The sequence below is a fragment of the Equus przewalskii genome, chromosome 1, assembly GCF_037783145.1.
Source record: "Equus przewalskii isolate Varuska chromosome 1, EquPr2, whole genome shotgun sequence".
Lineage (NCBI taxonomy): Eukaryota > Metazoa > Chordata > Mammalia > Perissodactyla > Equidae > Equus > Equus przewalskii.
Window position 1 is genome coordinate 116,150,506 of NC_091831.1, and position 959,871 is coordinate 117,110,376.

The window sequence follows — 959,871 nt, forward strand, 5'->3', positions numbered from 1 at the left end:
ATCACCAGGGCCTTTCTTTGCCTCTTCTAGCTTCTAGTGGTTGCCAGCAATCCTTGATGTTCCTTGGCTTGTAGATGAGTCACTCCAATCTCTGCCTCTGTCTTCACATGGCTGTCTTCCCTCTTTGGGTCCATGTCTCTTCTTATTAGGACACGAGTCATTGGACTAGGGCACACCCTGACCCAGTAAGATGCCGTCTTAATCAATTACATCTGTAAAGAACCAATTTCCAAATTAGGTCAATTTGGGTAGACACGATTTCAGAGGGGGAGATCCTGGGGAGAGACTTGGAGAAGAGCTCCCTCAGGCACATTTCCTGAGCAGTCTGGAGGGAAGAGGGTAGTCGGGGCCCTAGGCTACTCAGGAAAGTGACAAGGCCCTAGAGTGCCCAGTGCAGGCCACAGAGAAGGAGATGGTTCTAGGGCACCAGGGGCAAGAAGGCCTGGGCAGTCCCCCTCCTCAGAGCAGGCAGTGAGCCCGCCCCACACCAGGCTCTGCCCCAGGCTCCCATCAGCACTCCTGCAGATAAGTTCCCTTTCCTGGACATGAGGGGCCTGTTCACCCGCTAATTTGCAACTGAATACCTCTTTGACACTGATGAGTATGTCTCATGGGCATGTTTAATTTAATGTATGTTCTTTGTTCTAGAAAGGTCTAAGACTGTGCTGAAAACTGTGCTTCTCCAGAGCACTTTCTTCCTTTGCGGAAAAGGCCTTCCTGGATTATTGTCCTCACTCTGACTCCAGTAAAACTCACCTTATCTCTCTTATCTATGGAATGGTTATGGGTTATTTGCATGGACAGAGATGAACTGAGAGACTGGGCGGGTGCCCAGGACAGAGCTGGCTGCTAGTAGCAGCTTCCTGGTAGCACTGCTGTGTCTTGTGGTAATAACCTGGTTTTCTGCATACTTCTCTGCCTCCTTCTGTCCCTTGGTGCCCTGTGGGAACCAAGTTTCCTCTGCTGGTCCACGCTAAAGCAGAAACAAAGATTCCAAGAAGCTGCTGACCTAGAACCAGATAATGCAAATGTGCACGCAAAGCCAGTTTCTCCCCTGCCAGGGATTGGATAAAACGGGGTTGGGGAAAGGACAGCAAAGGTAGAATGAGGAGTCCTGGAAATGATAGGAGACCGGAAGGGATGCAGAGAACGGCATATACTGAGGTTGGAGCCCCTGGCCTCCATCAGCTGTGGACGAATGGCCTTCCAGTCCTGGATTTGAGTGAGCTGCCCTGAGCAGGGTGGGGTCTTGGACTCCCTGCATAGGGATGAGGCCATGAAGGCCATTACAACTAAGTCCAAGAGCACATTGCTCCTCTGCCAGAATCGTCCAAAGGCTTCCCTTCTCAGAATAAAAGCCGAAGTCCCTTACATTGGGCCACAAGGCTCCCTATGTTCCAGTTCCCATCACCTCTCTGACCTCACCTCCTACATCTCCTTGGCCCGTACCCACCACACTGGCCTGCTTGCTGTTCCTCCAGCCTCTGGGCCTTTGCGTAGGCTGTTCCTTCTTCCTGGAACACGCTGTCCCCATGTATCAGCTAACTCTCTCCTTCACTTTCCTCAGTGCTTACTCAGCTATTACTTCTCAGCGAGGCATTCCCTGACCATATCATCCAGAACCACCCCCACGGTACTCCCCACCCACTTTCTGTTTATGTTCCCTGCCCTCACATCGTCGGACTCTTGTATGCTGTGTGTTTGATCATCTGTCTGTCCACCAGAACTCCTGCTCCCGGAAGGCAGGGACTTCCGTCTCTTCAGCTCCTTCTCTACCTACAATACTCCAGAACAGTGCTGGGCAGAGAACAGGTGCTCAAGAAACACTTGTCATTCATTCAAATGTATGACCTGTGACCCATGGGTGCAGTCATGGTACAGCCGTGGACCTCCGCCACTGGGGCATAATAAACAGCTCCTTTTGGAAACAGTTCCTGGGTGTCTCTGGGCAAAAAGGCGGACTCCATGTAACAGGCAGTATGATAGAGATGATGACTCAAGCTGAAGATATACAGTAAATAAAGGTGATTAGGAATACTAAGAAAAACAACTTCAAAAATAAACCATGGTGCAAGTACGAATGTGGCACGACTGTAACAACCAATTGGAAGATAATAGTCTCCACATGCTTGATGCTTGGCATATCGTTTCTTGCATAGCCCAGGGTCTGTGGCACGGCCGATAGAGAAGGCAGCATGACTGCCACGGGCTACTTGCCTCAGCAGTGGCTGATACATGCTGTCATAGCAATGCGGTTGCTGTGTTCACTGGCTTTCCACTCTGAGAATCAAGACCAGTTTTCCAATCAATCTCCTAACCATTTTCATGATTTTGCCATATCTGCGTACCTCTGGAATTGTATGTCATTTCATATTTTTCTTCACCTCAACTCACTTCTGAAATTTAAAAATTGATTCCATCTTCATTCTGAGCAATTAGATTTTTGAAATCACAAATTGAAGGACTCGTTATATATATTTCCTAATAATTTTAAAATTTTTAAATTTTTTAAATTTAATTAATTTAAAATAATTTTAAAATTAGTATAACATTATTTTTAAATGTTTGTCCATGTACCACCTATAATATTTGATCATAGGACATTTTTGGAATCTGCTATAGAAAAAGCCAGCCCAGTGGTGCAGCGATTAAGTGTGCACATTCAGCTTCGGCGGCCTGGAGTTTGCCAGTTCAGATCCGTGGTGCGGAAATGGTACCGCTTCACCAGCCATGCTGTGGCAGCATCCCGTATATAAAACAGAGGAAGATGGGCACGGATGTTAGCTCAGGGCCAGTCTTCCTCAGCAAAAGGAGGAGGATTGGTGGCAGATGATAGCTCAGGGCTAATCTTCCTCAAAAAAAAGAAAGAAAAAGAAAAAGCTGGGAAATTTTAATTTTGTTTTCATTCAAGAATGTAAGTGTTATTCATCTTAACAATGCCAAAATCAAGGAACGGCTGACAGAAGACAGGAGGTAAATGGGAGTAGGGGTCGCTCAGATCCTCATCTTACACTGAGGGCTCTCAGATCCTGTGAAAAGTGGATGGAACAAGAAGAAGAGGCATGTAAATACACTGTTCAAAGGTACAGAAACAAATCATAGAACCAAAGGTACGACAATCAAGCATTGGAAAGAGGCAGGAAGAGGAGCTCAGTGCAACGAGCTCGATCGTGGTACATACGTGTTTATGTTGCTTATGTTTGATAAGTCAAGACCTAGAGAGATAATCATGTGCTTTAAACCTGTGGAACCCTCTCAAGAAAGAGGTGTTAAGAATAGAAATGGTTAAAAAAAACAAGTTACCTCTGGGGCTTGGGCAGTGGGAGCGTTGCTGTATATTTTCAGTATCTGCTCTTTTAGGCTAATTTTTGTTACCATATGTATGTACTAGAGGATATCATTTTTTTTGTTTGTTTAATTTTTGAAATGCTGCATCCTGGGGCTCTGGTTTGAGGCCTCAGCATCCAGGTCCAGGACTTGGGAGAACAGGAGAACCACAGGCCTCTGCTGGCCCCTGCTGGCCGCTGTGCCTCCCACCCGCCAAATTTTCCAAGAACCACGGATCTCGCCATCACCACTTCACCCCCAGAAACTGCCTTCCTTCATCCTCCCCCAGGACACCTCTGTCAGCTACCACGGTGTACCCTGGACACAGGGTCCCAAGGCCTAGCTACAAGACTCCTGTGCACCTGAGGCTGCTATGGCCCTGGGCTGCATCCGCGTCCTCTTGGGTCCCTTTCTATACTGAATGAGTGAAGTTTAAGTCCCAGGATCAGAGCTGAGTTTCCTCCAGCTCTATAGATAGAACCCAGGGATTTCTGAGGCTCAATCCCCTCTCCCAGGGGCTCGAATTCTCAGAGACTTAGGCCACCAGGGCAGAGCTTTCCTGTGAGCAGGGGCAGAAGAACGTGGACGTGTAGAGGATTCTAACAAGTGGGAACGGGGCTGGGAGTGGGTAACGGGGCCACCTGGGACCAAACCCTTTAAGGGAGGCAATTAGGGCAGAAGAGAAGGAATGGAGCAAACCTGAGGCCTGCCTAGGCTCTGTGGAGAGACCACCTTCTTCCCTCACCTGGAGAGACCTGGATGGAGGGCTGCATGACCTGCCTGCCTTCTCAGGATCCAGATGGTACAGGGGAGAGCCTGAGCAGACTAGTTTTTGGATTAGCTATACACTCCAGACCAAGTCACCTCACGTCTCTGAGTGTTTCCTCATCTGTAAAATGGGGACTATGGGTGGGAAGGGGCAGAAGCCCTAACTGAAACCGGCTTAGGCAAAAAGGACAAGAAAATGACTCACGCACTCCAAGACGGGTTAACAACTAAATACCGGAGGGCGAGGGGTGCAGACTGGGACCTGGATCTGGTCTGCCACCTGGATGGCCTCACAGCTTCCACTGGCGCTCTGCCCTCCTTCCCTGTGACACATTCCTCACTGTACACTGGCTCCCTCCTGTGGAGACACAGGAGATCGGAAGGAGGCAGGAGGATCTCTCCTTTCTCCCCTCAGGGAACGGTCCAAAGTGCAGAGCACAGGTCTGTTGAGATGTCCTCTGTGACAGAGCAAAGAGCTCTGTTCTCTTGTGAAACAGTGGACTGCTCAGGAATGCTCTCACTACCTTGTATTTGCTCTCCTCCTTTTTCTGCCTAATCGCCTTTCCCCCCTCACTTTTGTGCCCTAGGATGCACTCTGAACAAAGCCTTCGGGCATAAGCCCTGCCATGGGCTCTGTTTTTTAGAGAAACCTGGGATAATAAGCAGCGTGACCTTGAATATACTACTTAACCTCTCTGTGCTTCAGTGTTCTCATCTGTTAAATGGAGTGATAATAATTCCTATCTCAGAGAGTTGTGGTGAGTTAAATACACAGAAGCCCTTAGAGCAGTGTGGAAGCTTTCAATAAGAGTCAGTGTGGAGAATTTTTATTGCCCTGGGACCCGAGCAAGCTCTCTACACTGGTACAGGGTGGATCTTCATGAGAAGAATGGAGGTTTGGACGACTTTCTCCTGGGCTCTTGTCAGGGACAGAGCTTCGTGACTGAGGATGCCTGCTGCCACCCAGGCCACACCCTCTGTGGGCTGGCTGCCCTTGAAGTTGGAGAGTGGGCATGGCTTGGTTTTAGCCTGCATGACCCTAGCTGTGGCCTTCCTGCCTCAGAACCTCAGTTTCCTTGTCTGTGAAGTGACTACATTGACACGCACACCTGTGTCTAGGAGCCTCACCTGGGCAGAGGCTAAGGGTGCTCCAAAAGTTTAATTATTCCAAAACACTGCGAGCACTTACGTCAGGTGAGGTCGGTGAATGTCAGACCTGATGGGCCTGGAGACCACTTCCTCCAGCCCTCTGCTCCCATTGCAGAGGAGAAAACAGGCCCAGAGAGGAAACAGCCTGGCCAATGTGATGGAAAGGGCTTGTGGCATCGGACAGCGACAGAGGAGTGTACCGGGAGGAGGGGTACACAAGTCCCTCTCTCTGAGCCTCGGAGCTGGCTGGGGAATACCTTCCTCTGGCACAGACCGCCAGTATCAGGGAGCCTGGGGTGGGGATTCTGCTCTGAGTCTGGGGACCTCTCCAGCTTCCGCTTGTGCTGTTGCCTCTGTGACCTCCCCAGGGCATGGCTGGGAATGGGGAACATGGACAACCAGCCAGGACCCCAGAGTGCTGACGAGTGGCCCAGGCAGCAAGGATCCAGGGCCAAGGCTGGCTGGGGCAGGTCAGTGCTACTCATCACGGGGGCTGGACATCCAAGCATGGAGCATGTGCTCCCTGCTCAAACCCCGTGTCCTACTGAATGACAAACCTCTAAGGCCAGGCATCTTTAGCAGAACCAGGCTGAGGCTTTCTCAGATTCTAGCTGACCCTTTCCTTTCCCAGCCCCTGCTCTTTCATGTCCAGAGGGCACTAGTTGGGAAGAAATAAAGTGCCCAGATAAGTCCACTCTCAGGTATGTGTGGCTCCTTCCTAGCCTAATGGTGCTGGGAGCCTGTCCTTCTAAAACAAGGGAGGAGGGGAGGTTGCCCTGGTGCCACATGTGCCCCGAGCCACGCCAGGCATCCACATCCCAGGTTCATGTGTGCCTCAGGACAGCCCTGCCAGGAGGCATTATTAGAACCCCATCATGCCGATAGGGACTCTGAGAGGGCTGGGACATGCTGAGGCCCCACAGCCAGCCATTATAGATGTGGGACAAGAGCCCAGCTTGTCTGACCTCTGACCTTGTCCTCCGTCCCCAGGGCCAAGGGCCCGCCAAACTGTGGGCAAGAGTTCGGAGGAACCATCTGCAGCCAGAGGATGATGAGGGCGTGTGGAAGCTGCACTGGCTCTGGGCAGGGGGTCTTCCCTGCTTGCTCTCCAGGAGCTCAGCAGTTCTCAAGGGCCTCCCACAATGCAGGGGACAGTCGCAGCTGAATGAATCGGCACGCTTTCCTGTAGAGTTGCTCAAGATTAAAAAAAACTCCTTTTCTTTTCCCACACAGGAATCTGATCACCCCAGTAGACCACTCTTGCCTGGCAGGCCTTTAGGAGCTCCTTTCTTTATCGAGGTCTCCCTGAGGCAGAACCCAGACAGACCCTCAAACCTCCCCTCCAAGAAGGCATGGGGGAAAGAGCCCCCGACCCTGGCTGATTGGGAACAGCTGGAGTCAGCCGTGATCGGCCTGTTTTGAGGACCCCTGGATCACAGAAGAGCCATCTCATCCCCAGGGACCTTCTCAGCATTTATAACTGACTTCTCTTAGGGCTTTGCCACCATTCAAAGGCACATGCACACTGCAGGCCCTGGGAGGCTAAAGAATGTGAAGGGGCAGAGGGGTGGGGAGCCCGGATAGAGAGGCCGGACATCCCCCTGCCTCTCCTCACTCCAGGCTTCTCACACTCACCTCCTCTGGGAAGCCTTCCTGGATAACCCTACATTTTCCAACTTTCTTTGGTATATTTCGTGTAGACTTTATCCCTGCCACTGAGAGCTAAACTGCCACTTCTGCTCAGCCTGGGGCCATGGGAGCCTGCTTTTCTTGCTGGCTCCAAGGGTCCAGTCACACACTCAGCTAGATGATTGCAAATAAACATGGCCATGTGTTCATTCCTTCATCCCTTCAATGCAGATCAACGAACACCTGTGACTGTACCAGGTGGACGTTTTAGGGGCACAGGGGTAACCCTGGTCTACTTGTAAGGAGTTACAGCCCAGCTAGGAGGGGAGTCTTGGACACCAATAACAATTTTAAATCAAGCCTTTATGTATTCCAGGCTCTGTGCCCAAGTGTTTTATGTACATTCTCTGGCTTAATCTTCATACAACCTTATAAAACCATCTTTCTTATTATTTTTAATTTTTATTATTATTTTGTAGACGATATTTTATAGACTGACACACAGACATTAACTTGCCTGAGGCCACACAAGTAGCAGATGATAGAGCCAGGCTTGGAGCCCGAGCAGCGACGCCTGTCAGAGCCGTCATCTGTGTGTGTGACTCCCATTTGTTCATTTTTGCTTTCGTTGCCTTTTCTTTTGGTGTCAAAGCCATAAATTCATTTCCAAGACCGAGGGCAAGGAGCTTACCCCCTATGTTTTCTTCTCGGAGTTTTTACAGTTTCAAGTCTTCCACTCAAGTCTTTAATCATTTCGAGTTAATTTTTGTGTGTGGTGTTAAGATAGTGGTCCAGTTTAATTCTCTTGCATGTGGCTGTCCAGTTTTCCCAACACCATTTATGGAAGAGACTGTCTTTTCCCCATGGTATATTCTTGCCTCCTCTGTTATAAATTAATTGATCACATATACATGGGTTTACTTCTGGGTTCTCTATTCTGTTCCATTGATCAACATGTCTGTTTTTATGCCAATATCATACTGCTTTGATTACTATAGCTTTGTAATGTCATTTCAGATTTCTGGCCTCCAGAACTGGAAGAGAATAAATGTACATTGTTTTAAGCCACTAACTTTGTGGCAATTTGTTACAGCAGCCACAAAAATGAATAGATGGCTCTAGGCTGAGCACAGTGTGGGGCACTGAGACTCTCAGCAACATTGTCCCATTGGCATTTTAGAAAGCTGGATTTAATCCCACAAATATTTACTGAGTAGCTTCCGCATACCAGGCACGTTGCTGAGCCACAGGGAGATAGTGGCAAAAGAGAGAGACACAGCCCCTGCCCTGGGTGGAGCTACGGTGTCATCAGAGGTCACTCTAGCCCCCATGTTGGGTTAGACACCAGTGCAAGATGAGCATATTATCACTAACTGACAGCCTGAACAGAACCAGTTCCCAACTGGCAGCTGCAGGGCCTTTGCTTAACTGAAAAGACAGTTATCTGAACAGCTCTGAAGATAGCACGTCTCAGCAGAAGTGCCAGAGCCAGCCGGGGCAGCCATTTGGCTGCAGCAAGTCTGTACTTGCTGCTGCCCAAAGCCCTTTCTCCACTGTGCAACCTGAGAGTCTCATGGGCAACAAGGAGGGGGGTGGCCCACAGTGGATTTCTCAAAGCACCAAGTAGGAGCCTCCACTGGCTGGGGGAGTGTGTCAGGGGAAGGCACAAGGGGCGAAGAAGTGCCACTCCCAATCCACTAGCAATTCCACTCCTAGGGGTATATTCAGCAGAAGTATAAACATACATGTGCCAAAAAACATCCTCTAGAATGCTCGTGGCAGCCCCAAACCGGAAACAACCCAAACGCCTGACAACAGTAGATTGATGGCTAAAGTGTGGCATATTCACACGATGGAACACTGAACAGCAATGTGGATGAATGAACTATTGTTAAACCCAGGAACACTGATGATTCTTACCAACTTAATATTGAGCAAAAGAAACCTGACACAAAAGAATACCTATTACATGACTTCATTTATGTCAGACAACTTTTTAAATAAAATGTTCATAAAGAGGCAAAATGAATCTACATGTGAGAAGTCAGGATAGGGGTTGCCCTAGTTGCAGGGGAGTGTGTAGTGATTGGGAGGCGGCACAGGGGGCCTCCGGAGTGTTGGTAATGTTCTAATTCTGGACAGGGGTAAAACAGGAGTGTTCACTGTGTGATAATTCATTGAGCTGTATACTCCTGATCTATTTTATATGTGTACATTATTTTGCAATGATAAGTTTATTTTAAAAGTTATGAATGAGGGGCTGGCCCTGTGGCTGAGTGGTTGGGTTCATGTGCTCTGCTTCAGTGGCCCAGGGTTTTGCCAGTTTGGATCCTGGGCACAGACCTAGCACTGCTCATCAAGCCACGCTGAGGCGGCGTCCCTCATGCCACAACTAGAAGGACCCACAACTAAAATATACAACTATGTACTGGGGAGTTTTGGGGAGGAGAAGGAAAAATAAAAATAAAAATAAATAAAAAATTTTTAAAAAGTTATGAATGAGCATATGCAGTGACTAGGGTATTTTGGTGGCTATATGACATGGAGGACATTGGCTGGGAGTTAGAAGGCCCGGGTTCCGGCCTTAACCTGCCTGAACTAAGATGCTACGGGACCCAACCTGTGGCCCCCTTTTGGGTCCCAGTTTCCTCATCCAAAAATTGGGAAGGCATTTATGCGGATTGTATGATTTTTGCAGAAACGTAGCAAACTGCTTGAACTGTAGCTAACCTGACTCCTCATATATATATATTAAAAAAAAAAAGGAAGAATCCAAGACTTTGTTGGAACTGGAGATGTTTTCCTATTTCCTTGTTAGAGTGGTCATGCAAGGATTTGGTTCCATTTCCAGCGGCCCAGTTATCTGACCTTGGCCGCAGAGGCAGGTGTGTGGTGGACTGGAAAGAACACAGGGGGTTTTGGGATCCTTCTGTCTGGGTTAGAGTTCTGGCAGGGTCCCCGTCTTAGTAGTGTGTGAACTTGGTTGAGCTACTTCACCTCTCTGAGTTTCAGTGTCCTCACTGGTAAATAAAGGCAATTGTACCCACTCTGCTGGGCAGGTGTGAAGATTAGAAGTGAAAAGTGCCCAGCTGTTGGTAGGCACAGCTGCTTTCCCTATACCTGGTGGGGTCCCTAAGTTAGATAGGTCTCCTGCTGGACCAGGCCAAAGAAGACATCTGATCAGTCTGACAATTTGCTGATCCAAACTAAACAAAGAAAATAGAGGTGGCCAGGGAGCCCTTGGAGAGCAGAGCCCTCCTTTACAGGTGGTGCAGAGACTGCATCCTGAGGGCCTTGCCTTACCCAGGGGAACTCAGGCCTGCCCCTGCCTTGAGGCCCTGGGAGGCTGGGGCTGGAGGAAGGATCAGAGTAGGGGGCAGAGCACAAGCTAGTGTTCTGGGTGCCCGTCTTCAACCCCCCTGTGTAGCCCTCCTAGAGCCTTGTTGATGTGCTAACAGCAAGCACCAGGAGGTCTAACCTTTCATTCTGTGCCCCACTCTATAAGGGGCTGTCGACAAACAGGACTCCGAGGAGGGGTCCTGGAGAATGGGGAAGGACCTTGACGTATGAGGGACAGCTGGAGAAACTGCTGGGGTGGGGGCAGTGTAGCTCAGAGAAGATGACTCTAGGGGCCTAGGATCACTGCTTTTGCTAATCAAATGGGTTCTCTGAATTTCCTGACCTGTGTGGAGACTAGTGTTTCCTCTACTTTGACTCTCAGAGAATCCAAATCTGCTTATTCCTAATGACTTTTTTCTAATTATATACACACATACACACAAACATACATATACATATGTTCATACAAAAACAATTGAAACATATAGAAAAGCAAACTAAGAAAATAAAATCGTTATCTTCTGGAGATAGCGATTGTTGGTATTTTTGTGTATATCCTTCAGATTTAGATACATAATGACCGAATATATTCTTTCAGTCAGTTTTTGGTGGCAGGCAACAGAAACTGGCTCTGACGACCTATATTAGTTAAAGTGCAGTTAGCTGCTGTGTTAGGAAAATCCCAAAATTGCAATAGCTTTATACAGCACAGATTTATTTCTTGCTTCCATAAAGCCCCAGACAGCTGTTCCTGGTGAGTGTGGGTGGCTCCACCATTCAACACATGGCTCCCTCAGTCACCAGTCAACATGCAGCCAGCAGACAGAAGAAGAGAGAGTGAAGGATTATACAGGAGGATTTTGTGGGCCTGAAGTGCTGTCCACATCATCCCTTCACTTTCCATTAGTCAGAATTCAGTGACATGGCCACACCTAACAGGAAGACTGTTGGAGGACTGGTAGAATTGACAGGATGCTGGGGCACTGGCCTTTAGACTGAGCAGTCCTCCAGGTGTTCCAGGAAACCAAGAAGCAGAAAGTAACAAACATGTCAACTGCCTTGTAGCCAGGCAGGCAGGCCACCACTGCTCCACCTCCATCACAGCTGCCAAGAATTCTTCCTTAGCTCCTAGGCTCACTCTCTTGAGATCCAGCATGCTAGAAGAGAGCATCTGATTGATGAAGCCCAAGCAACGCCCTCATCCCTGGCTTCACCAGGGCCAGGAGAGGCTGAATCTGGCCCTATAACCCCAACATGGGGGGAGGCAGGCTTTTCCTTCTGCCGGGGTCGCTCCATTCCCTCCCCAAGGAGAGACAATTCTCTGAAGGACATTGGGAAAGAGGATTGGTGTGGACAGTCAACAACACAATCCCTTATGCTATGTATTTCACTGGACTGTGTTACCAGGCTGGGACCCTGTCGTTTATGTCAGTCCTACTCCACTTGGCTCTTCTTCCTACGTCAGGGGCCAGAGCCATTCCAGGGTTTGTACAGCAATGGAGGGAAGTCAGAGCAGATCTGGTAAATGGAACTGCCTGGAAGCCTCAGGGAAAAAAGACATGTGGAGTCCAAGATGACTCAGAGCAGCAAAGTCTTGCCAAGCTTTCTATGTGTCAAGCCCCCCAAGACATAAGAACAACTTCCCCAGTCCTCCTCCATCACCAAAACAACCCACAGCCCATAAAAAGCAGCAAGAGGCATAGAAAAGAAAAAGCCTACAAACGTACATTTCACCTCCTATTCCCCAATTTGGAGGTGTTATGTCTTTAGGGGACCTCCCTCCATGATTTCCTGGGTCCCTGACACATCCTAATTGGCATTTGAAACAATAAGTACATAAAAAGGTGCTCAGCATGGTTGGTTCTCAGGGAAATGCAAATTAAAACCACAAGATATGAGTACACATGCACCAGTAAGGACTGAAATTAAAAAGACTGATAAAACCTAGTGTTGACGAAGATACAGAGCAACTGGAACTCACACAAACTGCCGGTGGAAGTATACAATTGTACAACCACGATGGAAAATTTTTAGCAGTTAAACATATACCTGTTCCATGACCCAGTAAGTCCACTCCCGAGCATTCACCGATGAGAAATAAAACCACATAGTCACACAAAGATTTGTACAGTAGCTTTATTTATGATAGACTAAAACAGGAAAGGGCAAACGTCCATCAGGAGAATGGATGAGCTGTGCTCTATTCATACAACAGAATACTTCTCATCAATACAAATGAACTACTCATATGCACACGGCCATAGATAAATCTCAAAAACATATGATGACCAAAAGTAACCAGACCAAAACAATACATACTGTATGGTCCCATGGACATGGAGGTCAACAACAGGCAAACTCAACCTGTGGAGATAGAACTCAGAATAATGAGGAAACGTTCTGGGGTGATGGAAATATTCCATGTCTTGATCTGGGTGATGGACACATGGGTATACACATGTAAAAAGTCACCTAGCAGTCCACTTAAGTTTTGTGCATTTTACTGTGTTTTACATTTTACTAAATTACTATGTAATTTATACTTTATTAAAGTACTATGAAAATCTAAAAACTAAAAAGTTTGGCCTCTTTTTGGCTTACAGTGGTCCCTTCCCCGAGTCTGACCCCCAGGTCTGACCCCTGGCTTCTGGGTGTGTAGGGATTTGTTCTTTGTGGATGCTGGGAGTGGGACTGGACCCACCTTCGGGGTGCCCGTCATCTGGCCCCTGCTGGCCCTGCTGGCCTCCTTTTGCGAGGCTTGCAGCAGGGGATGTGGCACTCTCTCCACAGCACAGCGACCAGCAGTTTCCTTGTTGACTCTGCCTTTCCTGGTCCTCACCTGCAAAAAATGGTATCACACTGCTGTTTTAATATGCATTTCTTGGATGAGTAGTGAGGTTGAACTTCTAAATTTACTGGTCATTTTTATTTCTTTGTTTAGAGCCTGATGTTTTGAGGGCCCTGTTCCACTTGTCAGCTAACCAGAAAGGAAAGATATACTTCTGCCAAGCAACCATTTCTAAAGGATCTTTTTTTGCAGCAAGATTCTGCTCTTCTTTCTTCTGTGCTTCTCCCAGGAGGGAGTATCTTTGTAGAGGATATTTTTTTTTTGTAATTACAACAATAATAATAACAATAATAAACAGAACCAGATAATCATCAAGGGTAGGTAAAACAGGCTCAAATTCGACAGCCTGTAGCACTCCAGAGCTCTGCCCACAATTTCTGCGCCTTTCCAGAGGCTGAGAAGCCTGTGGCCTCCTCTGAATATGCTCAGCCCCTCCTTCCAGGTCTACCCTATGCCATATACACACACACAAACACACACACACTCACACATGCTGCCAAATGTTGGTGCATTTAGCACACTGAAGACGGGGCGGGTGGAGGTAAGGAGATGGAGGAGCTGACAGCTCACCTCATCCAAGCTGCTCTTCATCTCACCAGCTCTTCTCCCTCCTCCCTTCTCATCTGCCTCCACACTCCTTCCTCAAAGCAAAAATCCCTCCCCCATGGCACACCAAGCAATTTAGCCATCAACATTCAAGGCCCTGCCCTTAGAATTGCAAACACCTCTCTAAACTGCTTATCAATGTATTTTTCCAAAGATGGTTCCCATTCTAGGAACAACTCAAAGCCAGCTACTTAGATGTATATGTTTCTTTAAATGTTACTTCACCATCATCATAACAGCATTGTGGTGTCTCTCTGCCCCTGAACAGATTCCAGGCTTGTTCTCCCAACCTCCGGAGCTGGTGAACAGCACTGCGCTATTCTGACAGTGCAAATAAGAGTTCTGAGTGGGACTTGCAGCCAAGAAGGATAAGCTGGGTTCAGACCATGGAGAAACTTCAATGCCAAGGGAAAGAATTTGGATTTGATTATTCTATTCAGGGATTTATCAAAGGTGTTAGTGCGGGGCTGTGACTTGAAGAGAACTGGGCTTCTGAAAATTTCATAATCTGGCTTCTGCTTAAGTAACTGGCATAGAAAGAGAGTGATTAGAGGGGCTAGGCAAGGATGATGAGGGCTTGTCTTAAGGCAGGGGACAGATCTGGGAGACTTCTGAGGAATATCCACAGCCTTCGGTAGTGGGGAAGGAGCGAGAGAGGATGAGATGAAGTATCCTTATAAGGGTGAAGCCAACTCCTCCCTCCTGGTCTGGAATAGTCCGTAATTTGCTAGGAACAATTTAACATGGACCATTACTGCTGAGACAGGACCAGCCAAAGCCTGGAAAGATGTGAAGAAACCATTAAATAAGTGTAGCATTTACGAGATACACAGGGCATCCTAGAACAGTGACGTCATTAAGGTGTCTCAGCTCAATGTCCCTGGAGAAGGGAAAGATGTTTCAGCCTTCCATCTTACTGGGCTTTTTTGTATTTCCAAATGTGATACTTCTAGGCAGATGCATTTACAGAGCTCTTTGCGTCAAATAACAACATTGGCCAACATTTATTTCATGTTGTGCCAAGCACTGTCCTAAGGCTTTTTTTATTGTATAATTCATATATGTTTGTGTGTGTAATCATATATATAATGTTATATACTCCTCACAGCTCTACAAAGTAAGCATTATTTTACAGATGAGAAATTGAGGCAAAGAAGTTAAACAACTTGCCCAAGGTCACACAGCAAGGAACTGGCAGAACCAGCATCACACCCAAGGGTGCTAATGAGTTTATTTCCTGGAAAGAACCAAACTAGGAGACAGTAGAACGGGCTTCTGGCCCCAGCTCAGCTGCAGCCATTCCAAGCTTGGGTGGGTCATCTTTCAAATGTACACTCACTCATGAGGACACTTTGGGGAGTGGTGGATATGTTCACTACCTTGATTAAGGTGATGGTTTCAAGCGTATATGCATATATCAAACCTTATCAAATGGTACACTTTAAATACGTGCAATTCATTGTCAATTATCTCAACAAAGCTGTTTTTAAAAACTGATAACAATTATACAATGAAATTAAAATATCTGTAATATTTCTACAGCAACTCATTTATCTTATGTCACCCCATTACAATGTGTGGGCATGATGCATAAAATTCATCATTTATTTCTGAATCTAAGAATTGCTTTGAGAATTTTGCTACGCCTCAGAAGAGCAAAGTGTCTCCAAATTAAGACTAAGAGCTACAATGACTCAAGAAATGTTTCATAATCTGGCATTACTGAAAATAGAACTCAAAGTATGCAACATTGCTGTTTATAACAACATAGAGATTTTGCTGAAATAAAGTAAAAAAAAGAAATGGAATATATGGAATTTATGGAACATAAATATACTACAATTTTTTTAAGTGCACTGCTTAAAGCCATTTCGGGTCTTCTTGGCTCCCTAAAGACTCCAGCTCTGCCTAATGGTCCACACTCCACTCCATCTCTGTTCCAGAAAAACTGGTTCCTTTCTGGTTCCTGGAAGAGGCCAAGGTCTTCTACGCCTTGGGGCCTTCACGCATGCTGTTGCCTGTGCCTGCAACTCTCTAACGCTGGCCCTGCATGGCAGGCTCCTTCTCAACCCCCAGGTTTCAACATAATCACACACACACACACAACTCCCTGACCACCCAGAACTCCATAGAATAGTTTTCCTTTGTGGCTGTCATCACAGTGCATAGCTAGAGGTTTATTTCCTGGTTGGTCCACGTGAGCCCTGTGCAGGCAAGAGTGCAGTCTGTTCCCCTGTCTGTTGTCTGGTGTGCTCTAAAACCTCCCATGGGGCTGGGACACAAAAGGTGCTTTATTGACATGCCCAAAGGATGAATGGATGTCTCCTCTCTGGGCTGTGTGACCTCATGAGATGGGTGGCCTGATGAGAAGCCCCCAGAATGCTGTCTGTAAAGTACAAATATGCACCAGGAAGGCCACTCCCTCCCTTTCTTAGTTCTTCCTCCCCAAACAGAGGTACCCCGACCTTGGGTGGCAGCAGCTCTGGGTGAGGGCTGAGCTTCAGGAGGAAGTGGGCTCTTGGAGACCATGTCCTAACCCACAGAAACATTGCCAGAAGCTTGGGCTTTGTCTGCTAAAGCGAGGGGACAATAGTTAACTATGTCAATACGAGTCCATGGGTCCCGAGTGCTGACAACATAGGCCCGCTGGGGGATAGCCAGAGTGCTTGGATTCAGGTGTTTGGGCACAGCCAGCCTGTGAGCCCCTCAAGGGCAGGCGCTACCTGAATCCCGCACAGTACTGTGGGTGCCCAACCCCAAGCCAGGCACACAGCAGGTGTGCACCAACTATCTGTTGTGATGAAATCAATAAACTCCATCTTGTGAACACTGGTCCTCTGCTGGCATGTGTTAATCACTTTATGCACACTGTCTCCACTAATCTTTATAATAACCCCATGAAGTTGGTGTTCTTATCCCCATTTTATAGAGGGGGAAATTGAGGCTCAGAGAGAAGTAAAGTAATTTGCTCAAAGTCACACAGCCAGTGAGAGGCAGGAAAGCAGAAGTCCCTTGTGATACTGAAACAATGGCCTGGAGTAGCAATTGCTATTTTGGGGGCCAACAAATTAGCATCCTCTCATTGGAGAAACCCTGTGACCGCCCCTCAAAGCACTAGCTCCTCTATTCCTGGCCTCTCTGCCACCTGGGCACTGTCCCCTCTGCTCCTTTCCCCACTCTGACCTTTCATGGTTTGGCTCCTCTCCACATTCCTGCTTCTCCTCTTGCCTCTCTGATGGCTGTTCTTCTTCCTCCCACTTCCTAAAGGCAGATGGTCACCAGGGCTCCTCCTCAGGGCTTTCCTCCTCCCTCTACATCCTCTCTCTGGGCCACCCTGTCAACAACCTGGCCCCTCTAATCTGCATGGCCAGCTCAGACCTCTCCCAGCAGGTACGGACCCACCCAGCCCCTGATGACAGCTGCTGATTATCCCTCCCAGAATGTAGCTCCTGCTCTGAGACCTTCAAAGGCTCCCAGGGTCCATCAGAGGAGCAGGAAACTCCTCCCTAAGACATTCAGGGCTCCACTGTACCCATGTCGGTTTCTTGCCCAATTCAGCGCCTTCCTCCATCCTAGCACTGTGCTCTCTGCCTTTATTCTGCTGTCCCTTCAGCATGGCTTCCCTCCCGCTCACCTCTTCTCAACACAGTTCTCCCTTCCTGGTCTATGGCATCTGCCCCTCCTCCACAAGGTCCTTCTTGACTTCCCTCCCGTCGGATGTGGCTCTCCCTCTTCAGTAGACTCCAGGGAGAGCCTGTCCCAGGCCACCTTTGCAGAAGATATTTCTGTTCTTGCTTAGACTCTCCTTACCCTCAGATCACAGAGGGAGTCTGCCACGGGGAGTCAGGGACAATGCCCATCTTATGCCTTGTAGTTTTGCCTCTTCATCTAAAAGTCTCCTCAGCTGTAAAGTGAGGTGGTGGAATTGGATCAGTATCTCCCTGATTTCAGTCATTCAAGTACCACCATTGTTGCTTTATCATTGTACCACCTGTATTATCATATACTTATAAGCATTATTTACCTTATTTATGTACTCCTTTCTTAACCTATAAAAAAGGAAACTTTACATTGCTTACTGTGACTGGAAAACCAATGCCACTTGCAATAAGGGTTGCAATAAAGAAAAGGGAACCATGAAAATAAACACATAACTGATAAAGTAAGAAATGTCTGTGTACAGCCTCAGATGCTCCCATGTATAATTCTGGGAAACAACGTACTAGATCATCAAAGCCTTTGTCCAAGGGAAACCACTAGATACAGTGGGTAAGGACAGGCTTCCATCAGTAACGCACTATTGCAACATGGAAAAGAGTCCAGCGTGAACCGAACCCAACTTCAATTTGTACAGAAATAACTGGGTGTTTTAAAGGAAGACTGAGGGAGTCGGGAGGGGGGTCAGTGGGGCTCAGTGGAGTCAGGGAATTGAGAATCACAAAGACTTGGTCAGTGCAAATGTGGTTAGGCCAGCTGTCTGCTAGCTGGCAAACAGTGAAGTTAGGACTCTATCCTCCCACAGAGCCTGGGAGACAGATGCCCGATGCTCAGGTGCTGGCTGAAAAAAACAGGAAAAGTTTTTGGCAGCCTTGAATTTTCTCAGGCAAGCATTTTAAGGGACAGCTAGAGTCATCTTAGGGATGTGGCCTCAAGCTGTCAGAAAGTATGCTAATGTTTGTTCAAGTCTTTATAGGCCAAGGTTGAGGCCTAGTCCAGAAGAGGGCTCAGAGGGGTCTGGCTAGAGTTTGATAAAGGAGAGAATCTTTGTCAGCCTCTTTAGCCTAGGTGAGAGTTAAAAAAAAAAAAAAGCATCGACATGTGTTGAGACTCCATGCTGGGTGCTTCCCAAGGTCAGGAAGCAGAAACTGTCAGTATCATCCCCATCAAAAGGCTGAGGAAACTAAGTTTCAGAAGGGCTGGGTCATTTGCCCAAGGTTCACACAAGCCTGAAGTGGCAGTGCTGGGGTTTGAATGCAGGTCTCACTGATTCCAGAGTTCATAGCTGCATTCTACGCCTCTAGGCTCTGACTACTCACATATCCCCATCCTGCCAATCTCACTGGTCCAGAGTATTGACTCTGGAGAAGAGTGTGGTGCTGGACATTGCTTCCCAGCTTTGGCTGCACGCTGAAATCACCTGGGGAGCTTCAAAAATAGATGCCTGGGCTCTGCCCCCAGAGGCTCTGATGTAGCTGGTCCGGGGTGCGGCCTGGACGCAGGGATTTTTAGAAGCTCCCTGGTGATCTCTGAGCGGCCAGCTTTGAAACCCACTGTGACAGAAGCCTTCACAGTCATCATCCCACTCAATCCTTGCAAGAGCCCTGTGAGGACGGCGGGCAAATGACCATGTCCCGCTGTTGAGGAACCAAGTTCAGAGCGGCTAAAGCTCATATACTTAATAACATCTGGGTACGGAATCCAAGCTTCCTGACCTCCAGCTCTGAGTTCTCCGCCCAAAAGTTACAGCTCTAAAGAGGCATAATTGAAAGGAAAAAAGCAGTATCTCCTAAAACAGAAATGAGCAATTTAATTTCTCTTGGACATTAAACGTCCTTTCCCACCCCACATTGAACACGTGGAGGAGGGATAGTGACTACCTCAACCACAGGATCCAAAACAAGGCCAAAGGATCCCAGAGAGGTAAGCAGCGGCCTCCCCTCTCTGACAAACTGTTCCAGCAGCAGACGCCAAGGCTGGGCTAGAGCAGAGGGCCTGCAGTTCTGTGATAATGCTGTTCTCCACGCCCATGTTTCTGCAGCGGGTAGGGATCATGGCTTCTGAGCACTTACAGGTAGCTGGACACAACCTAGGGAACTCGGGGATCTGTTACTGAACCCTCCCAGGCAGCGTCCTGGGTGATCCAGCACAGTCGCGGGCTCCAGAGCCACTCGCCCCACCCGCTGTGCACAACACTCGGCCCACGAGCCTGGTCCAGCCTTGGTGATTGGCACAATAAAGATGAGCGGAGGGGAGGAGGCGGTTTCCCACCTCGAAAAGAGGGACCACTGCCCACCCTTGGGAGACCTGGGGGATACCACTGCTCACCCTTGGGGGACTTCAGGAGTCCCAACCGTGGGCCCATAATAGGGGCCAGCAAAGCACCACTATACATGTCTAGAGGTCTTAGGTTCACCCCAGTCTTAAAGACACCCCGGGGAGTGCCAGCAGCTGTAGGGTCCCGGGAAACAAGGCCTCATTACAGTGGAGGACCCCTACCCTCTCCAAACCCCTAAAAAATGCAACAATCCAAGGCAGGCCTCAGGGCGCATCCCAGCGGTGACCCAACAGAGGGCGGCCACACCCCCAGGGAGAGGCCGGGTGGGGACCGTTGGACGCAGCTCTCCCAGTCCAACTCCTCGGGGCAGAGTTCCCACCGACGCTGCCCTCCAGGCCACCCGATCCTCGAGCCAGCTGGCCCCACGGATCCTCGGAAGGGCAAGGGGGCGGCCACGGGACGGCGGGACGGTCGTCGGAGGGCGCCCTCCACGCCGAAGCCGCCTTCCAAAGCCCCCAACATGGCCCGGGGAGGCGGGCAGGGCTGGAGTTCCGGGGAGTCGGACGGGCGGCCAGAGGAGCAGGGGCCCGAGGAGAGCGGGTGAGCCGACGGGGTCGCGCCGGACCCCGTCGTCGGGGGTCGGGCGGCGAACCCGGGGCCGCGCGTTGACCCGCCGCCGCCAGGCGCCGCCGGAACCTCCGCGAAGGTTCTGGGCCTTTGTGGCGTCACTGTCTCCTTGCGGAACCTTCCGCCGGCGCCGAATAAAACCCGCCGCGGAGGAGCCGGCGGCTCGAGTGCGGCGGCACCGGCGCGGAGGTCGGCCCGGCGTGGGCTGGCGGCGGGAGGGAGCCCGGCGGCGGCGTCTGGGGCGCGCTGACCGTCCTCGCCCGCCCCGCCCCGCAGAGACAAGATGGTGAAGGAGACCCAGTACTATGACATCCTGGGGGTGAAGCCCAGCGCCTCCCCGGAGGAGATCAAGAAGGCCTACCGCAAGCTGGCGCTCAAGTACCACCCGGACAAGAACCCGGATGAGGGCGAGAAGGTGCGGGCCGGGGCGGGCGGCGCGGGGCCCGCCGTCGGTTTCTCAGCCCGGGAGCTCGGGGGCCCCGAGCTGCGTTTGTTGGTGCGGCGGACGCCAGGCGCCGCGGGCCCGGCCGGGGTGGCCGAGGCCCAGGGCGTGCGGCGCGGGCAGGTGGAGGGCGCTTCGCCGAGCCCAGGCTCGCCCGAGAGGATCGAGGTGTGGGGGCCTGGAGCCCTCGTGAGCCCCTCGCAGCCCATTCATTCCTCCGTTCAGTCTGCAAGTGTTCTTGGGGCCCCTCCGGTGTGTGCCGACCGCCGGGGAGGGCTGGGGCTGGGACGCGCCCACTGCTCATAGGGTTTGCGGGCATTTCTGGAGGAGAGGCAGCCAGCAAACCGGGAAACCGAGGCACCCGCGACCAGAAGTTGTGTATTTGCTGGGAACGACCGGCACTGGATGATTTGTGCGCTCACACTCACTGTTGATGCAGAAACCTTAGGGATGAGTTTCTTTAACCTGAGCTAGTACCTGGGACAAACCTAGTGTCCCTCTTGAGAACGATCGACTGGATTTGGTCTCTGTGCCTATCTCCTGCCTGATGAAGGTTGTGAGACATTGGATGACCACATTTGCTTTATTACGCAGGGACCCGGGGATCTCTAACCTGACGCATCATTTTACCTGAATATTCCAGGTTTTCTGTGACAGATGACCCACCGTTGATCCTAAGTATCAATATTAGGCCAAAAAATGCTCTTCATAATAGAAACCTCAATTAACCTTTTTCATTCTGTTCACAGGAACAGTCAAGCCTGCTTTTTATCCTCAAGGAGGCTCATTACCCACCTGAATAGGTGACTTGAAGGGTCAGACATTGATGCTTCGGAAAGCTTGTTGGCCTTCCACTCCTCCTTTCAGTTGCCATTTTCTTATGAAACTTTTGATGTCCTAGATGATTTGGGGGAGGTGGTGATTTTGTATTTGTATCAGTATTAGCTGACACCCAGGCCACTTTTGAAGTCACAGATCACCCATCTAAGATTTAGAGCCCTGGAAACGACACTAATATCAAAATACCTGTCTGCGATAGCTTTTCCAAGCTGGAGAAAGCTGCTTAAGGAAGGTCGGCTTGGTGGCAACAGTGATAGAATGTTTATATTTAGCCACATGTGCCGACTGTGGCTGTCACAAGTTTAAAATGCTTTCCTGTAAGATCATTTGTCTGTTACTCACTTGCCTTCTTTCTCATCTATATTTGGGTGGCTTACTGTTACTTTTAAAGTCACTGGCTTTCTATGTGGTGTTGGTGATTCATGGTAGCCTGTGTTTGAGATTCTCCTTTAAGGAGAGTGCATCCAGGCTTCTGATTTCATGTTTCGGGACGCTGGCTAAAGGCAGCATGTGGGAAAGCCTTCTGACCCTGGTCTCAGGTCAGATCTCATAGCTGTCTCCAAGAGTGAGTTCATGGCTGTGTGTGTACAGTTGGAGTGAATCTGCTTTTGGTGTTCTGAAGCTTTTTTTAAATTGGTTTTGACCTGTACTACATTTCTGTAGGTGTCACCCTGTATATACCTATCTGAGCACATTGTTTATTTTAAACTAATATTTGTTTATAGCCAGGCACTGGATTAGTGTCACAAAAGTGAGGCTCTTGGTGGTGAGGTCTGGCCAGTCCTTCTCATTTGGAGGGGGAGGGGCGTTGTGTGAGCCTCCTGCAGGGAATACTTTCCCCTCCCTCCCTCCCATGAAGGGATACAACCCTTTACTTTAGTTCTCAGCTAAAGCTGTTTCTAGGAGTCTGCCTCCGGCCCACAGACTGAACCGCTGGCCCAGTCCTCATGCTGCCTTATTACGATTCCTGTTTGATGCCTGTGTTCCCCACTGCAGAGTAAGCAGGGTGGGCACTACCGCCCTCCGGCCCACTCACAGGCCTTGTGCCTAGCTGTGCCGTGAAGGTGCTAAAATGCTGGCTGAATGGAGATGTCACCAGAAGATATATAGTTTAAAGAATTCTATGTGGGAGGAGGAGAGAGCCCTGAAAAGGCACAGTTTGGCAGGGAAATTGTTGTGGTGAAGTGGGGGGAATTGGGGATCAATAGAAATTTGGATTGGAAATCAAAGGGGTTGAGGAGATTGGGGACTCAATTTATAGAAACTCTGCTATAAAGTTTCCCTGGAGAGGAGTCATTCATTCGTTCATTCATTCATTCATTCTATTCACCAGATATCTCCTTTTTGGTCCTACTAGGTGTTACAGTGTAGCCCTTTCTGTTTTTGTCCCAGTCTGTGTGTGGTTCTTGTCCGCTTTATCTGTCATGGATGGAATCTTTTTTTTTTTCCCTCCTGAGTTTGTCACTGTATTATTAATGTCTCTTCAAAAATAGATTAAGCCAATCCGTTCCCTCCTTGCTCCAGGACAACTGAGAAGGCTGTTGGGGTGTTGGTCTTTGTTTTGTGCCCTGTTGTCCTGTGTTGCTAAGCAGTGGGCAGCCCGTGTCTGTTGTCAGGTGCTCAGTATGGAGTCTGTACTTATCTGTGGCTGGTTTTCTGCAAGACGTCCGGGCAGTGGGTCAGTAAGCGAGTCCCTTTCAGGGACAGTGATGGGGCGGATTCTTACTTATTACCCTTACTGGCTTTTGAGACGGATTTGGTCTTTTGGCCAATTTCACTGTAACTTTTAGTTTGAATGATAGATTTTCAGGTTAAAAAAATCGTAAAAGAGAGCTTAACACTACAGAAAATGTCACAATACAGAGGACAACCCAGCAAGTACACATCACCCTAACTGCTGCCAGTGTGCTGCTTTCCATGCTTTTTCCCAGGTGATCATACGCGGTCTTTCTGGTACATACTTTTTTTTTCTTACCACTTAATATTTTAACACAAATACTTTTCCAAGATGCTACATAGTCTCCAAAGCCCTTTTTTCCAGCCAGATAGTAATCTCATCAAGGTCCTGTGGCAAATTATCACATTCTTGAAAGGTGAGCTGGTTAGAGCGCTAATCTCTGATGGGGGGTACAGGCAGGAAGCTGAATTAGACTCTGGAGTGCTGGTGCTCTGGGGTAGGTGGGCCCACTAGTGGTAGTGGGAGCCCCCATCCCATGTGAGATCTGGTCTCTGATTGAATAACCCAAGTAACAGGCCATTCCTTTTCTTCCTTAGATTAATCATTAATTCTGTTAAGTTCAAGTGTCTTGTGAGTATCCAGGGTATTTGGTGAGTGTTTCTAGTGGACATTCTCGGGAAGCATATTTACCTAGTCCCTGAACTACAGACAGGCCTGGAAACTCTGGGGGCAGCCTGGCCTAGCTGTTTTCTGATCTTCTAAACTAGGCATGTAATCCCTACACTTTGATTTTTCTGCTGTGGAAAGGGGAAGGAGTGAGTGATCCCTACTTCTTTGCAGAAATGGTGTGATAATTAACATGTCAAAAGATCTGACTGCCTTGGGTATGAATCTGATGCCTCCTTAAGACTTAATTTTTAAAATTGCCCAGTTATTTGTTAGCTATTAGTTATTAGCTATTATTTATTAGTTACTTATTAGATCTCTATCAGGGATCTGTAATACAAGAGAAAACTTGTATTACTTGTAGTATCTCCATCAGTTTCCATGTTTGTATCTTCATGGCCCTTTTTTTCTGTATGTTTTATAGATCCTGCATCATAGGATGTGTATATATACATCTGTCTCTCAGATTAAATTGTACCCCTGGAGGACCAAGACTCTATCTCATTTATTTATTTCTGAATTCCTAGAATTGGGCCATTCACCTAACAAATATTTTCAAGTGCCTTCCACGTGCCGGACACTGTTCTAGGCTCAGGGGTACAGCAGTGGACAAAGCTGACCAAGCTCTGACCTCACGGAGCTGACGGAGCAGTGGGGATACACTCTAAGCTCTAAGTGCTGTGGGATTGAGGAACAGCAAGGAGGCAGCGGAGCCGGAACAGAATTGCAGGCAGATGGAGGCAGAGAGGTTGGGCTTGTAGATGAGAGTAAGGGCTGGCTTTTACTCCCAGCGAAATGGGCTGCCGTGGAGTGTTTGGGGCAGAGGATTGACATGATAACAGGCTTGTTCTGCCTGGTGTGTGAAGAACAGACTGAAAGCTGATGTGAGGACAGAAGATAGGAGACCATTGAGGTGGTTACTGAAGTAATCAAGGCAAGAGGTGGTCCTCGGCCAGGGCACGGGCATGGTGGTAGTGACGAGAAGGGATGAATTTTGGATATTTTATAGTGGTCTGATTTTGTTTTTAAAACTTCCATATACCTACAGAAAAGATGAGGGTGGGACAGTGGATAGCTGCATTTCCTTCACTAGCTTCACCAGTTGTAAAGATGTTGCCACATTGCTTTATCCACCTCTATTATTATTATTATTTGCTAAAGCTTTGGAGAGTAAGTTGCATACATCATAACCTTTCAGACCTAAATACTTCACCGTGTTTCTTCTAGGAATGACTTCCTTGTACAAAACCACAGTACAATGATCAAATTTAAAGAATTTAACACCGAGAAAAAAATTCACATTATTCCAATTGTTCCAATAATGTCCTTTGTAGCCGTTTTTTCTTTAGTGCAAGAGCCAGTTCTGGGTCACACATTTCATTTAGTTTTCGTGTCTTGTAGTTTTGCAGAATGTCCTTCACTTTGGGTTTTCTGCTTCCTAAGGTTGGATTCCAGTGATACATTTTTGGCAGGAGTGTGATACCTGGGGTATTGTGTCTGTCTCAGGGTACTGGAGACATACATATGAAGGTAGTGCCAACAGGATTTGTTGACATGAGATGTGAGGGAGAAAGGAAATGAGGTTTTGGTGTGGCCAGTAGCTGAGATATGGGGGAGACCCTGGGAGGGGCAGGACTGCGGTGCGGGGATCAGGAGTACAGGTTTGCGCACGAAGTCTGCAGCCTGTGCGTGGATAGGCGCTCACGAGAAGTCTGCGGGTGAAGTTCACGCCGGTGAACTAGTGAAGCAGTCCCTGTGAGTGGAAAGCAGGAGCAGCACCCAGGAGGCCCTGGCTTTCTCCAGTTATAGAGCTGTGGGCCGTGTCCCAGCTCCACTCCACGTCTTCCTGCCCACGGCAGGCAGAGCAGGGGACGCTCCTTCCCTGCTGCATTCGCTCCCTCATTCTCTGCAGCCCCTACCACTAGTCCCTTAGTTGTGTTTGCCCTCTGTTTCCCACTTTACACGGGGAGTAAATGGAAAAAATCAGGTTGCAGATAATGTATAGACCAGCTAGTTTGGGGAGTTGGGTGTGGAATACCCGTTATTGTGTAACATTCTTATGGTGGGTTTGCTTAATAAAAGAACTCAAACCTTCCCTCTCTCTCTTTTTAAATCTGTTTTTTTTTCTTTTAAGTTTAAACTCATATCTCAGGCATATGAAGTACTTTCAGATCCAAAGAAAAGGGACGTTTATGACCAGGGCGGTGAACAGGCAATTAAGGAAGGCGGCTCAGGCAGCCCCAGCTTCTCCTCACCCATGGACATCTTTGACATGTTCTTTGGTGGCGGAGGACGGATGGCGAGAGAGAGAAGAGGTAAATGCTTTTAAAGACCTGTAAGCACGTCGTAGTCTCCAAATGATACATGTTATTGGAATCAGGGTGAATCGTGCAATTGTCATGTTTTGGGATCAGTAGCTTTAAATAGTTCATCCTTGTCTAGTATCCAGGCTGCCTGGAATCTCTTAGCGCATTTAGCAATTACCCGACCCCCTTCAAACACCACAGAGAAAGGGGCAAATGGTGGTGAGTAGAATGGAGGAAGATCAAGTTCATCTTGCTTCTCTTTCTCTTTTTGGGTCAGGCCCATGAGTGTCCTGACGGACATACATAGATGGACCTCCTGGGGTTGTTGGTGGTGCCTCTGTCAAGAGTGCTTTTCGCGCCTCCTGACCTGGGCCAGGGCCCACAGGCTCTACTTTTGGCTGGTTCTCTGCAGTGTGCAGTGTGGCCTCATTTTCTCAGCCTGCTGGGGAAATGTACTAGGTGATAAAGTTTACCCCTTTGTGTTTGGACATCTTTGTAAAAGAACCTACCTACCTCTCTTCAGAATGTACTATGATGAGCACCTTCATCCCCAGGAGGTGAGTGAGGGACTGCGCCCTTGCTGAAGGCCCCAGGCCACTGGTTGAGTTCTGGGCTGTGCTCCTCCTAATTTTCCTACCTCTCACCTCCTGTCAGGCTATGAGCTGTCACCTCTCACTGTCATCAGTGGTCTCTAATAGCCTTCTTCCCCCTGTCCAGTTTACTGTTGATAATCTGCTTTGGACCCTGAAACCAGATAGATAACCAAGCTTGCTATAGTCCTAGATAAGATCAGAAGAAATAAACTCTGCATTGGAGTTAAAGAAGGGTGGTTTGGGTCAACGAGAGGCCCCTGGATAAATAAGGCTGTTCTTGTTCTCACATTATAATTGACTTTGAGCTTCAAAAAGCCTGGCTGTCAATTCTGTGAACACAGTGTGCTGAAAATCACAAAGTGTTTATTAGGGAAAAATCCTTGCCCTGTTGTCCGGGTGTGTTGCCTGCTCACGTAATTGACGGTATGGACGTTCTGAACACCTTGGGTGTGCTCTTTCCCAGCTCTCTTACTGTCTTGAGACAATCAACTTCATGCCCTTAATGAAGTCGTCTCTCAGAGTTGACAGCCGATAAACAAGGACAATCTGTCTGAGTGACTGCAAGAGCCCTATGGGCAGCAGCGGGGGCCCTGACGCTGTGGGCCCTGACAGGCTGGCACAGCACCAGGCGGACAGACACCCAGCCTGAGAACAAGAGGTGCGCTGCCCTGAACGCACAGACGAGAGTTAGGCCGATGGAGGAGTTTCCACTTGGCCACAAGTCACGAAAGGGCTCAAAAAGCAGAGCCTTTTGTGCTCAAGGAAGAGTTTCAATTAAAGGTCCAGAGATGGTTGTCGTGCATTGATCTATGAGGAAAGGGCTCCTTTCGTAGGGAGAACCTAGTTAACCAGTTCCATTGGTTAACCTTGCCTTAGGTCTTCTCAGAGATCTCTCTGTCCTCAGATTTGTTCTTAGAAAATAAAGGTGGAAAGGCTTTTTGTTGATCTCTCTACATGATTGAATAATTAGCTCGTAGTTAGGGAGGGTATTAGTTCTCGTCATTGACAGAGGGCCAGAGGATGGGCCAAGTGGAGTAGAAGCATTGCTTCCTGCAGGAAAGGGAATGAAGGACACAGGCACAGCTTTGAGTCTCTGGAGGCTTCAGACCGCTGTGTCTCGTGGGTGGTATTTAGTGCAGTGGTGTATTCAATACAATGTTACTAATTGGTTTTTTTTCCCCTTGGTAAGGCAAGAATGTTGTACATCAGTTGTCTGTAACTCTTGAAGATTTATATAATGGAGTCACAAAGAAATTGGCCCTCCAGAAAAATATAATTTGTGAGAAATGTGAAGGTAAAAATTAATTTTTGAATGAATCTCATAGTTCTGATTCCTTAGATCTGGAAACAATTGTGATTGTTTTACAGTTCAGAGAAAAATAATTTATCTTTTCAAATGTGACAGTCAAACAGAGATTACAAACAGGTGGCTTGAGGGCCAAATCTGTTTTATTTGGCCATGTACGTTTTTTATTTGGACTGCACATTTATTTAATATGTTGACAGTTATTTTAAAAATATAAAAATCAAAACGGTTCACCCAACTGAGGGGTCAGCAGACTTTTTCTGTAAAGGGCCAGATAGTAAATATTTTAGGCTTTGTGGGCCATGTGGTCTTTATGTTGTAACTGTGTAACTCTTAGTGCAAAAGCAGCCCTAGACAATACATAAATGAATGGATGTGCCTGTGTTCTAGTAAAGCTCGATTTACAAAACCAGGCAGCTGGCCGTAGGTTACTGACCCTTGACTTAAATGTAAATGTAGTTAACATAATTTTTTTTGATCTGATTTTTCAAGAAAAGTCAGATCTGGTGACCGCAGACCCACGTTGTCCCACAGAGAATTGGCTGAGCTGAGTAGCCACCCCTGTAGACAGGGCTGTGTCCTCCAGTTCTCCACAGCCTGCTTGGTCACCTGTAGGCATGGGTGTTTTTCCATCCTGGGGTGGAAGAAAACACAGTTAATGAAGCTCAAGTAATGAATTTGGCATGGCACAGCCCAAAACACAGATGTTTAAGATCACATGTTAACATCTGGATATTATCTGCTTGGCTAGAATCATCCAGTTTTTTCCACCTTGCTTTTGATGATTTTAAATAGTCAGAATTCAAACCGATTTAATTGTTCATTACCCATCTACTGTGGCACCCAGTAGGGGTGCTTCTAAGGGGCGAGCACAGCTCTCACTCCTGCCTCCCCTCCTCGCAGGTGTTGGTGGGAAGAAGGGATCTGTAGAGAAGTGCCCACTGTGCAAGGGGCGAGGGATGCAGATTCACATCCAGCAGATCGGACCAGGCATGGTGCAGCAGATCCAGACCATGTGCATTGAGTGCAAGGGCCAGGGCGAGCGCATCAACCCCAAGGACCGCTGTGAGAGCTGCAGCGGCACCAAGGTGATCCGAGAGAAGAAGATTATCGAAGTGCATGTGGAGAAAGGTGAGGCTGCGCAGAACCACTGCTCCACTCTGGCTGGAAGTGCTTCCGGGGTGCTAATCCTGGGGCACACAGGCTAGGTATCAGGGAAATGAGATACATGACAGCAGGTATTTAAATGATATTAGAATGTGCCGTAAATTCCTCCTATTTCCAGGTTGTCTCTTGACCCTCCCTGGCTTTGTTTCCATCCCACATCACCTGCCAAAGCTTTCTTGCTGAGGTCTGCTTCCTTGAGATCAAAAACGACCTCTCTTTAAGGTTTTCCAGTGCTCTGAAAGTCACTTGATCTTAATTTTGGTTAACTGTCCTCTCCTGCCATTCTCAAATCATTTCTTTAGAGTCATTTGGAGACGTCTTTCTAATAGCTTTTATCGCTCATTGGCCATAAGAGCACGTTTAAGGCTTTGTAGCTGCACATTTCTTTTCTCCACACATTTCCTTTTTGTTGCATCAGATTCTCCCAAATATAGTGCCTTCCCCTGCTATTTATCTTGCCGGGTGCCGTCATTGTAAGGCCTTTTCCAGTCTTAGCTGTTCACCAGGTAGTCCCTGATTATTCCGTGACTTCCAGTGAATATATCCTGCCTGAGAGGTGAAACCAGAGTACACGAATGAACCCCCAAACCAACCCAGCTGTTGTTACAGGACTTCTTGTGTAAACACATCTCCCCCGTTCCTGTGTGTACACACTGATGTCTTAGAAAGTCCCCAGAGCCATGCACTGTGTGCAGTGGGCAGGGCGCGGTCACTTCATGATGGCAATGTGGTGTCAGTTGTGGCCTCACAGGGCCCAGGCAGGCAGGGAGTGTGCTGTGAACCTGTCATGGGTCGGCCTTGTTTTGCACTCATCATGCTTCCTGCTGAGGACCCTCGTTATGCTGAGGGAAGCATGGCTTCTTTATTGGTGACAATTCTAGCCGCCACTCCCATCCCCATGCCTGCATGAGGTTGGGCGGCTTGATGAATAAAGAACCTCCAAAGGACTCTGTGTGCCTTCTTCAACAGCTTTGTAGAAAGTATTGTTTTTAAGAGAAATGGCTAATCAGAAAGGGATGATGTTTCATAGGTATGAAAGATGGGCAAAAGATACTATTTCATGGAGAAGGAGATCAGGAGCCTGAGCTGGAGCCTGGTGATGTCATAATTGTGCTTGATCAGAAGGATCATAGTGTCTTTCAGAGACGAGGCCATGACTTGATCATGAAAATGAAAATTCAGCTTTCCGAAGCCCTTTGTGGCTTCAAGAAGACGATAAAAACGCTGGATGATCGAATCCTTGTTATTACGTCCAAATCAGGTAATGTTTCAAATGTGTGTTTCGTAGTAACTGATCTGTATGTTTGACATACTGCTACGGGCTGGGTAGCCTGGTTTCATATCTCAGGTTGACTTCTGTCACACAAGCTAGCGTGACTTGATTTTCTCTAAATTTAAAGTCATCACCACTGACTCCTAAGAATTTTATGAATTTCTTTTATATTCTCCTAGGAAAAAAATTCAGAGTTGGGGGAAGAACCTCACACAGGAATCTTAGGGTTTTAAAATTCTAACTGGAACCTGCCAATTAAACTTAAATTTTTAAAATTTTCTTTCTGTTTAATAAGAAAACACAGCTGAGGGGCTGGCCCTGTGGCCAAGTGGTTAAGTTCACGCGCTGTGCTTCTGCGGCCCAGGGTTTTGCTGGTTTGGATCCTGGGCGCGGACATGGCACCGCTCATCAGGCCACGCTGGGCGGCGTCCCACATAGCACAACCAGAGGCACTCACAACTAGAATATACACCTATGTACTGGGCAGCTTTGGGGAGAAGAAGAAGGAAAAAAAGATGAGCAACAGATGTTAGCACAGGTGCCAATCTAAAAGTTAAAAAAGAAAGAAAACAGCTGATAATCGGAGCTCAAGTGGTGATCTGTGCTGATTCACCTACCTGTTCCTCTATCCTCTGTGCTGTCGATTACTCATGAGAGACATGTTAAGATAGAATTTTCCTGGGGCTGGCCCAGTAGTGTAGTTGGTTAAGTTTGCATGTTCTGCTTCCGTGGCCCAGGGTGTGTGGGTTTCAATCCTGGGCACGGACCTACATACCGTTCATCAAGCTACACTGTGGCAGCATCCCACATATAAACTGGAGGAAGAGTGGCACACATGTTAGTTGGGCAACAGTCTTCCTCAAGCAAAAAGAGGAAGATTGGCAACAGATGTTAGCTGAGGGCCAATCTTCCTAACCAAAAAAAAAAGAAAAGAAAAGAGAGAAAAAGAATTTTCCTGATAAAAAGATATTGCCTGTCAGTTTATCCTTGGAATCTTCCAGAGAGCTGCCTGTCTGTACACACCCACACAAGCTGGACAGAGCTGCCCCTGGACCGAAAGGGTTCACAAGGGCCAGAACCTGTTAGGAGTGTATAGCTCCCAGACTTCCAGCTCCCAGGAGGGCTAGGGTTTACTTGCAGTCGAGGGACCATGTGGGCACCAGAGCACCTGCCTAGAAGGGGCTGAGGGGAAGGCAGGCAAATTGGAAAAGGCAGCAAGGCCAGGCTAGGGACCTTGACTTGAAGCTGCCTCTGAGTAACACGTAAGGTCAATTGTTCAGGTCAAAGAATGTGGTGGTGGCTAAGCCACCCAGGCAGCCTCGACTTCATCACAGTGCTGCTCTGGTGGCCCTGGCCTCGGGGTCAGGGAGTAACTTCCCATGGGCATCTGAGGTTTAAGGCTAGAGGGGCAGTTTTGGGGTTGTGGGGGAGGTAACCAGCCAATAAGCCTGTCCAAGGGCAGTGGTAGCTGGTGATAAGACTCTGAAGTCCAGTGGCGTGAGCAGTGGCCACCTCACCTCCCTGACCACCTTCCAGACCTTTCCTGCCTCTTGCCCATTTCTCCTCTTCGCCTCTCTGGCCTTATTCTCTTCCTCTGCTACTTTCCTCTTTGGCTCTTTCTGTTGCTTTCTTTTCTGAACATAATATGAAATGAAATTATATATCTAAGCCTTGATCAGAGATTTTTTAAAACTTTCTATTTGGGAACAATTTCAAACTAACAAAAAGTTGTAAAAATAAAAATAGTCCAAGGACCACCCATATATGGTTTGCCTATTGTCAACATTTAACCCAATTTGATTTTTTCCTTTTGTCCTGTGTGTGTGTTTATATACATATACTTAAGGATTGGGGAATGCACTGTAGTATAATGCAGAATTTGCAGGAAAACTTTAAATACAACACCTTCCTTTAGGTTCCATTCCATAGACCTCACAGGGTACCCATTTCCTCCCCCGCTCTAGAGTAGGAAAGTTTGAGGATCACAGTTCACTCAAAGCCCTCGGCCACTGGTTGTGAGTAGGTGTGTGCCTGGCACCCCCTGCACTTGTGTTCAGGACCCCCTAACATTGTCTCAGTCCTGATTCCAGCCCTTCTGGGAGCAGGAGCTGGCAGCATCTGTGTGTAACTTCTTTGGGAAAGCTCATCCTTGGCCTAGAGGGGGCTGAGACCTTGGGTCAGTGTGGCAGAGCTCCCTGGAGCAGGGCCCTGCTGTGGGATTGTGAGCCCAGCGCTCCTCGCTGCCTTGCACTCCGATCCCAGCCACAGGCAACCCCGGAGCCAAGGACGGAAGAGAGGAAGTGAGCCCCAGAGGGAAGGAAGTGTAAACCCCGGGAAACCCATTTCCTTGCTTAGCTCTAAGGAAGGGCGAGGTGTCCAGAAAACCTGCTGGAGATTTCTTGTGTGTGTGTGTTCTTTCTTTTTGCTCATTTGTCCTTTTCTGTGTCCTCTCCTTTTCCTTCACCCCATCTTTTCTTGTTTTGGCTTCTCATTCCTTCATTTCCTCTTCTCTCTTGTCCCTTCTCTCTTCTGCTATTGAAATACCTTCCTCACCGGAGGCCCTTAGGCTGTCTTGAGCCTTGCTGACAATTAGGAGATTAATGAAAAAAGTGCCTTAGGAGCTGCCCAAGGGTGTGATGCCCAATACTTAGCTCCTGGAAGAGCCTGACTCGTAGTGGTTTCCTTCTCTTACAAGTGGTTTTCCATGCTTGCTCTCATGGTTTCTCAGCCCCCAGTTTAGAAGCAGTAATGTAGGGAGTTGTGCTTGAGAGCAACAAGAAGTGACACCTGATAGGAAGGGAGACACAGAAAAACTATGTAAAAAACCCCACAATACTAAGAACACAAGAAGCCTGGCAGCCTGGGGCCATTTAGCTAAGGGGCCCCATCCGGCAGTCAGTAGCTCTGAGGGTCAGTAGCTCTGAGGGTCGCGTCTGAGTCACGGCCCTGCATAGAATGACCCCCTAAAAGAGAGTGCTCGGCACACTTTATTTTAAAAACTCCTGTGAGATACTTTTAAAGATTTCCTCTTGAGAGATTTCACCCAGGGGAGTGGGCTGCTGAGTAAATGAGTGTTTAACTTCCCCTTCCCCATCTTATTTTTCCTGAACATTTCTTTCTTTCTTTGTCCATTGTCATTACTTAGCTGAAGAGCATACTTTTTCAGACTCTTTTGTTCCTTTCCTTTTCATGTTTGGAAGGAATATTTTTAGACGTGGGGGGGAACTTTAGAGCTCTGGGGGTCTAAACTCCCAGGATGCCTTTTGAAAAAGTGTAGGTGTAAGACTCCTGTGTGCAAGCTAGACTGACCCCGGCTCAGCTGCATGTGAGGAAGTGCCTTTTATTGATGGAGACAGCCAGCAGCCACAGGAGGCTCTCCTGCCAGGTGGGTGCTGGTTGGACTTCTCTGAGGCCCTTTCCTGCTCTAAGCTCTGCTTGAGCCTCTGAGCATATTCTCCTCCCACTCGTGGTGGAGATACGTGTCATGACGTGAAGCAGCAGGCTGACAGGTATTAGCCCCACTTACCCAGACTTGAGTGTTCTGATTCCTAGCTCACTTTTTTTTTTTTTTTTTAAAACCATCCTGCCTTGTGATGGAGACTCCAGCATGCTGCCTCCTTGACACACTGCTGGAGCCCAGAGCATGGGCCCGAGAGTTCCGCTCCCTGACCCCTCACCCTCATCCCCTTCACCCAGACAGGACCTCTGACAGGGATCATTCTGGCTGGGACCAGCTTTCTGGTCAGATGCTATGTTTTCCCTTCCTTTGCCCGCTGCCATACCAGGACCCGCCCCTAGGCTCTCCCAAAAGGGAGACTGACCTCTCAAGGCCTCCCTCCATCTTTGTGTTTCATAACTAAACCTTTTCTGCGGCAGGTGAGGTGATAAAGCACGGGGACCTGAAATGTGTGCGAAATGAAGGAATGCCTATCTACAAAGCACCTCTGGAGAAAGGAATTCTGATCATACAGTTTTTAGTAAGTTCACGTGTTTTATTCTCATGGGACATAGTAAGTGGCCTTAATTGGGAAGGGAAAAAAAAAATACCATTCTTTCTCATCTCACCCCTTACAGGTAATCTTTCCTGAGAAACACTGGCTTTCTCCAGACAAGCTTCCTCAGCTGGAAGCTTTACTTCCCCCTCGACAGAAGGTGAGAATTACAGATGACATGGATCAGGTGGAGCTGACAGAGTTCAATCCCAGTGAGCAGAACTGGCGCCAGCACAGGGAGGCCTATGAGGAGGATGACGACGGGCCCCGGGCTGGAGTGCAGTGCCAGACGGCATGATGTTCCCAGTGCAGCGGGACCCAGCTGGACTAGCACACGATGAATGTAAAGTTGGCACAATGAAAATGGCATCGCTTTAATGGCCTCGTGTCTGGGGTGTCCTGTGTATGTGTTCAGCATTCTCAATTGCTGAGTATCTTTTTGGTTTTCTTTTTCTTTTGGTTGTAAGTTAAGCTTAATTTATATTTAAAAGTTTTAAGTGTAAATCACCTCTAGTCTGCATATGGAATCTTTTTATTTAAATTTTCGGGATACTTTTGAGATGCCAGTGACTGCACTGACACTTTGTGCTTCTAGTGGCTTTGCCATAATTCAGTTCCACCGATAAAGCACAGCCCAGATAGCAGCACTCAGCCCCCTAGCAAACCTCCAGGCACCAAGTGGGCATCCTGGCCCATCTCTAGCTCTCTGCTTTCTCTCCCCTCCGTTCCTCCCATGGCAGAGTTACTGAGGGCATGATCTCAGGGCTGCTGATGTGACACTTTTGAATCTAGATTCTAGATGATCCTCCTCAAGAATAAAAGCACATCTGTGGATTGGACTTGGCTGCAGTGCCTGGTTCACTGTTCTGTGCCCTTGAGTGGTTGGAATGGGGTGTGAGTGTGTCTGATCATCTCTCTTGGAAGCTTCCTGAACCTTCCAAGCTTTATGGTGAGGACAAACCAGTGTTTTCAATGAAATGCCAACATAACTATTTGCCTGTAACCCTGTACCTTGCTCTTTGTGGTTTTAATGATTTTCTCTTGACAACCTCTGCAGTGCTCTCCCACCAAAGTGCTTGCTTGTAAAGAAAACTGTGTCCCCAGCAGCCTCAGTGCAGCAACATAAGTCATGGGAGGATGCTGGTGGTTTGGCCTCATGGCACAGCCAACTTCCTGCCTGACCAGTGATCCCAGGCGACTTGAGGGCCTGGAAAGGCATAGAACTTCTCAGTGTTTTCCACCTCATTCTCGCAGGTTCAACTCCCTTCCAAAGGATTGTTCCTCTCGTTGCACAGCTATATTACAAAGGCCTTGCTGCTCAGGTGATAATGTTTTGGTGAGAATTGTACTGACAGCTCCACTATAGATCACAGTCTATGGACTACCACTGTAAATGATAGCGTGTATGGAGGGACATTAGTCATTATTCTACTCGTGGCAGGTAGACTACAATTTAAACTTAGGGTTACCTCAACTTTTAGCTATTACTGCTCCTTTTCTTCCAAGACAGTCATGAAGAAAAACTGCTACCTTCTAAGCTGCTGAATTAAAGCAGGGGCCACCTGTCAGATCCATCCTTATTTGGTTGTAGAACCTGAGAGTCTGACTCAGACCAGGGACCTCCCCTAGGAGGGTGGAGGGTCAAAGGACAGATCAGACCCACGGCAGGTAGGGTACGCCTTCTGGTGGACCAGCCTCCAGCAGAACATTGCTGGCTAGTGGGTGGGCATAATTTGCTCAAGATAGGTGTAGAAAGAGCCCACCTTTGACCATTGGTCAGGATAGACATAAAACCTATTCTTCCAGCTAAGCCTATGTGAAAATCAATTTACAAATGGACCACGACTCCAGGGTGTTTCGTTTCTTTGCTGTGACTTTCTAATAAATTATTGCTAGAGAACTGCTCTGTAGTTGATGATGGGGCAAAATTACATTCAGTTCCTTGTCATGTAAATGGAATTTGGGGGGGTGTTGCTTAAAATTTATTCCACCTGTACATTTGTCAATTGAAAATTAAAATTGAGCTGGAATGAGAGAAAAATGGCTGTAGGTTTTTTAAAATTTCCTGAGCTCAAATGAACAGTGTTAAGTGTCAGCTTGCCTCACATTGGTTGATTTAATGGAATAAAGTTTCCCCCCTCATGGAGCTTATATTTTGGGGGTGGGGACAAATGCAAACATCAGGCAGTGACAACTGCTATGAAGAAAAAGAGTAACCGGGGAGGGTGGCAGGGGACAGGGAGGCCTCTACCTGGAGCTGATATCTGAGCAGCTACCTGAACGCAGTGAGTAGACCTCTGAAGGAGCATCCCAGGCAGAGGAAATGGCAAGGACTATGTGGATACAGGGGGGTGAGCAGGCCTAGAGGCAGGAGAGAGAAGCAGAGGGCTATGGTAAAGAGCATGGGCGCTGTTCTAAGGGTGACGGAGAGTTTGGAGGAAAAGCACATGACCTGACTTACAGGCGTATGAAGTTATGATCCATAAAAAAGCAACGAGCTTCAGAGTGTTAGCTACTTACCCCTTTCCCATTCACATGCAGACCACACCTCGGGGCTGCTGAAGAGAAAACAGGTACAGGTAGTCTGGGGTAATGGGCAGGGCTGGGGTTCCACCATAGTAGGCGTAGGCTTGAGCCTTGAGGCAGCAGTATCCACCCAGTGAGTTATAGACCTCTCTAAAATTAACTGGGTCAAAAAGAGAGTGTGGCAGGGACATTTTTACTATATCAAATAGAAGGCTGCCCAGAGAGGTAGGACTACAGGACATTCCCACCCAAATATCCTGTTTCCTTCAGGACCCCATTCTGAAATAGATTAGCTTCCTTATCACAGCTTCTACATGACTCAATCCCTTGGAAAAGTGAGCCCGTATTTCTAAGCTGGAAAGTCAGTAAGTACCTGGATCTCTTCACCTCTGAGGCAAATATTCACTTTCACATAACAATGCCAATTCCTCCAACTGTTCTACCAGTAACAGAGCAAATGAAAAAAGAAGCATGTTCAAGAACACAGGTGTTTGCAGTAAGAACACTTTAGGGCTAGCCCCATGGCATAGTGGTTAAGTTTGGTGCACTCTGCTTCACTGGCCCGGGTTTGTGGGTTCAGATGCCAGGTGTGGATCTTTACCACTCATCAACCATGCTGTGGCAGCAACCCACGTATAAATTGGAGGAAGACTGGCACAGATGTTAGCTCAAGGCTAATCTTCCTCAAGCAAAAAAGGAAGATTGGCAACAGATTTTAGCTCAGGGCTAATCTTCCTCAGCAAAAAAATCCAAACAAACAGAAAAAACCACTTCATGTTAAAGTATGAACAGCAGATCCAATAAAACATGAAAAGATTTATATTGTATCTACAAAATTTAAGTCTTTGCTACAATAAATGCTATATTTCTTTGAAACAAGCTAGAAAGGTAAGGAATGTCATGATCAATCTATACATTCTCTTTGCAGCATTAGCCTGTAAGACTTTGATGTTTAGATTGGACAATCATAGATGTGAATTTCCTGGTCGTCTCCGACAGACACAATTTTTGAGCCATTTCCATTGTATTTTACTCCCCAGACCTGTAAATAAAAAGAAAAAAAGTTCTACTAATGCCTTTATGAAAAAACATCCTTACTCTCTTCTCATTATACTGAATCTAGAAAAACATTGGGATGAGGATTTTCTTGTGCTTTCTGAACCAGAGAGAATGGGGCCTTTTCTTTAACCAGGCATCTTCCATTAGTACCATTTAATTATCACTCCCTTCACCTTGGATACTCCAGAAAATTTCATTTCTAAACACAAATTAAGATATCTAGAAACCTCTGAAAGGGTCAGAATCCAGGAAGGACCTAATACCATGAAGATGGAATCCGCAGGGTACCAGCATGAGTTCTCATGTTTCCAGGAAGAAAAAGGCCCTACAACAAACTACCCTGAGGTCATTGCCTATAGGGACAATTGCAAACTGTGCTCCCCACCTCACTCCTCGAGCCCACCTGCCTATAGTCAGTAATTGTCACTCTTGCTATTAAGGGCCTGTGCAGCCCACCTGTCCCCAGGAGTTAGACAACTTGGCACTGTGGATCATTGATTTTATTTGCTATGTGTTGAATTAACAGATTCACACTACTTCCCAGACAGAACTGACACGGTTGGAGTTTCATTAGGTTAGCCTGACACCATAACCTTGAGTCAGGTGTTCTAGCCCTGATTTCAGTGTTGTGATTGGGCCAGGTGATGGCCTCACCTTCACTCCAAACATCTTCCTCTGAGACAGCACCACACTCTGATCCTCAAACAAGGCAACACAGACAGCCAGGACTTACTCCCTGGGTAAAGGGTTTAAATCCAGGAGTGGAATGTCAAGATTAAATCCCCTCAACCTTACTGGCAATGATTTAAGATTAAACGTAAAAAAGCATGAAAAATTATGTTAGTTAACTTTAAGATGCATTCCAAAGAGGGGAAATCTATAAGATCATCATAAAAACATTCCAAATATATTAAAAGCCAACTTTATACTGCCACGAGCATTTTATTTTTTATACTGGCAGTCCCCCCAAGACCCTTACTACTCATAGTGGTTGGGACCAGCAGCACTGACCTCACCTGGAGCTTGTTAGAAATGCAGATTGTAGGCCCCATGCCAGACCTACGGAAGCAGCATCTGCATTTTTACCAGATCCCCAGGGAATTTCTGTACACATTAAAGATGGAGAAGCACTGCACTAGAGCACCTTTACCATTCCACATTCATGTTGGCAAAGATGAAGACACCTGTGAGTACAGAGCCTCCTTTTCCTATTTTAAAGACTAAAACAAAAGTTACCAATGTCACCAAACAACGTATAAGAATTTCTGGCTTCAAGTATATTAAAAAAAAAAAAATTACATCACACTTCTTTGGACAGCTCCAAAACTGACAACTGATGACTGTGTTTAAGCAATGGAAGCTTCTGAGGAGGAAGGTCCTTCTCGAGCCAGCCTTGGCTGGGCTACATCCAGAAAAGGGCCCCGGGCATGCCCAAGGCACTAGCTGCAGCATTTTCCCAAGAAGGCATTCAAAGGCTGTGCAGCTAGCACCATGTTTTCTGGCCTACATAGGGACATCACACCTCATGGGTTGCTAGGCTGACAGCACGTCCCCAGCCTCTGTACTCTGGACAGTGTGCCCAGGAACACTGGCTGGATGGACACCCAAGCAGTCAGAGCGGCTCAGCCCCAGGGGTCTACCAGTCTTGACAACTCAAGCAGCAGGGTAGGAAAAGTGATCAGACAATACTAGCAATCCAAAGACAAAGGAGTTAAAATGTAAATTATGCCATACCTGATCCTGGTGATCAAAGAAGGTGTGAACACAAGTCCTTGTTCCAACATCCCAAACTTTTACACTTTTGTCAGATGAACTATTTAAAAAAGGGAACATCAGTGTCAGAAAACAGTTTTCAGACTGGGCTGAAGTTGTAAGGAATCCAACCAAAAATTCCACACCCCTTCACTCACCTACACTCTGCCTACCTTCAGAGGACCCCTTTGGTGCCTGAATGCACAAGTGGCTGACCTGGGCCCCAGGAGGTGGCTAGGGTGTCAGCATCACTAGGTGGCTTTTCCCACTCAGGGAGCAGCCATTTTCCTGAAATTTTGATCTGCCTGGCCCAGATATTAAGTGCTCTCATCAGAAGTCTCAGACACCTTTATGTATTTAACCAGGAAGCCTGTTAATGCTTCAAAATAAAGGCTCTCAGAGGCTTTTGTAAACCTCTGTGCAATTGTCCATCTCATGTTTTTCAACTGTCTTGGCCATCGTGGGTCTGAATAACACTGTGGTCTAAAAAGCACAATTATAAATAGATTTGCATATTTTAAATATGTAAACACAAGTATCCCTTAAAGTAACTGTAGGTAGAAGCCTAGATTTATAAGGAAAAACTAAGAGCTTAACTGTTCAAAAGACTCTGCCCTTGTTCCAGCTAAGGACAACTCACTTAACTACTTCAAAACAGAAAGCAAAAGCTACCTGAATAAAAAGGGTCACACCATCTTCCAATTTTAAGGCAATTCATACAAGACCACCATCTTCGTCTCCCTAGCATTTTAGAAATTGCTGAGAATCTTAAGTACCTGGAAACGAAGTGAGTGTCGTCAGGACAAAACGCAACGTTGAGTACCCAGGATGCATGGCCACTCAGTGTGCCAGCCAAGTTGGCATGTTGTCTGAAACGGGAAAGTGTCAAACAAAACTTCTGGAATACCATCACTGAAGTGGAAAGTACATTACTAATTCTGCCCGTTTAATTGGACCAAATCTGCTCTCCTTGTACTGACGGTATTACTATATTAAAAATTCCCTTTTCAATCAAGTAGCATCACACATTGCAGAGAGAATTTTTATAGCAGCATTAACTCAAAACGTGTTAATGCCACCAAGAGCCAAGAATAAGATCCATAACAAGGGGGAGCTTAAAAGCTGAAGATAAAGAAGGAACCCCACTACAGAGGCTCAGTAAGCCAAGCCCTAAAATGAGGAAATGGAGAAGGAGCAGGGGCGAGCAAGCCGTCTCAGGAAGCAGCAGGCTCTGAGCCCTGCCTGCACTTGCACTCTTTCCACACAAGAAAAGTGCCTTATGTTCAAGGAAGGTATCAAGATGTATTCTTTATAAGAGATGTGGCTTGGATAGACCATTTTTAACCTAACCAAGAATAAGACAGGTGTAATTACCACAGCCACTTTCACTTCTTAAAAAAATGAAATCAAATCATCTACGACAGGACAACAATCCAAAGGCCTGACTTAGGTCAGGAGTTTCATCCCTGAAAACAGACCCCGGCAGAATAGAGTGGACCTCAGTTAGGTACGAGGAGAGGTGGAGTGCAGTGGGACCATGAGCAGGTAAAGTCCGGGGTCTTCACCGCCTCAGCCAAATCACTGCCTCAGCTTGGGCTCCTCACCCACAATATGGGGTCACTAATCTGTGCTGCTACCTCACCAGTTGTTGGGAGGATCAATGAAATAGTGGCAATGAAAGCCTTATAAAATAAAATAAAGCTGGATGCTTTAGGAATTGCTACTATTTATATATGAGCTCTGCTACTGACAAGCAAGCAGCCACCTTTAGAGAGACATCTTCCGTCCTGGACCCTAGCACCTCCTTCAGCTCTCACTCCAAAAGCTGCAGTGCCAATTCCACGTCTACTTGACAACTTTTTGTCCTCCCAAAGCGGCCAGCAGTAGGCTAGGAGCAGTATTCCTACTCCTAAGTTTAAACTCCTGCAAAACTCTCACAGGCCCATAAAAGGACATGCCACATGTCACGGTTGTGGCACAAGCAGGTGGCAGCAACTGCAGCCCCCGTCGCTGGGTGATGAGAATTATGATGCATGCACCCACCGGATTAGGATGCTGCATTCAGAAGCCATGAGCCAGAGGCAAACTTATCACAGTACTGAGTCAAAGTATCAAAGACACATATCAAACACATTATAGGGGGGACCTCAGAGGGAAACGAAGTTGGGAACTGAGAATGACGGAGGAAATGACAAGTGAAAGGAGCCTTGCACAGGCTTACAACAATTGAGAGCCGTGAACTGAAGAGAATGATTAACTTACTTCTATACCTGTGGTCAAAAACCAACAACAAAAGGCTCCCTCATCTAGACCTGCAGTGAGGCAGCTTATAAACTGACAGTTCCCTAACTAGGGCAGAGGAGTGCCTGCTTGTTAGTATAGCTCTACCCCTAGAAAACACATGTTCTAATTTTTTACCATTACTCCAGGCCAGCTACAGCCCATGGCTCCATCTCCTTATCTGTACACTACTTACCTACCCAAAATAATTTAAAATCTGTGAGCCCCACAAGAGACAGGATACCTGAGAAGAAGTAGCAAGTTTCTGATCCTACCGGGTAACCTATGCATGTCTTCCTCCATGACATTCTAAGCTCAAAGAGAGGAGTGCTGAATGAGGGAGGAAAGACTGGGGGACAAGAGTGTCTGCCATGACCTGAACAGAAGTCTTTACTAGACCCAGGAGAGGGAGCAGCACACTTGCTTGGACTCCTCCTAACAATAAGGGGCAAAGCATTGGTATTAAGTGAGACGCTCTGAATCTCATCAGGTAACTTACACATCATAGATCTTGATGTAGCCATCATCTGAAGCAGTGACCAGGAGTTGAGAATCCGGGGAAAAGGTCAAGGAGCGAATGGGCATGGCGTGGCCTGAAATTCACAAAGGCCCTTGTTAATCTGGTGAATCACTGTCTCCCATCGCCTCAGATGGGCTTCCCATTCACTATGTCCCTTTTAACGAGCATAAGTCACTGATCTGGATTGCCCAGATGCTTTAGTAAGAGAGGGAGGGTACTGACTGGGCCCTTCCTCCTAATGTTCTAGAGACTCTACATAACCTAGGCCCCTCCTCCTAGAGCCATTTCTCCTCAGTTCCCTTCCCTGAGGAGCAGCTGGACCTCAACACACATTGCTTAGGAAAAAACTCCTCTGCTACAGATACGGCCACACATGGAAATACGATTTGCTTCTGATTTGTATGGTTAAACAAAGAAGATGCTCTTTCCCTACCAAACCCTTTGTTGTAGGGTAAAGGATACACTGAGGAGGTAACACCTTCACTTGGTTAGAATTCAAAATAGTACAGAAGAATACATAGTACAAGCCTTCCTCCTACCCCACGCCTGTTCTTTAGTACCCAGTGCTCCTGCCCAGAGGCCACCAGTGCAGAGGGTGGGCACAGCACTTTCATCTATCATCAAATTATCAACAATAAAAGTTGTTTTCTAATCACAAAATTCTCTAGAAGCAAACAGGACAGAAATGAGACTCATATAGCTAAGATTTATTAACAAAAAGGAATCTTGTTCACTGAAACAAGCATTTAACACTGGTACAAGAACTCATATGTCTCGGTGAAACCACAGTGACAAAACTAAAACTTGGAGGCATTTCAGATTTCCAACTGAGATTGATACTTTGCAAATCTAATGTTCATCTGCCATTTAGTAGCATTTTAACGACAGAATAATTCTTCCTATGTGATCTGACAACCCAGTTTGCACAAAATAAGATGAGCCATACCTTCCAACGTATGCAGAAGTTTTCCAGTTGCAATATCAAAAATATTGATGATTCCATCTATGGCTCCACTGGCCAGATACTTTCCATCAGGACTCTGCAGAGAACATATGGAGAACATCTGAGACTCCACATTGTTAAGCCATCCCCACCAAAGACAAGCAATCCTCCTGCTGGCCACAGGTCTAACTGGCTAGCGGGCAAACCACGCCAGTGAGACAGCAAGCTGCCTGACAAGACCAATGCAGACCTGCAGCAAGGGATTCAACAGGCTGGGAGAGTAAACTGGAAGAACCAGAGAGAAAAGAGAGCAATGTTTCCTTACATAGGCAATACTAAGAATGAATTTTCCTCTCGTGTCCAAAGAATATTCCTTTTTTCCACTTTCCACACCAAAAATGTTCACTTTCCCCACATGAGTTCCTGTAGCCAGATACTGGGAATCAGGAGAAAAGGCCAAAGTCCAGGCATCCACTGAGCAGAAAAAAGAAGGAAAAAAATACAGTAAGAAAAATTTTTAAAATTTTTACCAAAAGATACATTTTTTTTAAATTGGAGAAAGTGTCCTGATTCAGAAAACTGTTGTAAAGATGCTAGCTCTTTACCAATTTAAGGGCTTCTTAAATTTTTAATAAAAATAGATAGACAGGACAATACCAAGTGTTAGCAAGGACGTTGGAGAAGCCAAAATCCTCACACACCAGTGGGAATGTAAAACGGTACCGCCACTATGAAAAAGAGTTTGACAGTTTCTTAAGTGAAAACAAACACCATAACACCAAGCAATTTTATTCCTAGATATCCACCCAAGAGAAATGAAAACATAAGTCCACTCGAATACTTGTACATGAATGTTCATAGCAGCATTACTCATAATAGTCAAAAACTAGAAAGAATCCAAATATCCATCAATTGGTAAGTGAACAAAATGTGGTACATCCTTATAATGGAATACTACTCAGCAATAAAAAGGAACAAACCACTGATATAAGCTACAACATTGAGGAACCTCAAAAACATTATGCTAAAGAAAGAATGAAGATAGACAATTCTATCTTACGTGAAATTTTTCAAAAAGGCAAAACTACAGAGACAAACATCAGTGGTTGGTTGATGGTGGGAGCAGGGACTACCATAAATGGGCACGAGGGAAGTTTTTGGGGCAGGAAAGTGTTCTAAAACTGAACTGCAGTGATGGTTGTACAACCATAGAAATTAACTAAAATTTGTTGAACTACAGTTTACAATGGGTTAATTTCACAGTGCAATTATAGAAGTGAAATTTTACCTCAATAAAGCTGTAAATAAATGAAGATGTACCAGAAATACTCTTATTTAAACTGTAATATGATAAAGTATTTACCACAAATTAGCAGGAGTAAGGACTGGAAAGAGGCAATCTTTGTTAAAAACAAACAAACAAAACCCTAGTTTTTCAGTGACACCACACAACTCAGTTAATTTCAGAGTTCTATTCAAATGATATTTGTGCATCACAGTGCTTCTTCAGCTGGAATGTAATGGTCTCCAGACTCATGTGCACCCTGGGTAAGCACATGTGCTTTATATTTCCATCTGGACCATTGATGGTATCCTCACATTTCTTTTCTCAGCTACACAGGAATCTCTGCCCTTGAGATGCAATCCCAAAGAGTTCTGGGAGCCTTTGAGGCCAGAGCATAGAGGCTAAGGAATGATCTTGAGGTCCACTGCCTTTCCACTGCCATCTCGCAGTCCCTTTGCCCATGCCCACTCTTATATGGGAACATGCCCTAAGTCCAGCTCCCCCCTGCATCTGCCCAGGAATCGTGCTTGTCAGATCAAAGGGAGAGAAGAGAAAGGCTCCTTCCCGAGTCACTCTCCTCATTCCTAGGTCGTGCCCTTCTCAGCCCACGGGAAAGTGAAGGGAAGGCTCCATGAGCTTGACTCACGGGAGACAGGGAACACAGATACGTTAGCACCACATACCGGGCTGAGTTTTAAAATAACTTCTTGAAAATTTCAACACACATATTCAAAGTGATAATAAATCATTTAGCTCTATCATTTTTCTTATGAAATGTTTTAAAAATGAAATTAACTTTAATAGTGCTCAATTAATCAAGATCTGAAAAAGCTTTTAGAATCAGTCTCTCAAATAGCTGCCTTTTAGTATCTATCCTTACTCCTGAATGACAGTAGCACTTGTTCTAACAGGATTATGTTTTCTTATTCCTATTATAATTTGCTGTTAAAAGGAATAATAGTTATTAGAAAATATTTTTATTCCTTGAAGTTTAATAAAATGACACTTCTAAATTGTTTTTACATTTCCCTATTAACTGTTTTACAATATACAACTTTTAATATGAAATGTCCTTATGCTCAAAATAGAAGCAACAATTTTTATTCCTTAATTAAACCTTGCACTCTAAGATTTTTTATTTTAATATTTGTATAATAAATACTTATTTTAATCACTAAGTTCCACCTCATCCTGAAAGAGCCGCTCTTCTTTACTCTTGGACAGCTTGAATCATCTAATGTTGAGAGGCCCCTTTACTCTCACCTTCCATCTTTTTCAGTGTTGGTTTGCTGGAAAGCTACAACCTGGCTGAGGTGCCAAATGCAGGGTTTTCCCCTTCATCTTCACTTTCTTCTACTTCCTCACTTTCTTCTTCAGGATCTGAGATTTTCTCTTTTTTCTTTTTCTCTTTCTTTTGTGGTAGTTCACATTCTCTATGCATATTTTCAAGACAGGTATAACACAAGGGTCCGCTTCCCTACATTCATTAGATTTATCAAAGCAGTTTTACCTTCAGATGAATTCAGCTGCTCTTCAGTTGTCAGTAGCAATGCTTGCTTTTATTACACAACCAAGTAACTGCTGTTTAATGGCTGGTATAGTTTTATTCAGATTCCTATCCAAAAAAATAAATAAATAAACCCAACCCCTTTACTCTTCTCAGCATCTTTTTTCTAACAGTAAACTTTATGATGTCCATTTGGTGCATGTGGAACCAGCATGCAGTTAACGGTTTGTCAGAGAAGGGAAGCTAATGCAGACACCATCTTTTTCCTTGGAACCAATCCAGCACTCATTTCTTCAATGTGGTGTGCCCTGGGTCACAACCACCATGCAGTGACCTTAGCATCATGAGTCCAGGGAGGGCTTAGGGGCCCAAGATGAAAAGGCAGCAACAGATCTGCCCCTTCCTCCTCTCTTCATCTATATAGCAGAGTCCTAAAAAGACTTTGTGGGCTGGTTTGGGGACCCGAGTCCTCTGTATGCGATGTCAGCAGGGCAAAGGCACATGCAAAGACAATCACCTGGGAGTCAGAGTGTCTGGGTAGCTTTTTCCACACGCATATCCCAGCCCACACACCCCAATAACTGTGATTCCGTAGATCCAAAATAGGGACTGGGCATGTGTATTCCTAAAAAAGTTCTAGTAGTAAGAATCATAGACGTAGATTATTGCCTATGAGGGGAAATGCACTCAGTTTCCAGACAACCTAGCCTCCTTACAAACCCTGGGACCATCATTCTTTCCAACATAAGGACGGCCTATAGGTGGCTACTCAGCATAACTGGTGGGAGGCAAATCCATCTGAGGCTCCAATCAAGGGAATTATGTTAAGAAAACACCTGAGCAGCTCTTCTGTAGTCAACTCACAAAGGGGTATGCCAGAGAGGTGCCAGGCTCTCTGCGTCCTCTGGCGGTCCCCACCCATTCTGGCCAAACAGGCTCAGCTCATGAATGCTGTGGAGTCATTTACAAGACTAAAAAAGGAATCCTGAAATGTCATCTTGCTTCTTCCACATTAATCCAGCGCACTGAAATCATTCACTCCCATTACCCCAGATAATGCTTATCAAGGCTGATGGACAAAATTACACTGTCCTACAATATTTTTTTTAAAAATCAAGAAATTCGTTTCTTAAAATTTCGTATCTATCATATACTAAAAATCAGGCGCTTTAATTGTAATTAGTAGAGATCACCACAATACAGATCTACGGAAACATGGTGCTTTATATTCTGGACTTCCAGAAGGCAGTGAATGGAGCAATTCACAACGCGGCGAACAGGGCCTCTGGGCCACCCATACAGGTCTACAAGCCCAGATCAGCAACTCTGAAATCCAAAGGGCTCTCAAAACTACGAGTTTTTTCAAAAATTTAGTTCCAAAATTCATTTGGCAGCAAAACCTGCCCTGAACTGATAGAACGCTATTTATAACCTCTATTTCTCTCTCTCAGTATAAATACTCACGTTTAGTTGCAGAGATATCAGTGTTTGATTAGAGTGCAGCCCCTGCCCCACTGAAGGTATTACATAACATAGTCTACGCACCCATATTACCCCTCTAAACCTGAAAAACTCTGAACTGTAAAACACATCCATCTCTAAATGTTCTGAAAAGAGATCGTGAATTTCTATTATCTTCTCTATAAGTAAAACTCTTACCAGGTCCTGCATCTATAGACTTTATCTGTTTGCCATTTTCCAAGTCCCAGAGACGAATATGGGCATCAAGAGAACTGGATGCAGCAACGGGCAGGGTGTGGCTGATGTCCACAGACACCACACCCAGCTGATGTCCCTCCAGACTCCACTGTAGGTCCAGCCTCTCATCACGCCTTGAATGGGGGACAGAGAAATGGATTTCTTCACACACAACACTTGGTAGCTGGCATTTGAAAGTCTGGGTTCCTGTGACTATGCATTACGAGTGGTCTGTGAAACGCAGAATCAAAGAGGAACTGAAGAGCCGTAAAACATCAAATGCAGCCAAGTTTTTAATCATGGGACTTTTTTTTTTAACTATAGTGCTTTAATACTGAATAATAGGAAAACAAGAGAAAAAATAAGCTGCCTTTTTATACCACCAGACTGCTATTGCTTTCTTACCTAGAAAATAGTTAACATTTCCCTATTGCAACCTGAGAGCCCAGAGGCAAAATCCTAAACTCCAATTTCCAAGGCTTTATGTTAGGGGAGAGGACACTCACCACTTCCAGACCTTTACCAGGTCATCCAGGGATCCTGTGACCACCGTCTCAGAGTTTTCTTTCTTGTTTGTCCCCCAGGCAACTGACCATATGGCATCGTCATGAGCTAGAATAGAAAGTCCTTCATTAAAAAGTCTTCACACATTTTCTAAACTGAATATGAGAAAATGAAGCTGGAATACTGTTCCAATAATTCGGAGGTAACATCCACCTATATCTGCTTTACTGTTTTGCAAAGTGCTTTCCTACACAGCTTTTATTGACACTGTGGCGACACATATGAAAACTGAAGGTTCTGAAGAAGCCAGTTGCTCCAAATCACAGGTTGCCCAGGAGGGGAGACAGTTTGGGAGTAATCCAAGGTCCTTTCCACTCTGGCATGCTGTCCGGCAGACAGCAGTCTGGAATGGCTATTGCTCGACTGAAACAAGTGAAATCAACCCTCCCCCGCCCCCAAAAAAGAGACCTAAACTTGATAAGAGTTCTCTCTTAGAGATCTTTGGAAATCAGTAGGGAGCTCAACTGTAAACAATACAGGTCTGAAAATAAATACCTGAGATAGGTTCCACACATGAGCTGCCTTTTGCCACAAACGTCTACTATGCTTAAAGCCAGTTATTACATTAGTCCTTTTATAAGTATTATCTCAATCACAACAACCCAATGAAGTGGGTACTGTTAATATGATCATCATTTTACAGACAAGGAATCAGAGACTTAGAGAAGCCTAGTACTTTACCCAAAGTCAAAAGCTAAGAAGGAGCAGAGCTGGGATTCAAATCCAATCTCTCTGTTAACTAAAGTCCCCCTTAAATTCTAAGTCTGCAAGCTGCGTGTCTCGTGGGCCACACTAGCAGGTCTGCAGACTTCGTACAGGTATATAAATGTGACAAGTGCACAAGGAGGCTTTATTCATGCTTGGCAGCAATTCTCCAGGAACACCTTTTCAACAAGTGACTACAAGGACATTAAACTTCAACAACTGTGAGTCACATACAGCATCATGGCTTCATTTACAACCCCACCTGACCCAAGCCTGCTGGTGTGCCACCTGGACAGCATTAGCTGCATACAAGGTAGCTGACTGGCATGCCTGTTTAGCTTCTAGGTACCCATACCAGCTAACCTGCAAGAATGCTTTTGGCTTAAACTTCAGACTACCTAAAAGTTACTGCCTTAGAGTGCAAGAGCTTTTATTAGGCATCTCACAAATCCCCCCAGGCTTTACCTAACTCATCCAGGCTGTGATGAAGATATGAGGCATGTGTGAATAGTTCACGCACACACTCCTTTTTGGGTATGCAGCCCAATATCACTGGTGAGCTACCTTCCCAGACTGAACTCTGACCTGCTCCCATTTCCACCACTACCACTGCTGCACAGCCCCCAACTCTCCCCACACTCAGTGGCCTTGACAGAAATTCACTTCACTGTTATATCCTCCACTTTCATTAAGGGTCAAAGATCCTCTGCAGGAGTCCCGCGCTTGTTGTAAGTTGAGGAGCCCAAGTAAAGATCCCCAAGGCAAGTTGCAAGTTCTGAGTTCAGAGTCAGGCTCAAGTTCACATCCCCAAATGAGTGGGCATTAACAAAGTTCTGAGGCTCAAAGTTTCCTTCTTTCACCTTGGTGGCTGGGAAGCTCAGTTACATCGTCCTCATGTAGGAAAGCCTTCCAAGCCTGGCGTTTTCCAGTCTATTATGAAACTCCTGTTTTTTCTTTCTAATTAATTGCTTGGGTTGTTGTTGTTTGTTTTTAAGTGTATTTGTTTTCAGCTGCCTCTGCCAATTCTTCTGCAAAGTGAGTATACCTGGGAATTGCGTGTTTGGTCAACACGACAAAAATCTTAAAGAAACCAAGGACAACCAGTTTTTCACAAGTGAATCTGCTTGAACAAACAGGCTGCTTACCTTGCTCCTGTTTGAAGAGAATGCTGTACTAAAAAAGAACAGAAGCCACATTAAACCAATGGTCACATTTCAGATATACCCCATTCTCTACCTAAAACACCCACTGGCACCCAACTCTCCACCCAGCCCTCCAGCAGATATAGTCATCATTGTGTTAACTAACTCCCCTGCCATCACCCTGACAATCCTGCAAGCTCCTTAATTCCTGCTCATGCCAAGATTTGTAGAGTCATATCATATTAGATCTTAAAGAAAGTGTAGTCTCTCTTCCCCCACTACCATTCCCCTGCTCCAAAGGAGACTAATAAATTATGTGTTTTCTTGCTCTGATCACTAGGAAGCTCAGAGTCCAGTTTGCGGCTTAATTTTTGCAGTTGTATAAAACCACACACACTGCATAATAACCTGTTAACTTTGTCCCTAATCTTATTACAAAGATATGTTTCTCCTTTTCTGATCTTTCTTTCTTGTTTTTGTGTACAAATTCTTTTAAACATCCTCAATCTCTCTGTAAACTGTCATAAAGACTCAGATAAAATAATCCTCATTTTAGTGTTGTGCATTTTGCTAGTGCCACCTAACCGTCTGGTGACTAGGTGTCCAGGGTCAGCCAGCTCTTTAGAACCAGAGCAGGAATCAGATGCTAGTTTCTCGACTACACACCCAGACAACCCGCTGGGCTCACACCTGCCAGAGACCAACTGATGTGCTCCCCTTGCCACAGGCCTTACCTGGTTGGTCATTTCTTTAACCAAGGATGAAGGGCTAAAGGCCAGACAGCTCTGTGGAAACAACAAAGGGTTTCACTAAGGGGTTGTCATCAGGACAGAGGTTCCCCTTGACCAAGAAAATAAGGCAACCCTTGGCCACAGAGTTGTCCTGACACTTTTCTATGGATCCCCCTCAAAAGCCCTACCAGGTGGTATGGTCTTCTCTCTCCCTTGGAGCCCATGGATTCAACTAACACCTACCCATCCCATGTCTTTTTCTCCACAAGTCTGACTACACACAGGGACCAGTCTCCATCCCTTGCTGCTCTTCAGAGAGATAAAACCACAAGCCCTTTTAATTTTAAATATTATTTATTTAAAACTCAACAAGCAAATATGGGGTAGCAAGGTTCTTACAGTCCATGCAGGAGTCTCAGCCAAAAATGCCTACAAGAGCCTAAAGGCATGCAAAAGAGAACAGGAGCTAGGAGGATACACAAGTCTCCCCAAAGACATCAAAGTCTTCAAAGACTTAGCTCAGCTAAACACAAACTTACTTTCAGAACAGATTTAATTTCTCAGGGCTATAATAAGGATTCTTAATGTTTTTTGTGTGTGTGCCACAGACCCCTCTAGCAGCCTTGTAAAGCCTATAAACCCCTTCTCAGGATGTTTTTAAATATAGAAAATAAAATACATAGGATTAGAAAGAAAACCAAGTACAGTCTATTCTTGTTATTCAAGGCAGTTACATTCTATAAAGTTGCTGCGAACATGAATCAGCGAATACCAATCCATCGCTCCTAGGGGAAATACTGGGACAGGTTTCTGCAAGCCTCTGGTAACAACATTTTTGTCAACTGATCAATACGTAACTTTGTTTTATGTGTGTTTCTGCTTTAAGACATCTTATTTACTATACATTGGTAATTCATTAAAATTAAACTCATAGCAAATAGCAGTATAATTCAGGCCTAAATGAAGCTTATCAAACACGTATTTTCTCCATAAGAAATATCACAGCCTTCCTGCCTTGAGAACACCAAGACAGCGCTTCAGCACTGTGCTCGGGGGCTATTTTCAACAGCGACATCACCAACAAAAAGCACAAAAATGAAAAAATCATGGCACTAAATAGACTGAAAAAAAGGACACTTGTTTACAGGATGAGAGCTGAAGCAAGAAGGCAGAGCATCTCCTTGTTCAGCTGAAAATGTGTGGGTCAGGTGACTCAAATTCTTCACCACCTTCCACACGTCCACGAAAGAACACAAAAGCACCGCAAGTATTGATGCTGGGGCTTGAAATAGGCACTAAATCGGAAATACGGAATCTGAGAATAAAGAGGATTCACTGTATGCTGAAACAAAAGTTTACCAAAATAGGAAAATTAAATTTGTGATAGCATAACATGTGACTCTGTTACAATATTATAATTCAAGATCTAGTAGCAAGTCTAATAATTACCATAATTTTAACACTATGATGAACTTACACACTATCCTAGATATGAAAATTCCTGTGATTTCTATTGGTGACAAAGTCACACTGTTAATACTGTGATTTGTTGCCTACATTCATAATTGAAGGAAATGTTAATTTTCAGAGGTTAGTGAACAGAAGGATGCAATTTTCCTCCTCATCCAAGTTCATGGCCCCCTCAATTCTATCCACAGACAGAAGAGACCATACAGCCAAGGCATCCAGGTTCAGGTTACTCGCTTTAAATCTGCAAACCCCAAAACACTGCTGTGAAGGTTTTCCAAGAATAACAGAAAAAACAGGGGCCGGCCCGGTGACGCAGCAGTTAAGTGCGCACGTTCCACTTCGGCGGCCCGGGGTTCGGCGGTTTAGATCCTGGGTGCGGACATGGCACCGCTTGACAAGCCATGCTGTGGTAGGCGTCCCACATATAAAAAGTAGAGGGAGATGGGCACAGACGTTAGCTCAGGGCCAGCCTTCCTCAGCAAAAAGAGAAGGACTGGCAGCAGTTAGTTCAGGGCTAATCTTCCCCAAAACAAAACAGAAAAAACAAATGATTTCTAAACAATCTTTGCCTGTGAAGATCCCAACCAAGTTGGTAGTGCTTAATTCATTTGTGGCCCAAGAACAGAATTCTGCCCAGGGTAGGAAAGACAGGAAGGAGCTCAAGCCAGTTTTGCTGAAGTGAATGGCATCCAACCTTTGCTCGGGCACCAGCCATCTGCCCAGTGAAGCAGAGGCCTGCCCTCTCCCCTTCCAACCCTGGACTCACATTTAGCAACAGCGAGAAACAAAAAAGAGTAGAAAGGCTCATAGGAAGCCAAATTCCAAGAAGCTAGCCTCCTCAAGACAGAGGTGTGCTTCTATCAATGAGTGCACATTTGAGGCTGTACCATGAGTCAGGCTGTTTTAAGTACTAGACATGGATTAGCTCACTGAACCCTCATACTCCCATTTAGTAAGTATCCTTACTATCACCTCCACCTTCCTGATAAGGAAAGTGAGACTGACGGAGGTTAAGGCAGCTTCCCCAAGGTCAGTCTGACAGAAGGTGGATACAAGCTATAGTACAGGCTATCAGGCTACAACACCTTTTACACCAGCCTCTTATCTTATGACAGGTAATTTCAAAGCTAAGAGGACACCAAAGCCCTCTTTTGCCACCTTCTTTCTTTAGGAAACTTTTCCCCAATTTCCCAGGCAGAATTCATTGCTCGCTCCTCAGTGTTTCCAAAGAACACTACACAAGCCTCTATCAAAGTACTCGGGCACGTCAATAACCCACAATACTACATGGTACCTGACGTAAAGAGAACGGGGCCCGTGCTTCTACACATCCAGTGATGGGAAGCTCACTACCTAAGAAGACAGCGTGGCCCACCACTGGCAAACTTTGGTTAAGACAGTCCTTCCATCTACGGGAACAGACCTCTCTCGCAGAGAAACCAGCCCTCATCTCGAGGCTGCACAGAACATTCTCAGGACGCAAGAGAGGCCACCTACGGGCCTTCCCTCTCCCCTCAGACCCCCAAACCAAGAGACAGCCAGGGTAAATGGAGTCACAGAAGTCACCCTCGGCCCCGCGGCCCAGAGCATCCCTGAGCAAAACTGCTTAGAGACAGCCTCGGGCCCACCCTCGCTCACCCGCCCTCTGGCCCGGGCTGTCAGCGGCCCCAACCACTGCCAGCCTCAACGGCCGTGCGGACCCACTCACCGCTGCTCTGACCCACTGCACTGCCCGCCGCACGTCTGACGTCTGACTCGGAGCGACCGCGGCGCGCGGCGATGAGCTAACGAAGGGGCGGGGCGTCCCCCCAAGCCGCAGCGCCCCCTGCCGTCGCTACGCCGCGCGCCGGGCAGACGCGAGGGCGGGGAGGAGGTGGGGGGGAGGGGGGAGAGTTGCGGGGAGAAAAGGGGAGAAGCCACGCCCCGGTCACATTCGTTGCCGCCACAGGCGGAGCATCTGGGAACCTGCTTCCCGAAGCGCAGTTTTGGGTTCCAGCAACTGCGGTGCGTCTCCTGGCGTCCGGTTGCTCCTGTTGTGCTTTGAGATTCCACCCAGTGTGATGACTTCTAGAGTTTTCTTGCTTTAAAATCCGTGAAATAGAGCTTTGTTTTTCAAACTGCAAGTCACAACCTATTAGTGTGACAGATATCAATTTCGTAGGTTGTGACCAGTATTTTGAAGTAAGGAGATAGAAAGGAGGAAGCCTGCGCCCTGTCCTCGAAAATCTACCCAGGGGCTCCTGGCTGCTGGTCACTGCCCAGTCTGTTTCTGGGAAAAGATCTTTGGAGGAGTGAAATGTCTAGGGGCGGCCCCTGAAGGGTAAGCCCTGTTCCAGCTATTCTTGGGAGAGATTACAGTCTCTCTTGATTAAAACTGGTTTAGAAATCCAAAAAGATTCTAGTAGAAGGTGATGATAGTAAAGTAACAGTGAGTGCAACCCCCTGAAGTATCCGTGTCCTCTTTTTTGGTTTTTCTGGTACTTAGAGCTTCACAGGATCTAGTTTATTAGGACCTTTTCGAGTTCTATGATGATTTCAGACGACTGTTAGACCACGCAACTGTTTATCCATACAATTGGATAAAGTTCGTCTTGGGGGCTTTTTGGGGAGGCTGTATGACCCAGAAATTTGCTGACTACACTCACAAGTCTCCCAGGACCCATTCTCTGGTCCTCAGTAATTCTCTCAGTGATACCTCTGTCCATGGAAACTTTATCCAGCCAGCCCCAGTGGATCCCGTACATGTCACTGGTTTAGAAAGTTTGAGTCAAAGTGAGCAGGCTTCAAGACTGCCTGAATTGTCAAAAGTCTTATGTGGCGCCTCCCAGAAGTCAAGCTGTCCCTGTTACTATTCTGGATATATTTGACCAGTGGGCGTTTGGCCCTGAAGCTAAGGAATAATGCACAAATTATATCCTTAGGCCAGGGGTGCTTGTCTTCAAGCTGGAGGCAGTTCTCATTTCATTTACTGAAGTGCTGAGTGAAACCTGGTGTCCAGGCACTTTCCAGAACCAAATACACAGAAGTGGACCCTGCAATGACTGGGACCCAGGTTCCTAAAGTGGAGAAAAGACTTAACATCAGTCATCAAAGCAATGGATTTTAGCAGTGAAATGATTAGTGATTTGCTGCCTTCCTGTACAACCGGTTGCCTTAGTTTTGACCAATCTGCCCCTTTGATTTTTTTGGCAGTTTGTGGGTTTCTCTGGGTTTTGAAAATAGACTGATTACATGACCTCTCCCACACCAGGATAATTGGGCCATCTTTACTTTAACTTTTAGTTTTTGAATATAAAGAAGTATTTTTGAAGACTCTCACTTTAAGAATGGTAAAATTTAAGGGGCTGGCCCAGTGGTGTAGTGGTTAGGTTCACATGCTCAGCCCTGGTGGCCCAGGGTTCGCAGGTTCAGATCCAAGGTGCAGACCTACACACCACTCATCAAGCCATGCTGTCACGGCATCCCACATACAAAATAGAGAAAGGTTGGAACAGATGTTAGCTCAGCGACAATCTTCCTCAAGCAAAAAGAGGAAGATTGGCAACAGATGTTAGCTCAGGGCCAATCTTCCTCACCAAACAGAAAGTAAAATATTGGCTGTCGAAAATGCTTACAACTATATGTCAATTTTAACTTGCATGATTTGATTTTATGTGGATTTTTTTTCTCTTTTTCTGCCCATTAACTGTAAGTACTCCACCTCCAGAGTCTGCCTTTTAATTTTATCTGTTATCAGAATACTAAGGCTTTCATCCTTCTGTTAGCTTGCTTCCAAATCTGCTACTATTACTTTCCAATTGAAGCAAATTGTTTGGGCATTAACTCAATTTTTGTAAGCCATACTAGTTGTTCTGAAGAAAAATTTAATTAATCATCTCTCAAAAAGAAATAGAGTAGATTAAGAAAAAATAGAATAGAAGATGTAAGAGCGTATCGTGCATAGTAAAGGTACATCATGTTTTATAAAAAATCAGTTTCACGTGTGCAGGTAATGGGTCACAAAGGAAAATGTATTTCTTGCTGTGAGTTGTGGCCAAGAAATTTGAAAATCATTGCAACAAGGGCTTTCTAAAGATTTTCCTGCTCTGTAATTCTATAATTGTGATAGGAGCTGCAAATCATTCATTCAAAAAGGATGTGTAGTGCACCTGCTTTCGTTCTTCTGCCCCCCAGAGCACCAGGCACACAGGGTCATTGTCATGGCCTTAGTGTTGGGATTGTGAAGCAAGGATACCTGGCATTTTCTGTGCCGTGGACATCTTCGGTATCTCATGCAGTCTAAGAATCCTGTCTCACATAATATTTTTAAATACATAAAAAGAAACCACATAGGATTACAAAGGAAACCAACTATATGAAAATAGTTATCAAAATACTTGTGAAATAGTAATATATATACTTCTTTATTAATGCAGCAGGTCTAATAACTTCTGTAATTTCAAAGTAGCAATGAGCATTAACATTTCAAATTATTCTATGACAGCTGTAATGTGATAGGAAAATATCTGTGATTTGTATTGGTGACAAAACTACAAGTACTGCTAATACTTCTGGGGTTTATTGCCTACATTCATAATTAAAGGAAATGTTAAATTCAAATTAGAGGTTAGGGAAAATTCAAATATGACTATTTTCCATAAAGTTCACAGATTCCCTGAACACCACTTGCAGAGCAAATCTGGAGAGGATTGCCAGTGCAACTACATGCCATTGAAATATCTGTGAGTTGTAAGCTTGCAGATTAGGAGAGAATGAAGGATTTCAGAATAAAACCAAATGAAAATCCAAGCTAATTGTGAAATAACGCAGATGTATAGCCTGCCCTGAAAAGCTCTGCAGATCATAAGGAGGCCAAATTTGGGAGGCTTGCCCTGAAAGGCTCAGCCCTACAGGGATATAGCTGTTCCCAGAGAGTGGCTCACTTACTAGCCAGCCTCAGCCCCAGAGAGAGGCTGAGAGGCAGGCAGAGTAACGCAAGGCCACAGTGTCCTGGGCCTGACACTCTACATCCCTCCACTCCACTCAGAGTCACAGGTCTGAGCATTTCAGAAGGGGAAGGAGCCTTATAGGTCTATCACACATCTATCTCCCTCTACAAAGCCCCATCATGGGGTCATCCAGCCTCTGCTTGCGTACCTCCAAAGACAGAGAGCTCACCACCTCCTTGGGAGAAAGAGCTGCCTCTGCTCCAGTTCCAGGAAGCCTTACTTGACTTCCTAGAAAAAACATGAATCAGTGGGTGTGGAGTGGGATGCAGGTGAAGGTTCTGCTTTCTGCTCGGCACAGGCAGAGGGAGGGGGGACTCCACAGGCTGTGTCTGCCCTGTGTGGGGCTCTCAAGGGCCTCCTCAGAACACTGTCTGGCAAAGCCTGATCTCAGGAACCCCACCCTACCTTTCTTTCCTTTTTTTCCCTTTATTTTGAGGTGACATTGGTTTATAACATTATATGAATTGGAGGTGTACCTCATTATCTTTCAATTTCTTTGTAGATTACCTCATGTCCACAACCCAAAGACTAATTACCACCCATCACCATACACATGTGCCCAGTCACCCCTTTTGCCCTCCTTCCTCCCTTTCCCCCTCTGGTAACCAGCAACCTAATCTCTGTATCTATGTGTTTGTTTGTTGTTGTTGTTTTATCTTCTATTTATGAGTGAGATCATGTGGTATTTGACTTTCTCCCTCTGACTTATTTCACTTTGCATAATGCCCTCATGGTCCATCCATGTTGTCACAAATGGCTGGATTTCATCATTTCTTAAGGCTGAGTAGTATTCCATTGTGTATATATACCACATCTTTTCTTTTTTTTTTTAAGATTTTATTTTTCCTTTTTCTCCCAAAGCCCCTGGTACACAGTTGTATATTTTTAGTTGTGGGTCCTTCCAGTTGCGGCATGTGAGATGCTGCCTCAGCATGGCTTGAGGAGCGGTGCCATGTCCGCACCCAGGATTCAAACTGGTGAAACCCTGGGCCGCCGAAGCAGAGCATGCTAACCTAACCACTCGGCCATGGGGCCGGCCCCTATACTACATCTTCTTTATCTGTTCACCCCTTGATGGGCCCTTAAGTTGTTTCCAAGTCTTGGCTATTGTGTATGATGCTGCAGGGAACATAGGGGTGCATATATCTTTACACACATTTGTGTTTTCATGTTCTTTGGGTAAATACTCAGCAATGGAATAGCTAGATTGTATGGTAGTTCTATTCTTAATTTTTTGAGGAATCTCTATACTGTTTTCCATAGTGGCTGCATCAGCTTGCACTCCCACCAACAGTGTGTGAAAGTTCCCTTTTCTCTACATCCTCTCCAACACTTGTTATTTCTTGTCTTGATAATTATAGCCATTCTGACGGGCATGAGGTGATAGCTTCTTGTAGTTTTGATTTGCATTTCCCTAATAATTAGCGATGTTGAACATCTGTTCATGTGCCTGTTGCCCAACTGTATATCTTCTTTGAAAAAATGTCTGTTCAAATCTTTTGCCCGTTTTTCCCCCTTTTTTTGTGAGGACAATTTGCCCTGAGCTAACATCTGTTGCAAACCCTCCTCTTTCTTTTTACTGGAGAAAGATTAGCCCTGAGCTAACATCTGTGCCAATCTTCCCCTACTTTGTACATGGGATGCCTCCACAGCATGGCTGATCAGTGGAGTTGGTCCACACTTGGGATCTGAACCCACAAACCCTGGGCCACTGAAGTGGAGTGCGCAGAACTTTAACACTCTGCCATGGAGCCGATGCCCCCATTTTTAAATTGAGTTGTTTGTTTTTTTGTTGTTGAGATGTATGAGTTGTTTATATATTTTGTATCTTTATCCTTATCAGATATATAGTTTGCAAATATCTTCTCCCAATTGTTAGGTTATTTTTCGTTTTGTTGATGGTTTCCTTTGCTGTGCAGAAGCTTTTTAGTTTGATGTAGTCCCATTTGTTTATTTTTTCTGTTGTTTTCCTTGCCTGATCAGACATAGTATTTGAAAATATGCTGCTAAGACTGATGCTGAAGAGCGTACTGCCTATGTTTTCTTCTAGAAGTTTTATGGTTTCAGGTCTTACATTCAAGTCTTTAATCCATTTTGAGTTCATTTTTGTTTTTGGAGAAAGATAATGGTCTACTTTCACTTTTTTGCATGTAGCTGTCCAGTTTATCCATCACCATTTATTGAAGAGACTTTCCTTTCTCCACTGTATATTCTTGGCTCCCTTGTCAAAAATTAGCTGTCAATAGATGTGTGGGTTTATTTCTGGGCTTTCAGTTCTGTTCCATTGATCTGTGTGCCAGTTTTTGTGCCAGTACCAGACTGTTTTGGTTACTATGGCTTTGTAGTAGATTTTGAAGGCAGGGAGCGTGATGCCTTCAGCTTTCTTCTTTTTTCTCAGGATCCCTTTGGCTATTCAGGGTCTTTTATTGTTCCATATAAATTTTAGGATTCATTGTTCTATTCCTGTGAAAAATGTCGTTAGAACTTTGATAGAGATTGCATTGAATCTGTAGATTGCTTTAGGAAGTATGGACATTTTAACTGTGTTAATTCTTCCAATCCAAGAGCATGGAATATCTTTCCATTTCTTTATGTCCTCTTCAATTTCTTTCAACAACGTTTTATGGTTTTCAGTGTACGAGTCTTTCACCTCTTTGCTTAAATTTATTCCTAGGTATTTTATTTTTTTTGTTGCAATTGTAAATGGGATTGTATTCTTAATTTCACGTTCTGCTACTTCATTGTTAGTGTATAGAAATGCAACTGATTTTTGTATGTTGATTTTATATCCTGCAACCTGACCGTATTTATTTAGTATTTCTAAAAGTTTTTTTGGTGGATTCTTTATGGTTTTCTACATATAAAATCATGTCATCTGCAATAGTGACACTTTCACTTCTTCCTTTCAAATTTGGGTCCCTTTTATTTCTTTTTCTTGCATGATTGCTCTGGCTAAGACTTCCAATACTATGTTAAATAAGAGTGGTGACAGTAGGCATCCTTATCTGGTTCCTGTTCTCAGAGGGATAGCTTTCACTTTTTCTCCATTGAGTATGATATTAGCTGTGAATTTGTCATATATGGCCTTTATTATGTTGAAGTATTTTCCTTCTACACCCATTTTATCCAGAGTTCTTATCATAAATGGATGCTGTATCTTGTCAAATGCTTTCTCTGCACCTGTTAAGATGACCCTTCATTTTGTTAATGTAGTGTGTCATGTTGATTGATTTGCAGGTGTTGAACCATCGCTGCATCCCTGGAATAAATCCCACTTGATCATGGTATATGACCTTTTTAATGTATTGTTGTATTCAGTTTACTAGTATTTTGTTGAGGATTTTTGCATCAATGTTCATCAGTGATATTGGTCTGTAATTTTCTTTTTTTGTGTTGTCCTTGTGTGGTTTTGGTATCAGGGTAATGTTGGCCTCATAGAATGTGTTAGGAAGCTTCCCCTCCTCTTCAATTTTTTTGAAAAGTTTGAGAATGATAGGTATTGTCTTCTTTGAATGTTTGGTAGAATTCACCAGGGATGCCGTCTGGTCCTGGACTTTCATTTTTGGAGGAGGTTTTTTGTTACTGTTTTGATCTCCTTACTGTGATTGGTCTGTTCAAATTGTCTACTTCTTTTTTTTTTTTTTGAGGAAGATTAGCCCTCAGCTAACTACTGCCAGTCCTCCTCTTTTCACTGAGGAAGGCTGGCCCTGAGCTAACATCCATACCCATCTTCCTCTACTTTATATGTGGGATGCCTACCACAGCATGGCTGCCAAGCAGTGCCGTGTCCGCACCCGGGATCCGAACCAGCAAACCCTGGGCCGCCGAGAAGCGGAACGTGCAAACTTAACCACTGCACCACCGGGCCGGCCCCTGTCTACTTCTTCTTGATTCAGTTTTGGAAGGTTGTATGATTCTAAGAATTTATCCATTTTTTCTAGATTATCCAGTTTGTTGGCATATAGCTTTTCATGGTATTCTCTTATAATCTTTTGTATTTCTGAGGTGTCTGTTGTAATTGCTCCTCTTTCATCTCTGATTTTATTTATTTGAGCCTTCTCTCTTTTTTTCTTGGTGAGTCTGGTTAAAGTTTTGTTCATTTTGTTTGTCTTTCCAAAGAACTAGCTTTTAGTTTCATTGATTTTTTTCTTTTTTTTTTAGTCTGTATTTCATTTATTTCTGATCAAATTTTTATTATTTCCTGCCTTCTACTGATTTTGGACTTTGTTCTTCTTTTTCCAGTCCCTTTAGGTGCATTGTTAGATTGTTTATTTGAGATTTTTATTATTTGTTGAGGTAGGCTTGTTTTGCTGTAAACTTCCCTCTTAGAACTGCTTTTGCTGTGTCCTATAAATTTTGGCATGCTGTGTTTTTGTTTTCATTTGTCTCCAGGTATTTTTTGGTTTCTCCTTTGATTTCTTCATTGACCTAATCATTGTTCAGTAGCATTTTGTTTAATCTCCACATATTTGTGGCTTTTCCAATTTTCTTCCTGTAGTTGATTTCTGGTTTCATACAACTGTAGTCAGAAAAGATTTCAATCTTCTTAAATTTATTGAGACTTGTTTTGTGGCCTAATATGTAATCTATCCTAGAGAATGTTCCATGTGTATTTGAAAAGAATGTGTATTCTGCAGTTTTTGGGTGGAATGTTCTGTATATATCTACTAAGTCCACCTGGTCTAATGTGTCACTTAAGGCCAATGTTTCCTTATTGATCTTCTGTTTGGGTGATCTATCCATTGATGTAAATGGAGTGTAAAGTCCCCTACTATTATTGTCTTAACTGTCTATTTCTCCTTTTATTTCTGTTAATAATTGCTTTCTATATTTAGGTGCTCCTATGTTGTGTGCATAGATATTTACAAGTGTTATATCGTCTTGTTGAATTGTTCCCTTTATCATTATATAACACTTTCTTTCTCTCTTGTTACAGTTTTTGTTTTAAAGTCTATTTGGTCTGATATAAATATTGCTACCCCAGCTTTCTTTTCATTGCCATTCACATGGAGTATTTTTTTTCTATTGCTTCACTTTCAGTTTATGAGTGTCTTTAAGTCTGAAGTGTGTCTCTTGTGTGTAGCATATATATGGGTCTTATTTTTTTATTCAGTCAGCCACTCTGTGCTTTTTGATTGGAGCATTTATTCCATTGACATTTAAAGTAGCTATTGATAAGTATGTACTTATTGCCATTTTGTTACTTTTTTTCTAGGTGTTTTAGTAGTTCTTCTCTGTTCCTTTCTTCTTCTCTTGCTCTCTTCCCTTGTAGTTTGATGCCTTTCTTTAGTATTATGTTTGGGTTCCTTTCTCTTAATTTTTTGTGTATTATTATAGATTTCTCATTTGTGATTACCATGAGGTTCATATATAATGACCTACATATAAAGCAATCTATATTGAGTTGATAGTTTCTTAAGTTTGACCTCTTGCTAAAAGCTCTACTCTTTTACACCCCTCCTCTCACATTTTATGTTTTTGATATCATATCTAACCTCTTTTGTGTGTATGTGTATCCATCACCCTCTTATCATGGAAATAGATGGTTTTAGTACTTTTGTCTTTTGACCTTCATATTATCTTCATAGGTGGTTGATCTGCTACTTTTACTGTATATTGCCTTTACCAGTTATTTTATTGCTTAGTTTTTTGGATAATTTTCTTATTCCTATTTGTGGTCTCTTCTTTTCCACTTAAATAAGTCCCTTTAGCATTTCTTGTAAGACTGGTTTATTGCTGATAAACTCCTTTAGTTTTTGCTTGTCTGGAAAACTCTTTATCTCTCCCTCCATTCTGAATGATAACCTTGATGGGTAGAATATTCTTGGCTGTAGGTTTTGTCCCTTCAGTATTTTAAATATATCATGCCACTCCCTTCTAGCCTGTAAGGTTTCTGCTGAGAAGTCAGCTGATAGCCTTATGGGGTTTCCTTTGTATGAACTTGTTGCCTTACTCTTGCAGATTTTAGAATTCTCTCTTTATCTTTAACTCTCAACTTTTTGATTATAATGTGTCTTGGTGTGGGCCTCTTTGGGTTCATCTTGTTTGGTGCTCTCTGTGCTTTCTGTACCTGAATGTCTGTTTCCTTCCTTAGGTTAGGAAACTTTTTAGCTATTATTTCTTCAAATAGATTCTCTCCTTTCTTGTCTCTCTCTTCTCCTCATGGGACACCTATAATACAGATGTTAGTGTGCATGACGTTGTCCTAGAGGCCCCTTAGACAGTGTTTGATCTTTCTAATTCTTTTTTCTGTTCAGCTTGGGTGATTTCCTCTAGTCTTTTGTCCAACTCTCTGATCCATTCTTCTGTATCATCTCCTCTGATGTTGAGTCCTTCTAGTGAATTTTTCATTTTTGCTATTATATTCTTCAGTTCTGACTGGTTCTTTTTTATATTTTCTGATTCTCTGTTAAAGTTCTCATTGTATTCATCCATTCTTCTCCCAAGACCAGTGAGCATCCTTATGACTATTAGTTTGTACTCTTTATCAGGTAGATTGTTTATCTCTGTTTCACTTAGTTCTTTTTATGAGCACTTGTGCTGCTCCCTTATTTGGAATGTATCCCTTTGTCTCCTCATTTTGCCTCTTTCTCTGTGCTTATATCTATGTATTAAGTAGACTATGTCTCCCAATTTTAGAGAAATGACCTTATGTAAGAGATGCCTTATGAGGCCCAGCAGTGTGCCTCCCTCTTGTCAACAGTTCTAAATGTTCCAGGAGTGTCCCCTGTGTGCACTACATGTGTCCTTCTGTTCTGGCAGAGTTGCTCTTGCTGCAGGTGCAGGGGGAAGCTAGGCTGATCCCAGCCACCTGGTTGTAATGCTCAGCTGGGTGTGGCTGCTACAGTCCCTTCAGTCACTTTATCAGGTATGGGGAGCTCCAGCACAATTGGCTGCAAGGCCTAATAGCACATTCCTGCTTCAGTTTTTCTGTTAAATGACTAGGTCCCCAGCACGGCAGGTCGCTAGGCCAGGGGCTCACAACTTCTGTAGGCCTCCAGCCTGCAAGGCTGTTGTCAGCTCTCTTGGTAGTGCAGCTGGGTGGGGTCAGCCCCAGATGTCGCAGCACACAATTATTTCAGGCATTGGAAGGTGGGGCTGATGTCCTATGTGGCTGTTTGAGAAACACAAGTCTGCTGCAGCTCACAAGCCCCACCAGCCACCTGCCTACACACCCCATCAATGCAGTTCTGCCCCCATGCACGCATCCTGGCCCACTGCAGAGGTCGCACACACCCTGCCTATGTGGGCCCACAAGTTGCCCGAAGGCATGCTGTTGCCCAACCTGCCTTTCTGATGTTCATTCCAGGCTCCCGCCCTGGCCCCCACAGCTGACTGTCCACTCTCCTCTTTCCTGTTGTCCATTTGCCCTGTAGGGAAGAAAAACAAATCCTCTACCCACTCTGGGTCCTTCTGGCTGGCCTAAGAGTTAAACTGACATGAGACAGAATAACAGAAGAAAATCAAATAAAGCTTTATAACATGTAAACATGGGAGAAACCCAGGAAAGCTGAGTAACTTGCCAGAATGGCCGAGCTGCCAGCTTAAATATCATCTTCAGCTAAAGATGAAGGAAGGTTTTGGGGCTAGTGGTTTGGGGCTTCAAAGGGGAGAAAGGCAATTTTCATGGAGATGGAAAAGCAAATGTTTGGTAGATAAGAATGGGCTTAGCTGGGACCCTCACAGTCTGTCAATACCCAGAGTTACCTATGGTTATCTTTTGTTCCTGAAAATAATCAAGGCAAAGAGACTTTTCTTAAAAAAAAAAAAAAAGATTGGTCCTGAGCTAACATTTGTTGCCAATCTTCTCTTTTTTTCCTTCTTCTTCTCCCCAAAGCCCCCGACATAGTTGAATATTCTAGTTGTAGGTCCTTCTGGCTCTGCTATGTGGGATGTCGCCTCAGCGTGGCCTGATGAGGGGTGCTAGGTCCATGCCCAGGATCCGAACCAGCAAAACCCCAGGTGGTGGAAGCGGAGCATGCAAACTTAACCACTCCACCATGGGGCCAGCCCCAAAGAGGCATATTTTGAGGTGGCCAATTCTGATCCCTCACAGCCCTCTCTCCTGCAGGCTGCAGTATCTCACACGGTGTCCCTCTTCTATGGCTGCCACCCCTCACTCTGCCCCCCAAGAGTCTTCCACTCTTGGATCAACTTGCACCTCCTTCTCTCCTCCTTGCCTGCATAATCAAGGCCCCCAGGCCCTTCTTGTTTGCAGCTTGGGCAAATAGGATTTAAACAACTCAGGCTCTAGGGCCAGAATACCAGTTGCACTGGCAAGTTCAATCTTGGCTGCTCTGGGTAAATTATGTAACCTCACTGGACCTCATTTCCTTATCTCTAAAATGGCGATAATCATAGTACCTTCCTTTTAGAGCTGATATTAGGATTAAAAGAGTTAACATATGTAAAGTGCTTAGAACAGTATCTGGCATATAGTAAACACTCAAAGAGTAAATGTTATTACATACAGCCCACACTTGGGAAGGCCCTGAAAGCCCCAAGGTCTCCTTTCTTCACTGGTTCCCTGGACAACTAAGGCAGCAGTGGAGCCACCAGCCTAGGTCTTTACCAGTGTTGGCCAGAGAGTGGCAGCCACTGTCCCTCCACAGCCATTTGGCCGGCCTCTGCCAACAGGGATGGAATAGCAGTTGCTAATAGCCAGGGCAACTCCCAGACATCACCCAGATATGACCTACTCTGGACATTTCCTCACAAGGAAACTTCTAGAAAGTTACAGGACCCACCCCCGCTCCAAGCAGTGACCATGTATATATGTCATTAAAAAATGTTTAGCATGTGCCTAAATATGTGTATATTATTTATAAATCATGTGTATGTACTATTCTGCTAATATATTTACGTATATTATAAAACAAACACAAAAATAGAATTCAAAAGGATGAGATAAAAATAATCAGAAGGTCTAATATTTTCTTTCTATACCCCAGTGGATGGTCTTGCTCACCATCTGGAGTACACAAATCCCACTTTGGAGACCCTAGTATCTCCAAACTTTTGTTTTGGTTTTAAACATTTGAAGAGCTATGTATTGATGTAAATAACCAATAACCGTTCTATAGTTAAGAGAGAGAAGGTGAGTTTTACTTGAGCCAAGGTGAGGACTATAATCCAGGAAAGAGTTTTCACAAAGGAAGAAAGCATTCCAGAGAAGCATGATTTTCAGTACAGCTTTATACATTTTTTTAAAAAAAATCAGTTACTCCTCATAGTAGTGAGGTAGGTACTGTCTTTTTTTTTAAGGTATACTTTTTGTTGTTGTTGAGGAAGTTTGGCCCTGAGCTAACATCTGTTGCCAATCTCCCTCCTTTTATTTTTTTCCTCCCCAAAGCCCCAGTACACAGCTGTATATACTAGTTGCAGGTCATTCTAGTTCTTCTATGTGGGATGCCTCCACAGCATGGCTTGATGAGCGGTATGTGCGTAGGTCCATGCCCAGGATCTGAACCAGCGAACCCAGGGCTGCAGAAGCAGAGTGCGCAAACTTAACCACTCGACCATGGGGCTGGCCCCTGCTTTATACCTTTTTAGAACAAAGAACATACGTTAAACATATTCATCAAAGTTTCAAAGAGGTATTCAGTAGCAAATTAGCAAGTCAACATGATCCTGATGTCCAGGAAAGGGACTATAGGGGCTGACAGGGTGTCTTGAGAGTGCATTCTTTTACTTTGAGATAATGTTTAATGCACTCTTTAATGGTTAGAACAGATGTACAATGTACGTGTGATAAGCCATAAGCCAAGCTTCTTTAGTTCAAGCCGAATCAGTTTTGAACTAGAATAGCTACTCCATACACCTCAATATGTGAAAATTTCTTGTCAAACATATCTTGTCAAACTGAGCCACGCACTGAGAAACACAACAGCACAGAATAATGCTATGGCATAGGGATTAACATTATTTTACACAGAAGTAAACTGACCCTAAGGGAGGCAAAGTGACTTCTCCAGGTTCCCTTAGCCAGCAAGTTGAAGAATAAGATTGAAGCCAGACCGAAGTGGGAGATGGCTATTTCTTTTTTCATTTCCAGTTCCACAGTGTTAGGAGAGGGGAAGGTGGGAAACAGGAGGTCAGGAAGGAAAGGGGTGGCTGAGAGGGTTGGGGCAGGACTATTTTCGGGCCAGAGACAGGAGTCTGGGTTCATATCCAAACCCACAGGGGACCCCCCGACTCCTTCTCCAGCTGGTCCAGGGAGGCTGATCCAGGGAACCTCCTGAAATTGGCTTCCTACCCTGCAACCTGGGTCTCTGGGCTGGCCTCTGTCTGGGGAAAACAGGCAGGTGGCAGCAGTGGAGCCACCAGCCTAGGTCTTTACCAGTGTTGGCCAGAGAGTGGCAGTCACTACCTGTCCATAGCCATTTGCCTGGCGTCTGCCAACAGGGATGGAATAACAGATACCTGCCCTCCTGGGCTTCTCCAGACACCAGAGGCAGTAACCGCTTAGTGTTGAGCCATTCTGGGACCCTGAGCAAGGGCCTTACCAGCCTCAATTTCCTCCTCCAGAAAATGGCGGTCGTAACACCATGGCCTTAACTGCTAGTGGTTTTCAAAGTGTGGTTCCCATACCAGCAGCAACAGCATTACCTGGAAACTTGCCCAAAAGGCAAAAGTCTCAGGTTCCACGACAGACCTGGGGATGAGCCTAGCAATCCGTGTTTTAACAAGCCCTCCAGGGTAATTCTGATGCAGGCTGAAGTGTGAGAACCACTGCTCTCCACCCAATGAGAAGACGGAGGAGGAAAGCTGGGTACCACGGAAGACTTGCTAAGCTCCTTGGAATGGTGCAGCGGTTCCCACAAAGCCTGGAGTGAGGATGATGGAAACCCTTTGGGGCCTTAGAGACCAAGCTATGGGATTCTCACCTGTAATCCATTTAGGTGCTGGCAGGGAGATCCCCCAAGGGAGTTAGGACAGCAGATGGTAGGAACAGGAGAAAGAGAGGGCCTGGGGAGGGGCAGCTGAGGCCCTCCTACCCTTTTCACACACCTGACCGAAGGGCTGCAGCCTGCAGGCATAGCCTGGGGAACCGATTTGTCTTGTACCCAACAACTGTTAGGGTGGCTCAGTTCTCTTTGATCCACCAGCTGCTGGCCAGGGGTTGGCTGTCGCTGCCTGCCCATGGCTGCTATGCCGGTGTCCACTGACTTGGCCTGGATGGGGCCAGGCTGGGACTACACAAAAGAATCAGATGGAATCCCTGCTGCCAAGCAGCTCACAGTGACTCTTGCCAGGACTCCAGACCATCCTCAATAGAGATCAGCCTTCCAGTCAGAAAAGCCCGAGTCTGTCTGATTCTCCCTACATCAGAGGTCTAGGATTATATATCCCCATTTTATAGAAGTGAAAAGTTGGCACACAGAGAGCAGAAAGTTAATCCAGAGCACCTAGTAAATCTGGGGCAGAATGGGGTCTAGAACCCAAGCGCCCTGAGTCCCGGGGCAGGGTGCCTCTCTGACCCTGAGGGCCAGAGCCCCGCCTCCAACAGCCTGCAGCGACCACTCCCCTCAGAAATGGGCAGAAGCCAGGAGTGGACTCACCCTACCCTGGGGGACTGAGCCATATGCTCAGGGGAGCCAAAGTGCAGCTGGAGAGAACCAGGCACTATGCTGGGAGAAGGGGCAGAGGCTGGGCAAGCCCAGCAGTGCATAAAACTCTGCTGCAGCTGGGCCCCACACCATGACTTTCTTGGCATTGTGGTATTTACCACCTGACATAGGATGCAGCAAAGTCAGGCTGCAAAAACAGGCTACCAAAGAAATTGAGAGAGTAGGATGAGCCAGGAAGGCCAAGATGGTGGGTCTGCCTGGAGGAGGCTGCAGGCTCCCAAATGGTGGTGGGAATTGGGTGGGGAAGCTGTGAGCAAGTGCCACAGCCTGCAGTGAATGAGATAGGAGAGGTTGGTAGGTGAGGGTGATGAGGAAGGTGGAGGGGGTCCACCTGGATGATGAGAGTCTCAAAGGAGCAGAGGGAGGAGGAGCAGGGGTTTCAGTGGAGTGCTGGTAAATGTTTACCAACAGGCTCTTCAGGGAAAAGAACCAAACTTGGTTCATAGCATATGCCAATTGCTTTAGTGTAAATATAGCTCCCATGGGTGATTTCAAGTTACTGACATAATGTTGCTGACCACTGAATAGAATCTGCTATAGTAATCTGGTATGTGCCATCTCCAGCACACTGCTAGTGATTCTGACATATTGCTGATGATGCCACTCTTGACCCCAGAGGGCATACCCTGAAATGTCCATCCCACAGGCTGCCTGGAAGGGATGTCCTCTGAGGAAAATGGGGTTGGAGTAAAGGACTACAGAAAAGCTGAAAATACAGGGACTTTTATTTACAAGGTCAGGGGAGTCAAAGCATTGAAAGCAGGATGCAGGACTGCAGGGAAATGCTGACCAGAGGGGCCTGGACTTGGGAGGCAAGGGACCAAAAGGAGCTCTGGGAAGAGAACTCACTGCTTGGAGCTTACCAGTGGAACTTGGGAATCTCTTCTGCTCTGCACCTTAAGCACAGTCTCTTACCAGGACCAACAGGTGTTAGCACCAAGTCAGAAAGCTTGGGGAAGCACCAGGGACGCTGTATGGAATGCACTTCTCGAGGACAAAGGGCATTCAAGGAGCCAAAGGTAGCTTTAGAACAGCTTCACTGCAAACTTCCTCCCTCCCACAGCCCTTAACTCAGAGAGATACAGCCGGGGTCCAGGCCACACACTGGACGTGAGTACTGTATAAAGTGCATTCTGGTGATGGAGCTAGAGTTTCCAGCTGAAAGCACCACCTTTTCTCCTTGTCTGCCACTGCGCGAAAGAAGACCAGAAAAATTAAGGCACATGGAGAACTTGTGCAGTTATACCAAAAGCACCCCAGGAGGTGTAGCAGCCAGAACACGGAAGCTCACATAAGAAGCTGCTATTATTATTATTGTCATTGTTGTTGTTGCTATCATTCCCATTTCTGAGCACTAGCTGTGTGCCACGCATGAAGCTCGGCATTTCACCCAAGTTGCCTCATGTAACCATTGGAATTTCTTTGGAAGGGAAAGCCTCTAGCCTGCCTCTGCCAGAGCCCTCTCTGGGCCTTGTTCCTCATCTGTCTGTCCAGTGAGACCATTGCCTCTAGGGTGCCTTCCAGTGTTGACCTTTGCATCCACCTCAGCTGTTCTTGACCAAGGTGTTCTGCCACTGGTTTGCCACGTTAGCCGTGAGCTGCCTTGTCCACAATTAAACTGTACTCTTTCTGATGTTGGATGCTTTTGCATATCACTGCACATCCTCTCAGCCTCACCTCCTAGTCCAGTTAGGTCCTGTCAACACAGGTTTCAAGCAGCTCAGCCCAAGTATAAGCTGATAGCCCCTCCCCTCCCCCTGAATCTCTACCTCTATCTTCCTGCTTGGAGAGCAGCTCCACATTCCCCCAGAGGCGCAGGGGAATTATGGCTTGGGGGGCAGCCCTGACCAATGGGGAGTGGAAGCCAAGGAGTGTTTCCCCTCTGTCCCCTGAGGGACAGTTCTGAGACGCCTGTCACAAGGCTCTTCAGAAGGTCCCACAGGATCAAACACTTGTGGCCAACTCAGTAATGCATCCTTGCTTTGGCTTTTTCTTCTTCCCCTGTTTCACCTCCCTCCCTCAGTTCCCTCACTCCTGCTCCCCCAGTCACATTCCTAAATAAGCTCCCCGCTGGGAGTGTTTGTCTTAGGCTCTGCTTTAGGGGGACAGTTTCGAAGCGCCCATGACTGAGAATAATCTAGTATTTTGATGAAGTGGGGTGACTCTTTGTGTGCTAATGAGGTTCTCACTCCCCTAAATTCAGAGATGGTTTCTGGAGGAGTAAGAAGGCCTGTGGAACAGAGCAGCTCTAAGGAGCCTTGCTCAGCCCTGGGGTGTTAGAAGAAGTCTGGGGCCAGGGGAGATGAGTGAGGAGTCTGTGTTCGATGGGTGGGGGTGTCTGAAAACTCGTCACACTGCTGGGGGCGAGTAGATGCCATTGGGGGTGTCTTGTGCCTGGAGAACTGAGTTCTCTGAACAAAGGTCTAAATGTAGAGGAACTGACACAGGTCCTCCATGGACCTCAATTGCAGGCTCCTGCAGACTCAGGGGGAGAAGGAGACCAAGTAGAAGAGGCCCCCAGCCTGTACATATCAGCTCTGAACACTCAGTCATGAGGGCAGGGGTCCTGTTCAATTAGGGTCTCTAGAGAAAAGGCAGTATTTGGGTGGGGTGAGGAGGTTGTGCCCATGGAACAACTAAAAAATAATAGCATCTCTGACCTCAGAGACCTGTGGAGAGGTGGGGGTGGGGGTGAGTGCCGAGTCTCCTCCATAGATTTCTGCAGGGCAATGCTGACCCAAGCTGGTGAATATGGGCTCTGACCTCAAGGCAGGCCCATAGAGTGGCTTCTGGACCCACGGTAAGAATGGTCTTTCTCACAGGCAGAACCGCTCCACAGGGCAGGGACTGCCTTGGAGGGGTGATGCTCCTGTCCCAGGGGATGCACAAGCTGAGGCTGAACAGCCAAACGCAGGCTGGCAGAGCGGACCCCAGGACCACAGTGCAGCCTCCCAGGCTCTCCCCACTCCACACCCATGTGCCTTCCCTCCTCCCCAGTCACTTTGAAATAGCTTCTGTTGCTGAGTTATTGGTGGGAGGGCTGCAAAAGGCTGAAGGAGCCTTAGAATCAGGACGAGCTCTAAGCACAGCAATCCCCAATCCCCCCAACATCCGCCAAATCCACACCAGGATCTTCCCCCTGCCCCCCATGCCCTACCCAGATCTTGGGGACTTCTGCTGTGCATAGCTGTAAGACCCAGGCGAAGTCTGGGTGTGGGGTGTGGCCCTGCCTCTCTGGCCTTAAGGCTGACTCTCCTTACAGTCAGACCCCTCTTGCCTCACACACTGTCTCCTCCCCTTGTAGTCTCCAAGTCCAGGTGGTCTTCCACTGCCTTGGCCAGGCCATGCAGGAATCCTCCTATGAGGCCCTAGCCCCATCATGGGTTCCTATTGCGTCTTTTCCAAAAGGTCCGGGATGGGGAGATACAAAGCCACTCTGAGAAGAAAGAGAAGGGAGGGGAGTACTGGGGTTACATGCACTCAAGTGATGGACCAGTGGGGTTTCAGGGTGCTGAAGGGGCATGAGGTGACCTAGTCCCATGACCTAGCCCCAGGACATGTAACCAGCAAGGGTAGAGAGTGGGGATCAGAGTCAGAGCCAAAGCATGCAGGCCTCCGTGCCTGGGGCTGTTGAAATCGCCGTAACAACCAGGGTGAGACCACCAAGATGGAACTAACCTGCAGGAGGGGCTAAGGGGTCCCTGTCGTGGGGTGGGGGCTGGAGGCAGAGATGCAGGAGGGGAATGGAGGAGGCTTCAGCTTGTCCTGCTGGGAGGTGGGAAGGGCAACTCAGAATGGTGAAGCTACACTGTTACCCTCTGCATGTGCTTCTCTCCAGGGGCCCAGGGCCTCGGGGCTGATGGGCCTCCCCACTCTGGAACCCACGCTTACCTGCCCTTCTGGGTGGAGCTGGGCCTCGGGCAGTCTGTTCCTCCCTGTTCCCTGGCCCTCTCTATCCTTGTCCCTAAACCAGAGGAGTGCTCAGAGGCAGCCCAATAGAGTGACACACACTTTGGCGTCAGGCTGGGTTCTAACCTGGGCTCAGCCACTTCTGAGAGAAGCAACTTTAGCTGTTTGAATCTCAGTTTTCTCATCTGTAAGAGGGGGATAACTTCTTCTTGTGGTCATTATGAAGATTAAATTAATAAGATAACTGTGCCACACTTAGTGCTTGGCTCCCAGAAAGTACTCCACAAACAGGAGCGATTACTGGTTGAATCATCAGTTCTTACTTTAATTTCATTTCACTGAAAGGCAAACTGAAGTCTAAACAGAGGGCATGATGTGACCCGAGGTCCTGCAGTGGGCCGGCGGCAGAGCCAAGATGTGAGTTGAGGCCCCTGATGCTCACTCTCATCTGTAGCCCTTTGCCCCTCTACTACCAGTCCTTGGGGTTTCAGGGAGTGGCCAACCATGACTTCTGGGCTGTTGGCACTCCCTCCACCCTTTCTCTCACCCACCCTATCCACTCTGTATCTGCTGTTAAGAAGGACCTTGCCAGCAAGGTGGCATAGTAGTTAAGTTCTCAAACTCTGCTTCTGTGGCCCAGGGTTCACGGATTCAGATCCTGGGATGTGGACCTATGAACCACTCATCAAGCCATGCTGTGGCAGTGTCCCACATACAAAATAGAGGAAGATTGGCGCAGATGTTAGCTCAGGGCTAATCTTCCTCAAGCAAAAAGAGGAAGATTGGCAACAGATGTTAGCTCAGGGCCAATCTTCCTCACCAAAAAACAAAAAGAAGGACGTTGCCTTCTGTGGCTTCACCAAGGGAGGAGACCAGGCCCTGGGCTCCAGGGAAGGTCCAGGCCCTATCCTCGCTCTGTGGGAGAAGAGGCTGGAGCCCTGTCCTCCAGAGGTTGGGCAGGCCCAACTGTGGCCTCAGAGCCCTCCACAGCCTACTCTGGGACTTGTCCACAGAGTGAGGGAAAGGGCTTGGGAGGGTAGTCAGGAGACCTGAGTTCCAGCCTCAGTTCCACGACCAATCTGCTATGTGCTTGGAACACATCACAGCTCTGCTGGAGCCCAGTTTTCTTAATCACACATGCATGGGCCCTCTGCAGTGACCAAGGTCTCAGTCAGCCCAGAAGGGCGCTGAGCTCTGGCCTGGCAGTGGGTAATTTTGTCCTCACAGAAAATGATGGCTCCTTGGGCCAGGCCTCTGGGGATGGGGGTTCCTGCTCTGTAGTAGCTGTCTCAGCAGATCTCTTGTCAATTAATTTGGCAGCTCAGTGTCCAGGGGCAAGTGGTCTTTGAAAGACGTAATGTATCCATGTCAGAAATGAGTTATGGGATTCGCCGTGGGGCCATGATGGTGCCTCCCCACTCCACTCCCTTCCCCTAAGAGGTTTGCTTTGTCATCCTGCCCCTGTGTTTGCATGCATCATTGCCTGGCCACGCTGTGGTCAGAGGGTGGCCACAGGGGACTCATTGGAGGCCCATTATCAGCTGCTGGTTGTGAGGGATGATGGAGGGGCAGGCCCATCTGCACACATATTAGGCCCTTTGTCTTTGGGCACGGTGAGAAAGATAAATGAGGCCTGTCTGTCACTAGGCCTCTGCTGCCTGGGGGACATCAGGGGCCCGGGACAGACCTGGGCTGGGTGTTGGGTGAAAAGCAGCCTGTGTTCACTTCTGCAAACAGAACCAGATCAAACAAGTTTAACTAGAGAGAGCTGAAAGGAGGCAGTAGTGAAGAGGAGGCCCAGAGAAGCCGCACACGTCTGGTGGGTTTCTGCTTGCCCTGTGCCAGTGCTTCTCCGGTTAAGGCTGATGCTTGATCTTGTAGGGCTGGGGGTCCATTTGCATTGTGTTAAGTCCAGGTTAATAGAGTTCTCAGACCAGCTGATTCAAACTCCTCACTCTATGGTGGGGAAGGTGGGGCCTGAGAAAGCCAGGGACTTGCCCAAGCTCGCTTCAGGAATGAGCAGTAGGGCCAGGATGACACCCTCACCCCATTCAGTGCAGATCCAACTAAATACACCTTTGATGACCCTGAGACAAGTTGCAGGTTCCAGGGGGCAAGTGAGGGTAGAATGGGGCTTTTGTGCATTTCTGGGCTTTTAGAGGTTGAGCCCGAGGCTAGGTTGGCTTCTGGATATAGGAGGCTGTCTTGTTTCAGAGGGTCAGGCAGAGCCAGCAGCAAAGCAGAGATAGGAAATGGAGGACCCAAAGCCAGAGGAGCTGCTCCCAGGCTGCCCCAGTAAGCCTGCTGCAACGTGGGTGAACACATCACTCAGCACCCATCAATCCTCCATGGCTCCCCATGGATAGAGGGCACAGCCCTAACTCCTTGGCCTGGCACTGGAGGCCCTCTATGATATACCTCCGCCCACCTTCCACACCCATCTCGGGAAGGCAGCCTGGCCTAAACGCCACCGACACTGGGGAACCTTCCTCTGGACTCTCACAGCAAACAGCTCCAAGTGCTGACACACTGAGTGACTTCACTTTGCCTGATTTTGAAGATCATCATTTCCACGTCTCTCCTCCAACTGAATTGTACGTTCCATGTCTGACCTGGGTCCCCAGACCCAACACCAGTGTAGGAGCTCCATAAGTGAACAAAGGAACGAATGAAATGACTGAAGACTGACTCTTTGTGAAAGCATTTTGGGCATCCTTCCAAGAGCCACCACATGGCCTTACCCTCTGCCCCAGGATTCCCACTCCTGGGACAGTTTCTTAAGGAAATAATCCAAAAACAGAAGGGGGAAAACCTTCAAAGACACAGATGCTTGTCGCAGTGCCCCTTATAGTGTTAAAAAATGGGCAAGTCCTAAATGTCCAATAGGAGACTGTGCTGTTAAGTAAATTAGGGTCTCTTCTCATGACGCCACACTGAAGACTCTGAAGCTGGTAGGAAAAGAGAAGAGGAGACAGGTATTTAATTCTGGAATGTTTGAATATCATATCAGCACATCATGTTTGAAGTGCCACCTGTTTATGTACCGCATTTCCACATACGCATGGATGAAACTGTTCTGGACTCTCAGTTCTGTCCTACTGATCTGTTTGTTTACTCCTATGCCAATTCCTGCGGTTTTATAGTACTAAAGCTTTAAGAAAATGTTTTACATCTGGTGGGACAAGTTCCTCCTTTTTGTTATTCCTTCCCAAAGTTGTCTTGGTTATCCTTGTGTATTTATTCTTCCATATAAATTTTTAGAGCCAACCCACCAAATATGAAAGATCCTATTAGCATTTTGATTGCGCTTGAACTGAATTTAGTATTTCGGGACAGAATAGAAAGCTCTATAATATTAAATCATCCCATTGTATTATTTTTGAAAATTAAAAAAAAGTAAATTGAACACCATAGAGCAGCATGGAAACTGCTTATGCTATAAAACCAAGAAAAAAATTATGGTTATGATCACATGTACAGTGTGATCATACAATGACAGATGTGAAGGGGAACTGGAAGGAAATAAAATCAGTGGATTTTTTTCTTTTCTCCATTTTCTAATTTTTCTGTAAAATATTTTAATTTTAAAAACATGTGCACAGGGACGGGCCAGATGGCGCAGCAGTTAAGTTCGCACATTCCGCTTCGGCGGCCCAGGGTCTGCCGGTTCAGATCCTAGGTGTGGACATGGCACCGCTTGGCAAGCCATGCTGTGGTAGGCATCCCACATATAAAGCAGGGGAAGATGGACATGGATATTAGCTCAGGGCCAGTCTTCCTCGGGGTGGGGGGGGGAACAAAAGAGGGGGATTGGCAGATGTTAGCTCAGGGCTAATCTGCCTCGAAAAAAAAAAACATGTGCATATATTTTTAAAAAGAGGGACATTGACAGACCAGAACAGATCCCCCAAAAGGAAACCAGGAGGAGGAAGGAACTCAAATGTGTCCCATCAGGAAGGCGTTGGGGCGCTGGTGCTGGGAATCTCGGCACGGGGTGGCATGGTACTGCCATAGCCTCTCTCTGAAATTTCTGTATTGCCGCCATCGGCTGAGGCCCTAGGCCCCCAAAGGCAGGGCCGAGCAGGGAAAGTGGGTGAGCAGGGGCTTCTCACAGGCTGTGCTACTGGCCCTCAGGGGCTTGGACTGCCTCGGGGGGGGGGGGGGGCACTCCTGGGGGTGCAGCCAGAATGCACACATGATGAGAGGGTCTCCTCTAGGTGCCTGCGGTCTAGTCCATCCTGGGAATCTGTGACTCTGAGGCTCTAGACACAAAGCTGAAAAACCTCTCTGTGCCCACACAGCTTAATACCTGGCAGTGGACTTGCCCTTTGGAGGGTCTCTGTGAGAACTGCTGAGGGCTGCTGTGGGGTTGGGAGAAGAGGTCCAGGGTAAGTAAACTCAGAAAACAGCTCAACAACCCAAAGCCACATCTATACAAAAGCAAGCAGAGCCCCATCCAGGTAACTAGACCGTAGATAACTGGGCAATGAAATAGCTCATCAATTGCTGATCACTTCTGTTTCCCTCCAGAAAGTTGGCAATGCCTGGACTTGGTTTCCAAAGGCCCTTCATAAATCACACACAAGGACTTGTGTCCCAGGATGTGAACTTGTCTGGTCAGGCTAGCCTGGCCTGCTTTTCAAAGTGAGCCCAGCATGTGAACAGCAGGATGGCAGCCGTTTTCAGGGTAATAATCCTGGCATCTTAAAGGTGGGCAGTGCTGATGGTTCCTATCCGCTGTCTTACTTAACTTTACAAACACTCAAACAAGGAAAGGGTTTGTCTCCAAATTGTAGTGAGGAGGATGCTTAAGCTCCTTGAGAGAGGAAGTGACTTGCCCAAAACCACATGGCACAAGAGTGATGCAGCCCAGATCAAACCAGGTCTGCTGCACAACTCCCCCAACAGGCGCCACCCCCCGACCCATAGCATTCTGTGGCTTTGAAGAAATTTCCCAAGCAGACTTTTCATTCTCCCACCCGACAACCCTACCCCCACCCCCACACAAAGGGTAATGCCTCCAGGGCAGTCGTGTCAGCTGTCAGGGGCCATGGATGTGTCAGAGCAGAGACACAAGATGGATGGGTCATCGTTAATGAGTTAGTGAGTCTGACCCTCCTCGTGGGCTAGGGGCGAATGGCTCTAATGACCACTGGGCCTGGCTTCCCTGAAGACCGGCAACCCAACCACTGCTATCCTTCATTTGTGCCCCCCAAAATGACTGTGGCAGGGAACCCTCACCTCCTCATAAGATCCACTCTCCCTGTCTCTGAGGCATCCAGGTAAGGGAAGACAGAAGCATCAGAGCTTTGTTAAGAACAAGCCAAAGGCAGAATTAGTAATGGTGGCATTTCAAGGATGGCGAAAGGGCAGGAGGCAGGCAAAGGCCTCTTCAGCCTAGGTATGAATTCACCTGAGCCCAGAAGAACCTCCAGTTTGGGTGAAGGGAGGAGCTCCAACCTGAGTGCCTCCCACATCTCACAAAACCAGGCGCTTCCCCCCAGAACTTCCTGGGATCGTATTTTTGTTTCTTTCCAACATGGGGAAGGAAAGACACACAGACTGATCAAAGGCCTTAGACAAAGGCCCCCTGACCACCATTACCACCTGCCCCACCCGCAGAAGAGGGGGATAGATAAGGAGCCTGCTAAGCCATTCAGACCCCAGGGCCTCCCACTGGACTTCAAGAAGCTGCAATGATTGGGCCTGGGCTCCAGATGCATGGGGCTCCAGGCTCCACCCCTCCCTCTCCTCTCCTGTCCTTTCCACTTCGTCTTCCCAGGGCTCCTTGGCTCCTGGCCCTGAGAAGTAGGGCAGACAAAGGCTTGGAGTGGGAGCGAAGTGTGCAGCCGCTAGAACAGCTGCTAAGCAAACATATGCACATGTGCAACCAGCCTCAGAACGTGCCTAGAAAGTTCTCTCGTTCATTCACTATCTTATCTACTCATTGGACATCACCGAAGTCCACTCTGTATCACGCCCTGGGCTGGGCACTGGACCCAGAGCTGCTCTCAGACTAAGGGGAAGGTAGATGTATAAATAAACAGGCTAAGTGCTCTGAGAGCATATGACAGGAAGCTGGGGGGCGGGGGGAGGGGGCGCGTACGGGCAGAGACCATGATCTAGGAAGCTTCCAAAGTTCAGGACATGTGAGCTGAGTTGGGTTTTGACTTGTGAGAAGAGAGTTTTGCCAGGCAGAATGAAGGGAGAGGAGTGCAAAGCAAACGAGGGGTAAAGGGCATGTGGTTTCCAGGGGACAATCACAAGGGGAAATGAGACAAAGTGGGATGCAGGGACCCACATCACGAAGGCCCTTGAGGTCAGGGTGAGGACCCGATTCTGAAGCTGGGGCACTGCAGAAGGGCTTCAGGCAGAAGGATTTTAGGCAGGGGAGGCTGCAGTCAAATCTGTGAGCTGCCAACTGAAGACTGCCTTGGAGGCTGGAAGATCCGTGAAGGCTGCTCCTGGAGAGCACAGATGAGGCCCGGCCGGGCGGTGGCTGAAGGGCCATAGAGGGGTATGAGCCCTGTGAGGACAGGCGAGGCCCATCCTGTGGTGTCCTCAGGGCCTGTTCCTGTATGTTAGATGGATACCCCACAAGGTCACCCCTGCCTGGGCTCTCAGGGGGGTGTAGGGGCAGCTTAGGACAGTCTTCCATGACAGACCCCAAGACTGAGGATGTGCCCAGACGGCCAGCTGCCTTTGGTTCTCACCACAGGACCACCAACCACGGCTGCAGCACCCCCTGGGTGAACCCACTTATATTCCCTGGGAGAGGGGTGCTCACCTAGTCGGGGAGCCATGCCTGGGGTCCACTTGCTGTCCTGTCTCCCTCCCCGACCCCCAACATCTCCGGGTCTTTGGAATTTTGTTTTTACGGCTTTGATTTCCCCACCCGACATCCTGTAGTAGATAGTTCGCAGAAAGACATCCTGGTGTGCCATGGAGGTTGGTTTCGGCGGGCGGGGGGTCTTTTTTCCTTTTTGTGTGTGTATATCATTTATCTGACAATTCTCCCTCCTCCCCACTGGCCTTTCCCCATTCTTCTTATTTGTACAGTCTAAGCAATAAAGACACTTGTTTCAGAAGAAAAAAACAAAAAAACCAAAAAAATTCCTGCCTGGACTGTGTCTTGGGGAGAAACGCCCTCCCTCAGTCCCCTGTAGTGATGATCATGGAGCAAACCTGGGAACTGAGCTGAAAGAATAAAGGGATTCATCTCTGAATTCTGTTGTGGAAAAAGCCCCTAGCTAAGAGCCAGAGATCCACTGCTAGCCGAGCTTGGACTGTGCTTCTAAGCAAATCCCTTTCCTGCTCCGGGCCTTTGTTTCCCCATCTGTAGGGCGAGACAGTAAGCTCTCCCAGCTCTGACCGTGTTACATTTCTCAAATGTACCTAGAACTGTATGGTTCCCCCAGCATCCCCATTATCCTGTGAGCTTAATAGAATAGGTATTATGGTGTGCATGATGCAGATGTTAAAACCGGGGCCTGATGAACCACTCAAGGTCAGGAAGCACACAATGGCAGAGCCAGACCAGGACCCCGTCTCCTGCTCCCCTGTCTGAAGCTTTTCCCTTAGAACAATGGCACCCGCCTGTTCAGGCCAGTGGGAAGGCGCTTGGTAATTGATGTCCAGTTTTCTTGTGTGTGTTTGTTTCTAGGTGGGGGCTGGGAAGGAGTCATGCCTTTCCATGGGGTGAGGGAGGGGTCATTCCCTGCTCCCAAGAACAACTGGCCTGATTCAGGCCTCTGCTCCCGGCGGCCCTCCTCAAAGGCCTGTTAACTGACTGGTCCAAATGCAATGTGAAAAGTGGCCTCTGATTTCCACCCTGGGTTCTGTGGAAGGGAAGGTGGGCTATGTCCAAGCCCAGGGCCCCCAGGATGATGCTGGATCCTGCATGGGCACCGGGTGTGGACAGCTCTTGGGGGACATGGGAGGGGTTAAGCTGCCAGACAGCTGGCTCTGCCAGAGAGATGCTGGCAGACGGAAGCGGGCCAGGAGTGCTCAGCTGAGGTAACAATACGGCCCATGAATCATATTTATAAACACTCCAGTGAGCAGGAGAGGGACATTAATTAAATATTCACATCCTGTAGGACCTCCGGGACTGTGAAGATGAGGACATGATTGCAGCGAGGAAGGAAGTGCGGTGCTGCAGGAATGCGGGGTGGCCGTCGCTCTCGCTCAGCAGCCCGGTAGGGCTTAATATGAAGGTTAGTTTTCAAGTTATCAGCACTAACGTTTTCCCTATCGTAGGCCGGGAAAGCCGTCCTCATCACTCTAGCCCGGGCTGGGGCAACCTCAGCAGGAAGAGGGAGCACTGAGCTTGTCACTGAGGGGAAGAAGGAGAAGCAAGCCAGTGTCCCAGCTCTCATGCTCCAAAGCCGTCCTGAGTGGGGGCCATGAGGTCTGACAGCCATGCCTGGTGGAGGCCTGGGGCCCGTGGCCCCTCAGCTGGGACTCCCAGTGCTCACCCAGCTGCCTCATGGATGGGGAGAAGAGAATGGATTCCCCTGGACATCTGGGAAGGCTGAGGCAGCTGTCCTGCCCATCTGCCCCCAGGAGGAGATGGCTCAGGCTCCTGCAGGAACCCTGGGGGCTTCTATAGACCCACCCGCCCCACATCCGTCAATCTCGATTAAGGAGGGCCACAGGGAGCTGGGGGTTTCTCTGGTCACTGCAGCATTGTCCTGGAGATGCCTGGCGTGAGGATGAGGGAGAAGGAGGTGGGTGTTGCTCTCATTTGAAAAACCATTAATCCTGAGTGGTGATTGAGTGCCCGTGACGAGCAGGCATTGTACTGTGCCCCGCACGTGCCGCACAAGGGGCGGCAAGAGGTGATTGATCAGGGACTCATGGTGCTTCTTTCTTTATGGGCTTTCAAAGGCACCATTTGGCATCCTGAGTGAGACGATCAATGAGAGGCAGCTGACCCCCCTGTGGCCACCTCCAGGCAGCAGGTGGATGGGCCCATGTGGGGGACATTTGGAGGGCCTCTCTGTCACGTGCTGTGCACTGTTAGCAAGGATGGGGGCCCTTCCTGGTGCAGGGCTGTTGGCCATCAATTTACCTTCTCCTTTTGCACTGAAAGGAAAGCTGGAACAGTTGTCGTGTTTTCTGATAAATTATAGCCACCCATTCCCCAGCCTTGCAGCCCAGAGGATCTCAGCCCTTGTATAAATCAGACTAATGAAAGCTGAGGTTGTCATTTTCAAGAGCAGGCATTCATTCAGTAAACTTTATGGAGTGCCTGCTAGGTGCCTGGGCCTGCACTGAGCACTGCAGACATGGAGACAAACTGGACATAGTCTCAGCCTGCAAAAAGCCCACAGGCTGGTGGGGCAGGCAGATGTACACACTAGCAGTTAAAAAAGGCAGTGACAAGGCAGCCCGGTGGAAGGAGTCTGGACTTTGGAACCAGTGCCACCACCTCCTGGCTGTGCAGCCTTGGGCCAGTGCCTCAGCCTCTCTGAGCTTTATTTCCTCCACCTGAAAAGCAGCATGAGGACACCTACCTCACAGGCTGGTTCTAAGAATTGAATGACAGTGCAGCATGGGGCCTAGCCCAATGCCTGGCACCTGAGGGGCTCAATAAATGGTGAGTTCCCTTTCTTCCTCCTTTGCTCCCACTGCCTCTGGTGAAACCCTCCCAGGACTGTGGGAGGGCAGAGGAGGAAATCTTTGACTCTGCCTAGGGGAGAGAGGGAAGGATTCACAGAGCAGGGGATGTTGAGGTGAGTCCTTGAGAATAGTGGTTGGGGGAAAGTAGGGGCTATAGGAGCATGGGGTGTTGGGGAGACAGAGGGATACTGGGAAAGACAGAGAGACTGAGGATGCTGAGAGGGAAGCCCTGGGAAGTAGGGAAGAGACCGCGGTGTGCTGACAAAGCGGAGCACTGAGATAGAGTGGCAGGGTCACAGTGGAGTCTCCGAGGCCTCACTCACTGCGGGAGGATGGACTGGGATAGTGAATGGTCTGTGTAATGGTTCTGTGCTGGGGCCTGGCCTGAGGGGAGGGAGGAGCTGGATGAGAAAGAGGCATCAAGGAGAAGTGGGAATGGAGAGGAGAGGGCAGCTGAGCCACAGGAGGGGCCAGCTTGGCAACAAGCCCACAGCAGGGACACACGTACAGGGCCACCTGGAGAAGGCCCAGTGTCCGCTCTGGAGAACACATGCCCCCTCAGACACAGGCTCACAGGAAGGGAGATTGACAGACACAGACAGAGGCAACCCACAGGGAACATCTCAGAGCATGCAGATGCAAACATGTACTGATTGAGACACACAGGGACGGACACACATGGGACACATGCACAGAGAGTCAGATACACAGGGACACACACACCTTGAGTAAACACACACACACATGCATCCACAGCTTGCAGGCACATATAAGAAAGCACAGAGAAGTGCACGCATCAAGCAAAATCACAGCATGTATATCCAGATAGTCAGAGTACACTGGAAATAGGGTGCCCAATTCATCCTCGTTTGCCTAGGGCTTTCCCATTTTACCACTGAAAGTCCCATGTCCTGGAAATCCCTTAGTCCCAGGGAAACCAAGATTGCTGGTCACCCTAACTCGGAGACACACAGACACACAGGCCTCTGCACACACAAAAATGTAGACACACCAAGTCACCAACATAGAGCAGAGAGACACAAGGCAGGCAGACACACCCCACCCTACCCCAGAGACCGAGCTCACCCAAATACACACCACAGACACACAAAGCCTGGCGCACACACACTCACATCTATGGAGCAAAAGCAATGCCAAACGTAAACTGTTGAGACAAAGGCCAAGCAAATCTTACAGAGAACAAAAGCGGCCTTTGAATCAGTGGGATAATGGGATGTGGTCCTCGCTTTGATGTTAAAGATATGTTTCGGGTAGTGGAGAAATACGAGTGAGCAGACTACGGCAGGGCCTCATGTCAGGATGTCCTCCTAGAAAGGACATTTTCTCCAGCTCGACTCTACTGGCTAATGTGGCCATTCACAGCCAAGTCCACAGGGGAGTGTCCCACACACGGCTCACCCCATGAAGCTGACAACACCTTCTACCCTCACAGGATGTGGGGAGGATTAAGTGAGCAAAAGCTTGTGAAGCACCAGCTATGGTGCCAGGCACACCGGACATTATGCTTCATACATTATAGCTCTTATGGCACAGGGCTACAACCCCTTTCCAAAATTCTGAAACCCCAAACATTCTAAAAACGGAACATTTCTTCCTAACTTATTAGGAGGCATAACCAGACCTGAACTGACTTGAGGTCATTTATTCTTTATCCAATTTCGTATGACTATTCACGTTTCTCTGTGGTAATGTTAAGGTGCCTGATTATGGGGTATCATATTAGTTTTGAAAATCTTCAAAGTTCGGAATCTGAAACACATCTGGCCCCAAGGGATTTGGATAAGGAACCGTGAACCTGTGAGTATGTGTTCACATTCACATTCAGGTAGACAGTATGTCATTATGTGCACATGCATGCAATGTCTAACATAGGCATCACCCTTAACAGTATACAAAGCGTGGGCATCTGTCTAACCGAGGCATTGCCCTTAACAGTATACATTCACAGACATTATCTCATGTGATCCTCCCAGAACCACATGAGGTCAATATTATCATGAGTATCAATATTATCCCCAATTCATAGATGTGGAACGAAGGCTGAGAGAGGTTGAGTGTCTGGTCCAAGGACACAGCTAGTTAATGAGGAGCTGGATCGCAAACCTGGTCCCCAGGACTCCAGAGCCCATGTTCTTTCCCTGACATTCCCTATGTCCCACTGTCTCAACCATTCAGTGAAAAACACTGATGGGCATCGATGGAAGTAAATAAAGGTAATTTCAACCTCAAATCCAACATTTTTGCCCTGAAAGCCCCGGCTAACAATCAGATTGACTAACGTCCACAGCATGGGGGGATAGCAAATTTGGGAGCAGAGTCTCTACTACCTCTGCTGGTCCTTTGCTGCTTTCCAAGAAGGAATGGTTTCCCTTCTGCCTTCCTCAGAACCATCTGGTCCTCGGAGTCAGCTGCAGCCTGTTTGCCTTTCATAAGGTTTACCAGAATTGGATACACCTTGGATTTCACAACAGGGACCCAAAGTCAGCCCAATGCTTTCAGTCCATGACCCCTTTAATGACAGCACACATGACACTGGTTTCCATGCCCCAAGGGACAGACTATACTACAGACTTTGAGCAACAAAGTGCTCCAAGAGGGGACCCAGACACCCACTCACAGGTCCCAGCTCTGCCAAGAATAGTCATGGGACCTTGGGTAAGTCACTTAACATCTTTGAGTTTTAGGCAATATTTCCAAGTCCCTCCCAGCACTTAAATGCCACAGTCCAAGGCTAGACACTTTCTCAACTCACCCAAATGGGCCCCTCCCCGCACAGCCTGGGTCATTTTGGGGGCCTCTGCCTGGGTCTCTCAGCTCTAGTCCTGTTATTTGCTATAAAAGTTCTTTGATGGGAAGGGAAGTTGCCACAAACACCTACAGTAGACCAGCGGTTCCCAAAATTGGTTGTACATTACAATCACTTGGGAAGCTTTTAAAACTCTGATGTCCAGACCCCACACTAGAATAATTACATCAGTGTCTCTAGTGGTGGCATCAGCATTCACTTAGAGCCCAGATTCCAATGTGCTGCCAAGTTTAGGAACCAGAGCTTTTGCAAACTTGACTGTGATACAAGTCACCTGGGGAGCTGGTTAGAATGCAGATTCTGATCCAGCAGGTCAGGCTGGGGCCTGGGATCCTGCATTTCTAACAAGTGCCCAGGTGACTCTGGTGCTGCTGGTCCCTAGACCACAGGGCCCAGTCAATCAGGAAGTCTGTTCCCGCTCAGACGATCTCCAGAGCTTCTTCCCTTCTTTCCAAGGACTGACTGTGGTTCTCCCAGGCTCAGATCTTGCCAACAAGATGCAGGGCCTGCCACCAGCCCACCAACTAGGCCCACCGGGTTCTTCCATCCCTTCTGCAGCTTCTCAGTGAACCAGGTTATGCTGGGGATGTCCTCAGAGTCCCTACAGCCCAGTGGGGCAGACGTGCAGGGTGAAAGGGCAGAGTCTCCAGCTCCACTGCCTCAGGGGCCGGGGAGGGGAGCACCGGGGCTGGGCGGCCTAGGAGGCACACCTCCACTAGCATTCACTCTCAGCAGGCTGCCGTAACAAAATCCACAACCTGGGGGATTTACACAACAGAAATTTATGGTCTCACAGTTCTGGAGGTGAGAATTTCAAACACAAGTGTCAGCCCGGTTGTTTCCTTCTGAGGCTGTAAGGAGAGGATGTGTTCCAGGCCTTTCTCCTTGGCTGGAGGTGGCCTTCTTCTCCCGATGTCTCTTCACGTCATCCTCCCTCTATGCGTGTCTGTGTCCACATTTCCCCCTTTTATAAAAACACCAGTCATATTGGATCAGGGTCCATCATAGTGACCTCATTGTAGGCTTCAACAGATGAATTTGGGGGGACACAATGCAACTCATAACAGGTCGTTACACAGGAAGTCAGCCCCAAGTTACTAGATCATTTGAGTTTCCAAGAGGAGCCAGAAATCAGAATTTACATGTGAAATCTTCTGATTTTTCAATGTTGGTGATGTCTTGCACTTTAGAGAAATACCGTGTGGACCTCATGCAATACATCCGCATGCAATGTCTGTACTTAGGCTGCTCACCATCCCTGGCCTGTAGCAGCAAAGCCCTGTGACAGTGTGTAGCACCCTCCAGCAGGTGGGGCAGCCTCCCCAGCTCCCCCCTGCTGCCCTTACAGCTGGCTCCCAACTCTCAGCTGCAGCCTACTGCTCCCCCACTGCACCCTACGAAATTCCCTCCTTCACTTATGTTTCCTTTCAAAAGCCACCAGATCCGTGCTCTGAAATATTCAGCTGGCAAACTCGAAGTCCAAGTTTCAGCTTAAGGGTCGTCCCTTCTCTGAAGCCTTCCTAGACTGCTCCTGAACCTCTTCAAACACTCCTCTCTGCTACAGGGTGCCTGCTACAGGGCAATTATTAGGCCTTGCTGCTGTCTTCCCTTCCCCCCTCTACTCTGTGGTGCTGTGGAAGCCTGGAACCAGCCTCACTCATCTCCTCTTAGGAAGCTCAGACCCTGGATTGAGATAATTACGAATTCAAATCCTGGCTCTGCCTATTACTCCTCTGTGACCTCGAGCAAGTCACCTAACCTCTAACCCTCAGTTTCTAAATCTATAAAATGGGTATAATAACAAAACTCTCAGGGTTATTGAGATAGGCAGGGCCTGGCACACAGTAGGTAATTAATAAATATTTGATGAATGAGTGAAACAACCACTCAAAGGAGAAGACAGAGCTCCCATCTAGGCTGGTGGACAGACCAGGAGTGAGGTGAGTATAGATCTTAATGACAACTGTACAGTCCTTTGTTTTCACACGTATTAATTCCTTTTACCTTTTAGAGCAGGCAGGGTGGGTATTTTCATTTCCATTTTACAGAGGAAGAAACTGAGGTTCACAGTGGTTGTGACTTGCTCCACATTGTACAGCCACTCAGCAGTGATCCAGGACTAAGGCCCAGGTTGACAGAGACGTGGACCTGCCACATCCCTTTTTCCTGGTCCTAGTTTTGTTTGTTTTTTTCTTTTTAAAGATTGGCCCCTGGGCCAACAACTGTTGCCAATCTTTTTTTTTTTTTTTTTTCCTGCTTTATCTCCCCAAACCCCTGCTGTACACAGTTGTATATCTTAGTTGCATGCCCTTCTAGTTGTGGGATGTGGGACGCCGCCTCAACGTGGCCTGACGAGCGGTGCCATGTCCGCGCCCAGGATCCGAACCCTGGGCCGCCGCAGTAGAGCAAGCGAACTTAACCACTCGGCCATGGAGCCGGCCCTCCTGGTCCTAGTTTTAAGCAGAGTTGTCCTCATTAGCATTCAGGTGGTCAGACATCCCAAGCCCCAGAGATCTTCCATGGGCTGGTAGGCAGGGGATGAGGCCTCTACCCTGCTCCACTGTTTGACCTGGGGCCAGGCACACCTCTGCGCCTCTAGGTTCCCATCTGTACAATAAACCAGCAGAGTTGGGGTAGTCAGAGCACAAATCTGGGGCCAGCCCACCTGGGTTCACCTCCTTGATCTATCTTAACCAGCTGAGTGAACTTGGGCATGCTGCTTCACCCCCTGTGCTTTAGTTTCCTCTTCTACAAAGGAGTACCGCTCATGGGACAGTGGTAAAGAGTGAGTGAATGAACGAATCCTCATGAAGCACTTACACAGTGCCTGGCTCAATAATAAAAAAAGCTCAATAAACATTAGCTACTTGTATTTATTCTGCTGCGGGACTCCTTGGTCCCCAGGACCCCTACAGCCCTGGCATTGCCTGCCTTCTGACTCCCAGTCCTCTGCGCCTTCTACTCCATTAACCTAGAAGAAACCCAGCCAGCAGGGCAAGCGCAGCCCCACTCCCAGTCTTCCCAGGAATCCAGCTCTTCTTTGTCCTGTTCTGCTGACTCCCCGATTGTCCTGGCTCAGTGGCCCCAGCCCCCACTATAGAGAGCTGTCCCAAAGACCCCCACTGGGACCCTCTTCAGAGCCCCCAGCTTTCAGGGACTGAACTCTGACCCCCATTCTTCCAGCATGAATTCGGCCTGCCTAAGGGTATGAGGCCAGGCCAGCAGGCCCCCGGGAGGCTGAAACTCTGGCATGTCTCCAGGCAAAAGCAGCAAAGCTCAGCAGAAACGCCCTGACAGGGACTCAGGTCAGTGGCCTGGGAGGAGCTGGCAACATGGGGTCTGTGAAGGCAGGAGCTGCCAGCCAGAGAACAAAGGGGTCTTGGAAAGAGGGCCCAGGCCTGAGCTGCTGTCCCTGAGAAACCTACATCAGGAGAGGAAACACCAGAGACTGGCCACGCCCCATAGGCAATTGCAGCCAGCTGACAACACCCACTTTGGCCTGGACTCCAGGGTCCCTGGATCCTAAGGTGAGGCCACCTGACTCTGAGGGGAGCCCCTTCTATGGAGAGACCCTTGCAGATCGGTCCCCGATCGGAGCTGTAAGGAGCCTCAGGGGCTCCAGTCCTTTGCTTCTACTATTTCCTCTGTCCAGAATGCCCTTTCTTTTTTGTCCGACTGTTGAAATCCTATTGAACCTTCAGAGCCCTGCTTAAGCTTAATGTCACCCTCTCTAAGATGCTCAGACATTCCAGAAGTTAGATGCCCTCCCCTCGGCTCCCAAAGTGCCTCCTTTACCCCTTCATAGCACTTAGCACATTGTCCCAAACTTTATCTTGGTGCAGCTGTCTTCCCCTACCATTCTGTGAGTTCCAGGGCCATGAACTCCTTGCCTAGCCCATAGTATTCCCTCCAAAAATATTGAGTGAGTGAGTGAATCTCCTCAGGGATCTTATGTTCCAAGAGTCTTTTTGCTCCAGAGATTCAAAGATCAATTCTTCCAGCCAAAACACAAACGAGATCCTGACTGTGAGCACATGTATGTGTGAGCATACAACACACACAGAGGGCACCCTGGGAATGTGCTAGAACCCTACAGACATAGAATTGCTTGACAGTGTATAGGTGTGTTCATCCAAGAAGTCACCTTTGCCTACCTGCCAATGCCCGTTGAATCTCCCAGGGCTAAGCAGTAAGGGCCTAGATTTTGACTCCCATTCTTGGCTGCCCAGGCAGGGCAATGTCAACAGCCCACACCATGTGTCACCAGAATTCCATTTGGAACACTAAGCCCCTGTCACCTGGCCTTCCACTGCTCCGCCAGAGCTCCACTCTGAAGCCTGAGGTATCTCCCAAATTCAAATATTGTGATCCATGGATCCAGTCTGGTGGCACAGCAGTTAAGTTCGCACATTCCGCTTCAGCAGCCCAGGGTTTGCTGGTTCATGTCCCGGGTGTGGACCTACACACCACTTGTCAAGCCATGCTGTGGCAGGCATCCCACATATAAAGTAGAGGAAGATGGGCATGGATGTTAGCTCAGGGCCAGTCTTCCTCAGCAAAAAAGAAGAGGATTGATGGCAGATGTTGGCTCAGGGCTAATCGTCCTCAAAAAAAAAAAAAAATGTTGTGGTCCATGTTGTCTCAAACCTGCATCCCATACCAGGCTCTCTCTCTAGCCCCAGGGCCCCCATACCATGGCAAACTAACTTCGTCATCCTAGAGGCCTTCCAGAATGCTCCCTCCTGTTGTTTCACTGAATTTCATATTCCTGAGAGTTCAGTCTGTATGTCCCCATGAACCTCAAAGCTATTACATCCAAGGTGGAGCTCAGCATCCTTCCCATGAAATTGTCTACCACAATTTGGATTGGTGGTTTTACCTTCCTTGCTACCTCTAAGCTGGAGACCCAGCACATATTTCCCCTTCTCCTTCACCTCCAACATCCAATCAGTCACCTTGTTCTACTGATCTTACTGTCTAAAGATTTCTGAATTTGGTCCCTCCTCAAGCTTAAACCCTCTTTATCTCTTCCCTGGACCACTGCAGTAGATACCTCATCAGTGTTTCCACACATCAGCTCTCCACCTCCTTTAATCCATCCTCCATACAGGCCACCACAGTGATCTGTTTAGAATGAAATCTGACCAACTCACTTTTCTCCTTAAAAATCTTCCATGGCTCCCATTGCTTTTCAGTGGAATTGGCCAAAGTGGGTTCTGTGGAATATCAGTCCTGCAGGGTAGTCCATAAATATAAGATTCAATAAGTTCAGGAAGTGCTGCATACGAAATGCCCCTCTTTAAGATCCATATGTACATTTGCAACTTCAAGATGTCTTCATCATTATCTTAAACTCCAGTATCTTGATCTCTGACCAACTCCATCTTCCTGCCAGGCCCCAGTATACACGTTCTTCAACCTCACAGGATGTCCAGAGCTTGAGCCTTCCATTTTCTCCCCACCTAAGCGTTGTCCTGGCTCCACTTCCCTCCCTCTTCTGCCCAGACCCCTGGTCCTTCACCTTAGCCCTTTCTTGCCACTCTCAGCTGTCCTACTCTGCATCAGTTCACACATCCACCATTCCATCCCCTATGTGGAGTCCAGGAGCTGCGGGAGAAAAGCACATTCCACCGTGAGAGCTGGAGTCAGCCCTAGACCTGTGAGACCTCATTGGAGCCCTGCCTGATGCCCAGCATCACTTCTGTGCATCCTGAGGTGCCTCTCCCATTTCCAGAGGGGGCTCTTCCAAGTCTTTGCCAAGAGCTCTACCTTGCAACCTTCCTCTTATTCTTTGCAGAAGACCATCTCCTACTTAACAGGGAAAGGAGAGAACTTAGACAGGAACTCCCTTGACTTCTGGTTCCCTTACCTCCTGCCTCCCTCCCATGCAAGGCAGGCACCTCCACCTGTGCTCTGGGTCTCATCTTCTCTCCCCTTTACCACCTGTATCCATCTTCTATTTCTCCAGCATCTTCTACCTCTCCTTTAGTCTCTCCCTTCAGTCTATAAATATCAAATCTCTTCCATCCAAAACGCGAACAAACAAGACCCCAAATAGTCCCTTGGATGTTACCTCCTCTCATAACTTCCAATCTCTCTCTCCCATCCTCTATACAGCCTTGCTTTTAGAAGAAGAGTCTACATTCTCTGCTTCCAGTTTCACTCTTTCCACACAGGGCAATGGCCTTTCTGTGCCTCTGGCAATGTTTGTCCCCTCTAATCCATTCTCCACACTGAAGCAGTGGCAACTTTACAAAAAATGCAATAGGACCATGGCTCACCTCTGCTTAAAACCCTTCTATGTGCCCACCTGGGAACACTGCCTTCATGGCCCTGTGCACTTAGTGGAGTGATTTCCACTCACCTCCTAAGTTACTTCCTGCCTTACCCCCTTCAGACTATGCACTCCAGCCACACTGAAAGACTACGTGGTCCCCCAAACACACAGCCCTCTTTTAGAGCTCCTGTCTTCACACATGTTCTTTCTGATCATACCACTTCATTTCCCTTAGTCCCTCTGGATCAACTCTTAAGACTCAACCCAGGCTGGGCTAAAGGCCTACCTCCCAGGCACTATGAGCCCATACAGTGGTCACAGATTTTCGAAGTTTCTCCCTCAGTTAAACAGTGGACCCTAAAGACAGGACCTGGACCTTGACTGGTCACTGTCCCCAGAGCTGAACCCATCTCCGAGCCCAGAGAGGTGGTTGGCAAGAGTTGGTGAACAGAAGGGTGAAATAAGAGAAGGAATGAGAGAGGGCAGAGATGTTCAGAGGATTTAGGATGATTCCGCTGATCCTTTTTGAGGCCCAGGCAGAGAGCTCGATCTCTACCCAACAGGATGCCTGCTCTGAATCCTGAGGCTGGGTCCTGAGAAACACCATATGGGGGTGTTTTAGCTGCCTCTTGGCTCTGGAGATCCCTCAGTAGCCAGACCAGTGATGGGAGCCTGCCCTCCCACCTCCTGACTAGGTTCGGGGCATCTGAGAAGTCCTAGCCCCTCTTGTGTGTCCTGGTCACCTGTGAACTTCATTAACAAGGACAGTGGGCTCACAAGGACCCCAGGACCACCTCACACTTTAATGCTGAACTGGCTGTGCCCTCCCTTTTCCAGACCCTGCTCCTACCCTTGCTCTGTGCTTGCACAACCCACCAGTATCCTCCTGTCACAGCAGCCCCAACCTGGGAACCTGGGGGGTGGACCCCCTTCGCTAGGCCCTGCTTGCCCCATCCTCTCTGTTCTTTTACCGTGACTTCCTCCCCCTCCTGCCTCTTTCCCTCCTTCCCCCTATGCACACACAGAGCCTTTGCTGCAAGACCTGACAGTCACCCCTGCCTCATCCACAGCCCTCTGACTATCCTCACGGGCTTTCCCTGTGGTCCTGACTCCCAAGTTTGCTGTCCTCCAGCCTCCTGCTCCAGCCCTCCCCAGTCCTGCTCTTAAGATGGTAGAAGCCTTGGTGTGGAGGAGTGGTGGATGGGGGCAGAGGCTTGCATTAGCTGGATGGCACCCCTGTTTTGCCCCCTCACTATCGAGATACCAGACCCTCTATGAAGTAGGTTTGATTCTGTGAGAGCCCTATCCATTGCCTCCCACACTTAGGTCAGCTATATAATTTGCAGATCCCAGAGCAAAATGAAAATGCAGGACCCTTTGTTCAAAAATGATTAAGAATTTCAAGAGAGCAAAAACAGAGCATTGAACAAACTGTCAGGCCCTCCTAAGCGCACGGCCCTATGTAACTGCACAGGTCTGACGTCCACGAAGCTGGCCCTGACCACACCCCTTTCCAGCTGGTGATGGTCCTTCTCCCCTCTCCTGTCCTCAGCTGCTTTCTAAGACAGCTCCTCAGGGCAGGAGCCCAGCCCCAGCCACCTCCAGAGGTCCCGAGGCCTGTTCAGCAGCACTCAGCACAGATTCCTGCAGCCCCTCTGGGAATCTTCACTTCCACACTACCTCTGGGCTGTGCAACACTTACGTCCTTCTCAAATTGATGTTTATTTATTGGGCCCCACCTGGCTGAGCCTGAGGAATGGAGGACAAGTTGATAAGCGCTCAATCATTGCTCTCCAGGAGTTCAGTTTATAGCAGGATTAAGACTTGAACAAGAGGGGGACCGAACACAGATCCTGCCAGTTCAAAGAGAAATAATCACATTTGACGAGGAAACTGAATTTCACAAAAGAGATGGCATAAAGACGGACTTTGATGAACAGGTGTGATTTTAGTAACCTGAGGAGGAAAAGAGCCCGCCAGGGAGAGGGCACAGAATGGGCAAAGGCTCAGAGGTGGGAAGGGAAGACACATGGCCAGTTCCAGAATCCTGAGTTGTGCAGTCTGGCTGAGGCATGCAGATGGCGGAAGAGCGCAAAGAGGCAGAAAGGAAAATTTGGGGTCAGCTGTGAGGACTCTGAGAGCCGCGGTTGAGTGTTTGTAGTCCCGTAGGGCAGACTCACGAGGGGTCTTTAGGCCTGGTGCCTATCTGGGAGCAAAGGGAGAAAGAAGGGAGGAGACTTCCTCCGCTTGGCCCTCCCAGCCTGCCTGCCTGAAGAGCGCAAAGCCACATTTTTCTGCAACAGGCCACTCCTACCCAGGGTGCTGGAGCTCATTCAGCCACTCCTCTCCACCCGCACGTCGAGAGCTACCCACAAAGGCGCAGCGGCCTGGGTTCCCTCCTGCGCTCGCAACGCGGAGGACCCACAATCTCGCGCGATCCCGGGTTCCGCGCTGCAGTGCCTAGGCCCGTGTTGGTGGCAGTTGGGGCTTTCCCGTCAGTCGCTCCTAATGTTCTGCGCGAGGGGGGGGGGGGGGGGGTGGGGGATTTGCGGAATAGGATCCCGGACTGGGAGGGGAGGGGACCGGCTGGGCACACCCAGAAAGCAGGACTAGGAGCGGTGAGAGAGTGGCTCCCATTCCCTGATGGCCCTACTACCCACTTTATTTTAACTTTATATTATGGATATTCTCAAACATATACAATAGTATAGAGAATGGCATAATGATTCCCCAAGTCGCCACCGCCCAGCTTCAACAATTATCCCCTCTTGGCCAATCTTGTTTCATCTAACCTTCTCCCACTACCCACTGTAAACAAGGATGGGGGCAGCAGAGGCGCCCCCCCCCCCCCCCCCCACAGCTGTAGGAGAGCGGGCACCAGCCCTGCACCACTGGAGACAGGAACGCCGAGTGGCGGAGTTGGGGCACCGAGGGCTGGGAGCTGGGCTCACGCGGGTAGGGGCCGCAGGGGGCGGGGCCGGGGGGCGGGACTCGGAGCAGGGCGTGGGGGGTGGGGGTGCTCTCCCAGCTAGTCTAGGCGCGCGGAGCTGGGCGCAGAGCGGCAGTCTCCGCCTTGCAGCTTGGAGCGTGCCTGTCGCCGCTTTCCTGCCGCCGCCACCGCTGCCACCATGCCCAACTTCGCCGGCACCTGGAAGATGCGCAGCAGCGAGAATTTTGACGAGCTGCTCAAGGCGCTGGGTAAGCTGGCGAGGACAGCGCGCCCCGACGAGGAGAAGGGGCCCGGAGGTGCCCCGGACCCGCAGGGGGTGGGCTTTGGCCACCAACCCCAAACAGGAGGGAGTCCCCGGGGCGATAGATCAGGACGAATTCCAAGGCTCACCCCATCTAAGAGCCGCGAGTAGAGGCCGGGACCCCTCTCGCGTCCAGCGAACGTTTGCTGGATGCATGGCGCTTTTCCCGACGGTTCGGGCTTTGTCGCGTGCTAGATCATCGCAAGGAGAGATTATTACTGGACTCCAAGGAGGGTAAGGGACTTTAAATTTGGGGACTCAGTTTGAGACCAGGCCTTGCCACGAATTCACTGTGCTCCTCGGGGAAAGCCACTTACTCCCTCTGAGCCTCGTTTCTCATCTCGAAAATCAGGGCGAAGGCAGGGTAAGGAGTGGATTAATTTTAAGGCCCCTATCTATAGTCAGAGGTTTTGGGAAGTGCCGGGCCAGTCCTGGGACAATGGGCAGGTGGCGAGGCCCTGTGACCTGAGCCCGCGGCTCGCTCATCTTTCCCCGCGCAGGTGTGAACGCCATGCTGAGGAAAGTGGCCGTGGCCGCTGCGTCCAAGCCGCACGTGGAGATCCGCCAGGATGGAGATCAGTTCTACATCAAGACATCCACCACGGTGCGCACCACCGAGATCAACTTCAAGGTCGGAGAAGGCTTTGAGGAGGAGACAGTGGATGGACGCAAGTGCAGGGTGAGGCCCCAGAGCCTAGGCAGCGTTCGCGGATCCCCGCTCCCTACCCGTGGACCGCTGCAGCCAGACGCACCCATTTCTCCCTTTGCAGCCTGCGGCGCGCTTTTCCTTGCGGGGCGGGTGCACTGGCTGTTTGCAGAGAGAGTTTGTGCAACAGGGTTGCCCTGGGCTCAGGAGAAAGTCCTACCCCTGTCCCCTCCCAACCCGATGCCTAAACCGCCTCCCGAGGTGCTAACAGCCGCGATTAAAGCGCGGGCTCTTGGTTGCGCCGCGTGCCCAGCGCGCTTCTGCAGCTCTTTGCGGCGACCCTCCGCGCCAGCGCAGGCGGCGCGGGAGGAGGAGGTTGCAGGGGCCGCCGGGTTCCCCGGCCGCGCCGCTGCCACGTTTCCTGCCGCAGGTGGAGCGGCAGCTCTCACGTCCCGCCCCCCGGGTCCCTCGGCCCCCTGGGAACGCTCTGGATCCAGTTTCAGCAGTCTCGATGGCTCCAGCACCTCTACTGCCCTCCCTCAGCCTGATTCCTTAAAAGAAAGGCGGAATCTTTCAAAAAGCGAGGCAGATTCTGGCTGGGAAAATGGACTAAGTTGCTCTCTCCTAGTCCTCAAGGGCAAGAGTTTTATATTTCTCTGTGTATGGGCCCCATGGATGAAGGAGTGGACTGAAGCAAGGGGTTGTACACTCCTTTTTTAGATGGGCAAAAACTGCATTTGGTTGATCTCTGGACTAGAATGGAGGGTTGGTTACTCATGTATTTTGAGGAGAGAAGGGAAAATAATTGCTACTGCTACCACTTATTTAAAAAGTGACAAAATGTCTCCCTCCCTTTCCTTAGTGTTTTTTTAAAAAAACTAACAACATTCCGGAGAGTGAGAAATTGTTTCCACCTCTCCTGAGTGGTGCCTGTCTGATCTACAGAGTGGGACTGGACACTGGGTTTGGGAGAAGGATGCAGAGAGAGACACAGCCCCCCTGGAGCACACTGGCCCATATGGTGGTATTTGGCCCCCAGCATTGGCATAGCCTAAAAATGACGTCCATGCTTGGAGCTGGCATGGTCTTACTGTTTGTGAAAACAAAGGAGCAGGACAGCGTGGCTAGAGTGAAGGTCTGGGAGTCGAAGGGAGAAGGCCTGGCGATAGGCCAGGCTCAATTTGGGGACATCCAGTGGTGGCTACTACCAGAGACAGTAATTCTGATAAAAAAATCCAAGGACACACGGCAGCCTGGAGAGTGGGGCTTTATCCCCGCCCTGCCTAATGAACGCATCCCATGTGTTAGTTAAAAATTGAGGATGTGCACATTCAGTACGGGCCCCCCAGTGCAGCTGCACAGCACTTTGCTTTGTGCACATGCTGGGGAAAACTGCAGGGAATCCCTCCTTTTGCCTCCTACCTCCCACAGCATGAAGATCCTTCAGATTGTTGTTTTGTTGTGTTTTTAAAATTCTTCTAAAAGGATGTAACCTGGAAATTGGCAGTGTTTTTATCCTCAGAGCCAGAGATACCCAGATTTATCAGAGCAGGCTGTGTGCTGCATCTGATGAGCGCAAACAGGGAGAAAGGCATTATCTTAAAATCCATGCAAGGAACAGAGCCCCTGATCTGCTGACTACACTTGTGCTTGCAAATATGCTGTCTTAACTCGTCTAAAATTTTGTAGTTCTGATGTGAAGGTTCTTGCCTTTAACATCCAAATTGCTTGAAGGGGTAATCCCTTTTGACATAAATGAATCATTGCATGCTCTAAATTTTATTCCTGGAGATGTAAAGCATGCCTAAGGCTTTGCTGCTTCCGTGAGTGTGTGTACATGTGCATGTGTATGTGTGTAATATGAGGCATATCTATACCTCATAATATCCGTGAGCAGCCCTCTGAATTTGGACTTTTTAAGGTACAGCAGCAAAGGTTCTGTGTCCACTGACAGGGACCATGTGGTGCTTCTCTGCACAGCAGTTATTCTCCGGTGCTCATTGTTGTCTCTGCTCCTGCTGCCAAGACTGTAATTAATGTCACTAATGGTTTTCCTGCCCACAGAGTTTAGCCACTTGGGAGAATGAGAACAAGATCCACTGCACACAAACTCTCCTTGAAGGGGATGGCCCCAAAACCTACTGGACCCGCGAGCTGGCCAACGACGAGCTCATCCTGGTGAGGCCCTTCGACCCTGAAACAAGCCCACAGCTCCCTGGCTAATGCCTGAGGGACTCACAAACGACATCCTCACTCTCCCATTCAGGGAGAGACACTATCTGCCCTGGGTTAAAATTTGAGCACAAAGCCCAAAATGACAGTTTAGGTCAGAGGAAATTATTGTTAAATGGTTGGCAGGAGAGGCGAGTGGCTCAGAGGGCAGAGCAGAGGCTACACAGGCTGCAGCGCTGCCACTATCCAAACCGAGCCATCCGTGACTTGGTGACTTGCTTTAAGCCAACCTCCCCCATCCCCCACAGCTGGGCTCAGAATGCTTGGGCTCTGTGAGGTCCCAGGGTTGTTCACTCTGCAAAAGGAATTATTTTTCCCCTCCTAATTCCTCATTTTGCTGCCTGGCAAAGATCTAAGAAATTTTAATATGTCAGCACTGGGAGCCTTAGAGAACATTTTTACCCCCCTGGAGTTACAAACTCCAGTGGCCTTTGGAGCCAGGCAAGTGATGCTAATTTAGGAAGTGTCTGAGGGTAACCCAATGTGGAGGGGTGGGGCCCTTAGAACTAGAGAGGGTGGGCTCTACCTTAAAGGTATTCACATTGAAACATTTTAAACAGCCCTGGCCACACAAAATTTACCTGGTGAGGCCAAGTTAGAAACCTCTGTAGTTTAATCACTTCCCCCCTCCCCATTTATTTTAGGTGTGGGGGCAAAGGAAGACTGGGAGGACAGGACAACCCTATGTCACTCTGCCTTTGTGCTTCAGAACAGACCGAGCTTTGCAACTACCTTTTTTCCTGCAGACTAGAAAAGGGAAAAGCTGTTGTGGGTAGCAGGAAATGATATCCTTTGTTCTCCATCAGGCACGTTGTTAACCTCCCCCATCTAAGACTGCCTGCCTGCCCCGTCTTAGAGACTGTCACCCTGAGATGTTGGGAAAGGAGATGATGAGGTGTGCTAGGAGGGGACTCGCTGTGTGCCCTGGGCATGGCCTTTCCCTTCCCAAGCTGTAAAATGAGGGGTTGAGCTAAAGTCTGATCCCCAAGGTCCCTCTCGGCCCTGAAATTACATGTTTATTCTGCGAGAAGACCCTAAATTGAGCTATCTCTATTACTCTAACAGAGGCTGCTTGATCCCTCTCTCTCCTCTTGTCCTTCCCAGTAATGATTTCACATGCTTTCTCCTTTCGTAGAGAAAGGACTGGCTTCATTTGCAACTTGGTTAATGTTTCCAGGGAAGGACTACCCAGTGGGGCTGGAGGAGCAATTTGAGGCTGACATGGAAATTTAGGAGAAAAAGGCACATATGGTCCACTGGTGCCAGAGTTAGTAAAGAGAGAGATGATTTTAGAGTTCCTGCGTGTAGCTGAGGGTTAAGTGGGCTTAGTTCGTTCTGTGAGAAAGTGTGATTTTATTAACCTCTGTAGTATCCGAGAGCCGGAGCAAATGATGAGGGTAACTAGATTTTTTTTCAGGGTAAGTACAATTTGATATTCGTGACTAGTTCTGCTAGGAGGACTGTGCCACTTGCAAATCCCCCACTACAATTCCACCCTGCATCACACACCAGCCTCAAAAGGAGCATTAATTCTTGACATCTGAGATCTGAAATGTGGGCTTTTGTTTGAAAGGTTATTATCATTAAGAAATCCAGAACGTAGGGAGATGCTGTCTCCGTATAACAGCAGGCAAATTATTCTAGTTAAGTCAAAATACGCTCTCCCAGCAGCAACAGTAAATTGCCCCTGGGCTGTAAGTTGCCTTCTTTTGAAAACTGAGTATCCTCTCTCAAACCACTCTGGAACATTCTTCAGAGTTTCTTTCAGGAACCTCTCAGCATAGTTGCAGGCTGAGAAGGACATTTCAAATGTGGTTGGAAATGTGGCAATTTCTTCTTATGTCCTGAGGCCATTTGTTGGTCTGGGTGAGGTGTCAGATAGCTAGAGCAGGTACAGGACAGGTAAAGAGTCACATGCCCAAAGTGGCATTCCATTCGATGCTCTGTGGCCATAGAGCTTGAAGAGTTCTGGAACACTGACATGGTTCTGAGAGGTCTGGACATCTGAGAGGTGAATTTTGATGGGAACCCCGCCCCCTGCTCCCAGCACGTAGAATCATCTGCATTCCTCACTAATGCAGAGATTATAAAGAGGTATCCGGAGCAGGTACAATTGTGCTGGTGTGATCAGGAGTTCCCTATTTAGAAAAGAAGCTAGTGATGGGCATTCGCTTCCTTAATAGTTCCCTGAAATACTCATGTTAGCATAATGTCCTAGTACATGTTCTCTGAGACCATCTCATGACCGACTGAGGGGCAAGAATCTGAAGATCCAAGTATATCCAAGCTCTTAGTCCAGGACTTTGACCTCTCTGGAGCCTCAGGCCCCTTTGAGAGTCTGAAACATAGTGATCCACCCACAGAAAAATGTACATCTGCCAACAAAGGTACCTACATCAGGTCTACAGACCACGGAATTTTTGTTTTTCATTTTGTTTTTTTAACACACACATTGTTTTCCCAGTTCCAACTGCCTGTGAGAGGCCCAGGAGTGTGGGCCTGTGAGTAATTGCTAGTTGTTGGAAGAGTTGAGACAGCTTACAAACGGGTGATACCATTTCAGAGGCCAGAAGGAAAACATCCTCCTCCATCCGTGGAATGATTCTTGTCCTCCCCACAACAAGCAAACAAACAAATGAAGAGCCATAGAATTTTAGCTGGAAAGAGCCTTTGGGATCATCTTGTTCAGTTCTGTCCCTCCCTTCAACTCCCTCCCTACTCCATCCCCAAACTGGCGGAGAGAGGAAGAGCCGTGCCCAGGCTTACCCAGCTGTGAGTTGCAGAGCGAGGTCTGGATGCCGATGCTATGCTTTTGCAGCTGAGTCCAATTTTCTAGCTTGCAGGTGACTTGAGTATTACATACAACATTTCAGGCTGTCTCCCAGGCTGGACAGCTGCTTCCTGGAAGGCCCTTCCACACCCTTTCCAAAGCTATCCCATAAGGCCGGTCAGCGCTAGACCCTATGGCTCCAACTGCCCAAGCCCCTTGCTCTCTTAAGTCATTTGAAAAGAGACAGAACCACTTCAGAAATGTCCAATATGACATTCTCCCCCTTTCCAATTTAATTTCAAAACCAAAGCCAGGAAACTTGCATTTCTTATGTCAGCATTTACAGGTTCCAGAAGGAAAGGAAAACTGCATATAACATAATTCTATACCCAAGTTGCCTCTCTGCCAAGATGGAATTTAAGGGGAAAAAAGAAAAAAACCTTAGCACTTAGCATGAGCACTCAGCGCAGGAAATTGAATGTCTGTTACAAAGAGCTTCTAACAGGAGAGTAAGTGGCCTTATTAGCAATATGCTTTAAACATTTTTGCACAGGCATCTGCACTGATTGGTTTTCCTTTTCTGCAGACATTCGGCGCGGATGACGTGGTCTGCACGAGGATTTATGTTCGGGAGTGAACACGGCTGGCTTGCTCCTGCTTTGGGGGTGGGATGCATGTTCCCCAAGGAATCTCATAGGTCTGAGCTGCCAGTGGACCTCCCCTTCCCCTGTATCAACATTAGGTGATCCTGTTTGCCCCAAAATGGTGTTGTAGTGTTTCCTCCCAAGGCCTTCGTGCCTCTGTGTCCCTGGTGCTCTGTAGTTTAGTATCTGTACGGTTTTCTTGGTCATTAAACTGGTTGGACACATATCAAGGCTTCTCTCTTTGACTGTCTCTGCGGTTTCAGCTCTGGGTCATTGTGTACCTGCTGTCTCTAGCACTACGTAGGTCTGTGTAGTGCTTTCAGCTTCAGCCTGCTGCCTAGGTGCAGTGTGGGAGCACATAGCAAGGATTGCAAGCTGGGCTTCTTCTGACTGGATACAGACTGCAGATCCAGGTGTGTTTGGACTTCACAGTTTTGTTTTTTAATTGAATTAGTTGGTATATTGATGGCTCCCAGCAGGAAAGAGAGGGCACATTCAAGAGGGTTAATTGAGGAGACCTCAGAATGGAGGGACTGTTTACACAGGTATTTGCATGGACAGAATGAGGAGAACCAGCAAAGGATGATGAGTCACTGAGAGACTAGCAACAGGGGCACCCTTACTACCCCTAGGCCTGAAGACAGAAGGGACAGGGGTCACTGGAGCACAAGAGCTATAGCCTGGGAGAGAGACCACCATGCAGGAGCCATGGCAGTACACAGAGGAACATAGTCACTGCCCAAACCATGGCCCCAGTGTATGGGGGGCGAGGAGGAGGCTTGGCTTGGAACAAGGGGATAAGTATCCTGACCTCCCACCTTTCAATCTCTGATCTACTTGTTCTGCCCATTGGCCAAACCCAGTTGGAATCTAGAAGGTAAGAGAGTGGGTGGGTGAGGGTGCTGTACACAAAAGTCATCCTCCCCGGACATAGCCCGGTGGAGAGTAAATCTGAAAGGCAAATGGACAATAATCTATAGGTGCCAACTGTTACATTTGAAAATCAGGAGATTTCACATAAAAAGCTGGATTCCTATTTCCTTAAGAGAAAAATTGGGCAAACCTGGCATCCCTGAACTTACATTCCCACAGGGCAACGACTGGCTTAGCCACTTCTCCCTTTTTAAAGATTTTATTGTTTTATTTTTCCTTTTTTCTCCCAAAGCCCCCCAGTACATAGTTGTGTATTTTTAGTTGTGGGTCCTTCTAGTTGTGGCGTGTGGGATGCTGCCTCAGCGTGGCCTGACGAGCAGTGCCATGTCAGTGCCCAGGATTCGAACCAGCAAAACCCTGGGCCGCTGAAGCGGAGCGCACAAACAACCACTCAGCCACGGGGCTGGCCCTGCTTCTCCCTTTTTAAATAGAACTTCCACCCTCTGCCTCCCTATGGGCCCCACCATTGCCCCTGCCCTCATTTATGTTGCCTGCCTGGCTTCTCGGTCATCTCTACTTGCCGTCCTAAGCACATGGGTTCTTGGCAAAACCAGGTCAGAGTTGGTTGAGTGACAGTGTTCAGGCATGATGAGGCCAGAAGAAGGTGACCCTCAAAGAGCTCACATTCTGATAGGGCAGACACCTAAGGCCCAGGTGCCACCACCTGATGGCAGTGACAACTCCTCACACCTCCACACCCAGAGCCCCAGCTTGTTCACGAGGGACCATGGCCCCCTCCCAAAGACATCTGAAATCTGGGGGGAGGGGTCTCATGCCAAACCTGGAATGCAGCTCATATCCTGCAACCTGCTTGTTGGGGCTCTATGGGCTGCCTCTGCTGTGATGCCCTCCACAAAAGTGCCCATGCTCTGCCAACAGCCCTGCTTCCCATATTCCCAAAGCCACCAGGCCTCAATGCATCAGAGCAGGGCTGGATTCTGGGTTAGAGTCAAGAGAAACCCTGACCCTGGGTTATCCTTTGTCCCTGGAGCCCTCAGACACCTCTGCTTGTGCCCAGAACCTCTCAAAGCCTCTCATGAAAACAGTTCCCTCAACTTCTGGCTCTACCCTAGGGCCAGTGGGTGCCACCACCATGCCATCCCCTCCGTTCTGCTTGTTTCTCCTCTCTGGGGCTTGATGACTCACCAGAAACAGCCAAGTCCACACTCAGTACCCTACACAACACAGTTCATGTGGTAGAGATCGAGTGTTGGAGGAGTTGCCTGATGGCTTCTTGGAGGAAGTGGGCTGGTATGGGCCCTCTGCAGTGAGGAGGAAGGCAATGTGGGGGGCCAACCTGAATGCAAATGTGCCAGGCTTAAGGGAAGTGAGGGAACTAAACTGGCCATGCAAGAGAAAGTGGGCAAGGTGGGTCATGCCAAAAGGATGAAGGCTGAGATGTCAGGGCTATGCCCCATGTACCCACATGCCATGGTGGTTGGGCTGAGCAAGACCTCAGACATCTTGGCCTACATGCTTCCTGGCTCCTGCTACTGCCCTGTCTTCTCCATATCTAGATTTGATGCCTAAGGGACACTGCCCTGCCGTACAGTGGTGGCCCAGGGTCCAGGCTGAAGGGAGAATGGAGGAAGCCCTTCTCCTTTCCTGACTCTGGGAATTGGGCTATTTCCATCATGTTCTTTATGACATGTTACATGGGACATATGTGTTTCCTTCTGATTAGCCTTCACAGGAGATGAAGAATAAGGCAGGGTGATGGAGGCTACCAGCTATACCCCTCAGCGTGCCTGACAGCCTTCAGGCATGGGTGGCCACATTTGGATGAGATGTGGTGGCAGCACCAGTGGTTCACTTAGAGCATCAGCTGCAGCCTGTTTCTCTTGAATCTTGTTCCTTCCTCATTTTCCAGGAAAAAAGGCACAGTGTTTCTCATTTCCTCTTGGTGCACCTCTTATGAGACATCAGTGTTCCATGGAACACAGATTTGGAATTGCCACTATATCATCAGCCTTAAAATATTTGCATGTACACACATTACATATGATATATAACACATACATACATGTAGGATAAAAACCTACACAAAATATCACTGTTATCAGGATAATCTCACTAAAACAGTGCTCTAAATGTCACTCCCCTGCTCAGCAATCCGCATAGTCTACGGCAGAGAGGTCAAACTCTTTGGCCTGGCATTCAAGCCCTCCATGATTTAGCCTCACCAGGTAAAACAGAAAGAATAAGGAGAATAAGGGCTTTGGTGTCTGTCCGACCTGGCTTCAACTCCTGGCCACACCTTTAGCCTGCAAGTGCTAGAAACCCAACTACAACCAGTCGCAGAAAAAAGCAATGTACTCAGTTATGACACGGATGAACCTTGAAAACATTGTGCTAAGTGGATGAAACCAGTCACAAAGGGCCACGTACTGTATAATTCTATTTACATGAAATGTCCAGTTGAAGAAATCCAGAGAGACAGAAAGTAGACTGGTAGTTGCCTAAGGCTGGGGGTGTTGGGGGAAAATGGAAGTGACTGGTACACGGTTTCTTTCTGGGATAATGAAAATGTTCTAGAATTGATGTGGTGATGGTTGCACAACTCTCTGATACACTAAAAACCACTGAATTGTATATTTTATTTATTTTTTAAAGATTGGCCCTGAGCTAACATGTGTTGTCAATCTTTTTTCTTCTTCTTCTCGCCAAAGCCCCCCCAGTACATAGTTGTACATTCTGGTTGTAAGTCCCTCTGGTTGTGCTGTGTGGGACGCCCTGGGCGCGTGGCCTGAGGAACGCCGCCATGTCTGTGCCCAGGATCCAATCGGAGAAACTCTGAGCCTTGGAAGCAGAGCGCGAACTCAACTACGCGGCAGCGGCTGGCCCTGAACTGTACATTTTAAATGAGTGAATGGTATGCTATGTGAATTACATCTTAATAAAACTGTTGTTTTTCTTAAAGGAATGTGCTGATCTCCCTGGTTGTGAGGAATACTGGGGAAGCTCTCCGGACTGAAGGGAAAGCTGCAGGAGCTGAGCCTACAACCTGCCTCACAGCTCCTTGAATTCCTCTCTCTCTCCATCTCTTACTCCATTTTGATTTCCTCAGGCAACTGGTTACGGTCACATGCCCACCTTGAGCCAATCACAACTCGGTGGAATAGGGTACAATGATTGGCTAGGCCTGAGTCATGTGACCTCTTCTTAGGGGCCGAACCTATTAGAAGAGGAGGAATACGGAAAAGCAAAGTGGGTAGGCAGGACTGTGGTTACTGCTAGCCACCACGCTGGCCAGCAAACTTTTGGTAAATTATTTAACTTCTTTGCCTCCTGGCCTTTTGCTATGTAAAGTGAGGACAATAAAGCCTACTTGGCCTGCTTGGTGTGGAGATTAAAGGAGTTAAGGTCTGTAAAGTGCTGAGAGCTTTATTGATCTCTCCATAATCCTTGTCCTCTAGCCACGTGGGACCAAACCCTGATCCCACTCCTCTGGGCCTCTCTCTGATCCTTTACATTTTCAAGGCCAGCACCCACCTCTTTTAAGGCGTCTTCTGGTTCTGTCCCAGCCCCCACACCAGGCTTATGCAATTACAGGCTGCCTTATGCTTCTATTGTGGTCCTGCGTTGTCGTTCCACATTTCCTAGGTTTCTGTCATACTCCGCCAACCAGCGTGTGTGGTCCCTGAGGCCAGGAATGACTGCTTAAACATCTCTGCACCTCCGCACGGCTTGGCAAATGGGGTTACTTTGTAAACATGTGCTGATTGTCTGACTGATGGCGAGCCAACGTTTTCTAAAGGATCCAAGCCTTCTTGAATGGATGTCCCCAAAGAAAGACAGATGTGGGGGAGCAAAGAACAGCACTCGATTCAAGAACCATCCAATAGCAAGAGGAGCCCCTCACATAGACATAGCATAATGCATATCACACATTATATCTCAGAGGCAGCGGGGCAGAGACTCCAAGCCCCATTTAAAAGAAAGGTGTGAATAGGACAGGAAACCCTGCTAAGGAGCAGGAAGACTTAGAAGTAGCAGACTTACTGACTGCCTGCCCCAACGTCCTTCCCAGCACTCCTATCTCTTGCCCACCTCCAGAAGAGGCCAGGAAAGTCAATGCTTATTTTCCCAGCCTGCATTATAACTGGAGTTGACCTCGTGACCCAGTTCTGGCCAATGAGACATAAGGGGAAGCCTGCTAAGGGGCTTCTGGGAAAGACCTTTTCTTCCTAATTAAACAGGAAAGCCTAAGAAGCTAACTTCTGCTTACTGCCTCTGAATAAGGTGAGAGATTGTAATGCCTGGAGCTGGTGCTGCCAGCTTACAACCATGAGGAGAAGAGATGCAAGCTTAGAGTCATTGAGACGATACAATCCCTACCACTCTTTGGTATGTGATTAAAAAAAAGAAGAAAGCGCCTGTTTGTTTAAGCCAGTTATTCAGTGGCTTCCATGCTTGCAACCAAAAGCATTCCTAACTGATACATCAGGTTAACGGAAAGGAGGACAGAGGCCTGTCTGGCTTGCAGATGTCTAGGAAGCCTTGTTTTCATGACGACTACCAGTGCTGTAGAAACAGACAGTGTGCCATCTGGCACAAAGAAGAAAATGTTAAACTATTTTATGGAAGTAAAGACCCCAAATTGTAACGTCTTTCTCAATCCCCTTTCATGTCAGCCCCTTCTCATCACCATGACAGCCAACATTTCAAAGTGAACAGCGCATGTTATCAGAGAAAATGTAGGGCCATGTGGGGACCTGAAATTGGCCACCCCAAGATATATCTCTTTGGCATCAGGATTATTTGAGGCTGATTGCTTTTGATAAAATGGGACAGGGAAGGAGGCTCTGAGGAATGGAACTTGCCCTTTGTTGGGACACATTTACATTTGTGAGGTAAATCTCTATCTGTAAAAGGTGCCTCCCTCTCTGTACCAGGAAGAAGAGAGGAGATGACCTTCTCTCTAGAAACTCTTAATCAATGCCAAAGGCAAGGACTTAAATCTGCATTTGTTTATTGTGCTTCTCTGGTAACCTCCTGTAACTGACTTCCCTCCTCCCCCCAACGTTGGCATTTCTTTAAGGATTAAGCATCTTTCCTTAGGCTAGAAACTGATTGCTGCACTCACCTGTGACCACCCAGCTCAAGACAATAGACTTGCCTCCTGCTATACCCTCCAAGATAGCAGACCACTATCTGCTGTGTCCATCAAGCGCTGTGCTGACAGGGCAATTTTGTGACTATTGTGGGAGGGACATTTCAATCATATGTGAAATGTCCTGTTTGGGGGTATTTAACCACTCTGTGCACCCCACTTCTTCAGTGCCCTTTCTTCCTTCTGGAAGAAAGGCCCTGGGCCATGGTTCCTCATAAAGCTTTGTTTAATTTTCTCCTGCTCTTCCGTCTCATGTGAATTTAATTTGTTCTCCGGCCAGACGAACCCAGAGAGAGTAGAGGAAATGTCTTCCTCCCTTACAGCCACAAGCCTGTGAATGTAGCCTTCCCACCCCCAAATTAACCCCACCCACTGCTGCTGGAGGGATCTGCCCTCTGGGAGGACACTCCAGGGATCTCCCCTCCTTTACTGTAACTGCTCATACAGGTCAGGAAAGTCCTCAGATCCTGTCAAAATCATCCCTTGCATCCATATCTGCCTCTCCACTGTCCAGCAAACACTGTGCTCCAAGATAAAAGAATGTCAATATGTCACTGCGTGAAAAGCTAATCTTCACAAAGTCCCTGAAGATCACAAAGTCCCTGAAGAGTCAGAGTAGGTTCGAAATCACCTTTGACTGAAAACCCTTAAATTGGATAGATAGCTGTGCTTATCCCAACCTAACAGAGCTCCTTCACGTTTAAGCATTCTCAACCACACGTGAAGAAATGGAAGTTAGAGAGGGGCGACGACTTGCCCAGGGTCATTGTTTTAGGTGCTTGTCAAGATCAGGGAGACTTCCTACTCTGGATTGAGCTGAGATTAGCCCTGAGCTAACATCTGCTGCCAATCCTCCTCTTTTTGCTGAGGAAGACTGGCCCTGAGCTAACATCTGTGTCCATCTTCCTCTACTTTATATGTGGGACGCCTACCACAGCATAGCTTGCCAAGCAGTGCCATGTCTGCACCCAGGATCCAAACCGGCAAACCCTGGGTCGCCAAAGCAGAACATGCGCACTTAACCACTGTGCCACCTGTCTTTTCTTTTTAACGCTTTATTATAGAAAATTTCAAGCATACACAAAAGTAGAATTGTGGAGGATCAGAATTTGTCACCCCAAAATGTGTCTCTTCGGCTTGATTATTTTTAAGAAGAAAAGACTCAGAAAGAAACTTTGACCTCCCCCTAACTGCCTAAAAGAATTTAAGATAGAAGTCCTGTCCCAGGAAGGAGCCATCACTATAGACAACTCTAGGTGTGGTAGATAGGAAGGCCCAGTTTTATGAAAGTTCTAAGTCCCATTGTCTATAGATAGCCCAGCAAACATTTGTTTACCAAACATTTGCTTTTCTATCTCCATGTAAATTGCCTTTCTCCCCTCTGAAATCCCAAACCACTACCCCCAACATTCTCCTTTGTCCTTAGGTGAAGATGGTATTTAAGGTGGTGGCTGGAGCCATTTTGGAGAATTACTCAGTTTTCCTGGGTTTCTCCCATCTATACATGTTATTAAATTTGTTTGATTTTCTCCTGTTATTCTGTCTCGTGTCAATTTAATTCTTAGACCAGCCAGAAGAACTAGAGGGGAGAGGAACATTCTTCTTCCCCTACAGAATCATATAATGATTTCCCATGTACCCACCACCCAGCTTCAACAACAATCATGGCCAAACTTGTTTCATCTACTCTCCCCTCTCCTGGATTATTTTGAAGCAAATTCTAGATATTTTAAGATTTCATCTATAAGTATTTCAGTATAATATTTCTAAAAGTTAAAAATTACCTTATAAAATAACTACAATATCATGACCACAACTTAGAAATTAAAAATAATTTCTAATATCATCAAATATCCTCTCAGTGTTCAAATTTTCCTGATTGTGTCATAACTTTTTTTTTGCCTGTTGGTTCAAATCAGGATTGAAATAACTATATTTTGTGTTTGGTTGATAGCTCTCTTAAGTCTTTTTCAATCTGTAAGTTCCCCTCTATCTCATTTTATTTTTTATAGTATATTTGTTGGAGAAACTGGTTGTTTGTCCTGTAAAGTTTCCCCACAGTCTGGATTTTGATGACTACGTTTACATGGTGCTGTTTAGCACACTCTCTGTCTCCTGTATTTCTCGTGAATTGGTAGTTAGATCTAGAAGCTCAGTCAGATTCAGCTTTGATTTTTGGGGCAAGAATACTGCAGAGGTGGGGTGTTCTGCTTCCCTCAGTGGGCTCATCATGTCGGTTGCCTCTCTTTCTGTGATGTCAGCAGTCATTGGTGATCATTGCCTAGATCCTTGGTTTCTCTAGGGGTTGAAACATGGGGATATTCTAATTCTATTTCTTCCTTCTTCATTTATGAGCTGGAATACATCCATAAAAACATACTTCCCCTCATCTACTATGTGGTTACCCTGAAGTACAGTTTATATAGGAAAGGCAGAATAAATGTTTAATTCTTTCTCTGTATTTACTAGTTTTTCAAGTAATGAATTGGTTTTCCTGGCATTCTTCAAAGTGGACCAGTGCATTTTTGTGGGTTTTTTTTCATTTTCTTCTTGTTTGAATGTCACTATGAATTTGTAGATTGAAACATATTTGATGTGTTTCGATTCATTGCAGTTTTTATCCTTATGGATGCTAAAAGTGGCCCATCTTTAGCCAGTGGGAGCCTCTTCAAATTGGCTCTTGAGTCTTTTGGTAGGACCCTAGTTGTCTTTGATAACTTCCTCACCGTATGGTATGACAAGATGCTACAGGCTATTTTGTACATTTCCTTCTCCAGACTGGAAATCTGCCTTCTCCAAGGAGCCCAGTCCTTTTAGGAGGCAATGGTATTTAGAAAGCACAATCTAGGGGCTAGAAAAAGGGTGTACTTTTTTTTTTTCTTAAAGATTGGCACCTGAACTAACATCTGTTACCAATCTTTTCTTCTTCTTTTCCCCCAAACCCCCCAGTACATAGTTGTATATTCTAGTCGTAGGTCCTTCTGGTTCTGCTATGTGGGACGTCACCTCAGCATGGCTTGATGAGCAGGGCTAGGTCTGTGCCCAGGATCCGAACTGGTGGAACCCTGGCCCACCGAAGTGGAGTGTATGAACTTAACCATTCAGCTACAGGGCCAGCCCCAAGAGGGGTCTACTTTTGATTTTAAGATAGAAGCCCGAGTTTTAGGACCTAAGAGGCAGGTCATGACAAAAAGGTTACTCTGTGGTCCTTTGCTCTCTTTTTCTTTTGCCCAAGACAGTGCTAACAACATTCAAATATTGCCAACTGTGGTCAGCTATCTGAGAATGACATCTCTTTCCTTTTGCTCAGAGATCTGAGCAGTTTCTGACCAACACCTCTATGGCTAGGGATAGAGGTGGAGGCGGCAGACTTGGGAACATTTGTCTGCAACTCAGCACCAAGCTGTGAGCTCAACTGCTGTAAAGGGGGTGTGACTTGATGGGCGTTCCAATCAAACCTCTCTTACCTCATGCGAGGCTTAATGTTCCATTCCATTCTTTAGTAGGAATATGAGACATAATTTCTGGGCAAAGAGCAGATTCCTACAAGGATTCTACAAACATTACATATTATATTTGTTACAATTGGGTAGTTTATCTTTCTGGGAAAGTTATCTACAGAACTTGGGGAAATTTACTTAATAAAAAAATAGATGACAGTCATAGTTTTATAATTCCACTTGTTTCCACAAGACAGGAAAACTCCTCAACTATGGTGAATGAAAGGGAGGGATTTGGGATCCCTAAAGTGGAATTTGACCAAGGTCTCTCAGGATAGTCATACTCAGGGGAAGTGGGATTTTGGGATTCTAGCATAAAAAACTTTAGCTTCAGAAATAATGTGTAGGAAAAATTTATTGAGTCATGAACTCTTATAAAGAACATAATGAAAAGTGAAAACTCTGAGAAAGTTTGGAAAAAAATTCAATTCTCAGAAACACATAAAATTAACATTAATTTTTTTTTCTTTTCTACTATCAGGAATAGATTCAGAAAAATATGAAGTTCCCTTTGACCACCTTTAAGAAAAGTAAATGTGGTGGTGTCGTCTGATGCAAAGAGCGTGCCAGGAGACCAGAGTTGTAAGCCCTGGTTCTGCCACTAGCTTGCTCTGTGACCCTGGCCGGTTTGCATCCCCTCCCTGGGCCTTCAAACTGCCCATCTGTGCAAAGCAGAGGTTGCCAGATGTGGACAGAGGCTGGACTGGCTGCATATGAATCAGCAGAGAGAACCCAAAATATCCAACAGGGAATCATAAGCCACATCATGGAATTCTCTGCAGCTGTTAGACAGAATAAGGGAGACGTGTGTACGGATGGGGAAAGTTGTTCATGCTATATTAAGTGAAAAAAAAATGAGTGATGATCTTGTTGAGGAGAAAAATAAAAACTATATGGTTAGCTCTTTCCAGGAAAAACACAAAATCCTAGAGGACGCACACCAACTGTTAATAGCAGGTATTTCTGAGAATTGGCCGTTTTTACTCTCATTATTTCTGTATTGTTGGAATTCACTTAGAATGAGCACGTATTTTTTGTAATCTGAAAAAATTTTTATTTAAAAAGTAAGAGATTCTGATTCTCTAGGTTTGGGTTGGAGCCCAGGAATCTGATTTTTTGTGAATTTTGTGTTCCCCAGGTGAATTATAGTAGAACAGCCAAACCAATGGTCACAAAGTTCTCTTCCAGTTCTAACACTCTATGACCCCACCTAGTTTATTTGACTCATGACTTTGGAAAAAGGAAGAGAAGGACCAAACAAGAGAAAAGGAGACAGCAAGAAGGAAAGCACAATACTGGAAGCATAACTAATGATTACCAAGGGGTATGGCTAATACAGTTTCCAGCGCCCCTTGACACATGCATCCCAAGTGAGATGCATGGCAATCCTGGAGCACAGTCAGGGCAGGTGTGATCAGAACCCCCATTTTACAGATGAGGACACTGAGGTTCAGACAGGGTAAGTCTGTTGAGTAAGTTACCCAGTTCGTAAACGGCAGAGCTGGGATTATAACCCCAGGCTGTCCAACCCCAGAGCCAATGCTTTTTCCACTGCATCAGCCATTAGGGACGTGGAATATTTTCCTTACTATGATCACCAAGGATTGTGTTTATAGTTTAATGGTATCAAACAGCTTTTCTTAGAAGAGGAGGGAGGGAGAAAGCATAACAATAACCGACATTTAATAAGGGCATACTGTGTTCCAGGTCCTTTGCTAAACACTTTTCACACAGGATCACTTTTAATCCCACAATAAGCCAACACAGCAGGTACATTTTCACCCCCATTTTACAGATGATAGAACTGAGGCTCAGAGAGGTTAAATAACTTTACCCAAAATGAATAGAAGTTGGTAGTGGGATTGAACGCGGGTCTTCTGTCTGAAAAAAAGAAGCAGACAAAGAGAAGGGAAGGGGGAAGAAAGTGACAGAGAAGTGGGTGTGTCCCTCTGGTCTCCATGGGGCTCCTGCTTCTCAGAGCTGTCATCACCCTACATAGCAAGGGCTCCTGGGGGCCTTTCAGAAGGAAAACTCAACCTTACTGCCCAGCCCAGCAGTGCCGGGCTGCCGGCCAGCCTCTCTCCCTCCCACAGTATATTTCCTTTGCCTGTGTTGATGGGTATCCGGTTTCACCAAAGGCTCCAAGCTCCTGAATCTGGTTTTAATCAGGAGCTAGAGCTGAGCCCTAAAGCAATTGCCTGGCAGTCCTCAGTGAGGCCTCGATGGAGTGCAGCCACCTTCTCTTCCCCAGAGGCCTCTTGAAGAAAGGTGCTTTCTGGAGTCCCGGCCTTGGTGGTGGCCCTGTGCATGCACCATTCAAGGTCCCTTCCTTTGGACAATGTCACCAGAGACTGGGTAAGGTGAAACAGACAAAAGATGCACGGATCAGGCCCACAATCTCTCATTACTGAAGTGCAGGGCTAACATTCCTCTGTAATTGTCTTCTGCAGCCGCAGCTAGGGGAGAGGCTGTGGCAGCAATGAGAACAATTCTGTTCTCTTCCCCTCATGGAACAGATCCTATCTGTGCATCTCCTCCTCCTAGGCAAGCAGGGCACCTTGGACATATTTCTGTCCTCGTGGAGCCTGTCTTAGGCCAGATGAGGAGACAGACAAGGAATCACAACCGGACAACTATATGACTGTGACTGAGGCAGAAGGCATAATTCTGTGGGCACATGCGTAACTCACAATTCATCCCAGCCAGTTCCTTGAGGAATAGGCATTTGAACTAGCGCATGAAAGATGAGGAGGGGTTTTCTAGGCATAGTGCAGCATTGAGGAAGGAAAGTACGGTAGACTTTGCAAAGACCAGCAGTAGTCCACACGCCTAACTTTGTGTGAATTAGAAAAAGGGACGTCCTCCCCGCCTGCCTTAGACAGACACTGAAGGCACCCCATCCTCCCTTTGTGCAGTGCCCAAACTGTGCAACTGTAGTAGTGGCCCTGGGACTGTGGCAGCTAAGTTTTGTCTACCCTTCACACTTTCCTCTCCCTTTCTGGTTACAGAATACCTATTTCTTGAAATGAAGTGATTCTATATGGTTACTGTGGAGCTAACCCTTAACCTCTACCAGGAGTCAGTGTTTGATTCAGTCATAGCCAGTCAGAATACCACATCTTCTTGGCCATGGTGATTGGTTCCGGGAAGGGCGTGTGATCCACGCTGAGCCAATCAGAACCCTCTTTGGGACTACAGCCCAAGCATTCAGTGAAGAAGTGCCTTCTTTTGGCTCAGTTTGCTAGCTCTGAGTATTAGTTAAGCCCAGAGCTTTCGAGCCATCTGTTGTTACTTTTGGGGAGTCACTGCCTGAAAATGAAGCCAAGAGAAAAATGCACAGCTGAGAAACTGAGAGAAAAAGATAGAATTCTGATACTGTTTAAACTCTAAGATTGGCTCCTAGAACATTTTAGTTACAAGAACCAATAATTTCCCTTTTTTGTTTAATCGACCTGAGTTTTTATGCCTACAATCAGAAGCACTAACCATTATGGAAAGAATTGCTGGAATTCAAGCCAACAGACACAGAGCCTCTAGTGCTTTGAAAAGCCAAACCACAAAAGTTTTGGTTGGGCCTCAGGGGTTTCTAAATCAAGAGTTGGAGATGAGAACATGGGTGTGGGGACTGGCTGGATGCTACTCAAAGCCCCTCCCAGGTGGCATTTCCCTGTGTGCTCACTACAGGCCAGATAGGGCCCCTGGGATACGGATTTGCCACTCAACCCCTGATCGGCATGAGCCTTTATTTGAGCTCTGGTGTCTGAGCTCTGGGGCACTGCAGGGCTCTGGCAGTCTGGGGAGGACCAGCAGAGGATGCTGCCTGGTGAGTTGGCAGGAAGGATGTCTTTGGTGAACTCCTAGGAAATCTGATGGGCCTTATTTCGTGTAATGCAATCCACTCTTGTGCCCCTGGGCCTTTGCATATGCTGATCCCTCAGCCTGGGCAACCTTTCCTACTTATCCATCTGGCAAACTTCTACTCTACCTCTTCCAGAAAACCTTCTGTGGCAGTTTTAAAACATGGCCTCAAATTGTTTGCCTCTCCTCCCATCGAGAAGTGAATTCTAGGGGCCGGCCCAGTGGCTCAGTGGTTAAATTCTCATGTTCTGCTTTGGCGGCCCAGGGTTCGCTGGTTCGGATCCCAGGTGTGGACATACGCACTGCTCATCAAGCCATGCTGTGGCAGGCGTCCCACATATAAAGGAGAGGAAGATGGGCATGGATGTTAGCTCAGGTTAGCTCAGGGCCAGTCTCCCTTAGCAAAAAGAGGAGGATTGGTGGCAGGTATTAGCTCAGGGCTAATCTTCCTCAAAAAACCCATTAAATAAATAAATAAGTAAGTAAAAGAAGTGAATTCTCTGAGCCTGTCCCTCAGTTCTGATTGGCCTTGTGAGTGCTTTGATCAGTCCGGTATGTTGGAAGTGATGCTGCACTGCTTCCGAGGCCAAGTCATAAAAAGGCCATGTAGCTTCTGCCTTGTTCACTGGAAACGGTCATTCTTGAACCCCTGAAACTCCGTATAAAAGGCTCGATTACCCTGAGACCACATGCTAGACAGGCCACAAGCAGGCACTTTGGTCACCAGTCCCAGCTGAGCTCATTCTTCAGCCAGCCTAGCCCAGACTCCCAATGCTTCAAGTCACCTCTAGCCATTAGTACCCTAGCTGAGGCTCCAGGCATCATTGAGCAGGGAAGATACAGCCCCCAGTGCCCTGTCCAAATTCCTGACCCATAAAACCTACAAGCACACATGGTTGTTTCATGCCACTAAGTTTTGCAGTGGTTTGTTTTAGAGCAAGAAATAATTGCAACACTGTCCTTGACTCCTCTGGGCAAACGTCAGAGCTTCTTCCTTTATCTATTCCCTTTTCCAGAGTTCCCCCTCATGCATCACTCCAGCAGGGTCCTGGACACACTGGGCTGTAATGGTCTCTTCTGCTAGACTATGAAGTCCTAGGGAGATAGAGGACCAAGGGCTGTGTTTCCTTCATCTCCGTAATTCCATGCCAGGAATTGCGCTTAGGAGACATTAGCAGATGAGATAGAGAGCAAGAAGGAGAATGACTTGGGGAAGCCCTCGGCAGGTCCAGCTGTCACAGGCAATGAGAGAAGTCTAGCCAGGTGAGCAGCCACAGGATCCTATGGGCGCTGACACAAGACAGAGGTAACACTGTAGGCTGGAGGTCACTGTGAGGCCCACAGCAAGGATGACCTGAAATTAAGCCACTGAGGTAAATGACAGTCTCAGGCTCCTTCCATCAGTACTAACTATTGACAGCATCAGCCCCAGAAACTGGACTGGGGCTGAGCCCACAGTGAAGGTGGAGTGGTCTCCGCCGTACAGAGAGGAGAGCTCTGTGGCCAGAAGCCAGGCCTGGGACATTTGCCTGGGAGACTTAGAAATAAAAGTGCTACCTGCCCCATTCGGTAATGGTTCTGGTCGCATATTTAGATCATCATGATCTGGGGGGCAGGTATCACGGAGCTGAGCAGAGCCCCAGATGTGCTAACGAAGTTCATCTGCCAGAGAACTCAGATAGCCTCGCCTTTGAGGAGCAGGAGGCTCAAGCTGAGAGAGTGTTTCCATTTCTTCTTCTCATAGGAAAGTTATTTAGACTTTGGTGTGGAAAGCAGTCATGGAAATGTTAATAGCAGGGAAAGTTAACCCAACTTGCACTGGCTGCCTTGAGTTAGGAAGGGATATAGCACGCCAAGCAAATCTGGACCTGTATCTCAGGGCAGAAAGATCCGTCAACCCCGAGCCCAGCTCCCAGGGCTGCTGGTGGGACTCTGGCACAGCCCAAGACTCTTGTAGAAAGGTCAGTGTTCTTGTTTGAGGCTCACGTAACCTGTGAGCTTTCAGGAGGAGGATACTTAAAGAGAAGGAAGAAGGGGACTCATATGTTTATCGAGACCTGTTATGTACCAGAACCTTTACAGTCATTGACAAATTTACTCCTTATCACGACCTTTCAGATATGTATTAGTGGTCCCACTTCATAGCAAAGAAAACTGAGATTTGGAGAGTTGCAGTAAGGATTGCTGCAGTCTGATTTGGGATCCCCTAAAGAACAAGGGACGCCTCACAGAAGGGCAGAGTCCTGAGGGCAGATGCCTCTGTGACCCCTTTGGCAGCCTCAGTGTTCCTTTCTGCACAGTGAGAGGGCTTGACTCATGATCCCACCCAGATCTGGGTTAAATCCCACCTCTGCTATTCACAAGCAGTGTGACCTTGGGCAAGTCACCTACACTTCCTGTGCCTTAGCTTTGTCTTCTTAGAGTTCAACAAGGGTTAATTTTAAAGAGAAGAGGTGGCCCCTAGACATCTTCCACTGCCCATTTTTATGGAGTATTGAATACAGAATGTGTCAGTCAAGGACAGAGCCAAGAAGAGTCCAGGGATCCATGTTGTCCTCCTTTGTGGGCATCTGGACTTTGGCTGGTGGCAGCCAGTGTGTACTCTTTCCTGGGGGAGGGTAAGAACCCCATGTCAGAGCAGCCGCCCCTTCAGGGAGGTGGTAAGCCAGGCTTTCTGGCAGGCAGGCGCTGCTCCAGGCTGTGAGCTAAGGCCTCGGGCCAGCAGTTTTCTAAGTGGCTACAGATGTGGTGTGAGATCATCCAGCAGGCCAGCTGCTGATGAGAGGAAAATATCCGCCCCACTCCAGCTCGCACTCCACAACCCCTCTGCCTTCTCTCAAGCCTGTGTTTCTTCCTCTAAGGGATAGGGCAGTGAAAGGAGAGGTTTGAAGAGGACACCAATGAAAAGTATGCACAGGAAAAGATGCTGCGCTGTCTCTAGGGGGTGTAATTACAGGAGATTCGGCTGGCATCTTTTTTTCCAGGAGGATGTTTTCCAGTGAAAAAATATAACAGTCTTGCCCTTTCTGATGTACTCAATATGAATGTCAGGCAAGCAAGCATCTTGTTTTAAATAGTCAATACGTGCTCATGGTACAAAATTTAGAAGTACCAAGGGGCACCTAATATAAAGTAGATCTCCTTCCGGGTCCCTAACTCTTAGAGGCAACCATCATTACTACTGCTTATGTGGCCTCAGGGAGACACATGCACTTACTATGCTTGCCACTCTTATGCTAGCCCACAGACCTACTCTTTGCCTTCTCCCTGCTCTTCTTTGTGTCCAGGGGGCTGACTGTCACAGGTCAATGTTTCCCAAGGTCCTAGGTCAGCTGGCTGCAGGTTGGGCTCAGCTAATGAGGGGCACCGGTGGGATACAGAAGGCAGAAAGGAAAAAAAAGCCCCCTCTTCCCCTCCCTCTCTGCCTTGGGTGGCTTTTTCAGCAGCCACTTTGTCCTCTCCATGGATGCAAGACAGGTCTGCCAGGGTTCCAGACCCACTGGGACTCCAGCCCCTCAGCTCAGTGCTTTTGTCCTTCCAGGTTATGGGTCCAAAAGCTTCCTTGACTTTGTAGTTTCTGGGCTGCCTTCCCTTTCCCTGTTTGGCTTCTCAGCTCTTGCATCACTTGTCTAACCAATTTCCTGAATTAAATTCTGTCTGAAAAACCTTGAGAAGTCTCTGTTTTTCTAACTGCACAGACTGATTCCCTCTTTTTTTTTTTTTTTTTTTTGAGGAAGATTAGCCCTGAGCTAACATCTGCTGCCAATCCTCCTCTTTTTACTGAGGAAGACTGGCCCTGAGCTAATATCCATGCCCATCTTCCTCTCCTTTATACATGGGACACCTACCACAGCATGGCCTCCCAAGCTGTGCCATGTCCACACCGGGATCCTAACCGGCGAACCCCGGGCCACCGAAGCAGAACGTGCACACTTAACCGCTACGCCACCTGGCTGGCCCCTGTTTCCCTTTTTTTTTAAAGCTCTTGGTTAGATGAAGATTCATATAAATATTTCCTTTTTTTTTCACACAAATTGTGATATGTTATACATGGTTCTGCGTCTTCCCTTTTTTGTTTACTGGTATGCCTCATAGGGTTGTTGTTGATTTTTTTCATATCAACATATATAGAACTTCCTTTTTTTTTTTTTAAATAGCTACATAGGACTCCTTTTTATGTACTACAATTTATTCAACCAGTCCACACTGATGAACATTGAGGCTTTTCCAGGTTTTGCACTTAAGAATAATTTCCTGGTAAATATCCTATACATAGGTCACTTCACCCATATGGAGGTTTATCTACAGCATAAATAACTAGAAGTGGAAATGCAGAGTGGGTATATTTATAATTTTTATAGCTGTTGCCAAATTGCCTTGCAGAGAAGTTATACCAGCTCAGTCCCCTGCGCAGCATGTGAACATAAGCAGGTCCTGCATTGAGAGGCTTCTGGGAGCCTGGACTATAAGTGTCCCGAGGGTAGGGACTGTGTCTCTTTTGCTCACCCAGTGCCTAGCATGGTAGAAGACTCTCAATAAATATTTGTCAAGTGAAATTAATAAAGGGAGAGGTGTCACGGACAAGGCCAGGTTAGCTGCCTCCTCGCTCTGCCCCTCACCGGCTGAATAGCCTTGAACAAGTCCCTTGGACTTTGTGATCTCAGAGCCCCCTCCAGGTCTTATCACCTGGAATCACGGGCTTTCAAACTTGGCAGAGCATCAGAATCTTTTGGAGAGCTTTAAAAATGACAGATCTTGGGCTCCATCCAGGGGTCCAGCGGCAAAAGCCTGGGGTGAAGCCTGTGGCAAACTCTGTGAGCCACCACCCAGATCCCACCTCAGGAACAAATGACTTTCTCCCCCAACTGCTGGGAATGCTGCTGGCAGGAAGCTCTCAGCTGTCAGCCTCTTTCAGAAATGCCTCGGCTGGAAAGAGTAGACTTACCCAAGGCCAAATCCCTTTCCTGGGGTGATTGCATCTAATAACTGATCAACAGGGGAACATAAAGGCCTGGCCCCCTCACCCCAACTTGGGACAACTCTGAAGGGTCATCCCAGCTTCAGAACTGCACACAGGGTCAGCTGAAGCCTCTATGCAGAGTGCTGCTGCTTCCTCTGCCCACCCCCACAGGTATTGATGCCAAAGGTACTTCCTCATAAACCCTCCACACTCTAAACTCCATCTCAGAGTCAGCTGCCCAGAGAGCCCAACCTGTGACAGGGCCATGGGATCTGTATTTTTACACCCCCCATGATGTGACCTGTAGCTTCTGCCCATTGTGAAGGTGACTTTGGATGCATGAGATCTTAATGTTTTCACTTTCTTTGTGCCATAGACCCTTTCTCAGAATAATGTTTTTAGATACATAAAATACATAGGATTACAAATGAAATAAATTATATTGAGATATGGTTATCAAAATGTTCTTTGAATTGTGATATAGTAATATACGTTTCTTTATTAGCAATCAGTTAAGAGCCGGCAGTGCCTCCAGCAGCTCCCCTAGTTTTGAAGAGTGAGGAGCATAAATTGCATCTCAAGATATCAGCAACAGCTGCAATGTGACATGAAAATATCGATGATGTCTGTCGGGACAGAATCCTATGTGCTGCTAAGACTACTGAGGTTTGTTGCTTGCGTTCACAACAGAAGGAAAACCTGGATTTCATTTAGAGGTTAGGGAAAATAAAGATGTCCTTTTTGATTGTGACCTAAGTCCACAGACCCCTTGAATTCTACCTGCAAATCCCTGACCCAGCAGGTGACCTGCGCCAGCGGGTCCCTTGATCTAGTGGGTCCCTCTGTCTAGTGGGTGTTCTTACTGTAAATCTCCAGATGGGCTCTGCTGCCAGCCTGAGGGCAGAACGTTTTTAAAGATTTTATTTTTTCCTTTTTATCCCCAAAGCCCCCCGGTACATGGTTGTGTATTCTTCGTTGTGGGTTCTTCTAGTTGTGGCATGTGGGACGCTGCCTCAGCGTGGTCTGATGAGCAGTGCCATGTCCGCGCCCAGGATTCGAACTAACGAAACACTGGGCCGCCTGCAGCGGAGCGCGCAAACTTAACCACTCGGCCACGGGGCCAGCCCCTGAGGGCAGAACGTTTTTAAACAAAAGGTGGGTAGATGTCGGGGAGCCTCTCTGACCCCTGCCCTTCCGGTGGGAACCGGCAGAGAAAGCAGAGCCTGAGGCGTCCTGAGCAGCACAGCAGAACCCACACCTCCCAGTCAGAGCAGGTTTCCAGTTACACCAAAACAAGGGGCCAAATTGTTTGCCAAGTCTTCCAACAGGGCTGCTTGTTCCTCCTGTCAGTGGAGGTTGAGCTTCATCTGCTTTTGGCCCTGATGGTTCATGAAAGGCCAGCCGGCTCCTGCCCTAGTGGGCCAGCCCTCGGTCTAAACCCACAGCAAATGAACTGCCCTGTTAAATTAAGGACAAAATTCATTCAGGGCATGTCACCTGCCTCATTCCTTTGAATAAAATAATTGTGATTTATCTGCCCTGAAGTGCCCTGTAATGTGGCAGCTGATGTAATTATACCGTGCTCGGAATGTGGGTGGGGGTAGTATTTGCTGAGGGTCTTAGAGGTGCAGTCAGAAGAGAAGAAAGTGAGCATCCTGAAGATGGGAGGGAGGTGGGGAAAGTGGGTAGCTTTCTAAAGAGGAGCTTCCCCAAGTCTGGGCCTCTGGCAGCAAGCGACAAGATGGAAACGTTGCCTGCTAAAATGCATGCCCCATTCCCTGCTCCAGGGCCACCTTGCACTGAGTGATCTCATGAAAGAGGCACTTCTACATCCAGCCCCATCACCTGCTATCCAGGTGACATTGGCAAGTCAGCCATGTCTTTTAGCTTCAGTTTTCTTATTTCTAAAACAAGACAATAATATCAACATGGCCAGTCTCACAGAGTTGTTGTGAGGATTGAGAGCATGTGGGGAATGCTTTAAGGGTTTGTAAACACTGAACTCTTGTGAAATAAGTTCACATATAGAGGGGAGGATGTGGACGGTTGGGAGACCAGAGCTGCTGTGTACAGATGTGCAGGTTGTTCACTGTTCAAGGGAGTCTGGTCTCCCTACTCTGCTTGCTAGATATCCAGCTCCTAGCATATTTGCCAAGCCATTTACCCTAGCACAGGACTGTGGAGGGTATGCCTTTTCATAGTGCACATAGTGTCCCTGCCTGCCCTTGCAAACCCAGGCTGCATTCAAGTGGAGGGAGAGAAACGAATTTCTGTCTGTTCTCTAATGGGATTCTGTGGAGCTCTTAGCCTATAGTTATTTAATGGAGATATAACTGCAATAATCTTATTTCTGTTATTATCTATAGAGATAATTTTTTTAAAAACAGTATATACAGTGTTTTTTCTTTTTAACAGCTTAATACACAGTAAATGCAGCTGCAGCCTGGAGAGTAGACTGACTGATACTGAAGAGAGGTGGCTGTGACCTAGCTGTGTGGCAGGGAGAGGTCCATACTTGCTTTTTGGACCATTCACAGCCAGCCAGATCATCCAGAGCTGCCTTTAAATTCTCCCTCCTGACCCTTTGAATCCGAAATATATTACTGCTCTCAGTATAAAAACCATAGTTTTAGAGGTTTGCAAAATTTCTACTTGCTCTCTCTAATCCCCAACACTGAGAACACAGTCAGTCCCCATAGTTACAAGGGGTGTGGTGGTTGCGGGTAGAGAGGGGCCAGCTCTCAGCAAGGGGTGATGCCTTAGATCCTAGAGGCTGAGGGGAGTGGTAACTGTGGTAGGCTGAATAATGTCCCCCCAAAATATCCACATCCTAAGCCCCGGAAACTGTGAATGTTACCTTTTATGGCAAAAGAGACTTTGAAGATGTGATCACATTAAGGAAAATCTTCCTGGATTATCCAGAGCGGCCCAAAGCAATCCCAAGGCTCCGCATAGGAGGGAGAGGCAGGAGATCAGAGCGGGTGGTAGGAGGAGGCCATGTGACCATGGAAGCAGGGATTGGAGTGATGAGGCCATGAGCCAAGGAGTGCTAGCAGTCACCAGAAGCTGGAAGAGGCAAGGAATAGATTCTCCCCTGGGCCTGCAGAAGGAAACAACCCTGCCAACATCTTGATTTCAGCTTAACAAGACTCATTTCAGACTTCTGAGTTCCAGAACTGTAAGAGAATAAATTTGTGTTGTTTTAAGCCACTAAGTTTGTGGTAATTTGTCCCAGCAGCCATAGGAATGAATACAGTGATACCCTGGTATACGCTGTACCTCTGGTTCTAAAAGGCCTAGTGGGGAGCTGGTACGATTTCAGGAACACCAGAGTGCCCCCCTGCCAAATTTTCATGCTCAGTGTCTGAAACGCCATCATTGAGGCTAACAGGAATCATGGCTAACTCTAACGTGTACTTACTGTTCTGCCAGGCTTGCAGTTCAATGCTTTAATGTAAAGGCTGTCTCTCTTTAGTAGAGAGGTCCTCAGCTCTGAACGCTAATTCGAATTCTCTTAGAGCCTTAAAAAAACAGGCACTCGGGCCTCCCCCATGACCTTCTGAATCAGAATACCAGAGGTAGAACCTAGGAATCTGTAAATTTTTATTGCCCCACAGATGATTCTAATATGCTCCAAAGGTTGTGTCAAAGCACCATTTTCAAAACCTTAAAATACGTGGCTCTCATACAAGTGTATAGTGAGCACGTGTCAGAGATCTGTGTAACTCTTTAGTGAGGGAACCCAGCAGGACAGCAAAGCTGGTTTGAAGGAGGGCACTGAACATGGAGGGATACACAGTTAATGAGAGAACGAAGGCTGGAATAAGATTGCTAAAGTAAATACAAAATGGGGTAATGTCCTATGGGACAATCAAACCATGACCTTTGGGGTTATCCCTTTCCGAATGTCTAGAAATCATTTGCAACTTATCAATTTTCTACAGTTAGCACTAATTTTTATAAAGACAGAGCCCTTATTAATGGTAAATGGTGAGTCAAACAAAGTTACACCCCTAGAGTCAGTAGCGCTTAGGCAGCCCTTAGGAAATGCTGTGGGGCTGTCAAAGGGCACGCAGTAATCTTTCTGCCTTATTTTCAAGTTTTGGATAATTTCTCTGTATGGGGGCAAGTGGGGGTCCCCACTAAAACGCAAGTGCCCCTGGGTCAGGAATACTTCCCACTGATTTTAGGAGTCCATTCATGTGTTTATTAGTCCAATACGAATTCATTGAGCACTTGCTGTGTGCACGGCCCTTGGGAGGTATGGAGATGGATAGGACACTGGTGCTGCCCTCATACAAACACTGTCCAGAAAGTGGAAGGTACGCACACAAATAATTCATGTTCAAGGCAGCGAGGTAAGGGTCTTAAGAAGGCATGTAGAAAGTGTCATGGGATTTAACGGAGGAAAATAGCCTTTAAGAGATGGAGGAAAAATCTACTGAAGGAGATGTTGCCAGTGGAGCTGGGCTTTGAACCATGGGTAAGATTGCTACAGGAGAAGATGGGAATGAAATGTATTCCAGCCAGAGGGAACAGCATGGGCATAGGCTCAGAGGCAGGAAAGCGGCAGGTATGTTTAGAGGGATGGTAAGCAGTATAATTTGCTGATGAAAAGAGGTTGTTTAGGAGATCAGTGAGAGAGAGAGAAGATAGGACAAATAGTCAAGGATGGGATCACAGAGAAGCTTGAATGCCAAATTTAAGGACTCTGGACTTGATCCAGTTGACATCAACAACCATTGCTGATTGGCGACAGAGGTGGGCATGTTTAGCTTGCGGAGAAAGGATTGGAGGGGAATACAGGACGTGGAGGGAAGAGTCCTCATCCCCCACGACAAGAGTTTTGAATGTCACAGTTTTGCATGTTGGTTCTGGATGTGACCTAACTCCTCATTTGGCTTCTATCTTTTCTGCACCCAATTGGAAGTCCTTCAGGTCCAACCCCCTTGAAATTCATCCCAATTTTGAGACTAGCAGAGGCAGGAGCAGAGAAGGGCCTGTGTCACAGTGCAATAGACACTTTGGGAAGGGAGACATCTTCTCCCAGGGTTCAAGGTTCTACTGGCCCCCAACTCTGCCCCCGGTGGCCGGGGCCAGGGGCCAGGTCCTAGAGGAGTCATCACCCTGCTGAGACTTTTCCCTCACACGGGACACACAGCTCAGCCTACCCCACCCTTCAGCCTACCCCACCCCTCAGCCACTTATTTCCAAACCATCCTGGTGCAGGGCATGGCATTTGAGAATACCAGTCTTGGGGGCAGATAAGTCAGGGTTCAAATTCTGTCCCCACCACTTTCTTGCATGTAACTTCAGCAGCCTGAGTCTTCAGTTCCTCAGCTGTGTAGTGCCCTCTTCCCAGGGCTGATACGGGATTATGTTAGCTGATGCATGAAAACACCGAGCACTGAGCTGGTACACAGCATGTGCTCAGGCATGGGGGAGAGCGTTAGTAATAAGCCCCACCTGCTCCTGGAAGCTGCCTTGCCTTTGCAGATTTTGGAAAGGAAGCAATCTTAGACAGGAAAGATACTTGGGTCTTAGTCTTCCTGTGGGGGAAGAGGCCTCTGTTTCTCCTTGGGCAAGTCCCTACCCCATGGAGGACTACCACTTCTTCCTTTGTGAAATGTTGGGGCATTTGCAGTGGGGTGGGATGGGGTGGGCCAGACTATCTCTGGGCCTTTCCCACTACTGGGGTTTGTTGATGAAAATAATCCATAACCAATCTATAAATGAAAATTTGGGTGAGTTTATTCTGAGCTGTAATCTGAGGACCATGGCCCGGGGCCTTTCTTCCTGAAGGAAGAAGGGGAACCAAGGAAGTGAGGTATACAGAGTGGTTATATACCCTGATACAGGACATTTCACATATGATTGAAATGTCCCTCCCACAATAGTCACAAGATTGCCCTGTCGGCACAGCATTTGATGGACACAGCAGGTAGAGGGTCTGCTGTCTCGGAGGGCATAGTAGGAGGCAAGTCTATTGTCTTGAGCTGGGTGGTCACAGGTGAGCGCAGCAATCAGTTTCTAGCCTAAGGAAAGATGCTTAACCCTTAAAGAGACGCCAACGTTGGGAGGGGGAGGGAAGTTGCACCTTTATCTCAAGGGCCTTTGCTCTTGCCATAGGGAATCTCTAAAGCAGATATACAAGCATGCTCAATGGCCTCGGTCAGGCCCTTTTGGAAAGACAAGGTCAGGCCAAGTTAGGTTTACACCAAATGGCTTCCTCATATTCTCCAATATATCCTATTGCTTGCCATTTTTATTTGTCAGATTCATTTTATTCATGCCTGCACACTTCTGTCCTTTCAAAGTGTTAATTGAGCCAGGCCCTGTGCTGGGCAATAGGACATAGCAAAGAACAAGGAAGACATGATCTTTACCCACAGGGTCCAGCCAAGGCCCCCTCCAAGGTCGCATGATGCTCTCTCATTTGTAGTCATTGGGCAGGCGGAGCCGTGGGCAGCTAATGCAGGTTCCCAGGAAATAGGAATTGGACTCTGTGCCAGGCCCATTATCAGGTGTGGAGGCCGCACAGGTAGAAGGCAAAGCCCCTGCCCTTGAGATGGCACACACTTGAGGGGGTACACATACAAGGGTACACAGCAATAAGGGAACCTGGAGAGGAGAATCACACCTCCATTTGGATGGGCTGAGGAAAGCTTCATAGCACTGAGCTCCTGAAGAATGGGTGGTTTTCCAGTGGATGAGGGAAAGAGTGGTCCAGGCAGGGGTAACAGCAGACACAAAGTCCTGGAGGTGTTCTGAGCGTGGGAGGAACTGGAGAGTGGTAAACAGAGAGGTGGGTGGAGAGCCTTGAATGGCCCCTGCTCTGGAATTTGGACTTTATCCTGCAGACTACGAGATCAGAGAAATTTAAGGAGGAGTGTCAGGTGACTACATTTACACTTTAGGTTGGTCACTCAGGTTGAGTGTGGAGGAGGGGTTGTCTAGCGAAGGAATAGAGGCAGAGGCAGCTGAGGCTGACCAAGGGTAGCAGTGGGGATGGGAGGAGGGAGGCCATGAGGTGGAAGGTCAGGCATGGTGGTGGCTCTGAAGGTACGGCAGGGGTGGGGTGGGGGAAGGTCCAGGATGCCTCCAGGATACCAGCTAGACCACAGGGTGGAGGCTGGGGCTAGTCAGTGAGATGGGGAATAGGAAGAGGAGCAGGTTGGGGGACATGGAAATGATGGGTATGTTTGGAACATGGTGCCTGGGAACATGGGATTTCAGGAAGGGAAACCCAGCAGGCAGTGCCTACCTGGGCCTGAAGAGGAGCAAAGGGAGCTGGGTTGTGTGGGCGCTGACAGCAGGCAGGTGAGAGCGGAAACCACAGGTGTGAAGGACTCAGCACAGGAAGGACATTTTGAATGAGAAGAACCGAGGACTGAGACAGAACTCCCAGGGCCACCACCACTTTAAAAAAACTCTGTTTTTGAAGCCAGGAGCCTGAGGGTAACTGCAAATATTCAACAAGAACAGGATTACCCTTCGACCTTTTTCCCAACACAGACATAGATGAAAAGAAGTTAATCTTGCTAATTTGCTGTTTTCTTGTTTAACCTGAGGGGTAACTCAAGGGTCACAAGGATTTATAAGCTTGTTTTACACAAGAAAGAGGATGCCTTCAAGGAAGTTATGATCACCCGATAACCAGCCTCCAGCTGTCAGTTATTGTCGCCCAGAAGTCAGATTGCCCAAGGATTTATGTGGAATGAAAGAAACATGAATTTCTCCTTTGTTTCTCCAAAACTCCTCCTGCCAAGCCCCTGAGCTCTATAAGACCCCTTGCTTCTCTTGTGAAGGCAGATTTGAGAGAACTCATCCTCCCACCTTCTTGTTTTGGCCAATTCGAAAAAAACCTTTCTCCATGTCCAAGTACGATGTTTCAGTGATTGGCTTACCGTGCATCAGGCACACAAACTTGAGATTAAGAGGTTCAGTATCATTTTCTTCTGATGGTAAGAGTAATATATGCTCATTGTGAAAAACATCGCCAGCTGTCAAAAGACATCCCTCCTTGTTGGCAAAGATTGTTTGTTCATTCAATAATTACTTATTAAGGATCTGCTATATGCCAGGCATAATGCTAGGTCATTCTTTTTTTTTTTTTAACTTTACTGAGGTGTAATTTACATATCATGAAATTCATCCATTTCAAGTGTACAATTCAATGTTTTTTAGTAAATTTATTGAGTTGTATAACCATCACCATAACCCAGTTTTAGAACATTTTCATCACTCCAATAAGATCTCTCAGGCCCATTTACAGTTAATCTCTATCCCCACCTCTTGCCCCAGGCAACCACTGTCTATTCTGTCTCTATAGATTTGGCTAGGCTTCATTCTGGTCTCTCCAATTACACAATTTTGTTTGTACCTCACAGTGACAACCCTTCTTGGTGTCCCTCAGGGCTGCCCCATGCTGTGAGCATCCACAACAGTCCTTGGCCCTTTAAACGCTCCCTCCCCCCCCCACCCAGGGGCAACAGCCCAATGCCAACATTCCAATGCCAACACCCTACTGCCTACATGCCATCGCCACCAACCCAGTGCCAATATCAAAAGCCAGCACCCCAAAATCCACATGTCTGGATCACCCAGTGGCACAGAGGTTAAGTTCACACGTTCTGCTTCGGCAGCCCGGAGTTCACCAGTTTGGATCCTGGGTGCGGACATGGCACCACTTGGCACGCCATGCTGTGGTAGGTGTCCTACATATAAAGTAGAGGAAGATGGGCATGGATGTTAGCTCAGGGCCAGTCTTTCTCAGCAAAAAGAGGAGGATTGGCAGCAGTTAGCTCAGGGTTAATATTCCTCAAAAAAAAAAAAAACAATCCACACGTCCATCCCATTACCAACACATCTTGTTGTCCTATCACCAGCAGCTCTTCCAAGAGCTGGATAGTCTTTTGCTGTCAGTGCTCTTCTAAATGCCTGGTAATCCCAGCTCTGTCCACTCATGTGTATCCATGTCATGCCACTTTCTGATAGCCCCTCACCACCAAGAAGTATCCAAGGAGCCAAAACAGCACAGCTGAAAGACCTCTCTGCCCAAGAGAAATCAAGGCAGACCTCTAAATGCAGAGGGACTGAAGTGAAAGGGAAGTAATTCCAGCTCCTTTCTTCTAGAGACGCCCCCTCTCAACCATTAGACTTCAATTTTGTGACCCCAAATTTCAAATAGGCACTCAATACTGCCAAACAAACCTATCACTGGTACCCTAGGAAACCTGCTTTTCCACTCCCTGGAATGATCGTTTCATACATTCTTTCTTCTTGAATTTCTACTTTCTCCCACACACACAGCCACCCTTAACTGATGATCTCATCATCCGACTACCTATTCCACCAGCCTACTGTATTTAAACCCGCAACCCCACCTTCCTTCCTCTTACATGAGATGAATTGTCTGTCCTGGCTCCTATCTAAGGCTAGCCCCTATCCCCACCCACCACCCTAGGCTCCGGATCCCATCATTCTGGTCTCTTTAAGGATCTTGTTCCTGCAGCCAGCCCATCCCCTTTCTACATTGTCCGTTTCCCCCTCTCGGCTGGACCACTCTCATCAATGTATAAACATTCTTTTAAAAAACCTTTCCGTGGGGCCATTCTGGTGGTGTAGTGGTTAAGTTTGTGCACTCTGATTCAGTGGCCCAGCGTTCACAGATCCTGGGTGTGGACCTAGTATTGCTCATCAAGCCATGCTATGGTGGCATCCCACATAAAATAGAGGAAGATTGGCACAGAAGTTATCTCAGCAACAATCTTCCTCAACTGAAAAGAAGAAGACTGACAAGAGATGTTACCTCAGGGCCAATCTTCCTCACACACACATGCACACACACACACACACACAACCTTTCCTTGACCCCACATCAACCCATTTTTCACTTCCTTTTCCCAGCAAAACATCTCCAAAGAGCTGCCTATATTTGATAAAACCACTCTTTTGCTTTACTGTCCATTCTTTCCTCAACCCATTGCAGCATTTGAAATAGGTGCTTGTAACAGGGTATAAAAAAACACAAAAGGATATACAGTACAGTAGTCCCTCCTTATCCATGTTTTTGCTTTCTGCAGTTTCAGTTATCTTTGGTCAACCATAGTCCGGAAGACAATCCTCCTTCTGACATATTGTAAGAAGGTCAGTAGTAGGGTAACACTACATCCCCATGCCTACATCATTTATCTCACTGTATCTCATCACGTAGGCATTTTATCATCTCACATTGTCACAAGAAGAAGAAAGGTGAGTACAGTACAATAAGATATTTTGAGAGAGACCACATTCACATAACTTTTATTACAGTATATTGTTATAATTGTTCTATTTTATTATTAGTTGTTGATCTCTTACTGTGCCTAATTTATAAATTAAACTTTATCATAGGTATGTATGTATTGGAAAAAAACATAGTATATATAGGGTTCAGGTACTATCTGTGGTTTCAGGCATCCAGCAGGGGTCTTGGAACTCATCTCCTGTGGATAAGGAGGGGACCACTGTATAGTCAAAAGTAAGGTTATGATATTGTCCTGAAGCAAGGTTGGCATGAGAGAAGCCATGTTGTAACTTAGAGTAATCTCTGATTAGCTCACCCAAGTTGTATACATTTTGCCTTGCATGTAGCCTAGGAGATAAATAGCTACCCCCTGGAAATAATCCTGGCTGACACATATACCTCCCAATAGTGATAGGTGATAACTTTGTTCTTTTGAGTTTCTTAGGAACATGGCGACCTCCCCAGAGAAGAGCATCTATGCTGGTATCCATCATTGATGACAACTGAAAGCCCTAGTGTGGCATCTCCAGTCACCGAGGTCAGATGGCCAGCGTTCCTGAGCCCCTCCTTCATAGCCCACTGGTCCCTATATAACTGCCTCAAGATTATATGCTTGTTTAAGATGGTCTTTGGGACATGAGTCTGCCATCTTCTGATTTTGCTTGTCTAATCAAATGAATCCCTTTCTTGACCACTGACTCATTTGCAATTGATTAGCTTCACAGTTGTGGCAAGAAGAATGAGCCCCTGCTTGGTTACAATTTTTGGCAACCACAAAGGGACTAGATTCTGTCTGTGGCTAGTCAACTCAGGAAAAATCTTGGGACACTCTCAGCAGCTGCCAGGGTTTTACTTTCTCCCAGGGACTTTTCCCTGAGTTCCTCCAATTGCCAACTTCTTTCAATGCCTTTCTCGGTGGAAGGAGAAATGGATAAGCATCTATGAGTTCATGAATTCACATCTAGAGTAGGGTAAGTCACTTCAGAGTGCACTCCCGAGAACACTCTTCCCTCTGTCTGAGGGCCCAAGTTGTCTTGGGTCCATCTGTTCCTAGGTGCCATTTTTTAGAGGGAACAGTTCTAGGACTACCTGCAATATCTGGTGGACTAGTCTACGTTAACTTGTGTGTGTGTGTGTATGTGATGTCTGTGTGGTGTGTGAGTATGGGTGCTGTGCCATCTGTGCCCAAGAAAAGTCCCCTGGGTCTCAAACTGACCCAATGGGCAGATTTTAGTTTTGAACCAATGACAAAGAAAAAAGATGATCTTTTACTGTAACATTGCCTGGTCTCAGTATATTTTAGTTTCTGGGGAAAAACGACCAACTAATGGAACATTAAACCATTACACCATAGCTTGAACTCTTTTGCAAAAACACAGGGAAAGGTGATGAGATCCCATATGTACAAGCTTTCATGTTACTACATCAGGATAAGAAAAAATAAGGGAAAGATTATTTAATGGTACAGAGACCCCATGTGTTACAGAAGGGACAAAAGGATGATGATCATGTAATGATTTTACGAACTTTGAATCCCCCGGTTACAATCCTGGTGGCGCCCCCTCTTCCAGGGCCACCAACCACCATGGGAAGAATGCCTGACATGGGACCAGGACTAGGAGACAGGGTTTCCCCTTCCCGGACCAAACAAGGGACACAATTCGGCCAGGGGGCTTCTGTCAGAGTGGTGCAATTTTCACTGTGACAATATCCTGCAGGGGTAAATGGCCAGGACCAACCAGCAGGATTTGTATGGATGCACAACCCCTTCTGCATTTCTGACTTGTTTAATTGGAAGAACAATAATCCACCCTATAGGGAGGGAGGATCCACAAAGAATGACTGAGTTATCTTCCTCCATTTTTGCTACTTACCATCCCTCCTGGACAGATGTTCATATCTTGATGAATATGCTCCTAACCAGTGCTGAAAGAAGGATGATAATTGATAAAGCAAGAAAGAAGCAAACGTTCCATCTGGCAGATCCCACTGGTACCCTTGAAGCAAATGTTGCGGTTCCCATCGCTGAGCCAGCATGGGACCCCAACGATGATGCAGAGAGACTCAGGCTAGAACATTATAAGAGGCATATTCTGGCCAGATTAAAAATGGGAATTCCTTTAAGCAGAAAAGTCTAAATAAGATACAAAGCATTTAACAAAAACCCCATGAAGGTCCTTCGGAAGTTCTAGAAAGAATCTACCAAGCCTATAGGCGTTACACAGATGCAGCTCTAGAAGCCCCTGAGAACCTTAGGATGGTGAACATGACTTTCACAGCACAAAGTGCCCCAGATATTAGAAGGAAACTGCAGAAACTGGGTGCGGTGTTAGGTATGAATCTCTCTCAGTTGGTAAACATTGTTTTTAAGGTGTACAACAACAGGGAACGACGGATAAGACACTGAGATGCTAAAAGAAATGCTGCTTTTCTGGCAGCTCCTCTGAGTGGACAGAAGCCAAATCGTTCCAGGGGAAGGTCCAGCCAACTGAAGGGAAGTAAGTGCCCCTTAGGAAAGAAACAATGTGATTATCGCAAAGAGGAAGAACATTGGAAAAGGGAATGCCTTAAAAAACATAAAGAGAGTATGAAAGAAAAGAAAAGAGAAGCCACCCAGGTGGTTAATAGAGAGGAACACTCTGATGAGGACTGAAGGTGCCCAGGGACTATCTTAGACACAAAACACTGTATCCCAATTTCCCCACAAGGGCTCTGAGCACAACTGACAGTGGGAAACAAATGGGTTGACTTTCTAGCTGATACTGGAGCTACACATTCAGTTTTAAATACCAAATTAGCACAAAAAATGGCAAATCCAACCCGTCACAGGGGTACCTGGAAAAATCCAAAATTGTGCTTTCCTACAACCATTGGAGTGTCACATAGGGCCCTTGACATTAAAACACAGTTTTCTGTACATTGCCAGAATGCCCTATTCTCCTTTTGGGCTGAGATCTCCTTTATAAATCAAACACACAAGTGACTTTTGCTCCAGGACAACTCAATAAACAAGTGTCTCTGGAACAATCCCTGAGGTTACAGATGGCTTTGCTGGATATCCAGGAACCAGAATTGGATCTGTTGCCACCCAAAATCTACAAGAAGGTAAGGCCCAATGTCTGGGCAGATGGGAAACCAGGGAGAGCAAAGAATGCTCAGCCAGTACATATACCCCTAAAGGAAAAAGAGAAGGAAGCCTAGCCCCTATTCTCTCAATAGGGAAGCCTAATTCTGACTAATATCGTTCTGTCCGAGATCTGCATGCCATAAATGAGGTGGTTCAGGACTTGCACTCTGTGGTGCCCAGCCCTTACACTATATTAACAAATATACCAGGAGAATATGGTTGGTTCTCAGTCCTGGACTTAAAGGATGCGTTTTTCTGCTTACTGTTAGCAGAGGAAACCAAATAATTGTTTGCCTTTGAATGGCGTGATCCAGATACTCAGACAACTCAACAATATTGTTGGACAGTCCTACCCTAGGGATTTAAAAATTCTCCCACTCTATTTGGGGAAGACTTGGCCAAAGACCTAAGCCATTTGGAATTACAAGAGGGACTATTACAGTATGTGGATGACTTGCTGATAGCAAGTCCCACTTATGAACAGTGTTTGGCCAACACAATAAAAACTTTAAATTACCTGGTAGAATGCAGATACAAGGTCTTACAAAAGAAAGCCCAAATCTGTAAACAGAAACTCACATACTTGGGATTTACAATATCCAAAGTCCAAAGAGAATTATTACCAGACCAGTAGAAGGCCATAGCATGTTTAAGTCCTCCCAAAACCTGCCAACAACTGCAAGGGTTTTGGGGAATGGAAGGCTTCTGTAGGATTTGGATTTCTAATTATGGACTCATAGTAAAACCCCTCTATGAGGCTCTGAGAATCTTTAAATTGGACCAAAAAGTGCCAATTGGCATTTGACACCGTTAAGGCTAAGCTGATTCGAGCCCCAGCCCTAGATAAGCCCCTCAGTCTCTATACATGAAAGACAGGGTGTAAGTCTAGGAGTGTTAACTCAAAAGTTGGGAACCACCTCTAGGCCTGTGGCCTATTTCTTTAAACAATTGGATTAAACAGTGAAGGGCTGGCCCCCTTACCTCTGGGAAGTAGCAACCACTTGTGACATTCTTCAAGAGGCAGAAAAGTTTACTTCAGGCCAACTGACCACAATAGATGTACCCTGCCATGTCCTCACATTATTGGAACAGAAAGGGGGATACTGGCTCACATCAGGAAGGATGGGCAATTATCAAGCCATCCTACTGGATAACCCAAATGTCAGGCTACAAGTCACCTCAGTTCTGAACCCAGCCACCTTGCCTCCCAGTGAAATGTTACAAGCCTTAGAACATGACTGCTTACAGGTCACTGAGACAGTTTATTCCAGCCAGCCAGATTTAAAGGACCAGCCATTGGAGGAACCTGACCTGGACCTCTTCACGGATGGTAGTAGCTTCATGAACCAAGGTATGAGATGCTCTGGATATGTGGTTGTGACTTTGCAAGAAACCCTGGAAGCTACGGCCTTGCCCCCAGGGACTTCAGCGAAAGGCTGAACTCATGGCCCTCATCAGAGCTTTATTCTTGGTACAGGGAATAAAGATGAACATCTATACAGATTCCTGGCATACATTTTCAGTAGTACATGCCCAGAGGGCAATCCGGAAAGAAAGGATTCCTAATGACAGACAAAAAAGAAATCAAACACAGCCCAGAAATACTACAACTGTTGGAAGCTATCAATGAGCCCTCCCAGGTGGCCATGATACATTGCCCTGGCCATCAAAGGGGGAAACCCCTATTGCCAAGGGCAACTGGCTGGCTGATCAAACAGCCCAAAGGGCCACTAAAATAGAGACCCCCACTATGATGGGCTCCCCATTGCCACAGATAGATCTATTTGGATACTGCCCAAAATATTCAGAAAAGGACTTGGACTGGCAAAAGAATAGGGGTACAATGCTGAACACCCAGCAGGATGGAAAAGTGACATCCGAGGAATAATTCTGATCCTGGAGGCCCTCTAGTACCCCATCTTAAAACGTGTACATGAGAGCACCCCTTATGAAATGAATACTACTCTAAAATGGGTTCAGAGGTACATCATAGGGCCTCATTTACAAAAGACTGTATAGCAGGTGACCAAAAACTGCATGATTTGAGCAAAAAACAACCCCAAGGAAGTCCCAGTTTCCCCTCATAAGGGAACCCAACGTAAAGGGGACTGGCCTACTGAAGACTGGCAAATAGACTTTACTCAGATGCCATGAGTAACTGAAAACGTCAGGCCTTTGTCAGTTTTTGTGGATACCTTTTCTGGGTGGGTAGAAGCATTTCACACCCAAACTGAAAAGGCATCACAAGTAGCTAGCATTCTGCTAAAAAAAATTATTCCTAGATTTGGCCTGTTTAATACTTTGCAGAGCGACGATGGACCTGTTTTCATATCACAAGTCAAACAAAAAATCTCTAAGGTACTAGCCCTCAAGTAGATACTCCACTGGGCTTGGAGGCCTGAGTCAATGGGGAAAACAGAGAAGGTGAACCACACCCTAAAGAAGAACACTCCTAAGATTTGCCAGGAAACACAATTAACTTGGGATAAGGTGCTACCCCTTGCCCTCTTGCAAATCAGAGTAGCCCTCCACAGCAGGCTTCAATTAAGCCCTCTTGAAATTCTGTATGGTAGACCATTTCAGGATTCCTCCCTTGGGAAAAATTCTCTGGAAGGCTTACAGGATATAATGATCACCAATCATGTAAAATCTGTAAGTTCTATACTAACCTCTGTTCATGAGTTTGCCTCCAAGAGGTCAATCTACCCATCTGATGGCTCCTTACAGTCTTACCAGTCAGGTGACTGAGTCCTGCTCAAAACTTGGAAACAGCAAGAATCAGCTGTCTGCTCCATGGGCAGGCTCCTTTGACATTCTTCTCACTACTCATCCTTCCGTGAAGTTTGCTGGAGTAAAAGTGTGGATGCGTCATACCTGGATAAAACAAGCTCCACTGGAGGAGACAACCGAGCAACCTGAGACCCCCTCATGGAAGTGCAAACCCACCAAGGATTTAAGATACATATTCCGTAAAGTTCTTTAATCTTTACGCAATACTCAGGACAAATACAGGGAATCATACAAGCTTTAACATTTCCTCTAGTGCTCAAAAGACAATTTGTTTCTGTCTTGCTATGAATGGTTATGGGATTCTCTCATGTCAGTTATAACTTCCAGAAATCTCCTCCCTTTCTTTCTTTCTTTCTTTTTTTTTTTTTTTTGAGGAATATTAGCCCTGAACTAACTGCTGCTAATCCCCCTCTTTTTGCTGAGGAAGACTGGCCCTGAGCTAACATCCATGCCCATCTTCCTCCACTTTATATGTGGGATGCCTACCACAGCATGGTGTGCCAAGCAGTGCCATGTCCGCACCAGGGATCCAAACTGGCAAACCCAGGGCCGCCGAAGCAGAATGTGCACACCTAACCGCTGTGCCACTGGACCAGCCCCCTTCCTTCCTTTCTGACTGTTGATTACTGGTCATGGAGAAAAGTCACTAACCTTGATCCCTTGATGGATGGCCAGACTGCCCACTTGAATTCTATGAGTCTAGTATTTTTACATAATACGAACACCCAGAGTTTAAAAGAGATCCAGACTCCTGAACCTGTCTAAGACCTACCCATTAATTTGGACTTTACAGGGTACATTTATTTTATAGGACAGGCTTTAGGGAAAACTGCTCAGGAACTTCTCCTGGGGAACGTTTTCCGTAGAGAAATAATCAGGACCAGTGCCACCAACAGGTATCAACATTATTGTGTTGCCATTGGAATCAATGATGAGCCACTAAAAAGAATACCAGGTTATAACAGCAGGTACTTAGCCAAACCTTGTGTTTCCTGTCATAGTGCCATGTGTCCCCATTCCCCTCAGCCATGTTTTTGTGGATGGGTACCAAAAACTGAAACTTCTAATAAGAAGGGATGATCACATGCAGTAAGAATAAACTGGTAGACTACTGCTGATAATTGGCCTCCCCACTATTTGTAAAGGACAATCATGGGAAGCTCTCTGGTCTACTCAAACTATCCTTTATTTAGGAGTTACAACCACACATCTTAATCTGGTGTGGGGAACTCAACATTTTTGGGTCAACACTTTATAACCAAATTTTAGTGAAATGATCATGCCTCAATAGACACAATATATCTGGTGGTTACATCAGCAGTGGCCCCAAAGGACAAAAAGAGATATTTTAGGATCAGTTGAGGCTGGATTAGGTGTGTTGAGTCAAGAGGAAATGGCCTTTGATGAATACTGTCATGGGCAAGAGAAGAAATACTTAACTACCTCAGAAAAATTAGGTGGATTATTATTTCAAGAAGAAGGAAAGGGTTGGGAAGTGGTCTGGAAGACCAACCAAGCTTTAGGCAAATGGATAAACAAAACTCAGGAAATAATCACAAAATATGCTAAACCTCAACTGTGGGAAAAAGCATACACCTCTACCCAGCAGAGCATAATGGACATGCTTCTCCAAATGGAATCAAAAGTAGCAATGAAACAATGGCCCACTAGCCTAAAAGCCGAGGCCCAAGAAACCCATTTATAGGAAATATATGAGACACCAAATATGTGGGAGACAACTGAAGGAAACCGCAGTCTACATTGTTGTTCCCTGACTGCCTTACTACTCAAATTAAGAAAAGATTTCAAACATGAAGTAGTATAGCTTGTAGGAATAGGAACCCTCCACAGCAATTATTGGATACTTCCCACAGAAAGTCACTGGGCCCTCTTTTCCTCAAATAACTCGCTATCCTGATGGGAACCAATTTCAGTTCTGGGTTGTGTACAATGTAATGGTATACGGCTGTGCCCAAAAGAGCAATGGAACTCAGAGATTACCTTGACTTGGCCTGTGGTAAGAACTCTGGTTCAAGATAGCATTTGGTGCATGGGAAAAGGGAGATTCTGTTGGAAAGGTGCCATGAATCATACCCTCTAGTTATCAGATCATTATTGTGACCAAACCGAATTCATAATAAATTTGTCTAATATTTGGTGTAATACAGAGGCTGTAGGTAAAGTTCATTTTCTGGAAACTAACAAAAGCTATGATAACACCAATGAAGAAAACTATTGGGAGTTAGAACTGAAACCCCCTAAAAAGGGAAAACTTATAGAAGATAAACGGCCTGAGCAAAATCCAAACTTAGCATCTCAAGAAATCCAGAATGTTCTTGAGCAAGCTAGAGTAATCTCACACCAAGTACAGGTCACTGTTATGGAGCAGGGAAAGAGAATCAGTTAATTCAAAAATATGCGTAAGTTTGTTCTGGTTTCATTGGATAGTTCTCTTGTCTGATTGGGTCTAATTCTAGTAGTGATAAATTATAAAAATTGCCCTGTTTTGCCTCCTTCTGATAATTTGTATCCTTTTCTTATCCTGCTGTTATGTTAAATACTGAAAAGGAAAACAACTAACAAGTCTCATATAATGTTAATCAGCCCTATTACTCAAGAATACTTACTTTCAACTCAAAGTTTGTTGGTTCCACTTCTCTATTCCCCATGATGCCCCTTGTGAGCAGGCAGATAGAAATGATAGCCATAGTCCCTAAGACTATATGGAATGGATGACTGACAGTGGGGAATTGAGACTAGCCTGAAGCAAGGTTGACATGAGGGAAGCCATGTTGTAATTCAGAATAACCTCTGATTAGCTCACCCAAGTTGTATACATTTTGCCTTGCATGTCACCTAGGAGATAAATAGCTACTCCCTTGGAAATAATCCTGGCTGACACATGTACCTTCCAATAGTGATAGATGATAACTTTGTTCTTTTGAGTTTCTTAGGAACATGGCAACCTACCCAGAGAAGAGCATCTATGCTGGTATCCATCATTGATGACAACTAAAAGACCTGGTATGGTGTCTCCAGTCACTGATAGCAGATGGCCAACATTCCTGAGCCACTCCTTCATAGCCCACTAGTCTTTATATAACTGCCTCAAGATTATATGCTTGTTTAAGATGGTCTTTGGGACATGAGTCCACCATCTTCTAATTTTGCTGGCTAATTGAATAAATCCCTTCCTTGACCACCAATTCATTTACAATTGATTGCGGTGAGCAGAAGGAGCCCTTGTTTGGTTACAGTTAACCCTTTCTCCTGCTCCCAGCCACCCAGTTTCCCTCCCCAGAGGCAACTGATATTACTCATTTCTTGATGCCCCACCAAAAAGAAGTAAATACCTCAATCTACTCTAATCCTACTTTAATCTCCATCCCAACTCTACAAAGCCCTTACCAGGGTCACCAGTGACCTATATCAGGCCAGAGACAAAGATCAGTTCTCTGTCTTCATCTTACTCAAATTCTCAGTTGTCATGGTTGGCCATTTCCACTAGCTTCTCCTCCTCCCTCTCTGACCATATTTTTCCAGTCTCCTTTGCTGGCTCCTCCTTCCCCTTTAGTTTCCTAAATGGTGGTGTGCCCCAGGGCTCAGTTTTTTGTTTTTTGGTTTTTTGAGGAAGATTAGCCCTGAGCTAACTACTGCCAGTCCTGCTCTTTTTTGCTGAGGAAGCCTGGCCCTGAGCTAACATCCATGCCCATCTTCCTCTACTTTATATGTGGGACACCTACCACAGCATGGCGTGCCAAGCGGTGCCATGTCCACACCTGGAATCCCAACTGGCGAACCCTGGGCCACCAAAGCAGAACGTGTGCACTTAACCACCGCACCACTGGGCTGACCCAGGGCTCAGTTTTTAATCTTATCCTTCCCTAGGCATTTTCTGTTCTCAGGTGGTCCTGTAGCTCCAAATATTTTCTATATGCTACTGACGACCACATTTAAAAAATCTCCAGCCCAAGAACTGGAGCTTCAGACTCACATCCAACTTCCTAAATGCTATTCTTCTTGGGTATCTCAATGGTACCTCAAACTTATAGAAATAGTCATTTCCTCCTCCAAATAGTTTCCTTTAGCCTTCCCCGTCTCAATACCCTTTTCAGGATATATCCTGAATCCAACCTTTTCTTATACTATGACCCCCCAACCCAAGCCTCTATCATCTGTCACCTGGAACACAACAGCCTCTTCTCCAAAAAGTTATAGTCCTTTCTTCATATGGCAGTCAGAGTGAGCTTTGAAAATATCACTCCTCTGCTTGACATAAGCCACAAGCCTTCCAATGGCTTCTTACTTTGCTTAGAAGAAAATCCCCCCACCTTACCAAGGCCCCACATGATCCACTCCCACCCACCCACTCTCCTCCTTGGAATACCCTTCCCTTAGATCTTCAGGGGCTATTTCCTTCTCACTACATCTAAGGTCTCAACTCAAATGTCACTTCCTCCAGGAGGCCCTCTCTGACCACTGTCATGCCTTTCTACTCATTTTATCTTCTTTACAGTTCTTCTCAGTTCCTGCAATTACTTCTATACATGTTTATGCCCCACTGGAATGCAAGCTCCTTGAAAACAAAGTCTCTGATTTGTTTCATATTTTTTAATCCCCCAGCACCTAGAACAGTGCCTGGCACACAGAAAGAACTCAATCAATGTTTGCTGATTGACTCCAGAAATGAAAAAGCACTTATCAGTGAGGGATAGGATCTGTGAGGGCTGGGAAGCCATCCCAGCAGTCAGAATTATCTGTGATCTCTTTAGAATTAAAAAAATAAGTTCTAAAATGCAGCCCTCCCCATGAATCCTACTGCAGTACAGGAGACTTGGCAGTGGTCAGAAAGGCAGTCTTTTTGAACTCCTTCCTCCACTGTCCTCACACCCACAAACCCAATAGAATTGTCAGCCAGCTATGTCATACTACAGGCTTATAAATACAAAGCCCCTTCTCCCTCCACCCCTTGACTCCCTCTCTCCCCACATTTCCCCTGTGGTGTCAACGGGAAGCAAGCTGGCTTCACATCAGACCCAGGAGAAGTGGGAAGGACTCACACACTAACTCCTCTCCCTACAGGGAGACACAAAATTTGCCCACAAATAAAACATTTTATTATTTAGCTTGAACATTAAATTTCCTTGGCATCTAACATGTGTTTCATTATACCAGACACTAACATGTACTTAAAAATGAAACACTAGAATGCTGCCCTGGCTTGAAGAATTCTAGCAGAGACTCTAACGTGGTCTTGGAGAGATGCTCCAGATCTCACCTTCCAAAACGGCATTGGTCGTTGTAATTTTTACATTTACGTGACACTTTGTGCTGATTAAACAAGGGGCGTCCAAGGTGGCAAAGATGCTCTAACTGTGCCTCTCGCTCGTTCTATCCACTGCTGCTTCCAATTGATTGCAGGCTAGAAAGTAAACTCTCCTCACCAAAGCTGTTAGAATTGGGTCCAAAGTAAGCATCAATACACCCCAAATGCATGCTGAGGGAATTCTATGTGAAAGATACAGCGACTTTGTGACAGCTGCTCTCCCTGGCCACTAGCCTTTTTTCTTTCTTTCACCTCCTTTGTTCTTGGTTGTCCTCCAGAGAAACGCATTTCAAATGCTAATGTGCATAGGAGTCACCTGGGATTTTGTTAAAATACCAGTCTGATTCAATAGGTCTGAGGTGGGTCTCAGTTCTGATAAGCTCTCAGGTGACGCTGATGTTGCTAGTCATTGGACCACACTGAGTAGCGAAACTCTAGAACTTCACTGTCCAATATGATAGCCACTAACCACATGTGGTGATTAAAATTAAATTAAAAATTCAGTTCCTCAGCTGCACTAGCCACATTTCAAGTGCCCAATCACCACATATGGCCAGGGACTACCACATTGGACAAGACAGATATAGAACACTGCCGTCATCATGGCAAGTTCTATCGCACAGCACTGCTCTACAAGGCTGACAGTATCGGAAATATAACCCCCAAAGAGTGATATGCTACTGTTCCCTGCCACCCTTGGTAGATAAAAATCTACTTGGGAGCAAAAGCACACTGTGTTGTTCTGTCCAAAGTCCTCAGTCTTACCTCGCATTTTTGCTCTTCCTTGCAGCTGGGCTCACCACTATCAGTGCACTTGGTCAGTAATGACCATGGCCATCACCTCTAGGAAGCGCAGGAGTCATGGAGTAAGGTTCGGTGCAGGGGAGGGTTTACAACCTGGCCCCTCAGTCCCTTCCCCTCAAACTCTTTATTTGTTCAAGGGTCTGGAATGTGGAAGAGAGCTTCCAGAGCAAAGTGCAGGGAACCTGAGGCCCTTTTATTATCAAACCAGGTTCTTATTTGCCCGCCACCCGGAAAGCCAAACATGGAGATGACGAGATTGCAGCAGAGAGAGGGTTTACTCACATGGCAGCCATGCAAGGAAGCGAGGGCATGAGCCTCAAATCTGCTTCCCCCTGCAGGGGAGGAAGACATTTCCTCTACCCTCTCTGAGTTCGTCTGGCTGGAGAATGAATTAAATTCACATGAGACAGAATAGCAGGAGAAAATTAAACAAAGCTTTATAACATGTATACATGGGAGAGGTCAGGCAAGCTGAGCAACTTGCCAAAATGGCTGAAGCCCCCACCTTAAATATCATCTTCAGCTAATGACAAAGGAAGATGTTGGGGGTGGAGGGGGAGTCGATCTTGGGAGATTACCACACAAGTACAGTAAACAAATGCAGATTTAGGTCCTTGCCTTTGGCATTGATTAAGAGTTTCTAGAGATAAGGTCGTCCCTTCTTCCTGGTACAGAGAGGGAGACATCTTTACAGATGGAGATTTCCTTTACAAATGTAAATGTTTCTTAACAAAGGGTAAGCAAGTTCCACTCCTCAGAGCCTCCTTCCCTCTCGCAGTTTATAAAAAGTAACCAGTCTAAAATAATCCACGTGCCAAAGAGACATATCTTGGGGTGGCCAATGCCAGTCCCCCACACCCGAGAACAGGGACTCAGGGATATTTATGGGATGGGGGCAAGGTGGTCTGAAATGTGGAGAGAGGTGATTGGAGGAAAGGAGGGGTGAGGTAATTGACGATCTGCGCAAGCGTAGTCAGACTTCATGCCTCTTCATAGGACCCATGCTCACAAAATGGTGGCGTTAGCTTGATCTGAGGGTGGAGTTTTTAGCCTCTTGACCTCAAAAGGTCACCTAGCAGACATCTCCGCAGGCCCAGTTGATGAGTTGGTGGTCTCAACCGGCCTGGAGTGGACAAGGGGTTCTAATTCCTGAAAAACAGCTCACACACCCATTACCATGGTGACCCAGGCTCCAGGGAGATGTCACCTATAGGAGCCTAGTGGGAGTCAGATAGCATATTGCCCAAGCAGCACAGTTAACAATGGCGGGTTAAACAGCTAAAGACTATAATCAGTAATTGCAAAAAGGAAACAACTTTAGCTCCTAGCTATTTAATCATCAATGGCTAACTCTCTGCCAGTTCCACTTTGCTACTTCCACTTCTCTGAGCATCTTCATTCCATGAGAAAGTGGAGAGAAGGGAAATTGCCAGAGAACGGATTCCACACACATTGGAGCAAGAAAGCCAATAGACCAGCTCCCTCCTCTCAAACTGATCCTCCGGCAATTGCTGCAACAATTCACAGCAAAAAGTTCTCCAGCAGGGGAAGGAGGGAGAGTGGGGAGATTTTCCAAGAATGCCTTTCATGGGGACCCTGAGCTGTCATTTTCCCGGCAATTCTGTGAACCAGGACCTGGGGCAATTTCCCGAAGTGCAGTTGGTGAGCATGTGGCCAGCTGTAGCATTCACCCTGAGGGGCACATAACTTGGGGTCCAGGAAACATCTGCTTCACCGCTCACAGAGTTCATGGCCCTGCAGGGATAGAAGGGACCAGAAAACTGGGCCACCTCACTCTCTGGCTGGGGAGCTGTTGCCTCCAGCTAAGCAGTGAGTGGCGGGTCTGAAGCTGAACCTGAGCAGCCTCCTTTCTTGGGCAAGGACTCTGCTAATTTGCACATCAGAACAACAGCTTTATGTCTGTAAATTTACATACAAGGCTGATGCTGTCCATCCCAAATGGTCAGGTTAATCCTTCAACCAGCCAGTAGATAAGCAGCTGGCAGCACAGGCAGAAAGAATGCTGGCACCTGAGTCAGAAGAACTGGATTCAAAGCCTGCCGCTGGACCTTACAAAGCATGTGACTTTGAGCAAGTCTCCTTTCCTCTCTGGGCCTCAGTTTACTTCTCTGTAAAGGGAGAATAATACCTACTTTTCAGGGTCGTTCAGCAGTTGGTACACAGTACCAGGTGCTCGATGAATGTTGATCTACCCATTCCATACTGACTAGCTGGCAGGCAGGCGGAAATGATGGTGACACAGTCCCTGTCCTCATGGAGTTGACTGTGTGGACAGATTCCCACGAAAAACTGTAAAATGACAACTGTGACAGATGCAACAGGAAAGCTGCAAAGCACAATGAGACTTTGTCCTGAGGGAACTGACCTAGCCGGAGAGTGCTTTCCTGCCTTCATTCTTCCCAGATGAGGGTAGACCTGCAGGCGTCATTGGATGAATGAGAGGGGTGACTGATGCCTCCAGCCAATCCCAGGGAGCCTTCTGCTGGAGTCAGGGAGAAGTGCCTCAACCTCACCCACTTGGAATGGCTCAACCCAAGAACCAGAAACCCTTCACCCAGCAAGAAGCAGCCATATTCCCGGTAGTAGGTGTATCTTTGTTCTCACCCTCAGAGAGGTAGCTCACTTCCTCACATGCTCCATGGCAGATGGCCCTACGGTGGTGATGGTGGCAGGAGCAGCAACAATAGCAGGGAGTAGCACTTCAATATTGGGTAGTTATTTTAACAGGAATGAATCTTAGTCCACAAACTCTGCAAGAATCTGTAACTGAACTAAATTTCACTGGGAATGCCCCTTCTAGCAGGTGGTAGAAATTTAATCTCAGTCAATTTGGGATTTCTCCTCCCTGTTTTATCTACGTTGTGCCTAAGCTCTGGGGAGATTTATGGAAAACAGGGGACAGGGGTTTATGATATGGAATCTGATCCTCAGTGTGGTAAAGGATCTACATGGGCATCATCCACTAAGGCAGCTGGCTTTAGCAAGATAGTAGAGTGGTTAAGAGAACAGATTCTGGAGCCAGCCTGCCTGGGTTCAAATCCTAGCCATGCCTTTAAGTGGCCCCGGGACCTTAGGTAAATTATTTAACCTCTTACAGCCTCAGTTTCCTCATCTGTAAGAAGGGGATAATAACAGCGCCTACCTTACTGGCTGTTGTAAGGACTCAATGAGTTAATGAATGTGAAGTGCTTTATTTATTTTTATTTTTATATTTTTATTTTTTTAAAGATTGGCACCTGAGCTAACAACTGTTGCCAATCTTTTTTTTTTCCTGTTTTATCTCCCCAAATTCCCCCAGTACATAGTTGTATATCTTCATTGCAGGTCCTTCTAGTTGTGGCATGTGGGACGCCGCTTCAACACGGCCTGACAAGCAATGCCATGTCCACGCCCAGGATTCGAACCAACGAAACCCTGGGCTGCTACAGTGGAACACATGAACTTAACCACTCAGCCACAGAGCTGACCCCCTATTTTTATTTTTTTGAGGAAGATTAGCCCTGAGCTAACATCTGCCACCAATCCTCCTCTTTTTTTTCTTTCTTTCTTTTTTTTTTTTTTGCTGAGGAAGACTGGCCCTGAGTGAACATTTGTGCCCATCTTCCTCCCCTTTATATGTGGAACACCTGCCATAGCATAGCTTGACAAGCAGTGTGTAGGTCCGCACCCAGGATCCAAACCAGCGAACCCCTGGCCACTGAAGCAGAACTTGCAAACTTAACCACTGTGCCACCAGGCTGGCCCCTGAAGTGCTTTAGAACAAAGGCTATACATGACAAATATTTACTCCAGTTTACATGGGAGTTTGACATTGTTATCCTTCTCCCGTTCCCAGTGGCCTGGCCTCTCTGGGTTGCCAGGACACCAGGTCCACATCCAGGCCATTCTTGAGCACACAGGACCTCAAGTTTGTGCCAACATCAAGCTGGACCCAGAGAGCTTGAGGAGGGCTCTCTTGGACCCCAGTAGGCCTGGACACACCCCACAGCTACCCCTTAAGCCCCTATTCCACACTGGGCGCTTGACCTAGAAGGTGGCAGAGCATAGACTCCTTTCAGTGGTCCTCCCAGCATCCACAGCCTTCATTTTCCCCTGCCTCCTCTCCTTCCTCCCAATCATAATCTTGTTTTTCCTCTGGGGAGCTAAGAGCCCCCTCACTCATCCTCATACCTTAGTCCCATAAATATCTCCGAGGCCTTGGCATTTGAAACTCAAAAACCAAAAACCCTCTTTTGTTCTTGGTGCTCTCCTGTGTCATCTCTTCCATCAAGGAGCAAGGGAGCAATCCTTTGGCTGGTGGAATGGTGGAAGGGTCGAGGGGCAGAAGGAAATATTGGGGATTGGGGAAACGGGGCCCAGTTAAGACGTCAAATGTTTTTTCCCCACACTATGTTGTCACCTTACTGAAGATTCAGCTCAGGTCTAGAATCTGGTTGCGTGAACAGCAGTATTAGCCCTGGAGGCCTGCACTGCAGTGTGGGGTCAGCGCTATGCTGTACTACTGCTATACTTCAAACAGAGCTGCAGAGCTCTCTAGATCAAAGGCGGCAGCACCTAAGAATCCTTGCTGTCAGTGTGTCAGGAAGTGTGTTCTCAGCACAGCCAAGTGTTCCAGCCAACCATTGCCCCCAGGTGCACTGGGCACCCTGGGCACTCTGCCAGCTACTGATGCCAGCATTGTGAATGCTTCCTGCTAACCAGCCCAATCAAGCTGTTTCTGAATTCATAACAGCTCTTACCACTGGCAGAAAGAGGACCAGCTTTATACATCCTCCGGGAGCCACTTTGTATGGAGACCTACTGCTCTTCCTCTCCATTCCAGCCATATTGTCCTCCTTACTGGGCCTGAACACACCAAGCTTGCAACCACCCCAAGACCTTTGCACTCACTGTTCCTTCTGTTCAGACAGCTCTTGCCCCCACATACCCACATGGCTGCTACCTTCACCTCCTTCAGATCTTAGATCAATTGTCATCTTACCAGTGAGGACATCCCTAATCATCCTATTTTAAATTGCTATCCTACCCCTCCTCATTCTTCACTCCCTTCCCTAATTTATTTTTCTCCAAGGCATTTAGCACCATCTGTCCTATTCATGTTTATTCTCTTTCTCCCCACTCCATGAGGACAGGGACTTTATCTTGTTCACTGCTTTATGAAGGAAGGACAGGATGAAAGGGCCTTCACAGGAGCTCTCTCCTTCTCCCCACTGTATACACAAAGCAATAAAGCCCAGAGAAGTTAAGTGACTTGCCCAAGACCACATAGCCACTAAGAAGAGTAGGAGAATCTCTCCTGGTTAATTTCCAGTGAACTTGTTTCCTGAGCACAACCTGCTTTTTGCAGCCTTCCCACGGACTACACACACATTGTCAGGGCCTGTAATTCTTTCCTCTCCATCTCCAGCTGTAGAATGCCCTCATCCTTCCAGGCACAGCTCATGGCTTTCTCCAGGAAGCCTTCCTGGGTGCCCAAGTTGGGACTGACCCTTCCCTCCTACGAACTCCTGGTTCTCTCTTTCTGCCTCACAGAGTCAGCCTCGTATGACAGCTGTCCGTGTACCAGGTCTGGCACAACCCGGGACAGGGTCTGCATTTCCCATCTCAAGATCTGCTGTTTGCACCAGCCCCCAGGAAGTGAGTGGAAATATGAAAACAGACTCTCTTCAACCATCCTCCTCCCATGTTCCCCCCAAAATACCCTGAGAGGTATTCTACCTGAGAGCTTTCGCGAAGGAGACAGGGTTGGTGACAGATTACTGACCCAGAACATAAAAGAATGAATAGAGGGATGACTATCTCTGACCTCTCGCTAGAATATTCATTCTCTATGGACAGGATTTGTATGTGGCAATTCTTTTTTTTTTTTTTTAAAGATTTTATTTTTCCTTTTTCTCCCAGAGCCCCCCGGTACATAGTTGCGTATTTTTAGTTGTGGGTCCTTCTAGTTGTGGCATGTGGGATGCTGCCTCAGCGTGGCCTGATGAGCAGTGCCATGTCTGCACCCAGGATTTGAAGTGGTGAAACCCTGGGCCACCGCAGCAGAGCACACAAACTTAACCACTTGGCCATGGGGCTGGCCCCTGGTAATTCTTTTAAGCCCCCACAGTACCTGCCTGGGTTTGGTAAGAGGTGTTCAGCCTCTCTGTATGAAAAGAATGGTAGAATGTGATGTCTAGACCCATATCAAGTTCAACTCTGGTACTGTGAGCAAGCTGTTAAATAGTTCTTCCCTGGTGAATCCATCCTTTTCCTCCACAGCCCCCACGGCCCACTGGGAGGGTCAGGCCCAAGTCAAATGCTCCACCCCTGAGCCCAGTGAGGCTGGCAGGCGAGCAGCAGGTACACCCAGAGGGTGAGACCACAGCTCTCAGGAGAGATTCCAGCAGAGCCAACATCAACAAGGAAAGGACAGGGAGGGGGTTGCAAACAGACCTTCCTGAACCTCAGTCCTCCCATCTCCCCCCAGAACAGTTCTAAACAATTCAAGCACCCGCTGACAGCCCAGATAGGAGAGGCAAACCCCGGCAGGGGCTTCCAGATTGGATTTCACATAATGAGACTTTGGAATCTAGGAAGTGATTACAAGCCCACTGGGGAGGGACCACCTACAGGTTCTGGAACCTTTCACTGCTCTACCACATGTGGCTCAATGGATATCGGGCTCACCAGGAAGCTGCACTTAGATGAGAAAGATGAAAAACACAGACTCCGTAACAGCACAGTTCAGAAGTATACAGCTTGAGAATTATGTGATGAAGGTGGGGCACTGAAGGGGAACCCTAGGGTTAGAGGGATTGGGTCTTGGTTTTTGGCATTTCCTAAGAGGCAAGGATTGAAGAGCGCCCAGAACTCACCCTGGCAACTCCACACTTCGTTCAAGTCCCATCTACCAGCCTAGATGTGTTTATTGAGTCCCTACTTTAAAATCATGGAGCTGGAGAGAACTTGAGTTCCACAGTAGGGCTGCCTTATTTACAGATGAAACCACCAAGGCAGAGAGAAAGTGGGTTACCTGGTGTCACACAGGCTAGGAGGGGCTCACCAGGCCTAGGTCTCAGGCCCCTGTCCTGGTGCTGTCTGTTAGCCTAGCCTGCCATTCTCGTTCAAGAGGGAAGAGCCAGCCTAGGATCCCAGTCACTCATTCCTTGCCTGAAGAGCTGAGCCCAGCCCTTGATGGGTGCTACGGTCACATTGGGGTGACCAGTGAGACCCCTGTATGCTGGTCGCTGCACTGGGTACTTTACCACATCCTCTCACTTACTCCCTAGACTGTCCACAGGAGGTGGTAGGAACTGTGTTCCTTATTTTACAGATGAGGCAACTATGGCTCACAGAGGTTAAGTCACTTGCCCAAGGTCACACAGCTAGAAAGCAGTGGAGCTGTGATTCGAATCCAGGCCAATCTGACATCAAGCCTTTGCCTTTCCAGCATGCTGGGCTCAGGGAAGATGACCCGAACAGTTGAGGCAGGAGCTGTCACACAAGGTTGGGAACTATACTTTGAGGCCAAAGATTCTTAGTTACAGAGGTATGGCTACCAGGCCCTCAGGTGATCACTTAATCTTGCTGGCCAGAGTGCTGAAAAGCCTGCTCTTTTCTGTTCTGACTACAAATGCAGATTCCCCAGTCAAGAAAGGCCAGCTTGGGGCCAGCCTGGTGGCCTAGTGCTTGGGTTCACACACTCTGCTTTGGTGGCCTGGGGTTTGTGGGTTCAGATCCTGGGCATGGACCTACACACTGCTCATCAAGTCATGCTGTGGTGGCGTCCCACATACAAAATAGAAGAAGATTGGCACAGATGTTAGCTCTGGGCCAATCTTCCTCACCAAAAAGAAAAAAAGAAGAAGAAGGAGAAGAAAAAGAAGAAGAAGAAGAAGAGGAAGAAGGAGAAGAAGAAAGGTCAGATTGTAAAACAGAAAGTGTCACAGAGGTGGGGCTTCAGGGAAATGTCAGAGGAATTGGGTTCCTCAGGGGAGGCAGAGGTGTTCAGGGCAGCTGGCAACAAGATACCAGCCCCAGGATCTACGGTGCACTGGCCAGGGTAAGACTCAAGGGAGCCAGCAGGGTGGGGAGCGTGGAAGCCCACCAGACTCCAACCTAGCCTTGGGCCCAGCCCAGAAACCAGTCCAGTTAAACAAAGCGTTACACGACCACTTTAGTAACTGCATCAATCAAGGAGGTCAAACTAACTCGTTCCAGCTCTGCAAGGTTCTATTTGGAGGGGCTGGGAGAGGGCAGGCACCTGAGTTGTGTCCATGTTGGTTTAATTAGCTCCATGATTGCTGCTTCCCTAGGGTGCAGGTACCAGGTTTGCTGTACCAGGGCCCTGGTAGCTGCTTGGTGCCCTTAGAGGAGCCAGGAAAAGAGGGGGGCATCCTAGGGTAGTGGTCCCGGGTACAGACAGGAGTAGACAGCTTGCCCAGGGCAGCAGGGGTAGGGAGTCTGAGGGGCAGAGCAATGATAAAAAGACCAAGGCTGGAGGCCACAGTAGGGCTCAGGCTGAAAGGACCAGAAGAGGCTGTAGGTGGGACATGGAGCCCAGCAAGCTTGCAGAATGTGAGGCAAGTAGGGGCAACCAGTTCAGGACAGAGGCATAAAGAATGCAAGGGTGTCTTGACCAAGTCTGAGGCATTGCCAGCTATACGTATGACAGACTAGAGGCACTGGGCAGGACTGGAGACCTGTAGGATAAGTCACAGAACACAAAGAGTACTAATAAAGGTAGTGAAAAGATTAGGAAACCAGAACAATCATTCTCAAACTGTAGTCCCTGGATCAGCAGCCTTAATATTACCTGAGAACTTCTTAGGAATTCAAATTGTCAGCCCCACTCTAGGCCTACCGAATCAGAAATTCTGGGGGTGGGGCCTGGCAATCTGTTTGGCACAGACCTTCAGATGATTCTGACTCACGATAAAGTTTGAGAACTACCTGGCTACTCAAAGTGTGGTCCATGGACCAGCACCATCAGATCACCTGAGAGCTTATTAGAAATGCAGGATCTCAGACCTGGCCCCAGACCTACTGAATCAGACTGCAGTTTAACAAGATCCCTAGTGGGGGTCACATGCACCTGACAGTTTGACAAGAGCTACACCTGAGTTCCAGCCCCGGTTTCTTTGGTCTGAGTGTGGATGGGTCTGCAGGACAAATAGACGCAGATGACCATGGGAAAGTGGGCTACACAGTTCCAGTCACAAGCAAGGACTGTCTTCCTCAGCTCTTCTTGAATCCAGGCTACTCCCAGAAAACGTCACCAAGAAAAATAATGGCTTCACCAAGACTGTAAACATGCTCAACCTAGACATTGTGCAAAAAGCAGATTGCAAAGGCAACAAGACAAATAGCGCAAAGGGCACAATTCATATTCCACCGAAGACAGCTGAAGCCCCCAGGATGCAGGCAGGCTCCCAGCCCTCCAGGTTGTGGAGATGATTTAAGGAGAAGCAGCTGGGGGCGGCTGCAAACAAGTCAAAAATCCGCAGAGAGACTCCTGAGGAGACAAAGGTGCTGAGACAGGAGGCTGGACCTGTGACCCGTCATCACATCTGCCCAGGTGACCACGGTGTTCATTCTTTCCAGGGAAACCAGGAGGGCAGCACTGATGAATGACAGGAGAGGAGCTTGCCTGAGATGGCACTAAGGCAGAATAAGAATGGCTTTAGCCTCAAGACACCGGAAAGAATCCCTCCTTCCCCATCTTCCTACTGGCTCCCTGCTGGACTAGCCTTTCCATTCCCTTTAATAATAGCTGCTAATTAATATTTAGCAAGGATTTACTACGTGCCAGGCTAAGTACCATGTATGGGCTTTTTAATCTTTCCAACAATTCTGTTAGGTACATAATACCATTTTAGATTTTTACTAATATTTAAGTATTTACTAAATCCTAATAGGTATTTACTACTCTACAGATGGAGAATTGAGACTAGCAGAAGTTAAGTAGCTTTCCAAAAGTCAGCTGGATGGAAAGGTGGCACTGGAGAAGAGCCCAGACATCCTGACCCCACCAAACCTCTGTGTCTTTGTTACTCAGAAGGTGGTCCTTGGACCAGCTGCTTCAGCATATTTTCTGAGTGAGCTTGTTCTGCAAGAATCTCAGGCTTCCAAAGTCAGACTCTGCATTTTAACAAGATCCCCCAAGTTCAGTCTGCATGTTACAGTGTGAGACATGTCTGGTTATAAGAAGTGCTTCTTTCCGTAGTAATGATGCCAATCCCCCTCGAGTGAGGAACACAGCTGATATCAGACAGATACAATTCTACAGGAATGAGTTTCAGATCCTCTCTGGGAAGCAGGGTGTTAGGAACCCAGTGGGGCCCACTAGGTTCTAGAGGGACATAGGGAGTGAGAGAGAGAAAGAAAAGTGCATGTCTTTGTAATTGCCACCATCAGAAAGAAGTTGGCCTAGAAATCAGCCTTCCCAAGGGGAAGGGAAGTACTGTCTGTGTTTTTTCCTGCATGCGGCAGTTTGTAGAACAGACAGCTCCTGCAGACACCAGTGAGAAAGAGCTGTAAAGGTATTTCTGAGTTTCACTTTCCCTGGGTGAGGAAAATAATTCTGCCCATCTCCCTCGCAGGTGTGCTTTAAGGACAGCCAGTAAGACAATGGTTTATAGGGTTCAGAGCAGCACGCAATTCTAGGGCACCATCCTTGTTATTCGGCAGGTCAGGCACCTGATCCCACTGCCCTGCAACGCCTCTTCATTAAAAACCCCTCGCTGAGGGGCCAGGTCTCATTCCCCTGCTTCCACACCTGACAGATCCCTGCCACTGCACCTCTGCTCCTCACACTAACCTGGGGGCGTTCATGGGGCCAGTTGTCCTGTCTTCTGACACCAGGACTGGAACAGGGTTCTGCCCATTTATGATTCTGCTCTTCCTAACGCAACATGGTACTTTCAAGGCCTTTGAGGACCACGACTTATATAATTCATGGTCACTGATTCACAGATTGAATTCCAAAGGGACCCAAAAGATAAATGTTACCTACGTTTAAGAGGTCACGGTCATCAGGGCTCAAGTTCCAGCTCCATCATTTATTAGCTGTGTGATCCTGGGTGAGTTTCTTAACCTCTCTGTGACTCAGTTTCCTCATTTTCAAGGTGGAACAAATAATAGTCCCTAATTTACAGGATTACTGGGAATATTAAACAAAATACTACATGTTAAATGCTTAGTGAGTGCCAGCATTTAGTTTACACTCTATATATGTTAACTATTCTTAAACCATATTTCAAAGACTCTAAGATGCATTAATTGTGAGACACATCCCTGATTTCAGAGATGTTAAAATGGTATTATTCATTCAACAGGGCAAGAGTTCCACAGCCAAAGATGTTTGGGAAACACCAAGTTTCTTTCCTGCAAGATATCTCCAAAACTTTAAATGCTACCTTTCAATGTGATCTCCAGGGTAGTTATTGCATTCACTATTTCACAGACTTAATAGACAGTGGAACCCCTTTTTCACAGAGCGTATTGAGCACTCTTTGGAATACAGTTTTGGAAGTGCTGATTTAGTCCAATGCTCTAATTTCATAGATGGGGAAACTGAGGCCCAGAGAGAGATTTCCTGAAGTTACTTAGCTGGTTAAGTGGTGGAGGCTAGGCCACTGAAAGGCCAAACTGGAGCCTCCTCCACTAAACCACACTGCCCCCCACTTAACCTGTCACCTATGGCACTTGATAGTTTTCCAAGTCCTGATGTGTGCTGCTCCTCACACTAGCCCCAAGAGGTCCCAAGGGAAGGGATCCTCCCCACTGTACAGACATGGTCCCCAGGCCACTCAGTAATGGGCAGAAGTGGAATCCAGATCTGATTCCTTGGCTTCCTGCTGTGTTTTTTTAATGCTCTAAAGACTGTGACTCTGGAGGGGAGGAGGCACATGACTGGGAGGGAGCAGGTGAACCAGGAAGGTCTGAAAGTCTTGGGGCAGGAGGAGGTGTTTTCAGCACAGACAGCCTACAAAACAGGAAGACCTGACTTCCTGAAACAGACTTGCTGGGCCAACCCTGGCTTCTCCCATGGTGGGCTGAGATGCAGACCATCAACCATCTGCCCTACCAATCTTGGTCAAGTAATGGGGGTGGGATGTGGGGGAAGTACCAGAGCTACTGCTAAAGGCCCCTCATTTCACACCTGCAGAGCTTTCTGGAATGGAGGATGGACCTCCAGGTTCAATCTTATTCCATGGCCAAGGCGCATCCACAGAGACCCACTGGCCAGACTTCAGACCACATTTACAAAGTCCACCAGGAAGTTCTTTCATCGCAGTAGTTAATTTGACGAGTCCTTTGTTTTAAGAGCAGTCTGTGTTTCACTGGCTAAGGTGAATTACCACAAGGAATTATGAAGCCATTCAGCAGCGTTTAAACCTCACTATGATGTTTGTGGTCAAACAGGACTGTCCTCACAAAGACTGAGTGACTCTCAACCTATTCCCCTCTGAGACACACATGATGGATGATGTTTATTCACATGCTTGATGCACCCCCAATGAGAATAGACTCCCTCAGATCAGCAAAATTTTTTTAAATGGCAGTATCAAGTATTGGTAAGGATGTGGAAAAGTCTAGCATTTATACATTGCTAGTGAGAACATAAATTGACATAGACCCAATAGAGAACAATTTGGCAGCATCTGATGAAATGGAACATGTAATTTCAATTACATTTCCTATAAGCCTGCAATTCCATCTGTAAGTATGTGCCCAAGAGGAGTTCAGTGTGTACATAGGAAACATCTCCAACGATACTCACTACAGAATGTTGGTAATCATGCAAAACTGGAAACAACTCAAATAGCCACCAATGGGAGAAGGGCTAAGCAAAATATGGTACAGTCATATAATGGAATACTTCACAGTGGTTAAAAGGAATGAATTAAAGCTATATGTATCATGATGGATAGATCTCAAAAATATATTGAGTAAAATCAGAAGATTGCTATATGGTACAAAATTAAAATCCTTTTTACATAAATTTTCAAATAGAAAAATCAGCACTACAGATTTATGATAGATGTACTAAATTAATAAATGTAAAAGCATAAAAAACAGACTGAAAAGATTATACTACATTCATGATAATGGTTGTCCCTGAGAAGGGTGAAAAAGGAATGGGATGTGTCTGAAGGACAAAGGGGACTTTACTTTCTCTGTAAGGCTATCATGTCAGTTCCATCTAATGCATCTCTTGATCATGTTGACTTCACTTGTCTTCTGAACCCTTGACCACTTTCTCTGCCTCAGGCAAGGAACAGCAACTGACCCTCTGCAGGCCTACACAGTTCTACCTGAGGCTGACTGGCCACATGCTCTCCCATCATTTCAGGACTTGACTGACACACTCAGGAGGAGGTCCTGGGATCTGGCTTCCTGGCTGGCTGCCCAAAGGGGCCAGGTGTAATGTAGTGGTTCTCCACTGGGATGATTTTGCCCCTCTGGGGACCTTTAGTAACGTCTAGACACATTTTTGGTTGTTACACCTGGGTATGTGGGAGGATAGTATCTAGAGGGTAGAGGCCAGGGATGCTGCTAAACATCCTACCATGCACAGGACAGTCCATATACAATAAAGATCCATCTGTCCCAATGTCAATAGTGCCAAAGTTGAGAAACCCTGGTGTAGTGGTTAAGAACAAAGACTCTAGAAATAGACTAGCTCTGTGACTAGGAACGTCAGCAAGTTACTTTGCCTCTCTCTGCTCCAGCTTCCTCATCTGTAAAATGAGTATCATATCCACCCCATATGGTTGTTGTGAGGATTAAATGTGTTAATAATTTACGTCAGTGAATGGCACTTAGAGAATGTTATGTAAGTGTAATACTAATAAAAGCAGTAGTAACTTTGCCGTGAAGAAGAGTAACATTGAAAACCCTGATATTTTAAGGAATCCACCCACAAACTTCAAAAATTTAATTATTACTAGTTACAAATATCTCACAATACACTTTACAGTTGAGTGTAACACATTGGTAATACCATGTGTTATGGATTCTAAAATGCACACTTTTTCCACACTTTGACATCACTGAACTCAGGACACATCTCACAATCATGGTTGGCTGGTCAGCATGGACAGCTGTCACTGTCCTCACATGTGCATAAAACTTTGGAGATGGGGATCAGTGGCTTGGAAGGAAATTCTGGAGACAGTAGAGAAGAACCCATTTTAAGAAATAGTGCACGAGGCCAGCCCTGTGGCTGAGTGGTTAAGTTTGCGTGCTCCACTTTGGCAGCCCAGGGTTTGCTGCTTTGGATCCTAGGTGTGGACCTATTCACCGCTCATCAAGCCATGCTATGGTGGCATCCCACATAGAAGAACTAGAATGACCTACAACTAGGATATGCAGCTATGTACTGGGGCTTTGGGGAGAAAAAAACAGAAGAGGAAGGCTGGCAACAGATGTTAGCTCAGGGTCAATCTTCCTCACCAAAAAGTACACTTAAAAGAAAAAGATACCGGCCTGGTGGCGCAGCAGTTAAGTGTGCATGTTCCACTTCGGCCGCCCGGGGTTCGCTGGTTGGGATCCCGGGTGCAGACACGGCAGTGCTTGGTAAGCCGTGCTGTGGCAGGCGTCCCACATATAAAGTAGAGGAAGATGAGCATGGCTGTTAGCTCAGGGCCAGTCTTCCTCAGCAAAAAGAGGAGGATTGGCAGCAGATGTTAGCTCAGGGCTAAGCTTCCTCAAAGAAAAAAAGAAAGAATGAAATGGTGTATCACTCACAATGTTAATTGCTCAGAGGACAATATTATATGAAAATATGGTCATTAGTGATGCTGAATCAAAAAGTGACTCAGAAGAGTGGCACTCTTCCGAAGTAAATTCATTTTGCTTACATTTTCCTTTTTATATATTATCAAACACTGATGTCTATCTAAATCTGAGATTTTTTATAAGATAAAAATTCTACATGATAAGAAAGTCTTGTGTCATAGTTTAATTGGCAATATTTCTTCTGTTTTTTAGTCATATGTAAAATAATGATGCCCCTTACAACTGATGACATCATAGATTTGATGAAACGTGTAATAATCATACTCACTATCATTTACAGAGTCCTTATAATGTGCTAATTTGACTATATATGTTATCTCATTTAATCTTCTCAACAGCCCTATAATATATGTACTCATTGTTTATATTCTGCTAATGAAAAAACCAAGACTCAGAAGTGAAGTGACTTGCCCCAAGTCACCAGCTGATAAGCAGAGCTAGCTCTCAAACCCAGTTTATTTGGACTCCAAAGCCTTAAGGCTCAACCTTTGTATCCTGGTTCAGAACTACAGTCAAAGCCTGTGTCCTTTTTTCCAGAGGTTGGCAACCTAAGGCATGGAGAGTAATGACAGGAAGTGGCTGAGCCAATGTTCAGCAACATGAGGGCTGGTCTTCCCCATGCCTCCCCCATTTCTCAGCACCTCCCCCATTCCCCAGCACAGCTCACCCCCTCAGTGCAATGATAGAACACAGCCAGCACTGTCATCAGCACAGAGTGCAACATTTGAGAGGCTGCTTGTCTCCAAGCTTCCCCAAGGAAACAAAATTCATGTGCTGTGACAGCTGAAAAGGCCATAAAAGGATGGAGATGTTTTACAAGCTTTGGGTAAAAATCAGGTGTTCCTGAGCTGAACCACATATTTGGAATTTTCTATTTATCCCCTTTATAGTAAAGTTCTGTCTCTGTATATTTCAGCAAATTATGGAGCAAAACACAGAGTCATTTTAGCCAAGCATCCAAAGGCAATGTACGTAATGGCATTATTAATGTGTAAATAATAAAAGCCTAATTATGAAGCCCAGCAGATGTATCCTATTAGCATCACCAAGACTTAACTCCAGGGGCCGGCCCGGTGGCGCAGTGGTTAAGTTCGCACTTTCTGCTTCTCGGCAGCCCCGGGGTTCGCTGGTTCGGATCCTGGGTGCGGACATGGCACTGCTTGGCACGCCATACTGTGGTAGGCGTCCCACATATAAAGTAGAGGAAGATGGGCACGGATGTTAGCTCAGGGCCAGCCTTCCTCAGTGAAAAGAGGAGGATTGGCAGCAGTTAGCTCAGGGCTAATCTTCCTCAAAAAAAAAAAAAAAAAAGACTTAAGTCCAACCTGCTGTCTCCTCTCCAGCAGTATGGGCCTTCCCAAGTCTCCCTGCCATGTGGGTTGGTGGGAAAAGCAGATTAGCTGGTTGCAGGGGTCATGAGGAGATAGTGAGCATTGCACCGGGAATCAAGAAACTCATGTTCAAGTCTTGAAGCTTGTGTGACCTTGAGCAAGACACATGACTGCCTATGCCTCATTCTCCACTCCTGTAAAATGTGTGCCCCACCCCCACCCCCCACCGCCTGCTGCCCCACCTCCCACTGCCTGCTGCCCCAGGTTCTAAAACTAAATGGCTACTCTCACATAACCCTGTGGAATCTGGTTTTCATTCTCATCATCTTTCAGGGCCTCTGAGCAAGTTCCTGTGCCCTATTTCTCTCAACAAGGATAACTACTTCCACCTGCCTGTGTAATGTGTCTCTGGGACAAGGAAACCCTCTGACAAGGCTGGGCTGCCTCTCATGTGTTGGATAAATGCTTGAAATATGGACCTCTCCCTTCTCGCCCACCTTTCCCCAGGGTTCAGGACTGAATACATCAAGAAGTGCTGCTGTTTGCATTGCAGGAGCAGGAATTTTGCTTTTCCTCTGCTTTGCTACTCACTCACTCTGATGAGAAATGAAAAGATTGGGATCTAGACAGTCTTGGATTATTTCCTGCCCCATTCTCCCACTCAGGCCATGGAAGCTGGCAACTCCAACTACTCATTGCACGGAGGCCTGGAGAGGGAAAGGCATTTTCTCAGTGTCTCACAGCAAGTGATGGCATACCTGGGATGCAAGTCTTGGTGGTCTGACTCCAAGTCCACTTAAGTGAGGGAGGGAGTCAGAAGATTATGAGCTATGGACTCAAACCAACCTGGATTTGAACCCAGCATTGCCACTGGCTCACTGTTTGTCCTCTACTTCCTCATCTCTGGAATGGAGACAATAACAACAACCTCGTAGAACTGTGAGCATCAAACAGGATAATGCACATGAGGCTCATGCAGTCTTGGGCTTAAAAACAGTAAAGACCCAAGCGATAACTGCTGGGGCTTTAATGGGGGTAGAGAGGGAGTATTATTGCCTTGCACAAATGGAGAACACAGGGGAGGCCTCTTTCTACCTGAGGGATGTTAAATCTTCCCATCATTTAAGCATATGAAGACACGTGGAACCTCACTTGTTAGAGAGGGAAGTGTGAATCAAAGTTACCCAGGGTATCATGTATAAATTATACCTCAGTAAAGCTGGCTTTTAAAAAACTGCCATGAAATTGGTAAAGATAAAAAATCCCAGTAACAGATGGGTATTGACTGGTGTGGGGAAGTGAGAGCATCCTGTGGTGCAACCTCTGTGGAGGGCAAGTTGGCAAGATTCATGAAAAGTAGTAATGGAGATGACATTGGGTCCCGCGATGCACCAGTCAACTGGCAGCCCTCCAGTGCAGCAACCACCCTGCGTCCAGGAAGCCAGGAAAGAGGGCAGGATCCTGTCATATAAAACATGCCAGACCCCCTGAAGGGCTAAGTGGGCAGAGGCAGCTTCACTGAGAACAGGTTGGGGGGTGTGGATAAGGTGACGTGAGGGGCATTTTTAGCACCTTAAGGGGAAACAGCTCTGTACCTCTAGACTGGGGAGGCAGCAGGGGGTGCCGGCAAGGCTATGGGGAGCAGCTCCTGGCAACAAGGGCACTCCAGGGTAGGGCTTGGAGCAGACCACCAGACCTGCACATTCATCCCAGCTCATCCATCTACTAGCTGTTTGGTCCAATACAAGTCATGTTGCTTCTTTGAGCTTCTTTCCCCCTCTGTTTACTGAAGATGATACCACCTACCCTGGAAAGCTGACGTGAGGATTGAATGAAATCTATAGGAGACACCTGGCTCAGTGTCTAGTGTGTGGCTTGCAAGCAGCAAAGGTTTTCTCTTCTCCCATTTATCTGTTTATCACTCTCCCCTTCTTTGTCCCTTCCCCTCTTCCCTGGCCCTTTTTAGTTGAAGCCAATACACCTCTACATCACACCCCAGCAGCTTGTAAGAGCAAATTTCAGACAGTAGTGGACCCAGGATGCAATTACTCACTCTTCCCCTGAATCTCCAACCTGTTCTGCCCAGCTGCCCCGCCCTCCTCTCCTCCCTCTCTCCTTCCCTCCTTCTGTCCTCACTTGCTGGTTCTGAATGCCTGGTACACTGAATTGACTTGATTCTTGCCTTAGGCTCCTGGATTTCCCCCACTTCCTGACGTGGCCCCCAGCCAGCTCCCCAGTACAGTCTGGTTTAGCTTACACCTCTGGTGTTGGCTTCTTCTTTTCCCTGACTGTGGAACTTCCCCCAGCCACACACTTTAGGAGAGGAGGTGGGAATTCAGACACTGTCTCCACTAGTCATATCAACACCAATGTGCTTTTTTTTAAAAAAAACTTTAAAACAATTATAGACTCACAGAAAGTTGCAAAAGTAATACAGAGAGGTGCTTTGTACCCTTCACCCGGCTTCCTCCTATGGCAACATTTCACATAACAGCAGTACATTTTTTAAATGTGTGTTTGGTACTTGTAACCATCTGAGCAAGGATCTAGTATAAAAAGATTTAGAGGGTCACACTTTGTCATTGCAAATCTCCTGCTCCATCACCAGCTGAAAGGCCTGGTCTTTCCTTTCTCTAGGACTTTATTCACTCACTGCTTCTGCCCAGAAAGTACTATCAGCCAGGGACTCACGCTAGCTTAAGCCAAAATAGAATTTACTGGAAAGATATTGGGGTACACTAGAACCTGTGGGAAGTCTGGGACGCAAGAGCCACATCAAGGACCAGGGCATCCTGAACTCTTGGGCAGTCCTCCAGATGCTCCCACCATAAGGAATGAATGCCCACTGTTTTGTTGCGTTTTGCTTTTCCTGTCCTTTGCCATCTCTGCAAAGCTTTTCCACATCACCCAGCCAGAAATGGCTTTATCTTCCTCTGGCCCACACATACAGCCCTTCCTAGCCAGACTGTTTGTTTCTTGGGGGTCAAGTTCTCAGCCTCTGTATAGCCCATAATAGCTACTCAATGTAGGAAACCAAGAAGTATTATGAACAAATAAATTTTGGCGCCAGAGGCAGTTAATTTATTTTGCCAAATTCTTTGACATTCATACATAACCAAAATGAGGGAGAAACTGTGTCTTTTCATTTTTGACTCCTTAATGGAGTGTCAAAGCAGTCGTTGAGTGAATTGGGCTTTTTAAATCACTGACAAAGCTTTTAAGGGGCCCATGAACATGCAAATAACAGCTACAGAAGGTTTTAATTAGCATGATGTGAAAAAAAGTCATTTGACCTCTAGGTGCCCTTCTTTAAAAAGTGCAATAATTAGACTGGCCGCCTGCCTAGCTCACTGAGGCACTTGTTCATTAATGAGACCAGTGGTGGCAAGGTGCTTGGAGCACTTTGGATGAAAGAAAGAGGAAAGAAAAAGCTCTCTAAATACAAACTGTTATAATGATGGTTCTAGCCAAAGATCCTATTATATCTAGACTCCCTCTGGTGACCAATTTAGCTTACTGTATATAATACATTTTGAATTAATTGGTTTCTACAGCCTCTCAGTAGCCTGGGAGTTGCCAAATGGCAGTGGTTTCTGCCTTTGCTAAGACATCATGAATATATTCTTCTCTCAGCGGGAGACGACGATGGTTGCCCCTGACTTCTCTTTAATCTCAGCCCTTCTCCACCTTTACTTTGGTGCTTGGCTCTCCTCAACAGTTTTTCACTTGAAAGCCGGGGTTTTCAGTGCTGCTGAGCACAATTTTGGGAACATTATCATCACTCCTTAAATCTCTGAAGGTCAATTAAATGGACACAGGCACTGACTCATTCTGTTTGGTCCCAGAAAGCAAAGCTGGGACTGGTGAGAACAAGAGGAACACAGGTTTCAGTTCAATGGAGAAGAAAACTTTCACAGTCAGACTGTTGCATATTGAACAGGTATCTTCTGGAGGTAGTGAGTTCCCTGTCAGCAGCGACAGAAGCTGCGTTGATTAGGGCTCTCGGTTTGTAGACATCTGAATCTACTCCAGTTAGTTTTAACAGAAATTGTCATGGACTCGTTGCCCTGAGGAACTCAAGGGTGGGTTTGGAAGCATTAACGGTTTTTCCAAATTGATTTTTCCCTTTTGTTATCTTAAGGAGATGCAATCACCAACCACCCTGAACCAGACCAAGCCTCACCAGAGAGCTACACCTATGATCTTTGCCTTATTTTTAATGCTGAGATCTCTCCAGGAGGAGCTTGGGCCTTATTACCGTAACCTGCAGTGTACGTGGAAGCATGTTTTCCAACTGAGCCTGTGCAAGTGAATACCCTCCTCTCCTTTTTGAATATTCACTTACCATCTGAAATAAAAGGTCCTGCTTCCTTTTGTTCAGGATGCCATGACTTTGGAAATTATTCTGCGTGGTCTCCTATTTGCTGCAAATATGCCTTACTTTATGAGACAACTACTTCTGGTGGAGATTCTAATTTAACTCTCCCAGAGGCAAACCCACCTCAGTTTGGTAACAAAATGAGTTTATAATGGTGGACTGGTGCATAGCATCGATTCTACCCTCCTTCTTGTAATGCCTTCCTCGACTTCTGAGTCTAGAAAGCTGAAGTCTATGTTTTTCAGACCCCCTTGTAGCAGGGTTCAGATGGGTTTGCATGGAAGGTTGAAGTGAGATGGAAGCCACACTTCTGCTGGGTCTGCTGATTTTTCAGTGGCCCTTGCAGAAATTCCAGTGTCCAATCACTGGCCTTACAAGTATTAAGAAGCAGAGCATGAGGCATGCACTGACATAGACTGTAGCAGGCACCGTGTGACTCTGGAGCTGCAGCAGTGGTCATTGTCTCTGACCATGGTGGCATCCTGATTGTGACAGTTTGGTAATTGCAGAGGCTTTTGGATTGTAGCACCACCAGTGCAGTACTGGAATCAGTGGTGACCTGATCACAGACAAGGTAGCAGCTCCCTTGGGGACTCTGGTGGGAGTCATTTATGCAACTTCAACCTAGAGTTGGTGTCTTCAACTCTCCCATCAACTCTATAAGCACTTTCATACTGCATAGAGAATTATTTTCTACTTAAATGAACTAGAATGGATTCTGTCCTCTGCAATAGATTCCTGGTTGATACAGAGAGGTATAGAGAACCTAACAAATCACTGGGACTCTGTCTAGGCTGAGCTTATGGGAATGGTTCACAAAATTACACTGCAGGGCCGGCCCAGTTGCGCAGTGCTTAAGTTTGCACATTCTGCTTCGGCGGCCCGGGGTTTGCTGGTTCGGATCCTGGGTGCGGACATGGCACCACTTGGCAAGCCATGCTTTGGCAGGCATCCCACATATAAATTAGAGGAAGATGGGCACGGATGTTAGCTCAGGGCCAGTCTTCCTCAGCAAAAAGAGGAGGATTGGTGGCAGATGTTAGCTCAGGGCTAATCAAGGGAGCTGTTATTATGCGATAATCAGGAGGCTGTCTTCACTGGCTTAGTCCAGAATTATGCCATTTCTATCCCATTTTGTACCAGCAAAACAAATACCCATGCCCCCCGTCTTTCTCCACAAAATTCAGTTCTGAATCAGTCTCCCATGAGTGCACTGGACCAGCAGAATATAAATCAAAACCACATCCCAACCTGCAAAGGAGTCTTGGAAATGTAGTCATCAGTATTCCAGTCCCTGCAGTTCAGAAAGGTATCACGTGGGCCAGTTCACAGTATTGACTACAGAACCACTGACTTTAGGCTAGGAAAGATCTTAAGAGAGTAGCCTAGTTCAGCCTTTGGACACAGATGAACTTGGGTTGTCCAAGTTACAAACACCTGCCTCACTTTCTCCCAACTGATCGATTCTGGGGAAGGAATTCCTGCATTTGTTGGAAGTCTAGACCATATATATTCAGTGTTCAGGGATCCATTATATTTCTACGAAGGGAAGACACTGTGGGATTTGGAAAACTCCTTTGCTCTGAGTTAGGCTGACCTGGGTTCAAATCCTGACTCTGCCATGTACTATCTGTGTGGCCTTGGGAAAGTCATTTACTCTCTCTGAGCTTCAGTTTCCTCTTGAGCAAAGTAGGTAATCATAATGCCTATTCGATGGGTTTTTATAAAGAAGTAAATATCAAAAGTGCCTGGCACATAGTAAGTGCTCAATAAATGTTAGTCCTATTATCGCCAACTCTGTGGCACTCAGGTGACAAACTGTTATATTTTGGGCCAGCCCCATGGCCAAGTGGTTAAGTTCTGCACGCTCTGCTTCAGCGACCCAGAGTTCACGGATTCAGATCCCAGGCATGGACCTACTCTACTCATCGGCCATGCTGTGCAGGCATCTCACATACAAAATAGAGGAAGACTGGCACCGATGTTAGCTCAGGACAAATCTTCCTCACCAAAAGAAAAAAAGAATAGTTAAATTTTTGTGCAACATAAAGGTAATGTTTACTAAAAGAGTAAGAGAATGTAAGGATTCTCAGAATTCTCCACGGAAATTTAACCCTTGAGTTGCCGCATAAGCCTGCAAACATCTTTAGGCCCATTCATTTGTTGGCAGTCTTTCAGGCAGATGCCCCAGTATAAGCTATATCTAACACAGAGTTACCGGGAAAATTTAGTCCTGTCTATAAACTTGGTGTTGATTCATTAAGCAGAGGGGAGGGGCCGGCCCCATGGCTGAGTGGTTAAGTTTGTGTGCTCCACTTTGGCGGCCCAGCGTTTCGCCAGGTTCAAATCCTGGGCGTGGACCTAGCACCACTCATCAAGCTATGCTGAGGCTGCGTCCCACATAGCTCAATTAGAAGGACCTACAACCAGTATATACAACTAGCTACTGGGAGGCTTTGGGGAGAAGAAGTGAAAAAAAAAATTGGCAACAGATGTTAGCTCAGGTGCCAATTTTTAAAATTAGAAAAATTTAAAAAAAAAAGCAGCAGAGCGGAGGCCCATTAGGACCTGTTGCAGGGGCACATGCTGGCTTGAAACTGTTCCTAAGATGTATGATTTGGGGCCGAACTGAAGAAATCCTTCAATTTAGGGCAGTTTGATGGTTCCCGCAGTGAACATGAGCTCTCCCAATCCTGTGTTCTTTCTTATTCTTTCCAAGGGTGATGAGTGGGGCTCAAAGGAAAGAGTTCTTCTGCAGAATTCACTGGGAAAAGGGTTTCACCTACCCTCTTCTCTCTCTGGGCTTCAGTTGCTTCCTCTGACATAACAGGATAAGAAGACTATTGCATCCTGGAACCAGCCCCTGGCTCCCTCCCAGTGCGCAGATCTGTGACTTGAAGGCTTAATGGTGGGCTCACCCTTTAGAGAAGAAGACACCCTAGGACTCACGAGATAGTTTGCAAAGGTCTCTACCTATACAGAGCAGCTGTTTGTCTAAACAGAGTCCAAATCCCTAATGATCTCACAAACTATACAGAGCAGACTCACAGCTTACACAAGGCTGGCTTCTAAAGTCAGCACCTAAAGTAAAAATCCTATTTAGTCAAAATTACCTCTGAAAATTCCTAAGGTTGCCTATACATTGCATGACAGCATTGTCTTTAAATAAGATCAATACAGCCAGTTTTCCCCCCTATTTGGGACAGTTGAGCACCAGAGATAGTAGTGGGCTTGTGTCTGAGGGCTGTGTTGTACGAAAATAGAAAATGTTCAACACTATAGACACACCCAGTGCTGGGAGACAGAGGCTCACATTGTGAAAGGTTAAGCTAAACTGAGGGGAGAGATGAAGGTGCTGGGCAGGCAAAGCCAAAGCCAGAGGCAGAACAGGGCATGGTCCTTGACACCAGGAGCAGGGGGAATGTGCCGGGTGAGGCTCCAAAAGGTCAAATGTGAGCAGGTTGTGGGAGGGGCTCCAGAGACGAGGCCAAGGTGAAGCAGTTGTGCTGAGGTGTTCCCCAGTAACCCTGCTAAACCCTTCCAACCCAACTATCCTTCTGCTCAGCCTGCCCTGTCTTAAAGGGTCCTTCCACGGTGTGCAGCAGATCTGTCAGGACCAGCTCAGATATTGATGTCATCTATGCTGAGAGAGAAGTGATCACCCTGAGGTGTGGAAGACTGGGAAAACTTCAGGGAAAACAAGGGTGCTGGTAGGTGTGCACAGCCAGGGAAGGTGGGTCGCATTCTGGCATGGGAGACGAATGGGAGATAGGGGTAGAAGAGCAGGAGCAGAAATGCTGAGGCGGGGAAGCTCAGTACCTGGTAGATGACCAGGAAGATCCAGGAAGGTGAGACATTGACAAGAAGGGAAACAGGTGTCCAGAGCCAGATACCAGAGGGCTCAACTATCAGGCTAGAGAATTTGGACTTTGGCCTTTGTGCAGGGACTAGGGGTTTTGAGCAGAAAAGTTACTGTGATCAAAATTTCTTTTTTTTTTTTTTTTGAGGAAGATTAGCCCTGAGCTAACTGCTGCCAATCCTCCTCTTTTTGCTGAGGAAGACTGGCCCTGAGCTCACATCCATGCCCATCTTCCTCTACTTTATATGTGGGACACCTACCACAGCATGGCTTGCCAAGTGGTGCCATGTCCGCACCCCGGATCCGAACTGGCAAACCCTGGGCTGCCGAAGTGGAACGTGCGATGCGAACTTAACCACTGCGCTACCGGGCCAGTCCTGTAATCAAAATTGATGCCTATGGAAGCCCAGCTGGTCAGTGGGGTGCAGGTGGACACCAGTTAGGAGGCCAGGCAGGAACCCAGGCTAGAGGGAATCTAGGCACAGATGAGGCGGTGGCAAGAGCATGGAAATGGGCACACAGGAGAAGGATGCAGTTCTCTCTGAACTCGGAGAACTGGGAGACAAACTTCAATTCCTTCCATTTAAGACTCTGTTGATCCCCTAGAGTTCTTTTTGAAAGTCAGGACAAAGTCACTACATTTTTAAGATAAAGCTCCTTGCTTTAACAACACACAAAGGTATTCCAGGTCTTAAAACTAAGAGAGACTGTGAGCTTTTGTGACATCTGGCCAAGGAATGAGACGTCTTCCCTAGAGCCATGGGGTTCTCTGCTACAGGGATTTGAGGAACTTCAGCTAGTCTGGCTTCTGCTTCTAAACAATTTTCTACCATTAGTGAACAATTTTCCACCATCATTGTTGCCAACACAGTAGGCACACCCTCAACCAGGAAATTCCTTTCCAATTTGAAATTTTAAATACTCTGTTAACTAAAGTCACAGAGGTGGATTCGACCAGAGATCAGTAGAGGTCCCTGCCTCTGATGTTCTCCACTCTAGGTTCAGAGACCTAAGTTAAGTACTCTCTTTGAGTTTGCCTGTGGGATGACTTGATTCATGCATCCATTCAATAAATATTTATTGAACACCTATCACGTGCCAATTCTAGGGACTGTGGATTCAGCAGTGAACAAAACAATTGAGGCCCTGCCCTTATGGAGCCTACATTCTAGAAGGAGATAGACAAGAAACAGTGAGTTAAAAGTACAGCAAGTTGGATCATGATAAGTGCTATGAAAAGGAATAAAGCAGAGTAATGCAGGTAAGGAGCACTGAGGTTTGCCATATATATTGGATGATCAGGGAATGCCTCACCCAGTAGGTTGAATTGGAGCAGACACCCAGAGAAAGTGAAGAAGCAAGCCACATAGATATCTGGGAGAAGCATTCCAGGCAGAGGGAACGGCAAGTGCAAAGGTCTGGAGAATGGATTGTGCTTGGTGTTCAAGGAACAGCAAAGGGCCAGTGAGGCTAATGCCGAGAGAGCAAGGTGGGGTACAGGAGATGAGGTCAGAGAGAAGGGGGCAGACCATGGAGGGCCTTGGAGGCCACAGTAAGGATTTTGGATTTTACTCCGAGTGAGATGAGAGCCAGTGTGGAGTTCTGAGCAGAGGATGATGTGAGCTGGCTTCCATTTTGACAGAATCTCTCTGGTTGTTGGGCTGAGACCAACCAGGAAGCCAAAGGAAGCAATAGTCCAGTGGTAGTCAGACCAGGCTGATGTATCCTACCAGTGGGGAAAGAGCAGACATGTGTAGGAGTAAGGCTCAGGGCACCTGGGATTTGGGGAGAGAAGGTCAGATTTTAAGATTATGAGCTTTAGATGGACAGTCCCCAAAGCAAGAGCTCACCTTCAAGCCTCACCCTTCTAGTCCAGCCTCAGGTTCCAACGGCCATTCTGAAAGAAGAATTGCGGCAATGTTTTGAGTCGGGGCAAACTCATTTGGAATAGATATCAAGCCTAACATGATGGCTGCTTTGAAAGAGCTCTTTGGGTGTCTTGAGTATAAAAAAAAATATCGGTTTTTATTACCACGTTAAAGGGTACAATTGGGAACTTTATTCCCTTATTGTTCCCTTAGAGTTTCATTAACCACTGGTGCTAAGGCCAGAAACTCATTCCTTAATGTCTCTCTTTATATCACTCCAAGGGACACTGCCTCACGCTACTGCCACCCAGAGGCTACGTGCCTAATCGCACCCGAACCATATCTCCCAAACTTCACTGTTTATTTTCCTGAGCACAAACCATGGGTCTGCCTGCAGAACAGCCTGGAGGAGCCCTCAGAGAACTGAGAACCAAGGGATGTTCTAAGGGGGTTCAGCGTATACTGCCCATGAGGCAACTGCCCAGTATTCCCAGAAGGGATGTGGGACTGGGGGCCCAGAATCTGGTTTCCAATTCCTGCTCTATCTCTCACTGGACAACTCAGTGTGGGATCTAAGCAAGACCCATGCTCAAATAGAAAGCCCTCAAACTAGATGGTTTCTCATGTTTGCTTCTTGCTCTGACATTTTAAAGAGTTTATGAAATCTCTACATTAAATGGAGTACAGTTTCCACATCATCCCAAAATTCCTTTCAGATCCCTGCACTCTTCCTCTCTCTCTCCCCAAATATCCTCCTGGCATCCTGGCACCGTCCTTTGGGAAACTACAACGTGAGGCCCCTCTGGCCTACCTTTCCTGCCAGCACCTCAAGTTTTTTGGATGTGACTGATCTGTCACAACCACCCTGGAACTGCCTACTGTGGACTTTGTCATGTGAAATAATTACAGGTCTGTATTGTTTAAGCCACTGTTAGTTGGATATTCTCTTGCATGCAGCTAAAAGCATCTGACAGATCCAGAAAATACAGTAAATGGGCAATTACAATCAAGTCTAATAAAGTGCTTTAATTGAAATATAAAATGATAGGGAACCCCCCAGACTGGGGGTGGCAGGGTAGTCAACAAATATTTCCTGTAGGAAATAATATCCTGACGAAGGCCTGAAGATTGAGTAAGGGTTAGCTGGACAGAGCACAGCAGTGTTCCAAGAACAGAGAACAGCAAGTGAGATGCTACAGAGTGACAGAGAGGCAACTCTGCCTAAAGGAAGTTCCCTACAAAAGGGTATGAATGGATACGAAATACAGATCATGAAGGACTAAGTTAAACATGTGGGCTTGTGCATCCATTTGAACTGAGTTTAAATTCTGAGTCTGTCACTTGGTAGCTGGGTAATGCTGGGTAAATTCTTTACCCCTCTGAGTTTCAGTTCATCACCATGAAAATGGAGACTATGATAGTACTCTTGTCCCAGGGTCTTTTTGAGAAGACTGTCACAGTCACCTAGACAGGAATGTTCAAATCTAGACCCAGGTGGTGGCAGGTGGAATGGTTAGAAAGGTGAATAAAGAGGAAATTTGCATTATCAGGGCTTGAGTCAATGATTAAAGGAAGAGGGTGAAGAAGTGAAGGATGACGTGGTGGTTTCTGGCTTGGGCATTTTGGAGGATGGTGGTGCTACTCACTGATACAGGCAATACAAAAGGAACAGTGGTTTTAAGGGGAAAATGACTCCGGTTTTGGAGATTTTGAGTCCGAGGTGCCTGTGAGATGTGGAGGTGTCCAAAAGGTACTAGGATATACACCTCTGGTTTTAGGAGATGGATTTGGGTTACAGGTAGACTGAGAAGCATCAGCATATAACTAATAACTGAAGCCAAAGGAGAAGGTGAGATCGGCCAGGGAAATGAAGTGAGAGAAGGTGCATTCAACGACTGGACAGGGAGAGAGAGGGGCCTGTAGAGGAAACTGAGATGGAGCACCCTTAGGAGTAGGTAGGAAAAAAACAAGTAGAGACTGAGGTCACAAAAGTTGATAGAAGAGTATTTTTCAACAAGAGGAGAGAGCAAGTAGCGTAAGGATTGAGAAACGAGAGATTAGCAAGTGAAATTATGGCTGACCTTGACCAGAGGCCAGACTGGAGAGGGATAAGGAGTGGGAGAAGGGCGAGCACAAGAAACTCTCTGGAAAGTTGGCTGCCAAATGGAGACAAGGCTGTAGAGAACGCAGGGACTGCAGGAGCTGAGGCGGAGGGATGGAGACACTTAAGCATGATTATCTGCTACTAACAAGGAGTCAATAAAGAGGGCGAGATTGAAGCTCCAGGAGTGTAATTCATTCGAGAATTAGTTGAGAGGCTCCTATGTGCCAGATCAGTCCCGCCACCGTCTCCTGAGAATACGCGTGTAGGCTACACATGACAGATTACCCTAAGGCTGTATAAGAGTAAAGCGGTTCTCTTTAGGCTATTTTTCCTAGAAGTTCGGATACCGACGCCCTCCCCTCAACACTCACACACTCGGACACTCCGCAGGAACCTATACACTGCTCAAAACGCTTGGGACCACAAGTAAGCGCTAAGGGGCCACGCTAGTGACACGAGGAATACAGCCTCCCTGGCGCTTCACCCATGCTCGCAGGAACAATCACGATTGCTTAACGAATCACCTTGCGGCTAGTTCCGCCCCTTCTCTTTCTTTGTTTCCTTGTCCCAAGATCTCGCGACAGTTGGGCGGCAAATCCCGCGAGTGCGAATGTAGGGAAGGCTTTGCGGCTCTCGCGGTGTTTGCGCGAGACTGCTCCCTTCCTTCCTCCCTAGCCAGTCCGCCCGCCTTCTTCCCCCTCTTCCCCGCCCGGCCTCCCCCGCCTTCCCCTGCGGGCCCCCTCCCCGCAGGGATAATATGGTCTCCGGCGATGGACGCCCCAAGTGCAGGTTAGTTTCAGTCTGCCGACTGGGATCTGGCAGCTGGAGACGCGCGCTTGCCCAGGCGCCGTGTTCCTTGCTTCTCGCGCCTGGAGTCGCTCGGCCGGCGCCCGGGCCCTTTGGGCTCAGGTCGTGCTCCCCTCAGGGCCTGCCCGCCGGGCCGCACTCTGTGCGGCCGGGCTGCGAGAGCCGGGCCTCGCCGTCCTCGCCCCTCAGCAGGACCCCACCAGGCCAGTCCTCTCCGTCACTGGCTTTGACCCGTGCCCACCTCAGCCTGGTGGCGGCTGCTGGCTAAGAGCGGCTTTCCGACACCCCTCAGTAGCACTGGGGTCGGGGAGAGGCCCACCATCTTCCCCTCCCCGCCCCTCATTTTTGAAAGATGAGAGTAGGGGCCAGTCTCTCCTTGCGTGAGTCTCACGCAGCTAATTGTTTATTCCGCCGTCCGGCCTCGAGCCCCTCCCTCTCTCTCTGCGTCTAGAAGCAGAGTTGGGGGCGGTCAAGGCCAAACGTTAGTTGTTCTGTTCCCGGACCGTTTGTTGCAGCGCTGGCTTTCCCCCCACCCCCCAACCCCCGGCCACTTCTCTCTCTTAACCCTCTACAAAAAAGAGAAAAACACTATATATTCTGAAAGTGGCCTGTGCTCTCATCTCATCTCAGACCCGGGTCCTAACACTCTTGAGGGTCCTCCAACCCACCGCAATGAGTCTGCACAAAAGAGAAGGTTCTTTTCCCTCAAGGCTGCCTCCCTCCCACTTCCCCGAAGAATTGTTAGTAGCTGGCGCACATTCAAATGAGACTCCTAGGTCTTTGACTTTTTTCAATTGGTGCAAAACCTGGAAGACATGTTTCTTTTAGGGAGAATCTGCTCATTTACCCAGATGTTTTGTTGTTCACTTTTACCTTCAGTCTTAAGACTTACTGAGGTCTTACCTAAGTTTTTTGTTTTGGCATGGTTTAGATTTTGTCCACGTTGTTTAATGCTCTGTGAAATCTTTTTTTGATTTTTTTTTTTTTTAAAAAATCAACCCCCTAGCATAATTGTGGCATTCTTAAATTTTTCTGTCTGTACTTATGCAGTTTTCAGGACATGCGTTCCCAAAACATGCCTATATGTCATTTAAATTATTATTATTATCCCTTTCCAGATATTTTTTATCACATTTCAGGAGTTATGTTACCAGGTTTTACTTGCCAAGAGTCATGTAGAACTGTATTGCCCAACTCAGTAGACACTAGCCACATGTGACTATTTAAATTTAAATTAATTAAAACTAAATAAAATTTAAAATTCCCTTCCTCAGTCACTAGAGCCAAATTTCAAGTGCTCAGTAGCCACATGTGGCTAATGGCTGCCTTATTGGCCAGTGCAGATATAGAACGTGTCCACCACTGCAGAAAATTTCATTGGACAAAGCTGATTTCCAGGTATTTTCACTTTGAATAAGGTACTTTGTAGCTGTGTTTAATGAAAGTATAATTTTTTTTTCAGGAAACACCTTTGAGTACCTTATTGAAACTTTAGATGACAGTTCACATAAGAAGTTCTTCAATGTACCTAAACTTGGAGGCACCAAGTATGGTAATGTTACTTAAGTTTTCTTGGGTTTGTTTAGTTTCTGATAATAAAATGCATTTGTCAAGCTGAGCTGAAGAAATTTTAAATTTATTCCTACCATGTTTTAACAGGTACACCTGCACATATCGCTAACATTTTAAAAACTCCTCTTGGGGCAACTTTTGTTTGAGGAAGGTGTAAGCCCAGACCTTAACTTCTCTTTAAAAATCTAAGTTAATTAAACAATGATTTTTTTGTCTCCAAAGAAACTACTAGTGCAATTTAAAAGAAAAAGACCTCACTGATGATATTTTGTAGCTACTAAATGCATACTTTAATTTTTCAAGTGAACAGTGCCCACAATTCTTTATCTGCCATCCTTCGAATAGGAATCATGAACAGGGCCCACTGATTTGAGTTGTTTCCCAGTACTGGGTGTGGTTTGGCCTAGCCTGTGCACTAATACTTTTGGCAGACCTTTGTAGGCACCTGATCAGGGTCAGATCTTTTGCTGAGGTCTCAGAAGAGTGAACTTGGCTGTACCCCAGGGTATTGGATGGAAGTCTTGACTTTATTGACAGTTGAGCAACTTTCTCAACCACACCAATGAAGGGAAGACCTGCTTGGAAGAAGGATTATTTGTATCCAAGTTTTCAGTGAGAACTACTTGAAAAGACAAATTAAATGCCAAATATATTGCAGTCAGTTTTGGGGGGAGCTTTTCTTTTATCATGTTTTCTTTCCTTTGTGCATTATTTAATTAAGAAGATTGCTTTTTTGTTTTTTCTGGAGATTTTGATGGATTTAAATGTTCTAGACTGCTACTAGAGGTATTTTCTTGTATGTTGCGAGAAGATATAGATATTTTGGAGTATCTTAGAATATCTCTGTCTTAGAATTGAGTTGCCATTTAAAAACAGGCAGTTCATGGAGACGAGAGCAGTTTCCTTGGCCTAGCATGTTTAGTTGCAGTGATTTGTATTAAGAGAGGTTTGCCATTTTCTTAGTTCCATATGTCTTTGATTCACATTTATTTTATCCCCTGATAGTTTGTATTAATTTTGAAAAGAGAACAGCTAAATTGGTTATATACAAGAAAGATCTTTTATTTCCCTTTACTTCTCCCAAATATCTAGTGATTCTGGCCGGGAAGTTTCTTAACCCACATTTTATAGCTTAATATAGAGTAAGAGCGTCTGTGAGGATATTTTTTTAACTGTGTATAAGTTTTTTCTGTGGATAATTTGTGGAAAAGTGCCTACTTGAAGATGGCCTATATTTCCCAGATGCAAGATATCAGTAGGAAACTATCAAAAACAACTGTAAAATGCATTGAAAGAGGATGATTAATAATGTAAAAAGCTGGATTTTCTTTGTGAAATAAGCTGTCCTGGGCATCTGAACATAATTGAGTTCCAGAGTACTACCAGGGTTTTTATAACCACGGTAAATACAATAATAGAACACCTGTAAATATAAATGCCTTCAAACCAGAAATTTGTTTTTTTGTTCTTATGGCATTAAAACCCTGCTTTTTTCATAGAGTGATGATTATGAGAGGTTTATTAGTAATTACTTAAGTAATTTCTTAGTAGTTACCTAAGGGAGAATTAAATTTGAAAGAAAGAAGCAATTTAGGTAGAAGGTTGTTTTGCTTCTTTATCATCAGAACAAAAAATCCTTGTTGCATTTTTGGAGGCGCTAGATTGTACAGCCTCCCGAACATGTGCTTAGGAGACATTGCTTTGGTAATCACCCGGGTTTGGGACCACTGTCTTCTCTACTCCCTTTCCATATTCTGATGCCTGGCAGGTTGAGAATCACAGCTGTAGTAACTGTTAATGAAGGGAAACTGTTCCCTCTCTGTTATATGTTGGGGAGGAAAGATAGCTGAGAACCACTCTTCTGAGCTCCGTGCTAACTATATCAGGAATGCCTGCAGTTGCAGGGAACTGAAAACTTATTGTACGGTCACTTTAACAAATAGGGGTGTATTTTTCTCACATGACAAGAAGTCTGGATGTGGGCATACTGGGGCTGTATAGCACCAATGTCAGCAAGGATCCAGGTTTCTCCTTTCTTTCTATTTTGTTTTCGTTCTTTTGGTTGCAAATTCCTGCTGCACCTCCAGGCATTATGTCTGTGTTCTAGGCAGCTAGAAGGGCAAAACAGGAAGAAAAGCCTTCCCCAGGGGCTTTTGCCTGTGTCACCTTGGCCAAAATGTCACTGGCCACTCAGCTTTAAGGAGGCTAAAAGATGGAATATTTAGCTTTCCAGCTTGCAAAGGCAAGGGAGAAGTGGTTGGGAATGGGTGACGAGTGAACCAGCCTAGTCTATGTGCTTCACTAACAATATCTTCCCTTTTTGGTGAGGAAGATCAGCCCTGAGCTAACATCTGTGCCAGTCTCCCTCTATTTTGTATGTAGGACACCACCATAACATGGCTTGATGAGTAGTGTGTGTGTGGGTCCGTGTCTGGCACCCGAACCCATGAACCCCACACTGCAGAAGCAGAGTGCGTGAACTTAACCACTATACCACCAGGCTGGTCCCAACAATCTTAGAGATTTTGAGTGATTCTCTTAAGTAGATCTCTAAATTTGACAATATACCTATTTCCAAGGAGAGGAGAAATCACTGTTGCCTAGAATAGTCAGAGACTGCTTTCTGAAAGAACTGGGACTTGAATGAATGTTAAACATGGGGGTCATAGAGGACAGTCAGCACTTGGGGAATTAGAATGAATAGCATAATGGAAACACAAATGGCCTGGCTATGGTGAAGTATATTTTAGAGAGTAGCTGTTATTGGGCAATAGGGCCTTCTGCTGGCATGAAGCCCCAGGCTTTATCTCAGGTCATCTCCTTCACCCTTTCTTTTTTCCTTCCTAACTGCTTGCTTTTTTTAACCACAGTACTGTTGATTCTACAGAAGAGCCAGGACTTGGTTTCCAAATCTGAAAGAAAATCTGTATTTAATTTTTTAGGAGAATTCTTATTGTTATAAGAAATTAGATTGGGATCAAGAATCACAAAAACACAAGAACATTATAGACAGCACACAAACAGTCACATTTTTATGTGTAGAGACAAATATATGTAAAAGTCCTACTTTTTTTTTGAAGATCAGCCCTGAGCTAACTGCTGCCGTTCCTCCTCTTTTTGCTGAGGAAGACTGGCCCTGAGCTCACATCCGTGCCCATCTTCCTCTACTTTATATGTGGGACACCTACCACAGCGTGGCCTGCCAAGCGGTGCCATGTCCACACCTGGGATCTGAACTGGTGAACCCTGGGCTGCTGAAGCAGAACGTGGGCACTTAACTGCTGTGCCACTGGGCCGGCCCAAGTAGAAGTCCTCCTTTTAATAAAAATACAGTATATATTGTTTTGTAACCTTTTTTTTTTTGACTCAATATATCATGAACATCTCTCCATGTCATTGAATACAAATATCCCTTGCTATCTGAATCTGTTTGGCTTCTGAGTCACTGATCATGAGGTCAGGTAGAAAGGGATGCGTATGCTTTACTGTAGCTTCCACTGGCTGCACACTATTGCCTGTATGAATGCATCATGGTTTAGTTAGCCGATCTTTGAAAATTGTGGTTGTTAAAACTTCTCCCTACTTAGAAATAAAGCTGCTATGTATATATAATATTTAAATTTTGATGCAAGCTTATTATTATATAGAATTGTTGGATTGAAAGTGGGCTATTCCCTCCACCCTCATCAAATCCTTTTCTTTTTATACTTTTACTATATACTCTCTGTTCCAGTCTTTACTCTTGAATATGAGGAACAAAAATTCACTTAACTCAGCACTCAAGCACGGAAGACATTGCAGTTTCCAGACCTCCAAAAACAAAGGAAGAAAGCATAGTCAGGGCTCATGGGACCCAGAATTTCTAAGCCAGAGGCTTTTCTGTTTGTCACTTGAAGCCTGCCTGGTCTCTCTATTCATTCCTTTTTGAATATCTACTCTCCAGTCTTTTATTTATAGCCCACTTTTCTTACTCATTTTGTATAATGTCCAATATAGCCACTGCCGGCCATTCTTTGTATGTTATGGTTGGCTTACCAGCCAGTTTAGACTGGTTGCACCTCTAGATGACTTTTTCCCCTATTAACCTGGTTTGGCTGGGCTTGTCAGGTGTCTGTTGCTGGTCCAGTTATCTTGCTGGCATGTAGACACAAGTCTTTGTTTCCTCACTTTGTCTCTTCTATGGACTCTGGAAAGGGCTTTGAGTTTGATAAGCAATGAAATAGTTTTCTTGTAATATTTACATGCAGTACGTAACTTTCTAGGGAGTACCGTTACCTACCATGATTCTACTATTCCATGTACAACCGTGCGTGCATCAGCCGTCCACATTTTGTCCAAGGGGCTGTTGGTTTTAACTCTGCTCTTATTAACAATTTCTGTTCTAGATTAGGCTCTTTTGGTAGCAAAGAACAGACACCCACTAGCTCAAGTGGAGGAAGATTTATTGTAATGGTGCAGAGCTCCCAGGCCAATGAAATGTGGCCATAGCTCAAGAAAATGGGCAGTGGGCCAAAATTGTGGAAGCTCTTTATTTTTCTCTCTCTGGGCTTCAGATTTCTGCCCCTTTCTATTCTTCTGCTCCCTCTACTTCATTGCAGACAAGCCTCATCTGCCTATTAACTTTATATTTGCTTCCAAATGGCAACTTCTGTCCCTAGCTTAGCTCCCCTCTACTTCATTGCAGACAAGCCTCGTCTGCCTATTAACTTTATATTTGCTTCCAAATGGCAACTTCTGTCCCTAGCTTAGCTCTTAACACCTTTCTGGCTCAGTCTCTCTGTGTCCTGATTGCAAATTTCTGAGTGATGAATCTGATTGTCCCAGTGTATTTTTTTCTCACAAGGCTGTTGGTAATTGACCTGCCAAGGTATTGGTTCTTGCTTCAGTGCTACAGCCAGGGAGGTAATGGGACACTGAGGTCTCTCCATTCCATGGGTAGCAGTTTGGACAGAAACCATGAAGTACACCTGTTATGTTAGCAAATAGTGCCAAATTACATGTTTACCAGGAGTGAATGAGAAGAGTGTTTCTGTACCTTCATCAATAATACATATTATTTTTCTTGTTTCCTCTGTTTGTCAGTGAGTTAAAAAAAAAAAGTTAAAGAAGCAGGAATCTATTTTGTCTTTTTCTGCCTTCTTAGACTCTCTCCATGGCAATATTAAAGAAAAAAAAAAGTCAGAATTCTTTATCACAAGTTGATCCCATCCAGTCTAGTACTGGTTAGAGACAGAAACAGTACCTTGATTCTCATCAGACATGGGTATGAGTTAATCCTGTCTCCAGGTCTGGAAAGGTTATGGAACCTTCTAAAACAGTTTCTTAATCTTTGCTCCTGGCCTTGAGCAGAGTTTTTAGGTTTACTCTGTAGTTACTCTAGCTGCTGCTTGCCCAGTCCCCTAACCCTCTTTCTCAGTCTGGACTCCAGAGCTACCCTCCTTGGGGCTTAAGCCAGGCCTAGAGTGTTTTAAGTGTTTCCGCCTTTCTTCACTCTGGTGTATTTCTGTGTCTTACTCATTTAGTTTATCAAAAGCCTGCTTACTAGCCGCTTGTTAATACTGATAGCTCCTATGGATGATTTCTTCATCTACTGTTTAAACCTGGAATTTTCACTTTTTACAAATAGCAAAACCTTTTTAGATTGTCTGTTTGTTTTCACTACATTGCTTTGTGGTAGGTGGGGAAGGTACTTTTGTCTCCACTTTATACACGTGAGGAAAATGAAGCTAAAAAAACCGAAATAATTTGCCTAAGGTCACATATCTTCCAAGTGAGGAGATTTGGTCTTAGGCTCATATTTTCTGATTTCAGCCCAACACGTTCTCCCCCTTTAATACCATTCTCTTTTCCAGCTTAATAAACAGTGATAAAACTGCTAGTATTTTTTGATTATTTACTGTATCTATTCTGTAAGATAAGTTCTATTGTTACCCACTTGGCCAGGGTCTTGTTACCAGGTACCATTACCTACTAAGTGGTGGAGGAGAAACTTGAACAAAAATCTGTGATTCCAAAGCCTATGCTTATAAAAACTACTACATGGAGGGTTGCACGCTCATGCTTGCAAGGACCATAGACGCAACATAAACAAGTGAAATGGCCCTGGTTGGAATTGTGGCAAACAGGAGCGCACATGCCCTATATAAAAGGGGTAGGTGCTACTCAGTTCCAGCAGAAATATGAGGTCGGTATTGTAAAATTTTCTGATATTTATCTTAAGAAGCCAGAAATTTAGATTTTCATATGAAAAATCTCTGGTTTTTCAATGTTGGCGATTAAATTTCAAAATGTTAAAACAGAGCAGATGAAACACGTCTGCAGGCCAGCAGTTTGTGACCTCTGCACTAAGAGAGACACTGTATTACCTAATCTTAGTAGCAGCCATTTAGCCTTGAATAGTAGGATCTGCAGTCCTGGAAGCCCGGATATGCCTTTCATTAACTACCTCCCGTGTAAAATATCCGACCTCAGCATCTCTTTTCAGAGCCTGAACCACCTGTTGGATCTTCCACTAAGTAATTGATCAAAAGGATATATCTATTGTCATTGGTGTATTTTAGAAGTGTGATAACACAAATTATCATACTTTTCTAGTTAGGTTACTGGCTTGTCCTGGTTCCCACATGTCTTTTTAATTACCTCTCCTTAGAGGAGTAGTGTTTCAGATTCATAGAATTCTAGAAATTCCTGGTTAGAAGAGGCAGAATTATTGCAGTCCTGGTTTCTACTTGATGCATGAATCTCTTAACACCGTTTAATTCGTTCAGCTAACATTTATTATTTTTTAATTTTTATTTATTTTTTAAAGGTTTTTAATTAATTTTTTTGTTTTGTTTTGAGGAAAATTAGCCCAGAGCCAACATCTGCCACCACTCCTCCTCCTTTTGCTGAGGAGCACTGGCCCTGAACCAACACCCGTGCCCATCTTCCTCCACTTTGTAGGTGGGACACCTGCCACAGCTTGGCCTCACAACCAGCACGTAGGTCTGCACCCGGGATGCAAACTGGCAAACTCCAGGCCAGCAAAGTAGAACGTGTGAACTTAACCACTGTGCCACTGGGCAGGCCCCTATTTTTTTTTTTTTTAAAGATTGGCACCTGAACTAACAACTGTTGCCAATCTTTGTTTTTTTTTTCTGCTTTTTCTCTCCAAATCCCCCCAGTACATAGTTGTATATTTTTTAGTTGTGGGTCCTTCTGATTGTGGCATGTGGGACACTGCCTCAGCATGGCCTGACAAGCACTACCATGTCCACGCCCAGGATCTGAACCAGTGATACCCTGGGCCACCAGAGCGGAGCGCACGAACTTAACCACTCGGCCACAGGGCCAGCCCCTGAGCTGACATTTATTAAGTACTCATATATTTCTGGAAAATGAAAGATGGCTAAAATAGCATCTCTGTGCTAAAGAAAGCACACGGTTTAGTAATGGAGACATAAATGGAAAATATGTAAGTACAGTCTTTAGTATGTTGTAGCAGTGTCAGTCCAGTCAGGAGATAGAACATGGGAAGTTTAAATAATTATTAGCAATGATAAAAGAGTAATTATAAGATATGAGGAAACTCTGTATGGTCCTGTAGGGCTGATGGAGAATACCCAAGGAAAGACAAACTTGGAAGGGGTTCAGACCTCGTGGTAGAAGATGAGGTTCAGCCCACTAGATAGCAGAGAAGTTTGCTGGTTTGGCCATGCTGAAGCTGGTGTGGAGTTGCCAGGCAGGCAGTAGATTACCCGCTGGAGTGCAGGCAGGGGACTAGGCGACCAGCAACTGGTGTTGTGGGCATGCATTGAGAGAAAACAGATTCTGGCACGGGCAAGAGCCCTCTAGAGTGCATAGGCCACATGGAGGCTTGCAGAAGGAGCAGCAGCTCAACATGTGACTCTCTGGGCAGCTTGCAGAGGAAGTCCAGGCACAGGCAAGGCAGAAGGCCTTCTGTGCGGGAATGTCTCAGTTAAGGTACTAACACAGGCAGGACTCCTTCACAGTGTGCAGCTACATGGGGGCTCTGGTTCCTGTGTTGAGAAGGCTGTGGTGATATTAACAAATGTATGTGTATGTATTTTTTGTATATTGTGTAATGTGTCCACATTTAGAAGATCTGCATAACTCAGTGAACCTTTATTTCTCAAAGGCCTTCAGTGAACATAGTGAGCAGACAGTGGTGGGACTAGATAATGAACAGATAGGCTTTCTTCATTCATTTTTGAGAAAATGTCTGCCAGATACCCATGTTTGAATGACCGTAGTTTGTCAGTTGTTCTTTCAAATGTAAATGGTGTTCTTTGGAAAAAATGGCTAATTTAGCTTACAATTCAAACAATCACACAAGTGTTTTTCCTAAAACAACCATTGTACTTTGCTTTTGAGCAGAAATGCTGTATATATAATTTTCACTTTTGTCACACAGAATATTAAGACCTGACCTCAGCAGTTGAGATTTAATAAAGTTAACAGTTTCTCTGCTTCATCAAGGACATTCTTAAGTGAAAGTGAACAATGCAATGAACACAAGTACATTTTGGTGCCACTGCCTTGAGTCCTGCTAAGGCACCAGCAGTTTGACTCATCATTCCTTTTGAACCATTGATGCATATGTCAAAACAGTGAAAAAAGCAAATAATGTCTTAGTTGACTTTGCAGATTCCCTGAAAGAGTTTCAGTTCTTCCCAGGAGTCCAAGGACTACACTTTGAAAACTACTGGTAGGGGCAAGTATGAAGGTGGAAAGAAACTAGAAAATCTAGGGGCCAACCCTGTGGCTGAGTGGTTAAGTTTGCGCGCTCCGCTTTGGCAGCCCAGGGTTTCACTGGTTCAGATCCTGGGCATGGATATGGCACTGCTCATCAGGCCACGCTGAGGCGGCATCCCACATGCCACAACTAGAAGGACCCACAACTAAAATATATGACTATGTACTGGGGGGATTTGGGGAGAAAAAGCAAAAAAAAAAGATTGGGAGCAGTTGTTAGCTCAGGTGCCAATCTTAAAAAAAAAAATAAACTAGAGAATCTAGATGAGAGATGACATAGTGGTGGCTTGGACTAAATTTAGTGGTGGTGGTGATAGAAGCAGACACATTTAAAAGATGTGTGAGAGAGGTGTTGAGGCTGATGCCCAGATGTTTGGCATAAGCATCTGGATGGATGGGGGCGCTATTTACTGAGCTAGAGAACACAAGAGCAAGTGGTATGGGGCAGGGGCAGAGGGGAAATTGCTGAGTTTAGTTTAGGTACTAGTGAATTTAGGAACACATCAGTATTCACGTAGAGATGTTCATGAGGCTGTTAGGAGTATGGTTCTGGTGCTCAGAAGACAGACTTGTACTGCAGAAAAATATTTTGGACTTATTGGTGTATAGATAGTCAGTTGAAGCCATAGGAGCAATTAAAACTTCTGAGGGGAGACAGTATGGAGTGAGAAAAGAAGTGAGCCTAGAAATGAACTCTGCAGAACTCCTACATTTAAAGGTCAGGCAAAGGAGTAGAGGCCAGCCAGGAAACCAAAACAGGGCTGCCAGAAAGTGTTAAGAACTGTAAAGGATCTAAAGTTTTACTCTCCTTGCAAGTTAACAAGTTAGCCTGACGTAATTTCATAGATGCTAGCAGAAGACACGAGACTCTTGGATCAGAGACAATGGACAGTTGATTATCCACAGCAAAGGAGTATCCTTAGTACCAAAATTTATGTTGGTTTCCCAAGCTCCAGTTTCTACAGTCTGTTAAAGAGGGCCAGGTAATTCCTGCACACACAGTGGTTGTGTTACAGAGAAAGAACTCTGACGTAGAGAATCCAAATATTTTACAATGGACAGTAAGCATGCTTGCCCTTTGCTCTGGAAGGAGACACTATCTTTATCTTCCAAGGCTATTCACTATACTAACATCATTTTAAAAATAGTCTGGAACAAAGGCAGTTAGTTATTGCCTTTGTTTGCAAGTTATGCAGAAATGTGAGATGGGAGTCATTGGAGAATTATCTTCTAACAACTTGTTAGAAAGAAAACTGGAGGATGGTGTTGTGAGAGTTGGTAAAAACAGAATGTTTCAAGAAGGAGGAAATTGAATGTTGTTGAATGTTGAATAATGTTAATTATTGCTGAGAGGACGTGAACCCTAGCTAGAGCTATTTCACTGATGTTTTAAGGATAGAAATCAGATTGGTGTGGGCCGAAGAATGAATGGAAGTGCAGAAAACTGGACATTGGGAATATGGGTGACTTTCAAAAAACTTGGTTGAGACTTTGAAGCTTGTGTGTGTGTGTGTGTATGGTGTGTGGTGTGTGTTTAGTGTTAAACTGGGGCTAGAGGCTTTTAAATGCTAATAGGAAGAGTCCAGTTGAGGATTGGATCTCCAGTCCAATAGATTGCAGGAAAAGGAGACAGAGGGTGATTGATGACTCATGGGTCCTAAAATGTGTCAGTGTGAATGGGATGCAGTGCTCCTATAGAGGAGTTTGCATTTAGTAGGAGGAGGTCCACAACTGCCTTCTTAACTGGGGAAAGGATAAATCCAGAAGCACCTAGGCTTGTGGGTATAGTAGGAGGAAGTCGTGGTAGGAACTATTTTCATTTACCTGAGGGGTTGGAACTGGGGCTACGTCCTGTGGAAGGTAGGTAGAGATTAGATTTTAAGGAGAGTGGATGAAGATGTGAGTTGTTGTGGAGTGTGGGAAAACTAGCAGATCAGAGAAACAAAGTAGGATTTCTGGATGAATAGTGAGGACTGTACTGAGGTTGTAATTATGTATTTATATTGGTATCAGTTTCTCTGTGGATGGTTTAGGGATTTTCTTTTCTTTCCTCCTCCTTTACATATCACCACCATTAAAACCACAGTGAACTATTTCACACTCACTAAAATGGGTATTGTATAAAAAAGGCAGACAATAACAAATGTTGAGGAGGATATGGAGAAATGGGAACCCTCATACATGGCTGGTGGGAATATAAAATGATGCAGCCACTTTGGAAAACAGTTTGACAGTTCTTAAAACATTAAACATAAATTTACCACATGACCCAGCAATTCCATTCTTAGGAATCTACCCAAGAGAAATAAAAACATAATGAATTATCTTATCACTGTTATTCATAATAGCTGAAAATTAGAAACAACCTAAACATCCTTCAGTGGGTGAGTGGATGAACAGAAGTTGGTATATCCATACAATGGAATACTCTTCAGCAATAAAGAGAAATTAACTATAGATACATCCTACAACATGGGCACACCTCAAAAGCATGCTCAGGGAAAGAAGTCAGACATGAGACTTTACTGTATGATTCCATTTATATGAAATATCCAGGAAAGACAAAGCCATAGAAACAGTAGATTAATGGTTTCCTGGGGTGGGACAGGAGAGAGACAGGGATTAAAAGTAAATGGGCATGAGGGATCTTATGGAGTAATGAAAATGTTCTAAAACTGCTGCTGATTGTACAACTTTGTAAAAAATCATTGAATTTTATAGTTGGAAAGGGTGAAGTATATGACATGCAAAATATATGTCAATAAAGTTATTTTTAAAAAGGAAAGAACAGTTCTTCAGCAGGAAAGTGATGTGGGGTTCACCAACTTAAAAAAAACAGGTTGTTTTGTTGGACAGGATAAAAGAACAAAGGGGCAAGCAAGTATAGGCTTTGGGGAAATGAGAGATTTAATTACATGGAACATAAACTGTATAAGGGAAGGTACAAGCAGGTGCTAATGGATAAGGGAGAAGGTAGAGTCCTCATGGTGTTGAAGAACAGATGTGGTGAGAGTGGGGATCAGAGAAAGATGGTATAGTTGGAGCATGAGAGTGTATGTGGAAGTTGGGTGGGGAGAAGAGGGAAGAAGAAAGGGATTAAGGGCCTTTGTGAACTTTGTACCTGTTCCAAAGTGGGGTTGTGGAGTTAATATTGCTAAAAACTAAACTAGAGCAAATGTGGCCATTTTCCCACATCTCCTGGCTTGCTCTCTACTGTTATGGCTCTGTAATATCTACTTATAGATATACTGTAAGGATTAAGTGAGATAATGGAGGTCAAGCACCTCTTTCTGCTCCTTAGTAGGTCCTAAATAAATAACTGCAGGTGTTATTGTTAGAAAAGTTGAGGAAGACAAATTAGTTTCCTATTACTTCATAACAAGTTAAACCAAAAGCTTTGTGGCTTAAAGCGACAGTGAACATTTATTATCTCTCAGTTTTGTAGGTCAAGAATTCAAGAATGGCATAGTTGAATAGTTCTGGCTCAGGGTCTCTGATTGAGGTTATAAGCAGGTGTTAGTTGGGGCTACAGTCACCTGAAGGCCTGACTGCGGCTGGAGTATCTGCTTCTAAGGCAACCGACTCACATGACTGGCAGGTTGGCGCTTGCTGTTGGCACAGAAGCCTCAGATTTGTTCCACATGAGCCTCTCCTCAGTGCTGCTTGATTCTCTTCGTAACAGGCTGCTGGCCTCCCGGACTGAGTAACCCAAGAGAGGACATGCCCAAATGCTTTTATACTTAGCCTTAGAAGTCACATGCTGTTCTCTCTGCCAATCTCTGTTGGTCACACAAACAGCTGATCTTCACTCAAGGTTACATGAGCGCATGAATGCCAGGAGGTGAGGATTATTGGTATCATCTTGGAGGCTGGCTACCAAAATTGTTTTTATTTAGGGGAGGGGGTATTTATTTTTTTGCATCTTTCCTTGCAATAGACCTCTAGTAGTTTTAGACAAATTTGCAAGTTAGTACTTCTTAGTGACAAAATATTCAGTTAACACTTGTAATTCGTTTTTTTCTTATAGAACTCTTTTTTGATAAGTGCTTTTTAATTTAATAGTTAATTTTCAAATGATAGAGTAAAAAACCAGTGAGACCACTAAGATTATAAGCAAAACAGTAGCCTCTTGCCCCATCCTAAATTTCTATCCTGCAGAGAATACTATTTTTAATTCTCTTGGTTATTTCCTTTGGTAATTTCCTCCATATTATTAAATAGCCTTGCTTATACAGCTGTTTCTTCTTTTTCAATTTTAGACTTTACTAACTTTCTACTGTGGAAAATGAGAATTTGGCACTTTTCTTCTCTCCTACATATATTCCATGTACCTCTTCCTAGTATAGTTATAATTTTTGGTTAAAGCAATATCCAGTGTTTATGTTGTTATGACTTTAAATCTCAACCAATCCATGTAGTAAATGATGATTGCGTCTCATTTCTCTTACAACTTTTTGTATTTTTTCCTGGAATTAATGATTTTCTTTTTTTGTTCGCTTAGTTTTCTATCTCCTTATCAATAATTCATCTCCAGACTCTCCAAAAGAACTAAACTCCTCACAATATAATCAGGCAATCTATCAATTAATACTTTTCCCTTCTCTTGGCAGTGTCCCATCTGGATTTCATTTTCTGCTCCATTTGATACTGATTGCACTATGGCTTGCAGGGCCATTGTCCTAGAAGAGTCTCTTTGTTATCTCCTGTGTTAGAGACTTTATTTCCTGGATTCCATGATTTTCTATTCTCCATTTGCTTCTTGTTTTATAGAGCATATCCTCCAGTAGCTTCCTGAGAAAGGGTGCCTGGGAAGTAAGTTTTTGAGACCTTGCATGATTAATTGATAGTTTGCCTGTGTACAAATTTCTAGGTTGGAAATTACTTTCACTTGGAATTTTGAAGGCCTTATTTCATGGCCTTCTAGCTTCTCACACTTCTCTTCAGAAATCTCAGGCTATCCTGATTCCTAGTCTTTGTTTCTGATTGCCTTTTTCCTATGTAGATATTTAGTTTCAGCTTTCTCTATTCTGCTCAGTCCATTACCAGTCATCTGTGCAGTGTTTTCCAAAATTTTGTTGGTTTTGCTTCTCCCTTTCTCTGTTCCTGTGGGTTTCTAACTTTTATTTCTTTACTATTAGCTTAGTGGGTTTCAGGAGCGAGTAGAGATATTGGTGGTGTTTATTTTACTAGAAATAGATGCAGTGCTTTTTGTGAAGATACTTTTAACAAAAAATATTCCTGAGAGTGTTTTTCCAGAATAATTAACCAAATACAAACTTTAATTTTGTGTATTTGCTTCTGTGATAATATTTTCTTTCTCATTATTTCCAAGTGTTCTATTAAAAAAATTTTCCTGCTGTAATTTCTCTTGATTTTTGGGACTTGATTATGTTTCTGATTGAGCTAAGAGTGGAAAATAATATGTAAGTTACCTACTATTTGTCATGATATGTTTGAGAGTTTTACATGTACTCGATGGAAGATGAGGTAAGATACTCTTCACGTCTCTGTTAGGTAGCTGGCATTCCTATTTTAAGAGAGAAAAGGCATCATCTTCAGTCACTTTGCAAAGAACATACCTGTAGTGAACAGCACATACAGACTTTGAATCTAGTATTTCTGGTTATGTAGTTCTTTATCCTCTTTACTTACAACTTTGTTAATCTTTAATTTGTGTGTTAAAATTTTCAAGTGTAAAAGTAGGGAGAGAATAGTATAATAACCTACCATATGTTTGTCAGCCAATTATCAACATTTTGCCAGTCTTCTTTCTTTCTTTTTTTTTTTGGGCTGAGGAAGATGGGCCATGAGCTAACATCTGTTGCCAATCTTCCTCTTTTTGCTTGAGGAAGATTGTCACTGAGCTAACATCTGTGCCAGTCTTCCTCTATTTTGTATGTGGAATGCTGCCACAGCATTGCTTGATGAGCACTGTGTATGTCTGCGCCTGGGATCCAAACCTGCAAACCCTGGACTGTGGAAGCAGAGCACACAAACTTAACCACTATGCCACCAGGCTGGCCCCACCAGGCTTTTGTTTCAAATATTCCACTTTTTTTTTAGCCTGTAAATATGCTGCAGTATGCGTCTTTGATGTGGGAAAGGACTTGAAAGAAAAAAACCATAATCTCAATGCCTTTATTATGTCTAATAAAATTAATAGTAATTCCTTAATATGACCCAAAACCCAGTCCATATTCAGTTTTGTCTGGTTGTCTCAAAAATATATTTCTACAGTTGGTTTGTTCACATAATATCCAAACAGGATCCGCACATAGCATTCGGATGTTATATATCTTAAGTCTCTTTCAAGAATGTGTAATATCTCTCCTCTCTCTTTTCTTCATGGCACTTTTGTATTGAAGAAACTGGGTTCTTTATTCTGCATAATGTACCACATTGTCCATTTGGCCGATTGCTTCTTCATGATTTCATTTTACTGTTGCACTAGCCCCCATATTTCCTGTTAACTGGAAGTTGCGGCTAGACATTTGATTAGATTCAGGTTTATTTATGTGTGTATGTATTTTTTCAAGGACACTTTGTAGTTGGTTGCTTGTATTTCCTGTTTCATCAGTAGGCAAATAATGTCCATAATGTCCCACTTTTGGTGATGCTAAGTGGGTATAGTTGTTATCTGCTTGATCCATCCGTTACAAGTTCCCTATTCACATCACCTAATGATTTTAGTATCCACTTATGATCATTGTCTAGATCCATTATTTCAGTAGGTGTACTTTGGTGATTTTTCTAATTATATCATTCCTTCTGTGTTTATTAGCTGTAATTCTTCTTTAATGAGGAACTTTCGCTTCTTAACTAATTGGTTACTTGAAATCAGGAAATCCTTAATGATTGATTTTTTTTTTCCCTCTTTATTTGTCAGTTTTCAGGGTAATGAGTTGCTCTAGCACCTCCCATTGGCGATCGGTGAAGGGTTTTTTTTTAAAGAGTCATTATGAGCTAAGGGCTATTTCTGTGTTTGATATGTTTCAGTGAATTACAGTCATTATTCATTTTGATGCTCAGATTGATCCATTAGTGTGCCCATTAGTCTTTGATAATTTTTTTGGTTTCTGACGCAAGGTGTGCCAGGCTCATTTTGTACATATCCTTTCCTAAACATGGAACCAGCCATTTCTCCAAGGAACTCTGTTTTTTTTAAAATGAGAAATAGTATTTGGAAACAACAAACTGAGTTGTTAGGGGTTCATTGCTATTGGATTATCATTGTTTTAGGCATTCTCACTGAACAGAGCTAGGAAATACATATTTTTAAGATAGATAAAAATAAATCATGAGTTTGTACCCATGATTCCAACTGAAATGTGGTTTTTTTTTTTTAATTTAGCTACTCTGATTTATACTTGTACATTATTACTATGGAAAATCTTGGTTTCCAATCATAGTAACAACAGTTACTTTTTCCATTCTTCTTCTTATATATATGACACTTTCAAAGTTAGAATATCAGTATTAATGCCTAAATGTGATATGTTTTCTTTGTGGATCTTTTGTCCTTAGTATATATCCAACTAAGGCGTACCACCAAAATACAGTGTGGAATATATACTAAGATTTTCAGTTTATCCTTCAATATTCTTTCTGGGGGAAAATGTATATATTAATTATTAATATATAATATTTTAATTATATATTTAATATTTATTAATATTTAAATTATATTTAATATATAGTATGTATTATACATTTTTTTACTCCATTTTTTACTGCAAAGGTAGTATACTATGAACATTATGTTGCACTGCATTTTTCTCTTAATGATATATTCTGGAGATCAGCTTTTAGAGATCTTCATTCCTTTAAGCAGCTGCATAGTATGGATTGTGTAGATTACCTTTTTTTTTTTTAAAGATTGGCCCTGGGCTAACATCTGTGCTAATCTTCTTTTTTTTTTTCCCTGCTTCTTCTCCCCAAAGCCCCCCAGTACATAGTTGTGTATTCTAGTTGTAGGTCTTTATGTTTGTGCTATGTGGGACGCCACCTCAGCATGGCCTGATGAGTGGTGCCGTGTCTGTGCCCTGAATCTGAACCGCCGAAACCCTGGGCTGCGGAAGCCGAGCATGCAAACTCAAGCCCTTGGCCGTGGGGCTGGCCTCCTGGATTACCATGATTTATTCAACCAGTCCCATACTGATTCAGTCTTCCCTTTAAGTCCTAAGGAAACACTTGTATGTAGCAAAATCTGGTGTGGCAATTTAATATGATTGAAAATTTTTAAATGTTAAAATCGATTTCTCTATAGTTTTCTTAAACTAATAATAATCGAGTGAATGACGGTTTTCATGAAATGAATTTTACTCACCTAAACACCCTGATTTACTTTCAAACCTCAACCATTTTTGATGGAAATCTTTTAAATTTATTTTAAACTTTTACACAGTTCAACTATTTTTTGTGATAAAAGAAATAGATGTCTTCATTATTGTATTTAATTCTGATTTTCTGTGCTTTGCAAGTTTTCTCTGTCTTCTCTGAATATTAAGTATTTTGTCAGTCTCATATGCCCAAATCAGTACAGCTCTTGGTGAAGATTTTCTCTCTCCTTTTTCAGGGCCTTGGCTTAAATATAGAAAAGTCAAATTTGTACAAGGCCTAGTGTTAACATGAATGATACTTTACTCTGTGTTTACTAGACTGAAAATTTTTTTTAATTGAGAAAACAATGCTTCTGTCTTATCTGACTTTACACTATTGTAATTTTTACAATATAGAGTGGATTATTCTATTATTAATAGTAATATTTTCTCTTGTATCAGATGTTCTGCCTTACTCAATACGGGTCCTGTTGGAAGCTGCCGTGAGAAATTGTGATGGCTTTTTAATGACAAAGGAACAGGTTATGAACATTTTAGACTGGAAAACCAAACAAAGCAATGTCGAAGTGCCCTTTTTCCCTGCCCGTGTTCTTCTTCAAGATTTTACGTGAGTGATGGGTTTATTTTTTTATGAGTGAATTTTCAGCGTTCCCTTTTTAAAATTCAGACTCCCCGATGGTTGACTCTGTTGTTTTTTAATTTTGAAGATTAGTTTATAAATTTTAGAAAATAGCCCTTTCAGAACCAAAGCAATTTGTTAAAAATTAGACCCTTGTTTGTTGTACCATTTATTCAAAAACTTGTTTGTTGTATTATTTATTCAAAAAATGTTTGTTGTTGTACTTTTTCTTTTTTTTTTTTTTGAGGAAGGTTAGCCCTGAGCTAACATCTGCTGCTAGTCCTCCTCTTTTCGCTGAGGAAGACTGGCCATGAGCTAACATCTGTGCCCATCTTCCTGTGCTTTATACGTGGGACGCCTACCACAGCATGGCTTGTCAAGTGGTGCCATGTCTGCACTGGGGATCTGAACCAGTGAACCCTGGGCCGCCGAAGCAGAACGTGTGCACTTAACTGCTGTGCCACTGGGCCAGCCCCAAAAACTACTTTTTCTTAACTGCCTATTTGTCATCTCCACCTAGCTCTAATAGGTTTTTCAAACTGAACATATCCAAAACTTGATTGCCCAGCCCGCCTCACCTATTCCTTTTCAAGTCTTTTTCCATCATAGTAGATGGCAGTATAGTCTCCCGTTTGTTTAGGGCAAAAATCTAGGTGTTAACCTTGATTCCTCTCTTTCCTTTACACATAATCCGGTCTATCAGCAAGGTCTGTGAGCTTTACCTTTGAATATATCTTGAGTCCAAATACTTTTTATCATCCCTTACTACTATCATCCTGGTTCTAGACCCATTCTCTCTTACCGGGGCTACAACTATAATAGTCTCTTAATTGGTATCCCTGCTTCCACACTTGCAGTTTGTAGTCTTTTCACATAGATGAAGTAACTTGGTTAAAAAAATGTTAATCAAAGTTATATCATTTCCCCATATACCAGTTGACTTTCATGACACTTAGAATGAAATCCAAATGCTTTACCATAGCCTGAAAGACTTTGCTTTATCTGGGCATCCAGGGATTATTTATTGGAAGAGTTAATCTTTAGCTCAGTTTTGAAAGAGGCATAAGTGTTAGCTAGACAAATAAGAACATCTTCACCCACCTATCCAAATCTTTTTTGTATGTCACTGCTTTATGTACCCTATATATGCTGCTCTTATAGTACTTATGGTAATATGCTGTGATTGCTCCTTTATCTCCTACAAATTCCTTGAGAGCAGAAACTGTCTCTTTGGCCTTGTGCCGTTGGTGTCTAGCACATTGAAGGCATTTGGTAAATGCTTGTTATACAGTTGGCTGGAGATAGCTATCTATCCATCTATCTATCTATTTATATAGATATATACGTAATATATATCTATATAAATAGATACATATATCTAAATATATATGTCTAAAATATATTTATATATCTATTTATATATATTTAGTTGGCTGGAGATATCGATCCATCTATCTATTTATATAGATATATTTATATAAATATATCTATATAATAATATAAATTTATAAATAATAGGGGCTGGCTCCGTGGCCGAGTGGTTGAGTTCGGACACTCCGCTGTGGCAGCCCAGGGTTTGGATCCTGGGTGTGGACATGGCACCGCTCGTCAGGCCACATTGAGGTGGGCTCCCACATCCCACAACTAGAAGGATGTGCAACTAAGATATACAACTGTGTACAGGGTGGGTTTGGGGAGATCAAGCAGAAAAAAAAAAAAAGATTGGCAACAGTTGTTAGCTCAGGTGCCAATCTTTAAAAAAAAAAATTTATAAATAATAAAATTTATATTTATATGTAAAATATAAATATATATAAATAAATATAAATATATCTATTTTTATATATATTTAGTAGCAGGAAGGCACTGGGAGGGAAGGGGCTAGAGCTAGAGAAAAGGGAGACAGGGTATCATAAATTTGAAGGCAGGAGAAAGAATTCCATAGGCAGTTCCCTTGAAGTTATGTTATACCTCTAAAAATGATCTTTTGTGTTATTTTTGGCACATCTACCCCTGAGCACTCAAGTTCTCAAATGATATTTAATATTAATTTTCATTAAACCAGGATACATCTAACTTTGGATAACCAAGTGCATTGTCAAACATGAATACAAACTAAAAAGAGATATTTTTAAAATACAAAAATCGTTGGTGAATACGATGTAGTCTTCAGAAAAAAAATATGAATAAACGCATATTAGTCATTTGAGAGTATATAAGAGAACAGTTAGAACTATAATTTGATCATTTTTTATTTTTTAGTGGAATACCGGCAATGGTGGATTTTGCTGCTATGAGGGAGGCAGTGAAAACTCTTGGAGGGGATCCTAAGAAAGTCCATCCTGCCTGTCCTACAGATCTCACGGTTGACCATTCGTTACAAATTGACTTCAATAAATGGTACTTTAATATAGATATTTATGAAGATGACCATGCAAGTTAACTGACAGCCAACTCACTGGAAGTGTATGATACAGAAGAAAGAGAGCAGAGACAGTTTATGTCAGAGTAAAGCATACTAAATATATATACTATATAAAAAGAAAAACTGATAAAAAGTTCATTTGTATGTTTCTGCTGCCATTTCTGATAGAAATGTATAAGCCTAAAACCTGTATTTTGGAGTTAATATCTGAATTCAGTCTTCATTTATTTCCTTTTTGTTTTTTATCATGAGTTAAAAACAGAGGGAATATAAAGAGAATATAAAGACGTGAGCCACAAATGTCTTTAATTAATTGGTGAATGAAAACACTGAATTTCCTAAAGGTGTATTTTCCTTACACTGAAATAAATTTCTTAAAAGGTCCCTTTGACCAATGTCAAACTAGAGACGTCATGATGTTGTTGTCATGCACCAGCTTTATTTTACATTTGCTGGAGTAGTGGTACAGTCACGTAACACATAACAATGTTTTTGGTCAGTGACAGACCGCATATATCATGGTGGTCCCATTAGGTTAAATATAACCTAGTTGTGTGGTAAGCTATACTATCTAGGTTTGTGCAAGTATACTCTATGATGTTTGCACAATGATGAAATCGCCTAATGACACATTTCTCTGAACGTATCCTCCCATTGTTAAGTGACGCGTGACTGTATTAGATCCCATGAGAGCTTTTGCCCTCCAGATTAAAACTATGGCTCTGAGCTTCTTTTAGATTGTTAGATGAAAAAAAATCTATTTTGGTACTTGATAAAAGTTATTTAAATTGTTATAAAGTGTATAAAAATGATTTTATTGGGCACTTAGAATTATGTTTTCATCTCTATAAATTTCAATTACCTGTTTCAGTTTTTTAGGTAATCTGAAATTTGCTTTTGAAATCTGAGTTAAATTATATATTAACCTTCAAATAACAGTTACTTCCAGATATTATTACTAGTGTGCGTTTTTTGAAGAGCTAAATTTCTGTCACTTTTAAATGGTTTTATTTTGTTTCCTTTCTTGGAATGATAGTGCAATACAGAATGCTCCAAATCCTGGAGGTGGTGACTTGCAGAAAGCAGGAAAGCTCTCTCCACTTAAAGCGCAGCCTAGAAAGCTTCCCTGCAGAGGCCAGACTGCCTGCCGAGGATCGTGTGATTCTGGAGAACTAAGCCGAAACTCAGGAAAATTTTCTTCGCAGATTGAGAATACACCCATTCTGTGTCCTTTTCATTTGCAACCAGTGCCTGAGTATGAGATTTTTTAAAAAAATATTTATTAATGCCAGATTATTTTTCAGTTAAGGACGTCATATTTATTCTCCTTACCCTCCTGATTCCTATTATATTGCCTTCCTACTTACTATGCTAGATTACATTTGTATGTGTATTTCCTATTGTTAAGTAAAGTACAAGTAAAACAAAGTTAAGTAAAATGCTAGTCTCTAAATATCATTATTTATTTCTGTTCCTTAGGAAGAAAACCTTAAGATATTTCTGTAAATGTATTTAATTTTTTTAACTAATGTGGCAGGAAAATGGGATCTCATCTTGAACTGTGAATTTTTTATTTTAGGGAATTTGTGCCATTCACATGTTCATTATTCATTCATATTTATTTTGTGAATTCCCTATTTATATTTTTAGCTTTTTTCCCCCTATGAGGAGATTTCTTACTTTTTCTTATTGCGTTAAGAACTGTATATTACATATGTCACAAACTTAATGAGCCCTCTTAGATAAGTGATTGCCTGTATGGTAGTAGTAAACCTGCCTAGAAAAGATCCTATTTTTGGGAGTTGGTTCAATCTCCTAATAGATAATTTTTCAAAATAAGAAAATTCTATGACTTGAATTTTTATATGGTATAAAGTTTCCTAAGTCTTATTATTTTTAAGAGAGCTATATTGTTTATCCCATTGTTAATAAGCTGTAAAAAAAATTCTTTTTAATTTAGTAAAAAATGGCTTAAACTTTTTAAAGTTTAAAAAAATTTAACACATTTAAGATTATTAGAATATCTAAAAATAATATCCACACGTCATCCCAAGTGCCAGATAAAACATTAATTCATTTGTCCCCAAACTGAATCTTTCAAGTTCTGTCTAGTTCTAAAGTTTTTGGCTCAATATTTCTATAAAGCCTCAGGTTGTAGTGGCTTCATGTGTTTCAATTTAGTATAGTCCGTTGGTTCTTTGCCATCAAACTATGACAGTTTTAGGGCTGGCCCAGTGTCCTACTGGTGAAGTTTGCGCACTCTGCTTCAGTGGCTTGGGGTTCATGGTTTTGGATCCCAGGTGTGGACCTTCAGTAGTCATCAAGCCATTCTGTGGTGGCATCCCACATACAAAATAGAGGAAGATTGTCACAGATGTTAGCTCAGGGCCAGTCGTCCTCGCCAAAATAATATATATATATGACAATTTCATGTGATCACTCTTATCCCTGCTACCTAGTTGTCCTGATTGTTAGGGGCATCCTGACTTTTGAGATTAACATCTCTACTTATACAGAAATTAATTTCCTGAAAAGGAGGATTTATTAATTAAAAAATTATTGATTTTCTTGGTTGTCTTTTTACAACTGGCAGAGTATGAAGTGCTAAGATGATACATTTTTATTTCTAAAAATTCAATCTGATGTAACATTTCCATTCAATTTTGACTCTAAATTACAAAATATTAATATGGGTTATATTGTCCCTGGCTGTATGAAAATAATAACTCTCTTTTGTGTGATTCACTGCATCAATGGAGTATTAATTATAGACTCAAACAAGAAACTGAGGAGTAGAAAGTTGAGAGCATACGTTTGGCACTTAAAATCACTGCCTAATTTGAGGTTGGGTTATGAGCTAATAAATGGCACTTTGTAGCCATATGTGCTATGGAAAGGTGAAATAATTGGAGCGGCTCTAGAAAGTTGTGTTCCCTGCGGTCCTGAGAAACATCTCATTAAGATATGCTATGGTTTCAAATGATCGCTCAGCATTGAATTGTTAGAGTAATCTTTGTTTAAAAAATATATATATAGTTAAACAACAGTAATTATTGTGGACCCTGGAGAACATGTATAATTTGTTATATTGTTGTTCTAGTCAGCACTTAATCACCAGCTGACAGGTGACATAAACAACTTAAAGCTATTAGAAAGAATTTTTTTTAAATATCCATTAGATAAAAATAGCTTCCTGAAAATGGTACTATGTTTACTGCTTAGAGGTGAATTGTTTTTATCTCTTTGTTTAAATAATGCATGTCAAATATGTTTATAATCCCTATAAAGTAAACTGCTACTTATACATAAAATAGAACCTTCCATTTTGGGTGAGATAAATACAAGATTTTTTCCCGAAGCTCTTTTTAAACTATAAAATGATGTTGAACTGTTTTTGTCATTGCTACATATTGATAATCAACTTCCATCTCCTAGTTTAACTGGCACAAGAGCCAAGTGGGTGGAAATGTACATACTTATTGTTGAACGAGCTGCTACCTTCCTTTTTCTTTGCAGTGGAAAATCCAACAAAGCTTACCATGTTATTTTTCATATGATTTTAGCCAAATCTCACAGTCATGGATGTCAAGTACAGTTTGGGACATGGGTGTGGACGTGGCTTTAATATACCCAGTAAAATAATAAGTCCTTGCAATAGCTTTCTAGTGTATAACTTAAAGAGGAACTTCCTTGTTGAAAAGAAAATAACTGATTGTGAGAAGTCTAGTAAATTCCTGTTCCAAGAATTGTAAAAATATGTTTGTATGTATGTGTGTACGAGTGAAGACTTAGAAACAAGGCAAGTCTGTAATACATACATTTAATGCCAACTCTTCTTCCTTTTAGGCCTGAAACAGTGTTAAAAAATCAAGAAGTAGAATTTGGCAGAAATCGAGAGAGGCTTCAATTTTTCAAGGTATGAATGATTTGCGGGAAATTTTTATGTTGAAATTTATAAAGTATTGATAGGTACAATTTTTATATCTTTAGACTAATAGTTTTAAAATACTTCATAGCAGTAGAATCTTTTTTTGTTCCTTCAGATAAAATGTTATCAGAGAGGCTGGCCTGGTTGCATAGTGGTTAAGTTCACACGCTCCGCTTTTGTGGCCCAGGGTTTGCAAGTTCAGATCCCAGGCATGGGCCTACACACTGCTCATGAAGCCATGCTGTAGTGGTGTCCCACATCCCAAGTAAAGGAAGATTGGCAGGGATGTTAGCTTAGGACAACCTTCCTCAAGCAAAAGGGAGGAGACTGGTAGCTGATGTTAGTTCAAGGCCAGTCTTCCTCACAAAAAAAACCAACGAGTGATTAACTCTTTTTTAAAAAAAAAATCTTGGGGCTGGCCCCGTGGCCGAGTGGTTAAGTTTGCGCGCTCCGCTGCAGGCGGCCCAGTGTTTCGTTGGTTCGAATCCTGGGCGCGGACATGGCACTGCTCGTCAGACCACGCTGAGGCAGCGTCCCACATACCACAACTAGAAGAACACACAACGAAGAATATACAACTATGTACCGGGGGGCTTTGGGGAGAAAAAGGAAATAATAAAATCTTTAAAAAAAAAAAAAAAAAATCTTACTGGAAACCCCAGTGTATAAAAAAAGATAAAAACAGTGGCTTTAGTTCAAGTGAGCTTGGACGGCCTTATACTTGAGAACTGCTGGAACATAGTTGATAACTACTGTTTATCTGGACTATTGGAACATTTTCCTTTGACTTAATTTTGTTTTAATAATCTGAAAAATGGGTATGTTTAGGTTTAGTATCTACATATTTGTTTTTAAGTATATGCTATAAACTGTGACCATATTGAACATTGGTAAAATATTTTTAGTGTCAATATTTACTTATATCTTTATTGTGAGCACAAATTCATGTAATGTACTAACACTTGGATTTCTTAAATTTAAACAAAATATAGTGGAGTTCAAGAGTTTTTAAGAATGTGGCTGTAATCCCTCCTGGAACTGGAATGGCTCATCAAGTAAACTTAGAATATTTGTCGAGAGTGGTTTTTGAAGAAAAGAACCTCCTCTTCCCAGACAGTGTCGTTGGCACAGATTCTCATATAACCATGGTGAATGGTTTGGGGATTCTGGGGTGGGGTAAGTAAATGACTAAATATATTTAGTTCTTTTGGGGAGAAGATGTCAGGAACACTATAAAAGAACATAAATAACAGGTTTTTTAGCCTCTGAGGGTGTTTTTTCATCGATACTAGTAGCAATAAAAGTAAATCGTAATTCAAGTATTTGTGGACAGTGTCATATAAGACAGAATTTATGAGAAGAAATTTGCACCATACCTTGCACAGTACTACCATTTGTGGAGTGATTAGAGTGATGATGATGATGTTTCTGAAGGTGTTGTGGTTACTCCCTTGTTTAAACTCCTTCAGTATCTTCTCCTGACTTCTCCAAATTTCTTTGCATTTTTAAAAATTTTATTTTATTGACGTCATAACAGTTTATGACATTGTGAAATTTCAGTTGTACATTATTATTTATCAGTCACCATATGTATGTGCCCCTTTACCCCTTATGCCCACGCCCAAATCCCCTTTCCCTCTGGTTACTACTAATGTGTTCTCTTTGTCCATGTGTTTATCTTCCATATATGAGTGAAATCATACAGTGTTTGTCTTTCTCTGTCTGGCTTATTTCGCTTAACATAACACCCTCAGGGTCCATCCATGTTGTTACAAGTGGGACAATTTTGTGTTTTATGGCTATTATTCCATTGTGTGTGTATATATGTATATATATATATATATATATATATACATCACATCTTCTTTATCCATTCATCAGTTGTTGGGCACTTGGGTTGCTTCCATGTCTTGGCTTTTGTGAATAATGTTGCAGTGAACATAGGGGTGCATAAGTCTCTTTGAATTGTTGATTTCAAGTACTTTGGATAGCTAACCAGTGGTGGGATGGCTGAATTGTATGGTATTTTCTATTTTTAATTTTTTGACAAATCTTCATAGTGTTTTCTTTGGTGGCTGCACCAGTTTGCATTCCCACCAGCAGTGTATGAAGGTTCCCTTTTCCCTGGATTCTCTCCAACGTTTGTTATTTTTTGTCTGGTGATTATAGCTGTTCTAACAGATGTAAGGTGATATCTTAGTGTAGTTTTGATTTGTGTTTTCCTGATGATTAGTGATGTTGAACATCTTTTCATGTGCCTCTTGGCCATCTGTATATCTTCTTTGGAAAAATGTCTGTTCATATCCTCTGTCCATTTTTTGATTGGATTATTTGCTTTTTTGTTGTTGAGTTATGTGAGTTCTTTATATATTTTGGAGATTAACCCCTTGTTGGATATATGATTTGCAAATATTTTCTCCCCATTGGTGGGTTGTATTTTTGTTTTGTTCATGGTTTCCTGTCCCTTGCAGAAGCTCTTTAGTCCAATATAGTCCCATTTGTTTATTTTTTCTTTTGTTTCCCTTGCCTGAGTAGACATAGTATTTGAAAAGGTCCTTCTAAGACCGATGTCAAAGAGTGTACTGCCTATATTTTCTTCTAAGAGTTTTATGGTTTCACATCTTACCTTCAAGTCTTTAATCCATTTTGAGTTAATTTTTGTATATGGTGAAAGATAATGGTCTACTTTCATTCTTTTGCATGTGGCTGTCAGTTTTCCCAACACCATTTATTGAAGAGACTTTCCTTTCTCTATTGTGTGTTCTTGGTTCCTTTGTCAAAGATTAGCTGTCCATAGATGTGTGGTTTTATTTCTGGGCTTTCAATTCTGTTTCATTGATCTGTGTGTCTCTTTTTGTACCAGTACCATCTTGTTTTGATTTCTATAACTTTGTAGTATATTTTGAAGTCAGGGATTTTTATGCCTCCAGCTTTGTTCTTTTTCCTCAGGATTGCTTTAGCAATTTGGGGTCTTTTGTTGCCCCATATGAATTTTAGGATTCTTTGTTCTATTTCCATGAAGAATGTCATTGGGATTCTGTTTGGGATTGCATTGAATCTGTAGATTGCTTTAGGTAGTTATGTACATTTTAACTATGTTTATTCTCCCAGTCCATGTGCATGGAGTATCATTCCATTTCTTTATGTCATCATTGATTTCTTTCAATAATGTCTTGTAGTTTTAAGTGTTATATGTCTTTCACCTCTGGTTAAATTTATTTCTGGATATTTTATTCTTTTTGTTGCAGTTGTAAATGGGATTGTTTTCTTGAGTTCTCTTTCTGTTAGTTTGTTATTAGAGTATAGAAATGCAACTGATTTTTTGAGTTGATTTTGTACCCCACAACTTTGCTGTAGTTATTGATTATTTCTGATAATTTTCCAGTGGATTCTTTAGGGTTTTCTCTATATAAAATCATGTCACCTGCAAACAGCGAGAGTTTCACTTCTTCAATGCCTAATGCATTCCTTTTATTTGTTTTTGTTGCCTAATTGCTCTGTCCAAAACCTCCAGTACTACGTTGAATAAGAGTGGCAAGAGTGGGCACCCTGGTCTTATTCTTTTTCTCGGAGGGATGGCTCTCAGTATTTTCCTGTCAAGTATGATGTTGACTGTGGGTTTGTCATATATGGCCTTTATTATGTTGCAATACTTTCCTTCTATACCAATTTTATTGAGGTTTTTTTTTTTTATCATAAATGCATGTTGGATCTTGTCAAGTGCTTTCTCTCCGTTTATCGAGATGACCATGTGGTTTTTATTCCTCATTTTGTTAACGTGGTATATCATGTTGATTGATTTGCAGGTGTTGAACCATCTCTTCGTCCCTGGTATAAATCCCACTTGATCATGGTGTATGATTGATCCTTTTAATGTATTACTGTATTTCGTTTGCCAATATTTTGAGGATTTTTGCATCTATGCTCATCAGCAATATTGGCCTATAATTTTCCTTCTTTGTGTTGTTCTGGCCTGGCTTTGGGATCAGGGTAATGTTAAGCCTTGTAAAACGTGTTAGGAAGTGCTCTGTCATCTTCACTTTTTTGGAATAGTTTGAGAAGGATAGGTATTAAATCTTTATGTTCTATAAAGATCTTATGTTTTTGATATCTTAGGTTTTTTATTACTGTTTCAATCTTTTGTGATTGACCTCTTCAGATTCTCTATTCCTTCTTGTTTCAGTTTTGGGAGGTTGTGTGAGTCTAAGAATTTATCCACTTCTTCTAGATTGTCCATTTTGTTGGCATATAGCTTTTCGTATTATTCTCATAATCTTTTGTGTTTCTGTGGTATCTGTTGTTATTTCTCCTTTCATTTCTAATTTTGTTTATTTGAACCTTCTCTCCTTTTTTCTTAGTGAGTCTGGCTAAGGGTTTGTGGGTTTTATTTATCTTCTCAAAGAACCAACTCTTAGTTTCATTGACTCTTTCTACTGTTTGTTTCAATTTCATTTATTTCTGCTCCAATTTTTATTATTTCCTTCTTTCTGCTGATTTTGGGCTTTGTTTTTCTCTTTCTAGTTCTGTTAGGTCTAGTTTAAGATTGCTTATTTGAGACTTTTCTTGTTTGTTAAGATGGACCCATATTACTGAATTTCCCTCTTGGGACCACTTCTGCTGCATCCCATGTGAGTTGGTATGGTGTATTTTCATTTCCATTTGTCACCAGATATTTTTTGATTTCTCCTTTAATTTCTTCAATGATCCCTTGGTTGTTCATTAGCGTGTTGTTTAGTCTCCACATATTTGTGACTTGCCCAGCTTTTTTCTTATAGTTGATTTCTAGTTTTATAGCATTATGGTTGGAAAAGATGCTTGATATGATTTCAGTCTTCTTAAATTTATTGAAACTTGCCTTGTTTCTGAATATATGGTCTGTCTTGAGAATGTTCTATGTGCACTTGAGAAGAATGTGTACTCTGGTGCTTTTAGATGGAATGTTCTACATATATGTAAAGTCCGTCTGGTCTAGTTTTTCATTTAATTCCACTATTTCCTTGTTGACTTTCTGTCTGGATGAGCTAGCTATTGATGTTCGTGGGGTGTCCAGATCACCTACTATTATTGCGTTGCTGTTAATTTCTCCTCTTAGGTCTGTTAATAGTTGCTTTATGTACTTCAGTGCTTCTGTGCTGGGTGCATGTATTATGTCCTCTTGGTGGAGTGTCCTTTTTATCATTATATACTGCCCCTCTTTGTTTCTCATTGCCTTTTTTATCTTGAAGTCTACTTTGTCTGATCTAAGTATGGCAACACCTGTTTTCTTTTGTTTGCCATTAGCTTGGAGTATCATCTTCTATCCCTTCACTCTGAGCCTATGTTTGTCTTTAGAGCTGAGATGTGTTTCCTGGAGGCAGCATATTGTTGGGTCTTGTTTCTTAATCCATCTAGCCACTGTGTCTTTTGATTGGAGAATTCAATCCTTTTACCTTTAGAGTGATTATTCATATACGAGGGCTTAATACTGCCATTTTATCACTTATTTTCCAATTGTTCTGTATTTCCCTTGTTTTTCATCCCATGTATTTCTGACTCCCACTTCAGTTTGGTGGTTCTCTATGATGATTTTCTCAGTTTTCTCTTTATTTAGCACTTGTATCTCTGTTCTGATGTTTTGTTTAGTGGTTACTGTGAGATTTGTGGAAAAGATCTTGTAGATGAGATAGTCCATTTTCTGATAGCCTCTTACTTCCTTAGTCTAAGCAAGTTCCATCCATTTCCTCTTCCTCATCTAAGTTATTGTTGTCACAACTTACTCTATTTTGTGTTTTGAGTTTGTGATTAAAATGAAGTGATTATAGTTATTTTTGATGTTTTCCTTCTCTTTAATGTTATAATTAAGTGTTTGCTAACCTGTTCTGATAGAGAGCTGTAGCTTCCTGATTTTTCCTGTCTCTTTATGTCCTTGCTCAAGATTGGTAAACCTTTCTTTTTTTTAAGAATTTATTTTTTTCCTTTTTCTCCCCAAAGCCCAGCGGTACATAGTTGTGTATTTTTAGTTGTGAGTCCTTCTAGTTGTGGCATGTGGGACACCGCCTTAGCATGGCTTGATGAGCAGTGCTAGGTCTGTGCCCAGGATCTGAACCCTGGGCCACCAAAGTGGAACACACGGACTTAACCACTCAGCCACGGGGCCAGCCCCTGTATACTTTTTCTTTATCTTTTCAGGTATGAGGGCCTTCTTGATCATTTCCTGTAAACAAGGAGGGTCTTGTGGTGATGAACTCCTTCAGCTTTTGTTTATCTGGGAGAGTTTTTATTTCTCCGTCATATCCAAAGAGTACTTTTGCTGGATAGAGTATTCTTGCCTGAAAGTTTTCATCTTTGAGAATTTTGAATGTATCATTCCACTGTCTCCTAGCCTGTAAGGTTTCTGCTGAGAAATTGCTAAAAGCCTGATAGGGGTCCCTTTGTGGGTTATTTTCTTCTGCCTTGCTGCCCTTAATATTTTTTCTTTGTCATTGACTTTCACCAGTTTTACTAATACATGCCTTGGAGAAGGTCTTTTTATACTGATGTAATTAGGAGTTTTTTTGCTTCGTTTACTAGTAATTCCGGCTCTTGCCCCAGGTTTGAGAAGGTCTCAGCTATTATTTCTTTGAAGAAGCTCTCTGCTCCTTTGTCCCTTTCTTTTCACTCTGGAATACCTAAAATTCTTAGCTACTTTTTCTAATTGTGTCAGATGTTTCTTGGATAATGTTTTCATTTCTTTTTAATCTTAGTTTTCTCTCCTCTTCCTCCTGAAGCATTTCTGTATTTCCATCCTCTAAGTTACTAATTCTGTCCTCTGTAATATCAGCTCTGTTATTTAAGGACTTTAGATTTTTCTTTATCTCACCAATAATATTTGTCATCTCCAACATTTCTGATTGGTTTTTTTAATAGTTTCAATCTCTTATGTGAAGAATTTCCTCTCTTCATTAATTTTATTCCTGGGCTCATTGAACTCTCTTTCTGAGTTTTCTTGTAACTTGTTGAGTTTGTTTATGATAACTATTTTGAAGGCTCTATCATTTAGATTGTACATTTCTGTGACTTCAGGATTGATTTCTGGGTTCCTGTCATTTTCAATCTGGTCTGGAGTGTTAACGTACCTCTTTATACTATACTTGTACCATTGCATAGTGGTAGTATCTGGTCACAGATTCCACCTGCCGCTACTGGAGTGGGGCAGGAGCTTTGTATTCTGAACCCACCACAATCCCTGGCAGCTGTGCTTGTCCATTGGAAGCTATGCCAACAGGACCTGTCTGCATTTGCCTGCTGGCCGTTGCTGCTTTACATATAGAAACGCAGGTGCTCTGGCATGGGTCCTCTGCTCTGGCCGACTGGCCAAGCTTGTGTACCACATAGTGGGGTGCTCTCTTTCACATGCACAATCTCAGGCTACCCCTCTCTGCACTCAACTATTTGCCCTCCTAGGCTGCTTGGCTTGGTGAAGACACCCTGCTCAATTGCTTAGTCTCCTCAGGGTGGAACATTCCTACAGGCTGGAAGGCAACTCCAAGAGCGAAGGCATTCCTACAGAAGGCTGCCCTTTCTCCCTTCTCCTCTCAGAGTTGCACACCACTGGGTAATGTCCTGCCCTAGATCATTGCTCTGTGTGAGGTAGAGGAGATCCCCTTACCTCCTTCCACTGCCTCCCAGGAGGTCCGGCACCTTCACCTTCAGACATTTGGCTGCATGGATCTCTCAGACAGCTCTTGTGTTGTGTTTATGTCCTCTGTTGGTTTGTGGATGTCCTTTTCCTTATGTCTTGGGAGAGACTTAAGGGAAGAGCTCACTCCACTGTTATGATGACGTCACTCCCCATATCATTCTCCTTTGCATTTTATACAAAGGCCCTTCACAACCTAGTGCCTCTTTGAGCATTCACCCACACGCATCTTACAACTAGTCATTTATTTCCCTGAATGGGCTGTGCTCTTATATGTCATGGCTTTCCATAGGCTATTCCCTCTGGCAGAATGCATTTAGTCTTTTACAAGGTGTTATAATGATTGACTTTTTTGTCTTTGCCATTAGACTGAGCTTCTTGAGCTTGGCAGGAACTGGGTTCTTTTCATACCTATATCTTGAGCATAGTACAGTACTTAGCTTAATAAATAATAAATGTTTACTGAATTTAATATAAAGGTAAAAATGTTTTGAGAAGACTTGAGTCCCATATCCACAGTAGAGGCAGTGTGGCAGCTCTGTAAGCTACTGTGTAAGACAAGCTCGTGAAATACCTAGAGATTTAGATGTTACAAAGATAACTTAAACTATCTTTAAATGTACTATGCTAATATACCTGTCTTTATTACTGTAGGGGTTGGAGGCATCGAAACAGAAGCAGTTATGCTTGGTCTGCCAGTTTTTCTTACTTTGCCAGAGGTGGTTGGATGTGAGTTAACTGGCTCATCAAACCCTTTTGTTACATCCATAGATGTTGTTCTTGGCATTACAAAGGTAAGTTAAAATTGTGCCAGCTGTATAACTTAGTGGACATTCTTTTTATGTATGTAGAGGAGCCCCATGAGAGCGGGGATTTTAGTTCCTCACTTCATCCTCAGCATCTGACATTATTAGCTGCATTGTCATAGTTATCATCATAGTAACAATATCAAATATATAGTACTTTGTATGAGTAAGTACAAAACAATTTGTTGTGTCGTTTACTTGACATGTTAACTCACTCATTCCTCATTACAAGTCTGTGAGATTGGTCCTACTACTATCCTCATTTTAATTCTGAGAAAACTCGAGACACAGTAAAGTTTAATGACTTACCAAAGGGTTATAGAGCTGAATAGGAAGTTGTACAACAAGGATTGTAACCCAGGATGTCAGGTTCTTGAGTCCATGCTTTTGACCATTATGCCTTATTCCCTCAATAAATATTTGTTGACTATATGAATTAAAAGAATCATAGTTAGGAAAGATCTAATTGCATCTCCTTTAATACTTGTTTAAATCATTTTCCCTTTAGAAACTATTATTTTACTAGATAATACTTTCAAAAATATGGACTGTAAAGTGTGATTGTGTCAAATTTTTCTATTGGCTGTTTTAACGTTTCTTTAATGTATTATGTAGAAATTTTTTTCTCTGCAATTTTAAAATGTTGGCTGCATGCATTCAATACATATACTCTAGGGTTTCCTAGTGAACAATAATTTGTAACTCTGCATCTTAAATTTCTGATTTTCACTAACTTTATTTTAATGATTAGGTCCCAGTTTGTTAAATGAATGAACCTGGGAAATGTTCCACATACAATTTCAGTTTAGATCCCAGAATCTCAGCATTCTTTGGTTAGATTATTGGTCTGAAGGCTTTTAGAATACTCTGCAGGGAAAGAAAATGGTATTTCCTCCCTCTTGGCATTTAGTATTGATCTTCTTCCTTAATTAGAAAAAATTTTGACGTCTTACAGAAATGGTTGATTGACTTATGGTACCAAAAGATGAAGAAGTTAAATTGAGAATTGCAGGGCTATTCCTAAAGGAAAAGGAATATCCCAGTATGTTTTTAGAGAAATCAGTTCATTCCTTTGGACAGCCTGAAAATTAATGCTGTTTTTCAGAACTCTCTGGCTATATTTTTTCATAACAATATTACATGTCTGTTTTGCCATTTTTGCTTTTACAGTGATATAAAAGTTAAATCTATTGTGTATGTTTACATCGATTTACATTGATTATTTTATTTCTTTTTTGAGGCCTTGTTCTTTTCATGTTCTTTTCATTAATCATGTATTGTTTTTCAAAATGTATATTGTGATATCTCATTAATTTGGTGAAAGCAGTATTTGGCTTGGTATATCTAATCTGTATTGCTCTCATCGTCAAAAATATTTCCATGAGGGGCCGGCTGGTGGTGCGGCGGTTAAGTTCTCACGTTCCACTTCTCAGTGGCCTGGGGTTCGCTGGTTTGGATCCCGAGTGCAGACATGGCATTGCTTGGCAAAACCCATGCTGTGGTAGGCGTCCCATGTATAAAGCAGAGGAAGATGGGCATGGATGTTACCTCAGGACCAGTCTTCCTCAGCAGAAAGAGGAGGATTGGTAGTAGTTAGCTCAGGGCTAATCTTCCTCAAAAAATAAATAAATAAAAATAAAATATTTCTATGAATATATGAATCCATGACTATCTCTTAGGCTTGAGTTTCTACATCTATAAAAGACTTTGTAATAAGTGATCCCTAGCACCTCTAGTATGTTAGGACTTAATATTATTCATAGGTTGAAGGTTATTTCATTTTTAGTCAACTTGTAGGCACTCACCCTATACCAATCTGAGACCATTTTACAGTTTAGAAGAGGTGAGTAGGTATTTTGGTTACTTAGAAGTAACTAAGAAAAATGATTTTAGAATGAGTCGATGTTTCATAAGAATGACAGAGAACCTCTTTTCTTCACTGTCACTAGTATTGGTTAAAAATTAGATTTTATAGTTTTCAGAGAATCCATGCTAATCTTAACGTTGCTAATTGTGTGTTTCTGTGTATCCCTTTATATAGCACCTCAGGCAAGTAGGAGTGGCTGGAAAGTTTGTTGAGTTTTTTGGAAGTGGAGTTTCACAATTATCTATAGTGGATCGAACTACAATAGCAAACATGTGTCCAGAATATGGTGCTATCCTCAGCTTTTTCCCTGTTGATAATGTGACATTAAAACATTTAGAACATACAGGTAAGAAGATATCATTAGCATAAATGTTACATTTCCACTGTGTCCGAAATATTTTATAATAAATCACTGCCTTGTACCTGTTATTTAATAATTTTGAAACAGTGGCTTTCAAATGAACTGCATCAGATATCTTCAAAAAATCTTGTGCTCTCAAACCCTAGTACCCTGTGACTCACTTAGAGCAACTTAAAGGAATTATTCAAACAGCTGATCTTCGCCTCCCTTTTTCCCTATGATGATGAATACCTACACCCTGCCTAGGGATCAGAGGTTGCAGTTTCATGGAAACCAGGCTTGAGCGTATTCACAGGTATTCCCTTCCGTATCCAGGAGTAGAGGAGCCACCAGACAAAAAAGTTTGAGAACCAGTGCTTGTCTAAAGAATAAGAAGCACATAATTTTGTTAAATGCAACACAGGGTTACAGATTTCAAATCTTTTTTGTAGCCTCATTATCCAGGAACTTTGACCGCTCTTCTACTGACTGTTTATTTTAAAATAGAAAATACCTGGGCCAGCCTGGTAGCGGAGTGGTTAAGTTCACACGTTCCGCTTTGGTGGCCCAGGGCTCGCCGGTTCGGATGCCAGGTGTGGACCTACTCACCGCTTGTCAAGCCATGCTGTGGCAGGTGTCCCACATATAAAGTAGAGGAAGAAGGGCATGGATGTTAGCTCAGGGCTAATCTTCCTCAAAAGAAAAAAAAAAATAGGGGGCCGGCCCTGTGGCTGAGTTAAGTTTGCACATGCCACTTCGGCAGTCCAGGGTTTCACTAATTTGGATCCTGGGCACAGACATGGCACCACTCATCAGGCCATGCTGAGGTGACGTCCCACATGCCACAAGTAGAGGGACCCACAACTAAAATATATAACCATGTACTGGGGGGATTTGGGGAGAAAAAGCAGGGGAAAAAACAAGGATTGGCAACAGTTGTTAGCTCAGGTGCCAATCTTAAAAAAATAAAATAAAATAGAAAGTACCTGCAAAGCCAGGATGTGTTTCTATTTCATAAGGCCCCTTGAGCCACTTCGTTTTTTTAAGAGAGAATTGCTGAACTACTCTCTCTAATCATAGGTATATTTTGGGGATATATTCTTGTATTCTTCCGTTTAGGGGCAGATTATAAGTTAATAAGTCAAATGGCAAAATGGATGACTGGTCATTAGGAATCTTAGAGGAAATGGTCCTCATAGAATGCAGAGCTTTCTCTACACTGGAGTTTGGTTGGTAAAACATTCAAGAGAAAAAAGGTTAGAGGTGCCTCATTCCTTGCATGTTAACATGAGTTAATGTATTAATGACCTATTACCATGTAACAGATTATCCTAAAACTTTGTGGCTTAAAACAGCAATAACATTTATTGCCACATGATTTCACTGGGTCAGTGATTCATACAGGGCATAGCTGGGACAACTTGTCTCTGCTTCATAATGTCTAGGTCTTAACTGCAAGACTGGAAAGCTAGGGACAGGAATTCTGAAGGCTTGTTCACTCGCATATCTGACAGTAAATGCTAACTCCCACCTGGGAACTCAGCTAGGGCTGTCAGCCAGAACACCCATATGTGGTTCTCCATGTAGTATAGGCTTTCTCACATAGTGGAGTTTCAAGGGTAAGTAACCTGAGAGAAATGGAGTCCCAGCCATCCTGCCAGCTGGAAGTCACATTGCTCAGATTCAGGAGAAGTGAATATCAGTTCCACCTCTTGATGGAGGAATGTCGTTGTCACATTGTAAGAAGAACATGTAACTTAGGATATATATTGCTGTGCCAAACATTGGAAAATACCATCTGCCATGGTTAGTTACTTCTCATCAGGCTTACAGATAACTACCCAGATGTTTAATTGGAAATTTTTTTTGTTAATGTCTAAATTCTTTTAATTTTTTGAAGATCTGTTAGATCTTTTTATCCTTCTGCTCTATGAAACTCTTCTTAACTTTTGATTACTTTATTCTTTCATTTTGACTATTAAGTTGCATATTGCTTATATTTAGGTTGCTTATTTCACCCTTCATGGTGAGTAGTAATTTATTATGTTCAGTTTTATTATTGGTTTTTCTTTTACAAACAATATTTTTTGTAAGTTTTATAGAACTGGCTCAGTATTTCTGATCTTGCCTGTGATTGAGTAAATTTTAAGGGGGGGCTGTTATGTATTTTATAAAGTGGAGTTTTCATGAAGGGTAAAATTTTACTGTGCTTGAGAATAATATCAAGTACTAATTTATAAAAAAATTCTACTATGAGTACTTAGTAATAATAATATTTGGTTTTTGCTCATTATTGGAATTCAGCAACCTTACCCACAAAGATTTCAAAATTCTTTACTGGATTTTCTTGTTCATCATCTTTTTAGGTTTTGACAAAGCCAAACTCAAGTCAATGGAAACATACCTTAAAGCTGTGAAATTGTTTCGAAATGACCAGAATAATTCAGGAGAACCTGAATACTCCCAGGTATATACAAATAACCAACACAGTAGTAGTTAGGAGTGTAAATTCTGGAACCTGACCCAGCTCTAAGACTTATTAGTTATATCACCCTGGGCAATTTATTTAGCCTTTCTGCTTCATTTTTCTCATCTCTATAATATGAAGATAATATCTACCTCATATGATTCTTAAGAGACTAAATGCAAATTCATTAGAACAGTTTCAGGCACATAGTAAGTGCTTAATAAATGTTAGCTATTACTATTATTGTTTAACAAATGTTATTTGTGACTCTGCTTTCATTTTATTCATTAATTTTACATAGATTTCTACTAGAGTGAATTTTATGAAGTCTAAATTTTTAGTATTTAAAATATATAATTGACTCTTAATTTATTGCTCTAATTTTTTTCTACTTTATGATAAGAGTACTATAATATCCTCCCAAAATATCAATTTTGATAACATCGGCATTTGGTTAATGTCTGTATTTTATAAAAAGTCTCTGTTATGAAAGGGATATACAGTTATGTGGTCTTAAATGTTAGAAATATTTTACAGTCTAAGCAAATATTTCTTATCTATTGGAAATTTATATTTATCTTGAAGTTGGTAAAATTCACTCTCAGGAGAGTCTAAATTTTAATAAAATTTATTTTCTAGGAGTGTGTCAAGGATCTAAAACCACTTGGTGGTGTTGTAGGTCCAGTTAACTGTTAAGCAAGTTTTTGTTGGGAAATCCATTTTCTCAAAAGCTTCATTTTTCTTCATAGCATGTATCCCTACCTGACATTATCTATTAATTTGTATGCTTTTTGCCTGTCTTTCCACCACCAGGATACAAGTAAGCTCCATGAAGACAGGAACTTCATCTGTTTTGTATGACACTGTATCCCCAGCACCTAGAACAGTGCCTGGCACATAGTAGATATTCAGTAAATATGTTAGGTGAATAAATGAATATTTATAGGTATATTGAAGGCGAGTATAGAACCCATAGGAAGTGAATTCGTGTGACACTTTGGGCAAATCTTTTAACTTCTCTGATTATTTATTGAATCTAGTGCTTTGTCTACATTAAAAAAAAGAAAAAAAAAGACATACAGGGAAAGAATAAGAAAAATTAAATGGAAAAATTTTGATGGTATAGTGAAGTGGAATAAATTTGCCTATTAAAAACTCAACCAGATTAAGAAATAAAACTAAAACCCATCAGGATGTTGATTTCAAGGGAAACTCATTAAATACCTACTTAAAGACGAAATCTAGGATCACCTGGATCCATGAAATGAAAGTATAAGAAAAGCAGGTGTTGCCATTATATATAATCAGTCAGAATAAACAGGACTGTTAAATAATGGATGAAAGCCGTAGAGAAGAAAAACTTAATTTGAATTGCTTATACACAAATAAAATGTATGAAGGAAAATGGTAGAAATGCCAGAAGAAATGAATGAAAACCTAATTGAGAGGTGGGATTAGGATTTTAACAAAATACGATTTTATTTTAACCAAGGAATAAAAATATGGTCTACAGGAGCATGACCAACTAGACACTCTGGAACCAGAAAGAGAAAAACCCTTTCTCTCTGTCGACCAGACTTAATATCATGCAAGCTAGAAAGAAGGAATGTTTACTAAGCCCACCTCCATTATCAGAGAGCAGGCAAAGAAGAGTGAATTTGAAGCTCAGAAGCAATAAATTGATAGCTGGCACAGGCATCTACTTTATCATCAGTCATCTTTGAAGACAGTGTTTATCTTTGTGGGGAGAAAAAGATTTGGGGAACAAAAAATTTTGTATAGTCTAATACAGTTGATATTGTGCTAGTTTGCATACTATCTGCTAGTCTTGCTTTTAGCTAATTTTTTAATATTTTATTTCATAAATTAAATGGAGTTTTAAAATCTTTATTTCTGGGTGTGTATTTCACCATTAAATTGCATTAAAATAAATGCAAATATCTTCATTCTGCTTCAGAAAGTAGTTCTTAAATTGGAATCTCTACTTAAAAATTCTGTTCCTTTTTTTCCTCTTGTCTCTCATTTCCTAGGTGATTCAAATTAATCTGAATTCAATAGTCCCATCTGTCAGTGGTCCAAAACGACCTCAGGATAGAGTTGCTGTGACAGATATGAAAAATGATTTCCAAGCTTGCTTAAATGAAAAGGTACATTACCTCTTGTTATCTTTATTTGTCAATACACTTTGTGCTAATTAAGCAATAAAGAACAGGGTGACCCATAAACTCAATCTCCTGTGATATTTTTGTATGTTACGGCACATACCAGCAGCCTCCTCTTTTTCCTTCTGTGCAAAGTACAAGTCAGCAATTTGGAAAGCTTATTCCCAGGTCCACTGTGAGGGTCAGAGGTTGATTGTGTCTGTTTAAATTAAAGTTAAAAATTGAGTTTCTTAGCCACAATAGCCTCATCTCAAGTGCTTGAGTAGCTACTTGTGGGTATGGCTCTTGTATTGGACAGCATAGATATTGAATATTTCTGTCATCACAAAAAGTTCTATTGAACAGCACTGTTCTAGAATTTTGTTACTTTCCAGACTAGGATAAAAGTCCATACTGTGTAATTAGTCTCAGAAAATCTGGTAAATGTAACAGAATAACAAGAGACCTCTTTGACTTTTGGGGTTTGTACTTTCTGTCTAAGAATCACGGCTTCAATCTTGTCTTTTTCTCTGTTCTGAAAACTAGTAGCTGGTTTCTTTTTTCAGAGCCTTTCTTTCTGTAACTTCTTGATTTTTTTTAATGTGAAAAATGTTAAACTTGTGCAGGAGTGAAATAGTGTAATGAATTCCTATGTATCTCACTTCAGCAGTTACCAACTCATAGCTAGTCTTGCTTCATCTGTTCTACACACACACAGGATCTTGTTGAAGCAAGTCTCTAGGGCCATTTTTTTTTTTTTTTAAAGATTTTATTTTTTCCTTTTTCTCCCCAAAGCCCCCCAGTACATAGTTGCATATTCTTCATTGTGGGTCCTTCTAGTTGTAGCATGTGGGACGCTGCCTCAGCATGGTCTGATGAGCAGTGCCATGTCCGTGCCCAGGATTCGAACCAACGAAACACTGGGCCGCCTGCAGCGGAGCGCACAGACTTAACCACTCGGCCACGGGGCCAGCCCCTCTAGGGCCATTTTTAACAAAGAAAAAGTTTATACCATCTCTTGAGAATTACTGTAAGCAGGGATGAGTAGAGAACAAAGCCAGATAAGATCTAGATCCTGGGTAGTTGGGTGGACTCACTCAGTAGATAAAAGCTTATGAACACCACCAGACTCCTTTCGTGACTGTTCAAATTATGCTTCATCTGAATTACAGCTACTGAATGTCATAGACCGTCAATATCACTTCCAAATAGTCAGAACTTTGAGTGTTAAATCATCAAATGTCAAGGATCTGCTGTATTTTCTAACAGTCTTTTTTTCTATACATATCCAGAATACTTAGTTTATATTTATGTGCACATTTGTATAGGTTGGATTTAAAGGCTTCCAAATTGCAGCTGAAAAGCAAAGCGATACTGTCTCTCTTCATTATGAAGGAAGTGAATATAAGCTGTCTCATGGATCTGTGGTCATTGCTGCAGTTATCAGTTGTACCAATAACTGCAATCCATCTGTCATGCTTGCTGCAGGTAGGTTGTGGTTTATGACCATAGATTTTCTTTCTCTAAATTATTTTTTACTTTTCTGTTATGTTCACTTTATTTTTCTTGGATTATGCATGAGTGAGTGTCTATGTTTGATATTGAGAGACTTTCTGAGACTTTTAGGTTGTATCTGCTTCTGTTAATTTAGAAGTATAGTTAATTAGCAAAATTCTTGGTAATCTACTAGAAGTTTCTCATAGTGTGCTAGATTCCATTGAGAGTATAAAGGAAGTAAAAGATTATTGACAAGAGTTGTAAATGAAATCAATTGTATGTACATGGAACAATTCATTAATTGTATAAAATGTATAATAAATGTTAAATTGTTTGTAGTTTATTATGGCATTTAAAATGGTTCAGTAATGATGTCTATTATATGTGTGCATGATATTATATATCCTTTTTTTTTCCATTTGTGTGCACGTTGCCATGATGTCCAGCTGTACCTTAATATTTTAATGTAAACGGTAGTATATCTACTACAATTTCTTTGTTTTAAATGAAACAGATCAGTAGAATAAAATGGGCAAAATAATGACATTTTGAGTTTGGACTTTTACCCTAACATGGATTGGAGATCAACCTGTTAAATAAACCCTTTCTTGCTTCCTACTTTAATATGAGGGAAAGAAATAATGCCATAATAAATCATTGTTTGTTTATTGTGCAGGTCTTTTGGCCAAAAAAGCTGTTGAAGCTGGTCTGCATGTTAAACCTTACATAAGAACAAGCTTATCTCCAGGCAGTGGGATGGTTACACATTACCTCAGTTCGAGTGGAGTGTTACCATATCTGAGTAAGCTCGGGTAAGTGACAGTTATCACTATTTATAATGACATTGGTATGATTGAAGCTGCTTGTTAGGACCTTTGATGTACAAAGAGAAGATGGGAAAAATATGCTTTAGTTCTCCTTGTTACCTTGCCATTACCACACAATCTCAGGCCTTATCACTCAACAAATGTTTCTTGGGTGTGTTCAGTGAGCAAGGCAATGTGTTGGCTGCAGAGAAGTGGGAGATGTGATCTCTAGTTTGAGAATGGAGAAACAAGACAAACAAGTAAAACCAGATAACAGTGACGGAGACTGTAGAGGGATGGTACGAAGTAGTGCATAATTTTCATGAATTTTATAGATCAGTTTTCAGAAATGAGTGAAATCTCATAGGTTGCATTACTAACTGAGTAAGTTGTCTTAATTGAAGTTTTTTGAGGTTATTGGGTCTGTTAAGCCTAGGTTAAGTTGTCCCTGAACTTTGAGGAAAGTAACTTTTATATTTCTTATGTACTTAAAAAATAATTGATGCTAGCGGGGTTTTCAGTGTGTATTTTGGGACATATTATCTTACATAAATCATCAGTTCCTTTGCAAGCCTGGTAAATTTTAGATTTTTTCTTTGCTTTTGGAAGAGCAGCTGAAAATAATTTCGAGGATTATACCTGTAATTTTTTAGTTATATTGTTTTGGAATTTTTTCAGGGACTATTCTTGGGTTTAATTGGTTGGGAATTGAAAGATTTACTCCCATCAGAGTACCCAATTACAATACCTCTTTGGGGGCCTTTGGTCAGATTGTTATAGCCCGATCCTCTTGATACTTTGCAGTTTAAACCCCTTTGGATGGAAGTATAATATCAATGTTTCAAATGGTCATGTTGTATTCCTAACAAGTAGTAGTTGACGAATTTTCTTGTGGAGTGTGATGGATGCTATGTCAGATTTAGTTAACCAAATCTAACTAGGGAACATGCTAAGTATTAAGGCTCTTCAGAGTTTTGCTTTCAGTACAAATAGCATGCCTGAGAGTCAGACTTGATTGCTCAAAAGCTGTGAAATGAACATATTGATGAAGATTAATCCATGTGTCATAAATATTCTTAAGTACTCTTAGCACAGTGATGGAAATGAAAGATAAGACTTGTCTTTACAAATATTTTGATGTTCTGTCCAATCACACTTATTTTTTGAAATGCAGATTTGAAGTAGTTGGCTATGGATGTTCAACATGTGTGGGAAATACAGCACCCTTATCAGAAGCAGTTTTAAATGCAGTAAAACAGGTAAACTGTGTGGCTCAGTAAGACATCCAAATGGGTTTTCTTAACTATATTTTACTATTAAATTTTAGAAGGTGTGGGGGCCGGCCTGGTAGTGCAGCAGTTAAGTACGCATGTTCTGCTTCGGCTGCCTGGGGTTTGCCGGTTCGGATCCCGGGTGCGGGCATGGCACCATTTGGCAAGCCGTGCTCTGGTAGGTGTCCCACATATCAAGTAGAGGAAGATGGGCATGGACATTAGCTCAGGGCTAGGCTTCCTCAGCAAAAAGAGGAGGATTGGTGACAGATGTTAGCTCAGGGCTAATCTTCCTCAAAAAAAAAAAAAATTATAGAAGCTGTTTATTGATATATTTGTATTTCTGTAGTGCTTGCACCTCTTGGGAAGAGTAACCTGTCAATCTTAAAATGATCATTTTTAGATTTTTGAAATAATTAGCTAATAATATAAGGAATTAGTTTATTTATAGGATTGATAGTTCTATACCTAATAATTGATTATATGCTTTTTTGGTTATCTTGCCCTCAGAAATGTAATATTTGAGATTGCTTATATATGATTATCCAAATCTGTATCACCTCTTGAGTTGAATAAATTTGTGTGTATTTTTTTTCAGGGTGATTTGGTTACTTGTGGAGTTTTATCTGGAAACAAAAATTTTGAAGGTCGTCTTTGTGATTGTGTTCGTGCCAATTATCTTGCCTCTCCACCCTTAGTGGTAGCTTATGCCATAGCAGGCACAGTGAATATAGATTTCCAGACAGAGCCTTTAGGTATCTTTTCCTTTATATATATATATACATATACATCTGCACACATTTTTCCCCCCAAAAGTTGTTGTATTTTTGAAGTGCTTCTTAGACCATTCATTCTTTAAATTATTTCAGGAAATCTTATTATAATGTTTAGGTACTAATTTCTGTATTCATGTGAAGAATATAAAATGTTCAAGAAATTAGTTCTTCCAGCTGCTTAAGCCTGTAGCACTCTGTTGTTGTATAATTTACTTGGTTTGTATGATATGTTTTTGAAAAGATGTTCACATCTTGAGGGAATTATTTTTTATACTAAATATCAAATTAAGATTTTTTTTAACCAGGTACTGACTCTACTGGCAAGAACATTTACCTGCATGATATTTGGCCTAGTCGAGAAGAAGTTCATCAGATAGAGGAAGAACTTGTTATATTATCCATGTTTAAAGCATTAAAAGAGAAAATAGAGGTAAGAGTCTTATTTCTTTCTTAGTTTAATAAAGTGGCTGTGTTTCTTTGTTTCCTGCATCTTGCTTTCTGAATGGAATAAAAATGTATTTTAAATACACAGTTTGCAATGAGTGATAGTCATTTTGTATCTGGAATCTCCAATATCTAAGAGAATAGCTTAGAGCATTAGAATTGATTTTATTTACTTATTAGAAATGTATAGCAAGCATTTATATTTGGCATCCTGAATATGAGCACATTTCATAGAAACTACCCTTGTTTGTCACTCCCATTCAAATGGTTCAAAATCCAAAAGAAATAAGAGCAAACAATGAAATCTCCCTCTCACCCATTCCTAGCCATCTCCTCCACCTCCTTAGAGGCAACCAATGGTGTTAGTTTGTTAAGCATCTTTCCAGAGATATTTTATGCACATTCAAGCTAAATATATATATTCATGCTTTTTTTTAAAAAAAACAGAGAATATAAACGTGAGGGCAGAAGAAGTATTTATTTACTTAACAAATATTTATTGAGCCCCTGCTATCTGCCAGGCACTCTTCTCGGTGTTTGGAATGTGTCAGTGAACAAAACAGTAGAAAAATTCTCCTGGAGAGAGGCAGATAGTAAACTGTAAACAGAATAATTAGGTAAAGTATACAATGTGTTAAAAAGTGACAAGTGCTATGGAAAAATATAGACCAAGGTAAAGAGAAGGAATTGTGCAAAATTTGGGAGTAGATTCCAGTTTTATATAGGATGGTTGAAAACATGACATTTGAGCAAAGTTTTGAAGGAAGTGAACAAGTTAGCCGTGTATCTGGACAAAGAGCAGGACTTTTCAGGTAGAGGGAGCGGTGTAAAGGCCTTCTGGAAGGAACCTTAATGAGGGCATTGTGGCTGGAGCAGAGGAAATAAGAAGGATGGTGGTAGGAAATGATAGCAGAGAGAAATGGAGGTCCAGATTACATAGTGAACTTTAGACCGTTATACAGATTTAGTCTTTTACTCTGAGTGGAGTGAGATGGGGAGCAATTGGAAGGTTTTGAACAATCTTTATATTGAAAATATATTGGGGGAGAGGGCTGGGTAAGAAGGATAGAATCAGCAAGACCAATTGTGGTAGTCCACAGTAAGAGATAGTAATGGCATGGACCATTGGGGTAGTGTGGACATAGGTGAGGAATGGTGAGATTTTGAACGTAATTTTAAGGCAGGACTAATACACAGTGATGTGGGACACATATATTGAAAAAAGCAGAAGTTTTCCTCCATGATAATATTCTTAAAAGTTAACACTATACCCCGGAACACACTTAATAACAACATGTATAGATCTTTCTAAATTCTTTAACTTTTTTTGGATTCTATAAAATCTTTTATGTTCAATTTATATTGAAAATTAACTGTTAGGGTGTTCCTAGAATCTGGTGTGCTTTAATTTGATAAGCAAATCTTTATTCATTCTGTCCAAAAATGTCATGATTTTATAGAATGCAGTATCTTAGCTTTCTTTTCAAATAGATAAGGCTTTTTTTTTGTTTTTCATTCTAACCTAAGTACTGTTTTATTCCCTTGATCATTTTCATAAGCCTATTATTCTGACTCCATTTTATCTTTCTTCTGGTTCATCAACCAAAACCATATTCACAGATGGGAAATAAACGTTGGAATTCCTTAGAAGCACCAGATTCGGTTTTGTTTCCGTGGGACTTAAAGTCTACTTACATCAGATGTCCTTCATTTTTTGATAAGCTTGTAAGTACTGTTTTACTATTTGATCTTTTAAAGATTATCATAAACTAAAAAATCTCATGAAGAGTTAAATGCTTTCAATTTTTTTTTTTTTTTTTTTTTTTACTTTTTAGACCAAAGAGCCAGTTGCACCCCAGCCCATTGAAAATGCCCATGTCTTGTTATACCTGGGAGACTCTGTCACAACAGACCATATATCACCTGCTGGAAGCATTGCTAGGAGTAGTGCTGCTGCTAAGTATTTGACAAACAGAGGGTATGTCTACATGGTTTTAAGGTGTCTTTATCTTCTTTCTCACTGATTAAGAGGTTTCTACTGATCATATTCCTTTATCCAATAAATACACACTATCATAGGCGTCTAATTGTCAGCATATTTGACTTAAGCAATACCTGGGGTACTGGTTGTACCTGCCTTTGTTTATAACTTTAGAAACTGAAATTGCTATTTTAAATTGACTCCTATAGTCTAGATAAACAACTGTTTGGAAACAAGTTTTTTTTTTTTCTTCTTCTTCTTCTTCTTCTTTTGAGGAAGATGAGCCCTGAGCTAACGTCTGTGCCCATCTTCCTCTGTTTTATATGGGATGCCTGCCACAGCATGGCTTGGCAAGTGGTGCATAGGTCCACACCTGGGATCGGAACCGGCAAACCCCAGGCCGCTAAAGCTGAACATGCGAAGTTAACTGCTATGCCACTGGGCCAGTCCCAAGATTTTTCTTTTTCAATGCTACTTTGTTGAAAAGTTAGGTTGGTTTGACTTATGAAATAAATGCTGATCAGTTGGTTCTAACTATCCTCCCATTGTTGGGGTGTGAAATTTAAATATTTTGTGGGCTATAAAGTGTACTTGCTTGAGGCTAGGTTTCATTTGTATCAAATCAATGACAATGAATTTCATCTTCTTAAGCCTAAAATTTTACAATAATAATAAATGTGAATGTAAAAACCATTTATATAGGAGATACAAATTTAAAACTAGAAATATTTTATTTCGTTTCTACATGATTAATAATGTAGAGTTGCTCTATTATCAAAGAACTATTTTGACAGCAGAGACAAAGTTTTGCTAAAGGCAGAATTTGTGGTACTGCTGCCTGATTAGCTTTTGAATGCTTGCACTATTCAAATAACGAGAGTTTTCATTGAAATATCTTATAAAAATCAGTGTTATATAGCTTGGTTTGACGTGTAATAATACTGTATAGTTCTTACTGTAATCTCATTAGTGCTATTATGAAATTTGTTTTTCAGTTTATTTTCTAGTTAACTAGTTTGATATAAATTAAAACACTTTTTGGTAGAAATTGCTAATAGCAGTTCCATTTAGTATAACTTGAGGAAGATGAATCAGTTTGTTATACACATGGCTTTTATTTATAGTGGTGAGAAATAAAATAATTTTTCCTTCTTCCAGATAATTTTTGGCCACAATTTCCACCTTGGTCATAATCACGACATAGTTTTCACCAAAAAAAGAGTCACTTTGTATTTATTATTATTTCTGATATGGATTTCTTAGCACATTTAATCCAGTAGTTCTCATCAGTTAGAATATTTTTTTAAATAAAGATGCTCAAACCTCCCACCACCCCCATTCTGAAGTAAGAAGTTTAGTACAGTTTAGAATATTTGTTTCCTCTACATAAAAGACCGAATTAGAGGCTGATAAAAGTTGGTTGTTGATCGTTGAAATGCTTATGCTTAGTTGTTTCTTGTCCCTAAAAAGTCACTTATATAGTGACCAAGATAGCAGCATTGACACTTGAAGCATCCAGATTATGGTGTCTAAATACCATTTCCCAGTACAAGCTTCTGGAAAAATGATTGATTCTAGATTTGGGACTGGGAAATGTACAAGATGATTCTAGACATCTTGTACCAAAAGCAAAAGAGATCAGAGACTATCAAGCTTTTGTGAAAAGGTCTCAGGAGCCAGCTTGAACCAGTCACTGTTCAGAGATGGAACGTGTTGAGCATCGATGAAGAATAATAACTGGAATGGATTGAAACATAATATATTTAAATCCATGAGTTCATAATAATAAAAGGATAAAAAAACCAAGTTGCCTTTGGAAGATGATAGGGAACCATCTCCTTATTTCACAGTCAAGTCAAGAGCCTTTCCTGTATGGAGTATATTTCAACATAACAAATCATTAATGAAGAAATGTTTGTCTTTATAGAAGTTTTCCAGCTAAAAAATGAAGAAAAAATGATAGAACTAGAGGATCACCATTTTGCAATCCCTAATGAAAAATCAGTCTAGACAATGATGATCAATTGCTGCTAACATTCCAGAAAGAGACAACTGGATATTGTGTGCTCCTGATGGAAGTACGATCTAGGAAGCATTGTGGCAAAAAATTAAAAACCAGAATCTTACAAAGCCACTAGATTTGACATCTGGTTTACAAGAAATAAAGGGGACAGAACAACATTTGACACCATGGAAATGCAATCAGCACAATCTATACAACAAATGACAGTTTCTTCAGATAAAGTATAAGCAGGGACAAAAAGGGAGAGGGCACATATAAATTAAAAGAGACTTGAGGGGCTGGCCCCATGGCCGAGTGGTTAAGTTCGCGCGCTCCACTGCAGGCGGCCCAGTGTTTCGTTGGTTCGAATCCTGGGCGCGGACATGGCACTGCTCATCAAACCACGCTGAGGCAGCGTCCCACATGCCACAACTAGAAGAACCCACAACGAAGAATATACAAATATGTACCGGGGGGCTTTGGGGAGAAAAAGAAAAAATAAAATCTTTAAAAAAAAAAGAGAGAGAGACTTGAGATCAACTGAATGAATTTATGAACCATATGTGGATCCCAATTTGAACAAATCAACAAAAGTATGGGGCATATCAGGAACATTTGAATATTGACTGGCTACCTGATATTAAGAAATAGTGATTTCTTTCTCTTTTGGTATCAAGATAGTATTTTTTAAGAGTCCATATTTTGTAGAGAAACATAGTGAAATATGTTAACATTTTGAATACCATTAACATACTGAAATACAGTTAAAATATGATATATGAGTTTGCTTCAAAATAATCTAATAGGAGATGATTATAGAAGAAACAGTCCATGAGTTGATTGTTACAGCTTCATGATAGACACCTAGGCATTCACTCTTTTGTTTTCTCTGCTTTTGTACACACTTGAAATTTTCCATAATAAAAACATGCTTTTTAATAAGTTTTACAATTCAATAATGTGTGATTATTTGCCATCTGAAATGAAAACTGACTTTCATAACTTTCTTGTAGCCTTACCCCTCGTGAATTCAACTCTTACGGAGCCCGAAGAGGTAATGATGCTGTGATGACAAGAGGCACTTTTGCAAATATCAAGCTGTTCAATAAGTTTATTGGAAAACCAGCTCCTAAAACAATTCATTTTCCATCAGGACAGACGGTAAGGATGTATATACAAAGTATTTAGGCACTTGCTAACTAGATAAAAACTTGTATTAAAGATCTTTGTGTTTGTTTTGATCTACAGCTAGATGTATTTGAGGCCGCAGAGCTGTATCAGAAAGAAGGTATCCCACTGATTATTTTAGCAGGAAAGAAATATGGTTCAGGAAATTCAAGAGACTGGGCTGCGAAAGGACCATATTTGCTGGTATCAATTCTTAAATTTTGTTTTCTTAAACTTCAAAGCATTTTAAATATTCCCTTTGTCAGCAACATCCTATCAAAGTTTTTTTCTACTCATTTGGATTTTTTTATGCTTATTTGGATCTCATATTTGTGGGGTTTTTGAAAGTGATCTTATATAATATTTTGTACTAATCTAATTGCATTTTAATGTTCTGAATTTGATTAAACCTACATCAATCTTTTCTTATTTGAGGAAATCAATATGGTAGAGGGAAAGGAGATTCTGTCTTAAATTATTGCTTTAAAATAATTATTATTTGTACTCATTGGTAGTTTTACTCAACCCCTTTTTATTTCATTTTTTCTGATTTGCCTCATCAAGGGTTAACAGATTCAGAGATAATGGGCCAGGTTTTACTTTCTTTTTTTCCAGGTAGGAGATGATGGTGCCTGGCTGTTTGGGAGACATTTCTCTTGAGACTATTTCTTTTGAAGAGCGAATAGGAGACCTGCTAGAGAGAATAGTCATATGACAGGCACCTTCTGCCATCTCTTACTTACACAACTGCATCTTTACAGTTGTGTACTTGGAAAAAGGCTGGCCAAAACACAACCCTCATACGAACTTCATTCTTTTTGAATCTTAATCTCCCCCCTTAAAATGCTAATACCTTAAGGAGTTGTAGGAATAAGCTGCATTTTCTCATCTTTCTAAGATACTAATCTTAAGTATTGTGAATATTAATTATAGGTATAGGTCCCCTTTTTTCTGAAAGTTATTTAGTCTTTGTTTCCTATGGGGAAGGCTTTCCTCATATTGTTGGTCATCCTTGGCTCGCCATTCAGTTAAAGGTTAAAAACTTATTACAAGCTGTGGATGTGGGCTGGGTTTTGTCAGTTACCAGGCCTTAATGTAGGTGATTGGATGTCAAGCTACCTTTTTCATTGAGAGAGCCCTGTATGTCAGTATCTGTTAAGTATTTTCTGAGGCCATTCAGTTTCTTCAAGGAAGGAGACCCATTCAGGACACAGACGTGACCTTAATCTCCTTGAGTCCAGTGTATTCTCACCGCAGCCTTCCCCTGTTCCCAGTGCTCCTCAGTCTAGAGCCTCCATTCTCAGCAGAGTGATGGCACTCCCAAGGGGTGAAAAATGGTTCTCGGGTGTTGAAAAAATCATACTCTTGTTATGTATAACGTACAGATGTACATTTAGTACATAAACAGATATACAGTATATTTGTGGTATTAAATTTTTGGAGGTGGGCAGTGAAATGGAGGCTGTGATTAGGGGGAAAATGTCTAAAAAAATGCTCCTTAGGAGGCAATAATGGAAAAAAACTGAGAAACATGGATCTAGAGCCTTTCTAGCTTATTTTCTCCAGAGAGTAAACTTTCACTCTTCTGGAGTGGAGGGTTGAGTGGGAACTGAGTGGGAGATCTTACTGCTTTGTATAGATTCCTAGCTAGTACTTCAGTGTTCTGGAACACTCATGCCTCTAAGTCTCAAGCCTTTTCTGGGTTCTTTGTTGCAGATTGACTCAAACCTTATTGGTATCACTCTCTAATTTCTGTTTATCATTCTGTAGTTTCAACATTGTCTGCTAAGTCAGTTACTTATCTCTATCTTCTCTATCTTCTGAGTATTTATAGAATTCACTCGTTCCTTTGTTGCTATGGGGTTATGCCATTTTTCTTCCTTTATTTTATTGGCATTTTAAGAGAGAGTGCTGATGAACACATATGTTAGGTCCACCACAATTAAACAGAAATCCACCTGAACCCTATTTGAGGTCCAAGCAGCTGCCCCCATGTATAGAGCTCTTACTGTGTGGTAGGCACTGGCAGTACTTAACGCAGGAGTGGCAGAGGGGCAATTAGAATAAGTTAGGGAGCTACTTAAAAATAGAGAAAAAGTTAAGGCTTCTGAACTACTTCGATACAACATTGACCCTTAGTATATGGGACATTAGATTAAAAGTGTTTATAGACAGGCCAAAAGTAAAATTTTTCCCTTTAAAATGCTAAATGAACTTTCAGAAATGATTGGAAGAAATAAAATGCACATTTGTTGCAGGGTGTGAAAGCTGTTTTGGCTGAAAGTTATGAAAAAATTCACAAAGATCATTTGATTGGAATTGGCATAGCTCCGCTTCAGTTCCTTCCAGGAGAAAATGCAGATTCCTTGGGCCTCTCTGGCAGAGAAACATTTTCTTTAAAATTTCCTGAAGAATTGTCTCCTGGAATTACATTAAATATGAAGGTATCTTTAAATTCTCAAATATATGATTGTGTACTATATACTCAAATAGATGGTTGTAAATTAAATAAAAACCACTTAGTATAAATTGCATACTAATGTCAGTTAGTGAACATCAGTTGTAGTTTAAGATGGCTGTTTCCTGTGTACTTAAACCAATGTTAATACAGTTGATGTTCTCTGAAGAAAAGTAGAAAGTACTGGATACTTCAGTCCAGAAAAAAGAAAGCATTTGAACTTCCACTTATATTTGTCAACTTCCTTTTCCTAGTTATCAGCTCTTTCTATCCCAATCTAATTTTAATCCAGGCATATATATCACTCCAAAGAGAAGGCAAAGTTGAGCATTCAAGATTAGGGTAATACAGACTCTACAACTAAGGAAAAAAAGGAAAAGAGTAGCAGATATTATATGCAATGAATATTTAATGTGAAATGAACATTAGTAGTGAGTGTAACTTCCCTAAGTCAAAATCTAAATCATTTGATTTAGTGTTGTAGGTGATAAAATATTTGTCATTTAGAATTAGGGATCAAAATACCTGTTTTTCTACTTAGCTATGAAGCCCATGTTTAGGTGTCTCGGTTATTTTCCAAGCAGGAGAAAGGTTTCTCAGACAGAATGTGTATAGTCATATTCAGATATAGTCATTGTATATGAAGACAAATGGTCTTAGCACTAAGTAACACTTTGAGGATTTTATCACTCATATGAGATGTTTTTGTTTGTTTAAAGACAAGCACTGGAAAAGTATTCAGCGTGATTGCTTCGTTTGAAAATGATGTGGAAATAACATTGTACAAACATGGAGGATTACTAAACTTTGTGGCACGAAAATTCTCATAGTATCTACTCACTAAGGATACCTTTCATAAGTCGTAACTGTAAACAAAGCCTTGTGTGCTGGACCCAGGAATCCTTACCATGGAGCTGCAGATGGTCCCAGTATGCTCTCTTATCTCATCCATGGGTGTAAATGATTATGAATCAACGCAGTGACTGAAATGAAATCTTCTTGATTTTAAATAATATACGAATGGTGCTATTAACATTGCTAAAATCAACGTGTAAAGTGTGTTGTGGATGAGACCTGTAAGTATGGGGGGGAGGGTATTTTATCAGACCATTTTGTAAATAAAGGCAGAATTTGAATTTGTGTTGAAGATTCTTATATGAATAACCTTCCTGAAGTCATCTATTTAGTTTTGCACCTATAAAACTGTATACTGCTGTTTGTTGGTTTAAGAGTAGCAGATTGAAATATAAGAAGCCAGATTAGACTCTGAAATTGTGTAAGTTCAAATCTGATTTATAAATGGGCTTTCAGATGTATTCATTCCTTTTCAACATGGAGCTGGACATAGTTGGCATTCTTAGTTTGTAATATAAGCCAGGGTTATCCTCAGTCTCAGCCTAAGTGCAAGGGATGGAACCTGCCCCAGACACAATCATTTTCTCCAATCCAGCCAAGGTTTCCTCCTCATCTGAAGATGGACCATTTATCACAGAATACAGCTGATTGTGTAGCACCATGTATTAACAGTAGAAATATGTATCACATATGCAGCCCTTAAGTTTTCGGTAATTTGCTACTGTGACCCTCTCTGGCAAGCCTCAGATGGCATTATATTAATTGGATTAGACTATTTTGCTCACCTTATGTGATACTGTAACTTTATATTTTAGGTTTCATTAACCAAAATTCCACATTCATTTATAGTCGCTAAAGAGAACTTTATTTAATCATTAATCACTAAAGTGATTTTCCTCTAGACTTTTATCCACCCTAAATTATGTGGTTCCTCAACCCTAAGCATTTTTTTAAATGTTGGTTACTTCTTAATTATTTAAATAGATTTCCTGTCATTTTGAATCATTGTTTTATCTAGGATGCATGATTCTATTAATTTTGTTATGTTTTTGTTTTAACCAAAGCTGACCATCAGGATAAAACAGTTAAATTGCTACTGTCTGAGTACCATATTTTCTCTATATCATGTCTGTTGACCACATCAAATGTTCTGGCAACAAGAAGTTTGGCAACTTTTAAGAAAAAGGTTGGATAACTAATTCCAGAAAGACCTATACCTGTTTGTTTTTTAAATTAAGAAATTAAACTTAGCAGCCAAAAGGTTAATTTTTATTTTTTTTTCTCACATGGAAATCTTCATATGACCTAGTTAAGTTACTGTGATTCAGAATTAGCTCACATTGCACAGAATAAAGAATTGTTTGTTTTAAGCTAAAATGCTGAAACTACCAAACCAGTGGGTAAAGACCACTGAGAACTTTGCACATAGCAGTTATACAATCTTGTGAAAATATTCTGCAAATATGTGCTTAGACAATTAGATGGACTAGAGTTTGACAAAATGATTTCCCTTCTTTAAGTTTTTTATAAATATTTTCTTTGGTACTTTCAAATCATATTGTGTTTTTTGATATTATGCTGTGTATATGTCAGTGCATGTGTTCTTGATTTACATGAAAACATGAGGTAGGGAGGGAGAATTTACAAGTTGAATGTTAAAATATCTGTTATATGCTTTGAAGAAATGATAATTCCAGATTGTATGTGTGTGGGAAACATCTGTATTATTTTTAAGTCATACTATAACATGTAGCCTTTGGGCTGAAGAGTGGGCATCATCATAAACGGCTGATCCAGGAGATGAAGATGCTAAAGCAAGCCAGCTATGAATTAAGCATTTAATTTTCCAGTCTACCTAGTCCAGTAATAGTACAAGCAAATCTTGTGTTTCAGGAATAAAATCAAGGTCCTCTTAATCTCTCATATACAGTGATCCAAAAAGCTCGATAAGCATAGTTGTCAACTGAGGAGGAGAGTCATGGATGTTATGTTCTAGTGTGTACCTTAGAATTCTGCCTCTAGCCAAATTCTCTGTTTGCAATAATGTGGCATCTGTTGGTTTTTATTGTTTTACTTTTCTCCTTTGTTGACTATATCTGGGTAATTTTGTGTTTATAAAAACACACAAATATCATGGAAAGGAAGTATAATAGGCACATGAGAGAAGCAAATCAGTGTTGTGAATTTAAAGTATAATTTCAAAGGTCATTATCAACAGCAGCATTTTTTGTTTATCTTTTAAAAACCATTGTTACCAATTACCATATTTCATGCCTTGGGTTTTGCTACTCCTATAAAATGAAACCAGTGAAAATGTCATCCAACCACTGAATTGCCATTAGTACACTTAAAAGGTTTCCAAGATGACAGTTGTCATTTCCTCTTTTATCTCCAAGCTGACATTTGAATGAGAGGAATCAGAATCTGTTTAGCCAGATTGCTCAGTTTTTCACTGGTCATCAAACTTCAGTGGTACTAAGGGAAAAAAGTACAGCTAAGACCTAAATCAGAGTCATAGTTGTTTGCATATATGGTAACAGTGTTGTGTGCATTCGCCTTCTCTGATGAGTGACAGGATGAGGAGAAATTATTTTGACTGACATTTTTCTATGGTTGAATTAAGACACCTTTCTTTTTTGCCTTTAGGTTTAGGAGACGGCACTAAGATACTGGAGGTTCACTCTATCTTAGTTTGATTTGGAGTAACAAAAGAGAGGGGAAGGAGATGGACTTAGGCTTTCTTCAGTGGCTTCTTCCCCTAGAGTGTGATAGTGCCGATGTTTCTATCAATTTTACACATAATGTGTGACTATGAAACTGTATGTCTCACTTAAGTAACTAAATCATTGTCTAATAGTTAAAGCCAACAACACAGTGTAACAGTTTTAAGTTCAATAATATTAAGTATTGTATAGAAATATATTGGAGGCAAAGTTCAGTTGATGACAATTGTGTATATGTTATTGATGCTGTAAATTATTTTTAATAAAGAAAATTGTATTATCACATATTTGACTCTTGTTATAAAATACTTTGTGGTAGTTGAAAAGAAAACATCATAACTTAAAAAGAAATAGGATGCCATCCAGAAGTTTCTCTTCAAACATGTTATCTAAATATTCAGACATTAGTTATTCCAAATATAACTGCCAAAATGTGGACCATGATCATTCTCATCCTTATATCTGGAGGTTCCTTTCTGTTCTAGGGCCAATGAGAATGAAACCCAGGATAAAAGTTTGCAATAGGGATGGCCTGGAGGAAACAAAAAGTTGAACTTGATTCATGGATTGTTCTAACAGGTACTTAGAGTCATGGAGTCACATTTTAGAGTTAAAACAACTAATCTTTCACCCAAAGCAGGATCTCTTGTACAAACAACATCTAACTGGGCAAGCTTTTCTTGAACATTCCAGAGATGGAGACTGTCTACTGTGCTCCCATCCTGGCAACCCAACCTGTTGACTGAAGTTTTGACTTTATTTCAAGCTGAAGTCTGTCCTTGTAGTTTATACCTGCTGATTCTGGTTCTCCCTAATTTGTCTATGCCTCTTAAAGCACTTTGGTACAACTAAACATTCAATACATATTTAATGAATAAGTTGGGCCCCCCTACAAGTTACACATAACCTCCATATATAGATCTTTTATTATGGAGGTAATTTATGTCAAAGTGAACACTTAGGACTGAATTGGTGGTCTCCTGCTTTGAGTTTTGTCTTTCAGGAGGAAATGGCCCTTTTTGATGATGCAGGATGGAGGTGCCGTGTTTTCATCAACCTCTATGCTTTAGGACCAGCTGAATGGTGCACCCCCTCTGCTGGCTGTTCATTAGTGCTCCCATGAAGCAAGTCATCCAGAGCTGGAAGCCAGGAACACAGCCTCATCTCTAATGTTTTATAAACATAGGCGGCTGTCCACTGATCTAAAAACATCCGCCCTTTCTCTCACTCTTAATAGCAACCTAAATAAGTGGTTAAAGTTTATTAAAATTTGGTGTTCATAAATCAAAACTGGTAAGAGTTTTCTAAGGATTCCAATTCAGTATTGTAAGAAGTTTGTATTACAAAGGCTGATAGCAACACCCGCACATGCTGACAGTTTCAATACCCAGAGTTTTTGAGGAAACTTAGTGCATCATCAGTGTTGCATTTTGTTACTTGTAGTTTTCACTTGATGCCAATTTGTCTGTCTTTAATTATAAATTAGTTTAGCTTTAGTTTGTTTTGATGTGATGTAAGTTGTTTGGCTAAGTTTTCCAAAATATCAGACGGTAAAGCTTGTATTGAGTATTCTTCAAAAATCGAACAGCTATTGCAAAAGCAGATGTATATGTAATCCCCACAAAATTTACTTGTATAATGACAATTGTGTTGTCACTGAATTTTGTGTTCACAAGATGTTGGCACTGACTTTTGAGCTTTTAAAATAACTTGCAATACATAGTTGAAGTATCAAAACTTACTGGGTATTTTGTCTTACAGCACTTTTACAATAGAAAATCATGTCTGTAATCTCACTCTGCAAATCAGTTTGTTTCACTCCAATGTTTGATCACTGAATTCTTTGAGAACCACTACTTTAGTGTCCCAGTGGCCACGTAAAGAAGAAAATTACATTAATACGACATGACATTTCTTGCCTATCTTGCCTATCAGATTGGTGGAGCTTTTTTCATTATGATATCCAATTGAGGAAAAACATGATTTGGCAGCAGGTATTAGCCTTAGAAATGTTTGTTCTCTTACACCCAATAAAATGAGCAGTGTGAGGTGGAATAGTGAGAGGGTAGAAAGAATTCAGGAGCTGCCTGAGGGCAGCTAATGGGGCCAATAGGAGTCAGATTCTGGTTACAGAAAATCCAAATCAAAGTTGGTCTTTGACAACCTAAAGGAATCAGACATATTAAGAATGTCACCCTGAGGCTGTAAAAAAAAAAACAGCCCTGCTACTTCAAGATTAGAAGTGAAACAGGTAAGAACCACATCTAAAGGATGAAAAGAGGGCATCCCTCAAGAGGTGGTTGATAAAGTTTTGGGAAACGTCCAAGCTGATCAATCAAGGTGACTGTTGATAACCAGAGTGTGCTACATCTCTACAGGGAAGAAAAAATAAAGAAAAGCACCGATGGCAAGGGGTGGGGAGGGTGGGGAGGGTGGGGGGTATATGCATTGACTAAAATAGAGACGAAGTTGCAGACATGAGGGGTGGGTATGGTATCTAAAACTCTCCTCCAGTAGAAAGTGCTCTGAGAAGCTCTATCAGAGAAGCTCTGCTTGGCCGCAGACATGCTTCAAGCTATCAATCTAGTACCCTTAATATCACCTAACTAACCTGGCTGTTACACCATGATTCCCAGGCAGCCTCCTGAAAATCATGTGCTTTCTACACTTTGCTGCAGGGAGAGAATCTACTGACTGCACTACCTAAATAAGGATTCTGACCCAATTACTAGCTCTCTTTCTCAGTGTAAGTGAATCACTCATCACGCCAGACCTAAATGTGGTTACCTCAGTCCCCCGGGGAAACCTTGTGGGGCAACCTTCACGCTCCCTTTACATCTATTGTATTGTACGTAATGGCTTGGAAGAGTAGAAAAGTCGGTGCTGTGGCAAGAGCTTAAACTAGAAGTTGGGTGACCAGATCTGGTTGAGGTTCTGTGCCCCCTAGACTTCAGCACCCTCATCAGCACAAGGAGGGTGTGGACCTATTCGATAAATAAGACAGTTTCACATTCCAACCTTCCAGTGTCCTGGGAGAGCTAGGTCTGGAGCAGAACGCAGCCAGGCCCGACTCCCAGGACCGCCAATCGGAACCCTTGCAGTTCCCGGGACCAGGATGGGTTCCAGTCAACCTCTGGCCGCGCTTGCAAATGTGGCCTCCGGGACAAGTGCCTCCAGCAGGAGGGGGAAGGAGAGCGAGGAAGGAAAAAAGAGGAAGTGAGTTCTACCTAGACACCTAGAACCCCGAGAAAACGGTCCACGAAGCCTCCACGGCTACCTCCACTGCTACGTGGACTGGGCGGAACTACGACGGGCCACTCAAGGGCCGGAAGCCTGCTAAATGGCTACCCACCGAGGGGCGGGGCGGAATCTCGAAGAGCGGGTCAGGAACAAGAAGTCCAGTTACGTGGAAATGTGCCGGATTCTGACTGAGGTGACCACCAAGAGAAGGCGGGGCAGGATTGCAGGAAGCCAATCAGAAGCCCGGTCTCTGAATTTCTCCCCGCAGCCTCCTGGGCAGATCCGGGGCGAGGCGGGGAAAATGCCCGTCCTCCAACAAAGCCTCGCCTACCAGTAGTCTGCGCTGATTGGTGGCGGGGGGTCTCGAGGAGCCAATCAGAACTCAGGGCTCACGGACTGGAGGATGGGTGGACCTGGGTGCCGCGGGTCGGGCGCGACCTTCCAGTGCCAGCGCTGTGCGGTGGCTGGAGTCCAGGGCTGCTGCAGAGCAGGATCCAAGTCAGGACGGTCGTTGCGGGTGAGCCGGGTGGGGAAAGTAGAGGCTAGCCCTGGGTCCCCTGGGGGACCGCCCACGAGAGCAAGGAGGCTCGTGAGAGTATGGGGCCAGGAGTCGTGTGCCTCGGGCTCCCCCAGCCGCTTCTGCGCCTCAGACTGGCTGCGCCCGTGATGGGCCAGTGACCCTCCTCTCTGGATCTCACCTGTAACCCAGAAGGGCTTGGCTGAGATCCCACAATTGGAGCGTGGCGTAAGAGAAACCATCCGGTCCAACCCTCCCGACTCCTCTGTGAGACCCCTGGTAGAGGGAAGGTGCGGCGCCTGTCACTCAGGGCCAGGTGTCTGGTGGGAACAATTTCTGAGGCTCCGTTGGACCTCACTAGCATAGTATCGCTGTGAACCCTACTCGTGTGCCCTCCTCCTCCCCTTATTTTCCTGCCTCTTAGGTCAGCAGCCCCTCTGCAGCCTGCTTGCCCACCATTCTTCCCCTCATCCAGCAGGAAGACCCTCAGAGCACTCAGTAGTGCATTGTTGTTGTCTTTGAAAAACTACAGATTGTAATTTCCCTGCCTTTCTATTTCCTGATCTCCTTTGAGGGTAAACGGTCCCATGAGCCTGTGGAGTGAAAGCCCTTCTTTCATTAGTTCCACCGATACTTGATAAGACACTGGGCTAGGTGCTGAGGATACAGAGATTTACTGGGTATCATCCCTGATCTCCAACCTTAGAAGGCCGCAGCAGAAGGAACTGCAGAAGGGTAGATTTGGAAGACATGCTAAGGTAGAATTTACTAGACTTTGTAACACTTTGGGAGTGAGGGAGAGGAAAGAGTCAAGAATGACTCTTGTTTGGTACATCTGCACAAAGTACACAGTTTAAGCTCCACCCCCCTGGTTGTCGGACAGAGACTGTGAGATTCCGGCATAAGCCTTGGAGTTGAAACATGTGCTTCCTGAGGGCTTTCTCAGGAGCTAAGTGAAACACCGCTGGCAGAAAATCTAGATTAACTACCTATAGGATTCGAATTCCCTTCCTCCCTCCCTGTCCGCACACAGGAGACATTTGCTTGAGACAGACATCTCTGATAAACACATTTCTTCCTTTGTGTTTATTTACTTTCAGAAGCTGACCTTATCTGTCACTAATTCCATAATTTAGAATTCTTTTTTTTTAAATTTTTTATTGAGTTAATGATAGGTTACAATCTTGTGAAATTTCACTTGTATATTATTGTCTGTCAGTCGTGTTGTAGGTGCACCCCTTCACCCTTTGTGCCCACCTCCCACCCCCCACCCCTTTCCCCTGGTAGCCACTAATCTGTTCTCTTTGTCCACAGGTTTAAAGTCCTCATATGAGTGGAGTCATACAGAGATTGTCCTTTTCTATCTGGCTGATTTCACTTAACATAATTCCCTCAAGATCCATCCATGTTGTTGCAAATGGGACAATTTTGTTCTTTTTTATGGCTGAGTAGTGTTCCATTGTATATATATACCACATCTTCTTTATTGAATCATCTGTTGATGGGCACTTAGGTTGCTTCCACATCTTGGTGATTGTAAATAATGCTGCAATAAACATTGGGGTGCATAGGACTTTTGGAATTGCTGACTTCAAGCTCTCTGGATAGATGCCCAGTAGTGGAATAGCTGGATCATATGGCAGTTCTATTTTTAATTTTTTGAGCAATCTCCATACTGTTTACCATAGTGGCTGCACCAGTTTGCATTCCCACCAGCAGTGTATGAGGGTTCCTTTTTCTCCACAACCTCTCCAACATTTGTTACTATTTGTTTTAGTTATTTTTGTCATTCTAATGGGTGTAAGGTGATATCTTAGTGTAGTTTTGATTTGCATTTCCCTGATGGTCAGCGATGATGAACATCGTTTCATGTGCCTATTGGCCATCCGTATATCTTCTTTGGAGAAATATCTGTTCATGTCTCCTGCCCGGTTTTTGATCGGGTTGTTTAATTTTTTGTTGTTGAGTTGTGTGAGTTCTTGATGTATTATGGATATTAAGCCTTTGTCGGATGTATTACTTGCAAATATTTTTTCCCAGTTAGTGGGTTGTTTTTTCGTTTCAATCCTGTTTTGCCTTGCCTTGAAGAAGCTCTTTAATCTGATGAAGTCCCATTTGTTTATTCTTTCTATTGTTTCCCTTGTCTGAGAAGACATGGTGTCCAAAAAGATCCTTTTAATACTGATGTCAAAGAGTGTACTGCCTACATTTTCTTCTAGAAGCCTTATGGTTTCAGGTCTCAGCTTTAGGTCTTTGATCCATTTTGAGTTTATTTTGGTGAATGGTGAAAAAGAATGGTCAATTTTCGTTCTTTTACATGTGGCTTTCCTGTTTTCCCAGCACCATTTGTTGAAAAGACTTTCTTCTCTCCATTGTAGGCCCTCAGCTCCTTTGTCGAAGATTAGCTGTCCATAAATGTGTGGTTTTATTTCTGGGCTTTCAGTTCTGTTTCATTGATCTGTGCACCTGTTTTTGTACCAGTACCATGCTGTTTGGATTACTGTAGCTTTGTAGTATGTTTTGAAGTCAGGGATACTGATGCCTCCAGCTGTGTTCTTTTTTCTCAGGATTGCTTTAGCAATTTGGGGTCTTTTGTTGCCCCATATGAATTTTAGGATTCTTTGTTCTATTTCTGTAAAGAATGTCATTGGGATTCTGATTGGGACGGCATTGAATCTGTAGATTGCTTTAGGTAGAATGGACCTTTTAACTATGTTTCTTCTTCCAATCCATGTGCATGGAATGTCTTTCCATCTCTTTAAGTCGTCATCCATTTCTTTCAGAAAAGCCTTGTAATTTTCATTGTATAGGTCTTTCACTTCCTTAGTTAAATTCACCCTGAGGTACTTTATTCTTTTTGTTGCGATTGTGAATGGTATTGTGTTCTTGAGTTCTTTTTCTGGTATGTTCGTTATTAGAGTATAGAAATGCTACTGATTTATGTAAATTGATTTTATACCCTGCAACTTTGCTGTAGTTGTTGATTACTTCTAAGAGTTTGCCAGTGGATTCTTTGGGGTTTTCTATATATAAGATCACGTTGTCTGCAAACAGCGAGAGTTTCACTTCTTCTCCCCCTATCTGGATTCTTTTTATTCCTTTTTCTTGCCTGATTGCTCTGGCCAGGACCTCCAGAACTATGTTAAATAAGAGTGGTGATAGAGGGAATCCTTGTCTCGTTCCTGTTCTCAGGGGGATGGCACTCAGTTTTTGCCCATTGAGAATGATGTTGGCTGTGGGTTTGTCATATATGGCCTTTATTATGTTGAGGTAGTTCCCTTCTATCCCCATTTTGTTAAGAGTTTTTATCATAAATGGCTGTTGGATCTTGTCAAATGCTTTCTCTGCATCTATTGAGATGATCATGTGGTTTTTAGTCCTCAGTTTGTTGATGTGGTATATCATGTTGATTGATTTGTGGATGTGGAACCATCCCTTTGTCCCTGGTATGAATCCCACTTGATCATGATGTATGATCCTTTTAATGAGTTGCTGAATTTGGGTTGCCAAAATTTTGTTGAGAATTTTTGCATCTATGTTCATCAGCAATATTGGCCTGTAGTTCTCCTTTTTCGTGCTGTCCTTGTCAGGCTTTGGTATCAGCGTGATGTTGTTCTCGTAGAATGTGTTAGGAAGTGTTCCATCCTCCCTAATTGTTTGGAATAGCTTGAAAAGGGTAAGTATTAAATCCTCTATGAAAGTTTGGTAGAATTCCCCAGGAAAGCCATCTGGTCCTGGGGTTTTATTCTTTGGGATATTTTTGATTGCTGTTTCAATCTCTTTCCTTGTGATTGGTCTGTTCAAATTGTCTGCTGCTTCTTGAGTGAGCTTTGGGAGATTGTAGGAGTCCAAGAATTTATCCATTTCCTCTAGGTTATCCATTTTGTTGGCATATAGTTTTTTGTAGTATTCTCTTATAATCCGTTGTATTTCTGCAGAGTCTGTTGTTATTTCTCCTCTTTCATTTCTGATTTTGTTTATTTGAGCTTTCTCTCCTTTTTTCTTTGTAAGTCTGGCTAGGGGTTTGTTGATTTTATTTATCTTCTCAAAGAACCAGCTCTTTGTTTCATTGATCCTTTCTACTGCCTTTTTTGTTTCAATAGCATTTCTTTTGCTCTGATTTTTATTATTTCTCTCCTTCTGCTTACTTTGGGCTTTGTTGGTTCTTCTTTCTCTAATTCAGTTAGGTGTAGTTTAAGATTGCTGATTTGGGATTTTTCTTGTTTGTTAAGATGTGCCTGAATTGCGATGAATTTTCCTCTTAATACAGCTTTTGCTGCATCCCATATGAGTTGGTATGGCATGTTATCATTTTCATTTGCCTCCAGGTGTTTTTTTATTTCTTCTTTAATTTCTTCAATGATCCATTGCTTGTTCAATAGCATATTGTTTAGTCTCCACATTCTTGTGCCTTTCTCATCTTTTTCTTGTAATTAATTTCTAGCTTTACAGCATTATGATTGGAGAAGATGCTTGTTATTATTTCAATTTTTTTAAATTTATAGAGGCTTGCCTTGTTTCCCAACATATGATCTATCCTTGAGGATGTTCCATGCATGCTTGAGAAGAATGTGTATTCTGTTGTTTTTGGATGGAGTGTTCTGTATATGTCTATTAAGTCCAACTGTTTTAGCTTTTTGTTTAGCTCCACTGTTTCTTTGTTGATTTTCTGTCTGGATGATCTGTCCATTGATGTGAGTGGGGTGTTGAGGTCCCCTACTATTATTGTGTTATTTTTGATATCTTCTTTTAGGTTTGTTAATAGTTGCTTTATGAACTTTGGTGCTCCTGTGTTGGGTGCATAGATATTTATAAGCATTGTTTCTTCTTGATGAAGTGTCCCTTTGATCATTATATATTGGCCCTCTGTGTCTCTCTTTACCTGCCTTATCTTGAAGTCTGTTTTGTCTGATATAAGTATTGCGACACCTGCTTTCTTTTGTTTGCTATTAGCTTGGAGTATTGTCTTCCACCCCTTCACTCTGAGCCTGTGTTTGTCCTTGGAGGTGAGGTGTGTTTCCTGGAGGCAACAAATTGTTGGATCTTGTTCTTTAATCCATTTTGCCACTCTTTGTCTTTTTATTGGAGAGTTCAATACGTTTACATTGAGGGTGAGTATTGATGCATGAGGGCTTCATGCTGTCATTCTGTTGCTCGTTTTCCAGTTTTCCTGTGTTTCCTTTGTTTCTTGTCCTGTGTGTTTTAGCCTACTCATTGACTTCTGCAATTTCTTATGCTGGGTTTCTTAGACTTTTCCTTATTTATGTTTGGTGTCTCTGTTCTGTTTTTTAGTTTAGTGGCTACCCTGAAGTTTGTATTCAGAATCTCGTGTATAACATAGTCCATTTTCTGGTGGTCTCTTACTTCCTTAGCCTAGACTGTTTCAGTCCCTTTCCTCCTCCCCTCCTAAATTATTATTTTCATCTCTTATTCCAACTTGTGTTGTGAGTTTGTGGTTAGAGTGATAAGATTGTCTTTGCTTTGGTGATTTCCTTCCCTTTATCCTAATGCTATAGTTCAATATTTGCTATCCTATTCAGATTCTATTTGTCTCCCAACTCTGTGTTTTGTGACCCCTTACTCCCTTTTTTCTTTTTTCAGGTATGAGAGCCTTCTTGAGGATATCTTGTAGTGGAGGTCATGTGACTACGAAGTCCCTCAGCTTTTGTTTGTCTGGACAAGATTTAATTTCTCCCTCATATCTGAAGGATATTTTTGCTGGATAGAGTATTCTTGGCTGAAGATTTTTATCCTTTAAAGTTATGAATATGTCACTCCAATCTCTCCTAGCTTGCAAGGTTTCTGTAGAGAAATCCGCTGAAAGTCTGATGGGGGTTCCTTTGTAGGTTATTTTCTTCTGCCTTGCTGCCCTGAGTATTCTTTCTTTGTCATTCATTTTTGCTATTTTTACTACTATATGCTTTGTCGTAGGTCTTTTTGCACTGAGAAATCTAGGAGATCTGAAAGCTTTCTCCACACACATTTCTTTCTCAATCCCTAGATTTGGGAAGTTCTCTTCTATTATTTAGTTGAGCACACTTTCTGCTCCATTTTCCTTTTCCACACCCTCAGGAATTCTGATGATTCTTAAGTTGCATTTTCTCATTGAGTCAGCTATTTCTCTGAGATTTTCTTCAGTTTTTTTAATTCTTAGTTCTCTTTCTTCCTCTGGAGCCATTCAGCCTGTCTATCTTGGATTATGCTAATTTTCTCATCTATGGTGTCTACACGGGCATTCAGGGAATCCGTATTCTGTTTTATCTGATCCATTCTATTTTTCATCTCTAGTATTTCTAACTGATTCTGCTTTATAATTTCAGTCTCTTTTGTGAAGTAACTCCAGAACTCGTTCACTTGTTTCTCTATATTTCCCTTTACCTCATTGAATATTTTGAGGATAGCCATTTTGAACTCCTCTTTACTTAGTTTACCCATTTCCAAGCCCTCAGGACCTACTTCTGTATTTTTATTGTTTTCCTTTTGGACTGGAGCTTTTATAAATTGCTGGATGGTAGAGGAGTGGTTTTTGCGCATGATGCTGTTATTCGGCTGCAATTACAGCCTGTGGCCACTAGATGTGGGTCGAGAGCCTTGTTCTCTGAGCCCAGCACCTTCAGCCAAGATGGCAGCGCCCAGCATGGGTTGGGGGAGGAGGGGCACTTTCTCAGGAGACCCGTATGGGATCAGCTCTCACTTTCTGGTCTCCGGGGCCCTGGCTTGCTGGGGCTCCCCCATGGGAAAGATTTCCCCTGTTAGAGGGTTTCCGCTGCTCGGGAGGTGGGAGTCCTGTACGATCCCCTGATGCACGGCCCCTCCCCCGCTCCTTCCCTCACCAGTGGCAGTGATCCCAGTCTCTAGGGGAGGGAGCAAAGTTCTCTCCTACCCCATTCCAGCTCCTCCAAGGCCAGCTTCAGCCTCTCCACCTTCCGTCGTTTGGCTGCTGTGGGTCTCTGACGATTTCTGTTATTAGGATTTTTTTTTTGGTTGGAAAGCAGTTGCTCTTTTTGGTTGTAGTTTGGAGGGGAGAGACTCCCAGGTGAGCTCACGTCACCATGTTGCTGACATCACTCTAGAATTCCTGTATACAAAGAAAAAAGGCAAATTTAAGCTCAAAAAGAAAGACCTTTAGAAGTATAGAATGTTAGATTTACAAGGGACTTTCAGAAGTGATCTAGTCCAGCTCCCTCTAAAAGGGAGATGTAACGAGTCCACAGTTTCGGAGACTAGGTAGCAGAGTTGTACCTAAAATATGTCTTTTTTTCTCCCAGCACGGCAACTGTTTTTTCTCCAATTTTTTTTCATTGTGGTGAAATACACTTAACCAGCACAACTTTTTATTATTCCAGGCAGTCTTTGATGGCTGCAGCTGTTAACAGTGCTTTCAACTGCTTTGAAAAACAGGGCTCTTTAAGCAGAGTCTTAATAAGCTCCACTCAAGGATGTTATAGGAACATTTTTTAGACCGGAAGGGAGATTGGCTTTTACCAATTGCCTCTACAGTTCCTTCCAACTTTAGAACTTACAATTAGTATTAAATTCAGGATTATTCTGACATTCTTAATGCTTTAGAAGTTGAAAAACAACTCCAGGATTTCATCTTGTACTTAAAGCTTCAGTTCATATTACAGTCTGAATACTGGCCTTACACCAGTTTACAAATCTCCAGAAGGAATGTTAAAATTCCATGTAAAGTCTTAAGCCCAAATACAGTGTGACAGGATATATATTGGTTCCCAGAAGTTTCAGGTGCAAAGATTGTTTTGAACCTCATTCAGGCTTTTTAACAATCTCTTTAGTGAACAAAATCTGAATGACAATTTGCTTCTGAAAACAAATGCTCTGATCAGAAAATGAACATGAGAAGTGATTGTCAATTATGCAAGAACTGTAACAGGTGGTGGAAACCGAGCCATGACACAAGGGGCTCTGCTGGCTTAGAGGTGGGAGAAATTGCTTTGGGTAGGAGGATCAGGGAAGGCGAGGAGGGGGAGGGGAGCAGCATCTGAGGGTTATACTCTTATCAGCACTTCAGTCAGCAGTCTACAGTGTTGGGACTGAGGCAGGGAAGGAGTTGTATAGGCGAGCTCTTGCTTACCTCCCTGAATTTTATCTCCTTTCCCTCACTGGAATAAGTTGGACTTTGGCTGTCATAGATATGAAGTGATTAGACATTAACAGGCATATGGTCTGATTTGGAAGCTCTGAGAAAGTCCTAAAACCCCACCTCCACCTCCTTGTCCTAGCCAATTTCTTGCAAGGGCTAACTTTTCTTTTAGGTAAAGTTTACATTCAGCAAGATTCACAGATCTTATGCTTACTTAAGTTTTAAGTCAAGTTTTGACAAATTTATACACCCTTGTAATGAAAGCCTAGTCAAAATATAGGACATTTTCCTCCGAGAAAGTTCCCTCATGCCCCCTCCCTGTCAGAAGCAACAGCTGTTCTGATTTCTATCAACAAGAGCTAAGTATTTATGAGACTCTTTTTATATGACACTCCATCCCTTGAACAGCAATCAAAACTGTCCCCTAAAATACAACCCACCCCAAGATGTTATTAATTATCTACAATTTAGTATGAAGGAAGAATTGGAATAAAACTATTTTGGGAAAAGAGGGAGCTGAGATTGCAAAGACCTTAAATATTTGGTTCCTGAAGGATGTTCAGAAGCCTTACATTGCCAGGTGCTCTGGAAATATACCAGGTATGTGTAGCAGAGGGTGGCGTTACCAAGGGGAAGAAACAGTCTCCCCACCCTGTCTATCCAAGTCATACTCAACAACTCGATTCAAATCCCTCTTCTCAATAATACCTTTCCTTATGCTTAGTAATCTCTCTCCTCTCTGAATTTCTATCATAGTTTCAATAGATATTAATTTCATATGTCATAAACGCAGATGTAACTTTATATTTTGTAACTGACCTTAATTTTTATTTCAAGCCCCTATTCCTTTTAGCAATAGAAGACCTATTCTTTACAATTTAAGGTAACCTCAGTCACTTCAGTGTTAATTCAGTCATTTCAAGTTTATACTTAATTCAGGGTTTTCTTTGGCATTCTATCAGTTTATTACCTACTGCCTTATAACTTCTTGTTTTGAAAAGCTTTTCAGGTTTTTTATTGTTTAGAATACCTGTGATTGATTTGACTTCTCAGATGTAACAGAGCCCTCTAAGCTCATCTTCATATTTCCCATAGTGCCTCACAGGATGATGTGCTTTGCACATCAGTCCACACTTTTATATTTGAAGAACACATGATGAGCTAGATGATGGTCCTGATAATTTAATAAAACTTATGGATAGAAAAGTAAGATCACTGTACTGATGGTAATGTAGTCAAAAGGACGTAAACATAGTCTAGAGAACTGAGTTCTTACTGTAACTTGGTATGTGGTTTGTGTAAGGCACTTAACCTCTCAGGACCTAAATTTCCCCTGTAAATAAAGTTGATGGCTGGGGGCGAGGGGGAGGAATCAAGCTAGATGATACCGAGGTGCTTTCCTGGTCTGTATTCTGTCCCTGGAAACATACCTTCAGTTTGTGAGGAAAGTTTAGAAATAATTTATAGTATAAGGGTTTTTATTGACCTGTCAAAACATCTACTTCTTTATCTCATTTACTGATTTGGTTTTTTTTAACTTTATGAGTGAAAATTATTCAAAAGAAATACAGAATCAATGCTGAGAAACATTACTGGCCTGTCTTAAGAAAAAACGTTTAAATAAATATATTCATTATATGTCCCCTTTCAGATTTGTTTGTTTCCCCTAGACATAATGTCAAGTGGAGATGATCAGCAATCACAGGCTCTTGCCAAACCCACTTTCAGTGAGGTACAAGCCTCGGCATTAGTGGAATCAGTATTTGGGTTAAAAGTTTTCAAGATCCAGCCACTTCCTAGCTATGATGACCAAAACTTTCATGTATGCATTTCAAGAACCAAAGACACTACAGATGGCCCAACTGAATATGTCCTCAAAATAAGCAATACTAAGTCTAGCAAAACTCCAGACCTGATTGAAGTGCAGAGTCACATCATCATGTTTCTGAGAGCAGCTGGATTTCCGACAGCCTCTGTGTGTCGTACTAAAGGAGACAACATAACCTCTCTCATGTCTGTAGGTAAGAGACCATCAACTCACCAGTCATCGCCTGTCCATGTACATTAATTACTGCATTTTGGCTACACGTAGAAATATCAAGAACATGTCCATAGTTCCAAGTGTAGATGTGGTTATTTTTTCAGCTGCTAGGAGAAGCCACAGCATTACCAGAGTGGAGACTGGGGCTCTGATTCAGAAGTGCGTAGAGCTGGGATCTTGTGTAACGCTTCTGCTTAGAAAGGGCCTGATGGAGGAGTAACTAAGGGGACAGGTGGAAATTAGGAGAACTTTTTTTTAAGCAGAAAAATTAATGTTTTTTGTTGTTAGATCAGCTGTATATTTTGGTGCTGTGGTATAGTAGAAAGAACACAGAACTAGAAATCAGGAATTTTAGATCCCAGCTCTGTCATTCTTGTATATGTGACCTTGGGCACACCACTTACATTCCTAAGCGTTTGAGTCCGCATCTGTGAGACTTGGTCCCTTGCACCTCTAAATGCTGATATGCTAAGATATACCTAATAGGATTCTCTAAACAGCAGCCTTAAATCAATTCCTTGGGGTTTTTTAAAGGTTTGAAACCTTGATTCTTTTTCTGTCTTAATTGGTCACCCATTCTTCCTTAATTTGCATTGCTCCAAACAACTGAGGCCCATTACAGTCCCTGAGAAGTAGTTCTTTTCCTGTGTTGCAAACTGGCTGTTCCCCAGTTTGTCCCTGAAGAAGCCTGTGATTCTGAAACACTCATTTCTTTACATCACACTTTCATCAATTGTAAACTTATAAAAAAGTGTTTTAGGCATTCATTTACCAGAGTGGGTAATTTATGTTTAGAGCTGAGGCTTGCAGAGTTGGGTTTATAATTTTGTTGGTATATAAATGGCCAGTTCCAATGTTCTAAGATTTGTCTGTTCTACCTGCTTTGCTCAGTCCACTCAGCCCTGCATCAGAGAATCCTGCTGACTTGTTTTAGGTTAGCACATTTTTTTCTCTTGTTCTGTAATTTTTCTTATTCTTTGCAATAATAATTGCAAAGGCAGAATGGCCTCTAATTATCTTTTTCAAGAATAGTTGACAAGATCTATCATTCCATCCATCTAGATAGTGGCTCTGAAATCAAAAACTACTTGGTGAGGCTGCTGACTTACCTCCCAGGAAGACCCATAGCTGAGATTCCCATCAGCCCCCAGCTATTGTATGAAATTGGAAGGCTAGCTGCCAAATTGGATAAGACACTAGAGGTAAGATTTGGGGCTTTATTTTGGTTATGAGTTTTTTATTTGTTTGGTTTTGATTTATTTTATTTTTTAAATAAACCCAGGGTCAGACTCTCTTTTTATGTATGGTGCTTCCTGAAGTGTATTATGAAGGAAACAGAGTCCTAGATGCATGAATTTTTATGACAAAAGGCTTCCTTCTGCCCAGGTCTGTCCTTTACTGGTATATTGACAAGATCACCTACATTTTTAGAAACTCATGATATTCTTTATGCTGCTCACTGAAAACAGTCTGTATTCACAAGTTAAAACTTGAAGTTTTCATCCAAATAAGGTGTAATCAGCCAGAGCTGTATATGAAACAATAGCTAAGTTGCAAATGGATTAAAATGACTTGTGTTCACTTGTGAACAACCAATGGGTCAAAGAAGAAATTAAAAGAGAAATAAAAAATATCTTGAAACAAAGAAAACTGGAAATATAATGTACAGAAATTTGTGGAATGCAGGGGGCCAGCTGCATGGGTTAAGTTTACTTGCTGCACTTCAGCAGACTAGGGTTTTGCCAGTTTGGTTCCTGGGGGCGGACCTAGCACCAGTCATCAAACCATGCTGAGGTGGTGTCCCACATAGCAGAACTAGAAGGACCCACAACTGGAATATACAACTATGTACTGGGGCTTTGGGGAAAAGAAAAAAAAAAAAGATCAGCAACAGATGTTAGCTCAGGTACCAATCTTTAAAAAAAAAAAACTTGGGGCCGGCCCAGTGACACAGCGATTAAGTTCGCACATTCTGCTTTGGCAGCCTGGGGTTCGCTGGTTCAGATCCCGGGTGTGGACCTACACACTGCTTGTCAAGCCATGCTGTGGCAGGCATCCTACATATAAAGTAGAGGAAAGATGGGCACAGATGATAGCTCACCAGTCTTCCTCAGCAAAAAAGAGGAGGATTGGTGGCAGATGTTAGCTCAGGGCTAATCTTCCTCAAAAAAAAGAAAAGAAAAAAAAAGAAAAAAACTTGTGGGATGCAGCAAAAGCAGTTCTAAGAGAGAAGTTCATAGGGATAAATGGCTACCTCAAAAAAAGAGAAAAGTCTCAAATAAACAACCTCACTCTACACCTTAAGGAACCAGAAAAAGAAGAACAAAAGAAGCCCAAAGTTCACAGAAGGAAGGAAATAACAAAGAATAGAACAGAAATAAACGAAATAGAAACTAAAAAGACAATAGAGAAGATCAGTGAAACTAAGAGCTGGTTCTTTGAAAAGATAAACAAAATTGACAAACCTTTAGCTAGACTTACCAAGAAAAAAAGACAGAACTCCAATAAATAAAATTAGAAATGAAAGAACAGACATTACAAATGATACCACAGAAATAAAAAGGATCATAAGAGACTACTATGAACAGTTATGCTCCAACAAATTGGACAACCTAGAAGAAATGGATAAATTCCTAGAAATATATAACCTACCAAGACTGGATCATGAGGAGATAGAAAGTCTGAACAGACCAATTACTAATAAGGAGATTGAATCAGTAATCAAAAACCTCCCAACAAATAAAAGTCAAGGACTAGATGGCTTCACCAGTGAACTCTACCAAACATCCAAAGAAAAATTAATACCAATCTTTCTCTAACTCTTCCAAAAAATAGAAGAGGAGAGAACTCTTCCAAGCTCAGTTTATGAGGCCAGAATTACCCTGATACCAAAACTAGACAAGGACACGACAAGAAAAGAAAATGACAGGCCAATATCCCTGATGAACATAGATGCAGAAATCCTCAACAAAATATTAGCAAACTGAATTCAACAATACATTGAAAGGATCATACACCATGATCAAGTGGGATTTATTCCAGGTGCAAAGATGGCTCACCATTGGCAAATCAGTCAATGTGATACACCACATTAACAAAATGAGGAATAAAAATCATATGATCATCTCAATAGATGCAGAAAAAGCACTTGACAAAATTCAACATATACTTATGAAGGTATAAAGGGAATGTACTTCAACATAATAAAGGCCATATATGACAAGCTCACAGCCAACATCATACTCAATGGTGAAAAGCTGAAAAGCCTTTCCTCTAAGATCAGGAACAAGACAAGGATGCCCACTCTCACCGCTTTCATTCAACACAGTATTGGAAGTACTAGCCAGAACAATTATGCAAGAAAAAGAAATAAAAGGCATCCAAATTGGAAAGGAAGAAGTAGAACTGTCACTATTTGCAGATGACATGATACTATATATGGAAACCCCTAAAGACTGTATCAAAAAACTGTTAGAACTGGGGCCGGCCTGGTGGCGCAGTGGTTAAGTGCACACGTTCTGATTCGGCGGCCCAGGGTTCTCCGGTTTGGATCCCGGGTGCGGACATCGCACCGCTTGGCAAGCCATGCTGCGGTAGGCATCCCACATATAAAGTAGAGGAAGATGGGCACGGATGTTAGCTCAGGGCCAGCCTTCCTCAGCAAAAAGAGGAGGATTGGCAGCAGATGTTAGCTCAGGGCTAATCTTCCTTAAAAAAAAAAAAAAAAAAAAAAAAGAACTGTTAGAACTAATAAACAAATTCAGTAAGTTCCAGGATACAAAATCAACATGCAGAAATCTGTTGCATTTCTATACACTAATAACAAACTATCAGAAAGAGAAATAAAGAAAACAATACCATTTACTACTGCCTGAAAAAAGAATAAAATACCCGGAATAAATTTAACCAAGGAGGTGAAAGACCTGTATATCAAGAATGACAAGACAATTAATGAAAGAAATTGAAGAAGATACAAATAAATGGAAAGATATTCCATGCTCATGGATTGGAAGAATCAATATTGTTAAAATGTCCATACTACCCAAAGCAATCTCCAAATTCAATTCAATTCATATCAAAATTCCAATGGCATTTTTCAAAAAAATAGAACAACTAATCCTAAAATTTGTGTGGAACCACAAAAAACCCCGAATAGCCAAAGCAATCTTGAGAAAGAGGAACAAAGCTGGAAGCATCACATTCCCTGTTTTCAAGCTATATTACAAAGCTATAGTAATTGAAACAGTATGGTATTGGCATAAAAAGACATGTTGATCAATGGAACAGATTAGAGAGCCCAGAAATAAACCCACTTATATATGGTCAATTAATTTACAATAAAGGAGGTAAGAATACACAATGGGGAAAGGACAGTCTCTTCAATAAATGGTTTTGAGAAAACTGGACAGGCACTTGTAAACGAATAAAACTTGACTACTATCTTACACCATACACAAAAGTTAACTCAAAATGGATTAAAGACTTGAATGTAAGACCTCAAACCATAAAACTAGGAGATAACATAGAGGGTAAGCTCATTGACATTGGTCATGGCAATGATCTTTTAAATCTGACATCAGGGGCCGGCCCAGTGGTGTAGTGGCTAAGTTCACATGCTCTGCTTCAGCGGCCTGGCATTCACAGTTTTGGATCCCAGGTGCAGACCTAGCACCACTTGTCAAGCCATGCTGTGGCAGCGTCCCACATAAAATAGAGGAAGATCAGCACAGATGTTAGCTCAGCAACATTTTTGCTCAAGCAAAAAGAGGAAGATTTGCAACAGATGTTAGCTCAGGGCCAATCTTTCTTACAAAGAAGAATAATAATAATCTGACACCAAAAGCAAAAGCAACAAAAGAAAAAATAAATAAGTGGGACTACATCACACTAAAAAGCTTCTGCACAGCAAAAGAAACCATCAACAAAATGAAAAGGCAACCTACTGAATGGGAGAAAATATTTGCAAATCATATATCTGATAAAGGGCTAATATTCAAAATATATAAAGAACTCATACAACTCAACAGCAAAAACCAAACAATCCAAAAAAAATGGGCAGAAGATCTGAATAGACATTTTTCCAAAGAAGATGAAGAGATGGCCAACAGGTCCATGAAAAGATGCTCAACATCACTAATCATCAGGGAAATATGCAAATCAAAATCACAATGAGATATCACCTCACACATGTTAGAATGGCTATTATCAAAAAGACAAGAAATAACAAGTGTTGGCAAGGATGTGGAGAAGAGGGAACCTTTGTACACTGCTGGTGGAAATGTAAATTGGTACAACCACTATGGAAGACATTAAAAATAGAACTACCATATGATCCAGCAATTCCATTCTAGCTCTTTAACTGAAGAAAACAAAAATACTAGCTTGAAAAGATATATGCACCCCTATGTTCATTGCAGCATTTGTAATAGCCAAGTTGTGGAAAAAACCTAAGTGTTCATTAATGGATGAATGGATAAAGAAGATGTGAGATATATATATATATGTGTGTGTGTGTGTGTGTGTGTGTGTATACACACACACACACACAATGAAATATTATTCAGCCATAAAAAAGAATGGAATCTTTTTTTTTAATTGAGGTAACATTGGTTTATAACATTATATAAATTTCAGGTGTGCATTATTATACTTCGATTTCTGTTAGATTACATCATGTTCACCACCCAAAGACTAATTAACATCCATCAACAGACACATGTGCCCAGTCACCCCTTTCACCCTCTTCCCTCCCCCTTTCCCTTCTGGTAACCATCAATATAATCTGTGTATCCAAGTGTTTGTTTGTTGTTGTTGTTATTTTTATCTTCTATTTATGAGTGAGATCATATGGTATTTGATTTTCTCCCTCTGACTTCACTTAGCATAATACTTTCAAGTCCATCCATGTTGTTGCAAACAGCAAGATTTCATCCTTTTTATGGCTGAGTACTATTCCATTGTGTATATATACCACATCTTTATCCATTCATCTTTTGATGGGCACTTAGGTTGTTTCTAAGTCTTGACTATTGTGAGTAATGCCACAATGAACATGGGGTGGGGGGCATATAGCTTTACAGATTTGTGTTTTCATGTTCTTTGGATAAATACTCAGCAGTGGAATGGCTGGATCATATGGTATTTCTATTCTTAATTTTTTAAGGAATCTCCATACTGCTTTCCATAGTGGCTGCGCCTGTTTACATTCCCACCAGCAGTGTACAAGTGTTCGCTTTTCTCCACATTCTCTCCAACACTTATTTCTTGTCTTGTTCATTATAGCCATTCTGATGGGCATGAGGTCATATTTCATTGTAGTTTTGATTTTTATTTCCCTAATAATTAGTGATGTTGAACACCTTTTTATGTACTTGTTGGCCATCTGTATATCTTCTTTGGAAAAATGTCTGTTCAGATCTTTTGCCCATTTTTTAACTGGGTTGTTAAGTTTTTTTATTGTTGAGATGTATGAGTTCTTTATATATTTTAGATATTAACCCTTATCAGATATATGGTTTGCAAATATCTTCTCCCAATTGTTAGGTTGTCTTTTCATTTTGTTGATGGTTTCCTTTGCTGTGCAGAAGCTTTTTAGTTTGATATAGTCCCATTTGTTTATTTTTTCTATTGTTTTCCTTGCCTGGTCAGACCTTGTACTTGAAAATATGCTGCTAAGGGCAATGTCAAAGAGTGTATCACCTATGTTTTCTTCTAGAGTTTTATAGTTTCAGGTCTTACATTCAAGTCTTTAATCCATTTTGAGTTAATTTTTGTATATGGTGTAAGATAATGGTCTACTTTCAAAAAGAATGAAATCTTCCCATTTGTAACAACATGGTTGGACCTTGAGGGGATTATGCTAAGTGAAATAAGTCAGAAAGAGAAAGACAATACCATATGATCTCACTTACATGTGGAATCTGAAAAAAAAAATCACTGTAATAGATATAGAGAACAGAGTGGTAGTTGCTAGAAATGGGGGTTGGGGAAGTAGGAGAAATGGGTGAACTGTTTTGTTTTCTTAGTTTAAATTTAAAAAAAAAGACTTTATAAGAAAGTTCATAGTGGCTTTACTCAAAAAATAAAATGACATGTTGAGGATCTTTTTGTCCTATAGAATAATATTATGTGTGACAAATATTTTTCCAGACCCATCCACAAAACATCTTAATTTACTCAACAAATGTTTAATAAATGAGTACCTCTTATATGCCAGGAACTAGGGGAAGGGGAAGGATTTCCCTGTCCTGGAGTAGTATGTTCCAGGGGGACAGATAAACACTTTAAGAGCTAATTACAGGGGCTGGCCCTGTGGCCGAGTGGTTAAGTTCGTGCCCTCTGCTTCAGCAGCCGGGGGTTTCGCCGGTTCAAATCCTGCGCATGGACATGGCACTGCTCATCAAACCATGCTGAGGCAGCATCCCACATGCCACAACTAGGAGGACCCACAACTAAAAATACACAACTATGTACTGGATGGCTTTGGGGAGAAAAAGGAAAAATAAAATCTTTTTTAAAAAAAGTAATTACAGTTTGTATGAGTAAAACACTTCCAATCACTCACAAAATTCTGTCCATTCTACATCTCAAATGTCTCTGTACTCCATCTCCTTTTCTCCGTTCCCACCTCAGCTATTCTAGCTTACCACAGTAGCCTCCCTACATCTAGTTTTTTTCCTCCTCCAGTTCATTCTTTATACCGGTCCAGAGTTACTTTTTAAATTACAAATCTGACCATGTCAGTTCCATAGTTAAAACTTTTCAATGGCTTCTCACTGCCTTCAAAATAAAGGCCAAGGTCCTCAGCATTTCTTTCACACACGGCCCTGCATGGCCTCGTCCCTGCCTCTGCCCCCAAGTCTCATTGTCAATGTCTCCCCTTTCATGCTTTTCTCACTTCCAATATAGAACTTCTTGTAGTTACCTGAATGTGCCCGTCTGTTTCATGCATCTGTGCCTTTGCATATGCCATTTTCTCAACCAGTAACACCTTTTCCCTGCTCTGCAGAACTCCTGCTTATCCTTCAACACACAGCTCAAGCATCACCTCCTCTGTGAAATCTTCCCATGCTGCACAAAGATGATTACTTTCTTCTCTTTGCTACTTCTGAACTTGTACATCCTTCTGTCACTGTACTTATTGTACTATGTTCCAGTTATCTATTGCTGTGTAACAAATCATTCCAAAACTTATTGGCTTAAAACAATAATGATTTATTTCTCATGAATCTATGGGGTGACTGAGTGGCTCTTCTGCTCTACTTGGTGTTGATTGGGGTCACTCATGCAGCTACGTTCAGCTGGGAGCCAACTGTGGTGCTTCAGTTCCTCTCCATGTGGCCTCTTTTTCTTCATGTGGTGTCCGCCAGAGTGGCCTGAAATCCTTACAACGTGGCTGCTGGCTTCCGAGAAAGATTTCCAAGAGGACAAGCCCCAGTGTACACATGTTTATCAAGCCTCTGCTTGAAGCATGCTAGCTAATGTCCCATTGACCAAAGCAAGTAACATGTTTAATCCCAAAGCCAAATGGGAAAAGCCACACAAAGGCATGCATACTAGAAGGCATGGTTCATAGGAGGCCATCAGGGTAACAGCCTACTGCATGCGGTGTTGTAATTGTTTGCTGTTTGTGCTTCCTGTTACATATGATACATAAGAAGCAGTGAACTTCCTAAGAAATTGGTCTATGTCTTAATTATTCATCCTTGGTATCTAGCAGTGTCAAACACATGGTAGGTATTCAAGGAGGGCTTCATAAAAAATAAAAACTTCTGAGCTGACTGCTAAAAATTAGGAATCCATCAGTTAGGCAGAGGAAAGAAGGAAGGGCATTCTAGCTAAAGGAAAGAGCATGTGAAAAATCCTGGAGGTACAACTACCATGTTCCAGAACCTCTGAATAATTCACTGTGGCTGGAGTATAGGGGTTAAACCTCAGAGAGACAGGGGATAAAGTTGGAAATGTAAGGTGGAATCAGATTACAAAATACATTACAAAAAATGATATTAAGGAGTTTGCACTTTGTCTTAAAGCCAGTAGGGCATCTTGGAGGGTTTTTAAACAGGCAAAGATCTTTAATTTATAGCACTCTGAGGGCTAATATAATGGATAGATTGGCAGAAAGCCAGAACGGAGATGGGGAATGCATCTAGGAAACTAATGCAGCAATCAGATAAAACCTGATTGAGGGGTTAAACCAAGAAAAGGTTCAAGATATATTTAGGAGACAGAGCCAACCATATTTGGTAATTGATTTAAGGTTAAGCCTGTGGGAGAGGGAAGGGCTGAGCAAGATATGAATTCTAACCTGTGTCTGCTTGGACACAACACCATTCTAAAGTAGGCAGGGTTCTCCCCTGGTATCAATCATGTGGTAGCCTCTATAGCCGGGAACATGGGACTGGAGAGAAGAGACGGGGGGAAATATCAGGGATGGGGCCTAGAAGGTGTGAGATCTATGGAAGCAAAGGCTTCTTGCCCTACAAGAAAGTAGATCAGACCCTACTTATTTCACAATGTGCTCCCCTAGTGGCTGCTGGGATCAGCCTGCCTGCTTCCACTCCTTGCTTCTTTCCACATTTTTTCTTCTATCTGGCTGGTGCTTTAGAGAAAAGACTTAGAGCCAGAGGAGTTAAGTGAGAGATGGGACAGGGAGAGGAACACTTTAACAGCAAGACTTAGAAGATTTTTTTTATTCTTTCTACTCCAAAGACTTGATATTTATAGTCTCCTGGGAATGAGTGAAAAAAAATTCTTTGCTGCTTTATATTGCAGTCTTTACATTAGATGTGTGTTTCTTGTAGGTAACATATATTTGGTCTTTTTTTTAAATCCAGACTGACAATCTGTGCCCTTTGGTTGGGATTTTTAGGCCATTTATATTTAATGTGATTATTGATATGGTTAAGTTTAAGTCTATCATCTTTATATTGGTTTTCTATTTGTCCCATCTCTAACTTGCTTTTTTTCCTGCCTTCTTTTGGTTTGAGTATTTTTTATGATTTCATTTCATCTCCTTTGTTAGCTTATTAGCTATAACTCTTTGTTTTGTTATTTTAGTGATTACTTTAGGGTTTATAGAATATACCTTTAATTTATGAGTCTACCTTCAAGTTATATCACTTCATGTATAGTACATGAACCATACATAGTATACTTCTGTTTCTTCCTTCCTTGCCTTATACTATTGTTGTCATACATTTTACTTATACATCGTTATTATTTTTTTAACTTTCAATTACCTTATAAAGAGATTTAAGTGGAAAAATGATACATTTGCCTATGTAGTTACCTTTTCCGGTGCTCTTCATCCTTTGTGTAGACCCATATTACCATGAGGTATCATTTTCTTCTACCCAAAGGTCTTTCTTTAACATTTCTTGTAGTAGTTCTGCTGGTGATGAGTTTTTTCAGCTTTTGTGTGTCTGAAAAAGTCTTTGTTTCACCTTCATTTCTGAAAGATATTTTCATTGGGCATAAACTTCTAGATTGACAGTCTTTTCCTGTTATTACTTTAAAGACATTGCTCCACTCTCCTCTCTTGCATTGTTTCTGACCAGAAATCTCCTGTCAGATTGTTCCTCTAAATGTAACATAATGTGTCATGTGTGTGTGTATCTGTGCGGTAGCTGCTAAGATTTTATCTCTACTTTTGAGCAATTTGATTATGGTGTGTCTTGATACAATTTTCTTCACGTTTCTTGTGCTTGAAACTTCCTTGAGTGGATGCAGTTACTTGGAAGCAGTTTGATGCTTTTGCATCTTGCTTTTAATACTTGATGGGGGGACCAGGGCTGGGTTTAGTTAATGCAAGACCCTTCTGAGTTCTCTACCCAATGTCCTGTGAACTAACTATTAGGTTTTCCAGTCTGGTTGGTAGGAACAGGCACTATGCCTGGCCCTGTGTGTATCTGGGTACTGTTCCCTCTAATCCTTTCAGGTGGTTCTTTCCCCAGCTTTGAGTAGCTTCCTCATATTCATACATTGATTATACACCGATCTGCCAAATTTTCAAGGGGGCATTCTGCAGATCTCTAGAGTTCTATCTCTCTCTGCAGTTCTCTGTTTTCTGGTAACCTATCCTGCAAATTCTAGCTGCTTTAGTCTCCCGAACACTCTGCCTCCTCAGCTCAGAGAGTACTCCCCGCCCTACGTCTTCCCTCCCTGCACTGTGGCCTCTCTCAAGGCAATAAGCTGGGACAAACTCACCTCATGTGTTTGCCATCTCTCAGGGATCACTGTCCTTCATTGCCTGATGTCTAAAAACTTGAAAACCATCATTTCATATATTTTGTCTAGTGTTTTAGCTATTTCAACCAGGAGGATAAACCCAATCCCTGTTACTCCCTCTTGGCCAGAAACTGAAGTTCATACTACAGTCTAAATATTTATCCTTTTATCCTCAAACAGAAATAACGCTTTTTTTCTGATTAAAAATCCCTTTCAGTGACTCATTAAAGAAAATCAGATAAAAATACAAGAAAAACTACAAGTTACCAGTAATCTCATCACCCAGAAAAGACACTCCTAATCTATTCGTTCCATGAATCTGAGACCACACTATCCCAACACTAGCAAATGTTTGTCAACCGACAGACTTTTTTCTGTGTTGACAATAATTACCATTTCATATTGCACTCTATTTGTTCAACAGATATTTATTGAGCAGTGCAAGGCTTTGGGTGGAAAATGTATTAAGCATTTCAGTTGAAATAATTTTCCAGTAAGCTGGAATAAATCCATTTATGGACATCCATTAAAATATCAATTTCTGAATATTAATGTAATTTGGATTAAAATAGCCTGTCCTAATTAAATGTACTTTTAGGAAATTTTATTCACATATCACTTTTATTTAGAAAAATTTTTGAACTGATTGGAATGCTCAGTAAAGCCTCTCTACCATCCTCAGACTCAAATCTACTGAGTGAGCTGTTTGAATGAGTATCTGTTACATAACAGAGTTATCATTAACCTTTCCTTCACTATCACTATCACTAACCTATGCTACCTATGGGCTTCATTAATATGCTTCTTGCCATTGAAGTTTCAACTTTTACTGCTGCATTCTGAAATGGCAAATACAGTTTTCAGAGGGAGATAGCACCACGTCATTGCTGACAGTGAGTTCTGCTGTGTAGTTAACCACGTGCTGCTCTGCTATGCATCTTATTGTAAGTTGTCATGCAGGGGCCAAGGGAGTTCTAGAAGAAACCAAGAAAAGTATTCTTCACTTGTTATTGCAATGCATTTTATCATGCTTTATTCCCATTGCCCATCTCACCTCACCTCAGCCCATGCCTTTGCAGGTGGGAAGTTCTTAGTTTCTCTGTAAGCACTAGGAATCATAGGGTCTACACAAGATGCCGCACAGGTGCAGCATTTTAATCCTGTAGATGTGGCAGAAGCTGTGCCTGCTCTGCAAGGGATGTGGCCGGGCCATTGAAGCTTCCAGCAGCTGGGCCGGCCTGGGGGATCCAGAGTAGACAGGAGCCCTGGGGATGGCAGACACCAGAACTGAGGTGTTCACAATTGAAGGAGCCAACTAATCTGTCCTAGAATTTGGTTGCTGCATCGTCCACAGATGGGCTGGAGGTCAATCTCAGGACATTTGTTAAAGTATAAGAAAGAAGAAAATACAGGGCAAGCTTATGAGTATGACTATGGTCAGAGCTTTGTACCAGAGAAAGCAAGGTGCTTGGAAAATGGGAATTGGGGTGATGTAGAGAGTGAGGAAGCTGACAGAATGTCGGCTGAGATAGACTAATGAAGAGTAGTGACTAAACTATCAGAAATTCGGGTTGGTGTGCCAAGGAGCCAAAACAATAGAAAGGCCAGAGAAGCGAGGCGCAACAGCTGCAGTGTTCATATTCAACATTTATGGAGCACCTGTATGTCTGAGGTCCTTAGTTCATGTCTTAGCTTATCCACAGATGACTGTGAGGTTGGTATTGATACTCTGAGTTTACTATTAAGGAAACTAACATATGAGATATTAAGTGGTAGAGCCAGTTGAAACTCAGATCTGGCTGAATCCAAGTCCAGATTCCAAGTGTTTTCCCCGCTAGTCCATCTAGAGCTGAGAAGTTCTCCTGCGGGATGCATGGGGTAACAATGCAACCATTTTAGCAGCTGACTCACAGCCTTCCCTGAGTGAACAGTTGCTCCGCTGGAAACCCAACAAGAGTGTTATATTTTACTTTCTTTAAAAGTAAAAGTAATATATGCACATGATAAAAATTTCCAGCAGTACTGAAAGATGTAAAATGAACATTTGTTCTCATCATCATATCCGTTCTTCGTCCCAATCCCACTCCCCAAAAGTCACAATTCCTAACAATGTTTTCAGTGCGTACTATGAAGAGTATTTTTCTGATCCACAGTAGCATTTAACATACCAGATGGTCAGGAGATTCAAAACCATGCCATGCGGGGTGTAAGTGAAAGAACTAAGAAGGTTTACTCCGCAGAAGAGAAGGCTCTGACGGGGCAGGAGTGCTGTCTTCAAGTGTCTAGAGGACAGTCATATGGGAGAAGGCTCCTGTTCCAGATGACCCCAGAGGTCACAGTTGGCACCAGTGGCATGGACACTATTGGAGAGGCAGATTTTAGCTCAGCGAAAGAAGAACATAGAGCCATCTCAGTAAGGGGAAAAAGCACCTCGGGAAGGGTAAAAAGTACCTGCAGGAAGTATTTAGACAGAGGCTACATGATCACTTAGCAAGGACATGCTAGTGATAACAGAAGCATCAGGGGAAGGTTTTCAAACTCCAGGTCATGAGCGTGTGTGTTAAAATCATTTTAGAGGAACATTTTTAAACAAATGGAATAAAGTACAAAACACTAGAATACATTACATGTAATGGTATCAGTATTCTTACTGAGACTTTTTATGTATGTGTTGCCTGTATACTGGGTTGTAACATAAAACATATTTCTTACTGCGAGTCATGGTCAAAACACTGGAAAGCTACTCCCCTGGGTGACTACCAAAGCACCTTCTAGCACTCACTCTGTGAAAGAGGTCTGGACGGTGAGTCTGCAGACCTGGGTCCTCCCCTCATTCCCACAGTGGAACTCATTATCCTTCTCTGAACTTCAGTTTCCCCATTTGTGCAACAATGGTTAAAGCCATTTAGAACTTTAGATGGAGTGGTCAAAGTCTAAAGGCCCTTCTAGTTCTAGAATTTTCTATTTTAGGAACATTCATTTATTCAGCAGACATCACTTGAGCAGTGCCTTCTATGAGCCAGGTACTGTTCTAGGTGTGGCGATACAGAGGCAAACAAAACCGACCAAAAACAAAGCTCCTGCCTCTCATGGAACTTACATTCTAGTGAGGATAGACAGTATGTCCGTAAGTGAATTATGGTGAGTGTTAGACAGCAACATGTGCTAAGTGCTTAAGAATAAAAAATAAGCAGAGGGATAAAAGTATCAGAGAGAGGGTTGAAATTTTAGATGGAGTTGTCAGGGAGTCCTCCCCTAGAAGATGACTTTTGAGTAAAGACCTGGTGGAAATGAGGGCACTAGCCATACGGATATCTGGGGAAAAGCATCCCAGGAGGAGGAAACAGCAAATGCAAAGGCCGTGAGGTGGGAACACGTCTGACGTGTTCCTTGAACAGCAGGGAGGGCAGTGTGGTTGGAGGAAAGTGAGCAAGAGTAGTGGAAGATGAAATCAGAGAGGTAACAAGGGGCTTGGGGCAGATCATGCAGGTGAGGACAGAGTTCTTTGGAGTTGCCTCCAGTTCCTTTGGAGGCTATGGATAATAATACCTACCTTCACACAGTTAGGAGGATCAAGTGAGATGGGAATGTGCTCTCAAAACTAGGAGATCCTGTACAAATATGACCTTATTACCATTTTGTGCATTACTGTCAATGGAGCAAGTCAGTGGCCATGAGGGAAGCCCAGCTCTCCACCTCAGGCACTCCCAGGCCTACACTTTGGAGGGTGCAGTCTTCTGGTATACAGCAGATCTCTCAGTAGTGGTTGCTCTATCAAGAGTCTAAGAGTTTCTTGCTTTTGATTTAGAAATTCCATCACCCAAAGTTAAGCAGTCTTCATCGGGAGAACTTCATCTGGAATCTGAAAAATGTTCCTCTTCTGGAGAAATATTTGTATGCCTTGGGCCAGAATCGAAATCGAGAAATTGTCAAACAGATCATTCAGCTGTTCAAGGATGAAGTAATGAGCAAATTAAGTCATTTTCGAGAATGTGAGTATTTCTCCAACCAAACAAGTATTTTTCTTGATATTTAAATTGTCAAATTTCAAACCATCAGAAAAGTGTGAAGGCACAGCTTAGCTTTATCAAATCTTAAAATTTTCCCATATTTGCTCCTGTTTGCTTTTTAAAAAATAATACTTTTATTTTCTTTCAAATTGCTGCATTTGAAGCCCCCTCTAAACTTTATATGATTCCACCTCTCCTCTCCCTTCTAAATTTGCATACATGTTTTAATTCATTACTACTTATGTATTCATTCATAAATTATATATATAGCAGTGTTTTGCATATTTAAAAACTTTAGATAAATGGTATTATTCTGCAACCTTTTTTTTATTCAACTTAGTTTTTCAGATCAATCCATTTCATATATGTAGTTCTAGTTAATTTAGTTCATTTTTAATAGTATTCCATAGTAATGTATACATCATAATTTATTTGAACGTATTGTAATTTTTTGTCCATTCCCTTTTTAATGGAATTTTAGGTTGGTTCCCATTTTTTTGCTGTATAAATGATGCTGTAACGAGCATGCTAGTACACATCTCCTTATGTACATGTACAACAGTTTCTCTAGAGCATAACCGGCTCAGGCCGCCATAACAAATACCATCAATTGGGTGGCTTAAACAACAGAAATTTATTTCACACAGTCCTGGAGGCTGGGAGTCTGAGATCAGGGTGCCAGCAAGGTCAGGTTCTGGTGAGGACGCTTCCTGGCTTACCAATAGCCACCTTCCCTCTGTGTCCTTGCATGGCAGAGAGAAAGCAAGCAAGCTCTCTGGTATCTCTTCTTATAAGGACACTAATCCCATGATGAGGCCCCACACTCATGACCTCATCTAAACCTAATTATCTCCCAAAGGTCTCCCCTCCAAATACCATCACATTGGGGGTTAGGACTTCAACAAATGAATTGCGGGGGGGGGGGGGGGGGCAGGGCACAATTCAGTCCACAGCACGCACTTTGTGTACACACAATGTAAGGTGGTAACATAAAAGTAGAGTTGCTTTTTTTCCCCTTCAAAACTCTTTCCCCCGCCTAGTCATCTTCATTTCCTTAAAATGGTATCTACCATTCACCTAGTTGATCTGGCCAAAACTCTAGGAGTCATCAGCCTTGACTTCGTTCTTTCTCTCACACCTCATATCCCATCAAATTCTATCACTTCTAACTTCAAGACATACCTTACTTCTAACCACTTTCGCCTACCTTTACTACTTCCACTTGGTCCAAGCTACCATCCTTTCTGACCTGGATTATTGCAGTGGCCTCCTAACTGTTCCCCCGGCACCCATCTGTCTCCCTACAGTATATCTTCACTTGTGTTCCCTTTTTTTTCCCTTATTATTTTTGTAAGATTCTCCACATTGTTGCATGTGGCTATAGTTTAACTTTTATTACTGTAGAGTGTTCTATTCATAAATATACCACACTTTAGCTATTCTACTCTTAAAAGATATTTGGGGGCGGGGGGTGGCCCTGTGGTGTAGTGGTTAAGTTGAGCACGCTCCGCTTTGGCCCAGGTTCATGGGTTCGGATCTCAGGCACCGACCTATTCCACTCGTCAGCCAAGCTGTGGCAGCAGCCCACCTATAAAGTGGAGGAAGACTGGCACAGATGTTAGCTCAGGGCTAATCTTTCCCAAGCAAAAAACGAGGAAGATTGGCAACAGATGTTAGCTCAGGGCTAATCTTCCTCAGCCAACAAAAAGAAAGGTATTTGAGTTGTTTCCAGTTTTGGCCTATTAAGAACAGTGCTGCTATGAATATTCTTGTCTCTTGATATACATGTTCATGAGTTCTTTGAGTCTATAAGTTCATGAGTTCTGGGGTAAGATTGCTGGGTTGTAGGACATGTCTATATTCAACTTTACTAGATAACGCCAAACAGTTTTCCAAAGTGGTTATGTGACTTTATACTACTACTAGCAGAGCATAAGTTTTCATTGCTCTACAGCCTTGGTATTATCAGACTTCTAAACTTTTGCCAATCTGATGTGTGTGTAATGGTTTCTCACTGTGGTTTTAATATACATTTCCCTGTTTGTTGCCCATTTGGAGAAACTCTTTTGTGCAGGGCCTATTCGTCTTTTGCCTGTTTTTAATATTTTCGAGATACAAGTCCTTTATTGGTTATATATGTTACAAATATTTTGTCCCATTCTGTGGCTCATCTTTTCACTCACTTTATAATGTGTTTTGGTGAACAATCCTTAATTTATTGGTTTCAAATATATAAATCTTTTACTTCATGGTTAGTATTTTGTGCCTTATACAGAAATTTTTCCCTACCTTGTGGTCATGGAGATATTCCCCTATATTATCTTCCTATAGTTTTTGCCTTTCATAATAGGTCTACAATCCATCTGGCATTTATTTTTATATGGTGTAAATTTTTCTTATGTCTGATAAATTTTCCCACCAACACTTATTGAAAAATCATCTTTTCACCCTTTGTTTTGCAGTACTACCACTGCTGTAAATCAAATATGTTTTTGGACACTCTATTTTATTCTGTTGGTCTATTTGTCTATTTCTGCACCCATACTACACTGTGTATCAGCTAAGCTAGGTTATGCTACAGTAACAAATAACCTGCCAATCATTGTGATCCAAAATAACAAAGGTTTAGTTCTAACTCAAGCTGCATGTCTCCCACGGATTGGCTAGGGCTTTGTTCTATGCATTCTCACTTTGGGATTTAGACTGATGGAATGTCACCAGCTGGAGTACTGCTATGGGATGGGGAAAGCAAATGTAGTAAATTGCACACTGACTCTTAAAGCTTCTGCCCTGAAGTGATGCCACTTCTGTTCATATGTCAGTGGCCAAAAAACACCACTTGGCCAAACACAAGTTTTGCGGGGGCAGGAAAGTGCAACCCAGCATGTTCCTGGAAGGGAGATAACTGGCATAGTTGTGAGCATCCCTAAAGATTACCACACTATCTTAATTTCTTTAACTTTTTTTTTCTTTTCTTTCTTTTTTTTTTTGAGGACGATTAGCCCTGAGCTAACTGCTGCCAATCCTCCTCTTTTTGCTGAGGAAGACTGGCCCTGAGCTAACATCCGTGCCCATCTTCCTCTGCTTTATATGTGGGACGCCTACCACAGCATGGCGTGCCAAGCAGTGCCATGTCCGCACCCGGGATCTGAACCAGCAAACCTTGGGCTTCCAAAGTGGAACATGTGCACTTAACCACTGTGCCACGAGGCCTGCCCCAATTTCTTTAACTTTTTAAGCCTTCATATCTGGTAGAACATGTCTTCCCACCTTCTTGTTCTTCTATAAGAGGATCTTGACTATTTTTGTTGAGATTTTGGCTAGATTTCATTGAATCTATATATAAATTGGGAGAAAATGGATATTATAGTATATTTATACGATTGAGTAATCCATGAACATTGGTCTCTTTATTTGGATCAATAAAAGATATGCATGATGAAATTTTTAGTTATCCTTTTACTGTTGATTTCTACATAATAGCAGTATGGTCAGAGAACATAATTTATATCAGTGTTGTCCAGAATTTTCTTCATGATGGAAATGTTGTATATCTGTGTTGTCCAATACAATAGCTTCTATGTGGCTATTGAGCACTTGAAAATGTGGCTAGTGCAATTAAGGAACTAGATTTTCAATTTTATTTAATCGTTTTTTTTTAATTTTTTTTCAGATGTACATCATATTTCAAATTCTGTATACATTACATCATGTTCACCACCCAAACACTAATTATAGTGCATCCCCTCACATGTGACCCTAATCACCCCTTTTGCCCTCCACCCTCCCCCCTTCCCCAATGGTAACCACCAGTCCAATCTCCAATGCTATATGTATTTTTTTTTAATCTTAATGAATTTAAATAGCAACATATGATTAGTGGTACCATATGAGATACAGCAGCTGTATATGATTTGAAATTTATTAAGATTTACATTATAATGCAGCATTTGGTAAAATTTTTTAAATGGTCCATGTGTGCTTAAAAAGAAAGTTTATTCTGCAGTTTTTGGGTACAGAATTATATATATATGTCCAGTAGGTCAAGTTTGTTAATCATGTTGTTTAAATTTTCTATACTATTGACTTATTTTTTTGCCTGCTTATTCTAACAGTTACTGAGAAAAGTGTATTTTAAATCTCCCACTATGATTGTGGATTGTCTATTTTTACTTGTATTTCTGTCAAATTTTGCTTTATATATTTTGAGGCAATCTACGTATAAAATTAGAAGTTATCTTACTAGCAAATTGAACCTTTTATCAATATAAAGTATCTCTCCTTACCTCTCCTAATGGTTTTTGCCTTAATGTCTACTCTGTCTGACATTATATAGCTATACCATCTTATTTTTGTACTCCTGATGTTTTCCTGTTCCAATTTTTTCTTCTTTGTCCTCCCTTCTTTTGAGCTAATTGTTTTTGTCATTCTTTTTCTTTTCTTTCCAGGAGTCTGGAAATTATATACTCTCTTTCTATTTTTTTGACTGATTACCCTACAAATTCTGACATGTGACTTTAACTTATAAAGTCTACTGGTATGCAAGACCATACAAAGGATCTTAAAATACTTTAATTCCATTTATCTCTTTCCTGACTTATATGCTGTTGTGTTAAACTTTAATTCTGTATTTTTACCCCAAAAGACATTATTATTTTTGTTTTATAGTCAAGTTTGTTTAGATTTACTTAGATATTAGCTTCATATCTTCCAGAACCTCAAACCTGTCTGGAGTCATTTTTTCCTGCCAGAAATACATCCTTTACAATTTCCTTTAATGCAGTTTTCTACTGGTGAACTCTGATTTTATTTGTCTGAAAATGTTTTTATTTTGTCTTCATTCTTGAAGGATATTTTCACAGCCTATAGAATTTTAGGTTTCAGGGGTTTAGAATTTTAGAATTCTACTGTCTTCTAGCTTCCTTTGCTGCTGAGAGGCCAGCTGTCAGTCTGTTGGTCCTCTGAAGACAAACTGTCTTTTTCCCCTTTGGGATACTTTTAAGATGTCCTCTTTTTCTTAAATAATTTTTTTCTTACTCTGCTTGGGTTTCTTACATATGTATGTAGATATTGTCTTTCATCAGTTATGGAAAATTCTTGCCTCTGCCCCATTCCCTCTCTTCTCCTTTGGACTCTCCCTTGGATTCCCTCTTTGGACTCCATTTAAGTTAGTCTTAGGTCTTCTTAGTGAATCCTCTCTTTCTCTTACCTTCTCATCTGTGTGTGTTTTTTAAAAAATCTTTTTCTCTTGGGGCTGGCCCAGTGGGGCAGTGGTTAAGTGCACACATCCATTTCCATGGCCCGGGGTTTGCTGGTTCGGATCCCAGGTGCGGACATGGCACCGTTTGGCAAGCCATGCTGTGGTAGCCATCCCACTTATAAAGTAGAGGAAGATGGGCATGGATGTTAGCTCAGGGCCAGTCTCCCCCAGCAAAAAGAGGAGGATTGGCAGCAGATGTTAGCTCAAGGCCAATCTTCCTCAAAAAAAAAAAATCTTTTTCTCTGTCCCTACTGCATTTTGGATAACTTTCTAACCCATTGTCTAGTTTACTGATTCTCTGTTTAGCTGTGTCTAATCTGTTAAACCTATCCATTATTTTCTTAATTTTATTCATTGTATTTTTTGGTTTTAGAAGTTCCTCTTGGTTATTTTTCTAGAGTAATTGCCTTGTGGCCAGAGAACATACTATATACCAGCACACAAGGAAATAAGATCCTATGAGCAAGAACCAAAAGAAACTGACTACTGTATACAAACTGAACCAAAGACTTCAGTACCTAGAATGATCAGACAGAGAATATATTCACATAGCAGCCAAGTTTGGCATGTGGTTTCAAGCCTAAATTTTTGTCCTTTTGCTCCCTTGAACCCATAGTATTCTAAGCAGTGGACTGGTAACCGCTTTTGTCATCCTTTTGTGAGTTAGGAAGACCTTGTCACTGCCCCTGGCTTCATGCAGTGAGCCTGTTTCCCCAAGTGGCAGATAGCACTTTCAGTTCCTGTTCTCCCAAAAGGGTAAAGCACATTGCTGATCTGGAGCACAAAAGACAGACCTATAGCTTTATTCCTGCTCACTGCTTGGCATTTCTATTGTTTTTTAGTATGCAGATCTATTTTTGAGGCTGGCTGTATCTGTATTATTTTCTTTTTTTATTTTTATCACTGCTAAGTATACCGAGTACAGTGCAGTTATCAAAGAATGAATTCATTCTGCCATCTTCATCAGAACTCCTTTTCTTCCTTAATTCCCAAATTCAACAACTTTTGTATTTTATTCCAGGCATTAAATAGCTGTATCATTTCTTGATTGGCCATTGTACATGAGAATGGAAACAATGAAATAAGAGAGGAAAACATTGCCAATGAAACTATGACATAGCATCAATTGTACAATGCATCCCAATTTCAGAAAGATGTAGTCTAGAATCTGTGGTTTATAGTAATGTTCATTGCTTCTATATGCCACCCACTGTGCTACATTACTTAAGTATGATTTACACAATCTTAACTCATATAGAAAAAGTCAGCTTATATTTAGAAGTTAATATTATGGACTTTATATCACATACTTTTAAAGTACATGACTACTACATCAGTGCTCATGGACACCCCATCTTCTTCTAATCCTTAGTCAGTGGTTTAAATCAGTGCTTCTCAAACTATCCATGGTAAAAGACAAATCTAGGGTTTTTTTCCTCAACCCACTGCCACCTGATACATGGTCCTACTGTTCATGATTAGCTCACAGCTTGCACCACACGCAACTTACCATGCAAGTTTGACAATACCCAAACTGGTCTATACTCTGTTCAATGAGACAAGGCCACTGATCACATTCTTAGATGACAAATAATAAAATTATCTAAACACTCTCAATTTCTGTTTTTATCTCACACAGATTAGTAACAGTTTGTGGGCCAGCACTGACCACAGATCCCCACTTTGAGTGGTACTGATTTAAAATATCACCATCTATTCCAGTAATCAAAAGACTGGGGAAATTCAGAATTACTTGGTCATCAGAAATTTTTTTTGGAAATTCTAGGTTAAAGTAAAGGCACATCTGGTCCATTTGAGGACTCTTTGCTTCTTATAGTAATATGAATATATGTATATTCTTTTTGAACCTTTCTGGTTTGGGGCATTTCTCATTATCCCCTTACTCTGCTAGTAGCCAAAATCAGGTATTTGCAATAACTACAATCTCCATCTTCTGGCCTTGGACTGATGAGAAGCAAACGCAAAAACAACCACCAAAATTAACTGCTTTTATCTTTTTCAAGGAAATTGTTTTATTTCAAGAAAAATAGGGTTTAGCTCTTTATCTCTGACTGCTCATCAAATTATCTGAATGGCCATGCTTGAGAAAGAGAATCGGCAAGGGAATGAACTGGGGTATTAAATAACTGTTTTCACATGGCTTGATTTTTCTCCTTTCAGGTATCAATCATGGAGATCTTAACGACCATAACATTTTAATAGAGTCCAGCAAGTCAGCCTTTGGAGATGCTGTATATCAAGTGTCTGGGATTTTAGACTTTGATGACATGAGCTATGGCTACTATGTGTTTGAATTGGCAATCACCATCATGTATATGATGATTGAAAGTAAGAATCCTATACAAGTAGGAGGTCATGTCCTTGCAGGGTTTGAAAGTATAATCCCACTGACAACTGTAGAGAGAAGTGCTTTGTTTCTACTTGTATGCAGTCGTTTTTGTCAGTCACTTGTCATGGCTGCATACTCTTGCCAGCTACACCCAGAGAATGAAGAATATCTCATGATCACTGCAAAAACCGGGTGGAAACACTTACAGCAAATGTTTGACATGGGCCAGAAAACTGTAGAAGAAATCTGGTTTGAAACTGCCAAGTCCTACAAATCTGGGATCCCATGTGACTAGCTAAAAGTCTTATCTGTAAAACTGGGGTAATGATAATACCTATCTCACAGAGTTAGTTGTGAGGATTTCACAGAGAATAATGCAAAGTTCTTAGCATAGTGCTTGGCACATAGGAGACGTTTAATAAATATTTACTAAATGAATGAACCATATTCCAGGTTACCCAGACTCAAAATGTTGGAGTAATTTTTCATTTGCCTCTCTCATACTCAATCAGTGATCTGATTCTTAGGAATCAGAATTTTATAACAATAAAAGGTGGTCATAATCCTTTTCCTTCCCGCTTTAAGTTTTTAACAATTTATATTACAAACCAATATTTATTGAGCATTAAGTACTTAAAAGAAAACTCTCTCTACTCTCACAACACTTCTGATATCAAATATGTGGGGTTTTCTCTCACATTAAACAATTCTGACACTAACTACCCAGAGTTAACACAGACCTCACAGGTTAAGGGCTCAGTCCCACAAAACTGCCTCCACTTGAGACGCCTGTACTTCTGACCAACCGACTATACATTGAGGGTTCCCATGACCCCCTCCTCAGTTTGATAATTTGCTAGAACGGCTCACAGAACTCAGAGAAATACTTATGTTTATCCGTTTATGATAAAGCATATAATAAAGGATACAGATGAACAGCCAGAGAAAGAGATACACAGAGTGAGGTCCAGAAGGGTCCAGAGAACAGGAGCTTCTTTCCCCATGGAGCTGGAGTGCGCCACCCTCCTGGCATGTGGATGTGTTCACCAACCAAAAGCTCTTGAACCCACAGGCATGGTCGATTAAATCACTGGCCATCGGTGATTAAGTCAGTCCCCAGTCCCGGTCCCGTCTCTGCAGCTTGGGGGGTAGGGCTGAAAGTTCGAGCCCTCTAATCACCTGGTTGGTTCTTCTGGCAGCCAGTACTCATCCTCCAAGAGTCACCTCATTGGCATAAATTCAGGTGTGGCTGAAAGGGGCTTATTATGAATAGCAAAAGACGCTCCTCTCTCCCCTACCCCTCAGGAAATTACAAGGACTTTTTGGTTTTTAGAAGACCAAACATATATTTCTTATATTACAGTATTTCACATGCTTTAATCCCATTTAATCTCCACAACAAACCCACGAGAAAAGTAGTGTTATGATTAACCCCCATTTTCAGATGAGGAAATAGATGCTTGAAAATTGAATCAATTTGCTCAAAGAGAGCCAGGGCCAGTGCCCCATATTACTTCTCCTCCTTCTCCCCACCTGTCCCCCGAACACGTGCACGCGCACGTGCATGCACGCACATGCACACACACGCATGCACATACACACATATCTGTGTAAGTGGATCAACTGAGATCATTCACCTGAAAGCACTTATGCTTCTCAAATTTAAAGGATTATGATTTTTATCTAGCTTGACCATTCAGGAAATTGGAGAACAGAAAAATGGACGGAAAGTTGGATTTCACTCGCAGACCACAGTTCATTCTCTTAGACCATGAAACTCTATGGATTTTCCTCTTTCTTGCTCTTACTAACATGGATTCCCCTTCACTGAATTCCTAACCCAAATATTGCATTATTTCAATATTTAAATATGTGCTGCCTTGCATTGATATTTTATGATTTGGTGTTTGTCCTAGCTTATCTCAAATCAATCAGTTCCATGCAGTTTATAAACTCTTTGACGACATAAATTGAATAATATTTATTTGATATTATCTTCAGGACCTAGCTCTGTGCCAGGTCCCTAGCAGACCCTTAATAAATATGTGTTGGATGAACTATAAGAAGGAATGCACTTCTACAAGTGCCAGTCCCTGTCCTTGCAACTAATGAGGAGTGTCAAATGACAAAATTAAAACAATTTAGTAAGGAGTTGGATGTCCTTTATTCAAGGGAAAAGTCTATGGACTTAGGGAGTACACTGCCTCGCAAGCAGTGGAGTATTCTACCCAAGGGATTTGGGGCAAGATGAGTTTTATAGAGTGTTAGAAGCAGCAACACAGAGACAGGGCATGATTGCCTGGGGTTGTAAATCTGACCTTATTTAGAAAAATTAAGGAAATAAATACAGAGCCCAGACTTGACTTGGCATTTGGGGATTAGATGACTGGATATACTGTGTTTCTGGTCAGTTGGAGCATTTACAGGAATATGAAAGTTTGGTTTGCTGATGTAGCACCCTGGGTAGAAGCAGCTCCATCTTGGGCCTAGAAATTTATTTCAACAGGAGAAAACCCAGTTCTAGATTTTGGAATCACCACCATAAGTCTGGCAAAGACTCTGCTCTTGCAAGTATCTTTTTCTGTCCAGGCTTTTATCCCCTCTAGACTGCAACAGAACTTTACCTTCTGGTCTTCTTATCCTTAGTCTTTCCAACCTACATCCTTCCTATTAGAGGCAGATAAAAACTCTATTTACATATATTGCTAGCACAATGTGACAATTTAACCAAAAACATAATGGCTTAAAAACTTCAAACAATCATTTTATTATCTCATGGTTTCTATGAGTCATGAATTTACACAGGCCTTGGGACAACCCACCTCCACATCACATGCCTGGGGCCTCAGGTAGTAAGATTTGAATGCTGGGGGAGATTTTATGGTTGGGAGACTCAGTGTCTGGGGACTAGAACCATATGGAGGAATCTTCACTCACGTATCTGGCAGGTGATGCTGGGACCTCATCCAGGCTGTTGGCCAAACAGATCTCCATGTGGTCTCTACTCCCTCACAGCAAAGTGCCCGGGTTCTAAGAACAACCATCCAAGAGGACAAGACAGAATTATATCATCTTTTATGACCTACCTTTGGATGTCACATGATGTCACTTCAGTTGTAGCAACAGGCCCACCCAGATTCAGGGCAAGAGGACACATAACCTGTCAATGAGAAGCATCCATGCGACATTGTAAGAGGAACATGCAGGATGGGAGAGTGTGAGGCCTCATCATCCTAAAACATCACTTTAATCTTCCCTTCCCATTACCTACAGGCAAAAAATTCTGGCATTGAAGGCGCTCAATAATTTGGCCTCAAATGCCTTTCCTCCTCTACTTCCTATATTGTCTCCTCCAATCTGGCCAGACTGAACTACTCTGCCACCCAAACTTATCAAACTTCATTCTTTCTTCCCTTTTATCTCAACTGATCCCTACTCTATTGACCTAAGAAATTTTACCTCTCACTTAAAACTCCTAATGTGGAGTGACGTCAGCATCCCGGTGGAGGGAAGTCTCACAGAAATCTTCCGCCTCCAATACACAACAACAAAAAAATCCATACTCCAACAGAGGACATCAAAACTCAACACAAAAAACGTCAGAGAGATCCATGCAGCCATACGACAGACAGACGTTGGAGAGGCTGGGGCCCCCCTCAGAGCTGGAATGGGTTAAGAGAAATCTTCACTGGCTCCCCTAAAGACTGCCATCAGGACCACAGGAGGCCTGCTGGAGGGAAGGAATGGGGGAGGGGACGTTCATTCACAGGAACACCAAGGACTCCCTAGGGCCCTTGCAGCCTAGAGAAGTGAAAGCCTTCATGGGGAGGAGGGTGGAGGAGGAAGGAGGTGGAGGAGGGAGGGGTGACCTCATCAAGCCAACACCCCAGGAGAGCAGAGGGAGAAAACCCAGAGAGAACACGCAGGAGAAAGCACCCCTTCCCACACATGCTCAGCAGGGCTCCAGCCCCTTGGATTTCGGCTGAAGGCAGAGGGCTCAGAACACAGAGCTCTTGACCCCCACCCAGTGGCAACAGGTGGTAACTGCAACATAATAACACCAGAATGTGAAAAAAAAGAGCCTCTTGCAATATCAAACACTATATTAGATCTCCAGACCAGAAAGAAAATGACAAGTACCCAGAAATCAGTCCTAAGGATGCAGAAATACGTAATCTAAGTGACAAAGAGTTCAAAGCAGCTATCAACAAAAAACTCAATGAGGTAAAAGAGAATGTAGAGAAAAATTCAATGATTTCAGGAGCTACTTCACAAAAGAGATTGAAACTATAAAGAAGAATCAATCAGAAATATTAGAGATGAAAGACACAATGGAAGAAGGAAAACAAAATATGGATTCCCTGAATGCTCGAGCAGACACCATAGAGGAGCGAATCAGCATAACTGAAGACAGACATGTTGAAATGGTCCAGACAGAGGAGGAGAGACAACTTAGACTAAAAAGAAATGAAGAAAGTCTCCAAGAAATATACAACTCAATTAGGAAATGCAACATAAGAATTATAGGTATTCAAGAGGGAGAAGAAAAGGAGAATGGAGTAGAGAGCTTGGTCAAAGAAATAATAGCAGGGAACTTCCCAAACCTAGGGAAGGAAATCCATGTGGAAGAGGCTGTCAGATCTCCTAAATATGTCAATGTAAGGCATACTACTGCAAGGCATATAGTAGTGAAACTGGCAAAACCGAATGACAAAGAAAGAATACTAAGGGCAGCGAGGCAGAAGAAAATAATCTACAAAGGAACCCCCATCAGGCTTTCAATGGATTTCTCTGCAGAAACCTTACAGTCTAGGAGAGACTAGAATGACATATTCAAATCATTGAAGGACAAAAACAGTCAGCCAACAATACTCTATCCAGTGAAAACATCCTTCAGATATGATGGAGAAATAAAAACTTTCCCAGACAAACATAAGCTAAGGGAGTTTGTAGCCATGAGACCCACACACACACACCAGAAATCCTCAAGAAGGCCCTCATACCTAAAAAATAGTTGGGGGGGATAACAAAGCACAGAGTAATGAGTTAAATTGGCAGACAGAATCAGAGCAGGATAGCAAATACTCAAGTACAGCATTAAAGACAAAGGGAAGGACAACACCAAAAACAAAGATAATTTTGTCATTTTAACCTCAAACTCATAACACAGGATGGAATAGGATGTGAGAAAAACAACTTACGAGGGGAAGAGGAAAGGGACTCAATCAGTTTAGTCTAAGGAAATTAGAAGCCATCAGAAATGGGACTATCTTGTCCACGAGATCTTGAATACAAACCTCAGGGTAACCACTAAACAAAAAATCAGAACAGAGACACAAATAATAAATAAGAAGAAAAAGAAACACAACATAAAAAACTACATAACTCAATTGGTAGACCAAAATACACAGGACGAGAAACAAAGGAAATGCAGGAGAACCAGAAAATGAGTGATAAAATGGCAGAATTAAGCCCTCATATATCTATAATCACCCTAAACATAAATGGATTGGCTTCTCCAATAAAAAGAAAGAGTGGCGAGATGGATTAAAGAACAAGACCCAACAATATGCTGCCTCCAGGAAACACATCTCAGCTCCAATGACAAACACAGGCTCAGAGTGAAGGGATGGAAGATGATACTCCAAGCTAATGGCAAACAAAAGAAAGCAGGTGTCTCAATATTTATATCAGACAAAGTAGACTTCAAGATAAGACAGGTAAAGAGAGACCAAGAGGGGCAGTATATAATGATGAAAGGGACATTCCATCCAGAAGAAATAATCCTTATAAATATCTATGCACTCAACACAGGAGCACCAAAGTACCTAAAGCAACTATTAACAAATCTAAAAGAAGACACTAATAATACCACAATAATAGTAGGGGACCTTAACAGTCCACTCATATCAATGGATAGATCATTCAGACAGAAAATCAACAAGGAAACAGTGGAATTAAATGAAAAGCCAGACCAGATGGACTTAATAGACATATATAGAACACTCCATCCAAAAACAGCAGAATACACATTCTTCTCAAATGTGCACAGAACATTCTCAAGAATAGACCATATGTTGGGAAACAAGGCAAGCCTCAATAAATTTAAGAAAATTGAAATAATAACAAGCATCTTTTCTGATCACAATGCTATAAAGCTGGAAATTAATTACAAGAAAAGAGCTGAGAAAAGGACAAAGATGTGGAGGCTAAACAACATGCTATTGAACAAGCAATGGATCATTGAAGAAATTAGAGAAATCAAAAAATATATGGAGACAAATGAAAATGAAAGCACACCACACCAACTCACATGGGATGCAGCAACAGCCATATTAAGAGGGAAATTCATTGCAATACAGGTTCACCTTAACAAACAAGAAAAAACCCAAATACGCAATCTCAAGCTACACCTAATTGAATTAGAAAAAGAAGAGCAAACAAAGCCCAAAGTCAGTAGAAGGAGATAAATAATAAAAATCAAGGCAGAAATTAATGCTATTGAAACAAAAAAGGCAGTAGAAAGGATCAATGGAACAAAGAGCTGGTTCTTTGAGAAGATAAATAAAATTGACAAACCCCTAGCCAGACTTACAAAGAAAAAAAGAGAAAAAGCTCAGATAAATAGAATTAGAAATGAAAGAGGAGAAATAACAACAGATACCACAGAAATACTATGGATTATAAGAGAATACTATGAAAAACTATATGGCAACAAAATGGACAATCTAGAGGAAATGGATAAATTCTTAGACTCTTACAACCTCCCAAAGCTGAAGCAATAAGAGATAGAGAATCTGAGTAGACCAATCACAAGTAAAGAGATTAAAACAGTAATCAAAAGCATCCCAAAGAATAAAAGCCCACGACCAGATGGCTTCCCTGGGGAATTCCACCAAACTTTCAGAGAGGATTCAATACCTATCCTTCTCAAGCTATTCCAAAAAATTAGGGAAGATGGAACACTTCCTAACACATTCTACAAGGCCAATGTCACTCTGATACCAAAGCCTGACAGGGACAACACAAAAAAGGAAAACTACAGGCCAAGGTCGCTGATGAACATAGATGCAAAAATCCTCAACAAAATATTTCCAACCTGAATAGAGCAATACATCAAAAAGATCATACATCATTATCAAGTGGGATTTATACCAGGGACAAAGGGATGGTTCAACATCCACAAATCAATCAATGTGATAAACCACATTAACAAAATGAGGAATAAAAACCACATGATCATCTCAATAGATGCAGAGAAAGCTTTTGACAAGATCCAACAGCCATTTATGATACAAATTCTTAACAAAATGGGGATAGAAGGAAATTACCTCAACATAATAAAGGCCATATATGACAAACCCACAGCCAACATCATACTCAATGGGGAAAAACTGAATGCCATCCCTCTGAGAACAGGAACAAGACAAGGATGCCCACTATCACCACTCTTATTCAACATAGTACTGGAGGTTTTGGCCAGAGCAATTAGGCAAGAGAAAGGAATAACAGGAATCCAAATAGGCAATGAAGAAGTGAAACTCTCACTGTTTGCAGACGACATGATCTTATATATAGAAAACCCTAAAGAATCCATTGGAAAACTATTAGAAATAATTAAGAACTACAGTAAAGTTGCGGGGTACAAAATCAACTTACAAAAGTCAGTTGCATTTCTATACTCTAATAACAAACTTACAGAAAGAGAACTCAAGAATACAATTCCATTTACAATTGCAAAAAAAAAAGAATAAAGTACCTATGAATAAATTTAACTAAGGAGGTGAAGGACTTATACAATGAAAACTATAAGACATTATTGAAAGAAATAGACAATGACATAAAGAGTTGGAAAGAGATTCCATGCACACGGATTGTAAGAATAAACATAGTTAAAATGTCCATACTACCCAAAGCAATCTACAGACTCAATGCAATCCCAATCAGAATTCCAATGACATTCTTCACGGAAATAGAGCAAAGAATCCTAAAATTCATATGGGGCAAGCAAAGACCCTGAATTGCTAAAGCAATACTGAGAAAAAAGAACAAAGCTGGAGGCATCACAATCCCTGACTTCAAAATTATACAAAGCCATAGTGATCAAAACAGCACAGTACTGGTACAAAAACAGGCACACAGATCAATGGAACAGAACTGAAAGCCAAGAAATAAAACCACACATCTATGGACAGCTAATCTTCGACAAAGGTGCCGAGAACATACAATGGAGAAAAGACAGTCTCTTCAATAAATGGTGTTGGGAAAACTGGACAGCCACAGGCAAAAGAATGAAAGTAGATCATTATCTCACGCCATATACAAAAATAAACTCCAAATGGATCAAAGACTTGAAGATACGTTCTGAAACCATAAAACTGGAAGATAATATAGGTAGTACACTCTTTGACACTGAATTTAAAAGGATCTTTTCGAATACCATGTCTTCTCAGACAAGGGAAACAAAAGACAAAATAAACAAGTGGGATTTTATCAGACTAAAGAGCTTCTGCAAGGCAAAAGAAACTAGGACCAAAACCAAAAGACAACCCACCAATTGGTAGAAAACTTTTGCAAATCACATATCTGATGAGGGGTTAATCTCCATAGTATATAAGGAACTCACACAACTGAACAACAACAACAAAAAAACCAAACAGCCCAATCAAAAAGTGGGCAGAGGATATGAACACACATTTTTCCAAAGAAGATATACAGATGGCCAATAAACACATGGAAAGATGTTCAACATCACTGATCATCAGGGAAATGCAAATCAAAACTGCACTAAGATACCACCTTGCGCCTGTTAAAATGGCTATAATCACTAAGACTAAAAATAACAAATGTTGGAGAGAGTGTGGAGAAAAGGAAACCCTCATACACTGCTGGTGGGAATGCAAACTGGTGCAGCCACTATGGAAAACAGTATGGAGATTCCTCAAAAAACTAAAAATAGAACTACCATATGACCTAGCTATCCCACTACTGGGTATCTACCCAAACAACATGAAATCAACAATCCAAAGTAAAATATGTACCCCTATGTTCATTGCAGCACTATTCACAACAGCCAAGACATGGAAACTATCCAAGTGCCCATTGACTGATGATTGGATAAAGAAGATGCAGTATACATATACAATGGAATACTACTCAGCCAGAAAAAAAAGACAAATTCATCCCATTTGCAACAACATGGAAAGACCTGGAGGGAATTATGCTAAGCAAAATAAGCCAAACTGAGAAAGACAAACACCAGATGATTTCACTCATATGTGGAATATAAACAAGCACATGGACAAAGAAAACAGTTCAGTGGTTACCAGGGGAAGGGGGTTGGAGGGTGGGCACAGGGGGTGAAGGGGAGCACCTATGTGGTGACAGACAAGAAATAATGTACGACTGAAATTTCACAATGGTGTAAACTATTATGCACTCAAAAAAAAAAAAAAAGAACTCCTAATGCTTGCTGAATTCTGCAGAATAAACTAAGATGGCAGGGGTCCTCAGAGATGGCATAAGTTACATTTCTAACTGAGGATGCTTTGACAGTACTGCCTGTCTGGGTGTGGCCCTTTGCCATTTTGCCTTTCACCTCCCTGTGTGCCTGGGAAGCAGAAATGACAGGAGTGACCTCAAAACACAACTCATTCCCAGGCTTCCTCCTTTGCAAATCCCAGATCCCCCAGTAAAAATTTTGCACCCAACATGAAGAGGACCAAGTCCCACAGCCCTTTGGGCCTCTTCTTGGAGGAGACTAGCAAATGACTACACATTAAACCAGAGCTAGTCAACCTTCTAGCCTAAAGAAACTTAAACATGAATAGTAAATAGTTTACACAGGGACTGAAGCTGGATAAGAAAAAGGGTGGAGAGATGGATTATGAACATATAAACAAACGTGACAATTTCATTAAGAAGGTCAATTGCTGTTTATGTATGTACGTATGGTGATTAACTAGGTTGGTCAGGGAAATTCTTTCTGACCAGGTGAAAGGCAGAGGAGGAGACCAAGGTGAAAGTTCTCCCAAAGGTGTGAATCCTATTCTCATTTGTTTTAGATGTCCAAAAATGCATGTATCAACAAAAAAAGTGGAAGCCAGATTCAAGAAGGGAGATGACAAGGTAGGATGAAGGGTAAAGTTTGATGTGCTTGGAAACATTTTGAGAACAGGGCAGGAACTATTACAACTAGGATAGATCTAGATAGCTAGATGTAGGATAACTATTGCTACCCTAGATCTATGACTGAACAATGGGAAAGAGAAAGTGAAAATAGAGCGCAAAGCAGGGGAGAGGGAAATTAGCCATAATTCCACTTTCCCTTTGGCTAGGGTCTTCTTGCCCTCAACCCCATACTATAGTACCCCTTCCACCGACTGAGGATCCGTGCCAGAGCCATCCAACCCCGGTTCCCCAGCTCCCAGAGGGCAAGTGGCTCTTGCTCTGCCCGCCCCGCAGGACTTCCGCCACCACGGAAGCCCCGCCCCCGATGGTTCTGCGCACGCGCGGCAGCCATATTAGCAGCGGCTCCTCCGGCTCCCGCGGTCGGTTTTTCCCCGTGGAGTCTAGGCTTCTGTGTAGATCTCGACTCTTCAGTGTCTTTCCTCCGGTGAGTTTTTGACCCCTAGGGACCCGCGGAAGCCTGGCCGCTCTTCCTGCGGGCGGGGGTCGTGAGCGTCGTGATAGAGCGGGTCCCGGCCTGCAGCCGCCACCGAGGAACCGTGGGCACGATGACTCTGCACCCGCCTCCTCTGTGACGGACCGGCGCCGGGACTGGCCCCGGCCGGCCGCCGTCGGGCTTCCCGCGGCTGAGCCAGGGACCCGCCAGCTGTCCGGCCCGGGGGCGGGGGGCGAGGCGGGGTGGAGGCGTGGAGGGGCAGGACAGAGGGGTCTGGCGCCTCCGTCCCCTGGAGGAGCCCGGTACGTGAGAGTGAGCGCTGCCTGGGTGCGGGTGAACTCAGGTCGGCCGGTGCCCGGCGTCAGGCGGAGAGATGAGAAAGTTGTGTTTGCGCGGGAGTCAGAACCCCATGGCGAGGCTCCTCTGTCTGTGCCCTCCCGGCTTCTCTGCTCTGGGCCGTCCTTACCTTTCGCCTGCTTAGTGCAGCGGCCTCATGACTGGTTACCCTGCCTTCAGTCTCTCACCAGCCAGAGTCATCTTTCCAAAATGCCAATCAGCTCCTGTGGCTCTTCGGCCCAGAAGCATTCGGTGGAGCCCCATTGCTTAAGAGAGAAAATCCACCGTTTTTACCTGGGCACGCGGGCCCTTCACGACCTGATCCCTCCTTATGTTTCCAGTCTTAATTCCCGATATTCTGGTATTTGGATTGGAAATGGGCTTTGGAGTCTGCGGTTTGGTTTTTCCTGGAAAGCCCGCTCAGCCCCGCTGCTGTCTTCTGCGGGAGTAATAATGATGAAGATTACCAACTCCCCCTCCCCCACCGCCCCCACCCCCATAGTTCAGGATCTCGTATCGCTCTCTGGAGAAAATCTGAGCCTCTTGGCATTCAAAGCTCTACATGATCTGAATGCTTGCTTAGCTCTCTAGTTTTATATTGCTTTTTTTTTTTTTTTTGGTGAGAAAGATTGGCCCTAAGTTAACATCTGTTGCCAGTCTTCCTCTTTTCTTCCCCCACACTCCCTCAAGCCCCAGTACATAGTTGTATATCCTAGTTGCAAGTCATTCTAGTTCTTCTGTGTGGGACACTGCCACAGCATGGCTTGATGAGCAGTGTGTAGGTCCCGGCCCAGGATCCAAACAGGGAACCAGCCACAAAGCAGGGTCTGCAAAGGCAACCACTTGGCCTTGGCTAGGCCCCTCTCTCTCTCTCTCTCTCTCTCTCTCTCTCTCTCTCTCTCTTTTTTTAACTTCAGCATTTTGTCTTATGCCCATTGAGCAATGCTGCCACAGTACCCTTTGCTCAAGCTTTCTCCTCTGTGTGGAGTGCTCTTCTGTTCTCCCTTCCTCTGTTCTTCCTCTTAGACGTGAAAGTTCTCAACCTTGTTTCTCCCTCTCCAATTGCCAATTTGAGATATTTTCTGTATTGGTTTCTCAAAAAATACTCTCTTGATTATGTATATCCCTTTTCCCACTCCACCCTTGTGCCTCTCTTTCCACATTGCTTTATAATTGTTGATGCCTGCCTCCCTCACCCAGTTACCAGACTGAGCTCTTCAGAACATGTTGGGCTTAAACCCATCCTGGTGTTCAGGCACCTAGCGTACAGCCTGGTGTACTTAGCATGGTAAATGTGAGCTGAATGAAGGGCGTGAACAAAACTTTTTTTTTTAGCCAGGAAGTGCTTTTTAAGTTGTAGATTTCATTTTAATGATGGTCCTGTTTTCTTTTTACAGGAACTAAAGTTCAGAAAACATGGTGAGTTAATACACATGCCAGTAACCTGTTGCCTGATAAATTATATTGCTTATACTCAGCTTACAGACTTGCATGAGAAAATTGAAATGTAAAGAAAAAGAGCTGGAATGGTGTCTTTTTCCTTAGCATTTTCTTCCCACACACTGAACTTTGTGTGCCAGGATATTCTTTATAAGATGATTCGTGGGCTTCAGTGGCTAGGAATCACTTGTATGTTTTTCCTTTGCAGTCTCGAAGATATGACTCCAGGACTACTATATTTTCTCCAGAAGGTAAAATAGAAATTCTTTACTCTGTCTCAAATTAAAAAAAATTTGAAGTGTTTAACTTTTAGAGGGAAAAAAATCTAGAAACTTTTTATAGTTGCTAAGTTGTTCATCCTTTTTGTACTTTGAAGTAATTGTGGTCATCAGGTTGATTACATGCATCATAGAAAAGTAGAAGTGGGACTTTTGTTTGTAGGCTGCCAGTGTCTCCGCTGATTTCTCTTGGACCAGTGGTACAAGAGCACAGAGGAGAGTCTTGCTTTGTCATGGCTTGTGTTTTGTAGGTCGCTTGTACCAAGTTGAATATGCCATGGAAGCTATTGGACATGCAGGCACCTGTTTGGGAATTTTAGCAAACGACGGTGTTTTGCTTGCAGCAGAGAGACGCAACATCCACAAGCTTCTTGATGAAGTCTTTTTTTCCGAAAAAATTTATAAACTCAATGAGTAAGTGAGATCTTAGGGAAGAGAGTTTAAAATATCTCACTTGCTCACATAAGTGGGATCTGACATATTTGGGGAGGGCTATTCCATATGACATGGTAGAATTGAAGTGAACAGTTTATTGTGTTTTTACTTGTGGAAATTTTTGCTTTTAATTTATTTTGTTTAAAACCTCCTTGAGCCCAGGACCATGTGTTATTCTTTTTAAGTGGTGGACCAAGCACTTAGTGGAGAAACAGCATTGTGTAGTGATAAGATTATAGCCTTGGTGGTCACACAGATTTGGGTTAAATCCAGGCTCTACTGATACAAGTGTTGTGACCTTGCACCAATTGTTTAACTTCTCTGGACCTCAGAGCCTACTAGAGTGGTTGTGGAAATTTAATGAAATGGAATAAATTAGCACAGTGTCTGGCATTTGGCAGACCCTCAAAGTATTGTTTAGAATGGCTACTCAGGAAGTTTTTTGAATTAGACTGAATCTTACCAAAGAATAGGCCTCCTGGAGGTCTGGGAATGGTTTTACCAAGCCCTATACACTTGGTGAAATTTCTAGTATAGTTGAGTGTCCAAGGCTTTGCAGCTAGCAGAGAGCTGGGTTTGCTGATGAGAGACTTTCCCTTCAGTGGTGGGCATGGTGAATGCTGGTTTTAGGGCCTTTTTTTTTTTTTTCTTCATTTTATTTTTCCCTTTTTCTCCCCAAAGCCCCCCGGTACATAGTTGTGTATTCTTCGTTGTGGGTTCTTCTAGTTGTGGCATGTGGGACACTGCCTCAGCGTGGTCTGATGAGCAGTGCCATGTCCGCGCCCAGGATCCGAACTAACGAAACACTGGGCCGCCTGCAGCGGAGCGCGCGAACTTAACCACTCGGCCACGGGGCCAGCCCCTGGTTTTAGGGCCTTTTTGATACACTTGTTAGAGGAAGTGTCATCCCTCCATGGAGTCACCGTTGGGCCCGCTCAGCAAGCTGTCAGGGTTGACTAGGCATAGTGACAGAGGATGTCTAGGCTAAAGGAGAGCCAAGGCAGCTGTCAGGGAAGAGGGGGCAAAGAAAGGAAATGTACCCCTAGTGTAACCTAGCCCTGGACTTCATTGTCAAGGAAGGCTTGTAAAATCTCCTGCCCTCAGATCCCCTCACCATCACCTCCGTCAAGCTAGGCCTAGGAGGTAAGAGTAACTTACTACCCAAGAGCATGGGGTAGTCTGTCTTCCTGTCTAGCAAGACCTTTTTCTTCTTCTTTGTTGCTGAATCTTCTCGGGATTTCCTTTAGCTTCTTAGTGTTCATTCTCTTGCCCTCTTCACAGAGTGGTGATGATAAATACATCTGTTGAAGAACTTAAGAGTGCATTTGTTTATCATTCATGTTGAATGACATCAAGTTGAAAGTCTTCTGTAAAGATAAAATGTCTCTAGATTTTGTCTGAAGGGTGTAGCAGAGCTGTGAAGCAAGCATAGTGAATTTCTGATAGAAATTAGTACTTTTAAATACTTGTAAGTACCCCTTGCAAACATCTTCCCTACTTACAGATCAGTATCTTTCTTTTCTTCAAGGGACATGGCTTGCAGTGTGGCAGGTATAACTTCTGATGCTAATGTTCTGACTAATGAATTGAGGCTCATTGCTCAAAGGTATGGTCATAAATAGTGTAATTGATGATATATAAATCAATTTCGATGTCTAAGGAGAACTCATTTTTGAAAAGATTAAAGTTATTAAAAATCTGTTAATTGAAAATTACAGTGTTTTTTTCATAAATCGAGCTTGTAAATTGTTATTTACTATAGGAATATTAGGATGTTGATATGCCCTCCCCCCCTTCAAATTACAGATGGCTGTTATGTTTTCCCCTGGCATAGATTTCTTTTTGCAGGGTATTTTGCTTAGAGTGTATCTGCGTTTTAGAGAAGACTATTAATTTGCCAATCTCTTTATCCTAGGTATTTATTACAGTATCAGGAGCCAATTCCTTGTGAGCAGTTGGTTACAGCACTGTGTGATATCAAACAAGCTTATACACAGTTTGGAGGTACTGAATTTTTTGGAAATTTTATTCCAGAAAGTTAAAACATTTTATGAGTAATGACTTTTTTGAGACAGTAAAAAGAAATTGAAAATTAAGTAAGTAAACACTTTTCATACATTCCTGCTTCATGAACTAACTGGCTTCCACTGTGTAGATTATCATATGATTTATTAATAGACTATTGAAAGGCAAAAATAACCTTTTCAAATCTGGAAACAAATTTTTTTTTTTACGTAATAATGAACTTCACCACTGGTCCTCTGTCTTTATTCCCTCTCCTGGCTCTGTCCAGATCCTAGAAACAAAAGCGGAATTTTTGATGGAGCCTGTCTGTGGTGACCAGAACACAAAGCAGTTTATGAATGTTTAACATGACAGAAAAGGGTTTAGCCACATTTACTGAGCTCCAAGTAACTGTAGTGATACTAAATTTAAACTAAAAGTTTGACTTTTTCTTCTCTTTGTTAAAGGAAAACGTCCCTTTGGTGTTTCATTGCTGTACATTGGCTGGGATAAGCACTATGGCTTTCAGCTCTATCAGAGTGACCCTAGCGGAAATTATGGGGGATGGAAAGCCACATGCATTGGAAATAATAGCGCTGTGAGTATTTTTGTGGTGCTATAAAATCTAGCAAAAGGTCTAATAATGACTATAATTTTGAAGTAGTGATGAGTATAGACAGTGTTTTAAGATAGCTGCAGCAACCTTAATGTGATACAAAAATATGTGTGATTTCTATTGGTAACAAAGTTGCGAGTACTGCTGATACTCTTGGGGGTTATTCCCTAAGTTTATAATTAGAGGAAATGCTAATTTTCAATTAGAAGTTGTGAAAATAAGATGTAATCTTTTTCACATGCTGGTTCATAGACCCCCTGAATTGTACCATGGATTGCTCGGAGGTCTGAGGACCCCAGGTTAAAGATTCCATTCTTAGAGCAGCAGCGCTCTCCCTTCTCACCCCATCCCATGTCTGCACTCCCTGCCATCAAAATTGGTTATTTTGGTTATAATGCCAATAATAATTCAGGTGTTACTCTTCTGACTGATCCATATTCCTAAAAAATGCATTACTTAGATCTCTATGTTGGTTTTCCTTTATGTTTTGTAGGCAGCTGTGTCAATGTTAAAACAAGACTACAAAGAAGGAGAAATGACATTGAAGTCAGCACTTGCTCTTGCTATCAAAGTCTTAAATAAGACCATGGATGTTAGCAAACTCTCTGCTGAAAAAGGTAATTTATGTCCTCTGCTCTAATTTGTTCACTTGAGTGAGGGAATTGATTGAGCTGCTGCTGGATTAGGCCTTTAATATATTATGTTAGTTCATTGAAACAGCAACCTTGTGAGTTAAGTGGCCTTACATCTATTTCCTAAATGAGGATACTAGGGCTGAATGAAGTTAAGTGACTTGACCAAGGTCAACACTAAGTTGTGAAGCAATAATTCCATACTACATTTCAAGCTTAAGGACTTGAGCCTGAATGTTCTCAATTTTCATAGTTAGAGATATGAGCCATGTTCCTTTTAGTTAACAGTTACCTTATTGACTTCTTGACAGTGGTATCTGTGCTTCTGTATATATGTGATAAATAATATATATGTAGTTGTATATTTATACATATGTATGGTGTGTGTACTTTTTCAGAGTATAACATTTGTGTGAGTTGTACCCTTTCCTGTTCTTCTGAATCTACTGATCTCTTAAGTTAAGCCCGTGTTTGCAATTTTGAGTGCTTTATTTAGCTTAAGGTATATGAGCATATAAACTAATATTTTTAAATAATGTTTTTCAGAAATTGTGGTAAATTAACATATTTAGTTTAGGATGACTCAGCTCCTAGTGTTCTTAGAAAATGCCATTTACTTACAGATTGCCCTCTGTTGTCTACTTCTATCTGATTTCAAGGGACACTCTTCAGTTTCCCCTACTCAAGAATTTCCTTCTTTTGGTATCAGTCTGCTTTTCTTGTCCATAGCCACAGAAGCTGCTCTCCATGCCTTTGTTTTGAAAAGTCCCTGGAAAAATAGGTGTGATTACTGGTTGAAGATTCTGGCCAAGCCTGTAGGGGTTCCAACAAGGAAGTTGTGATTCCTTCTGGGCAATACGGCTAATAGCAGGCCAGCTAGAGCACTTGGCTGATGGTACTTTTTCCAAAAGAGTGACAAAACGGCAGCTAAGAAAATTGGGATGGGTGAGGAGAAGGAAGATATTTAAGTAAAAATGTTAATCAAAACGTAACAAGATCTAAGATATTCCATTATGTTTGTTTGCTAAGTATACCTTCCTGTAATTCAAATGTATGTGTTTGCTTTTAGTGGAAATTGCTACGCTAACAAGGGAGAATGGAAAGACAGTCATCAGAGTTCTCAAGCAAAAGGAAGTGGAACAGTTGATCAAAAAACATGAAGAAGAAGAAGCTAAAGCTGAGCGTGAGAAGAAAGAAAAAGAACAGAAAGAAAAGGAGAAATAGAAGACAAAATAAGGGATTTTATAACTCGCTTGGGGCACCATTTCAGTGTAAAAGTTATCCTACTCTTTCACACTGAGAATGCTTTGACTTTTAACTTGTATAGTGGGAAAAGAGGACAGTACCTACTGAATCGGGTCTTGTTACTTCTGTCCAATTGAATTCTTTGTTGTAATGATGATTACTCTTCATGGACATCTTAATTCCCCTACCTTTTTTTTGAATAAAACTTTGAAAGAATGGAAATGGTGAAGAAAAGAAAGACACTGTAGCAGTAACAGGGCCATGATCTTCTTTTCATGCTTTATGTATACTGTGGCAGCCCTTGCAGTTACTTTTGAACAAGATGTTAAAATTGACAGAAATGTAAACATCGTAAAAAGAGAAAAATGGGAATTGTACACTGAAGATTTCCTTTACTGTCCCCTTGCCGTCGTGGAGAACCGGTAGCCCAACTTGAGCAAAACGGAGAGCTGCCCTTCTCCTAGGCCTCTGATAGGATAATATCAGCTGAGGCCTGTCTAGTGAAACAAGGATCACATTCTTCTAGGTGTTCCGGCGTTTGATATTGGTAGATAGTCATCCTGGACGGTGTAACTACGCATGCTTATGCACGCACATACATACATGTACACGTAAATATAATAAAACATGAGGGCCTGGCCCCATAGCCGAGTGGTTAAGTTTGCACGCTCCACTTCAGCGGCCCAGGGTCTCGCTGGTTCAGGTCCTGGCTGTGGACATGGCACCACTCATCAGGCCATCCTGAGGCAGCGTCCCACATGCCACAACTAGATGGACCCGTAACTAAAATATACAACTATGTACTTTGGAGACTTGGGGAGAAAAAGCAGGAAAAAAAACATGAAAGGCATATTTAAAATGAAAGCTCTGTGTACCCACTACCCAGCTTTGGAAGCAAATTAACCAGGGCTTTTGAAGCCCCTTATGTGTCCCTTTCCTATCTCATTCCTTTCTTCCCTTCTACCCCGAGAGATAACCACTATTTTGAGTTTATCATTGCTGTAGGCTGTGGATTTTACACTCTGGTTTTCATTCCCTTTACTCCAGGTGGCCTGGGTAGGTCTGTCAATCAGAGAACCCCACTCCTTTCACAAAGGTGAGCACATTCCTCAGGCCAGCTGGATTACCCATCTCTGTCTCCAGGGATTGGTTTGAGAATGGACAGGTAGGCTGAGCCAAGCCAGAATGGTGTGAGGAAAGAATGCTGAGGAAGATGGCATGGGTGTGAGGAAAGAATGCTGAGGAAGATGATGGCATGGGTATGAGGAAAGAATGCTGAGGAAGATGATGGCATGGGTGAGGAAAGAATGCTGAGGAAGATGGCATGGGTGTGAGGAAAGAATGCTGAGGAAGATGATGGCATGGGTGTGAGGAAAGAATGCTGAGGAAGATGGCATGGGTGTGAGGAAAGAATGCTGAGGATCCTGCAGTTAGGACTGCAGGTGAGTTTAATGGCAGCCAGGGTGGAGAACTGGTGCATCAGGCAATAGTTTACTACTGCTGATGAATGATCAGATGTGAGGTCCTAACCTAATCACTCAGAAGGAATACTCACAGGAGTACTGTAAGGAATAGCAGTCTTGGAGTTTTCTGCACAGGCTGACCTCGTGGTATCCAGCTAAGGCATTTCCAAGCCCCTTTGACATAGAGCTTTTTGAATCTTCTAAATTATTCTTTTATTCCATAATTTATACAACTGATTCTCATTATTTGTGGTAGTCTATGAAGTCACCAGGAACACTGAATTAGCAAATATTGAACCACTGCTCCTAGGGGAAATACAGGGTTAGGTTCCTGCGAGCCTCTGGTCACATTTTCATCACCAATCAATATATGATATTTTATGTATGTTTCTGTTTAAAAATATCTTATTTAATGCACGTTGGCAGTTTGCTCATGTTGAACTCATGGCCAACAGCACTATAACTCCTGCCTAAATGAAGCTTATCCAACATGCATTTTCTCTTTTAGGCATGTCGCAGCCTTCCTGCACTTAGGGACACTATGACAGTACTTCAGCAGTTCTCTTGGGGCACATTTTAAAAAGAACAAACATTGGGGCTGGCAGCGTGGCTGAGTGGTTAAGTTCGCACGCTCCACTTTGGTGGCTCAGGGTTTCAGCAGCTCAGGGTTTCACCGGTTCCAATCCTGGGTGCGGACATGGCACTGCTCATCAAGCCATGCTGAGGGGGCATCCCACATGCCACAACTAGAAGGACCCACAACTAAATACATACAGCTATGTACTAGGGGGCTTTGGGGATAAAAAGGAAAAATAAAAAAATCTTAAAAAAAAAATCAAAAGACAGAAAACTGTGAAAAGCTCGTGTCTTCTCACAGGGCCACTTCCAGTGCAGGAGCACTGAGAAATAAATAGGAAACCAAAGAGCCAGAAGTTTTAAATCTTGAGTCAAACTTTAAAATCAAAATCTTGAATTGATTTCACTTTGGTGAGTTACAAATCATGCTTTTAAAAATAAATTGTGATAAAAACAAATCGTGTCCCTGTGTATAATTTTACTTCTGATATTTTTCTTAATCAGAAAATACACAAGACTTGGGAATTTCTATAGTCCAGCACTTTGAAAGTTCTATGAAAGTATTTGTTTTAGCAGTGCAAAAGTATTTCACATTCTGAAAAAAAAAAAGCAGAAAGTGGATTCATTTCTTTATTTCTTTATATTTACCACGTTCCTGATAATTTTAGGTGATGGGGATCCATGGATGAGTAAGGCATGTCCTTGGCTCTTGACAGGCAGTCTTGCAGGAAAGGCAGAGTGTAATCAACTACTTAGTAATATGGAAGACGTGCTAGACTCCAGGTGGCTGTATACTGAGGCCAGGGAAGAAAGGCAGAAGGAACTGCATGTGCAAAGGTCTGGCAATGGGAAAGCTTCACGTTTCTGTGGAAACCCAGTAGCTGAGCAGAACTGGAGCATAACTTGTTGGGGGAAGATGAGTAATGACAAGATATGAGGTTGGAAATGTACACTAAGGAGAGAAGAGAGCTTCACAGATCTTGAAGTTTGTGCTCTATGCAATGCAGAGGCCACTGAGATTTTTGAGTGAATGAGAGAAACAATTACTCTCTAACTCTTGGAGTCCAGAAAATGGATTAGGTAGGAAGAGACAGAAGACAGGGAGACCAGTTAGGAGGCTACCAAAATAGGCAGGTGAGGAAGGATGCGGGTTGAAGACCGTGGTAAAGGGAGCAGAGAGAAGGGGAAGCTCTCATAGAGTGAGGAGTTGATATGGAACCTAAAGTGAGTTTGCCCACCCGTTGCGCAGCAAGCCAATCTCTGACACAAGGTGTAGTGGAAGAAAGTAGGAATTTTATTATCACACAGCGCTGAGCAAGGGGAGAGGGCAGCTAACGCTGAAATAAAACTACCCAAAAAGCTAAAAGGAAGGGTTTTTATTTGGGATTTTAGGTAGGGGAGGGTGAGCATATGGCCTTGCTGGTCGGAGCTTTCCACCAGCCTGTCTTTGGCCTTGAGACTACTTGGAGAGAGGAGTGAGCCCGCGACCTTCCTGGTCAGCAGCCTTCCCACCAGCCTGTATCTCTTTGCAGGAGATAATGAATCTAGGTGCTTGTCCTTGGTGGTGTCTGTCTCCACGGAGGATAGTGGATTCTGGAGCTGGGAAGCCAGAGAGTAAGCAGGGAAAGAGTGTTTTGGTTTTAACCCCATAAATGCTGGGTTTAATGTAGGGAAACTGATATCAGGGTTGGTATCAGGGTGAGAGGAGGAATAGAGGATGACGTGGGCCTCTAACTCAGATATGTAGTTACAATCTGATCTATAAAGGCATTAAGTGAACATGATGAACTATCTTAAAATTCCCTAATGTCTATTATTATTGTTGCTTTGGCCTGAGACCAAGTAGAGACTAATATCCTTGGTAGGGAAGAACTCTATAAACAGCACTGCACATTACACAGGGAGTAAAACCATGTCAAACTCTTTCTTTTTCTTCCAGATATTATTCATTTGTATTCTTTTGTGCAGTCTGTCCATCTTCTTTGTCCAATTTTCTATCAGAGTACTTTTATAAAGTTCATTTATGAGCTCTGTTAAGGATAGCTTTTTGTCATCTATGTTACAAATGTTTTTCCACTTTAGCATTTTTATTTTGTTTTTGGTGCTGATATACTGAAGGATTTTTTGTATTCATGTAGTTCTCGTTAGCATAATGCATTTACAGTTCTTGTTAGTATAATGCATATAAAGGTATTACCTATGCCAAAGTATATAAACATTCTTCTAGGAAATTTGTGGTTTTATCAACCTTTGTCATGCACAATTTAAAAAATAGAACTGGTATCTATTTTTAAAAAGCAGTATTTAAATTAATCATGCAACTTTAATTCAATTGTTCAGACTAATTCAGAATGAATTCTGAATTCATTCATTCTTGAATGAATATATTCTTGAATGAATTCAGAATATATGAAATATGATGCTAGTTACCTTTCTTGGTTGTTTATTTTTGTGGGTTTTTTTTTTTTTTTTTTTTTTGCTAACAGCTTTATTGGGATATGATTCAAATACCATACAATTCACCCATTTAAAGCATACACTTCAGTAGCTTTTAGTATATTCACACAGTTGTGCAACCATCAGCACAATCAATTTTAGAATATTTTCCTCACTCCAAAAAGAAACCCCACACCACTTTTCATCACCCCCAAGTCCCCCCAAGCCCTAGGCAACCACTAATCTGCTTTATGTCTGTACAGATTTGCCTGTTCTGGATATTTCATATAAATGGAATCATATAATATGTGGATGCTTTGTGACTGGCATCTTTCACTTAGTAGTGTTTACAAGGTTCATCTGTGCTGTACAATGTATTGGTAATTCATTTTTTTGTTTACCGGATGAGAGAAATAGTAGCACGAATTCATTTCTTTTTGTTACTGAATAATATTCCATTGTGTGATTATACTACATTTTTTTAATTCATCAGTTTATGGACATTAGGGTTGTTTCCATTTTTTAGCTATTATGAATAATGCTGCTATGAATATTCGTGTAAAGTTTTTGTGTGGACATATGTTTCATTTCTCTTGGGCGTATACCTAGAAGTGGAATTGCTGGGTCATAGCTTGGTTTATTTTTTTTTCATTTTTTTAAAAAAATTTTATTTTTTCCTTTTTCTCCCCAAAGCCCCCCAGTACATAGTTGTATATTCTTCGTTGTGGGTCCTTCCAGTTGTGGCATGTGGGACGCTGCCTCAGCGTGGTTTGATGAGCAGTGCCATGTCCACGCCCAGGAGTTGAACCAACGAAACACTGGGCTGCCAGCAGCGGAGCGCGGGAGCTTAACCACTCGGCCACGGGACCAGCCCCAGCTTGGTTTATTTTTAAGCCATCTTTATACCATACATTCATATTAGCAATTTAAAAGGAGTCTACTTTCCCCTTTTTTCTCCTATAAGAGCCCAATAAAAATGGGAACTGGATTGACTATTTGAATAAATGTCTGTGAACTCATTGGTTATCGTTGAAGTAGGTCTCACAGTTGGAGAGGATTTTCACTTCCTTTCATCTTGGCAGGAAGAATCTCTTCTTGAAGTTCCTTTATGCCTAACACTAGGGAAGCCCAAGTCTTTGATTCTGTACCCAGAAGCCTTATATAGTAACAATCTGAACAATTCAGAATAATACAGAATGGGGGAATCCAGGATAAATTGTCTTCTGTGTCCTAAACAATCTAATAATTTGCTTTTTCTGATTATGCGAGCAGTACATGTTCACTTTGGAAAATACAAAACAAATTAAATAAAAATTGCCCATACTATCTTGCCTGGAGTTACCCATTGTTAACTCATCTCACTGGCCCAGTTTAGGTGCAGAGTAATTGTGCTGGTATACTTTGGCAAATTATAGGTAAACTATTTAAAAATAGTCTTAAGGGAGAATTTAAAATATTTTTTTCCTTCTCATTGATTTTCTAAAGCATTTTGCAGCCTTAGGAAACCCTGTTTCTCTATACAATAGAGCAGAAACTATCATTTGTCGAATAAACAGTATCAGTTACTTTATATTTGTTAGTACTAATTCTCACAATAACCTTGTAAAACATTTATTATAATTACAGCACTCAGTTACTGAGGGCCTATGTATTCAGTGATTTAGAGGCAATCTTTCTATTATGTAGTTGAGAAAACCAAAGCTCAGAAAAGGTGAGTAACTGGTGCCAAGTAACACAGCTCCAGTGCAAGCCAGTACTATCATCCCTTGCCTGGGCATCTGTGGTAGCCTCCCACACTTGGCCCCCTCCAGTCCTTCTTCCCTTAATTGCTAGAGGGATCTTAATATATAAATCAGAGCACGTCTTAACCTTTTCATCGGTTTCCCATCATATAATTTCACAAATTTCCTGTGAAGCTAATGAAGCTTAAGTTTCAGGATCCCTCACTTGCATAAACCCTTCCAAGGCGCTGGGAAGGACCCTAACAATGTGTTCTTATGCTCATAAGCTTTTTGTAAAGTTTGCAAAAGTAAGATCTTTTAACTGCAATTGGTAAGTACCACTGTTTGTCTCCACACAAACTTCCCCTCCTATCGGAAGTCTTTGGAATGGTCATGGCTATATAATGGAATTTTTTTTTTGTTTTTTGAGGAAGATTAGCCCTGAGCTAACTGCTGCCAATCCTCCTCTTTTTGCTGAGGAAGACTGGCCCTGATCTAACATCCTACCCATCTTCCTCTACTTTATATGTGGGACGCCTACCACAGCATGGCTTGCCAGGCAGTGCCATGTCCGCACCCAGGATCCGAACCAGCAAACCCTGGGCCACCAAAGCGGAACATGCACACTTAATGGCTGCGCCACTGGGCTGGTCCCTGGAATATTTTTATTTGCAATCACTTTCATGGTAGTGAGATTACTGTTAATCATCCCCATGAAGGAAAGGCTTCCAGGACATTTCCTCCTATGCATTGTGCCAACTTAACCAGCATCATGACAGGAAGGTGTAAAAACAGAAGTTGTGTCACCATACGAACAAAGTCTTCCCTGGTGTCCATCATCGGAAATTTCTGGACAGCGAAAGAGAGACAAGGCTTGAAATGTATGGAATCAGAAACTAGTCTATAGCAAACTCTTACAGTCTTCAGATGTGCAAAATTATAAGATGAGGGATTCAGTTCTCATAGTGCCAAAAAATCAAGGGGGTAAAATACTATACAGCCACGTCAGGCAGTTCATTAAACTAGTTTTCCAGATACTGTAATATTTGACCACTTAAAAAAATTTTTAATTTGTTGAGTTCTTTCATTCTAAATAAATATCCAGTTTCATACCCAATTTTGATTTGTACTGTTGTATTTTTTTGCTTTAAGAGGGCCCTCCCCAACTGAAATGATGTATTCTTCAATATAAACCCGAATCAGCCCCTGCTTTCCCTTGTGCTGACCTACAATTGCATCTTACCGCACTCGCGCGTCTTGTTGATGGTGCTCTGTCCCTGGCTGCTCTCTGTCCCCCTCACACCAAGCTCTTTTCTACCTTAGGGTCTTCCCCCAGGTCATCTCCTCTGTCTAGAATGTTCTTCCCTCTGCACTCTGCACAATTGGTACTTTCTCTGTCTCTGGGCCCTAGCTAGGGTCACTTCCACAGAAAGGCATTTTCTTACCACCCAATCTCCATCACTTTCTAATTTTTTCCTCAGGAATTCTTATCAAATTCTGAAATTATGGTGTTCATTTTCTGTCTTTCCCCCCCAGGCAGTAAGTTCCATGAAAGCAAGGATGTTATCTTGTTCACTACATTATCCTGAGAACTTGGCATATAGTTGATTCTCAAATATTTGTTGAATGAATAGCTAGGAAGTGACAGAGTGAAAATTCAAACTTGTGTTTATCTGACATCAAAGACCAAAGGCTGTGCACTTCCCAGTATGCCAAGAACCTTCTGTATTTCCCAATCTATTATCCCACAGAGCAGTGGAAAGATCAGATGTGTGTTGGAAGCACAACAAGAAATTTCAACTCTGTTTCACCAATGCCTGAGAAGATCAGATGTAATCAAAGATCGAAACATCCTTTTCCATACAGATGACTTCAAGTACTGTTTAGTTTTCAAAAAATAGAAAACACCCAAAATTAATCAGGCATGTTACCGAAGAAGAAGGAGAGATTGTGTCTGATGTGAGACAGCTGTGGAACTGGAAATTACCAAATGATTTCCAATTTTGAGAGACTTGGATCAGGAGGCTTAGAATTAGGTTAAAGATAATCAGTTCTCTGGAATAATCAATGCCATACATTAACCTTAGAGGGAGCTTTTTTGTATTGCTCAAAGATTGCTCATCTGCCCTTGCTTCTTATCTGTAGAGAAAACTGGACATCAATTAGTATTCTATAGGCAACGAAGCTAGATGAGAAAGTGAACTCTTGCTAAATAAATTAGAGGAATGGATAATTAGGACAGATTCTCAAACATATTAGAGAAACAGCTCCATTTTGGTTTTATTTTATCCTTTCTTCCCTAAAGGTGTTATATGACAGTTTACAAATTACAAATGGAAGTGAAATATATTTAACTTTGAATTTTTTTGTGTACTTTTGAGGATCAGAATTTTATAATATCCCTTGATTGAAGTGGGAATAATCTGGGAACAATTACATTGGCAATCAATGAATTAAATTCTAAGATGGTAGTCCTCCTGGTGCTTAGCCACACATTTCTGGAGCATTCACAGTCTCTAGCTGCAGTATAATTTGTCCTTTGGACTTATTTTCGGTATATGTAGCAGTGTCTATAAATACTTCTCATTTCCAGAATAGAAAGTGAGTGACATACAGGCTGTATATTTGACAAGAATGTTTAAATTCTACCTTTTGCACAGAATGGAACATTTGCAATTGTGTCCTGCAGATATTGAAAATAAGGGCATAGCTTCTTTTTAAAATTTTTAATAGTATTTCATCTATGAAGAACAGATCATCTAATGCAATAAATATTTATATATTCCTAATAAGTTGTGTTTACTTAGTATACAAATGTTGAGATTTTGCACATTAAGTAATTGCAAATCTGCTGAAGGGACTTATCCACAGAAATCCATATTTGTGTTTTTTTTACTATAGAAATTACTTTATTTTTATTTTTTAGCAATTTTATTGAGATATCCCTGATGTATAAAAATTGTATTTACTTAACGTGTACAACTTGGTGTTTGATATATGTATACAGTCAGTCATCACCACAATCAAGCTAACTAACATATTCATTACCTCATCATCGCTACCATGCTGTGTGTGTGTGGAGAAGATTTAAGATCTGTCCTTTTAGCAAATTACAAGTACACAATACAGTATTGTTCATATTTGTCTTGAAATAACAATTCTTTCATGATGTGATTGCTCACCCCCAGATTTAAAAGCTTTCGACACTGAGGGAGCATAGGATACTCTGCTGAACTTTCTTCAGGTGGAAAACATCTTCATTTGTAACAAGAGCTGGTATCTGTCCAGGGTACATTGTAATTTACTCTGTTTTGTAGTGAATTGCCATTTCCTTGTTCACTTTTGGTTTTCTATTGGTAATTGGGTCTGTGACATTTTGTTATATATATGCTATTATGAAGTTCTGTTGTATATGTATGCTATTAGTAAATTCTCTTGGGACCACTCAGTTTTATATATGGTTTATATTTTTGTAATATTTGATTTTATGCACTATCTAGTTATTACGATCTAACAAAAATATCTCCATTTAATTTTCTCTCTTACGGCTCTCTACACTAAAATATGTCTGCATTTTTCCATTTTGATCACAGCCATGGAAATAGCCCCTGAAAGGGATCTTTTATTTTTAAATCATTTCTTTTGAAGGACTGAATTTTAATATCGTATCAATACATGATTTTTTCCTTTAATCTGTGAAGACACATTTAATTTCAGCAATAAAATTGACAGCATCCATTTTTATCTTTAATTAACTTGTCAGTTTGGCTTTCATCTTAAAGGCTCACAGCAGAATTGATCACCACGCCACAATGGGAATGCTGAATGTAAGATTCGGAGAATCTGCCTAGCTCTGAATTTAGCTCAGTTGACCCAATTATAAAAAAGAAAAGTCAACAACATAGATATGAAAGACAACTCATTAGGTCATACTACTTGCAGATGACAATGTTTATTTTTGATTCCTGTTATTTGTTTGGCCTCCTAATTCCCTTCACATAAACTCTCTTTTAACTCCAAAGCACCAATTGCCCTTTGTTTAAGGTCTCGTAAGTGCAAAAGCACATCAAAGAATAACTGCCAGACAAACAATACCTGCCACCTGTTGAACACTGAGGCCCTGCGCTAAGCACTTTACAAGTTTCATCTCCTGCCAAGCAGGGTTTTTTCTTTTTTCTTTTTTTTTTAAGATTGGTACCTGAGCTAAAATCTGTTGCCAATCTTTTTCTTTTTTTTCTTCTTCTTCTCCCCAAAGCCCCTGAGTACATAGTTGTATATTCTAGTTGTAGGTCCTTCTGGTTCTGCTATGTGGGACCCTGTCTCAGCATGGCTTGATGAGCGGTGCCACATCCGCGACCAGGACCTGAACTGGCGAAACCCTGGGCTGCAGAAGCCGAGTGCATGAACTTAACCACTTGGCCACGAGGCCAGCCCCTAAAGCACTATTTTAAAGATTAGGGATGGGGCCTAAAGAGAGACATTAAGTTAGTTTGACGAATGGTTAAGTCTTTGAAGCCAGTCCCCCTGGTTTTGAATCCCTGCTCACCATTTTCTAGCTCACTAGCTTTGAGATCTTGGGCAAACTACTCAACATTCATTTATCCATCCAACAAACATTTTGAGAATCTACCCTGCGCTCAATATATTGGGCACATATCGGTGTTTAATACAGACACAGTTGCTGTCTGTCTGGAGCGAATTTTCTATAGGGGGAATCAGACACACTAAAAGGTATGTAATTACAAATTGTGACAAAAGTGGTGAGGGGAGGGAGCGGGGGCAGCGATAGAGAGTAACAGGTAGAGCGAGTGGAAGATCCAATTTATACAGGTTGGTTTGACTCTCAAGAGGTGACAATTAACGTCACCCTTGAACGAGGAATAGGAATTAGGGAAAGCAGAGGAGGAGGAGGGGTGGGGAGAGAATAGGGTAGGCGGGGGAGCAGCTTATATGAAGGCCCTTGGGCGGGACCCTTCTGAGTGGTTCCTGGGACTGAAAGGGGCCAGTGTGGGTGGAATGCAGTGTGAAAGGGGGAGGGGCATGGTGTGGCGTGGTGTTCCTTAGTGAGGGTAGCAGGGGCCACTCTAGGCATCCTGGCAAGGACTTGGGACTTGGTTTCTGGGTTAAGATGATTGCTGAGGCTGCTGTCTGCTGAACGTGCTGGAGAGCCCAGCGCATGGACTTGACTATAGTAGTAGGACAGGAGAGAAGGATAGGGATTCAAGGTATATTCAAGGTAAATAGCACTTAAGGTTGAATTAGACTTGGTGGGTGAAGCAGAGGGAGGAAGCAAGGACGACTTCCAGGTTTTTAGCTTGAGTAATTAGTTGGATGGTGGTACCATTGATTGAGACGGGAAGACTAAGAGGACAAAATGTTTTGGGACATCTGTAAGTAAGTGACGTGTCCAAGTGACGATGATGTCACGTACACAGTCAGATGTACTGGAGCTCAAAGGTGAGATCAGCACCTGAGTGTGAATCTGGTCATTGTCAGTATGTGGAAGATCTTAAAAGCCAGGGAAATAGATAAGATCACAGAGTGGGGAGTGTACAGAGACAAGAGAATAGGTCCCAGATTTCAGCCTGTGGCATTCCTAACATGCAGAGTTTGAGTAAAAGGGGAGGAAACTGCCAAGAGAACTGAGAAGAGGAGGTCAAAACAAGGGTAATAGAAATACCACTCCTGTCATACTGCTTGAGATTAAATGAGCTAGTATATTAAAACATGCTTAGATCCTTACATTCCCCTGCTACTTAGCAAGGTTAATATGGTAGTTATTAAATTCCACTTTCTATGGCATGGCACTGATTGGCTAGTGGGCATTACAAAGATGAGTAAGACCTAGATCTAGGCCTACAAGCTCATTATCTAGTAGAAAACATAAGATTTATAGAGAAATAGACAAAAAGATAGAAAGTAGTAAGTGCTGTGAGAGAAATAAAATTAAACTGAAAGTTCAGAGAAGGGAGATGGGTATGGCTGGTGGGGGATCAGGCTACGCTTCACAGGGCAATTGACATTTGAAATGGGTCTTGAAGAAAGGGTGGGTTTGGATATTCAGGGGAGGGGAGAAGGAGTAAGGATAGGTGAAGACAGGAAAGTGTAATAAAAATTCCACAATCTTCAGAGGAAAATGTACTGGCTGGGATGCGGGTGCACTGTCAAGACCGTAAGACATTCTCTTTGGTCAAATCTCAGAAAGTTGGTAGACAGATGCTACTTTAGGGGACCTTTATAGGTGGTGGTCACAGCAACAGCAGCAGTTTTCGCTGTCATTTGATCAGCCAGCGTCTCCTAGGAGTATGAAGATGCCTGTTAGCAGAGTCAGGTGCAGCCAGCACATCCTGCAACTGAGAGTAATCGGTGTATCCTAGAAAAAACCATCCAAGATGCATATATTATATTCTATAATTATCTGCTTGGATTTTAAAGTGCCCAACAAATTACACATTTTGCCTTTCACTTAAAAACGGTAACAACAACCAGCAGTGTTTTTCACAGATTATGTAAATAACCGTTGTTCTCATGGTTGTGGGAGGTCTAGGAAATCCAGTTATGCTTACTGTGGCTGAGCTAGCAATCATTTAACTCTAGTTTTGCCACGACAGTGACCTTCAACTGTTATTCAACCACTCTCTTTCAAATCCCGTGGCTGTAAAAGTGGAATAACGCTTTACTTTCTCCAAGCACTGTTAGGGTGAATTCTCTAAGTGCCTATCTACCCCATAAATTATTATTATTATTTTTAAAGATTTTATTTTTTCATTTTTCTCAGCAAAGCCCCCCGGTACATAGTTGTGTATTTTCAGTTGTGGGTCTTTCTAGTTGTGGCATGTGGGATGCCGCCTCAGCGTGGCTTGATGAGTGGTGCCATGTCCATGCCCAGGATTCCAACTGGTGAAATCCTGGGCCACCGAAGTAGAGCCCGAGAACTTAACCACTCGGCCACGGGGCCGGCCCCATACCCCATAAATTCTTTAGAGCAAAACAGAAATTTGCAGTGAAGGGACAAGATGTACTTTCTTTCCTTCCTGTGCAGAAGTGTAATTAATGATTAACCTCGTTATCATCTCATGGGTCCCTTTTCTGTGGCCTTTTTCTTTAAGTCCACCTTAAGCGGACTAGTTTCATTGGATATTGTTTCCATTTTCCTAGTTGTACTTAGACCTAGGAAAAATGTAACTAAATCTTACCATTTAGATTCTTTGCAACCAGGTTTTTTTTTTTTTTTTTTTTTTAAGGATTTTATTTTTTCCTTTTTCTCCCCAAAGCCCCCCGGTACATAGTTGTATCTTCTTCGTTGTAGGTCCTTCTAGTTGTGGCATGTGGGACGCTGCTTCAGCGTGGTTTGATGAACAGTGCCATGTCCGCGCCCAGGATTCGAACCAAAGAAACACTGGGTCGCCTGCAGCGGAGCGCGCGAACTTAGCCACTCGGTCACGGGGCCAGCCCCACCAGGTTTTGTTTTTAAACAGGTTTTGCGTCTGGAGCCTGGAGTGAAATTCCTGCTCACAAGGAGTCATTAGAGGTGTCAACTCCGTAAAGGTTTCTGTGAAAAATCAGTGAAACGCTCTGCCATTGAAGTTTAAAGATAATTCGTCTGAATCTCTTCAGCTAAATGAAGCTTTATAATCAATTATGAACAGAGGGGATGAAATACAGGGTCTAGCGGGATTTGAGAGGGGATTCCAGTATCAATTAGTATCAGTTACCACTGGAGTTGCTAAGTGTCTGTGACAGATGGAGTCACTAATATTTACAAATGTTAATTGATGGTAACAGAGGGCACTGCCCACGTTTAAGGCAATTTCGTATCATTTCTGTGGATGGATTGAGTGAACATTAGAGCTGGACCTTCTGAGTCCTCTAGTTTATCTGCCTTAGTTTAAGGATGAAGAAACAGTCCCAGACGGAGGGTGACTTGCCCAGGGTCGCCTCGCTGGTCCACTACACAGGTCTCCTGTTGGGGATCACTTAGCCCCCACAACAGCCCCGTGACGCAGGCAAGCTGCAATTGGTACCTTTCTCGCCCCAGCGCCGCAGGCGAGAGCTTAGGAACAGGTACCCTCCCACCATTATGATGTTTCAGCCTCCTCTGCTTGTTTCCTTCGCAGCTCTTATCACAACTCGAAATAACTATGTTTACTAGTTTTCTGTCTGCTGGGAGCCATCTGTCCGTTTGGCTCCCCTCTTGGTGCTGGGCACAGAGCAGACATTAATTAATGGTAGTTATCACAGGTATACAGTGCCTTGCTCAAGGTCACCCAGCAGATGCAGGACCAGCCTGCAACGTTAGCCTCCGGCCCTGGGCTTCCAGGGACTCTGAGCTCCGGGGCGGCAACCTCCTCCTGTCGGGCGTGGAGGCGTGGCCAGGTTGGTGGGGCGGAGCCAGGTGTGGAAAAGGCGGAGCTAGAGGCAGACGGGATAGGGCGAGAGGCGGGGCCGAGGGGGGACCGACTTGGCGGAGCAGAGGCGGGGCTATGGCAGGTAGGGCGGGGCCAGGGGCAAGCGCGGCGGGAGGACAGGGCGGGGCCGGGCTCAGGGCACCTCCTCACGCGCGCCGAGCCCGCCCAAGCCCGCGCGGCTGAGGTGACTGCCCGGGCGGGAGCTGAGGCGCTAAGGGGCCCTTCTGCAGCGTCTGCTCTCCCTTGGCTCCGACCCACACTCCCCTCTCCATCCTCCTAAAGCCCGCGTTCCCCGCGCCGCCGTCGTGAGGCGGCTCCCTGCCTTCCCGCGCGGCTCCGGGGCGATGGCCGCGCGGGAGTCGGGGCCGGCGGTCCTCTTCCTCGCGTCCCGCCCGCTCCGCCTCCTCCTCCTTCTTCCGCTGGTCGCGGGGCGCTGGGGTCCGGCCGGCGCGGGGGGCGCTGCGCCCGGAGGTGAGCCTGGGCGACGGGGGGGGCGGTCCGGGGCCGCTGCGCGCCCGTGCCGGCAAAGCCGCGAGGCCACGGCCCGCACGGAGAACCTTGGTGCGGTTATTTTTTTGTCCTGGGGGCTTGGAGTGAGGTTTCAGTTTAAATGCCCTGATGTGTTCATTTAAATGCAGAGAAAAGGCCACTTTGGTTTTTGTTCCATGACTCGCATCACTGGAGACTGCTGGGTGACTTAGTGTATACTTCGATCCGACTTTTTCGCTAAAAGATGCCGCTGTTATTGAGCAGGGCTTTCCTCGGTGGTTTCGGCTGGGCTGCCTGCATTGTCACTTTCTTCCCAGGCAAGTGGGAGGCTCCTGCGTTGAGCCCTAGGGGTTGAGACTGGGTCTGCTGCCGCGGGCTCGCTTCCTTCCGCCGCAGCCGTTGAGAATCTTTCCTCTCACCCGAAGATGGGCTGTGTGAGTTGTAGAGAGCCAGCAGCCGTCCCTGGCTGCCGGCCTTTTTCCCGGGTCTGCTGTAGGTCAGGGTGTCTTGGACAGGAGTAGAAACCACAAAAGAGAAATGCGTAGTACTTCTTCAAATTTCAAGTGCTTTAGAAAGTTTCAAAAAGAGGCAGTCCTCTCAGCCTTGAAGAAAAAGACTCCCATTTGTGGAGCACCTATGGTGTGATCTAGACAGAAAAGCTAAGAATCCTCTAAGCAAGAGTTGAAAGCCGAAGTTCGCTTCGTCAGTATTTCAGTTTTTGTCATGAGTTTCTTAAAAGGAGAAAACATGATTTGGATATAAGAAGACCCTTTTCTTGTCGTTCCTTCCTTAAGGTTTTTAAATTATGACTTCTGATCTAGGAAGTAATAATCTTGAAGACGAGAATTATTGATTGCAGGATGTATTGCTTAATGTAGACTGAAGAGAAATAATGAGGAGAGTGATTTCAACAAAGAAAGAGAATCCTGTGCAGAGAGAGTCATAGTTTAACAGAGAGAAAGGAATGTGATTTTGGAGCCGAACAAACCTGGGTTCAAATTATGACACTGATGTATCTTGACTTGGACAAGCGTGTCTCAGCTGTCATTCTTCTTTGAAAAAATGAGGATAATACTGCTTACCTCTGAGTCGTTTTCAGGATTAAGTAATATATATGAAAGGCCAGGTGCTGTGCTGGACACTCTAGAAAACTGTAGTTCTCTTTTGGTGAAAGCGGGACTTTTTCCATCTGTTTCAATATAAAACATCACAGCCATGCGTTAAATAGTGTGAATGGTTTCTGTTCAGGCATGGTGTTGAGTGTTAAATCCAAAACAATTAGAGCTGAGTAATTCCTTCTTTCTGCCTCCACTCTGCTTAGTGAATACCTCTGTTATGATAACCATCTCGCTGAATTACATTTGTATTTTCTTTTCTCTTTGTCCCATAAGCTCCTTAGGAGAGCTCCTTAAAAACTGTGATCTTATCCTGTTTATTTTTGTATCTCTAAGACCTACCTTATTGTAGGAGTCCAGTTAATGTTTGTGGATGCATGAATAGAACAGTAATATCTCTCTGGATATTAGTTTCCTCGTCTGTAAGATGAGAGATCATTAAAGGCTCCCCCCTCCAGCTTTAAAATTCCAGGATTCTGTGTGCTCTTAGTAAGTGATCATTTGAAGAACAAAATGATATTGAATAGGTAATGGAACTGCACACTTGCTCCTAAATGTTGATATGCTTTTGTGTATAACTGTGTTTGAATGTAGGGTGGTTGAAAGTACTGTCTGGAGTCAGGAAACCTGCCACTGACTAGTTGTGTTTCCTGGAGCATATTGCTTGACCTTGCTCATCCTTTATTTCTCCCTCTTTAAAATGAGAGGGTGGTGATAGATGGTTTTTAGGCTCTTTCAATCATAATTACTTTTACATTTACATTTTATTCTTTTCGTATTCATCTTAGAGTCTTACTAATAACTCTTCCTTAGGTTTTCTGTGAGCCAATCTCCAGGAAAAGAAAATGTTTAGTCTGCCTGCAGCCATATTTATTTGGCTGATGGAAGATCACAGAGCTGGAAAAGTGGCTCAAGAGGCAATTTTGTCTTTATTAAAAGATACATAATTAACTAGTACATTAAGATAATACAAGCCTTTTAAACTGACTTGTCCATGATTGGGACAGTGATTTATGGGAATTAGATAGTTATATTTCTTAGCCGTGTAGTTGTGTGACATTTTAAATGGTTGAAAGTTTATTTTTGGTATGTGTAGTGCTGAGTTCTGTTTCAAAGGCAAATAAAATAATTATTTCATAGAAAATGAGAGCTATGAAAGATTTTTTTTCATCTCACCTTTAGTCATTTTCAGAAGCTAACAGAAATACACACATAGTGGCTGTCATCTCTACTTTTGTTATGATTACATCCCAAAGAGTATCTAGATGCCTCATGTCTTTAGGTAAACATTTCATGCAAGTTAATTTAAAATTAAAAATTATTTTGGTTTCCTTGCAAATGCTAAATATGCTCTATGAGCCAGCACCTGGAAGACAGGGTTTTATTTGTCTTTGTATCTCCTGATATGGTAGCCTGCTGATGGAACTTTGAAAGTTTTTCATATTAGATTTAGCAAGTAATTTTTTATAATTAGGATATGAGTTTTTAGTACAGTAATTTCAATACAGAACATTTTTCTTCTAATAGCATTATTCTTGTCCCCTAAGAATTGGGATTAAATTTTTTTCAGATGTAATTTTAAGCTTAATATTAAATAAGCATGTGTTGACAATGAGAGTTGGTAAATATTGGAATAATTTTTGATAAAAGTTTACTTGTTTCTTTAGAAATCTACTTTCCAGAACAGCATAGGTATAGTTTTATAATGATAATAGGATATAAGAGATTATTTTTAATGATTCTTTTTTGCTATATGACTAAAATTTTAATTTAAATGTTCTAGTTCCCTCTCAACAAAATGGGTATAGAAGGAATGTACCCCAACATAATAAAGGGCACATATGACAAACCCACAGCCAACATCATGTTCAAGGATGAAAAGCCGAAAGCTTTTCCTCTAAGATAAGGAACAAGACAAGGATGCTCACTCTTGCCACTTTTATTCAACATAGTATTGGAAGTCTAATAACTAATAATGAGCTATCAGAAAGAGAAATTAAGAAAACAATACCATTTTCAGTTGCATCAAAAAGAATAAAATACCTAGGAATAAATTTAACCAAGGAAGTGAAAAACCTCTTCTCTGAAAACTGTAAGACATTGATGAAAGAAATTGAAGACAACAGCAATAAATGGAAAGATATTCAGTGCTCATGGATTGTAAGAATTAATGTTGTTAAAATGTCCATACTGTACAAAGCACTCTACAGATTCAATGCAATCCCCATCAGCATGCCAAGGCATTTTTCACAGAACTAGAACAAACAATCTTAAAATTTGTATAGAACCACAAAAGACCCCAAATAGCCAAAGCTGTCTTGAGAAAGAAGAATGAAGCTGGAGGCGTCATGCTCCCTGATTTCAAACTATACTACAAAGCTATAGTCATCAAAAAGTATGTTACTGGCATGAAAACAGACAATGGAATAGAATAGAGAGCCCAGAAATAAATCCATGCATATATGGTCAATTAAACTATGACAAAGGAGGCGAGAATATATAATAGGGAAAAGACAGTCTTTTCAATAAGTAGTGGGAAAACTGGACTACTATCTTATGCCACAAAAATAAATTCAAAATGGGTTAAAGACTTGAATGTAAGACCTAAAACCGTAAAACTCCTAGAAGAAAATATAGGGAGTCAACTCTTTGACATCAATCTTAGCAATATTTTTTTGGACCAGTCTCCTCAGGCAAGGGCAACAAAAGGAAAAATAAACAAATGGGATTATAATTAAACTAAAAAGCCATTGCACAGTGAAGGAAACCATCAACAAAACAAAAAGGCAACCTATGAATGGGAGAGGATATTTGCAAATCATACATCTGATAAGGAGTTAATATCCAAAATATATGAAGTTACCCAACTTAATATATATATTTTAAAAAACCTGATTAAAAAATGGGCAAAGGGGTCCAGCCCAATGTCTGAGTGGCTAAGGTTGCGTGCTCTTCTTCAGTGGCCCAGGGTTTCGCTAGTTTGGATCCTGGGCACGGACCTACACACCGCTCATCAGGCCATGCTGAGGTGGCGTCCCACACAGCACAACTAGAGGGACCAGCTAGAATATACACCTATGTACTGGGGGGCTTTGGGGAGAAAGAAAAAAAAATAAGATTGGCAACAGATGTTAGCTCAGGTGCCAATCTTTAAAAAAAAAAATGAGCAGAGGACTTGAATAGACATTTTTCCAGAGAAGACAAAGAGATAGCCAACAGGCACATGAAAATATCCTCAACATCACTAATCATCAGGGAAGTGCAAATCAAAATCACAATGAGATACCACTTCACAACTGTCAGAATGGCTATTACCAAAAAGACAAAAAATAACGTGTTGGTGAGGATGCAGAGAAAAGAGAACCCTTGTACACTGTGTGTTGGAATGTAAATTGGTGCAGCCACTAATGACAACATATAGAGGTTCTTCAGAAAATTAAAAATTGAACTACCATATGATCCAGCAATTCCATTTCTGGGTATTTATCTGAAGAAAAAAATGCTAATTCGAAGAGATATATGCACCCCTATGTTCACTGCAGCATTATTCACAATAGCCAAGATATGGAAGCAACCTAAGTGCCCATCGACTGACGACTGGATAAAGAAGATGGGAGATACATATACACACGTGTATGTAATTCAGCCATTAAAATGGATGAAATCTTGCCATTTGTGACAACATGGATGGACCGAGAGGATGTTACGCTAAGTGAAGTAAGTCAGAGAAAGACAAATACTGTATGATTTCACTTATATGTGGACTCTGAAAAACAAAACAAATGAACAAGCAAAACATAACAGAATCATAGATACAGGAAACAAACTGGTGGTTACTCAAGAAGGGAGGGATTGGGAGGCAGGAAAAATAGGTGAGGGGGATTAAGAGGTACACACTTCCATTTAGAAAACAAACAAGTCATGGGCATGTAATGTACAGAATAAGGAATATAGTTAATAATATTGTAATAACTGTATGGTAACAGATGGTAACTAGACATCATGGTGATCATTTCATAATGTATATAAATATTGAATCACTATAATGGACACCTGAAAGTAATAGGATATTGTATGTCAGTTATGCTTCAATAAAAAACATAAATAAACATTCTGTTCACCTTTTGGGGAAGCATTATATTGTTTCTCCTAACTGTAATTCAATGACCTTGTACTCTTTTCTTCTAAAGTAAATAATATAGCCTTTTACCAGTAAAAATAGGAACTAAAAATGATATTTGAATTCTGACAAAAAGGGCAGTATGAACTTTTGGTATTTTTATTTTACAATCTATGATGTATATATGGAATTGGGCAAACCCATTTTTTCCTCTGGGTCAAGGTTTCTCAAGCTCTGACATTTGGGGCCGGATAATTCTTTGTTATGGGAGACTGTCCTGTGCCTTGTAGGTTGTTTGGCAGCATCCCTGGCCTCTAACCATGAGATGCCAGTAGCAGCCTCCAAAAAGTGTCCCCAGGGTCTGGCCCAGTGGCATAGTGGTTACGTTCATGTCCTCTGCTTCACTGGCCTGGGGTTCGCCGGTTCAGATCCCAGGCATGGAACTACACACTGCTTACTAAGCCATGCTGTGGCAGCATCCCATGTATAAAATAGAGGAAGATTGACACAGATGTTAGTTAGCACAGGGCCAATCTTCCTCACCAAAAAAAAAAGAAAAAAATGTCTTCAGATATTGTCAAAAGTGCCTTAGGGGACAAAATCATTCCCCTCTCTCCCCACTCCTTGAGAATCACTGCTCCAAGTCTTGTAGACCAAGGCTTCTCAAGCTTTAATGTGCACAGAAACCCCCTGAGGATATTATTAGAATGCAGATGCTGATTCTGTAGGTCAGAGGTGGGGCCTGAGATTCCGCATTTCTAACAAGCACCTACATGATGTGGATGTTGCTGGTCAGACTACCACGTTTTGGGTAACAAGCTTATAGACAGTTTTCCATTCATATCATTTGGGTGAATTCTCAAGAGGATCTGATGATGGTAATTATGGAAATAGTGAATTTATGATGAACTATAGCCCAAACAACAGAAGACCAATAGAAACTAAGAAAACAAGCACTATCCCACCATCCTAACAAATAGCAGCTGTCTTCTCTTTTCCGTATTTCCTTCCAGTCCTCCATATTTGTTCATAATTGGACAATTCTAAGGAGGAAATTTGCTAGAATCTTATCAAGGGCATACAGGCTATAGTGAACTGAGGCAACTTCATGTACCGTCAGATGTTTTAATTCATAACATTATAAATGTCCTAGCTCATAATATATAATATATATATATATTGCCTGTTGAAAGGTTTATTGTATCAAATTAAGAGTGAAGTCTGCATTTGCTTGATCTGATGATGCTTAAACTTTTTTTTAAGCGTCAAAGTTGTCTCCTCTCCTTGAGTACTATTGACTGGACCGAAATTTAACACTGCATAAGGTCGTTTTCTTACTGCAAGTGTTCTGAGAGTCAGGGCAAGATATTAAATTAGGTTTACTAAAGCATATCAGTTACGGAGAAATTTTATCCTATAATTCTGTAATAAAAATCAATAGAAAATATAATGAAAATCCTGGAGTGAAAAAAAAATAACCCTCTGCATTTCATCGGTAATACTTAAAATAATGGTTGGTAAGCATACTTGTCACATTGAAAATGTTGGATATGGCACACATTTCTTCTCATTTACAAAATGGTTGATTGTGTTCACTGCTTTATCTTCCTATTGCTTAAAATAGCTCTCCTAGGACTGCTGCAAAGAGGATTTTTTAAAAAAGGAATACAAGTCACTTTTTGTTAAAAGAAAGTACAAGGAGACTTAGAGGAGAGCATTAACTATTTTGGGAATGCCTTAATTATGAACTGGGGATATATAATATATAGCACTTCTACAAACATCTTTAGATGTATTTTTCATTCTTGTGGCAGCCTGTGAAGAAGAAAGGGGAGGCTATTGGCAGTACCCAGTAAAATTTAAAACGTGTACGTATACCCTTGACTCAGTAATGCCACTTCCAAGAGTCAGGGCCATAGAAATCCTAGTATAAGTGCCGAAAAATGGATGTGCAAGTATGTTAACTATAGTATTTTTCCATTGTAGCTTTGTTAGAAATAACTAAAAGTTGAAGACTATCTAAATGCCCATCAGTGGTGAAAGCTTAAATAAATTGTGATACACCCATAACTCAGACTGCTTTGCAGCTTATGAAGAAAGTGGAGATGGATAGATATATACTGACATATAGTACTGAATGAAAAAAGTAAGTCACAGAACTTAAAAAGAGGAAAACTCTTCCTCTGTGTGTGTGTATGTGTGTGTAAAAATACCTACACGTTAGACTTAAGTGGTTACTCTTGGAGGAAGGGAGATGGGAAGGAGGAGAGGGAGAATTCCTACTCATTATCATGTACTTCTGGTTTGAATCTTGACGATGATCATACATTACTTTTGTAATTAAAGTATTACAGCCATGCATTGCATAATGATGTTTCAGTAAACAATGGATTGCATACACGACAGTGGTCCCATAAAATTACTACCATATACCTTAGGTGTGTAGTAGGCTATACCATCTAGGTTTGTATAAGTACACTCTATGGTGTTCTCACGACGACAAATTTGCCTGATGATGCATTTCTCAGAACTGTCCCTTCGTTGAGATGCGTGACTATTTTGAGAAAAAAAACAAAACAAAACCTAGGTCCTAGTTCCACCTCTGCTAGTTACTAGCTCCTAATCTTAGACAGTGGTTCTCAACCAGGGGTAGTTTTGGACTGCTCCCCACCCCCAGGACCTTTGGCAATGTCTGGAGATACTTTTCGTTGTCACATTGGGGGAAGGATGTATTTAGTGGGTAGAAGCCAGGGATGCTACCAAACATCGTATGGTGCACAGGACAGCCCTCAACAACAAAAAATTATCCAGCCCAAAATGTCAGTAGTGCTGAGTTGAGAAAACCTGTGTCAGAGTCCAGGGCTGCAGCTGTGTTCAAATATGCAAGTTGTGTACCTTACAGTATCGGAATGCCTTTCGCATTGTGGGATATTCTCTGCAGACCCATGAACCTTTATAATTATGATATAATGAAAATAAATAAATATGCAAATTCTTACCTCAGGAAGGCAGGAACCAGAGTTTTCTGCTTACACCTACCACCTAGTGCAGAGGCTGGCACAGTCAGCAGCCACTTAACATTTGTTGAATGAATGAATGAATTTAACTAGTTATCACGTTAGACTCTAATATGCCCAGGCTGTAGCAGATGCTAAAGATTTAAGAATTTATGGAAGAAATTTTTTTTTAAAGATTGGCACCTGAGCTAACAACTGTTGCCAATCTTCTTTTTTTTTTAATTGTTTTTTCTCCCCAAATCCCCCCAGTACATAGTTGTATATTTTAGTTGTGAGTCCTTCTAGTTGTGGCATGTGGGACACCACCTCAACGTGGCTTGATGAGCAGTGCCATGTCCGTGCCCAGGATCCAAACTGGCGAAACCCCGGGCTACCAAAGTGGAGCACGTGAACTTAACCACTCGGCCACAGGGCTGGTTCCTATGGAAGAAATTTAAAATTATAGCAGTTATCTATTTATCTTTACCTGAGGATTGGCAAAAGACTACTAATACTCATATTTAGCTATAGAACACCTTGGTTGATTTTTTCCCAACACTTTTTAATAAGAAAATCATGTTTCTTCATGGAAGAATACCAGTAGAGGACACTATTGTGTCTTATCTTCCTAGAATTGGTGTTAAAAATCCTTAGTTATCTATTTTTTTGGCTACGTACTGAATTTAGTGGAGAAGACTATAAAAAACCATTTTAAACTACCTAGACACTACCCAACATAGTAAGATAATGGACTTTATTTCATTTTATCTGCATAACAGTGAGGCAGCTAAGTAGAAGTTGTCCTGTTTGTTAATGTTTTATAATGGAAAAATTCAAACATACACAAAAAATGTTCAAGTATAATGAATTGAAGAGTTCTTGGGGCTGGCCCCGAGGAGTAGTGGTTAAGTTTGGCACACTTTGCTTCGATGGCCTTGGTTTGCAGGTCTACACCACTTGTCAGCCATGCTGTGGTAGCATCCCACACACAAAATAGAGGAAGACTGACACAGATGCTAGCTCAGGGCAAATCTTCCTCAGCCAAAAAAAAAAGGAAAAAGAGTTCTTGCCATACACTTTTAACAATTATTGACATTTTGCTAACATATCCTTATTTATGTAACTTAGAAAATTGTGGCATATGAAGGTTAACAGCTAATTAGTGGTGCCAAATATTCAAATTAAGGTTTTCAGCTTTGCAGTTCTGTGTCCTTTCTTATTCACCATACTAAAATTAAGGAGCAAGGTTACATTTCTTTGAAAATATATGTGGTTTCATTAAATGACTTGAAAGTGAAAGTTTTTGGTAAATCATTTTCCTAATTCTTTAAACTTGAGACAATACTACAGTAATATTCAGAGTTAAAACTGAATTTGTAAAATCCAAATTTAAATTCTTCAGAGTATTAATGCCATTATCCATATTTATACGTGTTAGGTATTCAGTTTGGTGTTTCTCTTGTTGATTGTATTTTTAACTACTTAGAAGAATTGCCCCATTAACTTCTTTTATTCTTATCCTATTTTTAGTGTGCTTCACTGGTTGGTTCCCCTTGTTTTTCTGAGATATGTGATTTATGTGCGATTGGTAGGTTGGTATTCTAATTATTATTATTAGCTTTAAAGGATATAGACTTTAGGAAAGCTTTTTACTGAACCATCCTTGCACTGCATTGAGCGTGCCCAGTGCCACAGACACGTTCTTCCTCCGTGGTTGCATGGTTCCATTGCCAAGGGTAGTCTGTAGGGAGATGATCTTTGTTGGGCTATCAGGGAAGTTTTAGGTAGAAATCAGTACCTCTACACACAGTGACTTTTTATTGCAATATTTTTGTGTATTTGCCTTTTGAGGACCATCAGTTACCATTACTTTAACAATCATTTGTGGAAAAATAAGAATGACCCTGTGCTGGCACTTAAATGCACAATTTTATTTAATCCTCACAATAACCTTATTAGTAGCTACTGTTTCATACCAGTTTTACAGATGAAGAAACTGATATGCAAAGAAGTTAAGTAACTTGCTTTTAGCTCAGACAGTAAGTATTAGAGGCTAGATGGAACCCAACCTGTGCGACTTAAAATCCTGAGCTCTTAACCAGTATGTTATATTGCCTCTATGTTCAAATCTGAGTAAGACAAGGTCTCTAATCTCAAGAAGTAGAGTCTAGAGACTCGTAATCTTTTTTTTTGATTAGAATGATACTTTATTCAGAGTTCTCACCACTATGTTTTTTTTTAATTAATTTTTTATTTTTTTTATTGAGTTATTGATAGGTTACAATCTTGTGAAATTTCAATTGTACATTAATGTTTGTCAGTCATGTTGTAGGTGCACCACTTCACCCTTTGTGCCCACCCCCCACCCCACCTTTCCCCTGGTATCCACTAAACTGTTCTTGGTCCATAGTTTTAAATTCCTCATATGAGTGGAGTCATACACAGATTGTCTTTCTCTCGCTGGCTTATTTCACTTAACATAATTCTCTCAAGGTCCATCCATGTTATTGCAAATGGAATGATTTTGTTCTGTTTTGCAGCTGAGTAGTATTCCATTGTATATATGTACCACATCTTCTTTATCCATTTGTCTGTTGTTGGGCACTTAGGTTGCTTCCACGTCTTGGCTATTGTAAACAGTGCTGCAATAAACATTGGGGTGCACGGGACTTTTGGGATTGCTGACTTCAGGCTCTTTGGATAAATACCCAGGAGTGGGATGGCTGGATCGTATGGTAGTTCTATTTTTAGTTTTTTGAGGAATCTAGTGACTCGTAATCTTTAACAGCAAATTTGTGTAGCTCTTGTGACAGTTGCTTCACAACCAGTGATAAAATTCTGAGTCATTAGAGATAAATGGGAATTGTCAGTGGTACTGGCTTATTTATTCATTCATATATTCATTCAACAAACTGAGCACCTACTATGTGCCAATATGTTGTTAGGTGTTGGGGTTATAATGATGTATAAAACACAGTACCTGCTGCTGTTAGTTTACACCATAGTGGAAAAGATAGACTTTAATCAATTACACCTAAGATTGTATAATTACACCCCAGATGAGGAACATGATTCTATGCAGAGGAACCTAATGGAGGCTTTGGGACAGGAAAGTGTTCCTGAAGAAGTGATACCTGAGTTGAGATCTGAAGGATGAGTGGGAATTAGATAGGTGAAGGGGGAGGGAGAGCATCTCAGGGAAGAAGAGCACTTAGAGGAGGGAATAGTGTGGTGTGTTTGAGAAGCTGGATTGTCAGTGTGGCTGGAGCAGAGAGCAAAGAGAAAAGCCACGCCAGAAGGGGCACACCAGACCCGGCAGCATTTAGTCTTAGGGATTTTGGTCTGTTTTGAATAATGAAAGCTACAGAAGGGTTTTAAGCAAGGGGGTAACATCAGGTCTGTGTTTTGAAAAGATTGCTTGGGAATTTGCACAGAGAACCAATTGGAGGGGGGTTGAGAAGTGCGTGGAGATCACATAGGGTAGTAGGCTTGCTCTAGTCCTGATGAGAGATAAGGTAGCTTGTACTAGGATAGTGGCAGTGGGGTGGTAAGAAATGGATTTGAGAAATATTTAGGAAGTAAAGTCACCAGTTTCCTGGTGGATTGGATATGCGCTGAGTAAGAAGGTGGTGTGAAAGATGACTCCCAGGTTTTTAAATTGTTGAACTAAGGCAGATGATGGAACTATTCATCGTGATGGGGAATGCTGTCAGGGGACCATTTTGGGGAAGATCATGAACTTGGTTTTATACGTGTTGCTTTGTGGTGCCTTAAGATGTCCTTATTTCATATACATTAGAGAATTGTCATGTATGGAGGTTAACAGATAATTAGCGGTGCTGAATATTCAGATTAAGGTTTTGAGCTTTGCAGTGCTGTTTCCTTTGCTCTTCACCATACTAAAATTAAGGAGCAAGGTTACATCTATTTGAAACTATACATTTATTTGAAATCTCACGCCTTCCCCCTGGGGCTGTGAATCATCCATTTGTCCAGCGTATCTGCACTGTACACGCCCTTCATTTAGTAGCCCTGTCTGTTACCAGATCAGCTGTCACAGTATCACAGTGCCCCTTATTTTACTTAATAATGACCCCGAAGCACAAGAGTAGTGATGCTGGCAATTCAGATATGCCAAAGAGAAGCCATAAAGTGCTTCCTTTAAATGAAAAGGTGAAAGTTTTCCACTTAATAAAGGAAGAAAAAAAAATCGTATGGTGAGATTGCTAAGATCTACGTTACTTTTATTATGGTATATTGTTATAATTGTTCTATTTTATTATTAGTTATTGTTGTTAATCTCTTCCTGTGCCTAATTTGTAAATTAAGCTTTATCATAGGTGTGTGTGGATAGGATAAAACACTATAAATAGGGTTCTGTACTATCTGCAGTTTCAGACATCTGCTAGGGGGGTTGGAACGTATCCCCATGGATAAGGGGGGACTACTGTATGTGGTTTCAGTAAATGACTTGAATATGAAATTATTTTTGTAAGTGGGAAATGGATATTCAGGTGTGGACTGGGAGGAGAGGTCTGCACTGGAGATACAAATCCCATAAAAACAATCTCTCTTTCCTTAAACTCCTTTTCGTTGTAGTACCCTTGGAAATGACCTATTGGGACGCTGTTATAAATAAATGGAGAGCTAGAGTAGAATTTCTAGGATCTCCATTGCTGAATGCAATTTTACAGCCTCCTGAAAAATTTCTAATTGTTGGATACCTTTAAAAAAATCCCTGCCAAAGTAAGGGCTAGATGTGCCTGTGCCAGTAGTTTCTGAAAGACTTGGCTTGATTTCTGTTTCTGAAAGTGTGTCTTGAAAACTAAAAGTATCCCTAAGGTCTGTCATGTGGTCAGCACTGGAATGGTATTTTTTGTGTATATTTTACAAACTTGAAATATAAGATCAATTATATTTTTTAAAGAAGCATCATTGTATTCTTAATGTTTGCATTTTTAAGGAATGTGTATGTAATAAATTGGTTGTCTTAGCTAACATGTTAATGGTGTAGAGTTTAGCTAGGCTTCACATAAAATTTGAGCTAATTCCCATTAGCTTACTTTCGTTGTAGTTACTATCATGTTGCATTATATCCTATTTTATAGAAAAGAATCAGTGGCTCAAAAATAGTGATAATAAATAATAATGTACAATTCAGAATTTTGCCATAAATGTAGTGTGCATATGGGGTATAAATCTGTTTGTTCTGGGACAAATCAATCTGCAAATATGGTGATTTCACATATACTACCCAAAAAGGAAGACAAAGCAATGAGTATCTGAAAATCTGATTTCACCCTATTAGTAATCCATTCCCAGGTACTCAGGGGTTATTTTATTGTGAAACTTTGTCAAATAATGGCAGCCCAGAAAGCATTTGGCCTCTCTGGTGAACGAATTATTTTCTTAAATAAATGTAAAATCACACTTTACAGTATAAAATTGATGAGTTTGTTGCTAAAGTCAGAGAAGAGACTAAGATCTCAGAGATATCATTCAGGGTAGAATGAGTTCTATGTGACAAAAGTGGATTTCAGGCCTGCTATTGGTAAGAAGCTTGTAAATCCAGGCACAAGTTATTCTGCTTGAAGAGAAAGCAGAAGAGTCTATTTACAAAATTCCTTTATTAAATGACAGTGTTAGATATCACGTGATATTAATAGCATGCTATGTGGAAGAGCTGTTACTCTCAGGTGTGTGTGTCCAGTATTTTGCTTTTTGGTTAGACGAAACCATCAATGCAGATCATGAATCACCTTCTGGTTTGTGCATGGTAGGTATGAGGGAGGGGTACCTGAAGCATTTTATTTTTATCACTGAGAACTCATGTTGTAGAAGAAGAGATTTTAATTTTAGTTAGGATTATTTTGTGATCTCTGATTTAGACTGGAAATGTGTGTTGAGAACAACTCTGACAGAGCACCGACTCTGGGCAGCAGGGAATGGGGTTGCTGTCCAAATAAGTGGTGTTGCACTGGAATGCCAGTCTACACACTTTCATTCACAGTGAACAGCTGATGGGGAACAATGTGCTTCCTGATCTTGATTCACTGTTGAAGGAGATAGTAAGAAATTGTGAAGAAGATCGAATCACAGGCACCAAGTGTGTGTCTCAGCTTGATGTATGCAGAAATGGGCATTATATGTAAGCCTTTGCTTTTCCACATTGAGATATGCTGGCTGTCAAGGGGAAACGTACACACACGAGTTCTTAAACTTCCTGACACCGATAATGCCATTTTTCTGATTTCAAATGTTCTCAAGTAGCCTAGCTCATTGATACAGTCATATCTTGAATAGCCAGAACTGATCACTTGAGGGGCAAAATATGATGATTTTTAGTTTTGAGGATATCAGTATGATGAGATAATACTTTGAAATATTAATGCTCCTTTTATGTTCATGATTTTTCCTTTTACCCTTTGGCATTTCTCCCACCTGTTCAGGTGAGGTAGTTCTGTGCTCGTGCTTCAGAGAAGGAATGTGATGTGACAGCAGACAGTGGAGATAAGGAGTTCATTTTTGCCTTTTTAAGTTTCAAAGTGCTCTTCAGGTCCCTGTTTGAGTTGAATTTCCAGATCTGCCAAGGCTTGCTGCATTTCCTAATACTTTATAGTTAGGAGTTGCAATTGTGGCAGCTTGAGAATTGTTTTTTTGTTTTTGTTTTTGTTTTTTAAATTCTATTTTTTCCCCTTCTTTTTTCTCCCCAAATCCCCCCAGTACACAGTTGTATATTTTAAAGATTTTATTTTTTTCCTTTTTCTCCCTAAAGCCCCCGAGTACATAGTTGTATATTCTTCGTTGTGGGTCCTTCTCGTTGTGGCATGTGGGATGCTGCCTCAGCGTGGCTTGATCAGCAGAGCCATGTCCGTGCCTAGGATTCGAACCAACGAAACACTGGGCCGCCTGCAGCGGAGCGGGTGAACTTAACCGCTTGGCCACGGGGCCGGCCCCCACAGTTGTATATTTTAGTTGTGGGTACTTCTAGTTGTGGCATGTGGGATGTCGCCTCAACATGGCCTAATGAGTGGTGCCTTGTCCGCACCCAGGATCCGAACCCTGGGCCGCCGAAGCGGAGCGCATGAACTTAACCACTCGGCCACGGGGCCGGCCCCTGAGATTTTTTTTTAAACTTAGTGTAGTATTTGTCCCCTTTCCTTTTTTGTACTCTTCCCTTCTCATGTCTTCTCTCCCTCTCGTTCCCCAACCCACATCAGTAGCTTCCCTTGTTAATTACTCTTGTTAATTTAGTGTGCAAACTTCCATAATTTTCTTCAGGCGTATACAATCATATAACTAGATAGGTAGATTTTAATCATTGATTGATTTACAAAAATAGGCTTATGTTACAGTCTCTTTTCTGCACCTTTTTTTCCTCTAATAATACCTCTTGAAAATCCTTCTAAGCCTTTTGTTCAGTTCAGGTTTTTGTTTGATGCTACTTACTACAAACTCCTTTTTTGTTGAAATTTCAGATGCCATTTCTGTGAGTGATAGTTTCAGTTGGAGTTGTTTTTAATAATCAAAAAAATATTTAATTAAAAAACACATAGTGTAAAATTTACCATATTAACCAATTTTAAGTGTATGGTTCAGTAGTGTTAAGTATATTCACATTGTTGTGCAACATATCGCTAGAACTTTTCATCTTGCCAAACAAGCTGTATACCCATTGAACAACTCTCCATTTTCCCCTCCCTATAGCCCTGGTAACCACATTCTACTTTCTGTTGCTATGAGTTTGACTCTTTCGATACCTCATGTAAGTGGAATCATGCAGTATTTGTCTTTTTGTGACTGGCTTATTTCATGCAGCATAATGTCTTCAAGGTTCACCCACATTGTAGCATGTGTCAGCATTTCCTTCTTTTTTAAGACTGTTATATTTCATTGTGTGTATAAGCCACATTTTGTTTATCCATTCATCTATAGATGGACATTTGGGTTGCTTCCACTTCTTGGCTGTTGTGAATAATGATGCTATGGACATGAATATGCAAATATATCTCTTTGAGAGCAAATATATCTCTTTGAGATCCTACTTTCAATTCTTTGGAATATATACCCAGAAGTGGGATTTGTGGAACATATGGTAGTTCTATTTTTAATTTTTTGAAGAACTGCCATACCATTTTCCATAGCAGCTCTATCATTTTATATTCCCGTTAACAGTACACAAGGGTTCCAGTTTCTCCACATCCTCACCAACACTTGTTATTCTTTGGTTTTTTGATAGCGGCCATCCTAATGGGTGTGAGGTGATATCTCATGGTTTTGATTTGCATTTCTCTAGTGATTAGTGATGTTGAGCATCTTTTCATAAGACTTGCTAGCCATTTTTATGTCATCTTTAGAGAAATCTCTACTCAAATCCTTCGCCCATTTTTTAATTGGGTTTTTCGCTTTTTTGTTGTTGAGTTGTACTTTATATATTCTGGGTATTAACTCCCTTATCAAATATATGATTTGCAAATATTTTCTCCCATTCTGTAGGTTGCCTTTTGACTCTGTTGAATGTGTCCTTTGATGCACAGAAGTTTCCAAGTTAGATGTAGTCCCTTTTGTCTGTTTTTTTTGTTGTTGCTTGTGCTTTTGGTGTCGTATCCAAGAAATAATTGCTAAATCCAGTGCCATGAAGATTTTCTCCCATGTTTTCTTCTAGGAGTTTTATAGTTTCAGGTCTTATATTTAGGTCTTTAATCCATTTTGAATTGATTTTTGAATGTGGTGTAAGATAAGGGTCCAACTTCATTCTTTTGCAGGTTTTCCCAACACTGTTTGTTGAAGAAACTGTCCTTTCCCCATTGAGTGGCTTGGCACCCTTGTCCTGGAAACCTTTTAATGACTGTGTAATATTTCATGTAATGGATATGTCATACTCTCTTTGATTGTGTTGTTTCCAGATTTTTGCTAAAATGTTGACTGTGCTAAACAGTCTTGTGCATCTGTCCTTATGGTTTTGTTGCTTTTATTGCTGTGAGAGTCAGGTGTGGGATTGCTGGATCAAGGGAATATATACTTTTTTTCCCTCCTTTTTTTAAAATTGAGTTCCTAATAGTTTATGTCATTGTGAAGTTTCGGTTGTACATTATTTCTTGTCTGTTACCACATAAATGCTCCCCTTTATCCCCTGTGCCCACCCTCCTTCCCCTGGTAACCACTGAACTGTTTTCTTTGTCCATGTGTTTGTTTATATTAAGGGAATATATACTTTTATTTTTGGATAAACTTTGCAAGATTAAAATATTACAAAATTACTTGTCAAAAAGGCAGTAACACTTTACATTTCTACCACCAGTGTTTGTGAGCAACAGGAGTCATCTTTATCTAATCCTAGGACCATTGGCATCAGGAAGGGCTCTCCTGGGGAGGGATCACATCTATGACTAAGAAAAATAAAGATGTTTTTCTATATCATTACAATGTTAGTGCTTAACATTTAAATGCATCAAGAGTCTCCTGTTCTCATTTTCCGTAACCTCAAGAACCCTACTGAGTTAGAGGAAAGAGAACTGACCTGAGGGATGATCAGAGTTCTGTGATTAACTGGCACTTAACCTAAAAAGGTGGAATCGGTTGATGTGGAAAAAACATGGGCTTTGGTGACAAACCTGACTTCAAAGCCTGGTGACAACTCAGCTTCCCAGGCTTTTGCTGTATTTTCCTGGGAAAATGACAACTTATGGGGACTTTAGTCTCTTCACTTATGAAAGATGTCCACAAATTTGCTGTTGACATTTAAAAAATGTGCGATTGACATTTTTATTATTCAAATGCTGTCTCAGTCCTTTTGGACTGCTGTAACAAAGTACCACAGACTGGGTAACTTATAAACAACAGAAATTTGTTTCTCACCCTTCTGAGGGTTAGAAGTCTGAGATCAGGGTCCAGGGTGGTTGGATGAAGGCTCTCTTCCAGATCTCAGACTTGTTGTTTTCTCACATGGCAGAAAGGGCTAGGGAGCTCTCTGGAGCCTTTTTTATAAGGCACTAACCCATTCCATGAGGATCCATGGAATCCATGGAATCCATGAGGATTCCACCCTCGTAACTTAAGCACCTCCCAAAGACCTTACCTGCTAGTACCATCATCTTTGGGGATTAGGATTTCAACAGGAGTTTTGGGGAGACACAAATATTCAGACCATAGCAAATGCCATATTCTATTTATTAAGATAGTTATAAAAAATAGACTATTAAAGGCAAAACTATGGAGACAGTAAAAATATCAGGGGTTGGGGGAGGGGAGGGATGAATAGGCAGAGCACAGAGGATTTTTCGGGCAGTGAAAGTACTCTGTATGATACTGTAATGATGGATACATGTCATTGTACATTTGCCCCAACCCTTAGAATATACAACAACAAGACTAAACGGCAATGTAAACTATGGACTTTGGGTGATAATGATGTGTCAATGTGTGTTCATCAGTTGTAACAAATGTACCATCTGGTAGGGGATGGTGATCATGAGGAAGGCTATGCATGTGGAGAGGGGAGGGGGTAGATGGGAAATCTCTGTACCTTTCCCTCAAATTTGGTATGAATTTAAACTACTCTTAAAAAATAGTGTTAAAATTTTTTCATTATTTTTTTAATGGTCACCACATAAATCTAGTTAACATCTGTCACCGTACATAGTTACAAAAAAATTTTTTTCTTATGATGAGAACTTTCAAGATCCATTCTCTTAGCAACTTTCAAATATGTAACACAGCTTTATTAACTACAGTCACTAAGCTGTATGCGAGATCCCCATGACATGTTTATTTTGTAACTGAAAGTTTGTATCTTTTGACCCCCTTCACCTATTTGAACTGCACCCCCACCAATCTGTTCTCTGTATCTATGAGCTTGGTTTTTGTGTGGTGTTTTGGGTTTTTTTTGAGATTCTATTACCAGCTCTTAGTTAATACCAGCCCTGATATTGGTTCCCCTACAGTGAACCCAGCATACATGAGCTAGAACTAAAAGCACACATTCCCAGTTCCCTGCTTCTTTAGTTACACTCATAGGTAAATATTTGTTTCTTTAACCTCTGACTCTCTGAGCTTTACAACCAAATAGAAGTTACAAATTGTTAAAACCCACGTGGCTCAAGCTGGGCTCCTACTAAAGTTGTGGCTAATCACAGTTCTTTTACAGAGAAACTAATGTCCAGAGAATATCAAGAAACCGGAGCTTTCCAGGCCCAACTCCACAGCTTCCTGACCTCAGAGTCTACCTTCTACCATGGAGACAAACAGCCTAGGACACTCATCTGAGAAACCCTTTGTCTCCTCCACTGGAAGAAGCCCCAGACACAAGCTGATGGGAAAATGCTGACTAAGAAGGCCATAGTCCCCCTCCCCTACCTAAAACCCCAAATAAAAACCCTACCCGTTTCTTAATGGGGAGCAAGCAACTTTTGGGGCACTGGCCCTTGCTTTGCTCCCTCTGCTGGCAAAGTAAAGCCTTTCCTTTTTCACCCAAGACTCTGTTCTCCATATTTGGATTGGCATCAGGATCAGAGACTGAACTTTTGGTAACAATTCCACATATAAGTGAGATTGTATGGTATTTTTCTTTCTCTGTCTGACTTATTTTACTTAGTATAATGTCCTCCAGGTTCATCTAAGTCATTGCAAATGGCAAGATTTCCTTCTTTTTTTATGGCTGACTGATATTCTATTGTGTGTATATACATACCACATCTTCTTTATCCATTCCTCCATCAATGGAAACTTAGGTCATTTCCATATCTTGGCTATTGCGGATAATGCTGCAATGAGAATGGGGGTGCATGTATCTTTTCGAGTTAGTGTTTTCATTTTCTTTGGATAAATACCCAGAAGTGGAATTGCTGGATCATATGGTAGTCCTATTTTTAATTTTTTGAGGAGCCGCCATACTGTTTCCCATAGTGGTTGCAACAATTTACATTCCCACCAACAGTGTACGAGGGTTCCCTTCTCTCCACATTCTCACAAACACTTGTTATTTCTTATCTTTTTGATAATAGCCATTCTAACAGGTGTGAGGTGATATCTCGTTGTGGTTTTGATTTGCATTTCCCTGATGATTAGTGAAGTTGGTACATTTTCATGTACCTGTGGGTCAACTGTATGTCTTATTTGGAAAAATGTCTATTCAGATCCTCTGCCCATTTTTTAATTAGATTGTTTGGTTTTTTGCTCTTGAGTTGTATGAGTTCTTTATATATTTTAGATAATAACCCCTATTAATTATATGATTTGCAAATATTTTCTCCTACTCAGTAGGTTGCCTTTTCACTTTGTTGATGGCTTCCTTTGCTGTGCAGAAACCTTTTAGTTTGATATAGTCCCACTTGCTGTCTTTGCCTTTTCTGTCAAATCCATAAAATCATTGCCAAGACCTATGGCAAGGAGCTTACCCTCTGTTTTCTTCAAGGAGTTTTATAGTTTCAAATCTTTAATCCATTTTAAGTTAATTTTTGTGTATGGTGTAAGCTAGTGGTCCAGTTTCATTCTTTTGTATGTGGCTGTTCAGTTTTCCTGGCGTCATTTATTGAAGAGACTGTCCTTTTACCCATTGTATGTTCTTGGCTCCTTTGTCGTAAATCAGTTCGCCATATATGTGTGGGTTTATTTCTGGGCTCTCTATTCTGTTCCATTGACCTATGTGTCTCTTTTATGCCAGTACCATACTATTTCGATTACTATAGCTTTGTAATATAGTTTGAAATCAGGGAGTGTGATGCTTCTAGCTTTGTTCTTTTTTTTCAAGATTGCTTTGGCTATTCAGAGCCTTTTTTCGTTCCAAACAAATGTTAGGATTGTTTGTTCTATTTCTTTGAAAAATGCCATTGGAATTTTGATAGAGACTGCATTGAATCTGTATATTGATTTGGGTAGTATGGACGTTTTAACAATATTAATTCTTCCAATCCATAATCATGGAATATCTTTCCATTTATTTGTGTCTTTTTCACTTTCCTTCATCAGTATCTTATAGTTTTCAGTGTAGGTCTTTTACCTCCTTGGTTAACTTTATTCTTAGGTATTTTATTCTTTTTGATGTAATTATAAATGATATTGGTGTCTTAATTTCTCTGTATGATAGTTTGTGATAAGTGTATAGAAACAGATTTTTGTGTATTGATTTTGTATCCTGCAGCTTTACTGAATTCATTGATTAGTTCTAACAGTTTTTTTGTGGCATCTTTAGAGTTTTCTATATATAATATCATGTCATCTGCAATAATGACAGTTTTACTTCCTCCTTTCCAATTTGGATGCCTTTTGTTTCTTTTCGCCCTTACTTGCTTTGGCTAGGCCTTCCAATACTATGTTGAATAAAAGTGGCAAGAGTGGACACCCTTGTCTTGTTCCTGTTATTAGAGGGAAGGCTTTCAGTTTTTCGGCATTGAGTATGATGTTAGCTGTGGGCTGGCTGTATAGGGCCTTTATTATATTGATGTACATTCCTTCTATACCCACTTTGTTGAGAGTTTTTATCATAAATGGATGTGGAATTTTGTTAAATGCTTTTCTGCCTCTATTTAGATGATCATATGATTGTTACCCTTCATTTTGTTAGTGTGGTGTATCACGTTGATTGATTTGTGCATGTTGAACCATCCCTGCTTCCCTGGAGTAAGTCTCACTTGATCATGATGTATGATCATTTTACTGTATTGTTGAATTTGGTTTGCTAATATTTTGTTGAGAATTTTTGCATCTATGTTCATCAGGGATATTGGCCTGCCATTTTCTTTTCTTGTGGTGTTCTTGTCTGCTTTTGGTATCAGGGTAATTGCTGGCCTCATAAAATGAGTTTGGAAATGTTCCCTCCTCTTCTATTTTTTGGAAGAGTTTGAGAAGGATTGGTGTTAATTCTTCTTTAAAGGTTTGGTAGAATTCACCAATGAAGCCATCTGGTCCTGGAATTTTGTTTGTTAGTAGCCATAAAGTCTTAATTTAAAAAAAAATAGGCTATTACTGGGAAAGTTATAAAATATTAAAAAGAAATAAGGAAAATAAATGCAGTGGCATTGCACATTAGGTTTTATCTTTATTATCACAAAAGGAAACTTATGGGGTGACTATTAAAGTTTTTCTGAACGTTATATCTATACTGTTTGTTACATTTTCTCAATTCTGATTTATTGCTGTATTGTACATCTATTTCTCAGTGATAAGTCAGTCATAAAGAGGTTCTCTCTTTTTAAAATAACAGCTTTATTGAGATATAATTGACATACCATAAAATTCACCTATTTAAGATGTATAATTCAATGGTTTTTAGTGTGCAGGCATATCTTGGAGATATTGTGGGTTTGGTTCCAGACCACTGCATTAAAGCAAATATTGCAGTGAAGCAAGTCCCATGAATTTTTTGGTTTCCCAGTGCATATAAAAGTTATGTTTACACTATACTGTAGTCTGTTGAGTGTGCAATAGCAGTATGTCTAAAAAAAATGTACGTACCTTAATTTAAAAATGCTTTATTTCTAAAAAATGCTCACCATCATGTAAGCATGCAGGGAGTCATAATCTTTTCGCTGGTGGAGGGTCTTGTAAAAAACACAGTATCTACAAAGAGCAATAAAATGAAGTATGCCTGTGATCAGAGTAGTGCAACCATTCCCACAATTGATTTTAGAACATTTTCATCTTTTCCCCCCAAACCATCCCCTCCCTAGACAATCACTAATCTACTTTCTATATCTATAGGTTTGTCTATTCTGGATATTTAATGTAAATGGAATCATATAGTATGTTGTCTTTTGTGACTGGCTGTTTTTACTTAGTATAATGTTTTCAAGGTTCATGTATGTTCTAGCATGCATCAGTAATTTATTCAATTTTATAGCCAAATAATATCCATTGGATATACTACATTTTGTCTATCCATTTATCATTTGATAGGCATTTGGGTTGTTACTTTTTGGCTATTATGAATAATGTTGCAATGAACATTCATGTACAAGTTTTTGTGTGGACATCTGTTTTCATTTCTCCTGGGTATTTACCTATGAGTGGAATTACTGTGGTTATGGTAACCCTATTTTTAACTTTTTGAAGAATTGCCAAACTATTTTCCAGAGCTACTGCACCTTTTTACATTCCTGCCAGCAGTGTATGAGGGTCCCAATTTCTCCACATCCTTACCAACACTTGTTATTATCTGTGTTTTTGATTATAACCATCTCAGTGGGTATGAAATGGTATCTTATTGTGGTTTTGATTTGCATTTTCCTGATGGCTAAAGGTGTTGAACATCTTTTCATGTACTTATTAGCTGTTCTTCTTTGGAAAAATATCTATTCAGATCCCTTACCCATTTTGAAATTCAGTTATTGATTAGGTTATTGGGTCTTTTTATTATCGACTTGTAATGTGGTTCTTTGTATATTCTAGATACAAGTCCCTTATCAGATATATGATTTGCAAATATTTTCTCCCAGTTCCTTCTTTTTAAGTCAAGAAAGGGAAGGAAAACTAAAATATATTAAGTAACTACTGTAATCAGCATTGTACTTAGTGCTATAAGAATGCCAAAGTATAGAAATGATTTCTCCCTTCCAGGACATTGGTTTCTTTGGAGATCCAAGATTTATGTGACGTAATTGGAAAACAACATAGAACAATATATTATATGTTAAATATTATACAATCTCGGTCAAAACTAGTATGAAAAATAAATGCCCTGGGATTCCAAGGAGTCCAGGTTCAAAGAAATTGTTTTAAAGTATTTATTTTGAGTAGGATGAGCAAATATTAACTCTTCAAAACAACTTTAAAACAATTATTTTTTAGTTTGATTCAGTTTCTGTAAGATGTAGCTTATATATAGTATCATGTATACTGTGTCAGTCTTTCTACTGGACTATAAATATGGATGCTGTCTCTGTGTACCAGAGTATTCCCAGCATTTGGTACAGTGCCTGATACAAGGCACATGTCCAATAAACGTTTGTCAAATGAATGAATGAGCTAATATCAGTGTGGGCTAGAGCTCTCAGAGAGTGTGACACTGATTAAGCTCTTTTAGAAAGTTGTCACAGATAGAAGATGTTAGGGAGCAAGAGACTGAGGGGAGCACTGGGTGTCCTTTGGAGCTCTGCCATTAACAAGCTCTGTAGCACTGGCCTTTCTGGTCGTATTTCCTCATTTGTGAAGTGAGGGGAGTGCAATGGATCATCCCCCCTTTAACATTCTGATTTTTATGAGCAGCATAAACCTAAAACATTTAGAACCAGCTGAAAAAGCATGAGCTCTTAGTAGAATTTGAGTGCACCATTAAGATTTTATACTAAAATAGCACTGACATTTGCACCTGCCGTTTCTGTAAAGTTGTGCTAAGAAAATGGTATTTCTAGTATTGGATGTACTAAGAAGATATTCACAGGGCAGGATCTTTTTTTTTTTTTAAATCATTGTCAATACATGCTTCTTTATTAAACTGGAATTTTTTAAATTTATTTTTTTATTGAGGTAACATAGATTTGTAACATTATATAAACTTCAAATGTACATCATTATATTTTGACATCTGTATAGACTATGTCATGTTCACCACCAAAAGTCTAATTGCCATCTGTCAACATACATATGTGCCCTTTTAGCCCTTTCACCCTCCCCTCTTTCCCCTCTGGTAACTACCAATCTCTTGTCTGTATCTATGTTTGTTCATTGTTGTTCTAGCTTCCACCTATAAGTGAAATCATACAGTATTTGGCTCTCTCCGTCTGACTTATTTTGCTTGGTATAATACCCTTAAGGTCTATTCATGTTGTCGCAAATGGCAAGATTTCATCTTTTTTTTAAGGCTGAGTAGTAGTCCATTGTATATATATACCACATCTTCTTTATCCATTCATCTGTTGATGGGCACTTAGGTTGTTTCCAAGTCTTGGCTATTGTAAATAATGCTACAATGAACATAGGGGTGCATATATCTTTTTGAATTAGTGTTTTCATGTTCTCTGGATAAATACCCAGTAGTGGGATAGCTGGATCATATGGTATTTCTGTTTCTAGTTTTTTGAGGAATCTCCATACTGTTTTCCATAGTGGCTGCGCCAGTTTACATTCCCACCAGTAGTGTACGAGTGTTCTCTTTTTGCCACATCCTCTCCAACGCTTGTTATTTCTTGTCTTTTTAATAATAGCCATTCGGATGGGCATGAAGTGATATCTCATGGTGCTTTTGATTTATGTTTTCCTAATAATTAGTAATGTTGAACATCTTTTCATGTGCCTCTTAGCCATCTGTATATCTTCTTAGGAAAGATATCTGTTCAAATTCTCTGCCCATTTTTTAATTGGGTTTTTTTTGTTGTTGTTGTGGACTTGTATGAGTTCTTTATATATTTTGGATAATAACCGCTTATCAGATATATGATTTGCAAATATCTTCTCCCAATTGTTAGATTGTCTTTTTATTTCGTTGATGGTTTGCTTTGCTGTGCAGAAGCTTTTTAATTTGAGGTAGTCCCATTTGTTTATTTTTTCTTTGGTTTCCCTTGCCTGAGGAAACATGATATTCAAAAAGTTACTATTAAGACCAATGTCAAAGAGTTGTTAATTGCCTATGTTTTCTTCTAGGAGTTTCATGATTTCAGGTCTTACGTTCAAGTCTTTAATCCATTTTGAGTTAATTTTTGTGCATGGTGTAAGATAGTGATCTACTTTTGTTCTTTTGTGTGTGGCTGTCCAGTTTTCTCAGCACCGTTTAGTGAAGAGACGTTCCTTTCTCCATTGTATGTTCTTGGCTCCTTTGTTGAAAATTAGCTGACCATAAATATGTGGGTTTATTTCTGTGCTCTCAATTCTGTTCCATTGATGTGTGTCTTTTTTTTCCTGCCAGTACCAGGCTGTTTTGATTACTATAGATTTGTAGTATATTTTGCAATCAGGGAGTGTGATACCTCCAGCTTTGTTCTTTTTTCTCAGGATTGCTTTGGCTATTCAGGATCTTTTGTTGTTCCATATAAATTTTAGGATTCTTTCTCCTATTTTGATGGAAAAATGTCATTGAGACTTTGATAGGGATTGCATTGAATCTGTAGATTGCTTTGGAAAGTATGGGCATTTTAACTACGTTAATTCTTCCAATCCATGGAGCATGAAGTATCTTTTCGTTTCTTTGTGTCTTCTTTGATTTCTTTCAGCAATATCTTATAGTTTTCAGTGTACAGATCTTTCATCTCCTTGGTTAAATTTACTCCTAGGTTGCAAATTGTAAATAGGATTGTATTCTTGATTTCTCTTGCTGCTATTTCATTGTTAGTGTATAGAAATGCAACTGATTCTTATATGTCGATTTTTTGCCCTGCAACTTTACTGTATTTATTTATTATTTCTAATAGTTTTTTGGTGGATTCTTTAGGGTTTTCTTTATATAAAATCATGTCATCTGCAAATAATGACAGATTTACTTCTTCCTTTCCAATTTGGATGCCTTCTATTTCTTTTTCTTGCCTAATTTCTCTCTAGGACTTCCAATACTACATTAAATAAGAGTGGTGAGAATGGCATCCTTGTCTTGTTCCTGTTATTAGAGGGATGGCTTTCAGTTTTTTATGTTGAATATGATGTTAGCTGTGGGTTTGTCATATGTGGCCTTTATTATGTTGAGAAACTTTTCTTCTATAACAATTTTATTCAGAGTTCTTGTCGTAAATGGATGCTGAATCTTGTCAAATGCTTTCTCTGCATCTATTGAGATGATCCTGTGATTTTATTCTTCATTTTGTTGATGTGGTGTATCATATTGATTTGTGGATGTTGAACCATCCCTGCATCCACGGAATAAATCCCATTTGATGATGGTGTATGATCCTTTTAATGTATTGTTGTATTAGATTTGCTAATATTTTGTTGAGGATTTTTGCATCAATGTTAATCAGCGATATGGGACTGTAGTTTTTGTGTGCGTGTGTTGCCCTTGTCTGGTTTTGGTATCAGGATAATGTTGGCGTCAAAGAATGAGTTTATGAAGCATCCCTTCCTCTTCAATTTAAGGAAGAGTTTGAGAAGGTTAGGTATAAAACCTTCTTTGAATGTCTGGTAGATTTCACTGGGGAAGCCATCTGGTCCTGGACTTCTGTTTTTTTGAGAGGTTTTTGATTACTGTTTTGATCTCCTAACTAGTGATTGATCTATTCAGATTCTCTATTTCTTCTTTATTCAGTTTGGAAAGGTTGTATAATTCTAAGAATTTATCCATTTCTTTTAGATTATCCAATTTGTTGGCATATAGCCTTTCATAATATTCTCTTATGATCCTTTGTATTTCTGTGGTATCCATGTAATTTTTCCTCTTTCACTTCTGATTTTATTTATTTGAGCCTTCTCTCTTTTTTTCTTAGTGAGTCTAACTGAAGATTTGTCAATTTTGTTTATCTTTTCAAAGAACCATCTCTTAGTTTCATTGATCTTTTCTATTATCCTTTTAGCCTCTATTTCATTTATTTCCACTCTGATTTTTATTATTTCCTTCCTTCTATTGGCAGTATCTTAAGAGTTCTCATTAGGTAGAATGTTGAGATTAATTTATCATCTTATTTATTTATACTCTATCTACTTTCTCTCAAACAAAATTTGAGGTGGCAATTCAATCTAGTATTTTTTTCCCTAAGGCAAAACTTCCTTAGATGCTATTTAAAAAATATTTTATTTGTGGGGGTGGCCCAGTGGCGCAGAAGTTAAGTATATGTGCTTGGCTTTGGCAGCCCAGAGTTCACTGGTTCGGATCCTGGGTGCAGACCTACATACCGCTTATCAAGCCAAGTTGTGGCAGGTCTCTCACATATAAAATAGAGGAAGATGGGTGTGGATGTTAGCTCAGGGCCAATCTTCCTCAGCCAAAAAAAAAAAAAAAAAAAAGGAGGACTGGCAGTGGATGTTAGCTCAGAGCTAATCTTCCTGAAAAAAACCAACAACATTTTATTTGTTATCTTTATCTTTTAAACAACCTTAAACTTTTGGTATTCAGAGACTGTACAGTTTTTAAATAGGATTAGAAGAGGAGAAATGGTTCAATAATGCTATTTTAACTTGAAGATCTAAAATTAATGGCTTTTAAACATTAATACAAGAAATTTCCAGTGTATAATATTCTAATTGAATTGAAATATCTCCAATGCTATACATTTCAGCATAAGGAGATTTTATGGGAGGCATGGCACAAACTCTGTGGTATTTATGGATTAAATCAAGTATCTTAAATTGCCCAGGAAAGCAAGACATAAACTCTTGAGGAATAAGCTGCTCTATTAATGAAGAAATAGACAGTGAAAGAAAATCAGGGAATGGATTTCCTTTAGCTAATCAGATACTCTTTAATAGCTCCATGTAGAAAACATGGTCTATCATAATAAAAAGAGAAGATTTTGTGAAAGTGCTAATTTTCTGTGAGACCATTTCTTTTAGATTAGAGAAGGACCATTGCTAGTACTACACATCCCTCAGCGTATATTTTATGATAAATAAGCCAGTGACATTTGTTTTAAATAAATGTTTTTTCTTTGTAAATTCATGGGTCTTAAGTAAGTGTCGTGCTTGAGTTCCACACATTTCACATTTCTTTAACAGAGACTCCAGTCCATACGATACTGAAGACTCTCATTTCTTCAGAGAGACTTATTTAAGCTCAGTAGAAGTATAAGCATAACTGTGATCCATAAATCTTAACCAATGTTGGGCTATGGCATCTGGAACTTTTAAAATTGTGTCTTTTTTTTTAGTCTTAGGCTGTAAGTTACTTTTATACAAATGTATAGCAAACAAAGGTATGACAAATCTGAATAATTTATTCAACATTTATATATTGGTATATTAAAATCATGTAAATTAAAGCATGTTTATTTTACACTTTAGTTGACAAATAAATTTTACTTCAATATGTCTGTTTTCTAGGTTTGGAATTTTATGACAAGCAACTCCCATAGCCCTGGTAATTTAAAAGCTTTTGTTACTTAGATTTTTAAATTACTCTCTATTAAATACTGAGTGCTTCTTAAGAACTCAGCATATTTCCATGTGAGTAATCTGATTCAACTAAGAAGTGTATCTGAACCAGAGGGTCCGTTATTGATCACAAACATCTGTATTAATATTTCATTTTTGAAACTCCATTAATAATAGCCTAAATAATACTTTGGTTCATTAATAATGCTGAACTTTTTAAAAAGTAAATGTATTTGGTGGGAGAGAAGCTAATACACTAACTTTTAAAAATTTGTTATACAGGATTAGCTGAACCATCCTTTGTTGCAAAACATGAAGATAGTTTGTTTAAGAATTTATTTCAAGACTACGAAAGATGGGTTCGTCCTGTGGAACACCTGAATGACAAAATAAAAATAAAGTTTGGCCTTGCAATATCTCAATTAGTGGATGTGGTAGGTGTGCATATCATTACATACTCAATTTCACACGGATTTATCAGAACATGTGTGCCCAGGCACTATGTTAGGTACCAAAGATTACAAAGGTGAATGAGACACAGTCCTTTTCCTCAAGGAACTCACCAGGGAAAAATAATTGTTATACCACAGACATAAGAATACACTGTGTTTATATAACGTATACTTTAGAAATCATTTTATCTCATTTGGTAATTGTAATAGGTCTATTTTTTAGTAAATTCAAAGATATTAAACATTTTATATGGAAGTTTCTCCCTTAATATGTTAAAAAAATTACAATCTAAAAGTCAAAAATGTTAAGAGAAAAAGTCCAAGAGTAGAGTTGTAGATTCTTGGGGCCAAAAATATCTCAACAGATCATTGACTCAGTATTACACTAAAAACATTTCAGAGGTTTTTTCATGTGACATTCACCAGGGAGTATAAATTCCCTTGATAACTTGTTCTTATTGTCAATAGATTCTTTCTGTTTAAACTAAAAAGTTCACACTACTTTTTAAACTAGTTTCTTCTTGTTCTGATCATGTCAATCAATTATTTCCCTGCTGTGTTCCCAGAAGAGTCAACAAGTATGTGTGTATGTGTATTTTTAAATAATGTTATAGGTGGGCCTTTGTTTTCTGATTAGAGAAGCAATGCATGCTTTTTGTAGAGAGTTTGAAAAGTTCAAAAAAATACAAGTAAGAAAATAAAATAAAAATTGACTATAATTCTACCATGTAGAGATGACCAATGGTAACATTTTGTTGTATTTCTTGCTAGTTTTTTCTTTGTGAGTATGTTACAAAATTGGGGTATTTTTTAGATATAATTTTGATTATTTTTTTCCCTGTTGTTACATGTGAACATTTTCCTATGTTATACAATCTTCAAGTATAATTTTAATGGTTATATGATATTCCATTTATAATTTAAACATTGTCCTATTTGTTGGCAGAAGCTGGTTCCCATTTTTCTTATTATACATGATGATGATGAATGTATTTGTACACAAATGTCTGAATTTCGCCTTTCCTTAAGAAAGGCAGTTAGTGAACAAAGGACATACGTTTTTTAAAGTCTGTTGATATGTGCCACCTAATTGCTTCCAGAAAGATCAATGAATATGGACTGTGTACTTGACCCTTTGCTGGGCAATTTGGGGAGATTTTAAATATAAATAAAACTAGGGAAGTAGGTAGGTAGGTAGGACTTGCTCTCAAAGACCTTTCTTTCTAATTGGGACTATCAGCATATAAATGGAGTAACTATAGGATACTGCAGTACTAATTTGTGATGCCACAAAGATCTGGGAATTCAAATCTTGATGACTGAGATGAGCAAAGAAGGCAGGAGAGGAGGTGGCACTTGAGCTGGCCTTGTAGTAAGTGTAGGATTTGACATGCGGAGAAGAGAGTATTTTAATAACCAGGAACAGTATAATCATAGCTATAGGAGTGATACCGAGCCTGGTGGCTCAACTGTTTAGATCAAAGGTTGGTGTTGGGAGCCCCACTACATAGGAATGATCTGACTGGAAGGACGAGGCGAGGAGAGATCCCTGCATGCCACTGTGCCTTTGTGCCTGCCATTTCTGTTTGGAAAATTTCCCTTCTCAGCACAGCCATTTATCCTTCAAGGCCAAATTCATTTATCAGACTCTTTGTGAAATCCAGACTTCCTAGGGCAGTCTCTCCTCTGTTCCAACAGCCCTTCGCACTTTAATATAGAGCCCATTACACTGACTGGCACTCATGTGCTGACATGGCATCCTCAAAGCAGGGTGAGCTTTATTCCTTGTGTCTATCCTGGAGCCTAGCACGGTGTGTGGCACATGGTAAATGCTGAATGAGAGATCTGATAGGCAACAGACATGGTAAAAGCAGTACTTTAGGAAGATCAATAAGACAGTTAAATACATGGTTTTGAGAAATATAAGAGAGATTAGAAACTTGAAAGGCAAGTTAGAAGACCACGTAGAAGAAAGAACAGGGCTTGACACTGAATATAGAGGGAACGTCTAATTTTGAAGCCTAGGTGATTAGAATAGTAACAAATTTGAAAGATAAAATTAGTTGTTATGGGAATGGGGCAGAGAAGATGATGAGTTTGATTTTGATATGAGGTGGTTGTGGTACATTCAAAAGAAAATGTTCATGAGGCCCCCAAGACTGGTTCCACAGTGAGAGATGAGGCTAAGGATGTCAGTTTGGAATTGCTGGCCCAGGAGTGATTGTTGAAAACTTTGGTTTGATGAATTTTTTTTTTTTTTTTTTTTTAAGATTTTATTTTCCTTTTTCTCCCCAAAGCCCCCCGGTACATAGTTGTGTATTCTTCGTTGTGGGTTCTTCTAGTTGTGGCATGTGGGACGCTGCCTCAGCGTGGTCGGATGAGCAGCCCCATGTCCGCGCCCAGGATTCGAACCAACGAAACACTGGGCCGCCTGCAGCGGAGCGCGCGAACTTAACCACTCGGCCACGGGGCCAGCCCCAGGTTTGATGAATTTTTAAAGCAAGCAGGGAGAGCAGGAGTCTGATCGTTGACAAACATTCATAGAAGGTGGTAGAAGCAAGGGTTAGCCAAGCAGAGAAGTTGTGGAAGGGTTGCTTCTTGAGAGAAGACCCAAGAAAATGTAGTGTCAGTGACTACAAGAGGGGAAGAGGACTGGAGTAAAGGAAGATGAGGGCCACAGGCCCTGGACAGTGGGCTGGATTGCTTCTAAGCTGTTTTATGTTCCTTTTAATTAAAAACCTTGTACTTGTGTTTAGTAGCTCTTCCTTGAAGTTTCCTGAGATTCCTACCTTATTTCTTATGTGTTCTTGCTCTCTCTTTTTTAATCTGTGTGGGTTTGTTTTGATTTTATTTTTATGGTGTGGTTAAAAAAGAAACTATTACCCCAAAACTTTTCTGCTATACTTATGTGTAGTTAACATTTCTCCATTTATTTGTGCTTTCCTCCTGGGTGTCGTCCTATGTTTGTCTTACTTGATTTGGTTTTTTTTGCATCCTCCATTGTGCTGAGCACATTATAGATGCTTGGGAGATACTTGAGGTTAGCTTAAATTAGGTTGTATCCCTAAGGTAATGGCTAACTCCCACATCTTTGGGGCCAGTTGTGAACTTATGGATTATTCTTTTATCTATGCTACTGTTGAAAATACTAAATATTGACTGGGTCCTAGCCCATAGAGCAAAATCTATGTGTGTTTACATTTTTGGGGGGAAATGTCTATAATTTTCAGTAGATTCTCAAAGATGGCCCACTGTTGTACAGCATCATAGGTAATACATTTACCAGAACTTTCCTAATTGTTAATGCCTCTGTTTGGAACTTTTGCCTAGGCATATCCTGATGCAGGATCAGCACTTATTCTGGATGATATGTAACTTAGGGGTGCTGGTAGAGCTGGTGAGGTAGGGTTTAAATTTAGGAGTTTTGAGTGCTAGAATCAGTTCTACCACTAATCAGTGGTGTGATTTTAGGCAAGTCGCCTCACTGGGCCAGTTTCCATATTTGCAGAAAGAAAAGATTGCAGTAAATAAAATCTCTAGGTCCTTTCCAGCTCTAGTGTTTTAATCGAGGAAAATTGCTCTTTGGAACCACAGCGTAAGAGGGATGGCCACACTCTATTTCTTAGGACTCATTCTCCTCCTGTAGGGACCTAACAGCTGCCTTTGTCCCTAGGGATGTGCCTTCTCTGGCCTCCTCCTTTCTCCTGGGTCATTCACCTGTTGTTGGGAAAGATAGGGAATGGGGACCCTCCAGTCACCTAAGCTGTTTACACCCCTGTCTTCTCCCCAACTGTAGGGATTGCCTCATACTTCTTTGGGTCCCCGTGCTGAGCACTGTATTCTACACATAGTCCATTTGTGGTTGGTGATCATGGTGATCTTATACTGGTTCAGTGGGCTCCATGATATTTCAGTAAAACTTAATGGAAGAGATGTCACTTTAATCAGGCTTGAAAATTCAGTGAAGGACTGGCATAAGCAAAGATGTGTCAGCAGGAAAGTGTAAGTGGAAGGTACCCAGGAACCCTGGTTCTGTAGAAAAGTAAGATATAAAAGTTGTATGAAATTGCCATTCAAGGCTGTGACCTCAATGTTTTTTTCTTCATAGCAGCTCCACAGAGATTCAAATTTGTGCCTCAGCAGAGGCAAATGATTACAAGTTACAGCCCCTCAGGAATGCACAGAAACACTGTGTCTCACTGGTTGTAAGATGCACATTTTTCCATATTTTAGCACTTCTGAAATCAAAATGTGTCTTGTAATGAATAGCAGTTTGGAATTCATTATCAGCCTTTTTCTTTCTTTCTTAGTACTAAGTGTGTAAAATAATTCTGTGCTTATTTCTTAGATTGCATCTTAGATTTGAGGAAATACAGTAGTTGAGACTGAATGTTAAATCTAAAAATGCCAATGGTGTACTTAGGGCAGGTTATCTGAAATACATAGTATGTTAAAAGGAATAATGTGAAATTAGGCTGGAAAAGAGATCCTTCTTTTCTAGACAACTGGATTGATGAACAGACTGTAGGTACTATATGGAGAGGAGTGTTTATATAAAAATGAGAAAATTCTTTAAGAATTATTGTTTCTTTAATTGAAATAATGAACTTTATTTATATTTTTATCTTATAGGATGAGAAAAATCAGTTAATGACAACAAATGTCTGGTTGAAACAGGTATGCATAAAATTCAAAGGGCCACCCAACTGTTGACTGGCACCACTGTTAGTAAAGGGTTTGTAGCACAAAGAGACATGAGTATGTGGTCTTGGTGGATTGGCAGGATGCAGAAAGATGAGGTAGATAGAGTTCCTGTGTTCATTCAGTTAATATTATTTCAGTGCCTGCTATGTGCCAGGCACAGTGCTGGGCACCAGGGAAACTGCAGTGAACAAAACAGAGGAACGTCCCTGCTCTCAAAGAACTTCATTCTGTTGGTGGGGGGAATAAACGAGGAAGTTGTGTTGCACCTTAGAAGGTGATCGGCTTGGAGAAAATACGTTGGGGAAGCAGAAAGGGAGTGTTGGGGACTGTATTTTAAATAGGATGGTCAGGGAAAGTGTCACTGAGAATATAATGTTTGAACAAAGACTTGAAGGAGAAGAAGCAAGCCATGTGAATATCTGCGGGAGGAGTGTTCCAGGCAGAGGGATCCGCAAGTGCAAAGGACCTGAGGCTGGAGTGTGCCTAATGTGTTTATGGAGCAGCTAGGAGGCCAGTGTGGCTAGAAGTGAGTGAGCCATGGGGAGGGGTGTAGGAGATGAGGTCAAAGATGGAACAGGAGGCTCCTAGCGTAGGTTATGAGTAGCAGCTCCTAGGCTACTCTAAGGATTTTGACTTTTACTCTGAGTGAGATGAGAACATGCAAGAATGTAATGAATTATTTTTATGTATATAGTCCCTTATATATAAAGGACTTCTGGGGTTTTTTTCTGGGCCATCTTGCATATGTCCTCAACTGCTGTTGAATGCTTCCCTTTGTTTTTCTTTCTTCATTTTCCCTAATTTTTAATACCTACTTCCAGTTCCCTAACCCCAAACTCGTAAAAGGCATGTATGCTTTTCTTGGGGTGCAAGTCTTCAGTTGACATGAGCACAGAATTGTTACTGTATGGAGGTTGGGCACTGTTCAAATATGTGGAATGTGTAATAAAGCCAACTGCTCTTTGCATGGACTGGCCCAGCCAATCAGTGACAACACAGCTAGAAAAGAGAATGTTTCCCTTGAACCTGGCCTTAGATGCCCATGGCTGCAATTCCTGGGCAAGGTCAGTTGGTGGGAGAAGAGGTGTTGAGCAGAGCCACAAACATACCCAGCTCTGGTCCTCACCTGTGTCTCATGAGGCCCATGGCTAAGGCCACTGCATGAGGGGACAGCGTTATGCTCCAGTAACCAAAAGGAAGACAGGAAGACATGCAGGTGAGTCTTCTCTATTGGGAGTAGAGATGATTTCATGTCTAAAACATTTGTGGGTTTGGCAAAAAGAATATAGTTGTCACTATTTTTGACTATTAATTTTATTGAAATTGAGACAGTTTTCTTTGTTTTAAAGGAATGGATAGATGTGAAATTAAGATGGAACCCTGATGACTATGGTGGAATAAAAATTATACGTGTCCCTTCAGACTCTCTCTGGACCCCAGACATTGTTTTGTTTGATAAGTAAGTTATACTCAAAATACCATTTTATGTTTTCAAAAGAAAACACTTGCATCACTATTAGGCACTTGTAATATTTTCTTCCTTTTGAAAACTGTTTAGCTATAAAGTCAAATGACTTGATCTTACGTTCTTTGGTTTCATGAACCTACAAGTAGGTTCTGTGGATCCTCTCCTTTTTTGATATATTGTTTTCTGATCATACAAGTCTTCTTTGATTTCTGAAATTTGTAAAACGTTTGGAAAGTCCAGAAAGGTGTAAGGAAGTAGGGGCAGGCTCACCGATAATCAGTCCCATTCTCCCATCACAGAGGCAACCACTGTTGTTAGCTTACACAAGTAGTGAACTTACTCTGTGCCTGGCAATTTGCTCAGTGCCTTATGTGCTTTCTTCATTCAATTCTCACAGTAACCTTGTGAGTGAGGTACAATTACATCTATTTCACAGATGGGGAAGCAGAGGCCGAGGGCGCTTATACTTTGTCTAAGATCACACAGCTCGCATGTGGTAGGGTCGTGGTACCCACAAAGGCAGCCTGACATCCCCATTTGCCTTCTTACTTACTAAACTACATATTTGGCAGACTGCACTCCACATTTTTTGGTGTGTTTTTTAAATAGTTGAGGTCATACTTTATGTATCCTTCTAATTTGGCTTAAGTACTGGGTCATAATTTTCCCACAAAGAGCAACATTGGGTTAATTATTAAGTCATATTTATAGGCATTCTACTTAAGTGTATTTCAAGGATGGTTTTTAACTTGGAGGAAAGGATAATTCTGGACACCAATTTCATTTTTTTTATAGGACCATTCCAGGGCAAATCTGGGAATTTGTGCTTGCTATAAAGCACATTGTCTTATTTGCAAGAAGGTATTTGGCATGAGAACAGAGCAAATGCTAAGCAAAAATATCTTTAATTTTTTAAAACCATCACCTCCATGCTTCTCAATATATAAGGAGTGAACAAAGCTGTAAGCAGCTTTCTGGAGCATCATTTTACTCTAAGTCATTGAAAACATTTTTATAGTGAACATGGATATTTTACAGGGTAGTGTGCAAAAGTCACATGAATTTTAAGATGAAGAACAGTATTTCAAAGATTCTTATATTGGTTGTACAGCTTCCTGCTAGACTACTCCAGTAGCTGAGTTCACTTGGTGGCAGAGCTTGAGAGGCATGGCCGTTTTTCAGGGCCGTGCCCAGCTCGGTGTTTTTGTTCTTTTCCTGTCTGTGTAGCAAGCATCCAGTGTTTGTGATGGAGGGGGAAGAGCAGTGTGCGGGGAGTCTAGGAATATGGATTCCGGTCTGGCTCTGTGCATGTCCATTGTATAAATAGCCTAATTATATTTTGTGTGTGAGTGAAATCTTTTTAACCACTAAAATCTCAGGACTCTGTGAAATACAGATCTGTCAGTCCTGGCATAGATGTGGAAGAAGGCATTCAGTTCTAGTAGAGTTAGATACACATTTAAGGAAGATGTCCTTAAAGCAGAGTCCCCTGCGAGTAGCAGGTATATCTCAAGGTAACAGTTTAAAAATTATTTCATGCTATCAGTTATGGGATTTCTTTTATATTAGGCTTGTAAAATGCATGCTTTGGTTGTTTAATCTCTGCACTGTTCTTGTGCGTGTGTGTATTTCAGTGCAGATGGACGTTTTGAAGGGGCCAGTACGAAAACGGTCGTCAGGTATGATGGCACTGTCACCTGGACTCCTCCGGCAAACTACAAAAGTTCCTGCACCATAGATGTCACGTTTTTCCCCTTTGATCTCCAAAACTGTTCTATGAAATTTGGTTCTTGGACTTACGATGGATCACAGGTTGATATAATTTTAGAGGACCAAGATGTAGACAAGAGAGATTTTTTTGATAATGGAGAATGGGAAATTGTGAGTGCAACGGGAAGCAAAGGAAACAGAACTGACAGCTGTTGCTGGTATCCTTACATCATGTACTCATTTGTAATTAAGCGTCTGCCTCTCTTTTATACCTTGTTCCTTATTATACCCTGTATTGGGCTCTCATTTTTAACCGTACTTGTCTTCTATCTTCCTTCAAATGAAGGTGAAAAGATTTCTCTCTGCACCTCAGTACTTGTTTCTTTGACTGTCTTCCTTCTGGTTATTGAAGAGATCATACCCTCATCTTCAAAAGTAATACCTCTGATTGGAGAGTATCTGGTGTTTACCATGATTTTTGTGACACTATCAATTATGGTGACTGTCTTTGCTATCAACCTTCATCATCGTTCTTCCTCAACACATAATGCTATGGCACCTTGGGTCCGCAAGATATTTCTTCAGAAGCTTCCAAAATTGCTTTGCATGAGAAGTCATGTAGATAGGTACTTGACTCAGAAAGAGGAAACTGAGTGTGGTAGTGGACCAAAATCTTCTAGAAACACATTGGAAGCTGCGCTTGATTCTATTCGATATATTACAAGACACGTCATGAAGGAGAATAATGTCCGTGAGGTCTGTGACATGTTGTATTTACAGTTGCAGATCTGCTTGATTTGAAGTTTGGCAGAGTAAACCGCATGACCCTTCAGGCTAAGCATAGACTGGGGGCCAGAAACGTTGACACACTGTGCTATGCAAGATCTTTACTAAAAGTTTTCTCAGTTAAAACATCTGCAGAACAGGGCACCAACACAAATCTCACTTCTCCATTTCCCCCATTGGCATCTTGCATGACTTTAAAGAAAACTCAGCATTATGCTGACTGCTCTTTTATTCTAAGAAATAGGAATCCTGCCATACGCTTTTTGGCTTTGACATGATGAACTGTTTTAATCTTATCTTTGATAACTTTGTTTCTGAATTCTCTGGTAATCTGCAGGCACTACTGCATTATAATTGATCAAAAGTGATTTTATTTATTTATTTTTTAAAGATTGGCACCTGGGCTAACAACTGTTGCCAATCTTTTTTTTTTTCCTGCTTTATCTCCCCAAATCCCCCCTGTACATAGTTGTGTATCTTAGTTGCACGTCCTTCTAGTTGTGGGATGTGGGTCGCCGCCTCAACGTGGCCTGACGAGCGGTGCCATGTCCGCGCCCAGGATCCAAACCCTGGGCCGCCACAGCGGAGCGCGCGAACTTAACCACTCAGCCACGGAGCCAGCCCATTTTTTTTAAGATTTTTAAAAACATTTTTCCTTTTTCTCCCCAAAGCCCCCCGGTACACAGTTGTGCACTTTTAGTTGTGAGTCCTTCTAGTTGTGGCATGTGGGATGCCTCCTCAGCGTGTCCTGATGAGTGGTGCCACATCCGCGCCCAGGATTCGAACTGGTGAAACCCTGGGCCCCTGAAGCAGAGCGTGTGAACTTAACCACACGGCCAGGGGGCCGGTCCCCAAAAGTGATTTTATTTTTTAAAGAATGAGCCTAATATAGGCTTTATAAATATAGCCAAGGTATTTTTCTAGAATAAATCTTTTTGTGGTAATAAAACTTACAAGAGAATGTTAGTGAAATTAAAAGCAGTAAGTTATTCTTATGTGTTATTATACATCAAAGTGTTGATATGAAGCTTAGTGGTAATGCTTAATATGCTTAATTTGCTTAAAAACAAAAATATGCTTAAAACTTTATTATAGAAAAATAACTCACTGGCTCCTTATTTAAGGTTAATACTTAAAATGCAAGAATTGAACATGAATATGTTTTATTAATGTGATCATATTGAACTGAGTTTTCTTTTAAAACGTAAAATTTCAATCTTGTCACTTTTTTATTTCTATTGTGTAATATTTTTAAAGCTATGACTATACTAATATTTTCATAATTGAATTTACTTTGGATAGTTCCATTAAAATTATATGAATTCTATTTCTAAAGATTTTTTAAAATTTTATCTCATTTATTTATTTTTTTGAGGAATATTAGCCCTGAGCTAACATCCACCACCAATCCTCCTTTTTTTGCTGAGGAAGATTGGCCCTGAGCTAACATCTGTGCCCATCTTCCTCTACTTTATATGTGGGACGCCTGCCACAGCATGGCTTGATGAGCTGAGCGTAGGTCTGCACCTGGGACCTGAACTGGCGAACCCCAGGCCGCCAAAGTGGAGCATGCGAACTTAACCACTGCACCACCAGGCTGGCCCCACTAAAGCTTTTTTAAATGGAAAAATTTCTAGCAGGTGTGGTAAGCAGATGGAATAAATCTGGTTAAAAAATAGCCCTCCTTCCAGGAGACATTTGACATATCTTTCTAATAAAGTTAATGTTTGTGGATTTGTAAAGTTTCTATTTGGTAGTAGTATAATTAAGTCAGTTTATAAGGTCTGAAGCTATCAATGAAGTCTTTTTGGTTTTTGGTGTTTTTTTGTTTTTTTTTTTTTGAGAGGAAGATTGGCCCTGAGTTAACATCTGTTGCCATCTCTCTTTTTTTTCTCCCCAAAGCCCCAGTACATAGTTCTATTTCCTAGTTGAAAGTCATTCTAGTTCTTCTATGTGGGATGCTACCACCCCATGGCTTAATGAATGGTACATAGGTCTGGGCCCAGGATCCAAACCGGTGAACCCTGGGCTGCCGAAGCAGAGTGCACAAACTTAACCACTCAGCCACGGGGTTGACACCCCCCTGCCAATGAGTCTTGAAAAATACAGATATGGTTAAATAATGATTTAGATTGAGATGGAATTTAATAAATGTCTGCAAAGTGTTTTACAGAAGGGTCAGGGCTCATCCCACTAGGGCCAGTAAATGGGTTTTATTTTCAGGGGAAAAATTTAGAAACAGAACTAGTAGCATGTCTACAACCCCCCAAAATTCTACATTATCCCACAACTTGGGGCACAGTCCTGTAGAAAACCCGGTGCTTCATAAAGGCAGGGGCTAGGGAGGCCCTTGGTGAAGGAAATGGCCTTGTGGACCAGGAGCCTCTGGTGCTCAGAGGCTGGTCTCAGCCTGCCCCTTCCTTGAGGTCACTCAGACCTGCTGAGCCAGCTCCTTGGTTATGCAACAGAAATGGGGAGGAAATGAGCTCCAGGCCAGCAGATCTGAACTCATGAACTTAGATTAAAATGGCCCCTAGGAAATCCAAAACTAAATAAACTCAGGTCAGAGTGGGGAAAGAAGATTAACATCTATCTAATACGTATTATTCTGAATCAACTTTTAATTGGGCATGCAATTAACCTCAGCCTGGATTCTCTTTAAAAATTAAAACGTGAACACTACTGGGCAAGGGTAAGGAACAGAAATAACTATATAGTAAGAATAAAAGAATTTTTAAAAATTTATTATAAAATATCCAAGTAGTATAAATATTCTAGTTTTTATTTAAAATCTATAAAAATAAGCCACTTGTAATATATTACAAGTAATATATTGCAATATATTACAAATCTATGTGTAAATTAACAAATTGTGTAGTGTCTTTGAAAGGTTGTGGCGGCTCTGTTACAGACCATCAGGGTAGTATGTGTCCCTGAGCAAGGTCACTTGGTGTTTTGAGGCAGCACTGGGAGGCCAAAACTGATTTGGCCTCTAATTCAGTGTATTAGATCTTAAAATAATTACACAGTTTAAAATTATGTATTTAATGTGTTTTTTTCCCAACAGGTTGTTGAAGATTGGAAATTCATAGCCCAGGTTCTTGATCGGATGTTTCTGTGGACTTTTCTTCTGGTTTCGATTGTTGGATCTCTTGGGCTTTTTGTTCCTGTTATTTATAAATGGGCAAATATAATAGTACCAATTCATATTGGAAATGCAAATAAGTGATACTTCCCAAGGGACTGGAGTAGGAATTTAATTACCAAAAGGCATATATCATATGGCACCTATAAAATTATGGAAATGTAAATTGTGCTTAAAATTTGATACAAGCTTTAACAGATTAATGGTTGCTAACATCAGTTTATTTTAATAGATTGCCCATTAGAACATCTACCTGCATGACTGAAGTAATAACTGATGGAATAACATTTGATCTTTTAAAACTAGCAGCAAAATATTATCTGAACTATACTAGTAAAAGTCTAATGTTTGTATCCTGACAAATAATACTAATTTGTAATCAACAGTGAAGTTCATCTTTTGATTGTACTGGAAAATTCCTGTTGTATTTGAAAACTGATTTTAAAACTTTTTCTGCATTTGGTAAAGGTACACATTTTAAAATTCTTTCCTGTATTCACTGGGTAACAGCTAATCTTTAGTGTAATATATACTCCTATTTAAATAAGCTCACTACTTAGAATGATAATGATTTAATGTGATGCTGCTTTTCTATAACCACCATTTTTAAAAAATGAAAATGGGGATTGGGAACTCCTTTAAGGCATACTTTATTCTTTGGATGCTTAAACTGAACAATTATTGTATTAACATTTTGGTGTGTGTGTAAGGAAGATTTGCCCTGAGCTAACATCCATTGCCAATCCTCCTCTTTTTTCGCTTGAGGAAGATTAGCCCTGAGCTAACATCTGTGCCCATCTTCCTCTATTTTGTATGTGGGATGCCTCCACAGCATGGCCGATGAGTAGATAGGTCCACACATGGGATGTGAACCTGCAAACCCAAGCTGCCAAAGCAGAACATATGGAACTTTAACCACTCAGCCTCCGGGCTAGCCTCTGTATTAACTATTTTTATATCTTACTTTCCATTGTAAAAATCATGCAAGAGACAACCCCTGTGGACATGCAGCAGCATCTCCTTAACATTAATTTCAATCTCCTTGTCCACATTTTCTGCAATTAATAGAATCATCTTCTATATAAATCATGGTAGCATCCCTTTATCCTTGATTGTAGAAGAGCCCACTACAATTAAGTCAATCCCATTTTTAAAACATGTCTATGGATACTACTAAATCGTTCTGTGAGAAAACCATCTTCCAAGATTAAAGACAGTATTCTAACTAGGTATAAGCACATTGTTACACATCTGTAATGTTTCAGTTTTATCTCTTTCATTCCAACAATTACAGTACTTGAACCTTAGAGTTGCAAGGGCCTTTAGACATAATCTAGTTTTAGCCTATTACTACTTATTCAGCACAGTATCATGTATCACAGGTAAACAAGTTAAATTTCATCTCTCAATGCCCCTGATTCAGCCATGACCAGGAAGAAAACACTGATAGAAACCTTGCATTCAATTTAGAACTCTTAGCTCTTGAGAGAACAAATGCCTTATTTATTTACGGTAAGTAACCCAACTAAGTTCAAGTCAACACTCTTTGGGAGGCAGAGAGAATCCTGCTAATTTGCATTTTATTGTAGGCAGGTATTTAATGCCATTTAATGAGTGAAAGTCTGATTTGATGAATTTAAATTGCCTTTAGCTATCTCAGCATGTATACATCCCTGATCCCCCTTATATCTCCATTACTGTTACTGAAAATTTCTATATGTAAACAAATTTTATAGAAACCTTCCTTTTGACTTATTGAAACATGAGTCAAAGTGGGCTGCAATTTTGTCAGTTTCATTTTTGCATAGGGAAAACATCAGAATGACTGGTGAGAAGATTAAAATGATCTCTTGTGAATCACCATCTCTTGCCAGTGGTTATTCAGATTCAGAAGTGTAGTATGGGATACTCTCTTATTAATAATTTGTCTGAAGAAGTGGTTCTCAAGTGGCAATTTTGCCTTTGAGGGGAAATTTAAGAATTTTTGGTTGTCACAACTGGCAAGGGATGGGGTAATGTTACTGGCATATAGTTAGGGTGCTGCCAAAGACCCTACAGTGTACAGGACAGTCCCCAACACAGAATCATCTGGCAAAAATGTCAATAGTGCAAAGGTTGGGAAACCCTGTTCTAAAGGTTCATTAACACTGTGTGACTAGGCATAATGTCTCACAGTATAATAATTTAGAATTATGCAAAATGAATAGTTGAGGCCCTCTGCAATGGAGGCATGGCCCTTAAACTCGTGAAAAACAGTAAAGAACAAGAAGTGCATTGTAAGAAATGGTAGTAGTGGGGTATAGCTGAAATAGTATAAAATTGCAAGGAGATTATGGGCTAAATAAGAAAAACCTTTGGGAAATCTGTTGTGATACTGAACCGAATGGATTTTCACATTTCTGAACAGCAAGTTTTTCTATCCAGTTATGTCTCAACCACTAAAAAAAAAAAGAGAAATAGTTTTCATATTTAGCCTATTCTTTTTTTTTTTTTGAGGAAGATTAGCCCTGAGCTAACATCTGCTGCCAGTCCTCCTCTTTTTGCCGAGGAAGACTGGCCCTGAGCTAACATCCGTGCCCATCTTCCTCTACTTTATATGTGGGATGCCTACCACAGCATGGCTTGACAAGCGGCGAGTAGGTCTGCACCTGAGATCCAAACTGGCAAACCCGGGGCCACTGAAGCAGAACATGCAAACTTAACCCCTGTGCCACTGGGCCAGCCCCTGTTTAGCCTCTTCTTAAAAGTTCCAGCACAGCATTCTAATCACTGTAGAGGAATTATATTTTGATACTTCTTTAGCTTACCAAAAAGGCTGGTTAAATGTTCATTTATCCATAATAATACTCATAATAAGTACTTGTGACATTTTTCTTGCATGAATCTTTTTTGACAAAAATCAAGACAACTGGATAATAAGTAAACCTTGAAATGCGAAAACAAAGCCAGTAGCTTGATGATAGAAAGCATGTTACTATTAAGAAAGAGCCTAAATGTAAGACCTAAAACAACAAAACTCTTGGAAGAAAACAGGACAAGCACTTTACAATACTGGATTTGGCAATGATTTCTTGGATATGACACAAAGGCACAGGTAATGAAAGAAAAACAAATTGGACTTCATGAAAATTTTAAAATTTTGTGTATCAAAAGACACTATCAACAGTGAAAAGGCAACCCACAGAATGGGAGAAAATAATTGCAAATCATATATCTGATAAGGGATTAACATTTAGAATATGTAGAGAACTAAAACTGGGATCAGACGAGATCAGGTGCATTCAGGGTGGTAGGCCTTAGATGAGAACCCCAAAACTTAACAACAAAAAAAGAAACAACCCAATTCAAAAGGGACAAAGGACTTGAATAGACATTTCTCTGAAGAAGATGTATAAATGGCCAATAAGCACACAAAAAGATGCTCAATATTCATTAGGGAAATACAAATCAAAACTACAGTAAGATACCACCTCACACCCATTAGGATGGCAACAAAAAAAACAGAAAATGTGTTGATGAGGTTGTGTAAAAATTGAAACCCTTCTACACTGTTGTTAGGAATGTAAAATGGGTAAGCCATGGTGTAAAACAGTATGGCAGTTCCTCAAAAAATTAAAGACAGAATTACCAGATGACCCAGCAATTCCACTTCTGGGTATATACCCAAAAGAACTGAAAGCAGGGTCTCAAAGAGATAATTTGTATACCCATGTTCATAGCAGCATTATCTACAATAGCTAAAACATGGTAGCAAACCAAGTGTCCATTGATGGATGAATGGATAAGCAAAATGTATATACATACAAATGGAATGTTATTCATCCTTAAAAAAGAAGGAAATTCTGACACATGGCACAACATGGATGAAGCCTGAGGACACTGTGCTAAGTGAAATTAGCCAGTCACTGAAAGACAAACGATGTATGATTCCATTTATATGAGGTACTTAGAGTCATCAATATCATGGAGACAGTATAATGGTGGTTGCCAGGGGCTAGGGGGTGGGAAGAATGGGAATTATTGTTTAATGAGTATAGAGTTTCAGTTTTACAAGATGAAAAGAGTTATGGGGATGGATGGTGGTAATGGTTGCACAACAATGTGAATGTATTTAATACCACTGAACTGTGCACTTAAAAATGGTTAAGATAGTAAATTTTATGGTAAGTGTATTTTCCCACAATAAAAAATAAAATAAAAAGAGCCCCTCCCCATGCACATGCACAAGTAAGCCTCAGGCAGACACACAGTTCAGGGCTTATGCATCATCCTTTGCCATCAAGGGTTGCAGAAACAATCCTGCTGTCCCCAATATGCAGACCAGGATGAAAACCCACAGAAAAATACGATCAATCACCATGGCAACATACTTCCAATCGTCTTGAATCTGAAAGACAAAACAAAAATCATGAAAGAGGAAACAAAGCGTTAAGGAAAAGGCAGAGTGAGCACATTTTAAATACTGAATATTTAATAAATATGTTGCAGTAGCAGAAGAAACCATTCTGCCACAATATTTAAGAAAGCTTTTTTTTCTAATTGATGTAGTCTGAGGAAATCTACCTTTCTCAAGTTTCTCTTTATGCACTAGAGAAATAAGTATAAAATATTTGTTATTTTAAATCAGAAATTTCTTAATGTATACTTCACCTAATTTTTTCTAAACTGCATTACAATTTATAAAGTTAGTAAAACCAGTTACTTGACTTGCGCCTCTGTGGGAGGATTCTGGGCCTTTGTTAGAATAGTTAATACAATCCAACATCATTTACCATTGTTTCAAAGTACTAGTTCTTATCCAGTTTTAGATACTAATTTCCTTTTAACGTCTGTTCCAAAAATGAAATAAGTACATCAGGGCAAGGCCTTCATCACTCTTTCTCTCCCACTGCCCCACCTCCACAATACCCAGCTAACAAATATCTTCAGTTAGAAGGCCAAAGTACCATGGAATTCTGTACAGTTATAGAACAGGTTGGATATCAGAACCAATTGCTGACAATGAAGTAAAAGATGGAAGAAAGAGCAAGACTAATTATATATAACACAGCTTCAGTTTAGGTTTGAAATAGGAAAGAGAATTGTATGTTAGTTATACTCCTAGACAACACAGAAAGCAAGGAGGCCATAATTGAATTGAGAAAGAGAGAATCCATGAATCAACTGATTTTGAGGAAATAATCACATAATAAAGGGCAGCATGTGATTTAGTAATTTAATTAAGTACGCTGAAATGGGGTTGGGAGACAAGGATTTTATTTTGCCATTATGTGCTAGATTAAATGTGTCCTCTTGATGACACTAAGAAGTCATATTAGTCAAATTAGAATTATAATGCCATATTTGCCACAACTACTTTATTTGAATTCCTAAGATTTTGGTTTGTAAGTGTTTCAAATATGCAAGAGACCCTGTGACTCCTACTCACCCCCTGCTGGCTAACCCTCCAACGGCTCTAGGAGGCAGGGAGGTGGAAAAGCAGAGACTTGGAGACAGGCTTTCATTATAATCCCAGCTCTGTTCCTTTCTTTTTTTTTAACGATTTTATTTTTTTCCTTTTTCTCCCCAAAGCCCCCCAGTGCACAGTTGTATATTCTTAGTTGTGGGTCCTTCTAGTTGTGGCATATGGGACGCCGCCTCAGCATGGCCTGATGAGTGGTGCCATGTCCGTGCCCAGGATTTGAACTGGCGAAACCCTGGGCCGCCTCAGCAGAGCGTGTGTACTTAACCACTTGGCCACGGGGCTGGCCCCCCAGCTCTGTTCCTTTCTGTTGTGAGAATCTGGGTAAATTATGTGACCTCTCTTAGCCTCAATGTCCACATCTGTAAAATGGGGAGAACAGTACCTACCTCAGAGGCTGAGGTGAAGAGCAGAGAACAGAAGGTGCCCATTGACTGGGGAGCCTGAGGCTTCCCTCCTCCCCTCCCCACAGCAAGCAAAAGGGACTTGGAAGAGATCAGAGCCAGGTGGGAGGTCGAGAGAAGTCCCTTGAGGGATTAAGGTGACCTAGAGGGGAGGAAACATCCTTGAAGGGTAGTATAGCCCAGTCTGTGGCCATGTGGCCCTCTGCCTTGTGGAGCCTGGGTTTGGGCCGCTCCCTGAAACACAATTCAGCAAGGATGGCTGACACCCTCAGAAAAAGTGAGTTTACAGATCCCAAATACACAAACTTAGCTGTTTGAAAGAATATTCATGAAAGGGATAGGTTAAGGATTTAAACTAAACATGATATCCCCAGAGACAGAGAATATTGGAAACATGAAAGAGGAAGACGCAGTGTTACAGAAGAAGCAAGAAGAAATACAAGTGTGAAAACAGACAAGTTGCAATAAAGACTTCAAGACATGGGATAACTGGCAGGGTAAGAACAGCCCAGGAAAGAAAGAGTGATTGGAAGATGAAAGTGGAGAGCTCCTGGGGCAAACAGAAAGGAACAAAGAGGTGGAAATGTAGAAGAGCTAAAAGATGGAGAGGCTGGAAGCAGATGTGTCCACATCTGTACAACAGGAGTTCAGGGAAAGAGAAAAGTAAGAGGTGAGGAGGAAATCTCCATAGAAAAATACCTTGATTTCCCTAGAATTAAAAATGAAAAACCTCAGAATCAAATGGCTCATAAGAATGCCAAACAGATTAGGAGAGACCCACGCTGACACATTGTGTTTGATATCATTAGATTTCTCTACAAATAGAAAATTCTAATAGCTTCTAGATAGAACTAATTACTCACAAAGGAACAACACTCAGATTAAGTTAAAACTTTTCAGAAGTGACACTGAAGCAAAAAGGCCATGGAGCATTATTTTGTAGGTATTTAAGGAAAAGAACTTCATCCCTAGAATTTTGTACCCAGCTAACCTCTAATTTAAAAGTGAGGGCACAATACATTTTTAAGCCTACAGGCTTCAGAAGGTTTACCCATAAACATTCTTCAGAAGGCATGTCAATACGAAGAGAAATAAATCCAGGAGGATACCATAAGATGTGACGGGTAAGTAAATGATTTAGTGAAGCTGACTGTAGACTAAAAAAAGGAATGGCAAAACCCAAAAAATTATATTCGTAAAAACCCAGAATACAGAACTAAAGCTCCAGCAACACCTAGTGTGGACGAGGCAGTGAGAAGGACCAGAGGGGAAGGCACTGTCCTTCAGTCACCGATACTGAGATACTGAGATACAGATACAGATACTGAGAAATATTAGAGACTGGTAGATATGGAGAAGAGAACTAGAGCATGAGTCTCAATCAGTTAGAAATAGCTACTGGAAGAATAAAAACAGAATGCATGATTTTCAACCAGCAGAAAAAATTTAAACTTTCCAATGTACAGCAAGAACTGAGGCAAAAAAGAAAAGTAAATGGAAAACATGAAATAAGATGGTAGAAATTTAACTCTGATAAAACAGAAATTATAACAAATGCAAATTAATAAATCATTGATCAAAAGTCAGACTCTAGAATGAATATGCATACATATTCATATATAGAGAGACAGACATACACATAGACATATAGAGATATATATAAATGTATATATCCATATATCTATCTCAGCCAAACAGAAAACAAGCTGTGTCAGAATCAATAGCTACAAAGTTCGTGGCTCTGACCTGTGTACACCTCCAAGACGGAGGGAACAACTCATACAGTAGAACCAACCACAGGACGATCAGCTGTCAAAACCACCATCAACAAGAGCATTTCCATGGGACCACAAGCTCCCAAATTATTTTTCTAGTTTGGTAACCCAATCTGAGCCCTAACTCTGAACTTTGAGTATTAATACTAATTGAACTCCTTACAATAAGAAGGGTAAGCAAGTAGGTGTGACCAACATGAACCACTTGAAAAAGAGAACAGCCACGGCCGGCTGGACACTATGACATTCCTATGCCTTGGGACCCATGTGTCCAGGTATGGTCACTGACAGGCCCTGAGTACCCTCCGGAGATGGCTCTGGGAAAACTGAGCTTATTCAGTCTAGGTTCCTAGGAGCCAAGGACATTCAAACAAGCCAAGTTGAAGCCAGAGATTTAGGAAATTAAAATCTCTCTGGAAAACTTTGTGTCAACAGCGTGTCAGTCACACAATAAGAGGGAAAGAAGGAATCCTTCGACAGGCCAAGACTCTCCTCCGAGCAGTGAGTAGGTATCTTTATTCTAACACTTCCACCCTTTCATAAACAGGCTGCAATCTGCTGACTTGTGGGCCAGATTCCTGCTTTCTCTGGAAAAACCGGAGGATCTAACAATAATGGGCCCACATTGCCCTGTGGGAACAGATGACCTGAGGTGAGTGGTAGCTGCCCCTTGAGGTGAGCCATGTGCCAGTAGTTTGCCACATTCAGGCTATTTCACTAACTTACCTTTCTGGCATTTCAGCTGTGACTTCCCTTTTAGTAACAATTTTTAAAAATGTCTGTCTCCATAACATGTCTTAGGTCCTTGTGAAACTCTTAACATACTTGGATGGTGCCTAGTAAATAATTTTTGGAATAAAGATAATTTCTAATAGTCTGACATATGGGAACTTAGATCTCAATCTTTAGTAAATTATTGCTAACTTAAAAGAAATTACTTTAAACGTGGATAAAGAAAGGGTAAAGAATGTCTGTAGAAGTTAGTAGTGTTAGACAAATGAGAGATTGTCACTGATCATTTACTTAAGCTCCAACAATTGCTTCTACCAAATTTCAAGGAGCACCTGACTTTTTGGCTAAATTACTGGGATCAGCGAGAGGTTTTGCATTGTTACAGTCACAAGGTGTACTCATAGCTGCTCAGATGGGTGGGGTGAGGAGGTAAGGCAGCTGTTGCAGTGTCCCTTCTTGTCTCATCTACTTTAATACGCCATTCACAGCTGAATGAAAGAGGCTCTGGACATTCCCTATCAACATTACCTATGCTGCATCAGGAGCTGAAATGACCTGTAATTAGCTTTTTGCTAATAAACAAACTTAAGGCAGGGCCAATTAAATTTTTTTTTTTTTGAGGAAGATTAGCCCTGAGCTAACATCTGCCACCAATCCTCCTTTTTGCTGAGGAAGACTGGCCTTGAGCTAACATCTGTGCCCATCTTCCTCTACTTTATATGTGGGACGCCTACAACAGCATGGCTTGCCAAGTGGTGCCATGTCCACACCCGGGATCCGAACCGGTGAACCCTGGGCCACCGAAGGGGAACATGTGCACTTAACCGCTGCGCCACTGGGCTGGTCCTGGGCCAAATAATTTTAAAGCAGAGTTGCTTATAAAATTATTGAATGTGACTCTGGTAACCTTGGGGGTAAACAAAGGGTCAGGGAGCAGCCACAGACACTTGTCATTATTTAATGCAAAGCTTCCCTATTCTTAATAGTTGATGCTAGGTCTAGCATACAGCTTTTGGAGGAGATAAAAAAAATGGGCAAAAGAGTTTGACCAGATACTTCATAAAGAAGATATCCAAATGGCCAATAAGCATATGTCATTAGCCAACGGGGAAATGCTAATTAAACAGCAATGAGCTACCACTTCACATGTGGTATGTGAATGAGGATGTACAGCAACTGGAACTCTCAAACATTGCCAGGGGGAAGTGTCAATTGGTTCCAACATGTGGAAACCTTACAGTATCCACTAAAGTAAAAAATCTCTCCAGCAATTCTGCTCCTAGGTACACATCCAAGGGAAATGAGCATATATGTTCACCAAAAGACACATATAAGAATGTTTAGAAGCACCTTTATTCATAATAGTCCCAAACTGGAAATAACCAAATGTCCGACTGTCATATTGTAGAATATTACACATCAATAAAAAAGAAACGACCAAAAGGATAAACCTCTAAGATATTTTGTTGAAGGAAAGAAGTGAAACATGAAAGCATTTATACCATGCAATTCCATTTATATGAAGTTCAAGAATAGGTAAAACTAATCAATGTAAAATAAGGCAGGATCAGTGGTTACCGAAGAGGGAGGGAGACACTGACTGGGAAGGGGTATGAGGAAACTTTCTGGGGCACTGGAAATGTTCTCTATCTTTACCTGGATCATGGTTACATGGGTGTATATATAATGTAAAAATTCAATTAACTGTGTACTTAAGAGGTGTATACTTTATGTAAACTATGCTTAAATGGGAAAAAAAAAACCACAGAAAGTAAAATTAAAAATCTAAGTTTAGCTTAACAGTACTAACTGGAGATAATCTGACCTCAGGCCCTTTTCTAGCCTATCTCCTGATCTTCCCTCTCTCGGCATCAGGTATCTAATGGCCCGACTGCTAACTTCAGGGCACCAGATACTCACAAGCCCTATCATCCCACTTTACAGATGAGAAGACAGGCTCAGAGAGGTGAGGCAACATATCCAAGAACATAGATCTGGTAAATGGAGGAGGTGGTCTGAACACAGGCTGCTGATGCTAGAGTCTAATTCCTTATCCCTACCACTATGCCTTGCCTCACAGGAACCAATAAATGTTTGTTGAATGAATGAATGATTGATGTAATAACAAACATATCCTTACCTCTTTGGCTTCATTTTGTGCTTTCATATTTTCAGCAATATACTTGACACTTTGGATAGCTTCTTTGATTTCTGGTGACAAAGCAGAGAGGGGCAGCATGGCATTGAGAGATTCAGAACTGGAGCTTCTTGTGAGGTTGGCACTGAAATTTGAGATTTTTATCCTGTGGTGGTGACAGTAGTCACACATCCCATTCTGGCAGGGATAACCTTCCTTGCAGCCTTTGTACTCTGGGCGGCTGAAGCAATTAAGATTTGAAAGCTCAGCACTATAGAAGGGTCTTGGCTTCTGAGTGTTGCCCTCATTGCTTGCTGGCCTGGTCATGAACATGACCCTGGGAAGAAAGTTCAAGAATATGGTCTTCACCCACATGGGCATTGTGTGTGTGGTCGGGGTTCTGTAGTGCACGTTGAGTACAAAGACAGTGATGACGATGGACAAGGTTACAAAAATCATGGTGAACAGGAGGTACTCGCCAATCAGGGGAATTACCAGCGAGGTGGATGGGATTGTCTCAGTGATCACCAGGAGAAACACAGTCAAGGAGAGGAGGACCGAGATGCAGAGGGTCACCTTCTCACCACAGTCGGAGGGCAAGTAGAAGACAAGCACGGTCAGGAAGGAGATAAGCAGGCAGGGGATGATGAGGTTGATGGTATAGAACAAGGGCAGGCGCCGGATGTACAGTGAATATGTGATGTCCGGGTAGATCTCCTCGCAGCAGTTGTACTTGATGTCGTGTTTGTAGCCTGGGGCTTTGATGATGGCCCACTCACCACTCTCCCAGTAGTCCTTGAGGTTCATGGAGGAGCCGATCAGGACCAGGTCAATTTTCGCCTTGTCGTAGGACCAGGAACCGAACTTCATGGTGCAGTTCTGGTAATCAAATGGAAAGTAGGTCACATCGATCTTGCACGAGCTCTTAAAGATGGCCGGAGGTATCCAGGTCACTTCCCCTGTGTACTTGAGTAAAGCTTTAGTCTTGTCATCCACCTGGAAATCCCCAACAGCACTGCAAAGACAAAGAGGTGTCCAGCTTCTCACACTGCCAGCAGGTAAATGGCAAGTAACGATATGTAAAACTGCAGAATATGTGAGCTCTAAGTGCCGTAAAAGGTCACCAGTTCACCACTCCATTTACCAATGGGGATACTGAGGCCCAAGACTCCCCTCCCCCAACAATCTGACATACTCATCACCCCTGGGGCATGTCGCTGGTTCATTCCACAATTACAACTCCCAACTTGATACTTATTGAGACACTCCCAAATGCCTGAAAGGGAATTTTCCCCCCTTTAATTAAAGAAATGGGATGAAAGTTGTCATCCCGGGGGCAGGTGTTTAGGTGACCTTTGGGGAGATTTGCCACTCACTCTTCCTATGGTTTGGGCCTTGGTAACGCCTCCTCATTCTGTCTCCCTTGGGCGCCTAATGTGTGTACACATATATGTGTGTGAAACCAAACTGTGGAGCTAGAGGGGGCTGTAGAGACCACTGTGGGAGCCTACTCCGATTAAACTGCACCCTGTTAGATGAGTTTATTACCAGACCCTCTCTCTGGATTCTGACTCCACCATTCAGCACACTCCTTATCCCAGCTCTGTTCTAGAATGAATAATCATGTTTTCTGATTCCTTGTCTCTCAAATCCAGCAAAACAGATTCCTTCACCTTCTGTTTCTCTGTCTTTCCCTATTTTCTCCCCACGTTGCTTCTCCCTTCCTTTTAGCTATGTGCACCCTTTCTTTTTACAGAGAGATATACATTTTTCTTAGAATAATCTTGTTGGTATTTGTAAGCTGGTTTGTTCAACAGAAGATTTGCTGATGACCAACTCAACACTCTGTCGAATTGCATCTGAGAGTGAGGCCGGTTGGTGCTCACAATGGCCTGGCCTGTGAATGCTTTGACATTTCCTTGGGTCAGCCCTATTATATTTCTCGGGGTTCTGCATTTGAACGCATTCATGTCCTTCAAAAGGGAACCGTCACCATACCCCTTTGCCTGAAGAGCTGAAAAAAATAACAAACCTTTAGCGATATCCTTGTGTTCCTGTTGTTATTGGATAAGAACATGTGAAAACAGAAGGGGAACATGTCCCTCATGTGCCACTGCTGAGCAGGACAATCACTACACATGAAGACTAGATGCCAAAGCCACCACCTCTCTTTACTCCAGTTGGCTGGTTTGTGCCAAAGGTGCCCTGCTGGGTTTATACATTCTTAGCCCCTACTTCACTCCTATCGTGCCCTCAATTCCCCAGAAGAAGATTATTCCTAGCTCCCGGCTCCAGGAAGAAGGGAGAGGTATGAGAAGAGGGGTGGGGGTGGGGATCCACACAGCCCCCAAGTGGATGTGACCCATGTTCACCTGAGGAGCCTCTATGAGGGCTGGCCCACACAGGGTTGAAAAGACCCTTAGGAAGACAGAGGCCTCCAGAACAACTTTCCTTATAGTATCCTGGATCAACAAAATGTCAGAATAGCAAGGGACCTTCAGATCCCAGGGCCTAGCCCAGGAATGGGCAAACTACGGCCCATAAGTCTGCCCCCTATTTCTGTAGATAAATTTTTAACGGAACACACAGCCATACCCACCTGTTATCTATTGTCTAAGGCTACTTTTGAGCTACAAAGGCAGAGTTGAGCAGCTGCAGCAGAGACCGCATGGCCTGTAAAGCCTAAAATATTTACTACCTGGCCCCTGACAAAAAAGTTTCTCAACCCCCACTCTAGTACAACCCCCTCATTTTACCGAAGAGGACACTGAAGGTCAGAGAACAGGACTGACTTGCTCAGGGTCCCACAGAGAGTTTTTGGTGGAGCCTTGGCCAATCAGAACCTGGTCCCCAAGTGAGAAGTCGCAAACTGCCTGTGTGTCCAAAGGCCAAACACTGGAGATAAGTTTATTTTGGTTGCTGGTGCCCATTTCTGCTATTTTCCAGGGATCCCGGTCACTGTGGCTGCTGCCTACAGAACCCCTTGGCTGTGTCTGCCCAGACCAGAAGGCCTGTTTGCTGACCAGGGCAATGTTAGCAGCCTATTCTCTGCCATTGGGAGACAGAGAAGACAAAGACCTAGCTGGCAACCAGGGTCTGACACAGCACCAGTCACACAGAGGGCACTTGGTATTTGCTGACTGAAAGAATGACTAGAAAATAAATGAAGGTCTCATCTCCACAGGATGCCCAAGAGATGGCTGGCAGCAAAGGACAGCAGGGGTGGGAGGGATGTGAGCCAATGTGTTGCTGAACCATGTGAGTTGATTACAGAAAGAAAAGGCAGGACTAGCCCTGTGGACTACTGGTTAAGTTCAGTGCACTCCACTTCAGTGGCCCAGGTTTGGTTTCCCAGGCACAGACCTACACCACTTGTTGGTGGCCATGCTGTGGTGGCAACCCACATACAAAATAGAGGAAGATTGGCATGGGTAAATCTTCCTCAGCAAAAAAAAGAAAAGAAGAAGAAAAGAAAAGGCACGGTGAGTACAAATGATTAGCTGAGGTATCACTTTAATAGAAGGAAAGATGGAGAGCTTAAGTGGGAGAGAGGGTGGTGAGTGGTATGAGAAGATCACGAATGGCATCAGTTTTTTTAATCTCTCCAAATTCCCTCAGAAAAATAAGGCAACAAGGGTAGCAAAAGGAAAGGGCCACTGACCACATCGTCAACATCACTGGGTTACATGGAAACCCGTGAACCTCAGAATATGAGAGTATGGGGTCAAACTCAGGTCCTGCTGGGGTCAAAGGATTAGCTGCTGATGGAGGGACGAGAAAGGGGAGCTCTCATGTCCTAAGAGCCCCAGACTAGAAATCACAAAGAAGTATCTGCCCCTCAAAAAAGAGAACCCCACTCTGCATTGAACCCTCAGCAGGAGAACAGTGAAACAGAGAGGGCTCCACAGCTTCCAATTTGTGACAGAGAACAGAAAAAGATGGTGGGAATCCACTGAGGGTCTGCAGAGAATTCAGTCAGGGCTGCTGTGGGCTCTCAAGGATCTCAGAAACATCTCCCCAAACTCCCTTCCAGAAGGACAGAGACCCATCCAGAAAAAAGCTGCCTAGGGTAGGATCCATATCGTAAAGGGTGGGAAACTGGGGGTGAGAAGAGAAAGCAGGTGGATGGTTCAGAAACTAGAGAGGGAGGCATCCAGAAGCAGCAGCTCTCAGACTATAGAGGTGGCTACACAGAGAGGCTTCAGGGTGACTATCTGAGGAAGGAATTCTCAGCAGGTGAAACAAGAGACTCACCCCCACCTACCCCGATCCCCTCCAGGAATCTGTCCTGAAAGTACAGCAAAGGCCATCTTTTTAAACAAGAGCAACTGAATAGGACTGGACTGAACCCCGTATAAACATATTATAAGAAAAATACAAAAATGAGTAAGTGAATAACACACAGCTAAGTGCATACCACAAAAATATAACCACAGAGGAGAGGAAACCGATAAACTGACATTATAAATTAAGCTAAAAGAAACTAAGAAATCTTTAGAAACTGTGAAAGAGCTGCACAATCAGAAATAGAAAAGTTAAGAAATAATTTGGCTAAACAGGAGGATGTATAAAGAACTGAAATAACTTAGGAAAGAATTAGGAAAAGAGAAAATCATTTTAGAAATAAAGACTAGACTAGAAGAAACATAAGAACAAGCAGACATCAATTAGAATTGCTACATTCCAAGTGCAGCAATGGAAATAAAAGACAGAAAGGAGAAAAAATTCTTTGGAACCAAACAGAAACAAAGGAGAATTTGAGAGAAAATAATATAGAGAGAATATAGGCGGAGAAGTTCCAAAATATGTAAAAATGGAGTTCCTGGAGAGAAAAATCAAAGCAATGGAACAGAATAAGTCTTAAAAACTATAATTCAAAGAAAAGCTTTCCTGGAATAAAAGAAGGCTTTTTATATACATAGTTCAGAGTAAAACAAATAGACTTTAAAGACAAAGGAAAAAATCCTTTGGGTACCTAAGCAAACAGAACAATCCACTTATAAATAAAATGACTATACATCCCAGCTTGCCCAGGACAGCCCCAGTTTACCTCTGTGGTCCTGGCATACTGACTAATAGTGTCTCCTTTCTCTCCCAAAAGTCACCTGCTTTGACTAGTAAATGAAAATCAGACAGGTATCAGATTTTGACGCAACACTTCATCCAAGAACACAGTGAGTCAAGATTTTTAAGATTTCCATAGAAGGAAAATATGAGCCAAGAATTTTTTTTTTTAAGATTTTATTTTTTCCCTTTTTCTCCCGAAAGCCCCCCTGTACATAGTTGTGTATTTTTAGTTGTGGGTCCCTCCAGCCGTGGCATGGGGGACGCTGCCCCAGCATGTCCCAATGAGAGGTGCCATGTCGGTGCCCAGGATCCAAACCAGCGAAACCCTGGGCTCTTAGGACAATGCAGCCATGGGGCGGCCCTGAGTCAAGGATTATACCCAACTAAGTGACCTAAAAGTATTATTTAAAAGACTACAGTGAGTTATGACCTTGTAAGAACTCAGGGTATTTTGTGTCCATGAGCACTTTCTGAGGATTCTATTAGAGAATGAACTTCAGAAAACAGAAAAATCACAGGAGAAACCTTGGCATAAGAAGGTAAAAGGTGTTCCTAGTGTGTCGAAACGAAGAGAAATTCCCAACAGAAGACCACCCCTGAGAACTGACGTTCTAACTAGGAGAGAGGCATTGGATGATTTTCTCTAATGTTACTTTCAGCTTCACAGGCGAAGGAAATTCCTTGTGATACTTGCTCCCCTCTACATCCAATTGGAAGCATTTCATTATGTCTCTTGGTATTGTTAAAATCATACATCCTAAAGTCCTCCAGCTGTTCTTTTCACCCAAGATTGCCGGCAAGAAAATAGCTATAAAATTCAAATCATAAGATTAAAACTTTTGCCCATTTTCTTAATTCTAGCTTAGCAAAAATTCTCAATACCCTGACCAGCTCCCTACGCGCCTCTGGACCAGGCGATTTCCGGGATGGCTCACATTCTGCAAACCAGTTAAGTTTATCTTGTGTCCCAGTTCTTTAAGGACCAATTTACCAATACAAAGTGCACAAAAGAATCATGTTTATAAATGCTGTATTTCCTTGGGAAAAAAGTAAATACAACACAGACCATTTTTGGACTGGTTAAAGACCCCTCTTCTTTTAGCCAGCACCAGCAAGTGGGATTCAGCCAAAAACATAGCTTCTCTAGTCCTAATACTAAAACATTTTGTACTAATATGGCATAAAAACCTAAACACAGGATGCTTTTATTCATTGAAATCAGATTAGACTAATTCTATATGAAGAATTTTGCTGAAAAATGCTTAATGGTTAAGACACTTTCATACTAGAGATAAAGCACAGGTGCGAAAGGACGTTTTTTAATACCTGGAGAATAAAAACCAGTCCATACTGTAAAATATCAATTAAAATTTACGTTTGCCTAAGAAAAGAGCTTAAATGTGGAAAGCCTCAGCTTTGTCTGGGCTTAGGAAAGAGAGGCAGGTTTTGGAGGTGCCATGATGAGCAGGACCAGACTGGCAGAGGAAGAACCTTTGAAAGAGAGAAAGAGGAGAGGCTTCTTGACACTGGTGGGCAGATATGCCTGGACAGGGTCAGCAGGTGCACCAGGTGGTACAGGGCCAGGCACGGACTGACTCAGGTGAGTAGAAGAATAAAGCCTTCCTGTCGTCTAAACTCACGGGGCCCAGCTGGACTCTGACTTACAGGGAAGGCCAAGTCCTAGTGAGGACCTTGGTGACAGACATCCCCCAGCTCCACAGTGTTTCCCTTCGTGCCCTTCCTCTAGTTTGTAATTCCATATTTGGATATTATAATTCATGCTTGTCTTCCCGGCTGTGTGGTAAACTCCTGGAGGCAGGAGAGGTACCTGTTTTACACACCACTCTATCTCCAGCACCTGGATACATAGTGGATATTCAATAAAACCCATGGAATAAACCAAATGAATGAAGCTCTCTTAGAAAAGGTCCTAGGAAGGCTAGGCTGTAAGCACAGTGGGCCAAGGACCCAGAGTCCAGGCTGACAGCCCAAGAGGGTGTGGGCCACCCAGTATCTTACTTGTTATACAGCACGATGTCTGGCTTCCAGATCTTTTGTGCAGGTACACGCATGAACTCTGCCCCATCATAGTCGGAGGGGTTCCACTTCAGCTTGTAGTCATTCCAGATCTAGGGGGAGAAAACAGGGAGGGAGAAGGAGGCAGCAAAAGGACCAGCATCATTTTACTCCTCTTGATACCACCATCTTGGTGAGCTCCCCATCTCTGCTATGTGTCACTGAGCTGCCTCCATGCTGCAGAGCACACTAGTTTCACATGTGGGTGCTAATGGGGGACACAGCACTGGGCTAAGTGTGCAGGCCACTTCCTGGCTTTATGGGAGTCACTGCCTTCATGACTGTGGGCAAGTCCAGCCCCTCATCAACCAAATAAGGATCACTAGTGCCTCCTCTGGGCGCTTCTAGTGCCAGGTCCAGGTCCATGCCTTAAGTTCCTGCTGCTTACATTCCTGAAATGGCTTTCCAGGAGCTGTTTCATAGCGTAATGGTGAGCTCTCTGGACTCTGAATCCACGAGCTTTTTCAGACATGTTCCCCCACCAAGCCCCAATAACAGGGTGTTAAGAACACACAGAACCCTCTTCCATCTCCAGGTTAAGTAGGGTTGGCCTCTGAAGGGTTCTGGGGAAGGAACCATGATCCCACTGGGTCCGAGAAGCGCAGACCTGGGAGATTTGAGTCCTGAGCACCTGAGGAGAGAGAGGTAAGGCTGCAGCCAGAGGGAACATGTGCCATTTAGAGTGCTGAGTGGGCACCATGCCCATCTAGCTTTCCAGCCTCCTAGAAAGGAAGGCTGCATGAGTTGAGCACTCAGTTGGCCGGGCTGGTGAATGGTCACACCTGGTCACACCAGGTCTGGACAAAGCCTCCCTGGGGAGGACACATGGAAGCCAATTTCTTTGGCCTCAATCTGAACAGGAAAATCCAGAGCCCCTGCTCCCACACTACCAACCATGAAAACAGCGTCTGCTTCTGACTTAAGGATGAGTTTTTGGCAAGAGGAAGGGAAGGAAGTGGTCTTAGGCACCACCCTAGAGCCGGGGGCCAGGACCCCAGGCCCAGGTCTGCCCATTTTGTTGTGTAACCACAGGGGAGGTCTCCACTTCCAGGCTGCAGTCTGTCATCTGTGAGTGGAGGGGCTGGGCCCTGAAGTCCTTCCAGGGGGACTTCAGAGCAGTGCATGTTACCCCAAGTCCAGGAAGAGACAGATCAGCCAGTCAGTGTACCCCAATCTGGACCCACGGGAGTGATGTGGGGCCTTCGGGCCCTTTTTGGTTTACAGACAGCAAATAAAGAAATCACCACCAGGGGGCAGCAGTGCTCAGGGCCGGTCACTCACTTGCTTGAGCCACAGGTTGGTCTCCATGATCTGGTTTACTTCATCCTAGAAGGAGAGATTAAAGTGGACACGTGAATTATAAAAACAAGGCTGCTTCTGGGAAAGTCTCTTCCAGAAGCCCACTCTCCCACCGCCACAGCCTGTGGCTCTGGCACTTACCACCTTCACTAGCTGAGACATGGACACTTCAAACTGGATGATGACTGGGTCAGACACGTTAGCCACAGGCCGGATGATCTCATTGTAATCTTCGAACAGTCGCTCAAACAGCCGGTGCTCAGCCTCGGAGGCACTGGTCACTGGGGGAAGCAGCTCTGTCAGTCCCTGAGGAAACTGTCACTTTTCCTTCACCAGGGGCACCACCCACCAACAGCCTCCCCTCCACTTGCTGGGGATACTCTGTGTAACTTGACTTTCAGACTAGTCCTCCCTCTTTGAGTTACAGACTGGGAAACTGACGCCCAAGAGATACAGGGATTCCACCAGGTCACACACAGTGAGAAGCATAATGGTTACAAGCCTGAGCTTTGAATTTGAATAGATCTGGCACAAATCCTGACAAACTGTGAGCTGTGCGAGCTTAGGCAAATGGCTTAATCGCTCTGTACCTCAGTTTATCTATCTGTAAAAATATAGATTATAAATGTATCCACCTCATAGGGTTGCTATGAGTGAGGTGCCTAGCTCACTGCTGGCATTTGCTAAGAGCTCAAGAACTATCCTCACCTTCATTGTTACTACAGGGCCGGGGTGTGCAGCAAACACAGGCTGCCTAGGTATAGCTGCTCACTGCTTCCATGATGGAGAGATGACCAGTCCACTCCCAGGGGCAGGGCCACCCAAGGTCAAGTAGCCCCAGCCTGAGGGATACTGCAGCCCACGTTTGGGGCTCTCCTTCATCCCCAGGATCCTGTAGGGGTTTGGGCTGCATGGCTCTGCTGATCTCAGAGTGTGAACCCCGGTTCCTGCTGATGCTGTCTTCACATCCTGCTCCCTCTTACCTCTCTGAAACCCTTGGGACTCCCTTTGTTCCTAAGCCCCACCCCAGGCATCTTGAGTCAGCTATCTGCTGCTTCCCACTTACAGATCTGGGGACAATCTGGGGAGGGGATGAGGGGAACCCTTGGCAAAGTCCAACCCAACTTCTCCAGGTCCTGAAATGGGATCCTGCCTGCTCCTTCTCTCCCCGCCACCCCCGCGCCCCCCGCAGGGATCTCCTGCAGCCCTGCCAAATCCCTCGCCCCTTGGTATCTTCCAGCCCTCCCAGGCCACACGAGAGTCTTCTGGCGGCGGGTCAGGGCTGGCTTCTCCCAGAGACCAGGCAGAACGCGGGGAGGCACGCTCTGTGGTGAGGGGGTTTCAAAGCAACGCGGCCAGGAGAGCGGAGAGACAAGAACCGGGAGAAGAGGCTGGAGCACCAGCTCAGGCCCCCCAAGCCCCGAAATGACTTCCCTCTCCCCCAGGTGTCTTTGATCAAGTCTGTAGCCCGGTCTGGCCTCCGATTCCCCACCTATTCGTAAAACGAGGAGGTGGGAGGGATGCAGACAGTGGAACCGACGGCCCAGGGGCGACAGTCCGGCACCCAGTGCGCGGAGCAGGGCGACGGGCAGGGCCAGGACTCGAATCCGTAACCCCGAGGCCCGAGAAGGAAGGGCCCGAGTCCGGAGCCATTCCCGCACCCTCAGGCACGCACCCAAAGGACTCTGAGGGAGCAGAGAGCCGAAGGGAAACGGGCCTCCGCCGCCCAACTCGCCGGGGGCCGGAGCGAGTCCACGCGGGGTCCGAGTCCTCAGCAACGGCGCCCCCTCTCTCCGCCTCCCGCGCTGCGCTCCCGGGGGCAACCCCTTCGGACCCCGCTTCCCCACTCCGGGCGCCCATCCCTCGGCCCCCCTCGCCCCACGCCCGTACCTGGCAGCAGCAGCAAAAGCAGTAGTGGCGGCGCCCGGAGGGGCCAGAGCCCCGGGGCGCGGGCTCCGCGCGGGTGGGCGCCCATGGCCGGTCGGCCCGGCTGGCCGGAGAGCCGGTGCGGACGGGGCGGGCGGCGTGGAGCCTCGGCAGGCCGAGCGGAGCCTGGCGGTCGGGAGCAGCCGCGGCCGCGCGGACGCAGACCCGCCCAGCCGGGCTCCCAGGCAGCGGGCCCCCAGGGGCGGGCGGAGGGCGGGCGCGCGGCCCGGCTCCTCCCGCCTCCGCACCAATCCCGGCGCCGGCCCCGCCCGCCATGGGGACCCGGCGTCTCCGCGACGCCCGCGGGGGTGCGCTGGCGCCGTCGGAGGAGGGAGCGCCGCCCCCAGGGCCGGGCGCTGGGCAGGCTCGTCCCTCTGTCTGTGGCCGGCGTAGCCCGTGGACGGCTCTGCGCCCGACCAGTCGGGGCAGGTGCTGACAGACCGCCGGGAAGAAGAGGGGCCGAATCCCTGTCCCTGGCTTCCTGGGTGAGTGACGGTCCCCCCTAACCCGGGGTGGCGACCACGGAACTACACGGTCGCTGGACCGCCTGAGAGGCTCTAACACACCTTCAGAACGAGGCCTCAAGATTTTGACCCTGTTGTTAAATATTGTAGGTGAGATAATGGTATTTGTTTTTGAGAGTCCTTCTAGTTTAGAAGGCGGAGGGTTGGAGTCAGTTAAAACAGTATCAGCTATAAGTTGATAATTGTTGAGGCTGATGAGGAGTGCCTGGAGGTTTGCTATACTGTTCTAGTTTAGCATAGGTTTGAAACGCTCCTTGATAAGAAGTAAAACAGAAGAAGAAAGAAAAAATAAAATAAAATATGAGGCTTCGATATGAAGCCATCAAAGAGGTCACTGCACTTCCCGGCCCCTGGCTCCTTGCAGAACCTCCTCTGCTCCCACCGCATCCACCCCCTTGGGTGCCCCAGGAACGTGTAGTGACCAGGCAGGCCACCCTGGGGCCCCTTGGCCTCTCTCACCACTCACTCGGGGGCGGGGCGGGCCGGGGGGGGGGGAGGGGGCGGGGGAGCGGTGGGGGCGGGGCACCTGCAGGCTTCCTTGAGGTCCCTTTAGCACAGGACTGGTGCTTTATTATTTCCAGAATGGGCTGCCTACCCACATTAAAACCAAACAAAAGGAGACATTTTGCAGGACCCATAAAATGTTTGTAAGAATTGGGGACTACTGCTCAGGCCCCCAGTAAGAGCATTCTCATTCTCCTGGCAGAGAGCCCTTCATTTGGAAAATATTGCAGAACACACATCCAACCAAGGACTTGCATCCAGAAGCTATAACAACCCCTCAAAACTCAAAAGTAAGAATAGACAGGTATGAGGGATCCTTTTGGTGTGGTGCAAATGTTCTAATACTGGATTATGGGTGATAAACTTACTAAAACTCATTGAATTGCGCACTTAAAATGGGTGGTTTTATAATATGTAAATTATACCTCAATAAAGTTATTTTTAAAAATTTAACAGTAAGAAAACTAAAACCTAATATAAAGAATGAGCAAAAGAGTTAAACAGATACTTCACCAAAGAGGATATACAGAAGGCAAAAAAATCACATGAAAAGATGCTCAACATCACTAGCCCAAGGAAAAAGCAAATTAAAACCAGTATAATATACTACTTCACATGCACTGGAATGGCTAAAATAAAAAATACTGTCAATACCAAGTGTAGATGATGATACAGAGCAACTGGATCTCTCATACTTTGTTGGTGGGAATGCAAAATGGTACAGCCGCTCCAGAAAACAGTTTGCCAGTTTCATATAAGTTAAAATACACTCCGGGGGCCGGCCCCATGGCCGAGTGGTTAAGTTCACGCGCTCCGTTGCGGGGGCCCAGGGTTTTGCCAGTTTGGATCCTGGGCACGGACATGGCACTGCTTGTCAGGCCATGTTGAGGTGGCGTCCCACATGCCACAACTAGAAGGACCTACAACTAAGATATACAACTATGTACCAGGGGGGATTGGGGAAGATAAAGCAGGAAAAAAAAAAAAAAAAAAAAGACTAGCAACAGTTGTTAGCTCAGGTGCCAATCTTTAAAAAAAAAAAAAAACACTCTGCATATGACCCAGCAATCACACTCCTGAGTATTTATATAAAGAAATGAAAACTTTCGTTCACACAAAATCTTATATGTGAATGTTTATAGCAGCTCTTTTCGTAATTGCCCCACACTGGCAGCAATCTACATGTGCTTCAACGTCCACGTGATGGAATACTACTTAGCAAGACAAAAGGACAAACTGTCCACTCAATAACTTAGATGACTCTGAAAGCCATTATGCTGAATGAAAGAAGCTACTCTCTGAAGGCTACATCCTGTATGATTCATTTAAATAGCATTCTTGAAAAGTCTACACTGGACGGAGGGACAAGAGATCAGTGGTTGCCAGGGGTCGGGGTGGAGGTAGGCATGACCAGAAAGGAGTAGCGAGAGGGAGCTGTTTTGGGTGATGGGTCTCTCCTATATCCTGATTACACAAATCTATGCATGGATTAAAACTCATAGTACTATACGTAAAAAGTCAATTTTATAGTATAATAATATAAAAAATAGAATTTTAAAAAAGTTCTCCTCCATTCCACAAATGTTTTGAATGTCTACTATGTGCCAGGCACTGGGCAAAAAATTGTATGTGAGAGAACCCGTCAGAGCATCTGTGAGGGAGACACAGCTGAACCCAGCCGTGATCTGAAGCAGAACGTGCCCAGGGCCGCGGAGCGTGGAGGAGGGGACCTTCTCTTCAGCGGGGAACCAGGGATGGCTGCTCCCAGGAGGGACATCTGAACTTGAAGGAGGAATAGGAGCTATTCATTCATTCGGCAAACATTTATTGAGCACCTGCTGTGTGCCAAGCTCTGTCCTAAGTCGTGGAGATACTGCAGCGAATACGAGGGACCATGTCCCTGCTCTCTCAGAGCTCACACTCTAGAGGGTGAGATGTGGACAATAAACACACCACCAATTAAGAACTTCAGGCACCGAGGAGCACTCGAGGAAGGTGTCAGTGTAAAGTGGCCGTGGGGGAGGACCCTTTAGAATAGGCGATTGGGGAAGGCCTCTCAGGGAGGTGACCTTAGAACAAAGGAAGGACTGGAGCAGAGCTCTGAATGATGCAGCCGTGGGAGGAGCTTGGGAGGCCCTGGAGGAAGAAGGTTGGGGTAGAAGGTACAGCAAATGCCAAGGCTCTGAGCTGGAAAGGATCCTGAGTGTGAGGGACTGAAAGAAAGCCAGGGAGCCTAGTGGTCAGGGGGAATGGAAGGAGATGGGGTGAAAGGTAGGCCAGGATGTGGGCAAGATGCCGGGCACATGGTAGGTGCTGCTGTTTTGCTTGTCCTTATCCTCAGGGCCTGGGGCAGGGAAGGAAGACCAGCCAGAATTCAACTGTCCCCCTCCTGCTGAGATTTCCTGGGGGTCCTCCAAGGCCTTCAGAGAAGATAGTCCAGGGCCCCCATCCTCACCCCTCCCACAGCCATGGCTGTTTGATGGGGTTGATGCCCAATGGTCTTATATTTATTTAGGGCCTCATCAGCCTTGATCCAGAAGGAAGCAGCAAACTGCCCACTTGGCTGCTCACATCACCTCACCCCACAGCCCTGGGGGCCCTCAGACACACAGGGCAGCCTAGGGCCCCTCAGAGGGCATGTGGGTCTGGAAGAGGGGAGGTAGGAAAAGCCCCACGGTGCCGAGCACACATACAACCACGAACACCCACAGGAACAGCCGGTCGACCACCATGGCCACGTACTTCCAGTCCTCAATGACCTGCAGGCAGACAGAGGGACCAGTTATGGGGGCTGAGCATTGGGTCCTTCCTGCTTTCCCTCCTTCCCTGAGTTGGGCCCTCACTACCTGGCCAGGGACCCCACAGGCCACCCAGAACTTGGAGTGGCAAGTTCTGAGTCCAAGGCTGGTCTCTCAGCTGGGCTCTGAGGTCCTCAGTCCACCCCTACCTGACCCCCGCAATATTGCAGAGCCAATGGGAACTCGGGCTGTACAGAAAAGTTAGGAATGGAAGGGGTTATTAACACCACACGTTGTGATTTGAAAACCAAATCTGATTATAAGTAAGGCCTGAGGATCACAAGGCCCCTTCTGTTATTCTCACTCTAAGTCTCCTGCGTGAACTGGCTCTGCCCAAAGGAAGATTTGGGGCCCAGCTAGCTGAGTAGGGTGGGATGCTGGGGCCTGCAGGACACCTGGAAATCTTGCTGTTTAATTTGCTCAATTCCATTAATAGCAGTGTCTGCTAGTGCCTGTAATTAAGACCCAGCCTCCTCCTGCTGTATCATCTAGGTTTCTCTCTCTGGTCTTCTCAGAGCCCAGTGTGGGGTTGGCAGAAACCTGGCTGGCCTCCAGAGGTGCCACCACAGATATGCCTGCCTCCTTTACCTCAGGGAGATGCCCTGAGAGAGCCCCAGCACCCTGGCCTCCTCCCCCATGCCTGCTTTCACACCTGGCCCAACTGGATCCCTCTGCATACTTTCCCTGGTGGAGAGTGGCTGGATCAGGACTCGGCAGAGGCTCTGGAGTTGGGAATTTGGGCAGCAATAGGCAAGCTGACATCAGTGACCCGATTTATCAGGGCCCCGTCAGTGATGTGCATCGACCCTCCGGGATAAGCCTGTGTCAACCAGCCCCTCAAAGCCACAGCCAAACACGGCTGCGGCCCGTGCCCATGATGCAGCAGGCCCTGCACAGCTCTCCATGCCGAGCTTTCCTCGGCTTTCTTGGGTTTCTTTTTGACAGCCCTAATTTCAAACGACTTTATTTTTGGTGTGTGTATGTGCTTTTCCCCCTCTTTTTATATTTTTGTGCTATCTATAGTGACCAATTAATCACCAGGGAGGGTGAAGGCGCTTCTGATGAGAAACACAGCCTGGGCTGGCTTAGGGGCTGACATGCTCCAGAAGGGAAGAAAGCCTCTTTTTTTCCAGATGGACATGAGAAAGACAGTAAGTCCACCATGTGCTCAGTACAGGGCAAGAAAGTTTAAGGACATCACAAAGATCTAGGTACAGAGCTTGGCACTGCTCCAGGCCAGCTGTGTGACCCTGGACAAGTCAGTGAGCCTCTCTGAGCCTAGCTTTCCCTATTGTAAAATGAGGGCTTGAGTAAATACCACTTCACAGGCTTCCTGGGAGGGTTAACAGTAATGTTTATCAGGTCCTGGCAGAGCACCTGATGTGTGGAGCTCAGTGAACACTGGTGATTATAAGAATGGTGGGTCCTGCCTGGCTGCTTCCCATAAGAGGCTTTAGATTAATTAATTAACAGCAGGAGACCTGTGAGTGCCAATGGGGTGGTGAGGCCTTTAGAAGAGAAAGTTCAGCCAGGAGTACAGGAGAGCAGTGCTTCTAACCTGCATGTGTACACAAACCTCTGGAAATCTGGTTAAAGATACAGGCTCCTGGACACCCCCACAGAGATTCTGGTTCAGTCGGAATGGGTGGCCTCGAAGTTGTAGTTTGAAAAGTTGCCGAAGTGGTTCTCATTTAGCCAGCAGGGCCCCAGGCTGCCTATTAATATTTGGGAGCCAGTGAATTAGGTGATGCTGAGCTACTGGATGGTTTTAAACAAAAGAAAGCACAATCAAATTAAATTTTTTAGAAAGAGAAATCTGATAGTCCTATTGAGCTGTGCTTATCTAACTGGAATGTGCCTAGGAAACTCCTGGGGATCTGGTGAAAATGCAGATTCTGAGCCAGCAGATCTGGGGCAGCCTGAGATGCGGCGTTTCTAACAGCTCCCCAGTGACGCCCATACTGCCGGTCCAAGGCCCACACTCTGAGGAGCCAGGGTGTAGAAGAGCTCATGCCCTAGATTCCATTTGTTAGCACATCTCTCCTTTCTTTTTCACAGAGTGATTCTGGAACTTTTCCGGCCTGTCCTTTTCCCTCTGTGCTAACTAATGGAATACCAGTGCTTTCCCTTGAGAATGGGGCTGGTGAGAAGGAATGGCAGAAAGTAAGAACGGGGAGATGCCCTCTTTTTGACATGCAGCTGCATGTTGTGTATTAAAAACCTCTTCAGAGTCTGATCTGATAAGGTGTTAAAATGAGACTATTCACAAGACTGTGGAACTTGTTCTCCTGCCCAGTATGGAAATGTGTGTGAACATTTCTAACCATTACCATCACGTTCTGTGTTATTATAAAATTGTTCTTTGAAGTGTTATCTGTTCAGAGGCGTCATTTGAGACACCTGAACTCTAGCACTCATTGCTTTGTCCTGTGAAAGTAAAATTAACTTCTTTTTCAAAATCTGTAATTGTAGTCACCCTGCTTGATAATTTATTACCCTGGTAGCAATAATATTTTAATTGATATTTCTATAGTCCTAAAAGCTATGTGTTTATATGGCTTCTTGGCAAGCTTGAAGGGGTTGGGAGCAGACACCCTCAATGCTCCACCCAACCTGTGTCCCTAAAGGCTGCAGAAGTCATTTTCCAGCCCACTGCCAGCCTCTCACTGCAGACGCCTGCATCTCCTCTCTTCTCTGCCTCAGGCCTTTCTCTAGCACCAAGGGTGCTTGCTCCACAGCTGGCTGGCATAACCAGGAAGTGCGGGGGAGTTAATACCAGAGGCCTACCCTGAACCCACAGGGGATGGGAGCTGATGGGTAAATACCCACACTTCCCTCCCGGGGGATGATTTTGAGGCTTGTTCTCAAGCCTCAGACGGTCCCTAGTGCCCACAGCAGTATCCTGCTCATGAATACCCAAATTGGCTCTCTTCCTTTCTCTGTCTCCCTTTCCCTACTTCCTCACTGTGCTTCCTGGCATCACTTCTCAAATCAACTACCTTTGCCCAGGTCTTCATCTCACGGTCTGCTTTTGGGGAACCCAGAACAAACGAAAAAGGATCCCTGGTATGTATTTCCTCTCCCCCAATGCATGAAGCTATAATAAAACTCATTTCAGTTTTGGATTCCTTATTCAAACAGAGAATTTGAGAGCCCTTGTCTGATATGAATTAACCATGGGACATGGGAAACCGGTGATATTATCTGAGGCTCTCCCATTGGGCAGGTGGCAGGGGCTGGGCTAGCAACTTACACTCTGATCTTGATCATCACTCTTCATGTGCTGGGCGATGAAGCTGACGCCCTCTAAGGCCTCCTGCACATCCTGCGGGAACCTCCCGGAAGACCTCAGCCGGAAATCGCTGGGGATACCTGCCCAGTCCAAGCCGGCTGGAGACTTGGGAGCTGCAGAGGCAGGATTCACTAAGTACATGGAGTTCCCATAGAGGTTGGAGGAGCTGGCAGGGCCCGTGGCCAAGGCAGTGGTGGCAGTGGCCTCGGACTTGGTCAGGCGAGACTGGCTAAGCTGGGGGGCCCTGGAGGGGCTGCTGTCAGGGCGCTTCATGAAGAGGAAGGTGGGCAGCTTGTATAGGAAGCAGTGCTTGACCCAGGGCGCCATGGTGTGGGTGCTAGGTGAACGGTGGTGTACATTGAGCACACAGACACTGGTGACAATGGAGAAGGTGACCAGCACCATGGTGAACATGAGGTATTTGCCAATGAGTGGCACATCGAGGGAGGTGGGCGGCACGATCTTGGAGATGAGCAGCAAGAAGACAGTGAGCGCCAGCAGCACGGAGATGCACAGCGTCATCTTCTCGCCACAGTCGGAGGGCAGGTAGAAGACGAGGATGGCCAGTGAGGTGATGAGCACACAGGGGATGATGAGGTTGATGGTGTAGAATAGTGGCTTGCGCTTGATGATGAAATCATAAGTCACGTCCACATAGCTGGGGTCCTGTGGGTTCACCGTCCTTCGCCCTGGGAGGGCTACTATGTCCCACTCACCACTGGGGGTAAAGTCATCCATGCTGGCCGTGGGCGACTTGAGGACCATGTCGATCTCCGTGTGGTCGTAGGTCCAGGAGCGGAACTTGAGGGTGCAGTTCTGCTGGTCAAAGGGGAAGTGCTTCACCTCAATCTTGCAGGCACTCTTGTAGATGGCAGGGGGCAGCCACAGGATGCTGCCATTGGAGCGCACCACCACATTGGTGTAGAGAGACACCTCATAGGTCCCGTCCGCGCTGGGGGCAGGGGCAGGGCATGGAGGAGAACATCATGAAATCCATGCTGAACAAGGCCTGGCCTGTTCTCAGAACTTGCCAAAGAGCCCTTCAGGACTGCTTCTCACTAATCACCCTTCCAGCCCCTGTGCCCTCACTGAAAAGGCCTGCTTTACTTGGCAGCTGCAGAGAGAGCCCTACCATGAAGCAGCCTGAAGGCTTCATGTGGATTAGCTCATTTAAGCCTCACAGGGAGGTTTTATTATTATCCCCATTTTACAGATGGGAAAACCAAGACTCAGAGAAGTTAAGTGACTTCTTTAAGGTCAGAAAACTAGTAAGAAGTACAGCTGAGATTTGAACTCGGGTCTGTTGTCCCTGGACCCCATACTCATAATCCTGTCATGCTTCTGCCAGTGTAACTACGACCCAGGAAGAGTCTCTTTAGCTCCCTCCGCTTACCTAAGATAGTTATGCATAGTGAGTCAGTCCTACCAACATCCAACCCTGATAAAGCAATTGAGGGTTAAAAAGAGAGTATGAAGGACAGAAAGAGCACTGGACTGGGCGTCAGGATGCTAGCCTTGGTCCCAGCTGTGCCTGAGTGAGTCAACAGGGCTCTCCCCTTCTCTGGGCCTCTGATTTCCCATCTGCAACTGAGGACTCTGGCTCTCTTCTTCCAACCTCATGGCTGGAAGTCTGGGTGAAGCACAGATGGGGCCCATGGCTGGACTCAAGCCTGGAGGAGCCCCAAGGGCTGGGCCTGCTGCCTGGCCTGGCCCTCACCACCTTGGCCAACCCTGCCACTCACTTGTTGTAAAGCACAATGTCAGGCAGCCAGATGCGCTTTGCGGGTATCCTCAGGATGTTCACACCCTCATAGTGGGAGCTGTTCCAGGCCAGGCGATAGTCAGTCCATTCCTGAGCAGACAGGCAAGGCCCTGTCACTTGTAGGTCTGTTGCCACCAAGGGGCAGCCCTGGAGGAAATGCCTCCAGGGCTGGGGACCCTGCAGGGCACTTACCTGTTTCAGCCAGACGTTAGTGGTCATGATCTGTTCTCGCTCATTCTGGGGAGTGAAATGGGCTATATCAGTTCACCGAGTAGGAGGAGCCCTCACACATAGACCCCACTTTAACATGTGAAAGGCTCTGAGCTCCAGGAGCCATGTGACTAACTGCCAACCCAACATCTCTTGGATGGCTCAAAAGTATTTCATACTTTTGTCTGAGACAAAACATGATCTGTACCCAAACCTGGTCCTTCATTGACATTGCCTTCTCAGTGAATGGCACCTCCCGCCATACAATTCCACAGTCAGAAACCTGGGAGTTGTCTCTGACACCTCACTCTCTGATCCATCAGTAAGTCCTGTAGATTGTATCTTGTACATGCATCTCAAATTTGTCTGCTTCTCTCCATCTCCACTGCCACCATCATCTGTTGCCTGGACCATTGCAGTAGCCTCCTAACTGGTCTTCTTGCTCTGCCCTGGCCTGCCCTTACTCTATTCTCTACAAAGCAGCCAGGGTGATCCTTTTAAAATCTCACCTCATCAGAATACGTCCTCTGCTGAAACCCTTCACTCCCTCACCGTATCATCCAAAGTAAAAGCCAAAATCCTGCCCCCTCAACCCCATTAGCTCTAGAACTTTCTATCTCAACACTCTCCCATTTGCCCATTCCACTTCAGCTACTCTTGTCTCTGCTCCTGCCTCTGCACATGCTGTTCCCTCTTCCTGGAAATCCACACAGCTGACTTCCTCACTTTCTTCAGGTCTCCTCTGCTCTGCCTACATAAAATAGCACCCTGTCCCTCTCTCTCCTTCTTACCCTGCTTTATTTTTCTTCGTAGCTCTTATCACCACCAGATACCATCTATTTATTTGTGTATTGTATGCCACCTCCCACTAGAACTTAAGTTCCTTGAGGGCAGACAGCACCTAGAAGGGTATCGGGGATGTGTCAGATACACGATAAATATTTCTGAAGAATATGAAAATCCTACCACAATAACCCAGACCCCCATAATCCATCTCTCACCTGGACCACTATAGGACCTTCCCACTGGTCTGTGTCCGTTCTGCACCACCCCCCTCCCCAAACACATACGCCTGTCCTTCCCATGCAGCCAGAAGAAACTTTCCAAAGGTCCCACCACTTCCCAATCTTATCCCTGCTTAGGTCACTTCTGTGGCTTCTTCCACATATAGAATAAAAATCTAACTCCTTCACAGGGTCTGCAAGGCCTTGCCAACTTTTCCAGTCTTTTTTCACCTCCCCATGCCCCTTTTTCTGTGCTCCGGCCCACTGGCCTTCTTCAGTTCTCTGAATGTGTCTTGTGTTCTCAGTCTGTGCCATTTTTGCCTTCCTCCTCTTCACCGAGATAACTTACAGCAACCTAATTTCAGCTTGGGTGTCACTTCCTCAAGAAAACTTTCCTGAACCCTCAACTAGGTAAGCATATCAATAGGATAAGGTTCAGCTGCCAATAACAGAGAGCCGAAGTAACACTGACTTAAACAGAGTATAAGTTTATTTCTCTCGTGTAACAGTCTGCATGTATATAGTGGTTCTGTTCTGCGGAGTCCTTAAGGACCTAGGTTCCTTCCAGTTTTCTTGTGCATGGTCCAAGATGATTGCTGGAGCTCCAGCCATTATGTCCACATTCTAGGCTGTTGAGGGGTAGATGGGAAGAGGAGACAGAAGAATGTATGCTAATTGTCTTGTTTTAATTAGAGTATTTAGGCCATTTACATTCAATGTAGCTACTGATATATTTGGGTTTAAACCTACCATCTATCTGTTTTCTGTTTATTCCCTTTTCTCACCTTGTTTTAGATTTTATTATTCCATTTTCCCCCATATTAATGTGACTCTCAGTAGTTACCCTGAAGACTACAATATGTATATACTTTTTAGATCATTTTAGAATCTAACATAAATTAATACTTTTACCACTTCCAGAACAAGGCAAGAACTTTAGAACATTTCAACTCCATCTACCCCCTTCTGACTTTTGGGCTATTGTTGTCATGTATTTAATTCTACATATAATTAAAACCTTGCAAGATATTTTTGTTGTTTTGTACTGTCAATATCAATGCAGATTCCCCCATTTACTCACCCTTCCCGCTGTGCTTCATTCTTCCCTACCTTTCTGTGTTTCCAGCTGGGATTGTGTTCATTATGGTTAAAGAACATCCTTTAGTATTTCCTTTAGTATTGGGTCTTCTTGTGTTAAATTCTCTGGTTTTTGGTCTGAAGACATCTTTATTTAACCTTCACTTTTGAAGTATATTTTCACTGGTTGTCCACTTCTAGCTTGCAGTTTTTTCTTGCAGCACTTTTAAAATGTCATTCGATTTTCCAACTTCCATTTTGAGCTGTTAGTTTTATTGTTGCTCCTGCCTCCCTCCCCCCCACCCCCCCACCTCACTCGCGAATGCTTTTAAGATTGTCTTTGTCTTTAGTTGTCAGGAGTTTGAGTATGATGTCCCTGGGCATGATTTTCTTTTGTATTTATCCCTCATGGGGTTCATAGAGCCCCTTGAAACTGGAGCTTTGTGTCTTTAGTCAGTTTTGGAAAAGTCTGAGCCAGTATCACTTTAAATTGTTTCTGTCTTATTCTTCATTTCCATTCTTTCTGGAACTCCAAATACACATTTTAGATCTGACCTTTTTATCATGCACCATATTATCTTCTTTTTTTTTTTTTTTTTTTTTTAAAGATTTTATTTTTTTCCTTTTTCTCCCCAAAGCCCCCCGGTACATAGTTGTGTATTCTTCGTTGTGGGTTCTTCTAGTTGTGGCATGTGGGACGCTGCCTCAGCGTGGTCTGACGAGCAGTGCCATGTCCGCGCCCAGGATTCGAACCAACGAAACACTGGGCCGCCTGCAGCGGAGCGCGCGAACTTAACCACTCGGCCACGGGGCCAGCCCCACCATATTATCTTCTTTTCTGTATTTTCCATCCTTTTTTCTACCATTTGTCTAGATATTTTCGATTGTCCTTTCTTCCAGTTCATTAACTTTCTCTTCTCCTATGACCAATCTGCTATTAAACCCATCCAATGAATTTGAAATTCTCCATCATTATAATTTTCATGAACATATTAGTGGTTATTATTTTCCTTTTGAGAAGATTTGTTTTTAATAGTGATAAAATACACATAATATAAAACTTACCACTTATTGACAGTTATTTTAAAGTCTATGTCTGATGACCCCAATATCTGAATCATTTGTGTGTCTGGTTCCATTGTCTTCTTTTTTCTCTTTGTCTTTTTTTATTTCGTCTTGTGTTATTGCATGCCTAGTAAATTTTTATCTGACTTTATCTGCCTCCAGGGAGTACTGACTTTGGCTTTATGGCAGACAAGAGTAGGAACAGATCACCTTGATCTAGTCTGTGACTGAGCTGGTTCAAAGCAGGTTTTACTTTTTGTGAGGGCTAGTCTATTTTTGATTCATTTTTACTCTTAGGGGTGGTCCTTTCAAGGTCTCCACCAAGGCCCCACCTCCTTACTGGGGCTCAAACTCCAATATGTGTCACCCAACCAGTCCTGTGAGAGTGCCAAGCATTCAGCTAGGCTTCCCAGCCTCTAGCCACCACTTTGTGCTCAGCTCCTTAGCCCCTTGGCTCTCTACTGTTTAACAGTCATCACGTGTGGGGAATAGCACCACAGACTGTCAGGGTCACCTCCTGGAACCTGGCCCCTCAAGTCCTGGCTGAGCTCTCCAAGGCGTTCAAACAGACTTTGCTTTTTATTTGTATTTTTTTTTTTTTTTTTGGAGAAGGAGGGCCTTTGTGACCAGCTTTTCTAATTTTTCTTATGGAAAGGTTAATCTACACAATCTACTTTGCCTTTACTGAAAGTTGAAAACCTTCCTCTGTCTTTAAAAAAATAGTTTTAAGTTGAGGTATAATTTATATGCAGTAAAATATATAGATCTTAAGCATACAGTTTGATCAGCTTTAACAAATGCAGTACCCGTGTACCCCACCTCCTTTCAAGGTATAGAACATTTCTATTACCCAGAAAGTTTCCCTGTACCTTAGTCTTCTCCCTCACTCCCCCAGCAGCTGCTGAACATGCCTGAGGACATTTGTTCAAGACCTGGCCTTCCCAAAGAGCTGCTTCTGAAGGCCTGTTTGCCTTACCCAGCACAAACTCCTTGCCTTCTCCCTAAAAACTTCCATCTTTAAACTGATCATATCTAAAACCCACCCACCTCCCACATACGGAAAGAAAAAAACCCCTGAAGACTTAGTATATGTTTTGTGCACAGCTTTCAGGATTGGGACAGCTCACAGTGCAGTCACGGGTAGGGGTTGGAGCCTGCGCCCTTCCTCCTCCTAGTAACTTCTGTTATCTCACAGGACCCACAGAGCAGATCTCGCAGGGGCAACCTGAACCTGGAAGCATGACCAGAGCCATCTGCCTGTTTACCAGGGCAGCAGCTGCAGGGTAGCTGCTGGGCTCACCCCATTAAGCAAAAAGCCCTTGGCTGGACAGTAATACTCAGACACCAGCCTGGTCAAGGCCTTCCAGTTGGCTTGCAGAGGGGAGAGGGACAGGAAGCACAAGGCTTTTCATCCGTCTGCCATTCTTGGGCTGTGCTTCCTCCAAGGGGAGGGAGCCAGCCATTAATTTGGCCAAAGCCTTCTTGAGAACTATAGGTTGGAGGGGCTGGGTTTGTGGGGGCCAGCTGTGCTAGGTTGAGAGGCTGGGAGTAAGAAGGCAGCCACCTGACCAGAGGAGTTTCAGCCTCTTAGTTATCTCCTTCCACATGGCTGGTTACAGCACCCTACACACTCCTCATGGGAACGCTCCCCTCAGAGCTGCATCCAGGGGCAGAGTTCCAACCCTGTGGGTGGGAACGTGGGAAGGGCCACACAGGAAGGTTAACAATGGGCCATGGTTCCCTCAGACATCCCCAACTCAGAGACAGCAAAGGGGAGAAGGAGAACTCTCTGGCACCTCAGCCTTCCTCAGCACCCCCCAACCCTACCCCACATCCACACATCAAGACCTGACAACCCTACTTGTGAACTCTGCAATCACTTTCTCCTTTCCATACCTGCAGCAACTTCCTTCATTGGTCCAGACCCTTACTTACTTGGTTAGACTGGTGTAGCAGCTGCCTCTGGTTCTGGCCCTACACCTGGGCCTCTGAACCCATCAGTTCCCCCAAACCAGTTCCTATCTCCCCCAACAAGTAGGGGTATGTGAGGTCATCTCTTGAGCAGACTGGCAGAGATCATAGGGCAGGGCTGTGAGGACAAGGAGGAGAAGATTATGGCCATGTTGGAGGCTCACCGGTCTAGGGCAGGCCCATTGGCTGCCTACCCAATGATCATTCCCTCTCACTTCTTTGTTAATAAAACCATGACTTCGTTAGAAATTGGATACTCATGAACTTCATGGGCCCTTCTCTAGCTTTTTCGCCATGTCTCGATAAGTCTAAGCTGACCATGGTAATTCCATTCCTCCAACCAGTTTTGGTGAAGGCTTAGGAATGAGCTGTAGCCCTGTCCACCAAGTGGAGGACAGGTTGCCTAGACGGCAGGTCTCTAGGAAAGTTTTCCTCATGGTCAAAAAGGGACCCAAGAAAGGACTTGCCGTTTCCTACCACAGATATTGTCATGTGGTGATTTTATGTTTGGAGTTATGGCTGCCATCTTATAGTCATGGGGGAAAAAACAAGAGAATTGCAGAGCGCTGACATCATTGACAACAACCTACAATCATGACACCGTTGAATTACTGCATTGACCAACTCTGAAACTATTGGCCTATTCTCGTTATGTGATATAATAGATGTCCTTATTCTTTTAGCCACTCATAGTTGGATGTTCAATTACTTGAAGCCAAAGTATTTTAATTGATATTGAGATCGTGGATTTGCAGCTGGCTCCAAACTGTGAAACTGGTGTGTACCAAATGGGCAGGACATCCCAAGCAAAGAGAAAGGTATGTTCAAAGGCACAGACAGCATTTTTGGAATGAAAGAATCATAATGTAGAGGCAGAGTTAGGGCCCTCAAAGTTTAGGCAAATTCCTTAATTTATGGATATGGAAAAAGATTAGATGAATAATCTGGGACCTTGTCCAGAAGTCTGGGCAATGCCAGAAGTAAAACCCAAGTTACTCAACTCGCAGCCCTGCACACTGAATGGGCACTCCTTTCCCCAAGACCTGGCCAGCGCCCTGAAGACCCATCATGCCTCTCCTCCTGCACCTTGAAGCACAGCTGGCCCCTCCACCTACCACGCTGATGAGCTGGGCCAGGGAGAGCTGCAACTGGATGGAGATGAGCTGGGAGGAGCTGGTGGCTGGGCGGATCAGGTTGTTGTAGCGGGTTTTGTTCAGAAGGTCGTCCATGAGCTTCTCCTCGGCATTGGCCACACGGCAGTCCCCTGGGAGAACACATAGTCAGATCTGCTGGGCCCTCTGCAGCTGATGGACGTGAAGGGGAGAGCTGCGAGGGCCAGGGAGCAGAAGTGCCCTCAGGGCCAGCTCAAGCAGCTAAAGTGTTGGCAGGCCTGCCTCTCCTTGGGGACTTCAAATTAAAAATATCTAAGACAGAGCTCAGTTCTCTCCTCCCATGCCCTACGTCTTCCTCCTCCTATTCCCTCTAGCAATGAATGGCACCCCACTCTCTAGGCATCTATTCCAGAATCTGGGCATCTATTCCTGATCCCTCTCTTGGTTCATCCAAGTGCCTACCGATCTCTGTCTATTCTGCTTTCCAAGTCTCTCAGTCTGGCCTCCCATCTCCACCCCTTCAGCCCTGGTCCTGGCTCACCACCCTGCCCTGGGCTCTTCCAGTAGCCTTGTTGTTGTCTCCCCACCCCAACTCTGCCCCTGCCTTCATGTAGCATGCAGTGCCAGAGTGGTCTTCCTACAGCAAACTGAGCTAGAGCCCTTCCCTGCCCACAGGCTCTCCGAGCTGTAGGCAGAGTTCAACCCAAATGTTTAGCTGGGCTCCCAGAGCCCTTTGCCCCCGCCCCCCCCCCCCACCACCAGCTTGTCTTCCTCCACCTGATGTTTCCTCGCCTCTCCACCTCTATGCCCAGATACTCGCGTTCTGGCCATACCCTACTGTTTTCCTTTCCGCACTTGTAAGTCTTTGAGCACACTCTTTCTCCTGCCAGGACTGCCCCAGGCCACCGGCCACCAAACGTCTGCATGTCTGTCTTGTGCAAGAAACCAGAAATGGCTCCTGCCTCAGAGAGCTGCCAGTGTGGTGGGGGAGAGACCTCTCAAATGTGGGTTTTCTGTGCAGAGCTGGGTGGATGGTGCCTTCTCTAAGAAGAACAGGACTGGGCTGGGGGAATTTCCTGGGTTCAGGCTTGGACCTACAGAGTGCAAGGTGCCTTTGAGACGCCAAGTGCTGGAGTCCAGCTGATAGTCAGCTAATGGTCTAGAGCTTAAAGGAGAGGTCTGGGCTCAGAGTCATATTCAAGACCCAGCAACGCAACATCCTGAAGGGAGCCCAACCTCACTGTGATCCCCCTGAGCTCCCACAGCCCCAGATCTGCCCCTCTCTACACCCCAGATCTCTTGCCAAGTGGTATTCAGGTCTTTGCCCCATTTCCCTCACATGTCTGGGAGTGAAGGTGAGGTTCAGGTCTCAATCTTGTTTACTCTGGTGTCTTCAGGGAGAATGTGTCAGGTATGGGTGGGGGGCACCTTGGGAAGAGGGAGACTCAGGAAGGTCATGGATACCTGAGCTGGAGAGCCTACCTGCAGGGAAATGGATGAGGGTATGTAGAGGAAGTAGTGTGAGAGAAGAATAAGAGAATAAGGGAGGCTGAGGAGGTGGGGGTGGGGCTGCCAGAGAGGGGCTGCAGGCTCGCCAGGCCCAGGACTCCAGGACTTCTGAAGGGCCAGTTACTGCATTTTACCAAACCCTTCCCTCTGGGTGGGTCCAGGGCGTGAATTGCCCTGATTAAGCAAGTCTGAGGTAGACTCCTGGGTGGGTGCTGGGCTGGACACAAGACCAGGAGGAGCAGCCGCCACCCTCCCTGCTCCAGGCATTTTCCAACTCGCTGCCTATCTGGAGCAGATGCAATATTTAGTGCCTTGTGAAAGATGCTCCCAGCGCACCTGCTGCCTGCTGTCCCTCCCCGAGACTGCCCCAGGCTGTCCAGAGAGGGTCCTCTGGATGCCTGGCCTACATTCTGAACCCCGTCTCTCATCCCCTGGACCTCCTCCCAGAGGTCAGCTGCTTGAATACCCTGGAAGCCAGTTGGTAGCCCTAGGCTGTAGCTGGATCCCTCACACAGCCCCTCTTTAGTATATATATTTGAGCTGACTCCTCATTTCATAAAAAGGGGTGTGACTTGCCCAAGCCCATCTGGCATGTCTGGGGTGGCTCTGGGGTCAGAATCTGCAGCTTCTGGCCCCAGCCCTGCCGTGCTGGGGGAGGCTGGATCCGACATCTCTGCAGCCCCAGGAGGCTGGTCCCGCTGGGTTCCTGAGAGGCCAGGGCCCCTCTGCAGGCCATGGGGCTTGTGTTCCAGCTCTGAACCCACCTGAGATGCTCAGGTTGCTCTCCTTTGGGTCTGTCCTGCCTCTCAGGCATTCAGCTGGCCCTGAGGGACCCTCGCCCATCTTGAGGACCAGCTATGGGCTCCAAAGTTAGAGGTTCCAAAAACCTTAGGCCATTTAGCCCAACCCTCTGTTTCTCAGCCGAGGAAGCAGACCAAAGAGGGAAGGACCTTACTCAAGGAGCTCCAGCAAGTCAGTGGCAGAGCCAGGTCTAGGAGCCTCTTTCAGACAGAGGCCCTCTCGGGACCCCATGCCTTCTTTAGTGCCCTTGTTAACTTCCCCTAAGGAGATGGCCCCTGCAGAGGCCATACTGATGTCCAGGGTTGAGTGTGTGCCTGTGTTTGTACTTGTATGTGTGAGTGTGTAGGCCAGAGTAGGAATGACCAGCAGAGCTGCTGGTGCTGGAATGTACTCCCACCCCCCAACAAAGGAGGGAAAAACGCCTAGAACAACACATTTAGGCTTTCCAATCTGCTGCTTTATGCCTGTGAGGCCTGCTGGGTTCAAAAGACAAGAGACAGGCCTCTGACCCCTAGATGGCAGGGTTGGCCCAGAATGGGTGGAAGCTTCTGGGGCACAATTGGGGGTCACATCCCAGCCCTGGGGCTGACCCAGTCAACAGAGAGGCCACCACTAGAGGTCAGTCATGACTCAGTGATTCTGATGAGGAGTGGGCCCAACCTGCCTCTGTCCAGGACCTGGCCTTCCTAGGCCTTCCTTCTCTGGGAAAACTGCTCCCCAGCAGAAAGGAATTACAACCCAAGAGGAAGCCATGGCTGGAATCCTAAACTGTGTGAGTGTGTGTACAGTTTGAAGAAGCATAGCTGATCTTAAAATCTATATTGGAAGAATGGAAAGATGATACCTATTGTTTTAGAATACAAACTACAGAAAATAAAGGTCAATGTAATCGTCCTGGCAAGTAGGCATCTGAAAGACAGAGTGATTTTCAGTTGGGGGTGTGCTTAACCGAAGAAGGGAACAGGAGATTTGTATTTATTAAAAGGAAGCTGTAGATTAAAAAGAAAGCTGGAATGTTTACCTTTTACACAGAGCTCACGATATATTATCAATAGCTTCTCTAATTGTATGTAAGAATCACCTGAATGCTTGTATAAATGCAGATTCTCAAGCTCCATTTCCAGAGATTCTGATCCTCTGAGCCTAGGATGGGGTCCAGGAATCTGTACTGGGTGGTTCTGATGCAGGTGGCCCCAGGACCATGCTTACTGACTCACACATCTGAGTCCCCAAGTATGTAGGCAGGGCATATCATCCCCATAGAACATATAAGGAAACTGAGGCTGAGAGGGGAAAGGAATGGCATGGGGTCACCCAGCATGTGACAGAGCCAGGATACACATTGAATGCAGACACCATCTTTGGTGAGAGCTCCACTTCCCTGTAGGAACTTTGTATGTCCCCCCACTCCTACCTACAACACCCCCTGTGCTGTATCTCTGTCCAAGGAAGATGTAGTCCTGGTCCTCTATGCTAACTAGGGCTCAGAGGACAAGCTTGGGCCAGAGGGTAGAAGCTAAAAGAGTCCTCGGAACTCAGGTGGGGAATCTGAGGCCCAGAGAAGGCAATCCTCACCACATCTGGACTCTGTCTGGGAAGGACTGATTGGATTTCCCTTCCAGGTTTCAGAGTCTACAGGTTCCTGAGTGGCAGGCTCCACCTCACCAGCCCCGCCCTCAGCCAAGCTGGCTCCCCAGGCCGGCCAACTCCCAGGGATGGGTGACCAGAGGCAGTGGTGCCATAAGTGTGTGTTTCTTAGGAGATCCACTCCCAAACTGCAAAACATTCCAGGGCTGGCGATTTGGGCAGCCCATCCCAGCCCGGCCCCCTCCCCCCGACCCCAGCTAAGTTTCTCTCTCCAGTTGCACTGTGGAGGCTGAGCATCGGGTTCGCTCCCTGGTGTCTACACCTCGCAGGCGAGGAACCTGTCGGGACCAGTCGGTGTCCCGCAGCCTCCCTTAACGCCGGGACTGAGGGGAGCTCCCTGCAGAGCCGGTACCACCCAGCCCCGCTGCCCCGCCCAAAGGCACTCGCTACGGAGGGTGGCCCTGGCAGGCGCGCAGAGAGGAGGTCCTCACCCTAAACCTCGCAGACCCACTCACCCTGGCCTCAGCCCCGCCCATGCCCTCATCTGGCTGGGACAATCTCGGGCCATTCTCCCGGGCGCAGGGCACCCTCCCTCCCTTCCCACCTGTGGCCAGTCCAGCCGGGCTCTGCTCGAACCAGGCGTCCCTCCCTCCTTCCCCGAAAACTCACCGGGCCCGCAAAGGGCAACCAGGGAGAAAAGGACCAGGGGATGCGCGCTCCTCATGGCGGGTGGGGGCTGAGGAGGCAGCTGCGGCCAGCTCAGCTGTCGGACCACCCGGGCACCTTCGAGCCGTGAGCAGTCGCTTTGAGCGCCGGAGCCGGCCGCGGAGGTCTGAAAGCGCGGTGACGGCGGGCACTAGGACCCAGCCGAGAGCCCCTCCGAGCCCTGCACGGGCAGCAGCCGTGAGCTCCGCCCTCTCGGGGATGGGGCGGGGCGGAAGAGACCCCGGGGCTGGGCCGGCTCTTCTGCACCAACACGCGAGTCTTCGCCCGGTGGCTGACCATGGTACTTCCCGACCTACTAGAGGCTCCCAACCTTCCTCGAAGGGAAGACGACGGGGACAGCGCGTGCACCCTTTGTACACTTGGGGAGACTGAGGCAGTCGCTTGCCCTGGATCCCTCCACTGTTCGGGAAAGTGGTTGTACTCCAGCGGCGAGGTCCCTGGGCGTTGCCTGCTGTCTGAACTGAGGACACGGGAGGTCTTTCGGAAAATGATTTCAAGTCCGTACCGATGGGGTTTAAGAAAAGTAAGGAGCATTGCAGAATGGGGAGTAAGCCAGCTGGAGTAGGGCACAGCTATCTGCAGACACTGGGGGGAGGGCGTTTAGGAAAAGTGTGTGAATTTTGGGAAGGTGAAATAGCTCAGGGTCCTCTTACCCAGGTTGGGGTACTGGGAATGGGAGAGGATGGGGCCAGAGTGGGCTGGCAATGTCCTCCCCCTTGGGCCTTACAACCTGGGCTGACTAGAGGCAGCTCAAGTGACTCAAGGGGGCAAGCATGTCCTCCCCCAGCCAGGTGGTCCTCACTCGCTAACTGTTGGAATCAGTACCATTCCCCTGCTGGTTGGGAACCTCACAGGACAGGAATCAGCACCAGGCCAGCCAGACTTCTGGGCCTGGCAAGAGTGGTGCTTCAATCCGGGGTCCAAAAGAACCTCTGGCAGATTCCTGTAGCCCATGGCACTCCCTGTCCCTCTCACTCCAGTCCCCCACCTCCTCACCTGTCTGCATCCCAACAGGCAAGTCTAACAACTGGAGGAACAAAGTGGGAAGGGCCAGGTCTGGGGAAGTGATCACCTTAAAAAGGCAGCTTTACCACCTTCTCTCCAGGACTCTCAGTATTCCTTTCATGCTGCTTCCCCCAATGTCTTCTTGCTACAATCTGACATGTTGATATATGATCTTTCAAAAAGAACACTGTTGAAATGTAACTGACTTTCCCTTTGGGATGGTTTGGAGAATTTAGATTTGAGCACATCCTCTGTTCTCCAAACTGCAACATTAAATAGGTGAAGTCTATAAAGTAAATAAAAAAGACATAACCAGGCTGAAAAATAAAATCTCCATAAACCAAAATCAGAAAAGAAATGCAAAGTGGTGAGGGCTGAAGCCTGAAGCTGAAGCCTGGAGCCTGCTGGGCCCTGGAAGCCAAAGTCACTGGCAGGTCCTTTGAGATAAAGAAGCACTAAAAGGCTCTCAGCTGGGAGCTAGGGGCTTGGGTGTACCCCCATCCCTGAAAGGATGGTGGGGGGTGGGGATCTGCTGCAGATATGTTTATAGGATGTGTATTATCCCCGATATACCACAGGGCAGGAGCTTAAAAATGCCATAAAACCTGGAGGCAACTGCAAAACTGTAAGTCAGGTGAGTAAAGGTGGATGGGTAGGAAGAGAGAGCAGGAGAAAATATAATGTCCATTCAAAATAGCCTACACTTGTGCCAGAATGTAAGGGAAGTGCTTGGAGATGGAGACACAGAAGCCACCTTAAAGGACCTCCATTGAAAAATCGAAGTAAATAAATGATTGAAAGTTTAATGATAAGTGGGATACTTACAGAGTTTCAAAATACCTCCCCAGAAAATACTTATTAATATAAAGGGAGAAAAGAGTTAACTTTACAGAGGAGAAGCCTGGCAGATACCACCTGTGGTAGGCTGAATAATGACCCCCAAATATGTCCACATCCTAATTCAGGAACCTGTGAATGTTACCTTGTTCACTTATGTTACCTTATGAAGGGCGCTTTGCTGATGTCATTGAATTAAGGATTTTGGGATGAGGAGATTCTCCTGGATTTTCCTGGTGGGCCTGAGGTAGTCACAGGGGTCCTTATAAAGGGAGGCAGGGGGTCAGAGTGAGGGAATGTGATATGAAGATGGAAGCAGAGATAGGAGTACTGTAGCTATGAGCTAAGGAAGGCCAAGGCAGCCTCTAGAAGCTGGAAGAGGCAAGGAACAGATTCTCCTTTGGAATCTTCAGAAGGAACAGCCCTGCTTTGATTTTAGCCCTGTAAGACCGATTTTGGACTTCTGATCTCCAGACCTGTAAGAGAAAAAAGAAAACTATGTTGTTTCAAGCAACTACTTTTGTGGTAATCTGTTACAGCATCAGTAGGAAACTAACATACCACATTAATCAAGTGATCAAAATTGATATCACCAGTAATGGGGCAAATCCAAATTGTGTATCACCTGACAGGATGCAATCGGAAGAACACAGAATCACTTCTGTGATATTCCTGCCAAAGGTGGATGACTTGAATCTAGTCATAAGGATATGTCAGACAAATTGAGGTTAAGGAACATTCTACAAAATAACTGGTCTGTTATCTTCAAAAGCGTCAAGGTTGGGGCCGGCCCAGTGGTGCAGCGGTTAAGTTCGCACATTCTGCTTCAGCGGCTCGGGATTTGCCGGTTCGTATCCCGGGTGCAGACATGGCACCACTTGGCAAGCCATGCTGTGGTAGGCATCCCACATATAAAGTAGAGGAAGATGGGCATGGATGTTAGCTCAGGGCCAGTTTTCTCAGCAAAAAGAGGAGGATTGGCAGCGGATGTTAGCTCAGGGCTAATCTTCTTCTTCAAAAAAAAAAAGTTTCAAGGTTATGAAAGTCAAGGAAAAACTGAGGAACTGTTTCAGCTAGAAGGAGACTAAAAAGACGTCAAATCTAAGTGCGATATATGATTCTAAAATAGATCCTTTTGCTCTGCAGGACATTATTGGGACAACTGGCAAAACTTCAATGGGGTCTGAGGATTAGATAGTAGTAATATATCAGCATTAACTTTTCTATATTGATGACTATATGGGAGAATATCTTTATAGGACAAAAGTATTCAGAGATGATGGGGCACACTGTGTTGTAAACATATTCCAAATGATGCAGGGGGAAGAAAGTTCTTTGTATGGTACTTGCAACTTTTCTGTAAATTTGAGATAGAAATATAGCCAACAAAATAAAGAAATTGGTGAATTCACTCCAGATGAAGTAAATTTTTATAGAAGTCTGACAAATATGTTTTTAAAAGCAAAGAAAAAGAGGAAAAGCTATTCCACTTATTTTTCTGAGGATAATATAATCTTGGTACCAACCAGAACAAGGACATATAAGAAAGGGGGATTATAGTCTGATCTGAGTTGTGGGTCTTTGTCACAGAGGGACGGCATGGAACAGTGGTTGGTGCACGGCCTCTGCAGCTGGGCGAGCTGGATCTGTATTCTGGTGCCACTGTTGGTATTTTCATGACCTTGAGGAAGTGACTTGACTTCTCTGTGCCTCAGTTCTCTCATATTTAAATGGAGGAAATAACCTTCACAAAAGCCTTCTAGGATGAAATGAACTAATTCATGTAAAGTGCCGTAATGGTGCCTAGAACATAGAAAGCACCTAATAAATGTTAGCTATTATTAGCTATTATAAACATAGATTCAAAAATTCTAAATAAAATAATGCCAAGTCCAATACAGCAGTGTATAGACAAAAACAAATGCATCATGGCAAAGTAGGGTTTATTCCAAGAATGCAAGAGTGAGTCAGCATGCGATAACTCACTAATGTAATATACCACTTTAACAGATTACTCATTCAATGCAACCTGTTAGCAAACTGGGTTCCTTAACCTAATAAACATGCAGCGATGATCATACTTTATGGTAGAACTTTAGAAGCAATTTCCATCAGTCAGGACTTAGACAAGGCTGCCTTCTATCACAGTTTCTATTCAACATTGCACTGGAGGCCCTAGGCGATGTGTTAGTTTAAACTATAGGAATTGGCTATTATTTTAGGTCACAGGCTACCCAACATCAGCAACTTATGATCCAACCTATAATAGAAAGCAATAAAAGACATAAAATTTAAGAATTGGCAAGGAAAACTACCTGTATTTGCAGATGATATGACCGTCTATGTAGAAAATCCAAGAGAATATACAGATAAATTATTAGGACTAGTAAGAAAGTAAGGTTGTTGAATTCAAGAGCAACTTAAAAAAATTATTAGCATTCAGAGCTGGCCCCGTGGCGGAGTGGTTAAGTTCACTTGCTCCACTTTAGTGACCCATGGTTTGCCAGTTCAGATCCTGGGCACAGACCTGCGCACCACTCATCAAGCCATGCTGTGGTGGCATCCCACATAGAAGAATTAGAATGACTTACAGTTAGGATATACAACTATGTACTGGGGCTTTGGGGAGAAAAAAAAAAAAGAGGAAGATTTGCAACAGATGTTAGCTCAGGGCCAATCTTCCTCACCGAAAAAATGTAAAAGAACATACGGAACATTTCACAAGCATTGGTCCACAAGAGCCCTTGTACAATCTCTGCCAGACACAAGACTTGATATGGGCTAAGTTATTCCTCTTCTGTGGGCTGGAGATCAAGCTCCCAGGGAATGGAATAAAATTCTCTTCACCAGGCAAATACACAAGTCCCCAAAGACATGATAACAAAATTATTAGCATTCATATACGTGAGTAATACCAAATTAGAAAATGTAATAGAAAAAGAGATTCTACTCACAATAGAAACACAAACTTAAGAATACATCTAGAAAAATATACACAAGACCTTATATGAAGAATATTATAAAAATTACTCAAGGACTTAAATGAAGAACTGACTAAATGGAAATGTATATCATATTTATGAATGGGAGGACTCAAATTATAAATTTATCGTTTCTCACAAAATCTATAAATTCAACACCCTTCCCACACAAATCCCAACAGAATTTTTGATAGAACTTAACAGGCTGACCACAAAATCCATGTAGAAATTGAGGGCCAAGAATAGTGTAGCACACACCCTTGGTGCCCTGCTCATATCCTCAGCATCACCAACCCCCTGCCTGCCAGGGAGTTGATGCCTCCAAAGGCAGCCTCAGTGTATTAACCATGCCTTTTTATTTCTGTATTTTCTGATATTTTGACATCTGGGGTCTTGCTGATCCTGAGGAGAGCCCCTCCCAGGGTTAGCCAATTCCTAGAGATAGTAAAGGACTCACCTCTAAGTGCAACTTTCTTATGCAAACCAACCAATCCAAAGCCCATACCCTCACCCACCTCCTTATCAGGCTCTTAGACTAAGGGCCACTATCCATCTGCCCCATTCACTTGGGGCCAGGTACCAGAAAACTAGGTACAGCTCCTGTGCCCCAGAGCCCACTGAAATCATTCAAAGTAGACAATCCTAAACCTGCTTACCTTGCCTTTCCTTTCCTATGGAAACCACAATAAAGGCTTGTGCCCATACTTTCTTGTCACTCCCTCTGCCTCCTGACTGATCCTGGTGCTTCTCCATGTGGCCCTGCATGGCATGCCCTGCCTCCTGTTTCTATGGATCTGTGAGTATAAAAAACTTCCTTCATTACAGTCACTCTGTGTCTGTGTGTCTTACCATACCTGGTTAAAACAAATCCTGGGTACATTTTAAAACAGCCAGTGAGGAGTGGGAGTTAGTGGATAAACACTCCAGCTTCTTTGCCCCTGGGTTGGAATGAGTCTGAAGTGTCCAGTGATATTGAGCCCCAGGTAACCTCTGTGGTAATCTACTTATTAACACACCCTCTATTGGCTTTCTTCCCTTCTCTTTCACACTTCCCCACTCCATTGCTTATGCTTCCTGGGATCACTTTCTAAAGAAAAAGCTTGCACCCAAATCCTTGCCTCAAGCTCTGCTTCTAGGGGAACCCAAATGAACACATTTTTAAAGCATACAAGTGACATATGGAGTGGTAGGGAATGGAACTTATTAAGAGACTTAGACGTATTATAATGCCATAGAAATTAAGACAGTGAAGCGCTGTGAAGGGGATCGACAAATAGACCACTGGAAGAAAAGAAAAAGCCAGCAAGACATCTGCGACACATGGAAACTTGAAATGAGACAGAGGTTGCCTTGTCCATCAGTGGGGAGCGGAGGGAGTATTCCATAAATGGTGTTGGGACAACGGATTATCCACATGGAAAAGTAAACACCATTAAATACAATTAGATCCCTGGCTCACATCATACCAAAAATAAATTCCAGGTTGATTAAAGGTCTAGTTGTGAAATGAAGAACTTTTAGATGGAAATATAGGAGGATATCATTAGGACTGAGGTAGAGCCCCGCTGGTGCTTGCTCCAGCCAGGCAAGGATGGAAGTCTTTGCTGATAGGATGGGTCTAGGGCCATGGTGTTTTCAGGGCTATGTGGCTGGATGAGAACAGTTATTGTCTAGAGCTTTCTGTCTTGATGGGCTGTGCCTTTCCTTGTCCTTTGGTTAGAGAGAGCAGCCTGTGTTAAGGCTTTTTTTGTCTGTGCCCATTGGTGTTTCCGGGTTGCCAGCTTCTCTAGCTCCAAGTTGGGCATATATCAGGCAAAAAGAAAACCCAGGGAACTCCTCACCCTGTTGTTCCTTGTGTCCTGAGCTTCCCAGCTGGTCTGCCTTCTCTCCACTTTTCAGAGTCCTCTTATCTTTGTTTTGTATATAATGTCCAGGGATTTTAGGTGCCTTAGTGAATGAATGGGGAGAAGTGTTTCGATTCCATCTTCTTTTGAAACTGGAAGTTGTTTCAACTTTTCTTTTGTTTGAAATTATTCATAATAAAATGTTGAGGGGGGAGAAAGGTTATAAGCACCAAGGACAAATTAAAGAAAGGAAAAACAAAAAACCAAAACCGCCCTCAAACCAAACCCTATGAAGCACTGCTGGGAATGCGTAAGAGGAAGCAGGCGAAGCTGTGAGCATGTGGGTCAAAATGCTCCGGGAAGACCAAGCAGGGCCCTAGAGCCTTTTTTTTTTGCTTTTCTGTTTCTCTGCAGGTGCCCAGGCCGCGGCCAGGGGGAGGATGGGTGTCTGGTGCTGGGCCAGGCTTGGGAGAGGCAGGAGCGTGCTGCCTTGGGGGTACAGGAACAAGCCCCAAAGGCTCCCTTGGTGCAAATCGCCTCCCCACAAACACTAATCCTTCAAATCCTGTCACCCTGGCATCTCATGAGATTCTCCGAACAACCCCCCATAAGCTTACTAAATTTAGCAAAAGTACGTCCCAGACATTGCATGAGACATACCTACACTCAGAAATTATTCATTGTTCATTTGAAAGCCAGGTTTCACAGGTGTTCTGTGTTTTATTTGACAACCTCATGTCAAGGCAGGTGCCACCGGTGCTTCTCTTCCTGTTCCACGAGCAATCAGATGAACAGTCAACTCCCTCCCCACCCCACTCTCCCCAAATTCAAGGGGAAAGACTTTGGGCTGAAAATGTAAATAAATCCTTTTAAAATGTGATTTTGAAGCTTCTCCTTGGAAATATAGAGGAGTAGTGGACCCCTTTTAAAAAAATAAAAGTATCATAAGCACATTTAATGTCACCTGTCTTTTATCTCTACTTAATGATGTTTTTTTATTGGGGACTCATTGCTTAATGAGTTTGCAGTTTTCTTCTGGAGTGATGCAAATAAAGAGAGGTAGTAGTTGCACAGCATTGTGAATGCACTAAATACCACGGAGTGTTCACTTAAAGTGGTTGATTTTACGTTGTATGAATTTCACCTCAAGATAAGAAAAAGAAAAAACACTTTATTATTTTAAAAACTTGTGGTTCCTAGCTTTGAGGACCTCACTATCTGCTTGAGATGGTGCAGTGACGTGTGTACTGCAGTGGAGGAAAAGGCAGAGGACCTGGGAGCACAGAGGAGAGAGACTGACTCTGCAGGAGGAGTCAGGGAGGGCTTCCAGGAAGAGGTGATCCTTGAGCATAGTCTTAAAAGAAAAGGCTACAGTTGTCAACTTTGGTGAGGGGATGGGCAGAGAAGGGGCTCCAGGGAGTGGAAGCAAAGTTGACAACGGGAGGTTGGCTTGGAGAAAATGACATGGTGAGGGAACACCAAGGAGTTCAGTGTGATTTGACCTGGAGCATGAGGGGGCCAGTGGTGAGAGCTGGAGGTTGAAGAGAGGCAGTTGCAGAAGCATAGTCTGCTGGGATAGAGTGCTTGGCTCTGAAGCACTGGGGAGCCACAGAAGGTCTGGAGGTGATGTAATTATTCACTCTGCACTTTTGAAATACAGCTTTGGAGACTGCATGGTTTGGAGGTGGAGGGGCCAGGCTGAGCTGGGGGTGGGGAGCTGTGGAAATGGTCCAGGGAAGCAGGAAGGAGGGCTGAGCAAGAGAGGGCTGTGGGGATGGGAGGAAACCGCTTTCCCAGATGCCTCCCTGAGCTTCTGAGTTCAGGCTGCTCATATCCAGACACTCTAGGAACCAGTTGGTTTGTGTGAAGAGTTTTGGTGGTGGTGAGTTTTTTTCATGCATTCAAAACCTTTTGGCAAATTGTGCCTTCTCACTTTGACACTGGGGCCAGGACTGAGCTCCTGCAACAGCAGCTTCCTCCTACCCTCGTCGTGGCTCTCTGAGCTTTGGAAGGTCCCAGGGCCTGCCAGGGCAGGTTCTGGCTCCTGGGGAGATCTGATATGGTGGTTCTAGCCCCTCTGGCCACAGCAGTGACTCCTTTTGAGGTCTGAGGTCCCCCTACCACTTCCTCACTTCACATGCTACCCAGACATGCAGGAGCTTTCTTCCTTCCTTCATTCACACAACAAACACTTACTGAGCATTTAACAATTCACTTTGGGTTTGGCTGTGAAGAATAAAGAACAAAAGCAATAGTTATGTAAACAAGATGGAAACCTGCTGCTCTCTCACTTAGAAGCTCTGGAGTTGGCAGTACAGGACTGATTTGGTCACTTTATTTCACAAACTTCCAGAGGACACATGCTCCTTCTAGCTTTCTGCTCTGTCAGCCTAAGGTAATACTCCTTGTCTGTGTGTTTCAAGATGGCTGCTAGAGCTCCAACCATCATCTGTACATTTCAGGAAGCCAGAAGAAGTAAAGAATCAAGAAAAAAGAATTAAGGGCATAGGCCAGCTGTATTTTAAGGAAGTTTCTTGAAAAACTGCCGCACAACACTTTTGCTTACATCCCAATCTTAGGCACACTTAGCTGCAAGGGAGCCTGGCAAATGTAGTCTTTGTTCTGGGTGACCATGGTCCAGCAAATAATCAGGGATTCTACCACTATGGAAGTAAGGGAGAATGGATATTGAGGACAATAATAGACTATGCTACAAGAATCTACTTTGTACCAGGCTCTGTTCTCAGTGCTGGGAATAAAGTGGTGCCAAGCAGTGTCTGTTCTCATGGAACTAATAGTCTAGTGGAAGAGACACATTAGACAAATAAACACATAAATAAAGGAAGATTGACAAATTATCATGAGGGAAACTACTGAATACCACAAGAGGGAATAATAGGGAGTGTGTATGGATGTGGGGGAACCTAAGGTGGGAACACTTTGGAGTGTTCTTGCCTTTGAGCCTTTGCAAGCATAGTTCCCTCTGCCTGAATGCCCTTCCTTGTCTTTTCTTCCCACTTATCCTTTGTGGTGGTTTATACTACGTCGACTTGATTGACTACAGTTCCCAGAATCCCCTTCGCTGTTTGGTTTTCAGTTAGAGTTGGCCAGAAGAGGAATTTGCATGGCAGAAGTGAAGAGGCAGCCATTACTGTCTGAAGGCTTCTGCAGTTATATGCAGTGACAGACATAGTGGTGTCAGTGGGATCCACCTTGTCCTCACTCTCTGCCCTGCACCCAGCTCTTCTTCCCAACTGCTGACCCTGCAGACCACACCAGCCACAGGCCCACCACCAGACACTTAGTGGCAGACCCACAGATGTGGGGGCTTCGGGGAGGCACAGCTGCCCATAGTTATCTCCGGGAGAATTTCCCCTTGGCAGTCCCACTTAGGTGGCTGGACATGGCTTCTCAGATTGACCGATTAGTGACCCTTTCTCTGATCCTCCAGCACCTCCACTTCCCCAGCCTCTCCCACAATCTTAATTAAATCTGTTAACCCATAACTCATGGTGGTTTTGCTTCTTCCCTGATTGAACTCTGACACTTCCTTCAAGGCAGGCTCAAGCACTCTACCAGGATGCTCCCCCTCCAGGAAGCCTTCTCTCTCCCACAGCAGCTCCAGAGTGAGACTTGCTTCATTGGCTTCCTGGCAGAATTGTTTGTTAAAAGGGTCAAGTCAGCCCCATACTAGTCTGAAAGGGCTCCAGAGACAGGGTGGGATCTTTGACCCTCAATTCTTAGGGCAGGTGAGGAAGAAGCCACAAGGTACCAGGCCCCTACTAGGTGCTAGGTAATTCGTAATTAATTCTCTCATGTTATCCTCACAAGAATTTATTGCCCCATTTTATAGTAAACTGAAGGAGAGTGAGGCTGGTGGAACTGGGGTTTGAACCCAGGATGACCAGGCACCAAACCCCAGACCCCTCCACTTGCCCAGCTGGGGCGAGAGGTTAAGCCCAGATTTCCAATCTTATCTGGCCTCTGTTGGATCCCATGGCCCTTGTTCCCTGACCCTGCTGCTCCCTGCTCCCTCCCTTCTCCTGTACCTGCCCCCTCTCTCCTTCAGGCACAGCTCGGCTCACCAACGTGCTCATGAGCATCTGGGCACACAGCAGCTGAGACTGCAGAGCCAGCAGTGTTGGTGGCTCTGCAGCTGGGGCTTCGGTAACATGTCAGGGCTGATTCAGACCTGAGACCTGGCGAGTGCAGCCACCCAACCTGAGGGATTTGAGACAAAGAATAGCTGGTCCCCTCCCCTCTGGCTGGCCCCACCCCAGGCATTTCCAAGGGCTCACCATCTGGGTTGGTGCCAGCTCAGTGCCTGCTGCTAGCCTAATACCTCGCTTGGTCTCAAAGAATCCTCCTCTGTTATGGAGCAGGTTGGAGTGAGTTTTCTCCATGCTCCTTCCAGCCCCCAGACTCCTTGGCTTTCAAACTTAGGGTTGTAGTTAAGGCTGTGAGGTCACAGACAAGGGTTCCCATCTTGCTCTGCCACTTGGGAACTAAATGACTTCGGACAAGTTGCTTTCTCCTTTTCCTCATGTATAGGGCTGTCCTGATGATTAAAGGAGACACTGTAGGTAAAGCACACAGCACAACGACTGGGCCGTTGAAGTGGTGGCCACACCTAGTGATGTGGGGGTTGGGGAGGGGCAGGAATTTTTGCTCAGATCTGCTTAGGCATTCAGTAGGTGCTTAATAGTTGGATGATCCTTCCACAAGGTAATCCTGACTTTTGCTTCTTCGATCATCAGGGTCATAACTAATGATGTGGGTTTATGTCCTAGAGTTCTGAGGGAGGCAGGAAATTAAGCTTTTCCAACCCTTGGTTTAAGTCTAAGGAGTCTGCTCTATTGTGTCCTGAATGACCTCCTCTGTTCTTCCCTCTTATCAGAGGTATCTGGGCATTCAGTGTCCTCTTCAGAAAGCCTGCCCAGATTTCTCCCAATCTTTATGGTCCCAGCTCTTAACAGACCTCAGTATTGCGGTCTTGAAGGACCCTAGTCAGTATTTGATTCTTTATATCTGGTCCCACTTGGGCCCCCAGGTGTCCCTTGGTGCCCAGGCAAAGGCAGGCGGTTCTAGAGGAAAAGCCAGGCCAGGTGCCACTGGAGACCAGACACTAGCCAGATCCTGTTTCTCCAACAGCGCTGTGAGCAGGGCAGCAGGGCTGGCAGGCACTGGGTGTTTTTCTTCCTGTGCATGAGTGCGATGAAGATGCTCAGATCTCTCCGCTACCAGGAGCGAAGTTAGCTGCCTGCCTCCAGCAGCTAGCATCTTCAAGTGTCGCCTCAGCATTTGAGTAGAAGCCACACCCTTCCCAGGCAGCTGCAGCCAATGGCTGAGCACAGCAAGGCTCCAGGGGCCTGACCACGTTTGCCCAGCCCAGGACTCCAGAGCCCCCAGTTGGGTTGGCCAAGACTTTGTCAGATCTGCATCACAGTCTGAAGGCTTGCCCTGCCCAATCCTGCTTCCTCCCCGTCTTATCTTCCACAGTCACCACCTCTCCCTACAACCTTCTTAAATCTCCGAAATGCATCTCAGCATCTGCTTTACCTGGTGCCCAACCCACACACCTTCCATCTCCAGCCCCAGCACAGCACTGTGTAAAGGATGGGCTGAAATGGGCTCCTGGATGAGATGCTGTGTGGGGGAAGCTTCGGACTTCAAGGTCTCCAGACTCTCATAGACTAAAAGGGGACCTGAGAACATCTCTATTCCAATTTCCCCTTTCACTCATTCTTTTAATGTGGAGAACATGGAGAACGTGCCAGGCCCTTTGCTTCAGAGACGGATGGCCTGGTGGGGGAGAGAGAGAAGCAGGCTAGCACTCTCAGCCATGGTTTCGGCACACTGATGAGAACGCCTAATCCTCACAGGGAATTGGGGTTCTCAGCTTAAGGGGCTGCTGATTTAAAAATCTGCGCTGGCAGGGCCTGATTTTCTTTTGTTTCCTTTGCTAGAAGCCTTTACAATGGAGACATCTTAAGTAACAATAAGGATGGCAAATAACACTTCCTCCGTGCTCCCCTCTGCTGGGCACTGCGCTGGGGCATCAGGTAAAGGCTTGAAGGGAGACTGCAGGTTAGTCATGGAGTCAGCCCTCCTAGCTTACAATCCACCACTCACTGGCTATGTGACCTTGGACAAGCTACTTGACCTCTGTCTGCCTCATGTTTTTCCTCTGTTCAATAGGAATTCAAGAATATCTTCTTTACACTTGCTGTGAAAAATAAGCAAGCTAAAACTTATAAAGTGCCAGCAGGGCCCTGCATAGAATAAGTGCTCAATAAATGTAAACATTTTTATTATTCTTTTCATCTCAGTTGATCACAAAAAGATCTATGACAGGAGTGCTGTTATTACCTCTATTTTTTTCCAGGTGTGGAAATTGAAGTTCAGACAGATTTAAAAACTTGCCCCAGGTCAACAGTTAGCAAGCGGATGCACGGGGACGCTGAGGCCAGGCAGGCTGACTCCAGAGTCCAGAGTCTTCCCCCCTAGACTGCCTGCAGCTCTCTCACTCATCTAAGGCCTGGGGAAAGTTTTCTTTAAAAACCCTTTTTATCAAGGTGTGTATATATATATGATATGTATATATGAAAGGTCACAAGTAATAAATGTTCAGCTCAATGAATTTTCACGAACTGGAGACACCTGTGCACCAGCACCCTGCTCAAGATGCAGAGCACAGCCAGCCCCCAGCGACGCCTGCGCCCTCTCCCTTCGCTGTTCCCCCAGAGGGAGTCACTGTTCTGGCTTCTAATGCTATAGATTAGTTTCACATGTTTTTAAAAGATCTTTTCCAACCTTACGGAAGTATAATTGAAGTACAATAAACTACAAATATTTAAAATGTACAATTTGATCAGTTTTGATATTTACATATACCCATGAAACCAAACTTCAGAAAGACAACATTTCCATAACCTCGAGAAGAAGTTTTCTTGTGCCCCTTTGTAATCTGTCACTCCCTCCACCCCTGTCCTAGGCAACCGCTGATCAGCTTGCTGTTCCTGTAGGTTAGTTTGCACTTTGTAGAATGTTGTTTAAACGGAATTACGCAGTGTGTCCTCTTTTGGCCGGGGGCGGCCGGGGGGAGTGCATTGAGGTGATGGGGGGGAGGAGTGGCCAGTTTCTTTCCTTTAGTGTAGTGCTTTTGAGATTCACTCATTTTGTTGTGTGTGTCATCAGTTTTTTTCCTTTACTGCTGAATAGTATTCCATTGTATGGCTATATCACAGTTCAGCTGTTCACTTGGTGGAAATTTGGGTTGGTTCCAATTTTTTATCATTACAAATAAAGTTATGAATTTCCATGGACAAGTATTTGTGTGGAAATTTGTTTTTGTTTCTCTTGGTTAAGTATCTACAAATGAAATGGATGGGTCACATGGTAAGTGTAGGTTTAGTTTTAAAGAGTCTATCAAATAGTTTTCCAAAGTGGTTGTATCATTTTACATTCCTTCCAACAGTCTGAGAGTTTCAATTGCTCCACATCCTTACCAACATTAGGTATGGTCAGCTTTTTAAATTTTAGCTATTGTGGTGAATGTGTTGTAATTTGCATTTCCCTGATGACTAATGATAATGAGAATTTTTTCACTCGTTTATTAGTCATTTGTATATCTTCTCTGTGAAGTGTCTTTTCAAACCTTTTGCCCATTTTACTATCAGGTTGCTTGTTTTCTTATTACTGAGTTGTAAGTGTTCTTTATACATTCTGGATACAAGTACTTTGTCTGATAGATATGTTACAAATATTTTTTCCCTGAATGTGGCTTGCCTTTTCATTTTCTTAATGATGACTTTCAAAGAACAATGGTTTTTTATTTTGATCAAGTCCAGTTTATCAATTTTTCCTTTACATGTGCTTTTTGTAGTCTAAGAAATCTTTGCCTATCCCAAGGTTGTTAAGATACTCTTTTTTTTTGTCTAAAAGTTTATGGTTTTAGGTTTTACATTTTGGTCTCTGATCCATTTTTAAGTAAGTTTGGATATGGTGGTTGTATCAATGTTCATTTTTTTTCCAGTGGATGTCCAGTTGATCAGAACAATTGTTGAAAAACTTTTCCTTTTCCCATTGAATTTTCTTAGCACTTTTGTAAAAAATCTGTTGACCAGATATGTGTGGGTCTATTTCTGGACACTATTTTTTTGTTGCATTGATCTGTGTCTAGCTTTCCACCAGTACTAAATGCTCTTGATTACTGTAGCTTGAAGGAAGCCCTGAAGTCAGATAGAGTAAGTTCTCTAACTTTGTTCTTCTTTTAAAAATGGCTTTAGTTGTTCTAAGTCCTTTGAATTTTCATAGACATTTTAAAATCAGCTTTTCAAATCCAAAAAAAAAGTGCCTGATGGAATTTTGATGCGGATTACATTGAATTTATAGATCAATTGTGAGAAGAACTGGTATATTAGGCATTTTGTATCTCCCAACCCAAAACATGACAGACCTCTCCATTCAGTTAGGTCTTCTTTAATTTCAGCAATGTTTTATAGTTTTCAGTGTAGAGGTTTGCTAAATTTATTCCTAGGTATTTGACAAATTTTGATGCTATCTTAAATGGGATTTTCAAAATTTTACTTTCAAATTGTTTGCTGCTAAAAACTTTCATGATGAACCCTCCTTCCTTTCACAACAGAGACATTGGGAGCACCTAGACGAAGGGGAGATTCCTGCAGTGCTCTGGCAAGTGCTGTAGGTAAGATGTCAAGGCCTGAAAGAAGAAAGGCAGAGTGACTGGTGGCCTCCAAAGAAGAGCTCCCTCCCTCTGCCTCCCTTGAGGACGCTTCCCACTTTCTATTAGGGAGTGCGGGTTGTTGTGATGATGAGAGTCGGGGAGATTCTGCAGTGGGAGGGGATTCTGCACTTTCTCCCTAGTGCCACCCACACGCACGGCTTCCAATATCTTCCATACGTTAGAGACAAGTTACCTCCTCTAAGCTCCAGGGATGTGCCTCTCACAGGGCCCTTAGACTCTCCAGAACTGACCTCACAATCTTCCCTCGAACCTGCTTCTTATCCAAATGTTTCTTTTACTGGAAATGGCAACCTCCTCCACCAGTTGCACAATACCCCATAGGAATAGTAGTAAATACCCAATAAATACTTATTGTATGGATAAGTGAATGAATATTTGTAGTATAGGAAATGGTCTTATCGCATGTAAGTTTTGAGGAAAGTTACCTCCTTTGAGCTAGCTTGGGAAGTCCCATGCCTGTTCCCACAATGCTGGAGAGATCAAGACTTAAATAAAGTTCCATGAGACTGCATGCTGGAACTGGTTCTTTCTCTTGTGTTACTCTGGGACCTCACTGAGACTACAGCTACAGGCAGCAAGAGGGTGGGGCATTTCCGGTCCTGGGGACACATATATTGCTTTTCCTTGCAATGACTGACTCTTGCTCATTTCTATATCGCCTGTGCCTTGGCGCAGTCCTGGAATGCAGAAGATACTTGATAAATGTTTGAAGGAATGAATAAATACTTGAATTAATGAATGAAAGAATGAAACAACTCCATGGTCTAAGTACTATTACTCTCTTTTTACACATGGGGAAACCAAGGCTCAGAGACTACCCAACTAGGAAGCAGCAAAACTGGGGTGCAAACCCAGTCATCTTGGTTCCCAGACCAGTGATCCCTCTACTGCATCAGGAAAGTTATGACAACCAAGTACACATCTCATTTCATTTTCCTCCCAACTAGTAGTTCTTAGTGCTTCCTGCATGCCAGGCATTGATAGCCGGATGAAGCAAGATTGGATGAAGCTATCAATGTCCTCTTGAGAGCACGTATGGCTAGCCACAGGATTTAAAAAAAAAAAAAGAAAGCCTTTCTCCTAGGGCCCTGACCTGAACCAATTCTTGCTCATCTAAAGCAGGGTCCTCAAGGAAAGATTCCCAGGGCCCTCCCCTGGAAATTCAGTCATTCATCTAGAGGTGATGCCTGGGAATCTATATTTTAACCGCTGCCTTGGGTTGGTCTGGAAGACAGCCAGTTGGGAACAGTCCAACAGAAAGTTTGGACAGAAGCCTCATGAGGATGAAGAATAAGCCTGTCTGTTCTTTTGTTTGCAAACATTTACAGAGCAGTTACTATCTCTCAGTCACTATTCTAAGTCCTAGGGAACACACTAGTGAAGAAAACAAAGTCCTTATTCTCATTCATTCTATGGGGTGGGTTGGGGAGGCGGAGACAGTGAACAAGTCAAGAAATAGATGTGCAGAATAACCTCTGAAGCAAACAGAGTGGAGTGATGTGATACGGAGTGACAAGGAGAGGGTAATTTAGCTCTCTGAGGAGGTGACATTTACGCTGAGTCCCAGATGACCAGAAGGAGCCAAGCTTTGGGAGCTCTGGGGGAAGAGTATTCCAGGCAGAGGGAACAGGAGATGGCAAAGTCTGTGCAGATGGGCACACTTGGTGTGTGTGGCTGACGTGGCATGAACAAGGGGACAAACAGTCGAAAATGTGGTTAGACAGAGGGAGGCAGGAACCATAGCATTTGAGGCCTTAGAACCAAGCAAAAGGTTTAGATTTCTTTCCAGAGGGTTTTAAGCAGAAGAACTGACATGACGTGATTGCTTTAATTGGCTTGCTCTGGCCACTAGCCAAAGACAAGAGCCTAGGGGTCTAAAGTGGGAGTGGGGGGCCAGCTAGGGGCTTGAGGGAGTCCAGGCTAGAGATGGTGGCAGCTGGGCCTGGGTGGGAAGGTGGAGATGGAGAGCGGTGGACAAGCCAGAAATGCAGCTGTCAGAAGGCTTTGTGGGGATTTGGAAGTGTGGGGAGGGTGAAGAGGACAGAGAGCATCAAAGATGCCTCCTAGGATTGGACCTGGATAACTGGGTGAATGATGAGCCACTTACTGAAATGGGAGGACTGGGTGAGTGTTCTGGGTTGAATAGTGTTTCCCAAAAATTCATGTTCACTCACAAAGACTTACTTCTTGACCAAACTTAAGAGGCTCCTCTGATCTCTCTTTTCTATTAGGCCTCAACTCAGGCCTATGAAAACTACAGACTGTCAGCGCAAATGATTTTGTCCACCCTCCCACCCCCACACCAAAAGACCTGAATAAACACTAACATAGTTTCTGACAGCTCAAGGCTGCATTCCTAGAGAGAACCCAACTCCCTCCTTTTTTTTTTTTTTTTTTTTGGTGAGGAAGATTGGCCGTGAGCTAACATCTGTTGCCAATCTTCCTCTTTTTGCTTGAGGAAGATTAGCTCTGAGCTAACATCTGTGCCACTCTTCCTCTATTTTTTTTTTGTATTTAGGATGCTGCCACAGCATGGCTTGATGAGCAGTGTGTAGATCCGTGCCTGGGATCCAAACCCACAAACCCTGGACCAGAAGCAGAGCATGTGAACTTAACTGCTACACCACTGGGCCGGCCCCACCTATTCTCCCTTTAAAATGCCCAGTCACCTCTGCACAAATGCAAGTTGAGTTTGTGAACTCTTTTCCCTGTTGTAATGGTTGTTACTGAGTAAAGTCTACCCTTACCACTTTAACTAGTGTTTGGCTTTATGTTTGACACCACCCAGAACCTGTGAATGCAACCTTTTTTGGAAATGAGATCTTTGTACGTATAATCTCATTGAGATGAGGTCATACTGAGTTAAAGGGGACCCTAATCCAATGACTGGTGTCCTTATAAGAAGAGGGAAATAAGGTGCAGAGACAGACACACAAGGAGAATGCCGTGTTGTAACAGAGGCAGAGAGTGGAGTTAGGCTGCCACAAGCCAAGGAATGCGACTAGCAACCACAGAAGCTAAGAGAGAGGCATGGGACAGATTCTCCCCCAGAAACTCAGGAAGGAACCAGTGTTCCCCGCAGCTTGATTTTGGACTCCTTGCCTCCAGAATTGGGAGAGTATAAATTTCTATTGCTTTAAGACACCCAGTTTGTGGTACTTTGTTATGACGGCCCTAGGAAACTAATTCTGGGAGAAACAGGTTTTGTTAGCACCATATCCACCGGCACCTAGCACAGTGTTGGACAGAGAGTAGATGCTCAATAAATATTTGTTGAATGAATTAGTGACTTGCTCCTACTCATCCTGGACTGAAGCAAACATAATAATATCTTCCTGGCTTGGAAAAACACTTATTGGCAGTATTGTAGAAATTCAAGATATTATCCTTTGTAATAAACACCTACTGGGGCAACAGCACTCTCCAATCAAGTCAATGAGGTGGCATAGTGATTGCCATTTCACAGGGAAGTCAACAGAGAGCCAGAGAGGGGCCCCAGGTCACAGCCCCTGTAAGGGGAAGCGCTACAAATGGGAACCCCAGTGTGTGTCACACTGACCTCAAGCTTGTCGCTCATTCCACTCAGCTGTCAATGCAGAAAATAGGCTGGTTCCTGCTGAAACTAGTTCTTTTGCTTTTCAGCTTTGACCTGGGCCCAGGTGCTGATCCTGAGGTCAGACCTGTCTCAGGAGAGAGGGTGCCAGGTAGGTCCTTGTCTCAGCTGTTACTGAGAGCTCCATTCAGCTCAGCGAGTCTCCAGATCCTGGCATCTCCCCTCCCTGGCTCCTTTCAAGCAGTTCTCAAACTTTAGCTGTGCACGTGAATCACCTGGAGGTTCTGTTGAAATGCAGATTCTGACTCAGCAGGACCCAAGTGGGGTCTAAGTTTCTAATGTCTAACAAGCTCCCAGGTGATGTGGATGCTGCTGGCCCACCTGCTATATTTTATCCAGGGCAGTGGAGGTGGGAGTGGGAGTGGGGTGGGGTGAGCAGAGAGAAGGGAAATGGGGGCATTGAGGTCTGGGAGGCTGTGGTATGACATCTCTTGGGGAAAGCAGCTCATCCTCACTTTATCTCTTTTGTGCTCTCCTTGTTTTTCTCTTCTACTCTTGTAAATTGTCATTAGAAACCTCTCTTAATCTCTCTCTCTCTCTCCCATCAATCCTATAGAGAGAGTTAGCTGAGAATCAGGACATCTGCATTCTTGTCCTTCCCAGGGGAGTCCACCCCCTAATCAGGACCACAGGATGCTGGAAGGCAAGCTCCCTCCCCCTCCCGGGAGCCCATGACTCTCACTCCAGGTGCCCGTGCCAGGGTGGGAGCCAGGGTACGATGAATCTGCAGTTGCTCCCCAGCATGCCCATCCTCGGAGTGGGGAGCAGGTGGCATGTGGGGAGAGCTGTAGAAAGGCCCTTCCTACTTCCCAGAACTCTGGCCTGGCCCCCAGGGCACAGGAGTTAATGAAGATGGAGGGATGGCCTCCTCCTAATGGGCCTTTCAAGGCCTGGCCAGGAGCCCACTGGACATACTGCCTTTGACCTTGGTTCCTGGTAAATATGCTCTAATGTGAGGTGTCTGAGTCAGAGAGGGAACAATATCTCTGAATGGGAAGTTATCGTCGAGTTAATTTATAAATTTAGAATCAAAATCCTAAAGGAATTGCTTGGGAGGAGAGTGGTAGGGAACTTGATAAATTAATTCTAAACAACACTGGTAAATGAGAGAGAATAGTCAAATAAGTACTGAAAGAAAAAAATAACGTAAGGGGCTATGATATATACTAATGTAATGTAATAGAGAGCCCTGAAGACCCAGCTGTACTTTATTTTATTTTATTTTATTTTTTGAGGAAGATTAGCCCTGAACTAATATCTGCTGCCAATCCTCCTCTTTTTGCTGAGGAAGACTGGCCCTGAGCTAACATCCGTGCCCATCTTCCTCTACTTTATACATGGGACACCTACCACAGCATGGCTTGCCAAGCGGTTCCATGTCCGCACCTGGGATCTGAACTGGCAAACCTTGGGCCGCCAAAGCGCAACGTGTGCACTTAACCACTGTGCCACCTGCCCGGCCCCCCGAAGTGTACTTTAAATATTCAGAATATGACAAATGTGGCATTTCAAAATGGGTAGGAAATGAATAAATATGGCTTAGAAAATTAAGAATTTGATCTTTCCCCAAACCGCATACTAACGTAAATTTCAAATGGGATAAAGAATTAAATATAATAAATGATACCAAAAAGATAATAGAGGAAAATATTTATATAATGTCCATGTGGGGAAAGCCATTCTAAGTTTAATATCAAAAGTAGAAACCATAAGGGAAAGATTGAAAAATATGACAGCAAAAAGATTTTGTGCATCAAAAAAATCATAAAATTAATAGGCAAAGGATAAATTAGGACAATTCAATATATATCTGAAAAAGTGTTGATATCATTACAAATCAATAGGAAAAAGACACCACCCCAGTAGGAACAGGCACGGAGCATAACAGACATCTGATTTAAAACTAAGTGTAAATGACCAGTAAACATGTGAAGCCATTTGTAACAATAATAGTAACAAAAGAAATGCAACTTTGGGGCAGACCCAGTGGCGTATTGAAGTTCGAGGGCTCTACTTCGGTGGCCTGGGGTTCCCCGGCTGTGATCTCAGGTGTGGACTTATCAGGCCATGCTGTGGCAGGTGTCCCACATATAAAGTAGAGGAAGATGGGCACGGGTGTTAGCTCAGGGCCAATCTTCCTCAGCAAAAAGAGGAGGATTGGCAGTGGATGTTAGCTCAGGGCTAATCTTCCTAAAAAAAGAAAAGAAAAGAAAAGAAAAGTAATGCAACTTAAACCACAAGGTACCTCTTTTTGCGGCTGAACTGGCATAGATCAGAAAGATATTTTTTAAGTAACAGCCAGACAGGGGAAGAGTTTGAATAAACAGACACTCACATTCTGCTGCTGGGGCTGTAAATTGGTTCCACTGTGCTGTAGGGTGAAAGCCCTAAAAACTTTCCGTTTGCACCAGAAATTCCATTTCTAGAAATTGATCCTAAAGAAATAATCAGATGTGCAAAATGAATGCATAAATATGTATGCATTGCAGTGGCACTCATGCATGGAAAGTAGAAACTGCCTAAATGTGCATCCACCAGTCTGAGCACCTCTCCTCCAGCTCACCCCATCAGTCACCAGTCCTCCATCCCAGCTTTTAGGACAAGGGTACCTGTGATTTTGTCTAAGGGATAGGTTGCTAGCCTTTCTCTGGTTTGAGCCTCACAGCACCCCCTTGTGGTTTGCAGGGCCAGGCCGGATTTCGCTTCTTCCAGGGGACCTGGATGTCCCACCAAGTACCAGAGTGGAGAGGTAGCTGCTGAGGGTTTAACTTGTGCTTTGTTTCTTGGTCCTGGTGTCCAGAAGGAATAGAAAGCATTTCCTTTCTCCCTAGGGACCTGCTTTGGTTTCTAAGACCTGGCTTCTTACTGCTCTTGGGCCCTCAGAGCCCCGTGTGGTCTGCCCAACCCCTTATCCACCACAACACCTAGGAAGCTTCTTGGTAGTCCAGGCTCACAGGCCTTCTTTCAGCTCCTCAAGCTCATCATGCTCCCTCTGGCCACACTGTCTTTGCAGATGCTGTTCCGCTTGCCCCAAACATTCCTCCCTCCCTCTCCTGCCTGATTACTTCTGGCCTCAGATGTCCCTGTCTCAGAGACCCTTCTCTGGCCTAAGTTTCCATAGCCTTCTTTGTGATGTGTATTCTCGTTGCAATTTTACATTAATTTGTGCAACTGCTTGGTTTCTGTCTCTCTGTCTCCCAAGACTCTCAGCACCATGTGGCAGGACTGTGTCTCTTACAGCCCCGGTATCACGTGGTACATGACATACAGTAGGGCCTCCACATGGCCAGCCCATGCCCTTGGGAAATTCTCTTTGATTCTTTCTTTGATAACTCCTTTGCCTTTGTTTTTCTCTTTCCTCTTTCCAGAATGCCAACTGTTTGGATGTTGAACTTCTTGAATTATTTCTTTAAGTAGCCTCTTTCCTCTCATATATTTTTCTTTTTGACGTTTTGTTCCACATTCTGGAGATTTCACCAAGTTTATTTTCCAAACCATCTATTGCAAGTTTTATTATGGCAAGCATGTTTTAAATTTTCAAAAGTTATTTCTTGGGGCCGGCCCCGTGGCCGAGTGGTTAAGTTCACATGATCTGCTTCAGTGGCCCAGGGTTTTGCTGGTTCGGATCCTGGGCGCAGAACTGGCGCTTCTCATCAGGCCATACTGAGGCGGCGTCCCACATGCCACAACTAGAAGGACCCACAACTGAAACATACAGTCACATGCTGGGGGGCTTTGAAGAGAAGAAGGAAAAACAAATTTTTTTTTAAAAGTTATTTCTTTTATATTTGAATACCTGTGTCCATAACAACATTATTTACGATAGCCAAAAGGTAGAAACAGCCCAAGTATCCATGGATGGATGTGGTATATACACGCAAAGGAATATTTATTTTTATTAGCTTATAACATTATATAAATTTCAGGTGTACATCATTATATTTTGATTTCTGTGTAGACTACATTGTCTTTACCACCCAGAGTCTAATTGCCATCCATCACTGTACACGTGTGCCCTTTTACCCCTTTTGCCCTCCTCCGTCCCCCCTTCCCCTCTAGTAACCACCAATCTAATCTCTGTATCTATGTGTTTGTTTGCTGTTGTTTTTATCTTCCACATGACTGAAATCATACTATGTACTGGCTTTCTCCATCTGACTGACTGCTTAGCATAATGCCCTTGTGGTCCATTCATATTGTTGCAGATAGAAAGACTTCATCTTTTTTTATGGCTGAGTAGTATGCCATGGTATGTATATACCACATCTTTATCCATTCATGCATTGATGGGCACTTAGTTTGTTTCCATACACAATGCGACATTATTCAGCCTTAAAAAGGAAGGAAATTCTGACATACACCAAACGAATGAACCTTGAGGACATTATGCTAAGTGAAATAAACAGGTCACAAAAGGACAAATACTGTGTGATTCCTGTTACATGAGGTACCTAGAATAGTCCAGGTCATAGAGATAGAAAGTAGACTGGTGGTTGCCAGGGGCTGTGGGGAGGGAGGAGTGGGGAGTTTGTGTTTGATGGGTACACATGGTTACATTTTGCAAGATGAGAAACCTTCTGGAGAAGGATGGTGGTGATGGTCGCAGTACAATGTGAAAGTACCTAATGCCACTGAGCTGCATACACTTAGAAATGGTTAAAATGGTAAATTTTATATTATGTATATTTTACCTCAGTTTTAAAAATTATTTCTTTCTCTAACTGTTCCTTTTTTCTTAACATTCTGGGTTTTTTGTTTTTTTTTTTTTTTTTTGCTGGATAAGATTTGCCCTGAGCTATCATCTGTTGCCAATCTTCCTCTTTCTTTTATTTTCCCTCCCCAAAGCCCCAGTACATAGTTGTATATTCTAGATGTAAGTCCTTCTAGTTCTGTGTGAGCCACTGCCACAGCATGGTTACTGACAGATGAGTGGTGTGTTCTGCACCCGGGAACTGAATCCTGGGCTGCTGAAGTGGAGCATGTGGAACTTAACCGCTAGACCATCAGAGATAGCCCTGTTTTTTTCTTTTAAGATGCCTCATTTCCTGAGGATACAAATTTCCTTTCTTTCTTTTTAAAATTATCTTTTATTCTCTGAATTTGCTCTGAGGGCTTCTTTTGCTCTTTCTCCTTCATGTTGGAACCTTTTGCCTAATGTGTGGGGCTACCTGGCATCCTTTTGTCTTTAAACAGGCTGGCCTGGGGTTCTGTGCATGTGGGCAGAGCTCAGCATGAATAGACGGAGAACCAGATATTACACCAGGAGGCCCCTAAGTGCTAGAATAAGGATGGCTTATTCAGGAGTGCTGATAACCACACTAGCAGTGCCCACTCTCACCAGGCAGTTTATTCAGTTATCATTAGAGAAGAAGCTCTGATTTTCTTCCTTGGGGTAAGTGCCCAGTACATTCACGACTCAGGGGAAGCGGCATTAACTGTCCAAACTTAGAGCTTCATTGCTCTGCCTATTCCAGCCCCGCTTCTCACTCTGCCCTCTGTGATACCTGCCCTAAGCCTCCAGGCTCTCTGAGGGTCCCGTGGCAGACAGGTGAGCCCCCTTGGCTCCAGTCCCTCTGCATGTTTTCTGGGCTTCTGCTCTCTGTATTCCATCCCAAAGGTCTCTACCTCCTTCCTATCTTCCAGAACTGTTTTGAGATCACTTGTCTACTACTGGCCCCTTTCCGTCCTCTTTGCTGTTGTGGATTTAGAACTTTTGGTCACTGATCCATCACTTGAATGAGGGAGAGGATATAAAGGGTGGTCTGTTGTGCCAGGGTTCATCAGGAATGAGATGAGAGGGCCAGGGCCTCACAGCAACCTGGGGCTTGCCTTCCTTCCTGAGGGAAGGACGGTGGCCCTTGGCCTCTCAGAGGTGGCTGTCAGGAGACCAGCTGTGGGTGGGGGTGAAGATCTGAGGCTCCCTGGCCCATTGTCAAGACCAGGGGCAGCCTTAAAGAAGCCAGGCCTAGGCCAGTTCTGGCAGGTTCAAACACAGGACAGATTTCACTACATTCCCTCAGCCTCCTGCCAGTGCTCACACTGGGAAGAAATCAAGTGACCTCAATGGCACAAGTGCCGGTCATCTCCTCCTCCCATCCTCAGCTTATTTTCAGGTCACTTCTTCCTTTTCCCAGCCTTGGACCAGATCCTAATGGAGCCCTCTTCCCTCAAGCTGCTTTCCTGAGTCCCTGAGGCTTCCCCGTCCCCAGGATGCAGGGCCCAGGACATCATCCTGCTCCACCACCACGGCAGTTCTAGGAGGCTAGAAGGAGGAGGGGGAGTTCTGAAGACCTCCTGGGGGATTCGGGTCCTGCAAAGGCTGTGGTGCCGGGAGACCCAGACAACTCTGGGATTTGGGCCCTCAGGCTGCAACCCTAAAGGCATCTCCCTCTCTCCGTGGCTTGAGGCCAAGCAGCACTTTTGGGACTGTCTCCACAACTCCTGATTCAAGCTCCTGGGGTTTGCCATGGTGCTAAGCTGGGTGGGCCACCCTGGCAGATGGGGGGCGTCTGTGTGGAAGCTGAGGCTCCACAACTACACGTGGAGGTTCCTTGTAGCTCATGAATTCATGAATCCAGCCGAATGCCAGGATACGTGGACTTGGCCCGACACAGAACTTGCCCCTCATTAGGCCCCACCCCTCTGAGAGATTGGTGAGTGAGCATGCTTAGGGGTGGGGAACCCACTCAGGAGTGTCTATTTCCCCAGTCAGATGGAGAAGGCTCCAGCTTGGAGAATAGGCCCCCAGACTGAGGGTTATATGACTGAATCCTGCTCTCCATTGCCTTGCTGCGTGATCTTGAACAAGTGGCCTCCAGCCTCTGGGCCTCAGTGTTGGACTTGATCATCCCTAAGGACTGATGCCGGTATCATTTTGAGTCTGGACAGGGTGCAGCTCTGGACACAGTCTGGACCTTGCATCTCCAGGCATAAGAAAGGTGGCTGCCTCCTACTTAGCTAGTCCCTCCCCAGGAGACCACAGCTATCAAACTGCCATCTCAGCAGAGGTGGCTGCCCTAGCTGAGCTCCCAGGAGGATGGTGGGAGAGTGGAGAGAAGAGGGGTGATTCTTACCAGAGTCATAAAACCTTAGGGGATCCCAGTCTTTGATTCCCCCAGAAGCAGACTGGAGCCAGTGACCATGGGATACTCAGGTCTATGGCAATTTGGGCATTGACAGCATCTCTGAGCTTGCTTCTCTGGGCTCCGTAGAATATGACTAAACTCTGCAGGCCAACAGGTGGGGGGCACAATCTGCTCTCTGAACAGTCAGCAGATAAATGCAAGGTGTCTGTGGCACCCAGAGCGCTCCAAATACTTAATACTTATCAGCGTCCACTGCAGCTGACACAGAGGCGCACTGAGGGAGAGGTGTGTGCTACTCCAAGGAGAAAATGAGGGTAATTGAAATTAACTTGGCTCCTGCTGTTTTTTCCTCCTCCTCCTAATCACCGGGAAATCTGCTGCTGGCTGGGCGGGAGGGCCTGCGGGCCGATGCCCCCGGAGTCCAGGGCTCAATTAAGCTGTGGCAAATTGGATTTCTGGCCGTGAGGCCGCGGAGGCTGGGGTTGGCATTGAGGCATGAGCTGCCAAATGCTATTAGGCCAAGGGCTGGCCAGATGGACCCAGCAGCTAATTCAATCTGGCTTCCCAGAAACAAGACTTGGAAGGCCGAGCTGTGGGCCTGGAGAGCTGTGACTCTGGTCGAGAGGGCAGGGTCCTGTCTGGGGCTGGGCCCTTCTGTGGCCCACCCCAGGGAGTTCTGTGCCTGGCACCTGACCTCTGCCAGCCAGCTGGGCATTAACAATCCTGACAGCCAGTGATGGTGGCAGTTTAGTGCCAGGGAAAAAGCCCAGCCTGGGCATCCAGGGTCCAGGCCTCTGGTCCCCACACAGTTGTCAGCTTTTCTAGGAGTGGATTTGAGTGAGTTCTGTCTCTGTCTCCCCCCTTTCCCCTCTCTCTCTCTAGCACTAACATTCTTGCTTCTATGACTGTCATCGTCTATTAGAAAAAACAGAGTCAGAAAAAAAAATACCACGACTAGAGGGACCCACAACTAAGATATACAACTATGTACGGGGGGGTTTGGGGAGATAAAGCAGAAAAAAAGAAAAAACAGAGTCAGGAAACTCATATAATGGGAAAGAAAGAGGGAGACAACAGGGAGATAAAGAAAAGTAAGAGAGAGTCAGAGAGTGATGGCGAGAAAGAGAGAGAAACACCAGAGAGAGAAACAGATAGGGAGAGACATATAGACAGAGCAAGACAGTGAGAAAGAGATACAGACAGACTTAGGGAACCTGAAAGAAAGAGACAGAAAGAGAGACAGAGAAAGAAAGAGGGGCTGAAGCCAAAATTTCACTACAAAATAGCATCTGCAAAATGAGCTTTCTAAGGGGTAGAGGGCAGAGGAGAGACTCAGACAGACAGAAGTACACGCATGTACACACACACAGACACACATACATGAAAGAGAGAGAGAAAGAAAAGAAAAAGAGCCCATGAGAGGTAGACACATAGAGACAGAAGGAGGCAGGTCAGAGAGACCAAGAAAGGACTGACACAGACAGCAAGGACTCCCTGGAGGAGGCGAGATTGGGTCTAGAAGGCTGGGTGGAATCCAACCACAGTGACTTTTTTTTCTTTTTTGGAATCAAGAGGTATTCTTAACCTAGGCTTAAAAGCTAGTTCCCAAATGGTCAAAGAAGGGTCACGCTTCCTCATTCTTAAATAAGTGGGAACCTTGGATTTTCCTCCCTGTTTCTTCTTGGTTGCTTTCTGCCATCCCAGGAAGAAATTCCAGGTTTTGACTGGCTCCAGCAGCCTGAGCGGTCTGAGAGTCGCCTCAGCTGAGGCAGCCACACAATCTCCCCAGTCCTGACAGAGATTCCCAGTGCCAGCTCTTTCTGGCCTCAGCTCCCCAAGCTGTTAGAGCTGTGATGGACAGGCTGGGCAAGGATCCCACAGGTGTGCCTGTGGTCCTGATTGATCAGGCCCAGCCAGAGCTGGTCCCAATTGGCATTAATCCTCCATCTGTTTCCTGCTGGCCCTTCAGCCTAGAGGTCACAGCCTAGAGGTGGGAGTCCCTGTGTCCTGCCCTACTCTCTAATACCCTGAGCTTGTCATGCATGAGCCCTACAGGCCTTTCCTCCCTGGGACTAGGCCCAGAAGGCCTGTAAAGACTCAGCTCACGTCCATCCAAAGACTCTGGCAGGCGTCCATCCCCACTCTAAAGGACCTGTTTCCCATTCTCTTGCCCCACCCAAACCCATACTGCTGCCCTCAGGTGTCCCTCGCCTGTACCCAGTCAGACGAGTGTCTCAGCTATCCAGGAACTCCTGAGGACAAGGGTGCAGAGCCTTGGCTTCCCGATTGGACACAGCGAACGAGAGAATTGAGAACGGAGCAGCAGTTCTCAACCTGGGCTGCAAGGTGGAATCACCTGGGGAGCTTTAAGAGCCACCCATGCCTGGATCCTACCCTCAGAGTCTGCTGTAGCTGGCTGCAGTGTGGCCTGGACATCAGGGTTTTTAAAAGCTCCTAAGCGATCCTAATGTGTCCTCAAGCCACGGCTGGCTGAGCCAGGAAGAGTCCACTGCACACCTCACTTGACTGAGGCTCTGAGTGGCCAGGCCCCTGCCTGGGGTAATATGGCTGGAAGGGGCAGAGCAGAGCCTGCCAGAGTTCCTCCATCACCTTGCTTGGCTCCTCCCCCTCTCCAGCCCCTGGGGGTGCCGGGGGTTGGGGGAGATGGGCATAACCCGTCTGTCTCTTACCTTTTCCTAAGTCCCCTCTGGGTTTGGTCCTGGAGTTGAGTTCTGTGTTAACCTGTTCCAAGCAACAGCTCCTTTCTGACCCTCAGTCTTCTCATCTATAATTTGGAGATAACAGGACCCACCTCAAAGGGTTGGGCTGACAAATAAATGAGTTAATAGATGTTAAGGGCTTCGCATGGTGCCTGGCACTTGGTTAAGCCTTCAGTAAATGCTACCTATTAGCATTCCCATTGCTATCATTACCACAAAGAGTAAACAAACAACAGGGTTTGACTGGCATTTGGGGGAGTGGGGCAGCCCAGTGACATACATAGTGGGTTGAATGGTGGCTCCCCAAAAGATATGTCCACATCTTAACCCCCAGAACCTCTGAATGCGACCTTATTTGGAAAAAGGGGGTCTTTGTAAATATAATTAAGGATCTCCAGGTGAGCTCAATCTAGATTATCCAGGTGGGCCCTAAATCCAATGACAAGTGTCCTTATAAGAAACAGAAGAGGAGAAGACACAGAGAAGACCACGTGAAGATGGAAAGGGAGACTGAAGCGGCAAGCCAAGGAAGGCATGGAGCCACCAGGAGCTGGAATTCTTCAGAGGTGTGTTAGTAAAAACTCAGTCTTTCCTCCTCCTGTATCTTTCTTTCCTGTGTGTCACCTTTACTTTCACACGGAACACTTCACTCCTGATCATCAAATGTGTGGGCTTTTTTCCCACACCAAGCAATTCTTTGTGACACCAGCTGGGCGTCCTGCAATTTAACTCACTTCTGACAATGTCTACCTGGATATAGTGTCAGATCCCACAGGTTAAGGGCTCAGGCCCACAGGACTGTCCCCCTCCCCAACTTCAGATGCCAATCACGAGTAGCAGGTCCCCAGGTGACCCACAACTTCCTCCGTTGGACTCGTCTACAAATCAAAGGTTCCCATGACCTCCTCAGCCTTGGATTCGATTATTTGCTAGAGCCGCTAACAGAACTCAGGGAAACATTTACTTACCTTGACCAGTTTATGACAGGATATGATAAAGGATACAGATGAACAACCAGATGAAGAGACACTTGGGGGAAGTCTGGGAAGGTCCTGAGTATAGGAGCTTCTGTCGCTGCTGAGTTGGGGTGAGTCATCCTCTCAGTACGTGGATGCACAGGGCAAGGTATGTGGGAAGGGCATGGAATTTCCACGCCCTGTCCAGGCATGCCCTCTCCCAGCACCTCCATGTGTTCACCAACCCAGAAGCTCTCCAAAACCTGTACTGTTGGGATTTTTATGGAGACTTCATCACATAGACACAATCCATCATTAACTCCATTTCCAGCCCTTCTCCCTTCTCAAGAGAATAGGGAGCAGGGCTGAAAACCCCAAGATCAAATCATGGCTTGGTCTTCCTGGAGACCGGCTCCCATCCAGGAGCCATCTAGGAGCCCACCCAGAGTCATCTCATTAGAACAAAGGCACTGGGGCCGGCCCAATGGCACAGTGGTTAAGTTTGCACATTCCGCTTCGGCAGCCCAGGGTTCGCTGGTTTGGATCCCCGGTGCGAACATGGCACCACTCGGCAAGCCATGCTGTGATAGGCGTCCCACATATAAAGTAGAGGAAGATGGGCACGGATGTTAGCTCAGGGCCAGTCTTCCTCAGCAAAAAGAGGAGGATTGGCAGCAGATGTTAGCCCAGGGCTAATCTTCCTCAAAAAAAAAAAAAATAAATAAATAAATAATTAAATTAAAAAAAAAAAGAACAAGGCACTCCTATCACCCAGGAAATTACAAGGGTTTCAGGAACTGGGGTCAAAGACCAAATACTAGAACAAAAGATGCTCCTAGTGCTCTTATCACTTAGGAATTTACAAGGGTTTCAGGAACCTTGTGTCAGGAGCTGAGGGCAGAGACCAATACATATTTTTTCTATTATCTCACAGAAGGAAATATAGACACCTTGATTCCAGACTTCTGACCTCTAGAACTATGAGCAAATGTTTCGTGTTTGAGGACCCCCTTTTGTTGTAGCTTGTTACAGCAGCCACAGAAAACTAATACGCCATCTCCAGAACTAAGTGTTGCTGGCTAAACAATCCCTTGACCTTGACTCCTGCCCCACTAGAGACACCTTAGGGAAGTGGAGGGGCAGCGACTCGGCACTGCCTTGAATTGGTGCTGCAAGGGGGCTCGTGCCTGAGGTCCCTTGGGGGGCCTGGCACTGAAGGAGTTCCCTCCCCTCTCTGGGCCTCAGACCCCCACTCCACCCACCCCCAACCAGGCGTTGTGTGTGTCTCTGAGTCTCAGGGAGAAAACGCCTCTGGGTGGTCAGTTCCTGTGAGGCCAGGCCTTGGCAAAGCCAATAGCAGCCCCAGGGGTGAAGCGGACGCCCAGCCTCCCTGTTCCTGCACTACCCAGGACTTCGGGGCCTGGACCTCCGAAGCTGATGGCTGATGTGGAAGAATTAAACCTCGCACACACTATGTCCTCCTCTCCACAAATGGAATTGAAGAAAATGACATCTAAGGGAGTCCTTTCTATGGGGTATTTTCAAAGCTTCCCTGAGGTTGGCTCTGGAGGTGACCAGAGGCCTCTGCCCGCCTTGGAGCCCCCTCCCACCTCCAGTGGGTGCCGCCAGCCCCCAGCCCTAGGGGAGGGGGTCAGAGCCCCCACACCAGGTTGAGTAACAGCCTCCTGCCAGAGGACTGACTGTGTGCAGGACACGGTCTGGGCACTGTGGGGAGTTCAGTGAGGGGACTAAAAAAGAGAAGCACATCTCCCCCAGACACACACTCACACACACACTCTCACACACACGCACACTCACACACACGCACACATGCGCACACTCACGCGCGCGCGCGCGCGCCACACACACACACACACACACAGATTTACCATTTAAATGAGTTGACTAAACCTGTGGGTGAATGGTCTGATGTGAAAAGCTTTACAGAAAGCAGGTAAATGTGAGCAAATCTTCATGGCCCTAGTGTTTTTCTGATAAGAGAGGTGAAAACATAGAAAGTGGGCTGGGTGAGAAAGGAGGGGGCAGGCTGGAAGCAGTGCTTTCAAGGAGGGGAGGGACAATGCTTGGTGGCGAAGAGAGAGAGGGTGTGGCTGGCAAGTACAGTGGCCAGTGGGGGTAGTGGGGGTAGTGGGAGTAGAGGGTGGCCTGGAGCCCCCAGCCTGCCCCATGGTCTGGCACCTCCCTCAGAGCTGTGAGAAAGGCTTTGCTTTTTCTCATTTACTCTGCGATGAGCTAGTAGCCATAGTTGGGTAAGCCAGCTGTCAGGACTCACCTGCCCCTCCCCTGGTGTGAGCTGTGCTCCCTGCCCTGTTCCCGGATGGATTTTCAGGAGCAACTCCTTTCGTCATTTTGTTTTGAGCACATTATGCTTGAACAGACTCTTGGTCTTTCTGTAGCCCGAGTCGGTCCCCGTAGCTTGGGAGTGCTCCCAGGATGGGGAGAGAAGGAGAAACAGCAAAACAAACTCCTGGCCTTTCCTCACAACAAGTTTTATTTATTCGAGTCAAGCAGACTTTTAATTGTAGTAAAATACATACAACATAAAACTGACCATTTTAGCCATTTTAAAGCATCCAGTGCAGTGGCATGAAGTACAGTCGCAGTGTTGTGCAACCATCACCACTATCTAGTTCCAGAACATTCAGAAACCACATGCCCATGAAGCAGTGGTTCCCCATTCCCTCACGTCCCCTAGGCACTGGCTACCACCATCTGCTTTCTGTCTCGATGGGTTTGCCTGTAAATCAAGAAGTTGATCTTTGAGTTCCACTTAAAATACAAACAACCATAAGAGAACCCACAATTTACATTTTCAATTTCGTTCATTTCAAAAACACCCAACCTCCACCCTCCTCCACAGCTTAGAAATTATGTAATCTCTTTGTGTTGAGGGGAAAACACTAGTCTGGAAGTCAGGAGACCTAGGTTCCAGCTCCTTCTGTCAGCAGTATGTGACCTTGTGAGAGTCCCTGACTCTGGGCTTCAACATCTCCATGATGAGGCATAGGAGCTGGACTCATCTAACAATCGCCAGGGCCCTCTGCAGCTCTGATCCTGTAGCACGGTAGTGGACGTCCACAGACCTGGCCGAGTGCAAGGTGGGACCTGGGGGCTGGATGCCAGAAGGAAGCCAAGAGTGGGGAGGGGGCACTACTGAGGGCTCAGACCTGGCCTGCCTGGCCCATCATTTGGCCCTGAGCCAGCCCTGTCCACATCAGCTTCCTGGCTGGTCCAAAACCCCAGCAAGACTCCAAAGTTTGGACCTGCCAGGCCCCATTGTAAGGCCTGCTCAAGCGTGAGCTTCCTGGGGGCCTCCAGCAGTGGCCTTCCTGGGTGGGCTGAGGCAGGACAGGGCAGGGCAGCAGGAGAGGCCAGGGGGACATGGAGTCTCAGAGGTCAGGACACGGGTGGCTGTGGAGTGGGATATGGAGGTCCTCATTAAAGGCTCTCTGGGCCCCACTTGCCCCAGTGCTCATGGGAGCTGGGTCCTGAGATATTTCCAGGACTGGGCAGGGCTCAGCGCTGCCCATGTAAACAGGTGTGTCAGGGAAGAAAATTATAACCAAATATTTGTAGTCGCCTCTCCCCCCCCTTCTCTAAAGAGAGAGTCCCTTGTTTGTGGGCTCTCAGCCTCCTGGAAATTATTGTGCAATGAAGGGAGAAAGGCTGAGATGCAGAGTTGGAGAAGCTGAGAGAGGCCGAATTGATCCATTTGAGGAAAGATGGGAAAGCCCTAGGGGAGGGGGGCTGCTCTGGGAAATCAAGGAAGCTCCCCAGGGGGCCGAGAAGGGGAGGGCAGAGTAAAGAAAGACAGGGCACAGCTTAGGATTTTGCAGGGAGCAAGAGAAAAGAGGAACGGAGGTTTGGGCAACTACTGGAAGGACTGGGCTTGTGGAGAGAAGGATTTGGGGAGATTTGGGCATGTTTTGTCATGTGATATGTTGCATTAACCCTTCCTCTGCATCCCCAAGAAGCCACCGCTGACGACTGATGTTACGCTTCAGTGCTTTTGCAGTGAGATTCGTGTATTTTTATAAAAAATAATGCATTGGCCCGGCTCCATTTGAATTATTCAGGGGCAGGCATATTTAGCAGGTTTGTTCAGTGTTGCATTAGCTAAATATTGGGTTTCCTGTTTTGTGGGTTGCCTTAACCACTTTGTAAGCCCTTCTGCAGTGGGAGGCACCTCAGAAACCACTTGTTTGGACTGCAGCTCTGTCTCCCCCAGCCCTGGGGTCTTCTGAATGGGTGGCCCCATTCAAAGAGAAAATTTAAATTGGGTTCTGACCTGCCAGCTGGGGCAGCCGGTGATCAACAGAGGCTCTCCTCTCACCCCTCCCAGGTCCCTCACACTCCCTCAGATTCCCCACTGGCTGGGTTCCTGCCTCTTCTCCCATCTCTCTTGCACCCACTGGAAAGTGGGCATAAACATTTTAGGCCTCTGTGACAACTGCAGGATTCTAACCAGGGCCAGAGCTACCAGGCCCAGTGGAGGTTGATGCACCTGGCACAAAAAGCCCCTCCATAGGGAAGGTTCCAGCAATGGGGCAGCAACCCTGGGAGAGTGTAACTGTGTGTCCACTCCTCCAGCTCTGGCCCCAGCCAATGGCAGCCTCTTGGGGAGCTGGATGGAGGTGTGGGTCCTTGGCCTGGTCCAAGCCCAGCCTCAGAGTCTAGGTATCTGCTTCTCCTTCTTCCCCATTACCTCTCTGTGGCCTCTGACCTATCTGTGAAATGGGGGCTGCTGCGGAGGTCAGAGAGAATGGTTGCTCCCTCCATAGGACCTTGATTCCTAGTCCAGGACTCAGGTGCACAAGAAATACCACTGGCCTTTGTCTTCTTTTTTTTGAGGAAGATTAGCCCTGAGCTAACATCCACCGCCAATCCTCCTCTTTTTGCTGAGAAAGACTGGCCCTGAGCTAACATCAGTGCCCATCTTCCTCCATTTTCTATGTGGGACGCCTGCCACAGCATGGCTTCATAAGTGATGCGTAGGTCTGGGCTGGGGATCAACCCGGGGAAACCCGGAGGCCAAAGTGGGAGTGCGGAACTTAACCGCCCACCATGCCACAGAGCCGGCCCTGCCTTTATCTTCTTAAATGCAACCTTTGAGTTTCTAAAACAACATCTCCTTTCCTGGGCAGTCAGCTGTGCATCTGTTCTGTGGTCTTATGCAAAGTCGGGGGTTTGGGTATCAGGGGACCTCTTGTCCTCAGTCATCCTTCACCCAGGTTGCCACTGAGACATCCATCTTTTCTGTCCACCATTTCTATTCTGTGGTGGCCCATGGTGGCCCTAGACATGCCAGGGAGCTGATCCTTCTGATGATGGTGGTGGCAGGAAATGGTTGCAAGAGGGTTAGGCACCCTCCCTCTGTCGTTCCCATGGCCCTGCTTCCACTCTGCCATATCCTTCCGCCAGGAGCAGTGAGGCCCAGAGCTAGCCCCCAGCTGGAAGGAGGGGGAAGGACAGCAGGAGAGAAAAACATGACTTAACATCTCAAAACTTGCTCCCATCACAAGTATCTATATGTCTGAATAAAAATGTTTCACTGAGCCATCCTTCCATCTCAGCAAGGCGGCCTAGGCCACAGGAGGGAGGGAAGAGATTTAGAAAGTGGTGAGTTCCTGGTGGGGAGGGAAGAAGGAGGAAGCTCTCAGAACCTGTCCGGATGGTGTACTTCCCATGCCGCCGTGGGGACACGTGTGTATGGCCCCTTCCATAATTACTTTTCATGCTTTGAAGCCGATTAGCTGAAAGCAGTAATGGGATTTCACAGTGGGGCTCCCTGGCCATCTGGCTCAGAGCTTCCTTGGGTGCACCCGGGATGGTGTTTGGGAAGCTCTAGGAGTGACAGATGTGTTTGGTGACATTCAGGAAATGATGCAGACCTGTTACTTCTGGGCGTGGGGCCGTGATTCACAACAGGCATGGGGAGGGAGGACGTACATGAATTAATGATCACAGGCATGTGTGCTGCCAGTCAATTTTGGACTCAAGGGCCTTTTAAATAAAACAGAACAGATGTGTTTCTGGAGGTTTCACCCACCCGGGGGGTACCTTGCACAGGGAGGTAGAGGAGAAACTGCATTGGACTTGGGGTCAGAAAAATGCAGAATGGAAGCTGCTCTGCCACTTGCTTGGGCAAATTACTCCTCCTTTCTGAACCGCAGGTTCCTGACTGTGAAACGGGTGTAAGACCACCTCTCCTGGTTGTGTGGATTAAATGAGATCCTGCATGTGAATACACCCGACCAGTGCCTGGTGCAAATGTAAATGTTTAGTATATGTTGGCCGTCCACTTTTCCTCCTCACTACCCTGGGCAAAATGAAAACCATTCTGAAATAGAGACACCAGCAAAGGGAGGCAGCAGCAGGATGAAGCCATCGCCCACTGACTCCACAGGGAGGCGCCCTGCAGGAGGCAGCGTGGAAACTGAGCCTGGAAGATGAGGAGGACTTTGGGAGGAAGAGAAAGGGGGAAGGCAGGCCCGGGGGCCAGAGTAGCCAAGCAAAGGCAGGAAATCATCTGGTTCAAGGAATGGGGCTCCTCATGCATTCTAAAGGCGAATAGAATGACAAGGGGTGGGCCTTGGGTCTCTGGTAAAGAATATGGATATATCACAGTAACTTGTTGGAGCACCCTACCCCCAGCACACGTGCTGTTGACTGCGCATGCTAGTCCTTGGTCTTGGCAGTGGAGGTTCAGAGGCAGCCCAGGCTAAATGCGGTGTGAGCTGGCTCAGGCCCCTCACCTCATCTCCCACGCTGGGTGCTCAGCTGGGCCCAGGATGAGGGGATCTCTGAAGGGTGGGAGTGACTATTCCACCTTCTCTGTCACACCCCAGGGCCTGGGCACTGTGGCTCTGCTCCTCTAGACTCTGTGCCCTTGCCCTGCCAGCATCTCTGTGCGAGCTGCAAAGAATGTCCCTCAGGTTCAGCCCATAATGCTCTGATAAAAAATTTTTTTTAAAAAACCCTGCCCTTTCAAACCTCGATTTCCATTAAACAAAACAAAAAAAAAGCTATTTAAAGACAAATTTAATATTCTTTATTGGATCCAATGATTAAAAATGGAACTGGATTTTTGATTTTCATGTTCCCTGCTAAAGTGAGCTGTGTAAAGACAGCATGGGGTAGCCTTCAGACTACTCATGAGGCCCTGGCAAGGGTGGTTATTTAGGCTTTTACTGGTATTACTGGAAGAACAAGCTGTTCTCTGGGAAAAGGTAAAGGTCAACATTTGTAATTTGGGATTTCATTGAAGAGAGTACCTGAGGAATTACCACTAACTGGGCAACTGAGTCAGAGGATGATTAGATGTTGCACTGCAAACCTACTCTCTCCTTAGATTTTAGAATCCTCATACGACTATCATCATCCATTCAACAGCTCTTACTGAGCATCTCCTCGTGTGTCAAACATTGTGCCAGCCTCTGGTGACACAAATATGAAGAAGACAGGATCCCATGTGGATGAGCCTAGACCTTGGGGTACCTCAGGATACTGAGTGTAATCCCATCCATTTGCCACCTAGGCCTAAACCAGTCAGGGCATGGCATAGCCCCCAGTTACAATGACTGGTTTGGTACTTGACCTTAAATGTTATAATCAGAGCGAAACCCAGGACTTTCCTTCATTCAGCAAAGAAAAAGGAGCTTTCTTCTTCTGGATGATACAGAAGGTAGATATGAGACCCAGAATAGCTGTAGTCATTTTGTAACTATGAGGGAAGCTGCATGGAAAAGGAAATTACACAGATGAGAGCAGAGCCCAGGGAATGCAAAGAGACAGATCCAGGGCCCTGATCAAACTCTACCTGAAGCCTGACCAATTGCCAGACTTTGCAGTTTCGCCAACCTACACATTCCTTCTATTTAAGCCAATTTGTAGACAAAAGAATTCTAACTTAAATAAGCACATATGATGTGCTTGCCATTGATATGGCTAATCTAATTTAGTCCTCACAAGAACCCTTTAATGTAGAAATTAGCAACTCCATTTTATAGATGAAAATACTGAAGCCAGTGGTTAAGTGACTTCCTGAGGATACCCCATTAGTAAATGAGGGAGCTTGGGTTCCAACCAAGAAGTTTGACTCCAAAACCTGTTTTTTCTGCAAAACAATGTTGACTGCTGTGTTGGCACAGGGAAAATGTCCTCAAATTCTTCTCTCTTTGGGATCCTTCTGACACTGTTTTTCTGGTTTTGTTTTGGAAGTAGAGAAAGGCCAAGTTTCTCAGCTGGATTGACAAAAAACAAAAGGGAAGCAGGCATCAGGAGGCAAGGCCCTGAGATTCAGCTCCCAGAGCTTCCCCCCAGAGCGTGGGGTAGGCTTCAGGAGGCGTGCGGTTGTGGAGCTAGAACCACAGTTAGCTAGATCTCAAGAGGTAGGAGTCCGTCTGGGAGCTGGGTAGAAAAACAGACATGAGAGCTCGGGAGACAAAATGGCTGCCCCTTGTCATGCACAGAGGTTTTCTGCAATCATAAACTGCCTCAGTTTTGCTTACAGAGCAGGCTTGACATTTCTATAGATTAATTCCAACTTGATATTTTGACCAAAAGAACTATTAACCCCTCTCCTCTGGGGGGGGAGGGGTGGCGAGGAAATAGCTTGTGGGGCCTGACTGGCAGGTCACTCCATCAAGCTGTTCCAGTCCCTTGTCTGGCTCAACATCTGGCTGGGTATGGACAGCTTCTCCACTATTCTGAGGAGTTACGGCCAACAGGAAGCTCAGTTCCTCTTTCCTGGGCTCATTTTTCATGCTGGCTGGTTTTGCAGGAGATGCGATCAAAGCTAAATCTCAATTTGTTGGGCAGGAGAGGCAGCTGGTGGCAGGCCTGCACTTGGGCTGTTAGATAAACCTCCACATGGCCTTTGGAAGCCAAATTCAAGATTTAAAAAGGAAGAGCTTTATTTTGTTAACAATTGCTTTACGATTCCCTTAATAAAATGCCTTCCCTTTGTACAGAGCTATGTACTTCCACTCTGTTGTTCATTGAATCCTCTCCCAAACTCTGCAAGGGGACAGACGTGTGTCATTATCCTCATTTCACTCTGAGGATATCAAAGCCCAGAGAGGTCAATTCGGTTGCCCTAGTTGCACAGCTGGTCAGTGGTCAAGTCAATGCTTTCAGCCCCTGACAACTAAGTACTCTTTCTACTACAGTATACCACACTGCTTCTTTCATGCAAATTTAGAGGGAAACTTAGAGAATCCACTGAGCTTACAATTTAACAACTTGCACCACCTGTTCCTTCCACTCCCAGCAGATTGGAACACACCCCCGCTGTCCCCTTGCCGCCCACCCCTTCTCCCTGTGCGGGCGCTAATCACTCTGTGCTCTCGGTGAACCCACCTCCCCACACAACTGTAAGCCGGTCTGGGTGGCATGGTGTGGAGTAGAGTTCCTCCACGGGGCACAACTGGCACTTGGGAGTGCATAATTCTTCGTTTCACAGGGCTGTCCTGCCCACTGCAGAACACTTAGCACTCCTGGATCCTGGCCAGTAGACTCCAGTAGTCCTCCCCATGCTTTAACATCCCCCCTTAAATACCCTTAGACATTTCCAAACCTCCCAGGGCAAGCATGGGGACTAGGTGGAGAAGGGGTGGGCAGTTCGACCCCTGGTTGAGAACACAGGTTTTGGAATAAGATGGCTGAAGATTCAAACCTTGCCTCTGCTCTCCCCAGCAGCGTGAACTTGGAGGCCTGGCTTCCTGATCTGGAAAATTTATCCCGGAGAGTAATCATGAAGATGAAATGAGCTAATGGACCAAATGCAGAAAGCTCTATGCCAGCATGAGTTATTTTTATTAAGTAACTAATAAGAACAACAAAGTGAAGTCCCGTCCCTTTGAGACTCGGCCTACAGTGTGCACAGTAAGCGTTAAATAAATATGACCTCCTCCTTCTGCATCCTCTGTGGCTACCTCACCTATCCTAGCAAAAATAATAACTGACATTTGTTGGCTGCTTGTTATGTGTAAGGCAATGAGCAAAATACGTGACACGTTACCCCATTTAATTCCCGCACAACCCTATGAAGTAGGTACAGTTATTGTCCCCATCTTACAAATGAGGGAACTGAGAGCCATAGAGCAGAGGCTGGCAAACGACAGCCAGTGGGCCAAGCCCGGCCGGCCTCTGCCTGTTCTTTGTGTAGCATAGCCACACCCATTCATTTACATGTTGTCAATAGCCGCTGCTCTCCCGGGGAGTAGTTGTCTGCAGCAGAGACTGTATATGGCCTGCAAAGCCTAAAATACTTACTATCATTAGACAACGAAATTGTCTAATGTATATTTTAAAATAGATTATGTCATATATTTATTTTTATTGTGGTAAAGTTCAGTGGCATTAAGGACATTCACAATGTTGTGCGACCATCACCACCGTCCGTCTCCAGAACTTTTTCATCTTCCCCAACTGACACTCTGCATCTGTGAAACACTAACTCCTCACCCACCTCCCCTCAGACCTGGAAACCATCATTCTATTTTCTGTTCCTATGAATTGGCCTATTCTAGGTACTTCTTTTAAGTGGAATATAATATTTGTCCTTTTGTGTCCGATTTATTTTACTTGGCATAATGTTTTCGAGGCTCATCCATGTTATAGCATGTATCAGAATATTATTCCTGGGGGCTGGCCCCGTGGCCGAGTGGTTAAGTTCGCGTGCTCCACTGCAGGCGGCCCGGTGTTTCGTTGGTTCGAATCCTGGGCGCGGACATGGCACTGCTCATCAAACCACGCTGAGGCAGTGTCCCACGTGCCACAACGAGAAGGACCCACAATGAAGAATATACAACTATGTACTGGGGGGCTTTGGGGAGAAAAAGCAAAAAAAATAAAATCTTAAAAATAAAAAAGAATATCATTCCCTTTTAAGGCAAATATTATTCCATTGTATGTATTGTATTTGTTTTTGAATAGATAATAAATGCATAGAACATATAAAATTCAAACGATGTAAAAAGACATAGAGTGAAGAGAAATCTCTTCTATTCCTGGCCCCTCCAAGCCCCAGATCCCTCCCAAGAGACAACCACTGTTCCTGGATACTTCTGCATCTCTTCTGAGAGAGTCTATGCATATTCAGCATGTACATTTATATAATATTTGTAAATATATTTTCACACAAGTATTAGTAAACCAAGCACATTGTTCCTGCACCTTGCTGTATTCTTAACAATTTGCCTTGGAGAATGTTTCATATCATTATATTTAGGGCTGCCTCATTCTTTCTAACAACTGCGTATAATTCTGCTGTATGAGTGTATCATATTTTATTTATCTGGTCCCTATTAATGGACATTTGAGTTGGTTTTTTAATCTTTTTCAGTTTTGACAGCGCTGCAGTGAATGTCCTCGTAATATTTTTTAAAGTGAGTTCTTAAATCCAGTATACTAGAAGATGGAGGGAAGCATCTCTCCCATCCCCCCACCCTAGCCACATTTTTAGGGAAGATTATGCTATCAGGAGAACCATATTTGGCTAGGGGAGGCAGGAATGCCTGGATCCTACCCTAGTCTAACTGTTCTCTCACCCCCATATGGCCCCATGAGGGATGTAGAAAAAGGTGAGGACCACTTTATTCTTAGAGGGACTGACACCCCAAGGCCACGCTCTCTGGAGTACACCTAGGTGGGCTCTTGCTTCCTCCATCCCAGGGTTTCTCAACCTTGACACTGTCAACATTTTGGACTAGATAGTCCTTTGTTATGAAGGGCTGTCCTGTACATTGTAGGATATTTAGTGGCATCCCTGGCCTTTACCCCCTAGGTGCCAATAGCACCCTCTCCTGAGTTGTGACAACCAAAAATATCCAGACATGGCCAGATGTCCCAAGGTGAGACTCACCACTCTAACCCAACATGGACCTTAGAATTGCACCACCCTCAGCTGGCATATGGAGCAGGAGACTGAGGCACCAGGACAGCTCTGGCCCAGAATCAGAATGGAAGAGAGATGACCAGCCGCAGCTGACCAGGATCAGCCTGTTCTGTGAAGGGAGACCCACAGAGACAGAGGCACCCTTGAGCACCATGTCCAAGTGCAGAACCTTTTCATAGTAATGACCCCGCCCACTGGCAAATATGACCACATGGCACCTTGGAATCTGACCAAACATATTCACGACTCCTTGCAGGAAGGATGGGCTGGGAAGCTGGGGGAGATCTTGAGGCTAGAGTCCACACATGCACAGAGCAAACTTTGGTTAGTTAATCCAGTAGTCTGGCTCTCTGAGAGTTAGTGAATTTGAAAACCACATTTTCAAGTTTTAGAACACAGGAGCCCAAAACTTAGAAGGAACCTCAGAGTTCATCTGGTGAAATTCGTGCTCCCAGGTCTATGAGTTACATGGAGACTGTGTCTTACTTCTCCCTGAGTGGGCACTGCCTGGCCACAGTCCATTTAAGGGGCTATTGTGGACTGAATGAAGGAAGTTGGCAGGCAGCAAATCCCACCCCTCCCCCCGCCCCCAGTTGCTCTTCAGGGCCTCTGGATCTTCCTCCTGGAGCCCCAAGGGTCTTGGCTCAGGGTGATTTTTTTTTTTGGACATATTATATTAGTGTCAGGTGTGGGGGCCAGCCTCATGGCCGAGTGGTTAAGTTTGCGCGCTCCACTTCAGTGGTTCGGGGTTTCACAGGTTCGGATCTTGGGCACGGACATGGCACCTCTCATCAGGCCATGCTGAGACGGTATCCCACATGCCACAACTAGAAGGACCCACAACTAAAATATGCAACTATGTACTGGGGGGATTTGGGGAGAAAAAGCAGAAGGAAAAAAAAGAAGATTGGCAAAAGTTGTTAGCTCAGGTGCCAATCTTTAAAACAAAAGTTTCAGGTGTGCAACATCATGATTCAATATTTGTATATATTGCAAAATAATTACAATAAGTCTAGTTAACACCTGTCACCATACGCAGTTACAAAATTTTTTTCTCCTGATGAGAACTTTTAAGATTTACTCTCTTAGCAACTTTCAAATATGCAATATAGTATCATTAACTATAGTCACCATGCTGTACATTACATACCCATGACTTATACATCCCCACAACCTATGTTTTTTTTTTTAGGTGAGGAAGATTGGCCCCGAGCTAACATCTGTGCCAAGCTTCCTCTATGTTTTTGTATGTGGGACGCCACTACAGCATAGCTTGATGAGTGGTGTAGGTCTGTGCCTGAGATCCAAATCTGCGAACTCAGGCCACTGAAGCAGAGCACACCGAACTTAGCCACTACGCCACCAGGCCAGCCCCAACTTATATGTATTTTATAACTATAAATTTGTACCTTTTGACTCATTTCACCCGTTTTACCCACTCACTCCTCACAGTATGGCAGCTAAGTTTCAAGAGGAGTTTGTGGCCTCTGCTTGTATCACATTTGCTAATGTCCCATTGGCCAAAGCAAGTCACATGGCCAAGCTGAGTGGGAGGGGCCACACAAAGACTGGAATACTGGGAAAGGTGGTCTGTAGGGGGTCACCAATAGACCAGTCTACCACAGATGGTTTCCATTGGAACTGGGACAACAGATGTGGATATGGACTCAGCATCTCTGTCAGGGTCTAAGGACAAGGCTGCTAGAGGTGACATTTCTTTCCCACACTTCTCCTGGATCAGGCCATATTTGAGTCCTTTGTCAGCCTGTATTCCCTTAGTTTAATTAACCTGAACCAACAGGTAATAGATAATTTACCCCCATTCTGCCTTGGGTGGTTGGCCTTCACTTTTTCCCTGGTTGACTTGTAGGATTTATGTAATATTTTGGTATTGATCCAACCTGTTGATACTGAACATTAAGCTGGAAGGACCTGGCACTCAAGCGTCAAGGTGAATTTCATAAGACCCCACCAGCTCACAAATAGAAGTCAGTGGAGGGTGGGGGGTTCCCAGAAGAGGGATCACTCAGTGATTGTGAAGGTCACGATGTCAGGCTGAGGTCTTCTAATAAAGGCCCTGGCTCCAGCCCACGTGAACCACAGGTTGGGAATCAGCTGAGGACTGTCCTGGTGTGCCCTGAATAATGCATCAAAGAAGCCCTTCTCCTCTCTGGATGAACCTGCTGAGTCCTCAGGTTGGGGGCGGGGAAGTGCTGGATAATGTAGAGGAGTCAGTGTGTCTCCTGCCCCAGGAAGAGTATTAGAGGCCCCTCCAGCCTTTTCTATCCCTGGTGTGCATGGGGGTCCCTGAGGATTTGGAACCTAAAGGTCTACAGGGTTGAGTGAGTGACCCAATAAATGGGTGAACGAAGCAAGCTTAGAGTAACTGTAAAACCCATACACCCTCCAAAAAGGGCAAAAGAGGTTTAGCTTCCAAATATTTGTTAAGACTGTTGTAATTGGAAAACTTAGAAAGAAGCCATTTTATTTCAGCGTACTTATAAATGTTATGTTCTATGGTTTATAGTTTTATTTTTATTTTGAAATCCCCCTTGGGGAAAAGCACTATAATGTCTTCAGTGCTTAGACCAGTAAAGGTCAAATCCAGCCTGAAGATCCAGTCATAACCACAGAACCACGAAGGGCTGAGCTAGGAGAGCCTGAAGAGGTGACCCTGTCTACCCTACACTCCCCCCACCCCAGACTGTACAGCCTAGGCAAACCAGGCCGATTCAGGTACCCTCTTCTGATTCCACAAGGAAAGTCTCAGAAAGGGAATGGAAAGCCTGAGCTAGAGGGAGCAGAAGAGGAGGGGAGAAGGAGGAGGGCGAGGAGGAGACACCAGGCCCAGGCCCATGGAACTTCCTGCTCCTCTTGGCACCATGCCCCCTTTCCTTGGGCCTAACTGATCCTTCCCAGGCCACTTATGTAACTCGACTGCCTGCTGTCTCTCTTTGCTGTCCAGACACTGGGGGCCATGTTCTCTACCTGTCTCTCTAGCTGCTCCCCGCCGTGGTCTGCAGGCTCTGCAGTCCTCAGTCCACCATCCTTGGCCTCCTCATCCTCCTCTCTCTCCTTACATTCCCTGCAATGGACTCATTCCCTCCTTTGGTGCCCATTACTGTCTATGGCAGTGGGTTCCAACCTTGGCCAAACCCCAGAGATTCTGAGTAACTGGTCTGCAGTGCATCCTGGGCATCGAGCATTCTAAAAGCTTGCCAGGGCATTCTAATATAGACCTCTGGGCAGTAAAGGGTCAGCTAGGCAGGCTTGGGGTACTCAAGCCCTATACATTCCAAAGAAAGGACTGGTCTTTGACCAGCTGGGGGGGGGGGAAACGTGGAGAGGAGGGATGAGTTGGGGAGGGTGGGGATAACCTCTGAGCCCTTTGGAATGTCCCTCCTGCTAAGAGTGTTTTTGTATGCCTATATGTACGTTTTGTGTGTATGTTTTGTATGCCTGTGGCCTGGACACATCAGTTTGACTTCTCTAGGAGCTGGAGACTGAGTAGCTAAAGTCAGTCACCCAGGAGCTGCATGCCTATATGGTTGACCCCCAAAAATCCTGGACACCCAGGCTTAGATGAGCTTCCCTGTTGACAACACTTAGCACGTGTTGTCATACATCATTGCTGGGAGAATAATTGTTGCCCTTGCAACTCCACTGGGAGAGGTTACCTAGAAGGGGCACCTGGCTTCTCCTGGACTTCGTCCCCTGCTCCTTTTCCCCTTGCTGGATTCAATCTGTATCCTTTCACGTAATAAACTGTAATCATGGGTATAATTGCTTTCCTGAGTTCTTTGAGTCCTTCTTGCAAATGTGGCTGGCCTCGGGGACCTCTAACACAATCACCAAGGCTGGGAACACTGAACTACAGTATACACATTGCTGGGCCCCATTCCCAGAGATTCTGACTCAGTGAGCTTGGGTAGGGGGGCTTGGGAACCTACATGGTTAATAAGTCCCAGTGGCTGGGACAGGCAGCCAGGATTGAGAAACATGGATTAATGTGCTGATGACTTCGAATCACTGGCAGAAGTCTGGTCTGCCCACTGCACATGTCCACTTGGATGGCCCACAGGTCCCTCCTTCTTGACATGCCCACATGCCCCCTGCTCCCCTACACCCTGCTGCTCCTCCCATTTCAGTGAACACATGCTGTCATGGCTGCCTGCTTCCTCTCCTTACCCTCAAGAGCCAATCCATCACCATGTCCTCCCAACCATCTCCAGAGTCTTGTCCCTTCCTTTCTCTCTTCATCTTTGCTTCGTTGCCCAGTTCCATTCCACTTGCCACACTGCAGTCAAACTGGAATCTGAGTCTGGCCTTTCTCTTCTGCGAAGGCGCTCAGTGGCTTCCTATATTCGTGTAGCCCAAACCCTTGGTGGCATTCAGGGTCTTTCTTGGCCTTTCCAGCCTTCCCTCTCACCATGACATGTACCCTTCCCTCTGGCCACACGGAATTCCTTGCAGCCCCAGAACAGGAGAGCTCTCTCTCTCTGTAACGCCCTTTGCCCCCTCTATACCCAGGGTAACTGGCACAGTCCTCTCTCAGGCCACTCCCCACCCTACACTCTAATTGAATGTTCATTTGCTCACCTGTCCTCCACCCCGGATTCGAGGCCTGGCATCGTCACACAAATCCTTCAGCAACTGTTTGTTCAAGGAGTGAATGAGTCTTGTTCATCTGTGTCCCCAGGGCCCAGCACGGTGCTTGGCACACAGTAGGCTAAATAAATGAGAGCTGACTGAATGGATTCTGCCCTTCTCCTTCCTTCTCCTTGCCTTCCTGTCATTCTCCTTTATCATTGAGACTCCTACTTGTTGGTCACATCCCATGATTCTGCTACCCATGGGCACTTCTGCAGCAGATCCCAGATGCTTCCTGGTTGGTCCTTTTATCTCCAGCCCTAGCAGACGAGGAACCGATAGCTTGCAGGGAGCACTTGAGGTCCTGGAAGGGTGGATATAATTTGGACTTGGGGAAAGGGAGGAAGAAAGCATTCAGGGGAAAGTCACAGTGTAGGCAAAGGCAAGGAGGTAGGACAGCCCAGCTTGTGTATAGTAAAAATGGGTCCAATTTGGCAGGTGCCAAGGGGACGCAGTAGAATGTTGAGAGGTGAGGCCACATCAGGAAGAGCCTTGAATTCCAGGCTGAGGTTGGAGACATTTCCTGTAGGGGAGAAGGTGCCTTAGGGTGGGAGAGAGGGTGACATGATGGAAGGGATATTTGGGGGGATGGATCTGGTATAAGTGATGGGTGGGAGTGAGGAACGAGCACAGCTGGAGGCTGAGAAACAAGCCAGGAAACTGGACATATGGCCCAGAGTGCAGGCAGCAGGCAGTTCAAAGGGGCTGTTTCCACTCTGAGTTCCAACGTCGAGCACAGCATGGGGAAAGGATGATTTGGAAAATAAAAACACCCCCCACCCCCATTACCACACCATTTCCTAGCTGAGCTCATAACCGGAGTTCTAGAAGTGGAAAAGTCGGCCTGCCCCCATCTCCTGTCTTCAGCAGAAGGAAATTTGAAGATAATTTCATCCAGAACCCTGATCATTTTCGTGAGAAAACTATCAATCACATATGTTAATCGCCAAAGCTCACATGACCCTGTGCAGCAGAAGTGAAGGGAGACCATCTTTCTTAAACTCACTGTGCTACGAGTGGCACTCAACTCCGTCTCAACCAGTTAAAACTCCAGAAACCAGTCTCCAGCTTTCCAGTTGATGAGGGAAATCATGATGAGATTTTATGATAAACTGTGCCTTCACTGAGTTCATCTCCTCTCATTGAAGAAAAGGAAAATGAGGCTTGGCACATTATAGCCCTATCTGGCAAAAGTCACAAGATCAGCAAATAATTGTTATTTAAAACCAGAGAGTCATAATTTATTCATCAACGCCACATTCTATATTAGATCTTCCACTTCAATTTAGTTGTATTCTTTGAAGCAAATTTATTAAGATTTGAATTATTCAGAAAATGCTACAGGCTAATAGAAGAAAATACTTCAACTACAGACAGTATCACAGTACGCAGTGTGGGGTGATGGTGAAGTGCCTGGGCCCTGAAACCGGACCACCCAGGTTCAAAGCCTGGTTCTACCACACTGGGCAAGTTCCTTGGCCTTTCTGTGTCTTAGTTTTCCCATCTGAAATGTGGGGATGACGATAATAGTGTCTACTTCACAGAGTTGTTTTAAGGACTAAATAATATATGCAAAGCACTTTGAACAGTAATAAGTGTTGTATAAGTGTTTGCTGTTATTTCAACGTTTCAGATTATAAATGTTCTATCCTATTGTCCAGATGACAAGAACACCTAAGCTAATGACATAATGAAGAGCTTTAAAGGTCCTCAATTCTCCACCAACTTTGTGAGGGAAAAGGACCATGAGAAGAAGAGGGACGGGAGCAGGCACGAGGAGGGAACTGGGTTTAAGTCTGGAGAGCAGGGTTTTAGGTTTTCGTCTTCTAAAAATTTCCTAAGTTTCATTGATATGAAGATTTTTACTATCGGTCTAGCCAAAAAGGACCAATAGACCCCACAAAACATTGAGTTGGACATAAATATGGAAACTACAGCAATGAAAAATAAGTAACAACCAGTACACACCAACAACATGGATAAATATTATGCACATTATGTTGACTGAAAGAAGTCAGCCACAAAAGGGCATAGACTCTATGATTCCATTTACATGAAGCTCAAGAACAGGAAAAACTACACTATGGTGATAGAGGTCAGAATAGTAGTTTGAGGGGGGATCGTAACTGGGATGGGGCATGAGGGAGCCTTCAAAGGTGATGGAGAGATTTTGTATCTTAAACTAAGTGGTGGTTTCGTGGCTGTGTACGTATGTAAAAACTCACTGAATTGTACACTTAAGATATGTGTACCTCACTATATGTGGAATGCACTTCACTAATAGAGAAAAAAAATAAACAATGGGCAATATTGTCTCTCAAAACGACAATTTAAGATTTTGTATATTTAGAGCCCGATTTTACTATTGCTTACACATGTATTTGTGACCATGTGATTCCTAGCTGAGAAAATTTTCCTTAAAAACAATTTATTTTTCACATAGCTACTTTGTTCAGATAAAGCCAAATTTCTAACTAAGATTTTAGGTTAAGACTGAAGTCCATAACCATTTGTAGCGAGTGTGAATGACAGAGAGAGACACATTATTAAACAGCAGAATCCAACTATAAAAATAAAGGGCATGGTTCTCCACTAACGACTCCCCCAAACAAATCAATTCCTTAGATAGCAATGAATCAACTGAAAACAGAAGTGAAGAAAATTTGAGCCCTTTGCAGTGGATGGATGTTTATGAGGCTATTAAGTGAGGAGGGCTCAGAAACAAGGGGATAGATGGCATGCTAATTTGGAGTTGAATGGAGTAATGGGGTGATCTTGGAAAAATAAGAATCCTGCTTAATGGGGCTTGTCTATTTGCAATTCAACGAACCGATATACCTAAATTCAAATAGATAAAGGGCATGAGCACTCAGAAGAAAATTACAGGAATAAATTTAGTAAAGACTAAAGAGGCACCAAAGTTGAGATAAGGGTCACTGTTCCAGTTCTGACATCTTTAACTCTTGAGTCATGGGGATAGCATCCCAGGGAACGCAGAAGAATCTGATTGGAAGCTAAAACCAGCCACTGGAGTGGATTCAGAGAGACTCTGTTCTGACTTAAGAAGCTAAAGCAGATGCTGCAAGGTCTAAAATATCCCATTGCAAGGGCATCTTCAAAGACAGTGGTCTAGGGAAAAAAGAATCGAGTATGTTTGAAAAAAAAAAGATTAAAAGAAAGAATGGAAACAATGAAAGGTGACCTGAGGGCAAAGTGACAGAAAGTTCTGGTTTGCCAGGGACAGGTGAGTTTAAGCCTGTTGCAGGTGCAATTATTAACAGTGGCCCCTTTTCACTACCTGAAGCCTTTGGATTTCAGTGATAAATCAGTGTTTGGATTTGAATGGTAAATCACATGATCATCCTACTAAAGAGAGGAAATTAGCCAGAGGACCCTCGTGTCATTTTCAAATGGATGTGGACAGACCCCCAACCAGGCTCCCCAGTCACTTGCCGCTGCCCTGCTGAACAGTGCACACCACCTCTGCCTCGCCCTTCCCAACCCTGCCTTGGTCTCCGGGATGGCTGGAGACGAATCTTCAGCTCCTGCGTTCCTCTGGTGCCACCTTCAGGCTGTCTGGGGGAAATACCTCTCCCTTGCCTCTCCCTGCACCTCTCCAGTCTTGAACTTGGCCAAAAGACGTTCAGAGCATGGGAAGCTTGGCCTGTGGGGTCAGCTGGAACCAGGCAGTGGAGCCCAGGTTATGGAATCCAACGGCCCAGCTGGAACCAACAAAGCCAGGCTCCTCCTCTTCCTACTCACCCTGACCTGCCTAATTTTATAAATGGGAAACTGAGGCCTAATTCAGACTTGATTGGGTAGGATTGTAAAACGTAGCTGGAGCCTCTCCGGTACTACTCCCCCCCATCTCATCCACCCATCCGTCTTCCTCCATGCTTAACAAATACATTAGGATAGTGAAGAAGGAAGGGAACTTAAACTTACTAAGCTACTACTATGCGCTGGGCACAGAGTGGGCACTTTACATATGTTATCTCCAGCCTTGCAAATGGTGGGAAGTAAGTGATTATATGACAGGGATATAGGATCAGAGTGGGCTTATGACTTGCTCATGGGCCCTCAGTTGGAATTTGAATGTAAAAGTCTAGTACTCTTTCTGGGTGACTGATGAGCAATATTTGCAAAATGCAAAGTGCCCCATGGAAATCTAATATTGATCCATAATAAGGCTGTATTGCAAATAAAACATGGAGTGTCTTTCCTTAGGGGTGGAATTATCTCAACAAAAATGTTACTCTGTGTAACAGGGGCCATCTCCTAGAAAACGAATGAAGCATGACCATGAGTGCAGTTTGTTTGATAAACAAAATCTGTCAGAACTTGGGCCCCTGTGGGTCCTGGGTAGTAGAGAAAAGAAACCCATTGTGTTGGACATTTTCTAAGATGTTCTTTATAAAATGACTGGGGTCCCAAGAACCCCCAAATTCCTTCCTGCCCTGAGGTGGTTTCCCCCATCTGTCTTCATTCTACTGCTTGGTATCCTGTCCATCAAACTGTTTTGGATTTACGCCTTGATAAAATCAAAATCACGGTGAGAGTGAATATCAGTCATTTACAGCTTAGTGAGAATCGTCCCAGATTCCCTTTTCTTCTCAGACCTTTTAGCTGAGGTTGGTCATGAGATAGGATGGGGAAGGAGAAAAGAGGCAGAGGGGTGAATACTCTTGGAGCTAATACTGTTTCTCGCCAAATCCCTGGAACAGTGTGTCAATCTAAATGGAGAGCTCTGCTCAGGTTCCCTCGTGTTCCCTTTGCTGCCAATATCAATTCCCAAGGCAGAGCCCTGGAGGGACAGCCTGCAGGGCCTGGAGGTAACACAAAACAGCATGGCTTTGGACTTTAGGACAAATTATGCTGGTTACTTGCTGCGTAAGCTTGGGCAAATCCATTTACCTCTCTGAACTTCAGTGACCTCTGTAAAAGGCTGGTCTGGACTGAATTAGCGATTTTCTTTAGTTTTTGCAATTGTTTTTTGTTTAACATATTTAATTCTAATCAAAGTAATACATACAAAGTTTAAAAAATCAAATGTAATAAGAGGCTTACATCAAGAAGCATTTCCTCCACCTTTCTCCTTCTCACCTTCAAGTTCTAATTCCCAGAGGCATCACTTTAAACTCGTTTTGCTGTTTCCTCTGGTGTTTATAGACATATTTCTAAATAATATGTTTGTTTTGCTATATCTTGATTTGGCTTTCTCCATATTTTTTTACTTCCCGGTGTATCATAAGGGAGAACCTACTTCCCGTGTGGTCTTAGCAATTTTCTCGCCTCCATCCTAACCAATTTGGTTAGATCGCAGTCTTATGAAAATAACAACATTTGCATTCTTGCTGCTACCTAAATATTCTGTGCAAGTACTGCACTGAAGTTATTGTTTCCTTTCTTTAATTATGTTTTCCCCTGGAGTTAATAATTGCCTCTGGTTTTTCCCCTGTCTTCATGTACTTAGCTTTCTTTATATCTATTACTACTTTTTTTCCACATGCTTCAACTGATGGATCATATCAAATGCTTTGCAATAATTATCCAAACACTAAGATACAGCAGATAATCAGTCTATCAGTCTCATTATTTTCCTGGAGGCCTCCCTCGCTTACCCTCCATCCTCCCGTTCCAAATTGCATCAGCTGCTCCCTCAGCCTGTGGCACAGCTGTCACCACGGAATTTCCCTGCACCATCATATCGTGAATTTCCTGCATGCTTCTTTGGCGTGGATCTCCTGCTTCCTGGACCTCATATCTTCTTTTTCCGTGGTTTCCCCTCTCATCTTGCTGAGACTCATCTTCCAGCGACTTCCTGAGAAAGAGTACATGGCAGGCAAAATTTTTGAGTTCTCACATATTTGAAAATGTCGTCATTGTATCCCTACTCCTGATTAACTGTTTGTCTGGATGTAATGCTGTAATATAAATGTCACTTCTCCTCACATTTGGAAGTATTACTCTATTGCTTTCCATCTCCCAGAGAGGAGTATGTCATGCTGAGTCTTGGTTCTCTATATATGACATGTTTTTTCTCTCAAAGATTTTAGGATTTTCTCTTTATCCTTGATTTTCTGGATTTCCCAATGATGGGCCTTGTTGTAGATCTTTCTTCATTCACTGTGCTGGTCACTTGGTGGATTCTTTTCATCTAGAGAATAATGTCCTTCTATTCTGGGAAGCCACCAGCAGGTTCATGTGAGCTGGGTAATCCCATCCCTTTCTTCTGAAGACAGAGCTATCAAGGCCCTGGGAACCTTGTAAGTGGATGGGTGAGAAAGGGGCCAGAGGTGAATTCATAAACCTCCAGCACCCACTGAGCTCTTGCCCTGGGTCTAGGATGTGCTATGGGGACAACAGACATGGGTGAGGCCTAGTTCCTGTCCTGGTGGGACTCAGGGAACATGTGCTCCAGCAGGCTCCCAGTCCCAGGATACGTTTACATGCACCCAGCATCCAGTGAGCCCCTAGGACAGCTTAGGGGAATGTCTGGCTCCAGGGGGTGGGCATTGGCTTTGAGAGGAAGGGGCAAAGGCAGGGCTGTGACATGTACTGGTGTGTGTACTGGGGGAAATGAGGAGAACATCTCTAGTTTTGACCTTTTTTAGACCACTGAACCCCCTTCTTTGAGTGAATAGTGTTTCCCTATTATGGACTGAATGTTTGTGTTACTCCCCTCCCCTCCCCCTCGCCCCAATTCATATGTTGAAGCCCTAACCCTAGTGTGGCTGTACCTGGAGATGGAGCCTCTAAGGAGGTAATCAAGGTTACAAGAAATCCTAAGGGTGGGGCCCTGATCCATAGTCTGTGTCCTTATAAAAAGAGACACGACAGAGCTCCCACTGTCTCCCTTTCTCTGCTCCTGTACAAAGATGAGACCATGTGAGCACACAGTGAGATGGTGGCCGCCTACAAGCTAAGAGAGGAGGCCTCAGGATGAAACCTCCCATGCTGGCACCTTGATCTTGGATTTCCAGCCTCCAGAACTGTGAGAAATTAATTTATGTTGCTTAAACCTACCCTGTCTGTGGTATTTTGTTAGGGCTTCCTTAGCAGGCTAAGATACTGCCCCATCCTACTCCAACCACATGATCCTAGAGGGCCTGTCAATTGTAGTGTCCCAGCTGCCCTGCCGTGGGCTGGACAGGCAACCCAGACCAGACCAACCAGAGACCTGCCCCTGAATTTTTCTGAATAGGAACTAATGGAGGGAAGCCCCATCCTTTCTTGGAGGCAAAGCCATGAAGATGGGAGCCTAGTGATGCTGATAGCCTGACTCCTACCTCATGGGAAAGGTTGCTCTGAGGGCCGGCCCTGTGGCTGAGTGGTTAAGTTCGTGTGCTCCGCTTTGGCGGCCCAGGGTTTTACAGGTTCGGATCCTGGGCGCGGACATGGCACCGCTCATCAGGCCATGCTGAGGTGGCGTCCCATATAGCACAACCAGAAGGACCCACAACTAGAATATACAACTATGCACTGGGGGGCTTTGGAAAGAAGAAGAAGAAGAAGAAAAAAAGAAGATTGGCAACAGGTGTTAGCTCAGGTACCAATCTTAAAATAAAAAGTTGCTCTGAGAGAACAAAAGTGATATGTAGACTGAAACAGAGACAAGGGAAGAAGCCTGCAAATCCTAATTGTGCTGATTACCCCCAGTCCAGGTATTCCTGAGGCCCAGCTGATTCTTTACCCTTCCTGTGGTTTACTTACTGAGCCAATGAACTTCCCTTCTTGCCTAAGCTTACTTGAATGAGTTTTCTGTCACTTACACCAAAATGAAATTGTAGGACATGGTAGGAAGTGGTAGGACATGGTAGGAAATGGTAGGACATGGTAGGGCTGGTCTGGCTAGGACAGAGGACTGGAGTGGATGGAATCAGCTGTGACAACGACAGAGGAGGTGGGGACATGGCTTGGCTGGCATGGAGGCTTCCTGCAGCTCTGACTGTGAGTGAGGCTAGGCTCATAAGGCTCAGGGGGTCAGAGTGAGGATATGGTCAGAGGTGCCAGACTCAGAGCCGTTTTTCCATGGGTGAGATTCTTTGCCATCAAAAGGTTGCCTATCATAGGGAGTTTGGTCCACATCTTGAGTTCAATTGATCAATTATTCTTCTCCAAGTTTCAGGATCTTCAAACCAGACTTCCCTGCTGGGGTGCTAGGAGAATGTAGGCATCCTGGTCAAAAGCCAAGACCCCAACAAGGGCTTCCTGCCAGCTTGCCCAGGGTTCCAGAGGGCTAGACCAAGGTATGGTTGGAGGAGCCCAAACTGGGCAGCCTTGACACACACATACCAGTCTTGATCCAGCTTCTGGGACTATTCACCCCTTAGGCTCAGGCACCCAGAGGGGCACAAGTAGAAAAGGCAATGCCCATGTTCCTGACTAATTCCCCCATCAGAACTGGTCATTGCACCAAACACTCTTCCCCATTAAAACTGGCCAGACCAAGGGTTCCTTCCTCGATGGGTGGGTCTTATTGGCCTATCTCACACTCCTGGTGGGGAAACTTTTTGACTCAGCATGCAGCCAAGGCTGGTTCCCTTGCCAAGCAGACTCTAGAGTTATACTTCATGGTTACAGGCCTTATTTCTTGCTGAAAATTGTCAGTTTCCTGCACCAAGTACAGCCTGGTAATTTAATTCAAACCAAACCCAGAAGGAGACTGCTGCTTCCATCTCAACTGCTCAGAAATTGGGCTGTGTAGAGCTTTCGTTCGCTGGAAATCAAGCAGCCAGACACTATGCAGATTGACCCAGTAGACAGTAAGGACATGTGTGGGGTGCCAGTCAAAGCAGGGTACACACATGCATGTGTGCACACACATCAGAATATCTAGAAATAAGCTATTTTAAATTTCAGCAGCCATGTAAGTTTTGCCTCATTTCCCCCAAAAAATGAAATTTCACTTTATTATTTAATCTTATTTTTGTTTTGAATTACTTAAGATGGGGGTAGGCAATAATTTTTGCAGTATTTTGGGCCTTTAAAGATCTTAATTAGATCCTAAACTCAGATTAGGCTGGGACCCTGGAGCGCGTAGCCCCAGACACAGCTAGGGGAGGGCTTTCTAAGATTACTCCAGCCTGAGGGGCCAAGAGAGGATGGATTTGAGAGCAGCCGATAGGCCAGTGATTCTTAACCTGGATGCACGTTGGAATCACCTGGAGAGAGTAATTGCTAGAGAGCAGCCTGGGCACCAGGATTTTTCAAAGCTCCTCTGATAAGTGCAACTGTGCGGCCAGGGTTAAGAACTACTGCCCTTTGCTGTGTCAACTCTGTGACTGCCTTGGTTCCCCCATACTGCCCCAGCCTTTATGAGAACTAGCCCTCCCATCTATCCACTTTCCTCCTCTGCTGGAGAATCTACGAGCCCTCCCTTTTAACTATGGGGCCTCGTTAAATCATCAGCCCAGGGATCAGGGGACAGGAGAGAGGAAAGAGTGTGGGCTTTCTACTAAAACAGATGTGAGTTCGAATCCCGACTCTGCCCAGGACCAACCCTGCCCTTGGGGAAAGGTTCTGAACTGCAGTTGCTTCCCCTGCAAAGTAGGCTGTAACGCCCCCCACCTGGGCAGGATCTCTGTGAGGCTAAAATGAGATCAATAAAGCCGGGAAAGGTATGAGCTCCCTTGGACCCACCTCTGTGACCAGATGCTGTAGGATTCCCCTGGTCCTCTGAGCCCTCGGGTTCAGCCCTCCTGCTCCTGTGCCTTCTCCCTTGCTCCCTCCTTCCCCACTCTTGTTAAGGCTCCCACTTCCCTTCACAGGTTTACACTCTCCTCCCCGTGGGTGATGGAAGTCTTCCCTTGCTGTGTCAGTATCTCACTGATGCCTCTTTTTTCTCTTGCCTTTAACCATGACCAAGCCCAGTACAGTCTGCTTCTCTCCCTGCCCATTTCCACTACTCGGTCACCATCAGCCCTCATAGAGACATCCCCAGCAATCTCCACTTTGGCCCCTTCCAGCTACCCATTCTGGTATTGTAGCCATATTCATCGCTAAAAATTCAGTATCCTTAAGTCACTGACTTGCTACATCCTGCAATGGCCTTGACTCACCCTTGGCCTGCAGGATCTGGCACCTGCCTGCCTCTGCAGCCTCCTCTTGCTTCACTCTTTCTCTCTCCCTCACTCACCTCAGATACTTGAGAATGCCCCCTCCCACCTCAGGATCTTTGTGCATACTATTTTCTCTGCCAGAAATACCTATTCTAGATAGATAGCGAACTCCTACTCAAACATCCCTTGTTGGGGTATTGACTACCCACCTAATCAGATTAGGTCCCCTGCTATGTGCTCTTGTACCTCCTTATGCTTTTCCAATTAAATGAGTTTGATCGTGTGATTCATGGCCATCTCCCCCACTAGACTGTAAACTCTGTGAAGCAAGGGCCAGGCTGGCTTTTGTTCACTGTTGTAATTCCATCGCTTAGTACTGTGTCTTGCACAAACAAGGGACCAATTGGACTAAGCATATAGGCCATGTGCGCTTGTGTCACCTGTGTAAGTGTGAACAAAATTTCTCCAAGGAGAAAGTATAGAGTGAAAACAAAGAAACAGAATGACTGCTTCACCAGCTCGCCTGAGGATATACTGGGTATGTCCAGTCTGCTATCACATGCTGGGTGGCTCTCAGAAAAGGAGAGCCCTGTTTTCCTTTTGCATGCAAAAGAAGGGTTAAGGAACATGAACAGTCAGCTGTAGAATCATAGAATGTCTGCCCCGCTCTACTTGGTCAAGGTCCCTGGGGCCTTTCGGAGGACTCGCAGTGAGTCAGTCCCTCCCTGGCCTGGGAAGCTGAATCTGCAGGTGAGGAAGGCTGCATTCCTCACCCTCATGCTCAGCCAGCTGGGTGCTTCTAACTTGAGCCTGTGTCACTTGCAGCATTTGGCTTGTAACAGATGAATTCCTTATTGGCCAGCGCAGAGCGCACAGCATGGGCTGAGACCAATGCAAGATCTGAGGAGGGCGCGCATTCCAATGGGGATATCTGAGCGGGCCCCTTGAAATGCAGGTGGGAGGGCATTGCTGTCGAGTTCTCCTAGCCCAATTTCTCCCTGTATGTGTCTTATGTTGGTGGTGGGGAACTAGAATCAGAACCCCAATCTATCTGTCTCCTAGACCTGTTCTTTTGCCACACAGCTGCCTTAGAGAGCCTGGTGCATCGTGGGTCCTTAATAAATAAATGTCTGTGGAATGAACCAATCCTGACAAACTGAGGTCTGGAGAGGCTCCACGGCCTGTCCGAGGCCTCCTAGCTGGTTCCTGGCAGAGGCAGAACTGAAACCAGGCCTTATGACATCCAGTCTGGGTAGGGTTGCCAGATAAAATACAGGACTACCACTTAAATTAGAATTTCAGATAGACAACGAATAACTTTTTAGGATAAGCATGTCCCAAATATTGCATGGGACATATTTATATAAAAACTATTTGCTGAGGCCGGCCCCACGGCCAGGTGGTTAAGTTCGCGTGCTCCACTTTGGTGGCCCAGGGTCTCGCCGGTTCGGATCCTGGGTGCAGACATGGCACCGCTCATCAGGCCACGCTGAGGCAGCGTCCCGCATGCCACAATTAGAAGGACCCACAACTAAAATATACAACTATGTACTGGAGGGATTTGGGGAGAAAAAGCAGGTAAAAAAGAAAAAGATTGGTAACAGTTGTTAGCTCAGGTGCCAATCAAAAAAAACAAAAACAAAAAAAACCCCAAAAGCTATTCGCTATTTATCTGATATTCTAATTTAACTGGGTATACTGTACTTTTATTTTCTAAATCTGGCAACTCCGTGCCTGGAGCTCACTGTACTTCATGATGCTTCTGTGCCCTGCTTTCATTGCACCATGCTAGGTATTCTGGGTACAAAGAAGACAGAACCCCCGCCCTCAAGGAACTCACAATGTAGTGTAAGAGACAAGATAAACAGAAATCTCCAGAGCAATGCAAACTTTATTTCTGAGAATTTGGGGACCCTTGTTGGAATTGGTACAGCTTTAGAATTTACAGTTCCTGGAATAGAATAGGAAATCCAGAAACAAGCCCAAATTTTCATAAGAACATATATTCGTACTGATAAGATGGCTTTTGAAATCACTGAGGAAATGAATACATTATGTTAGGGCAATTAATTAACTACCTGGAAAAAACTGAGTTAGATCATTACTGCTTTAAACCTCATACCGAAAATTAATTCCATTTCTTGTAAAGGTTTAGATGTTAATAAAACTATAAACATTCTAACAAATGAATAGAAAACAAAAATAGATATTTCTGTAACCTTAGGGATGATAAAGGACTTTCTAAGCATGATAGTGTGGAAATTATAAAGAAAACGTATTATATCCATTGCAAATTGTTTTTTCTCATTTTTGCCTTTTCACTTGTTTTTCTGGTGTCTTGAAACATATAGAAGTTTTGAGTTCTATGTAATGGAATATATCAAATTGTGGGTATTCCCACTATATAGAAGTGTGTGTCAACTAATGATGAAAAGACAAGCATGGTAATGAGAAAGATGCGTCAAGGCGATGAGGTGTAATTCAGAAAAGGAGAAATACTAACCGCCAATCAACATATAAAACAATGTTCAATTTCACTAGCAATAAAAAAAATGCAGACCCAGGATTAATGAGAGTTGAGGAAAAAGGGCCTTTCATACACTGCTGAGAATGTAAATTGGAGCAACTTTTCTGAAGGGCAATATCTATCAGAAGTCTTAAATCTCATCAGTAATTTCTAGTAATTAATTATAATGTACATTATTGTAATGTTATAAGGTTGTATTATATCAGCTATGACTTAAATAGAGGATATTTGTTATAATGTAGTTGATAATACTTTAGAAACTGAAAACAATGTAAATGTCCCCCAATAAGCTTTTGGTTGAGTTATTACACAACATTCCCATTATGAAGCAGCACGCGCAGAAGAGCCCCACCTTGAAACTAGAGGGTCTTATACTGTTCCGCAATTTCCTACATTCCCCAAATTTGTATTAAGGTATAAACAGTATACCTTATAAAAATAAGCATTTTTCATTTTAAACATTAAATGCAAAGTTTTCTTTTCTGGAAGATGTAGTCCACTGAGCCAGAAGTAATACCTTATAATAAAATAGATCTATAAAAATAGCTACTGCCAAGTGGCTTGAGAACTTTTTATTCTCCCAAGAGGATTACATATCCCCCACAAAAAATGAAAGTCCCCGACACCTACCCCTAACGTTGTTTGCTTACCCAGGGCTTTCCTTGGAAGTGTCAAAATAAAACATACTTCTACATAACTCTGGGTTCTTAAAAATCCACATAGGAGTGGCTTGATTCTCTGTAGCCTGGGGTGGTCCTGAGTGTGTGTTAGAAAGGAAGGCCCCAGCTCTCAGGGCTGACCTGGGTGAAAACAGCACAACCAACTTCTCCTACCAAGGCCACCTTAGATAAGTTACCTATTGTCTCTTAGCCCCCATGTTCTCACCATGACATGGATCTAAATCACCAAGATTTGTGAGAGGATTAAAAGAGAAAATATCTGCAAGGCAATAGCACTATACCAGGCACCATGCCAATTGCAAGGTACCTTGCTTTCATTTAGTCACCAGTCCCAGTGAGGTCCCATTGAGGCTGGCCTTCAGTTGTGAGTTTCTTTGCTCTATTTGATAGTCCCTTGCCCTGGACCATAGGCAGAAGTTGTGGGCTCTGACTTTGGGCTTTGAAACTATTTGGGTGTGACCTCAGGCCAGCCCTGTCTGATCTATGCTCCACTTTCTTTTGTCTAAAATGAGACAGTTTGACCAGTTATCTCCAAAGCCTTTCCTGTGGTTTTAAGATGAGGTATTTACTTCTCAATCAGAAGATAGGCTGGCAAAACCAGTTGATGTTTAATTTGAACCTAGCTGGCTTGGCTGAGGTTGTGAAATGTCCTCACATGATTCAAGGGAAAGAGATGATGCCCTACCTGTCCCCACTCCCAGAGGAACAAGGCCTTTCTGCAGCCATTTTGTGGTACTTCAGAGAGAAAGATCCTTAGCTGCTGCCTGCCTTTCGCCAGCTCTGTACAGGCATCCTAATGAAGGCCACCTTCAGAGGGCACCAAATGTTCTTTAATTCTGTTGTCACAGATATGTCATACGGGACGTGGTCAGCTTACCTGTTCCCACAATTTCATCTCCATTTCATTTGTCCAACAATTTGTAGTTTGTAGATTTTCTCAGAGAAATTATGCTCTGGCCACTTGTGGGGGTTGGAGTTGGGTGGGGTAGGGGGTTAAGGAGGGGAATCATCTCAGGCTATGAAGGGAACCTGCTCCATGTTGACAAGACAGTCTTGGGGGGGAGATGTCCCTGCTGTGTGACATGATGGGTTACATCAACCCCAAATCTGGTGGTGGTGTTGATCAGGGGCCTGGCTTGGCAAGATGACAGAGAAACTTCATAAAAGATGAGAAGGATGCTTTTTCCTCCATGGAAGGCTTTGCCAACATTGGCAGTAGCAGCTCAAAGGATAGGGAGAGAGAGGCCTGCAAGTCCCAGAAAGAAAATCATCCATGGTTGGGGCTACATAATGGGGGCTGGATTCAGCTCATAAGAGCAAAAAAGGCTGGGATTTCTGTCATGACAGAGTGTCTGGTTTCTGCCAGAACCCCAAAGGAAAGGATGACTCAAGGGTAGTGGAAAAGGCACTGGACTGACGTGACTTTGGACAGTCACCTCTTTACTCTATTTCTCCATCAGTACAAGCAGAAGGTTGGACTAGATCAGAGATGCCGAATAGATTTCATTCCATGTGACTGCCTGGAGAGTTGTGTTAGAAGGGATTCTGAAGTACACCAGGCTTACTGGAAAAGTGTGTCACAATTGATTAGCAATGTCTGCCATGGGCATGGATTTGGAGACTAGTGGCATATGTGCCAACTATTTGCCATCTTTCGACAAGACTATCTCTACAGTTACTTTCAGTTCTAAAATCTATTTTGTTATACCCTGTGATACAAACAGATATGAACAAAGTCTTGTTAAATCAGCATTCTGTAACAAATTTGGGTCAAAATAAGTCAATTATCAAACTTATTATGGATTAATTTTATAGAAAAATTAGAAATGTTTACGGCCAACTTGCAACCAAATTCTCACTTGAGTTAATAAATTCGCAGTCTGTCAAAGTGTTTTAAAATATAGCTTTCCATAAGGGTAAGGTTCCTACCTTGTTTGCCTCTTCTGGGAGCCAGAATTTTGACTGAAATTGCCAGAAGGGGGTCAGTCTGGTTCAGGCTTCAATCTGCAGTAATACCTGGAAGGGTTCTTTAAATCAAGACTGCATGAAAATGACAACAAGAAGATGTTAGTGGGGGAAGTTTAACCTCTCACTGCAAATTTCAAAATAGTTTGTGATTTCCTGTAGAGAACTTTGAGTGGGAATGTTTTCCATCTCAGGTGTAGAAATTAGGTTGCTCTAACTCCTGGTTCGTGACACGCTCTCATCATTGGTGCATGCAGGAACATTTTTACATGTCTTTTTATTTTTTAAATGTAATAAGGGTTATATTTTTTAAGGGAATTCACCACTCAAAATGAAAGTTAGGACCTTGACAGCAACTTAGAGCTAGCTATATGGTACTTCCCCCCAACTCCTATCCTCCCATAACTTCCTCTTGAATTCCTTTTTTTTTGGTTTAATTGTGGTAAAATACACGTAACGTAAAATTTGCCATCTTAACCATATCTAAGTGGACATTTCAGTTGTGTTAAGTATATTCACATTGTTGTGCAACCAATCTCCAGAACTCTTTTCATCTTGCGAAACTGGTACCCATTAAACAACAGCTCCCTGTTCCCCCACCCCCAGCCCCTGGCAAACACTCTTCTACTTTCTGTCTCTATGAATTTGACTACTCTTGGTACCTCATGTACATTAAATCCTACAGTATTTGTCCTTTTGTGACTGCCTTATTTCACTTAGCATAATGTCCTCAAGATTCATCCATGTGATAGCATGTCTGAATTTCTTTCCTTTTTAAGGCTGAACAATATTCCATTGTATGTATAACCACACATTATCCATTCATCTACAGGTGGACATTTGGGTTGCTTCCACCATTTGGCTGTTGTGCATAATGCTGCTCTGAATGTTGGTGTACAAATATCTCTTCCCCTTGAGTTGTTTTTGATTTTATCTTTATATAATCCTAAAGTATATACACATATTTTCTTTTTAGCTGTTTTCCAAGTTATATAAAATATATTGTATTCATCCTTCTGAGATTTGCTTTTTTCAGTTAATATTATTTTGCTAAGATTCATCCTTGTTTTTTATAGCTGGTGTTCATTTTTTTTTGACTGTTGTGTGACATTGGAGGATATAGATCCTGAGATCTCTTATGCACTACTTGCTAGGAGTGTAAATTGGTATAACCACTTTGGAAAACAGTTTGGCTCTATCTCATAAGGTTAAGTATTCACATGCCTCACAACCAAGCAGTTCCGCTATGTATCCGAGAGAAATTCTTGCCCATGTAAAATAGCAGACATGTACGGAGAATGTTCCTAACAGCTCTCTTCACAATAGCGAAAACCTACTGCCCAACAAGTGGAGAGTAGATGAGTAAACTGTGGTTCAATGTTAACGTTTTGTCTTCTCTTTCAGTTACTATAGTAATATGATGCAGGTGGTTTACATGTGATTAGCTTGGGGAGATGGAAGGAGGATTCTTGCAGTGATCAAGGCTGTGGTAGCAGTTCTGCTCAACACTAGGGCAATCGCTTCTGCCCAAAACAAGAGTATAGAGGATGAAAAGCCCCACTGAGCAGATGCCGAGAGTCTCAGAAGGTGTGGATCAGGGGAGATTCATACCTCTAAGAAGTTGTTGTACAAGTCAGTCTTTTCAAATGCTTCTGCCATTGGGGTGCATCCACGGGACACCCTCCCCTAAAACACTATGAAGTTTATTGAGGTTACGCTTATTGAGCACCTACTCTAAGTCTGATAACGTACTAAGCGCTTTGCATGTGTTATTTCACCAGTTCTCACTGTCACCCTCTGAGGTAACTCTGAGAGTACCTGGCGGTAAATGCTTCATACATATATCTATTATTATCACCTCCATTCACAAGTGAGGAAGCCAAGACTCAGCATAGTCAAGTAATTTCATGAAGGCGACACTGCTGGAGAGTGGCTGAGCCAGGATTAAAAGCCAGGACTCCAAAGCTGGTGCTCCAGTAAGAGAAAAAAAAATCTCTGAGGGCTCAGGCTAGCTTCCTCCCAAAAAATCTTTCTCCAAATGTTCTAAAAACTCAACCACAGGTCCACTTTTCTTAAAGCAAAGAGAACTAGCAGCACCTTCATTTTTAGAGAAAAAATGTTAATTAAGCTCTAAGGCATCCCATTTTAATTCCATATATTTATAAGGCAACTGCTGGGGCAGCTCCCCAAACCAAAAGAACACTTCCTACTTGTCTCTGTGGGCATGGTGTGCATGCAGATGGAAAGGCTCTCCAAGGTGTGCTTAAGGGCTGGGCATCACCCTCAGTCATAGGTCAAGGGCAGCTAGGCCTGGCCTGGAGGCACCATTGTGAGAATCTGCCTGGCTTTCCAAGAGTTTATCCATTTTTTGTGATCAAGGAAGCCCTGAGGAGAAGAGGGTGTGAGTGGGCAGAGTTCTGCTTTGAGGTCTCCTGATCTAGGCATAATCTCCTCCCCTACTCTCAGAAAACAGAGGACTCAAGCCATGTCCCCCAACCCCTTCTTCCAACCAGTGGCCACCCCTCTGCTCCTCTTCCATAGAGAGCCTAGAGCTGCCGGTGGTACCTTAGGATCTGTGACCTCTGGCCTGTCTTGGTTTCCTCTCCAAAGAGCCATCTGTAGGACCAGAGGATGGCCAGCTTTGTCCTAACACAATAGTGCACCCGATTTCCTTTTCCCTACTTTCAAAGATCCCTATCCTGGCCGTTTATTTTTCTTTATTCCATCACCATCATTTCTCACTCTTCTCCAAATTGGATTGCTCACTTCAGCCAACTGAAGCATGCTGCTCTTCTTAACACAGACAGCTCTATTCACATGGCTAGTGATAAAAAAATAGGGCATCATGTCCATTTCATTGATCAGCAAAAGTGATGGCTCAACTGTAAACTTGATACTGCCTGAGCCTCTGAGTTCAAGAGCTTCACTAGACTAAGGGCTCTGAGCTAGAACACAAGCCTGAGCACCCATGCACCTCTCCTAGTCTGAGAAAATGAGAATGCTTGGAAGTTGAGCTTGAGCACTTTCCTACCTCATTAATGCAAGCGTAGTCTGCATGATAATAATCATAGCTAACAACGGTTGAAGACTTAGCCTGAGCCAGGCTATATGCTAAAAGTTCTCACACAGACTACCTCATTTAATAATCTCTATTCTTCAGATCAAGAAACTGAGGCTTAAAACTGTTAACTATTTTACGGCTAGGAAGTGGCTGAGTTGGGATTTGAACCCAGGCAATCTAGCTCCAGGATCCTGTCCCCTTAGCCATTACTTATAATAGCCAGTGTCAGCAACACAAAATTAAGGTGCACATATTTTCAATGACATTTTAAGAGAGAGACTTTGTGTTTGGGGGCATTCCACTTACAAAATGCTTTGAGCTAGCTGTTAACTGAGGACACATAAAAACTAATGAACTCTGAAAACCATAAAATATGAGCAACATGACATCACTGCAAGAGACATAACAGCAGATTGCTTTCTTGTGAACATATTTTGCTGACTGATCATGAGCTAATAATCAGTCTCAACTCAGCAGTGCCCTGTTCCCTTGGGAGACAAACACACACACACACACACACACACACACACACACACACAGAACTGTTTGTTTGTGTCACCAACAAGAACCCAGGAACTACTCTGGATTAGTAGGTGATGGAAGCATTTCATAAGCAGTGCAGACCAACCGGAAAAGCAAATGCCCATAGTCAGAGACCAATAATAACATGATGCAGTTATCAATTACCAAAATGTCCAGAATGAGAGGGAATGTGGCAAAGCCAGCAAATTTGTATCAGATTGTACAAAAAGACAAAAGGAGAACCACCGGAAGAAGGAAAATTGCTTCATGCAGGAGCCCTGTGGGCTGGTGACTTGAGCAGGGCCATAGGATCAGCCTGGAACTTGAGGCTAGGTCTTCCATCTCTTGTGTTCTTGCCATTATATCATAAGTCAAGATGCAAAATGGAAATGAGAAAAGCTCATCCAACAAAGATGATAGGTTTGGACATCTTAGAGGTGTGGGCAAGGACAAATAAGGTATTGAGGAATAGCTGATTTGGAAGAGGTGTGTAGCCACAGTTTCATGCCTATTGGGCTTTCGTCGAGGAAACAGTGGGAAGGCAGATGTTAGCTTTACTCCCCTGACCCCTACCCCCAATTTCCCCACTCTGGCTTGGTCCCCTGCCCAAGAATGGTTGTTAAGAGCACAGCTGCTGGAGCAGACTTCCTGGGTTCAAGTCCTAGCTCTATTTACTTGCTAGCAGTGTGAACTCTAGCTATTTCCCAAACTCGCTGTGCCTCAGCTTCTTCATCTAAAATAGGAATCATAACCGCATCTCTTTGGTGGTGTTGCTAGGAGTATTAAATGAATTAAAACATATTCAGAGCTTAGAACAATGCACGGCACCCAGTCAGCCCTCTCTGAGGCTTAGCTGTTACTATAGTCATCTCTGCTCCTTCCTGAATCCAGACTTTGCTGCTTCCTATTTCTCTCCATGGCTTTTCAATTCAAGACTTTCTCAGTCGCTCTGTAGCATAGACCTTACACCTAGTTCACGTCAGGATAAAGTCAAACTCCTTGTCCAAAAGCAAGATGCCCCATGATCTTACCAGGCCCACCTTTCCTGCCTCACCCCCTTCAGATCTTCATTCCTATCACTCAGCATCTACACCTTTGCTTGGGCTGTTCCCTCTGGGGGTATCCTTACCCCCACTCCCCTGGGGTCTGTCTCTTGCCTAATTGTTGTTCTTTCCTCATTCCTTTCTTCATTCATTCCAGGAAGAACAACACATTCCTTGGGAAGCCACTTCAGCCCTGACCACCTTTGGCCTAGAATGAACGCCCAAGCTTGGTTAGATGTAACCTGGATCAAGTATAGGCCCGGTTTTCCTTCTATCTTGGCCCTGATTACATTGCCTCATGATTGTCTATTTGCCAATTACCCCACAAAGACAACCCACACCATGGGACACAAATTGAGACTTTTATCTTTGATTTCTGTACTCGCCAAGATGTGCCTTCTCCTGTCATCCATCCTGCCCTCTGCTCTGGAGGCTGACCTGGAAGAACTGTTTCTGTAGGGTTCCTTGCCCTCTGGCTTCTGGTTGGGGCCAATGGGAGAGGCCCCAATAGGAGACTGGAAGGTGGGGAGTGAGGTCCTGGTGTTTGTCTCTGGCTTCCTCCCTTAGGAGATGTCCTCAGGCTGGCTGCACCCCTCACTGAAGTTCACAGCTCTGCTTCTGGTCTTCTTCTTCCTCCTCAAACTAGAGGCAGTGTGTTTTATTTTACTTCTAATGGAGTGCAGAATAACACTTCCATGAAATACAGTTAAAACGAATTCCTTAAAAATGAATTATTAGAAAAATTAAGAAGCAATGACTTACAAATATAAAACCAGATTTTTATTACTAGATTTAAAGTCATAAAGTTATATTCAAAAATATCTATCAGAAGAAACATAACATAGAAAAAAGAAAACAATTACAAAAACTGTACATGTTGCTCATTGAAAGTCTGCACACAGGTTATTAATGCAGAGAATTGTTACTACACACATAAGTTCTTGTTGTTCCACAATGGCATCTAAACCAAAAACTAGGAAGAATTTAGTAATTGCTCATATTAACTGCCTACACACATTTTGAAAGAACAATATGTATATCAGTATCTTAAGTTTCTAATGGGACAAACATCTTGCGTTTTTCCTGTTAATTTATCTAATCTAGATTGGATTGACAACACTGATATCCACAGGATATGATGTATATGTAAACTGTTTCAACATTTTTAAAAAGTTATACTTATGGTACGGAAATCAGTCTCAAAAAAGTTTGTTGACAAGAATGAAAGAACAGATATTAAGCAATCTCAGCAGGCACAGGCTATTCATTTTTTACTTTTATGAAAAATGAGACAAGTGATGCTATGTTTCAAATTCATCTCCAGGGGCTGTCTCCGTGGCCGAGTGGTTGAGTTCGTGGGCTCTGCTTATGCCGCTTGGGGTTTTGCCGGTTCAGATCCTGGGCATGGACATGGCACCGCTCATCAGGTCATGTTGCTATGTCCCACCTAGCACAACCAGAGGCACTCACAACTAGAATATACAACTATGTACCGAGGGCTTTGGGGAGAAGAAGAGAAAAGAAAATTAAGATTGGCAACAGATGTTAGCACAGGTGCCGATCTTTAAAAAAAAGAAAAAAATTCATTGTTAGTCTGTTATCAATAGCCAACATGAACAATTTATCTCATTAAGTTATAATTCTGGATCTATTAATTGGTTATGCATAGATCTTCTTTTGATGAAAAATAGAACTGAAAATGTTCTATCAAATTTGTAAGGTGTTTGGTGTTAACTTTCTACAGATATGCAATATCAGGATTTTTACCACCTTCGTGGATAATTGTTAAGTAATGGAACACGCTATTCCAATTTGTAGAAACTGTTCTTCCAAGCTTGTACTCCTTCCTCGTGTGAAAGTATTAAGATCATTAAAAATACTCAAGATATCAAACAAAAAAGCAGGTCTGACTGTCCAGTTCACAACCTGAAAACGTTGGGACCAAACTGTTGTCTTATTTTGCAGAAACACTAAGGGTTCATTCTGTAGTTCAAACAATCTTGACAGAACTTTTCTCTTAGATAACTATCATACTTCAGCACATAATTACAGTTGTTTATGATCAGCTTCCATATTATCACATAATAAAGAAAATAATCTCAAATTGTACACATTAGCTAGCCTTTAAGGAATTAACACTTTTTATGACATCATCTAGAACACTGAAAGTTTAGCTGACATACATACATTTATTTATTTCTTACTCATTTATTTGGAAGTGGGGGAGGAGAGCATGATTGCCTCAGTGAAGGAAGCAGTGTGTTGATTTACATTCTGGCACAAGCTTCTTGATCTGAATCCAGAATGTTTTCCTGTCATTTCAGCTGCATCATTAGAACACACTCCTACACAAAACTAAACTTCAAACTACATTTGCTGACACTGCTCACATACTTTAATGTTATGGCAATGTCAAATTGCTATAAAATTTGCTAAACATCTACTTTCAATGCCATACATATCTCCTTAAATAGACTGATAACAGTATGCAGACCCGCACAGTCCTCCAATTCACACTGTGAGTAACACTGCTCTACACCGTTCTCTCTTATTCCAACTTCCAGTAAACTCTCCCCACCCGCTTCATCTCTTCAAGCCTGGGAGTGCTAACAGTTTGGCTGCTCTGGATTACTGTACCATTAGTAGCTCCAGGTTACTGCATGATTCCTTGTGGTTCCCCGACAACTACACCTGTATAAATTATTATTTTGTTAGGAAGCCCCCTCCTTGAAGAATCCTAATCTAAGAGTGCCATTTGTTTTCTCTTGGGATATCTTTTCTGATACAACCTCCTAATGTAGCACTGTGCCCAACACGGAGAAGATTGATGATTCATGTCTACCAAATAAATGACCAGGCATTGCTTCAGGGAAATAAGACAATGTTTTGCAGGAGGTTGAGAAAAGGAGAGGGCCAAAGGCACAACACGAACTTGGGTTTCTTCCTGAGATGGTCATTATCTGCTCTAGATCCAGAGTCCTAGGCCAGAGCCACCACTAGCTCATTCGATGCCTTTGTGCAAATTAGGAAAAGGCCCAGGCCCTTGAAGGAAGCAGACCCCCAACACAGGGCTTGAAGAGTTGAGTGTGGGCTTTCAGCCCCCCAAACCAGGCGCTCTATGCTTGAACAAAATGTACAGTCTTAACGCAGCTCTTCTACCCTAGGTCAAGCAAGCTGGCAGGTCACTCCAACTTAAAAATGTGACCAATGAAGTATGATTCTTTAAGGAAGCCTATTACAGTTCAGATTTTGTGGAAATGCGATATTTTTGTTTGCAGGATGATTTTTTTTCACGCATATTCTCCTTAGCTTCCTGAATGTGGAGGAGAGTCCTTGCTGGCATAGTTCAAATAGATAGTATTAAAATCCAATTGGGTCACAGGATCTCTGGGGCCAAATTCCTTTTGCAGTTCTGGATATAATTGTGCTGCCCCTGAGAGACCTTTAAAACCCCAAACTGCATGGTGTGTGACTGACATCGGCCCCAGGGAGTGGGGTGGGGGTGGTATCATGCACTAGCTCTTTAGGGCTAGAGCTGGGCACCACTCACATAGAGGGTGCACTGATCCCTGGGGGATGGGGAGCAGAGAAGGAATAGTTCAAGGAGCAGGCTGGGGAAACTGGACAACTTGTCAGTGTCTTGTGATTCACACCTTCCTGTTGTAGAGAAGTGATTTCGTTTGACGTGAATTCCCAGAATGCTGACACACCCACACGCACGCGGGCCCAAACCCATCCCGGAGCTTCTTGTGAATGAGCTGAGGGTTTGGACCTGCTTCTATCCTCAGCACCATTCCGCGCTCCAACTCGAGCAGCCTTTCCCCCACGGAAGTGTCGGTGAGAGCTATAGCTATGGGAAAATTTCAGGGACTTGCATTAAATTGACTCCATAATTCTCAAGCCTGAGAGGGAAAGTTGTTTCAGGGGAACCAGTTCCATGTCTTTGCTAGAAGCTTGACAATCTTTACTTCTCTTATTTCTTAACCTCCCAAAAAGATTGGTCAACTGTTGGTTTGGTGGTGATGACAAGGATATTTACTCTATAATCAAACCAAAAGTGGTGAGATTGGGAGGACCTGGGAAAGGTGAATAGGGAAGCCTGGGGAAAGGTATTTCTCTTCTCTTCCAGAACTAGAGTCAACATAGAAACACCTTTTCATGCAGCCACTGGAGTCATCACTAGAAAGTAATACTGCATTTGGAAACTGAAGAAATCTCAGAGACCATTATCTCTTTGTTTTAAAGATTGGGACATTGACACTCAATGAAATTTATAATTGCTGAAGATTACCTAGGAAATGATGAAACCAGGGTTAGAACTCAGGTCTTGTGACTGTTAGTCCAGTGTGATTTCTACTATGCTATGCTGATTTTCAAAGTAGCTTTCTTATCACTCATTCATTTATTCATCAAATATTTACTGAATACTACTCTGTGCCTGGCACTGTGATAGCAGGGAATAAAACAGACATCGTCCTCAGGGAACTTAAGTATAATGAGAAGACATAATAAACAAATAATTATATAAACAATTACAAAGGTGATGAATGCCCAGAAGAATTAGAGAGTGCTATTAGAGCTTATAGAAACAGGCCTTACATAGCCCAGGTGGCAGTGGTGGCAGTGACGGCTGTTTGATCTGGGAAGGCTTTCCTGAGGAAGTGACATTTAAGCTGAGATTTGAAGGATGAGTAGAAGATAGTGAGGTGAAGGGCCCAGGAGAAGGGAAGAGAAATCTAGGCAGAGGAAAAGACATGTACAGTGGTCCTGAGGCAGGACAGAGACGGAGCTTTGAAATAACTGTAAACAGACCCGTGGCCTAGTGTATAAATGGTCAGAAGGAGAGGGGTGTAAAATGGTTTGGGAAGGTAGGCAGAGTCCCACTGCTCAGAGCCTTGCACGCCATTGATTCTAGACTTTATCCTAAGAGTAATGGGAACCTATTGAAGAGTTTTAAACATAGAAGTGTTACGATCAGATATTAAAAGATCACTGAGGGGCTGGCCCCGTGGCCGAGTGGTTAAGTTCGCGCGCTCCGCTGCAGGCGGCCCAGTGTTTCGTTGGTTCGAATCCTGGGCGCGGACATGGCACTGCTCGTCAAGCCACGCTGAGGCGGCATCCCACATGCCACAACTAGAAGGACCCACAACGAAGAATATACAACTATGTACTGGGGGGCTTTGGGGAGAAAAAGGAAAAAAATAAAATCTTTAAAAAAAAAAAGATCACTGAGAAGTCTGCACTGGTGGGGAGCAAACGTGGATGCAGAGAATTCCTTAGGAGGCCTTATCAACAGCTCGGGTGAGAGAGGACGGTGGCTTGGATCAGAGCAGGCATCACAGATATGGAGAGAAGTGAAGACATCCAAAGATATTGAGAATGTAGGCCCACAGAACTTGGTACTAAATGGATGTGAAAAATGAGGAAGAGAGGAGGTATCAAGAGTAGCTCTCAGGTGTTAGCATGAGATGGGGAAATGGTGGTGCATTCACGGAACTAGGGAACATGGCAGGAGAAGCAGCCTCCAGAGTAAGACTGAGAGTTTGGACATGTTAAGTTTGAGGGGCCTGGGAGACAAAGGGGAGAAGATACAGAGAAAACAGTTGGATATATGGGGTTGCAGTGCAGAAAGGAGTCTGCCTTGGAAACAGAAATTTGGGGGTAATGTCATAGAGACTGTAATTGAAGCCATGGAGGAAATCATTTAGGAAGAGAGAATAGGCCAACAAGAAAAGAGATAAATAAAGGAAATAACCAAAGGGTTATCCCATTGCAAGAAATAATGTACACCTAAGAACATACAACACCTTATTTTTAAGATCCATGATGGTTATTATGCTATTGTTTCTCAGTTTCAAACCTACCCTTCCATACTCTCCTTGAGGTGCTGGGGATGCAGACCACATTTCTCTCTTTTTTTAAAGATGTTATTTTTTTCCGTTTTCTCCCCAAAGCCCCCCGGTACATAGTTGTATATTCTTCGTTGGGGGTACACATTTCTCTTTTGCCTACAGGGCAATAGAGGCTGCTTAAAGGGGACCAAAAGGCTGGAGAAAGGAGAAGGGATTTGTTCTTTCTCTGTTTTTCTTCCTGTTCCCGTCAGCATCACCCCAGCAGCAGTCATTCAGCCTGGTGGTGGCAGTTGGTTCCAGGAGCAGCAAGCAATTCCATTTGCAGTGTTTATATACTCAGACCTAGTCTTGCCACATCCCCTCAAAGACATTGGCCTTACTGCCCCCAAATACCAATATCTTCACCACCATGCTTACCTGAAGATCATTTTCCCTGAGCCTAGCCTCCGTCTCATGTTTCTCACTTATCCACCCAAGAATATAGTAGAAACTTGGTCAAACACCTGCACTCTAGCTGCAAGAGAATCTGGAGATGTGAGTTTGGACTCCTCTATTAAGGAGGTGGGATTCATAATGTGGGAACTGAGAACTGCAAAACCCCTCAGCGTGAACACTCCATTCAAACCCCTGCACTAAGAGACTTAACCAAATTTTAACATGGCTTCTAGCAGCCTAAGGCCATCTCCCTGGGACACTCAGTGCTCTTTTGAGTCCCTGTCTGGAAAGGCTCAGGGCTGTCAAAAGAATTTACTGTCTGTTCTAGCCAACACCTGACGACAGGTCCCTGATCTCCCTTTCTCAGAGCATTTATTAAGAAGGGCTTGCAGTTTTGAATCCTTTCTCTGTCTCTTTGAGATATATATGTATCTCCTACAACTCAGGAGTGTCTTTCTCAAGGACCTGAACATCATTCCTTTGAAATGTAATCATCAGGAGGGATGGGGCTTCTGCCTCCCAAGCTCTGTGGGAGGACAGAATCCTAGCTTTGATAATCGCCAGCTAGCAGACACAGCAGGCCTAATCACATTTATGGTGACCATTGCTTTGTAATTTTTTCACTTGAGTCTCCCTATCCCGGCTCCTTCGTTCTCCCTTTAAAACACCTAGTCCCCTCTGCCTGTATCAGAACGGAGCTCAGCGCTTTTCCCTGTCACTGGTTACTGCATAAAATCTGTTTTCCCTGCTTTAGCTAATGTCCAGCTTTATCTTTGACAGAACCTTCCCAGATGTAAAGAGACAATTTAAAGATGATTGGCAGCCATGGAAATGGCAAACGTCAATAACGGGGGTTTAGTAGTTCTTTATTTTTTTAATTATTTGCCTCTTGCTAGGAAGGATGTAAGGAATCATACTAAAAGACATAATCCAGTAAGAGTAATAAAATAAGGCTAAAAAGGAAAAATAAAAACAGTCCTGAGAGAAAGGGACTGTATTGGTTAGGGTACAGGCTAAGCCGACATAACAAAGAGACTCCAAAATATAATATTTAAACTAGAAAGAACTTTTTTCTCTCATAGATAACAATCAGGAAATACATTCAAGAGTTGGAAGGGTGGCTCTTCCATCATTAACATGAGGCTCCTGTCACTGAATCCAGGTTGGCTGCTCTGGTCTCAGCATTTCCACCAGTAGGAAGCAGGGAGTCGGGGTGAGGGAGTAGTAGGGTGCCTCTTCCATCCTTTTAAAGCCAAGACTTGGAAGTGGTATAGATCCCTCCAGGCACATCCCATTGTCCATACCTCGGCAATCTGACCAAACTTGGCTGTGAGGAGGGTTGGAAAGGTAGTCTCTGGTTAGGTGGCCATATGTTCAACTAAAACTCTTATTTTGAAAGAAGAGAAACGACGGGTTTGGGGTGGGGGGACAATTAAAGGTCTGTCACAGAGAACATGAATATCCCAAAGAAAGAAATTCGTCGACATTTGCAAACTTCTCTCATAGGGGTGCATTCTGCCATGCACAATGCAAGCTGGAGGTGCCAGAGTGAATGCCTCCAGAAGCAGCCCATAACCAATACAATACACACATATAATAAATACACCACTTCTGCCTCACGGTTGGGATAACTTTGAGGCATATTTTATAACGTTCCTGGAATTCTTGGGGGATTGAGCTACAGTTGCCTACATGGTAATCTGTTTCCTTTCCCTGTCTCTTGCCTTAATCCTTTATTTGTTTTTCCTGGGGTCACCTCCAAAATAAATTGCTCCTGCTGGAATCTTTGTCTCAGAGTTTACTTCTGGGAGAACCCAAACTAAGACCAGCTCTGGACTTCCTGGGAATCCAGAGGGAAACTAAATAACATTATATTTATATATATTTAGAAAGTAGAAAATAAATAATTTCCTCAGTTGATACAAAGTATTTCTCCGATTCCAAAAAAAAAGGAAAAGCACTCTTACCATCCTATTTTCACACTCTCTGGTCTTTTGTGGTGTTCATGTTTGTTCTGCCTTCAGGCCTATAGTTCCTTGACACTTTATTCCCTTTAGAGCTAGCACACTGCTGTGCACACAGTGGAAATTAAGTAAGTATTTGAATAATGAATATATGAACCTTTTCCAACACACAAAGAAACCGAGACTCAGTTAGAGGACGTAATTGGTCACATGTTCCATGGAGAGTGACCAGGGAAGCCAGAATTGGCTTCCATGTCCACTGACCACTCATCTGGTTTTCTACCACAAACACAGAGTCTCCTCCCAGGTCTCATCTTCATCATCCCTGAGTGGAACCAAAGGCTTTTGGGAGGAGAAGCATGTTTGGAAATGTTAAAAGTATACCTGTCTTGAGTGAGCCAGTGCCTCTTCCCCTTGGCCCATTAGGTCCGAAGGACTGTGCTTGTTGCCACTTAATTTTTCATATCTGGCAAGATGACACCTAAATGTAAGCAAGGAGATGACTATAGATTCCAGGCACTTTGGCTATTCAAAGTACTATAATGCATTAACTGATTATGGCAAACCCCAAACACAGAATCAAGCCCACGTTTCCATAAATCCCTCCTAGAAACAGCACCACCTTGAAGCCCTGGAGTGTGGGCGGGGTGTGGTCTCGATTCACTTTGCAGTTGCTCTGCAGAGAGGATAAAAGTCTTAATGAAAGACCCAACAACCATCAAGCGAGAGGAGGAAAGGCCTATGTAAGACCCATAACCTAAACTCAAAGCACAAAAGTCCTCACTCATCCTGGTCTGGGGAGGAGGAATTTGCCCAATGAGGATGAAACTTCGAAAGTGTCAGTTGAACTGGTTGTTTGTCCTGGGGCCTCAGGTTTGTATCAGCCTCTGAGTTGCCTCTATGTCAGGTATCTTTTTGTGATAGAAAAAACAGCAACTGCATATTCACTGGTCTTTTAAAATTTCTTTGCAAAACCCCCCTCTGATTTACCTCTCTCTACCTTAAATATCTATAAATCAATTCAAAATTATGTTACTTTGCTATGTAAATAACATATGTTCAATAACAATATTTCAGAAGATATAAATAAGCAGAAGGAAAATCGAAATCACTTGAAAAGTCACTGCCAAGAAATAACCATTGTTAACATTTTGGTGTATTCTTCCAGACATATACACAACTTCTTCTTCCCCTTCCCCTTCTCCTTTCTGTTTTTTTTGCTGAGGAAGTTTCGCCCTGAGCTCACATCTGTTGCCAATCCTCCTCTTTTTTTTTGCTTGAGGAAGATTCACCCTGAGCTAACATCTGTGCCAATCTTCCTCTACTTTATATGTGGGTTGCCGCCAGAGCATGGCTGATGAATGGTTTAGGTCTGTGCCTGGGATCCGAACCTGCAAACCTGGGCTGCCAAAGCAGAGTGCACCGAACTTAACCACTACCCCACAGGGCTGGCCCCTATACAACTTCATTTTACTGACTGCATGTTATTCCATTGTGTGGATATAACAAAACTTATGGTACATTCAATTCTAAGACACTGGTTGCTTTCTTGTCTTTTACTATTATAAAAAGAGCTGGAATAAATATCTTAACCAAATCTTTGTTTTTTTTTTTTTTAATTTCATCAGTAAATAGCTCTAAAAGATAAGGATTCTCATTTAAAAAATAATGGTAACAATACTATTGTCACATCTAAAAATTAAATAATAATTCCATAGTATAATCAAATATTTAATGTTCAGATTTCTTCAATTGCCTCATAAACGCTTGATGTTTTTAGTTACACTCTCTTACTTTTCGTAACCAAATCTTGATGTACATGCTTAATTAGTTCCTGAAGATAAACGCTTAGATTTGAAATTACCGGGTCAAGTGTATATTATGTCTAGATCTAGAAAGATGTTCTCACTCAGCTTTAAGCATTCCAAAAGAACATTTTGTAAGAATGTGACTGTGGAAGAGATGAGGAGGACATCTTTTTATTTGAAGTTTTCATATGCTGGTGACAGATGGGAGATAATACTCTGAAAGGTTTCGGAGGATTTACTGTAGTAAACCCCAGGCTGATTTCCCTCCTGCCTCCCTCATCAGTATCAGAGGGCTCAGGAGGACCTCCTGTTGTATTAATTAGCCTCTGTGGGGGAGGGTCTGCCCCTTCTCAAAAGCCAGGTGGTGGTCCTGAAGGAGCTGGTCTCTTGCCCAGCAGTCAAGACTCTATCTGCAGAACCAGGGATGTTCCTAAGAGGAAGATCTGTATTAGGAATATTGTATCTCAGACTTGTGAAATTTCTGCACCACTTTGCCCTCTCAATCCTAAGTTATTCGCTATTTTATATTTATCTAAAATTTACAGTTATATTTATAATTTATATAGAAGCAGGAGTGTAGTGGAAGCAGCTAGACAGACTTGGGTCCAAATTCTGACTTTGTCAGTTATTTGCTGCATGATCTTGGGCAAATTACTTTCCTGTTCAGAAATTTGAGGGTATAAGTGATAGTTTAAGGTTGCTACAGTGATGAAGTAGTTTGGCACACAGTAGGTGTTCAATAGATATTAGTTGAATGAGTGAATATTTGCTTACTAGAGTCTCATTTTTTGTTTTTTGAGCTAGAAGAAATCTTAGTGCATATCCTCTTTATTTTAGAAATGAGAAAACTAAGTTCAGAGAAAATGTGAAATTTGGTCTTTCAGTTATTCATTTAGTAAACATTTATTAAGCACTGAGTCTGTGTCAGGCACTGAAGATATAATAATTAGTAACAGATGGTCGCTGCTCTGAAGGAGTAAGGAAGCATAGACTGTTTTAAAAAGTGCTGAGCTGTATGTGTTATTATAGAGTTATCTAGAACTGTGCTGTCCAATTTGGTAGCTACTAGCCACATGTGGCTATTTAAATTTAATTACAATTAGATGTAATTAAAATTCAGTTCCTCAGTCACTTTAACCACTTTTCAAGTGCTCATTGGCCACATATGGCTAGTGGCTACCGTATTGGACAGGGCAAATATAGAACATTTCCATCATTGCAGAAACTTCTACTGGGTGGTGTGGCTTTAGATATTCTCCCCAGAATAACTTTCATATGCACATATACTTCAAATTTGTACAATTTCAAGGTGTTTACACCTTGGTCTGAAAGCCCCTTACAATACAGGCAAGAGAGAATTGATGAGCATTGGTAAGTGAAACTAAAATCAAAAATAGAAGTTTAACTATAAGCCAGAGTCCAAACTTGTGAAAATTTCAGCTTTGAAATTTTCTGAGTTGACTGAGTTGGCTGCAGCAGAATAATGAGTCACTTGTTCATTTCAACAGGGATGGGCTCCGTTTCCTGTGCCTTGTGGGGAGCCCTGTGGTCGTCTGGGCATATGTGGCCTCATGCTGATGTGTGCACACCACACAGGGAGAAGTCCTCACAGCTTCCCTGGGATTTCAGTTAAACTAGATCACTTCTCTCACAATTTACTTGCAGTCTCTTTAACTGAGGACATTACATTGCTTTCATCTCCAGTAGGCTATGTTCATTCAATGATCACTTATTGGGTGCTTTCTATGTCCCAAGGATTGGGCTATGTGTTATATGAAGATGATTAAGACAGGACATTTATAACCTAGCAGAGAAAACAAATATGAAACCACCTAGTCACAAAAAAGACAAAACTAACGCAGTAAGTGTCGGAACAGACAAGTTACCAGGAAATTGAAGAAAAGGAGAGGAAAAATTAAATTTAGGTGACTAGGGAAGGCTTAATAAAAGAGATGGCATTTGAGAGCAGCCCTACAGAATACACTGGAACAGAATAGCATGGAATATGCTATCACGGGGAATTATTCTACATTCAAGTTCTTGAAGTTCGAAATTCTTCTGTACATTTTGTGATCTCTCCCACTCGTTCTTTCATACATAACTTGCTCTGACTTCCTGGAGACTTTCAGACTCTCGACCCCATCTTATACTCACGGTCCTTCATGCATGTCCAGGTGGGACTCCACGGTCAGAGTTTTCAACCAATTTTTGTCAGCACTCCCTTGTCCATCTGTCTTGCCCATCCTCACCCTTGCTGAAATCAAGGTCATTCACTCAGTATGAGGTCTCTTAACAATCTTCCACTCTAACGCAACATTTCTTGGTGTCTTCTCCTATTCTCTCCTCTACCCCCATCCTCTGTGGAGGGGAGATTCCCTTTGATTGAGTAAATTCTTCACCCATCCTTTCTGTCCACTTCCAGGACTTAGTTCTATGCCTTATTTCCCCTCTTGCATCTTCAGTTTTCCTTGTCTATATATGTCTCTCTCCTTAGGGGCAGATGCAGGTTTTGTAGGTTCTGAACCTTATTCAATCTTGGGAACCCTCTTCAAGAAAAAGAATACAGGGAAGATATCATCAAGATGGGGGTGTAGGCAGATTCTGAACTCATCTCCTCCCACAAACACAACCATGTTACAACTATTTTGGGAAAAATTACTCTGGAGAGAAAACTGAAAACTGGATAAAAAGAATCCCCACAACAAGGAACAGTCCTGACTAAGGCAGAAGAGGCAGAAATTCCTGCTGGAGAGAAAAAAACCCACCTTCGGGAGCAGCAGAGTTTCTCAGCTGACCAGGCAGGAACTACCCTAAGGTACACAGCCCTCCCTGGAGGAGTGAGGTCCAAAGCAGGGGCGATACTGCTATAAGCATCCTTCAGACTCAGCACAACCGAGACGAGGGTCTTACTATCTGGCTTGGCTGGCTATTAACTGTAGTGGGGAATACCCCCAGAAAAGCTATAGGACGAAAGCTGAAAAGACCCCGGTCTTTAAGGGCCCACGCACAAACTCACCCATCTCAGCAACTTAAAATTACCAGAGAGAAGGCTGACAGTCTTTTAGTGAACAGAGACTCACCTGGTGGGCTTTGGGGGCATCTTGGTGAGGGGAGAGAACTCTTCAGAGACTGAGACATTGGTGGGGGCCATTGTTTTGACCTGGTCTATGTGTGCTGACACAGACCCCAGCATACATCATTGAGGTTCTTCCCCAGGCCTGTTAGCCTAGTGGTCTGCCATGCCCACTAGAGCACAGATTTAACCCAGTTCAGCCAGGGCAGGCAACCCGCCCTAGGGACTGGCCCTGCCCAACAGCAAGCCCTCAGGCTGCTTGTCAGCCTGCATTGTCTGGGTGCCTTGATCCTCTACAGGCAGGCAAGTGTGTTTGCTTCTGTGGGGCAGGGCCAGTGTGAGGACCAGGTGAACTGTGGGGGGTACTGGTGGAGAGGTCGGGGCCTCTGCAGTGGGGCATCGGGGTACACTCCAGGGGGTTGGGAAGTGTGTATGGACCAGGACTGTGTTGACAGTGTGTGTGGTCCTGTGGAGGGTGAAGCTTATCAGTGGCAAAAGACCTGTGCTTCACAAATAGCCATAAAAAGGATCAACCCAACCTTCCAAAGCCTGAAACAATTGAGTGTTCCCATGCCTAGGGCCAGCCTCTCTCAGCTGCACTCCTAAGAGAACTGACAACAGCCTTGTAGGCCCAAGGCCTATAGCAACTGTAAGCTCCTGAGCCTAGCAATCAGCTACACTGGGTACCTACCCAATTAACAGGAAAATTGCAACAGGAGTGTGCTGTTAGACCTTGTAACCAATGGTGCTGAGGGTCCCCAAGACGGATTTACAAACAGCTGGCCAGGGAAGGAAAGACTAGACTCAGTGGGTAACTGCATTAAGAGCAACCCTGCTACAGCAGAAGGACACAAGTAGCCCACAAAGGGGTCACTCCTGGATCATTTGGACTGGTGACAAGAGGAAAGCACACTGCTGGGCCTTAAGAGGCATCTCTTACATAAGGCCACTTCTCCAAGGTCAGGTGACATAGCCGATTCACCTAATGCATAGAAATAAGCACAGAGACAGAGGCATAGTGAGGAGACAAAGGAATACATTCCAGGCAAGGGAACAGGACAAAACTCCAGAAAAAGGACTAAATGAAACAGAAATAGTGACCAAAGTGTTCAAACAAAATCTCATAAGGATGCTCACAGATATTGGGAGAAGACTGGATGAACACAGTGAGCTCATCAACAAAGAACTGGAAAATATAAAAAAGAACCAATCAGAAATGAAGAATACAATACTGGAAATGAAAAATTCACTAGAGGGACTCAAGAGCAGAGTAGATGATACAGAAGAACGGATCAGCGAGCTAGATGAAAGACTAGAGGAAATCACCCAGGCTGAACAGAAAAAAGAAAAAAGAATTAGAATGCAAACAGTCTAAGGGAACTCTGGGACAATATCAAGTGCACTAACATTTGTATTATAGGTGTCCCAGAAGGAGAAGAGAGACACAAAGGGGCAGAAAATTTATTTGAAGAAATAATAAATGAAAATTTTCCTAACCTAAGGAAGGAAACAGACATCCAAGTAGAGGAAGCACAGAGAGCTCCAAACAAGATAAGCCCAAAGAGACCCACATCAAGACATATTATAATTAAAATGTCCAAAATTAAAGATAAAGAGAGAATCCTAAAAGCAGCAAGAGAAAGGCAACAAGTGACATACAGAGGAAAGCCCATAAGGCTATCAGTGGACTTCTCAGCTAAAACCCTACAGGCGAGAAGAGAATGGCATGACATATTTAAAGTGCTAAAAGGAAAAAACCTGGCCAAGAATACCCTATTCATCAAGGTTGACATTCAGAATGGAGGGAAAGATAAAGAGCTTCCCAGACAAGCAAAAATTAAAGGAGTTTATCACCAAGAAACTAGTTCTACAAGAAATGCTGAAGGACTTATTTAAGTAGGAAAGTGATGACCACAAATAGGGATAAAAAAATTATCAAACAACAACACCACCACCACCACCACCACCACCAGGCAATAAAATCACTGGCAAAGGTAAAAATATAGTAAAGGTAGCAGATCAACCACCTGTGAAGATAATATGAAGGTTAAAAGACAAAAGTACTAAAATTACCTATTTCAATGATAAGAAGGTAAGGGATAGACACACACAAAACAAGAGATTAAGTATGATTTGAAAAACATAAAATGTGGGAGGAGGGGAGTGAAAAAGTAGAGCTTTTAGAAAGAGGTCAAGCTAAAGAATCTACCAACTCAATATAGACTGTTATATACATAGAATATTATGTAGGATCCTCATGGTAATGACACATCAGAAACCTATAATAAGTAAGCAAATAAGTAAGACAAAAGAAATCAAACATATTACTAAAGAAAGCCATCAAACCACAAGAGAAGAGAGGAAGAGAAAAAGAAAGGAACAGAGAAGAAGTGCTAAAACACCCAGGAACAAAAAAATAACAAAATGGCAATAAATACATACTTATCAATAGTTACTTTATTTATTTATTTATTTATTTATTTTTTTTGAGGAAGATCAGCCCTGAGCTAACTACTGCCAATCCTCCTCTTTTTGCTGGGGAAGACTGGCCCTGAGCTAACATCCATGCCCATCTTCCTCTACTTTATATGTGGGATGCCTACCACAGCATGGCGTGCCAAGCAGTGCCATGTCCTTACCTGGGATCCAACTGGCGAGGGCTGGGCCACTGAGAAGCAGAATGTGCGAACTTAACCGCTGTGCAACCGGGCCAGCCCTCAATAGCTACTTTAAATGTCAATGGACTAAATGCTCCAATCAAAAGGCATAGGGTGGCCAATTGGATTAACAAACAAGACCCATGTATATTCTGCCTACAAGAGACATACTTCACCTAAAGACACTCACAAACTGAAAGTGCAAGGATGGCAAAAGATATTCCATGAAAATGGCAAAGAAAAGAAAGCAGGGGTAGCAATACTTAGACAAAATAGACTTTAAAACAAAATTGTAACAAGAGACAAAGACAGGTACTACATAATGACAAAGGGAACAATCCAACAAGAAGATAGAACACTCGTAAATATCTATGGACCCAACATAGGAGCACCTAAATATCTAAAGCAATTATTAACAGACATAAAAGGAGAAATAGACAATAACACAATAATAGTAGGGGACTTTAACACTCCACTTACACCAATGGATAGATCATCCAAACAGAAGATCAATAAGGAAACACTGGCCTTAAACAACACATTTGACCAGATGGACTTAGTAGATATATACAGAACATTCCATCCAAAAACCACAGAATACACATTCTTTTCAAATGCACATGGATCATTCTCCAGGACCGATCACATATTAGGCCACAAAACAAGTCTCAATAAATTTAAGAAGATTGAAATAATAGCATGCATCTTTTCTGACCACAAAGGTATGAAACTAGAAATCAACTACAGGAAGAAAACCAGAAAAGCCACAAAAATGTGGAGATTAAAGAAAACGCTACTGAACAATGATTGGGTCAATGAGGAAATCAAAGGAGAAATAAAAAAATTCCTGGAGACAAATGAAAATGAAAATACGACATGCCAAAATCTATGGGATACAGCCAAAGCAGTTCTAAGAGGGAAGTTTATAGCAATTCAGGCCTACTTCAACAAAGAAGAAAAATCCCAAATAAACAATCAGAGCATCTAAAGTACTGGAAAAAGAAGAACAAACAAATCCCAAAATCAGCAGAAGGAAGTATAAAAATCAGAGCAGAAATAAACGAAATAGTGACTAAAAAAAAAATAGAAAAAATTAATGAAACCAAGAGCTGGTTCTTTGAAAAGATAAACAAAATTGACAAACCCTTAGCTAGACTCACAAAGAAAAAAAGAGAGGAGGCTCAAATAAATAAAATCAGAAATGAAAGAGGAGAAATTACAATGGACACCTCAGAAATACAAAAGATAATAAGGGAATACTATGAAAAGCTATATGCCAACAAATTGGATAATCTAGAAGAAATGGATAAATTCTTAGAAACATACAACCTTCCAAAACGGGACCAAGAAGAAGTAGAGACTTTGAATAGACTGATCACCAGGAAGGAGATTGAAACAGCAATCAAAAGCCTTCCAAAAAATAAAAGTCCAGGACCAGATGGCTTCCCTGGTAAATTCTACCAAACATTCAAAGAAGACTTAATACCTATCCTTCTCAAACTCTTCCAAAAAATTGAAGAGGAGGGGAGGCTTCCTAACTCATTCTACAAAGCCAACATTATCCTGATACCAAAACCAGACAAGGACAACACCAAAAAAGACAATTACAGGCCAATCTCACTGCTGAACATCGATGCAAAAATCCTCAACAAAATACTAGCAAATGGAATACAACAATACATTAAAAAGATCATAAATCATGATCAAGTGGGTTTCATTCCAGGGATGCAGGGATGGTTCAACATCAGCAAATCTATCAACCTGATACACCACATTAACAAAATGAAGAATAAAAATCGCATGATCATCTCAACAGATGCAGAGAAGCATTTGACAAGATACAGCATCCATTTAGGATAAAAACTCTAAATAAAATGGGTATAGAAGGAAAACACCTCAACATAATAAAGGCCACATATGACAAACCCACAGCAAATATCATTCTCAACAGAGAAAATCTGAAAGCTATCCCTCTAAGAACAGGAACCAGACAAGGATGCCCACTGTCACCACTCTTATTTAACATAGTATTGGAAGTCCTAGCCAGAGCAATCAGGCAAGAAGAAGAAATAAAAGCGATCCATATTCGAAAAGAAGAAGTGAAACTGTCGCTCTTTGCAGACATGATTTTATACAGAGAAAACCCTAAAGAATCCACCAAAAAACTTGTAGAAATAATAAATGAATACAGTCAAGTCACAGGATACAAAATCAACATACAAAAATTGGTTGCGTTTCTATACACTAACAACTAAGTCACAGAAAGAGAAATTTAGAATACAATCCCATTTATAATTGCAACAAAAAGAATAAAATACCTAGGAATAAACTTAACCAAAGAGGTGAAAGATCTGTACACCGAAAACCATAAAACATTGTTGAAAGAAATCGAAGAAGACACAAAGAAATGGAAAGATATTCCGTGATCTTGGATTGGAAGAATTAACACAGTTAAAATGTCCGTGGTTCCTAAAGCAATCTCCAGATTCAACGCAATCCCTATCAAAGTTCCAACAACATTTTTCACAGAAATAGAACCAAGAATCCTAAAATTTATATGGAACAACAAAAGACCCCGAAAAGCCAAAGGATTCCTGAGAAAAAAGAACAAAGCTGGAGGGATCACACTCCCTCATTTGATAATATACTACAAAGCCATAGTAACCAAAACAGCATGGTACTGGCACAAAAACAAACACAAAGATCAATGGAACAGAATCGAGAGCCCAGAAATAAACCCACACATTTATGGACAGCTAATATTCAACAAGGGAGCCAAGCGCATACAATGGAGAAAGGAGAGTCTCTTCAATAAATGGTGTTGGGAAAAACTGGACAGCCACATGCAAAAGAATGAAAGTAGACCATTACCTTACGCCATGCACAAAAATCAACTGAAAATGGATTAAAGACTTGAATGTAAGACCCAAAACCAGGAAACGTCTGGAAGAAAACATAGGCAGCACACTCTTTGACATCAGTCTTAGCAGCATATTTTCAAGTACCATGTCTGACCGGGCAAGGGAAACAAAAGGAAAAATGAACAAATGGGACTACATCAAACTAAAAAGCTTCTGCACAGCAAAGGAAACCATCAACAAACGGAAAAAAGACAACCTAACAATTGGGAGAAGATATTTGCAGACCATATATCAGATAAGGGGTTAATATCTAAAATATACAAAGAATTCATATACCTCAAGAACAAAAAAAACCAACAATCCAATTAAAAAATGGGCAAAAGATCTGAACAGAGATTTCTCCAAAGAAGATATAGGGATGGCCAACAGGCATATGAAAAGATGTTCAACGTCATTAGCTATCAGGGAAGTGCTAATCAAAACTACAATGAGATATCACCTCACTCCAGTCAGAATGGCTATAATTAACAAGACAGAAAACATGTGTTGGAGAGGATGTGGAGAGAAGGGAACCCTCGTACACTGCTGCTGGGAGTGCAAACTGGTGCAGCCACTATGGAAAGCAGTATGGAGTATCCTCAGAAAATTAAGGATAGATCTACCATATGATCCAGCTATTCCACTGCTGGATAATTTATCCAAAGAACTTGAAAACACAAAGGCATAAAGATACATGCACCCCTATGTTCATTGCAGCATTATTCACAATAGCCAAGACACCGAAGCAACCAAGGTGCCCATCAAGGGATGAATGGATAAAGAAGATGTGGTATATACACACAATGGAATACTACTCAGCCATAAGAAGTGATGAAATCTGGCCATTTGTGACAATGTGGATGGACCTTGAGGGTATTATGTGAAGTGAAATAAGTCAGAGGGAGAAAGTCAAATACTGTATGATCTCACTCATAAGGAGAAGATAAAAACAATGACAAACAAACACATAGCGACGGAGATTGGATTGATGGTTACCACAGGGGAAGGGGTAAATGGGGAAGGCAAAAGGGGTGATTAGGCTCACATGTGAGGGGATGGACTATAATTAGTTTTGGGTGGTGAACATGATGTAATCTACACAGAATTCAAAATATATTACGATGTACATCTGAAAGCTATATAATGTTATAATCCAATGTTACTGCAATAAAATAAAATAAAAAAGAAAAAGAATACAAAATTACAAATGCCAATTTAGGAACAAATGTTAATATTTATTTATTTATTTATTTTTGCTCAGGAAGAGTCACCCTGAACTAAGATCCATGCCAATCTTCCTGTGTTAGTATGTGGGCTGCCAGCACAGCATGGCCACTAACAGAGTGGTGTAGGTCTGCACCTGGGAACCGAACATCAGCTGCTGAAGAGGAGCGTGCCAAACTTAACCACTAGGCCACTGGGACTAGCCCCAGTTAATATTTATTTAGAAGGGGTCTGTGCAAGTGTAAGGGGCTCTGAAGTTTAAGCTTCAAAGTAAATCCACGTCTGTCTGCACTATAATAGCACAACAAAACCCTAAAGCTTCCCTTTGCTTTGCTACTGCAAATGACTGTTGCATCTCTCTGTCTCACCACTCTGAAAGCTTTCAAGGATGTAATCTACATATACTGTCTTCACTTCCATCCCATGTCCAACATTCTATTGCAATGGCTCTTTTCTAAAACAACGTTGACTTCCTAATGCCTTGACCCTATGGCTTTTTCTTGGTCCTGATCTTTCTTATCCTTTCCACAGATAATTTGACATATAGGTCATCCTCTGGCCCCTCTGATGATTCCTTTCCCACTAAACCACCAATGGTGGGGCTTCCTCAGGGTTCCTTCAATGGCCCAAGTTGTCTTCTAACCCCTACGACTCAATGATCATATGCCCATGGCTTCCACCATCACCCCATGTGGCTGACCCACAATTATATGTCCCTCGCTCCGACTTCCCTTGTAAACTCCAGACCTATAACATAACTTCTCTACCTGAAGTCCCATCAGAACCTCAAATTCATCTTTCTCTGGCTGTGTCAATAGTATCACTCCTTCCCAGACACCTGTTCTAGAAACTTCAAAGTATTACTTTAAATAAAACAACACTTCTCTCTCCCTGTATTCCTGCATCGACTCTAAGATCTAGCAGTTCTACCTCAGAAATATTCCTAGAATCAGTGTAGTCCTTTTCATTCCCACTGCCACTTCTCCTACTTCAGTGTTTCTCACTATTGACCTGGACCAATCCAATATTGTTTGGAGCTGGAGAACCTCAGAGCTGGATGTGACTTGTCCCATTGAATTAATGGCAGGCCAGATCTAGAATCTGGGTTTCCCACCTCTTCTTGGTAGCTACATCACAGTTTCAAACCCATCGCAATCTATTTTGTACACTAACGCTGGGTTTTTAAAAGTGATGCCTTTCACTGAATGAAACTGCAATCTCTGGCTTGGTATTTCAGGGCTCCAAAATCAGGTCTTACATAACATCTCAACTTTATCTTCTTCTTGGCTCCTTGCTGTACTGTATAATCAACTGGGCTCTTGGATGTTCCCTGAACATGGCCATACTTTTATGCAGATAGTTTCTGGAGTTAATTTCTTCCTCCCTTGATATGTAGTAGTTCCAAAGTTTGAACCTCTTATCATATGTGATCTGATGTTGTTTTTATTTATGTGTCTGTAGTAGACATTGTATTAGATTCCCCAATATCCCTTCTGTCCCAGATGGTTGGAAGTCCAGTGAGTGATGCCATCCATTTACCTGTGATTGGTTTAGGAGTGTACATGTGGCACATTTATGGCCAATGACAGAGAGGAAGCCAGTTGGGTGGATTCTTGGAAAAGTCCCCACGTCTTGGAAGGAGACAAAGAACAAAGAGTCCTTTCTGACTCTGGGTATTGTCATGTCTGGATGTGACCTGCAAGCACAGCTATATCTCCCTTGCTGTAGCTCCCTTGCTTGTACCTCGGCCTGACAAAGGAGATGGAAAGAATCTGGGCTCTTGATATTATTGAAGCTCTAATCAACCAGTTCTGGAGCCTGCCCTGCTTCTTGACTTCCCATTACGTGGAGCAATACATTTCCTTATTGTCCAAGCCACTTTAAGTCATGATTTTCTGTAATTTGCAGCCTAAATTACCAGGAAACAGTGTTTTGTTTCCAACGCGAGGCTTCAAGCTTCTTGAATTCAGGGACTATATCTATTTATCTTCCTAGCTCTCTTAGAACTTGACACACAGCACATGCTCAAAAAACTATTTCAAAGTTAATATTTATATATATATTTGAGATATAACTAGTGAAAGCATTTGCAATTTATAAAGCTCTTTATTTTTCTCATAGCAATTTAGAGATAACCAAATAAAGCTTAGACAGATTAAATAACTTGGTCAGGGCATTTTATTTCCCAAAGTCATACCAAATTCTGAACAGGTTGTTCCCCTTTGTCTCAAATCCTTGTCTGTGACTGCCATGGCTGTTAGGGTCCCAAGAGTACTGGGGACTGATGGAAAAAGAAAGCAGCAAGCCACTCCCGCACTTAACCCAGCAATAATGCCAGTACAGCATCCTAGTTATTTCTGGCTCAGAGCTCAGGACTGACACCCCTTCTCCTCCCAGTCCCAGTTGAATCCCCACAAATACAACACTTTATATGCAGAGGTATTTTCCTGGGAGGATGGATCATAACTTTTATTATATTCCCAAAGGGGTCCATGACCCCCATGAAAGGCTAAGAAGCATTATAACATGTTACAATATCTCAGAAGTAAATGAAAATAAAATATTTATAAATGCTTCTCATTCAGTGGACTTATCTCCCTGTGTTGTTCTGTATTTTCGCATCTATGGGACCAGTACAGCAGGGACCACTTGTAGGTCATGAAGCAGAAGACATTTAGGCACCAGAGAGGGCTAGGTACTTCTAGTCAGGACCAGTGTAAAAGGAAAATGCAGAGCCCCTTCCAGAAAAATTATTAAGAATTTCAAAGTGACTACAGCAGAGTATTAAACCAAGCACAAGGCCCTTCTAAGCTAGGAACCCTGTGCAACAACAGGTTGCACACCCATGAAATTGGTCCTACCTCTAGTACATATTACTAAACACACTATTAATTGCCTGCCCAATTATGTTGTATTCCTTTGGTCTGCCATGCAGTCCTTTATCCATTCTTGGAGCGCCTAGAATGTGCCAGGGATTGTGTTAAGTGCTGTGGTTTCCAGATAGGAGCATTCATTCAATAACATTGTGTGCCTACTGTATAAAAGACCTTGTTCTAGGCCCTGGGGATATGAATAAGACATTCGTATTGGGCAGAGACAATGAACAAATAGGAAAAATATCAGACGTGATATGTGCTGAGCAAAACATTAACATAGGATGATGTGATACAGGGTGACTGGGTAACTATTTCAGATGGGGTGGTCAGAGAGGCCCTCTCTGAGATGACATTAGAGCTAACACTTGACTGAAAATAAGCCAGCCCTGTCTCCATGGGAGGTGGAGACGGTTATCTTAAGCTTGGGAAACAGGGCAAAACCTCAAGGCAGTTGAGAGAGAGAGAGAGAGAAAATGAATGTCTGAGTGAACAGAGGTAGTGGATAAGGGGAAGAATAAAATTATGGGAGGTGGGAGGGAGCGGCTGGCAGGGGCCGAATCATCATCTTCCGTAAAACGATGGTTCGAAAGCAGGGAGGGAGCAGAGTCCGGAGAGGTCTTGGCGGAAACTCAGGCTAGAGAAGTGGTGGCTCGGACTAGGTTGAGAGTAACGGAGATGAAGCTAGGTGGGCCAATTTCGGTCCAAAGTGCTGCCGGCAGCCCACAAGCCGGGGTCTCCCACCAGGGCCCCGCCTGAGTCAGGTGAGCGGGTGGCTCCCTCAGAGCCTGGGAAGGGGCCGCTCCCCGGGGCCGGCACTCACCCGCCGCCGCGCCGACGTGGCCGGAGCTATATGCTGCGCACGTGTCTGGCCCCAGGCGGGGAGTAGGGGCGCGCGGAGGCCTCTGGCTCTTCCCGGTGACCAGGGCCCGGGGCACCGGCTGGCTCTGAGCCTTGGGTCCGCGGGAGCGAGGAGGCGAGCAGATGAGCTGGGCGGAAGGGGCTGGGTCCCGGCGAGGAGGGGGCGGCCAGGCGGGGGCGCGCGCCAGCTACGTGCACGCGCCAGAACAGGGGCGCGCAGGGCGCGCCGGGGCGGGGAGGGGATGGGGGAGGGGATGGGGATGGGGGTGGGGTGGGGGCAGCCCTTTCCCAGGCGGTAGCGGGGGCGGTGTCGTTGTTGCCCTTTTAAGCCGCGGGGCCGACACCTCCTGCCGGTGGAGTCAGTTACAAAGGGAGCAGCCGCGCAGGCCGTCGCACAGCCGCCCGCCAAGGCCTCGGCACCCCTCGCCATTTTCCAGCCGCGATCCGACCCAGGCCGCAGCGGCAGGGAGAGGCGGAGCCCCGGGAGCGCGGCCCGGGCCGTCCCCGCGGGGCGGTCGCGGCCGTGACGGCGGCTCTGGGCCCGGCTCCCCTTCCACACCCCTCCCGCCGGAGATGAGGGGAAGATGTCTGTGTCAGGGCTCAAGGCCGAGCTGAAGTTCCTGGCGTCCATTTTCGACAAGAACCACGAGCGATTCCGCATCGTCAGCTGGAAGCTGGACGAGCTGCACTGCCAGTTCCTGGTGCCGCCGCCCGCGCCGCCAGGCAGCCCGCACTCGCCGCCGCCGCCGCTCACCCTACACTGCAACATCACGGTGAGGCGCCCGGGCGCAGCCCCGCTAGGGCCGGCGAGGGCAGAAACGGGGGCCCCGAGTCCCCGGACAAAGGGGAGCCTTCCCCGGAGAGGCCTCTCGGCCCCCCTTTCCCCGGCGAGGGGCCCGGGCCAGGCTCTGCGGCGACTGCGTGAGAGCGGGGTGGGAGGAGGCGGCCGGCGCGTTCTCCGGCTGTTCCCGCGGGGCTCGGCTTTGGGGCTGCTGGCCCCTCTCGGCCCCTGTCGCCGCTCCCCGAGGTGGGAGACGACGGCGGCCGGAGCCCTCGCCGGCTCGCCATGACAGCCCACAGCTGGCTTGCCCCAGGGTCGTGGCCGGGCGGCTCGGCTCTTGCTGCTGTTTGAGCCCCGGTGGCGACGGGGAAAGGCCGTCAAGTTTTAACGCCTCGTTCTTCTGTCAGGTTTCCCTGGTCCCGCTTATTCACCCAATTATCTTTTAAGTTTGTGTTTAAGGAAAAACGAACACTGGAAACTGACGCATGTGAGGAAAAAAAGTTTAGAATGCAGCCTCTGGTACTGTTCGAATTACCCCCTTCCTGCCGGCCTGGCCGTGCGCTAACGCGCTTCCCAAAGGCGCATTGTACCTCGGCTGCGGCAGGTGGCGTGGCGGGTGTCTGTCTAGGCAGCCCCTCCCGGCTGTGAGCCTTTAATGTCCGGAGCAGGGGATGGAGATACGTGCCCAAGTCTCCTGCCGAGAAAGACCATTTTATGTCACAAATCCGAAAAGACACTAAAGCTCACTCTTTGGTTTAAACTGAAAGGTCGTTAGAAACCCAAGGCTTGGTAAAATAACAAGTGTTAAATAAGTTTTTTCATAGAACTGTATAATGAGGCTGTTCATTGTGAAATTGATTTAGGGTATTGGTCCAAACTGCAGAATATACTCCTTATTGTATCAGGAGTCAAGATTGTAGTTTCATGTTTCTCTGTAAATACGGCTAAAACCAAGTCTGGCGTCAACTCCCTTGGGTTAAGTCAGTGGGGATTCAGGTGACTACAGTGTGCCTGGTACTCGGGAGTTTGCAAAGCCCTTGAAGTTCGGATAATTAACATTAAAATAGTTTTCAGAATATCTGGGGTAGTAGGTGTGTATTTCCGGGAAAAAACCCAAAAAACAAAACCTGAAAACCTGGTACAGTCAAGTGCTGTACTGAGGACAGAATTCACTTATTGAACATGTAAGTGTTCTATTCTAGGCGCTGGTTTTGCAGAACTGAGCAGAGTAGTCTTTGCTTTCAGAACTCAGTCTTCTTGGGAGAAGAGTTTTATACAACAAGGTGTGACCAAGTTCTATGGTATCATTATGAAAGCTGAAGACAGCAGTTAATTTTGACCGGGGCTGGGGGAGGGGTCGCTTCAAGGAAGGCTTTGAGGAGACGCTGACAGTGGAGTTGGGCTTTCACAGGTGCCTAGGCTTTTAGAAGGGAGTGAAAGGGCATTTCAGGCAAAGGAAGCTCTATCCAAAAGAGACACCAAAGCTTGAGAAAATGTGGTTTGCTTAGGAGTGGAGAAGTTATGATGAGACTTGAGAAGTCCAGGATATAGGCTGGTGAAGGAGATTTTCTACGAATAGGGAACAGAAAGTAGTAGTGAGCATGAGGTAGGTGATAATAAGGAGACCGGCTGGCCTGAGTGGTGATTATTCTGTTAGAAGATGGGGAAAAGGTAGAGCTAGTTAAAATGACAGGAGACTGAACTTGTAGTAAGCTGTGGAGAACTACTAAGTTAGTCAGGTAAGTTGGGAAAATGTGTTTGCTGTCCAGGACTAGGAGTCGTCGATGCTCTACTCTGGGTGGCATTAGAAAATGTGTGTGAGGTTCTGCTTATCCCAGTGGGGGTGGAGTGGTGGTGGTGTTGTGCTAGCATTTAGTGCCAAGGGTACAGGGATGCCAAACGTCTTATAACGTTCGGGCGGTCTGCCACAACAAAGAATTATCCCACCTCAAATGCCAACAGTGCCCCATCAAGAACCTTACTGGAGGCTGGTAGGAGTCTGCTGCACACAAAGATATTGAGTGATGACCTAGATTAGGAAATGAAACAAGAATGAATTAGAGACACCCAGCGAAGGGAGGTTTTGGTGGGGATTAGTATAATGGTAAAACTAGTAGAAACTATTCAAATTGAGATGCTAGTGAATTATGATAGACATTATCAGAAGATGAGTATCATGGTCGATGCTCAGTGGATAGAAATGTGTGTCAACTTTTTATTATGGAAAAACATCAAACATATACAAAAGTAGAATAGTGTGAAGAACTTCCATGTACCCAGCCTCAGCAATGAAACTTTTGGCCCATCTTATTTCATCTGTACTCCACTTTGGATTATTTTGATGCAGATTCCAGACATATGACTTCATCTGTAAAGTATTTCAGTGGGTATCTTTTAGATAAAGTCTTTTTAAGCATGGATGAGTGTTTTGATAAATCTACCTGGATTACTTATGTTGATGGTATTTTCTTAGAGAGGAAAGAGCAAGGAAAAAATGGGATTGGATTTCAAATGCCAGGACCTGTCTGCTGTGTTTGTGATTTGTAAATTATGTAGTAAATTGTAGAAAGAAATGTTTGACCTCTTCTTTAACTTTTCCCCTTATTCCTCAATTTTTTTGAGCTCTTCTACATGCCAGGCCCTGTCTTCTTCGTGTTTACCAAGAAGCAGCCTTATGCAGTTTCTGTAGGGATTGAGTAAATGGTACCTTACTAGTTGTTTACTTACATGCATACATGCCAATTTCTGAATAATCCTCTAAAGATACTGAGTCCCCGTTTTCTTTCAGGCTTCTGCATCAGCAGGTTTTCCCACATGGAATGTGCCCCTTTACCCTGTCCCCAATCTGTTTTTCCATGTTTGACCATCCCTCAAGGCTCTTCTGGTCATATTCAGTTCATGCTGATATCTATTTCCTCTTTCTCCCCTTCTGTAGTCCTTACTATTTACTGCTTTGGTTGTGTTTTCTTATCTTCTATTATAATAGTTTTGGATGTTTATTTTTTTTGTCTTTTTTTTTTTTTTTGAGGAAGATTAGCCCTGAACTAACTACTGCCAATCCTCCTCTTTTTGCCGAGGAAGACTGGCCCTGATCTAACATCCATGCCCATCTTCTTCTACTTTGTATGTGGGACGCCTACCACAGCATGGCTTTTGCCAAGCAGTGCCAAGTCCAGATCCAGGATCTGAACCAGCGAACCCTGGGTCGCTGAAAAGCGGAATGTGCCAACTTAACCACTGTGCCACCGGGCTGGCCCCTAAGTCTTTTTTTTTATGGTGGCAGGGGGATACTATCTATAATTATGCTTTCCATCTTCCTTTCAGTAAATGCGCAGCAATTATTTGTTCTGTTGACTATCTGACCACCATTCTAGCTATATTCTGTTTGAACAAAAGTCTTACCTATCCTATAAGTTAACTGCTAGGGGTTTGTCAAAAGTGCAGAGATAACATCAAGAAAGTGTCATGGTGGGGCCTGCTGGTGGTACAGTGCTTAAGTGCACATGTTCCGCTTCGGTGGCCCGGTGTTCGCAGGTTTGGATCCCGGGTGCGGACATGGCACTGCTTGGCAAGCCATGCTGTGGTAGGCATCCCACATATAAAGTAGAGGAAGATGGGCACAGATGTTAGCTCAGGGCCAGTCTTCCTCGGCAAAAAGAGGAAGATTGGCAGCAGTTATCTCAGGGCTAATCTTCCTCAAAAAAAAAAAAGAAAGAAAAAAGAAAGTGTCATGGATAGCGCATAAATATGTAAAAGGTCACTGAGGGTTTGATAGAAAATCTGTAATTTGACTTCAACTGCATAAGGAAAACAGTTTTTTTTTTTTTTTTAAAGATTGGCACCTGGGCTAACAACTTGTTGCCAATCTTCCTTTTTTTTTTTTAAAGATTGGCACCTGGGCTAACAACTGTTGCCAATCTTTTTTTTTTTTTCCTTCTGCTTTATTTCCCCAAACCGCCCCTGTAAACAGTTGTATATCTTAGTTGCAGGTCCTTCTAATTGTGGGATATGGGACGCCGCCTCAGCGTGGCCTGATGAGCAGTGCCATGTCCGCGCCCAGGATCCGAACCCTGGGCTGCCACAGTGGAGCGTGCGAACTTAACCACTCGGCCACAGAGCCGGCCACTGTTTTTGTTTTTAAAGATTTTATTTTTCCTTTTTCTCCCCAAATCCCCCTGGTACATAGCTGTATACTTTAGTTGTGAGTCCTTCTAGTTGTGCCATGTGGGACACCACCACAGCATGGCCTGATGAGCAGTGCCATGTCCGTGCCCAGGGTTCGAACTGGCGAAACCCTGGGCTGCCGCAGCGGAGCATGTGAACTTAACCACTCAGCCGTGGGGCCGGGGCCTCAGAAGACAGTTTTAAAGAAATAAAAAAACCAACATTTTACTCTCTAGGCCAAGGGAATTGAGCTAAACTTTTTTCTCTTTTATAAATTCCTTCTAATCTTAAACATGAAGGGAAAAGAGTGCTATTTTGAACTTGGAGTCTTTTTTATTAGTTCTTTTCTGTGAACTCATGATATGAAAGATTGTCATGCAAACTTAAGTATTGTTTTTCCATTTTCGGTAAAGAGATCTAATTGCCAGTCAGTGGTAACAACCAGTTGTTACCATCACACCTAAAAGCAAAGCAGCTTGTTTTAATAACCTGTGCAGCCTTATTGGGAGCTAGTAAATGGCTTTTTTTAAGTCCTTTTGAAATATTTAACATAACTTGGCAACTCCATTACTCCTTTTCTGGACTTCTTGGTACCTGGGAACTCTTGGTAGGGAATCATTATCTTAGAGTGAAAATTCCCCCCCAGGAAGTAAATTAACTGGAAAACGAATAACAACTTCATATTTTATTATTTGTGTAGCATAAATCATTACTCTTTCTGCATGAGTGGCTATTTGCCAGGGGTTACTTATAGTAGAACCTTTTTTGTTTAGCTAATTAAATTTCTGTTCATCATTACCAAAAAGTCCCCAACCCCCCCAATAGCAAGATACTAAATTAAAAAATGTTAGAGCTCTTGAGTTTAGGAGAGAGAAAAAGATTTAGTCTTTACTTAGTTGAGACCTTAAGCACTTCTTTTGTTGTGTTTTTCTAAAAAATAGATACTACTTTTTGTGCTGCATGAGAGCATATATAGGAAAACTCTTTAGCAATGATAACGTTCTCTGCCAATATAAAAGTGATGTCATTGTGGCAGAATAACACTTTACAGGGCGTTCCTTGGAGATATTGCAGATTCAGTTCCAGACCACCACAATAAAGCGAATATTGCAATAAAGAGAGTCACACAAAGTTTTTGGTTTCCCAGTGCATACAAAAGTTATGTTTTCACTACACTGTAATCTGTTAAGTGTGCAGTAGCGTTGTGTCTAAAAACAATGTACATACCTTAATTAAAAAATACTTTTTTGCTAAAAAATGCTAATATCATTCTATCCTTCAGTGAGTCATAGTCTTTTTGCTGGTGGAGGGTCTTGTAAAAAATGCAGTATCTGTGAAGCGCGGTAAAGCAAAGAGCAATAAAATGAGGTCTGCCTGTATTTTGAGAATGCTTTATAATAGCTTTTCATGGGAAATAAATCAGAGTTGATAATTTCTTAATTTTTCATATTTTTAGTCTTTACGCTGATAAAAAATAGCCCAGCCAAGGTTATACAAAGGAATGAAAAAACTTGACTAAAGAGCCCAAGATCTTTTCTTTGGTTTATCCTCCTGGGACAGATTACCTTTCCAAATTGAACTCCTAGAGAATCATTTGGAAATATCAGAACTGTCATGCTATGTACCTAAGTGGTACTTTCAGGCCAGAGGAATCATTGTTTTCATTCATCTGACTCATTTATAATATAGAGTCAAATTTCTAGCTGTTATCTATCCTCCCTCATCCCCATTTTTATGGCCTTCCTTGAAAGGAACAGATATATGAAGAGAAGACTTTGGTTTCCATTTTATGAATGGTGTATCCCTTAGTAGCTTGATTTTTTTGGTTAAACTTCCTTAGACCTGGAAAAGGGTAGTATTAGATAAATGTCAGCTAGTTCAAGGGTGGAGAATTGAATTGAAACAGCCGCTGCCAAATGTAAAGCATTACTAGAGAGCCAGAGTGATGAAGCCAGGGGTCTCTTTTTCCAAGGCTGTAGTAGTGTTCTGTCCTCTCTTCTAGAGATCGTTTTGAAGCAGACTCAGAACCAGGGAAACCATCCAGTGGTTTCTGCAGATTAGGTGGTTTGAATCCTCTTCAGCACTTTTGTTTTCTCTGCCTCAGTTTACTAGAATAATGTTTTGATTAGCTGTACTTTGCTACTCAGAATACTTAAGCATTTTTCCGATCACAGGGGTATGCATGCATTTTTCTTTTACAAAGTGTCACTGTTTTTGGTCTGCTTGGTGGACTCTGGTCACGTTAGATACTTAGTTGTTTACTTGTAAAATGACTAGCAAGGAGCAGTCTCTTTTTGGTAGCTTTTTTTATGTAAGAGTATTTAGAATTTTATTAAGGTACTGTATGGTAATTCTGTCAGTTTATTTCATTCTCCACCCCATATTTATTGAACAGCAAAGTGTGAAAGTAATGTGTCTCGTAACTGGTCTCCAGAAGAATTAGAAATGTTATACCTCTGAACCTTCAACAAGAAGTATTCCCATCAATTTTCAGATTGATGAAATTCTTGGAGATGGTCATGGTCTATCATTTGGAAAGATAACAGAAACTGAGTTATTCTGGCAGGTAGTTTTGCTGGCTGGTGCCTGATATAGAGGCATGCGTTGGTCTCTTAGTGGATTTATGTAGAAAACAGATATAGAAAGTTATGTCCTGAACAAAGCAGAAACTCTTTTTCTTAAGCAATGACAAGCAAAGAGGTTGGTTTGATTAAGCTTGAGTCGTGTTGTCTCAGTTTAGGACAGTGCAGCACAACATTTTATGGTGGTAATGGTAGTGGTGGTGAACTTGTTTGAAATTTGTCCACTCATGGTAACCTTTATGGTGGTGGTCACAGACAACTTCATCCTTCAAGCCTTAAAATCGCTATAAAACTATGAGTTGAATGGAGGAGAAACAAAGGTCCTGAATAGTTGGATACTTAGGTCATTGTTCTATATTTATTTAAGTGTAAAATTTTCATATCTGGTGAAAGAGAGCTGCGTTAGAAGCACTTCAAAGACTCATTGTAAGGAAAATTGCTTGAACTTAAATTGGGATTTTTGAGCAGCATCTAATGTTTAAAAATCGATACATCATGGGTCATTTTAAAGAGGAATAGTAAGGAAACTGTATTTTCAAGATACAAAGCTTAGTTGTTCACCTTGTCAAAATTATAAAGCTTGAAGTATATAAGAGATTGAAAGTGTTAATGGTTAGGTTTAAATATTGGTCATATTTTAGATCCCTTTCAAAACAAGCTGTCTTAAATATTACACTGAAGAAATCTTAAACATGATGTAGAGTTTGTGCTGAAGGTTCAGTTTCTAGAGGTAGTAAACAAGACATTCTTATAGTAAGAAGTCTAGAAACTAGGTAAGCAAATAACTTATTCCTCCACAATGTTTTTAATTATCATGTGTGATTCTGTTGTGTGACTATAGCATTGAGTCAGTTGTGTCTCCTGGTATTGGACATATAGGTGGTTTCTATTTTTTTTTCTATTTTAAATAGTGCTTTGAACATTAATAGCTAGAGCTAAATCCTTGTGCATATAGATAATGTTATTTGAAACTTTCCTAGACGTGATGGCTTTCCATTCTCATTGATGAATTGGTTTCTGGAGGTGTTGTAACAAATTATATTGTATAGGAACTTTTTTTTCTTCCAGGTAGCAGCTTTTATATTTATCAGATTGTTAAAAATGTTAGCAGGTGTGCAGTGAAATGGACATTCTCACAGTCAAGGCTGAAAGTATACATATCTGTGACCCTCTAGCAAACAATTTGGTTCACATAACTCTCTCTTGGCAAGATAAACGCCAGCTATCCCAGGCTGGCTAACATCGTCCTTGTGACTCCAGATCTCCCAGAAAGAGAGCTCTAGTCCCAGAGAAGACCCAGATTTGCTTGGCTTAGCCCATGTGAGTAATCACATAGCCTCTCCCAGCTAATCCCTGGGAATGGGATGGATGGGCTGATAGAGACCTGTGACCAGGTTTTGGGTCAACGGAGGCAAGGAGGAAGATGGGAAGGACGTAGGAAAACTAGCCCCAGTGGAACCACATAGGTTAATATAGAATGCTGAAGAGATGTTTCTTCCAAGGAAGAAATTCTGAAAGTGGGGAGGAAAAGAGAGTGAAAAAGGCAGTAGTTCTCCAAGTTTTTAGAGTCAAGACTCCTTTACACTATTCAAAATGTATTGAGGGCCCAAGGAGCTTTTGTTTATGTAAATTATTTATTGATATTTGTCATTAGAAATTAAATATTTAACATACTAATTCATTAAACTCGTTACATGTTAATGTTTTAATGAAATATGACCATATTTCCTAAACCAAAAAGTTTCAGTGAGAGTAAAACTAGTGGCACAATTTTACATTTTTCATAAATCTCTGATGTCTGGTCTGTCATTTGCTTCTACGTTCAGTCTGTTGTGATATGTTGTATTGGTTGAAATAATATGAAGAAAACCCAGCCTCGTACAGATATTTGGTTGGAAAAAGGAGGAATATTTGAATAACTATTTTAGGTAATTGTGGATATTCTTTATGGACACTCTCCCAAAACTTGGTCTTTCTTGAAATTTGAATGAATCTTTTACCCTTGCACAATATTATAACATCTTGCGCTGGTCATGGAAAATGTTGGTTCACTGAAAGTTTCTAAATATTGGTACATTTCCTTATGTAACATGAAAACATTATATTCATTAACATCACCATCAACCTCATCAGAATACTCTTGAGAAGCTGTCAAGCTCACAGTTCGTGGATACAGGTTTTCAAAAATTCTAATTTTGTTTGAAAGCTTGAGTTTTATTATTGGCGATAAATACTGTCCTTTATTTTCCTTGAAATGACAGGCTCTCATCATTCATTTTCGAGAAAACATCTGTCAAAAACTCAAGTTGGAATAACAACCGTTGTTTGTCAGTCATTCTTTCAAGTAAAAATGGTGTTCCGTTAAGGTATTGGTTCAGTTCACAACTAGTCACACAAGTGCTTTTCTCAGGTGTTCTGTAGGAGTGCTCGTGTGCTTCTCATTTTATCACTTGCAATATTAAAAAGACATATGTAAGGATAGAGATTTAGTAAAATAACTTCTACTGCTTCATCACAGGCATTCTGAAGTGAATGGTGGCAGTTTTATCCACCGTTGTATTTGTACCATTAGTGCAAATGTCACTACAGTGAAAACAATTAATATCTTAATATTCCTGTAGAAATAGTTTGGACCTAGGGGATCTGAGGGCCTCTATTTGAAAACTGTTGTCATAGTTGCTTAGACCTACTATATATCCTATCTTCTCATGTGCTGTGTTAGAAAAACACGTCATAGATAGTAACTCGTTTCAGTAATTTTTTTTTTTTTCAATTCTCATAATCTGGTTTTGAGGGGTTTTAGTCCAGAGCAACAAATTCAGATGTTTTATTTTGCTTATGCAGAAGCTTACTAGACAAACTCTAATCTACATGGTGAAGTTCTAAATTTAGGTTTTTTTTTTTAAAGACTAAAGAAAATACAAAACTAAAACAATAAACATAATCTAGATGGTATGTTCCCAAACTAGGCTGAAGAATTTGAAGAAGCAAATGCAGTACTCAATAAGTACCTTTCTTTAAGAACAGGATTAATTTTGGAGACAGTTACCTTTTAGCTTGTAAAGAGGTTTGGGACACAGTAAGAAAAGATGAGCATACAAAAGTAAACCAGTACTGAATAGATATAATGATGTCCTACTTCAATACAATATTTTTTTTCCTTAAAGAATGTTTGGTAAAATGCTTTAAAAATATTCAGTTTCTGAGGCCTCAGCTGTATTATAATTGAGATTATAGTTCTCAAAGCAATACTTCTTTAAAAATGTGTTTCTGCAAAATTCTTTTTTCATAGTTCTACAGCTAATATCTAATAATGTCTTTTCCCTGATTTATAATAGAAAATTACAAGTGAACAGAGTAAATGTCTATTAGTAGGTGAAAGCATGTATGCTTAGTTTGTTAACTTTTTAAAATCAACACATGTGCTTTTAAAAATGTATATGTAGTAATAGCATTTCTTGGCAGTTCTCAGTTTGTGTGATGGAATAAAATATTGGAGTTTTATGGTGTTTGAATTAGTTATCTATTGCTGTGTAACAAACTTAGCATCATACGGCAACAAACATTATCTCACAGTTTCTGTGCGTCAGGATCTGCACGGCTTACGTGGGTCCCCTGGCTCAGGGTCTCTCACAAGGCAGTAAAGGTGTGGGCTGATGCTGCAGGCGTCTCCAGGCTGGCCTGGGAGAGAATCTGCCTCCAAGTTCATTCACATAGTTGTTAGTAGGATTCATCTCCTCACAGGCTGTTGGTCTGAGGGCCTCAGTTTCTAGCTGGCTATTGGTCAGAGGCCTCTCTCAATCCCTTGCCATGTGGATGTGGGCCTCTCTATAGGGAGCTGGTTTCCATCAGAAGGATCAAATGAAAGGGCAGGAGAGGGTGAACAAGAAATTAATTCTCATCTTTTTGTAACCTAATCTTAGTGGCGACATCCTGTTACTTTTGCCTGTATTCTGTTAGAAGTGAGTCATTAGGTAGGTCAGGGAGTTATACAAGGGTGTGAATACCAGGAGGTTAGGATTATTGGGGCCAGTTTGGAGGCAGCCTACTACAGTGTTCAAGAACATCATTGACTATACAAGAATTCCTGTCTCAAAGCCCAACTCCTGTGGCAAGGGAAAGCTGAATGTAGCCCTATGGTAGCTATGTGGCTGTTTATTTTGCCTTCTAACACCTGCCATATTTAAGAAGTAATCTTAACCTCATTTAAGAAATCTGTTCCTTTAGAAACTCTGTCCCTCCCTATAATCTAAGAAGGGATGAAAAAAAGGCAACATTAAATGGGATTGATTTTAGGGTCAATTGTCTAATGGAGAAAAGTCTCTAAACGTAACTTCTATAAAGACAGTGCTCAGAAAGCAAAAGTATAGTGAGTAGAAGATTTTTAAAAATCATTTTTAGCATTTGTAAGGATTTAAAAACATGTGCCTAGATCTGTACTCCTTTGCTTTATTTTAAAAATTCAGACTTAGAGTTCATCTAGGTAAAGTTTAGAAATGTAGCTTTATTATATTAAAAGGCAAAAGTAGTATGGTTTAAATCTATAGACTGTACTTCAAGGTTGGAGTTTTTTTTTTTTTTTTTATTTGTTTTGGCTTTTTGAGGGATTTATTGTGATTCTGGATTTTAAAGCCCTTAAAAAATGTTAAAGCGGGAGAATCCAGGCCATGATAGACCCATTTTTTGTAAAGAAAGGAAACTCATCTTCCTTGGTGCTTGAATACCATTTTTTTCTGCTTTTGATAAAACATAACTTTTGTAGTGTATTCTGTGTTGTTTGTTTTAAATCATACTGCTTACTGGGTAAAGTCCTTTTTTTGTTTGTTGTTAAACTTATAAATTATGTAACATGGAGCAGGCAAGATCAAACAGTAAAACTTTGTTGATTTTATTTTTAATCTATAAAAATAAATTTGTTTCTACACGCATAGATTTTTTTTCTTTTTCTTTTGGTGAGGAAGATTGGCCCTGAGCTAAAATCTGTTGCCAGTCTTCCTCTTTTTTTCCCCTCTCCAACGCTCCCCAGTGTATAGTTGTATATCCTAGTTGTAGGTTCTTCTAGTTCTTCTATGTGGGACATTGCCACAGCATGGCTTGATGAGTGGTACCAGGTCCACGCCCAGGTTCCAAACCATCAAATCCCAGGCCACCAAAGCAGAGCACACAAACTTAACCACTCGGCTGTGGAGCTGGCCCCTGCACACACAACATTTTAGTGTGTCACTTTTCTTCCCCCTGATATGTTTTGCTTAAATCCATGATCATCTTGCCATTTAGTGGTATGATTTAATTCATATCCAGGTTAGTCTGTATGTAAATATGTTTAACATAGATGTCTCTGTAACAGGAATCCTATCCATCTTCTTCACCAATATGGTTTGTGGACTCTGATGACCCAAATCTGACGTCAGTTCTGGAACGTCTAGAAGATACTAAGAACAACAATTCGGTGAGAAAATAAGCCATGCTATTTTCTTTTTCATCTCATGAACATTATATATAGAACTTAAGTGTTAAGAGGGAATATGATATAAAAGCCTGATTAATGATTATTTGATAATCTTAGGGGAGCTAAAGACCAGGTTATTTTTTTTTTTTTATTCCTTCAAATTCTGTTTACTGCTTGGTTTCTCTTTTTTATTCCTCGTAGGTATAGTCTTAATTTAGATCAGGAATTAGGTGGGCTCTTTTCCGTGAATTCTAACCGTTAAACCAAGCAAGCATTTTTGGTAGGGACCACTAGCCAAAATGGGAATCAGAAAAAGGGGAAAAGACTAAGGTAATGTGAAGGGAAGGGAAATAATGATAGATTGACAACATGCTAGTGTTTAGGGAATTGCTTTTTCTATCGATAGTCTGTATAACTCTGCAGTAAAAGCCAAAGGTATGCAAATGAAAACTTTTTTTAATATATAAAGAAATGTAACTTTTCATATTACAAAAGTTTTAAAAACCTGTTTTCTTTGATTATAAAACTAATAAATGACCATTGTGAGAGAACTAGTAAAATTTAAAAAAAGCAAAAAAAAAAAAAAAAAGGAAAATAGAAATATTCTATAATTTCTTTACCTGATAACCATTGTTGACATGATGGCTATTTTCTATTAGTATTTTTTTTCCCTTGCTAGTAAAATACATATACTCTTATGTTTAAATAGTTGAGGTCATATTCTTCATAGTTTTATATCCTTTTTTAAAGTTAACATTATTGTGTTTTTCCATGATGTCGTAAAGTCCTTATAGAAAAATATCCATCATTATTTACAGGTGATGTGATTCGTTTACCTAGTAAAAAAAAATCTGAAGGAATCCACTGAAAAAATAATTTTTTAAGATGACTGGTTAAAATCTCCATTATATAAAAATCCATGGTTTTCCCAAATATTCACTATAATCAAATAGAAAATATAGTAGAAAAGTATTTTGTTGACAAATTACAACTAAATTTTAAAAAATTAAGTACTTAGGAATAAACTCAGATGTACAGGTTTTGTATCAAGAAAACTACAAAAATTTGCTGAGTGGAATAAACGACTTGACTCCTGTGTTCCTAGATGGGCAGATTTCATATTATAAATATGTCAGTTAAATGTTATAAATACAGCTTCATGTTAGTTTATAAATTGAATGCAATTCCAGTAAAAATCCCAAGAGACTTATTTTTAGAACTTGACAAAACGCCTCTAAAGTTTGTTTTGAAGAGTAAATAATGAAAAATAATGAAATTAGAAAAAAGGTAGAGAGACTTGCCCAACCAGATATTAGATAAAATAAAATACTGAGTACTGGCACTGGGCTGGACAGATAAAAGTAATAGAAGTTTAGAAACAGAATCATGCAGTTGAGAAATTAGAATAAGTTAAATTGAGTTAAAATACTCAATAAGGAAAGAATAGATTATTCTATTAATAGTATTGGGAGAACTGACCGTTTGGGGAAATTAGAGTCTTATCTCAGATTTTTGGCAAAATAAGTTATAGGTAGTTTAAACACTTCTATTCTTGAGATTAAGAACAGAAGAATAGCAGTTTAAAGAGTATTTTAAGAGTAAAGGCTAGTCTGGAGAGCCATGAAGGTTAGAGCTAAAAATTAAAAGCTAGGCGGACACATGTTTACATCTCTGGCATTGGGGCAGTTGGGTGACAGGACAGGGAAGGAGTGGTAGACATAGCCCCTTACTGCTGCCTCCTTTTAGAAGACTGCCTCTAAAGATCTGAAGGTATAAGTTTTGTAACAGTAGAAATGAGTGGGGTTTTGTTTTTCAGTGTCTAAAACATCAACAAATGCTCATCAAGTAAAATGGCAGAATATAGAACTGGGCCTAATTTTATAAAAAAGTAAATATATTTACATAAAAGAATATCAAAATTTACCCTTCACTCTTCTTATAGTCTCTGCCAGTTACCCCATAACTGAGTTTCTTGACAGAATAAGCTATATTTCCTTACCTTTAATTTACTTAATTCATTATAATTTTGATTCTGCCTTCATTCTTGCACTAAAATTTTTTCTCTCTAGTTGCCAAATTCAGTGACTCCTTCTTTAGTTCTAAAGTTGACCTCTCTGCAGCATTTTGATACTGTTAAATGTTCCCTTGTTGACACTTGCCTCCATTCAACAAACGTTTATTACTTCATGTCCACCAGTAAAGAGCTAGTTAAATAAAAATTACCATGTATAGTTTTATGATAGAATATTAGGTTATAGTTAGAAAGAATGCAGCCACTCTTTCCATAAGAGCACATATAGCTTTCCAAGATATGCTAAGTGAAAAGCAAGGCATAGAATATTATCTGTAATATGGCCCCTTTTGTATACAGTGTTGTAAAAAATCTGTATCTATGCTTGTTTATACATACTTTTTTTCCCCTGGATGGATACAGGAAACTGTTAGTAGTAAAACACAGGAAAGTAATTTTTAAAGAATTGACTGGCTTCTATGCTAGGCTCTGTGATATGTAGTGGGTATAAAAGGCAAGTTGTATCCCTCTCTTCTGGGAACTGATAATCTTTTGAGGACTTCCATCAGGTCACTGTCTCCTCTTTTTATCTCTTATTACCCTGCCTTGGTCTCTGAGCTCTTCTTCCTTACTTGGCCTCTTTCTTCTCATTCTGTGTTTTCTCTGAGTAGTCTCTTCTACTCCTATTACTTAAATCATGGCTTATATTCCAGGATCCTAAATCTGTATCTCTAGCTGAAATTTATCTCCTGAGTTTCGAACCCATACATCTGTTTACATATCACAGTAAATCCGTGGAATCCCACTTGGATGTGCCATGGCTATTCAAAATGATTACATCTAAATTTGAACTCATCTGCCTCCCAGCACTCCCACCACCCCCATCATGTTTCCCCTCAGTAATTCTCTTTGTGCTTGGGGCAAAATGAAATAGTGAAACTTGGCAACCATGCCTGAACTGGGGAACTATCTTAGAGTTCTTTTTTATACCAATGTTTCCTGTCTCCCCAAAACTATCTAGTAAGTTTCTAAGACCTGTCCATTTACCTTCTAAATATTCCTGAATCCTTCCACATGATCTCAGTTTCTTCTCCCATCCCTCGAACATCTTTTTTTGGGACGCATAAAGTTGAAATTCCTGGAAGATATACCACCGTTTTTCTTGTTGCTTGGTCTGACTCTACCACACTGCTGTGTCTCCCACAGGACTCCTGGAGCTCTTTCTGTGCTAGGTGTTGGAGTGTCCGAGTCTGTGTCCAGGTCACCCTGCCTCATGCTTATTATGTACTTAGCACAAAACAGAGCTTATTGGTCCAAAGATCCAAAATGGGACTTCACTGCCTTTTAAGCTTGAGGAGATTTTTCGATCCTAATTTACTGCTGAACTTTTCTCATTTCTGCTTGCTCCATTGTACACTTTGGAAAGACTTGTTCTTGGCTTTGTTTAACCCATTCTAATCCTATGTGTGTTTTCTTAGTCTTTCATAAACCTGCTTCTTTCTGTTCATCCCTTTTCTTGGTCAGACATCCAGGGAACTATTTCTGCCCAAGTAAAGTAAGCTGCCTTACTAGCTCCAAGTAAAGTCTGCTGAGTATTAACCATTCTACTTCAACCATAATTGCTAAACTTACACGTTGAAACAATTTTTTAAACAATGAAAAACGTGTTTGTGCACATAATTTACCTTGCTTACTTGCTTAGAGTAAATATGCTTACAAAACAGTCTGGTTTTAAAAATGGAAACTTAATAAGTTATACTTGCAGTTTCCCTGGTGGGTTTCTTTTTGGAGAAACACTTAGCCTACTAAATGCCAAGTGTTTTCACAGAAGATTTCATTTAATCTTTACCATTTTGAGAAGGTTTTAATTTCCTTGTTTTACAGATGGGGAGACTCAAACTCAGGGAGTTAGATGCTGTATCCAAGGTCATCTTGATTCCAAGGCTCTGTCTACTAGACCCCATTTGCCTCTGCACTTTTAAATGAATATGACTGTGGAATATACAATTTTGTAACGCATGTGAAACAACACTGCCTCTATTCTTTGTAGCCTCATTAATGTATTAACGTACTCTTGTCTGAAGTTGTAAGTTTTTAAGAAAAGAAGTTAATAACTGAAAATTGGGCAATATCTGGAGCTCCCCTTCCTCTGCCTTTTTGTTGATGTCATTTTGCTAGGTATCAGTTGTAGGGATTACACTCAAACCATAGTAACTTTCTTATATCTTTTACTAGCAGTCCCTAAAAATATTTTTTAAAGAATGTTATTTTATCTGTAGTCTGCAATTGAGCAGTAACAAACTTTTTTCATTTCCTGCTGGATTGGATACAGTAGTCCTAGCATTATTCGTGTCTTCTGAGGGGTCTTTAACATAATATTTATTTACTGAAATGTGTTTTGTAGCTTCGTCAGCAGTTGAAGTGGTTGATATGTGAACTCTGCAGATTATATAACCTCCCTAAGCACCTGGATGTTGAGATGCTAGATCAGCCACTACCCACGGGTCAGGTAAAGTAAAAATTCTCTAGTGTTAAAGAGCTAAAATAAATTGTATCAAGAAAAGGTAAAACTAGGATGGTTTTTCTTATTATATAATTTATTTAGAACTTAGTTTTTGTTTTCCTGTTGAATTTTTTTGTCTGTTTTACTTTAGGTCTAAAAATAATCTTTTCATTCTTTGGAGCTGCTGGTGTTGACTATGATAGGCAAACAATCCTCCTCCCCCCTTTGTTGTTGTTAATATTCCTGGTTTCCATAACTGTTCCTTGCTTATTCAGTTGTTTGCTTTTGCTTATTTATTTACCTTCACCTGGAATGCCATTTCCTTAAGTCCTTATGTGCTTCTTAAGACCTAACCCAAATGTTATCTCCTCCAAGCAGTACAGGTACCCAGTAGCTCCCCACCACCTCTGACTTTTCAGGATTTCTCGATTTACCTATTTAGGCATAATTTATAGACACTATACTATAATAGATAAGGATTTAGTTCTTATACCAACCACTTACCCATCCACCTCCCCTTCTTAAAACATCATTATGCTTAGTCATGTGGATAATTACTATTTATCATTAGGACTTTGTAGTGTATAGTTTTCTATTATGACAATTCCTTTCTCATACAGTTTTTTGTTTTGCAGTGTCTTCTTTATAATAATAATAATAATTCTTTTTTTTTTTTGTTTTTTCTCCCCAAATCCTCCCAGTACATAGTTGTGTATTTTAGTGGTAGGTCCTTCTAGTTGCGGCATGTGGGACACCGCCTCAGCATGGCCTGATGAGCGGTGCCGTTGTACGCACCCAGGATCCAAACTGTTGAAATCCTGAACCACCGAAGCACAGCATGCGAACTTAACCACTGGGCCACGGGCCGGCCCCGATAATAATAATTCTTAGTTTAAAAAAGTTATGTTCTATCCTTTTACTGTGAGATCTCCCTCTCTTCTGGAGCCTTTGGTTTTTCTGTACCAGTCTTGGCAGGTTGTTCTCTGGTCTGGCTGTACAGCTGTCACCTTGAAATTTTTGTCTCCTCTGCTGGAGTAGATCCATTGTTTCCTGATCTCGTGTCATCTTTCTTGGCTTACCCTTTATCATTTTGCCTGAGTACATCCTCAAGTAAAATGCTAAGAAAGCATGAAGGAGTAGTACATTTTCTGGGTTGTAACCTCTAAAAAATTATGGCCAGACCACTGTAGGTTTGAATCTTGATTCTGCTGCTTATTAGCTGTATTAGCTAATTTTCTTGGGCTAATTACCTAGTCACTGTGTATATCAATTTCCTGTTTTCAAAATGGAGGAAATAGTAATAGTACCTATATTTTGGGGGAGCTATGAAGATTAAATGAGTTAGTACATGTAAATCATTTAGAGCAGTGCCTGGCACATAGTGAATGCCCAGTAAATGTTAACTGTTGTAGTATTCTGCACTCACATTTGATTGATAGTTTGGTTGAATGTGTAATTCTAGGTTGAAAATAATTTTCCCTCAGAATTTCAAAGACTGTGCTGTTTCTTCTAGCCAATGATGTTGTTGAAGCCTGATGCCATTTTGAGTCTTATTAGTCTCTGCATGACTTTCCAGAAGCTTTAGGAGTTTGTCTTTTCCTTAATGTTCTGAAATACCACAACAGTGTGCTTAGTTGTGGTCTTTTTTTTTTTTTTTTTGTCGTCATTGTTGCTAGGCAGTCAGTATGGATGGGCTTTTTCAAATTTGGGCTCTTGAATCTTTCTGCTTGGGCAAATGTTTCTGTATTTTTTTCTGTGATAACTTTCTCCTTTCCATTTTCTTTATTTGTTCATTTTTGAATGTCTACAAATGGGATTTTAGATCTCTTAATTTGAGTCTTTGTATCACTGATCTCTATATTCTCTCTCTGTTTTTTAATTTCAAATTCTGGAAGATTTTTCCTATCTTTCAACTTCTGGAAATTTTATTTGGACAGTCATAACTTTAAGTTTTGTTTTCGTTATTTGGTGCTGCTTAACTAGTTGCCCCAGAACTTAATGGCTTAAAATAACAATTTATCGTCTCTCTCGTGATTGTGTTAATTGACTAGGCTTAGGTGGATAGTTTTTCTGCTGGCCTCACTGTGCAGTCAGATAGTGGCTGGGACTGCTAGTCATGTGGAAACACAGCTACCCAGGAATGTCCAGGTTGGTCTCTTCACGCATGTTTGACACCTTGGTGTTTCTTCACTTAGCCCTTCTCTCCACGTGGCATCTCACCCTCCAGGACCTCTTTGTGTGGCTTCTCTTTCTTTAGGAAGGTAGTCTGAATTCTTATTTCTGGCTTCCAAGGGCACAGAAGTGGAAGCTGCCAGGTCTTTTACAGCTTAAATTTGGAACTGGCCCAGTGTCATTTCTACCACATTCATTGGTTAAAGCAAATCAAGGAGCCAGCCCAGGTTGACTGTGGGAGGGGACCGTATAAGGGGATGAATGCTGGCAGGTGTGGTTCATTGGGGATCCTCTACAGAGATGAACCATAAGTTCTAAGAGCTTTGTCTTGTTCTTTGATTATTCCTTGTTCATAGCATTTTGTTTTTGTTTTATAGATATAATGTATTTTTAAGTGTCTTTAAGGAGTTATTTTGATACTCTTGTCCTCTCCTTCTCTAGCATCATAATTTTCTCTCTCTTTTTTTTTGTGAGGAGGATTGGCCCTGAGCAAAATCTGTTGCCAGTCTTGGTCCTTTTGCTTGAGGAAGATTGTCGCTGAGCTAATATCTGTGCCAGTCTTCCTCTGTTTTATGTGGGATGCCACCACAGTGTGGCTTGATGAGTGGTGCTAGGTCTGCACCCAGAATCCACACCTGTGAACCCTGGGTTGCTGAAGCAGAACGTGTGAACTTAACCATTACGCTGGCCCCTATTTGTTTTTTTTTCCGGTTTGTCTTGGTCTTGTTTTTCTTTTTGAAGACTTTCCTCAAATATCTGTTTATTCTGTGTTGCTCATTCATATTTTTCTTCTTTTTTTTTTCTTTCCTCTTTTTTTTCATTTATATTTGAGAGAGGTACTGAAAGGCTGATTGGGAATTCTTTGTGTCCAAGACTTGTCAACTGATAGCTTTTAGGAAGAATTTAAGCTGACTTCTAACCCCATCCCCCACCCTTCTATTTCCTGGCATAATAATAAATGATGGCTGGAACTACTTGTTTCTCTGGACATGAAACCTTATACTATCTTGCTTGAGGTAGATACATGTCTCTCTAGGGTCTGCTTAAGGAGGTGGGGGAGAACAGTGTGTAGTGGGGGCTGGAAAGTGTGTTTTGTATGTTGGCTTTTGGTTGATTGCTTTGTTTTCAGTCCTGTCCATCATTCCTGCTGTCTGGTGTACCTGGTATCTTGGAGTCTAGAGCCTCTCTAGGGTGCTGTGGGACAAATTAGCCTCCTTATTATCCCCTAACCTATGGCTTTACTTGTTTTCTCCATTAATTACCATTATGCCATTTGCTGTCATCTTCTAGCATGAATGAATTCTCTTTTCTGCTGGTAGCCCATTTCTTTTTTTTGTCTTTTTGTTATCATTGTGTTCTTCACTGTAATTCTAGTGGAGCCTCAGGAAAGAGAGAAGATAGGAGAAATATATATTCTCTGTTTAATTTTCCTTCTCTGGGATGTCTGAAACTTAGGTTTTTCACTTACAATTTATCATGGACACAGTACATATAGATCTACCTTGTTTTTCATGACTGAATATAATTCCATGTAGGGATATAACTTGCGAATTACATGAAGAAATTTTCTAAATTTGAATCATCCTTGCATTCCCATAATAAACACTCAGCTCCTACATGGGGGGGGCGCTTGGAGAACGACGCAAAGGATATGATAATATTTTATTTTTGAATTTTTTTACTTTAAGTGAGATTATAATATAGTTTGTTTCGTTTTCTTTTAGGCTCTTGTTTCATTTTGATATCAGGGTTTAAGCAGTCTTATAAAATGACTTGGGAACCTTTGTGTGTTTTTTCTAAGATCTAGGACAGTTTAAATCAATAATTTTCAACTAGGGGCAGTTTTGCCTCTCATGGGATATTTGGGAATATCTGGAGACATTTTTGGTTGTCACAGCTGGTGGAGGTTAGGGGATGCATGTGGCATTTTGTGGTAAAGGGGATGTTACTAAACATCCTACAATATCAGGAGAGTCCCCACAACAAAGAATTATCTGGCCCAAAGTATCGATAGTTTCAAGGTTGCTAAACTCTGGTTTAAATAAACATCTGAACCTGATAGGTTTTTCTCTTCTGTGAATTAGTCTGCTCAGATTTTCCATTTCTTCAGTCAGTTTTAGTAATTTTAGATTCTAAAAAAGTGATCACTTCACCTGTACTTTTGAAGCTTTGGTAAGGATGTGCAGAGTATTCACTTTTTGCATAATCTTCATCTGTAGGCACAATCCTCTTTTTATTTCTAAAGTTGTTTTCTTTATCTTGATTACTTGTCAGAAGCATGTCTGTTTTATTATATTGCTCTTTTGAAAGAATCAGTTCTTAGTTTTATTATTTAAATATAATATGTTTTCTTTGTTTTTAGTCTGTCTTAATTATTCCTCCTTTTTTTTTTTTTAGTTTATTGGATCAATGTGACTTAAATTGCTTTTTTAATAAACACATAAGAGTATACATATTTTGAGTGCTGTTTGACTTTATTGCATAGGTTTTAAAATACAGTACTATTATCTAAATAGTTTGTATTTCCTGAGTAGTTTGATTCCATCTTTTCTTCATATTACTCTTGTTATATTTCACAAGAAAAAGTTTTAAATAATATGTATTAACAACATATAAACATAAGTTTACTAGTGTAACAGATAGTTACAGTGAATACCTGGGAACTGTCACCTAGCTAGCTACTACCCAGGTGAAGAAATAGAACGTTGCTAGCACTGCAGAAACCTTCTGCAAGCTCCTTTCAGATTATCATTCCCCTGTATGCTATTCCTTTCCTTACTTTTCTCAGTTTTATCACCCATTTATGCATTCTTAAACAATATAGTTTAGTATTGCCTGTTTTTGAGTTTCATATTGAGTCATGTATGTGTTCTTTCATGTCTGTCTTTAGCGCAACATTTTGTGTTAAATTGATTCGTATTGTGTGTAGCTATAGTTCTTTTTCATTGCTGTATTTATTCCATTGTTTTAATATACTGTATTTATACATTTGATTGTTCACGGACATTTGGGTTGATTTCAGTTTGCTGTTAGGAACAGCATTACCATGATCATTCTTGTCCATATTTTATGGTATACCTGTGTGAGCATTTCTCTAGGCACATACTTAGGAGTTGGATTACTGGGGCATGACGGTCAATTTCTTCTTAAACTCAAGAGTCATTTAGGAAAAAAATTTTTAAACTTTCTCAGGTGGCTTTTGGGCTATTTTCAGTTTTTCACTGTGGTCAGAGAATATGGCCTGTAACCTCTCAGCTGAATTATCCAGCAGTTGCTTAGACCTAACCATTGATGTTACTGTTGTCTTTGCTCATTGCTGTTTCTTGTATTCTCTGGTTCCCTGCCTCTGAAATACATCCCTGAATAATGTCCTCTGTTCTTTTTCTGGAAAGGATTTGTGGGATGTGTATGGAGAGTGTGCCTTGAATACTCAGTGTCTGTTTTTATTATTCATTCAACAAATATCTATTGGACTCTGTGTAAAGTACTCTGTGTCAGTGCTGAGGATCCACTGGTGAACAAACACAGATATGGCTCCTGTCCTGATGGAACTAGATATAGAATTCTAAGTTCGTAATTGAGTCTCTTCCAGGTTCTTTACACTTTTATTTTCCTGTATTTATTGTTACAGATGAAAAGTCTGATGCCTGTCTGATTCTTACTTCTTTCTCTATATTATATCTTTTCTTTCTGGAAGTTGGTTTTTTTCTTTAACTGTGAAGTGTGGAGTTCTACTTTTCAATAGTCCTTTGGGGCATTCAGAGCTACTTGATATTCTGAAGTCTTTCTTTAGTTTGGCAACATTTGTCTCTCTTATTTCTTTACCTCCGTCTTCTGGATGAATATTTGATCCCTGTATTCCTATCTTCCATTTCCCTTAACTCTTTTCTTATTTCTGTTGCCTCTTTTTTCCCCCTCGCAGCTCCTTTTTCTCCGCATTTTAAGGGAATGTCACAATTTGGTAGTCTTCTTAATCGTAAATATTTTGTTCATTCAAGTCCATTGTGCTCTTTGACCTTCTACTGAGTGTTTTCTTTTTTTGGGGGGGTGGGGGGGGTGGCGGAATCATTTTGATTTCCCAGAATTGTATTGTCCTTTGTAGAGTCATCATTTTATATTTTGTAGATGTAGTATCTTCTGAGTTACTGCTAAAAATTCCAATTAGATATTTTTCTCCTGTTTTATTTCCTTGATTATCACTGCTTCTGCTCACTTGTTCTGCTTGTTCAACTTGGTGCCTTTATTTCAGATTGCTAGTTTTCTTCAACCACCTGGTGATATTTGGTTGTCTGCCCATTTATAGATGGAGTATACCATTGATCAGTATCAATTGTTGATATGAGTGTCCTCAGCAATTATCTGGTTTGCACACCAGTGCTCTGCCTGTGTGTAATGGCAGGTAATGTAATGTAATGGGGCATGTAATGGGGAGGTGCTGGCAGGTGGACCTTCCAACTCCTGAGCAAAAGGAAAAGATGAGTCTGTTACAAGGTTTTGCTCCTGTGTTATATTAAAAAAATTCTGTCTTTCTCTCTGGTTCTGACACCCACACTAAGAGGCCATCAAGGTAGGCATCCTATATAAGAGAGTGATCTTTACCAGCTGTAGTTGGAACAAATACAGCAAGAATTTCTGGGAAAAAAAAATCCTACTAACTTTATGTACTGAGTCCTGGAGAACTACACTCTGGTCCAGGAAGCTTGTCTTTTTTTTTTTTAAGATTTTATTTTTCCTTTTTCTCCCCAAACCCCCTGGTACATAGCTGTGTATTTTTAGTTGTGGGTTTTTCTAGTTGTGGCATGTGGGATGCCGCCTCAGCATGGCTTGATGAGCGGTGCCGTGTCCGTGCCCAGGATCCGAACCGGCGAAACCCTGTGCCGCCGAAGCCGAGCGCATGAACTTAACCACTGGGCCACAGGGCCGGCCCCGAAACTTGTCTTTTTGAACTCTGCCAAAACTAGGTATGAAGTGCCTTTAAAACCCCATCAGATTCATTGTGAATGAGTGGTAAATTGTGTCTTGTAGAGAAGTATTCTGTGGTAAAAAACATGTTGTACAAAAGAAAAATAGCTCTTTAGTGCAATGGTGGTCATTTTATAATTTTTAGTTTTGTGCAGTGTCACTTTCTTTATGACACATTTGAGCTTTTTAAATGTAAAGCAGTTGAATTTATGGAAAGGTTCAGGCTTTGGGTTATTTAAGTGAAAGAAGCCATTGACCTTATATACATAGCCATATGCGTAAAATGTTTTCTTATTTAAATTAGAATATGTTGTAAAAATTTTTTCAGTTTTGCTTTATATTTCACTGATTGCCTTTGTTTATTCCTAAGGTATATATTCAGTTGAATTGTTCAAAATTATTTCTTTTTTAAAAGCTGATAAATATTATTTGTCAAATCAAAGTGGATTAAAAAGTAAATGTTTCAACTTTGATAAGCTCTTAGTAGAACTGCAGTGATAGATGATTGATAGTTTGTCCCTAAAGTCTACTAATATACCCAGTGTGTGCTTATTTTATTCTGTGTAGCCCTGGCAAATTCTTTTTCCTTTTCAGAATGGGACAACGGAAGAAGTGACTTCAGAAGAGGAGGAAGAGGAAGAGATGGCTGAAGTAGGTATTTTATGTAAGAATAACATTTTATAAATATCTTCATTTTTGAACATTTTAGTAACTCTCTAATCTCCTTTTAAACCACTGTTAATGTGGAGTAATGAAAAGCACTTTATGTTTGGAATTCAGTGTAATTTCTAAAATCTGGCTTTTCCTCTAATTAGTGGTATGCTTTTGAGCAAACTGCTTATCTGACATCCTTGGATTTGATTTCTTAGAAAAAAAAGAGCTCTTAACATTTAGCACTAAAATTATATTTACATTTAATAGTAATCAATACTTATCCTATATTTGGTTATTTTTAAGAAGAGAAACTACTAAGTTTAAAAAGTTCTGTCTTTGAATAAAAGGAGAATTTGAGAACATTTCAGGGACTACTCACTGGAAGTAATGAAACTATCTCAACATTGAAAAATCATCTAAGAATTTCATTGAGCAAATTCCAAAGACGTTGAGCTTAGGCCTGTTTAGTTGCCAGTCACTGATATAATTTTACAAGTTTTCGGGCTCTGAAGCTTTGCATTTAAATGCAAACTTTAGAATGAAGATCTGTGTTTCTACATTGACCAGATAAAAGGTATTTGAATTCTGTGGTCTTGATTTTAAAACGTTTTTCTGTTTTGGATCTTAGAATTAATTCAGGTTATTGACTTGTTTTCTTGATTTGAAAAATTTTAAATCTAAAATATGCTTCTTAGAATGCCTTACAACTGAAGAGGTAGTTGTGGGTTTGTATTTGTTTTGTGAGTCAGGGAGTAAAATAATTAATTGTCTAATTAGAGTGACTTTTGGGATCAAGAGCTTATTTTTAATATTTTCATGGGAATAAACTGAGTGAAAACATTAAACCTTTTCCATGAGTCCAGTGTACAGTGAGGTAGATGTTGTACTCAAAGAGTTTGTGTACCTTTCTTTTTTCCCTCACAAGGTAATATAAAGAAGGGAAAGCAACATTTAGGGAAATCTAGAAAGGTAGGAGGCTGGACTTGGGAGATGTCAGGTTAGAATAGGTGAAAAGAAGATATGCTAAAATAATGTGGTAAAAAGGCCCAGAATAACCTTGGGCATAGTGTGTTTGGGTGCATTGGATGCAGTTCTTTTGGGAGAAGAAGTTTGATGTGTTGGAGTCAAGGAAAGCAAGGTTGGCTGGAAGAGGCAGATGGCTAAAAGTCTTGAATTGGAGGTAAACATGTTTATATTTCGTGTGATTGATCATAAGCAGAGAATAGTGTGCTGAGAATATTGTTTTATAAATATGGCACTGATAAATTCTGTTCCGTGCTGATTAAGACTCAAGTGGAGAAGTTTTGTGGATCGGAATGTGGCTGAGGTTGAAGATATAGGAGAAAAAAATAGAGGCGAAGGGCATTTGTGAGAACTCTAAAGAAAAGAAGTGTGGGCTGGAAGAGTGAGGCTGAAAGGTGCAAACTAGGGGAGGGAAGCTGCATGACGCATGGAGTCATGGACAGGATCTGAATAAGAAAGGAATGTAATAGGCGTTGAAGAGATGGCAGTTCAAGAAAAAGACCATTGAATCTAGATGGAAGTGGTCATTAACCTAGTCTAGAAATCACAGTGAATTAATCTGCTTGAAAAATGGAGACAATAAGTGTAAACTACTCCTTCAGAGATTTTGATGATTGAAGTAAGATCATAGATAACAGTTAGGATTAAAAAAATTCTGCATAGATTTGTATATGTGTAAGAGCAGATGAAAGAGGAAAGGACGGAGGGGAATGATGTAGTGATTAAAGATGTTGGCCTGGGGATATTATTCAAATTCTTATTCTAACTCTTTCCCTAATTATAAAAATCAATAGCTGCTCACTACAGAAAACTTGGAAGAAGGAAAATTACTAAATGTCTCTAGAGATAACTATTAATATTTCAGTATATGTCCTTCTAGTCTGTTTTTTTTCTGTGCTTATTTTGGCATAATTAAGATTCTATATATTCAGTTTTGTATTCTGTGCTTTTCATTTCATTATTGATAACAAAAGAAACCATTATGCTATGTTGGCGTTTTAATGGTCTTCTGATATTCTGTAGAATTGGGTTAACTGTTCTGGTATTTTTGCACATGCAGATTTTGTATTTGTTTTTGTGGTTATACAGTCGAAATAGGCATCTTTGTGCCTAAATCTGTGTTTACATTTTAGACTAGTTTCTTACAATAGATTTCCAGAAGTCAAGTTACTGGAGCAAAGCATGAACAGTTAAGATTCTTGATATTTGATGCTAAACTGTTTCAAAAGTTCCTCTTAATAGATTTAAAAGATGGCTTATTTGGTAATAGTTAGGACTTGGTGAGCTGTTAAATATGCTTTACTCAGATTCTAGCTTTTAAACAAAATATACGATGTAAAATTTGAGTTGAATGTCAAGGCTTTTTACCCTCACCATAGAATACATGTATTCTCTCTGTTCCCTGTTGAGTCAAGAATAATTTAACTTTTGGCATAAGCTTGAATAAGCGAATATTTTTCGTATTTTTGTAGGATATAGAAGACTTGGATCACTATGAGATGAAGGAAGAAGAGCCTATTAGTGGAAAAAAGTCAGAGGATGAAGGAATTGAAAAAGAAAACTTGGCAATATTAGAAAAAATTAGGAAGACTCAAAGGCAAGACCATCTAAATGTAAGTGTGTGTAAACATCTAGAACTTTTGCAGTTAAGTAAAGTAATTATAGGTAATAATAGAAATCCAGGACAAGTCATTAAGATACCAATCCAGCTGCCCTCCTCATCACTGCCTTGGTTGTAGATGCAGCCATTTGTTTTGTTGCCCGAGTTTTTTTTTTTTTTTTTTTTTTTAACGTTTCTCACCTATTGTTAATCACATTCTACCTTGTTCATCTGCTTTTTACATCCTGGAATCACCTACTGTTCACTGTATGATGCCCCCTTTCCAGCCTGTTTATGCTGTTTTCTCTGCTTACCCTCCTCCTATGGGATCAATATATTTAAATTTGGTCTCTCCTATAAAGTATAGTTCAAATTCTTTCTTCTCCATGAAGCTGCCATCTGGTCTGTTCTGCCCTGACCAAATCAAAAGTAATTTTTCTTTTGACTTAACATGTCTTTTCTGTGAAGTAGCATGGGGGAGTGAAATGAACTCTGAGTTTGGTGACAAACATAGCTGTGTGACTTCAGTTTCCTCAACTCTAAAATGTGGGTAATACATACCTTTTGGATAATTACTGTGAAGAATAAATGAGAATGATGTATATAAAATGCCCAGAGTAGGGAAAGATCAAATGAGAGTCTAGCTGTCTATCTCAACACTTGCTGCTTACTTCCAGCCTTGTATTAGAGCTATTTATCAACCCTATGAAATCTGAGGACCAGTTCCTTTGTCTTGGGCATGGGTTTCTCAAACACAGGGAATGAATTGTTATGCAAAGACATGCCAAGTATTGTAAAGTGGTAAATTACTCTCCCTCCTTCAGTCTTACTTACTATATTAATTTAATTGGCAAATCTTTTTTTCAAAGAGCAAAGAAATTTAGCCCAGCCCTTATCTTATTTAAGAAAGTAAGTTTGTGGCATCTACATTAATGATGTTTACTGTACCATCTGTATCTTTTGATTGCTTCCAGTCTGTATGTTATAGTCAGAACAACTAAAAATTATTGCACACTTTCACATAACAGACACCAAGCAAAGTACTTTAAACTTTATATATCTTCCCATTTAATCTTCATAGCCACTGTGTGAAATATTCGTCCTATTCAGTAGTGTGAAACTTGGGTTTAAACTAGTTAAGTAATGTATTCAAGGTCACACAGGTAGGAAGTAATATCTTTATAAACCTGATTATTTTCCCCCCCAAACTGTAGGGTAGCCCTTGACATTTTATATTTTACATGCTCAGTGTTGTTTAATCAAAAGGCATTCTGAATGTTTTTGTCTTATGATAAACAGTTCATTCATATTCAGTCTTAGGATAAGATATTCGTGCATTTTCATCTTTAGGGAAGTCCCAACACTGAAAAGCACTGAAACCAGTTGTGTGTAGGCAAACATGTTGTTTCTCAATTTCTTAACAGGTAAACTAGACCTTCAGTATAACGTTCTTGCTTATAGTCTTACTAATGGAACTGTGCTTTAGTTAATAATGTGTCATGATGAAGGTCTTCTAGTATGTTCAAAATTAATGGGGCTGCCACACCCCTATTAGAATGGCCCAAATCAGGAACCCCAAATGCTGACGAGGATGTGCAGCAACAAGAGCCCTCACCTACTCCTCATGGGAGTGTAGAATGCGCCAGCTCTGGAACACTGTCTGGCAGACTCCTACAAAACTAAACAGTCTTACCATACGATCCAGCAGTTGAGCTCCTTGGTATTTACCCAAGTGAACTGAAAACTTACGTCCCCACAAAAACCTGCACATAGATATCTGTAGCAGCTTTATTTGTAATTGCAAAAACTTGGAAGCAACCAATATATCCTTCAGTGGGTTAATGGATAAATGAACTGTGGTCCATTCAGACAATGGAATATTATTCCCTGCTAAAAAAAGAAATGTGTTAAGACATGGAAGAACATTAAATCCATGTTACTGAGTGAAAGAAGCCAATCTGAAAAGGCTGCCTACTGTCTATTTCCAACTGTATGACATTCTGGAGAAGACAAAACTATGGAGACAGTGAAAAGATCAGTGGTTGGCAGGAGTTTCGAGGGGAGGAGGATGAATAGACAGAGCATGAAGGATTTTTAGCACAATGAAAATACTCTGTATGATACTATAATGATGGATACATGTCATTATACATTTGTCCAAACCCATAGAATGTACAGCACCAAAAGTGAACCTAAAGGTCAGTTATGGACTTTAGGTGATTATGAAGTGTCAATGTAGTTCATCAGTTGTAAGAAATGTACCCCTCTGGTGAGGGATCTTAATAATGAGGGAGACTATGCATTGTGGGGGCAGTTGTATGGAAAATCTCTGTACCTTCCCCTCAGTTTTGCTGTGAACCTAAAACTGCTCTAAAAAATAAAATCTTAAAAAAATTAATAAAAATTAAAAAAAATTGATGGAGTTTGAAATAGACTCATATTCAGTTCTGTGCTATTGGAGGGGCCATAGTGATCTGGATATATTGGCTAGACCTTTCTTTTTTTCAGGTAAGAAATAGTAAATGACCCAGACTTGTCCCCAATTTTATATTCCTGTTGAAACTTCGTAATCCTTGATGTAATTAAACTTTTTTGACTTCTTAAAATTTTGAGCGGTGATCCACTTTTTACAATCTCATTGTAACCTTTTATTTCAGGTTCAATACCTTAAATCTTTATTTAATTCAGCAGATCCTGGTAAACAGCAGATTTTATATTTCAGGGTGCAGTGTCTGGGTCTGTGCAAGCTTCAGATAGACTTATGAAAGAGCTCAGGGACATATACAGATCACAGAGTTATAAAACAGGTAAGGACCTCTGGATCTCTGTTGTCTCTGTTGTCCTTCTGTTATTTTCCATTTTCAGATAGTAAACTTCATTTCTCATAACATAACCGGACAGAAACAGAAAAGTTTATTAAATTTATTTTAGGTATGTAAATTTTACCTACAATTTATTTAGGGGGGTAAAATAGGATGAGTTTAGTTGTTTTTTGATTTTTAAAAATTAGTTTTATGGCTACATCATAATTTTTTTGTCTTATGATGGGAATTAACTCATATGATTTTTGTCTTCTGGGAAAAGTACAAGTCATATCTGCTTTGGAAAGTAAATAAAATGAATATACAGTCATGCACCACACAATGACACTTTGGTCAATGACAGACCACATATACGACAGTGGTCCCATGAGATTAGTACTGTATAGCCTAGGTGTGTAGTAGGCTAGGCCATCTAGGTTTGTGTAAGTACACTCTATGATGTTCACATAACAACAAAGTCACCTAAGGATGCATTTCTCAGAACATTCCCATCATTAAGTGATGCTTGATTGTATTGTACAAATAAAGAACTATTGCTAAGTTGATTGTTTTCCTTTTTTGAAAACAACATAATGAACTCTTATTGTAGAGGTAGTTATGGTATTACTTTAAAAATAGGTGGATTTTTGTTTTTTTCATTTCAGTGTTTGACTTGAGTGTTCTTTCTTACCCAACAAGACTTAAATATTGTGGAGCCTCTCTATTTGAAGTAAAATTCCCTTATATTGTTACAGAGATTCTAACAGTATTAAATATGGGAACGAGCCAAACTTTAATTTGTTTGAAAAGGTAGCGTTAGGATCCATTCAGAAGTTGTCAGAGTGATCAAAGCTAAATCATTAGTGCTTACTCAAAATAAAAACAAAAACAGCAGAAAAAACCCTGCTTTATATAGTACAAGGTAAGCTAGACTTGTTTCTGAGTTATTAGAAATTTTGGTGTCCTAACAATTTCTCTTATAAGAAGTCTAAAAAGTTTTTCTGTAGAAACTTAATAGAATGCAGTTAAATATTTGAATACTGGTTTATCTTTAAATGTTAAATAATTACTTATTTGTTACAACATTGTAGTATCAAAAAATAATAACTAGATATAGAGTGGAATTGGTTAAATTATGGTATATCCATAAAACACATTACTATAGTTATTAAAAAGATTGACAATAGATTTCTATATTCAGAGTTGGAAAGATGCCCAGAAAATTGAAGAAACATTATAAAACTATATATGTAGAGGAATTCCATTTTTATGGAAATGTTTGCATGTGCATAAAAGAAAAGTCTTAAGTAATATGATTTTGCATAATCTATTTTTCTTCCACTCACAGTTAATGGTAAACAGTTTCTTAACTCAGTCAAGAATTCTCTTCATTGATGGCTTTAATTATCTGTTAATAAGATACTCAGCTCCAGTGGCAAAATATTTATAATGTATCTTAGTTCTGTGTTTTAATAGCAAAATTTCTAGCTTTTGTTGGCTATTCATTGTATACATTTACACCAAAGTAATAGTTATAAGATCAGATGAAGAGTAACTGACATGCCCTATATCTTTACAGGGATTTATTCAGTGGAACTCATAAATGACAGTTTATATGACTGGCATGTTAAATTGCAGAAGTAAGTGGCTTTTCATGCTAACCACTCTTTGTAATGGTAGACTATCACAGTGGAGATTTTCTTTCTCCTTAGTTTGGTACCTTTACACCATGGCTTTTACTTAGAACTTTAGACTCTATTTCTATAGAAATAGTTCTCAGGTTGTTAAAATGAGCTGTTTCTTAGGCTTAATAAGTAAAGTGAGAAAGAAGAAGGAGAAAAAGAAGGACTAGCCTGTGGAATAAAGTGTTTCATGGAGTTAGTGAGACAGTAGGGGACTATAGAAACAAAAGCATATTTAATAATTTGAGATTGACTGTGATAACTAGTTTATATTTGAGATAAGGGATTTGAGTAGGACCTGAATATATTGAACAGTTGTAGACAAATTTAGATGTTGTTAGTGATTTTACTTTTTCTGGTCTTGTCCATGGTAAATTTCTCTCCTTGAATCCCTCGTCTAATAATACAAGTTTATTGTATTAAATTTTTAGATCTATAGATTTGTGGATTAAATTTTTTTGAGTTTTTGAGAAAATTATGTATATATGACTATTTCCTTTAGAATGACTGCTAACTTTGAATCCCCTTAGGAGAATAGATTTAGATTACTATGATCTCTTTTTGGACATTTAATTCCAAGGAGTTGCAGGCTGTAGTGATTTATTTTTCCAGGGATCATAGAGCAGCTTTAGACATTCTCTGTTTGGAACTTAACCTTAGGGGTTCTGTTTTAGCTCTTGGACTGGTTCATTCTTGAACTTAGTAAGAAAAAAATCTCTGACTTTTGTTTGAACTATTTTTTGTTTTGTAATTCTTAGGGTCGATCCTGATAGTCCTTTGCACAGTGATCTTCAGATCTTAAAAGAAAAAGAAGGCATAGAATATATTTTGCTTAACTTCTCTTTTAAGGTAAGAAAATTGTAAGGGGACTCCATATGCTTCTGTTGGGAATGTATATTTGTACAGTTGCTTTGGTAAAACAGAAGATATTCATAACCTGTAGTTCAGGAATTCTCTTCCTAGGTATATGCTCTGCAAGAAATAAGTAAGTACTTAGGTGCACCAAGAGACATATAGAATAATGTTCAGAGCAGCATTGTTATAACAACCCCAAATAAAAATAATCTGTGTCTCTTCCAATAGAATGGAGAACTGTGATATTCTTAAAATGGAAAAGAGCTGTGTGCAAAACAAGATAGATCAATCTTAAAGACAGTGTTGAACAGAAGAAACTAGACTATAAACATGTTTTGTAAGATTTCATTTATATAGAACTCAAAAATAAGTAAAACTAAATTTTATTGTTTAGGGTGTGCATTCTCACTGGAGGCAGTATCACCCACACTGGGATGAAAATTGGTCCTTGGAGTGAAAAAAATCTTAGATATTATAATGGTCTGTGGCCCTTTAAGGGGCCACAGTACATAAACAGATACATAGTATGTCTGTGGCATTAAAATTTCCGGGGGGTGGGGTGTGGAATTAAGAAAAAATATTTCTAAAAAGGTTTCTTAGTGGGCCAAAAATGAAAAGAAGTTTGAGAAACACTGATTTATGGATTCATGCTTGGGCAATAAAATTATCAAGAAAAGTAAAGATATTATTACCATACAGTTTAGGATAGTGAGTACATCTACTTGAGAAGGAGGGAGTTGTGAGCTGAAAAGGACTTCTGGAGGCTTCTTAGATACTGGCTACAGTCTGTTTCTTAACCAGGGTGGTGGTTACATGGACACGTCTTTTGCAGTGATGTGTAATGATGTACCTTTATATTTTACACACTTTTCTGAGTTTGTGTTATATTTAATTTTTTTTAAGATGCTAAAAATAAAAGTTAAAGAAGAATAGCAATGGAATCTAGATAAAATGTAATGATTTAATATGGAATCTGGATAAATGTAGTAGTTTTAAATCTTTTGTTAAAAAAAACTAGGGTGCCGGCCCCGTGGCCGAGTGGTTAAGTTCCCGCGCTCTGCTTCGGTGGCCCAGGGTTTCGCCGGTTCGCATCCCGGGCGCGGACAATGGCACCGCTCATCAGGCCATGTTGAGGTGGAATCCCACATGCCACAACTAGAAGGACCCACAACTAGAATGTATGACTATGTGCTGGGGGGATTTGGGGAGAAAAAGCAATAAAAAAAAATTAAAAAAAAAAACAACTAGCAAGTGTTTCTGAGGAATTATATTTGGATTATATGGAGCATCTTTTTGACCTGTTCTTTTAAATTGAGAAGAAAAACTTATGCAACAGTTGTCTTACAGATACATTTATTTTTCCATTTCAGTTAGGTAGACTTCAATGCATTAGGTGCTATGGAAGGCTTGAGAATGTGGAGGCATCTAAAACATAATCCCTGTTCTTCAAGAACCCATAGTTTTCTGGGGAGAAATCTGTGCTGAAGGCCGTAGGGCTCTAGGGATCACGATAAAGAGTTTGGTGTCTCACCTCTATGTAGTAAAGGACCAGTAGAGGTTTGGAGGCAGGGGCGTGATTGGTCTGTTAGGCTTTTCATTTTATTTTTTTGAAACAATGATTATGCTTTCAGCATCAGAGTAGGGTTTGGATAGGATAGAGTAGATTTCTGAGAGACTAATTGGGGGCTTTGATTTTAATCTAGGCAAGGGGTAATGAAGGTTGGTGGTAGTAGCAGTACCTGAGAGTGGATGGATATGAGGTGTTTTGAAGGAAGCAAAGATTTGAACGACTACTTCCTTTATACTTGAGAAAGAGTAATTTTCTGAAAGCTTCTTACTTAGCTTTGGTGTGTGTTTATTCTTGTTTGGGGATAAATCTTCATTTATGATTGAACTTTCTTCAAATAGCCCAAATGTCAAGTGTCAGTATTTTCCCTAAGTTTTCTTATTGTAGAAACTGTTGTGGTTGTCAACTGGGTTGTCTTCCTAGAGAGTGAATCTGGTATATATTTACTGAAGTTGCTAATGACTACATTTTTACTGATTCATATGGTGAAAAGAAAAAATAAACCAGGAAGATGTCTTTTTAGAAAAATATGTAATGCAAAATATTTTTAGCCTGAAAAATCTAAACAATCATATTAAATCATATGCCCATGTGACCAAGCTTAAGAAATAGAGCCTTATCAGTACCTTTGAAGCCCCCTGTGGGCCTCTCACCCCTCACTTCTTCCTTAGGAGGTATCTCTGAGGGAATATGAAATCTTGACCAGGAAACTGAAGGACTTGAGGCTGCCGATAGTGTTTCCATTAAATTTTCCTGCTCTAGGTAGAACTTCAGGGAGGGGACGATCTGGGAGGTAGATGGCTGAAATTCTGTTGGATTTGTGTTTCTGGACCAAACACAGAAAGAAGGGCCTTTAGTAGGGCTGGAGTATTTCTTAAGAGACCTAGAAAGAATGTGATTGCCCTAAGCTAACTGACCTTGTGAAAAACATCTTAAACTGAATTGCCAAGTTATTAGTATCAGGATTCAGACTTTGGAGGGTAGTAGGTATGACTCAGGATTCACAGGAAGGAGCATGAACAGTGTTTATGGCCTTAGATGTCCATAGTGACAACTTGAGAGTCATGAATAATAAGAAAATGGAACTTGAGATATAACACACGAGTATGGGGATGGGGATGGGGATAGGAGGGAATGGAACCTATTAGATTTGTCAGCAACTTGGTGAATCTGTTATGCTCTGCTTTTAAGAAAGTGGCATTCTGGCTTTTCAGGCCACATCTGAATTACTGAGTTGAATTCTGACGTAGTACTTTAAGAAGGGTTTGTCGAGACAAATTTGGGTTCATTTAGAGAATAGCAGCAAGGATTAGAATGAGATTCCATTCCATGTCCTAAGGTAGCTGGTTAAATTGTGGATTTGGAGAGGAGAACATGGGAGTTCATGATAGCTTGTCTTCAACTGTTTGAAGGGCTGTGTATGTGGAAGCATTAGTTTGATTTTGTTTTCGATGAACACAAGGCATGACAGAACTAGTAAGTCAAACCATAAAGAGGCGATTTTCACCTTGGTATAAGGAAGTGATTCGTAACTATTTAGAGCCATCTAGACATACAGTCTTTCAAAAATAGAATGTTCCTCATCATTAAGAATAGCTTAGGAAGCCAAGATGTTGAATTGGAAATCAGGTAATTTTATGAGATGCTTGTAAACTCTGAGACACTCAGTTTCTGAGTTAGTATACTAAGATAACTCAAATTTCTATTTTAACAGTCATCCTCAACCCCCTCCCACCCCCCTAGAACTCCTTTTTATTTTTGTAAAATTTTGATTACTGAGTTCCATAGTACAGAGTTTATGGAATAGAGTCCCTGGCTTTTGGTGAAAAAGAGTTACTCTGAGGAATTACTTAAAATGAAGGTAGTTCTCACTGCCACATAATCAATTAAAGGAGGTTTTGTGAGGCCACCCAGTGGCTCAGTGGTGGGGTTTGTGTGCTCTGCTTCGGAGGCCCAAGGTTTCATGGGTTTGGATCCTGGGCGTGGACATGGCACTCACTGCTCATCGGGCCATGCTGAGGCGGCATGCCACATAGCACAACCAGAGGCACTCACAACTTAAATATACAATTTTATACTGGGAGGCTTTGGGGAGAAGAAGAAGAAGAAGAAGAAAAAGAAAAAGATTGGCAACAGACGTTAGCTCAGGTGCCAATCTTTAAAAAAAGAAAAAAAGGAAGTTTTGTATATTCACTCATTTGGGATCACATAAAGATCTAAAAAATAGGAGATTAAATGAAGTTGTACTTTACCAAGCTTTGCATCTATGCCTTTCATTGTATCTGTTAAGTTATAGATAAAAGGTGAACTACTTATTTGGAAGTAGATTACAATAATTGTCATTAAGTTGATATCTTGTGTGGATAGAGTTCTTTTTCTACCTTGTAGTAGAAATGTCAGATTATCTGTGTGCTTTTTATCTTCCTCTCCTATTAGGATTAAATTCATAGTTTATACGTTCCTCAGAATCATATTTGAGGATGAGTAGAGAGAGAGAGTTAAAGTAAGTTACTGGAATTATGCTACTCATTCTTCCAGTTAAAACTGTACTTTTGTGTTCCTTGGAAATAAGTGGATGAGACAAATGTTTTTTAGCTCCCTTACCCTCAAATTGTTTTTTGAAAAGGCATTAGTTGGGGGCTGGCCCCGTGGCCGAGTGGTTAAGTTCGCGCGCTCCGCTGCAGGCGTCCCAGTGTTTCGTTGGTTCGAATCCTGGGCGCGGACATGGCACTGCTCGTCAGACCACGCTGAGGCAGCGTCCCACATGCCACAACTAGAGGAACCCACAACGAAGAATACACAACTATGTACCGGGGGGCTTTGGGGAGAAAAAGGAAAAAATAAAATCTTTAAAAAAAAAAAAAAAAGAAAAGGCATTAGTTGTTTCCTTACCCCCTTTTATTTGAACATAGAAGTTGGAGGGTAATTTGTCTTTGACTTCCTGACACATCTTCATTAGAGGCGATATGCTTTTTCTCTACCCCACTGCTGTAGGAAGGTGAGGGGCTGCTTTCTTGGCCTCCTGGCCACCAAGAGACTGACCTCTAACATTCATGGCCACCTCATCTACATCTTTGCTTGAGTTCATTAAGAGAAAAAGCTCTTGTTCTTCTGGAAACCTGTTTCTAGGACTGAGAATTTGAAAGAGAATTATGCTTGGGAGCCTGAGAATTAGCTGAGGTTTTTTTTTTCTCTCGGCATCTTTTCTTCATATATTTTTATCAAGTCTGATGATCTTCGTTGTCTAATTGGAGCAATTAGTCTATTTGTTTTTAATGTTGGTATTGATATTTGGGTTTAAGTCTATCATCTCATAAGTGCTTTCTATTTGTCCTTCTTGCTTCATGCTCCTTTTTCTCTTTTCTTTGGATTTTTTTTTATTACTCCAATTTCCCAGCTATATTAGGTTGCTACTTATACATTCTTTTACTCTTCTTTACTACCTTACAATTATAATTCATATCTTTAACTTGTCAAAGTCTAATATAAATATTTAATTTATATTTTTAATTTTCCTTGTCAATGCAGAGACCTTAGAACTGAGCATGTACCCCCTGCCAAATAATGTGCTATTGTCATGAATTTTAGTTCTAAACTTATCTAAAACCTTACACATCATTGTTATATAATTTGTCAATATTCATTTAGATCTACATGTATATTTGCTCTTTCATGGTCTTTATTCTCCAGGTCTAGGATCATCTTTCTCCTGCCTGAATAATATCCTTTAGTATTTCCTTTAGTTTATGTCTGCTGATAGGAAAATATCTTTATTTTGACTTCATTTTGGGGAAGTACTTTCATTGGGTATAGATTTCTAGGTTGGAAATTTAATAATTTCAACACCTCAAAAATATGATTTCCTTATCATATTCTTCATTGCTTCTCTTGAAGTATTTATAGTGCATAAATCTTGTGAAGTCTTTAATCGGTTTTGGAAAATTCTCAGACATTATCTCTTCAAATATTACTTCTATCATATTCTTTCTTCTTCTAGGACTCTACATATATGATAAGACTTTTCAGAAAAGTACATTCATTCCCTTCTGTCTTGTATTTTCTGAGTTTTCTACCTTTTTATCTCTCTTGGCTTCATTCTGGATGTTTTCTCACCTGCTTTCCAGAATACGGGGTTTTTCCTGCCAAGTCTTTGCTGTGGTTAAACTCATTCATTAAGTTATTAATTTCACTTATTGTAGTTCTGAGTTTCAGAATTTCTGTTTGGTTCATTTTTATAATTTTAGTTCTCTGCCGGGATTTTCCATCTTTTCTTTCCTTTTGCACACTTAGCAATTATTTTAAAATCTGTGTCTGATAACTCTATTACCTTGATCCCTTGTGGTTTTGTGTCTGTTGTTTACTTCTTATTGTCTGATCATGTTGTCTTTAAGTCTCCTGTAACTGGCTATTTTTAGTGATAGATACAATATATGAAAAATTAGAGAGCTAATTTGAAGCCATGGATGATATTCAGAGAGTATTTACATTTGTGCCTGTCAGGGGCTTGGGTGCTGGCAACCCAGGGTCAGGGATTGAGATGATGAAAAGCTAGACGTTATTCTCCATCAGTCAGGGCAATTTGCAGTTTGTCCTTCAGGGTCCCAACCTAACGTGTGGGAGACTTGTAAAGGCCTCTCCTTGGTGGATCCTGAGCTCCAATTTTTATCTCCCTAGCCCAGTGAGTCTGTGCGTTCTACTTAGTTTCTTAACCTCCTACCTTCCTCTTCTGTATTTGAAAGAAAACCCAAGGGGAAAAAAAAGGCCTTGCCCTCTGGGGTTTCCTTTTTCTACCTAATCTTAGCTCTGTAATTTTTACGTTTTGCCTACCTTTTCTAGGTCTTAGACAGAGGATTGATCCAAATTATCCAGTCCATCATTACTGGAATGGTTCCTTTATATAATACTATCGGAAGTGGAACCCCTTCATGTATTTCATAAATTTACCAAAACACTGTCCTGTTTGGGTCTGAGCCTAACTTCTTTTTTATTTGCTTTGGTTTTTATTTCGTTTTATTTTTTTGGTATTTTTACTTTTATGACCCTCACTCATCATCAGGTAATAATAGACTATTTTAAAATCTTCTAAATAGTAATTAAGGATATTCTTAAAGTTAATCTTACATATTTGTTTTTTAGGATAACTTTCCATTTGATCCTCCATTTGTTCGAGTGGTGTTACCTGTTCTTTCAGGAGGGTAAGTTTAAGTGATTATTTTCTTTGACAGTGTGTGTCAGAATCATCTGGAGGCCTAGTTAAATGCTAAGTGGCCTAGAATGTTAGGCTTTACCCCAAGGTTTCTGATTCAGTAGGTCTGGGGTGGGGCCTGAGAATTTGCATTTCTAAGACAGTCTCAGATGAAGCTGATGTTGCTAGTCTGGGGACCACAATTGGAGAACCATTGATATAAACCATTAAATTGTTGTTTATAGAGTTTTTATGGCCCCTATTTGTGTACATTTCACCATAAAAAATCAGAAGTTTTTCAAATATAAATTGTGATTGAGGATTTAGAGAAAGTTAGGATTATAGAGTGATTCCCACATGCCTGTGATCCTAGGAATAATTACAGAAAATCTCATGGGCCTGTAGAGCTGGCCATCGAATTCCTTCTAAAGGTGGTTGTTTCATTCAGTTTGGAAGAATCAAATGGTAATTGTCATGCATTTTTATTGAAGTTTGTATTGCTTTTTTGTGATTAGAAGTTATATGACAGGTGGGGAAAAGATCAGAATTTGTACCTAGGTTAGTTATGAAGTGTTCTGTAGACCCTCAAAGTAGGAGCAGTTAAACTTATTTGAGAATTCTGAAAGGTTCAGCTGACCAGTTCTGTTTTGTGAGATGATATATATTATCGTGATTAAAGTCTCAAAATATCCAGTTCTTACTTTGATCATCTCTATGGCTGATATAGTTTCATTTAGATTAAAAAATAGGGGCAGTTGGAGCTGGCCTGGTGGCGTAGTGGTTAGGTTTGTGTGCTCCGCTTCAGTGGCCTGGGCTTTGGAGGTTCAGATCCCTAGCGTGGACCTATAGACTGCTCATCAAGCCATGCTGTGGCGACATCCCATATACAAAATAGAGAAAGATGGACACAGATGTTAGCTCAGGGACAGTCTTCCTCACCAAAAAAAAAAAAAAAAAAAAAAGGGAAGGGGGAAGCTATAAATGATTAAGGAAAACATTTGGAAAAATTTTCTAAATTCAGGATAAATATATAAGAATATATTTATATAAGAATACCCAAAGATATTGAATTCATCTTTCTTTAACTGATTCAGGATGAGGGAAATAACAGTAAAGAGAATGTTTTAGAAAGATAACTCTGGTGACGTGACAGTGGAAGAGACTACAAGGCAAGTGGTATTCACAAAGCCTAGAAGAATGCAAAGCTGGTTAAGAACTGATGCCACTATCTTAGAGTGAAGAGATGATAACCAAAATTGGTACAGTAATAATGGGAATGGAAAGATGAATGAAAGGTGAACACTAATTTGAGGCAGAATCAAAATGACTTGGTCTTGACCATGAACTGTTAAATGAGAAGGGAGGAATTACTGCCTGACTTAGGAAGAACTAAAACATGTGAAGGACTGATAAAACACAGAGTTTGCAGTCTCAGAATCAGGCTAAAGTACTCTGTGATTCTGGACAGATTATTGAGTAATTTTTGTTCCATATATTTTATATCCTACATCTACTTCTAGCTACTACCCTATTTCTCTGTTTCTTGTCATAACCAAACTTTTTTTTTAAACAACAGCTTTATTGTGATACAATTCACATATGATAAAACTTACCTTTTTAATGTGTACAGTTCAGTGTTTTTTAGTATATTCAGAGTTGTGCAACCATTCCCACTGTCTAGTTTCAGAACGTTTCGTTAGCCCCCCAAAAGAAACCCCATAATGCTTTAGCAGTCATTTCTCATTTTCCCCTCCACCCCTCCATCCGCTGGCAACCACTAAGCTCCTGTCTGTCTCTATGGATTTACTTATTATGAGCATTTAATATAAATAGAACCATGCAAAATGTGGCTTTTTATGACTGGCTTCTTTCACTTAGCAAAATGTTTTCAAGGTTCATCCATGTTTTAGTGTGTATCAGTACTTCATTCCATTTATGGCTGAATAATATTCCATTGTATAGATGTACTACATTTTATTTATCTATAGATGTTTCTTGTTTCCACCTTTTGGCTATTACAAATAATGCTGCTATGAACATTCATATACACATTTTTGTGTGCACGTCTTCATCTTTCTTTCATATATACCTATATGCGAAATTACTAGGTTCTCTGGTACCTCTATATTAAACTTCTTGATGAAGTATAAGACTGTTTTCCAAAGTGGCTGCACCATTTACATTCCCACAAACAACGTGTATATACCACACTTTTCGCTTCCTATTCACTTTTTAGCCCCCCGTAGTCTGGCATTAGCTATTACTATTCCTCTGAAGCTACTGTTGCCAACAGAGACTTCCATGTCCCTCTTCAGGCTTTATCATATCTGATTATCAGATTCCTCGGCAACATTGAAATATTTTTCCTTTGGCTTCTGACTACCTCTTGTCAGTCTCTTTTGCTGGCAACTCCTTCTTAACCTAACTTCTACATGTTGGATTTCTTCAGAATTTGGTAGTGGGTCCTCTCTCTTCTCTCTTTTCCTCCCATTCTCGTGGACCCTTTTTTTTTTTGAGGAAGATTAGCCCTAAGCTAACACCTGCTGCCAATCCTCCTCTTTTTGCTCAGAAAGACTGGCCCTGAACTAACATCCATGCCTATCTTCCTCTACTTTGTATGTGGGATGACTACCACAGCATGGCTTGCCAGGTGGTGCCATGTCTGCACCCAGGATCCAAACCAGCGAACCCCGGGCCACCGAAGCAGAACGTGTACATTTAACCGCTGTGCCACCGGGCCAGCCCCTTGTGGATCCTTTTTTCAACTGAAATTTTTATTGAGATAATTGTACATTCACATGCAGTTGTAAGAAGTAATAGAGATCCCTTGTATACTTTGCCCAATTTTCCCAGTGATAACATTTTGCAAAACTATAATGTAATATCACAATGAGAGAGTGATATAATTCATAGGGCTTACTCAGATTTGCCTGGTTTTACTTATAACTCATTTGTGTATTAAGTTCTGTAAAACTTGATCAACTGTGTGGGTTTGTGTATCCACTACCACAGTCAAGATACTGAACAGTTCCAACACCACAAGAATTCCTCTTGTTGCCCTTTTAAACCACACCCATCTCCCTCTAATGCCTGCTCTTCCCCCAATTCCTGGCAACCACTAATACATTCTGCATTTCTAATATTTTGTCATTTCAAAAAAAAGGTTACATAGGAGAGAAATAATAAGAATCAGAGCAGAAATAAATGCTATTGAAACAAAAAAGGCAGTAGAAAGGATCAATGAAACAAAGAGCTGGCTCTTTGAGAAGATAAATGAAATTGACAAACCCCTGGCTAGACTTACAAAGAAAAAAAGGAGAGAAAGCTCAGATAAATAAAATTAGAAATGAAAGAGGAGAAATAACAATGGATACCACAGAAATACACAGGATTATAAGACAATACTATGAAAAGCTGTATGTCAACAAAATGGACAATCTAGAGGAAATGGATAAATTCTTAGACTCTTACAACCTCCCAAAGCCGAAGCAACAAGGAATAGATACCACAACTAGAAGGACTCACAACTAAAATATACAACTATGTACTGGGGGGATTTGGGGAGAAAAAACAGAAGGAAAAAAAAAAGAAGACTCGCAACAGTTGTGAGCTCTAGTGCCAATCTTTTATTTTTTTTTTTTAAAAAAAGAGTGGTTTAACAACAAAAAAAGAAATAAATAATCTGAATAGACCAATCACAAGTAAAGAGATTGAAACAGTAATCAAAAACATCCCAAAATATAAAAGTCTAGGACCAGACAGCTTCCCTGGTAAATTCTACCAAACTTTGAAAGAGGATTTAATACCTATCCTTCTCAAGCTATTCCAATAAATTAGGGAAGACAGAATGCTTCCTAACACCTTCTGTGAGGCCAACATCACTCTGATACCAGAGCCTGAGAAGGACAGCACAAAAAAGGAAAACTACAGGCCAATATCGCTGATGAACATAGATGCAAAAATCCTCAACAAAATATTGGCAACCCGAATACAGCAATACATCCAAAAGATCATACATCATGATCAAGTGGGATTTACACCAGGGACGCAGGGATGGTTCAACATCTGTAAATCAATCAATTTGATACACCACATTAACAAATGAGGAATAAACCACAGGATCATCTCAATAGATGCAGAGAAAGCATTTGACAAGATCCAACATCCATTTATGATAAAAACTCTTAACAAACTGGGGATAGAAGGGAATTACCTCAACATAATAAAGGCCGTATATGACAAACCCACAGCCAACATCATACTCAATGGGGAAAAACTGAATGCCATCCCTCTCAGAACAGGAACAAGACAAGGATGCCTGCTATCACCACTCTTATTCAACATAGTACTGGAGGTTTTGGCCAGAGCAATTAGGCAAGAGAAAGGAATAAAAGGAATCCAAATAGGGAGTGAAGAAGTGAAACTCTTGCTGTTTGCAGATGACATGATCTTATATATAGAAAACCCTAAAGAATCCATCGGAAAACTACTAGAAATAATGAACAAATACAGTAAAGTTGCAGGGTACAAAATCAGTTTACAAAAATCAGTTGCACTTCTATACTCTAATAACAAACTAACAGAAAGAGACCTCAAGAATACAATTCTGTTTACAATCACCACAAAAAGAATAAAATATCTAGGAATAAATTTAACCAAGGAAGTGAAGGACTTATAGAATGAAAAGTATAAGATGTTCTTGAAAGAAATAGATGATGACATAAAGAGACAGAAAGAGAGTTCATGCACATGGATTGGAAGAATAAACATAGTTAAAAAGTTTGTACTACCCAAAGCAATCTACAGATTCAATGCAATCCCAATCAGAATCCCAATGACATTCTTCATGGAAATAGAACAAAGAATACTAAAATTGATATGGGGCAACCAAAGACCCCGAATTGCTAAAGCAATGCTGAGAAAAAAGAACAAAGCTGGAGGCATCACAATTCCTGACTTCGAAATGTACCAGAAAGCCATAGTGATCAAAACAGCATGCTACTGGTACAAAAACAGGCACACAGATCAATGGAACAGAACTAAAAGCCCAGAAATAAAACTGCACATCTAAGGACAGCTAATCTTCGACAAAGGTGCCAAGAATATACTATGGAGAAAAGATAGTCTCTTCAATAATTGGTGTTGGGAAATCTGGATAACCACTTGCAAAAGAATGAAAGTAGACCATTATCTCATGCAATACACAAAAATAAAGTCAAAATGGATCAAACACTTGAAGGTAAGTCCTGAAACCATAAAACTCCTGGAAGAAAATATAGGTAGTACACTCTTTGACATCGAACTTAAAAGGATCTTTTTGAATACCATGTTTTCTCAGACAAGGGGACCAAAAGAAAAAATAAACAAGTGGGACTTGATCAAACTAAAGAGCTTCTGCAAGGCAAAGGAAACTAGGATCAAAACCAAAAGACAACCCACCAAGAGGGAGAAAATACTTGCAAATCATATATTCAACAAGGGTTAATCTCTGTACTATATAAGGAACTCACACAACTGAACAACAAAAAAAACAAACAGCCCGATCAAAAAATGGACAGAGGATATGAACAGATGTTTTTCTAAAGAAGATAGACAGATGGCCAATAAACACATGAAAAGACGTTCAACGTCACTAATCATCAGGGAAATGCAAATCAAAACTACACTAAGATACCACCTAACACCCATTAAAATGGCTATAATCACTAAAACTAAAAATAGATGTTGGAAAGGGTGCAGAGAAAAGGGAACCCTCATACACTGCTGGTGGGAATGCAAACTGGCGCAGCCACTATGGAAAACAGGATTGAGATTCCTCAAAAAACTAAAAATAGAATTTACCTTATGACCTAGCTATCCCACTACTGGGTATCTACCCAAACAGTTTGAAATCAACAATCCAAAGTAACATATGTATCCCTATGTTCGTTGCAGCACTATTCACAATAGCCAAGACATGGAAACAATCCAAGTGCCCATTGACTGATGATTGGATAAAGAAGATATGGTATATGTATACAATGGAATACTACTCAGCCATAAAAAAAGACAAAATCATCCCATTTGCAACAACATGGATGGACCTGGAGGGAATATATTTAGTGAAATAAGCCAGACTGAGAAAGACAAACATCAGATGATTTCACTCATGTGTGGAATATGAACAAACACATGGACAAAGAAAACAAAGAATGTACCAGTGTACATTCCTACCAGGAATGTGTAAGTGATCCAATTTCTCCACATCATTGCCAGCATTTTCTGTTGCCACTTGTTTTTATTTTAGCTGTTCAGATAGCTGTGTAGTGATATATCATTGTGGTTTTAACTTGCGTTTCCCTAATGTATATTTCCTAATGTTGAATATCTTTCTTGTGCCTATTTGGTAACTTTATATACTTTCCCTTAAATATTTGTTTGTCATTTTCTAATTGTTTGTTATTGTTGAATTTTGAAAGTTTTGTAATATGTTCTACATAGTGATCCCTTGTTAGATGTGCAGTTTTAAATTTCTCCCAGTATGTAGCTTCATTTTATCATCTTAACAGAATCTTTTGTAGAGCAAAAGTTTTTAGTTTTGATGAAGTCTAATTTATAGATGTGTTTCATTTTATGGATTATCTTTTGATGTCAAATCTAAGAACTCTCTGCCTAGAGCTAGATCACTAAGATTCTCCTACTTTTTTTTCCTCAAAGTTTTATAGTTTTACATTTTACAGATAACTCTGTGAATCATTTCGAGTTATTTTTGTATAAGGTGTGAGGTTTAGGTCATAGATTTTTGCCTAACATACAATTGCTCTAGCACTCTTTGTTGAAAAGGCTCTCATGGCCTTTAAAATACCTCTATGTGTCAGTGACTTGTAGGTTTGTACCTCACATTTCTGTATTTCTTTTCTGCTCCCAATATCCAACTACCTTCTTGACACCTCTAGTTCAGTGCCTCTTACACAGGCAGCTCATACTCTACGGGACGAAAACTTGAACTCATCTTCTTTCCAGTCTCTCTTCCCCAATCTCCCCCATCTCAATTAATGAAGCTAGGAGTCGTTCTTTACATCACCTTTCCCACATTTCCCACATCCAGTACTGTAATTCTCTTCCCTCTTAAAGAGTTCTCAGATCCAGTTACTTGTTTCCGTTTCTCTTGGTACTGCCGTCAGTTCTCATGTGGACCACTTTAGAGGAATTCTGATGGACTCTTGCTGCTGTTTCCTCACTCATGTAAGCTTTTAGAGTGATCTTTTACAAGTTTGTATCGGATTATATCACTCCCCTGCTTAAACTCTTCCAGATTGATATTGTTAGCATATTCCAGAAGCCTTCTGTGATCTTTCCCTTGCCTTCCTTTCTAATCCTCTTTACTACACTCTGCCTCTCTAAGCTGGTGCTCCCCTGGTTGTCTTTCAGCCCCCAGTAGCCAGCAAACTTTTCCTTTCCTCATGCCTTCCTTATACATTTCCTCTGCCTGGAATGTTATTCCCACTTACACTTTAACTCCTGCAAGTCTCAGCTTGCGTGTCACTCTTAGAGATGCTGTTTGTGATGATCCCCCTCTTTATTCCTTCTCGTAGAACTTTGGGTCACCCTCTCCCACTTTACTGTTTATTTGTGTAACATCTATAATCCTTAATAGATTGTAAACATCATGAAGGTAGGGTCATGTCAGTTTTTTCCACTGCGTACTCAGTGCCTGGCATATATAATATATATGCAGTAAATATTTGTGAATGAATGAGTGAGATAGGGAAATATAGTAAGTTAGTAAGATGTAGGCAAGTTAGGGTAATTTATAATTCCCAATCCACTGGTATTTTTATAAGCTATTTTATTGAGCCACCGATACGTGGCCATCTTTCTTGCCTAGTCCAGGGTATAGTGCAGTAACTTGAGAGAATCATAAAGATTACTTTTGGTGAGTGAGCTATTTGTAGGCAACTGAAGATACTTTATTGGTTGATGTAATGTGAAGTATTTTGTGTACCCCAGTCATCCATAAAGAGAATACTTCTACTTCTAGATGACCACAGGTTGTTTCTGTCTGTATTACGGGGACATTATGGTTTTAAGTGCCAGCATTTTCTTTTATCCGTCTCTTAGGGCTCAGTTCTTAGAACCTATGGCCCTTTCCTTCCCTCAAGAAAGGGAACAATGGTGACTGTTTAATATGCGCTGATAAGCCTTCCTTTTTTTTTTATGTCATTATTGTCAAGGATTTGACTATAATATTAAAACTTTCTATTTCTCATCTCTCTTTTTTTGATCATTTAAGAATTATGTGTATTAACACTCTAGTCCTGATTAATGGTTTCTGTTGTCCCCTCATTAAAGCAATTAAGTGATCATCGTAGCTCGTGGGTGGGGAGGTTAGCTAGCAAACATTCTTGCAAGAACCTCCTAGTAAAACAAAAATTATAAATTCAATGCCTGAAGTGGCTGAGCTTAGGATAGTGTTTGCCATACAACGTAAGCAACTGAAGTTTTTTTAAGTTGACAATATTACTATGCCTGTGTATGTGGTGGATTATCCTTAGATGACCTTAGATGAATTTCTTTTTTTCTTATTTTCTAGTGCCCTTTCATTGTCTCAATATTTAGCAGAACTCTTTATTTGGAGGCAAAGAGCAATAAGGGTGTGGAACACATATTGATAAAATGAATATAATTCAATACAGAAGTAGAATCGATCATTTCTTTCAGATGTAAATGCTGCTGATAGTGTATGTTAAGGAAAAGTTTACTTTATCTCACTTCTTGTGTAGATGCTAGAACTGCTTCTGTCTTGTGTTTAGACATCCGACAGACATTTGAGTAGCTATTATGTGTTTGTAGAAAATATACTTTCTTTTGACCTGCAAGTACAACAACTTCCCTTCTTACCACGTGACAAGACTCTTTACCCCCAAAATAAAGAATGGGGTACTAACAGAAAAGGTAGTGATTGGATAATTGGTAACTCAGTGTTGTCTAGTACCTCCTTTTCCTAAAATAAGTCCTTGTCTGCCTTTAGCATTTCTAAGTGTAAGGACCAAGATTGGTGTTAATTCATTAACAGATTACTAGACTTTGAGTAGTTGTGGAGAAACCAAAATCCAAATTTAGAATTGGATTTTCTAATTCTGTTACATCAGCAAGTGCTAATTTAAAATTCACTATATACAAGATATACTTTGAGCCCCGTAGGAGATTCAGAGAATTGGAGATAGATTTCTGTGTTTGAGGAACATAGGAGAATATACGAAGAAGTTAAAAGTCTCGTGATTCTCCATCCAAATTTAATTTTTTGGAGTGTCTTTCTTTCCTTCGCTTTTACTTTGAAAGTTCCCAGAGTTTGGGACAAGCGAGTAAGAGAGATAGTTGCTTGAATTCTCCAGGATGGGGGAGTTATTGAATAATTTCTGTTATTGAGTGATTTCATTGTAACTATTATTGATAATGGTCTACAGAAGTTTTTAGATTCTTTACTTCTCTGTAATTTGGTTTAGTCAACACGAGGATGCATTTGGTTAGCCAGAATGCAAAATTTGTAGGCCTGAATGGTCTTGGCAAGTTTTACAGGGGGGAATTATGGCATTTGGAAGAGTAGGCAGCAGAAGGAATCTCAGGCAAGGGAACAGCATGGGCAAAGTCCCAGAGGACAAAAAAATTTGTGGTGGACTCAGTTTTCACATAGACCTACTCAGTTGTGTTAGTTTATGTATTTTCAAGATTACCACAGTTTTTTTTCTGTCATTATGTTCAATTGATTTTTGTTTTTAGGCATGATATTTAATGTATTTTGAAGTTTAAAATAACATTAAATGAGGAATGACATTATTTTGAGAAAATGTTAAAAGGCTGAAGAATCTTAATCTACGTAATGATTTCCTAACGGAGATCTGGGAAATCCCCAGAAGTTGTCTTTGGTTCATAGAAGAGTCCTCAGAACTAGAAAGAGAAATTGAGGAGTCCCAGAGAGGGACTCCATGGTTAGAACCATTTGATCCTCATAACAGAATGAATAAAAACAATATAAACCATAAATGCAGGTGTTCATTATTATAGATAGGGCAAAGTCATTGCCACTGTCAGAGGAAAAACTCTTGGCAGTATAACATGATAGTAGAGAAATTTTCAGATGAACAGAACACTTGAATGCCATTTGAGGAAGCATTGATTCTCCTGCCCCTATTCTCTAGAATATTTAGGGCTAAGTTCTTAGTTTCTGATATCTTAAGAGTCTTCAAGTATTCTCTTACTGAGAACCATTATTTAAAAAAATTTAAGATTGTGTTAGAGCGATGACATTAGAATTTTTTAATTACCCTTACTCCTGTAATCCTAACAACTGTTTTCATTTTTGCATGTTATCTTCTAATCTTGTACGTATACTTTCTTAGTAATAGTACTTTAAAAATTAAGAAGGAATACTGAGATCTAGAGAAATTTATGATTCCTTTTTTTCTTTTGAAGGTATGTGTTGGGTGGTGGAGCATTATGTATGGAACTTCTCACAAAACAGGTGACTGTTTTCTTATGATACTCTTATTTTTCAACCTCCATAGAGCCTTTCGATTATGTAAGTTAGATTCTGAGTGGAAAAGCTCTGTTATAATAGCACATACTTTAAAAAAATTTTGGTTTTTTTAAAAATAGCACCTACTTTTAATAATGAAAAAGCTAATATTTAAGGTAAACCAGTAAAATGAGATTGTACTTGGTGCTTAATCTATGCTAGGATAGGCAGTAAGAGTGATGTTTATTTAAGGTTGTAATTTGCTCATGTCTGGCACTTGGAACATAAGCTTGTTTTGTTTTTTTGCGAGGTTTTGGAAATGATCAAACTTTACTTTTACTTCTTAACTACAAACTTCATAACATTAATTTGCTATTGTTGAGTTGTTATATGCCATTTTGTTAAGCTTTCCTAAGTGGAAATCAGGAACACCATGTGTTTTAGAGAAGTGTTTTCTTCTTCCTGTAGGGCTGGAGCAGTGCCTACTCAATAGAATCGGTCATCATGCAGATCAATGCCACTTTAGTCAAAGGCAAAGCCAGAGTGCAGTTTGGAGCAAATAAGGTACTTTTATTAAGAATGTCACATAAACTATGAGATATATTTCCTGTTATCTTATGAGGCTTCTTCCTGTCTTTGTTATTTTTACTATAGATAAACGTATCTATAATTTAAAATTTATTATTGGTATGTATATAAGTAAAAAATTATATGTACTTTGAAATTTTCCAAAACTAAGATCATGTTATAATAGTTAGTTCCCAGTGAGCATTTATGTGCTACGCTCTAATCTATTTAATCTTTTTACTTGTATTAACTCTTTCAATCCTCTTAATAACCTAAAAGTGGGTACTATTATTGTCCTCGTTTTGTAGGTGAGGAAACTGAAGCACACAGAGCCTAAGTAGTGACTCGTCTGGGTCACAGGTGGCAGAGCAAGGACTGGAACCAGAGAGTCTGGATTAAGTCTTTGCTCTTAACCAATGAGTTCTGTTTTTTATTCACTTACTACACCAGAAACATCTTTCCATGTCTAATTGTATTTATCTATAAAAACTTAAGCAGACTGAGGATATACTCTGAAGTTAGTATGCTTTGGAACAATATTTTTGTGATGGAAATCATCCTGACCTAACATTTAAAAACATTGGGATGTTCCTAAAGTTCTGTGTGAATTTTGTGTTAAATGCCTATCCAAATAGTATTAAATCTAAATATGTTTTATAACCATATTGTACATCAAATCATGAGTCCACTAGAATCTTATCTGACAGAGGAAGCAAAAAGTTGAAAAGGCTGTTTAAAAAAGTCATTTATTTGGGACAATACTATAAAATAACTCATTTTTACTTTCAGCTCTTTTAACAGCTATTTCTTTACACTGGAACAAAATACCATTTTGTATAAAATCAAGAAGTTAATTATTGAACATTAGTGAATTGCTTAACTACATTTAACTAGCATTTCTTTAGTATGTATATTTTACGTGTTTTAAATGTGACAATCGAATGAGTATGTACTAGAAGATCAAAATTTAATTTTTGTAATGAGAAAATTTATGTTCATTGTACAGTTTCTAAAGTAGAAAAAAAATACAAAAAACTAAAAAGTCATCTGTGATTTGACTGTCTAGAAATACTATTAACATTTTGGTGTACTTCTAGTCTTTTAAATTTTCTTATTGGCATTTATTTATGTGTAGAACTTAATGTTAAATTTCATCGTTTAAAAAAAAATTAGCGTGTTTTTCTCTTTAAAAGAGAAAATACAGGGGCCGGCCTGGTGGTGTAGGGGTTGGCTTCATGCACTCTGTTTCAGCATCCCAGGGTTTGTCAGTTCATATCCCGGGTGTGGACCTGCCTACCGCTTGTTGAGCCGTGCTGTGGTGGTATCCCACATGCAGAGTGGAGGAGGATTGGCACAGATGTTGGTTCAGTGATGGTCTTCTTCAGGCAGGAAGAGGAGGATTGGCAACAGATGTTAGCTCAGGGCCAGTCTTCCTCACCAAAGCAAAAAAAAAGAAGAGGAAGAGAAAATATAAAAAGCTTAGAACAGTGACCTTTCTGAGTGACTGAAAGAACATTTTACCAATGACTCACTGTAAACTTACCTCCCTGGGCTTCTATATCTTTACCTGAAATACAATTGGTCTGGATATTTTAAGTCTCTTCTGGTTTTAAAATTGTATAATTACCAATACTCTATCTTTGTTCAGTGCCATAGTCCTCTTGGAATCAATCAGTGTCAATGTAATTGCTTTAAACCTCTACGTTTCCATGATTTCTAGTTTTCTTAGCAAGTAAATATAACCATTTTACATAGAATGCTAGGTCAGGCAGCTAAATATGTTTGCACATTAAAGTATGTCTTAGAAGGTGAATTTTTTGAGCGAATTACTATGATGAAACCTTACTCTTCATTTTTTTCCTTCTTTTTAAGAAATATTTGTTAGTTAAGAATGTGGAAACTTTGCATGATATGAGTTTTACCTTCCAGGCTTCTAAACTCGGCAGGAAATAATCTGAATTTTAACTTTAAAAATACTGCTATCAAAAAAGTAAGGTGCTAAATTGTGTTAAAGACATGCTACCATTTGTGAGAGAGAGAGAGAGAGAGAAGGATATATTATGATATAGATGTGCTTTCATAATCAGAATGTCTCTGAAAGGATATTCAAGAAAGTGCTAACAAAATTGTTAAGGGGGTATTGAAATATTGATGGAGTGGATTAGGGATGGGAGGAGACTTTACTGTAAATAATTTGTGCTTTCTGAATTTCTTTTTGCCCATATAACTGTTACTTCAAAAATATTTTAAATATCCACTGTTGGTTCAAAATAAATAAACCAGTTTGTCTTCTGAAAATATTACTAAAACGATATAAATATACCTACGTATTGGAAAAGGGAAAGAGTTACCCTTTAGCACACATGAAATTTGGTGATGAGGTCAGACTGATAGGGCTGAGGATCTACAACTCTATGCAGGCAAGAGTCATCATACAGTCTTGCCATTAGCTTCTCTAGGCTCAGCCAGCAGGAGCTGAGAGCCAGCCGTAGGGCAGAAGGATGTCGGCCAGGCTGCTTTTCCATTCAGTTAATGTGGAAAACAGGCTGTGACATTAACTCTAGGCCATGGTAGTGAGAAAGCCTTCTAAAGTAGAGGTCTGCTATTAGGACTTTTAGGCAGTAATCTGGGGTTTAGATAGGCAAGATAGTGCCCCTTTAGATGCTTCCATTCACTATATGGTAGGAATGGTAGTTGAATTAAATAGTGAAATACTAGAGCACACAGCCCTTAGGGCAGCTCCTAACCTATTTCTATAATCAGGAAAGACACCTCCCTTCCACACTGCCCACAGACCTCCAGTTATTTACCTACAAAATCCCCTGGTTGAGTGATCACATTCAGATGAGAGATCTGGTTTTTGTTTATTTTTCCAGGGAGTGGGGGAGTTGCTACCTATACTAAGCAGTCCAGTCTTCTATTTATAAATGAGCAAGGTTGGGGAGCCAAATCTCAGAACCTTGCATAATCCTGAGATTCTCCAAGGGGACTAAAGTGGTCTCATTTTGGTTGTATCCACAGTTCTCATCAGAAGCAGGCTCAGGTACTCTTTAGAGGAGAACATTTCTGATTAAAGCTTGCATGATTCCCAAAGATTAAGATCAAGCAAATGTGAGTTCACAATGAAAGATCACAAGCACATAAGTAGGCAACCCAGCATACATGAGAAATGGCAGAGACAATGGATAAGAGATATTTATGCCCAAAGACCTTCAGATCTTGGAATTATGAGATACAGAATAGAGGTTTAAGATATTAGAATTGTGAGAAAATGAATAGTTCTATGTAAAATCTAATGTAAAGAAAAACATCGTAAACTTGAGCAAATAATAAGATCATAAGGAAGGATGAGACAGGTCTGAAAAAGAAGGAAATAGAATTTATAGAAATGAAAAACATAATTGTTGAAATGAGAAACTCAATAGATGGATTAGACATCAGAAGAGAGAATTAGTTGATTAGAAGAAATAACTCAGAATGTTGCACAGAGAGACATGGGGATAGACAATAAGGCAGAAGTTAAGAGAGGTAGAGATCAGAATATGTCTTATTGGAATCCTAGGCGGAGATAATAAGATTATAATTAAAAAGTGAGAGAAATAGAAACCAGAAAGTAAGGTGGTAGAAGCAAGTTCAGATAAATCTGTCACAACAAATGTAAATGGACTAAAGTTACCCGTTAGACAGATTGAATTAATAAAACAAAATCCAGGAGTTTTTACGAAGTATATTTAAAATGTGAGGATACAAAAAGATTGAAAATTTTTTTTAAAGGAGGGAGGATGATAAAGGTATGCCAGTATACACTCATGCACACGAAAGATGATGTAGTTGTAGTATCAGACAAAGTACGATTTTGGAACAGAAAGCAGTAGTGACTACTTAATGATAAAAGTCTCTGTTAACTAGGAGGATATAATAATTTTGTACTTTATGTACCTATTTAAAAAGCCTCAAAATACAGACAAAAAAAGCCTGATAAAACCACAAGGAGAAATTGACAAATGCACCATCGTAGTGGGAGATTTCTATGTACCGTTCTCCTGGTAAGTTAAACAGACATGTCAAAAATGTAAGTGATTTGAATAACCAGTTAACAAGCTTAGTCTAGTGGACAAATATAAAACTCTGTATCCCAAGCATATATGGAATATGGGAAAAAATTTCATCATAAATTAATACATAAGGCAAGTAAGAATATTTAAAAACAACTGTTACCATACAAATCATATAATTTAAATATGCAGTTAAGGTTAGAAGACAATAATGAAAAGATGAATAAAAATCTACATGAATTTGGAAATGAAATACTTCTAAATCATGGTTAAAAGAATCATGAAAATTTTAAAATACTTAGAACTGAACTATAATGAAAATACTAAAATCCTACCCCTCCCCAACATCCATGAAACTAATCCTGTTCAATGAGGAAAATTTCAAATTTGGAAAGTAGAAAAAGGACAGATGTTGTTCTCTGATCCCAATTAAATAAAACTGTGTTAATATGAAAATCTGAACAGATGTTCCTTTTGTGAAATTTTAAAACTCAAACAGCCCTTAATGGGGCTTTGAAATTAAACTGCAGAATATCTAGGGAATGGCAATAATGAAATCACTATGTATGAGAAACCAGTGGAGAGCTAAGAGGAATATCCATTGCCTTAAAATCCTTATGCCATTAAAAAAAAGAATGAAAATCAAGCCTCTAACTCAGTGTTAGAAAGGACAAACTGAAAGAAAGTAGAAGGAAGGGGATTAATAAAGACATAAAGCAGAAAGCAGCAGTGAGTTAGGAAACAGAAAAGGCTAGCTCCCCATTACAGTAAAGCCTCTGCAGTAACATTCCACTTAAACTGGAATTTGAATATCATGCTATTGACAACTGAGGTTGGGGAAGGTTAATGTTCTTATTTTCTCCTTGTGTCTTGGGTAGGTGGGTAGTAGGGTTAGGAAGTGACTGCTTCTTTTTTGTTTTTTTTTATTTAGCTGATTTAAAAAAAAAATTTGAGTTCACAATAGTTTACTTCATTGTGAGATTTCAGTTGTACGTTATTTCTTGTCTGTCACCACATAAGTGCTCCCCTTCACCCCCTGTACCCACCCCCGACCCCCCCTTCTCCTGGTAACCACTGAACTGTTTTCTTTGTCCATGTGCTTGTTAATATTCCACATATGAGTGAAATCATTTGTCTTTCTCAGTCTGGCTTATTTCACTTAGCATAATTCCCTCCAGGTCCTTCCATGTTATTGCAAATGGGATGATTTTTGTCTTTTTTTCTGGCTGAGTAGTATTCCATTGTATATATATACACCACATCTTCTTTATCCAATCATCAGTCACTGGGCACTTGGATAGTTTCCATGTCTTGGCTATTGTGAATAGTGCTGCAATGAACATAGGGGTACATATGTTACTTTGGATTGTTGATTTCAGATTGTTTGGGTAGATACCCAGTAGTGGGAGAGCTGGGTCATATGGTATTTCTGTTGTCAGTTTTCTGAGGAATCTATGCTGTTTTCCATAGTGGCTGCGCCACTTTGCATTCCCACCAGCAGTGTATGAGGGTTCCCTTCTCTCCACACCCTCTCCAACATTTGTTATTTTTTAGTTTTAGTGATTATAGCCATTTTAACAGGTGTTAGGTGGTATCTTAGTGTAGTTTTGATTTGCATTTCCCTGATGATTAGTGATGTTGAACGTCTTTTCATGTGTTTATTGGCCATCTGTCTATCTTCTTTGGAAAAATGTCTGTTTGTAACCTCTGTCCATTTTTTGATCGGGCTGTTTGTTTTTTTGTTGTTCAGTTGTGTGAGTTCCTTATATATTGTGAAGATTAGCCCCTTATTGGATATATGATTTGCAAAAATTTTCTCCCTCTTGGTGGGTTGTCTTTTGGTTTTGATCCTAGTTTCTTTTGCCTTGCAGGCAGTGACTGCTTCTTGATCTGGGAATTTCAATGCATGTGTGTTTTGTTATGTACAGTCTGTTTCTCTTTTATTTTTGTCTTTTTTGTGAAAATACGGACTTGACTAAAAAGCATTATTTTTCATTAACTTGGAGATAACACTACTGCGCGTTTTATGTTTTAGGTTTTTTTTAAAGATTGGCACCTGAGCTAACATCTGTTGCCCATCTTCTTCTTTTTTTTACCTTCTTCTTCCCAAAGCCCCCTAGTGCATGGTGTATATTCTACTTGTCGGTACTTCTGGTTCTGCTATATGGGACGCAGCCTCAGCATGGCTTGATGAGTGGTGCCATGTCCATGCCCAGGATCTGAACTGTGGCGAAACCCTGGGCTGCCGAAGTGGAGTGCACGAACTTAACCACTTGGCCATGGGGCTGACCCCTGTTTAGTTTTTTAGATGCATTATGGGAGGCTATTAAAGAGCTCTTAGAAGTTGGAAAAGAGTACACTGTAGAAAAATGGGAAAAAAGATATAAAATGTCTATTTACAGATACAGAAATAAATGGCTTATGAACATATGGAGACATGTTCAGCCTCAGTCAGTAATAGAAATGCAAATCAAAACTACACTGAGAGTCTATCTTCTACCTATTATGTTGTCAAAAATAACTAAGGTTTGAAGAAGTACTGTGTTGGTGAGGCTGTGTGGAGTCACTCTCATACATGGCTGGTGGGCAAGCATATTTATACAGTCTTGTAGAGGGCAATTTAGGAACATCTCAAAATTACAATGGTACCTATGTTTTTTGACTCAGCAAGTCCACTCTGGGACTTTTTACTGGTATTTTGCATATTTAGGTACACGGTTGCTCACTGCAGCATTGTAATGGAAAATAACCTAATATGAAAGCAACCTAAATATTCACCAATGATGCATACAATGGAATATTTCACTGTTTAAAAAAAGGGAAAGGTAACGCTTTCTGTGTACTCATATGGAATAAGGTCCATGATATGTTAAGTGAGAAAAGGGGCAGAATGGTGTCTGTAGCGTGCTACCTATCATTTGTTGAGGGGAAAGCAGGGGATGATGGCTAATAACAATAGGCTGTACCTGAATTTTCTTGTATAATCTGAAGGCTATACAAGAAACTAATAACACTAGTTAACTTGGATGGAGGAAGGAGGGAGGATGGATGAGGGAAAACTGGGTGGCTGGAGGACAGGTAGTAAGGAGAATTTTCACTTAGAATGTTTTAATACATTTTTTATTCTTATGTTGTGTGAATTAATTGAATTCTATGACATAATATAATAGGTATATACCACTATGGAGAATGCTTATGATATAATAATTGGAAGTTAAGATGTAGGTCAGTTGTACTGATGGGGACAAAATTAATCCTAAATTTGGCCCCTTAAAAGATGTTCTAATAAAAAAGGTTACCAAAAGAGGACTCCTTTAGTAACGGCTTCCTGCCACTTATGAGCTTTCTTTAGATTTTTAACTCAAAATGTCATTCATATGTATAGTCCTTAATGCTTAATGTTTTCTTATATGAAGGTAATATTTTCTAGGTTTTGTTTGGTTGTTTTTTGAGTAGAAGTTATGAGAATGAGAGTTTGAGTTCTAATTATGTCTAAATAGTATCTTTAACTTGATTCATCAGTGTGGAGAGGGAGACTAGCACTGTATAAAGCTTTGTATTTGTCCAGTGGTAGGCCTTGTAAAAGTGAACTGTGAAGCTTGTAGATTTTTGAGAGAGTACAGTTTTGGTTGTGTTATCCTTCTGAAATGGTAGAGAATGATGAAATTGAGAAATGAGGATATTAAGTTAAAATTCTTTTAGAAATGGAAATATAATTTGGTTTCATGTGTTCTTTTAAGCACAGTGGTGATGCATCCATAAATTATTTGTAATGATTTTCATCTATTCACAGTTTTGATTTAAAATGTATAATTCTCTTTCAGAATCAGTATAATCTAGCAAGAGCCCAACAATCCTATAATTCCATTGTACAGATACATGAAAAAAATGGTACGTTTAATTCCATAAGTATTTATTGCCATTTATGAAGTTTTACATAATGTACTGTTGACGTTTCTCCTGTTTTATTTTTCTGTTTTTGCTTCAATTTCTTATAAAGTAGTTACCACAGTGAAAACATTTAACTTGAGGATACATAAATTGTGCTTCATTCAGAATCTTTATATCCTAAATACTTGGCTTAAGCACCTCTGAGTCAGAGTCAAGATTTTTGAGTAGATTAATGAATGAATCAATTTACTCACTTGAAACATATTGTATTAGGATAGGAACTGAGTTAAAGGCAACTTTACAGTGGAGTACTTATTAATACTGAGTTAATACAATCGGCATCATGAATCAGCTGCGTCTGAAACATCCTCAAACTACTTAATGCTTTTTGACAGTTGTACACATTTATCTATTCAAGTGAAAAAGTTCTAATTTCAGTATAGACTTAAGAGTATTTGAGTTGTAAATTAAAAATAATTCTTAAAATATGTTTCATAACTTTTATTGGCCTTTAAATTTTTTTTATATCGACAGTGCACATTTTGAGTTTTTGTCTCTAACAGTGAGGTAATAAAACAAGTAGACTTGGAATTAGAAAACCAATTTTCAGGTGCCATTTGTGTCACTTATTAGCTCTGTGGTCCAGATCAAGTCCCATTACCTCTCAGCCTTAGTTTCCTCATCTCTAAAATTGGCATGATGTCTGTCTTGCCAAACTTGTGAGAAAAACAAGAGTAGTGTGTATGCATAGCACTTTGTAACTAAGTGTTGACAGTAAGAAAGATACTCACTGTAGCCGAAGTAGTGAAACTGATGCTTTCTTTGCAGAGGAAATAAATTAATAACAGGAAGTAGTTTTCCTTAAGGAGAGTATTTACCAATAAAGTATTCTTTACTTTGCTAGAAATGTAGTAGCTTGTGACTTAAGACTTGTATTTTATCCTCACTTTTATTTTAATGAGAAAGCAAACTTGTCACTTTTTCAGTGACTGTTGATTTCTGAAAGAATAGTATTCAAAACAGTTTTCAAGCTTCTGAAGAGGGAAATGATAAAACTTGTAAAAATGTTTATGGAAAGTACTGTTTTTGAGAAAGTGTGTGTGTGTGTAAGCTTAGCTATGGTGAAAGAGCAATAGATTCAGAATCAGGAGATGGATTCTAGTTTGGCTTCTGTGGCTAAAATCTGATCTTAGGCATAATCACTTAGTGCACCTGCTGAGATGGCTTCCTTACTGGTGAAATGACATCATTGCACTGAGGAAAGTCCAAGTTCCTCTTAATCTAAAATGTCAGGATTTTGTTTGAGAGAGAGTTATTTTTAGTGAAGTTTACTTTCAAATACAGAATTGAAATGCAATATAAAAGCTAGCTTATAGGCTGATATTCCACACTGTCATCTTTAGCTGGAAATGCTGGAGATCTTAGGTCGAAACTCAAGTACAATTTATTCATAGAAAATAACTTTATATTGTGAATATATCAAAATGCTGTGTTAGCAACCCCCAAGTGGAGGTTTAATTTTTACAGCCGGTTTAAACATGAAAATTATGAGTAGAGGAAGTAGGTCACGTTAATAAAATGCCATTTCTCCTTGGTTTAAGAATTAAAGTATTTTAACTTTTTTCCTATTCTATTTCAGGCTGGTACACCCCTCCAAAGGAAGATGGCTAAATGTGTTGACTGTGTATGTTTGGACCAATGTTGCTTTAAAGAAAATCGTTCCAACATGCAGACCCAAGCTTTGAGTGCCCCTGTAACAGCAGCACTGAAGACGTTAGCTAATAGTTATTTTAGTGGATAATCTGTCAACTGACATCCCATATAAGTTACAGCCTTTTCATTTTGCTCATTTGAGGTATCTTGGACTGAGCAATGGGGCCTTTATTGTATTCTTCCTGATAAATACACATACTGGTCACTTCTTATCTCTTTTTCTTGAAAAGTGAGATCTGTTAAGCAGGCAAGTCAGCATCGGTTTACTGAAGTTGCGACTTAGGGTAACTTTCCCATATTGAGCTCATATGTTACGAGGACTTGCAATATATTGTTCCATTTAGAGCCAATAAAAGTTTGATGTTTAATATTGGTTTAGAAAATTTAAGATGTTCTAAATCACAGTAGCGTTTTCAGGTTAAAACCATTTTATGATATTGCCAAAATAATGACAGGAAACCTACTCATTAAGTTGTTAAACTTTTTTTATGGCTATGTGAAGATATGAACTGTTTCCTGAAGATATACTCTTAACTGAGTTGTATTGTACTTTTTAGGCAAAGCAAAGCAAGGCTATGCCAATTAAGGCTTGTAAGTAGTAATTTCCACTGGGGCATCCGAGTCTTGCTGGGTTGACTCGGCTTCTTGTTGGTTCAATATTTCTTAAGAAGAGCTGCAGTATAGAGCTTAAAGTTATTTAAAATATTAAGTCATTTTACGTTCCCATTTTATTAACGGGATGTTGCAATCATTTGTAAACTAATAAACTTATAAAGTGATTGGCACGAAGACTCCTTGAGCAAAAGCTGCGCAGTTAAGTACAAAAAGATGTCTAATTTTGAGACTTAAAATTTTTGCTATAGTCATAAGAATGGCTTTTACTTCGAAAGACTAATAGGAACTCTGCATATGTTAATTCTTTTATAAAACGTGACTCAAATCAATGTACTCTCCATTTTATTGCCTTACCTGAATCAGTCCTGTTGGTAATAGATTTTTTTATATACCCAAATTTGATTTAAAAGGAAATTCTAGTTATTAAGCACTTTTAAAAAGCAATCCAGAAGCACATTTTTCTGCACAAACCAGTTACAAAGTTCAAAAGCATTTCTTAGGCATTTGCTTTAAGATTCAGTTTTTAACTTTGTAAACCGTATCCGAGAGACATGGCACTTCTGCATTATTCTGTGTGTTTAATTTCTTTTTATTCTATTTTGGTTAAAAAGAGAGTAGACAAAGATTTTCTGGCATTCTTGTTCACTTGGTTACATTTGTATAAAGTTTTGATTGCCAGTTGCTCACATCACAAGTGACAAGGCAGAATTCTTTAAAGCATTAAAGTTCCTTAAACCTAAGGCTAAATCTTGAATACATTATTGAATTCTTTAATATCCTGATGGCTAGCAGATTGACAGCTGCACATTTGGCATGCTTTGTTTTTTTTATTTTTTCATTGCAGATTTATTTGGCAATGTACAATAAATTTTGTAAACTTGCATCAAGTTTATGAATAAAGAACCATTTAAAAAGTAATTTCGTCACCTTTCCCTCATAAGAGATAACTTTGCTTCAGGTGTCTGTAGGCTCTACTGAGTTTCTGGAATAGGATTTCCTATGGTGGAATGGGGTGAGGAGAGGGAGAGAAGCAGATTGATTTAACAAGAAAAAGCTACAGAACCCAGAAATGGTGTGTGCAGACTTAGTACACTCAGATTTTCCTTAACCTTTTCCCTCTCCCACATTCATTCTTTAATGTAAATTCAAGTGCTACTTTCTTCATGGCTGTCCCTAGTTCCCCTAGTTATGATAATCTGCTCCCTCTTTAGTGGACCCATGGCTTCCTTATACACGGTTGTCAGGATTTCTCACATAAGTGGATACACCTGTCCACAGGTAGGGAGACTCCAGGCATGGTACATCTGTGCTCTGCTCTGTTTCTTTGAGATTTTTTCGTGTTGGTTTCATCTTTGGATTGAATGTTATGTCTGGATGTGCAGCCACTTTAATCTGTCTAGAGGTGGATAATGGGCCTGTCTTCTAGTGTCTCCCTAGGAGGTGAGGAAATCTTTAGAAGTCCCCCCTCCCCAGCCTACTTTTCCTTGGTTAGAACTGGGGCCTGTGTCTACCCCTGAACTAATGGCTGAAAAGAATGAAGCCATCATGATTTGTTCGGGCAAGTGGTCTTCAACGTATGATTTGGGGAATCCTCGAGACTCCTAAGACCTTTTTAGGAGGTTTTGAAGGTCAAAACTACTTTCCTAACACTAAAACATTGTTTGCTATTTTGACTCTCATTCTCCCACAAGTGTACAGTGGAGTTTTCCGGAGGCTACGTGATGTGATATTGCAACAGATTGAATTCAGAAGCAGATCCAGCTGTCTTCTATTAAGCCAGAAATCAGAGGTTTGCAAAATGTAAAGATGCCGCATTATTCACTTTTGGTGGTGGGGGAGATTTGGCAAACTTGTATGATAAAAATATTCTTCCGTTAATATGTAATGGATTTATTATTTTAAGTGAATTAATATTAAAGTGTTTTAATTTTTAATAAGGTTAATGTTAATATTAACCCACATAACCCACATAAACAAGCTCTTTAGAGTTGTCAATGTTTAAGAGTGTGTAGGAGCCCTCAGGCCAATATGTTTGAGACCGTCTAGTTTGGACTAATCAAGTTGACCTTCAGGAGCTAGGGATCAAATCAGCAAGGAAGCAGCGAGAGGAATGGGTGTTAGTTGGGGATACGGCAGTGTCTGCCGCCAGTCCTCCAGTTTTTGCTGAGGAAGGCTGGTCCTGAGCTAACATTGTGCCCATCTTCCTCCACTTTATATGTGGGACGCCTGCCACAGCACGGCTTGCCAAAGCGGTGCCATGTCCGCACCAGAGATCGGGACCAGTGAACCCCGCCTAAGCGATTCTGCGCGCTTAACCGCTGCACCACTGGGCCGGCCCTGCTGTACTTTTTATCTGTGGTTCTCAGCCTGAGCTTGCATCAGAATCACGAGAAAGCTTAAATCACAGGAAAGTTACACCTCAGACTGCTGGGCCCCACCCCTAGTATCTGATTCAGTAGGCCTGGGGTGAGGACCAAAAATGTGTCAAAACTTAATAGTTCCCAGCTGACTCTAATGCCACCTGTGAGGAACTAGAGCAGTTTGGGACGTGCTTTCACAGTAATGGTAGGTGCTCTTTATGCTGTTTTACACATTCAGAACGTGAGGGTTACAACGAGTTAACCACGTTCACAAGGTGTTGACTTACTGTGATTTTCACACAGTTTTTTTAAAGCAGGTACTGGCCGTTCAAAAATTGGGTTCATGCTGTTAAGCACTGGGACTGTAAAGACCACTATTACCTAAGCTCTGCCTTCAATAAATCATGAGTTAGAGAAAGATGTGTGCCGACAAAGAGAATACAGCGCGGCAAGCGCGGTGAGGCAGTGAAGGAGGACTGCGGGAGTCATAAACGTTCAGGGAGGAGTGCAAGACGCTTGGCCACGGGCTCCGAGCACCAGCAGGCGCTTCCAGACCAGCGCCGGAAACCTGGTGGCCTGGGGTCACGTGGGCGCCTCCGCAGCAGCCCCGCCTCCCTGGCCGGCCGGAAGTGGCGCGCGCGCCTGCTCAGTGCGCGCGGGCTGGGCGGTCTCGTGCCGGCCTAACCTGTTCCCGCGGAGCTGCGGTACTGCCTTGCCCGGACCGGTTGGTGAGGCATGGAGCCGGTGGGGGGCGGCCGTGACCACCGTGGCTCCTCCTCCGCAGACCCACGAAGCACCTTCGTGTTGAGTAACCTAGCGGAGGTGGTGGAACGTGTTCTCACTTTCCTGCCCGCCAAGGCGCTGCTGCGGGTGGCCGGGTGAGGAGAGAGGAGGCGGGAAGCTTCCTTACCTCGGGACCTGCCGGGCTTGCCTGGGCGGGCCGGGTGGGCAGACGCCATCGGGACCCGCGGCGGCCCCGGCTCTGTACCGCTGCCCTGAGCTGACGCCCCCATCTGCCAGGTCCGCCTCCCGGAGCGCTCCGGGGGACTCCTCCTGGAGAGGCAGCTTCCCTCGAGGGTTTTCCCCGCCCCCGGCTCGCGCTCCGAACCAGCGCGCCGCCACCTCCCCCTCCGGGGACTAGATCCCGCAGGAGTCTCCCGCCGCTGCGCAGACGGGGTGGGGGTGGGGAGCCGCGGCAGAGCGAAGGGAACGTGCGCTCACGAGCCTTTGTGCGGTTTCCTCCTCAGCGTGTGCCGCTTGTGGGGGGAGTGTGCGCGCAGAGTGTTGCGGACCCATCGGCGTGTGACCTGGATATCTGCGGGCTCCGCGGCGGCTGGCCGCCTGGAGCAGCATTGCTTGGTCCGTGCGGCGGCAGAGGAGCTTGAGGCAAGTAAGAAGGGGCGTCGTGCACGGGCCGTTGCAGGCTTGGTCGATCTTTGAGCGCTAAACGTGTGTGTGTGTGTTTTTTTTAATCCCAGTTTTGTATATGGCCTAATTCTTTGTAATATAGGGAACATTTTCTCATGACATGAAAAGATTTTGTAAACATCAGTTTTAATGACTATATATTATAAGGATGTGCCATAGTTTATTTGACCATTTTTCAGATATTGGGAGCTTTGTGTATCCAGATTTTCACTATTGTAATAGCACTGTGCAGAAGCTTCCCTTTACCTGCTTTCCTTGAAGCAAGTATCGTTATCACAGTTTTGCAGGGAAGGTGACTGGGTTTCTCTTGCTTCGTGTAACAGGAAAAAGCCAAGAAGCAATAGTTAAACCCAGTATTTCATCCTCCTTTCCTGTACTCTTTGGCATTGTATCTCTGGGCCCCAATTTCAAAAGATGGGCAGTACCTGGGGAGGTAAAGACTTGAACTGTGGAGTCAGAGGGGCAGCCTCGTGAGCACAGGTGACAGTGAGGCTGTGGTATCTCACTTGAGAGTGGGACGTAGCCATTTGAGAGTAAACTGCCAGCCTGATGCTCTTTGACTTCCTTATACTTTAGCACGCGTTATATACAAGCAAGAACATCCTACAGAACCATGATACAACCTTCAAAGTCAGGAAATTATCGATACGTTTCTGCCATCTAATCCTCAGGTTTTCACAATTGTCCCACTAATGTCCTTCATAGCTAAAGAATTCAGTTTAGCATCTTATGTTGCTTTTGTCATGTTTCCTTTGTCTTTGGTCTGGAACAGTTTCTCAAGCTTTTCTTGAGTTTCACAACTTGGACATGTATGTAAATTACAGGCCAGTTATTTTGTAGAACGTCTGATGTTTCTTAAATTCTGATTATGTGTCTTTGGCAGGAATATCACGGTCTTCTTGTTGCATGCTATCAGGTGGCATCTGATTTCCATTTGTCCCATTACTGGTGATAGTACCTTTGATTATTTGATTAAGGTAGTGTCTGTCAGGTGTTGCTACTATAAAATTACCCTTTGCAACTGTAATTATTAAGTATTTTGGGGGGAGATACTTGGAAACTGTGTAAATATTCTGTTTCAGGTTATTTATATCTGTAGAGACTTTCAGTCTATTTTATTCCCTGGGATATAATTTCTTACTATCAGTATTTATTTGGGGCCCACATTGTCCCGAATTTGGCTAGTGGGGAGCTCCTTCAGCTGTCTTCAGTGTCTTTTTTATATATATTTATGGGAATTCATGAGTTCATACAGGTATATCCAATTCCAGTCTGACACAGGATTCTTTCCAGTTTTCTCTCAGCTCATATTTGTCCCTCCCTTTTGGACGATGAGAAACCTGGCTCTCATCATTCTTCATATATTTAGATGTTAGGGGAATGCCGCGTTAAGTGACCAGTCTTCTGTTTCCCCCTGGTCGTGTGGATTTTCTCCTTACCCTATTGGGGCTCTGAGACTCAGATCCAAAGTGGCCAGTATCCAGAGGCGGGCTTTCAGGAAAGTTTCTTATTTCCACCTTGGCCCAAATCCTGCCCAGTCTGGAAATTGTGGGGGAAATTCAAAATGTGGGCAAAGCCTTTTTCATAAGGATGTTTTTGCAGCATTATTTATGATAAGGGAAATTGAAAACAATTTAATGTTTAAGAAATGAAGTCATTCAATGATAAACTGCAAGGTGCATTAATGACAGGAGAAAATGTTAATGTTACAAGTGAAAACAGATCATGAAATTATGTTTGGTATAATATGTATTATTTAAAACAAGAAAGGAAGAGTAAAAAAGAAGAAAACCAAAGTGTTAGCAAAACTTTCCTTCGTGAGTAGAGTTGTGTGGTGTTTTTTTTTGTTTTGTTTTTAAAAACTTTTTTTCTTCACATTTTTACAACAGCAGTTATTATTTTTGTATAGCTTTAAAAGTTAATACTTTGTAACAGCTGTTATAGTCAGATAGACATAGGTATGAACCCAATTTTGGCGCATACCAGCTGTGTGACTTTGAAAAAGTTACCTAACCTCTCTGAGCCTCAGGTTCTGTCTCCATAAAATGAAAATAATAATCCCCCTTAAAACGTTATAGAATTGTTGTAAGGGTTAAATAATGAAAATGTATTGCATATAACTCATTACCTATAGTAACAGAAATATAATGTTTTAAATAATTGAAATTGTTATTTTCTATTATTAATGTCATTATTAAAATTCATATAGTAATACCCTTAAAGAAGTTTATACATTGTACTAAACTCTTAGTGTGGTCAGAAAAAACATGGAATCTTTGTCCAAATCATACTGTTTTCTTTATGTTTGCCAAATTATCTAGTGGTCGTGATACTTCTGTAGCCATAAAGGAAGTTGATTTAACTTTTTTCTTTTCTCTCTCTCTCTCTCTCTCTCTTTTTTTTTTTGATGAGGAAGGTTTGCCTGGAGATAACATCCATTGCCAATATTCCTCTTTTTCTTTTTTTCTGGCTTGGGGGAGCTCAGCCCTGAGCTAACATCTGTGCCAATCTTCCTCTACTTTGTATCTGGGAGGCCTCCACAGCGTGGCTGGTTAGTGGAGTAGATCCTTGCCTGGGATCTGAACCTATGAACCTGGGCCACTGAAGCAGAGTGGGCAGAACTTTAACCATTCAGCCATGGAGCCAGCCTCTGATTTAACTTTTTTATTAGAAATATTTTGAAGTCCACTAAAATTTTTGTAAAGCATCTTGCCATTTGGAACTTCTTTGAATAATGGAATGGTGTTCTAGTTGTCTTACATTGACCTTTGAGAACATGTCATCTTAATGATTGTAATTGTTATTGCTTCTAGTGAGAATTAGGAAGGAAAATTCAGCAGTTTCTTTTCAGTGGTTACTCGAAAAGAGAGAGTCATAAAACATCAGGACTAGACTTCCAGTCTCTCTACTCACTATGCCAAGGGCCAGAAAGGGGAGTGAGTCCAGAGTTAGGCAGGTGGGTCGGGTGGCTCAATGTAGCAGCATAGGGAGGGGTGGCCCATGGCAGACCAGGGAGTGCTTGCCTCTGTTTAGCCCCAGTTAAGGAGAATGCAGTCTGGTGTTGCCAGAATGTCTAGTTTTTAAAAAGAATCTAGAAATCCACATTTTATGTAAATATCGTGTGGAATTTTAAATGTTGGCAGCCAAATTATATTCTTTGAAAAGGCTATATGAACCAAGGAAACTATATCCATAGGTCTTATCAGCTCTGAGGCCCCCACAGGGTCATCATTCTCAGTGTCTGAAACATCTTCACATTCCCCCAGATTACAGCGGATCAACATTTTTGCATTTAGTCAACATTGAGGCTTTGCTGTATGCTAACTAGTTCATTCCATTCTGACAGTAAAAGTCTTTGAAAACAACCGACTTAGAAGGAAAAATGCATTCACCCTTATCATTTAATTCAACCGCTTTGCCACTTGTCTGTAATAGGAAATTTAGTGGAAAATGTGAGTCTAAATAATCCCAGCTCATAAGTGGAGATGAGGCACAAATAACCATGACTAGATGTAAGGGATGTCACATGTAAGGTCCAAGGTGCCGAGGGAGTGTCAGAAAAGGTTTCGCAGAGGAGGTGGCACTTAAGTTGTGTCTTGGGGGAAACAATCTTAAATCAAGTGTGAAAGGAAGAGAGCTGCAGGAAAATACATAGAAAAGTGTGTGTGTCTGGTTAATAGTAAGTGAAAAGTCCGTCTAACAAAGTAGTTGGTCAGGTGGGAATGAAGGCCTGGAATATTTAATTTGATAGGCAGTGAAGAGAGCAGCGATACAGTCTGTGTACCTTCCCTCTTGCTGAGATGTTACTGTGATGCCTATTCAAATAAAGCAGGTGGCATCTTTTGCTGTTACTTAATGTTTTTGTTTAAGAGCTTGAATTCTTTTGAAAATGAACTTCTTGAGTCAGGCTGGAATGAGTTTGACTTTAAGAAGTAATAGATGCTCAACAAATGAGTGAGCTGAAAATGAAAGAGCGCGAGTGCAGAAAGAATGGGAAGTGGGTGGACTCAGATGCCCACACTGACCTAAAGGGCAGCAGCAGTTTGGACCAGGGGAAACTTTAAAGGCCATGAGAGCACTCATGGATGCGTGTGATCCAATTCTGATTTCTGTTTTTTTTCTTTGCAGAATGTTCACATCTTACCACGGACAGTTCTTTACATGGCTGATTCAGAAACTTTTATTAGTCTGGAAGAGTGTCGTGGCCACAAGAGAGGTGAATATCAAAAGAAAAGGTTTTGGATTTTTTTGTTTCCTTATATACCTTCTGTTTGGAGTTAAATATTGTCCTACTCCTGTGAGTTACTGACTTTCTGAGGCTCTGGGCCTCTCTCTATAGAATGCATGAATATCTTTGAACCTTGAAGAGCTCTTTTTGCTTCAAGGATTGATTTCTAAACGTTGTAGTACAATCGAAACAAATTCTTTAGAAAGGTATTTTTCTAATTTTGAAATACTTTAATCCTCCAGGCACTTCTTTTTATTGTTAAAACAGTGTATATCTTTGGCTTTTCAAAGCTTTTGTTGTGTCGGGTGGTGAGGACCCATTTGCCAAGGTTACCTGTCACTATTGTGTCATCTCCTTAGCTTGCACACTGAGGCCCCGAGTTAGACTTAGATACTGTGTTTGCCGTGTCTAATTTGACTGCTCCACGTGGCTGTTGGTGTAGTCAGAAAGTCCTGGCACTTTAATATCAGTGGAACGGAAAGGTACAATAACAAGTCTAGAGTTTAGCTGCTACTGCTAGATTTAACATCCTTGGGGCAAAAGCAGTATATGAGCAAAACAGGAAGGCAAACTGGTGATGCTGAAGGTCAGATTTAGAATTTAAAATATAAAGCAGGGGCCTAAAATGGGAAAAGGTTTGTTTTCATCAAATGTTTTAGAATTCCTAGTAAAGGGTTTCGGTGTAAAATGACTTAAACTTTATTCAGTATTTGCTTTTTTTTCCCCACATCATGAAATTTGACCTTAAATGAATGATATTTAATAATTTTGCTACTGTGTTACAGCAAGGAAAAGAACTACCATGGAAACAGCATTTGCCCTTGAGAAGCTATTCCCAAAACAATGCGAAGTCCTTGGGATTGTGACCCCAGGAATTGTAGGTAAGAGAAGATACTTGATGATTTCCTGCCTTTCATTAATGTGGGGTCCTATAGATTGGTGCATTATTTGTAGCTTAAGTGCACATTTATATTTTTGGCCATCCAGAATACAGTAAAGTTAGTCATGTTTACCGTGGTATTATGTTTGACTTATATTAATGTTCCTTAGGTTATTATGGTTCATATTTCAAATCTCAGGGCTGTCTGTATAAAACAAACGTAGTTCATATCTTTCCAGGCCCCATTCCTGAGAAGAAAAAGGTCACATTCTTCCTCTTTCCAAATTAGAAAGCATTAGGGAGCATTCTCCCTCGGTCAGTCCAATTGGTAGTTTCTGGTGGGTAGGGGTGAGGTGGGACTGGGATTGCGAGCCACAATGGGTTTAACTTTTGGATTTTTCTTAAACCAGTGATAAATAATTTTTGCTATTACTAGTTATTCACAACTGCTTCTACAGAAGCATAGCTGTCGTTGCTTACATCACTTTCTTAAGCCTCCTCACCCCACCCCCTGGGGCTTCCTCAAAGTACGACCAAGTTTTTTCTTTTTAAAATTACGGCTGGGGGCTAGGAACAGGAGTAGGAGGGCGGGCCTAGGTGACATTGCTGCCTTCTGTGACCCGTTGGGAGGGATGGGTGGTCTCCCTGAAGCCTGCCTTCTGTGCTTGCCTTATTCTGAAGCACTTTTCACTTTGCGCTTCTGTTCCTCTAAGTTCTCTTTTGACCTTGATGTGGGGAGTAAATACCATTCCAGCTCCCTTTAGTCAGGACTTGTCCTCTGGTGTTTTCTTGGACCCGCTCCTCACCCTTCTCTTTTTCTGGTTCCCCCACAGCTAGGTACTTTCTTTGGGTCACTTCCACGAATGTTCCAACAAAATTTCCACCAAGACTGTTGATTAGGTTCCTTTTTCTTAGGCCACAGTTAGTCATTGTTTCTAAAACAGCCATCGACTACTAGCCTGTCTTCCTTCTTTAGGTTGGAAAAATTGCAAGTTTGAGAAAATTTGTTCATTCTTATATGTACAGAGGGCATTTTCTTTCTTAATTGAGGTAAACTGTACTGTGACGTGCACAATCTCAAGTGTACAATTTAATGAATTTTGACAAATTTATTCCCTTGAGTAACCAATACGCCAGTCAAGATATAGAATATTTCCCTCACCCCAGAAAGTTCCCTTTACCCTCTTCTGGTCAATCCCTGCCTGCCGTGGGAAACCCCAGTTCTGGTTTCTCTGGCCATAGATTAGTTTTGCCTGTTGTTGAATGTCATATAAGTGGAATCATGTGGTACATACTTTTTTTATATCTTGACTCTTTAACTCAACATAAATATATATATATATGTATATTTTTTTGGTGTAGACAATTGGCCCTGAGCTAACATCTGTTGCCAGTCTTCCTCTTTTTGCTTGAGGAACATTGTCACTGATCTAACATCTGTGCCAGTCCTCCTCTATTTTGTATGTGGGACACTGCCACAGCATGGCTTGATGAGCAGTGTGTAGGTCCATGCTTGGGATCCAAACCCACCAACCCCAGGTGGCCAAAGCAGAGTGCACAAACTTAACCACTAATGCCACAGGGCCGACCCCTCAATATAAATATTTTTAACAACATAATGTTTTTGAGATTCACTTAGTGTATCACTAATTCATTTTTTAAAAAGAGCTTCTCGAGTAGTATTCTGTGATATAAGTAGACTGTGATTTGTGTTTCCATTCTTTTTTTGATGGAGATTTGCATGGTTTCTGGTTCCTGGCTATTATGAATGAAGCTGTTATGAACATTTTTGTATAATTCTTTTTGTAGACATAGGTCCATTCTTGGGAAGTTACCAAGAAGTGGAATTACTGAGTCTTAAGGTTGGTGTGTATTTAACTTTATAAGAAACTGCCAAACAGTTTTCCAAAGTTATTCCATTTTATCCTCACCAGCCAGGAATCAGTGTTCTGGCTGCTCATTGCTCTATATTCTCACCAAAACGTAGTGTCTTCAAATGAGTCTTTGATTTTAGCCATTCCAGTGGGTGTGAAGAGGCTTCTTAGGGTGGTTTTAATTTGAATTACTCTAGTAACTAAATATGTTGAGCACGTTTTCATCTGTTTATTGGCTGTTTGTGTATCTGCTTTTGTGAAGTATCCAAGTCTTTTACTGATTTTTTTCTTGGATTGTTTTCCTTTTGTTACTGAGTTGCAGCTGTAGTTGATATATTCTTAGACAAGACCTTTATCAGGTATAGGTGTTGTAAATATTTTCTCTCAGCCTGTTGCTCTCTTTCCATTTTCTTAACAGTGTCTTTTGATGAGCAGTAGACTTTTATTTTGGTGACATCCAGTTTATTTTCTTTTATGGTTAATGTTTTTTGTGTCCTCTCCAAGAAATCTTTGCCTACCCCATGGTCACAAAGAGATTCTCCTATGTCTTCTTCTATAAACTGTATAGTTTTAGCTCTTAGATTTAGTTCTCTGACCTAACTTGAATTAATTTTTGTGTATGATGTAAGATAGGGAGGGGTCCAAGGTTAAATTTTTTTCACACGTTTATCCACTTATTCATTACCATTTATTGAAGACTTTTCTTTCCTCACTAAATTGTCTCAGCATCTTTGTCAAAAATAATTGTTATGTTGCTGGGTGTGTTTCTATATTTAGCTCTGTTCCATTGACTGATTTGTTTGTCCTTAAGCCAGTGCCATTTTACTCTACGTCTTGATGTTCTTTTTAAAAACTGACAACCGTAGATCTTGGTGTTCTGTTTTTTAAAATTGCTTTGACTGTCTAGGTCCTTTGCATTTCTACATATATTTTAGAATCAGCGTGTCAGTTTCTATAAAAAGCCTGTTAGGATTTATTCAGGTTGTCTTGAAGCCTGCTATGGAAATTCTAAAAATTGCTTTTATGTTTTGATGTTTTTTGTGGGAGAATGGGACCTTATAATAAACTCTGAAATTTTATTTTCCTGTTTTTAATTAGAATATGTTGTCTGAGGTTTGATTTGATTCTGAAATTTTCTCTTTGAGTATTAGTTTTTCATTTTGCCCTAGCTTTGGTTTCTAAAAGGCTTAACATTGTTTTTTAAAGAGTTTATTTCTTCTTTACTCTAGTAGTAGTCATTTATGTTAAAAAAAAAAGAAAAATTATAAGATACAGGTAAGCAAAAAAGAAAACAATTAAGCACCTTTAAGCACTATAGAGTACACCACCCTATTAATGTTATGATGCATGACCTTCCAGACTTTCAATATATAGCAGTATACATGGATATATATGAATACACACACGTGTGTGTGTGTGTGTGTGTGTGTATGTGTACTTTATATAATTGCCAAATATTTTTAGGATATTTTTTAAAAATTTTTATTGAAAGGGACTGGCCCCGTGGCCCAGTGGTTGGGTTTGCGCGCTCCGCTGCAGGCGGCCCAGTGTTTCGTTGGTTCGAATCCTGGGCGCGGACATGACACTGCTCATCGGACCACGCTGGGGCGGCGTCCCACATGCCACAACTAGAAGAACCCACAACGAAGAATACACAACTATGTACCGGGGGGCTTTGGGGAGAAAAAGGAAAAAATAAAATCTTTAAAAAAAAAAAAAAAAATTTTTATTGAAATTATGATAGTTTACAACCTTGTAAAATTTCAGTTGTACATTATTGTCGGTTGTGTTGTAGGTACACCACTTCACCCTTAAAGCCCACTCCCCATCCCCCCTTACGCCTGGTAACCACTCATCTATTCTCTTTGTCTACATGTTTAACTTCCACATATGAGTGGAGTCATACAGAGATTGTCTTTCTCTATCTGGCTTATTTCACTTAACGTAATACCCTCAAGGTCCATCCATGTTGTTGTGAATGGGATGATTTTATCCTTTTCTATGGCTGAGTAGTATTCCATTGTATGTATATACCATATCTTCTTTATCCATTCATCAGTTGATGGGCACTTAGGTTGCTTCCACGTCTTGGCTGTTGTAAATAATGCTGCAATGAACATAGGGGTGCATGGCACTTTTGGAATTGCTGATTTCAAGTCCTTTGGATAGATACCCAGTAGTGGGATGGCTGTGTCATATGGTGTTTCTATTTTTAATTTTTTGAGGAATCTCCATACTGTTTTCCATAGTGGCTGTACCAGTTTTCATTCCCACCAGCAGTACATGAGGGTTCCTTTTTCTCCACAACCTCTCCAACACTTGTTACTTTTTGTTTTGGTTATTTTTGCTGTTCTAACAGGTGTTAGGTGATAGTGTAGTTTTGATTTGCATTTCCCTGATGATCAGTGATGATGAACATCTTTTCATGTGCCTATTGGCCGTCCATATATCTTTGGAGAAATGTCTGTTCATGTCTCCTGCCCATTTTTTGATTGGGTTGTTTGATTTTTTGTTGTTGAGCTGTGTGAGTTCTTTATATATTACGGAGATTAATCCTTTGTCAGATATATGACTTGCAAATATTTTTTCCCAATTAGTGGTTTTTTTTTTGTTTCAATCCTGTTTTCCCTTGCCTTGAAGAAGCTCTTTAATGATGAAGTCCCATTTGTTTATTCTTTCTATTGTTTCCCTTGTCTGAGAAGACATGGTGTCTGAAAAGATCCCTTTAATACTGATGTCAAAGAGTGTACTGCCTATATTTTCTTCTAGAAGCCTTATGGTCTAAGGTCTTAGCTTTAGGTCTTTGATCCACCTTGAGTTTATTTTTGGGAGTGGTGAAAAAAGAATGGTCAATTTTCATTCTTTGGCATGTGGCTGTCCAGTTTTCCCAGCACTATTTGTTGAAGAGACTTTCTTTTCTCCATTGTATGCCCTCGGCTCCTTTGTCGAAGATTAGCTGTCTATAGATGGGTGGTTTTCTTTCTGGGCTTTCAATTCTGTTCCATTGATCTGTGCACCTGTTTTTGTACCAGTGCCATGCTGTTTTGATTATTGTAGCTTTGTAGTATGTTTTGAAGTCAGGGATTGTGATGCACCAGCTTTGTTCTTGTTTCTCAGGATTGTTTTAGCAATTTGGGGTCTTTTGTTGCCCCATGTGAATTTTAGGATTCTTTGTTCTATTTCTGTAAAGAATGTCATTGGCATTCTGATTGGGATTGCATTGAATCTGTAGATTGCTTTGGGTAGTATGGACATTTTAACTATGTTTATTCTTCCAATCCATGTGCATGAAATATCTTTCCATTTCTTTATGTTGTCATAGATTTCTTTCAATAATGTCTTGTAGTTTTCAGTGTGTAAGTTTCATGTCCTTGGTTAAATTTATTCCTAGATACTTTATTCTTTTTGTTGCAATTGTAAATGAGATTGTATTCTTGACTTCTCTTTCTTCTAGTTTGTTGTTAGAGTATAGAAGTGCAAATGATTTTTCTAAGTTGATTTTGTACTCTGCCACTGTGCTGTAGTTGTTGATTATTTCTAGTAGTTTTCTAATGGATTTTTTAGGGTTCTCTATGTCTAGAATCATGTCATCTGCAAACAGCAAGAGTTGCACTTCTTCCTTTTCAATTTGGATACCCTTTTATTTCTTTTTCTTGCCTAATTGCTCTGGCCAAAACCTCCAGTACTATGTTGAATAAGAGTGGTGAGAGTGGCCATCCTTGTCTTGTTCCTATTCTCAGAGGGATGGCTTTCAATTTTTCCTCATTGAGTATGATGTTGACTGTATAAGGTTTGTCATATATGTCCTTTATTATGTTGAGGTACTTTCCTTTTATACCCATTTTATTGAGAGATTTTTATCATAAATGGATGTTGGATCTTGTCAGATGTTTTCTCTGTATCTATTGAGATGATCGTGTGTGATTTTTATTCCTCATTTTGTTAATGTGGTGTATCACACTGATTGATTTGCAGATGTTGAACCATCCCTGGGTCCCTGGTATAAATTCCACTTGATCATGGTGTATGGTCCTTTTAATGTATTGCTGTGTTCAGGTCACCGATATTTTGTTGAGGATTTTTGCATCTATATTCATCAGCAGTATTGGCCTATAATTTTCCTTCTTTGTGTCGTCCTTGTCTGGATGTGGCATCAGGATGATGTTGGCCTCGTAGAATGAGTTAGGAAGCATTCTTTTTCAATTTTATGGAATAGTTTGAGAAAGATAAGTATTAAATCTTTGTTGCATGTTTGGTAGAATTCTCCAGAGAAGCCATCTGGTCCTGGATTTTTATTTTTTGGGAGGTTTTTATTACTGCTTCAGTCTCTTTACTTGTGATTGGTCTATTCAGATTCTCTGCTGCTTCTTGATTCAGTTTTGGAAGGTTGTATGAGTCTAAGAATTTATCCAATTCTTCAGGTTCTCCAATTTGTTGGTATATAGTTTTTCATAGTATTCTCTTATAATCCTGTGTATTTCTGTGGTATCCAGTGTAATTTCTCCTCTTTTATTTCTAATTTTATTTGTTTGAGCCTTCTCTCTTTTTTTCTTAGTGAGTCTGGCTAAGGGTTTGTCAATTTTGTTTACCCTCTCAAAGAACCAGGTCTTAGTTTCATTGATCCTTTCTACTGTTTTTTTGGTTTTGATTTCATTTATTTCTGCTCTAATTTTTGGTATTTCCCTCCTTCTGCTCACTTTGGGCTTCATTTGTTCTTCTTTTTCTAGTTCTCTTAGGTGTAGTTTAAGATTATTTATTTGAGATTTTTCTTGTTTGTTAAGGTGTGCCTGTATTGCTATGAATTTCCCTCTTAGAAATGCTTTTGCTGCATCCCATAAAAATTGGTATGATGTATTTTCATTTTCATTTGTCTAGATATCTTTGATTTCTCCTTTGATTTCTTCACTGATCCAGTAGTTGTTCATTAGCATGCTGTTTAGTCTTTACATATTTGTGACCTTCCCAGCTCTTTTCTTGTAGTTGATTTCTAGTTTCATAGCATTATGGTCAGAAAAGATGCTTGATATGATTTCAGTCTTCTTAAATTTGTTGAGGCTTGCCTTGTTTCCTAACATATGGTCTGTCTTTGAGAATGCTCCGTGTGCATTTGAGAAGAATGTGTTCCGTTGTTTTTGGATGGAGTGTTCTATATATCTCTGTTAAATCCATCTGGTCTAGTTTTTCGTCTAATTCCGTTATTTCCTTGCTGACTTTCTGTCTGGATGATCTATCCATTGATGTAAGTGGGATGTTTAGGTCTCCTACTATTATTGTGTTGCTGTTAATTTCTTCCTTTAGGTTTGTTAATAGTTTATGTACTTTGGTGCTCCTGTGTTGGTGCATATATATTCATAAGTGTCATGTCCTGTTGGTGGAGTGTCCCTTTTATCATTTTATACTGTCCCTCTTTGTCTCTCATTGCCTTTTTTATCTTGAAGTCTGCTTTGTCTAAGTATGGCAACACCTGCTTTCTTTTGTTTGCCATTAGCTTGGAGTATCATCTTCCATCCCTTCGCTCTGAGCCTGTGTTTGTCTTTAGAGCTGAGATGTGTTTCCTGGAGGCAGCATACTGTTGGGTCTTGTTTTTTAATCCATTCAGTCACTCTGTCTTTTGATTGGAGAATTCCACTTAAATTTAGAGGGATTATTGGTATATGAGGGCTGCCATTTTATCTCTTGTTTTCTGGTTGTTGTCTATTTCCCTTGTTTCTCTTCCTCTGTATTTCTTTTTCTTTTTTTCCTTCTTCTTCCCAAAACCCCCCAGTACATAGTTGTATATTCTTGTTGAGTTCCTCTGGCTGTGCTGTGTGTGATGTTGCCTGAGCATGGCCTGATGAGTGGTGCCATGTCCACGCCTGGGATCTGAACCAGTGGAACCCTCGGCCGGTGAAGCGGAGTGTGCAAACTTAACTACTTGGCCAGCAGGCTGGCCCTGGTTTTTTGTTTTTTGGGGGTTTTTTTTTTGAAGAAGATTGGTCCTGAGCTAACATCTGTTGCCAATCTTCCTCTTTTTTGCTTGAGGAAGATTGTCGCTGAGCTAACATCTCTGCCAGTCTTACTCTATTTTATGTGTGATGCTGCCACAGCATGGCCTGACGTGCAGTGGTAGGTCTACACCCAGGATCTGAACCTGCGAACCGTAGGCTGCACAAGTGGAGTGTGCACAGTTAACCACTGTGCCACCAGGCCAGCCCCTCCTGTGTATCTCTGACTGCCATTTCAGTTTGGTGATTTTCTGTGATGGTTTGGTCAGTTTTCTCTTTATCATTTGTGTCTCTCTTCTGATTTTTTGTAGTGGTTACCATGAGGTTTGTATAACAGATCTTATAGATGAGATACTCTGTTTTCTGATAGTCTCTTATTACCATTAGCCTAATCAGGTTCCATCTCTTTCCTCCTCCCTGTCTAAATTATTGTTGTCACAAATTATTCAGTTTTGTGTTGTGAGTTTGTGATTAAAATGAAGTGTTTATAGTTTTGTTTTGTTTTTTTTTGCTGAGGTAGATTAGCCCTGAGCTAACATCTGTGCCAGTCTTCCTCCACTTTTTATATGTGGGTTTCCCTGACGGTGTGGGTTGCCAAAGCGGAGTGTGCCAAACTTAACCACTATGCCAAGGTGCCAGACCCCTGTTTTATAGTTATTTGTGATGCTTTCCTTCCCTTTATCTTTTTTTTTGCATAGATTGGCACCTGAGCTAACGACGGTTGCCAGTCTTGTTTTCTTTTTTCCTTCTTCTTCTCCCCAAAGCCCCCCAGTTTATAGTTGTGTATTCTAGTTGTGAGTGCCTCTGGTTGCGCTATGTGGGACACCGCCTCAACACAGCCTGATGAGCGGTGCTATGTCTGCATCCAGGATCCAAACCAGTGAAACCCTGAGCCGCCAAAGTGGAGCACATGAACTTAATCACTCGGCCTTGTGGCTGGCCCCCTTCCCTTTATCTTTAATGTTATAACTAAGTCTTCTGATAGAGAGCTGCAGCTTTCTGGTTTTGTCTGTCTATTTATCTCCTTGCTCAAAGCTTTGTAAACCCTTTCCTTTTAGTTTCAAGTATGAGGGCCTTCTTGATCATCTCTTGGGGGTGGGGAGTAGTCTTGTGGTGATGAACTCCCTCAGCTTTTGTTTATCGGGGAAAGTTTTTTATTTCTCCATCATATCTGAAGGATATTTTCACTGGATAGAGTATTCTTGGCTGAAAGTTTTTGTTCTTCAGTATTTTTAATATATCATTCCAGTCTCTCCTAGCCTGTAAGTTTTCTGCTGATAAATCCACTGAAAGCCTGATAGGGGTTTCTTTGTATGTTATTTTCTTCTGCCTTGCTACCCTTAGTATTTTTTCTGTCATTGACTTTTGCCGGTTTTACTACTATATGCCTTGGAGAAGGTCTTTTTGCGTTGATGTAGGTGGGAGTTCTGTTAGCTTCATTTACTTATAATTCCAGTTCCTTCCTCAGACATTCTCAGCTATTATTTTTTTGAACAAGTTCTCTGTTCCTTTCTCCCACTCTTCTTGCTCTGGAATACCTATAATCTTTACGTTGCATTTCCTAATTGAGTTGGATACTTTTCTGAGAATTTCTTAATTTTTTTTTCATCTTAGGTTCTCTCCCCTCCTCCACCTGAAGCATTTCTATATTTCTGTCCTCTAAATTACTAATTCTGTCATCCATAATGTCGACTCTGGTTTTTAAGGATCCTAGATTGCTTTTTATCTTACTCATTGTGTTCTTCATCTCCAGCATTTCTGTTTGGCTTTTTTAGAGTTTCATTCTCTTTTGTGAAGAACTCCTTGTGCTCAATAATTTTATTCCTGAGTTCATTGAACTGTTTTTCTGAGTTTTCTTGTAATTTGTTGAGTTTCTTTATGGTAACTATTTTGAATTCTCTGTCATTTAGATTGTAAATTTCTGTGTCATCAGGATTGGTTTCTCTCATTTTCCTTATGATCTGGAGTTTTGATGTATTTCTTCATGGGGTCTGATGGAGTGGACTTTTGCTGGTGCATAGTGGTAGTGTCTGGTTGTAGATTCTGCCTGCCACCACTTTGCGGGGGTGGGGGAGGGCGGGCAGGAGCTGTGTTTTCTGAAACTACCGTGTCCACTGGAAGCTGTGCTGGTAGGGCTTGTCTGTGTTTGCTGGCTACTACTGCTTGGTGGGTCCCACACACAGCTGCTGCAGATGCTCTGGTGCGGGTCTGCTGCCCCAAACGACTGGCTGAGCTGATGCGCTAGGTGGAGGGGGAGGAGACCAGTGCTTTTTTTCACATGTTCACACATGCTCTGCACTCAGTGGTGGCCCACCTGGGCTGCTGGGCTTGGTAGGAGCACACATGTGGTGACCTAGCCACCTTGGCATGGAGCATTCCCTTGGGCTGGGATGCAACTCTGAGAACACTCTGAAAGCGTTCATGTGGAGGCCTGCTTGCTACTCCGTCTCCTCCCAGGGTTGTGCACCGGCAGCTGTGTGAGGTCCTGCACTGCAGATCGCTCCTGCTGGGGATGGGGAGGAGATCCGCTTACTTACTTCCACTGCTTCCTGGGGATCCAGCATCCCCACCTTCAGACTTATGGCTGCCTGGATCTCTTAGACATCCTGTTATGTTTTGTGGGTGTCCTCTGTTGGCTAATGAATGTCCTTTTGATTGTATCTTAGTGGGGAGAGGCTGTGGGAACAGTTCACTCTGCCATGATGCTGACATCATTACCCCCCCAACTTTTTATTTAGAAGATCTTCAAACTTACAGAATAGTTAAAAGAATGATAGAATAGTACAGTCAACCCTCTTACACCCTTCATCTAGATTCACCAATTTAAAAAATTATGCAACATTTGCCTTTTCTGTCTTTGTTTATAAAAATGTTTCTTTCTGAACCATTTGAAAGTAAATGTCAGACATCATGATACTATACTCATAGAAATTTCAAAGCTGAAAAACTTTCACTCAGATAATGGTCTGTTAGCTTGTTGATTATCTTAGTAACCCAAACTGTAGTTATCTAGGTGGTACTGTCTAATGTACAGTGTTACCAAATGAAACTTCAGTTTTTATCGAATCTGTTTATGAAACTGTTAAACTGTTTTTCTAGTGACTCCAATGGGATCATGTAGCAATCGACCTCAGGAAATTGAAATTGGAGAATCTGGTTTTGCTCTGTTATTCCCTCAAATTGAAGGAGTGAAAATACAACCTTTTCATTTTATTAAGGATCCAAAGAATTTAACATTAGAAAGACATCAACTCACTGAAGTAGGTAAGTTACTGTTGTTTACCATTAATTGCCCATCTTGTTGATTGATTTTGTTTGTTCCTTTGAGAGTCTGAATTAAGTACACATGTTACTGGAGATGTGGATGAATTCAAACTAGTGATTAACAGAAGCTAGTGTGGTACATTTTTGGTAGAATTGATTTACTTTATAAATTATTTTACTTACATCAAAGCTTGAGAGAACCAGAGAAGAATATTTTTCCTTGACTATTCTGTTGACAATAAAGTCATTTGTGTTTAATTCTTAATTTTGAATCACTTCTTCGAATGTTTTCTTATCATTTTTCCCTATTTTTGTTTTTTGAAGCTGAAAAGTTTTTTAAAGCTTTTATTTCCTTTTTACATCAGCGATAAGCATTTATTATAAAACAATTTTTTTAGAAGATACAGGTTAGTTATATGTTGACTAATTTGAAAGATGGGAATGAGTATAGTGAACTTGGTGATAAGTTCTAGGAATGGTATAAATTAAAGCAGAGTATATTAAAAGTCTATTAAAGGTTTACTAGGACATGCCAGAAAGAAGCAGCTTGGCTAGAGTAGACAGGTCATGAGAGGTTGGCTTAGTTTCTAAGCTCTGATAAGAAAGCTTAATTTAATACGGTAAGCAACAAACTAGTTACTCACAGCAGTCTATCTTTATCTACATCTGCAATTGAACTAATTGGGGTTAACTCATGAAAAAAGTCACTGTTGGCATAAAAAATATTCAGTGGTGACCTCTTGTTTTTGCATAGATCAGCCAACCTGTAGAGATAAAGTGAACTCATCGGGAATAAAAAATGCTATAGCAGAAAAGGGAAAATTTGTGATTGGTTTACTGATTAGAGGGAAAAAAAGGAGTATACAGGTTGAAACTGGCGTATACATCTGCTCCTTATAATGCAATAAAAGAGTGAGATGGGAGGGAAGGCACAGAGCAGGAGTAGGCATTGGTGGCAAAAACTGGCAGCCACGAGCAGCAGGCCTCTTGATGATGTGGAAGAGCGTGGGCAGGTACAGGTAGAGCATGGCAGGTTTCACAGTCAGTCTGTCGTGCGAGGCAGGAAGTGTGGCTATTACGAATGCAGGCTTGTAGCTGCCCTAGTTCTGCTGCTTTCTAACTTTGTAGTTTAGGACAAGTTCCTTTTCTGAGCATGTTTTCTCATCTATAAAGTAGAAATAACTAACTTACAGAGTTGTGAGCATTACATGAAATGGCTTATGTAAAGCACTTAGCAAAGTACCTTCCTCAGTAGATGGTAGGCAGATGGCTAATGCTGGCCTCTGTACCTTAGGCAGGCTTCACAGTGGCTCACTGGGCTGATCTCTCTGCAGCGTGGCCTTGTGGTCTGTGGAGGAATAGACTGAGGGAGGGTTGATATGTAGCTCAGGAAGGACATTCAGTGGAAAGGCAGTGAAGGTCTTGGGTGTTCTTATCCCACTCAGCAGTAGCACACCAGAGGAGCATGCACATGCCTTTGCTGATGGTGACAGTTAATGATGGCTAACATTTGCTGAGACCTTCTAAGCAGGGTACTGTGCTATGTGCTATTTCTAATCTTCACCATAGGTATGCCAGGGAGAACTTACCAAGGTATATTGTTGATGAGGAAGCTAAACTCTGATGGAAGTAGAGAGCTAAGGCTCTGAGTTCAGAGTACACAAACAGAAAACCAGAGTTAGCTGTCTTGTTAAAGCTGCCCCAAATCAAGGATGCTACACTTCCTCTAAGGAAAACTTCAGATGATGCCTTTTAAACTGACCCAGTGTTAAGTGTAAAGGCAAAAAAAATTTTAGGAGAAAATGTGGCTGTGTAGCCAAGCCAGAGTGACTTTGTCATATCATAATGAGATGTGATGGTGGAAGGCTAGCTGGAGCTAAAAGAAAGTTCAGCAAACTGGATAGCTCTCTTTTAGAATTGGTCAATTGGTTAGAAAATAGCAGATCTGAAACTCAAGGAGGAGTTGAGGCCAGAGATGTTAGTTTGAGAGCCATTTGCACATTGCCTTGCAGTCTGTCTGTAAAAGTGTCAACTGCCATTGAAGGCTTTGGAGAAAGCCAGTCCAGGGCAGCTAACTAAAGATTCTGGAAAAGATTCTGGAAAGGATTCCAGCAGCAAAGAAGGAAGAGGAGAAGATATGAATTGATGCTGACAAGAGGATGGCTATGTTCATTGGGTTCATGATACAGAAATTATACATTAATTTCATTCATCTTATTAAAAGGTCCCATAGGGTAAGAAAAATTAATTGCATGCAGATTTTGTCTCAGTGACATTCCAACACGGGTGTGACAGATACATATGTAATTTTAACCCAAGTGAGAAAGTGAGATGTGCCCTAAGAGAGGTATGGGTAAATTGCTGTAGGGGTTCTGCTGGCCACAGGGAGAACGAGGAGGAGCAAGGCGGAGCAAGGCGCCTTCATGGAGCAAGTTGCATTTGTGGCTTTGAAGGATGAGAAGTATATGCGAGATAAGGATGAGTAACAGGATGGGCTGAAGGATTAGCAGAAAAACAGGCGCAGGGCCAGGTGATCAGTAGGGGAAATAGTAAAGAGTTAAGTTTTGCAACCAAAGGGTCTGTGAAGGGGATCATGGGAACAAAGGGTGGCTGCAGTGGGGCAAGGCTCGAGTGTAGTCAGTAAATGACAGGCTCTTCAGAGATGTCATTTGGGTAGTAGCGAATGTGACCCTCCATAGTGGGGAGATACTGGAAGCAGCGAGACCAGTTAGGAGCTCCCTGTAAGAGTCTAGGCAAGAAATAATACCAGGGTGTGAAGAGTGGGGAACTGATTGGAGAAAATTAGCAAATGACTAGATGTGAAAGAGAAGGGAGACTGAGGACTCAGTGATAACTCTGAGTTTTGAGCTGAGGACAGAAATAGTTGGAATGCTGAGACAGGAGGAACAGGATTGGGAAAAATCAAACTCCATTCGAGAAGCTTGTTTGGCCTTTGATTCAGTACTTTTGCTGAAGGTCATATGGCCAAACCTCTGTGCTGTCTTTCTTATCTGGAAGTGAGTCTGGTGCCTCTTGGGCGTCCTCTCTCCTCTGTCCTGTAGCTCCTTGGGAATCAGTGACTGAGGCCCTGACTGAAGGTAGATGCCTAGTTTTGTCAGTTTACAAGAAAAAAAACCAAATGTTGAGCAGAAGAAACCATCCATTCTGTGATAAAATATTTATTAGATTTGTTAGACCTTGTTTGCATTACAGAGCTAAGTATAGGAATTAGAAAACTAAAAGGAAAAACAGCCCCATGTTTATTCTGCTCTGTGAAGTGTTCTTATTGGTGTCCTTTCCTGAGCTGTTTGCTGTCCACAGTTTTGGCTTATTCCATTTCCATCCTGTTCATGGCCTTCTGGACGTTGAAGCTTCGCCTAGATTGAGATGACAATCTCTGTTCTTTCACATGCTATTTTGTGTCCTGATTTTCTGTATTTCTAAATTTGGACCATTGTCTTTTATGTGCTCAAGAAGATGGAGGAATTTTAGGCAGGCGAGGAGTGAGTGGTTGGAGGCTATGGTATGGAACGTGCCTTCTACACAAGAATCCCAGCCTGTATTCCCCAAACAAATATCCGGAGCAACTTTTCTCTATGTTCTGTAACATTGGAAATCACCCTATTTGTGGTAATATTCCTCAGGGGTCAGCAAACTTTTTCTGGGGCCAGATAGTAAATATTTTAAGTTTTGCCAGCCATACAGTCTCAGTTGCATCTGTTCAGCCCTGTCATTGGAGTGCAAAGCAGCTGTAGACAATACATAAACCCTCAGCTGTGTTCTGATAAAACTTTATTTACAAAAGTAGGGGGCTGGATCTGGCCCGTGGACTGTGGTTTGTCTTCCCCTGTCTTAGAGCGCTAAGTCACAGTGACTGGAAGATCATATGTGAAAGCCCACAGTAAGCAAACACAGCAGCTTAGTTCTCCTATGAAACTGGCAGTACCTCTGAAGATAGGGACCTTGTGTTTGATAATTATAGTTTTCTAAACGTTGTATATAGGAAGTGTCATGATCTGACCCAGCATTATAGCACATATAATTTTATACACATACACACACTTTGTTATTACCAAAATGGTGCATTTTTTAAATGAGGCATATGTTGTTCTAAGGTCTTTTTGGTATCCTGTGTTAAAAATAGTCTCTGGAATGAAAAACAAAAATGGATAGGCCAGCACTTAATTTCTAAGGAGTGAAGGCAAAAATACCTCAGCAAAGTTTCTTAAAAAGCCAGTGTTGGTTTGTTCAGAAACTGCGTACATGCCATAGGCTGGTCCCTGGATGGGGCTCTAGCGACGTGTTGTTGGAGAGGACTCTGTTCCTGCCTCCTGGAGCTCCCCATCCAGCAGGATGGGCTGACTTTGAATTAAGTCTCGCAGATGTGCTAAGAGTTACCAGGAGAAGCACAGAGATGCTAGAAAACATAACCACGGGGCAAGGTCCCTCGGATGTGGAGAAGGGAGGAGTATTATAGGAGGTCTTTACCGTCTCTCCAAGTTACTGACAAAAATAGAGTGAGGTGGCCAAGAGATTGAAGGACAGGAAAAAGAAGGGCCTGATTACTCACCTTCAAGATTTGAGTGTTGTGGATTCACATGCTCATTTGTGAAGCCTAGAGAATTCCACTGTGTCGAGGAGCGGGGAGTGTGATGTCCCATGAAGCTGGAGAAGCAGGTTGGGGCCAGATCATGCCTCGTAGGACATACTAAGGAATCTTACATATTTAAGGGCAGCAGGAAGCCAGGATTCTAAACAAAAAAGTGGCATAATCAGGTAGGTCTTCTGAAAATACCCCTCTGGCTGCGGTATGTTGATGGGTTTGGAGGAATACAAGAGTGGATGCAGGAAAAACAGGAGGCTGTTGTAGAGGTTAAGGCAAGAAGAGGTGACAAGTGGAATCACAGATTTTGAGGTGGAATCAACAGGATGTGGTGACTGATTAAAATGTTGGGTGTTGAGAATAAGGGAGGTGGTAGTGATGTCATCCAGGTTTCTGACCAGTGCACCTGTGCGGTACCATCTCTTGAAGTCAGGAATAGACTGCGGGTGCAGCTTGGAAGAGTCAGATTATCAGTTCTGAGTTGGACATTTGAGTTGGGGACATTGATTAGATAGTTGGATATGTGAGTCTGGAGCTCAGGAGAATGGTCTGGACCAAAGATACACATTTGGGAATCATCAGGTATTAACGGTAATTGAAGCAAATAGGAACTAGTTCAGTAATTGGAGGGAGGGTAGGGGGTGGCCCAGCAGTTTCTGTTGCTTGTCCAGGGTCGATTCTGCTATAATACCATAACATCTCTCCCTTGTGCTTATGTTGAAGACTCCATTGAGACTCCTCAATTAAAGAGATTCTTCAGCAATTTTCTGACTCTTAAACAGTTCATTTGTAAATATAATCTTACATGGGGTGCCAACGTAAAAATAAAGCAGATAGAGCAGAGATGCTTAGGCTGAAGGTAGCGTGGAAAATCTAGAACTGAGGCGCATTTCCCCCCTGCCTCCCCCTGGGCACCTTTGGAACCCCATGCCCAGCAGAGCACAGTCTGTAATGGAGGGGAGGAGCCTCCCGCCCTGAGGATGGTCTGCACATCTTTCTTTAAGGCTTTGAATTATCCGGGAAAGTGGCTCTAGCATCAAAGCAGTGTCTGACGGCCTGTGACCCCTCCCCTGCTACAGACTGGAGAAGGCAGCCTCAGGACTGCCAGTTGCTTAGAAGACGAGCGGGAGCTTCGGAGCCAGTGCTTTGTTCCCCTTTGAGACACTTGCCTCACACCTATGATTCTTTCTTCCTCTTATACAAATACATCCTTCTGACACTCTTCTAGGTAAAGCTCAAACCTATGACAGGGCCACTTGGGGCACGATTTTCTAGGTTTCAGTTTTATTTGTAGAAATTGACATTAGAAAAGATCTTCCACTGACTTTTACATTTGAGAGTCATGAGAGGAAGTCCTGAAGAATGCTCATGCATTTGCTCTTGGAAGGAGAGGAGTGGAAGTGCCTGTGTTTTTGCACAGCCCCATAGGCACCAGTTTCCTTTGGGGCGGCCCCTTCCTGGAGGGTGTGCTTATTACTTAGTCTGGTCTGAGTTGGGTCCTGTAACAGGGGTTATAATTTGTATGTTGTAATGTGGATTTTGAAGACATTGAATCCTCCTGGACTTTCTAGGAGCTGAACAGCATAATGGGTAACTGTTGTGGGCATTAAATAAGTTAGTTTCTGTAAAGTGCTTAGAACAGTACCTGCCCAAGTGCCATGTTTCTTGTTATGTTGGTGATCTTGTGATCTAGTCTGTGCGTTGTTAGGTCCCTTCTGCTTGCTGCTTTTTGGTCCTTCGATGACTCCTCTTGAACTCTGCCACCAACTGGGAGGGGTGAAAACTGAATTTTAATTATTTGTTAAGACAGATTCCAAAAAAAATTGAAAGACTAAGTTTTTAAATTATCTGGAGACTTCATAGAGAATCTTGAGGGGGCCACAGGCAGTGATCAGGTACAAGGCAGGGAAAAATGGTGCTAAAACCTAAGTGCTGGAACTCGCTCTGCTTTAGAAGCTGCCCAGCTCTTGAAAAACTCTTAAGTGACAAGAATGTGGTGCTGACATTCTATCACACTTTCCTGCCCTTTTTGGTGGACTTCACTCAGCTACAAGAGCAGAGTCCTAGAAAAGTCAAACTTTGAGAGGTCTTGTGGGGGCTTGCTCCCAGGTCACAGTGGTGGTGGAATATAGCCCCGGGCCGACATGCCCTCACCCTCAGCCCTCGTGCCACAGGCTCCATGTTCATGGAGCTGAATGATGTGTGGATCTTCTCTTTTTTTTAATCCCCTACCACATACACAGTGACACAGCTTCTCATTGTACAACATCAGAGCTATTTTTGGATGAGGTGCATCTCAAAAAGCATGACAGTTACATGAAATTCAGGGCAACGCAGGTGACCCCCAGCCAGTTTTGCGGGTGGGATGGAAGCTTTCTTTTTGCCCCTCTAAATTAGATGTTCACTTTGGATTCATTTGATTCAAGGGGAAATGTTGCCTTAAGCTTCATCATTCCGTTATTTGGTTAAACAAATCTAAATTGTGGTCAGGGCCCTCAGTTTAGCCAGAATGTGCTTTGTTTTCTCTCCTCTGTTGAGCCTTGCTGGGTGCCAAGCACCGGGGTTAGATGCTTCTTTATGACATTATCTTCTTTAATCATCACAACCACCCTTGAAACTTGCTCCTGTCCCACTTTTAGTCAAGTTGACGTGCTCAAAGTCACACAGCTGCAAGTGGTTGAGCCTGAGTTCCGACCCAGGTCTAACTCCGCAGGCCACGTCCTTACTGTGCTGACTTCATACTTACCTACCTCCCCTCGTGTAAAAAAGATAGGTGTGAAAATACAGGGAAGGAAGAGGTGCTCAAACCTAAGGGCTGGTGGGGAAAGGAGAACCCAGCTTTTGTCCATGAATTGTTCATGGTGTTAGTCTCTTACATAGGCATTTTCTTTGAAGTAGGTTTTCTACATTCATTTAGATTACATCACTTTCAGATAGGTCACAACAGTTGTCTTCAGAGTGGCTTCTCTAAAAAGAATAGAAATCTGAGCATGCATACCTAAAGCAGTCTGAGCCTGTCTTTGGAATAGTTCTTCATAGTTGGCTTTCCTGAATCTGACATTAGTCTTGGAGTCTAGATTTTATTTTTTTTCTTTTTTCCTTTTAACCTTCCAGCTTGATCCTAGCTGTAATGAATTCACATTCTGCCTTACTTGAAAATGAATTTAAGGCAGCTTGCAAAGATACATACAATATCAGTGGAGGAATTCTGAATTGAGAGACATGTGTAGGAGGAATATAGTAAAGCCCAGGCTGAGGGTAGTACGTGAAATGCATACCGTCAACATTTGCTAGAGGTGGTCCACAGGTGTGGCTGTTCCAGGGCGTGAGAAGACAGCTCTTCCCTGTTTTCTGATAACTGAGATCAGTTCTTCTAGTGGATCCGCAGTGCCCTTATAGTGAATAGACTGAATTTTTTAAGCTGTTTCTGATTACGTCACTCTGAACACCAGTGGCATCGCCCAAATATGACTCAGTAAAAGCAGTTGTAGGGTCCAAACCAATGAGGTCTGGTTACTGAGCGCTTTGCTTAATCGAAGAATATTTAGAACCACCAAAGGAATGGATGGCCCACATGTTGTTTAGGCACTCAGTCTGACTGATTAGCTCTCACAGCTGGATTTCAAGTAGTAATGAACTGGAGATTGCACCTTTTCGTAGGTGTGCTGGTTGAGTAGTCGTCTGCCCAAGCAGCAGCTGAGCTGGGGATATGGCCCGTGTGCTTTCTTGAAGTTGAAAGACCTAAGATACTTGTCCTATTATCTGTCCTATGTCCCCACTGAGGTGAACTGAGGCAAGGCTGAAGGTAGTATCAGAATTTATCTGAGAAGGAACTGGGTGCTCGTTGTCGTAGGTGTGTGTCTTAGGCCTCTGTTTTGGCAAGGAGTTTGAGTTGCACTTTCCTTCTTTTAACACACCTGAAGCTCCAGGTGTCTGTTGGTTAAATACAGATCCATCTGCTCTGTCAGGCAACCAGCCTGGGCTAAGGTGGATTTGTTCTCTATAGATTTTAGTGTGTGTGGTTCCACTTTAGAACAGTACCATTGGGGGAAGATGTTGAAAGCACTGGGTATGTGTTTGTTAAATCACTGAGGGTGGTACCTTTAGATATTCCAACGAAAATATTTAGTAGACAATTGTAAGAAGGTCTAGAGCTTAGAAAACTGTAGGAAAGGTAGAGATTTCGAAGTTTTTAGGTTTCTAAAACTGAAAACTCTTCAGGAGATGTGGATTTTAATCTAGAGTCTGCTATGATACTGTCCTGGGCTAGTCACTTTTCTGGGATTAGCAGCTCTTATTTGTAAAATAAGACTAGACTGTTGATCCCACAGCCCTCTTGCAACTCTGAAAAGTCATTCTAAAAAAGAGAAAACAGGGGCCAGCCCAGTGGTGCAGCAGTTAAGTTCACACATTCCACTTCCGCGGCCCCGAGGTTCACCAGTTCGGATCCCGGGTGCAAACATGGCACTGCTTGGCAAGCTGTGCTGTGGTAGGCGTCTCACATATAGAGTAGAGGAAGATGGGCACGGATGTTAGCTCAGGGCCAGTCTTCCTCAGCAAAAAGAGGAGGATTGGCAGCAGTTATCTCAGGGCTAATCTTCCTCAAAAAAAAAAAAAGAAAAAACGTTCTCTCAAAATTTGCTAGGCAGGTCTGTGTGGGGAAAAAAAAGACCCTCTAGTAATGGTTTAGGGTATATGGTGTCATGAAAGTACTGGATTTGTATATTAACATCCTTTTCACTCTCCAAATCAGTGATTTACTGTGTAGGGAATTAGAAATGGACCAGAGACAGTTTCCCTGGATAAGTCATTATTTGGTGTTAATAATTGGTCCTTCACCCCCACTCCAGTTTCCTTAAGTGAGCCTTATTTCTAACCTTCACCTTAGGTCTGTCAAGATGGAAGTCATGTGGCTGAGTCAGTGGAAATGTGAGCATGGGTCAGGTGTTGGTATTTTTTTTCTTGTCCTGAAGCCACCCAGTTGGTAATACTAGCAAATTTCAAATTGATAGTCTGTAAACAAGGTGCCGGAGGCACACGTGCAAATCCTGGAGCTTGTGGAGGAGTGCGTGAGTACAGTTAGGCTAGTCTGCCCCTTGATGGTAGCTGCTTTTTGTCTGTATGCTGCAGAATTGAACATTTTCCTGCTTTGGAATGAGTTTCCAATGGTTAATCCATTACCACGAGCTTGGGATCTTAAAACAACAGACATTTATTCTGTCACAGTTCAGGAGGCCAGAAGTCTGAAATCAAGGTGTCGATAGGGCTGCACTCCCTTTGGAGGATCTAGGGGTGAATCTCTGCTCTGTCTCTGCCACCTTCTGGTGGCTGTTGAGTTTCTGCTTCTGTGGTCACGCTGCCTCCTCCTCCGTCTGTGTGTGTCTGTATATCTCTTGTAAAGACGCTTGTCGTAGTATTTAGAGGCTACCTGGATAATCTAGATGATCTTATCTCAAGATCCTTAATTACATCCATAAAGACCCTTTTTCCAAATTAGGTTACATTCATCAGTTCCAGGGATTTCACGTGGATATATTTGGGGTCAGAGGGGCCCACCATTCAGCTCACTACAGGTCAGTACAGGTGGTTAGTGCCTTTTCTCTCCATTTTCTCTGGATCTTTAAATTCCCACTGCTGTTTACTCTATTCTGTGTGAACCAGTGTTCCTTTTCATTCCAGTTGGTGGGCTGCGTGGAGACGGCTTGCACCAAGGTCCACCAAGGGGCTGCTCAGTTACATAGCTGCTTCCTTATTTGTGTTGAACATTGATTGTGTTATTTTCAAATAGCCTTTAGTTTTTTTATGGGGAAAAATTGTAGCAAAGATTTTGAGTAGTGTTAAATTTGTAAAAGATGGAAAACTTGACAGCTTAAGTACTAAATTGCACTTAGCTAGGAGTGCAAGTCATTAGCAGTAATGTTTCATTTGTAAAATGTAGATAATAAAAGTAAATTAAAGATTTCTATTTTAAGGCTGTCTTTAATTGTTGCTCTTCATTTCTCTGCAGGTCTTTTAGATAACCCTGAGCTTCGTGTGGTCCTTGTATTTGGCTATAATTGCTGTAAGGCGGGAGCCAGTAATTATCTGCAGCGAGTCGTAAGCACTTTCAGTGATATGAATGTCATCTTGGCTGGAGGCCAGGTGGACAACCTGGCATCGCTGACCTCTGAAAAGTATGTCTGATTTCCTCTGTTCATGGTGGGAAATGTTCTCAGGTTTTTGTTACCTTGGGTTTCTTAAAAACATGTTTAAAGAATTGCCAAACTAACAGTTCATTCCATTTTGCAACAGACATAGGTTGAGGGCTTACTCAACATAATTCTGCTTATAGTTGATGAAATTTATATATGTTGTCTCTTAAGAATTTATTCCTAGGTGGACTCATACGGTCCTCAAAATTGATTTTCAGCGATATCTACTGCTGTCTCCCTTGACAGCTCTGTGCTCTGTCACTGCAGTGCGTTACTTCTTCTCTAGTTCTGTTTCCTCCTCTAAAGAAAATGCATGGTTAAACAGCAGATCTTTATGGTAAAACTTCTCAGAGCTTCTGATATGCTTAGTGCTTTGGAAGTCTTCTAGAAGGGAGATAATATTACCATCTGTGGCAGTTCTCAAATCTGTTTGGTCACAAAAGCTTTTTTTCTGTGGAGCATCTTGCCGGTGTACTAGGATTACTTGTAACACTTTTTTGAAATTCTGTACTAGATCTATTGAAAGGCTTTTTCAAGCTCAAAAATTGAGCATCTTTGATTTTGTTACTAAGGCTTTTGCTTTCAAAGATAAAAAATATCTTCTGTGTCTTGGGGGCCATTACTCCCTTTCCTTTTTTTTTTTTTTAAAAGATTTTATTTTTTCTTTTTCTCCCCAAATCTCCCCGGTACATAGTTGTGTATTCTTGGTTGTGGGTCCTCCTACTTGTGGCATGTGGGATGCTGCCTCAGCATGGCCTGATGAGCAGTGCCATGTCCACGTCCAGGATTCGAACTGGTGAAACCCTGGGCCGCTGCAGCGGAGTGTGGGAACCTAACCACTCGGCCACGGGGCCAGCCCCACTCCCTTTCCATTTTTAATGAAAGTATATAGTATTTTGAGTTTGAGCTAATTAAGTGGACATAAACTGTTTTCAAAAGCAGGAAAATGAGGCTCCCCTCTCTCCCAAATGCTTCCTGCCAACACTAGTATTTGTTTCTCACTATATTTGTGTTTAGTATTGGGATCCTGGAGTGGTGATGTGGAGACAGACTGTTAGAAATCAGTATCTTTAAGAGCACTGTAAATCATCCGAGTTATAATCTCCCTCCTGGTAGTCTCGACCGATGGATCAGGGAAAGCAAATAGCTCAGTCAAGGTCCCTGGACTGCCAGCAAGGAAGAAGGGAGGAAAGCCAAGTGCATTAAATTCCAAGCAGCAGGATATCAAACATTGGATTTCATGCATAAATACACCTAATTCTTGGTAGTGATCTGTGGGTTATTTCCCTTGCAAAATTTTCCGTGTCTTTGCTTTTACCTTTAAATTGTATACAGATAGGGCAGTGGTGATTTAACATACAGTTTACCTTTGAAATGTCAATCTCTCACTCAGACATAACATCCGAGGTGCTAGCCTGTTAGCATGGCTGTCTATATATCATCTACTTTTTATACCTAATATGGGAAATATACTCTCAAAAATTATTGCCCCTTATATGACACATGAATGTTAATGTGGTCTTCATACTGTTCATTGGTAAGATAAGCCATTGAGTAAATCAGTGCTCCATTTAATGGTGTCCAGATACTAGCCACTGTGTTCCCCCCACCCCCGAGAAAGACAGGTACATAATTCGTTGAGGCAAGAGATTGACAACACATATTGCAACTGTATACCAAAGAGGAAATGTAATAACGTTAAAGGAGCAGCAGAGGACTGGAGAAGATGGATTCTGCCCTCTAGAAACTGGTTTTGCCACTAGCTAGCCTTATTATCTTGGTCACTTAAGCTTTTTTTTTGTTTGAGGAAGATTGGCCCTGAGCTGATGTCTGTTGCAGATCTCTCTATTTTGTATGTGGGACCCTGCCAGAGCATGGTTTGATGAGCAGTGTGTGTGTAGGTTCACACCCAGGATCCAAACCCGCCAACTCTGGGCTGCTGAAGTGGAGCGTGTGAACCTAACCACTGTGCCACTGGGCCAGCCCCTCACTTAAGCTTTTTGACTCTTGGTTTCTCGTTAATCTTGCCCATTTCATAGATGTTGGTAAACATGATAGAAGTGTAAGGTACTTAACTTGTTTTTCCCCAGTGGGTATTCACTATATTGTGCTTTATAACTTTATTGACACTTTATTTATATATTCTTTAGTAAGGATAAAATATTTCATTAAAAAATACCAGTCAAATACATACAAAAAGAAAACACGTGTTTCTTTAGGTTAAGCTCAATTCTAGACTCAAACAATAAAGAAGACACAGCAATGTAACGTATTTCTTTATGGACCAAACAACATAAAGCTAAAACTTCTGGAGTTATAGGTTCTTAATAAAATTACCCTCCATGATTGAATATTTAATACACCTCTGTTAGAATTTGATAGCTCAGGTAGGGTAAAAAAAGATACCAAAGATGTCAATAATGCCAAAAAGCTTCATCTAGTAGATATCATGTGTATATGAATAAAAGTGTAAGGTTTCTTTTGAAGAAGTGAGAAAGGTAAGGATACTCTATACAACCATCTAAAAACCCAGGATAGGTTTCAGAAATCTTTGCGGGGCTACATTTGCCCTTTTCTATTTGTGACTGAAAAAATAGTTGCTTACTTCTCTATAGATCTGCCTTCTGTATTCTTTAAATGTATTAATTTCAATAGTTTAATTTTTAACCTTATTAATACTCCTGTTATCTGGCAGAGTAAACCTTGGACTAACTGTAAGCTGCTAAAGGCAGCAGCTCCCAACCAGTGAATCAGGACGGTGTTTCTTTTCTTTTACACTTCAAAATTTAAATTTTGTTTCATGATACATCACCACGTTTCTCATGTAATTTTCTAGGAACCCTCTGGATATTGATGCCACAGGTGTGGTTGGACTGTCATTTAGCGGACACCGAATTCAGAGCGCCACAGTGCTTCTCAACGAGGATGTCAATGATGAGAAGACTGCTGAGGCTGCGATGCAGCGCCTCAAAGCAGCCAATATTCCAGAACAGAACACCATTGGCTTCATGTTTGCATGCGTTGGCAGGGGCTTTCAGTATTACAGAGCCAAGGGGAATGTTGAGGCTGATGCATTTAGAAAGTTTTTTCCTAGTGTTCCTTTATTTGGCTTCTTTGGAAATGGAGAAATTGGCTGTGATCGCATAGTCACTGGGAACTTTATATTGAAGAAATGTAATGAAGTAAAGGATGATGATCTGTTTCATAGCTATACAACAATAATGGCACTGATTCATCTTGGGTCAACTAAATAAAGCCACCTGCAAAGTGGCTTTTGCAGTGTAACTTTTGGGCTCTGCCTTTTCCAGAAAATGGAAACTTGGGACATGTGTATTTTAAACAAAAATAACTTTATATGGATCTGTTTTGTAGCTTTGATGCTCTAATGATTACACTGGGGGTAGTTTTTAAGATATTAGATGGAGGACAACTTTTTTACATATCATAATGCAGGCCTAGAGTTGAGAGCTTTTGCATCAGGTACAAGCAAACTGATCATGGCTATATTGCATCAGATTATTATTGCACAGTAGCTGCTGTGTAATGTGACTTTAAATAGTCTCCTGCATAGGAAGATTGAAAGAAGATTCATCAATAGGATGGAGGTTTAAGACATTCCATGACTACTTCTGCATTGTTAGAGGATCTTTTGGCAGAATCATGAAGACTTTTTTTTCTCCCTTAATAAAGGAGAAAAATACACAGATGGCTTGAGAAATCTTTCTCTGCTTTATAATTTTACCAGTTTTTTCAGAAGCTGTAACAAAATTATTACCGACTTTTTACTTATTTGATAAAAATTAACTATTTTTGTTTTAGTACTCTGCAGTTGCTGAGTCAAATAAATTGCCAAGACGAATCAGTATTATTTCATAAAAAAAATTTTTCCTTTTCCGTCAGTAAAAAAATTACAAGAGAAAATCATTTTCACCTAGTTCTGGGTAGCTAATTGGCAGACCAGACAATTACATCACCTTATTTTGGTTTTATACCAATAAAACATACCTTGGAACTCATTCGGAGATAGTGTTTTGTATTGTATTGCTTTTGGTGAGTGAAGGAAGGAAGTAAACTAATCCTTTAGAAAAGTAAACCCAGCATAGTAGGTATTTGTCAGCTAGTAAATCCTGGCATATTCCCAGTAGAACCATTTTCAAGTTTGAATTTCTAATTATGCAAGCATCTAAATGAGCTATGTCCAGAGAAGACCAGTTTCCCCGCGGTATCCATTCTTTCCTTTTCATCTAGTGATAGAACCTTTGGTTTTCAGTTAGGCACAGACATTCTCCTGGAACAAAGACTACCTTTGTCAGTCTCTCGAAAGTATGACTGTTCTGGTTGGTGAACTGTGAGCGGAAATATGTGTCCTTCAAAATGGTGTGACTGTTTTTTTTGCCCTTTCTCAATCTTGTTACTTGGAAGTGGATCTGGTAGTGAGGCAGCCTGGACTCTAGAGAAGAGGCAGCGCTCTACTGTGGAAGAGAACCACACGGAAGGATCCTGGGTTGCTGTGTAATTTTGTTGAAGTGCTACTACCATAACCAGCCTGGACTGCCTACCTCCAGATTGTTTTACAAGACAGAAATTAATATCAATCTTGCCTAAGCCACTTTTTTTTCCAGGTCTTTGTTACAGGATATCTTTATATTAGCATATTCTACCTAATACAGTATGATATAACTAATGTATGGCACTTTGGTAAAGGTCAGTGGTTCTAACAAAATGGGTAGAAAACTTGCAAGGTAAGTGAAATTACATGTATTAACATTCCTGCTTTTCTATTTTTAATCATTTTTCTCCCAATTTTTACCTTAAAAGATTTTTCTCTGTTTACATATATGATAAAAATACTTGTGTATTTGTGGTTATCCTAAATCTTAGTTCCTGAAGAAAGTCCAAAGAAAAAGTTTGTCATAGAACTTTTAGTCTGTGAATGTTAATATTTAGTCATTTTTATTTAGCTATTAACTTTTCTTTTTGACATTAGTACCCATTATCAGGTAGACAGTACCTGAAAATTTGAGTCCTTGAATATGTTTACATAGCTCATAAGGAAAATACTTCATAAATTTTCTTTGTCCCTGATATTAACCAGAGTTGGTTGAATAGTTAGAGGAAAAAGGATTTTAAAAACTGAGAATATGAACAAAATGAGCCTGAGGATTGAATGAGTTTATTTTTTCAAATTAATACTCATAAAATGTTTTATTACTTCTCAAAGGAGAGCCTGCTGCAGGGTCATTTCATACAATATTTGAAGTTAACATAGGGTTCTTTTTTACAGCTGAGCCTTTGGGGTTTGTTATGAACAATAAGTTCATTTGGCTACAAGGTTGTAACCTTGGTACAGAATAGAAAGGGGAGAAGTTAACCCAATAGAAATGAGTAGTACTGATAAAAATGAAAGTCATCTGCCCTGCCTCCCAGAGGCCTTGATGTTGCATGGAAGGGGAATAGTAGTTTAACCAAATTTAAAATGAAGTAACTAATTTACTACAATTTTGAAAGGCTTGTCTTAGACAAAAGCAAGCATTAAGGGAATAATTACTGTTTCAGCTAAAAATATACGAAGTGCCTAGAAATGGTAACCATTGTAGTCAGTCGTGAAACTGGGAAAATGATCACGCAAAAAAACTGATGTGAGCACAAAGAGAAGTAAAGATGTACCTTTCATGTCTTCACACTAAACTGCCTTCTCTTGCGTGATAGTCAGATTCATAGGATGGTTTGATCAAGACATTTAAAAATACTGATTTCCTTTATATGCTTTCAAAGCAAAATCTTTGCGCAGCTGCAATTTGTTTTGTAAAAGTGCTGTCAAGGAATCTATTTCCATTCCCTTTTATTCAAGTAGAACTAAACTCTTTATAAGCCAAGTAACAATCTAAGGAAGAGGAGGGAAGGTAGGCCTTGGGATTAAGACCTGGAAATAGACACCGTGCACACTGATATAATTAATAATCTACTGTGACCTATATTAATGAAGGGGGGTCCAGTAGGTCACTTCACTAATACATTTCTCTCCACTTTGGTTAAATATTGGCACACATACCAACTTCTCAATCTAGTACGACAAGACAGGCCAGATAGGAAAAGTTTTGCCACTGATTTTGATTGTCAACTTAATACAATGAACATGCAGAGAATGTAAAATAAACTACAAATCTGAGAATTCTCTATTCATTGTGCAGAAAGTTTTAAGAAAAAAAATCAACTTCTGTCGTTTTCTGCCGACACAGTCTAACTCAGATTAGCACCACCATAAATTCCATTTTACTGGAAACAGAAGACTCTAATTTGATTGGAAATTATGAGGTTTTTAGATGACTGACTTGATTTCACCTGTAGAAACTGGGTGTGCGTCTGCTTAGTGAAAATCCTAAAATAACAGAACATAGTCAGCATTAAACATCCTTGTTAAATGAACAAAATTAATATCTATACTATGGAAAGAATGTTATCAGAAAGTTATTTTAGTATTTTAAAGAACAGTCAAATATTTGTAAGACATATTATTTTTGTTTTATATATTTCATTTCTGCCTTACACCACAATGAGACAGGTTACAAGAATATATGCTACTATAAAGTGGAAAACATTGGCAGAAACCAATAAACTTCATTTAATGTTTTGGTACCAAGAGTGTATGGAGAATTTTCATTTCATAACAGTTTGTATAAAAGTTATTGTTCTCTAGTGACTGTCATCACGGCCAGCAAAAGAGGCAAGATTGGGGCCAGCCTGGTGGCACAGCGGTTAAGTTCACACATTCTGCTTTGGCGGGCTGGGGTTTGCTGGTTCCAATCCCGGATGCGGACCTATGCACCACTTGTCAAGCCATGCTGTGGCAGGCATCCCTTATATAAAGTAGAGGAGGATGGGCATGGATGTTAGCTCAGGGGTGGTTTTCCTAAAAAAAAAAAAGAGACAAGATTGGTAATTGCAAGAAATTGGAACAAAATATATTCATTAATTTTAAATGCAAACTATCAGAATGAGAATTTTGAGACCTTTTTTTTTAACATTTACACAATATTTCCAAGTCTGACTAACCAAAGTTCAATCACCATACATGTATCTAAAACATACTCTGTTCAAAGCTTTGTCATGACACTAGAATTGCAGATAGGAATACAACAGCTGACCTGAGTTGACACCAGCAAAATGGTGGACTAGGACTCTCCAAAGCTCTTGTTCCCCCACAGAAACATTGGAGGAAAAAAAAAGAAAACCAGCAACTGGATGAACCAACTTTATTGGAGCTCTGGAAAGCAGTCAAAGGTTTACAGCAACCAAGACAGTGCCCAGTGAAGAAAAACCATCTTCAGAACGGTAGGAGAGATTTATGATGTTTTTACTCATCCTTGCCCCAATGCAGTGGCAGTCTTATTCTTGAAGTGGCAGAAGCTTGGTTCTCAGTTCCCTCTCAAACCAGAGGAGGCAGAATAGACTTTATTTGCAAATTCTTGTGTATGTCTTTTCTGTTCTCTGTGGGGGGGGGGGGGTACCTGAAAGACTGACTCAAGGTGCTCATCTTTGTTTTGCATAACTTGTAAATCAGGAATAGTGGTGGGCACTGCTTGTAAAGGTGCAAGGTAACTACAGACTCAGACACCTAGGGCAAGAGATAAGATATACCCTGTAAGGCCCAAAGGAGAAGCAGGGGTGAGATTTTTAGGAAATTGGACATTGAAAAGCACCTGTATATGGGGGTGGATTTAGAATGCCACATGCATGCCCAGGCAAAACACATACTCAGAAAAGATCTAAGACCTTAAGCTTTCACCTTGGTCTGATCCCTAGGCTTGGAGCAAGCCTAGCTAAAGAACTGCAGGAGTGTCCTAGCACCCAGCTAATCTGCAAAGACAAGGAGAACTGGTGTTCAAGGAAATCTCTGTCAAAACAGCTGGACATCAGAGAAAAGTAACAGACTTCAGTGATCACACAACAAGGAACAGACTTTGTAAAAATAGTTTGGAAAAGTCTCAAAACAGATGGGCAGCAGCCTTCAGCAATCAAAAAAAAGTGGTGAACCCTGGGGATAGGGAAGAATCTTATAGCCAGAATTACTATATTATAAAGTGAAATGCCCAATTTTTGACAAGAAAAAAATTGCAAAGCATACAAAGAAGTGGAAACAAGGCCTATTCAAAGGAACAGAAAGTGGCCCTGAGGAAGCCCACACATTGGACTTAGAAAAAGACTTTGAAATATGCCCAGAGAACTAAAGGGAATCAGGAAAATGATGTATAAAATGAGAACATCAACAAAGAGAAATATAAAAAGGAACCAAATTCTGCAGCAAAAAGGTACAGTAATAAAATATTTACTAGAGGGGTTCAACAGCAGATTTGAGCAGGCAAAAGAACTCATCAGCAAACCTGAAGACCAGACAGTTGAAATTACTGTGTCTGAGGAGGAGAAAAATAGTAAACAGAACCTAAGGGACTTGTAAGACATCATCAAATTGAACAGGGAGCATGTTACGGGAGTCCCAGAAAGAAGAGAAAGCTGCATAGAGATTATTTGAAGAAATAACGGCAAGAAGCTTGCCAAATTTGATTCAAGACATTAATGTACCTATCAAGAAGCTCAGTGAATTCCAAAGAGGGTGAAGTCAAAGACGCACATCAAGACACATTGTAATCAAACTATCCAAAGCTAAAGAGAGAGAATCTTGAAAGCAGCAAGAATGAAGAGACTCATTACATAGATTACAGTAGTCTTCCCTTATCTGTAGGGGATACATTCCAAGATCCCCAATGGATGCCTGACACCACAGATAGTACTGAGCCCTATATATTATGTTTTTACTTTACAAATTAGGCACAGTATGAGATGAACAACAATAAAATAGAACAATTATAACAATATACTGTACTAAAAGTAACTGTAGGTCTTTGCAACCTCAGCATATGATTTTTTTCTTACCTTATTGAGAAATTTCACCTTTTCACTTAAAGGAACCACTTTTTTTATTTTTAGATTGGCTCCTGAGCTAACAACTCTTGCCAATCTTTTTTTTTTTTTCTTTATTCTTCTCCCCAAAGCCCCCCCGGTACATAGTTGTATATTCTAGCTGTGAGTGCCTCTGGTTGTGCTATGTGGGATGCTGCCTCAGCATGGCCTGATGAGCAGTGCCGTGTCTGCGTCCAGGACCCGAGCAGGTGAAACCCTGGGCCACTGAAGCGGAGTGCGTGAACTTAACCACTCAGCCACAGGACCAGCCCCTAAAGGAAGCACTTTATGGCTGGCTTCTCTTTGGCATATCTGAAATGCCAGCATCACTACCCTTGTGCTTTGGGGCCATTATTAAATAAGAGTTACTTGAACACAAGCTCTGTGATACCATGACAGATGATCTGATAACCAAGATGGCTACTAAGTGACTGAAGGGCAGGTCACATTCACAGCATGGATATGCCACACAAAGGGATGATTCACATCCTGGGCATGACAGCATGAAATTTCATCATGCTATTCACTCAGAACAGCACAAAACTTAAAACTTAGAAATTGTTTATTTCTGGAATTTTCCATGTAATATTTTTGGACCGTAGTTGACTGTGGGTAACTGAAACTGTGGATGAGGGGGGACTACTGTATCAGATTTCTCTCCAGAAACCTTGGAAGTCAGAAGGCAGTGGTTTGATATATTCAAAGTGCTAAAAGAAAAAAACTCAACCAAAAATCTTACATCTGGAAAAACTTCAGAAACAAGGGAGAAATTAAAACATCACCAGATAAGCAAAAGCTGAAGGAGACTGATTCCACTAGATCTGCCCTGCAAGAAATGCTAAAGGGAGTTCTTCAGGTTGAAATGAAAGGACAATCGGAATGCAAAGCCATGTGAAGAAATAAAGATCTCCAGTAAAGTTATACATAGGTGATTATAAAAGCCAGTATTCTAACTTTGATTGGTAACTCGACTTTTCGTTTTCCACATTATTTAAGAGACTAATGTATAAAAGTTATTGGTCTATGTTTTCAGACAATTCTTAAAGATGTAATTTTGTGATATTAATGGCTGAAGAAGTAAATACAGAATTATATAAGAGCAAAGTTTTTATACACTATTGACGTTAAGCTGGTGAAAATTCAAATTAGAGTGTTGTTACTTTAGGATGTTAAATGGAATTAAAATGTTTCATTACAAAAAAATCAACTAAACGCAAAAGACACTAATGCAGAAAATGAGGTACAAAAAGCTATAAGGCATATAGGAAACAAACAGCAAAATGACACAAGTCCCTCCTTATCAGTAATTACTTTAAATGTAAATGGGTTAAACTCCAATCAATAGAGACTGATGAAGTGGATTTAAAAACATGACCTAACTATATGCTGTCTACAAGAGACTGATTTCAGATCCAAAGACACAGATAGGTTAAAAGTAAAAAAGATTAAGATATTCCATGCAAATAGCAACCAAAAGAGAGCAGGGGTGGCTATCCTATTTTCAGACAAAATAGACTTTAAGTCCACAAAGGTTACAAGAGACAAAGAAGGAATTATATATTAAAAGGTTTAATACATTAAAGATCTAACAGTTATAAACATTTACACATCTAGTAACAGACCCTGAAAGTATATTAAGCAAAACACAACATACCCAAACTTAGGAAATGTGATGAAAGCAGTGCTAAGACAGAAATTTATAACTTTAAGTACTTACCTTAGGAAAAAAATCTGAAATCAACATTCTGTTAACTTAAGGAACTAGAAAAAGAAGAATGAACTAAACCCACCCAAAGCTAGTAGAAGGAAGATGAGAGCTAAGCTAAGCAAAATAGAAGAAAGAAAAGCAATAGAAAATCTCAAACCAAAAGCTAGTTCTTTGAAAAGATTAACAAGGTAGACAAACCTTTAGCTAGACCAGGAAAAAGAGAAGACTCCACTTACAAAACGCAGATATAAAAGTGGGGATGTTACTAATGATTCTATAGAAATAAAAAAGATTATAACAGTATTATGAACAGTTGTATGCCAACAAATTGTATAACCTAGATGAAATGGATATATTCCTAGAAACACAAAACCTTACCAAGAATGAATCATGAAGAAATAAAAAAATCTACATAGGCCTATTACTAGAAAGGAGATTGAATCAGTAATCAAAAACCTCCCAACAAAGAAAAACCTTGCAACTGATAGCTTCAGCAGTGAATTCTACCAAATATTTAAAAAAGAAATAAGACCAATCCTTCTCAAAGTTTTCCAAAAAATTCAAGAGGAGGGAATACTTAGTCATTCCAAAAAGCCAGCATTGCCCTGATACCAAAGCCAGACGATAACACAAGAAAAGAAAAAAAAAAAAGCTACAGACCAATATCCCTGATGAAAATTGATGCAAAAATCCTAAAAAAATTAGCAAACTGAATTCAACAGCATAATAAAAGTTTTATAAACTTTGAACAAGTGGATTTATTCCTGCAATGCAAGCATGGTTCAACAGATAAAAATCAATCAATATAATATGTTACATTAACAGAACGAAGGGGGAAAAACCCACATGATGAATCAATTGATGCAGAAAAAGAATGTGACAGGACTCAAGAGCCTTTTATGGTAAAAACAGCACTAGGAATAGAAGGAAACTACCTCAACATAATAAAGGCCACATAAGAAAATCTCATAGCTAACATCAGACTCAATGGAGAAAAACTGAATGCTTTTCCTCGAAGAGGAGGAATAAGACAAGGATGCTAGATTTTCTACTTCTATTCAACACAGTATTGGAAGTTCTAGGCAGAGCAATTAGTCAAGAAAAAGATACTGAAATTGGAAAGGAAGAAGTAAAATTATCTCTGTTAGCAGAGTACTTGATCTTATATGTAAAAAACACTAATAGTCCCACACACAAAAACCTGTTAGGATAAACAAATTCAGCAAAGTTTAAGGATACAAAAGTGATGTACAAAATCAGTTGCCTTTCTATACACTAATAATGAACAATCTGGAACAGAAATTAAGATAATTCTCTTTACAATAGCATCAAAAACAATAAAATACTTAGGAATTAGCTTAAGGAGGTGAAAGACTTGTACAGTGAAAACTAAACATTGCTGAAAGAAACTAAAGATGGGACTGATAAATGGAAAGACATCCCATGTTCATGGATTAGAGGACTTAATATTGGTGCAATGTCAGTACTATCCAAAGTGATCTACAGATTCAATGTAATCCATTTCACAATTTCAATGGCATCTTTTTACAGAAACAGAAAAATACATCCTAAAATTCAATGGAAAGTCTAGAGACCCCAAATAGCCAAAACAGTCTTGAAAAAGAAGACCAAAGTTGGAAGGCTCACACTTCCAGATTTCAAAATTTACTGCAAAGCTACAGTAATCAAAATAGTGTGGTACTGAAATACAGACAGACATATAAACCAGTACAACAGAATATAGAATCTAGAAATAAATCCTCACATATATGGTCAGGTGATTTTAGGGAAGTGTGCCAAGACCATTTAATGAGAAAAGGACATCTTTTCAACAAATAGTGTTGGGAAAACTGGATGGCAACATGCAAAAAAGAATGAAATTGGACTCTTACCTAATACCATATACAAAAATTAACTCAAAATGGATCAAAGACCTAAATGTGAGACCTAAAACTATACAAACTCTTAGAAGAAAACAGGGAAAGCTTCAGGACACCAGATTTGGCAATGATTTCTTGGATATGACACCAAAGTCACAGGCATCAAAAGAAGAAAAAATAGACAAATTGGACTTCATCAAAATTTAAAACTTTTATGCATGGAAGGACACTATCAACAGAGTTAAGAAAACCCACTAAATGGGAGAAAATATTTGTAAATCACATACCTGATAAAGAATTAACATCTAGAATATATAAAGAGCTCCTAAAATACAACAACAACAAAGGACAACCCAATTAAGAAATAGGCAAAGACTTGAATAGACAGGTATCCAAAGAAGACATACAGATAGCCAATAAGCACATGAAAAGATGTTCAACCTCACTATCATTAGAGAAATGCAAATCAAAGCCACAATGAGATATCACTTCACACCCATTAGGATGGCTATTGCAAAAAAACAAAAAACAAACAGAAAACAATAAATGCGGCTGGCCCCGTGCCTGAGTGGTTAAGTTCATGTGCTTTACTTCAGTGGCCCAGGGTTTCACTGGTTCGGATCCTGGGCGTGGACCTAGCACCGCTCATCAAGCCATGCTGAGGCAGTGACCCACACAGCAGAACTAGAAGGACCTACAACTAGAATATACAACTATGTACTGGGGGGCTTTGGGGAGAAGAAGAAGAAAAAAGAGAAGAAAACACTAAATGTTGGTGAGGATGTGGAGAAATTGTCTTAAAGGGGAAACGGTTCACAGGAGGACCGTTAGATTCATTCAGTCAGTGCTTGCTCCTCTGCCTCAACTATTTGCCAGCCCCAGACCTTTGGTGTTCGGAACACCCATTGTTCCAAACTACTCCAGAACTGTTTATTTTCCTGCCTCCTGAAGGTCATTATCGCTTTCTATTATGTTTCAGGGTAACTTCACAGTTGGAAAAATCTGTCTGAAGAAATTGTTCTAGCCTAATGAATTCTTCATATTGCCCCTAATAAGATGAAAACCTCACATTCTGCAAAATCATGCCCTAAAAAAGAAAAGGCTTATGGGGAAAATAGATTTGGAACTTTGTAATCTGAGCAGTAACAAAAACAATAATCCTAAATTTCCCCTAGTATCTGCACAGAGAATTAGTTGGTCCATCTTTTGCAGCCTTAAACTTTTGGGCTTGTGTTTCTTCCTTTCAGATATAGATCCTTGAAATCAATCACTTCTAATTGAAACCATTTTCATCAATACTAAACATATGATCTAGAGGTAGCCTTCTTCATTAATCAATGCTTTTTTCTTAATCACCAGATGAAATGTCTTCACAGCCTACCTGTACTCGCAGCTTCCCAGACAGCTTAACATAGCGAAAAGTTAGGAGGTTTTTGAAGGCACTAAATGCGCCACTCCTTGCACTTGAAGGATTTTCATCTTTTTTCTTAGGCTCTTCATATATTGCTAAGAGTTCCTCTTTAGTTGTCAGAAAGTTTGCCTCTGACTGCTTCAACATATTAGCTTACTGGGAAAAATGTCTGAACCAATGCAACTTCCACATAGGACTGATATCATTCCCCTATTTACCAATTGCATATGAGTCAATAATATACATTACAGAAACACACATACCTTGCAGCAGAACAGACTGTGTTTCATGGTATGACAACTTAAGTCTTTAGGGAAGAAAGAGAGATTAAATCTTTTACCTTATGGTGTTTCATTTTCTGCCTTTGTAACAAAGAAGCAATGATTTGGTTCACTTTGATATTTCCTCAGTGTTCTCCATGACCTATGGAAAATAAGAATTAAGATGTTTTCTCCATCTCAATTTTTGTTTATATGCACACCCACCAACACGTATTTCTTGCCTTATTCACATATATAAACCTACCCCTTCTGTTTGTGATGTGAAGAGTTGAGGTGAGATAGCCCAGAACACGCAAACAAGCCAGCACTCTGCCCTCCAATGCTCATCAGAACACAGAAGAGTTGTGTCAGGTCTCAAGTAAGTGTCCTCACAGCCTATTTTCTCTGTTATCCAAAGTTCTAACAAGCTTGGTGAGTTTTTTTTAAAGATAGTACAAATGATAAAAAAGTGGGTATGGGGAAAAGACTGCCAGAGAGTCACACTAACAGCAATGAGAATAACTGATGGCGAGATAACAGAAGAAAGTGTCAAACACAAGGACTAAAAGAACCTGTGGCTGGCTAGGGCTGTTTAGTATAGGGGCAAAAACTCCCCCTAAAGCCAGTGAGCCCTGAGACTGTCACCCATATCAGTGGAAGCATAAGTACAGTATGAAAAACATGGGGGTTTGGGAGCTAGACTTACCTTGTCTTACCACCTTCTAGATGTGTGATCTTGACCTTAACCTCTCTGAGCCTCACATTTTCTCTTGTAGAGTGAGACTAATAGCACCTGCCTCACAACAGGTGTTGACTTGTATGAGTTAACATATATGAAATAGCGACCACAGTGCCTGGCACATACAGGCATCTGACATTCATGATACATTGCTTTCTTTCCATTTGAAGAGTTGTACTTTCAGAACTAGGGCATTATTGCAATAGAGATGATACATAATTACAACCTAAATGTATGCTAGGACTTAGGCTGTGGGTTTACTTAATGAACAAATGGGGAAGATTGCCTAGGGAGGTCTATATTCTAGAGGCACATTAGGTGACCTGAACAAACCTATCACAGGGTAGCTGGTAAACTGAATAAATCTTTATTGGTGTGGTGGCAAAGGGAGTTTCTTGGTGAAGATAGGTTATTAGTAATTTTTAAAATAGAATGTGGTGATTTTCATAATTAAATATGCAGTGATTTGCATAATATAAATAGGAGCTAATATCATTAAGCAAGTCCTAGTCCCCATAATCAACTTTATTGTCACGACACAGATCTTGTCACATGTGGTAAAAGGCATTTCTCTTGTTTCCTTATAGTTGTGACCTCACAATTATTGACTGAGATTGTTTGACTTTGAAAAGATAAGTGGTCAGTGAGCTAATTTTGTGTATGCCCAATACCATAGCCAGATTTTTACCCTTTGTTTTGACATCTTTTTTCCCTCCATTAAAAAAAGTAGCAATTTAATACTTACGTTCCAAAACTTTTCCCAATTAAAGCAGAGTAGCTCTGTGTGGAAAGGCTTTAAAGTACTTTTCATTTTATTACAATGTGTCTTTATAGACAGAAAGAGGTCAATTTGTTGTTTTATGTGTGTGTGGTTTCTAAAAAAGAATTGAGTTTTTTACCATCCCATTGAACATTCTGAAAAAAAATCAAGAAGCAAACCTTTTAGGGAGAGATGCCGTTGGTAAATTACAAGCATAGGTACTTGTGCATTCAAAGCCTTAGGCAGGTGACCATTCACATTCTTCCTGTCAGATTTGACTTTATCTGTGTTAATCTTTCCAGTTAACACCATGATCAATAATAAATGTTCAGTTCTCTGAGAACTTCTCAATTGGTTATTTTACCATCAAAGCATTTTACAAACGAATGTGGTTCCAGACGTTATCATTACAAATATGGTAAAGATCAACAAACTTGTAACTGTTAAAATACTTAATTTCACTTAATTATAAAGTACAGAAACATATCTCAATCTCTTGATAACTCAAAATCAATTTTTGAGCATATTAAAATACATTATCCAACAGCATCATTTAATAATATCTCCTCTTTCAGTCTGACTCTTTATTGTGAAATATACATAACAAAATTTACCCTTTTTAACTGTACAGTTCAGGAGCAGTACATCCACGGTGTTGTGTAAACATCACCACTATCCATCTCTGGAACTTTTTCATCATCCCATACCGAAACTCAGTATTCATTAAATATTAATTCCCCATTCTCCTACTCTCAGCATCTAGTAACCACCATCTTACTTTCTGTCTCTATGAATTTGATTATTCTAGATATCTCAAAAAATGGAATCATACTTTTATTGTGTATTTGGCTTATTTCACTTAGCATAATGTCTTAAATATTGATCCACAGTGTAGCATATATCAGAATTTCATTCCTTTTCAAGGCTAAATAATATTCCATTGTATCTTTATACTACATTGTGTTTACCAGTTCATTCATCAATGGACATTTGGGTGATTTCCACCTTTTGGCTATTGTGAATAATGCAGGATCCTATGAACATTAGTGTACAAATATTATTTGAGTCCCTACTTTCAATTCTTTTGTGTATATACCCAGAAGTGGAATTGGTGGATCATATGGTAATTCTATGTTTAATTTTTTGAGGCACTGACATTGTTTTCCTGTATGGCTAGACCATTTTACATTCTCACCAACAATGCACAAAAGTTTCAATTTCTCCACATCCTTGCCAACACCTGTTTTCTATTTTGTTTTGTTTTATTAATAATAGCCGTCCTAATGGGTGTGAAATGGTCTCTCATTGTGGTTTTGATTTGCGTTTCCCCAATGATTAGTGATGTTGAAGATCTTTTCATGTGCTTGTTGGCCATCTGTATATCTTTGGAGAAATGTCTATTCAAGTCCTTTGTCCATTTTTAAGTTGGGTTGTTATTTGTTGTTGCATTTTAGGACTTATTTATATATTCTGGATGTTAATCCCTTATCAGGCATGTGATTTGTAAATATTTTCTCCCATTCTGTGCTTTGTCTTTTTACTTTGTTGATTGTGTCCTTAGGTGCATAAAAGATTTTAATTTTGATCAAGTCCAATTTATCTAATTTTTCTTTTGTTGCCTGTGTCTTTGGTGTCATATCCAAGAAATCATTGCCACATCCAATTTCATGAAGTTTTTCCCCTGTTTTCTTTTAGTGCTTTACAGTTCAGCTCTTATATGTTTAGGTCTTTGATCCATTTTGAGTTAATTTTTGTATATAGTGCAAGGTAAGGGTCCAACTTCATTCTTTTGCATCTCAGTATCCAGTTTTCCCAGCACCAATTGATGAAAAACTGACTGGCTTTTTAAAATGACTTTACTGAGGTATAATTTACATCTTATAAATTGACTTTTTTAAAGTATACAATTCAACAAATTTTAGTAATTTACAGAGTTCTGTAACCAACACGATCTGCTTGTAGAATAATTCTATGACCCTAAGAATATTTCTCATGCCCATTTGCATATCTTCAAGGTTCATCCATGTTGTAGCATCTACCTTAATATAAATGTAAGCATACAATTTGTGGTCTTTTGTGGCTCATATCACTTAGCATAATGGAGATTTATGCATGTTATATAGCATGTATCAGTACTTTGTTCCTTTTTATAGCTTAATAGTATTCTATTTCATGGATATACCGTATTTTATTTACTGACTAGCTGATGGACATTTGGATTATTTCCACTTTTTGGTTATTATGAATAATGCCACTATGAACATTCATCTTCAAGTCTTTGTGTGAATATATATTTTCATTTATTTTGGATAGTTATCTAGGGATGAGATTGCTAGGTGATATATTTATGTTTAACTCTTTAAGAAACTGCCAAACTGTTTTCCAAAGTGGCTATACCATTTTACATTCCCATCAGCAACATAGTCATTTCCCCAGATCCTCACCACTTGGTAACATTTTTATCATAGCAGTGTTAGGGGTTAAGTGGTATCTCAATGTGGTTTTAACTTCCAGCTCCCTAATGACTAATGATGTCAAGTATCTTTTCATGTGTTTATTAGCCATTTTTATATTTTCTTTGGTAAAATGTCTATTTAAATATTTTGTCCCAATCTTAATTGGGTTGTCTTTGTATAATTGAGTTGAAAGAATTGTTTACATATTCTGGATACAAATCATTTCTTAGACATATGATTTACAAGTACTTTCTCCCAGTTAGTGGCTTGTCTTTTGATTATTATGATGGTGTCTTTTGAAGCACTATAGTGTTTAATTTGGATGAAGTCCAGTTTATCATTTTTTTTCTTTTGTCATATGTGCTTTTCATATCATAGCTAAAAATCTTTGCTTAATCAAATGTCACAAAGACTTTCTCCTAAGTTTTCTTATAAGAGTTTTAGCTCTTACATTTAGATCCATTTTGAGTTATTTTTCTGTACAGTAGGGGTCTAAATTCATCTTTTTGCACATGGATATCCAACTGTCCAAGCATCATTTGTTGAAGACGATCCTTTCCATATTGAATTGCCTTGGCCCTTTTATTGAAAATCACTTGTGGGTCTATTGCTAGACCCGTACGTTTATCTTGATGCCAATACCACAATGTCTTGATTACTGTAGCTTTATAGTAAGACGTGAAATCAGATAGTATGAAACCTCCCACTTTGTTCTTTTTCAAAATTGTTTTTGCTATTCTAGGTCCTCTGCATTTCCATAGAAATTTTAGAATTAGCTTATCGACTTTTACAAAAACAGCTGTTGGATTGTGATTGGGATAGTTGAATGTTTAGGTCAATTTGAGGAGAACTGACATCTTAACAATATTGAGTTTTACAAACCTGAACACAGTATATCGTCAGTTTATTTAGCCCTTCCTTTCATTTCTCTCAGCAATATTTTATATTTTCAGTGGATAGGGCTTTCACATCTTTTGTCAAATATTTTATCTGTCCCCTCCTGTCTCTTATATCTTTCAGAGATTCTATTTAACCCTATATTATGCCATTTGAAGTTGTTGCATAGCATCACATCATGATGCACTTTGCATTGCAAAATATTTTGGTGTTTTTTTTTTTTCCATAGTTTCTACTGCTGTATCTTCAAGTCCACCAATCTTTTCTTTTATAGTGTGCAATCTGATGTTAATACCATCCAGTGTTTTTCATTTCATACACTAATTTTCATCTTTGGAAGTTCAATTTGATTCTTTTATTTTTAACAGATAGATCTTTCATGTCTCAACTTTTGAATACATGGGATATGTTTATAATAATTGTTTAATGTGTTTGCCTGACAAGTCTACGATTTGCAAGACTTTTGGATCAGTTTCCATTTATTAATTTTTCTCATTTTTGAACACATTTCCTGCTTCTTTGCAGGTTGCTAATTTTCTCTTTAATTTACCTCTGACTTTATTATATTTATTTTTAATAAAAATTGAATATATTTAAGGTATACAGCATGATGTTTTGATATACATACACATAGGAAAATGATTATTGCAGTCAAGCTAACCAACATATCCATCTCCTCACATAGTTACCATTTTATTTTTTTGTGGTCAGATCACCTGCAATCTATGCCTTAGCAAATTTCCAATATACAGTACAGTGTTATTAACTATAGTCATGTTGTACATTAGATTTCTCAACTTATTCATCCTACATAACTGCAACTTTGTACTCTTTGATCAACATCTCCCCATTTCCCCCACCTCTTCACCCCTAAACCACCATTCTTATACTCTCTGCTCCTATGCAGTGAGACCATGCAGTATTTTTCTTTCTGTGTCTGGCTTATTTCATTCAGCACAATGTCCTCCAGGTCCATCCATGATGTTGCAGATGGCAGGATATCCCTTTTTAAATGCTGAAAAATAGTCCTGTGTTTGTGTGTGTGTGTGTGTGTGTGTGTGTGTGTGTGTGTGTGTGTGAATACCATCATTTCTTTATCCATTCATCTGTTAATGGATACTTAGGTTGTTTTCATATCTTGACTTTTGTGAATAATGCTGCAATGAACAGGGGAACGCCACTATCTCTTTGAGGTGATTTAATTTCCTCTGGCTATATACCTACAAGAGGGATTGGTAGTCTTAATTTTGTGAGGAACCTCCATAATTTTTTCCATAATGGCTGAACCAGTCTACATTCCCACCAACAGTATACAAGGGTTCCTCTTTCTCCATAGCCTCACCAACACATATCTTTTTTACAATTCTCCATCCTAATAGGTGTAAGGTAATATCTAATAATTTTGATTGGCATTTCCCTGATTAGTGATGTTGAGCACCATTCATATACCTGTTGGCCATTTGTATGTCTTCTTTGGAAAAATGTCCATTCCAGTCCTTTACTCTTCTTTTTTTTTGGTCACACAAAGGAAAAAGCTAATTTCCGGATTAACTGAAAAAATTTTTTGTCTCCTTCTTTGGCTGTGTATTAAGATGCAATTAGTTCAATGACATTCAGTAAGGAGAGAGAGGAATCTCATTTAAACCTCTTAACGTTAAAAAAAAAAAACAACCCACCTGTGATTAACTCATAAGAAAACCTACACTTAAAATCCTATGTTTGATTACTACATAAAGTTATTTTAATATTTCATGTGTCTATAATTATAGGGGCAAAAGGCATTCCATATACATTTTCCTGAGAACTGAAGGAGAAAATGGGCTTAGCATATTGGAGGGGCCCATTTTTAAATTGGGTTGGTTGGTTTTTTGCTATTGAGTTGTATGAGTTCCTTATATGTTTTGAGTTTTAACCCCTTATCCAATATACAGTTTGCAAATATTTTATTCCATTCCTTAGGTTATGTTCTCATTTTTGTTGATTGTCTCCTTTGCTGCACAGAAGCTTTTTTTTTTTTGGTAGTCAAATTATTTTTTGTCTTTGATATTATTTGCCTTCAGAACACTTTTTTTTAAAATTGTGGTCATAAGAGCTTATAGCATTGTGAAATTTCAGTTGTACATTAATATTTGTCATATACCATATAAGTGTGCCCCTTTACTGCACATAAGCTTTTTAATTCGATGTTGTGCCTCTTATTTATTTTCGCTTTTGTTGCCTAAGCTTTTGGTGTCATACCCAAAAAATCATTGCCAATGCCAAGGAGCTTTTTCCCTATGTTTTCTTCCAGGAGTTTTACAGTTTCAGGTCTTACATTTAAGTCTCTAATCCATTTTGAATTTATATTTGTGTATGGTGTAAAATAGTAGGCCCAATTTCATTCTTTTGTATGTGGATATCCAGTTTTCCCAACACCATTTATTGAAGAGACTATCCTTTGTGTATTCTTGGCACCCTTTTCAAAAATTCATTGATTCTACATGTTTGGGTTTTTTCCTGGGCTCTCAATTCTATTCCATTGGTCTGTGTGTCTGTTTTTATGCCATTACCACGCTGTTTTGATTACTATAGCTTTGTAATATAATTTGAAACAGGGAAGTGTGATGCCTCCAACTTTCCTCATCTTTATCAAGATTGTTTTGGACATTCAGGGTCTTTTATGTTTCCACACAAATTTTAGCACTGTTTTTCCTATTTCTGTGAAAAATACCATTGGAATTTCGATAGTAATTGCATTAAATCTGTATATCACTTTGGGCAGTATGGGTATTTCAACAAGATTAATTTTTCCAATCCATGAACATGGAATATTTTCCATTTTTGTGTCTTCTTTGATTTCTTCCATCACTGTTTTATAGTTTTCAGTGTACAGGTCTTTCACTGCCTTGGTTAAATTTATTCCTAAGTATTTTATTCATTTTGATGCTATCATAATAGGATTATTTTCTTGATTTCCTTTTTGGATAGGTCACTATTGGTGTAAAGGACGGCAACCAATTTTTATACGCTGATTTTTGTATCCAGCAACTTAACTGAATTCATTTGTTAGTTCTAACAGTTTTTTTGTTTGTTTGTTTTTGCTGAGGAAGATCAGCCCTGAGCTAACATCGGTGCCAGTCTTCCTCTATGTTATATGTGGGTTGCTGTCACAGCATGGCTGATGAGTGGTGTAGGTCTGTGCCTGGAATCTGAACCCATGAACCTGGGCCACTGAAGTGGAGCATGTTGAACTTAACCATTACACCACATGGCTGGCCCCAGTTCTAACAGGTTTTTTTTTGATGAATTTTTATTCCTATGTAACCAATACATTAATCAAAATGTAAAGTCTGTCCACTCCAGAAAATCCCCTTGTGCCCAGCCCCGACAGGCAACCACCATTCCAATTTCCAGCACCATAAATTAGTTTTTCCCCTTCTTGAACACCATATAAATGGTATCATACATTATGTACTCATTTGTTGCTGGTTTCTGTCACTCAGTAAACATAATGTTTTTGAGATTCATATATGTTGCTGCATATCTCAATAACTTTTTAATTGTTCAACAGTATTCCATTGTAGGAATATACCACGATTTTTTTATTCACCCCCCTGTTGGATTATTTCTAGGTTTTTACTATTGTGAATAAAGCTACTATAAACATTCATGTACAAGTATTCTTGTAGATTTTTTTTGTTTTCATTTCTCTTGGGCAAATATCTAGAAGAGGAATTGCTGGGTATATTCATTTTCTGTTGCTGCTGAAACAAATTACCACAAACCAGTGGCTTAAAGAAAACACAAATTCATTATTTTATAGTTCCTGTTGGTCAGAAGTCTGGCACAGGTCTTACTGGGCTAAAATCACAGTCTTGTCAGGGCTGTGTTCCTTTCTGGAGGTGCTAGGGGTGCCTTAGTCAGCTCGGGCTGCCATAACAAAATATCATAGACTAGGTGGCTTAAACGACAGAAATTTATTTTCTCAGTTTTGGCATCTGAGATCAGAACGTCAGCAGAGTCAGGTTCTGGTGTGAGTTTTCTTCCTGGCTTTCAGATGGCCACCTTCTCACTGGGTGCTCACAGTGGCCTGGGGGGTGGGGAGGGGAGGTGGGGAGAGCTCTCTGGTGTCTCTTCTTTAAGGGACACGATCTCCTCATGAGGGCTCCACTCTTATGACCTCATCTCACCCTAATTACCTCCCAAAGGCCCCATCTCCAAAGATCGTCACATTGGGAGTCAGGGCTTCAACATGTGAGCTGTTGAGGGACACAGTCCAGTGCACAGCAAGGGGGAATCCACTTCTGTACTTTGTTCAGCTTCTAGAAGCTGCTTGCTTTCTTCTGTCTTCAAAGCCTATAACAGTGGGTTGAATCTTTGTCACAGTGCATCACTCTGACCTACTCCTTCCACTTTTAAGGACTTTTCTGATTACATTGAGCCCACTGGATAATGCAGGATAAGTTCTCAATTAGAAAGGCTTTAATTTAATCGCTTTTGCAAGGTGCCTTTTGTCATATAATGTAATATAGTTACAGATTCTGGGGACTAGGATATGGATATCATTGGGGGTGATATTGTTCTGCCTACCACACTGGGTCATAAGGTAGGTATATGCTTATCTTTAAGTAAGAAACTGCAAAACAGTTTTCCAAAAGGGCTGCACCATTTTACACAGCCACCAGCAATAAATGAAAGTCCAGTAGTTCTACATCACTGTCAACATTTAGAATTTTCAGTCTTTTTAATTGTTGTCATCCTAATGGGTGTGAAGCAAAGTCTTACTGTGGTTTTCATTTGCATTTCTCTGGTGACTAAAAATGTTGAACATCTTCCCCTGTGATTATTGACCAGAGAATTTTGTTTTGTGAAGTTGCTCTTCAAGTGTCATATCTATTCTTAATTGGGTTGTCTTTTTTTTCATTGACCTACAAAAGTTTTTTTTTACATATATATTCTGGGTGTAAGTTCTTTGTCATATGTATGTATTGTAAATATTTTCTACCAGTCTGAGTGCTGACTTTTGATTTTCTTAGTAGTATCTTTCTATGAGTAGTTTTTTTTTTTTTCCCCTGAGGAAGATTGGCCCTGAGCTAACATCTGTTGCCAATCTTTTTTTTCTCTCTCTCTGAAGCCACAGAACATAGTTGTATATCCTAGTTGTGGGTCATTCTAGTTCTTCTATGTGGGATGCCACAACAGCATGGCTTGATGAGTGCTGCGTAGGTCTACACCCAGAATCTGAACTGGTGCACCCCAGGCCACTGAAGCGGAGCATGTGAACTTAACCATTTGGCCACAGGCTTGCCCCTATGAGTAGATTTTTAAAATTTTTTTTTCATTTTTAAATAATTTCAGTTCATAATAGTCTACATCATCATGAAATTTCAGTTGTACATTTTTTCTTGTCTGTCACCACATAAGTGCTCCCCTTCACCCTCTGTGCCCACCCCCCACTCCCCTTCCCCTGGTAACCACTGAACTGTTTTCTTTGCCCATGTGCTTGTTTATATTCCACATATGAGTGAAATTATTTGATGTTTGTCTTTCTCAGTCTGGCTGTTTCCCAAAGTGGCTGCACCAGTTTGCATTCCCAGCAGCAGTGTATGAGGGTTCTCTTCTCTCCACACCCTCTCCAACATTTGTTATTTTTAGACTTACTGATTATAGCCATTTTAACAGGCATAAGATGGTATCTTAGTGTAGTTTTGATTTGCATTTCCCTGATGATTAGTGATGTTGAACATCTTTTCATGTGTTTATTGGCCATCTGTCTATCTTCTTTGGAAAAATGTGTGTTCATATCCTCTGCCCACTTTTGGATGAGGCTGTTTGTTTTTTTGTTGTTCAGTTGTGTGACTTCCTTATATATTATGGAGATTAACCCCTTATCAGATATATGATTTGCAAAAATTTTCTCCCGCTTGGTGGGTTGTCTTTGGTTTTGATCCTAGTTTCTTTTGCCTTGTAGAAGCTCTTTAGTCTGATTAAATCCCACTTTATTTTTTATTTGGTTTCCCTTGTCTAAGAAAACATGGTATTTGAAAAGATCCTTTTAAGTTCGATGTCAAAGAGTGTACTACCTATATTATCTTCCAGGAGTTTTATGGTTTCAGGACTTACCTTCAAGTCTTTGATCCATTTTGAGTTTATTTTTGTGTATGACGTGAGATAATGGTCTACTTTCAATCTTTTGCATCTGGCTGTCCAGTTTTCCCAGCACCATTTATGGAAGGTACTGTCTTTTCTCCATTGTACGTTCTTGGCACCTTTGTCGAAGATTAGCTGTCTGTAGATGTGCGGTTTTATTTCTGGGCTTTCAGTTCTGTTCCACTGATCTGTGTGCTTGTTATTGTACCAGTACTGTGCTGTTTTGATCACTATGGCTTTATACTACATTTTGAAGTCAGGGATTGTGATGCTTCCAGCTATGTTCTTTTTTCTCAGTATTGCACTAGCAATTCGGGGACTTTGGTTGCCCCATATGAATTTTAGGATTCTTTGCTCTATTTCTGTGAAGAATGTCATTGAGATTCTGATTGAGATTGCATTGAATCTGTAGATTGCTTTGGGTAGTACGGACATTTTAAATATGTTTATTCTTCCAATCCATGTGCATGGAATCTCTTTCCATCTCTTTATGTCATTACCTATTTCTTTCAATAATGTATTATAGTTTTCATTGTATAAGTCCTTTGCCTCCTTAGTTAAATTTATTCCTAGGTACTTTATTCATTTTTTTGCAATTGTAAATGGAATTGTATTCTTGAGTGCTATTTGTGTAAGTTCATTATTAGAGTACAGAAATGCTACTTATTTTTGTACGTTGATTTTGTAACCTGCAACTTTACTGTAGTTGTTAATTATTTCTAATAGTTTTCTGATGGATTCTTCAGGGTTTTCTATATATAAGATCATGTCGTCTGCCAACAAAGAGAGTTTCACTTCTTCACTCCCTATTTGGATTCCTTTTGTTCCTTTCTCTTGCCTAATTGCTCTGGCCAAAACCTCCAGTACTATGTTGAATAAGAGTGGTGAGAGTGGGCATCCTTGTCTTGTTCCTGTTCTGAGAGGGATGGCATTCAGTTTTTCCCCATTGAGTATGATATTGGCTGTGGGTTTGTAATATATGGCCTTTATTATGTTGAGGTAATTTCCTTCTATCTCCATTTTGTTAAGAGTTCTTATCATACATGGCTGTTAGATCTTATCAAATGCTTTCTCTGCACCTATTGAGATGATCCTGTGGTTTTTATTCCTCATTTTGCTAATGTGTTGTACCACAATGATTGGTTTGGGGATGTTAAACCATCCTGTGACCCTGGAATAAATCCCACTTGATCATGATGTATGATCTTTTTCATGTATTGCTAAATTCACATTGCCAATACTTTGTTGAGGATTTTTGCATGTATGTTCATCAGCGATATTGGCCTGTAGTTTTCATTTTTTGTGTTGTCCTTATCAGGCTTTGGTATTAGAGTGATGTTGGCCTTGTAGAATGTGTTAGGAAGCATTCCACCTTCCCTAATTTGGAATAGCTTGAGAAGGATAGGTATTAAATCCTCTTTCAAAGTTTGGTAGAATTCCCCAGGGAAGCCATCTGGTCGTGGGCTTTTATTTGGGATGCTTTTGATTACTGTTTCAATCTCTTTACTTGGGATTGGGCTATTCAGATTCTGTATTTCTTCTTGCTTCAGCTTTGGAAGGTTGTAAGTCTAAGAATTTATCCATTTCCACTAGATTGTCCATTTTGTTGGCATATAGCCTTTTGTAGTATTCTTTAATCTGTTCTATTTCTGTGGTATCTGTTGTTATTTCTCCTCTTTCATTTCTAATTTTATTTATCTGAGCTTTCTCTCTTTTTTTCTTTATAATTCTGGCTAGGGGTTTGTCAATTTTATTTATCTTCTCAAAGAACCAGCTCTTTGTTTCATTGATCCTTTCTACTGCTTTTTTTGTTTGTTTCAATAGTATTTATTTCTGCTCTGATTTTTATTATTTCTCTTGTTCTGCTGACTTTGGGCTTTGTTTGTTCTTCTTTTTCTAATTCAATTAGGTGTAGTTTGAGATTGCTTATTTGGAATTTTTCTTGTTTGTTAAGGTGAGCCTGTACTGTGATGAATTTCCCTCTCAATATGGCTTTTACTACATCCCATATGAGGTGTATGGTATGTTTTCATTTTCATTTGTCTCCAGATATTTTTTGATTTCTGCTTTAATTTCTTCAATGATCCATTGGTTGTTCAATAGCATGTTGTTTAGTCTCCACATCTTAGTCCTTTTGTAGCTTTTTTCCTGTAATTAATTTCTACCTTTATAGCATTGTGATCAGAAAAGATGCTTGTTATTATTTCAGTCTTAAATTTATTGAGGCCTGCCTTGATTCACAACATATAGTCCATTATTATTTTTTTTTTTGAGGAAGATTAGCCCCGAGCTAACTGCTGCCAATCTTCCTCTTTTCGCTGAGGAAGACTGGCCCTGGGCTAACATCCATGCCCATCTTCCTCGACTTTATATGTGGGACGCCTAACACAGCATGGCATGCCAAGCAGTGCCATGTTCGCACCTGGGATCCGAACCAGCAAACCCCAGGCTGCCAAATGTGCGCACTTAACTGGTGAACCACCGGGCCAGCCCTGGTCTATTCTTGAGAATGTTCCATGCACACTTGAGAAGAATGTGTATTCTGCTGTTTTTGGATAAAGTGTTCTATATATGTCTATTAAATCCATCAGGTCTAGCTTTTCATTTAATTCCACTGTTTCCTTGTTGATTATCTGTCTGGATGATCTATCCATTGATGTGAGTGGACTGTTGAGGTCCCCTACTATTATTCTGTTATTATTAATGTCTTCTTTTAGGTTTGTTAATAGTTGCTTTATCCACTTTGGTGCTCCTGTGTTGGGTGCATAGATATTTATAAGTGTTATTTCTTCTTGATGGAATCTCCCTTTGATCATTATATACTGCCCCTCTTTGTCTCTCTTTACCTGTCTTATCTTGATGTCTACTTTGTCTGATAGGAGTATTGTGACACCAGCTTTCTTTTGTTTGCCATGAGCATGGAGTATCATCTTCCATCCCTTTACTCTGAGCCTGTGTTTCTCTTTGGAGCTGAGATGTGTTTCCTGGAGACAGCATATTGTTGGGTCCTGTTCTTTAATCCATCTTGCCACTCTGTGTCTTTTTATTGGAGAATTCAATCCATTTACGTTTAGGGTGATTGTCCATATATGAGGGCTTAATGGTGCCATTTTATTGCGCATTTTCCGGTTCTCCTGCATTTCCTTTGTTTCTTGTCCTGTGTATTTTGGTCTACCAATTGAGGTACATACTTTTTTATGTTGTGTTTCTTTATTTTCTCCTTATTTATTATTTGTGTCTCTGTTCTAATTTTTGTTTAGTGGTTATTCTGAGGTTTGTATTCAAGATCTTGTGGACAAGACAGTCCCTTTTCTGATGGCCTCTAATTTCCTTTTCATTTATTTATTTAGTTAGTTTTAATTGCAGTAACATTGGATTATAACATTATATAGCTTTCGGATGTACATCATAATATATTTCAAATTCTGTGTAGATTAAATCATGTTCACCAGCCAAAAAACTAATTATAGTCCATCCCCTCACATGTGAGCCTAATCGCCTCTTTTGCCCTCCCCCTTCCCTTATGGTAACCACCAATCCAATCTCCAATGCTATATGTGTGTGTTTGTCATTGTTTTTACCTTCTACTTATGAGCGAGATCATACAGTATTTGACTTTCTCCCTCTGACTTATTTCACTCAGCATAATACCTTCAAGGTCCATCCATGTTGTCACAAATGGCCAGATTTCATCATTTCTTACGGCTGAGTAGTATTCCATCATGTATAAATACCACATCTTCTTTATCCATTCGCCCCTTGATGGGCACCTAGGTTGCTTCCAAGTCTTGGCTATTGTGTATAATGCTGCAATGAACATAGGGGTGCAAGTATCTTTATGCCTTTGTGTTTTCAAGTTATTTGGATAAATACCAAGCAGTGGTATAGCTAGATCATATGGTAGATCTATTCTTAATTTTCTGAGGATACTCCATACTGCTTTCCATAGTGGCCACACCAGTTTGCACTCTCACTAACAGTGTATGAGGGTTGTCTTCTCTTCACATCCTCTCCAACACTTGTTGTTTTCTGTCTTGTTAATTATAGCCATTCTGATCGGCGTGAGATGATACCTCATTGTAGTTTTGATTGGCATTTCCCTGATAGCTAATGATGTTGAGCATCTTTTCATATGCCTATTGGCCATCCGTATACCTTCTTTGGAGAAGTCTCTGTTTAGATCTTTTCCCCATTTTTTAAATTAGATTGCTGGGTTTTTTGTTGTTAAGACGTATGAGTTCTTTGTATATTTTGGATATTAACCCCTTATCTGATGTATGGTTTGCAAATATCTTCTCCCAATTGTTAGGTTGTCTTTTCATTTTGTTGACGGTTTCCTTTGCTGTGCAGAAAGAAGCTTTTTAGTTTGATGTAGTCCCATTTGTTCATTTTTTCTTTTCTTTCCCTTGCCCGGTCAGACATGGTACTTGAAAATATACTGCTAAGACTGATGTCAAAGAGTGTACTGCCTGTGTTTTCTTCTAGAAGCTTCATGGTTTTGGGTCTTAGATTCAAGTCTTTAATCCATTTTGAGTTGATTTTTCTGCATGGTGTAAGGTAATGGTCTACTTTCATTCTTTTGCATGTGGCTGTCCAGTTTTTCCCAACACCATTTATTGAAGAGACTCTCCTTTCTCCATTGTATGCGCTCGGCTCACTTGTTGAATATTACCTGTCCATAAATGTGTGGGTTTATTTCTGGGCTCTCGATTCTGTTCCATTGATTGGTGTGTTTGTTTTTGTGCCAGTACCATGCTGTTTTGGTTACTATGGCTTTGTAGTATATTTTGAAATCGGGGACTGTGATCCCTCCAGCTTTGTTCTTTTTTCTCAGGAATCCTTTGGCTTTTTTGGGGTCTTTTGTTGTTCCATATAAATTTTAGGATTCTTGCTTCTATTTCTGTGAAAAATGTTGGAACTTTGATAGGGATTGCGTTGAATCTGGAGATTGCTTTAGGAAGCAGGGACATTTTAACTGTGTTAATTTTTCCAATCCAAGAGCATGGAATATCTTTCCATTTCTTTGTGTCTTCTTCGATTTCTTTCAACAATGTTTTATAGTTTTCGGTGTACAGATCTTTCACCTCTTTGGTTAAGTTTATTCCTAGGTATTTTATTCTTTTTGTTGCAATTATAAATGGGATTGTATTCTTAATTTCTCTTTCTGCGACTTAGTTGTTAGTGTATAGAAATGCAACCAATTTTTGTATGTTGATTTTGTATCCTGTGACTTGACTGTATTCATTTATTATTTCTACAAGTTTTTTGGTGGATTCTTTAGGGTTTTCTATATATAAAATCATGTCTGCAAAGAGCGACAGTTTCACTTCTTCTTTTCGAATATGGATCGCTTTTATTTCTCCTTCTTGCCTGATTGCTCTGGCTAGGACTTCCAATACTATGTTAAATAAGAGTGGTGACAGTGGGCATCCTTGTCTGGTTCCTGTTCTTAGAGGGATAGCTTTCAGATTTTCTCTGTTGAGAATGATATTTGCTGTGGGTTTGTCATATGTGGCCTTTATTATGTTGAGGTGTTTTCCTTCTATACCCATTTTATTTAGAGTTTTTATCCTAAATGGATGCTGTATCTTGTCAAATGCTTCTCTGCATCATTTATGATCTTTTTAATGTATTGTTGTATTCCATTTGCTAGTATTTTGTTGAGGATTTTTGCATCGATGTTCAGCAGTGAGATTGGCCTGTAATTGTCTTTTTTGGTGTTGTCCTTGTCTGGTTTTGGTATCAGGATATTGTTGGCTTCGTAGAATGAGTTAGAAAGCCTCCCCTCCTCTTCAATTTTTGGAAGAGTTTGAGAAGGATAGGTATTAAGTCTTCTTTGAATGTTTGGTAGAATTCACCAGGGAAGCCATCTGGTCCTGAACTTTTATTTTTTGGAAGGTTTTTGATTGCTGTTTCAATCTCCTTCCTGGTGATTGGTCTATTCAAAGTCTCTACTTCTTCTTGGTCCCGTTTTGGAAGGTTGTATGTTTCTAAGAATTTATCTATTTCTTCTAGATTATCCAATTTGTTGGCATATAGCTTTTCATAGTATTCCCTTATTATCTTTTGTATTTCTGAGGTGTCCATTGTAATTTCTCCTCTTTCATTTCTGATTTTATTTATTTGAGCCTCCTCTCTTTTTTTCTTTGTGAGTCTAGCTAAGGGTTTGTCAATTTTGTTTATCTTTTCAAAGAACCAGCTCTTGGTTTCATTAGTTTTTTCTATTTATTTTTTAGTCTCTATATCGTTTATTTCTGCTCTGATTTTTATACTTCCTTCTGCTGACTTTGGGATTTGTTTGTTCTTCTTTTTCCAGTACTTTAGATGCTCTGATTGTTTATTTGGGATTTTTCTTCTTTGTTGAAGTAGGCCTGAATTGCTATAAACTTCCCTCTTAGAACTGCTTTGGCTGTATCCCATAGATTTTGGCATGTCGTATTTTCATTTTCATTTGTCTCCAGGAATTTTTTGATTTCTCCTTTGATTTCCTCATTGACCCAATCATTGTTCAGTAGCGTTTTCTTTAATCTCCACATTTTTGTGGCTTTTCTGGTTTTCCTCCTGTAGTTGATTTCTAGTTTCATACCTTTGTGGTCAGAAAAGATGCATGCTATTATTTCAATCTTCTTAAATTTATTGAGACTTGTTTTGTGGCCTAATATGTGATCGGTCCTGGAGAATGATCCATGTGCATTTGAAAAGAATGTGTATTCTGTGATTTTTGGATGGAATGTTCTGTATATATCTACTAAGTCCATCTGGTCAAATGTGTTGTTTAAGGCCAGGGTTTCCTTATTGATCTTCTGTTTGGATGATCTATCCATTGGTGTAAGTGGAGTGTTAAAGTCCCCTACTATTATTGTGTTATTGTCTATTTCTCCTTTTATGTCTGTTAATAATTGCTTTAGATATTTAGGTGCTCCTATGTTGGGTGCATAGATATTTACAAGTGTTATATCTTCTTGTTGGATTGCTCCCTTTATCATTATGTAGTGCCTGTCTTTGTCTCTTGTTACAATTTTGTTTTAAAGTCTATTTTGTCTAAGTATTGCTACCCCCGCTTTCTTTTCTTTGCCATTTTCATGGAATATCTTTTTCCATCCTTTCACTTTCAGTTTGTGAGTGTCTTTAGGTGAAGTATGTCTCTTGTAGGCAGCATATACATGGGTCTTGTTTTTTTTTATCCAATTTGCCACCCTATGCCTTTTGATTGGAGCATTTAGTCCACTGACATTTACAGTAGCTATTGAGGGCTGACCCGGTTGCACAGCGGTTAAGTTCGCACATTCTGCTTCTCAGTGGCCTGGGGTTTGCCGGTTTGGATCCCAGGTGATGACATGGCACTGCTTGGCAAGCCATGCTGTGGTAGGCGTCCCATATATAAAGTAGAGGAAGATGGGCATGGATGTTAGCTCAGGCTTCCTCAGCAAAAAGAGGAGGATTGGCAGTAGTTAGCTCAGGGCTGATCTTCCTCAAAAATAAATAAATAAAGTAGCTATTGATAAGTATGTATTTATTGCCATTTTGTTATTTTTTTGTTCCTGGGTGTTTTAGCACTTCTTCTCTGTTCCTTTCTTTTTCTCTTGCTCTCTTCCCTTGTGGTTTGATGGCTTTCTTTAGTAATATGTTTGATTTCTTTTGTCTTACTTATTTGCTTACTTATTATAGGTTTCTGATTTGTGATTACCATGAGGATCCTACATAATATTCTATGTATATAATAGTCTATATTGAGTTGATAGATTCTTTAGCTTGACCTCTTTCTAAAAGCTCTACTTTTTCACTCCCCTCCTCCCACATTTTATGTTTTTCAAATCATACTTAATCTCTTGTTTTGTGTGTGTCTATCCCTTACCTTCTTATCATTGAAATAGGTAATTTTAGTACTTTTGTTTTTTAACCTTCATATTATCTTCACAGGTGGTTGATCTGCTACCTTTACTATATTTTTACCTTTGCCAGTGATTTTATTGCCTGGTGGTGGTGGTGGTGGTGGTTGTTGTTTGATAATTTTTTTATCCCTATTTGTGGTCATCACTTTCCTACTTAAATAAGTCCTTCAGCATTTCTTGTAGAACTAGTTTCTTGGTGATAAACTCCTTTAATTTTTGCTTGTCTGGGAAGCTCTTTATCTTTCCCTCCATTCTGAATGTCAACCTTGATGAATAGGGTATTCTTGGCCAGGTTTTTTCCTTTTAGCACTTTAAATATGTCATGCCATTCTCTTCTCGCCTGTAGGGTTTTAGCTGAGAAGTCCACTGATAGCCTTATGGGCTTTCCTCTGTATGTCACTTGTTGCCTTTCTCTTGCTGCTTTTAGGATTCTCTCTTTATCTTTAATTTTGGACATTTTAATTATAATATGTCTTGATGTGGGTCTCTTTGGGCTTATCTTGTTTGGAGCTCTCTGTGCTTCCTCTACTTGGATGTCTGTTTCCTTCCTTAGGTTAGGAAAATTTTCATTTATTATTTCTTCAAATAAATTTTCTGCCCCTTTGTGTCTCTCTTCTCCTTCTGGGACACCTATAATACAAATGTTAGTGCACTTGATATTGTCCCAGAGTTCCCTTAGACTGTTTGCATTCTAATTCTTTTTTCTTTTTTCTGTTCAGCCTGGGTGATTTCCTCTAGTCTTTCATCTAGCTCGCTGATCCATTCTTCTGTATCATCTACTCTGCTCTTGAGTCCCTCTAGTGAATTTTTCATTTCCAGTATTCTTCATTTCTGATTTTTTTTTGTATCTTCTAGTTCTTTGCTGATGAGCTCACTGTGTTCATCCAGTCTTCTCCCAATATCCATGAGCATCCTCATGATATTTTGTTTGAACACTTTGTCAAGTAGGTCATTGTTTCTGTTTCATTTAGTCCTTTTTCTGGGGTTTTGTCCTGTTCCCTTGCCTGGAAAATATTCCTTTGTCTCATTATGCCTCTTTCTCTGTGCTTATTTCTATGTATTAGGTGAGTCAGCTATGTCTCCTGATCTTGGAGAAGTGGCCTTATGTATGAGATGCCTTATGAGGCCCAGCAGTGTGCTGCCCTGTTGTCTCCAGTCCACAAGATTCAGGAGTGACCCCTTTGTGGGCTACTTGTGTCCTTCTGCTGTGGCAGGGTTGCTCCCACTGCAGTTACCCAGGGAGCCTAGTCTTTCCTTCCCTGGCCAGCTGTTTGTAAATCCAGTTGGGGGAACCTCAGCACCATTGTCTACAAGGTCTATCCGCACACTCCTACTGCAGTTTTCCTCTTAATTGGGTTGGCACCCTGTGTAGCTGGTTGCTAGGCTTAGGGGTTTACAGTTGCATAGGTCTCAGGCCTACAACACTGTTGTCAGTTCTCTTAGGAGTGCAGCTGAGTGGGGCTGGCCCTAGGCACAGCAGCACTCAATTGTTTCAGGCTTTGGAAAGTGGGGCTGATCCTTTTTATGGATATTTGTGAAGCACAGGTCTTCTGCCACTGATAAGCTTCTTCACCCCCCCCCCCCCCATAAGACCACACACACTGTCAACACAGTCCTGGTTCACGCAATCTTCTCAACCCCCTGGAGCGTATCCTGACGCTGCACTTCAGAGGCCCCCACCTCTCCACCAATGCCCCCCACAGTTCACCTGGTCCTCACACAGGCCCTGCCCCACAGAGGCAGACACCCTGGCCTGCCAGTAGAGGATCAAGGCACCCATACAATGCAGGCTGAAAAGTAGCCTGAGGGCTTGCTGTTAGGTGGGGCCAGTCCCTAGGGCGGGTTGCCTGCCCTGGCTGAAGTGGATTCAATCTGTGCTCTAGTGTGCGTGGCAGAGCCCTGGGCTAACGGGCCAAGCAATGAACCTCAACGGTGCCCACCAGGGTCTGTGTCAGCAGACCTGGACCAGTTTAGAACAATGTCCTCCACCAATGTCTCAGTCTCCAGAGAGGTCCCTCCTCTCACCAAGATGCCCCCAGAGCCCACCAGGTGAGTCTTGTTTCATCAAAGGACTGTCAGCCTTCTCTCTGGTGATCTTAGGTTGCTGCAGTGAGTGAGTTTGTGCATGGGCCCTTTAAGACCCAGGTCTTTTCAGCTTTTGGCTGATAGCTTTTCTGGGGGTATCGTTGCTGCAGTTAATAGCCAGCAAAGCCAGACAGTAAGACCCACTTCTTAGTTGGGCTGAGTCTGAAAGTTGCTTATAGCAGTATTGTCCCCCGCCCCGGAACTCACTCCTCCAGGGAGGGCTGTGCACCTTAGGGTGTCTCCCACTTGGCCAGCTGAGAAGCTCCGCTGCTCCCAAAGGTGGTTTTTTTCCTCTCCAGCAGGAATTTCTGCCTCTTCTGCCTTAGTCAGGACTACCTCTTGTTGTGGGGGTTCTTGTTATACAGTTTTCAGTTTTCAATCTGGGGTAATTTTTCCAAAAAGTTGCAACCTGGTTGTGTTCGTGAGAGGAGATGAGTTCAGAGTCTGCTTACACTGCCATCTTGACTGAACCAATTCACTCCCTTTCCTCTTCCCCACCTAAGTTTTTTTTTCTCTCATCTTATTCCATCTTGTTTTATGAGTTTATGGTTAAAATGACAAGATTATCTTTGTTTTTGGTGTTTTCCTTCCCTTTGTCTCTAATGTTATACTTGAGTATTTGCTATCCTGCTCTGATTTTGTCTACTTATTTAACTCCTTACACCCCATGCTTTGTAACCACTTTCTCCCTTCTTGAGGATTTCTTGTAGGGGGTGTGTCGTGGCTAGAGCTCCCTTAGCTTATGTTTCCCTGGGAAAGTTTCTATTTCTCCATCATATCTGAGGGATATTTTTGCTGGATAGAATATTCCTGGCTGCAAGTCTTTTTATTTTTTAAAGATTGGCACTTGAGCTAACAACTGTTGCCAATCTTCTTTTTTTTCTTTTTCTCCCCAAATCCCCCCAGTACATAGTCATATATTTTTAGTTGTGGGTTCTTCTAGTTGTGGGATGTGGGATGCCACCTCAGCGTGGCCTGATGAGTAGTGCCACGTCCACTCCCAGGATCCGAACCAGTGAAACCCTGGGCTGCAGAAGTGGAGTACGCGAACTTAACCACTTAGCCACGGGGCTGGCCCCTTGGCTGAAAGTTTTTGTCCTTCAATGATTTGAATATGTCCTTCTAGTCTCTCCTAGCCTGTAAGGTTTCTGCAGAGAAATCTGCTGAAAGCCTGATGGGGGTTCCTTTGTAGGTTATTTTCTTCTGCCTTGCTGCCCTTAGTATTCTTTCTTTGTCATTCTGTTTTGCCAGTTTCACTACTATATGCCTTGCAGTAGGTCCTTTTATATTGACGTATTTAGGAGATCTTGCAGCCTCTTCCACACAGATTTCCTTCTCTAGATTTGGGAAATTCCCTGCTATTATTTCTTTGACCAAGCTCTCTACTCCATTCTCCTTTTCTTCTCCCTCTTGAATCCCTATAATTCTTATGTTGCATTTCCTCATTGAGTCAGATATGTCTTGGGGACTGTCTTCATTTATTTTTAGTCTTAGTTCTCTCTCCTCTATCTGGAGCATTTCAACATGTCTATCTTCACTTACGCTGATATGTCCCTCTACGGTGTCTGCTTGAGTGTTCATGGACTCCATATTTTATTTCTTCCAGTGTGTCTTTCATCTCTAATATTTCCGATTGATTCTTCTTTATAGTTTCAATCTCTTTTGTGAAGTAGCTCCTGAACTCATTGGATTCTGTCTCTACATTATCTTTTACCTCATTGAGTTTTTTGATGATAGGTGTTTTGAAGTCTTTGTCATTTAGATTACATATTTCTGTGTCCTCAGGACTGATTTCTGGGTACTTGTCATTTTCTGTCTGGACTGGAGATCTAATATAGTGTTTGATATTGCTAGAAGGAGTTCTGTTCTTTTGCACCCTGCCATTATTTGGTTGCAGTTACTGCCTTTGGCTACTGAGCAGGGGTTAAGAGTCGTGTATTCTGAGCCCCTTGCTTTCAGCCGAATGCCCAGGGGGTGGAGCTGTGCTGAGCGGGTAGGGGGAGGGGCACTTTTTCTTGAATGCACTTGGGGTTTTCTCCCTCTGCTCTCCTAGGGTGTTGGCTTGATAAGGTCACCCCTTGTGAAAGCTGTCACCCTGGTAGGGGGCTTCCCTCTAGGCTGCAAGGGCCCTCGGGAGTCCTTGATGTTACTGTGAACGAATGTCCCCTCCCCCATTCCTTCCCTCTTGGAGGCCTCCTGCGGTCCTGGATTGCAGTCTTTAAGGGGAGGGAGCGAAGATTTCTCTTACCCCATTCCAGCTCTTCCAAGGGGGGCCCAGTCTCTCCACCCTCTGTTGTATGGCTGCGTGGGTCCCTCCAATGTTTTTTGTGTTGTGTTTGGATGTCCTCTGTTGGATTATGGACTTTTTTGTTGTTGTATATTGGAGGGGAGAGATTTCTGAGAGACCTCACTCTGCTATGCTGCTGACATCCTCTAACAGTTTTTAATGAAGGGTTCAGGGTTTTCTACATGTAGGATCATGTCATCTGCAAACAGAGATAATTTAACTTCTTTTTCAATTTGGATGGCTTTCCTGTTTTTTGTCCGATTGCTTTTGCTGTTACTTCCAGTACTATGTTGAATAGAACCAGTGAGAGTGAACATCCTTGCTTTGTACTGGATCTTAGAGAAAAAGCTTTCAGTTTTCTACACTGATAATGATGTTAACTATGGGATTTTCATAAATGGCCTTTATTGTATTGAGGAAATTTCCTTTTATACTTATTTAAGAGTTTTATCATGAACGGATGTTGAACTTTGTCAAATGCTTTTACTGTATCTACTGAGATGATCATTTAGTTTTTGTCTTTCACTTTGTTAACGTAGTATATCATATTGATAGATTTGCGTATGTTAAACCACAAAGTTGGTAATTTTTGATTGGATGTGAGACATGAATTTTACCTGTTGTGTACTGGATATTTTTCTTTTTTTGTGTGTGTTATTCAGCTTTGATCTGGGATGCAGTTATTTGGAAACAATTTGACTCTTTCAGTTTTTGCTTTTAAGGTTTGTTAGGCAAGACTAGAGCAGTGCTCAATGTAGTGCTAATTATTCCCCACTACTGGAGACACACTCTTCTGTGTACTCTACCAATGGCCCATGAATAATTAGGGGTTTTAGTCTTATTCTTGGGAACAGGCACTTTTCCTGGCCCTGTGTGAGTACTGGGTACTTCCTTTCAGTTGATTATTTTCCTAATCTCAAGTATTTTCCTACTATATATGTGTTGATTATTACTCAGCTGAATACTCTAACTGAAGCTCTCTTGGATTCTCTCTGCATGCAGCTCTCTCTTTCCCAATACTTTGTTTAGTGAATTTTCAGCTTCATCTTCTCAACTCAGGGAATCTGCCAAGGTCAGACTGGGTTCCCCCACCCTATGTGAAAGCCTGGAACTTCTCTCAAGACAATAATCTGAGACAATCATTGGCACACCTCATCTGTTTCCCATCTCTCCGGGATCATGATCCTTTGTTTCTCAATGTCCAATGTCTTGAAAACCATTGCTTCATGTATTATATCTATTTTTTTATTGTTTCATGTAGGAGGTAAATCCAGTCCCTGTTACTCCATCTTGGCCAGAAGCAGAAGTCTCAAGACATTCATTCTTTCTTTTCTTTTTTTTTAAAGATTGGCACTTGAGCTAACATCTGTTGCCAATCTTTTTTTTTCCCCTTCTTCTCCACAATGCCCCCAAGTACATCGTTGTATATTCTACTTGTAGGTCCTTCTGGTTGTGCTATGTGGGATGCCACCTCAGCATGGTTTGATGAGCAGTTCTAGGTCCACACCCAGGATCCGAACTGGCAAAACCCTGGACTGCCAAAGCGGAGCATGTGAACTTAACCACTCAGCCATGGGGCTGGCTGCTCAAGACACTCTTAACACATTAACTGGTCTACAAGTTTCCCAAAGATTTGCCTACGCTTACAGATAAAAATTCTTCCCTTCTCTATATACCAGCCCACTTCAAATTACCTCTGGAGAAACCTGTCCCTTACATCTGTGTAACACATTATTGCTAATAACATAATTTCACATAGTGAGATAACATGGTTTTCTTTGTGGGGAAAAAATGACGTGTCAAATTGCTAATGAGAAATTCATCCTCAGGTGAAAAGGGGTAGTTAGTTCAAAACCCATAGAAAAATTCTTAGGGTCAGCCTTTTTTGGATAGATCCAAATCCTTACATGTAACACCAACAGTCTCATCGAGGGCTTTAAAATAAGCATTTCATTTTGAATTTACTTACTGTGGTGGGCGCTGGTACTGTTTGTCTCTACCAGGTTGATATCATACTGGACTACATTGGCTCTCTGAAGGTGGCCGTTCCTGACAGGAGGGAGGAAAGAAACACAAATGGAAAATGGGTAAGTGGGAAAGAAGAAAGAAAATTGAAACTTGAACATTTAGAAGTTCATTTTCTTCTCCACAACTATCTGAAATTGTCAGGACTGGCCTGAAACTGTGCCCCATTATTTAACAAATTCACTAGGGCAGGTAGATCCATCTATGGGGACTTCAGGTGTTGATAATACCACTTAGTCTCTTTCCTTTAAGACAGCAGAGCTATTGTATTTTAGTGTAATGTTTTTGTGCTCTTTTTAAAGAGGTTAGTTTTACATTATTAGTTGGGACCCTTTTATGACATGGGGTGGCTTTAGTCAACTATTCTATTAATGGCATTTAAAAATTTCATTTTGTACCTTTTTAAGGTTGAAGTTCATCAATCTTTTTGGTCATCTGGTCAATTAATATAGGTTATAATTGTATTCAGGTGATCATGACAGCTTTTTAAAAACTACTTTTAATATTAAATAAGATCTTGGAATGTACACTTACTTTAATTTTTTTCAGTATGTCAGTGCCTAGAGTATTACATCAATGAAAATTAATTCAACCACTTTTATCATAGCAAAATATAACATGTTTTCTAAAAATACACTGGTTCCTCCTCATGAAACACTATTGATTTTAGCCTAGATTTCAGCATTAGTGGGGTATCATTTTGGACCTCATTCAGAGATGGCACTAATTAGTTACTAAATTTCAAAAGGCTGTCAGCTTAAAGCAATTTTAACCTCTACTGCCGAAAAACTATTATAGTAAACTGTGACTTGGCTTCATTCTTGAAAGCACCACATTTCTGATAGACAAATATATTTCATTTGGTCAGTATATAAAAGCTGAAATCTTATGTCTAGATTCTATAAGCAACAGCCAGTTGTTATTTTTCAAATTAATTCTGCTTTTGGCATTAAGACACATGCCTGTGCCCATATCATCATGTAAAAATGCCTCTGCTTGTGTTGTCATTAAAAAATGGAAAATACACAGTTTCAAACATATTTTAACCCTATCTGGAAATTATTCAAGGATGTTATTTTTATAAGAATGTTAAGGACACTATTTTTCTCATTGATTAAATTTATATTCATTTTCCAAATGTTTAACTCTGTAATTAGCAAAAAGTTGTTTATTTTTAAATAAAGCATACATATAAAAAGAGTGGATAAAAACAATTACATATAGTTTAAAAATCAGTAATAGACCCTTAAGCACGTAGCACATTAGAAATAGACCATTAACATATCCCAGAAGCCCCATTCTGTTCATTCTCTAATTGCTTCCCTCTCTCCCCCAACCAGAGGTAACCACTATTCTGTATTTTGTGCTTATCAGTCTCTTCCTTTTCTTTATACTTTTACCACTTATATGTATGACCCTAAGCAAACACATTAGTTTTGTCTAGTTTTAAACTTTATATGAATGGAATCATACTGTTATGTTTTCTTATGTGACTTGCTTCTTTCATTTAAAATTATGTTTCTAAGATTCATTGAGGTTGATGTATGTAACTAGTTCATTTCTGCTCTTATAGATTATTCTTTAATATGAGCATATCTTATTTGTCCATTTTACTGTTGATGGGAACTTGGGTAATTTCCGGTTTTTTGCTATTATGAACAGTTCTACCATAAACTCCTGGTATACATATATGAGAGTTTCTATAAGGTATATACCCAGCAGTGAAACTGCTGGGTTGTAGACCATGCATTTGTTTAACTTTACAAGGTACTTGCAAAGTGATTCAAAAGTGTTCAAAACTGTTTCACATTTGATATTGTTTGGGCCTTTTGAAAAAAGTTTTTGCCAACCTCACAAGTGAGATAATGGTATCACATTATGGGTTGAATTTGCATTTCCCTAATAAGATTGAGCATATTTTCATATGTTTAGCTTATGGAACTTTCATCTTCATCTCCTATAAATTTAATTATTTTTCCCATTTCTCTACAGGTTTACCTTTTTCTTAATGATTTGTAGGATTTGTTGATATAGTCAAGACATATATATACACACGTCTACTTTCACATGTCGCAAACATCTTGTACTTTGTAGCTTTTTTAAAAGTGTGTCTTTTGATAACTAGAAGTCTTCAATATTAATACAGTCAAATTTATCAAGCATTTGTTTTATGATTTGTACTTCTTGAATTTTGTTTCAGAAATCTGTCCCTACCTCCAAGGGCACAAAGGCATTCTTTAAACATTCTGAGAGTTTTCATTTTGCATTTCACATTTAGGTCTTTAAATCTAACTGTACTGATTTTAAGGTATGCTTTGGGGCAAAGATCCAACTTTACTTCCTTCCATGTGGATAAACAATAATGCCAACACCATTTACTGAAAAGTCCATTATTTCCCCACTGCTCTGCAATACCACTTCTGTCATATATCAAGTATCCACATATGCTGCTTGCTACATTTTTTGCAGATACCCCTTTTTTTCCCTAGTTGGTAAGAGTTTTTATTAAGAAGGCTAAAGACTTTTCTCTTTAAAATATAAACTAGATGAAATATATTAGTTAATATTTTAATTTTACAGCAACATTGCATTCCTGGAATAAACCCAAGATCATGATTTTTTTTAACACATTGCTAGATCTGGTTGACTTATCATTAATCTTCTACATCTAGGTTAAACGAATAAAATTGGCCCATAATTTTCTTGTTCACATTGTGATGGTTAATTTTACAAGTCAAGTCGGCTGGGCCACAGTGCCCCAATATCTGGTCAAACATTCCAGATGTTACTATAAGGGTGTTTTTTGGCTGAGATTAATCTTTAAATCTGTGCACTTTGAGTAAAGCAGATTGCCTTTCATGATGTGGGTGGGCCTCATCCAATGGGTCTAAAGCCTTAATAGAACAAAGACTTACCTCCCTTGAGCAAGAAGAATTTCTGTCAGCAGACAGCCTTCAGATGAGAACTGCAACACTGACTCTTCTCTGAGTCTCCAGTTTGCCAGCCCATCCTGTATTATTTTGGACTTGCCAACCTCCATACTTGCATGGGCCTATTCCTTAAAATAAATCTCTCTTAGGGCCGGCCCTGTGGCATAGTGGTTAAGTCTGGCACACTACACTTCGGTGGCCTGGGTTCACATGTTAAGATCCCTGGCATGGACATACACCACTCATCAAGCCATGCTATGGTGGGAACCCTCATACAAAACAGAGGAAGATTGGCACAGATGTTAGCTCAGGGCTAATCTTTCTCAAGCAAAAAAAGAGGAAGATTCGCAACGGATGTTAGCTCAGAGCGAATCTTCCTCAAAAACAAAAACAAAAAACTCTCTCTCCACATCCTATTGGTTCTCTTTCTCTGGAGAATACTAATATACATACGGTCTATTATAGATTAAATTGTATCCCTCCAAAATCTGTAAATTGAAGCCCCAGCCTCCAATGTGACTATATTTAGAGAAAGGGCTTTTAGGGAGATAATTAAGGTTAAATGAGGTCAGAAGGGTGGAGCTCTAATCCGAAAGGAGTGGCATCCTTTAAGAAGAGAGAGAGACACAGATCTCTCTTCTCTCTCTCTTTGCATGCACAGAGAGGAGGCCATATGAGGCAAAGCAAGAAGGCAGTCAACTACAAGCCAGGAAGAGAGGCCTCACCAGAAACCAACCCTGCTAGCACCTTGATCTTGGACTTCCAGCCTCCAGAACTATAAAAAGATAAACTTCTGTTGTTTAAGCCACCCAGTCTGTGGTATTCTCATATGGCAGCCCTAGCAGACTAGTATACTTGTCTTTGTAGGTTTGAGTATCAAAGTAATGCTAGTCTAAAAAAAGAATGGGTGGGTATTCCCTATTTTTCTATCCTTTGCATGTGTTTGTTTATTTCCTTGTTTTAAAGAGTTCACCAGTAAAACTGACTCAATTTATTTAATGGTTACAGGATATTTCAGAAATACATTAAATATTTCTTCTTGAGTCAGTTTACAGGGCCAGTTTTGTTTTTTTTTCCCCTGAGGAAGATTGTCCCTGAGCTAATACCTGTTGCCAATTTTCTTCTTTTTGCTTGAGGAAGATTGTCCCTGAGCTAACATCTGTGCCACTCTTCCTCTATTTTGTATGTGGGTTGCCACCACAGCATGACTGGTGAATGGTGTATATCTGCGTCTGGGATCCAAACCCACGAATCTGGGCCACCAAAGCAGAGTGCACCAAACTTAACCACTACACCATGGGGCCGGCCCTGAGAGCCAGGTTTTCAGGGATTTCTGCATTTAATGTAAGATTTCAAGTTTACCAGCATAAAGTTATACAAAATATTCTTTGATCTTTTTAATGTCTGTAGCACCTGGGTATTATTTAACTTTTAAAATTACTAATATTGTTCATTTGTGCCTTTTTTCTCTTTTAATTCTTGATAGAGATTTGTCAATTTTATTACTCTTTCCAAAGAATCAAACTTTGGCTTTGTTGCTTCTCTCTATTATACCTATTGTGTGTTTATTTTCATTAATTCTTGCTCTTCATTATTTACTTCCTTCTAGTTTCCTGGGATTTATTTTGCTATTCTTTTTCTAACTTAGTGAGATGAATGCTTAAGTTATTTATTTTCAGGCTTTCTTTTCTAATATAAGCATTTAAGGCTATAAATTTTCCTCTGCTAGTTTATCTGCATCTCACAGATTTGTTAGATAGTCTTACTGATTTTTATCTTTCTTATAAATTTCTGAGAGTCATCATTAAAATTTAACTACGGGGGCTGGCACAGTGGCATAGCGGCTAAGTTCGCTCGCTCCGCTTCGGCGGCTTGGGGTCTGCCGGTTTGGATCCTTGGTCCGGACCTGCACACCACTTGTCAAGTCATGCTTAGCAGGCATCCTACATATGAAGTAGAGGAAGACGGGCATGGATGTTAGCTCAGGGCCAATCTTCCTCAGCAAAAAGAGGAGGAACGGAGGCAGATGTTAGTTCAGGGCTAATTTTCCTCAAAAAAAAATTTAACTATGATGCTGGCTTTGCCTATTTCTCCTTTATTTTTCAATTTTTATTTTTTGAGATTTTTCTAATAAGTGCATACACATTTAAAATTGTTAAATCTTCCTGATAAATTTTATGGTAAAAGATTGTTATTTTGTCTAATATTTATACAACTGTTTCACTTCTAAACTTTTTGTATTGTTTTAGAATTTAGATTTTAAAAAATATATGACTGTCTTTGTCTTTTACCTGGCATCTTTAGTACAATTATGCTTAACAGAATTATTGACATATTTAGATTTAAATCTACCATGTTATGTCATGCTTTCTATTTATTCTTTTCTTCTTTATTTTTAATCAATTGATTATTTTTTATTGCATTTTTGTTCTTCCTCTAATTTGGAAATTATATGCTTTAATTTCTTTTCAATTGTTACCCTAGACATTTAAATAGTCATTCTTTTTTTTTTTTCTTTGAAGATTTTATTTTTCCTTTTCCTCCCCAAAGCCCCCCAGTACATAGTTGCATATTTTAGTTGTGGGTCCTTCTAGTTGTGGTACGTGGGACACTGCTTCAGCGTGGCCTGATGAGTGGTGCCATGTCCGTGCCCAGGATCTGAATCGGCGAAACCCTGGGCTGTCAAAGCAGAGCGTGTGAACTTTACTTCGCCACGGGGCCAGCCCCTAATATTCATTCTTAACATATCAGAGTCTCACATCAACCTATATATTTATCTTCCTCCCATTCAAAGACCTTAGCACACGTTAATTACAATCTTTTCAACTTATTTGTTATTACTGTCATATATTTTAATTTCTCTTTTCAAAGACATTAGACAACATTATTGTTAAAGTTTATACAATATTTATTTTGATTTAGTTACATAATGGCTTTCTCTGTTCTTTCTTCTGTCTTGCATTTCATATATGCCATATACGATCAATTTCCTCCTGCTTGATATACATCTGAGAGCAAACTCTCAAGTTTTGCTTATCTAAAAGTATCTTCATTTTACCCTGATTCTGGAAAGATGTTTTCACTGATGATGGAAATTTGGGGTTGACAGTTATTTCCAATGAATATGAAAATATCATTACTCCCTCTTCTGTTTTGGCTTCTTTCCTACAGAGAAGTCAGCTGTCACTTTAATTGTTGCATATTTGAAGATAATCTATCATTCTTTTCTAACATTTTTGCAATTTCCTCTGAGACTGATGTTCTACACTTTTACTGGATTGTGCCCATATGTAAATTTATTTTTTATTTATTATGCTTGAAATTTGTTGGACTTCTAGAATCTGGATGATTTTCATCAGTTCTGAAACAGTCTCGGCCATTTACCTTTTCAAATACTAACTCTGCCCCCTTCTCTTTCTTCCTCTGGAACTCTAACTAACATATGTTAGACACTCTCTCTCTAGTCTCCATTTTTCTTGACTTCTCTTGACCTCTCTTTGATATTTTCCATTTCTTTTTCTCTCAGGATTACCTCGTGGGTAATTTCTTCTTGTTACCTTCCAATTCATTAATTCTATTATGGTGTCTAATCTGCTGCGTAAAACATACTATGTTAAAAAATTTTATTGAACTAAAACATATACTGCTTTTTAAAACATTATAATATTTTATTTACTGGAGTTCCATTTTGGTCTTTGTCAAATCTGCTTATTTACAAGCCTCTCATTTATTTTTTGATATATATTAAACATACATATTTTATGTTATGTTTCTGATTCTTTCAATAAATAAATATTTTGAATATCTGATTCTACTATTAGTTGCTTCTGTGGGTTCTTATTCATGGTGCCTTTTTTTCTTGCATGTTTGGTAATCTTTATATACTATGAGATGCTTTTTAAAGTAAAGAAAGTGGGTTCTTCAAGAATTAATTTGCATTTGCTTCTATCAGCCACCTGGGGCACTACCAGCCTGGATTATTTTACATTCTTAGCTTTTCCCCCCCCCCCTCAGACATTCAGACTGTGAATTCCGGATGCAAACCTATATATTTGTTATTGGTGGTTCCTTTTGTTCTTTCACTGAACTCTACCTCTTGTTTTTATATACTCTTTTCCTTCTCTTTTACCTATACTTTCTCCCAAAAAAGTATTGTGTAGCCTGCTATAGGGTACTTAAGACTAGAAATATTCCTAAATTCTGGCTCAAGCCTGCAGAGCTACTGTGTCTTAGAAGGTCTCCTCTGAAACTCTGTTGATCAGTAGCACTGAGCACCTGTGGGGTACCATATACCACACCCCTAACAAACTCATTGGGTTGGCAAAGGAGTTTTATTTTTGGACAACTACCACAATATTAAAGTTCTATGGATTAAAAAAAAAAAAAAACTCATAACAATTCCCATTGGAATGATTATTAAATTTCCTAATAAATCCTTTGGTCATTATATTAGACTTGTATTTCTAGCTCTCTGCCTTACAGGCATATGGTAGAATTGCATTTCCTGACAGCCCCTGTAACTGAGTAGACGATGCAACTCATTCTGGCCAGTGAATTGAGGCCAGACAGATCATTTCAATTCAAGTATGAAACCCTCCAGAGCTTTCTTTTCCCTCTGGCATAGCAACCAACAGCATTCAGGATGGTGGATGCTCTATCAGCTTGAGACTTTAAGTGACTATGATTAGCAAAACCCTGTCTGCCAAATCATAACAGTAATACAGAATGAATGGGAAATAGTCTTTTATTTTTTTAAGCCACTAAACTGTTAGGGTTGATAGTTAATGTAACCAAACCTAGCCTACCCTGACTGACATTACAAAAAATATTTATTGTAGAGGCTGGCCTGGTGGCGTAGTGGTTAAGTTTGTACACTATGCTTTGGTCGCCTAGGGTTCACGGGTTCGGATCCCAGGCGCACACATATATACTGCTCATCAAGCCACATTGTGGTGGCGTTCCACATACAAAATAGGGGAAGATTGGCATAGATGTTAGCTCAGTGACAATCTTCCTCGCACAAAAAGAGGAAGATTGGCAACAGATGTTAGCTCAGGGCCAATCTTCCTCACCAAAAAAAATTTTTTTTTAAATTTATTATCTAATCAATAACAGATGAAAAGGCTATATTTCCAACGAGGCACTAGAGTGATTAATGAGGGAATTAGTGAGGTGGTCTGCTCGTTAGTGTAAGAGACCAACAAAATGTTTAAAAGGATAGAATAAATTATACAGCTTTTTTCCAAACATCATTTAAAGTCAAGAGTAAACCTAATTCCAAACATGGGTATTCTAGTTATCCACTACTGGATAACAAATCAACTCAAACTTAGTGGATTAAAACAATTTGTCTCTTATGGCTCTGTGGGTTGACAGCTGGGCATTTTTTGCTTAGGGTCTCTGTGATTGCAGTTAACTGGCAGCTAAGTCTGGAGTCAACTAAAGGTTCCACTGAGCTGGATGTCTGGGATGGCTCATTCAAATGGCTGTTAGTTGACACTGGCTGTTGGCTGGGAGCTCAGCTGACACTGGTTCTTTGCGCTGTTTAGGCTTCTCACAACATGGTGCTGATTCTGCGAGAGAGCATCCAAAGTATGAGTGGCAAGAGGTGGAAGCTGCCAGGTCATTTAAAACCTACTGGGACAGCATTTTTTCCACATATTCTATGGTCAAAGCAGTCATAATGCCTGCCCAGATTCATGGATTTAGAGAAATAAACTCTACCTCTTGATGTAAGAGTGGCAAGGTCACATTGCAGAAGAGCATATGGGAATGAGAGATATTGTGGCTATCTTTGGGAAATACAATCTGATACAATGGACTTGTACTTAAATTTTTGTATCTGAAGTAGTCAGATGCTAAAATTATGAGATAAAACCTATTAGACTGCTTAAATGATATATTTTGGGATAAAATATATAATACCACACATTTTAAAGAGCACTCTCTCCAATTTTTAATTACTCCATGGTGTAAAGTAATTCAGAAGTGAGGATTTTATAAAATACAATTTTACATATGTGTTACCTTTCTTAGAACATAAACTTCTCAAGCCCACTTGCGTCTCTTTCATGATTACCTTCAGCTCCATTTTCCATTTTTACAAGTATCTATGATAGCATACAGTGTACATTTAATAAATATTAAGAGTGACAGTTATGATACCAGATAACTTCTAAACTTAATAAATTCTATATTCACTTATTTTCACAAAATTTCAGAAAAAGTTGAAGACCAAACCTAATGAATGAAAGTAATCTTCACTGCATAGCATTGCTTCATATGAATAATGTTTCTGTCTTTCTTATGAGTTACTAGTCTCCCCAAATTAATTGCTTGCTTATTTGTCTCTCTCTTCAAGTTGATTTAAATCTCTATGAAGTTAGGGAACATGTCTATCTTGTTCACCATTGTATTCTTTATGCTTAGCACAATGCCTGGCACATAGTAGGGACTACACAATGAATTGACCCCAGATATTAGCCATATGTCTTAAATTTATATTTACGGTGTTGCGTAAGTTGTTCTTTTCTTTCACAAGCAAAATTTATTACTTTTTTTGAGGAAGATTAGCCCTGAGCTAACATCTGCTTCCAATCGTCTTTTTTTTTTCTTGCTGAGGAAGACTGGTCTTGAGCTAACATCCATGCCCATCTTCCTCTACTTTATATGTGGGACGCCTGACACCTCACAGCTTGACAAGTGGTGCGTAGGTCCACACCTAGGATCCGAACTGGCAAACCCCAGGCAGCCGAAGTGGAATGTGTGAACTTAACCTCTGCACCACTGGGCCAGCCCCTCAAAATGTATTTTAAGTGGACGTAGCCAAAATATTTAGGTATTTTGGGAATGATTACTTTAGTGAATGTGGGTCTACTTTACTAGTTTGGAGAAGTCAAGGTAAATAATGATGATGACAGTAACAAAGAACAAATAGAGACTGCTTAAGATCCTTTCAAAAAATGACTTGTTAATTTAATAACAATAACTATATTAGAGATATAACTCTAAACAGAAAACGTCATCTGGAAAAATATCTAGAACTAAAGGGCATATCAATCGTTTAGTAGAATAACTACTTTATACGTTATTTTTTTCTTTTTAAAAGCATGCTTCTATTTTGGTTACCTGCAAAGGAAGTAGATGGCTCCAATGATAAAAGTTCCTAGAAGAATAGCCAATGCCACGAAAGCTGCAAACAGGTCACTTTTAGTTCGGATGCTGAAGCTTGGGAGAAAAATCTCTTCACAACGAGCTCCTGTATAATTTTCAACGCATCTACAGAATAAAACTTTAGATAAAGAATTGCATTCTCTCTTCCATTAACTAATAGAGAAAGCAAATGGTTTCCAGCTGGTATAAAGAAAAAAGGAGACTAATTTTCAGATTTTGAACATACAATAGGCATGCTCACAGAGCTACGGTTACTATAAAACAAATTAGCATATACAGTCTAATCTTTGCTATCTTCCTTTTCCAGTTTTCTAACTACTTAGAAACTCCAGAGATACAGAATATTCAGTCCTTTTATCTTCTAGATTTTTCAATGATATAATTATCCACACTTAAATTTATCTGAAATTTATTTTGTTATATCTGGTGTAGATGTGGGTCTAAATGTATTTTCTCTCAATATTGCTAATTGGTTATTCCAAATCCATTTATTAAATAATCATTTCCTTTCCTACTATTTAACAGTGACTCCTTTAACATACATCAAATTTGAATAAGTAACAGCATTTCTTCTTATTCTTCAATGATCTAATCTTGGGCTTCTACCATACTGCTTCAATATTGTTGCTTTATAGTACGTTTTACTATCTGGTAGTTCTACTCCCTACTTTATTACTTTCTTTTTCTAGAATATTTTTTCAGTTGCCAGCCAAACATTTTAAAGCCAATTACTTTCAGTTCTTTAAAACTATATGACAAAGAACCATAATATTTGGTATTACCAATCAGTTCCTTTTTCCCTGTTAATGTGTTCAAAGGATTATAAAACAAAGAGATTGATATGAATTAAGAGAATGACAGTTTGGCACCAAACAAATTTCATTCTTTCACAATTGCAGTGAAAATAAAGAATAGTATTTTAATATACACTACTGTTTATAAAGCAACCCAAGAAGTTATGGAATAAACTACACTTAGCAATAATTCTGTGTAAAAAATTATATATATATTAAGCTGATATTACCAAAAATAGAAACACTGATTCTGCTAACTCCTTCTCACCTCTTTCCAGCTTAGGAAGTATTAAGAAATTGTATCTCCTTTTCTCCCACCTTAGACAAACAAGGATACAGGTCTAGAAAGTTATATGTGAACTACTTACTAACAAAGCTTTACCACTGCTATGAAAGGCTAATAAAGCAGAATACAAATTAATAAGAGAAAAGAGCATCAAGATATAGCACAAGGGATCAATTTTACTTCAGTGAGCATATGAAAGATGCTTCATGAACCTCAAACCCTAATCATTGTGAGTCAGTGGTGTTACTGGTTATAGCTTCCACTAGGGGTGTCAGTCTGAGCAAAGAAATAGTCTCGATTCTCTCAATCTACTGTAAAGATGGAGTTGAGGAGACAGAAAGGAAAAGTAAGGATAGAATATAAGTGATAAACTGAAATGGAAGTAAAAATATTTTGGGAAAACACAATTACTTAAAGTCTAAATAATCTATTTTTCCATATATTAAGTCGGTTAAAGTATGAAGGGAAAAAGATTAAATGAAAATAATTTGCTTCTCTTCTAGCTCCACATCCCAATTCCAAAAAGGGAGATAAATACACACACGCACACACACACCAGAAAGTCAACACAGAGACTGCCATAAAAATCAAAACATACGTCATCACAAAATAACCAAAGAAGGAAAGGGGCATTCCATACAGTAAAAAACAAAACAAAAAAACAGGTTCTAAATTTAGTTTGCAAAAGTATCTCTAAAGTGACAAAAAAGGGAAAAACTCCTCTAATTTCTCTAATTTTTAAAAATAGAATGCAAAAACCACCGAGAGAAATTCCTATTATAGTTTTAAAATAACTCTGAAGTTTTGAAACAATGTCAAAATAGGGTTCAGTTTCCATCCTAGAAAAGATAACCAGAACCCTAAAGAAATAAATCCTGAAATGAGACAGTATAATTCTTGATAAGGAAGATTTCTTTTTAAAACGCTAAAAACTCATTACTCAAATTTAAGGCTGATCAAGTTTAGGTAAGACTGAACTTCAAGGAAGAAGATGACAAACTCGCTGATGTAACTAATTATAAATGTTTTACCTAGATGATAAATATTTTGAGTTGAAGCCGTCAAGAGAATGGTGTAAAGATAAGCTAAGTGGTCAGATCAGTTTGTAAGCAAACAGAAAAAGGCATATAAAGGAAACTAATCAACACTAGTGGTGTTCTGTTGTCGTACAGCAGGACAAAGCAAACACATGCTCTTGCGGGAAAGCAAAAACCTGATGGGATCTTTAAATAAAGCAAAGTCAAATCTTGTTATTTCTTAACTAGTCAAATCAGAATTTAGAGAAAGGCAAAGAGAAATTTAAATATTATGTTATCCAAGAAGTAGGAATGGCTAACCTAAAAATTAATTTTAAATTTTTAGATATTTATCATACAAAAAAGTAAATACAGCCTATCAATGAGTGTGTACAAGGATTCTGCGTTTAAAGCTTGAGCTCATTTATGAAAATGTTACGACCTCAGTTACAACACAAATATAAAATTTCAGGCAAATGTAGTCAATTCCTTTAACAGTAAATAAGGGTGAATTAAGATCTAGACAGACAACTGGTAGTACTCGTTGAAGCAAAACAGAAAGGTGAGATGTTGTACCAGCGTTTTATGCAGAACTAAGTAGCCTTCAGTGTTCATGTAACTGTCTTGCATGGGACCTCACTTCTGTACAGACTGCCAAGTAGCAAACAGTTGTGCCACGTAATAAGGTGAAGACTAAGCACTACAGACCACGCACACTCTCCTGGAACTGAAAGATGAATGCCGGAATTGGTACAAATGCTCAACTAGGTGAGAAATTCCAAAACTCAGTACCCAAGTATATATGTTGATTTTTCCAGCTGAATACCACCAACAATCTGTCCCTAAACCCAGGAGCTATGTTTAGTACACTGTACATGAAATAAATTCATTAGATTCTACAGCATTCAAGGTAAGTTGTTACATTAGAGACTGCTAGCATGATAAAAGAACCAAGTCTTTAATCATGTAAACCAACAGAGTGCCATTTAGCTTCAAGAAAGAGTACCAAACTGTGAACTAGAAAAAACTGGTTTCTTCACCCCACTCTCGTGCTTGCTGCCTGTGTGACCTTGGGCAAGTCACTTAACCTCTCTAAGACGCTGTAAAATTAAAATAACAAGACCTGCTTTACCTTTAGCTATTTCGTAGAGCTATTGTCAGAATCAAATAAACAATGTCTAAAAGTGCTTTGAACATTGAAACACACAAGTGAGACTGAAAGTAGGCACTTTACAAAGGGCATGTTTACATTTCATAGACTACAGAAAATAAAATGCCTAAGAAAGAGGCTGGCCCGGTGGCGTAGTGGTGAAGTTCATGCACTCTGCTTCGGAAGCACAGGGTTCACAGGTTCGGATCCCACCTGCAGACCTACACACTGCTCATCAAGCCATGCTGTGGCGGCATCCCACATACTAAATAGAAGAAGAGTGGCACATATGTTAGCTCAGGGACAATCTTCTTCAAACAAAAGAGGAAGACTGGAAGTGGATGTTAGTTCAATGGCCAATCTTCCTCACCAAAAAAAAAAGCCTAAGAAAAACTACAGCCAGAAAAGCTTAAGAGCATGGTGATCAATAAATGTTATTATTATTATTAAATATTTCTCAGAAACAAGAAACCTTTGTATTACAAAGAGTTCACCAACCAAATGGAGACTCAATGTCAATGACACTTCACTTGGGCTAATCTATCCTGGAAAGAAGTATAATATTGGCCTATGCCAAAAATGACTTTACTTGACCAATACTCTCTAGTAATCAAAGTTCAATCTGAAACTCAGGAAAAATGGTAAAAACAAAAATAAAATAAAACTATTAGAGTGTTCAAGAAACATGAAGTAACAACGTGTGCTTGGATCCCTTTAGTAGTCCAGGGCCATATAACAAAACACAAACGTGCCAACATCCTACAAAACTTCTACTAGATTTTTATAGGCCAAGAACTCAGGGAAGACTGACTCATGACCTTTCCCTCTTTAATTAGCTAGTGACATAAATGTAACTCCACAAAGCATTACATTCTTAACAGTATCTAGAGATACTCAACTAATATTCAATCTTGAAAAAATTTTGTTGTTTAATGTCATATTTATATGATATTAGCACCATTAAAAACCAATAATTATTATACTTCAAATGTGTAAGTATAATCGAAGTCCAGTGAAAAACCAAAATCTGTTAGAGTCTTTCAAGATTGACTATGTTAACCAGATAATTCATATGCTAAAGTGGACTATAGATTATATCTAAATAGATAAAATACTCTACATAGACAATAATTCGTATTTGTTATTATGTAGGGTATTTTTATGGTTTTGTTGTGAAGGATTACAATTTTTTAGCTTAAGCAAATCTGAGAAAATTTGAAACATTTTATTTACTGATAGAAGCTAAAGCACAGTGAATGAAGGAAGCATGTAAACAAATGATAAGGGTAAGCAACAGTGGTGTAAAACAGAACCTTCATTACTGAATGCATGCATTGGCCAGTCCTCTCCAAGGAAGACTTTCTGGGAGAGACTCAAAGAACACTGCTTGGTTCACCAGAGTAAGTAGGTAAAACTCTGTGATTTAAAAAATTTTCTTAATGTTGTCTTCTTTCTCCATATGAACAAAATAAGTGTCTCAAGTCTTTGCTCTCCCTATCTTGTCTGCCTCAAAAAAATGATCAGAGGGGAAATCTAAAACTGCTCTTAAAAAATAAAGTATGTTATTTAAAAAAAATGATCAGAGAGAAAAAGACCACAATCAAGAAGCACATATATATTTTTCACAGTCTATCATATTATGATCTTGGTATAAAAAATATATATATTTGTATATACAAAGATTTATACATAAAAATTGGTGTATGTCACTTTTTCCTTTAAGTAATAATTTGACTAAATATAAAACTATAGTTAAAATTTATAAATAATAAATTATATTAATGAGCCTTCCAATTATGGACATTTTTCCCTACTCACGTTTTGGTAAAACTTGAAGGGTTCATCAAGACTATAAACCAGGAACAGCCGGAAATACTTATGCTCTTAAATCACTAGACACTCAAACCAAGTTCTAAATGGACAGTATTCATACTGGCATCTTACCTTCCCAGGCTTCAGGTCTGAACAACCTTCTAATGCAGTGAAAAATCTCATGCCCCAACTTGAAATAAGAGAGAGAAGTCAGCATCAGTTCACTTCCTGACAAAGGAATTTAAGTATTAGAGCTGAGCAAAAGTCACAGTTGTCACTTTGCACAGCATTCCTATGTTGAAAATGAAACCTTACTGATGAGAATTTGGGATATTTTTCAGCTGCTTTCCAAAGGCTGAAAAAGACACTAAGAGGATAATCAAAATTCAGAAGCAAATGCATAATCTGATATGACTTCATTATGCAATAAAGAAGGTTTAAAGTAGGGTATGCGTTGTCTTTCGTTGGCATTCTGCTTCCTAAAACAGCAATGAGCTAAACTGAGTTAGTTCTGAAGAGTAGTTTCTACTCTTGGACAAGTGACACAAATCAGTAAGACAAACTCAGGTAAAAAACAAGTAGACTTAAGAGAAGAGATATGTTCCCACAGTTTCAAAACCATATCCTGCCATGTTTGATATAGTGTGTGATCTGGAAAAATGTGAGATTTCAAGAAGGTTTATCCCTTTTTAAGTTTTATTCTAAGCACGGTGAGGGTCAAGAAAGATATATCAGTTGTTTCTGCTGAGAATACTGATGAAAATTCTTTATCAGAAGTAAGGTTACTAAAATGAAAAGTGATAAAATGCACAGCTAAATAGAGTGGTTGTTTTGTGTATTTGCAACTGTTCTTCTATTATAAGCTTCGAGGCTATTTCCTTTCTGTAAAAGTGTTCTAAAGATCTATCTAAATCCAGATGTTTAATAAAGCATATGATACAGTGCCAAAAGTCAAAGTAAAGAGTTCTTCGTTCTGATTAATATCACAGTACTATTTTGAACTTTTTTCCTTTCAACTACAACCTTCTACTAAATTTAGAGATGAAAAGACAGAAGTCTTATCTAAAAAGAGTATCAAGAACCAACCTTAATTGACCTTAAGAAAACCTAAAAATTTTCTGTGGTTAATAAAACAACTCATAAAATCCAGACAATTCCTTTTGGAAACTGAATTTAGTAAAACACACAATGAGGTCCAGCAAAACTGCTGAAGACACAAATACAATTAAAAGAGGCAACATGCCAAATGCAGAAGCACAATAAATGTTGGTTTTCTTACATTTTCCAATTGTAAGTAATCCTTAACCTCAATTATTTCACTTTCATATAACTAGCCTTTCATACATTACATGTTTGTACCCCTAAATTCCCTCTCTTAAACAAAAATCAGTCTTTATCACCTGACAAGAGATGATTTCCACCTATTCAACAGTGGGACTGCTACTCTTGTGAATAGGGGACAGAGGTTGGCCTCAGACAAGGCATCAGGGACCTTCCTTGGTCTGAACTTGTCACTGTGTGGCTGCATACTTCTTGGGAATGTCCCTCTGGGAGAATCCTGGTGATCAGGCTCAGGGAACCAGAGCTTACTAAGTCACTCTGGGTAACTATTCCAACAGATGTCCCTTTGCCAAGTTAAACCTCCTCCTATCACAAAGCCACCCTCCACGGCTCCTAGGTGATCACAAGATACATGGAGGAAAGTCAAGCAGCAAGGAAAACCCTCATCCAGCTAGTGATGCAAAGACAGGTAAAGACAAACCCTTTTCCCCTACCCTTGCTCCAAGAACCCAGAAAGTTCTCACTGGAAGTTTGAAAGATTAGGGGCTGCCTGACCTTGTGTCTAAGTTGGCCATGAGGACAAGGACTGGAAAGGGTTGTCATCTGGATTGTTTCTAGTGAAAGACTTTGAAATAGACAAGAACTGTCACCAACTAGTTACCCAAAGGAACTCAAAGGTGGGTTTGGATATTTTAACTGTTTTTCCAAATTGTTCTTTTTCCTTTTGTTATCTTAAGGAAATGCAATCACCAACCTCCCTGAACCAGACCAAGCCTCACCACGAGAGCTACGCCTATGCCCTTGGCCTTATTTTCAATGCTGAGATCTCTCCAGGAGGAGCTTGGGCCTTATTACCGTAACCTGCAGTGTATGTGGAAGCATGTTTTCCAACTCAGTCTGTGCAAGTGAATACCCTCCTCTCCCTTTTGAATATCCATTCCCCATCCAAAATAAATGTCCCTGCTTCCCTTTGTTCAGGACGCCATGACTTTGGAAATGATTCTTCATGGTCTCTTATTTGCTGCAAATATACTTTACTTTGTGAGACAACTACTTCTGGTGTAGAGTCTGATTTAACTCTCCAGGAGGGAACCCGCTTTGGTTTCAGTAACAGAATGATTATTAGGTGTCCTGTCTAATGTACCTTTCTGGGTTATCTGATTCTAAAGGGGCCTGTGCTTTTCATTGTCTTTGAGCTATTTTACAACTCTGTAAATTGTATAAAACTTATTCTCATGTAAACAAATTCTGTCCAGTATAATACAACAGATTGCCCTGTGGATATTGACCAGTATCTATTTGTAAATTCATTTCAACATGTCTGATCACCCAAATATGTGTGTGTTGTTTGAATTCTCCTTTGATTCAGTTGTAATATCTTATTGGTTCCCTTATTAATAAATGAGTTAAATATATCTTTGACACATGTTCATTTTATATTTGTAAGAAAACCATGATTTTCCTTTTGATAAAAATGTATTTTTTACCAGTTTTGAAGGTCATCAACTGAGATGGCTTCATCTGATAGAGCTAGATAAATGGAGTTGTCAGAGAAGTGCACCTCCTGGTCAGCTTAAGCCCAGGCATGTCTTTTCCTGGCTCCCAGAGGTGAATCCCAAGTAGCAACAGAACTTAAAATTTGCTAGCTCTCCATTTCTTTAGCTTTTTTCCCTACCTACTAGTTTTATGGGATTTTTGCTGTTGTTGGTTCACTTTCTGATAAGTTATTTCCAATTAGTAAGAGCAACTATAAGGAGTTTGGTTTTATAGTTTAACAATCTGATGATCTCTGTCAATGGATGATAGAGATCTATTCTCTATTAGGTGAAAGAGACAGAGAATCTGGTTTGTTAGAGTTTTATAAAAAATTTGTCTATTTTTTAGCTCAAATCCATTAAAAATTTCAGAGCCACTGGGATGGAGAATACCTCATTGATATTTGGACCAATGAGATTTTATGTTTCTGTGTTTCCCTCTGTGCTAAGTTACAGATTTGAAGCTGTAAGCTCTCTCTGTGTCTATGTCTCTGAAACTTAGAAAGGCCTTTACCTCTCATTCTGAGTGTGAAATGCCTTTCTATCTCCAGGGGATATTTAAAAAATTTTAGTACAAGGTATCTTAAATCAAGGAGCTCTGTTCTGACTGACTTATAGAGACAAATAAACTCTTATATAAATTCAATATTCCTAAAATTCTCAGAATAGGAAATTGAATTTCTAATGCTTTAAATGTGCTAAACTTAAAATTCTTCTTGCTGAAACTAAGAAACATGTTAAAAATCCAAGCCAGTCTTCCTCAGCAAAAAGAGGAGGATTGGCAACAGATATTAGCTCAGGGCTAGTCTTCCTCAAAAAAATAAAAAAGATAAAAATCCAAGTTCACATTAATAAGAGTAAATCTTTGATAAACAAGACTAGCTTAATAATTATGGCTTAATAAAAACAGCTATATCTTTTCTTTATCAGTGTTAAGCATAACACAAGTGTACATTTTATTCCACTTGGGTTTGTTTTTCCTAAACTTATACAGGTTTACTAATCAAATAAGCTAATATTACTCCTGCATATTATTAAAAATTATGAAAAATGAAAACCGTGTTCAATTAAATTAAATCATTATTCTGACAAACATTTTATTTCAACCATAATTATGTTTTCTAGTAGACTGTCCCTGAGCTAACATCTGTGCTCATCTTCTTCTGTTTTATGTGGGACGCCTGCTACAGTGTGGCTTGACACGAGGTGCATAGGTCTGCACCCAGGATCCAAACCAGTGAACCCCAGGCCACTGAAGCAGGATGTGTGAACTTAACCCCCGAGCCACTGGGCTGCTCCTCATTTTGGGGTATTATATTAATAACTTAGATAAGAGGTCAATAAAGCTGAATATAATTGCATTTTAATATTTAGCCTTTTGTATGTCAAAATAAATTTACTAAATTATTCTTCCTTCCATCACATATTTTTCTTGCCTCCTCTATATACCCATTCTCAATAATTTTAATTAATTCTTATTAAAACAAAATAAGATAAAACTACAAAGAGTTCCGTTGAAATTGCACAGCAAGTGGTAATGTAGGCCACTTAGTATTAGCTTATAAATCTTAAAGCTACCATGCGTAAGACTTTCAGAATTATTTTATTGATGTCAATAATTTTTTCATGAAAAATATTTGTGGGTATATGTAAAGTGCCTAAAGTATTATCTGACTTTTATTGACTGTTTTTACTATTTTCCATCTGATAATCTTATAGCATGTTCAAAGCAAAGAATTTTACCTCAAAAGAGTCCACAATCTAGAACTGGACAACAAAAACTGTTCAGTAGTAAAACAAATTAGTTTCAGAACAGAAATAAACTGAAATTAAAGCATCTCAAGGAATTTTTACAAAGCACATAAGAAACCGTCAGCTTTTCTAAAATGTCTGGACTCCAGAGGATAGTAAAAGAGAAAATGGAGATTAGAAAAAGTAGGAAGAGTAGGGATGGATTTAAAAACATTTGATAAATTTAAAATAGATAATTTTCCCTTTGGGGATTTTTTTCCCACTGATATTATTTAGTATAATCAAATATAGCAAACCAACAGAAAGTATAAGGAAGGGTATGCTCAGTATGAATGTCAGACATAACCTAGAGTATTTCCAAACAAGATGGCAAAGTATTTCGAGGTTATCTTTGGTATCATTTCACCTCACTTTTCAGTTTTCTGTTGCCACATGGCACCCACTCCTAGAGCCCAGAGCCTTCAAAGGTACTTAGGATATCCTAGTGCACATATATCTGGGCAAGATCCCATGTTCCAGATCACTCTCTGCCCCCTCCATCCCTCAGAGACACTTCACTCAGTTCTGATAAATTGATTTCTACTACTAAGTAATACTAATGACCAAAGTGTTAATCTTCCAAGGGACATTTGCATGTAACAGAGAACTTTGCAATTTGCAGAAAATAATCAAGTTACACCAGTCAGGATCCTTATACATTTAGCTAGACTTGGGTAATAATAACTGGCTGCATTTATTCCCGCTAAAGAGAACTTGAGAAATTACCTAAAGAATTTAGACAGCTTCAAGAAAAACTCTGTAGATAACTAAGGCTTTTCTCAATTCAGATCATTTTTATTTATTTATTTATTTATTTATTTATTTATATTTTGAGGAAGATTAGTCCTGAGCTAACAGCTGCCACCAATCTTCCTCTTTTTTTTTGCTGAGGAAGACCGAGCCTGAGCTAACATCCGTGCCCATCTTCCTCTATTTTATATGTGGGACGCCTACCACAGCATGGCTTGACAAGTGGTGTGTATGTCCTCACCAGGATCTGAACTAGTGAACCCCAGGCTGCCGAAGTGGAACGTGTGAACTTAACCACTGCACCACTGGGCTCGCCCCACCTCTTTTCATATAATTACCCCATTTTCTTTTCTCAGAAAAGTTCCCCCTCTTTCACCTTGTAATCGGGACACTATTTGGGCTTCAGCTGGAATCTGTGGTGCCCAAATTGCAATTCTTTGATCTCAGATAAATGCTTTGCCTCTTAAACTGGTTTCTGTTTTTTGTGGGTTGACAGAGGGGATCCCCAGACTCTGTCTACACACAATTCTGACTGACCCATGAACCATGCATGCTCAGAACAGATTCAAAACAACTTTACTGAAAACAAATATCAGAACAGACTGCAGCTACCACAGAGAGAGAGAGTTTGCAGTAAACACAGGAAAACATGCTCGTTAGAGAAAAATAATAGAATCTAGAATTTAACATTCATAATGTCCAAGAAACAATGCAAAATTATGTAGCATACAAAGAACCCGCCCTCCTCAAAAAAAAAACATTTTCAAGAGAAAAGAAGATGAATTGAGTTCAAACTTAAGATAAATCAGATATTGGAACTAATACAGTAGAATTTTTTAAGCTGCTAATATAATTATCTTCAATGAAGTTGGCAAATAGAAATGGCGAGCAATAGGATGTATTGGAGTATATGAGGAAGCCATTTGGTGTAAACCTAATTTGGCCTGACTTTGTGTTTTCCAAAAGGGCCTGACATGGCCATTGAGCCTGCACTGTATATCTGGTTAAGCGTTTGCTACGTCCCAAAGACAAGAACAAATGCCCTTAAGATAAAGGTGCAACTCCCCCAACATTGGCATTTCCTTAAGGATAAGCATCTTTCCTTAGGCTAGGAACTGATTTGCTGTGCTCACCTGTGATCACCTAGCTTGAGACAACACACCTGCCACCCTGCTGTGTCCACTGAGACAGCAGACCTACTACCTGCTGTGTCCATCAATTGCTGTGCTGACAGAGCAGTCTCGTGACTATTGTAAAAGGGACATTTCAAGCATATGTGAAACATCCCCTTTGAGGGTATATAGCCACTCTACACACCCCACTTCTTTGGTGCCCTTCCTTCCTTTGGGAACGAAGGCCCCGGGCCATGGTCCTCACATTTTGGCTCAGAATAAACTCACCCAAATTTTCATTTATAGATTGGTTATGGATTATTTGCATTGCCAAAGTAAAGCAAAATATGTTTAGAGTGCATGAAAATCTCAGCAGAGAATGTGAAGTCTCAAACAAACAAAGAAGACAAAAATCCAAGAACTGAAAAAAAAAAGTTCAACAAAATAGAAATAGATGGGTACTTAATAAACATGATAAAATATATCTATCCTAGCCAAAAAGTTAGCATCAGGTTTACTGGTGGAAATACTAAAGGGATTCCCACTAAAGTCAAAATGAAAAAAGGATACTCACTGCTATCACTATTATTTACTATTGCACCAAACGTCCTAACTATGCAATTACTAAGATAGAAATAAAAGGCACAACTATCAGAAAGAGGTAATTAAAGGATGAGAAACCACTCAAATGTCCATCAACAGGGTTAAGCACACCACAGTACTTGCATAAAACATAATACTATGCAGTTGTAATAAAGCACTCTGTGTATTGCCATGGAAATGATGAAGATCAAGGCTGCCCCAGGGAGAAAAGCCCAAGGTGTCCTGCCCTACTTACTATCTATATCATCCTCAGGGAAGCATAGAATGTCCTGACCTGATCCGATTTGATTCTTATCTAAAGTTATAGGGCCACCCAATAACCAGACTCCACCTACACTGATACCATTTTTATGACTTTTTTACATAATCTTTCCTTTGTCTTGTAAAGAGATAACTCACATACCTATGCCTTAAATTTAGCCCAACCCTCAACCCATGTTTGCAACTCTTACTGCCCATGGGTCCTGCCCCCATGCTGCAGCTCTTACTGCCCATTGGTCCTGTCCCCATGCCTGCAGCTCTTAATGCCCATGGGTCCTGTCCCCATGCTGCAGCTCTTACTGCCCATGGATCCTGTCCCCATGCCTGCAGCTCTTACTGCCCATGGGTCCTGTCCCCATGCCTACAGCTCTTACTGCCCATGGATCCTGTCCCCATGCCTGCAGCTCTTACTGCCCATGGGTCCTGTCCCCATGCCTACAGCTCTTCACTGCCCATGGGTCCTGTCCCCATGCTATTCTCTGAATAAAGGAGCACTGCTACTAGACCTTGAGAGTGCAAGAAATCTTTCTTTCGACTCCTCAGCTCACTGAGTCCACATCAGAAAGATCTCTAAAATGTATTATGAAGTGAAAACAGCCAAGTAGAAAACAGTGTTAAAATTGATCAAAAAGAAGACTTCAGGGGCAGGCCCCATGGCCAAGTAGTTGAGTTTGCACGCTCTGCTTCGACAGCCCAGGGTTTCGCCAGTTCGAATCCTGGGCACAGACATGGCATGGCTCATCAAGCCATGCTGAGGCGGCATCCCACATGCCACAACTAGAAGGACCCACAACTAAAACTACACAACTATGTACTGGGGGGCTTTGGGAGAAAAAGGAAAAATAAAACCTTTAAAAAAAAATAAATAAGATTTCAGGTTGGTATTGGCTTAGATATGCACAAATATATGTTAGAAGATAGGCAATAAACTTTTAAAATTGGTTACTTGTTAGGGTTGAGTAGAAAATAGACATGTCATGGGAAGAGGTGGAAACAATTTTCACTGTATATATTTTATTATTGCTTGATTGTTGGACCACATACATTTATTATCAATTTTTTAAAATCCCAACATATTCTGTAACAAAAACAAAGCAATGGTAGGAGACGGTTGCTAAGGAATAATCTTAGCATGAGATAAGACTGTGTCCCAGGCCTTTTATTCATCTTTGCCAGACAATGGAGGCCAACTCAGAGGCAAAGATCAAATTAAGCAAGTGGCCTTCCCAAACCAAGCCTATTATTTCAGATGGCCTCAAGGTAACTGCTGTTAAATTTGAAGGGAAGAGATAGATGAGAAGAAGACATCACATGAAAGACTTACTTTTAAAGTTAAAAGCCATTCATATTAGATCTTTGCTTTGATTACTTGAAAATAGAATTGAGGGGAAATATCTAGATTCTAGTAAGTTTCTGAGTAGACTCTATTACCATAGAAACTACAAGCCTGGCCTGCAAAAGTCTGTTCAAATCCTAAACAATCCTCAGACCTCCAAATCAAGACAGGAGGAAGTCAGCTATGAAAACTCTGTATTCCCCAAGAGCGATGAAGGGTAGCAGAATATGCCAGCCCAAAATATGCTACTTTGACATGAGGATTATTTTCAGCTGAAGGCAGTTAAGATGCAGCAGACACAAGAGAAACTCTCTGCCTTGCCCCTACCAGGAAGGTCAGGATAATTCTTAATCAGAGGAGACAACTCTAGACTCTTATCAAGCTGGAGGTGACACTAGAGGAATCTACATAACAAAACTTACTAACTAGCCCTTATCTTTCATTAGTTTTCTCCATATATTTACTTCCCACAGTTTGCTACCCTGAAATCCTAAAATTTCATCTGCTTTGTCTTGTCACTTTTCTACACATTGTTCTTTGTTCAGATGTTATATAAGCCCCAAGTTCAAACCACCCCACTCATCATTCAGTACTCTCAGATGTAAACCCAACACATGTGTTAATGAACTTCAGTTTGTTTTTCCCCTTCTAATTTGTCTTTGTCAGTCTAATTTGCAGGGCCCCAGGGAACAAATCTAAGAATATATATTTTGCAATGACTACCTCAGCAGAAAGTGATTAAGGAATACCATCCAACAGGGCAGAGACAGGGGCCACAGGGATCAATACACTTAACAGCTTTTCCCAGAGGAGCTTCCAGAATGGCTAACTGAAGGATTTACTTTACTTCAGAGCAGGAGGAGTTCACAACTTTTGTTAAGGAGAATATCATAATTGCTATGTACCAGTGACAATTTGTAGTAAATTTCTATATTTCCTAACTTTACTAGAACTATCCCATTCCTACTCCACTACTGTATATTGGCTGGGGTGGTGGTGGTGGTGGTAACTAATAACTTTTAGTTTATTAGTGGGACCATGGGGAGCCAAATCTGGATCTGCTGGATAAAATAAAAATTACTCAGAGGGGCTGGCCCAGTAGCGCAGCGGTTAAGTGCACACGTTCTGCTTCGGTGGCCCAGGGTTCGCCGGTTCAGATCCCGGGTGCAGACATGGCACTGCTTGGCACGCCATGCTGTGGTAGGCGTCTCACATATAAAGTAGAGGAAGATCGGCACGATGATAGCTCAGGTCCAGGCTTCCTCAGCAAAAAGAGGAGGATTGGCAGTAGTTAGCTCAGGGCTCATCTTCCCCCCACCCCCCCAAAAAATTAGAGATTCTGGACTTCAGATCGGTTGGGAGTTTAGGTGAGAAGAAGGGTCTGAAAACATATTTGGATGGTCTGTGGGAGAGAATACTATTTGTCTCCCAAAATCCATTCTCCACTTCTACTAAGCAATGGAACCCACTGGAAATGGCTGCTTCAGAATATGGATAACCATTGCTATGTAAATGTAATACTGAAGAATCTGACATACATACTACCTCTTGCCAATTACATGCTGTCCAAGGAGTACTCTTTTTGTTTTATTTATTTATTTATTTATTTATTTATTTAGGAAGATTAGCCCTGAGCTAATATCTGCTGCCTATCCTCCTCTTTTTGCTGAGGAAGACTGGCCCTGAGCTAACATCCATGCCCATCTTCCACTACTTTATACGTGGGACTCCTACCACAGCATGGCTTACCACGTGGTGCCATGTCTACACCTGGTATCTAAACTCGCGAACCCCAGGCTGCCAAAGTGGAACGTGCACACTTAACCACTATGCCACCAGGCAGCCCCTGTTTTATTTTTTAAAGATTGGCACTTGAGCTAACAACTGTTGCTAATCTTTTTTTTTTCTGCTTTTTCTCCCCAAATCCCACCAGTACATAGTTGTATATTCTAGTTGTGGGTCCTTCTAGTGTGGCATGTGGGATGCCACCTCAGTATGGCCTAATGAGTGGTGCCAAGTCTGCACCCAGGATCCAAACTGGCGAAACCCTGGGCCATTAAAGCGGAGAGTGAGAACTTAACCACTCGGCTATGGGGCCGCACTCCCAAGGAACACTCTTAAAACCTGTTGCCGGCAGAGTTTTCAGGCTCATGTTACTCAGGTTCAGAATAATCCTGGTAATTTTATTAAGGTGCTGACATCCATGACAATCAACAGCCAAATGGAGGAAGACGCACATGAAATTCACATGTACACTGTGGATGCCAGACAGGAAGCATGTTTGAATGGCCTTGATAAAATAAACAGGTGTTCTCAAGTTCTTAAAGTGTTTCCATTACTAAGGAGTTTGATAGTTGACCTTAATGTTACCCTAGATATCAAAGCAGTTGAGAATATGAACCAAACTTTTTTTGGTAACAATTTGTGAAGACTGAGCAGCTAGGTGAGAGAAGTTCTACAATTACAGCATGTGTAAAAGAGGGTGCCAGCCTCAAAGAGGTCAACTCTTACACAACTCCTGTCACTCAGGGAAGTCCCTAAGACATTTTCCATGTCTAATGCTCTGTTTTTTAAGGTGTGCTTGCTTATAGGAACCAAGGCAGATCAATGCCAGGTGGCCAAATGGCAGGACCAATCCAAACTAGAAAGGTCCAAGATGGTGATGGGGTGCCATGCACAAAAGGATACGTGTGCAAAAGGTGCCGTGTGCAAGAAGAGAAGATGTGCACCTATCCTAAGTCCCTCCTCCCCCTTCACATCACACAAGAACCCTGCTCACCTTCCCTTAGGAGAGGTGTTTTAGATCATGAGTTCTGCCTCCTCCATTCATTGATTAACGAATAACATTTCTGCTCTTTTATTCCAAACCTGGTCTCGTTCTATTGGCACGGGCGGCTCTGGGCTAAAGGATCCACTTGCGGGTCATTGGTCCTTTGGGGCTCGGTAACATTTCTAATGTTCTTACTTTTGTAGAAACATTTCACAGATTTCACAGGTGACAAAACTGTTCAGGATATGAAATATCCTGAGTCTTGACAGACAAACATAGGTCTTAGCTGAATGGAGAAATGTTTATGTTTTATATGTCACACTGGACATTAACTCTATGTAAGTGGTATAAAAAAAATGGATGATGCCAAGGAACCAATCCATACTATTAGCTCTGATCTGAATCAACAAGTCTATGTCCTTTTTTCATATCAGGAGAAGCCAACCGGAAGGAGAAAGTGGGAGTCAGTCTACAGATGGGGACCACATAGACTCTGGGGAAGAGATCAAAGACATGAATTTATTCCATAAGGCGCTAAACACAGAATCCTGCAACAATTTCTTAAGTTAGAAGAACACAATTTCCGCTTCAGCTCAAAGCAACGTGGGTGCTTTTTACTGTCAGGAAGAATGTCATATTTCTGCTCTCTTCATTCCTTCGTATAAATCTAGTTTCCATCTGGTTTCAATTTACTCTTGCTGATGAACTTCATTTAAATTTTTTTTTTTGGAGGAAGATTAGCCCTGAGCTAACTACTGCCAATCCTCCTCTTTTTGCTGAGGAAGCCTGGCGCTGAGCTAACATCTATGCCCATCTTCCTCTACTTTATACGTGGGACACCTACCACAGCATGGCTTTTGCCAAGTGGTGCCATGTCCGCACCCGGGATTGGAACTGGCAAACCCCGGGCCGCCGAGAAGCAGAACGTGTGAAGTTAACTGCTGTGCCATAGGGCCGGCCCCAAGAATCTTATTCTTGAAAGTCATGGACTAGAAGAAGAACACTTAGAATAAAGAATAAGCAACACAAGATTATGTAATACTTGCAATATACTTCAACTATATTTAGACTGTGTATTAAGTACAAGGAGGCAACTGTGAGATGTTCTACAATACCTAGAAATGAAGGAAACAAGATTACTTAACGCAAGTTGAATTATAAAGTCAATGAATCAAAGCTAAACAAAGCACAGTTCCTTTAAATAATGGAGACTGGCTGAATATATATGAACATAGCTAAAGAAAAAGCTTGTCAATCTGAGGAGTTGTTGGTCAGGAAAGGAAATCACGAGAAAGGAAAAGCAGAGAGGCAAACATTAGCAATGCCCATTTAACCATGTCCAATAGAGAAGGAGTTGTGGCCAAAAGACTTCAAGCATTATAGTCCTAGGCAAGATTATTCCTCTTGTGGAGAAGAATGTGTCAGGCTAGTTATAAATTCAAATTATATAATTTTTGTTTTTACTCTATGCTCACTAAACAATGTCCTAATTATAAACTTGGCTTCCCATCCACGTCAGTCTACAGAGATAGAGAGAAGTCCTGGCTCACATTAATTCAAGTCTGTGTCAATTACTTCTCATTACAAATTAATAAATTGGAATGCTTATTTTAAACAATAGTCTCTGTAAGCCTAGTCAATATATATCTGCTCATGAGAGATGAGACTCACTCACCACGTGCTTATTTAGGTTCTGAAGCATGGAAGCTGAGAGGAGACCTCTAGACTGTGATAATACCCTGGGCACACAGTACTCCATGACGCCATTTGTTTCCCAGATGTACTTAACTTCATTGAGTCGTTCAAATCTCTCTACAAGAGTTTGAAGTTTAAATCTTCATATTATTAAAATATTTAGTTTTTTTTTAATAGCTCATATGTGCTTGACTACATAAGGCACAGGGGAATAAAGAGACACTGCTGGCAAAAGAGAACACTGGTGAAAAGTCAGAAAATCAGATACAGTCCCTGACATAAAATCTCCCTTAGGGAGGTGGCTTGGAGGCATAGTGGTTAAGTTCATGCACTCTGCTTCAGCAGCCTGGGGTTCACAGGTTTGGATCCCAGGCGAGGACCCAGCACTGCTCATCAAGCAGTGCTGTGGTGGCATCCCACATAAAATAGAGGAAGACTGGGGCCGGCCCCGTGGCCAAGTGGTTAAGTTCACGTGCTCCGCTTTGGCAGCCCAGGGTTTCACCAGTTCGGATCCTGGGCGTGGACATGGCACTGCTCATCAAGTCATGCTGAGGCGGCGTCCCACATGCCACAACTAGAAGGACCCACAACTAAAAATATACAACTATGTACCAGGGAGCTTTGGGGAGAAAAAGGGAAAATAAAATCTTAAAAAAAAAAATAGAAGAAGATTCACACAGATGTTAGCTCAGCAACAATCTTCTTTAAGCAAAAAGAGGAAGACTGGCAACAGATGTTAGCTCAGGGCCAATTTTCCTCACATACAAAAAAGTCTCCCTTAGATGTAGCAGAAAAGAGATTCATTCACAAAACTGGAAAAAGGTGCCAAATTCCTAATTATACTTAGAAATCATTTATTTTTATAGTTACTAGTGAATTGCTTAGATGATTCCTCTACATAATGATAGTACTAGATTCCAATATTATACTTATTATTACTATATCTGCTTGTACTGTCTTGGAAACCAGACAAAATGGTTATAACAGAATCTGAAAATAAATAGGTTCTAGATCAAACCTTAAATATTCCCAGTGAAATGTGTTATGGGAATTGCATCATAAAGATCTATAAATATCAGTATTACACATTTCTTCTTGATGGCCAGGATTAGTTCTATATTTAGAATTTCCATTTAACATATATGGGTTGAGATACTTTGTGAAAAGGATGAGACAGGTATAAAAGAGAGGAAATTATTTAAATGGTACTTTTAAGGCTCTTTTCTTGGCTCTCCTCCCCTTTGAATCCTTTCCCACTCTAATAGTCTATTAGACAAAGAAAAGTTTGAGGGGCCAGCCTGGTGGTGCAGCGGTTAAGTGCACATATTACACTTTGGCGGCCCAGGGTTCACCAGTTCCGATCCCAGATGCAGACATAGCACACTTGGCAAGCCATGCTGTGGTAGGCATCCCACATATAAAGTGGAGGAAGATGGGCACAGATGTTAGCTCAGGGCCAGTCTTCCTCAGCAAAAAGAGGAGGATTGGCAGCAGACGTTAGCTCAGGGCTAATCTTCCTCAAAAAAAAAAAAAAGAAAAAAGAAAAGTTTGAGATTTTCAGAAGCACTGATCTGTAACAAACTTAACGAGAGAAGGAAAATATGTAAGAAAAAAAACGATTCAGTAACACCTCTGTAGAAAATTACAAATGGCTTTTTATGAGATCATTCACCCCAAATTTTCCCTAAAGTAAGAAATTTTTAATTTTTTGTATTAATTCAACTCAATGAATATTTAATTAATTAATTTATTTTTTGTGAGGAAGATTGGCCCCGAGCTAACATCTGTTGCCAATCTTCCTCCTTTTGCTTGAAGAAGATCGTTGCTGAGCTAACATCTGTGCCAAGCTTCCTCTATTTTATGTGGGACGCTGCCACAGTATGGCTTGATGAATGGTGCTAGGTCTGCACTCAGGATCTGAACCTGCGAACCTGGGGCTGCCAAAGCTGGAGCATGCAAACTTAACCAGTACTCCACCAAGCCGGCCCTCAATGAATATTTTAAAATCTACTATATTGCAAAGATCTTCACAGAATTTATTATATCTTATCTTAGCCTTGCTTGCTTGGTATTAAATATTTCTTATTTTTTAGTGATAAGATTTCCAAATTCTTTTCCATCCTGGTTTTTCTCAACAATTTATCCAACAAACATTTTCTTTTAGTATTTATTATATTCCAGGACCTATACTGGATGGAGGCAATTCAAAGACAAATAGAGGATACGTCCATCCCAAGGAGCTTATATTCCATTAGAGAGGAGCATATACCTAAATCACTAAGAGAAGTAAAGAGTTACAAGATGTCTGATATATGTCTGAGTACAATGTAAGCATATAATAGTCAACAAAATTAATACTAGCTGCATTTAAGGCAAACCCTCAAATATTGGTGGCGTAATACAATAAAAGTTTATCTCCTGCTCATAGTCTAATGCACAGTGACAGTCAGGCAGCCATTCTCCATTTCTTGAATCTGCTACCTGGAAAACGTGTCCTCCAAGGTCACTGAGGCAGGGAAAAAATAGGTAGGAGTTTTGCTGGAGATGGTTGTTTGTGGCCAGGTTTGTAAGTGGCTTGTATCCCTTTTGCCCATATCACACTGACCCATAACCAAATCTCACGGTCCCAAGGTAACTGCAAGTGAGGCTGGGAAATGTAGAAGACCACATGGATATTTATTGAACACTATCAGCCTCCACCTACAGGGTATAAAATGGAGAACGGTTAATTCTACCTGGAAAAGCTTTATAGAAAATATAAAGCTTGAGTTGGGTTTCAGATCACTCTAATTTATCAATTTCCACCCTACATGATGGGAAACCCAAGATAATCAACTGAAAAAATACTACAAACAATAAAAGAATTGAACAAAGTAGTGCGGCATTCATTCATTCAACAGGTGACTATTGAGTGTTTATACTATGCCTGTTCTAGATGCATGGGAAATATCAGTGAATAAAACAGACAAAAATTTCTCTCCCTGTGGAGTTTATATTCTAGCTTGGGAAGATACAAAGTAAAGAATAACTAAAATAAATAACAAATTATATAGCACGTTAGTAGATGGTAAGAGATCTGGATTTCATTTTTTAAAAAGTGGTCTGGGAGGCCTCATACAGAAGTTGATAATGAAGACCTGAAGGATATGAGGGAGTTAGCCATAAGGATATCTTGGGGAACAGCATTTAAGACAGTAGGAGAAGCCAGAACAATACGTTATGGTCAGGAACTTTCTTGGCATTGCCGAACAGCAAGGATGCCAGTTTAGCTGAAGAGTACTAATCAGGGGGAGAGTAGTGAGATATGAGGCCAGAAAAATAATGGGGGCCATATCATTAGGGTTTCATAGGCCACTGGTGTCTGTCTGAGTGAGATGGAGAGTCACTGAAGAGTTTTAAGCATCGGAGCAACATGATATTTATTAAGTTTATATTCAAAAATTGATTTGTATTTGTAACAAAAAATAAAATCTATAGGGAAAACTTAATAAACGTGAAAAACCTGTATAATAAATTTTTTAAACACCTGTGAAGGACACGAAAGAGGATTTAAATAAATAAAAAGATACATATTATTCTTGGAAAAATACAGCATTATAAATGAATAAATTTTCCTTAAGTGAATTTATCAATTTAACTCAATTACCCTCCTCAAAGAAATCAAGTTTTTTCTTCTGGACAGATAAGTTAATTCTAAACTTCATATTGAAAAATTAAAAAGCAAGGATGGTGCGGGGAGCCAAAACTAGACTTAGCATATGTTAAATCTCACTATTAAAAGAAGTTGCTACTGGCATATGAACAGATGGACAGACCAAAGGAAAATAAGATAAATTCCAGTAAGAATTAAAATTTAGTATGCAACAAAACTTAGTATGCAACAAAGCTGGCATCAAATCAGTAGAAGAACTCATTCATTCAATAAATACTTATTGAGTACCTATTATGTTTCAGGTGCTGTTCTAGCAGTAAACATATGGATAAAAATTCCTGCCCATGGGGATGACACTACAATGGGAATTATGACATTTAAATCAACAATGTTGGGAAGACTGGTAGCTATATTGAAGAAGATAAATCTGGATTCATACCTCACACCATATACATATTCCAAATAGAGTAAAAATTTAATTTTTTTAGAAAAGTGCCTAAAACAAACATGGAAGAATTCTTTATATCCTTGGAATAGGAAAGGTTTTTCTAAGTATGAATCAAAATCTGGGAGTTTGAGGAAAAAAAGTAAAGATTGATAACTTTGACTGAAAACAAAAGAAAACTACTGCATGGAAAATAAACATCATAGGCTAGGTAAAAAAAAAAAAACCTATTAATAATTATCTGAAATATTATAGCCAAAAGGCCAATCTCCCTAATATAAGAAAAGTTCCAGAAATAAAAAAGAAAAAGGTCAGGGGCAGGCCCGGTGGCACAGCGGTTAAGTGTAAACTTTCCGCTTTGGCGGCCCGGCATTCGCCATTTCAGATCCCAGGGGTGGACATGGCATCACTTGGCAAGCCGTGCTGTGGTAGGTGTCCCACATATAAAGTGGAGGAAGACAGGCACAATGTTAGCTCAGGGCCAGTCTTCCTCAGCAAAAAGAGGAGGATTGGCAGCAGATGTTAGCTCAGGGATAATCTTCCTCAAAAAAAAAGAAAAAAAGAAAAAGGTCAAGAATCCAATTTTCTTTTTTTTTTTTGGCTGAGGAAGATCAGTCCTGAGCTAACGTCTGTGCCAGTCTTCCTCTATTTTGTATGTGGGTCACTGCCACAGCATGGCTGCTGACGAGTGGTATAGGTCCACAGCTGGGAACTGAACCCAGGCCACCAGAGTGGAGTGTGCTGAACTTAACCACTAGGCCATGGGGCCGGCCCCTCCAGTTTTTAAAAATAAGGAAATATGTGAATAAATATACTATAAAAAAGATTATAATTAGTATTTAAACAAATGAAAGATGCCCAACTTTACTCATAACTAGGAAAATATAAATGAAAAGAACACTGAGCTACTATGATTTCATCTATCAGATTGGCAAAAATCCAGAAGTTTGACAACTGTGTAACAAGGGAAACAGGTACCAAAATACACTACTGGTGGGAGTTCAAAATAGTATTATAAGCCCCATGTAGAAAAATTCTGTGACATCTATTAAAATCACAAATGCATATCTTTAACCCAGCAATCTCACTTCCAGGAATATATTTTACAGATATATAACTTTATACATGTACAAAAGCATTTAAGAGATAATGTTAAATGGAAAAACCTGACTAAACTATTGGATCTCTTCTATGTAAAAACAACTGGTCATGAGGCACAGTCCAAGAGCTGAACTGACTTGAAGAAGTTATTTGTTTTGGGATGGGGATTGAGGGAATAGAAACTTTCAGTGGAAAAAAAATCAATGAAATGGAAAACAGACACGTAACTGAGAAAAATCAACAAAGCCTAAAGACGATTTTGAAAAGATTAATAAATAATAAACCTCTAGAATGACTGATCAAGAAAAAAGAGAGAAAACACAAAATGCCTATATCAGAAATTAAAAGGTGAATATCACTACAGACTCTTCAGATGTTAAAAGAATATGAACAACATTATGCCAACACATCTGATATCTTATGAAATGGAACAATTCCTTAAACACAACTACCAAAACTAGCACTTGAATAAACAGAAAAGCTGAAGTGTCCTATTTCTGCTAAAAATACTAAGCACATCATTTAAAACTGTCTCACAAAGAAAATGCTATTTTCAGAGGGTGTCACTTCTAAATTCTTCTGAGCAGTTAACAAACAAATAATACCAATTTTACATACATTTCTCCAGAAAATGGAGGAAAGAGAAACATTGTCAAATTCATTTTATAAGACTGGCATAACTCTGATACCAAAACCCAGGAAAGGTATTAGGAGAAAAGAAAATTACAGGCCAAGACTCTCTTGAATACACAGGCAAAAATCCTAACCAAAATACTTGAAAATCAAGCCCAGCAATATATGAAAATAATAATATATCATAAATAAGCGGGGTTTATCCCAAGAATACAAGATTGGTTAAACATTCAAAAATCAGTGTAGAGACTTCTATTCCAGCCATGATGGAGTAGCAGGTACTAAATTTATCCTCTTAACTAAAAAATAAAAACAAAAATATGAAACAATGTTTACATGTATTGGACAGCAGGCAGCACAGGACAGTGATCCTAAGAGATGGATAATAAATGAAGTAAGCTCTATAATTACCAAAGTTTACTGGCTGGAGGAAGTTTCCATGCCACGGCACAGGGAGGGGTATCCAGCAGAAAAAGCGGTCATCCTGATTTGAGGAGACAGAGTTTAGAATTTGAGGAGGCAAGGTAGCTAGAATTCACTTGGCAGATTACTACCCAAAGAGAAAAAACTCCACAGATCTGCAGAGGGTTCCACTTAAGTCTTCAAGTGAATATAGATCAGCACACATGTTAGGAAACCAATCAAGGTTGGAGCAAAAAAGAACACTAGAAAAGGCACATAGCAAAATTCATGAAATTCACACCGGGGTGGAATAGTTCACGCTCCAGATAGCCAGAGTAGAGAAGTCTTGTACACATGGCTATCAGGTAGAGTATTCAGAATGGTATTATCTCAGTAGTGGGGATGAATGATATCTAGATTAAAAATTCCTCTAGTCTCACATACCAAGTTTAAAAGCAAATCTAAAAGATGATACTGTTTTAAAATAAATTAACACCCCAGGAAAAAGCTCAGAAGTACTTAAATATATATAAAACAACCTGACAAACCCAGAGGTGACACAGGATAAAATTGGTGAACAAGGATATTAAAAGAGTCATTATAAATGTAACCCATAGGTCCAAGAAGGTTGAATAAAATATAAGCATGTTGAGGAAAGATACAGAAAATTTTTTTTCATATGTTATAAATCTCTTTAAGAGTTGATTTCCTGTCAATGCTAAAAATAATAACTATGTATTTTGTCATTTATAACATATGATGCCTTAAAGTGTATGGCAATAACAGCAGAAAGACCAAAGGAAGGGAAATATACGTATACTATTGAAAGGTTTTTATACTATAATTGAAGTGGTATAAGATTAATTGAAAGTAGACTATGATAAGATATATTCTAAAACCCAAAAACAACCATCATAAAAACAAAGAGATTGTAGCTAATTCAAAGACAATTGAATGGAATCATAAAAATATTCCATCTAAAAGAAGGCAGAAAAAGAGGAAAAAGAAAACAAAGAGGGGCCAGCCCCGTGGCTGAGTGGTTAAGTTTGTGTGCTCTGCTTAGGCGGCCCAGGGTTTCACAGGTTCAAATCCTGGGCATGGACATGGCACCGCTCGACAGGCAATGGTGAGATGGCATCCCACATGCCACAACTAAAAGGACCCACAACTAAAATACTAGCAACTGTGTACTAGGGGGATTTGGGGAGAAAAAGCAGGCAAAAAAAAAGATTGGCAACAGTTGTTAGCTCAGGTGCCAATCTTTAAAAAACAAAAAAGGAAAACAAAGAAAAGACTACTAGAAAACAAAGAGCAAGATAGCATGTCTAAAGCCAATCATACCAACGATTACATTAAATGTAAATAGTCTAAACACTCTAATTAAAAGGCAGAGATTGGATTTAAAAAATCCAACTCTATGCTGTTAACAAAAAAACTCACTTAAAATATAAAGACATAAATAGGTTTACAATTAAAAATGGAAAAAGATATATCATGCTAAAACCAAGGAGAAGAAAGCTGAAAATCCTATATTAACGTTAGATTTCAGAGCAAAGAATATTACCAGGGATAAAGAGTTATCTCACAAGGATCAAGGGGCCAATTCATCAAGAGAAAATAAAGCTTCAAAATACCCAAAACATAAACCAATAGAAGACAAATGTAGAAATCCACAATTATAGTCATAAATTTCAACAGAACAGACAGAATATCAGTAAAAATATAGAAGACCTGGACAACACTATTGATTTGATCTAATTGACATTTTTCCAACTCTCCATTCATTAAAATCAGAATACATGTACTTTTCAAGTATATATGGAAGACAGTAAATGATAGATATAATAGACCATATTCTAGGCCTAAAACAAGTCTCAATAAATTTAAACTATACAATGTGAACACAAAAGCATTAAATTAAAAATCCATAAAGTATCCAGAAAATCACCAAATCTTTGGAAACTAAACAAAATACTTTAGAAGAACCTATGAGTCAAAGGAGAAATCATGAGAAAATAATTGGAAAATATTGGAAAACATTAGAAAATAATTGGAACTAAATGAAAATGAAAACATATCAAAAATGATGGGGTATAGCTAAAAGAGTGCTTTTAGAAAAAATTTTAGCATTAGATGTTTATTTAGGAAAAAAGAAAGGTCTCAAATCAATGACCTATGTTTTTACCTTAAGCAACTTGAATAACGGGGACAGCCTGGTGGCGCAGGCATTAAGTGAGCATGTTCTGGTTCAGATCCTGGGCGCAGACATGGCACCGCTTGGCAAGCCATGCTGTGGTAGGCGTCCCACATATAAAGTAGAGGAAGATGGGCATGGATGTTAGCTCAGGGCTAATCTTCCTTAAAAAAACAAACTTGAATAAAAGAGTAAATTAAATCCAAATTAAACTGAAGAAAAGAAATACAGAAAACAGAAAAATGAAAAAAGTCAATGAAATCAAAAGCTGGCTCTTTGAAACATCAATAAAATGTATAAACCTCTAGCCAAACTGATGAGGAAAAACAGCAGACAAATTACCAATTACAGAAATGAGAGGGGGCATCACTATAGATCCCACAGACATTAAAAGGAAAATGTGCCAGGTACCAATTTATTGCCTCTCAGCTCCAAACCCACTCTTTTTTGCCCTGCTTTGTAACACCAGACCAGTACCCTGTAAATATTTATCCTTTGCTAGCTGGCACAATGTTAGGCTTTGTCAGTAGGAGCCACTGACATTTCAGTTGATTTTGCTAAAAATCTAATGCAAAATTTACTTGTTCAGACTGATGAAAAAGGAAGGTATTTAGATTCCTGGCTCTGGTGCATTTATTTGGCTCCTATGGTGTGGCAGCCAGTGAGTGGCTTTATATGGGAGACCAAGGGGCACACACCCTTCAGTGAGTCACAGTGGCATCACAGCAAGCAGCTCCCCAGCAAGTTTTTCTGGCAACACAGGAAGTGGTTTCCAGCTTATCAGCTCTGGCCTAAGGCACCTGAGCAACCTTCTTCTCCATCCACCAAGACACAGCCTAACCCTCTTCAACAAAGTCTGAATCTCAACTTGTTCTCTAAATTTGTTTATTCCTTATGTACACTCTCTCAGGCTAGAGGTAGTGGCTGCTCTCTTCATCTGTTATTCCTGTATTCTTTAGGTTTCACTATACCCTTCTCAGTAGTTAAGCCCCTTTTATAAATTTAATGATTCTTTATATTAAAAATTCCCTGTTCAAATTACTGTTTGGTTTCTGTCTCCTGGCAGACTTGACTAAAACAGAACTGGTACTGGGAGTGATGCCAGGAGATAGAACCTCAAGAGTAAGATTTTTGGATTGATTGGTCATGCCCTTAGGTTTAAGTGCAGGAATGAACTCCTTGACAACCAGAAATGGGATGCTATTTATCCAGAGCATGCAGTAACATCACAGTTAACTGTGATGAAGTGCCAAATGAAAGTAAGTACCTTAGGAGCTCTTGACTGTTATGGTAGTAATGATAATCATAAGGACCAGGTATGGGATAGACTGTCTTGAATGCACTAAAGCACTTATAGAAAAAACAACAAGCTCAAATCCTGGTCTGAGAAATAGAAAGCTCCCATAGCAGCCATAAAATAATCCATTTCTTGTAGCCACAGAGCTGATTTTCTTGAAAATCTAATGTAAAATTTACCTGTTCAGGCTGAATTACAATACTAGTTGGATCCATAGTGCTGCCAAGCTTCTTATGTGAATGTTAGGGCACTGATTGATAAAGAATGAGCTCTTAAAACTGGAAGTGGGCATATCTGGTAGACCAAATGAAACTGACAATCTCAAATCCCCTAGTAACTCTGAGACTCCCTTACCAGCGGAAGTAGCTGGACTTCCTATGTCTGAGGAAAGCACTTTTCCTTTGCTTAAAGAATTCTATGACAGCCTCACCTGGGGTAAATGCCTGGCAAGGGGACACTCATTCCCCTCAAGACCTACCAAAACCACTCCCTTATTTCCATTAGACCAATAACTAGGGTCGAATATCAGCATACTCCAGGAAATAATGTACACAATATGATCCAAGAGAAGACAGCTTAAACACCAAAAGAATTATATGATTGTGTGTGTTTATGTGTGTATCTATCCTGGGGAATATGTGCAGGAGTAGATTCTAAGGGTATTAGGCCAAAGAGGGATGAGTTTATTGATATGACAGCACTTACTAGAGATTCTGGATTTAATGTGTTAGAGCCACTTCCCACTGTATGAGCTAACAGCTTGACTGGTTGACTGAAACTTGGAGTCAGTGGCCTACAGTTAATGAGGATGAAATGCCAGAGCTTCTGTGGCACACTGTAAATGAGGGAATGTGAAGGCTTAGGGTTAGGAATGCTGGAGTGGATTTATCATGTGTGATCTTTATGTCCACCTCATAACTATATCTCCCAAGAAGGTCTAGAAGGCAGTCCTGTCCCTAAGGTATTGGTAAACACATTAATGAGGGCAGCACCTGTATCTTTGAAAAGTCCTGTGGTTGCTCTCCTGTGTAGGCCACAAAGCCCATGAGTGACGCCACCATGCGACATCACACGACCATGTGGTCTGGGCTTCCCATCATGAACTGGGTGCTGTCTGACCCAACTAGCCATGTTTGAGCATATACAACAGCAATACTTTGTCAAATGGAAATGGCATATAAGACACCAAGGGCAGGCAAGTCCAGAAGGTAGAAGTTACATGAACAAAATGTTCAGAATCTGACTCCTGTTGCATTACCTCTTCTCAATCTATGCTTACAGCCTCCTGAGGAGTTCCTTATGACCAGCTAAGGAAGAAAATGCTCATGCCTAGTTTATAAATGGGTCTGTACAATATGCTGGTGCCACCTGAAAGTGGACAGCTTCCGTATTACATCCCTACACAGAGGTGGCTCTAACTGTGATGAAGGAAAATCCTCCCAGTGGGCAGAACTTTGAACAGTACACTGCCTGTTCACTTTGTCTGGAGAGACAATGAGAAGTATGGATCCATGCACAGTTGCTCTATAGATCTACACAGATCCATGGGCAGTTGTTAACGATTTGGCCACGGAAGGAAATCACGTGATTGGAAGATAGGTGACAAGGAATTCCGGGGAAGAAGCAGGTGGATGGATGTTTCAGAATGGACACAGACTTGTAGATATTTATGTCCAATGTGATTGCCCATCAAATAGCCTTCACTGCAGAAGGGAGCTCTCAATAATTAGCTGATGTGCTCTTAATCAAAATGACACTCTTTGTCAATCACACTCTCTCCCAAGTTGCCCTAGTACTTGCTCAATGGGTCCAGTAACAAAGTGGCCATGGTGGCAGAGTGGAGGATATGAAGGGGCTCAACCATGGACGTCCCCTTACCGAAGTTGACTTAGCTAATGTGACTACTGAGTGCCAAGTCTGTCAATGCAGAAGCCAACACTGAGTCCTTGATATGGAATCATTTCCTGGCAGAAGAGTCAGCCACTTGGTGGTAGGTTGATTACACTGTACTTTTTCCATCATGGAGGAGGCATAGATTTGTTCTCACTGGAAGTGACACATATTCCAGATATGGATATGCTTTCTCTGCTCATAATGCTCTGCCAGCACCACCATCCATAGACTCACTATAACAGTACTCCATATAACACTGCTTCTGATCATGGAACTCATTCCACACTGCTGCACTGCCAAGGAAGTGCAGCTCTGAGCTCATATTCATGGAATTAACTGATTTTACCACATATGCCATCACTCAGAAGCATCTGACCTAATTAAAAATAAAATAATGCCATTGGCAGAAAAAACTCTGAAAGGATGGGGTTCCATCTTACAGGATGTGGTATATGCTTTGAATTAGAGATTACTATACGGTACTCTCTTCCCCAAAGTCAGAATGCATGGGTCTGGGAATCAAGAGATGGAAGTGATAGTGGCTTCACTCACTATCATATCTAATAACGCACTTTCTAAACTTTGTATTCCCATCTTAACAATTTTGAGCTTCATGTCTGTGGAGTTCAGAGATTCTAGTCCCCAAGAGGATAATGATTCCATCAGGGAATACAACAGTGGTCTATTGAATTGAAAAACAAGACTTCTACCTGGTCATTTTGGTCTCCTCATGCCACTGCACCAAAAGAAGAGGGGGGTACACTATTAGCTTGAGTGGTTGATCTCAGTTACCAAGAGGAAATTAGATTGTTGGTATATAATGAGGGAAAGAAAGACTACACAGAATCCAGGAAATTCTCTGGAGTGCCTCTTAGTACTCTCAATACACCTATTCACAATAGTAGAGGTTAACTGCAAATTACAGTAATCAAAAAAAAAAAAAAAGGCAGGAGTATTGAGGACTCAGATCCCTCAGGAAAGAAGGTTTGGGTCACTCTATTCGATAAGAACCTACTAAGGTTATGGCTGAAGACAAGGGAAATACGGAATGGGTAGTGGAAGAAGGAAGCCATAGATATCATCTAATGGTCTAGTAACAAATTAATTACAAAAAGGACTGTAATATATTTTCTGCTTGTCAGGTGTACATATTTATTTGGATACATTAGCCATTGTCTTCTCTTTCTTGCCATTACTAGAAGTTAATCTTATCAATTAGTCTTTATATAACAGTGTGTTCAGTTGCGCTATGACTAAATCTGAGGAGTAATTGATATTTTCAGCTATGAAAACAATTACTATTGGGATAAGATGCCTCTTCATTTGGGGGAAATGTGAGAATTCCTTGGTGTGCAAAAGTTCAAATGTGTGTAGAAGGTGCATACAGAAGCTGAGTAGCCAAAGGAGGGATATGCCAGTTATCAAATTATTGCCTCTCACCTCTAAATCTACCCAGTTTTATGAACCTGGGGCTTGAATCTGTAACACTTCTCCTTTACCAGTTGGCACAATGTAGGCCTTGTCAGTAAAGAGCACTAGAGGGACACCGTAGAAAGGGCTTTTCTTCTTGCTTCTGTGGTGGTGATGGCCAGTTGGAGGCTTCCTTCAGTAGATCCAGTGATACCTACCCTTCAGAAAGTTTCAACAGCACCCCAGCAGGTCTTGCTCACACACTAGCAAGCAGTCTCCCTGTAAGACTCACCAGGATCCCAGAGGGTGACTTCCGGCTTAATAGCCTTGGCCCAAGAATTTCTCTACCACCCAGTGGGCCAAAGCCACACCCTCTCCATCAAGATCTGAATTTCAGCAATGGTGGAGTGTCTGCCAAGTTTTTTCCTTCCTTGGGTATTTCTTCTCACCTTAGAGGTAGTGGCTGCTCCCTGCATGTCCTATGCCTATATTCTTTAGAGATCTCTTTACCCCTGTAAATAGTTAATCCCTTTTTACCAATTTAAATTTTATACTAAATTAGGGAATATTAAGAATGACTGTAAATAAATTTAACTACTTGGATGAAATAGAATTATTCCTTGACAGGCACAAACTATCACAGGTTACTCAAGGAGAAACAGATCACTTAACATTACATCTATTAAAATCATTGAATTTAGATTTAAAAATCTTCCCATAAATAAAATTCCAGGCCCAGATGGCTTCATTTGTGAATTCAACCAAATATTTAATAAAGAAATATTACAAACCCCACACAAACTCTTCCAGAAAACTGAAGAGGTGGGAACACTTTCCAACTCATTCTATGAGGCTGGCATTACCCTACAAAGAGTTCATAGTGTATAAGGCCATTTACATAAAATTCTAGCTACTGCAAACCAATCAATGGTGACAGGAAGCAGATAGGTATTTATTTGAGAATAAGGGATGTAAAAGTGATGAATTACAAGGGGCATTAGGAAACTTGGAGGTCGATTGTGCATGTGGTTTCACGGTTCCATATTTACATCAAAACTCAAACTGTATCCTTTAAATATAGGTACTTTAAATATGCTTTAAAGGGCCAGCCCAGGGGCATAGCAGTTAAGTTCGCGCACTACGCTTTGGTGGCCCAGGGTTCGCTGGTTTGGATCCTGGGTGAGGACATATGCACTGCTTATCAAGTCATGCTGTGGCAGGCGTCCCACATATAAAACAGAGGAAGGTGGGCACAGATGTTAGCTCAAGGCCAATCTTCCTCAGCAAAAGGAGGAAGATTGGCAGCAGATGTTAGCTCAGGGCTAATTTTCCTCAAAAAAAAAAAAAGCTTTAATATGGGTATAAAATATACCTTAAACATACAATAAAGCTGTAAAAGAGTTAAGGTAATTTATCACATTAGTCAAATAAAAGAAGAGTGATTAAGAACACGTGTGTGGTGATGGATTATAATTAGCTTCTGGGTGGTGAACATGATGTAATCTACACAGGAATCAAAATATAATGATGTACACCTAAAAAAAATTAAAAGAAGAAAATCATATGACTATTTTGATAGGCATAGAAAAAAGCATTTGATAAAATAAAAAACCTATTCATGATATAACTCTCAGCAAAGACTAGAAGGGTACTTCCTTAATCTGTTAAAGGATATTAAGAAAAAATCTACACAGTTGATATACTTAATGATGAAATATTGAGCTTTCTTTTCTTGAGGTCAGAAATAAGACAAGGATGAGCACTCTCACCACTTTTATTCAACAAATATACTGTAGATTCTAGCCAGTGCAAGGCAGCAAGAAAAAAGAAACAAAAGGTATAAAGATTGCATAAAAAGAAGCATAACTGTCATTTTCAAAGATGACAAGACATTAGATTCTTTAGGACTATTTACACACCCAACTATCATAACTAAGTGAATTCATCAAAACCATTACACCTAAAATCTGTATAAAAATATTATTTACATATATAAGCAGTTAGTATTTGAAAATGAATTTTTAAAATGCCATTAAGAATATCATCCAAACACACAAAACTATTTATTTTGAAAAAGCTAATGAAAGATACGTGAGACTACAACACTAAGACTACAAAATAGATATTGCAGAAAGAAATTTAAGAAGACATGAATAAATGAAGGTATATAACATGTTCATGAATCGGAAGTTTTCTGAAAGTTGAACAAGCTGATTCCAAAATTTATCTTAGACAAAATGGAAAAGCAGATAGACTAGTCCATGCAGCAGCTGAAGCTCTGCTTGAAATAATCTCAATTACTGACTGGATCAAGTAATCTATGATTACTAGTGCCTCTAACCATCTGCCAAAAGTTTATGTGAATCCTCTCTAAAGGAAGATAATACTGTCAATAACCTTAAAATCTCTTTACAGTTTTCATACACAATGTCTTAACACATTAAAAAAATAAGTACCTATGTATGTAATGTACTCAAGACAATCCGATAAAAGCCAAACAGATGTTTTTCACAGAAATACCTATTCTAAAATTCATATGAAATTTCAAGGGACACTGAATAGACAAAACAATCAAGAAGAAGAACAAAGTTGGAGGACTAACACTTCCCAAGTTCAAAACTTACTACAAAGCTACAGTAATCAAAACAACGTGGTACTGGCATAAAGACAAACAGACCAATGAGACAAAACAGAGAGGCCAGAAATAAACCTTCACATATATGGTTAATTCAGCAAGGGTGCCAAGACCATTCAATGGAGAAAGAGCAGTCTTTTCTATAAATGGTACTGGGAAAACTGGATATTCACATGCAAAAGACCTTACCTTAATACCATCTACAAAAATTAACTCAAAATACATCAAAGCCCTAAACATAAGAGCTAAAACTATAAAACTCTTAGAAAAAAACCTAGGGGAAAAGTTTCATGAGAGGATTTAGCGGTGGTTTCTTGGATATGACACCAAAGCACAAAGCAACAAAAGAAAAATTAGACAAATTGAACTTGACCAACATTAAAAGTTTTTCTGTGTCAAAGGACACTATCAACAGAGTAAAAAGGCAATCCACAGGATGGGAGAAAATATTTGTAAACCACATATCTGAAAAGGGATTAATACTCAGGATCTATAGAAAACTAAAACTCAACAATAACAAATAAAAAGCAAACCAATTCAAAAACAGGCAAAGGACTTGAATAGACATTTCTTCACAGAAGATATAAAAATGGCCAATAAGCACATGAAAAGATGCTCAATATCACTAATCATTAGGGAAATGCAAATCAAAACCATAGTGAGATACTACTTCATGCCCATTAAGCTATTGTCAAAAAAACAGAAAACAAGAAGCATTTGCAAGGATGTTGAAAAATTGGAACTTCTGTGCATTGTTGGCAGGAATGCAAAATGGTGCAGCCACCATGAAAACAGTATGGCGGTGCCTCAAACAATTAAACATAGAATTACCATATGATGCAGTAATTCTACTTCTACATACACAAAAGAGTTAAAACAGGATCTTGAAGAGATATTTGTACATCCATGTTCATAGCAGCATTGTTGAGAATAGTCAAAAGGAGAAACAAACCAAACGTCTCTCCACGGGACAAATGGATAAACAAAATATGCTGGATACATACAATGGAATATCATTCAGCTTTAAAAAGGAAGGAAATTCTACAACATGGATGAACCCTGAAGACATTATGCTAAGTAAAATAAGCCAGACGCACAAGATAAGTATTGTATAATTCCACTTATATGAGGTTCCTAGGATAGTCAAATTCAAAGAGACAGAAAGTAGAACAATGGTTATTGGGGCTGGAGGCAGGAGAAATGAAGAGTTATTGTTTAATGGGTACAATTTCAGTTTAGGATGAAGAAAAAGTTCTAGAGACGGATAGCGGTGATGGTTGCACAACAATGTGAATATACTTAATGTCACTGAACTATACACTTCAAAATGGTTAAAATGGTAAATTTTATGTTACATATATTTTACTAGAATAAAAGATCATTCAGGGGCTGGCCTGGTGGCGCAGCGGTTAAATTTGCCCATTCTGCTTCGGAGGCCTGGGGTTCGCTGGTTCAGATCCCAGATGCGGACAAGGTGCCGCTTGGCAAGCCATGCTGTGGCAGGCATCCCACATATAAAGTAGAGGAAGATGGGCACAGATGTTAGCTCAGGGCCAGTTTTCCTCAGCAAAAAAAAGAGGAGGATTGGCAGATTAGCTCAGGGCTAATCTTCCTAAAAAAAAAATCATTCAAAAAATACTATAATTCATATAAACCTTTAAAATGAGTGTTATAGTGAATAAGAATCATACTTTCATGAAGCGAAATTCACGACTTCAGTTAATCAATAGTATGTAAAATATATATTTATACTGCCACTTACACTGCTTCATTTTCTTTTTTATATGAAATATATTGAAAACCACAGAAAAGGTAAAAAAACTCAATCACTGCATAAAAGTTATTTACTGACATCATAGGGCTAAGATAACATAGTATATCTTATTAAAAAATTTGAAATTTGAGTTTTCTGTAATCACTTGTATGGAGATATAAGTTGTTTCTTCCTTAACTCATTACACTTATTCATTTATTTACTTTGCTAGGCACAAGAAGCAGAAAGACAGCAAATCTCTGCCCTCAAGGCATTCACAATTTTGAGGAAGACCGTAAATAAACAAAATATTAATCAGGCATAATAGAGATTTGCCTGAAATGATCAAAGTATGACAGGTGTACAAAAGAAAGAGCCCCTAAAACTGCCTCATCAGAATAAAGAAGTCTCCACAGAAGAGGTGATAAATTAGCTCACTTCAAAGACAAACATGGAAAGTCATTTTAGGCAGGGGAACTAGCATATGCCAAAGCATGGAGTCAGCCTTAGCAATGTTTGGGAAGCTGCACATAGGGCAGGATGTTTAGAACTCAAGATATGTATGAAGAAGCTATAGGAGAGGATGTCAAATAGAACAGACTGATACGATGAAGAGCCTTGAATGTCAGGCAAGGAAATTTGGAGATATACTGTAGGACTTAGGAAATATTTTGTGAATAGAAAACATAAAGTCAGATCTACTTTTTAGAAAGATCACTAGAGCAGCATTGTGAATGAGACTTGGACAGAAGAAAGGAGGATACTGCAATACTTCAGGAGGGAAATGATACTAAGAAAAGAGGAAAGAGGACAGGGCAGTAAAGATAAATTTTATAGATAATCCAGGCAGGACTTCGTGACTAATTAGATGTGACCCCAAACACACACACAACACCCCCCTTGAAATAAAAGTTTCACAAATAATACCTATACTCATTATGCACTATTTACTCTAATATTCTTTTTTCTATTCTTTTCTCTTCATTAAAGAACTGATAGACACAACTAAATTGATTTCAAGACATGTCAATAGAATGTAAGGTTGAAAAATAAAACTCAATCATTCCAATAAAGACAGAAAAGAGGAAGTCAACTAACTGTAGTGTTTATAACTTAATGAAAAATTGAAAGAAAAGAAAAATGTACCAAATACTCAACAAATGAAAGCTGATATAGCTACATTAATGTCAGATGAAATAGATTCTAAGGCAAAACCACTGCAAACTGTAAAAGACTCTAAAAGCTATGTTAAAACGAGAGACTTTATTCTATACGTGGTAGATGGGTAGGCATGAGGGCTGTCACGTTTTTTTATTTCAGCAGGAGTAGTCATGAGAATTAGGCTCCAAGAAAATTGGTTAGAAAATTATTTCTATAGACAAAGCAGGGGTTAATAAGGTCTGAGTTAGTAATAGTAAGAACAGAGAGGACTGGAGACATGAGAGGCATACAGCAAATATAGAATTATGATTTGACAAGTGGACAGGGCGGAGATAATAGAGTCAAAAATGAGTCTGGGCTTTCTCAGTGACAAGATGGTTGGGTTGTCATTAACAGAAAAAGGGAATGCAGGACATAGTATGAGTTGGGAGGGAAAATGAGTTTATCACCTTTAGATATAGCTATTATAACCTATAGGGCTATATTTGAAAGGTTGTCTCAAAATTATTAGAAAGCAATTAGTTTATAAAATAATATATAATTTAAAATTTATCTGCCACTCAACTTCACTGAACCCTTAGTCACTATATTCCTTCCTTTTCTCTCAGTCTCCCTTTTGTCCCCTCACTTCACTTCCTTCCAGGCTGTTGACCAACTCCAGGGTACACTATTCACACTGCACAGAGAGTGCTAATCCCACAGAATCTCCTGTTATTGTGCAACATGGTGACCTTGCTTCCTTCTCTATCCATCATAAACCCACGGGGCATGGTTTCATCTACTCTAGTTACTACTCTCAAAGTTTGAAATTAGAACCAAACTAGAAGTACTCTTAAACCCAGCATGGGTTACCAGCAAAGTAGCTCATTCTCTTTCATTGGTAACTTTTTTGAAAATAACTAAAAATGCATCTATTCAAAGTACAAAAGCAGAGTGACAACCTAAGTGTTAATGGACTAAATGTTTGTGTCCCCCTCAAATTCATGTGTTGAAATCCTAACTCCAATGTGATGGTATTAGGAGGCAGGGCCTTTGGGAGGTGATTATGTCATGAGGATGGACTCCTCATGAGTGGGATTACTGCCCTTATAAAAGAGACTCCAGAGAGTTCTCTCTTCCTGCTATGTGTGGCACAACATGTCATCTATATTTTTTCATGTTTTTTTTTTTTAACAACCCTCTAAAAAGCAAAAGATATTCTTAGCTCAAGGGTCATAATAAACAATCTGGCCTGTGGTCTGTAATTTCCTTACATTCTGCTCTGGAAAAAGGTTCTTCTCATTCTGTCATGTGATGGCTCTGCAGTCTGATAGCTGGCCCTTTAACCAGCTCTTTCTGAAAACAAATCTGCCAGTCAAAAATTCTACCTAGGTACATCTGTAAACCAGGAAGCAGGCCACACCCAACCATGCTGGCACCCTGATCTCAGATTTCTGGCCCTTGGAACTGTGAGAAATATATTTCTGTTGTTTATAAGCCAACCAGTCTATGGTAATTTGCTAGAGCAGCCTGAACTAAGTCATTAGGTTTTTTCTCATTTCAATGATTACCCAAATTTCAGTACTCTTAAGTCTTTCTTTCAACTTATTCAGTGCCGTATAAGGCATTTAGTATACAGATAAATATTAAGTGTACAGCTTGACAGACTAAGTACTCTGACTACAATGCAATTAAATTAGATATAAATATTAGAGGATAACTAAGAAAACCCCATAGGTTAAAGAAGAAACTATAATGGAAAAAATTTTAAACTGAGTACTGAACAACAGACTATAAAATTTGTAGAATGCAGCTAAAATGCATTTGGAAAATTTTAACATTAAACACTGTCTATTAGAAAAGAAGATGAAAGATTAATGAGCTGAAAAAGTTGAGGACTCACATTACCTGACTGCACTTATTATAAAGCTACAGTTATCACCTTCCTTCTTCACTTGAGAGGAAAAATACCCAGTCACTATTCCCCATATGAAAACTTCCAAAAACTTCTTGAGATAATTATAAGGTTATTTCTCTGCCTCTCCTCCAGACTAAATCCCAGTATCTTTTGCTTTTACTATAAATTTCATTTTCCTATCCTTTTTATTTATAAGATCTTAAATCTAGATTCTATATTTCTCATTTCAGTTAAATAAAAAAAACAATAATTCATGCACATGCTATAAAATATCTTGAGGTCTTTAGGTGTGAGCTCTGCTAAAGTCTATGGACCTCAGTGGTAGTACTATGTTGCTAATTCACACAGTATGAGGTTTAATCTATCTCCCTTAAATACTATCCAACCAAACTCACAGGAAGCCAGCTATACAAGTACGATTTTCAAGTTGTTTATTGATCATTGGCTATAACTATACTCCCAAAGTGAATCATATTATTTTAAAACAATAGTGGCTAAGACATTCCCCTTTTCTTGTTGTTGTCACCATTAGAAAAACTTAACTCTTCATTTTCTTTTTAATATATCAAATGAAGTTTTGGTACCAACACAGTTATGTATTTATATATTCTAAACTCAAAGCAAAATATCTCATGTTGGGTTTTTTTACATTAGTGAATTCTCTAGGTATTTTGCCAGTAATATTAAACATAGATTGTCTTCCCTAAATTGCTAAAATCTTAGAGAGGTCACTAAAATGGATTATTAAAAGATCTGACTAGGCTTGAAACTACCACTACCAATTTTCAAAATAAACCCTATCACTGCCATTTTCAAAATAAACACATCATGATTTGCTACTTTGTTTTGCTTTTAAAGCATAACTTTGTTCTATATGAGAACATGGAGAAGTATTCCTTACACTTTGTCACCTTACACTCTTTCAATATTTATCACTTCTCAAAAAAGTTAGTAGATGATACCAAAAAAAAAATTACTCTCTCCCCCCAGTCCATTGCACTCACCTACAAAAGGGGCTGGGAATAGTAGGTATCACATAACAAATCCCCCCATTCAGGCAAAATGACCTGTGCCTGGCACCACAGGGCTCTTCGTGATCTAAAACACATACATAAATGAAAAGAGAAAGGTAAATTAAAGTTTTCCTAATAAAGCAAGAAAAAGGACTAAGTATCTTAGACTGAAGTAACAATTCTAAAAATTAGAATAAACAATTGTTTCTCAAAATGAAGGAATTAATCTTATTTCTTATTTGATCAGCAGGGACTTCTAACCCTTTGAAGGAAAAATTAATCTGTCCTGAGGATTTGGCCATTAATTATAATGGATTTATAACCTCTATTACAGAAATAGAGAATCTCAATAATAGGTTAAAAGAACGCAACTGGGATCTTAAACATTGGCCTTTCTCATTAGTACAGAGATTCCGCAGCTTTGCTTCGAGTTTCTCTGTCCCTGGGTGTATTTAGGTTTTTATCTTTCCTTTTACGTTCCAAATACATTAAAGTCTGAAATTACCGTGGGGAAAAAGATTTAGATAATTGAAATAATTTCTGATTTCCAAAATTATCTTTAAACATTTCTATATACGACAATTTTAACATCAAAAAAGTGAAAATAAAATAATCTTACAAGGCAAGGGGATTTTAGGTAACAGTTAGTAACTGTAAAGATATATCTAAATTTCTCAAGTAAAATTAAAAGCTTAAGTCATTGCTTGATAAACAGCCAAAACTTTCAGAATACTGAGAAAATAAACCTCCATTTCTTTCTTGCTTCCTTTCTTTCCCTCCTTTCTCCATCCTTAATTCCATCTTTATCTCTGACGTTTCCTTTATGCTTCTTTATTCTTTGCCTTCACTGTCTCCCTTGGTACCTCTCCTTCCTTCCAGTCTCCACCTCCCCGCTACCTGTTTTAAAGGGAAAATCCCTTTCCTTTCACTCCTGGTCACCAAAACTACTATACAGAGAAATTTAGAAATAACCATAGTAGAATTCATTGAGTCATTATACTACTGTTTATGACTAGAAGAGCAAATTGCTGAATACTTTATCTTTCGGTCTTGAAAGGGAAGTACATTCTTTAAAATTGCACATTACTGGTTCCTGATTGTTTCTGTCTAGAAAATAACCTAGAATCTTATGTGAAGAAGAAAATGGCATTACTTCAATTTTCCATTTAAAAAAATAGTACCTTAATTAAAAAAAATTATCTAGCATTTATTTGCCACTAAGGTCTCAATACCTGTCAGGTTACAACTGCTACTGAACCAGATATCACCACCATGAGAATCTGAAATTTCAAAACTTCCTTTTACTTTAGAATTGAGAAGAATCTGTTTCACCATCACATTGGAACTATAAAAGTATAAAAATGTAAAGAGAAAAACAGAACCATAAAGAATTTAAGGGTAAAAACAAAAAAAGAAAGTAAATCAACCAGAACTAATTTGTTTAGATTTTTTCTTTTTTACACAATGCCATGCTTGTTTACAATCAAACAAATTTTAATAAGATAATGCTTACAATTTTTCAGGAACAATTTGTCTAACAAATAAAATCCCAATTAACATTACATCAGAATCACTGGCACTATCACATAGGGTTTTCCATTGAGAGTGGAGTGTAACTTTATTATAGAATGCTTTCTGTCGCTGAACTTAATGTCTTTGTTTTTAACAGGATTATAACCAGTCATGTCTCAACAGCTGGTATTTTATCAGTAAAGCATACTCATCTAACCTGAATCACTACCTCTGAATCTATTTTTATTCTGATTTCATTTACTTCTTTGTAAAGTTGATATCAGATATAGAGTAAGCTAGAATTTGCCAGTTTATAAAAACTGATGAAATATATGTCTAAAATAAAATAGCCTCATGTTACAAAAGATGGTCTTTCAAAACCAAAGTATTTCAGATTTCAGGAACAATTTTAGATGGGGAAAAATATAGTCTTGTGTTAATATGCTTTTCTTTGTTCTATTGCTATGTGGCACACATTGACAAAAGTATAAACTTACAAGAAATTACCTGTTGGCATCTTAATTTTTAAATAGTTTCATTCTTGGTCAAAAGTTGAGGGTTGAAAAACAGCACCTAAAATTAATAATTTAGGAAAAATTATTTTCTTTTGAGAGCATTATAAAATGTCAAATATTCTAACAGCAATATATTTTTAAATGATGAAAGTAATTAAGACATTTATATGCTAGTCACAAAATTCTTTGGTTAAAGCATCTTTTTTTAAGATATTTATTACATATCAACAAAAAAATTGAATAGATAAAACTAAAAGATCAACATTAAACAGTATAAATGCACTAAATATAAATCATTGCCTAAATAATGTAGCGTAATCTTAAAACTCTCTCTGGAGAAAATTCTAATAAGTTTCACTTTTAATAAATATTGTTAGTGTAGTAGTGTACTCTATGAGATTATATGTGAAAGATATGAGTCAGTAAATAAAATTGAATGACCTCAACTGACTTTTTACTTTTTCATAAGGCCTATTTCTAATTTCACTTTAAATACAATCAATGACTTCTAATTCTTCAGTTTATTGAAAATGGTCAAAAACATATTATAAAAAAACTTTACCAGCAGTTAAAAGGTTTACATTTCTATAAAACCTTTAATATTTATATAAAGTACTTTTAAATTTACTGTAGATTGCACATAACATTTACCAAGCTACATAGGCCTTTTAAAAAAATGTCTGGAATCTGGCAAAGCAAAGTGGCTAATAAGATGTGCTTATGTGTGAAGTTATCTGCTACAACAGAAACAAAGGAAGTAAAAAATACATTTGAAGAGATGAAGGATTTCTACTTACATTACGATTACATGCTCTCAATTTGGTTTTCTAAAGGGGACTTACTCCCGACTTAAGCAAAAAGACTTTGTAACAAAAATGTCAATCAACAACTTCTGTTAACACAGCTGTAATATCAAAGTCTTCTCCCAAAGCCAATCATTCTTTCTTATAAAGACAAGCAACGAGAGAAATTAAACCTACCTAATTTGAAAGAATCACTGGCTCACTGTATAAGCTTCTTTTTCCAAACAAACAGGGCTTACCTCAATAAAAACCTACATATGTATAAACAATACATTCTGTTGGATATGCAGTATTTCAAAGATTTTGAATACTGCAGACTACAGCAGCTGTGCCTAGCATTTTATAACACATCGAAATCTGATTTATATAGCTGCCACATGCAGAGTCGGCAAGGTTGAGACAAAGACCAAGGGGTGCACAGGGGTCAGGACAAGGGAACAACCTCTTTCAGTCCGCATGTCCAGAGTTGCAAACAGAGCAGAATTTTATTTTTAAAAAAAGTTGTATTAAACTGCACTCTCAAATTACTGCCCAATTTTTAAAGTTATGAAATAAATCACATCCTTTAGACTCCTTATTCATCTTTACATGTCTGAATAATTCAAGAGTGTTGTGAAAGGTTGTGGAGAAAATGAATTTTAATGTGGAGTTAGTGGAAAAGTGTTCCACAGGGTTTTTTAAAAAAGGAATTTCCTTAAAAATCACATATTTTATAAATGATTATTTGAAGTACTTATAAAACTGAAGGAAGGTAATAGTTACAACATATAACATCATGTTCAATTTGAAATGAATACAGTCACTGAACATGACTAATACTGATAGCAATATAACTACTCACAAACTATGGGTAAGCAATAATACATGCATTAAGGGAAGGTATGAGGTTTAATAATCATAAATAATTTTAAAATATTGACTAAAACTATAATATTGTTTAAACGAAGTACACAGTTCTTCATCATATAATTATCTAAAGTATGCCAAGTATGTAGATGGTTATCTTTTCTAAAACCAAAACTCAGAAAAAATTATTACTTGATTGATATAAAACACTGAAACTACTATGGTTGTTCTTTTAAGAAAATATTAAAATAAACTCATATCAGCCCATACTCTAAAAACAATTCTCTTCATCATTACATATTATCTCCCACATTCAAACGCAATTTTTACATAGCTACAACCTTTACATATATACATATACACACACACACACATAAACATCACGTAAACTTATAGTGTTTGAATTTTAAAATGATATGTTTATGAAAAATCTGTAACCTTTACTTTTTTATTTGAACTATGGAACCGTGATGCTGTCTACTAACATGAAAATGACTACTAAGCTGTATGTGAGATATAATAATTTGTGATTTCATCCAGCACATTCAAGATGTATTTATTAAGAGATATGTCGTAGCAGATGGTTTGGTATTATTTTTTGCATGATGCAAATAAACTTAACCTTTGAGGCTACATGATTCTCAAGTAGAAAATCTAATGTTTTTCAAGCTAACTTTTCACTCTAAATGAAAGCCTTGTGTTTAAGAACAATTTATTTGTTCATTCATCTATCAACAAACATGTAGTAAGTGGTCTACTACCTTTAGCAAATGACAAACACACAAACTAATAACTACAAAAATGTTCTAGGGTGGGGTAGTGACATCAGATCATGGCGAGTGAGTTTTCCCCTGGATATCTCCCCTACACCATACAACGAAAAAGACATGCATACTCCAACAGAGGACATCCAAACACAACACAAAAGATGCCTGAGAGACCCATGCAGCCATACAGTGGAGGGTGGAGAGGCTGGAGACCCTTTGGAAGAGGTGGAAAGGGGTAAGAGAAAACTTCACTTCCTCCCCAAAAGACTGGAATCCAGGACCATGGGCAGCCTCCAAGAGGGAAGGAACGGGGGAGGGGACGTTCGTTTGTGGGAATATCAAAGATCCCAGAGGGCCCTTGCAGCCTAGGGGAAAGCCCCTACCAAGGTGAAAGCTAACGCGGGGGTGATCTCATCAAGCCAACACTCCAGAAGAACAGATGGCAAGAGCAGAGTGAGAAAACCTTGAGAGCATAAAGAAGAAAATGCCCCTTCCCCCACCTGCCCAGGTCCAGTGCATGGGATCTCAATGGAACACAAAGGGCTCAGAACATGCAGCTCTTGACCTGCACCCAGGGGCGACAGACAATAACTGTAACCGAATAATATCATGGTGCGCAAAACCAGAGCCATGCCATCTAGCACTTTCAAAAATTATATTAAATCTCCAGACCAGAGAGAAAATGACAAGTACCCGGAAAGCAGTCCTGAGGACACAGAAATATATAATCTAAATGACAGAGAATTCAAAATAGCTATCATCAAAAAACTCAACTAGTTAAAAGAAAATGTAGAGAAACAATTTAAAAAGTTCAGGAGCTACTTCACAAAGGGACCAAAACTATAAATAAGACTCAATCAGAAACATTAGAGATAAAAGACACAGTGGAAGAGATAAAACAAAATATGGATGCCCTGAATGCTTGAGCGGACATCATAGAGGAGCAAACTAGCATAATCGAGGAGAGACATGTTGAAATGCTCCAGATAGAGGAGGAGAGAGAACTAAGACTAAAAAGAAATGGAGAAAGTCTCCGAGAAATATCCGACTCAATTAGGAAATGGAACATAAGAATTATAGGTATTCCAGAGGGAGAAGAGAAGGAGAATGGAGCAGAAAGCTTGCTCAGAGAAATTATAGCAGAGAACTTCCCAAACCTAGGAAAGGAGATGGAAATCCATGTGGAAGACTCTACCAGATCTCCTAAATATGTCAATGTAAAAAGACCTACTGCAAGGCATATAGTAGTGAAGCTGGCAAAAATAAATGACAAGGAAAAAATACTGAGGGCAATAAGGCAGAAGAAAATAACCTGCAAAGGAACCCTGATCAGGCTTTCACTGGATTTCTCTGCACAAAGCTTACAGGCGAGGAGAGACTGGAATGCCATATTCAAATAATTGAAGGACCAAAACTTTCAGCCAAGAATACTCTATCCAGTGAAAATAGCCTTCAGATATGATGGAGAAATAAAGAATTTCCTAGATAAAAAAAAGCTAAGGGAATTCGTAGCCACAGGGCCCAATGGACTCCACAAGAGATCGTGAAGAAGGCCCTCATACTTGAAAAAAAAATAATAAAAGGGAGAAAGGGGTTACAAGCACAGAGTAAGGAGATAAATAGGTATACAAGATCAGAAAACTGTAGCTATAGATTAGAACAGGTTAGCAAATACTCAAGAATAGCATTCAAGATAAAGGGAAGGAAAGCCCCAAAAACAAAGATAATCCTGTCATTTTAATCACAAACTCACAACACAACATGGAATAAGGTAAGAGAAAAACAACTTAGGAGGGGAAGAGGAAAGGAAATAAGAGGCCATCAGAAAATGGACTATTTATGAGATATTTTTTTTTTTTTGAGGAAGATTAGCCCTGAGCTAACATCCACTGCCAATCCTTTTTGCTGAGGAAGACTGGCCCTGAGCTAACATCTGTGCCCATCGTCCTCTACTTTATATGTGAGACTCCTACCACAGCACGTCTTGACAAGCAGTGCACAGGTCAATACCCAGGATTCGAACCAGCAAACCCCAGGCTGCAAGAGCCGAATGTGTGAACTTAATGGCTGCATCACCGGGTGGGACCGCTTATCTACCAGATTTTTGAATAAAAAACTCATGGTAACCACTAAACAAAAAAGCAAAACAGAGACACAAATAATAACCAAGAAGAAAACAAAGAAACATAACATTAAAAAGTACATAACTCAATTGGTAGACCAAAATACATATGACAAGAAACAAAGGAAATGCAGGAGAACCAGAAAACGAGTGATAAAATGGCAGCATTGAAACCTCATATATTGATAATCACCATAAGTGTAAATGGATTGATTCTTCAATAAAAAGACACTGAGTGGCAAGACGGATTAAAGAACAAGACCCAACAACATGCTGCCTCCAGGGAACACATCTCAGCTCCAATGACAAACCCAAGCTCAGAGTGAAGGGATGGAAGATGATACTCCAAGCTCATGGCAAACAAAACAAGCCAGGCCTTGCAATACTATTAGACAAAGTAGACTTCAAGATAAGGCAGGCAAAGAGAGACACAGAGGGGCAGTATATAATGATCAAAGGGACATTCCACCAAGAAGACATAACACTTATAAACATCTATGTACCCAACACAGGAGCAGCGAAGTGCATAAACCCATGATTAACACACCTAAAAGAAGATATTAACAATAACACAATGATAGTAGGGGACCTCAACACCCCACTCACATCAATGGATAGATCATCCAGACAGAAAGTCAACAAGGAAACAGTGGAATTAATGAAAAGTTAGACCAGATGGACCTAATAGATATATATAGAACATTCCACCCAAAAACAGCAGAATACATATTCTTCTCCAGTGTGCATGGAACATTCTAAAGGATAGACCATATGTTGGGAAACAAGGTAAGCCTCAACAAATTTAGGAGGTTGAAATAATAGCATCTTTTCTGATCATAATGCTATAAAGATAGAAAATTATAAGAAAAAAGCTGAGAAAGGGACAAAGATGTGGAGGCTAACCAATGGATCATTGAAGAAATTAAAAGAGAAATCACAAAATATCTGGAGACGAATGAAAATGAAAACATACCATACCAGGTCATATGGGATGAAGCAAAAGCCATATAAAGAGGAAAATTCATTGCAATACAGGCTCACCTTAACAAACAAGAAAAATCAGAAATAAGTAATCTCAAACTACACCTAACTGAATTAGAAACAGAGGAACAAACAAAGCCCAAAGTCAGCAGAAGGAGAGAAATAACAAAAGAGCAGAAATAAATGCAATTGAAACAAAATAGGCAGCAGAAAGGATCAACGAAACAAAGAGCCGGTTCTTTGAGAAGATAAACAAAATGGCCAAACTCCTAGCTGGACTTACAAAGAAAAAAAGAGAGAAAGCTCAGATAAATAAAGTTAGAAATGAAGGAGGAGAAATAACAACAGATACCACAGAAATACAATGGATTATAAGAGAATACTATGAAAAGCTATATGCCAACAAAATGGACAATCTGGAGGAAACGGATAAATTCTTAGACTCTTACAACCTCCAAAGCTGAAGCAAGAAGAAATACAGAATCTTAATAGACTAACCACAAGTAAAGAGATTGAAATAGTAATCAAAAGCATCCCAAAGAATAAAAGCCCAGGACCAGACAGCTTCCTGAAGAATTCTACCAAAGTTTCAAAGAGGATTTAATCCTTCTCAAGCTATTCAAAAAAATTAGGGAAGACGGAACACTTCCTAACACATTCTTCGAGGCCAACATCACTCTGATACCAAAGCCTGAGAAGAACAACACGAAAAAGGAAAACCACAGGCCAACAGCACTGATGAATACAGATGCAAAAATCCTAAACAAAATATTGGCCACCTGAATACAGTAATACATCAAAAAGATCATACACAATGATCAAGTGGGATTTATACCAGGGACACAGGGATGGTTCAACATATGAAAACCAAGCAATGTGATACACCATATTAACAAAATGAGGAATAAAAACCACGGGATCATCTCAATAGATGCAGAGAAGGCATTTGACAAGATCCAACAGCCAATTATGATAAAATCTCTGAACAAAATGGAGATAGAAAGAAAGTACCTCAACATAATAAAGGCCATATATGACAAACCCACAGCCAACATCATACTCAATGGGCAAAAACTGAGCGTCATCCCCCTGAAAACAGGAATGAGACAAGGATGCCCTCTATCACCACTCTTATTCAACACAGTACTGGAGGTTTTGGACAGAGCAATTAGGCAAGAGAAAGGAATAAAAGGACTTCAAATAAGGAGGGAAGAAGTGAAACTCTCAATGTTTGCAGACGACATGATCTTATATATAGAAAAGCCCAAAGAATCCATTGGAAAACCTTTAGAAATAATCAACAACTACAGCAAAGTTGCAGGGTATAAAATCAATTTACATAAATCAGTGGTATTTGTATATTCTAATAATGAACTAACAGAAAAAGAACTCAAGAACACAATACCATTCACAATCACAATAAAATGAACAAAATACCTTGCGGTGAATTTAACTAAGGAAGTGAAAGACCTATACAATGAAAACTACAAGTCTTTCCTGAAAGAAATGGATGACGACATAAAGAGATGCAAAGACATTCCATGCACATGAATTGGAAGAATAAACATAGTTAAAATGCCCATTCTACCTAAAGCAATCTACAGATTCAATGCCATCCCAATCAGAATCTCAATGACATTCTTTACAGAAATAGAACAAAGAATCCTGAGATTCACATGGGGCAACGAAAGACCCTGAAATGCCAAAGCAATCCTGAGGAAAAAGAACACAGCTGGAGGCATCACAATCCCTGACTTTAAAACATACTACAAAGCTACAGTAATCAAAACAGCATGATACAGGTACAAAACAGGTGCACAGATCAATGGAACAGAATTAAGCCTAGAAAGAAAACCACACATCTATGGAGAGCTAATCTTCAACAAAGGAGCTGAGGGCCTACAATGGAGAAAGGAAAGTCTTTTCAACAAGTGGTGCTGGGAAAACTGGAAAGCCACATGTCAAATAATGAAAATTGACCATTCTTTTTCACCATTCACAAAAATAAACTCAGAATGGATCAAAGACCTAAAGGTAAGACCTGAAACCATAAGGCTTCTAGAAGAAAATATAGGCAGTACACTATTTGATGTCAGTATTAAAAGGATCTTTTCGGACACCATGTCTTCTCAGACAAGGGAAACAACAGAAAGAATAAACGGGACTTCATCAGACTAAAGAGCTTCTTCAAGGCAAAGGAAAATAGGATTGAAAGAAAAAAACAACCCACTAATTGGGAAAAAATATTTGCAAGTCATATATCTGACAAAGGCTTAATATCCATAATATATAAAGAACTCACAGAACTCAACAACAAAAAATCAAAGAACCCGATCAAAAAATGGGAAGGGGACATGAAGAGACATTTCTCCAAAGAAGATATACAATGGCCAATAGGCACATGAAAAGATGTTCATCATCACTGATCATCAGGGAAATGCAAATCAAAACTACACTAAGTTATCACTTTACACCCCTTAGAACGGCGAAAATAACCAAAACAAAAATTTTAAAAAAGGGGCCAGCCCCGAGGCCTAGTGGTTAAGTTCGTGCGCTCTGCTTCGGCAGCCCAGGGTTTCACAAGTTCAAATCCTGGGTGCGGACATGGCACTGCTCATCAAGCCTTGCTGCGGCGGCATCCACATGCCACAACTAGAAGGACTCACAACTAAAAATATACAACCATGTACCCGAGGGGCTTTGGGAGAACAAAGAGAAAAACATTTTTAAAAAATAGCCAAAAGAAACGTAACAAATGTTGGAGAGGTTGTGGAGAAAACGGAACCCTCATACACTACTGGTGGGAATGCAAACTGGTGCAGCCAATATGGAAAACAGTATGGAGATTCCTCAAAAAATTAAAACTCAAAATACCATATGACCCAGCCATCTCACTACTGGGTATCCATCCAAAGAATGTAAAATCAGCAATTCCAAAAGTCCCATACACCTAATGTCCACTGCAGCATTATTTACAATAGACAAGACATGGAAGCAACTTAAGTGCCCATCTACTGATGATTGGATAAAGAAGATATGGTATATATATACAATGGAATACTACTCAGCCATAGAAAAGAATAAAACTGTCTCATTCACAACAACATGGATGGACCTTGAGGGTATTACGTTAAGTGAAACAAGCCAGTTAGAGAAAGACAATCTCTGTGTGACTCCAATCACACGTTGAAGATAATCATGTAGACAAAGAACAGATTAGTGCCTTCCAGGGGAAAGGGGGCTTTGGGGTGGGCACAAAGGATGAAGGGGTACACCCACAACACGACTGGCAAGCAATAATGTACACCTGATATTTCACAAAGTTGTAAACTATCATAATCTCAATAAAAATTTTTTTAAAACATGGGCAGAGGATATGAACAGACATCTTTTCAAAGAAGATATACAGATGGCCAATAAACACATGAAAAGACGTTCAACATCAATAATCATCAGGGAAATGCAAATGAAAACTACACTAAGATACCACCCAACACCTCTTAAAATGGCTATAAACAGTAACACTAAAAATAACAAATGTTGAGGTGACGTCAGCATCATAGGTGGAGTGAGCTCTCCTGGGACTCTCGCCTCCACAGTACAACCAAAAGGAGCAACCACATTCCAACAAAAAATATCCCAGTAGCACAGGAATCCTCAGAGACCCACAGCAGCCAAATGACGGAGGATGGAGAGGCTGGAGTCCCCCTAGGAGGAGCTGCAATGGGGTAAGAGAGAACTTCACTCTCTCCTCTAGAGACTGGGAACACTGCCGCAGGAGGTCTGAGAGGGAAGGAGCGGGGGAGGGGTTGCAAGTCCAGGGGATCATCCCGGACTCCCACTGCCCGTGCAGCCAAGACAGAAGCCCTCTAGTGGTGTGAAAGCTTTCCCGTGGGGTGACCCCATCAAGCCAAGCCCCCAGGAAACCAGAGAGCAGGACCTGATCAGGAAACGGGGTCTACACGGGAAAGAAAGTGCCCCTCCTGCCCCAACACGTGCTGTGTGCCACCATCATGGCTGAAGGCCGAGGGCTCAGAATAGGCAGCTCTCGACCACCATCAAGTGGCGACAGGGTGTAACTGCAACCAAATAATAGCACTATGCGCAAAAACCAATCCCCTACCATCCAGCAATTTACAAAAGCTCCAGACTAGAAGGAGAACAATAAAAACACATAATAATGTCCTGAGGACTTGGAAATAGGTAAACCAAGCAACAATGAATTCAGAATAGCTATCATCAAAAAACTCAATGAGGTAAAGGGAAATATAGAGAAACAAGTCAACGAGTTCTGGAGTTATTTCACAAAAGAGACTGAAGCTATAAAGAAGAATCAATCAGAAATACTAGAGATGAAAAATACAGTGGATCAGATAAAACAGAATATGGATTCCCTGAATGCCCGTGTGGACACCATAGAGGAGAAAACTAGCATAATCGAAGATAGACAGGTTGAATGGCTCCAGACAGAGGAAGAAAGAGAACTAAGACTTAAAAAAACTGAAGAAAATCTCCGAGAAATTGCCAACTCAATGAGAAAATGCAACTTAAGAATCATTGGTATTCCCGAGGGCGTGGAACAGGAAAATGGAGCAGAAAGTGTGCTCAAAGAAATAACAGAAGAGAACTTCCCAAATCTAGGGATCGAGAGAGAAATGTGTGTGGAGGAAGCTTTCAGATCTCCTAGATTTGTCAATGTAAAAAGACCTACTGCAAGGCATATAGTAGTAAAAATGGCAAAAATGAATGACAAAGAAAGAATACTCAGGGCAGCAAGGCAGAAGAAAATAACCTAGAAGGAACCCCTATCAGACTTTCAGCGGATTTCTCTACAGGAACTTTACAAGCTAGGAGAGACTGGAGTGACATATTCCAAACTTTAAAGGATAAAAATCTTTAGCCAAGAATACTCTATCCAGCAAAAATATCCTTCAGATATGAGGGAGAAATTAAATCTTTTCCAGAAAAACAAAACCTAAGGGACTTCGTAGCCACGAGACCCCCACTACAAGAAATCCTCTAGAAGGCGCTCCTACCTGAAAAAAGAAAAAAAGGGAGAAAGGGGTCACAAAACACAGAGTAAGGAGACAAATAGATAGAATCAGAATAGGATAGCAAATACTCAACTAGGATAAAGCATTAGGATAAAGGGAAGGAAATCACCAAAGCAAAGACAATCTCATCACTCTAACCACAAACTCACAACACAAGTTGGAATAAGAGATGAAAATAATAATTTAGGAGGGGAGGAGGAAAGGGACTGAATCACTTTAGGCTAAGGAAATAAGAGTCCATTAGAAACTGGACTATGTTATGCATGAGTGCAAACTTCAGGGTAGCCACTAAACTAAAAAACAGAAGAGAGACACAAAAAATAAATAAGGAGAAAGCTAAGAAACCCAGCATAAGAAATTGCAGAAGTCAATGGGTAGGCTAAAACACACAGGATGAGAAACAAAGAAAATGCAGGAAAACTGGAAAACAAGCAACAGAATGACAGGATTAAGCCCTCATGCATCAATAATCACCCTCAATGTAAACAGATTGAACTCTTCAATAAAAAGACACAGAGTAGCAAGATGGATTAAAGAACAAGATCCAACAATTTGTTGCCTCCAGGAAACACATCTCAGCTCCAAGGACAAATAGAGGCTCAGAGTGAAGGGGTGGACAACAATACTCTAACATAATGGCAAACAAAAGAAAGCAGATGTTGCAATACTTAAGACAAAGCAGATGTCAACATAAGGCAGGTAAAGAGAGACATAGATGGCCAATATATAATGATCAAAGGGACACTTCATCAAGAAGAAATAATGCTTATAAATATCTATGCACCCAACACAGGAGCACCAAAGTTCATAAAGCAACTATTAACAAACCTAAAAGAAGATATCAAAAATAACACAATAATAGTAGGGGACCTCAACACCCCATTCACATGAGTGGACAGATCATCCAGACAGAAAATCAAGAAGGAAACAGCAATAAAAAAAAGCTAAACAGTTGGACTTAATAGACATAAATAGAACACTCCATCCAAAAACAGCAGAATACACATTCTCAAGTGTGCATGGCACATTCTCAAGGATAGACCGTATGTTTGGAAACAAGGAAGCCTCTATAAATTTTTAAAAAATTGAAATAATAGCAAACATCTTCTCCAATCATAATGCTATGAAGCTAGAAATTAATTACAAGAAAAAAGCTGAGAAAGGGACAAAGATGTGGAGACTAAACAATATGCTATTGAAGAAGGAATGGATCATTGAAGAAATTAAAGAAGAAATCACAAAATATCTAGAGACAAATGAAAATGATAACATGCCATACCATCTCATATGGGATACAGCAAAAGCTGTATTAAGAGGAAAATTCATTGCAATACAGGCACATCTTGACAAACAAGAAAAAATCCCAAATAAGCAATCTCAAACTACACCTAACTGAATTAGAGAAAGAAGAACAAATAAAGCCCAAAGTCAGCAGAACAAGAGAAATAATAAAAATCAGAGAAGAAATAAATGCTACTGAAACAAAAAAGGCAGTAGAAAGGATCAATGACACAAAGAGCTGGTTCTTTGAGAAGATGAATGATATTGACAAACCCCTAGCCAGACTTACACAGAAAAAAAGAGAGAAAGCTCAAATAAACAAATTCAGAAATGAAATAGGAGAAATAACAACAGACTCCGCAGAAATACAACAGATTATAAGAGAATATTATGAAAAACTATACACCAACAAAATGGATATCCTAGAGGAAATGGATAAATTCTTGGAGTCCTACAATCTCCCAAAGCTGACTCAAGAAGAAGCAGACAATTTGAACAGACCAATCACAAGGAAAAAGATTGAAACAGCCATCAAAAGCATCCCAAAGAATAAAACCCCAGGACCAGATGGCTTTATCGGGGAATTCTACCAAACTTTCAAAGAGGATTTAAGACCTATCCTTCTCAAGCTATTCCAAAAAATTAGGGAGGATGGAACACTTCCTAACACCTTCTACAAGGCCAACATCATGCTGATACTAAAGCCTGACAAGGATAGCATGAAAAAAGAGAACTACAGGCCAATATTGCTGATGAACATAGATGCAAAAATTCTAAACAAAATTTTGGTAACCCTAATTCAGCAATCCATCACAAGGATCATACATCATAATCAAGTGGGATTCATACCAGGGACACAGGGATGGTTCAACATCCGCAAATCAATCAACGTGATACACCACATCAAGAAATTGAGGAATAAAAACCACATGATCATCTCAATAGATGCAGAGAAAGCATTTGACAAGATCCAACAGCCATTTATGATAAAAACTCTGAACAAAATGGGGATAGAAGGGAACTACCTCAACATAATACAGGCCATATATGACAAACCCACAGCCAACATCATACTCAATGGGCAAAAACTGAGCGCCATCCCCCTGAGAACAAGAACAAGACAAGGATGCCCTCTATCACCACTCTTATTCAACACAGTACTGGAGGTTTTGGACAGAGCAATTAGGCAAGAAAAAGGAATCCAAATAGGGAGCGAAGAGGTGAAACTCTCCTTGTTGGCAGACGACATGATCTTATATATAGAAAATCCCAAAGAATCCATTGGAAAACTTTTAGAAATAATCAACAACTACAGCAAAGTTGCAGGGTATGAAATCAATTTACATAAATCAGTAGCATTTCTATACTCTAATAACGAACTAACAGAAAAAGAACTCAAGAACACAATACCATTCACAATCATAACAAAAAGAATAAAATACCTCGGGGTGAATTTAACTAAGGAAGTGAAAGACCTATACAAAGAAAATTACAAGGTCTTTCTGGAAGAAATGGATGATGACATAAAGAGATGGAAAGAGATTCCATGCACATGGATTGGAAGAATAAACATAGTTAAAATGTCCGTTCTACCTAAAGCAATCTACAGATTCAATGCAATCCCAATGAGAATCTCAATGACATTCTTTACAGAAATAGAACAAAGAATCCTAAAATTCATATGGGGCAACAAAAGACCCCGAATTGCTAAAGCAATCTTGAGAAAAAAGAACACAGCTGGAGGCATCACAATCCCTGACTTCAAAACATACTACAAAGCTACAGTAATCAAAACAGCATGGTACTGGTACAAAAACAGGTGCACAGAACAATGGAATGGAATTGAAAGCTTAACCCATTGTCGGATATATGACTTGCAAATATTTTTTCCCAATTAGTGGGATTTTTTTTTTGTTTCAATGCTGTTTTCCTTTGCCTTTGTCTTTGATCCATTTTGAGTTTAGAGTGACAAAAATAACCAAAACAAAAAGTAACAAATGTTGGAAAGGTTGTGGAGAAAAATGAACCCTCATACACTACTGGTGGGAATGCAAACTGGTGCAGCCAATATGGAAAACAGTATGGAGATTCCTCAAAAAATTAAAACTCAAAATACCATATGACCCAGCCATCTCACTACTGGGTATCTATCCAAAGAGCTTGAAGTTAGCAATTCCAAAAGTCCCATGTCCCCTATGTTCACTGCAGCATTATTTACACTAGCCAAGACGTAGAAGCAACTTAAGTGCCCATCAACTGATGACTGGATAAAGAAGATGTGGTATATATATACAATGGAATACTACTCAGCCATAGAAAAGAATAAAATCATCCCATTTGCAACAACATGGATGGACCTGGAGGGAATTATGTTAAGTGAAATAAGCCAGATAGAAAAGGACAATCTCTGTATGACTCCACTCACATGAGGAATTTAAACATGTAGACAAAGAGAACAGATTAGTGGCTACCAGGGGAAATGTGGGGTCGGGGGTGGGCACAAAGGGTGAAGGGGTGCATCTACAACATGACTGACAGACAATAATGTACAAGTGAAATTTCACAAGATTGTAAACTATCACTAACTCAATAAAAATTAACTTAAAAAAATAACAAATGTTGGAAAGAGTGTGGAGAAAAGGGAACCCCCATACACTGCTGGTGGGAATGCAAACTGGTGCAGCCAATATGGAAAACATTATTGAGATTCCTCAAAAAACTAAAAATAGAACTACCATATGACCCAGCTATCCCACTACTGGGTACCTACCCAAACAATTTGAAATCAACAATCCAAAGTAACATATGTACCCCTATGTTCATCACAGCACTATTCACAATAGCCAAGACATGGAAGCAATACAAGTGCCCACTCACTGATGATTGGATAAAGAAGATGTGGTGTATGTACAACGGAATACTGCTCAGCCAGAAAAAAAGACAAATTCATCCCATTTGCAACAACATGGATGGACCTGGAGGGTATTATGTTATATGAAATAAGCCAGACTGAGAAAGACATACACAATATGACTTCTATCATACGTGGAAGATAAACACATGAACAAAGAGAACAGTTCAGTGGTTACCAGGGGAAGCGGGATTGGGGGTGGGCACAGGGGGTGAAGGGGAGCACTTATATGGTGACAGACAAGAAATAACATACAACTGAAATTTCACAATGATATATATTTTTTAATTGAGTTCATAATAGTTTACATGTATCTATTTTGACCACACCTTCTAGACGTTGGAACTAACCTGCAGCCTGCCTTTACAAAGCACACTTGAGTAGCAGACAGTTAGAATGAGAAAAAGGAACTATGTATTTCTGGTTTCTTTTCTTCCGACCTTGGCAGTCATGGCCTTCTGCCCCTATGGAACTCAAGTTTCACAGGAAAATATGAGGTAAACTACTTGTAAAGTTCAAGATTAAGCAGACCTTGAACTTTGGAAAAAGTTTAAGCTTAGGAAAACGAAGTCCTCTGCACGGACTGGTATGGTTCACTTAAGTTTACAGCCAAGGCCTCAGCAAATAATCAAGTATGACTTTGCAGTATCATGCCTCTTTCTACATCCGTCTTCTTAACGAAATAATGTAAGAAAAGCTCTAACTTACTGAATGCTTACTATGTATCCTTTACTGTTCTAAGAACTTTATATGGATTAATTTAATACACACAACATTTTGAGATAAGAATAATATCTATTTTACAGATGAGGGAAGTAAAACACAACAAGGTTAAGTAACTTACCCACAGTCACACAGCTTATAAGTAACCGAGACCACAGCTGTATCCACTATGCATACTGCCTCTTAATATACCACCTTAATTTAATTATTATCCCTGGTCATAGATAAAGAAAGCCAGACACTAAAGTGGCAAAGACAGATTTTAATCAGTAATGTACTATTGCAACAGGGAAGAGAGTCCTGAGTGAACTGAACTTTGATTTGTACAGAGGTGACCAGGTATTTAAAGGGAGAATGAGGGTCTAGGGAGGGGAGGGGAGTGCGAACTCAGTGGAGTCAGGGAATTGAAAAGTTACAAAAAGCAGGAAGGTGGGGAGGTTTTCCCACGGAAAACCCATCTGGGTTTGTTAGCTGGCACTTATTCAAGGCAGGCTCCTTCCCTTCCACAGAGTCTGGGAGACACAGGCCCTATCTTCAGCTTTGGCTGGGACCAAAAGTAAGTTCTTCTGGCAGCCTTGAGTTTTCTCAGCAGGCACTTTAAGGCGGGAGGAAAGGTCGTTCTAGGGAGGCAGCTTTCAGCTGTTAGAAAGTATGTTAGTGTTTTGTTCAATTTTTTTTTTAAAGATTTTATTTTTCCTTTCTCTCTGCAAAGCCCCCCAGTACATAGTTGTGCATTTTTAGTTGTGGGTCCTTCCAGTTGTGGCATGTGGGACGCCTCCTCAGCAGGGCCATGCCATATCCACACCCAGGATTCGAACCAGTGAAACCCTGGGCCCCCAAAGCAGAGCGCGTGAACTTAGCCACTCGGCCACAGGGCTGGGCCCTGTTCAAGTCTTAATAGGCCAAGGTTGAGGCTTAGTTGAGAAGATGGCTAAGAGGAACCTGGTTAGAGTTTGGTCAAAGAGAGAATCTTCGTTACCCCCAAAATGTGAATCATATACAGATAATATAACTGATTATTCAAGAATGAACCTAATTTAGAGCTATGTTATTTTCCCAGTCACAGTGTTGCTCTATGCATTCTCAATCTTTTATGAACAAGAATTGTGGATATAAAAATCAAAGCCAGAAAATGTCCAAATATGACTGACACTAATATCCATGTGAGTTAATAATGGCTACCATTTATTATATACTTACATTATGCCAGACAAAATAATAAAAGCTTCATTTATGCTATATAGTCCTTAACAATAATCTTGCAATGTATGGATAGTCTTCATTCTACAGAGAAGGACAGTGAGGCTAAAAGGTTAAATTGATTTTCCAAAGACTATAGCTTATAAGTGGCAGAACCAAACCTTAAACCTAGGTCTGCCTTGCTCCAGGTGGCACACTCTATCCATTCATCATTGACTCAAAATATATATTATATATATATATATTTTTTTGAGGAAGATTAGCCCTGAGCTAATATTTGCTGCCAATCCTCTTTTTTTTGCTGAGGAAGACTGGCCCTGAGCTAACATCCATGCCCATCTTCCTCTACTTTTTATATGTGGGATGCCTGCCACAGCACAGCTTGCCAAGTGGTGCGATGTCCGCACCCAGGATCTGAACTAGCAAACCCCGGGCTGCCAAAGTGGAATATGTGAACTTAACCAATGCGCCACCCAGCCAACCCCTCAAAATATATTTTTGAGGGCCAGCCCTGGTGACCTAGTGGTTAAGCTCGGCACGCTCCACTTTGGCAGCACAGGTTCAGTTCCCATGCATGGACCTATACCACTTGCCTGTCTGTGGCCATGTAGCAGCAGCGGCTCACATATCAAAATAAAAAGAGGAAGATTGGCAACAGATGTTAGCTCAAGGCAACTCTTCTTCAGCAAAAAAATATATATATATATTTTTGAGCACCTACTGCATACAAGGTCTTATGCCAGGCACAGAGGATATAAAATGATGAACAAATCCAAAAGGTCTTTGCCTCAGGAAGCTTAGAGGCTATGAAAGAAACAGACTTTAATCAAGTAATCCTACATACCAACGTAAAATTGCAACTGTCGGGATTGTTCCTGAAGAAGTCAAGATCTGAAGAATGGGCAGAAGTTAACCATATAAGAAGCAAAGAAGAGAATCTAATATTTTAAAGAATTTTAAAGAATTTGCCATGGTAAATAGACTATACATATTTAGTCTTATATATTTACTTATGAATGGAATATGTAAATATATTCTCAAAATCTCAGATATAGGATATATAAAATTATTTCAAATCTTAGATACAGAATGCTTATTAGAGCCTCTTTCTCTGAATATTAGAAAAAAGCCATTTAAAGTTAGCCCACTTAAAACAGATGAAAAGTTCATATATAAAGTGGTAAGAATTTTATTAGTTTATTTCATCTTATTTTAACAAATTTTGTTGATAACTACAATTATGTGCTAATTCTTAGAAATGGACAAATCAAGTGGGTATTTGGGCATAATTTTCCTGAAAAAATTGTATTAAACAGACTTCACCTAATGTCTAGCTTCCATATCACAATTGTAAAGGTTTTATTTGTAAAAACCTTGAGATTATCGACAGTTTTCCCAAGGCCCTCTTTTAATCCTGATATTCAATTTTTTTTCTAAGAGATGAAAGGGTCATCATCATCTGTGTAATTTTTCTATTTTTCAATTGCTGTGGCCTAATTCTGCCAAATCTTCATTTGTCATTGGTTTCACTTGTGATTTGAGTTCACCAACATCATTTTCATCATCTATCCTACATCTTTTCAAGATTTGTAATTTTTCCCTAAAATCGCTGTGTATTATATTTGTGTTTTATACGAGTATTCAACAATCAGAAAAAGAGTGGCCAACAATAACCCTAAGCTAGACAGGGAAGCATGTATGAGGGACAACTAATTTTATAGATGGTTTCTTCATTAGTGAATATTTACTATAAATTTGGCTTCCCTTTGCAATCCTGTAGAGACTTAAACAATAAATAGCCAGATAAGTAGGATACCTGTACTAAAAGAAGACCTGTGCAGTTTAAGCAGATAGAAGCATGAGATGAGGCCAGAGAGGGAGGTATCCACTTAGCAATGCTGCCTCTCATAGTGAAAGAATATGGGCATGTGTACATCACATATGATTTAAGAAAAGCTAGCAAACAGGGTGACCATAAAAAGTAGATGAGAATCACCCAGCAGAAAGACTTTATATGACAGTGATAAAAGCTGCCACTCTAGTAAGAATAAATTCTCAAAACTAAGAGTAATTTAAATTGAGAAAAACCTCGAACCCTTTCTATAGAGCGTTCAAATCTTAGCAGACATAGATCAAAAAGATTTTTCAGTCCCTTGGTTAAAAATACCCTTGTCATACATTTAAGTATCTCCCACTTAGATGTTAGCTTGCTAGTCTTACAATATTAGAAGCTCTCTGCCTGAATCAGGGTGCATCAGGAAAAGGAAAGCAAAATATTATGTATGAGGCCAGTACGAAAAACACAGTGGAGACCAATACATCTCATATCCCAAAAATCACCTCATATGTATTTAGATATAGTAATAATGGAATCTTTAGAGTCAAGCCCTTTCACTTTAATTTTAAAAGCTTTTGTTTTTAGAATTTAATGTAAACAAAAAAATCCTTCAGATTAAAATACTTTTTTAGGAAGTGAAGGAAATTATTTGGATCACATCTTGTCAATATGTGAAATAAAAATTAAAAAGCTAGCTGTTCTTGAAGCCAAATACAATTTTTCTATAAAATACATCCAAAATAATATGTCTATTCTCCTTAGCTCCATATTTACCTTTTGTTGGTATTCAAGAATTTCCTTATGATAAAAAAGGTGGAACACATGGCTCTTACCACTAACTAATTTTAAGAAGGGCAAAAACAGAAAAGCACAATCTTTAACCTCATATGGTTGAGTCAACAGCTAGAATAAAAAAATTCTTAAATGATGAACAAAAACATTCAAAAAGACACTGGAAGAAAAAGTACATGTTCTGATATAAAGTATTTAGAGTAAAACATCACTTTGGAAGTAACAAACATTTACTAGTAGTCAATGATGCAGAACTAAAAGACTGTTCTATACAAAAGCCAAGACTTTATATTGAACCTGTTCTACTGGAATCAGCAATTAGTTCCTGAAGACTTTTATTTGGTTGTAGCAATTTTTAGCATTTCTTACTGTATAACTCAGTATGAGAAACCAATTTTCAAAAGGTGTTCCCTAATTATATTAAAAGTGGAATGCTGAGCTATGCCAATATTTTACTCCAAAAAGCAAAAAATGCAAACTGGGCAACATATTGAGAAGATGACTGTCAATAGTAACAATTCAATAATGCATTTTACATATGAATTAGCCTATTGTAAAAAGTTAAAATAACTTTTTTCTCATTTCATATAACCATTATTTACTAATAAGTCATCATGACTAAAAATGAACAAACAAGAACTATCCTTGACATTGTAGTATAGAAAAGAGACATTTATACTGTATCAGTTTAGAATGCTTTCGATTGTAGGTAACAGAGAATCCAGTTCACAATAGCATAAACAAATATGGATTCATTTCTTTCACAAGATAAAAAATCTTTAAATAGTGAAAAAAATCTTTAAAAAAAAAATTTAAAAATTGCTAAGGTTTATCAATCTTATCAATAATGCCATCAATATCTCCAAAATTTTTGCTCTACCAGCCTGAGTGTGGTAACTTTTTGTATGCATCTTTGTTGCCTAATGATTCCAAGATGGTCAGTGTAGCTCCAAGCATCACATCTAGGGCCAAAGCAAGAAAAAGGTGTAAACCCTAGTCCTGTCTGACCCTTTTATCTGAAAAAGAAATAGCCTTCCATGAAGTCCCCCAATAGGCTCATGGGCTAGAATTGTATTACATGGCTACTGTAGCAGTAAGAAAGACTGGAAAATCAAATACTTTACTTTTCTAATTGTTGTGGTAGAGATAAGTAATGGATATGGATTCACGAACCAACAATGTCTGCCAGTCCTCAATTAAATATGCACACACGCACTTTTATACGTGTTAAACAGAATGTACTCGTCGTCTCCTCAAGGAAGACAATCCCACTATCTCATCCAATTACTGCATGAAGCAAGATCTCTGGATGATTTTCTATCTGCTCTATCAAGCCCAAATATGGCAACTCTTACCTGACCATCTGTATGGTGAAAAGATAAGCTGTCTCTAAACCACTCCCCTCCTATGCATAACGATAGAAAAGAAAAAAAGAGTGACCTCAATACAAATTCCATTAAAGTAAAGGGATAATAGGAAGCACACAGTGGTCAACAGTCCATAATCCATATCATATCTTATTAGACAGAATTCGCAGATTCCTTGGTAGGCAATAAAGTAAATTCCTTGGTTAGTGAATCTGGCGGGTCCTAGCTTAAGTCTTAGGAGGATCTGCTTCATCACTGTCCTCTGTACCCATATCTAAGGTAGGTTCTGAAGTGGGTGCCCTTCCCCAGGCCTCCACAGCTTTTGTAGCCTACTTCATGTTGGTTTGACTTACGGAAGAAGGGATGAGGATTGCTTAAAACGTAAAAACAATCACAACTATTGCCAACTTTGTGCTACAGTTGCCTCAAAAATCTATTAAGCTTCTGGTCTATTTGCTTCAGATCAATTCCATGAGTGAGTAACCACAGCCAAAAAACATTTCTAGAAATAATCTTTAGGCCTAGAAATTCTCATCTCTTAGAAGCTGACCTCTGAACTCTCATAATAGACTTGAGGCAATTCTAACAATAGTCTTAGGTGAGGAGATACTACCCTTAATCTCTACAAAATTCCAAATTATGGGGCTCTTTGTCAATTTAGAGCACGAGCTAAAAGCAGAATACCTCTATAGCAAAGCTGTATTTTTCTCCCCTCTCTGCTTTCACACTGAGGAGTACTAATTTGAGTTCACCACCTTCTGCAGGATCCTACTGAAAAGCCACAAGAAGTAACCACACGACAGTATTCCAAATTTTTCCTCTCATTTCTCCTAACAGAACAATCTCAGTTTGCACACGGTCAGCCTTCCATCAAACAGCAGGCACAGGTTAGTCAAATGCTTTGCTATTGCGTAACAAGGGTTACAACTTTCCTCTCATCCTTCTCTAAAAGAAGTCTGGAAGTAGGCAGTCTAAGGTTGGAAGAGCTGTTCAACAATGTCCTAGACTCTTTCAATCCTTCTCCTTCATAGTGCTCAGCTTGTTGGAATCACATTTTCAGCCTCATACTTGTCATCTCATGGTTGCCAGACAGCTGTTACACCTTCAGCCTTCATGTTTGCATTTAAGGCACAAAGAGGGAAAAGAGGAGAGTACCAGCCACCTATCTTCTCTTTATCAGGAAAGCAAAAGCCCTCAGTAGATTTCCCTTCACAATCACTGGCAGATGAGAATGGGACTGTCATGACTGGCTTCAACCAGTTAGGGTGTTTTGCTTGAAGCTGGTCACATTGCTGTCCCTAACAAAATGAAGGTAAGCAATAGGGAATGGGTATTAGGGAAGTCATTAAGAGTATCTGCCACACACAGATATCTATAGTTTTAAGAGAGAATGTTTGAAAAATAGAAACCAATCTCAATTTGGTGAAATTTCAGGAAATATATAATGGAAGTAGGAGAAAAAAAAAAAAAAAGACCCTCGGGCAGTACTATAAAAATACATTTTAGGGAAAGAGATCCCTCCTCAGGCAAACCCATCCTACTTAAGAGTCTATCCCTGAAATTAGCACCCTTTAGCATTCTGCTTTTCACAGACTCTTCCCTTCCTTCAATTCTGAACCTACAGGTTCTCTTAAGGATCCATGTTCATTAACAGTTGTTTCTATGGCAGCAGAGCCCCTGGTGGTGGGACACAGGGGTGGAGGCTATTTATAAGTTAAAGACTGACAGTACATGCCAATGGCAGCTATTATTGATGAAATTCTTGAGGAATTTCTGAAATAGATAAATACCATGAAAAAAACAAAAGAAATATTCATGGTGCTTGTTCAACAAGAAACCTCTGGATTACATTTTGGTTTCCCTCTAGGTCCACCACCTGGAAGAAGCTACACTGATCATCCTGGTATAACTGGTTTGTGTAACAGTTTTATTTCATTGTAAATCAGTAAATTTGCATTCTGGGTTTACATATTAGGCTGATGATGTTGTTAGACTAATTTAATGCTCTCTGGGACACCTACTGACCAGATCAGGTTTCTAAGCCCACAAGACTGAGAGTGAGACCCTGATAAATTCACTAGGGTTATACCACCCAATGTGATCTTTTGAATAACAGCAGCCGGCCTGGCCCAGGCAACACGCCTTCAAATCACTGTGTGTATTGGTATAAACTTTTCTCTTTAAAACATTTATGGAAGCAATAAATCAATTCTCATCCAATGTATCAGCTCACAAAAGCCACTTTCTTCAAGGTAAGCTGTATCATCTACAAATGTACTCAAGTCACCAACTGGTCAAGATATAATAGTTTCCAAGCAACCCTCAATTCACAATTTTTATATATAAAAAGGTATGTAGTTCAAGAGCATGGGCTCTGGAGCCAGAAGGCTAGAGCAAAAACCCCAGTTCCACACTAGAACATTCCACCATAGAATAAGTATGTGACACTGTACAAAAATCTTTGCGCCCAGTTTCCTCATCTATACATGACGGCTGGGGGAGAAGAGGACAGAATAATAGTGCCTAGTTCAGAGAGTTGTCTGAATATAAAATGAGGCCGGCCCGGTGGCACAGTAGGTGGTTAAGTTCACGTGCTCTGCTTCGGCAGCCTGGGGTTCACAGGTTCAGATCCCAGGCGTGGACCTAGCACTGACCATCAAGCCACACTGTGGTGGCATCCCACATAAAACAGAGGAAGATTGGCACAGATGTTAGCTCAGGGACAATCTTCCTCACACACACAAAAAAAGAATTTATACATGTCAAGTCCCTCAACACAAGAAACTCAACAAGTATTAACTATCATCACTATTCTTAACTGGAAAATCTAAATAGTGCATGGTTGCATTTTATGCAAACGTGAAATGATTTGATAATAATGACTCACTTTATAGGCAAAATAGGAAATAACACAAATTCCTCCAATTAATAAGTCATCAAGAATCACAGTTTCCAAGCTGGCTGGTTAGTGATTTATAAACTCTTTTAAGCTACTGCCACACGGCAATAGCAAACTTTCCACTCTTTGCTGCCAGGAATAGTCTTGAATTATGCATGTCTTCTACATAATGTGACAGCTCTATACAGAGACGTAAAGAAGACAGAAATCATAGAGCTTCCCAACCCCACTGACCCCTCAGTGTTACCCCTTCCCTGGTCTTATTAGAGGTTCCCTATGTCCTTGGAGCCTAGAAACTCTACAATCATTATCCAAACAGAGTAAGCCTCTGAACACTGTCCCAGGAAAACTTCTCTTGAAATAAGTCATCAGTCAGCCTGGTTATTTTTCATGTGTGTGCCCTTCTCAGGTCTGGAGTAATTACCATCCCCTCCCATTTTCCTCAGTGTACATAACTGGTCATTTTTAATATCCTTGCTCACAAACAAATACTATCTTAACAGCCCTGATTTTCCGCTAACATGTGTCTACTTTTCTCTCCTACTCAAATACTTCTTTCATTTCTGTTTTATTTACTCACCTCCATCAGCACAAGTCTTTTTTTTCCTTTTGCCTCTGACTGTCACAGCTTTACTCTTGAATCCCCCAAACCACATCCAATCAATTCTTCAGGTTCTCAGTCATTCTTCACCCTCTGCCCTATCCCCATCTACTAGAGAGTTCATTTCTTTGAGGACAAACTCTTTTTATCCCAAATTTATTTTTCACTTCTCTGCAGTTCCCTCTTAAAAATCTGGTTCCCCCTTAGATCACAAGGTGCCTTTTCCAATATAACTATTTAGTTCTTACTTTCTCCTCTTTCTCTGAATCAATGGAAAGAAGTGAGGAATAGCTTTCTTGCTTCCAAATAGTGTTTTCAGATTATCATACTGTGGTCCACTTCTCATTGTTTGAAATCTCCACCTTATCTCACCTTTCAGGGAGCTGTCCTCAACAATCCTACCTGAATACACTCATCTTTAAATTTATCCTCCTGTCTTTCTCTCAAGTCTTGGTAGAGGTGATTAATTAAGAGTCCACAATTCAATTTCTGTTGATGTTAACATATATGTATTCAGAGAGTATTACATGAACCAGAAAAATTAAACAAGTCAATGATGGTGACATGGTCAATGGAACAAATTGAATAAAATACATGACTATTTCTGTGCTCATAAATAACTTTATAATATTCCATAATACTCCTAACTCCAAGTTCTATAAGTTTATATATTCTATCGTTAGATATATATCACGTTAGCTACTGTCTTAGACATAAATGACCGTGTTTTTCAAAATAAACCATAGCATCATAAAATTAGAAGGCCTTATGATGGGTATATAAGTTATTCTTGGCAGATGATCAGGCTACTTAGAAGACTTTCTAGAAAGAGGATTCTACAACTTTCCAGGGTAAATCATTCTAATCTTAAACACCCTTAACTTCAAAATCTTTGATTTTTCTAATCTAAATTTCTCCTGTTGCTTTTTCCCTCTGGAGATGAGAAAAGAACAGGCACTAACCTCATTATGATAGCGTCTCATCTACTTGAAAACCATTGTCACCCCTTAGCCTTCATTTTTCTAAGCTCAACGGCAATTAGGCAAGAAAAAGGAATAAAAGGAATCCAAATAGGGAGGGAAGAAGTGAAACTCTTGCTGTTTGCAGACATGATCTTATATATAGAAAACCCCAAAGAATGCACTGGAAAACTCTTAGAAGTAATGAACATCTACAGCAAAGTTGCAGGGTATAAAATCAATTTACATAAATCAGTAGCATTTCAATATTCTAATAACGAGCTAACAGAAAAAGAACTCAAGAACACAATACCATTCACAATCGCAACAAAACGAATAAAATACCTTGGGGTAAATTTAACTAAGGAAGTGAAGGACCTATATAATGAAAATTACAAGGCCTTTCTGAGAGAATTGGATGACGACATAAGGAGATGGAAAGAGATTCTATGTACATGGATTGGAAGAATAAACATAGTTAAAATGTCCGTTCTACCTAAAGCAATCTACAGGTTCAACGCTATCCCAATCAGAATCCCAATGACATTCTTTACAGAATTAGAACAAAGAATCCTGAAATTCATATGGGGCAACAAAAGACCCCGAATTGCTAAAGCAATCCTGAGAAAAAAGAACAAAATGGGAGGCATCACAATCCCTGACTTCAAAGCATACTACAAAGCTACAGTAATCAAAACAGCATGGTACTGGTACAGTACAGGTGCACAGATCAATGGAACAGAATTGAAAGCCCAGAAAGAAAACCACACATCTATGGACAGCTTATCTTCGACAAAGGAGCTGAGGGCATATAACGGAGAAAAGAAAGTCTTTTCAACAAATGGTGCTGGGAAAACTGGAAAGCCATATGTAAAAGAATGAAAATTGACCATTCTTTTTCACCATTCACAAAAATAAACTCAGAATGGATCAAAGACCTAAAGGTAAGACCTGAAACCATAAGGCTTCTAGAGGAAAACGTAGGCAGTACACTCTTTGACATCAGTATTAAAAGGATCTTTTCGGACACCATGTCTTCTCAGAGAAGGGAAACAATAGAAAGAATAAACAAATGGGACTTCATCAGACTAAAGAGCTTCTTCAAGGCAAATGAAAACAGGATTGAAACAAAAAAACAACCCACTAACTGGGAAAAAACAAGTCATATATCTGACAAAGGCTTAATATCCATAGTATATAAAGAACTCTCACAACTCAACAACAAAAAAATCAAACAACCCGGTCAAAAAATGGGCTGGAGACATGAGCAGACATTTCTCCAAAGAAGATATACGAATGGCCAATAGGCACATGAAACGATGCTCATCATCGCTGATCATCAGGGAAATGCAATCAAAACTACATTAAGATATCACCTTACACCCATTAGAATGACAAAAATATCTAAAACAAATAGTAACAAATGTTGGAGAGGTTGTGGAGAAAAAGGAGTCCTCATACACTGCTGGTGGGAACGCAAACTGGTGCAGCCACTACAGAAAACAGTATGGAGATTCCTCAAAAAAATTAAAAATAGAACTATCATACGACCCAGCTATTCCACTACTGGGTATCTATCCAAAGAACTTGAAGTCAGCCATTCCAAAAGTCCTATGCACCCCAATGTTTATTGCAGCATTATTTACAATAGCCAAGACATGGAAGCAACCTAAGTGCCCATCAACAGATGAATGGATAAAGAAGATGTGGTATATATATATACTATATATATATATAGTATATATATATACTGGAATACTACTCAGCTGTAAAACAGAACAAATCATTCCATTTGCAATAACATGGATGGACCTTGAGGGAATTATGTTAAGTGAAATAAGCCAGATAGAGAAGGATAATCTCTGTATGACTCCACTCATATGAGGAATTTAAACCTGTGGACAAAGAGAACAGATTAGTGGCTACCAGGGGAAAGGTGGGGTGGGGGGTGGGCACAAAGGGTGAAGTGGTGCACCTACAACACGAATGACAAACATTAGTGTACAACTGAAATTTCACAAGATTGTAACCTATCATTAACTCAATAAAAAAATTTTAAAAAATAGTTAATATATAACTGAACATGGTTCTATACATACAGGCTTCTCAAACATTAGAATTGAGACCCAACCTTCTATAAATTAAAAGTTACAGTACTTTCCATGCTGTGGAGTGTACACTTATTTCCTCTTAGTTAAATTAAACCAATTATCTATCATTATAGTTGACAAATTATGGCTACACGTATGGCCCCAAATTTAGAAAGAATGAATTAACAAATAATTACTTACCTGATCTGTCCTTGAGGGAAAGTCTTTTCTCCCAGATTGCAGAGAAGAAACTGCTTCTTGCTTTCTGGTTTGCCTCTATCTCTTCTGCTTTGATAGAAATTGTGATCACCATAAAGAAAAATAAAAATAGAAAACATTTTACACAACAATTCTAGTAACACATGAAGCAAAGGAAAGTAGAATCTATTTACAAATTCATCTGAGCTTTTTCTTTTACTTAGTGATATCACAGAGGAATTCACAACAGGCAGCAGAAACTTCAACCTTTTTTTTAAGTCCTAGGAAACTATTTATTGTTAACACTTCCAAATACAAGGCTAGAAGTGGGATTAGTAAGGAAATAGAGGGGCCAACCTAGTGGCGTGGTGGTTAAGTTCCTGTGCTCTGCTTCAGCGGCTCAGGGTTTACGGGTTTGGATCCTGGGCACAGACCTACACACCACTCATGAAGCCATGCTGAGGTGTCATCCCACATAGAAGAACTAGAAGGACTTGTAACTAGGATATACAACTATGTATTGGGGCTTCGGGGAGAGAAAAAAAAAAGAAAAAGTTAGCTCAGGGCCAATCTTCCTCACCAAGAAAAAAATGTTATTCTTTTATCTTTTAATTTTATTAAAAGATTATTGCGTGGGAGGAAAAAAATCCTTTAAACAGGACAGCAAGGAATTATAGTTTTTTTCATGATAAAAGTTACTTTCTGTGTTCTGTCTCCACCAAAAAAAAATTTACCTGCAACATTATGGATCAAGGGCTAACAAGGATTGTCATTTCTATAAGGTGGGAGACTTCATGAGAAAGAAGGGGAAAAAGTAGCCTACACTATGATATATCTTCCACTTTAAATCATTTTCCCAAAGAGTTTTACCTTATATGGCACTAAGACAGAAGATCAAAGCAATGGTTCAGAACACCTTAATTACGTAAAAGTGACATATATGAATAATATAAATTTTTATATCAAGCCAATTTTCAGAATGCACAATCAATCCCTCAGAAGTCTATGGTCTTTCTGTAGTCATACAAATAATGAACATGAACGGTTTAATAATAGTACAATTCCGCAACTAAAAAACATCCAAAATTTATCTACCTTCAAATTTGATCATGCTACTTCTTCATTTTTCTGGTTCATTTTTAGTCAGATAAATGAAAGATCAAACTTTCTTCTTTACATAAAAATAATCATAGAATCATAAAAAGAAAGAAATTTAGAGGTAGAAAATTAGAGGCAGAAAGAAATTTAGAGAACTTCTAGATGGAATAAGTTCAACACTCTCTAAATCAGAGACATTCATTCACTTAATTGTTTTACTCAAAGTCATAGAATGAATTAGAGGTGGATCCCTGGAATCCAGAATGCTTTTCCCACTACACAATGATTCCTCAAATTTATTGAGGCACAACTTTGTGTATACATGTGAGGCAGTGAGGCACCAGGATTGAACCTGAGGTCTCTGAATTAGACTGTCCAAGTTTGAATTTTGGTTTCTCCATTTACTAGCTGTGTGATCTTGAGCCAGTTACTTAACCTCTCTGTGCCTCAGTTTTCTCATCTATACAATGAGATAACCATACCTTCCAAGTAGGGTTGTCATGAAAAAATTGATACATACAAAGCACATAGAATGGTGTCTGACATATCGTAAGCATTTAATAAATGTTCGCCGTTATTAGGATTCTATCAATAAACACATGGACATGTACTTGCTAAGTTTTAAAATAGCCTAGTCATACTAGAATTGGAATACTGTGTCATTTTTATGTTTTAAAATATATATAATCACTGATATTTTATTTTGGCACATACATTACGTAGCCAAAATAATTGTTTTGTTACCACACAAAGATGGGGTTCTCCTACCTGATGTGCATAAAAACGCCAGCTAGATTGATCTGCAAGGAGACAGGAGGCATATGCTCTCAGATCTGTCTCCCTGATCCAGGGCTAGGGGCAAAATTTACAGAACGAAGGGCAAGGGTGGTCTGAATTGTGGAGACAGATGATTGGAGATAAGGAGAAGTGAGGTAATTGATCTGCGCAAGCACAGTCAAACTTCATGGCTCTTTATAGGACACCTGTTCACAAAATGGCGGTGTCAGTGTGATCTGAGGGTGGAGTTTTCAGCTTCACATCAAAAGGGTCACTTACTGGGCATTACACAGGTGGTCTCAATTGGTCTGAACTAGACAAGGGGTCTCAGTTCCTGAAAAATAACTTTCAATTACTGTTGATAAGATGGGGTCAGTTTGGACCAGCCTTAGAGGGCCCGTGGTTACAGTTTCCTCATCAAGTACATGCAAAATTCCAAATATTAAACACAGAATAAAGCTCACTTAATTTGAATACCATTCACTTCGTAATTATTTGAGCCCAGTGGTATACTCAGAATTTGACACCCAGAGGGATCTTTTTTTTTTTTAAAAAGAGTTTATTTTTTTCCTTTTTCTCCCCAAAGCCCCCCGGTACATAGTTGTATATTCTTAGTTGTGGGTCCTTCCAGTTGTGGCATGTGGGACGCTGCCTCAACATGGGCTGACCAGTGGTGCCATGTCCCCATCCAGGATTCAAACTGGCGAAACCCTGAGCCACGACATCGGAGTGCGAGAACTTAACCACTCTGCCACAGGGCTGGCCACTCATTTTTTTTTTTTAACATCCCTTCCTCTATGTGACAAAATTATTTTCAATAACAATCATAAAATGAATAATAATGGCCAGGAAAGAAACTGAAAATTCTTTCATTCAACCCTGCTTATATGCCAATATAAAATAAATATTATAATACAAAAAAGGAAAAATGTAATGGAATTAATGTTTTTTGAAAAAAGGAAAAATTTAAACCTACACATTGGTCTGCTGAAATACTAATAACATTACACCTCCCATTCTCTTGATTCGTTCTTTAGTTTTGAAGCAAACATTAACAATTCGAGAGTAAATTTCAAAGTCAAAAGATATTATTTGAACTCAATTATTCAAAAGAATAATTTCACATATAAACTAAAATTTGTACTTACCAACAAAAAATATTACACCTCAAAGTTTGCACTTTGTTTCACTCTTAAATTTTACATATAAATGAAAACTCTTAGGTGGTAACACAGAATGACAACATTGAATTAATCAAGTTCTGTTTTTTCATCCTTACAATTGCTGTGCTACCATTGTTTATTAAGGATCTAAATTTAAACACAGGGATATGGACCAAAGGAGTTGTAGACATGAACTGCACCCAAAGCCTTGAATTACCCTGAATTTTTATGAATTTACTCAGAAAAATACCTGTATAACTGAGTCTATGTTTAGTGAAGCCCAATTGTATAAATAGGAGTTCTCTGAACTAACTTCCACATAGAGTATAATATTTACTAAAGGATAAATAACTAAGAAGTGAGAATTTGAAGCTCGCATATACATTACTAAAACTTAACAGTAACTACAGAAATTGTTTAGAATCTACACTCATAAGAGATTTTTCAGGGAGGAGTATTTTATAACCAACACTGTTCAGAATTTCTGGTACATAAAAATTACTGGTAATAAAAAGCAGATAGAGGGGCCAGCCCAGGGGCAAAGTGGCTAAGTTCACACGCTCCACTTTGGTCGCCTGGGGATCATGGGTTCGGATCCAGCGTGTGGATGTGCACACCACTCGTCACAAACAATACTGTGGCGGCATCCCATATACAAAATGGACAGGGACCGGCATAGATGTTAGCTCAGGGACAATCTTCCTCAAGCAAAAAGAGGAAGATTGGCAACAGATGTTAGCTCAGGGCCAATCTTCCTCACACACACACACAAAAAGCAGATAGTGGGTTTTAGTGGGTTTATTATAGTTTAAATTCTCTACAGACAATGAGAATTTGTATTGCCTACACCCAAAGTGATGCTCTCATTGCCCCACTCTTGATGTACCACTGCTCAAGGTGAAATCTGCCACTGAGGTACTATCCTTGAAGATGGGCTTGCTGCATTAAGCATATTTAACCTACTTATGAGAAAACCTTTTAAAACGTGTATTAACCGAGCATCTACTGAGCACACGGTACTGTGCTTTGTTTTATCCACAGACTGTATGTCCATGAATTTTGCTAATTACAAATCATTTATTCATTAAAACCATCTCAGCAGAACTTTTTTAAAAAGCCATTTTGTCAGCAGTTATTGTGTACACTTAAATTTTTAAATAAATATCACACAAAATCACATATATTCTATTTCTCAGGCCTTTCACTAACTCAGATTGGCTTTCTCTCTGTGTTCCAAATAAATGAGGTTGTATTATAAATCAACATTTAGAAGAGGTTTTAAAATATTAACATTTACATAACCATTAACAACTTAAGATCTCTTGGTATTATTTAATTTTCATATGTTCTACTTTTACAAGCAGCTACCTCAAGAGAAGAAATTTTAACTTTGATCTCTCTCTTTTTCAGACATCCGCAGGATCAACATAATCTCCCATCTTGCCCTCTCATAATCCTGCGGCTGCATACATGCACAAATTTTCTGATTATGTGATTCTGGGACTCTTGAAAAGACAGTCTTTCTAACTAAAAGAAAACCTGACTTACCTAAAAAGGCATTTTGGTATGGGATATCATGCCAATTACAGCCACATTAAAAGCAGGTATATCTGGCAAGAAAGTGACACAGAAGGCTTAAATCCACAGTTAATTTCTTTGACTTCTGCTTCATAGGTCCTATTTTCCCATTGCTTTGGGGCTCTTTCAGCCACAAAATTCCCTCTCATTAATCACCTGCAGTCTATTGAAGCAAGACCTGTTCTATTTATAGCTCCAGTCGTCCTCGTCTCTCCTATTGATAAGACTCACCTGGGGGCAGTTAAAAATCACAGGCCACTTTCCTGTAGATTAGACTTTAATGGGTTTGAGGTGAGGCTCCAGAATCTGACTTTAAATAAGTGTCCTCAAGTGATTCTTACAGGCAAGTTTAAGAGCACGCTAAAGAGGCCTGCCAGAGATCTTCACAGTTCCTCTAGATTGATTAGCCTCAAGGGCTAATCCTCCTCTGGGTGTTGAGCCTTCGAGTATTTGAAAACAAGAGCAGCACCAGTTTGGAGTTTGCAGAATGCATCTTGTCTACACCTCTGATTTAGGTTTTCAACACCCTCAAGAATATATCAAAGATTTTAGTTTGGGTATGCGCTGTGAAGTAGGACACCACCAAGGGGCAGCATAGAGTTGACAAATTATACACGTTTTGGGATTTTTGACTTCACACTACCACATAAAATGGTTGCAGCTACATTTTCCATGAACTCAGATTACAAAAAAAAGAGCAGCACATTTAAAAGACACAGGTGAAAGATGTTAACGTGTAATTTCCACATAGTTCTCTCTCTCTAAAGGGTCTTTATAGACAGCGATTACAGGAAAAAGTTCCCTAAGTAGCATTGCACCTGAATCCAAAAACTATTAGACTGCAAAGATTTCAGGTAAACGGAAGTGGTGTTTTGATTTCTCTGTCCGCAAGTTTCAAAATACTCATCCTACTTTTTTTTTTTTTTTTAAAGATTGGCACTTGAGCTAACAACTGTTGCCAATCTATTTTTTTTTCTTTCTGCTTTTTCTCCCCAAATCCCCCCAGTACGTAGTTGCATATTTTAGCTGTGGGTCCTTCTAGTTGTGGCACGTGGGACGCCGCTTCAGCATGGCCTGACAAGCGGTGCCATGTCCGCGCCCAGGATCCGAACCAGCGAAACCCTGGGCCAGCGCAGTGCAGCGTGAGAATTTAACCACTTGGCCACGGGGTCAGCCCCAATCTGACTCTTTTAACTAGCATTGTAACTGGATACTTTTCAGTGGTTTTAGTCAAATCTTTAGATTTCTACTAAGTGGTGAAAAAAGGGGGTAGATAACCTGGGCAAGCTATGCCAAGCTTTATTTTTTACACTTTTTCAAGTGTAGCTGAAATGTTGCTACCACCTGTCAGAAAACTATACCCCTCCCCATCCCATCCATCCTCCCAAGTATTCGTGATCTAGCCCCACTTTCTCCTTTCCAGTCCACATTTCTTCCTTCTAGAAATGTAGAAGAGAAATCCTCTGGCAACCCACATAGCTTCTACAAATATTACCTCCAACAGCTTTTTTCCCTCCGAAATACCACCATTAGAGTTGGGTAAGAAATACTGAAAGACGAGGCAGGGCCTGAAGAAGAAATTTTACTTATTTCTCAGCTTGCCAAAATTAGATACTTACTCCCTATCTAGATATTCCTGTGTCTAAGAAAAAGTATGACCCAAGTCCCTGGGGCAATTCTGAGACCTAGGTTTTGAAGTCCTTCAACGCTACAATTTCCGTCTTTTAGCTAGAAAAGCTGGGGTGGGAAGAGGAGGCAAGAACGACAAAGACATTCCTAGGAAACCAAACGGGTCTAACCAAAACACCTCACAAAAAAACAAAACAAACAGCAAAAAAAAAAAAAAAATGCGTTAGAAGAGGTATGAGAACAGAAATCAAGGCTGTCTGCAGAGCCAAAGGTCACCCTAGAACTTAGTGCTCTAGAAAGGAAGGTTTCTAATTTTTCCAAGTATTTTAACAAAAATGTCAAGACCCTATAGGAAAAAGGCTATATTTTTAGCTTTAATTGATGGAGACTACAAATAAAAGCTACCATGAATCCAGAAGCTGCTTACGTGACTCTATTCCATTGCTCACGGCAGCACCTGCAGACGCTAGAACGAGCTGTCCACACACACGTGAGGGCTTGTTCCTAACCTCCAGAGAGCACTTGCGGGGGCGCCCCGAGTCCTCGCCGCTCCACTAGGCCGCTCGCTAACGAAGAGCCGCGCTCCTGGAACGAGCCCTCTCAGCGGGCTCGAGATCATTCCAAGGGGCGAAATCTTAGTCTTTTTATGTATAAAACACAAATACACATACGGTACAGAAGCAACTATACGGTATATATCAATGATATCAGAATTTCATGGGGGGGGAGGTGCGATTAGTGAACAAAATGTCTAAAAAGGCTGAAGAAAGCGATAACGGAAAGAAAAATAAAGGTCGAGCAACACTGTCCTACAAAGTCCCTGAACTGAGACTATCAAATGAAGGTCCGGACGGGTGTTTTTCTCCCAGACAGGACACTGAGGGTCAGGGGTCTCTGATTCTGGTAGGATGTCGGCCGGAACGAGGTGTTTTCCCCTCAGTGGCCTCAAAACGCAAAGGGTAAGGCCTGCGGTCAGCTCCTGAGGGCCGTGTGCGGACGCAACGAAGGACTGGCAAAGAGCTCTGGAAACTGCAAGGCGCCGCACCAACGCCAGAGGAGGTTTCTATTCTAGGTTGTACGAAATCCCCCGGGTGGGGCCCCCTCGGCCTCCGCACTTGTTGCTTCTCTGCCCCGCCCGCCTCCACCTCAGACCTTCCCTTCGCGACCCCCTCCTCTCTCCGCACGCGCACACGCGACCCTCCGACCCGGCCCCGCGACCCCCTCACCCACACCACGAAGCCGGCGCGCTCCGCTCGGGCCCCGGTGGCGGCCGACTCCCCGCCCCCTGCCCGGCTCCCGCCACCAGCCCTGCCCGCCAGGGCCGCCGTTTCCTAGACAGCCGCGCGTCCCCTCCGCAGCCTCCCGCGCGCGCGGACGGCGGGAGGCGAGGGCGCAGGCGCGGCCCCAGGCAAGCTGGCGGCGCGAGGTCGCGCGCGCGCCCCGAGCGCGCCCCCGAGCGCGGTGGGCGGAGGGGCGGAGGGAGCGGTGGGGCCGCGAGGGGGCGGGGAGGGGGCGCAGAGGGGAGCCTCGGGAGCGCGAGCCGCGGCCAGTGCCGCTGCAGAGCCGAGCGAATCCCGAGCCCCGGCAGCAGGTATGTGTCCTCGCAGCCAGCAGTGGCTGGGGCTTCCCCTGCCTCACTGCCCGGGTCCTGTGGCCGGGGCCGGGGCCGGGGTGGGGGCCGGTCAGGGTTTGCAGGGTGCGTGCCCTGGAGGGCTGGGATCTTACCACTGACCTTCATCCCGCTTGGCCGCGGGAGCAAGGCGAGGGTGCGTGGGGCAGCCCAGGGCTTCAGCTCCAGCCTGGGGAATCTGCTTCTTGTCACATGCCTCTTATTTATTTTTGCAAACTGCCCTGGTTCAGGTCCAGCTGCAGATGCCTTACCTCCCATTCTTTGCCTCCGTATGCCATCTTGCATTTATTAATAAAACATGCAACCTGCGGGGGGGAGGAAGGGGTATTGCTGCTGAGGGGAATCCCATTGCAGTATAACAAGCGGGCGCTTATTTTCGCTTTGCAGGCGTGGTATTGAGGTGGAAATCCCACACCGTGGGGAATTGTGGCTTGGTTGATAGTGACCACTTCCTAGTGGGCTTCTCCCGTTTGTCAAGAGGCACCACAGCGGCGGGATGGACTGTCAGGAAAGGATGGTGGGTTTTCACTGTCAGGCCAGAATCCCCATCAGGGGACAGGTGCAAGCTACAGCGGACAGTTCTTTGCTTGCTAACTTGCCAGGGAGGCTTAAACCCAGAAAATTGTTTCCCTTGATTGCCGAGAGGAGGCCTTGAACAGAATCTCTGAGACTTGCCTCCTCAAACTCGTTAAGGTTTTGCATCTGAAGATGACTAAAGCTTGCCACCTGTTAGAAGTCAGACCCCATGAAATCTCCCAAAATTTAGCCCACCAATCCCTGTTTCAATCACTAAAACTGAGATAGTGATAGGCCCATATTGGTTCTCTTCATCTTCTTTAATACTGCTTGGCTTTTGTTTCTTTCAAAATAAAACCTACTGTCATTTGATGCTCCATATATTATAGACTGAAGTTACATGACTTGTTTATATTCCATACACTTATAATACCATATCCTAAAGACTGAATTTCTCTTCAATGTATATGTTACCTATTTCCCTAGCTTTTCACCTTGCTTCAAGCAACAGTCCAAAAAGTGGGATGTATGTAACTGATCACCATTTTTTCTTTTCTTTCTCAAAATATTGTGATGAAAAGAATAGTAAAACCTATAAGCATAGAATGAAAATGGTTATCACAAGATGTTGGGATATGGCAGCAGGACTGTAATTGCTTCCAAAATATAGTTAGAGTGCCATATCTCATCATTAAAACGACACATTTCTTAAAAGCTCATATGTGCTAGGCACTGAGCTAAAAGCTGTTTGTATATGATCTCATTTAATCCTTACAACCAGCCTGTTATCTCTATGTTGAAGATGAAGCAGCTAAGACTTCGAAAGGTTAGCTAACTTGCCCAAGGTCATACAGTCAGGGACAGGATAAGGATGCAAACTCAAGTGCATCCGGTTGCTGGGGGGGCGGGGAGGCCTTGAGAGTAGCCTTTAACCCTGGTGTTGCTGTTCCATCTCCATTTTCATTAAGATCAAGCTTATGCATGAGCATAGAGGCTTGAATCCAATTTTCCATTTCACAGATTCCACACCAACCTTTGTAGCCTTCCAGTAAGAGAAACTGTTGTTTTGGAATGGGTCTTTGTGGAATTCTTTGAGGTGGCACTGACCTTATAAAAAATGGGGCCAAGACGTGATTCTGTTTAACTGTACCAAGCAGCAGTTAAGTTCAAAAAGTTGTTTCCTTTCAGATTTAAATCTATAAAATGTATGCACATCAAGTAGACCGAATCACTCATGTTTTTCATTATTGTATCCCACTCAGTTCTTCTTGCCACCCTGCACACTATCTTCTGGTCTCATTGCCAGTCATAAGAACAACATTGGTTTGAGTACCTTAATGGGCTGAAGGCATCCATATCAGCCGTTGACCATATTCCAGTCTCTCGGATTGTAGCAGTTATTCATTTGAAAGTCTTGGAATTTGTGCACTCAACTATAGGTGTATATTTAATCTTTTTTTGCAAGTGCATTATTATAATCCAGATATTGGCTTTTGTTACACATTCCTCGCAGTTCTCATAGACTTAGAAATTGCTGCAGTTGCATCAATGGAAAATTCACCCAGTGGGGCTACAAACTTGTATACTCAGGTCACATATTTGAGATGATGGTGAGAAAGATATAGGAAAGTCTAAGGGATTTACTGAAAATCATATCCCATGGAAGTTAACAGCTTTTAATTATAAACTGATGAATATTATTAGGTAGGAAGTATAAGACGCTCTTGTAAATTTATAAACTCTGTTTTCTTCCTTGGGCGATATGACTGGTTTTAGAACACCATAATGTTACTTTTTTCATTATACTGTGTTCTGTTGACAGTAAAGCAATTTGTATAGCCATTTTGCCTCACGGAAAACACTCGGTTTTGGAAGAGTGCATTCCCCAGTGCTTATGGAGATGCTGAGATGGAGTCTTTCTGCCCTGGGGATTTCCAGTCTATGATCAGATAAACTCAAAATGAGTTTTGATGTTACTGGGAAAGAAGCAGAAAGCAAAGAGAGCTATTGCTAGATTTTGGGGGGAGGAAATGGTTTTTCCTATGTGGAGCATTACTATCTTCAGTCAGAAATCTCATAATTAAAAAGCATCCAAGAAGTAGACTAGTGTACTCTCTTCCCTTCAAGCAGAATTTTATTTAATGCAGAGCTGAGCACCATTTTTGGTGCAATGGTCAATTGGAGGAATGTAAAAATGTTTCTGGACTACATTTCTTTTTTCTCAAAACATATACTTAAATTGGGAAAAGCCATATGGGCAACTATGGATGCTTAAGCATTATTTTTTTATTCCCCTACCAAGCATCTTTTTTTTTTTTTTTTTTTTGGAGGTAGTGGGGAGGAAAATTTTTGCAAGCTATTTAACTAGCATGCATTGCAGTGACTGATAATGAGCACATTTTAATGCATTGTTGAGTAAGACATTGGGAACTGGCATATTAACCTTTCCTTGACAGACCTTGTAAGCTACTTAGTTATGAAATGAATTTTTTCTTGTAGTATTTCTTAACTTAGAATTCTTTTTTGTTTGTTTGTTTGTTTGTTTTTGAGGAAGATTAGCCCTGACGATTAACTTAGAGTTCTTTAAAGTGAGATTTTTTTTTAATTAATTTATTTTTTTTGGTGGGTAAGACTGGCCCTAAGCTAACATCTGTTGCCAATCTTCCTCTTTTTGCTTAAGGAAGATTGTCCCTGAGCTAACATCTGTGCCAATCTTCCTCTATTTTGTATGTGGGATGCCTGCATAGCATGGCTTGTTGAGCGGTGTTGAGGCCCATGCTCGGGATCCAACTGTGAACCCCGGGCCACTGAAGTGGAGTGCACAAACTTAACCACTGCGCCACTAGGCCGGCCCCTAAAGTGAGATCTTTTTCAGTGTCAACAATCTTGAATTGTAAAAGAAGTTCACAGTCAGCTTCCTTTGAAATACTTTATTTTCATCAGTCTCTTTTTCTCTCCTTGGTGGTAGCCATAGCAAGGATTTTAATTTTATTTAGAAAGTGGTTCACAACCCACAAATTAATCCATTCCCTTTCCAAAGTGAACCAGTCAGAGTTCAGTTCACAGCTGCTGGCCAGGCACACCCACCATAGGACATTTGCCTGTGGTTCAGGTCTCATCTGTGAACCCTGTAGCTCCCTTTGGCCCTATTTGCACTCAATTTCTCCGTTTAGAAGATATAAGGGTTCTTTAAGTTAGATCACACCAGGTGGGCCTTAGGTTCAAGGTGAAATGGAGGTACTCAGTACTGATATAGGAGAGAGCCAGGAAATCACCTCTTCTGCATCGACACTGGCCTTTATTGTGATTTCTGCTTGCAAATGTAATGTGTATTCATGGTAGAATGTTCAGACATTTCGTAAATATAGAAGGTAAAAGATCAAGGTTAGAATCTTTGGTAATCTTACCCATCAACAATGATCAACATTAATAGTTTGGTGTGGATTCCTCCAGATTTTTGAATGTGGTTACTAAAATGTTAGTTTGCCAGCAATACTATACATACATCCGTACTGTTTTGCAGTTTGTTTTCTTGTACTTGTTAATGTATCTTGGCCCTCTTGGAAGCCTTCAAATGGCATCCTTCTGGACACCTTTTATTTGGCCACAATGGGAGCTAGATGAGAGGAGCTCTGTAACCAGGGGAAGAGACAGGGAGCTAATGTGTGATGGGCAGGAATGCAGCATGAGCTCTGTCCCGTGATAGGTAGTTTCACATTCTGTATCTCCTTTAACCCTTTGCACTGACTCTGTTCTTTGCGGTCAACTCTTTATAGATGAGGAAAGGGTAGCCCAAGGTACATGAGATAAGGAGCAGAGCTGAGATGCAAGTCCGGGTCAGTGCAGCTCAAGCTCTGTGCTTTTTCCTTCTTACTGCTCTGATTGCAGGATGAAGAGAGCTCTGCCCCATAGTTCTCTGGCTCCCCATCCTGCTCTGCCTCTGCTTGTTCACACTGGTCTCTGTGCTGTCCCACCTGCCTCAGGGCCTTAGCATTAGTGGTTCCCTCTCCTGGAATGCTCTTCCCACAGATACCCACATGGTGTGCCCCCTCACCTCCTTTCAGCTGTGCTCAAAATCTCACCTCTCCCTTAAAATTACATGCCTTCTCACAGGCATTCCTATCCTTTCTCCATGCTTTGCTTTTATTCATAGCCCCTCCTAACTTACTCTGTAAATTAGTTGTTATATTTATTGTCCTTCTCTCCCAGGGAATGAATACTCTAGAGCACAGAGATTTTGTCTACTTTGTTCACTTCCTCAACCCTGGTGCTATGGAAAAGAACTGACAAGTTACTGTGGCATCCTTGAATCTTTCCAGCCTCCCACTCTTCTTGTTTTTAGCCCTTACAATTCCCTGTAGTGAGCAACAAAACCTCTAAAATGCAAAGTCTCTCAATGTGTGTGTTTAGGGGAAAAGCAAGGAAAAGTAGAGAATTGGGAGAGATCTTGTCTTATTCTTGAGTCACTGTTAGGGAGAGAGGAATCTCCCAGGCAGAGTCAGCCCCTGTAAAAATGGAAAGTTGGAGCCAGCCCTGATAGTCTAGTTGTTAAAGTTCAGCTCTCTCACCACTTTGGCAGCCCAGGTTCATTTCCTGGTCACGGAAGCATACCACCCATCTGTCAGTTGCCATGCTATGGTGGCAGCTCACACAGAAGAACTAGAAGGACTTACAACTAGGATATACAACCATGCACTTGGGCTTTAGGGAGGAAAAAAAAGGAAGATTAACAACAGATGTTAGCTCAGGGCGTATCTTCCCCTGCAAAAAAAAAAAAAAGAAGAAGAAGAAGAAGGAAAGTTTCCTGAGGGCTGAAGTATATGACAAGGCAGCAAAGGTATGTGAGGAGGTGGTCTGGGATGGGATGGAGAGGAGACTTGTGTGAATTCCTTCTATTTGGAGTGCATAATGTTTTTGAAGACTTCCAAAGAAGGAGATGCCACATTCCTCCAATTTTCCCAGTGGCCTGAGTCACTAGGAAAGAAAAGGAGTCTATGGACACTTACCAGGCAGGTTAATCACTGCACTAGTAGCATCAGCCTATTGCATTTTTTAAAGATTAAATACCTTTTGGTGTCTTCCCTGTTTAAGCCAGGGTGTGAGAATTCTTTGCCAAAGCATGATAAGTGTCTGAGTTTTAGCAGGAAGCATGTACCAACAGGATCACAGCCACAGATTCTTTTGGCCCAAGTGGTCCCAGACTCCTGCTTACCTTTCGTACATCTGTTGTTTGCAGTAGTTTTTGGGATGCAGCAAAATGATGGGCATTTGGGAGACTAATTCAGCCTTAGAACACTTTAGAATTGAGTACCCTGGGATGCTGGAGGGAGTTAATGGTATTGGGTTGAAGTCTCAGCGAAACTGCTCTTCAGCCATAGGGAGGCCTCCTCCCCCTCCCCCTCCTCCTCATCTTCCTCCTCCTCCCCCCTCTCTCTCCCTCTCTCTCCCTCCCTCTCTCTCCCCCCTTCTCCTTCCCTCCCTCTCCCCTCCCCCTCCCCCTCTCTCCCTCTCTCCCCCATTCTCCTTCCCTCCCTGTCCCCTCCCCCTCTCTCCCTCACTCCCCCTCTCTCCCTCTCTCCCCCCTCCCCCTCTCCCCCTCTCTCTCTCCCCCTCTCCCCCACCCTCCATCTCTCTCCCCCTCCAGGAGAGAATTCCCCTTCAAAGAAAATGCAGCCTCCCTAAAACTGCTTTTGATTTGTAATAGAAACTACTCAGTAGCTAGGACAGGGGCTAATAACCCAAGTTCCAATAGCTCATTTAAACAAAAAATTTTAGTAAGCGTTTCTGCCCTTTGCAGCCCAGGTTTTTGGAAGTCTGGGCTGCAATCAGGCAGCAGTTCTCTGGATTTTAGTCTTAAACCATAGTGCATACAGTGCTTCTGGCTGCTCTCTCAGCTCAAAACAAGTCCAAAGCAAGTTATTTCATCTATAATTCCCTCACAGTCTCCTACCCTAGTCACAGAACTGCCATTATGTTTGGCTAATGCAATGTAGAAGGTCAAGTAACCTTCCCCCATAACCATTTCCCTTGAAATAGTTAGATCTTTGTATCTTACCTGAATTTGATGCAGTGTTTTTAAAAAAACAATTTCTATGACACTTGCTAATTCTCCTTTAACTATGACTACTAAAATTTTTTAGTTTTGCCCTTCAAAACAAAAGAACAGAGAAAAATGTATCGTAATCTCTCAAATAAAGAAAATGTTCCATTGTTCTGGGGCATAGTCTTTAAAAAGCTTGGAAATTTCTCTCCCATCTCTCCCTGTCCTTTCACTGTCAATTTCTACCTGAGACGCTGTCTGCCATCACTCCCTCCTTGATGTCCTACAAGGGACCCCTGTCCCCACCCCTCTACTGAAACAGAACTCTTAAAGGTCACCCGTGATTGTCTAATCACAAATCCAATGGCTGTTTCTCAGATTCCGTTCCTGATGGCTCAGCAACATCTGACCTTGTTGACTTCTACTCCTTGAAATGCTCTCTGTTGGCAGCTCCTTCCTAAGACAGCTGGTCTTTCCTTGGTTCTCACCCTTCCTGTTCTACTGAGAAACAGTCTGGAGAGGTAGTTAGGAGAGTAGGCTTTGTCCAGGTTTTGAATCCTGGCTTTAGCACTTGCTAACCGTGTGCTTTGAGTGAGTTTTTTAACCCTCCCTCAGCCTCAGTTTCTTCATCTGTAAAATGGGAAGAAGAGGAGTACCTACGTCATAGGGCTGTCAGGAAGAGGGTTAAGTGAGTGTGCCTAGTAAAGAGTAAGCACTCAGTAAATATCACCTTTTATCATTATATCTTATATCTGCAGGATAAAACCCTAACTTTAGCGCCCAATTAGTTTACTTACTGCCCCTGACCCTTCCCAGTGTATGCCCACTTGCAAGCCTTTGTTCCCACTCATGGATCACCTTTGCCCCTTCCTGCTTTGCCCTTCCTTCCTTGGCCAGAGGAGGAAAAGAATGCTAAGGGCTGTGCCTGCCTAGAGGCACTGAGCACAGACTGCTTTGTATTGGAAGACATCCTCCCTTGGGCACCAAGCCTATCTCTAAGAGGCAGATGAATCACTTAAGGACACCAGCTGTGATTTATACTTTTTGAAAATACTCCCCTCAGCATTTAGCACTATGTTTTACACATAGTAGGAATTTAACTCATATCTTTTAACTGCCAAAACATAGTTTTTCTTGGTCCTTCCAAAATCCTTTTTCCTCCTAAACTGAAACTTGTTTTGATCAGTCCTGAAGCCTATGTAAGCTTTATATGAGGAAATCAAGACAACCCCACAGGAAGAATTAACCCCCTCAGAACCTTTCTGGAATGAGGAGGGATAAATAGAAATCATTAAGATAATGTGAGTGCAAGGAGTAATTTAATGCTTTTGAAAGGAGTTTGAAATCCTACCAAGCTCTGAAGCTGTTAGGATTTTATAAAGTGTTTGGAACTCTTTTCTGTCCTCGTGCCATTCCTCCCAAGTAAAATGAGCTCTGAGGGTATAAGCGCCAAATCTTTAAACTCTTCAGATCTTGTCACAGTCCTCATCCTGGGCCGCTGTGTTCTAGTCCTGCTTTCTTTCTCCTTACTACCCAGATAAAAAGAACCTTGAAGCTGAATGAGGGTCAAAGGAGGGGCTGCCTACTTAAAATAAAAAATTAACCTCATTACAGGTGTTCTATGTCGGCATGGCAAAAATCGGCCTACATTTCCATCAGTTTCTGCTGTGTCTTGAGGTCATGAAGACATAGAGTTGTGCTACCGATACATCAACTTCTCTCTAACCCTGGAAACCTTAAGGACCATCTTCTTTGCATCTTGAGATTCTATAGCAGGGTGTCTCAACCTCAGCACTGTTGACGTTTTGGGTGGAATAATTCTTTGCTGTGGGGACTGTCCTGAGGTTGTAGAATATTTAGCAGCATCCCTTATCTCTACCCACTAGATGCCAGTTGCACTCCCACTCCTCTCCCCAGTTATGATAACCAAAAATATCTCCAAACATTGCCCAATTGAGAACCACTGCTCTATAGGACCATTCGAGAAAACTCAGCATCTTCCCAATTTATAGAATACCAGAACTTGGAGAGTTTGGGTCAAGTGAAGATGAAAATTACAATAGCCATGAAAGGTAAATTTGAGTTTGAAATTACTAACACAGGGAAAGAAAATTTAATGTCTATAATCAGTTATAGATTATATCATAAATAAGGAGATGTAAATAAATAAAGTAGTTACAGAAATTCAGACCATGTCGCTCCTAAAGATCTCCAGTCTGAAAGCAACACCACATTCTGGGGCTGTTACCATCATCCTTGCAGTATTTTTGTTGGAATTTTATTTAAGTGCCCAAAATACTTTTAGGCCTTTGACAATAAGTATATTAAACCAAAAATAATATTTCTGGAAAAATCTTAGTTGATTACCATTGGAGGAAATTGTATTTGACTTGAGGTAGGCCAGCTCTCCCCACCAGAGGCTGCTTCTGACCACAAGGCTGTTCTAAGAACACTTTTCAGGCGCTTCCACCATGAAGTAGGAATGACGAGGTACTTTGTGCTTTGATGAAGGGCCACAATTGCTCAGTAATCTTCGTGGCTGTTAGAAAAACTTAGCTGTAGACTTGTGATTTAAAACCCACCTCCAATTGACAGTCACCATTATGTTCTTTCTAAATGCCGTGGCACAAGTTGCATGCCACACCCAAAGACTGAAAGTAACAGTTAAATACACTGCTTTCTGAGAAACATTCAGGCTCCAACCTTGGGAGAGACCTGCTTTGGCCAGAGATCACTTTGGTTTGTTAATTGCCTTTGAAAAGGGAAAGCATGTGCAGAAGACCCCCAAGGTGCTCACTACCTAATAGTCTAGAAAGAAGCCTTGTGCAGTTTCTTGAATCAAGGAGGCAAGGTAGAATCACTCATTCCACAGATAATTGTGAGCATCTTCAATGTTCCAGACTTGTGCTAACAAGTGGAAGGAACTCCAAAGATCATGTCCAATGTTATGGACTGAATGATGTCTCCCACAAATGCATACATTGAAGCCCCAACCCTTGTGGTGACTGTCTCTGGTGACATGGTCTTCAGGAGGTAATTAAACTGAAATGAGGTCATAAGAATGGGTCCCTACTCCGGTAGAACTGTGGCCTTATAAGAAGAGGAAAAGAGAGAAATTTGTTTTTTTCTCTCCACCGAGTGAGGATACAATGAGAAGGCAGCCATCTGCAAGCCAGGAAGAGAGTCCTTATCAGAACCTGACCATACTGGCACCCTGATCTCAGACTTCCAGCCTCCAGAATTGTGAGAAAATAATTTTCTGTTGTTTAAGCCCTGCAGTCTATGGTATTTTGTTATGGCAGCTTAAACTGACTGATACATCCAGCATCCTCATTGTACAGATGAGGAAACTGGACCCAGAGAGGTAAACAGCTTACCCAAAGTCAAGCTACTGGTTACTGGAAGAACTGGAACATAGAACCTAAGTCTCCTGGCTCCTAGTCCAATGTGCATTCCCCTTTCCACACTGCCCTGGGTCATATAGCACTCTTATTCATTATCTCTACAACCTGTGGCTCATGACTTCTCTAAGCATTGGGGCCCTTATACTTGCCCTCTTTATCTCAGGATTGTTGTGAGGATCAATGGGATGGTACAAAAAATGACACTTTAAGATTCTAAACTATAAAATACTTTACAAATATAAAGTATCATATTCAACTCAGATCTTGCCTGGTTAGCAGGAATTTATCTGCCTCTGAAAATTATAAGTTGACTATCTAATCAAGAAGGTACCGGGAGCCGACCTGGTGACACAGTGGTTAAGTTCACAAGTTCCGCTTTGGCGGCCCGGGGTTCTCTGGTTTGGATCCCAGGTGTGGACATGGCACTGCTTGGCAAAAGCCATGCTGTGGTAGGCATCCCACATATAAAGTAGAGGAAGATGGGCATGGATGTGAGCTCAGGGCCAGTCTTCCTCAGCAAAAAGAGGAGGATTGGCAGTAGTTAGCTCAGGGTTAGTCTTCCTCAAAAATAAAAAGAAGGTACCTCTGTGAGGTAGCACTGTGCTAAGTGGTCTCAGGTAGGTCTCAGGTAAGGATTGGCCCTTGGCTTTAAGGAATGAATCAGTGGACAGAGAAGGCAGGAAGAGGTAGGGAACCTGATTCAGTGGGATATCATCTCAAGGAACAACTGAGAGCAAGATGCCTGCTCTTTTTTGTTGAGTTGTACAAGCTGTGGCTGATGTGTTTGCCTAGTAAGGGGAATATCCTCTTCTAAGGACAGAATATCAGAACTGGAAGAAAGCTTGTGGTACCAGTTAGAGTCCCTGGTGGTAAACAACAGAACAGTTTATAAACTACAAAATATTTTACAAATGTAAATATCATTCTCAACTCAGCATTTATTGATTTTATTGAAAATAGGTCACAAAGGAATATGTCTATCTGAGAGTAACAGAAAGTCTGAAAAACAGTGACTTAAATAGGTCAATAACTTATTTTTATTGTATACTAAGTCTAGAGCCAGCAGTCCAGGCTTGTCTTCCTGCTCAGGGATGTCGTCAGAGGCTGAGGTTCTATTTAACATTTTGTTCTTCATGGTCACAGATGGCTGCTTCACCTCCAGGCATTTCATCTGTGTTCCAGGCAGGAAGAAGGAGAAAGGACAAAGGTGAATTGTGAAAGCCACTTCCTCTCCAGGTTTTGCCTTCATATTGGCGAAGAGACTTATTCCTATATTTTATTAATCAGAATTGCTCAAACAACCACTTCTTTTCTTTCTTTTCTTTTTTTTAGATTTATATTTTAATGTATATTAAATCTGATTCCATAAATTATCATGATAATTTTGCATGTAGTTTTTTTTAATTTGAGTTTATAATAGTTTACCTCAATGTGAGATTTCAGTTGTACATTATTTCTTGACTGTCACCATATAGGTGCTCCCCTTCACTTCCTGTGCCCACTCCACCATCCTTCCCCTGGTAACCACTGAACTGTTTTCTTTGTCCATGTGCTTGTTTTTTTGTTTTAATTTAATTTTTATTGAGTTAATGATAGGTTACAATCTTGTGAAATTTCAGTTGTACATTGTTGTTTGTCAGTCGTGTTGTAGGTGCACCACTTCACCCTTTGTGCCCACCCCCCACCCCCCTTTCCCCTGGTAGCCACTAATCTGTTCTCTTTGTCCACAGGTTTAAATTCCTCATATGAGTGGAGTCATACAGAGATTGTCCTTCGCTATCTGGCTTATTTCACTTAACATAATTCCCTCAAGATCCATCCATGTTATTGCAAATGGAATGATTTGTTCTGTTTTACAGCTGAGTAGTATTCCATTGTATATATATATACCACATCTTCTTTATCCAGTCATCTGTTGCTGGGCACTTAGGTTGCTTCCATGTCTTGGCTATTGTAAATAATGCTGCAATGAACATTGGGGTGCATAGGACTTTTGGAATTGCTGACTTCAAGCTGTTTGGATAGATACCCAGTAGTGGGATAGCTGGAGCGTATGGTAGTTCTATTTTTAATTTTTTGAGGACTCTCCATACTGTTTTCCATAGTAGCTGCACCAGTTTGCATTCCCACCAGCAGTGTATGAGGGTTCCTTTTTCTTTAGAACTTCTCCAACATTAGTTACTATTTGTTTTATTTTTGTCATTCTAATGGGTGTAAGGTGATATCTTAGTGTAGTTTTGATTTGCAATTCCCTGATTATCAGTGATGATGAACATCTTTTCAGGTGCCTGTTGGCCATCCGTATATCTTCTTTGGAGAAATGTCTGTTCATGTCTCCTGCCCATGTTTGATCGGGTTGTTTGATTTTTTGTTGTTGAGTTGTGTGAGTTCTTTATATATTATGGATATTAAGCCTTTGTCGGATGGATTACTTGCAAATATTTTTTCCCAGTTAGTGGGTTGTTTGTTTGTTTCAATCCTATTTTCCTTTGCCTTGAAGAAGCTCTTTAGTCTGATGAAGTCCCATTTGTTTATTCTTTCTATTGTTTCCCTTCTCTGAGAAGACATGGTGTCTGAAAAGTTCCTTTTAATACTGACGTCAAAAAGTGTACTGCCTACATTTTCTTCTGGAAGCCTTATGGTTTCAGGTCACATCTTTAGGTCTTTTATCCATTTTGAATTTATTTTTGTGAATGGTGAAAAAGAATGGTCAATTTTCATTCTTTTACATATGGCTTTCCAGTTTTCCCAGCACCATTTGTTGAAAAGACTTTCTTTTCCCCATCGTATGCCCTCAGCTCCTTTGTGGAAGATTAGCTGTCCATAGATGTGTGGTTTTCTTTCTGGGCTTTCAATTCTGTTCCATTGATCTGTGCACCTGTTTTTGTACCAGTACCATGCTGTTTTGATTACTGTAGCTTTGTAGTATATTTTGAAGTCAGGGATTGTGATGCCTCCAGCTTTGTTCTTTTTTCTCAATATTGCTTTAGCAATTCGGGGTCTTTTGTTGCCCCATGTGAATTTTAGGATTCTTTGTTCTATTTCTGTAAAGAATGTCATTGGAATTCTGATTGGGATTGCATTGAATCTGTATATTGCTTTAGGTAGAATGGACATTATAACTATGTTTATTCTTCCAATCCATGTACATGGAATGTCTTTCCATCTCCTTATGTCGTCATCCATTTCTTCCACAAAAACGTTGTAGTTTTCATTATATAGGTCTTTCACTTCCTTAGTTAAATTCACCCCGAAGTATTTTATTCATTTTGTTGCGATTGTGTGTGGTATTGTGTTCTCGAGTTCTTTTTCTGTTGGTTTGTTATTAGAGTATGGAAATGCTACTGATTTATGTAAACTGATTTTATACCCTGCAACTTTGCTGTAGTTGTTGATTACTTCTAAAAGTATTCCAATGGAGTCTTTGGGGTTTTCTATATAGAAGATCTTGTTGTCTGCAAACAGCAAGAGTTTCACTTCTTCGCTCCCTATTTGGCTTCCTTTTATTCCTTTTTCTTGCCTAATTGCTCTGGCCAAAACTTCCAGTACTATGTTAAATAAGAGGGCATCCTTGTCTCGTTCCTGTTCTCAGGAGGATGGTGCTCAGTTTTTGCCCATTGAGTATGATGTTGGCTGTGGGTTTGTCATATATGGCCTTTATTATGTTGAGGTAGTTCCCTTCTATCCCCATTTTGTTCAGTTTTTTCATAAATGGCTGTTGGATCTTGTCAAATGCTTTCTCTACATCTATTGAGATGATCATGTGGTTTTTATTCTTCAATTTCTTGATGTGGTGTATCATGTTGATTGATTTGTGGATGTTGAACCATCCCTGTCTCCCTGGTTAAATCCCACTTGATCATGATGTATGATCCTTGTGACGAATTGCTGAATTTGGGTTGTCCAAATTTTGTTGAGAATTTTTGCATCTATGTTCATCAGCGATATTGGCCTGTAGTTCTCCTTTTTCGTGCTATCCTTTTCAGGCTTTAGTATCAGTGTGATGTTGGCCTTGTAGAAGGTGTTAGGAAGTGTTCCATCCTCCCTAATTTTTTGGAATATCTTGAAAAGGATAAGTATTAAATCCTCTCTGAAACCTTGGTAGAATTCCCCAGGAAAGCCATCTGGTCCTGGGGTTTTATTCTTTGGGATGCTTTTAATGGCTGTTTCAATCTCTTTCCTTGTGGTTGGTCTGTTCAAATTGTCTGCTTCTTTTTGACTAAGCTTTGGGAGATTGTAGGAGTGCAAGAATTTATCTATTTCCTCTGGGTTATCCATTTTCTTGGCATATAGTTTTTCATAGTTTTCTCTTATAATCCATTGTATTTCTGCAGAGTCTTCTGTTGTTTCTCCTCTTTCGTTTCTGATTTTATTTATTTTAGCTTTCTCTTTTTCTCTTTGTAAGTCTGGCTAGGGGTTGTCAATATTATTATTATTATTATTATTATTTATCTTCTCAAAGAACCAGCTCTTTGTGTCATTGATCCTTTCTACTGCCTTTTTTGTTTCAGTAGCATTTATTTCTGCTCTGATTTTTATTATTTCTCTCCTTCTGCTGACTTTGTGCTTTGTTTGTTCTTCTTTCTCTAATTCAGTTAGGTGTAGTTTAAGATTGCTGATTTGGGATTTTTCTTGTTTATCAAGATGTGTCTGTATTGCGATGAATTTTCCTCTTAATACAGCTTTTGCTGTATCCCATGTGAGTTTGTATGGCATGTTATCATTTTTGTTTGTCTCCAGATATTTTTTGATTTCTCCTTTAATTTCTAGAATGATCCATTGGTTGTTCAGTAGCATGTTGTTCAGTCTCCACGTCTTTGTGCCTTTCTCAGCTTTTTTCTTGTAATTAATTTCTAGCTTTATAGCATTGTGATTGGAGAAGATGCTTGTTATTATTTCAATTTTTTTAAAATTTGTAGAGGCTTGCCTTGTTTCCCAACACATGGTCTGTCCTTGAGAATGTTCCATGTGCACTGGAGAAGAATGTGTATTCTGCTGTTTTTGGATGAAGTGTTCTATATATGTGTGTTAAGTCCAACTGTTTTAGCTTTTTGTTTAGCTCCACTGTTGCCTTGTTGATTTTCTGTCTGGATGATCTGTCCATTGATGTGAGTGGGGTGTTGAGGTCCCCTACTATTATTGTGTTGTTTTTAACATCTTCCTTTAGGTCTGTTAATAGTTGCTTTATGAACTTTGGTGCTCCTGTGTTGGGTGAGTAGATATTTATAAGCGTTATTTCTTCTTGATGAAGTGTCCCTTTGATCATTATATATTGGCCCTCTATGTCTGTCTTTACCTGTCTTATCGTGAAGTCTGTTTTGTCTGATATAAGTATTGCGACACCTGCTTTCTTTTGTTTGATGTTCACTCAGAGCCTGTGTTTGTCCTTGGAGCTGAGGTGTGTTTCCTGGAGGCAACAAATTGTTGGATCTTGTTCTTTAATCCATTTTGCCACTCTTTGTCTTTTTATTGGAGAGTTCAATCCATTTATATTAAGGGTGATTATTGATGCATGAGGGCTTAATGCTGTCATTCTGTTGCTTGTTTTCCGGTTTTCCTGTGTTTCCTTTGTTCCTTGTCCTGTGTGTTTTACCCTACCCATTGACTTCTGCAATGTCTTATGCTGGGTTTCTTAGATTTTTCCTTATTTACGTTTTTGTCTCTGTTCTGTTTTTTAGGTTAGTGGCTACCCTGAAGTTTGCGCTCAGAATCTCGTGTATAACATAGTCCATTTTCTGGTGGTCTCTTACTTCCTTAGCCTAAACTGATTCAGTTCCTTTCCTCCTCCCCTCCTAAATTATTATTTTCATCTCTTATTCCAACTTGTGTTGTGAGTTTGTGGTTAGAGTGATGAGATTGTCTTTGCTTTGGTGATTTTGTTCCCTTTATCCTAATGCTATAGTTCAGTATTTGCTATCCTATTCTGATTCTATCTATGTGTCTCCCTACTCTGTGATTTGTGACCCCTTTCTCCCTTTTTTTCTTTTTTCAGGTATGAGAGCCTTCTTGAGAATTTCTTGTAGTGGAGGTCTTGTGGCTACGAAGTCCCTTAGGTTTTGTTTTTCTGGAAAAGATTTAATTTCTCCCTCATATCTGAAGGATATTTTTGCTGGATAGAGTATTCTTGGCTAAAGATTTTTATCCTTTAAAGTTTGGAATATGTCACTCCAGTCTCTCCTAGCTTGTAAAGTTCCTGTAGAGAAATCCGCTGAAAGTCTGATAGGGGTTCCTTCTAGGTTATTTTCTTCTGCCTTGCTGCCCTGAGTATTCTTTCTTTGTCATTCATTTTTGCCATTTTTACTACTATATGCCTTGCAGTAGGTCTTTTTACATTGACAAATCTCAGAGATCTGAAGGTGTCCTCCATGCACATTTCTCTCTCGATCCCTAGATTTGGGAAGTTCTCTTCTATTATTTCTTTGAGCACACTTTCTGCTCCATTTTCCTTTTCCACACCCTCGGGAATTCTGATTATTCTTAAGTTGCAATTTCTCCTTGAGTCCACTATTTCTTGGAGATTTCCTTCAGTTTTTTTAATTCTTAGTTCTCTTTCTGCTTTGTCTCGAGCCATTCAACCTGTCTATCTTCGATTATGCTAATTTGCTGCTCTATGGTGTCCACACGGGCATTCAGGGAATCTGTATTGTGTTTTATCTGATCCATTGTATTTTTCATCTCTAGCATTTCTGGTTAATTCTTCTTTATAGTTTCAATCTTTTTTGTGAAGTAACTCCAGAATTCGTTGACTTGTTTCTCTATATTTCCCTTTACCTCATTGAGTTTTTTGATGATAGCTACTCTGAATTCATTGTCACTCAATTTACCTATTTCCAAGTCCTCAGGACATACTTCTGTGTTTTTATTGTTTTCCTTCAGGTCTGGAGCTTTTATAAATTGCTGGATGGTGGAGGAGCAGTTTTTGCACATAATGCTATTATTCGCTTGCAGTTACAGCCTGTCGCCACTAGATGGGGGTTGAGAGCAGCACGTTCTGAGCCTTCTGCCTTCAGCCGTAATGGTGGCGAACAGCTCGGGTTGGGGGAGGATGGGCACTTTCTCTCACGCACAGACCTGGATTCCGATCAGCTCTTGCTCTCTGGTTTCCTGGGGCCCTGGCTTAATGGGGTCCCCCCCACGCAAAAGCTTTCCCCCATTAGAGTGTAGAAATGCAGTTGAGTTTTGTAAGTTGATTTTGTACCCCACAACTTTACTGTAGTTGTTATTTCTAATAGTTTTCTGATGGATTCTTTAGGATTTTCTATATATAAGATCATGTCATCTGCCAACAGTGAGAGTTTCACTTCTTCGCTCCCTATTTGGATTCCTTTTATTCCTTTCTATTGTCTAATTGCTCTGGCAAAACCTCCAGGACTATGTTCAATAAGGGTGGTGAGAGTGGGCATGCTTGTCTTGATCCTGTTCTCAGAGGGATGGCATTCAGTTTTTCCCCATTGAGTATAATGTTGACTGTGGTTTTGCCATATGTGGCCTTTATTATGTTGAGGTAGTTCCCTTCTATCCCCATTTTGTTCAGAGTTTTTATCCTAAATGGCTGTTGGATCTTGTCAAATGCTTTCTTTGCATCCATTGAGATGATCATGTGGTTTATTACTCATTTTGTTAATGTGGTTTAACACATTGATTGATTTGCATATGTTGATCCATCCCTGCGTCCCTGGTATAAATCCCACTTGATCATGAGGTGTGAACTTTTTGATGTATTGCTGAATTCGGGTTGCCAATATTTTGTTGAGGATTTTTGCATCTATTTTCATCAGCGATATTGTCCTGTAGTTTTCACTTTTTGTGTTGTCCTTATCAGGCTTTGGTATCAGAGTGATGTTGGCCTCAGACAATGTGTTAGGAAGTGTTCCATCTTCCCTAATTTTTTGGAATAGCTTGAGAAGGATAGGTATTAAATCCTCTCTGAAAGTTTGGTAGAATTCCCCAGGGAAGCCGTCTGGTCGTGGGCTTTTATTTTGCGGGATGCTTTTGATTACTGTTTCAATCTCTTTACTTGTGATTGGTCTATTCAGATTCTCTATCTCTTGTTGCTTCAGCTTTGGGAGGTTGTAAGAGTCTAAGAATTTATCCATTTCCTCTAGATTGTCCATTTTGTTGGAATATAGTTTTCCTTAGTATTTCCTTATAATCCATTGTATTTCTGTGGTATCCATTGTTATTTATCCTCTTTCATTTGTAATTTTATTTATCTGAGCTTTCTCTCTTTTTTTCTTTGTAATTCTGGCTAGGGGTTTGTCAATTTTATTTATCTTCTCAAAGAACCAACTCTTTGTTTCATTGATCCTTCCTACTGCCTTTTTTGTTTCAATAGCATTTATTTCTTCTCTGATTTTTATTATTTCTCTTGTTCTGCTGACTTTGGGCTTTGTTTATTCTTCTTTCTCTAATTCAGTTAGTTATAGTTTGAAATTGGTTATTTGGCTTTTTCTTACTTGTTAAGGTGAGCCTGTATTGTGATGAATTTCCCTCTCAATATGGCTTTTCCTGCATCCCATATGAGTTGGTGTGGTATGTTTTCATTTTCATTTGTCTCCATATATTTTTTGATTTCTTGTTTAATTTTTTCAATGATCCATTGGTTGTTCAATAGCGTGTTGTTTAGTCTCCACATCTTTGTCCTTTTCTCAGCTTTTTTTCTTGTAATTAATTTCTAGCTTTATAGCATTGTCATTAGAAAAGATGGTTTTTATTATTTCAGTTTCTTGAATTTATTGAGGCTTGCCTTGTTTCCCAACATATGGCCTATTCTTGAGAATGTTCCGTGCACACTTGAGAAGAATGTGTATTCTGCTGTTTTTGTATGGAGTGTTTTATATATGTCTGTTAAGTCCATCTGGTGTAGCTTTTCACTTAATTCTACTGTTTCCTTGTTGATTTTCTGTCTAGATGATCTATCCATTAACATGACTGGACTGTTGAGGTCCCCTACTATTATTCTGTTATTGTTAATGTCTTCTTTTAGACTTGTTAATAGTTGCTTTATGTATTTTGGTGCTCCTGTGTAAGGTGCTTAGATATTTATAAGTGTTATTTCTTCTTGATGGAATGTCCCTTTGATCATTATATATTGGCCCTCTTTGTCTCTCTTTGCCTGTCTTATCTTGAAGTCTACTGTGTCTGATAGAAGTATTGGTACACCTGCTTTCTTTTGTTTGCCATTAGCTTTGAGTATCGTCTTCCATCCTTTCACTCTGACCCTAGCCTGTGTTTGTCATTGGAGCTGAGGTGTGTTTCCTGGAGGCAGCATATTTTTGGATCTTGTTCATTAATCCATCTTGCAACTCTGTGTGTTTTTATTAGAGAATTCACTACCTTTATGTTTAGGGTGATTATTGATACATGAGAGCTTAATGCTGCCATTTTATCCCTCGTTTTCCAGTTCTCCTGCATTTCCTTTGTTTCTTGTTCTGTGTAGTTTGGTCTACTAATCGAGTTGTGTACTTTTTTATGTTGTGTTTTTTTGTTTTCTCCTTATTTGTTATTTGTGTCTCTGTTCTGCTTTTTTGTTTAGTGATTACCGTGAGGTCTGTATTCAAAATCTCATACATAACATAGTCCATTTTCTGATGGCCTCTAATTTCCTTAGCCTAAACCAATTCACTCCCTGTCCTCTTCCCCTCCTAAGTTGTTTTTCTCACATCTTATTCCATCTTGTGTTATGAGTTCTTGGTTAAAATGACAAGATTATCTTTGTTTTTGGCTTTCCTCCCTTTGTCTTTAATACTATACTTGAGTATTTGCTATCCTGCTCTAATTCTGTCTACCTATTTATCTCCTTACTCTGTGCTTTGTAACCGCTTTCCCCGTTTCTGTTTCTGGTGTGAGGGCCTTCTCAATGATTTCTTGTGTGGGTGTTTCTCGTGGCTATGAACTCCCTTAGCTTATGTTTGTTTGGGAAAGTTTTTAATTCTCCATCATATCTGAAGGATATTTTCACTGGATAGAGTATTCTTGGCTGAAAGTTTTTATCCTTCAATGATTTGAATATGGCATTCCAGTCTCTCCTAGCCTGTAGGCTTTCTGCAGAGAAATCTGCTGAAAACCTCATCGGGGTTCCTTTGTAGATTATTTTCTTCTTCCTTGCTACCCTTAGTATTCTTTCTTTGTCATTCAGTTTTGCCAGTTCCACTACTATATGCCTTGCAGTAGGTCCTTTTACATTTACAAATTTATGAGACCTGGCAGCCTCTTCCACATGGATTTCCTTCCCTAGGTTTTGGAAGTTCCCTGCTATTATTTTTTTGAACAAACTCTCTACTTCATTCTCCTTCTTTTCTCCTTCTTGAATACCTATAATTCTTATGTTGCATTTCCTCATTGAGTCAGATATTTCTTGGAGACTTTCTTCATTTCTTTTTAGTCTTAGTTTTCTCTCCTCCTCTATCTGGAGCATTTCAACATGTCTGTCTTTGATTAGGCTGATATGCTCCTCTATGGTGTCTGCTCAAGCATTCAGGGAGTCCATATTTTGCTTTATTTCTTCCATTTTGTCATTCATCTCTAATATTTCTGATTGATTCTTCTTTATTGTTCAATCTCTTTTGTGATGTAGCTCCTGAACTCATTGAATTGTTTCTCTACATTCTCTTTTACCTCATTGAGTTTTTTGATGATAGCTGCTTTGAATTCTTTGTCATTTAGGTTACATATTTCTGCATCCTCAGGACTGATTTTTGGGTACTTTTCATTTTCTCTCTGGCCTGGAAATCTAATATAGTGTTTGATATTGCTAGAAGGAGTTCTGTTCTTTTGCACCCTGGCATTATTTGGTCGCATTTACTGATTTTCACCACTGGAAGGGGCTCAAGAGACCCATATTCTGAGCCCTCTGCTTTCAGCCCAAATCCCAGGGGCTGGAGGCACACCGAGTGGGTTGGGGGAAGGGCGCTGTCTCCTGCATGTTCTCAGGGTTTTGTCCCTCTGCTCTGTTGGGGTGTTGGCTTGATAAGGTCACCCCCCACGAAAGCTTTCCTCCCTGTAGAGGGCTTCCCTCTAGGCTGCAAGGGCCCTTGGGAGTCCTTGATGTTCCCATGAATGAATGTCCCCTCCCCCATACCTTCCTCCTTGGAGGCCTCCCACATCCTGGATTGCAGTCTTTAAGGGGAGGGGACGAAGATTTCTCTTAGCCCATTCCACCTCCTTTGAGGGGGGCTTCCGTCTCTCTGTCATATGGCTGCGTGGGTCTCTCCAACGTTTTTTGTGTTGTGTTTGCATGTCCTCTGTTGGATTATGGATTTTTTTTGTTGTATGTTGGAGGGGAAAGATTTCTGAGAGACCTCACTCCACCATGATGCTGATGTCACTCCTCAAAACCACTTCTTAAGGTAAAGGAGTCTGGGAATTCAAATAGTTTTCTTTCTAGCCTCTAGAACCAAAGGCGACAGGGGATAAAGGGACTGAAATGACTTCTGTGAGCCAAGCTAAAATAACTATGACAGAAGAACATGACATTTCTGCAGAATCATAGGGGACTGAAGAGCCAGGCTCAGAAAATATGCAGAGTTGTCAGCTAGAGAACCCTGGGCACTAGGAACTCCTTTACTGCTCTGGGCTAACTGCTCCGAGTCAACATTCACTGTCATATCCCTAGACATCTCATTCCACTACAGCTAGACATTTGCATTCTTATTAAGGATCCAAAGTCCTTGGCTTAGTCCAGGTCACATTTCCATGCTGTAGCTACAGGGAAGAGATAGGGAGAGAGAATATATGGTCCCCTCTTGGGTTTCCATGATGGGGAAGAGGGAGCTTGCCCACCACCCATCTTGGGATTCCTCCAAATAGAGAGGGTATTCCAATGCTAGGCAGCCAAAAATGGTGAATGTTCACCATCCCCCCCTTTAACAAATAGGGAACCTGGAACCCAGAAGAAGGAAAGGGCTCAGTCAGTGCCACAAAGTAGGTGAAGGGCAGAGCTGGGATTTTGTCTATCCTGACACACTCAGTCTAGTTTGTCCCAAGGAAGTAGCTCCCCTCAGAGACTTTTTGTCAGAATTCTTGACATTCCATAGGGTGAAAGCATTTGTCTTTGGAGGCAGCCCCTCCTTTTCTCAGCAGTCCATGGATAGATCCCTTTCTCTTCCCAGGATCTTCCCAGCAGCTACTGCTGCTTTGTATAATTTCAAGGCTTTCCAAAAGTCAGAAGTAGCTCCTCCATGCAAACAACATTCAGGACTCCTGTAACAGGATGTTGAATGGGTTATTTTGTGAAGATGCTAGGTGGTAAGTATCCTTACCTTCTAAAGGGAGATAGCCAGGCCCAACCCCGCAAGGTTTATACAAAGGTGGTTGAACCTGTTTTGCCACCATCACCCACCTATGTAGCCTGTGTGAAGAAAAGACTAGACATTCAGTGAGGATTGATTCACTGGGTAGAGTATGAGAGAGAGTACAGTGGTTTGTCCCTACCTCTCCTGATGGGGACAGGGGGAGGATTGTTTCCTCACAGCCAAAGGAGAATGTGACCAGAGCACCTCTCAGTTTGGTGCTCCTGACTCAGATCCTATGGAGGTTCCCATAAGGCCTCTTGAGAAGCCATAGCTGCATCTCACAGAACATTTAGCATTTGGACACCAACCCAGAGAATGACATCAGCCAAGGGAAATCTGTAAACCACCAAGTGTGAAGACTTTAGCCCTTTTATTCCAGTCCCTTGCACCCCACCCCTGCTCTGGCCCACCACTGACGCTGGGATGCCAGAAGCAGTGGAGGAAGGGGAGGAGAAGAGAAAGCTGATTTTGTCCTCTACCCCATTGCAAAACCTTGAGCTGTGGGTCAGTCTAAATCAGAAGAGGAGAGGAGCTTTGAGCTGGATGTGAGATTGGAGACTTGAGTTAGAGTAGACAAGTTTTTTTAAATGCCTGAAAATTAGTCTCAATTGCTGAAATGAGGTGGTTCTTGAAAGTGTGAGTAACCTGAAAGCTATGGAACCTGTTTGAAGACAAAGGTTATAGAGAAATGAAGTTATTTTTATTTATAACCACAGACTATTAATTGTTCCTCTCTTTTTCCAAAGATATTATTCCAAGTTTTGAAAAGAAGCATCAGACTAAGGCATCAGGATTCCTGGAGTTCAGCCGTAACTGTTCCACAAACTAGGAGTGTAACTTTCGACAAGTTGTTTTACTCTTCTGGGTCCTGGCATCCTTCCCTGTCAAGTGATGGGATTGGGCTTTGTGGTTTAGGGATCCTGGAATAATTTCTCTACTCTGAACCGTGCAGTGCCTTAAACCAGCAGGACAAAATAATTCACACAGTGAGCTTGCTTTACAAATTGTACTTTGGTTACATTTGTTGGAAGAGTCAAGCATAGATGAATGGCATTTGGCAGGAGAAAACCTTAGTACATCTGAAACCCTTAATTATACACTGTAGGCGGCTCTGTAGCTTGGTCTGTGTCAAAAGATACTGCATTATCAAATGACACAGTTTAGAGATATTCAGAGTTTTTGTGAAAGCTTGTTCATCTGTAGCGTGATTGGCCTGTGTCAGACAGGTAGCATCCACATTTTTAACCGAGTCTGCATTTGAAAACCTGAATGCTCCTATATTTAGATTAAAGGCCTCTTGTCCAGTTCCTGAGGAGATGTGTTTGTTAAAATTGATGACACTCAATGGGAAGTTTGTGGCCCATAGCTAGTGACACATATGCTTAATTTCCAGATTTTGTATGTACTTAAATACTATCACCATGCTAAGTGTAAGTTTTATTTTATTTTGTTTTTCATATCTTTTTAATATCCCAATCGGGCTAATATTTCTCAAATGGGATGTTACAGTTATTATTGCTGTATAACAAATTATCCCAAAATTTAGTTTAAAGCAACCATTCTATTTTGCTCATAATTTTGTAGGTCAGGAATCTGGGACAGGCCTGGTTGGATGGCTCATCCCTAGAGGTCTTTTGCGTGGTTGTAGTCGGATGTTGCTGCAGACATCTGAAGGCTCAACTGGGCCAGACATCCAAGCTGGTTCACCCATGTGGTGGGAGTTCAGCTGGGGCTGTTGACTGAAGTGCCTCCACATGGCCTTTCCAGGATGTCAGTCTCAGGGTAGTCAGACTTTTTGCTTCCTCCAGAGCAAGCCTCTCAAAAGAACCAGGCAGAAGATACATGACCTTTTATGACCTAGCACTGGACGTCCTAGAGCGTGACTTCTGCTGTACTCTTGGTTGAATCACAGAATCTGTCTAGGGTCAAGGAGAGAAGACACAGATCACTCTTCTCAACAGATGGAGATAAAAAATTTGCAGACAAGATATATAAAGACACATAGCACAGTGCCTGACACTGAGCAGACACTCAATAAAAGATAATCCATCCTTCTTAGGAGACTAAGCTAGGTAGTCCAGTGGAATGAGCACCATCTTTGAATCTAAATGGATGAGTTTGAATCCTGACTGTACCACGCACCAGCTGTGTATCTTTGCTCAAGTCACCTGACCTCTCTGAGCTACAGTTGCCTCTCAGGGTGGATCACAAAGGATCAGACTGAGTCTATAGCTTGCTCATTGGTGCCATCTTCTGGAACCGGTCAGGCTGCGTTCCAGTCCCAGCTCCTCCACTTTCAAGCTTTTGGCTTTGTGTTCAGCTCCCCATTTGTAAAATAGGAGTGATGATAATGGCATCTTTCTCCCTCCAGGCTGCTGTCAAAACATTAAATGATTAAAAAGTGGAAAATAATTAGAACAGGGCCTGGCACGTAGCAAGTATTAGTTAATATTATTGTTATTAGAGCCAACAAACTAAAAAGAAAGACAGAAAAGTTTAATTTTGATTAACTTTTCCATCATTGTGCAATCTTAGAATCTAATTTCTAAAAACTAACATTTGCATAAGATGATGTATCATGGGCCACATAGGCTCCTGGGAGGTCCTAGATGGGAAGGGTCCAAGATGCACCCAAGAGTCCTCCTGGGAAGGGACTGGCCGCTGATACCATTGGAAATCCCAACAGAAGATTCTGTTTGCTACCTAGGCAGGAGTTAAATCATGGAGAGTTTGAGACAAAGGAAAAGGTCCTTCTGGTCATAATGAAGCCCATACTAGGTATAGATTTTATACATAGCTTTTTCTATATTTTTATTATGTAAGTAATACATTAAAAATCACACATAAGTAATATATAAATTGGAAGTACTTTTTTGCAGTAAGAAAAAAAGTCGTCTGTAATTCTACTACCTATAGATAATTATTACTAACCTTTTGTGCCTATCCTTTAGTCTAAAAGGATAACATAACAAGTCTATGTTATGCATATATAAATGATATTTTAATTATTATTTTTAATTATAGTAAATACATGTAACATAAAATTTACCATTTTAACCACTTTTAAGTGTACAGTTCAGTGACATTAAGTACATTCACATTGTTGTGCAGCCATCACCACCATCCATGTCCAGTACTATTCATCTTGCAAATCTGAAATTCTCTACCCATTGAACACAAAAACTCTGCTCCTTTACAGCTCCATACCCTCCATACGCATTTTGTGTTTTTAATGTCACAAATTTCTTCTTTATATTTTAAAGTATTGTATTTTCAGTTTAATAACTTGCTGAGGACAGCAAGGAAGCCTGTGTAACGAGAGTGCTGTGATTAAGGGAATAGGAAATAAAACTGGAAAGGGAGATAGCTTGGAGAGTCTTTGTATACCATAGTGAAGACTTGGATTTCATTTAAAATTTACTGGGATACCTTTGGATAGTTGAGGACAGAGGAATGACATGATTTAGTTTGTTTTAGAAGTTTCACTTGGCTGCTGTATAGAGATAGACTGCAGCAGGTAGGAGAGGAAACCAGAGAGCAGTGAGGAGTCTCTTTCAGTCACCCAGGTGAGAGATGAGGCTGGCCTGGATCAGAGGGCTCTCAGTGGAAGTGGGGCAAGTGGTTGGATTCTGGATATATTTCGAAGGTACAGCTGATAGGATTTGCTGATAGATTGGATGTGGGGTGGGAGAAAAAGAAAAGAGTCAAGATTGACTTCAAAGTTTTTGGCCTGAGCAACTGAAAGGATGAAATTGCCATTTCCTGAGGTGGAGATGGATGAGGATTAGATTTTAGCTGAGGGAAAATGAAGAGTTCTGTTTCAATCATGTTAAGATTTATATCTAATAGATGTGTAATTGATGATGTCAAGTAGGCAGATGGATATGCAAGTCTGGAGTTCAGGGGAAAGGATGGGGCCAGAGACAGAAATTTTGGATACAGCATGTGTGGATGATATTTTAAGCCCTCACATTGAATGAGCTCATGTAGGCCCTGGCAGAGAGGACAGATAGATAAGATAAGAGGTCTGAGTAATGAGCCCTGGGGCATGTCAACATTTAGAGGTCAAGAGGAGGAGGAGGACCCAGGAAGGAAACTGAGAAGGAACATCCAACGAGGGGAGAGAAAAATCAGATGGTGTGGTCTCCTGTAGGCCGAGAGAACAAAGTGTTTCAAGAATGAGGAATGAATTATCAGTTGTGTCTAATGCAGCTAGGAGGTGGAGCATTATATTTAGCAACATGAAGGTCATGGCTTGTATTTGAGATGCGGCTCCAGTTGCCAGGGTCTATGTCTAACTGATAATGTTAGGGACTCCTGAATCAGGCAGTTTTCCTTCATTTTATTGCTTGATTAATTCAGCTGACATTTATCAAAGACTTTCTATGTGCCTCACACTCTTCTAGGAACTGAAGGTGACCAAAAATGAGTCACACCACAGCCCTTATCCTCAGAACAGGTTAGGAGTCTGAGATTTGAGGTGTATAGGAATGTCAGATCTGAGTTTTTTGATTGTTACGGTTCTTTTCTCATTTATTCACGTACATTTTAAAATTGAGGTTATATTTTGTCTACACAGATTCTTCACCAAATTCTGTCAGTGAGGAGAAGAAGACTTTTGGGACTCTCTAACTTTCCTTCATGAAAAATCCGTGCCTTATTTCTTGATAGAAAATCACCTCATTTCCTGACTGTCTTACCAGTTACTAGTTATACAAGAGAAATTTCCCTTCTAGCCAAACGGTAAACATCTCATCCTCATCTAATTTTTTAAATCACTTGACACAGAATGAATATTTGCTCTTCTCTTGCACCCTCCAAGCAAGCAGGTGTTCTTTCCTGCCTCAGAACAGAGCACAGTCTTGTTTTGGTCTGGACTCTGATCTGTACTTTAACAATCATAGTTTCCCTTACATTCATCAACCAACAATTATGTAACAAAATTCCAGCAATCTACTATATTATATGCATTGAGTCTTATTTGAGAAAGAAAACCCTACTCAGGAAGAGTTTACCAAGTCCTAGGCAGAAATGAGTCCCATGCGCAGGGCAGGAAGAACTCAATGGAAGGTAGGATCGTGAGAAGGTGTCAAGGGTAAGAAAATGTCATGGAATGTTCCTGGGAAGGTGGGGCATTAGCTGGGCCTCAAAAGGTAGAAAGGATTTGAATAGGTAGGTCAAAAGATAATTATGCAATGTATTTGATATCATAGTCAAAGATGATGCTGATTGTGATTACAATTTATGCTGCTAGGTTGGCCTAAAGAGACGGCTTTGTTGTCAGTGGTAATTCACATTGAATCACGTACATTTGAAACCCATTCATGTTGGCCTGTGCTTGAGAGGCACGTGGTATAAAGGTTTTGAATTACCTTTTAGAGGAATGTTGATAGTATATAGTGGTAGTGAGGTGCCTTAGAATTTGGAAATAAAATTGCCTTAATTTATCTATTCAGTCTCATTCATGTGCAAAACACTGAAGATATATCAAGACAGATAGGTCCCAGTCCTCAAAATCCACAAGTGGTGGTGTGGTAGGCCCCAAGATGGCTCCCTAAAGATATCCACATCAAATCCCAGGAACATGTGAATATTACCTTATTTGGAAAAAGGGTCTTTGCAGATGTGATTAAGTTAAGGATCTTGAGATGAGGACATAGTTCTGGACTATCAGTGGGCTGAAAATACCATCACAAGTGTCCTTATAAAAGAGAGAGACAGAGACAGATTAGACACACATAAAAGAGGAGGAAGTGGCAGTGTGACCATGGAGGTAGAGATTGTAGTGATGTGGCCACAAACCAAGGAACACCAGAAGCTGGAAGAGGCAAGGAACAGAGCTGTCGGGGAGCATGGCCCTACCGACACCTTGATTTTGGACCCTTGGCCTCCAGAACTGTGAAAGAATAAATTTGTATTCTGTTAAACCATGAAATTTGTGGTAATTTGTTACAGCAGCCACAGGAAACCAATCCAGATGGTATTGTTATTATGGGAATAAACTAGTTGTAATTATGGATTTGACAGAACCCAGTACTTTAGTTAAGGTGGCCTGCTTTGTGATCTTAGGGAGGTAAGTCCAGAACATAACTGTAATTTAGCAAGTTTAAATGTAATAAGTTCTTTAACACACTGTTTGGAAAAAAGCTGTGTGGGTGGAAATAGGGCAGTTGACGCCAGAACATAGAGAAGAAAAGCCAGAGAACCAGAAAGTTGCAGTGAATGCCACAAACTGGCAGGTCTGAACTTCATGGTGCTGGAGACAAAGACATTGTGGTACAGGGAAGGTCACTGGGCTTCTCCGTGGCCTGGATGGAGTCTCCACCTCTTTGCTTGCTGGATGGTGCCCTGCCTCCTTACATTGATTCCGTACAACTTACAGTCACTGATCAGCTTCCAGATGTGCTGACTCTGGGCCCCTGTTAGTGAACATGAGCATTTTGGATACTGGAAGAGAAGATTTCTCTCTTCCTTGCATACATACAGATGAATATATTTGCAACCTAGTTTTTATTTCTTGTGAGTTTGATTAGCATGATTTAGCTAATCATGCTAAGGTTGACTCAACCTTGAGATTAACAAAACTAGAGGCCACATCCTGACACTTAGTAAATTTTCCATGCTAAAGCCACGTGATGAGACTTTTTGATATAAGCCTTTGAGTCTTTCAGATGCTATCTGACGTTATCATTGATCCCTCCATGCTACCTCAGGGGACATCACGCTTTGCCCTTAATTCAAAATCTGGGAAATGTATTTATTCAGCAGACATTTTTTTCTTGGCACTTATATATGGGGGTGAACTAAGCGGTGGCTAGAGGCTGAAGAGCTTCTCAGTGTGCCCCTTTACAAAGAACAACCTCAGCTCCTGAATTTGTTTCCTAGGGCTGCTATAATAAGGTACCACAAACTGAATGGCTTATAACAGTAGACATGTATTTTCTCATAGTTCTGGAAGCCAAAAGTCTAAGATCAAGGTGGCAGCATGGCTACATTCCCTCCAAAGGCTCTAGGGGAGAATCCTTCCTTGCCTCTTCTGGTGGCCCTAAGCATTCCTTGGCTTGTGGCAGCATCACTCCAGTCTCTGCCTCCGTCTTCACATGGCCTTCTCCTCTATATCTTCTCCTTTTCTGTCTGTTATAAGGACACTTGTCGTTGGATTTAGAGCCCACCCTAATCCAGTATGACCCCATCTTAACTAATTACAAAGACCTATTTCTAAATAAAGTCATGTTCTGAGGTTCCGAGTGGACATGAATTTGGGGGTAAGGGGGTGGGGAACACTGTTCAGTCTACTACATCTCCTAAAGTTGGAAAAGATGCTAAGTTGGAAGTGAGTCTTGGAATTATGCTAAATCAGTATGAGTCAACTACAGCACAGACTAGGTAGGCCCCATTTTGTAAGTATAAGAGCTCTAAGATAGCATAAAGAAGTTTGATAATAATCAAGAGGCCACCCTATCTGGTGGCAGCAGTGATACACAATGATGTCTCCTGTTAAGATTCCTAAAGGTCTATTAAATTCCATTCCAAACTGAGAAAAACTACCTGCCCGTTGGCTCTCCTGCCCTCCTGTAAATGAGATCACCCCAGCAGTACTGTTCTCTATAGAAGATGCTGATTCCCACATCACCTGATGTCCTCTGCTGGTGTGGCCACCTGTGTCCTGGACCAGGGCCTTCACAGCTTTGTAGTTTTTCATGGACACTGGTGATTATTCCAAAGACTCCTTTTCTCTTGTTGGAATAGGTTTCTCTTCAAAGGGCTGCTCCACACATAATCACCCTAGTTACCTCCCAAGTTATTGCCATCTTGGCATTTGTGCACTGAGCTCAAAAGGTCACAGGAGAGTAGGTCTCCACAGTACTCTTCTTCTACGCCATTGACTATGGACAAGTCATTAATCTCACTTTTAGTTAGATTGACCTGTGATGCACTTGTGTTGGTTTCTTTCTGATCCTTCCCATCTCAATAAGAAGATAATGTATTCTGTTGCAGAGTATTACATTCTAGGTTCCCAAGCTGCCTTCTTATTCCTCATTTACTCATAGGAGACCCTGGGGGATACATCATACAAATTAAACCTACTGTGTAGGCAAAAACTGCCTGTACCACTTTGCACTGTGCCTAGGCTCACTAAAGATGATGTTCCAGCCATATTGGTGGAAAACATCTGTGAGATGGGCACCGAATGACCAGGTTTCCCAAGTTGCCTTGGCTTCTTGTGGTAGAGTCAGATGGACTTTGGTTCCAATTCTAGGTCAGCCTCTCACTGACAGTGTAGACTTGGGCTAGGTTCTTAACCCCTCTGGACCAAGTTCTGTAAATTGTAAAATATCTGTAAATTGAGCCTAAAACTATATACTTTGAAAAATTATTGTGAAAATTTAGTAAGATGGGTAATTTATGTGGAAACTTCCAGCACCATGCCAGTTGCACGGTCACTACTCCATAAATCTGCCCGCTATGATTATGGGCAGAATCCATGGCACAGTTGATAAAGTCTGATAGCACCATGTAGATTCAGAAAATGTCCCCTGAACCACGTGACTGTAATAATGTCTCTCCCAACAGTTTGTGTTTTTTCTCTAGAGCTTACCCCATTTTCCTGCCCTTTTCTCTTACCTCAAAGGAAGAATTATTCTTCTTTTTCAAAACTAATAATCTTCGTATTCTTGGTTCCATCACTTGCTACCTATGCCAGAGCTCTATTTACATATTTCAGTTCTTGATCTCTGTGGCTCTATTCCCTCAACTCAAATTGTGCCTTTTCTTAAAGACATTTTTCCCTCAACCCTGAAGCCCACTCAGGATACACATAGTCTGTCTTTCCCTTAGCTGTCAAACTTCTTGAACACTTCTAAAATTTATTAATTCAACAAATGCCTATTATGCATGACCGTGTGCTGGGTACCATGGCGGATAATGGAGCACCATCAGGCTTATTGGCAGAGATGATACTACCGGTTCTCCTCCTCCTCTGTCTCAAGCAAGATAGTGACCAAATCTTTAGCAACTTCTGGTCTGGCCCTTACTCAACTCTCTTCCGTCACTTGGGGCCGATCCTCTGTTCTCCAGCTTCACTAGCTTAATTTCATTTTCTTGAACAGTCCCAAGTTCTCTCCCACCATAAGGAGGGAACACATTTCACCTAATTAACTCCTATGTCTCCTTCAGATCCCAGTTCAAGTATTATTTCCTCAGGGAAACCTTCCATGCTCTCTCCTTTACCCCATTTAGGACAGATTCCTCTTTTACTTATTTGTAGACTCATCACTCCCTTTGTTCAGAACACTGAACTCAGTTTCTAATTCTGCATTTATGAGGGTAATTACTTGACTTTTCCACTCTACTGTAAGCTCTATGGGAGCAGGGACCACAACTGTTTTTACTCATCACTGTATGCACAGCTCTCAGCATAGTGTCTATCTGGTGGTAGGCTATCTTTAAACAGTGGTAGAAAGAAGGGAGGGAGTGAGAGTGTCTTGCAGGAGCCAGTCAGGAGGCGAGAACAAAATAATGTATTCTAATGCTTTGAGCAGAGTATTATAATAGAGTCATACCCTGTAAAGGGAGGACAGAATAGCAGCAATTAACGCATAGGGATGTGGGTGCAGGTGTGAAGTAATCAGCAAACACTTCTGAAAAGATGAGTAGGCATTAGCAATGCAAATGAGAAAGAAAATGGCATTCTGGCAGAGGGAAGGGCTTATACAAAGATATGAAAGAACATCAGGAGTTGAGCGAACTGAGTGAGGGTTGGTATGACTAGAGTGAAGGGAGGGTGTGGAGAAATAGCAAGAGATGAGTCTGGACAATTGGAACACAGATAATGGAGGGCCTTGCCTTTTCTTGTGGAATTGGAACATATCTGGAAAGAGCCAGAGATGAGTTTTAAGTAGAAAAATATTATGACAGATTTGCATTTTAAAAAGACTTCTTTTGGCAACTGGAACTCTTGTACATGGCTGGTGGGATTATAAAATAGTATAACCGCTTTGGAAATCTGTCTGACAGTTTTTAATAAAGTTAAACATACACCTATCCCACGAACTGGCAATTCTACTCCTAGATATTTACCTAAGATTGAAAATATATGTCCAAAAAAGACTTATACAAAAATGTTCATGACAGCTTTTTCATAAGACCCAAAACTGGAAACAACTCAATTTTCCATCAACAGGTGAATAGAAAAATAAATTGTGGTATTTCCATACAATTGGATACTACTCAGCATTGTAAGGGAGAAAACTACTGATAAATGCAAAAACCTAGATGAATCTCATAGATCTAGTTATGTTGAGCTAAAGAATCCAGACACAAAATAATCTGTATCATGTGACTTCATTTATATCTAGTTCAAGAACAGGCAAAACTAATCTATGGTAATGCAAATCAGGATAGCTGTTGCCTCTGGGTGTCAGGGGCTTGAGTACAAAGAGTCACGAGGGAACTTTCTGGGGCGATGGAAAAAAAAAAACTCTATCTTGATTGGGGTGGTGGTTCTGTTCAAAGCCATCAAACTGTACACTTATAATGTGTGTTTTGTTGTATGTAAATTATGCATCTTTTTTTTTAAATACTAGAGAAAAAAGAATTCTTTGGAAGAAGTGTGGAGAATTCTGGGAGAGAGGATTGAAACTTGACTAGGGGAGGTTGTAGTAATGCGGCTGAGAAATTTTAGGGCCAGGATTTAAGCAGTGCCAGTGGGGTTGGAAAAAGAGGGGATGAATTTCTGGATTATTGAGGTGATGGAATTGGCGAGACTATCACTATCACAAAAAGTGATAAGAGGAAAGGGTTAAGAAAACTTTGGGTTATACCCTTTGGTAATGTAGGTAAAGTTTGTGAAAATTGAGAAGCAGACTTTAGGGGGAGACTTTTGGTGGCAGGAGATGAGTTGAATTTCAGAAATGTGAGGTTGTTATTCCTCTGGGTGTCTACATATCCTATGGGCAGAACAAAATGTGGATCTGAAGCCTGGGAAGTGTCCAGGGCTGGAGACAAGGATGTGAGGTAGGCATCATTGAAATCATCATGAACAGGAGAGTTTATGGAGTAAGCAGATACAAAAGCTAAAAACAGAACCCTGGAGAGGGAGAGGCTGGGGGCAGAGGGACCAGTTAGGAGGCTGTTTGCATAATCTAAGTGAGAAATAAGGAGGGTTTGAATTAAGGTAGCTGTGAGAGTAGAGAAGATGATGAAGTTTCAGAGACATTTCTGATGTAGACTTGAGAAGATTTGGCAACTGGTTGGGAGATATGAAACAGGGAAAGGTTGAGAATGACTCCGTAGTTCTTAAATAGGGAGACTTGGGTGGATGGTGACTCCAAAATTAAAACTACAAGAGTGGAAATAGCCCTTGGATGGAGGTAAGATAATGAATTAAGATTTGGACATACTAATTTTAAAATTCTTACGCAACCTTTAATTAGAGCTCTGTTTCAACACATAGATGGTGGCAGCAGCCCTAGGGCTAGATGAGCTATTTCAGAAAGCCCGTGTAGAGAAAGACCATCAGTGGACAGAGATGGCACATTGAAGAATATCAGTTGTGAAGGGTTTTGAAGAGAAGGAAAAACTTCAAAGGGAATAAAAAAGAGAAATAAAAGACCAAAGAATGTACATGTCCCAAAAACCAAGAGAATGGAAAGTTTTAAGAATCAGAGCGTCATCAACAATGTCAAATTCTACAGAAAGTTGTAGAACTCAAAGTGTCCATTGGGTTTGGCAATTAGGAGATCACTGGTTAACATATCAAGATCATTTTATTGGAGGGCAGGGGTGGAATCCATAGTGTAGAAGTAGGAGGAGAAAAATGAGAGCATAAAGTAAAATAATGTCATGTTTAGACATACAGAGACTCAGAAAATTTCTTTTCCACACAATTTTACTGAGGAAAATTACTTGAGAATGTACTCCAACAAAGATAAAAAGAATCCAACAAAGAAGACGACTTAGGATCTGAGGAAAAAATGGAGACAAGCCAGGATGACAGTTGTGCAGCAGGTCCATAGAGTAATGTGTCCATAATTGACCATTTAACAGGAAAATTAGGAATTTTGATGATCTTACCATAAAATAAAAACACATATTTCTAATTTCTATAAGAAAAAAGGCAATGAGAAACCTCAGAAGGATAAAGAAAAATCTATGGAAGGAGTCATGGACAAAACATGTAGCAAACTAAAATATGGCATGAAAACTATATACTTGAACTTTTCTGTCCAGTAACATAGGTTTAGTGAAATAGTATTATATCCCCTTTCTGTCATAAATTAATCATACTACCTGATTCTGCAGTGAATATGATCATAATATAAATGTTACTTATAGGTTTTCAAGTTTTAGATTCACTGTGTGAGCAATTTGCAAAGTGTACAAAACTTCATATAGTTTCAGAACAGAATCTAAATGGTTTAAACCTTGACATAAAAAAGTATTGTATAGTAAAAAAGTATTGGTACAGCTAATCGAACTTGGAATGTTGGGGAGAACATTAACATTCATTGGATATCCACTAAGTCCCAGTCACTATTCTAAGCCTTTTATGTTATTGAACTCATAACAATGCTGTGAGTTAGATGCTGTTTTTGTACCCATTTTCCAGATAAGGAAACTGAAGTACAGAGAAGTAACCTGCCCAGGGTCATGTAGTTAGAAAATGGAAGCATCTAGACTGGCACCGCTGTTGTCTGGCTCCAGAGCCTACATCTATGCCCCACTGTCTTGTCTCCTCAGGAGAGACAGAGAGAAGTGCCCAAGTGCCAAAGAACTCATTACACATCCTGGAGGGGCAGGAGATACTGGCCCAAGTTGATGCCACAAACAAGATCTCTGAGTGTATTTTTTAAAGTAACCTGAGGTAGTTGCCTCTGCAGGTTAGGACTAGGGGTGGGAGGCTGAGGGAAAGTTTTACTTTCTGTCGTTTTGTATACTTCTGAACCATTTGAATTGTTATTACTATGTGTATGGATTACTTTCATGATTTAGAAATCCTGCCCCTCCTTCAAGGCCTTATTGAACAATTTCCATCAAGAGCTTCCCAAATTCCTTCAGTTAAAAATGGCCTCTCCATCGTCTGGGCTTCCATAGGGCTTTATCTCTGCCCTCTTTAGAACCCACTGCTTCTGACTTTACTACAGTTGCCTTTGAAAATGCCTTGAGGATAGCATCTTTGTCAGATTTATCTGGCTTAGCTCCATAGCCTTGGCACTGTGCCCTACCTATGGTATGAGCTCAGTAAATGTTGAATGCATTGGATGAGTGGCTTCTGCTAATGCCGGGCTGTGTTCGTTCCCTTCAATTCAGGGAACTTGGAAAAACAAGTTCCCTTCATTCCCTTCATTTCATTCCCTTCAATTCAGGGAACAGCTTAAGTATGTATGTGTGTCAGTTGTTGTGCTGCCACTAGGGAAGAAGGGGATGGGAAGAAAGAGAAGTTCAGAGTGGACACTCTGCCCCATTCCGCTATTGCGACAGAATCACAGAATCTAACGATGCTGCAATAGATCTTAGATCATTAAGTTCAACCCCATGATTTTACAGATGAGGAAACTGAGGCCAGGGAGCAGAAAGGACTTGAAAGCCTACAACTAAATTGCAATAGCTGTATCAGCTTAGGTCCTTAAGTTTTTTTTTAATTTCCAAAGCAATACATGTTCAATGCTTAGCTTGGGGTTGTTTTTTGCCCCATAATCTCTCTATATTTCTACCTGAACATGGTTTTGAGCTTTTATTTGTCTTTTAATGGTCATACTTTGTATGTAATATCATAAGCTAGCACAAATTCTTTTGGATGTTGGTGAATGATGGATGGGTGGGTAGATGGATAGATTAGTGACTTTCCCAGGATAACATAGCTGGTCAGTGACAGAGCTGGGACTTAGCAAACCATTTTGCTGAGGGATGCCGAGTAATTGAAGTACCTGGTGTAAAAGTGTTTCAGAGTTGCCATTACAATTACAGTTGTCCTCTAATTTCCATCATCTATGTAGGGATCAAGGTGAAACTCTTATGTACAGGCACAGAGATTAAGGCCCAAAGGAGGAAACTTCTTACCCGGGCTGTGACAGGACAGCCTGTCCTAGACTCAGGAATCAACATTTTGTTGAAACCGCCCAGCCTGGTCTGAAAGAGGGGCCAAAGGAAGTGGACCCACAGAACGCTATTATCCAGGAAGCCCCATGTTGTGAAGAGATGCAGGAGGCAGACCCAGATTCCGGTCCTGGCTCAGGCACTAACTCATTGAGTGTCTTTGGGCAGGTCACTGCCCCTCTCTGGGCCTCGGTTTCTTTACCTGTGAAGTGAGATGATTGGACCAATCCCTGGATGATGTCCAAAGGCTCTTCAAGTATGAAAATGCCCTAACACCACAACTGCAGAATGTCTCATCAGAATCCAGAAAAGGCAGATTCTGCTGCTTCTGGGAATTCAGCCTCAGACTCACATTGAGGAGATAGCCCTCTCCTCATCCCTATGGCACCCACAGACTCCACTCGCCTCTGACAGCCAGAACAGAGGGAGGGTACCCTGAAGGCAGGTAACCTCCCTGTCCCTGACCAGCTCCCCACTCCAGTTGGAGGTGGGGGGCCGGGCAGGAGCAGATCACTATGCTTCGGAGACTGCCTTCCATTGGATGAGGCACTCAGGAACCACTCCAGCTATTCAGATGGTAAAGAAAGAGCCAGGTTCTTCAACTGGAAGGAGGGGTGTGGCTTCCACTGCATAAAGATGGAGGCTTGTGGGAGGTCAGCAGTTCTGGGAGCAGTACCAGGAGGATAAATAAGCCACCTGGGTGAAGGGGTAAGGTAATTGGGCAACCTGCAGTGACTCGCCATTCACGTCCAGGTCCCTAGCATTGTGTCCTCCAGTCTCTTCACGAGCCATCTACCTCTCTAGCCTCTCCACCTTCCTACTCTTCTCCACTTATACTTCATGCGTTCATCAAATATTACGTGAGGACTTATTGTTCTGGGTGCTGTGGATACAGTGGTAAACAAGAAAGATACAAAACCCCTGCTCACAAGGAGCTTACACTCTAGTAGTGGAAATAATAAATAATTATCATATATATTATGCAGATGATGAGACATGCTGTGAATAAAAATAAAGCAGATAAAGGAGATAGGAAATGTGGGGAGAGCATGCTATTTGAATGAAGATAGTCAGGGAAGACCTTGCTAATAAGGTGACATTTGAGCAAAGACCTTAAGGAGGTGAGGGTACAAGCTGTGGGACATCTGAGGGGAGAACATTGCAGGCAGAGAAGAGGCCCGGAGGCAGGAGTGTGCTTGGCTTGTTTGAAAAGCAAAGTCAGTGTTGCTGGGGAGGTAAGCACAGAGAGAGGTGGGAGTTGGAGAGGCAGCAGGAGAGGCAGAGTCTGGAACCTTGAAGGCCATCATAAGCTTGAGACCAGGACAGGAAGCCACTGGGAGGTGGTAAGCAAGGGATTGACATATCTGACCTAGGTTTTAAAAGGATTTCTGCTGTATAGAGGGCAGGCGAAGGTGGAAGCAGGGAGACAGGTTAGTTGTCTATTGCAGTAATCCATCTGAGAGATGACCAGGGACTTGGACCAGAGCGGGGGAGCTGGTGAGACGATTGAGGATTTATTTTGAAGGTAGAACTGACAGATTTGCTGACAGATTGGATGTGGGGCATGAAAGGGAAGAGTCAAGGATGATTCCAAGGCTTTTTGGCCTGAGCAAGTGGAAGGATGAAGTTGTCATTTACAAAGATAGGAAAGGCTGTCATGGAGCAGGCAAGACATCTAGGTGGAGATGTCTGGTGGGCAGTTGGACCCATGAGTCTGGAATTAAGGGGAGCAGTTGAGGGTAAAGATGTATATTTGGGAGTCATCAGCAAATAGACCTGCACTGTCTGAAAATCTAGGAGAGAGTAGATTTCTGCATGCCAGTAAAGAAAGTGTATTGAAGAGGGGAGAATGATTCACCAGGTCAAATGCTGCTGTTAGGCTGGGTAGACTGAGGATCAATAATTGATGAGCAGATTACCAATAAGTAGGTCATTGGTGACCACAATGAGAACAGTTTTGAGGAATGGAGACAAAAGCTTGAGTGAAGTAGTAGATTCAAGAGAGAATGGGAAGAAAGGAATTGGAGGCAACACGTGTATGCACCTTTTCAAATGAATGTGCTGTGAAGGAACAGAGAAATAGAGTGATGCTGGAGGGGCTTGTGATGTTAAGGGATGTTTTCATGATGGGAGTAGTAATATAACATGTTTGAATCACTTGAGATTGAGCTAATGGAGAGGGAGAAATTGATGATGCAGGCTTGATGAGGGATAATTGAAAGAACTATGTCCTTGAGTAGGGAAGAACGGAGGGATCTAATCCCCAAGCAGTAGGCAGTCCTTGGTTGGGATATGGACAATTCATCTGTAGAGTGGAGGGAATACAGAGTCGATGGCAAGGCTACAGATAAGAGGGAGGCCGTGGTGGTGGCAGCATGTGGAGGTTCTCTTGTGATTGCCTTAATTTCCCCAGAGCAATAAGAAGGAAGTCATCAGCTGAGTGTGAACAGAGGCTGTAGAGGTGTGATGAGAGAGGAGAAGGCATCAAGAAGTCATCAGGAAAGAGGGAGAGTGGTGGGATTAGGGGATAGAAGTGGGATTGGTGGGCTGCACCAAGGGCCTGCTTGAAGTTTGTGTTCCTTCCAGAGCCATCTTCCAGAATTTACTGTTTTGTCTCTGTGTATTCACATATGGAGTTTTTTCTTATAGGTGGGTCCTTTCCACTTCCCTAACCCCTTGTCTTCCCAACAAGGCACAGTTAGGGCATTACCTCCTCTGACACCTCCCCCGCTTCCTTCCCACTGGTGCCCATCCCTCTCTTGGAACTCTGATCACGTCACAATGTCATTGTTTGCTTACATGTCTATTGCTCTAAGGCAGGGGTCAGCAAACATTTTCTTTAAAGGGACAGATAGTGAATATTTTAAGCTTTTAGGCTATACAGTCTCTGTCACACTATTCAGTCTGCCATTGTAGCACAAAAGCAGCCAGACAATACATAAAAGAATGGGTGTGGCTGTCTTCTAATAAAATGCTGTTTACGAAAATAGGCAGTGGGCTGGATTTGGCCTGTGGGCTATAGTTGCCAACCCCTGCTCAAGGAGATGGCAGGGATGGTGTCTCAATTATCTCTATAGCACCCATACCTGGTGTGGGATCTGGGTACCAGGTAGAGACTCAGAAAATGTTTGAATGGATGAGAGAGAAATGCATGTGCTAGAATAAGTCTTTAGGCCTGCAGAAGTCCCTACATTACAGAACAATGCTCCCTTGTATGCACAAGTTCTGGCATATTTGTTAGTTGCCAGTCTTATTACAGTCGCACTGTGACTAGGGAAAGATTGCACATGGGAGCATGAGTCCTGGATACCCAGGAAAGATCAAAGATGGCCTCACCATCTACTGTATCAGTGCTAAGCTGCCACCCTGTCTAGCCAACCTCTCTCCTCCTTGTTCTCAGGTGCACAGCCCCTCAGTTCAGTGGGACCAGCCTCTTCACAAATAAGCGCACCGTATTCACTCTCCTTCTCCATTGTTCCTGTATTCCCCTTCTGCCCCCCGGACCCCCAACTCCTGCAAAGAATGAATAGTCATCAAGTAGCTGCCATATCCATGGCCCGGTGGGAGACTCATAGGCCCTTCCCTGAAGAAGCTCACAGTCTGGCTCATCCCACTGGGAATGCATCTGTCCACCCACACCATACTCACAACTGACCGCCTCCTTAAAGCTCTCTATAACCACCCCAACCCACCTGATTTCCCCCTTCCTTTCCACTTCCTGGGAGCCACCGTGGCATTCTCTTGAGTATGAATACATGAGTGGATATTATCTTCCCAACTGCAATGTAAACTAGCAAGAACAGCAAAGTATGCTTTTGTCTCTTGGAGACCAGCGCTGTCCAAGAGAAATATAAATCACATATGCAATTCAAAATTTTTTTGTAGCACATTAAAAAAAGTAAAAAACGGGGGAAATTAATTTTGATATATTTTATTTAACCCATATATCCAGAATATTATCATTTCATCATGCAATCAGTATAAAAATTACTTTATTCATAGTAAGTCTTCAATGTCCAGTGTATATTTTATGGACCATATATTTTATGGACCACATATGGCTAGTGGCTCCCGCACTAGAGTGTGGAGCTCCTACAGGGCATGTGCTAAGTGCCTGGTCAGTGACGGCCTTGAGTACTCCTCATGGAGTGCTTCACACCTACTCTGTAATCTTTACAGCAACCTTAGGAAAGAGTAACTGTTATCCCCATTTTCTAGTTGAGAAAGCTGAGATTTAAGAGGTTGCATCCAGCTGGATGTGAGCATCCAGCTAGTATGTTATAAAGCTCAAATTTGAACCCAGGTCTGAGACTAAGCCCTGTCCTTAAAATAGAATATTTGAGCTGGAAGGTTCTTTAGAAAATTTTCCAAACTGTCAATTCCATAAATATTGCTTGTGTTCTCAGCCGTGTTAGGCTCATCCTAGGAGTGCAAATATTTGATGAGTGAATCTGGTCTCACTTTACAGATGTGCAGGTTGAGGTCCAGAAATGGGAGGAAACTTGTCTAAATCACTCAAAAGAGGCAAGCTGGGGCCTAGAACCACATTGCTCCTTCCCACTGCACTGCTCTTAATCATGTCCTTCTGTCATCCTCACCAGCCCCAAGAAACCATGGGAATTTGACATCTGAAGCTTTCTTTGTATTTGCGGTGGCAGATTTTAGCAGGCACTCTCTTCCCAGTGTCCACAGCCTCAGAACTTGCCATAAATCTTCCTTGCGAACTCCCTTCTTTCTGCTTACGCTGCCTACCCAGCAGCCCAAAGAGCAGGCAGAGAAGCTGAGCTTGCTCCGTGATTGGGAGCCCAGGTCCCCAGGTGAAGCTGAATAAAAGGGCAAAGCTCACCACATGTGGGCACCACCCCCGGCTTCCATCTCAGGTTGTGCTCCGTCGTGACAACTTGAGCTGTTTCCCTGGCAGGAGGGCAGCACGAATCTCCAGGAGGGTCACACTGACCGGCAGCCGGTGGCAGCCTGCTGTGCCTGGGTGCCTGGCACTGGAGCCTGTTTGCTGAGGCACCCTCAGGTTCTCATTGGGCCAAGCCAGTCATATCTTCCAGGGAACTCCTAGCAGCCTCCCTCCTGACAGGGTCATAAGAAATGTCACAGAATGTAGAAGCTTAGAACTGAAAGGGAATTTAAAGATCAGGCATCCAGTGCTTTTCAAACTGTAATGTCTTGCAAGTCTCCTGGGAATCTTGTTAAGATACACATTTCTGATTCATTAGGTCTGGGATGGGATGAGAATCTGCATTTCTAACAAGCTCTCAGGTGATGCCAGTGCTGCTACAGGATCTAATCCATCTGTCGGCCTTTTGTTATAGGTGAGGAAACTAAGAGGGGAGGGCTTAATTAAAGTCACAGTGCAAGTTTCCTAAATATTAACTGTACTTACCAACTGTACTTACCATCTGCAGAATTCTTTGGCACTTATCACAGGCTGCTTTATGTTAATATCCTGTTTTTCCAACTAGACTGTTGGACGCAGGGTTATATCTTATTCTTCTAAGTATCTCCCTTAGAGTCCCACTTGAGAGCCACATGAGTTGTGGAAAGCACATTTCCCTGGGGCTTGGCCAACTGGGAGGGTCTTTACGCCAAGTGCTCCTGGGATCAAAGGCACAGTGGGGCAGACCCCAGGTTGGAACTAGGAAGACCTCACCAAGTACCAGACCTGAAGGGCAAGGTGAGGATGGATGTGGGAAACATGAAGTGTGGGAGTTGGCAGAGTCCAGAGGGTCATACTGAGTTGTTCAGTCCATGGATTGGGAGAGAAGGCTGCAGGCTCACCTCTTTATGCCCAGGGCATGTGGCAGAGGCATTGTGGCTGCTTTGCAAGCAAGAAGCCAGGCCCAGCACAGAGTTCCTCCAAGGACTCTAACGTTTGTTGAATAAATGCACAAATGAAAGTCAAAAAAGATGCAGCAGTAATAATTAAACATATTAAAAGACTCCACATTCTTAGCAATGATTACACTCTTCCTGGCATACTTCAGAAGTGGCAATGGCAGATTTTTCTATTTGACCTAAAAATCAATTTTTTTTTTGACGCCAGTGACTAAAGTTCTGTTTAGTGCACGCATAGATTAAGCATAGGCCCATAGACCTAGACTACTAAGTGGAGTTGCCCAATAAATGCTGGAGGTCAAAGATGGCCCCAGGCTGGCTGTCTGCTGTCGTGCTTATTTTGCCAAAGGTGAAAAAATAATATGCAATGAAAAGACAAGCCACAAACTGGGAGAAAACATTTGCAAAAAACACATATCTGACAAAGGACTTGGTCCAAACTAACAAAGAACTCTTAGAACTCAATAATAGGAAAACAACTCAATTAAAAAGTGTGCAAAAGATCTGAACAGATAGCTCACCAAAGAAGATATACAGATGTCAAATAAGCATATGAAAAGATGCTTCACATCATATGTCATAAAAGAATTGCAAATTAAAAAATGAAATACAACTACACACCTATTCAAATGGTTAAAATCCCAGAACACATACAACACCAAACGCTTGTGAGGATGTAGAGAAACAAGAGCTCTCATGCATTGCTGGCAGGTATGCAACGTGGAACGACCACTTAGGAAGACAGTCTGGCAGTTTCTCACAAAACTAAACATACTCTTACCACATGCTCCAGCAATCGCACTTCTAGATATTTACTCAAAGGAGTTGAAAACTATGTTCACACAAAAACCTGCACACAAATATTTACAGCAGTTTTATTCATAATTGCCAAAAACTAGAAGAAACTAAGATGCCCTTAATAGGTGAATGCATAAACAAGCTTGGTACAATCTAGACAGCAATAAAAGGACATGAGCTATCAAGCCACAAAAAGACCTGGAGGAACCTTAAGTGCATATTACTAAGTGAAAGAAGCCAGTCTGGAAAGGGTACGTACTGTATGATTCCACCTATATGACATTCTGGAAGAGGCAAAATAGACACCATAAAAAGATCAGTAGCTGTCAGATATTTAGGGGGAGGGAAGGAGGGAAGAGTAGTCAGAGCACAGAGGATTTTTAGGGTAGCGAAACTGTTCTGTATGATACTGTCATGGTGGACACATGACATGAATCTGTCGAAACCCAGAGAATGTACAACACAAAGAGTGAACCCTAATGTACACTACAGGCTCTAGTTAATAAAGTATCAAGATTGGTTCATCAATTATAACAAATATACTACATTAATGTAAAAAGTTAATAATAGGGGAAACTATGGCAGTGGAGGTTACATGGGAACACTCTGTACAATCTCCCCAGTTTTTCGGTAAACCCAAAACTCTAAAAAATAAAGTCTATTAACTTTTTTTTAATGTGCTACTCAATTCCAAGGTAAGATCAGTTGCTGGATAATTGCGCAGCCATGTTTCTCCTTAGGCATCAAGATGACCTTGTACGTTCATTGCTGATGGTACCTTCACAAGTTGCCCCCAGAACACCATTGACTTGCTGACAACTGTCCTCGAGTTTGATGGATTATTGAAGAATACTTTTTGAATGCAAGAACTACACTCATGGGGCCATCCAAGGGCCTTGCATTATTTTTCTGTCTTTAGAAAAGCTGCTAAACTAAATCTGGCACATAGTAATGTGCCTGAGAGATTTTTCTTTTAATTTGCTGATATGCACCCTGACCTTAAGGAGCTTATAGTCTGGAGTAGATGGTACAGGAGCATAAACCACCATAACACAAGATAGAAAAGTGATTCATGCCCTGAGAGAGATACAATAGAGGTGGGCAACCACCTGGCAACCAATAATCTGCTTTCTGTCTCTGGAGATTTATCTATTCTGGATATTTCATATACATGGAATCATACAATATGTGGCCTTTTGTGTCTGGCTTCTTTCACTTACCACAATGTTTTCAAGGTTCATCATATCTAGATTATTCTTGTCTTTTTTTAAAAAATAAAACATGCTTATGAACAAAAGTACTGAAAAATGAGACGTCTCCTCAAGAATACGACGTCCCTACCTCCCTGCATATAACTGCTGTTAATGATTTTGGATATAACCATCTGGACTTTCTAGATGAATGGAAGCTAATAGGGAACAATCAAGTTATGCCTCCTTCCATCATGTTCTGTTGTCTCTCCCTTCCCATCACCTGATGTAAATGTGGGAAGGTTCCTTAGCTTTTCTAATCATTTTCATGATTTAGGACAGGCTTATTTTTAGGTGTTAAAATATCCCATCTAAATCAGAACTTCAATCTCTCATTCTGTCAACACAGCCTGACCTGCAGACCAACTCTTCTGCTCCTCCCTACACCCCCAATTCCCTCTACTCACTCTGCCTGCTCCAGGAATCCTTTTGTAAGTTCCTTAGAAATCCACCTCCTGTGTTCTGCCCACTCCCAACCCCTCTGAGGGTGGGGGTGGGGCTTGCATGCAGCATTCCATTGGACACTCTGCCTAACTTCAGAGGGCTACATTCAGTTCCTGCTTTTGGCACAATGCCCCTGGGACCTCCCTGGCCTATGAGGCAGCCTTCTTGGATGGAGTCCTGTCAAGATGCCCATAGGAAATCCATAGCTATAGAGGGCACTTTTTTTTTTTCATCATCCCTCATCCTTTGAATGGCCTTTCTAGATTTGGGGAAATTCCCATGTTGAGTTCACTCGCCGTCCAAGGTAGCAGCCTCTCTTACAGACAGGGTGCAGCTGTGTGACCTATCTCTGTCAATCAGATGGAGCTGTGGGACCCAGGATTTGGAAGGCAGAAGGAGAGGATGTTAGTGTGGTACAGTGGCATCAGTGATGGTTTTTGCTGCAGCACCAGGATCTGGTTAGTGTTCTTTTTTTTTTGCTGAGGAAGATTAACTCTGAGCTAATATCTGTTGTCAATCTTCCTCTTTTTTTGCTTGAGGAAGATTAGCCCTGACGTAATATCTCTGTCAGTCTTCCTCCACTTTGTATGTGGGTAGCCGCCACAGCATGGCTGAACAAGTGATAGCCGCCACAGCATGGCTGAACAAGTGATATAGGTCTGCACCCAGGATTCAAACCTGCAACCTGGGCTGCCAAAGCAGAGCATGCCAAACTTAACGACTACGCCATGGGCCAGCCCCTGGTTAGTGTTCTTGACCATAGAGTTTCTGTGCATGACTCTGGTGCACCAGCTTTCAGTTTCCTTAAAAATTCATGCTCTGCTTAAACTGTTGAGTTTAATTTTCACTAAGAACCTTGACTGGTGCCATATTCTTGCTCAGCCTGGTGGTTAAGGTCAGTCTGCTCCCACCACTGCCCTCCTGTCCTTACCCAGCCATTTCCCACCACCTCAGCCAGCCTGGGAGTCTGGTATGGGTTTCTCAAGCCTTCTCGCCTACAAGCTGTTGAGAGTAGTAGTTACTGGACCAGCTTGACCATCTGTTAGTATGTTCCAAATAGATGGTCTGGCATCTCTCTTTAGAAAATGTGAGCACTTACCGTCTCTGTCCTTGATGTTAGGGCATCTGCTAGACTCTAGGACAACAGGAAAAGTTCCGTTCCACATCCCGTCACACACATATTCTCTCTCTATATTACCTAAGTGGAATCATCATATGTATGTCACTTTGTAACCTACTTTTTAATTTAATGTTACATTGCAGACAGCTTTCCATGTTAATGAGAATAGTACATCTTCATCCATTTTTAAAAAATCATCCATATTGATGAAAGTAATTTGCAAACAAAAAGCACCCATTTTAAATGCACACTTGGAAACATCACCACAATCAAGATCGAGAATATTTCTATTATTCCAAAAAGTTCCCTCCTATCCTTTTGCAGTCCCTCCTTCCCAACCCTCAACTCTAGGCAATCATTCAACATCCTTTTCAATAGCTGTGTAATAACCCCATAATATAGAAGTTCCTTTATTTATTTAAGCAATCTCCTATTGATAGACATTTATATTGCTTTCAACTTATTATTTTATTGATTCCTGCATCAACAAATATTTGTTGGGCACCTACTGTGTGCTAGGCATGGTGCTATTATAACAATGATCCAACAAACTTCTATATGTGTGTGCATGTATGTGTGCATTTATTAGCTTATTTCCTTAAAATATATCCCCTAAAAGTGGAATTGCTGGGGCAAAGAGTGTGCACATTAAAGTAATTTTGATAAATATTGTCAAATTACCCTTCAGCAAATTTGCAAGAATTTACATTCCTATCAACAATGTGTGTGAATGGCCATTTTCCCACACCATCATCAGTACTAGATATTATAAATTTTTCCCAGTCTGCTAGGAGAAAAATGATTTGAATTTATGTCTTTGCTTACTGATGAGGTGGACCATCTTAGGGTCTATGACTTTTTTTTTTTTTTAAAGATTTTATTTTTTCCTTTTTCTCCCCAAAGCCCCCCCGGTACATAGTTGTGTAATCTTCGTTGTGGGTACTTCTAGTTGTGGCACGTGGGACGCTGCCTCAGCGTGGTTTGATGAGCAGTGCCATGTCCGCGCCCAGGATTCGAACTAACGAAACACTGGGCCGCCTGCAGCGGAGCGCGCGAACTTAACCACTCGGCCACGGGGCCAGCCCCTAGGGTCTATGACCTTTATTTGATTTGTAGAAATCACGGCCCTGGAAGCCAGCTTCGCTTTTCCTCACCCCTCAGAGTAAGGCTATGGCTGGGCTCTCTCCTGGGTCTCTGTCCCCTGAGCTGGACGGACATCCTGTCCTATTGGAAGTTGGACAGAGATCACCCTTTGGTTCCTGACAGCTCCCTACTTCCCTTTGAACAGCCACTTGGGAGAAAGTCCCCCACTTTGGGTTGGTCCCAGTCTGTCCTGTGGTTGGACCTGCCCCTGTAGGTACACTTGAGCAGGTCCACATCACTTAGAAGCTGGGCCAGAGGAACAGATTACAGGACAGCTAAGGCTGTGATCAGTGTTGCTTTTCTAGTCCACTGCTGTAGCCTCAGGACACTGCTGATTATGGAGAAGATTAAAATGGCCCCAGTGTGGCAGCTGCATCTTTCCTTTGGTGCCTCCAGGAGACTTCCTTCACCCCTCCAAGTTCAGGGGTCTGAAGGGGCTGGCTCTTTGTGGCTCCTCAGGTTGCTGCTCTCTTGATGGATGTTGTGGTCTTGATCGCCCTCTTCTCTACTTTCACATCTGAACTTCCTCTCTCCTATCCCCTTTGCTTCTTTTTGGTCATTTTGGCCAGTCACCAGAAAGGAGCATTTGTAAGGTGGCTCTAGACTCCCTTCTTCCTCAGATATCCTGATACTCAGTTTATATTCATTTTTATCTTTTTTGTTTGAAATGTTCAATATTAACAAAAACACCATAATCACCTTATTCAGTGCTAAGACTCATTCTCTCGTTGCTGGACCCATCAGGGTCTTATACTTGATGCACAGACTCGGTGTGATAGTATGTAAGTTTTTATCATTGACAAGCTGTTATTAAGTTGATTGGGTACCTTGTGTTGATGGCTTTTTAGAGACAAGGACATGTGGTGATAACGGTAAAAATTCTTCACATGCCATACTCCTTGGTCACATACCGGGAGCAAATGACATACTGTGACAGTGCCTGAGGTGGGTCAGTGAGATGTCATCTTCATTTACATGTTGCAAAACTGGGCTCCATCTAAGAGATTTGCCCAGTTTCGCTACCTCCGTCTCATGGGGCCTGTGTTGCATTAAGAGCCCAGGTGGGTGTTTTGACCAGTTTGGGTCTTGGTTGGGTTTTATGGTGTTTTCTGAGCCTGAACGTAAACCTTGATGAGAGTATCTATAGTTTTTTCTGGGTTGAGGGCAGATGAGAAACGACTGTTGAAGCTAGGGGAACAGACTCAGGGCTAGGAGCTTCTGAAGATGATGAAGGATTTTCTGAGCACAGACAATCTGGGATTGGCAATGGGTCCACAAGAGGGTTCTTCTCCACAAGAAGGAGAGGGGAGTGGAATCAACTGAGGCCTGGAGGTGTTTATGAAATTAGATACGCTGATTGTGGTTCTTGAAGAAGGGACATAAAGGTAAAGCCATTATGTGTGGGATAGTTAGTTAGGCCAGTGGTCAGTCACCTGGGCTACTTAAGGAAACTCCAGTTCTTGGCCTCCTGGATCAGGATCTCTAGGGTGGCCCAGGAATCTGCATTTTGGAGTCAGGCCTGCAAGCTCTCCAGGTGGTTCTCTGGCCCACTGCAGCGAGAGCCACTGGTGGACACCATTGGCCTCAAGGCTGGAAAGCTGATTTTCTCTTCTTACCTCTGCCACTGACTAGATAAATGGTCCTGGAAAAGGCCAAGTTCCCACACCCATGGGAAGAACCCCGCCTTTTCAATTGTGCAGCCCACACTGCCTTCCTCCTGCCTGAATCTTGTCACACTTTCTCTCTGTACCACTCAGCTAGCATTCAGCACATGTACTCTTCCATCATTATTCACATTTTACTGCCTTGCACCCTTTGTTCTCATGAAATTGAAAGCTTGCAAGCAGGGACTGCCTTACACTGATTTGCATCCTGGTGCTCAGCACCAAGCTTTGCACTTCCTAGGTTCTCCTAAATGCCTGTTACCTGAGGAGTTATGACCAATATAAAGGCCATCAGTGATGTAGACACCTTGGCTTGCATTTCCTCCAGTCTCTACCCTTTTGGAAGAAATGATATTGTTTAGAAGGAAATGAGATTTTTCCAGCATCCAAGATTTCCATAGGGTATCCTCACATGGCAGCATCATGTAGAGGGACAGCTCCGAGTTGGGAGGTTTCCATACAGACCTGGGTTCTTCAAAGAGAGGTATTGGTGAGTGGCACTTTCCTCAACTCCTAATTTAAACCAAGCCCCAGCTTGATGCAAGGGATATTGGGACATTGTATTCAAATGAGACATTGGCCAACATTTTGACCCTTGTCATCATGCAAGGACCTGTGATCTATGAAAGGAGATCTGACTTCCCTAGGAATGAGGACAGGAGAGCACAACATTGTAGGGGGCGACTACAGGAAATTCTGGTGCCACCTTCATTTTGGGCACTATCCTATATATTGATATACTTAGTTGATTAAAAAAAAAGAGTGACTTTTTCTAAAATTCTTCTCCTTTGATAATGATTTTTATTTGGATGGTCAGGAGCTATATCTAATTTAAGCCTGCCGTATTTCTACCTACACTCTTTGCCAGTTTATAAGTCCTGGGGGGTGGGCAGGAGGTGGGCACTGGAGGGAACCTGTGAACTGGTTATGTGATTGTTTAGCTTGAGGAGTTAGGGTTTATGGCACGAGAAGAAAACAGGATCCTCAGGGAATTGGCTATTGCTGAAACAACTCACAGAAATACTGTGACAGGGTAGTTCCTAAGTTCACTAAGTATTTTCTTGTGGTATAAGGATATCATTACTATTTTTGGTTTTACCCTTTTCCTCTGTTTTTCTGATTTTAACTCTGGGGCGCCATGGTGAAGAGGATGTAATTAAGTAAGTGGACTTTATTTGGTCCACAGCCACCTTCAACAGCTTTCAGATGATTAAGACTCTCCCCTCAGGGCCAGCCCGGTGGCACAGCAGTTAAGTGCACACGTTCTGCTTCTCGGCAGCCCGGGGTGCGCCAGTTCGGATCCTGGGTGCGGACATGGTACCGCTTGGCACACCGTGCTGTGGTAGGCGTCCCACATATAAAGTAGAGGGAGATGGGCACGGATGTTAGCTCAGGGCCAGCCTTCCTCAGCAAAAAGAGGAGGACTGGCCGTAGTTAGCTCAAGGCTAATCTTCCTTAAAAAAAAAAAAAGTGCTCTTCCCCTCAGAGGGAAACTTTCATACTTTGCTGTGGAGTGTGAATTGTTCCAATCCTTCGGGAAGCAATCTTGTTTTAACTATTAAAATTTAAAATACATGCTCTTCAGCCCAGTAATCTCACTCCTGGGAATCTATCCCATATGAATAAAAATAGCAGTACATAATGAAAAATATACAAGGATGTTTACTGTAGCATTTTTCAGTGTGGCCAGAAAAAAACCCTAAAACTGCCCCCCAACAGTGAAATCGTTAACTAAATTATTGCGCATCCATACCATGGGACATTATGCAGCCATTAATTAAAGAATGAGTTCAAGTTTTATTGCTTGACTTGGGAGAGGGGGATTTCTACAAGAAATTTTTGAGTGCGAAAAGCAAAAGCAGATAAGTATGAATAATTTGTTTTTTAAATAAAACAAACAATGAAATGTTTACTTGTATATAGTTATATAATCACAAAGAAAAGTAAGGAGAGACATGCACAGGTTTCACATCGGTGTGTGTGTGCATATGTGTATTAGGGGAGGCCGACAGTGAGGCAGGTAATGTTGGGGATGTAGGCAAAAAGAAAAAGACACCAATAAAACATGAATTTCATGATAAGCAATTTATATAAAATTATATATATGCATGTGTACATATAAATAAAGAAACTAGGAAAAATGTAAATCTTTACCTACTCACCAGAAAGGATGTCCATTATATATTGCAAAGTGAGAAAAGCAGATTGCAGAGTTGGTTTTATTTTGTCAAACACAAACCCACAAAAATTAGCCTGTACGTGTGAGTACATGCTTGCATAATTCTGAGTAAGGATTTCTACACCTGGGTATTAACATAGGGACCTCAAGCAAGAGGTGGAGGGTTCAAATGGAGGCTGGAGAGAAGTTTTAGCTTTTTAAAAATGTACATCTTTGTATTATTTTTTGAGTTGCAGTGGACATCTGTCTACAACGTATCAGTGATCTATTACCACAATAATACCACATAACAAACCACCCAAAAACTTGGTGGGCTTACAAAAAATAAACCTTTCCTTAACAGATAGCTGAAGGAAGAGGGGAATTGAGCCTACCAGTGTGAGGAATCACTAGTTGCTTAATATTTATAAGGAAGTTTACAGCTTTCAAAGCACTCCTTTGAAATGTTTCATTATTCTCACCTCTCTGAGTTTTTTTGTTTGTTTGTTTGTTTTTTAAAGATTTCATTTTTTTCCTTTTTCTCCCCAAAGCTCCCCCGGTACATAGTTGTATTATATTCTTCACACAGTTGTATTATATTCTTCGTTGTGGGTCCTTCTGGTTGTGGCATGTGGGACACCACCTCAGCGTGGTTTGATGAGCAGTACCATGTCCACGCCCAGGATTGGAACCAATGAAACACTGGGCCGCCTGCAGCAGAGTGCACCAACTTAACCACTCGGCCACGGGGCCAGCCCCACCTCTCTGAGTTTTAATTTCTGTCTATCTATGAGTCTATTTCCATCACTAGCTCACAAATTTCTGGAGTACTGTGACCATATCTCATTTATCTTGATAATCTCAATGTTTAATATGGTTCCTAGAACATAGAAGGTGCTAATAAATGACTGAAGAATGAATTTTTAAAAAACAACTTTACTTATCTCATGAGTCTGTAGGTTGGCAGTTTAGCTAGGCACAGCTGGGTGGTTCTTCTGGTCTTGACCGAGCTTACTCACACACCTGGGGGGCAGCTGGCTGTTAGCTGACCTTGGCTGAGGTGACTGTACATCTTCCAGCAGGCCAGCCTGGGCATGCATGTTGTCATGGTGATGTGCAAGAGAGAGGGCAAGCCTAATCATGTGAGTGCTTTCCATGTTTGCTGATGTATTATACAGGGTTCTACAGAGAAACAGAACCAATGGGATATGTGTGTGTGTGTGTGAATAAAGAGATTTAATATAAGGAATTGACTCAACACGATTATGGAAGCTTAGAAGTCTAGACCCAGGAGAGCCAATGGTGTAAGTTTGAGTCTGAGTCAGAGTCTGAGAGCAGAAGACTGATGTCCCAGCTCAAAGACAGTGAGGCAGAGAGAGAATGCGTTCTTACTCAGCCTTTTATTCTACTAGGCCTTCAATACATTGGATGAAGCCCACCCACATGGGAGAGGGCAACCTGCTTTACTCAGTCTACCAGTTCAAATGTAAATCTCATCCAAAAACACCCTCACAGACACACCCAGAAATAATATTTAACCAAATACCCTTTTATGTGTCAAGTTCTCACATAAAATTAACCATCACAGTTTATAATCTACTTGGACAAAGCAGGCCATATGACCAAGCAACAGGTGAAAGGCAATGAAAAGGTACGTGATTATCTTGGTCCATTCAAGCTGCTATAACAGAATACCATGGACGGGGTAGGTGGCTTAAACAACAAACATTTATTTCTCACAGTTCTGGAGGCTAGGAAGTCCAAGATGAATATAATAGCAGATCTGGTATCTGGCAAGGGTTCTCCCTGCTTTGCAGACAGCTGTATTCTCATTGTATCCTCGCATGGCTGAGAGAGAAATCATCTCTGTTGTGTGTCTTCTTATAATGGTACTAATCCCATTCACGAGGGCTCTACCCCCATGACCTAATTACCTTCCAAAGACCCCACCTCCTAATACTATCACATTGTGGGGTAGGATTTCAACATATGAATTTGGGGGGCACACAAACATTCAGTCTGTAGCAACGACAAAGGAGGCATTGGTACAGGGAGGGTCAAGAATAGGGTCATTTTTATATTGTTCCATATGTAATATGAAAGATATTGAAGAAAGAGGACTTTTTCTCTCCATTTTCCAAAGAAGAGTCGCTTGCCTGGTGCCATGTGGAAGTCGATGGCAAAGTTAATTATATCTGGGTTCTTAACATAATTTAGTTAGCATTATATTAAGCAAAATATTGCTTAGGAGATTTGCAAAGTGTGGCATTTACACTTAAGATTTGCTTAATAAGGGGACTAGGGGTAACAGGGCAGCCACTGCAGCTCCAGCTCATTGTTGGTGCCTCCCAAAATCATAGATATTCGAGTTCCCCAGAAGCTCTGCCGAATTCCAGAGGGAAAATGACCTCAGGCTGGGGTTGGGGAATGCCTGCTGGGTGGTGTTCTTTTCTGCCCAGGCCAGCCAGGGAGAGGAGCCAGTGGACCCTTTGTCCCAGCAGGGACACAGTATGTTCAACTTAGGGAAGTGTTTGCTAGGAAAGAAAATATCAAGGAAAAGGGAAGTCTTATGATAATGGCCCTCTTGGTTCTCTTCTCAGAATACCTGGTAGATTGTTTTTTGTTTTTGTTTTTTGGGGGGGTTTTTTGGTGAGGAAGATTGGCCCTGAGCTAACATCTGTGCCAGTATTCCTCTATTTTGTATGTGGGTCACCACTACAACATGGCTTGATGAGCGATGTGTAGGTCCGTGCCCAGGATCCAAAGCCGTGAACCCCTGGTCGCCATAGCAGAGCACACAAACTTAACCACTATGGCACCAGGCCAGCCCAGACTACCTGGTAATTTTTGATGACTGGGTTTTAGTTTTGTGTGATCTTGTTTTGTCTTTCCTAGACCCTGCAAGACTGGTAATAATTGATAGGTTGCATTACTGTATAAGTGAAGAGGACCAAACAGCATAAAGTTAGAAGGATCCACAGGACACTGTGCTGCACCTAGAAAAGAGAGCCACTGTGGGCTCCCTGCCCGCTCGTTTAGCAGTTAAGAATTTTGCAATAGACTGGAGATTAGAGTGGGAGAATGCTTGGTACATGATTCTTCATTTTAACTACTTGTTAATGGAGTAAGGTATTAATGGGCCCAGGTAACAACAAGGATGACCATGTGTTGTTATACAGACAGCTTCCTCACCTAGCATAAGAAATACAGCCTTCTCTTCCTGGCGGTGTGTATCCACAAAAGGCACCTGTGCTCAGTGCCTTTTCCCTGGGAGCAAATTCTACAGCGAGCTTTACAATGTCAACACTGAACCTCACAGGCATGCAGTGCTCTCTAAATAAAAGAACCCTGAGGATTTGTGAGAGCACATTCTTCATATCTCCTACCAACCACTTACCAGGCTTTGGCCACTCTCATTTGGAGACCCAGAAAAATTTTTTCAGCTGAGCTTCAGAACCATATGAGAAGTCCCCAAACCTGGACTGGCAGACAATTAGTTACACACACAACAGCTCCTCTTCTCTTCTCGCTTGCTAAGAGAACTGAGATTTGTTTATGGAAACAATATACTGAGGCCCAAAGGATGAATCATGACTGATCTAGGCTCTCATATCACTCCTTACTTCCTAGGCCAGCTGCCCATTGTCGTAGGTTCCTTTGCAGCCATGTGACCCAGCTCTGCCCAAGGAGACATCAGGAGATGTTGGCTAGAGCGCTTGGAAAGATAATGCCTGCTAAATAAAAGATTAGAGTTTTATGAGGAGAAAGCATTTGATTCTTTCTTCGTTTGGGAGCTAGTTTGAGGATGTGCCAGCTGGGGCTGCAGCAGCCATTCTGCAACCACAGGGCAAGAAGTTTGAGTAACGCATCACACAGAGGATGGGGGAATGGAAGAATGAAAAGAGCATGAGTCCTTGGTGATATCTTTGAGCCGCAGCCTCCAAACTTCTTGTTATGTAAAATAATTAAAAGTCTTCCCTGCCTAAGTCACTGTTGGTCAGATATTCTGTTAATTGCAAATAAAGTAACTAGTACACCTGGTCTCCTTGAGTCTGGCCAGGGTAGGTTCTGCTGACAATTCCACCATAGTAGCTTTGCAACCAGCTAATTTCATCTGCAAAATAGGAATAAAAATCCCTTCTTTACCTCAACTGAACTATCTGATTCAGAAGATCAGAGTGTGGTCTGTGGATCAGCAACTCGGTATCCCCTGGGACTTTGTTCAAATTGTAAATTCTCAGGCTCCCACCCCAGACATACTAATTAGAAACTTCATGGGTGGGGCCAACAGTCTGTTTTCATAAACCCTCTAGGTGATTCTGGTGTGATGGAAAGTTTGAGAACTACTGATATAGAGGGTCAAATGGAGCAGTTGCATGTCAGAAACACCTGGGAAACTTAAAAAAGATTCTCAAACTCCACTTCAGAGTTCTGATTGAGCATTTCTACAGCGTAGCTTATGAGTTTATTTCCCAAAAGGCCCTCAGGTGATTTCGTCATTGTGCAAACATCATGGAGTGAACTTACACAAACCTAGATGGTGTAGCCCACTACACACCTAGGCTATATGTTACGAATCTTATGGGACCACCGTTTGATATATGGTCCATCATTGAGTGAAATGTCGTCATGCAGCGCATGCTGTAATTACATAGAATCATGAGTAACAGGTGGAAGAGACTGGGATTTTACTAAACTCTAAAAAGCAGCCTTACTACCCACCACAGACACACCCAGTAAATCCAAAACAGGTTTTCTCTTCTGCTTTCACCAGGTTTATGAGACAGCAAGTTTGCACTTCAGATGTTCCTTTATAGAATGCTAGACTACACCTGCTTCGTGCTAGGCTTATGCTTCAGGGGTTATTTCATTTGGAAAATATTATTTTTAAATAACATCATCTTAAGGGATCTTGCCTTCTAAAATGTGCCACTTGTTAAGGATCAAAACATCTAATGGAAGTAGCCTACTCACTGTCCATCCAAATATGATTTTACCCTCTTGCCTACCTCATCCTTGCCCTTGTACTGGAGATGTCAAGCATTTCTTCCCCACTCTACATCTCCTTTCCAGGAAACTGCAGTCCCCGTTTCCAGGGAACCTGTTCCTGCACTCAGCCCCTGCTGAGTGAGTGTTCAAATCCATGATACTTTGGAAAATAAAAAGACAAAAAAACCCTCATTGATCAATTTTGGAAGATAAGATACCAATTTGTTTTTGAAAACCAGTAAATAAAAGGGGAAAAGTTAAGCATTTATTCTTCTTTTTCTATATGAACTGTATCTGAGGGTAATCAAATAGTTAATGAGGGAGAGTTTGTCTTCATAGAAGCAGATAAATGAAGAAGGAATGACGAAATCATAATATGACCCTTTTGCAAACTCTAATGAATTAATGGATCTCGGAAGTGATCATCAATGGATGTTAATATCACAAAAAGGGGAACAAGAAGACATTATCTGTCTACTAATGGAAGTCATGAAACTGCCTACAGTCTTGAAAAAAAAATTGAACCAGAATCTGATTAACGTTTATAGACTAACTAAAAGTTATAGGAAATACAGAGGACAGAGGAACATGTTAAATGACATTAAAGGGATACAGTCACCATAATCCAGACTGTGGGAAACTTTTCTGGGGCAAATGACCCCATTTTTCCAATAAATTACATGGAAAAAAATGAGATAGAGGGGGAAACTTACAGATTAAAGGAAACCAAAGAGTCATATTAACCAATCATAAGGTTTGGACCTTGTTTGGCTCCTGATTCAACAAATATTAAAAAAATTATAGGACAAATGGAGAAATGTGAACAATGCCTGGACATTTGATAAGAAAATATTGACTTGGAGATGATAGTTTTGTGGTTATGTCTTTTAAAGAAATTCTTATCCTTAGAGGTACATGTTGAAACATTTACAGATGAGTGAAATGACATCTGGGATTTGTTTCAAAATAATCATATTAGGTGGGGAATGAACAGGAATATAGAGAAGACTTTTCATGAGCTGATAACTTAGAGTTGGGTGATGGGTGACTAGAAGTCCATTATACAATTCTATATATTTGAAATTTTCCTTCCAAAAAGTGAAATTAAAAAAAAATTTTCATCATTTTCATTTCTATTTTTTGCATATGTTTTATATTGGCCATACTATATTAGTGTAGTAGCTCATGTTTATTATTTATAAATGTAGGTTTATCAATTTTTACTTGTTCTTCATTACTAAGAGTGCACAAAAATTTTGGAGTTTTGTGTTTCAAACTTGCCTGCCCTGCCAGACTAGAGGGTCTGTGAAAGCAAAGACTTTCCTATCATATCCTCCACAAGGCTAATACCTTGTGTAGCAATGTAAAGTGCTCATTTGGGAATACAGTGTGTTAAAACACCATTCCGGAAGGGGGTCTTGCTCACATCGTCTCCCAGTTGTGGGTACCTTGATCCTGATTTCACTGTTGGTTGAGATTAGGCAGTCCACATGCCCAATCTTACTACTGGGAGAAGTTTGTTGGCTTGAGGCTTTATAAAGAGAACAAAAAAGATTGAGACAGACTAAATCTGTGTTATGGAATGGAGAACTTTATAAAGTTTACTGCACAATTAATACACAATCCCAAATACTATAAAGGAGAGTTCTGATTTTAATGTTTAGCCTCTTCTACTCGGGTGTACTAAGGTAGGTGAAACCCTTAGCAAGGTGTGGTGACAAAATGTCCACATCCTCCCTGCTGTCATCCCTGACCCTTTGTCCCATGCTTTTTTTTGCCCCACAAACATCTGGTGTGGAAACAGTGGTCTCTTATATTAAAGCCCTTCTGATTTTAGAAAAGTCTCTTATTTCCAGTTGCTCTCAGTTGAGACTTTCCCCAAGATTTCCTCAAGTTTCTTTAACTTAAGCTCCCACTTTTCTTAGTTATGCAGAACTTAAAGGAGATTCCCCACTTTGCAAATTTACCATCTGTCCCCTGATACTTCTCACCCTAGGAGCCACTTTTCCTTTGTGTGATATAACAATTCTATTCCTTTGTATCTGAGAGCAACGGCCTCTGAGAGCTGAGCTTCAGGTTTGGGAGGGGGTTTATCCTGTGTTGACGTCTGGTTGGGTTTTTTTGTTGGTGAGGAAGATTGGCCCTGAGCTAACATCTGTTGCCAATCTTCCTCTTTTTTTTTCCTCCCCAAAGCTCCCCAATACATAGTTATATATCCTAGTTGTAAGTCATTCTAGTTCTTTTATGTGGGACGTCACCTCAGCGTGGCTTAATGAGAGGTGCTAGGTGCCCAGATCTGAACCAGTGAAGCCCAGGCCACCAAAGTGGAGTGCACAAACTTAACCACTCAGCCACAGGGCCGGCCTGTGTTGATGTCTTGTAGGAAAAGCAGTTTGCAGTAGAATGCAACTTAAAAGGATTGCCCCCTTGAGTAACCTCCCTAGTAACTTATTCAAAATCACCCAGAACCCATGTCTGTTTCTTTGTGTACTTTCTGCTGGATTGTTTCTGTCTCCCAGAATACTTCTAGGTGGTATCATAGCACTGGTTTATGGAAAAGTATATTCTATTTACCTAGTCCAGCTATTAAGAGGAAATCTTGCACTCAGCCATCCAAATGCTTTGGAATGTGTTCAGATTCAACTAACTGTGCAATTTAAATTTATAAAATAATAACTATGGCAGTAAAAACCAACACTACATGCTAAGCACTATTCTAAGTGTTTTACACAAATTAACTAATTTAGTTAGCTCTATTACTATTCCCGCTTCACAGGAGGAGAAACTGAGGCGAGAGGGCTAGTAAGTGGGGGCTGGGCTCTGATCCCAGACAGCCTGTCTCCAGGGTGTGCTTTCTCTCATTGAGAGACCAAATTGAGAAGGAGAGGAGAGAAGAGCCTGGAAAAGCAGAGGGGCAGAACTACCAGAAGGGAAAGAGAAGTGGGAGAAAGAAACTTGTGGGAAAACACTTGAAATTTTTGAGACAAACCTGATTTTTGAGATCCCTAAAGCTGAAGTATAAAGTTAGCCTGGTTTTCTTAGGCACGGCTGTTTCCTGGAAAGAGCTGTGGATGAGAAGTCAGAGAACCTGGGGTCCAATCTGGCTCTACTGCCATCTCTGTGTGACACTGAAAAGTCACTTTGTCACTCTGGGCCTGTTTTTTCATCTCAAAAAAGAGAGTAATTCTGCCCACTGTTGTCTCTCAAAGGGCGATTGTAAGAATCTGTTCAACATTACTTTGGAGAAAAGGGCTATATGGAAGAAAGTTCTATGGGATTCCTAGACGAGCTTAGGAGGACTTTGGTTTGACATCTGTGTGTCATAAATTCCTACTGTTTAATTATTTGTTTTCAGGGCACCATATTTGTATGTCTTGGAACACACACTTGGAAATGCTGACGGCAGGCTTCATGACAGCTGAGCCCCACTAGATGCCAAGAAAACCTAAGGCTCTGGTTGCATCTTTCAACATGACCAATCCACAGTAAGTAACATCGTAGTCTGCTCTCTCTGGATGTTGAGTTGGTTCATCAGAATCACAGATGCAACCAATAGCTCCTTCTCCAACCCTGTGGAAATGGAGGAGCTCCAGGTGGTTTTGTCCTTGAGCCCAACATTGAAATGACTTGTTAAAATCTGCTCTTTTGGAGCCAGCCTGTTGGTGTAATGGTTAGGTTCACACACTCTGCTTTGGCGGCCCAGGGTTCGTGGGTTTGAATCCTAGGCGCAGACCTATGCACTGCTCATCAAGCCACCCTGGGGCAGCATACCACATACAAACTAGAGAAATATTGGCACAGACATTAGCTCGGGGGCAATCTTCCTCACACGCACACACACGCACGCACACACACACAATCTGCTTTTTCTCTGAGTTGCCTCACTGTCATCTTATTTTTTAGTTCAAAAAAGCGGAGGAATTCTGCAATCAAAAACTGTTGCTATAAATCTCCCAGAAGACAAGGATCTAATTCAGGCAACCACTACAGACATTTCCTTTAGCAGGAGGCCACAGAAAATGGGAAAACCTTTCAAAAGCAAACCTCAAGACAAGATTAGGAAATACTTAAGGTGAATTAATAAAATGGGAATTGCAACGAAATTTAGAAGTCATGAGAGGGTTTCTAAAAGCAGGCTTTATGAACCCAAGGCAGAACTCTTCAGAGAGAATTGCTTTCAGTTTCCAAAACCTAAGATGCCATGTGGACCAACCACTTAATCTTACCAAGCAGCAGCCAAGTGGTCAGTTATTTTGTGTTTTGCAACTCATTGGCAAACATACCAAGATGAGAACAGCACTCCTTCTGTTACACCACACTGCTCCTGCCTGCCTAGCTGTGGGGCTGACTGCTGTCATCTGGAGCATGAACCTGTTATCTATTGCCACAATAATGCCATGTAACAACCAACCAGAGGACCTCAGTAAAATACAGCAATAAATGTTTATTCCTCACATGTCTGCGGTAGCCAGCTAGCTAGCTTTGCTAATCGTGGCTGGGATCACTCTTAGATGTGGAGCTCCGCTGGCTGTCAGCTGATCTAGGTGAGACTGGACTCTGATCAATGTTCTCCCCTAGGCTAGGCTGGTCACCTTCTAATGGCAATACTGCAGGTGCAAGAAAAGAAGCAGAAGTTCGCAAGTGCTTTTCCATGACTCTGCTTGTATCATGTCTGCCAGTATCCCATTGGCCATAACTAGATGCATGACTGAAAGCAGACTCAAGGGTTGGGGAAATATACTCTTCTTTTTGATGGGAGTTGCTGCAAAGTCATATGGCAAATGGAGGAGTGAAGAATGGAGCCATTAATACATGTCATCCACCACACTGTTCTTCATAGCCAAGACCAGGGGGTAGTCTCAGTACTAAGGCTGTGAACTATAGGACCTTCACTCCCACCAAAGGAGGACTTGTCTCCTCCTGCTGAGATGACCACCTGACCAGAGATGGTGTTGGGCCGCTGTGACCACATGCAAGAGGAGAACAGAGGGCAGTAAAATCAGGAAGGCAGACGCAGCTTGGTCCATGCTTCTCAGAGCCACATCCTGTTAGTCTCAGAAACTCAACCCAGCCCTCTGTGAACACCCCATTGATCAGAAAGCTCTATTTGTTCAGTTCAGCAATCCATAGTTTCCTTGAGTAGTCCAGAGGAAAAGAGAACAAATTGGATCCAGCATATGCTTTTTTGGAAACATCTAGAAGAGCCAGGATTCCCCCCATAAACACCCACAATTTTATTTCAATTATTGAGAAACACAGAAGTCTCACATCCTATGACTATTCTGTCTAAAGATCTTGAGTCATTTTGTAAATGTCACACAATGATGAGTACTATCATCTATTCTTGACAGGTAGCAAAAAGCAAAGATTTAAATAAAGTCTACAAAAGAGAATTGGGACATTGGAAATTATTTGGTGAATTCAGGTAGTTTGGGCAGCCAACCTGCGGCGCTCGAATAAAAATCCCACTTTTCTCTCAATTACTTGGATGATTCACGCAAAAGAGAAGTTAGCAGAGTCAACTCTGAACTTCCTGGATAGCTGCTGTTGTATATTACTGATCAGATTTCAATGCTGGTTGGAAAAGAAAAGTTGAGACTTTAGAGTTCCCCACCCAAGTGTAAGGACTTGTCACTCCAGAGCTCCTCCTACCTGCTCTGTATTTCTCTTACCCATGTCAGATCATACAGTAAGAAGCAATGGCCCTTAGGCAGCCTCTATTTCACCTCTTCATGTTTCAGTTGGAGAAACTGAGGCCCTGGAGGAGCCCCACAGAAGTTGGCATGAAAGTTGGCATCAGAGCCCAAGAACAGTGTCTAGCAGACTGGGCTGCCACCTCTATATTAAATAAAACTGGCCTCTCAATGTTCCCTCAAATATTTAATTTTTCCTCCTCTCCATTCACACCATTTTTCTTTCTAACCCTCATTGTTTGGCCAGAGGCACAAGACCTAGCCCCTCAGATTCTACAGGATGAGATAGGATCAAGAATGGGTTGGAGGGACCAAAGATGGCACCCCAGGAAGTTAAAGCAAAATGGTCTAGCCCAGCATCTCTTTACAGGGTTGTTGGTGGTATTTGAGCAGGACAGGTCTTAGTTGTTGGACACATTGCAGGATGTGTAATGTCCCTACTCCTACTTATGTCAATAGTGACCTCTGTGGTCATTGTGGCAGCCAAAAATGCCTCCACAAATTGCCAAATATCCCGTGGTGGAGGGTATTGCTCCTGGTTAAGACATCCCATAATGCCAATGGAGTTGTTCATCATGTGCAGTGCCCTAGGTGAGCCTAATAGTAACACAGGAGGAGACTGACAATGCCTCAGACATTTGACCAAGTGCCCCCATTTCCTACTCTCAACCTTAAAAAGGGAGATGTAGTAGGACCAGTTCAAGTAGAAAGGGAGTGGCACCCAGGGATAGCCGGCCCCTCCTGTCCTCACTCTCCCAAGGCCTACTCGGTCTCTCCAGGTTTGCAGTAGGCTCCCCAACGACCAGCAGTAAATCCAGTCATGAACAAAAACCTCTCTTCTCTATTGTGGTACAGATGGTAGAAACATTCCAAAGCACCTTTACAAAGAAACACAGGAGACAACTTAAAAGAATCTATTACTCCAATATAAAGTCTGGTAACTGAGAATCCTAAAAGTCTAAGCCTTGGTTTTGCTGGTTGGCAGAGTTTCTATCTGGGTCTTTACCTCCCATTGATGAAGAATCCTGCCCCTAAAGCTCATATTTTCAGATCTGAGTAATCTTCTTCGCATTCTTCCACTTTTCTCCAAATGGTGAAGGAGATGAGGCTATTAGGGCCTCAGTCCAGTCCCTTGGGTGCCCAGCGGGGAAGAATAGCAGCCTTATGTTTCTTCCACTCCACCAGCACAGCATAGTTCTGGTGCATTTTCTCTCCTTTCCTTGAGGAATGGAAAAAGTATTTTGTTCTTGAGGGATGATGCTCCCATGTTGTCTTCCTCCCCAATTCAGGCCTGCCATAGAAGGAGGAATTTCTGAAGTTGAGATCATCTCCCAACAAGTAGACGAAGAAACCAAGAGCATTGCTCCAGTGCAGCTCGTGAACTTAGCCTATCGGGAATTGCCCCTGGCTGCAGTTGACCTCTCCACAGCAGGCTCACAGCTCTTGTCAAATCTGGATGAAGATTACCAAAGAGAAGGGTAGGTGCTGGGACCATGGAGCAGCTAAGAAGTCTCTTGCCTAACTCCCTGGGTTTCCATGGGTACCTCCAGCATGGGGGGGTGGGTGGGGGGGAGGTGCAGCATAGAGATTAGAGATGCTGAATAGTAAGAGACCAGAGATCACATCAGGCCACCCAGGCCCTTTTTCTCCCCAGACGTTTCCTCAAAAAAAGGCTTTGGGCACAGAAAATACCTGTTGCTGCTAGACAACATCTCATGTGACATTTGCTTGGAACTCAGAGAATCATAAAATTTGTTTTAGGACTGAATCACCCCTTAATGTCCCATCCAACCCCGTCTCTGTACACTTGGGTATCAGGAGACCCGCAGGGATTAGGGATTCTCCTAAGGTTGCAGAACCCGTAAGAGATGGACTTGGACTGCACAGCCCTCTATCAACTGACTCTCACCAGGGAAGAGGCTGGGAAGAAAGCATTCTGCATGCAGTAATGTGGTAGTATGTCAGGGATTTTAGCAGCATTCAGCCGGGAACTGTGCAGACATTAGCTGCTCCCTTTCCAGCAAGGACATGTAGGATATGCTAGTCCTTCATTCAAAGGAGTGCCCCCTACCCTCTCTTACTTAGCTTGTCAGTCAGAGTGGATGCCTTTGTTCCCCAATTAACTGCTCATTAGCCTGGTCTGTCTTACAAACATGCTTTCTGAAGGTGAATGGTAGAGTATGAGAGCTGGATGGGGCAGGATAGATACACCAGTTTGACTCTCTCTGTTTACATGGGCGAAGCTGAAGGCCATAGAAGTGCAGGAACAGGTCCAAGGGTCACGCAGCAGGTCACACTTTCCCCAGCCCCACCCTGTTGCTCTCAGATATAGAATTTTAAACTGGCCAGGAGCTTAGGAGCCACTGCTGGGCCACTCTTCTTTCTCAAGTGCCTGTAAGTATTTTGGAGTCTACTGGGTGCTTTGAATGTAAAAACAAAGGGTTGCTGGGTTGTTCTGGAAAAAGTAAGGAGCCTTAGCTAAAGTTAAATTTGTAGAGCTTGGATTCCCTGTGCTTGTTTCCAGAAGGAGCTCTCCTACTTCCCCAGAGAAGTGTCCTAACAATTGTGAACCCATACACCTTTTGCAAAAACTGCACCCCAGTGGCTTTCTCTGAAAGTATAATTTTCTCTGAGTATTGTGCATAAGTCAGCAAGACATTAGGAAAAAAGGACAGGCAAGCGGGTGGGAGATAGCTGAGGGACGCCTGGCAGTGAAGGCGCCATACCCGTAGTACCCTCCTGATGGCAGAGCCGGCTTCTCTGGGTCTCCATGTCCTTGAAGCCCCTGAGCCAGGGCAGCTTCGCACACATGTGACCGGTGCAGTTGCGAAGGCCTTGCACTTGCTTTAATGCTCTGCTGCTGTTGCCTTGAAATTCTTAATAGTTTTTAACATGGAGCCATGCATTTTCATTGAATTTCGCTAATTATGTAGCCCGGCAGTCCTTCCCTGAGCTCCGGGTCTCTATGTTACTGCACTCTGGTGTTCAAAAGCGGTAGTGCAGTCTGGTAACATGCCTCAGCGGCTGGCAAGGACTCCTTTCCCGCCTGGCCTGAGCCAGTGTTAGGCTTTTTCAAATCAGAAGACGGGAGAGAAGCGGGAAAGTCGCCAAGGGTTCTGGTTCGAGGCGGCAGACACATCTGCACCTTGCGGGTGTACTGCACAGCGGGTGTGTACCGCTCCCTACCTGAACCAGAGAAGGCAGAGACGTTGCTTTGTCATTCCATTTGCTTCCGAATTGGGCCTCTGCAAGCTTTCTTCCCCTCAGAGGAATACAGATAAAGTGCCCACAGGCAGAAAGGTTCTTGATTTGATTTGTCTCCAGGTGTGCCCTGGAATGCTGCTCCTATTGGGTAAATAGGAAGCAGCCTGGTGAAGGGATTTGCCTGGCTGCTGGAGCTCCTGGCAAGGGGCTCCATTGGCAGCCAGACGGCTTCCTGGAGGAAGGAAGTGCAGGTGTAGGACAGGAGCCAGGGGAAAGGAGGCAAAACAAAAGCACACTGCAAAGGGGGAAAGGCTCTTCTCAAGGTTTCCTAGCTCTTGCTGCATTTCCTGGGGTTTCCCCAAAATTTCCAGCCTGACCCTTTCTGAAATGATGCAAAACAACACTGTATACAGTTCTGGTGGGTCTTGAAAAGGTTTGGTGTAAATTTTGTCAAAACACCACTTCCTACTAAGGAAAGTGCCATGTGTAGGTATGAATCTTGTCTGTAGGAAATGTGGAGACCTCAGGGACTCCAGCAAAGAAGTGCCCAGTGACCCAGACACCCTGCCATTCACTTCTTTTGAGCTCAGTGATATTTCAGTGCTTTTAAGTTTCCCAGAATCTGGAAATGTTAGAGCTGGGAAAGACCTTAGAAAGCATCTATTCTAAATATTCTAATAGGATACCAGAGTCAGAGAGTGGAAGAAACTTGCCCAGTGTCATGCAGCGATAGACACACAACTAGAGCCCCGTCCCCTGCCTCCCAATCCAGGCTAGCAGTACTGGGCTTCCGTTTGTCACCTGTCCTTTTCCAACATCACAGATGTGACTATAGTTAACACATGTTGCACATGTGTTACCACTGTTAGGCTACACTGTCAAATGCCTTTCACTGTTTGGTATGCTTTTATGTCCCTGAAAGCCCTGTGAAGGAGGAGCAGTCACCATAACGTGGGTAAACCCCTTGGCACAAGTGGAAGAGCTCTCTCTCTGTCAAGCTCCTTGACTTTCCTAAGAGCCCTTTGTCCTTCTGATGGACCTGCCCAGCAAAGCCCAAACTGCAGAGCTGTTGCCACCTACCCTCTCCATCTACACCCAGGCTGCTGAGAGCTCAGGGAGGAAAAGCAGACAACTGTGCAGATTGGTCTTAGTCAGCTCGGACTGCCATAACAGAAGGCCATGGACTAGGTGGCATAAACAACAAAATTTTATTCTCTCACAGTTCTGGAGATGGGAAGTCCAAGATCAAGATGCCAACAGGGTTCAGTGGCTGGCGAGGGCTCTCACCTTGGGTTGCAGATAGCTGCCTTTGAAGCTGGGTACCTAAGGGTTACTATAAATATTCAATAAGATTACATTTCAAGACCTTGTTATGAAAGGCAGTTAATCTTGTCAATTTGCTATATTCCTGTTTAACCTGAGGGGTACCTCAAGGGTCACAAGTTTTAGGAGCTTGTTATATAGAAGAAAGAGAATGCCTTCAAGGATCACCAGATAACCAGCCCCCAGCTTCCCTGGATGCCCAGAAGTCAGATTGCTGAGGACCTTATTGGGAGTAAAAGAAACACAGATTACCCCTCTGTTTCTCTGAAACTCCCCCTGCCACACCCCTTAGCTCTATAAAACCCCCTGCTTTCTTCTCTTGTTAAAGCAGATTTGAGAGAATCCATGCTCCTGCCTTCTCATCTTGGCCAATTCGAATAAACCTTTCTCCATCTCTAAGTATTGATGTCTCAGTGTTTGACCTACTGTGCATCCGGCACATGAACTTGAAATTAGGAGGTTTCGTATCACCTTCTTGCTGCGTCCACACATAGCCTTTCCTTGTTATGTGTGTGTGGAGAGAAAGTGTGAGTTCTGGTTTCTTCCTCTTCTTATAAGGGTGCTATTCCTATCATGGGGGCCCATCCTGACCTCATCTATACGTCATTACCTCCCAGAGGCCCCACCTCCAAATACCATCACATTAGGGAGTTTTGGCTTCAACATATGAATTGGGGGAGGGGGCATACACAAACATTCAGTCCACGACAGTGCCTCCCCAGACTCAAGATCTCCTGCCTCAACTTGTGTCTCAGTTTTGCCTGACAGTCCTCCTCTGTGGTTCTGGTTAGCTTTCACTCCTGGTCCCCAGGTGGCTATTTCAGATCACTTCCATTTTTCTCAACCCCCCTGTTGCCCTCAGCAGATGACCCCCTCTCCTCCTTCCTCAGAAAGTAGAAACAGTCATGGATGGACTGCACATACCCCTCAGTCCCTCTCTTCCTCCCTCCTAGGGCCCACCTCACCTCCTGAGTTGTGATTCCCCTCCCACTTTCTCATGAATTTTGCTCCATCAGTTATATCCTGACCCTGACTCATCACATGCTCAGGTCTCTCATATCCTCTCTCCGCTCCACATCCCCGTTACCTACCACCGTTTCTCTCTTTCTCTTTGCACCTAAACTTCTTGAAAGCCTCATCTGCACTTGCCATGCCATGTCCCCTCTGCCCTCCCCGCCCATTCATTCCTTAGTCTACTGCAGTCTGGCTTTAGCCTTATCTACACCATGGAAACTGCTCTCCTCAAGGTCATCAACAGTTTCCACGTTGCTCGGATCCTTATGTTGTCCTCTGTCCAGCATTTGAAACTGTCAGCCACTCCCTTCCTCCTGAAACACAGTCTTCCCTTGTCTGCTGCCAAACCACACTCTACTGATTTTCTTCCTACCCCTCTGGCTGTTCCCTCTAGGCCTTTGAAAGATTGTTCTTCCTCTGCTTGCTTCTTAAACGTTGGAGTTCTTCATTTTCTGTCTTTCACCATTTTGCTCTACTAATTCTACACACTGGGTAATGTCATCCATCCCCATAACTAAATTAATATCCTTCAACTTGTAACTTTCAAAGCCGTGTCTCTATTCCAGATCTCTCTCTTGAACTCCTGGCTCATTTCCATCTACTCCCTGGACATTGTCACAGGGTCCCAAACACACCCCAGAATCCTAACAGGTATCTGTGGAATTATCTGTTCTTCTGCCTCTGAATTGGCTGCATATTTGAGAGGAGAAATATTCTTGTTTCTACCCAAATTATTGCTAAAACAGCCTTTTCAGTGATAGCACTCAAATCCAGCCTGAGGAGCCATGACCTGCCCATCCGGAACTTCTGGCCATTTCAAACCAAATAGGCTCCAAAACAAATTATCTTTTGCCAAAATGTGTTTTCTATGGCCCTGACCATGGAACCTAGACCTCGCTGCCTGGCCTCCCCAACCCATTACTACCAAAATGAGTCACATGTGCATTGAGGCTCATTTACAAAGACCCTAAGCCTCCTTCCTGCCTTGACAGGAGCCAGTGGTTTCCAAGACACCAAAGCCCGAAGAAGGCAGTCATTCAGATATAGTCATCACTAGAATTTGTGTCCTTCCTTCTCCCCTCCTCTGGCTCCCTCTCATCCATGTCCACTGCCCATGAAGCTGCTACCACTGACATTGTCCATTGTGGACTGCTAGTGCCAAGTTCAGGGGCTTCTGAAACCACAAGGCCACAGGGTGCCTGTAAAAGGTGGGGAAGAAAACCCTCCCCCCAACCCCAGACTCTGTACCATGCTATTGATGAGCCCAGAAATGAGCTGCTTCTGGCCACAGCTCTGGTCCTGTTTGTTTTGGCCTTCACTTCTCTACAACCAGGTCTCCAATTCAATCTAAGGGTTGCACTGGCGATCATGCCACCTACATCATCATCCTCTCCCTCCCTGCCTCCTCCCACCAACCAAGTGCCTCCTCCTCCAATAGTGATAAAACACAAACCTCCACATGTCTTCATATGTGAACATCACTCAGGGGAAGGGGGCAAGGGGAACAGAGGAGGTGTCTGAGCATGTCTGAGCCCCAGCTGAGTTGGTCATAATGTCCCACTACATCCTGACAGACTAGCTCAATTCCTTCTCCCTCATCCCTCATGTTCTTTCATCTCCAAGTCCTGTAAATTTCTGCTGCCTTAATCTCTCTCTCTTTTTTTTCTTTTTCCTTTTTCTCCCCAAAGACCCCCCGGTACATAGTTGTATGTTCTTCATTGTGGGTCCTTCTAGTTATGGCGTGTGGGACGCTGCCCCAGCTTGGTTTGATGAGCAGTGCCATGTCCGCACCCAGGATTTGAACCAACGAAACACTGGGCCGCCTGCAGCGGAGCGCGTGAACTTAACCACTTGGCCATGGGGCCAGCCCCTGCCTTAATATCTCTTCACCATACCATTCTTCTCACAAAGGATTGGAGACTCTGTCTGCCAGGTGCTTTGGACTGCATATAACAGAAAAATCATCTCAAACTCAAACAACAAGGACTTTCATTCCCCTGTAACATGGAGCCCAGGGCTAGGGCAGCTTTGGGGTTGACCCAGAGTCTCAACAATCCCTAGGCGGGGCACAGTTTCCTTCTTTTCATCTCTCCACTCTGTTGTCAACAGTGTTGGCTTCGTCCTGACGCTGTAAGTTTTCCCTTAGTTTGTGAGAGGGCTGCCTGTGATAATCAGGCCATATCCTTCCTCTTTCATATCTGGCAAGAGAAAATAGCTGCCCATCATTCTCTTTTAAGAGCAACAAAGAACTTCCCCGGAATCCTTCAGCTGCTCTCTCCTCATGTCTCATTGGGTAGAATTGGATGACATTGTAAGGGATATGGGAAAACCCATAAGCCAGTCAGGCTCACCCTTTGAACTATATCATTTCCCAAATCACATTGTTACCCAGTGGGCCAGAGGTAGGATGGATATTGGAGAATCATCCACAAGGCACCACAGCCTCTAAGAGAACCAAGTCTCCATTCATAGCCTTCAGTCCAGAATTAGATCTATCCTTCTGCCTTTCTAGTCATTTTTCGATTTGGGAAAGATCTAGAAACATGTCTATCTTCTTAGACTCTTTCTTCAATAACTTAGTCAACTTGATTCTTCCACTCTGATAACAGTTTGACTTGTGTCCATCATCCTGGCTTTGTGCTTTCGTGTAACCAGAACCCCTCCTGCCTGGTTCTGGACATTCTTTGGCATTGGACATCACCCCTTTCAATGGTGGGAAAGTGAAGCATAGAACTGCTTCTCAGTGAACCAACCATCCACCTTTGGAAGAGAGAGACGGTTTCCAGGAGACTAACTCATGGCTCAGACTGGAAGTTCTACCTTCTCTTAACCAGCCGCAGTACATTGAAGGCCTGGTTGGTTTGCAGGGTCTGGACTAGACAAGAGGCCACAAAAGAGAAAATTCAGAGAAGCCCAGAGTCTCCACCCTAGGGAGGCTCACAGTCCATAGGAGAGAGGATGGTAACAGCGTATGTGCTGAGGAAGGTGGTGGACGGCAAGAGTTGTCACCCCCTTTTACAGAGGAGACTCTGTGGCCTCATAGATAGTTCTCCCCATCTTTTTGGTAAAAAAAAGGGTACAGAGATGGTCATGGAGAGTAGGTAAGATAGTCTTTGTCAAACATGTAAAAATTAAGAAATGAAAGATATTTAGCCTTTTGTAATTTGTATTTTAGGGTTCTAAAAGGTCTAAACTGAGAAGTCAGGGCCAGATCCCCAGACAGCAGAAGCTTGGAGGAAGGCCTGATAGACAGAAAGGAACATTTTTAATTGGAGATGATGCCAATGGCACATTTCTTCTGGAGCTTCACAATCAGAGGAATAAAATATAATGAGGGCATAGGAATGGGTTTTGAGATGTCAGGCTAGAAAAAGAAGGCAGGTCCTGTATAGCAACATGTTTAAATAAAGACTAAAATAATTTTATATATTCCAGCCAACAAAGGCTGGAGGCAAAGAGCAGGGAATGGAGGAACCTACTACGCTGGAGCCCAAAATACACTTCCCTCTCCTCATACTGTCTAGATCAAGGACCACCTCCTCCAGAAAGTCTTCTGTCCTCCCACCCCACCGTGGCTGGGGCCCTGACTCTGTGCACCCATAGCACTTTGCCTACCTCCCTCACAGCATTCATGACACTGGGCTCTACTTGTCTGTTCTCCAGTCTGTCTCTAGTACTGGACCAGGTGCTCCCTCAGGGCTTGCCTCAGGGTTCAGATCCTTTGAGCCTGGAACAGAGGGAGTGTTGACTAAATGAAGGAATGACTTGAGTGAGGAGTGAGTAAGTGAATGGGTGAGGCTGTGTTAAGGTAAGGATTAGAAGAGAAAGGGAAGCCCGGTTCCTTTTGGGGAGAGTTTGGGGCTGGCCCCCAGACCTATATAGGGTCGAGGAAGAGACACAGGGAAGGACCAGGCTTCTCATGCCCCAGAACTTAAGGCTATGGTCTGTGGCTGGCCTACCTTTAGGCATCCCTGCCAATGCCACACCCCCTCCACAAAGTCATTCTAAAAGAAATAAATAACATTTGCCTCAGAACATGCCAACTTCACTTAGTACAATTTTAACGTCCTTCTAGAAGAAGTAAAAGCCTTTCGGGATTCAGGCTTAAAAAGCAAGTTCATCCCTGCCATGACTTTGCAAGTGCAAAGTCTAGAAGTTGCATCATATGGCTTGTGAAGTCTTTGAGTCAGTTTTCCCCCAAGGAGAAAAAATTTTAAAAGAGCTTCCTTAATCCATTTTCTTGATGCCAATGAGACTTGTCTGTGATAAAACACCACCTCTTCCTTTGGTGTACCCGTTGTCCCTGGACCCTAAGCTGACCTTGTGACCCACGACTCTCTATATTTTTGGTAGGCTCAGGCTTCTAGAAGGGTTCTTTTTCTTTCTTTCTTTCTTTCTTTCTTTTTTCTTTTTTTTTTTTTGAGGAAGATTATCCCTGAGCTAACATCTGCTGCCAATCCTCCTCTGTTTGCTGAGGAAGACTGGCCCTGAGCTAACATCCGTGCCCGTCATCCTTTACTTTATCTGTGGGACACCTACCACAGCATGGCTTGCCAAGCGGTGCTGTGTCCGCACCCGGGATCTGAACCGGCGAATCCTGGGCCACTGAAGCCCGTCATGCGCACTTAACCACTGCACCACCAGGCCAGCCCCTAGGAGGGTTCTTGATGCCCTAACCAAGGAATAAAGGTTTAATTCAGATCAAAAGATTTTTCTTGATAATTACAAGTTAGCCTCTTTCTCTTTCTTGTAGTCCAAGAACTTCAAAGATCTTGCATTGATTAAGAAGGCAGTAAATTCACAGATATCTTATTTCTCAGCAAAACAAAACTCGGGTCACCATCTACTCACAGATGCAGGGTGTACAGCCACTGGCGACCACTAGGTGGTGGCAGAGCGCCTCTGACCACCTCTGCAGGGTGTGTGAGTACTGACTCGACTGAGGGGAGGAAAATTTAAACCCAAGGCCAGGTCTCCCAAGGAAAGTGAGCTGAAACTTATAGGGCTTGGGGTTCCCAGTCATCTGTGGAGGTACCTGGGATCTGGACTTTAGCCAAACAGAAGAAGCGGGAGCGTGGCCAACCCAGGATTTGCCAATCCACAGCTCAGAACCAGAGAGAGCTAGAGAAGGAGGGTATGCCTGAAAACTGTGGCCCACTGGTTCCTACCGGGTTAGGAAGCTGACCTCATCCAGGCAGCCCTGCCCACAAAGCGTGACACAAAGGACACTGTCAGACTTGTGTCCAATTCCCAGAATTGAGGACTCTCGAGGTGGGAGGGGGTTCCTATGGCAAATTGGTCCAATAGCACCTCTCTCCCTCACCTAAGTCAGGCTTGAACCCCATGGCAGCCCTTCAGAGATGTGTGGACAATACCCTGGGTCCCCCCAAGTAGGGGCAGCCAGTCCATGGTGTGTGTCAGCCATTATGTCCCCAGAGGGGGGTTTTGTGGCTTGCCAAGTGTGGTGACAGCTCCTAACTCCCAGCCCCAAGCTCTTGCCACCATACCCTGCAGTCTTTCCCAGAGTTGGCATTTCCAAGGATGCAAGAAATCTGAGATACTGGGACAAGCAATTGTCAGACTCCCATGACCCCAGCTGCACACAGCCCTCCCCCCTCTCTCCTCCCCAAGGAGGTAGGACTTGCCTTTAGCTCTGATTGGAGAATTCAAGATGCTTGTATGGAAACTTCAATTGCTCTAGTTCTCCCAAAGGGCTGGGAGAGTCACCTCTCACCTCCAACCTGAGAGTTCCTTTTATGTGAAATGTATTTATGTGCTCATATTTCTGGCTCTGTGTGTACCACTGTGGCTTGCCTCTTGGAATTGGGTACAGGAACAAAGGGGATACTTGACAGTGCTTTTCCTGTTGTTCTGGTTCTCCCTGGGAGAGTGAGAAAGAAGCTCCAGCATCCCTGTGGACGTTGGGCTTATGTTTCTCACGAGGGGATATTTGTCTCTGGAGAAGTCCTACACATGTGAACTCATTTCCCTCTCCTGCTTTTTTTCTCTCTTTATTTGTTTTGCTTTTCAGAGCGCTCTAGGTCTAGGAGCCCATTGCATAGTCAGAATTCACATACAAGGCTGCAGGCTCGATGAGGATGAAGGCCCTGTCCACCCTCATGTTCTCAGGCCAATACCATCCCTGGCATTTAGTGGGCATGTGATAACTAAGTGTGGAACGGAATGAATGTTGGAACTTCCCATATTTAGATAATTAATCCCCTTTCTAATTCCCATGTACCTAAATCATCATCAGGGTAGACACGTATAGTAGCCAGGTAGCACTGTGTATGGGCTTTACATATATTATTTTTAATGTTTTAGAAGAATAGCTCTGCAAATTTAGATAATACTTATTCCCACTTTGGGGATTAGAAAACTGAGACTCGAAGATTGCCCTCAGAGTTCAGTCAATTGTGGGAATACAATTTGGAGACTCCAATTGCCACCAAAACCCAGACAGATGGAGGGGCCGGCCCGGTGGCGCAGTGGTTAAGTGTGCACATTCAGCTTCGGCGGCCCGGGGTTCGCCGGTTTGGATCTCAGGTGCGCACATGGCACTGCTTGGCGAGCTATGCTATGGTAGGCATCCCACATATAAAGGAGAGGAAGATGGGCACAGATGTTAGCTCAGGGCCAGTCTTCCTCAGCAAAAACAGGAGGATTGGCGGCAGTTAGCTTAGGGCTAATCTTCCTCAGAAAAAAACCAAAAAAACCCAGAGAGATGGAAAAATCTGACTTTCCCCACTGTTTGTCAACAGAGAGAAAAGTTGAAGGAATTGTCTTTTAAAACAATTAGATGTATTAAGATTTGTAAAGTGTTCAGAACAGTTCCTGGTTCATAGTAAGTGTTTTATAAGTGTTTGCTAAATCAATCAAAATAAAGCCCAGGTCACTGTCAGAAGTTGGATTTAAGCCAGCCTCATGGCTTTCTCTGACAATATTTTAATCATCTGGAATAAATACAGTAAAGAAAAGTAAAGTGGGGCCACGGAATGTTCTGTTGACAGTCAAAACCACCACCAAGTCTGCGACATCCAGGCCACAAGTGTTCAGCATTAAGAATTGGAGCATCTTGGGGACAGAAGGGGTCTCAGACGGCCCAATCTCAGGGTTTGACTCACTTCAACCCCCTCCCTCAGCTCCTTTCTTTGGGGACTTGAGGGATGAAAATCTCAATGTGGGACTGACAGGGCCATCTGGTCTGGCTGCCTCCAGGGAAATAGGCTTTTCTGTGGTCTGCTACCTCCTCTGGGGACAGTCTGACTCTACTGCCTGTGAGCATCTCTTCAGACAACTTGAAGGTCTCCACAGGCCCAGTACATTAGCCACTGCCCCCTCTCACCATTGTGCATCCTCCCAGCCACACTGGCTTGGCAGCCACGCTGGCCTGGTGGTGCACTGGACTGCTGGGGTAAACACAGCCCTGGCAATCCTGGCACCACACGGTTCTGCTTCACCTTTCAGAATGGGGCTGTTTCAGTGCCAGGCTTGGGAACACTGCCTGATGGAGCAGTGACCTGGAGCTGCCTCCTTCTGGGCCACTTCCGTGGCCTTACCTCACATGAAGGATCCATCGGAAATTTGGCAAAGTTTATTTTAATATTCTAGAAGTTATTCTCTCAAACTTTTATCAAGACACCTAAGAATATAAAGCAGAAGCAGTAAAGTTTCCCGGCCTCCCTGCCTGCCCCAGGATTTCTGAGGCCTCAGGAGTGATTGGTGGAACCTCACGGTAGAACTCCTGCCCACCTGCCAGGAGAAGCCATCTGGTTGTTGGTATTTACAGACTTTGGCAGCCCAAGTCGGCCTCCTGGAGCTGTCCCCTCGCTGTTGCGGCATCAAGATATGAAATTGGAAGACACCTGTCCTCTGGTGGTGATTCCAGGGATAACAGCACCCTGAGAACCAGTTCCAGGACTTTGATGGGCTGGATGCTGAAGAGATGGAAGGAAAGTATCTTCTCTAATTAAAGAGTCAATGCTGATTTCCTTTTGGCCCATTAAGTTCCTTGAGTCATTATTTAACCGCTCAGAGATATTTTGAAACTGCATATATTCTATTTTCCTGCTAAAACACAGTCTCCTAGGGATGTCTGAGTCATTTGTATTTCAGAGGAAATTTTATTAACAGCTTGAGATTTCCAAACACTGGGTCAGCCAGAAAGTCTGCTGCTTCAGCCCAGCCTCTGTCCTGGAGCCTTGTGGTCCATGGTCCTGTTCTTCAAGGAGTTGGAAGCCCGGAGCCTGCTTGGATTGCGGCTTCAGCCTCAGATCTGTGGCTAAGGAAGCCCTCGACAGCCTGCAGACACACACTCAGTCTCAGTGAGTGTCACTGCCGCCTTCTTCCCCTGAGTCCGTGCCCCCCAGAGGGCCTGCCTGCTTCACCATTCCCTCAGTGCTAGGTCCCGTGCCCCAGCCCCAGGGCTGGCTCGGCACCTGCTTGCCTTCACTGTCTCATCTCTCCTACTCCCAGACTCCCTTTGCTATGCCCTGCCCGCCTCCTCAGATACCTGTTACCTCTTGCTAAATCCAAACTAGTGGTTCTCACCCAAATCACCTGGGATCTCAATGAAATGCAGATTTTCATTCAGTGAGTATGAGGAAGGCCCAAGATTCTGCATTTCTAACAAGCTCCCAGGAGATGATGATACTGCTGGTCCCTGGAGCCCATTGGGCGTGAAGGACCTAGGACAGTGGCTCTCAATCTTGGCTTCACATTGGAATCACCTAAGGAGATCAAAAAATACTAAGGCCTGGGTCCCACTCCAGAGGTTGTAATTTAAATGGTCTGGTGTGTGGCCTGGGCACAGGGATTTTTAAAAGCTCTATTGGTGGTCCTAGGATGCAGCCAGCGTTGGGAACAACTCACCTGGATGCAGATTCCAGCCTCCCTGCCCCAAGGCAGCCACTCCTCACCAGCTACCATGTCCCTGGATACCATCCTTTCTTTGACTGGTGGTCTTCTCTCCGTCGGCTTCAGTTGAGCCTGCCTCCATATGTCTTGCCCTGGAGTCTTGGGGCTCACATAGAGTGTGATGCAAATAGCACCCCTTGAACTTGTGCGAAATGGGGCCTCGTGAAGTCACTCTCAGACTTGTGTGGTTGAGGGGCTGGTAGCTGAAGGCAGTCACGGGTAGTGGGGGACAATGGGGCTGGCACAGGAGTGGAACGGGACTGGAGCAGTAGGCACAAGCTCCGTTTTTCAGCTGGCTTGGGGTTCTTTGGGAAGTGCATTGGTTGTGCCAACGGTAGTAGGAAAGCCTGTCGCACCTGCCCTGGGTGGGGTTTGGTAAGCTGCACCCAGCACTGAAAGGGAAGCCCCACCTTCTCCCAGCCCAACTCCTGGCTCCTGTCCTTCTAGTGTTTATTGTGCTGGAGGTACTTTGGGGGCTGAATAGAATTTTACCATGAACAGTTCCTATTTAGTGTACATTTCAACTATCCCCCGAGATATCCACAGGCCTCACTCCCTCCAACTTTCACAAATGTCACTTTCTCAGCAATGACTACCCTGTCCACCTTATTTAAAGTGTCACCCTTCATGCCCCCATTTTTTTCCCCACAGCACCTACCACCTTGTAGTACACCAGGTAATTTACTAAGTTGTTCTGTTTGTTGTTCGACTCTCTAGCCCACTAGAATGTAAACTGCCCAAGGGCAAGATTGCTGCCCTTTTGGATCACAGTGCCTACCTGGCCCATGGTGGGCATCCGGCCTTCATTTCTGGATCTTCCCCTGCCTGATCTCTGAATCCTGCCATCTGCGCAGTCCTCTCCCTGGCCGAGGAGTGCTGTGGTATCAGGGCCAGGCCAGCTATTGCCAACTTCAGACCACAGGTGACTCGGGACACCTGCCTGCAGCTCTTCACCTGGATGCAGATCCCCAGGCTCAGCCACCGTACTTTGCACCTACAGCTTCCCCATAACCAAACCCTGGTCTGGTTAGGAAGTTTTCTAACCAAACAGGAAAGTAAAAATCAACATTTTGTCATTTTAAGCACCGATAGAAAATGACTTTTCCCTGCCATGGAAGCAGGTCAAGATTGGAGTCTCCTGTTCATAGAGAGCCTGCCACTTGAAGAAACAAATGGTTTGTTTCATCCCCTTCTCCCTTCGGGACCTTCCTCTTGGGGTAGAAGGAGCAGTCTCTGAAGGGTGCACCCCACGCTCCAGGGCTGTGCCAGGCATGGAGGTGAACGCATACCCCTGCTCCTCCCGTTGACCGTGCAGGTGTGTCTTCCTGCTGGCTGCTCTGACCTGACACCATTCCAGGCAAACGGCCTGCCAGCTGCCCGTTTTTGTTTATAACTGCAGAAGGTGCTTGGCTCAAATTTCAATGACAGGGAAATGGCATCAGTTTTAGGTACCGCAGACAATTGGATGGGTTTTAGAGAGGAAGTAGAATTGGAGCTGAGTCTCCTTTGAGACCTGGCAATGACGGTGCTTGCCGGGAGGAGTTAACAGGGGGCACAAGGGAAGTGTGAAACTTCCAGAGGAAGTGCTGAGGCAGCTGAAGGCTGGGTGTGAGAGGCGTGAGAGATTAAAATAGGGCCAGCAGAAAGGGGGGCAGGAATGTCACGTTGTGGGGAAAGAAAGAGGGGGAGGAGGTGAGACATTTGGACGGATCAGGAGGATAAGTCAGCCCAGTAGTGATGTCCAAATATATGTTAAAATTCAAAGGGTCTTTCATATACAAAAGCAATGCTCAGCTGATAGTTCCCTGGGGGCAGCAGCCTCTGGGCTTCTCTGGGCCTCTGTCCCTCTGAGCTTGAGGTGGAATCTTCACTGCCCTCACCCTTCTTTCCTGCCCCTCCTGGACAAACACACCCAGCCCCTCCCACTGGTGGCCCTCTTGTGGCCTTTCATCACTGACACTAACTTCTTGCCTGTATCCCAGGGTTCTTATGCATTCCTCAGACCAAATCACAACCATCCTCACCAAGCCTCCTGGAGACCCATCTGCTCTGAGTTTAGGGTTGTCAAGTTTAGCAAATAAGGATATAAGACCCCAAGTTAAGTTTGAATTTCAGATAAACAATGGATAATTTTTTAGTATAAGTATGTCCTATGCAATGTTTGGGATATACTTATACTAGGAAATTGTTCACTGTTTATCTGAGATTTAACTGGATGTCCCATATTTTATCTGGCAGCCCCACTGAGCTCCATGTGGTGTCAAGTTTGGGGCTTACCCTGTAGCCTCTCGCTTTTGGGTTGGCCCACTTGAGCCTGTGAGAAAGGGGAGAGAAGTGCTTCTGCAGTGGCCTTCGAGACCCCTCTACAATGGATGATGAAGGTATCATCAGTGACCTTCATAGTTGAGACTCCACTCACCTGTGTCCCCCTGTCTTCTGCTTCTTCCTTAATGAGAACCTTCTCTTCTGACCTGGCTGGTCTATTTGTCCCTACACCACACCCTGGCACCCTGTGGGGCTCACTTAAATCACACATCCCCCATCCAATGTGCCCTCCTTCTCTCCCTCCATCACCTGTGGAAATCTCTGACCCATCTTTCTAGGACCAGCTTCCCGAGACTGGGACTGAACCCCCAGTCTGTGCATTCCCCAGAGCCAAGGACAGTGCCTATCATTCCCATAGGTTTTAGAAAATATCCAGAAAGACTTGAATAAGCTAAATTTCCTGCCAGTCTTCTTGAAGAGCCATGAGCTTTGTCCCACCTTCCTTCATGCTTTCTCTAGATGGATCATGAGGAAGAAAGCTCCTCCTTGAAACATTCACATTATTCCTTCTTGGAGAAGGGAGCACCTTGAAGCAGAGCTGGCCCTCCCAGCAACACCCTTGGGATCTTCGGGGGTGGGCACTGGCCCCCTAGCCGTGGGTTTCAGCAGATTGCTCCCTCTAGATGGGAAGGATGGGGGGTGGCGGCCAACTGGGCCATCTAATAATTTATCACCATCATCATCATCAATCCATTTCAGCTACATGGTGCTTTATAAGTCAGATACATTTTCTCATTTAACTTCCAATAACCCTAGAGGTTAAGGAGTTTTATAAATGGGGAGGCTGAGGCCCAGAGTGGTTTTGACATGGTCCTGGGAGGCCAAAGTCTGAGCAAGAAGTGAGGACTCCCCAACTAGTACTGTCTCTGGGCTTCTAATTCTTCCTCATCAAGGCAGGTAAGCAGTTTCAGCTTGTAACTAAACTACCAAGGCAGTGATGTTTGATTTCAGCATCCCTATGCCCCCTTAGAGGCACCCCTTTTTCCTGGGATCTTGTGTTTCTGAAGGAGTGGGTCAAATGTCCTAAGAGAACCACCTAGCTCTGAGATTCTGCACCTCCTCTCTACTTCCAAACCCACTTGGAAAAGATTCTGTCCCCAGTTGCCTCATCTTTACCTATGAACATTCAAGATCATTTAGTGAAGGGTTTCCCAAAAGATGGTCCATGGAACAGTAGTCCCACCAGATGCTATGTGATAAAAGGATACCATGGTCCAGCGAGTTTTGGAAAAACTGATATTGTAATCTCTTTTGGAGCATGATGATGCATAATAGCATATTAAAGGCACTGAAATATCCCTCAGAGAAAAGCATCTATATAAGTTTGACCCAAATTTTCCAAAACTTACCCAACCATGGGAACCTTTTCTCAAGTAACAACCATTAACATTCTGTGGAACCAGCATTCCATACCACCTACTTTGAGAAACAGGGATCTAGTTCCGATCTTCCCTTGTATAGCTGAAAAAACTGAAAATGCATTTATAAATTCTTTGAGCATTTATTAGAGGCGAACTGAGGATCAGATGCCTGGATGCCAGAGCCTGTGCTGGGTTCTGAGACCACGCAAAAGCATAATAATAACAGCTCTTTTTCATGCAGCACTTTCCACATAGCCAGACTCTCACCTAACCTTTGTGACCTGCAGTCTTTGCTAGCCTATGAGATGTGGGTTTCATACCTATTTTAAAGATGAGGAGACTGAAGCACAGAGAGATGCTGCGAGTTGCCTAGATCAGCCTTTAAACTGAGCTCCATCTCTTAATGAGATGTTTTTGCTCTTCATAAGTCTACTCAGTGGCCTCTTGAATAAGGTTGTGATTCTTCAGGAAACGTGGAGCCCAGGAGGAGTGATGCAGGTGGGTTTGAGAGCAGGGCTATGGCTGGGGTCTCACCCCTCTCAGTGCCTCCTCCCCAACTTTTGTCCCCGCAGGTCTACTTGGCTGAAGCCGTGCTGTGGGAAGAGAGCAGCCGTGTGGCAGGTATTTTTGCTCAGTGCAAGTCTCAACAGTTTCCTGGTAGCCTGTGTAATATTGGTGGTGATTCTCCTGACTCTGGAACTTCTAATAGATATAAAGCTTCTCCAGTGTGAGTAGCAAGAGAGATACATATACAAATACCTATGATGTCAATATTCAGTGTGCATCCATCAGGGGTCCCCAACCAGCAGTGTGACCTGCTCCCAACCCAACACCACTGCTACACCCCTGACCCCTTGGCTCATGGGGATTACCGCTGGGGAGGAAATCTGGCAGCTTTTTCTCCCTGTCACCCCCATCATCAGTTTGCCCCTCTCTACCCAATGTGGCCTCTTCAGTCCCCCTCTCCAGCATTCCATGATTGGAAACTGATGAGATCAAAACCGTTGGGGACCCCTGTATGCACTTTTTTTTATTGTTCCCATTTGGAATTTTCCAGATTGGAGAGTTCCCATGTGTGGAGGCATATCATCTTGTAGTAACTAATAATGGCAGCAACTGCAATGACAATGTGATTCCTTGTATTTTCATCCAGCTGTAAGTTGGCAGTGTTATTTATATATAATGTGAAAGTTTTGAAAGCACTTTTCCATACATTTGGGCTTAGCAGCAACCCTGTGAAATGGGCAAGGATGATACCATCCCATTTTATAGACCACGGAATTAAGTTGTGGAGCAGTTACACTGTTCCTAGGTAAGAGGTATTGGAGCTGGGACTTCAAGCCACCAGGCCATTTAATGGCATGGCCAATTCTCCCCCACTTTAGATCCTCTTGGTGTTCATCCTTGTTTCTTGTGTCTGGGAACCTGATGCACATGGCAGCCAATGGCTCATCTGCTACCTCTTCTTTCCTTCTGGATGTCCCATGGCAATGTGGCTGTCAGAGTGGAGGGCCTGCTTCCTGCCCCCATCCTTGAAGACCTCTGTTTCTTGCACCAGCAGGGGTGCCAAGGGTCTTGACTCTTGGCTTTGGATGAGTGAGTGGTGTCTGGTAGAGCTCCTGGTTCCTCATAGTTCCCCGATTCAGAAGGTGGATCATTCAAGTACAAATAAAAAAGAGATGAAATTGTTGGCCCCCTGAGGGAGTTCTGTTCCTGCCATTGGCAAAATTTAGGACTATAGATCCAGCTATTCCCAAACCCATTCAGTTGTCTTGGACTTGTTTTCTCAAATGCCCCCAATTTCTTTACTGGGGCCTCTGTACTCAGAGTCCCTCAAAGCTCCTTCTATCCACTTTCCCTACTCTCTAGAGAGGATGACAGGGAGCATAGACTTGGTTTTGTCTGATAAGCCTCATTGGGTTTTGTGCAGTTGATGGCCCCTTGGTTCCAATCAAAGCATCTTCCAGCATAAAGTGATCAGCCCTGGTTTTATCCTCAACCTGTCTTCAATTAAACCATGTTGTCTACTTTCTCTCCCACTCATCCATGTGTCTGCTTTTTATGAGGTCTGACCATAACGGAGTCTTTCTTTCCCTGTCATGGATTATACTCTGGGCCCTTGGCTGCTCAGGTTGTGACAAGGCATTGAGTAGAACTAAGAATCCAGCCGACACTGGAATTCTGCTTAAAATTAAGTATCAAGGAGATTGATTTTGGTGGGAGATCCAATAGCAGCTCATAAAAGGCATCTTAAATTCCATAAAATGCACAATCAGAGATTTATTGCTCTTCTAAAGCAAACCGTAAAAAAAGGCACAGGAATTCATTTGAGAAATAATGGGGAGAGATTTTATGTTTTCAGAATCATCTGGAGGTCTTTGTGGTGTCACACAGGCCTCAGCCTCTCAGTTCCCACTAGTATTCATGTGGCCCCAGGACAGAAAGAGTGCACAGCATCTCCAGGGCTCACCTTCTAAGCATCATATTGGCCCATGTCAGGGGACCGCAAAGTCTCCCACCTGGAATGTGGTACTGCAGACTTCTCCCCTGGACATGTTCCAGGACATGGTTTCTGCCCACTCCCCTGGGTTACTGATCTCAGAGCTTTAGGGGAGGCTGTGGGTTCCTCTCTTTCCAGCCAGCCCACCCCACTGATGGCTCTGGGCATTTTCCTTTGGCCCACAGGGCATGCTGAGCTGGATGTTAAGCAGGCCTGGCTGGAGTCCAGTAGGGAAGCAGCACAAGGGTGTTCTCAGTGGTGTGCCTGCACCCTGTTTTGGCCCTGCCACCCTGCCCCAGGATGTCCCACCAGTATCTCTTTCAGGCCTGCCCTCTGGGAGCATCCATTTCCACTCACTCCCTATTACAGCCTACCTGACCCTTGTCCTGGGCCCCAGCACCCTGCTTTTGGCCTTGTGCCTGATAAACTATGCCCTGCTAGGGCTCGGAGGCTGGTTGTGGCTCCTGTATGTTGAAAGGGCCTTCCGGAGATGGCAACTTAACTCCAAGGATTGACTGGTGGAAGGTGGGGTAGGAGCTTTCAGTGGCTGAGGGCTCTCCCCACTCACACTCCGGAGTCTGGAGGCCAGCAGAGCAACTTGGAAGTGTAGCAGACTCCAGCCACCTGCTGTGCTACTTCGGGAGGCTGACATCCCCCACCCCATGCCTGGCTCCCTCTTCCAGTTCTTGTTCCAGCTTTCTCCCCAAACACCTTGACCAATACCACCATCTCTGCCACTCAGAGTTTTCAGAAAAAAAAGTCAAAGTACACTTGCCTTGAGTCCCATGAACCATGCACGGTGCTTTGGGGGTGCATTGTAGTAGAGATTTCTGAAAGCTCATCTAGACCTGACTGAAGCTACTACCCAGATCTGAAAGCTGCAAATGTCTTCCTCAGCGCCCCCAGAGGGTCCTTTCCAGGAGGATGGCTACAGCACAAAGCCCACTGAGGCTGATGGGACTGAGCTGGAATTCAGAGAGGTGGCCTGTGGGGGAGACGGAGGCAGCCCCTCAGTGGAGAGAACAGCAACATCACTGGTCTGCCAACCTCCCACCATCTCCACTGCAGACACTTAAAGCTTCCCTTGGTGTTCTCTGGCCCGATTTCATCCAGATCTAAATGTTCACATGAGCAGGCCCCGGGATCCCAGGGGTCTGCCTCCATGCTGTGAAGCCCCTCTACTGATGCACCTAATTCCTTACTCCTAAAATTGGCCCCTATCACTGTGTTCATTGCAGTTTCCAGTGCATTCCAGTTTGCTGGTGTAATTCACTGGATCAGTCTGGTCATCCTCTCTGTGTTCTTCTCAGAGGTAGGTGAAGACTTGGGCCCTATGACCTTCTCTTTAAGGCAACTCTTGTTCTGGAGAGACCAAGCTTAATTCTCTAAACACTGACTAGTGTGAGGCCCTCTGCCAGCCCCGGAGGCTGCAAGGAGAGAGACGCAATACAGGGAACTGAGTTCTGTGCTAAGAGATGGTGCATGGAGGAGCAGCTGGCAACTCCACCAGGAAGGCTTGGCCCCAGCAGGTGACCTCCAAGTGGAATCCCAGAGGATGAGCATGTGTCCAGGTGAGGGTTGGGTGAGGACATTTGTGGAGGTGAGACTGAGCAGGACATAGTTGAGGGAAACCAAGTGGTTCGTGTGGCCAGTAAGGAACAGGCAGAAGGCTGGGCTGATGCCCAGGGGGCCTGGAGGTGGGGAGAGTGGGTAGGATGCTGTAGCCATGGTCTTGGGCACACAAGTGGCCTGCCCCTTTGGGCTAAGACATGCAGAGGGCAGAGAGGACAGAGTCACAGGCTGGGCAGTGGACTTACCAGGTGCTGTGGCAGGTACAGGGTCTGACTAGGCTGAGAGCCATGCCCCCTCAATGTGAGCAAAGGGGATGGGATCAGGGAGCATGGACGCCCCTCACTCCTGCTGGAGTTGGCTGATAAAGTCTTGGTCCATGTCTCTGTGTGTGCAGTAAGAGGGAGAAAGCTCCTGGAAGCTCCTAAGCACTGAATTTTAGTGGGAGCTGATAGCCCATTGTGGGACTGAAATGGGAGAGAAACCAGGATCCCAGCACATCCCTCTGCCTTTTCACAGGGGTGAGTAACACTTCTGAGCAGTTCCCAGGCTGTCACAGTGATAACCTGGCCTATATTTCAGGGGCATTGACTTGGGGCTGCTGCAGGCAGGGTCTCCTGGGGAAGCTGGGAAGACTGGAGTTTATCTTGCGGGCTGTAGTGAATCATAGAAGGAGTAGAGAGTTTTATGTGGAAATCCACTTCTTCCTAACAGAGCAGACATCTGGCCCGAGTCAGCTGATCACTGTTCCTCTCCACCCATGTGCTCCCACTCACCATCACAGGTCCACATTAGCCCATGCAGATCCCTAGTGGGACTTTCAGCATGGTCAGTGAGCATGGGAAGAAAGGCAGAAACAAATAAGGCACAGAGCACACATATGCACACACGTACACACACAGCTCGTGTCAACACGTGTGCTGCTACCCTGGAAGCATAGAGGAATCAGGGCCCTAGAGCACAGCAGGGCCTTGAAGGGAGGAAGGATGTTGGGGAGAGAAACTACATGGGCAAGGGGACAGAGGTAGAGAATATTTTGTGACGTGATCAGGATGCCCAAGGAGTCAAGAGTCCCAGGGTCCTCCTGTGGGCCAGCTCTGGCCCCATCTAATGATACTCAGTCAATTGATCTAGCTCCCTTTCTCAACAGGCGAGGGCTGGGCCTCAGGCCTTGATTCCAGAATCCTGAGTAGGGGTGTGGGGTGTGGTGGGGCTGGGCAGCAGGCATTCCAAGCACAGAACATTCTCTTCCCAGGCCTTGGCTCCTGCAGACCACAGAGTTGGCCTGCAAGCCTGGGCCTGAAGCTCAGACTGTGGGTAGATCCCAACATGCCTCTCCCGGGAAGTGTCCCAACCAAAGGACCATTGCCCTGGAGGTGCCTCAGCCCCCAAAACAGTGCCTGTTCCTCAGCCTACTGCCCCTTGGAGGGTCCTGCCCTCCCCAGACCCCTCATCACTTCTCACCGTGATTCCCTTCCACGAACGCCTGGGCTGTGGCCAGATGTCTCCTTGATGCAAACCTTGGAAAATGTGCCATGTGTCTGGGACTGCCAACAAAAATGTTTAATCAGTTGCTGTGGTTCTTCCATCTATCCCTCTGCTTTGCTTTTATTGGCTTTGCAGAATTTATTACCCAGCGTTAATTTGGCATTCCCTTCCTGTCACTGCCAGAGACAAGCCACCTGAAACAGACAAGCCCCTGTGCAGAGGAATCTCAGCCTGAGACCCCCACCTGCTCTCACACACACCCCCAGCCAGGGAAGGGGCTGGGGCTTCCCACAGGCTCAGTTGGGGGAGCAGGGGGCCTGGGGGAGAATGACTGCACCCCTGACCTTACCTTGTGGAAGACGATAAGGGTGGCGTGGACTTGTAATGGGGGAATAACCGAGGGATAACAGAAGAGTAACATAGGAGTAACAGGAGAATAATAGGAGTAACCGAGAGGGTAACGGAAGAGTAACAGAGGGGTAGCAGGGGGCGTAACAGAGGTGTAATAGGGGGAGTAACAGGAGGGACCTGTCTCCCCCAGTGCACCCTGCCCAGTGTGAACAGAGGGGCTGGTACACAGTGATCTCACGACGAGGCAGCCCAGCCAGTGAGCCTGGGTTTCTGTGTCTCATGGAGTGCCCAAGAGAACTGAGAGTCAGGACCTCAGGGCTAGAACGGTCTCAGAGAGACCGTCTCACAGAGATCCCCCTTCACCAACTCCTCCAGAGGGTCTGGAAATGTGTGAGAGCATTTGTGCTCCTCATAGCAGCTGAGCCACCTCAAGTGGGAAGGGCCAGGGGAGATAAATGTCCCTCAGTGGTGGATCAAGGCTGTGTATTTGCCCCCCTGAAAATGCCGGTAGTGTCCTTTTAAAACTACACAGAAGAGGAGAGCAGCCTGGGCTTACAGGGCCAGTTCTGGCCAAAACTTGGCCCAGGGCTCTGGCTCCTCATCTGGTCTCTCGCCACTGCATTACCCTGGTGCCAGAAGGCTGGGAGGAGACCAAGGATCTGGGGGAAGGACCAGGGCCCAGGCCAGGAACTGAGAAAGAAAGAGTCCAACTCTGCAATGTCTCTGACCACAGACCCAGCACAACTGGTGTGCCCTCCTCAGCTAGGAAGAAACAAACATCACTCCTTGAGGGCTGGCCCCTCCTTTCTCTGGGAAATATCAGAGGGTGGGGCCACTACACGCCTGCTTGGACTTAACAAGTGGGTGTTATTTCACAGGCAAATTCCAAGAAGGTTCGACCCAAAGGACTCCTGATGTGGTGGAGCCTTTTGACTTGTCCTCAGCAACATTCTACCTTTGTCCCAACTGAACTTTAGGACAGCCCTCGAATGTGGGTGGGATATTTTATGAGCTGGGAAACTGAGGCCTGGAGAGGAGCGGAAACATGCCCAGGGCCTGTAGGAATGACAGGCAGGACCAGACGCAGTCCTCTGGTGGACGTGCGGTTGCTCCATGCCATCCTTTGTCCATCTCAGAGCTCTAAGAACTGTTGTTCTGTTCTGTGTGGGGCCCGGAGGACAGAGCTGGGCCCAAAGAAGGAAGTGTGAGGCTGGTTTGGGTTCATTTCAAGGACATCTGTTCAAACTGCTGAGCTATTTCAGCAGTGAGACACATGCTTCTCAAAGTGGTAAGAGTGGGCACCCCTCAGTCAGGCAGGCTGTGTGGGGTCCCTGCAGGTGCCTGAGGTGAAAGCAGGTGCCTGCGAGGCTTCCTGGGCCCTGTGGTTGTAGGTCAGGCAGGGTCACCATGCTTCCACATGGCCCTGCAGTACCAAGAACGGGCAGAGCCTTGGGAATCCAGATGGAGAACTGTGCAAATGGTGTTTCCAAAGCACAGCCCCACCCTTGGCTGAGACCAGGCCCAGCTAGCCACTTGGAACCAGGGAGCCCAGCTGCTTCTTTTCCTGAGACTGCGCAAGGACTTGGGGCCTGGCCAGGCTGGGCCACCATGTAGCAGGGCCCTAGTGCAGGCCATGGAGTGTTGGCCCCGTCCCCTAATTGGGGTGGAGTCAGGGGGATGCAGAGAGGCCCAGCTCTTTTCCTAGAAGAGGAGAAAGCTGACCCATGGCTGGCCTTCTAGATAAGAGTGTCAAGGCAGTGGCAGCAGCTACTGCTGCTTCCTCCTTTTCCTCCTATTGTTATTTTTTTTATTATTATTTTATTGAGGTGAAATTTACATAACATAACCCTTTTAAAGTATACCATTCAAGGCATTTAGTACATACATAAAGTTGTGTAACCATCACCTCTTTCTAGTTCCAAAGTAGTTTCATCACCCCCAGAAGAGTCCCTGTTCCCATTAAGCAGTCACTCCCCATTCCTCTTCTACGCCAGCCCCTGCCAACCACTAATCTGCTTTCTGTTTCTGTGAACTTAACTATTCTGGATATTTCATATAAATGGAATCATAGGATTCATGACCTTTTGTGTCTGGCTCTTTCATCCACCAGGGTGTTTTCAAGTTCATCCACGTTGTAGCATGGATCAGTGCTTCCTTCCTTTTATTTCTGGATAACATTCCAGTGTATGGATAGACCACATTTTTGTTTATCCACTCCTGAGTTGATCAAGGCTTCTCTTAACATCAGCTATGAGGGTCACCTCCTTCTCCCCAGCACAGCCTCTCAGAGTTGCCATAGGCTGCACTGGGTCTCAACGGAACCTGGCCTGCTGGGTTACCTGGGCCATGTGCCAAATGAAGGCCATAGTCAAACCAAACTAGGCCAGAACCTTATCTTTCCACATCAGCAGCCACCCCAGATTCTGGATCCATGAGGAGGTCCTTCTCCTGCTTGCTGCCTCCTCCCACGGGGCCCCTGGTGAAGCTCAGTCATCAGACGAAAGGCAAGAGGATGGGTGCCGTGCTTTATGCTCCAAGAGATGAGGATGCATTTGCATCCCCTCAGTGTCTGATGAGAACTTGACAAAAGGGAGCCAGTTTGGCCACTGAGTTGCTCTGTGGCTTTGAGCAAGTCACTGCCCATCTCTGTGCCTCAGCTTCCCGACCTTTAAAGTGAGGGAATTGGACCTGTCCTAGGGGCTGCCTTCTTGACTCCACCTAAGGTAGAGCCACTGCTCGCGCTTAGGGGAGAGATTTTACTCTCTGTTCCCCTCTCCAGATTTCAGAAAGCTGGAGGGAAATCAGGGTTTCAGACCTGCCTCACTGCTAGCTGTGAAAGCCCTTGCACATCATGTCACTTCTGACCTCACTTGTCCCATCTGTAATGTGAACAATGGCTGCCCCACCACCTCCCAGGACAGGCCTGATGGGATTATGAAAACGCTTTGGAAACATTGCAAGAGGAAGAAATGAGTAAGGTCCTAGAGCAGCATCAATGGATCAGACTGGATTTTAGAAGGTTCGGTCCTGCCACCCTCCACCCCATGCTGTCGCCTTAAAGGAGCCATTTAAGAGCAAGGAAGTGGTCAGTACACCACATCCTGCTGACCTAAGTTAGATAAATCACAGGATGTTATCCATCAGATTTGGCAAGGAGGGGGTCATGGGTAACCAAGGTGTGAGCAGTTTGACTGGAGTGGTGGGGCCCATGTCAGATTGTAGTGGGTTAAGTGGAGACTTCTCTTCAAAACCTTTGCCTGGGAGAAGAGAGAGAGAAGGTAGTGGCTTAAGGGAGATATAGGGTCAGTGAGGGATCTTTTAGAATGGAAGAAGTTGAGAATGTTCACATGCTGAGAGGCGGTTCTGGAAGAAAGCCCTGTGCATCTTGTGTATTTCAGGCTCCTCCTCAAGGCCTAGCATGGGACTGTGTGCACAGTGAGCATGCTCCACCCTGCAGGCCTTGAACCCATTCTTTTAAGGTAGCTGGGAACCTCCTGCCAAAATGAACCCGGTACCAGGGAGAGACAGTGCAGCCAATCTGTCTGTGAGCCCAGGTCCCTGGAGGTATTGGCTACTGTGTCTGGCCGGGGGATTCACCATTAGATCCCTAGGGAAGAGGCTGCCAGGGAGGAAGCAGTCCCCCTGAGTCACAGTGCTCCATCCCCACAGATTTGGAGGGTGTGAGCCTGGAGGAGTGATGGGGAGGCTGGTCACTTTGCTCCTGTTTTATCAATGCCTAACCTTAGGGGGTGCCTTGCAGTCACCCTTCAACCAGCTCTTGTCGCCCTGCCAACCTTTCTTTTACACACCAGTTCAAGACTGCTTTCAGCCCCTGCAAAAGGTTCTCACGTTTCTTACTTTTTCCTTGTAGCTATATCCTGGACTCCCTGTCTTCCTCCTGCTGCTTTGGCGGGGGGGGAGGCGGGGGTGCCTAGCAGCCATGTTGGCAGTGAAAACTTGCAGAAGAGCAAATCTGCTTCTTAAGGAAGTGCCAGGGATCAGCCCCCAGCCCCTGGTACCCACTGTGGATTTTCTTTAGGCCAGCCTGCTCCCATGAGCCTTGCACCACCCCACTCCCCATGCCAATGGGCTGCAGCATTTTGGGGGCATGGGCTCAGGGCTAGAGGTGTGCTGCTCCCTTCTCCCGAGCTGGTGGGCCCAGCTTTGGGCAGGGAGCAAGGGTGCCAGCTCCAACTCTACTCACCAAGTGGTCAGCACGGGGGCCACTTTCTGCCTGAAGAGGGGGTGCCTTTTAAAAATTTGCACAAAGGCATCTTCTAGACTAGCAGCTGCTTCTGCCTGCATCCCTCAAGGTTGCCAAACCCTACGAGCCTCATCAGGCTGCATCCCAGGGAAAGAGGCTGATGACCCTAAGAGGAGGGGCTCAGGCAGTGGGATGGGCAGAAGGTCCTTGCTGCCACCTGACTGAGGCAGGGCCTGGAGCAGATGCAACGGTCAGGATTTCCCACCCTCCCCTCTTGCCTGAAGCCTTTACCCCTTCCCTGGAGAGATGAAGGGAGTCCTTCCTGAGAGCAGGGCTGGCTGAGGGAAAAGATGAGAGCACCTGGGGTGGGAAAGAAGAGGGACCTGGGGACCAGAAGATTAACCTGCCTCTCTCTGAGCCTCAGTTTCTGCATCTGTAAAATGGCATAAGAGCTAGGCTTATAGTAAATATTCAATAAATGGTGCCATCCTCAATGTTTTGCCACAACTCTGGCCTCTCTCTCATATCAGAGCATCCTCTTCTCCAGAAGGCAAGGTTGGAATGAAGGAGGCTGAAAACTCATATCCCAGGTAGGAAAGAGGTAGCTAGAACTACGGAGTCCAGTTCCCTCAGATCCTCCCTCAAAGTGCTTTGAACTCTTGGGGGCAGGATTGCAACGCCAAGGGCCCTGGGGGTGGGGTGGGTGATAAAATACCCGTCGTTGTTGCCCTCCTGCACTTCTATTATCAAAGCTCTTTCCCAGGGGAGCTTTGTAGCAGCCCGATGGGGTGGGCAGCGTGAGGGGCACTAGTTCCATTTTCTTCCAGGTCGGCTGAGGGATTCAGCCAATGTCACATGGTTAGTAAGGGATAGTCAGAGCCAGAAAGGGGATCTGACTTTTGACTCCTGATCTAATGCTCTTTCTCCTTGCCGTATGTGGGCTTGTGACCTCCCTATTTTCCCCCAGGGCGTTGTCATCTTACACATCCCTACTGTTCTGTTGGGTACCCCAGGGGAGTTTGTTAAAAAGGCATATTCCTGGGCCCTGCAGCCAGAGATTCTGATGTCCTGCATCTCCATGAGAGCCCAGGAATTTGCATTTTAAACAAAACCCCTAGATGTTGCTGAAGCAAGGGGTTCTTGCCTGCATGTTGAGAAACACAAGCCCTCAGTGGCTTGGTCAGCCTGTGTTTTCAGAGGTGTAAGACCTGTGCTGGGTACCATGAGGTGGCAGGGCAGTGTGGCCAGGTCCCTGCCTCCATAGACAGGGGATCTCAGCAAAGGACGCTGCAGAGGAAAAGTCACCAGGTGGGGTGTTTCAGAGCTGAGTTCTCACCCTGACATTTCCAGGCCACCATTTCCCATCTACAGCAGGCGGCTGGACCAGGAGGTGTTTCCCGAGCCCTCTCCATAGCTGCTTTTGGCTCTTCTGTTTCCATGGGCTGGGCTGAGCTGGGATGGGAGGTAAAGGCTCCCCAGAGGAGGGGGGTGTGAGACAAGCCTCGGAGGATGGGTCCCATGTGGATGGCCAGCAAAGAGGAGAGGCAGGTGGCCAGTGCTCCTGCTGCTCCACTTGCTTCCATGGCACAGCTTTGGCCCATAAACCCGTTAAACCTCCATCCCTTCGTAGACCACAGAGGCTCTGTGTGTGCTGTCTGTTGCCTGTCCCTCCCCTCTCAGGGGTTTCTAGCTGAGTCTCCTGCCTGGCCAGCTTCCTTCCTCATCCCCCCACCCTGTACTCCTTGTCAGCTAAGCGCCGCCTTGTTTATAAAGAAGCAGGATGATTCCTTTTATATGAGGTTCCTAGAGTAGTCAAACTCCTAGAGACAGAAAGCAGAAGCGTGGTGTCCAGGGGCTGGCAGGAGGGGGAATGGAGCGTTAGTGTTTAATGGGTGTAGAGCCTCAGTTTAGGATGATGAAAAAGTTCTGGAGACGGATGATGGTGATGGTTGCATGACAATATGAACATACTTAATGCCACAGTACACTTTTTAAAATGGTTAAAATGGTAAATTTCATGTTATGTGTATTTTACCACACTTTTAATAGAAGGAGGAGGAGAAGCAGCAGCAGGAGAGATCTTATTTGGACCAGGTCCTGTTCCCCTCTGTCCTAGCCTGGGATTTCTGCTCTGGGAGCCCCAGAACTGGGATTTTGGGGTGGAGGTCGCTAGTGTAACATTTCAGAGGAGACAAACACCAAGTTTCAAGTTCAGCACAATTAGAGGGAGTGAACAGCAACAAAAGAAACCAGGACACTATGTGTGTTCTTACACAGCTTGAGTACTCTTATGCAGAGTCAAAAACCTCTGGGTCCACATGTCATCTTCACCACCTAATGTCTGAGCGACCTTGGGCAGCTTCCTTAACCTCTCTGAGCTTTAGCTTCCCTCTCTGTACAGCGAGAATCACAAGTGAGGAGGACTGGCCCAGTCTTTTATGTACTAGATGGCAGCTGTTAGTCTCATAGAGAATTGGAAGATTCATATCATCTAACCCATCTCTCAAGCAGAAGAGGAAACTGAGGCCTAGAGAGGAGATCTGACTTGCTCAAGGCCACACACCCAGCCCATTACTGAGCTGTGACCTTAAGATATCTTGGACCCCAACCCAGATGTCTCTCCACCTCTTCAGTGCTATCTTGCAGTTAAGCATCAGTCTCCCAGCCCAGAGCATGTCTGTCTCTGTTCTCAGAGATGGTGACGTAAGTGGCTGCCGTCAGCATTCCACCTTCTCAGCCTCTCAAGGAAATCAGGGTACTCTTTTATAAAAGGAAGAGGTGAATTTTATCAGCCAAGTCTTCTTGTAACATAACAAGTGTGAGTGGAGATCCATGGACTTTCTGCAGTTTCACTAAGTTCAGATGGCTAGCCTGAACTACAGGCATGTGGGAGAAGGGACACCATCTGGTGTGAATTACTGTGAATTAGTCATCTTGGTTCAAGGAAGGACCTACAGACAAATATGCCAGGATAATACGAGACCAGCTTTTAGGTATCCTCTTTGGAGAAAGATGTACAGTCATGCACCCATTAGGACGCTTTGGTCAGTGGTGGACCGCATATATGACAGTGGTCTCATGAGACTAGTACTGTATAGCCTAGGTTTCTAGTAGGCTATACCATCTAGGTTTGTGTAAGTACATTCTATGATGTTCACATAACAACGAAATCACCTAATCAGTCATTTCTCAGAAGGTATCCCCAGAATTAAGTGACGCATGACTGTACACTTGGTGAGGAAACCATTCCTGAAGGGAGCAGCATTGGAGTGATTACTGAGGGTTTTAAGGGGTTCATACAGAGGGTTTTAGTCATTCATGCGTTCACAGTGTGTAATCACTAGTGTCTACTCTATGCCAGGGATTAGGGGTAAAGGAGAGAAATTAGACAGTGTCTCTTGAGCCTTAATTGGGGCATCAGGCAGGTCATCACCACAAGGTACAATGAAGTGCTGTGGGAAGGTGATGTTCCAAGGACTAGAGGAACACCAAAGGAAGAAGCACTGAACCTGGGGAGCGTGGAAGAGCTTCATGGAGGTGACATGTGAGCTGAGGCTGGCAGGACAGGAAGGCCTTTGCCAGGTAGAGAAAAGGGCAAGGGCCCTGCTGGTTAGCACACAGGCCAAGCTGCTGTCACAAGAAAACCAAAAACAGGGGCTTAAACAAGGCAGGGTTCATTTCTCTCTCATGGAAGGATAGGTGGGGTAAGCAGTTAAGACTGGGGTGGTAGCTTGGGCCTGGTGTCCATCTTGTTGCCCAGCCCTCCCCAGTTTCAGATTCCTCATCACTATACCTACGCACCCACATTCTACTCTTTGGGAAGAGGGAAAGAAGAAGAGCCTAATCCCCTGAAGGGTGTAACCAGGAAGTTGCATACACAGTTTCTGCTCACAAACCATTGACCAGAACTTTATCACATGGCCACTCCTGGATGCAAGGAAGGCTGGGAAATGTGGTCTTTAGCAGAGTGGTCATGCTGAAGCTCCAAGTATCATACAAGAAGTAGACAAGAGAGACTGGGGGGAGAGGAGTCAACAGGCAGTCTGCCACACGCAAAGACAAGGCAATAGGAGAAAGCTTGGATGTTTGTAGATTTGCAAGTGGTTTGTGGCGTGACAGGAGTACAGGAGATGACTGAAGAGGAAAGCAGGGTCTTGAGTATCATTCCAAGGGATTTGGAATATATTCTGTATGTACTGGGAGCACTGAAGGGTGTTAAGTGAGGGGCTGGCACAGATGATGACTCAGACACGAGCTAGGGCACTCAAAATGGGAGTGGAGAGGGCACGTGGGCTGAGAAACACTCAGGGCGTGGTGAAGTCATTTTCCCATTATTGAACATGGAAGCAGAGCCCTGGATTCTGAGCTCTGGAATATTCTCTTGGTGAGGGAGAGGGCAGGGGCTGGAGAGCAATAACCATAACCTCTTCTCTCACTTCCTCTCCTCAGACTGTTCTAAGGATTGTGGTGCTTGGCATCTGGGATTACATCGAAAACAAAATAGAGGTAAAGATCAACGTCCACCCCCAAAGCCCAAGCCAGCCATCTTGGAAGCTGGAAAATGTCGCTGTCCCATCCATTCCAGGGTGGCAACCATCAAAAAAGGCTGTCTCCTTCCCATACTGGACGCAGAAGTCTCTTCAGCTGTGCCTGTTGGGTGGGTGGGGAGGGGCCAACTGAGAAAGTTTCCAGTGAAGGGACGATCTAAAGAAATCTCCTTCAAGTTCTGCAAAATTTAAAAAGTTATTCTTGAATCATTTTGGAAAGCTTTTGAGATGTGTTTTAAAACAAATAAATCTACCCTAAAATGGCCCCATGGTCGGAGAGCTGAGAAGGAAATTGTAAAAGTGCTTCTCAGCCTGGGTTTCTGCTGAGCAAACCCACTGCTCTGCCTCCTGTAAAAGTGGTGGCGATGAGGTGTCGGGGAGGCCTGGCTGTTGCTGGGAGTTTTGTGCACATGGGACAAGGCAAGGTGGTCAGCGTCTGCTGCCCACTCCTTCCTTACCCCCACATCCACTTGTTAGCCTTTTTTGGCCTAATGCCAGGAGCAGACATAGAGGCCTGGCCCATAGAAGTCTCAGACCAAGGTCAGGCTGGAACAGACAGATGGAAGGTCAGGGCCCAGGGGTGAATCACCTAGGCTGGGCCCCCTCCTCTCTTAGCCCTGCCTCCCTGTGCGGTTAGGGACTTAGCACCGGCACCAGATGGAGATGAGATGTGGGCTTGGGGCTACCCAAGGGGAAAGGGCCTGCCTTCAGCCCCAGATGCCAGTGAGGGATTCAGTGAGGCTGGAGCAGGAACCCTAGGACACAGGATTCAGGCCCCATCCCAAAAAGGACAAGATACTGGAAACAGACGCTTGGAACACCCAAAGGCCATCTGAACAAAAGCTGGAGATGGGCTGAGGTCACTTGGAGGAAAGAGAGTGTTCAGGAGCACATTTAGGAGCGGGGAGACCCCTAAAGACTGAGGAGGGTCAGGAGGGGCAGCCAGTGATGGGGGTCACATTCTGATATGGGGACAGTCCTCCTGGAGAAGTTGTCCAGCACCAGCTGCTTTGCCTGACCTGGTTCCTGGACATTGAAGAAGGTGGCCCAGAGCACTGAAGTCTGCCTCCTCTCACAGGTATTCGATGGGGCTGTGATCATCCTGTCCTTGGCCCCGATGGTGGCGTCCACCGTGGCCAATGGGCCCAGGAGCCCCTGGGACGCCATCAGCCTCATCATCATGCTCCGAATCTGGCGAGTAAAGAGGGTGATTGATGGTGAGTGGTCTGAAAGGGGTCAGCAGGGCTGGCAGGGTGGCAGGTGGCTGCTCCAGAAACTGGGGCCATCAACTGAGAGTGGAGAGAAACCATATGATGCAAGGGATAGGCCAGCCAGCCTCAGGGCTTGGAGGCTGGAGACTACTAGCACAGAGAGAACCAAGCCCATCGCTGCTCATTTGATGTCATATATTCAGGAACCACTCACATGCTGCCCAGACATCACTTGCAAACTCTTGAGTTTAGAGGTCCCTCATATAACTATTTATTATATGCCTGGATCACCAGCCCTTCACCTGAGAGCTTATAGCAGGGCCTGCATGTTGTCAGAAGACCAGCTTTTCACATCCTGGGTGTTTTGATGCACACCTGCTGCTGGCTTCCCAGTGTTTGCAGACTCACCCCTGGCTTCGTCCAGATTACTGGTTAAGGTGTTGCTCCCTGCAAGGTCCATCTCACCTCTGTGTCCACCAAGGACAAGCTGGGTGCCCCCCAAGCCTATTGACCTACAAACAACCAGAGAATGTTTTTGTGGGAGCTGCTGACCTGGGCTGGTTTTTGGCTTGTGCTCCAGCTTTAGTGCGACGCGCTCCCATCTGGGTCTCCATTCCCAGAAAGCGTCTGATCTGCTCTGCTTTATCATGGCCTTTGTTGCCATCAGAGGCAGAAGCCACTCTCCCTGCTGAGCCACTTCATCTAGAGAGCTGTGCCCTGATCTGGATAGCTCATGTATTTCCAGAAGGTGGTAACAGACCAGAGTGCATCCCCCAGAGGAAGGAGGCCTGGGTGGAGAGGAGACTAGAAACGTCATCCCCGAAGAGCAGTGTGGGGAACTGGGGTGGAGTGGCCTAGAGGTCAAGGGCATGGTGAGGGCATTGAAGTCATCTTGGCAAAGAGGGAGGAACTGACTCATTGGGCTCCAGAGGGTGGTCCTTGGACCCCTGAGGACCTGACAAGGAGGCCCACCTCACCTCAGCTGGATTAGGCACAGAGCCACCTGCATGTGGCCTGGTCTGCCTCTCCAGGAGGTGGGCTTCTGCTGGAGTGTGGGCACCCAGAGGCCAGACGGCCACATAGAGGGGCAAGGCATGACAAGGAGGTTATACAGATGATGATTCCCAAGCTTTTTTTTTTTTTTTTAATAGCAGCAAAGCCCTTTCTTCTACAAAATTTTATACAGATACCAGTGTTAAAAACAGATTGAAAATGGGGCTTTTTTGGTTGACTTGGAGTGGAGGGGGCCCAGAGCCCTCCTTCTTGCCCTCCCCCTTCTCCCCCAAGGTGTCTCTAAGGACCTTGTGGGCCTCTGGAGCAGTTTAAAACTACTGGAATAGACTATTAAGACTACAGACTGTATAGTCTTATATATAAGTATATAGTGTATACTATACAGTATATACCATCTAGCATATAGACTCTAGGGTCACTCCAGCCCTGAATTTTGGTTGCAAATGACAGAAATTGTGGCTATGAGAATACCCCAACAGTATGCGCCCAGTGGGTACAAGGCAGGAAGGACGGCCTCTAGGGTCTCTCATCCCCTGGGCTGGGCACCCACCCCCAAATCCCACTCTGTGAACACGGTGGGGTTTAACATCTCGTCAAGGAGCCCCCAACTCAGAATCTTCAAACTGGAATGTGATCAAGTCCAACCTTGGAAGGCCAAAGCTGGGAAGTCTTTGGGAGGTCATCTAGTCCATTCCTCTCATTTGACAGATGGGGAAACTGAGGCCAAGAGGAATGAAGGTCACATAGCAAAGCTGGCTCTGAGCCAGAAGTGGAGCCCAGGACCCTTGACACTCACCAGTGCTCTCTTAGCTAGTCCATCCTTCCCCATCTGCTCAGGACCCTGTTCTTGTCCATGAGAATATCTGCTCCCTTCAGGGCAGGAACACTGCCTTCTGGCTCTTCTCTGCCAGCTGTGGACAGCTGGACACTCTCACACTGATGCATCTTGACAGCTCCTATTGTGAGCGCTCTTCCCAGCTGTTCCCCCTTTTTCCTGACACGTCAGGCATTGCCATGCCCCTGGGAATCTCATGAGAGGATGTGCTGCGTGAACAGATGGGTGTTAATTTGCTACTCTTGCCCTGGGTGTGAACTGGCTTCAACAGAGATCCAAGGAGGCACAGCTGCTTAGGGCAGCCTCTGAGGCCTGGAGACAGGTCTTATGGACATGTGGGCCGCACTCAAATTTGGAAACAAACAGAAAAATCCTAATTTCTCTTCTCTTCATGATCCCTGCAATAGCCAGAGAACATCTGGAGGTTGGGAGGCTGTGGGTGGAAAGGGGACTTGGAGAGTAGAGATATGGAGAGTTCTAGAATACAGTGGCAAGAGAGGCATATGATTAAGGTTTCTGAAGAATCCAGAGGGCTGAGTTCTGAGAGGTGTAAGAAGAGTGTGAAGGGCAGAGGCCAAGGTCAGGTCAGGAGTTGATATCGTAACTTCCAAGAACCCGGAGAACTGCCCAAGGGAGAGGTCTCTGGGGCTGCCACTGGCTGGGAGATCATGGGACCCTCCAACCCAGAGTCCAGGCTTTCTCCTCTGGGTCTCAGTGTATGTGTCACTTATAAGTAGGATCATCTGTGAGTAACAGAGACCCAGAATAACAGTGACTTAGACAAAACAGGAGTTTATTTCTCTCACATGAAAGTCTGTAGGTAGGCAGGCCAGGGTTGATATAGTGCTTTCTGCAGTCACAATCCCAGGCTCCTCCTATTTTGTTGCTCTGCTGCACATTGCCTACTTTCCAAAGCTTCTCCATGGTTCAAGATGGCTGCTTCAGTGCCAGCCATCACATCCTCATTTCAGCCAGTAGGACGAAGGAAGGGAGGAAAAAGATAAGGAGGCAAAAAGAAAGTCCCAGCTGCCTTTTCTTTTTAAACATCTTCATTGAGATATAATTCACACACCATAAAACTCACCCATTTAAAGTGCACAATTCAATAGTTTGTAGAATATTCATTGGGTTGTGCAAACATCACCAAAATCTAAGTTTAGAGGTTTTTCATCACTCCAAAAAGAAACCGCATACCCATTAGCAGTCACTCTCCATTCCCTCCTCAGCCCTAGGCAACCATTAATTTACTTCCTGTCTCTGTAGATTTTCCTCTTCTGGACATTTCATATAAATGGAATCATATGATATGTGATTTGTTGTGTCTGGCTTTTTTCTCTTAGCGTAATGCTTTCAAGGTTGATCCATGTTCTAGCATGTATCCTTTTTTCTTTTTATTTTATTCCTTTATTCCTTTTTATTGTTGAATAGCATTCCATTTGTGGATATGCCACATTTTATTTATCCATTCATCAGTTGATGGACATTTAGGTTCTTTCCACTTTTTTTTTTTTTTTTTTTAAAGATTTTATTTTTTTTTCCTTTTTCTCCCCAAAGCCCCCCGGTACATAGTTGTATATTCTTCATTGTGGGTCCTTCTAGTTGTGGCATGTGGGACGCTGCCTCAGCGTGGTTTGATGAGCAGTGCCATGTCCGCGCCCAGGATTCGAACCAACGAAACACTGGGCCGCCTGCAGCGGAGTGCGCGAGCTTAACCACTCGGCCACGGGGCCAGCCCCAGGTTCTTTCCACTTTTGACTGCTGTGAACACTCATGTACAGGTTTTTGCATGGACATGTCTCTTCATTTCTCTTAGGTACCTAGGAATGGAATTGCTGGGTCATGTGGTCACTCTTTGTTTAACCATTTAAGGAACTGCCAAACTGTTTTCCAGAGAGATTGCCCCATTTTACATTCCCACCAGCAATGTATGAGGGTTTCAATATTTCCACTTCCCCAACTGCCTTTTAAGAAAAGCTTCTGGAAGCTGCTGCATGAGAGCTCCACTTGCATCTTGTCCAGAATGTGGTTTCATGGCTGCCCATAGCTCTGAAGGAGACTGGAAAATATAGTCCTTATCTCTGGCAGGTGTGTACACAGTGAAAATTAAGAGTCTATCTCTATGGAAAAGGAGGCTAACAGATATCTCGCCTCCATGTGTTGGGGTTCTGGCCCTCTTATACTTTCTGGATGCTGTTGTGTACCTGGATATCCTCAGTGCCCCCTGACCCCAGAGCCTCTGGGAACTGCCTGAACCTGCTGCTGGCTGAATGCTGGGACCAGCCCCTCCCCAGCCCTAGCCCTGCCACTGCCAAGTTCTTCACAGGTCTGTCTCTGTCTTCCAGCTTACGTCCTGCCTGTGAAGGTGGAGATGGAGATGGTCATCCAGCAGTACGAGAAGGCCAAGGTCATCCAAGATGAGCAGCTGGAGAGACTGACGCAGATCTGTCAGGAGCAAGGGGTAAGGCACTGCCTCTTTCAGTTCTGTCCAGGGCCGAGGACACAGGTGGTGCCTAAAGTCACAGGATCCCAGAGCCACAGGGCCCCCCAAGGTCAGGAAGCTCCTCCAGCCCCTTGATGGACACATGGGGAACCTGAGGCCCAGAGAAGGGGAAACACATCTGCGAGGCAGAGCCAACAGGGAGGGGCAGCTGGGGCAGGTGAGGGCCTGTCTGGGAATCCAGAGGCCTGCACTCAAGGCCCAGCCCCTGCCCCCTCCCTCAGGACTTCAGTGAAGTGGTGCTGCTTCTTTGCCCTCAGTTCTTTCATCTGTAAGATGAGGGGGCTGCTCCCACGTGAGTGGGACAGATAGCCCCTTCTATAGGAGTTCACGGGAGGGGGACTGGGGTGCTCAGGAGGTGGGAGGAGAGCAGAGTCCTGCAGCAAGGCTGCAAAACTCTGTAGAAACAGTCTTGGGTGCAGGGAATGTTCTGGTACCAGATGTGCAAGGGGAGGATGCCACACAGTGGACCAGATAGCAAGGCGGTGGGAGTGTGTGTGAGAATGGACGTCCCTCCTGACTCCCACAGCCCTCACTGTTGGCCTCTACAGGGCACTGGACACTCACTGCCTCAGGACGTGCTTATTTGCTCCTGGGGCTGCTTCTCCCATTGAACTGGATGCTCCCCAAGGGCAGGCCTTGTCCAACTCATGTTTGCCCCAGCCCAGCGCCCCATACATTGTGGGTCTCCTGGCTCCTCAACCTCAACCTCTCATAGCTGGAGGAGGAACTAGAGTGGATGTGAAGTCTGTGAAATGTCACCACAAACTGATCCCTGGAAATGTCCCCATAGGAACACGCGCACAGTGTCTTCAAAATCATCCCCTTGGAATGTCTGTCAGGGCACCAGATCTTTTTATCTACTTCAGGAACATCATGGCCTTTCATTTCAGCACAAAATGCTTAAGAGTGACAAGAGGGGACATCGGGTACACAGCCCTCAGGAGCACCTTGTCCAAGGGATCTTTGGAGTAGGGCAATCTCTGGTGGTCCTAAACTGGGAAAACAAATGTTCTAGCCCCTGAGCAGTTGGCATCAGCCTCATTTCTACCCACACATCTGTTCAGCCAGCACCATCAAGTGCCTGCTCTGAGCCTAGCCTGTGCTGGGCACTGAGGATACCATCATGGATGGGATTAGGCCCCTGCCCTCAAGAGGCTTTGGGTGACTCAGGGAGTTTGCCAGGACCATAAGTAGACAGCGGCGGTCTGGTGCAATGCATGCTTCAGCGGGGATGTGTGCTGGGGCTCTGCATGTCTGAGAGGAGCAGGGGGTGGACAGGTTCCAAGAGGTACTGACATTGAGCAGGGCCCCTTGGAGAAGGGTGCCAGGCAGAGGGGAAGGTGAGGCATGAGAGGGGGTGTTGTTCTGGGGGAGCTCAAGGCCATTCCCGCTGTGAGCAGAGGGAGGAAGCAGGAGGATTTGGAGACAGATTTGGGAAGGGCCTGTGTGGCTGACCAGGGAGTTTGGACTTCATCCTGCTGGGAAAGAGGCAGCCTGGAGTGTTAGAAGCCAGGGTGGGGGATCTGGTCAGATTTGAGTTTTTGATGGATCTTTCTGGCTACCATTGGAGGATGCTGGGAGAGAGCAGGGGTGGAGATGGGAAGCCTGGGTGGAGAGGCTGCGGCAACCACTAAGGGGAGAGAGGCTTAGGTTTGGGCAGAGGGAGGTGTAGGGGCACGGGGGAGAGAACAGTTCTGGGTGTCATCCAGGACCCGGCTGGTTCTTGGTCAGGCAGCTCTCCATCTCCTGTCTAGTAGGAAAGCAAATGGCGAATGCTCCGCTCCACTGCACTTACCATGCGAAAGACACAGACCCAGTGACACATCTGCCCTTCATAAAGTCACAACAAGGTGACCCTATGGCAGGCCTCACATCAGCAGCACATGTGCCACGTGGCCAGGAGAAAACCCTAGTGGCAACCCCATTTCCCATGGTTTCCACCATGACCCCTGACCTGAGCCCCTGGGGAACACACATTCCCGCCGTCCTGGTTCAAATCACCCCCACGTGTGACCTCCTTCCTGGGGGTCTCAGCCGGAGGGAGACTCTCTTGGATTCTGCACGGGAAAGAGCCAATAAATAAAGACAGGTTCCCTCGAGTTAGTGACATCTGGAAAAGAGATGAACAGAAAAAAACAGTTTTAATTTAAAAAACACCTGAAGCCTATCATCTTGGTTAAGGCAGCAAACAGGGCCAGATGAGCTGGGATCCCAGCGGGGCCACCAGGGAGGTGGGAGCGGGCCTGGTCAGAGCAGCCCTCTCTGGCTTCTGTGGAGAAACCAGGAATGCTGCTCTCCCAGAGCTCAGTTATGCCCTCTCTGCAGGCCAGAGCAAGAGACACCCTATTTTCAGCTGTATTTTAAGACCAGGTTTGAGACTTGACTGAGCAACATATACCCTTAATGAAATGAGAGTGCCAACTCATGCAGTGTCAGGGATGGCCAGACCCTTTGAGAGAAGAGCACCGGGAATGGTGAAGAATAGACTTTAGGGGCAGACCTGAGTGCAAAGGCAGCTCGGCCACGTACTGGACTCGAGGCTTTTGGCACTGATGGGGCCTCTGTGGGCTTCTGTTTTCCTAATCTGAAAAATGGGGACACTAATAAAATCCTTGAAGGGTGGCTTGAGATTGCTTAGCCTAAAGCCTGGCCCATGATAAATGCTGACTACATGGGAGCTAACCCTAGCCAGTGCGCCCCCACACCCCCACAAACACCCACTTTACAGATGAGAAAACTGAGAAGTGATGACTTCCCCAAGAGCACACAGCTAATTGAGGGCTTTTAGAGCCAGGAACAGGTCCAGGTGTCCTAACCGTGAACCTGTTCTTTCCCAGGACACCTTGTTTAGAGTCATGTTCTATGTCATTTTTCTACCCATGTCATTTCTCAGCGCTCAGTGAAAACACTGAACGCACCGGGGTATCTTTAAGCCACAGCCTCGGTGCAGTTCTCTGTCACGGGCAAAGACCCAGCTCCACTCAGCTGACCCAACGGCAGAGTCTCTTGCTGCTCTCCACCCTCCACCACCCCCATTCCGGGTCATTCTAGTCATCTTTGTCACAAACTCTTGCTCTCTCTCTTCCTGCTGGAATTCTCAGTTTAATGAAGCAATTTCCAAACTGAATTCATATATGCTACCTAAAAAATTGAAACTTGCCAAAGTTCCAATGAAATGTGTAGAATCTCAGTTTAAATGAAATACCCACTTTGCATTCTCCTTGCTCTCTCCCTGGGATGTATTTGTATAAATATTTGCCAAGACTTTGCTCATCTTAGCTCTTTTTTAAAATAAACCATTTTGGGGGGGTGGGGGGTGGCTGGCCCGGTGCTGCAGCGGTTAAGTGCATACTTTCCGCTTCTCGGCAGCCCGGGGTTCGGCGGTTCGGATCCCGGGTGCAGACATGGCACCACTTGACAAGCTACGCTGTGGTAGGCGTCCCACATATAATGTGGAGGAAGATGGGCATGGATGTTAGCTCAGGGCCAGTCTTCCTCAGCAAAAAGAGGAGGACTGGCAGCAGTTAGCTCAGGGCTAATCTTCCTCAAAAAAAATAAATAAATAAAATAAAATAAACCGTTTTTTAGAACAGTTTTAGATTTATAGAAAAATTGTGAAGATAACACAGAGTTCCCATACCCTCCGCACCCAACTTCCCCTATTATTAACATCTTACATTAGTATCATGCATTTGTTAGAATTAATGAACCAATATTGATGTTATTATTTTTTTTTAAGATTTTATTTTTTTCCTTTTTCTCCCCAAAGCCCGCCAGTACATAGTTGTGTATTCTTCGTTGTGGGTCCTTCCAGTTGTGGCATGTGGGACACTGCCTCAGCGTGGTTTGATGAGCAGTGCCATGTCCGCGCCCGGGATTCGAACCAACAAAACACTGAGCCGCCTGCAGCGGAGTGCGCGAACTTAACCACTCGGCCACGGGGCCAGCCCCTTGATGTGTTATTATTAAAGTCCATACACTGTTCAGGTTTGCTGTCTCTGTTGCAAGGTCCCATCTGGGACGCCACATTCAGTCATCATGTCTCCTTAGGCTCCTCGTGGCTATAAAAGTTCCTCAGACTTGCCTTGTTTTTGATGACCTTGACAGTTTTGAGGAGTACTGGCAGTTTGTAGGATTCCCTCTATTGGGATTTATCTGATGCTTTTCTCCTGGTTATACTGCATTATGGGTTTTTGGGAGGAAGACCACAGAGGTAAAGTGCCATTCTCATCACGTCATATAAAGGGCACTTACATGACTTACCACTGTTTATGTTGACCTTGATCACCTGGCTGAGGTAGTGTTTGTCAGATCTCTTCACCGGAAACTTACTCTTTTTTAATTCACCTTTGGCTTTTTAGCAAGGTTAAATGGCTTCTTACTGGAACCCTGTGGAGAGTCTCAGGTGACATGGTTTGCCAGCTTCTTGCAGGAATATCATGTACATGTCATTTTCTGTACCACGTGGCAGCTCATTTCTTAGCACAGCCCACACCTAAGATGCCCCAGAACCACCTTAAGTTGCAGATGAAAGATGCCCTTGGAGGGCATCTGGCACAATCCTGGATTTGGCAGATGGGGGTATCGAGGCCCAGAGAAGGGGAGAGGTGTGCCCAACATCACACAGCAGTTAAGAGATTAGGATGGAATCAGGGGTCTCTTATGGCCCATTCCTGTACTTTCCAGGCCTGGACCACACTGGCCTTCTGGTCTTTACAGGGAGACGGGATTCAGTGCTTCCTTCATCCCCATCATCTCTTCTGACCATTGGGCACACCTCATCCTTAACAGATTCCTTCTGGAAAGGGGTGCCTAGAGGAGCCAGTAGGGGAGGAGGACATTCTGTTGGTTGGTCTTACCTTTCCTAAGTCCTGGCTGGCCTTCTGAGGCCTGCTTCCAGACTACTCACTCCTGTGATGGAAGCATATAGCCTCAGACCCTCAAGCCCAACAGTCCTTCACATGGAAGTTCTTTCCCATTCACCTTTGTTTTTCTCTCCATCTGGATCCCAGCCAGAATTTTCTTAGGAGTTAATCTCACTGGTACACAGATGGATTCCAGAAGCAGAATGCTAGTTACTGTCCTTCAGAAAGATGGTGCAAACTTTTTGTTTCTCTCTGTGTACTGGCTGCTTCAGCAATCAATGCTATTTTAGATACAATAGTTAAATCAATGCAATGATATATTCTTCTGACTCATCTTACAAAACCACTTCTGAGGTTCTATGTACATCTGTGCCCAAGATCTTGCTCTAAATCTGAAACATTCTGAAGTCCGCATTGTACCTGCCCTTTGCCTTGTAAACCTTGCAACAGCTTTTGGCCCAAAGTAATATGATCCAACCTGGCTCACGGTTGAAGTTTGTTTCTCTTCTCTGGTGGGTCCTCTGGGAAAGATGGAGGGAAGTTAAGTTCTCCTTCCTCAGCACCATTTACTCTGAGACCATTGGCAAAAGACAGAGGGGTGTGGGGCTCAAACTGGGTAACTTGAGGCCCAGCCTGCAAGGAGGCCAGTGGAACTCTGTGAGCCTCTTAGGGCAGCCTTAGACCTTGGGCAAGGGTCAGTCCCTGAAAGAGGCGTCCTGTGTGGGAGCAGCTGGGAGGGGTGGAGGGCGAACTCATACACCGGGAGCTGGCAGACAGGACTGTAACCTCAGCTCCACCAGCGACTAGTTGTCTCCCCCTTAATCCCTAGGCCTCAGGTTCCTCATTGGAAAATGGAGGAAACGAGGTTTACATCACAAGGATGCTATGAGGATCCGATTAAATCAAGTTATATATATATTTATATATAAGTCTGGTCCACTGGAGTCTCTCAGTAAATGTAAAAAAGAGAATAAAAATAATACTAAATCATTTGCATAATAGTAACCATTTACAAATGCACTGTCATGTATTTTAGCTCATTTTGACTTTGATAGCCAAAGTTGGTCGGCTCGATATTATTAATCCCTTTTATAGAAGGAAAGACTGAGGCTGAGGGAGGCTCTTGCCCAGTGCCTCACACTTTGTCATGGAAGGGCTGGGAGTGGAACCCAGGGCTTCAGTGTCCATTTTCTGATGCCACAAATAGGGCATCTCTACAAGTCACTGTTAGGATGAGTAACACAAGCTGCTACATCAAATAAAGCAAAAATCTCAGTGGCTTAACACAGGAAGAGTATTTGTCACTCACACCACAGCCCGCCGCGGGCTGCAGCTGGCAGGCAGGTGAAGGGATACTCCGTTCCAGTCACTCTGGCCTCCTGGCTCCTCCCATTTTGTGGCTTCTTATTCTGAGTCCTTGGAGTTTCTTCCTTACAGCCAGGGGATAAGAAAGGGAGAGTGGAGAATTGTGCACAGAAGGTTTTTATTGGCCAGCCCTGCAAGCAGTGACCTCACTTCTTCCCCCATTTCATAGGAGGGACTCAGTTACGCAGTCACACCTAAGGCACCAGATGCTGACAAAAGTGGTCTTGTGCACAAGAAGAAAAGTCACCTGCACAGTCACCTTATCCGTGAAACGAGGCCAAGGGGCTCACAGTGTTCCTACCCTTTTTCCCCCTTTTCAATAGCAGAGGCACAATCCCATTTATTAAACCTCACTGGATGAATGCAAGTCTCCCTAGCCTGTTTCCTGAAGAAACAAGATGATAACCTTGACCCCAAGCTGTAGGCATTTCTGGGGGAGGCAGGTGGTGGGGGGAGAGGCAGGACCCCACCGCCCCTCCCCCCACCACCTGTCTCCCCCTCCATCCACTCCGCTGTCTTTCATGTGCAGGGGTCCTGGCCCACTTGTCAGGTGGTGAGGGGCCTGATTGGGAACCTGGGCCCATCTCCCCTGTGTGGGCCTTGCTCTGGATCCCATGACTCCCCAGTGCTCAGCACCCCTGAGGGAATGCCGATGGCTCTGCACAAATTGCTTGCCTTTGAGGCTGAGCCGGCAGCTCAGAGCAGGGCTTCCATGGCCCTGAGAGCCAACAGCCCCTTCTGTCGGTCAGGAACAACAGGAGAGGGGTTCTGCCTTGGCTCTGGGGGTGACACTTGATGGTGGCTCATTCCAGAGAACCCCTTCTTTTCCTGCAGAGGCCACAAGCCCTCAGCTCCACACAGTAGCCTTTGTTACCTGGGTTATTCAAGATCTCCACTGTGGGAAGTCAAGTGTTTTTTTTTTTCCCAACATGGCAGGTGATTTGTAAAACAGCCGATAGCTTTAATGACAAGCCTATTTAGCTGATAAAATTAGCCATCAGAAGAATAACTTATGTTATCCTTTTGCCATAATTTAAATTTATGGTCAACTACCAGCCATCTTTACAGTAGATGGAAAGAGGCCAAGGTTGAATTCAGCTCCACTCTACTCCTAAATCATTAGTTTGCAACTGTCTCCTGATTTTTATTGTTACCAACAATGGTGAAACTAATGGAAATAAACATTGGATGCCATCCCAATAACAGATGGGTTTGAAGGCAGGGCAGGCTGTGCAGACAGCACTAATAGGATGGAAGAAAATTACTGCTATTGCATTAGATACCATCAAGCTTCTGGCCAAAGTGTGCATTGATCAGGCCAAGGCCATGTCAATTGTACTCCACAAACCAGACCATTAAAGGCAGAGATGCCTGGGTGTGCCCGCCTTGCCGCCCCAGGGGGTCCACCCCACCTGGGCATGCATTAAAACCCCAGCCCAATGGAAGGGGCCTGACTCACTCCAGTAATGCACCAGGGCTTCCCTATGGATCCCAGCTGATCTGGGTAGGTTATCTGATTAGAAATACTTAGCTAATGATGCACATTAAGTAGGGCTGTGCCTGCATTTTCAGTCTTCCCAAGTCACAGGACGATCTTTTTTTTTCCCCCCCACACTGGGCCGGTTTGCCACTAGAAAATTTGCTTCATTTTCTCTTCAAAGCCACCCTACCCTTTCCCTCCCAGAGGCCCAGTCCCAATGAGCCCTGAAGAGCCTTGGTACTGTGGGTGTTTCTCCTTATCTGTTTTTAGCAGTTTGACTACTGGGTGTCTAGGTGCAGGGTTTTTGTATTTATCCTGCTTAGGACTCTGAGTTTCTTGAATTTGTGGGCTGATGTTTTCATTAGATTTGGAAAGTTCTTGGCCATGATTTATTTCTTTATTGCTTCCGTCCCAACCTTTCATTCTTCTCCTTCTAGAGCTCTAATTGCATATGTTAGACCTTTTGATCATGTCTCACACCCTATTCTGTTCCCCCTTTCTCTCTCTTTTTCTGGCCATAAGTTTTGATATTTTTCTATAGACGTATCCTCAAATTCAAAATCCCTATCTTATATAATTTCCAGTCTGCTGTTAAGCCCATCTAACTGAGTACTCAATTTCAAATATTGTATATTAAGGTTCTAAAAGTTTCATTTGATTCCCTTTATAGGTTCTATTTCTCCACTGAAATGCTACATCCACTCTGTCCATCCTTTCTTTCCCCTACTTCCTTTAACATATTAATCATAGTTGTTCTGAAGTCCTTGTCTATTAACTCAAATATTTACATAGATCAGCTACTATGAAAATTCTAAGCAGCTTCTTAACTGCTTTATGTCTTGATAACTGATCACTTTTTCTTGCTTATTTGCATGAATAGTAATTCTTATTGAGTGTTACACATTGTTGATGCTGCATTTTACAGGTTCTGGATTATGTTATCTTTCTCTAAAGAGCTGGCCCTCTGGGAATGGGGCATTTTAGCAGGGAGCAAGGGATGGCCCTCAAGACAGCATCAAGAGTTAACTGGCACTTGTACCTTATTCCCTCCCAGGTAGGGTCCCAGGGCCAGTACAGAGCTTGTCATAGACTCAGAATTCAGCGAGTCCATTTGCCTTATTGAACACACAGTGAAACCAAGGCCCAAAGAGGAAAAGAGACTTACCCAAAGTCAGAGTGAGGGAACAGTGATGGGCTAAGAGCTCAGGCTCCTGCCCCCAACCCTTGCTTCTTTTCCATGTAGGGGCCTCCTGCTCTTTCCTGGCCCCTGCTACCATCAAGCTCCCCTGCATACTGTTTGAGCTGAGTCCCTTCCATCTTGCCCATAAGACTGCAAGTTCCCTGACACAAGCTCTGTGGGGCTGGAAGCCAGAGGCATGGATTCTGGGCCCAACTTTGCTTCTGATGTACCAAGTGGTCCTAAGCTTTCATCCACTTTATCCCCCAGCACAGAAGCCTCCTTTCCACCTTATGGCCTCAGTTTGCCCATCTGACTAATGAGGCCCTGATATCCTAGGACCCCTTGACAACCCTTCAGACAACTGGAAGCATATGTGGCCATGTTTAGTATAGGAGAATCAGGAGCCAGGCTCTGCGGGTCCCAGCTAGTTCCTCCTGACAGCCCCCAGGCTGTCACAGCCAATGACCAGAACTGAGAGCCATTAGCCCATCTGCAGTTCCCCTGTAAGGAGTCAGTCATTCCTCCTTAGGGCAAGGGCTGAGAGCATCTAGCCACCCTACATCCCCTGGGCATGAAGCTTGTAAAACTTTGTCCCCACACCAGGTTGCCTCTCTCTCATCCCCATTCCAGTCCATGCCCATGCTGACTCTTTTACCTCCTAAATAATTCTCTCATTTCCATCTCCACTTTCTCCACCCTAGTCCAAATTCTGGCCACCTCTGGCCTGGACTCCTGCAGTTGCCTCCCAGCTGGTATTTCCATACCCATTGTGGCCCATCCCCATCAAATCCATTCTCTATTCTGCTGTCAGCAAGTTCCTTTCAAAATGCTTATCTGACTCACCACACCAGCACATCCACCTGTCTACCTGTCTGTTCAAAAGATTTCAATGATTTCTTGTAGCTCTTTAGATAAAGGCTGAAGTCCTTAAAATATCTTAGTGTGGCTACAAGGCTCTGCCTGGCGTGGCCCCTACCGAACTTCCCAGCCCTTTTTAACTACCAGTCCTCTGTCTCTTGGACACACCATGCCTCCTCAGCCACAAGTGCTATCCAGAGCCAGCCCTTGGGATTCTCGCAGGAGATTTGTTCCCTGAAGTACAGCAGACAGCCCCCCTACTGGGCCAGCCAGGACTCGTTTCCAAGCTGAAAGAGGTATTTTCATTCCAAAACATATAACAGAATTTTAACATAGCCCTCACCACACTTTACCTGACTTCTTAGTGAATGAATGAATGAATGAATGTATGCATGCATGGGAAAGCTACCACACACTTGGGGTTCATATCTCTAGCCCAAAACTTGTTTCAGTGTATGCGCCTGTGTCTACACATGTGGGCTTGGGGCTGGGCAAGCTCTGGCCTCTGGCTGTCTGGCCTAAATTCCAGTGGGACACTCATGGGCAGCTCTGTATCAATTACTAGTTATCAATAATGCATCTGTTCAGAGTGGCCTAGGAGGCCATTATCTGGGCCTGCCGGCCCTGATGAGCAGCATTGGAGAAAGTAGGCTCGGTGTGCCCATGGGAAGTTCAGATCAGCCTGGGCAGGAGGGGCACTCAGCCCCAGCAGAGCTCAGGAGGCTCGCCTCATGGGCCCTCTGTGACCTTGCTGCCAGAGGGGCAGCTCAGACCCTCTCCCTCTGCACAGGCCATCTTTTAATGAACTAGTTTCGCTTTCTCACCCTCTGAGACCAACAGCCCCATTTGAGTACTGGGTTGTTGAGGTCCAGAGTCTGAGCCTAGTCAGAGGCCAGAGTCAGGGCTCGGTGTGTGACTAGGATCAGGATTCTGTGTGTGACTAGGATCAGGATTCTGTGTGTGACCAGGATCAGGGCTCGGCATTGGAGCTCAGGCTTTGTCTCAGAGTTGGGCTAGGGCTGGGGCTCAGTTTGTGGCTGGAGTTAGGGCTCAGTCTGAAACCATGGAATTTAGTAAAGCTGACTAGTTTCATTCATTTATTCATTTGTTCAACAATATTTATTGAGTGCCTCCTGTGTACCATGCAACAAAACAGATAAGATCCCTGCTCTTCCAGACGTATTCTATCAGGGGGTGAGGGTGGCAGTGGCGTGCTGGAGCTCTCACTGGCTCATGAGAGCCAACTGTGTACATTTCTTCCAAAATCTGCATGACATCATCTTGGTAATTTGAAATCAGCCATAGTGGGAGTATTTACACCACAGAGATTAGCACACACTACAAATCAGGCCTCTTTTTTTTTTCTGCCAGCATAGAACTGCAGGTGTGAGAGAGGAAAACCAATAGGCAGACTTTAAAGAAAATGGTGGAGTGACGTATTTATCTGATCTCCTTCCCAAAACTCCACTAAAATGATAGTAAAGAAAAAAAAAATTGTAAACACATAAGAATTAGCAAACTGTCTCTTTAAGTCCTGTCCATCAGGACAAAGAACATAAAGATTTCAGTGGATTTGGGGAAAATGGAGAGTGGATGAGAAAGGGGTAACTGATCTAGCAGAGTGGAGAATTTATAACTAAAGTGCCCACAGAGGAGGACAGTGAGGGAAATGGGTTAATTCTTCCCTCAGAACTCCTGAGAGTTTGAGTCGAAGTGGGTGAGTGTGAAAGTGACCACAGGGGGTTGGCGAAAAGTCTGTACACATAATATTTGAACTCCCTGGGCCTCCTCCCAAATCCTACACAGCCAGGAGACCAGACTCCCCAACCCTACAAGAGTCAAGAGGTTTGTCCTCTGGAGAAATTGAACTACAAAGCTGGGAACTGGATTAGGCAGGGGCCCGGGGAGAGATGCAGGGCTGAAAATGAGGATTAAGTGGAAGTCCTTCCATCTAACGGCGGGACCCTCTGCCCATTCCCCTGCCCTGCTCCCAGCACAGAGGCAGCCAGAGGTGCGTCCTCAGGCAGGAGGCTGACAAACTCTCTGAAAAACTGAGTGGTCCCAGAGATAAAACCTGTGAATGCCCCGATGCCAGTTTGCTGCCCAGCCACCCCAATGTTAGTGAATGTTTTAACTGTGTGTTTCACTTTCATCAAAAGAAAAATAATAAAACATATAAATAAGCAAAAATATCAGAAGGTGCTAAGTGAGATGCAGAGAATTCAAACAGACTGATGTGATGGAGTGCCTGGGTGGCTGCCTTAGTGGAGGGTTAGGGGAGGCCCCTCTGAGGGTGAACCGGCCATGTGATCTGGGAGCAGAGAGCACAGCTGGGGAAATGGCCCTGCAACCAACACACACTTGGTGTATTTAAGGAACTACGAGAAGGGCCATGTCACAGGGGGAGGTAAAGGGAGAAAGGATGAGATGAAGTGGGCAAGGTAGGCAGGGCCAGATCGTGCACCTGCTTTGTAAGCTAAGGGGAAGGAGTTTGGGTTTTCTCCCAACTGAGGTTTATGGACAAGGGGGTGACATGATCTGATCTAGGTTTGAGAGAATCCCTCTGACTCCTGTTGGAGAACGGCTGGTAGAGGGCTGTAGAAGCTGCAGGTGAGAGCTGGCAGTGGAGGTGCAGGGAGGTGGGCAGACTTAGGGTAGCACTGGGAGGTGGAGCTGGACTTGGGGGCAGATTGGATGGTGGGGTGAGGGAAAGCAAAGAAGCAGGGAGGTGACTCCATTCCTGGCTCTGGCGAAAATGAGATGAAAACACCTGAGGAGCAAGTTTGGGGACACAGTGAAGAGTCCTGTTTTGACTAGGTTGAGTGTGTGACTCCTGTGACCTAATTGCTTGTTGCTGTCAGGTAGGTAGTTGGAGGTGTGAGTCTGACATTGCAGGGAGGAGTCAGGGCCAGAGATTGGGCTTCATGTGCAACTAGGTAATCTCCTAGCTGGGGAGCCCAGGCCCTGGGCCTCCCTGGGACCCTCTCCCTCCCACCTGCTGCAGGTCTTTGGAGCTTTGACAGGAAGTTGTGCAGAAATGATGCAGTGTGCTTGGAACACTAGGTGGCAGTGAAGGCTCTCCTTTTGCTGAGCCCGCAGTGCTTCCTGCAATGCCAGACCCAAACCTTGCCTCCCCCAGATGGCCCAGGGTGTGAATAGCCGTCTCAGCGACAAACCCAAGAGGCATCTGGAAGCTTCTCCAAGAAGCTTTCCCCAACAAAAAAGTAAACCAAAATCCAAATGTGTGCAGCTTTTTACAAAGCCCTTATGAAGCACCCAAGTCCTCCAGAGAGCTCTATGGGATGAAAACCCCCATTTTACTGATAAGGAAACCAAGGTCATATGGCCAGTAAGCCACAGGGCTGGGGCTGGAGCCCAGTCCTGTCTGACTGGGAGTCATCCACTGCCCTCAGAACACCTCCTAGAAGAGGGAAGTGGGTATTTCTGGAAGACAAATGAACCAACGGAAAGTCCAGCAGGCCCCTGATGCCAAAATGGGCCCCCAAGGCTGGGTGGCCCTCATGTTTAGCGTTTCCTGTGTTCCATCCATCATCAGTGTAAGACACCTGAGTAAGGCTCTCACTTTGACAAGAACCATTTGGGTCTCACATTTAGGCAAGTAGTGAGAGCTGGATTCAAACCCGGTTTTCCTGGTTCCTCCTCCAGTGCCCTTCCCACGAACCACAGTTGTATTTCTTCTCCCGGCCATCTTGTCCTCAAAACGGGGCCATACTACACAGTATCAGAAATGAGACACAGGAACACACATTATTACTTGGAAAAAGCTCCATAAATGTCAGAGGCTCTTGGGATTAGTGTTAGGAGACGTGTAAGGAACACTGCATCCAGCCTTTGGACACTCAGCTCATTCCTTCAGCCCATCTCCTTCCATGAGCAAAGCGCCCCAGATGTCGGGCCGGGGCGAGTCCAGGCCCCCGCCCACCTGCCTGGCGCAGCCTACCACCCATCTCTATCTTGCAGTTTGAGATCCGACAGCTGCGGGCGCACCTGGCGCAGCAGGACCTGGACCTGGCAGCGGAGCGTGAGGCAGCGCTGCAGGTCCCTCACGTGCTCAGCCAGCCACGCAGCCGCTACAAGGTGCTGGAGGCCGGCACGTGGGCAGAGGAGACGGCGGCCGAGAGCGTCGTGGAGGAGCTGCAGCCTTCGCAAGGTGAGCCCGCCCGTGGCCCCGAAAGTCCCTTCGTGCAGAGCCCCCTCCTTCCCCTGCCCCATGGCCCGCTCCCAGAGGCGGAGCTTGTCTCCTTGCAGGGCTGCGCCCCCTCCTGGGCCCATGATTGCGGGGAGAGGGAGGGACACCCTCAGATCAGTGGTCCCCAGGACTACCTTTCTGAGCCCAGGAGAAAGCGTTTAGTCAAGCTATCTTGACCACACCTCACCTCGAAATGATCTTAGTGAGTTGTACTCGTTTCATGCCTGTGGGCCCCAGGCGTGCTTGCATGTATCATCTCCCCAGTCCTCATAGCAACCACTGCCTTATGACTTTCCTGTTGTATGGATGAAAAACCTGAGACCTAGGAAAGTTGTCTAAAGGTGCATCATTAATAAATGACAGAGCTAGGCTTCAAGCTGGGTGCCTGGGACTATCCTACTGGACTGCCTGGCCTACTAGGACCCTGATAATAAGTCCGGGACTGGGGTCAGAACAGCCCAGAACCTAAACCTTGGAAATGGTAGGGAATTGGTGGGCACGCGATGTTGGTGGAGATGGGAGCAAGGGCCATAACCCAGGCAGAGTACTGAATAGAAGGCCAGCTGTGTCACCTTCTACTTTAGCTTTCTGGGCCTTGGTTTTGCTAGCTATCATCAAATGGGAACAATGCTGAGCCTTCTTCCCAGGGTTGTCGTGAGGCTCAGGGAAGTGGGTGCACGTGGCCTCCAGAGCTGCCAAACAGTCCTGCAAATGTAGGTGGTATTGTTTTGTGAGCAGGGCTGAAAATGTCCTCAGCAAGTGTCAGATTTGGGCCTTCTCAGCGTGTGAGAAGCCTGTATTCTGATGGGCTCAGGCCAGGGATCGGGCCTCAGGGGGTGGAGAGCCCAGAGGGGATCCCGGGAGCCTCGATGCAGGTCCTTCTGCCAAGCCACCTTTCCTGCTCACGTCTGAGTCCTCCCTGCTCTTACTTGCACCTAGAAATGTTATCGCTAAAATGATGGTTAAGGGGTCTCTTTACCAAGAAATTCTTTTAAATATTGACTTCCTCTAATAATTCAGAATACATTTCCAGGTTCACATTTTTAACCTAAAGGTAAGGGAAGCAAGATTCATCAGACTGCTCCGAGGGAAGCTTTTTACAGTGTGATCTCATTTCATCCTCATACCTCCCTTCTCTCATATGGAGAAGGAAACTCAGACCCAGAGTGGCCAAGATAATTTCAGAGGGTCACACATAGGAAATGGTGGTGCTAGGCTTGGAACCCAGCCTTGTGGGACCCTAAACCCCAGCTTGATCTAGGGCCCCCTGCACCTTGGCACACCGTGTTCCGCTTGCCAGGGCCAGGAGGACAGCCAGGCAGGGCTGGGCAGGGTGAGAGGCCAGAGCTCCAGACTCTGCTACTCCCCAGCTCTATGACTCAAGGCTTCAGTGTTCCCTTCTGTAAAGTGGACTCTTAACTCCAGCTGTCTGCCTCACAGGACCTACGAGGAGCTGATAGAGGTGAGAAAGCCCTGCAGGCTGTAAGGCACTTACAGGTTTTGGGGAGTGGGATGGTTGCTCTTATGATCTTTTGAGAGACCTTTAGATCTTAGAACTACAGAATTTGGAGGCTTAGGAGGGACTTCTGAGTCCAACCCTTCAGCTGATGCGTGAATCCCACCTGTAACCCCTACCAAGAGGCTGTGCAGCCTTAGTTTACCTTCCTTTAAGAAAAGGCACTCTGAAACTCTCAGGGAAGCCCATGCCAACCCAACTTCAAAAGGCTCTGCCTATTAGAAAATTCTTCCTCTGGCTGAACTGAGGTCTGCCCCTTGGCACCTGCCCTCTCCACTTGGCCGCAGTTTTCATGCATAGGTCTGGTAGGTGCCCTCCCAGCTGAGGCAGACTTTTAGAGACCGTCACCTGCATTCCCACAGCCAGTCCTGAGGGAACAAGCTGTCCAAGTTCTTGCTGCACTGCCCCTCCCTGAGTATTCCATTGTTTTGGTCCCTCTCAGAGTGACATCCAGAACTAAATGCAGTTCCTGGGGAGCTGCAAGACCAGGGTTGGGTGCTGAGGGGCCACCCCTGTTTTTTTTTGTACTGAACCCAAGACCCCTGTGATGTGACTGGAAGGCTCCCCAGCCTTGTGGTAGCTGCCTGGCTTGAGCTCACAGCTGACCCAGGCCCATGTGTTCCCCACTTGGCTCTGCTGAGTCCTGTGTCCCCAAAGCCCATCCTTGGGCAGTGGCTTTTTGTACCCCATACAGAATTTTACATTCATCTGGGTTCAGCTGCAGCTCATTCGATTCCTGCTTATACTCTGGGTTTCTTGGGCTGATCCTGACTCACAACCCATCACCAATTCTTGCTGGTTTTACTGTCTGTGTGTATCTTGAAACATTCCCCTTCTTCATCTTTATTGTTCAGCCTTTCTCATCTCTGGACCTTGCCCGGCTCCTTGATCTCAGCATTGCCCCCATAGGTGCCCTCTGCAGTCCTGTGTGCACATGCACACACACACGCGCACACACACACACAGTGATCTTTCCAAAATCTTCTATGTCACTCCCTGACTTAACCCCTTGGCTCGTATTTGGTAGCGCTGCTGAAACAAAGTACTGTAAACCGGACAGCTTCAAAAATAGAAATTTATTATCTCCCAGTTCTGGAGGCTGGAAGTCTGAGATCACGGTGTTGGCAGGGTTGGTTCCTTCTGAGGGCTATGGGGGAGAATGTGCTCTAGGCCTCTCCCCTAGCTGCTGGTGGTTTGCTGGTAATCCTTGGAGTTCCTGGACTTGTAGAAGCAACACCATGATCTCTGCCTTCCTCTTCACATGGTGTTTCCCCTGTGTATGTGACTGTGTCCAAATTTCCCTCTTTGTAAGGACCCAAGTCATATTGGGTTAGGGGCCCATGCTACTCCAGGATGACCTCATCTTAACTAATTACGTCTGCAACAATCTGATTTCCAAATAAGGTCACATTCTGAGCTACTGAGGGTTACAACTGAGGACTTCACCATATGCATTTGCAAGGGGATACAATCATCCAACCCATAACAGATGGCATATAAGACCCTTGATGATCTTATCCGTGGCTGCTTCCCCAGCCTCATCTCCTTCCATTCCATCTTCACTTTCACTCTAGTCGAATGAAAAAACCCATCTTTTAGTTCTGTAAGTGTTCTGTGCAGCTGTATGTTCCTGAGCCTTTCCACATGCTGTTCACTGGCGGGCCAGACCTGCCTGCCAGACTTCTCTTCATCCTTAAAACTCATCTCAGAGTGAGCTCCCAGTCATCATGCCCTTCCCTCTAGACCTTACGTGAATTCCCACTAGGCCTACTTGTGCTGAGTTGCCATGAACGTTTATGTGTGTGACCTCCTGACTTGTTTATCTCCAGGGAACGCCCATGCCTGGCCCTCAGCAGGCTCACCATACAGTTTGTTGCATGGAATGTAATCTGCAAGCCCATAACTGATCAAAGAACAAAACGAGGCTCGAGGACATCACTTGTTCCCTTGTGAGTCCCTGCATCCCTGTGTCTTCTCTCAGAGCACAGAGGCCCTTTGGCAATAGTCCACTCCGGAAACCTCCACTCTTGGCTTTCAGCTCCTCAGGCTGGTGCTTGTGGAATCTGGAATATAAGAATATTCTTTTAGAAAGCTCTTCTGGAAATCAGCAGCAACTTTTGCCCACTTTGTCTTGCTTCCCCAGGATGGGAGGAGCAGGTTTACAATCTCCTAGCCCATCCCAGGATCTTACTCCTTGATGGAGCAGAGTGAGCTCCAGAGGACCAGAGGAACCGCTTCCTTGCTCTCCCTGCTGGACAGCCTTCTCGCTCTGCCCATGGCAGTGGGAAGCTCCATGTTTTTCTCTCTTTAGATGTGCCCACCTTTAAACACCTGAGCTCAGGAAAGCACTTCCAGTGCAGACATGTGTTCTGTACAGAACCCTGTACCCTGAACACCTGATGCCACATTTGGGCCCACAAGGGGTCAAGATCTGGGCTTGGAGAATCTGCAAACAAACCAAGCCTTTAAAATAATCCCACGGGAGTGCTATGTAGCTTTGAGTGCCTGCTCCTCCTCTCTCTCCAGTCCCCATAGTGGGCAACTTCCAGGAGGAAAAGGAGAATGTAGAATAAGAAGGGAGAAAGCGTGGTCAGACTTGAAACCCATTCAGGGTAAATTTGGTTGGCCATGTGTCACCAGCCAGGGTGTCATGGGGTCTGTGCTGACCCTTCTGGAAACTAGAGGGGTGTTTAAACAAGGCACTCAAGCCTCCCAAAGGGGAGATGTGCACCCCTGGGAGCAGTTGTAAATGCCCCTCCCATCCAGCCCTGGAACCCCACCCTTGCTCTCCTTTTTTCCCTCTGTGTCATCCCTTTAGTACTTCCCAGCTCTTAGATGCACACCTCCCCTGCACCTGCCCCAGCCTACACAGACATTCATAGTGCATTCCCCCATCCACAACTTCACAGCCAACCCCAGAGCCATCAATAGCAAAACCAACACTTCCGAGGCAGAGGGCAGAAGCATGGGGGGCCAGCAAGTGGCATGCGTGATTCACAGCCTTGAATGGGCCAGGGAGACAGGGCATCCCCCAGCTGATCTCTCTTTGATCAGGAGCTGTGTCCAGGGAGGGATTTGCATGACATCAGAAATTATGGCTGCACAAGCTAGGGGCGCTCTGGGCCACTCTGGAGGTGGAGAAAGGGCAGTGTTTGTTGGTAACAATGACCTTCAGGCCAGTGAGAGCTCTGAGGCCCACTGTGTCACAGCAGTACACAGACAATCCAGGGATTAACCTGCAGACACGAGCAGTAAGTCACAGGAGCTTTGGGAGGGGGCAGCCCAGGAGGGCAGGAGTGCCAGCCTCAGCAGGAGGAAGTGGCTCCTGCAGTCTCAGCAGTTGCCAGTGGGTCACAGTCAGACTAACGCCAACCAGCTTCTGTTTAGACTTGCTCTGGCACAAATCATTTTTAAAACCCAGGCTGCAAAGTTCCAGGCTTCGGGGCCTGCCAAGTTCACAGTGCCCCTGTGTAGTCATTAATACTTCCCTCCCAAATTTATTAGTCTTGAAGCTCACCCATGACTTATGAATTACAGGTCCTGGTGGGAGTGCCATGGTTTTCACCATATATCACAGTGGACCTTGGTGTCCCCCCCGCACAGCACTAGAGCTCAGAGAAACCCCACAGAGGTACACCAGACCAGCTGTTCTGAGCTTTCCCTCTGCCAAGCAGAGCTGGCACCTGTGTTTACCTTTGGGAGAGGAGAGGCCTGTGTGCTAATGGAGGCAAGTCAGGATTTCTGCCACTGCGGCCTCCTAGTGTGTGTGTGCCTGACGGGGGACACTGGGGACCCCGGGGAGCCCCAGAGCTGTAAGACTAGACCTGGGATGGCCTCGTACAAGGTAGGGAGGTGGCCAACAGGGTAGAGGGATAGGTGGTACTGAGGCAGGGACATGGGTTTAAGACTCAGGGCTGGGTCTGAATATCAACTTGGCCTTGGACAAGTTACTTAACCTTTCTGAGCAGGGCTGGCTTCATGGCAGGTTGACCCATTAGGTCAGTCACACTTGGTTCAGTGCTCTGCTATCACCCTCTTGAAATTCTTAATGCTTTTTTTAAAAATTGAGATATAATTGACATATAACATTATATTAGTTTCAGGTGTACAATGTAATGGTTCGATATTTGTATATTATTGCGAAATGATCACCACGGTAAGTCTAGTTAACATTTATCACTGTACATAGTTATAAAATCTTTTTTGTGTGTGATGAGAACTTTTAAAATCTACTCTCCTAGCAACTTCAAATATGCAATACAGTATCATTAACTATAGTCACCATGCTGTACATTATATCCCCACAACTTATTTATTTTATTACCAGAAATTTGTACCTTTTGACCCACTTCACCCATTTTGCCCATGCTCCACCCCCCACCTCTGGCAACCACTGATCTGTTCTCTGTATCTCTGAGCTTGGGGTTTTTTTGTTTTTGTTTTAGATTCCACATATAAGTGAGATCATATGATATTTGTCTTTCTGTGTCTGACTTATTTCACTTAGCATAATGCCTTCAAGGTCCATCCACATTGTTGTAATGGCAAGACTTCATTCTTTTTGATGGCTGAATAATGTTCCATTGTGTATATATATATACCACATTTTCTTTATCCTTTCATCTGTGGTGGACACTTAGGTTGTTTCCATGTCTTGGCTATTGTAAATAATGCTGTAATGAACATGGGGGTGCATATATCTTATCAAATTAGTGTTTGTTTTCTTTGGGTAAATAGAAGTGGAATTGCCGGATCATATGGTGGTTCTATTTTTAATTTTTTAAGGAAACTCTGTACTGTTTTCTATAGTGGCTATACCAATTTACATTCCCACCAACAGTGCACAAGTGTTCTCTTATGTCCACATCCTCATTAACACTTGTTATATCTTGTCTTTTTTGATATTAGCCATTCCAACAGGTGTGAGGTGATATCTCATTGTGGTTTCAATTTGCATTTCCTTAATGATTAGTGATGTTGAGTATCTTTTTGTATACCTGTTGGCCATCTGGATGTCTTCTTTGGAAAAATATCTATTCAGATCCTCTGCCCGTTTATTAACTGATTTTTTTTTTTTGCTATTGAGTTGTATGAATTCTTTATATATTTTGGATATTAGTCCCTTATCAGATATCTGATTTGCAAATATCTTCTCCCATTCAGCAGGTTGCCTTTTCATTTTGTTGATGGTTTTCTTTTCTGTGCAGAAACTTTTTAGTTTAATGTAGTTCCACTTGTTTATTTTTGTTTTTGTTGCCTTTGCTTTTGGTGTCAAATCCAAAAATTCATTGCCAAGACCAATCCCAAGGAACTTACCACCTATTCTTCTAGGAGTTTTATGGTTTCAGGTCTTCCATTCAAGTCTTTAATCCATTTTGAGTTAATTTTTGTGTATGGTATAAGATAGTGGTCCACTTCCATTTTCTTGCCTGTGGTTGTCCAGTTTTCCCAACACCATTTATTGAAGAGACTGTCCTTTCCCCATTGTATATTCTTGGCTCCTTTGTTGTAAATTAATTGACCATATATGCATGGATTTATTTCTGGGCCTTAATGCTTTTTGAACAAGGGGCCCCAAAATTATGCAGCTGGTCCTATCTCTGAGCCCCAGTTTCTCCAAAATGGCAATACCAGCTGGAGCACATCATCACTGAGAAGGATTGGGCATTCAGTCGTATGCACAGCTCTCATGCCTGGTACACTGCAGACTCTCAGTGACTATTAGTGTCCTTCCTCAGTGAGGGTTGCCAAGCCATGGAGCAACAAGTTGGAGTTTAGGAGTTTGGGAGTGGGAGCCCCTAACCAAGAATCTTCTTCTGGGCTTTGGGGCCTGTTTCTGCACAGGATTTGTGGACCTGTGGTCCTGACACCCCTGCCCCACTGCCTGGCCCGTTGCACCACCTCCAGGAGGCCCAGCTGACTCACTGCCGTTTGTCTCCACCTCTGCCTCGCTGGGCAGGTTGGGGCTCCACGCAAGGGATAAAACCCACATAACGAGCGTTGCTATCACAGGACTCTACTGGCTTTAGGAGGATTAGTCAGATGGGTTTACAGAGTGCTCATACCCCTGGAAGAAAGGCACTGGGCAGCCTGGAGCAGCTGCAGCAGCTGCAATAGAAATGATTTGAGACTTTGGGGTAGGCAGGGAGCACCATGGACCAGGAGTTCAGGGAGGTGAGGGACAGCCCTGGGCTAGACTTGACATTCATTATCTCACCAGCATGTAGGTATTTCTTATCCCCATATAACAGGTGAAGAAACTGAGGCTCAGAGTGGCTAAGGATTTGCCTGAAACGACATAGCGAGTGCCTACAGAGCTGGGGTTGGCATCTGGGGCTGTTTTGTCCTGGAGCCTGTGTTTGTACCCACCCCTCTTTCCTACCCCTCCAGGGTAAGCCAGCTGTCTTTCTGTGGGGTGGCTCCTACATGGCCCTAGGACTCCTTGGTGCCAAATCAGAAGAAACCCTGAGAGTTATTTTTAGGAGGAAGGTGGGCAGCCCTGTGTCAAGGTTGACTGGTGGCCTGTTCCTGGCCACATGCATCTGTGCCTGCCTCCTCTCTCTCCTCCCAAGCTCTCAGACACCCAACAGTCACTAGTCTCTGGGCAAGAAATACCAGGGACGGGGAGTGAGGCTGCTTGCTAAACGGTGCAAACAGCATCCCAGAGGGTGAGTGGAGTGGTCTGGGAGGTCCTACAGACTCTGACCCAGCCATAGTCATCTGTCCAGTCACCCTGTTTATTGGCAGTTGGCATATGCCAAGTCCCGTGCTAAGTGCTGGGGAGACTCTGAGTAAAATGTGCCCTCAAAGGCTCTTAGGCCTCTGTGTAGGTGGAGACAGAACCCCAGCCCAAGTGCTCAGTTCTGGAGAAGAAGGCCTGCCTGAAGCAGAGAGCAGGCAAGAACCAGTGTCAGCACTGCTAGAGAAATCTGAGCAGGCCTTACTTTCAGACTTATGTCTTAAAGCTCACTCTGAGGCCCCTGTATGAGGACAGATTTGGAGTAGAAGGAGCAAATGCAGACTGGACAGACCTCTAGTGGCCACCTAGGGACCTAGGTTCTGTGTCAGGCATATCCATGGAGCAAGGAATCCCATTCATTTAACCCATAGGCGCAACAAAAGTCCAAAGGGGAAAGCATGAGGTCTGACCTAAGGCTGGACTACAGGGCCAAAGCAGAGGGCATCAGGGATCCCTCAGCTGGTCACAGACTTGGTAGGAATCGGGTTGTTGGTAAGGAAAGAGAGGAAGCACTGAGAAATGACCAGGGTCCCAGCCTAGATGGGCAAGGGAACCATTCACCAAGACGGAGGGAGAAACCAAGTTCTATTTTGGACATGTTGAGTCAGAGTAGCTGGAGCTCATCCAGGAGAAGTTGTCCAGTTGGCCAAAACAGTCAGCAGCTCAGGAGAGATGTTTGGTCTAAAGGTCATCTGGCCTAGGTTATTTTTATCAACAGCTTAGATGAAGATGTGAGCATTCTCAAATAAATAGTCAACACTGAGTTAGGAGACAGATCTAATACCTTAGTAGACTGACTCAAGATTCATATTGCTTTTAGTATGCTGCATCTGTGGGCTGAAACCAACAAGCTGTCATTTGCCTGGATGATAAATGTGAAGTCCCCGATAGGGGTTACACAACTACAGCGTGGTAAAGGCCTGGCCTGGCCCCAGCTCCTGCAGAGAAGACCTGGGCGTCTCTGTTGGCCACAAGCTCATGAGTCAGCAGAGCAGCACGATTGCTAAACCCACTTGGTGGATGTTAGGCTGCATTAGGGGAGTGATCACGCCAGATCTTGGGAAGGACCCGTCTATTAAATAATCCCAGGCTTGCAGGGCAGTGGTGAGGATTAAAGGAGATCAGTGTCTGAAATGCCTAACCTGCGGTCTGGAGCTTTGAAGGGCACAGTAAATGCCAGCTCCCTCCCTCCACCTTCTCCCCACATTTTGGTCACATCTGGAGCCCATAGTGAACACTTCAGAGTGGAAAGGCTGGAAAACTGGGGAGAGGTGGAAAATGGACAGTGGTTTCTCAGGAGAAGCGACTTCTCAGGGATGTGAGGGCTTTTTAAGTGTTGGAAGGTGTGTCATATAGATTGTGAGTAGAAATGGGCTTAGCCTTGGTACCTAAGGAAGGCAGAACCAGGATCTGCAAGGCTTGCACATAGTAGACGCCTCCTGATTAAATGGAGATTGGCTGCCTGACCAAGAAATGGATGTCCTGGGGAGGCCCTGACTGTGTGCCTTAGGGGTAGGGACTTCTGGCCTCAATACCCCACAGAGGATCAGGCACACTGATCCTATTGAACATAAATGAATGAGAAGTTGCCACAGCTGATTATCAGAGCTGCTCAACAAAGATCTAGGAGATTCCTTCCCTGAGATGTGCAGGCCGTGGTTGGGAGAGGCCCCATCAGGCAGGTGTTGAGGTGATTCCTGCACTGGGAGTTAGGGGATAGCCCAGATGCCTCGGGTCCCTTCCCACTCTGCTCTGGCTCTCACTTCTTGGAACTTCAGAGCTGGCAGAAGTGTTGGGAGCCATCTAGCCCAACCATGTCACAATCTCTAAGAGCCTCACCAGGCCCCTCTTGGTACAGATGAAGAAACTGCAGCCCAGAGTGGAGATATGACCTCCTCAAGCTCCCATGGTGGGCCAGTGGCAGCACCAGGACGAGAACCCAGGGTCTCGGTTTTTGTCATTCATCCCAGGCCACTTCTTGCAAGTAGCTCCCTTGGGATAAAGTTTCATAAGTCTGTGGATACCTGAGTTCATAGTCCTGCCCATGTCATGTGGCCCTCTGTAGCCATGTCACAGGTCCTTGCAGTCTTGGCCTCAGGATAAAACCAAGATAAGTGACCAGAACCTCCTGTGTGGCCTAGTGGGCCCAGTGGCCCACCACTTTGCACTGCTTGCCGGGAGCGGCCACACCAGCCACCTCTCATTTCCTGCAGGGCTAGACAGCATTTACAACGCAAATTATGAAGGCCACGGAGAAACGTGTTGCTGTCTGATTCTGAGAGAGTGTTGCCAGCTGATCCTGGAGCCAGTCTGGGGACCCTCCCTCAGCTCAGGCATTAACGCAAAACACACCTCTGACAGCAGGCATTTAAAGATCAAAAGAGGCCAAAAAACCCTTTTCAGAGCCAGGTACTCTGTGTGTGCTTCCCAGGCCTCCCAGTGTCAGGGCAGATTGACTTCCCCAGCAATGAGCAATCTCAGATGTGCCAGGGAAGGCGACCACAGAAAGCCTGGGGTCCAGTCACCTGCAGACCATGGCTCCTTGGATCAGCCCCCAGGGGTGTGGGCTCCCTCAAACTTCCACAGGAGAAGAAGGCCCAGACGCTCATGCGTTAAAGGGCTCCATGTGCCTGACCCCACTCCAGGAATCTGATGTCCCTAGCTTGTTTCATCTCCTTATCAACTTTGGAGAGTAGGTATCATTATACCCATTTGACAGACAAGGGGACAAAGGCTCAGAGAGGGCCATTTAGCTAATATATGGTGGAGTTGAGGTTTGAAACCAAGTCTGATTCTGATACCGCCCCCCCCCCCCCCCCCGCAGGACCCCAGGACCTCAGGGATGCCACAGTTGCTGAAGAAGCAACCCCTGAGCTAGTCTGACAAGTTGCCAAACTGAGCCAAGGGACCTCCTCCTGTCATTCTCCAGTGCCTGCCAGGTCCCTCCTAATTATCACTTGACCCTCATCCCTTCCTTCTGTCCCATCAGGTACCACCCACCCTCCAGGGCCTGTCATCCCTCACCTGAACATTGCAGTCTCTGGCTTCCCTGCCTAAAGGCTGGCACCTTCTCAACCACTCTCCCCACAACCTTGGGAGTGACTCACACCTGACCGTGTTCAAACTTTCCTGTGGTTCCTCACTGCCCTTGGGACAAGGCCAACCTCCTTAGGATGGCTTTTGGGGTCTCCTGTCATCTGCTTTTTCTCCCATTCTCAGGCCACTCAATTTCTCACCTCTCCTTTCTCCCATTCCTTCCCAACTTCCTTGAGGACAATGAACCAATTTTTCTTTGAGACCTTCTTCCCATGTCATCTTTCTTGACCTGGACAGCTTTACACCCTCTCATTCATTATTCATTCAATAACTATTTACTGAGCACCTACCGTATGCTAGCATTGTGTAGGTGGTGGGGATGCCCAGCCCCCCGGGTCATTCCTGTACTGCATGGAAGACAGTCCTCAGATGGACTGAGCCAACAATCAGCCTCTGCAGCTGGCTGTGTGTGTCTGCAAATGGGGCTTTGAGGCTTTTTGCACTGAGGACAGCATTTCTGGTGACCCTGAGAACCTCAAGTGGATTCACAGACTCAGGCCATTCATGCAGAGAAAGCCCTGAGGAACTATTTCTACACCCTGCATCTCAGAGATGGGGAAACTGAAGACAGAGAAGGAAAGGGCCCTGTCCATGTCACATATCAAGCTAGATGCTTCATCAGAACCAGGGTCCCTGATACCCAGTCCAGCCCAGCCGTGGGGCAAATGAGACATGTGGTCCCCGTGGAGGATTAGAAAGCAGCAGAGAGCTTCTGGGAGACAAGTGCTTCCTCTCCTGGTGATGGGGATGGAGACAGGAGGACTGAGGGAGGAGCACCTACTGCCCACGGCCCCTGCCTCTTGGACTATCTGGCAAGCCATCATACTCACCCTTCTCTGTCCCCACCTCTGTAGAAGCCGTGGTTAAAGACGACATGAACAGCTACATCAGTCAGTACTACAATGGGCCCAGCAGTGGTGAGTCTGCGTTGGGGGCTCTTCTGCATGTACCAGAACCTCTGTGCAGCCCCATGTCAGATGTGACCCTGGCAACCCCTAACACTGAGAGTAGGAACAGCTCAGCCTGGCGTGCCCTCTGACATGGAGGCAGAATTCAAGGCTCAAATACCTGGAGCTTTAGCTCCCAGGAAACTCCAGCGCTGGAGCTGTGGATGCTGGGGTGGAGTGCTCTGGGCTGCATGTGGGGCCCTGAAATAAAAAGGGAGCTGAAATCTAGAAATCTATGTGACCTTAGCACCTCCCAACCTGAGAACCTTTCAGGATGAACAGGATGGAGCTGAGATAACAGCATAATTGGGCTTGAGATGCAAGAGGCTTTGGGCATGTCCTCGCTTGATTTCTTTCATTCTTGCACTTGAAAAAGTCTCAGGGAACCTAGTGGTTTTCACTTATGGGAAACGTTGAGTTTTAAAATAATACCAGTGTCTTGTTTCTCCTTAGCCAATGTCTTGCATCTTTTAGTTAGGATTTCATAGCCCTTAAATCTTTGAATACTCCATTATAAGGCTAGAATGTTGTGTTGTGTTGTGTTGTGTAAAATGTATAATGCATTTGAATTTTTTTTTCCCACAATTTAGCCCCCTAAAGGCCTCTTCCTTCTTCTCTCTCCTGTTTCAAAGACTCATCCAATCTGCTGATTTCAAAGACTACCATCTCTAGCTGAGACCTCTCCTCCACTCCACTATCCCCACAACTTTGGGGAGAGACCTTGCCCATTACTACACCCATTGTAACTTGGCCCCTTGATACTTCTCACTTAAAGACCTTCTGAAGTGTCCTTCATGCTCCCCCTGCAATGCATTCTACAGAGATTAATCAGTCTTCTGAAGGCACAGCTCTGGTCATGTCATTCCCACATCGGTCCCACTGAAAAGTTTGAATGATTCCCTCCGACCATGAAGCCCAAATTCCTTGTCCTAGCACACCATGCTTTCTGAGTTAGTCAGGACAGACTAGGTTATGCTGCAGTGGCAAATAACCCCACGTCTCAGTGTTTTAAATGAATCGACAAACACCCATGGCAGATTGACTCGTGGCTCTGCTCCCTGGTTGTCATCTTTACTCTAGCAGAACAGCTACCATGTATTGTAGAACACTGTTGACTGCCAGGGTGCAAAGCATCACTGTTTTATATAGCTTCTACTGGGAAATGCATGGGTCAGTTCTCACAGATGATTGGCCAAGGCACGTCACATGTCCACACTTGCGTTCAACAAGACAGGGAGGCATCGTCCCCCCCGCCCCCCCCGCAGGACAGGGCAGTAAATACTGGAGAACTGAACCTCCAAGCCTCCGCCCTAACAAAACCCATTCATGCTTACTGCCTGCTGTCCAGCTCTGCTCCTAGACCAGGTTCAGCTCAGACCTGCCCTCATGGAGGGTCCACAGAGGTGTAGCAGAGGTGAAGTGTGACTGGCATCCCCTCCTTTCTTGCAGACAGTGGTGTCCCAGAGCCAGCGGTGTGCGTGGTCACCACAGCTGCCATAGACATTCACCAGCCCAACATCTCCTCTGACCTCTTCTCCGTTGACGTGCCCCTGAAGCTCAGCAGCAATGGTACCTGCGCCAGTGCCACCTCTGAAAACATTTCCCGCTCTACTTGTAGCTCTGTCACCTGGGCCCAGAGTGACAGCAGCCAGACATTGGGCTCCTCCACAGACTGCAGCACTACCCGAGAGGAGCCATCCTCCAAGCCCAGCCCCTCTCCCCTGCCACTGCTGCCACCACCCCAGCAGCAGATGGTGGAGGCCACAGTCCAGGACCTGCTATCCTCCCTGTCGGAGGACTCCTGCCCATCCCAGAGGGCCTTGGACCCAGCCCCTGTCTCCTGGCCCAGCCCAGTGGGCTCGGCCCAAACCAGCCCTGAGCTGGAGCACAGGGTAAGTCTATTCAACCAGAAGAATCAGGAGGGCTTTACTGTCTTTCAGATCAAGCCTGTCATCCACTTCCAGCCTGCTGTGCCCATGCTGGAGGAGAAATTCAGATCTTTGGAATCCAAAGAGCAGAAGTTGCACAGGGTCCCTGAAACCTAAAGCCTCCAGGCAGGCTGGGTAGGAGGAGGGCAGACAGCCATCTCGAAGCTCTCCCGGTGCCCCAGAGGCCAACAAGGGCCACACTTGGGTCCCAGGAGCCCACCTGGCCTCCCTCAGGGTGCTGCCTGCCTCCAGGGAGGTGACACTAGGCCAAGAGGCCACATGCCTCAGACCTCAAAGCCCAGAGCTGGTGCCTCCTCTGGCCCTGCTCGGGGGAGGGTGGTGCTCGTGGCTGGGGTTTTTTAATCATTTTTATAAAAACCAGCTTGTGGCCCAGCTTTAGCAGGGTAGAGCGCAGGGGCCAGCTCAGCCTCTTCCGTTGCCTTTGTTCCTGACGCCCACCCCGGACCCTAGGGAACAGCACTGTGAGCAGGGGCTCCAGCCTTCCCCCACCCCCCAAGCTGTCTTTTCCAGGAATCCTGGGTGGAGCCAACACAACCACACAAAGACCACCATCTGAGCCTGTTTCATTCTCATTCTCTGATTTCAGCATGAGCTTTTCTGAGTCTTTTCAAGATAAATAGTTTTCACCTTCACAGGACATAAAGGGATGGATCTGGAGGTGGGTGGGAGGATCATGGGGGTGGGGGGGACAGCCATTTTCCAATCTTGGCTTTAATAATAAAAACCAGCTGCACTGAGACTTCCAGTTGGCAGAGGTTCTCCTTGGTTGCTAGCCCAGGTGAAGAATCCCCAAGTGGCTTTTTGGGGTTTGGGATGATGTGGTGAAAACCCACCCGGGTAGCTTCAATCCCTCCCTGGCAGACCTGAGGCCTTGCAGCATAGAAGGAGCCCTGGACCCCAGGCAGGAAGCTCTCACACTGCCTGGCTCTGTGACTGTGGACCAGTCCCTTCCCCTCCCTCAGCTCCCCACCAAAAGGGAGCTCAGAATTCTGCCTTCCTCGCTGACAACTCCCAGACCCAGCTTCCTGACCCAGGGCTCCATCTGTCAGGGACCTTGAGCTCAGCAGGTCCAAAGTTGAGCGCAGTATCTTGCCTGAAGCCTGCTCTTCCTCCAGGTTCCCAGCTGGGGCACCAGCATCCACCCAGCTTTGAGTGTATGTGGCATCAACATCATTGGCTCCCTCCTGATCCACCACAAGCAGTAATGAATCCTGGCCATTCTGCCCTGCAAATCACCTGCTCCAGACCCAGCCTCTGGTTCCACCCTTGAGTGTGTCCTCCCAGGCTGCTAAACCTACTGTGTCTCCCTTGCTGACAAGCCTCCAAGGGATTTTGTGTTTATAACCACTATGTTTTGTTTTGTCCAAAAAAGGGAGAAGACGATTAATTAAGGGTTCCTGTTGCCTCAACTGAACGTCTCAGTGTGGTCACAGCCCCTTCGCGAGCTGGCCTGCCTGCCAGCTGCCCTCCTGACCTGTTCTTTCTCTGGGTTGTTCTCACTGTGTGTCTCACTGGTCCCTCACTAGTAGGTCAGGATGTCCTCAGGGCTCCTGGCCCTGTGGACTCACCCTGACAGTAGTGATCCCATGGCTTGGTCAGCCCATCTGCTTCCCTGCCTGCCTCCCATTGGTCCGCAGGAGCAGGGATCAGGCCTGGGTCCCATTAGAACCTCAGAACCCTGCATAAGGCCACAGGCTTGGGCACAGGGTCACTTGGGAAAGATGGCTGAATTGGAAAAAGGGAGGGAAATTATATGCCAGCAAAGAGCACCCTTCTGATTCATGGGGAGATAAGCAGTTGTCAAAAAAGGTGTTAAAGGCAGCAGTGTCCAACTGAGCTGTTTTGGAGATGTAATCTGAGGCATTCTGGGTCACCAACAGCATAATTACAGCTTCTATTACTGAGTGATGCGGGCTCGGTGAGCCGAGGAGTCGAAAGAAAGATTTTCTTGGACTCTCAAGGTCTGGCATTAGTGCTCTTTTATTTAGAGAATAGCATAGGGACAGGACCCATGGGCAGTAAAGAGCTGCTGCCAACATGGGTTGAGGGTAGGGCTAAATTTAAGGCATAGGTATGTGAGTTATCTCTTTACAAGACAAAGGAAAGAATATGTAAAAAAAAAGTCATTAAAATGGTATCAGTGCAGGTGGGGTCTGGTTATTGGGTGGTCCTATAACTTTTAGATAAGAATCAGATCGGATTAAGTAAATGGATGAAGCCGCCACCTTAAATATTATCTTCAGCTAAAGACAAAGGAGGATGTTGGTGGTAGGCCGGGGTCAGTTACATGAGGTTACCAGACAGTAAACAAGAGCAAGATTATTATGCAGACTTAAGTCCTTGCCTTCCCCATTAAGAGTGTCTAGAGATAAGGTCACCCCCCCTTCCTCCTGGTGCAGAGAGGGAGACACCCCCACAGATGGAGACTTCCTTCACAAATGCAAATGTCTCTCATCAAAGGGCAAGCAAATTCCACTCCTCAGAGCCTCCTTCCCATCTGCAGTTTTTAAAAGTAACCAGCCCAAAATAATCCTCATCACTGAGCACTCTACCAAGGCCTCTACACACGTGGGGTGCTTTAGCCCTTCAGACGACTCTGTGAGGTGGGTATCACTAGCCCCATTTTACAGATGAAGAACCTGAGGCTCAGAGAGGTTTAAGAAACTTTCCTGAGGTGGAACACTGATAAGAGAAGCACTGAAATTGGGGTCCAAATCCACTTGGCAGTGTGCTAGGTGCTGGGGCTCTGAGGTTTTAGAGCTTTTGGAGGCAAAGTGGTCACTCTTGGCTTTTGTCATGTGATGGGCTGAAGGGCATAATATGATTTATAATCTCTAGGGCAGGTGCCAGCTAGGTCTGTAATTAGCAGCCTGCATCTGCTGGACTAGAAACACCTACCGTCCTTGGCCAGGCCCTGTGACACCCTCTTTGCCAAGCTTCCCTCGCCTCTGCTCTTGGGCTAATGGTGGCTACTCCAACAGGTAAATGAGCCTGTCCTGCACCAGAAGTGAGACCCAGCTGTTAGCCAGCACTTGCCTCTGCTGCAGACTTCTACTCCAGAGAAAACCATAGGACAGAAAGGAGAGCAGTGGGGTAAGATGCTAGGCAAGTGGCTCCTGCTCTCTGCTTCAGTTTCCCCATCTAGAAATGGGGTCTACAGAATAGCTCTACTTGTACAAGGTGATTTCTTAGGGTATTTACAAATTGCTGTGAAGTGAAATTTTGCCTGCGCACTCACTGTTGCCTTCATCCTTGAACAGGTGTTAGAACTGCTGCATGAGGAGATTAAGACTAGTGACAGGTATCAAGAGGTCGTCCTCGCCTCTCCGAGGATAGAGTCCACAGTCACAACATTAGAGGTTACATGCAGAGGAAGCCACTTACCTGCCTGGGATAGGTGTGGGGCAGAGGCTCTGAGGCCTGGAGTGCAGGAGGTAGAGAGCCAAAGCTTTGGCTCTTAGGGCTCCCTTGGGTGCCATAACCCAGAGTCCTGGCTGGCGGGCCCCTTGGGGCCGGTGGAGATGGAGCCCAGTACTCCCTGGGAGGTTTGCGGCTCTGGGAAATGGCTTCTCCTTGCTCGTCCACCCTTTCAGAGAGCTGGCTCTGGTGCTCTCCCAGAAGGGAGGAGGCTCTGGGTAACAAGTCACTGTCTCCTATAAGCCAACAAGAGGGTGATAACAGTGATGGCTCCCATTTATTCATTTCCTGTTGTGACAGGTGCCCTTTTGCAATCTTCCTTCTGTGTTACAGCCCTGCAAAGTGGGTGCTATTTTTCCTGCTTTACGGAGGAGAAAACAGGCACAGAATGACTAATTAAATGACTTGCCCAAGGGCACACAGCTAACTAGTAAACTAGTGGCAGGATTCAAACCCAGGTCTGTCTGGGTTAGATGTCATACTGGATATGCTGAAATGAGCTGCCTGGAATTAAACCAGGTGTTATCAGGAGCCGGAGAGAGAAATCAGGACTCCAGCCCCCAGGCAGTTGCCATCCATCAGCTCATACAGCCCTTCAGGCTGGAGAGACCAGCCCATCCTCTCTGCAGAGTCCCGAGGCCCCTCCTATAGGGCCAGCCTCCCTGCTCAGCCTTGCTGCTGGAGCTGGAAAGGAGCTAATCCTGTGGCCAGGGTGCCACCCTGACATGCCAAACCTGGCAGCAAGGACAACGAGGCTCAGATCCAGCAGTGCTAGTAGCCAGCCCACAGGGGAGCCAGGCCAGAGCTCTGCAGGCCTGACCCAAAGTCTGTCTAGGACTGTAACGTCTTCCCTGAATGACACAAGTGGCCCCTCTGCATCCAGCCCTGGGTAAAACCTCCAACCCAAACCTTGGCTTTTCAGATCAAATCACACAGACTGTGGGCTTTTTCACAGACCCTGCATGATTAGAGGCTAGTGGCTTAGAATTCTCTTTGGTGTGGCCGGTGTTCATTCCATTCATGACCCTCAGCTCAGGAACTCCTTTCTCACTCCAAGACAGCTCTTGACTGAAGCACGTGTCCTGGTGCTGCCTCCACACTCCTCTCTGGTGAGATTTCCTCATCTCAAAAGAGAAAGACTGAGAGCAGGGGGGCTGTTGAGAGCCTCAAATGAGATAAGGTCCAAGGAAGGCTTCTTACAAGGGGAGCATCTTACTGACAAGTCATCAGGACACTCGTGTAGAGTTGCTTGACAAGGACACCCAACAACCTGAGCTAACCCAGGTTTTAAATAGACATCTCAGGGTTGGAGAGAAGTCTGAATCGCCACCTTCCCCCTCCACCTCAGGGTGTGTCAAAGCCCAGGTACCTGGATTCTCAGCCCAGCCCTGTTTCTGGCTTGCTAATCCTTGGACCCACTTCCTCCCCCTGCATAACAGAAATAATACCTCCTGGACCCTCCACCCCCGTGAAGGTTGCTGAGATAGATAGCTAGCTAATGACATAATGGAAGGAAAAGCCCTTTGAGAATGTTTCAAGGGAGACACAAACAGAAACCATCCTTATTAATAATAGATGCCTGGGGTATTTCACTGCCTGCCCACATTCAGCACTTTTGGGGAAGGCTGCCCAGGAGATGCTCAGTTATTTCATTTGCTGCTGCTGATAGTTTTGTGTGGGGAGGGTGGTAGTGGGGTATATGGGTACTGAGAAGCTGAGGGGATATGTGCCCCGCCTCCAACCCCAATAGCCAGCCCAGGCACTGTCCCTCGTGACCTCATCCCTGCTCACATATCCCAATTGGTTCCCCTGTAAATAATGTCCTGGAGTCATCTTGAGTTAGATAAGAGAACACTGTTGGTCCCCAGATAGCAGGCACCTTATCTGCCTTCCTCTCCCTTTTCCAGCATAAGCCAAGGAATTCATAACTACTTTGGAGTTTTTTCTTGGCTCCAGTGCTGAAAAGCTTGATATTGTCTCCCGGTGAATAGTTAATTACCCAAAGAAAATGATGGAACATTTGCTTCTAAAATTTATTGCAAGCTACCAAAGAGACAGCGCTGGCATAATTTTATGCAGAGCCCTAGCCTACAGCATAGGGGAGCAGCCTGCCTATTCATCCTGAAACAAGCAAATGAAATTGACTACCCTGGAGATCAATCAGGACATTAAACACTGTGATGAATGTGGCAGAATTCTTCAGTGTCTGAGATTTACGGGGCATCTTTCACCAAGCACTCCAGGAGCTCCTCAACGTCAATTAGGCCTCTTAACTAGGTAGGCTCACCTCCACATCCAGTGCAGAAAGAAGGGGCATGGAGTTCTGGGACCTGGGCTTTGCTAAATGCCACAAAAGATAGCCAGTGTGCAGATCAGATCCAGATTTGAGTACAAAGGTCCCTGCTTCCTTGAGCAAAGAGTGGTTCAGAATGGAGGAGTTGTCAGGCTAGGAGGGGACTCAGGGATTGGGGTCCAGGGTTTGTCATGTTCTTGGTGCTTCTGTGCCTTCTGCTTGAGATGCACTTATTCACTGGTTAATTTTGACTGCTCCTTCTGAACTAGGCTCAGCTGGCTCACCTTGCTCCCCTCCACTTCAGCCTGCCCCAACCAGGCTGGATTAGGTATGTACTCTGTGCTTCCATCGAGGGACTCAGGATATGGCATGTGGTTGAGGGTAGACTTTGGCCTAAGGTCATCATTGACTAGTTGTGAATCCTTGGGCAAGTGTTTTAAGCTCTGTAGGCTTCAGTTTTCTCATCTGGAGAGTGGGGAATAATAGTAAGACCTTGCAGGGTTATAAGGCTTAAATGAGCAAAGGGCTCAGCACAGCACCTTGAGTACAAAAAACCCTCAAAATGGTTATTATTGTCTCCATCTACCTACCCAGTTTGAGATCTGCCAACATAGTCACAGGTTAAAGTTTGAAGATATCTTGAAAGATTACTGAGTTCAATTTACCATTTTACAGATGATGAAAATGAAGCCTAAAGGGAGAAGGAATGTGACCAGGGTGCCTCTGAGACATTAACAGAACCAGGACAAAGACCCAACTGTTCCTGTGACCTGCCCACTCAGTGCTCAGCCCTCCCTGTGGTCCCCAGGTCCTTGACTGCCATATCCCTCATGTAGCCCCATACTGGGAAGGGAAACAGCCCTCCAAGCTGGAGGTGAGTCCATAAAAAGGCAGCGGCAACCTGCTTTTAACCACATGACCAATTGTGGGAGGCAGAGATGGTGAAGCCCAGACAAGTAAAGCCTTACCAATGCCTGACCGCTCACCAATCTGGACACCACAGAAAGGAAACCCCAGCTTACTTCCCAATAAATTCCTAACTCCATCACTGTCCCATGCTTCTTTCAAAAAGCTTGCTGTTTTGAGGCAATATAAACCAGAGGATAGAGTCCTGAAGAAGCTGGAAGATGCTGGGAGGCAGCCTGGTACAGTGGAAAGGCCAAGTTCTCCAGATTTGGAGTCCACTTCAGGTTCCACATCTCATGACTGCCTCTGGTCAGTTGCCTCTCAGCCCTTTTCTTCCTCCAGAAAGCAGAGGCAATGACACCCACTTTGGACACTGTTGTCTTAGAGGGCATATAATATACCTAGTAGGTTCTTAATAAGTAATATTTACCAAAAATTCTGGTTTGTGTTCCAGTTCTACCATTTGTGTTATGACCTGGGGCAAATCACCTTCTCTCCTGAGGGTCTGATTTCTTCACTGTTCCTACCCTTTCCACCTCTGATGGGGTAACTTACATGAAAATGCCTTATAAGCCAAGGATTATCAGCAATCCTTCTTCATTTGGGTTCCCCACAAAATATTTTTTAAAAACCTAGGGCTATACGAAATTGTGGCAGTATATCACATTGTATGGGCTTTTTAAAAGGTTATCAGTCAAGCCTCCTTTAGCTCAGCAACAGCTAACTGAATCCACCTGTTATGATCAATAGTGTTCTCCAGGTCTCCCAGTCCCTTAAGCCCACTTTTATGTAGACCAAAACAAAAACCTCTCGTGAGAGTGTGAAATGCAACCAAGCTGACCATTCCTTTCAGAAAGACAGCACTCATGGCTGATGTTTCAAGCCCTCCCGCCCAGTACAGACACGCCCAGGCTCTGCCAGCAGCACGGCTCCCACACTAACCTGAGGAAGAGTCCCACTCTCTGCTAGCTTTGCCCACAGCACTGGAGCCATTTCCAGTCTTTGGGGACCCATTCTGTAACCAAAGAGCTTTCAGCCAAACCCAGCCGGAGCATAAAGCCAGATGATTCCTGCAACAGCCTCCTAATCGCTTCCATCTTCTCCTCCCTCCATCCATCATGAATACATTGCCAGGTTAGGTTATTCCTCTAGGTAAGCTAATGGGCCTTCCTCAAAAAATGTCAATGGCTCCTGTTGCCAGGATGGTGCTACTTAAGACTTGTTCAGGTGGCAGGACCTCAGGAAGTCATGCAGCTCTTTGTGGAAAATTCTTGATATACTGACATTTTAAATTCTAACATACAAACAAGTAACAATTACCAACTAGCAGAGACTACGCCTAAGTATTCAACACATGTCCACTTAACAAAAGCTGTGGAGGGTCAGCGGCTGCTGACCTCCTTAGTTAATATTTATTTGCTACTTGTCCATTCACTTTGGAATCTGCTTACATTCCTAAGACAAGGGGTAGCAGCCACCAAAATTTTAGAAAAAAATATGGCAGACTTAAGATTGGGAAAATTCTATAGGTTAATTTTTCCTGCAAATCAGAAAGACTATGATATACCTTTCACAGTACCAACCCTGGTCCAGTCCCTAAGTGGCAGCAATCCTTGAGGGTAGTTTGAGAACCACTGACCTATAAGGAAAAAGGTCAAACTCCTCAGTCTGTCAATGTCCTCCACAATCTGGCCTCAACTACCTATCACCCTTAACCCCTTTCCTGACCCCCATGAGCCCTGATCTCAGTTTCTACTTCCGCCTCACAGGCTAATATCAAAGCTTCCACTCCCAAGGAATGACCATATCTCGCCAACTGAGGGAGCCCTCTGTGTATATGCTGTCTGCTTTTCTAATCATTTGTGTCTCACCTCATCTTTCCTGGTAGCTGTAAAATCTTGAGGGTTGGGGCTGTGCCTCCTAGCAGGATGCTGTTCTCCCTGTCAGGACCACAAGCTGCATAGGAATAGTGGCTGGCCAGACTCTTCTACGTTTTTACTTGGTCCAGAGTCCCTCACAGAACAGCTGGTGAGCCAGGAAACCAAGCAGGGAATATTCCCCACAGTGCTACTGAGAAAGCATGGACCAGCTGAAAGAAAAGCTGGATTCTGTGCTTTCTCAACTACTGAAAAGCTGAGACCAGGACCCTCACTGGGCCTCACTCCATACAGTACAGAGGTCCTGTGCTCCACCTAGATGGCATCAAGGACCTATTCAGCTCTTGCTGCCTTTCTATATACTTATTCTGTCCTCTCAGGGACTCTGTGTTCTGCCAAAGTAACCAAGCTACTGAATTCCCAGAGGTGGTATAAGGTTAACTAAAGACTTCAAAAAAATTAGGGAGAAAGGCAGGACATACACACACACACAAAAGCTACTCCTAACACTTTTCCCCTACACTGCTTCCAGAGCTATTGCTCTGGAGATGCAGGGGCAGAGTTAGTAGGAACTGCCAGCTTGGTTTCCAATAAAACATAGGGATAAAAAGAGCACACATACTGCACCTTCTGGCATATACAGTAATAGTTTCAACAATTTGCCCCAACTGCACACAACTGCCTTTTTAAGGTAAACTCTAAGTGGGTACTCAGAGGGGCTTTTTTCTTTTCTTTTTTTTTTTTTTGAGGAAGATTAGCCCTGAGCTAACTGCTGCCAATCCTCCTCTTTTTGCTGAGGAAGACTGGCCCTGAGCTAACATCCGTGCCCATCTTCCTCCACTTTATATGTGGGACGCCTACCACAGCATGGCTTGCCAAGCGGTGCTATGTCTGCACCCGGGATCTGAACTGGCGAACCCCGGGCCGCCGAGAAGCGGAACGTGCGAACTTAACCGCTGCACCACCAGGCTGGCCCCTCAGAGGGGCTTTTAAGTTGAATAAAATTCTGCTGGAGAGACAAGCCCAGAACACCATCTCTCCTCCTCAACTAGGATCCTGAATGTGTGCTCTTCACCTGAGGTAACTGTGCAGCAAGTCTCCCTGTTCTGTGAGCCAAGGTGAGGCAGGAGCATATACTGATGAAGCCACCATTCTGAAGCCAGACTTTCTAGTTTCAAATCCTGGCTTTCATTTATAAGCTGTCTGAATGTGGGCAAATTATATAATCTCTGTGCCTCAGCTTCCTCATCTGTAAAATAGGGATAATAGTAGCATCTAACAGGGTGTTGTGAGACCTGAAGGGGTTTAATATGTGGAAAGTGTTAGAATGGTGCCTGACATATAGTATGCTGTTACAATGATGAGGACTTGTACCCAGTAAACGTTAAGTGACCAGCTGCCTGGAGCTGGGGGAGGGCAGTTGTGATAGAAGGGAACAAAAGGAAGAGACCAACCAGTTCAACTCTGAGGCAAGGAATCAGGCAAAGGTACCACCTGAGATGGTCCTCTTTGAGCCAGCACACCCTATCCTGGGGGCACCTCTGCAGCTGTCACTTTGCTGTCTCTCTTGTCCCCCAGTTACAGTGTCCAACAGGGATAAGAGGTAAATGCAGAAGGCCCTAAGCAAGGTTAGCTCCCTTGGGAAGAACCTCAAAGTAAGCAACAAGATATGGGAATTATTTTCACAAGGGTGATTCAACAAGTCACTTTACCTTCTTCACTTCTTCTCTGTGCCTCAGTATTCATATCTGTGCAAGGGGGCTGAACCAGATGATCACTCAGCTCTGACATTCTAGAATTCTATAGTTCTAATACAGACCATCATTTTACTGCTCTCTTCTCACCTTATTTACAGAAGGTTGAGGGGCTGGCCCTGTGGCCAAGTGGTTAAGTTCGTGCACTCTGCTTCGGCAGTCCGGAGTTTTGCCGGTTCGGATCCTGGGCATGGACATGGCACTGCTCATCAGGCCACAATGAGGTGGTGTCCCATATCGCAGAACCAGAGGTACTCACAACTAGAATCTACAACTATGTACTAGGGGGCTTTGGGGAGAAGAATTAAAAAAAAAAAGATTTGCAACAGTTGTTAGCGCAGGTGCCAATCTTTAAAAAAAAAAAAAGGTTGAAATGTCAGAGGCATTTAACTTCTAAAAGTGTTTCAGAGCAAGTGATTATGACACAAATCAAAAAGGGTTCAACTAGGCAGCCCCAGGCTGGCCACACAAAGGGACTGGCTGGCCCTTCTACCCCATCCCCTTTTGTATCACTGGTCATTCCCCATCTCTTCCTTGCTGTTTTCCTTGTCCCGTTACCCACTATAACTTCTGCAAATCTGCTCCAGGGTGGCAGTTCTCTTCATTCACTCACCTCTGACTCCTGGTCTTTCTATAATCTCAATACCTGCCCACACCTTCCTGAAGGCCTGGCCACAGCCTTACCAGCCTCTGTGCTTGTGCCTGCACTCACATCAGCTTCCAGTGCCTGTTAGACTCTGGACCTCAGCTGGGCCCTGGGGAAGCACAGTGAGAGTCCTAGACCTACTACACGTATGGCTGACTCACATGTCTGGCTGTTCTCTAAGAGAGCCCAAAGGAAGCCATCAGGAGGGCAAAAGAAAAGCCAGGGCATTCTCTGAGAAGGGTTTTAAACATTTATAATAATATCAAACTATCTTTTACATAAGAGGCCACACTGTCTCAAAGCAGCCCCCTCCTTCTCTACTCCTCTCTCCTTCATAGACACAAAGTCCTGTAAGATAAAACCTTAAAATGGAAAATTAAATTTAACCTAAACCAACTAAAATATATTTGCAGGCTCAGGTTTAAGTCAGGGCTGCTTTTGTCACTTTAGCTTTGGTTTTCTGAAGACTGGAGTATATTTAAGGTAATATTAATGCTTTATAGCCATGCTTTTTTAACTCTGAATTTGCCAATCTATTTCCCTTCTTCTCTCAACAACTACATTAGGTCGATTAGGCTGGTGGGAACATTCATGTTTACAATCTTGCCTAAAACAGTCCTCCATGAAAAAGACAGGCAAAGAAAAAATAATAAATGAATTTTTACTCCCTTTCTTCAATTTTCTCTCTCTCTTTATGAAGCTAGGCATATTTCTGGTAGTAGTTATAAAGCTGTGGAAAGGCTTTATTATATATTTTATTACAGAATTAGAAAATTTCAAAAAATAATTGTTTGGAACCACAAATTATTAAAAAGAAACATAATAATATCCCCATAAAAAAGCATTCTGGCATCTGTTAGAATTTTTCCTCATATTATGAAATGTAGCTCTCCATGCTTTCTAATGATTAATAGCCATGAATTTCTATGATTTCAGCTGAATACTTTGACATAATTTCCTTTCTTAAGACATGATCACGACTCATTTTTTCTTCAACAGCTCAGTCATTTCAGGAACTACCTGCAAATTAAAAAAAAAAAGTAATTAAACAACTTCAGCCTTCACTGTGATATGGTCACAGTTCCTTAAGAAGTACACCAAGGCCAAAGGAAAGAATGTGAATTGCTATGAGGCACAAAGTGCCCCCTCTCCCCAACCAGGAACTCCTTGCTTTCCTAGTCTCTCCTCCCATCCATGGGGAGACTATAAAATCTTCAGGAGGGAGAAACGACCCTGGATACATAGCTGGCAGGGCCAAGAGCCTACTCATTGCCTAGAAGCCTTCTGACACAACCACAAAACTCAGAAAGGTACCACAAAAAATAGGAAGTCCAATTTTCTTGTCTGTGCTAAGAGTAACGTGTACTTTTTACCTTCATGTTTTCCCCGCATTCTTCTTTCCCTTATTGCATTCCTGCCTTTCCTTCCAAGTCCACACCAAAGTCTCTTGCTTAGTCATGACTCCTGTCAACCCCCTGTAGGACTTGTTTCCTCACTGCTAGTTCATTCATTCATCATTCATTTTACAAACACTGTAGTTGCTTTCTCAGCACGTTATTATCTTTTGGCACATAAAAATGAGCTGCATGCTAAACATTCAGTATGATCTCTCCTCATTCAAATCAAGGCCTATGCTAATGCAGTGGCTGGTCAGCAGACATAGTAAGGGGAAACCAACCAAGCTGGCTCCCATTTTAAAAAGGATTAATTACTAACCCTTAGTCTTGGCAGTTCGGTGGCTGCAACTGGAACCTTCAGTGTGGAGCTGCTTTGTGACAGCCTGGACAACAGAAGAGAGCTGTGCATGGGGACTGCAGGGGAATGTCACACAGAGCCCACCTGAAAACTAGTCAAGCCACTTATGTAAAATATCAATTACCCTGTTTTCCAAGGGGTTGTTGGCTGCCCTAGCTCACAAAGATCCCAGCTGAACTCACCACTGATGAATACAGCCTCTCAATTATTTAAGAGAGCTACATTTCCATTAGGTGGAAATAATGTGTTCGTACAAAATTTATTAAGGAAATTGTCGACATGTTGTTTCTTCCGAATGTCACTTTGTCTCCAGTCTATTAAAAGGCCCATGTTTACCATGGAGCCAGCAGGATTAGCTCAGGGGCAGCATTAAGTGCTGGGACTACTTCTCCCAGCTTTCCTCAGTGGAGAGACTATGAGCTTACGCCAGTCACACAGATGACATGCTAAACAAGCCTCATGTGGGGACCTACATGTTTCATGAAAAATAGGCTAAAGCTCAACTTCTTTTAAATGAAACATTAATTTGGTTTAGCAAATACAGTTTTTAAAGACCTTATCAAATGTTCCCGTCACACTCCCCAAAAAAGGGTTGAAGGGATTTTCTCTCTCCATCATCTATATGTTTTTTTATTAGACCAACCTCAGACTTTCCAAACATACCACACAATGCCTTAGAGCTAGGGAAAATAAAATGCCAAGTCAGGTTCACTGAGTGTCTGATGACCTCAGCATACTGAAAGACCTGGATTCTTATTTTTATTCTATTTTAGATACTGCAGAGGCAGCTCCCTACTTAGTAAGACCAAATAAGAGTGAATTTACATTTAAAATAAGACAATCTACTGACATAAATCACATAAAACTACGTTTCACTCATTTACTTAGTACTTCCTCAGGGTAACACTATGGGAGATAAAGAAGTTCAGGCCTGATTCCCGCCCACAGAGTTCTATTCCCTAGCTGGGGAGAACAGACAGAGGCCTACGAACCACCCAATCAGAAATGTGCTTATCTTATACTATTATCTAAGAGGATGAGAAGAATGGCACTAAATGCTCCAAATTTAGGAGTTCTGAAGAAGGAGAGATTAGTGTGGACTAGGAAAAATCAGAACATTAACAAGAAGAAAAGGATTCTGGGCAAAAAATGAAGAGGCAGACACTGATAAACACTGCAGGTTCCAGATATGGTAAAGGCATTAGAATGACTCTAGTGAAGAGCTATGCTAGGGAGAGGTGAAAAAGGTTCGAAAATATGGGTATATGCCAAGTCCAATCAATGGGAAGAGAACAGTCTCTCTACAGAGATGGTGCTATCCACATGTGAAAGAATGAAGTGGGACCCTCACCTGACACAACACACAAAAAAATTAATTCAAAATGGATCAACGACCTAACTATGAGAGCTAGAACCATAAAACTCTTAGAAGAAAACAGTGGAGTAAATCTTCATGACCTTGGATTTGGCAATGGATTCTTAGATATGACACCAAAAACATAAGCAACAAAAGAAAAAATAGATGAATTGGACTTCATCAAAATCAAAAACTTTTGTGAATCAAAGGATATTATCAATAAAGTGAAAAGACAACCTACAAAATGGGAGAAAATATTTGGAATTCATATTTCTGATTAAGGGTTTAACATCCAGAATATATGAAGAACTCCTACAACTCAACAACAAAAAAACAAACAATTCAATTAAAAAATGGACAAAGGACTTGGATAAACATTTCTCCAAAGAAGATATACAAATGGCCAATAAGTACATGAAAAGATGCTCAATATCGTTAGTCCTTAGGGAAATGCAAATCAAAACCACAATGAGATACCATTTCACACCTACTAGCATGGCTATGATTTAAAAGATGGCAGATAAGTTTTGGAGAAGATGTGGAGAAACTGGAACACTTGTGTACTGTTGATGGGAATATAAAATGGTGCAGTCAGTAGAGAAAGCAGTTTGGAGGTTCTTCAAAAAGCTAAACATAGAATTACCATATTACCCAGCAATTCCACTCCTAGGTATATACCCAAAGGAACTAAAAGCAGGAACTTGAACAGATACTTGTAGGCCAATATTCACTGTACTGGATTAGACAAAACTTTTCATATATATGATGCCTAAAGCACAAATGATAAAAGAAAAAACAGATAAATTGGACTTCATCAAAATGTAAAACTTCTGTGCATCAAAGGACATTGTCAAGAAAATAAAAAGAAAACTCACAGAATGGGAGAAAATATTTGCAAATCATATATTTGATAAAGGACTTGTACCCAGAATATAAAAAAAACTCTTACACCTCAACAAAAAGACAAATAATGCAATTTTAAAAACGACAAAAGATCTGAATAGATATTTCTCCAAAGAAAATATACAAATGGCCAATAAGCACATGAAGAGAGGCTCAACATCATTAGCCATCAGGGAAATACAAATTAAAACCACAATGAGATACCACTTCACAACCATTAGGATGGCTATAATAAAAAGTGTTAGTGAGTGTATGGAGAAATTGGGGCCCTCGTATATTATTACTGGGAATATAAAATGGCACCACTACTTTGGAAAACAGTCTGGCAGTTCTTCAAAATGTAAACATAGCGTTATCAAGTGATCCAGCAATTCCATTTCTAGACATATACCCAAACAAAACGAAAACATGTCTGCACAAAAATTTACAAATGAATGCTCATAGTAGCATTATTTATAATAGCCAAAAAGTGGAAACTCAAATGTCCATTAATTGATGAATGGATAAAAAAAAATGCGGCTTATTCATACAATGGATATTATTAGGCAATAAAAAGGAATAAAGTGCTGACACATGCTACAACATGGATGAACCTTGAAAACATTATGCTAAGAAGCCAGCCACAAAAGATAAATTTCATAATTCTATTTAGATGAAATGTCCAGGACTGGCAAATCTAGAGAGACAAAGTCGATTAGTTGTTTCTAGGGCCTGGGGAGAGTGTGGAATGGTGAGTGACTGCTAACGGGTATGGGGTTTCTTCTCGGTGTGATAAAAATGTTCTGAAATTAGATAATGGTGAAAGTTGCATAACTCTGTGAATATACTAAAAACCATTGAATTGTATATTTTAAATGGGTGAATTTTATGGTATGTGAAGCTATCATATTAACAAAACCAAAAAGATAAAAAACAAAACAGGGGCTGGCCCGGTGGTGCAGTGGTTAAGTTCGCACATTCCACTTCGGTGGCCCAGGGTCTGCCGCTTTGGATCCTGGGTGCGCACATGGCACCGCTTGGCAAGCCATGCTGTGGTAGGCGTCCCACGTATAAAGTAGAGGAAGATGGGCATGGATGTTGGCGCAGGGCCAGTCTTCCTCAGCAAAAAGAGGAGGATTGGCAGCAGATGTTAGCTCGGGGCTAATCTTCCTCAAAAAAAAAAAAAAACCACTCAGGTGGTGCCCTATGCTCTGTCATTCTAACTCCGATGATAATATTTATGATATATTAAGCACCTACTATACACCTGTATGGAGGGAAACACAAACAGGTAGGCTAATATTTAACACAGACTGTACTAGGTGAGTATAATGTCATTTAATCTTCATTACAACCTTGTAAGGAAGGTAGTGCAATATTTATATTACTTATGAGGAAACTTACATTCAGAGAGATTAAATAACTTGGCCAAGATAATTTAACTAGTATGTGTCCAAGACAGTATATGAAATAAAGCTCTTAATTACTATACCATATTATTTCTGTTATATGAAGAAAAAAAAAATTTGTCCTAACTCATATGATTGTGAAGGGTGAAGTGAAACAATAAATGTAAGAGAATAAAATGTTATGCAGATATATTCTTACTCTAGATATGATAAAATTTGGTGGGCACAATATGCCTTATAAAATTATTAGTCTAATAGCTATATATACTTGTGATGTGTGATACAGATTGAAATTTAAAACTTTTACACAAACATTTAGACTAAAAAATGCTTATACATAGCTATTATTTGACTTATATGTTAAGATCTTAATCTAAAATAGATAATGCTAATTCTCATTCATAATTTGTCTAACTGTATTTTTGTTGCATTTTTTAAACTAAGTTCATAAAAGTTTACATCATTGTGAAATTTCATTCGTACGTTATTTCTTGTCCATCACCACATAAGTACTCCCCTTCACCACCTGTGCCCACCCTCACCCCCCTTCCCCTGGTAACCACTGAACTCTTTTCTTAGTCCATGTGTTTGTTTATATTCCACATATGAGTGAAATCATATCGTGTTTGTCTTTGTCTGTCTGGCTTTTTTTTTTTTTTTAAGATGTTTTATCTTTTTCCTTTTTCTACCCAAAGCCCCCCAGTACATAGTTGTATATTCTTCGTTGTGGGTCCTTCTAGTTGTGGCATGTGGGACGCTGTGTCAGCGTGGTCTGATGAACAGTGCCATGTCTGCGCCCAGGATTTGAACCAACGAAACACTGGGCCGCCTGCAGCAGAGCGCGCGAACTTAACTACTCGGCCATGGGGCCAGCCCCTGTCTGGCTTCTTTTGCTTAACATAATACCCTCCAGGTCCATCTATGTTGTTGCAAAGGAGATGATTTTGTCTTTTTTATGGCTTAGTAGTATTTCACTGTATATATACACACCACATCTTCTTTATCCAATTATCAGTCAATAGGCACTTGGATTGTTCCCATGTCTTGGCTATTGTGAATAGGGCTGCAATGAACATAGGGATACATATGTTACTTTAGATTGTTGATTTCAAGTTGTTTGGGTAGGTACCCAGTAGCGGGACAGCTGGGTCATATGGTCATTCTACTTTCAGTTTTTTGAAGAATCTCCATACCGTTTTCCATAGTGGCTGCACCAGTTTGCATTCCCACCAGCAGTGTATGAGGGTTCCCTTCTCTCCACACCCTCTCCAACATTTGTTATTTTCAGACTTACTGATTATAGCCATTTTAACAGGTGTCAGGTGGCATCTTAGCGTAGTTTTGCTTTGTATTTCCTGGATGATTAGTGACGTTGAACACCTTTTCGTGTGTTTATTGGCCATCTGTCTATCTCCTTTGGAAAAATGTCTGTTCATATCCTCTGCCCATTTTTTGATCGGGCTGTTTGTTTTTCTGTTGTTCAGTTGTATGAGTTCCTTATATAGTATGGAGATTAACCCCTTGTCGGATATATGATTTGCAAATATTTTCTCCCAATTGGTGGGTTGTCTCTTTGTTTTGATCCTAGTTTCTTTTGCCTTGCAGAAGCGCTTTAGTGTGATGAACTCCCACTTCTTTCTTTTTTCTTTTGTTTCCCTTGTCTGAGAAGACATGGTATTCGAAAAGATCCTTTTAAGTTCGATGTCAAAGAGTATATTACCTATATTATCTTCCAGGAGTTTTACGGTTTCAGGACTTATCTTCAAGTGTTTGCGCCATTTTGAGTTTATTTTTGTGTATGGTGTGAGATAACGGTCTACTTTCATTCTTTTGCATGTGGCTGTCCAGATTTCCCAACACCATTTACTGAAGAGACTATCTTTTCTCCATTGTATGTTCCTGGCACCTTTGTTGAAGATCAGCTGTCCGGAGATGTGCAGTTTTATTTCTGGGCTTTCAGTTCTGTTCCATAGATCCGTGCACCGGTTTTTGTACCAGTACCATGCTGTTTTGATCACTACGGCTTTGCAGTACATTTTGAAGTCAGGGATTGTGATGTCTCCAGCTTTGTTCTTTGTTCTTGGGATTGCTTTAGCAATTCGGGGTCTTTTGCTGCCTGCCCCATATGAATTTTAGGATTCCTTGTTCTGTGTCCATGGAGAATGTCACTGGGATTCTGATTGGAATTGCATTGAATCTGTAGATTGCTTTGGGTAGTATGGACATTCTAACTATGTTTCTCCTTCCAATCCGTGTGTGTGGAATCTCTTTCCATCTCTTTATGTCATTATCAATTTCTTTCAGTAATGTCTTATAGTTTTCATTCTATAAGTCCTTCACCTCCTTGGTTAAATTTATTCCTAGGTACTTTATTCTTTTAGTTGCAATTGTAAATGGAATTGTATTCTTGAGTTCTCTTTCTGTAAGTTTGTTATTAGAGTATAGAAATGCAACTGATTTTTTTAAGTTGATTTTGTACCCCACAACTTTACTGTAGTTGTTAATTATTTCTAATAGTGTTCCGATGGATTCTTTAGGGTTTTCTATATATAAGATCACGTTGTCTGCAAACAGGGAGACTTTTACTTCTTCACTCCCTATTTGGATTCCTTTTATTCCTTTCTCTTGCCTAATTGCTCTGGCCAAAACCTCCAGTACTACCTTGAATAAGAGTGGTGATAGTGGGCATCCTTGTCTTGTTCGTGTTCTCAGAGGGGTGGCGTTCAGTTTTTCCCTATTGAGTATGATGTTAGCTGTGGGTTTGTCATATATGGCTTTTATTACGTTGAGGTAATTTCCTTCTATCCTCAGTTTGTTAAGAGTTTGTATCATAAATGGCTGTTGGTTCTTGTCAAATGCTTTCTCTGCATCTATTGAGATGGTCATATGGTTTTTATTCCTCATTTTGTTAATGTGGTGTATCTCATCAATTGATTTGTGGATGTTGAACCATCCCTGTGCCCCTGGTATAAATCCCATTTGATCATGATGTATGATCTTTTGGATGTATTGCTGTATTCGGGTTGCCAATGTTTTGTTGAGGATTTTTGCATCTGTGTTCATCAGTGACAGTGGCCTGTAGTTTTCCTTTTTTGTGTTGTCCTTGTCAGGCTTTGGCATCAGAGTGATGTTGGCCTCGTAGAATGTGTTAGGAAGCATTACGTCTTCCCTAATGTTTTGGAACAGCTTGAGAAGGATAGGTATTAAATCCTCTCTGAAAGTTTGGTAGAATTCCCCAGGGAAGCCATCTGGTCCTGCGCTTTTACTCTTTGGGATGCTTTTGATTGCTGTTTCAATCTCTTTCCTTGTGATTGATCTATTCAGATTATCTGTTTCTTCTTGATTCAGCTTTGGGAGATTGTAAGAGTCTAAGAATTTATCCATTTCCTCTAGATTATCCATTTTTCTGGCATATAGCTTTTCATAGTATTCTCTTATAAGCCGTTGTATTTCTGTGGTAATCTGTCGTTATTTCTCCTCTTTCATTTCTACTTTTGTTTATCTGAGCTTTCTCTCTTTTTTTCTTTGTAAGTCTGGCTAGGGGTTTGTCAATTTTGTTCATCTTTTCAAAGAACCAGCTCTTTGTTTCATTGATCCTTTCTATTGCCGTTTTGGTTCAATCGCATTTTTTTTTCTGCTCTGATTTCTTTTATTTCTCTCCTTCTGCTGACTTTTTAGGCTTTGTTTGTTCTTCTTTTTCTAATTCAGTTAGCTGTAGTTTGAGATTGCTTATTTGGGATTTTTCTTATTTGTTAAGGTGAGCCTGTATTGTGATGAATTTCCCTCTTAGGACCACTTTTGCTGCATCCTATATGAGTTGGTATGCTATGTTTTAATTTTCATTTGTCTCCAGATATTTTTTGATTTCTCCTTTAATTTCTTCCATGATCCATTGCTCGTTCAAATAGCACGTTGTTTAGTCTACACATCTTTGTCCCTTTCTCTGCTTTTTTCTTGTAATTAATTTCTAGCTTTTATAGCATTGTGATTGGAAAAGATGCTTGTTATTATTTCAATCTTCTTAAATTTATCGAGGCTTGCCTTGTTTCTCAATGTATGGTTTATCCTTGAGAATGTTCCTTGTGCACTTGAGAAGAATGTGTATTCTGTTGTTTTTGAATGGAGTGTTTTATATGTGTCTATTAAGTCCAACTGGTATAGCTTTTCATTTAATTCCACTGTTTCCTTGTTGATTTTCTGTCTGGAAGATCTATCTATTGATGTGAGTGGAGTGTTCAGGTCCCCTATTATTATTGTTTGTATAACTGTATTTTTAAATGTTGTTATATCTTTAAATATTTGATTTTTAAAAGACAGAGGGTGGCACCAAGGTGTATATTCACTAAACCACTTTGTCCAATCTTCTGTCGGAATTACTATAATATTCATCTATGTTACACTCATTCTGATTTCAACTGAGAAAACAGTTTGATGGGTACTGTCTACATTCCTATAATCTGTCAAAGATGTGATCCTTTTTACTGCAGCTTATCTAGGGTACAGGAGTAGTGGTGAACCATCCAGCTTTAGTACCTGATGAGCTGGGAAGGCAGAGTAATCACAGAAAGAATAGAATCAGGAGCCTGACTTAGCCGTGCCAATAACTTGTTGAGTAACTTCCCCAAATTACATCTCTCTGGGACACAGACAACTTAAAAAGAATGCACCTCACTTGTGTTGTTCATGTAGTAACAAATGGGAGGCCGCAACTTGAGCAGTATTTTTAATATTTGCATAATCTTTAACTAGTTCTTTCACAGACTGCATTTTTAAGGACTGATTAACTTCTCTTCCTTTGTATTAATCAAAGACATATATAACTGCTTCAGAACTTCTGAGCTGCATGAGATAGTCACTATCTTAATATAATTCTAGCTAAAAGCAAATAAACATTATGTCTTAGTCCAGTCTCTCTGTAATCAAATGTGGGCTTCCTAAAACATCAAAAATAGTTGAGAATCTTGGGTTGGAAATCAGCTGACTGGATGATTACTGAGGTCCCTTTCCACTTCTGCTGTCCTAGGACTCTGATCAAGATACGTCTTTGAGCATGTGTAAACAGACACAAAACACAACAGAGACACACTCTCTCTTATGTCAAATTTGGGAGCTGACCTTAATGCAAGAGGCACAGTGTGTGTGACACCATTCCATCAATTATTGCTACAAAGATGCTCCTGCCCTAAGGCAGGTGTCCACTGTATGAACATCACAAATTTCCAACTGTTTAACACTTTATCCTTTCATCAAGTAAGCCCCACATGTGAGGTACGATACACAAGCAGACAGAAAAACATACCTTAAAATAAACAAAATTACTTATAAACTTATTAAAATATTCTTTTGAGGGAAAATAAAAGGCAACTACAGTAGATGTTTGCAAACATCAACATGATACATGGTTAGGGTTTAGAAAGTGTTTAATTTCATTTTTAAATTAAAAGGTCTTTACCCCTTTATTCGTATCTCATTGCAAATAAATGCTTGCTACTTGAACAAGGTTATCCTAGTACAGAAAAAATTTCTTTTTCATACTAACTTTTCCTCCCACTAGAATATCTTAGTGGTCAAATGACTGCTATTACTGTTTGTTCTTACACATCTGGGCCATGTAACTGGAGCAGCTAACCAACCTTAACCCTAAATTTCAGACACAAGACCCCAGAGTTTCTGAAGAGAGGTTGTATTCTTCCCAGGGCAAGATATAGGCTCTTGGGTGGGGAGTAGTGGTGTTGTGGGGGAACAGTGATTCCTGAGGGGAAGGATGCCCTATGCTGACCCAGGGCAACAGCCCCATTCTAGTCTCTGCATGCAGTCTGGGCCATTATTGAGTAATTACTGAGCAGTTGAAAGTCCATCCTTCACTGAGCATGAACATGTACTTTAAAGTACAGATGTGCTCTTAAAGTGCACTCATTAGTTCATCTGGATCATATATAGTGCTGGTGAAGCCATGATAATGTGCCAGTCCTCTTGCTGGGGGGACCACCCCTGGCTCTGTTCTCAGACTGCAACCTCTCCATTAAGGCCTACAGTAGCTCGATGTAGTTCTATGTGAGGGGTTCCTCACTCCAGCAAACCCACTTCTCCTGGGGTTGGACGCTACTTTCAGAGTCTCAATTCCTGCATGAGTGATTTCTGCACAAGGTAACCTAGAAGCTTGTAGGCAAGTCCTGAGGGACAAAAAGAAGCCAGGCCATGCATAAGCTATGACCTCTAAGTGTGGTCAAGTGAATATCAGGTGCTCATCAATATCACTAAAGTAATTTCTGTCATGGGGAAGGCAAATATGGGGGTGGTAGGGCAGAAAGAACACTCAAAAAAGTGAAGAGTGTGAGGTGTGGGAACTAAGTGTTCTCCCCTACACCTGTCACGTTAGGAAGGCCTTTAACTCTCAAACTCAGCAAGCAGAGCATACTTATTGAGTCAGATAAGCTGGACTTGAGTGGCCACTCTTCCCCTGAAAAGCTATAGCATCGCTAGCAAATCTCTGAATAAGGGGACTTGATGTGAATTTCTTTAAGGTACCTGCCAAATATGATTCTAGGTGATAATTACTTGAGTCACTTCACAATGTGTAGTAACTTATTAGCACATGAGATGCCAAGAGCCATGTGGATATTTTAAACACAATATGGATTCCTTCTTAAAGGGAAGGTTATAATGCTCTATATAAACATCACGTGTTTATTAGAACAACTTCACTTTAAGCAGTTCAAAATCGTGTACATATATTAATATATACCTACACAGAAAGACACACAGATAGACAAACACACAAGGTTTTCCTGTAATATCTTCCTCCCTGACCAACTCTAAGAGGTTCTTGGATGACAATCTAGATAATAGGCATCATTCTCAAGGCCAGCTTACCTTAAATAAATCTGCAACTATTCCGTAATCTGCCACTTGAAAAATTGGAGCTTCTGGGTCTTTGTTAATAGCCACAATTGTCTGTGAAACAAAAACAAAGAGTTTGGCCTTTATCAAGAAAACATACCACAGAGACTGATGGTTCTATTTTAACTTCCGTAACAACAAATTTATATTCTTAAAAATGTTTACCAAAAAGATTAATTTGATTCATTTGTACTAACATCATAAATTTAGAAATTTCTGGGTTGGAACATAACAAAATGATCTCTCACCCCCAACCTTAGCCCATCAGAGTATTCAAAAAGGTTTCTAATCATTAAATTTTTAAAATTCTTTTTGACTTATGAGAAAAGTACTTAATTTAATTTTATTATTATTATTATTTTTAAAGATTGGCACCTGAGCTAACAACCGTCGCCAATCTTTTTTTTTTTCTGCTTTTTTCTCCCTGAATCCCCCCAGTATATAGTTGCATATTTTAGTTGTGGGTCCTTCTAGTCGTGGCACGTGGGATGCCACCTCAACATGGCCTGATGAGCAGCATCATGTCCGCGACCAGGATCCGAACCGGCGAAACCTTGGGCTGCCAAAGCACAGCACGCGAACTTAACCACTCGGCCACGGGGCCAGCCCCAAAAGTATTTAATTTTAGATAAGTAACAAATCATAGGAGAGGATTCTGGGAAGATGGCAGAGTAGGAAGCATCAGGAATCTGTCTCCCAGCTCGACAACAACTGCACTGGCAGAATCTAACATAACCATTTTGGAACTCTGGAGTCTACTGAATGCTTGCAACTTCCAGGGCAAGGCTTGCATGGTAAACTGCAGCTCTTAGTGCAATAGTAGGTATCCATTTCTCAACCCTAGTCATGGTGGCAGGAAGCTGTGCACATGTTTCTGTAGCAGCTTGCACACAGCTTGCAGGAGTAAGAATGGGTACAAAGGACCCTGTACTCCAAATATTTGGAGTCTGTGCTTTGATCACTGACTGCTGCTTCTGATCACAGAGGTACAGACAAAGAGGAGGGCAGCCATTGCTGTTGTACCTCTCCCACTGTTGCAAGTCCCACCAGCTAAAGTTACTTCCATGGAATTTGAAGGGTCAGTGCACTTTTTCTAGCCCTTTTCATTTTTCTCTTTTTCCCCCTTTGGGAGCCAGATATGAAAGTCCAGGACATTTAAAACAGAAAATTACAGAGTGATCACACATGCTCAGGGAAAGGCACAGGCTCAGAAAAGACACAAGAAGCCCTTAGGTTTACACCTCAGGCTAACCCTCAGCACAGAGACATCCTACAACAAACAAAAAAAACCAAAAACAATAAACAAAAACAATAACAAAACACAGCAAATCCTAGAGAAGGAGGAGAATCTGATTTCCAGAGTTACCTAGATTATTAATTCAAATATCCAGGTTTCAACAAAAAAATCACAAGACGTAGGAAAAACACAAGAAAGTATGGCCCATTCAAAGGACAAAAAAATCAATACAAAGTGTCCCTGAAAAAGACCTGATGGGAGAACTGCTACACAAAGATTTAAAAAGAGCCATGTTACAGATGCTCAAAGAACTAAACGAAGATGTGAAGAAAGTCAAGAAAATGGCGTGTGAACACAATGGAAATATCAGTAAAGAGAGAAAACCTATAAAGAAACCAAAAAGAAATTCTGGAGCTGAAAAGTACAATAATTGAAATGAAAAATTCACTAGAGGGATTCAAAGGCAGATTTAAGCAGATGGAAGAATGAATCAGCAAACTTGAAGACAGGACAATGGAAATTATTGAGTATGAAGAACAGGAAGAAAAAAAGATTAAAGAAAAGTGAACAGAGCATAAGGGACCTGCAGGCCATGATCAGGTGGACCAAGTTATATACCAAAAGACATAATCCCAGAAGAAAAAGAGAGAGAGAAAGGGGCAGAGAAAATATCTGAAGAAATAATGGCTGAAATTTGATGAAAGACATGAATATAAACATCCAAGGAGCTCAACAAACTCCAAGTAAGATGAACTCAAAGAGACACACACCAAGACACATTATAATCAAACATTTGAAAGCCTAAAAACAAAGAGAATCTTGAAAACAGAAAAAGTGATTAATTACATACAAGGGATCCTCAATAAGATTATGAGCAGATTTTTTATCAGAAACTTTGGAGGCCAGAAGGCAGTGAGCTGATATATTCAAAGTACTAAAAGAAAAAAACTGTTGACCAAGAATCCTAAATCCATCAAAACTGTCCTCTTAATAACAGTTTTTGCAGAAATTGAAAAATCTATCCTAAAATTCGTATACCCCAAACAGCTAAAACAATCTAGAAAAAGGAGAACAAAGTTGGAGGAATCACGTTTTCTTTTTCTTTTTGGGTGAGGAAGACAGGCTCTGAGCTAACATCTGTTGCCAATCTTCCTCTTTTTACTTGAGGAAGACTGTCACTGACCTAACATCTGTACCAATCTTCCTCTATTTTCTATAACGGATGCTGCCTCAGAATGACTTGATGAGCAGTACTAGGTCCGCACTTGGGATCCAAACCTGTGAAGCCCGGTCCACTGACATGGAGTGCATGAATGGGGCTGGCCCCCTGGGGAATCACATTTTTTATTTCAAACCTTACTACAAAGATACAGTAATTAGGGGCTGGCCTGGTGCTGCAGCAATTAAGTTTGCATGTTCCACTTTGGCGGCCAAGGGTTCGCTGGTTCAGATCCCCAGTGTGGGGCATGGCAGCACTTGGCAAGCCATGATGTGGCAGGCGTCCTACATATAAAGTAGAGGAAGATGGGCATGGATGTTAGCTCAGGGCCAGTCTTCCTCAGCAAAAAGAGGAAGATTGGCAGCGGATGTTAGCTCAGGGCTAATCTTCCTCAAAAAAATAAAAAAAATCATAGAGACAGAAAGTAGAATTGTGGATGCCAAGAGGCAGGGAGCATGGAGAGCATGAGGGAAGATTGGGAAGTTATGGTTTAATGGGTATAAAGTTTCAGTTATACAAAATAAAAAGAGTTCTGCAGATGGATAATGGTGATGTTTGCACAATATCACAAATGTATTTAATATCACTGACTGTGTACATGATTTCTAAAAAAATTTTTTATTGTGGTCTAAATGGTTTATAACATTGTGAAACTTCAGTTGTGTCCTGGATTTTTAATTGTACACTTAAAAATAGTTAAGGATCATTTGAGGAGTGATGTCAGCATCATGGTGGAATGAACTTGCCTGGGATTCTCTCCTCTCCAACATACAATGAAAAGGGACATTCATACTCCAAAAGAGGACATCCTAACACAACATAAAAACGTTGGAGATACACACACAGTCATACAACAGAGAGGCTGGAGCCCCTGTGGGAAGAGCTGGAACAGGGTAAGAGAAAACTTTGCTCCCTCCCCTAAAACACTGTGATCTGCAACTGCAGGAGGCCTCCGAGAGGGAAGGAATGGGGGAGGGGATGTTCAATCATGGGAACATCAGAGACCCCCAAGGGCCAGTGCAGCCTAGAGGGAAGACCTCTACCAGAGCAAGAGCTTTCATGGGGAGTGGCCTCATGAAGCCAACACCCTAGGAGAGCAGATAGCAAGAGGAGATAGCGAGAGCAGAGCAAGAAAGCCCCAAGAGCATGCAGGAGAAAGAGCCCCTCACCTCAGCGTCCCCACACCCACTCCACTGCCTGGGATCTTGGCTGAAGGCCAAGGGCTTAGAATACACAGCTCTTGACCCCCACTAAGTGGTGATAGGCGGGAACTGCAACCAAATAACATCAGGATGCATAAGACCAGAGCCACCTCCATAGCAATATCACACATTATATCAAATCTCCAGACGAGAGAAAATGACAAGTACCCAGAACTAAGTCCTGAGGACACAGAAATATGTAATCTAAATGACAATGAATTCAAAATAGCTATCATCAAAAAACTCAACAACGTAAAAGAGAATGTAGAGAAACAATTCAACGAATTCAGGAGCTACTTCACAAAAGAGATTGAAACTATAAAGAAGAATCAATCAGAAATATTAGAGATGAAAGACACAATAGAAGAGAGAAAACAAAATATGGATTACCTGAACACTTGAGTAGACATCATAGAGAAGCGTATCAGCATAATCAAAGATAGATACGTTGCAATGCTCCAAATAGAGGAGGAGAGAGAATTAAGACTAAAAAGAAGTAAAGAAAGTCTCTGAGAAATAGCAACTCAATGAGGAAATGCAAGATAAGAATTATAGGTATTCCAGAAGAAGAAGAGGAGGAGAATGGAGCAGAAAGCATGTTCAAAGAAAGAATACCAGAGAACTTCCGAAACCTAGGGAAAGAGACAGAAATCTGTGTGGAAGATGCTTCCAGAGCTCCTAGATACTTCAATGTAAAAAGACCTTCTGTAAGGCATATAATAGTAAAACTGGCAAAAATGAATGACAAAGAAAGAATAATAAGGGCAGCAGGCAGAAGAAAATAACCTACAAAAGAATTGCTATCAGGCTTTCAGCAGATTTCTCTGCAGAAACCTTACAAGCTAGGAGAGAATGGAATGACATATTCAAATCTTGGAAAGACAAAAATTTTCAGCCAAGAATACTCTATTCAGCAAAAATATCCTTCAGATATGATGGAGAAATAAAAACTTTCCCAGACAAACAAAAGCTAAAGGAGTTCGTATCCATGAGACAGCCCTCCCCACTCCCACAAGAAATCCTCAAGAAGGCCTTCATACCTGAAAAAAAAAGGGGGGGGGGAGAAAAAGGGTTACAAAGCATGGAGTAAGGAGATAAACAGGTACACAGAATCAGAATAGGACAGCAAATACTCATATAGCATTAAAGAGAAAGGGAAGGAAAATACCAAAAACAAAGATAATCTTGTCATTTTAACCACAAACTCACAACACAAGATGGACTAAGATGTGAGGAGAACAACTTAGGAGGGGAGGAGGAAAGGGAGTGAATTGGTTTAGACTAAGGAAACAAGAGGCCATCAGAAAGTGGACTATCTTATACATGAGATTCTGAATACAAACCACTCAACAAAGAAGCAGAAGAGAGACACAAATAATAAATACAGAGAAAACAAAGAAACACATCATAAAAAACTGCATAATTTGGGACCAGCCTGGAGGCCAAGGGGTTAAGTTCACACACTCTGCTTCAGCAGACCAGGGTTTGGCCGGTTCAGATCCGGGGTGCGGACATGGCACTGTTCATCAGGCCATGCTGAGGCGGCATCCCACATGCCACAACTAGAAGGAACCACAATTAAAAATATACAACTATGTACTGGGGGGTTTTGGAGAAAAAAAGGAAAAATAAAATCTTTAAAAAAAAAAAGCTTCATAATTCAATGGGTGGATCAAAACACACAGGACAAGAAACAAAGGAAATGCAGTAGAACCGGAAAACGAGTGATAAAATGACAGCATTAAATGCTCACATATCGATAATGACCCTAAACGTAAATGGAACGAATTCTCCAATAAAAGGATACAGAGTGGCAAGATGGATTAAAGAACAAGACCCAACAATATGTTGCCTCCAGGAAATACATCTCAGCTCCAATGACAAACACAGGCTCAGAGTGAAGGGATGGAAGATGATACTCCAAGTTAATGGCAAACAAAAGAAAGCAAGTGTCAGAATACTTCAATCAGACAGAGTAGACTTCAAGATAAGACTGGTAAAGAGAGACAAAGAGGGGCCATATATAATGATCAAAGGGATACTCCATCAAGAAGAAATAACACTTTCAAATATCCATGCACCCAACACAGGAGCAGCAAAGTTCACAAAGAAACTATTAACAAACCTAAAAGGAGATATTAAAAATAACACAATGATAGTAGGGGACCTCAAGATTCCTCTCACATCAATGGATAGATCATAAAGACAGAACATCACCAAGGGAACAGTGGAATTAAATGAAAAGCTATACCAATTGGACTTAACACTAATATCAGAAAATTCCACCCCAAAACAGCAGAATGCACATTCTTCTCAAGTGTACACGGAACACTCTCAAGGACACATCATGTGTTGGGAAACAAGGCAAGCCTCAATAAATTTAAGAAGATTAAAGTAATAACAAGCATCTTTTCCAATGACAATGCTATAAAAGCTAGAAATTAATTACAAGAAAAAAGCAGGGAAAAGGACAAAGAAGTGGAGACTAAACAGCATGCTATTGAACAACCAATGGATCAGTGAAGAAATTAGAGGAGAAATCAAAAAATATCTGGAGACAAATGAAAATGATAACATACCATACCAACTCATATAGGATGCAGCAAAAGTGGTCCTAAGAGGGAAATTCATTGCGATACAGGCTCACCTTAACAAACAAGAAAAATTCCAAATAAGCAATCTCAAACTACAGCTAACTGAATTAGAAAAAGAAGAACAAACAAAGCCCAAAGTCACAGAAGGGGAGTAATAATAGAAATCAGAGCAGAAATAAATGCTATTGAAACAACAAAAGGCAGCAGAAGGGATCAATGAAAGAAAGAGCTGGTTCTTTGAAAAGATGAACAAAATTGACAAACCCCTAGCCAGACTTACAAAGAAAAAAAGAGAGAAAGCTCAGATAAACAAAAGTAGAAATGAAAGAGGAGAAATAACGACAGATTACCACAGAAATACAACGGCTTATAAGAGAATACTATGAAAAGCTATATGCCAGAAAAATGGATAATCTAGAGGAAATGGATAAATTCTTAGACTCTTACAATCTCCCAAAGCTGAATCAAGAAGAAACAGATAATCTGAATAGATCAATCACAAGGAAAGAGATTGAAACAGCAATCAAAAGCATCCCAAAGAGTAAAAGCGCAGGACCAGATGGCTTCCCTGGGGAATTCTACCAAACTTTCAGAGAGGATTTAATACCTATCCTTCTCAAGCTGTTCCAAAACATTAGGGAAGACGTAATGCTTCCTAACACATTCTACGAGGCCAACATCACTCTGATGCCAAAGCCTGACAAGGACAACACAAAAAAGGAAAACTACAGGCCACTGTCACTGATGAACACAGATGCAAAAATCCTCAACAAAACATTGGCAACCCGAATACAGCAATACATCCAAAAGATCATACATCATGATCAAATGGGATTTATACCAGGGGCACAGGGATGGTTCAACATCCACAAATCAATTGATGAGATACACCACATTAACAAAATGAGGAATAAAAACCATATGACCATCTCAATAGATGCAGAGAAAGCATTTGACAAGAACCAACAGCCATTTATGATACAAACTCTTAACAAACTGAGGATAGAAGGAAATTACCTCAACGTAATAAAAGCCATATATGACAAACCCACAGCTAACATCATACTCAATAGGGAAAAACTGAACGCCACCCCTCTGAGAACACGAACAAGACAAGGATGCCCACTATCACCACTCTTATTCAAGGTAGTACTGGAGGTTTTGGCCAGAGCAATTAGGCAAGAGAAAGGAATAAAAGGAATCCAAATAGGGAGTGAAGAAGTAAAAGTCTCCCTGTTTGCAGACAACGTGATCTTATATATAGAAAACCCTAAAGAATCCATCGGAACACTATTAGAAATAATTAACAACTACAGTAAAGTTGTGGGGTACAAAATCAACTTAAAAAAATCAGTTGCATTTCTATACTCTAATAACAAACTTACAGAAAGAGAACTCAAGAATACAATTCCATTTACAATTGCAACTAAAAGAATAAAGTACCTAGGAATAAATTTAACCAAGGAGGTGAAGGACTTATAGAATGAAAACTATAAGACATTACTGAAAGAAATTGATAATGACATAAAGAGATGGAAAGAGATTCCACACACACGGACTGGAAGGAGAAACATAGTTAGAATGTCCATACTACCCAAAGCAATCTACAGATTCACTGCAATTCCAATCAGAATCCCAGTGACATTCTCCATGGACACAGAACAAGGAATCCTAAAATTCATATGGGGCAGGCAGCAAAAGACCCCGAATTGCTAAAGCAATCCCAAGAACAAAGAACAAAGCTGGAGACATCACAATCCCTGACTTCAAAATGTACTGCAAAGCCGTAGTGATCAAAACAGCATGGTACTGGTACAAAAACCGGTGCACGGATCTATGGAACAGAACTGAAAGCCCAGAAATAAAACTGCACATCTCCGGACAGCTGATCTTCAACAAAGGTGCCAGGAACATACAATGGAGAAAAGATAGTCTCTTCAGTAAATGGTGTTGGGAAATCTGGACAGCCACATGCAAAAGAATGAAAGTAGACCGTTATCTCACACCGTACACAAAAATAAACTCAAAATGGCGCAAACACTTGAAGATAAGTCCTGAAACCGTAAAACTCCTGGAAGATAATATAGGTAATATACTCTTTGACATCGAACTTAAAAGGATCTTTTCGAATACCATGTCTTCTCAGACAAGGGAAACAAAAGAAAAAAGAAAGAAGTGGGAGTTCATCACACTAAAGCGCTTCTGCAAGGCAAAAGAAACTAGGATCAAAACAAAGAGACAACCCACCAATTGGGAGAAAATATTTGCAAATCATATATCCGACAAGGGGTTAATCTCCATACTATATAAGGAACTCACACAACTGAACAACAGAAAAACAAACAGCCCGATCAAAAAATGGGCAGAGGATATGAACAGACATTTTTCCAAAGGAGATAGACAGATGGCCAATAAACACACGAAAAGGTGTTCAACGTCACTAATCATCCAGGAAATACAAAGCAAAACTACGCTAAGATGCCACCTGACACCTGTTAAAATGGCTATAATCAGTAAGTCTGAAAATAACAAATGTTGGAGAGGGTGTGGAGAGAAGGGAACCCTCATACACTGCTGGTGGGAATGCAAACTGGTGCAGCCACTATGGAAAACGGTATGGAGATTCTTCAAAAAACTGAAAATAGAACGACTATATGATCCAGCTATCCCGCTACTGCGTATCTATCCAAACAACTTGAAATCAATAATCTAAAGTAACATATGCACCCCTAAGTTCACTGCAGCACTATTCACAATAGCCAAGACATGGAAACTATCCACGTGCTCATCGACTGATGACTGGATAAAGAAGATGTGGGACATATATATACAATGGACTACTACTCAGTCATAAAAAAAGATAAAATCCTACCTTTTGCAACAACATGGAAGGACCCGAGGGAATTATGCTAAGCAAAATAAGCCAGACTGAGAAAGACAAACATCAGATGATTTCACTCATGTGGAATACGAACAAACACATGGCAAAGAAAACAGTTCAGCGGTTACCAGGGGAAGAGGGGTGGGGAGTGGGCACAGGAGGTGAAGAGGAGCACCTCTGTTGTGATAGTCCAGAAACAATATACAACTGAAATCTCACACTGAAGTAAACTATTATGAACTCAATAAAAAAATAAAAATAAAATAGTTAAGATGACAAATTTTATGTATATCTCACCACAAAAAAATTTTTTTGAAGTGGAGTATACTAAAAATTTTTCTGTATGTATATTATACCTCAATAATTTGACTTAAAATAAAAAAACAAACTATAATTGGAAAGTTCTGAGGTCATTGAAAAATTTTAGATATAGTGAATAAAATCCATGGATGAAAAATTAAGTAACTTACTTTATATTTGTTGTGCTCTTATTCAATAAGTTAGAAGTCTACTTTATCAAATCATGAGATATTCATTATGATTATATGAGTCAATTCTCAGCTTATCTCACTTATAAAATTATTTCCATCTCCTATTAGTAACATATAAATTTAAATTTGTGATTGTAAATGTTAGATTTCAACTTAAAAAAAAGAAGAGTAAGAAATCCACACCCTAATTCATATCCTTTGTAGCTCAAACTATTAATCTCCCATATATTCTATTTAGTATTTTAAAATTATTATACTGGGTCTACTGTGGGAATATAAAAGTTAACTATTTAGTCAACCTGTTAGTAAAAGAGAGCTTTAAAACAAAAAAGCTTAAGTCCTTATGTATGTAGTAAATAAATGTAATAAAACAAGTAAATTACTATATCTCCTACAAAAACTGTTAAAAGTTCCTCTCATGTCCTATAAAAGATTTAAATGTAAAAGATTATAATGACAGATTAGTAAGATTAATGAATAATAGTCACTTTGTCAAAAAGGTGCTGTGTTTACCAATTATTCTTTTATTAACAAATTTATTTATATATTCCAAATAGTTTGGTATTCGCCCATAGATACTGTTTCCTTTTTTTGTGAGGACGATTGGTCCTGAGCGAACATCTGTTGCCAATGTTTCTCTCTTTTCTTTTCTTCCTCCCTAAAGCTCTAGTACATAGCTGTATATCCTAGTTGTAAGCCATTCTAGTTCTTCTACATGGGATGCCATCACAGCATGGCTTGATGAGCGGTGTGCTGCTCTTCACCCAGGATCCAAATGGGCGAACCTCAGGCCACCGAAGCAAAGCATGTAAATTTAATCACTGGGCCACGGGGCCAGCCCGCAGATGCTTCTAATGCCATTGCAATTAAAGTAAAATTAGAGTTTTGACTCTAAGTGGTATTATTTTAATAGATGGTAGATTATAATAATTCAAATCTCTAGAAGTAAAATTAACTTTCTACCTGCCTATTACTCTATCTCATGAAAACAGCTGAAACACATTTAAAAAGTATTTTGATATAGTCTGACTTAAAATATAGGCTATACAACATATGTTTAATTCCTCTAGAGGGGCCCCTCAGGAGGCCCTCAAAAAGATGGGCCTCTTAGGAGCCCCTCAAAAAGATGGTCAGAATAATCCAGAACATCTGAGTTTGGAGCATAGTGTAGTTTAGGTCTCTACCAATCCAGAGAAATATGCCATATATATTAAAAGACGTGTGGTCAGAGACAATAAATGATGGTTTCAATATGAGACTCAAATCCAAAGTCACAAGAATAAACATTTTAAGTCACAGGCATTGATTTGTATTGAGGTGTTTCACTTCTGGGAATGGGCAGCCTGCTTCACAGCTACTAGCAGAGATTTATTTAACAATGGTTAATGATTTTCCTAGAAGCCACCTAGTCAAACATCTGACAGTTTAATCATATAAAAGCTTTTCCATCCCACTATATAGTTATTTTTAAAGAGCATATAACTGTGGGCAAGGAATCACTAAAGTATGTAAGAAAAAGATTTGGGTTGGCTACAGTTTTTCAGATTATTAGAAGAATACTCTTAAATTATCAACAGTAAATAACTGTGATAAAATATTCCTTGCACCCTAGAGCTCTCTTAATATGTCCTTATAAATTCATGCTCTTCTTCCTTACAGAGCATTTAAAGCACAGACTGTATTCAACCATATTAATATGTACATAGTTCGAAAACTGCTTTCATTACATGGACTCATTTGATAGAACAATCAAATCTCATATTCTTTCAACTATACCACAATGCTAATTAAAACTGCAGCTTGTATGCAATACAACTATCAGATTTAAACCAGTCACTCTAATATCCTATTTTAGAGCTTAACCAAATTACAACCAGAGATTGCTGTGTCTCCCACACAAGACAGTGATGACAGGGACTATGTCTTTTTCATTTAAGCATCCCCAGTGTCTAGTACAAGGTACATGCTTAATAAATATTTGTTGACTGGATGGAGAGACAAAGTCTTGGCTCAAGTTTATTCTTATGCTTTGTTCCCTTTTTGCTTTGACATATACTATCTAGTCCATCTCTCCCCTAATCCAAATCCCTGTTGGCATGGAATGAGCATTTTCACCAGGATCTTCTTGGCAGGCAGAATCTTTAATTTAGAGAAGCAGAATTCTAGATATGTCTGAACTGGTCTGGCTAAAAGTATGTTTTAAGGTTGCTGGTGTTGGAGTGGTATTTTTTCTTTAATGCAGCAACAACATTTTCCCCATTGGCACTGCTGTTTTCATAGTTCGATAAAGAAACCTGCCATCCAACTGTGAAATCTGACTGGTTTGGGGCCAATTCATTTAGAGGTTACAAGGAGGTAGTGCATGCATTTTTTTCAAGCTAGAAGTTAAACCTATTAAAAGTTTTATTACCTTTTATATCAAACTTCCATCTGAATGGATAAAAGCAGGAGTGTCAGAGGCATCTGTGACTTCATGAAAGACTGAGTTCATAATTCAAACTGTACATTGTTATGCATGAATTAATGTGTCATATTCTGAAATGTATGTTCACAGAGTAATTACACAGGACTTCCAGATACAGACCATGGAGCAAGATAAAACCAAGTGTTTGCTCTATACACTATATTTTTGACAATTACTGAGGAATTAAGATGCTCCAACCCAAAATGTATCGGCTACACTTTAGTAACAACCCAAGAAGAGGGGCCTTGCTGACGTATGAGGGTGGGAATGTTCGGGGACTAGAGTGAAGCAGATAAAGAACCAGGGATCAGAACCTCATAAAATTTGTTAGATGCTCAGAACCTCATTATGTTGTTTTTGCCCCACAATTTCGATCCATAGACTGTCAGAGTTGAAAGGGACCTTAGAGATCATCATCCAACACCTGCATTTGGTAGACAAAGAACTGAAGTACAGACAGGATGTGTCATGTGGTAAGCTAGCATGGAGCGGGGACTCAGGTTTAGGTCTTTTTCTATGACAAAGCATTGCGTCTCCTACCAATGGTGTATTTTCAGGCAGTGAATAGTAGCTTATATTTCTTTCAGTTCCTACATCTGTGTTAATGTGAATGGTTCAACTACACACACTGTACTACATGGAAACATACAGTGAAACTCAAATTTTAAAATACAAAACGTTTTTCTCTTAGCATCATTATTGTTGTGTAGTCACCTTGCTGTCTTTCATCCCAGCTAAATGTTGGATGGCTCCAGATATTCCTACAGCAATGTAAAGTTCCTGAAACAAAAGAGACCATATAATTAACATGTGTTTATATTGTATTATATAATACCTTCCAAAGTATTTGCTATTAGTAATTCAAGTCGTAGGCAAAAGCTATTTTAAATAAAATAGATGCAATGGATATTACTTAAATTATACTTTCCTCCTTCCCTGATCTCCCTAACCTATAGTCCTCTTTTTCCTCTGAATTCCTATAGTAGTGGTGGTATAATAATAAAGACATGGATAATGAGAATTGTTGAGCATTAACTATGTGTCAACCACTGTGCTAAGCATTTTACATCAATTGTTGGACTTTATCTCACAGGTTCCTGTGAGGTAGCACTTTTTGTCTATGCTGCTCATTTGGATATCACACTTCAACTCACCACAGTATATACCCATTCACAATATACACACATTGTATATTAACATACAACACTTATACTCACATGTATTAGAATATATTTTGACTTAGTTGTTTGCCTTCTCATAAAAGGATATTTGTTAAAACGGTAATTAGGATATATTTATTAAACTTTGTATTTAGAGAAACCAAAAATACAAATCAGTCTCAAGAGATTCTAAGTACATACACGCATACACACACACACACACACACACACGCATGCACAATATCCCTAAGTAAAAAACAACAAACTTCTTGAAAGCATAGGCTGAACCTTTTAATTTCCAGCATCTAACAAAACGGCCCCCACACTGTAGTTTCTAAATAAATTTTGGTGATATTTGCACTTCTTCCTACCTCTCTGCCCCCAATAATTACCAAGGGAATGACAACTGACTGCTTCTCTCTGTCCCCTTATCTAAAAATCTTCAAGTATCCATGTTTGAAAATTAAAACTATCATCATGAAAAACCAATTAATAAGTGCCTAATTAGAAGAGCTTAACTGCCCCATTCCGTCTACTAAGTATAATTAAAGCTTCAACTGAAAAGTTTTTCCCACATGTAAACTGAACTAACAAGTCCTGGCTTGGGTAGAGGGTGCACCTACCATGTAACCAAAACTGACACCACAAATTTGTCGCAACTGACAAAAAAGTCTCCCCTCAATATCAATAACATGGACGGCATTGAAGGTGGCTCTGTCACATTCAGTTTTACTACAGGGCAGATACTTCAAAGTCAATGAGACAGTCAGATGGTCCCACCTTGTTTCTGCACTGCTCATGATCTAATTTAACCACTGCTCACTCCAAAATAAGAGAGCATTTCAACTAGGATCTGGGAATAATGTCACTGCCACCTAATACTATGATTTTTCATAACACCTAAGTGCGTTAGGCTGTATACAAGTCAATTTCCCCCTCTCTCGGTTTTCCCAATTGTAAACAGCGGAGGCATAGCCCTGGCATTGGAGCTTTTTAAAAAAGCTCCCCAGGATACTCTAATGTGCAGCGAGAGCTGAGAACCACTAGAATAGATGATCCCTGCAGCCTGAAACCTGTAACTCTATCCAGCACATTGATGGTATATCCCTGGGCCTTATCTTTAAAGGCATAAAGTGTCCACCTGCTTCTAGAGCACAAGATACCACTGTGTACCCTGGAAAAGGAAACAACCTAGTCCCCAAAGTAAGTTAATCATCTGAAAATGAGCTGGGCTTGTTTTCCAATTCAACTTGCTCTATAGTTATCATCAAAAGCTTGAAGATAAGTAAGAGCAATTTGGCCTAAAGAGACTGTGTCTTAGGGTGGAAAAGTATACTGTGGAAAGTAAAACGTATGGGTGAGGATAAAAAGCAATCCCTGCTCCATGATACTATCTTAAACCTATCCAATGCGTCAATTATGACCATACAGAGTTGGACAATGCAATGAGGCCTTGTCATTATACTGTCTCATCAGACATGGACATTCATACAAGTGATAAACAGGCTTTTCTTTGAAAAAGCACCACTATTTTCTATTGGAGATTTACAGGTAACTTCAATTGATAATTTTAACATCATTTGTTTATTCTTTTTTTTTTTTTTTTTTTTTTGAGGAAGATTAGCCCTGAGCTAACTGCTGCCAATCCTCCTCTTTTCGCTGGGGAAGACTGGCCCTGAGCTAACATGCAGGCCCATCTTCTTCCACTTTATATGTGGGGCACCTACCACAGCATGGCTTGCCAAGTGGTGCCATGTCCACACAGGGAACAGTCGAACCCTGGGCTGCTGAAGCGGACTGTGCGCATGTAACTGCTGCGCCACCAGGCCGACCCCCATTTCAGTTTATTCTGACTAGTATTTCTTTCATAAAAAGATATTCCTTAAATTGTTAATCCAAATGTACTTACTAAATCTCACATTCAGGAAAACCAGGTGAACAAGTGGTAAAGATTTTTAAAGCAAGTTATTCAGATAGACCGAAACCGACTCACTAACTTCTCTTCTAAGTATATTTTCAGTCAGCATTGGAAAGGATCAATAGTTCTGTAAATGAGTCCTTCTGACATATATGTCTACATTAAAATTCAACAAGTCTTAAAAGCCTCTCCACTTGCATCATAAAAATGCTAATAAAAATGTTGATTCACTCTGGAAATAGACATTTATATAAATGAAATTTACTTTAAACCCCCCAAGAGATGAACAGCCTTGACTTCAACCTTAAATGTCACTAAGTCACACAGACTGGGCCAAAGCAGATAGTTCCAGGCCCTTTCCTGCCTTTCTGACCAGAATAAATAGTCCCAGTAGGTCCACATGACCAGCAGGACCTTATTTTACTGTCTTGCAAACACAGTTCTCTGAATAAATAAAAAAACATTGAAATAATAGCCCAGAACAAGTCCTGGTATTTTGGCTGCTGTTCTGAGGTCTGATAGCTCTCTCAGGCAGGAAGAGAGGCTTTTTCTTCTTTTTTAAAAAACATATACACACAATTAGACTAATATCATAGGATGCTTCCTCATGGTTTAGAAAGCATTTTTGTATTTCAATAATAATAATTACTATGTACAAAATTCTCCACAGATGCTAATTTATGGAGCACTTAAGACATTGCCTCACAACGAACAAGGCAATCCCTGCCCTGAGGCACTTTCCTTCTAAATCAGATAGAAAGCAAGAAAGATCATTTGGAGAGAAAAGGACAGGCAATGTTGGAGGCAACAGCAATTAAGAGTTCAAAAAGAGGTGGGATTAAAGAAAGTAACAGACACAGAAAGAAGGAGGGGTAGTCCTGGAGATAAAATCCTAGCAGCCTGAACAAAGCTATAAGAACAAGAGACTAGATCAACCTACACAGCTGGTAGCAGTTTGGAATCAGGAATGGGGACTGGTAGGAAGAAGTCAAGCAACAGGGTGGTAAAACGACCAAAGGTTATTCTGAAATATAAAGAAGGAATAGCACTTACTTCAATATAAACAAGGACCAGCAGAACAAAGTACAAATCCCTCTTCTTTTGCCAAAATCTAAAAAAAGACTCTAGCTATAGACTCATCCACGGAACTCAGGGGCAGAGGTCTAAACTACTTTACAATGGGCTGAGATGGAATCAGGAATAGGGCTTGGAAACTGCTGCATCCAGTGCGGTTTAACAGAGGTTTGCAAGAGGAGTCTATTACTGCAGTTAAGAACCTAGGCTCTGAAGTGTCACTGCCTAGGGTTAAATGCCAGCTCAGACTTGTACAGTTGTGACTGTGGGCCAGTTATTTATGTTACCTATGCCTCAGCTTGCTCATCTGAAAAACTGGGCTTAGAAGAAACCTTAAATCATAGGGTTACTGCGAGGCTTCAGTCCTTAGCACAGTATGTTTTCCCAAAGACAGTGGTGTGCCACTCATGAGCTGAAATTTACTCAAATATTGATTCTCTCAGCCCACTGGGTGACCAGATGGGCTCCTGGCACGGTCTTAGGGCTACCAGGTACAGCTGAGCAGGCTGTACACTGAACAACTCTGGAGGGAGGCATCATTCATATCACAGTCATTATAGATCTGCATTTTTATTACAATAATTTTCCAACAGGTGGCAGTAAAGTAACTTGAGAAAGAGGTACTTTTTTCCTAATTCATACAAAAGAGTTATATGGACTAGAAGGAGTGCAGGACAGTCAGAAGCTCCCGTGGTACAAATACCGTAATCTTCTAAGTGTGCCATAACAGTAAAAAGTTGAGAGGCATTGGTTAACTATGATTTTTCTGATGTTGATGTTGTTGTACCTTAAAGGTAATATAAAGACAACTAATTCTTGCCCATGTTCTCAAGAAGCTACAGCCTAACAACAGGGTAAGATCATAAAAATCTGTAATCCAATATAGGAAAAAAATCAAAGTGTGATAGAGCTCTAATCTCTTGTGCAACCCTTCACTTTCTGTACCTGCCATGGGGAAGTGGAAAGGCTTTTAGAAGCAGGAAGCAGATCAGGGGACGATATTCCTCTGTAGTCATCTCTACCCTCCGCCAAACAGGAGCCCACTTTTGCAGCCCACCCCATCTGTTCCTGCTCCCTTAGTCCCTCAGACAGAACAAGCTTTTAAAAGCAGGTTTTATTGGTCCTAGCTTGATGACAAACCTGCATGTCTAAGAAACAGAAAGATGACTGGAATGAAATCTTAATTCTTTTACAGAAATCTAACCAATCTGTGGAATCAACATGACCAGAGTATTCTCTGGTGGATGATTTGGGTTTTGGCTGCCTTTTTCAGAAGGAAGTATGTACTAACATCACTCCTGCTTTACCCAAACCTTGTGCAAGAAACCTGGAATTCCAAGAGGTACTATCTGAGTCCTGCTCTCCAGAGGATTTCAGTGCCGAATCTAAGGACAAGTTTCCCTCTTACTCACGCATTGTGACTTTTGCCTAACACTGTTGTGAAATCAAAAAGAAATATAAAATAAAAATATATTGTGAGCCACATATTTAATTTTAAATTTTCTATTAGCCACATTAAATAAAGTAAAAACAAACAGGCGAAACTAACTTGGATAATATAATTTCAATTCAGACTAGCCACATTTCAAGTGCCCAACAGCCATGTGTGGCTTAGTGGTTACAGTGTTGGACAGCACAGATCCAAAATAATTTTAGGACAAGCTAAAGAAGAGCCTTCTTACAAGCTCTGTAAGGGTACTGTGGAGCATGGTCTGACAGCAGATCTGGAGATAGAATGATATTAGTCTCATGTGTCTGTTTTGCTTATATTGGCTCACAAGATCAATGGTAGGTTGTTTTAAACTCTGTGGGAAGAGAACCAAAAAGGAAAGTCCACAGTGTGAAAAAGCTGAAGACCAGCATGAGAGGCAGCAAGATTAAATAAGAGAGCAGCCAACAGAGAGTCACAAATAGATGACAAAAATCCATCAAATTTCAGGTAGTGTGGACCAAAAGGAAAACCAAAAGCAGATGAAAACTATTGGTTTAATATAGCAAATTTATGCTCTGAAAAGAAACTATCAAATTTTGTTCTCTAGTAAGTTATATATATTTTTAAAACTCTAGAAGAACCCAAAAAATCTATCTTTAAAAACTCACTTCTCAAAAAAGATTATTTAACTCATCTGAGTTAAAAAAAATTAGAGTGGAAATTAAAAAATACTTGGAACACCAAAAAAAGGCAGAGGATATGAGAACCTGTGAGATGTAGCTAAAGTGGTACTTAGAAAAATATTTATAACCTTAAAAATATTTATATTAGGAAATAAGATGCTAGAAAATTAATGACTTAGATCTCAAAAAGTTGAAAGTGAGCAAGTACAAGAAATTACTACATTTATTTAATCACTATTATAACTAAATAAATAAGATCAGAGAGAGATGGATTCAGATCCTGACTCTTCCACTTACCACCTGTGTTTTCAGGTAAGTTACTTTTAACCTCTCAAAGGCTCACTCTTCTCATATGTAAAATGGAGATAAACACCTACAGTTAATAGGATTGTTGTGATTATTAAATAACATATGAAGTGCTCAAAATATGTTAGATATTACTATTAATACTATTATTATTATTGTTAAATGATCATTAAATCTTTAAACTAGAAGGCATAAGACAACCAAGTATCATAAAAGTTTAAACTTGAGCAGTTTAAACTATTACTATAGTTCAGTAATAGTAACTATCACTATATCAAGGAAAGTTGTTATTAACTGATACAATTCTTCTGGGATAATGTACTGGGAAAATTTCTTTTCACTGATACTTGGTAATTTCCTTTTTGCATTTAGTGCTAGCTATAAAGTTAGAATTTCTGCCCAACTTCCTAGACAGTGCTGGCTGGCCTAGGATGCTGGAGTGAATTTCTTTACAAAATTCTAACACAATATTCTACAGGGATATATATCCCAGATACAAGTATCAAGACATCAAATGGGTCATATAAAAAAAAAAATATATATATATATATATATATATATATGAAGTTGAAATTACATGAGTTTATGATATAAACTCACACATTCACTTTTTTCTGGAATTGGAACAGTTTTCTGCTTGCAGCAACTTCAGATCTGCTTTTCTTTAAACAAAGTAGAAAGGAAAGATTTAAACATTTACTCTTTTGTTTACATGAAATGTGAATATGAGCAGAGTGGTTAAACCTGGAGCTTTCAGAGCAGAAAAACCAAGCCAATATTGCTCCATCTCTTTAAAAATCAGGTTTAAAATTTCTTTTCTATCAACCATCTCCCTTTCTAGATAGAGTTGGGGAAGGAACATAAAAAACTACATTTCTTCAAAGATAAAAATTTTAGGGGCCGGCCCCATGGCTGCATGGTTAAGTTTGCACGTTCTGCTTCGTCGGCCCAGGGTTTCGCTGGTTCAGATCCTGGGCGCCAACATGGCACCACTCATCAAGCCATGCTGAGGCAGCGTTCCACATGCCACAACTAGAAGGACCCACAACTAAAAAATTTATACAACTATGTACTGGGGGCTTTGGGGAGAAAAAGGAAAAATAAAATCTTAAAAAAAAAATTTTTTTAAGAGGGGCTGGCCCCGTGGCCGAGTGGTTAAGTTCACATGCTCTGCTTCAGTGGCCCAGGGTTTTGCCAGTTCGGATCCTGGGCGCAGACATGGCACCACTCGTCAGGCCATGCTGAGGTGGCGTCCCACATAGCACAACCAGAAGGACCTACAACTAGAATATATAACTATGTACTGGGGGGCTTTGGGGAGAAGGAGAAGAAGAAAAAAAAAAGATTGGTAACAGAGGTTAACTCAGATGCCAATCCTTAAAAAAAAATTTTTTTTAAGAAATTTAAAAATTTATAAGTAGTTCTAACTAGAGTTCAGAGATGCAATGTTATGTGCTCAAAAACAAAACCCCTATGACTGCCTCAGGACAACAGTTCTACAAAAAAGCAAATGCTCTCTCAACCTTCTTTACTCAGAAGGCTACAGAGGCATAACCTTAAACAGCAACTGTTACAGCTAAAACAGAATACACATACACAGGCCAAATGCCAGGTGAGGAGTTAAATGGAATTAATCACAGCAAATAATGAATGTCTCTTTGAGAAGTAGATTAACCAAACTATATTTTCTAACTACTGCAAGTCTCCTGTGCATTAATATTGCTATATATCTTTCTGCTGCTCATTTAAAAGGCCAAACTGTTTCCTCTCTTTGTCAAATTGTGTTTAAGTCTCTGCTCTTATTGGAAGAGGCCCCAAAATGCAAAGCATAACTGTGGCTCTTTTTCAACCAGCTATCTGTATATGAAATTCTCAGGCAGGATTATGGCTAAACTGAGTTTTCATGAATGGAGGACTTTACCCATACTCTTGGTTTGAAGCTCAAAGTATGTCCTACCCATCAGACAATGATCTTATACTAGGACTAGCTCAGGTTTTATCAGGATTCAAGATGGCATACTAATCATCACAGTTACATGAATTGTATATATGCTAGTAATCATGCTGTACTTGATATATACTATCTCACTTAACTATGACAATAACTCTAAGGGGTAAGAAGTTATTCCCATTTTAGAGAAGAGAAAGCACAGGCTCGGGTAGGCTTGGTGAGTTGTCCAAGGTTATACACACCTAGTAAAAGGCAGGCTTCTTAACCCAAGTTCACTGATTTCAAATTCAGTACTTTTTCTACTACACCACAAATAACTCAGTATTGTGACAGTACTGGTAATATGCTTTAACTGAAGTCACTAGTCTATTAAAACTTCAGTAAATATATTTATCTTAGAGAAAAATCACTAAAACGAGATGAGATGAACAGCTAACTTAAGTTTACGTATTAAAAAGTATCAATTTTAGCTAGAATAGTTTTTATCCCACGTTACTAGAAGTATCAGTTGGTCCATTAGCTCTGGGTTCCTTATCCTGAATAGGGACATAAGCTACACCCTTTAGATTTCTCTCTCTACCACCCACTTGCATGTCACAGCCGGAGTACCTCTAATGCAGGCCCTCCACACACATGTACTAGCTACAAGGCCATCAAGGAGACTGATTCACAGAAGAGGTAAGATTCGGAAATTATTTCGTTTGTTCTTGATGTATGTTTGTTTTAATTTAGGTAACCTGTACTGACAGATAACACTTTTGGATACAAACTTTGACCTGGCTTTCAATGAAGTCAATATCTTGTTTCAAATAACTATTAACGGGAAAGATGTAGAAGCAAAGCCAGGAAACTCACTTAGAAGAAAAAGCAGCAGTCTTCATCTAGCCTTTGAAGGTTTCTCACATGAATGGACATTCCATGGCTCAGTAGATGGACTTGGTGCTTATTGGGCAGAGAATATGAAGCTTGGACTTTTTAGTCAAAGATTCTTTGAAACCCTAAATTCATTAGACATCCAACTCATTAGATATTAGTTCCTCAATATTCTTTCTACTGGCCCACCTTTTTTGCCAGGAGAAGCCAAATGTCTTCTTCACAACTAGCCTAGTTATAATATGCCCAAAGCAGATGGCAATTTATATCAGTAGCATATGCTTCATTACGTATTTCACTATTTTTGTTCAAAATGTAAATTTAATAACTCAGTTGCTCAAATATAAAGTTAAAGTTTTTTTTTTTAAAAACACGGACATTAACTAATATACTGTGACTTGCAATGCAAATGTTAAAATGTAAACCAGAAAAAGTGAAATTTCAGCTCTTGACCTTTTAGTAGTACTTTTTAATTGAAGGTTTTGATTACATAGATGCATAGGACCTGAAATAAGTTTTTTCTTAGGAAAATATTTTTACAATAAAATATAATTTTTTTACTATTTTGCAATTAAATGCTTAGTATTTACCCAATTAGCTTCTATACTAACTCACAGATTTTCCACTGTGGAAAAATATTCCTCAAGTATACCTGGAATGATAGAAAGCCAAGTATATCATATACTTTGCTAAAATTACTCAGATTAATTTACATTGAAATAGTTGGGTATACGACATTAAAATACTTAGATATATGATCAGTCTATTACAAAGCATGGCATTTTAGCAGGTCAAATAAAAAGTTTCACTGTCAAATTTTTTATCAGTAAGGTTCTTTAATTGATCCAAATAGTTAGAGCACGCTAAATTACACATAGCTATGTAGAATTTTGGAGCAGTAAGGAACCTCTAAGATTATCTATGCAACTCTTTATCAATAAAAAAATCAAGGCCCCAGGAAACAGAGCTGGCACTAGAACCTGACTTCCAAGTACTATTCTTTTCACTCACCAGGTGCCTCTTTCCCAAAATTAATACGAGTTAGGCCACTGTTTATGCACAGCCTTTCTTGATGTTTAATCTAAAATTAAGATAACTTCCAGGCCAAGGAGTTCATGAGAGCTACAAAGTAACCACTGGAAAACAGTTCTGAGGTTCCTCAAAAAGCTAAACATAGAATTACCACATGACCCCGCAATCCTACTGCTAGGTATATACGTAACAGAATTGAAAACACGGACTCAGATACTTGTATGTGAATGTTTGTAGCGGCATTATTCACAAGAGCCAAAAGGTGAAAACAAAGCAACACAAGTATCTATTAACAGATAAATAGATAAACAAACTGTTTATGGAATATTATTGGAATATTTTTTCAGCCATAAAATGCAATGAAGTTCTGATACACGCAACAACATGGATAAAATCTGAAAACATGCTAAATGAAATAAGACAGTCACAAAAGGACAAATATTGTGTGATTTCACTTTTATGACATATCCAGCATAGGCAAAATCACAGAGGCAAAGTAGATTAGCGAATTACCAGGGGCTGGGGTGGGAGGGAATGAGAGTTATTGCTTAATGGATATAGAGTTTCTTAGTTTAGGGTGATGAAAAATTTGAGATATAGATAATGGTGACAGTTGCACAATATTGTGAATATAATTAATGCCACTGAATTATACACTTAAAAATGGTTAAAATGACAAATTTTGCTAGATTTTACCACAATAAAAATTCATTAGAAAGTTATCACCTCGACAGAAACCTTCACCCAATTCTCCATCTTCAAAAATTTAATTCTAAAATCTTGTGGTTTTGACAATTACAAAAGCATAACATTAAAAAAGTAACAATAATAGGGAAAACCAGGTACAGGATTTATGGGAATTCTCTGTACTATCTTTGCAATTTTTGTGTAAAAATCTAAAACTGTTCTAAAAAATCAAGTTTATTTTTTAAAAACAGCAACCAGGGTTGTGAAGTTCAGCCCAAGTTACACAAAGACTCCTTGAAGCACCTTCCAAAGTTACAAAAATTTGAGCAGGTATTGTGGAATATGGAAATACTGCCAAAAATAACGTGGAAAAGCAAGGCAGAAAATAATGCCTGTAAGAAAATAATAAATTTGCCATTCATCCAACCTAACTAGAGACCCTCTAAATAATCTCACTTTAAGGAAATGGAATACATCCCCCTGCCCCAAATGCAATTTCCCAAATTCCTTTTTGGACTGTTTGGTTAATGCTAATATATAATAATATTAAATCAAGTTATTAAAATGTTCTTTTGTACCAGATCTTAGTACTTATATCTTCGGCCCTAAGTGAAGACAAGGATTGAATTACCTATGCTAAGTGATCAATTATCCACTGAATAAACATTTCCTTTTAGTACAGTGTCTTACGTTCTCTGACATTCACATGCATGTTTACCATATCTAAAACTATACATGAGAAAATAAATTAGGTTTTATATAAAAGAGCCAAAAATGCGGTTAGAATAAGAATAGAAATTTAGAATAGTCTTATTCCTTTCAAGTTACCACACCAAGATAGCTACAACAAAGATTTGCTGTCTACTCTTATTGATTTTCATGCCAGCTGTTAAATTAGACTATCTACAAGACATGTCAATTTATCATATCAGTGGCATGCTTTTAAACAGTTATATATGTAAAAGAATTCAATAGACTCTCTCCAAAACTTAAAAATTTCAACTTTATATGTAAAATGGTAATAGATAAAAAACCACTGATATTGGTCCTCTGGAATAAATGCTTTAGCAAAATCAGTCTGATAAAAATTAGCTAAGAAATAAATCAAAGATAATTAGAATTCAAAGATACAGTCAGAACTAATTTTTAGCCAATAAGCTTTTACCTATTGCACGACCAAACAATTTATACATTCAAACCACAGTTTATAAATTCTACAACTTCTCCTTTGTCATTTTAAGCTTCACTGTAAGGGCTTTGATCATCCAGGCCACGTAATTACCTTTAAGAAGCATGCTCAGGGTGTTTTCTGGACTACAGGTCCATACAGCATTTCTCTTTGTCCTCTTGGGAATAGAACATCAATTGCTTTCAGCTAATGCACTCACATATGAATATTTTAGTACAATTTAATGCTTCTATACCAACCCCAAAGGAACAGAGCATCAATTTGTGAACACAGTTCTCTTGGAGTTAAAAGCCAAGCTGGATAATGCAGTATGAAAGGGGTTGTCAATCTTTAGCTTTTTAGCAAGTTGGAAAAGCAGTTCATAAATTCAGTCCCAGCTGTATACAAATAACTCTATAAAGTTTGTTCCCACACAGACTTTTCAACATTAGTGAATTTTCAAAAGAGGACCGAAGAAACAAAATTTCTTGTCTTGGTAAATTCTCCCAAAACTGCTTCTTCATCTAATAACTCTTCACCTTGTCTCAGAATTATAAATAGACTACTAATCTGTTAGTAAAATACCAAAATAGAGACAAGGTAATCTACTTCCATCAAGAAATTGCGCTAAGTATAAAAACACATTTCCCTGGCAGTAGGTAACAGATTGTTTCATGATTACAATAGGTTTATATAAGTGTGAATAGTCAGGAAGGCAAAGTCACTAACCAAGCTTCTTAAAAGGCCATCCAGAAAAAAGTGCAAAATGAGAACTACCACTAAATACGCCAAGGCTTAAAAAGCCATACAAATTAAATTCTAGTCATAGCATAAATCTGACACTCTAATAAGCTTAACAAATATTAATTAATGTGCTTAAGAAAATCCAATGAGACTATCACACAGTTAAATAAGAATTCAATACCTGTTCATGATTTGAAAACAAAAAATCTCTTAGCAAAAGAGGATTTGTTATAGTAACTGTAAAAATGGCTAACACATAACACTTACACTTTATGCCAGGCACGGTTTTAAGTGTTTTACATATATTAACTCATTAAGTCTTTACAACTACCAAATGAAGTACAGATTATTATTATCACTATTATACAGCTGACCAAACTGTGGTACAGAGAAGTTAAGTGATTTGTCCAAGGTCACACAGCAAGCAAGTGGTAATGCTAACAGCTGAATTCAGGCAACTTGGCTAGAAAGTCTGGACTCGACCATTTTTAACCATTATACAACACTGTCTATTGTAGGAAACTTCTTTAATCTGATAAAGGATATCTACCAAAAACACATAGCAAACATCATACCTAAAATAAGGAATAAGGATGTTTATCATCACCATTTCTATTTAACAATGTCCAGGGAGCCATAGCTGACATGGTAAGAAAAGAAAATTAAACAAAATTTCATTATTCTCAGAAAATATGACTGTGCATATACAACACCCAAGAGAATCTACAGATAAATAAGTATTCTTATTTATCTATATACCTTTATAAGAAAAGTATAAAACTATCTAAACAAATAGAGAAATAAAATCATGGTCAGGGATAGAAGACTAAATATTGCAAAGATGTCAACTCTCTCCAAATTAATCTATATATCCAATGTTCCTCACTTGAAGAATTTTTGCTATCTGAATATTTATTACAACTTGTACATTTTTTAACCCAGAAGTCACTATTGAAAAAGAAAAACACAACTATAATGAATTTGCATAAGTGCACATTTAAGGTGCTTATGAATCTGAGAGACTGTCCTGTCCACTCAGCAGTTGTATCTCAGCTATTTTCCTGACAGGATCATATTTTATGTTTACATTGTATAACCACAACGGGAACACAAAGAGACATCCATTTTGAGATTTTTTTCATTTCATTGGTTAATCTAAGGCTTTGGACAATGATCCACAGCATCTATTTCTGGAGTCTCAGAAGCCAAAAATAAAACATCTCTTGAGATACGAATGTGAGCCCCTTCACCAGTTCCCTCCCACAAATCCCGACCCACCACTAAACAGTAGTGTTTCTTCCATCCCTCACTACCAAATCTCACCTAGGCAAGGCTTCAATCAGTAAATTATCATTTTTAAATGGCCGTGGTTATTAACTAAGAATGATCTGCATGCATCATGCATCTTTAGCATATTTTCTCATTGTTTATTCACATCACGGTACATGATTGCAGCCGTTAGAAGAAATATCTGATACTTTCCAGTATGACTGCATTCTGTCCAGAAACATACCAACTAATGAGTATAGTAAGTGTGAAATGACTAAGTAACTAGTGTTTTAAATGCTTTATATTATGCAGAAAATCTTGGTGGATTCTCTTTTTTTTGCTCAAGGAAGATTGTCCCTGACCTGACACCCGTAGCCAATCTTCCTCTGGTTTGTATGCAGGATGCCACCACAGCATGGCTTGATAAGTGGTGTGTAGGTCTGAACCTGGGATCCGAACCTGCGAGCCCTGGGCTGCCGAAATGGAGTGTGTGAACTTAAACACTATGCCACTGGGCTGGCCCCTGGTGGATTCTTCTATATGTTTATAGAAGACTTTATAATTGGAGGGAAATTACTTAAGGTTTTTGATGGATTGGGAACTATTTATTAATTCTCTCTTTTAAAATAATAAAATATAGACAGGTTCTCTGAAGCTTCAGTATCTACGCAATTTCAGGAATGGACTATATTTGGATAAGATATAACTACATTTCTAATCAAAAGCCCAACTGTGGAGCTTCACAAACTAATTCTAAAACTGCAGAGAAGGGCAGAGAGCCAAGAATAGCTAAGACAATTTTGGAGAAGAATGGGGGAGGAGGTATTGTGTAACTAAATAACTTTATTATAATAAAGCTTTAAGTGTAGTACTGATACAATGCTAAACATTTGACCAATAGGACAGAACAGATAGCCTAGAAATAGACTTGAGCAAATATGTTAACTTGCTATGTAAGTGACGACACTGTAGATCAGTGGGGAAGAAAAGGAATGTGTAATAAATCATTAGCCATATGAGGAAAAACTGAATACCTACTTCACTCCAAACATAAAAATCAAATCAAACAGACTATAAGCCAAAATGTGAAAAGCAAAACTTTAAAACTCTTAGAAGACAATGCGGGTGAATACTGTTATGACACTGTCTTAGGAAAGATTTCTTAAACAAAACACAAAATATCTATTGAAAAGGAAAAAAATAAGTTCAACTACATTAAAATTAAAAGCTTCTGTTTATCAAAAGATATGATTAAAAAAGTGGAAAAGACAGACATAAACAGAGAAAATGCATGCAACACACATAATCAACAAAAGATTACTATCCAGAATATATAAAAGAACTTCCAAAAATAAAAAAAAAACCATGAATGGACATTTAGCATATGAAAAGATAACTCGCTAGTAATCAGGAAAAAGCAAATAAAAAACAGTGAGATTTCATAACCATCAAACTAGCAAAACTTCTTTTCAATTTGTGTTAAAATATACATAATATAAAATTTACCATTTTAATCATTGTTAAGTATAGCTCTGTGGCATTAAGTATATTCGCCTTGTTGTGCAACCTTCACCACGATCTATCTCTGGAACTGCAAAACTTCAAAAAACTGAAAACACCAAACTTCAGAAAGGATGGGAGTAAAGGTAACTTTCATAAACTGTTGGTAACTGTAAATAATCACTTCGGAAAACAATTTGTCAATATCTGGTAAAGCTAAACATTTTCTATAACTAAGCAATTTCACTCAGGCATACTTTTCTAGGGAAACACTAATATACAAGAAGACATATAAGAATCTTCATAGCAACTTTACTTGTAATAGCAAGAAATTTATAGACTACCTAAATAAACATCCATTAATAGGAAAATGGGTAAAGTGTGACATGTTTATATAATAGAATACCATACACATCGATGAAACACAAATGAAAAAATGCTACCTGCATTAAAATGGATGAATCTCACAAACATAAGACTGACTAAAAAAAGGATAAAGAATACATACAGTGAACAAAGTGGGTATAGAGGGAATATATGTCAACATAATAAAAGCCATATAGGACAAGCCCACAGCTGATATCATACTTAAGGGTGAAAAGCTGAAAGCTTTTCCTCTAAGATCAGGAACAAGACAAGGACACTCACTCTCCCCACTTTTATTCAACATAGAATTGAAAGTCCCAGCCAGAGCAATTAGGCAAGAAAAACAAATAAAAGGCATCCAAATTGGAAAGGAAGACATAAAACTCTATTTGCAGATCACATGATATTATACATAGAAAACCCTAAAGACTCCACAAAAAAACTGTTAGGATTAATAAATGATTCAGTAAAGTTGCGAGATATAAAATCGATATATAGAAATCTGTTGCGTTTCTATATCCTAGCAACTATCAGAAAGAGAAATTAAGAAAAATCCCATCTACAGTTGCATCAAAAACAATAAAATACTGAGGAATAAATTTAACAAAGGAAATGAAAGACCTGTACACCAAAAACTATCAGACACTGATGAAAGAAACTGAAGAATACACAAATAAAAAGATATTCTGTGCTCAAGGATTGGAAGAATTAACATTGTTAAAATGTCCATACCAAAAGCAATCTATAGATTCAATGCAATCCCTATTAAAATTCTGATAGCATTTTTCACAGAATAGAACAAATCTAAAATTTGTATGAAACCACAAAAGACCCCATATAGCCAAAGCAATCTTGAGAAAGAAGAACAAAGCTGTGAAGGCTTCTTGATTTCAAACTATATTACAAAGCTATAGTAATCAAAACAGTAGAGTACCGGCATAAAAAGAGACACATAGATCAATGGAACAGAATAGAGAGCGTAGAAATAAACCCATGCATATGTGGTCAATTAATTTATGACAAAGGAGCCAAGAATATACAATGGGGAAAGGATAGTCTCTTCAATAAATGGTATTGAGAAAACTGGACAGCACATGTAAAAGAATGAAACTGGACCACTATCTTACACCATAAATAAAAATTAATTCAAAATGTACTAAAGGCTTGAATATAAGACCTGAAACCATAAACTCCTAGAAGAAAACATAGGTGGTAAACTCCTTGACACTGGTCTTGGTGATGATTTTTTGGACTTGACAACAAAAGCAAAAATAAACAAGTGGGACTACATCAAACTAAAAAATAGGCAGAGGATCTAAATAGACATTTTTCCAAGACATACAGATGGTCAACAGGTACATGCTCAACATCACTAATCATCTGGAAAATGCAAACCAAAACCACAAGGAGATATCACCTCACACTTGTTAGAATGGCTATTATCAAAGAGAGAAGAGATAATAAATGCTGGTGAGGATGTGAAGAAAAGGGAACCCTTGTGCACTCTTGGTGGGAATGTAAACTGGTGCAGCCAGTATGGAAAACAGTATGGCAGGTCCTCAAAAAATTAAAAATAGGGGCTGGCCCAGTGGCACAGTGGTTAAGTTTGCGCATTCTGCTTTGGCAGCCAGGGGTTCGCCAGTTCGGATCCCAGGCACAGACTTATGCACCACTTATCAAGCCATGCTGTGGCAGGTGTCCCACATATAAAATAGAGGAAGATGGGCACAGATGTTCGTTCAGGGCCAACATTCCTCAGCAAAAAGAGGAAGATTGGCGCCAAATGTTAGCTCAGGGCTAACCTTCCTCAAAAAAAAATTAATTAAAAATAGAACTATCATATGATCCAGGAATTCCACTTCTGGGTATTTATTCAAAGAAAAACGAAAACACTAATTTGAAAAGATATATGCACTCCCATGTTCACTGCAGCATTATTTACAACAGCCAAGATATGGAAATAACTTAAATGTCCATCGACAGATGGATAAACAAATGTTGTGTGTGTATATATATATATATATGATGGAATATTTTTCAGCCATAAAAAAGAATGAAATCTTGTCATTTGCAACAGGCATTACGATAAATGAAACCAGTCAGATAGAGAAAGACAAATACCATACAATCTCACCCATATGTGGAACCTAAGAAAAACCAAACCCAAGCTCATAGATACAGAGAACTAATTGCCAGTGGGCAAAATGGGTAAAGGGAGTCAAAAGGTACAAACTTCAAGTTATAAAACAATTAAGTTTTGGAGACATAATATACAACATGGCAACTACAGTCTAATATTGTATTGCATATCTGAAAGTTGCCAAGACAATAAATCTTAAAAGTCCTCATGACAAGAAAAAAAATTTTGTAACTATATGGTGATGTTAACTTAAAAAAAACACAACACATACAGTATGCTATTATTGACAAAGTTTTAAAAATATATACAAGACAGTATTATATGTCAGTGCTCCCCAACTTTTTTATATTATGGTACACACAAAACGGTAATATTTGTATGGTACACTGGGCTAAATGAACAAGGCAAGTCATAATGTTTCCTGTTCCAAAGACTGAGAGGATCAACATCTTGGGACACTTATAAATCATTCACAGTACTCCAGCTGAAAAGTTCAGCTATGTACTGTTTAGGAATCTGTGGACATATAGTAAAAGTAAAAATGAAATGTATTGAAATAATCATCAAATTTAGGATACTGGGTACTTTTGAGGGGAGGAAAAGATGCATTAAAGGAAGAGTACACAGGGGCTTTCAACTGTATTGTAATATTTTTTCTTAAATTTGGTGGTAAAAACATAGGTGCTTACTGTATTACTTTTATATATAATTTATACATAAATTATTTAAGTAAAAAAAGAAAAGGATGGGAAGCAAAGTGAATTTAGCAAATGTAAGCTACTTTTTCAGGCTTAGTCTAGCAAGAGAGATGAAAGCTGCAGTAGCTAGTGGGGAAAAGAGGCTGCTGGGACAAAGAATTTTCTTTTTTAAGGTTACAGAAAAGGAGCCAATAGAGAGGGATAGGCTCTGGACTCAAAGGATGGGGGTAACTAATGGAATACTGTCCCCAAAGAGGTAGGAAGTGATGGGATCTAAGGACAGGTAGAGATATTAGCATTAAATAAGAAAACAGCCACCTCTTTCTTGGACGCACCTGGATAAGTTAGGTTTTTGTTTTGTGCTGCTTTGCTTTTATAGAGAGAACAATAAGTTGACTTTTGAAGTAGAAGGAAAGGTCAGTGCCCGATAATAAGAGAAGTATACTAAATAAGGGATTTAAAAAATTGGTACAAATTTAAAATAATACAGTTGATATACAATAAGAGGATAAAATAAAAATTCAGTTCGGGTAGATATATTTGTGGAGAACTGTCTGAGGCTATGCAATCCACCATTTTTTTCTGGACAAATGGTTTTCAAAATGTGCTCAAGGTTCATCATTCTGCAGAGGTGCCACAGAGACTCAGAAAAACGAGAAAGGGAGAGAGCTGAGTTAGTAGCACTCTAGGTACATCACCGCACTTCAACTCCACTTTTTTCTGTTATGAATGGGGCTTCCTGATAAGATTTCATTTGAAGAAGGGTTGGTTCTACAACTAAATCACAAGTCTGAAATTTAACCCTAGAGTAAGCCAGACCAGCAGGCCCCAAACCAAATAATTTTGGCTCCTTATGGAACTGCACTTAAATATTAGACAGTTGGCTCAAACTGAGGGACATTATTTAAAAAGCGGGATCGAAACCACTGTTCTATTTATAGTAAAGATATTGCTGAGGATGTTAATCAATAATGTCCTCTTCATAAGGGCTCAAGAGATAAATATCTCTTTCTGATCTTGATACCAGGCATCCCATGTGCAATTAGTTTGTCTTTACCCTAGAGACACTGTAAATCAGGACACTGATCTTGTTTTCCAATATGAATTTGCTTCTAGGAAACCTAGTGCCAAATTTGCAGCCCAAATATAGCAAAAGTACAGGACTACAGAAAATTTATTTCCTTTAAAATCTCTCTCCTAGTTTCAACATATACCTCCAACAATTGTTTACACTCCACCTGAATTTTCTCAAGACCACTCAAACCACCATCCAGCCCCCACAAGACATACAAAGCAGTTTGGCTGCTACTGGTAAGGGGGTGGGAAGTAGGTGCAGAAACACTAAGAAAGCGCCAGCCCTGAGGCCCAGGTGCAGAAGGCTGGTCTAAGACTGAGGCTAAAAAAGACCTCAGAACCACCCCTTAGCACAAACATGCGACTAAAAGCTAAAGAAATATGACAACCACATGTAATACTTGACCCTAAACTGGATTCTGTACTGAGAAGGGAAAATATTATGATGAACATTACTAGGCTAAATGATAAAATTGAAATGTTCCATTAAAATATGGAAAATTTAAATAAGAATATAAACTGACAAAATCCAAATATGGAATATAACTGTTCCTCAGTTATGTAAGAGAATATTTCCATTCTGAGGAAATACACACTGAAGTATTTAGGGGTCATGTTGCTACTGTCAAACAGTTTTTAAAAAATTTGTGTATCTATGTGTCTACACACACGCACACTGTACTATTTTTAATTTTCAACTTTTTGTAAGTTTTAAATTATTTCCAAATAAAAGTTAATTAAAGAGTGACGTCAGTGACATGGCGGGGTGAGCTTGCCGTGGACTCTCTCCCCTCCAAATTACAATCAAAAGGAGCAACTGCTTTTCAACCAAAAACTCCTAATAACACAGACATCGTCAGAGACCCACGGCAGCCAAAAGACGGAGGGTGGAGAGGCTGAAGCGCCCTTGGAGGAGCTGCAATGGGGTAAGAGAGAACTTCACTCCCTCCCGTAGAGACTGGGATCGCTACCGTGGGTGAGGGAAGGAGCAGAGGAGGGGCCGCACATCCGCAGGATCGTCCAGGACTCCCACAGACCATGCAGCAGAAGCCCTCTAACGGGGGAAAGCTTTCGCATGGGGGGATGCCAACAAGCCAGGGCCCCAGAAAATCAGACAGTGAGAGCTGAAGGGAATCCCAGTCTGCACGTGAGAAAAAGTGGCCCTGCTCCCCCAACCTGCGCACCCGCCATCGCGGCTGAAGGCAGAGGGCTCAGAACGTGTGGTTCTCGACCCTCATCTAGTGGCAAAAGGCTGTAACTGCAATCGAATAATAGCATTATGTGCAAAAACCGCTCCTCTACCATCCAGGAATTTATAAAAGCTCCAGACCACAAGGAAAACAATGAAAACACACAAGTATGTCCTGAGGACTTGGAAATAGGTAAACTAAGTGAAAATGAATTCAGAATAGCTATCATCAAAGACCCAATGAGGTAAAGGCAAATATACAGAAACAAGTCAACGAGTTCTGGAGTTACTTCACAAAAGAGATTGAAACTATAAAGAAGAATGAATCAGAAATACTAGAGATGAAAAATACAATGGATCAGATAAAACAGAATACAGATTCCCCAAATGCCCGTGTAGACACCGTAGAGGAGGAAATTGGCATAACCGAAGATAGACAGGCTGAATGGCTCCAGACAGAGGAAGAAAGAGAACTAAGAATTAAAAACACTGAAAAAAATCTCTGAGAATTAGCAGATTCAATGAGAAAATACAACTTAAGAATCATCGGAATTCCTGAGTGCGTGGAAAAGGAAAATGGAGCAGAAAGCGTGCTCAACAAAATAATAGAAGACAACTTCCCAAATCTAGGGATTGAGAGAGGAATGTGTGTGGAGGAAGCTTTCAGATCTCCTAGACTTGTCAATGTAAAAAGACCTACTGCAAGGCATACAGTAGTAAAAATGGCAAAAATGAATGACAAAGAAAGAATACTCAGGGCAGCAAGGCAGAATAAGCCACAAAGGAACGCCATCAGACTTTCAGCAGATTTCTCTACGAAAACCTTACAAGGTAGGAGAGATTAGAGTGACATATTCAAAACTTTAAAGGATAAAAATCTTCAGCCAAGAACACTCTATCCAGCAAAAATATCCTTCAGATATGAGGGAGAAATTACATCTTTTCTAGACAAACAAAAGCTAAGGGACTTTGTAGTCACAAGACCTCCACTACAATAAATCCTCAAGAAGGCTCTCATACCTGAAAAAAGAAAAAAAGGGAGTAAGGGGTCACAAAACTCACAGTAGGGAGACAAATAGAATCTGAATAGGATAGCACATATTCAACTATAGCATTAGGATAAAAGGAAGGAAATCATCAAAGCAAAGACAGTCTTATCACTCTAACCACAAACTCACAACACAAGCTGGAATAAGAGATGAAAATAATAATTTAGGAGGGGAGGAGGAAAGGGACTGAATCAGTCTAAGCTAAGCAAGTAAGAGACCAACAGGAAATGGACTATGTTATACACGAAGGTCTGAATACAAACTTAAGGGTGGCCACTGAACTAAAAAACAAACACAGACACAAAACATAAATAAGGAATAACCTAAGAAACCCAGCATAAGAAATTGCAGAAGTCAATAGGTAGGATGAAACACACAGGACAAGAAACAAAGGAAACACAGGAAAACTGGAAAACGAGCAACAGAATAACAGCATTAAGCCCTCATGCATCAATGCTCACCCTCAATGTAAATGGACTGAACTCTCCAATAAAAAGACACAGGGTGGCAAAATGGATTAAAGAACAAGATCCAACAATTTGTTGCCTCCAGGAAACACACCTCAGCTCCAAGGACAAACACAGGCTCAGAGTGAAGGGGTGGAAGACAATACTCCAAGCTAATACCAAACAAAAGAAAGTAGGTGGTGCAATACTTATATCCGACAAAACAGACTTCAAGATAAGACAGGTAAAGAGAGACACAGAGGGCCAATATATAATGATCAAAGGGACACTTCATCAAGAAGAAATAACGCTTATAAATATCTATGCACCCAACACAGGAGCACCAAAGTTCATTAAGCAACTATTAACAAACCTGAAAGAAGATAGCAAAAACAACACAATAATAGTAGGGGAGCTCAACACTCCACTCACATCAATGGACAGATCATCCAGACAGAAAATCAACAAACAAACAGTGGAGTTAAACGAAAAGCTAAAAGAGTTGGACTTAACACACATATACAGAACACTCCATCCAAAAACAGCAGAATACACATTCTTCTCCAGTGCACATGGAACATTCTCAAGGATAGACCATATGCTGGGAAACAAGGCAAGCCTCTACAAATTTAAAAAAAATTGAAATAATAACAAGCATCTTCTCTAATCATAATGTTATGATGCTAGAAATTAATTACAAGAAAAAAGCTGAGAAAGGCATAAAGATGTGGAGACTAAGCAATAGGCTATTGAAAAAGCAATGGATCATTGAAGAAATTAAAGAAGAAATCAAAAAATACTTGGAGACAAATGAAAATGATTACATGTCATACCAACTCATATGGGATAGAGCAAAAGCTGTATTAAGAGGAAAATTCATCACAATACAGGCACATCTTAACAAACAAGAAAAATCCCAAATAAGCAACCTTAAACTACACCTAACTGAACTAGAGAAAGAAGAACAAACAAAGCCGAAAGTTAGCAGAAGGTGAGAAATAGTAAAAATCAGAGCAGAAATAAAAGCTATTGAAACAAGAAAGGCAGTAGAAAGGATCAATGAAACAAAGAGCTGGTTCTTTGAGAAGATAAACAAAATTGACAAACCCCTAGCCAGACTTACAAATAAAAAAAGGAAGAACGCTCAAATAAACAGAATCAGAAATGAAAGAGGAGAAATAACAACAGACTCTGCAGAAATATGATGGATTATAAGACAACACTATGAAAAACTATATGCCAACAAAATGGCTAACCTAGAGGAAATGGATAAATTCTTGGACTACAATCTCTCAAAGTTTAGTCAAGAAGAAGCAAACAATTTGAACAGACCAATCACAAGTAAAGAGATTGAAACAGCAATCAAAAGCATCCCAAAGAATGAAACCCTAGGAGCAGATGGCTTTCCTGGGGAATTCTACCAAACTTTCAGAGAGCATTTAATACCTATCCTTTTCAAGCTGTTCCAAAAAATTAGCGAGGATGGAACACTTCCTAACACATTCTACAAGGCCAAAGTCACACTGATACCAAAGCCTGACAAGGACAGCACAAAAAAGGAGAACTATAGGCTGATATTGCTGATGAACATAGATGCAAAAATTCTCAACAAAATTTTGGCAACCCGAATTCAGCAATTCATCAAAAGGATCCTACATCATGATTAAGTGGGATTCATACCAGGGACACAGGGATGGTTCAACATCTGCAAATCAAACAATGTGATCCACCACATCAACAAACTGAGGAATAAAAACCACAAGATCATCTCAATAGATGCAGAGAAAGCATTTGACAAGATCCAACAGCCATTTATGATAAAAACTCTGAACAAAATGGGGACAGAAGGGAACTACCTCAACATAATAAAGGCCATATATGGCAAACCCAAGCGAACATCATACTCAATGGGCAAAAACTCGCCATCCCCCTGAAAACAGGAACAAGATGAGGATGCCCTCTATCACCACTCTTATTCAACATAGTCCTGGAGGTTTTGGCAAGAGCAATTAGGCAAGAAAAAGGAATAAAAGGAATTCAAATAGGGAGGGAAGAAGTGAAAGTTTCCCTGTTTGCAGACAACATGATCTCATATATAGAAAACCCTAAAGAATCCATTGGAAAACTCTTAGATGTAATCAACAACTACAGCAAAGTTGCAGGGTACAAAATCAATTTGCATAAATCAGTAGCATTTCTATACTCTAATAATAAACTAACAGAAAAAGAACTCAAGAAGACAATACCATTCACAATCGCAACAAAAAGAATAAAATACCTGGGGTTGAACTTAACTAAGGAAGTAGAAGACCTATACAACGAAAATTACATGGCTTTTCTGAAAGAAATGGATGACGACATAAAGAGATGGAAAGACATTCCATGCACATGGACTGGAAGAATAAACATTGTTAAAATGTCCATTCTACCTAAAGCAATCTACAGATTCAATGCCATCCTAATCAGAATCCCAATAACATTCTTTACAGAAATAGAACAAAGAATCCTAAAATTCATATGGGGCAACAAAAGACCCCGAATTGCTAAAGCAATCCTGAGAAAAAAGAACACAGCTGGAGGCATCAGAATCCCTGACTTCAAAACATACTACAAAGCTATAGTGATCAAAACAGCATGGTACTGGTACAAAAACAGGTGCACAGATCAATGGAACAGAATCGAAAGCCCAGAAACAAAACCACACATCTATGGACAGCTAATCTTTGACAAAGGAGCTGACAGCATACAATGGAGAAAAGAGAGTCTTTTCAACAAATGGTGCTGGGAAAACTGGAAAGCCACATGTCAAAGAATGAAAACTGACCATTCTTCTTCACCATTCACCAAAAGACCTAATGGTGAGACCTGAAACCCTAAGGCTTCTAGAAGAAAATGTAGGCAGTACACTCTTTGACATCAGTATTAAAAGGATCTTCTCAGACACCATGTCTTCTCAGACAAGGGAAACAATAGAAAGAATAAACGAATGGGACTTCATCAGACTAAAGAGCTTCTTCAAGGCAAAGGGAATCAGGACTGAAACAAGAAAACAACCCACTAACTGGGAAAAATATTTGCAAGTCATACATCCGACAAAGGGTTAACATGCATAATATATAAAGAACTCACACAACTCAACAACAAAAAAATCAAACAACCTGATCAAAAAATGGGCAGGGCATGCATGGACCTTGAGGGTATTCTGTTAAGTGAAATAAGCCACATAGAGAAAGACGAACTCTGTATGACTCCACTCATAGGTGGAAGTTAACATTTAGGCAAAGAGAACTGGTTGGTGGTTACCAGGGGAAAGGGGGTTGAGGGGAGGGCACAAAGGGTGAAGGGTGCACCTACAACATGACTAACAATAAAGTACAACTGAAATTTCACAAGGTTGTAAACTATCATAATCTTAATAATAAAAAAAAAAACGGGCAGGAGACATGAACAGACATTTCTCCAAAGAAGATATATGGATGGCCAACAGGCACATGAAAAGATGCTCATCATCGCTGTGCATCAGGGAAATGCAAATCAAAACTACACTAAGATATCACCTTACACCCATTAGAAGGACAAAAATAACTAAAACAAACAGTAACAAATGTTGGAGAGGTTGTGGAGAAAAAGGAACCCTCATCCACTGCTGGTGGGAATGCAAACTGGTGCAGCCACTACAGAAAACAGTATGGAGATTCCTCAAAAAATTAAAAATAGAACTACCATACGATCCAGCCATCCCACTACTGGGTATCTATCCAAAGAGCTTGAAGTCAGCAATTCCAAAAGTCCCATGTACCCCAATGTTCATTGCAGCATTATTTACAATAGCCAAGACGTGGAAGCAACCTAAGTGCCCATCAACAGACGATTGGATAAAGAAGATGCGGTATATATAAACAATGGAGAGATCCAAGATGGCGCCGTGAGTAGTCCTCTTTGTCTCTCCCTCTTCGAGTCTACAATTATTTGGACACTTATCGCTTGACAAAGGATATCCAGACAGCATCTCAGGACGTCTGAGATACCCACGCGACTATACATCGGAAGGCGGACAGACTTTCCTCTGGGAGGATGTGGAAATAGGTGAAAACTCTACGACCCCAACCGAGCAACCTAGTACCCGCAAGCGGCTTTCTTCCAACGGACTCCCCCAGAGGATCTACACACATCTAGGGCAGGAGCAAGCACACAACAGAGGAGCGACGGTGGAAACAGGTGACCAGAACCCTACCTAAACCCCCCGCAATTACTCCTAAACGCAGAGGGAAACTTTGGAGTTGCACACCTGAGCCCGTGGGGAGAGTCTCTCCCCGCCATTGGCGGGGAGACCCCGCCTGGTGTTCGCGGCGCCCGGAGGGTCCCAGAGAGAGTCGCTGAGGGTACGGAGGTCTCCCAGCTGCCGTTGCCCGCCCCGTGGGAGTAGGGACTGCCGGAGATCTCAGAGAGGACTGGAGCTGGGGGAAGTTTCAAAGGCCGGCTCTGCGACCCGGAGGGGAAGTGCCGGAATTCCGCCCGGGCAGCAGACAAAACTGTCTGCCATTAGCAGAGGGGCCACACCCAGCATTCACGGCTCCGGGAGAGGCCCGGAGAGAATCCCAGAGGGCGGGGCGACCCCCAGCTGCCGTTGCCCGCCCCTTGGGAGTAGGGATTGCCGGAGATCTCGGAGAGGACTGGGGCTGGGGGAAGTTTCAAAGGCCGGCTCTGCAACCCGGAGGGGAAGCGCCGGAGTTCCGCCCAGGCAGCAGACAAAACTCTCTGTTTCCCATTAGCAGAGGGGCCACTCCCAGCATTCACGGCTCCGTGAGAGTCCTGGAGAGAATCCCAGAGGGCGGGGCGACCCCCAGCTGCCATTGCCCGCCCTGTGGGACTAGGGATTGCTGGAGATCTCGGAGAGGACTGGGGCTGGGGGAAGTTTCAAAGGCCGGCTCTGCGACCCGGAGGGGAAGTGCCGGAGTTCCGCCCAGGCAGCAGACAAAACTCTCTGTCTGCCATTAGCAGAGGGGCCATGCCCAGCATTCACGGCTCCGGGAGAGTCCTGGAGAGAATCCCAGAGGGTGGGGCGACCCCCAGCTGCCGTTGCCCGCCCCGTGGGACTAGGGATAGCCGGAAATCTCGGAGAGGACTGGGGCTGGGGGGAGTTCCAGAGACCCAGCTCCATAGCCTAGGGGGAAACCCTACAGGCTCACAGCAGCCTTAGGGAAAGCCTCTGCACAGCACCAGTAGAAGGCACCCAGCCGGCAGCCACAAGGCTGGAAGACCCCAGGGCAAAAGCAGCATAGCTAGGTGAACTAACCACAGACTGCAGAAGATGCCAATAGCTCTCCTGCGACCCATAGAGGACAAGTGAGATTTTGTGGGTGCTGACAGCAACGGAGCGACAAATATAAGTGATCCCACCCCTGGCCGCTGGAAAAGCCCATAACACCATTGCAGACCCCAAGGAGGGAGCACATCTAGGTGGGCTGCAACAGTAGGCACCAGCAGCCTGAAGCCCCCCTGTGACGGCCCCCACGGCAGAGGAGGGAATCCAAAGGACCACTGTGGCTACGAGGAGGGGCCCAGGCCCAGTTAGCAACTACGGACAGGGTTCCTGGTTGGTGCAGTATAAACAGCTGCTCCCCCACCACAGCAGCTGAAACAAGTGAAAGGAGCAACTAAACTCTATCTCCATGCGGAGGCACAAATCAACAACATCAAGCAATATGAAAAAATACATTAAATCTCCAGAACAGAAAGAAAGTAACAAATACACAGAAAACAATCCCAAAGAAAATGAGATATATAACCTAAATGATGATGACTTCAAAACAGCCATCATTAAAATACTCAATGAGTTAAGAGAGAATTCTGACCGACAACTCAACGAGTTCAGGAGCTATGTCACAAAAGAGTTTGATACGATAAAGAAGAACCAAACAGAAATATTGGAAATGAAGAACACAATAGAGGAGATTAAGAAAAATCTAGATGCTCTGAACAGTAGGGCCAATAATATGGAGGAAAGAATTAGCAGTTTGGAAGATGGCAATATAGAATTGCTGCAGGCAGAGGAGGAGAGAGAAGCAAGACTAAAAAGAAATGAAGAAACTCTCCGAGAATTATCAGACACAATTAGGAGATGCAACGTAAGGATTATAGGTATACCAGAGGGAGAAGAGAAGGAGAAAGGGGCAGAAAGCCTATTCAAAGAAATAATGGCTGAGAACTTCCCAAATCTGGTGAGAGAGATGGATCTTCAGGTGACAGAAGCCAATAGATCTCCAAACTTTATCAATGCAAGAAGACCAACTCCACGGCATATAGTAGTGAAGCTAGCAAAAGTCAACGACAAGAAGAAAATACTAAGGACAGCCAGGCAAAAGAAACTAACCTACAAAGGAACCCCCATCAGGCTATCAGCAGATTTCTCAGCAGAAACTTTACAGGCTAGAAGAGAGTGGAATGATATATTCAAAAATCTGAAGGACAAAAATCTACAGCCGAGAATTCTCTACCCAGCGAAAATATCCTTCAAATACGATGGAGAAATAAAAACTTTCCAAGATAAACAAAAATTAAGGGAGTTCATTGCCACAAAACCTCCTCTACAGGAAATCCTCAGGAAAACCCTCATTCCTGAAAAATCCAAAAAAGGAAAGGGGCTACAAAACCAAGAGCAGAGGAGATAAGTAGAAGGACAACAACAGAGAGTAGCAGCTCTACATCAGAACAGATTAAACCATGGGACGAGAAACAAAGGAAATTGAAGAAAACCGGAAAACAAGACACAAAATGGTAGTGGTAGGCCCCCACATCTCAATAATCATTCTAAATGTAAATGGATTGAACTCCCCAATCAAAAGACACAGAGTGGCAGGATGGATCAAAGAACAAGATCCAACAATATGCTGCCTCCAGGAAACACACCTCAGCCCCAAAGACAAACACAGACTCAGAGTGAAGGGATGGAGAACAATACTCCAAGCTAATAATGAATAAAAGAAAGCAGGTGTCACTATACTAATATCAGACAAGGTAGATTTCAAAGCAAAACAGATAAAGAAAGATAAAGAGGGACAGTATATAATGATAAAAGGGACTCTCCACCAAGAAGACATAACACTTATAAATATATACGCACCCAACACAGGAGCACCAAAATTTGTAAAGCAACTCTTAATAGAACTAAAAGAAGACATCAACAACAATACGATAATAGTAGGGGACCTCAACACACCATTAACACCAATGGACAGAACATCCAGACAGAAAATCAACAAGGAAATAATAGAATTAAATGAAAAATTAGACCAGATGGACTTAATAGATATATATAAACAATGGAATACTACTCAGCCATAAAAAAGAACAAAATCGTCCCATTTGCAACAACATGGATGGACCATGAGGGAATTATGTTAAGTGAAATAAGCCAGATAGAGACGGACAATCTCTGTATGACTCCACTCATATGAGGAAGTTAAAAATGTAGACAAAGAGAACAGATTAGTGGCTACCAGGGGAAAGGTGGGGTTGGGGGTGGGCACAAAGGGTGAAGGGGTGCACCTACAACACGACTGGCAGACAATAATGTACAAGTGAAGTTTCACAAGATTGTAACCTATCATGAACACAATAAAAACTAAATTAATATAAAAAAATTAATTAAAAAATAAAGAGGAACAGAAGTCTTTGTTGCAACAGTAAGCTATATAGTAGTGGTTCCCCATCACTCAGTCTAAATTCTTGCAGGGAGCATGAATCCATAAACTTACCAGGAATTGTTAGTTTTGTTTTTTTGTTTTTTGTTTTTCAGGAAGATTAGCCCTGAGCTAACTACTTCAGTCTTCCTCTTTTTGTTGAGGAAGCCTTGCCCTAAGCTAACATCCCTGCCCATCTTCCTCTACTTTATATGTGGGATGCCTACCAGTGCATAACATGCCAAGCAGTGCCATGTCCGCACCTGGGATCTGAACCAGCGAACCCTGGGCTGCCGAGAAGCGGAACGTGGAAACTTAACTGCTGTGCCACCAGGACGGCCCCAGGAATTGTTTTATATATACACATTTAATAATCTTCCATATGTATGTGTAAACTGCTGCAAATGGTAAAAATGTATTTAAAAGTACAACTAAATTCACAGCATCTTTTGGTTATTACGTGTTTTCTCATAAAAGCTGATCATAAAAGTAAAATTATTTTGTGAGGATAACAAAATTTTCCTTTAGATGTTCCCTTACTTGAAGAAATAAACAACTTTTTACTATTTATCATCAGACAGAACCACAGTGATGCTTTCCATAGCTATTATAAAATGACAATAAAACATAACACAGGATCTTCAAATAATATAAAGTTAAAGGAAATGTGAACGGAAAAAATCAAGCTTTAAAAGATTCAAGAGGCTTCTATGGTAGAGAACACAGATCTAAATTTAATAAAAGTAAGTGAAAGTACTGTGTTCAGCTTTAAACACAAAGAAACACTGCATTATTACTATACAAGGGAGACATGGTTTAATAGCAGGCAATACAACATGGCGGGAGGAGAAGACAGAGATTTTGGACGTCCCTAAGCGTAACACATGCCAGCAGTGGGATATGGCTGCCAAGAATCTAATGCAATATTAAGTAGCATTAATTAACATATTATTTAGGAAGATAATCCAAATCTGTACTAGTCAGAGCACAATGTGAAGTAATGCATTCAATTCCGGGCCTCAGGACTCCTGCTTATGGCCCTGAGGGAATAGCTTGTAACAGACTAACTCTCCTGTGGAGAAACACTAGGAAATCTGGTTAAAATACAGACAGCAACTGTTTAAATACATTTGAGATCAACCAGGACAGGCAGCATTTGAGAAGCCAGAATTCTGCAGGGAAGGGAAGCACAATAAGATGAGCCCACCATGTACCTCAACTTTTTCCCCTGGGGTATTTGTGAATTTCCCACAAGGGGAATAAAAGCCAATTAGAAAGCAGCCATTTTGGATGGAAACATGCAATCATATTAGTTAAGGAAACACACGGAAGACAGTATTTGTGCCTGCCACATCAGCTGGAAAATAAGAAAAATTTCCAGAGGGAGAACGACAAACTGCATATATCTTCTGCTTAAACCTCTGGCTGATGTGTGTGCTTGATGTGTGTGAGGCTGCCTCTAAGCCGCCTGGCTAGGACTAAAAGTGAAGACATAGCTTGGAGTTTGAGCTCAGCTAAGTTAACTGCTTACTAAAACAAAAAATTAATATCCTTAATAGAAATATAACAGAATCCATAATCTCTACAGATATTATTCAATATCTATAATATAATCCAAAGCACTAGGCCAGTGATTCTCAAAATATGGTTTGCACATCACTAGAAGCCCCAGGACCCTTCTAGGGATCTACAAGGTAAAAACTATTTTCACAGTAATACTAAAACGTTATTTGCCCTTTTCTCTCTTATTCTATCACAATTGTATAGTGGAGTTTTCCAGTAACTACATGACTGTTGAGGAAATCATACTCTGATAAATTACTAGAACGTACGCATCTGTATTTTTGTGTTTCCTAAAGATTTTTTAAGGTAGTGGGTTTTAAGTATAAATATGTATGTTTAGAGAGATTAACTCAGTTTGTTCTCAGTACAGTATAATAGTTTGTGCTCTTACTGTTATAACTGTTATAAGACCTGTAACCTCATTATCATTCAATAAATTGATATTGAAATCCCAAAGATTTCCTTGTGCCAAAAAGAAAACACTACAAGAAGTACACTTTGTTGTCTGGTATGGCAATAACACTTAAAAATTTTTGAAAACTTTTATACATTTCAAAATTTACCTAAAACTATTATTTTAGATTTTGCTAATATTTATACTAAACTACAGAAGTCTTACTTTCTCAACCCAGAGCTGCAACGTCTACATCTACAAATGCTGAAAAAGATGAAACTGATGAGTTCTCTAATTTATAGAAAAGAGCAATCTATTCTAAAAAAATATTGAGAAAAATTAAAAATAAGTGAAAACATGATGAAAGTTATCTTTCTCTTGGCTTTACAGATGTTAATCTACATCACTGTATCTTATGCAATGGAAAAGACAGCCATTTTGAAAACGAGAAAAATTGAACATTTTATTTTTAAACATAGATGTGATGAAGGTTAAAAGCCAAAAATTGTTTATTGTAAGCTTTTCAAATCAGAAAGGAAAAAGTCACTGCAGCATCTTATGGGTTATCATATTTCATTGGCTAAAGAAGCACAGTTGCTGAAAGACTAATAAAGATGACATTGCTGAATGACTGCTCGATGAAAAATCAGTAAAAGAAACTAAGGCACTGCCACATTCCAAAGACACAGTAACTTGCTGAATAAAAACTTAATTGTAAACATGAATACTAAGTTAATTTATCCGTAAAATTGTACTTTTGCCTAAAAAATCTACATAGTTGGGCTTTGTGTTTTAGTTGTATTTGCCCAGTATCAATACCAACTAATCATCAAAGAATTCCTTTATTTGAATGCTTGGCAACAAACAAAAGTGGTGCTGAAATACTCAAAGTGTTAAATAATTTTTTTGAATCTCATGATGTAGCCTGGAAAAACTGTATTGACTTTTGCATTGATAATGTAAAAACAATAGTAGATAAAAATATTGCTGCCTTAGCATTAATCAAGACAGTTGCACCAAACTGTACTAGCTGTCACTGCATTATTACCACACACTCACAGTGCAAAAAAAAAAAAAAAGAAAAAGCTGATTTCACTTAAGAATATCCTTGATGAAGCAATAAAAATTATTAGTTTTATTAAATCTTGACCTTTGATTGCACACCTTTTTAGTATTCTGTGACAAACTGTAAAGTATGCATAAAGTACTTCCACTGCATACCAAACCACAATGAATATCTTGAAGAAAATCACTTGGACAACGGTTTCCGTTATAAGTTGAACCAATCACTTTTTTCATGGAACACCATTTTTACTTCAAAGAACAACTGACAGATATTTGGGTCTTTTGGCAGATGTTTTATTCAAAATGAATGAAATGAGTTTATCAATTCTGAGGAAAAAACTGAAAGTTTTTGTTTCCAAGGACAAAATCTGAGCTTTTAAATGATAATTAGAATTCCAAAAAACTTGTATCCATGAATATAAGCTTTAAAGACTCTTCTAACAAGATGAGTGGTGATATTAATAGATGTGATTTTTTGATATTGATAAAATATGTCAACATTTGGAAGATCTGCAAAACTCAGTACACCATTATTTTCTAAATAAATAATGCACGATGTTACAAGATAGTAAAAGATCTATTCAAAGTGCAATACAGAGCAAGTGATTTTAACTTAAGAGTATAAAAAGTTCATTGATACTGTTTCAGATTCCACACTGCAAATAACTGTTAAGAAATTACTACTTGTCAAGTTTTGCTGTAGTGTAAAAGAAGAATATCCTCGATTTTCTGAAAAGGCTATTAAAATTCTCCTTTCTTTTCCAACGACACATATTGTGATGCTGGATTTTCTTCATTTACTTCAATCAAACCAATATAAAACAACATACGGGAAGCAGAAATGAGAGTTTAGCCATTTTCTATTAAGCCAGATATGAAACCAAAAATGTAAATTATATTACTATTCTCATTGAACTTCTTTTTGTTTTGGAAGATAATATAAATAACATTTTAATGAAAACTAAGATAAAGGGTTTTATTATTGTTATTTTCAAATGAATAAATATTTTTAATTTTTCTGTTTGAATTTCTAATACAATAATTATCAACAGACGACCCACATAAACAAAAGTTCTTTGAAAGCCCTCAATAATTTTTAAAAGTAAGGAGTCCTAAGACAAAAAAATTGAGAACCATCATACTACACTCACAAAGAAACAGGAAAATAAGAAAATACAACCTTGAAATAACCCACATTTTGGAATTAGTACATAAGGATTTAAAAGTGGCTATTATAAGTAGGGTCAAGGATGCAAAGGAAAAGATATCTGCAATGACCGAAAAGATTAAAAAAACTCAGCAGAGAAAAGAAAACTATAAAAAAAACCAAAGGCAAATCTAGAACTGAAAAATACAAAATCTTAAATAAGGAATTCCCTAGATGGGTTTAACAACATAGTTGAAATTATAGAATAATCAGTGACCTTGAAGGTAGACCAATAGAAATTATCCAACATAAAGAACAGATGGGAAAAAAAGATGAAAAAGAATGAACAGAACTTCAGTAATCTGTGGAAGAATATAAAGATATCTAAAATATGTGTAACTAGAATCCTGGAATAAAAGTAGAGAAAAAAATATGGCATAATGTTCTATAAATGTGAGGTCAACAGGCCAAATCCAGACTGCTACCTATTTTTGTATATAAAGTTTTACTGTAATACAGCAAAGCTCCAATGAGCCATGCTCATTCATTTACTTGTTTGTGGTTGCTTTTGCTCTATACAGAAGAGTTAAGTAGCTACAACACAGATTCTATGGCCCATAAAACCAAAAATATTTGCTATCTGACTCTACAAAGCTTGCAGACCCCTGGTCTAGACCTTTTATGTCCTTACTGAACTTTTTGGTCTAGTCATTCTATCAATTACAGGGAAAACGTGTTAAAATCTCAAATTATCATTATGGATTTGTCTATTTCTCACTTGAGTTCTGTCAGTTTTTGCTTGATGTATCCTGAAACTCCGTTTTGCACACTTACACATTCATGATTATTCTGTCTTCCTGATAAATTGATCCTTTTATCATTATGTAACATTCCCTCTGTATCTTTGGCAGTACTCACAGTCTTGAAGTCTACTTTATTTGGTATCAATAAAGACACTCCAGGTTTCTTGTGCTTACTGTTTGTATGCTGTATCTTTTTCTATCCTTTCCCTTTCAATGTATATCTTTTTTTATATCTAAAATGTATTTCTTATTCTTTTCTTTTTTTTTTTTTCTTTTTTTTATTCTCCCCAGAGCCCCCCAGTACATAGCTGCATATCCTAGTTGTAGGTCCTTCTGGTTGTGCTATGTAGGATGATGCCTCAGCGTGGCCTGATGAATGGTGCCATGTCCGCACCCAGGATCCGAACTAGCAAAACCCTGGGCCGCTGAAGCGGAGCGTGCAAACTTAACCACTGGGCCATGGGGCCAGCCCCCAAAATGTATTCCTTATAGGTGACATATACTTGAGTCTTGCTTTTATACATTCTGACAATCTCTGATTTTTTTTTCTTTTTGAGGAAGATTAGCCTTAATATCTACCACCAATCCTCCTCTTTTTGCTCAGGAAAACTGGCCCTGAGTTAACATCTGTGCCCATCTTCTATTCTATATGTGGTACGCCTACCACAGCACGGCTTGATAAGCAGTGTGTAGGTCTGTGCCTGGGATCCGAACCAGTGAATCCCAGGCCACTGAAGCAGAGCGCCACCTCGGTCAGTCTCTTCTTTTTGAGTGGAGCATTAACTTCATTTATATTTTGCTCTGACTGCTTTTAAGAATTTCTTTTTATCATTTGTTAAACAATTTAATTATGATGTGCCTTGTAGTTTCCATCATGTTTCTATTCTTAGGGTTTGTTGAGTTTCTGAGATCTGTGGGTCTCTAGTTTTCATCAAATTTGGAAATTTTCTGGCCATTATTTCTTCAAATAGTTTTGCTGCTCCAATCACACATACATTAGGCCTCCTAAAGTTGTCCTACAGCTCACCAATGCACTGTCCATTTTTTTCCTGTTTTTTTCTTGTTTTTCTCTGTCTCATTTTGGAGAGTTTCTGCTGCCACATCTTCAAGTTCACTAATCTTTTTTCCTGCAATGTCTACTGGAAGAATATATATTCTTCTCAAGTGCACATGGTATGTTCACCAAGACAGAGCATTTGCTAGGCCATAAAATAAGGCTCAACAAATTTTAAGACAAATATTAAAGAGATGTTCTCCAAAATTAAATTAGAAATCAATAATGGAAAACTATCTAGGAAAAAAACACAAATCTCTAGAAATAAACATTTCTAATTTTCTAAATTAGAAAATATTTTTAAGAAATGATACAAATACAATATTTCAAAATTTGTGGGATGCAGCTAAAGCAGTGCTTACAGGGAAATGTATACCTCTAATATTTACATTTAAAGACAGGAAAAATACAAAATTAATGAAGTAAAGTTCTACCTTAAGAACAAGGTAAATCCAAAGTAATTACAAGGAAGGAAATTAAGAAGAAAAATCAATAAAAAGAAAACAATGAAAAATATTAACAAAGCTAAAAGTTCATTGTCAGTGTAGCTGCATTGGAAAACAATTTGACATTCCCTCAAAAGGTTAAACACAGACTTACCATATGATCTAGCAATTCCACTCCTAGGTATATATCCAAGAGAAATGAAAATATATGTCCACACAAAAACTTGTAAATGAATGTTCATATCTGCATTATTCATAATAGCCAAAAAGCGAAAACAACCCAAATGTATATCAGATGATGGATGGATAAATAAATTGTGGTATATTCATATAATGAAATACTTTTTGGCAATGAAAAGGAATACTATGACATGGACAAACCTTGACAATATTATGCTAAATGAAAAAAGCCACTCATAAAAGACCACATATTATATGACTATATTTACATGAAATGTCCAGAATGGGCAAATCTGTATAAACAGAAAATAGATTGGTAGTTGCCTAGGGCTGGGGAAGTTGGGAAGAAAATAGGTATGCAGTTTCTTTTTGGGGTGATGAAAATGTTCTAAAACTGAGTGAGGTGACGGTTGCACAACTCTGAATATACTAAACGCATTGAATTAAACACTTAATATGGTATATAAATTATATCTCAATAAAGCTATTATTGTAAAACACTGGATCATAGAAAAGCTTTTTTAAAAATTTTTTATAAACTTCTGGCTAGACTGATGAAGAGAAGGAGAACAAAAAAGAGAAGACACAAATTACCAATTTCAGAAATTAAAGAGCTACCACTCCAGATCTTACAGACAATAAAAAGAAAATAGGGCAATTTCATAAATAACTTTATCCAATATATTTGACAACTGAGAAGAATTGGACCAATTCCTTGAAACATACCACTTATGAAACAGACTCAAAAATAAAACAGAAAATATGAATAGCTCTAAATCTATTAAAGAAATTGAGTTAACTGTCAAACACTCCAACAAAGAAAACCCCAAGCCCTGATGGCTTCACTGGTGAATTCTCTCAAACACAAGGGAAAAAAAACATCAATCTTACACAAACTCATTCAGAAAATGGAGCAGGAGGGAACATCATTCAACTCATCTTATAAAGTCAGCATAATGTTGATACCAAAATTAGATAAAGAAGTTTAAAAAAAAAGAAAGAAAATTACAGATTATTTTGATGAAAAAAGATTCACAAATCCTTAACAAATATTAGTCAATCAAAATCAGCAATATATTAAAAGGATAACATATCATGATCAAGTAGGGTTTATCACAGTAATTCAAGGTAGTTTAACATTCAAAAATCAAACAATGTAATTCACCGTATTAACAGAATAAAGGAGAGAAACCATATGATCCTTTCAATAGATGCAGAAAAACATTTGACAAAACTCAACAATCATTCATAGTAACAACTCTCAGCAAATTGGGAACAGAAGGGAAGTTCCTCAATTTGATACCATTAAGAAAATAAATAGGCAAACCATAGATTGGGAGAAAACATTTGTAAAACATATATCTGACAAGAAACTCATATCTGGAATATATAAAAAACTACTACAACTCAACAAAAAGATAAGCAATTCAATAAAAAAGAGCCAAAGATATGAACACATGCTTCACAAGGAAGACATCTGAATGGTCAATAACAGGACAGTGTTCCCTATTATTAGATGTCAGGGAAATGTAAATTAAAACCACAATAAGGTACCACTACACATGCACCTGAACAGCTAAAACACCAAATGTTGGTGAAAATGAGCAACTGAAACTCAAATACATAGTTGGTAGAAATATAAAATCATACAACTACTTTGGGAGGAAATAATCCAGACAGGGGTGTCAGAGTCCAAGCAAGGTGGACAGGGTATCTATGTAGAAGGGCTGCTCAGTGAAGGGTGTCAGAGCCTGAGTGGGGCAACCTGTGCAGGGTAGGGTATTGGCAGAGCCCAGGTTTTTCACTGCAGGGGAAGGGCATTACAAACAGGGAAAGGGAGAGAACTAGAACTGACCCTTGGTACTGGACTCATGGTTTTCAATAAATATAGACTGATAGAGAAATAAAGATGTAAATGTGTTTGTATACATACATAAATGTACACAAGCTTTTTTTTTTTCGAGAGGTCCTGGGAAGAGCAACATCCCAATAGCAATGAGCACAATTAACATCCAGATGTTGCCTTCTAAATACCATTCTTCTCTAAAAGGAGCCAGGACTCCTTGGAGAAAAGGCTGATCCCAAGGCTGGTAGAGGAAAAGCACAAAATGAGCCTGGAACATCTAAAAAAGGGCTCAAAGAATGGTGGAAACATGTCAAACAGACACAAAAGCCACCCTGAAGGGGTTTCTCACTGGCCAAATGTGGGACAATTTGTATATCAACAATAATAAAAATAACAGATATTCACTCACTGAATAAAACAGGACCCCTAAGTTCCTACTGATATAAATAAATGAATAAACTGAAAGTTTGAATTAGAATATTCACATCATTTCAAAGTATATCTCATAAAACATTTATTAATTACAAAGGAAGAAGTTTGACAGATCTCACCTTAAACAAATGATCAAAGTCAAAATTATCAGTAATAAGACAAAATGAAATTGTGTAGCACCTGATAGGATGAAATATTACTTTTGTGATACTCCTGTCAAAGATGCATAACCTAAATGGAATTGTCAGAAAACATCAGACAAACCTAAATTGAGGCATATTCTATTCTACAAAATAGCTGTCCTATAATCTTCAAAAGTGTCAAAGTCATGAAAGTCAAGGCAAGACAGGAACTGTTTAAGATGGAAGGATTCATGACAACACGTGCAACATGCGATTCTGAAATATATCCTTTTGCTATGACGGACATTACTGGGACAAGTGGCAAAGCCTGAATGGGTTCTGATGATTAGATAGTGTTAATGTCTTGATTTTAAAGGTTGTACTGTGGTTATGTAGGAGAATGTCCTACATATTTGGGGATGATGGGGCATCATCTCAGCAACTTACTCTCAAGTGGTCCACAAAGATAAAGGTTTTTGCCCTGTACTTGTAAGTTTTCTGTAAACTCGAGGTGGTTTCAAAAAAAGTTTTAACGTCTTAAAGAAAAATACACACACACACGCAAATACATACATTTATACATGCCCAGGCCTAACTCAGAGTTAAGGAATCAGAATCTCTGGGGATTATATGATTTATGTTAAAGAAAGTCTTCAAAGCATTTAACATATTTAAATTCCTTATGAAAAACAATTCAATAATTCTATCTTCATAACAGTCATGTTAAAGGATGCTGATTGCATGACATTTATTTTCAATACATGTAAAGATGCCACGGGTCATTCCCTGTCATTCTGCTATTCTGCTTAATAACAAGTGATTCCTTTCAATCAAAATAAATAAAAGTTTGTCTGCCATCTCAGTGCTTATCTCTGGATTTCTTGTGGTATTATTGATTAGGAAGGTTGTAAATGTGATCTTCTGTAAATTCAAGCCTGAAGAAGTGACTCATGGAAACTTGGACAAACAAGACTTCCACAAAAAATACATGTGTGCCACTCCTAATTAAATGCCATGGAAGGCTTGAGCTCATCTGCTCAATAAATGCTCTCTCATAGCCTGACTAACGTAGTATCACAAGCAAACAGGTTACATCATTTTGTGACTTCATTTATAAACAGTATTAGTACCTATTTTAGGTTTTGAGATCTTATCTTACTTCAAACAAGCTGAATAACACAAAAAGTATTAATCATAAGAGGAAAGACCAATATATTAGATCTCATAAAAATTAAAAATTTCTGCTCATCAAAAGAAAATCAATAGAGATGGGCAAAAATACCCACAGTACATGTATCTGACAAAGAATTTGTATGCAGGTTATATAAAGCTGCCCTACAAAGAGACAATAAAAAGATAAGACACCTAATTTTAAAATGGGAAAAGACTGAACAGACACTTCAAAACAAAATTCAAAGACGAGTTAAAAATTTTGACTATTTTGAAATTTTGAATGAACATCTGATAGAACAGGGAATTGAGATATGAGATTTTTTTAATAGATATGACTTAATATCTTGTTTTGAAATACATCAAAAACACCTTTTGTTTTGAAATACATAAAAGAACTCATTTTCCTCCACACAATAAAGATTTAAACAGGCTGAGAATCCTATTCAGTGAAAACTTTTATCATCTAAGAAATGTAAACTATCATTAGATATTGTTAGTGATTCAACTTTGACACTAAAGTATTCATTTTCTAAGTTTTGGATAGGTTTTACTGAAGAATATTTTAGTATAATTTATCTATATAGATCAGAATTTTCTGAATTTCGTATAACTAGACAAAATACAGATATAAACTAGATGTTCAGAAAGCTATAATTGTCATTCACGGCTCTTGATTTTGAGATTCTGTGTTCATTAATACAGATTCATTGTTTTTACAGATTGATTTTATATAGGCTAATGGTAATAAACGTTAATGTGAACTTATAAAATCCATTTAATAATAAAATGCTGCTTTTATCAATTTTATATTTGGTGTTGTGATACAAATTTGACAAAGTTTTCCACTGTTTTAAAAAATTTGAAAAACAATGCTGGATTTAAGAACTGCTAAGCATTTTACTGAAACCAAGAAAACCACAGACATTGTGAGGAGGAGGACAGATTCACCACGGTAATGGCTAACTCCTTAGGTACACTGAATAGGACATAAATCACAGAGATGATTGTTTAACAAATATATACAGTTCGTACCCCACAGAATTTTGCATGGCATGTTTTATTGCAATACTTACTGGTGCTACTATTTTTCCTGTCTGTCCAACTTGCATGTCGTTGGGAACAAAGCCAGCATCAACAGCAGCACGAGAAGCACCAACTAAGGGAAACAAATATTGGGCATTTTTTTAAGCTCTATTATTCAGCTAGTTGGGATATTCACTGATAACTAAAAAAAAAAAAAAAAAAGAAAAAAAAAGACACTGATATAGTACAGTAAGAAATTTATTTCATGGGGCCAGCCCAGTGGCACAGCGGTTAAGTTTGCACGTTCCGCTTCTCGGAAGCCCGGGGTTCGCCGATTTAGATCCCGGGTGCGGACACGGCACTGCTTGACAAAAGCCATGCTGTGGTAGGTGTCCCAGGTATAAAGTAGAGGAAGATGGGCATGGATGTTAGCTCAGGGCCAGTCTTCCTCAGCAAAAAAGAGGAGGATTGGCAGTAGTTAGCTCAGGGCTAATCTTCCTCAAAAAAAAAAAAAAGAAAGAAAAATTTATTTCATAAAGGCCTTACTTTAAAAAAAAGTCCCTTGTCTCTGATCAAGAATTCTAAAACTAAGTACTAGCACATTTTATACACAAAGCTTCAAGAACTGCCTTCTACTTATAACCAAGGATTTAAGATTTTAAATTTGGCCTAACTCCCCTGTTTGCTTTATCAAAAGGCATTCAGACATTCACAAAACATGTTATAATCTGTTTGGGATGTCATTATATAATACTTCTTTTATGTAATAACTTCACAACTTTTAAAGACAGGTACTATAACACCATTGCCTCTTTTGACCAGATAAAGAAAAAAGCAACATATAACACAAGATAAAGGTTTAACCAATATTTGCTTTAAAAAAAATAAATTAGAATTTAACTAAACTTCTATCCTCATTCAGCAGGAATCAACAGGCAGCCCCGTTCTTGGACTAAAGCCACCTCACTCGCAGCAGGTGTCAATGAGCCTCACGTCCTCTTCACCTCCAACTGGAGAGGACAGAGGAAGCCACAGACAATACTCACTACCTCCTAAAACTCACAGTCTCAACACCACTACCCATCTTGAATCAGTCAGGACTGATCACATTCTGCCTTTTACTTACATCAGTCACTATAACAAGTCCCAGACTCAAAGGTTATCCTTCATAACCCATACACCGATCCCCATAATGCCCTGCATGCTCCCTAATCTGCACCCATCTCACACTCCTCCTCAATTCTTGAACACTTAAGATATGATTTTTGGAACTGACAGATTCTCTATATATTCCATCTATTTGTCTAGATGTTCCCTGAGGACAATTCCCCTGCAACCCGCTCCAGCAAATGTTGCTTTGTCTGCCACCATAGTCGTACCACTGGGCCTGGAGATGCGACTCCTCACTGCCACTCTCAGAAAGTTTCCCCTCCTTCCTCCTTAAAATTAAAAGGCCTCAGTTTTGCTTCTCATGTCATCAGATTATACCAACCGTCTATTGCTGTGTCATCTATCACCTCCCTAGATCAATCCCCTTCATTTCTCCATGATTTTTAGCTTCTGGGTCATTGTCACTTTCTCCAATACTGCTCTCGTCTTAATTCTTGGAGATTTCAGCACTCTGGCTTCTCAGCTCCTTGAACAACTCTTCTCCAGTCATCTTGTCCTCCACCCTACCTCAGTCATACCCATGGTCATATCCCCAACCTTTCCATTACCAATATCCCTCAATAATCTCAATTTCCAACGTCTCTCCGTGATCTCCTCTTTACAGTTGACCTCCTTTAGTACCAAACTCCAACAATCCACTGACCCCACTGGGATTATATACCCCAGAGAGATAGTGAATAGAACAGTGAAATTCTATTCACTATCCCTCTCTTTCCTCATGTTCTTTCTTCTTTCTTTATCCAGCTTAAATTCTATGATCAATGACTCTAATCACTCCTTTGCATTTGCCTTCAATTTCCTTGCCCTCCTCTTACATCATCACACTCATTTGGAAAAACCTCCATCTCTGGTTAACTGATTAAGCAATCTCTCCACCTTTTCCATACCTGTCCTCCTGTCGTTCAGCATGACTGGAGGAAAAGACCAATACTCAGCCATGTTTACTGAGTTTAACTTAAAAAAAAAAAAAATAGGCTTAATTCTCTCACTCTTTCCTAAACTATAATTTCATCTTTTCTTCACTCCTCAAACTTCCAGTACTCCCTAACATCTTCACTCTCAGCTGAGGACCTTGCTTCCTATTTCGTTGAAAAACTGTAACAATCCGAAGAGAACTTGCTCGTGCTCCAACTAACACATTCACCCATCAACCTGCAGCTGTGTCCATATTCTCTCTTGTCTAGTCAAGGACATTGTTCAAGCAACTCTCCCCTCTCTCCTATATGATTAATTTTTCCCTCTCAATTGAAGCATTCCCATTAGCATATATGCATGCTATTATTTGTCCCATCTTTAAAAAGTCCCTCTGTTGGTCCCACTCCTCCTCTAGCTACTGTCCATTTCTCTGCTCTCCTATATAGCAAAATCCCTCTAAAGAGTCATCTGTATTCATTGTTTCCCTTCCAGTCCTCCTATTCTATTTCTAAAACCTTTTCTACTAAAATTTAACACACATACAAAAAAGCACATAAATCACAAATGTACTGCTCAATGGATCATCATAAAGTGAATACAGCCATGTAACCACTACCCAGAACGATTTTTTTTTTTTTTTTGAGGAAGATTAGCCCTGAGCTAACATGCTGCTGCCAATCCTCCTCTTTTTGCTGAGGAAGACTGGCCCTGAGCTAACATCCGTGCCCATCTTCCTCCACAGCATGGACACCTACCACAGCATGGCTTGCCAAGCCGTGCCATGTCCGCGCCCGGGATCCGAACCGGTGAACCCCGGGCTGCCGAAGCACAACGTGAGAACTTAACCGCTGCACCACCGGGCCGGTCCCTAAGACGATTCTTTTAAACCCACTCCAATCAGGTTTTCACCCCTACTACTCCACTAAAACAGGTCAAAGTCACCAATGACCTCTAAGTGGCTTAATTCATTAGTCACTTTTCAATCCTCATCTTCCTTGACCTTCCTAGCAACAGCTTTTGACATAGTTGACCACTCTTTTCCTTACTCAAACACTTCATTTGGATTCCAAAATGTCATACTCTCTGTCCTGGTTTTCCTGCCTTACTTACCATTCCCGTTTTGGTTGTCTTCTCCCCTTCTTTCCTACCTCTCAACCTTACAGTGTCTAGGGCTTAGTCCTGGGACCTCTTTTTTTATCTACATTCAACTCCCCTTGGTGATTTCATCCAGTCTCATGGCTTCAGTCATCATCTAAATGAAACTGACTCCGAAATTTATATCTCCAGCCCAACCTTCTCCAGTGAACTCCAGACTTCCTATACCAACTGCTTAATCAACATCTCTACTTGGATGTCCATTATTAGACATCTCAAAACTTAATATGCCCAAAACTGAACTCCTGATCTCTTCTTGGAAACCATACCACTTGGGGTCTTTCCCACTTAGCTAATGGCAACTCCATCCTACGAGTTGCCAAATAAAAATTTTCTCTCATAATTTATATCCAATCTGTCAGGAAATCCCAATGGTTCTCCCATCAAATATATGTCCCAAAACTATTTCTCCCCACATCTATTGCTACTAACCTGGTCCAAACCACAAGCATCTCTCACTCAAATGATTGAAACAGCCTCCTAATTGATCTCCTTGTTACTGCACTTAACCACCTAGTCTATTCTCAAAATTGTAACCAGAGTGATCCTTTTACTTTGTGTCAGATCATGTGACTCTTCTGCTCAAACTTTTCAATAGTTCCCCATTTCATTCATAAAAAAGCAATCTCCTTACAAAGGCCTACAAGCCCTATGTGATCTGGTCTATTATTCCCAATCTTATCTCTTATTACTCTCCCTTTTTGCACTTTTCATTCCAGCCACACTGGCCTGCTTGCTATTAATCACACAGACCAGACATGCGCCTGCCTTAGCCAAGCCCTTTGCACTTTACTGGTCCCTATACCTCAAACCTCTCTCTCAGATCTGCTCATGGCTTCATTCCTCAGCTCCTTCAAACCTTTGTTTGGGTGTCTCCTTATTATTACGGCCTACTCTGACCATCTTATTTAAACTGCAATCCTCCCTCTCCGACACTCCTTCTCCTTTTCCTGTTGTCCAACAGCATTTACTACCCTCTGATATACTATTTATTTACTAATTTATTATGTTTAGTGTCTGCAGTAGGCAGAAAAATGGCTCCTCCAAAGATATATTCATTTTAATCCCCAAAACCTGTGAACATTACCTATGGCAGCATAAATGATATAAAGTTAAGAATCTTGGGAGAAGGTGCTTATCCTGGATTATCTAGGTGGGCCCTAAATGTCATCACACGTATCCTTATAAGGATGCAGAGGGAGATGACGCAGATACAGAGGAGAAGGTGATATGAAGACAGAGGCAGAGATTGAAGTGACACAGCCACAAGCCCATGAATGCCAGGGCAGCCACTAGACCCTGGAAGAGGAAAAGAACAGATTTGCCCCCAGAGTGCGTGTGGCTCTGCCAACACCTTGATTTCAACACACTTCTTGCCTCTAGAACTGTAAGAGAATAATTTTCTGTTGTTTTAAGCCACCATTTTTATGCTAATTTATTATAGTAGCCATTTGAAACTAATACAAAGTCTAATCTCACCGAAGCAGAAATGTTAACTTCCACAAGAGCAGAGAGACTTTTTGCTTATTTTGTTCACTGCTATTTCCCTAGCTCCTAAAATAGTGTCTTACATATGGCAGACACTCCATAGATATTTGTTCAATTAAACAATGAGTGAAATAAACATCCTCAGTGAAATGCAACCATCTGATTATAAAGAGTCAATATCATGCCTTTATTCAGACAAAACCATTACTGTTTCCATGGGTACAGATAGTAATATAAAAGCACAGGAAAAACCTAGAAAGTTATACACAAAACTCTTAAAAGGGGGAGGACAGGATTGAGACTTTTTTGTAAAAAGCAGAATATATTCATTTAATAGTGCATAATTAAAAACTAAAATATTTTTAATTTTCTGATTTTTCAAAAAACATCATTCCATTCTCACTGATAGACCTTTAATAAGTTCGATCTTTCCTATAAATTGTAAACTATAATTTTAAAATAATGTTAAATGTTAACTTCTATTTGTATGAGATTTATATTAGACCACCAATAAAGAGAAAAACAAAAGCATTCCTGAATCTGAAGTAGGCACCAAAGCTACCATTTAAATTATTTTTAAATGAAAAAGACTACTAAGGCTCAGCAACTGTAAGAGTATCACATAAATAATAAAAAAGAACAAAGACACCCTCTCACTGAATGCTATACCATTTACTTGGAGACTAGGAAAAACTGTTTAAGACAGAAAAGTTGAAAACTAGAAAAAGCAAAATAATTTGCAGCCTTGAGTGACTTATATATAATTGAAATAATGAAGAAAAATATTTCAACGAAAAGGGAACATTTTTCTACTAAGGAAAATAACTTTACCTGCAGCATGTAGTTGATCCGCCAAGTCATATAACAACTTAAAGTTCTCTCCACTTTTCAAACCCCGACCTCATTAAAAAAGATGAAAAAAAACAAATTAAGCAAATATAAACTTGCTTCTATAAAAATTTCGCAATTTTGTATAGAGTGAATCTTCATATTACACATCTGCCATATTAAGCATGCCATCTCCTCTATAAAGTCTTTCCTGACTTCTCCAATTATATTCCTGTACTTCTCCTATAAAGCATTCAACACTACTGTAATTAACTAACCAGTTAACTAATTGTATAATGAGTCTTAAAAATCAGTCTTCCCCATTAGAACAAAAACTCTTTAACTGCAGGATGCATAGCTATTTTGGTCACGGCTATATCCACAGTATTTAGCAAAACTTCATTAACTGACTGAATGAAATTATTTGAAGGGAAGTCATTTCACTAGTCTTTAAATTCCTTAAGAGTAAGAATACGCTGCCTTTTCCTCTGTTTCTCCAGCACTTTACAATGGGCCTTGCATAGAATAGATACCCAACAAACATTTCTTGAGTAAATAAGTGAATAAATGAGTCAGATATATCTTTCTGAAATATTAAATGACTTCCTCTCGATGTTGCTTGTAATACAAGGCTATTTGGAAACTTAATTATTTTATCTGATGTTTAGTCTGGAAAGATTTTTAAATCATAGCAGTAATTATTTTTTCAAAAAGTCAGCAAGCTATAAAAAGTTTTTTTTAATAAGGAGCATGATATACAAAAAAGAAGCAAGTCTTGTGCAATATTAACAGCTTTGATATTAAATGTGAAAAAACTTTCAAAGAGTTATTCATAGAGACCTAGACAACTCTGGAAGTCTTTCAAAGTAAAGGGTGGGGATCATACAACATGATCCTGAGATTCCCACCAGTCCTTTCTATGATTCAGAAGCCAACCATACTCTTCAAGATAATATGGAAGTCAGTCAACAAGACAAAGATACCAAGATGCAAAGCTATGGGGATGATTTGTACCATGCTCCCCCTAGTGCCACTGAAACAGATTTACAACAAAAAGCCCAAATTGTGTATTAAGGTCATGATTTCATTTTCCTAATTGGTAAAATGCCAATAATACTTGCATACTTCTTACATTTGAAAAAAGATCTGTACGTCTCTGAAATAACTATTAATAAAATCAAAGTATTTTAAGTTTACATCATCTTTTTAAATTAATACATTTTAATATTCCACTTACCACCAGATACTACCACTTTGGCACCAGTCAGCTCTGGTCGATCACTTTTTGTTAATTTCTGATCAAGCCATTCTGATATCCCCACTGGGGAAGTACTTGATGCTGCATACATTGACATACATATCACAAAACAATGACTATGAGTTCAAGTTCTATAATAATAATAATTTTTAGGAGAAACACACAAAGAATTAATTCCATGAAATTTAAGTTAGTTACTGTGAATTTTTTGTCCTCCTAACTTCATTTCCTCTGATTTTTGGAAAGACTTAAAGAGACTAGATTCCAGACTTCACCTCATCAGCTATATGACTTTTGAGAAATTACTTAATTCTCTGAGTCTACCTGTAAAACTGGAATAATTCTCTCTCCATGGGGTTCAAATAAGATACTATATATGTTAAAGTGTAGCACCCTCTATACATTTGCTATTACTACATTCTTCCATTATATCAAATCTCCCAAGTATAATAGGAACAGTGAGAGTAAAAAATATTAACATCAATATAACAGATTAATCTTAATGGACCCTCTCTCCACCACTTCTTTTGTTCCACCAAAGCGACTATCCTAGTACCAAAAATGACGGGAAAAAGATAGTTATGAATATTTCTTATTTTTGTATAAGCTTGGGAGTATCACTGAGATTCAGCTCTCAAATACTCTGCATTACAAATTTAACCAGAGGCCATCTCTAACCCTAATATAATCTGTAAACTAAAAAACAAGAAACACATACAAACTCCAACTGAACACTCACCCTGTTCCAAACTAGCACTACCTCCACTTGTTGCTGCAGCTTCAAAAGATGTTCCTCTGACAGTAAATACCTTCACTTTCTCGTCACACTTCACCGTACATAAAGCATTTCCTGAAATACACAATTTCTTTATTTTGTATTTATTATTTTTTTTATTGTGGTCATAATAGTTTATAACATTGTGAAATTTCAGTTGTACATTACTATTTTTCAGACACCATATAAATGTGCCCCTTGACTCTTCTGCCCAGCCCCGGGTCCTCTCCCCCGGGTAACCACTGAACGGTTCTCTTTGTCCATAAGTTTGTTTATCTTCCACAAATGAGTGAAATCATATGGTGTTTGTCTTTCTCTGTCTGGCTTATATCACTTGACATAATACCCTCACAGTCCATCAATATGGCTGCAAATGGGACAGTTTGTATTTTTTTATGGATGAGTAGTATTCCATTGTATACATATACCACATCTTCTTTATCAAATCATCAGTCGATGGGCACTTAGGTTGCTTCCATGTCTTGGCTATTGTGAATAATGATGCAATGAACATAGGGGTGCATAAGTCTCTTTGTATTATTGACTTCAAGTTCTTCAGATAAACACCCAGTAGTAGGATAGCCGGGTCATATGGTATTTCTATTTTTAATTTTCTGAGAAACCTCCACACTGTTTTCCACAGTGGCTGCACCAGTTTGCATTCCCACCAGCAGCGTATCAGGGTTCCCTTTTCTCCACAACCTCTCCAACATTTATTTTTTGTCTTGGTGATTATAGCAACTCTAATGCCCATAAGCTGATATCTAAGTGTAGTTTTGATTTGCATTTCCCTGATGATTAGTGATGTGGAGCATCTTTTCATGTGCCTATTGGCCATCTGTAGATCATGTAGAAAATGTCTGTTCATATCCTCTACCCACTTTTTGATTGGGTTGTTTCTTTTTTTGTACTTCAGTTGTGTGAGCTCTTTATATATTATGGAGATTAACTCCTTATCAGATACATGCTTTGCAAATATTTTCCCCCAGTTGCTGGGTTGTTTTTTCATTTTGATCCTGGTTTCCTTTGCCTTGCAGAAGCTCTTTAGTCTAATGAAGTCCCATTTGTTTATTTTTTCTTTTGTTTCCCTTGTCCAAGAAGACATGGTATTTGAAAAGATCCTTTTAAGAAAATACACAATTTATTTTTAAAAAAGAGGAAAGGCAACAAAACAAGTATTTCTTTGAGATTCAGGATTTACTTCACAAAGACAAGGAAGAAGTAACTGTGGACCAGTTGTACCACCTCTACAGACTATAGGAAAAGTACCCATAACATGAAGAAACATATCAGTGGATATCTGTATAACCTCGAATGTCTTTAAAAATAGGACAAGTGCTGACCAGCCTGAAAGCAAGAAACTGGAATAGGCAGCCACACTAATAAGGTACACTATTCCAAAAAAGGAATATAAATAAAAGCTTCTTTCTCCAAAAACAACACCATCGGTAACTAAACAATATGAGCTGCAACAACTTAATAAGAATGAAGCTACTATGCATGCTAAGGGAGGAAAGTAAGTGAAAACATGACAGGGCACAAAGAATAAGAATTATGATATTCCAAGACTCAAAAAGGATTTGAGACATTTCTTATGGATTAGCAATCACATTAAGAGTGACCTAAACTATGATCAACTATTTCTCCTCAAACACTACTAAAGATGAAAGACTTGAGAATTGACCATTTATACTGAAGGACACAACTTCAATCAGGAAGAACAAAGAGTTCACTACCTCCTCCAGCCTCTCTAGGGACCAGTGTGCTTAGCAAAACAGCAATCAACTAAAGAGACACTGAAATAAATTTCTTAATGTAGATGGAAATGGAGTGGAAGCAGCAAAGAAGACTGAGAATACTGTTTTAAAAAAAAAGTTTGATTACACGGAGAAAAAAGAACAAAGTTGGAGGCATCACAATGCCTCACTTCAAAATATACTACAAAGCTATGGTAATCAATACAGCAAGGTACTGGTACAAAAACAGGCACACAGATCAATGGAACAGAACTGAAAGCCCAGAAGTAAAACCACACATCTGTGGACAGCTAATCTTTGACGAAGGAGCTAAGAACATACAATGGAGAAAGGAAAGTCTCTTCAGTAAATGGTGCTGGGAAAACTGGACAGCCACATGCAAAAGAATGAAGGTAGACCACTATCTCACACCATACACAAAAATAAACTCAAAATGGATCAAAGACTTGAAGATACGACCTGAAACTATAAAACTCCTGGAAGATAATATTAGCAGTACACTCTTTGACATCGAACTAAAAAGGATCTTTTCAAATACTATGTCCTCTCAGACAAGGGAAACAGAAGAAAAAATAAACAAGTGGGAATTAATCAGACTAAAGAGCTTCTGCAATGCAAAAGAAACTAGGATCAAAACAAAGCAACAACCCACCAACTGGGAGAAAACATTGCAAATAATATATACAACAAGGAGTTAATAACCACAATATATAAAGAACTCATAAAACAACAACAAAAACACAACCTGATCAAAAAATGGGCAGACGATATGAACCGACATTTCTCCAAAGAAGACATATAGATGGCCAACAGGCACATGAAAAGATGTTCAACATTACTAATCATCAGGGAAATACAAATCAAAACTACAATGAGATATCACCTTACACCTGTTAGAATGTCTATAATTACCGAGACAAAAAACAACAAATGCTGGAGAGGATGTGGAGGAGAAAAAGGAACCCTCATCCACTGCTGGTGGAAATGCAAACATAGTGCCGCCACTACGGAAAACAGTATGGAGATTTCTCAAAAAATTAAAAATGAAATACCATACAATCCAGCTACCCAACTACTGGGTATTTATCCAAAAAACTTGAAATCAACAATTCAAAGAGACTTATGCATCCCTATGTTCACTGCAGCATTATTCACAATAGCCAAGATGTGGAACCAACCCAAGTGCCCATCAACCAATGAGTGGATAAAGAAGACATGGTGTATATATATAATGGAATACTACTCAGCCATAAAAAAGAAAAAGTCATCCCATTTGCAACAACAGGGGTAGACTTTGAGGGTATTATGTTAAACAAAATAAGCCAGACAGAGAAAGACAAACACCACATGATTTCACTCATATGTGGAAGATAAACAAACACATGGACAAAGAGAACAGATCAGTGGTTACCAGAGGGCAAGGGGGTTGGCGGATGAGTATATGGTGACTGACAAATAATAATGTACAACTAAAATTTCACAATGTTATAAACTATTATGACTTCAATAAAATTTGAAAAATTTTAAAAATTAAAATAAAAATAGAAAGTCTGCTTTTCCAGGTGCCACTTACAAAATATATTGAATAGTGAATCTAATTTTTATTGATCACTGGAAAAATCTCATTCTGTAAACTGAATGACAAGAAGGAAAGAACTGTGCTTTGAATCTATCAGAGAGAATGTCATGGCATGGTCTAGTAGCAACTCTAAGATTTTTCTCAGAAACCTTTAAGATAGACCATTTACAGCAAGTGTATGACTTGTTTCAAAATCCTATCTTCAAGGGGCTGGCCTGGTGGCGTGGTGATTAAGTTCGCACATTCTGCTTCGGCGGCCTGGGGCTCACCAGTTCAGATCCCAGGTGTGGACCTATGCACTGCTTGTCAAGCCATGCTGTGGCAGGCGTCCATATACAAAGTAGAGGAAGATGGGCACAGATGTTATCTCAGGGCCAGTCTTCCTCAACAAAAAGAGGAGGATTAGCAGCAGATGTTAGCTCAGGGCTAATCTTCCTCAAACAAAAAAAGAAATAAAGACAGACAGAAAATCCTATCTTCAAGATTAATTTCTGCTTTTAAAATTTATAAAAATTTAACATGTTTATTAATTATTTTCCTTGTGTACTCACCTGCATAAATAGTTCTTACAAATGTGTCGGGTGACTTGATCACAGTGATGTCAGAAATTGGGGCTACATCAAGTTTGGCTGCTATTCTGGGCAAAAGGTTCTAAAAGTAAAATAAACAGTGAGTTACACACATACGTGCTAATGCATGGCTATAAACTATCAGCAATAACATTCTCTAAATGCATATTCTGTAGAAATTTTAATTCAAATATACTTTACATGCATCTTTAGACATACTGCAACTTTAAGTACAACTTTTTGGACAGCCTTTAAGACTAAGTAAGAGCCAACCATTACTTTAACTACATTAAGAGTTTTATGAGTTTTATAGTAATAAACCACCTTCATTCAGTATGTTGAATTATGAGATATGATATTTGCTTTAACAAACATCACTTCAGAGTGTGACAGTTACAGATTACTGAATTTAGATAAGAAGAGATAAAAAAATACTCAGAAGAGCAGTAAAATTCTCAAATACTGAAAAAGAATATACTTGTACATATTTACTTAAAGTGTATGAAAGAAAAATTTCAAAGACATTTTCACCTTTTAAAAAATCGATAGCATAAAAAAAGATCAAAGCTAACCTAAATGTCCATCAACAGGGGATAGGTTTATAAATTATAGTTTATCCATATAATGGAATCCTATATAATCATAAAAAACAATGAAAAAGGAGCTGGCCCGGTGGCATAGTTTGGTTAAGTTTGCATGCTACACTTCAGTGGCCCAGGGTTCACAGGTTTGCATCCCTGGCACGGACCTAGCACTGCTCATCAGGCCATGCTATGGCAGCATCCCACATAAGGTAGAGGAAGACTGGCACAGATGTTAGCTCAGTGACAATCTTCCTCAAGCAAAAAAAGGAATATTGGCAACAGATGTTAGCTCAGGGCCAACCTTTCTCACCAAAAAAAAAAAATACATATGACAAAGGTGAAGCACAGCATGTATAGTATGTATAAAAAGAGCAACAAAAATTAATGTATACACTTCTCCTCATATATGCATGTAACATCTCTGGAATAGATACATGTGATAACTTTGCTCTCTCTAGCAGGGATCTCACAATATTTCCAGGTTTCAGTTACCTCACCTCACGATGAAAAGAAGAGAATCCCTATACCTCTAGACTAAAATTCTATGACTCCAGAGCTCTTAAACAGAGAGTGTCAGTTAGTGAAGACTGAATTTCCATACTTTCTAGACTCAAAGGTCTCTCAGATGATGACATTATCTAAGTGGAATAAAAAAAGTGAAGTGTTGCTTTTATCATACAAATAGACGGCATCTCTTGAACTTGATAAATGATACCACTTCTGGCAGGTAAACTTTCACTATAACAGTATCCACGTTCCTCCCCTCATTCTATCCCCAAACCCTCTCTGTTCTCTAAGAATTCTCCCAGGATTATCCTCTAATTAGTCCTTTATTCTGCATCCTCTTACATGAATGTACAATATCTAATTGGCCCTAGCATGTATTTTGTTTAGAAATAATTTTTAATATACATACTATATGACCTTCAACTAAATTTATAAGCACCCTGAGGGCAGAGATTTTGTGTCTTCTATTTATCTTATGTCCTTACCCCTTATCTAACAAGTGGTCTATATAAATTGATGCTAACAAGTGTTGACAGCCTAAATCAATTTCCTCCTGTCATATCTCCAACAGGAAAGATTTTCTAATTTTCAGTTTGCTACCTACATATATATAGAAATGCTCTTTCAACCATGATAGAAAAGCTACTTAAAAGTTCCATAGTTTAGAAAAAATTAAGATCTCGTAGAAAATAAAGGGTTTGGTCTGGGTGATGTCAGCATCATGGTGGAGTGAGCTATTCCCTTTGCCTCTCCCCTCTAAGTTACAACAAAACAGACATTCATTAACCAACAGAAGATTCCCTACACAGCACAACAGGACGCCTGAGAGATCCACACAGCCGTACATCTGAAAGTGAGTGGACTGGATCCCCAGAAAGCAGTGGAATCAGGTGAGCACACCCCTCCCTCTTCCCAGCAGCAGTAAGCAAGGTCACAGAGCCTCACACAGCAGCCCGGCAACACTGTAAGAGGAGGTGGGAACAGCTGAGTCTGGGGGCATGAACACTTTTGGAGTGGTAGCCACACCTGCAGGAGCACCCACTGTGCCATGGTGGCCCTGCCCATGGGAATGCTCCCCCCAGCAGCAGCAGCTCAGCCCTTGTGAAGGTGCCCCACCCACCAAACACAGCAGCTCAGCTAAACCACCCATGGGCGCAGTGCAGGTCCATGCTTGTGCAACCCAACCACTGAGCACAGAGGCCCTACCAACACTAGAGTGACCCACCAAGAGCCCACCCAAGCACAGAGCAGCCCTAACCACACAACTTCCAGCAGATGGGGCAGCATCAGAAACAAAGCTCCTGTTCCACCCCAGCAGTGCAGGTGGAATCTGCGACCTGATGCTACCACAAATGCAGAGGCAAAGGATCAATTCATCAAACACCATGATGGGGGCCAGCCCCATAGCCAAGTGGTTAAGTTTGCGCGCTTTGCTTCAGCAGCCCAGGGTTTCACTGGTTTGGTTCCTGGGTGCGGATCTAGCACCATTCATCAAGCCAGGCTGACGCAGCATCCCACATAGTAGAACTAGAAGGACCTACAACTAGAATATACAACTATGTACTAGGGGGCTTTGGGGAGAAGAAGAAGGAAAAAAAACCAAAACACCATGAAGAACTACAGTAACACTTCAGGGCAGAAGGAAAATGACAAGTCTCTAGAAACCAATCCTGAAGTCACAGAAATTTACAATCTCAATGACAGAGAATTTAAAATAGTTGTCATAAAGAAACTCAATGAGTTACAAGAAAACTCAGACAATTCAATGATCTCAGGAATAAAATTAACGAGCAGAAGAAATATTTCACCAAAGTGACTGAAGCCCTTAAAAAAAACTATACAGAAACTCTGGATATGAAGAACACAATTAGTGAGATAAAAAATAAACTAGAAGCCATAAAAAATACAGCTGACATTATGGAGGACAGAATTAGTGAATGACAGGATAGAAATGCTTCAGGTAGAGGAGAAAGAACTAAGATTTTTAAAAAGTGAAAAAATTCTTCAAGAAATATCTGACTCAATTGCTTAGGAGAAGCAACATAAGGATTGTAGATACTCCAGAGGGAGAAGTGGGGGAGAAAGGAGTAGACAGCTTGTTCAAAAAAATAACAGGTGAGAGCTTTCCAAAACTGGGGAAGGAACTGGACTTACAAATACATGAAACCAATAGAACTCCTAATTACATCGATGCAAAAAAGACCTTCTCCAAGGCATATAATATTAAAACTGGCAAAAGTCAATGATGAAGAAAAAATATTAAGGGCAAGACAGAAGAAAATAACCTACAAAGGAACTGCTATCAGGCTTTCAGCAGATTTCTCAGCAAAAATATTACAGGCTAGGAGAGAATGGAATGATATATTTAAATACTGAAAGACAAAAACTTTCAGCCAAGAATATTCTATCCAGTGGAACTATCCTTCAGGTATCATGGAGAAATAAAAGTTTTCCCAGATAAACTAAAGCTGAGGGAGTTCCTTGACACTAGATCCCCCTTACAAGAAATGATGAAGTAAGCCCTCTTACCTGAAACAAAAAGGCAAAGGTTTACAAAGCTCTGAGCAAGGAGATACATAGGTAGACAAAAATCAGAAAATTGCAGCTCTCTATCTAACAGGTTAGCAAACAATTATAAATAAATGATGAAAGGAAAAAAGCATCAAAAATAACCATAAACAGTTCAATTTCACAACACAAAAAATAATAATTTGTGACAACATTAACTCAGAAATGGAAGAGGAAAGGGATGGAACCTGCTTAGGCTACAGAACATAGGAGGCTATCAGAAAATGGACTATTTCACCCATGACATTTTTTATACAAACCTCATGTTAACCACTAAACAAAAAATCAGAACACAGACACAAATCATAAATAAAGAGAAAACCATCACAGAAAACCACCAAACTGAAATGGCAGTCAGAAATATGAGGGAAGAGAAACAAGGGGAACACAGAACAACCGGAAAACAAGAGATAAAATGGCAGTATTAAGCCCTCGTAAATCAGTAATCACTCTAAATGTAAACGGATTGAATTCTCCAACCAAATTACACAGAGTGGCTGGGTGGATTAAAAAACAAGATCCAACAATATGCTGCCTCCAGGAAACACATCTAAGCTCTAAATACAGACAAAAGCTCAGAGTGAAGGGATGATACTCCAGGGCAAATGACAAGCAAAAGAAAGCAGGTGTTGTCATGCTTATATTTATCAGACAAAGCAGACTTTGACATAAAAAAAGACAATGAGAGGGGCCAGCCCAGTGGTGCAGCAGTTAAGTTCACATGTTCTGCTTCAGCAGCCCAGGGTTTGCCAGTTCAGGTTCTTAGTGCGGACCTACGCACTGCTTGTCGAGCCATGCTATGGCAGGCATCCCACATATAAAGTAGAGGAAGATGGGCACAGATGTTAGTTCAGGGCTAATCTTCCTCAAAAAAAAAAAAGAGAGAGACAAAGAGGAGCAGTATATAATGATAAAAGGGACATTCCACCAAGAGAACATAACACTTACAAATATATATGCACCTAACACAGGAGCACCAAAGAATATAAAGCAACTATTAATAGACCTAAAGGGAGAAATTGACAGCAATACAACAATAGTAGGAGACCTCAACATCCCACTTACACCAATGCATAGATCATCCAGACAGAAAGTCAACAAGGAAACAGTGGCCTTAAATGAAACAGTAGACCAGATGGACTTAACAGATATATATAAAACAGTCTATCCAAAAACAGAAGAATGCATATTCTGCTCAAGTGCACAAGGAACATTCTCAAAGATGGACCATACGTTGGGAAACAAGGCAAGCCTCAATAAATTTAAGAAGATTCAAATCATATCAAGCATCTTTTCTGACCACAAGTTATGAAACTAGAAATCAACTAAAAGAAAAAAGCTGGGAAAGTCACAAATATGTGGAGACTACACAACATGAAACTAACTGAACAACTATTGGGTCAATGAAGAAATCAAAGAACACCTGGAGACAAATGAAAATACAACATACCAACTCTTATGAGATGCAGCAGAAGTGGTGCTAAGAAGGAAATTTATCGCGATATAGGCCCACCTTAACAAACAAGGAAAATTTCAAATAAGTAATCTTAAACTATATCTAACAGAACTAGAAAAAGAAGAGTAAATGAAGCCCAAAGTCAGCAGGAGGAGGAAACTAATAAAAATTAGAGCAGAAATAAATGAAATAGGGACTAAAAAAAACAATAGAAAAAATCAAGGAAATTAAAAGTTGGTTCTTTAAGAAGATAAACAAAATTGACAAACCCTTACCGAGACCTACTAAGTAAAAAGAGAGAAGGCCCAAATAAAACTAGAAATGAAAGAGGAGAAATTACAATGAATACCACAGAAATACACAGGATTATAAGAGAATACTATGAAAAGCTATATGCCAACAAATTGGATAACCTAGAAGAATTGGATAAATTTTTAGACTCATACAATGTCCCAAAACTGAATCAAGAAGAAACAGAGAATCTGAATAGACCAATCACAAGTAATCAAACAATAATCGAAACTCTCCCAAAAAATAAAGGTTCAGGACCAGATGGCTTCTCTGGGGAATTCTTGAAAGTAAATTTACCACGGTACTTAAAGGCATGTTTTTCCAGGTCTGATCTTCCATCTAAATGTCCTGAGAGGGTGGATGGTAAAAGATCTATCTCTATGTTATCCAACAGGCTTGACCACCTGGTTTCAGGGAAGGAGAGGCAATAACTGCCAGAGTGTTCTTTTCAGAGGCTGCAGCACCAGCTACTATTATGTGACCCTTGTCCTCAAAACTCCAATATGTCACAACATAGTAATTAAGTCCAGAGTATTAAAATCCAGCTAATTAGATACAACAAACACCCTTCCTTGGTTTAACAATCTTTTAGGTGAACTGCCATCACAGGAACTCAAGATGCATGAAATTGTGTAAATCACACAAAACAGGATCAAAACTCTCAGAGAGGAAATTTTTTATTTCAGTGCTCATCTCTAACATGCCAAAATACAGTAGTTGGATGCCAAGCCTCTGAGTTAATCATCTCCAGGGAAAAGAAAACCTATTGTAGAGGAAACCCACTCCATTTTTTAACTTCTCTAGTTGATAGATCTTAAAACATCGCTTGTTCAAACTGCACCATTTCATGTAAGAAAAACAGACTACAGGAAGGTAAATGATAGCCCAAGGTCATATATGTCTGTGGAACCATCTTACTTGTCAATTACTGAACCTCATATAAAAACTGAAAAAGTTATGATAGTCTGCAATGTGACAACCTAAAAAAAAGAACAATTGTTCATTAAACTCAGTATTTACATTGTACACTGAAAATTCTGTTATTGCCTAGGAATTCTACTAACTTTCAAAGAAAAATTTTAATGAGTTCAAATTGATACTTCTAGAAGTTAAAAACAAACTAGAATGATTTACGTGTTTAGGGACTGTGCAAGGTCCCTACACAGTTTGCGGTGATTCATGTCTAGAAGCAATACTGTACCACAGATAAATATTCACAAACACACATTTTGCAAGAAAAGGGATCAGGGGATGGCCCTGTGGCCAAGTGGTTAAGTCTGCACACTCCATGTCAGCAGCCCAGGGTTCACCAGTTCGGATCCTGAGCATGTGCCTACACACCACTCATTAAGCCATGCTGTGGCGGCATCCCACATAAAAGAACAAGAATGACTTACAACTAGGATATGCAAGTATGTGCTGGAGCTTTGCGGAGGGAAAAAAAGAGGAAGATTGACACCAGATGTTAGCTCGGTGCCAATCTTCCTCACCAAAAAGTATACTTTAAAAAAAAAAAAAAGAGAGATCAATGTATTGGGAACTCACTGTTAATGTCACTCAACATGGTTATTTGATGAAACAGCTTATATCTTACTCCCCAAACTCATATTTAAAAGTCAATCATAACAGAACTGCAAATGTAAAGGGGAAAAAAGTCAAATTAAGACAATTCAAAGAAGAAATAAAAATAACCAATAATTATATGAAAAGATATTTGATCTCAATATCAATTACAGAAATACAAAACTTAAAAAGATATAGTCTTCACCCATCAGATAAGGGGAAAAAATGTTAAAATGTAGAATACAAAGTATTGGCAAGCTATTCTCATATGCACTGATGGAGTATAAACTGAGGCATCCCTCTTTTTTTTTCTTTGGCCAAGGAAGAGTCACCCTGAACTGACATCTGTTGCCAATTTTCCTCTCTTTTTGCTTGAGGAAGATTAGCCCTGAGCTAACATCTTTGCCAGTCTTCCTCTATTTTGTATGTGGGTCACTGCCACAGCATGGCTGACGAGTGGTATAGATTCCCACTCAGGCCCTGAAGCTGTGAACCCAGGCCACCAAAGCAGAACACACTGAACTCAACCATTAAACCCAGGGGATTGCCCCTGAGGCATTCTTTTAAGAGTAGCTTAGCAATATATATCAAAATTTTAAAACACATAATCTTTACCCAGCTATTTCACTTCCTGGACGCCATTTTAAATAAATACCAGCATATGTATACAAAGAGGTACATACAGGGACATTTCCTTGCAGCAAAGTTCATAAATACAAAAAAATTAGAAACAACCTAACTGTCCATCCTTGGCTAAATACAGATTATTATGCAGTTATAAGAAAAAGGAGACAGACATGTTATGAGCAAATACTTTCCAGACATACTCTTAAGTAAAAACCACTAGTTGCTAAACAATTCATAAAATATCATCCCATTTTAGAGTTAAAAGAAAAAAAATTGTGTGTGTATTACAATCTGAAAATCAACACAGAAAGAGGCCTAAAAGAATGTAAAATTGTTAACATCTGTACTTCTGAAGATGGAAGAGAGAGTTGGGAATAAGAAAGGAGACTCTGATACCTTGCTGTGCAAACTGCTGTACTGTATGCATCCTTTATAAGAAGAATGTATTTTTGTACAACTTGATTTATAATCTTTAAAAGCAAAAATAAAAACTAAAAACTGTAGCTTATTAAGAATGGGATACAAGAAAAGGGAGCTAAGACGATACCCATGGCCACAGAGAGAGCAAGACCCAGTGACAAATTCGTTCTCTTGGGCTCCCCCTACCTCCCTCTCCTCCCTTTTTAAAAAACTTCATGCAGACCACTACCCATCTGATAGCACATTCTTTCTTCAGACATATCACAATGCACAGGATCAGATTACAGCTTGCTTTACCCTAACAATGTTTTCAACCACCACACAGCCCTGCCCAAACCCCTCAAGTAGACAGGATTTGGCCTTGATAAATATCCATCAGCCACACAAACAAACTACCACTTAAGATGGGTTTCTAATACAAATGACATTCACACACAGAGACAGTCCAACATTGTTTTTAAAGAAAAATAATTTTTTAAATAGCCTAAATAGAGTTTTCTCCAACAAAATTTGAAAATTGGAAAGAGGCATTCTGATAAATTACGACAAAATTTTTAAAGAACAGAGTTGTCTCTGTGACAAAATTTCAAAACATGGGGATAGCATTTTAAACAAAAATTACAATAAAATCTCGAAAGAATAAATTTTAGCAAAATTACAACATTCATTCAGAAAGCCATGATTAGCTATCTAAACAAAGACTGTTGTACATTGTCAGCACAATGAAATCGACCCCTTCTGAGTAGTGACATCAGATGCCATATTCTCAATCTTCTTACCTTTCCAAAAGCAGATGCTCCAGCACAGATGTGTGTGTAACTGAACTGCTTCTGAGTTGCCAAAATCAATGGTGTCAGTTCCTCTGGGAATTAAACACATTTGATAAACACATTTCATAATATTTTCATATTCATATATTCAAGCGTAATTTAGACACTACATTTTTTCCACTGGAAAACCTTACCTGGAAGGAGGCCTTTGTATGCATCATGTTGAGCCACCAGAACTTTTGCTACACCAGCTACTTTGCAGAGATCTTGTGCCACCTACGATTAAGAGACTTTTTAATTATCCACCTAACAGAAAGACACAAATAAAGCCACCCACTATAAATATCAACAGAGCATAAAACCTTAAAGGCCACTTGCAAAAATCATTCTTATTAGAAAAGGGGCTACTTAGGAATAAAAAAAAAATTCTTTAACAAAGAAAATATAATGCCAATTGATCTTGCTACCAATTGACCTTAAACAAAAATTCCTGCCCCAAAAAAGAAAAGTACTAATCAATAAACTAAAATCAACACAGCTCTTTATTCAAATTTAACTATAAACTGAGCTCTTTACCTTTTGTTCAATGCAAGTGTAAGCCATCATTTTAGAAATGGTGAAAATAAGGCAATGACTAGGTTCTCTCTCTCTCCCTCTCTCTCTTTCTCTCTCTCTCTCTCACACACACACACACAAACTAATAACACAGCCAATACATTCCAGACTTAGGGTTTCCTGGAGGTAAAGAATAAGACCTAACCACACTGGCATACAGGCCACTGCACTTTATTTGGCAATAATTTCTGCTAATATCAAAACTAGTGAATCTGGGCCATAGAGAAAATCTTATATAATAGTCCATTGTCAGTCACTGAGTTCCTGTCCATCTACATATATTTATTTATGATGAAGCAAAATATTTTCTACTTTAACTCCTCATTTTTCCTGTTTGGCATCAGGATGGCGTTCTGGGAAAGCTTTCTGACCACTGAGATTTCCTTTATACAAAAGGCAATTAGAATTCCCCCTTTAAAGTCTCTTTAACTACAGCATGACTGGTTTCTGCTTTAGCAGAGACATGAAAATCATATTATGGTCTTCTGTCTTCTTGTTTACCTTCACGCTGATTCACTGATGAGTAGTCATAAAAGGCTGTGCCTTCTGCCCCCCTCAATGGACTGTAAGGTTGCAACAATATTCACTGAAGAAAGGATGCAGCACAAAAAAACCCGTGTTGAATCAAGTATTCACTGGCAGACTATCTTGTACTATAAAAACTATCTTTTTTTACCAGCAAAAACTTTAGGCACTACACAGAAGAATCACTTGCTGTTTACAATAAACAGCTAAAGAAAACAGAATAAAACTGAAATCTGCCTAGGCTATTAACAGAATCTCTTTATACAGGTACTGATTATTTTTCTTTAAGATTAGAATATGACATGATAATGAGATTATAATTGAAGAGAAGATGACTTGTTTTGATTTTTCTCAAAATAGTGTAAATAAAATAGCACTTCAAATATTTTTAAAGCAATATTAAAATAGTTATTTAAACTCACAGCAAAATAAGTGCTCAAACCCAGAACTTACATATCTGAAAGCAGGGCAATCAAAAAAGATAGCTTAGCCATGTCATCATCCATTGTGGCTAATATCAACTATATAAGATTCAATAATTGTTAGCAGGATTTAGGTAAAGAAATTCACACAACTGAACCCCAAACCTGTTAGAATACCTTCTCTTAAGATACCAATTTCATGTAAGATATCAGAGAGAAGTGACACTAGCATTCTGAACCTGCATATTTTATCACATGCTCTGCATCAATGACATTTAATAAAAAATACGTAAACTCCTCTACAAAGAAACATGTTCTCTCCACACTTCCTCCTCTGAGGTCCAAGCCCCCAACTACACACACTCAGCAGCTCCCGTGTGGTCTGAGAGGGAACTGGTGACTGAAGCTGGGTAAGCTTAATTGGAGTACAATTTCAACTACACTGCAGCCCAGTGGTACAATACTCTGCAAACCATATTATAGCACCTTTCCAGGGGGTTAGTTTACAAGGCTATCATTGTCTTATCTCAACAACAACAACAAAAAAAACAAAGAACATCTTTTAGTTCCAGCTATAGTTTGGAAAGTATAATACCTACATTTGAATTCTCATACCAATTAAAAATTAACACCCATGACACTTTGTCCAGATTTACCACTTTCAGGAATTACAAGCGATTAGCAAGTATATTCATCAATACAAAAAAAGGATTGGCCCTCAAAGGGGACTCAAACATTATCATTCTACTTGGTACCTGATGGCACATAATGGTGCCAGTGAAACTAAATCAAGTATGCTCATTTCAAAAGACAAAATGCTTAGTGAGCAAACCTTTTAGCTCCTTTTTCACACTTAGTAATGGTTGTGATATTGGCCATTTAATGAGGATTAGAGCCCAGTCTGGGCTAAAGTCCTCAGTATAATTCTCTGTCGCATCGTTCCCGGTCTCTTGATAGAGATTGTATTTGCTATGGCTGACCTTAAAAATTTCTCACCTTGTCACATTTGGTTCCAGCTACTAAGCAGGACACCTCACCTCCGAGATGTCTGGCTGCAGTGATGGTATTTAATGTAATAGGTGCTAGGGTATTATTTGCATGTTCAGCTATTACCAGGGTACTCTGAAATCGTAGCAATGAGGCCTAAAAAGAGGGGAAAAAAAAGGGAAAAGAACGTTGTCACACAAGTAGGGTTTTTTTTACTCTAATTGTTAAGCACATGTGCTTTAAAGAAAACTATACATAATACTCAGTTCTATAAATGTATTTATAAAATATTTGTTCACTAGCAAAAATTGAGTTATTTGTATCTATCACTCTATTACTATTTTTCCCTAACATGAAACATGCAAATTAGTGTTTTACTGTTAGAAAAAATTTTTAATTATTTCAAAAAAAACCTTCCCACTAATCTATGTTCAATTAGAAACTGCCAAATATATGTACATTTAAAATCCTTAGAACATATTAACCGTCAAACTAAGAATCAAACTATTACCAATTACATTCACCTGCAGCAATACTGCTAAAGAGTACAGTATATCCAGAAATAACGGATCTGAAATCAGTTACTAGAGTTGATTTTATTGCTCCAGGCAAAATGCATTCAATACCAAAATAACAGATAATGTAAATCCGTCTTTGAAAATACAACCTACACACCTACCTACCTCCTACACTACCAGTTCATCCCTAACCTTCTCCTCAGCCCTCTAAACGTCCTCTATCCTTGATGAACTCAATCACAGAGCCGGGGATCAGAGACTCTAGCGTAAGCCTCCCTGGAGTAGAAATGCTTCCTGAGCCACACCAACCTGAGGGTGGGAAGAGGAAGAGAGGAAGAGATGAGCACAGCAGGACATGCCAGAGGAAGGAATCACTGCACTGCGTATCAATAGATGACATTTTTTGTCTTTTTCCTCCCTTTTTGTTTAGTTGAAGCAAGGAAAGGGGAGAAAATGAGACTTTTGTTGTTGTCAAATCAAGTACCTGTCTGTATATCTTTTTCTTTTTTACAATAAAAAATTGCCTTCTTACACAAGCTGGTTTAAATTAACATTAGAAATCTTAATGCGTATCTTAAGATGCTTTTCTAATGAAAAATTCCTAGAAGTGTTAGATCAAGAGGTAGGCACACTTTTAAGGCTTTTTAACACTGACTGACACAAACCATTCTCCATAAAAGTTATAGCAATTCACAACAATTCACAATCCTTGGGATGGAATGAAAGTTTTTAGAAGACAAATACCATACCTGTTCTTTTTTTTTTTTTTTGAGGAAGATTAGCCCCGAGCTAACATCTGCTGCCACTCCTCTTTTTGCTGAGGAAGACTGGCCATAAGCTAACATCTGTGCCCATCTTCCTCTACTTTATATGTGGGACGCCTACCACAGCGTGGCTTGACAAGCCATGCATAGGTCCACACCTGGGATCTAAGCCGGCGAACCCTGGCCGCCAAAGCAGAATGTGTGAACTTAACCGCTACGCCACCAGGCCGGCCCCGTACCTGTTCATTTTTTTATCCCCAGAGTCTAACACAAATATATATCTGTAGAATTACATGGTGGGGGCCGGCCTGGTGATGCAGCGGTCAAGTGCCCTTCTCAGAGGCCCAGGGTTCACCAGTTCGGATCCCAGGTGCGGACATGGCATCACTTGGCAAGCCATGCTGTGGCAGGCGTCCCACGTATAAAAAAAAGTGGAGGAAGATGGGCATGGATGTTAGCTCAGGACCAGTCTTCCTCAGCAAAAACAGGAGGATTGGCAGTAGTTAGCTCAGGGCTAATCTTCCTCAAAAAAAAAAAGAAAAAAAAGAATTACATGGTACTTTTTCTTTTTTAACCAGAAGAGCATAATATCTCGTAAAGAACTTTGTAATTAGGACTCAATGGAACAATTTATGATTTAAATCACATTTCACAAGAATTGCCAGTAACAAACTATTTATTACCAATAAATATCAGACTTCATATTTCTGATGTTTCACACATCGTTTACCATAAAAATTAGGAGATTTCCATCACCATTTGAAGAATAAATCCAAGATTTGGTGGCAGAAAGCCCATATTTGCTGTAAATTATAGTTCTATCATAAGATAATTTAGGTAGTTCTCCTAAGGAATCATCAAGTTTTCTAGAACTTCCAGAGGGACACTGTATATTCTTTTCAAAAGACAGTTCACTGTTCAAAGTTAGATTTATGAGGGTAAACAAAAGAAAATATGTAAGAACACACTCAGTCCATCTGTCTGATCAATCTTTACTAAGCATAAAAGCATTTTTTAATACTAAGTTTCCTTCTAACTCAACGTTCTACCTTCTATTTCTTAGACACTACCTAAAGAGAAGCTCCATCATCTAAACAGTTATGGGGCTTAATTCAGCAATAATAGCTGTGTGTAGCCTAGAGCAGGAGAAATTGGTCTGTGACCTTCAAGATGTTACTCCTCAACCTACAGCCCAGTTTCTTCATCTGTGATTTGAGAGAAACAAACTAGATCAGATGTTTTCAAACTACACTCCACAAAAAGCTAAGGTTTTCAGGGAGGCAGCTAAGGAATGAACCACCACAAAGGATAAAGTAGGAACCAGGCAGGTAGGGCTGCCAGAACGGCCCATAGCTTTGCTTTAACCAAATTAACCAAACTAACATTTACAGAGCACTGTACTAAGCATATATAGAAAAAACACCTTATTTAAAACTCATAAAACTTCTATGATGTAGGTACTATTATTACCCTGACTTTACAGATGAGGACACTGGAGCTTAGAAGCTACATAGCTAGGAAGTAGAGCCATGTTAAAAGTCCAAGTAGTCAGATTTCAGAAATTGGGTTTTTTAATTACCAGCTCACATCAAAGCACCATCATTTTTAGCTGTTGTATATATGGGTCATTCCTATAAGATTTCACTTAGCAAATATTCTCCTGATTTTTTAAAAAACAGCCCTGGTCAAAAAGAAACAAAAAAAGGTGACATCAAAGGCCTCTTCCAGCTCTAAAAATTCTATAACACTAAAATCCTATCTTAAGTAACAGAGAGGCATAGAATATCATTAAAGATTCAAAAAGTACAGGTCCATTACTGAAAAGGTTTTTAAACAAAAGTCATTTTATTATCTTATGACCCACTGCATTGGTATACTTTAGGGCCCTCTTTTTTATGGGGAAAAAAGGAGCCCAATTCTTAAACATTTAAAAATAACTATTGAAATAATAAGATAACTGCCCAGAAAGAAATCTCAGTCTCTTCAAAACAACGCTACTTAAATTAAAATTAATTAACGCAGACTGCTGCCACCATAACTCTTGGTCGTCACCTTTATCTGGACCCTCAAAACTGCCTGGCAATGTTACTACGATATCCTTGTTGGCACTCACTTACTCTCCATAGCAACTATTTCAATTATCTCCTTCTGATGTTTCTCAAACTGCCAACACAATCTGCTCCCTGCTCTCAGAAGAGAGCCTTACTTCCTACTTCAAAATGAAAACTGAAGCCATCAGAATGAACCTCCTTTCCCTTCCTGATATCCAACACAGAAATTTCTGCCCCTGCCTATCACAGTGGAAGTTGCTGCAGGTCCTTCCTCCTGGATCTGATCCCTTCATCCTCTCTTTTTCTTTTTCTGAGGAAGATTAGCCCTGCGCTAACATCTGCTGCCAATCCTCCTCTTTTTGCTGAGGAAGACTGGCCCTGAGCTCGCATCCATGCCCATCTTACTCTACTTTATACATGGGACGACTACCACAGCACGGTGTGCCAAGAGGTGCCATGTCCTCACCCGGGATCCAAACCGGCGAACCCCGGGCTGCCGAAGTGGAATGTGCCCAGTTAACTGCTGTGTCACCAAGCTGGCGCCCCTCCTTCATCCTTTCAAATCTAGTCAGACTTCTTTCTGTAATCTCCTCTAAGTAATGTCTCCAACCCCTCCCTTTTCCCAGGCTTCCTCCCATCAACATTTTCACAAGTATGAGGCTCTCCCAACTTTAAAGGACCCCAAAATTAAAAACCCACTACTCCACCTTCCACTCCAGCTTTCTAATTCCTCATCTCCCACTCATGCCTCAACTACTTGCATTCTGGCTTCTGCTCTCACCAAAATTACCAAGAGATACTTTTCAGGCTTTACCTTGCCTTTATTATAGCACTTATCCACACTTGACTATATTCACCTGATTAACTTGTCTTCCCCACTTGATTTTGATTACAGGGGCCATATCTGATTTTCTTACCACTATAACCCTAGCCTCTACTTCAGTGTCTAGCACAGAGTATACATCCAGTAAATAAACTGAGCATTCTCTTTAAAAACCTCTTCATCAAAAGAATGAGATGACAAGCAACAGACTGGGAGAAAATATTTGCAAAAAACATCTTTCTGATAAAGGACTGTTACCTGAAATATGCAAAGAACTCTTAAAACTCAACAACAAGAAGTGAACAAATTGGGCCCGGCCTGGTGGCACAGCAGTTAAGTGTGCACGTTCTGCTTTGGCAGCGCAGGGATCGCTGGTTCAGATCCCGGGTGTGGACATGGCATTGCTTGGCAAGCCATGCTGTGGCAGGCGACCCACATATAAAGTGGAAGAGGATGGGCACGGATGTTAACTCTGGGCCAGCCTTCCTCAGCAAAAAGAGGCAGACTGGTGGCAAATGTCAGCTCAGGGCTGGTCTTCCTCAAAAAAAAAAGAAAAAGAAAAAGAAAAAGAAATGAACGAATTGATTTAGAAATGGGCTAAAGATCTGAACAGATACCTCACTAAAGAAGATATATAGATGGTAAATAAACACATGTAAAGATGCTAAATATCATATGTCACTAGGGAACTGCAAATTAAAACAAGAATGAGATACCACTACAACCTTTAGAATGGTGAAAATCCAAAACACTGACAACACCAAATGTTGGTGAGGATGTGGAGCAGTAGAAACTCTGGTGGAAATTCAAAATGATATAGCCACTTTGGAAGACAGTTTGGCACTTTCTCACAAAATTAAATATCTCTTGCCATACGATCCAGCAGTCGTGCTCCTTAACATTTACCCAAATAAGTTGAAAACTCATTTTATGAGTTTATGTCCACACAAAAACCTGCCCACAGATGTCTACAGCACCTTTATTCATAATTGCCAAAACTTAGTAGCAACCAAAGTGTCCTTCAGCAGATGAATGAATAAACTGTGGTACTTTCAGCAAATGGAATATTATTCAGTGCTAAAAAAAATTTAAAAAAGAGCTATCAGGCCATGAAAAGGCATGGAGGAAACTTAAATGCATATTACTAAGTGAAAAGATAGTCTGAAAAGGCTACATACTGTATGGTTCCCCCAAATGACATGCTGGAAAGGCAAAGCTATGCAGACAATAAAAAGATCAGTAGTTGCCGGCCAGGGTTGGGGGGGAGGGCAGGGATGAATAGACAGAACACAGAGGATTTTAGGGCAGTATGATACTACAACGGTGGATACACATCACTGTACATTTGTCAAAATCCACAGAATGTGTAACACCAAGAGTGAACCCTAATGTAAACTATGAACCTTGGGTGCTAATGATGTGTCAAGGTAGGTTCATCAATTGTAACAAATGTACCACTCTAGTGGAAGCTATTGATAGTGAAGGAGGCTGCGTGGGTAGGAGGCAAGGAGGATATGGGAACACTCTATACTTTCTGCTCAATTTTGCTGTGAATCTAAAACTGCTCCAGAAAATAAAGTCTATCTTTTTTTTAATCTTGTTGCTTTAAAAACATCCTTTTAGTACTTCTACTTTATACACTGAACTATAAAAAGCTATTTTAAGACTCTAGATCAGCCATTCTCCAATGTTGCTCATCTGAGGCACAGAAAATGATGTAAATGACTGTTTTCTTAATTCTCCCAAGAATGAACACAGCTAGGACCATTCTAGACACACAGGTTAGAAGTTAATTCATTACATTCAGTGGATGCTTTAAGATTATAAAAGCTTGTTTCCACCTTACACTTACCTCTTCCTTTGGTGTGTGTGGGTGTGCAATATGTTTATTGGGAAGTACTCTTGGGAACAACATCCATGAGGCATCAAGGAAACAGGACTGGGCAGTGGAAGAAGTTGAACTGCAAAACTGCAATGCAGTCACAACAAAGATCTCAGCTGATCCCACAAGGAGCCCTGGAGCTAGGATGGCCCTTCAGAGTGGTGCAGAATTGAAGCAAGGGGGATGTAAATCTTGCTTTTCACACTGTGTCATTACTCCAGGACTATCTTTTCTTAATTTCCAGGGTCCTTTCAGCTTGATCCACCTTACCTTAGACAGATTCACATGGACTTTTAGTTTTGTTTTTTTTTAATAATCAAATGTGACTGATGCTTTCTCTTGTTTCTAATTCAACTCTAGAAATAATGCCACATTAAAAAAGCAAGATATGTATCTAATAACACATACAATATGAACAGAATTAAAACAATGATAAACAGATGATTTAAGACACACAAAACTCAAAAACGAAGTGACATTTTCATCTAAAGAAAATCCTTCACCCTTACTATTACTTCATCACCCAATAACAATAGTTGCAGAGCACCTTAGTTTTTACAAAGTAATTTCACACCTATCTTTTCAGAGTTTTTCTAGGCCCCTAACTAGATTAATCCTCTCCCTCATTACATTTCCCCAAAAAGTCTATACACTTTTCTGTTACAATGATTACACTTAAAATAACATGTTCAATGTCTGTCTTCCCCAGTCTATTCATACCACGTGGGAAGGGATTAGGTGTGTCTTGTTCTCCACTGTGAGCTCAGCACCTACATTTGTGCCTGGCACATAGCTGGCATTCAATGAATGTTTAGCACATAAATGAAAAGCTTCCCTCAAAGGATCAAAAACTAAAAAGCAACTGTTTCTATCTCATTGATAATTATCTAAGCACTTACATGTGTACCCCCCAAGAACAGTACAAAAACTTGTTAAATTACTAAGACAGATACCTCATCATGCTTTTAGGGAACTTATCTAGACTACTGACTAGACTTATGTCCAAATAGTAAAATGTGAAGTTTTCTTTCACCTACCAGCCACATACGCTTATTAAGTTGATTGACCTTTATGAGATGGTGTACTTCTTGAGGGCCGAGTTGGAAGGGGTTATCATCTTCTCTCCACCCTTTCAGAGCCAAATTTCTTGAAAATAATGCCTGTACACTCCACTTTATTGCCTCACCTCTCTCTTTCTCCCTTACTCACAGCAAAACGGCTTTCACTTCCACTACAACACTGAACCCAATCTCGTCAAAGTCACCAATAACCTTGTTACAGCTAAGTCCAATGAACATACTTTGGTCCTTCTCTTATTCAACCTTAACAGTTTTGACACTGATTTTGAACTAAGGAGTTCCTGCTGTGACTTTAACTCTATGTCCATGTAGTAAACTACCACAGATGTTAGGGGGGAAAAAAACAGCTGGACTCCAACTCCCTACTTTATCCTTACAAACCAGTTTAAAACCTAAAGTAGTAAGAATAATTTTCACCTACTTCTCCCAACCATCTTTGAAAGCTAAGTGGGGTAAGTGTAAGGGAGGGGAAGTGTGAGGGTCTCTAACCCTTTCTTTTGAGGGTCTTTGCTTCTTAACTCCAAAATAAAAAAGCAGGAATAAGCTATAAAATCTTTCCAAGTTCTACTGAAACAGATAAATAACACACAAAGTCACCTATCCCTATTTTAACATACATTTTGCAATAATAAAATGTGTATTACATTTCTGTACTTAAATAACCGACTTTAACCTCTTTAGTAATATGGTGGCTTTTAATCATGTCTGGAAATGTCATATAACATTGATTACAATATTAAAAACAGTCGATCTACTTCACTTTAAAAACAGAGAAGACCCTTAGCAGACACATCGGTAGGCAGCACAATTTTATGGAATTCACCTTATGCAATAAATCTTTTAGAACCACATGGAAATTGGCTGTCTTCTTTCAAAAGAAATTAAAATTTACATGCAAATTACAGAGTTCACTCTCATTCATCAATGCTAGACTATGGACTCTGAAAAATGTCGTGTTCTTTCATACCAGTTTCACAGCTTCTGAATCATGATGGATATGCCTTCCTGTCTGGCAATGAACACAGGAACACTTGAGCAATCTTGAAAAGTATTGCTTTACTCTCCACATAAAATATTTCTTTGGTATCTTATTAGTCAACAAATCAATTTCAAATGCAAATGAATAAAATGCTAATAAATCAGATTAATATCCCCACAAGAATGCTAACCAACTGCAAATGACTACCTATTGTCCTCTTAGCGTGTTCTCTAGCTCTTTATTGTAGATGTAAAATACCACTTCATTAACAGACGGCATTGAGAAGGCCCCAAAGATGAAGGATTTTGCTCAAGGGCATAAATCAATCAAAACTGGAAATGGAACTTAAGATACCAAATGCAAGTCATTTAACTAACATTCTAACAGTTTAAGGTATCTCTTTTTTTTCTCATTAATTGCAGTAAAAGACATATCATAAAATTTACCATCTTAACCATTTTTAAGTGTACAGTTTAGTAGTGTTAGCTATATTCAGTGTTGTGTTAACAGTTTAAGGTAATCTTTTAAATCTTTTAATAGATTAATCCATTATTAAAAATATGGTTTTGTGAAAATCTATCTTCCTAAATTTACTCATGGTTAGCTACAGAACAATTTTTTAAAATTTCAAGAGTGGAGATTTTAGATAAGCTATTCTGACTTTATGAGATCACAAATATAAGTAAACAGGAGCCAGACTGAAGGGACTCCCATTTTAGAAATACGGGACAACTTGAGCATCAAAAAATTTAAGAGTAGTAATGGATTATAACCCACTAAATAAAATAACGATCCATGACTCCATAAATAAAAACATAAATAAGCAAGAAGATAATGTTCTTCCTTATAACAGAAACAGAATGCTAATAAAAGCAGAAGGGATGATAGAATTAGAAAAATCACTATTTTACATCACACTAACCATTTCTCAGGCAAGAATCATCAACAGATGTTAAGACTAGTGGGTGAAAATTTGATGAGAAACAGGAGAGTTACATAATCTCAAGGTATCTCCCCACAAATTAGTTAAAAATCACAAAGGGAGGAGTAGTAACTTGATAGTGGAGAAACCAGATGAACAACACTTTAGCCAAGTAATTAAAGTTACCACCACCAACAATGGGATAAACCAACACTATGAGCCTCCTTATATGATGCGCTGAGAACACAGTATCACTCCTGTGATACTCCTGCCAAAAATACATAACCTGAATCTAATCATGAGGAAAAACAGCAGACAAACCTAAATTGGGGGACAGTCAACAAAATAGAAGGCCCGTACTCTTCAAAAATGTCAATGCCATCAAAGCCAAAGAAAGGCTGAGGAACTTTTTGAACCAAGACTAAATAGACATGAAAACTAAATACAAGGCATGATCCTGGACTATCCTAGGCCACAACAAGAAAAACTGCTATGATATTAATAAGACAATTGGCAATATTTGAATAATGTCTGTAGATTAGATAATAGTATTATATCATTGTTAAACTTGCTGATTTTGCCAATTATATCGCGGTTATGAAAGGTAAACCTCCTTGTTCTTAGAAAATACAATGAATTATTTAGGAGTAAACGTCATGTCTGCAACATATTCTCAAATGGTTAAAAAAAATAATAATACGTATATAGGAAGAGACATAAAGCAAATGTCCCAAACTGTTAACAGCTGGTGAAATTCAGCAAAGTGTTGTGAGATTTCTTCATATTATTCTTGAAACTTTTCTGTAAGTTTGAAATTTCAAAACTTAAAAAAGTTAAATAGGTACGTGTATTTATGTATCCATTTTAGAAGCGTTCCTGCCATTTTCTTATACACTTGAAATTCAAATCTCTCAAACGTTCTTAATGACTTTAGAGCAGCCACTCTACTTAGCTTGACTTCAAATTTTAAAAATAAATCAAGGTCAAAGTCTTTGGCAAACCACAGTAAAGATTTGGAAATACTGTCTATGTATACTGGAGAAACTGTGTTCATAATAACTATTTAAGCTAATCATTCCACTTTTTTCTGTTAGCTCTACAAAATAACTGAGTCCTAAATTCTCCCCACCCCAATTATTTCACTTACGCCATACTTCTAACCTGTCCACAAAACTTCCTTCCAATTACTGCACAGAGAAGTATTTTTCTGCTAGTCTGGCTTTGATACCTAGAATTTTTCCAAATACATGACTTTAACTTGTTTCTGTCTAGATCTTCTGAGGAAAATAATCTCATGGGGAAAGAATAAACACTGACCTGAAAGATGTGAGTGTGAACTTTTTTGGGGGGCAGGATTTTTTAATGGAACAAGGAACACAGAAGAAAACGTCCTACAGGCATCTAGAAAGATTGCCACCTATATCTCAGGGCGAAAATCCCAGTGGTGGATGGGAAAATATGCACGCACAAAAAAATTGCAAAAACATTACAAACCACTAGGAAAGTTTCTCACCCAAGTTTACAAGCAGTCTGCTCACTTAACCTAACTGTAAATTAGAAAATCTACAAAATCCACAATATAAACTGTTATTGACTTGTAATCGGTCAATCTCCAAATATTGTTGTCCCATAGTATTAAGACAAAAACATATTTTCTACCAGTCTTTCTCACAATAGAAGAGAGAAACGTGGTAAACTTATGATTTATCACTAACGAAAGCATCAAAAACTTACTACTACCAACACATCCCTGGCTATTTAACCAACAATCTGCTGATTTAAAAGCAAGTCAGCATGCAGTACAAAAAGACGACTGCCTTTCAAAATTGGCTAAAGCTGTCAAACCGGATGACACACTTCATACAATCACCTAACTGAGCACTGCCCCATTAGCCAGAGCAGAGCAAGTTTCCATAACCACACCGCCCTTTACACCCAGCCCATGACTGAGAGCATTCGAGCAGCCACAACGCTCCCAGTGAATATGTTTAACTCTTCCAGAAAAGTCGGCTTCCACGCTGAATTCAGGTTTAAAACTCGTTCCAAGAGGGTATTCCAGAAGCGACATTTTCCTCCCTCAGGTAAAGATTTCCCTGGGGCGTAGCTGCTCGCTCCCTGCCAAGCGCGAAAAGTAAACCCGGAGGGTTGGAGAGGAGCTGGGGAGACGGCAGAGAGGAGGACAGGCAGTGGAAGCGCAGGGTCCTTACTCTGGGTCACCCTGACCCCCGACCTCTGACCTCGCTCCCCAGCTGGCGGCCTGGAAGGAGTCAAGGGCAGGCCCCAGAACTTTGGCCCGGGCCCGAGGCCAGCCGGAGTCTGCCTTCGCGAGGACCAGTCAGGTCTGTGGGTCTGTGGGAGACGGTGACCTTCGCGAAGACACTCACAGGGACGACAGGTTGAGGCTGGACCGTAGCCGAGTTCGGCCCTCCCCGCCTCTACTCACCGCCAGCCGGAGCTGCCCAGGAGCCGCCACTCGGAACATGGTCTCTGCTCCCTCCCGCCTCGCAGCACCTTCGGCTTCACAACACCCCTGAGCCGGACCAAGCTGCGCCGCCTGCGCCAGTCACAGTAACGCTCGCGAGACACGAGAACGAGAGCTGATGGCCCAGGCGAGGAGAGCGAGCTCACGGTTCCTGCCTGGCCATTGGATGGTCGCGCAGCCAATGAGGACAGCGGAAAGTTAAGGGCTGGACTGGGAAGTGGGGCCAAGGTGAGGCCGTTCTCTAGGAGGTCTCCGGGGAAGCCAGGTGCAGGAATGCTGGGGCAAAGCAGGCGAGCTGCTGGTGACAGTGCCCTAGGCCGCCTCCCAGCCCCACAGTGGGCAACGTTGTTAGAGTGAACGTTCCCACTGAGCTGCTAACGTCGCTATTGCCAGCTCTTTGGATGAAGTCCACCCCTCTCACTCCAGTTGTTCTTTTGCTCACTCTTTTATTCACAGACCTCAACGCTACATCTGCAATGTGCTAAACACGTTTTCCAGATCAAGGAAATATAATAAAAGGATGTATAAGATGTTGACTTCACCAGACTGGAGGAAACATACAAGTAAACATATCATTGCTATGATATGGAGGGATTCGCTGAATTGGTGATATTTGAGCTGGGTTCCGGTAGAAGGAACCACATGGGCACCAACAGGTAAGGAACATGACAGGAAGGTTCAAGGAAAAGGGGTAGGACCCTGTGTGCTGCCTGCAGAAGGAGGCAGAATGGCTGGAGATGCAGCTGCAACAGCTTATTGGGAATCCCCATTCTACCTATCCCCACACAGTCCCACTAACACCCTGTCTTCAATCTCATTGACTAACAAATCTCTCCTGACTTTTGGATCCACATATCCACCTGCCTGCTGGGTATCTCCTCAGGATGTCCCTCAATACCTCAAACCCATATGTCCACAACTGACAGCATTCTCTTCTAGATTTAATTCTCCTCCTGTTTTGCCTTTCTCAGGGAACACTTTCCATCTCCAGGCAGCTGCTCAAGCCAGAAACCTGAGGTCATACTTGACTCCTTTCTCTCCTTTATTGCCTGTCACTAAGTTTTAGCCATTCCGCTCCTGAAACAGCTCCTAAATCCACTTAGGACTCTCTTCTACCCCGCTCTGTGTTTAGATTGCTGCAGTTTTACTGTTCCAGTCTTCTCCACCCTCCAATCCATCTCCCACTGCAACCAAAGGGCTCTTTCAAAAGGGTAAACTGGTGAGGTTACTCTCCTGATGAATACACTTCAATGGCTCCCCATTGCTTTTAGGATGAAATGCAAACCCCTTAACATGATGTTATTTGTTGGATGAATCACCAAGTTAATAAATGACTTGCTAAATAGCCTGGACTTTACCATGAAATTTTTAAGCAGGAGAGTGGTATGTTTGGAAATTATCACAATTCCCAATTTAGCAACAACCTATCTTTCCAACCTTGTCAATGAAGTCCACCAACAAATCCCATTGGCTGTACCTTCAAAAGATATCCAGAATCCAACAACTTCCACCAACACTTCTTTATTCCTCCACCACTACCACCTGCCCACAGGCCCCTATCATCTCTCTCCTGGATCACTGCAAGAGCCTCCTAACTGGTCTTTCTGTTTATACACGTGCCTCCTGAAGTCTCTTCTCCAAACAGCAGACTGATCGTGTCCTCTGCTCAAAGCCTTCTTCTACCACTGTCCCCCTCTATTACTGCCCCAGACACAGGCCTTCTGGCTGCTCCTTGAACACACCAAGCTGCTCCCATCTCAGGGCTTTGCACTCCACTTGTTCCCTCTGCCTGAAATGTTCTTTCTTGGGGATCCACACTCTTTTCCTCACTCTTCTCATAAGCCACATTTTCAGAAAGGCTGACCTTGGCCACCCTACATAAAACACCCTCCCTCCCTCCGCACTCTGTATCATCTTGTTTGATTTTTCTTCTTGGCATTTATCACCATATAAGAAGATACAGCTCTTCCTCACCATAGATAGGGTTACATCCAGATAAATTCATTGTAAGTTGAAAATATCATTGTCAAAAACGCATTTAAGACACCTAACCTACTGAACGTCATAGCTTAGCCTAGCCTACCTGAAATGAGCTCAGAACACTCACATTAGCCTTCAGTTGGGCAAAATCATCTAACACAAAATGTATTTTATAAAGTGTTGAATATCTCATGAATATCTCATTAATTTATTGCCTGCTGGACTGAAAGTGTGAAACAACAGTTGTGTGGGTACAGAATGGTTGCAAGTGTATCAGTTCACCCTTGTGATGACATGGTTGATTGGGAGCTGTGGCTGCTGCTCCTGCCCAGCATCACAAGAGAGTATCATACTGCGTATTGCTAGCCTGGGAAATGGTCAAAATTCGAAGTACAGTTTCTACTGAATGCATATTGCTTTCTTACTATCGTAAAGTCGAAAAATTGTAAATCAGGGACCATCTGTGCACATTTTTGTTCATTTCTTTATTGCTATTCTACCTGCATGAAGATGTAAGTCCCCTGGAGCAAGAACTTTGAGCCAACAAACATTCTAAGGGGGGGCCACCCTGTGGCTGAGTAGTTAAGTCTGCGCACTCACCTTCAGTGGGCCCAGGGTTTTGCTGGTTCAGATCCTCGGCACAGACATGGCACCACTCATCAAGCCATGCTGTGGTGGTGCCCCACATAGCACAACCAGAAGGCCCTGCAACTAGAATATACAACTATGTACAGGAGTCGGGGGCGGTGCTTTAGGGAGAAGAAGGAAAAAAAGAAGATTGGCAACAGATGTTAGCTCAGGTGCCAATCTTTAAAACATAAATTAATTAAAAAAATAAAAACACATTCTAAGGGCCTTACACTCAGCTTTTGCTCTTCCCTCTGTCTGAAATTCCCTTCCTCACCTGAGAGACTTCTGTTCCACCTTTAACACTCAGCTCGAGTGACATTTCTACTGTAAGGTCTTCCCTGATCCTCCAGGATGAATGAATGCTTTCCTCTTCTTCCTTCTACTAGTTCTGTGAACACAGAAGATAGGACCCAACTTGAACATAAGTTGCATCCACTTAGAACATGTCTGTGCCCATGTGGTAGACCAGAGCTATGGATGCCCCTCGGCGAAGCTGTGTGTGGGAAGAGCAACTTAGTGTTCTGTTTATCACTGCCTTTGCCTCCCAACCCAGTCCCACACTGGACTCATTTTTGAGTACTATAGAAGTGGAAGGAAGAGGGAAGGGTTCTTTCAGTAAAAACTGAAAGGAATACTTTACTAAAAACCATGTAAAAAATTGGTACACACACTATCCTCCTTCCTTGCCTTCCCTCCCATGACAAAGCAAAACACAAAAGGGGAGAGAAGCTTCCCCCACCCCCAACTCTGGGAGAGCTTTGGCACCTCCCAGGCTCTAGTGAATCAGCAGCAGCTGTGCCCCGCAGAAGCATGATGCCCCTGGGACAGGGTGGTTCCTGGCAGAGCAGAACCAGAGCTGAGAAAGAGGCAGAAAATGGAAAAGTATGTGATAACTGACCAGACCTGCTCACGAGCACACCTGAGGCACCCCTTAGGGACTTTGTGAGGGAGTGGTGGGGAGTTCTTTATTTATGTGGGGGTCAAGTACCACGGAAATATGTGTACTAAAACCTTTGTATTCGAGGATTTTTCCCTACAGATGCTTGGGTGTCTGTTTTTCCCACCCAAGTTATGAGCTGCTTTGGTGGAGACCCATGGTGTTTATTATCTGCTTCATGTTTATGGATATTTAGTGAGTGAGTGTAGAAATGTTTGTCCAAAGAGAAAAGGAAGGAAGAGATAGTTGGGGGGATGGATGGAGGAGTTGCCACAGCCAACTCTTGAAGACTTACTCCAGTCTGTTTGGAAATGCACCTCACTGTCCTCTTTCCTCTTCACGGGCCAGTGTCAGGAACAGCTCCTCCAGGATTCCGAGTGGAAACTTAAAAGAGGAAGGCGAATGGGATGAACTGTAGCCCCAGCTGCTGCAACTTTCTGGGGACCACACTTGATACTCATTGTCTCCTTCTTCATTACCCACTCTAACTTCCCCTCACCCTCAGCTGGCATCTTCTCTGGTCTCAGTGGCTTATCTGAGGATCTGAGCCCTTGACCACCATGCCCTTCTTAGGCTAGGGTTGCTGCGTTTGTCCGTTTATCATCACAATAGGGCCAGAGAGTACTGAAGCACCCAAGTGGATCACTCTTGGCCAAGATGATGACTCCTCTTCTTGCCTGCTGGTCCCTACATACCAGGTGCCCAAAGTGTCCAGGTAGCATCTGTTGCTAATAGTTCAATGGGACTCTTGCCGTGTCCTCTGGTGGAAGATTCCCCCTTGAGGTCAAAGACCTTTAACCCTGCAGAGCTCAGAGTTATGAGGTCTGGAAGCCCAAATTCCCTAAGTGCTCACTGAGAAAAATGGTAAAGTAGGTCTCTCCTCCTTCCACCCCTGATTGCTGGATCCATGTGTTCCTGTCGTGTGATCTAATCTTGTGATCATGGCCAAGTAGCAGGACTGCTTGCCCTACAGCCTTAACCTGCTGTATAACTTTTTTCTGCCCTGAACTCCACTTAAAGCTGGAAGCCTTTTGTGTCACCTGGTATATGGGCCAGAGCAATACTCCCAGGTGGGAAATATACTATGTCCAGAATCCAAAGAGGCCTACCAGATATTATGCTTCCTTCTTCACTGTGGGAGGTGCAATAATGTATCTTTTTCTTTGGATGGGGTGTGTGGCATTCCCCTGACTCTGGACCCCTAAACATCTTAGTGATGCAAGAGGCCCCTGCATCTTTATAGAATTTATCTCCTACCCTTGGGAGTACATGAGTCAGACCAAGGCCTCTATTATGCTAGTCACTTTTTGTCCAACCGACTGAATCCATATTATGTCACTGATGTAACAGATCAGTGTGATTTTCTGCAGGATGTCCAAATGGTCCTGATCTCTTCAGGCTATATTATGACAGAAGCTAAAAGTTAACATAGCTCTGGGGCAAAACTGTAGATATGTACTGTTGTCTGTTCCATGTGAATGCATACTGTTTCTGATCTACTTTTCTCATAGAAATAAAAAAGAACCCATTCACCAAATCAATGTCCACACAAAATGTACTTGGTGCTGTTAATTTGCTCCAGCAAAGATATCAAAACTGGTGTGGTGACAGCAATAGGGCTACTACTTAGGTGAGTTTGTAGCAGTCTACTGTCATCCTTAGGTTTGGTCTGGTTTCTGCAGGGACAATACTTGTGAATTAAATGAGAAAATGATGGTGATCCTTTAGATCCTTGAAGGTTGCTTCATTGTATGTTGACAAACAGGCCCTCTAGCTTTTGTACATGATTTTCAGTTGCCTGTTAATCACTCCTAGTCTTTCATAATTTTTTTTTCTAAGATATCAATGGAGCTTAGCAACTGCCATCCAATGCCATTATCTTGTAGTTACTATTTCCCCATGTTTCTCAACTGCCCAGCACATTCCCTTCCACAAGTGTACCATCTCAATTCACCACCAGTGAAAGTTTTAACAATTGGACCACCACTTTATGCTAAGGGCTATCTGTGTTCCAGCTACCAGCAGTGATGTGGTCCTCAGTGCTAGTCTAGCAAAGAGTATTATAGCTCCCAAACTCCATCTTACCACCTGCTGTCTCAGATCGTCCTGCTTTTATTGGAAGCAGGCACTGAGACGTTTAAAGTACATGATGATTATTAGAGGGTGCCCTTAGGATCCACACTGGTGTAAAAGATGAGACAAAGCAGAATTTGGCAGAAGGAGAAGCCAGGTGGATATGCAGCCCTGACCATACGCAGGATATCCACTGGAATGTGAATTATTCTGTTATTGGATCAGATGACAAAGCAGTGTTTTGTTTGTTTGTTTGTTTGCTGAGGAAGATTAGCCCTGAGCTAATATCTGTGCCAGTCTTCCTCCACTTTCTATGTGGGTCGCCACCACAGCATGGCTGACAAGGTGGGGTGTAGGTCCACACCTGAAATATGAACTGCAAACCTGGGCCACCAAAACAGAGCATGCCAAAGTCATCCACTATGCCACAGGGCTGGCTCCCCAAAGCAGTGTTTTTATTATGCAATAACACTATAACCATGCTAAAAGAATACAGTATATATCGACATCAACAGACTAAACATTCACCATAATATTCTCAACTCACAGAAGAGCAACCATCAGAAAAAGTAGGAAATTTAAGACGGAATGTATCACCTATCTGAGATATTTAAAACAGAATATCTCAATGTCTCATTACATCAGAATTTCTTCACGAATGTAAAGAATTAAAATGAAGCTGCAACTGAAGTAAGTTTCTGAGTGGCTCATTTGTTAGCCAAACAAGGAAAGCCATTTACTGATGGTGAGTTAATTAAATTGGGCTCTATTGCAGCAGCCGCTGACAAAATGTGTCCAAAGAAAGTTAACTTATTTACTACTATTAGATTTTGAGTCCAAAAAATCATTGCCAAGGTCAATGCTGAGGAGTTTCTTCCCTATGTTTTCTTCTAGTTTTGTTAGGTTTTACATTTAAGTCTTTGATCCATTCTGAGTTAATTTTTGTGAATCGTGTGAGATAGGGGTCCAATTTCATTGTTGTGCATGTATTTCTCTAGTCTTCTCAGCACCATTTGTTGAAGAGACTATCCCTTCCCCATTGGGTGTTTTTGGCTTCCTCGTTGAATACTAGTTGATGGTATTTGCCAGGATTTAATTCTGGGCTCTCTCTTCTGTTCAGCCTTTGCTGTTTACGTTTTGTTTTTAACAACAGCTTTATTGAGATATAATTTATGTACCATATAATTCAAATAAATTATTTTTAGTATTTCACAGAGTTGTACAACCATCACTATAGTCAATTTTATAATATTTTTATCACCTCAAAAAGAAACTCATACTCTTTAGCTATCACATCCCTATCAGCCATCTCCCCAGCCCTAGGCAACTACTAATCTACTTTCTGTCTATAGATTTGCCTATTCTGCACATTTCATATAAATGAAGTCATGTAATTTGTGGTCTTTTGTGACTGACTTCTTTCACTAAGCATAATGTTTTCAAAGTTCATTCACGTTGTGTCAGTACTTCATTCCTTTTAATGGTCGAATAACATTCTATTCTGTGGCTATACCACATTTTATCTGTCCACTCATCAGCTGATGGACATTCGAGTTGTTTTCACTTTTTGGCTATGATGAACAATGCTGCTATGAACATTTGTGTACAAGTTTTGTGTGAACACCTTTTCATTTCTTTTGGGTATATACTTAGGAGTGGAATTGCCGGGTAAATGCTAACTCTATGTTTAACGTTTTGAAGAACTGCCAGATTGTTTACCAAACAGGCTACACCATTTTTTTTTGAAGGTCCAGTCAAGCATTTACATTGCGAGTTCTAGTTGGTCCTCCGGTGGCTTAGCTACTTAGTCTTTCCTTGGCTTCTTGTTTTTTAAGACTGGCACCTGAGCTAACATCTGTTGCCGATCTTTTTTTTTTCTTCTTCTTCTCTCCAAAGCTCCCCCAGCATAGTTGTGTATTCTAGTTGTAGGTCCTTCTGGTTGTGCTAGGTAGGATGCTGCCTCAGCATGGCTTAATGAGTGGTGATAGGTCCATGCCCAGGATGGGAACTGGTGGAACCCTGGGCCACCAAAGCAGAGTGTGCAAACTTAACCACTCGGCCATGGGCTGGCCTTGAGTTTTACAGTTTTGGCTCTTATATTTAGGTCTATGGTCCATTTTGAGTTAATTCTCGTGTATGGTGTGAGGAAGGGGTCCAACTTTATTCTTTTGCATTGGAAAACCTCACAATGAGAAAGTTACTTTTTCTCAGAATAGATAAATCTACAGAGACAGAAGGTAGATTAATGGTTGCCTAGGGCTGAGAGAGGAATGGGGAGTGACTGCTACTGGGTATGGGCTTTCTTTTGAGAGTAATGAAAATGAGTAAACTTGATAGTGGTGATGGTTGTACAACTCTGTGAATATATTAAAAATCATTGAACTGTACACCTTAAATGTGTAAATTGGGCAGGCCCAGTGGCGCAGCAGTTAAGTTCACGTGTTCCACTTTGGCGGCCCGGGGTTCGCCAGCTCGGATCCCAGCTGTGGACCTATGCACTGCTTGTCAAGCCACGCTGTGGCAGGCGTCCCACATAAAATAGAGGAAGATGGGCATGGATGTTAGCTCAGGGCCAGTCTTCCTCAGCAAAAAGAGGAGGATTGGCAGCAGATGTTAGCTCAGGGCTAATCTTCCTCAAAATTAAATAAATAAATAAATGTGTAATTTGCACAGTGTATAGATACACACATGCACAGATACACACACATCTCATGAGGGTTAGGGATGTTATGAAAAGTCTTCTCATTTACTTACTGTTTAAAAAAACAAATCATTTGAAAAATCCAGTAATTTAACTGTTAATAATTACAAGGGTCTTGTAGCACATCTCACACACCAACCTCGACCCACTGGTGTTTCAGAACTCCCTGAATGAGAGCTCGGCTTTACACCTTAATTCAACATGGTTAACACTCTTCAGTTCTCTCTGTTATTCCTCTATATGACTCAAATTCACCATTTTCCAGAGCTGCTCCAGGCTTCTGCACAGAGTGTATCAGGGGCAGCAGTCTAGGTAGACGGGGAGGCCCAGGGATTTGTCTTGAAGCTGTGTTTGCATAGCAGATCCACTTTTTCCCTTAAAATTTGGGGGTTGATGGAGACTGGACGCCAGGATACTGCTCCTAGGTGGTCCCCTCCTCTGATTCAATAAGGGCCACATAGAAATGGACCTATATTCTTAAAACCTACTTTGTATTTTCAAGGCTCATCCGTGTTCTCAACAAGCAATGATTCTGCAGTGACATCTGCCTTTCTGAACACAGCACATGAAAATGGACCACCTTTTTAGCAATGTCTGCCAACAGGACTTCTTTCTTTGTGCTAAAAATACCTACAGATGATTTTAACTGTGCCACTTTCAGATTCTCCTTTCAACGTATCTGTTTCTTCCCATGTGTTGTCATTTCTCTATTTGAAAATCACAACCGTGAAAGCTCGAACATTTATGGGTTATGCAAACAGCTTCCTTTGCTATATGTTTTAATAATAACTGCTCTTATTATTCCCAGATGTTGAAATCTCGGATGATAACAGAGTGACAGACTTTAACGGTAAGGTTATTCGGGCAGGAGAAATGTGATATTTTTGTTCTCTGAGTGATAGCAGGTATCTGACCTGGGTTTGTATCCATTTTTCTCCTGAGATGTCTTAGACAAGTTCCTTAACTTCACTGATCCTCTGTGTTTCATTGGTCAAAGAATGCTGCTAATGCCTTCCTCATAGGGTTTTGGTGAGAAATGTGTGGAATTTTATGTTGTATTAGTTATCTATTGTGGTGTAACAAACTACCCCCAAAAATTTAGCAGCTTGAAACAACATTCACAGTATTCTCTTGCACATTTTCCGAGGGTTAGGAATCACGGAGTGGCTTAGCTGGGTGGTTCTGGCTCAGAATCTCTCACAAGGTTGCATCCAAACCATCAGCCATTAAGTCTCTGAAGACTGAAATGGGATCAGAGGATTCGCTTCCAAGCTCACCCGTGGCTGTTGGCAGAAGGCTTCAGTTCCTTGCCACAGGGACCTATCCATATGGCTTCTCCCAGAGGCAGTGATCAGAGATAGATAGAGATAGCAATACTGAGACATAAGCTGTTGTCTTTCTAACCTAAACTCGGTAGTGACATACCATCATGGCTAACCAACCCCGATACAGTGTGGGAGAGGACTACCAAAGGGTGAAAATAACAGAAGGCAGGGATCATTGGAGGCCATCTTGGAGGCTGGCTACCACCTACATATAAAGCACACAGCTTGAACACCTGGACATCACTAACTCAACAGCCATTTATTGAGGATTTATCATGCACAGGGCCTTATCCAGGCCTAGGTGGTACAAAATAGACATAGTCCTTGCCTTCAAGGACTTCCCTTCTAGAGGTCCATAGTAAGTGCTTAAGAAATATATTTTCTCCCCATGCAGAAGAAACAAAAAAACTTCATAAAAGGGGAGCTCACAAATCAGGGGTACAGCCACAATCCAAGTAATTCCCACTTGGGAAAACAGGGAAACCCTCCCCAAATGTGACAACTACAAGTTGGAGGACTCTGTAATTTTCAGTGTAGAGGCTGAGAATTTACATTTAGGATCCTAGCTGAAGTAAAGACAGCAATTATAATCGTCTGTGAGAAAAAGGTGTACTAGGCAAATTGATGGTATCCACACTCGTGCAAGGTGGTTATTTTCCAAAACTATTCTTTCAGACATTGGCTGCGTCTATAGGCACGCTAATAAGGTTCTAAAGTCCAGGGCTCCTCATCTCTACGTGGAAGCAGCTAAGATGGGACCTCTATTTGGCAATGACTCATCCACTGTCAATTTCATTGATGTTTAATGTATATATAGACATGTATGTGCTATATAGTAAGGCAACCTTAGTCAAACACCTTCTAGAAGGCACTCTGACATTCTCCCAGTTTGTCCCAATTAGTAAGATTTTATGCTCCTGATACTTTTTTTTAACACACATTGTCTGACATTTAATAAAAACATAACCAAACATGCATAAAGATAAAAATAACCTGACAATTAAGGGAAAAAAAACATTCGTTTCAGACTCACCAGCCATTTAGATATTGGTATTATCAGAGAAAGGCTTTAAAAGGACTCACTAATATGTTTAAGAAAGTAGATGGTATGATAGAGAATATAGCAGATGACTAGAAAGTATTGTTTAAAAAGAATCAAATAGAAATTACAAAACAAAAAACCCTGAAATTAAAAGTTGAATAAATTTGTTTAACAACAGATTAGACATAGGTAAAGGGGAGAGTTGGGAATTGAAAACTTGCTCACAAAAAAAATTGCCAGATTGAAGTACACATTAAAAAATAAAGATGGAAAATTTAAAAAAATTTCATGAAAGAATTTTATGGATAAAATTATAAAGACAGAAAAGAAGATCTGAATGAGTGAGAAGACATACAATGATTATTGGGGGAAGACTCAATATCATAAATATGTCACTTCTCACTCAAATTTATCTCTAAATACAATGCTATTTCAATTTCAGTTTCAATCAAACCACCAAGATGGCTGTGTCCTGATACTTTACTTATGCTAAAACATTCATGTTTCAGTCTCTTAGAGAGACATGTATGATTCATGGGATTAATGGCAAAGGAATTTGCCTACGTGATCAAATTAGCCTCACATCTCGCTAGCCTTCACAATGCTGAAGGGAAGCTTGAGATCTATACATAAATATTGAAGTCTTATTCTGAGCTTAATAAAACATGTATATCTTTGCAATATACCCATGGACAGAAATGGACACTAGAACTTTTGCTGATGCAGAAGAGCCTGCAGGTGCCCAAGAGATATAATTGAAGTCCCACTGGATAGCTGTCCTTCCCTCTAATGCCCTTGATCGGACTTTTCAGGACACCCGAAGACCTTGTGGTTCACCAGCTCTTTGCTGAGCTTGCTGTCCTCCACTAGTCCTTTGGAGGATGCAGGTGGGGAGACTGATACCATCTCTCTGGTCTCAGATTTAAAGAAAGACACGTGTCCTAGAGTCTCCTCCTCCACGAGAAAGGGCAGGGATTCTGTCTGTCTTATTCATGGCTGTATTCTCAATGCTTAGAAAAGGTATTTCAAGCAATCTCCATTAGAGGTCCTGAGAACTAAATCATCACTTGGCCTCCAGGAGTCTCCATGCCTACCACACACACCACGCAAGTGTGACAAAAGCCTTGGGGCCAAGGAGAGGGGCCACACCCTCCACAGTCCCCACATTTTGGTCTCATTCCTGCCTCTCTGCTTTGCTGCCAGGTGCCTGCTGCTTAGTGTGCCCTCCTCATTTCCAAGACTCTACCCCAGTGTGTCCCAGTCTTCAGCCCAGGATGATGGTTTTAGCATTTTGCAGCCAAGTGAGAAAAATCAGGACGATGTAATGAGTTTTTCTTTTCTTATCTTTTCTTTTTTTTAAAGATTGGCACCTGAGCTAACAACTGTTGCCAATCTTTTTTTTTTTTTATGCTTTTTCTCCCCATATCCCCCCAGGACATAGTTGTATTTATTTTTTAGTTGTGGGTCCTTCTAGTTGCGGCATGTGGGACGCCACATCAGCATGGCCTGATGAGCGGTGCCATGTCCATGCCCAGGATCTGAACCAGCAAAACCCTGGACCACTGAAGTGGAGCGCGTGAACTTAACCACTTGGCAATGGGGCCGGCCCCAAGTTTTTCACAAAGCTCAATGGAAATGACTATTTATTCTGAAACTGAGCTTTTCTTTTGTGATGTTAATGTGTTTCCTTTTGTATGAAATGATGACAGTAGATAGCAGTTATTATTATTATTATTATTATTTTGAGGAAGATTAGCCCTGAGCTAACTACTGCCAATCCTCCTCTTTTTGCTGAGGAAGACTGGCCCTGAGCTAACATCCGTGCCCATCTTCCTCTACTTTATACGTGGGACACCTGCCACAGCATGGCTTGCCAAGCGGTACTATGTCCGCACCAGGGATCTGAACCGGCGAACCCCAGGCCGCCAAGAAGTGGAACATATGAACTTAACCGCTATGCCACCAGGCCAGCCTCTATTATTTTTTTGTCTCACTTGGCATCATGAAATAGTGGCAGTCCTATGTAACGTCCATTGTTTTTTTCCTGGTTCTTAAATTCCAAAAGTCTGAGAACCTCTGTCATACAAGACCAGTTCAATTTCCCTCTCACTCTGGAGGCCTTCCCCAGTCATTCAAGGCTCACTCTTCCTTTCTTTAAAAAAATATTGGTTTGGATATTTTCCCCCTAAAGTTCTAAGTCTATAGTGTAGGACAATTGGTAAATAAAAAAGTTTTCAAAGACGAAAATACAAATCCTCTATGATTCCACCTCTCAGAGAAAATTAATTTAGGGGCTGGCCCAGTGGTGTAGTAGTTAAGTTTCCATGGCCCTCGCTGGCAGCCCTGGGTTTGCAGGTTCGCATACCGGGCATGGACCTAGCACGACTTGTCAAGCCATGCTATGGTGGCATCCCACATAAAATAGAGGAAGATTGGCACAGATGCTAGCTCAGTACCAATCTTCCTCAAGCAAAAAGAGGAAGATGGGCAACAGATATTAGCTCAGGGCCAATCTTCCTCACTAAATAAATGAACAAATAAATTTAACAGTCTGAGAGATGGACTTCTATTCCATTTTTTTGAATTTATCATTTAACTTTTTTTTTTTTTTTTGGAGGAAGATTAGCCCTCAGCTAACTACTGCCAGTCCTCCTCTTTTTGCTGAGGAAGCCTGGCTCTGAGCTAACATCCGTGTCCATCTTCCTCTAGTCTATACGTGGGACGCCTACCACAGCATGGCTGCCAAGCAGTGCCATGTCCGCACCCGGGATCCGAACCAGCGAACCCCGGGCCGCCGAGAAGTGGAACGTGCAAACTTAACCACTGCGCCACCGGGCCGGCCCCTATCATTTAACTTTTTAACCAAAATGGAGTTATTTTCTATGGGCTGTTTGATAACTTTCATGATATCCCGTTATACTGGTCCTCTCCCCCACCCCCCCACTGTTACTAGGTGCTAAGTATCGCCACTGTGCTGGGCATTTATGTGTATGATCATTTAGCCCTCATGACAACCCTGTCAGGTAGATACTTATTCCCTCTTTGTAACTGAGGCTCAGAGAGGTTAAGATACACACCCATTTCACAGAGCTGCTAAGTAGTAGAGCCTGGATCTTGACCATGAGTGCCTGGCGCTGGAGTCCAAATTCTAAAACAGCATGATTCAGTGTACTTCTATTATATGGATTTACCACAATTTATTTAACCAGTCTTTCACTTTTGTTTATATTAATTTCCCTTTTTAAAATTTTTGGTATTATAAATAAAGCTGCAGAGTAAAACTTCCTGATTAAATCTTTATGTACATTATCCATAAGCATGTCCACAGAATAACTTCTAGCAGAAGGTTTGCTGAGTCAAAGAGATTACACAGCACTAAGCCTTTGACACATTTTGCCAAACTGCATTTCAGATCATTGTACTTCCCTTCACAATCCTTCCAACAGGCTATGAGAGGGCCAGTTTCCCAGACCTAGCCAACGCTGGGAATTTTCAGGTTTTTCTTTCCTTTTTAAAAAAAATTTTTGCCAGTGTGAGAGACAAAACTGGCAATTCATGACACTTTAATTTGCTCTTCTTTGACTACTAATGTGTTGGACACATCCAAAGGTAACCTCCAAAAATCCAAACCCTTGCATAATCCCCTCCCCTTGAATGCCTGTGACTTGTTTCTAATGAAAAGAATATGGCAAAAGTGAAAGGATTTTGCAGATGTAAGTAAAGTCCCTAATCAGTTGATTTTGAGTTAATCAAAAAGGAGATTATCCTAGGTGAGCCTTACCTAATTAGGTGACCCCTTTAAAAGGGCTCCCTGAAGTTAGAGACTCAAAGTAGCAGAAACTCTCTCTGTTGCTGGCTATGAAGAAGCAAACTGTTTTGAAATGAAGCTGCAAGTAACTGAATTCCACCACCAATCTGGGAGCTTGGAAGCTTATCCTTCCCTAGTCAAGCCTCATATGAGAGTGCAGCCTGGCCAACACCTTGATTTCAGTCTTATAAGACCTAAGCAGAGAATCTCATTAAGACACGACCATAATTCTGCATTACAGAAACCGTGAGATGGTAATGGGTATTGTCTTAAGCCACTGAGTTGTGTGCTAAGGCAACTAAAAAGGCTACAAGCTTTCCACGTGTTATTGATCATGTTCTTTTTTTTTTTTTTTGCTTTCCAGTCCATTTTTCTGTTAGCATTCATCATTTTCTTATTAAAGTTCTTAGTACATTACGGGTTTTTTTGGTAAGAGTATCAACTTCTTTGTCTATCATACCTCATAAACAGCCATTTCATGTTTATGTGGTCAGATCCAGTGGTCTCTCCCATCTGCAGTCTACCTTTGTTGTGCCACTTGCAAGGACCATCTGCATCCCCAGGTTATAGGAATGGTCACATACATATATACATATATATATATATATATAACTTTTTTTGAGGAAGATTAGCCCTGCTGCCAATCCTCCCCTTTTTGCTGAGGAAGGCTGGCCCCGAGCTAACATCCGTGCCCATCTTCCTCTACTTTATATGTGGAATGCCTGCGACAGCATGGCTTGACAAGTGGTGCCATGTCCACACCAGGGATCTGAACTGGCGAACCCTGGGCCACTGAAGTAGAACATGCGAACTTAACTGCTGCGCCACTGGGCCGGCCCCGTCACATATATTTTTGTCTAATATCTTTGTGGTTTTATTATTACATACATTTAAATCTTTAATCTATCTGAAGAAAGTTTTGGTAAATGGTGTGGTGCAGAGAAACCCAACTTTAATTGTTTTCAAATTTACCAGTAATGTCTACTGAATAATCACTTGCTTTCCTTTAAATTTATATCAAATGAAAAGTCTAATTTTGGCTTTTTCAATCTGTTACATTAAATCTGTCAAGTTCTGCTTTAGTATAAAACTGTTTTCATTATTAGAACTTTATAATGCGTTTGAATATCTAGTAGGGAAAGTTGTCCCTCATTTCTCTTCTTTTATAACCTTTCCCCACATATTTCTTCTTTCATTTTATCTTTAGAATTATTATGTCAAATTCTATTGTCAATTTAAGTATATTTGTGCTATACCAAGTTACATGTATAGACTTACAGATTTATAGATTAATTGGGGAGAATTGCCGTCCTATAATTCCAGTCCAGAACATGTTTTGGCACTCTATTTGTTTTCTTTTACACAGCCCTAGTCAAGATAGTTCTCTTCATACAGACCTTACATATTTCTTGTTGAATTAACAACAGGGTTTTATATATTGTTGTTTAAAATATACTAAGTCTAGTATATTTTCATAAATGTTTATTGCTAGATTATAGGAAAGAGATTTATTTATTCACTTACTTATGTAACCATAAGTAAGCAAGAGTTTGGCAAAAATCAATGAAAGAATTCTGTGAGAACCAATTGGCTGTGTGGAATTCTCAATACAGAGTATTGCATATTTTATTATTATTTGTAAATTGTTAGCTGTATTTCCTTTATATCAGTAAAATTTATAATAAACACATATTTGTTTGTGTGTGTCTGTATATATATATATGTATAAGATTTGTCTCCTAGAGAACCAGTTCTTAAACGTTTATTATTACCCCACTCGTGGGGTGTATAAGCCTGTGCTGACTAGTCTAAGCCAATAAGGGAACCCCAAATTCCCGGCCAGTAATTCGTTCAGGAATGGGCAGATCTAAGCCAAGTTGGGCCAATGAAACAGAAAAGAGTTTTTCTAGGGGGTTCTGGAAAGAAGCTTCCTTGTTCTTTGGTAGGAGCCCCAGGAAGCCAGCTTCTCCTACGGTCACAGACAAGGAGGCATATGGTCCCAAGTATTTTGGCAGCCATTGTGTGACCATCAGGACCATCCTTAGAATGAAGCTGAGTCTGTGGATGGTAGAACAGAGAAACAGAAAGAACCTGCTGATGACAATCTTTGAACCCCTGGGTCATCTAACTCTAGGGTCTGCCATACCTCTGTGCTTGTTGTTTATGCCAGCTCATTTTCTGTTTACACCACTTTTAGCTGGTCTTTCTATTAGCCCAAAGCCCCCTACTGATACATGAGGATTGAATGAGATATATGAAGTACCAGCCAGTTCCCAGTACATAGTGACTGCTCAATAAATGACAGCGTCTTCCCTTCCCCTCAGCTCTACCCAGGCCATCCTTCCTTGTGCCCAGTGCATGTGTGCATTCCAGCCTTTGCCCCCTGCACTCTCCCACCTCATGCACAGGCCACATTTGAAGCTTTCTCACCCTTAAAGACCCAGCTCAAATCCCACTTCCTTCATGAACCCTGTCTAGCTCATGGGAAATTCTCCATGCTTGGCTTGTCCGGGCCTCACCACATATCGCCTTCCGTAGCTGCCTGTACTCTCCTGAATCTGGGTCCACCTTCCCATCTAGAGTGAAGCCCTTTGGAGCCAGGGCATTCTTTATGCCTCAGTTGGCCTCCTCTGCTGGGCCTGGTTCACCCTTATGCCCCTTGTAATGTTCAATCAGTACTTGATGGTGAACATACCAGCCTTTAATCTCTTGTCTCCATTGCTTTTTATGGGCTGTGGGTGCTGGGATTCAGCTGAGTGAGATTTCTACAACAGCAAGAGAAGTGTTATTATTTTGTTCTGAAGGTCTTTACAAGTGTAAGGCACGTCTAAAGAGGCTATAAATAATATATATTGTCTATAACTCAAGCTGATCAAAATAGACCTCATCACAGTGATGTGGCAAAATCTGGTACAAGCTGCTTTTCTGCTGCCTCCAAACCAATTACACATTCCGAGCAGATGAAAATCTGACTAGATTCCCTCTGGAATCGGATTAAGGCCCCATTTGCAATCACATTAATCACAATCTGTCCATGATTAGACATTGGATAATCCCATTGGACAAGAGGTGACAACCCAGATTCTATTATCTCATTTATTATCTATTTTTGGAATTTGCTGGTCATTCTAGCCTCCAGAAGATGTTTTCCAGCCAAAGAAGATCCTCTGTAGGTTCTTTTGAAAAAATTGTTGCTTGACGGCTTTGACTAGAGCCAAACATTTGGTGTCATTTTATATATTCTATTTTGTTGCAAGGTGAGGAATAGACTAAACAGGACATGAGTCCCTGGTCCTTGTTATGAGAAAAACACACATGTATTTAGCCTCTTATGAATGTGTGTTGGAAGGAATAAAAGATATCCTTCAAAGCCTTTAGAAGATTATGACAATAACTTTATGAGGAGGCATTCTCACATTTGATGGTATATGAGAAATCGTTTTCCATGTGTTTTACTATCATAAAGACAATCATGTATGATTAATAAAGGGTCTGTAATCAGCCCCCAAAGTCTGCAAAACCTCAACCCACACACATCTGTATAGGATGGAGGAGCGTATTACAATATTCAGTTTTCCTGCTGGAGAAATAAGTTAAAAAAGAGGCATCATTAACATTCAAGTCAAACTGAACTCTCACAGCTGACAGTTCCTCTCATGTGAATCTAGAAATACTGCTAAAGGGAAATGCTAGGACCACACGAGTCCTGGCAATTCTGATTCCTCACCCACGTTCCCTGACTCGTGGTCCCTGGAGTTCTGTTGCACAGCAGAAAAAAACCTGAAGTCACTTCCACACCAGGAGAATGCAAGTCACAAAGTAGGATTATTCCCTACAATACTGGTGTCTGTATCTCAACACAGATGGGTTTTTCAATATCTTTAACAAGTAAGTTATAAGTGAATGCTATTCTCTTCCTCTTTCCTCGGGATTACAAATAGAAATTCTTCCCTTCACCCCATGTCAATGGCTGAGAGTAACCTATCATCATCCACCCCCTCCTCCAAACCAGCCTTCCTCCTGACCTGCCCATTTCTAGGGAGGAGAGAGGAGCAGGCCACGAAGACCACATACACATCTTCTTCCTTTGCCCTTCCTCCATGCTCTGACTCACTTCCTTGTGACCTCTTGCCTCACTGCGCTCATCCCTGTGCCAATCTTTCTACAGCACAATGCCATGTCCATGCCATTTTCCCATGTGAATCTCTTCAGCACAACAGCAGGATCACAGAGTGTCCCCTTTGCTGAGAGAATTCCCTCAGAATCCTCATCCTGGCACCAGAGGCAGGCAACTTCCCTTTCAGTGTTTTGCTCATACTGTCTCCTCCATGACAGTCCATCTGCATGGACCTGCCTTGGGTGGCTATGGGGTCTTCCCTGTCTCTTTGGCTTTGCTTGTGCCACTGCCCATATTCATTCCTGCCTCAAGCCTCTCCCAGCTGCTCACATTTCCCCCAAAAAGCCCTTGACTCACACATCTCCTCCTCCTGTCTGCGAGGACGTTCCCTCTTCCAAGCAGACTTTCCTGCTCCTTTTCTGCCTAAAAGAATCATAGTCATCCTAAAGGGCACAGGTGAGATGACTTGGGCGCCAGGAAGCCTTTCCAACCATCCCAGTCTATACCCCCTCCTTTGTGTTCCTGTTACAGCCCTAGATCATGGCTCTATTGTAGCACTCTTCAGAGTGCTGACCCTAAGTCAAAGGTAAACAAAGCTGGACACTAGGTAAAGTGGCAAGGACAGATGTCAATCAGTAATACACTTCTGCAACAGGGAAAAGAGACCAGCATGACTGAACCCAACTTCAGTTTGTACGGAGGTGACCCAGACTTTTAAAGGGAGAATAAAGGAATAGGGAGGAGGATGAGCAGGGGCTCAGTAGAGTCAGGGAAATGAAAATTACAAAAAGCAGGAAGTAGGGATTGGTCCATGAGAAACCCATCTGAGTTTGCTAACTGGTGCTGATCCAAGGCAGGCTCCTACGTTCCCACAGAGGCTGGGAGACAGGGATCCTATCTTCAGATAATTGGCTGGAACAAGTAGTAAATTATTTTGGCAGCCTTCAGTTTTCCCAGGGAGGCATTTTATGAGGGGCGAGGGTCATCCTGGGGATGTGGTCCTGAGCTGTTAGAAACTATGTCAGTGTTTTGCTAAAGTCTTCATGGGCCAAGGTTGAGGCCTAGTTAAGAAGAGGGCTCAGATGAGCCTGGCTAGAGATTGTCAAGTAGAGAATCTTTGTCACCTGCCATCATCCATCCTCTTTTCTTCCCCACTGCTCTGCCTGTTTCAGTGGAGGGCACCCTGTCCATCCAGGGCCCCAGCCTGAAGCCTGGCCCATTTGGCAAGAGGCTGACCTCTCTGCAAAACAACCATCCAATCCTGGTTTGGTGAATCTATTCCCTTTGGAGCTCATTCTCTCCTCCTTTCCTTCCCTCCCTTTCTTTCTCATTTTGCCCAATAACTGCATCTCGGCAAGGGAAGTGACAGTTCTAGAAGAAAACTGAACACTAGAAGGTATGCCCTGTGAAGCTACAGACTGGCAGAAGCCAGTCAGGAACACCCTGGGCCAGACTGCTTAGAACCACTCCCAGGCCACGCTGAGCCAGCTGGGGTGCCCCCTTCTGGAAAGATAGGAAAAATGCAAGCCTTCTGAAAGCAATGAGGCACAGCTCCTTCCCATGGCCCCCTCCCCTCCCAAGATCTAGGCTTGGAGGGTTATCCCTGCAGCTACCTTCAGGGTGTGATTTGGAAAGAAAGGCTCCCATGTTTTTTTAAAAATGTTCATTTTTCTCATCCTTCTTAGTGATCCTATTGATCCCCCAAGGACAAGTGTGCTATAGACTGTGGGTTTCTTAATACAAAACGACGTTGGCACATGGCTACTAGAAACAAAGCAATAAATAAACAAACAAGACCATTCCCACCTGGACGGACTCAAGTAGCACAAGTCCATAACCAGTCTCATGGACTAGTGGGTTTGAGTCTCAGTCCCACCTTTTACTACTCGTACTAACTGGTGAAGGTTACCGATTTATTCATTTCTGAACTCAATGCCTCAGAGGCAAGGCAGGCTTCATGGGCATGCAGCCTGTGCAATCTGCAGGCCCTGGGCTTTAGAAGCGCCCTACACTTGGTTTAATGCTCTGCCATCACTGTCTTGAAATTCTTAATAACATTTGAGCAAGGGGCCCCACTTTTTCATTTTGCACTAGTATCTGCAAGTTATGTAGCCCATCCTGCTCAGGGAGTTGTTGGGACCTTGAGATGAGACCTTTTATGATTGCTTAGCCCAGGGCCTGACCATGGGCCAAGGTTGAGGCCTAGTTAAGAAGAGGGCTCAGATGAGCCTGGCTAGAGTTTGTCAAGTAGAGAAAGTTTGCAAGTGCACAGTGAATGTTAGGGAGAGAGAAAGGGGCTCGGGAAGGAGGAACAGGGACCCAGCAGTGCCACTGGGTATCTGTTTGCTCAAAGGGAGTCAGGTGGGGGGCAGGCAAGGGAGCCTCAGGAGAGAGCAGGGGCTTGGATATCAGGAGGCCTGGAATCTGAGCCTGACTTGCCAAGTTTCTCTCTCTTCCAATGCCTTAGCTGCTTTCTCTGAAACATGGTACCCAGCTCCTACCCCCAAATTGAGCTGTCAGGAGCCTATGGCAGGTGATGAGTGAACACTGAGGCCCTTTCTGGCCTGTTCTATACAACATCTCCAATTGCCTTTGGAAAAAAGTAGAGTCCTACAGGCATGGGGCGGGAGGAGGACGGAGGCAGGAGCCAGAGGAGAGGACTGGTCCTCAGGTGGGTAATGGCAGAATTCCATCCCCAAGGACTCCAGCCGGAAGAGACCTGGTCTGGGTCAGGGGACCTGGCTTCTGGCTCCTTCTTTGTCACTTACATGCTGGGTGAGAGGTCCATGGGCATCAGTTTCCTTTCTGATACTTATGTTGAGGATTAATGCTCCTACCTCTGGCAACAGCTCCATCTGTGTTGGGTGGGCATTGCATCTGTGGTACCCCTTTTGTGACTGATTGGGAGGCAAGGGCATGTAATGATTCCATAAGCAGGCTTTGGAGGCAAAAAGCCTGGTTCAAATCCTGGCTCCACTAGCTATGTAACTTGGGACAAATGACTTAATCTCTCCATGCCTCAGCTTTCTTATCCATGAACTAGGGATCATTTTAACAATAGCAACTCCTTCCTGGCATTGTTGTGAGGATAAGGGCAGTCATGTGTGTGAAGATGGCCCCAAGTGAGAGTCCGTATGTTAGCCAGTATGATACTGAAGATATAAGTGAGGCCCAGCATTCCTCCCCATACATGTGATTCCATGAAAAATAGGAGACAAAACATCTCCATGCAGGAGGGGTTCTCCCAAGTGGGTAGGAATGGGAAGGCAGTTAGTGGGGAAGTCGAGTATGTGTGTGCATGTGTGTGCCTGTGCATGCGTGGGCCTGTAGCAGCTGTCTGGGCCCCCCAAGCAGGGATCTGTGCTTGCACGAGCAGGCAGGGAGAGGATGACCACTTCTTTGGGCTGCAGTTTCTTCTCTGTCAAACAAGGGCCTGGAAGAGAAAGTCTCCAAAGGCTCTTCCAGTTTTCTGGTTCTAGAGTTCTAGAAGGAAAGAAGAAAAAAAGGAAAGATGGAAGGACTGACTAAGCAAAATGGTAAAATAGTAAAGGCTGGTTTGTTTCTGGTGACCTGACCTGCTTTAGTGATCCCCTCCCAGCCCCAGGCCGCCAGGTCTCATGATTTCCTGTTCTTTCTCTCAGGTCTTGTTCCCAGAATAGGAGCTGCTGTCACTGGAGTGTGAATGACCACCTGTTCTTCTATTCTTTCTCAAGGATCTTTGCACAGTAAGCCTATCTTTTAGGGGAGTTGTGAGCAGAGTTTTAAGCAGCAGTGATGTGGTGGGGGAGATTTAAGGAGAAGGAATCCAAGGAGACTTCTCTGTGCTTCTGAAATCTTCCTAGGAGAAGGGTCATAGCCAGGCTAGTTCTATGGGATAATGCAGAGCTATGGAGTTCAAGCTGCCATTCCCAGTAAGGGTAGAGAATGCTCTCAGACCCAGGAAAGGAGGCATCCAAGTCTTCCGTGTACTGCAGCCTGGGACCCTTGGAAGCGGAGAGCAGTGTGACCCCTGTGTCCCCCAGCAAGGGACCCTGGGAATGGCCAGGAGGCAGAGAACCAGCACAGGGCCAGATCAACAGCACCTGTAGCTGTGCTAGGGGGTGAGGTTTTCTCTTCTCCCACCTTAGGGCAGGTCTCCCAGGGGTGGCTGTGATCCAGGAGACCCACATGGAGGGATCTTGAAATGGGTCTCTGGTTTTACAGCTCCAGGGAGGTGTAGGGGGTGAATGGTGGAACCACACCCATGTGGATCTTCAATGGCACTGTGAAAGACAAAAGGGAGATGGAGCCAGGCAGAACTGGCTTTGACCACCAGCTCTGACTGACCTTGTGACCAGAGGCAATCACGTCACCTGTCTAAGCCTCAGTTTCCTCAGGGATTGAATGAGTCTAACACTATGCACCTTACAACGTTGTAAAGACCCAATAGGCTAACAATAGGGGCTTTGCACATGGTCGGGGCTGAACAAATATTAATTCTTGAGCTGGGGCTTCCTGGTATCCCTGGAGAGGTGACCATCTCTCCCATCCTCTGTAATACAGTCTCAAAGGATTGGTTTTTCTGGGCAATAAGGAGGAGTTTCTCCTCTTGGCAGGAGAGGGTTAAATAGGCTGGCTGGAGTCACCCCCTCCTGGCCGCCTGCACCCCTAAGTTATTAATTTGCTTGCTCCTGGCTGGGTACAGGAAATCAGACCAGGCCCAGGGTGGCCTGAGGGGGAGGCCTACGTGCCAGGTGCACCTTCTTGCTCAACAGGAGGAGCGCCTACTCATCACATGCTCCCCATTCCAAGACTCTACCCAGGTACACAGATATCACCTGTACACAAACTCCACACTCAGACCACACTTTCTGATCCTCCATCCCCACAGCAGACACACACAGAGCACGCACACCTGGAAATACACAAAGAAATCATCAGATGACACACACACAGATACACTTAGACCTCCCATCCAGCCCCAGACACTCGCAGGCACGGCACACAGGAAAGGCGCAACATACACAGAGGCTCCCAACACTAAAATACAGCCAGAATGATAATTATCATAGGTGACACAGCTTGCGCACTTTCTATGTGCCAGGTATTGTTCTAGGCCTTTTTCAGAGAATAGTTTAATTCTTACAATAGTAGAGGTAGCTACTATTTTTATCCCCCATTTTGCAGATGAGGAAACTGAGGGACAGGGAAGTAAAATACGATATCTGAGGTCACAAAGCCGCTTGGCACAGACATACGCACAGATGCCCCGCCCCCTCGCTCCTCAACCTCATTTATTTACACAGACACACTCATTCAAACGAAGCATTCTCTCTACCGTGGCCCTGCTCCACACACATTCAGGATGAGCGCTGTTTGGGACGCTAATGGCCAAAGACTCAAGAAATGGCCTGTTGGTAGAGCGGTTGGTATGCTGTGCTGAGGAACCGGACCGGTGAGAAGACTAGACAGACATTCCAAAGGTGGTAGCGGTGGTCAAAAGCCTCTGGAGACCGAAGGGACCGGGTAGTGATTTTGGTGTGCACTGAGGGCCTAGCCCCAGCTCTCCGCAAAGCCGTTCCCTGCAGCCTTGGCTGCACTCATTTCCCGCCCAGCCGCCCAGAGCTTGAGGCCAAGCAGCCTCAGATTGTTAGCAGAAGGGCTGCCGCGTCTGACCGCGCCCTCAGGCCGACCGGCCCTCGGAGACCTGGGCCCCGGTCTGGGATTACCGGTGGAGACGTTTTATCCGCAGGCGCTCACCGGAGCCCCACCCAGGCGCGCACCAAGTTCTTGGTACATCTTTTAATGGTAAAACAACAGCCACTATGAACGGATAAGTGTTATTTATAATTCATAGGCTAGTCTTTGAACCCTTTCGCACAAAACCCAAAGCGATTTCTTTGAAAGAAAGAAATGCCTAGACTCTGCTCAGAAGTCGCGGGTTTTCTAAGGACCGACAAGCCGCTGCACAGATAATAAATTACCCTGTGTGCCACATTTGTTTCTGATTATTTGCGTTGCAGTTGGTTTGTGAAACGAAACAGAAGAGTTTATACAAATCGTTTACTCTGGAAGAGGGACACAAATTCAACCCTAGCATTGTTCCTAGAAGGAGCTGTGCTATTCGGGTGGAGAAAGAATGGAAGGAGTTCGTTGCAAATTACCCGCCCCCCCCCTCAAAAAAAATTCAGGTCAAGCCTCGAATCAGGATCGGTGAGCGTCTTCGGATTCTGCGTCCTGGCGCTAGCCAGCTAATGCTCCAACTTGGAGAAGTTTTCCACGGGCCAGCGGGTGGGGAAGACTAAAAACAGTTTATCCAACCCCACAGTGGTCGTTTCCTCTCCTCTCTCTCTAGCTTGGACCCTGAGAACAAAGGCGTGCGAGAGGAGAAAGGTGACTGACTGGACGGCGATGTCATGTCCCTTGGACCCCCCCTTTCCCCCAGCTCTGGTCCCAAGAGAGTGGATTTTTAATCTTTTTATTTATAAAAGAAGGCAATTTTTAAAACAGAGGCACCCCTGCACTCCCCAGGTATCCATCACCCCGCTTGGGCGCGCCTGGGGACACCAGCCCGCAATTCCAAGAGAAAGCTCAAAGCTGCAGCGGCCCCGGAGCCAGCTCAGCGACGTCGCAAGGGCCAACCAGGATTGTCCGACCCCGGGCCAGATAGAGGATTCTTGTAGATTTCAGGGGAGGGGGCCTGCACTCCATTGTTCACTCCGGGCCAATCAGGGTTTGCCCTTTTCCTTCCAGCCAATCCCCCGTCGCCCCCGCCTTCCACCCAACCCACCCCGCGCGTCAGCCCCCAGGTCCCCACCACCTCCCCCGCATCCCCCGCTGTTCGGGAGAAGCTTCGTGACGCCACAGGTCCCGCCCCCAGCCCAGGCCCCGGGCGAATGCGTGCTGACGTCATGCTGCGTGCGGGCCGGTGCGGAATCGCTCCTTCAACTCCGCGGGGCAGGAGGAGTTAGTAAAGAGCCGAGGCTGGGCGCGCGACCCTGGTCCTTCTGCCCCTGGCCGCACACTTTGCGCACATCTTTTATCTGCATGGTGGATATTATTTTTCATTATCCTTTTCTGGGTGCTATGGGGGATCATTCCAAGAGTAAGTCTTTCTCTGTGTGGGTGTGTGTGTGTTTAATATGCAATATTTCTAATGCAGAAGAATGTTTAGCGGATTCTACAAGTGGCTTCTGTTTGACAGGATAATGAGAGAGAAAACAAAACGAATGCATTTCTCCTACGGGACCGCTTATCCTTTGGAATCCTGTTGTTTAATTGATAATTAAACACTCTTTCTCAAGCCTGCTAGGCTGACCTCAGGATGTGAAACCTCCTGTTTTGCGCTAAGGCAATTAGGTTTGATTTAGGGATGTGGGGTTTTTTTTGGTTTACTTGCTTCTCTTTTGGTCTTTCAAATAAGTACGATTTCTTTAGCTTGATCTCGGATAGTTAAGCTAAGAAATGTCGGAGAGGATGAGCAGAGATGCTGCTAAAAGCTGATGTGTCTGTGTTGGGATAGGAGGGAGCCGCTGGCAGCGGGGTGTACGGACGGAAATGCCGGCACATCACCGTTCAGTATGGATGCGGTGGCGTCCGCAGTGCTTAAATGTCTATTTACTCTTTTTTCTCACCTACGTGTTAGCTTTTAGTTAAAAGATACGTCGATAAAGCCACTGTGTCCAAATGAATCTAATAGCGAAAAGAATTTTTTTAGGGGTGGGGGACAAAAAGCCTTTACAAATTCGGAAGATTTTGTGTTTTCGTTTCCAATTGTCCGGTCTTTAGAAAGCCCACTGCCTTTCCCCTGTCGCGATTCTTGAAAGAGAGCGAGAGAGCGATTGGGTTGGGCTGGGGCTGGAGCGGCCGAGGCCGACCTGGGTACGGGCAGCCAGGCCTGACGCGGGCCCCGCGTCCTTCTCCGGCAGAGAAGCCCGGGACCGCCATGTGCGTGGGCTGCGGGAGTCAGATCCACGACCAGTTTATCCTGCGAGTGTCGCCCGACCTCGAGTGGCACGCCGCCTGCCTCAAGTGCGCCGAGTGCAGCCAGTACCTGGACGAGACGTGCACGTGCTTCGTGAGAGACGGGAAGACCTACTGCAAGCGGGACTACGTCAGGTGAGGCCCGCGGGAGCCGGGGCTCGGGGATGGCGGCCCGGCGGCGCGCCCGGGCCGGGGAAGGCCGCCCCCACCCCGACCGCGTGCCGCCGCGCGCCTCGGGGCCCGGGAACTCCCCGAGGGCCGCTCCCCGCAGCCTCCCCTGGGCCACAAAGCGTCCTGGGCGCGCGTGCCCCGAGCCGACTGGCTCAGGTGGCGAGGCCGGCCGCAGGCCCGCGCTGACACCGCCCGCCTTGGGCCCGTAGGCTGTTCGGCATCAAGTGCGCCAAGTGCCAGGTGGGCTTCAGCAGCAGCGATCTGGTGATGAGGGCTCGGGACAGCGTGTACCACATCGAGTGCTTCCGCTGCTCTGTGTGCAGCCGCCAGCTGCTGCCGGGCGACGAGTTCTCGCTCCGGGAGCACGAGCTGCTCTGCCGCGCCGACCACGGCCTCCTGCTCGAGCGCGCCGCGGCCGGCAGCCCGCGCAGCCCCGGCCCGCTTCCCGGCGCCCGCGGCCTGCATCTCTCAGGTAAGCCGCGCGCGCCGGTGTGAGTGTGTGCGCGCGCGTGTGTGCAGGGGGCTTGTGCTCCGACGAAAAGTTGTCACTCGTGTGCGGTTCGGTTTGTCAGGATTGTATGTTTCTGTGTGAGTGCAGAACTGTGTGCTGGGAACACGGCTGAGAGCGTGTGTGCCAGGGGAAAAACTGTGGGTCAACGTGAGCCAGGATTGTGTCTGAGTGTCTGAGAGTGAGGGAAGTGTGGAGAATTGTGTTCGCCGTGGTCAGGAATACGTGGGACACAGTACTAGGAGCAGGAGGGTGAATGACAACGGGGAATCTGAAGTGGTGCCTGTCTGGGGAACTTGCACTGGGAATTTCAAGCAAGATGTGTTACTGCCAGAGAGGAAAGATAGGTTTGCCTGGGGGTACGTGTATCAGGAATACAGCTCCCATCCTAGAGCTAGGCCTGGGCTCAGCCAGCCGGGAGCTCCCCGCTGAAGACGGCTCCTGAAGGCCAACCACCCAACAAAGAGCGGGTGTCTGTGTTTGTGTTTTGAGGCCCAGTTTGATGAATAACTTAGCCGAACGCTTCTCAGTAGGGAGGGGGCGGAGGCCCGGCGACTCGGGCATCAGAGGAAACACCTCAGGGGATGCTCTGGGTCTTAATCAGGAGCTGCTCAAACATGGGGTCTGAGTGTGTGGTTAGGGAGTGGGGACGGCGTCCCAGGCCAGGCAGCCGCGGACGTGAAGCACCAACCTCTAGACCAAGCTGAGCCTCTGGGTGCTTTGTGGTCTTGTAGTGCTCCTGCCCTTTCTGGTTCTGTTTCCTCCCCTATAGAACGAGGGAATTGGGCTGGATGGTCTATTTGTAAATATTTATCTAGACCTAGAAATGCCTGGAAGAGGAATATAAATTCACACAGTGCGGCGTTCATCCGTGGGTATGTAGACCTGGTTAGGAAGGGGGTGTGAAACAGGATGAAGCTGGTGTTGACTGCACCCAGTTCTCCGACCTCGGAGGGGCACCCTTTTGTTTGTTGCAGGCTGAGGGCCGCGGGAATCAGGCTCTATTTACCCGGGGTTGATAGAACCTAAGGCCAAGCGAGGAGAGTGCTAGCGGCTGCGCGCGGGCTGGGAGGGCGGACAGGCCGCAGCGCCAAAAATCCTGGAGCCTTGAGGGAGGAGGCCCGAGGGCTGGCAGGGAAGAACCGTTCCGGTCCCTGGGGCCCATCCGCGCCCCAGGCTGGGTCTTTGCGACACATGGCGCGGCCTTGTCCGAGTGGCCTCTGAACAAGGGGGAAGGGCTCTCGCGGGCCCCCGGGAGCGTGAGACAAGCCCCCCATCCCGAAGCAGAGCGGCGCTCCGGGTCCGCGTCGACCCACTTCCCCCTCCAGAGTCCGGGGCGCGCCTCCTTCCTCTTCCTCTGAAACTCCGACTTCTTCCGGAGGGCTTCCCTCGTCCCGCGGGGCCCACGCGGGCGTTCCTAGCGCCCAGTAAGTGGAGGAGGCTCAGCCCCGAGCGGCCACTCCTGTCCCGCAGGGGCCCAGCGCGGAACTCCCACGCTCCGCTTGCGCTTCAGGGAGATCGCTGCGGGGACAGTTGGGGGACAAGGGAGGGACGAGAACGCACACCTCCCTCCGGGTAGGGCGAACAGATGGAAAGGGAAAAGAACAATAAAACGAAATAAACGGAATAAAAGAGAAACGAAATCGGGCCTCGGAGGGCTCGGCCGCCGCGGGGCGGGGCACTGGGCGGGCGGGTGGCGGCCCCTGGCTCACCGTGTCTCGACCCCCTGTCATCGCAGATCCCGGGGCGGGCCGGCAGGCTTCGCTGCGCCCGCACGTGCACAAGCAGACGGAGAAGACGACCCGCGTGCGGACCGTGCTCAACGAGAAGCAGCTGCACACTCTGCGGACGTGCTATGCTGCCAACCCGCGGCCGGACGCACTCATGAAGGAGCAGCTGGTGGAGATGACTGGCCTGAGCCCGCGGGTCATCCGCGTTTGGTTCCAGAACAAGCGTTGCAAGGACAAGAAGAAATCCATCCTCATGAAACAGCTGCAGCAGCAGCAGCACAACGACAAGACGGTGAGGGACCAGGTGCCAGAGGAGCTGGTCGGGTGGAGCCTCGGGTGCGCCCCGCGGCATCTGCGTGCCCTTTTCTGGGTGGGCTCTGGGGAGATCCAGGGGGAACTGGATTTTCCAAAGAGCGTGTGTTTGGGCTTTCAGAGCAAGGCTTACCTTGGGGTTTAAGTCTCCTTAATTACTGTATCTGAGGTAGGCTCTTCTCATTGACCCAGCGACGCACCTGAGTTCGTGGTCCTGTGCGCAGCTCGCAGCCCAAGGCAGCATAGTTGTGCAGCGCCCGCAAGTCAGGGCGGGTTGTGTCCTTCTCTTGGCATGACTCGGTTTGAACACTTTTCCTCTGCATGCCTAGAGACGGATTGGGAAGGCATGTCTCGTGTTCCCTTGCCCTGTTGGCTCCCAGTACTGAGGCTGGCCTGGCCTAAGGTGGCGGGTTTTCCGGCTTCAGGGTATTCCCGGTAAAGGAGGGCTTACTCGGGTGCGGTCGAGTGTCCGCCTCCGCTAGACCGCTTCAGGCCCCAAATAATGCGCCAGTGCCTGGGGCCCCAGTCTCAAAGGTGTTGGGAAACGCCAGGACCTACTCGAGCGCCCCCCACCCCCCTTTCTACTTGTCCCGCAGAGTCTCCAGGGACTGACCGGGACGCCCCTGGTGGCGGGCAGCCCCATCCGCCATGAGAGCGCCGTGCAAGGCAGCGCAGTCGAGGTGCAGACGTACCAGCCGCCGTGGAAAGCTCTCAGCGAGTTCGCCCTCCAGAGTGACCTGGACCAACCCGCCTTCCAGCAGCTGGTGAGGCTCAGCCCTACCGGCGCGACCTCAGGGCTTCGGGGGAGGTGGGATTTAGCTACTAAACCACGGTGGGAATGGGGGGCTTTCCATGGACTGAGGGGCTGGGGACAGCGCTAGGCGGGGGTGGGTGGGTGGTAGGGGGAGCTGCAACCATTCTCAGCCCATAATTCGCTCTAAACCAGGTCTCCCTGGATTAAAGCGCTCGCAGGAGAGGTGGAGGGATTAACCAACTCGCGCCCCCGCCCTAATATCCCTGCGTGCGCTTGGGGACCAGCCAGCGGCTCGACCCCATAGGACACTCGACTCGGAGCACGCGGCCGGGGAGCACCAGCTCGGGCGTGGCTTCACCTGCTCTTTCTTGTCTCCACCACCCCAGGTATCCTTCTCCGAGTCTGGCTCGCTAGGCAACTCCTCTGGCAGCGACGTGACCTCCCTGTCCTCGCAGCTCCCGGACACCCCCAACAGCATGGTGCCGAGTCCCGTGGAGACGTGAGGGGGACCCCTCCCCGCCAGCCCGCGGACCTCGCATGCTCCCTGCATGAGACTCACCCATGCTCAAGCCATTCCAGCTCCGAAAACTCTCTGGTCTTTGTAATTATTGTTATTGTTATTTAAAGAGAGAGGACTGACAGACGCGGTCAGGACAGCCAAAAGCGCCAAGACGCAGCCTGCTTTCACCAGACCAGAGAGCCCAGCTCCGAGGACTTTCATTTTTTCAAAACCAGAATTTGGGATTTACTAGCGTTAGGGCTGCCCTCTCCTCTCCCTCGCTGCGCGGGGCCGCCGCCGCTCTGTCCTCCCCCCACCTGCCCCGCTCCGCGTGGAGAGCGCGCAAGGCCCCTCCCGCGCTCCGCCGGCCCCCAGCTCCACACGCGGGCCCCTGCCCCACCCGGCCCCGCGCTCCCGGGCGGCTTCGCGGGGCTCTAGCGGGGAAGAGGACGGGGACAAGCCAAAGGAACGGACACTCAGTCCCCCAAAGCGCATGATTGCCGGACAAAAGTAGAAATGAGACTTTCTTTGAAAATGTTTTAAATTATCAGTCGACGGAGGACAGAGTGTGTGAGCCTTTGCCGAACAAAACGTAAGTTATTGTTATTTATTGAGAGAATAGCCAGTTCATAGTGGGACGAATATTTTGATCTTAATAAAAAAAACAAGCCGTCGAGATGCTGCTCCGGTGTGCTGTTGGCGCAGTGGGAGGGCCGTGCGCACGCGGCTCGAGGCTCGGGGCGTTTCAACGAAAACAAGGCCCGGCGGAGTCCGCGGCCCGGCCCGGGCGGGGCCCCGCGCTCGTGCCCGTGCCTCGCGCGCCGCGGGCCCGCGTGCTCCCGCTCGGCCGGGGCGGGCCTGGCGGGCCTGGCGGGCATTGGGCGCCCAGCGTGGGGCGGGGCTGGGCCCGCGCGCCCCGAGTGCAGCACCGCGGCCGTCCCGGAAGCCGGCGCGCTCCTGCGGGCGGCCCCGCCCCCTGCCCCGGCGCCGCGCGGCCGCAGCTCTCCGGACGAGTGCGGCCTCCGGGTTTGGGCGGGAAACCTGCGATGCTCGCGTGGCGGCCGCTCGGCGGACTCCAGCCCGTGGTCGGACGCGCGAGGGCGAGTCTCGTTCTCTCTTAGCCTTGCTTCAGCTTCTGGAGCCGCACCCCGCCTGGCGCCCTCGAAGGCCCGGTCTGGCTCCCTCGCTCCATTTTCGCCGGTGCCCTCCGCCCTCTGGGCGAGGCTTGTCCCGCCGGCCTGGAGGCCCGAACCCGTACCCCAGGGGCCTCGCCCTCCTGCCACTCCGGTCCTGTCGCCGAGCAGCGAGGCCAGCCCGCGGGTGAGCGAACAGGGGGCCAACCCCGGCCGGATCCGGTGGCTGTGACGGCTTGTCCTCGGCGCTG

At 42.1% G+C, this 959,871-nt stretch overlaps 15 protein-coding genes, 8 long non-coding RNA genes and 1 pseudogene across 110 annotated transcripts; 12 read left to right on the plus strand and 12 right to left on the minus strand.

The window, feature by feature from the left end:
* Positions 1–12,333: 12,333 nt before the first annotated feature.
* On the minus strand, positions 12,334–16,997 carry LOC139075676 (uncharacterized). Its single transcript, XR_011526305.1, has 3 exons — positions 16,850–16,997; positions 12,914–13,051; positions 12,334–12,576 (listed from the first exon to the last, which is right to left on the minus strand). It is a non-coding gene; the product is annotated as an uncharacterized lncRNA (long non-coding RNA).
* A 2,541-nt stretch (positions 16,998–19,538) lies between these two features.
* On the minus strand, positions 19,539–19,849 carry LOC139075677 (uncharacterized). Its single transcript, XR_011526306.1, has 2 exons — positions 19,723–19,849; positions 19,539–19,690 (listed from the first exon to the last, which is right to left on the minus strand). It is a non-coding gene; the product is annotated as an uncharacterized lncRNA (long non-coding RNA).
* Positions 19,850–19,967: 118 nt separating this feature from the next.
* DNAJA4 (DnaJ heat shock protein family (Hsp40) member A4) lies at positions 19,968–36,592 on the plus strand. 2 transcript variants are annotated; one of them, XM_070573375.1, is made up of 8 exons: positions 19,968–20,261; positions 20,565–20,703; positions 26,049–26,229; positions 28,003–28,107; positions 29,023–29,250; positions 30,317–30,547; positions 34,436–34,536; positions 34,634–36,592. In XM_070573375.1, exons 1-8 carry the CDS (start codon positions 20,182–20,184, stop codon positions 34,847–34,849), a joined length of 1,281 nt encoding a protein of 426 aa, XP_070429476.1. In that variant the 5' UTR covers positions 19,968–20,181; the 3' UTR covers positions 34,850–36,592. The 2 variants fall into 2 exon arrangements, with proteins under 2 accessions (XP_070429476.1, XP_070429478.1); XM_070573377.1 differs by lacking the exon at positions 19,968–20,261 and adding an exon at positions 20,279–20,477.
* Positions 36,593–37,873: 1,281 nt separating this feature from the next.
* Positions 37,874–55,004, minus strand: SKIC8 (SKI8 subunit of superkiller complex). Of its 2 annotated transcripts, none has more exons than XM_008532818.2 (11): positions 54,442–55,004; positions 51,267–51,317; positions 50,536–50,563; positions 48,628–48,733; positions 48,083–48,255; positions 43,957–44,105; positions 43,635–43,728; positions 42,668–42,761; positions 40,665–40,757; positions 39,871–39,949; positions 37,874–38,119 (listed from the first exon to the last, which is right to left on the minus strand). In XM_008532818.2, the coding sequence occupies exons 2-11, from the start codon at positions 51,276–51,278 to the stop codon at positions 38,030–38,032; spliced, it is 918 nt and encodes a 305-aa protein (XP_008531040.1). In that variant the 5' UTR covers positions 51,279–51,317; positions 54,442–55,004; the 3' UTR covers positions 37,874–38,029. The 2 variants fall into 2 exon arrangements, with proteins under 2 accessions (XP_008531040.1, XP_070429471.1); XM_070573370.1 differs by having other exon boundaries at positions 54,372–54,463.
* Positions 45,960–47,345, minus strand: LOC139078255 (zinc finger CCHC-type and RNA-binding motif-containing protein 1 pseudogene; annotated as a pseudogene).
* A 39,942-nt stretch (positions 55,005–94,946) lies between the features above and the next one.
* On the plus strand, positions 94,947–101,757 carry CRABP1 (cellular retinoic acid binding protein 1). Its single transcript, XM_008532819.2, has 4 exons — positions 94,947–95,186; positions 95,740–95,918; positions 97,950–98,063; positions 101,474–101,757. Exons 1-4 carry the CDS (start codon positions 95,117–95,119, stop codon positions 101,522–101,524), a joined length of 414 nt encoding a protein of 137 aa, XP_008531041.1. The 5' UTR covers positions 94,947–95,116; the 3' UTR covers positions 101,525–101,757.
* A 28,420-nt stretch (positions 101,758–130,177) lies between these two features.
* On the minus strand, positions 130,178–171,164 carry LOC139075679 (uncharacterized). Its single transcript, XR_011526321.1, has 4 exons — positions 171,103–171,164; positions 168,457–168,503; positions 134,292–136,184; positions 130,178–132,109 (listed from the first exon to the last, which is right to left on the minus strand). It is a non-coding gene; the product is annotated as an uncharacterized lncRNA (long non-coding RNA).
* Positions 171,164–228,565, plus strand: IREB2 (iron responsive element binding protein 2). Its single transcript, XM_070573399.1, has 22 exons — positions 171,164–171,367; positions 172,848–172,937; positions 190,492–190,657; positions 192,932–193,069; positions 194,131–194,349; positions 196,941–197,010; positions 198,015–198,198; positions 205,334–205,473; positions 207,527–207,698; positions 210,059–210,159; positions 212,190–212,306; positions 213,629–213,788; positions 214,474–214,609; positions 215,778–215,862; positions 216,473–216,629; positions 216,956–217,080; positions 218,715–218,819; positions 218,930–219,072; positions 222,091–222,238; positions 222,326–222,448; positions 224,503–224,688; positions 225,422–228,565. Exons 1-22 carry the CDS (start codon positions 171,349–171,351, stop codon positions 225,530–225,532), a joined length of 2,895 nt encoding a protein of 964 aa, XP_070429500.1. The 5' UTR covers positions 171,164–171,348; the 3' UTR covers positions 225,533–228,565.
* Positions 228,566–231,891: 3,326 nt separating this feature from the next.
* Positions 231,892–265,596, plus strand: HYKK (hydroxylysine kinase). 4 transcript variants are annotated; one of them, XM_070573411.1, is made up of 5 exons: positions 231,892–232,037; positions 241,793–242,162; positions 243,245–243,384; positions 257,220–257,403; positions 264,863–265,596. In XM_070573411.1, exons 1-5 carry the CDS (start codon positions 231,924–231,926, stop codon positions 265,324–265,326), a joined length of 1,272 nt encoding a protein of 423 aa, XP_070429512.1. In that variant the 5' UTR covers positions 231,892–231,923; the 3' UTR covers positions 265,327–265,596. The 4 variants fall into 4 exon arrangements, with proteins under 4 accessions (XP_070429512.1, XP_070429533.1, XP_008532183.1 ...); XM_070573432.1 differs by having other exon boundaries at positions 231,900–232,037; positions 241,812–242,162; XM_008533961.2 differs by lacking the exon at positions 231,892–232,037 and adding an exon at positions 237,639–240,741.
* Positions 265,597–275,351: 9,755 nt separating this feature from the next.
* On the plus strand, positions 275,352–283,018 carry PSMA4 (proteasome 20S subunit alpha 4). The gene is made up of 9 exons (XM_070573459.1): positions 275,352–275,646; positions 277,389–277,410; positions 277,640–277,682; positions 277,961–278,123; positions 279,673–279,750; positions 280,060–280,148; positions 280,616–280,746; positions 281,258–281,381; positions 282,466–283,018. The coding sequence occupies exons 2-9, from the start codon at positions 277,408–277,410 to the stop codon at positions 282,618–282,620; spliced, it is 786 nt and encodes a 261-aa protein (XP_070429560.1). The 5' UTR covers positions 275,352–275,646; positions 277,389–277,407; the 3' UTR covers positions 282,621–283,018.
* A 13,949-nt stretch (positions 283,019–296,967) lies between these two features.
* Positions 296,968–341,033, plus strand: CHRNA5 (cholinergic receptor nicotinic alpha 5 subunit). 8 transcript variants are annotated; one of them, XM_070573484.1, is made up of 6 exons: positions 296,968–297,213; positions 327,188–327,339; positions 331,990–332,034; positions 333,411–333,520; positions 335,164–335,995; positions 339,093–341,033. In XM_070573484.1, the coding sequence occupies exons 1-6, from the start codon at positions 297,063–297,065 to the stop codon at positions 339,252–339,254; spliced, it is 1,452 nt and encodes a 483-aa protein (XP_070429585.1). In that variant the 5' UTR covers positions 296,968–297,062; the 3' UTR covers positions 339,255–341,033. The 8 variants fall into 8 exon arrangements, with proteins under 8 accessions (XP_070429585.1, XP_008532179.1, XP_008532178.1 ...); XM_008533957.2 differs by lacking the exon at positions 296,968–297,213 and adding an exon at positions 297,331–297,716 and having other exon boundaries at positions 335,164–335,208; XM_008533956.2 differs by lacking the exon at positions 296,968–297,213 and adding an exon at positions 297,347–297,716 and having other exon boundaries at positions 335,164–335,457.
* A 728-nt stretch (positions 341,034–341,761) lies between these two features.
* On the minus strand, positions 341,762–360,245 carry CHRNA3 (cholinergic receptor nicotinic alpha 3 subunit). 2 transcript variants are annotated; one of them, XM_008533958.2, is made up of 7 exons: positions 360,012–360,229; positions 358,263–358,402; positions 358,104–358,148; positions 357,337–357,453; positions 356,766–356,875; positions 349,683–350,694; positions 341,762–343,557 (listed from the first exon to the last, which is right to left on the minus strand). In XM_008533958.2, the coding sequence occupies exons 1-7, from the start codon at positions 360,094–360,096 to the stop codon at positions 343,429–343,431; spliced, it is 1,638 nt and encodes a 545-aa protein (XP_008532180.1). In that variant the 5' UTR covers positions 360,097–360,229; the 3' UTR covers positions 341,762–343,428. The 2 variants fall into 2 exon arrangements, with proteins under 2 accessions (XP_008532180.1, XP_008532181.1); XM_008533959.2 differs by lacking the exon at positions 357,337–357,453 and having other exon boundaries at positions 360,012–360,245.
* Positions 360,246–360,305: 60 nt separating this feature from the next.
* Positions 360,306–367,018, plus strand: LOC139075693 (uncharacterized). Of its 2 annotated transcripts, none has more exons than XR_011526356.1 (2): positions 360,306–360,661; positions 361,278–367,018. It is a non-coding gene; the product is annotated as an uncharacterized lncRNA (long non-coding RNA). The 2 variants fall into 2 exon arrangements; XR_011526351.1 differs by having other exon boundaries at positions 360,315–360,532.
* Positions 362,884–380,449, minus strand: CHRNB4 (cholinergic receptor nicotinic beta 4 subunit). Of its 7 annotated transcripts, XM_070573587.1 has the most exons (7): positions 379,933–380,278; positions 375,370–375,518; positions 374,219–374,372; positions 369,120–369,164; positions 368,908–369,017; positions 367,127–368,117; positions 362,884–363,834 (listed from the first exon to the last, which is right to left on the minus strand). In XM_070573587.1, exons 4-7 carry the CDS (start codon positions 369,144–369,146, stop codon positions 363,694–363,696), a joined length of 1,269 nt encoding a protein of 422 aa, XP_070429688.1. In that variant the 5' UTR covers positions 369,147–369,164; positions 374,219–374,372; positions 375,370–375,518; positions 379,933–380,278; the 3' UTR covers positions 362,884–363,693. The 7 variants fall into 7 exon arrangements, with proteins under 7 accessions (XP_070429688.1, XP_008532174.1, XP_070429667.1 ...); XM_008533952.2 differs by lacking the exon at positions 374,219–374,372 and having other exon boundaries at positions 379,933–380,449; XM_070573566.1 differs by having other exon boundaries at positions 368,908–369,164; positions 379,933–380,196.
* Positions 380,450–400,710: 20,261 nt separating this feature from the next.
* On the minus strand, positions 400,711–409,952 carry LOC139075700 (uncharacterized). The gene is made up of 3 exons (XR_011526364.1): positions 409,810–409,952; positions 408,812–408,947; positions 400,711–402,769 (listed from the first exon to the last, which is right to left on the minus strand). It is a non-coding gene; the product is annotated as an uncharacterized lncRNA (long non-coding RNA).
* Positions 409,953–412,703: 2,751 nt separating this feature from the next.
* Positions 412,704–420,722, plus strand: LOC139075701 (uncharacterized). Its single transcript, XR_011526366.1, has 3 exons — positions 412,704–412,916; positions 419,515–419,703; positions 420,513–420,722. It is a non-coding gene; the product is annotated as an uncharacterized lncRNA (long non-coding RNA).
* Positions 420,723–431,356: 10,634 nt separating this feature from the next.
* LOC139075836 (uncharacterized) lies at positions 431,357–446,945 on the minus strand. The gene is made up of 3 exons (XR_011526731.1): positions 446,665–446,945; positions 441,565–441,675; positions 431,357–432,188 (listed from the first exon to the last, which is right to left on the minus strand). It is a non-coding gene; the product is annotated as an uncharacterized lncRNA (long non-coding RNA).
* A 23,137-nt stretch (positions 446,946–470,082) lies between these two features.
* On the plus strand, positions 470,083–532,118 carry UBE2Q2 (ubiquitin conjugating enzyme E2 Q2). Of its 3 annotated transcripts, XR_011526607.1 has the most exons (14): positions 470,112–470,646; positions 482,748–482,849; positions 487,265–487,369; positions 495,092–495,148; positions 497,647–497,787; positions 500,497–500,581; positions 502,155–502,215; positions 503,016–503,106; positions 509,816–509,874; positions 515,799–516,086; positions 520,317–520,365; positions 520,828–520,923; positions 528,806–528,872; positions 530,512–532,118. XR_011526607.1 is itself a non-coding variant. In XM_070574116.1 (13 exons), exons 1-13 carry the CDS (start codon positions 470,458–470,460, stop codon positions 530,541–530,543), a joined length of 1,134 nt encoding a protein of 377 aa, XP_070430217.1. In that variant the 5' UTR covers positions 470,083–470,457; the 3' UTR covers positions 530,544–532,118. The 3 variants fall into 3 exon arrangements, 2 of the variants coding, with proteins under 2 accessions (XP_070430217.1, XP_070430228.1); XM_070574116.1 differs by lacking the exon at positions 515,799–516,086 and having other exon boundaries at positions 470,083–470,646; XM_070574127.1 differs by lacking the exons at positions 487,265–487,369; positions 515,799–516,086 and having other exon boundaries at positions 470,113–470,646.
* A 513-nt stretch (positions 532,119–532,631) lies between these two features.
* Positions 532,632–619,356, plus strand: FBXO22 (F-box protein 22). 11 transcript variants are annotated; one of them, XR_011526587.1, is made up of 10 exons: positions 532,632–533,000; positions 534,808–534,946; positions 539,117–539,204; positions 540,002–540,097; positions 551,054–551,218; positions 561,829–561,994; positions 569,218–569,344; positions 601,478–601,561; positions 618,280–618,410; positions 618,679–619,356. XR_011526587.1 is itself a non-coding variant. In XM_070574088.1 (8 exons), the coding sequence occupies exons 1-7, from the start codon at positions 532,777–532,779 to the stop codon at positions 569,321–569,323; spliced, it is 984 nt and encodes a 327-aa protein (XP_070430189.1). In that variant the 5' UTR covers positions 532,632–532,776; the 3' UTR covers positions 569,324–569,344; positions 618,679–619,356. The 11 variants fall into 11 exon arrangements, 5 of the variants coding, with proteins under 5 accessions (XP_070430189.1, XP_008532171.1, XP_008532173.1 ...); XR_011526589.1 differs by lacking the exon at positions 618,280–618,410; XR_011526588.1 differs by lacking the exons at positions 618,280–618,410; positions 618,679–619,356 and adding an exon at positions 611,538–611,734.
* Positions 567,170–688,915, minus strand: NRG4 (neuregulin 4). 42 transcript variants are annotated; one of them, XR_011526673.1, is made up of 11 exons: positions 688,210–688,329; positions 687,411–687,623; positions 680,742–680,825; positions 653,300–653,365; positions 651,272–651,365; positions 638,213–638,317; positions 611,558–611,707; positions 601,444–601,523; positions 577,714–577,883; positions 576,310–576,392; positions 567,170–568,922 (listed from the first exon to the last, which is right to left on the minus strand). XR_011526673.1 is itself a non-coding variant. In XM_070574261.1 (10 exons), the coding sequence occupies exons 5-10, from the start codon at positions 653,307–653,309 to the stop codon at positions 585,376–585,378; spliced, it is 480 nt and encodes a 159-aa protein (XP_070430362.1). In that variant the 5' UTR covers positions 653,310–653,365; positions 680,742–680,825; positions 686,850–686,922; positions 687,411–687,623; positions 688,210–688,329; the 3' UTR covers positions 585,019–585,375. The 42 variants fall into 42 exon arrangements, 21 of the variants coding, with proteins under 21 accessions (XP_070430362.1, XP_070430380.1, XP_070430418.1 ...); XR_011526672.1 differs by having other exon boundaries at positions 568,512–568,922; positions 576,495–577,883; XR_011526689.1 differs by lacking the exon at positions 638,213–638,317 and having other exon boundaries at positions 576,495–577,883.
* TMEM266 (transmembrane protein 266) lies at positions 688,459–823,391 on the plus strand. 11 transcript variants are annotated; one of them, XM_070574023.1, is made up of 13 exons: positions 688,508–688,574; positions 699,717–699,780; positions 747,732–747,861; positions 751,359–751,547; positions 768,785–768,939; positions 771,951–772,024; positions 782,774–782,830; positions 783,950–784,088; positions 788,274–788,389; positions 802,161–802,350; positions 814,595–814,657; positions 816,137–816,579; positions 823,022–823,391. In XM_070574023.1, the coding sequence occupies exons 3-13, from the start codon at positions 747,809–747,811 to the stop codon at positions 823,079–823,081; spliced, it is 1,539 nt and encodes a 512-aa protein (XP_070430124.1). In that variant the 5' UTR covers positions 688,508–688,574; positions 699,717–699,780; positions 747,732–747,808; the 3' UTR covers positions 823,082–823,391. The 11 variants fall into 11 exon arrangements, with proteins under 11 accessions (XP_070430097.1, XP_070430130.1, XP_070430090.1 ...); XM_070574029.1 differs by lacking the exon at positions 699,717–699,780 and having other exon boundaries at positions 688,462–688,574; positions 818,009–823,391; XM_070573989.1 differs by lacking the exons at positions 699,717–699,780; positions 823,022–823,391 and adding an exon at positions 748,280–748,448 and having other exon boundaries at positions 688,463–688,574; positions 816,137–817,375.
* LOC139075839 (uncharacterized) lies at positions 804,967–827,172 on the minus strand. Of its 2 annotated transcripts, none has more exons than XR_011526739.1 (2): positions 826,974–827,172; positions 804,967–805,968 (listed from the first exon to the last, which is right to left on the minus strand). It is a non-coding gene; the product is annotated as an uncharacterized lncRNA (long non-coding RNA). The 2 variants fall into 2 exon arrangements; XR_011526740.1 differs by lacking the exon at positions 826,974–827,172 and adding an exon at positions 820,021–820,145.
* A 1,076-nt stretch (positions 827,173–828,248) lies between these two features.
* ETFA (electron transfer flavoprotein subunit alpha) lies at positions 828,249–928,244 on the minus strand. 3 transcript variants are annotated; one of them, XM_070574177.1, is made up of 12 exons: positions 927,900–928,244; positions 916,448–916,594; positions 914,084–914,165; positions 913,899–913,981; positions 905,086–905,185; positions 901,163–901,273; positions 900,403–900,504; positions 899,169–899,237; positions 893,660–893,742; positions 852,635–852,700; positions 839,806–839,886; positions 828,249–828,549 (listed from the first exon to the last, which is right to left on the minus strand). In XM_070574177.1, the coding sequence occupies exons 1-12, from the start codon at positions 927,936–927,938 to the stop codon at positions 828,511–828,513; spliced, it is 1,002 nt and encodes a 333-aa protein (XP_070430278.1). In that variant the 5' UTR covers positions 927,939–928,244; the 3' UTR covers positions 828,249–828,510. The 3 variants fall into 3 exon arrangements, with proteins under 3 accessions (XP_070430278.1, XP_070430287.1, XP_070430298.1); XM_070574186.1 differs by lacking the exon at positions 852,635–852,700 and having other exon boundaries at positions 927,900–928,095; XM_070574197.1 differs by lacking the exon at positions 916,448–916,594 and having other exon boundaries at positions 927,900–928,076.
* Positions 928,245–953,366: 25,122 nt separating this feature from the next.
* On the plus strand, positions 953,367–959,161 carry ISL2 (ISL LIM homeobox 2). Of its 2 annotated transcripts, none has more exons than XM_070620892.1 (6): positions 953,367–953,580; positions 954,459–954,648; positions 954,894–955,156; positions 956,931–957,214; positions 957,831–957,998; positions 958,375–959,161. In XM_070620892.1, exons 2-6 carry the CDS (start codon positions 954,476–954,478, stop codon positions 958,489–958,491), a joined length of 1,005 nt encoding a protein of 334 aa, XP_070476993.1. In that variant the 5' UTR covers positions 953,367–953,580; positions 954,459–954,475; the 3' UTR covers positions 958,492–959,161. The 2 variants fall into 2 exon arrangements, with proteins under 2 accessions (XP_070476993.1, XP_008541125.1); XM_008542903.2 differs by having other exon boundaries at positions 953,402–953,635.
* The last annotated feature ends 710 nt before the right edge of the window (positions 959,162–959,871 follow it).

Excerpts from the sequence above, each read along its gene's own strand:
- DNAJA4 (XM_070573375.1), top strand. The coding sequence starts at position 20,182 with ATGGCCCGGGGAGGCGGGCAGGGCTGGAGTTCCGGGGAGTCGGACGGG. Across the intron at positions 20,704-26,048 it reads ACCCGGATGAGGGCGAGAAG|TTTAAACTCATATCTCAGGC; the intron begins GTGCGGGCCGGG and ends TTTTCTTTTAAG. Across the intron at positions 29,251-30,316 it reads CGAAGTGCATGTGGAGAAAG|GTATGAAAGATGGGCAAAAG; the intron begins GTGAGGCTGCGC and ends GATGTTTCATAG.
- SKIC8 (XM_008532818.2), bottom strand. Across the intron at positions 42,762-43,634 it reads ACTTCTGCATACGTTGGAAG|GCCACGCCATGCCCATTCGC; the intron begins GTATGGCTCATC and ends TGTGAATTTCAG. Across the intron at positions 40,758-42,667 it reads TACATCAAGATCTATGATGT|ACAACATGCCAACTTGGCTG; the intron begins GTAAGTTACCTG and ends TTCCCGTTTCAG.
- CRABP1 (XM_008532819.2), top strand. The coding sequence starts at position 95,117 with ATGCCCAACTTCGCCGGCACCTGGAAGATGCGCAGCAGCGAGAATTTT. Across the intron at positions 95,187-95,739 it reads CGAGCTGCTCAAGGCGCTGG|GTGTGAACGCCATGCTGAGG; the intron begins GTAAGCTGGCGA and ends TTCCCCGCGCAG. Across the intron at positions 98,064-101,473 it reads CCAACGACGAGCTCATCCTG|ACATTCGGCGCGGATGACGT; the intron begins GTGAGGCCCTTC and ends CCTTTTCTGCAG.
- IREB2 (XM_070573399.1), top strand. Across the intron at positions 194,350-196,940 it reads CATTTGCAACCAGTGCCTGA|GCCTGAAACAGTGTTAAAAA; the intron begins GTATGAGATTTT and ends TCTTCCTTTTAG. Across the intron at positions 212,307-213,628 it reads AAGCTTGCTTAAATGAAAAG|GTTGGATTTAAAGGCTTCCA; the intron begins GTACATTACCTC and ends ACATTTGTATAG.
- HYKK (XM_070573411.1), top strand. The coding sequence starts at position 231,924 with ATGGGTGGACCTGGGTGCCGCGGGTCGGGCGCGACCTTCCAGTGCCAG. Across the intron at positions 232,038-241,792 it reads AGTCAGGACGGTCGTTGCGG|ATTTGTTTGTTTCCCCTAGA; the intron begins GTGAGCCGGGTG and ends GTCCCCTTTCAG. Across the intron at positions 243,385-257,219 it reads AATTGGATAAGACACTAGAG|AAATTCCATCACCCAAAGTT; the intron begins GTAAGATTTGGG and ends CTTTTGATTTAG.
- PSMA4 (XM_070573459.1), top strand. Across the intron at positions 277,683-277,960 it reads TACTATATTTTCTCCAGAAG|GTCGCTTGTACCAAGTTGAA; the intron begins GTAAAATAGAAA and ends TGTGTTTTGTAG. Across the intron at positions 280,747-281,257 it reads GCATTGGAAATAATAGCGCT|GCAGCTGTGTCAATGTTAAA; the intron begins GTGAGTATTTTT and ends TATGTTTTGTAG.
- CHRNA5 (XM_070573484.1), top strand. The coding sequence starts at position 297,063 with ATGGTAGTTATCACAGGTATACAGTGCCTTGCTCAAGGTCACCCAGCA. Across the intron at positions 332,035-333,410 it reads CAAATGTCTGGTTGAAACAG|GAATGGATAGATGTGAAATT; the intron begins GTATGCATAAAA and ends TTTGTTTTAAAG. Across the intron at positions 333,521-335,163 it reads GACATTGTTTTGTTTGATAA|TGCAGATGGACGTTTTGAAG; the intron begins GTAAGTTATACT and ends TGTGTATTTCAG.
- CHRNA3 (XM_008533958.2), bottom strand. The coding sequence starts at position 360,096 with ATGGGCGCCCACCCGCGCGGAGCCCGCGCCCCGGGGCTCTGGCCCCTC. Across the intron at positions 358,403-360,011 it reads GCTTTTGCTGCTGCTGCCAG|TGACCAGTGCCTCCGAGGCT; the intron begins GTACGGGCGTGG and ends TGCTTCCCCCAG. Across the intron at positions 356,876-357,336 it reads TGGAGATGGAAGAGGGTTCT|ATCTGGAATGACTACAAGCT; the intron begins GTGTGTTCTTAA and ends TTCTCCCCCTAG.
- CHRNB4 (XM_070573547.1), bottom strand. The coding sequence starts at position 379,987 with ATGAGGAGCGCGCATCCCCTGGTCCTTTTCTCCCTGGTTGCCCTTTGC. Across the intron at positions 369,165-375,369 it reads TGGCCCAGCTCATCAGCGTG|AATGAGCGAGAACAGATCAT; the intron begins GTAGGTGGAGGG and ends TTCACTCCCCAG. Across the intron at positions 368,118-368,907 it reads GACATTGTGCTTTACAACAA|CGCGGACGGGACCTATGAGG; the intron begins GTGAGTGGCAGG and ends CCCTGCCCCCAG.
- UBE2Q2 (XM_070574116.1), top strand. The coding sequence starts at position 470,458 with ATGTCTGTGTCAGGGCTCAAGGCCGAGCTGAAGTTCCTGGCGTCCATT. Across the intron at positions 482,850-487,264 it reads ATACTAAGAACAACAATTCG|CTTCGTCAGCAGTTGAAGTG; the intron begins GTGAGAAAATAA and ends TGTGTTTTGTAG. Across the intron at positions 520,924-528,805 it reads TGCAGTTTGGAGCAAATAAG|AATCAGTATAATCTAGCAAG; the intron begins GTACTTTTATTA and ends ATTCTCTTTCAG.
- FBXO22 (XM_008533949.2), top strand. The coding sequence starts at position 532,777 with ATGATTTGGGGAATCCTCGAGACTCCTAAGACCTTTTTAGGAGGTTTT. Across the intron at positions 534,947-539,116 it reads CGGCGGCAGAGGAGCTTGAG|AATGTTCACATCTTACCACG; the intron begins GCAAGTAAGAAG and ends TTTTCTTTGCAG. Across the intron at positions 539,205-540,001 it reads GTGTCGTGGCCACAAGAGAG|CAAGGAAAAGAACTACCATG; the intron begins GTGAATATCAAA and ends ACTGTGTTACAG.
- NRG4 (XM_070574252.1), bottom strand. Across the intron at positions 611,708-638,212 it reads CGTTATTCAAGTTGCTTAAG|ATGCGTTGAAAATTATACAG; the intron begins GTAAAAACATAG and ends TTTATTCTGTAG. Across the intron at positions 601,524-611,557 it reads GCCATCTACTTCCTTTGCAG|GAACGGCCACCTTCAGAGAG; the intron begins GTAACCAAAATA and ends CCCTCCTGTCAG.
- TMEM266 (XM_070573996.1), top strand. The coding sequence starts at position 747,809 with ATGCCAAGAAAACCTAAGGCTCTGGTTGCATCTTTCAACATGACCAAT. Across the intron at positions 747,862-751,358 it reads TTCAACATGACCAATCCACA|GCCTGCCATAGAAGGAGGAA; the intron begins GTAAGTAACATC and ends TCCCCAATTCAG. Across the intron at positions 814,658-816,136 it reads CTACAATGGGCCCAGCAGTG|ACAGTGGTGTCCCAGAGCCA; the intron begins GTGAGTCTGCGT and ends CCTTTCTTGCAG.
- ETFA (XM_070574177.1), bottom strand. The coding sequence starts at position 927,938 with ATGTTCCGAGTGGCGGCTCCTGGGCAGCTCCGGCTGGCG. Across the intron at positions 839,887-852,634 it reads CTGGGATGAAAGACAGCAAG|ACAATTGTGGCTATTAACAA; the intron begins GTGACTACACAA and ends TTTGTTTCACAG. Across the intron at positions 828,550-839,805 it reads TAGTTGCAGATTTATTTAAG|GTAGTTCCTGAAATGACTGA; the intron begins GTAAGCTGGCCT and ends TTTAATTTGCAG.
- ISL2 (XM_008542903.2), top strand. The coding sequence starts at position 953,578 with ATGGTGGATATTATTTTTCATTATCCTTTTCTGGGTGCTATGGGGGAT. Across the intron at positions 954,649-954,893 it reads TGCAAGCGGGACTACGTCAG|GCTGTTCGGCATCAAGTGCG; the intron begins GTGAGGCCCGCG and ends TTGGGCCCGTAG. Across the intron at positions 957,215-957,830 it reads AGCAGCACAACGACAAGACG|AGTCTCCAGGGACTGACCGG; the intron begins GTGAGGGACCAG and ends CTTGTCCCGCAG.